The sequence below is a fragment of the Equus asinus genome, chromosome 3 (genome assembly GCF_041296235.1).
Source record: "Equus asinus isolate D_3611 breed Donkey chromosome 3, EquAss-T2T_v2, whole genome shotgun sequence".
NCBI classification, from domain to species: Eukaryota; Metazoa; Chordata; class Mammalia; order Perissodactyla; family Equidae; genus Equus; species Equus asinus.
Genome location: NC_091792.1, coordinates 62,549,389 through 63,638,464, shown reverse-complemented (window position 1 = coordinate 63,638,464; position 1,089,076 = coordinate 62,549,389). Strand labels below are relative to the sequence as shown.

General features: G+C 39.7%; 6 protein-coding genes, 2 long non-coding RNA genes and 2 pseudogenes across 53 annotated transcripts; 5 read left to right on the top strand and 5 right to left on the bottom strand.

The window, feature by feature from the left end:
- Positions 1-26,806: 26,806 nt before the first annotated feature.
- On the top strand, positions 26,807-26,905 carry LOC123284854 (U2 spliceosomal RNA; annotated as a pseudogene).
- An 8,404-nt stretch (positions 26,906-35,309) lies between these two features.
- On the bottom strand, positions 35,310-92,003 carry FBXO16 (F-box protein 16). 7 transcript variants are annotated; one of them, XR_011502040.1, is made up of 10 exons: positions 91,641-91,778; positions 86,646-86,781; positions 80,028-80,063; positions 64,247-64,453; positions 60,381-60,545; positions 55,662-55,894; positions 48,823-48,925; positions 43,287-43,330; positions 37,418-37,443; positions 35,310-36,914 (listed from the first exon to the last, which is right to left on the bottom strand). XR_011502040.1 is itself a non-coding variant. In XM_070505138.1 (9 exons), the coding sequence occupies exons 2-8, from the start codon at positions 86,742-86,744 to the stop codon at positions 43,319-43,321; spliced, it is 855 nt and encodes a 284-aa protein (XP_070361239.1). In that variant the 5' UTR covers positions 86,745-86,781; positions 91,641-91,778; the 3' UTR covers positions 35,310-36,914; positions 43,287-43,318. The 7 variants fall into 7 exon arrangements, 6 of the variants coding, with proteins under 6 accessions (XP_070361239.1, XP_070361236.1, XP_070361240.1 ...); XM_070505138.1 differs by lacking the exon at positions 37,418-37,443; XM_070505137.1 differs by lacking the exon at positions 43,287-43,330 and having other exon boundaries at positions 35,369-36,914.
- A 3,065-nt stretch (positions 92,004-95,068) lies between these two features.
- FZD3 (frizzled class receptor 3) lies at positions 95,069-181,410 on the top strand. Of its 2 annotated transcripts, none has more exons than XM_044766885.2 (7): positions 95,069-95,208; positions 103,074-103,604; positions 126,854-127,050; positions 132,544-133,561; positions 168,073-168,221; positions 171,952-172,185; positions 177,478-181,410. In XM_044766885.2, the coding sequence occupies exons 2-7, from the start codon at positions 103,416-103,418 to the stop codon at positions 177,689-177,691; spliced, it is 2,001 nt and encodes a 666-aa protein (XP_044622820.1). In that variant the 5' UTR covers positions 95,069-95,208; positions 103,074-103,415; the 3' UTR covers positions 177,692-181,410. The 2 variants fall into 2 exon arrangements, with proteins under 2 accessions (XP_044622820.1, XP_044622819.1); XM_044766884.2 differs by having other exon boundaries at positions 95,069-95,213.
- A 156,555-nt stretch (positions 181,411-337,965) lies between these two features.
- On the top strand, positions 337,966-376,189 carry EXTL3 (exostosin like glycosyltransferase 3). 2 transcript variants are annotated; one of them, XM_014843329.3, is made up of 5 exons: positions 337,966-340,256; positions 352,969-353,096; positions 360,354-360,498; positions 365,171-365,299; positions 375,603-376,189. In XM_014843329.3, exons 1-5 carry the CDS (start codon positions 338,109-338,111, stop codon positions 375,810-375,812), a joined length of 2,760 nt encoding a protein of 919 aa, XP_014698815.1. In that variant the 5' UTR covers positions 337,966-338,108; the 3' UTR covers positions 375,813-376,189. The 2 variants fall into 2 exon arrangements, with proteins under 2 accessions (XP_014698815.1, XP_070361232.1); XM_070505131.1 differs by lacking the exons at positions 360,354-360,498; positions 365,171-365,299; positions 375,603-376,189 and adding an exon at positions 353,748-353,909 and having other exon boundaries at positions 338,109-340,256.
- Positions 376,190-393,270: 17,081 nt separating this feature from the next.
- Positions 393,271-498,268, bottom strand: INTS9 (integrator complex subunit 9). Of its 4 annotated transcripts, none has more exons than XM_014843334.3 (17): positions 497,880-498,268; positions 467,453-467,580; positions 458,809-458,869; positions 454,631-454,693; positions 450,964-451,103; positions 448,639-448,725; positions 432,105-432,225; positions 431,175-431,309; positions 417,440-417,551; positions 414,117-414,297; positions 410,313-410,373; positions 406,617-406,788; positions 403,330-403,454; positions 401,096-401,263; positions 397,400-397,498; positions 396,041-396,178; positions 393,271-394,011 (listed from the first exon to the last, which is right to left on the bottom strand). In XM_014843334.3, the coding sequence occupies exons 1-17, from the start codon at positions 497,886-497,888 to the stop codon at positions 393,835-393,837; spliced, it is 1,977 nt and encodes a 658-aa protein (XP_014698820.1). In that variant the 5' UTR covers positions 497,889-498,268; the 3' UTR covers positions 393,271-393,834. The 4 variants fall into 4 exon arrangements, with proteins under 4 accessions (XP_014698820.1, XP_014698819.1, XP_070361234.1 ...); XM_014843333.3 differs by having other exon boundaries at positions 396,032-396,178; positions 497,880-498,161; XM_070505133.1 differs by lacking the exon at positions 467,453-467,580 and having other exon boundaries at positions 497,880-498,161.
- Positions 498,269-498,367: 99 nt separating this feature from the next.
- HMBOX1 (homeobox containing 1) lies at positions 498,368-690,479 on the top strand. 29 transcript variants are annotated; one of them, XM_044766894.2, is made up of 12 exons: positions 498,368-498,686; positions 565,873-566,025; positions 572,799-572,878; positions 580,468-580,944; positions 588,920-589,005; positions 616,582-616,692; positions 628,364-628,517; positions 671,780-671,862; positions 673,474-673,569; positions 674,401-674,489; positions 674,726-674,797; positions 676,190-677,127. In XM_044766894.2, exons 3-12 carry the CDS (start codon positions 572,856-572,858, stop codon positions 676,325-676,327), a joined length of 1,329 nt encoding a protein of 442 aa, XP_044622829.1. In that variant the 5' UTR covers positions 498,368-498,686; positions 565,873-566,025; positions 572,799-572,855; the 3' UTR covers positions 676,328-677,127. The 29 variants fall into 29 exon arrangements, with proteins under 29 accessions (XP_044622829.1, XP_044622836.1, XP_044622828.1 ...); XM_044766901.2 differs by having other exon boundaries at positions 674,726-674,830; XM_044766893.2 differs by having other exon boundaries at positions 674,398-674,489.
- A 7,220-nt stretch (positions 690,480-697,699) lies between these two features.
- KIF13B (kinesin family member 13B) lies at positions 697,700-880,856 on the bottom strand. Of its 2 annotated transcripts, XM_044766906.2 has the most exons (40): positions 880,714-880,856; positions 864,459-864,552; positions 821,621-821,633; positions 817,536-817,596; positions 814,869-814,961; positions 813,567-813,747; positions 810,164-810,251; positions 806,846-806,980; positions 804,759-804,871; positions 803,525-803,636; positions 794,846-795,058; positions 792,823-792,933; positions 787,742-787,876; positions 779,642-779,772; positions 776,295-776,381; positions 774,323-774,513; positions 773,582-773,792; positions 772,542-772,704; positions 769,409-769,555; positions 768,057-768,206; positions 767,636-767,764; positions 762,031-762,201; positions 759,980-760,137; positions 758,909-759,041; positions 754,575-754,721; positions 753,935-753,964; positions 752,388-752,487; positions 751,705-751,831; positions 750,883-750,938; positions 748,854-748,978; positions 747,126-747,302; positions 744,074-744,166; positions 740,467-740,619; positions 739,340-739,417; positions 737,707-737,760; positions 728,234-728,345; positions 722,491-722,624; positions 706,077-706,139; positions 701,389-702,397; positions 697,700-698,126 (listed from the first exon to the last, which is right to left on the bottom strand). In XM_044766906.2, the coding sequence occupies exons 1-40, from the start codon at positions 880,766-880,768 to the stop codon at positions 697,837-697,839; spliced, it is 5,823 nt and encodes a 1,940-aa protein (XP_044622841.2). In that variant the 5' UTR covers positions 880,769-880,856; the 3' UTR covers positions 697,700-697,836. The 2 variants fall into 2 exon arrangements, with proteins under 2 accessions (XP_044622841.2, XP_070361213.1); XM_070505112.1 differs by lacking the exon at positions 706,077-706,139.
- Positions 880,857-907,172: 26,316 nt separating this feature from the next.
- On the top strand, positions 907,173-922,741 carry LOC139044807 (uncharacterized). 2 transcript variants are annotated; one of them, XR_011502039.1, is made up of 3 exons: positions 907,173-907,339; positions 907,549-907,632; positions 920,547-922,741. It is a non-coding gene; the product is annotated as an uncharacterized lncRNA (long non-coding RNA). The 2 variants fall into 2 exon arrangements; XR_011502038.1 differs by lacking the exon at positions 920,547-922,741 and adding an exon at positions 912,077-912,215.
- Positions 922,742-975,966: 53,225 nt separating this feature from the next.
- Positions 975,967-982,540, bottom strand: LOC106838163 (uncharacterized). Of its 5 annotated transcripts, none has more exons than XR_011502035.1 (8): positions 982,102-982,239; positions 981,760-981,859; positions 980,748-981,214; positions 980,386-980,442; positions 979,911-980,027; positions 979,502-979,593; positions 976,518-976,580; positions 975,967-976,207 (listed from the first exon to the last, which is right to left on the bottom strand). It is a non-coding gene; the product is annotated as an uncharacterized lncRNA (long non-coding RNA). The 5 variants fall into 5 exon arrangements; XR_011502036.1 differs by having other exon boundaries at positions 975,970-976,207; positions 980,980-981,214; positions 982,102-982,540; XR_011502034.1 differs by having other exon boundaries at positions 975,970-976,207; positions 980,980-981,217; positions 982,102-982,355.
- A 58,088-nt stretch (positions 982,541-1,040,628) lies between these two features.
- On the bottom strand, positions 1,040,629-1,041,410 carry LOC106838189 (ferritin heavy chain pseudogene; annotated as a pseudogene).
- Positions 1,041,411-1,089,076: the final 47,666 nt, after the last annotated feature.

Below are 1,089,076 nucleotides of genomic sequence, written 5' to 3'. Positions count from 1 at the left end.
GGGGGCGGTAGAGACCCGGGCTGCGCAGTCCGGAGCTCCCGGAGCGCGAGCGAAAGTGCGAGAGAGGGAGGGCGCCTGGGAAGCAGCCTTTCCATTTTCCTCTTGATTTAATGTTTTCTTCTCCATTTTATGACATTTTACTCGTTTGTAGTTGCAAAGTGAGGCGTTATTTACTGTTTCTGGAATGGGAGAAAGTTAACTATTAGCTTTCAGCCCTTATGTAAACAATACCAGTTGCTTTTGGCACCGTTAAGCTCTGACTTTTGTATAATTTGTAACAAGAAGCTGTTCCATTGTGTTGCTCTGTTTTTCAGAGATAAGAGCAGAGCCACACGGTAGTGAAGGGCCCCAGTGTCTCTCTGTATGGTCATATATATTCATATTCAAAGAAATGTCAGGATGAGAAGAGTGATAATTCCCCTACTCCGAAAAGTTTTTAAATATCTTTAGCATACTTGTTGAATCTGCAGTTCACCTTCAGTTTGAGGTATGCTGTTTTTCTTGCCGAGAGGCAGTGGGGAGTGTGCTGGAAACGACTAAAAGCTTTGCAGTCAAACCAGCCTGGCTTGCAATCCTGATTTAACTGCTGAACAAGCTTTATGATCTTCAGCAAGTTCTTTTATGTGTCTGAACCTCAGCTTTTTTATCTGTAAGGTGAAATTAAAAAACATAGGTATAGTGCCTAGCTCATACCAAGTAAGCAATAAATATTTCCCTTCCCATATCTCCCACTATTTGTTAAATATGAAAAATATGTAAAGAGAACCAAAATGCTTATAGGTCATTGGCTCTCAGTTGGGAGTAATTTTGCCCGCAGGAGACATTTGGCAATATCTGGAGACATTTTTGATTGTCACAACTGGAGAGGTGGGGGGAGATGGCTACTAGCATCTAGAAAGTGTAGGCCAAGGATGCTGCTAAACATCCTGCAAAGCACAGGACAGCCCCCACAACAGAGAATTATCTGGTCTAAAATGTCAATAGTGTCATTGTTGAGAAAGCCTATGCTATATCCTATGCTATAGGATAATTCTGCTATGGAATAATTTGCCAAAGACTGGCTCTGCCTTTTAACTCTCATCCTCAAGGCAACATTCTTGTTTTGCATCAACACACAATGCCCTCCCTTAACGTGAAAATGCAGATTCAAATTTTACATTTTTTTATTAAAGGAAGGATTTTAGTTAATTAACAGTAACGTATGCTCCTGCATTATTAAGATATCTTATTCTATATTACGTATTGCTACAGTTCACAAATAGCTTTCTGTTCTTGCTTTATGTTCTTGTTTCCCTTTGTCCTCCAGCAATGGCTGTTGACTCACTTCTGTATATTCAACTCTCTGCTAAGTTCCTCATCTATCCTGAAGTTGATGATATGGTCTCTGCCCCCAAGGAACATACAACCTAGTTGGAAGTGGATTAATGCACATGCCACAATTAAGGACCAATACAAGTTAGCATATAATTAGGTTTTAATTGCAGCACCCAGTCTAAGGTGGCTCAGAGGAGAGAGAAATGAGTTCCGGTAACAGCCCAGTGCTGCTGTGTGGCTGAGGTGTACGGTAAATGTTTGTTGGAAAAAATGAAATAGTGAAAGTTTTTTACATGAGGTAGGACTTGAACTAGTATATAAACTCTATTACAGTTTTAAATTGCTGGATTTCGTAAATGGATGTTGGTGCCTGACTGTGAGTTTATTTTTCTTAAAATATCTAGTTCAAACTTGTTACCAAACCTATGTATTTCCTAAAATGACTGATTTAATAAAACTGAAACAACCATTCCTTTGACAAATATTTGAGGGCCTGCTGTGTGCAGAGTGAACCAAAAGAGTCTACGTTTGAACAGACTCTGTAGCTTGTTCTGTCTGAGACTGTGTCTTGAGAACACAGACCGTCAAAAGGCATGTGCTCTCGCACAGCATGTAGTGCACTCATATTCCTTTTTCCTGCAGGTATGTACTTGCACAGAATGCATTCCAGAGTTTTGCACATTAACACAGACTCAGAGAGAACTTCCCATCACAAACATCCATTCCCAAACACACACCCAGCCCTCAGCACTTTCACACCGGACCCAGGCCCTGTCCGAAACACACACTGAACAGCACACCCGTTATGCAAGGCAAGATGTACTTAGAAATCCTATAACTTGTTGGTTTCCAATCTTGGCTCCCCCAACCCCTGATGACTAGAGCTTGCCCTTCTGGAGGCTGTCCCATCCTAGAACTGCATTTCACCTTGCTTCCTCCCACACCCTGGCCCCCTATTAAAATGTAAGGGTCTTGTACCTCTTTGCCATCAAAGTAATGAACTTCTTGGAGAGCATGTCCCATTAGCTGAGGTTAAGCAAAGCAGACCCAGCCCCTGCCTCGTATTATGAACACGTTTATAGGTGACGTTTTAGGGCCGTGTGAGTCTGAGATTGCCACTATCCCCAATCCCCGATGTAACTCGTTTCAGGCTTGCCTCCCTCCAGTCCCCTCTTTACACTAGTCACTTTCCTCTGCTTAAAACTCCTCAAAGGCTTCCTGTAGCTTTTATAATAAAGTCCCAGCATTGCTCATTAAGATCCTTCATGGTGTGGCTCCTAATTACTTCTCCAGCCGCCACTTGCCTCTCACTGCCTCTACCCCCACTCTGCACTCTAGACATGCTAAACTGAACTTTTGTCCTTTTGCCTGAGCAGACTTTTTCTTTGCTTGATACATGCTCTTTCTCTGCCTAGAACACTCTCCACCCTTCTCTCTCACCTCTTTCCCTGGCTAACCCTACCCATCCTTCAGGAGTCGGATGGCACTTTCTCTACCCTTCAAGACTGGATTAGGTGCCTCTGCTTTATGTCCAGTAGCAGCCTATGCTTACTCCACTGCACTGTACTGAAATCTCCATTCTCTCGTGCTAATCCCCTACAACACTAGACATTCTATGAGGACAAGGAGCAAGTCTTGTTTTCCACTGAATACCCAACATTTGGCACAGTGCCTGGAATGTATCAGGCACCTGATAAACTTTGGTTAATAATTAATTGCTAGTTGTACCTGGGGGACTGAGTAGAGCTATTTCATCCATGGTCCAGGCAACCTCTGGCTCAAAGGATGCCTCTGATGCTCAGTATTTCCAGTGCTGGCGAAGACGTTCTAACCATGTATTTAGAACAAGATGAGGCTTATGGAAGGAAGTGAGTCCTCAGGTTCCACCAGAGTCTCATTTTATACCTAACCTGGCTTCCTAAACTCCAGATTCTTGTCACCAATAACCTTGACATCTTTACTTGGACGTCCAATCAGATCTTGAATGTACCATGTCCAAAACCAGACTTCTGTTTTCTCTCCAAAATCTGCTTCTCCCCATCTCAGTAAATGGCAATTCCATTCTTCTAGTTGCTCAAGAACAAACAAACAAAACTTGAAGTCATCCTTAACTCCTTTTTCTCATACTCTGCATCCAATCCATCAGAAAATTCTGTTGGTTATATCTATGAAACATATCCAGAATCCGGTTATGTCCCTCCATCTCCAGCACAGCTTCTCTAGCTGGACCACCATCTCTCAGACCTGGACTTGACAAGAGGCTCCTAACTGGTCTCCCTGCTTTTTCTGTTGCCTCCCTACGCTCTGTTCAACACCATGGCAGCCAGAGTGATCCAAAGTCAGATCATATCATCATTCTGCTCAAAACCTTCCATCGCTTCCCACCTCCCTCACTCCAAGGCCCTACTAAGTCTTGCCCCTAGTCAACTCTTTAGCTGCATCGCCCACCACTCTTCCTGGCTCACCCAGCACCAGCCACACTGGCCCCCTTGCTGTTCCTTAGACCCACTTCCAACTCAGCCATTCCGAGGCAGTTCCTGGGGGCTGGCATGATCTTCCTCCAGATATCCCCATGACTAGCTCCATCACTTTATTCAGGTCCCTACTCAAATTCACCCGTATGAGAAAGACATTCCCTCACTAGCCTATCTAAATTAGCCCCACCCAACCATCCCTTGGCCTTGCTTTATTTTTCTTCTTAGCACTTATCACCATCTGACAGCCCGTTTCCATCTGCTTGACTATAAGTTCAAGGATAGTAGACACTATATTTTTGTTTACTGCTGTATCCCCAGCTTCTGGAACAGTGTCTAGCATGTAGTAGGCATCCAAGAAATAATCATGAATCAAGGGTCTGGTTAGACTACCAAAAAGGTACCCCTGGACCAGGTCCCTATCCACTGCTTTACTCTCAACTAGTCCCTCTGGAATTTAGCTATCTTACAGTAGGGCATCAAGATACCAGCTGCCCAACTGTTCGCCACGCTGCTTCTCATCCACTTAGGCTAGGGACTTCTATTACCTCTATGATACACAATTCTAAACACAGCTTCCATATCACAACCTCAAACCAGGCTATGAATTTCAAATGAAAAGGAAAGTATTGCTAATTTTGCATTTGTAGTATACTTTATGCTTTTCTTTTGATTGAGAAAATCACAGTGTATCCTAGTGGACAAAAACAGGCCCAGCATCTATTTTCAGCATTTTCACTCTAAAAGGCACAAGACTCAGGAACTCTAAAGAGAAAGTAGTTTGCAGGAATGCCTGGGGCAAATGACATCTTCTCTCTGATCTACTCAATCTGTAAGGCTTTCTGGAGAAGGTGAGCTTTGTGTTACATTGAAGAAAAAGGATTGATAGGTTGCAAGTAGGTTGTTCAAAGCTTAAGGGTGTCCCTGGAGTGGCTTACTTAGATCTGCACAGCCACACTTTCAAGCAAACAAGCCCTCTCATATGTGAAGATACCCACAGATACACCCCAGTGCATAAATACCCAGATCTGTGCCTACTTCCTCCTAGCTCTGAAACTCTGTGAATATGAGCAAGAGTACATATTCAAAAGGGGAAAAAATGAGCTAGCTTTGGGAACATGGACCATAAAGCCCTATGACTCTGGGTATGAAAGAATGAGTAAGCCCAGGCAGGCTTTCTGTGCACATCTGGTTTTTCCTTTTATGCTTCTGTGATTTCTATGACACAGGAAATCCATTCTGGAACAACCCTGTCTGCTTTCTAGTGAGTGCATAAAAAATGGGGATTAAAAGTATGTTTATCTCACTGTTCAGGACAGGAAGATAAAATCCAGAACAGCACCATTTTGAGAGTGGACCCACTCCAGCTGTACCCTACATTGTGCCCCAGGGGAGGTGCTAGTAACCGAGACCAGAGGAGTGGAAGGCCAAGGAAAAAATTTCTGCACAGCCTTAAGACTATCTAGACATGCCTTCACTCTGAGGCATACCAGGTACAGGAAAATACCACGTGGTGAAAATACTAAGTCAGCCCAACTCAACAAATATTATTGGAGCAGCCCCAATCTCGCTGAGAGCCCTTCTCCATGAAGCTCCCACATTATAACCTCTGTCAAAATAGTGTTCTTATAGAAAGGCATTAAAACGGGCTGAAGCAGCCAGCTTTTCCCACTCATAAGGGAGATAGCACAGAGCTGTTCAAGAGATAAGGAACATCAAATAAGGTGGAACAGGACAGGAAACCTTAGACTGTGAAAGTGAAAAGAGGATTGGGTTATACTCCGGGGTAGTAGGGGGTAAGCCTGAAGTCCTCTCACTCCCCAGATAACAAATGTCACTAGAAAAACAGATTGGGGGCTATCAAAAGAGAGAGGAGAGGTCAAGCAAAGATAAAACAACCAGTTAGAAGCAAAGACTTGCCAGAAAAGTGTACATTCAAATGCCCACTCATGCCACCCCCTATTCTAGTTTCTTGGGTTTTAATCAACAATAATAATTACTTTTCTTGGCCGTGGTTTTTCTCATGTGACTTTGCTCTTAAGGCTTCTAGTCTTATTTTCCTTCCCACGGCAGTAGTATCCCTTATCCCCCAGAAAAGGGGTTGGTGATCTTCTCTCTAGTGAACTTACCAGAGTTTCATTTTTGCCAAGCTCTTCAACGTCATCCCCTCAAACACATTCCATTTTGTTCAGTAGCCCCACATAAGCATCCTGCCATTCTTCCTTATTCTCCTGTAGCACCAAACTCCTGCCCAAGGAGGTGTGCGTGACACAATCCAGACCACCCAGATCATCAAGAATGGCCCAGACCTGTTTAACTCCTATATGGGGGTACGATCATGTAGGGGGACCAGAGTTCTTGAGAAGTGAAATGCAAAGGGCTCAGGATGATCCATACCTACTATATATACTGTGGAATGGCAGCACCATAAAGCACTGGGAAATACTAACAATTTCCACAGGGCCACACCAGTGATGTACTAACCGTTGCCCAGGCTCAGGGGTTGATCAACTGAACGACTTCTTGACAAATGAAATGAAAAGATTTTTTTAAAGTCCATAAACCCAGAAGCCCATCAGACAAAACTTCAAATATAAAAACCTGTTTCTAAAGGCATTTTAAATGCTGCCAATCATTTTATGACAATTTCTGGCTCTTCTGAATTGAATAGCAGGCACTGTTCCCTATTTGTACTAACAATGACAATAAGATGTTGTACAGACATCTTATTGTATTTGCAGTCAACACAGTTTCTTACATACATCATAGGTTGGGCTCCATCACTACCCAGTGGGATATTCAGCTTCACAAGACCAGTTTGTAACAAAGGGGGATTGATACAAATTGAATTCTTGGATTCTTGAATTCCTTCTTGCATTTCAGCATAGACAGCAAGGTCTGAAATTTATATTCTCCTTCAAATTTAATTTCTCCAAGTTTAAATCCTTTAGTGACAAAAATTTCTCCTCTTTTCATAGACCTGCCTAAATTAATTTAAGTGAGAAGAATGGGCCCTCCTGATCTTTGGTTTTCTGGAGAAAGTCAATCAAATACTTGCCCATTAAACCCATAATCTTACCTTTATAATATATCCAGTCACCACACTGATTCTCTTAACCTACAATTCATCCAGCTTTAGGCCACATCTTGCCTTACTAATCCTTATAATACATTAGAGTAGAAATCACGTGAATTAATAAAATCCTGTTCAGTTACCCTTTTGCATCATCCACCTGGGAGCACTCTGACTTTCCAATACTTGTTTTAGACATGGCCAGTCTCACAATCTTCTCACTTATAAACTGTTGAATCACCAAATCCCAACCTTCTCCATCTGACAGTGTAATCCACTGCCTCTCAGATCACCCCTGACAAGCTTGAAATGATTTCCGAGGGCAAGAGAAAAGGCTAGCAACTGGGTTTTCAGTCATCTGGCACCCAAATGTGGGAGTGAAGATCTGCCATATATAGTAACTAGATTTCTCTTCACTCTCAGACCATTTTAGGTTGTTATTCCTCTGATATTTCTCTTCTTCCCTCATGGTCCACCCCCCCCCCCCACCCCCCGCATCCAAACTAATGACTTGAAAGAGAATCTTTGAAATTCATTAGCCAACAACCTGCCAGGCTTCTTTAACATGAATACTAAGAGCCAAAATGGCTGGGAAATCATTACTATCATGGACTTAGCATCCACTGGCTCCACTGCCAACATGCTAATCCGCCACTTGATAAACGGAAGTCACTGCCACTCTGATATCCTCTATGTATTGGGAAAAGGTGCAGAGGGTGAGATGCTATAGCACCTTCAGTCGGCTGGAGGGGTTGCGAAATGCTGATGGCAGACCTGTGAAATCTGGGTGACACAGCCAGAAGAAAAACAAATTCAATTCAAAAATGCCTTCAAATAATGTAAGTCTTTGTTGACATTCTCCTTAGAAGGAAGCCAAGGAGAAATTTCATCTCACCATATACAACAAAATTTCCAAAATCCTCTTTTCAAATTTCTGTCCCCAAAATCTCACCTCCCACCAACAGCTGTTTCTTTCTCTTTCTCCTCCTTCTCTCTTCCACTGTCCTCCACGTTGTTCTCCTTGCTTCCTCACTACCCCTTCCTCTCTCTCCTCCTTCCTCACACAGAGAAATAAGCCTGCTCCCAACTTCTGTCTCTTAACTTCGTCAAAGGCCTAGCAGCTGACTGAGCCAGGCAGGACTCCTCCCGTGGAAGTCAGGGAGTGGGAAGGGATTACTATTGCATACATTTAAAATTTAATTTTTTCTTTTTTTCTTCTCATGACAACAGTATCAGACCAGTTCCAGTCTCTCTGGTAAGTTCCCAGAGAATACACACAGGGCCTCTACAGTTTTATCCCCAGACTCTCAAAACAGCTGCTGAAGGATGTAAAGGACCATCCCTCCCTGCTCTCCTTGGACCACCTTTTGCTTAGTGACCTATGCATCACCAGTGCTGTTCAGGCCGAAGAAGAATGATCTGTCAGGACTCCATCTGTCTCTAAGATTCTGTGATTTCAAGCGCCCCTCCTCCTTGAAGTTCAAAGTCCTATTCTTCCAATTGCTTCTTTAAAACTAACTGCTCACCTTCCCATCCGTCAGCTCTAACCAACCGATAGAGTTCTTATTGGTCCATCTTTCTTTATCATTTCACTAAAAACCTCCTAATAATCTTATCTCAAAAATGTCAATCTTATCCTCTTCATGATTCCCAAGGTTAAATGCTATCTATCCAACATCTAATTTGCATTTGTTGAATTGTGTCCTGTTTATCATACAATTACATTGAGGAAGAATTATATTTTCTTCTGTCTACCCATACCCATGAGACTCACACTTGGTATGACTCATAGGAACTAGAGTACTTAAGAAGTGATAGTTGTGGCCAGCACCCAACTTCCATTATTTTCTGAAGGATAAATAAATAATACAGTGCCAAACTTATTAGTCAGGCCTCTCTTTGGAGACAAGTGACAGGAACTCAATTCATGCTAGCTTAAGCAAAAAAATGAATTTGTTGGCTCACTTAACTGAGAAATCCAGGAGTTTGTGCTGGTCACAGACACAGCAGCACCCCCACGTTTAAACTAAGTTGTCAGGGTTTGTACTCTAAATCTGTTTGCCCCTTCTTATGAGTCCCATTCTTTCCTGCTTCAAAAGAGCTTCTCCCTCTCAAAGGAAAAAAAGAGCTTCCTTCATACACTTGGGAAGACTGTTGCTGGCAGCTACCAACTATGACATCTCAATTTAGCAACAACAGCAGAAAACAAAATTTTCTCTTTTGGTTTTCATATATTAGTTCCAAGGAAAGACTAATTGATTCTGCCTGGGTAAAATGCCCACCCTTTGCACCACTGTTGCCAGAGGGATGGGATACTATGGTTTTGATCCTAAATAAAACCACAGAGAATGGAAGACTGATGTCCCAAAGGACTAAATGCTGGACAGAGAAAATTACAGTCCACTACACAAAGGGGCGGGAAGGACACTGTGCAGGAGTCAAAGGACTTGGGTTCCTGTTCTCTTTTACCACCTGGGTGATTTCTGACAATCCACTTTGTCTTTTTGAGCCTCAAGTCCGTGTATAAAATGCTTACATGGTAGTTACTAGTACCATATTAAATTATGTGTTACAGTATCTCTGTAGGGTACTAGGAGATTTTCCAGATAATGAAAACCTGATTTAGTGAGGAAGGTATTGCAACAGTGCCCGGTGTCCTGTTTTCATGCGAATACATTTATGGAGCACTTTACATTTTACGAAAAGCTCTTTCATCTACCATACAAACTGGAAAATGAAGTTCAAGAGACTGAAGTACCTAGAATATAAACTAAAATTAACTTATTTGTGTAACTGTCGCCACACGCAGGCATGCAAAATATATGACGATATTGCAGTTGAATCATTTCCTGGATTAAGAAAAGTGGCAGAGACCCACTCAGGGACAACACGTACACAGACATCCACCTCACAAGGCAGGGATCCCCATGAGCACGTAGGCACAGCCCTATCCTCTGAGGAGCCTATTCTAGGATTAAGGCATTTCAGGGCCGGAAGGATTGCGGCCGAGAACCCTCCACCAGTGTGAGCGTGTATGCCCGCGCGCGTGGGCTGTGTGTGTGTGTGTGTGTGTGTGTGTGTGTGTCTCAGCAGGGTGGAGGCGGGAGGAGGAGGGAGCAACGACCAGGCTAGGAAATTTAAAAACACGCACGCCAAAAGAACAAAACAGAAACTGTCCAGGCCATCTCTAGCCGGACCTTCCAGGAACGCAGCGGCCCGGGCCCCTCCGCCGCCCACTCCTGCTCCAGCGGCCCGGCGCTGCAGCTCCGCGTTTTCCCTCTCTCCCTCCCGCCCCTCGGGTTAAAGCTCCCCCGCCGGGAGTAAACAAGCAGCCCAAACAGGCAGCCAGTAGGACCGGCCCCTGCGCCCCGTTTCCTGCGCCGGCCCCAGCAACAGGCCCCGCCCCCGCGCAGGCCCCGCCCCGCGCCCTCCCCCGGCGTCCGCCCGCCTGGCCGCGTTCCGGCCCCGACCCCGGGCCCCCGCCCGCCCCCGCGCCTCTCGCCGCGGCCCCGCTCCCGCCCGCCGCGCCCCCGCTCTGCGCCGGGGGAGGGTGCGTGGCGCACACGTGACTCGTGTTGTGGGCGGGGCCTGCGCGGGCAGAGCTGCCGGCGGCCTCCGCGGGGCGGGCGGGCCCGGCCTCGCCTTCCTCTCTCCCGCCCGCGCTGCCGCCGCCGCCTTCTCCGGCCGACTGGGGCCCCGCGCTGGCCCTTCGCCCGCGAGCGCCGCGCTGGGCCTCCGCACGACTCTGCCGGTGTTGCTGCTCCTCTCCGCCCAGTCCCCGGTCGGCAGAGCCTCCTTCCTTAAGTTTCCTGCCCGGGTCCACTCTACATATTCCCCAGTCCCCTGCTGCATAAACACGCCGCCTTCTGGCCTCCACCCCCAGAGACGTCCCCTTGCTGGCACACAGCGATATTGTACGGTCTTCCCACAACTCTCCATTGCCTCTCCGAAACCTAAGTGTTTAGGGACGCGGCGAGCTCCCCTAGTCCAACTCCTTTCCCTTTCTGTTGGTTTTAAGGTGGGGAAACTTGGGGTTCAGAAGGGTGGAAAGACTTCCTAGATCAGAACCAAGACCAGAATTCAGACTTCCTCTTCCCAGGGCCTTCCCTCTACCCGGATCCCTTCCTGCAGTTCAGGATCAGACTGACTACCCTGAAACCGGTAGCTCCAGTCTTGGTTATCTAGGTACACCTCCCAGATCTTCCCCCCCAGGGAAAGTGTATCTGCTCATTAACCTTCTGTCTGTCTCAAGGTAGCTCCAGGAAACAGATTATAGCTGGCAGCAAAGAAAACCTTACTGCAACAGGTGGGCTCATCTAGAGATTGGGAGGGTGGACATGGAGCCAACTGCCTGAATTCCAGTTCTGGCTCCTCTGCTTAGTAGGTATCTTGGGCAAGTCATTTGACTTCTCTCTGCCTTGGGTTCCTCATTTGTAAATCGAGGATAATGATAGTAACTACTTCTAGATGTCGTGAGAATTAATTGACAATATAAGTAAGTGTTCAGGACAGCACTGCCATATAATAAAGCCATCAAAGAAGTCACTCTGCGCTAGCCACTGCGCTGGGTTTCTTAATGTTCTGTCCCTCTTCCCTGATGCCGCCCACTATATATTGCAGCCAGATTAATCTATCAGGCCAGGCTCAGCTCTGCAGGACTGACTGCAGGTTCCCGCAGATAGTGAATGGAAAGGCAGAGGGCAGAGTCGCCAGGCTGACTGAGGCATCCCGGGTTGAGAGCAGCACAGCTGACTTCTAAGCCCAGGGGAACAGGATGTGAGGCAGAGTTAGGACAGAGGCAGGGAACTTCTGAGCTCTGCCCTTGTGAGGTGTGCATGATGGGGTGCTGGAATAGGGGGAAAGGGGATTCAGAGAATGGAGTCACCCCAGGGGCCAAACAGTGAAGTAGGGAGACAAAGGCAACTACTAGACAGACCAGCAGACAGATACTGCACCAGTTCCTGACCTTTTAGCTCCTGATGGGTCATTCAGTAAATTCCACAGGGACTGCACACATCTAGCCCCCGTTGTCAGTTCCTTGACAGCAAGCCCTGTGTTTTGTTTGCCTTGGTTCATCCTTGAGCACCTAGCTCAGTGCTGTGGAATAAGTGATCAACACATGTGTTTTAAATGAAATTATATGTGCATATCCCTGAGTTGGGCCTTGTGGAGAGGGTCTTAATTTTAAGAAAAGCAATCTTAGAGTTTCCCTATCCAACCCCCTCACTTCCGAGTTAAAGGAAGATATTTGCCCAGGTTAAACAGCTAGTTAGAAACAGAAGCCAAGTCGCTGCTTTCAGTCTGATGTTATTTCCATGACACTGCGGTGAACTTACAATGCGAATGGAAGGAAAAATAAACTCCCTGAAAGCTGTAAAACAAAATAAGGCCTGACCGCATGATACATATGGGAGGAGTGGGAGGGGTCTGGAGGACCTGAATCCCCAGGGGCTGGGATGGGTCAGAAAATGCTCCCTGCAAGAGGGCACTTGAACTGGTCCAGAAGGGTGGGTAGGCATCAGAACTGTGGAAAGGAGAGAGAATTCCTGGCAGGGAAAGTGGCTTTCCGCTGAGGCCGTGGTGGATATTTAAGGGTCAATGAGGAAACCAGTCAGGTTAGAAGAGAGGTTTGGGTTGGATCATAGTGGCAGAAAGTATTAGAAGATTAAGTTGAGGCCAGATTTGGGGTATTTGAAGTTTCAAATACCAGGATAAGGAGTTTCAGCCTTGGTCTGCGGATAATGGAGAACCCCTGAAAATAGACTGAGCTAGGCGCTGAACCAAGACAAGACACCAGGCAAATATCTGCCGACTTGGTCTGATTTGCATCTTTTGTAGACAGTTGCTTGCCATATAAGTGCGTTTACTTAATTTACCCACACATGAAGGAAACTCTACCAATCAGCTGGCCTATATTTATTTTGTCTCCAAATACACTTGCTCTCTGTGTGGGAGCAGAGGAAGTAGAGGGAGATTAGCAGAGTGTGTGTGCTTGCTGTAGACCAGGCACTTTCATCTGTGATAGCTCATTTAATCCCCACAGGCTGGGGAAGTGTGGGTATTAGTGCTCCGGTAACACCCAGAGATGGTAAGTACCTTTCCCAGATCACAGAGCTGGGAAGTGGTGGAGCCAGAATTCAAAATCAGCTTTGACACCAAGGCCCTCTCCAGTCCCCTGTCACAACTGTCCAATGAGAAGATCCAGGAATTGTGTTCCCGCGGTCAGTTTCCTTCTTACGGAGGGTCAGGTGTGGAGGTGACCCAGCGAGGCTCACACTTCTAGGAATGCTTTCACATTCCTGGTTTATATGCTTATCTTGAAGAAAAGGAAATTTCCATTTTGTGTCTTTAGAAGCAGACAAAGTTGAGTTTGAATTCCATTTCCAACACTTCCTCACTGGTTAGCTTCAGGACCCCTCATTTTCGTAGGCCCTGGCAAGCAGTCTACCCATTTTGAATCCCCAATTGTGCATTATTGTCCTTAAAGAGGGCTTCAATAATTGTATGATTCAGGCCCCATAAAACCTGGATGTGTCCCCACTGGATGACCTCCCTCTGGTTCCTTTCTGAGACTTAGTTTCCTGTTCTGAATAAAATCATCCTAGACTCTGGTCTACCCACTGAACATCCGGTCGACACATAGTATTAGAGACGTTAAAGCAACTTGAAGAACCTGATCTCACTGTGCCTTACGCCTAAGGCACAGGTTCACAGAGACCCTAGGCCGAAAGAAATACTGAATGGGTCCATTTATCAAGTAGTTAGTTCCAAACAATTTAATAAATATGTATGTCCTAACAATTTAGTGGTTGTTTGCAAAAATAATACACAAAACTGAAAGAAACTATTTTTATTTTATTCTTAAATAACTACAATTACTCTCTAATGGAAGTTGTGCACCTGTGGAACAATGTACAACTTCTCAGGCCTTGGAATCAGATTGCACACAACCATCTTCATTTTCTTTTCCCCATCAATTTTCTTTTTACCACAGCATCCACCAAAAAATCAATTCCATAAAGACAGGATGTCATCAAAAGGAATGTAATGCAATCTAATGTGGAAACTGTGGATTTCCTTTAACTAATAGTTCATGCAGCTTGTGGCAGATGTCAGGTAATGCTGTGTTTCCTTCAGAAATTTGACATATCCCAAGGTGGCCCTGTGAATTTTCTGCAGTATCCTGGGGTGCCTCAGCATACGGTTTGGGAAGCATGGGGTTAGGGACTGTTAGAGACTGTTTCAGGAAGCAAACAGAGGGCAGCAGAGTTCTCTCCAGTAGGATGGAAGAAGGGAACCACCTGTACCCTCATTCACAGTCTGCCCCAGTGTTATTACTCAGGTGTCCACAGGAAATCTTCCTGAAGTCTCTCTTCCTGGTACCTCTCCACTCTCGGCGTGACTATTTACATAATATTAACAAAGCGAGGAATAATGGTGGTTGGGAGGCCTGGGCTCCAGTTCCAGATCAGCCAATTGAGAGACACAATCCCTTGACCATAAGCTCCTCTTTCCAAAGTCTCTTCCAGCTCTAAATGTGTATGAATCTGTGCATCTGTCCTCAAGCTTTCTCCTAAGAAGCCAAAGTTTTTAATGCACTTGATTTTAAGTTGGTCTCGTAAGAGTGGGAAGGAAAGAAATGTTTCCTCTATTGTACACATTCTGCCTGCTAGGAAGCTGGGGAATGTGCCATCTTTAAATCAAATAAAAATTCATTTTCACATCAGGCAAATTTCTGGAAAGAGGGAAGAAAGAACAACAGAAAGCTCTATACAGGGGGGCTTTTGGCGTGATGGAAATGTTCTTTCTTCATTGGAATACAGGTAACTGGGTGTTTTCAGTTTGGGAAAATTCATCAAACTGCACACTTTTGATATTTGCCTCTCTCTGTATATGTGTTATACTTTACAAAAAGTGAGGAGAGCAAACTGCAGAGTTAAAACAATATGTACATTGCATAAAAATACAATGCAAACAATACTACTAAAAGAAAACAAACCCTGACAATGAATTGTAAAGATTGTCTGTCTGTGGTAATGTTTTAACATAAATTTTAAATCATTTGAAAAACTAAATAAAACAAAGCCCTTGCCAGTGCTAAGGAAGCTTTAGCCTCGGGCCGGGATGAGGGAGCCTCCTTCCTTTTGCCGATATAGTCGGATTTTTTAAAGGTCCTCCTTTGTACCTGCTCTTCTCCCTGTCACACTACCAAGGGTCAGATGCTTAGCCAATGCAGACCCATAAAAAAGACAGTCTATCAGGACATACTGCAGAATTAACATAGGCAAAATCCACATTGTTCAAGAATTCAGAATTGGCTGAGCAACCACCCCCAGCAGCCGAAGGACAGAGGCCTCTGCTCCATCAGGGGGAGTGGGGGTTACCTGCTCTCACTGGCCATGCTAGCTCAGGAGAACCTAGAGCCAAGGAAACAGCCAGTGACCAGAGGCTGCAGGAAAGGGCGCTGGACACCTGTATCCCGGCTTGGTGACTCAACCAGCGGAGTGACCAGAGCACATCCTCTGTGAAATGATGACTAGACAATGGATAAGGTCCCTTCTAGCTTGAAAATTCAATCATGTCGTGTTTAATGACACTAAGAGAATGGCTAATAGTCTTCAGGAAACCTGAAAGAAGACGTGAACAAGCCCACTCTGGAGAGAACGGTTAAAGCGGTCTTCAAAAACAACACAAAGCCAGTGGCCCACATGGGAGACACAAGGCAAACACGTGATTGTAACTGACTTCAAAGATCAGGGCAAACAGGAGGCCGTAGGTGCAGCAGCAGGAGTGAGCTGAGTTTACAGGGCTGGGGAAGCCCACGGCTTAATGGATAGAATATGGTAAACCCACGTGATGACACATCTGCAGCCAAACGGAAGGAACCATGAAACGTGGTTGCTGCTGCTATTAGTTGTGATCCCATCAGTGCTGTGCTATGATTGGGTCGATACAATACACAAGGGTTTAAAATATAAGGAAAAGTCCAGCTCTTATTCAGATTCACTCTCTCCACAGGTACACACGGGGAAAAGAGAAAGCAAGCCACACATGCTATTAGTCACAGAGTGTCAAGGAATCAGACAAACCACTCTGAGCTTCAGTTTCCTCATCTATAAAATGAGGGCCATAATAGTGCCTTCTTCACAGAGTGCTTATGACCTAACACTCAGAGTGCAAGCTGGTGCTCAACAGGCTATTACCAACATACCTCGTTTTATTGTGCTTCACCTTACTGTGCTTCACAGATACTGTGGTTTTTGCAAATTGAAGGCAAGACCCTGCACCCGCAAAAAGATTATGACTCACTGAAGGTTCAGATGATGGTTAGCATTTTTTTGAAATAAAGTTTTGTGGGTTTTTTTTGTTGTTGTTGTTGAGGAAGATTGGCCCTGAGCTAACATCTGTGCCGATCTTCCTCTATTTTGTATGTGGGATGTTGCCACAGCGTGGTTGATGAGCTGGGTATAGGTCCACACCCAGCACCTGAACCCATGAATCTGGGGCTGCCAAAGAGGAGTGTGCAAACTTAACTGCTCAGTCACTGGGCTGGCCCCCCTGCAATAAAGTTATTTTATTTTATTTTATTTTATTTTGAGGAAGATCAGCCCTGAGCTAACATCTGCCGCCAATCTTCTTTTTGCTGAGGAAGATTGGCCCTGAGCTAACATCCACGCCCATCTTCCTCTATTTTATATGTGGGACACCTGCCACAGCATGGCTTGATAAGTGGTGGGTAGGTCCACATCCCGGATCGGCACCCACCAACCACGGACCGCCAAAGCAGAGCACGCAAACTTAACCGTTGCATCATGGAGCCGGCCCCTGCAATAAAGTATTTTTTAATTAAGGTATGTGCATTGGTTTTTTAGACAATGCTATTGCACACTTAATGGACTACTTATAGTGTAAACATAACTTTTATATGCATGGGGAAACAAAAAGTTCATGAGACTCGCTTTATTGTGATATTTGCTTTGTTGTGGTGGTCTGGAACTGAATCCACAATATCTCTGAGGTATGCCTGTATTATTTATTCTTATAATGCAATGCTGAAACTCCAGAAAGGCACTCAGAGTCCCTTCAGTCACTCAGACTTGGGGAATAAATCTTCCAGGACCATGACTTGCCAACGAGTTCTGCGTGGAGAGGCACTCGGTTTTCCAGGGAATTCTTTTTTCCTCTCTTGCCATCTCTCTCTCAGCATTTTGCATTTACCCTTATCATAGTACTTGTCCATTTAAATTTTAGTTTTTTGTGGGATGAGGCTGAGAGTGAGGTCATTTGTATGCAGAATGTTGCTTCTTTTCTTTCTAATTTATTTATTCTCTAAGGTCCCAGCTATATTGGACCTTTGTTTAAAAATTGAAATGTATTTGACACACAAGATTGTGTGAAAGTGTACATCATGTAGATTTGATACATTTATATATTGCAATATGATTGCCACTGTAGCGTTAGCTAGCACCTCTATCATGTCACAAAATTATCATGTCTTTTTTGTGGTGGGAATAATTAAGATCTAGTGTCTCGGCAAGTTTGCTGTCTATAATACTGTGTTGTTGTCTGTAAGCACTACACTGTGCCTTAGATCGCCAGGACTTAGTTATCCACTAGCTGCAAGTTTGTCCCCTCAAACGACATCTCTCCCATTCCCTCACCCCCTGGGAACCACCATTCTACTCTCTGTTTTCATCAGTTCAGCTTTTTTGGGGGTCCACATGATGTACATGATATATGTATATATGATACCTGATATATGATAATATATACCTGACCTGATATATATGACTGATATCATATGATATATATACCACACAGTATTTCTCTTTCTCTGACTTAGCTTATTTAGCATAATGTCCTCAAGGTCCATCCATATTGTTGCAAATGGCAGGATTTCCCTCTTTGTCATGGCTGAATAATACTCCATTATGCCACATCCTCTTTATCCATTCATCCACTGATGGGCACTTACGCTGTTTCTCTAGGGGACTCTTAATGAGAATAATTGCTTAACACCCAAGCTTGGACTTCTTACCAGCCTGATCCCAGGGGAGCCACTTCCTCTATTAGCAGGCTGAGGCTCCTGAGGAAACGGTGAAGGAGCCTCACCTGGAGGCAGGGGAGGGCAGGGTTCTAGAAGAGAGGCAAGTTTTAGGGAAATAGAAAATGACAGGAAAACTGAAAAACAAGAAGTGACCAAAGTCTCCAATAGTCTGAAAGTCTGAGTCAAAAAGGTCTGAATTTTTCTTTACATTTTTTTTTAAAGATTTTATTTTTTTCCTTTTTCTCCCTAAAGCCCCCTGGTACATAGTTGTATATTCTTCGTTGTAGGTCCTTCTAGTTGTGACATGTGGGACACTGCCTCAGCGTGGTTCGATGAGCAGTGCCACGTCCACACCCAGGATTCGATCCAATGAAACACTGGGCGACCTGCAGCAGAGCTCGAGAACTTAACCACTCCGCCACGGGGCCAGCCCCTTTCTTTACATTTTCAATGAAAGGAGGAAGTTAGAACAGAGGTTTGGTGCCTAGAAGGAGAGAGAGACTTACCTATTCAAGGTCCAGTGTCTTTCTTTGATCAATATTCATAGGTGTAGTAAGACTGGCCATTCTTTCAGTGCAAATGGAAATATAAATTAGTACAGTCTTAGGGTCAGACTCTGGCTTAGTGGTTAAGTCTGGGGCACTCTGCTCCAACAGCTGGGGTTCAGCTCCCACACGCTGACCTACACCACTCCTCTGTCAAAATGCATGCTGTGACAGCAACCCACACATCAAACAGAGGCAGACTGGCACAGATGTTAGCTCAGGGACGATCTTCCTCAGGAAAAAAAAGTATTAATCTAGTCTTTACAGAGAATAATTTAATATTAATCAAAACTTTAAAAATATTTGTATGGAGCCAGCCCAGTGGCACAGCGGTTAAATGTGCACAGTCCATTTCGGCGGCCCAGGGTTCACCAGTTTGGATCCTGGGTGTGGACATGGCATGTTTGGCAAGCCATGCTGTGGTAGGCGTCCCACATATAAAGTAGAGGAAGATGGGAACGGATGTTAGCTCAGGGCTGGTCTTCCTCAGCAAAAAAGAGGAGGATTGGCGGTAGATGTTAGCTCAGGGCTAATCTTCCTCAAAAAAAAAAATTGTATCCTTTAAAAAAGCTAAAATGGTTACATTTGGTACAGCTATACAAAAGTTATGTTACTATAGAATGATTTAAAATATGTGTTCCGGAAAACGGGAAACGTTTATAAAATGTTAAGCACAAAAAGATACTAAATAATTTGCACGGAATTACCCATTACGTAAAGAAAAAAATATATAGCAAAATGTAAAGAAATAACCCCATCCGTAAAGTGTTTGCTTGTGGGCAGCGGAATTAATGGGTGCTTTTTGTGTTGTTCTTGTCTGATTATTTACACTTTTATGCATTAGCCAGTTTCTTCAGTAAGCACATATTACTTCGATTACATGGTAGCAGGCGGAGGTTGAAACCGACCTCAAATCTGCCGTTTCCTTCCCAATTCTTTGAATCAGGTTAATTTCCTCCAGGCCCCCTCTGAAAGTTCTGCAGGCCAGCAGGGCCCTAGGGGCACGGAGAGGAGCGCGGGGCTGCTGGAAGGAAGACTCGACAGGCCGAGGGGACGGGGGAGGGCGGTGTCTCGCGTCCTCTCCCCACCGCAAGCGCGAAGCCCGTTCGGCTGGGCTGTCCGCCGAGGGGCGATCACCGGACAGGCGGCCTGTGCGCCCACCCCGCCCCGGAGCGGGAGACCACGCGCGGCCGCGGCCCGGGCTCCATCCCCTCCCGGGGCCCAGCGCCGAGCCTGACCGCGGCCGGCGGAAGCGCCTGGGCCGGGGAGGCGGCGCGAGGCCCCTCCCCGCCAGCTCAGCCCGCGGGCGCGGGCCGGGCGGGCGGCGGCGCGGACGTGCCCGGGCCCACGGCAGCCTCCCCGCGCCAGCGCTGGGCGCCCGGCCTGCGGCGGAGGGCGGAGGGCCCGCTCTCTCGGGCGCCAGCCCTGCGGGGGCGCCGAGGGGGCTGGAGGCGGCCGCGGTCTGGGCCCGCAGCCCGACGCAGGGCCCGCTCCGCTGCTCGCGCGGCCGGCAGGTGGGAATCGCACCCTGGCGTCGGCGCGGACGCCCAGAGGCCCGTGCCACCTCCCCCCGCGCCTCGGCGGCGGCCCCCGCACCCTCCACGCGCCCGAGCGTCCGCGCACGCGCAGTGCTAGGCGCCCGGCGAGGGCTCTGTGGGCGACCGGCCTGGCCGCAGCCTGGCCCCGCCCCTGTGCCTTGGCTGTTTTTCTCCCTCTGCTTTCCTTCTGTCCCGCTGCCTTTCCACGGCTGAGGCGGACGCGCCAAAGGCCTTGAACCCCGCTTTCCTCCCTCGGTAAATTCACCCTCCCTCGCCAGCTTGGGTAGTCTCCTCCCACCATCCACTACCCTCTGCCAACACACACGCCCAAGGCTAAATTAAATTTCACCTCCGGTTTGCCACTGGGACAAGATACTGCCCTCTCAGTGTCACCAACAAATATTCCCAAAGGAAGGAATAGTTTACGCTTGCTTCGTCACCCAGGACCAACTTCATAATTGGCAGGATCCAGTGCAAAATGAGAATGCAGGACATCTTGCTGAAAAATTAAGAATTTCAGGAGCATTAAACCAAGCCTGGGATTCTTCCAAGCGCAGGACCCCATGTGCCTACATAGGAGCTACACCCAGGAAGCTGGCCTTGTCCGCACCCTTTCTATCCTCAAGTGTGTGTCTTAACCCCCATCCACCAATGTTTGTTGAATGCATAAAAGAACAAAAGAATAATCTCTTCATTGTGGCTGGTTATTAGAACCAGGGATCTTTTCTTGGTCAGCCATCTCCTTTAACTTCTTTGGAGCACTGACATGGCCGACTACTCTTTTCCTTATAAAACCCCCTTTTCCTTTGGTTTCTGTAACGCTGCACTGTTGGATTTCCCTCACTCTCTGGTGCATTCCTTTCAGTCCTTGGCTGGCTTTCCTTTCTCCTTCTATATTGCTTCTACGTGTGTTCCAGAAGGTTAGGTCCTCAGTTTAGGTCCTGTATTTCTCATTCCCTTGGAGAGATTGTCCTCAGTCACCACCTCTGTGCATGTAACACCTCAGCCTTTATCTCCAGCCCAAATTTCCCTCCCAAACCCTAGTCTTGCATCTCTAACTCTTAGGTGTCCTGGCAACTCAAATATAACAAGTCAAAAGTTGACTGTATGCCTGTTTGTCTGTCCCTGCCTCCCTTCTTTCCTTCCTTCTTTGTGGGAACTGAACAAAAAGTAAACCAAACCTGGGACACTTCTAAGCACAGGTCCCAGTACAACTCCAGGGACAATTCTGCCATGAAGCCACTTGCCAGCACCCTTTCAAAGTACATGCTTACAAAATAGTTGAGTAATTATATACGGAGCAGGGAGTAACTTTACCATGGAGAAAACTGGCAGATACCATCTTAGTCAAATTATGAATGGTAATGGCACAGTAATGAGATGAATCGACACTGTGTGCCATCTGAAGACACAGTGAGAACACAGTCACTTCTATGATCTTCCAGTCAAAGCTGCATAACCTGGGTCTAATCAGGAGGAAACAGTGCACAAACCCAAACTGAGGGACAACCTACAAAATGTCCTGTAATATTCAAAAAGGTCAAGGCCATGAAATAAAGGAAAGTTGAGGAACTTCTCTAGATTGAGGGAGATTTGAAAGACATGACATTTGGGTGCGATGTGTGATCCCGTGTTGGATCCTTTTGCTATAAAGGATGCTATTGAGACAACAGGCGAAACCCAAATGAATCTCTGGACTTAAGAGAATGTGGTAGTAGTTTTGTACTATTCTTTTAGTATACCTTTTCTCTAAGTTTGAAATTATTTCAAAATAAAAGAAAATTTACCGTTACAAACCCCCATCCAAATGAGCTTTTGCTTAGGCTTCTGTCAGTAGCAGCAAAGTTCTACCAGTGGCCCAAGTTCCAACACTCTGACATCGTCTTTGATTCCTCTCTCTTGCCTCTCACCCCTGTCCCCGCCACCCCACCACTCACTAAGTCCTGTCCATTATTTTTTTTAAATGTCTCTCACATAGCCTCCTTCTAAACTTCCACCTCGGTTTTTTTTTTTTTTTTTTGATGACACTTCCTGCACCACATAATCATTTTAAGGAATGTCTGTGAAAAGAATTTGCACAACATAAAGTACTATATAAACACGAGGTCCTGTTACTCCCTCTCGAGTCTGGATTACTGCTGGTTAGCTGCAGTCTCCTGACTGGTCTTCCTGTCTTTGGCTGCTGCCTGCAGCCACCCACCCTGTAGACGGTTACCAGAGTAATCTGCCTGAAAGCACACATTTATCCTTTCGGGGCCTTGCTTCCCACGGTCCCCAGAGGGGCTTAATCCATATCCCCTGGGAAGTCGGATGTCCTATGAGCTGCACCAAGGTGGTCTGCCCTCACATCAAATAACCATGACCTTTTCCCCAACTCATAGAGAAAAGAAAATTTAATGGATAGAATTTCCTCAACTTTTAAGGGTTTCCCCCTATGCTTGTTTTTCCACGGTGGTAAGGGTCCAAAGTTTTATCTGCTAGATTAGCAGATGACAAACTGTACAAGCAGCCAATAAATAGTAAAGATCTGGCAGCAGCAGATCATAGTTACTTCAACAGCTTGGTTTTCTCAAGGGCACATGTGCTGGTAGTTGCGATTTTTATAATGCATGTCAATTGTATAGTCATTGTCTTTCTTAAAAATTGTTTCTCTTTTGCATGATGGAATGAAATATATAAAAATTTTATCATGAGCAAGTTGGAGAAAACACTGCACTCCCCAAGAAATACTTTGGCCTCTTATTCAGGGTTTTTCCACCCTTATCAGTACTACTCCCCTTCATGAATCCTTGACTTCAGACAAAGTTGTCTAATCTCTGTTCACTTTTTTCTTGCTTTGCGTAAACCATTCCATGTCCCTGGAACTCTGTCCTGGCTCTCGTCTGTCCATACAAACCCCATTCAGCCTTAAAGGACCAGGTCAACTCTCTTCTTGGGGAAAACTTCTAAAATCATAATGATCATTCTTTCTAACTCACTAGATTACTGTGGAAAGTGCACGGGAAAGAACAGATTGTTCTTCAAACATCAAAGGGCAAACACCTGGGAATCTTTTTAAAATGCAGAGATTTGTTTGTTTGTTTGTTTTGGTGAGAATATTTAAGTTCTGCTCTCTTAGCAGGTTTCAATCATCCAGCACACTGTTATCAACTAGAGTCACCACGTCTTACATTAGATCCTAGGACCTTCTTCACCCTATAACTGAGAGTTTGTGCTCTTTGACCAGCCTCTCCCTATTTCCTCCACTCCCAAGTCCCTGGCAACCACTTTTCTACTCTCTGTTTCTGAGTTTGACAGTCTTTTTTTAGATTCCACAAGTAAGTGATACTATCAGTATTTGTCTTTCTTTCTTGCCTTGTTTCACTTAGCACTGTGCCCCCAAGGTCCATCCATGTGGTCGCAAATGTCAGGATTTCCTTCCTTCTCATGGCTGAATAATATTCCATGTACGTATACACCATATCTTCTTATCCACTCATCTGTTGATGCGCACTTTGTGTCCATGTCTTGGCTATTGTGAATGATGCTGCAATGAATGTGGGAGTGCAGATATCACTGTTTCATTTCCTTTGGATATATACCCAGATTGTTGGATCATATGGTAGTTCTAGTTTTAGTTTTTTGAGGAGCCGCCATACCGTTTTCCTTAGTGTCTGCACCAATTTACATTCCTGCCAACCGTATATAAGGGTGCCCTTTTCTCCAGATTCTCAACAACACTTTTCATCACTTGTCTTTTGATGATAGTTATCCTGACAGATATGAGGTGATATCTCATCGCGGTTTTGATCTGCATTTCCCTAATGGTTAGAGATGTTGTGCTCCTTTTCATGTACCTGTTGGCCATTTGTATGTCTTCTTTGGAAAAAATGTCTCTTCAGTTCTTCTGCCCAATTAAAATTCAGGGTTATTTTTGCTCTTGAGTTGTATGAGTTCCTTACATACTTTGGATATTAAGCCCTTATCAGATATATGATTTGCAAATATTTTGTCCATTCTGTAGGTTACTTTTTCTTTTTTTTTTTTAAAGATTGGCACCTGAGCTAACAACTGTTGCCAATCTTCTTTTTTTTTTCTTCTGCATTTTCTCCCCAAATCCCTCCAGTACATAGTTGTATATTGTCGTTGTGGGTCCTTCTAGTTGTGGCATGTGAGACACCGCCTCAGCGTGGCCTGATGAGCGGTGCCATGTCCTCGCCCAGGATCTGAACCAGCGAAACCCTGGGCCACTGAAGTGGAGCGCATGAACTTAACCACTGGGCCACGGGGCCAAACCCTACTTTTTCATTTTGTTGATGGTTTCCTTTGTTGTGCAGAAACTTTGTAGTTTGATGCAGTCCCTCTTATTTATTTTTGCTTTTGTTGCCTTTGCTTTTGGTGCCAAGTCCAAAATATGATTCCCAAGACCAGTGTCAAGGAGCTTACTCCCTATCTTTTCTTCTAGGTGTTTTATGGTTTCAGGTCTTACATTCAAGTCTTTAATCCATTTTGAGTTGATTTTTGTGTATGGTGTAAGATAAGGGTCCAGTTTCCTTCTTTTTCATGTAGCTGTCCAGTTTCCCCAGCACCATTTTTTGAAGAGACTATCCTTTCCCCATTGTATATTCTTGGCCCTTCTGTCTTAAATTAATTGACCATATATGCATGGGTTTATTTCTGGGCTCTCTATTCTGTTCCATTGGTCTATGCCAATACCATACAGTTTTGATTACTATAGCTTTGTAAAATAGTTTGAAATCAGGAAGCATGACCTTCCTGCTTTGTTTTTTCTCAGGACTGCTTTGGTTATTTGGGGTCTTTTGTGGTTCTATATATACTTTAGTGTTGTTAGTTCTATTTCTGTGAAAAATGCCATTAGAATTTTGATAGAGATTGCATTGAATCTGTAGATTGTTTTGGGTAATATGGACATTTTAACAATTCTTCCAATCCATAAGCACAGAGTATCTTTCCATTTATTTGTGTCTTCAATTTCTTTTATCAATGCTCTATAGTTTTCAGTGTACAAATCTGTTACCTTCTGTTAAATTATTCCTAGGTATTTTATTCTTTAGGATGCAATTGTAAATGGGGTTGTTTTCTTAATTTCCCTTTCTGATAGTTCATCGTTAGTGTATAGAAACACAACTGATTTTTATGTATTGATTTTACATCCTACAACTTTACTGAATTCATTGATTAGTTCTAACAGTTTTTTGATGGAATCTTTAGGGTTTTCTCTATATAATGTCATATCATCTGCAAATAGAGACAGTTTTACTTCTTGCTTTGTGACTTAGATGCTTTTATTTCTTTTTCTTGCCTTTGGCTCTGGCTAGGACTTCCAGTAGTATGCTAGATAAATTGGCAGGAGTAGGCATACTTGTCTTCTTTCTGATCTTAGAGGAAAAGCTTTTAGCTTTTCGTTGTGGGGTATGATGTTAACTGTGGGCTTGTCATATGTAGCCCTTATTATGTTGAAGTGCAGCCCCTCCATATTCAGTTTGTTGAGAGTTTTTATCATAAATGGATGTTGAATTTTGTTAAATGCTTTTTCTGCATCTATTGAGATGATCATATGATTTTTATCCTTCATTTTGTTAATGTGGTGTATCACATTGATTAACTTGTGGGTGTTGAAAAAGGCCTATCATTTTAATCCATCCATTTCTTTTAATTATTAGGGCCACTGTCCCTAATCCAGTCCTTCATCATTTTATCCCTGAATGATTGCTGCAGTAGTCAATTTACCTATTTATAGTTTTTTACCACGCAGATCCAGCCTGTACTCACTAATCTTCTGGAAATGCTTCTTTGTCATATCATTTCTCTACGCAAGAGCCCTCAAAGGCTCCTTACTGCATCTAGTTTAGGTGTTGCCTGCCCTCAGCCCTCCCTTTCCATCTGCCCTTCCTGCTCGCCCTCACAGGGTGCAGGTCAAGCCTATACTCCGCTCCTGATAGCAAACTCTTTCCTACCTCTGCCCTCTGGCTCCTCTCTGTCTATCCAAGCCTTGCCCTCCCCTAGGGACTTGGGTCAAGTTCACCTTCACAGTGGCTCTTTAATCACCCCAGCCCATACTGACTTTGTTCTTTGAACTACAACTATGCTTGACATCTTTAAATTGCAGACTAGAGCTTAAAGGTTCTCCAATAGTTTCTTGTCTGTAAGACCTCCTTTCCTGCTGGACTGTAGTTTCCTTGCTTGCAGGGATCCTGTCTTGTCTTTAGAACCCTGTACAGGGTCTGGAAAAGAAACAGTTTTTTTATTGAGTACAAAAGGATGGTATCCTTGTTAAATACACTGATTACCAAATGGATAGGTGCTCATGAAAAGTCAGTAATTCGGTATTTCAATGATATCAACAGGAGAGTATTTATTTATTTGGGCTTTTCCATAAAACTGCCTTGCAATAGAGCTGTGATTCTCAACTCAGGGGGCATGCTCTTCTGAGTTCGGTATCATAGCACCCACCCCGATTTTTATGCACTCCCCAGAATTATCCCCACAGAGAGTCACTGATACTAACGTGAGAGTCATTGCCCTCAGGTGTACTGGGGTTGAGAACCACCATGAGAGAAAATTGAAAGTATTGATAGTATTTATTAAAATAAGATTATATCTATCCACCTGTGTTATAATTGCACCTTTCCCAGAGTATATCTGAGTTCCTAGTTCTTTGAGCACCAATGAGGAAGGGAGTCTACTCTACAAAGAGGGGTAGAATACCCAGGTCTCGGAATTCCATGGGCTTCCCCTCCGGCAGGCGGGAGCAGACACCCTGACAGCTCACTGCTCTTGTAGAACATCTGTTACCGCCTTAGATTCCACTTCTGATCGCTTCTCGGCCTTTTGGCTGAGATCAAGTGTAGTATCTGAACGTCGGCGCCCTCGTGAGGAGGCACGGCCTCTCGTCCCCTGCTCCTACACTCCTTGGTGCCTGTGCATTTTTTCCTTACGGTATACACACACACACACACACTCAGATATTTCTTCTTGTTCCTCATGGATAAGGTTTTTGTGATGTAAATGTCTTCACAAATTAGGAAACTGAGACTCACAGAAGTTAAAGGGCCCACCCACAACCATGAAGCAGAGTGGGGCAGCTCTGCCAGAAGTGCCTAAGATTTTTCTTCCCCCATTCTATGTTTGAGAAATAAAGTAAACATCCTTGGCTGCTGAGTTTGAGGTAATGGCAGAATAAAGTGCAAATGCCCTGGAAGGAGGGCAGAAGAGTGGCACTGAATGAGGGAGGATGGTCAGCACTGGGGTGGAGATTTGGGAGTCATCCTTGGAATCTGGTAAAGCAGACAGGGCTGACGACCCCTCAGGCGAGGACGCAAGAGCATCAGGAGAGTAAGCAGAGAGTTGCTACACATTCTGGGAAAAGACGACAGGTAAGAGACAGGGAGAAGAATCCGAGTTGGAGAGTCAGTAGTATGTAGGAGTAAAATAAGATAGTAGCTGGAGGAGAGGGCGGGCATCAGCAGCAGTCGCCAAGATGGGGACAGACTTCTGAAAAGAAAAGAATACTCATCTATATCAAATACCACAGAGAGGTCAAGTAGGATAAAGATGGAGAAAAGCTTATTTGATTTGGCAATTAGGAGGGTCCTGGTAACCCAGGTGCTATGTCTGAATGTTTGTGTCCCCCCAAAATTCATATGTTGAAATCCTAACCCCCATGGTGATGGTATTATTAGGTGGGGTCTTTGGGAGGTGATTAAGTTATGAGAGTGGAGCCCCCATTAAGGGGATTAGTGCCCTTATAAAAGAGACCCCGGAGGGCTCCCTCACTCCTTCTACTACACGAGGACACAGGGAGCACACTGCCGTCTGTGAACCAGGCAAAGGGTCCTCACAGACGTCAGATCTGCCAGCAACTTGATCTTGGACTTCCCTGTCTCCAGAACTGTGAGAAATAAATTTCTGTTGTTTATAAGCCACCCAGTCTATGATAATTTGTTTTAACAGCCCGAAGGGACTAAGATACCATGAGAACGCAATTGCTACGAGGTTAAGGCTGAGATCAGGTTTCCTGACCTAAGGAAAGTAGATACTGAAGAACAGAAGAAAGACACGCGTGTCACTCACGGGAAAGTGCTTAGTGAAATGAAGGAAGGAACAAAGCTGGGTCAAATGATGACATTTTTGAGACGAGTTGTAAAGTGTGGGTGGAGAATGTATGGCACCTGCAAGAGGTTTAATTGAGAAAGCTCAGTCCTAGGATGAAAAGCGATGGAACCAGGAGCCCAGGTGGATGGGGACAATAGCTTTAGCAGGGGCCATTTTGTTGGAAACCTCAGCCTTCTCTCTCCCTTACAGCCGGGGCGATGCACAGCCATGAGGGCTTCACTACTCTAAGGCACCTTGGTAAGAGATGAGGCTGTATCTGAAACGAGGCTTACAGATACATCACTCCCCCTCTTCTTTTTATTCTTCCATCTTTCAGTGTATGATTTGGTAGAATTAAGTAGATTCGCATTGTTGTGCAACAATTAACACCATTAATCTCTGGAACTTTTTCATCTTCCCAAACTGAAATTCTGTACCTATTAAATAATGGGTGCCCCTGGCAACCGCCATTCTATTTTCTGTCTCCATGAATTTGACTATTGTACTTACCTTATACAAGTGGAATCATACGGTATTTGTCCTTTTGTGTCTGGCATATTTCACTTAGCATGGTGTCCTCAAGGTTCATCCACATTCTACTTTGTGTCAGAATTTCCTTTGTTTTTAAGGCTGAGTAATATTCCAATATGTATATACCATATTTATTTACCCATTCATCCACCAATAGACCCTTGGGTTGCTTCCACCTTTTGACTATTGTGAATAATGCTGCTATGAATGTGGGTAAAAAAGATACATCTCCTAAATACTTTATTTGTGCAAACATTTTTTTTCCTTCCTGAAGCCCCAGTGCATGGTTGTATATCCTAGATGTGAGTCCTAGTTCTTCTATGTGAGCCACCACCACAGCATGGCTACTGACAGACAGGTGGTGTGGTTCCCTGACCGGGAAGTGAACCCAGGCTGTGGAAGCAGTGAGAGTGCCAAACTTCAACCAATAGACCATCAGGGTTAGCTCTCAAACATTTTTTTTTTGATGCTGCCAAAATTAGGGCTTAACAAGGTGATTAATTTCTACTTTAGAAATATGAGCATAACCAGGAAGAATTTGGAATATTTCTTAGCTGGGATCTTAAGAGTAGTTATGGGTGTGAGATGCATAGGATGAAGGGCAGAAATGCAAAGTGAGAGGAGAGGGTGAAGCTTCTGATTTAAAAGCCATAGGAGGAAAGCCCATAGTCAAAGTGAGGCTTCTGACAATAGTTAACCCCAGGGTAGATGCAGAGAGGATGGGAGGAGGCCATGTGGTATTTAGAATCAACACTGCGGAAAGGACATACAGATCTAATTCCTGCCCTGGGTCTATAATAACTGGATCACCTTGGCCAGGTCCCTTAACATCTCTGAATCTTGGAATCTTCATCTGTAATTGCTGATAGTAGTATCTCTCATGTTTGTTTCATGAGATTGTTTAAAAGTTCAAATGTGTTAATAGTGCAGGAGAAAGGGCGCTGTAATCTGTCAAGTACTATTAAAAAATCTTGGGGGCTGGCCCCGTGGCTGAGTGGTTAGGTTCGCCTGCTCCACTTCGGGGGCCCAGTGTTTTGCCGGTTCGAATCCTGGGTGCGGACATGGCACTACTCATCAGGCCATGCTGAGGTGGCGTCCCACATAGCACAACAGAGGACCTACAACTAGCATATACAGCTAGGTACCTGGGGGCTTTGGGGAGAAGAAGAAGAAAAAAAAAGGTTGGCAACAGATGTTAGCTCAGGTGCCAATCTTAAAAAAAAAAAAAAATCTGCATTCTGATAAAAAATAGAGAACCTAAAATATGGGAAATAGACAAAATATAGAAAAAAAAGAATATCCCAGAATTCCAGAATAAGCTTGGGGAGAGAATAGGATGTCCAAGAGACTACTCAGCATAAGGACTATAATTTATGGCATCAAGAAGAACCCAAGAGCGTAGCCCGCTTTATTCACTACACATCTTTCAGGACCCACAACACTGTTATCCCTGATTCTAATTTTTCCTAACCTCTTCCCCCAGGTAGAAAAAACTGCTCCATCCTCACTGCTTGCCTCTATTTTAGTACTGATAACTACACACTTTGGTTGCTTTTTTCTCTCTTTATTCTCTTCTTTATTGTGGTAAAAAACACATAACAAAATTCATTATCTTAACCATTTTTAAGTGTGCAGTTCAGTGGCATTAAGTACATTCACACTGTTGTGCAACCATCACCACCATCCATTTTCCCAAACTGAAGCTCCGTACCCACTAAACACTAACTCCCAATGTTCCCCTCTCCACAGCCTCTGGCAATCTCTGTTCTACTTTCCCTCTCTTTGAATTTGACTGCTCCAGGTAGGGAAATCACACTGTATTTGTCCTTTTGTGTCTGGCTTATTTTACTTAGCCTAATATCCTCAAGCTTCACCCATGTTGTAGCATGTGTCAGAAGTTCCCTCCTTTTTAAGGCTGAATATTAGTCTATTGTATGTACTTGTGTTACATACATACACATTGTATGTACATACATTCCACCATGTACGTTGTATGAACACGTATATACATGTTCCAATGTATATACTACATTTAGTTATCCATTCGTCTGTCAGTGGACACTCGGGTTGTTCCCACCTTTTGGCTATCGTAAATAATAATGCTAGGAACATGGGTGTACAAACATCTCTTTGAATCCCTGCTTTCAACTCTTTTGGGTCTATACCCAGAAGTGGAATTGCCGGATCATGTAATAATTTAGTTTTTTAAGGAATCTCCATACTGTTTTCCATAACAGCTGCCAATTTACATTCCCACCAGCAATTTACAAAGTTTCCAATTTCTCTGCATCCTTCCCAACATTTGCTATTTTGTGTTTTCTATAACAGCCATGCTAATGGGTGTAAACTGGTTGGTTACTTTTTAAAATACATGTTTCTTCTTTAGACTGTAAGTTCTTCAAAAACTGACTACGATTATTTGTTTGATTGATTTGATTGGAGTCAAAGACCTGAGCTGCATAAATATTTCCCTAAGGGTGCTAGTATAAATATTCAAAATTGCCCAATAGTAGTAAAAAATATGTTTCACCGATGTCAGTCAGGTCTGAATTTTTAAGAGACCCCTAAACGGGCAGAAAAGGTGCAGCTCCCTGGACTCACATAGGAGGGGAAGGAGCGCCCTCTTGTGTCCTTTCTCTGCCAGTGTCAGCGAATAAAGAAGCCAGCAGAGAAATGAACATTTCAGATCTCTGACAGCAGTCCAATGAATGACAAGTCCTAAACTCCACTCGTGTGCCTACTGCATAAAAGAAAATGGAGAAAATATAGATCGAGTGAAACTAGGATCCTTCAAGAATTTCCAATCTAGAAGGGGGGTGGGATAAAATACATGCAGAAATAACAACAGTAGAAGATTATAAAGCAAAATGGATAGATTACTACGTGACTCAGAAGGATTAGGCCTTTGCAGAAGATAAGTCAAGATTCACATCAAAATGTAAACCTTGCTCTTGAAGAAAGAGCTCGAGTTGGCACTGGGGTTTCTCTTAAGACTCCAGCTCCAGTGTGTCTCTGACCCGAGGGTTGGGGGGCAGCCTCCATGGAGGGGCCACACAGGTCCAGCCCTTCTAAGGTTTAGACAAGCTCACTGTGCACTCCCTCTCTTTTGGAGGGAGGCCCTGGGAACTCATCCTGTGTTCCTTTCTTCCCTGTAGTGTCCTTCCCATAGCTGCCTTTCTCTTGAGTTTCATCTCCCAACACTCTTTCTTTCCCTAAACCGGCTGTTGATTGGGACCCTGTCTCTGTGGCTTCCCCTGGCCTTGATGCTCACAAAGATAATTACATAGGTCCTCTGGCTTTAGAGTTTTTGCAAGTATAATCAGTTTGGGGACCAGTTACAAAGGATTAAGCAGGTCTCTTGCAGTCTTCGCTCCTGGAAGCAGCCTTCAGGGGCCCCTTTGAGTCCTGAGTGGGTACAGCCCTTCCCTCGGTCTGCCTCCTTCTCCAGTGCTGAGTGAAGACGGAATCCAGGTGTGGCGGTAGATGTGACGAAATATCCAATCAGGAGGAAACCAGTGTTCATTAGGGAAGCAGTCTGATGGGAAGAGCCGTCCTTTAGAGTCAAACACGTCTGGGTTTAAAGCCTGGCTCTGCTGCTTTGCGGCCGTGGCCACCTGTGGCTCATTACGTTATCCCCAATTTTGCAGTTAGGAAATGGGCATGATACCCACCTCCCTCCCTCATGATTCTTGTGAGATTAAATAAGAGAGAGTACATCACCGCTTAGGAAGTATCTAGTGTAAAAAATGCCTGTCTTCTTCTTGCCCCAAACCTCCTTCTTATCCTGAATTTCCTGTGAGTCGCAGGGCTGTGTGTGAGACTTCTGGGTCAGTTGCACAATAACTGAGATTTTAGGTCAACAAGAGCTGTATGGGACGCAGAAGAATAGCTGCTTTGTCTCTATCCTCGAGTAGGATGGTGTGGGGAAGGTATTTCCAAACCATCCTAATTGCTTCCCAAGACTTTTTCCAGTTGTCCAAGCCAGGAATCTGGGAGTCATCCTCGATGTCTCCTTGTCTCTCACCGCCCACATCTCTAAGTTCTGTTACTTTTCCTTAAGATATTCTAAATCTTCTGGTTCTCTCCGCCCCCTCCATTATTTCACCTTAAATCACCATTGTCTCTTCCATGGAAAACCACAATGGCTTCCTAATTGGTTTCAGTATTGTCCCTCTTCTTAATTATCCAGCAGCTAGAGCTCTTTCTAAATGCAGGTCTCAGCAAGTCACTCCCCTATTGAAGATCACTTATGAATCGCTCAACTACCTTCGAGATACATTCTTAACTCCTTAGCGCGGTTTAGTTCCTGTTTGTCTCCTGCCTACTTTTCCAGCTTACTCTCTTATCAACCCTGCTGCAACCCCCACTCCAAGGCACAGGGACTGAGTGTTTCTCAGACCTGGGACTTTTAGTGCTAAAACCAGGACAGCCCTGGGCAAACCAGGATGCTGGTGACCCTAGTTTTGCCCTGGGTTTCTGCACATCTTATTCCTTTCTCTCAAATGCTCCCCCTTGGCTGTCCCACCTCCTATCTACTACTCAATACTACTCATCCTCAGTTTCTGCTTGGACACCACTCCCACAGCTCCCCGTGGAGTAGTTTATTTGTCCCTTCCAGGAGCTGTCAAGGCATGCTCTCCTTGCAGCTATCACTGTATTGTAATGGCTGCTTTGTCTCCCTCGCGGTTATAACTCATTAAAGACAGGAACTGTTCTTTTCTCCTACCTATATTCCAAGAGCCTAGTAAAGAGTCTGGCACATAGTAGGTGTTCAATAAAGTTTTCTTTCTTTCTTTCTTTTTTCTTTTGAGGAAGATTGGCCCTGAGCTAACATGTTGCCAATTTCCCTTTCTTTTTTGCTTGAGGAAGATTGTCACTGAGCTAACATCTGTGCCAATCTTCCTCTATTTTGTATGTGGGATGCTGCCACAGCATGGCTTGATGAGCAGTGTGTAGGTCCACGCCTGGGGTTTGAACCTGCAAACCCCAGGCTGCTGAAGTGGAGCGTGTGAACTTAACCACTACGCCACCAGGCTGTCCCCACAATAAAGTTTTCTTGAATTAATGAATATTAATATAAATTTATCTTATTAATGTTGTCTGATTCACGTCACTATGGGGGATGTTATGGACTGAATGTTTATGTCCCCCAAAATTCATACGGTGAAGTCTTAACCTCCAGAGTGGCTGTATTTGGAGAGAGGGTCTCTAAAGAAGTAATTAAGGTTAAATAACTTCGTAAGGGTAAGGTCCTGATCTGAAAGGAATAGTGTCCTTATAGGAAGGAGCACCAGAGAGAGCTCTCAACGTCTCTCTCTCTCAACCTCTCTTTCTCTCTGCACAGGCAACAAGGAAAGGCCATGTGAGCACACAGTGAAAAGGCAACCCAAGGAGAGAGCTCTCAGCAGACACCAACCCCGCCAACATGAGACATTGATGTTGGACTTCCAGCCTCCAGAACTGTGAGAAAATTAATTTCCGTCATTTAAGCCACTCAGTCTGCGGTGTTTTGCTGTGGCAGCCTGAGCAGACTAATGCAGAGGAGGTACCTTGTTCACATAACCATGCTGTCACCAATGATGGGTAAGGGTCGCACGAGGAACCATCCTGAGGCAGAGAGTCTTTCCCAAAACAGTTGCAATATTTCCAATCCAAAAGCTTCTTCCAGAACTTTACAACTCTCCCGAGTCTATGTCCCATCTGCTTGAAATTGGACAAGTCTCTGTGGTCACCAGGGGAAGATGGAGTGACAGTATGAGGCTTCCAAGACTAGCATGAAAAAGATGATTCAGATTTCACCTGGCTCGCTCTTGGGACACTCGGCCTTAGAACCCAGCCCCCATGCTATGAGAATCCTGGCCCACGTGGAGAGGAACAAGGCCTTTGGCCCTCAGCCCTGGCTGAGCGCCCAGTGGATGGCTGGCACCAACTTTCCAGGTATGTCCCTAAACCATCTTGGAAGTGGATCTTCCAGCCCTCTGTGAAGACCCAGAGGATGCCGTGTGGATCGGAGACAAGCGCTCTCCCAGAGACCGCCCAAACTGCAGGTTCACGAGCAAAGTAACAGACTGCTGTTGCAAGCACCGAAGTCTGGGGTTGGTTAGTTTCACAGGGGTAACCCAAATACGGCTTAAGACAAGATGTAGCCACTCATACTGGACAAGCCCTTCTGCCCCTTGATGTGTCCTTGCCCCAGAAGATCCTAGTTTATTCCAGAAGGGGCTGGGGACATATTCCAGACTGGCCTATTCAAACATATGTCCACAATATGACAGGTTCCTGATACAATCACACGGGTTCACTGGGACAAAGCAGGGTAGAATCCTGGACCTGCGGACCCCCCCCCCCCCCCCGCCCCCAGCTTATACAGTGGCCCCTGGCTCCTAGGCGCCAACTGTGAGGACTCAGGCTCCAGGCAGAGGAAACCCTAACACACAGTTGCCTGCTTTGCCCATGGCAAGAACACAAGGTCTCATCCGGGTGTGTTTTCTTTCTTCTCTGCCTCAGAGCCACGTGTTAGCTTTACCCTGCGTGGTGCAAACTAATCAATTGTAAGTCGGTCATGTTTTGTCCTCCACCAACCATATGGGCATCCAAACCACCGTATCCTGGGCCGTCCTGCCAGGCCACCATTTTAAACCATTCGAAAAAAAAAAAAAAACCACATATATATATATATATATTTTTTTTTTTCAGTGTGTAGCATAGGAACATACATGTTCAACATTACATGAACAAACATATTTGTTTTTCTATCATTCTGCTTTACTGAGGTAAATAAGTTCCTAGAATGGTAACTTCTGGGACTTTGAAATGGTTACATGAATAGGTGGTTTAGTTACAGCCCATTCGCATTGCTTGAACATCAATCATAATTCCTCCTTTGGAAATATACACACTCCCCCCATGTGCTGGTTATTCTTCATTGTTCGCTCACATCCTACCTCTCCCCAGCCACCCTGGCCACACTTCTCAGCTCCACTAACTGCCTTGGAGGCTGACATCTAAGAGCCACATCCCCCTGGCGTCTTTGTTCTCTGACTCCCAGATGGGTCTGACCAAAGGGAAGCACGGTTGGAGTGTCAAAGGTGGGGGGAGAGAGGGCTTGGGTCTTCTTCCTCTTCCCTCCCTGCTAGGCTTTGCTTTCCATGGTGGCTGTGTTCCTCCACCATATGGCACGCATACCTCCTGTTAGGCTGCCCCTCTCCCACGGCTACAGCTCTTACTAGGTTCTAGGAACAACATGCCCTTTCCCTTTGTCCTCTTCAGGCCAAAGGATGACAAAGGCTTCTGCCCTTGCTAGTTCCCAGGTGCTTTACCATCTCATCCTCATTCTCTTCACTCTGCCCACAGTGTGCGTTATGGGCTGAGCTGTGCCCCCACCAAATTCCTATGTTCAAGTCCTAACCCCCAGGACCTCAGAATGTGACTGTCTTTGGAAATAGGGTCTTCAAAGAGGTAATTAAGGTTAAATGAGGTCATATGGGTGGGCCCTAATCCAATCTTATTTCTGTCTTTATAATAAGAGGAGATTAAGACACAGACACGCACACGAGGAAGGCTATGTGAAGACACGGGGAGAAGGTGGGCCTCCACAAGCCCAGCAGAGAGGCCTCAGGAGAAGTCAACCTGCCAACACTTTGATCTTGGACTTCCAGCACCCAGAACTGTGAGAAAATAAATGTCTGTTGTTTTTAAGCTCCCCTTTATGGTATTTTTGTTATAGCAGCCCAAACGGACTAAGATGGTGGTACTTTGTTATGGCAGCCCTAGCAAAGGAGATGCTCTGGTAAATAGCTCCATCATTAAAGTGCCAAAGTGGCCTGGGGAGTGTGCTCTCTGTATCCTTCTGGGACTCCGTCTCATACACCCAATATTACTAATGATGCTATCATATGTCCCTCTATCAAGCCCATGATATCTATCGGGACATGCCTATCTAAGTTTGTAAATATGTCAACATTTATGGCATGAATACCTTTTACTGAAATACTGCAGAGCTCATTTTCACAATAAGGTACCTAAACTGAAAGTTTCTAACAGAGGAGCCAAGTAACACTCAGCTCTCCAACATGTAGAGCATCTTGCCATTTCTATAAAAATCCTTTCACGTTTTTAAACCAGCTTTGGCTCCGGAGCCTGGAGGGGTAACGATTGGAGCCCAGAGTGTCTCTGAAGATGCTGCGTGAGAGTTTTTGTTGCTGCTTTGGTGGCGGGGAGCCCCAATACCTGACGAGGAGGCCAAGCGAAATGAGCTGGAACCGGTGGAGGGGAGCTGGGTTCCGTACTTAGGGATATCTAGGGAGGAAAAAGATATCATTAGAGTGAGAGTCATTAAAACATCCGAGGAAGCTATATAATTAAGCTTACTGTATTGTAATGACATAAAACAATTTTATAAAATCACAGGGCTGGCTGGGATTTACTGAGATGTTCCAATTTCACCACCCTTTACCCCCATGCAATCTTCACCTTGAGCTCCTAATAATAAGTTCTTTAGTCTCCAAAGTGCTTTCACAACCATAATTTCATTTGAACCTCAAGAAAATTCTGCAAGGGAGGGCGGGAATTATTAACATCTCCATTGTACACATAAACGAAACCAAAGAACAGGCAGTTTAAGTGCCAGCCCAAGTCTGCAGAGCGGAGAGCTGTGGGAGCTGGGTCTGGGGGCTTGTGACTCTTAGACCAGGTGAGTATTGGTAGAGTTTCCATATTTTATACTCCCTTTCTTTCTGTGCATGCACACATTCTCTCTAAAGGGGCAAATGTCACAGGTTGACATTCCAATCACAACTCACAGTGAGAAAGGATTTCTCCTCGACATCTGGCCGTGAGCAGGAAAGGGAAGAGGAAGGAATGGAGGGAGCGAGAGAAAGAAAGAAAGAATACAAGCTGAGCTTGTGGGGAGCGGGAGTGACACACACTTGTAAGTTCACCCTTACCTCAGCCCCTGGTGTGCAGAGAGACATACGGGGACTCGGCACATACACGGACGGACGCGTAGCCTTCCCTGAACACAGTCCTCCTCCTGCGACTCCATAGTTAGCTGGCAAGTCCCAGCCGTCAGCTCATTTGTTACCTCCCTCTTGCTCTGATGGGTATGTCTGTGACACACAGGGTTTCTAGCAATCTGGGGGGAAATCCTACTTTAGACTTTCACTGAATCAGAAATTGCTTCAGCCAATGACTGCTATCTCCTGTCCTCTCCTCCAGCCAACCGGGTCCCTCATTATTTATCCCACAGAGATGCTCCACACCGACTGGTCTTGCCTCACATGCTCTCTCTACTTCTCTAAATCTAACCTGTTCTTCAAGGCCCACCTTCTCCAAGAAGCTTGAGTGTCTTGGCCCTCAGGGATTTCTGCCTCAGCTGGGCTCCTGAAGCCACTATTGTCGAGACCTCTGACTTAGCATTGAACATATGCTCTTGGGCATCAGTATTCGTTTCTGAATGTAATTATTTGTCTCCCAGTGAGACTGCAAGCTCCCTGAGAGCAAAGCTGGAATCTTCCACCTCATCGATTTACCGGTCCCTGTTTATAGTAGATCCACACGTTTGTTGATGATTTTTCCGGGAAAGAGTAGGCAAAGCTGAGGTTAAACGTAGCAAGTTGTTAAAATCGAAGAGGAAAGAGGGCAGAAATGGGAGTAAATAATCTTCCTTCATTTAAAGTTTCCAGTGGTGTTTTAAGAGCAGCAAAGAGTGAGCATTTTCAGTGTTGTTCTAAGATCAGCATAAGGGAAGAGAACAAATAGAAGTGTTCTTTTGTGCTATTTTAGTAACAATGAAAATAAACTAATACCTGTTGAGTGAAAAAAAAAAGCCTAGCTCTCTGTGATACAAGAATGGGCTAGTCACATCTTACCTGTAACAGTTTCAAATTTAATCCCATTTCTGTGCGAAGCTTATCACTGCATTGAGGAACCCCTTCCCCTAAGTCCCGGGGGGAAGTTCACAGGCCCAGGCAGGCTCCTCTCAAACTCTTTTTCACTAGTGGCAGGTCCCAGGGCCTCTCCCCCGCCCCCACCCTGCTCCCACTCTCCACCCCTCCCCCACTCTCCTCCCACTCTCCTCTCCTCTTGGTAATTGTCACCGCCTATCTAGACTGTTAGGTTTCTCTTCCCTCCAAGAAGGGCCCTGAAAGATGGTCTCCTTACATCCACCCTTCCTTGCTGTCCCTGAAAACAAGCTCGCAGACCCTCTTCATTTTAAGGCTTTAATGGCCATCATTACGAGAGAAAAGACAAGGTTTAAGGGGCAAACATGAGGAAGTTATATAAAAGGGTACAAGTCTGACAGTCCTGGATCTTGGTCAAGAGCATCTGATGATCTCGTTGAAATAACTGGAAGTTTTTTTACATCAATATTAGGTATAAGATAATAGAAAAATATGTATTGGTCTCTGCTCCCCCAGTTCCTGGCACAGAGCTCCTAAAACCCTTGTAACTTCTTAAGTGATAAGAGCACTAGGAGCATCTCTTGTTCTACTGCGGTGACTCTGGATGGCTCCTGGATGCAGGCTGGTCACCAGAAAGATCAAGCATGATTAGCAGCTTAGAATTTTCAGCCCCACCCCTCATTGTCCAGAGAAGGGAGAGGGGCTGGAAATGGAGTAATTGATCATGCCCACATGGGGAAGCCCCCATGAAATAAGAGGAAGGGGCTCGGAGAGCTTCCAGGTGAGTGAACACATCCGCATCGGGAATATATCGGCACCAGGAGGGTGACGCACCCCAACTCCACAAGGAGAGAAGCTCCTGCACTTGGGACCCTCCCAGACCTCGCCCTATGGCTGTTCCTCTGTGTCTTTATCATATCCTTTAGTAAACTGGTAAACGTAAGTGTTTCCCTGAGTTCTATGAGCTGCTCTAGCAAATTAATCAAACCCAAGGAGGGGGTCATGGGAACCTCTGATCTACAGCTGCTTGGTCAGAAGTGAGGTGACAGCCTGGGTTTGTGGCTGGTATGTGAAGTGTGTGTGTGTGTGTGTTGGGGGCTGCAGCCTTGTGGGACTGAGCCCTTAACCTGTGGTATCTGATGGTATCTCCGGGTAGATGGTGCCAGAACTGAATTAAATTGTAGGACACCGAGCTGGTACCACAGAGAATTGCTTCATGTGGGGAAAACCTCCACACATTGGTGACCAGAAGTGTCAGAAGTGTGGGTGTTTTGTGTGAGCACTAAAAGAAACACACAGGAGATAGACTGACTGAGGCTTTTTCCTACAACAGGAGGGAAAGACTAGGTTTTTCCTTTACAGTGGGGCTCACCAAACCTTTTCCTTCCTCGGCATCTTTGGCTGCCGCCATGCTGTGGAAACCCCCTCTCCCTTTCCTTCAACCAGAAAGGTCCTTCTCAGCACAGAGACCTCCAACCAGGACCATCTTAGCAGGATGGTTGAACCCTTATCTCAAGTGGTTTATTTCAACTTCTGAGCACCTCGAGACTGGGCAAGGCATATTTTCCTAAACTATCCTACATGGGATTCTTCCCTTAAGAGCATTTTCCTACAGCTTCTCAGTGATTTTTTTCCCCTTTTCTCTTTTAAAATAATGTTTATTTTCGAATAGGTTACTTTTCCACATAGTCCAATATTGGAAAGGTCCAAAAGGAGACAGTGAAAACTCTCTCCCCACTTCATCTCTCAGCCCCGCAGTTCCCTTCCTCCAGGACAGCCAAGGTTATCCTTTTGTATGTGTGTGTATCCTTCCAGAGACATTTTATACATATGCAAGCAAATATACACATAAAATGAAAACATATTCATTCTCCCTCTCTCCTTTTTTGTACAATTGGTAGCATACTATAAACACCATCACTTCTTGTTCACTATCTATATGTGAGTATATGCATGGGTGTATGTGTGTGTCTGTGTGTGTGATGGTTACAAATCAGTACTGAAAGAACTTCCTCAGTCTTTCAATGGTTGTGCTATAGTTTCTTTATAGATGAACCACACTGGTAAATATCTGAACTATTCTCAATCTTTTGTTCTCACCAACAATGCCAATATGAACGATCTTTACAGATCTTTGTGCAGGTCTATCTGTTTTCTGATGGGCTGATGGTGCCGACAGCCACGCAATCTACCAGTAATCCCAGTACTGGAGCGTTTTCACAAAGTGTATTCCTCTCCCCAACCTGTTCCTATGAAGAGGGATAGAATCAGGCAATTTAAATATATTTTTCTCATCAGTTGAACTCACTGTTTTTTTTCTAGAGATATTTACCAATAATATCTCTGCATGTTGTTATCACGTCTTTAAGTGAAAGGACACAGGAGGAGAGCAATGATAAGGCCATGCTTTCTTCACGAGAATTCTCCTGGGTTCTGTTCTTGGCCCACTTCTTGGGCAGCCAGTGCCTACATCTTCAACTGCTGGATTTATATCTCCCGCTCCGCTCTCCCTTCTGAGCTCTTGGCTCATATATTCAGCTCTCTTCTGAATATGTATTTGTAGGCCCACAGGTACCTCACATCTCCAGTCTCAGTAGCGGGTGGCACAAACATTAATACAGTCACCCAATCCAGATATCTAGGAGTTACCCCTGACTTGACTGGAAGATTCCCCCTCCAGCCTGGAAGCGCCTCGAGGGCAGGGGCTATACCTTGTTACGGTGCAGCCCTGGTGCCTACTCTAGTGCCTGTGAAATACTTGCTGGATAAATGAATAAGTACAAATGATTCCTCCTTCTCCTTCATATCAGGGCAATGGCTGAAACCACCATGCAGGTGGACTTTGAAACGGGGATAGACAATTCCAGTCTTCAGGCTGGATGTCATCTTATTGGGCACTGAGAAGTGAGTAAGAATGGTGAGAGGCTACTGAGGCTGAGTGATCCAAGAAAGAGTAGGGCCCAGAGGAGGCTGAGGCCTGGGAAGGGCCATCAACAGGGAACAGCTTGCACATACCAGCTTGTACATGTACCTGAGAATAGACTAGGTAAAGGAGTATGTGGATACGGAAAATAGATAAATACAATAACAACCATGATAGCCCTGCAGTGTGCCAATCACTCTTCTAGAAACACCACCACCACCACCAATAGTAAAAATCGCAAATATCTGACTGCTGGGCATTGTGCTAAGAGTCATACATTTAACATTTCATTTAATCTCCCCAGGCCTGCAATGTGGTAAAGAAGGTGACAACCTTCCCTTTGTAGGAGACCCCACCCACCTCCCCCATCTTTTTCAAATCTACCCTCAACACTTTATTATGACTCCCAGTTCAGGAGTGATGTGGTAATACGATATATAAATATGAATTATTATGTTTGAAAATCATAAAATCAGAAGTTTTTTTTTTAGCCATATGAACACAGCTTCAACTCACCCCTGTAAATTGCCAAAGCAGAGGCTGGGGGCTGAGCAACAAGCAAGGGCCACTGGTGGGGACGTTGGCTCAGAGTATAGAGAAGATGGCTGGGGAGGGCCCCCCCCCCCCCAGAGGGTTTCCATCCTGGCTTCAGTTGAGTGGATGCTTAATTCCCGGGCTGGAGATGCTTCATGGCCTTTTCCATCTGGGAATTCCGTCAGGAGGACCCCTGCTGTCCTGTTTGCCTAGGAGCCCAGAAGGCTGCTCAGCCCTGTCTGGTCACCCATCCAGGGGTCCCTTGCTTGGGTCAGGGAGAACGTGCTCCCTTCCCTCCTGGCTCACTCTGTTTCAGTGAGCAACAGAGGTAAGGTGTTAGGGAGAAATAAGCAACACAGTTTTAAAGAAGCCACAGGCCCGCCTTTGCTCTTGGTTTATCTTTTAAGTAACCACGGGGTGAAACTGTCGGCTGCAGAGGAAGGCTGAGCAACTTTAGCCAGAGTTGTGAAACTTAAATCTGAGACTATGCGACTGCACCATCCAGCCTCCAAAGGACGGGAAATAAGGCAGGGATATGTTGCAAAATGTGCATAGGCCATAAAGTTTGAATGGTTGTTTGTTAATAATGATTGTGATCTCCTATTTCAAAACATTCATGTCTTAAAAAATTGGCTTCTAGTGTAGTTTTCAGTGAAATACTGCATCACTAAATGCTATACACACATGCATATATGCTACATACACACACACATATGTATTTTAAACCCCAGTAGTAAGAGTGATTAAAATATTTGTCATAACTAATATGTATACAACTCATAATATTAGATAACTCACAAACACCGTTCTTCTCTTCTGGTTGATCCTGAAGAGAAGCCAATCTCTGTCAAATATTTTGTGCTTAACTCTTAAATACAAACAAGTACCCACGTGGCCCCCGTCTAAATATTCAATGAAAGAGAAGCAGGTAGAGTCGGTCCTGTTGGAAATGCCAGGGTAATTGGTCATGCACAGCGTGATAAAACAAGAGGCAACGAGACAGAACAAGCCAACGACGCTCCTACAGAGAGAGGCAGACCTGAGAGTTAATTTTGCCCCAGGATTCTTAGCAGTTAGATCTTCTCTTCTCTCAGGTATCAAAAATGAGCAAAAACCAACATTGCGGTTAGTAAGCAGTAGGGTGCACACAGCACAGATTTCGTAGCACTGAGTTCAACACACGCGCACGGTTCGGTCTAAGAGCGTGGAATAAAAAACCCAGCCGTGATTGAGGACTTAGTGCATGAATGCTTGTGCAGGCACAAGACCATCCGGAGGCCAGGCAGGAACAGTAAACGGTATATGGCTTACATTTCACACAGCTATGGATGCAACCATTTTTTTCATAGTGGAAACTGTGAAAGGAAGAAGACAAACGGGAAAGATAAAGGTAAAAGCGAGAAAAAGAAGCTTACCCCACAGGTTGGAGCCTCCTCCTGGCTGCCTGGCTGACCCCTCTCAGCCCCTCAGCAGCTGCTCACCATCAACACTGACATCTTTCCCTGTGGTCTCAGACGGTGACATAGTATGACTTGACTGCTGCTACTGCTACTGTTGCTACGACCAGCCACTATTTATTAAACACTTACTTTGAGCTAGGCGCTGTGAGGTTAGCATAGTTATTAACTCCATTTTCAGAGGAGGAAACAAGGCTTCCAGGAGATTAATAACTTGGCCCAAATCAGCTACTAAAATTATGGTATTGGGCATTGAATCTAGTTGTTTGAGTCCCAAACCTGTGCTCTCGGTCAGCGAAGTGAAAAATAAGATTATATTTAATGGGAGAGAACACAAACACGTATTGAGTACTTAATATGCACCTGACATTTAGTCCTGACAACAATCCTGCAAGGGAGGTATCATTATTCCCATTTTACAGATGAAGAAACTGAGGCTCAGAGAGGTTAGGTAACTAATCCGAAGTCTCACTGTTGAGTAAAAGAACCCAGGTCTGTCTGACTGCAAAGTCCATATTCTTATTCTTCCTTCCAGATGGAATTCTGGGGAATTTCATTGATTGAACTAAGTAATTAAAAATCTCTCCTATAGCTGTTTTTAGTTCTGCACCTCCAAACCAAAGAGACATTATAAAACAAACAGCTGGGGAGTTTGTCGGAATCTGAAAGAAGTCTATCAAAGATTGCCTGCAGGGAAACTGCTGCAGAAACTTTGTTTTGTAAATACTTTCTTTTAATTCATTACATTTTCTAAAGTTCAAAGAAAAAGATGGGAGACAGAAACCAGCTTTTATTCGTTTATAATTAGGATTTATGAATATAATGTGGTATCTTTGGGGTATTCTACTTAAAGGCCCTTTAGACACAGCTGTGTCCCTCAGGTATCAGCAGAGAGAGGGGAGGGAACGGGGTTGGAAACTTTGGGGGTCCACAGATCCAGACTTAGGCCTGGAATGGACTTTAAAGATGGTGGAATCCAAACTCTCATCTTATAAAGGGGAAAGTGAAAACTCAAAGAGGTGGAGGACTGCTAGGTAATGGTAGAGCTGAGGCTAGAAACCTGGGTCTCCTGATTCCTACACCATTGTTCCGTCCATGACATGAACCAGGACTCATTTTAGAGTATGTTCCTATTTCCTCCTCTCTTGACGCAGAGGGGAAAAAAACGTGAGAAAGCTTGAAGAAGTGTTTCAAACACCAGCACGCTAAGAATCCAGTTAACCTGGAAAGAAGTGCAGAAGGTAGCAGCAGAGGCTGTTAGCCGCGGAGCACAGGAAGCGATAAGGTCTTATTAAGCAATTAGAGTTAGCGGGCAATTAAAGGCTTTGGTTACTTGTACTTAGGTGAATGCTCTGAACAGCAAGCTGTTTGAAATCCGTGGCCAGCTCAGAACCTAGAAAGCGAGGACTTCTAAGCTCCAAATAAAAGCTCAGGGTGAGACAAGAGGTATTTGTTTTATACCTGACTTGGTAGGGAACAAACATGACATGAAACAAGATGTCAGGTGAGATCCTCAGTGCGCTTCCAGGACGGGGGATGTCCAAAGCCACCCCCTTGGTTTTTGAGAACTGTCCTGAGGGGCTTTCATTTTCTTAGCCTTCTAGACTTCTGAGATCTTGCTCCCTCCTGTAAACTGAGTAGACTCTGCTATAGAGATGGAAGGCGGGCTTTAGATCCCAGGAATAGCAAATACATTTGATCGGAATGGGGGCCATCACTGTGGAACCGGGTCCTGGCCCCTCTGCCCTACCTCATCTCAGCTTCTCTCCATCTGGCGGGCTTCTCTCTCCTCTGATCTCTTTCCTCGCCCCTCTCTCTGCTCCTCCACCCCTTCCCTTGCGGGAACAGAAACAACAAACTCCCTCTAATCTCCAGCAGAGCAGGTTTTACCCTCCTCTGAAGTAGAGATGCCTGTAGCATTGGAGCCCTCGAGGTGTCCTCCCTCCCTCCAAGCTCCTCAGTGGCTTTCCCCCAAGGAGACAGCTCCCCCCTGCCCATGCCCCAGGAGGAACTGTGGGGCCGGCTGTTAAGATTGAAAAAATATTTTTTTTTTCAGGTCTTTACATAAGATGGGGAAATCTCTGAAGTTTAATTAAGATGGTACCTGGCTGTACGGTGGTGTCCATATTTTTTAATTGCTTTGTTTTGTATGGAATTTTCTTATAATAACTAACAGTAATGGGCATTTCTTGATATTTATATACTTTTAATAAATAGTCTTTAAAATTGTAAAGCATTAGTGATGAAATCTTTATTCCCATCTTCTATCAATGATTCACACCAAAAGGTGTTTAAATGAAGCAGCTGTAATGAGGCGGCATTAGAATTGAAAGCATGAGAAATCAGGTACCCTTTTAAGCGGCGGGGGTGGGGGGTGGGGGGGGGCTTCGAAAACTCAAACCTAATGATAATAGAGAACATCACAAGCTCACAGCAATGCATGTAGATTTGAAACCGTTTCCCTGAGAATGCTTCTCTTTTTAGAGAGAACTCTCCTATTTGAAGGCTCTAAGTCATGATAGTGTCAAAACTGACTATAGTGGAGCCATTTTAAAATGGAGTCAGAGCTGTCTTTCCAGAGAAACTGCCTTGCTGTCTTGAGCCATGAACTGGGCCAAAACGACAATTATTTTACAAGCAATTGTTTGAGAAATCAGCAGGAAAACGGACATCCTGATCACAAAGACTGAGGATTGTGGACTTGCTGAAGACAGATTCAGTGGTCAATCCATGTGTAGCCAAGACTAGCGTCTGCCTCCAACTCCAATTAAAATACTTTGTAATACAACCTCCCTTCTTTGTCTTTAAAAGTCCCTGGTTTTTATTCCCTAGCAGGACAATATTTGGGTTTCTACCTGAACTTGTGCTCCCTAATTGCAATTCTTTGATCCCAAATAAACATTTTGCCTCTTAAACTGGTTTCTGTTATTGTAGGTTGACATAGGCAAAAAGTGAAGCTGGTCTCAGTGGCCTGACAGCCATGGCCCTGGAGAGATGGCCGAAGGAATGTTCTTTGCACTCTTTTACACTCCCATGCTGTCTCCTCTTCTAAGCCTTCCATTTCACAAAGCTTTCACTTCTCCAAGCACCACATGCCCCCTTTTCCGCTTACAGGGGCAAGGAATACGCAGGTGTTCAGGTCTCAGGTACCTCCTGGCGGGAGTGGGAAGTGGGGGGAGTTGCTGGTCTGTCCCTGTCCCTCACCTTTATAATGTGTTCCCCTAAGTTTCGCGGGCTCACCTGTTTCTCTAGTTCCTCTGGAAATCTTCCTACATGTGCCTGTCTAAATGATTGGGGACTTCCTTTTTTTCTTCTTCTTCTCCCCAGAGCCCCCCCAGTACATAGTTGTATATTGTAGTTGTAGGTCCTTCTGGCTGTGCTGCGTGGGATGCCTCCTCACTGTGGCCTTGTGAGCAGTGCCATGTCTATGCCCAGGATCCAAACGAGTGAAACCCTGGGCCACCAAAGCGGAGCACTCGAACTTAACCACTCGGCCACAGAGCTGGCCTCCGCTAGGGACTTTCTACCAAATGAATACACGATTTTCTCCATCGCAACTGCACCTGGGCTCTCTCCCACACTCTCTCTACAGCTGCAGTTGTCAGTTTTACTCCTGACTCTCCTTACACCCCTTAACTAAATTTCCTCAATACCCACTTCCTCTTCTCTCAGCCCCCATCCAGCATTTCTTCATTTCACAATCATCTTGCCTCACCTAAGAGGTTGCTTTCTTCCCCTGAGGGACGTGGCCGACAGTGAGCACAAACTGCCATCGTGCGGAGAGGGGGCCTCGGCCACACGCAGCCCTGGGGCCCAAACAGCCAGGCTCATCACAGGCATCGCTCTGGAGTCAAGGGTCACAGCTTACTTGTGGAGGGTTTAATTATGCCTTATGTTCCTTATCAAAACTACCAAGCATAAATAGTGATTATAATTGGTATGTTTACATAAACAACACAAGTAGATCGATACAATCACTTACATCATTTATTAATAGCTTAATTGTTCTCTCTGACTGTTTACTTTGCCCTGGTTTCCCTTTCAGCTTTAATTAGCACGACTTTTTAAGATTTAATTTATAACGAATACATTAACTTAAGCAAACCCTGCCAGTGTGTAGCAGATGGTAAATGTCAAAAGCCCATGGGGAAGGTTTCTGTTTAGCTTTTGATTTTTTTGTTTTGTTTTGTTTTGTTTTTTAAGCCGGAGAAATGTTTAACTGTGCTGATAACTTGTAAGCAGATATCACCATCAATGTTTATCGTCCTTCAAATTCCCTGTTCTCCCCCGGATTTCTCTTCTACTTCTGGCCTAGGAGGGGCCAGGAAACCAGGCAGAAGCTTGCCTGAATGGCCTGTGTGATAAGCCTCATAAAGTTATATTTCTCAATTAATAGTTTCCACTGACAATTTTACTGCTCTGCTTTAAGCTTCCCCATTCCCTTGGGCATCTGTACATATGTCTGTGATCAGCCTCATCCAGTCCGTCCAACAAAATTGGCCCTCAGAATACAGACTGCCCTATTTTAAAAAGCTCATCTCTCTCTCTCTTTTTTTTGGGAACATAACACTTGAAAATACATTTAAACAGAAAGTAATAGGGCCTTAAAGCAGAGCTATGAAAGTGATTTATTCATGAATACATACTTATTCCTCTCCCAATTGACATCCATTTTATATTAATTTTCCTTGAGTGTTATCCTCAGCTTTTTTCTAAATCTTTACTCCTAATATAAACTTTTTATTTCACCTTTATTCCCTTCTGCTTGGCACCAAACACTCTCATATGTGCTGAAAGGGATCTACTGGGGTTACAGAACCACAATTTGGGAAACTCTGCTATGAAATGATAATGCTCCCTAGTCACAATTACTGACTTTATTAGGTAGTCAATTAGCTATTTTTTAATTAGGGAAAGAAAAGTTCTTAATTCTTTTTTCTTAAGTTACTTAAAATGTACTTTTACAATCATGCTTCACTGGTAGCAGGAAAGCATACCTTTTTCTTAGGTCTAAAGAACCTTCATTCTTTAGACAAGTGATTCTGTAGAGAAACTTGTATAGCCCCTCTCCCCCGACCCAGCACACTCACAGCGGAAGAAGGAAACAAAGATAATAATGTTCCCTTCATATTGCACAGTTTTCAAAGCAGGTTCATATACATCAGTTCATCCAGTCTTTTTGTTTTTAAACAGATGAGAAAACAGAGGATCAGAGAGATTAAATAAAGGTCACGTTCAAGGTCACACAGCTTATCAGTCAGTGTCAGAGACCAGGATTTCAACCAACACTTGATGATTTTCATTTAAAAAAATCAATTTCACAAATAGGATTAAGATCCAGCAATTTTCATGAACGTTATGGTGGGGAATCTTTTGTAAGCAATACTTACCAGGGACTGTGCTTTTCTGAGCTTAGATCTGTCCTGCAATTTATTTTTCTTATCATGTGACTGTTGGCTGAAATCTGGGGTCATTTCATGTTTTTTCCTTCTTCTGTAAATTGGAAAGCAATGGAAAAATTACAAACGATCAGTTTAAAACTTTGGCAGTTTGCATAGCTATTTGTCTGTTTGATTTTGTTGTTCCTGTGATTTAAAAAATTGTCTTAATTCAACTGGAAATGAGCCAAATGTCTATCAATAGTGAACTGGTTGAGTAAATTCTGGCACATCCACACAATGGAGCACTATGAGCTGTAAAAAGGAAGGCAGAGTATTTCTGTACCCAGCTATGGCGTGACCTCCAGGATATACTGTAAGTGAAAAAAGAAAGGTGGATAAAGCAGTAAGTATTGGGCGCTACCATTTATTTCAGAAAGGGGTGTGTGTGTATATTTGCTTATATTTTTTCAATGGAAGGATTTTACCTATAACATTTTGAAAAATGGTTATCTGTAAGTAGGATTCCCATGTGATCCAATTAGGAAGAAGGAACAGTATGGAGGGATAGGAACACAAGCTAGACTTCTCCAAATATACCTTGTTTTGTATGTTTGACTTTGCAACCATCTCAATTTTTCTCAAAATTATAAAATAAAATGAAGGAAGAAAATCCCTAAAATCTAAAAACAAAATGAAACAAATTATCTTGTCTATTGAGTTGGTGGCATTACCATACACAGGGGAATTACTGCAGGAGATTTTAACAGTAATTCGTCTGAATATTCTTAGTAGAATATATCCTAAGGACAAAAACACAGGCAAAGAAATCTTAAACTGTTTTCAGTAACCCTATTGTTTGTATTAATATTTGTTTTCTAAAACTATCATATACGTTAGGATAAAGTAGGGATCAGCAAACTACAGCCCAGAGGCCAGCTCTGGCCCCTGCCTGTTCTTTCTTGGTTTTTTTTTGAGGAAGATTAGCCCTGAGCTAACTTCTGTCACCAATCCTCCTCTTTTTGCTGAGGAAGACTGGCCCTGAGCTAACATCCGTGCATATCTTCCTCTACTTTATATGTAGGATGCCTACCACAGCATGGCTTGCCAAGCGGTGCCATGTCTGCACCCAGGATCTGAGCCAGCGAACCCCAGGTGACTGAAGTGGAACGTGCGAACTTAACTGCTGTGCCACCAGGCTGGCCCCCCTGCCTGTTCTTCTAAATAAAAATTTTATTTGAACACGGTCATGTGTATTTTTTGCATATTGTCCATGGCTATTTTCAGGCTTCAATGGCAGAGCTGACAGTTGTGACAGAGATACGTCCTGCACAGCCTAATGTATTTTCTGTCTGGCCCTTTCCAGAAAAAGTTTGCCTAAAATAATAGATCCAGACAATGATCATCAGTGGCCACTAATATCACAAAAAGAGAGACAACCAGAAATTAGGTGCCTCGTGAAAGAAGGACATGATCATGACATCTCTAGATCGACCACCAGGAGGGCCGAGTGCAGGAGACAGAGGAACACGGTGAGCTGTATGTTGGAAGTATAATCACCAAAACCCAGAATGTGAGAAGCTCTACAGGATAAACGAGCTGATTTCTATAACAACCAAATTGCAAGGCGGAAAAAAAGGCCAGAGGGGAAACCTATGGATCAAAACAAAGACTTAAGTGACACATGGACCAAATACAATATGTAGACCTTATTTGGTACCTGATTAAACAAAACAACTGTTTAAAAATATCGAACACTTAGGAGATAGTCAAGGAAACCTGAAAACTGACTTGCTATTTGATTGATTGTATTAAGGTATCATTCATTGATTTAGATGTGATATGGTATCGTGTCATAATTTTCACAAAGAGTTTATCTTTTAAGGATAGGCATTGAAATATGTATGAATCAGATAATATGACATTTGGATTTGGATTTGTCTCCAACATAGCCGGGGGAAAGGGCAGAATGGGTGAAGAATAAATTAAACCGGACTGGTCACGAGCACTGTTAATGCTAGATGATGGCTACGAGGAGTTCTATTCTTTCTGCTTTTATATATATTTGGATTCCCATTATAAAAAGTTTTATTTAAAAAAAATTAACTTGCCCAAATATTTTTTGCTGTTTAATTTTCAAAATTTCTCCAACTTTTAGTTAAGAAATTTCAAACATACGGAATAGTTGAAATAGTACGGTGATTACCCATATACTCTCCAACTACATTCAATTAATAACATTTTGCTATTTTTGCTTTATCTCTCTATATGCACAGATACATATACATACATACACACACCATATATGTATGTGCATATATGTATGTATTTTTGCTATGCTGTAAGAAAGTAAATTGCAGACACTTCACCCCTAAATACTTCAACACTCATCTCCTAAAATATAGTTACCTACCTAACCACATCAGTATCATCATACCCTAGAAAATGAACAGTAATTCTTTAATATCACTTAATATCCAGTCCATATTCAAATTTCTACAATTGTCCAAAGAATGCTTTTTATCGTCTTTCTTTTTTGAACCAAAATCACATCTAGATTCAAATTGTATTTGATTGTTATGTCTCTTATGTCTAGAACATTTTCCCCACCTTTTTTTCCCCTCACGACACTAACTCTTTGAGGATTCCAGGCATCTGGTCTACTTTGGTGGAGGTAGCACATGCACTTGAAAAAAATGTAGTTGTGGAATCATCTCTCTCTTTAAAACTGTCAACTTTTGCTTTACATACTTTGAGGCTTTGTAATAATGTACATACGCATGGGTAACAGTTATGTCTTTCTCTTTAGTTGATCCCTGCATGATTATGAAATGCCCCTCTTTATCTTTGGTAACATTCTTTGTCTTGATGTCTATTTTATTTCATATTAATGGTCATTTTTGCCTTCTTATGCTTACTCTTTGCATGGTACATCTTTTTCCATCACTTTATTTTTAAACCTATCTGTGTCTTTATATTTAAAAGATGTGTCTCCTGTAAAAAGCATAGAGTTGGTTCTCATCTTTTCATCCATTCTGATAATCTCTGCCTTTTAATTGGGGTGTTCAGTACATTAATGTTTAATGTAATTATTGTCTTTCACAAATAGTATTTGAGTCTCACAGAAACCTCAGGAGGCTATCAGTTTATCTCATGTTCATGTACCATTCATATGCCTGGGTATCTACGTTTGCCTCTCATTTACCACCGTGGTCCAGGCTAAGAGCCACAGACAAACTCTTAAATACTATCTCTAGGGGTACAGTGATCAACACATAGTCAAAACATTCGCAATGGTTCAAAATTCAAGGGTTCAAAAGGATATACAGTGAAAACTTTCCTATCCATCCTTATCTCCAACTTACAATTCTCTTTCTTGAAGACAAATGATAGTATCAGTTTCTTGGGTATAGTCCAGAGAGATATATTATATATATACAAATATGTATGTTTCTTTCTCCTCCACCTATCTTAATATAAATGGTAGTATTTCTTGTAAACTCTGTTTTGTACCTTGTTTTTTTCCCTCAGTACTTTCTAAATTATCAGTGGAACTAATTGGACTTTTTCTGACACAACTAGAGGAATTTAAAGTTCACGAATCAAAAAGCTACATTTCTTTCAAAATCAAACATGTAACAAGTATTGTAATGCTAGTCAGTGGTGATATAAGGATGAGTAATGCATGGTCTGTGCCCTCAAACAGCTCAATTCTTGCTTAATTAGGGATACCACTCTCATCTCATCTCACCTCCAAAGGGACCCCAATAGTCCTGAAAATACACAGGTGATCTGAATGGCCCAGTCATCAAGCCTTACGGGATTACCTTTTTCTTTATTAGCCAAATAATATAATTTTAGAAACTATCCTACAAAGGAAGTGCTTACTTACTATGTGTCAGGTGCTATTGTAAGCCTGTCACATATATTAATCCTCCCAGTGACCTTATGACTTAAGTATTACTATTATTGCCATTTTACAGACGTGGAACGTGAGGCACAGAGAGGGTAAGGGACTCCCCAGGGTCACAGAGCCAGAAGCGCCTGGACTTGAACCCAGGCAGATTGGCCCCAGAGCCTGCACACTGTCACTACCCTATGCTGCCTTGATATTAATCTGTTGAAATATATTCTAAAAACATGGCAGAGGTATTAAAACATTCTTAAATATTTAAAAATTTGTTTCCTTAATTTCTTTTTTGTCTTGTGTGTGTGCTAACAAGTAAACAGTTACATATGTATATACAGATACAGATGTATATTTTCTTGCTCTCTCTTCTTTCTATACTATGGTGGCATACTATAGATACTCTTTTGCAATTTGCTTTTCTCACTTAACAATGTACCCTGGAAATCACTCCTTATCAGTTCATAGAGATCTTCCTCATTCATTTTTACAGTTGCCTAGTACTCCATTGTGTGAATGGACCATACCTAGTTCATTCAACAGACATTCTCCTATGTACGAGAATTTATTTCCAATATTTTAAAATCATAAACAATGCTGCAATAAATATCCCTGTGCAGATGTAATTGTGATATTTTCAAGGTTGATTCCTAGAAGTGGAATTGCTGGGTCAAAATATAAATACATGACAAAGGAGCTGAGGGCCTACAATGGAGAAAAGAAAGTCTCTTTAACAAATGGTGCTGGGAAAACTGAACAGCCACATGTAAAAGAATGAAAATTGACCATTCTTTTTCACCATTCACAAAAATAAACTCAAAATGGATCAAAGACCTAAAGATTAGGCCTGAAACAATAAGTCTTCTAGAAGAGAATATGGGCAGTACACTCTTTGACATCAGTTTCAAAAGAATCTTTTCGGACACCATAACTTCTCAGATGAGGGAAACAATAGAAAGAATAAACAAATGGGACTTCATCAGACTAAAGAGCTTCTTCAAGGCAAGGGAAAACAGGATTGAAACAAAAAAACAGCCCACTAATTGGGAAAAAATATTTGCAAGTTACTTATCCGACAAAGGGTTAACCTCCATAATATATAAAGAACTCACACAGCTCAACAACAAAAAATCAAACAACCCGATCAAAAAATGGGCAGGGGACATGAACAGACATTTCTCCAAAGAAGATATAAGGATGGCCAATAGACACATGAAAAGATGCTCATCATCACTAATCATCAGGGAAATGCAAATCAAAACTACACTAAGATATCACCTTACACCCGTTAGATTGGCAAAAATATCCAAAACCAAGAGTGACAAATGTTGGAGAGGTTGTGGAGAAAAAGGAACCCTCATACACTGTTGGTGGGAATGCAAACTGGTACAGCCACTATGGAAAACAGTATGGAGATTTCTCAAAAAGTTAAAAATAGAAATACCTTATGACCCAGCCATCCCACTACTGGGCATCTATCCTAAGAACCTGAAATCAGCAATTCCAAGAGTCCCATGCACCCCTATGTTCATCGCAGCATTATTTACAATAGCCAAGACGTGGAACCAACCTAAGTGCCTAGCAACTGATGATTGGATAAAGAAGATATGGTATATATACACAATGGAATACTACTCAGCCATAAAAAAGGACAAAATTGTCCCATTCACAACAACATGGGTGGACCTTGAGGGTATTATGTTAAGAGAAATAAGCCAGACAGAGAAAGACGAACTCTGTATGACTCCACTCGTAAGTGGAAGTTAACATATAGACAAGGAGAACTGATCGGTAGTTACCAGGGGAAAGGGGGGCGTGGGGGGAGGGCACTAAGGGTGAAGTGGTGTACCCACAACATGACTAACAATAATGAACAACTGAAATTTCACAAGGTTGTAAACTACCATAATCTTAATAAAAAAATAGAATTATGAGAAGAAAAATATAAATTCATATATATTTTTGCTAGGCATCATCAAATGTCCCTCCATAAGGTTTGTGCCAATTTATACGCCCACCAGCAATGTATGAGGATGCCTGTTTGCCCACAGCCTCACCAACAGAATATGTTATCAAACTTTAAAGTTTTTGCCAATCATATAGTTGAAAAAATGGTATCTCTTGTAACTCTGTGCAAAAAGCAACCCTGGAAGGATAAACCAGAAACTAATTAGATTTGTTATGGGGAATGGGGTAGAAAAGATGACAGAATCTTTCAGAATCTGTAAGTACGTACGTACTCTGTGTGTGTGTGTATACACATACCATATATAATATATATACATATATAATATATAATATAACTTTTTTCCCCTCAGGAAGATTTGCCCTGAGGTAACATTTGTTGTCAATCTTCCTCTTTTTGTACGTGCACCTCTGCCACAGCATGGCCATTGACAGACAAGTGGTGTTGATTTGGGCTGGGGAACTGAACCCAAGTCACTGAAGCAGAGCACGCTGAACTTAATCACTAGGCCACTGGGGCTGGCCCTATAATACAATTTTTGTACAAAACATTACATGCACATATAGTATATAATCAAAATACGCATATATATGTATATATCATATATATGATATATACTCTACATACGTTATACAGTAAATAAATATGAGAGTCAGGTTTCTCTCTGTCAGAGAATGGAGGTGCAAATATGGAAAAGGAAAAGACTAGAATGAACCCTATGGTGCTCGACTGGAATTTGAGGTACTAAAATACTAAAAGAAGCTGTAATGTTAAATCATTACAGCTACAAAATGCAAACAAACCCTAACGAACATTTCCCAATAACGGTTCTTGTAATTTCTCAATTACTTTTTGCTTCTATGTATGGAAGAACATTTGTATTTCACAGTAAGTTCTATTTTCATCTTTTCATATATTGAAGCGCCAGTAAGTTGTTTCTAAAAGCAAAGAAATGGAGAAGGGCAGAGAGCCTCTCACCCCTGCCAGAGCTGCTCCATGGGACCACAGTTGTCCAGGTAATTGAAGCGAATGATGTCAGTCGGATGCTTGTCGGAGGATCGCCAGGGTGGGAGTTCTTTCTCCCCCAGGTGATGCTTTTTTCTTAAAGAGGAAGACGACCGGAAAGCTGATGAAGGAGACGGCTTTTCCTCTGGAGAGCTGCTTGTAATTGGTTGAACATCAGCAATCACAAATCCGTCTTTTGGAGGTGTCTAGGAGAAGAAAATTAATTATTTCTGTTCTTAAAACACTGTAACAATAATGACAATAAAATAAAGAATATCGTCATCATTACCATTATCATCATGATGGCAGTGATAATGGTGACAAGGATTACAGCAGCCACCAACCCAGGAGTACTTGCTATGTGCCAGGCACTGTCTCAGGAAGTTTTCGTGCATTATTTTATTCAACCTTCGCAATAACTCTAAAAGGTAATTGTTACTACTCCCATTTTACAGAAAGAGAAACTGAAGCTAGGATAAACCAATTAATTCGCATGCGTAGTTGAGACACAGAGTCGGAATTTGAATCCAGGACTGTTCTGCTTCCAGTCCACACACTGAACCTCTCTGTCCTGTTGGGCCACGCCTTCTACCTCATCATTGTGTAGTTTTCCCACAAGTGCAGTTAATTTGTTCATAAAAATGTACACATTCCTCCCCAAAACAGTACTCCAGCCCTCATTACCTATAACACAAAGAGACAATTTCCAGTTATGTAAGGGTAGACTATAGATTTCATCAATTATCTAAACCTCAGCCGTTTCCAAAGAATACTCTCGCTTTAATTTCCCAAACTGAAAGTCTATTTTTTGTGCGTGAAATTCATAAGGTTTTTATGCGGTTGTAGCCTCAGGGAAGTGGTATTGGTATGTTGAGAAGCCATTAAAGGCTTAATTTTTGTTCTTTAAGAGATTAGGGAAGCTTTGCTTGGTAAATGGGTTTGCTTGAATTGCTTGTGAAAATTAAGAAATTCCCCAGTCCCTCCAAGCAGAATCAGTTAGTTTCTTATCCTTGCTCCAACTGCTCGTTATATATATTTCCACTATAGGCTGGCACTCGGTACTCAGTGTTGTATTATTTACTTGTCTACGTCCTGGGCTGCTAGACCAGCCTCCTGGAGAGCAGGGATAGGATCATCGTACTCTTAGCATGTAGCAAACCACAGTATTTAATAAATATTTACTCATTTAATGAATGACTGTAGTCTAGTAGATTAAGAAGACATTTTATACTTATATAATCAATAGTGCATGATTGGTTTCGTGTTTAATACTTTGTGCAGGTCTCATTTAGAATGGACATTCACTTCATTTCTCTGAGCTTATATTGAATGAAATCTGTTTTTCTGGAACAGGTTTAGTTGAAAACTACTGGGAATAAATAATACATGATAGAAACAATTTCAGGGGGAAAAATTCAGGCATAAATGCTTGCAATTATATGTAAATAAACATCATTAATTCTGAAAAGTACAAAATGCTTGATACTTTAACAAAATAGATAATAACGAAAACTGTGATGACCTGTCTGTATTAAGAAAACAAAATTTTTCTTCATTTCACCTAAAGTCTTTTTAGAGAATTTTTAAAATCAGGAAGGGATGTTGAATTTTTTGTTAAATGCTTTTGTTTGCATATACCAAAATGACCACACATCTTCTCTTTTTTATTCTGTAAATTACATCAGTTGATTTTTGAATGTTATGTCAACCTTACTGTCCTTGGATACATCCTACGTGGTCATCAGGTAGTCTCCTTTTTTTACATATTACTAGATTTAATTTGCTAATATTTTTAAAGGATTTTTATGTCTGTGTTCATGAGAGATATTGGTCTGTGGTTTTGTTTTTTCTTATAAATTCTTTATCTGGTTTTGGTATAAAGGTAATGAGTTGGGAAGTGTTCCCTTTTCCTCTATTTTCTGAAAGAATTTATGTAGAATTGGTATTTCTTCCTTAAATGTGCAACAGAATTCACCAGTAAAGCTATCTGGGTCTGGAGTTTCGTGGAAAGTTTTAAAATTATAAATTCAATTTTTAAATTGATAAAGAATTATTCATATTTTCTATTCCTTATTGAGACTGTTTTGGTAACTTGTGTTTTTCAAGGATTGTGCATTTCATCTAGGCTGTCGAACTTAGCGACATGGGGTGTTCTCTAATTCCCTCATTATCCTAATATTCTCTCATTATCCTTCTAATGTCTACAGGATCTGTAGCGATGCCCCCTCCTTCATTCCTGTTACTAGCAATTTATGTTTTCTCTCTTTCATTTCCTTGATCAGTCTAGCTAGAAACTTATCAATTTTATTTATGTTTTCAAAGCAGCAGTTTTGGTTTTATGGGTTTTCTCTGTTTTCAATTTCATTGATTTCAGCTCTTCGTTATTTCTCCCTACTATCTATTTTGGGTTTAACTTACTCTTCTTTTACTAGATGAAGTCTTTTTGAAATTACGTTTTTTGGAGTAGATAATTTAGCCTTACAGACAGTTATAAAGCTCATTCTAGTCCAGTCCTCTCATTTTAAGGTTGAGGAAACTAGTATTAACCACTACCATCTGCTCATAAAATGATTTCTAAAGCTCTGCTGGAGCACATGCCACGTACAAGGTATTGAGGGGAAGGGAGATGGTGTGGTTGCTTGAGGAGAGCTAAATTATGCTCTACTCTAGTGGCTGTCTGTGTTCACCATCGTTGGAGCCACCACACAGGGAATTATACAAATTATTCTAGTATGTATAGTGCTGACAGTTGACTTTATTAACCTTAGTAGATGACTTTATTAACCTTAGTCAACAGGCTTTATTAACCTTAGTCTTTCTGACTTAGATCTGTTTCTTTAACCAATAAATTTATTAGTTGATTTTATTAACCTTTGTCTTTCTGATTTAGGTCTATTCGTTTAACAGAAAAACTAAAGTTTAATATAACAAAGTACTCCAGAAATTTAATGCTGAGCAAAGAGGTGGCAATTTTCTTGCATCAGAACTACTCATTATTTTTAAATATAGTTATGCATAAATACTGTGTGGAAAAGAGATATTGCTGAAGACACAGCATTAAAGTCAGGTTTTTTTTTTAAAGATTGACACCTGAGCTAACATCTGTTGCTAATCTCCTTCTTGTTCTTCTTTTTTTTCCTTCTTCTTCTTCTCCCCAAGGCCCCTCAAGTATGTAGTTGTATATTCTAGTTGTAGGTCCTTCTGGTTGTGCTAAAGTCAGTTTTCTATACAATACTCAAAACCTCTTTTCATTCTACAAGTTGGCTCATCACTTTTCTCTCCTCTGCCCCAGAAAGGCCCAAGCTTTAGTTATTAAATGCCATTCTATGCCCCCAACTGCCAATGAGAGAGACGAGAACCCTTGTGTGAAAAGGAGTCACAGCTATTGTAATTTTTAAAATAACTTTTTCCATCACTGCAGTTTAAATTTTTCTTTTTTAAAGAAATCCTTATGTAGCACACCAATTACTGAAATGAGGAAAACTAGTTTTATCACTGCAATTGTAACAATATTAATTATGCATAGTTTATTATTATATTAAATATAGATGGATTCTACTTTGAGAAAACACAATAAAACTAAACCTAAACGAGCAAGTTAGGAGTTGAGTATTCATATTTCAAAAGGGTTCTTCAATTTTAAAAGGATTCACTGCAGCTTTTTCATGGAATATGATACTCCCGTGGTTTTAAAAATCGTTAAAAAATTTAATTTACATGTAATTTTCAGGGACTCATCTATTGTATGAAATGATGTACAACTCTGCGTGTGTATAGATCACGCCATGAAGAAAAGGCTCATAAAAATCTCCCACAAGTTATCTAATTAACTGTGACTACAAGAATGAACATAAACATTGGTTATAATGCATAGAAAACCACCAGAAAAAAACTATTCTTGCATATTTATTTTTTATGATTATATGTAAATGCTTTACATTACTGGTTTCTAGCTTAAAAAGAACTTTAATATGCCCATTATGCCTCTGTCTAATTACTGATTTATTGGAAAACTTTCCTTAATTAATGAAACAAAAATAAACTTCAGCTCACCTGGTGGAATCGTAGCAAATTTGAATTAGTAAGCAAAATTTGATGAGCCGTAGATAACAAACGCTGTATGTTACCCACAGAGTCCCAGTGTCAGAACTGTCTGGGCTCTGAGTCAGAGATACAGAAATCCTGGCCCTGGACACAGTGAGGAGCTCCAGAGCCCCAACCTTCTGGGTGGAACTGTGGTTTGGGAGTGTCAGATGAGGGCTCTCAACTAACATGCACATCTCGAAAAGGACTGTCAAATTCTCCAAAAAGGAGAATTTTTTTTGAAGAAGAAGATTAGCTCTGAGCTAACATCTGCCTCCAATCCTCCTCTTTTTGCTGAGGAAGACTGGCCCTGAGCTAACATCCGTGCCCATCTTCCTCTACTTTATATGTGGGACGCCTACCACAGCATGGCTTGACAAGCGGTGCCATGTCTGCACCCGGGATCCAAACCAGCGAACCTGGGGCCACCGAAGCGAACGTGCGCACTTAATCGCTGAGCCACCAGGCAGCCCCAAAAAGGAGAATTTTGAAGTCATGGTATATTTCATTTGAATGACCTCCCTTCCCCAACTTTGATCATTCAGTCTTAGCTCTAGAATTCCTAAATAGCTGATGTTTGTAAGTTTGTTGTTTTTGCCCCCAATTTACCTTAGGCTTGGTAACATGAAGTTCTTTCACCATTTGAATATAGTGCTTCTTCCATACACCCTGCTCAAAGGGAGTTGGAGAGAAATTGATGTACCAGTTAAACCGCAAACATTTGAGCATCCAGAGCTGATCCAGCTCAGTTAAGTTCTTCCAATGCCAGCTCACCTGGGAAAACAAGGACAGCTGAAAAACACCTGCTCAGTTTACATGCCCACTTTCTCTAGGTTTTGAGCTGTCACCCTGCACCTGAGATAACTTTTTTGTCCTTTTCTTCCAAATCACAGCTTAAACAGTTACCTTTTACCTGAAGTGCTTCCTATCCAGGCAGAAGGATTTTCTCTAAGTGTTAATTCAAACTTAGAATCAGAGCCGACTAATATTTATTGAGCACCCACTAACCATCCTCATAGCAACCTAAGGAGGTAAGTATAATTATTAGTCTCATGTTGCAAATAAGGAAACTGAGGCTCAGATAGGTTTGGAACTTTCTAAAGGTTCCTGAAGGTCATATGAGAGTTATATGAAGATTATAGAAAATCAGGTCTGTATGTTGTTTATTCTTTTCATTAGTATGCTTCCATTTTCCCTGCATTCTTATGATTTAACTAAATATATTTTATAAAGGGAACACAATTACTGATACTATATGGTGTGTCCTATATATCCTTTAAGATTCCATAGAGCACAAAGTATTTTTTATATACATTCCATTTCCACAAAATTATGGTCGGTGCCACACATCTAGCAAACGGTGGAGGTTACCCTACTACGTGTAGCAGTATTTACAATAATTTACTCCAGGTTTTGAATAAGACTTGATGGAAACTAGGATCATGTTCATAAATAAAGTTGAGACTTGTCATTTTGTCTGTTATCCATAAGAGTTGCAAAGGTGACATGTAACTTTCAAACTCAAATTTCATCCTTGAAAAACTGGCATCTTTTTCAAGATTAATTAATAACTATAATTAATAAGTTACTAATAAGTAACTATAAGTAACTAATAACTTATAGTTATAAGTAATAACTAGTAACTAAGTTAAACTAACTATAACTAACAAGTTAAAAAAATAACTAGTAATTTTTTGAGTTCCAAAAAATAAGTACAATGCTCTATAATGGGCCTTGTTATTCACACATCCATTTTTCTATCCCTCTTTTCTCCCTCCTTCCACCACCATGTATTGAGTTCCTACTAGGTTTAGCAGGGTTTTATGTGCTGAGGAAGAGACATGCAGGAGAGAAGAGGAGACAATTAGAAGAAAAAGCAGGTTTGGGAGCTGCAAGGAGGAAAAAGATTAGAGGATCTGATAGAGCCCCGCAGGAACAGAAATTACATCTACTTTGCTCAACCCAGAAATGAAACAACACCCTTGATCCCCATATGGTTAATTAGCTCAGAATTCAATGGAAAGGTGAGGTTTCGGAGGGAGGGGATGGGAAGAAAAGTTACTCAATTCTCACTTCTTTCCCCCTTTTCCATAGATCTTGTTCAGACCTTGGGTTTTTTTCCCCCAGGGTAGATAAAGTTTTTGTTTGTTTTGCTTTTTGGTGTTTTTTGTTTGTTTTTTTAAGGTAGACAGGGATGAGGAGAATTGAGGGGCAGGTAGGAGCTTTCAAAACTATAAGATTCCCACCCCCCATCTTTCTAAACAGCTCAACGCTCACTTTAGTGTAATGACTTTATTGTTTACTTTAAATCTAGCTGAAGAACAACTGCCTGCATCCTACTCACAGTCAGTCCTGGGAATAAAATACAATGCTCAAATCTTGCGGGATTGACATATGGTGCACACAGATGACAGGATTAGCAATTTCAAATAACATTTCCCTTGAATGATAAATTCCCATTGTGGAAAACTTGGAAAATTCTGAGAAGTTTAAAGAAAAACAATGCCCATAATCTCATCAATCAGAGATGAGTGTTAACAACCTGATAGAGTTCTCTTCCTTTCCATCTTTTTTCTAGGCATGTACGAAACAAAATTGGAAACTCTATATATACAATTTAAAATCATTCTTTCTTCCTTTTACATATCATAAGCATCTCTGTTCTTCAAAAACATTTTGAAGAAAGTTTTAAAGTTTTCGAACGGCTGCATAATAATTCATGGTATGGCTGTATGATACTCTCCTGTTGTTGGACTTTTAGAATACTATGCTCTTTTAAAAAATTATTTCAATTTTGGAACAGGTAATATGTGGACATTAACACTAAATTCAAAGACACAAAGGGAGACAGTAAAAGGGAAGTCTCTCCCTGTCCTCTAGTCACTCATCTCCTACCCTGGACATAACCACCGTTCCCAGCTTCTGGGGTATATCCAGAAATATTCTAGGCCTGTTTTAACAAATACGTCCATATTCTTTTTTCTTTCCAAAATGGTAGGACAGTTCTGCACTTCTGCGTTTTTTTACTCATGATATATCTTGGGGATTGTTGCAGTTGATTTAAACAGTCTCCTAATGGCGGATGCTTCCATTGTTTCCAAATTTTTCTATTACAAATAATGCTGCAATATTCTTACCCAGACATAATTTTTGCACATGTTGAGTATACCCATCAGACAAATTCCAAGAAGTAGAACTGCTGGGTCAAAGGCAATCTTTATTTAAAAATTTAATATTACCAAACTGTTCTCCACGGCAGTGGCACCAATGTATCTACCATCAATATGTGCAAGTTCCTGTTTCTCCACATCCTTACCAGAATAGAATATTAGATTAAAAAAACACCTCTGTCATTCTGAGTCATGAAAGATGGTCAGCATAACGAGGCTAAGCATCTTATATATTTTAGAAACATCTGCATTTCTTTCTGTGAACAACTCGTTCATTTTCTTTGCTCATTTTTCTGCTGAGTTGTTGGTTGTTTTTTTTTAAAATATAAGTTTATGGATGTTCTTTGAAAAATAAGGAAATAAGCCCTTCATTGGCAATTTTTTTCCTTGTTTGCTGTTTGGATTTATTTATGGCATTCTTTTCCATGGAGAAAATTTTAATTTTTACAGTCACAACTTAAAATCTTGCTTTCTTCATTCTTGCTTATAAAATATATATGTCATAAATATAAAATATATATACAATGAATAAAGCAAAATTTTAAATTGTGTATTTTCTCTTAAGGCTTCTGGGTATTATAGAATACTCACAAAATCCTCCTTCCCTATGTTTTCTTTGAATATTTTCATGGTTTCCTTTGGTTTCATATCAATCTTTTATTTAACTAGAATTTTTTTCGGATAGCTGCCCAATTGTCCCAACATAATTACTGAATAATTCATCTTTCTTACTACTTACTGGACTCTATGAAAAAATTCAACAAAACGACTACCAGTTTTATACCTTAAATAAGTTAACTACACTTTAACATACAATGGAATTACTTCTTAAAAAATAATCATCAGCTCCTTTTCCAAGGCCTCTGTGAGCATACCTGCCCACTCAAAACTCTTTTAGACTCACACTCTTTTGCACATATCCCATTAGCACCTTACTCTGAGGTTTTCTATTTATGAATGGCCTGCACTATACAATTTAGCATTTTATTGTATTTGTATGCTATGCACTATAAGACTATCCTGCTGACGAACCATTTCTTCTATGAGTATTTGCCTCCCCAACAAGGTAACACTTTTTTGTGGACATTAATGGTGACTTATACTCCCCCCGCCCTTGTTAGCACTAAATACAGAGTTAGACACAAAGGAGATGGATGTTCATCGAAACTATAGAGATTAAACACACTGACCATCTCATCTATTTCTTGGTTTTGTGTATGTGCTCTTTCCCCCTTAAGTTATCCAAGTTCCAGAGTTTTCCAGGCCTTCCTTTCAAAATGCTGTACACCCCTTCTTTGGCTTTACCTGTGCACAACGACAAAGGCTTCGGGGGTCCAGGAAAGAAAAGATATATAAAGATAACACCCTTGGAAGCTTGGTAGTAAAATCCAGAGCTTCTGCTGGAATTTTTTCCTGAAGCTTTCGACAGCAGAACTTCTGCTGTGACAGAGAGCAGCGTTCTAATAGGCCTGTCAGGATTTTTCTCCTTTGAGAGTCTGTCCATTTGTCAAACTGGAAAAAAAAAGAAAAAGAAAAAAAAAAAAAACTCCAGGTTCAGTCTAATATTAGAGGTTTATTATAAGGAAGAGATAAGAATGGCATAGAAAGTGAGTTTAGTAATTTATTCCTAATGAATAGCATGTATTTCTTTCCCTAATTAGTAAATTCCATGTTTTGCCACCTATGTCCTTTCTGACATTTATGTGTGAGCATGCGCAAGGCCTGAATGTGTATACAGAAGTGCAATTGGCCTCAGAATTTGCAGTTATATAAGAATAATAAGTTGGGAGCTGACCATATTCATAAACTAAGAAAATATATACTTACAAAATACAATTTCAAGAGAAGGCATTTGGGGCCCCATCCTTCCAAAGAGTTTCTATATTAGCTTATCAGTGCTTAAAGCTTGAAGACCAGAAACAAACCCTTGCAGGAGATAAGGTATAACATCCAAATACCCCTGAGAAGGGGAATCTATGGGTTAAAGTCCCACTAATGTGTAAATGATTGATATGATTGGAGAGGAAATGTCAACAGGTGGACCTGGAAAAAAAGAGTGCCAGAGACAGGAAATAGATGCCAGAGTAATCTGAGGTGGGCCAAACAAAAGCTTTGGTTACTTCACAATTTTCCCAAGAGATAACCCCAAACCAGTCCCAATAACTGGTTGGAGACTGACCAAGTGACTGATCAAAGATAAGAATTTCAGGACTGGCCAAAACCAAAAGAAAGGCTCTTATGGGAACACCTACCAGCTGAATAAGCCACTCTTCCAGAAGCTAAATCTCTCTTTTCTTCCTTAGCCCATTAGAGAAGAGAAAATAGGGAAGTCTTGGGCTACTTGTATTTTGTATACTGTTGCATTTCACATATAGATATTTATTACAGTTATTATAAAGTAATCAGAATTTTATAATGAACTTTAGTTGTACTCATAAAACACACTGACTATCTAAAAAGGCATATAAAGCAAAAATGTATTTTTTACAAGCATTGTGACAAGTCAACTTTATTATAGTCATATGATGGATTTTTTTAATTAGTAGTGTTAAACAACAAAAAATTCAACTGAGTAAATTTAAAAGATAAAATTGGCTTTATTGAACCATTCATGAATTGGGCAGCATCCTATCTAGCAAATAGAAAGGAGCTCCATTGAGCTGCAGAAAGGAAAGGTTTTTGCATTGAGGTAATTAGGAAAGGTTTTTAAAGGTAGAGAGAGTGTGGAAGAAAGGAAATTATTTGCAAAGAATGCATTGTTCTAGGCAAGTTTGCCCTCCTAAGGGGAACAGAGGGGTCTATCAGTGGATCACCTCCTAGTGCTATCCAGGAAATTCTAGGTTGGCTTCTTAAAGATCACATTCCTGGGAAGGTTGAAACTGCAATGACTTTAGGTATTAAGTTTTGGTGGACCTCAGCAAACCGACTCCATTTTGGGGCTGTTGTCCCCTTTTTAACAGTAGGAATACTTCTTGATTAAAACTGTTCATTATTGGGAGGTGACGTCAGCATCATGGTGGAGTGAGTTATTCCCTTTGTCTCTCCCCTCTAAATTACAACTAAATGGACATTCATTAACCAGCAGAAGACTCCCTATACAATACAAGAGGACGCCTGAGAGCCCCATGCAGCTATACATCTGAAGGTGGGTGGACTGGATCGCCAGGAAGCGGTGGAACTAGGGAAGCAGTCCCCCTCCCCCTCCCTGGTGGCAGCCTGCCAACCAAGCGCAGAAGCCCACAGGACCCTCATAGTGAGCACATGACCCAGCCTGCAGTAAGACACCCTGCCTGCACAAGTGTGACCTGCTGAGTGGCAGTGGTTGAGCCCATGTGAAAGTGCCCTGCCTGCTAAGTGCAGTAGCCTACAGGACCAGTCTGTGGGTACAGCACCAGCCCCCATGAAAGCACCCCTCTTGCCAAGTGCAGCAGCTTAGCCTGACATGCATGCCAAGTGCAGTGGCTCCACCTGCACAAGCAAGACCTGCTGCATGGCTGTGACCAGGCCTCGGCAAACACAGAGCAGCTTGACAGGTACAACCACCAGCAGATGGGGCAGGTCAGAAAACACAGCTCCTGCTTGCCCCCAGTGGTGGCAGGTAGAATCTGAAACCTGATACTACCACAAGTCCACTGGCAGAGGATCAATTCATCAAACACCAGGAAGAACTACAGTAATACTGCAGAGCAGAATGAAAAATGATGAGTCTCCAGAAAACAAACTTGAAGTCACAGAAGATTACAATTTAAATGACAGAGAATTCAAAATAGCTGCCATAAAGAAACTCAACAAGTTGCAAGAAAACACAGAAAGACAGTTCAATGAGCTCAGGAATAAAATTAATGAACAGAAGGAATACTTCACCAAAGAGATGGAAGCCCTTAAAGAAAAACTGTAAAGGGGTCAGCTTCATGGCCTAGTGGTTAAGTTCAGCACATTCCATTCAGTGGCCTGGGTTCATGGATTCAGATCCCGGGTGTGGACGTACACCACTTGTCAGCCATGCTGTGCAGCATCCCACATATAAAGTAGAGTAGACTGGAACAGACGTTAGCTCAGGGCAAATCTTCCCCAAGCAAAAAAAGAGGAATATTGGCAACAGATGTTAGCTCAGGGCTAATCTTCCTAAAAAAAAAAAAACCTATACAGAAATTCTGGATATGAAGATAAAAAATAATGTATAAAGCATAAAAATAGAGCAGATCTCATGGAGGACAGAATTAGGGAATTAGAAGACAGAAATATGGAAATGCTTCAGGTGGAGGAAGAGAGAGAACTAAGACTTTTTAAAAATGAAGAAATTCTTTGAGAAATATCTGACTCAATTAGGAAAAGTAACATAAGGATTATTGGTATTCCAGAGGGTGAAGTTAGGGAGAAAAGAACACAGAGCTTGTCCAAAGAAATAATAGCTGAGAACTTCCCAAACTTGGGGAAAGAACTGGACTTATAAGCACAGGAAGCCAATAGAACTCCTAATTACATCAATGCAAAAAGACCTTCTACAAAGCAAATAATATTAAAACTGACAAAAGTCAATGACAAAGAAAAAATATTAAGGGCAGCAAGGCAGAAGAAAATAACCTACAAAGGAACCCCTATCAGGCTTTCAGCAGATCTCTCAGCAGAAACTTTACAGCCTAGGAGAGGGTGGAATGATATATTCAAAATACTGAAAGACAAAAACTTTCAGTCAAGAATATCCTATCCAGTGAAACTATCCTTCATATTTGACAGAGAAATAAAAGCTTTCCCAGATAAACAAAAACTGAGGGAGTTCATCACCACAAGACCTACCTTACAAGAAATGACGAAAGGAGCCCTCCTACCTGAAACAAAAAGGCAAAGGTCCACAAACCTTTGAGCAAGGTGATAAATAGACAGACAAAATGAGAAAACTGCAGCTCTCTATAAGAATAGGTTAACAAATACTTAATTATAACATAAAAGATAAAGGGCAGGAAAGCATCAAAAATAACTATAAACACTTCAATTTAGTCACATACTCACAACACACAAAAAAAATAATTTGTGACCAAAAAAACTCAGAATGGGAAAAAGAAAGGGATGGAACCTGCTTAGGCCCATGAATATAAGAGGCTACAGAAAATGGACTATCTCATCTACAAGATCTTTTTATACAAACCTCATGGTAACCACTAAACAAAAAATAAGAGCAGAGCCACGAATCATAAATAAAGAGAAAACCATCACAGAAAACCACCAAACTGAAATGGCAGCCAGAAAGACAAGGGAAACAAAACAATATAAATATAGATCAATTGGAAAAGAAGAGATAAAATGGTAATATTAGGCCCTCATGTATCAATAATCACTCTAAACATAAATGGACTGAATTCTACAATTAAAAGACAGAGAGTGACTGGATGGATTAAAAAACAAGACCCAACAATATGCTATCTCCAGGAAACACATCTCAGCTCTAAGGACAAATAGGCTCAGACTGAAGGGATGGAAGATGATACTCCAAGCAAATGGAAAGCAAAAGAAAGCAGGTGTTACCATACTTATATCAGACAAAGCAGGCTTCAAGATAAAAAAAGATAATGAAAGACAAAGAAGGGCAGTATATAATGATAAAAGGGACATTTTACAAAGAGCACATAACACTTATGAATATATATGCACCTAATACAGAAGCACCAAAGTATAGAAAGCAACTATTAACAGAACTAAAAGGAGAAATTGACAGCAACACAATAATAGCCGGGGACCTCAACACTCCGCTTACATCAATGGATAGATCATCCAGACACAAAGTCAACAAGGAAAGAGTGGCCTTAAATGAAACAATAGGCCAGATGGACTTAATAGATATATATATAGAACATTCTATCCCCAAATAGCAGAATTACACATCCTTTTCAAGTGCACATTAAACATTCTTAAAGATAGACCATATGTTGGCAAACAAGGCAAGCCTCAATACATTTAAGAAGACTGAAATCATATCAAGCATCTTTTCCAACCACAATGCTATGAAACTAGAAATCAACTACAAGAAAAAAGCTGGGAAAGTCACAAATACATGAAGACTGAGCAACATGCTACTGAACAAGCATTGGATCAATGAAGAAATCAAAGGAGAAATTAAAAAATACCTAGGGACAAATGAAAATGAACACACAACATACCAACTCTTCTGGGATGCAGCAAAAGCAGTTCTAAGAGGGAAATTTATAGCAATACAGGCCCACATCAACAAACAAGATAATCTCAAACAAGTAATCTTAAACTAGACCTATCAGAACTATAAAAAGAAGAACAAACTAAGCCCAAAGTCAGCAGGAGGGAAATAATAAAAATTAGATCAGAAATAAATGAAATAGAGAATAAAAAAACAACAGAAAGGATCAATGAAACTAAGAGCTGGTTCTTTGAGAAGATAAACAAAACTGACAAACACTTAGCTTGACTCACTAAGAATAAAAGAGAGACAGCTCAAATAAAATTAGAAATGAAAGAGGAGAAATTACAACAGATACTGCAGAAATATAAAGGATTATAAGAGAATACTATGAAAAACTATATGCTAACAAATTGGATAACCTAGAAGAAATGGATAAATTCTTAGACTCCTATAACCTCCCAAAACTGAATCAAGAAGAAATAGAGAATCTGAATAGACCAATCACAAGTAAAGAGATTGAAATAGTAATCAAAAACTTCCCCCCAAAACAAAAGTCCAGGACCAGATGGCTTCTCTGGAGAAGTCTATCAAAAATACCAAGAATATTTAATACTTACCCTTCTCAACCTATTCCAAAAAATTGAAGAAGTTGGGACACTTCCCAATTCATTCTATGAGGCCAACATCACCCTGATAACAAAACCAGACAAGGACAAGACAAACAAAGAAAATTACAGGCCAATATAGCTGATGAACATAGATGCAAAAATCCTCAACAAAATATTAGAAAATTGAATACAGTAATATATTAAAAAGATTATACACCATGATCAAGTAGGATTTATATCAGGGATGCAGGGATTTTTCAACATCTGCAAATCAATCAATGTGATACACCACATTAACAAAATGAGGAATAAAAATCACATGATTTGGGCTGGCCCAGTGGCATGGTCGTTAAGTTCGTGTACTCCACTTTGGCAGCCTGAGGTTTGCAGGTTCAGATCATGGGTATGGACCTACATACCACTCATCAAGCCATACTGTGGTGGCGTCCCACATACAAAACTGAGGAATACTGGCACAGATGTTAGCTCAGGGACAATCTTCCTCAAGCAAAAAGAGGAAAATTGGCAACAGATGCTATCTCAGAGTCAATTTTCCTAACAAAAAAAAAAAAGAAAGAATGAAAGAAAAAATCACGATTGTTTCAATAGATGCAGAGAAAGCATTTGACAAGTTCCAACATCCATTTACGATAAAAACTCTCAATAAAAGGGGTATATAAGGAAAGTACCTCAACATTGTAAAGGCCATATATAACATACCCACAGCTAACATCATACTTAATGGTGAAAATCTGAAAGTCATCTCTCTGAGAATAGGAATAATACAAGGGTGCCAACTCTCACCACTCTTATTTAATATAGTACTGAAGGTTTTGGCCAGAGCAATTAGGCAAAAAAAAGAAATAAAAGGGATCCAAATTGGAAAGGAAGAAGTAAACTTCTCCTTGTTTGCAGATGACATGATTCTATATATAGGAAACCCTAAATAATCCACCAGAAAACTATTAGAAATAAGCAACAACTACAGCAAAATTGCAGGGTACAAAATCAACTTACAAAAATAAGTTGCATTTCTGTACTCTAATAACAAACTAATGGAAAGATTACTCAAGAATAGAATCCCATTTACAATCACAAGGAAAAGAATAAAATGTCTAGGAATAAATTTAAGCAAGGAGGTAAAAGGCCTATATGCTGAAAACTAGAAGATATCATTGAAAGCAAATGAAGAAGACATAAAGAAACGGAAAGATATTCCATGCCCATGGATTGGAAGAATAAACATAGTTAAAATGGCCATACTACCTAAAGCAATCTACAGATTCAACGCAATCCCAATCAGAATTCCAATGACATTCTTCATGGAGATAGAACAAAGAATCCTAAAATGTATATGTAACAACAAAAGACCCTGAATAGCCAAAGCAATCCTGAGAAAAAAGGACAAAGCTAGAGGCACCAGAATCCCTGACTTCAAAATATGCTACAAAGCTACAGTAATCAAAACAACATGGTACTGGCAGAAAATCAGACCCACATATCAATGGAATAGAACTGAAAGCCCAGAAATAAAATCACACATCTATGGACAGCTAATCTTTGACAAAGGAGCCAAGAACATACAATGGAGAAAGGAAAGTCTCTTCAATAAATGGTGTTGTGAAAACTGGACAGCCACATGCAAAGGAATGAAAGTAGACCATTATCTTACACGATATACAAAAATTAACTCAAAATATATAAAAGACTTGAATAAGACCTGAAACCATAAAACTTCTAGAAGAAAATATAGGCAGTACACTCTACCACATCAGTCTTAATAGCATCTTTTCAAATACCATGTCTACTCAGGCAAGAGAAACAAAAGAAAAAACAAACAAATGGGACTACATCAGATGAAAAAGCTTCTGCAAGGCAAAGAAAACCATGGACAAAATGAAAAGACAGCCCACCAACTGGGAGAAAATATTTGCAAATCATATATCCAATAAGAGGTTAATTTCCAAAATATATAAAGAACTTACACAACTCAACAACAAAAAAGCAAACAACCTGATCAAAAAATGGGCAGAAGATATGACAGATATTTTTCCAAAGAAAATAGATAGATGGCCAACAGGCACATGAAAAAGATGTTCAATGTCACTAATTATTAGGGAAATACAAATCAAAACTACAAAGAGACATCACTTTACACTCATCAGAATGGCTATATGTAAGAAGACAAAAAATAACATGTTAGAGAGGATGCGGAGAAAAGGGAACCCTCATACACTGCTGATAGAAATGCAAACTGGGGCAGCAGCCACTATGGTAAACAGTATGGAGATTTCTCAAAAAAATTAAAAATAGAAATACCACATGATCCAGCTATCCCACTACTGGGTGTTTATCCAGAGAACATGAAATCAACAATACAAAGAGATTTATGCACCCCTGTGTTCACTGCAGCATTATTCACAAGAGCCAAGATGTGCAAGCAACCCAAGTGCCCATCAGTTAATGAATGGATAAAGAAGAAGTGGTATACATACACAGTGGAATACTACTCAGCCATACAAAAGACAAAATCGACCCATTTGTAACAATAGGGATGGACCTTGAGGGTATCGTGTTAATCAAAGAGAAAGATGAACACCGTGTGATCTCACTCATACGTGGAAGATAAACAGACACAGGGATATGGAGAACAGATCAGTGGGTACCAGAGGGGAAGATGGTGGGGGAGGGGAAATGGGTAAAGGGGCACATGTGTATGGTGATGGATAAACACCAGACTATTGGTGGTGAGCATGATGCAGTCTATACAGAAACTGATATATAACATGTACACCTGAAATTACACAATGTTATAAACCAACATGACCTCAATAAGATATTTTTTAAAAAGATAATGAGTATTCTGAACTCAAAAACAACAAAAAATTATTCACTATTATATATTATATTATATTATTCAATGACCCACGAATCTCACTTTGGAGACCATAATTCAAAGGCGGGAAAAAAACCCAAAATGAGAAAAAAAAAAACAAATCCTAAACCTTACCTTTCAAATAAATGACTAAAATTTATTCATGTGTAAGTGTTCTCTGATTTCTCCTTTTTCTCTATACAATCCACATCTCCAACTCCCACAAAAACAGACTTCTTTCCTTTGGGGATGGATTATGAGAATGAATAGAGAGAAGACAAACTGGAATGGCTGGGGCCACGGGAAGGACCAGGCCCAAGAAGCTGCATTGATCTGTAAAATAAGGAGCTAAGGAGGAGGTATGAGGTGACACAAGAGCTGTGGTGCTTTGACTTATTGGGAGCTTGTGGGTTCAGACTGTAATCGCCTCAACAGCAGTTACAGCATGTGAGAGAACTGAGGAGTGAAGGAAGGAGATCTGCGAAGTATTGTTAGGAGGTTTTTTGTTGTTTTTGGTGAGGAAGATTGGCCCTGAGCTAACATCTGTGCCCATCTTCCTCTATTTTGCATGTGGATGCTGCCACACCATGGCTTGATGCGGGGTGTGTAGGTCCGCGCCAGGGATCCAAACCTGCAAACCCCGGGCTGCAGAAGCAGAGTGCGCAAACTTAACCACTGCCTCTGAGCCTACCCCTGTTATGAGTTTTAAACTGAATCCCCTGTGATTTTTCTTTGAGAGACAAAATGAAAATGGGAATTAATTTTTTAAATTACTTTTAGGCAGTGCTACACAGTTCTGTAGAAACTGAGCTTTGAAGGGACCCAGGACAATTATGGTTACAAAAAAATTTTCATGAAATCTTATTATCACTGCAAGAAATCAGAGAAAATCCAAAATGCCTAACAATAGGGGATCAGCTAAGCAAACTGTAAAACATCAACATGATAAGAGGAAATATGGCATTACAGATTAATGGTGGGTTTGGGAATAAGGCCATCAGGAGTCTCACTTCCAATATTCTATTATTTCTAATACTCTTTAGAAATAAGTCACTAATTCCAGCTCCACCACTAGCAACCTCTCAATTTCCTCATTTATACACTAAGTATAATTATATCTAAATTGTAGGATTGTTGTGAGGATTAAATAAAATAATATACGTATGAAATTCCTACTAGAGTGCATGACTCATTGTAGATATGGCAGCTATTGTTATAAAATATCAAAGTTATGTTAAAAAAATAAATATGGAGGTTAAATCAATGTAAAAAGAATATATATGCAAATAACTAAATTAAAAAGCATAAAATTACCACGTTTGTACATTGGCAAAGATGGGAAGTACATTTAGAATGACTGAGGTTAGCTCATCTCACTTCACTGATGTTCACAAGAAGAGAATGGGCTCAGATTGAAGAATAGCGACTGAAGATGAATATAAAAAAAATTAGTATCATAAAATGCTGAAGAAATCGATAAAAGGAAATATTAAAACATTTTCCTCTAGAGATTAAAAAGATAATTACATTGGTTCCTCATTTATTTCCCTGATTACAGTGGTCAAAGGTAATTTAAATTTGGCTTTGATAGGTATTCTTTGCCTGTAGGGATTTTCCTTTCTAATTGTGCTTGTTTAGGTTAATAGAAAACGAATTTGCATTCCTTGAACTCCTAGCCATTGAAGGCAGCCAGGTTGACTCAGAAGAATGCTTAATGTTGGGGAAAATCCCTTTGGAATTTAAAAGGTGCTAGGAACAATTCAAAAAGTAAATAACCCCTGGAAGAGTTAACCCCACAGGAATTCGATAATCTTCCACATTTCTTGCATCACCTCGTAAGTAAAAATACCCAGAGCATAGTAGCCAGGGATCCAATGTGTGAGATTGGGGAGCAGCTAGGACCATTCTCCTATCCTGGTATCTTGTATGGTATCTCATGTCACAGTTAGTTCCTTTTCCACATTACATTACATTATATTACATTACATTACATTATAGTCATAATTAGACTATAATTATATTTTATAATTATTTTTAATGCCTTTTTATAGGGCTTTCCTAACTCAACAGAATTGTGAAAATCCTATGTTTGGAGTAGTTGTTGCAAGGATTCTTGCTGCAGTTTGAGGAAGTGAGGACAGTTGCTAGAGCCACGGGGTTCCACTCATCTCATACTGGACGGCAAGGAAAAGTTCTCAGGGTGTGGTGGATAAGATGAAGGGGGAGGCTTGTTCTTTTTGCTTAGTGGTTACATTAATCTGATTGAGTTTCTGAGTCCTATTATCAAGAAGTTAACTTCACAATTAAAGTATGAATACATTGTTGTTTTAAAAGTTTCAAATAGGTACATACAGAATTAACCATGAAAATCCTCTCTAACCACTCCTCCCCATCAATCTTACTGAAGTCCCCGGAAATGACGACTGCTCGTATGCAGTTTGATGTTTGTGATTTGTGTAAGTATGCATTTACTTACACATATATCCATCAATAGAGAAGCAGTTAAGCAAATTAGAGTTTACCCATCCTGTGGAATACTACACATCAGTTTAAAAAACAAACAAAATATAGCCATAAATGTCCTGATATGTAGTGAACTCCAGAGCATATTGTTTTCACATTCATTCACGGTAGGATGGATATGCCATGATTTATCTACTCAATTTACTATTGATACCATTTAGGTTGTTTCCAATACATACCCCCAAAACCCTGCAATATCCTGGTATCTGCCTTTTCATGTCCCAAGTGAATATTTCTCTAGTACAGATAAATAGAAGTGGAATTACAAGCATAAAGGATATTGCATTTAAAAATTTAATAGATACTGTCAAATCATCTTTTAAAAGTCTGTACCATTTTACATTCCCTCCAATTGTGTTTTATGATATTCTCCTACTCCCCAGTGAATCCTTACTTACATTAGATATTATCTATCATTTCAGTTTTTGCCACAGAGACAAGGGGGGGTCGTGCAGGAATCTCATCTTTTTTTTTTTTTTTTAAGATTGGCACCTGAGCTAACAACTGTGGCCAATCTTTTTTTTTTTTCCTTAAAGATTGGCACCTGAGCTAACAACTGTGGCCAATCTTTTTTTTTTTTTTTTTCTGCTTTGTCTCCCCCAATCCCCCCGGTATATAGTTGTATATCTTAGTTGCAGGTCCTTCTGGTTGTGGCATAGGGGACGCTGCCTCAATGTGGCCTGATGAGCGGTGCCATGTCCCTGCCCAGGATCCGAACCCTGGGCCGCCGCGGTAGAGCGCGCAAACTTAACCACTCAGCCACGGGGCTGGCCCCGGAATCTCATTGTTTTAATTTGCATTTCTCTAATTTTAGTAAAAATAAGCATATTTTACATGTTTATTGGCCATTTATATATTTTTGTATATTTCACATTCTTCTATTAGCCCATTATTCTATAGAGGTATTTGTATTTATCTTGTTGATTAGTAGGAACTCTTTCTATATCCCAGATATTAATCTTTATCTATCATGCAATTTACAAAATATTTTCCCCCGTTTCTCTTTTGAATTTTTACTCTGAGTATGGTTGTTTCCAGCAGGTTAAAAGTACTGCCATCTAGTCTTTTTCAAATTCTTTATAACATTACTATTGTTTCTGTTCACAACAAAGATGCTGAGAAAAGTTTGAGATGCTTTATTTTCAACTAAAATACTTCTGCTGTTGTTTTCTGTCTAATGGGAGGCAGTTGCCTTTTCTAACAGGAACTGAAGGGCAGAGAAGATTTGAGAGACAAAGGCTTAAGTGGTATGCAACAGCAAAGTAGAAGAGCTTTTCAGTTTCTCAATTATTTTGTTGTTACTGTACAGAACATCAGACAGGAACATGTGCAAATGTATGAAGAAAAGTGACATTCTATGGCCAAATATAAAATACTTTCAGATTGTTTATCATAGAATAGGTTTCATATTACATCTTACCTTACAATGTCCAGATTGTTTTAAACAATGACGTTACTTCTAATACTGGATTGAGCTTTAAAACTAATACTTGATCCCTACAATGAAACTCCCAAGTAATGCTAAGTAAAGAATTGGTATCCTTATTTCTCTTTTCTTTTTATGAAAATGCATTTCTTATGTTATCAATCTCTTATGGTGCTCATGAAACACAAAACATGAAAAAATCTAAAAACCAAAAAGGAGAGAGAAAATTAAATAAGGGTGAATTGGAAATATCCTCCTCAAACTTAATTCATGGAGCTTTCATGGAGGTATATAGACTACTACATGGTCTAGTGAATTTAACGAATACGTTTTTTGTTGGGCAAAAGAGAAAAACCAGTGAGTATCATTTATTCATTTAGAAAATATTTATTACATGCCTGGTAGTATCAAGGAAGGTACACCAAAGAGCACAATAGAACCATATCTGCCCCCATAAATTAGTCTCTCGGAGAAGATAATCAGCCATCTTTGCAAATACATGGTTCTATTAGTTATGGTAAAAGAAAAGAATAAACAAGATCTTTAAAAAAGTTTGAAGACCTTGAATTTTATCCAGGGTCATATTAAAAATATTTAATAATTAGCAATGCCACCAAGCAATCAAAATAGACAGAAGCTGGTCAGACACTCCAAACAGTGGGTGAACATTAGCCGTGGTTACATTAACTCAGGGATTTCCACTAATAGTAAGTGAAGTGATGGTGGAAAAATAGTCATTCTAAATAAGTCTCTTTTTAAGTTATTCGTAACAGATGCAAAGTCAGTTTAAAAGCATAAATAGAATACGAGAAAAACTCAGCTAGATTTAAAATTTTTGGTATTTTTCACTTCTTAATTTTTAGTAAACTTATTTTGTAAAATTTTGTTATTATTTTGAATAGGTAATACATTCACATGATTAAAAAAAACAAAAGATACGAAAGTCTATTCAGCTGAAAGACTCTTTTGCACCGTCTCAGAATCACGGTTCTCCTCCCCAGAGGAAACCATGTTGCCCCCTTTCTTGTGAATCCTTCCAGAGATACCATATATACGATTTTTCAAAAATTTAGGTTAATAAATAGCCTCAGACTGGAGCTTGTAGACCACACAGAAAAGAACTGGTGACCAACTGAGACCAACAAGAGCAGTAAGAAATAGTACTTTGTGTTAGTCTCAGTGCATGGACTGAATGTTTGCGTCCCCCCAAATTCATATGTTGAAACCTAATCCCCAAGGTGATGGTATAGCGTCTATATAAAAGAGACCCCAGAGAGATCCCTCACCCTCCTGCCATATGTGGTTATAGCGAACAGACAGCAGTCTATGAACCAGAAGGCGAGATCTCACCAGACACTGAGTCTGCCAGCACCCTGATCTTGGACTTCTAGAATTATAAGAAATAAATTCCTGTTGTTTATAAGCCACCTAGTCTTTTTAGGTTGTTCGTTATAGCAGCCTGATGGACTAAGACATTTAGGAAAATGAGTTTCAGTAACTCACAGGAAAGGGCATTCTGCCTACTGTTATATTCCAGGTCAAAGATGCTCCCTTAAGAAAGAAGCCTTTGACTGTAAGCTTTAAAGATGGAATATTTCAAGTTTGTTACATATATCAAGAGTTAAAGAAATCCAAGTATAGTTTTTAAAAAGGATTCCCGATTTATTTTTTAAATTGAGATATAACTCACAGGCCATAAAATTAATCATTTTAAGTGTACAAGTCAGTGGTTTTTAGCATATTCACAAGGTTCTATAATCATCACTACTAATTCCAGAACATTTTCATTACTCCAGAAACAAATTTTGTACCCATTGCAGTCAATTCCTCTTCCTCCTGTCCCCTAGGCCGTGGAAACCACTAATTTATTTTCTGTCTCTATGGATTTGCCTATTCTGGACATTTCATACAAATGGAATCATATAACATGTGGACTCTATGTCTGGTTTCTTTCACTTAGGACACTATTTTCAAGGTTCATTCATGCTGTAGCATGTATCAGTATTTTATTCCTTTTTCTTACCCCTGCTTTTTAAAAGTTTTGGTAAAATATACATAACAGAAAACTTACTATGTTAACCATTTTTAAGTGTCCAGTTCAGTGGCATTAAGTACATTCACATTGTAGTGCCACCATCACCAGAACTTTCTCATCATCCCCAATTGAAACTCTGCACCCCTTAAACAATAACTCCCCATTCCTTGGTAACCTCTATTCTACTTTCTACCTCTATGAATCTGACTACTCTAGGTACCTCATATAAGTGGAAACATATAATATTTGTCCTGTTTTGTCTGGCTTATTTCACTTAGCGTAATGTCTTCAAAGTTCATCCATGTTGTAAAACATATCAGAATTTCCTTCCTTTTTAAAGTTGAATAATATCCCCATTCTCATAGATAAATCACATTTTGTTTATCCTTTCATGAGTTGCTGGATATTTGGGTCTCTACACTTTTCGACTATTATGAATAATGCTGCTATGAAAATTCATGCACAAGTTTTTGCATAACCATATGTTTTAAATTCTCTCGGGCGGTAGAGAGAGAGAGTAGAGGGTAAAGCAATTTAATGAACACTGCCCAGAGATGGACACTTTGATCATGACCCAGGGATGGACAATGACCACTGGGACTCCGTGTCTCCTTTGAGGAAAAGGTGAGAAAGTCTTCATTTGCATAAAGGATAGTTGTATCTTGTTAGGTAAAAGCATAAAGTTGTTAATTTTCCTTTGGAAGTTTAAGTATATGTACAACGGTGTATATGGATGCTAAGTAGCCAAATGGATGAACTGTGCTGGTTACCAAGCTCCTTTCTCTCAGCTCCCAACTCACCTACACACTACTTTGTGAGTAAAGAAGGCTAAGGCTCCATAAACCATATTTCTCCTTTGACAGTGGGCTCCCTGTTAAGTGCTGCCAATGGGGAGGGCAGCACTAGAGGGAAACTGAGGGAGAAGAGCCCTACTCCTTTCCGTTTCCTTGCTTTTCCTGGCAGTATCACCCTAACTCTTTGCCCTGGTGGTAGCTGTTGATTCCAGTGTCCAATCTTTCCCATACTCCCAGAACCATCACGCTTCCTCAGTTATACCAGAATCAGCTGGCTGTGGTGTCATCTACTTTATTCCCTAGAAGTCCGGGTCCCCTAGAGGGGTGGGTCCCAGCTCCACAGGGTCCTTTCTCTGAGCTCCTGAGGCATCAGTAAAGCTGGTAAAGCTTCTTCCTGCAGTTCTGTCTCCACGGCACCTTAGTGTTCCCTTTTTGTTGTTTCCATTTTCCAATATTTGTTTAACTAGCTCTACTTATTCAATTTAATTATGTCTGAAAAAATAACTGGTATGGTTTCTGTTTTCCTGACTGAACCCTAACTGATGTATACAGAAAGTACCAGTCAAATTCCTCAGGCAATGACCAATCACTCATTACCTTATGTCCAAACTGAACTCTTTGGGCTGTATAATAACATAACATAATATAGAAGTAAGTATATTTTAAATGGTTACCCATTTTCCAAGCAGAGCTCTTCTTTCTTCAAATACCTACAATAAATTAAAAAAGAATAGAATGATTTCATATTTCATGGTACAAAATACCCATTACAAGAAAGACATAAAGTATCAATAAATAAATATTGACAGTCTTTTCATTGTGTCCAGTGAGTATAAAAAGAGAGATTTCATTCCTGAGAAGGCACTCTACTTATTTTTAACTTGGGCAAGGTATCTTTTTTCTCAGCTTCTCCAAGAGTTCATCTTAAAGAAGCAAATTTTTTTAAGGCAATAAAATAAGAAAAGAATGGAACTGAAAAGTGAAATCAATTTTAGTATTTGAAAGGAGATTAAAAAAATGACAAAGTAAAACCAGGAAAATGGAGATCTTCTCCCCACATATTTCAATATCAATAGTATGAGAACTTGTGAAATTTATGAAGGAGAAGCTCTGTTTTTATATTTCAGTGTGTACACACATAAGTGGGTAAGCATGTGCTTATACGTTTGTAGAATTAGAAATTTGTATATGTCCACCTCTGGGCTTACAACTCAGTGTTGTCTGTATAGGTTTATTGTTATATACTATTTAGGACAGAAACCATGTCTTATTCATCTCAGCTCCAGTGTGGAGTGCTGTACATAGCATATTACAGGTACTCACGTTTGCTGGATTAAATGGATGTGGTTGTGACAATGAACCTCCTTATGGAGGTATCGGCACAATGTGAGTGTATTTATATATTGGCGTGGAAGTGTTTTTCCGAGCATCAGTCACGTGTGTATTTGAATAATTGAGGCAGGGAAGACTAATTTGGGAATATTGGCAGAGGAGGGAGTTATGGAGAGAGGAAGCAAGAGAGAGGAATGAACAGATGTGAACGTCTCTCTCTCTCCCACACACACACACCCTCTGTCGGTTTTCAAAATTGGGATCATGTTTTTCCCTTCCTCTAAATTCTCTAACACTGTAAGAACCTTCCTATTTGGAAAGCAGCTCAGGCCTATTTCTTCCCTTTTTGTGGAGGAGGATGAGAAGCTGGTTTTACGCTTCTAACAGATAATGCCTTCCTTCCTTTTTTAGACGCTCAAACACTAGTTTCAAGGGGCACACAAAATGGGCATTGAAATAACTGCTTTGACAACAATCTCAAGGCCAGTGAAATGTCAGTTTTGCTCCCGGCCGGAGAATCTCATACATCACCGAGAATCTTTTTACACATTAGGGAAGAAGAAAAACAATGCCCTTCTCCTCCTCCCCCTAATCAACTGCCACCTGAGCTACTACGACCCTGAACAGATAAACTCAGAATTTCGAGATGAAAATAGAAGAGAACCTATAGAATATAGAAGATTCAAAAATCTTGATTCAAATATTTCCTGACGTCTTCTCCTCTGTCTAACCAAATCCTATCAATCATCTATCACCCAACCCAAGTCACCAGCACCAGCACTTCTGATGCCCAGGGATCTAGCTCCCAACTTGTATTCCACTTACAGCCCACACTCCCCTTGGACTAGACAGTGTGTGCTATGGCTCTCTGGTTGTGTCTGTTCATTTTATCTTCTCATGTGGATTACAACCACCTTCCCTAGATGCTCCACAGGTTCCATGGCAGGCCCTCAAGAAACACTTGCCAATTGAACAACAAGAACAAAAAAGCTTCGAAAGTCAAAGAATTTTAGAGCTAAAAGAAATCCTAAAGACCTTTTTGTTCAATTTCCTTATTTCAGAGAGGACAAACAAACAGAGGGCCAAAGGGATCACATTTATACATTTTTAAAAAATCACTGGTTCCAGGCTGTCTATTCAGCTCAACCCCAAGCTTGCTTCCTCACTAGAACCTTGGTCTTCCCTATCCTGACTTCCAGCCCTACATTCTCAACGAATTGCTGCCCATACTTTGGCCTTACAGTGGGAAGAAGTAAAGGGTAGGCCCCAAAACCACAACCTCCTTTGAAAAGGAGGTTGGGATGACCACCATGGTGTCCAATGACAATACGGGGCATTGGAAACAAAGGGGCACTGAATTGAAGGAGAGAGGAGAGTCAGAAAAAGAATAGGAAAGCAGAAAAGGAATAGGGTGGGATGTTATTCAGGCTAAAACAACAGTCTTCACAGGGCCAATGACCAAGTCTAAGCAGAGACCAGGCAAATTCAGTTCTTTACCAAAAGGCATCTAGACCCAAGTAGAAACTGCTGGGAGTGAAGAGGGAGACGAGAAACACTAGACAAACTCAGATCTAGTTCCAACTCTACCCTTGATAAGAAAGATAATTTGAGACAAATTATTTAATTGTCAGGTCCCCAGTCAGACTTAGCATTTTATATTCTCTGGTTTGGAGCAAGTCTTCATTCCAAAGATTTGCAATCAAGTTCTTCATCTTAAAGAGCTGGAAAACAAAGTATTGATTCAAAATGGAAATATTAAAATGAATCCTCTTTCTTTGTAGAATGCTGCAGTCTGTTTATATCACAGTTTACTCAGAGCCTGCTGTTAAGTCAAAATCCTATGTTTGTTATTTTAGTCTGTTGACACCGCAGTTACATATTTCAACGTGTGACATCATTACAGTGTAGAAGTAAGACATTTAGGGGCTCCTAAATTATGATTGATGGATAGGTGCTTTTTCTCAGAACACCTTTTTAACATGTACTTTTCTACATCTGTGAACATACTCGAAAAAGAAATGTTGGTTACTTTCAATTAAAACACTAGATGGCAAAGAAATACATACTCTTAAAACATTCTTCCTCTCAAGATTCACAATGCCTGAATTATTTTGAAATCTGTTAAATTTGCTTATGCTGATGATGCTATTTTTTAGGCATCTGAATTTGAATTCAATCTCTCTGCTTAAAGCCTGCTGTGAAGTTAAAATCCTGTGACTTTTATTTTAGTCTGAAGTATTTACATATTTCACATTTTACTACAGAATAGAAGAAAAACAAAATTAAGACAAAAAAACTCATAGGACCTCAAAATTATGCTGATCATTGGTGACAAATGCCCTGTTTCAGAAGTGTAGAAAACCCCTTGAAATTATTGTATGGACACCTTCTGGCCAGCTGTATCCTTGGCATCTGTTTTTAATCCCTTTCACACAGTCAGAATGGTATCTGGAAGGAAGCTTCAAGGTCATCTGACCCAACCCACTCATTTTATAAAGGAGGACAGTAAAGCCCAGAGAAGGTAAGTGACTTATTCAAGTCATGCAGGAAATTATTGGAACAGCTGATCTGGAACCAGAATTATTTTCAATTTCTAGAGTTATTGTTCTTTGTTTACTTTTATTTATATTTGTTTTAAAAATTGTTTTAAAATTTGAAATTTTATTGCACTATGTATAGCAAAAAATGAAAGCTCTTTTCTAACAGGATCACCTCCCCCAAATCCATCTAACTCTTTAGGGGAAGCCACTATTAATAGTTTGGTATATGCATATACAAATTCTATGTGTGTATCTATGTACATTTATACATATACATATGTGTATGTACACATGCAAAGATTTTAAAAAATAATTTTACTCCAAACGAGAACCTAACTAAACCAAAAAACAATTTTTTGGAATAAAATGAGAGGTCTGAACAACAAAATAAATGTTATCTCTAGCAATTATGATTCAATTTGATAAAAGCTATTCAAGAACCAAGATAAGACAATGCAATGCTTGCTGTGATACACTGCCCAGCTCCCTCCAGGACTGAAGGATTTATTCGCCCCCCTGTTGGGAGTGCTGCTGGCTGACATCCACAAGCTTGAGAGATCCGCCTTGTCCAAGGTCCTATCCGGTGAGTGGTCAGTGTGCCAGTAAAAAGGCCGGGCCCCCTTGATGCATTGTAAGACTCTGAAGGATCTTCAGGATGTGCCATGGGGTCTGAGGAGGCCTTGTTGAGACTGCACCAGAACACAGCTTCATCCTCTGCCCCAAACCTACGTCCCATCCTTCCCTTCCTTTCCCTCTCCTTCCCAGGTGCTGATCCCGAGAGCCCTCCCGGTCAATGCCCTACACGCCAATCTGAGTCTGCTCCTCTAGTAACCCAACCTGCAGCAGGCATTCAGGCAATTCTGATACTTTTTCTCCTTAGATGCTAAGTCAATCAAGACTCCTAATTTTTCAAAGAAAATTTCTGAAAATCAAAGCATCCAACGAATATGTATTTCAATTCAAGTCACTTTTTCACACGTGCATAAAACCTTCACAATTCTATGGGAAAACAGATTTCAAAAATAAACACTGAAGTTTTTTGGGGGGAAAGTAGGGAAGCTGTTACATAAACTGTTGGAGAGCTAAGAGCATTGCAAACAGGTGCTCAATAAATAATTGTTGAGCTGAATAAGAAAGATTTTCAATAGACTGTTGCTCACAGATAGATGAAGGTTGGATTTCTCTCTTTCTCTGCCTTTCCTTTTTTATCTCCTGGTCCCTCCTTTCTTTTCTATTTCTCACTCTTCTTTTCTCACTTCCTTTACTTTTTTCCTTTTCAGTCTCTCTCCCTCTTATTTCTCACTATTCTGATCGCTATGCTGGCTCCTCTGTCTCTCCCAGAATTGCTCATGTTTCACAACAGAAGAGTAGAAATAGGAACGTACAGAGAAGGAGGGGTCAGGATTGATACTCCAGCTTTGCCAGAGTGATTAGCATATCTGTTAGGTTCAGAGAGGAAAAGGTCAAATCCAAGCTAAGAGAGGAGAGACGTAGGGACAAGAAGGTGAGAGTCAACGAAGGGGGGCCAGAGAGTACAGCTGAACTCTGACTCCATTCCTTGTTCTTTGGAAATCATATCAGGCACTGGAGATGCAGAGAGAAGACAGAATCTCAACTCTTAGCAGATCACAGTCTAGTGGGAAAGTTGGTAAACAGTGATGAGAGCAAAGAAAAGCAAGCAGGAGGAGGCTTCCCAGAGAAAATGACATTGGAGTTGACTCTTATAGGAGGCAATGAGGAGAGCACGTGCAAAGGCGTGGAGATGGGAGAGAAGACAGCTTATATGGGGGCCACTGAGCTTGGCCCAGTTAGGAGAGGAAGCAGTAGCAGGGGTTGGAACTGGGAGGTTGGCTGAGGTCAACTCACGAAGGGTCTTCAATTCCACAGGTGGGAGTTTGGAATTTACCCTTTGGAGTGGGGCCTATGTTATGTAACAGGACTAGACTGGTATTTTAGAAAGATCATTCTGGGACCTGAATAGAGGATGGACTGGTAGGGATAGAAGCAGTGAAACCAGTCAGGGGGTGACTGCAATGTACCAGGCAAAGGATGATGAGTGTATAACTGAGAATGTGGAGCTATGTAGGTGAATGGAGAAAAGGGGCCCAGATGAAGAGATCTAGGAAGAAGAATCCTAGACCCTGAAAATGAAATGGATGTGGAGGTGAAGGGCTGCTGGTAGACACTCCTCCTTGGGCCTCTCATACTCCTAAATGTCTTGGAATAATAAGAATGCAAGGCCCTGACTATTTTCTTGGGCTGTCTCTCCAAGTTGTGTTTACAGCAAAGCAACCTTGAGCAATGAGGTACGGCCTCATTAGGGACTGAGTGTAGGCTTGCTTACTGCTTACAGTAAAAGCAGTGGATTCCTTGGGCTCATTGTTCATCAGCTGTGATGCAAACCCATGATGTGTATAATATTTATCTGGGCCCTCTGCATCACTCCTGTGGGACAAGGTGGGCAAGGAGAACCAATGCAAACATGAAGCTCATGCTGCTTGCTGCACTGTGAGTCATAAAGTTCTTTGTCTCTGACCCAAGAACCTTGTGTCTTTTACTGTGAAACAGTAGTGTCTTCGGCCATAAGTAACAGGCTAAGTTATTAGCTTGTAAATTGGGGAAAACCAAATCCCAGACCTGACAAGGAGAAGGAAGATTTCTCGCTTGAGTGACTTGAATGTAAAGTGGTGCCTTTCACCAGGGAGAGGAACTAGTGTGTAGAAGCAAGATAATGAGGTCAGTTTTATTGATTTTGATTGTACTTTACTGCCAACTATTTGTGGTCCTTGTAATAGATGCTCACAGATCTGTTGGTAAATTCTGCCCCTAACTGAAGCAGGGATAGAAATCCCCAGAGGTTGGCCAATCTCATACCCCAGTACGATAGTAAGCTTCCCACTCCTGCAAGCCTTTGTTTACCGTATTCTAATAATGCCTCCCCAGAATGCAAGCAGGAAATAAACTTCTTAGGAGAACCTGAGTAATGTGAGTGCTTGGTTGCGATTTATTCATTTTATTTATTTGGTTAAATATGCAGCATTATCCAGTAAGCATAGCTCTAGCAAGAAAATCTGTTGTTTGGGAACTCCTCATGGACTATCCTCTCCTTTATCAATCCTGGTGGTTCCAGCAGAGCACCAGTGTTGGAAGAAAAAAGGCATTTGGAGTGAGAGAGAGGAGGAGTGACAGTGGTAGAAAGAACAAATCTAAGACATTTTCATCACAGTCAGGGAGTCCGTCTATCGCCAGCCTTGCCCATATAGCAAGAGCTCAATATAAGTTTTTGGGAAAAATCCTTCTTTTTTTTCATCCATTACACAATCCTAAATAATTCCTGTTCATATTTTGATAACCCAAAATTTTAACACATTTTTTCTTTAAGGCACGGATACAACTGATAAAATAGCTCTAATCACTTACCCGGTCATTCAAATGCTGATGGTTTAGAGGTGTCCAGGTACTCATCTTTGTCTGCATTTTGGAACCATCTATGCTTTTTGGAGGTGCAAATGCCATCATGAAATAACTGGATATTCTTCCACAAGAAAAACTTCACCTATCAGAAGAAAAGAAGCATATAATCTTCAGAATACTAAAAGTACTAATACTATAATCTTTTAGTATGTTGAGAGAGGGAATTGGGAGAAAGAACATTTACTGAGAGTATTTTATATGTCAGGCTCTTCATACATATGCTCAATTAAAGCTTGTAACAATCTGGTGAGGCGGTGGGTTTAAGCTCATTATACATGAAGAAAATGAGTCTCATTGAAGTTACACGACTTGCCCAAGATCACACAGACAGTAAGTGGTGGAACTCAGAATCAGATCCAGGTCTGTTTAACTCTATTTTATTTTCTATTTTATTTTCATTGGCCCACAGAGGAAAATCCAGAATCACTCCTAGCAAAGAATATACCATATTGACCAGAAAGAAATATTTTAATTTATAAAATCATGGTGCAATATAAAACACCCCATCCTTGTCCCTTGTGACTTTCTTCCTCCCCTCTTAACTTTCTGACATCTAAATGACAAGGGTTCTGACATGATACCGTATTTAAGAAGTAGAATGGTGTAATGGACAAAGCCAAGTCTTTGGAGATGGATAGATTGGGTTTATTGAAGAAAATGGGCTGTTTTTAGATGCCCAGTATATGTCTGCCTTCCTTTGATTAAAGCACTTAATTTCCATGAGGAATTACTTTTTCCTCATTGTTTGGAGTCTGCTGGGTTGGCTTATCAAGGTGGCCTTCCCTTTCCTGGCCAAGAGGTGGTTGTAAGGCCAAGCTAGGCCAGTTGGACTGATGTTGGCTCATCCTTACTTTACAGCTGAGGTGGTCACTCACAGTAGCACTGGTGCTCTGTCAAGTTGCTCCTGCTGCCTCATCCCTCAAATGCCCCTTGTCCTTTCTTGTCCATTTTGTGAGCCACCTGATATCCTTGCAATAAATTTCCTCTTTTGCTTACATTAGCCAGAATCTATTTCTGTTGTTTACAACCAAAATTTTTTTATCTTATACAGCTTTGATCCTGGCTCTAAAACTTACTAGCTGCATAACTTTTCACAAGTTATTTAATCTATCTGAGCTTCAGTTGCCTCATTTGTAAAATAAGGATGCATAGATCTACCCTCAACTACTGTTGTGAAGATTAGAGGAAAAGGGTCCCAAATGCCCGAGAGATAGGTGCCCTCAATAAAAAATAATTTTCCTGCAGCTTTTCTTGGAACTTCCTATCATTTACAGAGTGCCTCAAAACTTGTCCTGGGGGCCAGCCACATGGCCAAGTGGTTAAGTTCGCCTGCTCCGCTTCAGCAGCCCAGGGTTTTGCCAGTTCAGATCCTGGGCACGGACGTGGCACCACTCATCAAGCCATGCTGAGGCAGTGTCCCACATGCCACAACTAGAGGCACTCACAACTGAAATATACAACTATGTTCTGGGGGGCTTTGGGGAGAAGAAAAAAAAAAGGAGGAAGATTGGCAACAGTTGTTAGCTCAGGTGCCAATCTTTAAAAAAAAACACAAAAAAACTTGTCCTTTATTGGGACCACCCCCTGGCCAAGTGCTTAAAGTTCTGCACGCTCCGCTTTGGCTGGCCAGGTTCATGGGTTCAGATCCCAGGCACGGACCAACTCCACTTGTCAGCCATGCTGTGGAGGCATCCCACATACGAAATAGAGGAAGATTGGCACAGATGTTAGCTCAGGGCTAATCTTCCTCACAAAAAAAAGCAAAACAAAACAACAACAAAAACTTGTCCTTTAGAGGGCCACAGCAAAACACTTTAAGGTGGAAAACATTTAAAGCTCCAAAAAGTATTCTGCAGCAGCAAAGATTGGACCATTTTTTTAAAAAAATCATTAGTTTTTGGCTGATAGGGGATTCGCTCACATGCTAGCTCTCAAATATTTGGGGTCTCACTTGACATGTAATATTCTCTTTCAGGTTTAAGTTATAGCTGAAGATAAAGCCAATGTTTTAAAAGCTCAGGGGCATCATCAGACAATACCTTCTTGCAGTTGCCTGCTGCCACCTTACCACTAGAATAAAGAGAGCTTAGATTGGCCCTCACATTCTTCTCAGCCCCTAACAGCTAATTATCTAAGTCACACGTTTAGCTAAGCTGAAAAAGGTATAATAAATGATTTCATTACAGTACAATTATTAATATTTTTGTGTGTGAGGAAGATTGGCCCTGAGCTAACATCTGTTGTCAATCTTCCTCTTTTTGCTTGAGAAAGATTGTTGCTGAGCTAACATCTGTGCCAATCTTCCTCTATTTTATGTGGAATGCCTCCACAGCGTGGCTTGACAAGCAGTGCTTGGTCTGCACCCAGGATCTGGGCTGGTGAACCCTGGGCCGCCAAAGCTGAGCACATGGACTTAACCACTAAGCTAGCAGGCTGGTCCCTCATTACAGTATTATTAATTGGCAGTTATGAAAGTACCTGTGAACAGGCAAATTACAGATACAAAGCATGGTCACTGAGTCTAGATCTGCCAAGCTAAACATTACATATTTCTTTTTTTTTTTGCTATTTATTTACATTTGACGTTTCTTCTCTTTAAACTAGTTGTTTTTAATCTTTTTTTTGAGGGCCATAAAACTCTGAGAATATGATGAAAGTTATGAATCTTCTCCCTAGAAAAATGCACATGAACATAAAATTTTGCTCACCCTGGGTAAAAACTCCTGCTGTAAGTTGAGAAACTCTGTCTTTCTCTCTGCTCAGTTTGTATAAGAAACAAGGTAGGCACTTTTTTTTTTTTTGAGGAAGATTAGCTCTGAGCTAACATCTGTGCCAATCTTCCTCTATTTTGTATGTGGCACGCCACCACAGTATGGCTTGATGAGTGGTGCATAGGTCCCTGTCCAGGATCCAAACCAGTGTACCCTGGGCCACCCAAGCAGAGTGCGTGAACTTAACCGCTAGGCCACCGGGACAGCCCTTACAGTTTTTAAATTGGGTGAAGTAGCTTTTCTAGGGTCTCCCCAAGGCCCTGCACTAGTTGTTTTTCCTGGTTCCTTAGAGGTAGAAATTATTTGAATTAGGCTTTCTTCAAAATTACTTGAGGAAAGTTTGGTTTTCTAGGGGATGGCTCTGGCCAGGAGAAACAGCTGTCCTGGTAATACAGTCCTGCTGAAACATGCAAATGGAGATGTCCTGCCCTGTTTTTCGTCATTACCTTTTTTCAACTTTTTCCTCCTCCCTCCATTCCGGAAGATGGGAAGTGTGCACATCTGCATGCACACACATGTTCATGGTATAGACCACTCGGGACTATTCCAAAGACAGACACTTCTATACAACACACACAAAAAATAATGGTCCCCACTCCATCAATAAGACAAAGCTTCTGTCTTCCCCTCCTTTCACATAAAGCTTGCTGTTGCTTTTTGTGACTTCTTTCCCCCTTAACGGCTGTCCTTGAATGTTCATCTTTAATTTTTCTTTGGATAAAAAGGAAGAAAGAGGGCCTACAGTCCTAGCCCCCAATGTATGGCTCTAGTTCCATGTTCAACAGCAAGCATGGGTCCTCTGCTAAAATTCCACCTCCTAGTAGAAGGCCACTACCTCCAATCCTATCTTCCAAGCCATTCTTTACACTGTCACCATTATTCAATTTTACTAAGGACCTACCAGGCCTGCATTAGGGTACAAAGACAAGAGTCTGCTTTAATGGAGTTTACAGTCTACTGTTAGGGAGTTGGTTTTTTTCTTTCTTTTTTTTTTTTTTTTTTTACAAATAAAGTGTATATTTTTAAGGTGTACAACGTGTTTTGATATATGTATACATTGTGAAATGATTACCATAAACTATTTAACATACTCATCTCCTCCCATGGGTACCACTTTTGTGTGTGTGGTGAGAACACTTGAGATCTACTCTCTTAGCAAATTTCAAGTGTACAATATATTACTATTAACTATAGTTACCATGCTGTACATCAGGTCTCCAGAACTTATTTATCTTATGACTGAAAGTTTGTACCCTTTGATTAATACCTCTCCTTTCCCCCCACTGCCCAGCCTCTGGTAACCACCATTCTACTTAGGGAGGTGCTTTTTAAAAGACCATTTGATCGTGTTACTTTTAAGCTCACAAAACTTCAGAGGCTCAGTAATGGCCACAAAATATCTAGATTCCTTATCCTGCAAGCCTAGATCCACTATGAAATTACCTCAATCTACCTTTTAAGCCTCATCCATCTGTCCCTTCATGCACTATCTGCCCAGACACACTGAACTTCCGATCACTCAACAGAAAATGGTACAAAACTCTGATGTTTCTTTGCTTATGTGCTTTTGTGATGCTGCTCATCTGAATCTTAATCTCATAGCACATAACAAATGCTCAATAAATATTTGTTAAATCAACTGAATGAATGAATGTAACAGTGGAGGGGCGCAGTTTAAGGATCAAAACTAGTGGAAATGTAGAGTGAAACTCAGATCATTATGAATTGAGTACTAGGATTATACTCAGGATTATCAGATTTTTATTTGGAGTTTACAGAGCAGAATAGGATTGAGTTTCTCTCCTAACACACAACTTACCAATTGCACACTGCAGTATCATCAGAGAAGGAAATCTTAGAGATTATCAGGAAATTATCAGGAAATAGGGTATGCTTAGATTTAAATATGAATTAATCTTATAGTCAACTAGTTAGAAACAAAGCAAAAACTATAATACAATACACAGAGCTAGTGCTTAACAGGCATAGAAATAATTATTTGTTGGTTGTTAATTTCATAAGTATGAAGCATCTGGCACTCTGCAGCTGAAATGGAGCAAAACGTAATCCCCAGGAGCACTGACAAGGCTTGTGAGGCTCAGGAGGATCTGACAGTGGAGCTCTCAAAACACAGTCTCCACCTTTTTCATGCACTACCCACTGTCCTCACCTTTTTTAGCTCGTCTTCCTCTTCAAGCCTCAAGCGCCGGTGTTGTCATAGTTGCTTTTTCTTTGACTCTGTCCAGCCCCCACCTCTCCTAGCTTCCAGTAGGCCAATCACCATCCATAAATCCTTTCGCTGGCATCCGGGGTCTCTTAGGCAACAATGTGTGGTCTCTTGATTGGCCAGGAGATCCAGGAGGGCTGGCTCCAAAATTGGGCACACGGATAAAAGGAAAAAAGATGTGCGCGCCAAGAGGGTGGGAGGGGCTGCAAACTACCAATATAATGCTAGGACGAAGACGCATCCAATCTCGAAACAAGCAGCATTGAAATCCCTGTTTCAAGCCATCTTTATGTTCCAAACCAGGCCAACCCACTGAGCATGCCCAATTATATTGGTCTGGTCACTCCGGGGCTCCGAAATGCAAACTCCACTTTTCCAGGTTTTAAGAGTGGCCAACAGGTAAAACAGGGTTGGAGGAAAAAGAATTCGCGACTGGTTCAATGAAAGAAGAGGACCTGCAACAGGAAGTAGAAAGACCTGGGAAAATTGCCCAACACACAAACTCACAAGTGCTTCAACACGAGTTTTGATTTACTGGATTAAGGAATTCAGGCTGACTGACGGATACACTATGGAACCAGCAGATGGCATGCCTTAATAAGAATAACTCCAAATTTGGGAAATTTTACAATGCAGTCTAATCTATTAATTAAATTTATTGAGCACCCACCACGCAATAAGGGGTGGAGTGAGAATACAAGGATAAAAGAGAAATCTGATGAGGAAGACTGGAAAATGCAATGCGTAAATAACTAATGTAAGGCCCACAATGATAATTGCTGTGATAGAACTATAAACAAGTGCTGGAGAATAACCAAAAATTCAAAATTCCATACGGAGCTTCCTGGTAAATATAAGGCAGTTCTTATGGCAACAGCGACAACGACAACAAAGAAGACTTTCCTCACTATCTTATGTTTCTTAAAATAGATAAGACTATACACTGCTCCAGCTTAAACAAATGTAAACCCTATGTTAGTATTGTGTTTCAGGTTTAAAGTAGGCAGCATTTGTATATCCCCAACTTAAAAAGAAGAAAAGTGAAGCTCACTGAGATAGCTGCTTTCTTTGAGTTAACAAAGGATCTGTAAGTGGCCAAACTGAAATTAGAACCTAGGTTGTCTGAATTTCAGCCTGGTGGTTTTCCACATGACCAGGTTGTGTGTAAATGAATAAACAAAGCCTTTGGTGTGGGCACGGGGGTGGGGAGGGTGGCCTGGGGGAGGTATGTAGATGCAATACTAAATTACCATGTATTACCAGCTAACATTTATGTTTCAAAACGGGTTCATCCAGAAGGAAACCAGGTTTAACACCGTGCTGTGTCTCTCTGTGAAGTTCCCGCTCATTAAAGACTTTCTATATTGGTGGTTACAGCACCGAATAAAAGAGATGGGATAAAAGAAAGCTTCGTATTTTATCTCTGTTGGATTTGAAAATTTTATGCATGAAAATAAGGTTCCTTTCGTCCAGCCTCTCAACCAGCACATTCTGGGCCTCCTCTTGTGGGGCACCTCATCAGTCTGACTACTGATCCCCACCCCCACCCCAAGACTGAATGACACCATTCACAATGTCTTCACGGTGAGCACGCCCGCTCAGTGTCTGAGATACTTAAACATTACTTTTAAATGAAACATTTCAAACATAAAGAAAAGTTTACAGATTTACATTAGAAACATTCTGTACCCGCACTGAAATTTTTAAAAATATTAACATTTTGGCCTCCTGTGTGTAATTACCAGCCGAAGCCCCTTTTGTACACTTCCCAGACCTCATTACCCTCTCTGCCTGCCTAGAGGCAACCACTGTCATGAAACTGTTGTGTAGCCTATGTGTCCATTTTTTGTTTTTGAGATATATATATGTTTGGCCTCATAAACAATATGGGTAGGAGTTTTTAAAGAGGTATAATTTACGTATCTTGTAGTTTGCTTTTTTCATTCAAAGTTATATTTCTGAGATTTAACCATGTTGATACATTCGGTGATAATTCCTACACCATTCCCACCTCCCCATGTGAGCTATGATACGTCCTACACCTGACAGTTTTCACAGGACAGTGTGTAAATTGCGTAAAAATGTGTCTAGTAGGTACAAGAGATCTGGAAATACATAACGCAGGCAAACACGGATTTTCGCATATGCTACGTGCCTCCTCATTCACCCTCTGTAGTGGCTGTGTTGGCTCCACAGGACACACTGCCTTGCTTAGAATCAGGCCTAAGGATCAACATTATGTTTTTTTAAAAAAAATGTTACTACACAAGTATTTATTCATTAAGAACACTGAAAATTGTCACTTCAGATATCATTAACTATGCTTTTCCCCGTAGATAACCTTCTGATGTTAAACTATATTTATGGCTGTCCAAGCTCAATACTCAATATTTATTTACATATTTAACATTTATTTAATGTTACATATTAACACTATATTTTTTAAAATCTTGGTAAAATACACATAACATAAAATTCACCATCTTAACCATTTTTTAATTGTACAGTTGAGTAGTATTAAGTACATTCACATTGTTGTGCAGTAGGACCAATATTACTTTAAGTCCTGTGTGCTAACAGAACAAAATGATGCCCGTGAAGTCTAGGTTGAAGAGGGACAAAAAGGAAGAGAAAGAAAGGGAGGCAAAACAATGCACTGAAAAAGAATAGCTTTGGCTTTGAATGAATCTGTCATTAAAACGCTGAGTGGCTTTGCTAAGTCATTTAATCTTTCTGGGCGTTCTTATCCTCGTCTGAAAAATGAGAGGTTGAGTTTAGATGATCTCGAACTCTTTCAGCCTTAAAACAGTTTATGTAGAGAAAGAGAGGGGAAACATTTCCTAAGGAGCAAAAGATGGGGAATGCCACGATAACCACAAGCTCCACCTGTTCACTAAGGTCTTGGCAAAGAGGATATACACTGTCCCCGGGCCGGTAGCCTGTCTGCTCTGTTGTTTCAGCGTGGAGCTCTGCAACAGGCCAGTTGCCTACTCTACCTACACCCAGTGTCACCCTCAGCACTCTGTAACCCGCTCTTGACCACTTCCAATCCCCAGGTCCCGAGGCAGGCATACTAGCTCTCAGAACAGGTTTTAGCGGTCTTGCACTAATAGCAACACAGGCTCGGGTGGTGAGAGTCGCTGCGCTGTCTCAGCTGGGGAGGGAGGGAGAGGTTTGCAAAGAGGGCTGAATGCATTAAGAAAAACGCTTCCAGACTCCGCCGGATAGGAGGGCGCAAGGCGTCACCCACAGCGCGAGGCAGAGAACAACCAAGCAAGCCCAGCTAGCACCCCGCAGCCCGGCTCAAAATGGGAGCGCGCGCGCAGTGCGCCTGCGCGATGCGTGCGCGCGCGCGCGCGCTCTCGCTCCCCGGGCCGCGCGCCCCGGCGCTCGCGAAAGCTCGCGGTCGCTGCGAGGCGCGCGCCGGCGGTTCTCGCCTGCTCGGCTCACCTGAGGGACCAGCGGCCGTCCCCGGCTGGCGCGGCAGCCCCCTGGAGCCGGGCCGCGAGGGGTGAGGTGAGCGCCGCGGCGCGCGGCTTCCCGGCTGGGAGCGGGAGAGGGGCGCGGGGAGCGGGGGGAGTGAGGAGGTGCCGCCGCGGCTGCCCGCTCCTCCGCCTGCCCCTGTGCTGGGGAGCCGCCAGCAGCCCCGGCGCCGCCTCCTCAGGGATCGTGATTCGCGTCGCGGCCAAAACAAAGCTTTGGGCGCCGGGCTGGGGCGGGCGTCGGAGGGGCTCCTCGGACTAGACGGTCGGCCGCGGGGGCGGAGGAGGCGAGTTGGGGCTGGGGGCCGAGGGGCGCAGATGCCCGCGAGAATTATGAACCTCTCGGTCCGGACCCCGCGCTGGGCAACCTGTGCGAGTGTGGACGGCGGCTCGCTCTCCGCCATCCCCGGCCCAGCCCTCCTCCGGGCTCGGGGCCCGGGCGGGAGCCCGCTCCCCCGGTGGGCGCCCGGGGCGGGTGGCGCTGCCCGCGGGCCGGCCGCGCGGGCGGAGGACGCGGCGGCCGGCGGGGAGGACAATGCACCCGGGGCTCCGGCGCGCGGGCCGTCGAGACCCGCGGAGCGTGTCCCCGAGCCCTGGACGTCGCTGTAGCCTCTGGCCCACCTCTTCTCTCCAGCGCCCAAAAGTTGTCCCCTCCGTGCCGGCAGTTCGCGAAGTCCGCCGCGCCCTCCCGCGGGCCCCCGCCGCCCCCTCCGAGGCCGCGCGCCCGCCGTGGGTACCGCCGCGCGATTGGGAGATGGCCTCAGGCGCTGATGAGGCCGCTCGAGACCTTTCAGCATCTTCCTGGGGGCTTTTTCAATCGCAGGGGGCTTGGAGTTAGGCGCCTCCTCTGTCAGAGAACGAAAGGGTTTTTTCTAAGAACAAAAGCACATGCCATTAATTTAGGCATAGGAGTGGACTTGAAGTTGAAAAATGCCCTACAGAAGAGCTGTTTTTCCCCCAGTCTTAAAATGAAATGTATTTTGGTTCCCTTCTGATTTAGGCAGATGCAGTCGCAGAGCAGAGCCGCAGCTGCGTAAATGACTGCTGTATAAAAGTATCCAAACAGAAATCTTCTTTTACAAAAGGAGTTTTGATAGACCTGTGATGTTGTTTATGGGAATTGATCGGGTCACTTTGCAAAGCCAGTACCCCAAGAGCAAGGAGACAAAGGCCTGATGACGTTGGGAACGTACCCTCCCTCGGTCTTCCTGAGCCTCGGCGGTGGCTGACAGTCGCCGCGATGGATAAAGCCCCAGCTCTGCTGTTACGGAGCAGCTACTCCTCAAGATAATGCTTTCCATCTGTACTGTTAAGCAAATCAATACTATCCTTTGCCTCCGGCAAAGAAAACGCATTTATCTGAACTACCAAACGACAACATAAAGCATAAGGGAAAAATGATTAAGAGTTAGGGGGAGTCGGACAGAGGTGTAAAAGCGTAACTGGGTGGGCTTGGATGGAGCTGAAGATAAAATATACAGCCCTTCTGTCACCTCGTTGCCTTTTATTTAGTGAACTAACATATTCCTTGTCTTCGCCAAATGCTTTGAAACTATCGGAAAATAAATGAGTAATTAATAAAGCCTGCCATCCTAACTTCTCTTTCCTCCCACGTCTTTTTTTAATCCCCCAATCTGGTAGTATTCTCTACCTTCACATCTCTCCAAATCTATAACAGTTTCCTGTGATAATAGAAGAAAGGACTGTAGGCTCTTTCATTCCTTTCCTCCTCTCAGCTACTCCATTCCTTTGAGTTTTATTTTGTGCTTTGAACATTGAGGTGGATTTTTCTTGGGAGTTCCATGATTGAGATACTCGAAGTGGGGGGGTTGAGGGGAACTTCATAATAAGGCACGCTTTCTTTGTAGAGTACAGTGAGAAAGCTTTATCATTGGGAAGGAGAGAGGAGTTTTTAACTCACAGTAAGTCCTCTGTTTCCCACTTGACCGGAAAAAATACCTCTACGCAACTTAAATTTCATGTTAGTTTGTTAGTAAAACTGTAAGATTTTATACTCAAAACTTATTCTGAGCATATTGGTTTGTTGATGTTAGGCTGCTGCTGACTGTATTTTCTTTAGGAGAAGGGTGGTAGGAAACAGGTCTTCTACATCTTTACTTTCTTTCGGGTGGGGGGGAACGGGGAGGGGGCAGGGGTGGTGTTGGTCTCAAGGTTTTTTTTTTACCCCTAAGACTCTAGAATTATGGCTGCTTAAAGTTGCACCTGCCTACAAAAAGAGCATAATGCAAATAAAAAGAATGGTTTGGAAAATATGTACTGAAGAAATTATTCAGTATAGATTTGGGAAAAGATGTGGCAGGGTCTTGAGGGAAAAAAAAATGAAGATTTTCAATAGTGTCCTTTCTACAAGCCTAGGAATAAATGTTTGAAGAGTCACAACTCTTCACTGGTTAGGAAGGAGTTTGTCAAAAATGGCTTCTGTCTCTTTGCTTTCCAATTCATTATGCTGAGAACTATTGACAGTTTTGGTAGATCCAAGGAATGCATTGCAGGTGAAGTTTAAGATGAATATAACTAGGCTTGTAGGCTTAAAAAAAAAAAAAAAAAAACCAAATCTTGGTCCATAAGTTTTATCTCACAGAAATAATTTTCTGGTCAAAGCATACAAACCATACAGCCTTGCTAAGGGCAAAATCAGGGCCTTGATATTAGACAATTTTCTGATGAACAGATGTTAATTGGAAAGGGAAGCTGGGCTGGAATTTCAACCTGGTTTTTTTTCAGTCCAGAATCTGGCCATCTTTTAACTTTCCAATTTTGTTTTCAGGTCAGTTTTAAAATATCTGCTTTCTTTAGTCTTAAAAGTAATTTCTAATTTTTAAAATGGATTCAATTTTGATGTCTACCATTTATTTTAATTTTGAACCCAGATGTGTTTGTTTTTCCTGTTTGCTTTTTTTTAAAGCACTATCCCTCAGTATATTAGAAGATTAGGCTATTTGTTGTAATCAGTAGATGACAAGATAGATTTTAAAAATTAAAGAGATGAAGTAGGAAGGATCAGAAAAGGGATACCCACTCTGAGATTAATAGAAATCTAGGCCCTATGAATTAAATATGAAGCTATATAAACTTTCTTTTAGCAACTAGGAGACAATAGTTTGACAGTGATTTTTTTTTTTTTAAATAATATGTGGAAAACAAAAGGCCAAAGACCTGACAGGTTTTAGGAAAAGGAATGTAACACTTAGAGCAGTGAGTATGCTCTGAGTGTATATTTTGTCTCTCTAACAAGACAGTAATTTCCTTGAGAGAAGAAACTGTTATTTAGAGGTAGTCATTGCTAATCCTTGCAATTCATTCTTAGAAGACTACTCTGAAAGAAAACAAAGAATATCTCTCTTGTTCTCACTGTAGCTACTGTGTGTGAGGCAACCGTTAGATGGTATTTCTGAATTGGAAATGCAGAATGTTGTCTACATTATAGGGTGTCAAGAAAATTAAATCTAATTTGAGAATGATGAAACAGATCACTTTCTGTACAGAGGGTGTGAATTCGAATAGAATTGCTGAACATAATCTTTTGTTGCAGGACCCTCTTGACAAGCCCTCCAAGCCCACTTTTGTCGTTGTTTCTTCTGGAATTCAGCCTGCTTTCTTCTTCACACTTGCCACTTCCTGCTTTTTCCGCCTGAGTTCTTTGGGTCTGGCTTTACAGCCAGCCTGGAAAGACAGTCTTCTAAGATTGCATCCCTTCCCGTTTATTGCTGTCCTTCAGGACAAATACTCAGCTTGTTTTATTTTAAGGGCTTTTACTTTTTACCGTCAAAAGAAAACTGGTAATTGGGGAACATCAGATTCTTGATGTTACACATTCATAAAAATTAAAATGGAGGTTTAAATTATCTAGTTCTTTTTGTTTTCTGATGGAATAATAATAAAGTAACTTAATCTGAAATCAGTTTTCCAAATATCTTATATTGCTCTATGGAGAAATGAATGTGCCTCTTTTCCCACAGGTGGGGCATGAGTAACTATTGCCATATCACTCACTTTTTGCTGGGCCCTGGACCATGAAGCTGTTCACTCTAGTTGTGTTAACCCTTTATTTAGTTGAGATTCTGAAGATTCCTATAGTAAAAAACATAATATCAGTCAGCATGCCAAAAGGACTGTTAACCTTTATTTAATGAATTGGTATTATTTTGGCAGGATCTCTTTGGATCTAGAATCTTCTCTGCGTCTTACATGTCTGGAACTTCAACTTACAGCTTTTCCATGAATGGTGCTACCTTAGGAAAAATGACTTTGCTGTGTACACTCACATGATCCTAATTAGAAGAAGAAATTGCATTATGTTACTGAAAAATGATTTGGAATATATATCAAAAATTTTTTTTAAATGTGCATACCATTCGAGTTAGGTGATAGGTGATCTGATATTTTTCAATATTGTAAATCAGTTTTTGACTCGTACTAAATTGGTCATCACTTTTTTTCTCTTCTTGCTACCTACAATAAGGCAGTAGTGTGTCCCTTAGCTTGTTGCTTAATTAGCAGCCAATAAATCAGTGATTCAGCTAGTATTTATTCTTGTCAGCTAGTCAGCACACATTCATAGATTTAGCAGAGTTAATTATTCCACACATAAAATAAAGTACCATAGGTTCTTTTGTAAAATCTCAGAGCAATTATATTTTTGACAAAAATGAGACACATATGCTGTTTTGTAAACTTTTATTTTTTATTTACTGTTTCTCCCTTACCATGTCAATAAATACAGACTTGTTATTTTTAGTGACTATACAATATGACTATATAATATCCTGTGGTTGTACCATAGTTTAACGAATCCCTTGTTGATAGACTTTTAGGTTGTTTCAAGTTTTTTATTTTATAAACAGTGTTATACTAACATTTTGATTATGCGTCATTTGTACTTGTGTGTTTACTTAGAATAAATTATAGATTTGCTGAATCACATTGTGCGCATTTTAAGGGCTTTTGATGTAAGTAGCCATTTTTAAAATACCAACTAGGATACATTCCTACCAATAGTATTTGAAAATGTTGGAATGTTGAAAATGTTCTTTTTCCTGCACCCTCTCCTGTGCTATTCTCTCATTATTTTGCCCATCTGATTGGCCAATATGATGTTCTCTTATTGCATTTTTTATTATCTGTAAAGTTGAATATCTTTTCATGTGTTGGCTATTTGTATTTCTTTTGTAAATTTATGTCCTTTTCCCATTTTTCTGTTAAAGTGTTATTCTTTATCTGCTTTTATTTCTAAAATTCATTTTATAGATTACTTTTGCTAAGCATATAATTATATACAAATATGCCTGTACTCTTTTAAATTATTCTGTTTTAGGATAGCATTTCTCAAAACATGACTTATGAACTGCTTGTAACCGTACCTGAGATAATCATTAGAATGCATATCATTCTCCAGAGATTCAGATTTCTTAGACCTGTGGGGGGATCCATGAATCTGCTGTGTATTAAAATTAGAGAACTTCTGATTTTGGGGAAATATAAATTCTTTAAGATTTTTACTGTTCATGTTTTCTTTTTGTCTCACTGCATTCCACTGTTTTTTTTTCTTATTTATTTTAATAATCATAAACTACAACCTTGGTATATTAAGATTATTGTCCTACCCCAGCCTAACATACAGATTTTACAAAAGTGTTTTGATATATGGTAATGTGGATGTTGTAGCACATAAAGGAAGCATTTTTATAAGATGGTGGGATGCTTCACTTGAAATGAGGCAAAAGGAATAATTGAGAGGAAATCAGGTAAAATAGATGGAGTAGGCAGAAGTATAAGGGGGGTGTCTCATTAAGTTTTAAAAACCAAGTGAGGTATTGCTCAGTTTCTTCCAGAAGTTTTCTGTGGTAGTCTTCTTTGAACCATAAATTTGAAACCCATAACTGCTTGGAAAGTACATTAGTCTAAATGAAATTTTTGAACTTCTTCTTATTATATACATAGTCAATAGAGAGCAATATTCCCTTTAATTTTTTTTAGTTGCAAGCAAATGAACATGCTGTATAAGCAACAAACTACAAAGGCTAAACTTATATGGGTATTTTACTACTGTAACCAAATAAAGCTTTCAAGAGCAGTTGACACATTTAATGATATGCGTAATTGTTACTTTGCTGCATGGTAATTAAGCTTAAATATCAACGACTGTGTTTAATATCAGTTTTCTATAGCCAGACATCACATTTCTGGGGCCAGCTTGAAGGAGGAGAAAAATACGGCAGGCCAAGGAGCTTTTGCAGAGATTTCTGATTTAGATATTTCTGTATAGGGGGATTAAGCATTTGGGCTAGGGATTGCTCATAACTTCAGTGTTCCTAATTCTAGAGGCCACAGACTTTCCTATTCCTTTCCTCTACTCAAGACTGTCTACTAGGAGGAGAAATTGGGAAGATTCAGCCATTGCTTTACTTTCTCCAAATAGTTTTTTTTCTGCCTGGTAACTAAAGCTTGGGATGCAGAGATTCCCAATCATTGATAATCAGTGCACAAAGGACAGTTTCTTTTCCTGCTTAAGCTAAACCAGTTCCAGGTCTCAAGGTCTAAGCTGTCATGGGCCATAGTATTTAAGTTGTCTTATTAACCTGGGTCTCTGAGAATTTCTGAACCTGAATTTCCCATGTTTTTCCATTCTCTGCTGTCTACAACAAACACACAAACATTCAGTACATATGAAACAAAATGAAATAAAAGCAAATTTAACATCATTACTAAACCAAATAAAAGTATGATAGCTTAGAATATGCTCTTTTCCTGCCAGGCCTACCATTCCACTCTACCCACACCCTCTCTGCTCCATATGAGGTACATATTTTTGCCCCCAGAAAGTAGGAGCAAGTCAAAGATTCTGTAGCTTAGTGGAAACTGTAGCAGAATCATTCCTATTCCTGCTGTTACTTTCTAGGGATGATTTCTGTTCTCTGCAGCCTGGCTGTGTATAATGAAATATTTGTTGGTTAAATGTTTCTTCATCAATGGCACTAAATTTTTGTGCTATCTAAAAAGACGATGTAATGTTGGGGAAATTTCCTGATATTACTTTTACAGACTTCTGTTTGCCAGTTTAATATTGGTTGATAGAGGTTGCCTTTCTATCATCTGTAATTCAATAATAAAGCTACCAAATGTTTGATGCCGCTTTACCATTTATAGAGTACTTATACATACATTTTCTCATAATTCACTCATATGTCATCCTTGTTAGAGAAGTAGTATTTTCAGGAAGAAAAATTCTGAGTTCAGAGAAGTTAAGTGATATGTTTCCATTCACCCAGCTAGTAAGAGGCTGAATCCATATCTTTAGATTTATTTGTATTTCACCTCCTTCACAGAAACCTTCTGCCAAATCAGTTAATGTAAAAATGTGCTATTAGTGTTTAAAACACATTTAGTAAATTTTAAATTCAGTAGCTTAGATTATAAATATGGCAGATATTTAAATAAAATTTAGGACAACAGGATAAGAATTTTTCAAAATGGATGAATTATATCATGACAAATGAAAAATTGCCATCATAGACAAGAAATTAAACCATATGTTATATAAACAACTGAGGGAATAAAATTTGCCTTTAAATGCTGTTCAAAAATTGTTTTAGTATATCTATCGCATAAATGATAAAATAGAAAAGCTATACTATATCTTTGTGGAACACCCTTGTATTTTATCTGTTAGGTCTTTATGATATCTCTTATCAAAGATTGTTTTCTTTTCTTTTTCTGATAGTTTGTTGTTAGTGTATAGAAGCACAACAGATTTTTGTATACTGATTTCGTATCCTGCAACGTTACTGAGTTTATCAAAGATTTTAATATCAACTCCACAATAGTTTGAGAGGAAATGACTAATTTCTCCCATTTTTTAAAAAATCCTTTTCAGATATTTCAGTCAAAGGAAGAAATAGCTCTCCTCCAAAGATGGAATCTGTTGTTTGGGAATGTGGTTGATCAACTTGATATGTTGGCCAAACGTGCCCTATGTAATAAAATGAAAAGAAGAGACAAGATGATGTCATTTTCCCATATTGTGAAACCCAAAACAAATGCCTTTTGTGGGACCAAGCTAACAAACCTCTGACGGCAAAGAATATTTAACTGTTTGAAGAACTTAACAGTAAGATATAGAAGAAGTACTTTCAAGCTGAGACCTGCAGGTGTCTAAAGATCTAAAGTACGTATTGAGTAGGCCTGATCATCCAAATCTCATTCAGATCCAGAAAGGATGGCTATGAGTTGGATTGTCTTCTGTCTTTGGCCCTTGACTATGTTTGTGGAGCATATAGGTGGACACAGTTTGTTTTCTTGTGAACCTATTACCTTGAGGATGTGCCAAGATTTGCCTTATAATACTACCTTCATGCCTAATCTTCTGAATCATTATGACCAACAGACAGCAGCTTTAGCGATGGAGGTAAGACTTGATCTATTCTTTGATATATTTTAGAAAATGATTCTTAATGTTGCCCTGTTAACTAATCCAAGGAATGTGTCTGATAAACAACAGGGAAAGAATATGTTATTTTTAATTTCATCTTGTACATTAAAAAGTTACATATTTAGGTTCAAACTGTAATAGATTGAAGAATTCATGTTTGGGGAATGTTACTCGACTTATTTTTTAGACATTATACTTTTATAAAGAAATTTGAAACACTGGAACATGGGAGATAATAGCCATTTAGAAATTTAAAGTTGTCGAAGTTATGATCTGATTACATCTTTTCTGTTATTTGACTGTTAGTAAAACTTTAGATAAAGAGCAGAATATAATGATCATAATCATAATTGTCATTAGGTATTGAAGGTAACATGGTTTTGAAAAATGAATTCTTTTGTTTAGCCTTATGCTGTTACAGTATTTGAATTTTAGTTTACTTTATTTTATTTTTGGTGAGGAAGATTGGCCCTGAGCTACATCTGTTGCCAATCTTCTTCTTGTTGCTTGAGGAAGATTGTTGCTAAGCTGACGTCAGTGCTGGTCTTCCTCTATTTTGTATGTGGGATGTGGCATTTGTTTTGGGTTTCACAGCATGGCTTGAAGAGTGGTGTGTAGGTCCGCACTTGGGATATGAATCCTTGAACCCTGAGCTGCTGAAATGGAGCATGTGAACTTAACCACTACGTTGCTGGGCTGGCCCAGTATTTGAATTTTCTTAAATACTTAAAATGATTTCCTGGTCTTACCATGTTCATATAAATTTAAGAAAAATAACTCCCAAGCAATGAAAAAGTTTTTGTTGTGTGAATTATCTGTTCTTGACCTCTCAAGTAGGAAGTAGGAATACTTTTGTTTCTAGTATCATTATAAGTCAGTACAACTCCTTTGGAAAGAAAATAGGGTCATAAGAAGCAAGTCATAAAGATATTTGTACTGATTTGGGTTCAGCTTTTGGCTCTGTCGTGTAGTAGCTTTAAGACTTTGGACTTAAGTCACTTAACACATCTGGGCCTTGGTTTCTTCATTTGTGAAAAGGCAGTAATAATAAAAATACCCTCAAAGGGCTCTTAGGATTAAATGAGAGATTTATAAAGTAGCTAGCACAATGCATGACACACAGTAGGTGATCTCCAAATGTTAGTTCTATTCCAAATTCCATTTCTAAATGATCCTAGAGAGAAAGTACTAGAAAGGTGAAGTATTTGTTCCAAATGAACTTGCACCTCTAGTTGTAGGCCTTTAGGCCATTGCTAAAGATGTCATGGTTAAGCTGTCTCTACCCTCTTCTCAAACATGCCCGTGTAGTCTAGATATTTTATTGGCAATGAGGTTGCCTTTGTTTAAACTTCACACATTCTAGGAAGAGCACCTAACTGGGTAATACTTTCTAAGAGAAGGCTCTAGTGATTTGAAGTAATTAATGTTGGGGATAGTTGTTGCATGGTTGCATGGTTGTCATATCAGGACAGTGATGCCACTGACAGAATCATCTGACGGTTTGAGAGTATAAAGTTTCTGTAGTACTAAAGGACATGGAAACTCAGCAGTCAGCAAAACATACTTTCAGATGGAACTAAGGATTCTTGGGTCCTTACAAGGACTCATATCTGTTGATGACACCCTCCACCTCTGATCCAGAAACTTTGGATACTTGTCTGCCAGTTTTTACCAGGAGCAAGTAATCCCAGCACATTCTTGAGTGTTCACTGTGGGACTGAATTGAAAGACATTTTCCTAGGTGTAGCATCTTTCAGCAGGCCCAAGCTTCAGGGTTGCCTGGGGTTCATTCCTGTACTGATGTTTGGTGAGTCAAAATAAGTCCTTGGAACTCTGTATATGGCAGTGAGCTCAGGCTGCACAGATGAGAAAAATTACAGAATTTGGGTTATTTCAAATTTGATTATTCACAATCAACAAGTTGTATGTTCTTTTATTGTTTATAGAGGATTCCTAATCTTATACTTTTAATGAAATTGGGATATGTTTAAATAAATGAGATGTGTCAGTTTATTAAATTGGAAAAGATGATCTTTGCTAGTATATTTATTTCTCTACTCTACCTTCCAAGACATGCACATCTATATACAAACACACACACTAAATTTTTTAAGTTCTTAATTTGATATTTCTCTTTTTCCCCTGAGTATGAGTGGCTTTTGATAGATCAAAAAATTTTCTCATTCCTGTTTCTCAAACCATTTTGAGCTGTCCAAATTGCTAAGTAAATTTTTGGGAGCTGTCCAGCTTGGACAACAAATTGTCAGTAACTGTCTTTACAAGCCCACACGTTATTGGGTATTTGTGATTCTATTGGTAATAAAAGAGATCTGAGGAGCCTTTTCTCCTATGCTGAATAATTAAACCCAGTTGAATAGGAAGGGAACAGTTTAATGGAAAAAGCTCTAAAATAGGGATAGAAGACTTGCATTCTGCCACTAACTAGTTTTGTAACTTCTTTGTGTTGGTTTCCTCCAGGAAGTGAATTTTTTCCCGGTTCATTTTACAGTGTTATTGTTAGGATCAAATGATGTAAGTGATGTATACATATAAGTATATTACAGAACCTTGAAAAGTTAAAATACTGTCTGAATACAGAGCATTATTCTTTGTTGCTGGTCACACTGTTTAATTTCAGTCAGTTTGCAGAACAAGCAATCTTTAATCTCTTTGGAAAGTTGATTGTCTATTTTTTTTTTTTTAAGAAACTAAACCCTATGGGATAATCAGAGGAGAAACTCCTGGGATGGTTTGTGTTTGCCTCCATTTCGTGTTTTCTTTTGTCGTTCTCATTAAAGATTTTCTATAGTGTAGGAAGCTGGCCCTGAGATAGATCCTAGTGGGAACTCAGAACCTGAAAGCTTGCCTATCCTTGGTATCCTTTATGGGTTGTTAAAAACAAAGCATGTTTGAACCGGTCTCTCAATTACCCAGACTAAAATTTTAGCTTTTTTTTCCCCTAACTTTTTATTATGGAAAATTTCAGTTATATAGAAATTTATAGTATCTATATATTTACCTATATAGAAATATAGAATAGTGTAATGAATGCCACATACCCATCACTCAGCTTCAAGAATTATCAACTCATAGCTAGTCTTATTTTATTTATGACTGCACACCCAGCTGGGTTACCTTGAAGCAAATCCCAGACTGCATGGTTTCATTTATAAATATTTCCATATATATCTCTATGAAGTAAAGACTCTTTCAAAATATGGAAACACCATACCTTTATCACTTCCTCAATATCATCAAATATCCAAATAATGTTCAAATTACTCTGAGCGTTTCATGATTTTTTTGTACTTGGTTTAGATCAAGATTCATGAATTGCATTCAATTGATATGTCTCTTGTTTCTTTTAATTTATAGTTTCTCCTTTCTTTCCCCTCTCCCTTTTTTCTTGTAATGTATTTGCCCTGTAGAGTTTCCCATAGTCTTTATTTTGCTGATTAGATCTCTGTGGAGTTATTTACTATCTTCCTGTCTTCTTTTTTGATTTTTTTGAAAGAATACAGTCATGCTTTGCATAATGACAAGGATACATTCTGAGAAAGGCATTGTTAGGCAATTGCATTGTCCTGTGAATATCATGGAGTGTACTTACACAAACCTAGATGGTATAGCCTACTGCACACCTAGGCCATATGGTACAAATCTTATGGGACCACCATCATATATGCAGTCTGTCGCTGACCAAAACGTTATGTGGCACATGACTGCATAGGCATATGATATCTAATTGTCACTCTTTATAGTTTTAGCAGCCATTGATGATCATTTCCGAGATCTATAATTCTATTAGTGGTTTGCAAAATAGTGATATTCTGATTCTGTTATTCTTCATTTCTCAGCTGGGATACTTTATAAACAGAAACTTCCTCTTTGGCTTTTGGACTACTTGAGTTACTTTCGTATACAGTGTATGTGAGAAAGACGGGATAAATACTTGGTTGTTCTCCTTTCTTGATTGCTTTTTAGGATAATGAGTTGATTCCCAAGCATCCTCCAAAGATGACCAATGAGGTTTTTTGTGTTTTTTTTAAGTATCATTATGAACTCATGGATTTTTAACATGTTTCATGTGTTTCAATCCATTGCAGTTGTTATTCTTGTTGGGGCTCAAACTGTTCTGTCTTTGATAGTGGGAGCCTCTCCAAGGTCATTCCTGAGTGTGTTTGACATTCTCTAGTGGTCTCTGATGGCTTCCTTGCTTTCTAGTATAATCTAAGCTCATTTCATAAAATTCTGCTTCAAACCTTGAATCATCAATTTTTCTAGGGAACACTGGTTCCTTTTGGTTGGAAATGATGTTTAGAAATCCACTATCTGAATACTAAGCCTACTGATATGAGGTTAGTCATTTTTAGGCCTGAATTTCATGGACAGAGTGAGAAAGTACTTTTTTTTAACAGAAAGTACATGATAAATTTATACTGATACTTTCAAATAATACTGTAGAGTTTTTATTTAACATTTTAAAATTGTATTTGTGTCTCTTTTCTCTTATACTTAAGCTTTATTATACCCCATACATTATATAATTTCAGAATAATAGCATTACTAACAATATGATTATTGAAAGCAATCATATTGAAAGCAAAGTTTAAGATTTCTTTGTACTTCTTTTTGTCCTTAGGATGTATTTCACCAAGGATGTACAGTCTAATTACTGTGTTTTAAAGTTACTTAAATACTTCTCTGTGTGGTTAAACTCAATACACACGTTATTGTGTTTCATTTTGATTTTGATTTTGAGGAATAACTTTTAAAAAGTTTTTTGGTTTAAATTTATTTTATGTTTTAAAACTTTATGTGTAGAACAAGGTACATTCAGAGAAGTCTAGTTTCTGGCCCTCTTACCTCTACCTTGTTCTTTCCTTCCCCCTAAATGTAGTCATTTAGTTTTTTGTTTGTCCTTCCATTAAAAAATTGTAAATATAGTATAACATTTATATAAAATGTTTATATACTATTTGCCTGTATCTCTATATTCTTTCACTTTTCTTTGATATAGTGTCATATTATTCGTTTTTTCTGTCTTACTTTTTTCACTTAACCAAATATCCTGGCTATTCCATAGTAGTATTTGTAGATATTCCTCAAAAAAATTTTTTTTAATGTATACAGTTCAATGGCATTAAGTACGTTCACCTTGTTATACAATCATCACTATTGTCCTTTAGCACTTTTTCGTATTCTGAAGTTGAAACTCAGTACCCATTAAACAATAACTCCCCGTTCTCCCCTCCCCCCGGTCTCTGCCAACCACCATTCTACTTTCATTTTTTTTCTCTCTGAATTTGACTACGTACCTCATGTAAGTGGAATCATACAATATTTGTCCTTTTGTGACTGGCTTATTTCACTTAGCCTAATGTTGTCAAGGTTCATCCATGTAACATGTGTCAGAATTTCCTTCCTTTTTAAGGCTGAACAATATTCCATTTTATATATATACCACACATTTAGTTTATCCATTCATCCATCAGACACTTGAGTTGCTTTCATCTTTTGGCTACTATAAATAATGCTGCTGAGAACATGTATGTATAGGTATCTGTTCCAGTCTCTGCTTTCAATTTCTTGGGCTATATGCCCAGAAGTGGAATTGCTGGATCATACAATAATTCTGTTTAATTTTTTGAGGAGCCACCTTACTGTTTTCCACAACAGTTGCTCCATTTTACATTCCCACCAGCAGTGTACAAGGGTTCCAGTTTCTCCATCTCCACATCCTCACCAACACTTATTTTCTCTCTTTTTTTTGATAATAGCCATCCTGGTGGGTGCAAGGTGGTTCTCATTTTTTTCGTTCATTTCCTATTGAGGGACATTTGGGTTGTTTGCTGTCTTTTGCTGTTGAAAGTAGAGCTTGTCCTGTTCATCTTTGTATGCCCTACACCTAACAGAGTGCATCACACATAGTAACTGCTAAATAAATTTTGAATGAATTAATGAACCTTATAAAATGTAAATTCCATAAGAGGTGGTAGGTTATGGTTATGGTGCTGTAACTAAGCACTTAATCTTCTGGAGCTGTAAATAGTAGTGTGCTTGGTGGAGGTGGTAATTCCAGTACCAAAGATACCGCTTACCTATGAACACTAGTGTTTTACATTGCCCTTTATTTTTGGTGAAGGTGACTTGAAGCTTTCAACATGTTGTGTTTGCACCGATAAGTGATGTAATTAAGCAAAAGAATAAAGCAAACAATTTTGCCATCTCTAGACCTTTCATGTTCCTTCTGCCTCAATATTCTCTTCTCCATTTTTTTTTTTTTTTGAGAAAGATTAGCCCTGAACTAACTACTGCCAATCCTCCTCCTTTTGCTGGGGAAGACTGGTTCTGAGCTAACATTTATGCCCAACTTCCTCTACTTTATACTTGGGACGCCTACCACAACGTGGCTTTTGCCAAGCAGTGCCATGTCTGCACCGGGGATCCGAACCGGTGAACCCTGGGCTGCCAAGAAGCAGAACGTGCGAACTTAACTGCTGCGCCACCAGGCCAGCCCCACTCTCTTCTCCATTTTTGCCTGTCAAAATTCTAACAGTGGGGCTGGCCCGGTGGTGTAATGGTTAAGTTTGCGTGCTTCACTTCGATGGCCCAGGGTTTGCAGGATTGGAACCCTGGCATGGACCTACACACCATTCATCAAGCCATGCTGTGGTAGCATGCCATATAAAAAAATAGAGGAGATTGGCACAGATGTTTGCTCAGGGTAAATCTTCCTCACACACACAAAATTCTAATACTTGATACATTAATAACTAGGGGAAAAATAATGGTAGATGACAAAACATTATGTATGATTTCCTGTTTTTGTTGGAGAAAAAAATATATGCATTTCATGTCAAGTAAGTGATCTGGAAAGGTTTTTGTTAAGGCCAATAGTGGTTATTCCTGAATTAGCTCAATTTATTAGTGTTTTCTCTGTTCTTTTTTTTATTATTAAAGATGGGCACCTGAGCTAACATCTGTTGCCAATCCTCTTTTCTTTTTCTTCTCCCCCAAGCCGCCCATTATGTAGTTGTATATTCTAGTTGTGAGTACCTCTGCTTGTGCTGTGTGGGACACTGCCTCATCGTGGCCTGATGAGCGGTGCCATGTCTGTGCCCGGTATACAAACCAGAGAAACGCTGGGCCACTGAAGCAGAGTGTGCAAACTTAACCATGCGGCCATGGGGCTGGCCCCTCTTTTCTTCATTTAATGTTTGTATTTTCTGATTTTTCTGTAAGAAACATATTGTGCTTTTAAAATAGTAGAATTACAGGGCCAGCCCTGGGGTCAGGTAATTAAGTTTGCGTGCCCTGCTTCGGTGGGCCAGAGTTTCACCAGTTTAGACCCTGGGCGTGGACATGGCACTGCTCATCAAGCCATGCTGAGGCAGTGTCCTACATAGCACAACTAGAAGGACCTACACCTAGAATATATGGCTATGTACTGGCAGCCTTTGGGGAGAAGAAGAAGAAAGAAAAAAAAGGAAGATTGGCAACAGATGTTAGCTCAGGTGCCAATCTTTGAAAAAATAAAAAATAGTAAAATTAGTACAGAAATTTTATTTTAAAAAATCTCAACTGTCCTTATTTGTCTAGCTCCCAGTTGCAGTACCTAAGACTTAGTATTTATTAAATATATTTTGATTGAATGAATGAAACTATTCAAGAGAGAAGGATCATATGTGGAAGGGATCAGGTGCAGGTGATATTTGAATGGGCCTCTTTTGAAATACAAATAGGTTTTTTTTTTAATAGTTTTTTTAAGATTTTTTTTATTTTTCCCTTTTCTCCCCAAAGCCCCTCGGTACATAGTTGTATATTCTTAGTTGTGGGTCCTTCTAGTTGTGGCACGTGGGATGCCGCCCCAGCATGGCCCGATGAGTGGTGCCATGTTCGCGCCCAGGATTTGAACCAACGAAACACTGGGCCGCTACAGTGGAGTGCACGAACTTAGCCACTCAGCCATGGGGCCGGCCCCCCTTTTTTTTTTTAAAGATTTTATTTTTTTTCGTTTTTCTCCCCAAAGCCCTCCGGTACATAGTTGTATATTCTTAGTTGTGGGTCCTTCGAGTTGTGGCGTGTGGGATGCTGCCTCAGCGTGGCTCCATGAGTGGTGCCATGTCCCGCGCCCAGGATTCGAACTGACGAAACACTGGGCCGCCTGCAGTGGAGCACGTGAGCTTAGCCACGGGGCTGGCCCCAAGACAAACAGGTTTTTTGTTGTGTGTGGTTCTTTTTTTTTTTTTAAGAGAATAGTATAATATACCGCTATACTAATAGTTACTAATGGTTTGTGGATAAGCATTTTAGGAAATGAAATTTCTTTGATTATATTTATTCTTGGCATTCAGGGTTTGTGTCTTTAGAAAACAGACGTTATCCAGTAGATTTACTTCTCTTATTATCTTTTGATTAGGTTAATATTAATAAGGTGGTTTTCTCTAAGCAAACAACAATCTAGTGAAGTGGCTTGAGAAGCTTATTTCTGTGACAGGAATACCAGCCAGGAATTAAGAAGCTTCTAAATTGAAGAATCTACACACAAGTATTGGAGAATTAATTTCATTTAGTTATTTCTGACTTTAGAAAAAAACAATAGCAGCTTTTAAAATTTTTAATTGATTTTCTTGTGTGACAAATCACTTTAAAGGAATACCGTAAAAATACTTGTTTTAAATTAAATAATTAAGTATCATGGAATTTGGTTTGTAAAGTTTTGTCTTTTGAGACAGACCATAATTCATAACTGTTCATGATCTTTGAAATATTAAAAGTTTACTTCCTAAAGAAAAGTCAGATTTTATGGGCTGCTCTGGGGACTCTCCTTTGACTTAAGAAGATAAATATACTCCTGTGATAATGGCATATTTCTGCAAACCAACTCACTGACAGACTATTGGAAAGTATTTAATATGCTATCACAAGACATTTTTAAAAATTAAGATTTGTAAAAGAAAAGCATATCAATGGGATTAAAGGTATTTTACAAACCTAGAATTTTTTTTTTATATACAGAGTACTTAAAGTTTTGGACCTTTTCTCATTAGGAATTTTGTGACAGAAAAGGAGTTTGAAAAAGCTGTTATTTTTAATCACTTAAAATTATTCTAAAAAGTTATTTTTGAATTTTTTATTCTAATTTGGATCTGAAATAGAATGAATGCCATTTTTGAATTTTCAAAGCCATCCCACATTTGGTTTCACATTTAGTGAATAATCATAGTATTCCCAACCCAGTGTGATACAGTTTCTATGGTTACCAGACCCTTTGTAGAGTGACAAAGATTGGAATTCTGATTCTCATGAGTCAAATTTTGGCCTTTGACTCTGTCCCCTTTTCACACCCTTTGCGAAGCTTGGGCTGTTGCTCTGCTTGAAGGTTGTCAGCTAGCAGGTTCCTATGGTAACAGGAATGGAAATTTGAAAGAAGAAAGAGAATGGGAGCACAAAGGCTTGGTTGATTTGAATTTGAACAAAGAATGGAAGGTTCCATGTTGTGTACCTTTGTTGTAGAAACCAGAAATTTAATTTTAGAAAGTTACTTTTCAGTTTGTAAACTTCCTATACCCTAGGCTTAATTTAATGAACAAAAGTGTTACTGTTTAAGGAAGTACTCAGTAAGAATCTTTTAAAATTTAATCAGATAAACTTTCTTTTTTCTACTTCATGGAGCTTTAATAATATTCCTTATATATTTGTTCTCAACTTTACAATATTCAGGCTACCTCATTCAATTTTGATTTTGCTGAGGTTAAAAATTGTTAGGGTTAAAATCAAGGCAATTTGCATGTTTGAAAAATATTAATATTTTTATTTGTTTTTATGTAACAGCTTTGTTGAGGTATAATTTGTGTACAATAAACTGCACCCATTTAAAGTGTTGAATTTGATAAGTTTTGACAGTTGTATATACCCATGAAACCGTCACCACAATCGAGATACGGAACATTTCCATCACCTTAAAAGCTTCCCTGTGTCCTTTGTAGTCCAGTCCCCTGTTGACTCCCTGCTCCAAGCAACCACTTATCTGCTTTCTGTCACTATGGATTAGTTTCATTTTCTAGCGTTTTATATAAGTGTAATCACACAGTACCTACTTTTTTGTGTCTGGTTTCTTTCACCTAGCATAAGGATTTTGAGATTCATCCTTGTTTTGTTTTGCTTTTTAAAAACATCATTCACGTTGACTTTCTCACTTGGCAGTTGTGAACAGAGAATTCGGCAGTGTTCCCATCAAATGGGGCTCATCAAACAGGCCTTCTACAGCTCTGTTAATCTGCAACTCGTCCCTAACCTTCTTTTAAGCTTTCATTTACTGAGTGTTCTGTATGCTGACTATTTTATATGTTCTTATCTATGTGTTATTAAGACCATTTTACAGAGGAGAAAACTGAAGTTTAGAGAGGTTAAGTAGAACCAATTTGTTAAGTTCAAGGGCTCTGGATAAGAATGCCAAGATTTGACTCTTAGGTCTGTCTTTGTAGCTCTGTGATCTTGGGCAAGTTACTTAACTTTCTGTGTGTCATTTTCTTCACATGTATTATAAAATAAGATTAATAATAATGGGACCTCCCATGGGATTGTTGAAAGCATTAAGTGAGATAATGTTTGCAATGCACTTAGAACACCACCTGGCCTATAGTGTCAGTAAATGCTAGCCGAGATATTACACTAGGTACTTATAGCTAATAAGTAGCAGAAGCATAAACTTGTAACTTTAGGCTCAGTGCACGCTGTGCAAAATAGGCATTCAAATCAATTTATAATTCATGATGGGGCTCACTTTTACTAACATAGTAACATAACAATTTGGATTAGTTGGCATTTTTTGTATTTCTAAGTACCAAGTAAGTTGGACACTTGGTTATGAGATATATATATATATATATATATATATATATATATATATATAGTGTTTGTACAGACATCAGCATGTGAATATAATGCATTTTTTTAATTTTTAATTTTAAAATAATTATAGACTCACAGGAATTTGCAAAAAGAGTACAGAGATTCTGTGTACTCTCCCTAGTTTCACCCAATCTTACTACTTTATGTAACTATTTTACAGTATCAAACCATGGAAATTAATAGTAGTACAATCTACAGACCTTATCATATTTCACCAGTTTTTACAGGTACAGTCACGTGCTGCATAATGATGTTTCAGTCAACAATGGACTGCAAATACTATGGTGGTCCCCTAACATTGGTTCCATATAGCCTAATGATGCATTTCTCAGAACGTATCCCCATTGTTAAGTGACTCATGACTGTTTCATTTGTGTGTGTGTGTGTATATGCACGTATGTGTATTTGTAGTCTTTGCAATTTTATCACGTGTATAAATTCACATACCCACTGCTATAGTGAAAGATACAGAACTGTTTAACACCACCAAGGAGCTCCCTTGTGCTTCCTTTCTCCCTTTGCTCCTTTGCTAATCCCAAGCAACCACTAATTTGTTCTTTATCTCTAATTTTGTCATTTCAAGAATGTTATATAAGTAGAATCATACAGTATGTAATGTTTTGAGATTGACTTTTTAAATTTAGCATAATACCCTTAAGATTCATACAAGTTGTTAGAAGTATCAGTAGTCATTGTTTTTAATTACTGAGTAGTATTCCATTGTAGAGATGTACCACAATTTGTTTAACCAATTACTCATTGAAGGACAGTGAGTTAGTTCCAACTCTTTGCCACAGCAAATAAAGCTGCTATGAACATTCGTGTACAGGTTTTTGTGCAGACGTAAGTTTTCATTTTTTGAGGGAATAAATGTCCAGGAATGTGGTTGCTGGATCGTATGATGAGCTTATGTTTGGATTTTTAAGAAACTGATGAACTGTATTGTATAGTGGTTGTACTATTTTACGTTCCTACCAGCAATGTATGAGAGATTATTTCCTCTGAATTCTTACCACCACTTCGTATTTTCACTATTTTGTATTTCAGCTTTTCTAATATGATGTAGTGATACCTCATGCAGTTTTAATTTGCATTTCCCTTGTGACTAATGATATTGAACATCCTTTCATATGTTATTTACCATTCATATATCCTCTTTGGTGAAATATCTGTTCATGTCTTTTGTTCATTTTCCAATTGAATTATTTGTTTTTTATTTTTGAGTTTTGAGAGTTCTTTATATATGCTAGATACAAATCCTTTGTTGGGTATGTGGTTTGCAAATAGTTTATCCTAGTCTGTAGCTTATCGTTTCATCCTCTTAACAAGGTCTTTAGGAGAACAGAAGTTTTAAGTTTTAATGAAGTCCAGTTTACCAGTCTTTTCTTTTATGGATCATGCTTTTGGTATCATTTCTAAGAACTCTTCAGCCTAGGTCTGAAAGGTTTTCTCTCTATTTTTTTTTTAATTTTACAGTTTTATGTCTTATATTTAAATCTATGATCAGTTCTGAGTTAATTTGTGTAAGGTCTGGTTCATTTTTTTTTAGGTATAAATATCCACTAGCTTCAGCACCATTTTTTGAAAAGACTGTCTATCCTTCCAATTTCTTTTGCTCCTTCATCAAAATCCAGGTGGCCGTCCTTGTGTGGATTTATATCTAGGTTCTCTATTCTGTTCTATTGATCTTTGTGTCTCTCTCTCCACCGATACCACAGTGTCTTGATTACTGTTAGCTATATAGTAAGTCTTAAAATTGGATAGTATGATCCTTTCCACTTTCTTTTTCAAAATTGTTTCAGCTATTCTACTTCCCTTGTTTTTTCATATAAATTTTAGAATAAGCTTATCTTTATCTGCTAAAAGTCATGCTGGGTTTTGATAGAAATTTCATTAAATCGGAGATCATTTAGGGGACAACTAACATCGCTACTTGGTGAATCTCAGATCCATAAACAGCGTTGTTTTGGGTTAAATTGAGTCTCTCTAAAATTTATATGCTGAAGTCCTAACCCGCAGAACCTCAATATGTGACCTTTCTGGAAATAGGGTCATTCCAAATGTAATCAGTTAAAATGAGGTCATACTGGAGTAGGGAGGGGCGCCTAATGCAATATGACTAGTGTCCTTATAAAAGGGAAATTTGGACACAGACACCACAGAGGGACAATGATGTGAAGAGGCACAGGGATAATGCTGTGTAAAGACTGGATTTATGCTGCTGCAAGCCAAGGAACTACCAGAAGCTAGGAGAGAGGCCAGGAACAGCTTCTTCCCCAACACCCTCAGAGGAAGCATGGCTCTGCTGACACCTTGATCTTGGACCGCTAACTTCCAGAAATGTGATACAATGAATTTCTGTTGTTTAAGCCACTCAGTTGGTGGTACTTCGTTACAGCAGCCCTAGCAAACTAATGCTAGTGTATATCTGTCCATTTATTTGTATCTTCCTATATCTTCCTTGATTTCTTTCATCAGCATTTTATAGTTTCCAGCATACAAGTCCTATATATGTTTTGTTGGATTTATACCCAAGTATTTCTTTCTTTTCTTTATTTTTTTTAGTGATTATAAATGTATTGTTTTAATTTAGTTTCTGCATGCTCATTATTTTTAGAAATACAATTTTTTTGTATGTTTCTCTTGTATCCTACAACCTTGCTGAACTCACTCACTAGTTCTAGGAGGAGTTTTTTGTAGATTCCTTGAGATTCAGTGTAGGCAGTAATGTCATCTGCAAATGAGGACAGTTTTCTTTTTCTAATCTCTACATTTTTTATTTCCTTTTGCTTTATTGTGCTGTCCAGTACTAGGTTGAATAAGAGTCGTCAGAGCAGGCATCCTTCCTTTGTTTCCAGTCTTAGAAGTAAAAATGCAGTGTTTCACCATTAAGTATGATGTTAATTGTAGGGTTTTTGTAGATGTACTTTATCAAGTTGAGGAAGTTACCCTCTATTTCTAGTTTGTGAAAAACTTTTAGAATCATAAAGGCTTTTTCTATATCATTTGGAATGATCATGTGATTTTTCTTTGTTAGCCTATTAGTTTGGTGGATTACATTGATTGGTTTTTGAGTATTAAGCCAACCTTGAATTTCTGGAACAAACCCTACTACGTTGTGGGGTATATAATGCTTTTAATATATTTTTGAATTTGATTTGCTACTATTAAGGATTTTTGCATTTATGTTTATGAGGGATATTGGTCTATAGTTTACTTCTTTTGTGCTATCTTTGTTTCGCTTTAATGTTAATTAATCTTTGCTTCATAGAATTAGTTGGGATTAGTTCTTTGCTATTTTCTGGAAGAGATTGTGTAGAATTGGTATTAGTTCTTCTTTAAATGTTGATTAGATTTTACCAATGAAACTATCTGGCCTGAACATTACTTTTTCAGGAGGTTTTAAACTACAAATTCAATTTCTTTAATAGTTATAGGACTATTCAGATTATCAGTTTCATCTTAGGGTGAGTTTTGGTAGTCTGTGGCTTTTGAGGAATTGGTCCACTTCATCTAAATTGTCTAGTTTATGGGTGTATAGGGTTGTCTGTAATATTCCCTTATTATCTTTTTAATGTCTGCATAGCCTCTAGTGACATCGTCTCTTTCATTCTTGATGTTGGTAATTTATGTTTCTCCCTTTTTTATCAGTATTGCTAGAAGCTTATCAATTTTATTGTTATTTTCAAAGAACCAGATCTTGATTTGAGTGATTTATTTCCCCTGTTACTTTTCTGTTTTCAGTTTCATTGATTTCTCCTCTTTTTTGTGAGGAAGATTAGCCCTGAGCTAACATCTGCTGCCAATTCTCCTCTTTTTGCTGAGGAGGACTGGCCCTGAGCTAACATCCGTGTGCATCTTCCTCTACTTTATATCTGGGATGCCTACCACAGCATGGCTTGCCAAGTGGTGCCATGTCTGCACCTGGGATCCAAACCGACGAACCCCAGGGCACCAAAGCGGAACGTGCGCTCTTAACCGCTGTGCCACCAGGCCGGCCTCTGATTTCTCCTCTTTATTGTTTTCTTCTGTTTGCTTGCTTTCCATTTATTTTGTTCTTTTTGGCTTTTATGAATAATGCTTCTCTGCTGTGAGCATTCATATACAAATTTTTGCTTTAACACCATTTTTAATTGTTTTGAGTGTATACCTGGGAGTGGAATTGCTGGGTCATATGGTAATTCTGTGTTTAACTTCTTGAGGAATTGCCAAACTGTTTTCTAGAGTGGTTGCCTTATTTTACATTCCCATCAGCAGTGTATGAAGGTTCTGATTTCTCCACATCTTTGTCAACACTTGTTATTTTCTGTTTTTTAGATTATAGCTATCCTGGCAGGTGTGACGTGGTATCTCATTGTGGTTTTGATTTGCATTTCCCTAATGATTAATGACATTGAACATCTCTTCAGGTGCTTATTGAACATTGCATAACTTCTTTGGAGAAATGTCTGTTCAAATTTTTTGCCCATTTTAATAATTGGGGTGGGGCAGGCCCAGTGGCATAGTGGTTAAGTTCACACACTTTGGTGGCCCAGCGTTTGTGGGTTCAGATCCTAGGCACCGACCTACACACCGCTTATCAAACCATGCTGTGGTAGCATCCCATATACAAAACAGAGGAAGATTGGCACAGATGTTAGCTTCAGGGACAATCTTAATCTTCCTCCCATATACAAAATAGAGGAAGATTGACAACAGATATTAGCTCAGGGCCAGTCTTCCTCACCAAGAAAAAAAAATAATTGGAGTGTTTGTCTTTTTTGTTGAGTTGTAAGAGCTCTTTGTTTATTCTGGATACTAGACCCTTATCAGATATATTATTTACAAATATTTTCTTCCATTCTGTGGGTTGTCTGTTCACTCTCATAATAGTATTCTGTAATGCACAAAAGCTTTTAATTTTGGTGAAGTCCAATTTATCTTTTTTTTCTTTTGTGCTTGTGCTTTTGGTGTCACGCTGTGAAACCATAGCCAAATCCAAGGTCATGGGAAATTACCCCTATGCTTTCTTCTACCTGTTTCATGGGTTTTGCTCTTATATTTAGGCCTTTGATCCATTTTGAGTTAATTTTTATATATGGTGTAAGGCAAGGGTCTAGTGTTATTCTTTTGCATGTGCATATCCAGTTGTCCCAGCACCATTTGTTGAAGAGGCTATTTTTCTCCCGTTGAATGGTCTTGGTTACTTTGTGAAAATCAGTTTACATATATGTGAGGGTTTATTCCTGCACTCCCAGTTCTATTCTAGTGGTCTACAGTCATATGCTGCATAACAGTGTTTTGGTCAATGAAAGATGGTGTATATGATGGCGGTCCCATAAGATTTAGGACCATATAGCCTAGATGGGTAGTAGGCTATACCATCCAGGTCTGTGTAAGTACACTCTGTGATGTTCACACAATGAGAAAATTGCCTAATGATGCGTGTCTCAAAATGTATCCCTGTCATTAAGCAACACATGTCTATGTCTAGCCTTCTGCCAGTACCAAACTGTTTTGATTACTATAGTTTTGTAATAAGTTTTGAAATTACAATATGTGAATACTCCAACCTTGTTCCTCTTTTTCAGGGTTGTTTTGGCTGTTCAGAGTCTCTTACAATTCTATATGAAGTTTAGGATCAGCTTTCCATTTTTGCAAAAAAAGACCACTGGGATTTTTGAAGGGATTACATTGAATCTATAGGTCACTTTAGGGAGTATTGCCATTTTAACATTGTCTTCCAATCTATGAATATTGGGTGTCTTTGCATTCATCAGGTTTTCTTCAATTTCTTTCAAAGCTATTTTGTAGTTTTCTCTCTTGCATCGTATTGGTTAAATTTATTCCAAAGTATTTATTCTTTTTGATGCTCTTGTAAATGAAATTGTTTTTTGCTTTCCTTCTGTTGGTCGTTTTTAAAAAGTTCATTTTTAATATCTTTATTCCTGGAATGTAGAAATGCAGTTGCTTTTTTTTTTTTGACCCCCATATTGAGTTTGTATTCAGTGACCCTAGTGAATTCATTTATTCTAACGGTTTATAGATTTTCTTTGTAACAATTATGTTTCGTCAGTCTGATTCACTTAGGAGACAGAACCATCAGTGATTTAAATAAGGGAAGTATAATATAAAGAATTAATAACTATTAAAGGAGAATAACTGTAAGATATAGAGAGAGCTCTGTAGGGTTCTCTAGGGCTGAGGGTCAGTCTTTGAAGGGGCCCCCAAACCCCAAAGTTCAGACCTTAATTATAGAAGATGTAGTTGCAGCTCCCTGGATAGCAGACAAGATCACTAGGTTGCCTGGGCCAGAGCTGGTCCACAGTTGTCAGGCAAGCAGGAAGCAGTCTTTCAAGGCGTAGGCAAGTGTTAGCCAATAGTTGGGTAAATAGGGGGAGTCAGGGCACTGTCACAGGAGGCCTTGAGCATGCAGTGTCTGTACTGGAAAGCTGCAAGAAGGTGGTCACCAGGGTGGGCTGGGGCTGGAAGTTGCTGAGGGACCATCCTGGGCATGTGGCTGGGACAGAGCACCATAGATTTCCTCACATTTACACTGCTGACTGACTGTGCAGAAGCTCCAGGCAACAAGAGAAGCCTACTTCATCCTGCGGTATTCCTCCAACACTCTCTATTAAGAAAGTTTAAAATCATGCTCACTGTAAAGGAGAAATGGTGAAAGGGATCCCATCCTTTATCACAGAGCATGTATTAAAGGGTGAATTTGGAACTGAGAGATAAAAATTTGGTAACCAGAACACGTGTCTTCTGTAAATAATGATAGTTTATTTCTTTCTTTCCAATCTGTATGCCTTTTCTTTCTCTTTTTTTTTTTTTGAGGAAGATTAGCCATGAGCCAATATCTGCCACCAATTCTCCTCTTTTTGCTGAGGAAGATTGGCCCTGAGCTAACATCTATGCCCATCTTCCTCTATTTTTTATATGTAGGATGCCTGCCACAGCATGGCTTGATAAGTGATGTGTAGGTCTGTGCCCAGTATCCAAACTGGCAAACCCCGGGCCACCTAAGCGGAGTGTGCGAACTTACACTATGCCAGCAGGCTGGCCCCACACATTTTATTTCTTATATTTCTTTCTTTCTAATCCTTTTACATTTTATTCCTTCTTCTTATTGCCCTGGTGAGGACTTTCAATATGGTCTTTAATAGGGTGGTGATAACAGGTATTTTTGCCTCACTTTTGATCTCGGGGGAAGCTTCCAATAGTTTACTACCAAGTATGAGGTTTCTGTGGTTTGATGTATATACTTTCTGTAAGATTGAGGACATTTCCTTCTTAGTCTGCTACAAGTTTTTGTAATAAATGGGTGTTGCATTTCATCAAATGGTTTAATGCATTTATTGAATGGATTGTGTGATTTTTCCCCGTTTTCTGTTAATGCCACTAATTACATTAACTGATTTTTCAAATGTTAATCACCATTGTATCCCTGGGAAAAAACTTCCTTTGGTGTGGTATATTCTTTTTATGTATTTCTGGATTAATTCACTAATACTGAGATATGATTTTTACATCTATGATCATGAGGTACAATTTCCCTTTCTTATATAGTCCTTGTTAGGTTTTGTTATAAAAATTATGCTACTTTTATAAGATGAGTAGGAAAAGTTTCCTTTTTTCCCTCTTTTAGGAAGAGTTTGTTTATGATTGCTAGAGCTTCTTCCTTAAATGTTTGATAAAGTTTTTCTAGTGAAACCATCTTAGCTTGGAGTTTTCTTTTTGGGACAGTTTCTAATAATGAATTAAATTTCTTTATAGATAGAAGACTAGGTTTTCTATTTCTTCTGTTATAACTTTTGGTAAATTGTGATTTTTTTCCCCCAAGGTATTTGTTCGTTTCATCCTAACATGTCAAATTTGTTATTTATGGTATTCCTCATTATTTTTCTAGTTCTCTCTTCATTCCTGATATTGGTAATTTATAGGGATTTTTCTCTTTTATTTTACTTATTATTTCCTTTTTTCTACTTTTTCCAAGTTTGATTGGCCACTCTTTTCCTAGCTTCTTGAGATGGGGTGTAGAACACTGATTTTTTTTTTTCAAGTTTTCTCATTTTCTGATACAGGCATATCAGGTGAGAAATTTCCTCTGAGTACAGTTTTTGCTGACATTTTATTGTCTTTACTAAATTTCTATATATATACATTATATTTATATTATAAATATATATAATTATATGTACAATTTAAATTTCAGTTATGATTTCCTTTGTTGACTGTGGGTTATTTTAGAAATTTGTTGTCTAATTTCTAAATTTCCAAACAGTTGGGTATTTTCTGGAATTCTTTTTGTAATTCATATTTACCTTAATTCCGTTTTAGTTATAGAACATTCTCTGAATGATATTAGTACTTTGAAGTTTGTTGTAGATTGCTTTAGGACCCAGAACATGGCCAGTTTTGGTAAAGATTCCATGTGTCTATTAAATAGGTTCCAGTCATTTTTGGGTGCCATGATTATAAATAGGTCATTTAGGTCAAATTTGTAATTGTCTTTAGATTTTCTATATTTTTATAGAATTTTTGTCTCTCTCTCATATATTGAGAGAAGTGTATCAATCTCTCTCTCTGATTGTGTATTTCTCCTTCTCTTTCTATTTTTGATTACAATAATTTGAAGCTATGTTAACTAGTGCATATATGTTTAGATTTGCTTTTTAGTCTTAATGAATTGATTCTTTTATTTTGTCTGGATGAATTAGATTTGCTTTTTAGTCTTAATGAATTGATTCTTTTATTTTGTCTGGATGAAATGACCTTCTTTATCTCTGGGAACACTGCTTGTCATAAAGTCTACTCTTTCTTTTGGTTAGTTCTTCCATTGTTTATTGTTTGCCTTTTTATTTTTCACCTATCTGTGTCATTATATTGAAAATGTGTCTTTGTGAACAGCATAGCGTTTTTTTCTGTTTTTGTTTTTACCTAGTTCAACAATCTTAGTCTTTTACTTAAAGTTTTTAGTCCATTTATATATAATGCACTTAGTGATGTGCTTGGGTTAATATCTACTATCTTATTATTTGATTTCAATTTGTCCAAACTGTTTTGCATTCTTTTGTCTCTCTTATCTTGCCGTCTTTTGTATTTTATTTCTCTTTATTACCTTGTTAGTTGTGATTCTTTTATTGTTTACCCTAGAAGTTATGATATATACCTTTGACTTATAATTTCTAATAAAAATAATTACTTTAGCCACTCTGCCATTAGTAGTCCTCTGACCCCCCATCTTTTCCATTTTATTATTACACCTGTTAATTTCTGTGTATTTTGTATGTATTTTAAGACATTAGTTTTTGTTGGTACAGAGAGTATTCATATATATTTTCTCACATATTCATTCACCCCTTTTGTTGCTCTAAATTCCTTTTGAATTCTCATCTTCAGTCATTTGTCCAAAGAACTCTTGAGCTTTCCTTTTAGTGCAGGTTTGTGGTGACTAATGTTCTCAGTATTTGTTTGTCTGAAAATATCTTTACTTTGCCTTCATTTATAAAAAATATTTTTATAGGCTACAGAATTATCGGTGGGCAGTTATTTTCTTGCAGCTCTTTAAATAAGTCATTCCATTGTTTTCTGGTATTCCAAAGTCAGCTCTGAGTGGTGGTGTTGCTCCATTGAAGGGTAAGGTATCCTTTTTCCCACTGGCTGCCTTTTGATATTTTTCTTTGGCTTTCAACAAAAAGTAAATAAGATGTGTCTAAGTGTGGTTTTCTTGTATTTATCTTTTTTGGGATTTGCAGGACTTTTTGAATCCGTGAATTGTTGTCTTCTATCTATTTTGGAAAATCCTCAGCCATCAACTTTTTATATAATCCCTCTGCCCATTCTCTGTCTCCTCTCCTTTTGAGATTTCAATTATGTATATCATAGACTTTTTCATGTGTTTACATGTCTCTCATACTCTTTTCTGTATTTTTCAGTATCTTTGGTCTATGTGCTTCTGTTCGGATATTTACTATTGCCTTGTTTTCCGCTTTGCCAGTTCTGTCTTCTGATATATCTAATGAGTTCTTAATTTCAATGATTATATATTTCAATTATAGAATTTCCATTTGATTCCTTTCATAATAGATTCCAGTTTTCTGTTGAAATTCTTATCTTTTATTTTCTTGAACATATTCATCATAGTTATATACTGTCTTGTCTGTTAAGTCCAATAACTGGATTACCAAAACATGGTAATTTTTTTCTTGGTTTTTCAGTCATATGGTCCTGTCTCTTAAAATGCCCAGTAATTTTTTAATGTGTACTTAGACATTAGAGAATATTGGTGAGATTCCAGATGATGTTATATTATTCCAGAGTAGATTCACCCTTTCTTCTGCTTAGCAGATAAATGGGGACAGGTCACCTTAACTCAGCCAGAGATTAAGCTGAGTTGAGGCTGGGTTGCAGTTTTGGTGGGTCTCTGCCTCCCTCTGATTTGCCCCTGCTAATGTCTACACTAGAGTGTAGACATTCAGGGGCTTCCACTTGAGAGTCTGGTATGTTCAATTCCCCAGGCAGGACTTGGACTCTAATTTGTGTTTCCTCAGCCTGATAAAATTCCCAGAATCTACACTCTGCTTTTCAGAGGCTGTCTGCTTAGCTTCATAGCCTCCTTCTCTGTGCAGCTTCGGAGTGTTCAAATATCTCGAAGGGAAAACTAGCTCTGTGTCAGGCTCAATTGTTGGCACTTCCCCTTCTCACCTAGATCTTCGAATTTTGTCTGTAGCATCACAAGCCCACTAAAGCTCTGATGATTTCTCAGTTCTCTAGCACCAGCCTAGGCAAAGCTTGATTCTCAGCCTCTTGCTTTATGCCCAGATTCAGCAAATGCCTCCTTGGAAAAGTGGTTGTGCTTATCAGTCCACCTCTCCGTGCTTCCCTGTTTCTGGATTCTTAGCCCCTCTAGTTCTTTTCCTTTTATAGTTCTCTAGTAGCTTTAAATAGATATGTTTAAACTTTTTTGCTTTATTTTCAAGTTCTTGACAGAAACATTGGTTTAACACAAACTACTCTTCCGTATTTGGAAGTGATAGTTACATATAGTTTATCATCACATATAGTTTATTGTTTTATATATTTGTCGTATATCGATAATGACATCCGTTATACCGTTAACTTCTTTGACATCAGTTTCTTTAAGTGACTCTTCATTTTCTAACTGCCTTGTGTATAGGAGGCCTCTGGAAAATATTATATATCAATGTTGAAATAAATTGATTCTTCCTCAATAGAAAGGCCTGGTGGTGAGAATATCTGTTATCAGTTCAAAATCAGCAGTGACTCTGAAACTATTATATAAACAAGTAGAAAAAGTATTTGGTAGTCAAAAGCCCAGATGCACAGTTCTTGGGATATTTGATGTATTCCTGTGGTTATAATGATGATTTTAGTATGGTTTTATGTTTGAAGCCACTATTTTTTCTTTTTGTTTCCTTAATATCATCTTACAGTGATAGCTCTGTTTACATCATGTGATTTTAAAGTTGAAAGAGCTCTGTTTTATAGTTTATTTTTAATGTAAAAAGAACAAGAAAATATGAGACAAAGACAGATCTCTTCTCTACCTCCCACCTTCAAAATAACTATTTCTATGTATAACTACTTCTCTTCTCCCTACCCTTTTCATTTCACTTGTCCTCTCTCTCCTATTGGCACATTAATTGAAGAAAATGTAGAAACTGAAATAGATAAAAAGAAGACTGTGAAACTCTCTTGTAATCCTATCACCAAGCAGTAATCACTCCTTTGAGCATTTGGCATATATCGTTTTATGTTTTTTCCTATGTACAATGGATCATATTGTTATTAGTTGTTCTCAGCCCTGCCTCTTCATTAATATCACTTGTAACAATTAAAATATACATATATCGGGGCCGGCCCTGTGGCCGACTGGTTAAGTTCACGTGCTCCACTGCGGCAGCCCAGGGTTTCGCTGGTTTGGATCCCAAGCGCAGACATGGCACCGCTCATCAGGCCATGCTGACGCAGCGTCCCACATGCCACAACTGGAGGCATTCACAACTAGAATATACAACTGTATATTGGGGGGATTGGGGGAGATAAAGCAGAAAAACAGTAAATAAATAAAATAAAATATACATATAGATTCTGGGATATGCCTCAGAGTTAACCAAATCAGAATCTCCAGAGATAAGAGTTTTGTTAAAAAATAAAACACAAAAACTTCCCTTCAGAAATTTTCAATAACCGTCAGGAATTTCTTTTAAGTGGAAAAAAAAGAGTATTGCAATGTTAGATATAAAAAGCTTTAATTTGTATACAACTCTTTCTCTAATGATTCAATTTTAACTTTTTCCTAGCCATTCCACCCTATGGTGAATCTGGATTGTTCTCGGGATTTCCGGCCATTTCTTTGTGCACTCTATGCTCCTATTTGTATGGAATATGGACGTGTCACACTTCCTTGTCGTAGGCTGTGTCAGCGGGCTTACAGCGAGTGTTCGAAGCTCATGGAGATGTTTGGTGTTCCTTGGCCTGAAGATATGGAATGCAGTAGGTGCGAAAATCATAGATTTTCATGGATCATTACTTATGTTGCAGTATATTTAAAATTACTTGTCTTCTAGTTCATTCATTTTTTAAAACTTTTTTGAAGTATATATATATTAGTCTTAATTTTGAACAGTAGTTTCAAGGCCTCAGAATTATTCATTTCTTTAGGAATTTGGAGGCCCTAAATGGAAAAGGTAGAAAAAAAACCCCATTTCTAAAAAGAATTAAGTTAAGAAAAACATAATCAAGACATTCACTTGATTTTTCTCTCTTAAAATTTTTTTTGTGGTTATAAAAGTAATGCCATTTATGGAAAATTAGAAAATACAGTGAAGAAAATAATCGTTCATTGCTTTATCATTATACATTTTTAAATGATTTTTAATGGGAATTAAATATCTTTATGATTTAAATGTGTTAATGACTAAAGTAGTTGTGTCAGTTCTGTTTTCCTGTCGTGTGTTAACATACCAGACCCCACAAAATGTCAGATGCTTTTCAAATAGATAGGTTGTAAGCATTTCCTCAAAGTTTAAGGGTTTTTACTAGACAGTCTTAGAAATTTGTATGGGAGAATGTTATTATTACTAAAAATGTTTGCAGTATTAATACTGTATTTCTTATATACAAATGTACCTTTTTTGTATTAAGGATAAAGAATAATTATATGACTACATATGTACCTATTATTATCTAGCTCTGTCCAATCTTAATATTTTGTAATATTTGCCTCAGTTTTTTTTTAGGAGGTAAAACAATACAGATAGAGTTCAAGGTTCTTTCCATGGTACCCATCTTGATTTCATTCCCTTCTTTCCTCCCCAGAGATGAGGTAATCATTATGTTGAATTTGTTGTTAATCATTCCTATGTTTGTTTTTATACTCTTACTACATATATACATATCCCATAGACAACATTAAATTTTTTTTACAAATATCTATGTTTGTATATGTAGGTCTGGTTCATTCCTTTTAATTGCTGTATAATAGCCAGTTTATTAATATTGTATAGTTATTTAGCCATCCCCTACTGATGGTCATTACGTTATTTCCATGTTTTTGCTATTATAAGCAGTGCTGCACTGAACATTGTTTTCTCCTTCATGTTTAAAATTAATTTTGTTTATAATCTGACAATAGCCCTTGGAGGGAAGTAAAAAGAAGGTGTTACTCTCATCTGATGGATGGAAAAACTTAAGAAATAAAACATACATTAGTTTCTTGTGGTCAGTTCACTGACATTTTACTTTCTAATATTTGTCTACTCTATTTCCCACCTATTTAACCTATTCTGTTATCTAGCCCCATGTAATCATTCATCCACTCTCTCCCCAAACACCTGATAGTGTTTATAGTCTCTCTTTTAGAAATCTGTAAATTTCTTGGTGTTTATAATAACATTTATGAATTGCCTAGGTAGGAACCTTATTTTTTGTTTCTTGTATCTAACTCCCATTGTTTAGTGGTGTTTTTATTTTAATAGTTTATATACAAGTATAGAAGTATCATTATGATCTTTATTTCTTTATTTCTTTTGATAGGATTAAATCTGTTTTGTGTCCTCATTCTTGCCTGTGATTGCCTAACTCTGAAATCTTAAATTCTGGCAAACTGATCTTTCATAACAAACTGTTATTCTTCAGCATCTCTCATATCTTTGTTCCTACTGTACCTGTTCTTCAATTTCATGGATACCCCAAACTTTGGGGTTTTTTTCCCCCCTCCTAATATCCACCTTCCTGATCTCTTTTATTTCCTTGCTTAGCTTAAGCTCTGAAGTCTCTCACTGAAATAACACTTTTGCTAGCAATCTCAACTCGTTCCTTTTACTGTACTTGTTCAGATCTCCAACTGGATTGATTTAGCCAATTTCTTACAAATTAATTATTTGTCTATTTAATGATTCAAACCATAGCAATTCTATTTACTGTTTGTCTTTGGTCAGTTTCCAATATGGTCAACAGGAAAATTCCCCTCAGCACCTATGCCAGATCTCTATCGCTCACTTCAAACCCATATTTCACCTTTATACTATATTTGGTCCTTATTCTCCTCACCTTAGCCCGTCCTCCTTTACTGAAAATCAGTTAGGCCATATTGTGGTCTGCTACATCTCAGACTAATCCTTCTCAGTTTCTTGTCTTGAATCTTCTTCCTTTTTCTCCCCCTTGAATACTGGTGATTCCCAGAGTTCTATTCCTGTTCTCTTTGATTCTACATGCTTTCCCTGGATAATCTCATCTTACTGATTTTAACTCTTATTCGTATACTTATGACTCCTAAATCTAATGCTGTAGCCTTGACATCTTCCTGCTAAGTTCCAGATCTGCATAGGCAGCAGCCATTGGAAACCCTAGCCTGAGTTTGTCTTGGATACCTCAGTTTCAGCATGTCTAAAGTTGGTTTTATTCCTTGCTCATTTCTTTATTGCCTGAAAGTTATCTTCTTCCTTCATTGACCTTAGCTCCCACATCCAGTCAGTTATAAATCCTTTTGCTTCATCTAACTAATTTCATCTCTGTCTCATTCTCACTGCCTTATCTGGTTTTACTTCTGACTGAAGTGGCGTCTCTGCCCCTATTTTCGTCCAGCTCAAGTCTGTCTTGCACACTGCTCCTAGTCATCTTTCTAATTACTTGGGTTAGGGCTATATGAATATATATATCCAACAATTATTAATTCAACAAATATTAATTGGATGTGTTCTATATGCTAGGCACTCTTCTATGTGCTGAAGATGAGCAATGAACAAAACATAGTCTCTGTTTTTATGGAGCTAAAATTCTAGTGGTAGTGGTAGTGGTGAGAGATAAATAGATAATGTCAGATAGTAATGAATGCTAATAAGAAAGAGTAGGGTTAGGTGATGGTAATACAGTATGGAGAAGCAGAAGGACTCTTTCTTATGGAGACATCAGGGAAGGATGTCTTTGATAAGGAGGCATTGGAACAGGGACCTGAGTGAAATGAGAGAACAAATAATACAGATAGCTAGGGAATAAAAATCCAGGCAGAGGAAGCAGAGCAGCAAGTACAAAGGCTGTGAAATGGAAGCATGCTTGGTATATTCAAAGAACAGCAAGGAGACCAAAGAGGCCGGAGCAGGTGAGGGAGGGAGAACAGAAGGAAATAAAGTCAGAAAAGTACTGGGAATAGGGTCTTTGTAGCTCTGGAATGGGGTTTGGATTTGACTCCGAGTGAGAAGGGAAGGCATTAAAGAATTTTGAGCAGAAGAGACATGATCATGAGCACAGGAGTAGCGTGTCTTTAAAGGACCACCCTGGCTGCTGTGTGAAAATGGAGATCACTTGGCAGTCTCTCCAAAAGTCCAGGCAAGAGGTATTGATGGCTCAAACTGGGCAGCAGCAGTGGAGGAAATGAGAAGCAGTCAGATTCTGGATATATCACAAAGTAGAATGACAGGATTTGCTGGTGGATTGTGAGGTGTATATTAGAGAGAAAGGGCGTCAAGGACGACTCCAAGGGTTTTGGCCCGAACAACTAGAAAAATGGAATTATCACTTGTGGAGATGGAGAAACCTGAGGAGTGGAAATCAAAAGTTTGGTTTTTGGAAGGGTTAAAGAGTGAGGGATGTGTGTATTTTGAAGTGGCAGTTGGAAGTAAAAATGTATGTTACTTTGCATGGTTTTAAATTTTATATCAATGGTTATATATACATGCATGCATGCACACACAGACATACATACACATATTTCTGCAGTGTGCTTACCTCTCCAACCTCATCTCCTGTCACAAGTGATGTGAACTTCATGCCCCAACAATACTAAACTCATCCTGTTCAAACCTCTATGCCTTTGCTTGCATTTCCTGCTAGAATACTGATCGACCTACTGCCATTACTGGCAAATGCTGATTCAAAATCTTGTGCCTGTGAAGTCTTTCATAACCTCTTCCTCTAAAATAATTAATCCTTCTCTATATCATTTTTATACTATATATAGATTTTGATTGCTTCATGTATCACACTGCTTTATTTTGTATTGTGTTTACAAGTTTGTAACTCCTTTTAGACTCAAGGATAGAGATCCTGATTTGTCTTTTTATTTTAAACCCCTGACATACTGCAGGATTCCAATAAATGCCTGAATACAATAAGTTTCTGTCATTTGGCTTTATAATTCTAAGCCCTGTGAAGAAAATGGTTTGTATTAGAAAATAAAAGATTAATCAGCTACAGCATAAAGTTATGCATGTATTTGGCAAACTTGATATGAATGACAGTTTCTTGGAGACTATGTGGTACGTATACACTAGTAAACATCTAGTTAGTGGGAGTCTGAAGGCTTAGAAACTGATACTGGCAAGAAAATTAAAGACGCAGGAAATTCACGAGAATGGTATCCTTAGTTGTGTAAGAATGTCTGCAACACAACCCTGTTTTCTTTGTCCTGAGGCTGTGTATGACACTTTCTCGAGTCTGTGGATCCTGTCCTTTTGGAAAATTGTGAAAATGCGGCTTTCTTGTGCCTTAACACAGGCTTACTGAAATGTGATTGGTCGTGGTGGGACCCAAGAATTTGCATTTTAAAACAACCTTAACTTTTTCTCATGCATAGCAAAGTTTGAGAAAAACTGAATTTAGAGAACTCAGTGGACTGGAGAGAAATTAAGGATGGTAGGAAAGAACCAGTCGACATTAGGGACCTTAGAATGCCCTTAATCAATATGAGAAGCAGAGAGTGAATGTAAAATGGGAAGAAAAGATCTAAAAACTAAGCCACTTGTAAGGATTTCTAGTGCTAATCTAACTCAAAACACCTTGGGCCATGCCATTAAGGAAGACTTTTAACTGTTATGTTTAAGTAAGTTCTATTTGAATCTAGGGTAAATTGAGGACTACTGTAGTTAAAGCTTAGAAAAAAAGTAACTTTTAGCTACTATTCTGTTGGAGTATATTAATTTATTATATAGAATATATATTTGCATTTTGAAATCTTACTCTAAACTGTGTCCTGAATGGTTTATTTGTACACTATTTATTGAAGGTTATGCTTAACTATTTTAATAAAGGTACTGTTTTTGAAGCCAAAACAAAATTAAGTATAAAACCATATCAGGGGGCCGGCCCCATGGCCGAGGGGTTGGGTTTGCGTGCTCTGCTTCGGTGGCCCAGAGTTTCACCGGTTCTGATCCTGGGCACGGATGTGGCACTGCTCATCAGGCTATGCTGAGGCAGCATCCCACGTGCCACAACTAGAAGGACCTACAACTAGAATATACAACTGTGTACTGGGGGCTTTGGGGAGAAGAAGGAAAAGTAAAAAAAATAAAACGTCAATTTTTTTGTCAATTATGGAAAATGTAGTAGTATGGCCCACACAGAAGATATTACCATTTACTTTATTCCTGTTTATTGTAATGTGCCCCAAGGACAAAAGAATAAATAAAGTCACAGGTGCTAAATTTGGAAATCCAAATTGTTAGGTGGCAGATTTCCCAATAAGTAAAAATGGTTCTCATCTTGTATTTTATAGGTTCCCAGATTGTGATGAGCCGTATCCTCGACTTGTGGATCTGAATTTAGCTGGAGAGCCTACTGAAGGAGCCCCAGTGGCAGTGCAGAGGGACTATGGTTTTTGGTGTCCCCGAGAGTTGAAAATTGATCCTGATCTTGGTTATTCTTTTTTGCACGTGCGTGATTGTTCACCTCCTTGTCCAAATATGTACTTTAGGAGAGAAGAACTTTCATTTGCTCGATATTTCATAGGATTGATTTCAATCATTTGCCTCTCTGCCACGTTGTTTACTTTTTTAACTTTTTTGATTGATGTCACAAGATTCCGTTATCCTGAAAGACCTATTATATTTTATGCAGTCTGCTACATGATGGTATCACTAATTTTCTTTATTGGGTTTTTGCTTGAGGACCGAGTAGCCTGCAATGCATCTAGCCCTGCACAGTATAAGGCTTCCACAGTGACACAAGGATCTCATAATAAAGCCTGTACCATGCTTTTTATGGTACTCTATTTTTTTACTATGGCTGGCAGTGTTTGGTGGGTAATTCTTACCATTACATGGTTTTTGGCAGCTGTGCCAAAGTGGGGTAGTGAAGCTATTGAGAAGAAAGCTTTGCTGTTTCACGCCAGTGCATGGGGCATCCCCGGAACTCTAACTATCATCCTTTTAGCGATGAATAAAATTGAAGGTGACAATATCAGTGGCGTGTGTTTTGTTGGCCTCTACGATGTTGATGCATTGAGATACTTTGTTCTTGCACCCCTCTGCCTGTATGTGGTAGTTGGGATTTCACTTCTCTTAGCCGGCATTATATCCCTAAACAGAGTTCGAATTGAGATTCCATTAGAAAAGGAGAATCAAGATAAATTGGTGAAGTTTATGATCCGGATTGGTGTTTTCAGCATTCTTTATCTCGTACCACTCTTGGTTGTAATTGGATGCTACTTTTATGAGCAAGCTTACCGTGGCATCTGGGAAACAACGTGGATACAAGAACGCTGCAGAGAATATCACATTCCATGTCCATATCAGGTAAGGGAACCCTTGTTCTAAATTTCAGAACGTGTAATACTGAAAAGAAGGCATATTATTGTAAAGAGCTAATCTTAGCTGGGGGTTTTTTAAAACTCTTTGTGAACCTTCAACTTGTACATTAAAATTTTAAAGTGAAGATAATGAACAAATATATTGTAATAAGAATGTTGTACACATGTTTCTATAAACGTCTTCCTTTTAAAAGATGACTTTTACAAGTATAGGCTATGGGCTTTTAAGCAATTTACTTCTGTTATCACAAAACAGTTGCTTATTGATTCTTTAGAAGTCTGCCCGTTTCAGGGGAAGAAGTAGTTGACCAACTCTGATAAAAAGGCACTGTCTTTCTGTGGAAATGTTACTGTTGTTCAGAATAGGTATTAATTGTTTTAACAGTTTTATAAAGAGAATAGAAAGCAGTTGTACAAACTAGTACATCTCTTAATTGGTCTTGGTTTTCTTTTTTGCATACTGAATGTTTTGTGATTTATCTTTGTGTTTAAAGAGATCAGATAATCGTAATCATAGTCGTAGAATCATAGAATTTTAGGTCTAGAAAGAACTTTAGAGATTCTTTATTCAGGTTCCCTCTGTAATTTAGACTTCTTAAATATCCATCTCGAATGTTAAGTGGCTTGGTCACACTCAGCTGGGATATCGTCCTAGGAGAGGAGTGGAACAAGGAAAGTATTTCAGAAGAGCTAATGCGAAGTATCTCATCTTAAAACCTTCCCTAGAACCTATGCCCCTAGCTGTTACCCTCTCTTCTTCCTTTTTTTTTTTTTTTTTTTAAGATTTTATTTTTCCTTTTTCTCCCCAAAGCCCCCGGTACATAGTTATGTATTTTTAGTTGTGGGTCCCTCCAGTTGTGGCATGTGGGACACTGCCTCAGCATGGCCTGATGAGCGGTGCCATGTCCACGCCCAGGATTCGAACTGGTGAAAGCCTGGGCCGCTGAAGTGGAGCACACGAACTTAACCACTCGGCCATGGGTCTGGCCCCTCTTCTTCCTTTTAAGACAAGTTTTCATGAAGGAGTTGTCTCCACTTGGTGTCTCCTGTTCATCATGTTCTTGAAGTGCACCAGCCGCCCTTTCATCTCCCCCAACCCTTATGTTTTGCTACTATCTTTTAAATGCCTTTATTAAAGTAGTTATGTGTTATAACTTGTTTACTTAGTCTCTTTCCCCTATTAGACAATGAACTCTTTGAAAGCAAGAACTTTTTTTCATATTTTTTGAGTGCATATTCTGTAGGTTAGTAGATAATAACATTGAGAATGTGGGTGTATGGATTGAGAAGAAGAAACACTGAGAAAAGGTAACAGTGGTGCTAGGGACAAGGAGTGTATGATTAGCACATAGTCAGTGCTCATAAATATTTGATGACTGAGAATACCAATTCTCCTACTTTTATTTTGTGTAAATAGTCCTATACAAAGTTACATTTTTATTATTGTATAAATATTAGCTACTGGCTTTTAGAAAATAAATCAACTCATAGTAAAAATACCAGAAAAATGAATAATTGAAATTCTATTAAATTTCTTGACAGAATTACTTATTAAAAAGTTATAATATGAGTTTTCAGACTTGAAGCTAAGTGCTAATCAAATTGTGCCTCTAATGAGAGATAGAATGAATTATATGCTCCCCCATATAAGTTATCTAAGATTCCAAATATATATTATCTTAGGGCTGTTGAAGAAATAGTGTTTGACTATGAAATAATGACCTAAATAATATGAAACCCCAAACATATAAGTTACTAAATTAAAGTAGTTGGGATGCTGCTATTTTCACAACATTCCTAGAATTCCTTTAGCATCTTTAGAGCCAGTTAGAGCTATACAGAAATATATATGTGTGTGTGTGTGCATTTCTTTATAGTCATAGATTAAAAGTGTTTTTTATTTCCAACGTACAGAAATAATGTTGGGTTTCCAACATACCAAAAAGAATAGAGAATGATATAATAACAATAACACAGCTACAAAACTCTAGACTCTGGAGCAGGAATCCTGGCTTCGTATCTTACGTCATTATTTACTAGCTTTATAACCTTAAACCAACTTCACCTCTCTCTACTTCAGTTCTTCATCTGTAAAATGAGTAGTAGAATCCAATAGTACTAAAATAGTAGTAGTATTAGATATAAATAGCAATAGAATCTACCTCCTAGGCTTGCTTTTAGGAGTACACATGCAAAACACTTAGAACAGTGCCTACTGTGTAATAAGTGCTCAAATATTAGCTCTGTTATTCATCTTCTTCTTTATTGTTGCTGCTGCTGTTACTGTTATTTACACACACACATACACACACACACACACAAATACATATATGCATATAAATATATGTCTGTTTTTTAAACCATCCAACACCTAACTTTAGCAAATGCCATATTTGCTTCAGACTTTTAAAAGAAATCATATTACAGATTTGGCTGAAGCTCCCTGCATGTCCTTCCCCAGTCCTGTTCCTCTTAATCCCTACCCAGGAGGTAACCATCATCCTGAATTTGGAGTGTATCATTCCCATTAAATTCTATACAATTACCAATATGTATGTAGCTATGAAAAAATTTCATTTTACATAGTATGTAAATGATACACTATATGTCTGTTCTGTACCTTGATTTTTTAACAACTTTTAGTTTTTGAGATATATTTATGTTAATACTGTAGCTCTAGTTCATTTTTTAAAATCTTTCCTTTAAAGGAAGTTTACATTATAAAATATTTTAAATATGTGAAGTATAGAAAATAGTGTAACAGACATCCATGTACTCACAACCCAACTATCTTGAAATCTTAATATTATGTCATGACTGGCCAGCTGGCTGGCTGGCTCTCTGTCATTAAGGACGCAGTTGATAACCCCACTCAGTTCTCTCTATATTCCTGTTCCCTTTCCTTCTCCTTCCCCAGAGGTAACCCTTCTCATAAATATGATAATGTTGTATTTATCATTCTTCCAAATATTTTTATACTGTGGCTGAATATTTATGTATCTATGAAACTTGCTGTTTTGCAAGTTTTAAAAATCTATATATGACATCATTTTGTAGCTTGCTTTTTCACTCAATTTTATGTTTTTGACAATATGCATGTTGATATGTGTACCACTAATTTGTTAATTTTAACTGCTGTAGTCTCATGTATAAATATACTGTAATTTATTCACTCATTATCCTGTTGATGGACATATAGTTGTTTCCAATTTTTTTGCTACTGTAAACCATTTTGTAGTGAACATTCTTGTAATACCTGTCTTCCTTGAATGTGACCAGGAATTACCATAGGTATATATTAAAAAGTGAAATTGTTGTATTATAAGATATAGACATCCTCAACTCAAGTTGTTATTTTAATTTATACTCACAGTAGAGTATGAGTTTCCCATCTGTTCCCATCTTGGGGTTCTCAGGCTTTTAGATTTTTTTTTAACTTTTTATTGAGATTATGATAGTTTACAACATTGTGAAATTTCAGTTGTACATTATTGTTTGTCAGTCGTGTTGTAGGTGTACCACTTCACCCTTCATGCCCATCCCCCACCCCTTCTTTCCCCTGGTAACCATTAATCTGTTCTCTTTGTGTACATGTTTAATTTCCACCTATGAGTGGAGTCACACAGAGTTTGTCTTTCCCTATCTGGCTTATTTCACTTAACATAGTACCTTCAGGGTCCATCCATGTTGTTGTGAATGGGACGATTTTATCCTTTTAATGGCTGAGTAGTATTCCATGGTGTATGTATATGTATATATATACCTTCTTTATCCAATCCATATCTTCTTTATCCAGTCATCAGTTGGTGGGCACTTAGGTTGCTTCCACGTCTTGGCTATTGTGAATAATGCTGCAGTGAACATAGGGGTGCATGGGACTTTTTGAATTTCTGATTTCAAGTTCTTTGGATAGATACCCAGTAGTGGGATGGCTGGGTCATATGGTATTTCTATTTTTAATTTTTTGAGAAATCTCCATACTGTTTTCCATAGTGACTGCACCAGTTTGCATTCCCACCAGCAGTGTATGAGGGTTCCTTTTTCTCCACAACCTCTCCAACATTTGTTTTGGTTATTTTTGCCATTCTAATAGGTGTAAGGTGATATCTTAGTGTAGTTTTGATTTGCGTTTCCCTGATGATCAGTGATGATGAGCATCTTTTCATGTGCCTATTGGCCATCCATATGTCTTCTTTGGAGAAATGTCTGTTCATGTCCCCTGCCCATTTTTTGATCGGGTTGTTTGATTTTTTGTTGTTGAGTTGTGTGAGTTCTTTTTATAGTATGGAGATTAACTCTTTGTTAGATATATGATTTACAAATATTTTTTCCCAATTGGTGGGTTGTTTTTTTGTTTCAATCCTGTTTTCCCTTGTCAGGCTTTTAGATTTTTGCCAACCTTTGCAACAATATCTCTATAATTACTATAGTAATAGAATAATAAAATTACTTTTATTTCCCTTAGTATTCATAAGGTTGAACATGTTTTCATATGTTTCTTGGCCATTTGGGGTTTCTGTTTCTGTGATTTGACTATTTGTTACCTTCGTCTCTTGCTCTCTTAGGTTATTTGCCTGTTGTTATTGTTATTATTGTTGTTGAAGTATTCTTGGTATCAATTCTTTGGCAGTTGTTTGCATTGCAGGTATCTTATTCTGTTCTGTCACTTGTCTTCTCACTTTGTCTTTTCTTTGCCTTTTGTTTTATGTTTTAAAAGCTCCTTCCCCTCCTCTAAAGTCAGAAAAATGGTCTGCCATATTTTTTCTAGCGGTTTTTAAATTTTGTTGTTTTGTTTTTTTGCTGAGGAAGATTAGCCCTGAGCTAACATCTGTGCCAGTCTTCCTCTTTTTTTGCTTGAGGAAGATTAGCCCTGAGGTAACATCTGTGCCAGTCTTCCTCCACTTTATATGTGGGTCGCCACCACAGCATGGCTGACAAATGATGTAGGTCTGCACTTGGGATCTGAACCCATGAACCCAAGCTGCCAAAGCAAAACTCACCAAATTTAACTATTATGCTGTGGGGCCAGCCCCTAAATTTTGATTTTTTGATTCATATCTCTAATCCCTTGAAATTTATTTCTGTCTACGTTATGAGTAACATAATTTTATTTTTCGATATGAATAAGCAGTATGTTTTCTGCACCATTTATCAGATAGCCTATCTGCATTGTAATGCAGCCTCTATCATGTAAGTTCCCTTTTTAGCCTCTCTCTTTTGTTCCATTGGTCTGTTTCTATCACCTTGTGTCCACTGCACATTTTCCCTAGGTTGTTCTTCTTCAAAATTATTTTAACCATTCTTAGCACTTTTCTATATGAATTTTAGAATCAATTTCTCCGTGAATAACACTTTTGAGATTTTGATTGAATTTGTTTTTGATTTTAAAGGAATCTGGGGAAAATTGCCGTCTTTGTAATACTGAGTTTTAGTACTTTTTGTTTCTTTGTTTATGTATTTATTCATTCATTTGTTCCTTGGCACCTTATAGTTTTTGTTGCAATTGTAAATGGTATCTTTTCTCTATTAGATTTTTACATTGGTTATTGCTGGTGTACAAGAATGCTGTTGATTGGTTTTTGTATATTGATCTTATATTGAGCATCCCAGCTGAACTTTTATCAGTTCTAATTGTGTATAGATTCTCTTAGATATTCTTTGTAGAACTCCTATTGTCTGCAAATAAGGACAAGTGTTTCCCTTGGTTGCTTTCCAATTCTTATGTTTTATTTAAGATTTTTGCATCTATACTCATGAGTGAGATAGATAGTGATAAATTTTTTTTCTTCTACTGTCTTTGTCCAGTTTGGGTGTCAAGGTTATAATAGCTTCATAAACTGAGGAGTTTTTTTTTTCCGTTCTCTGAAGTCATTTTTACAATAAATAGGAACTGTCTGCTGTTTGAAAAGGTTAGTGTATCTTCGTGTAAAAACTCTGTTACAGTATCTTTGAATAAGGAGAGAGAAGTTGTGGAAGACACTAGATTTTTAAAACTACCATTTCAGTTTCTTTAGTAGTAGTTGTTTTAGTCAGGTCTTTTATTTCTTCTTGAGGCACATTTGGTAATTTATATTTTTCTAGAAAATTATTGCATCTAACTTTTCAAATATTGGCATGAAGTTATTCTTTTTTTTTTTTTAATTGTTACCATTTCCTTTTTTGGTTCCTAGTATATGTTCTCTTTTTTCCCCCTTGATCAAGCTTACTAGAGGATTATCTTTTTAATTCCGTTGTTTCTGTTCTTATTTTCTTCCTACTGTTTTTCTTTAGAATTACTTTGTTTTTTTTAGATTCTTGAAAGTTTGACTCATACATGGTCAGTATTTCCTGATTTTTAAAGTGAATTTAAGAGTCGTTGCAAATTTAACCCAAAAACCATTATTAACCAGGTTGGTCACTCATTCAGTTTCCCATACTTGGCTCCAAGCAACTTTATGATTTTTTTTTTTGAGAACCTTTTATTAATTCAAGTCGGGGAATCTCTGGCATTTTTTTCTTCATAGAAAAGTTTTCCCAAATCTGCTGGAAAGAGACGTTTTTCACACTAACGCCTCATGGATTAATAGCACTCAGATCCATGCGCTGTTTTTTAATTCCCTGCAGTATGGTAGGGTTTTTTCCCCCAGAATTAGTATTGACCTTTTCCTTCAGCATTATAGTTCAGAGGCTGTTCCGGAAGATAGTCCAGATGTGATTAAAGGTTAATTATCTGTATGAGTTCTGTGAATTCTCTTGTGACTGTTTGGCCTTTCAATCTGATCAAGTAATAGAAGTTGTGTTAAATCTGGCTTATTCAAAAAAGGTAAAGGGCTATAAATATGAACTCTGACTATCTGTATAGATTTTATTGTGGGTAAAATCTGTGATCTTATTTGATATCCACAACAACCTTATGAAATAGATAGTATGACTTCATTCCTGCCACTCTAAAGGGAGGAAGTTGAAACAGAAAGAAATAATATGGCTTACACAGTCACATTAACTCAGGGGTCAGCAAACTATAGCCCATTGACAGACAATAGGGCCTCTACCTGGATGTTTTTTGAATTGTGATAAAATATTCACTATAAAATTTACCATTTTAGCTATTTTTAAATGTACAGTTTTTTGGCATTAAGTACATTCACAGTATTGTGCAGTCATCACTGCCATCCATCTCCAGAAGCTTTTAGCTTCCCAAACTGAACCTCTGTGCCCGTTAACCATTAACTCCCCATGCCTCCCTGCTTCCCAGCCCCTGGTGACCATCCTTCCACTGTATGTCTGCATTTGAGTGCTCTGGGTGCCTCATCTAAGTGGGGTCATACAGGGTTTGTCCTACTTTGTGATTTTTTAATATTCAGATATTAGAATTTTAATATTAGTTTTCATTCAAAATAATACTGCAGAGGAATCTTATACAGACTTGTCAGTTGAGCACCAGAGATATTAAATTCCTATTTGAAGTAATATCCACACATAATTGAACAAGATTTTCTATCACTGAGCATGCCTAAGAGAAGACTTAGCAGGCTCTGGTGATAATTCCTAATAAGTTTTAAAATGTAATAAGCAATGATGTTATCCTTAGAGTAGCCTCCTCCAGTGATTTAGAGAACATAATATTTGAATATGTTTGCTTAAAAATCAGTGAGGTTGCTTTACAGTCATTTCTCAGATTACGGAAGCTTTCAAGTATTTGAAAAATCAGTTTGTGAAGTAGTTGATCACTTTTTTTCCCCAAATATCAGTTGGATTTAATGCAAATTGCACGTATGTAAGTCTACGATTTGAAGAAAAATGGGCTTGTATAAAATTTTTAAGAATATTTCAAATGGGTGTCCTTGCTGAAAAAAGAAATTAACTGCTTAGATTTTAAAATATTTTATACCAAAACTGTTTTTAGCAAGAACGCTTTTTTAAAGTGTATATTAAATAATACTTGAGAAAGTAATATTTAATTCCTGAATTTAGAATTACTTATGAAATATAGCCTGAGTTCTCAGAATAATGTATATTTTACAGTTTAAAATCAGTAAAGTTTATTCCTAGAATACATTTACATCTGATGTATTATTTAAATAACATATTAGTAATTTTCCAGGTACTTGGGTTTTTTTTTAAAGTAATTCCCTCTGTTTAGTGCCTTCTAAGAGGCTGAAAGTGTTTTATGAAAGAGTTCTAAGTCTCAGAGGTTGTTGGTATTTCTAGAAAACCATTTGAATGTAACGTATGGGTTGAAAACATGGGCTTTAAAGTCAGACTGGGTTTATATCCTACCATTCTGAGCCTCAGTTTCCTCATGTAAAATGCAGAAAATAATATGTTAAATACAGTAATACCTCATGGGTGGCTATGAAGATTAAACGATAATAAATTTAAACCTCTTACTAGAGCACCTTGCACAAAGGAAAATTGCAATATTAAATTCTGTTGTTACAAGTACAGAATTCTTGAGGTTTGCAAAAGGATTATCCTTATATTCTGTACTAGAGTTGTAATTTTTTTCCTTTAAATTGATTTTCAAGAGACTACATTTCCTTTCGTAAAGTTCCCCTTCATTTTTTCTCATTTCTTTGATCCATCTAATCCAATGCTACATGTCCCAAGGAGTTTTGATACTAGAACCAGTGTTTCAATAATAGAAATGTGTTACCATAATACAAGCAGCTTGCCTAAGACTATCAAATTCACAGTAGAGCCATTTGTGGAATTCTAAAAAAAAATTATTTTTTTAGAAAACAAATAAAAAAACATTATTTGTATTCTTTCAGCCACACAAGGCAACCCATCTGTTGTTTATGTAGTCTTGATTCAGTAAAATACAAAAATAGGCAGAATAATGTCAAATCTAACTTACAATTTTAGCTTCATTTTCTAATAAGAGTGCATCCCTTTACCAGACTATTGCAAAACGAATCATCCTTGTTTATGAAAGGACCATGAGGGAAATGGGTATGTTTTACACTTCCAACATTAGCGACAGTGATAATTCTGTATAAATATATAGTGCTACTAATCTTTTTTTCCTGCAGTCTTTAAAGTGTTAAATATCGTACCTGTGACTTCTTAGCACCAAATTAATTTTTCCTCAAAATTGTTTAGTGTCTATAATATAGGAAAAGACTAAGAATTCCCTGAAAAATATTTAAGTGTCTTGTTTTGTAGGAAAATATTATATTATAGAAATATAGAATATTAAAGAAATTTATAGACCTTTATTAATACTGTTGTATACGGGTTTTAGAATGTTGTCAAATGGCCCTTTTGGATAAATATATTAAAACATACAAGTTACTATTATTCTGGCCTCTGTTAAACAGAGTAGCCTAAGCCATGAGTTCAATTTAAGTCTTAACTGCAGATATATCTGGTGTACAAATAGTTTACACATTTTGAGGAAAAAAATTCAGTGTACTTGTTATAATCTCCAGCAGAGCACAGCAAACTTTCTGTTAAAGGTCAGATAGTAAATATTTTAGGCTTTCCCGGCCATATAGTTTTTGTTGCAGCTACTCAGCTCTGCTGATATAATACAAAAGCAGCCAGAGATAATATGTAAACAAATGGAAGTGTTCTAATGAAGTTTTATTTACAAAAACAGAATTGTGGCATATTTGGTCTGCACTCTGTAGTGTGCCAAGCCCTGATCTATAACACCTTCGAAAATTCTTTCATAACAATGATTGGTGACTTAACGGCATTTTTCTGTCCCATGTAAATTGTTGCTGTGTCACTCTCATTACTACTTTTGAGGATCATCATTTTACTCTAGTGCCTAATGGTATTAATGTATCAATATAATATTAATGGTATTATGTATCACTATAATAAGTAAATAAAAATAAATTCTATTACATGGCTATAATAAAGATATGCCAATAAATCTTATTTCTGGTAGTCTTTGAAGTCATCACCATGCCAATTTAAGGAAATAATTTCATTAGTTTACAAGGATAGTGAAAGAGAAGCAACATAGTGTTATAATCAAAGAAGCTTCTACTTACTAAGTATTTAGTATGCACCAGGCCCTGTACTCAGCTGATTTATACACATTATCTCATTTAATTCTCACAATAACTCAATAAGTTAGTGTGACACAGTTTTACAAATGAGAAAACTAAGTCTCATATAATTATACAACTTATCCAAATTCATACAGTAAGTGATAGAACTGAGATGTGAATTGTCTTTCTGATTCCAAAGCCTACAGTCTTAGCATTACTTTACACCTCTTCTTTTGCACAAAACACTATTGGAGTATTTGGGAGACACATTCTAGTCCTAGCTGTATCTATGAATAGTTTTGTATCTTTAGACTAGTCACTCAATAGATGAGATAATTTCTTCATCTCTAAAATTAGAGGGTTGTATTGAGTAATCTCTAAGGTTCCTCTCAGGTCTAATATCAAATGGATCTAGAAACTTTCTTTTATAAATCATAGTTTATTTTTTTCCCTTCCTTTATAAAACTCATTCACTAATGCAACAACCATTTATTACATATCTACCATTCTGGCATATTGATAGTTGCTGAGGAAGCAACAGTGAATAAGACACAGCTTCTACCCTGAAGGAGTTCATAGCCTAGTAGGAGAAAATAATATGTAAATCAGATAATTCTGTGACTGAAGTACAATTATTGTATGAGTACTGTCTTTTGTTCCTTTAAAAAATATGGAGAAGCCTAGTGAAAATACCTTAAAGATTATGATATTGATTATACTATGGCTAAAAATACAGAATTGTTTAGTAAGTATACAAAGGTTAATTTAGAAGAATACATTTATTTTTCTAGCACTTCCAATGAAAATTCTTCATAGCCAAGTTAAAATATGTCTCTTTATAAGTTGAATAGGAAAAACTTCCCTGAGGTCCTAAGGTTTAAAAGTGACCAGATAATCACTTTTACAGTTTCTTAGATAAATTTTTTGTCATTTTTACCCTCAAATGAAATACAGCACTTTAATCCCAAAAGGTAACTATGAAAAAAATAAAAGATATCTTAAAATTACCACCAAATACAGCACTCTGCATGCAAATACATGTTCCTATGTGAACCTTATGGTATATTTTGTATATATGATGGAAAGTGAATGGTGGCTACAATTCTGAAGCCTCAATACTTGACTAGCTGCTTACAGTGCTGTTGATTTCAAAGGGATGTGTGTGTGTGTGTGTTTGTGTATATACCCATCTATCTGTCTAGAGGAGTTCTTCCTTTTATGCTTTTTAACAAGAGAAAGGACAAATGGCCTGCTTTATAAATTTTTGACCTGAGTCTACTTCTGTTCTTAGCCCTATCTGAGGCTTGCTGTTTGCACCATAATTGGAGAAAGCAAGTGAAGATCTGAAAATTACTCTTTTCCTTAAGGCCTAAAGCTGAGCCTTCATGAGCCACCCTTTTCCATGCCTCCTTTGTCCCAGGCCCCTGCCTAATTCTAGTAGCCCCTCCAATGGAAGGGACATCAGCAAGGGAAAAAATAGAAAGAAGATTGTTAGAGTATTCACCCAGTCCTTTATAGTCCTTTTCCTCCTCCTACAAAATGTCCATCTGTTGCTACAGAGGCGTGTTTGTCCTCTCTGAGGACTCCGTTTTTCTTCTTGGCCCATATCTGAACACTTTTCTGTCAGAGGTAGAACCAGGAGGTGAGACTTAGGCTCCTTCAGAGATTAGAGAGTGCCATGAACAGATACCAGTTATGCTCAAAATAACTGACTTTTCAGATTAGCTGGCTCACTAGATTAGAGGATACTTCCCAGGACCTCTATAAAATAAACTGATGACCAATACATGTTGGATACTTGGGCCATAAGGCTAGTTTTTGGAATACCTGCATACTTCTCTTCCTTGCTAGTAGAGTTATGTGTTAATGGTGTTTATTCTGTCTATTCCAAATTTATTATGTTTATTCTAAAACCTGTTTATGAAGCTAGTATGTGTTACTTTAATATAGAATTGAATTACATATTAGGTAAACCAATCAAGTATGGTTTGGAAAAGAAAGCATTGGTTTTATGAAAACTAAGTTGGTTGCTTTTCAAAGACTCAGGTTGTTTTTTAAAAAAAAAAGGTTATTGAAGTTAGTATGGGCAAGATGAACTGTCAAAGATTGAGTTGAGGAGATTGTGAAAATCATGTAAGTCTTTGAGTTCTCTATTCACTTTAAAGAATAGAAACTGGAAATCATGGATGATGAATAAACTTGTAGCATATAAGAAAAACTGGAATACTAATTAGCAGACTTGCAATCAAAGAAAAAGCCTTGGCTTTCTATTAGATGATTAACTGTTTTAAGTTAAAATAAATGTATTTTTTTGTGTGTGATTTTTCTGCTTTACCTGACTTTTTTTTTTTTTTAAATACTGTCCACCTGCCTGATCATGTCAAACATGAAATCTTCCATTTTATTTCTTTTGGTGAACACAGATATTCTTTCAGTGACTTTATAAACTGTGTTAAGGTCATTAAGTTCATTAATATTTTGTAAGTTTGCAAAAGAAAGAGCTAAGAAGATTGTCTCAAAGTAGAACATTAGGAAAGTGATAAAATATACTCAAGTTCCTTCTGACAATATGACTTCTGACAATATGTCTAAATAGGAGCAATCAACAAAGCCTGAACCTATAAAATCTGGAATGATCACAGATCTTACATGATTTAGGGGAGATCTCCAAAGAGTTCCCCACTTCAAAAATAATTATGAATTGGAGCCAGCACAATAAGTATCTAGGGCTGGTCAAGCAGGAGCTGTCAGGCAGATGGGAGGGCAAGGGTCGCCTAAGTGTGGTAGCTGTTGGCGGAAATTGAGACTTGGGCCAGGTGAGAAGTTGAGAAAGGAAGCCAAGAACTCCCTTGCAAGCCTAGATTACCAGGGAGGTTAGTTGTAACTCTGGGCAATCAGCAGAAGCAAACTCTTTCTGCAGGATTCCCACTGATTGATTAACCAAATAGCTCACAATATAATGCCACGTGAGAAAACAAGCCACTGTGACTGAGAGTCACTGGATGTAACAACATCAAACTTAGATCAGAACTGCGCATATTGACATTGTCAGATGCTGAACAACAGGATAGATAAGTAAATAATATTTGTGGAAATAACAGATACAGTCACAAAGATAATCTACAAGAAATTACTTGGAATAAGTAACAGTAATTTAAAAAAATTAGACGTCTAGAAACAATTTTTGAAATAGAAACTTGATGAATTGTTGAAATGTAAAACAGCAGTGTAGACTGCTGTTTGAAGAGAAATTTAATAAACTAGTATATGTAAATGTAAATAGAGTTATCCAGAATGCAGCAAGAGAGACAAGGAAAATATGGAAGTGATGTTAAGAGAAATTGACGACAGAATGAGAAGGCCTAATAGGAGTCTAATTAGAGTTCCAGGAGGAGGGAATTGAGAGAATGTAGGAGAAACGATATTTAAAGAAATAATGGCTGTAAATTTTCCAAAACTGCTAAACACATGAATCCACAGATGAAGGAGGTACTATATACCCCTAGCAGGATAAATAAAAAGAAATCCACACTTTGGTGAAACTGCAGAACACCAAAGACAAAAATCTTGAAAGCAGTCTCAGAGAAAGGACAGATCATCTAAAAAAAGACCAACAGTTAAAATGACAGCAGAGTTCTCAACAACAACAATGAAAGCCAGAAGACAGTATAATATTGTCTTTAAAATACAGAGAGAAAAAAACTTTTCAACCAAAATTTTGTTCCTTATGAAACTGTTGTGGTAGACATGGAGATGCCCTGCCAAGTCCCCTTCAAAGAAAGACTTGCTGCTCAGCTGCAGGGAGTGTGGTCAGCAGATATGTTTAGCTGCAGAGAGCTGCCTTATCTGAGGTCATGCCCTTCCTGGGGCAGCCTGCAACCAGGATTGTTAGACGGGCTAAGAAGGCCTGGCCATTGGCCCAACGTGAAGGTCATTATTTTCTCCAGAGCCCCCTACCTGTTTGGTGGAGGCTTTTCTGAAAATGCATGGCAGTTCAACTTCTTCCTCTGCCCAATACCTGCTTCCACTCTCATTCCTTCACAGATACTGTTCCCTAAAAATCATCTTGCACCCCAAACTTCATCTCTGCATCTTCTGGAGAACTCAGCCTGTTCTCAAGAACAAGGATGAAATAAAGCCATTTCCATATATACAAAAACTGAGATTTTACCACCAAAAGACTCATTCTAAAGGAATTTCTAAAGATTATATTTCAAGAAGGAAAATGATCTCAGAAGGATAGTAGGAGATACAAGGAATGATGAGGAAATAAAGTTGTAAGCATGTATATAAAGCTAAAGAAATATTATTTCTGTAAAATACTTACAACAATGTGTAATTTGAGGGTTTAAAAAAATACAGGTGAAATCCAGTAGAAAAAAAAATAGGGCAAAATGTATATATAGACCAGAATTGGGTTAATGCTGGAATCATTGAGTTGCATCAGTAAGTCTAGTTAACATCCGTCACCATACATAGTTACAAAATTTTTTTCTTGTGATCACACTTTTAAGATTTACTGTATTAGCAACTGTAAAATATGCAGTATAGTGTTATTAACTGTAGTCGTCATGCTGTACGTTACATCCCCATGACTTATTTAGTAACTAAAAATTTGTACTTTTTGACCTACTTCACCCATTTTGCCCACCCCCCGACTCCTGCCTCTGGCAACCACCTGTCTGTTCTCTGTGTCTATGAGCTTGGTTTATTTTTTTAGGTTCCACATATAAGTGAGATCATATGGTACTTGTCTTTCTCTGACTTATTTCACTTAGCCTAATGCCCTCAACGTCTGTCTATGTTGTTACAATTGGAAGGTTTCTTTCTTTTTTATGGCTGAATAATATTTCAGTGTGTGTGTTTCCACTACATTTTCTTTATCCATTCATTCATCAATGGACATTTAGGTCCGTTCATCAATGGACATTCCATGTCTTGGCTATTGTAAATAATGCTGCAGTGAACATGGGAGTGCAGATATCTTTTTGAATTAGTGTTTTTGTTTTCTTTGGATAAATACCCAGAAATGGAATTGCTAGATCATACAGTAGTTTTATTTTTAATGTTCTGAGGAACCTCCATACTGTTTACCATAGTGACTGCATGCATTTATATTCCCACAAGGGTTCCTTTTTCTCTACATCCTCGCCAACACTTGTTATTTCTTGTCTTTTTGATAATAGCCATTCTTATAACAGGTATGAGGTGATATCTGGTGGTTTTGATCTGCATTTCCAGTATGATTGGTGATGTTGAGCATCTTTTCATGTACCTGTTGGCCATCTTCTTTGGAAAACTGTTAAATCTTCTGCCCATTTTTAAATCAGGTTGTTTGTTTTTGCTACTGACTTGTGTGACTTCTTTATATATTTTGGATATTACCCCTAATGACATACATGATTTGGAAATATTTTCTCCTGTGCAGTAGCTTGCCTTTTTCATTTTGTTGATGGCTTCCTTTTCTGTGCAGAGTCTGTTCAGTTTGATGTAGTCTCACCTGTTTATTTTTGCTTTTGTTACCTTTGATTTTGGTGTCAGATCCAAAAAATCAGCCCCAAGACTGACAGCAAGGAGCTTACTGCCTGTTTTCTTCTAGGAGTTTTATGGTTTCAGGTCTTATGTTCAAGTCTTTAATCCATTTTGAGTTAATTTTTGTGTATGATTTAAGTTAATGGTCCAGTTTTCCCTTGCACCATTTATTGAGGAGACTATCCTTTCCCCATTGGATATTCTTGGCTCGTTTGTCATAAATTAATTGACTATATATGTGTGGGTTTATTTCCTGGGTCTCTAATCTGTTCCATTGATCTATCTATGTGTCTGTTTTTATGCCAATACCATACTGTTTTGATTACTATAGCTTTGTAGAATAGTTTGAAATCAGACAGTGTGATGTCTCCAGCTTTGTTCTTTTTCAAGATTGTTTTAGCTATTCAGGGTCTTTTGTGGTTCCATACAAATTTTAGGAGTGTTTATTCTATTTCTGTGAAAAATGCCATTGAAATTTTGATAGGGATTGCATTGAATCTGCAGATTGCTTTGGGTAGTATGAACATTTTAACACTATGTTTAAGTATGTTTAACATACTTCTTTCAATCCGTGAGCATAGAATATCTTTCTATTTTTTGTATGTTTTAAGATTTAATAAAATTTCTTTTATTAGTGTCTTATTTTCTTGTTTTAAATGAGATTGCAGAAAAATTTTGAGGAGTTTCAAATAACTCATTTCTGAGCATGGTCTGTCATCTAAATAGTTTTTACAGGTCTGAGGAAATTGTTCTGTTAGAGTAGTGCTTGGCATTTTCTGTTTCATTGTTCTATACTTAGTAACAAACATTTATTTTTTTTTTTTCTGATCATTCTTCAGTTCATATTTGGAAGAGAGACTGGAACTTTTCAAAATGAATTACCTTTGATTTGTTTTGGGGGAAAAAAACCAGTTTATTTTTTTAATCCAAAAAAAGAAAGATTGTGTTTTTTACAAGATGAATGAGCATCATTATACTGTAAATGAAGATCAGAGTTCTTTATGGGCATCAAGATTAAGCATAAATTCTACAGAATTTTTAATTATATGTTTCCCAATTATTATTGCATCCATTACTGTAAAGTATGTGTTTGCTGTATGCTGTTCCATTTTCTAGTTATTTCTAATTCATAAGACTAAAGTGACATCAGAGTGATAATCAGTTTTTCCCTCAGGTATAATTTGGATGAAAGTTCGAGTTGTTATCCTTTGCTTAATCAAATGTAACTTCTGAAGAAGTGAAATTTTCTATTTCATAATACCATCAAAGCAAAGGAATTATAGAATTGAGATAACTGTATTATTTCTGTTTTCGTTTTAAGTTCTTGAGTGAGTTCTGGCTTTAAGCCTTTTCTTACCTCATTTGTGAGTTTTCTATGTGGTTAATTAAATAATAGGCAAAGTATATCCAGATGTCATGATAAATCTTTGAGATAAGACTATTCTGTGGTTACTTCTCTGAGCACTTATGCTCTGTACCAATCCATTTCTTCCTAATCAGGCAAGCTCTGCTTTATTTCCTGTCAGTTTACTCATCAAACCATTTTCTCATCTCTTTGCCTGTCTAGTCTCTCACTTGGGAAGTTGTATATCCCTTAGATGGATAAAAATTTGTTCTTTGATCTTTAAATTTTATTTTTTATTTTCCTAAAAGTTGACGTCACCCAGAGTTGTACAGCAGTCATTGGTAAAGTTAATCAGGATCCAAATTAACTTTCCTCATTGCCATTAGCCATTCTTGAATTTAGAAGAAAGAATTCTTTTAAGAAGGTAGTGACTGCTTTTGGAAAAGAAAATGAGATAATTTGCAATATATTTGAAATGTGGAGTTTGTATTTTATGATTTCCTTTAATGATTGAAGGAAAGCCTGGGAATTGAAATCCCAGCTTACTATACTTATTTTTCACAGAGTTGCAAATAAATTAGTGGGCCAAGGATGGGAGAAGATAAACTTAGAGTAAAAGGAAGATACATAGATACAGATCTAGTTAAAGGCATGAATTACTAATTAGCTCTCTACTGTATTTACCTTACCTAGTGCGCTTTAATTTCAAAACTATTGCCTCCTTGAGAGGAACAAAGTATATTTTAATTATAGGAGCCTTGACTTTCTTTTTGTCCTTTCTTTTTAAAAGGTATAAATGTTTGTGACATATAGATATGTATAAAGAGTAAAACATTGAACACCAATAGATCTAACATCCATTTAATAAATAAAACACTAACAAAACACCAGGCCCCCTCCCTGATCAAATCTCTCTTCTAAACTATCATTATCCAGAATTTTTGGTGTTTTTATGATTTACTTATACTTTTACTAATATATGTTTTTTCCTAAACAATATATAGTATTAGTTTAAATATTTTAAAACTTTATAATATCAAAACTGTATGTATTCTTTGCAGCTTGGTTTTGTCATCCATTATGTTTATGAGATTTGTCTATGGTAATATGTTTGTGTTTATTTGCTTTCTCTGCTGTTCAACATTCTATTGTATGAATACATCACATTTGTTTATCTGTTTTACTGTTAATGGATATTTAGGTTGTACTTTGTTTTTCCTCTATTATAAATAATGCTGCTATGAATATTCTTGTGCATCCATGTGATTTTCTCTAGAATATATACCTAAAAGTGGAATTGTTGGGTCATAAGATATGTGAATCTTCATCTTTACTAGATGTTGCCAGATTGCTTTCCAAAGTGGTTATACCAATTTAGAACCCCATGTGAACATACGGAGTTCTCATTGTTCTACATACTCACTATCACTTGGTATTATCAGACTTTTTTTTAAAGTAATTTTATTGGGATTATAATGCTTTATAACATTGTGTAATTTCAGGTGTACATTATTGTTTATCAATTCCTGATTACACATTGTGCTCACTCCCAGTAGTATAATTTTTACCCATCACCATACATATGTGCCCCTTTCTCCCTTTCACCCACCCCCTACCCCCTTCTCCTCTGGTAACCACTAATCTGTTGTCTTTATCCATGTATTTGTTACCTTCCACATGTGAGTGAAATCACGCAGTATTTGTCTTTCTGTCTGGCTTATTTCACTTAACGTCACACCCTGCAGGTCCATCCATGTTGTTCCGAATGGGACAATTTGGTCATTTTTTTATGGCTGAGTAGTATTCCACTGTATATATATACCATACCTTCTTTATCCATTCATCTGTGGAAGGGCACTTGGATAGTTTCCACATCCTGGCTATTGTGAATTCTGCTGCAATGAACATAGGGGTGCAGACATTTTCATTTTTGGCAATCCTCATTGCCATTTTAATTTGTATTTCCCTGACTACTAGTAAGATTGAATTTCTTTTCTTATGTTTATTACTATTTAGATTTCCTCTTCTGTGAATTTCTTGTTTATACACGCATACAAATATACACATATGTTCTGGATTATAATCCTTTGTCAGATTTATGCATACAGATATCATGTAGTTTGGCTTTTCACTTTTTTAGTGGTGTCCTTTGATGAGCAGAAGTTTAAAAATTTATGTATTATTTATCCTTTTTTTTTTAAAGATTTTATTTTTTTCCTTTTTTCTTTCTCCCCAAAGCCCCCTGGTACATAGTTGTATATTCTTCGTTGTGGGTCCTTCTAGTTGTGGCATGCGGGTTGCTGCCTCAGCGTGATTTGATGAGCAGTGCCATGTCCGCGCCCAGGATTTGAACCAACGAAACACTGGGTTGCCTGCAGCAGAGCACGCGAACTTTAACCACTCGGCCACGGGGCCAGCCCCTTATTTATCCTTTTTTTTAAAATTATATCTTAAGAAATCTTTACCCCAAGGTTGTAGAAAATATACTCCTGTGTTTTCTTCTAGCAGTTTTGAGGTTTTCTTTTCAGATTTGGATTTTTAATTTATAAAATTTATTTTCATATCTGGTGTGAGGTGGAGATACCATTTTTTAAATATGTAGATCCAGTTAACATCATTTATTGACTAGTCCATCCCTTCTCCACTGATCCGTAACGCTGCATGTACATTGAGTGCCTTACGTGAAACTGATTTCACTATTCTATCCCATGGCCTGTTTTCTATCCTTGTCTTAATATTCTGTTACGAAGTATTATGATAGGGGTCTTTATATCTGATAGGGCAAGTAGCTGACTTTTCAAAGCAGGATAAAAGTAAAGGCATATAAAGCAATGTAGTGTAATAAGTGCGCAGCATTTGGAAGCAGGGGACCTCTGTTCTGGAAGTGGTGTCACTTATCAGCCTGACAGACTCTGCGTGAACCTGATCAATAGTTTATTTTTATGTGGGCTTTAGATGACCACAGGCTCAATATAAGCCAACATTTTGTAATGAATCTAGCTTTTAAAATGAAAGCAAACCTAATGCAATATGTGTCTCCATTAGTGAAGTATAGATTCCACTTGATAGGGAAAAAAGCTGAACACTATGCCAACCTGATTCAAAGCCAAAGTCTCAGAAATATGAATTGAATTTAGGTCACCATAATAACCATAAATATGCCCTGGGTGGTTTTCTTTTTTGCAAGGCTTTTTTTCCCCTTTAGCTTGAATAATTTTTTCTATTTAATTAAGAAAAATTTAAGCCCTAGAGTCTTTGGTGGATTATGGATTTAAACTGGAAGAACAAAATGCGGGAAAATATTTTCCATATTATGGTTGAATAATGTCATATTGCAAAATTCTGCTGATTAAAATTAGAGCATTGTTAGTGGAGATCAGCTGTTCAGAAGATGGTGAATGTAGGCTGTTCACAGTTAGCCAGGCTGTTGTGGAAAAAGAGCAGTGATCAAGATAGAGGTCTTACAGTGAATGCTGATAGTCTCCCTTCTCTGCCTGCAATTCTCCTTCAGCTTCCAATAAATAGACTAGAGAAATATATCAGGTGAGTTTTTTCAGTTGTTAAGGTGCTATATTTTAACATCAGTAGGGATATAGTGTTTTCAAAGGACAATTATAAAAGAATATTTTAAAGTTGCTCATTTGTCTATTTTACTTCTATGAGGAACCAAGATACTTAGTGGGTTTTTTCCTCACAAACAGCTATAGGCATTCAGTTCATGATAGGGCTATTTTAAAATAAAAACAACCTTGTATTCTTTTTCCATTATTTAAATATTTTTCTTTAGTGAGCTATGCCTTTCTAACTAGGGCGTATCCTGTTTTACATAATAACTGCCTGAATTTTTTGTGTTCCTTTTGTGATTTATAACCAGATAATAATGCATACTTTCCTTCCTCTTTCTTTTTCATGATTTATAAGGGAAAACTTTCCTTATAGCAATAACTTGGCCATTCTTCCCCAGTGTCTTGGCCCTCCTGCTTCAACACTCTTTGCCTGTGGCACATTCACAAAGCAGGTGTTGCCGGAGTTGCTTTCTCACTGTTTCCTTACCAGGGGCAGGTGCTAACTTGTCTTCCCTGGATTTCTGGCTTTAACCAGAACCTTATGATGCAAAATGTTCCATGTTACATTCCCGTGTCCTCCAATTCTCCTCTGTACTGTCTTGCCTAATTGAAGGTTTTGGTTGTTGCTGTTATTACTGATTTTGTTTTTAGCACTCCTTCCCTTTAATTTAAGCATTTCTGTTATGTGGACTGTATTTCTAATTATGAAAGACAGTAAATGCAGTTTAAAACACTATAGAAGTACAAGATATGGTTTCTCACCTAGATTCTCTCTTTTTTTCCTCCTCCCCCTTTTCTGGGTAATCTTCTCCAGACCCATGTTTTAGACTATATAGCTCAACTTTGTTTCTGAGCTCCAGACATATATCTATTTACATGACATTTCCATTTGGAAGCCTACAAGGCATTTCCAGCTTACCATGTCTAAAATAGAACTCTTAATTTTTCTTCTTAAACCTGCTTCCTACATCCCATCCCCAGTTCTTCCCTGTTCAGTAAATGGTATTGTCACTAACAAGTTGCTCTGACCCAAATTAGGAGCCGACTTTGAGCTCTCTCTTTCTCACATACCTCATCACACAGAATCCATCAACTTCTCACCACCTCCACTTCTACCTTAGTCCAGGCTATTTGACACTTCCACAATGGCCTTCCAATTCATCTTACATCTGTTCTTGTTCCTTTACGGTTTGTTTCCAACGCAGTAGCCAGGGTGATCTTTTTAAAACATAAATGAGATCATGTTGCACCTTCAAACAAAGCCCTCCAGTGGCTTCCTATACTCTCAAGATAAAATCCATAATTCTTACCATTGCCTGCAGGGCCATATATAATTTGGTCCCTGCCTACTTTGGTTTATTTCCTACCGTTCTCCTCTTTGCATGCTCAGCTCTATCCCACTTGTCTCCTTGTTATTGTTCTTCACAGACAACAAATTTGTTCTCTCACAATGATTATAATTGCTGTTCCTTCTGCTTAAAATACTCTTAGTGCAGAATATACTCCAAATCCCTGCTTAAATGTCGTGTCCTTGGAAAGGCTTTTTCTGACCACTTTGATCTAAAATACATGCCCCTTCGACCACACTGCGTCCTAAACACTGTTCCCTACGCTGTTTTAGTTCTGAGTTTATTACTACCTGAAATTATAAGATTTCTTTATTTCTTTGTTTATTGACAGTACTCCACCCTCACCCTGCTCCTACCTAGAAGGTAAGCTCGAAAGGTCAGGGGATTTTCTGACTCATTTACTGGTATATCTCTTGTACCAGGACACAGTAGGCTCTAATTGTTTAAGTGACTGAATTAATTAGCTACATGACCTTGAGCAAAGTAATTCATCTCCCCAGACTTTCATTCCATTTATAAGCAAAGGGATTAGACCGTATCATAAGATCTCTGAAGAAGAGTATTTTAGACTGCAGATGATCAGTCATCTAGAATTCAAGGAAACCCCAAACTGGTTAAGTTCAAGCCCTATTTTTTATAAATGATTTGACTGAGGTCACATTGCTCAGGCCAGTGATTTTTCGCATCACACAATACCTCTCATTCTGTGCTCAACTCTGGTAAATCTCGCTCTATACTTCTTTGATTACAGTTTTACTAGTTCTAATTTTTAGGTTCTTGGCCTTTCTCTTCAGTAAGCCGTGTTACATTAGTTTATGTAAGCCATGTGTTTACACTTACAAATCATTGTTTTTCTTCAATCAGACTATTTGTAAGCAGATGTGATTTGAAGCATGCTTCTCAGTGGTCACATTCTTCCCCTCACCTCCCTCCACTTTCATAGAAACTTTCTCTTTTTTGTGAGCCAAAAAAATGTATACAATCATGGCTAACATGTGTGTGTTAACTAGTATGATAGATTTTTAAATCCCAGAAAAGGAAAAATTACTTTTGGAGCAAAATTTGACATAATAAGAACTTGTCTCCAATTCCCCTAGAAAGTTTTTCAAGATTAATAGTGTCAGAGGCTATTAGGGTAAACCTTAGAATTTACCTATCTCAAACGCTTAATTTTCAGATGGGGAAATTTAAATGTATAGCAGCATAGGAAACACTGGGATAAACAAAGGTAAAACAGTTCTTTACTTCAGGACTTCTCAGGGTCTTTAATATACAAATGTGCATGTGAATCTCCAAGGAGGGATTATAATATCCAAACTTTATTTTACCACCTATTTTACCTTTACCTTTATTTTATAGAGATATCCATCTTATCATGGATTGCCTTTTATCTTTGGGACAGTAGTGCTCCACGTACCACATGTTTGAGCATTTATTAAGTGTCAAACACAGTTCTAAGTACATGTTTCAACCCATTTTTTATGCTACATATATTTATTCTTTCTTAATATTATGTGAAAATCTGTCTTTAAGAAGTAATATGCCGTAGCAGAGAATGCAAGAAAGTCACAAGAACGTGTGTGTGTGTGTAAATGTAGACTATAAGTCCTAGGCATTGATTCATTTGTAATTAATCGTCATGTTTTCTATCTAGGTGATCGTTGATCTATTTATATAGCTTACTTTAGATATTTATGGCATTCACTGTATGCTATATGTTAAATATCAATATAATTTTTGATAATTTCTTAGAGAAATTCATTTGTAGAACATTTATTGATGTCTACCATAATCCAGATTTACATTTTATCTCATGAGCCTTTGGCATTCCATTGATATGATAAAAGTTTTCGCAGTTAAATATGTTTTGTAAATCTTGATTATTTACAAATAGTTTTCTCCACCTTAAAAAATTCTAAAATATCAGGAAAAGTTATTGTAAAACATGCTCACAGGAAAAACACACCTCCCCATCAGTGTCACCACTATTTACCTTTTTTTCTGTATATTTTTCTAAGATGTTGGTAGCTGCTCTTTAGAGATATGCACCCTGCTGCCTCCAGCCAATGAACCACACTTCTTGCTCTTGTATAGTCCATTTCCTTGAATTGGGCTGGCTCTGTGACTTCTTTTGATTAGTAAAATGCAGCAGAAGTGATTCTGCATGACCCCGAGGCTAAGTCATAAGAAGGTTTGCAACTTTTGCCAAGTCCTCTTAGCATGCTTGCTCTGGGAGAAGCCAGCCTCTAGTGAGAAGTCAGTGGAATCCCAAGCTAGTAATAAGCTATATGGAAAGGCTGCCTGAAGGGAAGGAGGGAAGGAGAGAGGGAGAGAGATCACCAGCTAGCTCCCATCTTTTCCAGGAATCCTAGCTAAGATGCCAGATATTTGAGTGAAGAAGCTGTCTTATATGTATGTCCAGCTCAGGCTCACTTTCAGATGATTCCACCCCAGCTGTCATGTGACTGCAACTACATGTGAGTAACCCAAGTGAGAGTCACCCAGCTGAAGCCGGTCAACTCACAGAACTTTCAGAGATAATAATAAATTCTTGTTTTAAGCCATTAAGTTTTGGTGTTGTTTCTTACACAGCAGTATATAACCAGAATAATGCATAGTGGTATGTAACAAAACACATCAAAGTCATATTTGATATATGTATAAATAATGTTATGTTATAGATATTTTATATAATTTTTAAATATAAATGTGATCACATTTGACACATTAGTCTACACCTAGTGTACTAGAGCTGGCTCACACTGGCTGAGAAGAGACAGTTGTGTACATCTCTTCGTGACTCTACATTTCGTGATATTGCATTGGTAGCTTAAAAATAGCCATGGTTGGTGTATTTACACAATAGAAATTGGCAGATGCTACAAACCAGGGCTTCCCTCCATCCAAAAAGCCAGTCGTTAAACATTTACCAGCACACAACTGTGTGTATCTTCCTTTTTTCACTTCACATTATCATTTTTGAATGGCTGCTTATTTAGTTATTTGGATGTACTGTAATTAATCTAAACAATCCTCTATTATTGACCTATTATTTCTTTAGCATGTATTTCTTGAAATAGAATTCCTGGATCAAATGGTGTACACTTTTAAATTTTTAGTAAGTATTACAAATTGTATACCAGAAAGATTATACCAATTTATATTCCCCAGCAACAGTGAAGGTGTTTCCTCATACCCTGCCCAGCTTCTTATTTTTATATTTGGAATGTTCGTACTTTAAAAAAAAAATTAACTTCTCTATTTTTTTATTTTTAAATTTTTTAAATAGATAATATATTCACATGGTTCAAAACCGAAAGCTATAAGAGTATATGGGACAGCATCTCCCCTCTATTCATACCTATGTTTCCCAGCTTCTTAGTACCCTTCCCAAGGATAACTTGAGTGTTACAAGGAATTTGTGTATCCTTTCAGAGATGTTTATGCGTGTACAAGCCAGTATATTCCTTTTTTCCCTCTCTTTTACTCAAATGGTAGTTACTGTATACACTTCTCTACATTGCTTTTGTCATTTAACAGTATATCTTGGAGATCGATATCTAAAGAGAATAGTCTTCCTCAGTATTTTTTGTGACGTCGTAATATGTCAGTGACTGGCTAAACCACATTGTTTATAATATTTTACTATTGCAAACAATCCTTGTACATACATCATTTCACATATATGTGAAAATATTTGTAGCATAAATTTTTAAAAGAATTGCTTGATCAAAGGGTATGATTTTTATATTGGGTTTTAATTGACATGAAGCATTTTATTAGTTTCAGAAAGAGTATAATTTTGATAAATATTGCCAAATTGTCTTTTATAGAGGTTACATGAATTTATATTCCCATCTCCGAAATATGAGAGTAGTGTATTTCTCTACACATTTGCTAATACATTGTACTATCAGACTTTGGATCTTACCAATCTGATAGATTAAAAAAATAGAACCATCATGTAATTTTAATTTTTTTAACTATGAGTGAGGCTGAGGTCTTGTATTTGTATTTCATTTTCTATAAACTATCCGTATCTTTTGCCTGTTTTTCTTTTAGGTGGTGGACTTTTATTTATTTGTAGGAGTTATTTATGAACAAAATTAGCCCCTTTATCTACCATAACGTTTGCAACAATTTTATGCCACTTTTTTACTGTCTTTTGGCTGTTGATATGGAAGTGATGGCCGTGCAGAATGTTGGGGTTTTATGTAGTTAGGTTTACTTACCTTTACTTTTATCTCTTCTAGATTTTGTGTCATATATAGAAGGTCATTCTCAACTCCAAGAGTAGAAAAGCTTTCATCTTGAATTTTATAGTTTCTCTTTTTTTGTTTAAATTTTCTCTACATTTGAATTTTTTATATACTAGGAATTCTTGTTATGAGATGTAGTATGCAACCACTTGGTTTATATTTTTTCCTGGTTTTTACTATTTTGGTAATAAAAATTGAAAGAAGAAATATTAATGCCACGTGAGGAAAACCCCAACCAAAGAAATCTGAAATATACAATAAATACTTTTTTCCCCCTTTTTTGTTCATTTTGGGTGCTGGTGCTAAACTTCCAAGTGTCATCATTTAAAAGGAAATTTTATGCCCTTCTTATTTATTTCTAGGGTGAGGGGAGGATAATATTTTTGCTTTCTTATGTAACTCTCTTTGAAAATGTGCAGTATGAAGTTCCTCAGAAATAAATATTTTACCCATGAAAGGGAAAAAATTTTTTTTCTAGATGGCTGTCCAGAATCCATTTATTGAATAATTCGTCTTTTTCTGAATGGTTTGAAATATCACATACATTAAATACTAAAACTGTTTATCTATGCCCACTATTACACAGCTTTATTATAGCTTAATGATAATATTTCTCTTTCAACATTTTCCTCTTTTAGGTCTTGCTTGTTTGTTTTCTATATGAACTTTAGAATCATCTTGTTTAATTCCCAGATAACTCTGTTGGTATTTTTATTGGAACTGTGTTAAATTTAATGACTAAATCAAGGATAATTTGCATTTTTATGACAGTGATTCTTTCTAGCCAAGAACATGTTTTAAGATGAGTGCATTTTAAAGCTTCTTCAAATATATCATTAATTTTTCTTATTAAATTTATTTCTAAGTGTTTTATCTCTTTTGTGACTATGATTGTATTAGTCTGCTAGGGTTGCTATATAACAGGATACCATAGACTGTGTGGCTTAAACAACAGAAATTTAGTTTCTCATAGTTATGGAGGCTGAAAGTTCAAGATCCAGGTGCCAGCAGGATTGGTTTCCTCTGCGGCCTCTCTCCTTGGCTTGTAGATGGCTGCTCTCTTACTGTTTCCTCACTTAGTCTTTTCTCTGTATGTGTATCCCTGCTGTCTATGTGTCCAAATTTCCTCCTCTTGTAAGGATACTGATCAGATTGGTTTAGGGCCCACCCATATGACCTCATTTAACCTTAGTTACCTCTTTAAAAAGGCTATACCTCCTTTCACATGGAGATAATTCACGTGGAGTTAGGGCTTCAGCATATAGAGCCGTAACAATGGCAAATGAAGACTTCTCTTTCTTTCACCTACTAATCAATTGTTATTTATACATAGGAAAATGATTTTTGTATTTTATTTTGTACCTAGCCACCTTGCTTATGATTTATAGTAGTTTTTACTATATTGTCTTAGTTTTTCCAGGTATTAAATTGTATTATTTATAAGTAATAATCATTTTATCTCCTTCTTTATAGTTTGTATACCCATAATTTGTTTCTTTTGTCTATAGTAGTCCCCCTTATCCATGGGGGATACCTTCCAAGACCCCCAGTGGATGTCTGAAACTGCTGAGAGTAATGAATCCTGTATATACTGTTTTTTCCTGTACCTACAGACCTATGATAAAGTCTAATTTATAAATGAGGCACAGTAAGAGATTAACGACAATAACAAATGATAAAATAGAACAATTATAACAATATACTGTAGTAAAGGTTACCCTAGATCTTAGCAACCTCAGCATGTGATTTTTTTTCTTTCCTTATTAAGTTGAGAACTTTCACCTTTTCATTTAAAGGAAGCACTTTACAGCTTCTCTTTGGCATATCTGAATTGCCAGCATCACAACTCTTACGCTTTGGGGCCATTATTAGGTAATGATGGCCCTAAACTTGAACACAAGCACCACAATACTGCGACAGTCGATCTGATAACCAAGACAGCTACTAAATGACTAACGGTTGGGTAGTATATACAGCGTGGATACACTGGACGAAGGGATGATTCACATCCAAGGCAGGATGGAGCAGGAGGGTGCGAGATTCCATCGTGCTACTCAGAATGGTGTGCAATTTAAAACTTATGAGTAGTTTATTTTGGGGAATTTTCCATTTAGTATTTTCAGACTATGGTTAACCATGGGTAACTGAAACTGCAGGGAGCAAAATCCCAGATAAGGGGGACTACTGTAATTGCAGTCTGTTAGAACTGTTGAAACAAGGTTAATTAAGAGTGGTGGTAGTAGATGCTCTTCTTGTATTCCTGAACTTACTGAGAATATTTGGTGGCTTCTGATGTTCCAATTAAGCATGAATACTGGGTTTTGGATTGAGATAAATTTAGTCACGTTAAGGGCTTATTCATCATCTATTTGTATTTTATTATAACTTTTTTTTGTTTTTGAGGAAGATTGGCCCTGAGCTAACATCTCTACCCATCTTCCTCTATTTTATATGTGGGACGTCTGCCACAGCATGGCTTGATAAGCAATGTGTGAATCCATGGCCAGGATCCGAACCAGGAAACCCCGGGCCGCTGAAGCAGAGCACATGAACTTAACTGCTATACCACTGGACTGGCCCCCTATTACAATTTTTAAAGACCAGGAATGAATATTTAATGTTATCAGATGCCTTTTTTGGTGTACATGAAAATTATTATATATATTTTCCCTTTGATCCAATAATATGTTGAATTTGTAAATCGGTTTCCTAATATTTAATTATCCTTGCATTTCTGTATTTGGTCATGGCATAGTCTTTGAATTTGCTATTAGATTCTGTTTACATAAAAATTCATAAATGAGACATCTATAGTTTTGTTTTTTGGAGTCTTTTGAGTTAGGTGCAATTTTATGCTTGCTTCTGGGGTCAGTTTTGTTTATATTTTCCTTTTATTTGTTTCCATTAATTTTCAAGTTTATTTGCATGGAATTGAGTAAAGTGATCTCTTAAGGTTATTTTAGTTTTGTTCTTTTGGTAGCTATTTCTTATTCTCGTTTTTCTCTGTGTATGTATGTGTCTGTGTGCATATATGTGCATATGTGTGCATCCGAGCTGTTTTCTTTGTTGTTTTGATCAGGCTAGAGGCAGTTCTTTATTTATTTTTTCAAATAACCAACTTTTGAGTTTATTAGTTCTTTTTTTGTCTTATAATTACCTAATTTGTTCCTCTTTATTAATTTCTTCCATTTCTTTTCCTTATGTTTGCTTTATTGACAGATAATGCAGTTAATATTCCTATTAGTCTTTAGTCTATTAATTTGATTTATGGTTTCGTTCTATGAGAGTTTTAAGTTTTTAGTAATCAAAACTATCAGTCTTTTCCTTTTATGGCTTTTTTATTTTATATTATTCTTTAAAAAAGGCCTTCTAGACCCCCCCCTTATAAAAATGTACTTCATTCTTTTCATACTTTTATGATTTATTTTTATCTGTCTAGAATTTATTTTTCTTTATTGTATGAGGTTGTATCTAAATTATTTTGTTTCCAGGTGTGTTGCCAACCATCTCAGCATCATTTATTAAACAATCTATCTTTTCCTCATTTATTTGAAATACTTTTATCATATATTTAACTTTTCATGTTCTGTGAAAAATCCTATTGTCTTTTTCAGGTTGTATCTAGTTTATAGGATTAATTTGGGGGGATAATTGAAGTGACTTCTTTAAAACATTGAGTCTTTGCATGTGGAAAAATAAAATATTTCTCCATTCACTTCAGTTTTTCTCTGTGTCCTTCAATAGAGTTTTATCATTTTCTTTTTACTTCTTGTTAGGTTTGTTCCTGGGTGTCTTACAGTTTTTGTTGATATTATAAATTATTTTCATTATATTTCTTATCTGGTTATTAATGGTATGTAAGAAAACATTCCATTTTTGTATATTAATCCTCTCCAACTTAGTTACTGAACCCTTTGATTGTTTCTATATTTATTTTTCAGTTGATTCTCTTGGATTTTCTGAATAGTCTTATTGTCTCTTTGTTCCCAGTACTTGCAGTGTTTTTTTAGGTTTTGCTTCTGGCAGGGTGTCTTATTGAATTGACTAGGACTTCTGGAATAGTAGCCTTATTCCTTATAGCTACAGAGGACTGATGGGCAGAACAGCTAGAGCTATTTGAACATGGAAGAGGCAACCTTTTATTTTGTCAGTGCATTGTACTAATTATATTCATAGAACAATTAAATTGAAAGCAAATTCATTTGTTAGTTATAGAGTAAGACTAAATGACTTCTAAGTCTAAGTAAGAGTTGAGAGAATAAAGAGAGAATAGAGAAGTGACTTTAAAAACTCCTGTGTAGAGAGTAGTGGGAGAGAAAAGGGTAGAAAGCAGAAGTAGGAAGTCAAGAAGAAATAGTGTGACATCTGATTAGGAGAATAATCATGACTATGCAGTATTATAGAAGCCAGGGGAGATGAAAGTTTTGTAAAGTATAAGATGGTCATCACTAACTGATTCTACCTAGAAGTGCATAAAAACAAAGTGAGCCAACAAGAAGACATTTATTTGTTAATGAGGAGGTTATTTGTGATCTGCTTTAGTGTCTCTTCATCTGCTTCTTCTAAATTGTAGTTCTTAACTTTGTTCTTTAATTTGTATTTTCATCTAGATTATCAGTTTGGTGGGCCACTAATCAAGCCTTATTTCTGTTGTGTAAATCTCATGAGGCTTTGAACAGTTTTATTCTTAGAGGAATAGATGATCCATAAATATTTGTTGGTTGATTTTTATGTAAATCCTAGAGGAATTAGACCTTAATTTCAGGTTATGAATGTAATTTAAGTTCTATGTTTTGAGCTTACCAGGTGAGCTATAATCATGTGCCAGTTATAGATAAAATGTAGTAAGAAGAAATTTTAAACATGATCATCCAAAAGGACAAGATAAACTAATTTGTAGACTAGAAATGCAAAATGATGACTAGAGATAAAAACATGGGCCTACTGGCCTCCAGGTCTGAAGTGGCTAGAGGTGACTGGGTGTTCAGTTTCTATGGGGTATTGGGAGGTAAATCTGTCACGTGGGAGTCAGAGGACCAGAACTAGGCTCACTGGTTAAAAGCAGCAATTGGAAATGGGGCTCCCTGCTCCTGAAAAGAAATTTGTATAAATGGTGCTACCAACTGTACCCTGAAGCTATAGTTAATATAAAAATATTTATCTAGAGAAGTGGGAGGGCACCAACACAGCCTTCAGACCAATACTTAAGCCAAACTTTGGTGACTTATTACCTGAATCTACAGTAGCCAATAATGTCTGGAGCTACCAGTCACCAATACGAGACCTGGTTTTTGACTAAGGCCCCATGGGCACTGGTGAGACAGGGTGAGGTAAATGGAGGGAAGGAAGAAGAGACAGCAAGGGAGAGCAAGAGAGAGAGAGAACTCCCTCACTCAAGATCTGCAAACTAAAGTTCCATAGCACAATTTTATAAAGAAAAAAGCTAAACCTAGAAAGCCATCTAACAAAATCAACAATCAGAAGTGAATTCACTCCCAGATGAAATAAAAGTAGTAAACTAATTTTTTTAAAGACTTATTTAAGAATAAGTATATTTAGGATTCTCCAAAAGATAATAAACTCCTTTTAAAAGAATGAGAAATTGGGATAAGTTAGCAGAAGTGAAATAAGAATAGACAAGTATAAGAACCAAGTAGGTATCTTGAAATGAAGTTATGGAAATTGAATAGTAGATAGAGTGAACTCTAAGATAGATACGGTTGAAGAGGGAATTAGTGAAATGGAAAACTATTCTGAAGAGTTCATCCACAATGCAGAATATAGAGACAAAATACTCAAAATTATATAATTATGCAGCTAAGAAACATAAGAAATAGGTTGAGGCACTTCAGTATACATCTAACAGGAGTTTTAGAACAAGAGGCCGTAAAAATGACTAAGAAGCAATAACTAAAGAACTGATGTCTGAGAATTTTCCAGAAATGAAAAATTTGAGGCCTCAGATTAAAAGTACACTCTCCATACTAAGCAGATAAATAAAAACCAGTCACAATAAGAAACATTTAGTGCAATTATAAAACAAAAGGATAAAGAGAAACTTAAAAGCAACCAGAGAGAAAAATCTCCAAAAGAATATCAACTAGACAGACTTCTTGACAGTAATGATAGAAGCTAGAAGACTGTGAACTAATGTCTTTAAAATGCTGAGAAATGATTAAATACCCGTCTCAAACACCATTCAAGATTGAGGGCAGAATGAGGGCCGGCCCTGTGACCAAGTGGTAAGTTCGCATGCTCGCCTTTGGTGGCCCAGGGTTTCGCTGGTTCAAATCCTAGGTGCAGACATGGCACCGGTCATCAGGCCATGCTGAGGTGACGTCCCACATAGCACAACCAGAGGTATTCACAACTAGAATATACAGCTGTATACTGGGGGGCTTTGGGGACAAGAAGAAGAAGAAAAAAAGAAGATTGGCAACAGATGTTAGCTCAGGCACCACTCTAAAAAAAGATTGAGGGCAAAATGAAGACATTTTCAGGCAAAATCTAAAATAATTTGTCTCTGAAATACCTCTGTAGGAATTTGTAAAAGGCATCCTTTAGCAAGAAGTAAAGGGGCAGCCAGCCCAGTGGCACAGCAGACAAGTTCACCCGTTCCACATCAGCAGCCTGGGGTTCGCCAGTTCAGATCCCAAGTGTGGACCTACCCACTGCTTGCAAAGCCATGCTGTGGAAGCCTTCCCACATATAAAGTGGAGGCAGATGGGCACAGATGTTAGCTCAGGGCCAGTCTCTTCCTCAGCAAAAAGAGGAGGATTGGCGGCAGATGTTAGCTCAGGGCTAGTTTTCCTCAAAAAAAAAAAAAAGAAGAAAAGGGAACCCAAAGGTAGGAGTAGGGTGTACTTTTTGGCAAAGTTAATTAACAATGATACTAACAAAGATAATTATTTTTATTAAGGTTGTTCTGAATCTCTGGAAAATAATAATAAGGAATATAGGTAGCTAAAGTGTGCTAGGAACGTTGTCTTGTTCAAACGCTGAATAATTTTAACTGTCATTTTTTTGGTAATAAAACCAAGTATGAGTATATCTTTTAAATGTTTATATGTATTTATTGAACACCTGCTATGTGCCAGGGACTGATCTAGGCTCTGGGGATAAAATAGTGGCAGAAAAAAACTCTTCATGGAGTTTACATTTTCATGAGCGTAAACTGCCTAAAAGAAGTAGTATAACCCAGACACACAGACTTGAAAGAAATACATTGGTAAATAGGAAAGGATGTACCTGGAAAATATGCTGGTGTGATGAGGTGAAAAACTGATGTGACAATATTAACGTCAGATAAAATACAGTTTAAGGTGAAGAGCATTACAGTCATATGCTGCATAATGACATTTCAGTCAACGACGGACAGCATATAATACAGTGTGGTCCCAGAAGATTAGTACCATAGAGCCTAGGTGTGTAGTGGGCTATACCATCTAGGTTTGTGAAAGTACACTCTATGATGTTCGCACAACAACGAAATCACCTAACGACAGCATTTCTCATAATATATCCCCGTCATTAAACATATGACTGTAATAAAGTAAAATGAGCAGCTAGAGCATTATTGAATTTACGTAACAGCTTTCATCGGCTTGAAAGTGAAAACTGACAGGATTAGAAGGAAAACTGATGAGTCCACAGTTATGTAAGAGATTTTAGCATACCTCTATTAAAATGGATAAGTAAACAGAAAATTAGTCAAGAATATAGATTTGAACAACTAATAAAGTTGATCTAATACATACAGAAAATTTTGTACCCAACAAATAGAGAAAATGCATTATTTTTGAGCATGCAAGGAATGCTTCCAAAAATTGACTTTGTCCTAAATCACAAAAGAAGTTTGTAAAATTTAAGAATCATATAGACCATATTCTCTGACTGCAATAATTAAACTTGAAACCAGCAATAAAAAGAAATTTTTAAAAAACTCATCTGACTAAAAACTAGAAAATACACTTATAAATAACTCACAGGTTAAAGAGAAAGCTTGAAAAAAGTCAGCAGAGTAAACATGAGGTAGAAGAAAGGACATATTACAGATAAGAACAGAAATTAATAAAATGAGAAGAAAAGATTAATACTTCCCTAATTTTATATTGTCAATGTCAGTGATAGAACTAGCAAAATTGGCCAAGAATATAGGTATTATTTGAGCCTCTATTCCTATTCGTGCTTTATTTTCTACGTTAATAATCTTTTTCTTTAGAAGTGTGTGAGCTAATAAGAAAAATATAGGACTCAAAATATAGAATATAAATTTATTGTAAAATTTTCAGGAGTGTCTCTCTCCGTATAACAAGAAAATTAACTATAGAAGTGTATAAGTGAAAACATGAAATTTGTAGCATTATTTTACTGTTGTTTATTTTTTGAAAAGAGTTTATAATGGGCTTTAATAGAAAGTTCTCTTTATATATTTAAGATATTTTTCTTTCCTTCTTGTAGGTTACTCAAATGAGTCGTCCAGACCTGATTCTTTTTCTGATGAAATACCTGATGGCTCTCATAGTTGGTATTCCCTCCATTTTTTGGGTTGGAAGTAAAAAGACATGCTTTGAATGGGCCAGTTTTTTTCATGGTCGTAGGAAAAAAGAGTAAGTTGAATTAAATTATCACTATGTTCACAAACCTCACATTCACATAAATTTTTTGTGTGGCTTATGTTAAGACAATTTGGAGGAAGTATTCCAACAAGATTGTAACCTCAGCTGCTATCAGTTATGATTGGCACAGTATAAAAGCTAAAAACTTATTTGAGAAGATAGCCAAGTAGAACCAGGCTTAAGGTCTATTCCTTACTAATTCAGGATATTTGAGGGAAGGCCAGTCTGTGTTTTAAATCATCCAAATTATGATTTTCTTAAAATTAAAAACAAATTAATGCTTTTATATATATTCTTATTTGAACCTCTTGATACTCCTTTGAGGGTTGGTATGTGTTATCATCTCTGTGTTACAGGTGAGAAACTCAGACACAGAGAGATTAACTGCCTTGGCCAAAGTCACACAGGTATTAGATTAGACTTCCATTTCCAATTATCCATTGTTCTTCCAAGTATACCATAAATGATTCAAAAAGATGGCATGTTATTCCATTCTGATGTAGTGCACGTTAAAGCCAAAATAGAAAAATGATATTAGTAGGTAAAATTAAATATGTTAAAGAAATTATTTTATTTCATAGTTGGCTACATGGCATATTAGAGTATCATGGTAAAGTATAAGATGTGACAAAGCAAACTTGTGAGGGCATATTTAAGGAATCTTTAATTTTTTGAACCCTTATTTAGTAAAACAAAACAAGACCCTGCAATATTCGCAAAGGAACAAATGATTTCAAACTTTTTACTTAGTATAAGTCTTATGTATACTATGTCTGAATTATCACAAATTCTAACTTAGTCAAGTCTATATTCTTATGATTTTGCTTAACCTAGGGTCCATGGAAAATGGGCTTTGGGGGATGGTCTGTAAAACTCAAGATTATATTTAAGATTTTGTGCCTTATATGGGTTAGTGTACTTTTCTTATACAACTTAAATTGCCTCATTAACAAAATCTGTATTTTCTAAAATACCAATAGTTAGCAGTTTCTGTCACACAGATTAGATTGAGATAAAATAATCTCAATTTTAAAATATACATTTCTTGTTACCATATCTGAGACTGCTACTACCGATATCAGATAATGCATTTCTCCTTTAAATACAGTTTCATACGGCAGAGAAGGAAAGACTCATTCAAGAACAACAGCAAAAATGTGTTTCCTAGGCATTTATTCCTCCTTCAAGAAAGTCTTTACTGAATGCTTGCTGTGTGCTGTGAACTATTTTGGGATGCCAGGGATTCAGTAGCAGACAAGACAGGCCAAGTCCCTGCTTTTGTGGAGTATCCTTCCTTGTGGGATTTACTGTGATTTATCTGTGTGTTCTTTGAAATCTTTTAATATGTTTTAATCACAGTAAAACATAATGCTGAGGAAAGGGCTTGAATTAGACATTCCTGCTCACCTCTGGACCATACACAAACAATGCCGTGATAGGGTGGTATTAGAAATTCCAGATAGAGCTTAACCAAACCACCCTTTTGGGGTATCTTCCTAGTTATTTTGGGGATCCCGGTTGGGCCGGAATCCTTTTGAAACTGGTTAGAATTCCCAAGGAATCTTCTATTTGATTTTCTGCAGCCATGGATCCCCACCCAACAGAGTCGCTGTGATCCTCCAAGCCAGGACTGTCCTCTGGGCTAGAGTAGCAGCTCCTTATTCTGGAGCTCAAGAGTGTGAGCATACTATAGCTATTTCTAGCATTTGTCTGATTTAGCCTTTGAGAAGTGTCTACAAAGTAATGTTAATGATGGTTACCAATTAATTGAGCACATTTAATACTCCAAGCACTGTTCTAAGCATCTTACATATTATTAAATCATTTAATCTCTAGACAACCTTGTACAGGAGATCATCATTTTACACATAAGGAAACAGGCATGGAACCAAGGTTTCATAGCTAGTGAATGCTACAATTGAGATTCAAACCCAAGCAATCTGACTCTAGACTCTAGTCTTTGCTCTTAACCCCTCTGTTACACTGTGCTATAAAGAGACTGGTTTCTAAAATTGTGCTAGTCAAATTAGTGTTCTCCCACTAAGTGAAACCACATCTAAGACTGCTTATGCTAATAATTCTGACACATTGAAATATTTTTAGAAATCTTCTTTTGGAATTATCTGGGTCACATCACTTAATTTCTCTGGACCTCTGTTTTTTATCTATAAAACGAGGGGACAAACCTTCACAATTTGAAGGTGGATTAAATTTTTGGAATGACCAGAAGTCAGTTTGAACCCAGTTTTAAAAATAAGTTTAGAAAATAAAGTTAATGATCAAGATTGATTTGGGATGTACATATATATGAATAGGGCCATTGATGACAGAGGAACAAACATTGTTTTTTTAAAACTATTTTTGACTTGTTCTTCTGTGTAGTTTTTGACACTTTGTTTTCAGGATATCCATAAACATTATGTTTTATTATTACTTTATGATTGGCTTCTAAGCCATTTAAACTTAAGTTTGATCCCCAACTGTTGGTTTTGTTGTGTGACTTTTGGCAAGTTCTTTAATCCCTCAGAACCTCAGTTTCTTCATCTATAAAATGGGGATGACAGTATTTGTTCTTAAAAATGGATATCTAATCTCCTCTTAGAAAAATCCTCTCAGGACAGTAATCTTCATAATAAAAACATTATTAAGAAGGATCAAAGGAGAAAGTATGTAAAATACCTGACACAAGGCAAATACTCAACAAATATTAGTCTTCCTTCAACGCTTCTACCCCAGCACTAAAAACAAGAGCAATAACAACAATCCTTTTGTAATTTGAAAACTTAGAATATATGCACTTTCTCACTGTATAATCCAGCCTTTACATGTTGGAGTTTTATTTTTTTAATGAAATTGTTTATCTAATTTTAACTTTAACTCAGATTCTCATAGTCAGTCACTTATTTACATAAACTGAGACACTGATCTTTGCAACTAATTTAAGTGGCTCTTTTGTTAATTTAATTACTGCTTTATTCATCATCATAAATATCTGCTTTTAACCCTTTTGTAGCAGTTAAAAACTTTTGCTTTTGACAATAATTTATCCCCTTAAGTTTTTTCCCTTATGTCTGAGACTTTAATATGTCTGAGACTTAATTGTATTTTGCTTAAATTAATTTTTCATATATTTTGTTCTAACTATGACCACTCATGTTTATTCCAGCACTAGACAACTGCTTCTGCCATAAAATCAACTTGTAGCCCTACAACAACTGCTCTAACAAGTTAAAAAATGTGCTATCTGTCCTATGACGAGGCCTCTGCTACTTCTATAAACCATGCAAGAAAACAACCTCTCTACTTTGTAGTAATATCTTTGTAATATTTCAAAGTCCTTGAGAATCATACATTTCTTTAGCTGAAAGAGACTTTTTAGAAATGATGAAATTGTATACTTTCATTTTATAGATGAGGAAAATAAAGGAAAGGGGATAGTGACTTGCCTCAGATCACATATTTATTGATAGAGTTGGAACTAAAATCCTGATTTCCTAGTCTAACGTAGTCCTCTTTCCCTCATTTCACTTTAGGTTGACAGATTGATGTGCATTTTTGTTATATTCTTTCCTTTGTCAGCAATGTTACCTTATATCTGTCCTAAAGACATTACTTAGAGAGCAGTTAATTTCAAGAATAACATCAGTGTGTCACAAAAGTATTGTTTATTGGTCTATAAGGATGTTAGTCTGTATCTTAAATTTAGTATTTTGTTGTCTAGGATAGTGAATGAGAGCCGACAGGTGCTCCAGGAACCTGATTTTGCTCAGTCCCTCCTGAGGGATCCAAATACTCCTATTATAAGAAAATCGAGAGGAACTTCCACTCAAGGAACATCCACACATGCTTCTTCAACTCAGCTGGCTATGGTGGATGACCAGAGAAGCAAAGCGGGGAGTGTCCACAGCAAAGTGAGCAGCTACCACGGCAGCCTCCACAGATCCCGGGATGGCAGGTGAGTTTTATTGATAGCGTAGTTTATTTTATATGCTGAATTAGAGACACACAGCTTAAGAAGGAAGAGTAGCCAATTCTGAAATAGAAGTTGAATATATTAAGCTTTTAGAACTTTTCTAGGTACAGTTGTCCCAAATTATGGTGAGACTTAAAGCCAGTCAGAGCAGTTTAGAGTTCAGACTTGATACAGTAAGCAATATGGAGTCATTGAAGGGTATTGAGCTGGGAGAAGGCAGGGTGAAAGTGGTTATTCTAGTGAGATTAATTTAGCAAACAATTGTGGAATACCTACTGTGTCTAGACTCTGGGAATACAAAGATAATTTAGGCATGACCTTTGTTCTTAATAAACTCGCAGTCTGTTGAGAAAGATAGTGTAGTCAATATTAGTACTGTGGTTAAAAACATGGGGTCTGGAATGATAAGCCTCTATTTCCTCTTCTGTAAAATGGAAATAGTAATAATATCGGCCCCCTTAGGAATGTTGTAAAAAATAAATGAGATAATGTAATTGCTTGGAACAGTGTCCATCTCAGTAAGTACCTGATAGCAACTTCTATTAATATTATAAGTGGGGGGCCGCCTCCGTGGCTGAGTGGTTAAGTTTGTGCACTCCACTGCGGCAGCCCAGGGTTCGGATCCTGGGCGAGGACATGGCACCACTCGTCAGGCCACGTTGAGGCGGCGTCCCACATCCCACAACTAGAAGGACGTGCAACCAAGATATACAACTGTGTACGGGGGGCGGGGGGTGGCGGTTGGGAAAATAAAGCAGAAAAAAAAAATTGGCAACAGTTGTTAGCCCAGGTGCCAATCTTTAAAAAAAAAAAATATTGTAAGTGAACAATTAAAGTAAAATGTAAGTGTGATGGTATAGTCAAGAGGTTGACAAACTTTCTCTATAAAGAGCCACATAGTAAATATTTTAGGCTTTGTAGGTCATATGGTCTCTGTTGCAACTATTCACTTCTGCCCTTATAGCATGAAAGCAGTAATAGACAATATGTAGTCAAAATGAGAACGGCTATGTTCCAGGAAAACTTTATTTACAAAGATAGGAAGGAGCCAGATTTGGCCAGCAGCCGTCATTTGCCAACCCCTGTTCAGCAGGTGCAGTAGTAGCCTGTAGGAGGGAGTGATTAATCCTGGGGCGGGGGCCGGGGGAGGTCATAGAAAGCTTCACAGAGAGAATGTTTGAGAGGCCAAATGGGTTTTCTTGTTAAATTTCATGATGGAGACCCTAGAATTAGAAGCTTCTTAGGCGCTTTGCAATAATTCAGTTGAGAGATGAAGGCTTATTGGAGAGTAGTGGCAATAGGAAGAGAGGAAGAGCTGATCTGAAAGAAATGATAGGAGTTGGTGATGGATTCATAGCTGGAGAGAAGGAATATGTCAAAAAAAAAATTTTTTTTAAGATTTCTACTTTGGGAAACCAAAAGAATGAAAATTCTTATGCTTAAAATGGAAAGCTTTGATGTTCATTTAAAAATATCTCTGTTTCTACAACTGTCTTGTATTCTTCCAGTCTCATTCCAGCCTTTCTCCCAGTTTTCTCTGTCCTAGTGTTACATGATTTCTATACTTACTCTCTTTTTAGACCTTCTAGTTTTTCCTCTCAGCTTGCTTTCTTTTGCCTTCTAACTTGATTAACTACTGTGTGTTTTAAAAAGCAGCAGTCTTTCTTTGACTATGATATATTTTCTTTATCCATTTCTTTTTCTTTACCTTGCTAGATTTTTTTTGTTTTTTTAGGGAGATTAGCCCTGAGCTAACGTCTGCCACCAATCCTCTTTTTTACTGAGGAAGGTTGGCCCTGAGATAACACCTGTGCCCATTTTCTTCTACTTTATATGTGGGATGCCTGCCACAGCATAGCTTGACAAGCGGTGCATAAGTCCATGCCTGAGATCTGAACTGGTGAACCCTGGGTTGCCGAAGCAGAGTGTGCGAACTTAACCACTACACCACAGGCCGGCCCCTCCTTGCCAGATTTTTGAAATGAATATTTTATATATTTCCTTTCTACCTATTCTGTCTTTAATTTCTTGTATATCTAGGGTTTTTTCCTTCTTACCCACCTAAACTATACTTTCTAACATAACCAATAACCTGTTTTTAACCACATTTAAAGATCCTTTCTCTTTCCTACTTTTTTCCTTCCATTGAGTACTCTTATATAGGAAGCATTTTTCTAAGTGCTAGGGATGCAGAGAGGGAAGACAGAAGAGTAAACAATCAGTTATAATACACTTTAATGGATATAATAAAATCATAGGTACTTTGGGATCCAGAGAAGAAAACCATCTAACTCATCATGGAAAGTCAGACAGGATAGCACTTCTTCTTTGAATAGAATTCAGAGCAGGCAGTTGGAAATTAAAGACAAGGAAACAGTACGTATATGCAAAGGCAAAGAAGACAAGCAGGCAGTTAGGTACTGGAGTATGGCCAGAGCATAGTATGTAATGTTTGGGCAGTTATAGGAGATGAAACATGCTGAGAAGTTTGGACTTTTTCCCTGACAGTGGTGAAAAACTTTAAAGGACTTTGAACATGGGGTGATAAAATCATATTTGTATTTCAGAAAGATCACTTTAGCAACAGCAGGGGAGAGGAGGAGTTGTAAATAGCCCAGTTTGGGAGTTTCTACAGTAATTTAGGGGTCCTAATTTAAGACATTGATAAGGGGTGGAGATCAGTCTTTTAGAATGCATTTTGTCAACACCGTCCTCCATGAACTAACTGTCAGCATTATTTGACATTTGACATTTTTAGCTTCATCTTTTTCAATAAGGAATGAGGAAGGAATTTATAGTACAACTCCTATGCATGTGGCAATCTCTGTATAAAGAGATATAAAGAAAGGTCAAGTATAATTTCTGCATTCTAGGAGCATATAACCTTATAAGGAAGATAGGACATATACATAAGAACCAATAAATAGTAGTGCAAACCAGCATATTATTAAAACAGTGGGTGTTAGAGATGATCGATGCTATAGAACTTCAGACAAGGGAAAGATGGGCCTGTGAAAATATCTTAGAGGAGATAAATAGGATGAATGAATGGTAATAAAAAGATAAATTCATACTGAGTAGAGAATTTCTGAAGGCCATTAAATATAGGGAATTTCAGCCTCTGTACTCTGAATAGAACTGGAGCTTGGAAAGTTTATAATCATTAGTATAGGGTAGTTGGTAATTAAAATTGTGAAATAGAAACCCTTGAATTATAATAAAAAAGAACAGACCAAGAACAAAACCTTGGTCCATACTTACAGTAATAATAATACAGGAAGAATAGCCAGCATGCAGTTCAGAGAAGGTACTTCTAGACATATGAGGGAATCAATTAGAGTAGAGTATCGTGGAAACCAGAAGTTAGATTATGACTTCCTGTAATGCCTTTCCTACCTCTCTGCTTAGTCAAAATCATACGCATCCTCTAAGGCCTGCTTAATTCCCATATCCAAGGTGGTTAATTAATTGCTTTTTAATGATTCTTTTGGTATGACCTATTTTCCGTACAGTTGCCTTGCCTCAGCTTAAGTTTGCAGCTTTTGGAGAATGAGAACTAGGTGCAGACACCTCTTTATTCCCCCACAGTGTCTAGCACAATGCTAGGCGTATGTATATATTAGGAGGCAAATAAATCTATCAAATAACTAATGATTCTAGAAATAAGGTGGGCATTTTCCAGAAATTCAGAGTTCAGAACTATAATGGCAGGCTACTAAGAGTGTTCTATAATGTGCTGCATGAATACTCATACTGTAAAACTCTCTGCCATGCCCAGAACTTCAGAGCAGATTTGAAAGATTCCAAAACCACTCTGAACCTAAAAGTCTAAATAAGGATTTTCATATTCCAAAAGCCATCTCATAGGAATTTCTTTTCGCATTAGTCAGTTTTTAATTCTTTACATATTAACACTGTCTTTTGGCCATCATTTTCTCATTATCTTGTGGTATCTTGGCTATGAGATCACGCACACATGCACACACACACACACTTGTTCTCAATACTCACTCTAGTCCAGACTCCTTGATGGATAATTATTGATCTCAGTGCTATGTAAAATAAAATAGACTTAGGTAAATACCCCTACACCTGGACGTCAACTTCAAAGAGTAAGTAATTGGTAGTTAGATGAGAGGATGGGTGGAAAAGGAAGTGGATAGGTGGTAGGTAGAGGTTTGAGAATGAGTGATTAGGATGGTAAGTAGGTGACACAACAAGGGAAAGCTAGGGAATGAATAATGAGATACTAGTGAAACTTCAATAAATTCGATTATTTACATTAATGGTAGCAAATAGTAAAGAGAATCAAGAAGAGTAAACCATCTTTAAGTTTCCTTCATTTTAACTTTGGAATGCACCATATTATCTTTTCTGCAAATTAACCATCCTAATTATTTTGCCTAAGCTTATGTAAAAATCAATGTACATTTTCATATCCTGTATTAGAGTAGATGGTCACAGTGGTTTAAATGACTCCAAGAAGATAAATAAACTTGGTAATTCCCATATATACAATTGAGATTAAACACTAAAATTAAATTTATTTTTCTATGTAGTTGATTCCTAATTATCCATGGGTGTGTTGCTCATATTCTAGAACTTTGTGGATAGCCATATATTTCACTTAAATAATTATACATAAGAACTTAATATGGTAATTTTTTTATGAAAAATATATTCTTTGAGTCTTATTTGTAACTCAAAGATTTGTTTCATTTTAGAAAATATCCAATTCATAATTTTAAATAATGATTTGTTCTTATTTTTTATTTACTGTGATATCATTTCTAGAACACTGCATCATATTTTGCTGTTTTTCACTTGTCATATTTATTTGAAATAGATGCTTATGAAGTCATTGAGAGGTGAAAGATCTCAAAATTAGCTGTCAAATCATATTTGGAAAAATCTTTCACTCAGTTTAGGGCAATAATCATTATGCCAAATAATAATTATTAACTAGAATAACAAGCTCATTCTGAAATAATTTATTTGCAAACATAATTATTTTACCAAAACATGAGAATCAAATTTAAAACTGTTTATATCCTGAATGTGAAATGTCTTTTAGTAAATAAGAATTAACTGCTCTTTTACTCAGATGAGAAATTTTTTAAATATTTAAAATGTAAATCATCAAAAGTTGGTTGTTACTTTTTCACTTGTTGGTTTCCTAATCATTTAATTTAATGCAGCATTTTCATGAAAATTTTTAGTGTTATTTTCTAGTATGTTCTGTTACCTGCTTCAAAATAAATTCTCCTGTGTTAGGTATACTCCCTGCAGTTACAGAGGAATGGAAGAGAGACTACCTCATGGCAGCATGTCACGACTAACGGATCACTCCAGGCACAGTAGTTCTCATCGGCTCAATGAACAGTCACGACATAGCAGCATCAGAGATCTCAGTAATAATCCTATGACTCACATCACACATGGCACCAGCATGAATCGGGTTATTGAAGAAGATGGAACCAGTGCTTAAATTGTCCTGTTGAAAGTGGAGAACTTGTACTGTTTAAAAAGCAGATTTTATTCTTTGCCTTTGCATGACTGATTGCTGTAACTCACTGTTAGCTTTCAGTCAGTGCAGATTGTGTCCATTGGAAAAGTAAATGTTTGCTTTTTATATTGCATCAAATTTGGAACATCAAGGCATCCAAAATGCTAAGAATTATATTACCACATAAATAATTCTTATTTCTAGGCTATGAGGAGATAGTTATTTGGTAAGCATTTTTATAAACCCACATATTTTATACTTAGAAAAATCCTAAAAGTGTGGTGACTGCTTTGTAGTGAACTTTCGTATAATATCACCTAGTTGTGAGGCAACATTCTGATAGTTCTGTTAATAAGCCAAAATTTCAGAATTAAAGAAATTTTCTATGCAAGGTTTATTTCTCAGATGAATAGTAGGACTTTGTAGTTTTCTTTCCACTAAGTGAAAATAAAACTGTTTTTAAACTGTAGGAGAATTTGATAAATCAGCAAGGGTATTTTAGCTAATAGAATATAAGATCAACAAAGGAATCTGATTAGTCTGTTGAAGGCTCTTCCAAAATTCTATCAAAATAATCTTCATCCAGAGAGATACAGGATTAGGATTAGCAATGGGCATTTTTCCCCTATAATTTGTGCTGTTTTTATTACTTTTGTAAATATTACTTTTAATGGCTGTATTTTTATAACTTATCCATTTGCATGGTGGAAAATTTTTAATTTGTAGCCATTTTTTCCCACGTAGTAGTAGTGATTCATAGAGAACTTTATGTTCAGAGCTGTTCTGTGGAAGCATGTAATAAGCTAAGCATCACACATTATAAGGTTTTTTGTGGTAACACAGGTACAAAATGGCAAAGTGTTTTCTCTGTATTAATTGTTGTATTTTTCTACAGTGAGATGTGATCTTGCCAAAGCCATCAGATCTTGGTATCCAGGCCCCTCCGATCAGTGAGTTGATTGTCTGCACTTGCACTGCCCAGTAGCTAACAGGCTACAGCTTTTGCCCCATACCCTTATTTTCAGATTCTGGATTATTCTTGTTTACAGCTGAAATATATATAACCTAGTCCAAAGTGGTGACTAATTTGGGGTATTTGAAAATCACTGTAGCTAAATGAAGCATGATTAGTCTTGCTGTGAAGTATCTTTTGATCTTGAAAATATCAACTCAAAAATGTTTGACGTTTTGTCTTGTGATGTTTAAATAGTTTACAATAAAAACTGTGAACTTTATTAGGCATGAAATTGATCAGAAGGGAAAGAAAAATTCTTGAAAATGCTGGATGTGTTCTATAGAAAAGCATATTTAAACAAGCGGTCCTCAACCATGACTACAGATAAGAATCACTTGGGGAACCTCTGATACCCGACATCTTCCTCTCTTTCAGATGAGAATTGGTAGTTTTTTTAAAAAGTTTTCCAGGTGACCTAAGCTGCAGCCAGACTGCAGGCTGGTTTCAACTGACTTGCCCCTGATGATGATCTGTTGGCGTAACATTATATCATGTGAAAATCTAGCTGGACTCAGTGACATGCTTTTATATCATTACCTGATACACAATTGTTCTCCACTTTATTGACCATTATAAGATGTGGAATTCTGGGCCCTGCTCCTAAAGATTCTTATTCAGTAAGTCAAAGGTCGTAGGACTTTAAAATCTGTAGTTATAAAAATATAGCAGGTGATTCTTATGCAGGTAATCAAAGAATCACACTTTGAAAAATATTCTAGACTCTAGAGAGGCCTGATTTTGTCATATGCTAGTTTTTGACCTTTAACAAGTCAACTTCTCTGAGCCTCAGTTCCCTTGTTTGTAAATGAAGATAGAAGATAAATACCTACCTCACAAAGTTGTCAAATAGGGATCAAATGAAAAATCATATGAAAGCTCTTTGAAAACTATAAAGCATTGTGAAATATAAGGGTTTAAGATTATTGAGGATTTAAGAGATTTGTTTGAGGGCTACTAGAGTACATTCCTTGGCATGTGTTTAATTCATGTGTACTTTTCTCTCTTTCTTTAAAACAGAAAGTCAAAGAAATTGTGTTGAAAAAGAAGCTTTTATCAGGCACAAAAGTCAGTTTTCTGATAATAATTTGTTTGTAATCATGTTGCTCCTTTCAAAGTACATATATCTTAATATTTGTTGTTATTAATTTTTCATGAGATATATTTGAACATTTGGCCCAAAATGTTTTTCTTTTTTCTCTGTCTTCATTGTCTTTCTCCTTGGAACTGGAGCTGGTGCTCAAGACAGGCAGAGTCTGAATTCCCTCCTAACTGACAATTAGTAAACTTTTCTCTGAAGGCCAAACTTATAACAACTCATTTATAAATAAATCAGTAATTCATGAGGCTTTTGTCTGAGAATCTCTCCTGAGAGGACCCAAACAAACATTCAGAAACAAAAATAAGAAGTTAAGACAGAAGGTACCAGTTTGAGCTCAAAGATGTTGTCATCTATCTCCATCTGCATTATATTATCAATTGCCAAAATGTTAATTGGTTTTCTTGTACAAGTGCGCCAAGTATAGATAGTTAAGTGAACATCGCTATGAAAATCTTTGTGCTTCCTGATTTTTATATATTCATTTGCATCTTCTCTATTAAAGTAACTGCTGGTATATGTGTAAATGCTTTCAGTACCTTAATTTTGCTCCACAAAATTTACTTAATATTGTTAATTCATTGTTTTGAATAACAGTACTTAGTTTGAGCTGTGTTATTTATCAAACTAGTACTCCAGATTAAGAATTTTTTTTAAGAGACAGTTGAAAAACCTATAGCAAAACAGCAGTTTCAAGACTCAGCTAACTTACACCAACTTGAGCAAGTCTGGACAGCTTTCTTACCATCTGCTTAACTTTAATTTGTGTTGTGATTAGCATATGATAATGTTTAGTGTTTAATTTGTTCAGTTGACAGGTGAGAAAGTAATAGTTCTAAAATTTTGACATATAATCAAAAGGTTTTTGAAAAGTACTTTGATTTCAGCAATATTGTATTTAATTTATTCAGTAATTAAAGGAAAAGCTCCAAGACAATATTAAGCTCAAAACACTAATGAGTTTCAGAGAACAGTTGATTAATAACTCACTCAACATCTAGCACAGGGCTTAGTACATAGTAAATTTTTCAACAAATATTTAAATGAATGAACAACCCATGTCATGCAACTCACTTTTCTCCTAGCAGTCTCACTTCAAAGAAATTTGAAGGATCTAAATTTAAATGAAGTGAAATGAAGTCTTTGCTTTACCAAAATAACGTGGCAAGTATAAGAAATACGTAAATTGTACCAAATGAAATTTATTTCTCTTAGAGTAACAGTCCATATTACTATTTTAATTAAAGAAATATATATTTACAAACTCGTACCAACACTTTATATTAATTTTGAAAGGTGAAAGTGATACTTAGAAGTAAGTATTTAGGCTTTTGGTTTTATGTGAAGTTAGATCTTTGTGTACTGGTTGGATGAATGAATAGTCAAGCAAACCTTTGTTAGTAATGATTTTCTGCTTCTTAGAATAGATTTATAAAATTCTAAGAATCTCTTCAAATTAGAAAAATTTACTACATTCTAACCTACCTCATTAGTTTCTTTGTGATAATAGCTGGAAATAACTGAAATTGTAACTATTATGGTTTAGGCGATATCCCTGTGAAATAAAAGGAATTACTTAAATTTTTTTTGATAAAATAGTGGATTATTGGCTGGAGCTCAGAAAACATTAATATACCAAAATTTCACTATGGTGATATTTATACTGCTTTTGACATGCCAAAGGTACATTTACATATTATCATACTTGGATGACTTACATAGTTTAGTGTAATGAAAATTCCACGGGGCTTGGAATTCAAAGGCCCAAATTATGATGTGAACTGGACAGGTCATTTAACTTCTCTTAATCTTAACTTTGGTATAAAATGAGGATAAGGCAATTTTTGGTCCCAATCTACCTCACTGGATGTTGTGAGGATCAAATTAGATAAAGTATTATAGTGCTCTATAACCTATAAATTGCTCTACTGATAATCTTTGTTTCTGTTAGAATTTGAGGCTATGGCTTTCAGTGGTATTTAGGAATAACAACACAATAGGCAATTGGACCAGTATTCATTTGGTACATGCTTTACGTCAGTAATCTAATTAACCTTTTAAAAATGTGGTTCTTTTTCAAGAGTAGCTATGCCCTTAAATTGTGTTGGCTCTTTAATGTATGTTATAACAGAGTGTGCTCTCAAATTTTACAGTTGAATTTATAGGTCACTTTCAGCAGAAGTTTGGGGATCTCCATTATATTTTTCTTTTGGTATGGAATTACGTAATACATTAGCTTGGCTTCACTGAAATTCCTAAGAAAAATATAAAGAGGAGTGTAAGCCCTATTACTTTTTTTCTTTGAGGACTTCCATGTGCCTAATTCTTTCTGACTAAGAACAAGTTTTTTTAAAAGCTGATTACTGTAACTTGTTGGTTTTCATCATGGCCAATCTTTAAATTTTAGGTTGTAACATTATCTTAATTATTTGTATATTTGTTTATACAATTGTTTAATCTGTGTAAAGTAAGGATTTTTCCCTTTTTTGCACACATAAACACATAAAAGATAGCATTTTTATAGAATTAGGATTTGCAAAGGAACTCATGATTCTTTTAAACTTTTATGCCTTTTTACAACTGATTAAAGTAAGAAAAAGTGTTTATGTTTAACTCAGCTATGTTTCCTAGTAGCTATATAATTTTATACATTATTCTTACGTCATTTCTATCTATTTTATATGAAAAAATTATGTTACATTTCTTCATAATTTCTCTCCCCTTCTTTATTGTCTAGTTATATGAGTTTTGGGAAAGAAATAGGAAGACTAAGAATCCTTTACCTTCCATCTGACTAATCAGTCTCCTGGGGTTTTTTTCTAATTTAATTTTAATCCTGTACTTCTTTAATAGTCAAATTGACAGAGGATTATAATTTTCTCTCAGGATCCGAAATCTCCTAGGAAAGAAAACATTAAGGTCTACCCAGAACTAGCCATCTTTGTAGACATTCCTATTTGGTTGATTTATAAAGAGTTAATATAAGTTAATAAGCCTATTTCTTATTCTATGATCTCTAATTAGAAAGTAAAATATTGTTACCCTAAAGATAAAAGAAGGTAAAGTTTCACATATATGTCAGTCAAATACCATGCCTATCAACATTACTTCCTATACGAGAGAGTAGTTCAATCTATTTAAATGCATTCAAGGATAGTTTCCTTCAGACTATTTTTTTAAATAATCACCTATCTCAGGAAATCTGTTGTGTTCTTTCTTGGACGTTTCATTGGTATTATAACATTGCTCATAATTTATTCTCATTTTATTGGCCACTGTGACCAGTCTTCCCTGATAGAGAAACAAGTTTTTTACCTTGTAGTAATTCAGATTTTGAAGATTCAGTGTTCCATTATTTTGGTAATTACCATTCACTAGTAACATTAGTATTTATAAGACATCGATATTTTCCAAGCTTGTTACTTTATCATATTTCCTGAAGTAGGGTAAACTATATTATTATTTTTATTATTGCCCTGAGGTTTTTGTTAAGTAAGTCAGCTTGTTTGTATTGCTAACTTGCAAATATTTCTGTAATTGTATTTTGCTTATTGACTTAAAAGAAGAAACTTTAGAGCTTAATCATTTCTGTTTTCTAAATTGACAGATTTTTTTTAATGCTTAGTAAAAATGCATTATGTTATTTTTAAAATACCACAAAATTTTGAATCAGGAGACCTGATTTCTAGTCTTGCCTCTGTTTTCAATGAGCTATGTAACTGGAATTTTACCTCTTATGGCCTTGGTTTTCTCATCTGTAAATGAAAGGAACAAGGGGATTAGCCTGGGCAGTGTCTCAAAGTCAGCCTGTCTCTAATTTGGTTGTCCCTTGAGCGTTTTATAATCATTGTTCTGGGCTTACTTTTATTCTTGTTGTTCTTCCATGAAGCGTATTTACTAATCAGCCTACACTGTTAATGCAATTTATACTTAAATTGATAGGAGTTAGATATGTTATTAACTTTGTTCTCCATTCATGATTTTAAGTAATTTTAAAGGAGGAGAATTAGATTACAGATAATAAAAGTGAAAGAAAGGTTACAAATAATTGACATGACCTTTTTTTCCCGTGGGAGAAGACTCCTAAAGCACCAACAATAAGCACCTTAAATTGATATACAGAAAAAAATGACATGAAATTTTTGTTTTTTTTAAAGATTGGCACCTGAGTTAACATCTGTTGCCAGTCTTCTTTCTTCTTCTCCCCAAAGCCCCCCACTACATAGTTGTATATTCTAATTGTAGGTCCTCCTGGTTGTGCTGTGTGGGACGCCACCTGAGCGTGGCCTGATGAGCGGTGCCATGTCCATGGCTGGGATCTGAACCCGTGAGACCCTGGGCCGCCGAAGTGCAGCATGCAAACTTACCCTCTCCTCCAGGGGGCTGGCCCCTGGCATAAAATATTGTGATCTCTGTTCTCTTAAATATAAATATCGTTAGCCTAAACTTGAATCTGATGTTCAAACATTTCATTGAATATTTTCTGGGTTTTGATAGTGGGATATTCTACAAGATAAAACAGATAATCCTAGAGTGATCTAATTTATATTTCTCCATCTGCCATTTTTCTGCTTCTCTTCTTCTTCCCTCCCCAGTTTTGAAAAGGAAATTTACAAATGTCTTCCGTCCCTTAGACCTGCCTCAGATAATTCTTCCCTGAACTACTCTTGTCATTAGAAACCAATATGAAATAATTCTATATTTCTGAGACAACATCAACATAGTGCTTCTCTACGTTGAGCCGAGGTGAATATATACTTGAAAGTAATGTATCTTCTTTATATGTGAACCTAAAATTAGTTTTAAAAATCATAAATTCTCTGATGTGAAAATATTTGTCTGTAAGTTCTCTTGTTATCAGGTGATATTTCTACCTTAGTTGTGAGTCAGTCTGAATTCTTTATCATTCATCTTTTTTAAAAATTTAACTTTTCTAGAATTACCCCATTTCACATCTTTTTTTTTTGTTTTTAAATATTGGCATCTAAGCTAACAACTGTTGCCAGTCTTCTTTTTTTTTTCCTTCTTCTCCCCAAAGCCCCCCAGTACATAGTTGTATATTTTAGTTGTGGGTTCTTCTAGTTGTGGCATGTGGGACACCACCTCAGCATGGCCTGATGAGTGGTGTTAGGTCTGCGCCCAGGATCCGAACTGGCAAAACCCTGGGCCGCTGAAGTGGAGCACTCGAACTTAACCACTCAGCCATGGGGCCGGCCCCCGGCCCCCCATTTCACATATCTTTAACACCAACTTCAAACAACTTTTCTGCTTTTATTTTCAAATGCCAAATTTTATTTTTGAAAGTTTTAATTTTTTCATTGAAGTTTCGAAGTATTGCATATGTGAGGGAGTGGCTGCAGTTTAAACATTTACTTTGGCATGATAAAGATAGCAAACCACCATCCCTCTCTCCCAGCCCCAAAAAAAAGGTTTATTTGACACTCAAAGGCTATGAAATTGTCTTATTTTCATTATTTGAAAGAGCTATGTAAGCTATTTCTTCTAACTTAAAATTTTGTAATTAAGAAAAATACTGACTTTTCTGTATTTTAATCTGATACTGAATTAGGGGCACTTTATATAAAGATATGTCTACAATTAATAATAGTTATTGGCTATTTTCACTTTAAAATGTGACCCCCCCCAGACTCACATGTATTTAATGTGGACTTTTTTGGGGGGGCATTTTTTTGTTTTGCCTTGTTTTCTTAACGTTGTCGTCTCAGCAGAAAACTCTCCGGTAAATGAACTATTGTTTCTGAGAATCAGCCAAGGAGATTTGTTACTACGTGGTCATAATTGGATAATATTATTCTGAACTATGTAAAATTGCTGGTTTTGTTGGTCAAAAGTGATCAAATGTTAGCAATTTCATAATATTCAAGAAACAACCCAACAAAGGAAATTTTAGAACAAATTATTAACTTCCCAACTTATCAACCTATCAGAAAATTTATGAAGGAGACTCAAACTACAGATAAGCACAGGTTTATCAAGAAAATTCTGCTTTGTTTTGTCATTAAATTTCCCAGTTTTAAAAGATATTTTATCAAAATGACTTCAGTGATTGAAGCAAGTACCTTTTGGAAATACATAAGTTACATAAGGCTTTCATTAAGTCTGTGTAGTTTTTAAGCTTTCATAACCTGAGATATTGTCATATATCAAAGGATTAGTCTGGAAGTATCATTTAAAAGCAAAATAGCTCCCCCCCATCTAATGAGGACCCAAATTTTGCAAGCTATAGAATTTCATCTTCTTGGTAGGTATTCGAAAATAATGAATATTGCTATGATATATAGTCAACAAATTTGCCTTAAAATACCATTTAATGATTTTCTTTATACCTATATTCAGGTTATAAGAATAGAAGTATATGAGTATAAAAGTACATACGAAAATATGAAGTTTCTACATAGGAAACCCCAATTTTAGATAGAGCTATGATCTAAAAGGTTCTAAATTGGGTAGTTCCAAACTCAAATTACATCTCCTCATATAAATAATATTATTATGAATAATAAGGGTAACAGGTTAGCCATCAAGAGCTGATCTCATGCACTCCAGTGTTAATCTAGGTGTCTTGGCTTTGGATAAACTTTTAACTTTTGTAGTGAGAAAGCTTACTTTGATCTCTCAATAACTGCTGGTACACTTCTTCTTAGGTGGTACCCTGAGCCCTGCCCAGGTACATCCTCTCTCCATCTGGCCTCTTCCTCAAATGCTGCATTCCCCAAGACTTTCTGCCTGCCTTCTATCCCAGTCTTCCTTAGAATACTTCCAAAGTGTAACCTAGCTCAAGTGTTAGGAAGAAGGAAATTTGCTTTAACTAATTCATATTAAAGTGTTAGTGACTATAGGCCTTTTATCTCTCTTAAAGAGAAACCTGCACTGCTGTTGGCACAAATTGCTATCAATTGGTAGAATGTTAAGCTTTAAAACAAAAGTGGAAATAATTTAATTAGTGGGGGTGGGATTATTTTGAGGCAAGAGATATCATTAAGTAACCTAACTTGGGAATCTGCCTCTCTTTCCTGAACCCACATGATGGCTGACGGTGCTGCATATTTTCAGTGACCTTGAGGAAGGGAGCTAGTCATTTATATTTATGGGTCATATGAAGTCAGGGCATTGCTAATCCTGTGTTTTCCAGTTCCAAGGATGTGTCTGGAGCATCTTAGATCTCTATCACCCACACTATTCTTCTAAGACTGTCTCAGTCTACCCTACCTTCCAGCTAGGCCTGTCTTTCAGCTCTGCTTGTTGATATCAAATTTCCAGATGAGCACTGAGTCTGTTCTTGTAAAAATGTCTTTCCTCATTTTACTGTTCACAACAATGGCACCACCTTCTACGTTTTTCAAGAGATAGAAAAAGGTAGAAAAGATACTCCTTTTCCAACATTTTAAAAAACTTATTTTTAAACGGCTGGCACTTAGCAATTTAGTTTTCAAACCTTATACTGAATTGAATTGATTCTAAAATTTTAATCTTGCTTTATCATATAAACATCTAGTTAGAAAGTATTTATGCTAAAGACTTGTATTTTGTGGCATTAGTTCTTCATGTTTCTTTTTCATGTGTTTATAATTGTTCATTCATTTCCAAATGGTGGAAAAGTTACTGCTGTTGAGATGTGTAGAGGGCAAGTGCACTTGATTAGAGCATGAACTGTACTTTCACATTAGCTGGATGTGCTTTGCACTCTGCTCTTGTAGATTTATTTTGTTTACAGTAGACTGATGTCAGTTTTTGTAAATGTTTTTACTTAGCACTTTAACTGTGAGTGTACAAACTGCTTTTAAATGTAGTGGTTGTATATTTTGGTTATAAATTGGAAATTTTTAATAAAATTAAATGTTCTCTATTTTGTTATTAGTAGCTGATTGAATATAATTTTCAACATTATCTTGAAGACTCCTTATTTAACATATTATACTGCTATTTTAAAATTAGGTTTCGTATTTTATGTTCTAATATTAATTTTTTCATTCATAATAACAGAGATTCACATTAATCTGGAACATAGAAATATATAAACATACACCATCCTGTATCATATCCCTTTCTCTCTCACTTATTTTGTCAATATAGATAAGATCCATCTGTTCATTGTTATATCCTCAGTATATAACACTACGGGGCACATAGTACGGGCTCTATGAATGTCTTCTAAAAAATGAATACATTAGAGTATCTGTATCATTTTCCCAGTAGGAAATCCTACCCACATAAGCAAATCAGTTGATTTTTTCATGCACAGGAAGGCAGATTTGGACTACTATTAGAGTTTCTTGCCTCGCTCATACAGTCTTCAGTTGGAAGGGACCTTAGAAGTCATAAGGTCCAACTTCCAACTCAGTGCGGAAGATCCCTCAAAACCATCTCTTGTAAGCCTCCGCATGAGTGATTCCAGTAACAGGAAGCTCACTGCTCTGTAAGGGCTTCCATTCTATTTTGAGGCAGCTGTAATTGTTGAAAAGTCTCTCTGTATATTGCATGGACAATGTGTCTTTGTTATCTTCACACGTTGGTACTGCTCTACAGATATACAGTAATTCTTTTGCAGGGCTATTTTCTAGACATTTGAAAAAAGGTATGCTGTTTCCTCCAAATCTCTTCTACAAGGAAAACGTGTCCTGCTCTACAATTCTCTTAGGGCTTCCTATCAGACCCTGGTTGTTCCCCTCCAGAAGACTTCAGTTGTGAATATTCCTCTTCAAACTTTCCACAGAACTGAACGTGTATCTCTAGATTCTGTGAAATCAGTGAAGAATGCAGTGTACACATGTTCTGTACACTATACTTCTGTTGAGTTTATCACCGAAGAATAGGGCACTTTTCTACAACCATCTCCTTCCAATCGTGGAAAGGAGGCGAAGATAGTATTATACATGTTCATCAAAACTCTAATGTTTGCCAATTAAGGTCAGACATTTCCCTGAGGCACTGATTGATTACTGTGTTCCGGGCAATGAACCAAATAAGGTCCTTAATCTCCTGACAGTTTATTTCTAAGGTGAACCAAATATTTAATTAAGATGGGAAAATATCCTAAATTACTGTTTCATGGCTGCTAAATGGAAAGTGTTCACGTTTGAAGGAAAGGGAGGAATTTTTGTGAATGTTCCATATTGATCATTAGCTAACTTTGCAGATGAACGTTGATCGTTAGGGTTGAGTGCTAATCGTGGTGTATGTGCTGGAGCACATGTATATATAAAAGCACATGCAGTTTCTTCACCTGTAAAATGAAAGTGTTGGACTGAGCTGATGGTTTTTAGCTACAGGATCCTTTCATCAAACAAAATTGTATATGTAGTCTCAGTACCTGAAACAGATAAAAGCAGACCGTTTTGTTTAAAGAGAAAGTGCCTGAAATCCCACTTAACTTGGCCCAGCACTTCTCTCTCTCTCTCTGCTACAGCATCCCTTGAACCACCTCGATGGAACTCTTAGAATTCAAAGAGCCTGCTTTAAAAATTACCAAATCATTCCTTATCTTAACTGTGGTGATGGTCACACAAATCCACACGTGAGAAAATTGCATAGAACTACACACACGTACGCATGAGTGCATGTAAAACTGGTGAAATCTGAATAAAATGGATTGTATCTATGCCAATTTCTTGGTTTTGATATTGTACTATAGTTACAAAAAAATGTTACCATTGGGGGAAACTGGGTATCGGTATAATTTCTTAAGACTGCATGTAAATCTATAATTTTCTCAAAAAGTTTAACTTGGGGTTTTTTTTTTGGTTTTTGATTTTTTTTGGCTGAGGAAGATTTGCCCAGAGCTAACATATGCTGCCGTTCTTCCTCTTTTTGTATGTGGGCTACCACCACAGCATGGCCACTGACAAGTGGTGTAGGTCCATGCCTGGGACCCAAAGCAGAGGGATCTGAACCTAACCACAAGGCCACTGGGGCTTGCCCAAGAAATTTTGTTTTGTTTTGGTTTGGTTTTTTTGCTGAGGAAGATTAACCCTGAGCTAACGTCTATTGCCAATCTTCCTCTTTTTTTGCTTGAGGAAGATTAGCCCTGAGCTAACATCTGTGCCAGTCTTCCCCCCCTTTATATGTGGGTCACCACAACCGCATGGCTGATGAGTGGTGTAGGTCCATGCCCAGGATCCAAACCTGTGAACCTGGGCCACCAAAGCAGAGCACGCCGAACTTAACCACTACGCCATGGGGCCGGCCTCCAAGAAATTTTTTAAATTAGTAAATTAATATGATCTGTAGGTCCCTTCTAAAATTCTATGATTAATGCCCCATTCGTTTTCTTTTTCCTTCTGTTAAAGAACCTATTAGCATTCATTTTGAAGGGAGTCCTGGTAAGTTCCGCTTACCCAGGAACCCTTCGATTCTTGTTTGGCTCTGCTAATTTAATGTTCTCACATGAAAACAAGACCCTGCGAATATGCTTCATTCGTTTTGCATGTTCCAACTCCTCTCCTTCCTCTAAGCTTCCTAGGTGTAGCCATCAAAAGTCACGTTGTTCAGCACCCCATACTCTGAGTGTGGTGAGCAGAATAACGGCCCCCAAAGATGTCCGCTCCCTCATCCCCAGAGCCTGTGAATGTGTTACCTTACCTGGCAAAAGGGACTGTGCAGACGTAGTTGAGGTTACAGACCTTGAGATGGGGAGATTATCCTGCATTATTCGTGTGGGCCCAATCTAATCACATGAGTCCTTACAGGCGGAGAACTCTTCTCAGCCGTGGTCGGAGGGAGACAGATGTGACAGTGGATGAAGCGTAGGAGACGGGCAATGAGAAGGACGTAACCTGCTGCTACTGCCTTTAAAGATGGAGGAAGGAGGCCGTGAGCTAAGGAAGGCAGGTGGCCTCCCAAAGCTGGGAGTGGCTTTCAGCTGACAGCCAACAAGAAAACATGGCTCTCGGTTTTACAACTGCAGGAGACTAAATTCTGCCAACAACCAGAATGAGCAAGGACATTAATACTCCCCTAAAGTGTCCAGAAAGGAACCACTGACAACTGCATTTTAGTCTGATGAGACCCATGTAAGACTTCTGATCTACAGAAGAGAATAAATTTGTGCTTAAGCAGCTTCCAAATTTAGAGTAATTTGTTACAGCAGCAATAGAAAACGAATATACTCAGCCTCATACCTCCACATCTGCAAAGTGTAGGCAATGAACAAGTGAGTAATGGAAAATGGCCCAAGGGGTCCAGTAAGGATCAGAAACATTTTTAGAGAGCTGGCCAGTTGCCATGCAACGCCTTTGCAGGGGGTGGAGACAGGTTGGAGGTACTGAGATTAGTAACAGCAATCAGTCCTTGGTAACTTCTTCCTATTCTCTCTCATTGTTTTTTTCACCGTTATTTTTCAGTTTTCTTTTCACTTATTCTCATTTCTCCTTTTATCGTCTCTTCCATTGTACATTCCTCCTCTTTAAAATTCTGCTCTTCATTTTCCCCTGTTAATCAAGTATATATTATTATTAATCCCACACTCCCACCAACATACCCACCCATTTGTCAGATTGAAATGTGCCCAAAACATAAGCACGATAGCCGCGAGTTAGAAGGTGGAAAGAAACCGAGTTTCTGCTGCCTTTTGAATCACACGTTGCCAGTACGCTGTAAGAGCACTGTGGAAAGGGAGTTCTTTCTCAGCTTCCTAAAGACCTGGAAGAAGGAGATAAGGAGCAGAATATGCCTTGGGAAAATGTCAAGATTTTTCAAGGGTGTGAAGTTATATAAGAAGTTAAGGAACAAAGCTTTATCATCTGGTCTCTGGGTACCCCAGAGTAACACATGCATACACAAAAGAGGGTTATATTCAAATCCATTTATGAAATATATCATTCCATTCTCTCCTAGCTTGTAAGGTTTCTGCTGAGAAATCTGCTGAAAGCCTGGTGGGGGTTCTCTTGTAGATTATTTTCTTCTTTCTTGCTGCCCTTAATATTTTTTCTTTGTCATTGACTTTTGCCAGTTTTAATATTATACACCCTGGAGACGATCTTTTTGCATTGATGTAATTAAGAGTTCTGTCAGCTTCATTCACTTGTATATCCAGTTCTTTCCCCAAGTTTTGGAAATTCAAGTCCATTTACCAAAAAAGCAGAACTAAACTAAGCAGGCACTCAAAAATATTTTGAAAACAACAAATGCTTTTTGCTGAGGTGCTTATTAGTCACTATCTTCTATTCTGCAGCTGAAGAGTTATGTCGAGCCCTTTTCACTCTCTCTGCAGACAGGTCAAAACTAAAGGCCCTAAGGGGCTAACAGAAAGTCTTCATCAACTTCAAATTATATTAGATGAGCTACTCTATAATAATAAATACAGTAGAAGCATTTGAACTCTTCACATGAAGTGGATCAGCAAAGCATGTATATTTTTATTTTAGGAATTTTTTGGCACCAGATTTGTTAGAAAAGTGTTTGCCAAATAAGGAGAATAAATTCATGCACTAATAACTATAGGCATGCTTCTGGGTTCCCACATGTCCTGATGGCCAGAAGGGCAGAAGGAGGGACATTGTTCTCTGTCAACAGATTGGGCATGGTTGAGCCAGTTTAAAAGAACTGTCGTTAATAGTTCTGAGAGCAGAGGTAATACATGTGCCCTTGGCCATCAATTTAGTAGATTCCAAATGAACCCTTGCCATAATGACAAGGAAAGAAGTCCATTGCATTCCCAGTGTGATGATAAACATTTCTGAAAATTCCAAAGATTGTGTGGGCCATATGGCTGCCAGAAATTGGTTTATTTCTGGAGCCATTGTTATAGCACTAAAGTTGGTTAGCAAATCCGGAGGCAAGCTAACTAAATCCTTTAACCTAAAAATCCTTCCTTTCCTGTGTTTTTGTCCTATTCGTTGTTAGGAGTTCTTTTGCAGAAACATGGCATATTTAACTGTTTTAGTTGTTTTTCCAGAGCCAGGGATAATATTTATTTTGTTTTTCTCCTCTGCTGATGAAAGTCATTTTAGGAAATAATGTTTCAAATCTCTGACCATTCAATAGCATGCATTCATTTATTCATTCAGTAAATACTCATTTGTCTGTATACTCCTTACCAGGTAGTGAGTAAGACCCTAGGAATTCAAAGAAGAAAATGGCATGGTTTATACTCACAAAGTTCACGCTCTATGAGGACATAAGCTTTTAAACACCTAAGTACTATAATACTGATTTGTTCAAAGTGTCATGCAAGCATAAATGTGGAAGAAGTCACTTCTGCCATGAAGATTGGGCATTCAGAGAGCTTTATAGTATACAAAAGATTCAGTCAATAGGTATTTATTGATCACCTATTAATTGCTGAGGTTATGGTAGGGAAAAAAACAGGTAATTGTTCTGTTGCAATTCTGTAATCAGAATTTTGAGTCTAAAGGGAGGAGACAGACAATAAATAAGTAAAGAAATTAACAGATTAATTTCAGATAGTAATAAGCGTTATGAGATAACACTGTCCTATAGGGAGGGGCTTAAAGGTCTTGGTAAAGAATATGGATTTTGGTCAAAGTCCAAAAGGGTGCTACTAAAGTATTTTAATTAAGGGATTAACATTAAATTAGACATAATTGTAAATTATTCTGATAGCTCTATGAAAATGGATTATGAGGATCAAGAATGTACAAAGGGAAACCAATAAAAAGAGCAATTGCGTTAGTACAAGTTAGAGGTAATAGTGATTTGCACTCAGATGATAGTTTTAGAAACGGACAAAGAAGGGAAGATTCAGGATGTCTTGAAGGTAGAGTCAGTAAGACCGATACACTAGATATGATAGATAAGTGAAAGGGGATAAATAAAAAATGACTCAGTTTTTGGCTAGAGCAGGTAAGTGGATTACGGGCCCCCTACCAAGTGGAGAAGACTGGAGGAAGAATAAATGTGGGAGGAAAATCAATTGTTCTGTTTTGGACAGGTTAGGTTGAAGGTGCCTATTAGTTATCCAAGTGAAGATGCCAAGTAAGCAGTTGCATATGAGTCTGGAGCTCCAGTTGAGATTTTGGCCTGAGATAGAAACTTGAAAGTCATCAAAATGTAGATGGAATTTAAAACCATCAGGCTATATGAGTTCACCTTAAGAAGACTGGATAGAAAAGAGAAGTTGTATAGAGGACAAAAGGTCGGGAAAAGAGACCGAGAAGGAGATGCCAGTGAGATAAGAAAATCAAGGCCATATGTTAGGGACACTGGAGAGAAAAGTGTTTTATAAGGGAGGGATTAGTTCAACTGGCCAAGTGATCTTAAAGATCAAATAAGAGGATGACTGAGGAAGGCCATTTGATTTGACAACGTGGAGGTTATGGAAAAGAACATCTTCGATGGAGCGGGAGGGAAGCCAATCTGGAGTGGATTGGAGAGTAAATAGGGAACTTGCATTTCCAGCACTTGTAAGATTAGGTACTTTCAATGACTCTCCCAATGAAAGCAGTCAAAATGCTGGATTATTTAAAATTGTCTTTGTAGTTGCTTGCTGAGCTGGCATAATCTTACCAACAAAGATCAAAAACAAAGTGAAAGCAAGAAACACTGGTAATAAAGAAGCACCAACAGCAGCTTCTGCTCTGAGAGTTCTTGCTGAATGCTGGAGACAGCACAGCATACAGGGAGCAAGAGATTAAGCCTCAAGTGAACACCAGCTGGAGAATCTAATAGGAATTTCTGCATTAAGCTGGAGCTACAAACGGTTATACCTCAATGCAAAGGAGAGAGAGGGAAAAAAGTCACACAGAACAGGACATCAAAGAAATTTGAGTCCTTCAAATTTAGCATTGGTTGACAGGAATATGGTGGAATCTCCCTTGAGAATTTATAATGCTCCTCATGCACATCTTTGGTCGAAATGTACACTATCTGTATGTGATCTGAACCTGAAGCCAAGAGTATAACTCAGAGGATCCCGGACTGCTTGTTACTTCAGGCAATTGTCAGAAGCAAATGTACATTTTCTTTGGAGGAATGCAGTTTCAATTCAGATGTCAAGGAATGCCCACAGAGAAATTTCCAAGGGAGAGGAGCAGTTCACGGTCAAAACTAGCAAAACACACAAAAGAGAACAAGACATTCTCCAAAGACTTCAGATTTTAGAGTCAACAAACAACACAAAATAACAATTTAATATGTTTAAAGAAATTAAAGAAGATAGATGTGTAACTGAGGAACACACTATACTGTAAAAGAGTGACTAGGCAGATTTGAAAAAAGACACAGTTGAATTTCTAGGTATGAACGATTTAATAACTGAAATTAGAAACAACAGATTAAACACAATTGATGAGAGATTACTGAACTAAAACATGTGGTGATTTTTAAATGTCCAGAGTTCTTTGATATTCTTCCCTTCAAGAGGTGGAGCTTAATTCTCCTCTTCTTAAGTATAGATCGGACTTAGTGACTGGCTTCTAACAAATAGAAGTGAAACGGAAGCGACGGTGTGCAGTTTTGGAGATTGGGTCATAAAAGATACTGTGGCTTCCTGATGCTTCTTTCTCTCTCTCTCTTGGATCACTCAGTTGAGGAAGCCAGCTGCCATGTCATGAGCACACTCGGGCAGCCCTGTGGCAAGTGAACCATTTTGGAAGCAGATCTGCAGCCCTGGTAATGCCTTAATATGACTACAGCCCCAGCTGACAGCTTGCCTGCCACCTTGTGAGATACACTGAGCCAAAACCACCCAACTAAGTCACTCCTGGATTCCTGACCCTCAGAAACTCTGTGAAGCAATAAATGTTTGTTGCTTTAAGCTGCTAAGTTTTGGGGTAATTTGTTATGCAGCAATAAATAATACAAGATTAATTTGAAGAAATTACCCTAACTGCAGCACAGAAAGACAAAGAGATAGAAAACATGAAATGAAATTAAATCAGCATTCCAGAAAGAATAATGGGAACAAAAAAAATTGGAAGTGTTAATTACCGAGAATTTTCTAGAATTGTTGAAAGACAATAATCATCAGGTCCACAGAGGCCAGTGAATCCTAAAATGAATGTTTGTTTGTTTGTTTTTACACTTATAGGGAAACTGATGAACAACAGGGGGAAAATCTTAAAGCAGACAGAGAGCAGACAGATCAATCACAAAGGAATGGCAATTACATCGAAGCTGATTTCTCTACAGCAATAGTGGAAGTCAGAAGACAGGAATATATCTTAATTTATTGAGAGAAAAATAACTATAAGTCAAGAATTATGCCACAACTGGAAGGACCTGCAGCTAAGATATGCAACTATGTACGGAGGGGTTTGGGGAGATAAAGCAGAAAAAAAAAGACAGAAAGAAAGAAAAGATTGGCAACAGTTGTTAGCTCAGGTGCCAATCTTTAAAAAAAAAGAATTATAAACCAGCAAAACTCTCTCAAGAATGAGGTTAAAATAAACGTCTGGGTAACCAAGGTAACTGTGACCACAAACACCAAACCTCTCCATGTAGGTCTCTTCTCACTATTCAAGAGAAGGAAGGAAACTACAAATCACACCTTCAGCATGACAAGAAGACAGAAATACGACAAACTGCCAATTACCTGAAGTAGAAAAATGCATGCTATTTTACAGCAGAGATTTCTCTTGTGCTCTCACTGTAGAATTTTGCAGAGAGCCACAGGGTCCAAAAAAACTATATAGAAGAGAGAAAAGGGGATTGAGCTAAAATGAAAGGGGGAAATACTGGAAAAGAATCCTGTCAAATTAGAAGTTAAAGGCACTTAAAATGCATGCAGGATCTGAGGAGGCAATCTTCTTCTGGGAGTGAAGAGAATAAAAATGTGAGGAAGGAGGGAGCTGGCCCAGTGGTGTAGTGGTTAAGTTTGCCTGCCCGGCTTCCATGGCCTGGGGTTCATGGGTTCAGATCCTAGGAGTGGACCTACACACTACTCATCAAGCCATGCTGTGGCCGCATCCCACATATAAATAGAGGAAGATTGGCACAGATGTTAGCTCAGAGCCAATCTTCCTCACAAAAAAAAAAAAAGAGGGAAGGACAAGTTCCCTTTGGAAAGTGGGTAGTAAAAGGGGAAAAGACTCAAGGTGGGGGGAATCTTAGCATCTTGGATGATGAAAGAAAATCACAAAGTCAAAGGACACACAACACCTCCCTTTACTACTTCCCAAAAGCCACCCATTAAAATGACTTTACTGTGCAATCAGAAGAGAGTGCTCCTGAATTAACCATCAGCTCTGTCCGTGAAAAGCACAGATGCAAGCAATCTCATTTATATAAACTCACTGCAAGAAGAAAACAGGAAATGAGAATCAAAACACTTCAGCTGGTAAAATTCCCACCCTCGCACCCCCAAAATAACAACCACAAAGCTGAGAAAAGCTGTAATAGAACACTATCCAGAAATAAAAGAAGACTTGAGCCTATATATTGAAAGGTACTGAGAAAACTGACTGGGAACGATCAGCTCTGAGACATAGCCTGGTATGGTAAACTGACAGTGGCTGCAACCCCAATGAAGCACATCTCCTGGTGTTCACATCCTTGTGTAATCCCCTCTCACATTGACTCTGGGTTGGCCATGTGAGTTGCTTTGGCCAACAGGACATTAGTAAGCATGATACAAGCAGATGCTTAGTGTTTGTACATTAGGGGTTGTCCTCTTGGAATGCTCCTACTTGGAGCCCTGAGCTCCCAGGTAAAGAGGTTCAGCTATGCTGTGGAAAGAAAGGATTCCCAGCCAGCCCTCAGTTGTTTTAGCCACCATAGCTAAGGCAATAAACATGAGAGCATCCTGTAGCTAAGGCAATAGACATGTGAGCATCCCAGCAGAGACCAGGTGTAGCTGAACTGCCCTCGTATGCCCAGCTCAAATTGCAGATGTCGTGAGAAAAAATAAATTATTGTTGTTAAGCCACTAAGTTTTGGAGTGGTTGGTTAAATGAAGTACCTGGTAAAACTATTAGACTTTTTTTCATCTCTATTGAAGTATAATCGACAAATAAAATAGTAAGATATTTAGTATACAACATGATGACTTGATATACATATGCATTGTGAAAGGATTCCCCCATCAAGTTAATTAATGCATTATCACCTCTTTTTTTTTTGGTGAGAACATTTAAGTTCTACTCTCTCTGCAAATTTCAATTATCCAATACAGTTTTATCAACTATTGTCACCATGTTTTACATTAGATCCTCAGACCTGATTCATCTTATAACTGAAAGTTTGTATCCTTTTACCAACCTCTCTGTATTTCAGTCTTTGAAGATATAGAAAAAATCATCAGAGACTAGAGAAGAAAAGAAGGTCAAATAACTTAAAATGGCAAGAGAATCAGCCTGACATTAAACTTCTCAAAAGCAACATACAAAGCAAGACAAACATAGAGCATCATTTTTAAGAAAAGAAAATTTTATGTCCAGCCAAGCTGTTTTTCAAGTATCAAGGCTGTAGAAAAAAGCTTTAAACCTGTAAGAACTGAGGGAATATTGTCCACAAGAGACCTTATTGACAAGTCTAATAGAAGTTAAGCTTCATTCAACCAAAAAAGACTGGGGAAGCTTTGGCCAAAAGGCTGATGTTGAGCATCTAGTATATTTAATTTAGATCTAAGATTAAAACTACAGTGGGTATGAAGAAGAATCTATAAATGTTATATGTACTCATGAATTAGAAGTAATGCAATTTTAAAATGGGAAGGGATTACTAGTCATTAGGGAAATGCAATTCAAAACCACATTGAGATACCACATCACATCCATTAGGATGGCTACTATTAAACACATAGAAAATAGCAAGTGTTTGTGAAGATGTGGAGAAATTGGAATCCTTGTACACTGTTGGTGGGAATGTAAAATTGTGTACCTGCTATGGAAAACAATTAAAAATTAAAAATAGAATTACCACATGACCTAGCAATCCCACTTCTGGGCATATACTCAAGAGAATTGAAAGCAAGGTCTTTAAGAGATATTTGTATACCCATGTTCACAACAGCATTATTCACAACAACAAAAAGATGAAAGCAACCCACTGTCCATGATAAAATAATGGATAAACAAAATGTGGTACATACATACAATGGAATATTATACAGCCTTTAAAAAAGCAAGAAAATCCTGACACATGCTATGTGAGTGAACCTTGAAGACTTCATGCTAAGTGAAATAAGCCAGTCACAAAAAGACAAACACTGTATGATTTCACTTATATGAGGTACCTAGAGTAGTCAAATTTATAGTAATAGAATGTGGAACGGTGATTGCCAGGGGCTGTGAAGAAGGAGGAATGGAGAATTGTTGTTAAAGGATACAGAGTTTCAGTTTTGTAAGATGAAAAGAGTTGTGGAGATTGGTTGCACAACAATGTGAATACACTTAACACTACTGAACGCTAGACTTCAAAATGGTTAAGATGGTAAATTTTATGTTATGTGTACTTTATTATAATTAAAAAATTTTTTAAAAAGAGAGGGGAAGGAAGAGTGAAAGAGGATGTAAAATACATCCACTGATTGTTGTACAGGCAATTGGTGGGAATCAAAAGATATCATTAAAATCTGACATACCAGATGGTAAAAAGTTAAACAAGAAGACAAGAGACAAGAAGATTTTAAAAGGTATTTTTAAACAGTGACTGCTTGAATAAACCTTCTTAAATACCAAAAGAAATTTAACAAAAGAGCACAGAAAACACAGCAAATATAACATAATGCATGTAATAACTATAACAGAACAGTATGACAGAGTTGAAACTAGACATATGAGTCATATCAATGTGTATGGGCTTAGCTCACCTATTACAAAAAAAGTTTTCAATTGGGTTCACAAAGCAAGGCCCAACTATATGCTGTATATAAGAGACATCTAAAAAAAAAATTAAGAAAGGCTAAAAATAAAGGATAGACAAAGTTATTCTAGGCAAAGAGAAATAATAAGAAAGCAAGAGTTGCAATCCTGGTATCAGAAAAAGTAGAATTCAAGCCAAAAAGCATTAAATGTGACAAAAGACATGTTTTAATGCTAAGAGCCACAATTTATAATAGAGATATAACAGTTGCGAATTCTGTGCACCAAATAACATAGCAACCATCTGTATAAAATAGACGCTACAGAAGATGCAAGGAGAAATAGACAGAAACACACTAAGATATTGGAATACGCAATTCTGAAACTAATGTCTGTATATTCTAGAATTGAGCAAGTAAGTAAATATATTGAGACTAGTGAGAGCCATGTTTCTCATTATTGGAGAAGGAAGTTAAAAATGTGAGAAGGGAGAATAATAAAGCCTGTATATTGTATAAACTCATGGTCTTAGTGATGAGCACACCTAGTAACCAGATCTTGGTTTCTAAGTACCATTCACTACTAAAAGGAGACGAGGTGAGTTAGAGAAATTGATGATCTCAAGGCTGAAACAGAAAAAGTATAAGATGAGTCTGGAAATATTGTGCCAGAATATAAGTAAGTGTTCAAAATGATGAGGACAATGTCAAAAGGATACTGGCCATTTTGGCTAAATCTGAGCATCAACTAACTAACGATAGTAACGAATTATAAACCACTGAATAAAATAAGAATATATAAGTCAAAGCAGATATAAATATAATGCATGTGTATGTGCACACATACATAAAGACAATAGAATGCAATTAACAGATATAGAAGGAATTATGGAGTTAGAAAAATCACCATTTGACACCGTCATGGGTACTAATTAATTCAAGTAAGATTTATCAATGGATGCTAAAAATAGTGAGCAAAAGTTTGATCATAAATAGGGTACATATGTAGTCTCAAAGTATCATCCCCACAAATTACTTCTTAATTACAGCAGAAGAAGAATTATAGGAGAAAAACCTGGAGGACACCACCTTAACCAAGTGATCAAAGTTAACATGCCTAGTCGTGGAATAACTTAACATTATGTGTTTCTTGATATGATACATTGAGGACACAATATCACTTCTGTGGTATTCCTGCCAAAATGCATAATCTGAATTTAATCATGAGGAAATACCATACACACCCAAGATAAGGGACATTCGACAAAATAACCAGCCTGTATTCCTTAAAGATGTCAAGTCATGAATAAAAGACAATTCTAAGAAACAGTTCCAGGATAAAGGAGATTAAAGAGACATGACAGTCCACGCTGGTGACTAGAAGGGGTCATAGAGGCCCAGAGGGGGATGTTAGAACTTGAGTGGGTGGGTGGGGGGTGTCCCTATGAGGTTGAATAGCATCCTGGTGTGGAATGTCAGAGCTCTGCCAGGGTGATGAGGGAGCAGCCCAGCGTGGTGTGTCAGGCCCTAAGAATGGCATCCACACTGGGCAAGAGGGAGGCATACAGACAAACCCAAATTGAGGGACATGCTACAAAATATCCAGTCTGTAATCTTCCAAAGGGTCAAGGTCATGATAATCAAAAACAACTAAGGAACTACTCCAGACTGAAGGCAACTAAAGACATGTGACAACTAAATGCAACACATAATTCTGAATTAAAGGGTATTGTTCTTCTTCATAGACATAATTCGACATAGACATAATTCTGAAGGGTATTGTTGCAATAACTGATTAAACAGGAATGAGGTCTGAAGATTAGAGGATAGTGATGAATCAATGCTAATTTCCTGATTTGGGTGATTGTACTGTGGTTGTGTAGGAGAATGTAGGAAATTGTGTAGGAGAATGGAGGAAATACACACTAAAGTATTCGGGGGGAATGAGGCATAAGGTTTGCAACTTAATCTCAAATTATTCCAAATTGAAAGAGAAAAGAAAAATGAAGTATTTTTGGTAAAGTGTTAACAATTGGGGAACCTGAGTAAAAGGTATATAGGAGTTCTTTTTTGCAATTCTTGCAAATTTTCCGTAAGTTTGAAATTATTTCAAAACAAAAGGATACGAAAATGAAGAATGAATGTAAAACGAAGACATTCTCAAGCAAAGAAAATCTGATAGAGCTTACCAACCAGGAAACCCCTATTAAAGGCAATTCTGAGGGATATTTCTAAAGCAAAAAGAACATACGCATGTACAGAAGATCTAAGATGCAAGGAAGATTGATAAACAAGGGTATTGGGAAACATATCAGTAAATCTACAGAAATATTAACAATACTAAATAATTATTTGTGAGATTATTGAAAACAAATGATAGAGCTAAAGTACTTGATAGCAATAACGTATGAGTTAGGAGAGGACTCCAGTTAACTCATTCAAAGCTCTGGTAGTATTCAAACTAGTAGTGGAGGTGGGGATGGGAGAACATGAGATGAGAAACATGGAGCAGAGGTGGGGGAAGTCTCAGTCAATCCAAAAGACAGCAAGAAATTGGCAGTGGGGAGGGGGGACAGTAAAAGTAGGACACTAAGAAATGTTAATGTACTAAATTCGTTAAAGTACAAAGTTGTTAAAACATATCAAAAACAGAATTCAGTTATAAAAGACGTAAAAATCAAAGGATGGAAAAGTACATTAGCAAATACAGTTGATCATTATTCATGATTCCATGTTTACTAATTTTCCTACTCACTAAAATTTGTTTGTAACCCCAAAATCAATACTTGCAGCACTTTCACAGCAATTTGTGGGCATGCACAAAGCAGCAAAAATTTGTTACCCAATGAGCACAGTCCCAGCTGAAGTCAAACAAGGTGCATTCTGCCTTACTGTTTCAGCTCTCATACTGTAAAAAGTGTCCTTTTTGTGGTCTATTTACTGCCACATTTTTCACATTTTTGTGGGTTTTGTTGGTGAATTCCCATTTCAAATGGTCCCCAAGAGTAGTTCTGAAGTGCTGTCTCATGTTTCTAAGTACAAGAAGGCTGTGATGTGCCTTATACAGAAAATACATATGTCAGGGAAGCTTCTTTCAGGTGTGAATGACAGTGCTGTCAGCCCTGAGTTCACTGTTAATGAATCAACAACATACATTAAATAAGGTGTCTTCAAACAGAAACACAAACAAAACAAGATTATATATTGATCAGTTGATGAAAATGTGTGTTCATAGGAACCTAAATCTTTATTTCCTCTGGGAGCAATGTTTCAGTATTTGGTAACTCAGTGTTAGTGGCAACTACATAGAATGTAACTACTACAAATAATGAGAATCAACTATAGTAACCAAAATAAAATGAGCTATAATAATATCAAAGTCTTTAATGCAGATACAAATTTTAGAGATAAAATGTTACTTCACAATAATAAAATGATTCATTCCACTAGGAAGATAAAACTGTTTAAAATGGGTAGGTACCTACTAATATGATCCCAAAATATGTAAAGCAAAAATTGACAAACGGCAAGAAAAAAACTAACAAATCTAACATCTTAGTAGGTCATTTTAACACAACACTTCCAGCAACTGATAGTTAAACCAAATAAAAAATGAATACTGGTACAAAATATTTAAACAGTACAATTAACAGACTTGATCAATGGACACATATATAACATGGCATCCAGCACCTGGAGAATATACACTCTTTTCAAGGACTCATAGGTATATATATATATATATATATATATATATATATATATATATATACCATGTGTCAACCTCCAAGTTTCAAAGAACTGGTATAATATAGACCACATTCTCTGTGATTAACAAAAACATAAAAAAAAACCTTGTCCATAAATTTGAAAATTTTAAAACACCCATTTAAACAACTTTTAATTCAAAGGAAACATTATAATGGACATTGGAAAATTAGAACTGAATGAAAATGCAGACACTAACATTGAAACTTGTAGAATGTAGTCAAAGTAGTTCTTGGAGGTAAATTTACATTCTGAAAAGTTTATAATCACCAATACATTGTAGCTATTATTGCCTCCCACAGTTTTAGAAGAATTAAGAATAAGAAAAATAAAATATTTCATTTTACTTTCATTTTTTCCTTCTCCAATGGTCTTCTTTTCTTTATATCAATCCAAGTTTCTGACCTATATCATTTCCTTCTAATAACTTCTTTTAACATTTATTGCAAGGCAGATCTTCAGGTGATAAATTTTCCCAGATTTCGTTCTCCTGAAAAAGTCTTTATTTCTCCTTCATTTTTGAAAGACAGTTTCACTGGGTGTAAAATTCTAGGTTGAGGCTTCTTCTCTTTCAACACGTTAAGTATTTCACTCTGCACTCATCTTGCTTGCATGATTTCTAATGAGAAGTCCGCTGTAAGTTCTTATTCTTGTTACTTTATACTTAAGAGGTTTTTATTTTTTGCCCCTCTGGCTTCTTTCACAGTTTTCTCTTTGCTTTGCTTTTCTGCAGTTTGAATATGCTATGGCTATGTGTGAGTTTTGGGGGTATTTAGCCTGTTTGGCATTCTCTGAGCTTTCTGGATTTGTAGTTTGAAGTCTGTCATTAATTTTGGAAAGTCCTTGGTTGTTTTTACTTCAAATATTCCTTCTTCTCTGTTCTCTCTTCTCCTTCTGATATTCCAATTCACATATGTTACACCTTTTGATATTGTACCACAGTTCTTGAATTTTCTGTTCTTCCTTTTTTTTTTTTTTCCAGTTTGGGAAGTTTCTCTTAACCTGTCTTCAAACTCACTGTGTCTTTCCTTGCCCGTGTTGAATCTACTGATGAGCCCATCGAAGGCGTTTGTCACTTCTTTTACAGTGTTCTTTATTTATTTGCAATTCTTTCTTAGAGTTTCTCTCTCTCTGCTTACATTACTCATCTGTTTTTTCATGAAGTCTAATTTTCCAGTGGAGCTCTTAACATTTAAATTTCCTGCCTGACAATCTAACGTCTGTATCATTCTGAATCTGGTTCTAATGATTTCTTTGTACATTCAGACTGTGTTTTCACTTGCCTTTTAGTATGCCTTGTAATTTTATGTTGAATGCCCAACATGTTGTAGCAGGTAATAGGAATTGAGGTAAATCGGTCTTCAGTGTGAGGATTTTGTTTGTCTGCCTAGGAGTCAGCAGTGCGTTTAAGGTTTAATCTGCCTATGTTTAGTGTTTGCTGTAGATACGAGCACCAAAGTTTTCAAATTCTAGTGTCTTTGTTTTTGTCTCCACCTTGATCTTGACTTTAGGCTTTCCTAAGTACTCCTCCTCAAAGAGAGTCTGTCTTTTGCTGCTCTTTCAGTTATAATCTTTTGTTATAATACTGGATTCCTGCTGGTGTGGTGGTAAAGTGTGAGGAGAGGGAGCATCCCATAATCCTCTGGTTACGTCTCAGTCCTTGGTGGGCCTCTGTCTCAGGGCTGTGGCTTTCACAATGTTTATCCAGTGATAGAACTTCCGCCCCCCGCCCCCCCCACCAACGCCTTACTCTCTTTCCTGGCTGCAGTGTTCTCAGTCTATTTTCTTCAAGACCTGATCCGTGTTGAGAATGTTTTATTTGCCCTCAAATGAGACAGGAAGGCTGGGGGAGCACGGAATAGGAGGCATTACCCTTCCCCAGCTGGGATAAACCACTGGCTTTTCTCCTGGAGAGTAAGGCTTTGTTACAGAGAAAGCTTGGGCGTAATTCACAATGATTACTCTTCCCCATCCTTTGCCAGAGCCATGAGATTGTCTTCCTCAACTATTCACTGTGAGAACCTGGTGGGGTTTCTGGAGGTAACGCTTATAAAGCTGTGGGATTCCCCCTAACATTGCAGCTCCCAGGAGTTTCTCACCCTCACACTAGCATACTCAGCCTCCAGCGATTTTTCAAAATTACCATTTAAGTGTTCCTTCCAGTGCACAGCTCCACATCTTCTGCTCCAGGGAAACAGAACTGACCTGAGTGTCTCTGGATGCACTTGTGTCTCCAGATTTGGGGGTGACTATTTGCCCTGTGATCTCAGTTTTCTCATGAGACCCAGAAAAGTTGCTGATTTTCAGTTTGTCCAGCTTCTTCTTGTTGTAAGAATGAGAACTTCTAAGCCCTTCTAAGCCCTTTATAAGTTGGAGCTGAAACTGTAACTCAGAAATGTTTATGTTAGAAGAGAAAAAAAGACTCCAGATTAATGCTGTATGAAGCAAGAAAAAATAGCAGAATATAAACAAAGAAAGGAAAGGAAAGAATTTTTTTTTTAAATATGAGAATAGAAGTTAATGATCTAGAAAACAAATATACAGTAGAAAAGATCCACAAGGACTGCTGGCTATAACTGAGTGAGGAGGTTAGGAAATCCTCTGCCCAAAGAGAAACTATAAAGCTTGACGAAAACAACCATTTCAGCACTCTGGAAATTGAGCAAAGACAAACAGTGATCTGAGAAGCATTTTTGCTTGAAAACCACCACTGGATTTTGGGTAAGAGCAGTGAGAGTCTGTGACAGTCTCGCCTAGGGCTACTCCCATTTCTACCCCCAGCCCAGTCAGCATGGAGGTTCTGAAAGGGTACGGCAGGCCTGTGACATAGAAGGTGGCTCACTCATAAGGAATGGTGAGCAACATCTGCTCCCTGTGATGTTGTCTGTGGAAGTGACTACCTCAGTGACAAGGGAGCAGGAGGGGCCAAAACTTCTAGCTTCAGACGTAGTCGTGGTTGGGTTAGTCATATTCCTGGCTAAGGTTATGCACATTGCACCAGGGATCAGAGAGAGTACACACTAGCTTCACTCTCCCAGCTGACTTTGAGGCTGTGTGCATATGGAGGCCATGCAAAAGGGCTCAGGGGAAAGTAAAAGCCAAGGCTGACTTGTAAAGATCCTGAACTTTGCATATAGCCTCCTATTCACACGCAGATCTATAGACGTAGATTAGAAGCCTTACTTGCTCAAAGTGTTTGAGCACAACTTCTACCAACCACTGGCTGACTAAGCTACACAGACACAAGGGTAACTCCTAAGAAGCCAGACTTTAAAATAAAAACAAGGAGGAAAATGAACACGGACATCAGTGGCCACACACTGCAGGCTACACAGCCCAGGCAAGTTATTAAACAAAGAAAGGAAGAAACAAACAAAAACCAGTTTGACAACAACATTAGATTAGAATTCAGAGTTGCTATAGTATACTACCTAAAATGTCCATTTTTCAACAAAAAATTCTGCAAAGATACAGGAAAGTGGGGTGCATATTCAGAAAGAAAATCAATCAATAAAAACAGTCTAAAGAGTCCCTAAATGTTTAACTTGGCAGGCAAAAGTTCAACGCATCAATTATAGACATGCTCAAAGAACTAAAACTACTTTTTAAAATTAAAGGAAAGTATGACAACAATGCATCAACAAATAGAGATTCTCATTAAGGAAGGAGATAGAAACCATAAAAAGAACCAAATGGAAATTCAGGAGTTAAAAGGTAAAATAACTAAAATGAAAAATTCACTACAGAGGTTCAACAAAAGTTTCAAGGTGATAGGAGAAAGAATTAGTGAACTCAAAAATAGATCAATAGAAATTAAACAATTTAAAGAACAGAGAGACGAAAGTTGGAGAATAATGAAGAGAACCTCATAAATCTGTGGGACAGCATCAAGCATGTGTGAGCACCTCTGAGACACCAGAATATGTATAATGGGAGTCGCAGAAGAAGCAGAGAGAAAAGGGCAGAAAAAATAATTGAAGAAATTATGGCCAAAACTTCTCCAATTTGATGACAAACATTACTCTACACATCCAAGAAACTCAATGAACCCCAGTAGGACACTTTCAACGAGATCCATGCCTAGATACATCACAGTTAAATTGTGAAATGTAAAGATGAAGAAAAAATTTTTTAAGCAACAAGATGGATGCATACAAGGGGAGCAACATGATTAACAGCTGAGTTCTTGTCTGAAAAAATGTAGGTCAAAGGACAGAAAACCAAGAATTTTAAAGCAAGAAAAATCATCCTTCAATACTGAAGGTGAAGTGGGAATGACAAATAGTGAAGCCACATTGGAAAACAGTTTGGCAGTTTCTTAAAAAGTTAAACATAAGTTTATCATACAACTCAGTAATTCTACTCATAGATGTTTGTACACGAAAAATGAAAACATATTTCCACATAAATGCTTGTAACTGAACGTTCATAGCAGCATTATTCATAATAACCAAAAAATGAAACCAATCCAATTGTCCATCAACTGGTGAATAGATAAACGTGTGGTATATCCTTACAATGGGATACTATTCAGCCACACAGAAGAATAAACTACTACTAAATGCTACAATATAGATGAACCTCGTAAGCATCATGCTAAGTGAAATAAACAACAAAAGGCAAATTTATAAAGACAGAAAGTGGATTAGTGGTTGTCCACTGCTGGCAGAGGGAATGAAGATTGACTCCAAATTGGGGCTGGCCCCGTGGCCAAGTGATTAAGTTCGCGCGCTCCGCTGCAGGCGGCCAAGTGTTTCGTTGGTTCGAATCCTGGGCGCGGACATGACACTGCTCATCAAACCACGCTGAGGCAGCGTCCCACATGCCACAACTAGAAGGACCCACAACGAAGAATATACAACTATGTACCGGGGGGCTTTGGGGAGAAAAAGGAAAAAATTAAAAATAAATAAATAAAAAAAAAAAAAAAAAAAAAGATTGACTCCAAATGGGCACACGTTATCCCTTTAGGGTGATTAAAATGTTCTAAAACTGGATTGTGTGATGATTGCACAATTCTGTACATTTACTAAAAGTCATTTAATTGCCCATTTAAAACAGGTGAATTTTATGGTATGTAAACTATACCTCAATAAAGCTAATTTTTAAAAAGGAACAAACTCCTGATACATGCTAAATCATGGCTGAGCTTCAAAAAACATTTTGCTAAGCGGAAGAAACCGTACGCCAAAGACTACATATTGTATTTTTCTGTTCATATGAGGTCCAGAAAAGGTAAATATATAGACAGGACATAGCATGAAGGTAGACTGAGAGTGAGAACAGAGATGGCAAATGCACATGAGGGATTGTTTTGGAGTGATGGACGTATTCTAAAATTGAGTTGTGATATCATTCTACAACTCTGTAAATTTACTAAAAAGCATTAAAGTGTACCCATAAAATTGGTGAATTTTATAGTATGTAAATCATTTTTCAATAAACCTGTTTTAAAAAATGAAAGTGAGGGTCTGGCCCTGTGGCCGAGTGGTTAAGTTCACATGCTCTGCTTCAGTGGCCCAGGGTTTTGCCGGTTCAGATCCTGGGTGCGGACCTAGCACCACTCATCAAGCCATGCTGAGGCAGCGTCCCACAGAGCAGAACTAGAAGGACCTACAACTAGAATATGCAACTACTTACTTGGGGGCTTTGGGGAAAAGAAGAAAAAAAAAGATTGGCAACAGATGTTAGCTCAGGGCCAATCTTTAAAAAAAAGAATGAAAATGAAATACAGTCATTATGAAACGAAAACAAAAACAGAGAATTTGTTGCTTACATACCTGCCTTCTAAAGCATACTATGGGAAGTCTTTTAGGCCAAAAGGAAATAATGTCAGGTAGCAACTCAAGTACACAGGAAGAAGTAGATAAATGGTAAATAAGTCAGTTAATATAAAGGATTCTATAAATGTTTTTTCTCTTATTTAAAAGACATATATAAAGTAATGATTATAAGGCTCATTGTTGGGTTTATAACATGTATATATTATATATTATGCATATATGACAATATGACAACATATATATGGCGATAATGACACGGAGGAGGGGGAAGGGAATGGAGCTGTATTGGAACAAACGTTCTATACTTTATTAGTATTGTTAGTGCTAATTTGAAGTAGTTCTTTTTTCCTGAGGGAGAGTCACCCTGAGCTAACATCTGTTGCCAGTCTTATTCTTTTTCCTGGGGAAGATTCCCCCTGAGCTAACAGGGCGTTGACAGTCTTCCTCTGTTTTGCATGTGAACTGCCGCCACAGCATGGCCATTGACAGACGAGCAGTGTATGTCTGCGCCAGGGAATTGAACCCAGGCTGCCAAAGTGGAGCATGCCAAACTTAACCACTAGGTCACTGGGGCTGGCCCTAGTTTGAAGTAGTTTTTTTTTTTCAAAGATTTTATTTTTCATTTTTCTCCCCAAAGCCCCCCGGTACGTAGTTGTATATTCTTCTAGTTGTGGCATGTGGGACGCTGCCTCAGCGTGGTTTGATGAGCAGTGCCATGGCCGCGCCCAGGATTCGAACCAACGAAACACTGGGCCGCCTGCAGCGGAGCGCGCGAACTTAACCACTCGGCCACGGGGCCAGCCCCTAGTTTGAAGTAGTTTTGATAATGCATATTATAATCCCTCGAGTAAGAATATCTGTAAAGAAAATAGCTTTTAAAATATATAGCAAAAAGTCAGGAGAAGAATTAGCATGTTATACTAGAAGTTTTTTTATTTAACACAATAGAAGGAAGTAAAGCAGGAATAGTGGAACAAGAACAGGAGGCATAAGCAAGTAGCAAAGTAGCAAATGCAAATCCAACCACAGCAATAACTACGTTTAGCACGAATGTGATAAACACCCCCTTGAAAGCTAGCAATTGACAGCATGACTAAAGAAGCAATATTATACTACATGCTGTCTCCAAGAGGTGCAACTTAGATTCAAAGACTCAAATAGGTTGAAAGTAAAAAGATGGAAAAAGATACGCCATGCAAACAATAACCATAAAAGAGCAATAGTGGCTATCCTAATATCAGACGTGTTCATCAAAGAGGGACATTTTATAATAATAAAAGTGTCCATACATTAGGAAAATGTAACAATTATAAATGCATACACACTGAATAACAGAGCCTCAAAGTACATGAAACTGAAAGAACTGAAAGGGGAAGTAGATAATTCAACAGTAATAGTTTGAGTTTTTTCTCAGTAATTGGTAGAACAACTAGGCATGAAATCGGTAAGTATAGAAGACTATCAACCACTTCAGCCTAACTGACACGTATAGAATATGTGTCCTACATATTGCAGAACACACATTCTTTCCAAGGGCACATGGGACATTCTATTAGATGAACGATATGTTATGGGCAAGGATAGGCAGAGACTTTCTATAAATGACCAGATAATAACTATTTTTTTGCTTTGTGGTCCGTGCAGTCTCTGCTGCAACTGGGCAGCTTTATCCTTGTAGCACAAAAGTAGTCAGAGATAATACATAGATAAGTGGTCATGGCTGTGTTCCAATAAAAGTTTATTTACCAAACCAGATTTGACTCATGGGCCGTAGTTTGCCAACTCCAGTGCTACACCATAAAACAAGTCTCAATTAACGTAAAAGGACTGAAATAATACAAAGTATTTTCTCACAACACAGCAGAATTACATAAGAAATCAACAACAGAAAGAAATCTTGAATAACTCAAAATATTTTTATATTAAATAATGCACTTCTACAAAACTCATGAGTCAAAAAGAAATCACAAGGGAATCAGAAATATTTTGTAATGAATGAAAATGAAAACAAATCAATTTGGAGAGATCAATTCCAAACTCATTCTATTACCCTGATATCAAAACCATACAAAGACATCAAGAAAATGAAAGTATATACCAATATACCTCATGAACATAGATGCAAAAATCTTTAATAGAATATTAGCAAACTGAATCCAGCAACATATAAAAGAATTATACACCATTGCTGAGTGGTATTTATCCCAAGAATGCAAAGTTGGTTTAACATCTGAAATGTCAATGAATGTAACATTATAGAATGAAGGACAAAAACCACATGAGCATCTCAATATGGAAAAAGCACTTGACAAAGTCCAACACCCATTCATGATAGAAACTCTTATTAAACTAAGAATAGAAGAGAACTTCCTCAATTTGATAAGGAACATTTATGAAAAGCTCACAGCTAACATCATACTTAATCATAAAAGACTGAATGGTTTTCCCTTAAGATTGGAAGTAAGGCAAAGATGTCCATTATTGCCTCTTCTATTCAATACTGTACAGGGTTGTAGCCAATGCAAAAGGCGAAAAAATGGCTGAATGGATTCAGATTGGAAAGAAAGAAATAAAACTGTCTTTATCTGCATATGACAATACTGTACATAGAAAATCCCAAAGAATTCATACTCAAAAAACCTACTAGAATTAATAAATGAATTTAACAATGTCGCAGAATACAAGAACAATATAAAAATCATTGATGTCCTTAATATACTTGCAATGAACAATTTGCAAATAAAAATTTTAAAAGTCCATTCACAATAGCATCAAAAAGAATGAAATACAGGGCTGGCTCACTGGCATAGTGGTAAGGTTTACCTGCTCTGCTTTGGCAGCCCAAGGTTCTGTGGTTCAAATCCCAGGCATGGACCTATGCATCACTTATCAAGTCATGCTGTGGCAGGCGTACCACACATAAGACCATCTTTTTATGAAGAAGATGGACACAGATGTTAGCTCATGGCTAATCTCCCTCAAAAAAAAAAAAAAGAATGACTATAAATAAATTTAACAAAAGAAATGTGAAACTTGTACACTGAAAACTACAAAACATTGCTGAAAGAAATTGAAGATCTAAATAGACCTTCCATCTTCATGGTTTGGAAGACTCAGTGTTATCAAGATAAAAATTTTTCCAAATTGATCTATAAATTTAATGTAATCCCTGTCAAAACTTCAGCAGGTATTTTTGTAAAACTTGACAAGTAGATCCTAAAATTGATATGGAAATCTAATGGATTAAGAATAACCAAAACAATTTTGAAAAGAAGAATAAAGTTGAAGGACCTACACTGCTGAATCTCAAAACTTATAAAGCCACAATAAACAAGACCATATGGTATTATTTATTTTTATTTTGTTTATTTATATGCCACAGAGATAGGCAGATAGCAATGGAACAGAATTGAGAGTCCAGAAAAAAATCCTTAATTTATGGTTGATCAATTTTCAACAGTGGTTCCAAGTCAATTCAAGAGGGGAAAGAAGAGTTTTTTCAAAAACCATGTTGGGACAAGGAGATATCCACATGTGAAAAAGTAAAGTTAAACCCTAACCTCATAATATAGGCAAACAATTCTGCTAAAATACAGTGTCTATCAATATGTAAGAGCAAAAACTTAAAAGCTTCTAGTAGAAAACATAGGAGTAACTCTTCATGACCTTAGATAGGGCAAAGTGTTCTTAGATATGACACCAAAAGCCCAAGCCATAAAGGAAAAATTGATAAATTGGCCTTGCCACAACTAAAAACTTCAGTTGCTAAGAAAATAAAAAGACAAGCCACAGACAGGGAGAGAGTATTCGAAAATCATATAAAGGGCTTGTATAGAGAACATATAAAGAGTTCTCACAAGTCAGTAACAAGAAAACAAACAACTCCATTTTTGAAAAAGCAAAAGATTTGAATAGATATTTCCCCAAAGAAAATATACACTTGGCTAATAAACACATAAAAAGAAGCTCAACGTCATTATTTGTTAGGGAAATTCAAATTAAACTACAAAGTAAACCACACCCCAGCAAAATGGTCTTACTCAAAAGGACAGATAATACCAAATGTTGGTGTAGCTGTGGAGAAACTGGAAACATCACACACTGCTGGTAGGAATATGAAATGGTACATACACTTTGGAGAACAGTTTGGCAGTTTCTTAAAAAGATAAACATAAATTTATCATACAGCCCAGCAATTTCACCCCTGGGTGTTTGCACAGGAGAAATGAAGCCATAAGTCCACACAAAGACTTGCACGTGAATGTTTATAGGAACATTATTCACAATAGCCAAAAAATGGAAACAATCCAAATGCCCATCAACTGGTGAATGGGTAAACAAAATGTGGCATATCTGTACAATGAGATTCTATTGAGTAATAAAAAAGAAGGAACTACTCATATATATTATAACATAATATAGATATTATGTTAAGTGAAAGAAGCCAGACGCAAAAGACTACATTTTGTATGATTCCATTTATATGAAATGTCCATAAATGACAAATCTATAGAGATGGAAAGTAGATTAGCAGTTGCCCAGTATTGAGGATGAAAATGGGGAGTTACTACAAATGGGCATGAGAAATTTTTTGGCCATAATAGAAATGCTCTAAAACTATATTGTGGTGATGGTTGCACAACTCTATGACTTAACTATAAATCATTGAATTACACACTAAGCAGGTGATTTCTTGAGAGAAAATTATACTTTGATAAAGCTAAGAAAAAAACAGATGGACTTTGTGGAGTCAATGCTTACAAAGTCATCACTGAAAACTTGAGTCACTATTCATTAAATATAAATAAATGGAAATTCTGGGGGTGGAATGTACAGCGTTGTGACTATAGTTAACAATACTATATTGCATATTTCAAAGTTTCTAAGACAATAAATCTCAAAAGTTCTCATTACAAGAAAAAAAATTGTAACTATGTGAGGTGACGGATGTTGACTAAACTTATTGGGAGGATCCTTTCTCAATATGTATACTTTTGTTCCTGATGATCAATTCCTGTGCATGTTGGGGTGTGGAGCTTCCATGCCCTCTCTGGGCATGCCACTCCACCAGCACCTCCATCTGTTCACCAACCCAGAAGTTCTCCAAACCCTCTCCTTTTTTTTTTTAATGGAGGCTTCATTACATAGGTATGATTAATTAAACAACTGACCATTGGCAATTGCTCTCAACCTCCAGCCTCTCTCCCCTCCCAGGAAGTTGGGGAATGGGACTGAAAGTTCCAACTCTCCAATCACATGGTTGGTTCTCCCAAAAGTTACCTCATTCGCATAAAAAAAGACCCCTTTATTGCTCCCAACACATAAGAAATTCCAAGGGTTTGGGAACTCTGTGTCAGAAAGAGGGACAAAGAACAAATATACATTTCTTATTATAAATCACAATATCACACACATATATCAAATCACTATGTTGTACATCTAAAACTAACAAAAAGTTATATGTCAATTGTATCTCAGTAAAACTGAGAGGGAAAGAAAAATAAACAAATGGAAGAGAAGAGAAAACTTTTCCCTATAATAGAAGTCAACCAATGAAAGTAGAAGAAATCATGGAATTCACATAATCACCATTTGAAACTCATCATAGTAATACTCTACTCCCACTTATTCAGGCAAAAATCATCAAAGGATAGGAAAGATGGTTGTAAAATCTAGTGATTCCCTCATTAATTAATGAGTTGAATAAAATCTTAGGTATTTGCTCACCTTATATCTGTTTGAGAGTCACTGTTATATTCTCCTTTATAATTTATTCTTTAAAAACATATACATGGGAGTGACGTCAGGAACATGGCGGAGTGAACTTGCCTGGGACTCTCTCCCCTCCAACACACAATGAAAAGGGGCATCCATACTCCAACAGAGGATATCCTAACACAACGCAAAAACCTCGGAGAGACACGCAGCCATACCACGGAGGATGGAGAGGCTGGAGCCCCCCCTCAGAGGAGCAGGAATGGGGTAAGAGAGAACTTTGCTCCCTCCCCTAAAGACTGTGATCAGCAACTGTGGGAGGCTCCGTGAGGGAAAGAACGAGGGAGGGGACATTCATAAGCGGGAACATCAAGGATTCCGACGGCCCTTGCAGCCTAGAAGGCAGCCTTCTACTTGGGCAAAAGCTTTCATGGAGGGGGGTTGACCTCATCAAGTCAACACCCCAAGAGACCAGATAGTGGGAGCAGAGAGAAAGCCCAGAGAGCACACAGGAGAAAGTACCCCTCACCCCACCAACGCCATGCCTGCTCCACTGCCTGGGATATTGGCTGAAGGCAGAGGGCTCAGATTATGCAGCTCTTGACCACCACCCAGTGGTGATAGGCAGTAACTGCAACCAAACGATATGTAAGATCAGACCTACCTCTAGCAACATCAAACACTATATCAAATTTCCAGACTAGAGAGAAAATGACAAGTACCCAGAATTCAGTCCTGAGGACACAGAAATATGTAATGTAAATGACAATGAATTGAAAACAGCTATCATAAAAAACTCAACGAGGTAAAAGAGAATATAGAGAAACAATTCAACAAATTCACAAAAGAGACTGAAACTATAAAGAAGGATCAATCAGAAACATTAGACATGAAAGACACAATGGAAGAGATAAAACAAAATATGGATTCCTTGAACACTCAAGTGGACAACATAGAGGAGTGTATCAGCATAACTGAAGCTATCTTCATACATGTTGAAATGCTCCAGACAGAGGAGGAGAGAGAACTGAGACTAAAAAGAAATGAAGAAAGTCTCCAAGAAACATCCAACTCAATTACAAAATGTGACATAAGAATTATGGATATTCACGAAGGAGAAGAGGAGAATGGAACAGAAAGCATGTTCAAAGAAATAATGGCAGAGAACTTCCTGAACCTAGGGAAAGAGAAAGAAATCTGTGTGGAAGAGGCTTCCAGATCTTCTAGATTTATCAATGTAAAACAACCCACTGCAGGGCATATAGTAGTAAAACTGGCAAAAATGAATGACAAAGAAAGAATACTAAGGGCAGCAAAGCAGAAGAAAATAACATGCAAGGGAACCACTACCAGATTTCTCTGCAGAAACCTTACAAGGTAGGAGAGAATGAAATGACATATTCAGATCTTCAAAAGACAAAAATTTTCAGCCAAGAATACTCTACCCAGCAAAAATATCCTTCAGATATGATGGAGAAATAAAAACTTTCCCAGACAAACAAAAACTAAGAGACTTCATAGCCATGAGACAACCCCCCTCAACAGGAAATCCTCAAGAAGGCCCTCATACCTGAAAAAAAAGTTGGGGGGGGGAGGAGAAAGGGGTCACAAAACACAGAGTAAGGTGATAAATAGGTAGATAGAACCAGAATAGGATAGCAAATACTCAAGTATAGCATTAAGCTAAAGGGAAGGAAAACATCAAAAACAAAGATAATCCTGTCATTTTAACCACAAACTCACAACACAAGATAGAATAAGATGTGAGAAAAACAACTTAGGAGGGGAGGAGGAAAGGGACTGAATCGGTTTAGACTAAGGAAATAAGAGGCCATCAGAAAATGGACCATCTTATACACGAGATTCTGAATACAAACCTCAGGGTAACCAATAAACAAAAAAGCAGAGGAGAGACACAAGTAATAAATAAGGAAAAAACAAAGAAACACATCATAAAAAACTACATAATTCAATGGGTACACCAAAACATACAGGACGAGAAACAAAGGAAATGCAGGAAAACTGGAAAATGAGTGATAAAATGACAGCATTAAGCCCTCATACATCAATAATCACCCTAAACATAAGTGGATTGAATTCTCCAATAAAAAGACACAGAGTGGCGAGACGGATTAAAGAACAAGACCCAACAATTTGCTGCCACCAGGAAACACAGCTCCAATGACAAACACAGGCTCAGAGTGAAGAGATGGAAGACGATACTCCAAGCTAATAGCAAACAAAAGAAAGAAGGGGTCACAATACTTACATCAGACAAAGCAGACTTCAAGATAAGACAGGTAGAGAGAGACAAAGAGGGGAAGTATGTAATGATCAAAGGGACACTCCATCAAGAAGAAATAACGCTTATAAAAATCTATGCACCCAACATAGGAGCAGCAAAGTTCATAAAGAAACTATCACAAACCTAAAAGAAGATATTAATAATAACATAATAATAGTAGGGGACCTCAACACTCCACTCACGTCAATGCTTAGATCATCCAGACAGAAAATCAACAAGGAAACAGTGGAATTAAATGAAAAGTTAAACCAGTTGGATTTAATAGACATATATAGAACACTCCATCCAAAAAAAAGCAGAATACACATTCTTCTCAAGTGCACACAGAGCATTCTCAAGGATAGAACATATGTTGGGAAAGAAGGCAAGCCTCAATAAATTTAAGAAAATTAAAATAATAACAAGCATCTTTTCTGATCCCAATGCTATAAAGCTAGAAATTAATTAAAAGAAAAAAGCTGATAAAGAGACAAAGATGTGGAGACTAAACAACATGCTATTGAGCAAGAAATGGATCATTGAAGAAATTAAAGGAGAAATGAAAAAATATCTGGAGACAAATGAAAATGATAACATATCATACCAACTCATACGGGATGCAGCAAAAGCTGTATTAAGAGAGAAATTCATCGCAACACAGGCACTCCTTAACAAACAAGAAAAATCCCAAATAAGCAATCTCAAATTATGCCTAACTGAATTAGAAAAAGAAGAACAAACAAAGTCCAAAGTCAGCAGAAGGAGAGAAATAATAAAAATCAGAGCAGACATAAATGCTATTGAAACAAAAAAGGCAGTAGAAAAGATCAATGAAACAAAGAGCTAGTTCTTTGAGAAGATAAATAAAATTGACAAACCTCTAGCCAGACTTACAAAGAAAAAGAGAGAGAAAGCTCAGATAAACAAAATTAGGAATGAAAGAGGAGAAATAACAACAGACACCACAGAAATACAACAGATTATAAGAGAATACTACAAAAAACTATATGCCAACAAAATGGATAATCTAGAGGAAATGCATAAATTCTTAGACTCTTACAACCTCCCATGGCTGAATCAAGAAGAAACAGACAATCTGAATAGACCAATCACAAGGAAAGAAATTGAAACAGTAATCAAAAGCATCTCAAAGAATAAAATCCCAGGACCAGATGGCTTTCCTGGGGAATTCTACTAAACTTTCAGAGAGAATTTAATACCTATCCTTCTCAAGCTATTCCAAAAAATTAAGGAGGATGGAACACTTCCTAACACACTCTACGAGGCCAACATCACTCTGATTCCAAAGCCTGACAAGGACAACACAAAAAAGGAAAACTACAGCCCAATATCGCTGATGAACATAGATGCAAAAATTCTCAACAAAATTTTGGCAACCCGAATTCAGCAATACATCAAAAGGATCATACATCATGATCAAGTCAGATTTATGCCTGGGACACAGGGATGGTTCAACGTCTGCAAATCAGTCAACGTGATACACCACACCAACATATTGAGGGAAAAAACCCACACGATCATCTCAATAGTTGCAGAGAAAGCATCTGACAAGATCCAACAGCCATTTATGATAAAAACTCTTAACAAAATGGAGATAGAAGGAAATTACCTCAACATAATGAAGGCCATGACAAACCCACAGCCAATATCATACTCAATGGGCAAAAACTGAATGCCATCCCCCTGAGAACAGCAACAAGACAAGGATGCCCACTATCACCACTCTTACTCAACATAGTACTGGAGGGTTTGGCCAGAGTAATTAGCAAGAGAAAGGAATAAAAGGAATTCAAATAGGGAGTGAAGAAGTGAAACTCTCGCTGTTTGCAGACGACATGATCCTACATATAGAAAACCCCAAAGAATCCATCGGAAAACTAATAGAAATAATGAACAACTAAAGTTGCAGGGTACAAAATCAACTTACAAAAATCAGTTACTTTTCTATACTCTGATAACGAACTTACAGAAAGAGAACTCAAGAATACAATTCCATTTACAATGGCAACTAAAACAGTAAAGTACCTAGGAATAAATTTAACCAAGGAGCTGAAGGACTTACACAATGTAAACTATAAGACATTACTGAAAGAAATAGATAATGACATAAAGAGATGGAAAGAGATTCCATGCACGTGGATTGGATGAATAAACTTAGTTAAAATGTCCATACAACCCAAAGCAATCTACAGATTCAATGCAATGCCAATCAGAATCCCAATGACATTCTACATGGAAATAGAACAAAGAATCCTAAAATTCATATGGGGCAACCGAAGACCCTGGATTGCTAAGGCAATCCTGTGAAAAAAGAACAAAGCTGGAGGTATCACAATCCCTGACTTCAAAATGTACTACAATGCCATAGTGATCAAAATGGCATGGTACTGGTACAAAAACAGGCACACAGATCAATGGAACAGAACTGAAAGCCCAGAAATAAAACTGCACATCTATGGATAGCTAATCTTTGACAAAGGTGCCAAGAACACACAATGGGGAAAAGATAGTCTCTTCAATAAACGGTGTTGGGAAAACTTGACGGCCCCATGCAAAAGAATGAAGGTAGACCGTTATCTCATGCCCCACACAAAAATAAACTCAAAGTGGATCAAAGACTTCAAGATAAATCCTGAAACCATAAAACTCCGGGAAGATAATATCTCTTTGACATTGAACTTAAAAGATGTCCCTTCTCAGACAAGGGAAACAAAAGAAAAAATAAACAATTGGGACTTCATCAGACTAAAGAGCTTCTGCAAGGCAAAAGAAACTAGAATCAAAACAAAGAGACAACTCATCAATTGAGAGAAAATATTTGCAAATCATGTATCTGACAAGGGGTTAATCTCCATGATATATGAGGAACTCACACAACTGAACAACAAAAAAAACAAACAGCCCAATCAAAAGATGGGCAGAGGATATGAACAGATATTTTTCCAAAGAAGATATAAAGATAGCCAATAAACACATGAAAAGATATTCAGCATCACTAATCATCAGGGAAATGCTGATCAAAACTATACTATGATACCACCTTATGCTTGTTAAAATGGCTATAATCACTAAGACTAAAAATAGCAAATGTTAGAGAGGGTGTGGAGAAAAGGGAACCCTCATAAATTGCTGGTGGGAATGCAAACTGGTGCAGCCACTATAGAAAACAGTATGGAGATTCCTCAAAAAATGAAAAATAGAACTACCATATGACCCAGCTATCCCACTACTGGGTATCTACCCAAACAACTTGAAATCAACAATCCAGGGTAACATATGCACCCCTATGTTCATTGCAGCACTATTCACAATAGCCAAGACATGGAAACAATCCAAGTGCCCATCTACTGATGATTGGATAAAGAAGATGTGCGGCCAGCCCTGTGGCTGAATGGTTAAGTTCACACGCTCTGCTTCAGCGGCCCAGGGTTTCACCAATTTGGATCTGGGGCACGGACATGGCACCGCTCATCAGGCCATGGTGAGGCAGCATCCCACATGCCACAACTAGAAGGCCCTGCAACTAAAAATACACAACTATGTACTGGGGGGATTTGGGGATAAAAAGAAAAAAAATTGGCATGTAAACTATCATAATCTTAATAAAAAGTAAAAAAAAAGTTTGGCAACAGTTGTTAGCTCAGGTGTCAATCTTAAAAAAAAGATGTGGTATATATAGTGAATGGAATATTACACAGTCATAAAAAAGACAAATTCATGCCATTTGCAACAACATGGAAGGACCCAGATGGAATTATGCTAAGCAAAATAAGCCAGACTGAGAAAGACAAACACCAGATGATTTCACTCATATGTGGAATATGAACAAACACATGGACAAAGAAAACAGTTCAGTGGTTACCTGGGGAAGAGAGGTGAAGGGTGGGCACAGGTGGTGAAAGGGAGAACCTATGTGGTGACAGTCAAGAAATAATGTACAACTGAAATCTCACATTGATGTAAGCTATTATAAACTCAATAAAAAAAATACATGTACATACATATATACATATATATACATAAACATATATATGCATATATAGTTATTTTTATTTGCAAATATTTCAAACTTACAGAAAAGTCACAATTCCCATATATCCTTCACCTATTTTTGCCCAATTAACATTTTACATTTGCTTTATTATTCTTTCTGGATAGATAATAATTATTATTATTTTCTAAACTTGTTGAAAGTGCAGACAAGATGACCATCACTTCCACACACCTCAGAGTGTATATCCTAAAAGATAAGCACATTCTCCTATACACATTACAGTACAGCAATCACTACCGGGAAATTGACATTGATACAGTACTACCGTCTAATCCATAAAACCCATTCAAATTGTAAGCAAATACTTTGAGTCCACATATATATTCTGTTCCTCAACAAATTTTTACCCACTTGCTTTTTTACCCACATCCTTTGATGAGTTTTGCCTGAATAAATGGGAGTAAAGTATTACTATGATGATTACCAAACCATGATTTTACTAATTACATCATTCCTGTACTTTCATTAGTTGGCTTTTACTGTAAGAAGAGCTTTTTCTTCTTACCAATTTATTTGTTTATACCAATAGAGACTCAAAAATTCTTATTTTAGTCAATGGACTATAATCCATTACTATCATTTCCATATTGATGCTCAAATTATCCCAGATTTGGCCAGTTCCGGATAGTTCCTGTTTCCTTTTGCCATATTCCCATCATTTTTGAGCCCTTCCTTACTCTCTGGCACAACATTTCCCAAGCCCATCTTGAACTTTCATTGCACCAGCCCTGGAGTCAGTCTTTTCTCCAGAGAGCCCTCCTTTCTTTTCATGGGGAATGGCTTAGAAACCAAGTTATAGGCACTTGGTTTATTCATTGCTAATGGGGTATCGTTGCTTATATGCTCTCTCAGTGGACAGGGCTAGGAAATGTATGATACATAAACACACAAACACGTATCAATATCTATTTTATATTAACCAGTTTTCTATTCTATCTATCTATCTATCTATCTATCTATCTATCTATCTATCTGTCTGTCTGTCTACCTATCTAAAACATGGCCTCCAACACCACACAGTTCATTCTAGCCTTCACTTCTCGTAGTTGTCATTCCTTTTTCTCGCAGTGAGAAACATGGCTCTGATTATCCTCAATCATTTACTCATTCCTTTGTATATAATCAGTCTCTCAAATTGCCAGTCATCTCCTTGCTCCTGACAATACCCTTGGCCACAGCACTGGAGGGCTTGCCAGCTTCAGCTGCTTCCTTGGCTCCAGTTGACTTCTATTTTAACTGGACCACTCTGGATGCTATCAGGAAAATAGACTACGAGGAACACAGGGCAAAAGCAAGGAAACCAGTTAGAACTGCCTTGCAATAATCCAAGAAAGAGGTGATGGTGTCAGCGGAGATGCTGAGAAGCTGCCTGATTCCGGGTACCTTTTGATGGTAGAAACTGACAGAATTTGCTGGAAAACTGGATGTGGAGTATGAAGAAAAAGGAGTCAGGGATGATCAAAATTTTTGGCCTGTAAAACTGGAAGAATGGAACTGCCCTTAAGTGAAATGGAGACTTCAGGAAAAGCTGGTTTTAGAAGAATATCAGGAGGTCAGTTTTTGGATGTGCTGAGTGTGAGATGCCTACCAGGTATCTAAGTGGAGATCTTAAGTAAGCAGTTGGATACCAGTCTGAAGTTCAGGGGAGAGGTCTGAGCTAGGGACATAAATTTGGGACACATCAGCATGCAGATGATATTTAAAGCCATGAGACCGGCTGAGACCACATAAAGAGTGAGTATAGATAAAGAAGAGGTCCAAGGACCTGGGAAGCTCTGACATTTAACAGTTGGGAAGACGAGAGGAAACTAGCAAGAGGGATCAAGGAGTGGCCATAAAGGTAGGCAGTGTGTTGTCCTGGAAGGCAAGCGAAGAAAGTTCTTCAAGGGAGATTGCATGATCAATTCTCCCTATTGTCAACTGCTGCTAAGTCAAATCAGATGAGGACTGAGAAATGGCTATTGATTTAGCAACTGGAAGTTGGTTTCAAAGAAATGCTTTTGGTCAAGTGGTGAGGGAGAAAAGCTGTTTAGGGTGGGACTGAGACATAATGGACAAGAACTCCAGGTTATGTCTGTGGGAGTAGGTTACTAAGGTGGAGCTCTAGGAGACGGTCCCTGGAGACAAGGTAACCTAGAGTTATTAATAGTTTGGAGTCTAACCATTAGATAACGAAGAGATGCAGCTAAAATATCCTTTGCTTTTTTTTCTCTCATTCATTAGCTTATCAGCATGGATTCGTTTATAGACTAGCATCTTTATTTCTGAATGCCTGAGACAAACTTAGGAAATTTTGTAAAGTAGAAAGAAATGTAATGGTTTAACCTGGGGGTGTAAACTCCAAGGAAAATGCTTTGAATGAGGGTGCACCAAAGGTTGTTGTCATCAAAACCAATTTCATCTACTTCACAGCTTTAGACCAGGCTACCCTTGACCAGCTTTAAAAAACAGTCAAACTCTGAGCAAGGAGCTCTGCCTTCTCTGGAATCCCCCTTTTGTTCGTCTTTTCAGTGATACTAATCAGCTAGCTCTCGGTCTCCAAGGGTTGTCTTCCTCCTCTTCCATCTCTGGCTTCCCTCACCTTCCCTAGCCTTTTCTAAGATAAAAGAAGTTATTGATACAGAAACAATATGTTTATGGAGGGGGGCAATTCACTTTCTTTTAAAGAATCCCTGGGCCAGAAAAGTCTTTAGAAATCATCTAACCCGGGGACAGGCAAATTTTTCCTGTAAAGGGCCAGACAGTAAGTATTTTAGTCTGTCTAATTGCAAAAGTCTCTGTCACAACCACTCAGCTATGCCGTCGTAGCACAAAAGCAGCCAGAGACTACACAGAAATAAGTGGGTGGAGCTGTTTTCCAATAAAACTTAATTTATAAAAACAGGCAGTGGGCCAGATTTGGTTCAAGGGCCGTAGTTTGCTGACCCCTGATCCAACCCAAGAGATGATAAAACTGAGGCCCGGTCCGCTTGGAGGAAAGCCAGGACTAGGAACCGCCTTCCCCTGAGTCTCAGAGAACAGCTCGTCCTAGTAGAACAGAGATTCTCAAATTCTGCTTTGCATAAAAACCATCTAGGGGAAGGAAGGGAGAAAATTATGAAACAACAACTTCTCAGGCCCACTCCTCAGAGATTTAGATTCAATAGATCTGGCATAGGACCCAGGAATCTGAATTTAAGAGCACACATGATTCTGATGCCTGTGGCCCAAGGACCACGCTTTGAAAAACATTTCTCCACATCATGGATGCTTGAATCCCCTAGGTAACAAGCAAATCCTTTGCATCACAGATGGGCAGATAATCAGGGGATGATGAGTGGTGTTCAATACTTCTCTAGATTTCTTTCCCTTCCCCTTTGCCCCAGAATCCCTTCCTCTGCAGCAGCTTGCCTGTGCCACGGGGTAGGCAAGTGGGAAGTATGCAGACACCTGCCAGCCAGCCTAGTGGGCGAACTACAACTCTAGGGGAGTGGCAGGCCGTTTTGAATCAGCTTTCCTAATGAGCATCACTGTTGACTGACTGGAGAGGAGCAGCTCATTATTCCCTTTTGGCCCAGAGCCTTCTCTTGTAGGATTGCAAATGAATGAACGCCATATGGCTTCCATGTTCACCTCAGTGGAAAAAAGTGGAAAGATCATCAAAGCAACAATTTAGTTCACACTTCTCATTGAAAAGGGTCAGATTAGCTTGAAGGAAGCTTGCGGAAGCTGTTTGGCACAGAATGTTCACACGTGATCTATTCCTTTCTTCCTCAATCCATTACCCCTTCCCGGCCCACCTTGATCCCTTGAATGGGGCTATTGTGTGCTCCAAGTCATCCAAAACAAAACCTTTGTTCTTTTGAGCAATTCCTGCCCCCCAACCCGCAGATGCTTAGCAAATATAACCCCTAAGAAAACAACATGAGGCTAAGAATATGATGTCACGAGTCCCTATTCCTGTAAAGAGGCTGACCTAATCCAGAAACTTCATTTCTCATATTACCCCTGCTTCAAACCCCCTACAGTACCTTTTTCTCATAGCTCTTCATCTCTTGGTAAGAACTCTAGAATGAAAACCCTAGGGCCAAGCGTATACATTTGGAGTTAGATGTTAAGTTGGAAGACAAGTTGGAATTTATGGAGCTCAACTCCAAAATGCTTTCCTGGGCCATCCCCAGCTGCCACACCAAGGAAAGGGCAAAGGTCGGATGTAGACACTTGAGGTTGAGGATTTCAATATATCAGCGACCTTCTTCAATCATGAGACCAAGCTATACACAGGTGCAAAAAGGGACATTCCTTCCTCCCTTCCTTCTTGCTCCTGTTTGTGTAGCCCACAGGTACAGGAGGGGAGAGAACTCTTAACTTGTCTTTCTGGCAGCTTTTTCTCCTGCTGTCTACCCATGTCACCTAGGACTCCTACTGACCCCTGGACCACTTCCGAGCTAACACTGTGTGGATTTAAACATGTCCGATTTCATCTATGTGAATCCCTTCATTGTATGAATGAGAAACAGGGGCCTTGAGAGGTGAACGACTTGCTAAGATAACCTTGCTCAGGTGTGTGGGCTTCCTTCTGATGTCCCTCTAGGATGGCTCATGTCAATAAGTCTTAAGGCCATAGTGCTCCCCTTTAACAAGGGGAGTAGATCTGAAGGAGAGAGAAGATGAGATGAGGAGATTAAACAGCACTGAGGAGTGCCCGCTCTCAAAATTAAGCATGGGGTCAGGCTCAGTGTGCCAGAGGAGGCGGAAATCTCTCTACTGCCTGCTCTCTTTCCTTGAGGCTCTTTCTATCCATCTCTCCGTCTTTCTGCCTCTGTCTTTTTGCTTTCGCTTCTCTGGAGCCCTGTTTAGATCAGGAATCCTTAACCTGTGGTTCATGGACCCCCTTGAATATATACACATATGTCTATTGTGGGAAAAGGCTCACAGTTGCTCATATTCTCAAAGTGGACTGTGATGAGAAAAAAGTTAACAACCATTATTCTAGACCTTGTCCCCTTTTTCTCCTTTCTGACCCTCCCTCTCCCCACTTAGGACTTTGACTATTGCGCTGTTATTGCCATTCTTCCCCTGCCAATGTCTTTTCCACCTCTCCTCTCATTCCTTCTCTCTTTATCCTTCTGTTTTTGGTTTCTTGCCTAGTGCTATCTTTCTTTCTTTTTTTTTTTTTTTCTGAAAACTGGTCACAATACAAAACTGAATACTAACAATTGTCATGTGTTCAGTAAATAAAGGTTTAGGTTCCCTAATTATGTTCCTAATTTTAAGAACCACAGACTTGGATATTTTATATTTTTCTCTAAAAAAATCTTCATGACGGGTAATTGTTGGCTACTTTTTAACTTATCTGTGACAACTGATTTTTCCTCCCACCTTGGTCTAGTTAGACGTCTGGAGCATAATTGCTTCCTCTAGTGTCATAGTTTTAGATTGCATGCTGCGTGGAGGAGGAAGGTAAGCCAAAAGGCAGGAAACCTAGTGGAATTTGAGTCCATGAACGGGATTCATTTTCAGCAGCTTGCTGGGCTGTCAGACAGGTGGCTGAAGAAAGGCAGAGGAAACAAGGAAGGTCTGACACTATGTCATCTGAGCAATATGAGACTCCCCTTGATTTCCTAAACAATGAGAGCAGATCTTTGATGTTCAAGAGTAAGGATTGCAGGTTGTTCCTCTCTCTTTGTTTCCTGTTAGGTGATATGTTTACATAAAGTTGATGAAAGTAATGTTGAATGTGGCAAAGCCTTTGATAAACAAGGATTTGACCAGGCCAGGCACATACCTAAAAACTGGAGGAAAAAAATCAACAAAGATGATGCCAAGCATCACATTGGAGTGAGTTGTTCTCTTAGTCTCTCCCCTGCAAGTTACAACTAAATGGACATTCATTAACCGTAGGATCCCCTGCACAGCACAACAGGATTCCTGAGAGATCCACACAGCTATACATCTGAAGGTGGGTAGACTGGATCCCCAGGAAGCAGTGGAACCAGGTGAGCAGACCCTTCCCCCTCCCTGGTGACAAGCAAGCCAGGTCGCAGATCCTCACACAGCAGTCAGTGTGACTATAAGAGGAGGCGGGGAGAGCCCAGCCTGCATGAATGCTTCCAGAGTTGCAGCCCAGCCTGTGGGAGAGCCCACCATGCTGCAGCAGCCCTGCCAGTGGGAATACTCCACACTGAGTGGTGGTGGCTCAGTTCCCACGAAGGCAACCACCAACAGCACAGGCAGGAAGGCACCCCACCCACTCAGAAGGTGCCCCTGCCCATGGAGCACAGCACCACACGGGACCCACTGAGTCATGGCTCAGATTTCATGTAGGTGTCCTCTTGCCTAGTGTGCAGCAGCTCTGCCAATCCCCTGCTGAGCACAGAGACCCAGCCTGTGGTGCCCAGCACAGTGGCCCTGCCTATGTGAGTGCAACCTGCAGAGTAGCTGCAGCCAGCCTGTGCACAGAGTAGCCCTACCCACACAACTTCCAGCAGATGGGGCTGGATCTGAAAACACAGCTCGTGCTCTCCCTAGTGGTATCTGGTGGAATTGGCAACCTGATACTACCACAAATTCACTGGCAAAGGATCAATTCATCAATCACCATGAAGAACTACAGTAACACTTCAGGGCAGAAGGAAAACGACAAGTCTCCAGAAACCAATCCTGAAACCACAGAAATTTACAATCTAAATGACAGAGAATTCAAAGTAGTTGCCATAAACTCAATGAGTTAGAAGAAAATTCAGAAACACAGTTCAATGAGCTCTGGAATAAAATTAACGAGCAGAAAGAATACTTCACCAAAGAGATTGAAACTCTAAAATAAAAAGACCAAAAGGAAGTTCTGGATATAAAGAACACAATTAGTGAGATAAAAAATAAACTAGAAACCATAAAAAATGGAGTTGATGTTATGGAGGACAGAATTAGTGAATTAGAGGACAGAAATATAGAAATGCTACAAATAGAGGAGGAGACAGAACTAAGATTTTTTTAATGAAAAAATTCTCTGAGAAATATCCTACTGAATTAAGAAAAGCAATATAAATATTATAGGTATTCCAGAGGGAGAAGAAAGGGAGAAAGGACCAGAGAGCTTGTTCAAAGAAATAATAGCTGAGAGGTTCCCAAACCTGGGAAGGAACTGGATTTATAAGTACATTAAGACAATAGAACTCCTAATTACATCAAGGCAAAAAGCCCTTCTCCAAGGCATATAATATTAAAACTGGCAAAAATCAATGACAAAGAAAAAATACTAAGGGCATCAAGGCAGAAGAAAATAACCTACAGAGGAATGCCCATCAGGCTTTCAGCAGAACCCTTACAGGCTAGGAGAGAATGGAATGATATATTCAAAATACTGAAAAACAAAAATTTTCAGCCAAGAATACTCTATGCAGTGAAGCTATCCTTCAGATACAGTGGAGAAAGAAAAACTTTCCCAGATAAACAAAAGCTGAGGGAGTTCATCACCACTAGACTTTCCTTACAAAAACTGATGAAAGCAGCACTCCTACTTGAAACAAAAAGGCAAAGGCTCACAAAGCTTTGCGCAAGGAGATAATTAGACAGACAAAATCAGAAAATTGTAGCTCTCTATCAGAACAGGTTAGCAAATACTTAATTACAACATAAAAAATAAAGAGAAGGAAAGCATCAAAAGTAACTATAAACATTTCATTAGTCACAAACTAACAACACAAAAAAGAATAATTTGTGACAATAGTAACTCAGAAGGGGAAGAAGAGAGGGATGGAACCTGTTTAGGCTAATGGAGATAAGAGGCTATCAGAAAATGGACCATCTCATCTATGAGATCTTTTATACAAAACTCATGGTAACCACTAAACAAAGAATCAGAATAGAGCTACAAATCATAAATAAAGAGAAACTGAGAAAACCACCAAACTGAAATGGCAGTTAGAAATACAAGAGAAGAGTTGAAAGAAATTGAAGAAGCCACAAAGAAATGAAAAGATATTTCATGTTCTTGGACTGGAAGAATTAACATAGATAAAATGTCCATACTTCCTAAAGCAATCTACTGATTCAATGCAATCCCTATCAAAGTTCCAACAACATTTTTCACAGAAATAGAACAAGGAATCCTAAAATTTATATGAAACAACAAAAGACCCTAAGGAGCCAAAGGAATCCTGAGAAGAAAGAACAAAGCTGGAGGTATCACGCTCTCTGATTTCAAAGTGTGCTGCAAAGCTATAGTAACCAAAACAGCATGGTACTGGCACAAAAGCAGACACACAGATCAATGGAACAGAACTGAGAACACAGAAATAAAACCACACATCTATGGACAGCTAATTTTCAACAAGGGAGCCCAGAACATGCAATGAAGAAAGGAAAGTCTCTTCAATAAATGATGCTGGGAAAACTGGACAGCCACACCAAAAAGAATGAAGGTAGACCATTATCTTACACCATACACGAAAATCAACTCAAAATGGATTATAGACATGAATGTAAGACCTGAAACTATGAAACTTCTAGAAGAAAACATAGGCAGTATGCTCTTTGACATTGGTCTTAGCAGCATGTTTTCAAGTACCATGTCTGACTGGGCAAGGGAAACAACAGAAAAAATAAACAGATGACAGTTCATCAAACTAAAAACCTTCTACACAGCAAAGGAAACCATCAACAAAATGAAAAGACAACCTAACAACTGGGAGAAGATATTTGCAAAGCATATACCTGACAATGAGTTAATATCCAAAATATACAAGGAACTCATACATCTCAACAACAAAAAAACTAAAAACCCAACTAAAAATGGGCAAAAGATCTGAATGGACATTTCTGCAAAGAAGACATACAGATGGCCAACAGGCCCATGAAAAGAAGTTCAATGTCACTAACTATCAGGGAAATGCAAATCAAAACTACAATGGGATATCACCTCACTCCCTTCAGAATGGCTATAATTAACAAGATAGGAAACAACAAGTGTTGGAGAGGATGTGGAGAGAAAGGAACACTCATATACTACTGGTGGAAGTGCAAACTTGTGCAGCCACTATGGAAAACAGTATGGAGATTCCTCAAAAAATTGGGAATAGAACTACCATATGATCCAGTTATTCCACTGCTGGGTATGTGTCCAGAGAACATGAAAACATGAATGCATAAAGATACATACACCCCTATGTTCATTGCAGCATTATTCACAATAGCCAAGACTTGGACGCAACCTAGGTGCCCATCGAGCAACGAATGGATAAAGAAGATGTGGTATCTATGCACAATTGACTACTACTCAGCCATAAGAAATGATGAAATCAGGCCATTTGTGACAACATGGATGGACCTTGAGGGTATTACGCTAAGTGAAATAAGTCAGAGGGAGAGAGTCAAATACCATATGATCTCACTCATAAGTAGAAGATAAAAACAACAACAAACAAACACATAGCAACAGAGAATGGATTGATGGTTACCAGAGAGGAAGGGGGGAGGTGGGTGGGTAAAAGGAGTCTGTAAGCATGCGTGTGTGGTGACGGATTGTAATTAGTCTTTGGGTGGTGAACATGATGTAATCTACAAAGAAATAAAAATATAATGACATATGCCTGAAATTTACATAATGTTATAAACCAATGTTACCACAATAATAAATAAATAAATTAATTAATTAATTAAGCAAAAAAAATCACTTGAACATATTTGAATGAGCCTATTTCTGGGTTCTCTATTCTCTTCCATTGGTCTATGTATCTATCCTTCCACAAATACCACAATGTATGGGTTATTGTAGCTATACTCTAGGAGTTACTATCAAGTAAAGTAATTTCTCCCACTTTATTTTCCTTGTCAAGATAGTTTTAGCTATTCTAGGGACTGTTCCTTTCCATATAAATTTTAGAATAAGCTTGTCTACATTTATTAAAAACTTTGCTGGGATTTTTACAGGAATTGCATTAAACTTATAGACACCTTTACTGTGTTGAGTCTTTTAATCCATGAACATGAGAAGTCTCTCCATTTATTTAGGTCATCTTTGATTTCTGTCATCAGTATTTTGTAATATTCAGCATGCAGATTTCCCAAGATGTGAACTTTTCAGAAAAAACAAACAAATCAGCTTTTGTTTTTGTGGATCAACTATACTACTTTTTTTTTGTTTAGTTCCTTAATTTTTGATTTTTATTTTTATCAATTTTTTTCTTTCTACTTTCTTTGGGTTTTTTTTTTAATTTATTTTTTCTAGCTCCTTGAGTTGAGAGCTTAATTTTTTTAACCTTCTTTTCTTTTGAGTAAATTCATTGAGGGTTATAGATCCTCTGCATATTGTTTTAGATAAATCCCACAAGTTTTACTATGTAAGCTTTTTGTTCTTTTAAAAAGTTTGTGTTTTATTATAGGACAACGAAAAACTTCTGGAGATGGATAGTGGTGATCGCTGCACAACACTATGAATGAACTTAATGCCACCGAACTGTACGTTTACAAATGGTTAAAATCTTATGTCATGTATATTTTACCACAATAAAAAAGTTTATAATTAAAAAAAAAGAAGTACATGGGAAGAGAAACAATGGCTATATAGAACAACCAGAAATGAAGAGATAAAATAGCAGTATTAAGCCCTCATATGTCAATAATCACTCTAAATGTAAATAGATTGAATTCTCCAATCAAAAGACACAGAGTGGAGGGATGGATTAAAAAACAAGGGCCAACAATAGACTCTCTCCGGGGAACACATCTTGGCTCTAAAGACAAACAGGCTCCGAGTAAAGGGATGGAAGATAATACTCCAGGAAAATGGCAAAAGAAAGCAGGTGTTGCCATACTTATATCAGACAAAGCAGACTTCAAGATAAAAAAGACAATGAGAGACAAAGAGGGGCAGTATATACTGATAAAAGGCACATTTCACCAAGAGGACATAACATTTATGAATATATATGCATCTAACACAGAAACACCAAAGTATATAAAGCAACTACTAACAGATCTAAAGGGAGAAATTGACAGCAACACAAATAATAGTAGGGGGTCTTGACACCCCATTTACCTCAATGGACAGATCATCCAGACAGAAAGTCAACAAGGAAAGAGTGGCCTTAAATGAAGCTCTAGATCACATGGACTTAATAGGTAGGTATAGAACATTCCATCCAAAAACTGCAGAATACACATTCTTCTCAAGTGCACATGGAATATTCTCAAAGATAGACTAGCAGTTTGAAAACAAGGCAAGCTTCAATACATTTAAGAAGATTTAAGTCATATCAAGAATCTTTTCTGACCACAGTGCTATGAAACTAGAAATCAACTACAAGAAAAAAGCTGGGAAACCGCAAATATGTGGAAACTAAGCAACATGCTACTGAACAACCATTGGATCAATGAATAAATCAAAGGAGAAATCAAAAAATACCTGGAGACAAATGATAATACAACAAACCAACTCTTATGGGATGTAGTGAAAGCTGTTCTAAGAGGGCAATTTATAGCAATACAGGCTGAGCTCAACAAACAAGCAAACTCTCAAATACATAATCTTAAACTACACCTAACAGAATTAGAAAAAGAAGAACAAACAAAGCCCAAACTCAGAAGGAGGGAAATACTAACAATTAGAACAGAAATAAATGAAATAGACTAAAAAAACAGTAGAAAGGATCCATGAAACTAAGAGCTGGTTCTTTGAGAAGATAAACAAAATTGACACACCCTTAGCCAGCGCTCACTAAGAAAAAGAGAGAGAAGGCTCAAATAAGTAAAATTAGAAATGAAAGAGGAGAAATTACAACAGATATCACAGAACTACAAAGGATTATAAGAGAATACTATGAAAAACTATATGCTAACAAATTGGATAACCTAGAAGAAATGGATAAATTCTTAGAATCATACAACGTCCCCAAACTGAATCAATAAGAAATAGAGAATCTGAATACACCAATTACAAGTAAAGAGATTGAAACAGTAATCAAAACAGTACCAAAAAATAAAAGTCCAGGACCAGATGGCTTCTCTGGAGAATTCTACCAAACATTCAAAGAAGATTTAATACCTATCCTTCTCAAACTGTTCCAAAAAATTGAAGAAGACAGAACATTTCCGAACTCATTCTATGAGGCCAACATTACCCTGATACCAAAACCAGACAAAGACAACACAAAGAAGGAAAATTACATGCCAATATTGCCAATGTGCATAGATGTAAAAATTCTCAACAAAACATTGGCAAACTGAATACAGCAATACATTAAGAGGTTCATACACCATGATCAAGTGGGATTTATCCCAGGGATGGTTAAACACCTGTAAATCAATCAACATGATATACCACATTAACAAAATGAGAAATAAAAACCACATGATCATCTCAGTAGATGCAGAGAAAGCATTTCGCAAGACCCAACATCCATTTATGATAAAAACTCTCAACAAAATGGATATAGAACAAAAGTACCTCAATACAGTAAAGGCCATATATAACAAACCCACAGCTAACATCATTCTCAACAGTGAAAAACCGAAAGTCATCCCTCTGAAAACAGGAACAAGACAAGGGTGCCCACTCTCACCTCTCCTATTCAACCTAGTACTGGAGGTTTTGGCCACAGCAATTAGGCAAGAAAAAGAAATAGAAGGTATCTAAATTGGAAAGGAAGAAGTGAAACTCTCACTGTTTGTGGATGACAAGATTCTGCATATAGAAAACCCTAAAGAATCTACCAGAAAACTATTAGAAATAATCAACAATTATAGCAAAGTTGCAGGGTACAAAATCAACTTACAAAAATCAGTTGCATTTCTATACCCTAATAATGAACTAGAAGAAAGAGAAGTGAAGAATACAATCCCATTTATAATCGCAACAAAAAGAATAAAATATCTAGGAATAAATTTAAACAATGAGTTGAAAGACCTATACATTGAAAACCATAAGACATTATTGAAAGAAATCAAAGATGACAAAGAAATGGAAAGATATTCCCTGTTCATGGATTGAAAGAATAAACATAGTTAAAATGTCCATATTACCTAAAGCAATCTACAGATTCGATGCAATCTCTATCAGAAGCCCAATGACATTCTTCATGGAAAGAGAAAGAATCCTTTATATGGAACAACAAGAGATCCTCTAATAGCCAAAGCAATCCTGAGAAAAGAGAACAAAACTGGAGGCATCACAATCCCTGACTTCAAATATACTACAAAGCTATAGAAATCAAAACAGCATGGTACTGGCACAAAAGCAGACACACAAATCAATGGAACAGAACTGAGAGCCCAGAAATAAAACCACACATCTATAGACAGCTAATCTTTGACAAAGAAGCCAAGAACATACAATGGAGAAAGGAAAGTCTCTTCAATAATGGTGTTGGGAAAACTGGACAGCCACGTGCAAAAGAATGAAAGTAGACCATTGTCTTACACCATGCACAAAAATCAACTCAAAATGGATTTTAAAGACTTGAATGTAAGATCTAAAACCATAAAACCCCTAGAAGAAAATACAGACAGTATGCTCTTTGACATCAGTCTTAGCATCATCTTCTTGAATACCATGTCTACTCAGGCACAGGAAGCAGAAGAAAAAATAAACAATTGGGACTACGTCAGACTAAAAACTTCTGCAAGGCAAAGGAAACCATGAACAAAATGAAAAGACAACCCACGAACTGTGAGAAAATATTTGCAAATCATATACCTGACAAGGGATTAATTTCCAAAATATATAAAGGACTCATACAACTCAACAACAAAAAACAAACAACCTAGTCAAAAAATGGGCAGAGGAGGGGCCAGCCCAGTGGCATAGTGGTTAAGTTCACCTGCTCCCCCTTGGTGGCCCAGGGTTCACTGGTTTGGATCCCAGGCATGGACCTATACACCGTTCATCAAGCCATGCTGTGGTGGTGTCCCATATACAAAACAGAGGGAGATTGGCACAGATGTTAGCTCAGTGATAATCTTCCTCAAGCAAAAGGAGGAAGATTTGCAAAAGATGTTATCTCAAGAGCAATCTTCATCACCAAAAAAAAAAAAAGGCACAGAGGATATGAATAGACATTTTCCAAAGAAGATATACAGATGGCCAACAGGCACATGAAAAGATGTTCAACATCACTAATCATTATGGAAATGCAAATCAATACTACAATGAGATAGCACCTTACATCTGTCAGAATGGCTATAATTACCAACACAAAAAACAACAAATGTTGGAGATGATGTGGAGAAAAGGGAACCCTCATACACTGCTGGTGGGAATGCAAACTGGTGCAGCCACTATGGAAAACAGTACGGAAATTTCTCAGAAAGTTAAAAAGAGAACTACCACACAGTCCAGCTACTCCACTGCCAGGAATTTATCCAAAGAACATGAAATCAACAATTGAAAGAGATTTATGCACCTTTATGTTCATTGCAGCCTTATTCACAATAGCCAAGACATGGAGGCAACCCAAGTGCCCTTCTATGGGTAAATGGATAAAGAAGATGTGGTATATATACACAATGGAATACTACTCAGCCATAAAGAATGACAAAATCATCCCATTTGCAACAACATGGATGGACCCTGAGGGTATTATATTAAACGAAATAAGCCAGACAGAGAAAGACAAATACTGCATGATTTCATTCATAAGTGGAAGATAAATAAACACATGGACAAAGAGAACAGATCAGTGGTTACCAGAAGGGAAGGGGGTGGGAGAGTCAGTGAAAGGGGTAAATGTGCACATATGCATAGTGACAGATGAAATTAAACTATTGGTGGTGAGCACGATGCAGTCTATACAGAAACTGATATGTAATAATGTACATCTGAAATTACACAATGTTATAAACCAATATGACCTCAACAAAATAATTGAAAAAAAAGAGTATGGATTGCAATCCCACATTTTGGTGTTTTGATGTTTGCTATATTAATATTCCAGGTTTTTTTTTTTTTTGGCATAACGCTGTCATCACGGTATTTTTTAAATCTGAAACATTTACATCTTGAAATGTATTTAGAAAGTTAAACACTACATTAATTTTCAAATGGAGTAAATGTGTACTCATCTGGGAAGTGTTCTTTTATGCCTCTATAATGTTCAAGAAGAGAAATAAAAATTATTGATGAAGAATCTCTTGCAAGAATAAAGCCTTAGTTTTCAAAGACTTTTGAACAAGCAGAATATGAACATGACAGTAGTGAAACTGACATAGATAACTTTGTGTCAAAATCTCCAACTATACATGACAAAAGTGAAGAAGATAAAAACAATCCAGACAAACTCTATAACACACTCAACAAAATGATTGCAGTCCCTGAAAAAAGAGCACAAAGAAGTTGTCCTACATCAGTATTAAAAGGATCTTTTCGGACACCATGCCTTCTTAGAGAAGGGAAACAATAGAAAGAATAAACAAATGGGACTTCATCAGACTAAAGAGCTTCTTCAAGGCAAATAAAAACAGGATTGAAACAAAAAAACAACCCACTAACTGGGAAAAAATATTTGCAAGTCATATATCTGACAAAGGCTTAATATCCGTAATATATAAAGAACTCTCACAACTCAACAACAAAAAATCAAACAACCCAATCAAAAAATGGGCTGGAGACATGAACAGACATTTCTCCAAAGAAGATATATGGATAGCCAATAGGCACATGAAAAGATGCTCATCATCGCTGATCATCAGGGAAATGCAAATCAAAACTACACTAAGATATCACCTTACACCCATTAGAATGACAAAAATATCTAAAACTAATAGTAACAAATGTTGGAGAGGTTGTGGGGAAAAAGGAACCCTCATACACTGCTGGTAGGAATGCAAACTGGTGCAGCCACTATGGAAAACAGTATGGAGAGTCCTCAAAAAATTAAAAATAGAACTACCATACTATCCAGCCATTCCACTACTGGGTAATTATCCAAAGAGCTTGAAGTCAGCAATCCCAAAAGCCCTATGTACCCCAATGTTCATTGCAGCATTATTTACAATAGCCAAGACATGGAAGCAACCTTAGTGCCCATCTACAGATGAATGGATAAAGAAGATGTGGTACATATATACAATGGAATACTACTCAGCTGCAAAACAGAACAAAATCATTCCATTTGCAATAACATGGATGGACCTTGAGGGAATTATGTTAAGTGAAATAAGCCAGCTATAGAAGGATAATCTGCGTATGACTCCACTCATATGAGGAATTTAAAAATGTGGACTAAGAACAGTTTAGTGGATACCAGGGGAAAGGTGGGGTGGGGGGTGCACACAAAGGGTGAAGCAGTGCACCTACAACAAGAATGACAAACGTTGATGTACAACTGAAATTTCACAAGATTGTAACCTATCATTAACTCAATAAAAAATATATTTTAAAAAAAGTTGTCCTAAAAGATTTTTTTGAAGTTATAAAACCTAACAAAATATTGTGTAACTGAAGATGGATTCAGAGGGAAATATTTGGAAATAGCTTATAACTGTTGTTTTCTTCCTCTTCTCTCAAGTAATGTAGAGTTATAAAATGCTTTTTTAGCAACTGGGAAAATTTGCACAAAATATACTCATAAGTGACCAATAATACTATTGGAGTATCTTGTTTTTTAATGTTTCACTTTTTTTAAACCTGAAATTATGTTATTTCATGTTCAATTTTTCATGATTATTTTCATTATTTTAAAATAAAATACCACTTATAAATATACATATTCTACTTTATGGTCTTGTGGGTTTATAATTTTTTAACTTGAAATGTATTAAAGTTTTGTTCCACCAATATTTAATTGTATAAATTCTGAAATTTTAAAAAACAATATATGGAATATGTGCTAAGCACTGTTCTAAATACTCGGCACATATTAACTCACTTAATCCTCACAATTCTACTATCTCCATATTACAGATGAGGCAAGTAGAGGAAGATTTAGCCAATTTCCCAAGGTTACACAGCTAGGATTGGTAGAGCTAGCATTTGATGTATGCAATCTGGCTCCAAAATCTATGATCTTAAACACTACATCACACAGCCTCTCCCAACACTGAAACATTAGTATTTCAGTATTAAATGTCCGTATTTTGCTTTGCACTAGGATTGTAATTCGCAATTCAAGAGAAATGTATTCCAAAAGCTTCACAAATTCCCAATTCACAAATTCATTTGAGACGTACTTTATGGAGCATCAGCTCAATGCTCCAGAGCTTCGCTTCCAAATTTTATAGTCAAGGAAATAAGGGCACACAGAGCAACAGAAATGTTACTTACTCCCCACAACCACCTCCTGATGAAGGGATTATCATCCCCGGCAGAAATTATCCCCAGGGGCAGCTCACAGAGGCAAAGACGTCCAGTCGGAGGATGGCACTTGGGTGATGTGCATCTGTACCCAACCATCTTCCTTCTGCACGGGCAGGCGTATAGCGTTTTCTCCTTCAAGTCTCTGACCCCAAACACTCTCCCCCTTCTTCTCCCCTAGTCACATCCACCTCTCCTTAGATTTCTCTTAACCTTCACGTCTTCCCTACCCCTCTCCTACCCTCTCCATCCCACATTCACTCTTCCTCCCATGACACTCTCACCCAGTCTCGATTTCAACCCTTCACTCCTTTTCCCAGATAAGGGCTCCTGAGTCTACTGACCACTAGTCCTTCCTTCTCTTTTCCTGGGCCTCTCCAGCCTCACATACTTTCCTCTGCCTTTCTAATCCATCTCTCCTTCTTTGACAGAGATTCTATTTGAGGTATGAAACTGCTCCTGACAACTTGGGATGTGGGATCTTTGGCCCCAAAATCCTGGCATGACCCTGCCCTTAAGATCCAAGTGAGATTGGTTTGAATTCGTAGAGAGCCCCAGGGGGAAGTCCAGAAATGCCCTCATTTCTGTGATTTCCTGACTCTGAGCCCTGCCTCCACCATTAGGTTAGCTTTTGGGCCTCATCCTCACCCTGTCAATGCTGTCTGTGTTCTGCACTATATCACTCAAAAATGAGATTCAGCCTTTCTCTCCGTTTCCACCTAAAACCTACTTACAGAAGTCATTTGTGTGAGGAACAGACTTAACGGAATGTTCTGAAGCAGGGCATGGTCACAGTGCTTAAAGTCAAACAGCTTCAAAACAGATGTCAGAAGTTTCTGTTTTTGAGAGCGGACTGGTGGTTGCCAGGGGCAGGGGAGGGAGGAAGATGGGTGAAAGTGATCAAAGGGTACAAACTTCCAATTTTAAGATGAGTAATGTACAGCATGGTGACTAGTTAACAATAGGGTATTGTTTATTTGAAAGTTGCTACGAGAGTAAATCTTAAAAGTTCTCACCACAAAAAAAAAAGGTAACCACATGAGATGAAGGATGTGTTGATCATTTCAGAATACATACATGTATCAAATCATCCTGTTGTGCACGTTAAACTTACACAACATTATATGTCACTTATATCTGAAGAAAGCTGGAGAGAAGAAAAAGAAATGTCTGTTTTTTAAAAGTCCCTCAGCCAGGCTGCTGGCTCCTGGTCATTTTACCCCCTTAGTGCTCTGTCTTGACATCGTCCTCACAGTTCTGTCTCTTCCATTTCCTCTCTCTCTTCTTCACATGCTTTTCCTCCCACATTAATTTTTTTCTATTTTACAGGGTAATTCAGCGTCCTAGCCCGCTGTTTTTCAGTCTATGTTGTAACCCACTAGTGGGTGGTAGAACCAACTTAGAGGGTCACAAGCAGATTTTCTTTTAAATGAAATAGAATAGAAAATATGAATGCGTGCATGGTAAAAATAACTATTGTTTTGTGAAATGTGTTATGATTGTACTGTATAAATAATAAGGGTTGGGGTAAAAAAAAAAAATCTGTAAAATGCTTTCTGGCCATAGTGGGTGAGCTTAGCTCCACGCCCAACTTTGCTCAGCCAGAACCATCAAAAGCTCAGCAGAATAAAAGGACCTGTCTTGGAACATGACCGCTCTTCTTGAAGAGCAGGTAAGATAATTTTAAAATACACCCTACGCAGGATTCTCATTTTCTGAAGTAGCGACCACTCTGTCGTGTTCTGAATATGATTGTAATAAAGCAGAACACTTCGGTGGCTACCCATTTTTGCAACTGATTTGATGTTGCTGTTTGACTTAGGGGCTTTGTGACACAATTCAGCAGTGTCCAAATGTAAAACTGCTGTTGTTTGCTTGTCTGTCTGTTTTGTTACAATGTGCAGAACTGACATCCATCTGGGGATGGCAGATGGAAGTCATCAATGGGAGTTTCAGGGAAGGAGGGAGGATGTCCGTTTCTCACATTATTTGCTAATGTTTCTTAAGGTAAAAAACAACGATGGTGTTTTAGGCCATATCTTAATTCTCCTACATCAAAGCAGCTGCACCAAAATGTCACAAACCTGATAGGATATGTCATTACTCCATCAGGCCAGAACCAAGATGGCCCTGCCTGGTGGAGGCAGTCCATCTTGATCGCACGCCAAGCAGCCCGGAGGAAATAAACTTACCAACTCATCTTTTTTAAGGGATATGGGATGTGATGGAGTGGGATGGGAGTGGGAAGGAACCAACATTTACTGAGCACCTACTCTATGCCTGGCACTGTGTCTCATTTATCCCTCAAAACAGCCCTGAGTGGTAGGTATTGTCATCCCTAATTTGGAAGATTTGGGAACTGAGAATCAGGTTAAACGACATGATTTTTCCGTATTCGTACTGTGGATTTTCTAACCGGTCCCACGATAACTCAGTCGAGGGCGGGCCCAGTTGTAGTTGCCCAGACATGAGTCTCTACAGAGTGCTCCCTTCCCTTACTGGAAACGTAATGAGCTAGAGAACGTGTTATCTTCAGCGCTTGTCTTGGGGAAGGTGGAGGAAATAGCTGTAAGAAACAGTCGATGGGCTGCTGGGGGTCGGGTAGAGTCATAACCCCTGCCTACTAGGCGGCCTTCGGGAGTGCGGGGCAGGGGCAGGGGCACTCAGGGGTTTGGTTTGCTGAGGTGGCGGGCGAGGGTGGAGCTGGTGCCTTCAGGACGGCAGAGGGGACGCTGAGCAGCTGCCACCAGAGGGCGCCCTCCCTCCCTCCCTGCAGCCCGAACGCCCAAACGCCTGGGGCGCTTCCGTCCCTTCCCGAGGTTGACCCGGCGAAGACTGCGGGGCTGAAGGCCGGGAGAGCCGCAGCCTCCGCAAGTAACCCAGTCCAGCCCTGGCTCCACCTGCGTCCCACACCCGCCTCGTCTCCAGCATCGCCCTCCCCCCGGGAGGCCTCCCTCCTCCCTCCACCCCCCGCCCCCGCCCCCGCCCACTCCTCTCTCTGCGGGTCGTACGGTATGAATGAAACAAATCGCCCATAACTGCTTATGCAAATCGCCATAACTACCAGGAGGCGTTTTGTAAGTTGCTGTGTCTACAAACTGAGGTCATTTAGAAATTTTATGTGACTTTTACTTTGAGTAAATCTTTTCAGTACTTAATAACAGTGTTGCTGGAAATTGTTTTCCTGAGAAAACAGCAAGCCCACCACGCTACGCTTGCAACAGGCTTTGTTTTTTTAACTTTTAGAGCGACAGCTAGGTAGTTTAAAAATCAAATTTCCATGTAATAATGTACACATGAGTCTAAATTAACGGGAAGGGTGTTCTGTAAAACAAAATGTAGCTTTTCCCAAATTCCTTATTAAAAAACAAATAATTCAGAATGCTGTAGAAAATTGTAAGATCTTTCTTCCACATTCTAGAGGAGAGAAATGAGTGGGAGGATTGGGAAGAGATAGGGAGAACGGTGGGGAAAGAAAAAGAAGGAAGATAAGAAAGGATATAGGGAAAGGAGGCATGGGGAATGGTGTGAGGAAAAGAGGATAAAATAGGTGAGGAAGAGGAAGAGGGAGAGAAGAGAGGCGTGAAGGGTACTCTACCACCTACCCAAAGCGCATTAAATGCGTAGAAATTAGAGCATGGGTGTTGTTGGTGCTTTGAGAGAGTTTTTCCTGACTGTGACGTGGAGCGTGAGGGTGAAATCAGAACAATCAGAGAGAAACTGCTCATTCCACCATCTTTTCGAAGCATATGCTCATCTCTGTATCCACAGCTGAGGCAACTGCAGAGGGAAAGTCCAGGTCGATTCCTCTCACAAGGTGAGCGTGCTTCCGTCTGCCGTGCCGTCTGCTTGCTCCGCGCATTCCCCCACGTCATATGCTGACGGCACCCGTCAGATGCCGTCCTGGCGCAAATGCAAAAGCAGGCAGCTAAATTCGAACATAGGGAAGAAAGATAGAGCACAGCTTGTTTTCTGTTTTGGAATTTGTGATCATACATAGGTTACTTTATTTTTTTTAATTGTAATATATTTTCTTTTAATTGAGGTATAACTTACATAAAGTGCACTAACCATGAGAATTTTTTCTTTTTTTCACAAATTTTTTATTCAGGTCCTCTTGGCTTACAGCATTGTGTAAATTTCAGGTGGACATCACTATATTTCAGTTTCTGTATAGATTGCATCATGTTCGCCACCAACGGTCCAGTTTTTATCCGTCACCATACATATGTGCCCCTTTACCCCTTTTGCCCTTCCCCCACCCCCTTCTCCTCTGGTAACCACCAATCTGTTCACCTTATCTATGTGTTTGTTTTTTTACCTTCCACATATGAGTGAACTCATACGGTGTTTGTCTTTCTCTGTCTGACTTATTTTGCTCAATATAATACCCTCAAGGTCCATGCATGTTGTCGCAAATGGCACAATTTTGTCTTTTTTTATGGCTGAGTAGTATTCTCTTATATATACCACATCTTCTTTATCCATTCTTCCCTTGATGGGCACTTCGGTTGATCCCACATGATGACAGTTTTTTACAAATATGTTAGGGCCATGTAACCACAAACCAGATTAAGATACAGGATGTTTCTGGATTCCCGTAGGCTCCCTTTGCCCCCTCCCCATCAGTAACCCCCAAAGGTAACCACTTTTCCAGTCTCTATCAGTATAAATTAGCTTTGCCTGCTTGAGTTATATGCATGGAGAGATAGATAGATAAGTAAATGGATATTTGTGTTTGGCTTCTTTTTCTCATCGTTGTCTGAGGTTCATCCACACACAGTGTGTATATAGCAATAAGTCATTCGTTTTCTCTGCTGTATTTCATTGCAGCATATTTTTGGATATTGTGAATATATCCGTTTTGTTGTTGATGGGCATTTGGTTGTTTTGAGCTTTTGGTTATTATGAAAAAAGCTGCTGTGGACATTCTTGTACCTGTCTTGGTGGACACAGACACTCATTTCTCTACTGTCTACACCCAGGAGTGGGATTACTGAGTCAGAGGGTAGGTTTAGCTTTAGTAGGTACCAAACCCCTGGTTACTTTAATGCAAAGTGTCTTGGACAGAGAAGAATCCTCCAGAGAGATTCTTATCTGTGGTTTTTAGAGGACCCAGTAAGCTGCCAGAGGGTGGGAAGAGGGACAGAAGGAATAAACTGATAGAAGATTGTAAAATTGAAAAAACAGAGGGAAGAAAAAAGAGGGTGCAGACAGGGCTCCCGCACACGGGGTGAAGAAGACTTGGCTATGGGATGTTGAGGTCAAGGCACATGAAGGTGGCAGAGAGGACACTGAGACTCTTTTTAGCTGGTTCTTCTGTATTGAATATTCTCTTGCTAATCACCAAAGAGGAAAAAAATGGAAAAGATAAAGCTTTTACAAGAGGTTCAAGTCATTCAGAACTATGCCATTTGCCTTTAAAAATGAGTAAAGTCATTTTCCTGAAGACAGAACCAAAAATAAACACCCCCTGAAATCCCGTTATGTGACCATCCTGTGGTGACATGAGGCTGAGTTCTGAAGGAGCCCACCACGCAGAGATAGGAAGGAAGTGCATTCCAGGCAGAAGCACGGCTGGTGCAAAGGCCCTATGGCAGGGCCAAGTTTGGCCTATCTGAGGAACACAAACAAGGCCCGATTGTCCAGAGCACAGGGAGTGAACAGAGAGAGTGGGTCTGAGACGAGTTCTGAACGGTAGCCTGGGGCCAGGTCATAGAGGCCTTTGTGACTCAGAGGAAGGACTTTGGAATTTATTCTAAGTGCAGTGGGAAATCGTTAGAAAGCTTTAAGCAGAAGGATAATTTTATCTGGCATATATCTTTTAAAGGTCGCCCAGGTGGTTTTGTGAAGAGGGGCAAGCTTGGAATCAGGGAGGCCAGGCAGGTTGATACAGCACTGATAGCACAAAAACTGATGGTGGCTTGGATCTGATGGTGGGTGGAGTCGTAGCGGTTAGAGATGGAGAGAAGAGAGTGGATGTGGGTGCGTGGTGGACGCAGATTCCAGAAGCTGGATGTTTGCCTTAAGCAGCTGAGCCATCATGTTGCCGTTTTCTGAGATGGGGCTGCCTGAAAGAGGAGCAGATTTGCATGGGGGGAGGGTAGAATCAAGAGTTCTTTTTTTGAGCAAGTTCATTTGAGATGCCTGTGAAACCAATCAAGTGTTAGTCTCGATTTCCGCGCAGAGGTCAGGGCTGGAAACGTAGATGTGAGGAGCCAAGGGGCAGCAGGACGAATTCCCTAATGCTCTTCGTTAAATTGCTACTGCCTCTGGCTTCCTCTGCCAACTTTTTTTCTCGTTCCAAATCCCTGCAACCTCCACCCTCCCGAGATCATGCAGCCACCTTTCCTAGGCCTGTTGGCTCCTTCTCTCTGCAAATGTGAGGACCTGAGCTGACCGAAGTCCTTACTGACCCTGCTCACTTTTACATTTAGAACAGCACCACCTTCCCATGCATTATCATTGCCCTCCCCCACCCCCACCTGCACATATACCTACATACATATATATATATATTCTTCTGGTTCTTGCAGCAAATATAGACATAAACACATTTTAAGAAAAGTTCACTGAATTTAACATTTAGGTAGACTTCCAAAATACCAGATAATATCCATTTTTAATGATCTTTGCACTATTTCTCAGATGGAGAAATTGAACTACCGGTGGACTAGGTTTCCATGCATAGCTTATCAGTGGTGGAGGCAGAAATTAAGTCCAGTTCAGCGTCTCCCGTACTGGGGAGCAGAACCACAGAGCCACTACAGCACAGCCAGTGATTTCTTCCATCTCCAGCTCGGCCTGCTGCCTGCAAGCTCACGACCTTTGGTGTCATTCAGACCAGAGGAAAGAGGAATGAACTGTGATTCCAGAGCCCAGCATTGAGTATTGGCTCTGAAACTGGAAACCAAAAGGAAGGAAAATAATTACTGAGCACTTTTATGTGGCAAGAACTATGCCGGGTACGTTGCTGGTTATCTATCTGAATTTCCACACCAATCCTGTGAAATGATTCTTATTAGCCCTATTTTACAGATGAAGAAACAAGCTGAGGCTGGAGAAATGACTTCTTCGAGTTTGGGAATCAATCTCCCTGATTCTGTTATCCTCGATTGCCTATCCTTATTGTGTGTCCTTGTGCCAGTCTTTTAACCTCTCTGGGCTGGGGTTTTTTCATTTATTAAATGGGACATGAAAAAGCTGATTTCTGTAGTCTCACCTAGCTCTAATATTCTAGATTCTAAATGCATTTAAATGTGTTTAATTTTTGTTTCCTAAGCTAGAGTTTTGAATCATACAGTAACTGAAATGCTTTAGCCAGAGTACGATTTCCACCCTTTCCTGGCAAGAGAGGATAATGACCCTGCATTTGGAGGCTCTGGCACAAAGGGATTTGTCACCCTGACACCCAGAAGTGAAAGGCCACTTAGAAATATAAAGGATACTGTCATAGCTTCTTTGTTCCCCTTGTTTACAGCTCTTGATTTCTTCTTTTCTTTCTGTATCTCTGGAAAATACTTGTCATTTTCTAAATCCTCGTGCTTTGAAGACCAAGTTTACCAGGAGAATGTCAAAGAGACGCAGGATTAAATACAGAAGTGATTCTGTTCACTTCCAGCTGCAGAAGCCTGCCACTGTCACCCCAGACCCCGTCATCTTGCCTCCCTTGTGAGAGCAGAGGCCTGGCATTCCAGGATCATCATTTCCTTTAGACTTTGCCAACAGCAAAGGTCAAAGGGCTGTTTCTTAATTGCCTTTCTTTCTGCCTGGGTCCTGAATAGCGTTCTGATGGCAGAAAGGAAAAGCAGCGCCGGTCAAAACCTATCTTCAGTGAGAGTTACCTTGGGGTTTTAATCTCATGTTAAACCCTTTTGATAGTTGTCCATTTATAACGTGTTTTAAAACTCTAGCAAGGCGAGTCTTCTCTCTCTTAGTGTTCTTGACCAATTATTTACCCAGGAAATTTTATTATTTTATTAATTTTTTTATAAAAGATCCAACATGAATTTTTTTTTAATCATGAATGGGTGCTGCATTTTGTCAAGTACTTTTTCTGCATCTATTTGTATGATCATATGATTTTTCTTCTTTAGCCTGTTGATATGCTGGATTACATTAATTGATTTTTTAATGTTAAACTAGCCTCGCAACTCAGGATAAATCCCACTTGGTCATGGTGTATAATTCTTTTTCTACATTGTTGGATTCAATTTGCTAGTAAATTTAAGAATTTTTGCATCTATGTTCATGAGAGATATTGGTTTGTAGTTTTCTTTTCTTGAAATGTCTTTGTCTGGTTTTGATATTAGGATAATGCTGTCTTCATAGAACGAATTAGGAAGTATTCCCTTTGCCTCTATTTTCTGGAAGAAATGGTAGGGAATCGATATCATTTCTTCCTTAAATGTTTGTTGAATTATTGATTTATTTTCTTTAATAGATAAAGGCCTATTCAGATTGTAAATTTCTCCTTGTGTGAGTTTTGGAAGAAAAGAGTTTGGTAGAAAGATTTGTGTCTTTCAAAGAATTGATCCATTTCATCTAAGTTATCAAACTTGTGGGCATAGAATTATTATTATCCTTTTAATGTCCAGGGGATCAGTATTTATGTCTTTAATGTATTTATATACTATGTTATGTATTTTTAATGTATATGGATCTTTCATTTCTGATATTAGTAATTTGTATCTTCTGTCTTTTGTCCTTGGTTAGCCTGGCCAGAGGTTTATCCATTTTACTGATCTTTTCAAAGAATCAGCTTTTGGTTTTGTTGGTTTTCTTTGTTGATTCCCTGTTTTCAATTGTATTGATTTATACCCTAATTTTTGTTATTTCTTTTCTTCTGCTTACTTTGGATTTAGTTTGCTCTTCTTTTTGAGTTTCCTAAGGTGGAAGCTTAGATTACTGGTTTTAGATCTTTCTTCTTTTCTAATATATGTATTCAATGCTATAAATTTCCCGTGATGCACTGCTTTCACTGCATCCTACAGATTTTGGTAAGTTGCATTTTCATTTTTCACTTAGTTGACAATATTTTTAAATTTCTCTTGAGACTTCTTTGACCTGTGTGTTATTTCGAAGTGTGTTGTTTAATCTCCAAATATTTTAGAATTTCCTCTTTGTTATTGATTTCTACTTTAATTCCATTGTGTTTTGAGAGCACACTTTGTATAGTTTCTATCTTTTAAAATTTGTTGAAGTGTGTTTTGGTTAAGAATGTGGTCCCTCTTGGTGCATGTTCCATGTGAGCTTGAGAAGTATTCTGTTGTTGTTGAATGAAGTAGTCGATAGATGTCAGTTGTATCCAGTCAACTGGTGGTGGTTTTGAGTTCGGCTATAGCCTTACTGACTTTCCGCCTGACGGATCTGTCCATTTCTGACAGAGGGCTGTTGAAGTGTCCAACTATAATATAATTCATAATAAATAGTATATATTATTTATTATATTATATATTATATTTATTATATATAATAAAATTATAAATAATAAATTATAGATATATAAATGATAAAATTATTTATAATATATAATAAATATAATATAATTCATCTATTTCTCCTTGCAGTTCTATCCATTTTTGCCTCAGGTACTTTGACATTCTGTTGCTGGGTGCATATACATTAAGGATTACTATGTCTTCTTGAAGAATTGACCCCTTTATCATAATGCAATGCCCCTCTTTATCCCTGATAATTTTTTTGCTCTGAAGTCCATTTCGCCTGAAAGTAACAATAGCTACTCTGATTAGTGTCAACATGGTATATCTTTCTCCATCTCTGGAATTTTTTTAAGTACTACATCAAATTTATCACTGATGAAATTATTACTGTGGAAAATGTAACTAATCTCACAAAAGGCAGTATAGTAAGTTATTTTCAGTCATTCATACCTTAGTAAGAATTAGTATGCAAGATCCTTTCAATAAACAGGTAAAGATAATTTTATGTGGAAGGAAATGAGGAAGTTGTAAGAGATTAAGAGTCAGTAGCTGAGAGGGGAGGATGGAAGCCCCACAGAAAGAAAGGAGAGGTAGTCAGATGTAAAAGGCAAATCTTGCGCTCTTCGAGATTTTTGCACAAGGCTGAAATTGCCTGAATGCTTTATTCTTTCCTCTTTTTTGTGTGAGGAAGATTGGCCCTGAGCTAACATCTGTTGCCAATATTCTTTTTTTGGCTTGAGGAAGATTGTCGTTGAGCTAACATCCGTGCCCATCTTCCTCTATTTTATGTGGGATGCCACCACAGTGTGGCTTGACAAGTGGTGCTAGGTCCACGCTTGGGATCCAAACCTGTGAACCCTGGGCTGCCGAAGCAGAGGCTGGGATGCCCGAGGGCTCCCAGAACAACCTAGTGCCCACAATACCTAGCGGCTCTTCACAGTCTATCACAGAACTTGCCATGGCTTCTCTTATTAGGCTGAGGAAATTGAGGGGAAGACAAAACTGATTTCCAGATTACTCCTCAAGGTTTCTTTTTGCCACATCCTCTTTTCTTATCTCAAACTCTTCTTACTCAGACAGCATCAAGGTAGCACATTATGTCCAGTTCTGCTCAACGCCAGGAAGCAGGACATTCTCTCAACGCGCACTTCCTGTCAGTGTCAGTCCTGAGCGGATCTGTCCTGGCAGGCCAGGCCTTTCAGCCAAGCTGCGTGTGTGGAGTGTCTTGATGGCATGATTTGAAGAGTGCCAGCCAGGCTGCCACATCCAAAAAGTTTCTTTCCTGCCCATGCCTAAAATTCCGCCCTTAATGATTCATACCTGCTAACACCTGGTGCTAGGAAGGAAAAGACAAAGAAGGAAAATGCTACCTGTTTACTGCCTAATTTTGCTTGGGGATGGCCCATGACTGGGGTCATAAAGGGACTTCTGAGTGTATGAATTGGAATGTCTTATAACTTTCCAGTAAATGCTGACAAAATTCAGTATGAGGCCTCAAGGCTTTGGGGCAGGGGAGAGAAAAGTCAAAAAGGGTTTCTGTGACTATTTCTTAGGGGGCAGATTAACAGCAATGAGCTGGGTTTGATCAAATTCAGGCTAGATCATGGCATTTAATAAATGCTCAATTGAATATCCTTGTTTGTATTCATTATGCTATATTACTTATGTTCATGTAACAGCATATGAATAAAGTTGCATGCTAGCATGCCACTGTTCCACTTTGTCTTTATTGGACCAAATTTATTATTATTGTAGTGATTTGGTAGCTTGACTAAAATTCTGCTGGGTATTCAAATGATCACATACTCTAATCTCTCTTCTACCTATTTACCTCTCGTTCTTTTCCACTCTTCTCCCATCAACCAATTCATATACACACACCCCACAGCAATCTACACACATTATTACTTTCTGAGACTGGCTACATGTGGACATTTTTGAGTATCAAATGAGGACCCATTTTTACCACCCTTGGGCCAGGCCCTATCTCCAACTCCAGGATTGCTGGGGCCTCCAGACTAAACTCTTCAGGCTCTGCTGCCTTCAGTCGTCTCACTTTCATTATGACAGCCCATCCGGGAAAGCCTGTAATTCAGTGGGGCAAAGTGGAAACGTCCCTGGACACAGTCAGGAGGTCTGGGTTTGGGCACCTATTCCACCATTTTCCATTTATAAAGGGTTCTGTAAGATATGTAGAAGTTAGCCGTGTCTATAATAGAAATAAGATCTTACCATGTGGAGGGGAAAACACGTGAAGTATATGCCAGCGTGTAGAACAGAATTATTCACAATAGCCCAAAGGTGGAAACAACCCAAGTGTCTATCAACAGATGAATGGATAAACAAATGTGGTATATCCATACAACGGACTATTATTCGGCCATGAAAAGGAATGGTATTCTGACACCTGCTACAACATGGATGAACCTTGAAAATATTACGCCAAGTGGGAGAAGCCAGACACAAAAGGATAAATGTTGTATGATTTCATTTATGTAAAATATCTAGAATAGGCAAATTCACAGAGACAGAAAGTAGATTAGATATTAGTAGGGGTTGGGTGAAGGGGGAGTGGGGACTTATTGCTTAATAGGTACAGTTTCTGTTGAGGGTGATGAAAAATTACGGAAATAGTGGTGATGGTTGCACAACATTATGAATGTAATTAATGCCACTAAATTCTACACTTAAAAATGGTTAAAATCGGGGCCGGCCCGGTGGCACAGCAGTTAAGTGTGCATGCTCTGCTTCAGGGTCCCGGGGTTCAATGGTTAGGATCCAGGGTGTGGACATGGCACCACTCATCAAGCCATGCTGTAGCAGGCATCCCACATATAAAGTAGAGGAACATGGGCATGGATGTGAGCTCAGGGCTAGTCTTCCTCAACAAAAAGAGGAGGATTGGCAGATGTTAGCTCAGGGCTGATCTTCCTCAAAAAAAAAAAAAATTTCAAATGGCAAGTTTTATTTTATATATATTTTGCCACAATAAAAAGTAAAAAGAAAAAAAACCTCGTGGGTTTCATAATAAAACTACAGACGTGCTTCAAGATGCCTGGCATGGAAATAGACCCATGGAACTAGGCACAGAGTGAAAACTAAGAGGAAAAACACGTATGAAGGCCTAGAATCAGGCCAACCCAGCTTGTTTGGGAATGGCAACCTAGCCAAAGAGAAGTCACCAGGAGCGGGGCAGCAGATAAGGCTGGAGAGATGAGCAGACGTCTGATCAGGAAAAGCCTCATGTCCTGTGCAAAAGAGAGGGAACTCGACTCAACCCAGGGAAGAATTTTCAAGCAGGAAGGAACCTATGTATGATCTGGTTTGCCCATGAGGAAACTCACTCCAGCAAGTGTGGGGATGTATCACACAAGAACAATATTGCAAGCAGAGGGACGAGTTAGAACACTGCTGGGTTAGGCTAGGCAAGAAATAATAAGCCGTAGCCCAGGGACACCACCAACCAGCAGCATATACAGGGCCCCTAAGATCCAGTTTAAGTGACAGGAGACCCACCCGGTTCTCTTGGTTTTGTTTCCTGCCTTCACACAAGCTTTACCTGCTCTAACAGGTGTGTCCTCCAGGGGGCTGATACCAAGTCCTGAAACTGGGAGAAAGCCCAGGTGGCATTTAGCTCAGTGATGAGAATCACCTGAGTGAGCCCTGGACGCTCTAACCTAATGTCTCTCTTCCTGAAAAGGTCCTCTCAGGGAGAATGCCCTAATAAGGGAAACAAAAGATGGGTGTTTCCCTTCAGTCTGAGAAAATTCCTTTTTTTTTTTATTTGCTGAGGAAGATTTGCCCTAAGCTAATGTCCACTGCCAATCTTCCTCTTTTTGTATGTGAGCCGCTGCCACAACACGACCACTGACAGACAAGTGGTATAGGTCTGCACCCAGGAAACAAACCTGGACCACCGAAGCAGAGCATGCCAACTTAACCACTAAGCCCTTGGTCTGAGAAGATTCTGATTGCTCACTTGTACTCTGAAGCTGCCTGTCCTACTTCTCTTACCCAGACGGGGTGAGCCTCTCTCAGCTCTGAAATAATGCACTTCCTCCTGCTGTCTTTGGTCTCCCTGTCCATTCCCCAGCCCCACTGCTCTGGAGGCTGTGTGTAGACCCTGCTTCTTACTGGGCCACCCCACTGCCCATGGCTCCCCACCAGCACTGTGGCCCAGTTGGAGACTGTGCTCCTAACCCAAAAGGGATGCCCCTCCGTCGGCTGCTCACTAGGATGCTCTCGGATCCGGCTCCCCACTGGCAGCCTCCTGACTCTGAGACTCTGTTAAGCCGATTACAGGGTGTGCTGGGGCCCCACCTCTGTGTTCACGGACCTCATGTTGGTAGCTTGAAATCAGCCGTGGTGGGAGTATTTACAGCACAGAAATCTGCAAACATCACAAATCAGAGCTTTTCTTTCTGGAGAGCCAGTTGTCCTTTTCGTCAGTACACCACTGACTGGGCTTCTGGTTCTTTCCGAAGAAAAAGAAAAAAACTGATGAAGTGTTAGGCAGGGCTTCATTTCTTTCAGGGATCTGGGTCCCATCACCTCAGAAGGCAGGAGGCAGGGCTCCTGAAAATCTAAAGCTTCGCATCCCACCCATGTGGTAGGGCTAATTGGGAGAGGCTGGCTCAGTTCAGGAAGACTGGGTTCCACCTTGTAGGGTACCCTCCCCAGGCTGAGATGGCTCTATTGGCCTCTTGAACTAAATCAGAGCTCTTCAGCAGGAGGGAGCGTGTGTGCCCTTCCACGATGGGGATCCAGCTTCCTGTAATTCTCAACCCACGTCCTCTGCCCATGGTCCTGAGGTTCGAATGCAAGCGATGCCGCCCCCCTCCCAGGCATTTGGACAGTCTTCTCCAAGCACCTCCTGTGGGAGCCGGACACATCAGTCACACTCTCTACGATTCTCAATGAATGGTGTCTCACTGACACTCCTAGTTTCAACTGGAAGGGCTGAAAGGTGTTGAAGGGCAGAAAGGAGAAAGATGTAACCAACTTGGTTTTACTGTGTTATGGTGTTAGGGCTTTGGTACATTTGAGATTGCATACATGGTTGCTTTTGTTTTTGTCATTAGGTGGATGTAATTTTCCTAAGATTACACTCTGAACCTCAAGCTCCTGCTCCCTGTCGTGGGTTGAATTGCGTCTCCCCACAAAATTCATAGTTGAAGTCCTAACCCCCAGTACCTCAGAATGTGACCTCATTTGGAAATAGGGCCATTGCAGATGTAGAAGTTAAGATGGGGTCATACTGGAGTAGGTGGCCCCTAATCCAATATGACTGGCGTCCTTATAAAAGCAGGAAATGTGGACACAGGCAGCATTGCAGGGAGAACGCCACGAGAACGTGAAGATGGCCATCTACAAACCCAGAGACCCACTGGAGCAGGTCCTTCCCTCAGTTCTGGGATGGCACCAACCCTGCCTGCACCTCCGTCTCAGACTGCCAGCCTCCAGAACTGTGAGACAATGCATTTCTGTTGTTTACGGCCCCAGTCTGTAGTACTTTGTTACAGGTTTTAGCAGACAGTACACTCGACCATGAATTTACTTTTCTTGTAAATTCACCAGGATTTGCAGACAAGCAAAACTGTCATGGTTCACTAAAGCCTCAGAATTTTTCGTTTTAGGTAACTTTTTTTATTACTTAGAGGGGGGGAGGGGAAATGAAATACTGCAGTGCTATCTAAATTTAGAACTACTATAGTCCCAATAACTTAGAAATATTTAAAAGTTACTTAAGACAAATAAAAAACCGTAAGACACATTAAACTCTATTTTCATGGCTCCGAAGTTTCTTTTTGCATTTGTCAACACACGTATGTTCACATAGTTGGGATGACTGGCCGTGTGCTTTCTTGTGTTCTACGTTTTTCATTTAACATTATCTGATAAAAATATTTCTACTCAGTGATAATGTTCCTATGCTTATTTAAATAGCTACATATTATTTTGTGCCTCTCACGTATTATTCACCATTTGTTATTTTCTAATTTTTCACTATGAATATTTTTGTATAATTTACTTTTTTTTACTACATTTGAATACTTCCTTGAGGTATATACCCAGAACAGAAACTCCTGGGTGACACAGTTTCCTGGTTCCTGTGACATATTACTCCATTCCAGTATTCTCCAGACAGATTGAGCCCATCTGTGGTTTCACCAGAAATAAAAACTGAGTGTGCAGGCTTCTCCATCATCTTGACGTCATTTAGTTTTATAATTTTAAAATTATTTCCCCTAGTTTGAAAAGCTTTCCCTAGTCTTAACGTTGCTTTAGTTTTTCACTTATGTCACGGCTAGGCAGGTAGCCCCAGGCACTTTGAAGGCATCTGCTTATTTTTATATTTTCCTGAGATGTGAGCGATATGCAGCGCACGCTAGCTCGCGGGGCTGGCCCCAAGCGGCGGGCCGGGCCGGGCTGCCCCTCGGGCGGGTCCCGCCGCGCCCCCACCGCGGGGCTCAGGGCTCGCTCTGGATCCGCGCCCACCAGGGGTCAGCCTCGGCTCGGCTTCGGGCTGACTTCCCACAATGCAGCGGGTCTGAGTCCGCACGCCGGGAGGTGACCGAGCTGCGGCTGCTGCGCCGAGCCCCGGGGTTTGCGGGGAGGCTGGGGGCGGGGCTGCAGCCGCCGCCGCTGTCCCCGCCCGGTGCCTCCTGCGGGCCGCCGCCCCGGCTCGCGGCGCGCCCTCCCGAGCCTCGGAGTCCTCTCTACCTGGCGCTGTGCGAGGTAAGGGGGCTCTTCCGGACATCCCTTTGTGGGGAGTGAAGTCTTTTCTTAGTTGTGCAAACAGAAGTCTTAAGCTGCCAAAATTTAGAGATGGAGCAACCAGCTGTGCTCGGAGGCATCTATTTCAAAACACTTTTGTCTGCGTCCCTTTCTCCCTGTCCCTCCAGACTGCTGGGTTTTGGAAGCCTGACTGGGGGAGTTTGTGGGGGGTAATTTCAAGCCCTTGGTTCATCCCTGTGTCTTGTGTATGGACGCAAACTCTGGGGTGGGGTTAGAATGTGTGAGAACTTGGATGGGTGTGGGCTGGGTTTCTTGCGATGTGTGCATGTGTGGGAACTCAGGAAAAATTAGATGACCGTAGGGGTCTCTTTCATAGTGGGGGGGGGGGGAGGGTCTCGCGCCCCCGCTGTTTCGGGTACTTAGTGAGCGGCGTCTGTCACGTGCCGCGCCTCCGCCACCCTATCAGGAGGTGAGTATCCTGTGATCTAAGCCAATGGGTGCCCTCAAGTTCTAATAGACCCCAAAACACAGCATACCAGCACTACTCTCGAGGACCCTGCTTCCCAACAGTCGCTGCTGCCACAGCCCGGAGCGCCTTACAGTACAGCTGACTCTAGTTTGGGGATCCCACAAAGCTTTTCAAAAAGTAAAGTTGGGCAGATATAAAGCACTGGAATATAGGGCGCCTGGGATAGCTTAAGACTGTCGGTGTCTGTGCTCCCCAGCCTGTTTCTGGGTCACACTGCATGGCTCCAGCCATTCGGGCTCACTTTCTCTTACCCTATTTCTCCCCTTGGTAATAATGCCAACCTCCAATAATGCCGACCTGAAAGCCCCAGCTACAATTCTAGGGTGACTCCACCTTTGCCCACTTCTAAAGACTCAGAGAAGCACTTGAATCCTCTGGTCCCTATCCCCAGTGTAAAATCAATGATATTTTGAAAGGTATGTTTTCCTTTAAACTTTCACCCAATATTATGTCTATTCCAATAAATATCAATTCATTGATTTTACTTGTGAAATCCAAGCAGTTTAGTTTACTGCTTAGTAATAGAAATTAAAACTGGCAAAACTAGCTAAAAGATATATTCTTCAGCAACATGATCCTACTTAATAAATTAGCTGATAGTAAAAGGCAGATGATGGGAAATCACGCAAGCTTGCTTCTAGAACATTTCTGCCTCTAAGAAGAGAAGGTTGGACAATTAAATTGTCTCTGTTGTTCCTTTCAAATGGAAAATGCTATCAATGAACGCGGATTCTTTTTTTGCTAGACACACCTCTTGATTTGAGATAACAATCAAAAATAAGAAATTTTTTTCAAACTGTTGTCACCTGCCCTATGCCCAAGGAAAGAAGTCAGTCTAAGAATTGTTAGGATTCTAAATCTTTGTTAAGCAGAAATTCTTTTTTTTTTTTAAGATTTTATTTTTTCCTTTTTCTCCCCAAAGCCCCCCGGTACATAGTTGTGTATTTTTAGTTGTGGGTCCTTCTAGTTGTGGCATGTGGTATGCTGCCTCAGCATGGCTTGAAGAGCAGTGCCATGTCTGCAGCCAGGATCCCAACCGGTGAAACCTCGGGCCTCCCAAGCGGAGCGTGAGAACTTAAGCACTCAGACACGGGGCCGGCCCCTAAGCAGAAATTCTTAATGGTCCTTAACCCTGTCTCTGGGTACTTTCCTCCAGAAGTGTCAGTTCTCTATCAAAATATGAAATTATGAATTACTCCTTATGTATAATATGTTCTATTCAGAAACTAATCGTATGTTCCATCTAATATTAATATTCATTTAAAAGCTTTGTGTATTTGTGAGTAAAAGGATACAAATCTTTAGAAGATTCAAAGGAAGAACAGAAAATTGTCTTAGCTAGTATACATCAGTGATTCCCATCGTGAGGTCCTTGGTGAGTGGTGATAAACCCAAAAGATAAAACCAAAATCTAGTAAGTCATTAATAGTCACCAACATCCACAAGAACTAGAAGGCACCATTTGAAGCTTAAAAGGAGCCATTTAAGGCTGTGTTAAAGATAACTTTGCACAGTAGACAGCAAGCACCAGTAAGCCCGTAGCCTCAAGAGATTCATGTGGAAAGACACTAACACCCACATAAAGAAACTGAAATACCAATTCATGGGCTCACTAAAAATAAGCTGATTGAGTGTTTCCCACATCAACTGTAAATATATGCACTTTAGGTTAATCTAAACAGTTGGCGCATTACTTTTACAACCTTCCGATGGCCTTATTACTTCAAAAAACGGCACAGCTGGCTCAGTTCTTGCTTCTGAAGGAGGTAGACTAACAAATTGACTTCTAGCCACAGACTGGAGTTTACAAGAGCTAGTGCAAACAAGCAGCTCGTAATTTACTCATTTCTTGGGCAGATATTTATCAAGCACCTACTAAGTGCAAGACTGGACTCCTTGCTTTCCCCCACTCCTAGTGAAAAATAGCTGCAGGGATGATCTCGTGCTGGGAGCTGCGTCAGCAGGACCATATGAATAGGGACCAGGATATTTCTCAGACAATGAGGAAGCGAGAGCATCTCTCGCAAGAACCATGAAGACCCCAGGAGCTCAATTTAAACACACACCACTTATTTTGGAGGGAGAAAGGGATAGAGAAAGTACGTCAAAATATTTCCCCTTTACCTTCCATCTTTGTGGTGCCAATTTTTTAAAAAATTCTTCATTATATAATGATACTAATTATTCTAATATAGTCATGTAATATGAGACTATGGAAGCTGTTGTTCTGATTAACTCGAGAGAGCTAATCATATGTGAACTATCCTAACTTTCCAATAATAAAAAACCCACCCTATTTATATCAGATATTTGTTCAATAAACATCCTAGCATGGTGCTAAGATTGGAAATACAAAGGAGAATAATTGAATCCCTGACTTTACGAAGCTGATCTAGTTGGGGAAATCAATGCACAGATAATCATAATACAACGTTTGTTTGTTATGGTGATAGATTTCTGCTCCTGATGCTGTGGGTTCCTATTCCATTTTGGTGGAGTTGGTTGGGTAAGGCCTTCTGGAAAAGTTAGTGCCTGAAATTAGCAATAAAGGATGACTGACTTTTAGCCAGGAGTAGGGAAAGATTGCTGGAGGAAGAGGGACAAGCGTTAGCAAAACCATAGAGGTAAGTGTCAAGATATGAGGGCCCGAAAGATAAGAGGTGAGACTGAAGAGAGAGGCAGGGGTCAGATCATAAGAAGACCTTGTAAGGGGAGGGGAGCCACTGAAAACTTTAGCGGGAGATTGACAGGATCGTATCTGCTTTAGGCAGCTCACTCTGAAGCCTGAGTGAAGGACGGACTTAAGAGGCCAAGAGGCAGGAAGAACTGGTAGAAGGCTGGATCAGTGATTAGGAAAGAAATGATGAGGGCTTAGCATTTGTGGAAGGCCTCACCAACTTCCGCTTTCTCATACATTGTTTTCTGTGATTGTCATAACCAGCCTTTGCCGTTAGTAGGGTAAGAGTCCCATCTTCGTTTTGTAAGTGCTTGCCTGTGCTTTGTGTACATTACCTCTAACCCTATAAAAATCCTTCAGATTAGGTATTATGAGCCCACTTTACAGAAGCTGATACTGAGGCAGGGTCAGGGTCAGCCCCAGGTCCAGTGTCTAGTGCAGAACTCGTTGTGAACGGTAGGTGGGTCCTGCTCTTCTAGAGAATGAAGCAAGACAACCCTTCTAGGCAAATCTACGCCCTGGAAACACTTCTCAGGAGTCAGCATGGCAATAAGACCACAATGCCCCACTTCTTAAGCAGTTCTGTCTCTGCATTTAAGAGTCCTATTGAACAAATCAGTGTGATGATTCCTTTAAATATTAAACATGAATTATCATGTGATCCAGCAATTCCATTTCTGGGTGTATACCCAAAAGAAGTGAAAGGAAGGTCTCAAACAGGTATCTGTACACCCAGGTTCATCACAGCCTTATTCACGATAGCCAAAAGGTGGAAACAACCCAAGTGTCCATTGATGGATGGATGGACGGATAAACAAAATGTGGTGTATACATTCAATAGAATATTGCTCAGCCTTAAAAAGGAAGGAAATTCAGACATATGCTACAGCATGGATGAACCTTGAGGACGTTGTGCTAAGTGAAATAAGCCAGTCACAAAAGGACAAATACTGTTAGATTTCACTTACGGTAGTCAAATTCATAGAGACAGAAAGTAGGATGGGGGTTGCCAGGGCCTGGGGGAAGGAGGGGTGGGGAGTTGTTGTTTAACAGGTACAGAGTTTCAGTTTGGGAAGATGAAAAGTATTCTGGAGATGGATGGTGGTGATGGTTGTGTAACAATGTAAATGTGCTTAATGCCTCTGAACTGTACATTTAAAAATGGCTAAAATGGTAAATTTTTATGTTGTGTGTATTTTACCGTCAAAAAAAGTCCCATTGAGCATCACATTGTGATCAGCTAACCAAAGTCTGGGACCCTGTGATAAATTAATGATAAGGAAGACTAGGAAATGCAAATCAAAAATTAAAACGGATATCTCATAAAACTCAGCCCAAGAAAAGAATGCTGGCTGGATTCCTAGAGGACACATCACAGAAGTATAAAGCTGGAAGGTACCACAGAAACTGTTTAGTTCAGCCTCCACCTGCAGATGAGAACAGTGAGGCCCAGAGTTATCAAGTGACTTGCCCAGGGTCACTGAGCAAGTTCAGGCAAAGGGAGAATTCGAAGCAAAAACTGGTCTCTGCCAACCAGTGGTGCCTGGCACTGACACGGAACCTCTTTGAGCTGACAGACAGAGGTGTGCTCTGGCCTTTTCTTTTTAAGCAGAAAGAGAAACCAAGTTTCCATGTTTATTAGCCTTGCAGCAGCAAATTTGTAGGATTACAATTACTGAAGAGATTCACGTGCTTAGAATTTGGTGTTCGATTGCTGGCTTTGTCTAGGTAACAAGATGAGAAAGTGGTGAGAAGTTGGAATTTGTTCAATCATTCATTATCAAATATGTGAGGGCCTATGTTGTGCCAGATATCCTCTCCACTTTACACTTTTTCTGTCTAGTAACAGCTAGCTGTCTGCCAGCTTTATTCTAGATGCTCTGCCAGTCACCCTTGGACATAAACTCCTGAGTTACATATGCCTCCGTTGGCTCCTGGAGAGGTCGGTAGGGGAACAGGTAGAGCTGGAGGGGAAGTGATACGGGGTGCAGTGGGAGGGTGCCAGATACCAAAGAGAGTTGCAGTTCCAATGAGGAAGCCACCCAGAGCTAACGGATTCTCATTAGGACACATGTCTAGGGGCTGCAGCTGCAGAAGGATTGGAGTCATGCTCATGTAACTTGCCCCTGGCACAGAGCGAGTGTGGGGACCGCCTGCAGTTCTTAATGCCTGCAATGGAGGATCAGAGTGATATCTGCAGCAGAAACCCTGAAAGACAGACAAAAAGAGTGACACACGGAGACAAGCAGACGTACAAAGCGAGAGAGAGATGTGGAAAACAGTGCAATCTGAAAACCCCCAGTTTTCATGGAATGATGTCCCCATCCCGTGGCCTGTAAAGATAGAGCCAGGTTGGCTCTTGACAAATATGTGCATAAATGTAAATAGAGCCCTTTTTTTTAAATCCAATATTTGGACCTGCCCCCTTCCAGGAGACCTGAGGTGTAGGATTCAAGGTAAAACATAATTTAAAAAATACGGTACTAGGGTGGTTTAGTAAAACAAGCACCAGATTTGCAACCACTTAAGAAGGAGGGGCCTGTGAGGAAAGGCATGGTGCCTGGCATATAGGAGACACACAGGGCATCCTAGCTATTTTTAAAATTGTAAAACATAAAAGTGGTCATAGCCGTGAAGCAGAAATAGATCCACTAGGCATCCTGAGATGAGACGTTTTGGCATGGAATTTGGCTTTATGTTTCTTGGAAGCCACGATAGAAGAGGAAGCAAGTTGGGTTATATCATTTTCTTATTCTGGCAAGATAACATGTACAGATTCAACTATAGAGAAGACTTTGTTTTTCTGGAACTAAATTCAAGGAAGGACTTAGCACGTGGGCTATCTTGAGTGCAATTTTGAAGCAGTGGACAACATCTTCAGTAACATTTTAAGGACAACTCTGAGAACGTCATGCAGATGAATGGTTTTCATGCAATGACACTATTCTTACCTTTGGTGGAAACTATCTGGAGTTATTACTGAACGTGTGAAGTATTTTTCTGTTAGAATGCTGTGTTGTTAAGATTCTGGGAGAGCCATTTTCGGAAGTTACCTAAGGATGAGTCATCAGAAGAAGCTGGAGAAGTGGGCAGAATTGGACAGCTGAGCCGGAAAAGGCCTAATTGTCCATTGAGCTTGGTCATCCTTACTGTTCTCATGGGGTAGAGGATCTCTTGGCAAGAAATAAGAGCTAAGTGGTCCAACAGACATTTAAGCTTTGAAGCAAGACTAGAATAAGTCCTGTGCTACTCTTGACACAAGATGGCAGACTCTGGGGACGATAATGCCCGTTGCTGGTGGGGAGACCAGCAGTTAACAAGCAGCTGGAGGATATGCTTCCGATAAACCAAACAGGAGGTTGTGATGTAGTGGAAAGGCCACGGACTTTGAAATCAGATAAATTGGATTCAAATCCTAGCTCTGCTACTTACTAGCTATGTGATTTCACAAATTACTTAATTTTTCTGATCCTCAGTGGGATATTAATATCTACCTTGTATGAGTCCTTTTACCGATCAGAGATAAGATGTGTAAACAAAAATAAATACTAATAGTAGCTAACAATTATTGATGCTTAGCTCAGATGAAGCATTATATTAAGGGTTTTACATGCATTGTTTTGTTTATTCTTTAAAACAACTGTCTGTGGTACCTACTACCTGGCACCTAGTAGGTACTCTACATGTGATATCTGTAAGTATTATTAGTATCAGTCATAATAATAAACTGACTAGGTAAAAGTGAAAGAGGCCATCTTTGCCCTGGGAATTAGTGCCTAGAATGGTGGTTAGAAGAGTCCACTGGCCAGATGTGGCCCACTGTCTGTTTTTGTACAGTCGGTGAGCTAAGAATGGTTTTTACCTATTTTAAATGGTTGCAAAAATCAAAAGAATAATAATATTTCATGACATGTGAAAATGATTCAAATTTTAGTGTCCATAAATAAAGTTTTATTGGAAGGCACCTATGTCCTTTTGTTCGCGTGTTGTCTATAGCTGCTTTCATGACACAACAGCAGAGTTGAGTGGTTGTGGTAGAAATACCTATGGCCCGCAAAGCCTCAAAAATATTTCCTACATGGCCCTTTACAGAGTGTTTGCTGACCCCTGATCTAGAATAAAACCTCCAGGGGCCAGGACAGCTACAGAATAGAAACTCAGCCTACCTCTCTATAGGCAAGACTGCCCAGGGGTGAATATTAAGAAATGGGATTTAGAAGGATCAAAAATCCCACTGGCCTCGTGTTTGGGTCAGTGGATCGAGGGTGTGGTAGGCTCTTCCAGGGCCAACTTGGACGGGTTGAAGAGAGAAAGAGAGCTTGGGCTGGACCATCTGTCTACAAGCTAAGCCAGTCTGGGGCTAAGATGTAATGAAGCAGGCTAAGAAATCTGGCATCTGTGCACTGTTCATTTTTATACTTTAGTATGTTTGCTTTTCGTTTTGTATTTGTTTGCTTTTCCCTTTGTGTTTTAGCAAAAATTCTCTTTCAAAAATTCTAATCTTATCTAAGCTAAGCCAAGGGAAAAAATGATTGATTTACACCTGGGCCAAGATGAAGTTCAAACTTCTTAACTGCTCTTAAGCTATACAATGTCTGGTCTGGTCCCTTCTGACTTGTCTGGGTTCATCTTCCAACCTCTGCCTACACCCTGTGCTCCACTCAGGAAAGCAACTTACCGCCCCCAGAGGTAAGCCTGTTCCACCTCTCATGCTTTTTTATACTCTACTGTTCCCTCTGCTTCCCACCCTTGCGCACCTTCACTGCCTGGAGAAATCCTCATCCTTCAAGACTCTATTCAAATGCCACCTCCGTGGTGAGGCTTCCTGACAGAGTCTGGAAGAGATGATCACGTCCGCCTTTTTGCCCCTTCTAACTCCTGTCACAGCACCTGTCGCTCTGTTTTGGCATTGTTCACTAAGTCTATGAATCCTTAAGGTTAGGGGTAATTTTGTAATCTTAGCATGTCACCTTGCTTCTGGGACACGATCACCTAAATGTGTGAAGGCTGAGATGGAGAATCAGAATGCTCGGAAGGGCCAGGAGTAATGAACTTTCCAGCTCAAGAACCTGGAAGTGACAGGTAAGAAATGACCCAGGCAACGAAGACCTTGGGTGGCAAAATTCCTGCCTTTTTGTTTTCGTTTGTTTTTCCTTTATAAAGAATATTGAATAAGTCAGGAGGAAAGACCCCTGACTCTAAAAGACAAAAAGCACTACTGAAACAGAGTATTTGTATCATACCTCTCTGAAGATAGATGTCACAAGACTACGTTGTAATTCAAAGAAGATGATTCAGGAAGGGCTGAGACAAGATGGTCCAAAACTTTGTTGATGATGAAACTAAATATAAGGCTAGAACTTGAAAATATAGATGTCTCCTGTAGCCCATAGATGAGGTCCTTCAAATACAGATGTCTCACAAACTCTTATCACACTCAACTGAAACTTAAGAGTCTTGACACTGGGAGGGACCTCATCTGATAGCCTTGTGGTGTTTGGTATTTGCTCATACCGAGGGTTCTATGTGCTTTTAAGAGAATTGTTGCCGGTGACTTTGATCACTTATTTGGGCGGTCACTGAGATCTCAAAATCTTTATTTTACAAGCACAGTTTGAGGTTGTTTTTTAAACCCAGATTCATTATCATATTCTAGCCTGCTGAATCTTATTGGCCACTTTGGGCTCCGTCACACCATTTCGTGAGATCTTCCCATGGTTTATCTCCATCAGATAAACAGTTTATCGCAGTTTACTATGCAGGAAAGCCAGTGTCATCTCAGCAAACTTAAAACTTCCTCTTTTAGATCAGTAATGAAAAATATCCCAGTACTAACATCTTTTTATTTATAAAAGAGACCTTTCAAATCTGTTGTCTCACTATAATCAAACATTTACTTTCAGATTCCATCCTTTCTTCGATTTACCAGATTTTGGTAAAACTGTGGAATGACGTCTGTCTGATGATGGTGGGCCTTCATAGCTTCCAGTCAATTCTTCTGTGTTTTCCTAGTCTCTGTCTCCTATTCTGCACAGCAAGTTTTCAAATGGCCTCCATTCTCCTTAAATCTCCACCCCCCCACCCCCACCCCCGCCCCGGGTTCTCGTCACCCTCAGCAAAGGACCCTGCCTGCTACTTTATGGAGAGACAGAGGTTGTCAGACTGTAATGCCATCGAGTTCCTGCTGCCACGCTAACACGTCTAGTTAATTCTGCGTGTGTCCTCTCTCTCTCTGTCCAGTTCCAGCTGAAGAGGTATCCTTCCCTTGAATTAGGGCCAACCTTTAAATCTGTGTCTTGGCCTGTGCTCTGGACCTTCCCCTCCCCCCCCCTCAGGGACCTCTCTCAATTGACTATTCCCTCTCCCTGCATCCTTCTGATCAGCCTTTTCACAGTCTGTCTCTCTCTCCTCCGTCTGAAAACATCTCCCTCTGGTAACCCTCCCCTTCATAACTCAGCTTCTTGATTTAGAATTTTTTTCTCTTCTCACCTCAACTCCTTGGCTCCCTTCAGTCTGGCTTGTACTTCCATCACTCCACTGAAACTGTGCTCACAAAGGCTACCAGCTACTGCCTTTTTGCTAAACCCAATGTGTGTGTCTTAGTCCTTGTCTTACTTATCTCTCAATAGCATTTGACTTTACTGACCGCGTGCTTCTCCTTGAAAACGTCTCTTCTGTTGGCCCTGTTCTTGCCCGGGTTCCTCTTTTTCCTCTTACTTTCTTCTTGGGCTTGTCTTCCTGTGTCACTTCTTCGATGGTACTTCTACCTTGGTCTGTCTACCCCCGTTGTCCCTGTTCTTCCCAGGATTCTTTGGTTCCAAGTGACAAAACCCCAACTCAGATTGAACTAAACAACCAACCAACCAAACCGCCAACAAAAACGCAATGAAGGCGTGCATTGATTCCTGTGCCTGAAAAGTCCAGTGGTAGATCTGGGATAGCTGGTCCAGAGACATAAAAGAAGGACGTCACAGACAGCCTCGCTCTCTCTATCTCTTAGCTTTGTTTTCCTCTGTGTTGGCTCCATTCTCAGGCAGCCTGTTTCCAAATGATGGCAAAATGCCTGCCAGCAACTCCAGGCTTATATCCAATCCTCTTAGCAAACACAATGGAAAAATTTCTATCCAATTTGTTAAGCTGGAAGTGTAAGAATCATTTTTGACTCCTCTTTCCCCACATCTGCTTAATCACCACATCCTGTCCCCACTTCTAACTATCTCCGCATCCCTGCTGCCAGGTCAGCATCTTTGGTCTAGATGCCTGCAACAGCCCCCCCAGTGATTTTCGGCCTCGGGTCTTGCTGCCCTCCAGTCTGTTCTTCACGTCACAGCCAGGGTGATCTTTGGAAAATGTTAATCTGATCCTATCACTTGCCTACACAAGTCTTTGATGACCCCCATTGGCAGGAAGCTATAGGCAAAGCTTGTTATGTTCTGTAAGGCCTTGCGTGATGCAGCTCCTGCTTCTCTTTTCGCTTCATCTCTTCTCCTAGGCAGTTCAGCCACAGATGCCAGATTATCCAACTCTCTCCCAGCTCTGCACCTTTTCCTATAGTGCTGCCTCCACTGGGACCAGGTCCCCCTGAGCTCTCTTCTAATGAACCTCTACTTATCCTTTCAGGTCTCCCATTAGATATAACTGTATTGAAAAAAGCCTGCCATACTGCGTTACGTACGTACTCTTTCTATTAGAACATTCTACTTTTTTTATCTTTGCAATTATCACACTTTATTGTAATTGCTTGTTAAATTGTCCCTATCCCTTAGCAGACTATAAGGTCCATGAAAGCAGGTATTTCCCTTGTTTCGTGAAATATCCCCAGCATCACAGAGTGGACACTCAATAAATATTTGTTGAATTCTAAAATAAAATGAGATCTGATTGTATTAGGAGATTTTTCACTTCTCTTCTAGATTAATTCAATAAGCTACTGGAACATCTAAAATACGATGTCTCCTGCTTTTCTTTCTTATATGCTATTGGTCCTCCTTAAAGAGTAGTTTAGAGTTTTAGAATTGAAGAGGATCTTAGTAATCACCTGGTGCTACTTCACTTCATTTGACAGCTTAGGAAGAGGGAGCTCAGAGGGACTCTGTGACTTGCACAAACCATAGAGCTATTTGTGGTTGCATAATTGGGCTAGAACTCAGAGCTCATGACTTTCAGTCCAGAGCGGCGTCCTCCTCACCGTGATAGCAGCATTTTAACAGACTAGTGTAGTATGATTTTTATATTAATTCAAAGGAATCTTACGGCCTATAGCCTCCCATGTTTTACTTTTTAAAATGTACTTACTGATCCTGTACATCTCAATAGATTCTAAGAGTTTTTCAGGATGAAAATCACTCCCTGGTCCATAGATGCCTCAGTGTCCTCTGGAGCTCTCTCCTCCCATGTAGGGTTGATGTTGCCTGCCCTTGGCTCTCCAACACACTGCCCACAGAGAACCGGAAGTTACACATTTGATTCAGTTGTTCCACCGTTGCTCCTCAGAAGGGTCATTATTAAGTCGATGCCATCTGGATTGGATCTGAGGAGCACTCATGTTGTGTAAAGGAAGTACCGACTTCTGTTTTGCTCTTTGTATGAGCGCCTCTTCTCCATTCCCTCTGTGGGCCTGACTGATGTCCATATGAAATAGGAACTTGAAAAGAGAATTGCTTCTATAAAAACCAAGCTGAGGTTTGGAAAAGACTGGGTAAGAGTAACTGTCTAAAAATAATTATAATAGAATTGGGTATGGATGACAAATCAAATACTGGGGAAAATTTTTAGTTAAATTTTATTTCAATTTTAATTTTTAAATTAAAACATTTAATTTATAAACAATTTAGAGAAATTTTAAGGAAACCAAAAGTGGAACCAGTTGACTAAAGCATTATGAAACTCCAATTAATGGACATATTCTGAAAGAAAATTCCTTGAGTGTTCATTCAGAAATTGTGCATAAATGTTCTTCAAGTGTTTAATTTAAAATAAACTGTTCAGTGTATCCTTTCATTATGATTCCTTGCTTTGACTAATTACTTCAGTTCCCTGAATTACCTATCCTTCTGCCTTTTGTGTGTGGACTTGTTCTATGCTTTGGATCTTTTCATGTAGTTAGAATTTTGCTTTTGAATTGAATTTTAAGCTCCTCAAGGTCTGGGACCGGACGCACGTATTTCATTTTTTCTAAATCTTACCATTGTGCCTAATGCAATGTTCCGCCTGTGCCTCTGATGACAGAATTTTATTTCCTTAGCTATTAGTGGGGCCAACTCGTCTTTCTCACTTTGGGTCAATATTTTTGTTTTGTTGTCATCTTTACTCCTTCCTAATTCTTCACTCATGGAGATTGTTTCTCCTGAAAAGTAGAAAGAGAAAGGGAACATATGAGATGCTCAATCAACCGTTCTCTATCGGGGGCTTGCCATGTATTTGTCGTAGTTTTGGATACTAAAAAGGAAACTAAACATGAAGTGAAAGACAAGTTAAAAATATATTTAAAACAGATGTTTGTGCTCAAATTAAAAAATTCCAAGTGCAGCCCTTTGTCCCAGCAAATCTACTTCTGGAAGTCTGTCCTATGGAAATAATTAAACACGTGCAAAAAGATTTAGCTCTAACGTGTTCCTCTCAGCCTTGTTTATAGTGGGGAAGAAATAGAAACAACTTGACTTTTCAACCACGGGGACTAAATATATAAATACAATGGAATTCCTCAGTTAAAAATAATGTATTTACTGACATATAAGGATAGCTACAGTTTATTAATTGGAAAACATAAGCTCAAAATTGTGTACAGTTTCATCTCATTTTTCTAAAATAAAAGTATGCAAAAGTGACTAGGAGGATATACACAAAGATTATATGGTGGTAATGAACTTTTTTTCTCATCTGTGTTTTAAACTTTTCTACAATAAGCTTCTATGAAGTTATTTTTAAATTAAAAACTACTCCAAACAAAATAGTTTCTATTAATGTCATTATTTTATGTTTTTTCTTTCAGAAGTAATTGATTATAAATAGATGACTATGTTAGTAGTTGAGGTCTTATGAAAAGGAAAACATTTCTTTTACTTTCTTGCTTTGATATCACTTTTTTCCTAGATACAGTGGATTCCAAATCCATAGCTGTGTAAAGTTGGAGTCTCGTGAGACGAGAACAGGTGACTTGGGTTTTATTTCCAGTTTATTTACAAATTCTCTCTATAACCTGGGGACATTTTAGCTTTTTGTCCACTCCTCTGTAAAATGTGGAGAACTCCCTCCTCATTGTACCCCAGCAGAGGTATTAAAGGTATCCGTGGGCTCCACTCCTGGACTGGAACACGGCTGATCTCTGCCACAGAACCATGGGTACACTTAATAAGTACTAAATAAACAGCAATTCCTTTGTTGTATAATTAGTAATAGTTCACTCAGACCCCCAGGGTAACTCATCACTCTCACCCTAACTACTGTGAATATTCACTAAATTGTCAATTAATTCTGAGTCATTACTTACCAGCTAATTCAACAAATAGTTGAAAACTGACAACCTGGATTCAGATCCTGGCCCTCTCATTTAATTCCGTGAGCTTAGGGAAGTAAGTTAATTTTTCTGGGCCTCAGTTTCCTCATTTATAAAATGAATAGTATAATACATTTTTGTTGTAAGGGTTAAGTGAGACACAAAATGTGTAACACCCAGCACATAGTAAACTGTCGATAAATAGTAACTAAGTACCTGGCATGCCAAATACTGAGATTCACCTTCATTCAATCAGCAAACATTTACTGAGTGCTTACTATGGGCCAGATGGTGTTCTCGGTGCCTGGGTTACAGACTCCCCTGTTCTTGTGGAGCTTACATTCTCTCAGATGCAAAAATTAAATACAGTGTAGTCCAATTGGTGATTATTGATAATAAGGATTACTGTTATCATTATTACTATTAACGCATTATGTGCCAGCCATTGTGTGAGTGATTTTCATATACAATATTTTCTCATAAATGCTGTGAGGGATTATTGTTGTTCCTTGATGTTATGGAAACCGAACCCTGGAGAGGTTATATAAATTAAGTCGGCAAATAAGTGGAAAAACTGGTATTCAAACCCAGGTTGTCTGACACTAAAGCTCACGGTTAAGCACCACACCTGCCTACCTTCCCTTGGTGAGCTGTCAGTTTTGCTTATGGTTCTTTCTTGACATTCTTGCCAACACTTTTTGCTCTGCAGTAGAAACTCTGAGGGAAAGAAATTTGAGTTTTCCTCATTTTGTATTAAAATACTTAATTATCTCTGCAGGAAATGATCAGAGAAGGAATAAATGACAGCTCTGCTTAGAGTGTTTCTGTGATTCAACTTGGAATTGCAGCTGAGTCTCCTCAGTGTGTAGAAGAGGTCACAATAAGAGGGAGAAGTCAGGGGCAACCTTGAGATAGCCCGCAGAGATGGGGAGCAGGGAGATTCCCAGTGGGATTCCCTTGATGCTGGTCATCCTACCAGGCTAAGGGGAAGGAAACAAAGAGTTGATGCCTCCTGTATACATCTCACGGTGTTGCATCGTCTTCATTGCCTGGAATGGACTCTTTAGGAAAGATGCGACTTCTCCAGCTCTAAATATCCTTCCTCCACTGCTGTTGTGCAATTGCCCAACTGTCTGGAATGTTCATGTCCTCCAAAGTCATGCTGAATAAATATTGGTAGAATTTTTAAATTATTATGAAATATTTCGAGTATTCAGAACAGTATAAAGAACATCATGTACCTACTACTTAGCTTTGTCAAATCTTACCGTTTTGCCTTTTGCTCTAGATTCTTTCTTTTTAAATAAAAAAGTAATAGATGTAGCTGAAACCCCCTGTGTACCTCTCCCCGGTTTCACTCTCTTCCTTCCCTCCCTTCCAGAGGCACCGTTGTCCTGAATTCTCACTACAGTACATGCTTTCATCCTGTTACTTGTACATATACATGCATAGATAAACACCCTCACACGTGATGTCTGAGGCACCTTCTTGTTCCTGTGTCCTTCTACCCGCGTGCAGGAGTTTCTCTAGGATGTTTATCCAGAGCTGCAATTGCTGGGTCATTGAAATTTCTCTCCACAATGGTTGTGCCAATTGATGGTGTGTGTGACAGCTTCCGCTTCTCCACTGCCTTGATCATGCTTACTGTTGTCTGACTTTTAAAATTTGTTGCCAGTCTGATGCATGAGAAATGGTGTTTCATAACTGTATTTTCCTGATCAATAATAAGGTTGAGCATCTTTTCATATGTTTATTGGCCATTTGGGTCTCCTCTTTGTTGAATTATCTGTTCATAGTCTTTGCATTTTTGTCTGTTGTGGTGTTTGTCATTTTTCTTATTAGTTGAAATAATTCATTGTGTATTCTGGTTACTAATCCTTATTTTTTAATATTTTCTTTCTAAAATTGTTTAAAGTTTTGATTTTCACATTAAGCATGTAATCTATCTAGAATTTATTCTGTGATGGGTATAAGGTAAGGATCTATTTTTTTTCTTCCACATAGGTAATCAATTTGGCCAGTGCCTTTATCATATATTCTATTTTTTCTCCACTGATTTGTTGTTTGTCTGACACTAAGTTTCCATACAGTCAGGGCTTTGTCTTGGGGCTTCTTTGGTTGATTGATTTAGCTATCTATTCCCAGGCTCATATCACACTGTCTAAATACTATAATTTATTCTGTGTCTTGATATCTCATAGGGAGAGTTGGCCTCCCTTGTCTGTCTTTTTTCAAAATTCTTTTTTGTTATTCTTAGTTTTTTGTTCTTCCATATGGATTTTAGAATCAGCTTATCTAGTATCTTAAAAAAATGCTAATAGATACTTGATCTTGAGTACTTTCCTATGCCTTGTCTAGACCCCCCTGCCTCGGTTTGCGCTAGACGGTATAGCCTTATCCTTCCTAATAAACTTTCACAACAGTTTCTAATCTCTATGTTTACAAGTCAATTTGCACAGATCACTTTTTTTTGCTTTTAAAAATTATTGTGATAAAATATATATAACATAAAAGTTGCCATTTAACCATTTTTAAGTGTACAGCTCAGTGGTATTAATTACATTCATAATGCTGTGCAGGCATCACTACTATCATAAAACTCAGTAACCATTATGCAGGAATTCCCCTCCCACCCTCCCTCCATTCCCTGGCAACTACCATTCTACTTTCTGTCTCTATGAATTTGCCCCTTTTAGATATTTTATATCAGTGGAATCATACAATATTATCCTTTGGTGTCTGGCTTCTTTCTCTTAGCATCATGTCTTCAAGGTTCATTCATGTTGTCACGTGTATCAGAACTTTATTCCTTTTTATGGCTGAATAATATTCCATTCCATTGTATGTATATACATTTTGTTTATCCATTCATCCCATGTAGGACATTTGGGCTGTTTCCCCCTTTTGGCTATTGTGGATAATGGTGCAATGAACATTGTGTACAGATATCTTTTTGAGTCCCTGTTTTCAGTTCTTTAGGGTATTTACCTAGAAGTGGAATTATTGGGTCATATGGTAATTCTGTGTTTAACTTCTTGAGGAATTGCCAGACTATTTTCCTCAGCAGCTGCACCACCTTACATTCCCACCACCTATGAGGGTTCCAATTTCTCTACATCCTCTTCAACACATATTGTTTTCCATTGTTTAATTGGAGCCATCCTAGTGGGTTTGAAGTAGTATCTCATTGTGGTTTTGGTTGGCATTTCTCTAATGACTAAAGATGTTGAGCATCTTTTCATGTGCTTTTTGGCCTTTTGTATATCTTCTTTGGAGAAGTGTCATTTCAAGTCCTTTGTTCTCCCCCCGTCCCCTTTATTATTTTTTAGAGAAGTTTTAAGTTCATAGCAAAATTGAGTGGAAAAAACAGAGAGTTTCCATATACCCCTTGCCCCCTCCATGCATATCCTCCCCTACTATCAGCATCCCCCACCAAAGTGGTACTTGTGTTACAATTGATGAACCTGTATTAACACATCATCATCACCCAAAGTCCGTAGTTTTCATTAGAGTTCATTCTTGGTGTACATTCTGTGGGTTTTGACAAATGTACAATGCCATGCATCCACCTTTATAGTAGCATATGGAATAGTTTCACTGCCCTAAAAATCCTCTGTGCCCTGCTTCTTTATCCTTCCTTCCCCTTAATCTCTCCCTCTGCCCATTTTTAAATTGGGTTTTTGTGTTTAAATTTATTTTTGTGTTGTTGAGTTTTAGCTTTATGTATTCTGGATAGTAAACCCTTATTGAATATATGATTTGCAAATATTTTCTCCCATTCTGTAGGTTGTCTTTTCCTTCTCTTGATAGTGTGCTTTGATGCACAGAAGTCTATAATTTTCATGAAGTCCAGTTTACCTCTTTTTTCTTGTAAAAATTGCGTGAGCCTTGTGGTGTCATGTTTAAGAAATCATTGCCGGGGCTGGCACCGTGGCCAAGTGGTTAAGTTCGCGCACTCCGCTGCAGGCGGCCCAGGGTTTTGGTGGTTCGAATCCTGGGCGCGGACATGGCACTGCTCATCAAACCACGCTGAGGCAGCGTCCCACATGCCACAACTAGAAGGACCCACAACGAAGAATATACAACTATGTACCTGGGGGGGCTTTGGGGAGAAAAAGGAAAAAATAAAAAATCTTTAAAAAAAAAGAAAAAGAAATCATTGCCAAATCCAAAGTCATACAGATTTGCCCCTATGTTTTCTTCTAAGAGTTTTATAATTTTAGCTCTTAAATTTAGGTCTTTGATTCATTTTTGAGTTAATTTTTATATGAAGTAAAGGTAAAACTTCACTCTTTTGCATGTGGATATTCAGTTTTCCCAGCACTGTGTGTTGAAGAGACTGTTCTTTCCCTATTGAGTGGTCTTGACGCCTTATTGAAATCGATTGACCACAGATGTGGGGGTTTATTTCTGGGCTCTAAATTTCTTCCATTAATCTGTATGTCTATTCTTATGCCAGTACCACAGTGTTGATTACAGTAACCTTGTAATAAGTTTTGAAATCAGGCAATATGAGTCCTCCAACTTTGTTCTTCTTTTTCAAGATTATTTTGACTATTCTGGGTCCCTTGAAATTCCATATAAATTTTAGGATAGGTTTTTCCATTTCTGCAAAAAACACCCTTGGGATTTTGATAGAGATTGCCTTGAATCTGCATATCGCTTTGGGTAGTGTTGTCATCTTCACAATATTAAATCTTCCCACCCATGAACACAGGATGTCTTTCCATTTATTTAGATCTTCTTCAATTTCTTTCAGCAGTGGTTTATATTTTTTTCGCTGATTGCATTTGAAATTGGATGTTTGCTGATACTCCCTAGGAAGATAGTAGCATGTCTCTAGAATACAGTTTAAGAGGTTTTTTCTGAGTCATATAAATTTTACTTGTAAAGGGAGAAAGCAACATAGTATTTACTTTTAGTATCAGAATTGGTTTCCCTAGCCATGATCTTTTAGGATCCTTGAATAACGAAAAAAAGAAACTGTCTAGCTTACAGATTCTCAGGAGATTTTGTTGACCTCATCATGCTCAGTAAGTGACAATGAGATTAGTTTACCCTATACTGAATTTGACTTAAAAAAAAATTCAAGAAGATTTTATTGCTGAATCCATGTTCAATATTGCAGAATCTTCTCTAATTCCGTCTTGTCATCATATTCATATTATAATCTATACATGATAATATGGGACAAAATACTTCAGGTGTTTGACTTTCTGAAGCCCTGTCTTCTTTCTCATACCCGAATTTAGTCATAATCCTTCATACAATCAAATTTGCCGGCACATACAACACACTCCTACCCCCCATCATTTAAGTTCAACGATATGTGAAGATTACTTAAGTTACTCAAATTTTACTAAAACATTTGGGGAATTAGCATTCTCAAACTTTTCTGTCTTCTTGAACACAGAGTCTGGCTACACCCAGTCCCAAGAAAGAAAGACCTCAAACCTTTTCCTTCAGGTAATGGTTCCGTATCAAAACAGTGCTTAACAAGGAAAACAGAGGACTGTTATTTAGTCAAACCTTTCAGGCTCAGAGGGCAAAATGGCAGATCTCTCTTTGGAAGCCAAAGCAAGATGGAAAGAGGGGACACATTTAGTCTTCTGGCCCTCTGCACCCCATTTATGTTTGGTTTTGGCCTTTGTGGCGTTACCACAGGCCTCTCATGTTAGCAGTATGTGTTGACTATTCCCTCAGAGTTCTGGGCACTTTAAAATCTGTTGCCTGATTTAGTCTTCACAATAAGTCTTCATGAAAAAATATTATTATGCCTATTTTATAGGAAAATCAGCCTCAGAGGGGTTGAGTAACTTGCCACGTCATGCAGAGAGTAAGAGACGGGGCTGGATTCAAACCAGAGCTATTGGTTCCCAAACCCAAGCTCTTGTCTTTGTTAATCTTATACTTGGGGACTGAAGATCATTCATTCTCAATAGGGATTTGGCAAACCAGGGCCTAGGCATCATATTTCTCTCTCTACTATTTACCAAATGATCCAATCTGGTCATAATGGGGACTTGAAGCAGGACAGTGGTAGTTGGAGGGGAAGGGACTAATTGGAGAGTTGCCACTGATGTAGAAACAACAGGAGTTCGTTGGTCATTGAGTAGGTGGGGAGGAGCAGGTGGTGTCAAGATGAGTCAGGATGCAGGCTCATTGAGAACCATTCTGCCTTTTTATATAATGAATCTATTCATTTCAGAGAAGCACCTGCCATTAGAAATGCTTTTCTCTGAGGCATTCTAGACCCTTGTCATTTATAATTTACCATCTGTGAGCAATCAGAAGGCCATGACACATGACAGTTTGAATTTTGCTAAGGTAGAATGATCTTGAATTGTGTGTGCTGTGAGGCTGCTGTATAGGACAGAAGCTCTTGGCTTCCGAGAGCTCCCAGGCAGAGGCCCAGCCTCTTCATCTCACTGCAGCTTTGTGCATAAATAATGACTCCCATAAGGGTCTGAAATATCATTTACATTTTTCAGTTTTACATTATTCCTTTTTACTGGAGTATAGGAGACCTCTGTCTGTCTGTTTGTTTATTTTGGGCTGTCCAGCACCCGCTGTGTTCTGAGAACTGCTTCTTCTTCACTTCAGCCATGTAGTTCTAGAAGGAACTGCCATGCTGACAGCTGATTGGTCCAGGGTAGACACCTGACCTTCCCTGGCCAATCAAGGACTTCTCAGGATTTTTGAATTTACAACCAGAAAGAGCTTGAGGAACTCCTTGCCAGTGGTAATTTTTGACCTCTCAGTGGCCGTATTTCCTGTCATTGGAGAAGGCAATGAGAATGGCTTGCAGCGAGAAGCATAAATGAGAGATGCACAGGGTCCTGGTGGTGTTTGTGTCCCTGGGTCCTGTTTTTTGGAAGCCTACTGCACGCCTGTGTTTTCCTAGATTTGGTGGTTCAGTCATTCCTTGAATTCTGCCTTCCAATACACTCCACTTTCTGTCGTGTGAGTTTCTATCATTTACCATCAAAAGAGCCCTCACCGATAAAGGGGGAAATTTTGTGTGGTGGTTCTGTTCCCAAGTCCGGGATTCGGGAAGATTTTAGGATAAATCCGTTGCAAATATCAAGGTCCACTATATTCTTTTCGAGCATTGAGGGGCTCAGTTTTGCATCTGGCTTTACTGCCTTTCCATTAAATAAAACTGTTAAACGGTGAGAAACTTTGCTGGCCTCAACTACGCCCCAACCTACTCAGGTAATTTGAGTATTAGTTTACTTTTCCTAAGATTACTAAGGAGCTGAGACAAAAATTGGCCACATTTCAAAATATATTTTTTAAGTTTCTGAGAAGATGAATAGAACCATCATCATCATTTGGGTTTAGAGAGTAGAGGGAGGAAAGAAGTTTGAGTGCTAAATATCAAGTTTCAAACCCAGTGAGAGGAAGAGAGTGGGGATGCGCCAGCTAGAGAGCATACAATAATGCAGGCATCTCTGTAATGACTGTCCTTTCCTGCCCTGGACCCGTGGGCAGTTCCACTCTGCCCAGCCTGACTAGGAACGTAGCTCAGACCAGGTGACATCCTCAGCATTATAGGAAATTTTTAAAAATTATATTATTCTTATTTTTATTGTTTATAGCTGTAAAGTTCTTATGCTGCCCATCTGAGCTTCCTTTCTTTATCTTTCAGAGTTTCTGGACTACATAAGAAGAGTAGTTTGGTTTGGTTTTTAATATATATATATTTCACATTGTATGCAAATTTTTTTTGATTTTTAAGAATAATCTATACTCATTAAAAAAAAAATTGGAAAGCACATCGTAGCATAAAGACCAGAAAAAAATCACCCATGATTACACAACTTCAAGCCAGCAGTGTTCACATTTGGGCAGATGTCACAGTGGTATTTTGGGGGAGTATTTTCCAAGCTTGACTTGGCAGCGGGCCAGGCATCTGTCCCCGACTCTTTGACCTCCTGGACTTCACTCCTCCCTGAATAGAAGTTTCCTTAATCAACCCTGCCCTCCCTCTTTTGCCCTCCCGTCATAAACATGAAAGCCAGCTGCTTAAGGATTCTGGCAACTGGTGAGGATGGTTGGTCATGAGCATCCTGGCACCAGGGGAGGCGGGGAGGAATGGGCTCCGGGCTCTGGTGAAGGACAGGCACCTGCAGGGGGTGGCTCAGAAGCCCTCGGACATGAGGGCACCGGCAGAAACAGCCCAGTGCTGCCAGTGCAGAAACTCTGCTCTCCACTCTCGTTCATTGTCCCTACTGTTCCCAGGGCTGGGCAAACCTTGCGTCCATGCCTGAGACAGGACGAGGAGGAGCCAGTCCCGCAGAAACCAGCTTCTCATTGTGCTAGGCCTCCGTGGGGGATGTTTTTCATTATTCTTTTCTTAATTGTTTTGAATAGGAAGACATTCCCATAGTGGAAAATATATTTATGTGTTTTATACAGCAAAAGTCTCCCTCCTGCCCCGGCTGCTTCCATCCTGTTTTCACCCTCCCACAACTCACCGCAGCTCATCCACTTTTAGTTTTTGTGTGTATGCTTCTAGAGTTTACTTATGAATATTAAAGCAATACAAATATATTCTGTGTTCTTGTTTTTCCCTCTTTGTAAATAAAAGGATGCATCATAAACACATTTTCTACACCTTGCTGGTTTTTTTCCCCTCCAATTAATATATCTTGGGGACTTAAAAAAATATCTGTGCATTGAAAACTTTCTCATGCATTTTTATACCTTCAAAACATTCCATTGTATATATGCAGCATAATTTATTTCGTCAGTCCTCTATGGAATGGTATTTGAGTTCTTTGTAATCTTTTGTTGTTTTGAATAATACTGCAATGAGTAACTTTGTAAATGTGTTATATCTTAAGTATGGCTGAAGGGTGAATTCCCAGAAGTAGTTGTGATTTTGATCTCTGTCCCCGAATTCCTTCCACAGAAGTTTGTACCAATGCGTACGTCCACCGGGACAGTGTGAGGGTACTTGTTCCTCTTGTGAGGTTGTTATGAATTTCTTACATGTTGCTTTGAATTAGTCTTCAGTTATTTTAATTGGGATGCTGTCCTCCCAATTAGAGAGCAAGTTTATTGAGAGCCAGGGCCAAGCATTTTACTGCTTTCGAATTGTCTGCATTTATAAATAATATAGCACGGCACCCTAGGAGCACAATAAATTTGTTGCCAGTGGAATTTGGGAGAATAAACCAATTAAACCTTGATGATAAAAAGATTCCTATGCTTTGTTAGAGTTTCCCTGAACTGATTTCTCCCCACAAAGTGAGGTTATCATGAGGCCTTGTTACAGGTATTAAAGGCGCGGATCCTCCGCTGAGGCCTTGTGACCTGGGCCTCCAGCAGATTCACTTGCTTGCGTGTGGGTGGGCTTCTATCCCGATCCGAGTGTCATTTGACCAGATTCAATCCGGGGACACCTCAGCAAGTCTATTTACATGCCAGTCCTGTCACTTCTTTTCCTCAACGTGTGCCAGTGCCTGCCCCCAAGAAGCAGGAGAACAAAGAGCTGCTTTTAAACTACTTATAGCTACCACATATGTAAACATTACGTCATGTGATATAGTTTGCCCATATCGTAGTAGCAAACATGTACTAGTGGTTCCTTTGTTCTTTCAGTTTCTACTATATTGGATTCACCCATCTGTGTTATCCTGTAATGGTGTCCAGTGGGCTTCAAATTTTTTGGCTTGCATATCCTCCAGGGGAATTTTGTAAAATTACATGCCCCCTCACACATTTACAGTCTATATCTAAATTTTCATTTTAATTTTAAATAGTTATAAAGGATATTTTTTACAATATATTGTCAACATTGACATTAAAAAAAATAATTGTTGGGGCTGGCTCAGTGGCATAGTGGTTAAGTTCGCCCGCTCCATTTTGGCGGCCTGGGGTTTGCCGTTTTGGATCCTGGGTGCGGACCTACGCACCGCTCATCAAGCCATGCTGAGATGGCATCCCATAGAAGAACTAGAAGAACCTACAACTAGGATATACAACTGTATACTGAGGCTTTGGGGAGGAAAGAAAAAAGAGGAAGATTGGCAACAGATGTTGGCTCAGGGCCAGTCTTCCTCACCAAAAAAGAAAAGAAAAGTTCATGTGCCTTTTTTTTTTTTTTTAAAGATTTTATTTTTTCCTTTTTCTTCCCAAAGCCCCCAGGTACATAGTTGTATATTCTCCGCTGTGGGTCCTGCCAGTTGCGGCATGTGGGACGCCGCCTCAGCGTGGCTTGATGAGCAGTGTCATGTCCGCGCCCAGGATTCGAACCAACGAAACACTGGGCCGCCTGCAGCGGAGCGCGCGAACTTAACCGCTCGGCCACGGGGCCAGCCCCAAGTTCATGTGCCTTTTGAAGGCAGATTTAAAAAAAATAATTGTTGAACCTATCTGTACACATAGGTATGTGTATATATGTGTGTGTGTGTGAAGCCCTTATACACACACATAAGATATTTATTTATCAGTCATACTAAGGAAATATCCCTCTATTCCTATTTGTTTTCCTCTTTCTATTTTAATGAGGAGGGTTTTCTTCTCTTTATTGGTTTGATTTGTTTATATACAATAAAATCTGTCAATTTAAAGTGTGCAATTTGATGAATTTTGGTAATTGTATATAATTGTGTAGTCTCACCACAAAGTATATTCATTTTGAGGCTTTATTATATATGTATAAGCTATATATTTATATGCATAATATGTGTGTGTATTTCTATATGGTATAAAGTCTTAGCATAAATATAGACATGCATATCTGTATGTATGCATGTATATGTATTGTGTATTTATATTAAAATATACACATCTAAATATAAAGCCTTGGGGCTGGCCCAGTGGCGCAGCGGTTAAGTTCACACGTTCCTCCTCTCTGTGGCCCAGGGTTTGCCGGTTTGGATTCCGGGTGCAGACATGACACCACTTGGCAAATGCCATGCTGTGGTAGGTGACCCACATATAAAGTAGAGGAAGATGGGCATGGATGTTAGCTCAGGGCCAGTCTTCCTCAGCAAAAAGAGGAGGCTTGGCAGTAGTTAGCTCAGGGCTAATCTTCCTCAAAAAAAGAATTAAATAAATAAATAAATAAAATATAAAGCCTTAAAATGAATATATATGCATATTGAGGTGTGTGTAAATACACATATACGTATAGTACATATGTGTATAGAACATGTATAGGAATATATGTATATGTAAATTTATATTTAACGATTTATAGTATATCAATTATATATGTATATTTTGTGTGCATATATTATGTAAATAATACATTTATAGTATATGATATAAAATATCAATATATAAATAATATATATATAAATAATAGATACTAAACTATAGAGCCTTAACATGAACATACATATAGATTCAGATATATGCATATATATGTATGTGTGTGACATACGCGCTCAAAAGTGTTACATTCTTCTTTTAAATGTATACAGAGGAATCTAATAGTGTTTGATACCCACCATCATCCATTAAAACAATCCAGGAACAAGCTCTCCTTTAAACATCAGGAATTTTATTTCATTCCTTCTTTTGCCTGAATTTGAATTTCCATTCCACTTCCCACATGGACTTTTTTTCAAGTATATTTTTATGCTTAAAAATCTTTTACTAGTCATCCTGTTATACTGCAACAAAAAATATATATAAATTGATATTAATATTTTAATTTCCTGTGACCTTAAGTCCTATGACCATTGAATAATTTCTTCTGATGAGTTATTATAATTATTAGTAATACACTTGGTCAAAACAACAATATATATTTCAAACTAATAAATAATTACTAAATACGAAGTTACATTTTAGTGGACATATACCCCTTACTGAGAGAGCTGGGCTTTTTACCACAATTAGTTTGTGTATCTGGGTTTGGTTATCACTCCCTGCGAGAACGAGTCACGGTTCAGCATCACTTCTCTGTCTCAATGAAAGTGCACAGGACTCTTGTTATATATAAAGATAGGAATGGAAAGACTTCTGTGACACACTCCCAGTTAGTTCTTTGAACTCATTCCGAGCCAACAATCCTCTCCTGAGTTAGCCTCAAAAATTGTTTTTAACGCTCTGTCAGTTTGCTCCTCTACTAGGTCCGCTGCAGTTTTGTTGAAGACAAAGAGTCGGAAACCCCCTGACTTGAAAGAGCACATGTTACTGAGTCCTCACAGTCGTTTGTCGCCTCAGCACCGACACCGGTATTTCCAGTCCTCTCTCTGTCTGGCGCCCAGGGAAACGTGCCGTAGTCAGACTAGGAGGGCGCAGAGGTGGGCTCTTCTGTAAGGTGGAAGAAGTTCTGCTGGGGAAAGGAAGAATTTGCCCCTGTATCACAGGCAAGGTCTCAGGCAGATACACTGTTGAGTTTATGTTCCGTTGTTGAGTACCTGGAGATGGATTCCCTCACACTGCTGGTGCCTCGTACCACGTAGACAGTGTTTCTATACCTCCATCTGAAGACCACTGTTCGTTGAAACCCCTAATCTCTTCCGCTTTACAGGGTTGCCTTCTCAATCCTCCCGGTGGACCACATTTCAGACAGAGGCTGTGGTTCTCTCTTTTTCCTCTCTGTAGCAGGCCGAGGAGACTGCTGTTACAAGCTGCTCACTTGAGCTCTAGATTCTCCCCAAACTTAACAGAGCAGACACAGGAATTTGCTGCTCCATGGATAGGAGTTTTGAAGAGAATAGACTGCTGGGAAAAGAGGAAGAAAATAAATGAGAACAAACTACTGTCTCCTTATCCTTTTAAAATAGAAGTTGGGGAGGGGGAGGGTGGGAGGTGCGGGCTGGCCCTGGGGCGCAGTGGTTAAGTGTGCACATTCCACTTCGGCGGCCCGAGTGCAGACATGGCACCTTGGCAAGACATTCTGTGCTGGGTATCCCACATATAAAGTAGAGGAAGATGGGCATGAATGTTAGCTCAGGGCCAGTCTTCCTCAGCAAAAAGAGGAGGATTGGCAGATGTTAGCTCAGGGCTAACCTTGCTCAAAATAAATAATAAATAAATAAAATACAAGTGGGTCCTGAGCTGGTGTTAGCTTGGTCTTCTATCTTAGCACTGCCAGCAAAGTGTGGTTCCTTGTCCACTTAAACAGATTCTCAAAGCTGATACTCAGTAAAAAGTAAAATTACCCTTAATAGCATATATATATATACACTTGTTTAAGCCAGGGATATTTTCAGAAGGATAAGTTTGACATTTAAAATTAGGATAGATACACACCTAAAATGAATACAATGTCATATGTCAGTTATATCTCAATAAAAAATAAAATAAAATTGTAGCAGATGTTCTGTTGAGTGATGGAAAAACAGGCACCTCACCATGAAGCTAGAGAACAGTTTAGTAAAATTTGGTGGGAATATAGTTGCTTGAAAAAAGAAGAAGAAAAAGAGTCAATTCCATAACTCTGTTCTAAATCTATGAATATGGCCTCTTTTAGGGATGCTTGCAAAAGAGGGAGAAGCCAAATAAGTAAGCTGATGGGGCTTTCATACTGAAATATGAATTTTTATTTTGTAGAAGGAGCTATACAGACTGAGTTCTGATATTCAACACCTTCTTCATCTGTGACAATATTGATAAAGATGAGCTTGGTAAACAATCAATTAGAGAATGAGCGACGAGATGTGAAACAGGATTTGGCTGAGTGTCTCAGTCTGTTCAGGCTGCTGTGACGGATACCATAGACGAGGTAGCTTCTAAACAGCAGACATTTAGTCCTTACAGTTCTGGAGGCTGGGAAGTCCAAGATCAAGGCAATGGCAGATTCAGTGTCTGGTGAGAGCCTGCTTCCTCACTGATGCTGTAACCTCACAGAAGAAGAGGGTGAGAGATCTTTCTGGGGTCTTTTTCATAAGAGTGCTAATCTCATTCATGAGGGCTTCACTCTCACAACTAATCGCCTCCCAAAGGCGCCACCTCCTAATGCTGTCACATTAGGGATTAGGTTGCAACATGTGAATTTTTGGGGGACACAAACATTCAGTCTACAGCAGTCTGCTGAGGTGGTTTAAACAACAGAAATTTATTCTCACAGTTCTTGAGGCTGGAAGTTCAAGGTCAGGAGCTAGCGTGGTTAGGTTCTGGTAAGAGCTCTCCTCCTGGCTTGTAGGCAGCCGACTTCTCATTGCATGCTCCCTTGGCCCTTCCTGGGTGTGTATGTGAAGACAGATCTCTTTTGCTCTCTTTCTCTTCTTATAAGGCCACCAGTCCTATCAGATTAGGACCCCACTTTTATGACCTCATTTAACGTTATTTACCTCCTAAAAGCCCTGTCTCCAAATACGGTCACATTGGGGGTTAGAGCTTCAACATATCAATGGGGGGGGTGGGGACACACAATTTCATCAATAGCACTGGGAGTCACAGTATGAGAGTTCTAACCCACACTGTGCCATTAAGTGGCTGTGATCCTGATAAACATGTCTCTTGATTGTTTTTCTGGGTTTCAGGGCAAACATTTGTGATTATGGGGAATGGCGACTGCTTCCACGGTAATACAAGATCCCAAGTTGAGGAACAACTGGAATTTTGTTCACTGTATCATTTACTCTGGCAAAAGAGAAGACTAATGTATTCAAAACTATTTTTAACATAATAAACACTGAAAGACTGTCAGAGATTTTAAGGCATTAGCAAGAAAAGTTCAATCTTCCAGAAAGCCTCTGTCTAACTAGGATTTTATAGTACAGCAGCACCAAAAGTATGACAAAAAGAGCAAAGGTCTGAGTAGGGTTGGAGTGAGAAAGAAAGGAATAAGCCCAGAGTCTGAGTTGGGGTTTGGTGACTGGTGGCTCAGCCAGCAGCAGGGTGGAAAGAAAGGGCAAATGATCAGCAGAACAACGCGGAGCATCTCACTCACAAAGCGCCTGCCATGGTTTCGTGTAACCCACACAGATTTCTCTCGGATTTTTTTCGTTTGTGTAAGCAAACACCTGAAGTAATTTTTTTCCGATAGGATGAGTGTTGTGAACTGTTTCAGTTTCTATAGGTCTGAATATTGTATGTGGAATGATTCTTTAACTGTAGAATTCAGAGTTCAAATATTCTTTCTCTCAGGAGCTTGAAAATACTGCTTCCTCCTTTTCTAGTGACCAGTATTGTTGGTGAAGTTTGATGTCAGTTTAATTCTATGCCTCTTAATATACATTTTTGCCCCTCACTGGAAACTTTCAAAATTTCTTGAAGTCTGAAATTTCACAAGGATATAACATAGTTGGGTCTTTGTTAGTTGCCTGCACAGCAGTCATTGGGCCCTTTGAGTCCAAAGACGTGGGTCTCTTCAGCTCAGGGACATGTTCTCTAATATTTTCAGTGATTTCCTTGCCTTCCTTATTCTTCTATCTCCTTTTGGAATTCCTGTTAAAGGAATATTGGACTACCTGAGTCTCTCATCCGTCAGACTTATCTTTTCTGTTATATTTCTATATTTTAATCTATTTGCTCTTTATTCTGAAAGTTCTCCTTTACTCCAGGTCACAAATTTAGTCTTTGCCTGTGTACATTCTGATAGATCCTTCTATTGGATTCCCGCCCCCAACTCCCGGTAATCATACATAAATTGCCAAGCACTCTTTTTATTTCTTTTCTAGATGGGTGTTCCATGTTTTAGCTGGAGGGCAAAAGCTGAATTTGTTTAGGTGGAGAACACTGGAGGGCCCAACTTTCCGGGCTGCTCAGAGTGCTGTTCGTTGAGGAATTACCCTAATGATCGTGGTGCACTTCTGCCCTTTCTACCTGTCACCGCCCCGTTTGAAGCTTCCATGGAACTTCTTTTCAAATCCATGTTTCCCTGAAGTGTATGAGCTATAGTTTCCTTAGTTTGCTCTTTGTCAATCCCATTCTAATGCCTTCTGCCCTCTAGGACTTCTCAAGATTTCTGGTCTGCTGATGGCCGCCCTTCTTATTTTTGTACTGCTGTTATTATTTCATTTTCTCAAAATATCTTTTTCAGCATTTCACTGGGGCCTTGGATGGGAGAGAAGAGGGATCTTGTACTCAGTTCACCAGTTTAAACTGGAAGGCTCTTTTCTTTCTTAAAATTGTAGCCTGGTCCTCCCCTTCCCCTGTCCCACTCTCTGGCGTATCTCCTTAGTTTGCAGAAAGGTTCTGTCACTCAAGCTTTCTGGACAATTCTCCTGACAAGCTGGACTTGGGAGCGCCCTGTAATGGTAGGTTTGTTGACTCATTACCAGGTCGTCTGGGGCTACAAGGATGAGAGAATTTGGTTGTACTGACAGAGTTCTTCCAGTGTTTACCCATGCCCTGTCAAAGCCAAATTGCACCGGACAAGTTAAATGGGCAAGGAAGACTTTATTCAAGGCTAATGCAATAGGGGTCAAGACTGTTGCAATAGGGGTGAGAGACTGAACTCAATTTTTAATATGACAGAGGTACCTGGGGGTTTGTAGCCCATGCACAGGATGAGGGGCATCAATGGATGGAAAATTACTAAGAGGAACTTGGTTAGATACCAAGGGTTGTGGGATCCTTGCTAAACTGGCTTGACAGGATTCTTGCTGAACTGGGCTTAAGTAGGCCAAGGATGGTAGGCCCAGGACATGGCCTAGTTGAGAAGAGAGCTCAGAGGAGCCAGACCAAAGTTTGGTCAAAGAAGGGATTCTTGTCAGCCCCTCATTCTATATACAAGGTACTGAGAATATTTCTGTTTGATACTGGGATTCTTGGCATCCTGGCCAAGTGGCTACCATCCTAATTGGACTGATAGTCCAGGCCTAATGTGATATCTCTTTTTGTCTGTTTATTTTTATTTGTTGATTTTCCTTAAAGATTAGTCATTTCTAACACTTTGGAAGGCAGAAGTGAATTGTGGTTAAGAGCATGTACTTTGGAATCAGAAGCACTTGGGGTGAGATCCCAGCTCTGCTACTTATTAGCTGTATGACTTTGGTCACTTAAAAATATCTTCTTCCTAGAGTTGTTAACTGTTAATGTAATTATCATTGCTCACTGAATGGAAGATACTGTTAATATTAGTATTATTTTGAACCAGGCTCACATCATCTGGATCTCCTCAAGCTTTCCGCCACAGTATTCCCTATATCATGACTAATGTACGAATTTACCTGGGCCTGGCAGATTGTCAGATATCTACTAGGTACCGGTAATCTGCAGAGTAGCTCTCCTTCTCTGGTAGAAGCAGAACCCCTGAGGCCCTCTGTGGCAGCTCTCTTACTCTGGATGGTGTACTGGGGTTCCTTCAACTTGCACTGCACTAACTGTAAGAAAAGCATCCTAACTTTATTCGAATAGCATTGCGCATCAAGGCCATTGGAACATTCTTTTTTTTATGGCATAATTATTACAGTAGTTACCTATATCAGTACTTTAAGTGAAGTGGACTGTTAATGTTATACAGATTGTCTGCTCGTTCGTGCCTATCAAATGCTTCTCTTCAAGTCACCATGTCCTGCAAAATGCTATTTCTCTTATTAGATTAATTGATATGTCCTCCATAGCCTCTTTACTTTCAAAAGTAGCTCTAAAAGCTTCCAGAATTTTGAGAAGAGGTGTGTATTGTACAAAATTAGGGGGAAATGGATTGGAGAATACCCTGTCATTTTTGTACTAGAACACATAGAAGATTCAAGACAAAGGGCAGAAATGGGACAGGATCCTTGCAAATTATGGAAACTGCAAGTGTTGTTTCTGCTTTCCATATCATCTCTAACCTCAGATAATAACAGAGGAAAGTCAACATTACCTAGGGTATTACAATGGGTGTCTAAATGAGCGTGTGTTCCCTTTCCAGTAAATCTCAACCTTGGCTTCACTTCCAGGGCGGACAGCACAACAGGGCTGAAATCATCAGTGAGTCACTGAATCTGAATCACCTCGACTGAAATGTCAGGTTGCAGACTTCCTTCAAAGGTGCTTTGGTAGAAGTTGCTAGGAATAATGCTGATTTTTAATGAAGTAGAAATAAAAGCAAAGGCCGGCCCCATAGCCGAGTGGTTAAGGTCATATGCTCTGCTTCAGCGGCCCAGGGTTTCACCGGTTTGGATCCTGGGCACGGACGGGGCACTACTCCTCAGGCTATGCTATGGCTGCATCCCACATAGCACAGCCAGAGGCACTCTCAACTACGGTATACAACTATGTACTGTGGGGCTTTGGGAAGAAGAAGAAAAAAAAGAGAGAAGATTAGCACACATTAGCTCAAGTGCCAATCTTTAAAAAAAAAGAAATAAAAGCAGAAAACAGGTGATTTAGAAAGACATTTTTGTTCATTACTGTATTAGGATGCTCCAGAGAAACAGGAACAATAGGAGATAACTAAATAAATGAAAACATATACATACATACATACACACAAAGAGATTTATCATAGGGAATTAGCTCACGTAATCCTGGAGGCTGAGAAGTCCCACCATATGCAGTCAGCAAGTCAGGGACCCAGAAGAGTTGATGGTGTGGTTCTAGTCCAAAAGCCGGCAGGGCTGAGATCCAAAAAGAGCCAATGTTTCAGTTCGAGTGCAAAGGCAGGAAAAAGACCCATGTCCCAGCTCAAGGCAGTCAGGCAGAAAGAATTCCCTCTTCCCCAGCCTTTTTGACCTATTCAGGCCTTCAACTGAGGCCCATCCACAGTAGGGAGGTCCATCTGTTTTACTCAGTCTCCTGATTCAAATATTAATCTCATCCTGCAAGACCCTCAAGGACACATCCAGAATCACGTTTGACCAGATGCCTGGGCCCTGTGGCATCAAGTTGACACATAAAATTAACCATCACAAGTGCCTCCTCAGGACTCTATATGATTTTGGTATTGTTACTGGACAAAATTGGGGTTCTCTGCCCAATGCACATAAACCAGGTAACTACGGCATCAGCCTTTGGGAGAGAGATCAGCTTTATTCTCTGAGATGGATCTGCAGGGAGACGGGGGCGTGTGCCGTCGGATCCATCTCCTTGATTCAGGATTTGGGACAAAATTTAAGAGGGAGAACAGGCTGGCACGTGGGAACACTGGTGGGACAGGTTTTGCTTAGTGGGCCTCAAGCATTTATGGTAAGATTTTGAACATTTATGACAGGGTTCTAAACATTTATGATGGGGTTCTAAACATACATGGTGAGTGGGGAAGGAATTTTAACACGGGATCTTCCTGAACGAGGGACCCCTTGCTTCTGGTAAGAGTCTGACTTTCAAGTTCCAGTTGTGTCTTGGTCTTTGGGTTCTGTGGGAAGAAGAATCTTTGGTTCTGCTGTCATTTAAGTCAAAGTTTCTTCTCTTGTGCATGCTCTAGCTATGTGACTTTGCAGGTTTTCTGAAAGGCAATTCTTAATCACTCTGTTGGTAAAAGATGGGGTCAGTTGAACTGGTCCTGGAGGGCCTGCGGTTACAGTATTCGGCTAGTCCTTTCAACTTTCGGAAATGTGAAGGAGAAGAGAATAGCATGAGAGCAAATCCTTAATACTTTTCCTCACAGTACAACTGCTTTAATGTTGGTTAGACTCTACTCAAACTCACTGGATGTTAACACATCAGTCACTGAACTAGGATAAAAGTCATACTTACTAAAATTCTTCTTTCCACTGGCACTTCTGTGAGGAGAAGGGAACCCCAGGAGAATGGGGGTTACGGAAATGATTTCCTTATTGTCTGTGACGTGTATCCTCCTTTGCTGCAGTTATGTTTCAGAGGAGAACGGAATTAGAGGGCTAGAGCCTGTGCTCCCCCTGCTTTTCCAACACTTGCTTTTATATGCCCTGCCGATATTTTCCTCCATTAAGTAGCATGGAGGAGGTGGAGAGTGTTGAAAAGTGTAACTGTAATGATTATTTGCTTTCCTTACAATATGGTTTTCTTAGGACAGATCAGATTAGTCTCTCTTGGTGGTAAAGATTGCCAGGCATAGCAGTTATACTCTTGATTTTGCTGGTTCTCAAAGTGTAGTGCCTGGATGAGCAGCATCAGCATCAGCATCATCTGGGAATTTGTTAGAACTAGAAAAGCTCCTGTCCCACCCCAAACCTACTGAATCAGAAACTCTAGGGGTGGAACCCAGAAATGCATTAGAACAAGCCTTCCGGGTGATTCTGAGGCATACTCAAATTTGAGATCCGCTGGTCCAGTATATTTGCAGTTAAGTTGCTTGTTGGTGATGTCTAGATCTTGAAATTGAACAAAAAGCTAGAAAGGCAACAAATCATAATCCCAGAGAGCTTGAGAACTGTACAGATAGCACCTTTCCTCTCGGCAGATGTTTCCATCACTGGATGCTCAATACAAGCCTCGCTCCATTTAGTCATAAGTCCTTTTATGTATTTTTATTGGTCATCAGTTTGAAGAAGGCAGGATCAACCACAAACGGAATTTGTCATACCTCGATGTCCTTTAGTAGGGTATTAAAGAAGATCAGAGCTAATGTTCTTCTTTGAAAAGTGGAGGACAGGCAAACGTAGGTTGCTGAAGGGTTGAAACACAAGTTATACTTCCTGTGGTCCAAATGGTGCGCCGTGGAGGAGGGAGAAGAGACTTATGCAGGTAAATTTGCTATTGTGGTTGTGCCTGTTAGCATTGTCTCACCTCTCTGTCTGCTGACAAAGCTTCTGAAGATTAGGTTAAAGAAGCTCCTGAAATGCGAACTGTGGTTGAGCTCAATTATTGTGACTGTCAGCAACCAAAAGACTTACTGCCTCCTCAGCTCCGTTCAAAAGGAAAGCCTGCAGAGGGGCCCCTGCTGACCTGCATGTGGCTGCCATGAAGAAAATCACGCGGAGAGAATTCTTTTCACATTTTCCCTTCTCAGAGTTAAGTAGAGGAAGGGAGACTTACCCAAGGACACACATACTTGTTACTGGCAATAGTATCAACAATTTGATATTGTGATACTCTTTAAAAATATATGTGATAATTTTTCCTTGCAGATCCAAAGACTCTGCATACACTACCTAAGACACGATAAGATTACCCTGAAACTGAATTAGATGTTCCCTACGTAACTCCCTAAGCTTCTCCCTGTCATAGAGTTGAGTACACTGTTAAAATTATCTGCCTGCTTGTTAGTTTCCTTACTAGACGATAAATTCTTGGAGGACAGTGGAAGACTTTATAGAGGAATTGACGTCTGAGTGAGGTTTTGGAGGATGAACAGAAGTTTGCCAGGAAGACAAGCTGGTATGGGTAGGTATGTAGAAGGAAGGGCATAGCAGAATGAGGCGCTAGTATGTGGCAAGATACAAAATTGAGAAGCAGCACGGGCCGTTCCAAGGACTGGAGGTAATTCGACCTTACTGAAATATCAGTTGTGTGTTTATGGGGAGGACAGTGGATGGAGTATTCATTTGGAGGTGAGGCCAGGTTAAAGGGCTTTAACTAAAGAGATTTAACTAAGGAGGTGATGAGGTGGCAGCATGAAGGATGAACTGATTAGGAAAGATGAGAGCTGACAGGCCCCACACCAGGACAGTGGTGGACACAGACCTGTCCATCCTTGAAGACTGACCAAGAGTGGGTGGAAGGAAGAAAGACACTGAGTTGAAAGTGACTAGGTGGGTGGCAGTGCTACCCTACAACCCAGATTGTTAAAATAGCTGTAAAGAAGGAGTCGGAGGAGATATTGGGTTCATTTTAAACATATGAGTTTAGAAAACCGTGCAACTTTTTGGCAGAAAGGTCCAGAAAGCAAGTAGACATTCAGAGCTCAGAGTAGCCAGGGATGGAATGATTCTCAAATTTGTGCATACCTATGTTTAAACAAACAGATAACCAACTGACCTTTGGGTGGCTGAGATTACTTAGAGAAGGGATACAGTGTGAATAAAGAAGAGGCTCAGGACACAGCCTCAGGGAATCAAAATGAGGAACACAGGAAGACAACCCAAAGTGGTGAGGAAGCAGAGCATGACTATGGGCAGTGCTTCTCAAACTCAAGTGTGCCTCAGAATCACCTGGAGGGTGTTAAAGCACAGATTCTTGGACTCCCACCCACAGAGATTCTGATTCAGTAGGTCTGGGGTGGGCCTGAGAATTGCATTTCAAATGCGCTCACATGCGGTGCTGATGCTGCCTTCCACAGGCCACACTTTGAGAGGCACTGGAATAGGCTGGGAGGAGAGGCAAGAGAGAGGTCATTGGAGGGCAGTTTGAAGTTTCTGGGGATGTAAGAACCTTGGGCATCTCTAAAGGTCAAGGTGAAGGAGGTAGCTGAGACAGGGAGAAGCTGGACATCCCAGAGAGAAGGGGATGATTAATGAAGGAAATTCATGGACAAGATGAGGAATGGTACAAAAAGAAGATGGAGGCACCGGAGATAGTAACAGTAAAAATGTTAAAGGGCTGTGGTGTCCACTTGAAAAACCAAAGCCCCTTTGAGTAAGATGATTTTCTTGTAGCTTCCCTTTTTTCTCTTTTATTTTTTTATCTTCTGCCTCCTTCCAAATGCTGTTTACCTTTACCGTTTTGACTCTCCCACTGTGCCTAGGAGCCTTTGTCTCTCTGCCAAAACCCTCCCAGTGCTGTCACTTCCGTGTTCCGATGCATAAAGAGATGACTTGCTACAGATGAATGATCAGTAATGAATAGACTTTCAGCAACACAAGGCATTTCAAGATAAAGGAAAATTTCAAACCATGTTTGATCGTTATTGCTAAAATTGTGTTTCTACCACCTTCTTGCTAGAATTGCTGTCAAGCTGTTTGACAGCTCCCCTGGGACATCACTCCCGGGTATTGCAGTCACCTCGAAGCATAAAGACGCAGCTTTCTCTCCTCTGCTAACTAAAGCCTGCCTGCTTCCTTGCAGCCTCAGAGGCCTCAGCCAAACTAGAAAAGCTTCAAAAATCGCTTTGTATGATTAAAAAAACAACCGTCACCCCAGTGATAGCTGTGAGCAGCTCTGTGCCTGTGTGTGTGTCACACTATTTGAATTTAAACCAACAAAAATGTATTGAGGGTTTGTCATAGAAAAGCACTGTGAGAGGCACTGAGATCCAAAGATTAGTGAAATACTGTTGGGGTTCTCAGGGGGCCCTTCATGTACCTTTCTTTTCTGAGTCCTGAACTAGATGATACAGTTAGAGGACACAGACTGGGATTAAAATATCTTTCTTGTGGCTAAAGCTGGTCCGGAGAATGTAGCTTGGACCTGAGGCTGAGACAGCTTCTCATTTCTTCCTCCATGAACTGACGTTTCCCTTTTGACATAGCAAAGTCGCTGGAAACTGCATGAAGGAGAGAAGAATGTGTATGGTCTGGGGAAGACTTCGCTGAGAGAAAAATGCAAAAGGAGCCTGGGCAGTGGGTGTGTAATGACCCTGTACCTAGTCTCATCAAACATACGTAATTTTTCTCTTCCTTGAGGAGGAGTAAGTAAGGGAAGAGGCCAGAGAGAAGGATGGAAACTATCTCCTCAGTGCTGTGGAGAGGGAAGGTTTCCTATGTTCATGACCAAAGCAAGCATGAGGAGATGGGAAGAGCGTGATTTCTCCCACATCCTCCAACTGTTTGATTTCTTAGCCCTTGGGTTTTATAATCAGACCTCTGGCCAACCAAGGATGGGGCTGTCCTCCTGAGATAACGTGTTGGAAGTGATAAGATAGAAATATAGGGGGTTGTATTCCAGCCATCAAGGGCAGTTTGGCTCCACCTTTCATGCAACTTCTCCCTCATACATACAGCACCTTTGTGTATCTGCTGGGGACTAGTGGTGGGCTTTCCAGCTTTGCCTGCAGGAAGTTCCATAAAGGGACAGAATGGTACATTGATTACATTAACTCCAGCACTATACTATGCACCAAACCAAAGGTTCATTTTCTATTCTAGTTCTCATCTCGAGAACATCCAGCCATGTTTTGCCGTGAGCCTAAACTGTAGCATCAAAGCACTCCAATAATACCATGCTAGCAACATAAAATTGCCCTGAATTAGAATATTCCCATTATTCAATCCCAAAAGGCAATTTAAGTCCCTGCCTCAAGAAGCTCTCAATCTAATAGAATAAGACAAATTCTTAAATAAAAATTACAACCAACTCTGAGCCTTTTAGGGTAAAAATAAAAATATTTACAGCAGCTTAGAAGAGGCAGCACTAATTCTATCTGAGAGAGTGGGAAAAATGTTTCAAGAATGGTAAACATTAACTCAGATTCACCAGTTGTTAACATTTTGCTATATTTGTTCTCTCTCTGTCCCTGTCTCTCTCTGTCTCTGTCTCTCTGTGTGTGTCTCTCTCTCTTTCTGTCTCTCTCTCTCTCTGTGCACACAAACACACACACACAATTATTGTTATTATTTTGCTGAAACATTTTAAAGTTGCAGACATCATCGTCCTTTGCCCTTAAATACCTCAGGAGGTATCTCTTAAGAACAAAGATATTCTCTTACATAACCACAGTGCAATTTTTAAATTCAGGAAATTTAATAGTGTTATAATGCTATTATACAATGAAGAGTCCATTTTCAAATTTCACCACTTGTTCCAATAGTGTATTTTATAGCAATTTTTTTCCAAACCCAGGGTTACACATTACATTTAGTTGTCATGTTTCTTTAGTCTCCTTTAATGTTGATCATTTCCTCAGCCTGCCCCTCCCTCCCTCCCTCCCTCCCACCCTCCTTCTTACCCCTTCCTTCCCTCCCTTGTACCCTCTCCCTTCTTCCCTCTGCCTCTTTCTCTCCCTCCTAACTTCGTTTCTTTTTTTTATGACATTGACATTTTTAGAATATAGACCAGGGGCTGGCCCCATGGCTGAATGGTTGAGTTTGCGTGCTCCGCTGCAGCGGCCCAGGGTTTTGCTGGTTCGGATCCTGGGCGCGGACGTGGCACCGCTCATCGGGCCACGCTGAGGCGGCACCCCACGTGCCACAACTAGACAGACCCACATCTAAAAAATGTACAACTACGTACTGGAGGGCTGTGGGGAGAAAAAGGAAAAATAAAATCTTTTTTTTTTAAAAAAAGAGAATGATTTCCATTAAAAAAAAGAATATAGGCCAGTTGTTTGGTAAAATATTCCTCAACTTGGGTTTGTTTGGTTGTTACCTCATGATTAGATTGCCTCACGGTTTCTTTTTCTTTTGAAATGATTTCAAACTTACAGAAAGCCAGAATTAAATAGTTTTGTAACTTTTTTGTAAGTTCAAAATGATTCTTACCCAGATGCGCCAATTTTTAACATTTTGCCACATCCACATTTGTTTTATCATTCTCTTTTCCTCTTTCTCTTCCTTTATGTGTGTTTATGTGTGTAGAATAGTTTTTTAAAAGTCTGAACCAGTTAAGAATATGTGTTACCCTTTAAGTGACAGCTTTTAAAAAAGGTTTTAATTTTTTTAAATAAAAATGGTATATATTTAAGGTGTACAACATGATGATTTGATATATATAGTGAAATGATACTACAGTCAAGCTAATTAACATATCCATTTTCTCACCCAAAAATAGTTGCTATTTTTTTCTTTTTTTATGGTGAGAGTACTTCAAATCTAACCTCTTGGTGAGTTTCCAGTGTTCAATGCAGTACTATTAACTACGGTCATCATGCTGTGCATTAAATCTCTAGACTTACAGATCCTACATAACTGCAGCTGTGTACCTTTGATCAACGTGTCCCCATTTCCCTCACCTCGTGGCCCCTGGTTATGGGGTTCTGAGGTTTAAGCTCATAGCCCCTGGTAACCTCCATTCAACTCTCTGCTTCTATGTATTCAACTTTTTTAGCTTCCCCATATATAAGTGAGATCATACAGTTTTCTTTTTCTTTTTGCATCTGGCTTATTTCACATAATAATGTCCTCCGAGTTCATCCATTTTGTCACAAATGGCAGCATCTCCTTTATTAAGGCTGAATAATATTCAGATTTCTTTGAATTTCTTTTTCCATTCACCTGTCAGTGGACAATTAGATTGTTTCCATGTCTTAGCTGTTGTGAATACTGCTGCCATGAACATGCGAGTACAGATCTCTCTTTGAGGTACTGATTTCATTTCCTTTGGGTGGATATCCAGAATAGGGGGTGCTGGATCATATAGTAGCTCTATTTTTAATTTTTTGAGGAATGTTCATACTGTTTTCCATAAGGGCTGAACCGATTTACATTCCCACCAACATTGCATAAGGGTTCCCTTTTCTCCACATCCTTGGCAACACTTATCTCGTCTTTTTGTCTTTTTTTTTCTTTTAAAGATTAGCACCTGAGCTAACAACTGTTGCCAATCTTTTTTTTTCTTCTGTTTTTTCTCCCCAAATCCCCCCAGTACTTAGTTGTATATTTTTAGTTGTGGGTCATTCTAGTTGTAGTGTGTGGGATGCTGCCTCAACATGGCCTGATGAGCAGTGCCATGTCCACACCCAGGATCCAAACCGGGGAAACCCTAGGCTGCCAAAGTGGAGTGCGCAAACTTAACCACTTGGCCACAGGCCAGCCCCTCTTGTCTTTTTGACAATAGCCATCCTAACAGGTGTGAGGTGACATTTCTTCGTGGTTTTGATTTGTATTTCCTGGTGATTCATGATGGTGAGTATCTTTTCATGTACATGTTGACAATTTGTATGTCAACTTTGGAAAAATGTCTATTCAAGTCTTTTCTCTCTCGCTCTCTCTTTTTTTTTTTTTTTGCTGAGGAAGATTCACCCTGAGCTAACATCTGTGGCTAATCTTCCTCTATTTTGAATATGAGCTGCTGCCACAGCATGGCCACTGACGAGTGGTTTAGGTCTGCACCTGGGAACTGAACCTGGGCTGCTGAAGTGGAGCATTAACCACTCCACTTAACCACTAGGCCACTGGGGCTGGCCTTTCCCATTTTTTAATTGGGCTATTCTTTTTGTTTGTTTTGCTACTGAGTTGCAGGAGTTTTTTAAATATATTTTGGATATCAACCCCTTATCAGATAGATGATTTGCAAATATTTTCTTTTAATCCTTAGGTTGCCTTTTCATTTTATTGTTTCCTTTGCTATGCAGAACCTTTTGATCTTATTTGTGCTTTCGTTGCCTGAGCTTCTGTTGTTCTATAAGTGACAGCTTTTAAAGAAGGTCTTGAGAGGGATGAAGAAGCTTGGACAAAAGAACTTGGGCATGAGAAGGGAATTACAAACAGAGGGATCAGTAGGTACAGAGATGTCAGCCAGTATGCACATGACGTAGCTGCTGAATGGCCAGTTTTTTAGATTAACTGAGCTGAGGGAGAAGGGACCAGAAAGGCAGTTGGAACTTATCATGTTAAAGAATTTGGACTTTGTTCCATAGGAAAAAAGAAAATATTGAAGTTTTTTTTTTTTTTTTAAAGATTTTATTTTTCCTTTTTCTCCCAAAGCCTCCTGGTACATAGTTGTGTATTTTTAGTTGTGGGTCCTTCTAGTTGTGGCATGTGGGACGCTGCCTCAGTGTGGCCCGATGAGTGGTGCCATGTCCGTGCCCAGGATCCAAACTGGCAAAACCCTGGGCCACCGAAGTGGAGCTCACGAACTTAACCACTTGTCCATGGGGCCGGCCCCGAAAATATTGAAGATTTTTAAGTAAGAAGATGATAACATCAGATTTATTTTCTAGAAAAATTAAGTCTGAGAAAGGGCAAGAGAGACCAACTGTAGGTGGCTTTCGCGGCATACCAGGTGACGATGAAGACCTGAAGGAAGGAGATGAAGGAGAATGTTTGCTGAGTTCCTACTACCAGCTGGCCAGTTTGCATATAGTATCTCATTTAATTATCACAAAAGCCTGAGGTCAGAGAGGTTAAGTAACTTGGCCAAGAACAGACATAGTGAGTTTGTGACATAGTTAATATTTGAACTCAGGCCTATGTGACTTGAAAGCCCCCTCTCAACTACAGTGGGGTCAGGAGGGATGTAGCAGGACTGAGAGGAGCCATAGGATTCTGGGGGAAGGAAGCATTGTCAAGCCTTGGTAGCCAGTTGAACACTGTGGGCGAGGGAGACATGGAAGGATAATAGCTGGTGTTAATGATGAAAATGATCACTAGGAAAGGGAAAGAACTGGGAAAGTAGTGAAAATAATGATTTTGTTAACAGTCTCCATAAATGTGGTTTGGATGGCTGGGTTTGTAAAAAACCTAGAGTAAGAGACCCAGCAGGCAGTTTTGGCTCAAGAGCTCAGAAGAAAGGTCTAGGTTAGAGACGGAGATTTGGCTGCCGAAGTCATGAATGCATTCTCTGGTGAGTGCTGAATGAGAACAGAAGATGGCTCAGGGTGGAATCCTGGGCACTCTACCACCTAAAGGGTGGTGGAGAAAAAAGAAAGTGTGGTGAGAGAGCAATGTCAGGAGAAGCCAAGATTGGACCATTTCAAGAAGGTGAGCAACCAGGACTACCAAGTACGGAGAAGAATTTCAAAAGGAGGCCTGAGAAGATTCACTGGGATTCATGAATGAGGAAGTCACTGGGTACCTTAATGAAAGCAATGTCAGGAGGTTGGCAGGGGCCAGCCTTCTTGGGATTAAACAGTACATGGTTGTAGAGGAGTTGTACACAGAGTAGAGATTACTTTTTTAGGAATTTTAATGAATGATAATGATGATAGCAGTGAACGTTATGAGGGCTTACTGTTTACCAGGCACTGGGCTAACAATTTACACTCATTATCCAGGATAATCCTTACAGTACTCCTATGAGGTGAGTGCTAATATTATCCCCATTTTCTGATGAGGAAATTGTAGCTGAGAGAGTGTAGAGAGGTTAAGTAATATGCCCAAAGTTAGAACACTAATAAATGGTAGAAGAAGGATTCAAAATCAAAACCTCTCTGAGTTCACCATCAAAGCTGATGTTGTAAGATGGTGGTAGTTTGGGGCCTGAGCCTGTAAAAGCAGAGGGGGGGAACTCCCTGTAGCGGGGAGGGTATTGACTATATGTAGCAAAGAGGATGATTGATGGAGCAAGGTGTAAAGGAAGGGTACATTAGGTTACTTTAAAAAATAGAGTGTTGAGTTTTGGACATCTCTTTGTCAAAGGCCCGAAGAGATGAGAAAAGAATCTGTGAATACGTACTCAGATATCAGCTAAGGTAGCATTCCTTTTTGAGATTTAAGTACAATTGGCTTTAGTTTCCATTCTACATCCATTAGGAAGTTCAATGCCTACTCCAAGATTTCTGTTAATCCTGGGAGCTCATTTTATGGTTTCTTTGGCTTTTGAGTTTCTGCTTCCACTAAATTCTTCATCTCACCTGTAACTCAGTTCCCATGTTCTTATTCCTTAGTTCCAGGCTGACCCAGTTGTAGAACTCAGACCTGTCCCCTCCTCCCATCTTGTTTCCTTCATTTTTCCCCAAATCACTCACAGAAGGCATTTGTGCATGTGTCAGATATTACTGAAGGCTTAGGAGGTTTTATATTCTTAGCAACACAAACTATGTAACGTCCAATAGTAGATATTTCTATTTTAAACATGCTTTCAGCTCCTGAATCACTGGAACTCTCTCCCCGAGCTTTAACCTCCCACGCTGTTATTTGAGCCCCATCTCTCCTCACTCCCCTCCCATTTCCTCTGTTCTCTTTCTTGGTCTTTTATTTTTTATTTATTTATTTTTTTAGTGTAGATTTGTTTAGCTCCCTCTTTGTTTCACAGTTTTATTGTAAGTCAAGCTTTCTTCTTCCATACTTTAAGTGTCATATCAAGGTAGTTTCCTCAAGGAGGCATTTTCTGTCCCTAAGAGGAACTCTGGCATCAGCTGCTAAAATAATAATTTTTCACCCCAGTACTTACAGATAGGTTTAAAGGTAGGAAGAGGGAACTTAGACAAGCTCATGTCTGTTGCTTCTGTTTTCTCAGTGAACATGAGATACGTTCCTTTGTTGAGGTAGGGGTGGGTCTAGTAAAGATTTGGACAGCTGAGGTGAGGCATTCTGTCAATACAAATTTACCAGATTTCTAAAATATCATAAAATACCATGTTTACATAAAATGATTCATTTAACTCAGCCTACAAACTTGTAGAATTGGTCCTTGCTAGAGATGGATTATTCAGTTTACTGAGTATTCTGGTCAGTATGAGAAAAGTAGAAAAAGCAACAGAGAAGGAAAAAGTCAGAGTAAGTAAACTAACGCCAGAGTAATGGAGATCACAGTCCTTGCTGATCCTTTCTCTCTCCCAATATGTGCACAAATACATGTTGAGCAGTTTCTGCATTGCACTATTGTGCTAGAGAGTTGTTCACCTTGCTGCTGAAAAAGGATACAGGAGTTGCATTAGTTATCTCTTGCTCCCTAACAAATTACCTCAAAGGCAGTCATTTAAAACACTGTTTATTATCTCCCAGGTTCTGTGGCTCAGGAATTCAGGGTGGCTTAGCTGGGTGGTTCTGGCTCAGGGTCTACAGGAGGCTGCAGTCGTCTGATGTCAGGACTGGGGCTGGAGGATCTGCTCCCAGTCTCATTCATGTGGCTGTTGGCAGGAAGCCTCAGTTCCTCACCTCTCTGCAGTGGGCCTCTCTATAGTGTTGTTGCTCATGACGGCCGCTAGCTTCTTCCAGAGTGATTGAAGAAAGAGAGAGCAGCCAAGTTGAAAGCAAATGCCTTGTCTAACTTAATCTCAAGATTGACATACCATCACTTTGCTGGGTTCTGTTGGTCACACAGACCAACCCTGGTACAGTGTGGGAGGGGGAGCGCACAAGAGTGTGGATACCTGGCAGCAGGGATCACTGGGGACATTTTGGAGGCTCACTACCATAGGAGTCTTTCCAAAAACATTTTTTGAGTGTGTGTGTGTCTGTCTGGGCTTGTACTTTAAAATGCCATGAAGGGGTGTAGTTAGACAGACTGGTAGTTAGCTGAATTTTGGATTTAATAGACCAGTAAAGTAAAAAATAACTGGTGTGTGTGGTGGGGGCAAAATAGGGATGTTTCGGTATTTTGTCAACTACGGAAAATAAAGAAAAAGCCATTTATCATCATCATCATTTCACAAAAACATATTTTAACACAAGAAAGGGGGAAGGAGATAGTCTTAAAAGACAGTCATTTCAATTGAATAAATTTGCCTTTATAAAAAACTCACTAGCCTGTCTTTGCTTTTCTCATTTAACTGTGGACTGATGAAAACTTCGTCCTATCTTGGTCCACAAAGAGTTGTTCAGGAACCACTGAGACAGACATGGAATGACCTAGTACCTTTAGAGATGACTATGAGAATCATGTGGAAAACAAAATAGTCCAGTCAAAGTAAGTGAAAAAAGAAGAAATTTAAATGATTGATACATAAAGATAGCAATTTTATAAAATTATGGTCATGAGCTAGAAGGAAGCCACAGGGTTGGCAAATAATTGATCAGTTTTTGTGGATTTTTTTTTTGTTATTTGTGTTCCTACTAATATTTAGATGTTTATTATTTAAGTGAAATAAATATGAAATAAAATATAAATATTAAGCATCATTATTTTGCATATTTGCATTATTGAGCAGACTTAAATGTACATAAAAGTAATACAAATGCATAGCGGTATTTGAACTTTTAAAGAACTTTCATATTTAGTTAATATATTCCACATATAGTTAACATATTTTTGGATTATTTGCATCATTTATGTCAACTATCTTTTTTCTAAATAATCATCATTTCACTTTATTATTTTTTTTGAGGAAGATTAGCCCTGAGCTAACTAACATCTGCCGCCAATCCTCCTCTTTTTGCTGAGGAAGACTGGCCCTGAGCTAACATCCGTGCCCATCTTCCTCTACTTTATATGTGGGATGCCTACCACAGCATGGCTTGCCAAGCAGTGCCATGTCTGCACCCAGGATCTGAACTGGCAAACCCCGGGCCGCCGAAGTGGAATGTGTGCACTTAACCGCTGCACCACCGGGCCGGCCCCCATCATTTCACTTTTGAGATATGCTTTTCTTCATAACCTACATGATATAATAATGCATGTCCCTTTCTACATGACAATAAAATATCCAACACTATCTGTTAGACATAAGCTTTGGATTCTTAGTTTTGGCCCCTAGAATTGATGGATTTGTAGAAATGTCCCATTTTCATTTGATCCCATTTTTGACCTTGGCATAGTCTTTGTGAGGCTGAAAGCTTGGGTTGGAGAAGGGATCAATGATTATTTTGTTCTGGGATTGACTGGGTCCCACTAGAATTATGCTCTCACAATTTCGGTTGAGAATTATTCTTGAGCAATATTTAGGAATACAGAGAAAAACTTTCTCGTCAATAAAATCTTGTTGCAAACCTTCATGAATTGACTTAAAACCTACACATTTTCCTTTTGAAAATCTAATTGGTAGACACTAGTGGTTCTTTTTTTTAATACATAAACTCTATATGTTATTAACAAGTTATATATATTTTTAAAGTTTTTAGTGCAATTACTTTTGGAAACTGCTCTTTCAGTTTTGATTTTACAGCCAAATTGGTTAACTAAGAAGTTAATTGGTGTTCTTTAAGTACTTCTATGACATTTCCCTGAAATGCCTTGTTTACATGAGGCATTTTTAAGTGACAGTAGTGAGCAGTTGATTTTTTGAATCTATGGATAACTTTTTTGCTATAAGGACAATTCTGGAGTCATAGAGCTACATATAAATGTGACATTGGAACTCAGCCATCAACGTTCCACCTAATTTTTCTTCTTTTCTCTGGCTATAGCTCTCATTATGCCAAGTTCTTCAAACCGTCAGACATGCCATGTTGTGGCATGTTGTGTCTAACTGAGCACATTTTTGCTGTGCGCTGGAAGAATTGAGGGTAAATGTCATTAGGTGCCTCTGTGTTTGCCTTCGGGAACATTTGTATCATTATTTGGAACGTCCAGGAACAAGCTTAGGAAATTTTGACGGTATTTTGATATCTAAGATCATCAAACATGACTGCCTCTGCAAAGCTGTGCTGACATGGGTGGTGGGCAGAGAATAAAAACTTACAGGAGAGAGGGCCCTCCAAGGAAGAAGGGACCTTAGAGACAGAGACAGATAGATTATATTGTAGGGACAATAGCTAATTTTTGGAATCTTAGTTGGTCAAAGTAGATTAGGTGTCTTATGTAGAAACAGGTTTGAATCAGGCTAAGCTTCCTGATGTGAAACTAGTACAAAATTTATTTTTCACAGCCACACGGCAAGGTAGGGAGTACTATGACATGAGATAATGAGTTAACAAATCCTGTTTTTTTGCTGAGGAAGATTTGCCCTGAGCTAACATCTGTGCCAGTCTTCCCCGATTTTGTATATGGGTTACCACCATAGCAGGGCTGCTGACGAGTGGTGTAGGTCTGTGCCCAGGAACCACACCTCTTCCACTGAAGTGGAGGGTGCCAAACTTAACCACCAGGCCACTGGGTTGGCCCCAATAAATCCCTTTTTGACAAAAGTCTGTGCTTTGTTTTGGAGCTGATGTTAACTCAGCGTTCTTACTACAAATTATCTGCAGACCACCCAAACTGTCCCACCTTTTGCTAGATTAAAAACAGCCTCTTTTAAAAGGTAACACCAAAGTCAGGACTTTCTGAGTGAGCCATTTATCAAGCTAATGAGTGCTATTCGTGGAGCCTTAGAAGATGACCTTTTGTCTTTTTGGCATTGATGGACCAAAGAGAAGAGTAACCTTGGGACTACAATCTAGAAATCGTCATGCATTGTTCTAATTATAAGCCACAAAATTGCTCAATCATTTATATATAGAAAAGATCTTGAATAGTGGCTGTCAGCACTTTCTTTTAAAATCAAAGCATTACAGATACAACAAGTTCTCATGTGACTTAACTTACTGATAATTCCTGAGTCATACCTTTTGAAGGTTGCTGGGGGACACCAATGGCTTGGTTGTGACTGATCTAGACGTCTTGCTGAGTGGATTGTGGGTCTGGCAGCTGTCATCATGGAATATGACCACTGGCACCTCCCTCCCCAAGACTTGAAGTAACTTTTATCATTAGTTTCTCCTTCCATGGGACTAAAACGCTCTTCTCCCAGATAGTAACATTTTGGGAAAAGTAGGTAATCAGTGGGGACCCCCAAGAGAGTATCTTGCTGAAATCTGTAATGTAAGCAATTTCCTGGTATAAGAGCACAATCTTGCTTAGTGTAATTTGTCACATTATATGCATTTTATATTTTTCTAACATCTACAACTCAAATTGTAGTTCCCTTTTGAAAGAAAGAAGTGGTTATCAACTTTTTTAGACAGCCAATCTTTTAATCTTTTGTATCATTCTACATTTGAACTCATTTGGCAGAATCAGACGTCTTTGTTAAATCCATTAATGCAACACACAATGCACATTGCCATTTTCAGCATTTCTCTTGCACTACAGTGTAGTATAGTTGTTAAGATTTCAGGCTTTGCAGCCAGTCTGCTTCAGTCCAAAGCCTAGCACCACCACTTACCAGGCGTGTGATTCGGGCAAGTTACTTAACCTCTCTGGGATTCACTTTTCTCCTCTGTGAAATGAGAGTCATAACGGTACTTACTGGGTAGGGCTATTATAAGAATGAAATGAGATAATACATGCCACAAACAGAAACCTATTCACCCCAGCTTAAGTAAGTAAGCTTTTCTTTTTTTATTAATAAGGCTACATGAGCAATCTCATGGATACCTAGTGACAGCTGGGACACATGCGTTCCAGAGCTGGAAAGTGTGCAGCCTCTGAGGCGTCTTCTCCTTCCATCTCCAGCAGGTTTGTTTGCTTCCTTCTGTGGGTTGGCTCTGTTTTCTACGGACCAGCTTTCTCAGCTTATCACTATGCACATGTCCAGAAATTCTTTCCCCCAGATCCATACAACTTATTAGATGAAGCACTCTCCATCACCTGACTCAGCTTCACAGTGTCCTGCTCCCAAGGTTCCAGGTGAGAGGAAGTCCACTCAGCTTGGGCTGGAGGCCATGTGGTAAGAATGGCGGCTCTTTCCAAAAGCTGATGATGGCTTATGGTCTCTAAGAAGGTGGTGTAGTGGTGGAGGTGGGAGTGGCAATAATTGGCAACTCTAGGATAATCATAGTGACAATGTTCAAGGGTGATTAAAGGCTCCTAGCTTTGACCATTAATTACTTATTTTAAAAACCTTTTTATGGAAGCATAATATACATATAGAAAAGGACATACACGGTAAGTGTACAGGTTGATGAATTTTGACAAACTGAGCGTACCTGTGTGACCAGTACTCAGCTCAGGAGACAGCATTACCAGCACCCACGTAGCCCCTTTTGCTCCCCTCTAGTCACCATTCTTTAAGGGCAGATTTATTTTGCCTGTTTGTATACTGTATGTAAATGGAATCATACCTTATATACTTTTTCATGTCTGGTTTCTTTTACTTAACATTGTTTGTGAGAGTCATCAATATTGTGCATATTTGTACAGCATTCATTCTCATTGCTGTAAAGGATTCCATTGGGTGAATACATATACTTTGTGTATCTAGTCTACTGCTGATAGACATTTGGGTAGTTTTCTGTTTTTGTCTCTTCCTAATGGTGCTGCTGTGCACTTGTTGAACATGTACGCATTGCTACTGATTACTTTTACCATGAGAGGCTTATACATGGTGTGGTGAATTATCTTCTATTCCATTTAATTGAATTGATGGTCTCTAATGAGTGAATATTGTTATGCTTTTTATCTGGTAATTTATCTTTTTTTTTTTTTGTCTTTTTTGAGGAAGATTAGCTCTGAGCTAACATCTGCTGCCAATCCTCTATTTTTTTTTGGTGCTGAGCATGATTGGCCCTGAGCTAATATCTGTGCCCATCTTTGTCTATTTTATATGTGTGACACCTGCCACAGCTTGGCTTGATAAGCCGTATGTAGGTCTGTGCCCAGGATCCGAACTGGCGAACCCCAGGCCACTGAAGTGGAGCATGCAAACTTAACCGCTGTGTCACTGGGCTGGCCCTGATTTCTTATCTTTTTATGTTGTGACTTTCATGGTATGTGGGCAGGGTCATGTTTTAAACATTTTGCATATATTTTGATAGGTGCTCAACTATCCGTTGATGGAATGAATGAACAAACGAATGAATAGCGTATGCCTCCTTCTTTTCTGGGAACAAGCCCTATTTACAGGAGAGGCTCCAAGGCTGACCTGCTGCTTGGCCAAAGCTGATTGATCGAGGGGTGGACACGGAACCCAATCCAGGCCAATCATGTCTTTTTTCTGGGAATTTAAAATTTGGAACCAGGAAAAAAGAGACTGGGCACTGCTGAGTCCCTCTGTGCTCTAGAGAGCAGCCCGCTGCTCCTGCTGTTTGGTACCAAAGGCATTGGTTTCTGCTCTTCTCTGCTTTCTTGAATCGGATAAAGATCTACATATATAACTATTAAATAACAACGCGAAAGTATTTCGATTAAGTGCCAAAATGCGAAGTAGAGACAATAAGTGCTGTAAAAGGTCACAATCTGGAGAGATCAGTGAAGGCTAGCTTCACTGTATCTTGTTGCCCTGGCTTGCTTTCTTGAGGAGAGCTACTGTGAATGTCATTGTATTTTCCAAGCCACAAGTTGCAGTATAGCAGTCCCCCCTTATCTGTGGTTTCACTTTTCACAGTTTCAGTTACCTGTGGTCAACCACGGTCTGAAAATATTTAATGGAAAATTCCAGAAATAAACAATTCATAAGTTTTAAATTGTGTGCTGTTCTGAGTAGCATGATGAAATCTCGCACCATCCTGCTCCATCCTGCCAGGATTGTGAATCATCCCTTTGTCCAGCGTATCCACGCTGTATATGCTACTCACCTGTTAGTCACTCAGTAGCCATCCAGTTATCAGATGGACTGTTGCAGTATTGCAGTGCTTGTGTTCAAGTAACCTTTATTTTACTAATGTCCCCAAAGCGTAAGAGTAGTGACGCTGGCAGTTCGGATATGCCAAAGAGAAGCTGTAAAGTGCTTCCCTTAAGTGAAAAAGTGAAAGTTCTTGACTTAATAAGGAAAGAAAAAAAATCGTTTGCTGAAGTTGCTAAGATCTATGGTAGCTTTTATTACAGTATAGTGTTATACTATTTTATTATTTGTTATTGTTGCTAATCTCTTACTGTGCCTCATTTATAAATTAGATTTTTTCATAAGTATGCGTGTATAGGAAAAACCATAGTGTATGTAGGGTTCGGTACTATCTGCAGTTTCAGGCATCCACTGGGGATCTTGGAACGAATCCCCACTGGTAAGGGGGGACTCCTGTATTAAGGTGATAGTCCAGGAGAGGAGTAATGAGGCCCCGAACCCAGGAAGTAGGTGTGGGACTGCAGAGGAGGGATGGTGGAGATCCTACAGGTAAAGGCTTTAAGTCTTGGAAAGGATTTAATGTGGGCTAAAGAGAGAAGTCAAGGAGGGTGCTACGTTTTGAGTTTCTGTGTTAGGAAAGATAAAGGTAACACTATTCTAAATAAGGACATTTGAGGAGAGCAAAGGAGGAAGGGATAAAGATGAGTTCAGTGTGGGATATATTAAGTTTAAGGTCCTGGTGAGACAACCAGATTGGCTTTGAAGTTTGAAGACTTGGAGTTCCCTCTGTACTTGCACCTCACTCTGTGATCTTGGGCACTCTCTTTATTTATCCTCTTCGTGTCTTACTTCTCTTTCTATAAGCTGATACCTCCCTGTAAGAAGTAAAATGAGACAATGCCTATAAAGGGTTTAGCTTATTGCCTGGCAATTAAGTATTCATAAAGTATGTATTAATAGGATGATGACGATGTGATAATGTCTGGAGTGCAGTTGGAAAACAGGGACTGGAGTGCCGCAGTGAGGGATCTGCTTAGAGGTGGAGAGGATGCAAACAAGCTGATTGAAATGGCAAGGAAGAGAGTCTGGAGAGGAAAAAGAAAGTAGCCCAAGTCATATCTTTGCAGTGAAGACTTCTTAGGAGTGAAGAGAAGGAACAGGAGCCAGAAGAGGAGACTGAGCTAGACCAGTTGACAGGAAGACAGAGAAGCAGACAGGCTTACAAGATTCAAAGGAGGAGGGTGGTGAGCAGTGAAGTCAGGGGTATGCCAAATTTTGGTTGGCAATCCTTTTTCTTCCTAAAGCTTGACTATCGTTACAATCAAATAAATCGACGTTAGGGGCAGCAATGTGTTAAGTCGCTCAGATGCATAAGAAGGCACTTAAGCTGAGTCCTCCAGGTAGCAGGTCCTCTCTTGTCAGTGTGGAGGTGAACCAACACCTGGTAATTCTTACTGCTGCTTCTGGGCGTCTGTTGTCTCCTCCCACACTGCCAGATTTCTGCCTGCTGCCACAGACCTCTGGAGGAGAGCCAAGAAGATGAACTTAAAAAAAAAAAGAGGATAACTGTAGGCTATTCATGATATTTGGGCAACAGTTTCCCCCATTTTCATTTCTTGGAATGTTTTTGATTGTTAAAAATTTGCTTCCCTCTCTCTTACTTTGCTCAACGAAATTGGTAAAAGTTAGAAAGCGGTTGTTTTTGCACATATATGATGGTGATAAGATTTTGAACGTTTAGGTCTGTTCATAGTAATAAAGGGAAAGGAGAGCTAAGAGTGAGGTGTGAGGGGAAAGTAGGAGAGAGGAGAGTGGGGAGATGTCAGGAAAGAGAAAAGAAAAAGCAAGTTCACAAAGAGGAGGGGCTGATGGGTTTGGAGTGATGAAGAGTGTGCTCTGAAAAACCAGGTTGCTAGGTTTTTTAAAGTTTTGTTTTGCAAACGGAATCCTTAGCCCAAACTGTCCCCTGAGGGAAACTAATCGATCTTCAGTGCTGTGGCGGCCTCCTAGCCAGAGCGTGGGCCTGGGTCCACCAGGAAGGGCGTGTGGATGCGGGAGGGCAGCCGTGGAGCCGGCTCGGGGGTGCAGTTCGTCTGAAGGATGAGACCACCCAAGCGCAGGGATAGGAGCCAGCCCCCGGCCCTCCCCCGCTGCTCCAGGTCCTGTTGTGTTTTCGGTTCCCTGATTAGGACCCCTGCCCTTTGGGGATTAAAAACGTGTAAAAAAAATACGCTGAAGCAAACTTCATCTTAAATTACACTTCTAGATTTTAAATAATGTGTTTAACTCATTCCTAACAATAATGATCAGCTGTGCCTTTTAGGATGAAGAGTTCCTTCGCCCACCCCCATGGTTTCAGTTATCCAAAAAGTCTGGCCTGACTGTTAAGTGTGGAAGTAGTCACGTCTCTTGGGACTGTAGAATAAGTGCACTTTTAGGTTCCCAGGGGTTGGCTCTTAAGTATTTCCAACGGTTTTCCTTGTTCCTCCTAGTTTTGGTTGATCGTGCCACACCACTGGATTAAGCCTTTGTTTTTACAAAGCCCCGGGATGTCTCCCGTAAGCATTCCTGCCGCCGGCCTCTGCCTCCTCGTTGTCACAGGGTTTCGGAAGGCCAGAGCCCGGCTGCAGCCTGGTGGGCGCGTCTAGGGAGGCCTTCCCTTCGCGGACGGGCTTCTGTTCAGCCTTGGATTTCGCGGCGGAGGCGCAGACCCGCGGGGAGCGTCCTCGACGTCCCCTCAAGAGGTCCCGCTGAGGGGGAGCGGCCCCGGAGGAGGCGGGCGGAGGGAGCAGGCGGCCGCCGCGGCCGCTCCTCCCGCCGCCCCGCTCGCCGTCGCCCCCGCCCGCCGTTCCCACAATCCCCGGCGGCGCCGCCGCTCCCGGAGCCTGGCGAGCCCGGCGGCGGAGCCCGCGGTCGGCGGCCCCTCGGGAGCCGTCCGGAAAGCCTCGGACGCCTGGCGTCCCGCCAGCCCCCGCCCCCCGCTCCCGAGCGCCGTGGTTCGGCCATTTCCGGCCCGGCGCCCTTCGGCAAGTTCCGCAGTCGCTTGTCGGAAATGGCTGCCCGCCGGCAGGGGGAGCGGAGGATCCGGCGCGGCCTGGAAGGCGGGCGGCAGGCGGCGAGAGCGGCGCTCGGGGAGCCGGGGTTCGCGCAGGCGGCGGCGGCTCGTCCCTGAGCTGGAAGCTGGTAGGACTGCTGGCGGCGGCGGGAGCCCCGAGCAGCCGGCGCGGCGGCCCGGAAGGCGCTCGCGGTAGGGATCCCGGGCTCGCCCCACGCGCCGGCAACGGGCGGGCGGGACGGGTCCGGCCGTGCCGGGGCCGCGGGAGCTCGCGGGGAGCTGCTGCCCAGCGGGCGCGGGCGTGCAGCCGCGGAGCAGGCCTCCCGGACGTCTCGGGGGCTTGGGGAGAGATTTCCAGGGCCTTAGCCTCCAGCGAGGAGGGTTAACGGGTCTCCGTGGGGCTCTAAACACGGCCTCTCCACCCTCACACGCCCCCGTGGCCCCAGTTTGGGGTGCCTCGCACCCACCTTCACTCCTTTTTCTGGGAGCTCGGCTTCAGCTGTGCAGCCTGGTCTGCGCCCTAAAACCCTCCACTCTTCCCTTGCCCCTTGAGTTGGTCCGGCTGCGTGTGTCGAGCATCTTCTCTGGACGCAGGGGCAGCCCCGGACTGCCCCCTCCCGTTTTCCCCGACACGCACTCCACATCTGCTCGGCGCTGCCTTCAGACAGGCTCTTGCAGCTGCTCTTCCTCGGCTCTCTCCCCAGGCTCCCCTCCTTTCATGATGAGCCCACAGCCGGAGCGGCCACTTCCTGTCCGAGGGTCCAGGTGCCGCTGCTCGCTGCATGTGCGGCTCTGGCGCCCAGGCTCTGTAGCGATGGGCCTAGCGCTGCTAGGGCAGGAGACGGGCTGCCAAGGGCATGTCTGCCCCGCTGAAACCTTAGCCTAGTGACCCGACCGGAACCAATCTGGAGCCCTTTGGAAATCAGGCAGGGCTGACTGGCTGCGGAGAGTATTTCTCTCTTCTCCACACTGAGCCCGTGGTTTAGTTCCTTTTTAGGTATCTGTGGCTCTCAGAAGACTTGAATTTGGTGGATTCCGCCCCCCAACCTGGACTTTTTTTGGTTCTTTTGCCTTTTCAAAATTTCTAAGTTCTTTTGGTTCAGCACCTTTGGAGGAGGAGGAGGAGGAAACGCAGGACAACACATGTCCATTTTTTTCCCCCATATGTGATTTACTTGAGGCATTTTTAGCATTTCTTCTCCTGACTTTGTCCTGTTCTTCCTCCAGTTTACGTAGCTTCACTTTTGAAGGCTGGGCTCCTCATCTTTTCTCCGCTTTTAAAAATCTGTGTGTGTTACAGTCACTAGGCTGTCCGCATTTCCCCCTGCTTTACTCAATTACTCTTGCACTCTGGATACAGTAATTTTATTTTATTTTCTTAAAGATTGGCACCTGAGCTAACGTCTGTTGCCAATCTTTTTTTTTCCCCTTCTTCTTCTTCTCCCCAAAGTCCCCCCAGTACATAGTTGTATATTCTAGTTGTAGGTCCTTCTGGTTGTGCTGTGTGGGATGCTGTCTCAGCATGGCCTGATGAGCCTGCTAGGTCCACGCCCAGGATCCGAACCAGCAAAACCTGGGGCCACCAGAAGGGAGCTTGGGAACTTAACCACCAGCCACGGGCTGGCCCCTGGATACAGGTATTATAACTGTTTCGGGAGTGACTGGGGTAGTAACCTGTGGGGCCTCGATAGTCTTGAGTGAAGCTAGGCTTCTTAACTTCTTTAGCAGGGAGACTTTTAAATATTTTGCAATGAAAGGAAAACCATCTTCTTCAACTCTAATGGTGTGTTAAAAATAGCCTATTCTGTGGGAATTTCCTGATCTTCTGCCTGTGGGGAGCCTGAGGAGTCAAAAGTACTCATAAATGTAAGAGAAACCAGCTAAAATGCTTTCTGAAAGAAAATCAGAGTTGTGGATCTTCAGAAGGCTTGAAACATTATTTATTTAATACCTGAAGATATGGTCAGTGCCCTCAAGGGGCACACATACTAAGCATGTGTCTTCATTCCCCCACCCCTTGCTTTTCTAAGAGGAAAAAACTGGCATTAACTTTTTGCTCTGTAGTTGGAATCTCTTAATGATTAGGCCGCAGAGTTTTAACCTATGAGTAAGATGACTTTAAATGAACAGGTTAGAGAGAAATGAGTCAGGAGCAAGGTTAAGCCTGAGAAGTGGACTTCTAGGAGAGAGGGGAAGGTTCAAAGGATGGTTTGAAGTCATCAGAAGAATGTCTGGGGACTAGATAAGGACATGCCCTTTTCCTCCGGCCTTAGGCCAGCTGTTGTGTGAAAAGTCACTGGAGGGTGGTGCAGGAATGACGTCGGTGGCAGTGGTGTGTGTTGGAGGAGGGTTGGAAGTATTGCTGGAAGTAGAAGTAGAGTCAGATATTAGGAGAAAAATGAAGATTCCTCCAGATCGACTTTGGTAGAGGTTTGAATGTCTTTGCGTATAGTTCCTTCAGAGAGAGGTGAGGAGTGTGAACCTTTCATCAAGTCCTAAAACTGCACTAATTTCTGCTGGATATTAAGTTTAGCTCAGAAAACTGTTAACGTATTTATTTCCATTTTATTTTTGTTTCCTCTTAATTTTCACTAATTGTTTCTTTTGAAAACCTGTAATGATAAGGTAACTAAGTAAGAGGAAAGAAAGGATTTTTCAGATATTGGTAGGTTCCATGAACATAGTGGAGCTCAGGCAGACTGAGTTTGAGAACTCAGGACGGTCAGAGGTAAGCTCACTATAAGCGTTAGCTTTTCCTGCCTGAACCAGTCCCACACACTTTGTATACTTGGAATTCTTCAGATCTCTTTGGTGAAGTTACTAGGTAGAAAGAAGCAGGATTAAAAATTTTGTGATCTTGAGTAGATAAGAGGAATATGGAGACTCCATTTAGTGACATATTTACCTCCCATACACTTAGGCTATAATGTTCAATGTATGATTTTAATCACATGCACCAAAATGACCCATTAGAATCCCAGGGATAGAGCCGTAGGTAGATGAACTAGGTCTCAGCATTCAGCCAGCTCTGTGGTTTGTGACGTGAGAGCACTTTTATAGAAAAGTAGGCAAGGGGCCGGCCTGGTGGCACAGCGGTTAAGTTCACACGTTCTACTTAGGTGGGGCGGGGTTCACCAGTTTGAATCCTGGGTGTGGATCTATGCACTGCTTGGCAAGCCATGCTATGGCAGGTGTCTCACATATAAAGTCGAGAAAGATGGGCACAGATGTTAGCTCAGGGCCAATCTTCCTCAGCAAAAAGAGGACGATTAGCAGCAGTTAGCTCAGGGCTAATTTTCCTCAAAAAATAAAATAAAATTAAATAAAATAAAAAAGCTATGCCAACTACATTCTTAAAAAAAAAAAGTAGGCACAGTTTTTTGTAAAGGGCAAAACGGTAACGATTTTAAGCTTTGCAACTATTTAGCTCTGCTATTGCAGGTTGAAAGCAGCATGTACATAATATATATACAATATGTACATACATTAAGACATACATACAGTCCATAACTGAATGAGCAGGGCTGTGTTCCAATGTGACTTTATTTAGAAAATACGAAGCTGGCTGTAGTTTGCCAGGGCCTGCTCTAAGGCTCACCCCCTTGCACACGTCAGTACTTTTGTATATTCCTCCATTTCACTGTGCCAATACCTTTTAGACTGGTCAGTGATAGTAATGATTAACATCCTGGATGTTTACTTTGTTGACTGTTTTCTCTGTTATCCTATCCTCTTATATTGTCATTATTTTAACCCTCTTCTCCAACTTCCTTTTAAGCATTTTTTCAACAAATATTTGATTCACTGAGAGAGGAATAAAAAATGAATTAGATTGGGATTATGCCCTTAGCCTGTAAAATAAGAGAGATAAGACATACATAAATGCATTATGATGGTAGATTACAGTAATGTCTTAAGTTACTATAGTTCTTTGCTATCATATAGTACTTTCATATATTTTTTTCTCACATAGATTTTGATCTTTACAGTAACTCTGGGAGATAGGAGGCTAAATGTTACAATATTCCTTTATTTGTTTTTTTTGAGGAAAATTTGCCGTGAGCTAAGATCTGTACCAGTCTTCCTCTATTTTGTACATGCGTCACCGCCACAGCATGGCTTGATGAGCGGTGTGTAGGTCCACACCCAGGATACCAACCTGAGCCACCGAAGCAGAGCGCACTGAACTTAACTGCTGTGCCATGAGGCCGGCCTCAGTATTCCTTTTTTGGGTTTTTTGGTGAGGAAGATTTGCCCTGAGCTAACATCCATTGCCAATCTTCCTCTTTTATTTTTTTGCTTGAGGAAGGTTAGCCCTGAGTTAACATCTGTGCCAGTCTTCCTCTATTTTTGTATGTGGGATGCTGCCACAGCATGGCTTGATGAGTGGGACAGGTCCACACCTGGGATCTGAATTGGTTAACGCCGGCGCTGAAGCAGACCATGCCAAACTTTAACTACTTGGCCATGGGGCTGGGCCCTCAATATTCCTTTTTTTGAGGGTGAAGGAAGGTAGGAAAGAAAACTGAGTTGGGGAGGCTTGGTTTTTTGACCAAGGCTAGATATAGTAAGAGGCGGAATTCTTGAACTGGCCAATGATATTTACTGACCCGTGCCCATTTGGATACTTGCAGTGACCCTCCCTGGGCAGCCCATTCTAATTTGTAGAGTAGTTTTTAGGAGGCTTTTCCTTTTTGAGCTGCAGTTTGCCTCTCTGTGATTTTCACCCTTTAGGGCCGTATAGAACAAGTATATTCCTAGTCCCTATGACAGTTCTTCAGATGCTGGAAGCTAGCCGTCATGTTTCCCCAAGACATGAGTTGCAGACTGGTGCGCATGGATCAGCTAAGGCCCGTGTACACATCGTTTGGCTGCCCAACTTACACAAAAACTTAAATTAGGAGCCAACTTTTAGAAAAGGGAAGATTTCACATAAAAATCTGTATTTCTGGCTTTTCTTGAGAAAAAATTAGAGGATTCAGTGATAGATACAGAGCTCACGTTTCTGATGGCAGCGATCTCCCTTAGATGGTAAATGCACTCTCTGTCTTGCGAAAGTCTCTACCTGCCCGCTTCACTGATTTGCTTCATTCTGCAAGGCCTCTGTAGTCATCGAGATTGCCGTACTTTTCCTAGGTCTTCCCTTCCACAGGCTCAGTATTCTCGTTTCCTACAGATGTTTATTTGGCAGTTTCAAATCTCCTCACCAACTTCTTAGTCCTCTGCCTTCCCTTTACTTTGTTAACGTCCCTCTTAAAGTGTGGCACTGAGCACAGCATTCAGTACTCAGTATACGGTGTTGTCTGAGAGAGTACAGAGAGCAACTTTTACTCCTTCGTGTTTGACACTATACTTTGTTAAAAAAACAACAGGAAAGGGGCTGGCCCCGTGGCTGAGTGGTTAAGTTCGCGCGCTCCGCTGCAGGTGGCCCAGTGTTTCGTTGGTTCGAATCCTGGGCGCGGACATGGCACTGCTCATCAAACCACGCTGAGGCAGCGTCCCACATGCCACAACTAGAAGGACCCACAACGAAGAATATACAACTATGTACTGGGGAGCTTTGGGGAGAAAAAGGAAAAATAAAATCTTTAAAAAAAAAAAAAACAACAGGAAAACAAGGTGGTAGTTTTCTTTTCTAAACAGTCGTATATTCCTGACTCAGTGAAATTATAATCAGCTGAAATCACAACTGTGTGTGTGTGTGTGTGTGCATGCTATCACTAAACTAAATCATTTCCATGTAGTTTTGGGATCTAAGTGCTGAACTTTGCCTTTGTCTCTCTTAAATTTCATCTGCTTAGATATTCCAGATTAATAAAATCTTTTTGTATCCTGGGTTTTTTCCCAACCTTGCCTTACTCTTCTCAGCGTGACTTCTTTTCTTTATTTCTGAAGTAGAGCTGTAAACTATAAAAGCACTGTGGCTTAGAATGGAGAAAATAATTGATGAGGACCCTAACTATTACTAATGGATTCAATGGAAAATTAAGGAGGGGCCTTAAAAGAGAGCATTATGCTTGAATCTTGAAAGTGAAACATCAGGTCTTGGGGATAGCCTTTCTGCCTTGAATTGATATGTTGGTAATATTTTCTCTCCCAATAAAATGAGTATGTATGTGCTTTCTGTGTGCAGGGCAGTTGTAAGTCATTGGGGTCCTAGAATCTAAAAGGATCTTTGAGGTCATCTACTTCAACCCTTTAATTTATGAGTTAAAAAAGGATAAGGAGCACATGAGTCAAGAAGGACAGGAATTGTGAAGTTAGGAGACCTGATGGATCAGAAAGCTGGTGATGACAAAGGGACCGCAAAACTGAAGTCTCAAGTTGAATTCACTCATGAAGGGTGAAGTAGGATGCCCGGGTCATAAAGCTGATTATTATGTATGGCTTAGAGACTTTTACTTCAGTTTTCCTAGGGAGCCCTAGGGCACAAATGAGAGCACTTCTGTGCCTCTGTACCTTAAAATAAACGTATTTTCTTGAGAAATCAAAACCGTAGAGAAATTAGTTTCCATTCTAGGCACCATCAAGTTGACTTTTCCAGGAAGATACTTTAGCAAAATCCGTCTGAAGACCTTATTCCCCCTCGCCCCCATACAGTGGAATCTGTATTTTGCAACTTAACATTATACTGTGATCATTTTCCCTTTTTATTTAAAATGATTGAAAAGCTTATTGACAGCATGATAGTCATATTAATGACATGGATTTATCATACTATTTCACCTTGCTCCTAATCTTAGACATTTTTTTTTTTTTTTTTTATGTTATGATGGATTACAAGCTTGTGAAATTTCAGTTGTACATTTTTGTTAGTCATGTTGTGGGTACACCACTTCCCCCTCCGTGCCCTCCCCCCACCCCCCCTTTTCCCTGGTAACCACCGATCAGATCTCCTTCTCAATATACTAATTTCCACCTATGAGTGGAGTCATATAGAGTTCGTCTTTGTCTGACTGACTTATTTCGCTTAACATAATGCCCTCGAGGTCCATCCACATTGTTGTGAATGGGCCAATTTCGTCTTTTTTTATGGCTGAGTAGTATTCCATTGTGTATATATACCACATCTTCTTTATCCAATCATCAGTTTCTGGGCATGTAGGCTGGTTCCACGTCTTGGCTATTGTAAATAATGCTGCGATGAACATAGGGGTGCAACGGACTCTTGAGATATCTGATATCAGGTTCTTAGGATAGATACCCAGTAATGGGATGGCTGGGTCATAGGGTATTTCTATTTTTAACTTTTTGAGAAATCTCCATACTGTTTTCCATAGTGGCTGTACCAGTTTGCATTCCCACCAACAGTGTATGAGGGTTCCTCTTTCTCCACAACCTCTCCAACATTTGTCGTTCTTGGTTTTGGATGTTTTTGCCAATCTAACGGGGGTAAGGTGATATCTTAGTGTAGTTTTGATTTGCATTTCCCTGATGATTAGCGATGATGAACATCTTTTCATGTGTCTATTGGCCATATTCATATCTTCTTTTGAGAAATGTCTGTTCATGTCCTCTGCCCATTTTTTGATCGGGTTGTTTGTTTTTTTGTTGTTAAGCAGTGTGAGTTCTTTGTATATTATGGAGATTAACCCTTTGTCGGATAAGTGGCTTGTAAATATTTTTTCCCAATTAGTGAGCTGTTTTTTTGTTTCAATTCTGTTTTCCCTTGCCTTGAAGAAGCTCTTTAGTCTGATGAAGTCCCATTTGTTTATTCTTTCTATTGTTTCCCTCAACTGAGGAGTTACAGTGTCCGAAAAGATTCTTTTGAAACTGATGTCAAAGAGTGTACTGCCTATATTCTCTTCCAAAAGACTTATTGTCTCAGGCCTAATCTTTAGGTCTTTGATCCATTTTGAGTTTATTTTGGTGTGTGGTGAAAAAGAATGGTCGATTTTCAATCTTTTGCATGTGGCTGTCCAGTTTTCCCAGCACCATTTGTTGAAGAGACTTTCTTTTCTCCATTGTAGGCCCTCTGCTCCTTTGTCGAAGATTAGCTGTCCATAGATGTGTGGTTTTATCTCTGGGCTTTCAATTCTGTTCCATTGATCTGTGCACCTGTTTTTGTACCAGTACCATGCTGTTTTGATCACTGTAGCTTTGTAGTATGTTTTGAAATCAGGGATTGTGATTCCGCCGGCTTTGTTTTTCTTGCTCAAGATTGCTTTAGCAATTCGTGGTCTTTTGTTCCCCCATATGAATTTTAGGATTGTTTGTTCAATTTCTGTGAAGAATGTTCTTGGGATTCTGATTGGGATAGCATTGAATCTGTATATTGCTTTGGGTAGTATGGACATTTTAACTATGTTTATTCTTCCAATCCATGTGCAAGGAATGTCTTTCCATCTCTTTATGTCATCGTCAATTTCTTTCAAGAAAGTCTTGTAGTTTTCATTGTATAGATCCTTCACTTCCTTGGTTAAGTTTATCCCAAGGTATTTTATTCTTTTCGTTGCGATTGTGAATGGGATAGAGTTCTTGAGTTCTTTTTCTGTTAGTTTATTGTTAGTGTATAGAAATGCTACTGATTTATGCACGTTAATTTTATACCCTGCTACTTTGCTGTAGTTGTTGATTATTTCTAATAGTTTTTCTGTGGATTCTTTGGGGTTTTCTATGTATAAGATCATGTCGTCTGCAAACAACGCGAGTTTTACTTCTTTGTTACCTATTTGGATTCCTTTTATTTTTTTTTCCTGCCGAATTGCTCTGGCCAGCACCTCCAGTACTATGTTGAATAGGAGTGGTGAAAGTGGGCACCCTTGTCTTGTTCCTGTCCTCAGAGGGATGGCTTTCAGCTTTTGTCCATTGAGTATGATGTTGGCTGTGGGTCTATCATATATGGCCTTTATTATGTTGAGGTACTTTCCTTCTATACCCATTTTACTGAGGGTTTTTATCATAAATGGGTGTTGGATCTTGTCGAATGCTTTCTCTGCGTCTATTGAGATGATCATGTGGTTTTTGTTTTTGTTTTTCATTAATTTATAATTTATAATTTATAATTTTTTTTTTGCTATTATAAAGAACGCTGTGGCGATTATATCTTTGTAATACAAATCTTTGTTTACATAGAATACATTCCTAGAAAGTGAAATTGCTGAGTCAAGGATGTGAACATTTTAAAGTCTTTTGTTAAAATGGGAAATTACTTTTCAGTTTACCTTCCTACTAATACAATATAAGAGTACCTGTCACACTGTAGCTGCCAGCATAGTACAGAGATGTAATGTATTAAGTGGTATACTTTGTAATGTTTTAGTGTGAACATTCTTGAAGTTAAATCTTTTTTTCTCATTCATGGTTCTTTCTTAAGAGTAATTTCTGAAATTGGAATTGTAGGGTCAAAGGGTAGGCACAATTTTAGGACTTTTATTACTTACTGCCAAGTTGTGCTCCAGAAAGGTGTGCCAATTTTCACTGCCAGCAGCAGACTCTGGGGATGTCACCCTTGATGCTGGTTAGCACCAGTTCTTATAATTTTATAATCCTTTGCTGATTTATTGGTGGAAAGCGTCACTGTATCCTGTTTTAAATGTACATTATTTTGATTGCTAGGATGATTAAACATTTAAAAATGTTTATCATTTGGGCCTTGTTTTTGTGTAACTTTCTGTGTGTGTAACTTCCTTTTTGTGTAACTGTCTGTTGACCGCTGTTATATTGCCTTTACTTTTGTTAAAGTAATGTCATGTTGTAGATGCTTCCCCCCAGTCTTTTCATTGAATCTAAACTTTTTTTTCTTGTAAATATGTAGAAGCCTTTGATTCTTCTGTAGTTGAACTTTTATGGATTCTGCTTTTTCTTGGATTCCTATAAAAATGGCTGTACTTATCTCAAGATGAAATTATATGTATGTTTTCCTTTTGTTCTTTTTGTGGTTTCATTTATTACAATTATCTCTTGAATCCATCTGGGACGTATTTCTGGATTTGGTTTGTCATACAGGAATCTGACTTTATTTTTTCCAAAGCTAATTGTCGTGTTATTTATTGAAAAATCTAGTGTGGTGTACTTTAAAGTGAGTGCAGCAAGATAATATTTTTTTAATTACAAAAGTAATACGTGCTTATTGTAAATTGAAGGAAGACAAAAATGAGTCTTTTAGGTAAACAAATAGTAAATATGAGAGTAACAGAGTACATGTCAGACAAAGCTGGATTTGTATCTGGGCTCCTCAACTTGCTTGCTATATGGCCTTGAACAAGTTACCTAACCTCAGTAATTCACACTTGTTTCTCTGTAAAGAGGAAATAACAATACCCACTCCCAGATGGTTGATGGAGGATGAAGTGAGATAATATGTGTAACGTTCTTTATCTAGACTCCATTGCAAATGTAACTAAGTGTAGTTAAAACAAGTGAAAATCTCCCCTACTCCCCATGTCTTCGAAACGTGTAAGATGTAGTCTGTAGATTTCCTACGTGAATAAGCTGTATTGCTGTTTGTCCTAGTTGTCTGTAATTATGTTGATTCAGATGTCATCAGTCTGAATGGGGATTGTCATCAGTTCTTTGTTAGACCAAAGGTTTTGAGTTAGAGTTATATATTCTGTGTTAAAATCACCTAGGAGCCGTGTCAAACTGCAGGAGCCTGGGCCCCATACTTGGGAATTCTTACTCAGTTAATGTTGGGTGGGCCTGGGTTTATAATTTGACAAAATTCTCGGTAGGGTTGTGAATCGGATTTGTAACCCTACTTAAAAACTGGTAAGACAACATGGTTTTGATTTGTAGGATGTTATCAAACTGGTGGGAAGGGAAGCAGGTATTGGAAATGGCATAATTTTCAAGTCGAGGACTTATCCTAGGAGTTGAGACTTCTAGATTCAGGTTTATTGCTGACTGTACAGGTGACCTGGGTTAGTCAAGAATCTTAGTGTACTTATTAATACCTATATGCAGTTGAGCAGTGGAGGGAATGCTTATTACTTATTGATGAGTTCCTTTTGTGTATCTTGCAATTTGTCTACTAGTGGCGTTTGTGGAATACCTTTGGACTTAGAAATCTGCTCTTGAGCCCAAAGAATACTTGTTTTTCACTTTTTAAAAGCCCTCTGATAAGGGTGGCTCAACTCTGTGGTTCTCTGCGATTGTATCATAATCTTGACTCAACTCAGTATGTCAGCTTGCAACCAGTTTTTCTCATCTGATTTTGGTTTTTAATTGTTCACAACTTTCTATTTCCCTTACTTTACACCCAGGTTAAGGTTATGTAGTAAATGCGCTACTGTGATGGTTGTAATGTGGAAGACACAGGGCCTTGATCTACTCTAACTCATGATTTGTCCACATTCAGTTCTTACAAGTCATTCTTTATCTAGTGACCTTCCCTGGAAAGTGCCTTTAGTTATTTTGAACAATTGAAGAGAGAAGTCAGAATCTTTTTTTTCTTTTTTTTTTTTGGTGAGGAAGATTGGCCCTGAGCTAACATCTGTTGCCAGTCTTCCTCTATTTTGTATGTGGGATGCCGCCACAGCATAGCTTGACGAGTGGTGTGTAGGTCCGTGCCTGGGATCCAAACTCATGAACCCCAGGCCACCCAAGTGGAGCACGCGAACTTAAGCACTATGTCACCAGGCAAGCCCCCATTTTTTTTTTCGAAGTTAGATTTTATTGGAGATATATATATTTTTTTTTTAAATAAGGCAGTGGCCAACTATTACTCATTAGTAGCTTTTTTTTGGATAAGCTACCAAGTCTGCCCTTTCTGGCTCCTTCTTTTTCTTCCTCCCTCCCTCCCCAAAGCCCCCCATTACATAGTTGTATATTTTAGTTGTGGGTCCTTTTAGTTGTGGCGTGTGGGATGCTGTCTCAGCATAGCCTGATGAGCGGTGCTGGGTCTGCGCCCAAGATCTGAACCAGAGAAACCATGGGCCGCCAAAGCAGAGCACACAAACTTAACCATTTGGCCACAGAGCTGGCCTCAGAAGTTAGAATCTTAACAGTGGAGCAATGCCTTCAAAATCCTAAGGGAAAATTATTATTATTATTTGTTTGTTTGTTTGTTTGAGGAAGATCAGCCCTGAGCTAACATCTGCTGCCAATCCTCCTCTTTTTGCTGAGGAAGACTGGCCCTGAGCTAACATCCATGCCCATCTTCCTCTACTTTATATATTGGATGTCTGCCACAGCATGGCTTGATGAGTGGTTCCATGTCCGCACCCGGGATCTGAACCGGTGAACCCTGGGCCGCCGAAGCAGAACGTGTGACCTTAACCACTGCGCTGCTGGGCTGGCCCCGGGAAAATTATTTTTAACTTAGATTTTTATATCTAATTAAATGATTAATCATGTATGAAGTAAAATAAAGATATTTTAAAGACAAAAAATCTTAACAATGGTGATAGTATTGGGAAACTTGTTTTAGTGCTTATTAATATACTTCCTGAGTTTTGAACTTGGTACTACCTTGCCATAACGGGCTGTTTGTCATCGTAGGAAATCAGGAAATTATGTTCTTTTGGGTTGTTAGTATTTAAAAGTAAAACAGAACCTCTGAATATTGCTTTCAACAACCTTACTGAAATGATTTCCTGTACCGAACTATCTTTACCTGATTTGAAGGGCCTGTGGTGATGGCAATAACAGCAATAATGTCCAGACAGTTCTGTTGAACTTGCATCTGGGTTGTAATGGAATCTGCCTTCTTGATGGGCACTCCCCCCCCCCCCCGCCTTTTTGTTTTGCTGAGGAAGATTAGTCTTGAGCTAACATCTGTGCCAGTCTTCCTCCACTTTATATGTGGGTCACTGCCACTGCATGGCTGACAAGTGGTGTGGGTCTGCACCTGGGATCTGAACCTGCAAACTCGGGCTGCTAAAGTGGAGTGTGCTGAACTTAACAACTATGCCACAGGACCGTTATTTCACTAGCCAGTTATTTCACCATCAAAATGAGTTTATTTAGGAATATCAGAGGAATTGCAATTCAGTAAATGCAAACTGTGGTGAACCATAGGCAACTCCAGAGGACAAAGGAGAGAGGGTTGCTTTTATAGAGGAAAGGAGGAAGTCGGGAGAGGCTCTTTTAAATAGGAGTGCATTGGAGGAGAGCTAGAGTTCAAACTTCTCAGTGGTTGAATGTGGTGGTTTCTCATTGGCTGGGCTGTTGCTGGGTGAGGAGAAAATCTTCCTTCTTTCTGCTGGGGTAGTAAAGCAGGCTTCTTTCTCTTGGGGATGAAAGGTAGGTCTCTTCCTCTTTAGGGTCTGCAGATGGCAATGAGTGGTAGTGCGTGAGAGCTGCCCTCTCAGGGCTTCTTGACTCCAATTTAAATGAAGTTTCCTTTAATTATTTTCACAGTAGTGTTACCGTGTATTTTAATTATAATAAATCATTATCCATAGTTATGGTAAGCAATAGTAATATGGATAATTTAAAAATAATTTATGCATGATATGTGTGTGCACTGTGTTCCTTGAGTTAATATTGCAGGCAGTTTACCATAATGGTTAAGACATTGAGAGTGTGGGCCTTCGAGTTAGAGTTGCTTTGATTTCAATCCAAGATTTAGTCAGTATGGATGACAGTTGGGCAAATTACTTAACCTCCCTACTTTGGTTTCCTCATGAACAAATGGGAATAATAGTCGTACCTATTTCATAGGATTGTTGTGAAGGTAAGTATTTAAGCAACATGATAGGTTTAACCCGGCACACAGTAAACATTCAATAAATGTTAGCTATTTTTTAATTTAAATAATTAAAAATTATTAAATTATTTATTAAAATAATAAAATAATTAAAATTAAACATAATTTAAATAATTATAGTTATTTAAAATATTAAAGTCAGTTGAAGGTTTCATTTGGGAATGTCTGGAACATGTCTGGCTTCTCTGTCACTTGCCCCATTCTCCTTTCATACCTTTCAAATGTAATGCACAATAGCAGCCCAAAGGGAACCGGCTATTCCCTTCTGCTTGCTTTCTCCCTTTAGTTCAGTTTTTGTGGGGGTTTTTTTGGTATGAAGAAAATTATACAACTTTATTGACAGGCATTAAAGAAGACCAAAATAAACAGAGAGATATCCCAAATCCATAATAAGAAGTTTCAATATCAGAGTGTTTTAGTTTTAAAAGAAGAAAAGTTGAGTCAGTAGGATGGTGGTTATATCAACAAACTCTTGAAAGCAAGGTCCTGATCACAGGTAAGGTGCCTGCTGATAATTAAAGAGTTTGCCATTGTGAGAAGGAATGTTAGAAGATAAGACACTGCAAAGAAGAGGAGATAGTAGAGGGCGTTGCTATGTTGAGGTACAGGAATGAGAAGATGGATGGGGCCTATAAGGACATGCAGAATTCTGAATCGGAACTCTGTGCCCCAGCTAACTTCTCAGCTACCTCTTAGACTTTTGGATTGAGTTTTTTTACCATTTCAGCTTTCCAGGAACACAGCTTGTTTCAAGCCCTCCAGTGAGTGCCTAGCAGATCAGGAATTCTACTTATCAGCATTTTCTACCTATCAGATACTTCTATTTATCAGCAAAATTTTTGATTAGGGAAAGAGTAAAAATAAAAAGTAAGGCATTGGCCATGATCTGAATGATAAATCTCTAGCTGTATACAAGTATTTTGAAATTTTTTTCCTTCTTTGCTGGTGTAAGACACTTACTACTGTAACCTCCTTCTCCTCATGGGAGATGTACCCTTGCTGCCATTAGAACATTAAGGTGTGGATGTCTATGTTGCTGACCATTAGAAAAGAGATATCAGGAGAGGAGTCAAGGTTAGAGAAGTAAATTTGAGAGTCATCCAGTTGAGGGGCTAATTGAAGCTAATTGGCAAGCTCTAGTAAGTAAAGACAGAAAGAGAGAAGATAAATGACAAATCCATGAGGAGCAACTGTATGTAAGGAGTAGTGAAAGGAACCAGAGAAAGAGCTGTTGGGATGGAGAACCAGGAGAATGGACAAGTAAAAAATATAAAATACAAATTAACTTAATATGGGATATGGGGGGAGGTGAGAATGAGAAGACACTTTGATAGGAGACATAAAGGAAGGTGTAAACAAATGGAGAGAATTTCATGCTTCTGGATAAGGTTAACTATATTAAAATAACACTTCCGTACTTAAATCAATACTTCTCTTCTTAAATGCAACGTAATTTAATATTTTTTATATGTTACGGAATTCTGTTCCCTAATATCTTTTTAAGCATTTTTGTGCCTATTTTCATAAGAGATATTTGTAGTTTTCTTTTGGGGGCTATCTTTGTCTGGTTTTGGTATCAGGCTAATGCTAGGTTTATAAAATGAACTGGGAAGTGTTCCCTTCTCTGAAAGAGATTTTGTAGAATAAGTGTTTATTCTTTAAACATTTAGTAGAATTCTCCAGTGAAAGCATCCGGGGCTGGAGATTTCTTTTTTGGGAGTTCTAAAATTATGAAGTTGATTTATTTAATTGTTGCATGACTGTCTATTTCATATTGAGTGAGTTGTGTTTTTTAAGGAATTGGTCCATTTCATCTAAATCGTCAAATTTATGTGTGCAGAGTTGTTCATAGTCTTACCTTATTATCTTTTTGATGCCTGCAGGGACTGTAGTGAGATCCCCTGTTTTATTCCTGATCTTGGTAATTTATATCTTTTCTCTTTTTTCTTTGTCAGTCTTGCCAAAATTCTTGACAAACCTCTGTGTTATTGCCTTTTCTATTCTGTTGTTCTGTTTTAGGTTTCATTTATTCCTACTCTTTAGGTTTTTTTTTTTTTTTCCTCTGCTTACTTTGGGTTTATTTTGTTATTTTTCTAGGTTCTTGAAGTAGGAGCTTAGGTTATTGGTTTGGAGACTTTCCTTCTTTTCTAATGTAAGCATTTCATGCATAAATTTTCCTCTCAGCACTGCTTTAGCTGTGTCCCACAAATTTTTTAATCTATAATGTCTCATTTAATCCCCACAATAGCCTGGGAGATAGGTAGGGATTTTCAGCATCACTTTATGGAGGAAATTATGTAACATTCCTAAATTCTCAAAGCTGCGCTGAGTTTTGAGCCAGATAGTCTGGCGGCAAGTCCAGATGGCCTTCAAGCCTCCTCCCAGCTGTGAAGTTCTCTCCTTTTATTTTACAGTGTTTTATTTTCCTTAAACCAAGACTATATAGGCTCTAAATCTCAAACTTGATTGAGAATGAAAATGTAAACAAAGACTTTCACTAGTGTCATTATCTATTGAGCACTGACTTGGTACCCAGAATAATGTAGTGTTCTGTAGAGGGATTTCAAATGTCAACCTACAAAAACAGAAACCAGTTTAAGAGGCAAGTGTTTATGTGGGATCAAAGAATTGCAATTCGGGAGCACAGATTCAGGTAGAAACCCAAATAGTGTCCTGGTTGGGAGTAAAAATCAGGGGCTTTTAAAGGCAAAGAAGGGAGGTTCTATTACTAAGAGTTTTAATTGGACTTGGAGGCAGAGAGCTAGTCTTGGCTAAACATTGACTGTTGATTCTATCGTCAGAAAGTGTACAGTACTCAGCCTTTGTCATCAGGATATCTATTCTCCTGTCAATTTCTCAAACAATTGCTTGTAAGACCATTGCTGTTTTGGCCCAGTCCAAAGGTTTGACTCAGTCCAAGGTTCAAGACAGCAAGGTTGTTATTCTGGAAGGTCATTTCCGACTCCATTTTTTTTGAGGATGATTAGCCCTCAGCTAACGTCTGCTGCCAATCCTCCTCTTTTTTGATGAGGAAGATTGGCCCTGGGCTAACATCCATGCCCATCTTCCTCTGCTTTATATGTAAGATGCCTGCCACAGCATGGCTTGATAAGCGGTGTGTAGGTCTGTACCTGGGATCTGAACTGGTGAACCCTGGGGCTAGCGAAGCGGAATGTGTGAACCTAACTGCTGCGCCACTGGGCTGGCCCCCTCTGATTCCATTTTAAAATGACTCCACTGAAGTCGATTTTGACATTTTCCCCTTTTGTTTGAGACCTTTCTTTGAAAGCATCGCTGATCAACCATTTGAAAGCATTGCTAATTGACTGTTGGAAAGCATTGCTGGTTAGGCATCCAAGTATCATTGGTCCCACGTCACCAGGAAGGCTCACTCCCAGTATATCATGTCCCGTGCAGGAGGGAAAGTGTTTTCCTTAGGAGCCTTAGGCCACATTTGAGCAAGAAGACTGCCAGAGCAGAGAAAAGCCTTACCATCAAGTTCCTTTAAGGACAAACATTGTAGTTCCTCCAAGTTTCTCAGATGAAGTCTCATAAGCCTTAGCAATAATTTTAAAGCACTGAGTGATGTTTTTATAACATTCAGCCATGCAGAGGAGACAAAGTTGTACAACAGTGAGAATTCCTATAAAATAAACAAAATGCCAAGTTCAAATTTGAGAATAGATCTGAACCAGGAAGCAATTCTTGGGGGTAGCCAGCTAAAGAGATCAAAGAACTATGGGGTGTCCATGGCACTGCAGTTAACCATTCAGCTAGTGCTCAAGGTCGGTCTAGTTCTGCTGTTACCTTACCAGAGGTGTTTACCCAAGTACAACAAGAGGTATTTACAACAGCTACAAGTGTTACCTCTGGAGGTTTGATTGGTTAGATAAGAAGTTCTAGACGCTTAACACAAGGAATTAGGGGAGAAGTGGTGGAGAGATTGGTAATTGAATGTACGAAAGAGTTCTCTAAATTCGTACAGAATGAGGCTTCTGATGAGAAACCCAACAGAAAGATTTCCCCTTTTTGTAATAGATTAAGAGATGCAGACAAGAGTATTACTTTTCCAAGAAAGAGGGAAAAAGTGAGGTGAGAAGCAACAGTAAAAGTTGTACAGGCCGGGTCCAGCCATCTTGGGAAAGCTGTCTGCCTCGACGTTGACTGCTTCTCTTTGTAGTCGGTTTGGAGGCCTCCAGCATTTGTGCAGGACCTGATGTCAGGTGGAGCCTTATTTAGCTGTGAGGGGTTAAATGCCCTGTAGTTTTGCAGCAGTGTCAATGGTTTGGAACACTTGGTAAGGTCTTTTCCATTGGAGCTCAAGAGCTGTCTTCCTCCGATGATGCTTCCAGAATACCCAGTCACCAGACTCTGGACTGTGACCAACAGAATCCTTTAAATTGGAATCCAAGAAATCTTCTTTAGCCTGTTGATGATAGGCTTGAATATAAGACATTCGAGACTTAGAGTAGCTGGTCATACTAGCATGAGACAACAAGGGGATCAGCAGAAGATTGTGTACAAATAGACATTGATCTGCTAGTGACTGTCTCATGTGGAGTGAGTTTATGTTTTCCAACGAGGATGCTGGGAACAGTTGGTGAGACCAAAGGCAGTCCCTTAGGCCAGGGGAGTCCAGTCTACAGGTTATAACAAAAGCTCAAAGACAATTGACAGTACTAGAATCTCTATCTGTGAAGGTGCCAGCATATTTTTTCTCTCTACAATTACCCTCAACTTTTTTTTTTTTTTAGCTTAGATAATCACAATAAAGCTTATTTGTTTATATTGAAAACTTGGCCCAATTATTTATACAAGTGAAAATAAGAATACTTGCTGAATTTCTGAATTCTGGAGGGATCAGGTAGGGAGAAAAAGTAAATGTTTCCTCTTTGTTTACAAAGCTATATCTTACCAAATTGCTGATATCTTAAGAGAAAAGATGTCTTTAAATCTGGAAAAACAAAACATTAGAGCATCTGCCTCAGTTCATGTAGTCCCACATAACTAATAGTTGTTCTTGATCTTTTGTTAGCAGCTTTATGAAGCCATCAGTCTCTCCGTTAGAGTTCTATAATTTCTCACCCGGTTCAGTTTTATGATCTGAAAGTTTATCAGAAACTGCATTCTAGAGTAAGTTCAGAGTCCTTTCCGTGAATCTTTTTGATATTAAAAAATTCATTTACTTAATTAAATTCATGCCAATCTTAGCCAGCTTGATGATACACAAAACTCTTTTTCTCAGGGTTCCTCCTCCACAAATCTTCTGTAGCTTTCTTACATTCAGAATTTGTCCTTTCTGCTTTTCCATGACAAATTTTACGACAAATTTACTTTCTTAACAAAAATATCTCCATTTTTTATACCTTCTTTTACTGAAAACATACATTTTTTTGGTAGCATAAATTTTTTAGTGTGACAAAAGACATGTTTACTAATAGACCTAAGCATCTTTTGTTTTTCTGTAATAAGAAGCTAAAAGTAGATAAACCTATTTAGTAATTAATGTCTATTATTTTACCTTATTTGGAAATTAGATACTCAATAAATTTCTGTCATTTAATTTAAGTTAGCAGAACTCTAAGGTTTCAAGTTACCAAAAGATTTGAAGTTATTTTTAAGTTAACACAGAATTATTGTTAGAAAGTTCACCTAAAACCCTTTTATTTTACTTACATCTATTGAGTTTATTTGTTCCCAATAATTATGTTTAGATTACCTACAAAAACTTCGTGAGATGTTAGACAAAATCAGTCATCAATTTTTTTGCTGCCAACTTTTGTAACAGAGATAACATGAATTTGTTTGACTTTTGGTAAACCTAGGTAGAACAAAAGTTTTATTTTTAATAATAACTCTAAAGATATGCCTATTTTAATTAAACCAGCAAACTTAAGTTAGCTTTAATACTGAACATTTTCCTAGATCATGTGATTCTGAAATTCATTTGGCTAGTTATATTTTTGAGAGTATACTCCATTTATATAGGGCTTGTTTGTTTTTAAGCCAATTAAATAGACCTCTCTTATAAACTACTCTTGATAATAGCATCTGGAGGTAGAAAAATATCACATATTTATAACATACATATATAGACACACGTATAAACGTACAGACGGATGCAAACAGAGATTACAGTCTCGTTTTAAAATTTTCCTTAGAGTTTTGGGCAGGAGTGCTTCCATAGCAGTCTGCATCTCCAAAAGCTGCCCCCTCCCCGCTTTTTCCCTTCAGTCTTAGGAATCAAGGGTGGTCTACATAACAGTTCCTGGAGAGGCTACAAGCTTTTTGAGATAAACAGGAGGTTACTTGCTTATCAAGGACCGACATACCCTTTTAATTACATTATCCTTCATTTGTTTCTTTCTCTCTGGGTACATAACTTTATTTTAGCTTGAGGAAGCCTAAAAAAAATTTCTACCAGGCTCTGACTATTCGCTTCCAATTTGGCCAAGTTTCTAAATCCTTTCAGATATCTTGTCAGGTTTCATTCCAGGCAAACAGTAAATATTTCTGGCAATATTAAACAACTCCATTAATTTTAATTTTAGTTTCCCCTTGACTGCTTAATGGAATAATGTAGCCGTTTACCAGAAAATCTCTCAGAGTCTATTTAACACATGGAGGGGCCCATATGGGGCCCTCCTTCAAAGGTAGTAGATCTGGGGGTGTCTGTAAAGCCATTCACTTAATGGACATTTGTATAGTCTTTTCTTTCAGGTACCTCTTACATCTTAATTTTTCATTAGCCTTTTGTAACAAAACTTTCAATAGGCTATTTTGGAATTTTGAAGCTTTTGCTTTTAAGTGTATTTCTTAAATGACCTTATCTAATTGGAGTGTTCCTTCTATAGTCAGTGTAATTTCTCCTGAGGGCTGGCAGTTTGGTAAGACCCTAGTTGCAAATGGAGTTTAACTCCCATTTCTGTGCGAATGGGGTGTAACTGACATTTCTATCTGACCGTATTTTAGAGCCCTCAGCCTGACGGTTAGGAAGCCAAGCTCTCAGGACACAAAACAAGCTTAGCAAGATTTTGCTGTTTGTAAATATTTGCAGCTTTCTGGACCATGGTTTTTAAGCAGGTGTGCTGGAAGGTGGCATGCTTGGTTCTTTAGTAATTAAAGATACATTCAATTTGTCAGGTCTGTGGTTCTCAAGTCTAGTGCACGAAAAGACAAGTTTTGGAAGTTCAAAGGAGCCCCAAAGTGGCCACTGTAGTTTTCCTTTTTTTTTAATTGAGGAAGATTGGCCTTGAGCCAACATCTGCTGCCAATCTTTCTCTCTTTTTTTTCCTCCCCAAAGTCTCAGTATGTAGTTGTGTATCCTAGTTGTAAGTCATTCTAGTTCTTCTACATGGGATGCTGCCACAGCATGGCTTGATGAGCTGTGTGTAGGTCCATGCCCAGGATCTGGCTGGCAAACTCTGTGCTGCTGAAGTGGACCATGCAAACTTAACTGCTTGGCCATGGGGCCGGCCCCAGCCACTGTAATTTTAAATCATCTTTTGTATTATCAGTCCACCGGGACAAAAATTTACAAGAGGAAGGACTATAGTTCTTAAATATAAACCCAGCTGAATTCCCGAGAGAGGAACTTCTCAATTTCCATGCTTAAGCATGGCTGGACAAAGAGACACCATTTGCAAGCCCCAGGTTGTTAGCTATGCTTCTGACCCACTGGCTACAGCTATTTGGACAAGTGACAGAAAAGACAGAATTTGAGTACTCACCAGATAGGGAATAAACCCTTCTAGACGGCAACAGCCATGAGCTGCTGTGACCCAGCTCAAACAGAGAAACCCTTCCAGACGGCAATAGCTGTGAGCTGGCTTGGAGACACTTGTCTCCTGGTCAGTCCATCCCAGATGGGGCTATTGCCCCAGAATCCCAAAGAAAGGCAATGACCTCAACCGAAAGGGAAGGAGGTCAGAACCAGAGAGTATTCACAATTGGAGGAGTCAGTGCAGCCATCCGTGGAAGTGGTGAGCACACAAGGGGACTCGTGTTGGTACCAAACCCATTTCCAGGGGACACTAGTCCACGAAGATAAAGAGCGCCTCAAGTCCCGCTTTCTGATGTCATATGTCAACTTGCAAAAACAGAAACCAGTTTAAGAGGCAGGCGTTTATTTGGGATCAAAGAATTGCAATTTGGGAGCACAGATTCAGGTAGAAACCCAAATAGTGTCCCACTAGGGAGTATAAAAGTCAGGAACTTTTAAAGCCAAAGAAGGGACATTGTATTATAAAGAATTTTAATTGGAGATAGAGGCAGAGAGCTAGTCTTGGCTAAAAATTGGTTGACTATTGATTCTGTTCTCAGAAAGTCCATAATCATCAGTCTTTGTAATCAGGATGTCAGTCAATAATGACATAAAAGTCAGAGATAGGTAATCAGAGGTAAAGATCTTTTATTAATTGAGAATAGGGAAGAAATACTAGAGGTAATGTTAAACTTTTGACTTAAGTCAAAGATGCACGTTACATTTTACGGATAACTACTGAAGAAGATAAATTGAATATATAACTTCCAGACTGGTAGAGGGTTAAAAAAAAAAGGAATAAAAAACTTGATCAGCTAAACAGAAGTCAGGAAAGGGGTGAGGAGCATAGGAAAAAAATGATAAAAAGTACTAAAGATTGTTAGAAATAAATTTTATTGTATCACAGTAAGTGTAAGTGGATCAAACACTGTAGTTTAGAGGCAAAGATTGTTATATTGGATTTTTATTAAAAAAACAAAATCTTGTTCTTACACGTTTATGAGAGGTATGTAAAACAACAAAGACATGGAAACTTTGCTAGAAAGAGAATGGAAAAAGTTAAAGTAAGCAAATATTAACTAAGAGCTGAGTGGCTGAAAAGGTGGAAACAACCAAGTGTCCATCAACAGATGAATGGATAAACAAAATGGTGGTATATACCTACAATGGAGTATTATTCAACCGTAAAAACGAATGAAGTTCTGGTACATGCTACAACATAGGTGGACCTTGAAACGTTAAAAATAAGCCAGTCACGTAAGGAAAAATGTTATGTGATTCTACTTATATGAAGATTAGAATAGGCAAATTCAGAGAGACAGAAAGTAAATTAGAGGTTTCCAGGGACTGGGTGGGGAGGGAAACGGAGAGTTACTGTATGATGGTTACAGAGTTTCTTCTTGGGATGATGAAAAAGTTTTGGAAGTAGATAGTGATGATGGTTGTACAACATAGTGAGTGTAATTAATGTTATTGAGTTGTACTCCTGAAAATGGTTAAGATGGCAAATTTTGTATATATTTTACCATGATAAAACTTTTTTAAAAAGCTGAATGACTGATATTAATATCAACCAGAGTAAACTTTAAGGCAATAAGTATTTATAGAGATAGTGAAGGTCTCTACATAATTATATTCACTCTGCCTGACAGAAAAAATATACTATCTCTTGGGAAGACTATGTTTACTCCAGTGTCTGTGGTTCTTTTCAACACAATGTCCAGCACACAATAAAAAGTTATAAGATTGCAAAGAAGCAAATAAATATGACCCATGATCAAGAGAAAAAAATAGAGTCAAATTCACACGTGGCCCCAGATGTTGGAATTAGCAAATAAGGAATTTAATTCATATAAATATGCTGAAGAAAATAGAGGAAAAGATAGAAAAAGTGAATAGGTGAGAAATTTCAATAGAGAAATGGAATCTCTTAAAAAGGCCTAATAGACAGACATTCTAGAACTGAAAAATATAGCGCCTGAAACTAAGAATTTATTGGATGGAATTAACAGTAGACTAGATACAGCAAAAGAATGGTTTGGCGAACTCAACGACAGATCAATTGAAATTATTCAAACTGAAGCACTATTAGATGAAATGAAAGATATTAATTTAAAGTAATACACAGGATAAATTGATGGGGAATTTGAGATTAGGCATTTTGGTTTGTTATGGTCCAGTACTGGGGTGAAGGCAGTGGAATAAAAGGAAGGGATACATACAAACATTATTGTAAATTATTATTATTATAAATGTATTATTACCATAATTACTATTATTGTTGAAAAGAATGGATACAGTTTGGCAGGACATCAGATGTGGATGTAAGCAGTTAGAGGAATTAAAAATAACTCTAAGACTTGTAGCTAATAGCCTGCTATATGCCAGATACTGTGCAGGGTATTTTTTATTCACTATCTCTAATTTTTGTAACAATCCTGAACATGAGTGCTGTTACCTTTATACTGATGAAAAAACTGTGGCTCAGAATGGTTAGGTGACAATCTAATAGCTTATAAAGCTGGTTTGATCCAGGTCTAGCTGGCGCTGAGGTCTGTACTCTTTCCTGTATATCACACTGTTTCTAGTTTGTAAGATTGGGTGAATGTAGTATTATGGGCAGAACTGACAGTTATTGGAAAGATATTTGGAATCATGAAGTCACCATGATATACCCTAGGAGAGGTAATCCTCTAGGGAGTTGGCAATACTGATCTACTAGTGCAAAGCGGAAAGGCTAGAGTTGGACAAGTAGCTTTGGGGGTTGAAGCCATTTAAGTGGATGGATCCGTTACTAGATTATGTTGAAAGCCTTAGGGAGCATTTTCTATATGAGGGATGGGGAAGACTGGGCGCCAACAAAGTAGAATGGGAGAATAAGTCAGGGAAATAGATGGAATACCAGAAAGCATGATTTCATTGGAAATCAAGGGAAAAGCTGAGAATTTGTACAATGAGGAAGTGATCAGTGATATAATAACACTTATTTAACAGATATTTATAGAGCACTTACAGTGTGCCAGACGCTATGCCGAGTACTGGTGAAGTAGCAGTGATCCAACCAGACAAGGTTCCTATCCTCAAAGATTAGGTTTTGGTGGGGAAGGTAAGTAAGAAATAAATAAATGAAAAGATATTATGAAGGAAATCAATAGGTCAGTGCCAGGGAGTGTCAGGGGGTAAGAAAGGCTACTTTAAATGGGAATGTCGTGAAAGTTAATATCTGAAGCTTGAGAAAGAGTCGCTCAGAGAAAAGCCTGAGGATCAGCATTTGAGACTCAACAGCAAATATAAAGGTTCTGAGCCAGTAAAGAGCCTGGCATAGTTGAGGAGTTGAGAGGAGGCTAGTGTAGCTAAAGTTGAGTGAACAAGTGGAATAGTGATGGCAAATGAAATTAGGAAAGGTGATCAGGAGCTAGTTCTGAAGGGCCTGGCAGTACAATGGGAAGCCATTGAACATTTTTAAGGAGGGGAGAGACGTGGTCTAATTCATGTTTTAAGAAGATGAGTCTGGTTTCTGTGCGTAGAATGCATTGTAGGGGCAGGCTGACAAGTTAGGCATTCAGTGCTGTGGCAGATGACTGAGAATAAGGCATGTGTATTGTATTGGGAGTAAAAATTTCGGGAGATTGCTCCTTATTGATGTTTGAGAGGCATTTATTTCTAGATCCTAGTGCCTTTGTTATCATTTTACAGAGAATGACAGAAGAGATTCTGAGGGTTTTCTTTTCTTTCTTTTGTTTTTGTGCTTGAAGTAATTTAATTAACTGTTGAGGAAAGAAAGTTCTTGCTGGTGGACATGGATGATAATTTTGCCTTATTCCAGTAAAAGAGATGGAATTGATGGGGACAAATTTTTCTGACTCATTGTTGAATTATTGGTTTCCATAAGAACATTTGTTTCTATTCCCAGCTCTGCTCATATATAAGTTGGTAGCACTAGCAATATTAGATTAAGTATAGTCAGTCTCCAGATGACTTTTTTTTTTTAAAGATTTTATTTTTTCCTTTTTCTCCCCAAAGCCCCCCAGTGCACAGTTGTATATTCTTCGTTGTGGGTCCTTCTACTTGTGGCATGTGGGACACTGCCTCAGTGTGGTTTGATGAGCAGTGCCATGTCCGCGCCCAGGATTCAAACTAACAAAACACTGGGCCGCCTGCAGTGGAGTGCGCGAACTTCACCACTCGGCCACGGGGCCAGCCCCTCCAGATGACTTTTTAAAAGCATTTTGTTTAGACTCTGTGTAATATATATATATATATATTTTTATTGAGTTAATGATAGGTTACAATCTTGTGTGATTTCAGTTGTACATTAATGTTTGTCATTCGTGTTGTAGGTGCATGGCTATTGTAAATAATGCTGCAGTGAACATTGGGGTGCATAGGACTTTTGGAATTGCTGACTTCAAGCTCTTTGGATAGATACCCAGTAGTGGAATGGCTGGATAGTATGGTAGTTCTATTGTTAATTTTTTGAGGAATCTCCATACTGTTTTCCATAGTGGCTGCACCAGTTGCATTCCCACCAGCAGTGGTTGAGGGTTCCATTCTCTCTACAACCTCTCCAACATTTGTTACTATTAGATTTAGATATTTTTGTCATTCTAATGGGTGTAAGGTGATATCTTAGTGTAGTTTTGATTTGCATTTCCCTGATGATCAGCGATGATGAGCATCTTTTCATGTGCCTATTGGCCATCTGTATATCTTCTTTGGAGAAATGTCTGTTCATGTCTCCAGCCCATTTTTTGATCGGGTTGTTTGATTTTTTTGTTGTTGAGTTCTGAGAGTTCTTTATATATTATGGATATTAAGCCTTTGCCAGATATATGACTTGCAAATATTTTTTCCCAGTTAGTGGGTTGTTTTTTTGTTTCAATCCTGTTTTCATTTGCCTTGAAGAAGCTCTTTAGTCTGATGAAGTCCCATTTGTTTATTCTTTCTGTTGTTTCCCTTCTCTGAGAAGACATGGTGTCCGAAAAGGTCCTTTTAATACTGATGTCAAAGAGTGTACTGCCTACGTTTTCTTCTAGAAGCCTTATGGTTTCAGGTCTCATCTTTAGGTCTTTGATCCATTTTGAGTTTATGTTGATGAATGGTGAAAAAGAATGGTCAATTTTCATTCTTTTACATATGGCTTTCCAGTTTTCCCAGCACCATTTGTTGAAAAGACTTTCTTTTCTCCATTGTATGCTCTCAGCTCCTTTGTCAAAGATAAGCTGTCCATAGATGTGTGGTTTTATTTCTGAGCTTTCAATTCTGTTCCATTGATCTGTGCACCTGTTTTTGTACCAGTACCATGCTGTTTTGATTACTGTAGCTTTGTAGTAAGTTTTGAAGTCAGGGATTGTGATGCCTCCCGTTTTGTTCTTTTTTTTTTTTTTCAGGATTGCTTTAGCAGTTCGGGGTCTTTTGTTGCCCCTTTTTAGGATTCTTTGTTCTAATTCTGTAAAGAATGTTCTTGGGATTCTGATTGGGATAGTGTTGAATCTGTAGATTGCTTTAGGTAGAACGAACATTTTAACTATGTTTATTCTTCCAATCCATGTACATGGAATGTCTTTCCATCTCCTTATGTCGTCATCCAATTCTCTCAGAAAGGCCTTGTAATTTTCATTATATAGGTCCTTCACTTCCTTAGTTAAATTTACCCCGAGGTATTTTATTCTTTTTGTTGTGATTGTGAATGGTATTGTGTTCTTGAGTTCTTTTTCTGTTAGTTTGTTATTAGAATATAGAAATGCTACTGATTTATGCAAATTGATTTTATACCTTGCAACTTTGCTGTAGTTGTTGATTACTTCTAAGAGTTTTCCAATGGATTCTTTGGGGTTTTCTATATATAAGATCATATCGTCTGCAAACAGCGAGAGTTTCACTTCTTTCCTCCCTATTTGGATTCCTTTTATTCCTTTTTCTTGCCTGATTGCTCTGGCCAGGACCTCCAGTACTATGTTAAATAAGAGTGGTGATAGAGGGCTAGACTCTGTAATATATTTTTGAGTTTTTAATAAGAAAAGTTTCAAACATACATAAAAGCAGAGAACATAGTATAATAAACCCTCATGTATCCCCATGATTCAGTGTCAGCAGCAGTTAGCTTGTGGCTAATCTTTCATCTATACCTCCAGACACTGCTCACCACCCTCATCGTGTTTATTTTTAAGCAAATTCCAAATAAATCATTTCCTCTCTAAATATCTCAGAATATACTTCTGAAAGGTAAGGACTTTCCTAAGTTTTCGTGTTTTGGTTTATTGCCTCTTAGAGCATATAAATAGGTAGCCATATATCTGGATGGTTTGCCTTCAAGGGTGCCTTTGAGTGTATGCCTATTGTCCCAGTGTATTTATTAATACTACCCCTTTTCACTTAAAAGAGTGTCTGTGTTTGGACATTAAATTCTATCATCACCTTATGTGCATAAGAGGAGCTTTTTCCTAGTGAACAATAAATAAATTCTTTAATAGCACCTTTAAAGGGTTTCGAGTATTTTTCTAATAGCGTGCCTCTTTTCTGTTTTCTATCAGGAGAGCAAGCCCCGAAGTTCACTGTTTCAAGAAATCGTGTAATGCTACATTAATCAGAGAAAGGAAGGATCCTGAAACTTACGGTAAGGAGGGAATGAGTCAGCTGAATTGCCTTGATTATGCCTTCTTTTTTTCCCTCCACTCCATTCTTTCTTTCTTAACGATTTGATCAAAAGTACAGAGAATATTCTTTTGAAAACAAAAAGATTTTAACGCTTGAGTTAAAAGGATAATGTTTTAGAAATATTGACCTACATTCTTTGGGATGTTTGGTTAGGTTAATTATCAAAGTTTAGCTCGTCTAAATTTAGGTTTTTGCATGATCAATATTTTTTGGTTTTTGTTGTCCTTATCTCTTGCTCTAATTGCTCAAGCCTTTTTGTAACACTATCAACTTTTTATTTTTATTTTTATTTAAAGGGAGAGCAGACTCTATCAAACCTTTAACAATTATACATCTTTAACAAAGGTTCCACTAGGGAGGGAGCATCTGTGAAGCACTACTCGTTTTATACTGCCTGGTAGTAGTACCCTTGCTGTGTGTTTCTGTCTTATCTCTTAGGCTAAAGGAAATTCCATGAGGTCAAGGATTATTTTACGTTACAGATTCTCTCACTAAGCATGTCTTAGACATGTTAAGAGTATGGTAAATACCTTCTGGAAGAAATTACTGAAAGAAATTGAGAGTACTCTTTGGCACAGAATATTATGAATTCAGTTCTGGGTATGCTGAGTTTTAGGTGAAAGCAAGTGAAAAGCTTTTGTAGCCTGTGATAGTAAAGTTTCCTAAGAACAGGACTGGGAATGTCGTCTCAAGATTTATTAGCCTAAAATACCCTCACATCCTCTACCCTTTATTTTCATAGCAACAAAATTTATTATCATCTCCATACACTTATCTTTGTTTTGGAAGATTAGGACGCTGAGGCATAGCGTCTAATAGCAAATCTGTCTCCAAAGGATAGGAAATAATGCCCCTCATTTCTAAGTATAGTGTTCTCTCTAAAAGAACAAGTTACTATTTATATTTTAAGAAGGAGTGCATGATGTCTGCTAACAGAAGATAAATGAGAAGCAAACTGGAAAATACGTTTTGTCTCTGGATTACTGCATCTACTACTGGGTAAAAATCAAAAGAGTTCTCTTCAGCTCTTTTCAACACTGAATATAACAAATTGAGCTGCTCACAGAGTCTTTTTCGTTTTTTTTTTAAGTGCTTCAAAAGGAGACTTTCATGTCAGGAATGAACATAGCTACCAAGACTGGATAGGAAGGTGTTTCTTTTCATGTAAAGATGATGCCTAAGTCTGGAATACAGATTGTTGCAAACATCTTTGCCCTCTGTTGAATGTAGTTGATCATCATTTTGTAGGGCTCTAATGCTGCTCTGTATCCACTTAAATAGGAAGAAGGTGTGTGTGTGTAAAAACTGAAGCTGTTTTTGGACACTTATCCTCATCCATTTCTTATTAACCACAAGTAAAATATCCATACCAAACAAAACCTACATTGAACTTAAAATATTCTGTGAGACACACATCAATGTTCCAACCATTGTTCCATCTTATAAGATTTAAGTTTTTTCTAGAAATGTACTGGGGGAGGGCAAAGTTGTGAAACATAATCTCTTCAAGACTGACATGGTTCTCTTTCTCTTGCAGGCCTGATTGTTGGCAATGACATCGTTAAGAGGCTGGCACTCATTTGTGTTCTAAATAGCTACTTTAGAACTGTGAATAGTAACTATGCATATTTGTTGGTCAGCAAAACCAAGGAACAAGAGCTATGGCAGTTGAAAAAGTCTGTCTAATTCCAGGGTATTTTTCCTGGGTGTCATCATCAGGGACCTCTTCCCTTTCATCTCATCAACAGTGTGGTACCTTTTATCGTTTAATAAAGATTAAGGATGTGTTCTTTGGTCAACAACCAGAACTCAAAATCTGCTGGAATAGAGTCAGAGACCATTTCAATTACAGCTGAGGAAAATGAAATTTCCATTCTATTTGGTGCCTTGTGCAGGGAGCACACTGACTCTTACGGAAACTTCTGAGTGAAAAGAGATTGAGTTTTGTCTAATTGAAACTCATGGTTATGGCGAGTGACCCAACGTGATCAGAGGGGGCAAGAGCCACAAAGGAACTCATGACGGGCTATACCATGTTGCGGAATGGGGGAGTGGGGAATGGAGGTCAAACCTGTATGTTACGGTGGTCCAACCGTATCCGACTCACGTGGCTCAGTTTTACACTCTTCATCATTCTGGTTTTCTTCCCCCTCATTGCTCACTATTATCTCACCACTCTGGATGAGGCTGATGAGGCAGGCAAGCGGATTTTTGGCCCACGGGCTGGTAATGAGCTATGCGAAGTAAAGCACGTGCTGGATCTTTGCCGAATCCGTGAGTCTGTAAGTGAAGAGCTCTTGCAGCTGGAAGCCAAGCGGCAAGAGCTCAACAGTGAAATTGCCAAGCTGAATCTGAAGATCGAAGCCTGTAAGAAGAGTATTGAGAATGCCAAGCAGGACCTGCTTCAGCTTAAGAATGTCATTAGCCAGACTGAGCATTCTTACAAAGAGCTGATGGCCCAAAATCAGCCCAAACTTTCTCTGCCCATCCGATTGCTCCCAGAGAAGGATGATGCTGGCCTTCCTCCCCCAAAGGTCCTGCGGGGTTGCCGGCTGCACAATTGTTTTGATTATTCTCGTTGCCCTCTCACCTCTGGTTTTCCAGTCTATGTTTATGACAGTGACCAGTTTGCCTTTGGCAGCTACCTGGATCCCTTGGTCAAGCAAGCTTTTCAGGCTACAGCACGAGCCAACGTTTATGTTACAGAAAATGCAGACATTGCCTGCCTTTATGTGATATTAGTGGGAGAAATGCAGGAGCCAGTAGTGCTGCGGCCTGCTGAACTTGAGAAGCAGTTGTATTCTCTACCATATTGGCGGACAGATGGACACAACCATGTTATCATCAATCTGTCACGGAAGTCAGATACACAGAATTTACTATATAATGTCAGCACAGGCCGTGCCATGGTGGCCCAGTCCACTTTCTATGCTGCCCAGTACAGACCTGGCTTTGACTTGGTAGTATCGCCACTAGTCCATGCCATGTCCGAGCCCAACTTCATGGAAATCCCACCACAGGTGCCAGTTAAGCGGAAATATCTCTTCACCTTTCAGGGTGAGAAGATTGAATCACTGAGATCCAGCCTTCAGGAGGCCCGCTCCTTTGAAGAAGAAATGGAGGGTGACCCTCCAGCTGACTATGACGATCGTATCATTGCTACCCTAAAGGCTGTACAAGATAGCAAGCTAGATCAGGTCCTGGTAGAATTTACCTGCAAAAACCAGCCAAAACCCAGTCTGCCTACTGAGTGGGCACTGTGTGGGGAGCGGGAGGACCGCTTAGAATTACTGAAGCTTTCTACCTTTGCCCTCATTATCACTCCTGGGGACCCTCACTTGGTTATTTCATCTGGGTGTGCAACACGGCTCTTTGAAGCCTTGGAAGTTGGTGCTGTCCCAGTTGTGCTGGGGGAGCAAGTACAGCTTCCTTACCAGGACATGCTGCAGTGGAATGAGGCAGCCTTGGTGGTGCCCAAGCCACGTGTTACAGAGGTTCACTTCCTGTTACGAAGTCTCTCAGATAGTGACCTACTGGCTATGAGGCGGCAAGGCCGATTTCTCTGGGAGACTTACTTCTCGACTGCTGACAGTATTTTTAATACCGTGCTGGCTATGATTAGGACTCGCATACAGATCCCAGCCGCTCCCATCCGGGAAGAGGCAGCAGCTGAGATCCCCCATCGTTCAGGCAAGGCGGCTGGAACTGATCCCAACATGGCTGACAATGGGGACCTGGACCTGGGGCCAGTAGAAACGGAGCCACCTTATGCCTCACCAAAATACCTCCGCAACTTTACTTTGACTGTCACTGACTTTTACCGCAGCTGGAACTCTGCTCCAGGGCCTTTCCATCTTTTCCCCCACACACCCTTTGACCCTGTGTTGCCCTCAGAGGCCAAATTCTTGGGTTCAGGGACTGGATTTCGGCCTATTGGTGGTGGAGCTGGGGGTTCTGGCAAGGAGTTTCAGGCAGCACTTGGAGGCAATGTTCCACGAGAACAGTTCACAGTAGTGATGTTGACTTATGAGCGGGAGGAAGTGCTTATGAACTCTTTAGAGAGATTGAATGGCCTCCCTTACCTGAATAAGGTGGTGGTGGTGTGGAATTCTCCCAAGCTACCATCAGAGGACCTTCTGTGGCCTGACATTGGCGTCCCCATCATGGTAATAGAAAAATGAGTTTTGTTGCATGAGATACTGTTTCACTCTGAATCCCTTTTCCATATATATATGTGTATGTGTATATATACGCACATAGTTTTTTTTTAACCTATACAGATTCTTTCCCTATGAAGTTTCTGCTTGTTTCTTTTTCAGTTCTTTCAGGCTTTGCCACTTCCATCTCTGCTGCTTACTTCCTAAATCTTCTGAGACTCTCCAAAACTGAAAGTGATGCTGGCCCCAGAAAGTTTATAAAACCCCTTCAGTTACCCTATAGACTTCTTCTGTGTCATAATAAAGATGTTGATGGTGATAATGATGATGAAAAGCTAACATTTAAGAAGCACTTACAATCTAGACACTGTAATTTAGCATTTATAGAACTTATATCATTATTATGATTTTTTTTCTTTTTATATCTATGGAACCAGGCTTAAAGAGGTTACTTATTTTTTGTTTGCTTGTTTGTTTTGTTTTGAGGAAGATTGGCCCTGACCTAACATCTGTGTCTATCGTCCTCTATTTTATATGTGGGACACCTGCCACAGCATGGCTTGATAAGTGGTACATAGGTCCACACCCGGGATCTGAACTGGTGAACCCTGGGCCGCCAAAGAGGAGCACACAAACCTAACTGCTACGCCACTGGGCTGGCCCCAGAGAGGTTAATTATTTTGCCCAAGGTCATGATTAGTAATGGAGGAGCTGAGCTATACTATACCTGATTCTAGAGGCTGCAGTTTTAATCACCTCCCAAAGATTGTCATTCCTTTACCGGGATATCATAGAAGTCTTTTGGAACACTGAAGTCAGGGTTTGATATTTGGGAGTTGGAGATCCTGAACCTCTTTTTATAGTCTCTTGCAGGTTCTTTCTTGTTCTTTACTCCATCTGTCATGGTTAGGATGCTATATTTTCCAGGAAAAATAATAGCCAAATATGCAAGATAGGGCTTTAGTTCTGAATACTTTGTTTATCCACTTTCTGATCTAAATTTGGCAATCTATGAGATTACCCATTTCTCTTAAATATGAGGCCTTAGAGCAAGTCTTAAGCAAACTGCCAACCACTTACCCTGCAGCACAGGTACTTTACAGAAAAAGGTAGCAAAAAAGGGCAAGATCTGATGGGCCATGCGTTGCTTAAGAAAATTAGCATAGTTTTAAGGAAGAATTTTTCTGGAAGGGGAATACTTGGGCTAGACCAGTTTTAAACAAAATTATTTCATTGAGGAACTAATTCATGAGAAATATTTTCTGAGCAGCAGCATGGTATGATAGAAAAGTATGTGTTTGGGAGTGACGCAGACCTGTGAATAAATAGTCATTTTGTGATCTTTGATAAATTACTTAACTTCTTCGACTTCGGGATTAAAGAGAAGTCTAAGATAATACAAGTAAGGAATCTAGAAAGGTGCCCAATAGTTGATTCTTTCTTATCCCTTCATGTCAAAGGAGATGGAAGGCAGTATAGATATTCTGCCTGTTACGGACAGCTTTCACACACTTCTCTGATAAAGGCTCTTGTATCTGCTACATAATTTCCCTTTGTGTCACAGCTCTTACTACTTACCTTCTCCTGTAAAAATCTTTGTTTTAAATTTTCGTTCTTATTACTGTTGCTAGTTGCTTATTACTGCTCTAATCTTTTCTTATATTTTATTTAGTTGAATTTGTAATCTGAAGCTATTCAAAGACTGTGTAGGGTTGCAAAAAATTTGATCTTAGAATTTATCTTGTATATTAAGAAAAGTGGGGAGATTTGTTTATAGACCTTCCCAATTTAAATTTCACTTTTTTTCTTTCTCAATTACAACTTTTTGAATGTCATTGAAATTTTTTTAAAAAGCATTTATTCTGTGAAAGGTAGATGCTGCTCAAATAGAATCATAAAGCAGCCTTTGTTTTCTGTTTTTCCTGAGTTTTCTTTGAATTTGGTAGGGATGTAGAGAAGCTGATGCCACCTTTATTAACAATAACTGAAATTCATCAGAGAACTTACCAGAACTAATCCTTTCTTTTAACTCTGGTGGGAAATAAGTAGTCCTCTTTGATTACTGGGTAGCTCGTTGCAATAATACAATGCCTTGTTGGAAAATGCCAGAAACTTTCCAAATGGGAGGCCATTCTGAATAGCTTGCTCATATTAGTGATACAGGTTTTTTCTAGTTCTTCTGAAAAAGAGGAAACAGTTTCAAGCTGGAGAATTTCACTCCATTCTCTAAATATTTTGACTATGCTTTCTATTTATGCAGGTTTTTTGGGCAGCAGTTGAATTACGGACCTATTAGGCATAGAGCCAACATGCCCAGGTATCAGGCTTGAGAGAGACTGGCAGCTGTCTCCCCTGTGGAAAAATGGCAGCATTATGAGACATCTCAGAGTGGTTTTTCCACCTAGGATGCAGACTTACCCTATCCATTACATTATAGTTAACAGGTCTTTATAAAATTAGCAGGGGGAGGGTGGTTCCCAGGCAGTCTCTCAGATTCCAGTCCTTCAGGGAAAATGAAATCAGCATATTGGCTAAATGAATCAACCCAGGAACCTGCACGCCATTTCAGAAAATGCTGTGCGCTTTGTGCTTCTCTTATGCTCAGGTTCCCATCTAACCATAGGCATATATGCCACATATTTGTAAGCTGTGAAATCTGTTGAACCCTAAGTGTTTAAGTAGAGAGAGATTGTATTAGGAGTACCTACTGGGATATATGTATTAAAATTTCTCATTCTTTTCTACTATTTACATAACAAAGGGGAACTACGTCAGATCTGGCTTAGAGTAAATGTGATCTTCACTACCACCATTCTTGGACATTCCTTCCTCAAATGCTTTATGTAAAGAGAATTTCAGTTTAAATTGAATAGGGCCTGGGCAAGGTGACAGGACTCTGCCCAGAGATGGAACAAATGCCACCAGTTGAAGTGGATCTCTCATCTGAATGGTGTGGGACTGCTGAACAGAGGTGGTGATAGTGGGCAACTGCTGTCTGTCTGTTGCCTTTGTTTTTTTTTTACTTTTTATTAAGATTATGATAGTTTACAACCTTGTAAAATTTCAGTTGTATATTACTGTTTGTCAGTCATGTTGTACGTGCATCCCTTCAGCCTTTGTGCCCACCCCCCACTCCCCCTTTCCCCTGGTAACCACTAATCTGTTCTCTTTGTCTACATGTTTAACTTACACGTATGAGTGGAGTCATACAGAGATTGTCTTTCTGTTGCCTGTTTTGTAAACAGTTGAGTCAGATTCCTTAGCTCCTGAAGGGTAACAACAAAGAATATCTAATGGAAGTCAAATGTACAGTAGTATTGTGCCAAGGGATTTGAAGGCTGGTCTTTTGAAAAACTCCATTATACCTTGGGGACCCCCACTTTCATGCACTTTCAAGATGTTCCACTGCTTCCAGGCCTCCGTTGTTTCTGACGATATGTCAGTAGTTTTTCAAATTTTTGTTTCCGTGTATGTAAAGTGTTGTTTTTCTCTGGCTGCTTTCAAGAATTTTTCTTTATATTTGGTTTTCAGAAGTTTGGCTATGATATGTCTTGCGTTGGTTTTCTTTTGATTTATATTCTGATTATGGTTCACTAAGCTTTTTGAATCTATCAGTTTATGTTTTTCATCATATTTTTGGAAATTTTCATTGATTATTCAGATATTTTTTATGCCCCATTCTTTCCCTCCTCTACTTTGGGGACTCCAATATATGTGTCATAGACTTTTTCATATTGTCCCACAGTTCTCAGTAGCTCTGTTCATTTTTTTAAGTATTTTTTTATCTTCCTCAGTTTTGGTAATTTTTTTTGATCTGTCATCCAGTTCACTGACTTTTGTGTCTACTCTTAAGCTTATCCAGTCAATTTTAAATTTCAGATATTGTATTTTCCAGTTCCTCAATTTCCATGTTTTTTAAAATAATAGTTTCTGTTTCTCTGCTATTGCTGTCTTTATTTTTCCGTTCTGAGGATACTTTACTTCATTTAGCATATGAAGTATGCTGGCTACTTTAGCATGGCCGCTTTGTGCTGCTTTATGGTAGCTACTTTAACATCTTTGCTAATTCTAACATGTGGGTCATTTTGGGATTTGTTTTCATTGATTTTCCTTTTTCTTGAGGACTGGGTCATGTTTTTCTGGTTCTTTGTACATTAAACAATTTTGTATTAAACCCTACACATTGTGTTATGTTGTGAAGACTGGATTTTGTTTCATTTCTCTGAAAAGTGTTGATATTTTAGTTTGAGCAGACAATTAATTTGGTTAGACTCAAACTGTAAGGTCTGTCTCTTGAATGGCAACTCAAATGGGAGTTCAGTCCTTTAATTTTCAGCTGGTCTGCTTAGAAACAGCACCAAGCATGCATGGCTTAGGGGTTGGTCAGAGACTGGGCAGTTTGTACACAGAACTTAGAGCTCCCTCTATCTGGCTGTCTCCTTTCTGGAATCTTCTTTCTTTCCTTGGGCTGTGGTTGCCCCATACTCTTTCCTCTTATGCTTCAGGCCAGAAAGACTTGGATGTTGCGTGCAAGTTTAAGCTCTCCTGCATGATACTGACTCTGGCCTACTCCCAGAATAAAAGCAACAGTGATTCTCCCCGTGTTGGTATTTCATTCCTAAATTTCAGCTCTGCTCCATAGTTTGTTGTGCCTTCAGGCAATTGCTTTTTTGGTATTTTTGTCTGGAGTTTATAGTTATCATCTACAGGAGTACTGGGTCTGGTAGGAGCTTATTCAGCCATCCTGGAGGCAGAAACCTCCAAGTGATCTCTTTTTGATACATAGTCCCACTTAAAATATTGGTTTGAGTTATTTACTTTACTCTGGCCAGTTAACACATCAAATAGAGTGTCCTTCTTGGAGCATTCTGTGGAAATGAGAACGTCAAAATCTGTTCTTTTGGAATTTTAGAACTTGGGCTGGTTATGAAAGGGATATCTTTCAGTTAACAGTGTAGTCTTGCTCACTCAACACATTGTGCATCTTCGCACTATAGACTCACTCATTTCTCAGATAGTCTTGTGACAGCTAGTCCCTCAATTCTTGACTTTTCTCTTCTCTATAAAGGGTATAGCTAATTTACACAGACTGCCTGAGAAGGCTTCTTTGAAGAGGTAACATTTGAGCAGAAGCTTGAATGAAGTGAGAGAATGGGCCATGTAAATTCTGGAGGACTGTACAGAGAACGGCAAGTGCAAGAAGCTTGTCCTGTTTAAGATCTGGCAAGAATACTCAGTGTATCTAGCATGGAGTAATTGAGGGGAGAGTTTGAAAGGAGGTTGGAGAAGGCAGAAGCTAGCACTTTAGGCCATGGTAAGGATTCTAGATTTTATTTTAAGTGTGTTAGGTTGCCATTGGAGAGTTTTCAGCAGGGAGTAATATGATACGTGTGTGACTCTGGGGAAAAGAGCAGAAACAGTTAAAAAGCTATTATAGTAGCCTATGTGAGGAGTGTTCGTAGCTTGGACCAGGGCAGTAGTGGTGGAGATGCTGAATTCAGAGATAAGCATACCACACTCCCTAGAAGACTCCAGGTTCTCTGTGGAAGTGGCAAGGCCAGAATGCACCATTTTTTCCAAATGAAAACTAGAGAGATACAAGATTATTTTTCACTGCCCTTTTCCCTCCCTCCCAGCCCTTGATGTTAGAATTGAACAAGGAGAGTTCTGTTTTTGGAACTTAATGTCATGCCAGGGTAGTTATTTGAATACTGTTTCCCCAGCAGTCTAGTAAGGGAAAAAAGAAAGAAGACTGGAAGAGAAACTGGCTGTGTAGTAAACTCAGCGTCATTAATATTCGGGCTTGGGCCTCTGCCTATCAGGCTGTTAAAGGCTTTACTTGTGGCTGGACCTCAAGCAGGAGTAGAGATAATTCTAAAGCCTTATTCCTTAGAAAGTTGATACTCTTTATTTTTTATCTATGTTCACTCTACTTTTAAAAATATTACTTGAATTATCAGATGATAATTTCCTAAAATTGTGATTTCTGAGAGAAGCTAACAGGAAAAAACTTGTCCAGTTTCTCTAGGTCCAAGATTGTACAAAGTTTGGTAGACTTCACAGGGTATTAGTGTATCTGGGTGGGTTTTTTTTTAATTTGACATTATTTTACCTAATAACTTTGTGGCTATAACTATAGTTATCTTTTTCTCTGAGAATGGGCTGCATGGCAGTGAAGGAGAATTATGTGAAACAAAGCTATCAGAAATCAGAAATTAATAGCAAAAATTATAGATGTACAAAGGAATTGCTGAAAAGTGACATTGCATAAATGACTTACTAATTGCAGCAAATCAGTTCTTTAGGTAATGTCTCCCCCTCTTAGTTTATATGTACTCTTTTTACTAATTCAAAGTAAGGAATCTGAAACTGAGAGAATTTTATTTCTTTAGGTCACTTGACTAATTAATACCTAAATTAGAACATAAGTGTTAGGACTTTTGACCATAGTTGATTGTATATTTTTCTGTTTTATCAAATCAAAATCTAAATTTCTTGGAAAGGCACAGGTTATATATATATTTATATATAAATATTTACAAATTAAAATAGGACGAAGTTGTACTAATCTCATGTTATAATAATTGCTAACCATTTTGAGCGTTTTCTATGGGCTAGGTAGGCACTGTGTCATGCTCTTTACATGCATTCTCTCATTTGATGGTGAACCTCTAACCTATGCTATTTTGCCTTCAGTTTCACAAGGATCATTGGTAACTTTTTTTCTTATAAGTTAGAACAGACTTATCTTATAACCTAAAACATATTACTATTTTTTATACTGCATTAGACCCAAATTTAAAGTTATAAACAGAAAATCAATTCACTGTGTTACCTTCTTGTTCTATTCCCTTCATTCTTTGCATTTCCTGACTTTTTTGCCCCTACCACTTAGTGTTTATTGAATGAGTCTCTTGAAAAATCAAGAAGTTTAAATGTTCCTTCTGTGTCAGTTGTCCTCTCTTCTCTTGATCACCTCTCCACCCAATCACCTCAAGCTTTATTTCACGTGGTCCTCACAAGTATGTACACATGACTGTGTGCTTCCTTTTCGGCCTCATTTTCTTGATTCCCAAGCTCTATGATGGGTTACCTTTTTAAGTTAGAGGAAAGGGCAGGGTGGAGGATAAAAGGTCGTTGCTGTTTACCTTTATTGCCTGTATGAGGCTTGACATCTCAGAAGTGGATTTGTTACAGAAGTGCCTTGTGCATGTGTGTATTGTTGGAGACTGCAGACTGTTGGGGATGGCTGGGCAAACGTTGATCTTAAAGAGAAAAAGGACAACATTATAAGTGTATTTAAATTGCTGAATTTAGTAAGTGGCATTGTGTAGTTGTATGGCGCTTTATATTTTCCACATACATTTTCTAATTTTATACTTCTCAGGGATGTTCTACCTTTTTGTGTTCTCTATTCTTAGTCTACTTTGTGACTTGGTTTAATTCACTTAATCTCTTCATATCCTATTTTTCTTGCCTACCAACTTCAAAGACCTGCCTATGGCTAGTCATGAGCTGCTGAAAGATTCCATATTTAGGTAGTTCTTCCATTTGAATCCACATTCATTATTCTGCTTCACTTGAGCAACTATCTCTTACTAAATTGTTTCATTGTTTCTTGTTAATGGCAATAACTACTTACATTTCGATCCCTTAGATATTAAGAGATATTTGCGAACTATCAATTGGGAATCAAACTTATCATGATGGCTAGTTAAATATTTATGTTGTGAATTGATACTTTGCTGATTCATGTGGATTTGCTAGTTCTGCCTGGATTTAGAAGACAAATGCCTTGTTAACATACTAGAAGAAGTAGTAGTTCTTTTATCATTCATAAACTCCAGAATTCCTCTGGAACCAAGTTGAATGTTAACTGAAGTTGCTAATTAGTTTTTGATCATGCATACACTTGCATATATTTGCATATGGTAGCGTTTTAGGCCATGCCTGCTGTACTGGTCCACTGTGATGAGAAACCAGGTGCAATGAGAGAAAGTCAAGGCTTTTATGAATGATAAACAGATGAACTGAATGATGAACAGAAGAGTGAGTGAAGCATCATCAAGGAGCATTGTACGTGAAACAAGAAAAAGGAATGTTTAGTGAGCTTTGCTCCTGACTTGATTGTTGTAGGTTGATGAATTTTTTCTATGGAAAATTAAATTAAATACTAAGAGGTTTCAGTGTATCAAATGTTTCTAATTTTAATATATGAACTTCTTGTCTTTTATTCCATATTCTGAAAATAGAATGGACAGGGCTAAATTAGATCCTGTTTCCTACTCATTGGTTTGTTCATTTATGAAACATTTGTTGAACATCTACTGTATGCCAGGCACTGTGCTCTACATTCTGGTCAGTGTCATATCAGTAATTAAAATCATTAACTTGAAAGTCAGTCCTCATGTTCACAAGTTATTAAGGTGTAATCATAAGGCATGAAAAAATGGCCAATGTTAAGGAAGGAGGGAGCCTGGTTTTAAACAAAACATAACAAAAATGAGAATATTTCCTAAAGATGACATACTACTTCTGGTTGACTCATTTCTTTCATGGTTGATCTCCTATTCTTCAGACTCTTAGAGGCCAGTGATGATCTGCATGTCTGCATTACAAATATTTGAGTCCTTTGGTCCTTCTGATTTTGGTGCCAGAATGGATCAACATTGGTTTGCTCAGCTTTTGTCTAGCCATTAAGCGCTATAGCTTTGAAGCAAACCAGTTAGAAGAAAGCTCCCTTCCCCCCCCCCCGTTTAATTTTATTTTTTATTTTAAAAATTTTAATTTTTTTTTTGAGGAAGGTTAGCCCTGAGCTAACATCTACTGCCAATCCTCCTCTTTTTGCTGAGGAAGACTGGCGCTGAGCTAACATCTGTGCCCATCTTCCTCCACTTTATATGTGGGATGCCTACCACAGCATGGCGTGCCAAGCAATGCCATGTCTGCACCTGGGATCCGAATCAGCGAACCCCAGGCTGCCAAAGCGGAACATGCACGCTTAACCGCTGTGCCACCAGGCCAACCCCCCCCCCCACCCCACTTAATTTTAGTTTGTATTTGCAAAATTTATAAGGACAGAAATCTCTTTTTGGTTATGAGGAAAAAGTCCTTGAATAACGAACTACATTTATTCTAAAGTTTGCTTTACTCTCTCCTGTGGTTGACTCTAAATCAGGTGTCTCAACAGTGGCACCAGTGACATTTTGGACTGGACACTTCTTTGTTGTAGGGGCTGTCCTGTGCATTGTTAGGATTGAGCAGCATCCCTGGACTCTGTCCACTGGATGCAAGTAGCTCACCCACCCCCCTAATTGTGACAACTGAAAATGTCCACAGACATTGTCAAATGTCCCTTGGGGGGCAAGATCACTCCTAATTGAGAGCTGCTGCTCTAAATTCTTCAGGCAGACTTACTGGCTACGGTTGTTTGTGAGCCAGCCACAGATAAGCTGTTGCAGTACTTGATGTTGTGTTTCTGTGAATCCTGCAAAACTTTTCTTTTATTCGGACGGCTGTTGCTTCAGTTCCCTAATCCTGAAAATCTTGCTGTCATCCTGAGAGGAGTTGTGCCAGGATGAGGAGAGGTAGTACGCACACTGTATTTCTGGAATCTCTAATAATTGTTCTTAATGGACTTGCCTCTTAATGGGCTTTTTAAACTTGCTCAAAAAACTGGATGTGAAATCTAGGCCAAAACACAGCTGATGTTCGGCCTTCAGCTCTGAGTCTTCCAAAGGACAAGTAGGTCCTTTTGATTTGATTTACTTTGTAAATTGTATCAAAAATTTCGGATAAGCTTTAGGTATCAAATCATGATCATTTTAGTTTTCCTCGTTTGTTATTTTTAGATTAAGCATTCAGTTGTTTATAGGATTAAGTTTGGCTAATAAACAACTTCAGTTTTTCCACACAACTTGGTGCTGTGTTGATTTAGCAGAGAGGTTGCCTACTTACGTTCACACCTCTTGTACGTGGTGGAATTGGAATTTGAACTCAGGCTTGTCTGGTTGACTACAAATCCATGCTTCTTCCTCTGTTCTAGTGCTTCTCGAAATTCAGTGTCCATAGGAATCACCTGGGGATCTTGTGAGCGCGCAGGTTCTGACTTGGTAGGTTTGGGGTAGGCTTGCAGTTCTGCATTTGTAAGAGTCCCAGGTGAGGCCCTGGCTGCTGGTCTTGGGATCACACTTTGAGTACTAAAGCTCTGTGCTGTGATCCTGGATTACTAATTTTGCTGTAGATAATCCTGGTGATGAACCCACAAAATTGTTAATCTACAATAGAATATTCAAGACTTGGATTTTTCTATTATTTTTTTATTCATTGTAAGCTATGTGGATTTGCTACTAGATTGTAAGATGTGTGGATTCACTGCCAGAGTTGAAGGGCAGCTTTGTTCATCTGAACTGGCAGAGTTGCAGTTCTGTTTTAAGTGAATGCGAAGTGTGTTCAGAAAGTCAAATGAATGATCTGAGAGTAGTTTGTTGGGGGCATTTGACTGAACAGCTACTATCCCGTTGATTCTAAGGTGGACATTATTTTACATTTTAATATATTTGAAATTGGGTATGTCTTAAGATAGATGGCTTTTTGCCACTGCTGAGGTTGGCATTTGGCTTCTTCTGCTTCTGGCCACTCTCCTACTCCCTGGGGATGGAGTCCGCAGCTAGTATGGTGAGTACTTGGCTGTCTCCCCCTCCTTCCTTCTCTGTTTTCCCTGACCCAGGCCTGAGTGCCTTTGCTCTGTCACTGCTCAATCTGACGTTGGGAGACCTAGGCTACAAGCTCAGGGATTTTTGTACTGGTCAAACATGCTGCAGGGCAAGATGGATTTCTATGTCTGTTGCTTGACTCTGACATCTCTTCTCTGTAGTAGCAAATCTGTTCCAGATCCTTCCTTGTCTTGACTTGGGAGGAACTCCTCTGGGGCTGAGGTGAAGTCTTTAAAAGCTCTTTAAGTAAACGTTCTAAGTGATAAACTATTTCTTGTGCTCTTATTTGGCAGCATTTTTCTCTCTTGATGGTGTACACCATTTAATAATGCATTTTCTGTGGGGCTTTGGTTTGATTAGATTTATAAGTTTAATGTAAGTTTAGCAGAAAAAGACTGATTTGGAATTAGAAGGTACGAGTTAGAGTCTAGCTCTGCTGTTGCCAGTTGTCCGTGTATAAAGTGAGAGTTGGACCATATGATCTCCAAGGCTCTTCTAACTCTGAACTAATTGGATTCTTAGTGTGCTGGAATGAATTAATTGAGGTATGAGGATTCTGTTTCAGAACATAGAAGAAGTGATTAATTTTGACAAGGAGGGTAGTGAAAGGAGGCATCTGACCTGGGTCTCCAGGGGGAGAATAATTTTGGTAGAAGATTAGGAGAAAGACTTTTTTAAGAGGAAGAGGCAGTACTCATGAGTCATGGGAGTGAAACCATTCATAAACTTAGGCCCCGCATATAATTGCATTCATCATGCTAGGTAGAGGTCGTCCTCAGTACAACTAAAACGTTCTGTTGAAAGTGAGATGACCCTTCCTGGCTTTCTAAAAAGATGATTCCTCTAGAAGTTCTCTCTGTTTCTGGTTTTTGAGAATAAAATGATGGCTCCTTGTTAGTTGGATTAATTAGATATAGATACTATACAAATCAAATGAGCTATCAAAGTACCAAGTATGGTCACCCTGTTTATCTGAGCATTAGGGGGCAAGGTGAGTAACAAAGCTACTACCTACATTGTAGTAAACTATTCTTATCTGAGACATGGTTTAAATAAATATTTTTATTGTAATGTAGTTCTTTTTGGGCACTAATCTTTTTTTTTTTTTTTTTTTTAAAGATTTTATTTTTTCCTTTTTCTCCCCAAAGCCCCCCGGTACATAGTTGTGTATTCTTCGTTGTGGGTTCTTCTAGTTGTGGCATGTGGGACGCTGCCTCAGCGTGGTCTGATGAGCAGTGCCATGTCCGCGCCCAGGATTCGAACTAATGAAACACTGGGCCGCCTGCAGCGGAGCGCGCGAACTTAACCACTCGGCCACGGGGCCAGCCCCTTTGGGCACTAATCTTTGTTTTATGAAGAAACTATTGCTTTGTGTATATGGGTCACTTTGGATAGAGATTCTTTGTCTTGGGATTTGTTGTGGACACAGAAGCTGTTGGTACTAAATTGGGTATACTTTGAAAGAAAAAGCTTTTATATGTGTAGTCAGTGCTGCAGGTAGGAATTGCAAAAGTGAAATAATTAACCTCAACTGGATGGACTACTTTTTTTTTAATACCAAAAAAGGGCGTTAAAATTGGGAGTCAGAAGTGACCTAGACTCAAGGGATTTGACAGTTTGGTTTTAACGTTTACCAGCTGACTGGGGATCCCAGAGCTGGGACTCTCAGTTCTACTCTGCCACCTTGTGTTCTCCTGGGAAAGTTACTTTTAATTTCCCTAGACTGTGTTTATCACATATGTAAAATAATCCTCAGCGTTAGCTTCTTTCACAAGAAAATTAGTTAGCAAATGAATAAAGTTTAAAATGTGAAATCCTTATATATTTGCTGAATTATAAGGCAGTTTTTATTCCTGAAAGGCATGTGCTGGATTTTACAAGTGATATGTAACCAGGCAGAATTATTCAGTAAATTTAACTACAGTCTCCTTTGACCTAAAGGCAGTTTTGGTTTCGCGTTCTATAATGCAGCACTGATCGTTAGTGTTTCTCCTTCCTCCTTACAGGTGGTCCGTACTGAAAAGAACAGTTTGAACAATCGATTCTTACCCTGGAATGAAATTGAGACAGAGGCCATCCTGTCTATTGATGATGATGCTCACCTCCGCCATGATGAAATCATGTTTGGGTTTCGGTGAGGAGCTGATTTTCAATCAAGAAACAATTTAGTTTGCAAACGACAGAAAACCAACTGAAACCTGGATTAGGCAGCAAAATTAAATTACTATTCTTGGCTGATAGTAACCGAGAAATCCTGAGAGGTAGTAAGGGCTAACTTTTAAGATATAGCTGGATCCAGGGTCTTAGTTGATGTTGGAGAGCTCCGTTTCTCTTCATCTCTAGATTCTGCTTTCCTCTGTGTTGCCTTTGTGCTCATACAGGCTCTCCTCTGTGCCCGAGGAGATGGCATTCTGTGATTGGCTAGACTGGGGTTACCTGCCCCTGGAGCTGCGAGTAGATCACCCTCCAACCGCAGACCACTTGGACTGAGAGTGAAGGCAAGGGGTAGTTTCCTAAAGGAAACTTGAGGTTTTTGTGTTTAGAGGAATGGAGAATAACTCCCAGGCAATCAGAAGCAAAATGTTGCGGTGTGTTGGGGCAGTGGAACAGTACCAGAACCTTAGGGCCTGAAAGATTTGGAGAAAGATGGGGTTGGAAGCAAAGATCCAAGAGGAGAAGGAGTGGGAGGAGGAAGAGGTGGTTATGATGATGCTAATGCAGGACATTTGTTGAACCCATACTGTGTGCCTGACACTTGCTGAGCACTTTGGTTTGTCTCATTCAGCCTCGTAAAATGTGATGATGTAAATTGTATATAGGAGTAAATTGAGATCCAAGAGAACAAAACCATGAAGCTGGAAAGTAGCTGGCAGAGCTGGAATTCAAATGCAGGTTTGCATGATCTAAAACTTCCACTCAACCTCTAAACTATACTCTTTTCCTGAATCTTAGTATTTCTTAGTTGGAGCTTAAATATCTCAGTCGAGAGAACATTATAGATAAGAGAATCGAGAACATCAGGGCTGCTCAAAGTGTGTGATGGGCTGGTATGCTAGCCCATGGACAGTTTGTTATCTGTCCACAGTGAGGTAATTACAAAAATTGAAAGTAAGCATTTAGCAGCTTTTAAAGCAATTTGACATTTACTGTGACATCCAAGTGTGTGATCATTTTTCTTGCAGTTCATTTTTTGATGCAATTCTTGCAATTCATTCATTCATACATCTTGCACTTCACTCGTTTAAGTGGTATACTTCAACCATATTCAACGGTTTTTAGTATATTTACAGTTGTACAGCTATCACCACAATCTATTTTAGAAATTTTCATTACCACCAAAGGAAACCCTGTCCCCATTAGCAGTCACTCCCCATTTCCCTACAACCCCTCCAAGCTCTAGGCAATCATTAATCTACTTTGTGTCTCTATAAATTTGCCTATTGTGGACATTTCATATAAAATTTGTATCATATGTGCCCTTTTGTAACTGATTTCTTTTGCTTAACATAGTGTTTTTAAGGTTCATTCATCTTGTAGCAAGTGTCAGTACTTGATCCATTTCGTATGGATATACACATTTTGTTTATCCATTTATCCATTGATGGACATTTGGGTCATTTCTACTTCTTGGCTATTGTGAATAATGATGCTATGAGCATTCATGTACAAGTTTTTGTATGAACATTTTCTTTCTCTTGGATATATACCTTGGAGTGGAATTGTTGGATCATATGGTAACTCTTTGTTTAACATTTTGAGGAGTGGCTAGACTGTTTTCCAAGGTGGCTGCACCATTTTATAGTGTCACCAGCAGTGTCTAAGGGTTCCAGTTTCTCCACATCCTGTCAATACTTATTTTCTGTTTTTTTTAATAGCCATCCTACTCTATGTGAAGTGTTATTTCAATATAGTTTTGATTTGCATTTCCCTAATGACTAATGATGTTGAGCATCTTTTCATGTACTTAGTGATCATTTGTATGTCTTCTTTGGAGAAATGTTTATTTAAGTCCTTTGACCATTGTTATTTGGGTTATTTGTCTTTTTATTATTGAGTTCTAGGAGTTCTTTATATATTCCAGATAGAAGTCCCTTATCAGAGATTTGATTTGCAAGTATTTTCTCCCATTCTGTGGGTTGTCTTTTAACTTTGTTGATGATATCCTTTGAAACACAAAAGTTTTTCATTTTGATGAAGTCCAATTTATATATATTTTCTTTGCTTACTTGTGCTTTTGGTATCATATTCAAGAAACCATGCAATTCATTTTTATTGTATTTTACAAAAAGATTAATCCACAATAAATTGGGGGAAAATTAGTTCTTTACCACAGATAGTTTGAGAAGCACTAGATTTCCTTGGAGATCTTGTTCGAATTAAGTATGGATCCAGGATGGAGAACTCTTTTTCTCTGTGCTTTTGTTCCATTCACTGAAAGCCTGACGTGTCCTGCCTAGCTTTCAAGCTTACTTTGGTTTATGTTGATAAGTGGAGAGGCTCAGATGAAAGGAGCAGCAATTTTATTGCTGCATTTGTCTTAAATCCATCTATAAAGAAATGATTTGATCTATTCCTGACAAATTAGAACATCTGTTTTTCCTCTCTCCCACCCAACCTCTCACATTTTCTTTGACGTCCTCCTACTATATTATTGAGGCAACAGTCTGTTGTTAGCTGTGATAAAAATCTTGCTGAACTGGAATATCTTCCTTTTTTTACATGATAATAAATAGCCAGCTCCCTCTACTTATTTTTATGAAAGGAAGAAAGCCATGTGATGATTCCAGAAATGATCTTTTGCCATTACAGTTGTCATTGTTTATAGTTATGGGGGACCCTGGGCAGGAGGCGGTGTATTTCTGATACAGCATGATGCAGTCTAGAGCATGCTAAAGGCCTGGAAGCTGTGCCCAGAGTCATGGGATGATAACGGGAGAATTGCCGATCACCTCTAGATCCCAAGAATGATTTAGATGAGGGGTCTTGCTTTAATGAGTTTGAAGCTTATTAAGATACTTGGCATTTGCTGTCTTTTATGGCTCTTGATTTAGGAAGACTTGACCTTTCCATTTGTCAACAGATTTCCAAGTGGTGAAGGAATAATGGGAAGGCTTTTAAAATCTCTCTTAACAGTCATTGGAAATTTGAGGTTTAGCTTCTGGTTATGGAACTGGCGCATTATCTCTGGCTGCACATCCTAACCTTTTATGGCCCTCATTTCTCATTTGTTTGGGCATCCTTTGCTCTAAAAGCCTTCTCTGATTAATCTCCTCAATTTGTTTATTTCACCTGAGTGGGAATGAAACAGACTTAGTTTCAAAAGGAAAGGGCAGATATAACAAGATTCCTCCCTGTGGCAAAGGATAACATGGATCTTGGCTAACTTCAGCTGATGCAGCAAAGAAAGAGGCAGATATATTCTTAAGGGACTGATAAAGAGGACCTAAGAGAATTGAAAACATATGTGCATACGGAAAGCAGTGCATGAATGTTTATAGCAGCATTATTTATAATAGTCAACAAGTATAAACAACTGAAAACAATAAATATATAATTCTACTTAATGAGCTATCAAGAGTGTCAAATTCATAGAGATGGAAGGTAGAGTGGTGGTTACCAGGGGCTGGAGGAAGGCAGGAATGGGGAGTTAGTGGTTAATGGGTACAGATTTTCAGTTTGGGAAGATGAAACAGTTCTGGAGATGAATGGTGGTAATGGTTGCACAACAATGTAAATGTACTTGTTGCCACTGAACTGTACACTTAAAAATGGTTAAAATTGTAATTTTTTTTTTTGAGGACGATCAGCCCTGAGCTAACTTCTGCCACCAATTTTCCTCTTTTTGCTGAGGAAGAGTGGCCCTGAGCTAACATCTGTGCCCGTCTTCCTCTACTTTGTATGTGGGACGCCTGCTACAGCATGGCTTGACAAGCAGTGCATAGGCTGCACCCTGGATCCAAACTGGTGAACCCTGGGCCGCCAAAGCAGAACGTGCGAACTTAACCTCTAGTGCCACCCGGCTGGCCCCTAAAATTGTAAATTTTGTTACATATATTTTGCCACACACACACAAATCAGTTATCAAAGAAATAAAAAGTGTGAACAACCCAAATGTCCATCAACTGATGAATGGATAGACAAAATGTGATCTATCTATACAATGGAATATTATTTGGCAATAAAAGGAATGTAGTAGTGATACATGCTACAACATGGATGAACCTTGAAAATGGGCTAAGTGAAAGAATCCAGTCACAAAATCCACATATCGTATGAATTTCTTTATGTGAAATGTCCACAATAGGCAAATCCATGCAGACAGAAAGTAGATTAGTGGTTGTCATGGGCTGGGGAGAGAGGGGAATGGGGAACGACTATTAACGGCTATGGGGTTTCCTTTGAGGTGATGAAAATGTTCTGAAATTAGGTAGTGGTAATGGTTGCACAGCTCTATGAATACACTAAAATTCAATGAATAGTACATTTTTAAATGAGTGAATTTTATGGTATGTGACTTATATCCCAAACTTTATTTTGAAAAAAGAAAAGGAGATAGTGTAAGTTTAAGAGGAGGTGTGGGATTGTGGACTGGAAGGTGGGTTTCTTGTCCTGTATCCTTTTTTTGGTCTGTTGTTATGTCTGTTATCTTAGACCAGAACTTTTGAATGCCACCACTGGATCTGATGTTGATCTGTTTTTCTACACTTCATGGCTCTGCTTTATGAGTTTTCCTTTTCAAAGGGAGCTAAGAAATACCTTTTTCCTTTACCATGGTTTGGTATAGGTTCCTTAATATTTTATTTTGGAGAGGAGGAAAATGCTTACATATTGTTGTAATTTAAGAAACATGGGATTTGGAAAAGAAACTTGTTTTAGATAGGGAGCAAATTCTCACTTTATATTTTTTATACATTCTTTGATTATTAGTTGATTTTACACTTTGTTTTCCTATTGTGTTTCAAATCCTCTGCTTCTTAACAAACCAGAGGAAAAAACATGGAAGTATAATCAACAAGGATAGGAATGTCTCTTTGTATGATAAAGTCCATATTACTTTAATGTACTGTAATATTTTCAATATTTACTGATCTTTATTCAAAACCATTCTGCCTAAGTTTTGCAGATCAGAAAATCAGTTTAAAATTAAACATGAATAGTAACATGACCTTTTGCTTCATTCAGGTAACTCATTAAAAAATTGTTTTGAGTTGCACAGACTTGCACAAAAATATGTCATCTTTATTTAAAATACATAGTATTTGGGCTGTCAATAGTTTTTTTATTTTTATTTTTTTATTTAACTGACTCTGCTAATGTGGAAATGATGTGGTAAATGATGTGCCAAAGTTCATACCGTGAGAAGGTTGAACTGATGCACTTATTTCAAAGGTAATAGTATTTAAATTTGAAATGTTAACAGAAGACTATTACTCATGATTCAAATTCTTCAGTGGAATAGTGTCTTGATTTCGTTAGTTTTAAATTTGTCTTTAGTTGTTTGCGAAGTTGAAATTATCCAGTGAATTTTCTTTGTTTTTAAGTTTGAGCTATAAAATTACCTTTGGAACTTTTTTCCTAACATAATGTGTAGGTAATTAGAACATTAACACGTTTAAAGAATAATTCATTAAAGTTAAGGTATGCCAAAGCATGATCTATGATACGGCACATAGGTTAAAAATATTTATTGCAGCGTAAGTTGGAATATAATGTTAAGGAACTGATTATGTGCCACACTTTTATATGTAAATTGGTAGCATTGTTTATAATTGATATTTTTAAATGCCTAACTTTCAAATATCCATTGAAACCCTACTATCTAAAACTCTTGATGCATCGTCCCAAGAATTTATTTAAGCCTTTCTGTAAGTTGAGTTTATCTTGTATCTGTGCTTCCACATTGATTTTCTTCCTTATTATTTAGTAGATAATTAACACCCATCAACCAGTCGACCATCTCTTAGTTGACAACCTTTAACAAATTAGATATGTTACCTTTTGATATCATGTAGCAAATGAGACTCTGCCTTATATTGACTTAATCAGGCAGATCAGATAACTGCAATACTCAGTTTCTCATTCTTTCTTCTGCTATTTCAGGGCTAGTAGGAGCAATAGGCATTTGAAGAGAGAGTATTTTCAGGAGTAGTGATATAAAAATTGGATAGGCCAGTGGTATTTATTATCAATTCTTAACATCTTGTAAGTGTCAGATATATTATGGAAACATCTTAGACCTTTTTAGTTTAGTAATTTGGAGTCAATTTTAGGAGATCAATTAGGATAGAAGTAGGGATTTGGGTGGGAAGTATCAGAAAACCCATCTAGAAGACTTATGTTGTGATAGAAGTTGTGGTTTCTCATCTATTGGACTAGAGTTGTTGCTTTCAAACTTAATAGGAGAGGAACTCTTTTGAAGTGAAATCTTATGTGTTTTACAAATTAAAGTTCCATGTAAGTGATGAGAGAGTTTCTCAGGCAGTTTGAATCTCCATTTGGGGGTGAGGTGGGGTGGGGAAGTGATGGTTCATTGTTTACGGACCTCCTGAAGTACTTCTTCAGGGCTGTAGGGTTCGTGGAGCGTAAGTGCTGTCAGCTCTGTGACTTTAGCCTGTGAAGCTGGGTAACTGATTTTATTTGTTCTACCTTACTTATAAATTTGGGGATGATATGAAAGTTTACTCTGGTGACACATTAAATTCTCAGTTTGTTTTTTGAATTTATGAAATCTTCAATTTGTATGTGGTCCTGCAGACCCATTCTTTTCATGGTGCAGGTTTATCCCTCAGCTCTGTGCAGATCAGGAGTTAAGTCTGCTGTACTCCAGGTGACAGTCTTCTGTGTTTAGACCAGTGGTCTCTAAGCTTTTTTTGATGGTGTACCTCTCAGTAAAAGAAAAGTATGCAACATACATAAATTATATCCAAGTCCCACTGTACTAATATATCACGCTTACTAAAAACAAAACTTTTTAAAAGAAATTAAGATTAAAAGTAAATAGAAATAGAAATTGATATCTTCCTCCTGCTTCTTAGCAGATTGCTGTGCATACCCCACTTTGGAGACCCCTGACTTAGCTCCTTCCCATGTTACTCCAGGTTGTTCTTTCTGTAAGGGCTGGAGAGATGCAGCTGCCAGAAATTAGAGGAGCAATAAGCAGGGGCTTATTGAGGAACCTATATGTGACACTGTTTATTTGTTTTTATCCTGTGTGCGTTGTAATGGATTTTGTATTTAAAATTAAAAAAAGGAAAATGAAGTAACAGCCCAAGGGCCAGAGCCTGCAAGCTAGAGGCAATAATTAATTTAAACATTTAAATAATAAATTTAAACATTTCTGCTAATCTTTGAGCTTTGTACTCAAATGTGTGCATATACATGTGTTTTTGAGGGTGTGGAGAGAAGCACGGGACCGCATTGTGGGTTTCCCTGGCCGTTACCATGCATGGGACATCCCTCATCAGTCCTGGCTCTACAACTCCAACTACTCCTGTGAGCTGTCCATGGTGCTGACAGGTGCTGCCTTCTTTCACAAGGTAAGAAAAAGCTTGCTAAGAATGGCACGAACTTGGTAAGAGTTAAGCTTTGTGTGGTAGTGAAATGCTGTCCTAAAGTTAGCTCTGCTAATGCTTTTTATATGTTCCTGCTATGCCAGAAGTAAGTTATTTCTGTTTTTAAAGATAGTAATCATGATGCTTAGAGCAACTCTAGAATAAAAAATCAGGATGAGGAGGCTGCCTGTACAATTGCACCTAGGCCATTAGAAAAATCAGTTCATCTTTCTGGACATTGGCTTTCCCTCTGTAAAACTGAGAGCACTGGGCTAAAATACCATCTGGTTTCAACATTCTCATCCCATATGTAGCCTGGCCAACAGAAGGCTGAACCTGGCATTCTTCTGACTGAGGCTAACCACCACTATCCCAAGCCCCACCATATCTATTGTAGTTCTTCAAGTTCTGTTTGATTCCTTAGAGCTTGTAACTTTCACCATGCCTGACATCTCAGTTGTCATTGAATATCCAAAATGCAAACCCCTCCCGTTGTTACTCCTTTCATGTTATTGCTAAGCTCTTCTGTTTTTTTGCTTCTGACTCATCTTCCCTTTATAGCTCGTCTGTTCTATAAAGTAGCAACTGGCCACATGTAGCTGTTGAGTACTTGAAAGATGACTGGTCAGTATTGAGATGTGCTGTAAGTGTGAAGTACACACCAGGTTTTGAAAGCATAGCACGAAAGAAAGAATGTAAACTATCTCAACTTTTTTTAGTGATTGTATGCTATAATGCAATTATTTTGGATACACTGGGTTAAATAAAATATATTACTAATTAACTTTACTGTTTCTTTTTACTTTTTAAAAATGTGGCTACTAGAAAACTTAAAATGACGTGTGTGACTCACATTATATTTTCATTGGGTAGTGCCTTCCCTCCCAAGTCCTTCCTCTGGGCTCTGAAGAACCCCTAATCCCTATTCTGAGATGGCCAAATTGCCTACACCCCCTGCTTCACAAAAGACCTCCTCTATCTCCTTGACATGATTGAAACCTGACTTTCTCTGAGCACCATGCTTCCCTTTAGCTTGTTTCTGTATTTCTTCCAGGGACAATGATTGAGGCTACTAATTTTCCCAGATTTATACTTTGGATCAGGGAAGATGTAGAGAACCATTTTCATTGCTTACCAATGACATGTCTAGACATTTACTTCTCAACTTCTCAATTACTTCTCGACTGTCAGATAAAATCTCATTTGAGGCTCCTGCCATCTGTCTTGTTGCTGCCATCTGTCACCTTCTAATCATTCCCTCATGGTAATCAAAGACCTTGGCACCTGGCCCCTCTTCCTGATCTCCACTGTAGGCCTTTTGTCTTTCCAGGCGACTTCATTACCCTCGTGGAAGACCCCTTCACCACACTGTCTTTCCCCTTAATGTTGAAACACCCAGGCTTCCAGCTTCCATCTAGTGCTCTTCTTTGTGTTTTCCCTAGACGTTCTCTCACACTCTCAAGATCTTGTGGCTTTTCTTTGCACCTACAAGCTGGTGATTTCTGTATCTCTATTCCAGCGTAGGTGTTTCCCTGAAATCTGTACTCGATGTGTATTTAATTGTTTTCAGGACATCCTCTGTATGTCCCTCAGATACTTCAAACTGAACTTTTCCCCTAAAAGCCCATCATCTCTCCCCCAACTCCCTCAAATCTTTTGTCCCTCATATATTCCATATCTTAGACGGTGGCGTTTGTAAGTGACCTCAAATAGAACCTTGAAAGTCATCTTACTAGGGACATTTTGAACCAGCCTAAGAAGTCATTAAACCGTCAGCATTTTTTTTGCCTTTTTGAAACTTAATGTGTGAGACTGGTATACTCATCCCATTCTTGACCCTTGCCCTTGTGCTTATTTTCCAAACTTGAGTGGGTGTTGGCTGGGGTAGGGATTGCAAGTAGAATTAGAGAGCATCTGGCTAAGCAACATACCTAACTAGGAGCCATTTATTTTCACACTGCTTCTCTGAGAAAGAGCCACTGATTTTAGCAGTGTCTCTTCACACCTTGAGACTTTACTTGTCTTCTGAAAAGTCTGCCTTCTCAAATTCTCTGATTGTTTTTTAAAAGTTACAATAGTCAGATCTCTTTCCTTTCAAGTAGTGAATAATTTACTTAATAAAACTTAGATTTTTTCTGTTTGAAAATCTAGAGCAAAGGTTACAAACTAGCAGCTCTCAAGCCCTCTGTGGCTTACAGAAATGTGTGTTTAGCCTCCCAGTGCTATCTAGTACACTGCCAGGTTTTAAAAATCAGAGGATTTTACAAAAAGATCTGGACCTCAATGAAAACAAAGATCAGGTTGTCCTGGGGCAGCATTCCTGCCTAGTACCAACTGGCTGGAGCTGCACAACCACTGCTCCCTGTAGATGGGCATGTGTGCGCTTATTGGTCCGACGACTATTTTTTATGCTCATTCCTTTAAAATGTCACTTTTTTATTTACCTACTTGTTTGGTCCTTGAAAACAATTAAGTTGGTCATCCCTAATCTAGAGCAGTCAAGGTTTTTGATTATAACTGCCTATAAATAAAAATTTTTGAACCTATATCTCACAAATATTTATATTTACTTATAGATCATATATATGTGTGTACTAATGTATGTATAGGAATTTTTATAAGGTTGAGATAAAAATGAAATAAAGTTTGAAAATAATATTCTCATTAAACTTACATTTTAGTGAAAGCAATATGATTGAATATACTTTACTGTTTTTAAAATCTTGATTTGACACTGAGTTATGGCAAGTCAGGTCAATTTCTAAATTAAGCATATTTATAATACTTGGTTCTAATCACTGTCCTTGGAAGAAATGCCTTATTGCTGTGCTTACTGTGCCGTGTTACTCATCCACCAGTTTGGTAACATTTTGTTGCAGTTGGATTAGAATTTTCATCTTCTATGATGCCATTCAATTTTTTTAGCAAACTAATGAGAAGGTGTTACATTTTCATGTTTTAGAGTAGGTTCTAAATTCATTGAAACTTTTCATTTAGAAGAATTTTAAACAGATTTTTCTGTTTTTAAAAATGTATAGATATGAAAGTTTTTATGGATTTTCATAAATGATTTTGGCATCAAAATCACAAAGTGGTGGAAATACTTCTGAAAATTTGTTTTCATAATGCTTTCTCTATATTTTTTAAAGGCTGTTCTTCCTTCTTGTTATGGTATTTTTCCCTTGATGAAGATATGGATTATGTTTAATTAATAAATATATTCTCATTAGCATACTGATGATAGCCACTGACCATTTAAAGAGTCAACAAACTTTAATCACCTTTTTGTAAAAGAAAAAACATATAATTCATCTTTTAAGTTCACTATCTCTTAAGTACTTTGCCACAAGATAACCAGCGAACCACTGTGTGCTATAAAAATTTTATGATTATTATTTTACTACATAGATTCTACTATTTAAGGTAATAAAATATATAAGTCATTTTTATTGGGCACCTCACCTCTTCATTCATCAGCTGCATATTGCAACACATCCCAGTTAACGTGTGTCCTGTTTTATAGCATTTGCCTATTTCTGCAGTATAAATATTCTTACTGTGACTGATTTCAAGTTATTGACATGAGTCACTGTACATGTAGTTGGGAAGAGATGGGTAATTGCACACTATTATATGTAGTATTTTCACTATACACATATGACAGACATGAATAATCTGAAGTTAACAGTAAAATGCCATAAACAATGATAATCTGTAACAAACTAATTAAGAAGTCATGAGCTTGAGATATTTATTGGTTTTTAATATAACTCATTAAAGTTTATGTAATTCTATTTTTAATAATGACTGTTTTTCATAACAAGCTCACAAAATTCCTACATAGTCTCAGAAAATTACTGAAAATTTAGTAGTTGACATTCATAGCAGGTGTGAGCCAGCTTCAGCACACCACTTTGTGGCCCTGGCAGGACACCGTAAGAACTTAGGCTTTTTTCCCCTCTGAGTGAAGTAGGGAGCCATTGAGTGGTTTGGAGTAAAGGAGTGACATGCTCAGTTGGACTTGTGTTTTAACATGATCACTCTGCTGTGCTGAAAATGGACTGTAGGGAAGAAAATATGGCAGCAGAGAGACTATCTTAAGAGACTATACAAATAATCCAGGCAAGAGATGATGGTGGCTTAGAGCAAGGGGTAGCTAGTGGTGATGGTAAGAAGTGCTCAGATTCTAGAATCCTTAAGTGAGGCACTGAAGAACTGGATGTTTCATGGCTCAGTGACTTACTGAGGTCTTAGAAGATCACCAAGCTTTCCCCTCAGTTGTCCCTTATTGCCATTGTCAGAGATAGAATGTTGTTCAGATGAACCAGTGTCTGAACTAATTTGGCAAATCTTTATATTGTTGCAAAATCACTGAGGTACCAAGGAGATGAAATGAAATTCTGATTCTCAAAGGGGCGATAATGGCAATTTGGATGGGATAATTCTTCATTGCAGAAGATCTGCCATGCAGGATGTTTAACATCCCTGGCCCCAACTCCCTAAATGCCAGTAGTGCTTCCCAGTGATTGCCACACCCAACCTCCGCCCCCTCCCCCCAATTTCCTAACAACCCCTAGATCCATGCATATTTTTGCTAAAAGCCAGAAGGAACTGTGGCCTCTAACAGAATATGTGATTGTTTTTCTACCCCTGACAGTATTATGCCTACCTGTATTCTTACGTGATGCCCCAGGCCATCCGGGATATGGTGGATGAATACATCAACTGTGAGGACATTGCCATGAACTTCCTTGTCTCCCACATCACTCGGAAACCCCCCATCAAGGTGAGGGTCCCACTACTTATAGGACTGGGGGTGCATGCATATTTGATTCACTTATTTTTCAGTGGTGCAGTATGTAACTCACCATACCTCAGAGTCCTCATCTCTAAAATGCGGATAATGATACCACGAACCAAATAGGATGGGCTTAGGGTTAAGTGAGTTGTTAATACAGGGCCTCTTCACTCCTAATAGAATAGATAGAATTCAGAGGGTTTGGAACTTGGATGGGAAAAAGGTTGCATCTTTAATTTTTACTAGTATCTTAATGGAATTTAGCATTGCCATTAGTTATGAAACAGGCTACAGTTCATAAGAGTATTGCAGTAACTGTGATTTGTCACCAATAGAAGTCACAGATATTTTCCTATCACATTACATTTGTTGCCACATCTCAAAGTATTATTTATGTTTATCACTGCTTTGAAATTATAGTAGTTAGTAACTTTCCCCTAAATCTTGTTACTTAATCGATTAATAAAAGAGCACATACATTACTCTACTTCAGTGTAATTTGTTTCCTTTGTAATCTCATGTATTTTGTTTTATGCATTTAAAAACAGCCTGAGGAGGAGTCCACAGATTTCACCAGACTGCCAATCCAGAGCAGGGGGTGTCCATGGCACAAAAAATTCAAGAATTTTTTAGTTAATGCATATAAAGCTCTAAGAATAGTGCCTGGCACATAAGTAAGTACTATGTAAGGTATTTACTCAAAAACAAAAACAAAAGTACTCTCAGAATTCTAGAAATCTGTTTTTGTCTTTGAGTTGCTGAATAGATTTGACCAATTTCATACTAAGCACACAAAAAGACCAGTTCTATCACCCTTTACAGCATCATTGCAGGTTCATACAAGTGAAAGCTCTCGGGGCCAGCCTCGGGGCACAGCGGTTAAGTTCGCACATTCCGCTTCTTGGCAGCCTGGGGTTTGCTGGCTCGGATCCTGGCTGCGGACATGGCACCGCATATGACAAGCCATGCTGTGGTAGGCATCCCACATAGAAAGTAGAGGAAGATGGGCACGGATGTTAGCTCAGGGCCAGTCTTCCTCAGCAAAAAGAGGAGGATTGGCAGCAGATGTTAGCTCAGGGCTGATCTTCCTCAAAAAGAAAAAAAAAAATTGGGAATCACTGCTTCAGTGAAAACATCAGTATAAAATAACTTTTAGTACCAAATGGAGTCATTTGCAGGTTAAGGAGCTTTCCCCTGAGGTTGGATGCTGGCATCTAGGATGAGGAGGAAGATTTTTAGGCACGGGGGGACAAAGGAGAATACTGGACATAGATGCTTCTTGATAATATCCTTCTCTGAATTCTTGACAACCATCTCCTGTTTCAGTGAGAGCTGGTGGGGCAAGTAGTAATTCATTGTTAAGTGTGAGCCAGAAGAGTTCTAGGAGAACTGCCAGTGAGTGAGAGGAAGCGAGGAGACCAGTGGTGTCCTTCGAAGGGGACTGTGGAAATCCTGACTCCCTCAGGGTTTGGCTCTGAGGTGAGCTGTTCCTTTGAGCACTGGCCTGTACTCCTGCCTCAGTTTCAGTTGTGGAGACCTGGGCAGAACCCATCGGAATGGCTATATTGGCTATATGTGATGCTTACTCTTTAGCTATAAATTATAGGTTGGGCCATTCAATTTAAATTTTTTACCTCAATTTATAATAGTAATAATAATTTAAAAATTATTTGGGAAAAGATAGACATATTGAAAAATAAATAAAAATTATTCAAGCCTTTTGGCATATTTCTTTTGGTTCTCTGGTTCCCTACCTGTGGTCATGGCTTTTTTATTTTTATTTTTTTTAAATATATATATTTTTGGTAGTTTGCTTTTCAAACACCTGACAGTAAATTTTCTGGTTCTGGCAATATTGTGGCCTGGATAACCTAAAAACCCCTTCACTGCATGTAACAAACATTTTTGTTCATTGTGTAGTTGGGCTTATAAAGAAGTAAAAGAATTGCTGGAAAGGAAGGAGTAACTAAAAGAGTGGCAAGCATGTGAGAGGTGTCACTGTGGCTACCCTGGGTAGGGTGCTGTTAACTTAGTCTTCCAGAGGCTTGGGTGTTATCACTCATACTGAAAAAAAGTGAAGAACCTTTGGGCCTTTTAAAGTGGCAGAGAATTAGAGCTGAGATCTCCTACCATTATTGCCCCAGGCAACTTGTTTATTTTAACCTGGATTCTGGAGGGTAGGGGGGAAAAGCATAGATTGAGAATTTTAAAATAGTCTGAACCTCCATGGGCTTGGGGACTCATGCTATATGAAAATTGGCCCTAGCAATTGATATCCTTTGACTATTTGACAGAATAAGACCAAAAACTGCTATAAAGAGACATTCCTTCACCTCCAGCCACATAGGATGCCCACAGATAAAGCTTTATTGAAGATGAGCTTGAAATCCAAAATTACCAGTCACATGAGGAAACAAAATGAGGAAAAATTAAAAGACATGACAAATAGTAAGGTTGGTTCTCTAAGAATTCCAGATAATAAAACAACTGGATAGACTGTAAAATAAGTAGGTTTAAAATGACCAAATATAAAAACTAAAGAATTGAAAACAAAAAAGCCCCAACAAATTACTAAGAAAAAAGAACAAGCAGATTTGAAAGACGCAAATAGAACTACTGGAAATGAAAATTATAGTTATTAAAATGAAAATGTCCATGAATGGGATGAAAAGATTAAACATAGCTGAAGAGAAAATTAATAACCTAGAAGATAAATCTGAAGAAATTTCTGAGGAAGTATTACAAAGATAGGAAGAGATGGAAAATAAGAAAGAGAGATTAAGAGACATGGAAGATATAAAAAGGTCCAACACAAAACCAAGAAGGGAAGAATAAAGAGAATGAGGGAGAGGCAATTTTGAAAAAAATGTGAGTTTTCCAGAATTTATTGAGACATGAATACTACAGCAAACATTAAGCTTAATGATGAAACTTTAGAAATTCCCACTCAAGTTAGTAATAAGACAAGGTTACCCACTAAGTAAATGGAGATAGAGATCATATCTGTATTCATGGAAGAGGAGACTGTATCAGCAGGATGCTAGTTCTCCCCAAATCTAGAATTTCAATGTAACTCTAATCAAAATCCTTTTAGGATGCTTAATTTGGTTTGGTGTGGAGCTTGATAAACAGATCCTCAAATTTTTATCGAAAGGCAAAGGACCAGAATAGCCAAGACACTAGTGAAGAAGATGTGGACTTGCCTTGTCAGAAATCATGATATGGTGATAAAATACATAATTAAGACAATGTGATATTGGCACAGGGCTTGGCAAACCAATGATACAAAGTCAAGTCCAGACACAGCCCTGTGCACATATGGAAACTTGATATATGATAAAGGCGGTGTTTACGAGTGAGCGCTGGGATAATTGGTTATCTCTGTGAGAAAGAAATGCATCTCGCACTACACACAAAGTCAATTCCAGATGGATTAATGAGCCAAATGTGAATAGCAAGCTTTAAATCTTCTAATAAAAACAAAATTACAGAAGTATTTTTGTGATTATAGCCAAAGAGAAATATATTAAGAAACAAAAAGTGCAAAATATAGAGGGAAAGATTGGTTTGAATACACTAAAATTAAAAAATTTTTCAAGAAAACTCTGTATATGGAAAAACAAGCCACAGACTGGGATATTTACATTGCCTATAAATAACAAAGACTTAATACCCAGAATAAAGAATTTCCAGGTGAGAAAAAAAGACAACTCAGCAGATTAGTAAAGTATATAAAAAAGCAGTGTAATAAAGTGGAAACCCGAATGACTGATAAACGGGTAGAAAGTTGCTGAACTTCTGTAATAATCAGGAAAATGTAAATTAAAGCAATTGGGTACAGTTTATACCCATCAAATGAGCAGAAATGAAAGGGTGATAGTACTAAGTGTTAGGATGTGTAGAAATTGCAGCTATAATGCAGTGCGGGTGGGTGTACACTATGGTACATGGGTTTTGAAGAAAGTTTGGTATTAGTGGTATAATTGCAGGTGCATGTACCCCGTGACCTAGCAGGGGAGGAATGGAAGGACGGAGGGTGACACAAGGCATCAACTCTATTTGTAACGTTTTTTTTCTTTAAAAAAAAAAGAAGAAAAATATGTAGTCTGAAACAAATAGGGCAAAATGTTAATATTTGACAAAACTGATAGGTATGCATGTTATATTTTTACCTTTTTAAAAAACATAATATTTCATTCACATATTTTAAACCACTAGTAGCAAGTGTTTCATATATGTATCTATAAGTACTTTCTTTATATATGTGTAGCCATATATAGTTCTTTAATGTATACCGTCCTTAATCAAACACCCTGCAATAAAAATGATACTCAGAATAATGAAGTTTAACATTTTCGATATCCACCCATTGTATGTGCACCTCCATAATCCCATCTTGCATCTTCCCTTTATTGCTAATTGCGATCCTGGATTTTGTTTTAAAAATTCCCTTCCGTTCCCCCCTTTAAAAGAATGGTTTTAACATATATGTATTTAATCCCTAAATGATTGCTTTTTTAAACTTTATATAAGTGAAATCAAACTTACAGCATTCCTCTGCATTTAGCTTTTTGAAAACTCAATAATCTGTTTGTGAGCCTAGTCAGTGTTGATGCTTGTAGTTGTTCGTTAATATTCACTGCCCCAGGTCTTAAAGATGCTCTCCTCCATACTCTTCTAAAAGTTCTAGGTTTTGCTCTTTTGTATTTAAATCATTAACCCTTCTGGAAGTGATTTTTGTGTTTGGTGTGAGATAGGGTCCTGATTTCATTTTTCTCTCATACCCAGTTTTCATTGCACATCAGTTCCATCCGTGCCCCAGTGATGTGCAGTGCTGTATCCGTGCCCCAGTGATGTGCAGTGCTGTATCCGTGCCCCAGTGATGTGCAGTGCTGTATCCGTGCCCCAGTGATGTGCAGTGCTGTATCCGTGCCCCAGTGATCTGTGGTGCTGGCATCCGTGCCCCAGTGATCTGTGGTGCTGGCGTCCGTGCCCCAGTGATCTGCGGTGCTGGCGTCCGTGCCCCAGTGATCTGCGGTGCTGGCGTCCGTGTCCCAGTGATCTGCGGTGCTGGCATCCGTGCCCCAGTGATCTGTGGTACTGGTGTCCGTGCCCCAGTGATCTCTGGTGCTTCAGAGAGAGCAGTGCCCTGCCAGCACCTTGATTTCTGACTTCTAGCCTCCTGAACTCAGAAACATGGCGAGCTTGAACTGAAGAGGACAGACAGGATGAAATGAAGGGAGACTGTCAAACTTCTGGGATTCTACAGGCAGGATGTGGGCCAATAGAGCTACTTGGCTGTAATATGTTGGCTGGGATAAGTGAAAGGAGAGGCTTTGAGAGTGGCTCGGAGGCCAGTGGGACTTCTGTCATCAATGGTCCAAAGGGTTTGGTCCCAGGAGCAGAACCACTCTTTCGTTCCAGAGGGTGATGCCATCTCCTCAGGGCTGCTTCCCCCACCTCTGCAGTCTAGGATGACAGATCATCAGTCACAGAGGATTTCGCTCAGGCCTTGAAATCTAATGGGATTTCCCCTGTTGGGTCTCTGACTCGTTTGGGACGCATGACGCCTTTTTACTTTCCTATTTCTCCTTTTTAAAATGGGAATGTCTGTCATATGCCTGTCCCACCATTGTATTTTTGAAGTAGCTAATCTTGTTCTTTAGGTTTCACGTGTCCACAGATGAAGAGGAATTTTATCCCAGGATGGACCATATCCAGTCTTACCCATATCTAGTTTAGATGATTTAGAAGAGATTTGGGACTTTCTGAGTTAATTATATTTAGATGAGATTTTGGACTTAGCTGTTGATCCTGGAATGGGTTAAGACTTTTGGAGATGTTGATATGAATGTATTTTGCATGGAGGAAGGAGATAAAATTTTGGAGGCGAGAGAGCAGACTGTCATGGGTTGAATTTTGTCCCCTAAAAAGATATGTTCAATTCCTAAAACCTGGTACTTGTGAATGTGACCTTATTTGGAAATAGGGTCTTTGCAGATAGAATCAAGTTAAGATGAAGTCATACCGGAGTAGGATGGGCTCTCAGTCCAGTATGACTAATGTCCTTATGATAGGAGAAGCGAGACAGATGCAGAAACACTAGGGGAGAACACTACCACGTGATGACAGAGGCGGAGACTGGAGTGACGTGTCTGCAAGCCAAGGGACGCCAAGGGTTGCTGGCAACACCAGAGGCTAAGAGGAAGGCTTGGGACAGATTGTTCCGTAGAGTCTTCAGAGGGAGGACGGACCTGCTGACACCTTGATTTCAGACTTCTAGCCTCCACAACTATGAGAGAATAAATTCGTTTTTTTAAGTCACTGAGTTGGGGTACTTTGTTACAGCAGCTTTAGGGAACTCATCCAGTCCCTTCATCCCTCTAATGGTCTTTCACCTCTTGAAATGGGATTTCAACTAAGGGTTCTTCATACTTTTTTCACCTAAGTACGCATCCCTAAACACTATGACTTACTTTTAAAATAAATTTTTCATACTAAAATAGATGTAGATTTACAGAAAAATTGTGAAGATAGTACAAGATTCCCGTATACCCCTCTACTGTTTCCCCTGGTTTTTTTTTTTTTTTTTTAAGATTCTGTTTTTTCCTTTTTCTCCCCAAAGCCCCCTGGTACATAGTTGTATATTTTAGTTGTGGGTCCTTCTAGTTGTGGCATGTGGGACACCGCCTCAGCATGGCCTGATGAGTGGTGCCATGTCCGCACCCAGGATCCGAACTGGCGAAACCCTGGGTGGCCAAAGAGGAACGCACGAACTTAACCACTCGGCCATGGGCCCGGCCTCTCCCCTGTTGTTGATGAACCAGTATTGATAGTTTATCTTATCGAAGTCCATTGTTTATTCAGATTTCCTTATTTTGCTCAGTGCTTTTTTTTTTTTTTTAACTAGAATGATTGTGTAGCAGAATAATACAAGATATGACATGGGGCCGGCCCCGTGGCCAAGTGGTTAAGTTTGCATGCTCCACTGTGGCGGCCCAGGGTTTCCACAGTTTGGATCCTGGGCATGGACATGGCACCACTCATCAGGCCACCTTGAGGCGGCGTCCCACATGCCACAACTAGAAGGACTCACAACTAAGATATATAACTATGCACTGGGGGGATTAGGGGAGAAAAAGCAGAAGAAAAAAAGGAAGATTGGCAACAGTTGTTAACTCAGGTGCCAATCTTTAAAAAAAAAAAAGATATGACAAAGAGCCATATGTGAGAAAACTGTGTGCCCTCAAGCCTGGGGGTGGTCACTCCTAGTTCCCATATTCTTGGGATACCTTCCATGACTCTAGGGCAGATAGGCTGGCTAGAGCAGGAGTCGTCCATGCCTAAGACACAGGCCAAACCCCTGGAATGAGGCCAGACACAGCAGGTGTTCTGCTTCCCTGATGGGCCTGTAAGAGGGAAGTGCTCTCTACAAAGCCTCAAGACCTGGCAGCGACCACTGGACCCTGGAGAGCTTAGAGATGGTTCCTCTGTGGCAAGAACCTAAAAACCTTAGACTACTACTATGTCCTGCAATTCCCGTATCCCAATTCCTACTAACTGGAGAGGTAGAGGAACAAGACGTGCGAGCTCCCTCCAAGCCGGTGTTTGGTCTTCAGTGAACAGGGGTAGATACAAAACATCTTCCACAAGTGAGCTTGAACAGCACTGGGCACAGCAGGTGACAGACTCCCAGCTGCAGTTAGTACCCAGCGCGGGAGGAGACAGGGCAGGGTATGGGAGGGGGAGGTGTGTCTGTTCTGCCGTGGTCACTGCTGCGACGGTCCTGTTCTGCTGTCCTGGCCCAGTTTGTACAGTTCCTCCCAGCTTTCTGGATCTGCTCTCTCCTGGCCCAGAGCTCTAACTTCCCTGAGCCTAAACCTCCCAGCCTGCAGCATACACACAGCAGAAATGCCAGAGGCAGAGGGCGCTGATGAGAGTGAGCAGGCAGTGTTCTCAGGAGGGCGCTGATGAGAGTGAGCAGGCAGTGTTCTCAGGAGGGCGCTGATGAGAGTGAGCAGGCAAGTGTTCTCAGAACACGAGGTTCTTCCACACCACCTCCACCGTGGCAGGGCAGGGCGAAGAGGACCTGGGTTCCAGGAGGCAGAAGCTGCAGGTCTGAGAGCAGGAAGGAGAGTTCCGCTGGGAGAATGACAGGAACTCAATATCTTTTTTCTGTTCCAGGATCAATTTTGTCTGTTTTGAACTTTATATAAACGGAATCATACAGTATCTCTTCTCCATGTCTCTTAATCTTGCTTTCATATATTTTTAAAGCTTTTTGTCACTGTTTTCCATTCTGGGTACTAATTTTAGTATATTTTTCATCACTCATTTTCTCTTCACACTCATCTATTGTGTGTCTGATTTAATTAATTCATGTATTTTTCATTTCTTTGTTCTATTTGGTTCTTTTTCATATCTGCTAGGACTTTTTTGATAGTCCCTTCTTCCTTCCATCAAACTCTAATCTTTCTGAATTTCACTGTACGTATTACACACATTGACTTACAGTCATTATCTGATAGTCCTACTATTTTGCCATGTTTTGGGGTCTGATTCTGTGGTTTCTGCGGGTTCTCCCTCACGTGGCTCCTTCCCTTTCTGGTGACTTTTGATTGTGAGATCATATTCTGTGGGGTTTTCCTTATGGCACTTCTTTGAGGCCTGAATCTACACACGAGGGGATTTGCATTTGCTTCTTCTGTTTGCCTGGGTCAGGACCTACCTGAGACCTGTTTAAGCTAAGTTAGCACCTGGGGGCTTCTCAGGACACATGAGTAACATAAATTCTAGCCTCACACGTGTGAGGGCCAGCTTGTGGTTATAGATTCTCAGAGGTGATGTTTCCTCCTTCCCTTAGAACCAAGACCGAGAAGAAAACATTTCTTTACCATCTCTCTTGGTGCGGCTGCCTCCAGCCCATGCAGCCTTCCGTTTGCTCCCAGCCTTTCACAAAGTCTCCGATCTGGTTTCGCGGCTCTTCCCTCCCCAGCCCGATGAAAACCAAAGCTCCTGGCTCTCTCCCTGGATTCTGGCTTTTTCATTATTTTGGCCTCTGAGGATTTCATTTCTTTCATTACATCTCATTTCATTTCTTTCATTACAAGCTCAGCCATATATTTAAAGAGATGGTTTATATATTTTACCCTGCATTTTCAGGTATTCTGTGCTAAGGAAGTTTTTAATGTTATTTGGTCTGCCACATTGTTGATGGTGAAGCTATTATTCTTCATACTTTTCTAATTGCTTGACATTTCACAATAATAATAACTACTAAACTATAATATGACCACTTTCCCATGTCTTTAAATATAATTTTCTTAAACACCATTTTTTTTTTTTAAGATTTTATTTTTCCTTTTTCTCCCCAAAGCCCCCTGGTACATAGTTGTGTATTTTTAGTTGTGGGTCCTTCTAGTTAGGGTATGTGGGATGCCACCTCAGCATGGCTTGAGGAGCAGTGCCATATCCGTGCCCCGGATCCGAACTGGTTAAACCCTGGGTTGCCGAAGCACAGAGTGTGAACTTAACCACTCAACCATGGGGCTGGCCCCTTAAACACCATTTTTAATGGATGTGTAGTATTTTATAATTGTTTAACTAGTGCCTCCCACCTTTTTTTTTTGTTGCTGAGGAAGATTAGCTCTGAGTGAAAATCTGTTGCCAGTCTTCCTCTTTGCTTGAGGAAGAGTCAGCCTGAGCTAACATCTGTTGCCAATCTTCTTCTTTTTGCTTGAGGAATATTGTCCCCGAGCTAACATCTGTGCCAGTCTTCCTCTATTTTATATGTGGGTCACTGCCATAGCACGGCTGCCAACGAGTGGTGTAGGTCCATGTCTGGGAACCAAACCTGGGCTGCTGAACCAGAGCATGCCAAACTTAACCACTCGGCCACGGGCCGGCCCCTAACTAGTCCCCTTTAGATGGGTCATTTTCTAGTTTTTTGCTCTTAAAAACTGATGAAATGAACAACTTTATACCTATATCTTGCTGTGCAACCAAAATAAATAGTAGATTTAAAGTTCCTGAGACAGGGAACACTAAGCATTTTAAGGTTTTGGATAGCTGTTAAGTACAAGCCATTTGGAAAGAGCCCCCTTATTAATGATGTAGATCCGTGCATGGCTGGGAGAGAGTGCTGGGCTCTGGCTCCTGAGTCACTCTTTGAGCGAAGGTGGTATCAGCGTCTTCACCGGGGCAACGGAGGTGTCGGCTTAGTTAAGCTGCAGAGTTTCTGTCAGTATTAGCATCTGTGATTCTCACTCTGTGCTTTCTTCCCTCTTCCCAGGTGACCTCACGGTGGACTTTCCGATGCCCAGGATGCCCTCAGGCCCTGTCACATGATGATTCCCACTTTCACGAGCGGCACAAATGTATCAACTTTTTTGTCAAGGTGTATGGCTATATGCCCCTACTGTACACCCAATTCAGGGTGGACTCTGTGCTCTTCAAGACCCGCCTGCCCCACGACAAGACCAAGTGCTTCAAGTTCATCTAGGGGCATTCCAGTTTGTGGGGAGAGGATGAGCAGAATGAGGGAGATGGATCCTAAGGTTCCTAGACATTGAAGGACCTCAGGGACATTTGCTGGGTGGGCAGCCCAGACCCTCTGCTGGGAGAAGTGGCAGGAAGAGTGAAAAGGAAATAGCTGCCTCTCTCTTGAAGTCAGCCACACTGGGCCTGGAACCCTGGTTGGAGGACACCAGGGTTCCCTACACAGGGCACTGACTGATAGCTTACACTGAGGACCATGGGGACTCTGGAGAGTCACTCACACAGTTCATAAGCCCAGGACAGCTGGTTTGTGGTTTTTAAATTCAGTAAGAACTATTGTTATTTAAAAAGATAAAGTTTCAGATTTGCCATGCAAGGCTTATTTATATATATGTGTATATATATATGTGTATATATATATATATATATATATGCACACACACACTCACATACGTATACATATATATATATATATATATATTTCGGGAGGGAGTTTGAAATTTCTGTCTGTCTCACAAAGTGAGGGACGCGCCAAGGCTCCTGGTGTTCTGTATTTTGGTAGAGATGGATCCTGGCCTTAGGGTATCTGGCTCATCCTTGAAGATCATCTCCGTTCTCCCCAGGGGCATCTGTGTGCAGAAACAAAAAGGGCCCGGCTTGGCTCTCTTGTGGGGCCTTCGACGAGATAAGACCTGTTGGTTTGTTCCTTCCCACTTCCTGTTGCCAACCAGCCATCTGTAACTCATGTTCCCCTCTCACTTGAGTCCCGGGGGAGGACTGCACCTTTGGGAACAGCCAAGCTTGCCTGTGCTGGATGTGGTGGTTTGTGAGCCCTCCTCATCAGATCATGCTGTCCCAGTACTTGACCCTGCTCTTCTGTTCTCTCCCGTTTGAAAGAGGAATGAGGAAGGAACGAGACCTGAGGACGGCACTCCCTTACGGCTTTTTGTCCAGCCCTCCTTTTGAAAAACATGTGCTTTGGCTTCAGGTTTTCCTGAAGCTTCTTTGTTGTATAAGAGAACAGAAAACTGTCAGGCTCCACTTCCAGGTGTGGTCTGCAGTGGTTTGCAGGTTGGCCTGCTCTCTGGCCTAGAACGAGCAAGCATCCTGTGTGGATCCCCACCCGGCTGGCCGGGAAGTCTTACCGCAAGGCACCTGCCTTGGGATAAATACTTTGGTGAAATTCACCTTCCCCTCCACCTTAGTCTGAACCTGCATCCTGTGTTACCTATAGTTTTTGGATCCCTAATGCCAGGTTGGTTCCAGGACGCCCTGAGGCTTGGTATGTGCCAGAACAATGGGAGGATATGATTTGTTAAGTTCACATCTAGCCTGAAATTTAACAGGCATTCACACTCTACGTTACCACTTTCCTCTTCTGGTTTAAATTTCTATTGCCTGGGCTAAAAAGGAAATAGGCTCATTTTTCTTGGTGGAGGTGGCAGTAGGGGAGCTGAAGAGGGTGTTAGTGGCGTTTGGCAGGGATTTAGCCCATGACTTCTACCATTTTTCTGGACCCCACTTTCTTCCAGTGAGGTTGGCTATAGGTGGTTTCCCACATCTGAACAAATGCTCAGGTCTGTGCTGGTCATGCACACGCCTTAAGCGAGTTCTGTCCTCCCCAGACCTTGACATCCTGTGCTTCTATTTCTTGGGGGCACGTTCTTCTCTGACCTGCCTGTACCAACTGGGTTCTCAGCAAGTATCATTTTGAAGCCAGGCTCTGTCCTGGAGATACCACCCGACTGTGGGGCTGGCTTGACCTGCGGGACTGCTCTGCATCAGCAGGCAGGAGCAGCGCTGCTCCTACGACTCGTGTCGTGCAGAGGGTCCCACTGGCATCTTCTTGTAGCCCTCCTGCTGAGGCAGCTACCTAGGAAATTGAGTTATACGTTTCAGTAACCCAGCAAAGGGGTGCAGACTCCCTGCATCCTAACTTTCTTACCCCCTTTTCTTGTCTCCTGACCTTATTCTTTTTAGCAGTAGCCTTCTTCCCTCTGGGGAGCCAAAGAGTGTGGTGTTTTGAGCTATATATGTGGCTGCTATTTTTATCTTGTTTATTTTAATGTGAGGAACTCGTAAGCTGACTTTCAGTGGGACCTGGTGAGAAAGGAGCAGTCTGTTAGGACCCCCTTTAGTGGAGCCAGGTGGTTGGGTCCCTGAGTGCTGTGCTAGATCCAGGAGTGCTGAACGGTCTGAGGTGATGGGTACCATCCAAGTGTACGGCAGGGAGGGTTATGACCTCAGAGCTTTAAACAAGGAGAGCGCTGTGTGGACCGGAACCAGACACGAACTCAAAGGACCCCACGCAGCAGGCTGGGGGGCAGGCACACTGGCCACCAGTGGCTTAAAGGATGGTCTTCTTGCCTGTTGCTTGGTTAGGCGCTCCTGGAGATGGCTGCTGCTTTCTGCAAGGTGGCGTAGGGAGAGGCCCAGCTCTGTGCTTAACGTGTCTCTGTGTTGATCAGTCGCCTTGGGAATCCCAGATGTCCTCTCTCCCACCTACCTGTGACTCACCTGGAACGGGAGGACAGCTCTGCAGCCCCCCGTGGGTTTCCTTGGCTGTCCACAGTAACGCCTTGTTGCCTGGTCTTGCTCCCAGGGCCCAGGACTTCCTTGTTCTCCTCTAGCCAGTTTGCTCTTCACCGTGAGGGGCATCCGCCTCGTGAGAGCCTCCCCAAGGTGCTCGGCAGGCCGTCTGGGCGTCTGCGCCCCGGCAGTGCTCTCCGTCTGCTGTGGACTGTGCCTCACGTCGGGGCGCAGGCCGCGGGCCCTGTCTGCGTGGAGCCGGGGAGTCTACAAGGGCTGCCTGCGGTGTGTTCAGGGGGCTCCTGGTTTGAAGTGAGATTCTGAAGGGGGGCGCTCTTTGATATCCATGCCATATCCATCCGCCCCACCCCTTTACCAGTCATGAGCACAATGGTCTTACGTTGGATTTTTGTAAAAAAAAATAAATGGAGACTTTAACTCAAGCAGCTTGGGGTCTTTCATGATTTTCCTCTGCAGGGACAGAAGAGTGACCTGAGAGAAGATGCCTGCCTGAGTCCAGGGCAGGGAGCCACCACTGCACGGCCATTTGGGACTCTCCCAGCATAAGACTGGGCTATGTGGCTTGGTCCTGGAGCAGCCTGCGTGCCTCAGCCTAAGTCATGCTGGTGGCGTGCACAGGCACGGGCAGCCTTGCCTGCACCCATTTCTGGGATTAGTCATTTGGTTACATAGAAGAACTCTGGTGTCATTTAACTGATTTGAGTGAGATGTGGCACGTGGCACATTTATGCCACCTTTATTTTTTCGTGGTATTTTTGAAAAGTATGTGTGGTATGGTGCTGGGGAGCTTGTGTGCTGTGTCCCCAGCCCAGAGGAGAGGGCTTGTTGAGAACGAGCTGGGCTAGAGCTTATTCTGCTGCTCCACAAGGAGGCACTAAAAGCACTTGTGTGCAGTTGATGCTGCTTTTAGTTTTGTTGTTTTTTTGTTTATTAATACCATTTTTCCTTTGTTTTTTTAAATTTTTCGTTTTTTTTATTGTGGTAACATTGGTTTATAACATTATATAAGTTTCAGGTGTACGTCGTCATATTTCAATTTCTGTGTAGATTACATCATGTTCACCACCCTAAGTCTAATTACAGTCACCACACACATGTGCCCTGTCACCCCTTTTGCACTCCCCACCTCCCTTCCCCTCTGGTAACCACTAATCCAATCTCTGTCTCTGCGATTGTTGTTTTTATCTTCTACTTAGGAGTGAGATCAGATGGTATTTGACTTTCTCTGGCTTATTTCGTTTAGCATAATACCCTGAAGGTCCATCCATGTTGTCACAAATGGCAAGCTTTCATCTTTTTTATAGCTGAGTTGTGTTCCATTGTGTATAAATACCACATCTTTATCCATTCATCCCTTGAATGGGCACCTAGGTTGCTTCCAAGTCTTGGCTATTGTGAATAATGCTGCAGTGAACATAGGGGTGCACGTATCTTTACGTATTTGTGTTTTCATGTTCTTTGGATAAATACCCAGCAGTGGAATAGCTGGATCATATGGTAGTTCTATTCTTAATTTTTTGAGAAATCTCCATAGTATTTTCCATAGTGTCTACACCAGTTTACATTCCCACCAGCAGTGTATGAGGGTTCTGTTTTCTCCCCATCCTCTCCAACACTTATTTCCTGTCTCGTTAATTATAGCCATTCTGATGTGCGTGAGGTGGTATCTCATTGTAGTTTTGATTTGCATTTCCCTAATAATTAACGATGTTGAACATCTTTTCATGTGCCTGTTGGCCATATGTGTGTCTTCTTTGGAAAAATGTCTGTTCAGATCTTTTGCCCATTTTCAAATTGGTTGTTTCTTTGATGTTGAGATGTATGAGTTCCTTATATATTTTGGATATTAACCCCTTATCAGATATATGATTTGCAAAATATCTTCTCCCAGTTTTTAGGTTGTCTTTTCATTTTGTTGATGATTTCGTTTGCTGTGCAGAAGTTTTTTGGTCCCATCTGTAGTCCCATTTGTAAACGCACACATCTGTGGACAGCTAATCTTTGACAAGGGAGCCAAGAACATACAATGAAGAAAGGAAAGTCTCTTCAATAAATAGTGTTGGGAAAACTGGACAGCCACGTGCAAAAGAATGAAAGTAGACTATTATCTTACACCATGCACAAAAATTAACTCAAAGTGGACTAAAGAATGTAAGACGTGAAACCGTAAAACTTCTAGAAGAAAACATAGGCAGTATGTGCTCTTCGACATCAGTTTTAGCAGCATCTTTTCGAATAGCATGTCTTGCCAGACAAAGGAAACAAAAGAAAAAATAGTTGATGCTTCTTAGCTGTCGCAGCCCAATCCTTTTGGTGTCTGTGGTCCTAGACTTCTGCTTGGCAACAGGATCAGAGCCATCCGCGGGGAGACAGCACCGAGTCACAGGCATTGGAGATGGATGGAGAGAGGAAAGAGGCTGCGAAGCCAGAGAAAAGCTGAGTTGGGAGTGCTCCTCTCCTGGGCTCTGCAGTTGGGGGTCTAGTTCACACTGACAGTCTTTAGGATGCATGGGACCTAAAAGTCAGTGTTAATCCTAAAGTAGTGTGACAATTGATCAGGTAGGTTTTTGGCAGGTGAGGGGGCGAGAAGACCGTCATACAGGGGGGAATGCCCACGTGGGTCTGGAGCTTTGGCTGCCAAGCCCCTATTCTTGCAAGCATCCATCTCCTTGTTACAGTTTGTCCTGGGACTGCAGAGACTTGAGGACGTTGCAGGAGGCTGTAGAAATGGGTGTCTTACTATACACAGGGATAACACGTCTACTTAGGTTCCATTCCTGTTCGTTCGGGCTTGGACGTAACAAGGTAGGCCAAAATGGTCAGTGTTAGTAGTTAATACTGCCACTGAAATTGAAGGTTCCACAATATTTACAACAATGTGGTTAAGAAGGATAATGTTGCAGTTAAGGGTATGGGCGCTGGAATAAACTACATGGTTCAAATCCTGGGTTGCCCATTAAACTGGTGGGGAGCAAGTTATCTAAACTTTAATCTCATCTATAAAATGGCAAAACTGTGGGGCTGACCCCGTGGCCGAGTGGTTAAGTTCTCGCGCTCCGCTGCAGGCGGCCCAGGGTTTTGGTGGTTCGAATCCTGGGCGCGGACATGGCACTGCTCATCAAACCACGCTGAGGCAGCATCCCACATGCCACAACTAGAAGGACCCACAATGAAGAATATACAACTATGTACTGGGGGGCTTTGGGGAGAAAAAGGAAAAAAATAAAATCTTTAAAAAAAAAAAAGGCAAAATTGTGCCCACATCTTAAAGTTATGTTGGAAATTAACATATAAATGTGAAGAGTCTGCTGTTTTGCACACAATAGATAGCAACTATTATTGGGGTAACATACTGTAAACTTCTTGGTGGCTCCGTCTGCATTCTGTTTGTTTTAATGCCAACTCATTGTTCAAGACTCAGTGGAGGCACAGCTTTCAGGAAACCGTCCCTTCTCAGAAGTCGCTGCTTAGCGCCCCCGACCCCCATCTCCTGGTGTAGCAGCCTGACCTGTTTTTGACCTGACCTTGCGCTCTAATGGTTTATAACTGCTTCCCACACCAGATTCTATGCCTCTTGAGAACAGAGCACATAGTAAGTGCTGAATAGTTTTTTGATGAATGAATGATTTGACAGAAGAACTAAAGAAGGTCACATAGAAACCACAGTTGGCAACAAGCCAACTTGATCAGTACCATAGTGCTTTTGAAATACGTTTAAGGTGGTATTACTGGATAGTTTAAGGAAGCCTAGCACACAATGGTTGAGAAGTCTTAGATTCACTGCTTTTATTATTTAAATCTTCATTGACAAAGGGAATAAGAGAGCATGCCAAGAATTAAAGACACAGAATAGATTCTAGAAGAGATCTTCACCTTGCCAAAGGGCCAGGTTTGGTTTGCTGTTTAGTTTCACCTGTTTCTGGACGTGTTTTAATTAGGCAAACTGTTTGACCTTTCTCCGTTTGTCTTCATATTTGTGAAAGAGTACAAATCCTGGTCATATTGTAGAGTTGTCATGTTAGAATTTAAAGTGTTTTCATTCTATTTATTTAAACTATCGGTCCCAATATTTCATTATCAAAAATTTCAAATTATAGGAAAATTTAAATAATTTTTATAGTATAAACATGTACACCTAGCAACCATTTCACTATACTTGCTTTATAGTTATCTATATATGCATCCTTCTATCCATTTTTCATCCCTTTATCCATCTCATTATTCATCCTATTTTTGGTGCATTATCTAAGTAAATTACTGACATCAATACACTTCCTTCTAAATACATAAACATACACATCATTAACTGGAGGTCAATATTAGTTTCTACGTGTTTAATGTAAAATCTACATACTAAATTTACATGCTGAAATGCACAAATCTGAAATGTACATTCTAGAGTTTTGACAAATGCATACACCTGTGTAACCCACCCACCTCTCAAGATACAGAACATTACTATCAAACTCAGAGAGTTCCTTCATGTTCCTTCCTAGTCCATCTCCACCACCACCCCACAGATAGAACCAATATTCTGATTTTTTTCCCACCTTGGATTAGTTTTCCCTATTCTAGAATTTCATTTACATGGTGTCACATCATTTTTACTCTTTTGTGCAAGTCTTCTAGAAACTCAGCATAGCGTTTTTGAGATTCATCCAGTGTTGCATGTATTAGTCATTTCTTTGATTGCTGAGTAGCGTCCCCTTGAGTAACAACATCTGTCCGTTCTATGGATAGGCACTTGGGCTGCTTCCAGTTTTTGGCTATTATTTATTACTCAAAACTGCTATGAACATTCCTGTGCAAGTCTTTTTGTGGCTTTGTTTCCCTCTTGAGTAAATACCTAGGAGTGGGATTGTTGTGTGATAAGGTAGGTATATACATGTTTAGTTTTATAAGAAACTGCCAGACTTTTTCCAAAGTGATTGTACCCATTTTGTACTCCCACCAATAACTTGGAGATTTCCAGTTGGTCCATATCCTCACCAATATATGGTGTAGTCAGTCTTTTTAATTTTAGCCATTCTGGTGAGTGAGTAATGATATCTTGTGGTTTCAGTTTGCATTTCCCTGATGACTAATGACGTTAAGCACTTTTCATGTACTTACACCATTTATATATATTTCCTTCGTGAAATATCTGGACAAATCTTTGCCCACTTAAAAAAATTTGGTTTGTCTTTTTTTTTTAAAAAACACATTTTTAATAGACTTTATTTTTTTGAGTAGTTTTATGTTGACAGAAAAATAGAACAGAAAGCACAGACTTCCTTCTCCCCCATTTTCCCTATTAACATCTTGCATTAGTGGGGTACGTTTGTTACAACCGATAAGCCAGTACTGACATAGTAACTAAAGTCATAGCTTGTTTTAGAGTTCATTCTTTGTGCAGTATACTCTGTGGGTTTTGACAAAAGTATGATGACATGTATCCACTATTAATAGTATTCTACAGAACAGTTTCACTTTCCTAAAAATCCTCTGCGCTCCATCTATTCATCCCTCCCTCCCGATCTCCCGACAACCCCTGACCTCTTTACTGTCTCCGTAGTTCTGCCTTTCCTAGAATGTTGTAGAGTTGGAATCATACAGTATGGAGCCTTTACAGAGTGGCTTCTTTCACTTAGCAATGTGCATTTAAGGTTCCTCCATCTTTTCGTGGTTTGATAGCTCATTTCTTTTTATTGCTGAATAAGATTCCATTGTCTGGATGTACTATCTGTCTTTGTATTGTTGAGTTACAGGAATTCTTTACCCCGGATACTAGTCCATTGTTAAATCTATGTTTTGCAAATATTCTTCCCAACTTGTGGCTTGCCTTTCCATTTTCTTTATGGTATCTTTTGATGAGCAGAAACTTTTAATTTCGATGAGGTCTAATTTATAACCTTTTCTTTTTTTGTTACTGCTTTTTGTGGCTCAAGAAACCTGTGCATACCCCAAATCATGAAGACATTCTCTTATGTTTTCCACTGGAAGTTTTATGGCGTTAGCTTTTACACTTGGGTCTAGGCTCCATCTCACATTGCTATTTGTGTGTGGTAGCGGTCAAGTTTCTAATTCTTTTTTTACATATGAATATCTAGTCATTCCAGCACCATTTGTTAAAAAGACTTTCCTTTCTCCATTGAACTGCTTTGGGGTCTTCGTTGAAAATGTAACGACTGTGTAAGCGTGGGTATTTCTGAGCTCTCTTTTCTGTTATGCTGATTTGTCAATCCTTGTTGCTAGTACCATACTGTCTGGACTGATGTAGCTTTCTAGTTAATCTTCAAATGAAGTACTATAAGTCCTCCAACTTGTTTTTCTCAAGATTACTTTGGGTGTTACAGGTACTTTGTATTTCTCCATATAACTTTTAGAATTAGTTTGTCAATTTCTTTTAGAAAACTTGTTGGAATTTAAAAATTCTGGTAAAATATACATAACTTAAAAATGACCATTTTAGCCATTTTAAGTGTACAATTCAGTGGCATTAAGTACAATCACAATGTGTAACCATCACCACTAGCTATTTCCAGAACTTTTTCATCTTCCCAAACAGAAAGTCTGTACCCATTAAACAATAACTCCCCATTACCGACTCCCTTCAGCCCCTGAGAACCTGTATTTTCTCTCTATAGGTTTGTCTATCCTGGACATTCATATAAATGCAATCATACAGTATTGAGTCTTTCATATCTGGCTTATTTTGCTTAGCATGTTTTCAAGGTTCACCCATGTTGTAGCATATATCAGAATTTCCTTTTTATGGCTGGATAATATTTGTGTGTATGTATATTATATCATATTTTATTTATCTACTCACCTGTCGAATACTTGGGTTACTTCCACCTTTTGGCCGCTGTGAATAATGCTGCTCCGAACATGGGTGTACAGATATCAGTTTGAGTCCCTGCTTTCAGTTCTTTTGGGTAAATACCTACGAGGAGAATTGCTGGATCATATGGTAACTCATTGTTTAACTTTTTGGGGAACTGCCAAAGTGTCTTCCACAGCAGCACCACCATTTTATATTCCCACCAGCAATGCACGAGGGTTCCAGTTTCTCTGCATTCTTGTTAACGCTTGTTATTTTGTTTTGCTTTTTAACTAAATTTTTTTTTATTAAAGCCATCCTAGGAGGTGTGAAGGGGTACCTCATGTGGGTTTGATTTGCATTTTCCTAATGACTAATGATGTTCAGTATCTTTTCATGTGCTTATTGACCATTTGTATATATTCTTACAGAATACAGAAATAGAGAATATTGAATAGAGAAATGTCTACTCAAATCCTTTGCCCATTTTTAAAATTGGGTTTGTTTTTGTTGTTATCCACTGACATTCTGATGGGATTGTACTGAATCTGTAGATCAATGGGTAGAATTAAAATATTAATAATATTGAGTCTCTAATCCATGAACATGTTGTATCTTTCCATGTATTCAGATCTTTAATTTCTATCAGGAAGGTTTTGAGACTTTTTGTGTAGAGATCTTACACATCTTTTCACAAATTTATTCCTAAGTATGCTTTTTCACACTATTACGAGTGGATTGCTATTTTTAAAGTTCATTTTCTAAATTATTTATTACTAGTATATAAAATAGTTGATTTTCGTATATTAATCTTGTATTCTGCAATCTCGCTGATTTCACTTATTAATTTTAATAGTTGTTTTGTAGATTTCTTAGGATTTTCTATATAAATAATCTTTTGCTCATGGTCCTGGAAATTTGCTCCTCCGTACTTGTGAGAAGTTCAGGAGAAACTTGTATTTTGTCTGTTTTTCTAGTGAGCTAAAGTCATCAGAGACAGCACAATGCATAGAATGTAACAGATAATAAATGCTCACAGGGGGCCGGCCCCGTGGCCGAGCGGTTAAGTTCGTGTGCTCCGCTTTTGCGGCCTGGGGTTTCGTCGGTTCGGATCCTGACGGACATAGCACCACTCATCAAGCCACGCTGAGGCGGCATCCCACATGTCACAACTAGAAAGACCCACAACTAAAAATACAGAACTATGTACCGGGGAGCTTTGGTGAGAAAAAAGGAAAAATAAAATCTTTAAAAAAGTAAAATAAGGGCTGGCCCCATGGCCGAGTGGTTAAGTTCACACGCTCCGCTGCAGGTGGCCCAGTGTTTCGTTGGTTCAAATCCTGGGTGTGGACATGATACTGCTCATCAAACCACGTTGAGGCAGCGTCCCACATGCCACAACTAGAAGGACCCACAACGAAGAATATACAACTATGTACCGGGGGGCTTTGGGAAGGAGAAAAAATAAATAAAATCTTTAAAAAAAAAAAAGTAAAATAGATGCTCATTGATGATTGGAAGGGCCTATTGATGATTGGAAAAGACTTGGTAAAATCAAAGTTCCTTATTTTCAAAGTATTGTGAACACTATAATTAGTTATTAGATTAAAAATTTATATTACATAATCTAAAAAAAATCTTAGCAAACTTTTAGTTGATAATGTGTTTAGTAACCCTAAATTTATTGTATATTATGCAAATTAAAATCACCTTTTGTTTGTAATCGATTTCATGCTTGTATGTCAGGAAGACTTATAAATGGGTTAGGAATTATTAGTATGGTTTATTGTAGAGGAGGGGAAAGGATAAATGCTGCCAACACAAGCATTATTATGCAGAGGCTACATCTCTGTTTTTTTCAGTGGCCTCAGATAACAACATAAGAGAAACAAGAAATATTCTACATGCCTAATAACAAGATGTGGGCGAAACACCTTTCAAAGACCTGTGGTCCTATGACTCAAAAAGTGCTTAAGTTTAATATACATATACATATATATTGAGAAATGATTACTACAATAAGGTTAGTTAACAACTCCATCCCCTCACATAATTACCATTTTTCTGGTGCTAACTTTTAAGATCTACTCTCTTAACTTTCAAGTATATAATACAGTATTGTTAATTATAGTCACCATACTATACATTAGATCCCCAGAACATATTAGTCTTAAAGGTGGAAGTTTATACACTTTGACCAACATCTCCTCATTTCCCCCACCTCCCAGCCCATGGCAACCACCATTTCTACTCTATTTCTTTGAGTTTGGCTATTGTAGATTCTACATATAAGTGAGATCATACAGTATTTGTCTTTCTCTGGCTGACTTATTTCACTTAGCATAATGCCCTCAGAGGTCCATCCATTTTGTTGGAAAAGGCAGGATTTCCTTCTTTTTCATGGCTGAATAATATTCCATTGTGTGCATGCATATCCCACATTTTCTTCATCCACTCATCCATCGATGGACACTTAGGTTGTTTCCATGTCTTGGCTATTGTGAATAATGCTGCAATGAACACAGCGGATGCAGATATCTCTTCCAGATAATGATTTCATTTCCCTGGGATATATACTCAGAAGTAGGAGAGCTGGATCATATGGTAGTTCTATTTTTAATTTTTTGAGGAACCTCCATACTGTTTCCATAGTGGCTGCACCAATTTACATTCCTATCAGCAGTGCACAGGGCTTCCCTTTTCTCCACATCCTTGATCTTTTTGATAAAGCCATTCTAACAGGTATTAGGTGATATCTCACTGTGGTTTTGCTTTGCCTTTCCTTGATGATTAGTGATGCTGAGCACCTTTTCATGTACTTGTTGGCCATTTGTATGTCTTCTTTGGAAAAATGTCTATTCAAGTCCTTTGCCCAGTTAAAAAAATTATTATTTTATTTTATTGAGGTCATAATAGTTTATAATTGTGAAATTTCAGTTGTACATTATTATTTGTCAGTAACCATATATATATGTGCCCCTTTACTGTTATGCCCACCCCCCAACCCCTTTCCTCTCTGGTAACCACTAATCTGTTCTCTTAGTCCACGTGTTTATCCTCCACATATGAGTGAAATCATATGTTGTTTGTCTCTCTCTGGCTTATTTTGCTTAACGTAATACCCTCAAGTTCCATCCATGTTGTTACAAATGGGATGATTTTGTCTTTTTTTATGACTGAGCCATATTCCATTGTACACACACACACATATACACACACACACACACACACATATATATACACACCACATCATCTTTATCCTTTCATCAGTTGATGGGCGCTTAGGTTGCTTTCACATCTTGGCTATTGTGAATACTGCTGCAGTGAACATAAGGGTGCATAAGTCTCTTTGAATCATTAATTTCAAATTCTTTGGATAAATATCCAGTAGTGGAATAGTTGAGTTGTATGGTATTTCTATTTTTAATTTTGTGGGAAATCTCCATACTGTTTTCCATAGTGGCTGCACCAGTTCGTATTCCCACTAGCAGTGTATGAGGGTTCCCTTTTCTACACGATCTCTCCAAAATTTGTTTTTTTTTGTCCTGGTAATTATAGCCATTCTAACAGGTATAAGGTGATAACTCACTGTGGTTCTGGTTTGCATTGTCCTAAGTTAGTGATGTTGAATATCTTTTCATCTGCCTGTTGGCCATCTGTATATCTTCTTGGGAAAAATTTCTGTTCATATCCTCTGCCCATTTTTTGATTGGTTTGTTTGATTTTTTGTTGTTGAGTTGTATGAGTTCTTTATACATTTTGGAGATTAACCCCTTGTCGGATATATGATTTGCAAATATTTTCTCCCAATTGGTGGGTTGTCTTTCATTTTCTTCCTGGTTTCCTTAGCCTTGCAGAAGTTCTTTAGTCTGATGTAGTCCCATGTGTTTTTTTTCTGTTTCCCTTGCCTGAGTAGACATGGTATTTGAAAAGATCCTTCTAAGACCGATGTCAAACAGTGCACTGCCTATATTTTCTTCTAGGGGTTTTATGGCTTCACGTCTTACATTCAAGTCTTTGATCCATTTTGAGTTAATTTTTGTGTATGGTGAAAGATAATGGTCTACTTTCATTCTTTTACATGTGGCTGTCCAGTTTTCCCAACACCATTTATTGAAGGGACTTTCCTTTTTCCATTGTAGGTTCTTAGCTCTTTTGTTGAAGATTAGCTGTCCATAAAACTTGTGGTTTTATTTCTGTTTCGCTCATTTTTTAATTAGACATTTTTTGCTATTGAGTTGTATGAGTTCTTTATCTATTTTGGATATTAAGCCCTTCTCAGATAGATGGTTTGCAAATATTTTCTCCCATTTGGTAAACTTTTTCATTTTGTTGATGGTTTCCTTTGCTGTGCTGAAACTTTTTAGTTTGATATAGTCCCACATACTCAGTTTTGCTTTTTTCTTGCTTGTGCTTTTGGTGTCATATCCAAAAAATTGTTGCCAAACAACATGGATGGACCTTGAGGGTATGATGTTAAGCGAAATAAGCCAGACAAAGAAAGACAAATACTGCATGATTTCACTCACATGTCCAACATAACAAATACATGGATAAAGAGAACAGATTAGTGGTTACTGGAGGGGAAGGGGGTTGGGGGTTGGGCAAAAGGGACAAAGGGGCACATGTGTATGGCGATGGATAAAAATTAGACTACTGGAAGTGAGCATGATGAAGTGTATTCAGGAATTGATAAACAATAATGTACACCCAAAACTATACAATGTTATAAACCATTATAATCCCAATAAAATTACTTGGAAAAAAAAATTGTTGCAAAGGCCAATGTGAAAGAGGTTTTTTCCCTATGTTTTCTTCTGGTAGTTTTATAGTTTTGGGTCTTACATTAAAGTCTTTAAACCTTTTTAATTTTTATGAGTGGTATAAGATAGGGTCCAATTTCATTCTTCTGCATGTGGTTATGCAGTTTCCCAACATCATTTATTGAAAAGACTATCCTTTGCCCAGTGAGTATTCTTGGCTCCCTTGTCAAATATTGATTGATCGTATACGTGTGGGTTTATTTCTGGGCTTGAGTCTGCTCCATTGGTCCGTGTGCCTGTTTTATGACAGTGCCATACTGTTTTGATTACTATTGTTTTAGTGATGCCTCAAGCTTTGTTCTTTCTCAGGATTGCTTTTGCTATTCAGGGTTTTTGTGGTTCTACATGAATTTTAGGGTTGTTTTTCTATTTCTGTGAAAAATGCCATTGGAATTTTGATAAGGATTGCATTGAATCTATAGATGGTAAAATAATGTTTTTATGATGTGATTAAAACCTATTACAGGCTACTAAGAAGCAGTGGAAACTGTGGTACTTAATCTTCAGAGAATAAGCTTATGATCAATGTTGGCCCTAGCCTCCTGCAAGATTAGACATTTTTGGCTCAGTTCTACACTGCCTACGATTCCTCCAGAATTGCAGTTGGTTATTTCCACCTCATTCTAGGTTCAAAGAAGAGTAATATTATTTACCCATAGTTCCACTGCAGTGAATTTGAGAACATCAGATGTTTTCCACCTTCCCACAGTGTGGTATGAAACAATGAGATAGCATTCAACTCTCCTCACGGCTGTAGGGGAAAAACTGGACTCAGAGCCAGAGAAAAGAAGTGCTCCTTTTCCTGCTCACCCATTTGCTTGGCTCATATGAATATATTATCATATAGCTTTGGAGGTTTCTTCACTCTTCTTTCTGGTGATACTTCATTGTAGTTTGGAAAAGTCGACTCCTGCCTTCATAGAACAACTGTGAGGGCCAAAAGCTTAAGCTCTTCAGGGATCATGGAGAGGTGTGGCTGTTACCTTTACTTGAACAGAAATGGACTAACAAGCATGTCTGCCCTTCCTGGCCAGCTCCTGATCCCTGATACTCGCATAGGACATGATGGTAAGGCAGAAGCCACTTACTGGCTCTGCGTTTCTGTGAAAATTACTTAACCTCTGTATCTCAGTTTCCTCATCCAACACCTTGATTGTAGCCTTGTGGAGAGATGATGACCTTGAGCCAGGAGCACCCAGCTAAGCCACACCAGATTTCTGACCCATAGAAATGGTGAGATAAATGTTTGTTGTTTTTTTTTTTTTTTTGCTTTTCCTCCCCAAACCCCCCCAGTACATAGTTGTATATTATAGTTGTGGGTCCTTCTAGTTGTGGCATGTGGGAAGCCGTCTCAACATGGCCTGATGAGCGTTGTCGTGTCTGCGCCCAGCATTCGAACTGGTGAAACCCTGGGCCACCGAAGCGGAGCACGTGAACTTAACCACTCGGCTACGGGGCCGGCCCCCCCTTTTTCTTCTTTTTGCTTTTTGTTGTTTTAAGCCACTAAGTTTTGAGGTAATTTGTCACACAATAACAGACATACCGCTTCTTAGAAAGATTAAAATAAATAATACAATCAGGTTCCTCCTCACTATTTTTAATGGTTTTTCAATTACTATTTAATCATTAGGGTTTTGTTGGGCTTGAGTAGAAATTTTCCTAGATGGCGGTCTCTTTACCAGGTTGGCATTGACAGTTACTGGGCCACATGTCCAACAGCGCCACCCTCAGATATAATCGCAGCACTCAAAGGCAGGTTCTGCCATTTCTTCTGGGTCTTCTACACACCAACCTGGTTTGCTACCCAAATAGCCGAACTCTAGCTAGAGTGATTCGCCACTGCTCTCTCCTCAGACTCAAAGGGCCAGCTCTAGATTTTCTTTTTGCTCTAACAAATGATTCTTTGCCTCTTCCTGCCTCTGGCTTCTGCCACTAAGTAGGTGGCGATGACTTGATTAAAACCTTCATAATTTCTACATTATTCTCTGCCCGTCAGTTTATTGGCTCATTTGCATTTACACAGTTTGTCTCTTTAGTAACCACCTCTGAAGGGATCACTGCCTTGGGCTCTCTGATCAAGCCCTTTAACAGAAATCAGACTTGGTCCAATCCAAGTCATTTCTGGACCTGTCACTGTTAGGACATATAAGTAAAATAACCACTTTGATTTCTTTTGAGCTCTATTTTATAGAGCTTCAGTTCTCGCCAGAGTTTTATTAGGAAGTATGCCTACATATGATGCATATTTATAATTCTCTTCCTCCTAAAAATAAACTTTCCTCCTAAAAAATAAAAATTTTCATAGCCATGGCACGTCAGTCTCCTGCAGTGTTAACCCTCTCTCATGGTTGTAGGCGCCTACAGTTTACTCTGTAGACACATCCTAGGCCCCTTGATTGGAATGACCTGTACCTTGGAAAACAGAGACGTGTTTAAGCATTCTTGTGCCCTAGTTTGGCAAAGTTGGAGATAGCAAAAATGAAGTTGCTTTTTCTTCCTCTAAAGAACTCTTTCTCGTTGATATATCCCTTCCAGAGAGAGAAGAGACAATCACCTCTCCAGAAAATCTGAGCCAGTAGTTCTACAGTATTTTATGTATAGCTATGTATAGACCTGGGTCACTAAATGCCTTTGTGATACTTAGCTGCTAGCCGAGTTGGAGGACTGACTCCTGACTGAATTTCAACCAGTCTAAACAGACTGTAAGAACAGCAGCTGAGCTGGGCCTACTTCCAAAGCTGAGCAGTTCTGAGATTCATAGCCCCACCCTCTATTTTAATACTTGCAAAACTAGCATGTGTGTTACAACCGATGCTATTTTAGATTAGATGTAATCTGGTAAATATCTGTTTTAAACAATTCAGAAACAGCATTATTTCAAATGTAGTAGCGTGCTATTACTAGTGGGTCTGTGGGCATCTGAGATTAATGCTCAGCTTAATGCAAAGAATCCTGAGAATCTGTGGGAAAGGCAGCGACAGGCAAAGATCAACTAGTGGATCCTGAGCTCCTTGCCAGGGCCCTTCCCCAGGTTAAGGGCTGGTGTTGTCAATCTGTGTTGGTGTTTTCCATTTAGACACAGCTCCGATAAAATTAAGCACCTTTTCATACAATTTAAGAAAAATATTCCTGAGTTTTGTAAACAATGCTGGATTAAATGATTTAATGCATACACCAAACTAAAATTTGCCATGGTGTTTTCTAAGTTTATCCTGTTCTACATATTTTCATATTTTTTCACATATTAAATCAACTTATAAATTGTACGTTCAACAGAGCACAGATACTTCTATAAAAAATAAGTTTTATTAACAAAACGGGCTCACAATATAAAATACAGATAGATGAGTTCACTTCAGTAATTTTTGGGACCATTTTTCTTATCAGGTGTAGCACGGTAGACAAGTAAATAAAATCAAAGACTAGTTCCCTCGCCCGAGCCCTGTGAAATCACGAAAATCAAACACAGGCCACATAAGACAAGTCAGTCATCTTTCTACTTCCCCTTCCACCATGAACCTCCTGGAAAGCCGCTTCTGTCACCCATATGCCACTCCTCAGCTCATTGCGTTACCGTCCTGCTTACCCAAGAGAGCCAGGATTGGGAAGAAAATGAGTCTAAAGTTTAAAAGGAAAGTTCTTGCCTAAAACAGTTCTAGGAATCCATATCAGGAGATTCTGGCTGTAACTTCTGATAATGTCCTTCAAGAGCCACTTCTTTATTCCTTAAGTCAGGGAACACCACAAAGACATGGCCAAACTTTTATGGCCTCGTCACTTGGCTCCTGCTGGGCGGCCGTGGTGAGGGACTGTAGGATTTCAGGGAAGTGGAAATGGCTTGGATGTTCCCTTTAGAACTTCTGTAGAAATTTGAGGACAAGGTCCCGAAGCCGCACCCTGAGCATCTCGTCATTATCACAAATGATGTGGGTTGAATCTTCCTCAATCTGGATGAGGGTCTCAGCCTCCTGTAGCAGGACGATATGGCCCTTGGCTGTGTCTTCCACCTTAACATCACTGAAGCCATGCTGCTCCAAAAGACAAGAGAAAGGAGGATGACGGGCAGTCTGAAAAGCAAGGGGCTGACTGAAAGGCAGGAGGATACTTCAGCAACTGAGTTCTAAAAATGACACTTCCTAGACTTGGCTAAACTGAACATTCTAGAAACTGGCATTTTTTACACTCCTCAATACAATCCTTCAGACTAATCACAGGACCTACTATAACAATAGAATCCATAGTTTCATAGACTTTAAAAGAAGCCCCCAAACATGCAAAATCTTATGCAAAACACGACAGAATTTCTACAACCTGCTTAAGCTTTCGTGAGTTGAGGAGCACATCCAAGCACCTGGGTTCAGGAGTCTGGGATGCTGGTCTGTTCTATCACCAGCCTCCTTACCATGCCCGTGATCCCTGGCGAAAAAGCTCCATCCTGTCCCAGAAAAATGCCATTCCTCATAGCAAGATACCACTGACCCTGGATTTGGCAAATCCCTCTGAAGGGAGAAGGAGATAAGGCAGCATGGCAAATACTTCTCCAGCTATCTCTAAGGCAAATTATGGAATTTTCTTACACATCAGACATAAAGTTGAGAAAGAAGAAAAGAAATGGAAAGAAGACTGCTTTGCCTGAAAGGGACACAAGATAGGTAAAGAACATGACCTAAGGAGATGCGCCACACTTAGTTCTAGAAAGCTCATGTGTAGTTTGGGGAAGGTACTGACATTCCTCCTGGAGAAGGCAATGAGGCAGAAATGGCAGAGGGGAATAGTCAGGGTCAAGTCCTAGGGGTCAATTCCGGATGAGCCAGGCACAACTAAGTAAAGGTCTTTCTGGGAAAGCAAGTTGTTTCAAGTTTTAAAACTTGCGTCCTGTCAACAGGGGCCAGGGGCACTGCAAGCTCACGAGGAGGCAGTTACTGACATGCTTACATCACGTGGGGTACCCCACGTTAATTCCCACGGAGCATTCCACGGTACCAGGGGCTAGGAGAGCCGCGCAACTTGGCTGAAGCCCTTCCTTCAGGGAAAATTAAACGACTAATGGAGAAAACAAATCCTAATAAAGGGACAGCCTTTAAGATTTGAAAGAACTCAGCAACTGAATTATTTAGCTTGGACAAAAGGCAGTAACTAATAGTTTAGCAGAAGAAAATCTCTCTTTCTGGAATTATCTGAGTTAGCTGCAGTTCTTCTTGCAAGAAGCAGCGTGACTATTATTACCCTTAGCCAATTTCTTCTTCTTTCTATCAAGGATTCTATAATTCTAATGCTGAAACAGTGATCTATGAAGTCATGTGCACTGAAGCCAAAATCACAAAAACCTGCAAGGTTAAATTTTTTTCCTTTTAATTGTAGTCAAGAAATCTATTTCTTGGGAGGAGCAGTCCTCAGGGACACGGGTGTGGGACAGGTGTTGAGACGGGGAAGGACCAGTGTCCTCCAAGATCCCTGCCCACTTCCTCTCTCTCCTCCCACCCCATCTGGGAATTGTTGGTTGTGCTTCTCGGATTCCCAGGGATCTGGCGACACTGATGCCCTCTGCCCACACTGCCCCCAGTCTTGACACTCAGCCCTGAGACTCTCCTCTTCTGAGACATGGCCATGCTGGCTCTCTGACAGCAAGGGGTCTTCTTGCAGAAAGGTGAGGCGCTCTCTAGAGAGGGCAGACCCTTCTCCATCCTGGCCTTTCCCACCCTGCCCAATCTGTCACAGCTACGTTTCTGAAGAAAGGCCTTTCCCAGCTCTAGTTCTCACAAGAATTGGGGTTCAGTGAGGTGGTCATCTAGCTTCTGGGCCTTGATGGGAAGGCAGGGGCTGCCAGAGAAGTACCTGGGAGATGCATGAGGAGGAGGGCATGTCTTTCTCGACTCTGACTCTCCCCTGGTTCTGTCCCTGCGTGACCCTGGACCAAGCAGATGCTTCAGGGACAGTGGCTGAGACAGTGGAGACTAAGCAGAAAGCAGCAACGTACATCCCTTGAAGCAGGGGCCACAGTGGGCAGCAGAAAGGATGGCTCCCACGCAGCTGAGACTGCAAACTTACTGCGCTCACCTTCTCCAGGGTCTGCACAAACTGCTCCACCGGGATGGAGCCGCTCAGCAAAGGCTTCAAAACTTTGCAGTCTGGAATGTCCTCGCTCGCCCGCTTTCTCTTCTTACCACTTGTGGGTGGGGCCGGCCTGGGCGGGGGCTAGAGCAGGAGGAGAACATGGATGTCATCCAGAACCTGGAGAGCAGAGGTCAGTGCAGGCCACACGAGAGCCTGAAGGAATCTATCCTCCCTGACGGAGGCCCCAGGGCCTGGCCTGTGTCATCTGTGGTGTAAAAGTCAGCAGGCATTTGCCTTCAGGGTCTCTATCAGTGGGGGGGGGGGGGGGGGGGGGGGCATCGGGAGTTCACAGCACAAACAAGCTGATGCTAAACGATCCACACGGCAGCAACATCTTATTTGGCAAAGGTATCTTCCCTTTCTCAAGATCCATTTTAATTTTTAATCGATTCAATTCAATATTTTCTAAGTAAATTCTTATAATAATAAACTTCTGGCACTTGCAGGGCTAGCATTAGCAGAGTGGTGAAGGACACTCCTTCTGGCTCTGGAACCTTCAAGAAAATGAAGGTCAGAGAAACTGCCTATAAAATGGTGATAAGAAGAGAATTTTGTGAGGATTAAACAAGACAACGCCTGTGAAGGACCCAGCCCGGCGTCCAGCCCCCTTTAAGCAGCAGCTCTCAGCAGATGATGCAGGGTACAAAGGCAGCCAAGTCCGAATCTGAAAGGAGTCTTTCTAAGGGGGACTGAGCCGAGTGCCCAGACAGCTACAGCACGGGCAGCAAGCTCACCACGACTGGGAGGCACGAAGCGCTGGGCAAAGGTGCCATCTGCCCAGCACGGAGTCGGTTTCCAGGTGCCCAGGCCCTCGGGCCCTGACCGCTTCATGCAGCTGCGATTTGTATTTCCAGGCCTTGTTATATTTCCATATTTCCAGGCCTCGTTCGGGAAGGGGCTGCCCCTGCTCTTTTGAAGTCTCCCCCAGCACCTACCGAGCGCACTGCAGGGTGCTCGGTAAGTGTTAACGATGTGCTCACAGGAGCCCCGAAGTGATGCCGACACAGAGCTGTGAACAGCACTCAGGATGATGTGTGGCCTCATCTCTACGACTAATAGTTTCTCTTCCTTTTTATCCCTCCGAGGCCTGTGGCCAGCGGAGGAAGTAGTGAAGAATTATACGCAGTGCCCTCTTTGTTTCAAGTCTAATCCCTGAAGTAGTCTGGTCTCTAATTTTTGCTGGTTTGGGAAGCAGCGTCCTGGGGGCTGGTTGGAATGCTGGGACTGGGGCGGGGTTGCCCGTCTGCACAGGCCCCAGAGGCTCCTCCCGGCTTCAGCCCAGCCCTTCCTCCCCTGCGATACCTGAAGAACGTGCTTGTTATCTTTGGTGTGCAGCACAGCCGAGACGGTTGCCAAGGAAATGCCAGGCTTAATCTCCATGGGCACCAGCGAGTCTGCGAGCTGCAGGCAGAGAGGGGGGTTTCAGCCAGACACACTCCAAATCTGGGGGAGGGAGTGCTGCAGCCGTGCTATCCAAAGTTAGGGTTCGGAGGCCACACCGGGCGCAGCTCCACCCTCCATGTGGAGCGCAGGGATGGACGGTGATGCCCAGGGCTCAGCTGACGCCCGAGGCACCGCACAGCGCCGCCAGCCAGGTGAGAAGGCACATCGTCAAGTGTCATGAAGCTGAGCCTTTAGTGATGACCCTTGTTCATTTTATTTTCTTTTGAATTTTTATTTACATCATTACAGTTTACAATGACCAAATCACTTTAAGGAAAAAAGAACTTTTACCGTCTTTTTAAAATAAATTAAAATAAATTTAAAATTAAAAAAAATTGAATTTAAATAATTTTTAATCAAAAATGTATCACATACATAAATATATATATCTGTCTATCTCAATCTCAATAAAGAAAGGAGGTAAGAGAAGACAGAGAGGAAAAGGGGGTGGTGGCGGGTGAACTGGGCTGAGGAGAGGAAGAGAGCTAATCTGATCCCGAGTTCTGAGATACAGTGTCTCCTGGGGGCTTTTCCTGGAGCGTCCCCAGACTCTCTGGCAGAGGCATCCAGCACAGGCACGTGTCAGCGCATGCTGGGACCCCAGGGTGCTGACCCCTCTGCTGACCCCTTTTGCAAGTCAATCCCCAAATGATGAAATGCCAACACCCTGCCACGGCTCGTCATCGGAACCAACACAACCTCATCCCCATCTCTCAGATGGCTTCCAGACGACTCGAACACTCTTTTATAGTAGCTCTCAGAAACCTCTTAGGGCTTCTCCTTACTCAGAATACATACCAAGTGCTGACTTTTCGTGCAGCCTCTGCCTTCATCCTCATCGCCTCTCCAGGTGATAGTGTCAGGAAGGACGGACAAGAAAGGCAGCATTTGGATTGAATGAGCTCTCTAATTCCTGGGAGCCTGGCTTCTCCCAACAAGGGGATACAGAGCTTTTCCCTGGGGGCCATCCTTCTCCTTAACACCCGAGCTGAAGCGCACCCTCTCTCCTGTGCAACTTCAGAGCCCCCCCCCCACCCCCAGCTACTGGCAGTGACGCGTGATCTCAAGAGGAGCCTAACACTCGGGTTTAGTTGACTCTTGTTCTTACACACATGTAGACCTCGACCTACCCAAGCCTCCTTTACATAAAAACAAAAGTAAATAAACATGTAAGAAACCATTTACGAAACATGAAGATCAATAACAAATGGGTGGAGGAAGCAGCTCAGGATATTTAAAAGGACTGGTAAATGGAATGTGAAGACTGATTCACGAATAAGAAAACACATGGAATAAGCATGGAATGTTCCCACTGAGGAGATGTCAGTATGCTCCAGTCTCCTGGCAATGCCCATCCATAAATATTCTTTTCCTTCCTTCACTGCAATTATTCCCACCACAGGTCAGGTTCCTGGCAGAACTTTAAAGTCAAAGAATTGGCTTGGGAGGTCTGGGGACGGCATTACGGGAGGCAAGCAGGTGAGCGTCTCTCCCTGGGCGGTCCTGTGAATGAATTCAGTTTCTAAGGAGACCCTCTGAAGCGGCAGCCCTGCTACAGGGAAGTCTACCCAGAGCCTACAACAACCACAACTCAGCCCAGACAGCCCTGGGAGGAGGCAGCCACTTGCCACCGCGGAAACAGCATTTTCCTATTAGAACAGGCCCACGGAGACCGACATATCAGATCTCCCTCTTTGCACTTATGAGGACAAAGGAGGAGGATGTATAAGGAAGCTGCAGGGGACATACTTTCATCCGGGGGAGAAGTAAGCATCCTTTAGAGCAGCAGAATCTAAAGGACAGCAACAGATTTTAACCCTTTCATCTGCCACGTGCATTTCCTAGGAAAACCAGATGGCACTTTAATTCCGTCTCTACATTCATTTACGTAAAAGAATGTTTCTGAAAGTGTCGTTTATAATATAGAAAAGCAGAAATAATGTCCACCAATAAAGGGACAGTTAAATTATGATACATTTATGACAGAGCATTATACAGCCATTAAGATGCTTTTAAAATATCTTTAATCATGTAATTATTTACTGTTACAAGACTAAGACAGTAGATGAGGTATGACCAACTTCAGACACCGTGCAGACCAGGCAAACACACAAAAATCTGAACAGCAGTTATCTCTGATATTAGGAATAGGACTGATTTTGTTGTCTTTATCCCTTTTTTTCTATTTTCCCAATTTTCTACAATGAATAAATATACTTTCATTGAAAAGTGAATCTTACGGTAGAGCCATAAAAATAGAAGCAGAGAAGTCAGGGGCCTTAAGCACACAAGAGGCTGTCGGGAGCGCTGGCTCTCAGTGCAGGGCAGGGACATCGAGGTCACCACGATTGTCCTAATAATCTGCCTTTTCCCTTTTCACTTTCATCCTCTCACGAATGTTCACTGGAATTTTCTAGAGGCTACATGACATGTATTATCACAACAGACTGAAAGCAAAAGGAGACAGGAGAGTCTAGCTGTCTTCCACAGGCAGATATTAAAGAGATTTGCAAATATAAAACAGGGCCCCTCTTCTCATTATCTTCTTTATTTTAGAAACATTTTTCATAAAAGATATTTTAGTTATGTTAACATCTAACAAGTTTATATTGTTATTTAAAAATGAATTAATATATCTTTTTTTCTTTTGCTGAGGAAGATTCACCCTGAGCTAACATCTGTGCCAGTCTTCCTCTATTTTGTGTGTAGGATGCCACCACAGCATGGCCGCTGATGAGTGGTGTAGGTCTGCACCTGGGAAGTGAACCTGGGCCGCAGAATCAGACATGCCAAACTTAACTACTAGTCCGTGGGGCCAGCCCCAATAAATATTTTTAAAATGTCTTAGTTTTACTTTCTAATATAGCAAATATCAAAAGATATAACCCACATAAACAAAAGTTCTTTGGAATTCTAATTTTCAAGAAGTCTTGAGACCAAAAAGTTTGAGGACATGTTCAAGCTGTATTAAGAGGCAAAAGGAAGCCAGAAGTAGCTTCCTGCAGAGTTTTCTATGCTGTCACTGTGGGAGCTGGGCCATCTGACTCTTGCTGCCTTACCCGCTGACCAGTCACTCATGCACAATATGCCCCAACTGTCCACACGTACAATACGCATACTAATAGTAATCCAGTTTAACATTCCTTAGTTTTGGTTACTCTTATCTCTTCCATCTATCTCTGAATTTGGTGAAACTTGACCCTTGCTCATAAATGAGGTCCAGGAAGGATGAGAAAATCCACAACCCTAAAGTGGTTACGGACAGAGCATCAGCATTTCTGTTCTCCAAGGCCGTGGCCTCCTGTACCACACACTACGTGTTAACATAGGCAGCAGTCCAGCAGTCCTGATGTTAACAGCTATTACTTCGTTACTTGAAAAATGAGAAGGCTCTGAAAACCCCACCTGTCTTCCCAGTTACTTGCTTAAGGGTCTGTGTTCTTTGGTTCATCCATATTTGACACAAACCCAAAAGAAAGCCACCTCTGAGACGGTCTTCTTCCAGAGACTCAAGTGGAAAACCCAAGTTTACCCATGAGAAAGAGAATGGCTCACCTCGGGCATGATTTCAATCTTTTCAAACAGACGCTTGAAGGGCAAGGCGAGGACCTCGGCCCGCCGATAGGACATGGCAGGCGGCTGGCAGTCAATCATCAGGTCCATCCTGTGGGACTGCGCTGGAGGTGGCTGGGTGTACTGCTCAGGACAGACCACGTGGAGGGGCTGAGGAGCCAAGAGGACAGGGACAGGGTGAAGGGAGAAGGAAGACACGAGAGGAGCCTCTTCCAAAGGCAGCCCATTCCTTATCTAACTTTATCTTCATGGACGCTCAGGCTCACCACGTTCAGGCCATTTTGAACTCTCATCCTTTCAAATCCAAGTAACCAGTGGGAGCAGAGATGAGTGCAGTGGGAGAAAGAAGAATAAAAATTTCAGGACAAACCCCTGAACTGCCAGCCATGTTGACGAGCAAGGGATTTACTGCCTCAGTTTGCATTTGTTTTTATTTTTTCAGTATATTTAAGTTGCTTTGATGGTGACTTCTGGGGGTCTACTCCCCACTGGTCTCTAAGCCCCCTGAGGGCACAGTCGTCTTGCCACACCATCATCGACTGCTACAGCTACTGGCTGATTAGCAGGAACTGACTTTTTGTGCTAGTTTGGTGTTCTGGGGTTGGGTTTTTTCTGGTATCTATCTCTCTGCAGGTCCACTGGTGTTACAGTGGGTGGTGGTTAGGTCACATACTCAAGTGTGTATGACAGACTGAATCAGACAGAATTGTTTTTGCAAAAAGTCGCTTTTTGTTGTCTTCAGAGAAAAAAATTAGTAAACCAATGTCTACTTTCGACAAACACCATCCAATTGCACACTGCTCCTGGCAGCCCACAGGGTCATTGTATTGTCACTGCTCTTGAGTTTGGAGCAAGCCTCGAGTCCCTGGAAGCAATTCCAACAGCACTTGTTCTTTAGGGCTAATTCCTCTCTTCTGCAAACTGCCTTTGTTCTTCTTCCTGGCCCGGCTAGTATCTTATAACTGTCTCAAAGCCATCCCATGCTGCAGTCACAGCCTGAAGACGTCCCCCAGGTTTTCCTCTCCTATAGTGGGGACCAGGTGGCCTCCAGTTTCCAATATTAGCACACAAGCCAGGGGCCTGAGGAGTATACTGCGGGTGTAGGGACTGAGGTGTGAAGTTATTAGTAATGAAAACAAGAAGCTCTTAATGGTCTCTTTCAGCATGTTGATGTGTACACAGTGGGGTATCAGATCACCCCACTAGGCCGACAGTTGGTTAACTGCTCTAATCGTGTCTAGAAAAAACCCACATTCTTTCTTCGCAGGGCCAGCAAGCACGTGAGCCCCACAATCCACTATCGCTGCAGTCCTGAGGTTCTCCAGCTTTCTCTGTTTCTAGTGACCCTTCCTTAGAGTTCTGTGTCAGCACCTCTCATCCTGAGGTCAAAGGTTGTGTGAAGAGGAAGCGAACTTCTGATCCAGGCCAAGAAATGAAGGGAGCTAATCACCCCACGCTAAACGGCTAGGTGAAGAGACAAGAAGCGTAGGGCACCTCGGCACTCACGTAAGGTCCTGCAAACACTGAGGGGATGGGAAATCAAACTCTTCCTCGGGCCTGTGCTCAGCTTCTTCCTTGCCAATTCCCATCAGCCTCCCCCACCCCTGAGTGCCACAACACACGCCACCCGAGTGGTAATGCGCCCAGGGCAGTGGTTTTTATTGCCTGCGTTCCCTCCACATTCTCCTTCTGTGCAGACATGCTTCCTTTTCCTACCACTTTACCCCAAGTGCATCTTCCCGTTATCTATGGCAGAAAATGCAAAATGAAAAATAAACTAACAAACAAAAGCAAACCCAAACAAATCTCTAACAAAAGGCAAAACGACAGTTTGTGGGACTAACCCACACGTGCAACAAGGGCCCAATACATGTGTCAGCTAAGTTCAACTGTCTTTCAGCTTGATGAATATATTTCTAGAATGACTTTTTTTGGGGATGGTGGTGGGGCAATTTGCTTTTAATTGGACACAGATGGTCCTCATCAAAAATAATAGACTGTTTATGCTTTCTTTTCCTTCCACTTTTGATTTCTTTAGAATGGAAACTTCTTTCACTACTTTGAAGACTAAAGGGTAACCAGCACACGTCCCAGTACTCTGCAGATGCTTGAGAAGTAAGGACAAGAAATGAAGCTAGATACCCCCCTCGCACCACAGACACACAAACACGCAGAGGGGACAGGACCATGGAAGACACGAGCGTTTCCCTTCTTACCTGTACTTCTTTAAGCAGCTTTGACACCTGGATGAAATTCAGTCGTGTATCAATGGGGCAGTATATGCATTTCATGGCCAAGGGCTGGTAGGGAGCCAGAGCTTCCAGGTATGAGAAGTCAGGTTCTAAGGAGAGCACAAAAAAGAAAATTTAAAATGTCGGCAACAGAGAGCTGCCAAGCGAGGTGGTGGCTGGTGTGGTCAAGGCCAAGCAGATGGCTGGCAGGGCTGGGAGGGTGAGCCAGTGAGTGAGTGCACTGAGGGTGACAGGAGCCAGGTTCCCTATCGTTGGAGAGATGAGTTAGTTACAGTAAGGACAGGGAGAGGCTGGAATGAATGCTAAGGATGGATGTGGAGTTGGAGGTCTGGGTGTGAGCTCGAGGTTTAACATAGAGAGAAGGATGAGATTGGATATGTAAATAAATGAGGGAGAAGGGGAAGCTCTTCTTTGCAACAAAATGCTAACCAATAAGAAATGTAAAAGAAATGATGAAATTAAGAAAATGTATCGCCATTTGGCAACTGTCAGAGTAATACTTTATTTAGACCAGAATTATCAATAGATGCTAAAAACATTAGATAAAAATTTGGGGAAGATTGGATATGTACATAGTCTCAAAGTGTCCCCCCCACAAGATACTGATTCAATACAAAGACAGTGGCTTCTGTCAGTGTGGAGAAAGCTGGGGGAGACACTCGAATCAAGCGCTCAACGTTAACACCCGGTATGAGGCAAATCACGTGTCACCTGTGTGACAGCATGCACCGAGAAGAAAGAAAAGGACCTTGAGCCCATGTCAACAAAATGCTTCTGCTGAGACTGTTATACTCCTCTCAGCAAAGCCGAGCGCATCACGATCGGGAACCATCCTCGCCGTGACGGCCGGTCTGTTCTCTCAAGAGCCCTCACTGGGGCCTACTTGGCTGGGATTGTTTTCTCCACTGGAGGATGCTGCCCACCTTGAGCCAAAAGAGCTGGCTCACTGCTGGTGTAGAAAACAATACTTAGACTCCCAGCACGGTCTGTGCCCTCACGTGGTCACCAGCTTCTCACAGCCCTCAGGCTGACACTCACCTGTCACACTAACTTATCCGGTGTCTTCAGGATCACTGAGAGAACTTCCAGATTTTTAAATTACCACCCCTCCAGTGGATCCTGTTTCCCTAAGAAGAACACCCAGAAGCCCCCAAGTGAGGCCAGCCCGAGCCGCCTGGGAGGGCTAACTGACTCCTTTTGTACGTGTCCTGTGAGAGCCATAGTTCTCACAGCTGTTGTAATACAATTGGAAAAAGTGGTCCCAAACGTACCTCTGACACTAGCAGACATCATAAATGACACGACTTGTGCTCTGGAAGCCCAATAAACCAGTTTAAATTTAAATTCATTACCCAGATCTGTCCATGGACAATTACACAGCCCCCAATTTCTTCTTAGCTGGCTAAAGGAAAATTTATGTCATAGCGAACACTTGTTACTGTACCTATGTAAATACTGGGCCCACTGTCACATCAGAGTCAACATCTCCTCAGAAAGAACAGGAGAGATCACCCTTAGTCCTACTACAGGCAATGTTCTCTGGACGATCTCCTGCTTAGCAAAACTTGGCAATGGTGAGGTTCTGGGTATCATGCATTGTCTTGTGGCCGAATTTCCTCTGCTTTTGCCCAAAAGGGGGCCTGGGAAAGAGAAGAGCAGCCCCTGACAGATGCTTTTCTGAGCTCTCCTGGCACTTTGTTCTAGGCCTTGGTGTTAGTAAGAGCTGGCCTGGTGCTCATGGCTAGGCCATGGTGTTCTTCTGTTGGATATAAACAATTTCCCAGAACACCAACATCAGATAAGGCCACTCACTGACCATGATGGATCAAGACTAAAACAAGCCCCTCTGTAATCATGCCTGAACACCAAACCACAACACTGTCCAAACCACAAAACAAGCAAACATTACCCTATCCTGGCTCTGTTCTTCCTGCCTTCTAGATAAGAATGATAAAGATACCCAAAGGCCCAGTGGCCTAGTGGTTTAATTTGGTGTACTCCACTTCGGCAGCCTGGGTTCAGTTCTCAGGCTACCTACACCACTTGTCTGTCAGTGGCCATGCTGTGGTGGTGGCTGACAAAAAAAAAGAGGAAGATGGCAGTGGATGTTAGCTTAGGGTGAATATTGCTTAGCAAAAAAAAAAGAAAAAGAAAAAAAAGCTACCCACTCATAGACCTATTCTTGCTCCCTGCCCGTTCTCGATCCAGAGAAACGTCCCATATCTGTGGACCCACCTCAAAATCACCAAGCAGGAGCCCAAATCCACAAGAATTTCTTTCTAACCTGCTCTGAGGTGCCTCACGCTTCCCCATGGTGTGCGTTCTCCCTCACTGCACTGAGTCAATAAACCCAACTTTGTTCCACCGCTGGTTGTTCCTGGTGGCCTCTGGCTGGAGGGCGCCGGTACTCCTCACAAGCAGGCTGAGCAGAGGGAAAGGCCCCAGTGTTCCTGACCCTGAACTTTGGGCATAACTAGGCTCTACTCCTTTCCTTGAGTCTTAAAAGTAATTAGACAACTCTAAGAAGTTAACTGATACTTTCTCAATAGCCTTTATGTGCCAGGCACTGTACGAAGTGCTTTCTTATGTCGCTAAATGCACAGAGCTGTCCAAGGAGGAGCCGTTAATTATCCCACTTTCCCATGAGGAAAGTGAGGCTCAGAGAGGTGAGTAACTTCACTTAGGTTACAGGAAATTGGACCAGATTTTAGATCAAGGTTTTCCACTTCATTGCCCATAAGGTTGCCAAACCCCAAGGCTGAATGAAGACCTTAAATTGATAAAATAATACAGTGATTCAGTAAAACCCCTCCTTAACCTCCTTAAAGGATCTGTTTTACTCTGAGGGGTTCATGTCCAGAAGAAAAGCTGCAAGCCAGAGTAAACTACAACCGAAGGAGAAAGATCCATCTCAGTAAATAATTCCTGAAGGGGGTGAACAAGACCGGTACTAGCATCACCGCGGTTCTTGCAAGAGCTCGCAAACCCTATCCAAAGCAGCTCGGCAGAGACCCGCCTCAGGGAAAGCTACAGGATCAGCTGTAAAAGCTTTCTCCAGTACTCAGTTGTCTCACGGCACATTTTGCTTTCCTCTCTTAACCTTGTGGTTTCTTTATCCTTTGGTATTTACGATAGAAGAGGGTTCACATTCATGCCTTCCTGTCAGATTCTTCCCTGGGTCTCCACCTGGTCAGTGCATTCGGGGAAGGTCCCGGTGGAAGGGGCAGGGTTCTGTTTGTGTGTTTACATACCTGTGAATATGACAGTGTTGAGACTAGATTTTCCCCAGAGCTCCATGAAATGAACCACGTCCCCAAACCGGAGGGAAGGGTGCCCGGTGAACACCACACACGGCTGCCTGAAGTCGTTGCTGAAGTCTCCATGGATGCTGGGGTAGTGCCTCAGCTTGTTGGTCTGAATGAGCTAGAACACATGTGAAAAGCACACAAAGAGATGTGAGCCCGCCTAGGCGGAAGGAGGATCACAGCACGGGAGGGGGAGCAGAACGAAATTAAAAATACAGACAAATCTTACTAAAATTAGACAAAGATCCCGATTTTTTACCTACAATGTGACTTACTCAACAGATGGGCCCTTTGGTGACATGTTAACACACTTAATGGAAACTTTTCTTCAGGTTGTCAGGGCCTGATTTCGTTTAACTCTTTCTTTATAGCTTCCTGACACTCTGAGCCCGGGCCCCAGAAATCTCTAGTATCGGTCCTTGTTTGAGGTATAAGTAACTTTGCCAAAATGTGTGAATCACCAAGTTCTGTCAACAATAAACACCTCACACAAGAAAAATTGTTTACTAGCACAAGACCTCCTCTTAAGAAGGTGTAGCTGTGTTCAGTTACTGTGGCAACTTAGTAAAGACAGAGAACAAACTGGCTTTCAGAAATTTGGGAACTGTGATGCCCTCATGACAGAGAGCTGTAGTAAGAAGCAGGCCATGCACAGCTTCATGCCTCTCAAAAGTGTTTGTTTTGAACCAAAAAGGTCTCCTTCCAGCAGAACACTTGATAATACTCTCTCAGCCTCAGGCCCGACCCAAGGCAACATCACATACAGTCACAACCACTGAGGGCATTTCCTGACACTGCTCACAAGTTCTGCCTGCTGCCTTGGCCCCGCCCTCACCTTCCCACTCTAGCACCAAAAGGTCAGGCGACAAACATCCAGACTTCAGAGACCCCAAATACAACTAGGCCAAAGGGAGTATTGCCCTGAGATGCTGTTTGATGGATAAAGAAACAGTGTGTGATATGGCTCAATCCTGAAGTAACTCATAATACGAGGGAGCCCAGTCAACAACTCCAAGTCCAACTCAAGTCACCCAAATAGTGAGAATGGAGCCAGAATAGGGCAGTCCCCAAATGCAAGCCAAACTCTTCACTTTGAACATTTAATCTTTAATTCAGGAAGACTGTTTTTATTAGCAACATTGCAAATACTACTCTGGAGATCTTAATCAGGTGTCACATGCTTAGATGGGATATGAATAGTAAAGATGGAACAAACATTGACTTCCCACTTTCCTTCCAAGTTATATACAAATAAACTGACCTTCTTTTATAATCTATCTGGCCCAAATCACCACTTGCCCCAGTTAAACGGGTGAGCAGCTGTCTCAAAGGCTAAGGCTACTGTATGCACAGATGTCAGGGAGATGAATGGGGTTCTAAGAAGAGCAGCAGGTCTCTGCACACAACTGAAGTCACTTTTTAGGCATTACCTACAGTTCCTGCAGTTCTCCTGATCAATGCATAGAAACTAAGATAAGGTCCTCTCTCTTTCTGCCAATTGGACCTACCTCTCCACCTGACTTATGACACTTGACCATCCAGAATTACCTCTGCACTGATGTAAGGTTCAAACTGTATAGGCAATGAAGCTGTAGGAGAGGAATTCCCTAAAGTAATTTTTCATCAGTTCTAAGGGCAGAACCGTATTTTCTCATGGGAACTGGTCACAATACCAAGCGTCAACTCCATAATGCCCTAATCTTGACAAGTGCAGTTCAGGAACCCTGATTATACAACTGCGGTCTTTTCACATTCCTAACTGCAAATGGGACAAAGGTCATCCCTGGCATATGTGTGTTACCGTAAGAATGCGGTACGGCTCTTAGAAAAGAAGTTCTAAAGAAAGCCTAATTCTTACTAGGGGAGAGGAAAAGAGACTTTCAGTGGCAAAGTCCACCACAAAATATGTTTTGCTGCACTTACTTCTGTGACATTATTACATTTCTAGTCTGAATTTCACTGTGGCAATGACAGAGCTTGCAAAAACCTTGGCTGCTGTAACAGAGCGTGAGGACTGAAAAAACAACTTTCTCAAAGCATTCCACTTGACATTGTGGTTCATAAAAGACCTGTCCTTTGGATTAAGAAAACAGCAGTCAAATTTAAAATAATTAGCAGTACATTTGTTGCAATTTACTCTATGAGTCAAATAGTTAACTGTAAAACAAATAAATCAACCAAATCCTAGACATATGTATCAGCACAGAAATCCCTAGCTTGGTGACATTTTAATAAACACTTCCATATTCCTATATACACATCAAGTAACAGCACTGCCAGCTCCTCAGAAATCCCCCTTTGTCCCCTTCCAATTACTACTGCCCCCACCCCTACCTCCAGGATAATCACTATCCTGGCTTCCAATACCACAGACTAGTTTTGTGTGTTTTTGAACTTTTATATAAATAAAATCACACCATATCTACTCTCTTATCTGGCTTCTTTCACTCACGTTATATTTGTGAAATTTATCTACACTGTTGCATGCAATCAGAGTTCCTGTTCTCATTGATGTATGGTATTCCATGGTGCGAATATACCACGATATCCATTAAACTGTCATGGGCATTTGGGCACACTTCAGCACCATTACCAAGAATGCTCTGAAGATTTTTGTGTGAGTCTTTTGGTGACATACCTACACATTTCTGTTTGGTGCAGACTTCAGGAACAATACTGCTGAGGCAGAGAGTATGTTATATGTTCAGCTTTAGCAGCTACTGCCAGTTTCCTCAAGTGGTTACGCCAATTTAAACATCCTTTTTTTGGTTTTAATATAACAAAAAATTCAGACTAATGCAATTGTCTGATAGTAAGAGAATGGTCAAAAATACCATAATACGTTCATATGATAGCTATGGAATATTAGGCAGCAATATAATGATATGAGGCACACAGAAAAATGTCCATGATACACTGTTTGGTGCAAAAAACAATGCAAACAAAACTGGGTATGTGGCTATATAAAAACACTCATCAGTTCTGTGAGGGAAGGGGGATTTTTCTCTTGTTTTAAATTGAAGCATAATTGACATATAACATTATATTAGTTTCAGGTGTATTGCATGATTCGATATTTGTATATACTGCAAAATGATCACCACAATAAGTCTAGTTAACGTCTCTCACTACACAGTTACAAAATTTATTTTTCTTGTGATAAGAACTTTTAAGATCTAGTCTCTTAGCAACTTTCAAATAGGCAATACATTATATCTCTATGATTTATTTATTTTATAACTAGAAGTTTGTACCTTTGACTCTATTTTCTAAACTGAAATGTTATTATTTTCATCATTAAAATTGACCTCTATGATCAACACAACTAACTGGAAAGAAGACCTTGGCAATGAATAAATCTGTTATGCAGAAGAGTTAGTAGTAGATAGTAGATAAAACCGCTCAGCAGTCAATGGAACAGCGGTAGGTCACGAACTGTACAAACGCACTGGTAATATAATGTGTTAATAAGAGAAAGTAACAAATGTTGAGTTAGAGTACTTCACTGTCATCTCACATGGGAAACAAAGGGCTATGCGAATTTACGTAAGGAATTTTTTTATCTGATGACCTGCTATCTCCAACCACATCCATTTATCAACATTTCTTTCTTGCTCTGACCCAATAATTCCATTTTCTTACCTCTGCATGGGGAAAAGGTGGTTCTGGGAGATACACCTTAGTCTGTTTGTTGTGACAAAGCCTTTTAAAGAGGAAGAACAACCAGCATGTTAGGCAGGGCACACGTGGTCACTTGCTGCCACCTAGTGGTAGCAGTACAAATACTAAATCCTAAAGTTTATTAAGATTTTCCTGCCAGAGAATCTCACTGTGAATAAAAACCAGCATCTACAGAGTATTCAGGATTTAAGTCTCTTGTGAGCATTTTTTTTAACCTTTAAAACTCCTCAATTCCTTTTTTTCTTAAAAAATAATCTTGTTATTTTGGAGTAATTTTAGGTTTACAGAAAAGTTGCAAAGACAGTACAGAGTTCCTGTGTACCCTTCAGCCAGTGTCCCCTAATGTTAACATCTTATATAGCCGTGATACTAAGAAACTAACATAAGTACATTACAACTGATTAAATTTCAGACTTTAGTTGGATTTCACCAGTTTTTCCACTAAGGTCCTTTTTCTGTTCCAGGATCCAATCCAGGCTACCATATTGCATTAGCTGCGATCAATTTTGAGGAGAAAGTGATAGCCCTTCCTCAGAGACATAACTTTCTGTTTTGCACGCCCACTAAGCAGCACTGGTAACTCAACTGGAGAGCAACTACCTGTCTCAATCTAGACTCTGTGGATGTCTTAGGTAGTCTATGTTTTTTCCTAGCTAGATATGACATTTAAAATATGGAGATGTCTGGATAAAGCAAATGTGGCAAAAAGTTAACAACTGACAAATCAAGGTACATGCGGGTTCTGTAGGTTTGACATTTTTAAAAGTTGGAAAAATAGGTGCTGGGCCGGTGGCATAGTTAAGTGCACACGCTCTATTTCGGTGGCCCACAGATTCGAGGTTCACAGGTTCAGATCCCGGGTGCAGACCTACATGCTGCTCATCAAGCCATGCTATGGAGGCATACCACATGCAAAATAGAGGAAGACTGGCACAGATGTTAGCTCAGAGCCAGTCTTCCTCACCCCGCCGAAAAAAGTCGGAAAAAAATACATAGTGATGCATGATTATTAGAGCTTACTTCTAAGAATTCTACTAAAATAGCATTAAACCATTTCGACAATTCTAACAGATACTACTTTTGGGGGAGTAGTTCAGGATTTTATATTTACTTCATTAATACAATGTATTATCTAATATTTCCTGCTCTTAGTTTTCTCTAACCTTGATTTAAAACACATCACTTTATATCCATTTTGGAGGAAGATGTAAATATGGAAGATATTTATGGAGGGTTACTTTACAGTATCTAAACAGACACTAGTACTGTCTTTATTTCAAACTCAGGTGGAGAGACAAATATAATTTAAAAGTTATAATATAATTTAAAAGTTATTTAGATTGTTGCAAAGTATATTATGCTACATTAATTAGCATCAATATATAAAACTAAAATACTTGTCAAAAAAATCAAAAACCTAACTGCAATGTAGTATCCTGGACTGGATCCTGGAATAGGAAACACATTAGTAGAAGAGCTAGCGCAGTCTGAATGAGACTAGAGCTCAGCTAACAACGTGCTGACGTTCATTTCTTAGTTTTGACATTCACATATGGCCACGTAAGATGTTAACACTGGGGAAACTAAGTGGAAGTATATGGGAGCTCTCTGTGGCATCTCTGTAACTTTTCTGTAAACCTAAAATTATTCCAATGCAACAATTTTTTAAAAAACAAAATCAAAGACAAAATTCAAAAGTACCAAAATGGGAAAAAATGTCTGCAGAAATACAACAGAGCTGGGTTCAAATAGACAAGAAAAGTATAACACTTCTAATAAGTAAATGGGCAAAAAGGGAACAATTTACAGAAGACATAAAGATCTTTCTGGAAAGCAATCTAGATTTGTATAATGAACATTAAAACATATTTATACCCTTTGTTCCAGTAATTCCACTTTCAGTAATTACCTAAAGCAAAAGCTGTAGTCATATATACAAAGAATGATATTAATCGAAGATTGCTAAAAGGAGAAAAATTGGGAAAAGCCTGTCCGTCCAATAATAAGATAACAGTTAAATAAATTACACCATATACAAATAATGTACAAATGATGTAATAATGCAGTCATGCAAAAGTTATATTCTCAAAGATTTCATAATGCTCTAATCTCACATTAACATTTTTAAAAGCAGGATCCAAAATTAAATATTCAGTATGATCCCTACATGGAAAGAAGAAATCATTAGAATGCTGACAGTGACATCATTTCTGGATAGTGGGCTTATGGGTGCAGTTTTCTTACTGTTTTCTGTAAGTTTTATTTTTTTTACAGTAAACATGTATTATACATATATTAGAAACTAACAGATATCAAATAATGGAAACACCAAAACAACCCACTCTCATTTTAGCAGTCCTGAATTCTATCCGATCAGATATTCTGACGATAAGAATAGTGTGTAATGGGTGAAGAGTGGACTTGAAGAGCACACACAAGCTAGGACACCATCCACAGGGGCCCACAGGGCCGGCCCTGGGAATTTGCTTTCTCAATATTCTTACTGAGGATCTGGATGAAGAAACTCAGAACATGCTGATTAAATGTGCACATTATACTTAAGGTGGACTACTAATTATTCAAGATTACTTTCCTATGTTGGGGGGGAAAAGACCCAATGCAAAGGATAAAATTCAGTGGGTACCAATAAAAGTGACAGTCCTACAGACAAACATAAATAATATGCACATGGGATGGACAAGCCTGTCTGAGTCTAAATACAGTTATGTGCATAACGATGTTTTGGTCAACGACGGACCACATACACGATGGTGGTCCCATAAGATTAGTACCATACGGCTTAGGTGTGTGGCAGGCTATATCATCTGGGCTTGTGTAAATACACTCTATGATGTTCACACAATGACGAAATTGCCTAATCATGCATTTGTCCGAATGTGTCCCCATTGTTAAGCGACTCATGATTGTACAGAAAAAAAAAATCTTGACCACAATTCAAAGGGGAGGAAAAAATGTCCTTAAAAAAGTGTGCGGGGGGGGGCAACATATGGGATATGTTATGACAGAATGATGTACAAATTCCCTTTACATCCTAATTGGAAACTTAGTAGAATGTTGTGTCCATTAGGCTCCCACACCACGGAAAGGGATTAAACACACCCTATACGGGTGTGCGCCGGCCCCATTCTAAGGCTTGATTAGGTCTACTGTAAAAGTTAGTCTCTTTCCCCCGTCCCTCCCTTTCTTTGGCCAGGTGAGTTAGAGTCAAACATGCACCTAAATAATCCTTAAAAGGTTCACGGACTTCATATTGTGCAATAATTTACCCGCCCTAGGATTTGATCAAACAATTTCCTGCTATGATAAAACAATTTCGTCAAATATCATGCCATTGAAACGAGAAAAATAATATAGTTTTTCCTATCAGATTTGGTATTATAAACGTTAGACAATGTGAGCTTGTGCTTTAAAATTTGTTTAGCTTTTAGAATACAACTTCGCTTTGTAACAGGCAGAGAGGGCAGCATGTGAGAAGATAAATGTAAACATTTTTGTTACTGGTTTTGAAAGTGCTAGCTAAGTTAAGTCTTTATCTTTCCTCCTTTCCTCCTTCATAACTATTCTTCTCAACTCTAGCAATATAACTGATTTGGCTTTCATTAATACAATCTTCATCTCACAGACACAGAAAAACAACAAAATGAAAGTTTCATAGTAATGTCAGAAAAAAACAGGATCATTTCTATTCTAACTGCTTGAATGTGCTGAATCAGACAGAAGTTGTAGAGAAAAACACAGACATACCACTCAGCAAAAATCTGAGAAAACTCAAGTGAACTGTTAGCCACCGGGGAGATGAAGTAGAAAGGGATGTTGGAGAGGCCGGCCGAGTCGATGTATTGATACAGGCATTCCAAGAGGTCGTAGATCACTCCAGAAGGGTAGCAGGGGACCAACACGTTCCCTCCATTCCGGACTGTCAGCGCTAGAAAAGTTGAAGCCAGAAGGAAAACAAGAGTATCAAAAGAACAGTTTTATAAAGGTAGAGTGGAACTTTTAAAATAATATTTGGATTTCTTTCATTTCCCTACTTCTGTTTGTACTGTTCACTTCACCTGCTTCTTTTGAACAACAGCATCAGAGTGGGAGAATCCAGAGGCTGACAATCGGCTGAGTTTTTAATTGATGTCTCAGTTCCTGGGAATAGGGTGTGCCATTAAGGGTGTGGGTTTCAAAGGTTACCAATGGCAGCCAGGGTCAGGACAGACCCTCTAAGCTCCTTCTCCTTTTAGTTCCTGCTCAAAACTTTGCTGGATCTGTCTCTGTGAAGTCTCTGACCATTGCTGAATGACCTATAAGGAAACAGGCCAAGTTTTTTTAAGATCGGCATCTGAGCTAACATTTGTTGCCAATCTTTCTTTTTATTTTCTCTTCTTCTTCTCTCCAAAGCCCTGCAGTAGATAGTTGTATATTCTAGTTGTAGGTCCTTCTGGTTGTGCTATGTGGGACGCCACCTCAGCATGGCTTGATGAGTGGTGCCATGTCTGTGCCCAGGATCCAAACCAGTGAAACCCTGGGCCACCTAAGTGGAACACTAGAACTTAACCACTCAGCCACGGGGCCAGGCCTGGCCAAGTTTTTCCATTTGACTCAGTTTAGTGGCATTTTCTTTCGTTAAAGTTTTGTCTGTAAGAAAATCCTCCATATTTTAAATACTCAAAATAAATTATCAAACGAATTACAAATATAAGTTTAGTCATATTAGAAGTTATAACTGGCTTATAAAAAAAAATCTAAGTGCCCCCTCAAGTTTATTTTTTGTATGGTTTTTGAAACAAACTGAAACAAGCAGCTTTTGGGTACACAACTTGAAATCTCTAATGCCTTTTATCCTCCTCTGTTCCAAACTCTGACATCCAGGTTCACCTAGATGCTGTACTGTAAGTGAGCATAAGTGAGGCCATCTTGTTATGCTTCAGCCCCTCCTCTGTGTGACTACTGACTGCTCTGCACATACTCTGAAAAATTCAGATGCTCTCCTAATTTAAGGTTTCATACTTACGTATGTACTCCCCGATAGCTTGATAATTTAAAACTTTGTTCTATGAGTTTCTCTCCAGAACAGACTGACCATAGGCAGGAAACACACCTACAAGGTATCCATCACAGCGGATAGAAGAATGGAACAATAAAAGACCCTGGAGTCTGTCACGCTGAAGAAAACCCCCTCCTTACTGCCCGTTTTCCCCATACAACTGCCCCAAGATTCTGCAATCCTTGAAGATGGGTTTTTGAGACATTAGTCACCCGTCTTCCACTTTGCTGGCTAATCTAATTAAACTTCCTTTCTTGACCTCTAACTTGTGATTAACTGGCTCAGATCTCGGCAGGCAGAGGGAGCCCACTGCTTGGTATCATACTTCGAGTACCGGCTGACTCACTATCACCAGAGCGCAGTACTGTGGAAAAAGACAAAACCAGTGGTGAGGGCTCACGAGGTCTGGTGCTAGTCCTGCCTTCGCCACAAGCTACCGGACCTCAGGTAAGCCTCTGCAACCTGGCTGGCCTCAGCTGCTTTACTGGTTATATGAGAGGAATGAACTACATGAGTGGGTTTCAAGCTTTAGTTTGAGTGAAAATTGCCAGGGAGCGTGCTGAAAACACAGCTTTGCTTCTGGGCCTCTCCCCTCTCCAGAGTCTGACTTACTAGGTCTGTGGTAAGGCCCTCAAATTTCCACTTTTAATAAGTGGCCTCGCTGATCTTGAGGCAAGTAGTTAGTGGACCTCAGTTTGAGAAACAGTGGCTTAGATGTGAGGTCCCTTTCAGACCTAAAGTCCTTTGAGTCTAAGATTCTAGATTATAAACAAACATACAAACAAAAGATTCTATTTGAGACTAGTCCAATAATTTTTCCAGGGTAAGAATAAATTACCTTGGGCTTAATAACAGCAAAGAACAAAAAAAGCTGATGACTATTGGCATGGCCAAGTGAAATTTCAAAGGAGAGTGCTTTCTGTGTAAACGTAAGACGGCGACTGTTTCTCTTCCCCAGAGCAGAGGTAATGTCACTTACGCTTGCCAGGGGTGCAGGGTCTGAGCTCACTAACTCCTGTTTGGTAACCGTTCTCAACTGAATGTTTGCGTTCCCCCCCAAATTTACATGTTGAAGCCCTAACTCCCTATGTGATGGTATCAGGAGATGGGGCCTTTGGGAGGTAGTTAGGTTTAGATGAAGGTGGAGCCCCCATGACGGGATTAGCGCCCTCAGAAGAAGGGGAAGAGACAGCAGAGCTGCTTCTCTCCGCTGTGTGAGGATACAACAAGAAGGCGGCCATTTCTAAGCCAGGAAGAGGGTCCTCACCTGGACAAGCTCATCTCAGACTTGTCAGCCTCCTGAACTGTGAGAATAAATGTCTGTCGTTTAAGCCACCCAGTTTATGGTATTTTGTTATAGCGGCCCAAACTAAGACAGTAACCAACCTACACGATTCTAAAAGAAAGGCAGGATTTTTAGATTTTTATTGACAATTACATCCAAAGAAAAATAAATTTCTTCCAGGTAGGAAACACCCCACAAGTCTCTGAATTTAGTCTTCCCTCAAAAGAAGAAAAAAATAACATCAACCAATTATTACTGGGGGAAAAATACAGCTCTTCAGGGTATCACTGTTGTGAATTCAAAGTATACAGTCTTTTCTGTGCTATTATTTGCAAAGCAAAGATGTGATTCTAACCTTCTTTGACAACTGCCACCCTCTAAGTACCCTTGCTCGGCCACCAAATCTCACCTAAAGGCAAGGAGATTAAACAAGAATTTTCTGTATAAATCAAGTGAGAGAATATTGAGTATTTGTTGTATAAAGTGGTAAAAATTCAAATTTACTGTCATAACAACAATTCTTACTGCACCTTCAGATTTAAGTTGCTTAAGAATTGCTTTTGTTGACCAGAGTAGGTTTTGAAGGATGAACAGAAAGTGTAGGAGTAAATGGGGGAAAAGGCCTTAAAAAGGAGGCATCAGAGGCTCTGAATGTGAAGGGAAGGGGGAAAAATACCACAGACGCAAGGTATCAAAAAATAAATTTAAAACATATCATCCAAGTTAAGATGTGAGCTGCATACATACCCAGGTTGCTGCAGAACTCTCCCACCATGCCATCTGGGTTTGCAGTGGGAATCTGGGTAAGGCCTGTCAGAACGAGAACATCGCTGTTTTTGAGAGAAGCTTGGTCCATGGGCTAAAAAAGCATAGAGAGTTATGCTTAGTAATTTAAAAAGGAATGTCACCTATAAGTAGTAAAGGAGAAAGAGAATAGAGACATCACTCTTTCTATCTCCTACTCATCATCAAGTCCTCTTACCTCCTCTAATGAAAAGTCTGTCAGTGAACAGTGTTGCCCAAGAGGAATGGGGAGTGACGGGCAGAGGCACGAGGGTACTTTATGCAGTGATGAAAAAGTTCTGTCTTGAATGGGGTGGTGAGCACATGATCTCAAAATTCATAGAATTATGCATTTAAGATTTTTGAGTTTCACTATATATAAATTTTACTTCAATGAAAAAAAGCATATTTCTATAATGCTTTGCTCCTTTCAAAATGCTACCTCACATCATTGGTAGTTCTCGGTCTTCAGGGTGCATCAGAATCACCTGGAAGGTTTGCTAAAACATGGATTGCTGGGCCCACCCCCAGAGTTTCTGATTCAAGTCTAAGGTAGGCCTGAGAGTGTGCATTTCTAACAAGCTCCCAGGAGATGCTCTTCATGTTGGCGTGGGGATGACGACTTGAGAACCACTGCACAGCAAAATTTGATTCTCAAAACAACTCTGCAAAGTCTATGAAATAAATGTGAAAATACAGAAGTTGGGACTCGCAGAGTCAAGGTGATTTCCCCTAAGGCTCAGTGGCAGAGGAGCCAGGCAGAACACTGGCTTAGGCAACAGAGACACAAAGCCTCCTCCAATTCCAGGACTAGCCATGTGACCCCAGCCAAGGCTCCAAGTTAGGTTTCTTGTAAATGGGCATATTTCTTTGAGGATTTCTATGAGTCTCATGAGCAAACACACACGATCTTCTTGTGAACTATGAAGTCCTATGGTGCACTATTACATGATCCTTAGCATGTTGTGTTTTTATTTTTACCCAGAAAAATTTGAATTTAATTTTGATTGTTGTCAGAGCATTTCAAAAAAATGCTACCATTTCTAAATAAATTGAGATTCAAACTGGAAACAAAAATGAAGGGCCATGGATTGAGATGCTGGAGAACTCACAAATGTTTTCATTTTGTAACACACCTTTTCCTCCGTTTCATTTGATATACTTACTGGGACATTAGAAGAAAAAAGCAAAAAACATGATTTACAGAGAAGCCTTATCCCTCCTTTCTCTGTTCCACCCAGATTTCCCAATAAAGAAATAAAATTCCAAATAGGAGCACAGTAAAGACCCATTGTCTGTATTGTTATCTCTGAGAATATGTGCTTTTTGATGTATTTTCCTTTAGCATTTTATACAAGCATGGATATATGGGATTTGTTACTTTTTACACAACATGATTGTGGTTATATAAGCTGCTTTATAACCTGAAAAACATGCCTTTACTGTGGATACAGAAAAAGTACAGTTGTGAAAATTACATTGAATAGCTTCTAATTCCTATTTGCAGACACACACCAATGCATATAAGAGCTTTCCCTCTGCTTGGGCAGAACCCATCTATCTATTTGCACTTCTCCATCAAATATATACATATTTTTTGTTTCCACAAGAGGAAGGAAGGGGCAGTGAAGTGTAGTGGTTTACGGTGGCAGATGTGTAATGAGCCTGGGAATGTTCACTGTGTGTATGCACGAAACAGAACGAAACCGGAACAGTGACAAAAGGGATGAAGCTTTGTTGGGTAGCATATTTAGCTTAAAATGACAACAATGTTATTAGGATATTATTATAACAAGCCACTAATGATTCACAGGGTTGATGGGAAATGGGAGAATTCAGAGGGCCTAGGAACCCCCTGAAATGGTATATACAATTCTGTGTGCCTATGCACATTGTTCATAGATTTAATCGGGTTGTTCTATGGGGCCATGACCCCCAAAAGGTTAAGAACTACTGAGCTAAATGATAATATATAATAGGGAACAAACACTGGCCCTGAAAACAATATTATCTCTGAACCTCAGCAATTACCATTGCCTTCTCTTGAAAATTAAATGCCCTTAATAAATAACAAAGGCAGCACTACAATATGATACCACCGAGTTGGAAGTTACGAGATACTTCATGATCAGGTCAGACTAGATGTTTGTAATTTTAGCCCTATAACTCGGAGACATTTCTTGTTCATTCCCAGGGTTACTGTAAAGAAGCAGGCTTAAAAGGCTTTTAGTGACACTCTCCAAACCAAGCTGACACCACCAACATCTCCATTTCACCACCAAAGGGCAAATGTATATATTACTGGCGTCAATGGCCACTCACTGAGTGCTTCAAGTGGGAACATTTTGCTTGAACACACAAAAACAGAAAATTCCATTGTGTCCAAGAATCAAATAAAAATACCTTACAAAACTGACAGTCACAATCAAGCTTGTGGAATAGAATTTGGAAAAACCTTAAGCCCAAGGATGCTGTGGCCATTTTGTTGGTCACATTGCTGGTTGATTTTCATTGGACATTTTGCACACAGCATGAGAAAAAGGAGAGCCAGTCTCTAGGCCCCAGAAGCTTACAATCTAATTGAAAACAAGTATGTATAATCAAAAAAGGGGATTATTGAAGAAGCCATAGAGAACAACACAAATTTCAAGAGTTTGCGCTGAGTTTATGTATATGCCCAGTGGAACGCAGACTTCAGAGCTGCACCAGGCCAGGTGAGGTTACTTGCGCATGGTTTTTTGGCAGATTAAGTTTTGGTTCTAGTTTTCTTTCTTTCACTAAGAAACTTAAGACTCAATTTAAGACAAACCCAGGTCACCACCTTTGGAATGCCTCTGTGACACTGCTTCCCTCCCCCACACCAAGATGTCCCTCGTACATGTGCCCCCATGGCCTCCCATACTTTCCATCCCAGCATTAATCCCATGGAATCCTAATCGTCCCTTTACTCATCTGTGTTTCCCACAGACTAGGAAGCTCCCTGAGGGCAGGATTTTGTATCCTAATTCCTAGTAGAATGCTTGGCACACAGCAAGTACTAAATAAACATTTGCTGAATAAATGAAAACATGACAAGAACATGTTCTGGTAGGAAATGTGAGAGCATTCCATGATGGAAAATAACGCCCTAGAAGTCAGGAAGGTGAGAATAAGATGTCAACTGTGGGAGGAAGGCTGGGGAGGGCAGAGGGCAGGAGAAGGTGACCTGTAGACGCCAAATGAATTTACTCGCTAGGAAGCAAAGTCTACTTCGGAGCTGACAACAGAGATTAGTAAAAAGAGAGAAAGTATCACTGGTAAAGGGGCAAAAAACCAGAATCATGAAGACTGAGAGGGTGAGCAATGAAGAGCCAAGACCCTGAAGCAGGAAAATGACATTTGGGAACAATGATTACAGATGACAGCTGAAGGAGGGGGTGAGGCCAAACACAGAAGGAACACTTTGAAGGCCTCTGTAACAGCCCAGACATAAGGAGAAAAAAAATTTCATGGCAGTTGAGGAGACGGAAGAAGCAGATCTACGCAACTTCATAGAAAACAATTAATAGAGATTTGGGAATGGAGTGGATACACAGGATAATGAAGAAAGCAAGACTTTAAATGGCTCCCAAATCTGAATCTGCAATGATTTAAAAGAATAAAGGCGCAGTAATAAGTTCAGTGTTGGCAAGCTGCAAGCATTTTGGGAGTAGCAAGACAGATTTATTCTGAGAGTAAAAGATAAACAGTGGACTATGAAGTATATGGAGATTTTCTAGGTGTCTTCATCTAAGGAGTTAATAGGAATGTCAGCTTATTTAGAGTGAGGAACGAGGAGTGGGCCTAGGACTGAGGCTGGAGAAACACCATAAATTCAACGGGGAGAGGAGCAAACAAAAGAGCAGGACATAATGCAGTGAAGAGCTTCCCTACCTGTGAGAACGAGGAGCTCGGGAGAGACAACTGACAGCACTCCCGCCCTATAATACGGCAAAAGATCAAGTAGAACAAGAAGAGGAAAACAACAACAATAACAACAACAAGCTTGCTCCAGAAGCCGAGACTAAAAGGAATTTCAACAAGAGACTGATGAACAGTGTCAACTGCAGCTGTGAGATGCTGTGGAGAATAGAAAAAGTAAAAGTTTGGCCAGAAACTGATCACTGTTGAACTAGAGATGTGAAACCAGATCCGTGAGGTGAAAGAGGCAAAAAGCCAGCTGTACAATTGAGTTGAACAAGGTGAATAGGAGAAATCTCATCACTGCTAAGAGAAAGAGAACACAGTAGTCAGGCGATGAGACAGTCAGAGCCCACTCTTCCATGAGCTCCCCTAAGCCCCAGTGGGAAGTCTGTGATCCTTGTTCTGAGTCCCACAGCACTTCACAGTGGATTTCTGATCTGACAGAATTGATCACTTGCAGGAACAAAGTCCTGTATGTACCCATCTTCCTCCATCACTATAACTTCTGTAAATGTAGTACCTACTCATCCATGTTCCCCTTACAGCCTAGGACATTCCACTGTCGAAAGTAGGGATTTAGGAAATACCACTGACTCAGTGAGGGAAGGAATGAATAAACAAATACATGAATGCATGTAAGTAGTGTATGTTATTTTTGGGAGAAGGAAATACTCTGCAGAGAGAAGCTGTGCTGCCAGATAAGAAGCAAAACAGCAAGTGTGGAGAGAAACAGACAGGAGTCCAGCCAGTTGTCCAGTCTCTTCCCTCCTTGCTTCATGGGATCTGCTTACTGAGCCCAATTCTACAAACCGATCACGAACCACTCGCAGCTCAGCTTCCCTGCTGTCCCCACCCCCAAATATGTTAGGTTTAACCTCAACTGGTTGGCACCACGTCCAAAATGAGGGCAAGAGCTTCATTTCCTCAGGACCAAGCTGAGGAGGTGCTGCTGTGGCTTTGGGATACCTTGGGGCTGCATCCATGGGGAGGAAAAGGTTTCCTGTCTGTGGCCCTGAGGAGGGAGCCGTGTGCTATGGCTTGTCCTGGACATTTCTCTTAAGTAACGTTTTGGGGACGTGTCTGTGTCCTTTACCCAGGAAGAGTGGGCCCTCCTGGACATATCCCAGGGAAAGCTGTACAGAGATATGATGCTGGGGAACATCAGTCACCTGGTCTCCACAGATGAACTGAGGCCCAGAGAAGTGAAGTGATAATTTTCATGCTGCCCCTTCTTGAGTGAAAGGGTCAGCACTCGGCCCAGGCCTGGTTGTGACGTACTGGGCTCTGATGCCTCACAGAAGAAGAGAGGGGAGCACTGAAACGCAGGTGTTCCATAGGAGCTAGGTGACCAGGGGAGCAAAGGAATCCTCAACCTGATGTATCGAAGCCTGAGTTTTGTGGATGCAAGAAAATGTCTTTCTGTTGACTCCACATATCCAGCTCTGCCTTGTGTATGAAGGTGAGCAGGTGGCTTTAATCCCCCAGTTCTTCAGGAGAGAAAGACAGACACTCCCAGAAAATTCCCAAAGACTGACCCGACTGTAAGATCCCACGAGGCCAGGCCTGGAGGGAGAAGCAGCGGCCTATAGCCATTTCCCAGGGATTTCTGAAGGAAACTAATTTTACATCAGAAGACTAAAGAGTGGCTGAAAAATGATGACATGCACATCTACATGCAGATTTGAGCAAGTCACAGATTTATTACAATAACATAAAATACATTAAAAAAACCTTTTACCGTAGAGCATTCAGATCAAAGCACTGCATAAACAACAAAACATCTGGGGAATTTAGAGGGAAGAGAAAAATGTTGAAAACAAAACAGAGCAAAACAAACCTGCCTAAGAAATGCCTTAGCTCTAAAAATCTGATTCAAGGAATCCAAATTTGAGATGTTTTCTTTAGATTTAAGAGAGGACTCTACACTTATTACTGCCAAAGTCTTTAAGACCTCCAGAAAAGAAACCAATAGGAGGCCCCCCGAACTCGAAAGGGAGAAGGATCAGTATGGGGAAGCAGAGAAAACACTGGAAGTGTGTGCCAAAAGGAGACCTTCTCTCAGGCCAGCTACCAATCTCTTTGGCAAGAAAGAATTCCCATTGTGAACATCATAAGTTTCAGGGAATTGACTGGATAGAAATTTTCAATTAATTTTAAAAAATTAATTTTATTTCTTAAAAAAAAATTCTTCCCAAAGTTCTAAGTGAGAGATTCTTAACCTGATAATTAACAGTGGGCTTCTGAGGACTCTTTAAACTCAGTCTCCAGAGCATCAGTGCAAAATCCTGTGTAGCTGTGCAGACATTTTTTAACAGTTCTCATTAGATTCTCGCCATCAGGCTTTTGGGTCCATGACCCACAAAATGTTAAGAAGCACTGCTCTAAGGCAGACGCTCCCATATGGAGCCCTTGCTTTCAAAACCTCTCTCCTCTCATTCTCCCTCATAACCACCACCAGCCTTGCAAACCAGAAGACCACTTATCTTACCCTCAAGGCCAAAGGTTAAAGGGGAAGGAAATAGCTTGTTTACTGGCTGAGCTTGGTCTTCCAAATTTGCTCCAGGCCAGAGACCAAGGGTGTAGGAGAATCTTCAAGGCCATGAGGGCTGATGTGGGGGACAGACCCCTTTCTAGGTCCTTTTTGTGGTCAGGAGAAGGATGGGAAAAAATCAAAACAATAAGCAAACCAAACCCAAACCCACTACTAAGAGTAACAACAATAAAAAATATCTACCACACACTACAATTTTCCATACTTCAAATCTTAGCCTTGCATGAGTATCAGTGTCCTGTACTAGATCAGTTTTGAAAACTAACCAAAAATTCCGTAGCTCCCCATGTCCAGGTACACATAGCTTTTGCTCTATTGTGCTGGTGATTTTCACGTCTAAAACTCAAGTCCCACTTCTGAAGTCAGGTAGAACTGCCAGGAAGTTATTGAAATAATGAGTATTAAGTTGCCTTTTCAAACTACCATCAGAGAAAAATTGGTGTTTAAATATAGGTTCACAACCCACAAGCAAATGCATTAATTTGATTTCAAAGGCCAGAAAGCCTTTGGCCCCAATAACCAAAAGTGCTCACTAGTTGCTGCTAATGCACTTCGGGGATCTATCCAATGGTCATTGCTCGTTTTGCTCATTAGTGTTATTGTTTTTAAACTGGGTCTTATGCTCTCTTTTTGGGAAGACTGCACATCTGTTTGGAGTAGACATTTTTTTCGAAAAAAAGTTTTTTTAACTTAAAATAGTTTAAATGTCTAACAGTGAGAAATAGCTAAATAGTTCATTGTACATCCATAGGATCGAATGCTAAGCAGATATCAAACATCATGTGGTGGAATACTAATAACCCAAGGCAAGTTCATTAAATAGTTAATCAGAAAGAGCAGTAAAGCAGGCTGAAAATAGTTCTCTCTTAATATTAGGATTATTACAAATTTTTATTTTTTTCTCTGAGATTTTAGTATTTTCCAAAATCACTACAATAAGTACAAATTAATGTTTTAATCAGAAATATAGAGAACTAATATTTTAAAACAAAACAAAACCTTCACTATGTTTCTTGATAAGATAGAGAGTGAACACAGCTGCTGGCTCTCATCTAGAATCTAAACTGAGGGACAGCCTAGAAATAAGGGCAACTGAAAAACTACAATAAATTCCCAGGGAAACTATGAGTCCCGGAACGGGGACAAAATGGCAAGCAAGAACCATAGAGGCCTGGGCACTGCAGGATGAGTAGAGGTTAGGAAAAGGACTCTGTCCTTTTTTCTCTCCTCTAGGCTGTCGTTGGCAGATTGTGGCCTTCTCCAACATACTGTGAGGAAGAAAATACCAGAACAGTGGACTGATCACTCACAGAAGTTGCAGGCTGACCTAACAGCCCTTGCTTGTTCCCTCATGCTACAAGGCTAAGTGGTAACAAATTAGGGAGACAAATTCTGGGGGAAAAAAAACAGTGTTTAGAGCACAGGTACAAGAGGATTTCCCTGAGGGTCAAGTAGTAAGAGCTGACAGGGAAATAAACCAAGACCACTGAGGTATGCAACATCGATTAAACATAGTTAAGTAAAATCCTGTCCCACATGGAGAATTAATAAACCAGATCGAGTAGTAGAATATGCATTTTTAAAAGTCCACATACAAATAAAATAAAAATAAGTAAGTAAAACAAAAGTGATTATGCAGAGAAATATTTGGAAATACTGTGTCCGAAAATATAGTCATTGAAATAAAGAATTCAATACATAGGTTGAAGAGCAGTACGGATATAGCCAAACAATGAATTCATGAGCTGGAAGATCAAGCTGAGGAATTTTTTCAGGAGGCTTCAAGAAGGAGATCGGAAATATAAAAGAAAACAGATATAGAAAACATAGAAGTGTCAACATCTATATACTAAAAGTTCCATAAGGAGAAAAAAAAATCAATCAGAAGGAATAAATAATTTAAAAAATGATTAAGAATTTTTCTGTGTTAAAGGAAATTGAAAGATCTTACAGAGTATTATGAAAAACTACACATTTAAGACACATCACAGTAAAATTTAAGAACACTGAAGATAAAGTTAAAATTCTAAAAGCAGATTCCATAAAGGAACACAAATCTGACGGGGCTTCGCAGTTCTTAACTGCAACAAGGGTAGAAGTGGAAAACAAAGTAACATTTTCAAAGCTTTATGGTTCAGAGCTCTTTTCCTTTAATTTTATATCTATCCAAACTATCATTTAAATGTGAGGAGAAATTAAAGATATTCTTAGTAATTCAAGGCCTCATAAGGTTTACCATTTGAAGACCCTCTTGGTGAAAATTTCTCAAGTACTCCTGGAAGAACAGTAAATCTAGGAGGATTATGAGATATATAGGATGGGGGGGGGGGAACTCAATAAAGCTCACTGTTATCTAAATAAGCAATATATTCACTACCCTACGTATATTCTAAATAACCCAGAACAAATTCTAGACAGTATCAACAAGGTGAGCAGGGAGGAAAGTGGGAGGAAGGAAGAGGAAAAAGATGGGAGAGACAAGAGGAAGGTGTGGCTCTGGAGGGAAAGATATAGATATTAATAAGGTTAAGATACTCACAGGAAAAATAAACAAAGGGACAAACCAGAGGAATAAAAATACAATATATATGTTCAAACTTGCAGAAAGAAATTTAGCTTTCTAAAAGAAGGCAAGAAAGGATGGGGAAAAGAATGAAGTAAACTAAAAAACATGAAATAAGATGGCAAAATAAGCCCCAAATACAACAGTAATTGCAAGAAAACATAAATAGGCTCACCAATCAAAACAGACTCTTTAGATTAAAAAAGAAACAGTCCTTTACTATGTTGTCTACAGGGATTCACCAGAAAAGGACACAGAGAGAGTGAAAAGAAACAGATGGAAGAGAACAGCAGGCAAATATGGAGGGGGAAAAGTCTGGCTTCTAATGCAGTTTTGACAGGGGAAAAAAGCAAACAACATCCTAATAAAAGGAATAACTGATCAACAAAACACAATGATCATGAACACATTTACCAGTGAGCATACAGCTTAAAAATATAAAAAGCAATAACTGGTGAAACTATAGGCAGAAATAGATAAAACAACAAATAACATACCCTTTTCAGAAACTGGCAACTAAGCAAAGATATGAAAACTTGAATAACACAATAAACTCAAATGAATAATAAAAAATAGAAAAATTTTCATTCAAAAGTGAATACAGTCTTTTCCAGCACACATAGAACATTTACAAAAAGAGACTTGTGTCTCAAAGTAAGCCTAAACAAATTTCAATGAATCAGTCTTCTCTTATCAAAATGCAAAAAAAATTAGAATCCTGAAACATAAGTAGGATGTGACCAAAGTCTTATCTAACCCTAAATCTAACCATACTGGATGTACTAGAAACAAACAAAAGTACTAGAAAATAACCTTTGGTTAGATAAATCAGGAATATTACGAAGGCAATTATGATATACTTCAAGATAAATGAAAAAGCACTTCCTATCAAAAATTTAACAGTTAAATAACATAAGAGAGAAACAAATAGCTTTAAATATACCTATTGAAATGCAAAGAAAGACTAAAATAAATGAGGTAAGCATTAAAACAAACACAAAAGAGTAAACCCAAGGAAGGAAATAATAAAGGGCAGAACAGAGAATGGAAATACAACAAAAACCACTGAAAGGAAAATCTTTTTCTCTGAAGAAAATCAGCAACGTAGACAAACCTCTGGTGAGTCGGATCAAGAAAAAAAGAGAGGTGATAAAAAGGAATAAAATTTAGAATTAAAAATACAATTAAGCAAAAAAGTTTAAACAAATGAAAGGGTAATATAAATAATTCCATGTGTATGACTTTGAAAAACTAGGCAAAATGGACAAATTTCTGCCAAAATTGGCACAATTTCGACCCAGAAAATATAGTTCAACAACCATGAAAAAAAATTAAAATGGTAATCCCAGGCCAAGACAGTTTTATGGGGAATTTAACTTTAAAAAAAAACCAATCCCTATCTTGTATATTTCTGGCATTAGGGAAATAGGCATAAGATGCCCAAATCATCTTATGAGACTAATGTACCTGGATTCCAAACAAATGAAGACAGTACAAGAAAATAAGGTATAACTCTATTTTTCACTTATGAATACAGATTATAAAATTCAATAAAATACTGACCAACTGATTCCAGGAGGGTATTTTAAAAAGAATAAATTGTGATCAAATAAGATCTATCCCAGGAATGCAAGGATGGTTAAATGTGAGAAAAGCTAACATTACAATTCACTACATTAATGGTATAAAGAAAGCAATCACACGATTATCTCACAGACTCATAAAAAGAATTTGATAAGGTACAACATCTATATCTAATCTTTAAAAATCAGAAAATTAGAAATAGAGGAGAAACTCCTTAACTTGATAAATAAAAACAAATTGTAAGCATGATATTTAACGAAGAAACTACAAAAGCATTCCCTTTAAAATCTGGTACAAGACAAGGATATCACTTCTGTTTAACATGGGGCTACAGAGCTTAGTTATAAGGTGGGAAAAAGAAATAAAGGATATAAGGATTGGAAGAGAAATGACAAAATTGTTACTTCTTTGCAGATAATATTATTATCAATAAATATTGGAATTAATATGAGAATTCAGCATGCTTGCTAAATATCAGATCAATTAAAAAAAATTAATACAGAGATCTTGTGCTCAGTAAAGGCTAGTTCTCTTCCTCTTCCACGGGATGCTGTACTTTTTTTTGGCTCAATTCTCCTGTAACTCTCCAAATATTCTTATTCAAGACCATTTTTCTTTCTTCTACTGTTTATTGGTAAATGTTTCCCAGAGCTTAGTCTCTCACCTTCAGCCCTTTATTTATATACTTTAAAAAGTCTGATGACTCTCCAATTTGTCTCCAGGCTTGCCTTCACACCCAAGTACCAGCTCTGTATTTCCATCATCCAATGTTCTCTCAAATTCCTATTCATCACACTCTCTACCTCCTTCTGAAAACCATGACCGCCCTGTCAACTCCTCCTCGTCAACTGACTAATGTCATTATCACCATTCTCAATGTCATCCAGGCATGAAATCTCTAACTTTTATTTTTCCTTCCCTGAGACAGTGGGCATTCAAATGTTTGTTGAATTAAAGATGTGCCAATGTTTTCTTTAACTTACCTTTCCATTCTTACTGCCTCAGATTTAATCCAAAGCCTCATGCCCCTATGATTCTCTGATCACTACAGCAGCCTGCTATATTCTTCCTCGCTAGTGAGGGTTCCACTCAAGTAGACTAGTGGTTGCCATTTTCTGTAGAATTTAACTTTAAATTATCACTGCCGTAATCACGTGTAAGCACGTGTAAATAATCCATAAACAAATGGGTGTGGCTGTATTCCAACAAAACATAATTTACAAAAAGAGGTGAGGGGCCAGATTTGGTCCATGTGCCATAGTTGGCTGACCTCTGAAGTAGACTATCAAGTCTTTTCAAACCACTTTTCTTATCGCTGCTAATTCAATACAGAATCCAATTATCTGGGTAACAGAAAATCTAATTTATTTTCTTCTTTACATACAATACTGGTTGCCAGCTAGAAATTAAAATTAATTACTTAGGTATGTTGCTCATTACTTTCAAGACCTTATTTTCCCTTTAAATTTATGGACCTTGTAAGAATAATTTACTGGAAATTATATCAATAGTACTGTAAAGGCTTTGATCTAAGCAGGACAAATCGGAAGAGCTGGCAGCCAAGCAATCTTTCTCTCTTTTATGGAAGAATATATCAGGAATGATAGAAGCTGCCAATAAAAAATTTTGATTCAATGAAGCAGATCAAGATGACACTGATAGGCTTCTGATTTTAGTAAGCGGGAAAGGCCCAGAATTCTGCTAGCTATAGGAAAAAATAGCAACTTGTCCCCTCCAGACCTTGAAATGAAACTTGATTATAAAAGAAGGCATGAAAAAAACAATGCAGAGTGGCAGCTCGGAAGCATCTATTGTTCTAGATTTACAGCAGTCATTCTTTTCCCACACTAAAATGGGATACGGGCTGCCCCAAGTTATCTATCTATCTGTACATCTATCTATCAGCTAACTATCTAATCTCTCCTGCTCTCCTGTACAAACATGGAAAGAACCAGGATTTATGAAATGAACAACAAATTCTTTACAAATACCTAAACTAGAATAAATAATATATTTATAACAATGTTTATGTGCTTAGCTTCTTGCCAATAAGACTGTTAAGGAATGACTAACTTGAAACTTTCCAGTAGCTTCCCTCTACACATTAAAATAAAATCCAAATTCCTCATCATGGTCTACAAAGTCCTACATGACCTGGCCTCTGCTAATCTCTTGGACATCTCTGCTAACTACGCTGCGTATGCGGCAATCACAATGGTCTTCTCTGCTCTGCAGACATGCCCAGCTTGTTCTCGCTTCAGGTGGCCTTCATCTGCCATGTCCCTGTAGTGCTTTGCCCTCACAGCTTTACAAGGCTCATTTCTTCAGGTCTCAGTTCCAATGAGATCTCCCCCCGAAGCTTTCTCTGACCATCCAATTTGAACTAGTCTCCACACTCTATACATAATCCTGCTTTGTTGTTTTCAGTACTTGTATCACAATCTGAAATTACTTTGCTCACTTATTTTCTGCACACCATCCTCTCTCCATATATCAACTGAACATAGATCCATGAGCAGGGACTTTGCGTGTGGGTCACCAGTGAATCTCTTACACCTAGAAGAGTGCTTGACACATAGTAAGCTGTTAGTAAATATTAAGTAATTAGTATCTGCTGAGTAAATGCGTGACCATCTCTGTTCCACATCAGGCTACGGTTACTGGAAGTATTGGGAAATCTCAGAATCCTGGAGGTGACCCTAAAGGCAGCAGGATCTTACAGAGGAACTTGCAATCCTAAATCTTGGGATACAAATAATCTAACTTTGATAGAGTGTCTGTAAAACATAAAGTTTCAGTTAAACAATATGAATAAACTCTAGAGATCTGCTGTACAATGTTGTACTTATAGTTAAGAATAATGTACAGTTAAAAATTTATTAAGAGGGTAGATCTCATTTTAAAGTTTACTTACCACAATAAAATAAAATTTAAAAAAAGAATATATGTAGAAACCAAAATGAGGAAGATTTAAAAACAGCTGATGGTACTCTGGATCCATTTTGAATTTATGTTAAATAATTAAAAAGCTGAGTTGTTAAAAGAGAATTTAGAATTACCTGGGGGTGTGTGGTAAGCAAGGAGGATCCAGAGACATAAGATACTTTCTCGTAATGGGACTGGATAATCCAGTTGGAACTTCCAAGGGCATAGCCAGAGCTGAGAGGAGTCACCTGGACTGCACCAAAGAGCTCCTGGAAGAGAACCACAGCAAGAACGTGTGCTGAGCTGTCAGTGATGCAGTCATACCAAACAAGTTTGGAGGAGAAACAACAGAAATATTCTTCTCCACTTAGAAACAGAGACTGTTTTAAACTAAATCAGAAAGTTTAAAGTAAAACAGAAAGACAATAGAGACCACAAGGTACACACAAAACTAATCCTTACAGTCTTTACTTGTCACCTTTGTGAAAGTTTCAGCCCATCCACATGTCACCAGACACCCAGGCCTCCCTCATTAAAAGGCAGAGATGATATATTACCAAATAGACCAAAGAGACAAATACTTGGGTTTTCTGTTTTTCTTTTCAGGTTAGGTGTTAATCTCTTGGTCATTCTGTACTGAGTGGCTCTGGGCACAAGTTAACAAAAATGGGCACCCTTACCATTATCAGGTAAGAGCTCAAAAGTTATACTTGCTAAATTGCTTCTTAATCTCTTTTACGCTCTCTGTTTCCTAGTTCACTTGTCCAAAATCTGTAAATTAGTGTCCACTGTTCTAATGTGAATAGGATGAGATGCCTTTTTCCTCACTCGTTACATGCTGGCCAATCTAATGCTAGCGAGTGACAGGAACATGAGGGTTAGGAAAGAGCACTAACAGCAACCTGGGAGGAATGGGGAGAATGGCAGATGCTCTGTCTTTTCACCTTGTTCAAAATTCTTAGTGACTGAATGGCTTAAAAAAGGGAACTAAAAGGTCTTTCCAATGAATAACGATATGAATCAAAAGCATTCAGGAAATTATTTAAAACCATATTAATACTCACAATTTTCTGAGAATATCCCACCAGCTGGATTTTGCTAAGGGCAGAGTTCACCTCTTGCATTGTATAGCATCTTCTCCAGGTTGATACTTCCACTGCATCCTTGAGAGGAGAAGGCAGCAGCCTGTAAATGCATCACAATGCCAATTCTTTACGTTACAGAGGATTCCTTTCAAGCAATTTGTCCATTTTATCTAAGTTGTCCAATTTATTGGCATGTAATTTTTCACAGAATTCCTTTATAATCATTTTTATTCTGTAAGGTTGGTAGTACTGGCCCCTTTTGTATTTCTGACTCTAGTAATTTGAGTATGCTCTCTTTCTTTCTTGGTCACTCCAGTTAAAGGTTTGTCAGTTTTGTTGATCTTTTCAAAGAACCAACTTTTGGTTTCATTGATTTTCTTTTTTTTTTACTCTCTATTCTGTTTATCCAGCAGATAGCTGGATATGTATATATTTTTAAAATCAAGTCTGATAATCTCTGCCATTTGATTGAGTTGGCTAATCCATTAACATTTAATATTATTACTGATATAGTTGGATTACAATTACCAATTTAATTTTTGTTTTCTGTATGTCATGTCTTTTTTTCCCTCTGTTCCTCCTTTACTACCTTCTTTTGGGCACTAAGTGAATATTTTCTGATGAAGCCTTTTAATTTTCTTTCATGATTTTTCACTATTTTTTTTTAAAGTTCTTTCCTTAGTGGCTGTTCTAGGGCTTACCATATACATCTTAATACAGAGCATTTCCATATGACATTTCAAATTCTCTTCCCTGTTTACCAAATGATAAATGAAATAAACTTTACTCATGGCCCTTTTCAGCTACAGAAAAGGATTGGGTTAAACACGGATGAGGCATGGATTAAAGGGGAAAATAAAACATCATCTGTGACATTTCAGACCAGCATCAGTAGTATCCCTTAAAACAAACAAACAAAAATTTGTCAATAGAAAAACATTTTATCATTTGCTCTAACAGAATCAAGAAAAGACCCGAAGAGTGACTTCCCTGAGACTCTGTACAATAGAGGTCAAGGAACTTTTGGTGAATTAAAAGTGTGCATGAGCTCTACTCTCTCTCCTGAAATACCAGTGAACTATCGTAAAGGGCTTCACACACACACACCCTCAGGACAAAGAGAATGAGAGAAGAGATAATAGCAACAGTATTTTAGTAAGTGGAAAGTAGAAAGACAAATGATAAACGACTTAGCAGACCCAAGAAAGTTGAGGTAACTTAATTATACTGCAGAATCCACAAAATGCTTAGCAATTATAAACAACAGGTATGTCTGGAAGTTAGGTTGAAGGTGGACCTAAAAACAAGAGGATCTGTTGAAAAAACTGATTAAGAAGCAGAACCTTCCAGTTCTCCTCACCTAGTCCCTATAGCTCAGCGCTTACCCCTTCCCCTCCCAGGCATGGCACCAGAAGTTATTCTCTGGAGAGAGGAAAAATGAGTTTGGACTAGACCATCCACAACTAGAGGCAGCTTTCTTAAGCAAAAGTTTATACACTGACAGTAACAATTTTCTTCTCCTCATATGTCTTCCAGGATACTATCAGTCAGGCTTATATCCTCCAGGACAGGAGAGTGAAAGAACCTTCTCTGAACAGTTTGGTCAGCACTAAAGAAAAAAATCAACTAAAAGATACCAAACACGGGGTCTCATGATGAAACAGCCCAATCAGATTAGGTTATAGTAAAGTCTACACTTCAACAAGAACTACTCATGGCTCAAGGACTTTGTAATCAGTTTTTTAACGTCCAACTCTTTTTTTTTTTTTTTTTTAAAGATTTTATTTTTTCCTTTTTCTCCCCAAAGCCCCCCGGTACATAGTTGTGTATTCTTCGTTGTGGGTTCCTCTAGTTGTGGCATGTGGGACGCTGCCTCAGCGTGGTCTGACGAGCAGTGCCATGTCCGCGCCCAGGATTCGAACCGACGAAACACTGGGCCGCCTGCAGCGGAGCGCGCGAACTTAACCACTCGGCCACGGGGCCAGCCCCTTTAACGTCCAACTCTTAAACATGAGCCAATAACCAAGGATTGACATACATTTGAGAAAAGTCTCTAAAATGAAATCAAAACAAATGGAAGGAGGAGGAGGAGAAAAAATAAATTAGGGTGGCAGAATAAAACTGTAAAAAATACTGTCATTACTATCCTTAGAGAGATAAATATATCTAAGAAATGAGAAGCAGCTTATACTAAAAAAGAGGAGCATTAAATGAGTATAAAACAGCTCTTGGAAACAAAAATATGACAGCACATAGACAATGAAAGCATGTCAAGAACATACTGAAGATTCAAAATAAGCTACAAACATTTAAAAATTATACAAGACATGAATAACTACCTAAAAGAAAAATTAGAAAAGCTTAAAAATGAGGTGAAAACTCAGTAAAGAATTAGAAATTTAGGGGCCGGCCCTGTGGCCGAGTGTTTAAGTTCGTGCACTCTGCTTCGGCGGCCCAGGGTTTTGCTGGTTCAGATCCTGGGTGCGGACATGGCACCCCTCATCAAGCCATGCTGAGGCGGCATCCCACATGCCACGACTAGAAGGACCCACAACTAAAAATATACAACTATGTACCAGGGGGGCTTTAGGGAGAAAAAGAAAAATAAAATCTTTAAAAAAAAAAGAATTAGAAATTTAAAAAAAATTTTCAGAAATGAAGAATAAACTAATACAAGAGTGGATAAACACAATAGGTAATGCTGCAAGAAAACTATAGGAAGAAAAAACTAAACACTAAAAGAAAAATGAAGAAATGAAAAGAACATTCTGCACACCTGGGAATACTGACCCAGAAGAACTAACACCAGATATATTCTGGGAAAGTATAAAGAAAACAGAAAAATAAACTTTTGGGCATCTAGGAAAAAAGAGCAAGTGACTTACAAGGGAAAAATATTATATCAGAATTTTTAACAGTAATGCTGTTTTACTAGGAGAAAATAGAGTAACATATTTAAGACATCCAAAGAAAGAAAATCCAAGTCAAGGATTATACATCTAGCAAAACTGACTTTGAAGGTCAGAGTACAGATAAACAATTATTAACCTGCAAGAACTCAGGGAAAATTGTTCTCGTGACCCCATCTTGAGATATCTCCTGAAGAATGAGTTTTAGAAAACCAAAATGACTCTAGAAATATCAATAGATTGGCTGGTAGTGAACATTAAATATATAAGTTACTTGCAGAAGTAAGGCCAAGTGAACATTAAAATGGAGAGAGGGTAGGATGTAATGGCCATGTTCCGATTATATAGATATAGTAAAAGTATAAAAAAAATAGAAGGAATATATATGCTCTGTCCTCCAAAAAGGTCTAGAAACAATGACCAATAAGTAGTAATGAGCATTGCTAACAAGCAGAATGGGAACTTAAAATTCCATTTCCCACTAAAAGAATCCAGAGTTTCTTGGAGGAATGGGTGATTCCAGATTTGCAGGGAATGTAGAAAGAGTCTTAAACATCCTGCTACACTAGATAGCAAGGAAACAATCAAAGACTACAAATGTCATAATAAAGGACACAGCGGACAACAGGAAGAGACTTTCACTGTCCAAAGATGAGACAATCTGAGTTGGAAAAAAGACAGTATTGCATGGCTTGAAATCCATGATGCATATGTTTCAGAGTGGGTTGTGATTAGATTGGGGCACAGAGAGGGCCTTTTGATTTACTGGAAATTTTCTGTTTTTTCACCTGGGTGGTGGTTATAAGGTTGGTTGCTTTATAATAATTTACTAACTATGTATTAGTCTTCTGTGTTTTTGGTATTTGTGTTTCATATTACAATAAAAAAGGTTAATTTAATAGAAATATTTATGCCAAAATAAGAAATATGATACCAGAAATGAAAAACTCATAGATAGGCTGGGAGATAAAGTTAAGAGAATTTTCCAGACAAAAGAACAAAAAAACCCCAAAGAGGAGAGAAAAAATTTGAGTGCCAGTCCAGGAGGTTTAACATCTAAATAACAAGAGTTCTATAAAAGGAGAACACCAAAAAGGAAGAGGAAATTAAAAAGTGAAGGAGTTTCCTTTTTTTTTTCTTGATTTTTCTATATTGGGCAGGGGGGGTGAGGGGTCAGCAAACATTTTCTATAAAAGGACACAGACTTTTTTGTTGTTATTGCAGGAAAAGTGTTTAATAAATTCACAGGCATTCAGCCACCAAATTATGAAATATTTGGAAATTCTATAATCATATATAGAGTGGCTACAATAAAAAAACTGCTGGAAACAATCTTTTCTTTTTAATTAAAAAAAATCAGACATATAACATCGTGTAAATTTAAAGCATACAATATGTTAACTTGATACATTATATATTGTGGTATGATTGCCATTGTAGCAATAATTAACACCTCTATCACATTGCATGATTGTCCTTTCTTTTGAGTAACTGTAAGAATTAAGTCTAGTCTCTTATCAAATTTGATGATTATAATACAACATTTGGAAACATTCTTGAATGATAAAGTGGAAAGCATATCCTCTTGGAACTGGGGAGAACACACGATTACTGCTTTTACTACGTCTAGGCAGTATTATATTGCAGGTCTCATTCAGACTCACAAAGCTAGAAAACATATATATGTATATATACAGATGACCCAAGGATTAAAGTGGAAAAATAAAACTGTTATTACTTACAGACATGATTTCCTGTGGTGACAAAACTAAATATATTGTTATTAGAATTGATAAAGATATTTAGGAAGACTGCTAATTACAAATTCAACTGCATTTGATACATAAACAACAATCAGAAAAATTCTAATATTAAAAATGGTTACAATAGCAAGATAATTATAAAATGGTGAAGAATAAATCCAACAAAAATACACAATATTTTTTGAAGAAGATTAGAAAAGGGAGAGATATTTTCAGTTTTGCAGACCATATACAGTCTGTCACATTATTCAACTTAGCCGTGTAACATCACAGACGACATGTAAATGAATGAGTGTGGCTGCATGTCAGTAAAACTTTATTTATAAAAAACAGCAGCAGGCCAGATGTGGCCCATAAAACAGGGCCTTGGCCCTAGTTGCCACCTCTGTTCCAGATTGAAAGGGTCCACTAAGTACTTAGCACATGAATGAAAACGGTCCTTTGGAAGGCACATCACGACCTAAGGAACAAAGAGAAGATTCTAAAGGTTTCCAGAGAGGAATAAACAGGATACATATCAAAGATCTAGACTCAGAATAGCACTGGACTATCAACAGCATTCTGAAAGCTAGAGGAAAACACAGCAATGCTTTCAAACTTCTAAGAGAAAATTACACCTTAGCTGGATTTCTATCAATTAGAGTGTGAGGTTAGAACAAAAGTGTTTTACACATGCAAGGTCTCAGAAAATTTACCCCCCATGCATGCTTTCTCAGGATGTTGTTCAAGGATGTGCCCTGCAAAACAAAGGCGTAACAAGAAAAAGGGAGACCCAGAAAACAGAGCTTCTAACAGAAATAAGATGTGAAGAAATCTTCAGGATAACGGCGGTGAAAATCCTAAACTGACAGCTGTGCAGCAGGCCCGAGAGCAGCTGAAGTCAGACCAGGGGAAGAGAGAGGGCTCTGGGAGAGGAGTGTTCAAGAAGATAAAATTGTTGGAATACCTACCGAGTTTGAACATACTGAGGAGAGACTTATACAAATGGGGGAGAGCTTAGAGATAAATTATGAATAGGTACATAGAAAACTAAACAAATAAGCAAACAGGATACTAATTCAAGGGAAAACAAAAAGTTGTGCATGAAAGAAAAAATAGTCCTAACAACATTATATGGCCAGTGAATTGCATTTATACAGTCATGATAATGTAAACACTGAATAGAGATTTAGACAAAACAGTACATAGACCACGTTGTCCCAATTCTCTTTACTTTTGTTTCTCCAGCAACAAAATTTCAATAATGCTTCTGCATAAACAGACACACGAAGATTTTCTTATTTTACTCATCCGTCCTAAGTATATTGGATTGCTTTAGGTTTTACAATATCTAGTCAATATTTACTTAACCCTGGCCATAGCATTTAAGTCCTGCAAGGGATTAACAGGCACAACATAAAGGCCTCTGCTCACAAGGAGCTTAAGTCTAAGAAAATTTTACAACAGCACAAGGTAATAAGAGATGTCAAAAGCCATGAGTCATCCTTGCCTGCAGACTTGCCTTCCCTCACAGAAGGGCCTAAATGATATATTAAAAATGCAAATCTACACACACACACACACACCCTCTCTCCTCCCCAACTTCAATGGCTCACAGTACATTCAGGATAAAATCTAACGCTCTCAGCATGACTTCATAAGGCCCTTCTCTACCTGGGTCCTTCCTCAGCCTATAATCTGTATGCTGAGCCATAAATGGCTACTCAGTGCCAGGCTCCCTCAAGACTGTAACCTCCTCCATTGTCTTTTTCATATTTTGTACGGACAATACCTACTTACTCCTGTTGTGAAACCTGGACCATTTGTCACTTTTTCCCAAGTCTAGGCCAGATGCATACTCTTCGTGCTCCAGTCTAGGCCAGGTGTGTACTCTGTGTGCTTGAGGCTAGGCCAGGTGTGTACTCTTATGTGCTCCTTGGGAAGAGGCCTGACCCCGAGCATCAGAGACAAGGAAGTGGTACAGTGGTACAGAAGCTACCTTTGGATGAAGCTACTGGCAGGGGCCCAAGCCACTGCTTCTCTTCTCCTTTCACATCCTTGTAACTGTCTGCCAACCACTTTGAGGAAGGAGAGGTTTCTCTCAGAGGCACTGTGACAAAATGGAAAAAACAGACCTCTTCACCTGTTACCTACTGGCCTCTGGGCCCTAGTTTCCTCATTTGTAAGACAGGGAGAATATCACCCTCACGAGGGGTAAATGATACAATGCATGTGTCTGGCACAGAACAGATGCTGAGTAAAGACTGTCTCCAACCCTCCCCAACACACACAGCCATCACAGCCCCAGGAGCACATGCATTTTTCAACATTGCAGTGGACTTCAACCCAGGGTGATTTACTTCAATGAGGAGCAATGACTCCGCACTTGAGTGGTCAAGGCACTGCTCTAGAGGGTCCCAAGGAAGAATCCGAGCTACTCCTCTGCTTTAGCGCCTTCTTTAAATTCTTCCTGATCAGAGAGGACACGGCTCCTAGGGCTGCCCTTCATAAAAAGTAAAGACTTCTCGCTTTGGGCTGAGTAGGAACAGAAGAGTTGCTTAACTTTACGCCAGAGCTGGAAGGCTATCACAGGAGTGGCTAGAGAGTGGGGAGGATGATAAATAACACTTGCAGCCCAACCATATCTCTCAGCCCAGCTGAATTTATTTTACAGTATCCTCAGCTTTGCCAAGGCCCTGCACTGAGTCACCTCTCTTAGAGGCTGAGCTAAAAACTCATACACAAGACCAGATTAGAACACCTTTCGTTACTGCATGCTTCCTTCCCCATCCTTTGGTAATGGCCAGTATTGCCATTACCCAAACAACACTGGGCTTTACTTTATTCCCTCGATGGCCCTTCCCAGCACACTCTCCCCTTCCCATCTAGGACAATGTCTTGCAAAAATTAAGCAGATTAAAATCTGGAATAGTCTTTTTCAAAACAAGGCATCTGGTTACTTTAACGTTTCCATTCTCTGCTGGTGATTAAACAATCATACATCTAGCCTCCAGAGTAAGCTAGCAAATGCTCTGAGCCCTTGGTAAGGGAAAGACAGAAGACTGAAGATGTGAAATATTTACTACTTTTGTCCTTAACAATTCAGAACCTATTTCTAGAGAAGCTGCTGGAGTGTTTCAGGCGGGGAACAAATTACCTTAAGCAAAACAAAAGACTTGTGAAAAATTCAGGTATATCTCAGCTTGGATCTTTTCCTGTCCTCCTTTTCAGAGTAAAAAGCATACTAATCATAAACTTGTGTTCCAGAGAAACTTAAGAAAGCATTTGTTTATACAGAAACATTCATGATGATTTTTGATAACCAGTTCAGTAGAGTACTGTTGGAAGGTGGATATGAGTCTTGTTAAACAATCACAATAACAAAAACAATAATGTCTTTTTATGTCATTACATATTATTCACACAGTAGTATCTTTTTCATTTTTGTATCCTCAGCACTGAGCACAGTGCCCAACATAAAAGACCCTCAAAAGGGAAAATGTCTGTTCACTTTTTACCCCAGGAAAGGTAAGAACCAGCAGGTCAATGGCTAATGAGGCCTATCTCAAGCGCACCAGTAAACTTGGGTAGACACGGCTTCTACGACAGCGGGCCAGGTGGTGAAAGTGTCAGGAAGGAACCAAAGAGCAAAACAGAAGAGTAAGGCTACGCAGGTCCCAGCGACTCTGGGCTCGAGTGTGGCCTGCTCAGTTCAGGGTTTTGTGGCAGGCAGCTTCTGACATGGCTCCCAAGGACCCCTGCTGCCCGTCTTCACCCCTTTGTGTGATCCCCTCCCCCTGAGTGTGTGCTGGACCTAATGGCTTGCTTCTAGTGAAGAGAACACGACAAAAGTGACAGGATGTCACTTCCAAGATTCGGTTACAAAAGACTGTGACTTCCATCTTGCCCACACTTTCTCTCTTGCCCGCCTGCTTGTTCGCTCTGATGAAACCAGCTGCCATGTTGTGAGATGCTCTGTGGAGAGGCCCATGGGGCAGGGGGCCCTAAGAGAGCTTCAGTCCAATGCCCCTGAGGAACTGAATCCTGCCAATAACCACGTGAGTAAGCCAAGAAGGGGATCCTTCTCAGTGGAGCTTCAGATAACTGGAGACTGTGGTATTAATAACCCATGGTTATTAATAAACTACGAAGTTTTCTGGGCCATGTTCTAGTATAGTGGGAGTGTTTTAATACCTTACCTAAGTTTGGGCTTTTCTCAGGTCTCCTCAATGATATTTTTACAAACTCTAATTTTCAGAACTTTCATAGAAGGCTGCTCTTCATGTCACATTTAACTTGATTTTTACTTCTTTTAGCTGCAATATGGAGCAATTTACTTAACCTTTTTTCCTCCATGTTTCTAAACTAAGGATAAAAATACTTCCCTCACAAACTGTTGTGAGGATTATAGCAAATGAGTAATAAAATATATAAGTATCAGTTTTTTAAAAAAAATACACATACGAGGCCGGCCCCCTGGTGTAATGGTTAAGTTTGGCCTACTATGCTTTGGCAACCCAGGTTTGCTGGTTCAGATCCCAGGCACAGACCTACACCATTCATCAGCCATGCTGTGGCAGCATCCCACATATAAAACAGAGGAAGATCGTCACAGATGTTAGCTCAGGGCTAATCTTCCTCAAGCAAAAAAAGAGGAAGACTGGCAACAGATGTTAGCTCAGGGTTAGCCTTCCTCAGCAAAAAAAAAAAAAAGTTAAAAATATATATATACATATGATATTCAGTGCACATTAATTCCCTTCTCACCCTTATGCTTAAATTCTTTGGGTATCTTATTCTGGCACCTTATGTACTAGCTACATCTTTCAGATCTAAAACTATTTAATAATTTCTCATTTCTCTATCTGGACATGTCTAGCGGTTCCCTTTTTCATATAGGTTTGGTGACTATATTTTCACAAATAAGCAATTTCGATAAATTTTCTATTAGTTAGACAAAAGATTTAGACTAGGAATTAGTCAAATGTATTGTTGGCTTTTTCAAAGAACCAAGTTTCACTATTCTTTTGTACAATGTTAACTGTCAATTCTTCTCTCTCCTTCCTGCTGTGCCTTGGCTGATTTTAACCAAGTTGGTCACCTCTCAAACAATCCATGTTGCCATGTTTTTGCCCATAGTGTTCCTTTATATAGGAATAATCTCTTCCCTCATTCAAACTCTACTTAACCTGCCAAGCCCAGCCTAAGATTTGCCACTTAGTACATAATCTTTGCTTGACAAGCTCCTTGAGTACACGCAGTATGTCTTAAACTTTTGGGGACACTTTTCTACAAAGTTATCATAATGCCAGGCACTTGGTAGTTAATCAACAAATAAATCTGAAGTCCTCTGAACTCCAAATTTATACCCATAAATTCCTTTTGCTAACTCTGTTTCTGACTCTTTCCAGATACGTAGTTACTTTGTCATTATTTCCTTCTATCTCCTAACATCTTGTGTAACTTAGCTTTCCCTAAAACTCTCCTTATGTTTACTTGAGGCCATAATTATAGAAAGGCATTTATAGAGCCACTCAAAGCCATTAGGATTATTGGCTGATTTAGGATAAGTCGGATAAGATAGCCCACTGGGAACTAGTTCTGTTTTTCTGGCTTTCTAATTTATCAAAGTCAAGTGGTCACAGTCTAAATGTTTCATAAGTCCTTTCTAAAAGATTTAATTGTTTTGTTTTGTTCTTATCACACTTGAATGCTTAATAAACTTTTTTCCCAATGCTTTGACATCATGCCAGAGCTTTGCTATCTCTTCTTGCATCCTCCCAGCATAACAAGTAGCACAAGATCATGTGTTTTTCTTAAAGAGTAAGACTTTAAGTCTATAGGGACCACTTAAAAGCTTATAAATAAAACATTGGTTAGGCTTTTTCTAAGTGTTTGATGAATGAATGGATGAAATAAGACAAATATAAGAAGAGAATATAGACTATAAGAAGCAGAAAAGTTTTGTTTTGTTTTTTGGTGAGGAAGATTGGCCTTGAGCTAATATCAATTGCCAACGTTCCTCTTTTTGCTTGGGGAAGATTGTTGCTGAGCCAACATCTATGCCAATCTTCCTCTATTTTGTATGTTGGATGCCACCACAGCATGGCTTAACAAGCAATATGCAGGTCCATGCCTGGGATCTGAAGCTGTGAACCCTAGGCCGTTGAAGTGGAAAGCATGAACTCAACCACTACACCACCAGGCTGACCCTCAGAAAACTTCTTTTCCTCTCATTATAGCAAACTGTGCTCACCGTACACGTGGGTAGGGTGGAGGTGAGATGTGTTAGCAGAGTGCTGATCTATTTAGACTTTACCAACAGTGGAGCCTGAAAACCAAGCATTTCTCAATATTAACCAGAAACTAGATTATAATTCTTGATTTATGTATTAGATCAATTTATCTCTAAAAAGTACAAAGGCAATAGCTTAGGATACCAAAGCACGTTAGAACAATTCTCGAGAGTACCTAAACTATCTTTGCTTTAATTCTATCCTCATGAAAAAAACTCTTATCTATAATTTGATTTCTTAAGTGGGCTTGCCAAGCAGAACAGAGTGTCCTAGATAGATGAACCATTCTAGTTCTGGAGCTGGGCAGATGTCTCAATATAAAGTAATTAAATGGAATTTTTGTTTGTCAGTCAGTATCCTAGGAGTCTGGTTAGCCGGAATCAGTCCCTGAGATGCAAATCTACACTGAGTGAAATGAAATGATTCAGTTTCTGGAATTGCAAAGCTGAAGCACAAGCTGTGATGACTCCATCAAAGTACTGCCACTCTGCAGGATATGTTTAAGGAGCCTCTCCCTTGGACATCTTTAAAAACTATAACATAAGTAAACTTACAGATAATTTAATTCAATTCTCTTATTTTACAGAAAAGGAGATTGATTCCCAGAACCTGAATGACAGTGCTAACCAACTAGAAGCAACAGTGGGACGAGACAACAGTTTTCCTTCTACTATACAACCTTGCTTTCATCAGCAAGGGCAGCGTCTGAGGAGAATTCGGCTGGGGAAGGCAGATGGGTCCTGGTTACTGAAAGGGGGTTACGTGAGCCTAGCATATCATTAAAGGGGAAAAGGACGCCAGTGTTCACTGAGCACTTACTGTGTGCCTGGCGCCGTTTTAAGGACTTCACTCCCATTACTCATTTAGTCCTCACAGCAATCCTGTGAAGTTGCTAATAATATTACTGTTTTATAAATGAGGAAACAGAGCCTAGAAGAAACAAATTTCTGCAGCTACTAAGAAGCAGATCTGAAATTCAAACACCAGTTTATTTATCCAAACCTATAACTTTAATTTTCCTCCTATTTTACATAGTTAGACCTGATAAATTCCTCTATAAATACCCAAGGAGTGTCAGAGTAGAAGAACTTCAACCACAGTACGACTTTTTTTAAAAAAAACGTCTTCTATAAGGTATGAACCCACCTTTTAAGCTCTGAGTACCAAAAATTGCCATAACATTTCAGTGAGGAATATATCAATGCAATAATTCCTTAATGCTTGTGAGAGGATTATGACAATATCTTGTAATGATTTATCCTTAATTATAATTGTAGATTTCTAGTCTTATTAAAAAAATGCTGCCTTCCTACAAAAAATACTGGAGGCTGAGTTAGTTTCTTTTTTTTTTTTTTTTTTTAAAGATTTTATTTTTTTCCCCCAAAGCCCCCCAGTACATAGTTGTATATTCTTCGTTGTGGATCCTTCTAGTTGTGGCATGTGGGATGCTGCCTCAGCGTGGCCTGATGAGCAGTGCCATGTCCGCACCCAGGATTCGAACCAACGAAACACTGGGCCGCCTGCAGCGGAGCTCGCGAACTTAACCACTCGGCCACGGGGCCAGCCCCTGAGTTAGTTTCTTAAGTGGAATATTCTGCTTTAAATTTTCCCGTTAAGAAACTAAACTTTGAAGTGAGTGTGGGAAAGTCAGAGACGCAAAAATTATATTGCAAGAGATTCTCCTTTTCCTATCCTTCAAAATCTCTTTTTCAAGAAGAGCAAACTGCAGCGTCAAAATGAGGAAGAAGGATAGCTAACTTCTATATAAATCTCAAGGAGCAGTGTCAACTGAGGCGGGGAGTCAGACAGCTGCCAACAAGCAAGAATAATCATTATTTTGCTATATATTCTAATTCTAAATCAAATGCCGATTCAAACTAACTTCAAATGATTTAAGGGAATTTGTCAGAGTCCTTTGACCAATGAGTTGGAAAGATTTTCATTTACTGTTTTCTTTAGTTGATGGGCTTATTAGTAACTTAAGCTACTAAGATGCATTAATTCCAAGCACTTAAGGAAGAGACTGACTGTGTAAAGTTTAAATATAAGTGAAAAATTGGGGGCCTGAGGCTCAAATCCAACTCACTGAGGTGTTTTGCTTGGATCCTACAGGATTTTATTTTAATGTGTGAGCCAACATTTTAAAAAGATTTAAAAAAAAATCACATTTAGAACATCCAGATTTTTGAGCCTCTTAAGAAAAGGAAGATTTGGCAGCGACAGGCTCACATTCCCATATGGCCACAATCTGCTGAAGCTGAGTGTCAGCTGCCCCTTTAGAGTGGTGTGGTCACAGATCCACTGTTCCTGGCAGTCCACCTCACTCCTTATCTTTTCCATCCCTGGAGGCATCTGAGTTTGTGACCCCTACTTTAAAGGAAATGAAGAAGGAGAATGCAGGAATTAAAGGCAAAAAAGGAAAAGAACGAAAAAATAAAGAGAAGACACAGTCCATATCACTTGGGGAAAATGTCAGTGTAGCAGACAGCAAAAAAGTGTTTCTCAACACAGTAAGTCACAGTACTTTGGGACACTAGATAAGAACTGGCTTGTGAGAAGGAGAAATTAAAATGTGACGTTAATCCTTCAGCATAAATGTTGCCCTAATGAAGCACTTTCAGTATTCCGGCCCAAGCTGAGATTCTAGGGGACTATTTCAGAAGAACTCTTCAAATCCTTCTACTGCTTCTAATATTTATGATGAGTTTATCCAGGAGAAAAAGAGGACACAGCTTTCTTGGTTTGTCTAACACCTCAGCATATTCTTTCCAATAATTAGATCCTTGTCTTTATCAGTAACTATGGCTCAGCTCACACTCAAAAGGCAAAACAAAATACTTGACCAGGATCAGAAATATGGTCACAATGCAGGAAATAATGAAATACTGTCTTTCCAAATTATTCTCCTTGCTCCTCTACCAAGTGCTTTCAATGGTTTCTGATTTTTGCCCACCAGGGTGAGATAGCAAATTCGAGGTTTTATTTCAACTAGCACTTTTTTTTTAAAAAAAGGGAGATTTCCTAAGTATCTTACGAAATAACTTTTTCAGCCCCTCCCTAGCCCTCTGTTCCTTCAAGTTCCTCATCTTTCTCCCTAGTGTACAATGGCATTTCTTTTGTGAGCTAGTTATCTTGTTGTGTTTTACACAGAATGGGAGGCTAAAGGAAAACTGCCAAGAACTCTACCCAAGGTCACGAAGAAAAGGCAAAATACGGACGTGGAATTTCCTAAGACTTGGCCCAGGGTTTGAGAGTCAGGAAGCAGTGACCTTTGAACATCATTTCTGGTGTGCCAAAATTATTTGTGGCAGAATATTATAAAGGGTGTAAACTTAAAAGGAGGAAGTAAAGGAACCCAGGGCATACGTGTTCCACAGGCAAAGAAAACAAAGTCCTGAGGTTTCTAAGGAGGGAGATACTCTCAGAGAACTGGATCCATGTGGTCCAGTGGGCACATGGGAGACAGAAAGAAAAGGGGAAGGAGGTACAGCAATGGGCAGGAGGAAAGGGAGCTGAGAACAAGAATGCAAGTGAGGAGGGGAGGGGACCCTGTACTAAGTGGTAGGGCAGTGAGATCAAGGAAGCCATTCATGTACACACAGAACACTCAGACGAGTGTGTATCCAGAAAATGTTTCCTAACGTGAAGCCACACAGACACCACATCCCCAGTGAAGGAAACAGAGACATAAAGAAGATCCATAAAACACAGGAGAAAACGTGCAGTTAAACATACTTCCTCCTCCCCTCACATGAGAGGGGCTCACACGCACACAACAAGAGGCGGCCCAGTACAGTGGTTAAGAGCACGGACTCTGGACTAGACCAGCCCAACTGCCTAAGTTTGAATCCAGATCCTGCCGCTCACTAGTTGGCTGACCTTGAGCAAGTTACTTAACCTATTTGTGCCTGTTTTCTCTTCTGTAAAATGATAACGTTAAAGAAGTAAATGAATTAAAACATTGAGAATAGTGTCTGGCACACACAAAGCGCTACATAAATTAAACAAATAACATGTATACAAAGGAAGGCATAGAGGAGACCCACATGCTCAAACTCTGAAACAGTTACAGTATAAAAGCATATTCTCTTTGCTATATGTACATATTCTTGTAGAAACAATAGCCACAAAAAAATAAGACAGTCTAAAGTTTAGATAACCAGATGGCTAACAAATCACTGACCTAAAGGGAAAGAGAACTCAGTGGCAAGGTAGCTGGCAAAGAGTGGATTGGGTAGGAGTGTGTGGAAGATGCGCCACTTAAGAAGGCACAAGACGAGTTTTGACTCTGGACTCTGGATGCCAGGCCTGGAAGGCTGGGACGACTGTGGTGCCTGGAGGGGATGGCAGCAGCTGGGTTAGAGAAACTGCGGTATCAGACTGACTGGTGTCCTCTGCTGCCAATTAAATACGAGAGCATGGAAGGAGAATCAAGCCGTCTCCTTGCCTCCTCTGTTATATTTCTACCCACTTCACCTCTTATAATCTGGTTTCTGATCCCAGCGCTCTACTGAAACTAACCTCTGGGATTTCCATAGCCGGAGGCCTCATCTCCATGATGATATTTATGCAGCATCGGACACCACTGACAAGCCTGGGGGTTGGGAAACTTCCTTTTTCCCTTGGCTTCCTCTCAGCTCTTCTTCTACCTTCTTAACTACAACTTCACAGCCTCTTTCACAATTCTTACCAATTCTTTTCAATTCTATCTCAGAAATTTCTTTTACATTAGACTCTTCATGCTCATTGCTACTGCCTTACTTCAGGCCTTTGTTCTCTCCCCGAGGTTTCTGAAAGTCTTACCTGGTCTTCCTGCCCCCATCTCTGCACTCCCATCCATCTTCCACGCTGCACCCCAGAGTTACTTTTCCAAAACAAATATGTGATCACATTATTTTCCTCCTTATAAACCTCCACTGATGGACGTCCCACTCAGAATAATATAAAATTCAAACTTTACATGTTAGATTCTTCACTATCTTGTTCCACCTTACCTCTCTAGTTTTCTTTTTCACCTCTTAACTCTACCCATTCTAATTCACCCTGAATTTCTCACTGTTCCCTGCATATACTATATGCTACGATGCTGTGCCTGGACCCCACTTCCCGACCTTTTCTATCTGGAAAGTCCTTTTCTTCCTCCAAGACCCACCTGAATTGTCATCTGCTAAGGAATGTCCTCCTCAGCTTCCCTAAGCAGAAAGAGTTCTTCATTTTCTGAGTGCCTATGGCACTGTGATCAAGCACTCTTATAATACATGCCATCCAAGATTGTAATTTACCTGTTTGTCTGATTTCTCATTTATTCATGAGCACCTCAAAGACAGAGCCAATTGTTTTACTAATTAGTAAAAACCCCTGGGCCCAGCACAGTACCTTGCACATGGCATGGCTTTCTCTCAAAATATGTTGGTTGAATCAAACATAGCCCTTTCATAAAATAGGGAAAAGAGAATCTTTAGTTCTAACAGTGTAAATGTTTAAGCATAAAATAAGAAAACAAATGAGACTGTTTTGCAAAACCTCAGGCTCTACTGTGAAGAGAACAGAAGGGCCTATCGCTCACCGCTGAATATCCTTGTTCTTCCACAAGGAGGCAGACTGAGCCTTGGGCACTCTCTCAATGAAATTCACCAGCTCTTCCATGAGAAGCCTGGATTTAAACAAAAAAAGTGAAGAACGCTCATGAGAGGAACAGAAAAATACCACACACTGTAGCCAAGAGAAATAGGCTTGCCCACCTTCCGCTGCCCAATCACCTTTCTCTCCGTTGCACATAAACTTGGGCACCATTTCACATAAGGCAGAACAAAGGCCTAGCCTTCTCATTGAATTTCCATGCTCAAAATTCTGAATGTAAATGATTTAATTCACCTTTAAAACAAGTCCGGCACATTTCTTGTCTCTAAACACTGAAATATATAAGCCTATGGTTTAACTCTCTCTTTTAAGATCTCTGCCTTTATGTAACTAAAAATACAAAAAGAGAAAAAGTTAAATGACTGTGAAGTACCTGATTTTGGTGGCAGCTGGGATGGGGGTAGGATTGTTTTTTTTTAATGACGATATTAAATGTACGTTTCAAACTGGTAAAATAAGTTTTTGTGACACTGTTTTAGGAATTGACAAAATTCCATGTGGAAGAATACTCTAAGAACTAATCCTAAAAACCTATCAAGGACCTGTAAAAGGACAGACTCTGCAGATCACCAGATGGATTACCACCGAGTCACAAGCGAGGGGATCTAAGAAATGCCTCACTCAAGTAGATCAATGATCCACAAGCTCTGAGGAAGACATGGTACAGAGAACTGTTAGAATCCTGAACAGCTAGAGGATGACCAAAAAGCTAGAAACAGATTTTCAACATTTTTGAATCCCCCTTTATAACCCAGTATAGATGATCCATATTGACCTAAATCCTCTCCCAATCAAAATATAGATATGGCAAGCAATAAATTTATTAGCATTTTAATGCTGAACAAAACTTCATTTCATTTCCATTTATTTATTTATTCCTAATACCATCTCCTCCTTTCATGTTGAAGGAGCAGTACTAGTTCCAGCATTCGAAGATCTGGGATCCAGGCTCATTATCGTTCTGGCTGTCGCTTTCAGGAGACCAGTCTGGCGTGCCCATCTTTACACTTTAACTTTTTCAGACTAGAGTCTAATGTTTTCAGCTTATTCTCCCATTGAAACTGATCCATCATCCTTTTTTTCTTTGCTGAGGAAGATTTGCCCTGAGCTAACATCTGTTGCTAATCTTCCTCTTTTTGCTTGAGGAAGATTTGTCCTGAGCTAACATCTATGCCAATCTTCCTCTATTTTGTATGTGGGTCACTGCCACAGCATGGCCACCAACAAGTGGTGAAGCTCCACGCCTGGGAACCAAACATGGGCCACAAAAGTGAAGCACATTGAACTTAACCCCTAGGACACAGGGCTGGTCCCTGATCCATCATCTTGAGTGTTTTACTTTTCTATAATGTCTCTTCCTCAGATCCCTTATGTTTTTCTGGATACACTGCAGGTAATGTGATTTGACACAAAAACAAAGACCAATTTTGTTTCACTTCTAGTAATTCTATCTTGTTGGACTTCTGCAAGACACTAGAACCCAAAGCTCAGAGTCTATATTCGACATCTAGATCTCATATTTTGGGTCTAGACAGTTTCACCTTATACCATACTTGTTAATTTGCTTCAACACAATTCTGTTTTCTGGAGTAATTTTCTTCACATAATTTTTTTCTAACTATGCTTCAGTTACTTGCAGTAACCAACTGGATCACGACAGCTTGGAAGGCGCAGAGGAAGAGACAGCGGGACATTCCAAGTCAAAGGAAGGCTCTGAGAATTTTACTCCTTGGAGTCCTGAGTTGTACTCTGTCAACAGTACAGACAACTTAAACATCTAATTACTTATTCTGTTTTCTACAAGCTGTGTCCATTTACAGTCTGCACTAAACCACAAAAGGGGGGGAAATTTTGAAAGCAAAGTAATAAAATTTCTACTTTTTTTCTTAAATATGCTGTTCTTTTCTCCTGAAGCTCTTTGCATTGCATCTTTGTGGTATCTTACTAAATGTTACCTCCCCTAATTAGTATCATCTACATAGAGGAGTTGTCTCTATGAACTCCTTCTTCTAGTTTTTGTAAAAAAAAAAAAAAGGCAAAAGAAAAGACTAATGAGGAATTCTCACAGCATCAATCTGTAGGCAATTCCAGTGAATATTTGTTTTATCTAGAGTTGTCTATTCATGCCTATTCTTTGGGTCAGCTGCTCAGAAAGAAATAGCAATCAGTCTTGGCACAACTCTATTATATAGGTACCACTGAACGTAGTTCTTCAGCCACATCCTAATGGGATGAGAATAAATGTGCTCACCTGCCGATCTGAACGGTGGGCTCTGTGGCATACACCGTGCCTGTGAATCCGGTGTGCTCAGTGATGTAGGGCAGTGCCATCATGCAGTGATAGTTAGAGATGAGGATCACATCTACCGTAGAAAGATCTATTAGCTCGGTCTGCAAAGAAGAGGGAGGGAATGATACATATCTGTTTAGGGCACATAGATCAACATGATGTGACTGAAAAATGATGTTGTCAGGATGCAGAGAAATAGTCTTTGTACCAGAGAATAATGATGCCTTTCCTGCAACACTTCTATTTTCTCATTTTGGGATATTTCCTCATATTGACATTAAATAGCAGGACAGGATGGCAAACACCAAGAATGTAGCCAGTCCACCAGCAGTGCTCTGATTTTACCAAAACAGAGTTCTGAGTCAGACATGAGGACAAATGACAACAGGACACTTCAGCAGCTGTTGCCTTGCAAGTCAACCAGGTAACACGAAGCAGAGAGACCACAATACAAGCTGCAAGTGGAACCAGAAGGCAATGCGTCGCTGCTATGGGTTACTGGGAAAGGAGAGTGCAGCAAACAGAAACCAGCTCTTCAAAAGCCAAATGTGGGAGGCAACTTTTTTTTGGAGGTAACTTTTGAAGACTTGTGCTGGATACGGAGCCCCAAAAAATGTAGTGGCAGAGTCATAAAAGGAAATTATACTCTCATATTCTACCCTAATCTAAACCCTAAATCTACCCTTTATTCCATTATAAAGGTCATGTGAAAAGGGAAAAGATAGGCTGGCACATGAGGGAAAATGCTACCCATGTTTAGTAAATTTTATGAAAACTCTTTTAGTAGAAGGGAAAGTTTTCCCCATAAATTTAAGTCCTACCTTTCTTTTAAGGCTAAAGTCTCTTCTTCTACTAAGCTTTCCTGATTTGCCCAGATGAAAGAAACCACTTCTTCCTCAGGATTCCCAAGGTACTTTGTGTATATGTCTCTTACGGCAGTTATCATTCTGTACAGTGGCACCTCAAAGTATCACCTTGTCCCTCAAAGGTTACATGTCTCTGAGGTTAAGAATCCTGTGTGACTCATCTCTGTCCCCTCCTAGCTGTGGCAGCCAGTACGTGACAGGCCTTGGTGCACTGTTGTTGGAGGAATGCATCATTATAAGCAGCACCCTCTGTGGGGAAAAGTGAGACACCATGGTTCAGAGACATCATTCAGTCAGTGAGTTCTCCCTCATGGAAGTTACCCCTGGGAAACTGCATGGTGCACTAACGACAGCATGGAGTAAGTCACGGAAGCGTTTCAGGAGAATGAGTCGTTGAGCTAATATGTCCCCCACAGAGAAGTAACAAAGATGTCTATGTCCTCTTTGCAAATGATAGGGACAGTGTGCCATTCTGGCTGTGGTATTTTCTGGCTGAAGAACTTTACATACAAAATAAGTTAATTTACTAACGCTGCCAAGGCATAATCAGCTTCTGAGAAGAGCGTGCCGATTAGAGGTCAGAAGCCACTCACTGCCATGGCAATGGCAATCTGTGTGAATAAAATGCCTAACGACAATAATATCCAATTTACACCACCTTTAACTCCATGTTGTGCACTGTAGCTCCAATACATGGTTCTCATAATGAGGGGTCATGTAACATTCTGCTGGTCCTATACCCCACTACCTCTCTAGAACCATTTTTAAACAAATAAGGAATTAGAGTGACAGATCCAGAAGAAAACAAGGGAATGACAGCTGAAGCATCAATAAAGCTCAAAAGCATCCCTCCACCTTCCCTCTCACATACAGAAACTAGGTGAGGCTATTTGAAATTTCTCTTCAACATATAAGAATAAGCGCACAGAGTCTACAATGATGAGAAATTTCGTAAGAACAGCTAGAAGAAAAAAATATATATATCTGTTTATATATATATCAAGAGTGTTTACATAAACATTTTTCCTCTGAGAAATAAAGTTACCATCCAAACCACATATATATACTCATATTTATATATTTATTCACATACTTTCACTCAATGAAATCCAATACAGATTATTTTAATTTTAAACTTGTTGTATTCAGACACTTGGGTTCTGCACACCATGAATTGAGTCAAAACAACCATAATTTATTGGTTATACTGTCCTACACCTCACACAAAGATATTTAAGGTAGTTGCACTAGATTATAAATTCTACGAGGACTGGGATTAGGTCTGTCTGGCTCACCCACAAGTCAGCCAAGACTGGACTGCAGAAAGTACCTCTCTACTAATTTTCCGATTCTCCTATTTTCTCCCCATCATACGATGCCCTCACTCTATTACTTAGAATAGCGACTACTACTAACTTGACATAAACTACAAATTATGACACAAGTTGAAAAACCTTACATGGTTCTAGAATCCAATAATCCTTTAGCTTGGCAAAAGGTGAACTGTGAAATAGAAACTGTCTAATTTCAAAGTTTAGTACTCTATGGAGCGAGTCAGAAAGTCACCAGAACACCAAATCATAAATTCTACATCACTGTCCATAAACTGAAGGTTGCTGCAGTCAGTGCCATATGTAGTAACTGAAAATAAATGCAGCATCTGGGATTAAGAATCTTTGAACAGATGGGGAACTGCCCCACCAATTCCTAAATGACACATGAAGATGACAAAAAGATTTTAGTAGCAGTTAGGCAGAGCTCCGGAATCTTGGTAACTCTCTACCTTCACCCTTGTTCTGAGTACTTTATCTCAACTTTCTCCCTTATCTGCCACCTTCGATTACCAAGTCCTTCTTTCTCTTCCTTCCTCTCTTTTGCTCCGGTACCCTAAAAGGGCACATATACATACAAAGAGAGAAAAAAGGGTATCAAAGAAAGTGTTGAAATGGAAAGAGAAGACAAAAATAAGGGAAACAGCAATCTAAATTTCCTTTTCTCTTCGGCACTTAAATGTGAAAGTATTTTCTGTAGGCACCGTAATCTACTGGGCACATGGAGAGAACAGGAGGGTAGCTGCGCACCGATTTCCTCAGGAACCCTGACTAACTACTAGCTTCCTACACTTTATCTTCTGCTGAGATCTCCATGTAGGCCACTGTGAGTATTAGGCCTGCCAGCTGAGATTAGGTTCCCTTAAAACTAAGGGAAACTGAGCTTCATTTCCTTTAAAACGATGAAACTGGCCCCAAATTCTTACAAGTCTCACTGTGATAATAACATGTAAGCAAAAGACATTCATGACTGGGTTCAGAATCCATAAATTTCAAGCAATATTCAATATGGCATTTCAAGTCAACAAGAATTTTTACAGTTGACTGCACTGGTTGAATAACAGCAATTCCCAGTTACCTACTGTAAGCAAGACTAGGAAAAGTATGGCTAATCTAACACAGGCATTATATGACAAAACTGAAAGGCGTGAGTTATTTCTTTACCTTGCTCAAAACTACACCCTAGTACAAGTGTCAGTAGAGATTACAGAAAGAGCTAGGAACAGGAAGAAGAGAGTGACTTAAATGATTTACAGACAATATAAAGAGCTCCTAAATGATCATATTTTAGGTGCATAACAATGTACCTGAAACAACAGATTCATTTCCATTTGAAAACAGAAAAGCTAAGCCCCTTAAAATTATTTCTTGACTTCACTTTGAGAGATGACGACATATGCTTTGTTTCTATAAGATTCATTTTAATCTTACCTCTGGCAAGCAGAATTCAGGCACAGAATCTACAAATACATGACCCGAGCACTCCTTTAGCTCCTAAAAGAGACGAAATGAAAAAACTCTTGGAAGAGATATCCAACAGACACAGCACCAAAGAAATTTCAGTCCCAGACCAAACTTTCCATGAAGAATCACACACCACTAGAGCTGGAGGGAAGCTGGGTTATTTAGGCCAACTCTTCCCTGTTTAGGCTCAGGGAGGCTAAGTGTCTTTCCAGGATAAAAAACACTGGTTTGTGGCTGACTCAGGACTTGAATGCACATTTCTTGATGACTCTTCATGGACGCCATGCGTAGACACATGCTGCTTCCGTAACTCACGATCCAATGCTTTCCAGATAATGGTTACGTAGTCCATACCAGCAACACCAGAATGATTTGCGAATACTGATGGAAGTGAAAATTCCTAGGCCCTACCAAAGCCCTAAAGGGTGAGAAACTCTAGGGATGAGGCTGTAGAACCTGGATTTATAACAAGCACCTCCAGTGACTTTGCTATGCAATCAGGTTAGGAGTCTTGGCCCTAGACTGGGACTCAGAACCTCTTTCTCCTCCTACCAAGAGTCAAGGGGCAAGGGACAAATGAGGAGGGAGATGAAGAGCAGAGGCTAGAGCTTAAAGAACCACCACCACCTCCGCGAATACATCTTTGTTCTTGAAGAGCACACAATTTATTTGGGATTATAAACCAAATGCATTCATTCAAAAGAAAAAGTATACTAATAAAGAAAGAATATAGTACAACTCCTCACTCCACCCATGACCTACCATATTTAATATGCCTGTCTTAGTTCGGATTCCCTCACAAACAGACCCTGAGAAAAGGTGGGTGCAAGCTTTTATGGGAGGTGCTGAAAAAAACAGCAGGAGGATGGGAAAGTGATAAAGGGAAAGGAAGGTGGCTGATAATGGCCATGTTATTGAGTTACATACCACTGTGGGCAACTGGGACTTACTCCCATGGGAAAGCTCTGAGAAATGGTATAAAACATACACCTTGGAGTTATTCTACCCAGGGCCAAGGGACCTGGGATATTAATATAGTAACTCCTGCATTCTGTGCAGCTTCAGGAAGAAGCTCTCAGGCCAAGCCATACAGGTATTGGCAGCTGCAGTTATGACAGGGCACACTGAAGAGATATGAGCGGGCCACCAATAGGGTTTGCTACAATGCCTCTAGAGGCCACTAGAGTTGTTGTCTTCCCTCAATGACACTTTAATTTATTTTTTTAAATTTTATTTACTTATTCTTTTGAGGAAGATTAGCCTTGAGCTAACATCTGCCACCAGTCCTCCTCTTTTTGCTGAGGAAGACAGGCCCTGAGCTAACATCCGTGCCCATCTTCCTCTACTTTATATGTGGGATGCCTGCCACAGCACGGCTTGACAAGCAATGCATACGTCTGCACACAGGATCCGAACCGGTGAACCCCGGGCTGCAGAAGTGGAACGTGTGAACTTAACTGCTGCACCACCAGGCCGGCCCCCGTCACTGACACTTTAAACTGAAATCTCTGGAGGATTTTTTGCTCTAACAAAGTTAAAGCTATGACTTTATAACAAAATCAGTAAAACACAGAACTTGGTTCATAGTTTGCTCTTTCCAGAAAGAGAAAAATACTGTTAGAGTTTTGTTCCATCATGTTTTCATTAGTCATTGAATATCTATGTCTGTGGATTCATATCTATGTATATTTAGATATCAGAGCCTGAATGGTTTTACTCTCAATCTTATCTGAAAATACAGTAGTTACTATATATTATTTTCCTTTTGAATTTGTACAAGTCTCATAAAACCCTGACAGAATACTCCCCCCTCTTGCCTCCCACTGTAAATTTTGGTTCTTCTTCTTACGTCAGTACAGTTAACCAGCGAAAGGCTGAGCCAAGAAGAGACTGAAAACAGTTCTTAATTACAATCTACCTGCCAGCTCAAAGCAAATGAGCAATTATGTTTAATGGGAGAAGACTCCCAACTTCCTTAGGATGAGGTTAAAAATGATTAAAGACAAATCACGGGAAATTTCAAAGCTCTGCCTGGTCCTAAACTGGCTATATAGCCTTAGTTCCCAAATGCTACCTATCAGGGCATGTCTACCTCACAGGACAAAGCCTCCTCTGAGGCTTTCCCTCTTCCTCGCCTGGAGAAGCATATTTGCCATTCCGCGCACTTACAATGTCGCTATTTTATTCACCACTCCCTTATAATGAAATGCTCCCACATACACACGCAAGTCATTTTGCTCACAATGCACCGGTAATGGGATGCTTCTGAGCCCTTCTCAGGGAACAATGATTTACAGCCAGAAGGAAAGTCAGGCTGAAATCAGGTGCACAGGTTCCCGAACGTCACATAATTTTACAGTTAGCTATGTGGGAAATCTGGTTTCAAATTATGCATTTGGCTTGCACTTGAGGTTGGGGTGCAGTTACAGGAATTAATTCCGTAAAAGAGCACCTCTTTATTTAACTGTATCTATTACAAGAAGGAAATGCCTTATTCAGATGAATCATTTTAAGGATCTTTAAACTTACTCAGTCTTTTAACTGTGAAACTTGGGAGAGGAAAAATGATTTATCGGACTAAGAAAGACATGGGTGAGCTTTACAGTTTTTAACCTTCCTTTACCTACTATTTTTTTTAGTATAAAATTTGACTAGATTATAGTTTTAACATTTTTTGTACCTTTGGTCTCTCATTTATAAGTTAACTGTCTAAATACTGATGTGAGGAACGAATTACCGTGAAGATAATCTAAGGTCAAAAATTTAATAGCTTTGAAAAAAAAATAATTGAAGCCACTTATTTTAGGTCTAGTTAGTCAGTGATTAAAGTCACAGTAACACCTTAAATACTAGATTCCTAGAACTGTGTTCTTTTTTCACAACCTATAAGATTGTCCATTCTAGACTACCAGAAAAGGCTGGAATCACAGATGAGTCTGGAAGGTCCTCTACTCAAATTTACCTGAGAACACGCTTCCCTCCCACTCCCCCAAGAACACACTGCCCAGGAAGTTAAACATCCAGCTCCTCAGTCCATTCTCCACACTGCGGCCAAAATGACCTGATCAGAGGGCAAGATGACATTGCCCTCCTGCAACCTTCTGTGGCCTCTCATCATCCAAAGAATAAGACCCAAACTTTCCACAAAGCCCTTCCTGATCTGACCCCTGACAGAAGCACTTTAACACTCACATATGTGATGATTTTAAAGTTAGTAAAAAAAAAAAGTTTACTCCTTCCATCATAGAGTCAGTGCAGCCTCAAAATGAAAAGAGCTGGATGGAATTCACTAATAAGCATCACCGTCGAAACTCCCATTGCAATTTCTAAAAACAACAGGTTTTTTTTTGCGATCATAAAATGTATTTGCAGCAGAAGTTCTTAGATTTTTTACACATGCGAAAACTGGACCAGTGTCTGATCACTGAGATTCCCTAAAAGGCTCTAAAAACAATCATCACCAAGTACTGAAGATCCTACATTGATCTTGGGATTTTTCAGGGAGAATACATGGGGAAAAAAACGAATCCATCAGTCACATTACTATAGGCTGTGTAGGAGAGGAAGACATGTCCTCTACCCATTCTGGGTTCTTCTGGCCGGAGAACAAATTAAATTCACGAGACAGAATAACAGGAGAAAATTAAACAAAGCTTTATAACATGTATACATGGGAGATGCTCAGGCAACCTGAGCAACTCGCCAAAATGGCTGAAGCCACCACCTTAAATCCCACACTCAGGTAAAGACAAAGGAGGATGTTGGGGGTGGGGGAGTTGATTATGGGAGATTACCACACAAGTACAGTAAACAAGACTCAGGTTATTATGGAGACTTGAGTCCTTGCCTTCCACATTGATGAGAGTTTCCAGAGATAAGCTCATCCCCCCTTCTTCCTGTTACAGAGAGGGAGACACCTTTACAGACGATTTCCTTTACAATGTAAATGTCTCTTAACAAAGGGTAAGTAAATTCTACTTTTCAGAGTTTCTTTTCTGTCTGCAGTTTTTAAAAGTAACCAGCCCAAAATAATCCTCATGCCAAAGAGACATATCTTGGGGTGGCCAATTCCAGTCCCCCACAGGTGTCTCCGGTATGACAAGAAGGCTTTCCACTGGTGTAGATACACTTCAGTTAATCATTACCTTGTCCAAGAAAGCATTTCCATCCTTTAGGGACCAGCCAGGAAGATTAGACAGCCTGGGACTGCAAAACAAAAGATTAAATTACCCTAAATAGATTATAATCCTCAGTTATTTCATGATGACTGTACTGTCTGCATAAGTTTAAAAACAGTTGGAAATTACTGGCAGCAATGCTCATCCAAAACACCAATCAAAAAGATGAAAAATAACCATGTTGTATCAAGCTTAAGAACTATGTGGCAATGGAACATTAAAAAGCCAAATAATTTAGCACTAAATTGGGAAAATTTTAAAAATGCTATGCAGAATAATAAAGGGAAAAAAGAAAGATGAGACACTATGGCATTTTGCAGTTTTCCAATTACTGCCCTCAACTTCACCTTGCTTGTTTGACAACAAGCCCGAGGGAGGGTGACTGCGAGCACTATATTATGAATGAGAAAACAGACTCAGAGGGGTCAGGTGCTCTGACAAGAACACTGAGCTGTCTATCAGCCAGAATTCCGCAAATAAAAATACCTGAACTCTAGGCAAGTCTGTATTCCAGATTCACTGCTTATAAATGGATTAGTCACTTGTCACCCATGGCTTGAGGTTCCAATTCTGGAAAATGAAGCTAGTTTTCCTGAGTGTTACAAAATGACACCATATCTAAGTGAATAATTTCTAGAAGGTGAGGTTAATTTCACATATATGTGACAATATAAAAGTCTAGATTCAGAAATCATTCACTTCTGGTAATCCTAGGATTTAACTGTGTGCTATTAGTTGACCAGAAGAATTATACTGGAGGCTGAAAATGCAAATAACTCAGGAGAAAAAAAATACTGGTAAAAAGAAAAACTTAATGACCAAGGTGATGTGTGAAAAAAAGCACATGAGGAGAACAAGTTGGAGAGCAAAAGGATTTTAGCACTTCACCACAAAATTAGTCTGTGAAGTAAAAATTAAGGGCAAAGTATGGGGGTGCGATTAAAAGACTCCAATCGGAAAGCAAATTAATGTATAGTCCCTTATCCTCTTCCCAAAATAATTTTATCAAATTCTGACTTTGTAATTAGGTGACAGGTACAAAAGTGAAACAGAAACACAAATTTATTTTGTGAATATTTGTCAATCTTCTAGGAAAGGTTAAAAACCTTAATAAATATACATGCATCTAATTTTAGAAAAAAAGTGAGAATTTTTGAAGTAATTTTAATTTTGACATAATTCCAAACTTACAGAAAAGCTGTAAGAATATAGGTACAACAGAGTCCCACATACCGTATCTTTGCCTAGATTCTCCTGTTTACATTCTGCCTTTACTAATAAAAAAGTGAGAATTTTGGATTTCATACTTGAGAATGAAATTTACTTTACAAGGAGAATCAAATTTGCTTGGTATAAGTAATACCAAATAAACTTTTTTTTTTAACTCTGGGATTTTTCTGTTCTAAACTCTCAGAAAAATATGCTATTAATAGTTAGCTGTTTAATTCCTATCTCATTTCATAGTCACGTATATGTCTTCACTTATAGACTTCTTACTTCCTGAAAAATAAATTTACTATCAGATCAGATTAAAAAACCAAGCATTCTGAGGGCTGGCCCCGCGGCATAGTGGTTAAGTTTGGCACAGTCCACTTTGGTGGCCCAGGTTCGCAGGTTTGGATCCCAGGTACAGACCTACACCACTTATCAGCCATGCTCTGGTGGGGACCCATGTACAAAATAGAGAAAGAGTGGCATTAGATGTTAGCTCAGGGTTAATCTTCCTCACACAAAAAAAGAGGAAACTTGGCAACAGATGTTAGCTCAGGGTGAAATCTTCCTCAGCAAAAAAAAAAATAAATAAATAAATAAAATCAAAAATTCTAAAAAAAAGTGTAATGACAAGACAATGTGAATTCTGTTCTCATTTCATGCACGCTAACTCTCTAACTGAGGGTGTAAATATCCGCTTCCCTTTACAAAGAGAACTGATCAAAGGACATGCATCTGTGTGTTCCCCTTCAGACACACACAAATCAGCCTTCAAATTACAGATGACTGATGCAGTTAGTTGTCCTCAACAAATGATTAGAAATGGTGTACTGCTTTATCAGAGAATAATTGTTTTTTTAAAAAGTAAAAATTTCAGGTATTGTGGTTTTAACTTCTGCTAAACATTTTTTTTATAACATCAAAGCCTTCTATGAAATACCCATAGTTATTTTGGATATGAGAAATTGCTAAGTAGATGGGACTGAAGGCTCAAAGCACAGCATGACCATGCTATAACAACAGTGCCAAAGATGAAGGGCGACGGAAATGTGTAACCAAATGGCAAAGGAATGCTGACTATAGAGATGAAAATAATTGGTTACCGACTTCCAATGAGTTAATGACTAAGCAACAAAGAGTTAGTAAACTTTAAACTACCAAAGGGGAAGGGACTTACTACTTTGCTATTAACGATTATGAAATTTGTGTAAGTTTTTTAAACAAGGAAACATAAGTCTCTCCACAGACACCTACTTTAATAAAATATGGGAGGTGATGATATTAGAAGAATTATGATTATAGATGAACATATCTTTACATCCACTATTTAACAATAATTTCTTAGAAAAAAAAGGATGCCATTAAAAATGTTATAGTCAAGAAAAAACGTATGTATACAAGATCTGTTTTTTTAGTATTTATTTTCTTTAAAAAATAGGTAAAATATTCCCATATATAAATAACTAAATAACCTAAGGCATTTAAAAGTAATCTACCACCTAGAAAAAACTGTGAAAGGTAGAATGAACAGGATATTCATTTTCTCTTTATACTTTTAATTTTTCCAGTTTCCTAGTTTGAAATGTATTACTTTTATAATCAGAAAATAATAATGAGGGGCTGGCCTGCTGTTATAGTGGTCAAGTTTGCGCACTCTGCTTCAGTGGCCTGGGGTTTCCCGGTTCAGATCCCGGGTGTGGACCCATGCCCTGTTTATCAAGCCATGCTGTGGCAGGCATTCCACATATAAAGTAGAGGAAGATGGGCACAGATGTTAGCTCAGGGCTGATCTTCCTCAGCAAAAGGAGGAGGATTTGTGGCAGGCGTTACCTCAGGGCTAATCTTCCACAAAAAATATTAATAACAACAATAATAATGAAAGAGACATAACCACATTCATTCATGCAAAAAATATTTATAGAAGCTGGCCTGGTGGTGTAGCAGTTAAATTTGTGCACTCCACTTCAGTGGCCCAGGGTTTGCAGGTTCACATCTTGGGCATGGACCTATGCACCACTCATCAATCCATGCCGTGGTGGCATCCCACATACAAGGTAGAAGAAGATGGGCATAGATGTTAGCACAGGGACAATCTTCCTCAAGCAAAAAGAGGAAGACTGGCAATGGATGCTACCTCCTCACAGAATAATAATAATAATAATAATAATAATATTAATATTAATATTTGTAAAAGCTTACTTTGAGCAAAGTATGCAAAGAATAGGATATGACAGTAAATAAAATAATCCTTGCATTTTAGTTTGCATTCTAGTATAAGGAGATAATGAACATCAATTAAAACAGAATAGAATAAAACCTATGACAGAGGTAAGCAGAAGGTGTTATGGGTTTACACACAGAAAGGACACTTTTGACACTACACACTGTGCGGTGGTGTGGAAAGCAGGCAAGAGGATTTATGAGTAAAGATGGAGGAGGTCTTTCCAGAAAGAGGGAACAGGGAACAGACTCATCATTTGGTGTAGTATTGTAGGAGAACGAGGAACTCATCCTTACTCATTCATTAATGAATTTTATTTACGTGTCAAGTACTCAGGTGCTGATGATATGACTGTGAGCAAAACACATCTCTCCTCCTAAGGAGGTAGGGAAGACAGACACATCAAGCAGGCACACAAACAGAGAACAAGATGTTAAAAATGATGAAGCAGTATAGTACAAAGTACCAAGGGGGTGGGCGCCGTGGCCTAAGTTCGGTGTGCTCTGCTTCGGTGGCCTGGGTTTGGTTCCCAGGTGTGGACCTACACCACTTGTCAGCGGCTATGCTGTGGCGGCGACCCACATACAAAATAGAGGAAGATTGGCACAGATGTTAGCTCAGGGTGAATCTTCCTCAGTGAAAAAAAAAAAAAGACTTCTCCGGTCTATGATGATTGAGTGGAGACCTGGACAGCAGTAGAGTCAAGGGAAAGCTCAAGGGGCAGGGTTTAGAGGGAATAAAGAAAGAAGACAGTGACAAGGCCCAGTACTTTCTTCCAGTCCTTCTCACTAGTCTCTGGCTTAGACATCTTACATAAAAGTTTATTCAAACGAAATTTCAGTAAGAGTTCCATATACTCTCTCCCCCTCATCCAACTAGAATGTCATCTCTATTTGCTTCCTATATAGAAACTGGAGTGATACATGATCTGAGAGAGAAGCTCCTGCAAAGCAGGCTAAGGAAAGTAGGATGTGGGAGGGGGAGAAGAGCCTTCGTGGCTGAAGAAATAATTCGTGTGACTGCTCCCAAGCAGGAGATAAGATTTCTTCGAAATTGAAAGGAAACAAAGAGCAAGATACTAGAAGGGTAGGCATAATGTCTAATACACCAAGATGAACTTGGTATTTATCCTAAGAGCAATGAAAAACCACTGAAAGGTTTTAAACAGATAAGAGACAAGATAAGACTTGTACTTCTAAAAGATGATTTTGGAGAAAATTGACATCCTGTGGCTTCTGATAATACATACAATCATTTGTGCGGTATTCCTACCAAAAAAACCCCAACCTAATCATGAGGAAACATCCAACAAACCCAAATTGAAAGATGTTATATAAAATAATCAGCCTGTACTCCAAAAATGACAAGGTCACAAAAGACAGACAGACTAAGAAACTCTTCCAGATTAAAGGAGACTAAAGACATGACAACTAAATGCAACGTGTGATCTGGAATGGATCCTGGACCAGTATCGTTATTTTTCTTTTTTGCTTTAAAAGGCATTATAGTGAAATATGAATTGGTGTAACTTTGGCAATATGAATAAAGCATGCACCTTAGATACAAGTATAGTATTAATGTAAGCTTCCTGATTTTGATTATTGTACTGTGGTTATGTAAGACAATGTCCTTATTGTTAGAAAGTAAACACTCAAGTATTTTGATGGTACAGGAGTATGATGTCTGTATCTTTCAAACGGGTCAGAAAAAAATTATATGCATACATGTAAAGAGAAAATAATAAAGCAAATGTGATAAAATGTTAACTACTGGTAAGGGTAACTGGAAGTTGTTTGTACTATTCTTGCAATTTTTCTATAAATCTGAAGTGACTTTTTCTTTTTTAAGGAAGATTAGCCCTAGCTAACACCTGCTGCCAATCCTCCTCTTTTTGCTGAGGAAGATTGGCCCTGAGCTAACATCTGTGCCCATCTTCCTCTACTTTATATGTGGGACGCCTGCCACAGCATGGCTTGATAAGTCGTGCTAGGTCCGCGCCCGGGATCCAAACCAGTGGACGCTGGGCCACTGAAGCAGAGCATGCAAACTTAACCACTACATCACTGGGACAGCCCCTGAAGTGATTTTAAAATAAAAAGTTATACAAAAAATGACCCTGGATTCAGACAGGGGCAAGATCAGAATTGAAGAAACTGGTTAGGAGGCTTTAGCAGTAATACCTGTAAAAGATGATGATGAATACAGCACTGAAGTGACAGGATTCTAGAGGCATTGAGAAGGTAAAAACGACAGGGCTTAATAAAAGACTGAATGTGGGAAGCAGGGAAGAGGGGCATGACGAAGTTAACTCCCAATTTTATGGCTTTTATAACAGGATGCCATTCACTAAGATAGGGTACTTGGGGGAAAACCAGTTCTGGGAGGGTCTGCGCTCCTCTTCTGCACCAAGTCTACTCATGAATTCAGCTTGAGGCACGATGAGTTCTGAAGTGCCTTCAAAGGCACATCCAAAGAGAGAAACTCAGTAGGCATTTTGGATATGTGAATCCAGAACTCAGAAGAAAATTAACTGAAGATACACATTAGTAAGTTATTGTTTGGATGGTTATTGAAGCCCTGAGCATTTATTAAATTTCCTTGGTGGAGACTCTGAAGGCCAAGCACTGGATACTGAAGAATTCTGATATGTGAAGGCCATTAGAGGAAGATGAATCTCCAAAGTAAACAGAAGACGAAGAGTCAGAGAAGTAAGAGGAAAACCAGGAAAGCATGATCATGGTGGCAAGTGCTGCTGAAGGATGCATGATGATCGAAGTAGGGTTGGGACTGACAAATATGCATCACAGCTAATGAGATGGAAGTCATTTGTGACTTTGGTGAGAGGTGTTCTGGTGGGTGGTGTGGGCAAGCACAGATTGGAGGGAATTAGGAATGCTGAAGGGGAAAGCGGAGTTCAGAGAAGGTAAAAAAAAATTTTTTTAAGTTAGAAGCGACTGAGTATAATTTGGGAAGCAGTGAGTCAAGATGGAAAGGTTTGAGATAGAGGAAAGATTACAACTAATAATGCAATGACTCTGAGAAGGTAAGAAAGGTTAGAGTCCAGAGAAGATAAAGGGATTCATTCACATGACAATTATTTACTACACGCCAAGCTACATGCAGCTACTACATGCCAAGAACTATCTTAGGCACTGGGGATACAATGGAGAACAAAAAAATCCCTGCCCTTATAAAACATCCCTTAGTGGCGAAGACAGACAATATATAAAGAAATATTATATATAATGTAACGATAAGTGCTATGAAGAAAAATAAAGCAGGTTTAGGGGACAGGAGGCACTGGGGATACTATTTCAACAGAGTCTATCTTCAAGGTTTCTGGCCTGAGCAAAAGACGACACTTTGTAACGAACTATATGGGCCCACTAGTATATATCATCCCACTACTATAACCTCCCTCTGAGAGAAAAACAATGACAAAGGCAAGAGAGAGTGGAAGTGGATTCCAAGGCTGAGCCAGGGCTGTGAGAACAGAGAATCAGGTAAAGACAAGAATGAGCAGGAAAGGGAAAACACGTAGCTAGGACTGTCTGCCCAAGTCAGGTTCGAACACCTAGATAATTCATGACCTCGCAGAGCCAAGTAGGCCATCTTTTAGGAACCCTCATAGTACCTTGTATTTTATTTTTTTTAGCAATTACCACAAGTATACAGCTGTTTTCTCAACACAAGTATAACGAAATCTTCAACTGTGTAATTCTCTCTCCCCTAACAGACTGTAAGCTCCACGAGGAAGGGGAAGCTTTCTTGTTCATGTCTGTATCCCTGGATCCAGTGCAGTGCAGATTCTTAATAAACACCAAAGAATGAACGTTTTAATCTTTGGGGGGAAACAGACAATAATATCAGGCTATTCTAATAAGAAACACCCTGTCAGTCATTTTTGTAGAGAAACACATACAATGCCTACAGTTACTTGTAAATATATATATATGGATGGTAAATCTATTTCTAGGTGCTGGGTATGAGTACAACTGAATTTTATTAGCTTTGCATAAAATATAAGCTGCAATTATCTCTGACTTTATCCCCATCACCTTATTGTATCCTTTATCTCAGAAAAAAATCAATGGTTGATTTTTTTTTTAAAGATTGGCACCTGAGCTAACATCCGTTACCAATCTTTTTTTTTTCTTTTTTCTTCTACTTCTCCCCAAAGTCCCCCAGTACATAGTTCTATATTCTAGTTGTAGGTCCTTCTGGTTGTGCTATGTGGGACGCTGCCTCAGCATGGCTTGATGAGTGGTGCTAGGTCCATGTCCAGGATCTGAACTGGCAAATCCCGGGCCGCTGAAGTGGAGCACACGAACTTAACCACTTGGCCGTGGGGCCGGCTCCTCAATGGTTGATTTTTAATTATACTTTTTCTAGATGGTTCACAGGGTTATCATTATGAAAAACCATCACACACAGTGATGTTTTCAGCAGTGAAAGAAATACATTAGTTGGTTTACCTAGCTTGCTACACTTTCAAGCTCTTAAATCTACTTTAAATAGCTTTTCTGTCTCCCCTCTTGCACGTGGTTATCACTTTTTGCTGTTGGGAGTATATTTGCTTCTAAAATTCACCCACTCTCTTATAAATTGCTGCTTCTAAATAACAGCAAGCTGGGAAAACCAATTTCCTAGACGAGGTCTTAATGACAGTAAACAGTCTGATTGTAGGCCTGGGGTGATCTAACTGCTTTAAGACACGGACTTTGGCTTCATATATGAGTCTATAATATCTACAGCTGACTAGTATGAAAATAATGCATAGATACCTATCAAAGAGAAATGGTGGGCTCTATGATGTCAAGTCCCTGCAAAGGCAGTTAAATGATTCTAAAATTGAATTCTTGGGCTCATCAGTTGACCATTTATCAGCTCTCATATGAATTAGCAAGAAAGATGAAATATATATGACCTCACTTGCACTGAGCAGTTGCAGGAACATTTTACAGAAGCTCACAAGAAGTTATAATAAAGAAGTCAATCAATAAATCAATACAACACTTTCCATCAACCTAGCCAAAGGAAATTATTTTGATGAAGAACATTTTTAAGGGAATAAAGTAAACTTAGGACAACACACAAGGTACCAGTAATCTTTATGCTAATGAATACCGTTTTTCAGCAAACAAAAGCTCATTTTGTCACAGATGCATCAGCACGTACCTTTGAACAAGTGGCAAAGGAAGGAAATTGAGGGTGGAAGTCATGTCCAGTCCACAGTCCAACATAATGGTGGTTGATTTGAATTTGAGCACATTGCATGGTAAGGTTGGGTGCCCCGACAGGCAATACTAAAAAAAATTAAATCATTTTTATCAATAATCAATTACAGAAAAAGCCTAAAAAGCACAGTGAATTAAGTAAAACTGATTGTCTTCTCTGATAAGAGCAGCATATAAATTGAGCTAACATTCTACGTGACTTCCTCCCTTTTATAGCTCTGGATACCACTTAACCCAGCAGTTAAAATACTCCAAATTTCATGTCATACCCAATTTTTTGTAGGGTACCAAGTTATTTATTAGGTGAGCACAGTTTTGGAGAGGCCAAAGTTATTCTAAATAGAAGTGTTCCGGGCTATAGTTGTCTGCTCCACTCTCACATGACACTTGCAAATTTCCACTATCCCATCATACCCAAGTACTGCCCAAAGCTGTGGAAGTCAATTAAATTCTAAGCTGGATCCTCAAACTGTGCTATAGGTTAGGTTTTCTCTTCCTATAAACGAGTCAAGTGACTTTCCTCAAAGATGAAATGGTTGGGAAGGGTTAACAACAAACATTGGAAGGGGTTATGGCTCAGCCTTGTCAGAAGAAATGACTCAAAAGGACAAGTGGCTTCCCTGATGTGCAATACAAAGCAGGAGTGAGGGACACGTACTCCCCACCAATCAAGAATCTCTTGCCTGCAGCAGCGGGCCTCAGAAGTCAAAGGGGCACAAGCCACAATGGCGCATTAAAAGGAGAGTGATGAGGCAAGACAATACACTGACCTCGAACATTGCTCATGTCGTCCTCAGTATTGTGGGGATGACAGATATGTTACACTGAAAATTATTTATATGGGATGTATCCTGTCACCTTTCATAATTCTATTGCTGTTTTGAAGAAAAGAAATGAAAGAAGAGGGAAAAGAGCTTTTCTCCCACTTAAAGTCATTTTGTAGAAGCTTCCTGTGAACAGCAAAGCCCAGAAAATAGAGGGATCAATGTTCTGAATCCCTCAGCAAGTACATTGTTTCTTTCTGATTTAAGGACAGGTCCAGTACAACTCAGGGTAATGCGACATCAATGCCTGGCTCCACACGGCCATGGTAGCTCGGGCTGTCTTTTCAGGTATTTGTTGCACTGTAGGTTCTGTCACTGAATAAATTTCCTACTTTCTTCCAGAGGACATTACAGGGACTGATGATTTTTTAAAACAGCATGTTCTAAAAATGATAAGGCCAAGAGCCAAGAAACTGGGTATTTTGCAAGCTGCTTCTTTATTCCAAATTTATGTATGAGGATTCTATTTTCCTAACCAAAATTCAAGACTCATGGTCTGGGCCAGCCTCGGTGGCCTAGTTGTTTGGCGCACTCCACTTTGGCAGACTGGGGTGGACTACCAGGTGCAGACCTACACCACTCATCAGCGGTCATGCTGTGGCAGCAGCTGAATACAAAAAACAGAGGAAGATTGGCAACAGATATTAGCTCAGGGCAAATCTTCATCAGCAAACAAACAAACAAAATAACTCACGGTCTGAATGGGTACAAGGTTACTTATGATGAAAACAGTACAAATTATTAAAATTGTAATTGTCCTACAAAAGTCCAGGAAGCATGATTTGGGTAATTATACTTTACATAAGTTCATTCTTTGATAGGTATCAGAAATACCGAAGAAATCTTCCTACCAATTAAGGCAGAGATATCCCTACCCCGTCCTCCATCCGGCTCCCTATTGCTAGCTTGGTCCCCATCTAAGAATTATTTGTTAAAGATAAACTATCTCAAACGAACAGAAAGCATCATGTTAAACTTACCCCAAACAAATGTTCTAATAAGAGATTTCCTATATTTCTCCTTTAAAACAAATCAGATATTCAGAAGAAAAACTTAAAAAAAGAGAAATGTACATAATGGCTATTTCTGGGTGGAAAGATTATGATGTAATTTACTTCTTTCAGCTTTCTATATTTTTCAAATGTATGACAATGAGCATTTACTACATTTTTATAGTTAGAAAAAACATATGATTAAAACAAAACCGAAAATCTAGCCAGCCACACTGAATGACAAAATCTTTACCTTTGTCTTTAACTCTAAACTATGGATAACAAGTTACACCAGAAGACAGAAGATGGACGTGTAAAAGCTGCTACTCAAAAGATTTCAGGCCAAAGAAGTTAGCTGAAAGAATTTACATTTGCTCCTGTCATCCAAGGATAAAGGTGAGGGACGCTTTATAAGGGCCATAACTGAATGGAAGAAATGGTTTCAGAGCATCATGTAAGAGTGGCAGACCTTGATCTCACTAGCTCCATGTTCATGGATGAGGAAATTGAGCTTCATACAGTTTGAGAGGCTTGTCTGAGAAAAGCCAGACACATAGCAAGGTCCCCTGTCTCCAAAGATCCCGCTCAGGCTTCCCAAATTGCACCACTCACTTTGTGAGTTAATTGTCTGTTGAGGCACGGAGTGACCGGTTGAGGTTCACACAACTAGCAAATGAGGCACCTGCAAGGTTCCTGAAGTTTGCCTGTCCCCAGGGTCGCTCTTTGGATGTTTCTAACATGCTGCCTGCAATCGGCAAGCAGATTATAATCTAGTGAGGGGTATGAAAACACTAAATAATAACGTGATTTTAATTTTAAAATTAGAAATAAATCTATATTACAAAACATTCAAAAAATAGCAGAAAGAAAATATGACCCACAATCATTTTTCTATTCTTTTTGCATAATTTGTAAAAGCTGTAATTTTAGCGCACATACCACTCTGTATGCTGCTTTTAAAACACATGACTATGTTTTCTTTGTCTATGTTGCATTATACTTCATTTTATTGGCTGCCTAAGTAAACGCACCATCGCTCGTTTAATCATTCCCTTACTGGTGAAGGGTTGCTTCCAGGGGCTCTATTACAAACATGGCTATGTTGATCACTTTAGTGCTTAAGGCTTTTTCCACATTGGACTATTTCTTTAGAGGATTCCCAGAAGTGGCATTAAATAGGTCAAAAAATATGAGCATTTTATAGCTCTTGAAATATGCTGCCAAAACGCTTTCCAAAAAAGGTTGTACCTATTTACAGTGTCGTCAGTAATGTATCAGATCTGTTTCACCGCTTATTCCCATCAGCATTATGATCAAAACAATCTAGAATCTATACCAAAATGCAGCAGTAATATTAGTAGTAGCTATCTGGCATCAACCAAATGGTCCTAAACAGGAAAGTCAACTACTTGATAAATAGCTTTAATTTTGAAACTCAGTTTGGAGAAATGATTTAAAGCAAGGGGTTTGAAGTAAGACTGCCTGGCCTCAAATTCTGGTTATGCTCATTATTAATGTGTGATTTGGGAAAAGTTACTTAACTTCACAAAAACTCAGTTTCCTTATCTGTAAGATGTGGTAATAGAAGCTAGCCTCCAAAGTTGTGAGGACTAAATGAATGGATACAGCCCCTGACACATGGCATGCGCTCACTGTTAATTTGCTATAGTTATAAAATCATTGAGGGGCTGAAGAGGCCACCTAAATTTGGGGGCAATCGTTTACAGCATTTTAGGGAAGAAATTCTATTCTACAGTAGCATTCACTAACGTCTTAGACATTTGTGTCTCACAAGACTAGGTAAAGCGAATGAACAATTTTACAAATATTGTCTATTGCTATAGCGTTTGCCTTCCAGGAAGTTAGACTCACTAGCAAGTACAGAAGTGAATGTTCTAGCCAACAGGTTTAAAAATTTTTTTCCTAGCTTAACAAGCACATAGTAATGCTTTCATGTTAATCTTATTTCTACTTAAAGCTGCAGGCTTTTTCTGTGTGATGATTTACCATCTATATTTTCTCGTGTGCCTGCTGATCTCTTTTTTCCACTGAATGAATGGAATCTGGTTTCAGAAGTTACATGTTTAACATATATAAGCATTCTTTATATTTTTTGGATAAAAATTTTATCAGTTATAATTAGTACATATCTTTCCCATTCTGCTACTTTCATTAAAAAAATTTTATTATGGAAAATTTCAAACATAAAAGCAAAATTACCATAATAAACTCCCATTACTTAGGTTTAACAACTACCCATATTTTACTTTTCTTTGCTGCTTTCCTTTTGATACTGACACACTTCTGCAGTATAGCTATTATGGTGACAAACATATCTGATCTCTGAAAATACCGTTTGCGCAAATAGTCCTACATTGATCTCTTATCCACAGTGGATTTTGTCCACTGGTCTTTTTTGGTTATGTTTTTTATTTTCACCCCCAATGGTGTAAAGTTTATACTTTGTAATGCTTTCAAATAATTTAGAGTGACTAGACTTCAATTCTTAAAAAAAATTTTTCCAAGGATGTAAATGGAGACTACATTTAATATATATATTTATTTAGGGAATGTGCCATTTTTACTATACAATAACATTTCTCTGAGAAGCAATGCACTGCTTTCTTTTCTATTAATTTAATTTTTTTCCCTTTACAGTTTAAAATATTTTATTCCTTTAGTTCATAACCAACTATTCAATTATTATTAACATAAATATATCTTTGCTTTCCAATTTCTGTTTAATTTCTGTTCTCAGTTTTATTGTTCTATTTTAAGCTTTATCTGTTATGATTTTTAAAATTTCTGCAGTTGGATGTGTAGCTGATTAAAAGAGGCATTCAGGCTACAAAGAGTCCTCTAAATGATGCTCTCAATGCATTTTACAAGTTTATATTGTGTTTTCAACTTATCCATTTCTAAATACTACGTAATTTTCACTGTGATTTCTTCTTTGCGACACAAACTACTCAGAAGTATGAGTGTGTTGTGTGGTGTGTGTGCGTGTGTTTGGTTCAACTGCCAAATATACAGGTGGCAATGATCACCTCTTGGTTATTGATTTCTTAATTTTATTGTGGTCAGAGAATAGAATTTTGACATTAATTTTTGGATATTTACTGAAACTTGCTTTGTGACCACGTACACTGTAAACAGTTGATTTTTAAAAAATGATCTAGTGTCCACGAAAATTGAAAATATATCACCTAATTGTTGCATACAGAGTATGTTGAGTTATTTAAATCTCCTATACCCTTACCTACTTAAGACTTAGGAGAGAAGAAGTTGCCAATTTCTCTTGTAATTCTGTCAAATTTTGCTTCATACATTTTGAGGCTACATGGCTAGGGACACGAGGGTCAGGATCTTTACTAATGAACAGTTTTTCTAATCATTATGTAATGTTCTCTGTCTCAAAATCTATTTCTAGATTTATTTGAAAATAATATAGCTACACCACTTTTTCCTTTGGTGAATCATTGTCTCATGTGTTTATGTTTTGTAATCAAGTTATGTACAATAGGATTCCATATCACATTCAAAGCAATGCACACAAACGCAATTGCCACATTCCTCGGACTAGATGAAAGAAATTTCAAAGGAAAGAGAAGTTAGTGGGACAGATTAGTGTACTGATCAGTTCCATCACTAAAGTACTGTACCATAGTTTAACGCTCAATGTTTTTTTCTCAGTGCTATGCAAATAAAAGAAAGATGTGTCTTAACAATAGTAATGCAGAGTCAATGAACTATTTTACACTATTTTCACAGTTAATAATGATTTACCAACATTTTAACCAATTTCTTTGCTCATCAATCCTTGTAGTCCATTTCTTCCTTTTGGGTTCAATTCCTTTCTTCCTGAAACACATTCTTTAGTACACCACCTTCAGAGACGGTGTTCAAAAGGTAAACTCTTAGTCACGATTGGTTTGTAAGTTTCTTAATTTTGACTTTACTCCTCAACAGTGATGGTGGTGGAATTATATGGCAGCAAACTGCCTCAGAACACTAAAGATATTAATCCAAGTGTCTTCTGGCATCTATTATTGCTGATGAGAAATCTGCTGCCAGTCTAACTGGTGTTCCATTATAGGTTGTTATTAAAAGCTTCTCTTTGCCATTGGGTTCTGATCTTTCATTGAGATGTACATAGATACGACTTTTCGGTTTTTTTGGTTTATGCTTCTAACATATAAGGACTCATCTTTCACAACTGTTCAAAAAACTGTCAGCCATTATCATTTTGAATATTCTCTCTCTCCCTCCTTCTAGTTTCTCCTAGTGGAATGTCTATTAAATGTATTTGTCATGTTTCATTTTACTCTCCATCTCCCTGACTATGTTATCCTTTCATATTTTAATTTTTTGCTCTATATACTGCATTCTAGATACTTTCCTCAGCTCTTAGTTTGCTAATTCTTTCTTTAGATAGCATATTTAGATAGCATATTTCAAGTACTGAAATTTTCTTTTCAATGGCTGTTTTTTATTTCTAGAAAAATATCATCTCGTTTTTTTCATAGGTTTGATATCTTCATATATGTCTTTAGTCACTTTAACATATTAATTTTAGAATCTCCATCAGATTGTACAACTGTCTGAAGTGCCTGAGAGTCTTGCTATGCCTGCCGATTCTAACTCATGGTCAATTTCATTACTGTTGTTTTAAAATTCTGGATGGTAAGTCCATCTTTGGTGGGGCTCCATCTGTGGGAATTCTATGCAGAACAGGTTGGGGCAGGTTGTCAAGAAATATCACCACCTTAAGATCAAGTTTTATGTTGATGTCTCAGCTTGAATATCTATCCTATATAGGGGAGCATACAAATCCGACTTTCAACACTCTCAAAGTACTGGCCCAAGCTCCTTTCAGAGACACTCTTCCTTACCGACCTCATGAGCAAGTGAATAATATTCTTCTAGCACTCCTTTCAGCATGGTACACAGCTCTTGGGAATTTCTGGTAACTGATTTTGAAATATGTGTTTCTGAATATTACGTCTATTACTAAGAAGACTCACATTATAACCTCAGGTTTCAGCAAATCCAATATTTTAAAAAGTTGCTATGAAGACAAAATGACAACCAGCCAACTTAACCTCTCAGAAATCTTCAAAACCAACATGAATTACTGTAAACTTCATAAAGAAAAAATACCACAAGAATTAGGCAAATTAGTACATTTGGTAAACTCGGTAATTTGGTCACTAGGCAGATTGAATTTTAGTGAATTGGCTTTGGGGAATAAGTCTATCTTTTCCAGAAAGAACCATGGACTACAACATCATATATGGTCTCCTTTCACCTAGTCTTGTTTAAAATAATTATAATATACATAGCTATTATGATACGGTGTTTATTAGGCATCAGGCACATTACAAGAATTTTACATTTAACTCCTTTAATTTTCCCAAGAACACCATCAGGTAGGAATTATATTCCCATCTTACAAATGAAGAAAATGAGGCACAGAGATTACGAAGCTTGCACATAGTTCAAAGCTGTAAGGGCTGTGGCAGAACTTGAACCCAGGACATTGAGATCCAGAGAGAGTACACTTAACCACCGTTGCATGCCATGCTACAGAAAGGAATTGTCAGAGACCAAAAAAAAAAAAAATTGCAGAGATGATGTGCTCTAAAAGGCCACACTTTGAGTTGATAATAATGTAGACTGAATAGGTCCCTAGCAGATTAAATTATGAAACTGGCCTGTAATCCATCATAAATAGCAATTTTCTTTTGTTGGGTTTTCCATTCCATTCAAAAAAAAGGTGATAGGATTCTCTCACAATAAAGTAGTTTTACAGCTGAAACTGCCTTTAAATATCTGTAATGTAACCTATAACCTTTAGTTTGATGTCTAGAAGTTCTTTAATCTTGTTTGGGAGAGTTGCATACCACTGTGAAGGAGTTGTTTTTTATAGGCAACAGTGTTAATGAAATAAGATGTAAATGACATCACCAGGCTTTTCCTCTTTTTCTCCCTTCTCTATTTAACCAACTCATATATCCTCTGTGGAGATCTATGAACAAAAAGAAAAAAGATTCAGTTTGCTTTTCTCCCTGGCAGAGGAATAAAGAAGTGACTTTTGCTGTTTCTGATTCAAATACAACATTAAAAAAAACGCTTTAAGCAAATTGATTTTTTTTTAATTTAAATTTTATTTTTTTTCCTTTTTCTCCCCAAAGCCCCCTGGTACATAGTTGTATACTCTTCATTGTGGGTCCTTCTAGTTGTGGCATGTGGGACGCTGCCTCAGCGTGGTTTGATGAGCAGTGCCATGTCCGCGCCCAGGATTCGAACCAACGAAACACTGGGCCGCCTGCAGTGGAGTTCGTGAACTTAACCACTCGGCCACGGGGCCAGCCCCTAAGCAAATTGATTTTTGTGTAATGGTTTTGCTTGCTGGTACAACATTAGAAAACATATTAGTATAATTCACACATAAATTAATATAGGGGAAAACAAATCTCAACAGATTCAGAAAATGTATTTGAAAACAATGAACAACGATTCAAGGCAAACACTCTTAGCAAACTATAAATGGAAGGGTATTTCTTTAATCTTTAATCTGATAAAGAGTTCCTAACCAGATCCGACATCACAGTTAATGATGAAGCATGAAAAACACTTACCTTAAAGTCAAGAACAAAACAAGGATACCCACTATGACTGCTTAAATTCAACACTACACTGGAAATGCTATATAATGCAATAAGACAAGAAAAATAAGATAAAATGATTAGAAATGGAGAAATAAAACTGTCATTGTTCATAGAGATATGATTAGAAAGCATTCTGAAGACAAACTATTACAACTAATAAGAGTTGTATGCATCAAGGTTGCTGGATACAAAAATCAATGTACAAAAATTAACTGAGTTCTTAAATGTCAGCAAGGAACAACTAGCAAAAATAATAAGAACTAAAAATTAGAATATCATTTATACAGCAAAAAATTAAAAGTATCATAGAATAAAAATAAAAAAAGAGGGGCCAGCCCGGTGGCGCAGCAGTTAAGTGCACACATTCTGCTTCGGCAGCCCAGGGTTTGCTGGTTTGGATCCTGGGTGCGGACATGGCACCGCATGACAAGCCATGCTCCATTAGGCATCCCATAATATTAAGTAGAGGAAGATGGGCATGGATGTTAGCTCAGGGCCAGTTTTCCTCAGCAAAAAGAGGAGGATTGGCAGCAGTTAGCTCAGGGCTGATCTTCCTCAAAAAAAAAAAATAAATAAAAAATAAAAAATAAATAAAAAAGAAGTGTAAAGTCTATACCAAAAAAATCATAAAACTCTACTTAAAGATAATGTTAACTGGAAAGGAAAATAAACTGTTACAAAAAATAGCAATTCTCACTAATCGTTTTTTTTTAATAGAAGTTAATCCTTTGGAAGAGTCAAGGGCTAAGACTAGCTAAGAAAATATTAAAGAATGATAGTTAGAGAGGATTTAAACTTTCCAATATTATAACTTACTATAATGTAAGTAACAACTGGATGTCGCACTGGGATGGTGAATGAACCAAAGGAATAAGAATAAACAGTCCAGAAAGAAGGCACACACATATCTAGGATCTTGACATACAATAAAAGTAGCATTACCATACATAGTGCTGGGAGAGTTTGCAACCTATTTGGAAAAAATTACTTTGCACTACACACAAAAATTAATTCCAGATGACTTAAATGCTTAAGATATGAAGATAAAAACTTTAAAACTTTTAGTGAAAAGTAAAACAAAAAAAGGATAACATCTTATCACCCTGGGGCAGTGGAGAATTTAAGAGACAAAAAGAACAAATTATAAGAGAAAAGCATTCATAACCTATTCAGGATAAAAAACTCATACAAATCGATAACAACAAAAAGATTAAAAAAAAAGAAGAATGGTCAATAAATGAAGATACAAAAAGAAGCTCACTATCACTAGAATCAGGGAAATGCAAAATAAGACAATAATGAGCAAACCTTAGATTGACTAAAATTAAACAAGACTGATGATATTAAGTATTGGAGAGAATGCAGTAAAAATGGAGTATACATATATTTTTTTTTCCGAGGAAGATTAGCCCTGAGCTAACTACCGCCAGTCCTCCTCTTTTTGCTGAGGAAGACTGGCCCTGAGCTCACATCCATGCCCATCTTCCTCTACTTTATATGTGGGACGCCTACCACAGCACACTGTGCCAAGCGGTGCCATGTCCGCACCTGGGATCCAAACCAGAGAACCCTGGGCCGCCGAGAAGTGGAACGTGTGCACTTAACTGCTGCGCCACTGGGCCAGGCCAATAAATGGAGTATAAATTGGTACAACTACTCTGCAGAAAAATTTGGCAATACCTAATAATGCTGAATATATATATACCTTAACATATATACTAAACTAATAAAAGCATACACGGGTATGATACGCATCAACTTGAGGAAAACAGTAACTTCTGAAGAGGGAGGAAAAGTGAATGCTGGTGAACTTAGCTTTAGACATAACTTACGTCTTTAAAAAGTAGGGGAGAGGGGCCAGCCCAGTGGCCTAGTGGTTTAGTTTGGTGCGCTTTGCTTCAGTGGCCCAAGTTTGGGGGGTTTGGATCCTGGGCGCAGACCTACGCCACTCATCAGCCATGCTGTGGTGACGACCCACATATAAAACAGAGGAAGACTGGCACAGATGTTAGCTCAGGGCTAATCTTCCTCAAGCAAAAAAGATTGGTAACAGATGTTAGCTAAAGGCTAATATTCCTCAGCTAAAAAAAAAAAAAAGCAGGGGAGGGGAAGAGGATTTGATCCAAAAAAAAGAGGGAAACTAACATCTATTTAATGTTAGTAATGAGGGCAAGAGTGTCTTTTCTGTATTGTTATCAGACACTTCCGCTGACATCAGAATTATGTAACTATACTTTTCCTACTATTGTCAAAATTTGTAGTGCTATTTTCCTTATGACGAAAGTCTTAAGGTATAAAAATAAAACTAAGAGAAGATCATAATGGATAACTATTTTAGTATTAATATAGCATTTGCTGGTATACTTGTTAATTTTCAAGGAAATGTGTTCAGTAGTGATAATAGTTCATAATTTTCATTTTAATATCATACTTGTCCCAATGTAAAGTGAACATGACTTAAAACTACTGACATGGCAATGGCAATGTGTTCTCAGGCGCGGACCCACACTGCTCTGTTAGTGGCCATGCTGTGCTGGCAGCCCACATACTAAAAAACAGAGGAAGAATAGCATGGATATTAGCTCAGGGCAAATCTTCTTCAGCAAAAAAAAAGAGAGAGAGAGAGAAAATGGGAAAAAATATTTGCAAAATATACATCTGATAAAGAACTTGAATACAGAAAATAAAAAAGAATTCTTACAACTTAATAAGAGCACAAACAACACAATAAAAATGGGTTAAATATTTGAAGAGGCACTCCTTGAAGAAGGCATTTGGATGGCAAATGAAAAGGTGCTAAACATTAGTCTTAGAGAAATACAAATTAAAACCACAACAAGATACCACCACACTCTTACCAAAAGGGTCAAAATTAAAGACTGCCAGTGCTGGCAAGGATGTAGAGCAATTGGAAATCTCTTACACTACTAGCATAATGCTTTTGAGATTAATCTGTGCTGCTGAATGTATTCAATCCTTTTTATTGCTAAGAGGTATCTCATTGTATGGCTGTACCATAATTTGCTTATCCATTCACAAGCTGATGGACATTTGGGTTGTTTGCAGTTTTTGATGACTATGAATATAGCTGCTAGAAACTTTCACATACAGGTTTTTGTAGGGGCATATAATTTCATTTCCCTTGGGTAAATATTTAAGAATGGGACTGCTGGGGCGGGCCGCTTGGCTGAGTGGTTAAGTTCGCAAGATCTGCTTCTGCGGCCCAGAGTTTTGACAGTTCAGATCCTGGGCATGGATCTAGTGTCTCTCATCAAGCCATGCTGAGGTGGTGTCCCACATAGCAAAACTAGAAGGACCTACAACTAAAACATACAACTACGTACTGGGGGTGTTTAGGGAGAAGAAGAAGAAGAAGAAGAAGAAAAAAAAACTTGGCACAATGGATGTTAGCTCAGGTGCCAATCTTTTTTTAAAGAAAAAAGAATGGGACTGCTGGGTTATATATGTTTAACTTTATCAGAACCTACCAAAGTGTTTTCCAAAGTGGAAATTTATTTTCAGCTTAAATAAACCAGAGTTAGATTTTATTGCAAGGCAGTACACCACAGCCTCCAACATCTCCTTTAACGTAGGCATAAAGTATTAGTTCTAACTTTGCCTCTATGTTAGTATTAGTCCAAAGGAATCTCTAAATCCTTTGGGTCTCAAATTTCTTCATCTGACAAACGAGACTTAAGTAGGTTATTTCTAAGTTCTCTTTTAACACAAAAACATTGTTTCTCATTATTCCAACATTTCACTGCATCAACCAAAAGTCCTTTGTCTTTTATATATCCTGTCATCAAGACATATCCGTGCCACTGTATTCTTTAACAATTGACTTTCTGAAAATGCAAGAAACTATACAATTCATAAGCTGGAAGGAATTCTAAGATCATCTAGTCCAAATACCTCTGTTAAAAATGAGGAACCTAGCTCTTCCAGGCTTGTGAACATTCCTCTGCACAGACACCCCTGAGTATTCACATTCACTGCCATCCATACTGTAGCTCCCGAGGAAACACTCGACGTCCACCAGGGCGTGTAAGATTCTCAGTGTGGCAGTGAAAGGGGAGAGCATGCACTGTTGGGAACCCTGTCTTATACCACACCATCCTGAGTTAAACTGGCTCCCCTTAAACCCAATTCACCTCATTTGGAACCATTACTCCTGCTAAGAATTTTGGGCCAGGCCTTCCAACACACCGAGACTTCTACAAATACATTTCAATTTTATTTGGTCATCTTTTACTTTCTTCAACTTTGTATCTTGATTCTATCTTGCAGGAGAGCTGTTAAATATGCCAATCATACTCACTGTCAAAGTGACTACACAGCTGGATAAAATAGAGGGATAATTTTCCACTTGAGCAGAAAATTTGTAGCATGCACGGTGAACACAGAGAAGCCACTTTCTGGATGAAGTGCAGCTAGATATCACACACAGCTGGGTAACTGACACTTATGGCTGCTCCCTCGTGCTTATCCTGTCTTCTGACTTGGCTTTCCGAGCAAATGAGTAAATGAGTAGAGTGTGGTCATAAAAAGCACTGCCCTGCCCCCACCCCATCCCCCCTACACACAACAGCAGCTCAGGAAGGGTGGGAATGTTGACAGTAAACACTAAGGGTAAGCGAGGGAAAATAGGTAGGGGTTGGCTTGGGAACAAACATTGTTCACTGTCTGGCACTAGAACTTTAAAAATGTTAAAAAGTAATTATAGTTGATGAGAAAAAAAGCTCACAGAGGCATGTATATGACCTCATTTATGTCAATATACACATTGACATAAATATATTTTTTTAATTAAAAAAACAAAAAGACTGGAAACACATACTAAAATGACAAAAGTGGTTACTGTAGGGAGAGGTAGTTGACCATATTGGAACTTTCACCTTCTACTTTAGATACTTCTGTACTCTTGACTTCCTCTTTCTTAAAACATTAACCAGATTTTTTTTTTTTATCAGAAAAACTTTTTTTCATTTCTGGAATAAAGAGTAATTACCACAGAGGTTTCTATTGGCAATAAAGTTTTAAAAGAGGTTGAGAGGAAAGAGGTAACGGTATTTGGTGGAAAGGAAAGAAGGAATATGGGAGATAGAGATGAGAGTAGAAATAGTTAATGATAACGATAAATTAAAATCATAAGTACTACTCTAAACTAACCTTTCACAGAAACTATGAATACATCCACGCTCCAGAGCAAAAGCTGTGCCCCACCACCACCAAAAAGAAACTGCACTACAGGTGATGTACCATTGACCTACGCACTGTTTTTCACTTTTGTTCTACAGCGCTTGGTTTTTTTGGGGATTGGTTTTCAGGTGTTTAATGAACATTATTAACCTGATATGTCCTACAAGAACAAAAGCAGTAAGGGTGATAAAAGTGCTGGTAAAAAGCAATACACGATTATGATGGATAAAGATAAAGATGACTTTAAAAGGAGAAAGAGGTGTGGAAATGATAAGTATCATTTATGGGATGAATTATTTAACAGTAGAGGCAGTTTAAGGACAACGGAATTTATACAAATTACCAAAAGTTTGCAGCAATGACAGTGAGCAAGAAAGAAGAAAAAAGGTTGAGAAAATGGTAAAAGTGGCTAAGAGGATCACACCAACAAGGAGAACTATTCAAGAGGAAGTGAGTTTATTCTAGGCAGGTTAAAAACATTGTGTGCCTTTTTTTTCAAGCCACATACATATACACTGGTTCAATGTTTATGGTACAGACAAATCTGGACATCAGAGTTAACCCTCAAGAAGAGAGCAGATACCATGTTACCAGGGAGTTTCCTGGGGCACTTGGGGAGATAATCAGGAAGGGGTGTTACCCAACTGAACAGACTTTCAATGTTGCTAAGACTGTTCTATTTAGGGGGGAGATGCCCAAAATAATGCATATCAGCGTGGAGACTATCCTAAATCAACCTTTGAATGAATATGCTTCTGGGTGGATCAGGCGAAAACCTTACACCCCTTTTAGTCACTTCAGATTTTCAAAGAAATGGATTTACAAACAGCTATCGATTAAGTGAAGAAGTTTCTAAAAACAGTAACTATTTATGGAGGCCTTCACGCTGGGTTTTTCACATGCATTCAACTCAGGACAAAAACCAGGCTATCAGCAATGTTTTGGGATCTAGAAAAGGCTTTTCAACAGAAAAACTTCTTACTAGACACACCGGTAACAAGTCAGGGGTCAGTAGAGGAGAGAGCTTTCATTTGTCTCCAAGGTCTAGGTCCTTTGGGGAGAAGGAAGAGGCAATTTTTTACTAGTTAATACTGGTCCTATAGAAATGGCAGCAGGGAGACGCACACTTCCGGGAGGAAATAGTTTGATTTTGATTTTCAGTTTGCTGTGGTCCATGATAAAATACTTCTTTGAAAATCTTCGTATGGAATGTGAGAAGAGAAATTCTAAAACTTTAGGGAAATATTTGATACAATCTTGGAGTAAGACAGGACTTTTAAAGCACCATCCTAAAGCCATGATCCTAGAAGAAAATAATAATAGATTTAACTATTTATACTAAAAACTTTGGTATGGCAGAAATTACTGTGAACAAGGCAAAAGATACACTGGAAAAAACCATTTATAAAATCAAGATAAAGAACTGATATCCTTTATATATAAAGAACTCTAATAAATGAGTAAGAAAAAGACAAAGATTCCAACAGAAAAATGAGCAAAAAACACAAACAGGCAATTCTCAAAACATCACAAAGGGCCCAAAAAACCCCACAAACAAACAAATGCAGAGATGTTCAACCATCCACAAGTAATACAAGTGCAAATTAAAACCACCCTGAGAGAAAAGGCTCTGTCCACACACTGGCACAGAATAAAGATGCTAATCATGAGGATATGGGGAAATGGAAACTTTCATTTATTCTCAGTGGGCGAAAATGAAAGAGATTCTGAAGAGCAATATTGAATCAAAATTTAAAATGTGTATATATCAACTAGTCCCCCTTTATTAGCAGTTTAGCTTTCTGAGGCGTCAGTTATCCTTGTACAACCGAAGTCCAAAAATATTAAATGGAAAATTCCAGATATAAACAATTCTTAAGTTTTAAAGTGTGTGCCGTTCTGAGTAGCATGATGAAATCTCTTGCCCTCCTGCTCCATCCCGCCAAGGACATGAATCATCCCTTTGTCCAGCGTAACCACACTGTATAAGCTACCCACCCCTTAGCCACTTAGTAGCTGCCTTGCTTATCAGATCAACTGTCCTGGTATCAGTGTCGCAGTGCTTGTGTTTAAGTAACCCTTATTTTACTTAACGATGACCCCAAAGTGAAAGAGTAGTGATGCTGGCAGTTCGGATATGCCAAAAAGAAGCTATAAAGTGCTTCCTTTAAGTGAAAAGGTGGAAGTTCTCAATTTAAGGAAAAAAAAAATTGTATGCTGAGGTTGCTAAAATCTATGGTAACTTGTATTACAGTATATTGTTATAATTGTTCTATTTTATTATTAGTTATTGTTGTTAATCTCTTACTGTGCCTAATTTATAAATTAAACTTTACCATGGGCATGTATATATAGGAAAAAACATAGTATGTATAGGGTTCGGTACTATCCGAGGTTTCAGGCGTCCACTGGGGGTCTTGGAAAATATTCCCCCGAGAATATGGGAGGACTACTGTTGTCTGTGACCTCTCAATTCTACTTAAGGAATTTACACTATGCAAATAACCAGATGGGTGGAACAATTATAAATAAAAGTGTTCTCATCAGCATCGTGTTGGATGGCAGGGAATGGAAACCGAAATGTTCGACAGTAGAATACATCCACACAATGTAATACTATAAAAATAACCAAAATAAGCCATACAGATACTCAAAACGGAAAGGCTTGTGCAGAGACAGTTGTCTCATCATCTGTATTCCCCTTTGTCCTTTTATAGGAGAACTCTAAATTTCAGGTAGAATTATGGCCACCTGGAATAAAGACCATTTCCTAGTCTCTCTTGCAACTAGATGTAGCCATACAACTAAATTCTGCCTAAGAAGACATAAACCAAAGGATGTGTGCAACTTTGAGAAACTATCAAAGGGAGGAGGCATGTCTTTCTTGGCCCCTTCCTCCTTCCTGCTGGCTAGAAAAAGGCTATGATGGCCTGAGCTGGTAAAGTCATACCAGATCACAAAGAGTAAGCCGCGTATTGAAGATGGTGGGGCAGCAAGCTAGCAAGAGAGCCTGGGTCTCTAACGACATGGACCTGTCATTATCAGCCCTGGACTAATTATCCCTGGACCTCATTTATATAAGAGAGAAACAAACATCTATCTTATTTAAGCCACGGTTACTTCAGGCTTCCCATCACTCAGAGCTGAATCTAATCCTAACAGATTTACAGTTTAAGAGTGACTGACACAAAAGGCTATCAGTGCACGCATCCACCATAGCAGATTACACACCAAAATGTTAACAGTGATCATTCCAGGTGGTGAGACTACAGGGGATTTTTGTTTTCTTCTTTATATCTTTCAATTATGTTCTGAAAAAAAATCTTTTACACATTTATTTTGAGAAAAGCATTTTAAAAATTCAAGCAAAGAAACAAGTTTTCTTTTATTTAGTCCCTCTGAAGAACTCTAACAGTTTAGTGAGACTGATTTCTTTTTAAAAGAAACCATGTTGCCTTTGCCCAGCAGCCTCCCACTGAATCGCAGCAGCTCCTGCAGCCCAGAAATAGGTTTTCCCAGGCTGAATTTCTAAGGTCCTCTCAAGAACCTTACACAGAGATGGTAATCCCACAGGCAGTTGGCCAGTCCTCTGCTGAGTTGCTATTTATAGATGGGTGACATAGTTAAGTCAACAATTTCATCCCTGGAAACTTTCAGGCCAACAATATGTTGAGTTAAAGAAACCCGACACAAATGAGAACATACATGGATGCATAACTTGATAAGAACTCATCAAACTGTATGCACATTTGAAATTTATGCTAGTTTTCTTGAATGAAAATTATATCTCCCCTGTCTCCCCGAAAAATACCCGGAGAATGGTATTACACTTTCTACTGAATTATCTATATTCAACCTGTTGATGTGACTGAGAATATTCTATGCATTTCTGGGTTCTGCAGGAATGAGACTCCCCCAACTCTTTCTTAATAAAGATAAAAGTCAAGGAATTCACTGTCTCTCTCTCGCCTTTTCCCATCTGGGCATTCTTTTCACATGGCGCCCATCAACAGGTTCCACTGATTCTACAAACCCTTTCACCTTCTGATGTATTTATGAGTTCTGTTACAGCTTATGAAGTCCTCGTACAGTGCTTAGAAAAATCTTGTCCTAAGTAGGTAATTCTGACTTTGCATTTGCTTTGATGCATTTGCTAAGCTCCCTAATGCTTCTTGTTTTGATTATATTTCACTTTTCAAAAATATTTTCTGTAACTGCAATAAATCATACTTGATTTCGCATTCCAAAGTTTTTCTTAAGTGTGTAAAAGACAGTTCTTATAACTCCTCTGTCCTAGATTTCCAAAAGGATGAATTTAAAGGCTCCAGGTGTTTAAAAATTCTTCCTTTAAATCGCTAAACTTTGGGGCCGGCCCGGTGGCACAGCAGTTAAGTTCGCATGTTCTGCTTTGGTGGCCCGGGGTGTGCCAGTTCGGATCCTGGGTGCGGACATGACACCGCTTGGCACGCCACGGTGTGGTAGGTGTCCCACATATAAAGTAGAGGAAGATGGGCACGGATGTTAGCTCAGGGCCAGTCTTCCTCAGCAAAAAGAGGAGGGTTGGCAGCAGATGTTAGCCCAGGGCTAATCTTCCTCAAAAAAAAAAAAAAAAGAATTGCTAAATTTCCTTGAAACTTTTTCTTAAAAACATATCCTTATTCTGTTACTGTCCAAACCACTAAGTCTTGTATTCAAAGTCCACCTCTGTGGCTTCAGTCTACCTTTTTAACTTTCACTCCTAATACACTCAACAAGGCCACCCCTGGCCCCAACTGCAGTGATCTAGTGCTCCAGTGACACGCACAAATCTTTCAGATGTTAATAACATACATAATGAAAATGTTGATATTCTGAAGTAACGAATTAGGAAGATGTGAGAGGACAGAAATGTGTCCATTTTTGCACACACTACTAGAGAGCACTATAAAACGAAAAATACATAATGTGTACATGCACATTTTTGGGGAAAGTGAACATCTCCCTTCCAAATCTTTTTTTAAACCACTTTATTGAGGTATGATTGACACGTAAAAAGCTGTTTCTATTTAATGTATATAACTTGATGAGTTTGGGGATAAGTACACACCCATGAAACCATCACCACCATCAAGGCCACAAACACATCCACTACAACTCAAAACTTTCTTCTCACTCCCTTTACTGTTATTATTATTTTGTAAGTGTGTGTGTGCGCGCGATGTAAGAACACTCAACATAATACAAATCCTTTTTAATTTAACTGTTCCTTCTTCCTGGAATGAGACACAATGCTCCTCCACTGACATATTTGTCAGCCAAGGCACTTTTCAAAGCCAGCTTGGATTTTATTTCTCTAGGAAACTTTGATTCTCTGGTTGGAATTTATCTTTCATAATCCTAATCTTACATACTTCACTATTGCCTTTATCATGGTTTATCACTAAAACTACACAAACTCAGTCACATACATAAATAGTGTACACAGCATACTGTACCTACGGTGTGTTAAACAGTGAGTTACTGATAAGTAGGATCTATGTCTTATTCATCTTTAGTATGTCCCACAAGACTGAGGAGGTTTTGTACAGGATAGGTATTTAGTAACACTTTTGGATTGTATAGCCAAACAATGGATGTGTGCTATTCCTTCTCCTATCTGTTAGTTTTAACTATGATATAGTCGTTCATCAACAGTTTCTTCCTATTGGATGTACATAGCTTGAATCGAATACAGCTTAAAATAAATAAGCCACCTCCTAGGGCTCTCAACCCCTTTTTGTTTCTACGGAGATTTTTTTGGTGTGGTAATTATGTTTATTTTAACAGACTGATTTGTTTACATCTCTTGCCTTTATCAGGCCTGTCTTCTAAGTACAGAGAGAGAAACTATTTCTGGCTGTTCTGTTTTCCACAGAAACCCTGCAATTTTCTTTTAAGGTCATAGAAGTCTTTTACTTCTATAAACCTGCTATGCACCATCTAAGACTTTAAGTTATAAAAACCATTGTTTTCTTGAAAGTCTGGAAATGGCTTGCAAGGTATAATTAACTGCCTAGAACAAACAACACAACACAAATAGACCTTCCCCTTTGAAAAAAACTTAGTGTTGGGCTATGTGAAAGAATCTCACTTTATTAGTGACTAAAAAATTTTAGAGCAAGAAAGCGGGTAGCTATAGCATGTAAATTAAAATATACAAAAATTTCAAGCCCAAAGTCAATATAACAGTAACATGTTGAGTTCCAGCAGCATGTCCACTCAAGTCAGAAACAGAACAGAGATGCCGACCACCACCACTCTTATTCCAAACTATTCTGGAAGTATAAGCCAACATAAGTACACCACAGAAAAAAACTCAGGTTTAGAAAAATAATCTGCAGGGCCGGTGCAGTGGCGCAGCGGCTAAGTGTGCACATTCTGCTTCTCAGCGGCCCAGGGTTTGCCGGTTCGGATCCTGGGTGCCGACATGGCACCTCTTGGCAAAAGCCATGGTGTGGTAGGCGTCCCACATACAAAGTAGAGGAAGATGGGCACGAATGTTAGCTCAGGGCAGTCTTCCTCAGCAAAAAGAGGAGGATTGGCAGTAGTTAGCTCAGGGTTAATCTTCCTCAAAAAAAAAAAAAAAAAACAAAAATAAAAAAATAATCTGCAAAGCTATACACCTGGAAAGCCCAAGAGAATCAAGTAGAAAAACTACTAAAAATTAAAATAAGAAAATCTGACAGTGGTCTTTATAGAGAATACAAAAAAAATACCCTCCTTATAAGTAAACTATATAGGAAAAGATTCCAATTACAGTAACAGTCAAAAAGATAAAGATATGTTTAAAAAAAGGAAATAAAGGAAAAGACAATTCTTATTCTGAGATAGACTCAATGATATGTTGAAAGAAATGTCAACTCTCTCCTTAAATTTTGTAAATTTAATCTGATTCCAATAAAAATATAAAAAGCATTTTACTGGGAACTAATAATTCTAAATTTTATATGAAAAAATAAATGTTTGAGAACAGTCTGGAAAATTCTGAAGTGAAGAGCAGCGACCGGGAATGAGTACTACAAGATATTAAATACACTCTACAGCTGCATAAGGTAAAATCGTTTAGTACCATAATATTAATAGATCAAGTGGGATAGAAGAGAGTTGAGGAGGAAATGGAAATACAGATGATTTTTTTCTTTTGCCAAGTGGTGCCATGTCCGCACCTGGGATCCAAACTGGTGAACCCCGGGCCGCTGAGAAGCAGAACGTGTGCACTTAACCGCTGTGCCACTGGGCCGGCCCCAAAATACAGATGATTTTATAAACAAAGGAAAAGAAGTTCCACAGTTTACACATAATGAAAAAAGTATAACGACACATGGCACCGCTCATCAGGCCACACTGAGGTGGCATCCCAAATAGCACAACCACACCCACAACTCGAATCTACAACTATGTACTGGGGCACTTTGAGGAGAAGAGGAAGAAAAAAATGATTTTCAAAACAGTTGGGAGGGATGTAGGTGGGGGTGACGGAACTATACCTTCCAGCCTAACAGCCATATTTCTAAACTTATCCTTTAGATAATGAAAATACAAAGTGTCTGTTAGAAAAAAATATTTTTTAAAATATTTGAAAGGAGCACTGAAAAAAGATCAGCAACAGATGTCAGCTCAGGTGCCAATCTTTTAAAAAAAAGGATGGAGGGTCCCGCCCCATGGCCGAGTGGTTAAGTTCACGCGCTCCACTTCAGCGGCCCAGGGTTTTGCCACTTCGGATCCTGGGTACAGACGTGGCACCGCTCAACAAGCCATGCTGAGGCGGCATCCCATATGCCACAACTAGAAGGACCCACAACTAAAAATACAGAACTATGTACCGGGGAGCTTTGAGGAGAAAAAGGAAAAATAAAATCTTAAAAAAAAAAAAAGGATGGAAATTCTGACATGCTACAACATGGATGAACCCTGAAGATACTATGCTAAGTGACTTCTGGAGATGGATGTGGCGATGGTTACACAACAATGTGAATGAACTTAATGCCACTGAACTGTACACTTAAAAATGGTTAAAATAGTAAATTTTTTTTTTTTTTGAGGAGGATTAGCCCTGAGCTAACATCTGCCAATCCTCCTCTTTTTGCTGAGGAAGACTGGCCCTGAGCTAACATCCGTGCTCATCTTCCTCTACTTTATATGTGGGACGCCTACCACAGCATGGTGTGCCAAGCGGTGCCATGTCCGCCCCAGGGATCTGAACCGGCGAACCCGAAGCGGAACGTGTACACTTAACCGCTGTGCCACTGGGCCGGCCCAAAATAGCAAATTTTACGTTGTGTGTATTTTACTGCAATTTAAAAAAAAATGTAATGCACAAATAGAAAATCTGAAGCGACCTACAGCAAGTAAAGAAATTCAATTAGTCAATTAAAAATCTTTCCACAAAGAAAAGCTCAGGCTCAGATGACTTCATTTATGAATTCTATCAAACATTTACAGAAGAAACAATACCAATTTTTCACACACTCTTCCAGAAGATAGAGGAGGGGATATTTCCCAGCTCATTCCATGAGAACGATATTACTCTGATACCAAAGCCAGACAAAGATATCACAAGAAAACTACAGACCAATATCTCCTGTGAATATACATGCAAAAATCCTCAACAAAATATTAGCAAGCCAAATTGAGCAACATATATAAAGGATTATATATCATGACTAAGTGAGAATTATCCCTGGAATGCAAGATTGATTTAACATTCAAAATTCAATTAAGGTAATACGCCATATTAATATAATAAAGGTCAAAAACCATATTATCACCTTGATACCCAAAGGAAAAGCATTTGATAAACTCCAAGATCCATTCATGATAAAAAAGCTCAACAGACTAGGGATAGAAGGGAACATCCTCAACTTGATAAAGGGCATCTACGAAAAACCTATAGCTCACATCATATTCAGTAATGAAAGACTGAATGCTTTCCCCTTAAGATCAGAAGGGGGAAAAGACGGGCAAGGATGTCTGTTCACACTTCTATTCAATACTGTACTGAAGGTTCTAGCCAGTGCAATCATGCAAGAGAAAGAAATGAAAACATGGAGATATTAGAAATAAAAACTTATGTTCACACAATAGTAACAGCTCCAAAGTAGAAACTATCCAAATGTCTATCAACTGGTACATGGATAAACAAAATGTGGTATATTCATGGAGTGGAATATTATTGACAACTACATGCTACAACATGGATGAACCTCAAAAGCATTATGCTAAGTGAAAGAACTCAGATACAAAAGATCACATACTGCATAAATCAACGTACATGAAATGACCAGAAAGGGCAAATCTACAAGACACAGAAAGTAGATTAGTGTTGCCTGAGCCTGGAGGTAGTAATAGGGATTGACTGCTAATGGGCACAAGGGATCTTTTCTGGAGTGACAGAAATATTCTAAAACTAAATTCTGGTGATTGTTGTACAACTCTGTAAATTCACTAAAAGTCATTGCATTGCACCCCTTAAATGTGTGAATTTTGTGGTATGTAAATTAGACCTCAATAAAGCTGTTTAAAAAGCATTAAAGATAACCATTATAATAATAATATCCTTTACATCATTAATACTACTGCTTGTTTACCTATATTTCCACATGTGGAAAAAATATGGGAAGGAAGACATTAAATTAGAACATCTAATTATGCCTTCCTCTATTTTACTGGAATAGAAAAATGGAGAAATACTGTATTTAGGAAAAGAGAATCTCTGCTGAGGTCATAAATCTGAGGAATGGATTATGCAAGACCTTTTATTATTCAGCTCCCTCCACCCCTCCATAAACATGAGTGATGAAAAATAAACTGTACCTTAAGGGCAAAAAGGGTGTTAGTTTTGCAATTCCTGTTAAAGAATTGCTTTCTTGAACATCATCTATCTGATTATCTATCCTTGGGAGAGCTAAAGTTCATTTAGTTGTGCTTACAATAAATTTAAATGTTTCAGACCTTTAAGGCATTTCCTTCAGATATATGGTCAATCGGGGACAATTTAAACTTGCTGTTTTTCTCACAGTAAAGTTCCCACCACACAGTTCTCAGTCTTGATCACTGAGCGCCTTGGGGCTTTCAAGCTGACGCCTTTCTCCTACAGTCTTTCCTATTCCCCTTCATCCTTTCTGTTCACATTCTTGCCTTTTCTCAAGATCTCTGCAAATTCTGGCACCTGCCTCTTCCTTAGCCCTTCCTGGCACATCAGCTCTTAGCTTCATCTCACTGGTCATCCCTTTTCTGGGGGACATGAGGGATCTCCTCTGCCATTTATGCACAGTTGGCCCAGTGGCCTCTCTAATCTGCTTGATCCCATAATACTGTCATCTTAATTACTATACCCGTGCATCAGCATTTTCAAAGCTTTAAATTCTTTAACAAAGCTTTAAATTCTTTAAAAAATTCCTTTGAAAGATTCTTATGACACCACTTTTTATTCTGAAATTTGTTTTTTCTGGTACATCTTCCCACATCCATATATCACTACCGTAAGGATGTTTTACGAAATATGGCTGAAGTCTAAGAGTTAAGAGGGTGTGAGGATTGATGACAGAAGAAAGTTACATTAGTAAGACACATAGTAAGAGTAAAGAAACAGATGGTATTGTTGGCAAGGGTGGGGAAGTGAATTCTCACACACTACTGGTAGAAGGGTAAACTAGTGGGCAAGTTGGCCATACCTGTTAAAATTTTAAGAAGGCATATTCTTGGACACAACTAGTCATGTGCTGTGTAACGATGTTTTTTGGTCAACAACAGACCGCATAAACAATGGTGGTCCCATAAGATTAGTACCATATAGCCTATGTTTGTAGTAGGCTATACCACCTAGGTTTGTGTAAGTACACTCCATGATGTTTGCACAATGATGAAATTATCTAACAATGCATCTCTCAGAACATATCCCTGTTGTTAAGTGATGTATGACTGTACATTTTTTGACCATGACATTAAAAAAATACTTGAGTCAGTGCCCAAGAACATCTCCACATCAGGAAGTTCACTGTAATATTGTTTAAACTGCACAGTAAGCCTGCTAGACTTCATGTTCCATAAAGGCAGGGAGTAAATCTATTTTGTTCACTGCAATTTACAAGTACTGTGAGCAATGCCTAGCACAGACGAGGTAGGTGTTCAGGAAGATTTGTTGAATGAATAAATGAATGCTGATGAAGATCTGAGGGGCAGTTTATGCCTGGATCTCTCCTGGCATTTTGCAAGCCAGGAGCAAATTTTCCATTTGGAATGCTAGGTTTTACTGAGTTCCACAGCCATGCTGCACTCTTGGCCCTTGCTTGTCAAGTATACTTTGCTGATTATCAGAGTAAATGGCAGAGGGATTTGAGTCCTCAGAACAAACCCGTCACAAAAGAAGTGTGCTACTGCAGTTATAAGCAACAGCAACGTGCTGTCATGCTTGTATTGTGTGAGATAAATATATATATGTATATGTATTCTTTTTTCCCAATTCAAAGACTATTACCAAAAAAAAATCTAACATTGATATACTTTTTTTGCCTTGGTAAGTATAAAAGATTTAATCTTCAGGGTAACAATTAGGACTTTGAAATGCTCAAAAGTACAATATCCATTTTTACCTTGGAACGCTACAGAACAAGATATGTGACCTAGCCTTACGTCACACATCTCTTTTCAGAGCATGAGGAAACTGTTCAAAAGGGAAAAAAAGCCTATCACACTGAGGTGGTGATAAAACATGACCTTTACAAAGCTTTAACTGGTATTACATCATAAAGACACACGAGGGCACTCTAATCAACCAGCAAAGAGAAACAGAAAAAAGTGAAATCAGGCTGACATTTTAACAATCGCACTGCAATAGGTGAATTAAGCACTGGAAAAATTGTGAATGTTTGTAATTTATAGCAAGAGATTTTCTGTTCTTGATCCAAATTCTAAGAAGCCAAAAGGATCCTACAATTCTGTAGATTGAAAAAATCCATCACTCTCAGATCCAAGGTGAGGATTAACCACACCCCTTTGGAATGATTTATTAAATTGACCTTGGGGCAGGATTTGTCCCTTTCAAGCAAAGATCTTCTACATCATCTACAATTCCACTTTGTGTTTTACTTGTCCTTCACAAGAAGTCCATGAATCCCTTTCTTTGCTCCATCTGTTTTCCTAGGAGAAGTGGTGAGTTAAAAGTTTGAGCCTTCTCCCAAAAGCCATAGTAATGAAACAGCATTTTGTACAAAGAAGCATAGACTACTGAAGAATAGCCTCATGGCCTTCTTGAGTTCTTAAATTTGTAAATACAACTACAGCACATAATTTCCTCTATCAAATTCAAAAAGTATAGCATAACAAGCATTTTACGACCTTTCTTTCAGACTTTTAACAAGAGAGCAACAATAACTGCAGAGAGCCACAGACTGTGAGGCAATCAGGTTCATTCACTAAAGATTAGCATTAATCTTAAAGTCACATTCAAATTGGAGCCTCAGTAAAATCACAAATAATTCCTTGTCATCGATCTCAGGGGTCAAACCTAATAGTTAAAATGGAAAGTATTAAAACTTTGAATGCCAAGGGTACACTGCGATTGCATAATAAATCTTTGTTGACTGAATAAACTAGGGATTCTCTCTATCTCTGGAACTATCTATAGGAAGTATGATACACGCTGCACTCTTGAACTGCTTCTTACTATTTTATTCACTTTAATCTTCATCTATTTGAGAGATAACCTGGCATACCCCAGGCCCTGTGCGAGGTGCTGGAGTCCCTGCAGACTCTTAAGGAAGGAATCTTGGGTTCAGGCCTTGGCTCTACCACTTTTTTTCATCTGTGTAACTTTGAGCCACTTCACCTCCCTGAGGTTCAAATTTTCTATCTGTAGTGGGAATACCATCACCTAGATCAAAGGATTAAGTGAGACACTAAATAGCAAGTACCTAGCATAGTGCCTGGCACACAGAAATTGCTCCCTAAAAGATAGCAATCATTCCTTTTTATTCCAATGGTTATGGCTTATTGTAATTTTTTTTTTTGAGGAAGATTAGCTCTGAGCTAACATCTGCTGCTAATCCTCTTTTTTTTTTTTTCTTGCTGAGGAAGACTGGCCCTGAGCTAACATCCATACCCATCTTCCTCTATTTTATATGCGGGACGCCTGTCACAGCATGGCTTGATAAGCAGTACGTAGGGCTGCGCTTGGGATCTGAACTGGCGAACCCCAGGCTCCTAAAGCAGAACATGCGAACTTAACCACTGCAGCACCGGGCAGGCCCCTAGTGTAATGTTTTAATTCACCCCTTAATCGATTCTCAATGATATTCACAGATTTTGATAATCCTTCAGCAATTATTTATTTGACTACTCTTTAGTGGCATCACACTATATGTCAGGCCCTAGGAATAGAGAGTCTACAGGAGGGACAACAGACATGAAACCATTAATTACAAGGGCTACAAAAAGGAAGTATGCCATGGAAGCATATAACAGGGTCACCTAATTCAAGGAGACTTTGAAGAAGTGCTATTTGAAGAGAGAAATCTGAAATATATGAAGAAATAGGCAGGCAAAAAAATGTTGCAGGCAATGGAACATATTTTTAAAAAGTCCTAAAAGCAAAAGAGAGCAGGGTGAGTTCAAGGTAGTGGAAGATGTGCAATATAACTGGAACAAAGAGAGCAAGGGAGATGAAGGCTAGACATGAGCCTGCAGAGGGGGGCAGGGCCACATTCTGCAGGACCAAGTAAGCCAAGTTAAGAATTGTAAGACTTTATCCTAAGGGCAAAAGAAGCTACTGAGGATTTTATGAAACTCTGCAGTTTTAAACAACTTCTGGGATGCACAGTAGAGAATGCATTGGAGAGGGTCTCTGAATGCAGGGAGACCAGTCAGAAGGTCTTGTTGACTTCCAAGCGTCACATGAAAAGAGCCCCTACAAAGGCAGTATTAGTGGGACTGGAGAGAAACAGATCTGTTCAAGAACAGAAGTAGAATCAATAAGATATGGTCACAGATTGTACATGGGAAGGGTATTTTAGGAAGTTACAATCTCAAAAACAAGAATGTGCAGGGGCCAGCCCTGTGGCAGAGTGGTTAAGTTCCTGCGCTCTGCTTCGGCAGCCCAGGGTTTCACTGGTTCAGATCCTGGGCACGGACATGGCAGCGCTCATCAGGCCATACTGAGGAGGCGTCCCACATGCCACAACTAGAAGGACCCACAACTAGAAATACACAACTATGTACCAGGGGGCTTTGGGGAGAAAAAGGAAAAATAAAATCTTCAAAAAAAAAGTGCTAAAAACCAATTTATTTCTGCGTTTCATGACTATAAACGTAAAACATGGCTTACTACATATTCCTGAAACAGTACACAAAGTTAAAAATTTTAGGCCATGGGAGGATTTATTCCAACTCTATGGGAGGCATGAGACACAAAAGAAGTCTGACTTATTGAGTGTCAGTGTTTTTGAAACCACTTTGCTATGATGATAGAAATTCTGCATTATATATCATCTATCACCTACTAAATGAGTTTTAGCATGTAATACATAGATTGAAAGTAAGGAGGGAGGGAGTATAGATAGAACACTTCCTCTTCCTCTGAGGCATCTTTTGCTTCTTAAAGGAAAAAATAAGTTTCTACTTTTTTCCCTTCTATGTTTTCACATCTCTAAATAAATTACACAGGAGGATTTTATGAGCAAACCAAAGTATATGTAAAGTAAGCCCTGGCTCTCTGATACCCTCAGCAAATGAGCTGTTATGAAAAACACTGTCACTCACTTGCCTACCTTCTCACGTAGCACACCAAATATAACATCTTTTTTTTTTTTTGAGGAAAATTAGCCCTGAGCTAACATCTGCTGCCACTCCTCCTCTTTTTGCTGAGGAAGACTGGCCCTGAGCTAACATCTGTGCCTGTCTTCCTCTACTTTACATGTGGGACGCCTACCACAGCATGGCTTTTGCCAAGCGGTGCCATGTCCACACCCGGGATTCCAACCGGGAACCCTTGGCCTCCGAAGCAGAACATGGGAAATTAACCGCTATGCCACCGGGTGGGTCCCTAACTTATCCTTTATTGAGGACCTATGGTCTGTGTTCCAAGCCAAGCTCTTCTGCTTCTCTAAGCTGAACCCTCTTCATGAATGGCCCTAGTCTACTCCTCCGTCTTAACAGTTCAACAGTCCCTTTCCAGGAAGCTGTCTCCGACTCCTCCCACCCCCCAGTCATCATCCTCAATCCCCTAAACCCTGAACATGCCTTTCTTTTACCATGAAAACAGCAAATTATAATTTTGGCTTACTTTTCTATCTTCTGCATTAGATTGCATGCTTCTTTAGGGCAAGGGCAGTGATTTTCAACTCTGCATTCTTAAATGTTTTGCATTCTGACCTAGAATCAAACTGACATTCTCAAGGTTTACTGATCTGTACCCTATCCCTTACATAAACTGCTTTAAATGGGGACAGTTTTGGAGTTGAATTTACTTTTAATACTTTCTCTGACTTTGCAGAAAACAGCTGACACTTTGCAGAGTATATGCTTGTAGCATGTATGTGTGCTCTGGAAAAGCATATTCAAATAACTAAGAAAACAAACCTTTTGTTTTTGTATAAAAATTACAGGAACTATGGGGCCAACCAGGTGGCTAGTGCTTAAGTTTGTGCACTCTGCTTCAGCAGCCTGGGGTTCCCATGTTGGATCCCGGGTGTGGAGCTACACACCACTCCTCAGCCATGCTGTGGCAGTGTCCCACATACAATACAGAGGAAGACTGGCACAGATACTAGTTCAGAGCCAATCTTCCTCAGCACGCGCGCACACACACACAGACACATTACAGGAAGTAAAGCTTGACAATATGTGGCTACAGGAACACAGATTTTAAAAGGTTGAGAAATAGCATCTCACACCTGCTTTTCTACTCTCTGAATTATACTATTACTAATCCCACACAGTTGGAATAAACTAGTTATATCTGTGTGCACGAGAGTAAAATGACTCAAAATAAAGGTTGGAGAAGCTTTTCTATAAGCGAAGTCTTTGAATTTTGTGATGCAAAGACCTCTGCACGCATATAGTATGCTCCATCTATCCTTGGCTCATGCACTCCCTACAGCCCTAGACTTCCTCTCCCCCAATCTTACACAGGGTTTAAGGCTCAAATCCTCCAAGATCACACCCTGAGCTCCTTCTCTGAATTCCAAGGGCGTTTAGGAGTCTACAGAAGAAAATTTAATAAGTGATAAGTCTCTGCTAAATTATTTTCTAGTCTCTGCTCATATTTAACGTAAGCCTTCTCAACAACGGTAGAGAGAAACGCTAATCAAGTGCCAATCGCGCGGAAAGAACTTATTCTAACACTCACGTGGCAGCTGAGAAACACACAAGTCAAACATAGTTCAAGTCCAACCTTAGTTCGTAGGTGAAGAAATTGACAGTCAGCCTCTTAGCTAACCAAACGATGCGCCAAAGGATGAATCAGATCTCCTGGCAATTGTGTGTAGGGTGCAGTGGGAGGTGGGATTCAAACCTCAACAACAAATAGCAGCTTTCCTCAGTCCACCCCACTTTATAGTTTCCTAACTGCCACCTCTCCTCCACGACGGTTCCCTTCTCAAAGTGAAAACGACGAAGTCCAAAAGGATATGGCAATACCTTTGCCCTCTAACCTAGGAGCAGAGACTTACCAGTTTCATATTGGACTTTTGGTTGTTCAACACCAGTCACTCGACTCCCTCATACCCAGAAAGCGTCTTCCGGTTCAATCTCTGCCACCGGCCCGCCGAGAGCATCGTGGGACATGCAGTCTTTCCTCCCTACGCCCCCTTCCCGGGGCATCATGGGAAGTGTAGTCATGTCTGCAAGCATCATGGGACCTGTGGTCATCGTTCCTTTTCCTCTCTTTCCTCTCTAAAGGCCGCCTCCGTCAGCTCAAATTCTTCCCCGCCGCAAATTCATCCTCCCTCTCCACCCCAGCATGATATCATGTCCCCCTTCTGAGCCTGGGACCCATGGTATTCTGGGATGTGTAGTTCCCACAGCTCTGGCGCCCCTTTCTCCTCCTCCCTGTGGGAAGGCGGATGGGCGCGGGACTTATCGGGAGCTGTAGTTCCCTGGGGTCTCTGGACGCCGACTCTCGCGCTTTTACTCAAGGGAGGCAGGAACTACAACTCCCAGGGCTGCCCGGCTGCAGCAGGTGGGAACGGGGCTGTTGATATCAATATGGCGGTTGTCAGCCAGACAAAGACAGTCAGTCTGATGTGATTGAGACAAGGGAGGTTTTCAGGGGGAGACTGGGAGATAGGGGCCTCCCCTCCCCCTTCTCCTCTTCCTGCGCCGGCCTCAACCCCTCCCCAGGCCCCTCCCGACGGGCGCCCCACGCGGAAGACACCCCTCCCCCTCCCGTTTTCCCCTCCTCCCTACCTCAGCCCTTCGTACTGGGACGTTGGGGAGGGGGCTGTGCCGGGCGGAGAGAACTCAGCAAGGATTCTGAGGTGAGTCGAGCGGTTTTGAAGCCGGACTACCTCAAATCTCTTTCCTCGCTTCTTTCTCTTCACTTTTTTTTTTTGGAGGGGTTTTTGGAAGAAAGTGAGTGGGCTGGGGATGGGTCTCTTAAGCGGCCCGATTGAGAGGAGGGAGGAAGCGGGGGTCGTCCTAGTGAGTAACACGGACGGAGGGTCTGGGGTGGGGCAGTTTGTGGGGGGCGGTAATTGAAAGGCGTCGGCTGCTCCCCAACTCTTTTCTCCTGGTTTCCTCCACTATGGGCGAAAGGTTTGACTCCTGGAGGTGGGGTCTCCTGTTTGGAGTTTGGGAAACTGTGAGGTGAATTTGAGGTGTGTGGGTTTGTTTGGGGTGTATAACTGTGTGCTAAACTGTGTGACGTGTACTTGTGTGATGTGTTAGTTTTGAATAAATGTCTGTAGATAGGAAGTTAGATAGCTGGAGTCACAGCTTTTAACTGGGCCTGGGCAGAGAAGTGTGCTTGAGGTCCGGGTGCCGGACCTTTGGGCTGGCGACGGTGGTGCGGGGTAGCCGGGGTGAGCAACTCGTCTGTGTCCCACTGCCCGCTCACACTCCTCTGCCCCGCCCCCGCCCCGGACAGATCTCCACCCCAAACTCCGGGCAGGAGAATGGTAGGGATGAGGTGGTGTGGAGATGGATTTTTGCATCCTTAAGTCGGTAGATAGGGGGGAAAGGAAAAGTGTTCTTAATATTTTATTCCGGAACCGTGTGTTGGTTACACTATTGGGGCTACTTTGAAAGACGTCCTCCACCCACCCTCACCCCGAAACAGTAGGTAGAGGTATCTCGATGTCTCGTGTTAAATAGATTAAACATTACTTAAGATTCGGGGGCGTACGGCAGGGGTCTGGAGTGCTGACATGTGTATGTGTCTCAGTGTGTCTACTAAAGACAGAATGACTGTTGTGTATGTTGAGATAGGGCGACTTATTTTCGTAGTAGGAAAAACTGTGGGAAAATATTGGGGCGGGGGAGTAGCTGAAAGGCGCATCTTGTATTTTTCTTCTACCCCACCCTGTTCTGTCTCGTCTGAAAGCTGGAATGGAAGAGTGAGGGAGCATTGGGTGAGTGTAGAGGAGAATGCCGTTGGCGGTAAAGATACTATACTATGTAAAGTTGAATAGTATAAAGTGATTGCTGTTTTTATTTGCCCTAAAGCTTTAAAAAGCCTTATGTATCATATTGGGTAGATTGATGTCACTAGTTTATTTCTCCGTGATCCTGCAGGTATAGAAACCTCTGCCTTCCCTCCCTACCTTCCTTCCTTTCTTCCCTTCTCCCTTCCTTCAGTTCTTCCTTTCTTTCTTGGCGTGGTAGATTTCTCTTCCTGGATGGACATATGCCTCCTGTGCCTGTTTATTTAGTTTGTGCTAATATGGTTGCATTTTTTGTGGTTTTACTATAAAATCCATCGCTGGATGAAAAGGATTTGCATTTATTTTTATTTTGCATGTATGTCTCAGGTAATTATCACGAATCAGGATTGCAGTGCTTTGCATTAAACTTATTTTGAAATTGCATAACTAAGTTATTAGATCTAGTTGAATTATGTTTATAAGGTCAAGTTTGGGAAATCTGAATTCTGTTTTTTTTCTCAAGTTTCAGTTAAAGTTATAAGGGGAACAGGATTGCAACATCTCTTGTTTCTCACAGTCTTTAATATTTAATAATATTACACCAGGAGAATTTAAGATCATGTATTTTGTACTTTCTTCATTCTGAAATATGTTTTTCAATAACCCTTTTTCTGTGACAGTTTTGTAGCGTAATGGACTTTAAATAACTGAAGAAAGTGGCATAATATCTCTTTCAACTATTGAGAATTTAATGTATTTACATATTTGGCTCCAAACTTATCAATTCTTGAACCTATCAGTAAAGGACCTTGGATTCCATGAAAATTGAAAGTCATGTAGATACCGTGTGTAATTTTATGATATGTTTTATAACCTTTGATTTGAAATTTCTGTAGTTGGTCAATCACTCAGACAAGCTGACTATAAGCATGAGGTAGCATATATATTTAGATTGACCTGATTAAAAAAAAATTGTTGTCTTCTAAATCTCAAATTTAGAATATAGAATATGTTGGTACAAAGCTGAGCCTTTAGTTTGTTGTAGACTAGGATTTCCACAATTATTTGTTTTAACCTTCTATGTTGACTTGAAACATTACTTTGCAAAAACTAGAGAAGAATCCTATGTAACTATGGAATAGAGTGGGGGTTTTTTTTGCTGAAAGATATTCTGTTAGACCTAGAGAGTTTTAAAGTGTTCAATACTTATTTGAGAAATAAAAAACTAAAATTCTGTTACAAGTTGGAAACCCACCAACCCTTCCCTCACCCACCCTTAACTCAGATTTTTTTGTTTGTTTCTTCTGTGGAAATGCAAAGTTACTTACTGAAAAAAGCTTCCATTAAACTTTTTCTGACTAGTAGTCTGGTTGAAATCATTAAAAGTAAACGAAATGTATTCCTTGCATTCTTTGAGGGTGATTCTGTTGCATTTTAAGCACTGAGCATTAAAATGATGTAAAGCCTTCACTGCAGGTTAAAGCATAAAACATTCACAGCATGTGGACGTCATATGGTTTACAAAAAAAGTAGAAAATCAGGGCACTGGTGCCTGTCCAGCTTAAAATTTCATCCTGTAACTGTGAAAGACATTTATTTTAATATGATTGCTTCTAAAAATGATTCCTGTATTATGAGAAGTTGAAAATCCAAGCAGTTTTTAACCAATCTGTTGTTAGTTTAGTGTACTGCGTATAGTGAGTACCGTGGTTGCAAAGTGTGCATCAAGGAGCCTTTAGGGGTCAGCTTTATGTTGAATGTCTTTGGTGAGGCTTCACTTACACTGCTGTACAAACAGATTTAGTCGTCTTAGCGCAAATCCTTAGTTGAAGCATCACTAATAGAAACTTAATAGCTCAGTATTGGTAAGTTATAAAATATATTGGAACAAATCTCTCATTGTTTCATCATTTAAAAAAATAGAAGTAACCAGGGCTGGCCCCGTGGCCGAGTGGTTAAGTTTGCTCGCTCCGCTGCAGGCGGCCCAGTGTTTCGTTGGTTCGAATCCTGGGCGCGGACATGGCACTGCTCATCAAACCACGCTGAGGCAGCATCCCACATACCACAACTAGAAGAACCCACAACGAAGAATATACAACTATGTACCGGGGGCTTTGGGGAGAAAAAGGAAAAAAATAAAATCTTTAAAAAAAAAAATAGAAGTAACCAATTGATGGCAATTTTTGTGTCAAGTATTGAGTGGAATGGAATTGCTTGTTTCAGTAGATGTTGAACACATTGGGAATATTTATGTTTCATTTGTTCATTTTGGGTCTTTTGTGTATTATATTCAGTCCATTCCACTTTTAATGTTTCAGACAGCTTCCCTGTTTCCTGTAAAACCATGTTTACTTTTTCTGTTCATTTCTTTGCAGCTCTTCCTTCTATTATGTTTATATTCAGATTTTTAATCTTGAATTATTTCTCCCGGGAATTAGAAATTTATCATAGGATGTCATTTTTCATAAATTAAAGTTGGCGTACCACTCAACTTTTTAAAAACTTGAACATTGTAGATAAACTTATAAGTGCTGAATGAAAATGTGTTGGGTTTGTTTGTTTTATGAACCTGCTTATTTAGGTTTTTTGGCTTCCAGAATTAATTTTATAGCTCTCTTTGCTATTTTGCTAGGTTTTTCTGTTAACTGTTGGCTTTTACTTCTCAATTTACTAGAACTTTAACTTATGAAAAAGTTGTTATAAGTAGAAATCACAGATTGTCTAGAGTGTCATATATGTACATTTACATGTGCACTCACATAGAAAGTGCCTTTATGTTTGTTTATATCTGAAATTGGTAAGTATCTGTGAAACATACAACCTGTAAAAAAGAAATCTGAACCACAAATAGGAGGAAACTCTCAACAGTGGCTCAAACTAGAAACCAGAGAACCACCATCACATTTTACACTGTTATTTTAACAGATTGTGCCAAAATCTGTTTCTCTCAAAATGGAAGCTATTGGTATTGAAATTTTTCTCAAAATAATATTGAGTAATAGGAGACTGAGATTCCTAGGTGCAGCTGTCCACCCAGATGACCCTTACTGGTCTTAGAGCCCATCATAAGTACAGAGTAAAGATTTTTCCAAGTGATTATTTGATGTAAAACTTTCAGTTAGAGTCTACTTAACCATAATCTGGTGCCTCAGATAACTTGTTTTTCTTGATCTTAGATGAAACAAGTTGGATATTTACTATAACATTGTCTTGGACATTTTCCAAGAGCATTTAGTTACTGGAAGGCTCTGGCTTTAGCATAGTTTTACCCCTACAGTGGTACTAGGGTTGATGTTACAGTAAGTTTTTCCAGTGGTTATTGTAATTCTAATGCAGCATTTTACAAATCCTTGACTTGGGCTGTAAGGATAGTGTTTTTGTGTTTTTTACTGTTACAAACAAAAGGAGAAAAAAGAACAATGGTTGATTTAGCTTTGAAGTTATGAGTTATTTTACCTTTTTTGAATTTAAAAACAGGTGTCCACAGATCCCTCCTTTTCAGTGATAAAGTGATTGTAGTCTATTGGAGCGACGATTATGACAAGAATGTTTACTAAATTACGCATATTCTCTGTAGCTTCTCTGTCCATCTTACATTCTTTGAGGGTCTGCATGTGGTTTATCAAAAAACATTTTAATAGCTCTCTTTACTCTATGCATATTAAACAATTAGTGTGGAGTTGCCAAGCGACAGTAGTTTTAATGTATGTAGTCACGTTTTTCAAAGAGGGGAAAGTCAAATGCTGAGGCTGTTGCTGAAATGAGGATAACAACACTTAACCTATCTGCTTTCAGATTTTGTTTAAGTAGTAGTATGATTAAAATGTGAAGCTGTCGGGTTGGGCCTATTCAGTCAAGACTTGGAATCATCCACACTCTCCCATCCAGTCATGAAGTTAGGTTGATTTTACGTACTTTGTGTCTATCTATTCACTTCTTTTCATTCTGTTCCTATTCCCTTTATTCAGGCCTTCATCATTTTTCTCTTGCCAAATCTTAACAAATCTTCCTGCTTTCAGTTTTTTCCTTAGTCATTACTCACTCTTACCCTAGAGATCTTGCTAAAATAAAATGAGAATTTCATTGTCAGCCATACTTTGTCAGTAATCTTCAGTGGTCCCTAGCCTTTCAGATAAATCGAAACTGTCATTCTACCTGTGTCCAAATCCTGACTCTGCCACTTACTAGGTAAGCGCCTTGGGCAAGTCATTTAATCTGTCTGCGTCTCAATTTCCCCATCTATAGAATGGGAATAAATAATCCTTCATAGGATTTTTTTTGTTTTTTTTTGAGGAAGATTAGCTCTGAGCTAACTACTGCCAGTCCTCCTCTTTTTACTGAGGAAGCCTGGCCCTGAGCTCACATCCGTGCCCATCTTCCTCTACTTTATATGTGGGATGCCTGCCACAGCATGGCATGCCAAGCGGTGCCCTGGCCGCACCTGGGATCCGAACCGGACGAACCCCGGGCCGCCAAGAAGCGGAATGTGCGAACTTAACTGCTGCGCCACCAGGCCAGCTCCAATCCTTCATAGGATTATTGTGAGCCCTTAGGATGCTGTTAAGTCCTTAGAATGCTTCTAACATATAATAAACATGAACTATTATAATTATATTATGTCAGATATTTTATGTTCTGGTTCTTGCCTTATATTTTATTATTACCAATCCCAGACCCTATACCTTAGGCATGCCAAACTACTAGTAGGCCAAACAAGCACTCTTTAGCATAGATGGGGGGGCTGGGTATTACTGTATGAGGGTTATAGTTGGTAGTAGTGTCTTCAAAAGTAAAGAATTGGGGCCAGCCCCGTGGCTAGTGGTTAAGTTCGTACACTCCACTTCGGTGGCCCAGGGTTTGACCCGTTCAGATCCTGGGCATGGACATGGCACCACTCATCAGATCATGCGGAGGCAGCGGCCCACGTAGCACAGCCAGAGGCGCTCGCAACTAGAATATACAACTATGTACTGGGGGGCTTTGGGGAGAAGAAGAAGAAGAAGAAGAAGAAGATTGGCACCTGATGTTAGCTCAGGTGCCAGTCTTAAAAAAAAAAAAGTAAAGAATTAATTGTGAACTTCAAAGAGTATTGCTGTATAGAGAATGATAGTATATTCTGTTGTTCTGGCTTCTATTTTTTTCTCCCAAAATAAAAAGTAATAATAGATTATTGCCTAATTCAGTATGTAATTTAAAATTTCACTTTCCTAGCCCTGTTAATACATTTTTAGGTTTCTAACCTAGATTTCACTTGCTAATATGACTTTTCTTATCTTCTCACCTAACTTCGTTAAAGACTTAGTAACTTTGCGTAGTTTCTTTCACTTTTTTTCCTCAAGTCAGAATTCTTGCTCCATTTCAGGTAATGTGGTTTTTTTACATTACTATTGGGACAATTGAATAGTTGTATTATATGATCTGAAAGCCACTTTAGACAAATGTCTATTTTGTTTACATACTGATGTTTATACTTGAGATTGGGTGGCTAGTTTATTTCTACTGCTTTAGTTGGTTTTCCATATGGTGATTTATATCTGTGTCTCGTTTCTCCCTAGGAAGAAAAAGAGTTCCTTGTTTTTACCAAACTGAGCCTCACCAGGATAAATCTTACCTAAAACTATTGTATAGAGGTAGCAGAGTGATAGCTAAGGTATCAGTCCACACTTAAGAATGTAATTTTTGTAGGAGGCTATATTATGACTATAGTTTGCAACCACTGGTTTAGCCAGTCTTCTCCATCGTGGAACATAGTTGTTCATTTTGGAGAACTTGAAAGTAGCTATTCTGAATATTATCTTTATTTGGTTGAAATTCCATTTTGTGGACTCAAAGATAACCTATGTTTAGTTTTACATAGCAGCAGTTTAGAACCACTCAGGACAAGAGTAGTTGTACACTCTATTGTCTGAGGAAGACCTCTCTGGAAAAATGGCATGATCTTATTAATTTGGAATACTGTATCATGCTTTTCAATAAATTGTCATTTTCCTCTGAAGGTGGTAGATCTAAGGTTAACTATAAATTTCTTTGAGATTTTTTTTTCCCTCAAAAAAAATTCCTTCCTTTAGATAAAGTATAATAATTTTTAAAAAATATATTGCTTATATTTCAGTGCAACACAGGCATCAACCGACCTGGTCTTCTTCCCTAAAATAAGCGTTATTTAATGAGCACAAGTTATTAGTTACTTCAATTTTAAGTTCCTTTTTTTTTCTTTTTTTCTTTTATTCTCTTCCCCAAAGCCACCTGGTACGTAGTTGTGGATTCTAGTTGTGAGTGCCTCTGGTTGTGCTATGTGGGATGCTGCCTCAATGTGGCCTGATGAGCGGTGCCATGTGCGCCCCAGGATCTGGACTGGTGAAACCCTGGGCCGCTGAAGCGGAGCGCGTAAACTTAACCAGTGGGCCACGGGGCGGGCCCCTTAAGTTCCATTTTCTGGAATAGAATGTCTTAGTTAACAGTATGTCAACTAAGTGCCTTCACCCTGTTATTGACTGTGTAAGTTTGTGTGTATTACCTGGGTAGGTCTCAGTTTTCTAGTCTGCTAAACAAGGTATTTAGGTTAATTTTTTTATATATGGTAGTTTCGTTATCATTAATTAAACTATTAAGTTGTTTGCTTATTTATTTACTTTTAATTTTGAAATAATTATAGATTCACAGGAAGTTGCAAAAATAGTAGAGAGGGCCCTGTCCCTTTCACCCAGTTTCCCCAATGGTTGCATCTTTCATAACTTTAGTACAATATTAAAAACCAGGAAATTAACAGTGGTACAGTGTGTATGTATAGTTCTATACCATTTTATCACATGTGTGGATTCTGTAACCACCACTGTAGTCACGATATAGAACTATTCTGTTACCATAGAGATTGAATAATTCCCTCCTTATTCATAAATTCTATTATCAATATAACTAAGGAGAAAGATATCAATATTGGATCAGTAATTTCACTTTTTTGCCTTTTTTAGAGTTCAGAAATTCTTTTGGCACATCTTGAAAGTTTTTATGGAAAAGTCCAATTAAACTTTCTTGTTAGGAGAATTTAAAAATTGGCAAGCTGTACTTAATTGAAGGTTTATAGTGTTAGTAGCTATTAAACTTTTTTAGTAAAAGTTAACAATAACATTGGAAATTTCTGTAAGTGAAATGTCTAAGATTTAAATGAATTCAAGGCTTAAGTGATATATTTCTTGCCAGAGAGGAAGTATGCTAGAATCTGTATTAGATAACCAAAATTAGTATTATTCTGACAGTTTGGTCTCTGACAATGTTGAAGCAAACTTGTCAGATTGATTGTGAGCTCATGTCATAATTTTATTTTGGATTTGTTGTAAGGTAACTCTCTTCAGAAACTGTTTTCAGAGAGGAAAAAGGGGTTCTAGATATAATTGTTAGACTAGATACAAGAAAGGACCATTAGGTTAAAGGCTAGTTACAGGGCTGGCCTTTGCCTCCCCTTTATCAGCTGTATGAGTTATAAAGCCTGTCTTCAAAGATAAGGCTATTAATCCAACATACTCCTGATTATTACAGACATCAAACAACAAAGGTCTGCTTTAAACAGGCTAACAAAATATTTTCAAATATGTTAACAGAAAATATATATCATGTAGTTTTTGTCTCCTCTGGGTTTGAGACTTTTTTTAATCAACACTGACAATTTGCTTTGAAAACATCAATTCAATTTTAATTTGTTGCATTGACAAGAATATGATAAATATTGGTGGTATTTCCTGATAAGTCAGATTCGTGTTTAGAGAACTTTTTGGCTACCTGAGATTTTACTTTCTTCCTGGTACAGTTTTTTTTTTTCTCTTTGGACTTATCTGTTGACAGCTTTTTATTTATCTTGGTGTACCTTCTTAAAAAAAAATAGTGCTTTAATTAGGCATTATTTGGCTTCAGAGAGAGGTTGTTGTAGGGATCCAGCTATTGTGGGTTGATAAAGAACAACTAGACCTTGTGCAAATGGGAGAACTGTCAAGAATCTGAGAAGCTAGTCTCTCTGCCTTTCGTTCTGGGGATGTATGGTTTCTTGTCTTGCCTTCTTTCTGTATCTGCTTCATCGACCTTTCTCTCTTCTCTCTTCTACTTCTATTTGCTTTGCTATAGTTTTTCCTAGTTTCTGCTTCTCCATAACTTTGACTTGCCAGTGGATCTGGTTTGCCATGGTGCTCACTTGAACTGCTCTTTCTTTTCTCTTAAAGCGTCACTCTTAGTTGTGGCAGTGTGTTTCTTTTCGTTCAGTTGGCAAGAGAGAAATCTGAATGTATTGCAAGACCATAACTTATATGACTTTCCCTATTCCATGACCCTGTAGGGGGTAGGACACAGGGAGAAGTCACCTTTTGTATAAGGTTATGCTTTTGGGTGCTCTGCATGAAGAGGATTCTCTTGTAGGAGTTGAAGAGGACACTCAGTTAAGCATGTCAAGTCTATCAGTGCATGTTTAGGTACTCTGTGGGATACAAAGATGAATTGGATTTAATCCTTTTCTTCAAGGATCAAGTAATTTGCAGGAAATGGCAAAAGTCTCCTACTGTTAGCTTTTTATCTTAGTCACCTCAGGCAAACCAGAAAGATGACAAAGTAGGACTATAGCATTAGCCAGGATTAAGGAAAGAGAACATAGGTAACACTAGAGATGTGGATGTTCTGTCTCTACAATTTGAGTTATAGATCTCCTAAAGCGTAAAAGTACCCAGAAGCCATTCTTTCAGGATCCTAGTTGCTGCTATCAAGGAGCATCCCAGGCCGAATAGAGAGGCTCTTTTTTCATTTCTGCCTCATATCAAGTAGACAACCTTTTGGCCACCATTTCTCCTATTGTTGGTGTCAAGAGACATCTTAGAAGAACTCACTCCTTTGCTATTCTGGAAACTGGAACATTCTCACAGACACTGTCTATATAGTGACAACTATTCTCTTAGAAAATATCTTTCATCCTTGATAGATGTTTGTGGCAAATCAGGACAAAGACAGGACATTTGTGCCTTCTTATTTTAGAGACAATAAACAGAAATTCAGAGGGTGAGTCTGTGGTAGTGAACATCTCTTTCAATACAGATTTGGCAACATAAGAATTGACGTATTGGGTCAGTCCAGTGTCCAGTCAACACTATGTGTTATATTCAGTAGAAGCTCCGTGATGTCAGGGAAAGGAACCAGAATGTTTTTTTTCTCTTGGTATTGGAGTTGATATGGATTTCAGGGCTAAAGATGCCAAAGCCAAGTCTTGATTATGTTACCAAACCAAGACTGAGATTTTAGAAATGAGCACAAGTGAAGCATAGGCAACAAAAGAACCTAGAAGATCTGAGTCGAGATTACAAAGCCACAGGAGAGATACACGGTTGGGCAGTCATAGAGTTCTAACACTCAGCTCCAGCAGAGGAAGGCAGTGCATCTCAACTATTGTGCAAAAGAATTGCCTGGAAAAAGTATTACATTTTTAGTTTCCTGAACTCCACCCCCCAAAATCCTAGAATCTTAGATGGGCCCAGAAATATGTGTCCTTCAGAAGCATACCAGGTAATTCTAATAATGTAGTCCTCAGAACATTTGGAAAATGCATAGGCATAGGATTATACCTATTGAGAACCTACTATGTGCTTGGTTCTATGATAGTGTGCTTGGTAATCTTAACTACCTGTTTGTAACTTGGAATGTTTCCTCCCTAACATGTGCCTGCCTTATGTTAAACCTGACTGTCCATCCTCTATAATTGCTAGTGCCACTAAATTGTGCCATGGGATATGTTTTCATTAAGCATGGCTGTTTTTCTAGATGTTATATTTAATGATTAGTATTGTGCACCGAACACCTAGTCTTTTATGGTTATATCATCAGTTCGTTTTCTTAAACTTTTCTATGTTTACGTACCAACTCTTAAGGCAGTCCTCCCTGCCCCTTTTGTCAGTAAGTTCTCCTTTATTCTAGTTTTCTGGATCTATTAAGCAAGTTTTGTTTTTTTTTTTCACCATATGAGCTTCGGTATATCAACCATCTTTTGAAATTTTGCCCTCACAAATTAATTCTTCACCTTTTCTTTCGGTCTGTCATAATTCTTCTCAGAGTCTTAGTTAATCCTAAAATATTGAGCTGATTGACAGCACGGACTTTGAAGCCAGACTGTCTAGCTACGTGCAAATCTGACCTCGACAATTTACTCTGTACCTTTGTGTAAACCTTGCTGTGTCTCAGTTTCTCTGTCTATAAATTTGAGATAAATAATAGTACCCATATCATAGGATTGTTGTGAGCGTATTAGGCAATATTTCTAAAGTGCTTTGCACAGATTAAGGCACACCTTATTATCTTATTATTAGTTGGCCTCTGCTTGTGTTTCTAAGGTATTTACTCTCCTCCTAAATCATTAGAATTCTCATATCTTGCAAGTAAAAAAAGCTAACTTTTTTTTGAGGAAGTTTAGCCCTGAGCTAACATCTGCTGCCAGTTCTCCTCTTTTTGCTGAGGAAGACTGGCCCTGAACTAACATCTGTGCCCATCTTCCTCTACTTTTTTTTTTTATTAAGATTATGATAGTTTACGACCTTGTGAAATTTCAGTTGTACATTATTGTTAGTCATGTTGTAGGTACACCACTTCACCCTTTGTGCCCTTCTCCCACCCCCACCTTTCCTCTGGTAACCACCGATCAGTTCTCCTTGTCTATATGTTAACTTCCACCTGTGAGTGGAGTCATACAGAGTTCGTCTTTCTCTGTCTGGCTTATTTTACTTAACATAATACCCTCAAAGTCCATCCATGTTGTTGTGAATGGGACGGTTTTGTCCTTTTTTATGGCTGAGTAGTATTCCATTGTATATATATTACCATATCTTCTTTATCCAATCATCAGTTGCTGGGCACTTAGGTTGGTTCCACGTCTTGGCTATTGTAAATAACGCTGCGATGAACATAGGGGTGCACGGGACTCTCGGAATTGCTGATTTCAGGTTCTTAGGATAGATACCCAGTAGTGGGATGGCTGGGTCATAAGTTATTTCTATTTTTAACTTTTTGAGAAATCTCCGTACTGTTTTCCATAGTGGCTGCACCAGTTTGCATTCCCACCAACAGTGTATGAGGGTTCCTTTTTCTCCACAACCTCTCCAACATTTGTCACTCTTGGTTTTGGATATTTTTGCCATTCTAACAGGTGTAAGGTGATATCTTAGTGTAGTTTTGATTTGCATTTCCCTGATGATTAGTGATGATGAGCACCTTTTCATGTGTCTATTGGCCATCCTTATTTCTTCTTTGGAGAAATGTCTGTTCATGTCCCCTGCCCATTTTTTGATCAGGTTGTTTGATTTTTTGTTGTTGAGCTGTGTGAGTTCTTTATATATTATGGAGATTAACCCTTTGTCGGAGAAGTAACTTGTAAATATTTTTTCCCAATTAGTGGGCTGTTTTTTTGTTTCAATCCTGTTTTCCCTTGCCTTGAAGAAGCTCTTTAATCTGATGAAGTCCCATTTGTTTATTCTTTCATTGTTTCCCTCGTCTGAGGAGTTATGGTGTCCGAAAAGATTCTTTTGAAACTGATGTCAAAGAGTGTACTGCCTATATTCTCTTCTAGAAGGCTTATTGTTTCAGGCCTAATCTTTAGGTCTTTGATCCATTTTGAGTTTATGTTTGTGAATGGTGAAAAAGAATGGTCAATTTTCATTCTTTTACATGTGGGTGTCCAGTTATCCCAGCACCATTTGTTGAAGAGACTTTCTTTTCTCCATTGTAGTCCCTCAGCTCCTTTGTCGAAGATTAGCTGTCCATAGATGTGTGGTTTTATTTCTGGGCTTTCAATTCTGTTCCATTGATCTGTGCACCTGTTTTTGTACCAGTACCATGCTGTTTTTATTGTGATAGCTTTGTAGTATGTTTTGAAGTCAGGGATTGTGATGCCTCCTGCTTTGTTCTTTTTTCTCAGGATTGCTTTAGCAATTCGGGGTCTTTTCTTGCCCCATATGAATTTTAGGATTCTTTGTTCAATTTCTGTGAAGAATGACATTGGGATTCTGACTGGGATAGCGTTGAATCTGTAGATTGCTTTAGGTAGTATGGACATTTTAACTATGTTTATTCTTCCAATCCATGTACATGGAATGTCTTTCCATCTCTTTATGTCGTCATCAATTTCTTTCAAAAAAGTCTTGTAGTTTTCGTTGTATAGATCTTTCACTTCCTTGGTTAAATTTATCCCAAGGTATTTTATTCTTTTTGTTGCGATTGTGAATGGGATTGAGTTCTTGAGTTCTTTTTCTGTTAGTTCATTGTTAGTGTATAGAAATGCTACTGATTTACGTATGTTGATTTTATACCCTGCAACTTTGCTGTAGCTGTTGATTGTTTCTAATAGTTTTTCTATGGATTCTTTGGGGTTTTCTATATATAAGATCATGTCGTCTGCAAACAGCAAGAGTTTTACTTCTTCATTGCCTATTTGGATTCCTTTTATTTCTTTTTCCTGCCGAATTGCTCTGGCCAACACCTCCAGTACTATGTTGAATAGGAGTGGTGAAAGTGAGCACCCTTGTCTTGTTCCTGTTCTCAGAGGGATGGCTTTCAGTTTTTGTCCGTTGAGTATGATGTTGGCTGTGGGTTTGTCATATATGGCCTTTATTATGTTGAGATACTTTCCTTCCATACCCATTTTGGGTTTTTATCATAAATGGATGTTGGATCTTGTCGAATGCTTTCTCTGCATCTATTGAGAAGATCATGTGGTTTTTGTTTCTCATTTTGTTAACATAGTGTACCACGTTGATTGACTTGCGGATGTTGAACCATCCCTGTGTCCCTGGTATAAATCCCTCTTGATCGTAGTGTATAATCTTTTTGATGTATTGCTGTATTTGGTTTTCCAGAATTTTGTTGAGGATTTTTGCATCTATGTTCATCAGTGATATTGGCCTGTAGTTTTCCTTCTTTGTGTTGTCCTTCTCAGGTTTGGGGATCAGAGTGATGTTGGCTTCATAGAATGTGTTAGGGAGTGCTCCATCTTCCTCAATTTTCTGGAATAGTTTGAGAAGGATAGGTATTAAATCTTTGAATGTTTGGTAGAATTCTCCAGAGAAGCCGCGTGGTCCTGGACTCTTATTTTTGGGGAGGTTTTTGATTACTGTTTCTATTTCTTTACTTGTGATTGGTCTATTCAGATTCTCTATTTCTTCCTGATTCAGTTTGGGGAGGTTGTAAGAGTCTAGGAATTTATCCATTTCTTCTAAGTTGTTCAATTTGTTGCCATATAGTTTTTCATAGTATTCTCTTATGATCCCTTGTAGTTCTTTGGTATCCATTGTGATTTCTTCTCTCTCATTCCTAATTTTATTTATGTGAGACTTCTCTCTTTTTTTCTTAGTGAGTCTGGCTAAGGGTTTGTCGATTTTAATTTTTTCGAAGAACCAACTCTTTGTTTCATTGATCCTTTCTACTGTCTTTTTTATTTCAATATCGTTTATTTCTGCTCTAATTTTTATTATTTCCCTCCTTCTACTGACTTTGGGCTTTGTTCTTCTTTTTCTAAGTCTGTTAGGTGTTGTTTGAGGTTGCATATGTGAGATTTTTCTTGTTTATTAAGGTGAGCCTGTATTGCAATGAATTTCCCTCTTAAGACTGCTTTTGCTGCATCCCAAATGAGTTGGTATGGCATGTTTTCATTTTCATTTGTCTCCAGGTAATATTTGATTTCTTCTTTAATTTCTTCAATAATCCATTGTTTCTTCAGTAGCATATTGTTTAGTCTCCACATTTTTGCCCCTTTCCCAGCTTTATTCTTATAGTTGATTTCTAGTTTCATAGCATTGTGATCAGAAGAGATGCTTTATATTATTTCAACCCTCTTGAGTTTATTGATACTTGCTTTGTTTGGTCTATTCTTGAGAATGTTCCATGTGCACTTGAGAAGAATGTGTAACCTGCTGTTTTTAGATGAAGTGTTCTATATATATGTATTAAGTCCATCTGGTCTAATTTTTCATTTAATTCTATAATTTCCTTGTTGGTTTTCTGTCTGGATGATCTATCCACTGGTGTTAATGGGGTGTTGAGGTCCCCTACTATTATTGTATTGTTGTTGATGTCTCCTTTTAGTTCTGTTAAGAGTTGCTTTACAAATTTTGGTGCTCCTGTCTTGGGTGCGTATATATTTATAAGTGTTATGTCTTCTTGGTGGAGTGTCCCTTTTATCATTATATGCTGCCCCTCTTTGTTTTTCGTTATCTGTTTTGCTTTAATGTCTCCTTTGTCTGATATTAGTATAGCGACACCTGCTTTCCTTTGTTCATTATTAGCTTGGAGTATTGTCTTCCATCCCTTCACTCTGAGTCTGTGTTTGTCTTTGGGGCTGAGGTGTGTTTCCTGGAGGCAGCATATTGTTGGGTCTTGTTCTTTGATCCATCCTGCCACTCTGTGTCTTTTGATTGGAGAGTTCAATCCATTTACATTTAGAGTGATTACTGAAATGTGTGGGCCTCCCACTGCCATTTTATCTCTTGTTTTCCAGTTCTCTTGCATTTCCTCTGTTTCTCGTCCCATGATTTTTGGATTACTAATTCAGGTATGTAAATTTCTGTATTGGGTTTCTTCTGTGTAATTTGTGTCTTTATTCTTGTTATTTGTTTAGTGGTTACCAGGTGGTTTCTATAAAACATCTCATAGATGAGATAGTCCATTTTCTGGTAGCCTCTTATTTCCTTGAATTAAAATGTTCCATTCCTTTTCTCTTCCCCTTTTAGGTTGTTGTTGTCAGATTTTTTTTTTCCCTCTTCTTTCTTGTGTTGTGAGTTTGTGGTTAAAATGACAGGGTTATATTTATTCTTGGTGTTTCCCTTCCTTTTATCTTTAATGTTTTATTTAACTTTTGCTAACCTGTTCTGATGGAGAGCTGCTACTTTCTGTTATTGTCCTTCTACTTATCTCCTTTGCCCTTGGTTTTGTAACTCCTTTCCTTTTTTTGATTTTTCAGGTATGAGGGTTTTCCTGAGCATTTCTTGAAGAGGAGGTGTTGTGGCAATGAACTCCCTTAACTTTTGTTTATCTGGGAAAGTTTTTATTTCTCCATCGTATTTGAAGGATATTTTCGCTGGGTAGAGTATTCTTGGCTGCAGGTTTTTGTCCTTCAGAGTTTTGAATATATCATTCCACTCTCTTCTAGCTGGTAAAGTTTCTGCTGAGAAATCTGCTGATAGCCTTATAGGGGTTCCTTTGTAGGTTATTTTCTTCTGCCTGGCTGCCCTTAGTATTTTCTCTTTGTCGTTTACTTTTGCTAGCTTCACTACTATATGCCTTGGGGTTGGTCTTCTTACACTGATAAAGTTTGGAGATCTATTGGCTTCTGTCCGATGAAGTTCCATCTCTCTCCCCACGTTTGGGAAGTTCTCGGCCATTATTTCTTTGAACAGGCTTTCTGCCCCCTTCTCCTTCTCTTCTCCCTCTGGTATACCTATAATCCTCATGTTGCATCCCCTAATTGAGTCGGATAATTCTCGGAGAGTTTCTGCATTTCTTTTTAGTCTTAGTTCTCTCTCCTCCTCTGCCTGCAGCATTTCTATATTCCTATCCTCCAAATTGCTAATTCCGTCCTCCATATTATCGGCCCTACTGTTCAGAGAGTCCAGATTTTTCTTAATCTCCTCCATTGTGTTCTTCATTTCCAGTATTTCTGTTTGGTTCTTCTTTATAGTATCAAGCTCTTTTGTGACATAGCTCCTGAATTCGTTGAGTTGTCTATCTGTATTCTCTTTTAACTCATTGAGTTTTTTAATAATGGCTGTTTTGAAGTCATCGTCATTTAGGTCATAGATTTCATTGTCTTTGCGATTGTTTTCTGGGTATTTGTCGTTTTCCTTCTGTTCTGGAGATTTAATATATTTTTTCATACTGCTTGATGGCGTAGATTTGTGCCTCCGCATAGAAATAGAGTTTAGTTACTGCTTCCACTGGTTTCTACTGGTGTTGGGGGGGAGCAGCTATTTAGACTGCAACAACCAGGAACCCTGTCAGCTGTTGCTAACTGGACCTGGGCCCCTCCTCGTAGTCACAGTGGTCCTGTGGGGTCCCTCTTCAGCTGTGGGGGCAGTCGCAAGGGGGCTTCAGGCTGCTGGTGCCTACTGTTGCAGACCACCTAGACGTGCTCCCTCCTTAGGGTCTGCAGCGGTGTTATGGGCTTTCCCAGCCGCCGGGAGCAGGATCACCCATATTTGCAGCTCTGTCACTGTTGGAGCCTACAAAATCTCACTTGTCCACTATAGGTCACAGCAGAGCTATGGGTATCTTTTGCAGTCTGTGGTTAGCTCACCTAGCTATGCTACTTGTGCCCCAGGGCCTTCCAGCCTTGTGATTGCTGAGTGGGGCCTCTCTACTAGTGCTTTGCAGAGGCTTTCGCTGAGGCTGCTGTGAGACTGTAGAGTTTCCCCCTGGGCCATGGACCCGGGCCGCTGGAACTCCACCCAGCCCCAGACCACTCCCACGGGATCTCTGAGAGCCGCTTGCCCTGTCTAGGGGATAGCTGGAGTCTGTGAGTCCGGCAGCAGCTGGTGGGCTGCTGCTATGCCCGGGGTCCTCCTCTTAGGGACCCTCCCAGCGTTCTGAATGCTGGGTGGGGCCTCTCCGCTAATGGCGAGTAGAAGCTTTCCCTGCCGCTGGTGTGGGACCCTGGAGTTTCCCCCTGGGCTTAGGTGTAATCGCGGGGGGCTTAGGTAGGGCTGTAGTCACCTGTTTCCACCGTTGCTCCTCCAGTGTGTGCACACTCCTGCCCTTGGTGTGTGGCGATGCTATGGGGGAGTCCACTGGAAGAAAGCCGCTTGCAGGTACTAGGCTGTTCGGGGGTTGGAGAGTTTTCACCTATCTCCACCTCCTCCCAGGGGGAGGTCCGTCCGCCTTCCGATGTATCGTAGCATGGGTCTCGCAGGCATCCTGAGACGCTGTATGGATATCCTTTGTTAAGCGATGAATGTCCAATTAGTTGTAGATTCGAAGGGAGAGAGACAAAGAAGACTACTCACTCCACCATCTTGGTGATGTCCTCCTTCCTCTACTTTTATATGTGGGATGCCTGCCACAGCATGGCTTGCCAAGCAGTGCGTAGGTCCACACCTGGGATCTGAACCGGTGAACCCCGGGCTGCCGAAGCGGAATGTGTAAACTTAACCACTGTGTCACCGGGCTGGCCCCTAGCTAAGTAATTTTTTATTGGTTGATTTGTTTTTTTCTCAGTTATTCTTTTGTAGGCCTTAGTTCCATTTCATGCAAATGCCTGTTTCCTCTTAGTTAAAATTTTTTCTATCCCAGTCTTCTTTCTTCCATCATCCTTTTCCTTTCTTGTTAAAATTTATCTCTGTCCTTGGAGTTCCTAGATTTAAAACCTTTAAATCACCCTTTTAGTACTTTACTGTTCCTACTTCTCTCCCTTCTCCCCTACTTAATTCACCAGCAGTGTTCTGCTGATTCTTTCACCATCACATCTCTTGGATCATTCTCTTCCTTTTTACATTTATAGTTGCCATCCTTATCACTTCTTGCTGAGATGATTGCAGCAGTAAAACTGGCCTTCCTGCCTCTTCCCTACTCAATTCCATTGTGCACAGTGCTGTTAGGATAATTTTCATCAAACGCTTTTCATCAAGTCATTCAAGAAGTTACTGTACCTCAGTTCAAATTGTGTTATATTTCAGTTTTTAATCACTGTGCTTTTTACAGGTTCTCTAACATTTTCTTTCCTCCCTTACTAGCATCCTATTTTCTTATTCCTAAAGATGTTTTCTCTGTTCCATTCAAGTAAATTACCTTTCTTCTTGCTGTATGTTTTCAGCCTTTATTTCTTGGTATTTGCTGCTTTCCCTACTTAATGTGTTTGTACATCCTTATCTTGCCACTTAAAACCTTAATCAAACCCATTTAAAGCCTTCTCTGAGGAGACATTTTTCAGTGAATTGTGTTTCACTTGGACCAGTCATTTACTTCATATATAAGCTGCACTTATGCATTCAGTTACTAGTATATATAATTTTTTTGTATTTACTTTGTAAGGTACATCATATTTTAAGTATTTCAGTTTTTATTTCATGTGTCTGAATTGGACTCCTGGTTGAAGTATAAGGTCCTTGAGTGTCCTATTGGCTTAGCCTTCTCTGCATTCCCCCCCCCCTTTAATTTTCATAGTTTATTTATTACTTCTTGTTTGTCAACCAATATTGATTACATATTATGTGAGTAAGATGTAGGCCTAGAGATTAGGAAGCTCACAGTTTGGTTTTGATAGGATCACAAAGAGAACTTGACTCTGAGTTATTTTTGTTTCAGTAATTTTTCTCATCCACCCTCAAAATAGTAATTAACACCAGATAGATTGCTGTGTCTAAGTTTCTCTGTCAAATACTTTTGCCTATAGAATGCTAGTACCAATGACAGTGGTTAAGAAAAGTCAGAGTAGATGACAGGTAGGAATTTTAGATTCACTGTCTTCTCTGGATAAACTCAGTTTTTCCCTCTTTTTACCAGGACAGCAGGAGATCTAGGGACTTAAAAATTGCGATTATAAAGTCATTATGTAGGAAAGAATCCAAGCAATAAAGAAGTATATATAAACTAACAAGTGTAGCTGCCCCCTCCTCTTCCCAATACATTCTACCTCAGTGTTCTGTCTATTGCTTGTAACAAACTACCCCAAAACTTAGTAGCTTAAAACAACATAATCATTTTATTATTCTCTCTGGGAGTTCTGGGGGTTGGCTCAGTTAAGTGATTCTCACTTGGGATCTCTCATCTGGAGTTTTCTAAAGGCTAGTTCACTCATATCTGATGCCCATGTTGGGAGAACTCAAACAGCTGAAGGCTGGGATGATTGTGGCTTCTTAGGCACCTCTCTCTGTCTCTGTGTGGACTCTCCAGTATGGTGGCTTCAGGATAGCTAGACTTCTTAGATGGTACCTCAGGGCTCCAAAGACGGTGTCCCAAAAGAGAAAGAAAGCCAGACATATCACTGTTTATCATCTTGCCTTGGATCCACACAGTGTTACTTCTTCTGCATTCTCTTTATTGAGGCAGTTGTGCTGGCCTTCCCAGGTTCAAGAGCAGGGAACACAGATTCTGACTCTACCTGTTGATAGAAGGAGTGACAAGGTTCTAGAAGAGCATGTATGAAGGTAATATTGTTGTGGCAGTTATGGAAAATACAACCCACAAAGGATAAATGCTCTTAATAATTTGGTTTACTGTCAGATCTTTTTCTTTGCATGTAGAAATCATATTCCCAAATGGCTACTTATATAATTGTATCATACTCCAACTTATATTTTTATTTAACAATATATAATGGTGTGAGTACATAAACGCTCACCTTATTTTTTTTTCATCAAGCCACTTTTTATTTTTAAAGTTTGGCACCTGAGCTAACATCTTTTGCCAATCTTCCTTTTTTTCCTTCTCCCCAAAGCCCCCCAGTACATAGTTGTATATTCTAATTGTGAGTGCCTCTGGTTGTGCTACGTGGGATGCCACCTCAGCATGGCCTGATGACTGGTGCCATGTCCATGTCCAGGATCCAAACCAGTGAAACCCCGGGCCGCTGAAGCAGAGCATGGGAACTTAACCACTTGGCTACAGGATTGGCCTCCATGCCATGTTTTTAATTTAATTTTTGCTGTGAAAGATTAACCCTGAGCTAACATCTGTTGCCAATCTTTCTCTTTTTTTTTTTCCCCTCCCAAAAGCCCCAGTACATAGTTGTATATTCTAGTTGTAAGTCCTTCTAGTTCTTCTATGTGAGTCGCCACCACAGCATGGCTACTGACAGATGAGTGGTGTGGTTCCACACCCGGGAACCAAACCCAGGCTGCTGAAAAAACAGAGCACGCTGAACTTTAACCATTAGGCCATCATGGCTGGCTCTCACCTTTTCTTTTGAACATCATAAATGAGTGAATCATAATTTGCTATAGCCATTCACCCAACAGTCGACATTTAAGCTTTCTGGAGTTTACACATAGGAACCTCTCTTGACTGGTGTTGGATGGACCTTCAGTAAATGTTGCAGTAAATAGGACTATGTAGTCATGCGATAATAAGCTTTCTCCTTATGCTGCTCTTCCAACCATCTGGAAATTGTTTCTTAAATTTCTTTTTTTCCCTTTGCTGCTTTTTTGTTCTCCTCCCCTTGCTCTGACCTATTCAGTAATTCTGTGCTTCAGTCTTGATCACAGAAAAGATTGGAAGAAATGGAAATATCGTCACTTATAAAGTAAAGCTATCTTATTTGGCACTTTACCAGTTCAAGGATTGTTTTTTTCTTTCTTCCTGTTAAGTATAGAAAAGCCATCATAAATGACTTAATGTGAGCTAATAGTTGATCAATTAATCACAAAAATTGGTTATAGTAAAAATCATTAAAAACTGATTAGTTAAACATTTTACTTTAATGAAAATATATAAAGATACATGTATTCATCAACTGTTTGATACAGGACAGTGGTTTTCACTTGGGATGATTTTACCCCGTGGGTAAATTTGGCAATGTTTGGAGACATTTTTGATTGTGACAACTGGATGGGGTGCTGCTGTTACCATCTAGTGAATATTAGAGAAGCCAGGGATGTTGCTAAACATATTTCAATTTACAGGACAGTATTGCTGGCCCCCAAAAACAGAATTCTCCAGTCCAAAATGTCTGTTGTGCTGGGGGTCAGCAAACCCTGATCTAGGGCCAAGACCTTTTCTTGGTGTGTGAATCTACAGATTGGCACTCTGCATCATATTTCTAGGCATACACCATATCTATAATCTATTATTTGTGATTTAAAGTTTTGATTTCTTTAAATTGAAGAGAGACCTTGAAGATAATTATTAATCTGTTGTCTTAATATTTTATTATTTTCCCCAAGTCTTTTACAGTAGTCTCATTCATACCCAAGTCAATAGCATTTTCTTTTTTAAAGTAAATCATCTATTATATCAAAATATTCCATCTATTTTTCAGCATAATTTTATTTTTTTTGATGAGGAGATTGGCCCTGAGCTAACATCTATTGCCAGTCTTCTTTTTTTTCCCTCTCCAAAGCCCCAGTACATAGTTGTACATCCTAGTTTTAGGTCATTCTGTTCCTCTCTGTGGGATGCCACCACACCATGGCTTGATGAGCAGTGCATAGGTCCCTACCCAGGATCCAAACCAGTGAACCCCAGGCTGCCGATGTGGAGCGCACAAACTTAACCACTTGGCCATGAGGCTGGCCCTCAACTTGATTTTCATAGAAACAATTCATCATACTAATATTTTGTTGGTTTAGATAATATATAACTAAATTCCACAATTGCAAGAACAACTGATACACCAGTGAGGGAACAAACCAACCTACTCTTGGTTGGCACACAGTATCAGATAGTAGCCTATAGCATCTCATGTCAGTTTTAGGAGAAGAAACTAGAAGGCATCAGTTGATTGTGATGATTGGTTGAGTGGGGTTGGCTAAGAACTTCTATATGAGCAATAAGGAACTGAAGAATTTTTTTGTTATTTAAAAGTATTATCCTCAAAATAAGTTCATTGAAAATTATTTCTTAAATAAGTGAACAAGCCAAACATACACACACACAGCAAAAACAGATTAAAAAAACTCTATAAACATAAGATAGTTATATTACAATTGAATTTTGTCTTGCTCCAAATTGGTAGAATTTGTGAGGATATCATGGAGGAGAAAGGACAGGGGGGATGCCAGTGGTGGCCTTTGAAAGAGAATAATGGTCTTTACTCTTGATTTACATGCTTTGGTGATAGGATTTTAGCAATCTTTGGGTGTTTGGGATAATCAGGAAGCCCTTTCTATCTGTTACTAAAGTTATTAAATTATTTTGCTAGGTTCCAGTCTCTCTAATGCAATATATTTAATCATATTTTTTTGTGCTTCAAAGACTACTACCAGCTGGCCCTATCCTATTTAACAACTCTCTTTTCTCTTTAAGCCATTTTGTGCTCTTCATTTTTTTTTTTAAAGATTGGCACCTGAGCTAACAACTGTTGCCAGTCTTTTTTTTTTTTTCTGCTTTATCTCCCCAAATTCTCCCAGTACATAGTTGTATATCTTAGTTGCAGGTCCTTCTAATTGTGGCCTGTGGGATGCTGCCTCAACGTGGCCTGATGAGCAGTGCCATGTCCGTACCCAGGATTCGAAACGGTGAAACCCTGGGCCGCTGCAGCGGAGCACGCGAACTTAACAACTCGGCCATGGGGCCGGCCCCACAACTCTCTGTTTTAAGCAGGCTAACTTCCATGATTGGCCTCTGTGTTTCTGGATTACTTTCATCTGGACCTTTGCATATTAAAACTCAGCAGCCAGTCTCGTGCCTTTTACCAAAACATTTCTTATACTTCTTTAAAATACTGAAACTCAGCATCTCAGTTTTCACTAGTTAATTAAAAACTTGATTCTAACACATTTCTGTTAATGCCCATGGGGGGTTGTCTGCCCACAGCAAGACGTTCCAGTAGTCAAGAGGCAAGGTGATAGCAGAGGAAGGACTTTATTACAGCTTGCTAGCAAGGGGGAGGATGGCAGACTAACATCTGAAAGAACCATCTTACAGAACAAGGACTACAGGCCAGGTATACAGGGGGCTGGTCTCCAGATTGGGGAGGCATCTGGTCTCCAGATGGGGGCATCCATCTGATCTCTGGGTGGGGGCAGACATCTGGTCTTAGTTCCTGATAGTCTTTTGTTTTACCGGATATGTATCAGAGATGGAGGGGGAGGTGTCATCACCTTTTACCCTGATCTTTCAGTTGTCCTTGTTGATGGCTGTCAGCATAGACTCTCTGCCTAGGGGTCATCGCATTCCTAAGGAACTCAGAAGAACAAAGTTATCAATTTATAGCAGCTGGGAGGAGCCATAAAATCTACAGAGCATGTCTGGCTTAGTTAATCAGAGGTCATTCAAGGTTACAGTATGGTTTCTTTTCTACATTATGACTTCCCTTATGTCAACTTTGTGTTGAGCTGGTATCATTTCCAGTCTTTGTATCACTAGCATACTTTTTCAGCTTTGATTATGTGAATTTTCAGAATATCTGCATAATTTTGGCTACGTGAACTTGCACAAGCTAGTTGCCTAATAAAAATGGTGTTATTTAGAATTTAATCAGAGATTAATCAGAGAAATCCAGAAACTGGCATTTTAGGTATCCAGATGAATTATATAGTAACCAACACCCACTGGGAAATACGACCTGAAAGATGGTTAATCTTCTTAGAGCTAGATGATGAAGCTGAATTAGCATAGATTGTTAAAGTTGTTATTTACTATTTTTATAGTTGTTGTGGGAAAATGTTAGCTCTTTTTCCCTCTACTTTCTGCTAATGATCGTGATCTTTATCTAGAGAAACTGTAGGAGGATGAGATTACTTAAACCAGCATGACTTGGGTTAACTCTTAGTTAATGAGAGTTTTAAAAATAATCGTTCCTTCCCTTCAAGCTTACATAAAAACAAAATTCACTGTATAAAAGTTATCTGTATATTTATGTAGTTTTCTTACATGACATTTATAAAATGTATTACATTTATAAAATACCCAGTATCTTAACTTCTTGAACGTTGCATATCCATTTCTTTTCCTTTTTCAAGCATAGTGGCATAAGTAGAGATTTTTAGGAAAAACTTTTTGAAAATGATAGTTTTGAATGGATTATCAAACTAATAATTCCAAACTGATCAAGATAGTAAATTTTAAGTCAAATCTATTTTAAATGTTATCAGAATTATTTGAAAAATAATTAAGTGGGATTTTTGGGGGGAAAATGAATTTCTTTTAAAGAAAGATTATTTTCTAAATGAACCATATATGTAGGGTTCAAGTTAGAAGAGGCACAGTAAACATTTTAAAGTAGTTTATTGCATGTGTGTGGTGATGACATTTTGTTACTGAACCAAAAGTGGGTTTCCCTCCTGGCAGAGTTCCTCCTGACGAGTTAAATTAGACTCTCCACGAGAAGTAGTTGTCACACAAAGTAGGTATATTTGCAGCAAATAGGAGGCACGTGGAATCGTTTCCAAAGTTGTGATGTCCCTGAACAAAGGGAAGCAGGGGCCTTTTATTTCGGGTGGGAAATGAGTATTCGAAAGTGAGAAGTGGGTAAAACATGCTTCCACATACACTGCAGCTTTTGGTAATAATAAGGCCTAAGCTCCTTCCAGAAAGAGATCTTAGCATTAAAAATGAAGCAGAGGTCATAGGCCTGCTCTTGCGGTAAGGCTTGGTCTGGTTCAGGGTGGTTGGTGATCGCATCTCTTAAATAGTTAAATGCTTCCGAACCCACCCTTGAGTTTCTTGGGGCAATTAGTCCCTGGCAGTTTTGCATTAAGCTGTAGAATACTTGAAAGGAAGGGACCAGAAATAATCTGGTTTATCCCTTTTGTTCAATAAGGAAATAAGGGGAGAAAGCTGTTCTTGTCTGAAGTTTTATTGCCAGGGTAGAACCTCAGGTCACTTACCTCCTTGTTTCACACTTTCTCCACTGCCCTATTTGTTACCAAGGGCAACTGAAACTTTCCAAGTCCTTGTGCTCAAATTCTGTGAATTTGTGTTGGACACTTAGGAGATTTGAATAACTTTCTTTTTATAGACAGATCTAGGTTCAGTTTCTCTCTCTTCTGTGTTCATTATTACTTTATTGTATAGTACACATATCTAAACAGTCTCATCTAGGTAGTGTAAAAATGATTTGTGCAGTCATTGATTTGTTATATGCCTCTGCACCTGACTGTGTGTTTTAGGAGGCCTAAAGGCTGCCCACATCTCTCTGGGATCTTAGGCAGCTTCTCTTCTACCTTTATCCTGAGTCTTCAGGCATTTGCTGACTCTTACATTATGAAGCTCCTCTTCTAGAGATCTATTGAGTAATATATGTTTGCTTGGTCATTGTATTGCCTGATTTAATTCATTGACACACATTTGGGACATCATGTTGTATAATGGGTAGATATTGTTTTATACTGATTTAAATATCATTTTTCCAGATGAACATAGGAACATGCTGTTTGGTTTGGTTTGTGCTTTTATTTTAAAATGAGAATAGAATTTGCTTGCCTTGTTTTGATTTACAGGACCTTTCCTTGGACCATAGTTTATCTGAGTTCAAAGACTAGCTTTATTTTTCTTCAAATTTAAACCTGTTTTTTTAGTTGACAGGGAAGAAGAATGACATTAAGTAAGTATATATCGTTAGAATTGTTGTCTTTTAATTATAAACTTGAAAATATATTTATAAAAACAGAAAACTAGATGAACATCTATTAAAATCTGGGTTATGCAGAAGACCTTAAAATTTGGCATTGATAAATACACTACCACAGTAGTGGGAGCATTGGAAACATGTTTTTAAAAAATTAGTTTGACCTACACTTCTGGGTATCATGGTCAATTGTAGAATAGTGGAAGAGCCCTGTGAATAGCTTCCTCAAGCTATCAGTGGCAACACATTGTTTTTTAAGTTTCTAATCATTGGCTGACTGATTCTTCTGTAAAATGCGGTAAAAATGAATGACTAGAAAAATTAAATTAAAAAAATGTAACCAAAGAAATATAGGATAAAAGTGCAAATATTTTATTATCAGATTCAGTAGATACAGTATTACTTTGTCAAATTACTATTGACCTTTCTAAACACATACAGTCATCCCTTAGTATCCACGGGGGATTGGTGTCAGGACGACTTCCCCCCTGCCATGGATATCAAAATTCATGAATGCTCAAGTCTCTTATATGACATGGTATAGTATTTGTATATAACCTACACACATCCTCCTGTATTCTTTAAATCATCTCTAGATTGCTTATAATACCTCATAGAATGTAAATGCTATGTAAATAGTTGTTATACTGTATTGTTTAGAGAATAATGACAAGAGAAGAAAGTTTATGCATGTTTAGCACAGACTCAACCATGGTAGGCCTTTCATCCACAGATGCGGAACCCACAGGCGGATACAAAGGGCTGACTGTATTCTCAACTTCTGTAATTACCTAGTCATGGTAATGACTGGTCATACAGTGACAGTGCAGATAGATAGGTGTTAGTCTGCAGACCACAGTTTGAGAACTACTGTTCTGGAATATATAAATGTCCCAAAGCTGTGTATTAGGAATCATTCCTGGCTAGGAAGCTCTTTTTTACAGCAAGTACTGCTCCTGAAACAATATACAGGTAACTGACCTACTAGAATGCTGAGTAGCCTCCTATGAAAACCAAAAAATAAGACATAGGAACTTAAAACCACAGTTTTATTGAGGTGTGATTTTTTTTTAAAGATTTTATTTTTCCTTGTTCTCCCCAAAGCTCCCCAGTACATAGTTGTGTATATTTTTAGTTGTGGGTCTGTCTGGTTGTGGCATGTGGGATGCCACCCCAGCATGGCCTGATGAGTGGTGCCACGTCTGTGCCCAGGATCCGAACTGGAGAAACCCTGGGCTGCCAAGGCAGAGCGGGTGAACTTAACCACTTGGTCACGGGGCCAGCCCCCAGTCATTTCAAACTTCTTAATGAGAGAACTCCTACTTCAAGACACTCAAGTGTTTCCCATCTTAAAAAGAAAAAGAAAACAAAAGCTCCCTCAATCTCACTTTCCCGTCCCAGTTCAGCCATATATAGCTCTTCTCTTCAGACAATATTGACTGCTCTCACCTCTGTTTCCTGACCTTTCATGGACTCCTCAATTCAGTAGAATCTGGTGTATACTCTCACTAATCTCCAAAACTGTTTTCCACAGTGTAACTAAAATCCATGGATAAATTTCAGTCTTCCAGTTGATATCTCAACAGTTTTTATCAATGATCATGCCTCTTTTTTTGAAACACTTTATGCCTTGACATCTTTGATAACTCTGTCTTTTGGCTTTTCTTCTTAATCCCTTGGAGGCTTTCTCTTGCTCTGTAAATTCTTCAAGTTCCTCAAAGGTCTGCTACAGGCCCTATTTTCTATCAGTACACACTTCCTAGGCAAGCTCATATATTCCCATAGCCTCGGTTACCACTTGATAGATTAGCCCAGACCTCTCATTTGAGCTCCAGAGAGCACTTTATATCCAACTAGCCATTTGTTCTTGGATGTCTCAAAGGGATCTCAAAATCAACATTTCTAAAAGTTTTTTCTTTTAGAAACACATTCAAGTTTTCTCTTCTTCTAGTATTGCTTATTGCTTGAAATGACACCACCAAATCAAATATCTCTTCAAGCCAGAACCCCGGAGATTATCCCTGACTCTTCTATTTCCTTCCTGCCACATTTTCTAGAATTCTGTTTACTAGAAATATCTCCCCAAATTCACCAGTTCTCTCACTTCATCCTGTAGTCACCCTGATCCAAGCCATGGTCAATGATAGCCTAGAACGATTGCTGTAAAACCTTCTAATAACACTCCCTGGTGCTGGTCTTGCCCTCTTTCCCACAGGATAGTCAGATGGATAGTGTTACTCCCTAAATCTTTCAATGATAAACCCTTGCCCTTAGGATCAAGTCTAAGCTATTTGGTATGCATTATAAGGCTCTGCAACATATTTGCACCCACTTATCTCTAGAATTTTTTATTTTTACTTTTCTTCTTGCATTTGATATTCCAGCTATACTGAACTTCTTTCAGTTTCTCAGTTGGGCAAACTTCTTGCCTCAGTTATCCCACATGCCATTTAAGTAGGACACTTTTCCCTCCCACTTTTATTTTACTGTCCCATTTTCCCACTCTTCAACCTGGCAATACCAACTAATTCTTCTTGTTTCAATTTTAATATAATTCCCTAGATTATGTTAGGTCGTTCTCTTACTTGCATCTGGAATACTCTGTACTTTCCCTATAACAATAGTCATTACAATTTATTGTACTCATTTGTCTTTCTTGGACTACAAACTGTATAGGGGCAAGAACCATGCTTAGAGATACACATGCACACCCACCCCGCATTCCTTCATAGGTCCCAGCATAGTGCTTGACCCATAGTAAATGTTCAATAACTATATGTTAAATGAATAAGAGACTCTTTATTTAAAGAGAGAAAGCCTTCTTGTAAATCAGTAGAACCACTTGAGATAGGTGAGTTTAAAGTCCTACACATAGATTAATCTGTTTAAAAATACCTAGAATTTTATAAACCTATATTGTTGAAGTGGATATTAGAAAAATATTGGAACTTATTTGGTAAAATCTATGTTTAGGAACTTAAGATGAAATTGTAATTGTGGGATCAAATATGTAACCTACCTACTAAAGAATGATCAATGGGAAATTTAACATTAATTAAAAGTTTAAAAAATTAATTCTGATGAAAATCATCTTTTCCCACTTGGTGGAAAGACACTGTTTTGCAGGGAAGGCAAATATCTGAGCACATGCCTTCACTCCTCTCCTTTATCATGCCAAACATCTGTATCAAGTTCAGCCTAGCATCCTTTGAACCACAGCACTAGAGACAGCCATGACAGGTGGTGTAGTAGTGAAACCTGTTCGATATCCCTAGAAAGTGATCAGTAGTGTTTGAATTAATAAATGAATATGGGGTTTTCATTTCAGTAAGAATTTCTTTTTTGTCTATTCTTATTTCAGTAAGAACCTAATTATTTGCTTAGAATTTATTCTACTTTATTTGAAAACAATGTTATACTTCAAATAGCTATAATGGAAATGAAGTGCTTTATAAAAGCCAGTGAGTGCATTATAAACATACAAATAGACTGAAAGAACTACAAAGAAAATTTCTACGGAACATATTTTTACTTAAAAGTGGCAATAGAAGAAATACTGCTGGATTAGCGTATGAGTTAGGATACTTTAAGTTGCAAAATTACAAGATCTACAGAAGCTAACTTAAATTATAGAAGGAGTTTATTCATTTATGTGTCTGAAAAATCCAGTCAGGGCAGACTTTGGGCAAGAGTTGATCCAGAGACTCCAGGTTGTCATCAAGAATCTTTTTTGGTGTTGTGGTGTTTGTCTTTGCATTCTCAATTTCCTAGAGCAGCTCTGTCCGAAAGAAATAGAATACGAGTCACATTTTTAAATTTAAACATTCTAGTAACTATGTTTAAAGAAGTAAGAAAAAACAGACGACAATTTTAATAATATCTTTCATTTAACTCTGTATGTCCAAAATACTGCCATTTCAACATGTAATCAGTACAAAAATTATTAATGAGATATTTTACATTCTTTTTCATGCTAAGTCTTTAAAATCATTATATATTCTACACTTAGAACACCTCTCACTTGGGATTAACCACCACTTCAAGGACTCAGTAACAACACATGACTGGTGTCTCCTGTAGTAGACAACATGTTTTTTTTTTTTTGAGGAAGATTAGCCCTGAGCTAACTACTGCCAATCCTCCTCTTTTTGCTGAGGAAGACTGGCCCTGAGCTAACATCCATGACCATCTTCCTCTACGTTGTATGTGGGACGCCTACCACAGCATGGCTTGCCAGTGGTGCCATGTCCGCATCCGGGATCTGAACCGGCGAACCCCGGGCCACTGAGAAGCGGAACGTGGGAACTTAACCACTGTGCCACTGGGCTGGCCCCAACAACACGGTTTTAAAGTTTCTGCCTTATCTTAACGTTGCCTCTCTCCATTTCCTCAAGTTGGTCACCTGCAGTCAGTGAAACCAGCCAGGCCTGGAGTTTTCTCTGTCGGGGTATTGTTAAACTCTGAGCTCAATTTCTTTAATAGCTGTTGGACTATTCAGGTTATTTCTTTTAGTAGTGTATATATTCAAGGAGTTGGTCTATCTTATCTAAGTTGCTGAATTTCTGGACATAGAGTTGTTTTTACTTTATTCTTTTAATCTCTCTAGGGTTTCTAGTGATGTCCTCTCTATCATTATGAAAAAACCATAACTGTTGAAGTGTTTGTGCTTCATTTGAGTGTATAAACATCCTTTTACCACCAGCAGACCAAGCTTAAATGCTTCCAATCTTTAACTTAGTATTAAGTGTCTAAAAGTAGTAGAATCAAGGTGGTTCAGAAACAGTCATTTTCTGGGACGTGAGTTCCCAGATACATAACAAATAACTAAAAAAAGATCTGCTGATGCTGTTTATGATATGTTACAAAGTCATTTTAAGTGCCTGAATTCAGTGAAGACTCCTGAAGTCATAATCCAGTTTTAAACAGCAGGAGCTTCTTTTGAAGACATTATCCAAACATTGTAGCAACTTTTAAAGCATTTCTTTATATTGTCAATTCTAAATTGAAAAATTAAGTAAATTGAAATATAAGAAAGTTATTTTTCTTAGCCAGTGTACCAACAAAGAAGTGACAGACACAATGTTGTCAATGTTCAATGTTCAATGTTCCTGTCATAGCCAAGTTTCTTTTTATGGTGGAGGACTAATCCTGGTAGTGGATAGATGCAAAAGAATGATGTAGGATATCCACAGTGTGAATGACCTGTTTATAATTCTGGGTGTCAAAGTAATACACACACCTGTTTAATTTTATTTCAACCAAAATCATGTCCTTGAAAGGTAGTAAATAATTTGAATTTTTATATTCCAAATTTTGTTGCAGGTGCCCTAAAGGAGAACAGGTAAAGCTAAAAAAAACTCATTTTAAATTCTTTTGTAAAATGAATACTCAAAGATCACTGTTAGAAAAATTGTCTTTGGTTATCTTTTTTAAAGTTCAAAGGTAACTGTAAATATGAATTTTATTTAGGTGAAAGGTAACATTACCTTAATATAAAAATGAAAACCCTAGTCAAAAAGGTCTTTCAAATGTTAAATATTGTAAAGAACAAGCAAAGTGTTTTTTCAATAGCTAGGCTTAGAGATGTATTGCATACAAAATTGGCTTATGAATAAACAGTTATGTTTAGTTGAACAAATATAGCATTTTAAAAATATTTCTTTCAGGATTTAACATTAGCCAGGAAAACTTGACAATAGCTCTAGTTTCAAATCTGTATGTTACCCTTTTATTTATATTGTTTATTCAGTAATTCATCAAATCTCTATTAAGTTCCTACTATGAACAAAGCACTGTGGTGGTGCTTGGAATACAGTTGTGACAAAGACAGATTTGGTCATACCTAACTAATAAGCCTTTCATATTTACTGATAAATTAAAACCCTATGCAATATCTGCTTAAAATTTGAATATATTATCAATTTCATTATTATGAGAATTTTTTGTGTTCAAATTCAACATTAGCTGATGTGATATACACACATTTAGTTATACATATTTATTCACACCCATACATATATACATACATGTATTGTCATGTTTGGAACATAAGTAGCAGAGCACAGTGGTTAACAGGATAGACTCTGGAATTAAGTTATCTGAGTTTAAATTCTGGAACTGCTACTTAACAGGCTGTGTGATCTTTAACAAGTTAATAGTGTCACCTGCCTCTTAGTGTTGGATTAAATGAGTTACTCGGTGGGGCCAGCCCCGTGGCCGAGTGGTTAAGTTAGCGTGCTCCGCTGCGGCGGCCCAGGATTTCCCTGGTTCGGATCCTGGGCGCGAACATGGCACTGCTCATCAGGCCATGGTGAGGTGGCGTCCCACATGCCACACCTAGAAGGACCCACAACTAAAATATACAACTGTATACTGGAGGGATTTGGGGAGAAAGATAAAAAGTAGGGGAAAAAAAAAAGATTGGCAATGGTTGTTAGCTTAGGTGCCAATCTTTAAAAAATAAATAAATAAATAAAAATAAATGAGTTACTTAGTGTAAAAGCACATGGATTTAGTATCTGTTAAATACTTAGGGCTCTGTTAGTGTTATCAATTACTGTGTTGACTAATACCTGCATTTTGTCAGAAAATAAGTGATTTTGTTTATTAATTTAAAAAAATTAGAACAAAGCCTGTGAAATCTCTACTAGCTGTAAACGGCCTATTTCCTATGTTAACTGTCGTAGTTACGTTTGTTTGGACTTTTTTCTCCTATTTTGACTTGACAAGCTCTTTCTACATCCATCTCATAGTCCAGAACTACATTATATGGCCACTTCTACTATCAAGGGTGTCTCGTGACTCCCATTGCCACCACGAACAACATCAGAGTTTTGTTAGTAAGGAATAAAGGAAAAAAGATTTTGAACAAGCAATTAGCAATGTCCTCTATAGTCGCTTTTTGAAGAATCATTTTTCTCTTGTTTTTATAGCTCATGACAGGAATTTCCTTTCTAAGCAAAACAGTAAAGGATTGATACAAAATAAGAGTGTTGGAAATAATTTAATATTTTTATAATTATATTGTGTACCATATACCATTTTTATGTACCCTTTAAATGACATAGTGATGTTATAATCAAAGGTTGGTAGTTACTTTTTTATAGATAGTAGATGACCTTGACTCCAATGAAATTTTAATTTAGGCTCTCTTTTCTAGAGAGAGAGGATGGTCTAAGTACATCCTTCCTTTGTACTTGAAATATGTGTAAGGGACTAAGTTATTTTGGCACTTCTTGAAATTTATCTCATCACTGTTTTGTGCTGACGTAATGGAAAAGATGTAACTGTGAAGATATTGTATGGTTAGATTATCTTTAGTGATTCTACATAAGCATGTATTCACTTATCAATACTGCCCTCACACTCAAATATTTCTTCAAAGAAATCAATGAACAAACATTTAGTGAGCACTTAGAATGCTAGAGACTGTGCTTAGGTTTTAGAAAAAAATAATATGAATGAAACACAGTCCCAACCTTTTAAGGTTTACTGTCAGATGAAGGAGAGAGGAATGTAAATGAAGTAAGCAGTGTGATTATTGCCATAATGGAAATATGCCCAAGGTGGGATAAGAAAAGAGAAGGAAAGCTTAACTCTGCTTTGATTTTTGAGAAGAGAGTCTCAGAAAAGGCTTCATCTATCTTTTGAGAAACTGGAAGTTCTATAAAATAATGAGTGGATGAAATAATGGTGGAGAACCTAAGGTAGATGAAATCGTTAACTTAAGTGGAGATTTATTTTATTTCACTTCCTATCCTGAGTTAAAGAATAACTTAGTCTTAGATAAACTAAACATAGAAGAAAACTGTGGATTCTAATTTAATTTATAACAAGTGGTTCTGAATGCCTATAACATTGTGATGACAAAAAAACCCTTTACAATGAACATTTTGTAAACATTTAGATCATATTTAAACCAAATATATTTCCATAGTTCCTTTGTCATCATTTGATGTTGCAATGGTGGATTATGACCTTTCATTCTTAGTTTGTCACACGGTGAATACTGCTGTATAAAGGAAACCTGTAAAGGTTCTGGAAAGATTTTATTATATTTCTCTACCTGTGGGTAAAATAGGCATTCACAGATAATACTAATAATGCAGTGAAGCATTAGTAAATCTGGTTGACCAAATGAAGCAACATGGTTAGGAGTTACTTTAATGATGACTTTGATAACTGGATATGTTTCATTCATTATTCAGTGTTATAACTGCACAATTACTCAAAGATATATACCTCATTTGATATAGAGAGCATGTACCATAATAAATAAAACATGCTTATAGTTAATTTTAAAAGACATATATGGAGCTTATAAAAATAAAATAATGTATTATTTTTTGTATTCTAGGACTACTAAATAAGTAAAAAGCAAACCTCTATCTTTAGGTAGCTTACCATTTGTGGAGGTAGAGAAGACCTCCACAAAACTGCTAGTGATCTAGGCAATATATACCAAAGTGTTGAATTGCAACTAAATCAACAAATGAGAGGTACATAAGAAGCTAAGCATAAAGGGAATACTTAGAAGAGGAGTAAAAGAGAAGAGAAATAATTATGAACTAAAGTCTTCAAAAAAAGCTTCAGGGAAGAGGCTGGAACTAATCTTAGCCTTGAAATAATAGAGCATTACTTTGGTGGGCTTTATGTCTGAGTTCTGCTTTTTTCAAGCACTTTATCTATGCAAAGGCAAATCTATGCTTTGGGAAATCAGACAAATCATTCTTTTGTTTAAAGGAATCTTTGTGGCTTATCAGTAGTTGTTAACCTGGGTACCATTGAAATCTACAAATTATGAATTCTATACGTAGACACAGACACACACACAATTTTCATGTAATTTCAAGCAGTTCTCAGACCTCTGGTTAAGAACTCATCAGGCATTAGTCCTTCAGTTTTTTTCTTAAATTGTTCTTAATCTATGATGGAGACTTTGAACCCATAAAGTTGTGTTTGAAGAGGAGTGACAATATATTACTGCTAATAGATTCTATCACCTACCACTATGAAATCTCATTTATGCAGAGTGTGTTTCAGTAGCAACTGCACTTTTCTGGAATAATAATAATTTATAGTCTATAAAGTGATGCTGTGCACCCAATCTCGTTTTACATATGGAGTAATCGTGTATAAAGGCTTGTAGGTAGGCAAGCATTATCCCTTTCTTGTTCTTATTGTTTTTTTTTTAATTCTGGTAAATACACATAACATAAAATTGACCATTTTCACCATTTTAATGCATATAATTCAGTCACATGAAGTACATTCACAATGTTGTGCAACCATCACCACTGTCTCATTCCAGAACTTTTTCATCACTTCAGAAGGAAACCCTGTACCTGTTAAGTAGTCACTCTCAATTCTCCGTTCCCCTTAGCCCCTGGCGAGGACTGATCTACTTTCAGTCTCCATGGATTTGCCTGTTCTGGACATTTCATATAGATGGAATCGTACACTATATGGCCTTTTTTGTCTGGCGTATTTCACTTAGCATGTTTTCAAGGTTCATCCATGTTGTAGCATGAATCAATATTTCATTCCTTTTCATAGCTGAATGATATTTCATTATATGGGTATGCCACATTTTGTTTATCCATTCATCAGTTGATAAACATTTGGGTTGTTTTTCCTTTTGTCTGTTATGAATAATGCTAGTATGAACATTTATTTACGAATTTTTGTTTGAACACCCGTTTTCAGTTCTTTTGAGTTTGAACCTAGCAGTCAAATTTCTGGGTTGTGTGGTAATTCTATGTTTAACTTCTTGAGGAACCACCAAACTGATTACACAGTGACTGTGCCATTTTACGTTCCCACTAACAATGTAGAAGGGTTCCAATTTCTCCACATCTTCATTAACACTTATTTTTCATTTTTAAAAAATTCTAGACATGGTAGTGGGTAGAAAGTGGTATCTTGTGGTTTTGATTTGTATTTCCCTAATGACTAATATTATTGAGCATCTTTTCATGCGCTTGTTGGTCGTTTATATATCTTCTTGGGAGAAATATCTGTGCGAGTCCTTTGCCCATTTTTATATTTGGTTGTTTGTTTTTTTGTCATTGAGTTTTAGGAGTTCTTTATATATGTTCTGCATATTAATCCCTTATCAGATATTTGATTTGCAAGTATATTTTCCCATTTCATTCTTGTGATAGTATCCTACACAGAAGTTTTTAATTTTGTTGAAGTTCAGTTTACCTATTGTTTTCTTTTGTTGCCTGTGCTTTTGGTGTCATACCCAAGAAATCCTTGCCAAATCCAATGTCATAAAGATTTTCCCGTATGTTTTCCTCTAAGAGTTTTGTAGTTTTAGCACTTGTACATTTAGATATTTGATCCGTTTTAAGATAATTTTTGTTTATGATGTTCCTTTTTTTGATAGTTGAAGAAAGTGAAGTTCAGTGAAGTCATGGATCACATGTAAATAAGACAACAGATCATCTGCCCTATTAGTGATTTTTCTTCTAGAACATGAGTTGATAGACTACAGCCCACAGGCCAAATCTGATTTACCAACTGTTTTTGTGTAGCCCACAAGCTAATAATGATTTTAAATTTTGAAATTTAAAAGTTTTAATAGTTGAGAAAAGTCAACAGAAGATAATATTTTGTAACATGTGAAAATGTCGTTGTCCACAAATAAAGTTTTGATGGAACACAGCCATGCTCATTTGTTTATGTGTTCTTAATAGCCGCAGAGTGTGTCAGGTGTTTGGTATCAGTAACTAAGAACTGAGCCCTTGAGTAATACCTAGAAGACAGAATAAGCCAGAATTTATATTTGTTTGAACTGGTTTGCAGAGAAGACTTTTTCCCTCCAGGTTGTTCTTAATCCTAGTTTTGTTCTTTTTTAAACTAGAGCTGTGTACTGTTTAATCCTTTCATTTGCTTCTTTATTGGCAAACAGTATATTTATTGCCTGCTTTCATCTATGTGGTGGTGATGGGAAAAATACTTTGAAAGCATGTGGAATTCTATAGGTGAAAATTTCATGTGTTTCTTAGTAAAGTACTTTAGGTAAAGCACCTTGACCTGGTCAGAAATATTGACTCAGCCTTGAAGGTTTGACTAAAAGCACCTATAATCCTAACAATCCTTTGTGAAAATTTCTCTCATTGTTTTACAGAAGTCATCTATACTATTTCTTCCTCGTTATGTTGCCTCTTTTTTTGTCTTTTTAATGAGAGGCATCTTTTATTTCAAAGAAATCTTTGCCTTTGATCCTTATAAAGTCAATTTTTCCATATTTTTAACATAAATATAATTTTAAAAGTAAGCTACATGTAGCTAAAGGCTTTTCTCTCAACTGTTATTTTTGGTGGCCTTGAATCTACTACTTTCATCTTATGTATGATAAATGAAAGCTTGGAAGCAGTTAAATGCTAGCTTGCAGATAGTAAAAATGGTTATTTGCTCAAATAAAGTATAAACATTTCATCACCTTTAGTTTTTTGATATTGATTTATTTGGTTGTAATAAAATGAATCTGAATTTGTTACTTGCCTCCTAAAAAATTTGGTGAAACCCTTAAAGAATTTGTATTTTTTTTTTTTTTTATTGAGGAAGATTAGCCCTGAGTTAACATCCATGCCAATCTTCCTCTACTTTATATGTGGGATGCCTACCAGAGCATGGCTTGCCAAGCAGTACCATGTCCACACTCGGGATCTGAACCGGCGAACCCTGGGCAGCCAAAACAGAATGTGCATCACAAGGCTGGCCTAAGAATTTATATTTAAATATGAAAGAATTTTGTGATTTTATTGGTGATTTTACACATCTACCTACCCCATCCCCACAGATACATACACATTCATTTAAAAAGTTGATGGATTGAATATATTAAATTTCTGATGTTTGAATTTTACCTTTGAGTTTGAGAGAATACCTCTGTCATAAAATTATAATGCTTCTAGCATGACTTATTTCACATCTAGTTTAAGAGGCATTCAGTTTAATTCTTCATCTACTGGAGTAGACATTGTAAATATGAATTCACTCCATTTTAATTTTTTAATAGCAATTTTTACGAGGCAGAGACAGTCTTTAATCAGATAACCCATACGAGAAATATGAAATTGCTACTGAAACAACTACTGTAAAGAACTACTACTATCATAAACAACTATAAAGAAGAGTTGCATAGTACTATGCGTAACAGTTTGATATAGTCTGGGAAGTCACTGAAGACTTCCCTTGAGCTGAGATCTGAAGGATGAGTAGAAGTTAACCATTCTATAGGAGGAGAGAAAATCATTTGAAGCAGAAACCTTGTAGCTTGGAGTTTGATGAGAATAAGGATCAGCCAGTATGATTAGAGGCAAAAAGAAAATCTGATGGCTGTATTACAAAGTGAGGCTAGAAGGGTAGGATGGGGTCAGATGACCCATGGTCTTTTGTAACATGTCTTAAGGAAATTGGTCTTTATCCTAAGAGCAAGTGTTTTAAGCAAGCTGAAGGGTATGTTTTGAAAAATCTTACTCTGGTTGCTCTGTAAAGAATGATTGTGGGAAAGGAAATGAGGCAGGATGAATATGGACTGATCAAATAAAGGTACTGGAAGCCTTCACTTGGATGATAGTGGTGGTTATTAGGATGGCAGTTGGTGGAGATAAGTGACAAATTCCAGAAATATTTAGGCGATTAAATTGACAAGACTTTGAATAGGGGAGTGAGAGAGTGTAGAGTGTCAATGATAACTTCAGGTTCTGACTTTTACAGCCATCATGGAGGGTATTACCATTTACAGTAGTCTCCCCTTATCTGTGATGGATACTTTCCAAGCTCCCTAGGGGATGCCTGAAACCGTGGATAGTAACCGAACCCTATATATACTATGTTTTTTTCCTCTACATACGTATTTGAGGTGCAACAGCAAAACTGGCACACATTTCTTTTTTCTTCTTCACAAGTTCACAGGTTACTGTAGATCTTAGAAACCTCAGCATACAGTTTTTTTTCTTCCCTTGTTAAATGAAGAACTTTCACCTTTTTGCTTAAAGCAAGCAGTTTACAGCTTTTCTTTGGCATATCCAAATTGCCAGCATCACTACTCTTGCGCTTTGGGGTCATTATTAAGTAAAATAAGGGTTCCTTGAACACAAGCATTGCAATACCACGACAGTTGATCTGATAACTGAGATGGCTACTAAGTGACTAATGGGTGGGTAGCATATACTGAGTGGATTCACTGGACAAAGGGTTGAGTCATGTCCCCGGCAGGATGGAGCAGGATAACTCGAGATTTCATAACCCTACTCAGAATGGCAAGCAATTTAAAACTTACTAATTGTTTATTTCTGTAATTTTCCATTTAGTAACTGAAACCATGGAAAGCGAAACTGTGGCTAAGGTGGGGACTGCTATACTGAAATAGGACAGTTGTTTTTATTTGGCTTATTTGTTTAGGATGGGAAGATTGGGGAGTGGGGAACATGCATGCATTCCCTTTGGACCTGTTTGAGTTTCCGTGTGCTGTTGGACATTTATGTCTGGAACTCGGAGGAGCGATCTGAGATAGGGTGAGGTGCACCTGACTACCCATTTTACAGTGAAATACTGCTGTCCCCTGCCTCACACACTCTTGATTCTTCCTACTGTGCTTTTTTTCCTCTCACAGCATTTATTTTCTAACATTCTATGTTGTCGTATGTCATGTGATACATACATATGTCATGTATTGTCTATGTTTATTGTATAATGTTTCTATCCTCCCCCAAGTCCTAACAGGTAAGCTCTGGGAGGGCAAGAATTTTTGTCTGTTCACTGTGTCTCCCATGTGGAGAACAGTGCCTGGCACTTAGTAGGCCTTCCATAAGTATTTGTTGAATGTTAAATGAATGAATGAAGGAAGTGAGATAGGGAGTGTAGGGTTAGCTTGAGATAGGAAGAAGGATATTCCACTGTTTTTAAGAGATAGGAAGAAATAACAGGATGGATGCAGTTTTGTGGGTATGTTTTTGCATTTCATATTGGAAAGATGTTGAAGTTCTTGCCTGGTAGTTATTTTCTCTAAAGTTGGAGAAAAGGTCATCATCTCACAGCAAGAGAGAAGAGTGTTGGTCAGAGAATCAAGGAAACTGGAGAAGATTTGCAATAGCGTGGTGGAGTGTGGAAGAATGCGTTAACTAGAGAAATGTAGGCTTGTTCGATTACGTGGAGGGCTCCTTTGTGATCAGTAATGATGAGTTAGTAATGAAACCAACTTGCCCTTTGGAGGACTTACTCTAGTTGTTACTTAACTGCTCAGATGCAGTCATACATGGAGAAAGTGGATAATAATAGGATATCTGAGTTAATAATTTTGGTGGAAGAGCAGTTTGAATGATGATTAGGGTCCAAGGTTTTACCTTGGCAATGGATGGCTCAGGTAGTGTGGAGAGTATCACTGGAGGTGAGCTGAGGGCACACTGTTAGGAAAGTAGTTAAGTTGGATCTGAGAGTTATCTAGGATGATGACAAGGCTTAGGGACAAAACACCCACCGAAAAACAAAACAAAAAAAACAACAAAACAGAAAAAGGATTAGGGGTAGGAGGCTGTAAGCTGGGTGCCAAAGACTTAGGTAGATGAGGAGAGAATGACTGAGAGGTTAAGAAATGACAGCAGTAAGGAGGGGAGAGATGGTAATATAGCTGAGGGGGCCTGAGCATCAAAGAAATGGGTTGTTTTGTTTATTTGTTTTTTAATATGATGGTAGAAGAGTAATTTCTGGAGGTTACATTGGGACGGGGGAACCCATTTTCCTCCCCTGGCCCTAAGGTAACTGCCATGTGAGGAAAAAAACAACAAAAAGAAAATACACACACAAAAGTAGCCTCCAGGTGAATGGGCTATAAGGATTGTATTCAGGGGAGAGCCAGCTTTGTTTTAAAGTAAGGAGATGCAATCAGACAAAAGTGGAAAGATAAAATTTACTGGTTATTGCTGAAGACGACGTCAGAGGCACGTTGGAATGGGTTGGAAGGTGGAGAGGCATAGATAGAGTGAATTGGTGGGAAAGTACAGAGTATTCTGGGGATAGACTTTTAACAACATAGATGAAAGGCATTGTGGTCTTAGTTTCAGCTGTCTTTTTTTTTAATTGAAGTGAAATTTACATGACAAATTAATCATTTTAAAGTGTACAATTCAGTGGCATTGAGTGTGTTTACAATGTTGTACAGCTATCACCCCTATGTAGTTCCAAAACATTTCCATCATTCCCAAAGGAGACCCCATACCCATGAGGCAGTCACTCTCTATTCATCCCTCCCACATCAGCAATCTTTTTGAGGATCGCAGGCTCTGGGCCTAATGGCAGAGAAACATGTCTCACTTGGCTAGGTGGTGGTGGAATTAGAACACTCTCATCGGAATGTGTGTTAGAGACTCTAGAAACTGGATGTGCTGCTGTTGCTTCAAGCTCACATATTTCTGAAACCAGACTCTTTATTACTAAAAACAGTTCCTCGCCCATCATTCTCCTGATAATTTAGGTCTAATCCCTAGTAGCCTTTTTACCTTCTTCCATGGTTATCACCATCGTCTTGTAAATTTCTTCCTTTCTGTTCCCACTGCTATCACTTTAACCTGGATCCTTATTAACTTATGTCTTAACTTTCATAACAAGTCTCCCTGTCTCCAGTTTCTTTCTTCTCTGATGAATGGAGTAGACCATCTTAGATACTGCTGCTATCTATTTATAACCTGATACTCAGGTGCCCTCTACAATCCACCCTTTCTCATATGGTTGTTTTGGTGATCAGATGGGATAATAAAGTGAAATATTGTACAAATATCAAGTATTAGTATATTTATTAGACTTCCTCCTTTTCTCTCACTGTTACCTTCACCCAGCCTCGTGTTTCAGTCAAACTGGTCTAGTCGGTATCCTTGAGCGTACTTTTTGTTTTTTTCTCTGTTGGCATTTTTGTTATAGCAATTCCACTCGCCTGTAATGCTCTTCTCCCTTTCTTTCCATTTATCTAATTCCTGAGTTCTTTATGAAGTCTTCATTTATTTGAGTCTCAGTGATCATTCACTTATTTGAATCATTTGGAACATGTATTGTTTGTGCCACTCATTTGGCATTAGGATAGTCTCCCTTAAATTATTGTTTGTTTGTTTTTAACTGTATCTTAATTATCTTGACAATTATGTTGTAAAAGTTTTGAAGGTAGGGAACATGTCATCCAGCACCTAGCTGGGAAGTTTGAATATAAATTATTGGCAAATGATTTATGATTATGATAAAATATGGTATTGAGAGAGTCACCAGAAATCCATTTAGGAAATATTTGGTTACCCTTTCTCCCGAACCCCCTTTTTTGTTTGTTTTTTGTTAGTACATTGATTTTCAGCATGATATTTTAACTAAGAGTGATTCTTTCCGTTGAACTTGATATTAATTTGTAATTTCATTTCAGGTGAGGAGATTTAAGGCTAGTTAGATTATTTTTCAATACCTAATATATTCTATATAGTTCAAAGTTAACAAATGTAAGAAGTTATATAGTGACAGTTGGAAGGTCTCTATTTGTCCCTCACTCACCAAGTTTCCTCCTACACCACTTCTTATGTTAACACTGTTTTTATTTCATTTTATTTTATTTTATTTTTTTAAAGATTTTATTTTTTTTCCTTTTTCTCCTCAAAGCCCCCCGGTACATAGTTGTATATTCTTAGTTGTGAGTCCTTCTAGTTGTGGCATGTGGGACGCCATCTCAGCGTGGCTTGATGAGTGGTGCCATGTCCCACGCCCAGGATTTGAACCGATGAAACACTGGGACACCTGCAGCGAAGCGTGCGAACTTAAACCGCTCGGCCACGGGGACGGCCCCTACACTGTTTTTAGATTGTTGTATATCCTTCTGGAATTTCTCTATGTAAATATATATGCTTATTTTTACTTCCTTTTTCAGTGAGGGTCGCACATTGATGTATGTATGCTTTTCATCATCTAATTTGACAATTATATAATGGAAATTTTTTCATATCAGTATGTAGAGAACTTCCTCATTCTTACTTACATTTGCAACGTATTGCATTGTGTGGATGTATTACACTTTAAGTGGTCCCATATTGCTCATTACATTAAGATTTGGCCAGGATGAAGATAGCACCACATTCTTTTATAATCGTGCTTTTAATTACTTGAAAGAGCCATAACCAAGGTGACACTAATAGAAGAAATAACAGTGACCATCAAATTTGTGTTTTCATGGCATTGCAGATTTAAATGAAAGTCAAGAAAAATCATGTGTGTTGAATGCTTGCCAGATACTGGAGAACTGTTTATTCTCAGAAGTTAACAACTTTTTAGAAATGAAAATCTTTGAATCTGACATATGTGTCTAAAATACGAATTTCTCTTTTTGCTAGTGAAAAATAATAACATACAAGTTTTGTCGATCATATTAACTGGTTTCATGAATTGCTTCAGGAAATTGGTTTGAGTTGAGTCATGAGAAACTCTGATAGAAAAAGTGGAGTGAATCCCCAGCTGGGTCCCAAGTAATTAAAAGCTCCAAATAAGCAGTATTATTTTAAATGGCAGGGCCATAGTGGGCAAGATGTGGAGACCAGAAGTTTTTAATTGTGTGTTAGGTGATCCCTTGAGAGGATCTAGCTAGTTCTCTGTGATTGATGTGCAAACTAAGTTTCTGAAAATGGCAAAAAAGAGGGAAACCAGAGGCAGGAAAGGAAGGAAGGATGCAACAGAGAGAAAGAACTAAGATGGTAAGCACTGAGGTGACAAAAAGAAATTTAGTAGGTGAGCATAAAGCAGAAAACAGAAGAAAAATCAGATAAACTAGGAATTGTGGGGAAAGTAGAAGGAAACTGAGACGAAGAACTTTCAAGGAGTATACAGGAATTGATACAGATTTTACTTTTTTCTGAAGATATGCACAATACCAAGTACCTAAATATTCCAAAGATCTAGATTACAATATTCTATTTTTTTTAATTTTTTTTTCCCTCCCCAAAGCCCTGGTACATAGTTGTATATTCTAGTTGTAAGTTCTTCTATGTGGGATGCCACCACAGCATGGCTTGATGAGCATTATCTACGTTCCTGCCCAGGATCCCCGGTGAACCCCACGCCACCAAAACTGAGTACACAAACTTAACTGCTATGCCATTGGGCTGGCCCCTAGATTACAATATCCTTATTGAATGAAAGTATATTGACATACTTCAGAAAGATTGTCAGTGATACAGTATTGCTACCATGCAATATTGTTGCTTTAAAGTTAATTCTCAAGCAACCAGAATATTTAGCAAGGACCCATCCCTGATTATTTCAGTTAAATACAATTTACTGTAAATAATTGTTGATGAGATCACAGGAAAGACTTGAAATGATAAGTTCAGTATTGAATTTTCTTACTGAGAGTTGAATCCTGGGTAATGATATTTGGCTTAGCTACTCATACTATCCTTTTTTTCCTTTTTTCACTTAAGTAATTTCATATATTTGCATATAAGTGATTGTCACATTTTTGTGTCCAAAGTAGTAAGTTTCATTTACTGAATTCCTGTGCACCTGGATGCCATTCTGCATCCAACTGCTAACCTGTGTACCAAAAATTATATAATTATGTGAAATTTTATACATACACTTATTTGGTCATTAAATAATATTTAATTACGCTTTATGATTAGTACTGTCTTAAGATATAGGAAAGAAATACAGCTGCTTTGCTGTCCTATGAGCTTACGTAGAGCTCATAAGTCCAGGATGTCACATTCCAGACATCTAGATATTCTCAAAAATCATTTCAGGTTGCAGCATGAAATTTCCCCATACCTAGAAATGTTATCATATTCGGTACATAGTGTTATAAAACTTACACAGTGGGGCCGGCCTGGTGGCACAGTGGTTAAGTTCGCACGTTCCGCTTCTTGGTGGCCCGGGGGTCGCTGGTTCAGATCCTGGGTGCGGACATGGCACCGCTTGGCATGCCATGCTGTGGTAGGCGTCCCACATATAAAGTAGAGGAAGGTGGGCACGGATGTTAGCTCAGGGCCAGTCTTCCTCAGCAAAAAGAGGAGGATTGACAGTAGTTAGCTCAGGGATAATCTTCCTCAAAAAACAAAATAAAAGTTACACAGTAAAACTTTTCAAATGTGTCATCTTTATAGCAGAGTTTTTCAGTGATTTTTTACCTGTATATTGTTGTCACATTCAGTATGTCCCCATGAGGATGGAACACCTCTCGTTACAGAGTCCGTCTGTCTCTCTCTCCGTAATACAGTAGAGATGTTCCTAGTGTTCCCTGTGGGCACAGGTGGAAATCCTTCCTGAGGGGCCAAAATCACTTAGGCTTCTTGACCCAGGAAATAGAATGGCTCCTCTTCTTTCCCAGTAGTATTGGAGAGCTCCCCCAGAATTAATGCTAATTCCTGCTGCTGTCTTTCTTTGAAGAAAGTGCCCTTTGAATATATCACTCACCTCTTATCTTAATAAATAAACAACAATAACAAAAAATAAATCTACCTGTTTTTTAATCAGGTGGATTTCCTGGAGACCCTTTGATTTGATGTATTCTTAGGAGCTTTCTTCTAAGACAACCTAAAAGTGTTGAAACGGTTGCTTTGCTTTTGAGACCCAATGACTAGTAATTTAGACTCTGGTTTTTAAATAAGAAATGTACCAGGAAGTTTTTTGTTTTTTAAAAAAATAGCTAAGCTAGTTGACATTATCTAATGAAGGTACATCTTCTTATCTAAAAAACATGGTGTATAATTGTGATCTCTCTGATTATTGTGATCTGTCTCTCTTCACTATTTTTGATTGAAAGATTGGATATTATTGAAGGAAATTCAGAATTTAGTGATTTTTAAATGAGCTTATTATCAGCAATGTCATTTTCATGTGAAATGAGTTTATACATGATTGGAAAGACCATTCAAAATTACAGAATATATGTCCATGCACAGATCAGTTTAAGAGTAATGTGTAGATGAGTTTCCTAACATTCATATATCTAACATTATAGCAATGGTCTGTAAATGTAACAAAGTTAACTCTTTCACTCTGACTGAAAATTTAGCACTTTGACCTATAGCTAATCTGTTTTTTTTTCTTTCGTTTATTACTCATTTGGTCTTGTTCAATAATCCCAAAGCACTTGGGATTCATATTGCCAATCAGAGTTGAAAGAGAGCCCTGAAATGTAGCAGTTGACAGTCAAGAACCAAACCAGAAAGCCACAATAGCCCTCTGACCCCTCCTCATCCTGATAGTGATTCATCAACTAACAGTAACAGTGCGCCCACCTTTATCTGACCTTGATTTGCAGATGCCTCCTCTATATCAAGACAAGGTAGTATTTTAAAATACCAAAATGCTTGAGTGACTATTTTGCCTAATGTGGCATAATTATTCTGTTGCTTTTCAAAAATTGCAGTATAGGCTGTAGAGAAGGGCTCTCACTCACATACAATGAAAGCACGCTCTTGCTGAACCCGGCTTGCAAGTAGCTATTTAGGAATATCTTCGTATGTCTTTTCATAAGTTTCACTACAGCCATGACAGAATATCTATAACATTCATTCAGTGAAAGAACACAGTGGTGAAACTCTCTTGCTTGTAGTTCTTTAGGAACATCTTCATTAAGACTTTTCAAACATTGCAACATAGGCTGTAGAGAAGGGCTCTCACTTGCATAAAATGAAAGCACGCTGTCCCTGAACCCAGCTTGCAAGTAGCTGTTAGTTCATATGGTCTAGGAAGAAAGCCACTACATAGAGTTTTGTAGTCTCCTTTTCAAGTATCAAAAAGAAGGCAGGTGTGTCCTAGGATGTGGGGAGTGAAAGGCAGAGGCCAAATCTTATACAGCAGTGTAGATCATCATTCAGAATTTAGATTTTATTCTGTGTACACTGGGAAGCCACTGCAGGGTTTTGTTTTTGTTTTTTTTGAGGAAGATTAGCCCTGAGCTAACTACTGCCAATCCTCCTCTTTTTGCTGAGGAAGACTGGCCCTGAGCTAACATCCGTGCCCATCTTCTTCCACTTTATATGTGGGACGCCTACCACAGCATGGCGTGCCAAGCAGTGCCATGTCTGTACCGGGACCTGAACCAGCAAACCCCGGGCCACCAAGAAGCAGAATGTGCGAACTTAACCACTGCGCCACTGGGCCAGCCCCTCTCCTAAACTTTTAAGGAAGAAATAATGCCAGTTCCACATAAGCTCTTTCAGAAAATAGAAAAGAAGAGGAACACTTCTCAACTCATTTTATGAAGCCAGTATTACTCTGATACCGATACAAAGACATGACAGGAAAAGAAATCTGTAAACCAGTATCCCTCAGGAGCATATGCAGAAATTCTTATTAAAATATTAGGAAATCATAAAATAACAAATTGAATCCAACAATATAATGAAAAGTTAATATATCATGACTAGTGTAATATCAAAAAATGTAAGGTTGGTTGAACATTCTAAAATCAATCAATGTGATTCATCACATTAACAGATTAAAATAGAAAAACTATGATCATTTCAGTAGATGCAGAAGAACACCATTCATGATTGAAAAACAAAAAACCAAAACTCAGCAAACTAAGAATAAAAAAGGACTTCCTTGAACTGATAAAGGGTATCTATCAAAAACCTAAAACTAACACCATACTCAATGGTGAGAGACTGAATACTTTCCTCCTATGACTGGGAGCAAAGCGAGAACTTTTGTCCTTACCACTTCTATTCATCAGTGTACTGGAGCTCCTAGCTAGTGCAGTAGGGTAGGAAAATAAACAAAAGGCATATAGACTGGAAAAGAAATAAACAAAACTGTCTTTATTCATAGACAACCTGGTTGTGTTTATAGAAAATCCTAAAGAATCTATTTTTTTTTTAAAGCCCTTAGAACTATTAAGTCAGTTTAGCAAAATCACAGGGTATATGGTCAATATACAGAAATCATTATTCTGTATACCCTTATCTGGTACTAGTAATGAACAAGTGAAAAGTGGAAGTTGAATAACAGTGCCATTTACAGTAACTTCAAAAATTGAAATACTTAAGAATAAATAAATCTGAACAAGACCTGATACTGAGAACCACAAAACACTGCTGAGGGGGCTGGCCCTGTGTCTGAGTGGTTAAGTTCATGGGCTCTGCTTTGGTGGCCCAGGGCTTCGCCGGTTTGGATCCTGGGCATGAACCTAGCAGCGCTCATCAAGCCATGCTAAGACAGTGTCCCATGTGCCACAACTAGAAGGACCCACAACTAAAAATATACAACTATGTACCAGGGGGCTTTGGGGAGAAGAAGGAAAAATAAAATCTTGTAAAAAAAAAAACCCCGAAAACACTGCTGGTATAAATTAAAGAAGGCCTAAATAGACGGAGGTGTATACTATGTTTATGGATCAGAAGACTCAGTAATTTCAAAGTTTCACTTCTCCCCAAATTGATCTATAGCTTCAACACAATCTCAATCAAAACCTTAGGAAGATTTTTTATAGACCTTAATAAACTGTCTGTAATTTCCATGGAAATTCAGAAGACCTACAATAACATTAAAAAAAAATGAAAATGGAAGAATTAACACTATTTGATTTTAAAACTTAAAATAAAGATATAGTAATCAGGACAGTGTGGTATTAGCTTAAGGATAGATCAGTTGAACAGAACAGAGTCTTTGTACACCCACACAATAATGGTCAATTGATTTTTGACAAAGATGCCAAGGCAATTCATTGAGCAAATGGTGCTAGAGGAATTGTGTATCCATATGGGGTGGGATGGAGGGGGTTGGGGAAGCTTGATCCTTATCTCATACCATATTCAGACATTAATTTGAATGGATTAGAGTCCTAAGCCCAAGAGCTGAAACTCATTATAAAATTTCTAGAAGAAACATAGAAGAAAATGTGACTTTGCTAAGGCCGTGTTTCTTAGAGAAGACCCAAAAAGCATGAGTGAAAAGAGAGTGAATATTGATAAATTTTACTTCATCAAAATTTAAAACTTTCTTTCTTTGAAAGACATGATTAAAGAACAATAAGGTCACCTTACAAACAGCCATGCATCCTGAGAAGGGTATAATTTGTGCTAATTTTGCAATCCCTCACTCCAATGTAGTGTGGAAGAAAGAGTGCTAAGTATACAGTTGGGAGTTTCTTTTCTTTTTTGCTGAGGAAGATTGGTCCTAAGCTAACATCTGTTGCCATTCTTCCTCTTCTTGCTTGAGGAAGATTGTCCCAGAGCTAACATCTGTGCCAGTCTTCCTCTATTTTTTTGTATGTAGGATGCTGCCACAGCATGGCTTGATGTTGTGCCATGGGTCCATGCTCAGTATCTGAATTTGCGAACCCTGAGCTGCCTGGGCTGCTATAGCAGAGTGCATGAACTTAACCACTACACCACCAGGCTGGCCCAAATCAGGAACTTCTTTTGTGTAATCCTAACTCTGGCATTTGTCAAAGATACAGTTTACTAAATAACTTAGTGTTTTGTTATGTTCTCTGATCCTTGGTTTTTGTGTGTGTGTGTGTGTGAAATGGTAATATTATGTCTATTATGTAGGATTACCATGGTTGTCAAATAAAAAAACAGATATGAAAAAAATGCATAGAGTGTTATTGCTATTCTTATTTAATGTATGATCATCATTATTACTGTTACTATATATAGTTGATATTTAATTCCTCCCCTTGAAAAATGGTAAGTAAGAAAGGACCTCTCTTTTTCACATAATCAACTATCATTCTCTCTTAAGGGGAGTCTAAAATTTTTAAATGTTTCAATAGCTGTATAAACAGATCTATAAACTTCACTTTATCCTTCTGATCCTTGTTGACCATGGAAATCCAAAGTGGGTGAAGTCACATTTATTTTTTCATTTTCTTTTGAGAGGAGAAGTGCTCACACTGCTGTTGCCTGTGTCCTATAGCTTTATGCCAAGCCAATCCTTTTTACCAGCATTACTTTCATGAACAATTGAAAAAAATTCTCTAGAGATGTAGGGATAAGTAACAATCATATTGTTTATTGTTATATGACTAGATATAACATTATAAATGTATACTATGTGTTATATATTTAGACTGTAATAATAATATAACTAATTGGTCATTAATGTACTTTTTGCCTGAATACTTCCTCCGTATACTTTTTTAGTGTAGTGAGATCCAGCTGTACTTTAAAACAGGTAATTATCCACTGTGAGAAATGAAAGATAGTTAAGTGGTTCCTAAGAACGTATTAGGCACTTTGAGCTAAAAAGAGAATGATTTCATGTCAAATGAGACAAACTCTATTGCTTCACAAATCCACTTGTCTGTGGCACAAAGAAAATGAGTTTTTTAATATCTGAAAGTTAGATTGTAGGGACTGATCTATGACTCATCCATTATAAATTTAAACTTTCTATGTTACAGAGGTTAAGAACCTTTTTTCTATCAAGGACCACTGAACCAGAGGGTTAAAAAGTAACAGCAACTAAGGCCACTTTCCAAAAAAGCCAAATTAAGGGATTTAGGGGCAAGAAAAATAGAAAACATTACCGTCATTCTACTTTTAAGGTACAATATTGTTCTTAGTTTTATATTAAGGTAGATGAGACAGTAGTATTGAAGAGATCAAAAGAAGAGAAAACACTGTTTTCTTCCTTCTGGATTCCTTTTTTCAGTTGTTAGCCCACCGTCTTTTCAGTCACCCAGACTATCTCACTGGGACAGAGTGAGAGAGATGAAGAAGAGGAAGTGTATAAGATTGTCAGTGAGAATGGTATAGCTGAGGTGGAAAGAGATTTATAAACTGGTTCTGGAGATTTTGAAGTGGATGTCAGAATTTTTATACAGATAGCCTAAGTTCTTTGCATTGTGGTTTTGAGTTATCACTGTTTATGGGGCTGGCCGGTGGCGTAGCGGTTAAGTTCACGCACTCCACTTGGGCAGCCTGGGGTTTGCCAGTTTGGATCCCCAGTGCGAACCTGTGCACTGCTCATCAAACCATGCAGTGGCAGGTGTTCCACGTATAAAATAGCAGAAGATGGGCATGGATATTAGCTCAGGGCCAATCTTCCTCAGCAAAAAGAGGATTGGCGGCAGATGTTACTTCAGGGCTGAATTATCCCTGTTATGCATGCTTGTCAAAATTTTCTTCTCATTAGCAGTTAACAATTATTCCTAACCTCTGTTCTTGCCAACTTTATGCCAACTTTAAGGAAAATTATTCTTATATGTATGTTAGGACTTTTATAGAGTACTTGCTATAGGCCAGATAGATTCATAAGCCAAAGGCACCCAGTTCCTTGGATTGGTCTCAGTGTGACATGGAATCTTCTTATTCATGCCTTCCACCCAGTTCTTTGAAGGATCAGTTTCAATGTGGCATGGAATCTTCTTATTCATGGCTTTGAAATTTTCTGTTCTGTAGAAAAAGAAAATCCTATCTGTTTATGAAAATAGAGTAAAGCCCAACACATTTTCTTGAATATCATCTAGTGATTGTATCTTCTGGTGTTGCCAAAATATACACCTTTGAGACTAGAGACCTTACCTTTGTATCTTCCATAATATTTTGGACAAAGTAGAGACTTAATATTTATTAATAGAAGTAAGACTATTATTTGCATCGTTTACACCTCCATGTGTTGCAAAAGGAAAAGATGAATAAATGTGTTTATTTTATAAAGATAAAGAACAGCATAGATTTTCAAAGTATGATCATTAGGAGTTTTCTTTTTTTTTTTTTTGAGGAAGATCAGCCCTGAGCTAACATTAGCTGCCAGTCTTCCTCTTTCTGCTGAGGAAGACTGGCCCTGAGCTCACATCCCTGCCCATCTTCCTCTACTTTATATGTGGGACGCCTGCCACAGCATGGCTTGACGAGTGGTGCCATGTTCGCACCCGGGATCCGAATTGGCGAACCCCGGGCCGCTAAAGCGGAACGTGCGCACTTAACCGCTGCGCCACAGGGCAGGCCCCTCATTAGGAGTTTTCTTGAAGGCAACTCCTGGGAAAAGTTGAAAAATCACTGTAAAAGATTAGAAAGTTCTGTTTGAAGATGAAGCATGTCTCCCCTTACATGTTCGTTTTTGTCCCTTAGAATATTGCACTACTTTGTTTTGTTTGGTCCTCCCTCTCTGCCTGCCCCTTATCCACAGTTGAGCTTTTTATTCCTCAGATAATTAGGTCTCATCGAGGGTGCCTCATTTGAGTTTCTATCTCTCTGTCATTTCCTCTCCCTCTCTCACTGTCTGAGAAGGCCACCTGCCTATTAATATTACCTTCATTTAATTAAAGGTAGGATAACTGGCTATTGCCTCAAATTAGGATAGAATTCTTATGTGTCTAGTATCCCAGGCCTAGTCCCCATATTTCAGGTAAGAAACTTTGATAGCTCGTCCACATCCTGGTGATCAGGAATCTATAATATTAAAAGGAAAGAGCAGTACTGAAATGTGACCTTGCACACAAGTCAACCTCATTCAGCTGGCTTTCTTTATCTGCAAAATTGAAAGAATTAATGTGTGCCCTTGAACCTAATAGATTTGTTGTGAGTATAAAATTAAAGCTTTGTAAGCTACAAGACTTCTGCAACTTTACGATATTATGGGCATGATATTTCTGAAGTACCACTTAGGAAAGGCTACATTAAAATAAAATAGTCACACTCCTATGAAGCAGCAAGAGTTATCTTTTCAGTCTCTTCATTTCTTTATCTATAGTAGCCTCTTTATCCTCTATGTATGGAAATTTAATACACCTCTAAAAGCCTAGGGCAAATGTTATCACCTTTATAAATTCTCTCTTTAATGCCCTAAATTAAGAGTGATATCACCCCCTGGAATTCAGATAATTTGGCAACTTTTTAGTGGACATAGTTCCCTTATTTTTGCTTTCTTTTCAGTCCACCCTCTATTCCCGAGTGAAACATCAAGATATCATAAAACAATAATAAGATTAGAGCAGTAGTCACTCAAACCTTGATATGTCTAAGATCACATGGGGAATCCTGATCTCACCTTTCCAAGTTGGGGGTCAGGCCTTCTGCTTCAAATGCACTGCTCTTCCTTCAATCTCTTGCATTTTACACAGCCGCTTGTACTTTCGGCCTTTTGCACGTGATGTTGCCTTTGCTTAGAATTAGTGTTTTCTTTCTTTGTATGATGCCTATCCTTCAGATCTGAGCTTTATCATTAATTCCTGAGAGAATCCTTTGCTAGCCTATCATTAATTCCTAGTGAGTCCTTTCCTGGGTCAACTCTCCCATATTATATATTCTCACAGCACTGAGTACCCCATCATAGCGCTCACCACAAGTGAAGCTTTGCCATGTATTTGTATAATTATTTAAATGATGACTCACTAAACTGTAAGCTCCATGAGGGTGGAAACTATGTGTGTTCTCTATATGTTCCTGTTGCCTGTATATGCTTATTGCCTATGGTTCCTGGAACAGAGTTGTCACTTAATAAGTATTGAGTGGATAGATGAGTAATAGCCCACAAACGTTACTTTGACAAACATTGGACCAGATGGTCTGGACCCTTACATTCTATCCCTGGTTTACAACTGATTTGTAAGTTTTCTCAGCCTTTCTGTGTCTGCTTTGGTATCTGAAACTGAATGAAAATCTGCCATACATACCTCACAGGGTATTGTGAACATCACATGAGAAATGTAAGTATACTTTGAAAAAGTATAAAGTGCTATTTAAATATAAAGTTACGTTAAATAGCTAGTGATGTAAGTGGAAGGCATTGTCATGGATACAAAGTATAATACATGGACTGTGTTTTGTTATTTATCCTATAAACCAGAGGAGTTGCATTTCGAGATGGAGTTTAATCTCTAGTTCTTGTACATTTGACTTCTTGCTTATTTTAGGAATTCTGTCCCGTACTATCCATTGTTTAGGGTAGTGAATATCATTTATTTCCACTTTGAAAACATATGGACCAAAATTGTCTAAGACTAGCCTCCAGATTCCTTTTTGTGGTCCAGCAAGCTCTGTGGTATTAGTACAAACCCCATCTTTCACAAATGGCTTATTTATGTGTTTATAATTACTTAATACTAGTGCTGTGAGTCATAAAGGGATTATGTATGTTACTTTAACTCTGGAAAAACAGAATAGGAAAACACGAGTTAAATAAATTGAATTGATATTGGTTGTATTTTTGGAATAGGGCAAGATATGCTTAACTTTTAAAACAAACTGTGTATTTGGTTATTCCATAATTTTCTACCACTAGCCTGATAAAATATATTTATGTTCACCACCTCCCTGTTTTCTGTTCCCAATTCTTCCTACCGTCACCCTTTTTCATTCCTCTAATTTTTCTTCTTTTTAACTTCAACATTCTGGGTTGCAGGGGAAAAAAACCTGGCACTTAATCAAGAACATGATCTCATTGCTTTCAATGCCTTAGAAAAGAAACATTTTAAAGCAGTTGAAAGATTCCACTTTGGAAAGTAGGTACTGCATAACTAAGTGTGTTGGTTCCCAGCAGAGCCTTGAGTAACCTCTTTCCAGCCATTCTCATGTTTTTTCTCTTCTACTTCCTGTTCAGTGAGCAATAGCCTGTTTAAAAAAAAAAAAAAATCCGGTAAGACTTTCCTCTTGACTCTCTTGCCAGAGTATTGTTTTCTGTTCTTTCACTCTTCTACATAATACTTTTATATTTTTGTAGCATGATTGTTTCTAGGCTTCATCACCTATCTAGAGATGGAGTATAGCCTTTAGTTCCCTCCTGCTCACACAAGCCCCCAGCCCTCCTCAGAGTTCCTTAAGTATTTCTGGGAGTCATTGAGTGGAATGTAACATGTATTCAGAAACAAGTGAATATTCTTTTCTTACAGTCTCCTTGGGAAGTCCATCCCCCAAGCCACCCCAGTGTCAGGCCTTATCATTGCCGCTGCTACTAGGCCTTCTCTGAGGGTTATTAGCAGTGCCAGGACTGCTGTCTTTAGAGCTTTCAGAACTGCCAGTCTTCCAGGTACCCAGGAGGTGCAGGGCTGAATTAGAGAGCTGCCTCCACCCCCACACCCTCCCCCGCCCCCCAATTCCAAAGCAGCAGTTTGCGCTCACAGTTTCACAGTGTCTCTTGAAAAGGTTTCTTATCTTTTCGATTTACTCTTTTACTCCTTCTGGGCTCAAAACCAGTTCAGAGAGCCAGATGGAAAAAGATACCATGCCATTTCATCCATTGTCCTTATTTCATGTCACTTTCCTTGTGCTCACCCTCTTAACCTCCTCTAGGTTGTCAGACTTCCATGGCTCCCTCCCCAATCCATCAAAGGTGATGACACAGCTTTTGGGAGATAAAAAGTACTTCCTTTAAGATGATTAGAAACTACTGCCTTTGATGCTTCTTCTCAAATAGTTGAAGTCATTTATTTATAATTAGAGTAATTAAAAGGTTAGTTGGAGGCACTATAAAAATCTGAATTTTGGTAAAAAACTTGAGATAATGAGTCCTTGCAGTTACTAGGGAAAGCAAGCCTTGTCCAAGCAGTTCTTGGCTAAGAGCTTTCTGCCTACCTTTGGATTTCTGCATACTCACAAAACTACTTTCTCATCGTAGTTTAGTTATCCAAATAAACTGTCTACGAGAAAGCAGTTATTCTCAATATCAGCCATTACATTGTTTTTCTGATATTCTCCTTAAATCAGTTTTCCTCTAGGATGTGATAACCTTCTGCAAAGATTGGTAGTTCAAGCTTACAAGAGGGCTAGGGAGCTAACATTTCTGAGTGCCTACTTAGGAACATTATTATTCTATCTTATTTAGTCCTCATAGTGACCCCTTTAGGTAGATGTCATTGTCCACAATTCACAGAGGAGGAAACCCGGGCTTAGCAAGATTAAGACATTTGTACAAGATCAAAAGGCTAACAAACTACTAACAAGTAGTAGAACCTGAGATTTTGAACACAAAACAGTCTTGCTTTAAGTCTCTTATTCTTTGTATTATTCTGTCCTACTCCCAGTTTTACATTTTAGAAAGATTACTTTTTAAACTATGTGTGACAAGAATAAGAATGGAGAGCAATTGGAGACTGTGGCTTTAACACAGCAGAAAGAGGTCTCACGTGAGATAGAGAAGGTCTCAGATAAAAGAACCTGCTAAGAAGGGTAATTGACACCACTTGGTTTAGCATATACTTGGTTTTGTTTTAGTTCACCATAAGCAGAGTGGATTTTAACAGCTATAAATTTCAGTTTAAAACGACAACCTATCAATTTTATGTTGACATTATCTAATACTTAGTATTTGGGGATATGGCTTAAAGTATAAGCTCAGAATTTTAAGACTGCATTATTTTCTGCCTTTCATAGGGATTATCTGTAATATGAATGTGCTTGATAGGTATTTTTAAGTCTTTATTTTTCTTGTATATTAACTCATATGAAATAAGTAATAAAGAGCATGGCATACAGACTTAGCACATTTTTAGTGCTGGTTAGACGTAATATAAATGAATTTAAAGCTGATTTGAATCTGGAAATTCTTCCAAAAATTGAAAAAGTCTTACCACCTATAATTAGGTATAAAACTATAGTACAGAGGCTGCTTTTTTTTTTTTTTTTGAGGAAGATTAGCCCTGAGCTAACATCTGCTGCCAATCCTCCTCTTTTGCTGAGGAAGACTGGCCCTGAGCTGACATCCATGCACATCTTCCTCTACTTTATATGTGGGACGCCTGCCACAGCACAGCCTGACAAGCAATGTGCAGGTTTGCGCCTGGGATCTTAACCAGTGAACCCCGGCACACCAAAGGGGAATGTGCAAACTTAACCACTGCACCACCGGACTGGCCCCCAGAGGGTGCTTTTTGAGGGCCAGTTGTATATGGTAGCATATAATAAATAATTTAAAGAATTAATAGTGTATATTTGTGTGGTGCATTATACTTTTATAATTATCATTGTAGTTTCAGAACTCATGAGCTTGTCAGTAGATATCTGAGGAAAATAATTCAGAATAAGGGATCTGAAGTATATGGAGACTAGCAGATAAAGTTATGATTCTGGAGTAGAATATGTGATCTTACTGGGAATGGCCAGGTCATGGGAAACAGAGAGAAACAAAAGAAATGGAGAAAATGAGATGGTTAGTTGCAGCCCCAGATTTTTAAAGACAGGAGTGTGAGAAAGCTGTGTGCTCCCCAACTCAGGAGGAAAGCCTTTTCTCATGACTTGAGATGCTTTTTATGTCTGTTCAGTCAGGCAATACAAAATGTGATGCCCTAAAATAACTATTGTAGACTGTGGGGAAGGTGGAAAATAAAAGAAACTGTTGTCCTGGGGTTGGTTACAGTATTATCGGTATTGGAGTACAATGTGAGTTGGCTTCCTGGAATTTGTTTGACTTCAACTTTTAGTTGTAAAACATTATCTGATTGGTTATCTGCTTATTTTGAATTATATATTAGCATATCCTCCTGAGATATGGGAGGTAAAACATTTCTCCACTTCTCTTGGAATGGAGAGTGTATGAATTCCCTCATCCTCTGCCTTCTTATCTTCTTTATAGCACTCACCTCCTAGTAAATTGACAAGAGGATGCTTCAAAGCTAGTCCTAAGAGTAGTTGATGATGCTTTCTGAGGTACAATTTAATGGATGCTGGGAATGTCCAAAAATAATATCTCTACTAACCTATTGATATTATTAGAAATTCTACCATTAGCAACTCATTCTAAGTTTCCTGTAAAGTTAGGTCATCCCTAGTGAAGCTGTTGATTTAATCCCTATCTAGCTAAGATAATATTTAGCATTTTTTAATAGAAATTTTCAGCTGTGGGTTCCTTTTTGATCTGGCCCTTCCAGTAGCCCCTGCTTCTCTGATTTCGTATTTTAAAATGTTACCCTTTGCTCTTGTAACTCTAGCCACATTATCCTCAGTGCTATTCTTTGAACGTGATAGACAGTTTCTGCCTCAAGGTCTTGATATTGAATGTTCTCTCCTCTATATCTACATGGCTTGCTTCCTAACTTCATTCAAGTCTTTTTGTTTTTTTTTTTTTAAAGATTGGCACTTGAGCTAACATCTGTTGCCAATCTTCTTTTTTTAAATTTTTTGTCTTCTCCTCCCCAAAGCCCCCTGGTACATAGTTGTATATACTAGTTGTAGGTCCTTCTGGTTGTGCTCAAATCTCTACTCTGATTTAACTTTCTCACTGAGGCTTTCCGTGAGCACCCTATTTAAAATTGTAACCCTACCACCCACAATCCCTAAATTATTTCCCAGCTATGTTTTTCTCTGCTGTACTTATCATGATCTAAATATTGTATGTTTGACTTTTTTTTTTAATTTGCTTATCTTCACCACAAGAATGTAAGCTTTATGTGAACAGGGATTTTGCTCTATTTCCTGGTGCCTAATAATATGTGCTCAGTAAATATTTGTGGAAAGCATAAATGAATGAATGCAAGGTCCTGCAGGACTGAAGCATAAAAAGAAGTGCCTATAGGGAAAGTGGATACCAAACAATTATCTCATTGTGTGGTTTTTCTTAAGATGACATTTCCTGAAATATGTTAAATTTTATTTCTCTGCAGCAGGAAATACTTGCCTAGGGCCAATTATGGACAGTGTCTGTTTGCACATTTATAACAACTCTGAACTCTTAACAAAACCTTCAAATGACATGCATTTAAATAGACCCCAAGTTTCTGAATGACTGACTGGAATTTTTGCTTTTATTTATTGGTAAATTAGTATAAGCACTAACCTGGGAGTCATGGTTTCTTGTTTGTATTACCAGATTTTTTTTTCATCTGTAAACTGAGATGATTGGAATACATTGTTAATTTCAATTCTAATTTAATGTAAGATTTTATGACTCACCTTAGTCTAACTTAAAGAAATCGTACTCCAATTCTATAATTATTTCATTTATTAAACGTTGGGAAACTGCTGGGATAGAGGAAATGCAAAATGAGGAAGAAAATATTGGATCTTCCAGACATGCAGAACCACAAGTTTTTGCTCTGATAATTGTTTATCAGTGTATTATATACTCTGCATGGAAAAGAGTAGAGAGGCTTCGAAGCCATATGTATGTTTGAGCAATAGATCAGGGCATGTAGATTGGTTCTCTGAGTAAACTGTTATATTTTAACATCAAAATATTCTGGATGTATGCCAATAGGAATTTTTTTTGTGTTTGTTTTAGTCTGGGATAGTTCCTTTTTTGAATGCTAGTCACACAGACTTTTAAAATCTTTATAATGATGATAGGAGACTCTGCCATTCAAATTGTAAGTTTTCCTGTTGTAGTGAACTCTGGAGAACTGTCATGGGTTAAGCAACATGGAGTTGTTGAACTCCTGAATTCTCAGTCTAGTATTTTTAGCTACCTGAAGGGTGTCATCAGTCCTTACAGAGATTGGCTCCAAGGGCACTGTGGATGTAGATCATAAACCAATGACAAGGATATCTTTTTGGTCCTGGAAACACTCGTATTACCTGACTATCAAGAGCCAAGCCCATTTTTTTCTGTCCTTAGCACTTGCACAGCATTTGTCTTATAGTACGTACTTAATACATGCTGATCAGTTGTCTTAGAAAATGTTCCAATTACATTACTTTTAAATTTAGTAACAGAATCTTTTGGTGTTAATTTTTAGAATTGGAACCCTTAAAATTATCTTATTTGAATGAGGCTTGAAAATAGGCATTTTCTTTCATTTCTTCACTAAACAAGGATTTATTTACTGCTTACAACGTTGCTACCACATTGATAGGAGCTAGAACTACAACAGTTGATCAGAAACAATGCTTTCTCCTAAGAAACTCACATTCTAGGAGAGAGAGAAAGATTTGTTGTACACATTATAATATAGTATAACAGAAATATATTGATGGTACTTTTCTAGCAGAGAGTTTCTAAAAGGATGTTTGCTGTTAATAAGAGTCACTGGGCCAGCCCAGTGACATAGTGGTTAAGTTCGGCAGCCCTGGAGTTCATGGGTTTGGATCCCAGGCAGTGACCTACACCACTCATCAAAGGCATGCTGTGGCTGCGAGCCACATACAAAATAGAGGAAGATCGGCCCAGATGTTAGTTCAGGGCCAATCTTCCTCACCAAAAAAAACTAATAGAGTCACTGAGGCTGGTAGAAAGGAAAGGGAGAGGAAAGCATTCCATTTCAGAAGGGCTAAGAGAATTGCTTGGCTGGGGCAAGTACTTACTATGTAAGATGAATAGAGGTTAGAGAGGCTAGTTTCGGAATATTTATGAGTTGCTTTGATCAATGTCTATTATATGAATTCCCTTGAAGTACGTATATCTTAAGTGCTGTCAAATTTACCTTAATTATAAATAACTAATTAAATTTGTTTTGTTTAAGTAGTCAGCTTGGACTGTTGGTATGGGAAATAATAGAAGATGCTTTGAGTGACATTATGCTCAAATTGTCTTTATGCCTAGACATTGTATTTGACACGAGATATGGCATTGCATTATGAGAGTTCTTTCTTGTCTTCTAAACCAGTAGTTTCCAAGTAGAATTACCTCAGGAGCTGTTTAAAAATATTCTTGGACCCCTTCTCTATGCTTCTAAAAGACATCCAGGTGATTCTGATACATAACAGTTTGAGAACAACTGTCCTAAACTGACATAGAAAGTGTTGCCTGCTACATTTTTGTACTGTAATTCAATCAGAATGGAGTTGGGTCACATGTAACTTAATAGTGACAACCTCGTGGGAGTAGAGCACCCTGAGACTTCCATAGTAGGGAATGCTATAATATAGTATAAACAATAGCTGCTTCATAGATGTTTTGAATTAAAATGAATCAAAAAATGTGAAAACCACAGAGTATGTACAACTACAACTCTTTCAGAAATAATGAAGCCACAGGGAAGTGGCATCTAAAGTGACTATGATAAAAGGTGCCCGTGGTTGTAGTCAAGTACATTTGAGTCGAGTACACATATATAGGCAGAGATGGTAGCTCAGTCTCTGACCTAAGGATAAGTATTCCCTAACATTTCATAGCATAGTTCAATAGAGTTTACCAGTGACCTGCTGTTATTAATAGGGGCATGTGTATTTTTATTTTCAGGTTATATAATTATTTTAGAATGAAAGAAAAGTAGGGAACATTTTGAGAGTAACATCAAAAACCACCACATATCTTATAGTGATCAAAACCTATAATTACCATTATTAGACTACCATAGTAAATTCTAGAGGGTATGTGGCAGTCATGTGGTTCTTCTGATTAATTGTATTTACTGGTAAAGCATCAAGATCATCTAGCAGTGAAATATAGTAGCTTAGAGACTCCTTTACAGAAGCCATAAAGAATATGAATGTTCCACCCTCTTGTATCTATTCATGAGTTAGTTCAACAAATACTATAGTGCCTGTTATGTTGCAGATACTACTTTAGGAGGGGATACAGATATAGACAATAGTGACACAGATAATAGACAAATAAAATAAATATATGTTAAATAGTAATATTTGCTTAGAAGAAAAAAGAAAGCAAAAAACGAAACTTTTGCATTTAAAACAATTGCTGAGTTTAGAGAAGGGAAGCCTGGGGAAAAGGGAAGCCTGGTTTAGTTACATCATAGATGTTTAATCACTGCTTCTTGAATGAGCGTGCAAAAGGCTTTTTTCTGCAAATTTAATACACAGAAAAAAGAACTTTGGAGTAGTGGGAGAAAATAATATAATTTTACGTCCAGGACAGGAGAACTCATAGTTTCCTGTATCCTGCTCTGGTAGACTCTCTACAGAAGTATCCTGTTGAGTTTGGGAACTGCTTTTTGAGAAAAGACAGTCAGGATAATGACAGAGGAGGAAACCATGTCAAACTGGAGTCAAGGCTGGGAATATTTAGCATGGAGACTCTTTGCATAGATCTTGCAGATATTTAAAAGGCTGTCTTGTGGAAGAGAAAAGAGGAAATTTAGTCTTTATTGATTCAGCCATACTAGTAGGTTGAAGTTACAAGAAACAGTTTGAGAATCTATAAAAGGAAGATCTTTCTCAGGAAAACTCCATTAAACTTCCCTGTCACTGGAAATGTAGGAAAAGCTACATGAATATCTATAGGTCTTTAAAGATTTGATAAGTCATATATGTAATAATTGTTTTGGAGTAAAATCTCCATGGTATATGATGTACTTACCTTTAATCATGAATCATAATGGGTAAAACAATATAAACATCATAAATATTTTAGTGGTATATCTGTTGCTCAACTTGCTGCATGATACCTATCATAGTTAAACATTTGCTCCAGAGAAATGATAGAAAATGATATCCCTAATCTTATGTATAGGAGAAAGGTGAGGCCTAAGTAAGTACTTCAACTACAGTTCTAATAAGAAAAGGGAAGTCCATTAGCTGATTGACCTAGGGCAAGTAGTGTCTTGTCTTAATTACCTACCTCAGGGGATTGTGAGATTAAATGACTTTGTATGTGTAAAGCATTTAACCCAGAGAGTATCTGGCCCAGGGAAGTATTCATTAAATAGTGGTAGTAGTTTTATTTACAGTTTTAAGATAATGAAAGATGTTATTTGAGAGATTAGTATTCTAATCTAGATGAGTTTTTAATTCCTAATATCTGTGGTTCTGTTTTTCCCACATGTCATCAACCATTCTTCACAGCAAAGCTCTCCATGTGCCTCTCAAATCACAACTAAATGTGGTAAGGCCTGATTTATCAGGCGTTGTTGAAGAAATGTTTGACATAAGTGAGACACCTTCTGATTAACTTCCTAAAATGTAAACTTTTCTTTTAACCTTTTAAAAACAAATGTATCACATACTTTCCTGCCTTTTTAAAACAAAGATCCTAAACATGACTTTAACTTTTAATGAGTCGGTGTTGTTAATGTGTATATATCTATAATTAAATAGTTGTTTTAATTTATTTTATTTCATTCTTTTCAGACAGCTATCATTTTTTGGTGGTAAAGCCTTTTTATATCTTCCCAACCACTTTCTAAGTTTCTATATCTAATCTACTCTGGATTTGGAAACCAGATATTGAAGCTTACTAAGAATTGTATGTTAAAATGATAAAATGTCTGGAATTTGCTTGAAAATATCCATTGGAACCAGGAAGCAGAGTGGGCGGTTGTTAATTATTCAAGCTGGGTAATGGGTATTTAAGCATCTATTACTCTGCCTTTATATGTTTGCAAATTTTCATAGTAAAAAGTTTTTAAAATCCAACGTTATAAAAAAAGAATTGTATGTTAGATATATGCAGGTCTATGTATATTTATTTCTTAACTTTTATCTTCATAAGGATTCACAGGAAACTTAGTATTTATCTTTGGACAGAAGGACTGAGAGCTAATAAGAGGCACAAACTTCTGGTTATAAAATAAATAAGTCATAGGAATGTGATGTACAGTATAGGGAATATAGTCATTAATATCATAGTAACTTTGTATGGTGACAGATGGTTACTAGACTTGCCGTGTTGATCATTTTGTAGTGTATATAAATGTTGAATCACCTTGTTGTGCACCTGAAACTAGTATAATATTGTATATCAACTATACTTTAAAAAAAAAAGACTGAGAGCTAAAAGGAAGGGATGTTCACTTTTTATTTGTTCTGGTGGAGTTTTAAGACCTTTTTTACCTTCATGTATTATGTTTGTTTATGTATTTATGTGTGTGTGTGTTTTAGATGTTTATCTACTCAGGAAGAAGGTGCATTTCCTCCTCCGTAAATTGAAAGCATCTAATTTAAGGGATTGTGAGGCTTCTGTACCTCTGTACTTTAACACGTTTTTTGTTTTGTTTTAAATAGGTATTTTAGGTGGATAACACTGGGTTCTGTGTGAAGTGCTAAAAGAGCAGTAAAAGGGGCTGTGTAATGGCTGTTTCAGACTTCTGAGAAGTCTCTTTTGGTATCCAAATCTGGGCCTAAGGGTCTCACTAACTGGTGTTTGCAGTGTCCCCTGTCACCTCTCCCTTTGATGACTTGCTTGCCGCCTGTGCTGTAACTAAGCTCTTTACTCTCTCTTATGCTTTGTTTTCTTCCTAAGCCTTAAACTCTTTGTTTCTTATTTCCTTCTTCCTTGATTTAAATATTCTGCCATTTTTGTGTTTACTGTTACTGAGTAAAACAGATACATGCCGAACTGCATAATGTAAATTCAATTGTAAATCACCACTGATGTACTGGATTCACAATTAAGTATTCTCTGAAGGTGGGAGGGTCAATTGGTGTCTCTATGAGAGGCAATTTGACAAAATCTATCTATCATAATTTAAGATGTATATGCTCTGTCATAGCAATTCCACTACTGGGAATTTATCCCAAAGTTATACTCACGTGTGCAAAGATATATGAAGAAACTGTGAATTGTGTTTGGATGGAAGACAAAAAGAGTTTGGGATGGGAGGCAGACTTACCTTTTGTTGTGTCTTTTGAAATTCACCTTTTCCTTTACCTTACGTAGTTACTACTTTTTATATTAAAGGGAGAAACTAGGGTAACAAAAAGCCTTCTTCCCACCTGTGGGTAACACAGCATCTACGGGTTCTTATTCCTAATGAATTTTCTGGGTTATCTTTTTCTTCAAGGGTCAACAATGCTAACAGTAGACTTCTTTATTGCTTAACCTGACTTTGTGTAGAATTTTAACAACCCTAATCCTTTGATAATTGAGTCCATTTCTGATAGTAGAAATTTTTACAATTTTATTGCATAAATGTGTATGCGTATATCTATTGCATCTATGCATTTATCCTTCCTGACCCATGTTCTATACACACACACACATTCTTTACCCCAATTCCATTACCTGTTGACTACCTTTTTTTTCTCCATGGTCATGTTCTTAGATATCTGTATGTACGTATGTATATATGTAGATATACACACTGACATGAGACGCACATTTTAATAAAGGGATTGTTTTTAATTGTAGTTTTTCTTTTTAAACCTGATCGTGTTATACTCATTTGATTGCATTTTGCTTTTTCTACTCAGCACTGCAATGTGCAAATTTCACCAAGTTACCTGATAAAACTTTAATTTATTCTTTTAATGATTGCATTGTGTTAATTGGTCAAAGTATATTGTAATTTATTCAGCCATTCCTGTGTTGATTGAAACGACTCTGTTTATAGAGACAAGAAGTTGGAAAATTAGTGACAATGAACATCCTTGTACATATTATGTATGATTACTTTTATTTCTCTATGATAGATTCCCAGTAGTAGGACTGCCAGTAAAGGTGTAAGTACTTTAAATTTTAATATATGTTGCTAGATTTTTTTCCAGAAGGATGTCATAATTCACATTTAGACCAGTGAAATATGACAGTACCCTTTTGAGGAGAAAGTATCAATCTTTTAAATTTTTCCTAAAGTGATAGCTCATTGTTAAACTAATTGTTATTTCTCTGACTTCTAGTAAGTTTGACTATTTTTTGTAAACTTGGCAAATTAGATCTGCTCTTTCTCTACATGTCAGATATTTTTTTCTGATTTAATTGCTTAGTTTATGGTTTTTTCATCATACGAAATTTTAAACTGACATCTTTTCTTTTAAAATTTCTGCTGTTAAGGATGTTTAGAAGACCTATCATGTCTTCTAAATTTTGTTGTAGAATGTATTGCTGTGATTAATTTTTTACATTTGCCTGTATTTCACCTGGAGTTTATTTTTTATATATAATGTAAGATAAAGATCTAGTTTTTGTTTTTGCTAGATGATAACCCCCAGTATTGTGATAATTGTTTAAAAAATACCCTTTCCTGCTGAAATAAAGTTCAACCTTTGACTTGTACATTTTCTCATATGTGTTGGTATCTATATTTAAGTTCTTTATTCTGTTCCACCTGTATGTGTTTATTCCTATGCCAGTGCCATATTGGTTTGATTACAGTAGTCCCTCTTTATCTGCAGGATATGTTCCAAGACCCCCAACAGATATGCATGAAACCTTGGGTAGTACCGAAATCAAATATGCTATGTTTTTTCTATACATACATACCTATGATAAAGTTTAATTTATAACTTAGGCACAGTAAGACATTAACAACAATATCTAATAATAAAATAGAACAGTGATAATGTACTGTAATAAAAGTTATCATAGATCTTAGCAACTTCAAATAGGATTTTTTTCTTTCCTCATTCAGTCGAGAACTATCACCTCTTCACTTAAGAGGAGGATTTTACAGCTTCTCTTTGACGTATCCAAATTGCCAGCATCGCTACTCCTGTGCTTTGGGGCCATTATTAAGTAAAATAAGGGTTACTTGGACAAAAGCACTGCGATTCCCTTACAGTCAATCTGATATGGAGACAGCTACTAAGTGACTCACAGATAGCACATACAGTATGGCTACTGGACAAAGGGATGATTATGGAACAGGCCAGGGCTGGACGGATCTAGCCGGCACCAGCTTTCATCATGCTGCTCAGAATGGAGGGCAATTTAAAACTTATGAATTTTTTATTTCTGGAATTTTCCATTTAATATTCTGGAACTTTGGTTGACCAAGGGTAACTGAAACCACTGAAAGTGAAACTGTGGATAAGGGGGGACTTCTGAAGTGTCTTTTGAATATATTCTGATATGTGGTTAGTGAAGTTCACTTATGGTTTTCTCCTTTTGTTCAATTTTCTTGGTGGCTCTTAGATTTTCTCCTTTATAACTTAAGATCTTATTTTTAAATAAAAAAATATTTTGGGCTTATTTCTCAATACAGTTATTTATAAATATTGAGGACAAGTTATTACTGTGAATGAAATATTTTTCCTGTTGCTTTTCTAGGTGTTTCTTGCTAAACTAGTGAAAATTTTTAACTTTAAGTGTATTTATCATAGCTCTCCTTTATAATTTATTTTATTAATTTCAGGGTTATTTTTTACTAGAATTGCTTGTGTTTTCTAGGTACAGGCATACCTCGTTTTATTGCACTTCGCTTTATTGCGCTTCGCAGATATTACGTTTTTACAAGACCCTCCACCAGCAAAAAGATTACAACTCGCTGAAGGCTCAGATGATGGTTAGCATTTTTTAGCAATAAAGTATTTTTAAATTAAGGTACGTACGTTGTTTTTTTAGACATAATGCTATTGCACACTTAATAGACTTCAGTATAGTGTAAACATAACTTTTATATGCACTAGGAAACAAAAAAACTCATGTGACTTGCTTTATTGCAATATTTGCTTTATTGTGGTGGTCTGGAACTGAACCTATAGTATGTCCGAGGTATGCCTGTATTCTATCAGACCGTTAGCAAAAATGCATTTTTCTTTTCCATCCTAATATTTATGCCCTAATTTATTTTCCTGTCATATTAGTTTGCTGTCATCTTCAAGTCAGTGTTAAATTATAAAAGGTTTAGAGGACTTCCTGCTCTAATTCCTAATTTTATTCATTTGATTTATTGAATGAGTAATAACATTCATATGGTTAAAATAATAAAAATTTTCTGTGAACCATCTCCTTTCCACCCTTTCCCTAATCTGTCCATTTCCCACCCTATGCTCAAAGTAACCAGTCTTCCACAGATCTTCAAATTTCCATATAGAAACAAGTTCTTTTTTTTTTTTTTAAAGATTTTATTTTTCCTTTTTTCCCCCCAAACCCCCCTGGTCCGTAGTTGTATAGTTTTAGTTGTGGATCCTTCCACTTGTGGCATTTGAGATGCTGCCTCAGCATGGCCTGATGAGTGGTGCCATGTCTGTGCCCAGGATTCAAAGTGGTGAAACCCTGGGCCGCCAAAGCAGAGCACGCAGACTTAACCACTCGGCCACAGGGCCGGCCCTGAAACAAGTTCTTGATATAGATATATACGTATAGACACATACATATGTACTATATATATATATATTGTGTGTGGATACCATCTTAATTTTATTTGAAATGGTTTTAGTATTTTGCTATTTAGGAAACTTGCTGTTGTTCTTTTTCCCCAAAAATGTTTAATTTTTTCCTATTCTTTTCCATAGAGCTTTTATTATAAATGGCTGCTGAATTTTACCAAATTCTTTTTCAACATCTGTTGATATAATCATATGATTTTTTTCTCCTTAATTTGTTGATATATTGAATTAGGTTGATTTCTAAAAAAGAACCACTCGCATTTCTGCAATGAATTATGTATATAGTTTTTGATACGTGGCTAGACTCTATTGTCTAATTTGATTGTTTTTATTTAGAATTTTTACATTTAACTTTTAAATGAAATTGGTTTATGATATGTTTCGTGTACTACCATTATTAGATTTAACATTGAGTTATTCTGACTTCATAAAATGAATTGGAACACTTTCTGTATTTGTCTATGGTCTAATGTTATTAAAATTATATTTTTTTAAAGATTAAGAATCTGCTGAGAACCCAGCTGGTCTTGATGCCTTTTTCTATAGTAGATTTTTAATTACCTTTAATTTATGGTATTTGGTTTTACTCAAGGATTCATTTCTCTTGGGTCAATTTTGGATATTTGTTATTTTAATGGGAAATCATTCTTGTCTTTTTAGGTTTTCAAATGAATTGCCATGAAATTACATCTGTGTTGTCTTAGTTTTGTTTTCTTAGTTCTCTCCTATACTTATGGTTGTATTTCTCTTTTCATTCTGAATCTTGTGAGTTTTCACTCTCAGTCTTTTTTTTTTCACTCCCTTATTAAAAACTCTTGAGTGATTGTCTTTCAAAGAGCTAGCTTTTAGACTTATTTATCCTTTCTCTAACATCTTTACTTTATATTAATACCAAACACTATCTCTTAGTTCCTCTTCTTAGTTTATTTTGACATATTTTGTTATTTTTCTATTTTCTTATCTATTGAGTTCCCCCCCCCCCTTGCCTTTTAAAAATATTGAAAGACTTTAAGGCCATGAGCTTAGTCCCGAATACAAATTTTGCTGGGTCAATTGGGTTTTAATTATCATTCTGTTTTTTTCTTATAGCTTACTATGTAGATCATAATTTCCCTTTTGATTTCCTCTTTGATCCAAAGATTATCTAAAATCACCTTGTAGTTTAAAAGTATGTTTGTACATTTTTCTTAATTTTTTAGATTATATATCTCTGAAATTAGTTAAAACTTTCATTATGACCATGTTTATGATGGATCATGGTACTGGACATAGGAAAAAACATCTGGTCTTTGTTAGAGGGTTACAAGGTATCTTTTGTATCTTTAAAAAATTATGTTTACTGGGGCAGCCCCGTGTTGTAGTGGTTAAGTTTGACCTGCTCCACTTTGGTGGCCTGGGTTTGCAGGTTCTGATCCCAGGCGTGGACCTACACCACTCATCAAGCCATGCTGTGGCAGTGACCCCTATACAAAATAGAGGAAGACTGGCACAAATGTTAGCTCAGGGATAATCTTCCTCAAGAAAAAAAAAGAGGAACATTGGCACCAGATGTTAGCTCAGGGTGAATCTTCCTCAGGAAAAAAAATCATAATTATTGATAATGTAGTTAAATTTCTGATTTTTTCTTCTTTCCAACTGTAGTTATCCATTGTAAAAGATATACTGAAATAACTCAGTATATTTGTTTTTGTTTTTGTTTTTGCTGAGGAAGATTCGCCCTGAGCTAACATCCATCACCAATCTTCCTCTTTTTGCTTGAAGATTTGCCCTGAGCTGACGTCTGTGCTAATCTTCCCATTTTGTATGTGGATCTCTGCCACAGCATGGCCACCGGAAAGTGATGTAGGTCCACACCTGAGAACCAACCCAAGGCCACTGAAGTGGAGCATGCCAAACTTAGCCACTAGGACATGGGGCTGGCCCCAGTATATTTGTATTTTTTATTTTTATTTTTTTTGTGTGAGGAAGACTGGCCCTGAGCTAACATTTGTTGCTAATCTTCCTCTTTCTTTTGCTTGAGGAGGGTTCTTCCTGAGCTAACATTTGTGGCAGTCTTCCTCTATTTTCTTTTTGTACGTGGGACACCACCACAACATGGCTAGAGGAGCTGTGGGTAGGTCCACGCCCAGGATCCGAACCCACGAACCCTGGGCCACTGAAGCAGAGTGCATGAACTTAACCAATATGTCACCAAGCCAACCCCATTTGTATTTTTAAAAATAAAATTATTAAAATTCTAAAAAGCATTGCTTTATTACTTGCTATGTTATTTGGTATATACAGCATATCTTGGTCATAAACTATGTATATTTTCTAATTGTATAATCTTTCTCTTTATCTAAGTACTTTTGACCTTAAAATTATACCTTGGCTGATACATATTTCCCTGCAGTTACCTGAAAACAAAATACTGTTTTCTCCAGAAAGATGCTCATTTTTTCCCCTGATGTCTCCTTGACCTTGAAAAGATGAGACCTTTAGAGTACTTTTATTTTATGCCTCTCTTTCTTTTTCCACTTATCCTCTCCTTCCCGGTCAGATCTCGAGAGTACTTTTACGTCTCCTTACTTCCATCTAACCTGCCTACAACTCTTTTACTTTGAATAAATAACTTAGCACATCTTCTGTAGAAATCCATTAAAATTCTTTTGTGATCTAGTCCTTTTGTTTAAAGAGTCCTTATTTATCATATAAGTTGTACATTCCTAGGCATTCGGTTATTACCTGTGTATTATGTAATATAAACTGAAAGTTTCATTGCTTATAATATTACTCTTTTCATCTTCCCTGTTACCACATCTCTAGTCTGGTTTATTTTTTCTTAGTTAGAACTCTTTCTCAATTATTTTACTCATTTTGGGGACCTGAGAAAATACACTCTCTAAATTCTTGCATATTTGCAATTTTTTTAATATACCAAAATATAAGCTTTGTTAATACAAAATTCTTTTCTCACTGTCATTTATGAATGTTATTCAACTTTCTCTTTTGTTTTTTTAAAGTATAACAGATGAGGAGTCCAGTGAGGAGCTGATCCCATATCTTTTATAGGTTACTTGCTTTTATAGCCGGGAGCTTGAATGTGATCCAGCATCTGTGGCGTTTTATCCCTAATACCATTTAATATGCATTTTCTATTGTTATAATGCTCTCCTTTTTTTATTGTGGTAAAACATACATAATATAAAATTTACCATTTTAACCATTTTTAAGCATACAGTTCAATGGCATTAAGTACATATACATTGTACAACTTCACTGCCATCCATCTCCAGAACTTTTTCATTTTCCCAAACTGAAACTCCATACCGTTAAACAGTAACTCCCCGTTCCCCCTCCTCCAGCCCCTTTCAAGCACCATTTGATTTTCTGTCTCTGAATTTGACAACTCTAAGTACCTCATATAAGTGGAATTATACAATATTTGACCTTTTGTGACTGACTTATTTCGCTTAGTGTAATGTCTTCAAGGTTCATCCATGTTATTATGTCAGAATTTTTTCTTCCTTTTAAAGGCTGAATAATATTTCATTATATGTATATACTACATCTTTTTAATCTATTCATCTATTGATAGTTTGTTTCCACCTTTTGAAAATTGTGACTAATGCTCCTATGAACATGGGTTTACAAATATCTTTTCGAGTCCTTGCTTTCACTTCTTTTGAGTATATACTCAGAAGTGGAATTGTTGGATCTCATAGTAATTCTATGTTTCATTTTTTTGAGGAACCACCATACTGTTTTCCATAACACCTCTACTATTTTACATTTACCAGCAATACACAAAGATTTCATTTTCTCCACATCCTTGCCAATACTTGCTATTTTCTGGTTTTTTGATGATAGCTTCTCTAATGAATGTGATTTTAATACACATTTTTATTTAGTCCTTAAACTTTTTTAAAACATTAAAAAAGAAATGTCAATTAAAAAGAAGAATCTGTCTTCTATGCCAGGAGGGCTCTGTGCCATTGAACCTGAGAGGAGAGAATTTCTATAGCACCTTGTTTGTTTGGTCTTCTGCCCTTAGAATAGTTTGTTTTTATCGACTATTTTAAGCCCATTTATATCTGAAATATAAATAACATAAATTCAGTGATTTGCAGTTACATATGTCTGTGTCAGTGATTTAATCTCAGTTTTCTCATCTGTGAAATGAGGGTCTTTGGTGATTTACTTCCTAGATTGTCTGATTCAGTTGTAGCATGGTCCTCATACTTACAGAATGTGGGTCAGGATTGCTCCAAGGCGTTTACCAGCCCTCCGTAGATTGTGGAAGTCCTCCCTTTCTAGTTTATCTGCTTCTCATACATACATGTTAAAGGCCAGCAGCACAGGTCTACTTATTCCCTAAACATACCTCATAATCTTCTTTAACTGTTCCTTTCCTGGACTCTTTCCTCTGCCGATTCTCACCTCCCTTCACACCTTGGTTTGGTGAAAATCTTACTCTAATCTTCAGATAACAGCTGAGATCTCACTCAAAGTCTTCCCAGTTCTCTGTAACCTAGGTTAATTTCTAAATTGTTACTCTCAAAACTTTGTATTTTTAGTCTTTTCACATTATGCCTTTTATTAGAGAGGTGTTTGTGTGTGTGAGATTTTTATTTCACTCTCCCCCACAGTTTAATAAGCTCCTACACTATTAGGACTGTATCTTACTCATATTATGACCTTATGCCTATGCCAGGGCAAGTAGATAGTTAGTATATTTTAACTAAATTTGAGCAAGAGTGAAAAATGTGTATTGACCAATAGTTTTGTGGCTTGGTATTGCTATTTTGCCTAGGAAATGGAATCAACAAGGTTTTCAGTAGATTTTCTTTGTACTTTATATCTACTTTTTTGGGACAGGTATTTCTTAAGTCAGCAAGAAAATTAACGACAACAGGAGCTTCATTAAAACTACAATTTAGGGTATGCAAATATGAATGATTTCTGACTTTACCCTGTACATTTCACATATATCATTAGTCACTGTTAGACATTTTGGTTTTGCTTAATATAATTCATTGCTGAATGGGTATTTTAATGTGAGAGTTTTTGACATCAACATTTTTAACTTTTGTCTAATTTGTAATCTTAACTTTGAGTTAATGGAAATATTGCTTCTATAGATTGTGGTTTGAAACTGCTAATAAGTTCATTCAGTTATGTGATCTTTAGCTCCTAAACCATGAAAAGTAGATTGCATTTTTTGTTAAGATCTATGTCTGAATTGAAAGTGGTCAAAGTGTCTGAGTGGTGAATAAAGCAGTAGAATGCTAATCAGAAGATAGAAATACTGGACTGACTGACTCCATTAACTTACACTGTGTTCAGTAATCTAAATGCACCGTGGATGGTCATCTCTCTTTTAAATTGGTAGTAATAGCCCCTGCTGCTTGACAGTTTGTGAAGTCCTTCACCACTTAAAAAATGTTTTAACTTCTTGTAGCCCTTTGAAGTAGTTATCTATTAACCTTGTTTGATAACGGCGATTGAGGCTTGGAGAAATTAAGTCACTCAAGATTGGCTGGCAGTAAAATAAGTAACATACTTGGAACTGCACCTGAGAATTTACCCTACAGTTAAGACCTTTAGCTGCAATCATGCTGAGGTGTGTTTTTTATCCATAGGTTTCTATGTAAATGCACTGATATTATCATAAAGCTATCTTGAATATCACTATACTATATGTCTACCATTACATTTTTTAATGTTTCCCTGGGTGGTGTCTATTGACAGATTGAACATCAGGGTATGATTTTCATTACTTTTTCCAAGAGAATAATTTTGAAAGCTCTCAATATAGTATTTTTCTATTTTTAAAATTTTGCTTCAAAACGATGTTTCATTTCAAAATTGCAAAATAATTTTTTAAAACATGATCAGCTGATGTTAATTATTAATATCCTTAAGTTATTTAATTAAAATTTCTATTCAACACTATTCAACACTTGATTAATAAATATTTCTAAATTTTCCTTCTTTATTCTACAGAATGGTAAATAACGCTGATCATCTCTAGAAAGGATATTGCTTAACCTCATGTAAAGTATGCTCAGTTCCTTTCCAGTGGTGTAAGTATCTAGTCCTTTGCTTAATTTTTATCTTCTGAATTGTTTTAATAAAGTTAAGAAATCATTATGATTATGATCTCAAAATGACAGCAGACATTTGTAGAGTTGAAAGAGTTTTTTCATAATCATGTGATAAGGAATGAACTTTCAAATCTATCACCTTTCTCTTTGACCATTTCTCTTTTCAACTTTAAAGTCTGACACTGATTTTCGGTTGAACGTAAAATTACTCTACTTATTTTAAACTGCTTAATAGCCTAGAAACTTGTGAAATACATGGCTAACCATTCAGGAGAGCTCGTGTTAGATTCCTTGTGACAGGCAAAATACTGAAAGCATTTTACCTTAATAATGCTTTTTGTGTGCAAACTTCTAAGCACCTTAGCCATTTTACTTTACCTACTGGGCATAATAATGTAGTCAAGGCTGTTAACTAATGTGGTTGGTAGCCTTTCTTTGGAGTTGGGCAAAACATACAAATTGAGATGGTGTTATTATGTTGAGAGTTTTTTCGTGCTAGGATATGAACTAACCACTAGTTCATATTAAATAGACCTTTGAAAAAAAGTATTGTCGGAATTTCAGATATTAGAGAATCTATTAGCTTATTAAGTGCATCTTTAGAGTCTAATGCAGAGTTCCTTTAGCATAAGTATGTTCTAAAATTTGGTACAGTCTGTGTTTCGATTAAATTCCTTCCATTTGGGGCCGGTCTGGTGGCATGGTGATGAAGTTCATATGCTCCGCTTTGGTGGCCCAGGGTTCACAGGTTTGGATCCCAGCCATGGACCTAGACACTACTCATCAAGCCATGCTGTGGTAGTGTCCCAAATACAAAGTAGAGGAAGATTGGCACAGATTAGCTCAGGAACCATCTTCCTCAAGTGAAAAGAGGAAGATTGGCAACAGATGTTAGCTCAGGGCCAATCTTCCTCACAAATAAATAAACAAATTCCTTCCATTTTAGTTGACAGTTCTATAATGCAGTAAGTAGACATTAAGATAGATTTTCCTTATTATTTAGGTTTTCGTTCAGTTTTTTCCTCCTTATTGACTCTGTCATATATCAAAAAGGCTCTGGAATAGTCTCAAGTGATGTGAACTCAAAGTCATGGCACTTCATCACTTTCAGCCTTAATTTCCCTTTTTTTTCTTTTTATGATTTATTTGCTAATGGCTGTTCTCAATAGTCAGTAGAGTGTAAGCATCATGAGGCCAGGAATTTTTGCTGATTTGTTGCTTGTTGTGTCTTCTCTGCCTTGTACATGGTCTGACAACAGGGGGCACTCAATAAATGTCAGTTGAAAGAATGATTTTTATCTAAGTGGTCTCCAATTCTCTGATTCCACACCTAATTTATATCTCCCTCTATAGATTTACATATTTTTACTTGGATTTTTTCTCTAAACATGTATAAGGTGGCTGCAATTAAATCTCAGTCTTAATCAGTCATAATTTAAAGATAACCATTAAAATGTGATTGGCACATTGGAATATAAATCTTATTTTTCTAGAAGTATTTTTATTATGAGAAGAACATTTTTATATTGTTATCTATTGTCATAGCCTCTATTCTTTTGCTTTAGTCTGTTCTCCTATTGGTTTGAATTATAGAATCATTTTATTATACTGTCAAGCTCAGTTCCCAGTAAATCTTCATTTCTTTACTTATTCTCACTTCTTGTCATTTTCTTACTTTAAGACCGCCACTTCTATGATGATAATAATAATTGTGAAAGAGGGTAATGTGCCATAAATAGTAAGAAGGGCCTGAGTACATCTTTAGTTGATGAATATTATGATTGACTATAGAATGTGTTAAATCATCTTGCAGTAAATATCATGTATGCAAAACAAAACTAACTTATGACTAGGCCATACTTTGCTTAGTCATTCTAGACAAAAAGATAAAGACAGCAGAATCAAGCTGAAGAAAATGCTGTGTTATCCAATAAAATCTTTTTAACTGTTCACGCTTTGCAAGTAAGATAGTAATGTCATTTTTGTGCATGTGATTTCAAGAGTAATCGTTTATACATTCTTTAACCTTCTTTGCTCTATGTGTTTGTAGAATTTAGTTTAAGAAAGAATGTTCTGGACCTCATGCCTTATCCAAGATGGGTTTAGTACATATGCAAGTAGGGATACAATTTATTGTAAAATAGGCTTACTATTATGGTCCAATAGCATGGTCTTTTAAAACATCAGTTTATGAACTGAGTCATAATTCCTGAATTTAATTGTTCTTTTATGCTTTAAACATTGTCTGTGTTATTGCTGTGTCAAGATTCTTCTCACATCACTTTCAATTGTTGGCCTGAGTCTGCATTCAGATTAGTAATTTAAAGTGAAAGATGTTCCTTATCCTGTGAACAGTCCTTTGCTACATGAGAAAATTAATTCAGTTCTTACATGTTATCTCTTTCTGTTATAAAAGAATTGCTGGTATCATGGACTTAGATGACCTTTGTAGGTCACATACTGCCATAATTTCATGATTATGTGCTTAAACTAGGTAAATTATGAGAAATAAAATTTGGAAATGACAGAATGTATGCCTTTGTTTATGTTAATGCACATTGGAATATTATTCTCAATATCCAAGAAAGCTTCTAATCTTGGCGTTTTCTCAGTAAAATATTGTACCTTCAGTGTCATATGCATGATTTGATCCTGCTCCTTATGCCATTATCAATCTACTCTATAATGATTATACATTTCATTCTAGCAATTGTAGATGTTTTTACTTTAGGTATATCTTTTATTAGGGACCTCTTGGTGCAAGGCACAGACATCTAATTTAAACAAAGTGAAGCATAAAGGAAAATTTATGCTGTTAAATAACAATACAACAAGAAAAGCAAGGTTGTAGCAGGAGCTTAGGAATTGCTAGAACGAGGGATATGAACACTGCAGAGCTTTCTCCTTTGCTCTGCAGTACTTGATACATCTGCTGTTTTCTCCTACAAACTAGCTTCTTCAACATGGTGAGGAGTGTACCCAGATTAACATCTTCCCACAACTCAGCGCAGTTACAGTGACCTCCATCTTCCCATTAGTCTAACTTGAATATTTTGAGGAGGGCAAGGCTTAGATTCCTTTTGTGCCCACCCCGTTGGCCAGGAGGTAGAGTATTATTAGTGGCAGCCCCAAGGACGAGTGGTGGGAAACAATGAGACTTTCTAGGCAGACAAAATAATAGGTGCCTTCTATTATCTCCTTTTATGACTTTTGGAATAAAAGTGGTTCCCATCATCAGTGAATCTGAAACGACATGAAATATTACATTGTTTTAGGTACTGTGGACTCTTTAGTTGTGAGAGTTCTACTACAAGCTTTAGGATAGATATGTTTCTTCATCTATTTATATTCTTATATTCATATAATTTATTTTAGTTTTATGCCAATGTACAGAGTGCTACCCCCTACAGAGAGAGTTTTGAAGAGTTATATACAAATTACTATCTGCTCTGATATAAATAGGATAGGAAAATATCATGATTGTTGTTTTTTTGTGTCCATATAATAAAACAGTTCTTGGAGTCTCATATCTAAAGTAAAGTCAGTTTATGAAGTATTTTGAAAGCATAAAGAAGGAAGTGAGCAGTGGACAGGTCTACTTCATTTTCAAGGGGAAAGAATATGCGTGCTCTGCTTTAGTGGCCCAGGGTTTATGGGTTCAGATCCCGGGCGTGGACCTACACACTACTTATCAAGCCATACTGTGGCCACATCCCACATACAAAGTAGAGGAAGATTGGCACAGATGTTAACTCAGTGACAATCTTCCTCAAGCAAAAGGAGGCAGATTGGCAACAGATGTTAGCTCAGGGCCAATCGTCCTCACCAAAAAAAAAAAAAAAAAAAAAAGTAAGGTGGAGGAGTGGCCTGGTGGCGTAGTGGTTAAGTTGGTGCGCTCCGCTTTGGTGGCCCGGGGTTCACCAGTTTGGATCCTGGGAGTGAACCTACATACTGCTTATCAAGCAATGCTCTGGCAGGCATCCCACATATAAAACAGAGGAAGATGGGCACAGATGTTAGCTCAGGGCCAATCTTCCTCAGCAAAAAGAGGAGGAGTGGCAGCAGATGTTAGCTCAGGGCTAATCTTCCTCAGGAAAAAAAAAATATTATATTTATATATATATATAAATAAAATGGGGGTATATTAAGCTAACAAGAAAATTAGTGTAGTACAATTTTAGTAGCCAAATAATTTGGAATAGCTAATAATTGGAAACAGTCCAAGTGTCTAAAATATTCCTACAGTGAAGTACTGCTCTGCAGTAAAAAGGAACAAACTGCTGATACAACATCATAGATGAATCTCAAAAACTTTCTGCTGAGTGAAAGAAGCCTTACACAAAAGAGTACATAGAAATTCCATTTCTATGAAATTCTAGAACAGGCAAAACTAACCTGTGGTGGGAAAAACATCTGAGCAGTGGTTGCCTCTGAGGGAAGGGACAGGATTGACCAGGAAGGGGCATGAGGGAACTTCCTGGAGTGACGGTAATATTCTGTATCTTCATAGGGCTTTGCGTTTCACCGTGCATGCACTTCAAAACTCATGGAATGGTAAACACAAGATTTGGGTATTTTCTTTTATGTAAATTTTACCTCAAAAGAAAAAACCTGAACAAATACTGAACTCTAGTTAATGACATGCACGTGGAAGTATTAAGGAGGAAGTATACAGATGTCTGTAACTGATTTTGAAATGCATCAAAAAATAAGATGAATAGGGGCCAGCCTGGTGGTGCAGCGGTTAAGTTCACACATTTTACTTCAGCGGCCGAGGGTTTGCCAGTTCGGATCCTGGGTGTGGACCTATGCACTGCTTGTCAAGTCGTACTGTGGCAGGCATCTCACATATAAAGTAGAGGAAGATGGGCACAGATGTTAGCTCTTCCTCAGCAAAAACAGGATGATTGGCAGCAGATATTAGTGCAGGGCTATCTTCCTCAAAAAAAAAAAAAAAAGATGAATAGCGAGATGGATGGATAGATATGTTGTAAAGCAAGTAAAATGTTAATGGTAAAATCTAGGTGGTTAGGATATGGGTATTCACACTGTAAATTTCTTTCAACTTTTATGTATGGTTAAAAGTTTTCATTATAAAATTTAGGAATTAAAAAACTTGGCAATCAAGACAATGTAATAATCCTGAAAATACGACTTGTATGATGGATAGCTTACACAAATGAATATTCTAAACAAGCAGAAGATAATATGTATATGTATAAAGCAGATACTGTGGCCCATGGGCTCAAATGGACTGCAGCATGTTATTTTGTCCAAAAAATGTGTTTGTTTTTATTTTTATTGAGCCTGTCTGTAAAACTAGAGCAATTTCACATAAAAATTCTAGATGTCTGCCGGCTTATTTTTTAAAGTATTTGAAAGACAAAACAATCAGTGGTAGAATAGAGAGTCCAAAGGTGGTACAAGTTTATGTGGAAATTTTGTACATATATGATAAATGTGGCATTTCAGATCAGAGAAGAGACATATTACTCAGTATAGTATATTGGACAACCAGCTATCCATTTGGGAAAAAATAAAGCTCAAATCCTTTCACACTCATTAAGTAACTATAAATTCTAGATAGAGCAAACATTTTACATATAAAATAGTATTACTAGAGTACCCAGTCCATCAATAGAGTGGTTTTTAAGTGATTTTTTTTTTTTTTTTGAGGAAGATTAGCACTGAGGTAACATGTGCTGCAACCTTCCTCTTTTTGCTGAGGAAGACTGGCCCGAGCTAACATCCGTGCCCATCTTCCTCTACTTTATACGTGGGATGCCTACCACAGCATGGCTTGCCGAGCATGTGCCATGTCCGCACCCGGAATCCCAACCGGCGAACCCCAGGCCACCGAAGTGGAATGGGTGCACTTAACTGCTGTGCCACCAAGCTGGCTTTTTAAGTGGTTTTAACTGGAGACCTAAAAGAGTAAAAAATGCCTATGTCCCAAATCATATCATTCCAGTAAGCCTTGCCATGTATTGGAAAGCAAAATGATGTATGCTTTTGGAGTCAGTAAGATCTTTGAATCTTTTTTTCTGTTTCTTTTTTTTTTTTCTTTGCTGAGGAAGAGTCACCCTGAGCTAACACCTGTTGCCAATCTTCCTCTTTTTTTGCTTGAGAAAGATTTGCCCTGAGCTAACATCTGTGCCTGTCTTCCTCCATTTTCTATGTGGATCGCTGCTGCAAAATGGCTGCTGACGAGTGGTGCAGGTCCATGCCTGGAGACCGAACCTGGGCCGCCAAAGCGGAGTGCCCAAATTTAACCACTAGACCACCGGGTCGGTCCCTCTTTTTCTACTTCTTAATCAGACTCTTTGCAAGGTATAAAACCACTCTGAGCCTTAGTTTCCTCAACAAATCAATCAATATAAAATTGTTAAAAACTTACCACAGAGAGTTGTGAGGATTAGATGAGATTACATTATATGAAACTCTTCCCCAATACCTGCCTAGAAGTAAATATTCAATACATTTTTAGTATAGAGGGATGAAGAAACCAGTCTCCAACAGCTTAGGGGAACTAGCCCAGAGCAGATGTTTACCTGTAAAGGATGAGAAAATTCCTTTATTTCCATCAGCAAATAATTATTGAGAGCCTACTGCATGCCATGCATCCCATTTGGCACTAAAGCTATAAAAATAAAAATAGGAAAATTACCACTTTAAAAAATCTTAAATAGGAAAATCAGATTTTATAAAAAAGGAATTTTAGTGAGAATTTTTATGATATTTGACAACTCTTTTAAACTTAATATTATTGACTCTGGACATTTTCTGGTGTGCTACAGTATCTTGTGTTAAAGGAAACATAATGTAGAAGGAATTTCCTAAGAAAAATGAATAGTTCAGTTTGGCTGCAAACGCAAAAGATCCATTTCTCAGGATAAGTATTTGACAATGCATTATAGAGATGAAATACAAAATTCCTAAGTGGTGGGTAAAATGGTACTTACTCAGGTTTTTTATGTACCTCTCTTACTTTTCTATTAAATATTTTTGCTGATTATTAGTATTTGCTTGAGCTTAGCTTACCAAATCGTTTGTTTACACTAAATGAAGTTATAGAGCTCCTAGGTCAATTTTGCTGATATTTAGTAAAACAAGATAATACAAACTATTTTTTCAGCAACTTTCCATTAATACTCTAATGTAGAATAATAAATGTGAGGTGGAAAAAATACCTGTGAGCCTAGGCTTAAGACTGTATGCAATCTAATCTGTCATTTTGGTATTATTGCTCTAACTGAAATTTTGGTTCAGATATTTACCAGAATGAGGAAAATGTAAATTGTCTGCCATATGAAATTAGATTTTATGTTGTATCAAATGTCAGTCTGCTAATAAAGTCAATATCTGTACCAGCCCATTGCCATGACAAAAACATTCGAGCATGGAGTAATAATTATTATTGTTATTATAATATAATAATAATGTCTTAATCATTTTTAGTAAAGAAGTTGATGTACAAGTGTTACATCGTCTTCTGAGCATTGTCTGTAGTGATATGTTGTTTGGTAGATGTGGTAAATAAAGGAAATTTTTTTAATCTTTCTTTTTAGTTTGCTGGAAACCATGTCTCACTATACAGATGAACCCAGATTTACCATAGAGCAGATAGATCTGCTTCAGCGCCTTCGACGTACTGGAATGACTAAACATGAAATTCTTCATGCCTTGGAAACTTTGGACCGTCTTGATCAAGAGCATAGTGACAAGTTTGGAAGAAGGTCCAGCTATGGAGGAAGTTCATATGGGAATAGTACCAACAATGTTCCAGCATCTTCCTCTACAGCTACAGCTTCCACACAGACACAGCATTCCGGAATGTCCCCATCACCTAGCAACAGTTATGATACCTCCCCACAGCCTTGCACTACCAATCAAAATGGGAGGGAGAATAATGAGCGATTATCTACATCCAATGGAAAGATGTCACCAACTCGCTACCATGCAAACAGCATGGGTCAGAGGTCATACAGTTTTGAAGCCTCAGAAGAGGACCTAGATGTAGATGATAAAGTAGAGGAATTAATGAGGTTAGTTGCTTTGCTTATTCAGAGTCCCCAAAATGTCTATATTCTTAGATTGGTTTTGAGTAATAAGCTATATTTCAGCTACTTATCTATAAGAACTGTGATTTCTCCCTCACCTCTTTGGAGATGAAAGAAAAAAATTTCTAATTTTATGTTTTTAATTCAAATTTTCTCTTCTTTACTTCAGCCCTTTCTCTTTGCTGCTTGATAAGCCTTTTCCATTTTCTCTGTCAAAGCAAAGGTTTGCCTTCTCTTTATGGGTCTAATTGCTAACGTCTGAATTTTCTGAGTTGTTAACAGATATGTTCTAATCTTTAAATCTATTGTAAGTATCTTTCTTAGGGATAAGATGATTTCATCATGATACAGATTGTGTACACTGTTAATTTTTCCCTCCATCATACCAATCAACAAAATAATTTTGAGCAACTATTATATAAAAAGTAGTGTTCTTAGGAAGGAAAATAGACATGGTTTCTACCCCTAAGAAGCTAAAGCTCTAATTTTAGCAATAGATGCCATATATATATATATATATTATTTTTTAAATGTTATCTATTACAAGATAAGTGTAAGCACTTACAGTTTAAAACACAGAGAAAAGAAGAAGTCCACTTTCAACAGAGGTCCTTAGGAAAGGCTTGACACTGGACCTGGGACACTCTGAGGGCAGCAACCATGTGTTTTGATTGCTGTGTCTCCAGGATCTACAACTGTCCTTGGCACATGGTAGGGGCTTAGTATGTTAAGTGACTGGATAAATTTGAGCTAAACCTTAAAGGATAGGCTCTGTTTTGGAATATAGGAACTCTACTTAAAGTTAAGGGAATATTAAAAGGTGGAAAAGGCAAGGCATGTTTAGTCTTATAAAGATTGCAGATGGGCTAGACTCTCGTAGTAAGAATAGTGTATTATTAGACAGTATAGGTCTTGAAAGATCTGAGTTCCATACAAATAATTTATGTTTAATTTGGTTGGAATTAAGGAGTTTTTACGGTCTGTAGGAAATAGAGATGATAAAAGCATTGTTTTCAGTAATTATCACTACTGTAGTAGGAGGAGAGACTACAGATAGATTAGTTACAGTAGATAATGAAAGAAACTGTAGCAGGAATTTGTCAGAAATAGAATTAAAACCTATAATTATGAGTTATATTTCTTCTTAAAGATTTTAAAACTTGAAGATAATATAATGGTAACTTAATATCGTCATAAGGTCTATCCTATAGTACGCAATGGTGAAAAATCTTTTAAACAAACTGTCCTGCAACTATTTTTAGGGTAGAACTGCCTTATATAGAACTGTAGGCTAAATGGGCTATTGTATCTAGATTCCAATGTAATTCCTGTGATGAATAGTTTCATAGAGCAGCCACAAGACCCTATTATTTAACCTTTTAAAACTTAAAAATAAAGAGATCAATTTGGCTTTGAATTCATTTTCACTTGTTAAAGCAGCTGGCCAAAGTTCAGATGTTCCTTTCGAATTTAACATGTTTAAGAGCGAGAACCATTTGGGCAAATAGAAGTTACTTCAGTCATAGAATTCAGTCATTAAAATATAATAAGATTAGCTTTTAATTATCTTGAGTAGAGAGGATATAAACAAAAATTTATTTCTGAGGATGCTTGCCTGTCTTTTTGTTGTTGCTGCCATTAATCAGTTTCGATATGACTTTTAATATAACAGTTAATTCCCAAACATGTGTTAGACTAACAGGAAGTCTGGGAAAACTTTCTTTTTAACAAAGGCCTGGAAGATTGGCCAGGGTCTGAAAACTTGACTATTAACTCTTAGGTTGTCATAATGATATACTTCAACTGTGTTCTTAAAGAGAAAACCTATTTAGCAATGATTAGGATTTGTAGTTAAATCCCACAGTTAGACACATTCAAGTTTCTTGCACACATTCAAGTTTCTCTGTTAAATAGATACATGTTTGTACATTGTTATCAGTGATTTACATATTGCCACCTGTTATATAGTTAGGACATTTTATCTTCTTCCTTTTCTTTGCTTCTTTCTTAGAACTGCTATCTTGGTGTCCTCTAATCATCTTGGGGTCTCATTGAATCTTCTGGCTGTGCCCTCAGCCACACCTGCACTACTCCTCTATGCACACCTCTCGTTTTTCTCAAGTTGCAGATAGCAACAATCCTTGGGTCGGAGGGAGAAGTTTATTGCATGACTGTTCTCACTTTTAATCATTACAGCCATGCTGTATGTGAGGTGGAGCAGAGAAATTGAGATTCACAAAAATTAAATAATTGGCCCAAGAAAACTTAAATATTAAGTCACAGAGCTTGAATTCTAACCCGTGTCTTTTTTACCAATGTGTTGCTGCTATCTGTTGCCTCTGTAAATAAATTTTTCATGTCTGTAAATTTCAATAAGATTTTAGGAATGGTGGTTAATGTAACTCAACACAAAGTGTGAATGCCTTAATGGGCTTATCCTTTCCCCCCAACATGATGTTTGCCACTTCAAATCAATCACTTACTAACCAAATGAATTTTTATTTGGTAGATTGTCAGAGAAATTCTTGAGCAGTGGATCTTTCTGAGTATCCTATGTTCACACAGGGCTATCCTGCCCTTGCTGATCACTGAACACTATGATGATATTATAGTGGGTTGGATTTGGTGATCTCTAGTTGGGGAAAATGGTACCTGAATGCCTTCTTGCTTCCTTTTCTATGTATATCATATGTAATTCACCTCTTGCATGGTCACATTCCCTAACCACTCAACCATAAGATATATTTTTCAAATCTTATAACCCACTGAGTCCACAATCTTAACTCCTAACAATTTCAAGGTACACAAAGGAGAGTTTTGGTGCTGTTTTATTGTTTCGTTTTGTTTGTTTGTTTGTTTTGGTTGAACTTGATTAGGTTATAACTATACACCTGATCAACTTAAGAAAGAATCAGAAAGAAACTGCTACTTTTTCCATTTTTTAATTGATCAGGGTAAAAAAGAGAAAGGGAAACTAGAATGTGAATTCTCAACAAATTATTGAATATAATATTTTAGGAAGGACTTTAAAGCCAAGAGCTGGAATGAAGACTCATTTTACATGTTAATATTTTTTAAATACATCTATTAATATATATATTTATATATAGGTATATATGTACATCTGCTAATAGCATACATCTATTAAAGTACCTCTTCTATTGTGTATATATTGTAAAATAACAGTTGAAATTAGGCTTATCAGAATTAGTAAACAATGCTGTATATTAAAGATGTTATTCTTAACTACCCATGTACTAAATTTTATGAGTATGTTACTTAGTATTTTATACAAGATTCTGAGACTTTCTTCTGAGTTGGTTATGTATATGCCTAACAATGGGTTATTTACTTGTATAGGAAGGTATTTATGTTCTATAGGTCAAAATATTGTTATGTTGTTTATACATATAGAGTAGCTTTTCTTTTAAAGTTATCCTTTAAATTTTTAAATTATGCTTTATCTTCATGGGTAGATATTGAAGGGAGAAAGTTTTTATTCAAACGTGAAAGAATTTGTATATAATTATATTTTTCCACCTGTGAAATAGTCTTAGTAGGCATTACTCTATCACTGGAAGTCTTTGAGATGGCTACCTTTAAGAGGTCCTAAAGAATGTGGAGTGTATATCAACCAAGAGAATACAGAAGATCTTAAAAACATACCACTTTTAAACATGTAGTCTTTAATATCCTGTGTTCCAGAAAAGGAAGCATTGCTATTTCAAGCTGGCATAAATAACTGTTTTCCATTCTGATTTGGGAAGCTTAAACATATTTGAGATTAAGAATTTAGAGCTGTTTTATAAATTATCTAGATCAGGTTTTCCATTTTACAACCTTTTATCTTTCAACTACAGATTTGTTCATTCATTGAACAAATTAAGCTCTATTATACGCAATCCCCATGATGAATAAGACACAATCTTTGTGCTAAAGGACTTCACAGGCTAGTAGGAGAGACAAGACCAGATCAGGAACAACTGTAATACAGAATAACATGTAATGTATTAGCATGTGAGTAGTATAATTGAAATGGTAAAGTTAGCTATTGGAAGAAAAGATCTTTTTTAACTCTGTGAGCTAAAAAGAAGCTAAAGAAGGGAGAGCTTCTCTGAATAGATAACAATTAAATTGTGTCTTGAAAAAGACTGATTCCACAAAGAGGCATTACTGATTAATTCATCCAGATATTAAGAAAGGTCTGTAGATAAAAATGGAAAGTTTAGTAAGTTATAAAAATAAGGGCAGTGGAGGGTGGAAAGGAAGAATTTTATCCTCATGTGGAAGTCACCCAGATAGATGGATGAATCCAGCATGGCTGTGATTTGGAAAAGGCAGTAGGAGGAGATCACATGGACTTTAAGTGGTTAGATGCAAATAGAGTGGTAGCTTATCTTGGAAGTCAGCTATGGAGTCAAAGAAAGTCAGCCTATGCTTCACTTTAACTCCATAAGACTTGAGGAGTAGAAATTATGGATGTGAGATTTTATAAAAGAAGGCAGGAAAAAGGAATTCATTCTCTTTAAAGAGGATGTCAGATTTCAGATGAAGAGAGAAAGTAAGAAGATGAGAGAATTAGATTTGGTGTAAAATGAAGGAGTTTTCACACCAAGAAACAGGTGATTTCACAGGCTACAAGGCTGGGACAGTAGCAGAGGCCGGTCACTGAAGAGGTCAATAAGGGGGAACATGTGAAAGTTTAAAGAACAAAGTTAACTCAGTAGAATGGAAGTCTTTGAAATACGTAAGAGAATTGGACACAGCGAAAGTTGAATGCTGTTGCTATTTTGAAAATACCTAGAGAAACCAACTAAATGACATATCACTGCTTGTGTCTAAATTCACTATAGAAATCTTTTATGTTGCCTGGAAGTACCTGATACAGATGTTAATTTCAATCTTGTATAGTTATAGCAGATCATTCTTTTCTTCTTTTCCTGAGATTCTTTCTGGGGTTTTATAAAATAATAGTCATTTATGTAATGCTTTTACAGGTTAAGAAATTTTTACATTGAAGAATTTTTTGTTTTATATGTTATACACACACATTTAATATTAAATTTATTTAAATTTAATTTCACTGCTTGGAGAGAAATTTTAAAAGCCTTATTACGGAGGTGTTAATGTTCTCATTTTACCAGATGATGAAACTAAGGTCCAGCTTTATTAAGTGACTTTCCCAAGCACACCCTTATCTTTTAAGTCTTAGGCTTTTATTCAATTTGGAAAAGCTTCTCTCTGGTAAAGTGTTGAGTAAAGAGGTATGTGTTTTTTTTTCTTTTTAAAGATTGGCACCTGGGCTAACAACTGTTGCCAATCTTCCTTTTTTTTTTTAAGCACCGGCACCTGGGCTAACAACTGTTGCCAGTCTTTTTTTTTTTTTTTTTCTGCGTTATCTGCCCCAACCCCCCCTGTACGCAGTTGTATATCTTAGTTGCATGTCCTTCTAGTTGTGGGTTGTGGGACGCCACCTCAACGTGGCCTGACGAGCGGTGCCATGTCCGCGCCCAGGATCCGAACCCTGGGCCGCCGCAGCGGAGCGCGCAAACTTAACCACTCGGCCATGGAGCCGGCCCCTATTTTTCTTTTAATTCATGGTGGGTACTAAAAATACAGGCTATGAGAGGGTCACTGAATTGCTGCTATTTTGCAGACTTTTGGGGGTTCTTTTTGTCTTGCTGCAGTCCTTGATAATGTTATACTGCAAGACTGTGAATAATTCACAAACTGGATATTTCCTATTGGGATAATTGACTGTTATCTCCTCTTTATGATTTGGCGTCTACTCCAGGTGAATTTGATTTAAAGTAAGTTAATTTAAATTCCAATTTAAATCAGTAGTCAAGAAAATACCATTTAATCATTTTCTTGACGAAAGCACATCATTTTTTATTTAGCCTTAAAAAAATTCTCTTCAAGTCAGTTTTCAGTTTCCTAGAAGGACATTCTATAAATTGAAATGCAATGCTTTATTTAAATTTTTTCAGATTAATTTTGCAGCTGTATCAGAAACTAAATGACTTTGTTGTTTTATTTACATAAGCCAATTGAAGTAGATACTGCTGAAGTTCTCTCTTGTTCAACTAAGTATTGATGAATATTTGCGAGCTGTTTGGTCTGCATTACCTGTATTTTACTCAGCAGTTTATTATTTTGTTTGACTTTAAAATGTGTTTGTGCCTTTTCTTTCAGATACACAATTTTAAAAATAAAATGAGAATGCATATTTTTCAAAGAAATATTTCAAATGTAAACAAGCATTTTGGAAGGAATTTAGTCAGTATCTAGATCAGAATCTAGATCAATATGAGAAATTTTAAGTTTTGGATTAGGCAGCTGACTATTTTCTTCCTTTAGGAATCTTTTTGAGTAGGATTTCCAAGCAGTAGATTAAGAAGATACTGTAGAGCTCCAGATTGGAAGCTGTCTCTTCTTTCACTTCTCATCTCTTTTCTATTCCTAAAAGGGAGCATGAAATCTACCAATAGCATGTATGGCCCCTCCTCATCAAGGGGTAAAATATCTGCTCTAAGTTAAATCACAGCTGGTTCTTTTTGGATAGGAAACTTTTCTTTCTTTGATCGAAATAATCTATAGAGAGAATTGAGCTCCTGTAAGGAGTTTGTAGTTCATTCACAAAACGATTTGTAAAGATTTCGCGATCCCTTTCTCTCAGATCAGGGGCCAGTAAACTTTTTCTGTAAAGGGCTGGGTGGTAAACGTTTTAGACTTTGTTGACAAAATTCAATACAGAATAATAAAATTATATATAATTTTTAAAATAGAGGCCTACTAATGAGAAGAATAGAATTTTCAGGGCGGGGAAGATAATATTTTGTTTACTTCATGTTAAGTTAGTGTTCCCTGTTATCAAATTAACTGTAAATGTTCATCTGTGAAAACCATTCTTAGTTCATAGGTTGTATAAAAACAGGTTGGAAGCCAGATTTAGCCTGTGGGCCAAGGGTTGCTGACCCCTGTGTTACATTATAAATTACCACTATTCTGCGTTACTTTTGAGCTTGAACAAAAAATCAGTGCTCTATTTATGTAATCCTTTTGGACGTAAACCATTCAAAGAGAAATTGGTCAGTTTTAAGGGCTTGAGTATAATTTTTACTTAAGTTTTCTGTTTATTCTGGTGGAATCTTGCCATTCATTGTCATTCTAGTGAATGTCAAGTCTTGAGAATCTGTTGAGTTTTTAAATAAGTGAAAATTTATGAAGCATCATAGTGGAGGAAAAATTAGGTCTATAATGTATAATCCCAAGGACACAGAATATAGTTTAAAGTATTTTGTGTTACATGTAATAGGAAATTAATAAGTACCTTTTTATGTTAAATTTTATATTCAACCCATCTCACTTAAAATTGTTTTGATTTATACAGGAAGAAGAAGACAAATTAAAAGGCAGAACCTTTCTTAAAATGGCTAATATTTTAGCAGTTGTGAGAATGTTGATGATTTCTATTCCTTTAACAAAGGTTTTAAAATGAACTGAACATTGCTTATGCAGTTGCATAGTTAACATGCAAACCAAAATCTGCTCACAACTTATTTTTGTCGCTGTTGTTGCTTTTTATTTTTCTAGGATTTCTGTCTGTGTAAGATATATTCATTCCCAGTAATGAAACTTTGTATATACCATATGGCAGCCTTGTTCCTAATGTGAATTATACACAGCATGCGATTAACCATCCTCTGGTATGAGACTTATATCTACTGTGGCATTCACTAAAGTGTCTGTCTGGTGGTGTGATGTTTTAGGACTTGAATATTTGGTGTTTCTTGCTTTGTTTTAATTTCATGTTTTCACACAAGCTTGGTCTGTTTACCTTTATTTTTGTGTCCTTTCTTTCTATGTTCTCCCCACCTCTTTGCTTCACCTTTCTTAGCAAAGATGAGGATTTCTACCTTCAACATACATTGTTGGTCTTGTCTTCTGTTTTTGTTAGGAGGGACAGCAGTGTGATAAAAGAGGAAATCAAAGCCTTTCTTGCCAATCGGAGGATTTCCCAAGCAGTTGTTGCACAGGTAACAGGTAAGAGCTGAAGAGCCCTTTATTCTAGAATCATGTCTAGTCTCTGCCTTCTGGTGCAGATGTTGGAATATTGCTTGCATTTCTGCATTGCAGTGCAGATCTGTCAACTTAGGCATAATAATGTATGCCTGTGATTTAAAACCCATTGTCTCTGATATCATGGAACTTCTCCAGTGATTTTTCTTTTACTTGTGCTAATAAATTTTATAGCATTTGTAATAAGCACAAAATTCATTATTTTATGGCTAAAAAAGGGTTCTCTGGTTTTCTTTTAATTGTGACAGAGCTTATGACACATGCACATCCAACTGCTATCTATAGTTCGTATTTTTAAAAGCTTTGCAGTCCTCCAAATCTAATTCCAGATTTTACCAATTAAAAAGTGATTCATAAGAGTAAAAGAAGATGTTTTTTTTTAACCTGGTTTTCTATATGTGAAAGCTTTCCTCAAACCGTTACTGAGAAGATAAGAGTTACCAGTCTTATCTTTGTTCTTTATACCCCATCCCATTACCCACCCCACCACAGCCCTATCCCCAGTGCGTGGTGTATATGTGTCATTCTCTATTCAGATTGCATTTTTTATGAAGTTCTTAAATTGTGGGGAAACATGTCTTTTCTTTGTTAGTATGTAGTCTTCCTTTCTTGGATATCAATGATTTATAAGACCTTAATAAAATCAACAATGCATTAGTCATTAGAGGAACCAGAAACTCTTTCAACATGTTTCAGTTTATACGTCATTGTACGTTGTACAGTCATAGATATGAAAATTAATTTGTTCCTCCCCCTTCTTTTTTTAACATGCACTAGCATCTATGTGACTCTGGGCTTTTTAGCCTCTGTGCCTCAGTTGCTTACCTCTGCAATGAAATTGTTGGATCTGGTCTTCGACAGTATCTTCCAATTTTACAATATTACTTCTGTTCTCTAGACATTGGTACACATGGAAGCTAATTTACCTAAAAGGTTGTTATTGACCTTTAATTTGGTTAAAAATGAAACTTGAGATTTCAGAAGTCTTAAATTTCATCCCAAGAATCTAAGGTCAGCCAATCTTAATACGTGTGTGTGTAATATATAACACTAGTAATGTATTTTTATAAATGACACCCCTGTTCATGGTAAAAGACTATAATTAAAGGCATGTCCTATAGAAATCTTGAACACAAGGATGGTGTTTGAATTTAATTTTTGTAATCCTCAGGTGTTTTTCAATAAGATATTTAAAATAAATTGTTACCTTTATCTTCAAGGATTAAGGTATGGTGATAAGGGCACTTAAGGGCAGATTAATTGGATTTTACCAAAACTTCTGATGTACTCTTTGAAAGATGGAGTCTTGTCTTTCAGGGCTTTTACTTCAGCCCCCAAGATTTGAAGCAGTAGTATCTTCTAGTTCACCAGCCTGAAAAAAATGACAAAATTGTAGTGTTATAGAGCAGCATTATAAAGTTGATTTTGTCCAGGTGAAAATATTTCTGAGTATCTTGAATACCATGAATCTTGAATCATCGTGGACTTTTAAAACCGTAGCTTTTGAAACCCATCTGACATTGATGCAAATTATAATAAATTACCTTTAAAAGGAATTTCTTAGGCATATTTAGGTATACTATGATAGGTTAAATATAGTATATCAAATATTGCCCATTTGGAAAGGGAAACTGAAAGATGTTTTAGAATCTTGCTACTCAAAATGTAGTCCATCAAACAGCAGTATTGGGAAATGTTAGAAATGTAAAGATAGAGAGTACTACCCTAAACCTACTGAATCAGAATTTACATTTTAGCCAGATCCCCAAGTGATCTGAGTTTGAGAAGTACTATTCTAGGAGACTGGTAAGCTTTCCTGACACTAACTTCAATGGATTGGCGTTGTTTAACATTGTCCCACTCAGTCATAGTTATCATGATGCCATCTCCTGTCTGTGGAAACAAGAGTTAAAAATATTTTCCACGTTTATTTTCTGTTATGTCACATGGACCTTTCTTTTGCTACTGTAATCATAGGATTGGGACTGTTAAAAACTTCTTTCCCCATTTCAGTCTCACCCCAATGTGTTCTTCCTCCTCTTCATTCTTAGTCCAAAAGCTTGGGTTCATTTTCCCATGTTCGTATATCTTTGATAATTCTCCATTGTCTGAAAAATGAAACTTCTTATAATCTGACTCCAACCTTCTTTTTATTGCCATAGTCTGTTTAGTATACTCACTAGCTGAATTCAACTACTCGCTGTTTCCAGAATTCTGCTCACTTGGATCCTCGCAAATCGTTGGTTGTACCTAGGATGCCTTTTACCTCCTCACCTCAGCCTTTTGTAAATTCCTTTTTATCAAGATTACCTCAGTTATTGTCCTCATTCTGACTTCTTTGATCACTTTAGCCCATATAGACCTCTCTTTCTTCTGAAATTAATTAACTTCACTACCCTAAGGTAATAAAACTCATTTCAGTTATACATTTTAGAGTAATGTTCTTTAAAAGCAGCAGTCTTTCTTACACATCCTCAAAGAGTCTACCATTATGCGTGCTCTCTGAGGATTTCGTGTTTACCTAGCCGCTTTGTAGTGCTGTCCTGTAGGGTAAAGGGAGTATTGGTGAAGCTAACACAAGCTATGCATGTGAACATTTATCCTGTATGACTTTGTCTAGTGATGTTCCCTCTCCAGAAATAATTATTTATTTGCTCAACAAATGCTGCCTGAATTTCTACCCTTAAGGAACTTGCATTTTTCTTTCATTTGCTTTAATTCAGTTACTTACATAAAGCAGGGAAATGAGGATGATTTATAACCAGATTAGTTCATTGTCGCATTGGCTAACTTACTGAATTCATGTATTTGTCATGTATTATCATGTTACATTTTCACCCAGACCATCTAGCCATCAAGCTAAACTCAGGCGCAGGGCTTTTCATTTTAGAAAAGAGATCCAGCTAGAGAATAGTGAGTTAGAACCAATATAAAGCTTGGCCATCATAATTAGCCCACCTGGGATAGAGTAGCCTGAGTAGGAAGCCTTCTAGGCATCCAGGGCTCACTCACTAGGGTGCCTGATCAGTATATAGGCACATTTTTCTGTCTTTAAACAAATTAGTGAAGTGTATCTTAAAGGCTATCTACCTGATGAAATCTACCCCAAAGTAAAGTTTAGGATGTGGTGCTCCGGAATCTCTGTCCCATAAAGGAGTCACTTAAAGTCAGTTAAGTTCAACTCCAATATGTGAAATAATGAAATAAATCAGCCTTGAGATAAAAATGAGAATGAATGGTGTATAACAAAAGAGAATGCTGAATAAAAAAGTGTAGTGAGGTACAAAATTATAACACATATGCTTGTTCCAGAAACAAATACGGGTTTCTTTTTATAGATTCGGAGGATTTCTATAATAAGATAAACAAGAAGTTCATGGGTGGGGTCTGTATAAATGATGTCCTAATGATAGGAAAAATGACAGTATAAACAGGATATAATAACAGTGCCTGCTGAATTTCCCAGCATGTTATTTGTAGCTTCTTTCACAGAGTCACAGCTGCTCCTACCAAGGGTGAATTTTTACCTCTGTAAGAGGTCGAGCAAGATTCTAAATTCTCCCTAACAATGGTGGGGTGGGGAGCATAGCCTTTGATTTCGTAGTAAACATATGTATTTTATATTCACTTTCAGGGTAAAACATTTTTTTTTTGGCTGTTAGAGTTCTTAAGATATGATTTTCTTTATAAATGATCTCTGGGAAAAATTAGGAGGGCAGAATAAATGAGTAAATGGGCAAGAGCTTGAGTGAGTGCTTTTCAGGAGAAGAAATATACTAATTGGATTTATGTCCACTTAAAAATAAATAAATAAAAGAAGGAAAAAATTAGCATTTCTGAATTTTAAGAAATTTGTCAAAATTTTGTTTTCTTGAATAATAGTAGTATAATAGAAAAGCAACCATGAAGCTTTAGAATACCAAAGTTCTTTTCTTTCTGTCATTACATAGCCTTGTGACCCAGGACAAATCATGGAGCTTCTCTGAGCCTCAGTTTCCTTATTTATAAGATGATGGGCTTTGGTCAATATTTTCTTAGTATTTTTTCTACTTGTCAAATTCTGTTCTGTTTTTAAACTAAGTACATTTAACAAGTGTGTATCTTACCTGTATCTAGTGACTATCATTCCCAAAATGTAAGAATTCCTGTAAAAAGGAAAGCTCTGAACCAGTTTTAGGAATGTTTCAACTATACTCAAATCACTTCCCTTGTTTTATTTATCTTTAAAATGAAGGATAGAAATAACTACATATTCAATTTAATTGTAGTAATTTCTTTACAAAAGTAGGTGTATATTGATCCTCTCCCTAAACAGAGAACTTCAGACCAGATATTAGAAATCAACTAAAGTGTCAATATACCTGTTTTAAAAATAGCTTTCTTTGTTTTTTTTTTTTAAAGATTTTATTTTTTTCCTCTTTCTCCCCAAAGCCCCCTGGTACATAGTTGTATATTCTTCGTTGTGGGTCCTTCTAGTTGTGGCATGTGGGACGCTGCCTCAGCGTGGTTTGATGAGCAGTGCCATGTCCGCGCCCAGGATTCGAACCAACGAAACACTGGGCCGCCTGCAGCGGAGCGCGCGAACTTAACCACTCGGCCACGGGGCCAGCCCCGAAAAATAGCTTTCATTTTTTAGAGAAGTTTTAGGTTCACAGCAAAAGTGAGCAGAAAGTACAGAGATTTCCCATATACTTCCTGCTCTCCCCTCCCCCCACCACACGCACAGCCTCCCCTGCTATCAGCATCTAGCACCAGAGTGGTACATTTGTTATAAACCTATGTTGACACATCATTATCACTCAGAGTCCATAGTTTACATTAGGTATAAATGGCTTTGTACATTCCATGGGGTTTTGAAAAATGTATAATGGCAAGTATCCATTGTTTCAGTATCATAAGATGATATTATAGTTTTCACTGCCTAAAAGTCCTCTGTACCCCACCTGTACATCTACCCCCTCGCCCCAAGCCTTGGCTACCACTGATCTTCTTACGGTCTCCATAGTTTTGCCTCTTCTAGAATGTCATCATACAGTATTATAGCCTTTTCAGGTTGGCTTCTTTCATTTAATAATATGCATTTAGTGTTTCTTAATGTCTTTTCATGGCTTGATAGCTCATTTGTTTTTTGGTGAGGAAAATTGTCCCTGAGCTAACATCTCTTCCCAATCTTCCTCTTTTTGCTTGAATAAGATTGTCCCTGAGCTAACATCCATGCCAATCTTCCTCTGTTTTGTATGTGGGAAGCCACCACAGCATGGCTTGATGAGCAGTGTATAGGTCTGTGCCCGAGATCCAAGCCCATGAACCCCAGGCTGCCAAAGCAGAGCATGCGAACTTAACTACTACACCACCGAGTTAGCCCCCCGCTCATTTGTTTTTAGTGCTAAATAATATACCATTGTCTGGATATCCCAGTTTATTTTTCCATTCAGCTACTGAAGAACATCTTGGTTTCTAAGTTTTGGCAATTATGAATAAAGTTACTATAAACAAGTACAGTTTATATCTACGTTAGAAAAGCAATGTTGGTAGGGTGTAAATCACAGACTATGGAATCGTTGTATTATAATACAACCAAATATAATTATCATGCTCATTTAACAAGATTTTATTAATTTCTACCTAATGAATTTTACTAGTTTTATGTAGATCTCCAGTTTGAAGGCTATTATGTGTCTACAGAATGGGTAGATTTCTACATGTGAGATTTAATTTCTGTCTCCAAATTGAAAAGGTTTAGAGTTTTTGTTTCTGTTAGGAGAAAACTTCTTTTCAAATCTTTGAATGGACTTTAGTTACCAACAATATAAGTGGTTTTGCAGAGTATATTTTAGGATTTTTTTCTTGTCCTGCAGCCTCTGGAGAATAAGAACAAATGTTGTCCTGTGGGTCAAAAAATTCTTACTTTTTATCTCATTTTCTTCCATCTTCTGCAATTTGTTGGCAAACTATTTTCTTGTAAACACAACATATAGGATTACTTTTTTTTCCATAGGAAAAAGTCCAGCCTCTATCTGAATACTCACATTTTCTCACTTTGGTGATAGCTAAGTGAAAACTTGGAGTGAAAATAATTTCAGAGGATACTTTTTGTTGTTAAAAAGTCAGTTTTCTACAATTCTTGAAATTCGTTGTCCTACCAGAGATTTCATCATCTGAAATGAACTGTATAGGGCTGTACATTTTTAGTGTTAAAGTTATGAAGGTTGGTTTTAAAGTATAAAGTAAGTTACCTCTTCCACCCATATTTAAAGTAGAAACTATGTTTAAAAAATCTTTTTTCACCATAAGCTTTGACAAAAGTGACCTTAAAAGGTTAGGCACAGTAGTGGTTTTCTCCCCCCTTGGTAATTTTCATTTGTGTTTCTCCCTAATTCTTGTTTCCTAAGATTGTGGAGAAAAGTCTTTACTTAAGGTGTAACATTCCTTTAACAGTTTTATGAAACATTTCTTACCTAACATAAGTTAACTTTTCTTACATTAAAGAAAAATCAGCAGAGATAAATGACAGAAAGAAGTAATACCCTAGTAAGAAAGTCAGAAGGTGTCTGATAAAATAGCAAAACCTAAGGTTTAGCTATAGTCTCTGTGAGTCATTAGGCAATATTATAAATAACTTCCTGCAGAAGGTAGCTCTGAAGGGAGTAAATACCATTTTTTGTAAACTGTAGATATGCTCTTTTATGCATTAAGGAATGAGCCAGTTAACTCCTGAAGTTTACTCAGGGATAAATCTTAAATCAAAGAATTTGGCATCAGTTGCTGAAAATAATTTGTTCTGTCAGGAAGATGTATTAGATTTAGTATTGTGTGGTTATTAACTTAGTTAGGTAAGAAACTGAAGCTTGAACTGACTAAACTAACTAAGCTTGAGGACCTTAATATCTGAGAGGCCTATAAAATTTTGAAACCATTATTGAATTTCTTATGACCTTAAAGAAAGCTTTTAATATCAGCATATGTTGACTTCAGCTAAATTTGACTATATCATTTGATCCTCACAAAATAAACTTCAGGTATGCGGAGGAGATGTATTTTTTTATTTGTTTTTAATCACCTTTATTGAGATAAAATTTGCTTAAGAGTAGAGTTCTCTGAGTTGCACCAAATTTATAGTCATTACCAAAATCAAGATATGGAACATTTTCAGTACTTCAGTGAGTTCTCTCATGCCTCTTTGCAGTCAAATGCCTCTCCCCACTGCAGGTCCCTGGCAACCACTGATCTGCATTCTATCAGTATAGTTTTGTGTTTTCTAGAATGTCATGTGACCAGAATCATACAATACCACCCTTTTTGTGTCTGACTTCTTTCACTTAACAGGATACTTTTGAGATTCATTAATGTTGTTACATGTAATTAGTAGTTTGTAACTTTTAAATGCTGAATACTGGTCCATTGAATGGATATAACAAAATTCCTTTATCCGTTCATCAGTTGATGGACAACTTGAGTTGTTTCCAGGTTTTGGCTATTATGAATTAAGCTGCTATGAATATTTGTCTGTAAGTTTTTGTGTGGATATGTATTTACATTTCTCATACATAGTAATGGAATTGTGGGGTAATTGTTTAGTGTATGTTTAACTTCTTAAGAAACTGCCTGTTTTCCAAAGTGGCTATACCATTTTGCATTCCCACCAGCAATATATGAGATTTCCAGCTGCTTTGCATTCTCTTCAATGCTTAGTATTTGTGCTTCTCTTTAAGTTTAGCCGTTCTACTGTGTATGTAATGGAATCACACTCTAGCTTTATTTTGCATTTTTCTAGTGACTAATTATGTTGAGCATCACCTATCTTCTTAGGTGAAATGTCTATCAGATCTTTTGCCCATTGTTTTTTAATCAGGTAGTTTGCCTTGTTATTGATTACAAGAGTTCTATGTATATTCTGGGTATAAGTCATTAAATATGTGAATATACAGATAGCCTAGTGTGAGGCTTACATTTTCTTTTTCTTGATATTGTCTTTCAAAGAGCAAATGTTTCCAATGTTGATGAAGTTAGATTTATCAGTTTTTTCCTTTATGATTCATGCTCTTTGTTTCATAAGAAAATGTACCTAAATGAAGTCTCAAGGATATTCTTATGTTTTCTCCTAAAAGTTTTATAATTTCAGCTCATACATTTCAGTCTCTGACCAATTCAAGTTAGTTTTTGTATATGTGTGAAGTAAGGGTCAAGACATATTCTTTTTCCATACGGATGTCCAATTGTTGGAGCATCATTCGTTGAAATGGTCAGCTGTAGTCAAGAGACTAGTCTTTTCCCATTCAATTATATTGGCAGCTTTGTCAAAAATCAATTGAATGTGTTCATGTGGGACTATTTCTGGGTTCTCTGTTGTGTTCCAGTTATTTTTATGTCTATCCTTATACCAATTCAAGACTGTAAGTTATTGTAGACTTATAATAAGTCTCCACATCAGAAAGTGTAATTCCTCCTAATTGTTTTTCTTTTTAAAGATCACTGTCAATATTCTAGGTCTTTTGCATTTCCGTACATGTTTTAAAATTAGCTTGTCAAGTTTTACAAAACATATTTTTAGTGAGATTGTGATTGAGATTGTGTTGAATATATAGGTCAATCTAACATTAGGAATTGACATCTTAATCATATTGAATATTCCCATCCATGAACATGGTATATCTCTTCATTGGTTTAAGTCTTCTTTATTTTCTCTCAAAGCTATTAGTAGTTTTCAGTGTACAAGTCTTACACACATTTTCTTAAATTCATCTCTAAATATTATTTTTTGGTACTATTGATACTGTCTTTAATTTCAATTTTCAGTTGTTTGTTTCTTGTGTCATAGAATAATTGATTTTGGTATATTGACCTTCTATTCTGTAACCTTGCTAAATTCATTTATTTGTTCTAGTAGCTTTTTTTGGTAAATTCTTAGGATTTTCTACATGGACAATCATGTGATCTGTGAATAGAGAGAATTCTACTTCTTCCTTTTCAATAGGTATGTCTTTTATTTCTTTTTCTTGCTGTATTGCACTGACTAGAACCACTAGTTAATTGTTGAATATAGTGATGAGAGCAGACATCCTTGCCTTTTCCCAATCCTGAGGAGCAAGCCTTCAGTCTTTCACCATTAAGGATGATCTTAGCTGTAGATTTTTCATAGATGCCCTTTATCAAGATGCCCTTCAAGGGAAGTTTTCTTCTGTTTCTAGTTTCTGAGAATTTTTATCATGAATGGATGTTATACTTTGTCAAATGCTTTTTCTGTATCTATTGAGATGGACCACCTGGTTTTCCTTTTTTAGTCTTGTTAATATGATGAATTACATTGATTGATTTTCAAATGTTTAACCAACCTTGCATTCTGGGAAAACTCCACTGATTTGTTTGATTCAATTTGCTGATATTTTGTTAAGAATTGTTACATCTCTGTTCATGAGGGGTATTGTTCTAGGTTTGTTTTGTTTTTTCTGTTCTTGTAATATCCTGTCTAGTTTTGTTATTGTGATAATGTGGCCTCATAAGACAAGTTGGGAAGTGTTCCCTTCTCTTCTATTTCTAGAAGAATTGTTGTAAAATTGGTATTATTTCTTCCTTCAATATCTTTATTTTGAGACTGTGCTTTTTTTTTTATTATAGTGAATATCTTACACCTAGTCATGACTGACTTACCTAGATCTAAACCTATAGGGTTTGTATCCTATACTGAAGTCAGCAGAATAGAATATAGAATTGCAGAGATTATTGGGCCCTTAATACCTCAAAGGTTGCCAATATTTTTCTACCTGATTTTACCCTTGGCAGAAATACTTTTCTCTTGCAATTTGCCTGAAATAGTAGGATTATAAACTACAAACCAAATTGAGTTTGCTTTAGATACAGCAATAGCCCTTCCTTGTGCCCTAGAGTGCCTGAGTAAAGAACATTGTTTTCACTCACTTAAGCAATGAGATTTTGCTTCCTGTAGTAGTTTTAAAAATATTGAATGACTCCTCTCTAAACCCATTTCCAAGCAGATCTGTGGACACTATCTTGGTTTTGAACACATTGATTTCTAATGTACATGTCCAATATAACATTGCCCCAGGCTTGTTATTGTTCTCGATGAGAAACATAGGAAAGGATTTTTAGAAACATTGTTAATGTGTCTTTGTTTAATGTTTTGAGACTTTAAAGAACTAGAATATGCTATTTTCATAAACGTGGGGTTTTTTTCTCCTTTGACTATTTTACACATAAAGATTGTCTGCTGTGCCTAAGCCTTTCCATTGCTAAATATTTTTTGAAGGACATTTCTTACCAGTTTGCCTTAATTTTTCTAGGACATAAAGAGTGTCTTCTAAATGTTTGAGTGCTTTGTGTTAAAATAATCATCACACATAATAATATTTAGTGAGAACAATATCTCATAAACCATTGTTGCCCATGCCTTTTTCACTTTAACTCAGCTTTATCATTGTGCTAAATACCTACCAGGAAAGCATATAGCCCTTTCAGTGAGTTGTAGATAACTAGGGGCTCTGTTTTTTACTACTGTGCACATGTTAGCTAAACCCTCTTTTTGGAGGATTGTTATGTTTAGCTATAATTTATTTCAACACTTAACAAGTGCTAGATGCTGTGCTAACTGTTTTATATATTTGAGAGGCAGGTGTTAACTTCTTCAGTTACAGATGAGAAAACTGAGGCTAAAGGAGATTCAATCATTTGCCCACAGTCACACGGCTAATTATGTTTGTCTTGTTGCAATGCTAGTGTTCTTGACATAGCATTTCAGTCTATAGAGGCAGTATAGTGGAGTGGTCAAGAGCATGACTTTGAGGCTTCAAAATACAATTTCTTTTTTTTGTTGTTTTTGTTTTTTTGAGGAAGATTAGCCCTGAGCTAACTGCTGCCAATCCTCCTCTTTTTGCTGAGAAAGACTGGCCCTGAGGTATCATCGTGCCTATCCTCCTCTACTTTATATGTGGGACGCCGACCACAGCATGGTGTGCCCAGCAGTGCCATGTCCGCACCCAGGATCCGAACTGGCAAACCCCAGGCCGCTGAAGCGGAATGTGTGCACTTCACCACTGCGCCACCAGCTGGCCCCATCAAAATACAATTTCTGTCACTTATTAGTTATGTAACTTTGGGCAAGTTACTGGATGTTTTAAGCCTCATTTTCCTCTTTTGGAAAGTGAGAATAATAATAATACATACCTAACAGGGTTCTTGAGTAGATTAAATGAGTTAGTTTATGTCAAGTTTCTGGTACATAGTAATTGCCGTAGAAGTTTTTTATTATTATCATTATTAACTATTATACTGCTTAATGTTCAGCCAGCAATTATTTCCCCTTCATCCCTTTCCAGATTGACTTTTATGAAGCTGAGCTTCCTGACACTAAATATGTTAACCATAATGCTTCTAGCCTTTGACCACTTCTAAAAATATATGGCACCCCCATGTTCATTTCAGCATATTTACCATAGCCAAGACTTGAAAATAGCTTAAGTGTCTATTGATGTATGAGTGGATAAAGAAAATGTGCTATATATATATATAGCCATTAAAAAAAAAGGAAATTCTACCATTTGTGACAACATGGATGGACCTTGAGGGCATTATGCTAGGTGAAATAAGTCAGACAGAGAAAAGCAAATACTGTATGATATCATTTATATGTGGAATCTAAAAAAAACCCAAACTCATAGATACAGAGAACAGATTAATGGTTGCCAGAGGTGGGGGGTGGGCAAAATGGGTGAAGAGGGTCAAAAGGTTCAAACTTGCACTTATGAGATAAATAAGTTCTGGGACTGTAATGTACAGCATGGTGACTATAGTTAACAATACTGTGTGACCTATTTGAAAGATGCTAAGAGTAAATCTTAAAAGTACTCATCACCCAAAAAAAGGAGCTATGTATGATGATGGACGTTAACCAAACTTATTGTGGTATCATTTTACAATATATATGTATATCAAATCATTATGTTGTGGTCCTAAAACTAACACAATAAAAAAATAGTTCAAGATAGATCAGTGGATTTTAACGTAACAGAGTCTGAAAAAGTTTAGTGAGTTGATTTCAGATTCAACATCGCAGCTAACCTTTAAAGAATATATCACTTGTCAAGTTTTAGTGTAGTATCCAGAACATCCACAATTATAGGAAAAGCTATTAAAATACTCCTTCCTTTTCCATCTAAAAAAAAAAAAGCTATCTAAATTTCATTTTGACGTTAGCATAGTAAACTTCCTTCACCATGACTAGCCTTCCAAAGTTTGACATGCACAAAATTGCCTAAAAAAATGTTTTTTATATTATTATAGCTAACATCCTGAGCAGAGTTAGGAAGTGAGAAGGAGAAAGTCCAGCTCCCTTTGTGGCAAGATCTTTCTTCTCTGCCCTATAGCTCTCTACCTACCGACCTTGCCAGGATTCTGTCTAGTATCCTCATTTTATTATTCAAAATGAAGGGAAATCAATTGTGATGATGGGTGCACAACTCTTTGAATATACTAAAAACCATCGAATTGTTCTTAAATGGGTGAATTGTGTGGTATGTGAATTATATCTCAAAGCAGTTTTAAAAAGAAGGGAGGGAATAAATGTAAAAATTATTCTAAAATATCTTCTGAATAGAATTAGTTTCCTACAGTAGAATTTAAAGTTTTTCTGTGTATTCTTATTGTTGAAGTAAAAGCCTAATAATTAAACTAAAAATAAAAAAATAAAAATATTTAGATTTACTTTTTATATTAAAAAATATATTCATGTGTTTCAAACTTTAGAAGTATGTAAGGGTAAACAGTGCTAAATTTCTCTCCTGTCTCCGTCTCTCGGCCATAGTCCCCTTCCCAGAAGAGACTAATGTTATCAGTTTCTGCACAGATATTTTATGCATTTATAAGCAAATAAGTATATCTATAGTCTTTTTCTCCTCTTTTGCCAAACAGGTGGTATACTATATACACTATTCTGCACTAAGTTTTTCTAACTTGGATGTTATCCCATATCAGTATATCAGTAAATAGTATTATCACTGGGTTTGTTTTATTTTTGGCAGTTTTATTCTTTTATTGGTACATAACATAATGATGTATCTTGTAGTCAGTCATAGATTTGGTGAAATGGGGTATAAACATTTATGGACATCCTGCTTGGATTGATGGGCACTAACACATACCTTCTCCATCCTGGAGAAGGAAAGAAGTGTCCCTGATAGTGTCTTAGTTATGAATGATTGATCGTGATCTTTGGTTTAAGGGTAACAGTTCTGGAGGAATGAGGCAACAAGAATAGTGGGAATATTCCTGTATAGATGCAATTTACCATAGAAACCTCATACTAATAAACAGTCATTTCCCAGCTCCTCATTCCCCCAGCTCCTGGCAGGTACTCACTTACTTTCTGTCTCTGTAGATTTACGTATAAACATATTTCTGGACATTTCATAAAACTCATACACTATTTGAACTGTTGCGTCTGCCTGCTTTTAGCATAATGTTTTCAAGGTTCGTCCACATTGTAGCATGTATGAGCACTTCATTCCTTTTAATAGCTGAACGATATTCCCTTGTATGGATAAAACCACATTTATGTGTTCATCAGTTGACGGACATTTGGATTATTTCCACTTTTTGGCTATTGTGTGTAATGCTGCTATGAACATTCATATACAAGTGTTTGTGTAGACAAATATTCTTCGATTATACCTAGGAATGGAATTGTGGGTTATATGATAATTCTAGTTTAAGATTTGAGGACTTGTCAAACTTTTTTTACAAACCCACCACAAATGTATGAGGGATCCAGTTGCTTCATATCTTCATGGACACTTGTTATTATTAATTTTTTTTAATTATAGCCATCCTAGTGGTTGTAAAGTGGTATCTTGTGGTTTTGATTTGTATTTCCTTAATGACTAGTGATGTTCAAGCCTCTTTTCATGTGCTTTTTTGCTATTTGCATATCTTCTTGGAGAAATGTCTAGTCAAACCTTTTGCCCATTTTTTTAAATTAAGTTTTTGTCTTTTTACATTGAATTGTAAGAGTTCTTTATATATTCTAGATACCAGTCCCTTGTCATATATAGGGTTTACAAATAGTTTAACGTTCTTGTTAGTTACATTTCAAGCACAGAAGATTTTAATTTTGATGAAGTCTATTTCGTTGTTGTTGTTGCTTTTGGTGTCATAGTTAGGAAACTATTGCCTAATTCAAGGTCACGCAGATTTACATCTATGTTTTCTTCTAAGAGTTTTATAATGCTACCTCTTACATTTAGGTCTCTGATTCATTTTTTAGATAATTTTTGTATGTAGTGTGGGGTAGGAATCCAACATCTTTTTTCTTTTTGTATGTGGATATCTGCTTGTTCCAGCACCGTTTGTTGAAAAGACTATACCTTCCCTATTGAATTTTCTTGTCATTCTTGTAAAAAAATCCATTGCATAAATGTATGGGTTTATTTCTTGATTCTTAATTTTATTCCATTGGTCTATATGTCTATTCTTATGCCAGTACCACACAGTCTTGATTACCATAGTCTGACAGTAAGTTTTGAAATTTGGAAGTGTGAATCCTCCAACTTTATTCTTCTCTTTAAAGATTGTTTTGGGGGGCTGGCCCGGTGGCGCAGTGGTTAAGTTCACACATTCCACTTCTTGGCGGCCCAGGGTTTGCCGGTTCCGATCCCGGGTGCAGACATGGCACTGCTTGGCACACCATGCTGTGGTAGGTGTCCCACATATAGAGTAGAGGAAGGTGAGCATGGATGTTAGCTCAAGGCCAGGCTTCGTCAGCAAAAAGAGGAGGACTGGCAGTAGTTAGCTCAGGGCTAATCTTCCTCAAAAAAAAAAAAAAAGATTGTTTTGGCTATTCTGGGTTCCTTACATTTCCGTAGGAATTTTAGGATCACTTTGTCAATTTATGCAAAAAAGCCAGCCGGAATTTTAATAGGGATTACATTGAATCTGTAGATCAGTTTGGAGAGTATTGTCATTTTAAAAAGATTGTCTTCCAGTCCATAAATACGAGATATCTTTCATTTATTTAACTATTCTTCAATTTCTTTAAACAATGTTTTGTATTTTTTGTTGTACAAGTCTTGCACTACTTTTGTTAGATTTATTCCTAAATATTTTATACTTTTTGACACTATTGTAAGTGTAATTGCTTTCTAAATTTCATTTGTGGATTGTTCATTGCTAGTGGGTAAAAATAAAATTTAATTTTGTATGTTGATCTTGTATCCTGCGACATTGGTGGACACATTTATTCTAATAGTTGTGTGTGTATGTGTGTGTGCATGCGTGCTCATTTGGATTCCTTCAGATTTTCTATATAGAAGATCATGTCAGCTGCAAACAGAAGTAGTTTGACTTCTTCCTTTCCAATCTGGATGCCTTTTCTTTCTTTATTTTGCATTATTGTCCTGGCTAGAACCTCCAGTACTATGTTGAATAGAAGTTGTAAGAGCAAACATCATTGTGTTGTTCCCGATCTCACTGGCAAAGCTCTCAGTCTTTAACTGCTAAGGGTGCTATCAGCTATGGGTGTTTCATAGTTGGTCCTCTATCAAGGTGAGGAAGTTTGCTTCTATTCCTAGTTTGTTGAGTGTTCCATTTCATGAAAGGATGTTGGATTTTGTCAAATTACTTTTTCTGTATCTATTCAAATAGTTCCAGGAGCTTTGTCATTTTTCAATATGGTGTATTACATTGATTGATTTTTCACGCGTTGAATGAACCTTGCTTTCCTGAGATAAATCCCACTTGGTCATGGTGTATAAATTTTTTTATATGTTTTTGGATTCAGTTTGCTAGTATTTTGTTGAGATTTTTACATCTATATTCATAAAGGATATTGATCTCTAGTTTTCTTTTTCTGCAATGTCTTTGTCTGGTTTTGATATCAAGGTAATACTGGCCTCATAAGATGAGTTGGGAAGTGTTTTCTCCTTGTCTGTTTTTTTGGAAGAGTTTGTGAGGAATTGGTGTTAAATATTTTTGAAACACTTGGTAGAAGCTACCAGTGAAGCCATCTGACTTTACTTTGTGGGGAGTTTTTTTTTTTTTTTAGATTTTATTTTTTCCTTTTTTTCCCCAAAGCCCCCAGGTGCATAGTTGTATATCCTTCGTTGTGGGTCCTTCTAGTTGTGGCACGTGGGACGCTGCCTCAGCGTGGCTTGATGAGCAGTGCCATGTCCACGCCCAGGATTCGAACCAACGAAACACTGGGCTGCCTGCAGCGGAGCGCATGAACTTACCACTTGGCCACAGGGCCAGCCTCTGTGGGGAGATTTTTGACTACTAATTCAGTATCTTTACCTGATACAGATCTATTCCAATTTCCTGTTTCTTCTTGAATCACATTCAATAGGTTGTTCTAGGAATTTGTCCATTTCATCTAGGTTATATAATTTGTTGGCATACAGTTCATAGAATTCCCTTAGAATCTTTTTTATTTCTGTAAAGTCAGTAGTAATGTTCTCTCTCTCATTCCTGATTTCAGTAATTGAGTCTTCTCTCAGTTTGCTCTGTCAATCTACCTAAAAGTTTCTCAATTGTGTTGACCTATTCAAAGAACCAATTTATTATTTTGTTGATTTTCTCTATTAACTTTCTATTTTCTATTTCATTTATTTCTCCATTCATATATTATTTCTTTACTTCTGCTTGTCTTGGATTTAGTTTGCTCTTTTTTTTCTAATTTTTAAGGTGGAAGGCTAGATTATTGATTTGAGATCTTTTTTAATAGGCATTTGTAACAATAAATTTTCCTCTAAGCACTTCCTTTGCTTTATCTCAGATGTTTTCGTATATGTATGTGTTTTTTTTTATCATCTCAAAGTATTTTTTAATTTCCCTTGTGATTTCTCCTTTAACTCATTGGTTAGGACTGTGTAGTTTAGTTTTCACGTATTTGTGAATTTCCCAATTTTGATTTTCTGTTACTGATTTCTAATTTAATTCCATTGTGTTTGAAGAACATACTTTGTATGATTTAAAAATTATTGAGACTTGTTTTATGGCCTAACATATGGTATATCCTGGAGAATGTTCCACGTACTCTTGAGAAGAATGTATATTCTGCTGTTGTTGCATAGAATGTTCTATAGATGTTTGTTAGGTTTAGTTGGTTTATAATGTTGTTCAAGTCTTCTGTTTCCTTGTTGATCTTCTGTCTAGTTGTTCTCTTATTGAAGTCTCTAATTATTGTTGTTGAATTGTCTATTTCTCCCTTCAGGTCTATCAATTTTTGTCTTACGTATTTTGGGGCTCTGTTGTTTGACGCATATATATATGTTTTTTATTATGTCTTCCTCATGAATTATCATTATATCAAATATCATTGTATTTATCATTATAAAGTGGCCTTCTTTTATCTTGCATAACAAATTTTGTCTTTAAGTCTATTTTGTCTAACATTAGTATAGCCACTCCTTTTCATTTGGTTACTGTTAACATGGTATATCTTTTTCCATTCTTTTACTTTCAACATATTTGTATCTTTGAATCTAAAATGTATCTCTCATAGATAGGTTAGACAGCATAGAGTTGAATTGTGTTTTTTCTAATCCATTCTGCCAATCTCTGTCTTCTTATTGGAATGTTTAATCCACTTAAATATAATTATGATGAAGCAGAATTTACATCTGCCATTTTGTCATTTGTTTTCTGTCTCGTGTCTGTTTTGTTCCCCTATTGCTCAATTACTTCCTTCCTTTATGTTAAATAGATATTTTCTAGTGTACCAGTTTAAATTCCTTGTCATTCCTTTTATTATATTTTTTTGAGTTATTGCTTTAGTGGTTGCCCTGGGGATTACCATTAACATCTTCATTTATAACAGTCTAGTTCAGATTAATACCAACTTAATTCCAATTGTATAGAAAAACTTTACTCCTTTATAGCTTTATTTCTGACCCCCTCCTTTGTGTCATTATTGTCATACAAATTACATGCTTATACATTATGTGCCCAATCAACTTAGATTTATAATTATTCCCTTATTCAGTTTTCTTTTAAATCAAATAGAGATAAAAGGAGTCACAGCAAAAAATACATTTATACTGTCTTTTATATTTGCTTATGTAGTTACTTTTACTGGTGCTCTTTATTTCTTCATGTGTATTTAAATTACTATTTAGTGTCCTTTCATTCAACCAAAGAAACTCTCTTTAGTATTTCTTGTAGAGCAGGTCTGCTGGCATCAGATTCTCTCTGGTTTTGTTCATGTGGTAGTGTCTTAATATCTTCTTGATTTTGGAAGGATAGCTCTGCTGGATATAGAGTTCTTGTCTGATGCTCTCCCCCCGCCCCAGCACTTTGAATATATCATCTTACTGCCTCCTAACTTCATGGTTTCTGATGAGAAATCAGCTGTTAGTCTTACTGAGCATCCCTTATACATAATGAGTCACTTCTCTCTTGCAGCTTTCAAATGTTCTCTTTGTCTTTGGTTTTCCACAGTTTATGGTGTTTCTAGGTGTGACTTTCTCAGCATTTACCCTGCTTGAAGAAAATTGAGCTTCTTGAATGGGTAGATTAATATTTTCATCAAATTTGGGTATTGTTTTGCCATTATTTTTTTGAGTATTCTTTCTTCACTTTTCTTTCTGTTCCTTCTGGGACTCTCTTTCTGTTTCTCCTAATAGATTATTTCAATTGACATGTCTTCAAGTTAACTGATTATTTCTTCTGCCAGTTCACATTTGATGTTGAGCTCCTTTAGTGAAGTTTTTTGTTTTTGTTTTTTTTAAAGATTTTATTTTTCCTTTTTCTTCCCATAGCTCCCCGGTACATAGTTGCGTATTTTTAGTTGTGGGTCCTTCTAGTTGTGGCATGTGGGATGCTGCCTCAGCATGGCTTGATGAGCGGTGCCATGTCTGTGCCCACGATTTGAACCGGTGAAACCCTGGGCTGCTGAAGAGGAGCACGCAAACTTAACCACTCGGCCACGGGGCCGGGCCTCTGGTGAAGTTTTCATTTTGCTTATTGTACAATTCAACTCCGTAATTTTTATTTAATTCTTTCTTATAATTCCTGTCTCTTTATTGATATTCTGTTTGGAGAGGCATTTTTCTCATACTTTCTTTTAGTTCTTTAGATGTGTTTTCTTTAATTCTTTGGTTATCTTTAAAACAGCTGCTTTAAGTTTTTGTCTAGAAGTCCAGCATCTGGGTTTCTTCAAAGACTTTTCTTATTGACTGCTTCTTTTACTATGTATGTGTCATACTTTCTTGTTTCTTTGCATGGTTCACAAGTTTCATTTTTTAAACTGGATAGTTTAAATGATATAATGTGGAAACTCTGGAAATTAGATTCTTCCCCACTCCTAGATTTCTTGCTATTGCTTTTTGTTGTTGTTGCTCTTGGTTTGTTTAGTGACTTTCCTGAACTAATCCTGTTGAGTCAGTATTCTTTGTGGTGTGTGGCTACTGAAGTCTCTTTTTAGCTTAGTGGTCAGTTAATTATTGGACAGAGATTTCCTTAAAAGCCTGGAACCAATAAGTTTCCCAGCTTTCTTGAGGGGCTCTGTATGTGTTTTGGGGCATGCCTTTAATGCTCAAGCGGGCAATTTATACTTCTTCTTTAGCCTTCACTTTCTCTTTGTGCCATGTCTCAAAGCCACCCAGAGGTGAGAGCTTAGGGCTTTCACTGGTCTTTCCTGTACATGCACATTGTCTTGGTCATGCACATAGACCTAGGCACGTGCACAGACCTGCGCATGCACCTGGCCTTCTGGATTCCTAGAAATATGTCAAAACTTTTCAGAAATCCTCATTGGTATCTCATTCCTCAGCTTTTTGAATATTTTGGTCAGTTCTTTGTTTGTCCCTACTGTTATCACCTCAGGCACCTGCAATGTTAAATGATTGCCATTGATTATTGTCAACAAACTACCTCCCTTCCTTCTCCTCATCCTGGGAAGAGGCTTTTCACACTGAATGAGGACAAGCCTTGCAAATGAGAGTGTCCAGGGAATTGCCAGACAGGTTAAATAGGAATAGTTCTCTTAGAATGGTGTTTAGGGAACTCCAGACCTGTTCTACCCTCTCCAGTGGCTAGTAGGCCACTCCTGGTTTTCACTGTGATTGCAGGAATATTAGTTTTCAAGTCTGTTATAATGCTGGGATGATGAGAATGAGTATGGGTCAAGTTAAAGTGTCATATAGCTGTTCTTACTAAAATGCAGCATATTTTCTTGAATAAGCACTCCGTGGATTATTGCAAGCCTTTGGTTAATTTCCAGAGCTCTGAAAATGTTGATTCTGACCATTTTTGCCAGTGCTTTTATGGTAAAGCAACTTTTGCTCTCATTGCTTTTATGGAGGACTGGCTTTTCAGAGGTTGTTACTCTGTCATTCCCACTGACACCACTCTAATTTAAGAGATTTTGAAGGAATGTGTAAGCCCAAAAATTACCCTTGTAGAGTTCTTCTCAAAGTGTAAACATGGAAGACAAACATATAGGCATACAAGGACTAAGGAATATGGCACCAATAAACCTGTAATGATGAAAACTGCTTGATGGAAAAAATCTTACCAACCCAAAATTAAATTGAACATACAGAATTTAGGCATTAACTGGAAAGGGGACAAGAGGAACCTTTTAGGGAGCATGAAAATAATCTATATCTTGATTTGAGTGATGGTCACATGTGTATACATATGTCAAAACTTATTGAACTACACATTTAAGAGCAGTGCACTTCACTGATGTAAAATATGCCTCAGTTAAAAACAAAGACAAAACTATAGAACTTAGGAATCAAAAAATGTGGAAACTGAATGGTAAATCTTTAATCCTGTTAAATCTAGAACTATGAGTAAACAACTATGGGAATTACGAATCCAGAACGGACGGTAAATGTTGACTATGCAAAAATATCTTACAAATATCAGGAATTAGATAGAAAGGCTGGGAAGGAAGATGGGGAAAGTATAGTATATGTATGTATATTAGTTATTTATTGCTGCATAAAATATACGTCAGACTTTAGCTACTTGAAACCTAAATCTCTTTATTATCTCACTTAAGTTTCTATGGTCGGGAGTCCAGGAACAGCTTAGACAGGTCACTTTGGTTCAGGGTGTCTAGGAGGTTTCAGTCATCAGGAGGCTTAACTAAGGCTAGAGGACTCACTTCCAAGATAGTTCACTTGCATAGCTGTTAGTAGAATGTCTCAGTTCTTTGCCACATGGATTTCTCCATAGATCTGGTTGAGTGGTCTCACAACTTGGCAGCTAGTTCTCCTCAGAACCAACTCTCTCAGAGAGAGAGCAAGGCAGAAGCTGTAATGTCTTTCATGACCTAGCATCAGAAGTCATAGACTATCATTTGTGCCGTATTCCGTTGGTTGCACAGACCAACCCTGAAGCAATGTTGGGGGAATTACACAAATGTAGGAAGACCAAGAGGATCCCACAGTTAGCTCCCACAGCCTGCTAATTTCCTCAGCTTTTTAAGCCAGGAGCCATTACAGCCCACAAGTTAGAAAATAATGCTTCCAACCTCCTAATGTATTTGTATAATCCTTTTTCCTTGCATTAGTGCACTCTTTTAGGAACCTCATTTTCCCTGTAGATTCATTTACTAAACTTGAGTAGATCTTTATTTTCATTCTAGTTTATTATATTTTTCTTGTGTTAAAATCAAATAAAACTAAATTTTATATTTTTAATTTAAAAATTTTGTCTATAGTATGATGTCAGTTTAGTAATTATTTCTGCCTATTCTATGTAGATTCATATGTAGATATGCTTGGAGAGATCTTGTAAAGAGTAGTTATTTCTGAGTGGTAAGAATTTGGATTTTTTTTTTATTAGCTTTCCTCTTTCTTTTTCTACTTTCCTCTGAATTGCTTAGAATTCTTTCTTATAATAAGCATGTACTATGTTTACAAAAAGAAAACCAGACTTTCAAAATAACTTTTATAATAAGAAACATTCTCATCACTATTGATTATGTATAAAATTGGGTGCAACCTTCTTTGGGGGACAATCTGATAGTCTATTACAAACTTAAATGCTGCTCATAGCCTACAAATCAAAAATTCCATTCCTGTGAATTGGCCCCAAAATACTTATTCATATGCACAAAAATATGCTTAGAATATTTATTCTATCATTATTTATAATAGTAAAACATTAGCAACAACTGAAATGTCCAATAATAGGTAAGTGTTTAAGAGGATTAGGGTATATTTATAGTGTAGAATACCATGTGACCATTAGAATGATAAAGATTCATAATGTAACATATGAGAAAATTTCAAGATGGCATGTGAGAAACATGTTACTTGTTATGTATAGAATAACTCCAAATGTGTGTTTTTTTAAAAAAAACAAATTATGTGTATGTATACATATGCACATGTTTATGTATTAAATGCATAGGAAAGAGTCTGGAAGGATTCACACCAAATAAACAAGGATACCTCTAGGATAGGGAATAGAGGGGTTGAGGAGGAAGGACTGTTTTTCCTCTGAATTCTTTGTTAATTATTTTTATGGAGAATGCATGCATGTGTTTTAACTTAAAAATTTTGAGACCTAACTCTGGTTGCACTGTGGAAGGTGAATAGTAGAGATGACTGCAGTTCTCAAGTAGAAAATTGCTTTGAAGAAGCATGTTTCACTTTTTCAACTATGACATGATCTTCTAATTAGAAAGGATCTGATCATGAGGATTTTGTACTTTGTGGATCTTAGGTGGCTTGTTCTTTTCATCAAAGTTATTTCAGTTGTCCAGGTAAAAGAGGCTGAGATTCCAAACTGCAGGAATGAGGATTGGAGAGAACATGAAGAGAATTTTAGAAGACAGAAAGTGATTGGATTTTGTAAGCATGTGAGAGTTGGAGAAAAGAGTAGAGTGAAAGATAAAGTTGAGATGGGGGCACAGAAAGAAGAGCAGATTTAAAGGAAGCAGATAGCGAATTAAATTTTCTATGTTGAAGACCTGTGGGAAATTCTCATGAAGCTATCTAGCAGATAGTTTGTAAGAACAGTCTGATGCTGTGGAAGTCATTGGCATTTAGGTATTTTAAATCATGGTTGTTGATAGTTGAGATGACTAAAGGAAGAGTGTATAGAGTGAGAGAAATGCTTAAAGATGGAACCCTGGAGACACTTAGATGTAAGCAGCTAGCAAAGCAATCCCTGAAGCGGACTGAAAAGTTGTGTTGGAGAGTTGTATCCAACATTCCGAGGACGAAGATGCTATGAGTAGTCAGTAGTGTCACACTCTACAGGAATTGGAAGGAAGAGGAAACATTTAAATTTGTAGTAGTGTTAGGGACTTCCACAAGAATGGGTTGTGGTGGAGAGCCCTCTAGTGGAAGGGAGCATGGCGTTCGAGGAAGTGGAAGGAGCCTAATAGAAGTGAAGCCCAGAAAAGAATGTGAAAGGGGCTTGCAAAAAGGTTTTTTTATCCTTTCAGTGCAATGTGATCACTTTCTTAATGGAAAGAAATTAATTAGGGTTTGTTTTAGTCCCTTAATGTATGAAGGTTATATGTAAATTTTTCTTCTCTTCTGCCTTGTGAAAGGTAGAAAAGAGGTTTTGAGGAGCTAAAACTTGTGGAGAATGACATTTTTTTCAGCTTTGGGAAGTAAGAGGGGAGTAAGGGAAATTTTCTCTCAAGAAGCACCAAAGCCAACAGTAAAGAGAAGCTGCAGGGCCGTTTGACACCTAGCTCAACTGAAGTTCCAAAGGCATGGACCAGCCCCAGAAGAATGAGTTAAGGGAACCTTACCTGTCAGTAAGCTGCTAACTAAGAAAAACCATTGTAAAATGTGTTATTGTACATATTTAATTTTTATACTGCCTCTTCTAGAAAAACTACCTGCTTTATTACTTTGTTTTCTATATTTATTGTATAAAAACTGAGATTAAATTTACAGGGAAGAAGTTCTTCATTTATTTCCTCCTCACACAAAAGACTAGATAGGAGGATATTCTTTATAACTTCTCTTCCTTTGTTTTGTTAAATTGGTAATTATGCATAGAGAAAATTGTGAAAGAACATATTTCAACAATTAACATTGCTTACCTCAGAGTGGAATTGGTGAAAGAAGGCTGAAATTAACTTCTTTTTGCATTTCTTTGTTGTTTAACTTAATTACTGTGTTTATGAAACAACCAATAAAGTATGTAGTGTTTATAGGGAAAGACTAAAAATAAAATAAATTAATACAATTTGTAGGAAGATTAAACAGTCTAGAGATATACAGTGTAGGAAGCATCTGCCACTAAATTCATATTGTGTGTCTTTATATATAAGCTTTTATTACTATACAAATTGGAACGTGGATTATGTAAAGATGTATATATTCTTAAAACTGTATGCTTTTTAATTTGTATCCTGGGCATCATTCCATATTGATATATATCCATTTATTCTTTTAAACACGACATAGAATTTTGAAAACTTTTTGGGGGAAACTTTTTTTTAATTGAAATATAACATATACAAAGAAAAGTATCCAGGTTAATGACTTTTACAAAGTGAAGATGAACATATAACCACCATCCAGATTAAGATGAAGAACAGTGCTGGTCACTATATAAGCCTCCCTCACACTGCCTCCCATTAATTAACCTCCTGTCTCCTAACTGTAGCTAACCACTCTTCTGATGGCCATCTGTGTAGATAAGTTGTGTCTGTTTGTTAACTTTATGTAAATTGAGTCATACAGTTGTGTGTGGCTTTTTTTTTTTTCTTTTTTGGGGGGAAGATTAGCCCTGAGCGAACAGCTGCCAATCCTCCTCTTTTTGCTGAGGAAGACGGGCCCTGAGCTAACATCCGTGCCCATCTTCCTCTACTTTATATGTGGGACACCTACCAGAGCATGGCATTTGCCAAGTGGTGCCATGTCCACACCTGGGATCCAAACCGGCGAACCCTGGGCCGCCCAGAAGTGGAATGTGCGAACTTAACCGCTGTGCCACTGGGCCGGCCCCAATGTGTGGCTTTTTTCTCTGTGTGTCTGACTTTTTTTTGGCCAACATTATTTTGGGGAGATTTATCCATGTGGTTACATATAGCAGTGGTTTATCCTTTTTTCTGTTTGATCTAGTAGTCTATAATAGAATGCATAAATGTCAGAACTTATGCATTCTCCTCTTGATGGATATCTGAGTTGTTTCAAATTGAGGATTCTCATGGATAATGCTCGTGTAAGCCTTCTTGCACATGTCTTTTTAACATGTTTCTATTGAGAATGTACGCATTTCTGTGAGCTACATACCAAGGAAAGAAATTGCTAGGTCATATGGTATGAGTATATTCAGCTTTAGTAAATACTGCCCTGTTGTTTCCCAGTGTGGCCCTGACATTTTACGCTTCCATCAGCAGTAGGAGATTTCCAAATACTCTGTGTCCTTGCCAACACTTGGTATTGATGGCTTTTCGTTTGCTTGGTTTGGGTTTTTTGTTGTTGTTTGCTTTTGATGGCTGTTTTAGAACATTAATTTTAAAAGTCTGCCCAGTATTTTATTATGTGAATAAACTATAATTTAACTAATCTCCTTTTGTTGGGCTTTTGCCCTCTTCCCCCACTGGAGCACAGTCAGAACCTAGATAGCTCTGTTACCTCGTGGGCTCTGTGGTTTGTTTTCTGTGTGATCTGACTGTGTGAGGAAGACTTACTATTCAGAATAACAGAACTGATACATTCTTTTTTTTTCTTAACAGATTTTCCTCAAATTCCTTCTGTGTTTGAGCAGTATAGTACCAAGATATAGATATGAAGAATCTATAAAAAATAGTTTCATTTTGTTCACATGAAAATCAGTTTTGATTTCATCGTGGTAAATGGTTATTTTCTTCAGCCTTGTTTAAAAGTAGTGTGTAAAATGGTATAGTGTCTGAAACTGGACTTCTCGTGACAGCATTGCCAAACACAGGCAGTTTAATTATCCAGAATAATTTGTGTTCTCTTAGTACAAACCTAAAGTGCTAGCTGCTGTCACCTGTATCAAATACACATTTAATCCATTGTAAAACTGTTGTTTTACTTGAGAATTACTTGAGAATGTAATCATTTAGGTTTTGGAAAACTGTTTGAATTTCACGCTTTGAAAGTGAAAGGTGTTTCCAATCAGAGAACCTTGCTTCACAGCCCAACCTTTCTTTTAACAAAACTCCCCTCCCCTATTTCCTCAAATTTTCTTATAACATAGGTTTGGTTTTGTTTTGAGGAAGATTAGCCCTGAGCTAACATCTGCCACCAGTCCTCCTCTTTTTGCTGAGGAAGACTGACCCTGAGCTAACATCCATGCCCATCTTCCTCTACTTTATGTGTGGGACGCCTGCCACAGCATGGCTTGCCAAGCAGTGCCATGTCTGCACCCAGGATCTGAACCGGCGAACCCCAGGCTGCCGAAGCAGAACATGTGAACTTAACTGCTGCGCCACCAGGCCAGCCCCTAACATAGGTTTTTAAAAGGGGCTTGCTCTTAACGAGTTAAATGTGAGCATCAGACCTCCTGGTTCTTCTCATGTTACAGTTGTGATCACTTTATGATAACCACTCTTAATTGTGCATTATAGCTTTAAATAGGTGTTGGCACAGGGGTATCAGTACTACCCAGTTACTGTAAGTAATTCCTTGGAAGAGTTTAGATACTGTTAACCCTCTATGATAGTGGAATGGTCTTTTGCGAAGTACCTTATGGGCAGGTAAAACAGTTTTATCTTTCCTGTTATTCTTTGCTTTTGCCAGTTGTATGTTCAATTATTTATTTTTAGAATAACTATAATGACCTGAAGGAGCATGTGATTCTCAGACTAGTATGTATTAGACATGCTTTTTTACTTTCACGTGTGGAGGTTTTTCACATTTCTAATTCATTGCTGTCAAGAACTACTTAGTAATAGCTGAAGTGTACTGCTTTATAATCTGTTCAAGTTTTTGATAAGTCTATGTGTTATAAGAACATCTTTACCTCTTGAGATTTCTAAGAGGTCATATTGCAGCGTTATTTTAAAAGTCTTCAAGTTCTTAGTTATCTGTACTAATGGTGACAAGTGTGAAAATGCCTAAATGAATTAACAAATAAGGCTTATTGAGAGAGTATTTTCAATGACCTTAGTCTTTTTATCAGTTTCAGTAATGAATAGCAAAACTTGCTGGCTTGAATTTTTTTTTTTTCGTCTTCTTCTCAATATCTGATAAGGTTCTAATATTCTAAACCAGGATTGAGGTGGACATGGTGGTGGTTGAAGGAGCACAAATCTAATCAACTTCTGAAAAATAACTATTACTTAGGAATCTCTTCGTTTATCTCATATTCGTGGACCTGATTTAGAGATTAATGTTAGAGACCACTTTCAAGTCTTGGTTAATAAAATATTTTGACCTTCAATGGATCGTTTCTGAATATATCCTAGCCAGTGTAGTCAGCCTATACAAAGAAGCCCAGTATTAAACAGTTTGCTCAAGTTGCAGCTTCCTTATAGAGCAACACCGAGAATAAAGCACCCAGTAACCTAGAACCAACAGAGCCCTCATTAACTTCCCTGTAGTTTCAATACCCACAACAGCTATTTCTCTTTCTGCGTAGGTATCAGTCAGAGCCGGATCTCTCACTGGCTGTTGCAGCAGGGATCAGACCTGAGTGAACAGAAGAAAAGAGCATTTTATCGATGGTATCAACTGGAGAAGACAAACCCTGGTAAATATCCTTTTTTTTTTTTTTTGCATCTGAAACAAGACAAATGTAATTAATTACTTTATTGAATCCATGTGCTGACTTGTCTTCACTAAGGTAATTTCATACTTTTATTGTTGTTCCTTTAGGCCAAAGAACACTCTTAATTGTAAAACCTAAAAGCTGATTGTACCAATTTTTAGTTTAGTGTCTGAAATTATCTAGTCATTTTCATTCCTTCCCTCAAGGTGCCTCTTTGTTTCTGGGTTATATGTGATTTCAAACCATGGTTTGAAAGAAAGATCACGATTGTCAGTGGCTGACTTTCTTTTCATCAACTATAGGTATACACATAAGATTCCATATCTAGTATTTTTAGTTTTGTTTTTGTTGAAATCTTGGGGCCAGCCTGGTGGCTCGTTGGTTAGGTTCGCAATGTAGGCTTTGCTGGTTCAGATCCTGGGTGTGGACCTACGCACTGCTCGTCTAGCCATGCTGTGGCAGGCGTCCCACATATAAAATAGAGGAAGATGGGACGGATATTAGCTCAGGGTCAGTCTTCCTCAGCAAAAGAGGAGGATTGGCGGCAGATGTTAGCTCAGGGCTGATTTTCCTAAAAAAAAATAATTAATTTAATAAAATCTTGTTTTAGTAATATAAATTTAATGCTTTTATTTAGTTCTTGCTATACCATATCCAATGATCTCTGCTAATGATTTTCTGGTTTTAATTCTAATTACCTGGGTGATGAATGTGTCTTTGGACTTTAGGGTAGAGTTGCTCTGATGACTTCAGGAGCAACAATAGCTTGGAAAGTAGAATGAAATCTTAAGGAAAAAGATCACAAAAAACCTTTGTGTCTGAAGTTGCCAGGCGTAGACAAGATCTATTGCAAACAAGTGGTATATAAAGTAGAATCTGAAGTTGTGTGACAGACTGTCTCAATCTACACGGTACACAGACTGGTGACAGTGAGCCTGATCCCAAGTTTAACCTTGTGATTGAGCTGTCTTCTGTAATACTACAGTATTAAAGTCTTTGCTTACAGACTAAATAACCAATTGGAATATTGCATATTGACTCTTAATAATAGTATCATTGGCTCTTAGATGGAAATAAAGAATGTAAATAAAGACATATTTGTGTGTGTGTGTGTCTGTGGTGAGATTTTTTTTTCAGAGATTGTATTCTCAATCTGAAAGGCACAAAACAGAGCAGACCTCTCTGCAATGAATTTTTTTTTATCTACCCTGCCCCCTAATTTCTATTTTGAAATATTTAAGATGTACAGAAAACTTGAACGACCAGCACAGTGAACACCTGTTTACCCTATTCTTAGATACAATAATTGTTAACATTTTACTGTATTTTCTTTAATCCCTATATAAATAAATGAATAAATTTTAAAATATATATATACGTATATGTATACACACACACACATATTCACTCTCTCTTCAGCATTCATCTCCTGGAAAAAAATGGTAATTGCCTACATAACCACAGTCCCTATTAACATATTTAAGAAAATTAACAGTGATTCCATATCATCTAATATCCAGTCCATATTTGCATTTCTCTAGTTGTTGCGAGAATGTCTTTTGTAGCTTTTTTTTTATTAAGTAGTATCTGGTTTGGGTTGACAAATTGGAATTTGTTGTTATGTCTCTTTAGACTCTTAAATCTAGTCACTCAAACATGAAAATGACAAACTTTTTTTAACCATCTGATCTTACAGAATGTTCCACATTCTGGATTTTTCTGTCTCCTCTTAGTGTCAGTTCACTTATTCCTCTCTAGCCCCTGTATCTCCTGTAAACTGGAAGCTAGGATTAGAAGCTTGATTAGATTGAGGTTAAACATTTTTGGCAAGAATACTTCATTGATTATTTAGGGAGGGCATATACTAATGGCTGCAATTTACTTTGAAATGCATCAAAATAAAATGAATAGGGAGATCGGTAGATATGTGATAAAGTACATAAAATATTAGATGGTATGAGTACATATTTTCACTATAAAATTCTTTTATTGTTGCTGTTATGTTTGAAACTTTTCTCAAAGCATTGGGCTTATGCTTTGTAGGTAAGCTTCAGCTCATATTACCACATATCAAGAGGCATGAAATGTCAGGTTGTAGTGCTATTCATATGCTAAGTTTTGTCATTTGTTAGGGTAGTGACCACCAGATCTTATCTTTGCAGTTTCTAAATAATCTGTAGGACATCATTTTGCCACTGGATGAATATCCTCTTCTACAATAACCTTTGCCAGTGGTCTTAGCATCCATTGATGACTACCTAAATCAGTTATTCCAATGAAGATTGCAAAATGGTGATAATCTAATCAAGCATTCCTTCAACATTTATCAGCTGGCATTTTTTCTGCCAGGAAGAACTTTCATTTTTAGATATTTTTCTAATGATATCTCCATATATAAGCAAAATTCTCAAAATAAGACTCTGTTGCTGCCATTAGTTAAATGTTCTGAAGCAACACAGTTCAGTAGAAATATAATATGAATGATATATGTAATTTTACATTATCTAGTAGCCGCATTTAAAATGTAAGAAGAAATAGTTAAAATTAATTTTAATAATATATTTTATTTAACAAATACATATTAACAGTTCAACATTTAATCAATGCTTTTAATAATTATTGAGGTTTCTTCCTTCCTTCCCTCCTTGCTCCCTCCCTCCCTTTTTGAAATCCAATGTGTATTTTACACTTAAAGCACATATAATTTCCAATCAGCCACGTTTCAAGTACTCAATAGCCACATGTGGCTAGTGGTTACCATATCAGATGACACAGCCTTAGAATATATCATGGTTGAAGCAACACTTCAAACTCAGCTCTAAGCAATCTTTCCAAAGACATCATTTCTCCCATGATTCATAGCAGAGCAAATCAGATGGAGAGGGACAAAAATTTGGCACTTGGTCTGCTTAATAGAGCAGCTTCGGTTGATAGCAAGGGTTTGGCTAGGTAAATAAGCAACTGTGCCCAGGGGTTTCATAAGCCTGTTTACATCCAGCAATTGGCTACCGAGGGGAGCATCAGGGGGATTATCAAGATGTTCCAAAATGTATAGGGCAGAACAGTGAAAAATTTGGAGGACAAACACTAGTCAACTTGTGTCAGGCAATCAGCCTTCCTAAGAGAAGGGATTTTTGTCGCTTGGATTTGACAATTAGCACGATGCCTTGACATATAATCTGATTACAGTTGGTGAGGCTGAATTCCCACCCTGGAATTTCAGGGCTGGGCTCCAGTCCCAGGCAGGGACTAGGATACCAGGAAAATGAATTCACTAGAAACAGGAAGGAGAACTAAGGTCCATCTCTCAGGCTGCAGAAACATTCTTGTAACTGACCTGATAGCACTGCCGACTATGGAATACTACTACTATTGGAATCCTGTTTTAGTACTGGGGTGATATAGTGTTCTTCTGAAGCTGTTTTTTAAAAAATTATTTCTGTTTTTAATGTTATTTTTTAAATATTAAAGATTGTTTAAATATTAAACATTTCTTAAATATTAAATTAATATTTGTTAATTTCTCTTAGAACCAGGGCTAGGTTGACTCATCATCAGGAAGCTGGAGGAAGGTGGAACTAGGGCAGTGAAACAGAAAAATGGGAAAGGACTAACAGCATTCATTCAGCTATTGATTAGGAACTGTTTTCTTTAAGGAGGTAGTACCTCCTTTTAAGAATAAGTTCTCCTAATTATATGTTTGCTTTTCAATGAAGTTACATATCAAGTGTCCTGCTTGTAAGGATTTTCTAATTTTTTAATGTTTATTTTTATTTTGTTTAATTAATTAATTAAATTTTTTGGTGAGGAAGATTTGCTCTGAGCTAACATCTGTTGCCAATCTTCCTCTGTTTTTTTTTTCCTTGAGGAAGATTAGCCCTGAGCTAACATCTGTGCAACTCTCCCTCTGTTTTGTATGTGGGTCGCCGCCACAGCATGGCTTGACAAGTGGTGTAGGTCTGCGCCCAGGATCCGAACCCAAGAACCTGGGCTGCCAAAGTGGAGCATTCCAGACTTAACCACTATGCCATAGGGCCAGCCCAGGACTTTCTATTTTTTTATTTGAAAACCAAATCTATACTGATTCCTGGTTTGTTCTAGTTAAGTTTTCTGTAAGACATAATTTAGTTAGCTGAAGAGAAGAGGATAGGTTCATAATTGTCAATTGGTAGTTTTTGTTGCATCAATAGTAATTGGATGATAGCAATTGAAATTTAATTTTTTAAAGTTTTTCTTTGCATTTTCACCTTTATTAATACAGCTAATATTGTACAGATTTCTTTCTAGATATGTGCAGTTTTTATTTTGCTGACTTTTATCCTTTGATTTTAGCTAAAGAATTATATTGTTTTTTCTTATTCCATGGACACTTTGGAACTACTAATAGGTATGGATAAGATAAACTAAAATTACATTAGCATCTAAGAACAGCTTATCCACTGTTTCTTATAGTACATTAGAATCTTCTTTGCAAGTCATTGCAGAGATGGCTGGAATCCACTTAAATGTCCCTCAGTAGAGAGCTGGTTAAATAAATTGTAGTATAGCTGTACAGTGGAATTCTATGGAGGTTATATAGCTTTTTTTTAAGCTGTTTATATGAATTGAATTTATATGTGGTAGTATCAAATTCATAAGTGAATAAAGTAAGGTACAAAACAGTGGATATAGTATATTGCCATTTATATAGGGGGAATACATACACACACCCACACACACGTATATGCTTATATAAACAGAACATCTTTGGAAGGCTATATTAGGAGCTGACCCAAATGACTGTGGTGTGGGACTAAGAGACTGGGAGTACAGGGGTGGCAGGGAGACTGTTAACTATATGACCTTTCGTGTCTTTGTAAATTTTGTACCATGTACTTATAGTATACCTTTGAAAAATACATATAAAGTGTAATGTAAAGGAGGGAGAGAACGAGGAAGAAAGTAGAGAAGGGAGGGAAGGAGGGAGGCAAAAAAGAAATTAACCTGCCTTGTTAACAGCTTTCACGATACTAAAAACTGAAGAGCCTAGGTTCACACAGTCTACACCTGCTTTTGCGAACGTAAACTCTTTTTTTTTTTTAACGATTGGCGCCTGAGCTAACAACCTTTGCTAATCTTCTTCCTTTTTAATTCTTCTCCCCAAAGCCCCCCAGTACATAGTTGCGTATTCTAGTTGTGAGTGTCTCTGGTTGTGCTGTGTAGGACAACGCCTCAGCGTGGCTTGATGAGCGGTGCCATGTCCACGCCCAGGATCTGAACCTGTGAAATCCTAGGCTCCTGAAGTGGAGTGCAAGAACTTAACCACTTAACCGTGGGGTTGGCCCCATCAGTTCTTTTATTTTATAAATTTTTCTCTGTCCAGGACAAACAGCTTATCAGAAGAAATGTAAATCGTACCATCGTTTTGCATATATTCTGAGCAAAAATGAAAAATTAAGGAAAATTGCGAAGTGAAAAAATGCCTTTTCTCTAAATTTAAGCATTTAGAAAACAATCAAAATGTTTGTACATCCTGTGCCTCTATTCCTGGACTCAGATCACTTCTCTCCATATACTTTGATTGAAATTCTCTTTTTCAACCTCTTCACTCTGGATCCATTTGGATATGGGTTTTCTTTTCCGTCTCTCTTTAAGTGGACTCAGCAAGAAAAATAATAGAGTGGATGTTTAGGTTATTTTTACTGGTAATCTAATAGATATAGATATAGTGTAGTTCTCTGATAAACAGAGCCATCATCAGAATTTCCCAGCATAACCCAAAACCTGCCAAGGTATATGAATAAAATAGGCTGATGGAAACTGATCAAATACCTTTTATCTTGTTTCTTATGAAAAGATTTACAAGAAAATGCCTATTTTTTTTTAAAGAAGTGAATACTAAATTCAGCGTGGTTGACATCAAAAGCCCCTTTATTTAATCAAATTAAGCTCAACAATCTTTTCCCTTGTCTAATTTAAACATTGCTATAGCAGACAGGGTTTGCTGAGTTCCTTTTGGCTCATGGCACTGATTCTGCGTATTTCTAAATTAAACAATTAAATAAAGTTTGCCAAGAGGCTTATGCAGCAAGCCCATGAAGTAAATTTGGAGATGAGAAATAATGCCTTCTTCATTCACTGTTGCAGAGTGTCAGAGCCTCAGGGAAATCATGTGTGACATGAGGGAAGATGAGAAATTACTTTTGGAGAAGCTAGTTTCTGTGAATGAAGTAGTAATGACTGGCTTGTAGTCATTCTTTTATTAGCTGATTGGCAAAGGCTCACCTGGAAGACGTAACCCTGATAAGCAAAAAAATTATCATATGTACAAAGTGAACCTTTACCAAAGTTTTAAAATCTATCAGTAAATTAGGACGAGGTTTTTTTTTTTCCCTTAGGTTTAGACTTGCTAGATAAGTGTGCAAAATTTTGTCTTTTTGTTGTTGTTCGCTAACGTTTATTGTATACTTGCCATGCATCTGGCACTGGGCAAAGCACTTTATATGTATTTCACCTTTACAACATTTAATCCCCAAAATTTTGTCTTAATGGGAGCCCAGATATAATGGGAAAAACCTTCCTGTAAAGAAAATAGGCAACACATTTCCTGTAAGGAAAAAAAAAAACTGAGTTCTTTAGCCAACCCAGAACTACTATTTTTTACTTCACTGGGGTTTCAAGTCTTGTATACGTTGTTCCTACATTCTAGTATCTTTGTATTTTTCTGTTGAAGGCAGTAATTTTGAACCCATTCTTGGGTTATTCATTGCTCTCCATCTGTTTCAACCAAAGCAAGATGAACTAAGGTTTCTAGAACAAATCTGTGTTTATTGGAGTGTTTCCAGAGTGTTTCTTGTGCTATTTTTAAATACTGCTACTTTGAAAAAGGAGCAAGAAAAAAAACCCTCAAAAGTAATGTGATATTATGTTTCAAATTAAATGTTTACAAGTTTGAAATTATTCAGGGTTTTCACCTTCTGTGCATATATTGCTTCGATTTCTTTTAAAGTAACCAGACCAATACTTACTTCTCTCTTTTCTTTTTTTCCCTCCTTCTCTCCCCCCTTTCTTTTCCTTCCTAACCAATTTTATTTCATCTTAATATCTTTTTTATCGAAAATCTGGAGAAAACAAAATATTATAAAGAAGCGTGATTACATTACCAATAAACCCCAATACCAAGAAAGAACCCCTGTTATCAGTTGGTTTATTTCCTTCAACCTCATGATTGAGTTAGGATTCTTTATATTCTTCGTTTTATTTCTTCCCATTTATCATTCGGCTTAACTAAGAAAGCATGCTATGGTTATAGATACGGCCTACTAGTTGGAATTCACTGACCTGTTCCCCATCCTCTACCCAATGAAACCCTGAAACTCTCTATCCTTTTGCCAAAGGAGAGGAGGACCTAGAGCTTTACCCAGTCTGCTTCTACCTCTCTTTTGATCAGCCATGATAGCAGTTAGGCTCTGTTTTGGACCTTTTATCATGGCTGAAGAACAAAATTTGTATAGTCTAACTTAGGCAGATTCCAGAGCCCTTGTTATGCTGTAATTCTTGCTTGCATTCAGAAAAGTACCAAAACAAAGACTTTGAAACCCTCCAACCCAATAGTTCCTTCTTTAGCCTAAACTTTAGCTTTGAATTAGGCCCAGGCCTAATTCCCAAGTTATTTTGACAGAGTGGAATCTTCTTTCTTAAACTGTCTAAAGAAGGGTTTCAGTTTAGAGTTTCACAGTGTGTAGGCCAGGAATTTTTTAAACCAGGGGTCAGCAAACTTCCTGTAAAGGGTTTGATAGTAAATATTTAAAGCTTTGCAGGCCCTGTGGTCTCTGTCACACTACTCAACGCTGCCATTGTAGAGCAAAAAAGAGGCAATGTGTAAATGAATGAGTGTGGCTGTGTTCCAATAAAACATTATTTAAACTATGGCTGCAGGCCATAGTTTGCCACACTTCTTTTTTTTTGTTTTCCTGGCTTGAGGAAGATTAGCCCTGAGCTAACATCTGTGCCAGTCTTCCTCTATTTTGTATGTGTGATGCCTTCACAGTATGGCTGGTGAGTGGAGTAGTTCCGTGCCTGGGATCCTAACCCACAAACCAGGGCCACTGAAGCGGTGCATGTGAAATTTTAACCACTCAGCCATGGGGCCAGCCCCATGCCACACATTTTAAGCCATGAATCTCTAAAGTATTGTATGATGGCACACTCGTCCGTTTGAGGAAGACGTTAAATATTTACTTTAGATCACACACAACAGGAAATCATATATCTATTAAGTGTTTAAACAAAAATGGAAGCTATGAAAATATTCTGAATGATACAAAACACATCGACTGTGAAAGAACAGATTGACAGATTTGACTGCATAAAGATTAAGATCACAAAGCACACCATAAATAAAGATGAATGACAAACTGGAAAAAAAATAGTTGCGATCTATATAACTAGCAATTACTGTGGTTTCTACACACCAATAAAATTAATAACTCAAAAGAAAAGAGGACAAAATATATAAATTCACAAGAAAAGATATATATAATGGTCAGTAAACAGGAAAAGATGCTCATTCTTACTAATAATGAAATCTCTGTATTAAAGGGAATGTTTTTGCCTGCCAAATTTATAAATGTGAATAATTAGTAATACTTAAAATACTCAGTGCATTGGGGAACATGAGGAAATAAACAACTGGAGATGGTTGTGATATCTTACATTAGTTCTATATTATTATGCAACGAATTACCCACAACTTAGCTGCTGAAAACAACAAACACTTATTATCTCACAATTTCTGTGGGTCAGGAATCAGGATGGTTTTGGCTCAGAGTTTCACGAGGTTGTAGTCGAGCTGTCAGCCAGTGCTGCAGTCACTGTGGCTTGACAGTCTACTTCCAGGAAAGCTTCCTTTCAACATTGTGGTTTCAGGTTAGTCATACTTCTTACATGGCAGCTGGCTTCCCCCAGAGTGAGCATCTTAGGAGATGTAGGCAGAAGTTGCAAAGCTTCTTATTACCTAGCCTAGAATTATTTCCATTTTCTGTTGTCAAAATATGTCACAGGACCGGCCCAGATTCAAGGACATGATTACCAGGAGGTGTGACTTACTGTGAAGGTCTGTCTTTGGAACCTGTCCCAGAAAGTTATGCTTAGGAGAGATGAGACTGGCTTGTTCTAAAGTGGTAGCAGTGAAGGTAATACAAATTGGTCTGATTCTAGATATATTTTGAAGATAAAATTGACGGGATTTGCCTATGAATTGGTTATATGGTATGTGGGAGAAACAGAAGTTAAGGATGAATCTGAAGTTTTTGAGCTGAAAAATTTGAAAAATAGAGATGGCATTTACTCAGATAGGAAACACTGAAAGGCAACAGGTTTGGAGACGAAAATCAGGATTGGTTAAAATATTGGGCAACTGTATAAGAGAATGCATATAAAGATACAGCCATTAAAGGGAGATCTACAAATTGATCTGTATGTGCAGAAGTAGAAACACTACCTATGGTATTAATTGCAAGGTACAGTAAATAAAATATGATTCCTTTTATGAAGAAAAAATATATATATTTTTAAAATTTATTTATTTTATTTTTGAGGAAGATTAGCCCTGAGCTAACATCTGCTGCCAATCCTCCTCTTTTTGCTGAGGAAGAGTGGCCCTGAGCTCACATCCGTGCCCATTTTCCTCTACTTTATATGTGGGACGCCTGCCACAGCATGGCTGGACAAGCGGTACATATGTCTGAAGCCAGGATCAGAACCAGCGAACCCCAGGCTGCTGAAGCAGAACATGTGAACTTAACTGCTGCACCACCGGGCTGGCCCCAAGAAACAATATAATTTTTTAATGTGTGCATTATTATACATAATTCAGAGAAGTTCTAAGCTGTCTTTCTAGGGCTATATTGAATTCGGATTTTATTCCATAGGCAAAGGGAACTCTTTGAAGGTTTTTGTCAGCAGAGTGATATATATGATCATAATTATGCTTTGGGAAGACACATTTAACACTGTAAAAAATGGAAGAACAATGGGGAGCCAGGAACTGAACTCTATGAAAGCATACCAAGCTATATTTAAATTCTCTGAAATAAGTCTGTGGAGGTCCGAGACAATGTTACTTTCCTGGTTTTATTCATAGCTTCTAGCCTAGAGCAAGCCATGTGAAAAGGGTTTGATAAATGGTGAATGGATGAATACAGCATCATCACCAGTTTAGGTTATATGAGAAAAGGCTAGTGTGAATTTGTAAAATATCTCAATTATACATTTTTTTCATTGATTTTATTATGTTCAAAGGTTACAGAAAATAGTTTGGCATTAACAGGTAGTAGACCTATGGAGATCTGATTTAGTTAGCAGACTAAAAGCATATCAGATATCGTGTTATTTTCTTTGATGCTCTATTTGACTTTTTTTTAAGCATTTACAATTAGGGTTATTTTAATTCATCTACCTATATACATTCTTTTAAGGCTCCATTTTCTCAACAACAAAAAGTCCTTAGAATGGTAATGAAAGGTTCTAATCATATAAGGTGTATTGTTCAAGATGATTAAAACACTCAAATAAGAATTTCAAGAAGAACTTTTTTAGAGGAAGATACTGTTAAGTTGTCACTGGGCCAAAGACCATACTTCCCTACTCCCCTAAAGAGAGAGGTTTTGGGCTTTGTTTCAAAAACATGACATAAACAAAGATAAAAGACAAATGACACTAAAAGAAAAATGACATTCTAAAATAATGATGGACTTTTTTTTTTAAGATTTTTTAATTTTTTTTCCTTTTTCTCCCCAAAGCCCCCCAGTACATAGTTATATATTCTTCGTTGTGGGTCCTTCTAGTTGTGGCATGTGGGACGCTGCCTCAGCGTGCCCTGATGAGCAGTGCCATGTCCGCGCCCAGGATTCGAACCAACGAAACACTGGGCCACCTGCAGCGGACCGCGGGAACTTAACCACTCAGCCACGGGGCCAGCCCCCCTCTTTTTTTTGTTTTTTTGAGGAAGATTAGCCTTGAGCTAACATCTGCTGCCAATCCTCCTCATTTTGCTGGGGAAGACTGGCTGTGAGCTAACATCCATGCCCATCTTCCTCTACTTTATATGTGGGATGCCTACCACAGCATGGCTTGCCAAGCAGTGCGTAGGACCGAACCCAGGATCCAAACCGGTGAGCCCCGGGCCACCAAAGCAGTACGTGTTAACTTAACTGGTGTGCCACCAGCCCAGCCCCAATGATGAACTTTTTTTTTAAAGATTTTATTTTTCCTTTTTCTCCCCAAAGCACCCCCAGTACATAGTTGTATATGTTTAGTTGTGAGTCCTTGTTGTGGCATGTGGGATGCTGCCTCAGCATGGCTTGATGAGCGGTGCCATGTCCACGCCCAGGACCTGAACCAGTGAAACCCTGGGCTTCCGAAGCAGAGCGCACGAACTTAACCACTCAGCCACTGGCTGGCCCCCCCAGGGATAGACTTTTTAAGGAAGAGCTTTTGTCTCTTTGGATTTTTATTTTGGTCAAACAATTTTTTAAAAATACAGATATCAAATGTATTTGGCTTACAAATTTCAATGGGGGGCAAAAGTTTATTGTTGATTTCATAATTTATTTGTCATCCTGGTTTTAATAAATTGAGAGATATTTGCTAAAATGTCTTGCTTTTTTTCCAGGGGCTACACTAAGTATGAGACCAGCCCCCATTCCAATAGAGGACCCGGAATGGAGACAAACACCTCCCCCAGTCTCAGCCACATCTGGCACCTTCCGATTACGACGAGGGAGTCGATTTACCTGGAGAAAGGAGTGCCTAGCTGTCATGGAAAGGTACATGTCTCCTTTTCCTGTGGGCAATCTCCCAAATTTAGGAAAGAGAGAATCTTTGGATAGATTTGGAAAGTTTTCATTTCAAACAAGTAATTTGGGATCCGAGTTCTATCTCTAAAAGTATTTTGGAGTATTATAAATGGTGTATTGTTGAAATAAGATGATCTTACCATTGAGAATTCATGAAACTGGAGTTAGCATCTATCAATATAATTTAATGATGTCCTCAGTAATTTAAGAAACTTGAGAATTTTGAGTTTAGATCTTTGTATTATATTTTGGAAAATCTCTTTGAAGTCTTATTTTCATCAAAAATATTGAATAATTGTATAGGAGGCCACTGAGATTTAACTTTCTTCAATAAGAAGTATGGCCTAAATGAGCTTAGTCCCAAAGGTTAGAAACACTTGTTTTTGACTTTGATTTTGGTAATTTATTCTCTGACTCTAGCACCTTTACCTGATCCATCGTAGGTACTCAGTACTTTTTAAACTTGAATTCTTGCTTAGCTTCAGTTTTCCCATCTGAAATGGCATAAATTAATTAAAATGATTATGGAATGTTGAGTGTATTTAAGGTGGGTCCTGTAATAGAATTATCATTTTAGTCTCCTACCTATGAGTAATGTTTATAGAATTTTATTTTGATGGAGTTTTATATGCAATAAGATAATAATTTTCCATTAGAAAAGTACTTGTTTCCTCAGATTAAATATAGAGAAAAAGAATATATTAGGCAGAGGTAAAAACAATTGAAGTTTCATATTGAGTGTTCTCAGTAATTTAAATAATAGAAAAGAATGGAATTGAATGTTTAAAACTAGGTTTAACTTCTAAGCTGATCTAGAATACATATTTACATTGAGCCAGCTTCACATTCTTTTTTCTTCAGTTATCTAATCTGACCAGACAATTGGCATACTGAAAAGAACATTTGACTCAGAGTCAGAAGACCTGAAACCTGGTTTTGGCTTTTCCATCAACCAGCCGGGTAACTTTGTTCAGGTCACAAACTCTCAGCTGTAACTTCCTTATCTATAAAATGAAATTCTTCAATAGCCAATGTGAATTAAATGTCATCTAGGACTTTTCCGTCTCTCTTTCTGCCTATTTCCTGATTATTTCTCAACTCGTTAACATCACTACCTGAAGGATGATTTAAAATGTTGAAGTTAAAGCCATGTTTTTGTTCTTGTGATCAAGTTGAAATGAAAAGATTTGCTTAAGGGGAGGGTGTGATCCTGTAGCCAAAATGAGACTATAGCTTGTCTATTGATGTTATCGTCTGTTTCTTTCCTCACTCTCGTTAATATAGATAAGAGTAGAGGCCATTTATTGAATAACAATTCCTTATATGCTTGAGTGGTTAAAGTGAAAGAGATTTGGGCTGGCCCGGTGGCGCAGTGGTTAAGTTTGCAAGTTCCGCTTTGGCGGCCCGGGGTTCACCAATTTGGATCCTGGGTGAGGACATAGCACTGTTTGTCAAGGCATACTGTGGCAGGCGTCCCACATACAAAATAGAGGAAGATGGGCACAGATGTTGGCTCAGGGCCAGTCTTCCTCAGCAAAAAGAGGAGGATTGGCAGCAGTTAGCTCAGGGCTGATCTTCCTCAAAAAAAAAAAAGTGAAAGAGACTTTATTATCCTAAAGATCTGACATTTACAGTCTGCTCTGTTTTTCTCATTTAGAAATTTTGATTATTTAAAGAAATTTCTTCAGAACTTACCATGTAACAGATGTGAATTAAATAATATCTAACTTAAATTATTTGTACTATCGTACATTTTCCTCTGGGTTACAAAATAAGCTTTGGTATTGGTTTCTTGTTGGTGTAAGTTCTAATTGTGCTACTGACTCAGCCATTTAATTTTTTTCGTGAAAATACCAGTATACATGTATCACATAGTGTCAGTGTGGAGAAGGATTAATTTAAAATTGATAACATTAATAATGATAGGTGATAATCCTAACGCATTTTCAAAACTTAACCTGGAAGGGTTTGCAATTCTTTCTCTTTTTCTCCAGGGTATTAAGAACTAGCCACAGAATCACACTGATTAAATTTCAGTTAAAAAGATATTGATCACTTACCTTGTGTAAGGCTCTCATTTAATCTTAATTTTTACTTTTTAACCTTAATATTAATTGTCTTTAGGGGCCGGCCCGGTGGCGCAGCGGTTAAGTGCGCACGTTCCGCTTCTCGGCGGCCCGGGGTTCGCTGGTTCGGATCCCGGGTGCAGACATGGCACTGCTTGGCAGCCATGCTGTGGTAGGCGTCCCACGTATAAACTAGAGGAAGATGGGCACGGATGTTAGCTCAGAGCCAGGCTTCCTCAGCAAAAAGAGGAGGACTGGCAGTAGTTAGCTCAGGGCTAATCTTCCTCAAAAAAAAAAAAATTAATTGTCTTTAATCCAGAAATTGGTTATCTTTGGTTTAATTTTATCTTACCTGTCACAACGAGTAAGAAAGTATATGATTTATTCCAATAGTTGCAAAAATGCAAAAAGCCTTTCAAAGTATTTAATAGCAATAGTACAGAAGGTCACGGTATAATTTCATTCTCTGAAAATGGAACTTTTTATTTTGTAACATAGAATATAAAATTCCCTAGCCTCAGAGCAATGCATGATGTTTTTTCCTAGACTGATGGTGTGAATAAATATATATGCACAGACTATAAAGCCAGCAAACTACTAGCCTTACTCAAATATATTAGTATAAATCAAAAATTATTCCTTTCTTCACACCATACACCAAGATAAATTTCAAGTGAATCAAAAAAGTGAATCCATATGAATAATAGAAGAAAACATGGGTGATTCCTCCATTTCCTGGAAATGGTGAAATTTTCCCCAACTATGACTAAAATCCAAAAGCAATAAGGGAAAGGATTGACAAATATGATTACATAAATTAAAAAAAAGCCTTGATGAGAAAAAATTGTGAGCAAAGTAAAAAACAGAAGAAAAATGGGGAAAAGTATTTGCCACTTATTATCCCTGATATAAAAAGAACTTTTAAAAGAGAAGACCAACAACTCTATCGAGAAATGGACTAAAGAGATCAACAGAAAAACAATGCAAATGGCCATTAAGCATATGAAACAATGTTCAATTTAACTCATAGTAAGAGAAATTAAAATTAAAATTACAGTTACCATTCTTCTCCTATTACATTGGCAAAAATCCAAAAGTTCCACAACATTTTCTTTTGATTCAGCTGTAGAGAAATGAGCAGTCTCATATGTTGCTTGTGAGAATGCAACATAGAATAATTTCCATGGGGAGGAATTTGACAACATCAGGGAAAACTACCTATGAGTTTGCCCTTTGACTCAACATTCCCACTTCTAGAAAATTATCCCAAAGGTACACTGGCAAAAATATGAAAAGATAACAGCCCTGTTTGTGATAATATCAAAATACGAATATAACTGATGTATCTATTGGTAGTGAACTGGGTCAATAAATTATAGTACATCCATATGTTGAATGTTCAGGCTCACACAATGGAGTGCTATGCAGCTGAAAAAAGGAATAAATCTTCATTTTCACAGAATGAAAATCATATTGTGACCTTCTGGACTATTACTATTAAATATTTTGGAAGACTTATTTGCATGTTTGTAACTTTTGGAATGAATACTTCACTTCTGTATACAGTGATCTCCAGGATATAATGTTAAAAAAAAAAGGCAGAGTCAATTATATATAGTAGCTGTAATTTATGTCTTTGCTTGTAACTTGTTTTAAAATGAAAGAGTAAACCATAAAATAAATAAATGGTTACCAATAGGAGAACAGAATAAAACAGATTGGAGGGGCCGAGGATAGAAGCAGACTTCTCAATATCCGTACCTTGTTTTGACATTGTATCCATGTAAATATTTTATGCACTTATAAAACAAAATTAAATTGAAATGGGGGGAGAGGTGATCCTTAAAAAATAACTAAAATGAAACAAACCTATTGTGTATAAGTTGTGACTTAAATTCTTGGGAGCTATATCAAATAGCTTTATAACACAATATTTTCACTATGCTTCCCTGGTGGGATCCTGCTTAGGAATAAAAAGAACTACAAAAGAAATCTTACACTATTTTTACTAAATTTGGTGAAATTAATATTGTTTTCAGGTACTATTTTTATTTGTATAGATACAGATATAGATATAGATAAAACAAGTAATCATATTAATGTTATTAGGAACCAAGGTTTTCAGTGTAAAAGAGATATAAACATAAAATGAAAAGAAATTAAGTAAAACACTATAATCTTGTTTATGTGTGTACATAAAGATAGAAATTTATCTTGAATTTGTTCTTTTAATAACAACCTTACTGAGATACAATTTACCTATTTAAAGTGTACAATTCAGTGCTTTTTAGTGTATTTACAGTTATGCAACCATCACCACAATCAATTTTACCATTTTACCAATTTTGGAACATTGTCTTTTCCTCCAAAACCCTTGCACCATGTAGCAGTTACCCCTTTTTTGCCCTCATCTCCCTCCAACCCTAGATAACCATTAATCTACTTTTATATACAGATTTGCCTGTTCTGGACATTTCATATGAATGGATTCATACAACATCTGACCTTTTGTGACTCACGTCTTTCTCTTAGCATAATGTTTTCAACGTCTATCCATATTGTAGCATATACCAGTATTTCATTCCTTTTTATTGCTAAATAATATTCCTTTGTATGGATATGCCATATTATATTTGTTCGTTCATCAGCTGATGGACATTTGAGGTTGTTTCCAGTTTTTAGCTATTATGAATAATGCTGCCATGAACAAAATTTGTGTACTAGTGGAATTACTGGGTCATATGGTAACTGTGTTCAACCTTTTGAGGAACTGCCAGACTGTTTTCCAAAGCTGATGCAACATTTTACATCCACCCAGCACTGTATGATGGTTCCAGTAACTAACCAACACTTGTTATCTGTCTCCTAGTGTGAAGTAGAATCTCATTGTGGTCTTGGTTTGCATTTCCCTGACCAATGATGTTGAGTATCTTTTCATATACTTATTCGCTATTTGTATATCTTCTTTGCAGAAATGTCTGTCCAGATCCTTTGCCCATTTTTTAAATTGGATTGTCTTTTTATATTGAATTGTAAGATTTCTTTATGTGTTTTAGGTATAAGTCTCTTATCACGTGTATGGTTTGCAAATACTTTCTCCCATGTTATGGGTGGTCTTTTCACATCTTGATGATGACCTTTGTAGCACACAAGTTTAATTTTGATGAAGTTCGTTTTAGTTTTTCATCTGTTTGTGCTTTTATTGTCTTATCTAAGAAGGCTTTGCCTAAATCAAAGTCACCAAGATTTATTCCTGTGTTTTGTCTAAGAGTTTTATACTTTTAACTCTTACATGTAGATCTTTGATCCATTTTGAGCCAATTTTTGTATATGATTTGAAGTAGGGACCCAACAACATTCTTTTGCATGTGGATATCTAGTTGTCCTAGTGCTGTTGAAAAAAACCCTTCTTATCCCATTGATTAGTCTTGGCACCCTCATCAAAAATCAATTTACTATAAATGTGAGGGTGCATTTCTGGACTCTCAGTTCTGTTCTATTGATCTATATGTCTATCCTTATGACATACCACACTGTCATGATTACTGTCGCATTGTAGTAAATTTTGAGATCTGGAGGCATGAATTCTCCACTTTCTTCTTTTTCAAGATTGTTTTAGCTATTCTGAGTCCCTTACATTTCCATATGAATTTTAGGATCAGCTTGTGAATTTCTGCTAAGAAGCCAGCTATAATTTTGATGGGAAAATCCTGTAATCTTGAATTTGAATTATAAATAATAATATGAATTTGTTATATTTTCTCTTGAAAAAAGGGGGGGGTGGTTGGTCTTCCCACCTCTACCTACTCAAAAGGCCTATAGATAATGATCAACCTAGTAGAAATTAGCATGCCTGGGGCCCTGGTTGTGGTCATAAATACCATTAACACCCCTTTGAGAAATGTCTGATTCTAGGTGTAGGACAGGAAATATACATGATGAGACTGGGCATCTTGTAAAAGCATTATAGGTATGTGAGTGATATCAAAAGGACTCAGAAGCTCACTTGAAGAGGCTCCCACTGTCCAAAGAAGGGGACAGTTTGAACATCAGTAATAATACCAATTGTGATAGATTGAAGCACCTCAAACTTATTAAAAATCCATGTGTAATAATGATACTCAAGAAAATTATTGGTCACACCTGGAGAATGTTAGAGAACCAACTAAATATTTGAAAGTAGTAAAAGGAAGAACTGAGCATTTAACCTGCCTTTCACATATGAACATTATCTCTGATTAACCAAAAAGTTTTTCTCTGGTGGAGGATTGCAGCTAATAAATGAAAAAAGAATAATACAAATAGAATATCATCATTTTGCAAACTCCTAATGAAACACTGGATCTGACAATGGTCATTAATAGCTACCAACATCCCCAAAAGACAGACATCAGGCATTATGTACCTTTTGGAGGATGTACACACCACCACCTGTAGCATACGCTTTTCCAACAAAATTGAAGCTGAATCAAATCAAGCCTCTAGATCCAGCTCCAAGTTTATAGGAAATGCAGAACAAAAGTTCTGTTAAACAATACCATGGGGATTCAAATCAACAAAATCCATGATTTGAGAGAGTAATAATTCAGTTTCTTTAAGTGTTGCAAAAAAATCTATTAGCAAGTTAAGGAAATGTGAACACTGGATAAATGATGATTCTTGTTTCAGTTATGATAATGGTTGCTTATATGTAAATGGTGTTACATTTATAAAAATTAGAGTTCTTGGGGCTGGCCCCATGGCCTAGTGGTTAAGTTTGCATGTTCTGCTTTGGCAGCCCAGGTTTTGCCTGTTCGGATTCTGGGTGCGGACGTGGCACCGCTCATCAGGCCGTGCTGAAGCGGCATCCCACATAGCACAACCAGAAGGACCTACAGCTAGAATATATAACTATGTCCTGGGGAGTTTTGGCGGAAGAAGGGAAAAAAAAGAAGATTGACAACAGATGTTAGCTCAGGTGCCAATCTTTAAGAAAAAAAAATTAGAGTTCTTGTCTTTTATAAATATTTACTGAATGCATAATAATGTGATGAAGTGATGTGATGTCTGGGATTTACTTCAAAATAACAGATGACAGAAAGGCAGGGGCAAGGATGTGGATAAAACAAGGGTGGTATCAGTAAGTTGATGATTTCTGTAGCTTGGTGATGTTTATCTGGGGGTTCATGGTACAGTTCTGTGTATTTTTGTATATATATATTATATGTGTGTTAAAAGAGGATCTAAATTTTGGATCAAATCATGTGGAACCATGAGAAATGAAAAATCGTCATATATCACAAAAACTCAACTACACAGTGTTATCTAATAATAACATTTACTTAACAAGTATTTGAGTGTCACTGTAGTAGGCCCCAACAATACAATGGTGGACATAAATAGTTCCTGCCCTCTTGGAGTTTATAATCAGGTTGGAGAGACAGACATTAATCAAATAATCACACAAATCAAGGCTAAATTGCAACTGTAATACGTGTATGAAAGGTACATGGTGCTGTGAGATCTTATAATAGGGGATGTGGTGAGAGTTAATTAGGTCGAAAGGAGAGGAGGAAATGTAGAGGTAGAGGTAGGGAGGAGGTAGAGAGGAGAGGTGTAGTCATCTAGAACTGCACTGTCTGATATGGTGGCCACATGTGGCTGTTTGAATTTAAATTATTTAAAATTAAGTAAAATTTAAAATTCAGTTCCTCAGTCCCGCTAGCCACTTTTCAACTGCCCAGTAGTCATGTATAGCTACCGACTATGGTTTTAGACATCACGGATATGGAACATTTCTGTCATCACAGAAAATTTTACCGGACAGCTCTGATATAGAACAACTATATCTCATTCCCAATAGAAAAAATAATGGTTATATTAGCCTCATAGTGACTTGTTTTTGCTTTTCTCTTTACTCAAAATCTTAAGGCAAACGCAAATAGAAATTTAAAACCAAACCTAAATCCACTGAAATATTTTAGAAGATTTCCTATCCGACTATGACAGAGACATAAATATTTTACTAATTCACATATCAAAATTATTATGCTTCTGCAGCGTTTTCCACACCTAGCCCTGCTTTTCAAAGTACAAGTTTTAATAATTCAGCATTTAAAATGATTGGTCTTTTTTCTCTAATTAACATTCATTTATTGATGCATTCACCTGTTCATCAAACATGTATTTTTACACACTGCATTTGATGGATATGTCTCTTGAGTCTCTTAATTTGTAACAGTTCTTTACACACACACACACACACACACACTTTTTCATACTGTTTGTTGATGAGACCAAGGTATGTGTCCTATTGAATTTCATACATTGTAGATTTGGCCAGTTACATCTTCATAGTATGTGACATGACCACCCCATATTTTCTGTAGACTGGAGTTAGATCTAGAGTGCTGATTAGATTCTGGTTCACTTCTTTTGGCACATAACTGGTGCTTTGTTCTTCCTGTTACATCATATATAGAGGCATATAATGTGTGATTGTCCCATTTTTAGTAACTGTAAGATTAATCAATGAGTCTAGTGTTAGCATCCTGATCCACTTCTTAGAAAGTTCCCCATCTACCAAATAATTTTAGGGCAGTGATTCTTAACCTTGGCTGCATGTTAGGATCACATAGGAGCTTTTAAAAATATCAATGAGACTTTACCAATGACCAGCTGAATCATAATCTCTGGGTGTGGGACCTAGGCAGAGGGATATTTGAAGAGTTCCCAAGTCATTCTGAAGTACAGCCAGAATTGAATACCAGTGTTTTGGCATCCATTGATGATTTTTTTCTAGTCACTTTTTTCATAAGGGGCTGCAAAATGGTTGTATTCCAGTTTTTTCCGCTACTTTTGTATTAATCAGCTAGAATTCTTTTATAAAGAACTATTCTTTCATCAATTCCTTAGTTACCAGGAAATATATTCCCTCATAAACTTTAGGGGGGGCACTAGCATATAAGCAATTATAGAACTGAGGAATAAATGCTCTTATGGAGAGGGATGTGGCAGACCATAGGGTTTTTCATCAGGGGCATGTCTATTTTGAATATGCAGGACCTAGTCATACTATGCATGCTTTAATTAAGTATATGTTGTTCTTAGGGCCCTCAAATCAATTCCAACTCCTAGCTCCCCTGTGTACAGCAGAGCTGAACCCTGCCTGGTCTTTTTGCGCCGTCCTCTCATCTTCTGGCACTGTATCAGACAATGCTTCACTGCTGTTCATAGAGTTTTCATGGTCATTTTTTTCAGAAGTGGTGTCCAGGTCCTTCTTTCTAGTCTTTCTTAGTCTGGAAGCTCTGCTGAAACCTGTCCACCATGGGTGACCCAGTTGGTATTTGAATACTGGTGGAATAGCTTTCAGCATCACAGCAGCATGCAGAATGGGCATGTGGTTCCTTGACCAGGAAATGAACCATGGGCTGCAGCAGTGAAAGTGCTAAATCTTATCCACTAGACCACCAGCACTGACTAATTAAATAAGTACCGTGCTTAATTATACTATAGCTTTGGCATTCAAGCTTTATCATAAAGGAAATTAAACCTGATCAGATTGGTCTATTAGATAATATTAGTGGGAGTATGGAAGATGGGCAAGAAATTAGCCAATCAAATATGAATCTAAACACATACCAGATGCCTAGGGCTAAGGGGAAATAAATGTAAGTTGTAGTATCTGCCCTCATAAATCTTGGGTTTTTTAAAATTTTTATTAAGATTATGATAGTTTACAACCTTGTGAAATTTCAGTTGTACTTTATTGTCAGTCATGTTGTAGGTGCACCACTTCACACTTTGTGCCCACCCCCCATGCCCCTTTTCCCCTGGTAACCACTAATCTGTTCTCTTTGTCTACATGTTTAACTTCCACATATGAGTGGAGTCATACAGAGATTGTCTTTCTCTATCTGGCTTATTTCACTTAACATAATACCCTCAAGGTCCCTCCATGTTGTTGTGAATGGGACAATTTTATCCTTTTTTATGGCTGAGTAGTATTCCATTGTATATATATACCATTTCTTCTTTATCCAATCCTCAGTCGATGGGCACTTAGGTTGCTTCCATGTCTTGGCTATTGTAAATAATGCTGCAGTGAACATAGGGGTGCATGGGACTTGTTGAATTGCTGACTTCAAGTTCTTTGGATAGATACCCAGTAGTGGGATGGCTGGGTCATATGGTATTTCTGTTTTTAATTTTTTGAGAAATCGCCATACTGTTTTCCATAGTGGCTGCACCAGTTTGCATTCCCACCAGCAGTGTGTGAGGGTTCCCTTTTCTCCACAACCTCTCCAACATTTGTTACTTTTTGTTTTGGATATTTTTGCCATTCTAACGGTGTAAGATGATATCTTAGTGTAGTTTTGACTTGCATTTCCCTGATGATCAGTGATGATGAGCATCTTTTCATGTGCCTATTGGCCATCCATCTTCTGGAGAAATGTCTGTTCGTGTCCCCTGCCCATTTTTTGATTAGGTTGTTTGATTTTTTGTTGTTGAGTTGTGTGAGTTCTTTATATATTATGGAGATTAACCCTATGTCAGATATATGACTTGCAAATATTTTTTCCCAGTTGGTTGGTTGTTTTTTTGTTTCAATCCTGTTTTCCCTTATTTTGAAGAAGCTCTTTAGTCTGATGAAGTCCCATTTGTTTATTCTTTCTCTTGTTTCCCTTTTCTGAGAAGACATGGTGTCCGAAAAGATCCTTTTGATACTGATGTCAAAGAGTGTACTGCCTATATTTTCTTCTAGAAGCCTTATGGTTTCAGGTCTGACCTTTAGGTCTTTGATCCATTTTGAATTTATTTTTGTGAATGGTGAAAAAGAATGGTCAATTTTCATTCTTTTACATGTGGGTGTCCAGTTATCCCAGCACCATTTGTTGAAGAGACCTTCTTTCCTCCATTGTATGCCCTCAACTCCTTTGTCGAAGATTAGCTGTCCATAGATGTGTGGTTTTATTTCTGGGCTTTCAATTCTGTTCCATTGATCTGTGCACCTGTTTTTGTACCAGTACCATGCTGTTTTTATTGTGATAGCTTTGTAGTATGTTTTGAAGTCAGGGATTGTGAGGCCTCCTGCTTTGTTCTTTTTTCTCAGGATTGCTTTAGCAATTTGGGCTCTAATGTTGCCCCATATGAATTTTAGGATTCTTTGTTCTATTTCTGTAAAGAATGTCATTAGGATTCTGATTGGGATGGTGTTGAATCTGTAGATTGCTTTAGGTGGTATGGACACTTTAACTATGTTTATTCTTAGAATCCACGGGCATGGAATGTCTTTCCATCTCTTTATGTCGTCATCAGTTTCCTTCAGGAAAGTCTTGTAGTTTTCATTGTATAGGTCTTTCACTTCCCTGGTTAAATTGCCCTCATACATCTTAAGGCAGTAACAGCTTGCATTTGAGTAGGATTTTACAGTTTGTGTATAATTATTGATCTTATTGATAAGTATTTCATATGATTGATCTTATTTGATCTTCACAATTCTGTACTGTAGTTACTTTATTATTTACAGCTTATAAAGAAGAGCCTCAGAGAAAGGAAATGACTGACCCATATGTAACTGGATTGGAGGAGGGACGGATGGAGGCTAGCTAGGAGGCTGTTAGAGTAATCTATGCATGAGAGGATGGGGGTCCAAACTATAATGTCAGAGCAAAGGGACAGAAGATGGATAGAAAGTAATAGATATGAGAGAAAATTTGAGGAAAAAACAACCTAACCTAGTTGTAGATTCAACATAGAGATGACAGAGCATGAAGTGTAAAAGAGAGCTTGGTGATGGTGACAGTACCTGTACCATTAGAAAATAGTTTGACTTGGGGCAAATCATTTACCATCTCTTAACCCCATTTGCCATATTTATAAAAAGAAGAGTTAAGTATTATGATAGAGTAAAAAGTGGATGAGCTTCAGAGTCATACAGACTCAACAGTTTAGTCCTAGTTTCACCTTATGTTAATCTTGGGGAATTTTGGCTTTCTGTAAAATGGAGATGGTCAGTATGAGAAGGGTTGTGAGACAATATATGTAAAGCACATAGTAGAATGTCTTCCTCATAACCAGTGTTGAACAGTGTTCTTTTTCCATCTAAGTTCCTTCCACTTATAGCTTCACTGTGAATTCATTTTGAGATTTCTGTGTTAGGAGATTTTAGTGGCACTAGGAATGGAGATTTAGGAGTCATCAATATATTAGGTACAGTTAAAGCCACGGGTATGAATGAATCCTTGTTCAAGCTATCTCTTCTGTTTCTGCATTTTTGCTTATACTGTATCTGGGTTTTTGCAGCTAAATATGGCTGGAGAAAAACTTAAAACTCTGCTGACTGATCTTATTTTAAATTCATGACCATAAACCTCAAGTGAGTCTTTAATTCTGCCAGACAATCATACTGTACCTTCCTGGTTCATTCTTTCCCACCCTTCTAAACAATTATTTCACACTTTGTTCTCTCTGCAAACTCCCCATCCTCATGTTCATGATGACCTTACTTCCTGTTTTAATGAGGAAAGTGAAGCCCTAGAGGAGAATTCCACAAACTACCCACTTGGTAGCACGTAACAAACACATACTCTGTTTTCCTAGCTCTTACCACCTTCAAAGCACTTCAGTAATATTCCCTAGCATGTATCTTAGTTTCTGGCTTACAGTGGATACTCATTTTATATATATATATATATATATATATATATATATTTTTTTTTTTTTACCTTATTTGCCCTTTTCCACTTCTCTGACCTCAGTACATTGTATATACCACGTATTTGACTTTTTAAATATCCAGTTCCAGAAACATTTGTTGTCACAAAGGACAATATTATATGATTGCATGTATATGAAATATCCGGAATAGGCAAATCTATGGAAACAGAAAGTAGATATGTAGTTGCCTAGAGCTGGGGAGGATAGAGGTATTGGGCGGGGGGTGGGAGGGGGGCCGTGGGGGAGAAGGCTGAGGAGTGTTGGGTTTCTTTCGGGGTGATGAAAATTTCTAAAATTGATTGTGATGGTGCTCACACAACTCTATGAATACACTAAAAACTATTGAATTGTAGACTTTAAATGAGTGAATTTTTTGGTATGTGAATTATATCTCAATAAAGCTGTTTTAAAAAAGAAATATTTATTCATTGTGCTATTAGGAGCTTCACATATATTTATCCTCCACATTTAATCTTTATTGCAGTCCTGGTTTCTCCTTTTTCTAGTGAAGCAATTAAGGCTCTAAGAAGTTGAATAACTTCCCAGGGCCACAAACCTAATAAGTAGCCCAGCCACATATAGACCCTTAGACAATGCTAACCATAGGTTTGAGTTCTCCTTATTAACGAAGAGGAATGTTATTTTTATTTGGATGTACACTGATTGTTTTTAACATACGGGCTTGGCCTTTGTTAACTCTGAAGTCTGAGGCCACTAGATTAATGTGCGTTGCAACCTTTCATTTGCTTAAGAGCATATGGAGATTGTATTGGGGGAAAGATGAAATAAGAATGACAAAATGATTGGTAATTGTTGAAGCTAGATAACAGGTACATGGGGATTCATAGGTTTATTATACTTGTGTAGGTGTGAAATTTTCCATAATTAAAAAAAATTTTGTTACTGTTTAAAGAGAACCTGACTAGTTTTTAATGGATAAAATAGAATTAGATAATTGACTAGTATTTATTTATTCAGTCATTTATTTATAGAGTATCTGCTGTGTGCTAGCACTGAGCTAGGCTTACCTCAAGTAGTTTACATATTCTCAAGGGGAAAAAACATCTGTATCGTATGTCTGAAATATCCGCATGTGCAAATAATGTAAGACTCAAATGTGACTTTATTCAGCAAACCGAACTGTCCCTTTGTTCATTCATTCAGCAAGGTACTTCACTAGGAATGAGGCAAAGTGCTAGGGATGGAGAGAATGGATACATTTTAAGGTGAAAGGAGTAAAAAGGGATGATGAACCTAGTAGACCTGCAAAGTCTTTAGAGTTTATGATCCAAAGTTTTGGAGGCCTTATGGCCCAGAAACAAGGCTTCTAATATACTCTTTCCTTTTTAACCTTTCAGGGATTTGGGCTGGGTATTCTTTTAGCTTTAGACACATATGTGTCTCTGGAGTGTTAGATAGATGAGCAGGACACAAAGGAGAGTGACCTGGCTGTTGCACCTATTTTGGTCTCAGGGGAGAAAGATAGAAGAAACCTTCAAATCTTCTCATATAGGTTTTTCAGCCCAACCGAGCAAGACAGAAAGAGAAGCAACAACTTGGAAAAGGCTTTGACTAGATACGGGAGTAAATTTAAGAGTACATAGCTGTGACAGGTAGAAGTAATAGAATATAATGGTTAAGAAGAGTACCAGCTCTGGAGCCAGATTTATGTCTATAGATTACTTATTACTGTTATTTATCATCAAAGTAGCTGAATGATGAGTCTGTATCTGGATGTGTCAAAGAAAATGAAGACAAAATGAGTACCTCTGTGTGTGTTTATAATTAAAATTATTATGTTTTATTTTTTTATGGAAACAATATGCCTGTAATATGCTTTTTGTTCCTCTTAGATTCTTTTTATGTTCATCTGCACTGAACAATAGAAAACAAAATTATTACTAAAGCCCACAACCCTTGAAATTATAAGGAAAACATTTTTTGTTATTTTTTTAACCTTTGTCTCTAAAACAGCTTTAAAAATTTAACCCAAAGTATTCTCCCCAACAGGCAAAGAATTAGTATTAAAAATTTCAGCTTGAGAATGTCTCCTCCCCCCAAATTTAAGCATCTAAAAATAGTTTTTTAGGATAAAAGTGCCTCTTCATGAACAAAAATAGCATCACGACCACAATACTATAACAAACCAAAATTAAATCATAGCTCTAAATTTGGTGCCACTCCTGTTAACTTGATGTGTCTGAATATATAATCTGAATTAGAGCCATGGGTCTAGTACACAATGCATTTTATAGAAATGTATTCTACGTCCTGGGAGAATCAGCAGAGAAGAGACAAATTGGTTTGTAAAGTGTATTTCTAGAATGTTGCTTGAGGTTTCTGTAATTTAATTCTCTTGGTATTTACTGCATTTTGGAATTCTTCCCAGGACAGTTTATTAGTATTTGGATTTGGGTTTCAGTCTCTTTCCTTTCTCCTTTATACTTTTAATTTTTTTGGTGAATACTTGAACTGTGAAGGTTAAGAAGACCAATAGTTCCAGAAACTAAATTCTATATTTAACTGCAGACTGGGTGTGGTTCAGACAACTGCAATGGAAGCTTGCTAGTGTTTTGCTAGTCATCAAAACCCTGATCTGCAGGGAACATTTCTTTCCTAATCTTCTGACTCTGAAATATGCTAAATTACGATGATATTATGATTTATGGTATACACTTTTGTTTGTGTAAATAAAATAAAGACAAAAGAATCACATAGATTCAAACTTGAAGTGTTCTGGAAGATCTTCTGTGTTCTTCTACAGTAACCTCCAAATGATATTAACCTGCCCTATTTTCATGGCACCACTTCCCATTATTCTTGTATTACCTTTAATTACCACAGTGTGTTTTAAAAAATTTTTACACAGGAAGTCTTCTCCACTTCAGCTCCCATTTCATAAAACCACATTTTAATTCTTTTTCTCATTTTGCTTTATATAGTTTGACTTTCTTAATTAATTACCATAAAAATGGATAAATAAGTTTGCCTACTAAGATTTTTCCCTTTTTTTAAAAAAAAATCCCTCTATCTCTTGAAGAGAATCCTGTTACTTTGTAAAGTGGAAAAAAAATCACCTATTCCTTCCTTAGTGGTATCCTTCTGTATTATTTTGTGTAGTATCTCAATATTATTTGGTATCATTCAAACTATGCAGAAATTCATGGAGTAAGGGACCCTGCTCATTTCAGTAAGATTACGCCTCGCCGGAAAAACACTGGAGCAGAAATGCTTATAAATGCTTTCATAGAGGCTAGCCCCTGGCGCAGCGGTTAACTTCGCACGTTCCGCTTCTTGGCGGCCTGGAGTTCGCCGGTCCGGATCCCGGGTGCAGACGTGGCACCGCTTGGCACGCCATGCTGTGGTAGGCGTCCCACGTATAAAGTAGAGGAAGATGGGCACAGATGTTAGCTCAGGGGCAGTCTTCCTCAGCAAAAAGAGAAGGATTGACAGCAGTTAGCTCAGGGCTAATATACCTCAAAAGGAAAAAAAAAGATTCTAAATAATTTCTTGATTTGTGTGGAGCTTTTGTTTCCTCTTAGACTTTTGTTTCCTCTGACTTTTGATAGGAAAATACTTCCCACTATAGAATTAAATCTTTGGAAAATAATTGCTGCTTAGGATAACAAAATGAATAGACTGACTTCAAAAACAAAATCACTTCCATGATAAGTAAGTTCTATCAGAAGACCAGTTATCTAGGACTATATTTATGTATATTCACATAATCGATCTCAGTACCTTATTTGGCAATCAACTTGTGTTCTGGTCCCTCAATTTCTATGTTTAAATATTATAGTAATGAAATACCTTAAGAGTATACAACTTGAAAACGCAAAGAAATCATCGTTCACCTACCTTTTCTCAGTCTAGTGAGAACTGCTTCCTTATAAAATAAGAAAACTAAAAATGTTCTCTTTGCTTAAATTTGCTTCTCCTGTGTTTCTATTTTATCTCTAAGAGTAAAACTTTAGTACTTAGCAATTGCAAAGAAACTTACATCTCATTTTCTTCTTTGTTATGTTGCTGCTGAATTAAATGGATTAGCTGAAGAAAATATGTTCTTCACATCTAAGACCAAAGAGGCTATGTGTCTGACCAAGATAGTAATTTTGTTTCAATAGGATATTCAGTGAATTTTTTTTTCAACGTTTTTACATTTAACTATGACAGCTTGTTAGCAAACAGCTAAATCAATAATGATGAATCTATTAAGTGGAATGTCAGGATGTGGCCTCTGTAAATTTGAAGAAAAATATGAGTGAAATAATGTTAAGCAATAGAAGAAAAATTGCATTATTACAATAATGTAAAAAGTCATAAACGTATGAAGGTAAAGATTGGGAGAGGTAATAAAACTTCTAAATAAATGATTTGCCCTACATTTTTGTCCATTTCTATGTTACTTTTTGTCTTTTTGTTTGTTTCTGAGAATATAGTAGTTAAGAACACAGATTTTTGGCTTAGAAAGACTGGGGTTCCAGTTCCAACTGTCTTAACTCACCAACTATATATATCCTTGCTATAAAATGACTATGATCATACCTATGTTGTAGGAGTGCTGTGATTTAATACTGCATGACAATGCATGTAAAGTACTAAGCGTGGTATATGTCACACAAAGTAGGTGTTTAATAAATATATCTTTCCTCCTACTAGTCAGTACAAAAATATTAAACAAATAAGAACTTTTAAAAAGGATTCTGGATTTCTTCAAATGTGAATTTTCTGAAAAGAAGGTTTTACTCCAATAGGTCTCAGTCTAGTGGAGGAGTCAGGTTAAAAAAACTTGCAAAAGAGATAGCTACCGATAACTGTAGGACATAGTGTGGTGTGAGGTGACATTTGAGGATCCTATAGAGCAGTATGGTTTTGATGGGTTGGAAAGAGGAAGAAAGGCATTCTTGGCAATGGAAGCAGTATATGCAAAGACACAGAGGCATGAAAAATTAAGTACCTGGAGTGTATCGTCAAGCAGGCAGAAAATGAGGCTGGGGAAGTAGGTGCATCCAGATTATGCAAAAACCCTTGTATTGCCACAGTTGCAACATTTGTCTTTCTGAAAGCAATTGTATTTGCATTCATGCCCAAGGATGGTTGTTCTAATAATTGAAAAAAAATCTCTTAATACATTTTCTAGGTTGTTTGTGCTGCTTTCTTCCTACATATAAAGCATCAATAATAGCTCTTTTATGACAGGGACTCAAATTATTTTGAGGGTGGGGTGGATTTTGTGCCTAATATTTGTGAAACATTCTGGGAATTAAAAAAATTGAAAGTATTTTGGAAAATCTTCTCAGCCTTCCTTTTTAAAGACAAAAGCCTAAATAATATTTCCTTTTCTATGTGTTCAAGGAAATATGTTGAAATTGTAGTCATTTTCAATATTTAAAAAAATCTTTTGATCCATTTTTTCCCTGCTGACTTGTATTAAAGGTAGATTACTATAAAATTATAAAATTCAGTTTTCCTACTGACATCTGTTATAGCAGTGCGTTGTCAGGAAGAAATTTGAGCCATATCTTTAGTGGAATGAATTATTTCACCATCTGTTGAGTAGATTTTACCTGGTACTTCCGTGGTGTAGTTTATGTGCTCCTACAGGCTAGGGTTTGATTATACTCAGCTGGCCTGTAGGCTAACACAGTGCTATGCGTAAACTCTGACATCGGTATGTGTTGCTTGAACTTGATTAAACTGACTATTTAAGAAGACCCTACAACTTTAGCAAAATCAGAAAATGCTATCCCCCTACCTACCCTGCCAGACATATTAGACTCACAGTGTGGGGTAGAGTAATACAGATTTTCTAATTTTGTTAAAGTTGTAAGACCGTCAATTCTATTCAATGATAAATGATAATTTGATGATTTAACGTGATCCAATCAAAATGACTCAAAAACAGCATAAAAATGACTTTCAAATGCTTCAGTGTCATTTTTCCTTAGTCTGATCATTGTACCATTTTTCTTCCCACAAAAATCACTTTGTGGGGGTAGAATGTGTCCTGTAAAATCTAATGTTTGTCCTGGTCTATAATGAATGAGGAGTTAAAATTGACGCACTCTGCCCTCCCTTAGGTTGTCTTGCCATCATTGCAACCCCTGGCAAGCTGGTCTTCCTTTCTCTGTCTTCTGATGTCACTGCTGTTCTAGGATAGAAAATGTTGAAGGAATACACTATAAATTTTGGACTTAATAGATGCTAGAAGTTGAGTTTTAAAGAGTTCATCCACTTTCATACTCCGATGGAATGACTCTGGTAGAACATAATGAACTACACCTCCTGTATCTCTGCAAATAGAAGGAAGTTCTTAACATTTGTCTATAAAGACAGCAGGAGCCTGAACATGACCTCATTTCAATCCATTAGACTATTTGAGGAAAAAAACAACAAAACTTTCCCACTTATTGACAGGTAAAGTTATCCCAATCCATTTCTCATAGCCAGTAAGATGAACTATCCTTAAATGTATTTTAAAGTTGGCAAATTATACTTCCTGGTTCCTTTTTGGTCAAATAGAAATAGCCAAAAGAGAATTTATCACACTGTTTATGAAGCAGATTAAAAATTCTCTCCATTCTTGTATAGAAGATTTGTCAGCAGTTTCATTTTATACAAACAAACTAAAGACCCCTCATTTCTCTAGTTCCTGAGCCAATTAAGCAGGGCAAAAGACCCCATGTTTCTCATACTGTTCTGTGGCCACAGTTTACAAAGAAGTGAAGTATAGTTTCGTAAATATTGGTGTTGTACATAATGAGTCACCAGTAAAGATATGATTCATCTCAGAAGCAGAATTATAAACATCATATAAACATTAATACTGATGCAGACCAACTTATGGACTTACTGAAAAATCTTCACAGAAAACTAGTGAGCTGTTTCTTTTTTAAACTCAATGAATATTTATTGAGCTTTTACTTTGTACCAATCATTGTGATAGATACAGGGGGATACAGTAATTAACAAGACAAATGTGACCCTGGCCCTTATACTAGTGCATTAGGAAATCATTATTGATAGACTAAACATTCACAGCATGTGCCAAGGTTTGCATATGTGTTTGACATTTGAAGATCTCGAATTAGTAGAATATGAACTTGTGGGTAAATACTTTACTTCTGTTTTAGCTGCCTTTTGGTTGAGGAAGCCTGAATGGACTGTGTAATTTCAGTGATAGAAAACATCTAAAAATGGTCTTTATACTTTGAAAACTTGTGTACCATAGAAATACCAATCATAATAGTGCCTCATCCAAATATTCTATTTTATTGGTCCCTACTTTGACATGTCATCCACTAAAAGCCCAGACCAACTTATAGTTCTAACCATTTTGAAACTATCCTATAAGTTCATCTTTCTGGGAATAGAAACCTTAGTTTGTCATCAAAATACCTTCCTCACAACATAACTATACCCCAAATTTCCTCTTTAGAGTCACTGTGAATAATTTATTTAACTTGTATACAATTGGTAAGATAACCTTTCAGCTCTGACAATATTAATGTAAGTAGCATGTTTTTTGTCAAATGTTATCAGAATTAATTTGGCTTTTCTTAAGGCAATTACAGAGTCATTTATCTATATCCTGGGTAGTTTGATTGACTGCCACTAAAAAATATCAACAAACCCAAGAAGCAGAAAGCAAAAAGCTAGGTTTAAGAAAAAGTAGTAAGTACCCCTTAGCACAAGGTATCGTGTTTCTCTCTCTTCAAGGAGATATCAGGATAATCCCCAACCAAATGCACCTCTGATTCTCTGAAGAAGCTATACTCTTGTCTCTAGTTGACTTGCTATTTGTTGAGACCTCCCCCTGGGAGGAAAGTTCTCATTTTAGATACAGACTATATCCTTTTAGCAAGAGCTAGTCTTTTTTCAGAACCATAGTATTGATCATAAGAAAAACCATGCAGGAGACACTGGATTTGTTTTACCAATCCTGTTCTGTTGATCTTCACATTATAGTAAATTGTTGTTCAGTAGTGTCAGACTGGTAAGTGGCCAGTTTATAATTCAGTTTATAATTCAGTGGTTATATTTAAAGATAGGCTCCCTGCCTCAGGACAACTTGTATACCAACTGTTAGAAAACTTAACAATTCCTGATCACCTTACAAATCTGTTTTGTAAACCTACATCCTACCAGGAAAGGCTGACAGCATAGAAAGAGGAAGATACAGCTGCTACCCAGCCAGAGGTGAAGTAAATGCAGCAAGGGGCACACCAGCTTCCATGCCTTGACAGTGTGCTATCTGGTAGACGTGGTTCACTCTCCAGGTACCACAGTTTCCACTGTATGAACTTCACATTATTATCACTCACAGTTAAAGTTTCATTAGGAAACTAGTAAATCCATGGACCAGTAAAACCAAACACTGCCCTCTTGTGCATGTTCTTTTTCTTCCTTATTAAAATAAAATGGAGGGTTGAACAAACATTTAGTGAATTCAGTGGTATTCAGTCAAGAGACATGTTGAAGAGAAATGCCATTCTCAGTTGTTTTTCATTGAGGTTGTTAGTCTCACTGTTTTTGCCCGACAGCTCCAGAAAATTGTTTCCATTCTTCTTTTCATGGCCTTCATAAAAAGACTTGTGACTAAAAGATGTTACATATCTTTGTTCTACAATTGTCACGTAGTAATAGAAGTCACACCAAATCTCTACTATAGTAGGACTTCATTTAGGGCTGCATGCTACTGGACAAGTGATAATCCTGTGTTGTTTTTAAGGCTTAGTGATAGGATAAAGTGTGCTAGAAACTCAGCTCCTAAATTCATTGTTACCTTGGAAACTTGTTTATTAAATAATAAGTAGAGTCTAGTGGCAATTAGTGTGCAGCAAGTAAGTTAAATATTTAAGCATAGAATCTTTGCAATAAAGGACCTTGGGAGATGAAAATTTTATGTTAAGGCACATTTCATACGTGGTATCCATAATTCTGTCAGGTATGGATTTTCCTTTTTTAAAGTGGTAAAGACAGGCATCTCACTATCCCAGTAAGGACTTGGGAGCTTTTTGTGTGTGCGCTAGTGATGCAGGCTCGGTGAACCGAGGAGTCGAAAGAAAGATTTCTTGGACTCTCAAGGTCTGGCAGTAGTGCTCCTTTATTCAGAGAATAGCATGGAGTAGCATGGGGACAGGACCCATGGGCAGTGAAGAGCTGCAGGCATGGGTTGAGGGTAGGGCTAAATTTAAGGCATAGGTGTGTGAGTTATCACTTTACAAGACAAAGGAAAGATTATGTAAAAAAGTCATTAAAATGGTATCAGTGAGGGTGAGGTCTGGTTACTGAGTGGTCCTATAACTTTAGACAAGAATCAGATCGGATCAGGACAGGACTTCCTGATATAGATTGGTATGTAGGGCAGGAGCCTTGGGCTTTTCTCCCTGGGGCAGCCTTGATCCTCATCACTAGTGTCTGAGGAGGTACTACTAATTCTTCCACAATAGATTGACTCCACTCTATACATAGAGTTTAAATGTGTATTATGTTGTTCTCCCAAGGGAAAAAAGGTAGGTCAGTGTTATGGTCGTCTCTGGAGCAATTAGATTTCCTTTCCCCAGAGGAAAAAGCCCCTAGGTGAGATGTAGTTGTGGTCCTGGGGCTGTTATAGGTTTCTTAATGATGCTGTCACATCTTTGCTTCTGAGAACTCTTGTGAAATTTACCAAAGAAGTTTAGTTTAGATGATTCTTTGCATCTTAAAGGATGTCTGAAACAATGCCATTTCGTAGCTGCATAATGACCATTCCTGTGGCCTTTGAGCCAATGAACTGAGTCAGGAAACCTGAGTTCTAGGTTGTGTGACCTTGAGCAGATCAGGTCTCCTCTCTGGCTCCTGATATGCAAAATAATGAGGGTGACTTTTGTAATATTTCCTTCCATCTTAAAGTTCTTTGATTCTTTGTCAGGATCTACTCTGTAGTATATCTAAATCCATGTGCAATGAGTTATGTTAGGGGATTCTATTGCATTTATGAATTAAGATTCCAAAATTCAACTTCTCATATTTGAATCCTTAAATCTGTTCATAAGCCAATACTAATTTTTCCACTTAAAAGTCTTCTCTTTTCCCAGGCTTTTCTATTCTAAAACTTTAAGAAGCTGCAAAGCCATGAAAACAAACGTACATCTTCTTCTATAAAAGGATTCATTTATATTTTAGCTTTCTCTTATAGTCACATGAAGCTTCCAAAAGCCTGATTTGAAGAGAACCTTTATTAAATCTGTAGAATTAAAAATGAACTCTTATTTATAAAAAATACATTAGTGTAGAACATATTTTGTTTGTTGTACTATAGTGTCTTTGCAAAACAAACTTGCTGTGTGTGTGTGTGAGGAAGATCAGCCCTGAGCTAACATCTGTGCCAATCCTCCTCTACTTTGCATGTGGGACGCTGCCACAGCATGGCCTGATGAGCAGTGCACAGGCCTGGGATCTGAACCTGTGAACTCTAGGCGTCTGAAGTGGAGTGCGCAAACCTAACCACTATGCAACCAGGCCAGCCCCCAAAACAAACTTTTAAAGTATAAATTTGTTGCCAAAAGACGTTAAGATAACTAAGGAAAATATATTATTTAAAAACAATCTTATGCAATTTTATCTTGCTCATGCTTTGAGATAGCAAACTTTATTTTCAAATAATGCTATTTTAATTACAAAATTAGTGCATACTTATTATAGAAAATATGGGGAAATGCAAGAAAATATAAAGAAGAATATTAAAGTACCCCTTACCACCACCATCCAGAGCATTTTGGTGTGTTTCTTTTCAGTCATTTTTGTGTGTTATATATATATCTATATATCTTTTTAAACAAAAGAAGGTTATACCATATATATAGTTTTATATGTAATATCATTTATATGCTCTTTAGCCAGCCCTAGTGATCTAATGGCTAAGATTCGGCACTCACACTGCTACAGTTTGGATTTGTTTTCCTGTCAGGGAACCACACCACCTGTCTGTTGGTTGTCATACTGTGGCGACTGTGTTGCTCTGATGCTAAAAGCTATGCCACTGATATTTCAAACCAGCAGGGTCACCCATAGTGGACAGGTTTCAGCAGAGCTTCCAGACTAAGACAGACTAGGAAGAAGGACTTGGCCGCCCACTTCCAAAAAAATTGGCCATGAAAACTCTATGAATATGTGGGGGACTGGAATTGGCCACCCCAAGATATGTCTCTTTGGCATGAGGATTATTTGGGGCTGGTTACTTTTAATAAACTGTAAACAGGAAAGCAACTCTGAAAAGTAGAATTTACTTACCCTTTGTTAAGAGACATTTACATTGTAAAGGAAATCTCCATCTGTAAAGGTGTCTCCCTCTCTGTACCAGGAAGAAGGGTGGATGACCTTATCTCTAGAAACACTTGATAAATCAATGTCTAAGGCAAGGACTTAAATCTGCATGATCTGGTAACCTCCTGTAACTGCCTCCCCTCACCCCCAACATCCTCCTTTGTCTTTAGCTGAGGATGATATTTAATGTGGTGGCTTCAGCCATTTTGGTGAGTTTCTCAGTTTGCCTGAGCCTCTCCCATGTCTACATGTTATAAAGCTTTCTTTAATTTTCTCCTGTTATTCTGTCTCATGTGAATTTAATTCCTTCTCTGGCCAGAAGAACCCACAGTGGGTAGAGGAAATGTCTTCCTCTCCTACAAATAGCAATGGAGCATTGTCTGATATCGCACTGAAAGGTGAGAGGATGGTGCCAAAAGACTGGGCAGGATTGTGTTCTGATGTACACTGAGTTGCTTGGAGTGAAAATTGACTGGACAGCTCTAACAATAGCAAATGCGCTCTTTGAAAACATGATTTTTAATGACTAAATCCGTTTTAAGAATATACTATAATTTATTACGCAGTCCTCTACAGTTAGACAGTTAGGTTGACAACTGTATCTAGTTCAGGTCCTAACTTCATAATTGATTATGTTGCCTGTTTGTAGATAGATACAGGGATGTTGAAAGAGAGAAAAGTATTTTGAAAAGCAGTTATAAAATTAGTCAGAGGTAGATTTTTGTAATATTATGTAACCCAATTTATTTTTATTTGGGGCAGCATTTTTTTATGAGAAAATCTTAATGGTAAACATAAACTATTTAGAAAATGTGATGTATAAAGAAGAAATTAACATTTCCATTCATACATAACTACTGGAAATACTTTGGTACATTTACATTTAGTGTTTCCATCTATCTATCTATTTTAAACATAATTAGAATAACTCACAAATGATTTTGTAACCTGCTTTTTTTCACTGACATTTTCCCATGTCATTAAATACTCTTTGAAAGCATGATTTTTTTTAATGGCTCCTTCTTCTTCAAATGGCTATACCATAATTTATATAACCAGTGTTAATTTATTAGACATTTAAATTCTTCCCAATTTTGCCCTGTTAAATAGTACTGACGTGAACACACTTGTACTTACCTTTTGTCATAAGAATAATGATAGGTTTGGCCAGATTCCCACTACCTTCCTCCAAAAAGCTGAATTTATCCACATCCACATCATAGTGGCCTTGAGTGTACACTGCTCCTGGCACCACAGCCTGCCTTCCATGTGTACTGTCATCGTCTTTTTGATGAGTGAAAATCTGCTTTGTTTTGCCTCTTTGGTAGGTGAAAAGCAGTGTTTTATTTTTGTGTACATTTAAACTTCTCTGATTACTACTGAGGCTGAACATTTTTATAAGTTTATTAATCATTCATATTTCATCTTCTGGTGTTTGTTCTTTTCATTTACCCATTTTTCTATTGTATATTCATGTTTTCTTATTAACTCGTATATTAACTTTTTAGAGAATGAAATCATTAACGCTTTCTGCATTTATTTGAAATTTATTTTACTTTTCATTTGAATGTACATAAACCCAGTGCTTTATTCTTGTGTGACTGCCTTGATTAGTTATGCTTCCTCATTCAGATGTTTTCTTCTAGTGTTTTTTTTTATGGTTATCGTTTTTATATTTAACCTTAATATATTGGGTTCATAAGGTGAGGATCTAATTTGGTCTTATTTCCCAGCTAGCCAATTTTCCCTTCCTCCTTAGATTTAAGATACTTTCTTTCTTGCACTTAAAGTTATTGTATTTGTTTGTTCTATTAATCTCATCATCAGTTCTTGAACCACAGTTTTGATTAATTAATTTATAATTTCATAATATTTGACAAGATGAGGCCCATTCATTACTACTTATTTTCAAAATGATCTTAACCATTTTAATCTCTTTTTCTAAATGACCATTAAAATCATATTGTTCACTCATACCACTCCCACTGAGAGAAAAAGAGAGAAGAAAAAAATGGGTTTTTTTGTTTGTTTTTGTGAGGAAGATTGGCCCTGTGCTAACATCTGTTGCCAGTCTTCCTCTTTTTGCTTGAGGAGGGTTGTCACTGAGCTAACATCTGTGCCAATCTTCCTCTATTTTATGTGGGATGCCGCCACAGCATGGTCTGCATCCCAGGATCTGAACCTGTAAACTCCAGGCCGCCAAAGCAGAGCACATGAACCTAACTACTACACCACTAGGCTGGCCCCAAAATGTGTGTGTTTTTATTTGATTGAAGTGCATTAAACCTAAAAATTCATTTGGGGAGAAATGACACTGTCATATTCTTCATTCTTATCTAGGAATGTGTTATATGCCTCTCCATTTCTTATATCTTTTTTATACCCATCTGCAAATTGAGTAAAATTTTTTGATATATGGTTTCTATATTTTTCTTTAGGTGCTTTTATTTTTAATCCTCATTTTTTTTTTTTTTAAAGATTTTATTTTTTTCCTTTTTCTCCCCAAAGTCCCCCGGTACATAGTTGTACATTCTTCGTTGTGGGTCCTTCTAGTCGTGGCATGTGGGACGCTGCCTCAGCGTGGCCCGATGAGCAGTGCCATGTCCACACCCAGGATTCGAACCGACGAAACACTGGGCCGCCTGCAGCGGAGCGTGCGAACTTAACCACTTGGCCACAGGGCCAGCCCCTTAATCCTCATTTTTCTTGCTCTCATGAATAGGTGACGTTTTTCTCTTACAATTTATTTAATTTCTATTAAGTTGTTAAACTGGTTATTACCGATACTTGAAAGTTTTGATATTTTTGATTGTCTATTTAGTACCCAAACCATCTGATTGATTATTTCTGAAACATTTTCAATTTATCCCTTGGTTTTCTTGGTATAGTATAATATGCAAATGATAATTATTTTTTTCCTCACAGCAACCCTAGGAGGTAGAATTTGTTGATTTCACCATTATGCAAGTGATAATTTTATGGCTCTCCTTCCCAATTTATTCTTTAATTCTGTTTCATGTCTTATTGTACTGACTAAGACTTTCAGAAAAATGTTAAATTGTAGCAAGGGAAGAAATTGTATTGGGGGCCAGCCGGGTGGTGCAGTGGTGAAGTGCACGCGTTCTGCTTCAGCGACCTAGGGTTCACCGGTTTGGATCCTGGGTGTGGACATGGCACCGCTTGGCATGCCATGTTGTGGCAGGCATCCCACATATAAAGCAGAGGAGGATGGGCACAGATGTTAGCTCAAGACTAATCTTCCTCAAAAAAAAAAAGAAATTGTATTGTGGATAGTGGGCTCTATTGCCTTGTTTCTGATTTAATGGGGATGCTGCTAGCATTTTATCATTTTATTATTAATGTACCAGTTATCATTTTCACAATATTTTATTGTGAAAATTTTCAAGCATACGGTAAAGTTGAATTTTACAATTACCACCTAGATTCTACCGTTAACATTTTACTGTACTTTCTTATTATTCATCTCTTACCAGATTTTTTTTCCAAAGATTTTTTTATCCTTTTTCTCCCCAAAGCCTCTGGTACATAGTTGTATAGTTTTAGTTGTGGGTCCCTCTAGTTGTGGCATGTGGGATGCTGCTTCAGCATGGCTTGATGAGCGGTACCATGTCCACGCCCAGGATTCGAACCGGCAAAACCCTGGGCCGCTGTGAACTTAACCACTTGGCCACGGGGCTGGTCCCAGATTTTTTAATATCAATACTTTCTGTTGTATTACAGAAATGTTTATCTTGACTTGGTGTTCCAAGATTTAAAAAGATAACAGTGCACTAATTGCTGAAGTTACAAATGAAGATATGGCAATCTCTTAGTCCCATTTGTTATCAAGTATTAACCAACCTAAAAAATTTCAATACAGATTTGAAATGGGGCTTATTATGAAAACTGTTCAAATGAAGGACAATGTTAAGCATCACAAGAAGGGTAGTAGTCTATGGGGCCAGCCCTGTGTTCAAGTGGTTAAGTTCGTACACTCTGCTTCCATGGCCTGAGGTTTGCGGGTTTGGATCCTGGGTGTGAACCTACACACTGCTCATCAGGCCATGCTGTGGCAGCATCTCACATAGAAGAACTAGAAAGACTTACGACTAGGATATACAGCTATACTGGAGCTTTGGGGAGAAGAGGATAAAAAAGAGGAAGATTGCAGCAGATGTTAGCTCAGGGTCAATCTTCCTCACCAAAAAACAAAAAACCTCCCAAAATCCTTACAGGAGGTAGTTTAAAAAAAAAAAAGAAGAAGAAGGGTAGCAGTCCAACTTAGATTACAAAAGGAAAAATAATGAAAGTTAGAATTTTTTAGTATTTGACTAGACTTTCTAGAGAAGAGAATGCCTCATTCAGCTGACAGACTACTTACTTACAGAAATAGCTGCTTATTCCAATCTACTTTCTAGATGTATTTCTATACTGAAATAAAGTATAACAAGATATGATAGTTGAATCACCTTATCTCTTAAGACCATCCCATTCTTTTTGTACTGACTTGATTTACCCAGCGTATTCGTATCCTAGGGCTGACATAAATTTCCACAAACTGGGTGACTTAAAACAACAGTGTATTCTCTCACAGTTCTAGAGCCAGAATCTGAAATCAGGGTGTCAGCAGAGTCGATTCCCTCGGGAGGCCCTAAGGGAGAAACCCTCCCACACCTCTCTTCTGGCTTCTGGCAGTTGCCAGCAATCCTTGGCATTCCTTGACTTGCAGATATATCACACCAATGTGTGCTTCCATTTCCACGTTGTCTTCTCTGTGTTTCTGTTCTTTTCTGTTTCTTATAAGGGCACTCTCACTGAATTTAGGGCCAGTGTGACCTCATCTCGATCCTTACCATGTTTACATCTGCAAAGATGTAAATTTCCAAATAAGATCCCTTTCTGAGGTTCCTGGTGGACGTGAATTTTCAACCCACTACACTCAGCAACTTCCTTAACAAGTAGTAGTGGAAAGAGCATGGGCCTGGAAGTCAAGAGGCTTGGCTCTGATCCTAAATCTGGGGAAGTTTCTCATCTGTGACTTTGTCATTGTCCCCATTTCTCAAGTGAGGAGGTTGATCAGTGAATAATCTTTCAAGGTCCATAATTGTCTGAAAGTCCACATTAAATGAAGAGTCATAGGCATAGCTGATTTCTAGCTCTGTTCCTTTTGTTTCTCTCTGGCCCCTGATTGCTTCTCAGGGGTATTTTAAGGTATGATTAGTATCAGAGGGCTTTGGCATCTTTGGATAAAATATAGAATATCACTATCCTTGTCTGTAAGTGATCTGAGGGTAGTATTCCTCAGGCCTTTATGGATTAACAAAAGATAGTTGTGGTACTTAGAGGAGGTTTCCCCATTTCTTTCTTCTGTGCCTTCACTCTCTTATTTAAAAACAAACCAAAAAAAAAGTAGAACAAAATTTTTTAATTATTTTGTTTGTTGCTGATGATCATTTAACACATAGATGGTCTCAAATAGGAAATGGGACAATCAGATTCCAAAGTGTTTTAGTTTAATGTTATTCTCTTTCCTGCCCACTGCCCAGTAATTTTACTTAGTGATGAAGAAATGCACACTCGATTGTAGACAGTGGGCAGTGTCTGACAATCCTGAAACCTTATTTTGAATTACTAAAATGGTGAGATTTAAACATCTCTTCAGGAGAGAGAATTACATAAGGGCACAGGACAAAAACAACAACTGTTCATTTACATAGCATTATCCCTTGCTTAGAGAGTCGGTCTCCATCTTCTCTATACGCTCACCCAGACACAAAAGGAGGAATTTTCTGGCTGCAATTTTTATAGACTTCGGTGTTATTGAAATGAAAGTGCTTCAAGGACATTTCCATTTGTTACTAGCTTATGGTTTCTCATCTCATGTAAATTATTTTGCCACTTTTCAGTTTAATTTTTTGCTGTCGTTATCTGGCAAAATGATTGTTGATTTCTCTCAGTGAAGACATTTACTGATAACTCAACTGACAATGTCCTTTGTCTATAAAAGTGGAGTGCCCTTAGGATTTATTTTATCACTTTTTTATTGCTGTCTGTAGATTTCTGTTTACATTGCTTTCCCTTTTTTGTCTTAGAAAATGTCTAGAGCTATAAAGATTCTTATATGGGATAGAAGTATATTTCGAACTCCACAATTCCAGTTCAGAAACAGGTCCCTTTTACAGTCTTAGAGCCAAGTTCTCCTACAACTTATCCACCTGATAACTGTAGAAATATCTATTCTTTCTAAATAATCTAAAGGTTAAAATGCTTGAAGGTGAATAACAATTAGTGTATACTAGTCCTAAGGCTATCTTTTTTAGTGGGGTCGGGAGTGCCTAAACCTGAGAAGTTAGGCTGTGTTGAATTTTTATTAGCATTCTGAAATGTCTCTTGAATCTCACATTTCCTTTCTATTTCCATGCCTGAACCTACTTCAGACCCTTTCCTCAGCTATTGCCACAGCTGCCTAACTGGCTTCTGCCTCTAGTATCACCAGGGATATTGCCCTACAAAAGTAATTTTGATCATATAATACTCCTGTTTAAAAACCTTCACTCCCAGTTGCCTAAGAAGTTAACTGCAATCTCTGTCATATCCTTTAAAATCTGAACCCAATGTTTTTCTTCACTTTGATCCCCAACTACACCATCTCATGTACAGCATATTCCAGCCACACTGAACTCCTTCCCATTCTCAGAACATTTTAAGCTCTTGCATGAGTCCCTTTCTTTGTACGTGTTGCTTCCTCTGCCTCATATTATTTCACTTTACCCGCTCTCTGCTCTTTCTTAAAGACCCTGCATAAATGTTGATTTCTCTCTGCTCCTGTATATTATTTTCATATCACTAATATAGTCCATTTTACAATATTTTATAATGTGTTTTGTTATATAAATACATCTCCCAGTGAACTGGGAATGCACTGGGAAGCTTTGTCTGGTTCATCTTTGCCACTATTTAGCCAATTGCCTGGTATAAGCTAGGACTCAATCAATACTTTTGGGTGATTAAATGAATGCTTAATTAATTATGTCCAAAATCAAAGTCATTAGACCTATTTCCCAACTTCTTTAATAGTCGTTGGTTATATATAGTTCAAAAATAAACACTATACTAATGTAACTGTATTTAGCTATGTCTTAGTCTAAAACCCCTGAATGTACCTAGACAAGGTAGTGTACAATATGGTGAGATCCCAACTGGTTTTCTCCTGAAAGAGATATTCTTGGTTTCACTAAAAGCCTTAACTGAAACCACTATTTTCTATGTTTTCACCTTTATTTCCTTCTTTCATTCATTTATTTCTTCATGTATTCATTTATTCAACCATCTATTAATCAAGCAGTTACTTATTGAGTGTCTTTTACTTGCCAAGCAAACTCCTTGGGCTTAGATAGCTCCTCTTGTGAGTAACTAGATAGAAACTGTAGTTATTGTCTTCTTTTATGCTTCCTTTTTTGCTGAGCAATTGCCATGTCCTCTTTCACAGAGCACATGTGAAAACGACTTAGAGGATTTTAGTTGACATTAAATTCAGATAGGTCAACACAGTCATGTGCCACATAACTACATTTTGGTCAATAATGGACCACATATGTGACGGTAGTCCCGTAAGATTAATACCATATAGCCTAGATGTGTAGTAGGCTATACCACCTAAGTTTATGTAAGTACACTCTACAATTTGCACAACAACGAAATCAAAACAACGCATTTCTCAGAACACATTTCTGTCATTAAGCAACACTTGACTATAACGTGATGTGGTCCTAAGGTGACTATATAATTTTCTGTCCAAAGTAGGATACTTTGGGGGGGAGGTGGTGAAATCTGTTAATAATCCCAGATAACAGCAGCAAACCAAAATATATGATCACCCTATACATAACCCCTATAGTCTAATCAGATTCCATTACTCATTCATTGTCTTCTGTTTTCCAAGCACATCTTAGGTTATTATGCCTTTGTATCTTTGTCTTTACTGTTAACTTTGCCCTTTCTTCTCCAATGCTTGAAATTTGTGTGTTTTTCAGAAGCCCGCCCAATTCACTGAGCTTTCCCAGATCAACCTAGTCCATAGAGATATCTCTCTAACCTGAATTTATTTAGCACATCCTTTATCTACTTAATTAGCAGCTAGATATATTCTGCTCTGTTGCAGTTATGTTACTGTTTTAACTGTTGTTTTGACTCCTTCTATTGTTTTGACTTATTCATATCTTCTTCAACTGAACCACATGTTCTATCGAGGCCTATATTTTGAACTTACATCTCCTCTTTAAGTATACTGCCTTATTCATACTCATGTAATACATATTTTTTGAATATTTTATTTCCATGCCTGCCTTTGTCTTTCCTAAAAAGTCTTCCACTTTACATCAATATTATTGGTCTGTTCCCCTCCACAAAAAAAGCTTTAAGACCATTGAAATTAAAATTTTTAATTATTACATTTTAAACTTAAATATTTACTATGAGGTACCTTAAAATATATCATTTTGTCAGTTTAGGTATACTATTTATCTTGAATTAATTAGTTTTTTGTTTTTGGGGGTTTTTTTGAGGAAAATTAGCCCTGAGCTAACATGTGCTGCCAATGCTCCTCTTTTTGCTGAGAAAGATTGGCCCTCAGCTAACATTCATGCCCGTCTTCCTCTATTTTATATGTGAGATGCCCGCCACAGCATGGCTTGATAAGCAGTTTGTAAGTCTGCATCCGGGATCTGAACCAGTGAACCCCAGGCCACCAAAGCAGAGTGCGCAGAACTTTAACCACTCTGTCATGGGACTAAGCCCTAGACCTGCATTTTTTAATTATGAAAATAATGTCTTCGGGGTCAGTCCTGTGGCTGAGTGGTTAAGTTCGTACATTCTGCTTTGGCGGCCTGGGTTTTCATAGGTTTGGATCCCTGGCGGGGACATGGCACCACTCATCAGGCCATGCTGAGGCTGTGTCCCACATGACACAACCAGAGCACTCACAACTAGAATATACAACTATGTTCTGGGAGGCTTTGGGAAGAAGAAAAAAAAAAAAGCTTGGCAATGGTCGCTAGCTCAGGTGCCAATCTTTAAAAAGAAAAAAATAGATCTTTAACAGAAAAGAAAGAATTGCCAGGCTTAAAGATTTAAAACTATAGTGGATGAATTTTTATGTTCTTGAGCCTTTGATTTAGAAGAAGTTACTGATTTATTTTTACTCTTATCTTCTTTACTTTACAGAGTTAGATCCTAAAAATACAGATTACAAATGAGTTTTAAAACTTTTTAACTCGTCATATATGCTATGAATAACCAAAAATTCTAATTTAGCTTCCCCAAATACTATAGCTTTATTCAGTTAGTCACTAGAATAGCAATCACAATCCTGATATTTTCTAGGTGATCCAAGTACACTTTCCAACCATAAATTTTGTAGAGTTGTATTAATCATTAAACTTGTTTTTAATTGTTTCAATGTTTTCACAAAGTTCTTTTATTAAAAAAGAAATTTATAAAAATAGCGTATGTTTGTTTCAGAAATTCAACACAGAAGTATATAAAGCAGAATGTGAAAACCAATCTTTTCTTTCCAGTTTTATTGAGAAATAATTGACATACATCACTGTATAAGTTTAAGGCATACAGCATGATAGTTTGATTTACATATATTGTGAAATGATTATTGCACTAGGTGCACCTAACATCCATCATCTCATATAGATACCATAAAAAAAAAGAAAAGAAAAAAATTTTCTCCTTCTGATGAGAACTCTTAGGATTTACTCTCTTAACAACCTTCCTGTATATCGTACAGCAGTGTTAACTATAGTCATCATGTTGTACATTATATCCTAGTACTTATTTATCTTTTAACTAGAAATTTGTACCTTTTGGCTACCTTCCCCCAGTTTCCCCTCCCTGCACCTTCTGTCTCTGGTAACCACATGTCTGATCGCTTTTTCTTTGACTTTGGGGGCGTTTGTTTGTTTGTTTTTGAGGAAGATTAGCCCTGAGCTAACATCTACTGCCAATTCTCCTCTTTTTGCTGAGGAAGAGTGGCCCTGAGCTAACATCCCTGCCCATCTTCCTCTACTTTATATGTGGGACACCTGCCACAGGATGGCTTGACAAGCAGTGTGTAGGTCTGCACCTGGGATCTGAATCAGCGAACCCTGGGCCACTGAAGCAGAACGTACAACCTTAACCACTGCGCTACTGGGCTGGCTCTGTTTGTTTTTTTTTTTTAGATTCCACATATAAGTGAGATCATACAGTATTTGCCTTTCTCTGTCTGACATATTTCACTTAGCATAATGCCTTCAAGGTCCACCTATGTTGTTGCAAGTGGTAGAATTTCCTCGTTTTTTATGGCTGAAGAGTATTCCATTGTATATATATACCACAGCTTCTTTATCCATTCACCCATCAGTGGACACACGGGTTGTTTCCATGTCTTGGCTATTATAAATAATGCTGCTGTGAACAAGGGGGTGCAGATATCTTTTTGAGCTAGTATTTTTACTTCCTCTGGATATGTTACCAGAAGTAGAATTGCTGGATCATATGGTAGTTCTATTTTTAATTTTTTGAGGATTCTCCATACTATTTTCCATAGTGGCAGTACTGATTTACAGTCCCACAAATAGTGCACAAGAGTTCTTCTTTTCCATATCCACACGAGCATTTGTTATCTCTTTGTCTTTTTGATGATGGCTGTTTTAACAAGCATGAAGTGATATCTCATTGTGGTTTTGACTTGCATTTCCCTAATGACTAGTGATGTTGAACATCTTTTCCTGTACCTGTTGGCCCTGAGCTAACATCTGTTACCAATCTTCCTCTTTTTCCTTGAGGAAGATTGGCCCTGAGCTAACATCTGTGCCATCTCCCTCTATTTTATGTGGGATGCTGCCACAGCATGGCCTGATAAGTGGTGCTAGGTCCATGCCCAGGATCTGAACCTGAGAACTCTGGACCACCAAAGCAGAACACACGGACCTAACCACTGTGCAACCGGGCCGGCCCCATTGTTTTGATTACTATAGCTTTATAGTATAGCTTGAAATCAGGGACTGTGATGCTTCCTGCCATGTTCTTCTTTTTCACTATTTCTTCAGCTGTTCAGGGTATTTTGTGGTTCCATGTAAATTTTAGGAGTGTTTTTTCTACTTCTGTAAAAGAAAAATGCCATTGGAATCTTGATAGAGATTGCATTGGATCTATAGATGGCTTTTGGTAGGATTGACATTTTAACAATATAAATTCTCCCAATCCATGAATATGGAATACCTTTCCATTTATTTGTGTCTTCTTCAATTTCTTTCATCAATGTCTTACAGTTTTCAGTGTAGAGATCTTTCACCTCCTTGGTTAAATTTATTCCTAAATATTGTATTGTTTTTGATATTATTGTACATGAGATTGATTTCTTTTGCAGAAAATTCATTGTTGGTATATAGAAACACTAGTGATTTTTGTATGTTGATTTTGTGTCCTGCAAATTTATTGAATTCATTGATTAGATCTAATAGTTTTTTTGTCTGAATCTTTAGGATTTTCTATATATAAAATCATGTCATCTGCAAATAGAGACAATTTTACTTCTTCCTTTCCAGTTCAGATACCTTTCATTTCTTTTTCTTGCCTGATTGCTCTAGCGAGGACTTCCAGTACTATGTTGAATAAGAGTGGTGAGAGTGTGTGTGCTTGTCTTGCTCCTGATCTTAGAGGAAAAGCTTTCAACCTTTCACCATTGAGTATGATGTTAGCTGTGGGCCTGTCACATATGGCCTTTATTATGTTGATATATGTTCCTTCTGTGCCTAATTCATTAAACAGTTTTTATCATGAATTGATGTTGGATTTTGTCAAATGTTTTTTCTCCATCTATTGAGAAGATCATATAATTCTGTTCTTTCGGGGCCGGCTTGGTGGTGCAGTGGTTAATTGCGCACGTTCTGCTTCAGTGGCCCAGGGTTTGCCAGTTCAGATCCTGGGTGCAGACATGGCACTGCTTGGAAAGCCATGGTGTGGTAAGTGTCCCACATATAAAGTAAAGGAAGATGGGCATGGATGTTAGCTCAGGGCCAGTCTTCCTCAGCAAAAAAAAAAAAAAAAAAAAAAGAGGAAGATTGGCAGCAGTTGTTAGCTCAGGGCTAATCTTCCTCAAACATAAAAATTAAAATTGAAATTTGAGGGGTAATCTTCCTCAAAAAAAAATCTGTTCTTTCATTCTATTAATGTGATGCATCACATTGATTGATTTGCATATGTTGAACCATCCTTGCATCCGAGGGATAAATTCCACTTGATCATGGTTAATAATTCTTTTAATGTACTGCCGAATTTGGTTTACTAGTATTTTCTTGAGAATTTTTGCATCTGTATTCGTCAGGGATATTGGCCTGTAGTTTTCTTTTCTAGTAGTATCCTTTTTTGGTTTTGGCATCAGGATAATGCTGGCCTCATAAGATGAGTTTGGGAGTGTCCCCTCCTCTTGAATTTTTTGGAAGAAATTCTTCTTAAAATATTTGGTAAAATTCACCAGTGAAGCCATCTGGTCCTGGTCTTTTCTTTGATGGGAGATATTTGATTAGTGATTCAATCTCCTTACTAGTATTTGGTGTATTCAGATTTTCTATTTCTTTTTGATTCAGTCTCGGTAAGTTGTATGTTTCTAAGAATTTTTTCATGTCTTCTAGGTTGCCTAGTTTGTTGGTGTATAGTTATTCGTAGTATCCTCTTATGATCCTTTGTATTTCTGTGGTATCCATTGTAATGTTTCTTTTTTCCATTCATAATTTTGTTGGTTTGGGTCCTCTCTCTTTTTTCCTTGGTTAGTCTAGCTAAGAGTTTGTCAATTTAGTTTATCTTTTCAAAGAATCAAGTCTTAGTTTGGTTAATCTTTTCTTTCTCTTTTTCTTTTCTTTTCTTTTTTTTTTTTTTTTTTTTTTTGGTTCTCTATTTCTGCTCTAATCTTTTTATTTCCTTTCATATGCCAACTTTGGGCTTGGTTTGTTCATCTTTTTCTAGTTCCTTAAGGTGGAGAGTTAGGTGGTTTATTTGGGATCATTCTTGCTTCTTAATGTAGGTGTTTATTGCTATGAACTTCCCTCTTAGACTGTTTTTGCTGCATCCCATAAATTTTGGTGTGTTGCAGTTCCATTTTCATTTGTCTTAAGAAACCTTTTTATTTCCCCTTTAATTGTTTCATTGATGCATTGGTTGTTGAAGAGAGTGTTGTTTAATTTCCATGTGTTCATGAATTTTCCTCTTGTTATTGATTTCTAGTTTCATGCTGTTGTGGTCAGAGAAGATACTTGGTATCTTTTCAGTCTTCTTGAATTTACTACGACTTGTTTTGCGGCCTAACATATGGTCTATCCTAGAAAATGTTTCATGAGCACTTGAGAAGAATATGTGTTCTGCTATTGTTGGATAGAATGTTCTATATATGTCTGTTAGGTCCATTTGGTCTATAGTGTTGTTCAAATCTGCTGTTTCCTTATTGAGTCACTGTGTGGATGAACTATCCGTTGTTGAATATGGGATATTAAAGTCCCTAACTTTTACTGCATTACTGTTTATTTCTTTTAGCTCTGTTAGTTTTTGCTTTATATATTTAGTGCTTTAGGTACCCAGATGTTGGCAGTATAAACATTTGCAGTTGTTATATCTTTTTGATGAACTGACTCCTTTATCATTATGTAATGACATTCTTTATCTCTTTTTACCATTTTTAGTTTAAAATGTCTGTTTGTCTGATATAAGTACAGCTACTCCTGCTTTTTTTTTTTTTTGGTTACCATTTGCTTGAAATGACTTTTTCCATCCCTGCCTGTGCATAGCAATGGAAGCTTCTGTATCTGATACTGGCTTTGCTCTGGGGGTGATCAACTCTGCCCACCCACCTCTTGGCTCAAGTACCACTGGGCCACACAGCTTCCAGGAGTTACCAGCCCTTCTAGTCAGACAGGTCTTTGCAAGGTACACCCCACAGCTGGTAGGGCTGTGACTCGGCTTCTTGCCTGGGTGTGGCAAACCAGGTAAGGCTGGGAAAACGCCTCATTTCAGGATCCAAATCAGGCAGATCTGCACCCCGCCGAGTTCCCTGGTCAGAATGCGCCCCCAAATTGGTTCTTCAGATGAACAAAGCTGCTGGTTGAGACTACTACTTGAGCACTACAGGTATGAACTCAGTCTGCTGAGATCCCTGTGCTGCTTGTTGCAAGCCCCACCACCCTTCTCCATCGATCATAGTCAGATTCTCAGTGACTGAGCCCTGCAGATACACCTGCAGTCCCCGTGGTGCAAGATCAGAGGAGGGGCTCCCACAAAGTGACCCACAGTGCTGGGAGGGTGGGTTAGTTGTCCCCATTGGGTTCTCTTTTCCTACTGGAGGCTCAGGGGAGATCTCTTTGTGTTTTGCTGTGCTGGCCTGGGGGAGGGGCAAGGTGGTCAACATGTAGCCTCTTCTCTTCCCCTCTAATGCAGTCTGTCTTGATCTCTGACGTGCAGGCGGGTGGTTCAGTCTCTCATGTTCTAGGGTTGTATCAGTGGTGTCGTCTCGTTGGTTATTCTTCTTGTGAGGGAGAGTGAAGTCAGGAACACCCTATATCACCATCTTGGTGATGTCACCTGTAAAAATTGATCTTAATTACCACCAATATTTCCCTGTCTTTTGCCCACTCCAGCATTCTTGCTTCCAAGAGATAATCATCATTTGTAACAGTTTAGTATGTATCCTTCGAGACCCTGTTGCAATAACTCTATATCCCTGATTACTAACCGTATATTTACAGTGATAACTCATTTCTTTTGGAAGTCCCTATACTGGGTTGGTGGTGACTTTGTTCATCGTTATTTTCTTGTCAACACTATCATCAATGAGGAGTGCAAATAGGATGAATCAGATTTGCACTTTAACCTCAGTTTGCTTTCATTGTAGTAGGAGAGCTGTATGCAGTGATAACTATAATACAAGATGAAAAAGGTGTAAGAGAGGAACAGATGAAGTGATGTAGGATTTTGGGAGGGAGGAAAATATTTACCTTTGGCCAGGAGGTAACATTTGAACTATATCCTAAAAGACAGACAAGGTTTGGGTTGGGGGAAAGGCAAAAAGCAGATATACTGGCAGGAGAAAGGCACAGAGATGTGGTGAGTTTACAGAGTTATTCCATTTTCCTAGACTGTAGCATGCATATATGGGAGTAGCAGCAGATAAAGATGCAAAGGTAGTTTTGGGGAGAACTCTGAACACCTCTGTAATATCTTTACAAATCTTTGAACAGAATAGTGGCATGACTAGAAATATGCATTAGGAATATTAATCAGACATTAGAGAGGATAGAGTATCAGTCACAAGCGTTGCAATAATTTGGAAGAAGAATTAATGCAATGAGGTGTAGTGACCATAGAGCTGTTGCTGAAACAGGACCTGTAGGTCTTAGCAACTACTGTATTCCATAAGATCTAAGAAGGCTTTGATTGTAAGACACAGTTTTATTTTATGTACCAGTGAGGGGGGAAAAACATTGCCAGTTGATTTTCAGACCACCAATTATAAGATGTATCCTGATTTTAGAGATTATAATAATGGAGAAATGTGCATTATAAAAATCAGTGAAATAGAGTATTTGCGTGGGTACAGTGAAAAGATGGGGTATGCAAAAAAGAAAGGAAACAGTTTAGAAAATGAAAGAAGGCAGGTGAGATCAAAGATACAAATGGAGAAGTGGATCTTGAAGAGGAAGAAATGAATGAGCAATGACTCAGAGAAGTTTAAAAGTTGAGAAGCTAAAAACATTAAGCAAACTCATTAAATAATCTCCATCTTGGTAAAAGAGGAGGCAAGGTCATCTGCAAAAAGAATGACAGTGGTGGGTTTGAGGGCTTGGGACTTAAGAGAGAAAAGGTTTCAGGTGAGTGGAGCATGAAAGATGGAATATTAAAGACGGTTGGTTAGAAAGGACTAAAAGAATTCCCGTCAGAAATGAAGGGCCCAGGGGCCGGCCCCATGGCCAAGTGGTTAAGTTCGTGCACTTTGCTTTGGCGGCCCAGGGTTTTGCCAGTTTGGATCCTGGGTGTGGACATGGCATCGCTTACCAAGCCATGCTGAGGCAGCATCCCACATACCACAACTAGAAGGACCCACAACTAAAAATATACAACTATGTACTGGGACGCTTTGGGGAGAAAAAGGAAAAATAAAATCTTTGAAAAAGAAATGAGGGGCTCAGCTAAGGCTGAAAAGCACAGACTTATAAAGAAACCAATTGGCCCTATCTTATGACTTTGTCCAGGAACAGTTGGTACCCTGAGAAAAAGATGGAAGAAAACACATGGAAGGTACTTTCTCTGCAGGGTAGGAGATTGGCTGGACAGGTATGGTGGAAGGACAGAAAAGCTAAATAATCCCAGTTTCTCCTAAGGGATGGTGTTTATTTGGCTCGCCATGGAGTTCAGGCTAAGAAATGAGAGTTGAGGCCAGAAGAAGAGTAATAGATAAACAGATTTTTTTTTTTTTTAAGTTAGGGAGGTGGTTTTAAAAAGATTCAAGATTAAAATATAAAGAAAGTAAAGAATAAATTAATTTGAAGAGAAGGAGTAGGTCAGTAGAAAGTTGATTGGGGAATTTCAGACTTTAAGATTATGGAATTCTGGGGATTGCGTCTTAAAGAAGTATTATCTTTCTAAAACACAGATCAGAGTCTCTCTGTGTGGCTTGAAAACCTCTATTTCAGGATGAAGTCTTTACTACTTAACAGAACAGACAAGGCTCATCACAAGCTGACCCCATCCTACTTTTCCAGGCTAATATCTTATTTCTTCTTGTGAGGCCCATATTCTTACCACACTGAACTCTTCTCTGTGCCCAGAATCCTCAAGGCTTTTATCTACCTTTTGCCTTTGCACATGCTGCTCCCTTTGCATGAAATGCTCTTCCGCCTTTCTTCTGCCTTGCAAACTCCTGCCCATCTTTAAGACCTAATTAGATGCCACTTGCTCTGCTAAGTCTTTCCAGGCTCCTGCAAACAGTACTGAGCACACCTTCATCTGTTCTCCCACACTACTCTGCCCAGACAGCCTATGGAATTTTACCACAAGTATATTGATTTATATGTCTCTCTCTCCAGTAGATTATAAACTCCTTGAAGTCAGAAACTATCTAATTCTCTTCTTTACCCATAGTGCAAGCACATAATCTTGCTTTTGTTGTCTTTGTTGCTGAATTTTAAATGAATGAATGAACTAATCCAGTGCTTCTCAAACGTTAATGTGCATTTGGATCACCGGGAGATCTTGTAAAATTCAGATTCTGATTTAGTCTGAGGTGGGGTCTGGGATTCTGCCATTCTGACAAACTCCCAGGTGATGCTGGTGCTGCTGGTACATGGAACTAATCCAGAGTGTCTTTGCTCAAGTAAATAACAGAAGATAAATGTCACTAGGAATGTGGAAGTGGAGCAGTTATGGGGACAGTGATTTGGAAAAATCCTCAATATGAACACTGGAGCCCTAAAAATGATAGCAGAAACTCATGTGGGAAGAGATGCTTAAATCATGGAATAAAACAGGAGACCATTGTGGGGGATAGTAGTTGATAAGACTGGGATGACATAGTTCTGTTACTTTTGTTTTAGAAAAGGAAAGACTATTTGGTGATGGCAGCTGCTATGAGTTGTGACTGCAGTGAAGGATGTTCTCCATGGAATGGGCTGAGGGGAAGAGGAGTGGTGATGTCAGAAGTTGGGTTTGAAGGCTTACAAGAAGGGATAGGGGCCTCCAGTGTTTATTCCCAGTAGGATGGCATTTCCACCAATGCAGACAGGTGGGTGAGGGAATAGGAAAGCTGCATTCTAGGGGAAGGGAACCCTCTGAAGAAAGGGGAGGTACTAGAATTTGACAAGGGGTATTTCCTGATCTTAAGTTTCCAGGCTCAAAGCACAAAAATTTTCTTTTTCTTTTTTTAAACTCATAGATGACAGAAAAAGTAGCACTAGTAAGCATTCTGTTTCCACATGCAGTCTTCCGGATCTGATAATGCTAGAGATGGGTTCAGTAAACCTAATTTATTTAAGTATTATTTTACAGAAGTAATATATGCTTTGGAAAAAGGCAAAAATATTTAAGAAATATTTAAATCTCCTCCCACTAACCCTCTTCCCCAACAATCAAGTAATCAATATTTACAGCCTGATGTGTTCTCGTCCAGCTTTTATCCATGAAAATTTATGTACACATAGAAAGGAATTTTTCAAATTGCATAATGGTATTTTCACATGCACATTATTCTGCAGATTGTTTTTCCCACTTAGGAGTATGTCATAAACATCTCTCCAGATCAATGGACGTAGCTCTAACTTATTTTTTTCTTAGTCATTTTTAAATAGCTGTGTATAAATACACATGTACCATAATTTGTTCTGCCATTCTCCTGTTGTTGTACAATTGGGTAATTTCCAGTTTTTGCTACTACAAACAGTATGACACACAAAAAAAGTCCTGTTGTTATCAGTGCCTCAGTAACAGAACCCTGTGATTTCAACCAGCCATACATATCACAAGTAACTTAGATCAAGGACATCTTTTAATGACGCATAGCAGTGGCTAGGCCTGTGTTATCCAATATAGTAGCCACTAGATGCATGTAACTATTTAAAGTTAAATGTGCTAAAATTAGGGGCTGGCCCCATGGCCAAGTGGTTAAGTTCGCATGCTCTGCTTCAGCGGCCCAGGGTTTCGCTGGTTCGGATCCTGGGCGCGGACATGGCACCACTCGTCAGGCCACACTGAGGTGGCGTCCCACATGCCACAACTAGAAGGACCCGCAATTAAAATATACAACTATGTAGTGGGGGGACTTGGGGAGAAAAAGGCAGAAAAAAAATAAAATAAAAATAAATGTGCTAAAATTAAAGCAAATTAAAAATTCACTTTCTCAGTCACATCAGCCTCATTTCAAAGTGCTCAGCAGCCACACGTGAGTAGTGGCTACCCTATTGGACAGTACAGACAGACCGTTTCCATCCTCACAGAAAATTCCATTGGACAGTCTGGACTAGACACTCAAATGTTACATCCTAAATAAGAACATATTTTTCAGTGTGCTAGTGTTTTGATGAGAGCACGTTTTAAAATGTACAAACTTTGTGTCTTCATCGGTTGCCTCTGCAGTTACTTCAATGAGAACCAATACCCAGATGAAGCAAAGAGAGAAGAAATTGCAAATGCTTGCAATGCAGTTATACAGAAGCCAGGTAAGGCAGCAAGCACCGCTTTGCTCTGTGGTGGAGCTCTTGGCTTCACATCATCATTTAGGACTTTAAATCTCTTCCGACTCATCCCTATAGGATGCTCTCAGCTCCATCTGCACCATCCTCCTGTGGACAGTCACTGCCCTGACCTGTTCAAACACTACTTCTTAGGGATGTGATTATGGTACTCCAAATCAAATCTTCACATGGGAAAGTTTCCAAGGAGTGTTCCTGCTTGGGATAGGAGACCTTGAAATTGTTCTTTTAAATATTATAGAGATTTCTTTTTCCAAAAATATAGCATAAATATATCAATTCCAAAATAATTTTAAAGTTTGGAATATTTAAGCAAGGCTTGTTAATGAAAATATTGTTAGGTTTTTTATATGTATATATAATTGTTGTAAATTGTGTAATTCTGTATTCCTATTTGAAGAAAGAATTCTTTTTGGAGTTGGCTTCTATCTCCTTCCCACATTGGGATGACTTCTGTTTAGCTAGGAAAATTTTAGGGTAATCTCTTTCTGAAGTCTTGTTGTTCCTATGCATGTCAACAGAGCCACTTAAACACTTTAAACATGTGTCTTTTCTTCTATGTGCTAAAATATTATTCCACGTTTTATAGTTTTTGTTACCAAAAACCATTCTCAGTTAAGATGATGCTGTTGATCTTCATTTGGCTAGTTAATTTGAATGCCTTAAAGGCTATACACAAATCTATCAATGTTTTGAAATAGTTAAACTGTATTTATTCTCCCTTAGCCAGGGATTCTTAGAAGCCAGACTTCTAGCATTCTAGACTCTACCAACTCGGCTCCAATAATATCTATACCCTTATTTCACACAAGCCAAAGTCCCAGCTCTAAAGCTGTGCAGGAGCTCAAACTCGCCCCGGAAAACACTTTACCCCTCTATCATCAAGGCCTTAACCCGTTTTCTGGTTTCTCCATCCACTGTGGATTAAAAGCGAAACAGAAAAGAACCGGGGAGGAGGGAAAGGTACGGGTGGGTCCTTGTTGGTAAGCATAGTACTATTCATGAGAAGTCATATTTGACAGCAAAGAAGATAATAAATCTAAAATGCAACCTGAATTGTGCTGTGTGTTCCAGCATAGTTACAATAATGGCTGGTCAGAGTGACCTTCAGTCTTCAAGAAAACATGGACAATATCCTCTGTCTTAAGACAGCAGGAATCTAGTTAATGTAAGACGTTAAAGATGTAAGTAAACTTCAGCTGTTTGGAAACGTGATGAAGAATAACATATTCATCTAGAATGAAGCTAATTAAATGAAGCCTTCATGTACTGTCATGTGAACTTTGAACCCTAGCAGACTGACTTTGTGGAATTCTTTAATAATGTATTTAATATTATGTGGCATTCTGAATTGAAGCCTTTTATGTAAATAGTTGCTATTTGTGTATTTATTTATGTGTTTGTTCAATATTAATTTGCGTACATAGTACTAGGTAATGATAAAAAACAAAACAAAACAATTCTCCCTGTATCTGCTATTCTGACAGTAAATGCAATCAAAAGAACTTTTAAAAAACAAAAGTATTTCCCTTTTGGTCTCAGATATAGATCTCTAAATTTTATCGCATGCTTTCACAGGCAAAAAACTGTCAGATCTGGAACGTGTTACGTCTCTGAAAGTATATAATTGGTTTGCTAACAGACGGAAGGAGATCAAGCGGAGAGCCAATATCGGTAATGTATCAGAGAGGCTGCTTTCTTTTTTGAAGTAGTTACGGATATTATGTTTATTTTAGGAGTGACTTCAGTTTAGAACTGCGGGTCTAAATGATCCTAACTTTTAAGCCTAACAAGAATTGCCCTTATGTTTTTCTTCATTGTATTTTTAATAACTCATAGTTAGTGTTATCTACACTAATTGTATTATAATAATAATAGTATTGTTATTTCTGAAACTCAGTGTTCTTAACGCTGTAGAATCTAGAACTCGACCTGGCCCCCGAGCAATGGCTCCTGTGGTGCACATTAAAGATACTTGTAGGGTCTTGGAAAAGGGAGTGTGATACCCCAAGCTTATGGTATCACTGGGCTATGACTTAGATATTAAGAAACATCTGACTAATGGAATGGGATTGAAAGAGTCTTAATAGACAGAAAACAGAGCAAAAAGAGACTTAAAAAAAAGCATTTAAGAAATGTGAACTGAGGTGGGTTTTGAGCTTCTAAAATTGTATTTCATGTATAAACTTACTCCCTCTTCATCAGTACAATTCTCAAATGCTTTATAGAACCCCAAGACAGGAGGGCTGTTTAACTAGTTGGTAAGTATTTATGAAGCACCTAGCAGTCGACTTCTCAAACATAGCTTGCCTACAGCAGGGGCTTCAGAATGGTGCAGCTGAATTCCATCCATCTGCAATTTAAAAGAAACAAAACGTAAAGCCATCTAGGTTCTTATTTAATTACATTTGAATTTCCTCAACACAAAAATTAATTCAGTATTTAGGCCATTATGATAATGTAACAGATAATTTAGGGATCTATTTGCTTTTTTCGAAGAAGCAGCAATCCTGGAGAGTCATGGGATAGATGTACAGAGTCCAGGAGGCCATTCCAACAGTGATGACGTCGACGGAAATGACTACTCAGAGCAGGTGAGCAGCTGAGCAGAGGTTCTTGGTTACAGAGCAGGTGGGATAGTATGACAACTCACTTCTGTGGTGTGTTTTGTCTGGGTGGGGGAGGGGAGGCGATCTAATGTCCCTCCGCTCTGCTCGTGTGTTTAGTTAGATTTTCCTGTAATTTGAAAGGAATGTGGTAAGATTCAGTTGTCCTGCTGAATTTGTGAGAAATCGTTATTCACCCACATGGATTTATTGTCATACAACAGGATACTTGGCAAGTACGCAATGGGGAGGAGGAGGAGGGAAGAAGTTCAGAGGGAGGCAGAGAAGCAGAGAAGGTAGAAGAAGAGAGGAGGATCTGATCCAAACAAGCAAGTTACACCATTCACCACACACACACTCAATGTTTGAGAAATACTAGGGGCTACTGGGTAGCTGTGATCCATGCCTAAACATGTACCGATGCAGCAAACAGTGGAAGGTCCCACCCACTATGGCCCCATTGCAGTGGGAACCCTTGTGCCAAGATGGTTCTTCCAGAGTCTCTGGCACATTGACACACACATCCTCTCATAAATGCATGCCTTCTCACCTCACCCTGACTTACTCTTCATTGCTTGGGGGAAAAAATATATTTAATTGTAGCCACTGGATGGAATAATTCAGTAACTAAGAATGTGGGAACTTTCCCCCCCACCTATCCGTTGACAGATTTCATTAAAATTTTTAAGGGGTTTAAAATTCATTTCCATTTGGAATATGAAGAGAATATATGGTCTCTTCTCCTAGACCCCAGCAGGAAACCTTTGCTCGACAGAATGTTCTGTAAGTCTTTCTAATTGGAAACATTCCTGTTATTTTTCAATCCAGCAATGTAGATGGATCATTTCCATCTTTTTTTCCAGATGCCCTAAGGGCAGCACGTCCCATCCTTTTTTTTCCGAAGGGACTTACCCTTTCCAAAGCTTTTTGATGCAGAGTTCCCTTGAAGATGTGACAGGTGAGAAACTTACCCCTTATTTGTAACACCATCTTCACTGCCTGAGGAACATCCGGCAATGCCAGTTTCCTTCACAGCTTTATTGTTTTAACACTTCGAGCTGTGTGTGGAAGGAGAGCTTCACACTCCCTCTAAATAAGACACCTGCCCCTTCCTCGCCCAGCTGACTTACAGCAGGAGAGGGCCACACGTGTTCTCCCATAGCCATTTCCGGCAGTTACACTTATGTCCTGTTGAATTGAGAGTTTGGGGTTTTTTTTTTTTAGAAAAATGCATTTTTATCTGTAAGATGTTGGTATCTGTAGTTTTGTCTAGTTTTCTCTGTTCAGAAGAGAGATACCATGAATTCTGAAAATCCCTTTGTAAGAGTATCAATCCAGAATTTATGTCCTTCAATGACTAGTGCTATATTTGTTGTAAACCTGGAATGATCCAGGTTTGATTATCATCACCAGCATTCTTTCTGATAGAAGGAATAAAATTCTCAGCAAGAAAACATTTTTAGTGCTTTTTGTTTGTTGAATCATAAAAATGTCAACTGGAAGTCTCTGGACCTATATCCATTCAGTGTCTACTTAAATACATTTCACCTCTACTCTGTCATACGCCCCTCCCCCACTCTTTCCTCCCATGGATGTTCTGCCTTCCCTTGCCCCAGCATGCCTTTCTGTGAGCACGAGAATTTTACCAATCCACTAATAACATTTGTTTCTTATTTCTGCACATCTAGGATGACAGCACTAGCCATAGTGACCACCAAGACCCCATCTCATTAGCTGTGGAAATGGCAGCAGTCAACCACACTATCTTGGCATTGGCCCGACAAGGAGCCAACGAAATCAAGACAGAGGCCCTGGATGACGACTGATCAGGGAGGGTTGAACACAAGAAGTTAACTTAGTTTAGACGTAGCACCTTAGCAGACTTTCCTCGGTCCTTAACATGTGTTCTTACAGTATAACTTGCAGTTTCTTGTATGTCAGTTAGCCGTTAGGGTCTTGTTCTGTGAAGATGGCATGGTGCCCTCAGCCTTTGCATATACTCTCTCAGTATTAATTCCCAGTAAATAATAACCAACCAACCAACCAAACTTCCCTCTCCCAGCCCCTGAGGCTAGAAAATCTTGCTGCTCTGTCTTAGCATTCCAAGAAAGTGCTTCCAGGTATTTAGATAGCCCTTGGTTCTCAAATACTAGGCTACGTGTAAAACCTTGGGTACCTTTAGATTCCTGTAACACTAGTCTGTACTCCTTTTCCTTCCCCAAGACTGACAGGATGCAAGCTGAGGTAGTGTGGTCCAGGATTGACAGACACCATGTGGGGAGTATCCGCAGAGTAAAAGGAACACTAGAATCCCCACCTCAGAGTGGGAATAATTGATTTCCAGCTGCAATAAGCCGTGCCTCACAATAGTCACACTGTGGCTAGATTATACTTCTTTGGGTGCTGTGCTAAGAATGTCAGTGGGTAAACTCGATCTCAGATTTTGGTTGATGTTAACATGCCTGACACAGGCATCCTTTCCTCTCACAAGCTGTGTGTCTTCGTAGATAAAATACTGCCTTCTGCCTTTGGGACCATGAGTAAAACAGACAAAAAAAAAGACAAAAACGAAAGTCATTAAAGAAAAAAAACAACCCAGCTTGAGAGCATTGGAAAAAAACATGAGCTGAATGTCTAATGGATGTTAAGTCCAGTTCTCAGAACCACTATATGTTACGTGGCACAGTACGTGCCTGCCTGGAAAAGTGCTGGAGGTCATCACGGAAGCTGCTTTGCCTCCTGTCTGTGTCCCCTTTCCCTGCTACCAAAAAAGTCTTTCAAGGATGGAGCTAAGGTCAAAAATGAGTGACTGAACTTCCAATCTTTCTATCCATTAACTGAAGCCCCCTCAATATGAGAGGTTGATAGAGGATGTTACAGTGGGATTATGCTGACTGACTATCACAAATGCAAATACTTTCCTAAACAGGAGCAGAAATAAGCAGGGGACATCTGCCATTTATGTGGTGGGTCCGCGAGATACAACGGGATGTGACTGCTTTGGTGTTCTCTTTACTCTGTCCTTGTAGAGGTGTGAAAAGCTGTATTGCTACAGGCAATTTATTTAATAATTGGAAGCCATATTGATAATGGATGTGGTAATATTTGTAAAGTTTAATCTACTTTAAGCAGCAGTAACTAATGGAATTTTTTTCCTTGATCACATATGTAGCACTTTTGTTACTTTTTAAAGATATTTATATTTGATAAATCTTTTTTTCATTTTGAGAATTCAAAATACCAAACAGTGAACTTGCGTTATAAAGTCACCCTGTGATCACCTTGTCATCTAGTAGCAAAATGATGAACTATTCATGCATCAAAGGAAATTGCATCTGCTGGCCTTGTATGAAAATGATCTCTTGGCATCCCGATTAAATGACACACTGTCACTGTGGGTAAGAAGAAACAGCCTTCAATGTAGCAGCATAGGGTGCGTCTGAGAGAGGCACAACTGCTGTATATTTTCTGCCTCATTCCGTCTCTTCTTTCTACGTACAATGAAGCCTTGTTTAAAGGGGAATATGGGGCTGGCTGTTAAGCAGGGCTTCGGTCTTTTTGTCCATTACCTGAAAATGATTTCTAAGATAGAAGGAAGGTGCCATTTCCTTTTCGCCCTACCCCTCCTCCCCCAGCAAATGTATTCAACTTAAAACCACTGAGAGAGAGTGAGACTTACTGACCTTCTTTGTTTTTCCCTTTCTCATTAGCGAGATATTGAATATCCTCCAGTTTTTAGCTGGTCTAACTCCACTTAAGGCGCATGCTGACGAGATCATCTCGTTATCTGTTAATCCTGCTTACATCAGTGTGAGGAAGCCTTTGAGAAGGCATGACAATGCTACCTTATATGGGTCTGTGACTTTAAAGAGCGATAGGCAGGACCTGGGCCTGCTCTTGTCCATGGATTGCAGGGGGAAAATGTATATACTTTTTCCAGCTTCCAAGAGTTGAAGTAAAATGGAGTAGTCTTTTCTGTTTTACTCTATTACTTGAACCAACAAATTCAAGAGTAGCATTTGTTATTCTCAGGAATGATCCCCCCGGTCATTTTCTTCCTTGGTGTGTTTGACTTTTTATTTCAATTAGGAAGATTGTGTTATTTTTCTTTCCTTTTATATTACTTAGGAGAAATATAACATATTGTATCTTTCCATTTTGATGGAATTTTTTCTGCTTATTCTCGGTTGAATCAGAAAGAAAAGGAGAGAGAAAAATACACTGTCTGACAAGCTGCATCCATGATTTATTGTAAGAAGATTATTATAATTGATAGCTTCTTTATGATGCTATCATTACTAGTATCATTTGTTCTTGCTGGTCTTTTATTTTAAAGAAACAGACTCAAACTGTTAAGACAGCTGCAGTTTCTAAAGAAATACAGTAATTGCTAGAGAAGAGCTAAAAGGTTTCATTGTTTTAAGACCTTTAAGGAAGGAAAAAAGCTTCAGAAAATAAAGGAGAGTGAGTGTCCATGAAGGCAGTACCAGGCCCTATCTGGCAATCTGGAAAAAGTGAAAGAACGTATCTACCAATGTATGAGAACATTGTATTGAGTTCAGCAGGAACAGGAGGCAGGGATCTTTCACCCAGAATTCTTCCTGTAATTAAAGAAGACTGCTGGCCTACTCTTAAGACCCACTGCCTTACATAGAACTTTGCTTTTTCACCAAGAGTAAAATTTTAGTTCTTTGGAGCCTACATTTAAATTTACCATTGGTGTTTTGTTTGTCACCAGGTTCTATTTCGCTATCTTGCCCGGGCTACCTTAGTTCTTATAATGGCATATGGAGTTGCCACTGTCTAATTTGTAATATCTTCGCATATTAAATTTTTTTCTTAAACTTTTTCATGTTTGAAAGATGGTGTTAAAATAGAAATCCTAAACTGCTCTCTTCCTGAAGGGAAAATAGCCAGGCTCATTTAAAAAATCCCATTTTGTGCTTTTTTGCTGTTCCGTCCCTCTTCTCTCACTTCATGCTGTACTTTGTTCAGGCCCCAGAGGACTATTTCAGGGGCTGCTCCTTCCTGGGTGAGGAAGACTAAAAGTGTGGGGTGGGGGAATCTTGCCAGCAGTTCATGTAACTTGTCTGTTATTTTTTTAAGACATTTTTGTTGAACTGCTATGGTCGCATGGGTAAACTTCCTACCCTCCTTGAAATAGCCTTACAAAGGGACCTTTGAAAGATGGACCATCCTAATGAGATTTCCGTCAGTCTGTTGATAACCCTGATATCAGATGAAGGCCAGGCAGGGCAATACAGTACACTCTTTTCTGAGACCTTCCAGTGCCAGTCAGTACCAAATAGACATCTTGGTTTATTTCAGTAAAGCTTGTAATGTTGAAGTACCCCTTATGACAGTGTGCTTCACAGTCTTGATCCTTTAAGTAGTTGGTAAGTGTGGTTACCTTCCACCTACCTATGGAGTCTGTACAGTTCCCACACCTTTGTCATTTGGTGGGACAGCCTCTCCCCAGACAGTGCCATGTTCCTTCACAGGAAGAAGATGCTGGAACAGGAAGACCCCTTTAAAGTACCTTTTACTCTAGCTCAGTAGAGGTGACCAGCTACAAAGACATGTGTGCGGAAGCAGCAGCTCATCAGTATTGAAGTGTGCCAGTTCAGTCCTCCAGCTCCTGGTAGATTGATGGTGGCAGGCAGTCCAGTGATCAGCAGTATCTCTCTTGGGGCCAGATATCCAGATATATTTTTACCTCAAAGGGGACAACTCATGAAGAGCTCACTAATACAGTTGTTTCAGTTCTCCCTGTTTGGCCTCTGGCTTTACAAACTTCCCTCTTGGATTCCAGCCATCAGGCACCAAGTGTAAATAACTCATTTGATCAGGAATCTCCAGTCACACCCTCTCGTCTGTGAACAACTCCTCTTCCATTTTCCCCTGGGCTCCAACACCAAGGCCTCATCTTGAGCTGACTTCTTTGCTGGAATGTTTTTATCTTTGACAGCAGGCACAGTAGGTAGGTGTGGTCCACCTCTTCACACAAACACTCCTTCCTGTCTTGCAGCCCATCTTTTTGGACCAGCTACATATTCCACTGACCAGCTACACATCTCTGCCCACAACAGTGGAAATAATCCCTGTTTCATAAATGATCCCTCATCCCTGTCCTAAAAATGTGAATTTTAAGTCCTTACTCTCTCTTTGGTCTTCAGAAGGGTTTGGTTAGAAGCAGTCTTCCCATGTAACTCATGGCTCTGCCTTTTAAAAATTGCTTTTGTCTTTTTTTCAGATAACAACCAGAGTATTTTTTCCTCAATGAGTCTCAAGAGATTCTTAGGCAATAATTTTTCTTGTTATTGATGACTTTGTGCTTGGTAGCACTCCACATTGAACAGTCCTGACCCTTGACATTGTGCGTTGATTTTGTGTGTTAATCTCTGTCTGTGATTTAAATCTTATGTCAGAGAGATGATAGATTTTGTCATTTTGTTGTTATGATTATTAGTAATGTTTTACTACTGTATTCATTGGGGCTGCATTTAGACCAGCCAAATCCATTTATAGCTTTACTGAGCCGGATTTGTTTTTCAAGATTTCCCAAGTGAAAGTTGGGCATGTTGACCAGCTCCTGCTGGTGGTATCTTTGGGGCATAGGTGTGGGGTGGGGGGATCAGTGGGGCAGGGGTAGGAATGACATAAAACATTCCTTTTTGTGCGCTCTCTAAATAGCAAGGATGTTTACTCAGGATTTGGGGATCAATTGTCAGCCATATTGAATTTGGCAAACTGAGCTGCATGCCCTGAAAACCCTCTTACTGTTTCTTAATTTCCATATTATCTAATTTATATTACCTAGTAATACCTAAATTATCCAGTTTAAAGGTATTGCACCATAATGAGAATGGAAGGTTTTCCCCGGGAGGCAACTATGAATGGCCAGGTTATCCAGTAGGAATTTCCCTAATGGTAGTGTGATACAAAGCAGAGGCCCTTTCTTTTTCTGTACTGCAGTCTCCTCCTTATGCTCTTCCTTTTAAAACATGACTGTCACTTAAGAGGAAAGATTTCCTTACCACTCTCAAGAGAACTACCATACTAAGGTGGTGGGAGAGGCTTTTTAAATACATCAAGCCTACAAGTCCATTTTCCGATTACAGAAACTTCTCTCACAAACAGGTTATGTTCAGAAAGGCTGTTCTTAATTCTCTTTATTTATAAGCTAAAAGTGATAAGCTACTGCTCTTGCCATCTTAGAGGGCTGATGCTTGACTCACTGATTTCTGAAGTGCAATTTTGTTCATATCTGTGTACATTCAAAAGCTGGAAGTTTATAAATTGAGAAGTTTCCATATCAGCTTCATTATTCTTTCCTGGTGGTGATGAGAAACAGCAGCAAAAAGAAAGCTAACAATGTGAGAAATCCAGTTTCCTATAACACTGGTTTGCTTTTGTAATCAAGAGAGGAAGAAATACAGGAGAGAAGAGAGGGAAAATTTGGCTGCACCCAAGGACCTCGAGCATGTCCTTGGGACATCCTCGCCTTGAGATTACAAATGTGTGTATCCCTCATCTTCATTTTTAGCATTCATCATATGACACTTGGGCCAAGCAATGAGCAGAACTAAATCTAGCTGATTCCATTCAAGTGAAATGTAACTAGCTTTTTTACACTACTGACAGTTTACCACACACGTTTCACACCCCTTATCTCATTAGCTACCTCCCTAACAACAAACAGAAGGATACATCTGCAGGGGGCTGTGCCTTTCTCTCCTGACGTCCCTTTTATTTGTCAAGTTTTGGGGTTGATTTGCCCCAGTCTGGACAGCAGTATCTTGTCCTCTGGCAGGTGTCTGAGCTCCACAGTGCAGCCCATGTGGGGGCAGCAGTCAGGTATGTGCTGGCACTGTGGCTGCCACATGCTACTCTGAGGAGGGGTGTGTGCACACAGCTTGGCTGGCACTTCAGACATCTTGTGATGCTGGCTCCCTTAACTCCATTTTCATTTTCTCTCTCTTTTAAATAAAAGTGGCTCTATACAGCCATAATTAACTCTCAGATTCACATTGGTGTGCTGTGATCAAATGAAGGTTTGCCTGAATCCTTTCAAACTGTAACCATGGTAATTGAGGGGGGTGGCATAGAATGAATATATAAAAATATAACGACAATTGTTCTGAATGACTGAATGTCCTCCTGACATGTAATTAACTGTTTTAGCAAGATGTAGATTGGCATGGTCATAATTAAAAGGATTTCTGTCCTTTATGTGATTGAAAATGGCAGATCTCCCATTCCCTGTTCCCTTTTAGCACTAATGCTCCCAAGAACATTTGGAACAGCAACTCAGTAAACTGAAATAATGACATGGTGTTCATGTCCCCTCCTAAGTGAAAGGGAAGGATTTGGAGTTATTTCAGCTTCAAAATGGAAGCCTTTGATTATTGCTCCCCATTTGACTTCTAAATTAGTTGAAACCTCTCTCATATCCAATTTCAACCTGCTCCAGCTTTGGCAGAAACTACAGTGAGAATCCCAAACTGAGTCAGCCACTGACAAGGCCTCCACATTCCCCTGTCCCACTTGCTAGCCAGCTGGAGTATTGTGTTGGCCTGACTTGAGGACGTTTACTGCTTAATGAGCTCCCTAGAATTTTATGTTTTTCCTTGGTTACTTGATATTTTTATTACCATCACCATCAGAAAGTATTTATCAAACAGGAACTTACACATTAGTTAAGTAGAGTTTTCCTTATTGAAGCATATGATCTAGAACAGACAACATGACACTAACCCATAAATAAACATACATTTGGGCTTTAAACAGCCATGGGCATAATTGAAATACTGATATTTGCAATGTCCTAAAGTTACTGGAGCAAAAGGACACATGTGAGTTTCTCCCTGGTTTTCTCACATCACTTACATGGCATTTACCGACTTCCCCATGTCAGCAGCCTTTTGTTATCCTGAGTTCTCCCCATCGTTCTGCTGTGTCAGTGGGATTGCCTCCCTAGCCCTTCCAAATCCATGTTCTCTCCTTCTCATTTCTCTTCCTTTGTTTTCCATCCACTATGTCCCATTGAGCATCATATGGTCTTGACACCTCACGTGGTCCCCTGACGGTGCAGTCCACTGTTCTCCCCCAAAGGCCTTAAACTGGATGGGAGCTGCTGTGTCACTATCTAGTCTTTCTCTAGAATATGCTTCATTTTGTTTTTCTGATCACTTACATAAGTCTTTCTTCAGTTATGTGATCAGGAATGAGTCTGCATGAATACCAGCACCCAGCATAGTGCCGAGGGCCCTTCACAAGCTGCTTCATTCATGTAAGGCTCCTAGCTGTGCTGGTGAGCCTTGCCTGGGAGCCCTTTCTTTCTTCAGGCCTGGACACTCAGGATTGGTTAGTAGCCACTAAAGAAAACACAGCTCTTGCTTATGCTCCTGTTTTGCTGCTTACCCTCATACAAATCTTTTTCCCTCTTCACATATCAGAAGGAATCCTAACCCAAATGCTAGTTAAACTTCAGTTCCATGAAAATGCTGCAGTAGCCTGCTGCTTTGTAACTGTTCTCTCTACCCCAAAACATACACATAGAGAATTTGGGGAAAGGTTCTACCTTAGGGTTCTTTTATTTTTGTTCCTTTCAAAATACCTACAATCAAATGTACAGTAGTTGGGCTAGATCAGGGAAAATAATGCCATAAAAGGTTTTTACTCAGTGGTTCTCTTCTTGTAAGATCTGAAGGTAACTTTCAGCCCCCCATCCCTGCACTCCTGCTTGCAGGATACATGTGCAGTCATTGCGACTTTCCTGTGGAATCCTATCCATGTTCTGACAGTTGGAATGATTGTGGATTTTTATGCCCCCCCAAAGGAGAGTATCCTGTCCCTTTTCTTCCCAGCTGCTGAAAGATAACTATCTCCATGAGAATTGAGAAGTTGTCTTAAGATTAGTGATTCTGAGAACTTGACTGGATGAGAATAATTCTCTGATTTGTGAGATATACATTAAAACAGCCAGCAGAACATTCTGATTATCTCCTTACATTCAGAGAAAATAGAATTATCATTGCAGTTAAAACCCTCTAACACAGTCTTCTATTTTAGGGATCAAAGTATTAGATGTGCTGCTTAAGGGATGGTGCTACTTAAAAAGAACTGGAGTTAGCAAGACTTTTCCCTTCCCAGATGTTTCCAGAGGCCAGTTTGGTGATTTAAAAAGCCCTATGTCATATATTCCTTTATCACCAGCATCCCCTGCTAAAAAGAAACAGAAAAGAAAGCTCACCAAAATCGGTGAAAATATAGGCAGTGCTTACCCATGAAATATGTGTTTTTTGGAAGAAAACACCAGAAATAAGTTATTCTTACAAGAAACTAGAGTAAAGATTTCATTCTAAATAATCATACTACTACAAGAGATCGACATTCAGACCTCCGGAGCATTTGAACTTCATGATAATAGCAGCTGACATTTATTGAGTGTGTACTGTGTGCCAGGCACTGTGCTGAGTATTTTTACTGTCTCGTTTATTCTTGAAGATTCACAGGCCCTACTCTGAGCAGAACTACCTTAATGGAGTCAAGTAAAATCTCCAGTCACTTCTTTCATCTTAGTCGGATGTTAATTGGAGAATGGGCCACAGAGTCTGCCCGGCACTGCTGTGAGGGAAATCACTGCATTTAACCTGTTCTGTTTTTTCATGGGATAGTGCTGGGTAATCCCCACTGGCACACTTGCATTGCCCTTATCTTTCTCTGCACTTAATTCCCTCTGACACTGGGCCAGTGTTACCATGATGAGCTAGACACCGCAACATCCCTTCCCCTTGGCTTTCCTCCTTGGTTAGTGATGGTGAGAGAAATGCTCTGAGGCTCAGCAGCCGTGATGCTTGTTTCAAGCCCCCCATCTCTGGGAGGCAAATGTGAAGGTCTTGCCTTTCACTGGGAAGAATGTTATGGCTGTCTTGCCATCTGAGTTCTGAAAGGAACTAGAATTTACTAGCACTCCTTGGGTTTAGTTCCAGTTAGTTGAAGTGGAGCATATTAAAATCTCTCATGCTTCCTGTTTTCTCTCTGTCCAGCTCTTCTATTATATTCTTAGTGCCTGTTACTTGTATGCATCCAGCTTGTGTTTAGAAGTGTTTTGCTAAGCCATTCCACCTCATTCTGCAGTTCCTTCCACCACGGTCATGAGAGGCAGTGGTGTCAGGCCAGAACTTGTGGAGAGTGGAGGCTCTGGAATTCTGCTACTGTGTGAGTGTCTGCCCTGGGCTCTCTGTGGCTCCTCATGAGCCTTAAGTGGCCAGCAAGCAGCAGTGGCATGGAGACAGATCCAGATTTTGGCTCAGCATAAGAGCTTTCTAATACCCACAATCCAGCAAAGGGGCCAGCTGCCTCAGAGTTCAAGTGGCAGCTCAGTGACTGTTGTCAGGGAAATGCGCTCCAAGATGACCTGAGGACTCAACTAACTAAAATTCTGTTCCTCCCTCCCTCCCTCCCTCTCTAGCTCTTTTCTTCTCAAAAGTAAGTGGTTCTCCAAGGGCCAGCTCTGTCACTGTCTCTTCTGATCTGCTCTGTCATGTTCTAGGCGTCCCTGAGGCCGAGAGTGGAAGCCACCCCAGGAGCAAGGCTCCAGGTGGCATGGCCCCGTGAGAAGGTCCACCAGGTTGACTACTTAGGATTGAGAGCCCCTGAAATAGGCACCTTGTTTCATTAGTTGGGTAATGGGGTTTTTGATTATCCATTCCCCACCCGAAACCCCACCCTTATTGTGAAGGGAAGAAGGTATGTGTGCCTTCATTTGGGTATTGACCCAGATTTCACATCTCTAGTGTCGATTGAGTGCCATTGAAATTTCAGAATGGAGACATTAACTCCTCCCTAGGAAGGAGCACGTGACCATCTCTCCTTACCAGTACGCATGGCCAAGATGAGTCACAGAACTTGTGTTGCCTCTATAACTTTTTCACCTGCCCATCACTTTCAATCAAATCTTAATCTCAGTGTTGTTTTCTGGCTTTCTTTGAGCACAGAAACCTCTCCCTTTTTCTGTTTTACTGGAACGAAGAGCCCAGCATAAACTTGTGAGGGTCATTTTTCCACTTCATCATTCATTGAAGGTATTAAATGGGAAACAGGACGACATTAGTGCTGTATTAATGTAAACAGCAGCCACTGTAGCGATATTACGTTGAACTCTTAATTCTATGCCAGATTCATGGTGGGGGGGGGCGGTACATAATTAGTAGGGTGGGTTGAATGAAGGTGAGAGAGCTCAGCTGTGGGCTCCTTTCAAGAGCATTATTGTTAGTTATTATTTGCCTTGAAAACCACATTTCAATATGTTAGAAGCAGTGAACCCCTTAATCATGCATCTCTGAAAATGGGCACCATGAAACCTAAACCAAAGTTACTGGGGGCAGGGCACAGGGAGAGCTGCTCTTTTCAAGCATTGGCAGCTCTGGCGAGGCTTCTCTTTATTGCTCACTGCTTCTACCACAACACTCCTCTCAGAAGGGCCTCTTCTTTTCCTAGTAGCTTTTCCTCACACTGATAGTAGAAAGCAAGTCCGCACAGCCTGCCCCTCCCCCTAGTCCTGTCGCTGTGAGTCTAGAGCAGGCCATCCCGACTTTCCCCACACCTGCTCTCGGCCCCATCCATTCCTGGTCTGCAGAACCCGGAAAGAGAAAGGCCTCTGCTGGGCCCAGCCCGTTTCTTGAGATTCACCCAGGCTGCAAGGTGGGACGCTGTCCCTGCCAGAAGATGCCAAGAACATCATAGTTGCCTCCCCTGGAAGAGCCCACAGCCTTCTCTCATTCCCCATGGGCTCCCCCCTTCCATGGCCATGGTCACGTTGGGTATGCAGTACCTTCCAAGCATAAATTTCCATTTATGTTTTTTAAGTGCCTAAGCAAGTTACAGACCTCTGGAACCTGCCAGGGAGTCAGCCTGTGCCCCGCCCCCTTCCTCTCCCCACTCTGCACTTAGCCCTCAGGGGCAGGCCTGGTTGGCTGCCCCTCTCCAGGGTCCCCGAGTTCTGCAGGCAGAACAGCTGCAAGGACAAGCACATGGGGCAAGATGGTCATTGCCCTGGCAGGCTGGCTTGGTCACTCCCCTGTGCTGCTTTTCTTGGGGTCTTTCTGGTGATGGGGTTATGGTCTTGGTTCACAGAGAATGTTATGGAGCCTGCTTAGCGAAGTCTAGCTACTGAGTGAAGAAGACAGGAGAGCAAGACAGCCTCAGAGCAGAATTCCATCTGTCTTTGTCAGCAGCTGGAAAGTACATGCAGGTCCAAGAGGGCCGAGTCGGATAATCATAGTTAAGAACTGACCATCCATTTGCCGTCATTAGTCACTGGAACCCCGGCTGCCTCCTCTTCCTCTCTTCCTAGAGTTGTGGGATCAGGGTGTCTGCTCACAAGGACTCAGAAAGGCCATCATCCATAGGGAGTGAAGCAAGATCGAACGTGCGTCTTTGAAAATGAGTGTGAGATTATTTGTTTGCTTCTTTTTTAAAGTAATTTAAGTCTGACCTGAATTTGGGGCCTTCCTTACGTGGTGGGTGTACAGTGGATTATTCTGTGACCGCACTCTGTTTGTGTCACAGCACTAAGCAGTGCTCAGATGATTTGCTGGTGCATTAGAAGGTTTTGCAAAATGGAACAATCCATACCCAGGCACTTTATTTTCATTAATAATCCAGCATTTTTGTTCAGACAATGTAATAACCCAAGCTGGGCATTCACATTTAACACGTATGGGCAAATTTGCCAGAAGAAGTCTTCTGACTTGGATAGAGAAGGGAGGCGGGTTGATGAAAGTGATGAGGGGAGAACACTGCCATGGTGATGATCAAAGTCAGGCTTTTCTGGAGCGTGTTACGCCAGCCTGGACTCGGGCAGCGCACTGTCACTCCAATCTCCAGATGCTCTTTCCTACAGGTTCTACCAAGAGCTTGTCAGTTACCCCGGGTGTAACTGAAGAGATGAATGTAAGCGAGAGTGCAGCGGACTAGGGAGCAGCCGTGCAGTACAGTTAGAGACAGGAAGAGGCCCAGCTTTTCTCTTCACTGGACTTGAACCTCCAGCAGGCGCAGCGTGCTGGGCAATAATCCCACCACGGAACCATGTGCAGCTTCGTCTCACTGTTCACCATAGGGGTGGGAACTCGCTGGCACAGCAAGTTATAAATTGGAAAGCGAGTTCAACAGTCGTAATCTGATAGATACCAGGGACCAGATGCCTTGGGACTGCCTAAAAGTCTTTAGCATCCACCAAATACTCAAGTATCTGCGACAGGCTGTGTGGGATCCCTCCCACGTGGGTTTGGGGCAGAGCGCCCTCCCTGCCTTGGCCGTCGTGTGTCTTAGTCTTTGTGTTTCCCTTTGGCGTCTCCTGGCCCCTGTCCCCCATCTTGTGCACCATGTGTCCCTGAGGGGAGTCGCACCTGTGTCTGAGTCTGCTGTAAGGTGTTCAGTCTACCTCAAGGGGTCATCATGGTCACCTCCGTCCCATAGCAGTCCTTCTGACATCGCCACACACACTGGAATGTATATCTGCCCTGGCCCTGCCTTTCCCGTCAGTAAACTCCTGACCCCCTTTCCTGTGATCACCACAAACTCCTAGTGCAAATTGGATGCTGCTTTAAATGTGAAAACAATTGTTCAAAAGCTATAAAACCTGAATGAAAGCTAAAGCTGAATTTATAAGCCTTGTTGCATATGAGCCAAAAGTGCAAAAAGCTCTATATAATGAACTAACCTGCCACTCGTATAAATATAAATATATATAAATATATTAAAATCAGACTGTTCTACAAAATTGTGTATTTGTATTTTTGTGTACGTACAATTTTCTGCTAAGCAGAAGGAGGATGTAGTATAGGATGCTGTGAGAAGAGATTTGGTTTAATCCTATTTCTTTGTTACTTATTTTTGTTAACATCAGATGCCTGTCTTCGTCTTATATGTGTATGACACTGTTTGGAAAGCTGCAGTATCTCTCTTCCTTAGGTCCAGAGTCCATTAGAGAACGAAATCTGGGGTTTAGAGAGTTGTCTGGGCCGCCAAACACGGACACGCGGACAAAGCTCCGCCCTGTACTGCCCAGGAGCCACTCATGGTCCTGAGGCGGGACTGAGGGAGGACATGGCCTCTGGGAAGTAAAATCCCACTTCTAGAAATCAGCTTCCAAAACAAAAGATTGTCAGATCTCTCTAACACAGACTCTCCACCGGGAGAGGACGCAGCACCTCTCTGAAGTGAGGAACAGGACCTCTCATCTCTGGGCCAGCAGTTTGCCCAGAAAGCAGCAGGGGGCCCTGCCTGGCTGTATGGAGCGCCCCCCCGCTCGCTCCTTGGCTGTCCCTGGGCTCCATGTCCCTCTTCCGAGTAGTTGCTGCCTTTGTCAGATCAGGTTACCAAAATGCCTCCCCTCTGCTGAGCTGCTGGTGTCGGATCACCCAGGCCTCCAGCCCGAGGTCCCTGAAGCATCTCAGAACCCACTTTCCCGGTGCTAACACACAAGAGGGGGGTAAAGTGGCTGCCAGTAATGGCCAGAAACCAACCATCTGAGAGGCCAGGCTGGAAGACTGCTCCACGTGCCCATGGCAGGGCCCTTCCACCGGCAGCCCGGCCTCGCCCCGAAGCCCACCCACCTCTCAGCCCCAAGGCAGCCCCTCTTGACGTGAACCTTCTCTAGGGAGAGCGATACTGCACCTTCACCTGTGGGACTCATCTTTATAACAATGTGTAATGACTGTAGCAAAAAGCCCTTGTTTCTAGATGTAAATGGTCAAAGAAACAAGTGCTCTATCGTATTGATTAAAATAGTTCAAATGGGTCCTGTATCATTGTATCTCCTATTCTGGATTAGTGCCTTTTGGACAGTAGACTGTTCTGTAATTAAAATGTAGTATACTGCTTTTTTGTACAGTTTTGTTTTAATAAAACTTTTTTTTAATTTGTGTTTATTTTAGTATTGTACCTATTAGAGAATAAAATGTATAACTGAACAAAGACTGGCCGGATTTCTTTGGGTAAGGACAATCGTTTGGGAAGTGCCCTGACACTCACAAAGAGGGGGTGTGTTCTGTTTTGAACATCAGTCCCTTTGTCCTTTAAAAAGGACTAGTGTGCCCAGAGACTGAGGACCCTTGAACAGGGTCAATGTGACAGTGAACCAGTGCATGGCGGAGAGGGGTGCCAGGCTCAGGAGAGCCCCAGAATGCATCCACTCTGATTCCCACCTGCGCTCTGTCTCGGGGCTGCCCCCGATTCTCTTAGACCCCAGAGAGCTTGCCCACCCAGTGGTCCCCTTAACTGCGGGCACCAGCTTTCCTTCTCACCTCCCACCATCTTGCCACATCCTGGCAGCTTCTCTACCACTAGGACCACTGTGGAAACTCCACGCACCTTCACTCTCCCACTCCAGGCCACATCTACCTCATTTTCTTAAAAAAGCCATGTTTCTTGGGGCTTCACCTTTAGCAGTGAAAAACAAAATGAAAGAACACCGAAGCTTCATTATTTGTGTTTCTCTAAGTCATCTAATCCTTGGGATCAAATTCTTAAGCAGGACTCTAGGACAAGGTGCCTAACTCCCTTCTGAGAAGATTCAGGTCGATTGACTTTCCCGTTCTCAGAGAAAACCTGAGAAGTAAATGGTCTGTTTTCCCCTCCTCATTGTACATAATTAGGGAAGACTATGCAAAATTTGAAGCTGCCCCTAAACCCTGTCTAAGTCGCCGAGTGGAGATGGGCAGGAGATGGGGGGTGGGATACCGAGGACCGTGCCCATGCTCCTCTATTTGGGCCAAAATTGCTCTTTCTGGTTCCATCCTTCACGCCCCGCCTAGAAGTCTTCCCGGCCTGCCCAGCAACACTGCCCCCTCCGCCTTCATCTCCTCTGAGGCTCCCAAACACACTTGCCTGAAGCTCCTCAACCCCTAAAGCCTCCGGGGCCCCTCCTGCGGGCACCCCGCGCTCCAGATCCGCCTGATTGTGTGGCTCATCAGGACTGCTAGTCTGCAGTGTACGCCACACCAGGCCCAGCCAGGACAGGTACACAAATGTGCACTGACTCAATGAGTGAGCGAACTAAATGTGATGGAGCCACTAGAGCCCATTTTGGGATCTGAGCAACCGTAAAAACCCCACAGCTTCACGCAAAGATCTCATTGAGTTGCAAGAGAGTAAGCAGCAGCTCGAGAAATGAGACGTGTCCTAGAGGCTGCTAGATCGATTCTACATTCAGACTCCCGCCTCAGAGCAGGGCAGCTCCTGGCTGCCAAATTTCTGTCATGATTTGGCAGTGCTTATCTCTGAGAACAACTCTTTGGCACTTATGAATATAAACAAGTCCTGCTAAGATGTGCTCTGACTGATGGCCACCTCCAATCAGCCCTCTGAGTGGCTGCGGCCCTGCATTGGTAAGTGCACCTTCTATCAGACGAAGGCTGAGTGATTCACTGACACAGGGAAGAAAACAGCTTTACGCAGGGCCATCAGCGAGTCAGTGCCCTTGTGGACACAGCGCACTCGGCTGCCTGCCTCCCTCACTGGAGCTGGGCTGTCTGCTGTGACCATGAGGAGGCCTGCTTATCTTCCCAGGTCAGGGGGCCTGGGCCCCCCAACCCCAGTGCTGTTGCGAACCTGTGCTGGACCACAGCTGGGCACCACATCTTGAGGATGTTGGCCTCATGGGCAAGCAGGGCCCAACAAATAACATCGAGCCCCACAGTCTGCAGGGATGTGACGGGCCCTGTCAGCATCCACAGCTATAGTCCTCCTCCTGTAAACACCTTGTTGCAGAACCTTCGAGGGTCAACCTATCTGTGCAGAAGTCCTCCACTCCCCAGTCGGGGGTTCTGGCGTGGGGCCAGTCATGCAGGTCAAGATCGACAGTGGAGCCATGGCCTTAAGAGCTGGGACAGCCTTGCTCCAGAGAAGTCATCCACCCTTTCACCCCAGGCCAACTGTCTCCCTGTTAGCCTGGAAGCTCCAATGATCTTGGGTCTAGGGCGATCAGAAAATTTCTATTGGTTTTTGGCTCATGTAAGAAGTCTCAACTAAGGAGTATAAAACTGGCCATGGGACTAACAGGGCCTCCCCAGTTCTCTAGTACAAGTCACAAAGAGCGCAGGGCTGGGCAGGTATGCTCGGGGGACCTGCTGCTCCCCTGAACCTCCCTCTTAGTCTAGAAGCCTCTATCTTGAAAAGCCCACCTCACTCACTCAGAACCAGGCCACCCCTTGCCCTGTGGGACAATCTAGACTGAGGCCAAACACTTCTGCAGCAGAGTGGGGAGGGGAAAGCAACAAGACTGACTTCAGACGTAGGCAAGAAATCATCTGGTTTTATTTAGAAGCTGCTGGTCATATGACGGAAAGGCATATATGGTACAAAATTACAGAGATTTAGTTCATTATACAATACAAATCATTAAGTCTTTACAATTCATTACAGAGTCTTTGGATTTTTTTAACTCCCATTTCATGTGTAGCAAATCAATATACTCCCCCGATCAAAGTCTCTTCTTCATATGTGAACCCATCATATTCACAGAACTCCGCACAGAAGGAAGACGTTCCAAGACTCCCCCAACACGATTAGTGTCAGCAGCCGGGCAGAAGGCACAACGGACTTCTCTGAAAGAAAGACGCATGTGGGGAGAATCGAGGCAGCGTCTTCGGCGTAAAACACAGGCTGCAGTCCTGGTCCCCAGAGGTAAGGCACGACAGACAGGTGGCCGCCCTGGGAGCTGACGGCCCTGAGAGACGTGGGCCCACAGGCGGCCAAGCGGGGCTAATCTTAGCCAGGAAAATAAATACCCATGAACTTCTAGTCATTTCACATACAGGGAACTTCAAGCCAAGAGGAGAAAATGAAAGGAAGTAACGGGACCTAAACGCCTGCGACGCCTTTCAAACTCCTCAACAGCCCTTTCACAGCTCAAGTCTCTCACTAAACACACAAGGCCCTTCACGCTGGCCACGTTTTCTTGCCGGCCAGAGAGGTCCTGCTCCCTCTGGCCGGGCTGGGCATCTGGGACAGCCAGACCCCACTGCCCGTGAAGCCCCCTGGGGTTTGGGGCCAGCAGTGACTGTGCTTGGGCAGAGTGGGAGGCAGAGGCGCAGGAGGGTCCCTGCCTGGTCTCTGCCATAGGCCTGGGGGTGCTCATGTGGTGCCCAGAGCCAGACTGTACTGCGGAGGCACACTCCCCTGGCCCCAGCGTCCACGTGGCCCATCCCCTCCTGCTGCCAGACCAAATCCCAGAGCTGGGAACCTACTACAAGTCCCAGCTTGATTCCTAATGCTGACACTTCATCTAAAATTAGGCCTGTTTATTAGTAGGGTGAGACGAGAAGACAGATGAAATGGAGCCCCTCCCTCGACCTCCTACCCTCACAGGATTCTCGAGCCCGCATCTTAGGCCCAACACATACCAGGTTGTGGGGAGTGCCTGGGCTCATGGCTTTAGTGACCTCGTCTACTACATGTCACTGCTTTTCCAGTCACAGGTTAACATTAGTCTGCGCGGAGAAGCCAGGGTAAAAACAGTGACACTGGGGGCCGGCCCGGTGGCACAGCGGTTAAGTGCGCACGTTCCGCTACTCGGCGGCCTGGGGTTCACCGGTTTGGATCCTGGGTGTGGACATGGCACCGCTTGGCAAACGCCATGCTGTGGTAGGTGTCCCACATATAAAGTAGAGGAAGATGGGCACGGATGTTAGCTCAGGGCCAGTCTTCCTCAGCAAAAAGAGGAGGGTTGGCAGCAGTTAGCTCAGTGCTAATCTTCCTCAAAAAAAAAAAAAAAAAACAGTGACACTGGAGCAGGGCAGGCTTCCTTCAAAGACACTAGAAAAAGCAGAGGTGGAGAGCAGTCAAGCGACACCATGAGCCTCCTGCGGCACCCTACTTGACCGTCATGACCCGTCACACGCTGGCCCTGAAGTGATGTGCAGGGTGTGGAGGAAGAAGACAGGAAGGTCAAGACTGCAACCCCTGTGCCCTTGCAAGGATCCAGCACGGCTCCCACCCCCTACTGTCCTTCCAGAACTGCCGTTCCTGCCCTCCTGGGTCCCAGGATGTCCATGGGGCCAGAGCTGGGTCAGGAGGGCAGGGTCAAGTGCGCCGTGTTCTGATAGCGATGCTGAAGGACGAGGATGCCCAGGTGGCCAGGCGAGCCTCCCCTAGCCCAGGACAGGCCCACGTGTTGACCTCCCAGGCACAGCTCACCAAGAACACCAATGGGACAAACATATCTCGCACCACCAGGATGGCCCCAAATGCGGGCCCCAAACACACTTCACTGTAAGAAAACCCGGGCAAGCCGAGAGCTCCCGTTATGAAGGGCAGCGACAGCACTCTCCTCCCAGGAGACCCGGCTCCCTCCCCACACACCAAGCCGCCTGCCAAAGCTCAAAGCTCTGAGCGCACCCTGAGGACACAGGACATGCTGCTTCTGGGGGGAGCTGCTGGGACCCAGGGGTGGCAGGGCTGCGGGGAATCTCAGGCAGAAACGAGGAAGATTTGAACAGCAGGCCCAGGGGAGACAGTGAAGCCGTGCTGGGCCGCCTGAGGGGGAGGATGAGAGAGAGGGGAAGAGAGGAAGGGGGTCCCGCCAGACCTCCTGGGGCAATGACCTCCTGGGACAACAGCTGAAGGATCACTCCCAGCTCATCAGGAGTTCCACTGCAGTCTATTCTATTCTAATTGAGCCAAACGACAGAAAGAGAGCAGGACACCCCTGTCCTGGTTGCTGACACCACCTTACAGGGCACATGGGCCCCAACAAGTGCTTCGGGACGTAAATGAAGATCAGGAACACCCACACCACCTTTCTCCAAAGAGCCCCTGGCCAGGTCACCTGAGCTGCTCCCCTCGAAGAAGGGGTGGTGCTGGTACCTGAGGAGGGGACCAAACTGACGATGGGGGAGGAGAGAAAACCTTCTAAGGGAAAGCAGCCTTTCAGGAGAACGTCTGTGCTGGGGAGGAGGGTGAGAGTAGAAGCAGAGCAGACTGACAGCACTTAATTCAGGGACGCACGCCCGGCAGGTGCTCCCCAAAACGCCAGCCCAAGACAGGAAGGAACACAAAGCAGCGCCCGCCTGAGGGGGGCCCGCGCCCACGCCGCCCTGCGGGAAGGAGTTGGGCCTCCTGGCCGGCCCTCTCAGGGCCACCCACCAACAAGGCACCTCCCTCCTGGGCCAGGGCTGCCCGTGGGCAGGGACAGACACGAGGGCAGCGCCGTCTGCTCCCCTGCGGGGCCCTGTGCCGGTGGGCACTGCAGAGGCGGCCTCGGGGCTGCTGTAAACGGGAGATGATCACGGAGCTTCCCTACGTTTCAGCTGTTCTCTGTGAGAAGACCCTTCCAGCTCCCAAACTGGGCCTCTCCGCTGAACTAAAGCCACATGTAAGAGGCTGTGCTCCGCATCTCGCAGCCTGTCCCCTCGCCCGCGGACACGGCAGACTCGCAGCTCCAGGGTGAGAGGGTGGCCAGGCCAGCCCGAGCTAAGTGGCAGCGACCCATTCCAGCCGCAGTCTGTTGGCCCAGGCGGGGCAGCCCGTGGGAGGCGATGAACAGAAGCTAGGGTGGCACCGGCCCCCCAGCCCCCGGGTGGGAGCGAGCGCAGGCCGTGTGGCCCCGGGGACTCTGCCTCCCCGGCCGGCCGCAGGCCCCACGCAGCCCATGGGGGCAGGGAACCTGGCATCACCCCTCCTGAGGGGCTGCAAATCCCTAGAGAACCAGAGATTTCTCAAAATAACTGCTTTCTGGATGTCGTTTTTGAGTCTAAACATGAGGAGTAAAAAGAGGCAGCGAGAGTGCTGTGTGCAAATCCTAGCGCAGGGCTGGGGGGTCCTCCCGGCTCCGGGCTCTTGAGGTGACAGGCAGCAGGGGCGGCGCACTTGCAGCAGGAGGTCACCAGGCTGCTTACCGCCTGCGGAAAGACCACAGCCCTGGCCCCGGACTGAGTCCCACCCGCAGCCCTGTCTCTGCCCCCCAGCACCGCCCACAGCACCCGGCTGCCACCAGGCCCCAAATCCCCCGACGGAGCCCGGCAGGAGGGGCTCCGGGACCAGCCAGGCCCTGGCAGGAGGTGGCGATGCTCTGGGGTGTCTCAGGCTGGCCAGCCTGTGCTCTCTAGGCCGGCCTGGTCTGTGGCTCTCCAAGGGTCCAAGAGACAAACAGGGGGGCGGCCACAGGGCCGGCAAGGGGCTCTTGCTCCAGGGCCCACCTGGCAAGCCGCAGGCCCCTGGGCATAGAACTACCAATAAGTTACACTGGTCTAAGGACCCCCAGAAACCAAAACTGCACCAGATAAGGTCGTGATGCTCTGACTTTGCCATCAAGGCCAGAAGCACAAGGCAATTCTCCAAATTTTCACTGTCACCTTAGAATAAGGCCACTTGTGTATCTGCACCAAAGAAACCTAAAGGGGTGTCATCCTCTGGCCCCTCTAGGAAGCTCCGCCCGAGGCGGGAGGTGGGCAGCTCCCAAGTGGCTGCAGAGGTGCAACGTGCAAGGCAGGCCATGGGCACTCACACCCGGGCACACGATTGTGGCTCGCAAACAATTCCGAATTTTGAAAAAATAAATATAAATAAATATATTCCAAGCATTCTGGTAAGGGAATAAGTGGCAAAGAGGAAGAATTTTCCAGGTATAAAGATGCTGAAACACCCAGGGAGAAATGTCTGAGACACCCTGTGGAAAGGAAGAGGGAAAGGTGGGGAGTCAGGCCCAGGGCCCCTCGGGCACACAGGCCATCGTGCCAGAAGCCTCAGGAGGCTGGCCAGGCACGGACGGCCGCAGGACTGTGGGGACTTGGGGCGAGGGGGGGGAGGGCCGAGAGGGGTGGTGGGAGGCTGAGGAGCAGCCAGGACTTGGGGCGGGAGCAGGGTCTAGGCACCAGCCGGGGCGGAGAGAGGACAGCCTGCCCCTGAGGGAAGGGAAGGCACGGGTTAGGATTATGTTTTAAATTAAGAGGTTAATGGGGTCACCAGAGCAGAAGACAGAGCAACACCGCCAGGTGGGAACAGCCCAGGCCGCAGGGCACCCCGCTCCCCATGCCCAGGGCCACTCTGGGTTCCTGGAGCTCCACAGCCGCCACCTGCCGTGAAGCCGCCTGGTTGTCCGGGCAGAGGAAGAAACAGAGCTTCCAGAGGCCTCGGAGAAGCAGCGAGGCCCTCAGCCCTGCAGCGTCTAAGCATTGTGGGCCCTGCTCCCCGGGGGAGGGGGTCTGAGGCGACAAGGCCCACTTTGCTCCGACCCAGGGCTGTGGGCAGCAAGGCTCGGCAGCACCGCCACCGCGTCAGTGTTGCCGGCCCGGGAGGACGCCACCAGGGAGGGTGCGGTGGGCGCGGCTTAGCTGGCCCAGGACTTGCGGTTCTCGGGGTTCCTGTGGCTCCGGTCGGCCCGGAGTGTCGCGGGGCCCTCGGCCTTGGCCAAGGCTGCCGTCAGGGAGGCCAGGTTGCTGGCGGAGCCGGAGAGGGTGCTGCTCCTGCGGGGCTCGGGGGCGCCCTGCAGCCTGAGGCCTGCGCTGCGCCGGCGGCCCGCGCCCCCCGCCCTGCGCACGCGGCCCGGCCTCACCAGCAGCCCGTAGCCGGGGTTGCACCTGAAGTACTGCTTCCCTCCGATGGAGCCGTCGTTCTTACCTGGGGGAAAGGAAAAGCTGACGTAGAGGCGGCTCCCAGGCTGCTCCCGCCCCCACGGGCCCTCCCACAGGAGCCCCGTGTGCCACACGGCCCCGAACCGGGCTCACCACGGAACGCCGAGGCCAGCCCGGGCAACCGTCCCCTGGGCAGCACGCAGTGGTCACCGGGGACAGACCCCCCACCCCGCCACCCCCGACTCCCCAGCGGCCTCAGGCGTGAGGTCGAAGACATGCTGGCCCTGCCATTTCTGACACCCAGGTGCAGAAAGCCACCAAAGCAGAGCTGGCACTGCCCCCACCCACCCTGGGGCACAGATCATTTTCAGTCTGGATGGTCGAAATGTAAATCTAGGATGGATGGCATTGGTAGAGTGATTATTTTTCCTAAATCTATTAGATGAAAACTGGCAAATTACCAAATTGTAGCTAGTCAGAGGTCATACAATGTGTCAAGATGGAGTGAAGAAGTTTCCTTTGTAAAAGTGAATAGAAAATGCTTTAAGGTGAAGGATGAGGACACAATGCTCACGTTGGGGGGAGACTGAACAAAGGGACCGCCCTGACCCCTAAATGTCACCATCCAGTGGTGATGGGCTGGTGGGGAACACGATCTTTGTTGCAAAAAGCATCATGAATTTTCTACACTCCCTGTCCGCACGTTCGCCTGCCCCTCTCTTCACCCCCTCCAAACACGCCCCGCCTCCACCAGCTCCTCTCGGGGTCAACCAGGGTTACCCGGGGCCACCTCTCAAAGCATTTAACAGCTGATCTCTCCCGCTCTCCAGCCACCGCTGTCCCTCGGCTCCTGGGACACCCACCTCCTTCCCAGTCTCACCCTCAGCCCTGCTCTCCCCTTGGGGGCTCACCCGCCCCAGCCTACACTCCGTGAGCCCTGACGCCTCTTCGCCATGAGCCTGGCCCTCTCCGCCATCTCACCTCCACCAGAGCGTCCAGCCCACACCCCCACCCCACCTGTCCCACACCCAGCTCTGTGGTCTCCTGCCCGCCTGCCCGCGCCCTCACCTGCTCTCGAGGCTTGTCCACAGCACCGTCGTGACCCTGTCCTCAGGCCCCTTTCAGGTATCTGCCTGACTCCTTTCCTCCCTCAATCTGGGGGCCTCACTGTCATATCTTTCCTGACGCTGGCCACCTCTTACCACCTCCACTGCCACCACTCACCCCCCTCCTGGGCATCCTCAGCAGCCTTCTAAGTGGCCTCCTGTCCCCACACTTCATCCCAAGTCTACTCTCCTAAAACAAAGTCATCTTTTTAAGCCCTCCAGTGGTTTCCTATCATCTTTACCCTTCGTGACCGGCCACCACGCCTCTCCAGCCTCCTCGGCCAGCCTTCCTGCTCCCCCTGCATGTGGCACATGTGTCCCTGTGCAGGCGGGACCTTTGGGGGCTTGGCCGGTGATGCTGCCCCCAGCCCAGCTTCTTCCTTCCGTCACTCGTGCCTTTGCTTCCCTCAATATTATCTAAAACGTTGCCCACATCCACCATCTTTTCCCCACTAATCCAATTTTCTTCATAGTGCTTATTACTATCAGATTTTATTTGTTTGTTGACTTGGTACCTGTCTCCCCTCTGAAATGAAAGTCCAGGGAACCCAGGGGCTGTTTTGCTCACCAAGTGTCCTCAGGACCCCAGATGCAGGGGGAACGCAGCAGGTCCTTGATAGCTATCTGCCGAGGAATTCATCTATTTGCTAATCCCCTTTAATTCTTGAGTTCAACTGCAAATATAAACTTCTTTCCCAATTCTCCTTCGCATCCAGCAGAAATGGAATTTAAAAAATATTCCAGCCTGTGCTACATTAATCTTCTAGAAGCACTTCCAATTTATGACATTCTTTGCCAAAATTATTTTTAAAGATAGCGAGTGACTTCACAGCTGAGCTGAGGGGCCCAGAGACAGTCACTGCGGGGAAGGCTCCGCGGTTCACAGAGCCCCCGCCGCCCCCCGACTTCACTCTGTCTCGACCAAGGAGAGCTCCCATGCCTCCACCCCTCCACCCCCAGCTAACCCAGCAGGCCACACACAAGCCCCCCACGATCCCGTCTCCATGGCTCCCACCCCGACCCTCACACACCGCTGGTGGGAAGGGAGGATGGAACCCAGTCTGGCCGTCCTCAGAATCTTAACACACAGTTCCCTCCTGGGTCTCCGCTCAAGGGGAGTGAAAACACGTGTCTACACAAAATCTTATACACGAACATCCCCAGCAGCATTATTCACAACAGACAAAAAGTGGAAACAACCCATGCGTTCGTCAGCTGAGAAACAGACGGACACTACGCAGGGCAGCCATACAGAGGGGCCTTCTTCGGCTGCAAAAAGGAATGCAGGCTCGCAAAGGCTACGACTGGAGAAACCTAGGAAACGTCACACCAGGAGAACGAAGCCAGGCACAGGGGCCACGCACTGTGTGACGCCATTTATATGAGAGTCCAGATTAGGACATTTCCTAGAAACTGAGAGGGACGGAGCAGACTGACGGTTCCCAGGGCCTGGGGAGGGGCTGTGCCCCTGCTGGGGGACTTGGAGCTTCTCTTCTGCTCTGAAGCTACCTCTGGTGATGGCTGCACAGCTCTGTAAATACACTAAGAACCACTGCACTGTGCACTTCACACAGGCGGACTTTATGGCATGTAAATTGCATCACAATAAAGCTGTTTAAAAAAAAACATCTGAAGGACACAGTATTTCCTTAAGACATGCCCTCAGTTCTTCTGAAAAGGATGATCTATTGCTTTTAAGACGCGCCATTCTAAGCGAGGCTTTACGGGCTGGCGAGCCTGCCACCACGATCCCACCTAGATCGCCCGTCTCCTGTTCTCGACCCGCGGGCCAAGGAGCCTCGGGATGTCTTGGGAACAAGTGAGCCACCCGAGCAGGTGCACGGGCACCAGCGCTTGTAACCTGAGCAAGCTCGGCAGATACGGCTGCTGTCCTTGTTCAAATGCACAGGCTCCTGTGACTAAAAACCTGGCATTTAAAGTCATTACCAAATTTAGAGTAGCTTTCAATTAATGTCTTAGGTTTCTGAAAAATTTCTGGAGGTTAAAAAAAAGAGAACCTGACTCTTAAAATGCTTAGGAAACTCTTATCTAGTGAAAATTCCTGATATTGAAGAGCGGCGACCCAGAGACTCAGAGGTCACACGGTGTGCCCCAGAGCACACCTCTGAGCAGTGCGGGGCCAGCTGCAGCTCCAGCAGACCTCAGAGGCCACGGCAAGTCGCCTCCAGAGCCCGCACTCACCTGAAGGTAAGTCCAGCTCCACGCCGACCCACGTGCCCTCCTGAAAGTCCGTCGGCCCGATGTACCTCACGATGCCCGTTTTGTTGGTGCCCACGGTAACGTATTCTCCCTCCTTGAGCCACTCGGGGACTTCGCTGGCTTCTTCAGAATCTGAGGAGACTTCTGGCTTTCCCAGGGCCTGTCCCCCAGAGCTGCCGCTGCCCGGCCCCCCAGGGACCAGGGGGTCCTCCTCAGCACCAGAGGGGCAGCCAGGCTCTCCGCCGAGCATGCGCGTGAACGACTTCAGCTCCGAGGTCCTCACCTTCCGGATTCTGAACGGAGATGCTGGGGCAGGCGCCTGAGGCAGGAGATCAGAAGGCAGCTGTGGTTTGCAGACATCCAGCTCCAAGCCAGTGGCCGGCTTCGCCTGGTCCTGGGGTCTTTCTGGCTGCTGGGTGGCAGAGGAAACTTCTCCACTCTGCTGGCTGGGTGATTCGTTCTGGGGGGCAGAGGTGGGAAGACAAGTTGGAGAAGCGCTGGCTTCCTTGTTTGGCTTCTCCCAGGAACCTGCTTCCTTAGCCTCGGATGCACCACTGCTGCCGCCCCGAGCATTCTGCTTCGCCGGGCTGGGCAGTGACGGAAGGCTGATCTGAGCCTCCACCTGGGCAGAAAGACTGTCTGTGCTGGCTGTTGCAGGTGGAAGCGGGAGCTCGGCCTCCGGGCTGTCCTGGCAGAGGGCAGGAGGGGGCGAGCCGGGCGTCTGCCCGCCAGCCTGGGCAGCGGCATCCAGGCCAGGGATGAGTGCATCAGACAGCGTGGCGGTGGAAACACTGTGGGAAAAGTACCCGCTGGAGGCCTCGCTCAGGGGGCTGGGCGGCCCCTCCTGAGTGTCCGGGGCCTGGGTGTTGGCAGGGATGGCCTGCTGGGGAGGTGCTTTGGTTGGTCTGTCGCAGATCTTCGCCACAGGGGCCGTCTGCACAGCCCCGTCAGGAGCCGCGCTAATCTGCACGCCCTCTTGGTGAGCCTGTAGCTGGAAAGGGGGAAGCGTAACTGGTTAGGATGCAAAAGTGAGATAGACTTTGTTGTTGGCTGAAACATCACAGCTTCGATGGTAACAGAGTGTTGCCGGGCAGTAGGGCAGACCTGGTTCCAGCATCAGTTCCACCACCTGCGTCCACGGGACCTGGCATCTCACACAGCAAATGCTGAGGGGCCGACTCCGCCCCAGCAGGTTCCACACTGTGCACCCCGCTGAGAGCTGAGCCAGCCCTTCCATCTCCCCACCTTACATACAAATCAGATTCTAACAGCTGCCTGCGATGCTGTGATTTATAAAGAGAAAGAGACTTTTGGCCTTCATCCTGTTTCTGGTACGGACCTCCTAAAACCCTTGAAATTTTCCACGTGTTAAAAGCAATAAAGGTGTCTTGATATTCCTAAGGAGCCCCTTCCAACAATACCTGAGTTTATGCTGATGAGGTGACTATTGGACTGCACCTAAGGATGGGGGGCTGGCTGCCAGGGGAATGAACCTTGTGACTAGAGGGCTGGAACTTTCCATCCCAATCCCAACCTCCGGGGAGGAGAAAGGGGCTGGAGGTTGAACCAATCACCAATGGCCAATGATTTAATCAATCACACCTACGTAATGAACCCAAAAGAACGGGCTTCTGGGAGCCTGTGGGTTGGAGAACACGTGGGGATTCAGGGAGGGTGGCACAGGTGGAGGACAGGGAAGCTTCGTGCCCCTTCCTGCATACCTTTCCTGTGCGCTTCTTCCATCTGCTGTTCCTGAGCCATATCCTTTTCTACTAACTGGTAATCTAGTAAGTAAACGGTTTCTCTGAGTTCTGTGAGCCACTCTAGCAAATGAGTCAAACCCAAGGAGGGGATCATGGGAACCTCCAACCTAGAGCCGGCTGGTCAGAAGCACAGGTGACAGCCCAGACTTGAGATTAGTGGGTAAGGTGGGGGCAGTCTTGTGAGACTAAGCACTTAACCTGTGGGGTCTGCCGCTATCCCCGGGTAGACAGTGTTAGAACCGAGTTGAACTGTATGACACCCAGCTGCTGTCGGACAATCGCCTGGTGGTGTGGAAACAATGCATAAGCAACTGCCACACAGGGTTGCTGTGGGACGACAGGCAGGCGAAGGCCCTCACCACAGAGCGCAGCACCCAGCAGGCGCACACTAAAATCGCGATTCCCTCATTCCCCCTAGAATGCCCCACCTCCCTGCACTCAGGCTTAGAGCTCCGCTCCTGTGGAAACAGACCCCTCCCCACCCCGACTTCACAGAGACCAAGAATCTCTAGAGGCCAGAAGAGCACTGTTCTCCCACAAAATTGAAATGATGATCTCACTGGAGGATCGGACAGGGCTAGAGCACAGCTTCACAGGCTCAGGCAGAAGTGACCCTCGGGCCTGCGGGCTGACTGGCCATTCCTGGCTGGGGCTCAGAGGAAGGAAGAGGGGACAGTGGCTGCCTGCAGGCCATGCCCTTTCTCTGAGAGGCTATCTTTCCGGCTGCTGCTGAAGGCTGGTCCCATGTCACGGGTCAGGGGCCCTCTGATCCTGGCAGACACAGGCCAAGCAGCAGCCAGCCCCGCAGTGAGGAGCAGCTGAGCAAGGATGGAGCCCAGCGGCTGGCCTCTCCCTCTCACGTCACTGTCTGAGTCACGCTGGCAGACACACACAGAGCCCCATCTCATGGGGGATGACGACAGCCACTGTCCATCCAAAGTCTGCTGTTTCTGAGGGGCCTGTAAGGTGCTCTTTCGCTGACAACTTAAGCCATCTTAAGCTTATCTTTCTATTCCGATTCACAATGACAGGGGAAAAGAGGCGGCAGGAATGGGGAGTGGGGCAGATGTGGTGAAGAGGGGTGTTCAGAAAAAGAAATATGTTCTCCAATATTTACGGAAAGATTATTTATATTACAGGAATGGCCATTTTCCATTTGAAATGCAGGATTTATTTGAACTGGGAAACAGCTGAGATCTATAAGTCTCTTACAGTTACTTGGCTGAACTCAGCAGTTTGATAAATCATGCATTTTCACGTGAATTGTCATTTACATTCCTGTCTCTGGGGGCCTTCCTTTCCCCCCTAGGCACACTTTCAGGGTACGAAATTAACGGCGCCTCTTGAGATTAACAGCCCATTTTTGTGATGGATCTCTAGGCTGCAAAATTTACTAAATCCAATAGATCAATAACTGTCACCAGCATAAATACTCTAAAAGATTAGGCAATCCTTCAATCATTTTTTTTGCAAGTTGTACATGTATTATTTATTCTTTTCTATTTTATTTTTAATATCACTGACCAGGAAGGGAAGAAAACACAAACAAAACTACAAGAGACTAGAATCTGAATGATAATTAAGGTCCCAAAAGAGTATGTGTTCCCTATTCCCCCGCGGGATGAGACCCCATCATGCCAGATCGACAGCAGCCTGCTAAGGGCCAGCTAGGTCCTGTCCAGAGCAGGGAACGGTCCAGTGACAGTGCCTTAGGTTTCCCTGGTATTAGGCCATTTGCTTCCATATGAATCCTTTGATGTAGGCCAGGAAGTATGATCACGTTCATTTTACAACATGGCCCAGAGAGGTTACAGGCTTCAGCCAGAGCCTCCAGTAAGTGACAAACCAGGGATCAGAGATCAGATCCACAGTGACGACAAAGAAGAGAACAAAGGTGGCAGAAGGCAACCCCTGATCGCAGTGTTCCTTCCTGCTGAGCCCGAGCGCAGCCTCCGATTCCTTCCATTAGCGCCTGGCAGGCAGCTGCTCCCACTTGACTGGAGTAGACATGTGAGTAGAAACCTATTTGCCGTCCTCGGGGTAGACCCTTACCATTAACATTTCCAGAGTCTGCTGGGAGAGCCTAGACTTGAGGAAACCACCACAATGAGCAGCACAGCTGCCCTGAGCTGCGGACACAGTGGCAGGTCGAGGGTCCTCACCAGTTAGGGACTTGGTCCCATCCTGTCCCATTGGCCGTGGGGCCCCAGTCCTGCCTCAGCAAAATCATCAACACTACTCGGAGGCGACAGCAGGGGCCCACAGATCTATCTTCAGTTACATTTGTGAACACCAAGGATGTCCTGGAAAAGGGCCTTTTAGACAGGAGTGAATTCATGGAGGTCTGAATTTCCTTTCCAATTATGTGGCCTTTTTGTTATTGTTTTAATAAATAAAATTTTCCTGTGAAGATAGAGCATTTCCTAAGAGAATGAATGCACAGTGGGAGAAAACAGCTTTGCTATTCATAAGATGAGAAGTGCTGTTCATCTGCGGGAGATCATAAGAGACTATTTTCTCCCCAGCTTAGCATTAGTCTTTTCACGCTGATATCATGAATCAGAATAAAATGTAAAACCGAGAATTAAGCAAACACTTAGAATAAGGAGATTGTTCTGTTTATAGAAATCGCCTTTGCCTAGCAGTGGGCTATTAACGCAGCAGACTACATTAGCAGTCAAGCACCTAAAAGTTTAGCAATCATATGATTAACACGCTGAAAATAGAAAAGTGTAACAAGGAAAATAGAGAGGGAGAAGACAGTGACCTACATGGTAGTTAATTATCAAAACGGGAACGCTAAAATAAAAAAGCCACGGGTGCAGACCCAACAATTATAGCATTGGGGCCACCCCCACATGTGGGGCAGCCACCTGCCAAGGCGCCACCCCAGCCCGACTAACTCACCTCCGCCATCCTGATCGGCCCGACATCTGGGAGGGCAGACTGCACCAGGATTCGGGGCACCGGCTGAGAAAACAAGGCGGGGTGGGGTTGGGGGGAGGTGCGGCGTAAGGAATCAAGAGAAGCAAAAGAGACAAAACCAGAGGAGGTTTTAATTGAACAGGCTGGAGAGTCCATCAGGAGGACCTACCTGAAGCGAACTTTTACAACTTCCAAGAATTCTAACAAGTCGCTACCCATTAAGCATGCCAAGGGCTGGGTCATCACACATATAAGGAAATGTGAGAAATAAGGACCACAGCAAGCGGCTCAGCCCCAACTGGCAACGCAAGACACACGCCGAACCCAGTAACGGATATGTGGCTGCTGACGCTCTCAGGCGCTCTCTCCACTCATGCAGGGCACACGTCACTCAAGGGCTGTGTTTCTACCTACAAGCATTACGGGACTTTACAGAGAGAAGTGGTCAGGACAGGAAAGATGGGGAAAGGCTTCAGACGGGAGGCAGAATACAAACCAAGCCTTGATGCCAGGGAACACTCGTGGTGCAGCAGGAGGACTGTGAGTGTAGTCCCAGGAAGCGAGGAGGGAGAAAGCCGGTCTGGCTCAGGTACAAGACAGAGCAGGAGGGATCTACGGACAGAGGCTCTAGCATCTGAAGCTAACTGACTCAGAAAATGACAAGGACCACCAGAGATGCCTGAGCAAACAAAGCAGGAGACTGATCTAGTGGGGAAGGAAAAGACGGAGAAATATCTCAGGACTAAGGTGGGCAAATCACTAATGAGACTCTAGGCACAGAGCAGGTTTGAATTAATGGGTGCTAAAACATCACAAGAAAGGACATCGTTACTTATGGATGCATGGTTCAAGGAGCAATAAAGAAGAGTAAAAACATGATTGGCACCAGGATAAGGAGAAGGGATGTCAGGAGAAGGAGCTGGTAACTGTGAAGGAGAGGAAATCAGAAATTCATTCAGTAGTTGCTGAGTTTACGATGGCAGCGGGACATGGAAGCAGAGGTGATTATCTTGAAGAAATCAGGAATCCACTTCTGCCTTTGTTCCCTCAACCAACCTCTGGCCCCTTCCCAGCTCTCCTGCTCCAGTGCAGGAGTCTGGACCTCGCCTCAGAATGCTCAGCTCTAAGAGGGCTCCCTCCTGGCAGAACAAACACCCCTCGTCCTGTCTCACAGGAGTCAACATTGGGTGTCAGAGCTGGTTTCTGCACAGTACGAGTGTCTTTTCTCTTTTTGGGTCCACAAGGAAAAGCAGCTGGTCACTGATCTATTGTCTAATCTAAATTGCCTAGAGAAGTAAATCCCGCATCTTTCCATTTCCCTTCTTCTGGTCCTAAGCACTCCAGGTCCTCCCACTTCCCACAGCATATCTGGGTGCCAAAGGCTTCCATGCCATCAAGGCCCTCTGCACAGCCTGCAGGCACTAAGGCTGGACAGCCAAAGTCTTGCTTCCTACTGGGCAGCCCACACTCTTAACTGAAGAGACAAGAGCCCACCTGGAACAAGATGGCACACTTAAGGGCATGTGAACCTGAGTTCACAGCACCAAATCACTGCGTTTTGGCAAAGGGGACTACTATAACCAATTATGACTTGGGACGGCCCTTGGGAGAAAAGTGCTAAAACGGATTAATTCTGCTGAAGGTGAGGGAACAGCAAAAGGATTTGAGGAAAGGCACAGAGGAGAGGAGATTAAGTAGAAGGTGGAGCTAAATAGAACAAGGACCTAGGGATGAACTAAAGGAATATACACTTCACTCTGCAAACACTGGGGGCTTACCAGGGCTTTGAGGCCAGGGAGAGCTGGCATCGCAAGTGTGTTTAAGAAAGACAATGTGAGTGGCCAACGGAACAGAGTGAGGGAGGACACCCTGGTGGCAGCAAGGCCATTGCACACCATGAGGGCCTGAATGACAAGACCCTCCAGCCTCTCCCTCAATTCTTTGACCAGGAAAGAGTCTCTCGCCTCCACTCCCACGACACAGTCCTCCTTCCCTCTCTTACAGCACCTCCCCAGTTCCTCTCACAGGAGCTCTCTCCTTCCCTTCTCTGCGTCAACCCCATGAGAGTGCAGTTATTTTCAAGCAAGTACCCTCCACTCTGCCTTAGAGTCTTTGAAGGCAGGGGCTGCTTATCTTTATTTCCATTTTTCCCATTGAATCTGAAGTGCCCCCCAAATGCAAAGAGGTTCACAGCATATTTCTTAGTAAAGACAGAAAATAGTTTCTTAAGCTCAAACTCCAAAATACTTACATTCTTTAGATTTTACTTAAAACAGACAAGATTGGGGTGAAATTTCCCCTTAAAGCATAAAAATGTAAAAATCCCACCAAGGATGGAACCATAACCACGCAGGATGAAACCTCTTCTAAGATGACGTGACTCCTGCCTTCCTAAACAGAGCGTGGAAACGTAATTCACACTTTCTCTATGACTCAGAGTAATTAGAAAAATCCAGTAAATGCTTAAAACAATGTTTGCTAAAATGAATTAAAGGCCCAGCTTGACTCTGACACCATGCTGGAATCCAGTAGACCCACAGGCTTCCTGGTGCCACAGCCCCTGGGCCCTGACATCATGGCTCCAGGCTACTAAGCTGAAGACCTCATGTCTACTGCTCACAGGTTTCCTGTCACTGTCACTGACTCTCAATGACCACGTCCTGATGATCAGGCAACATTCTGCTTCATAAAGATGTCCACCATGACTCCCACCATTCAGATAAAGTGCAAACCAGTGATAATTAAACACATCTGAAATGGCTAAAAATGGTGTCAAAACAAGGTTAGATCAGGTGTGAGTGGGTCCTGAGTGTAATGTCAAGTACTTTGACCACACCTACTTCTCCAGTTCACACAGCAGTAGCTTCGTGGCGCCTCCCTCCATGGGGTGCTAGCTAGTGGTGGCTGCCAGATATCAACTCCGTACAAGTGAGGACCACAGGTAGATACTTCTCCGACAGAGGATGTTTCAAAGGTACACACTAAGGAGTGTGGGGGTATACAAGACTGGCCATGTGTTAATTTTTATTGAAGCTAGTGATGAGCTATAGTATTCTCTCTACTCCTGTATATTTCAAATTTTTCCATAATCCTGCCCTCCATGAAGATAACTGGAGCTCTGATCCAATGTCTCAGTTCAGTTCAACAAAGACTTAGATCTCACAGTGCACAAAGCATTGCAAAAAGCGCTCCAGAGAACTCAAAAGTCAGAAAGACGCGGGCTTTGCTCTCAAAAGATTGGCAATCTAGTTGGGGGAAGGACATGTATGCAAACAATTAAAACATCAAGGAAAATGATAGATATTAGAATGGAAGTATCCAAAGCAGAGAAGATTCAGAGGAGGAGGGATCACAAACGGAACAGGCCTAGAATGCCTTCACAAGGGCTGCTCTTTGAGACAGGTCTTGATTGAGCGGCCTCTCCCAGGGCAGAGGGACCCCTCACACATGAAGAGAGGCATGAGAAAGGCAGCAGCCCTTGGTGTCTGATGTGTCCCCTCTACTCACATCTCTACCCCAGGAAAAGCCTCTCAATCTTCCAGAAGGTCTTGGGGAAGAGAGAATGAGCTAGACTGACCAGCACTGGGCAGAGGGAAGGAAGGTTAGGGCCGAGTGGAGGAGGTCTTGGGAGCTTATGGTTGATTTTCACAGGCATTAAGGAGCTATCAAAGGTTACTGAATGAAGCAGTGATAAGAACTATGCTGACAGAAGATTAATCCTTAAATAGGGGAGATACTAAACTTGGAGAGACCAATTAAGAAGTTGTTTCAATGGTTCAGTGGAGAGCTAATAAGAGCCTTAACTTGGATGGTAAGAGGAAAAGGAAATAGAAACGAAAATCTAGAGATATCAAGGAGACTACCAAACACTTGGAAACAACTGGCTGTGGAAGCTGAGGAAAGAGTCAAAGGCGATGCTCAGGGAGTACGGATGATAGGGAGAAAAGTAATGGTGGTATTAGCGAAACAGCATGAGCGTGTGTGTGTGTGTGCGCGCACCTGTGCCTGTGCATACCTGCAGGCGGAAGGGGGGATACCTAGCTTTCTATATTTGGCAATGGCTTGTGATGAATTCAGCAACCTTAGTCAGGGTATCAGAAATACCTGCAAAGTGCAGTGAAATCTTAAGTGTGCCATTTGTCCTTTACACATAACAGCTCAAATTTCCAAATATGCATTGTTTGCATTTTAATGCTCTTTCACATATCCCCTGTGCAGACAGTTGCTTCCTATTTCAGGAGCTCAAAACATTTCAGATCATAAGTTCATTAATCCTTACGACACATCTGGTAACTATTAATAAAAATGACTGCAAAGTATTTCACAGCTATAAATATTAAGCAGAAGTCCCATGCGGCAAACGAATATAAGCATAATTATCTGCGTTTCACACTGCAGAAACCAAGGCTCAGAGGCTTTACCTAATGGTTAAACACGCATAGAGACAGAAGTGGAAAAGGAGTGAGTTCTCAAGCGCCAGCTGAACCTGCAGTCCCGCTGTCCACTAAGCACTGCTGAAGCTGAAGAGATGAGTCGGTCACGGGCAAGGGAACTGCTTAGACGTGTTTGAGGGAAAAGATGACGGTCACTTCTCATAGCCTATCTTGTCGTTATTTAACTCTGGCTTTCACAGGCCACATGAATGAAAACAGGGCAGAATAGCTCAGAAGTTCATCACGAGGCATAAAAGCTATGGTTGGAGACCCCGCTGCCTAGAAGAATAAAGTTTAATTCGTTGGCATGACGTAAAGACGACCCCCCACATGAGGGTGCACCCTCTCCCTGCTTCTTAGATGAACCCACTCTCAACTCCTTGAATGCGCTGCTTTGCCAGGGCCTGCCTCACGCTGTTCCTTCCCCCTAGGGAATCACGTTCCACCTGGTGAATACTTGTGCATTTTTGAGTCTCAGCTCAAGCATGATCTACTCTTCCTGAAACTGCAGGCAGAAACACTCACTGCGCTCGCTGCACACCCCCAGACACACACACAACTCCAGCACCTACATCATCATCCTACTGATCCAGGGACACGTCTCTAAGGGAGCTCCTCTAAACCAAGCTCTGACAGCGAGGGATTATGTCTCATTCATCTCTGTGTTCCCAAACATAAAACGGTAACTTAATGCTTGTTGAGTGAATAAACAAATAAAATAAGTGAATGAATGAATTACTTAAGTGACGTGACAAAAGCTAAATTGTACAGTTATATAGAATTTGGGAAAAAATAGACATTCTGAAATTTGGGCCTAGGGATAGGTAGAGGGGAGAAGAGATATCAGTTGAAGCAAAAAATAATCACTGTGTTCAGAAACAATGAATTTTCTGATGCATTTTTTCTTGTTTGAAAATGAACCTTTCCTAATAATCACCCCTTACTTTGAATTTGATAAATTCTTAAATGTCATTTCCTAATGGTTCCTAAGTTAATATGATCTTCTAAGTCTTTTTTTTTTAACTCTAATCAATCATTTAAGTCCAAGCATAAGAATATGCAACAAGATGTGTAAGATTTACTGTTGCTATAAATAACCAGTAGCCAACCTTTGATTTTCATGTTGCTGAAGTGAGAAGAATATAAGAAACAAAACCAATCGGGACAGTGCACATAAACAAAATATTTCCCAGTCTTCGGATATGTTCTCATAAAAGTAATCAACAATGGATAAAATCAGACACATCCCCATTACCTGAAGATCAAGACTCAGCAATAACCTAATCAACATAAACATATTTTTTGAAGGTTACGCTAATCAGAGGCAGTGTGGTTAGACTGGAAGAATGGGGAGTGGAAAGTCCAGCAGGGCTGGCAGTAAGCACCCAGCACTGGTCCAAAGGCAGGTGCTTGAGCATCCCTCATCTGACACCTTCAGGAACTGGTCCAGACAGCCAGCTCCCGATGCTCATGGAGCAGCCTTATGATTTATCCGCCGGCTTTCCAGGGTGATCTGGACAAGAGTGCGCTAGCTGTGATGACACCAGCACTTCTATTCCTCTGGCAGTCGTATTTCTTATTTTAAATGAGTAACTCAGCATGCTAATTGACCCATTAGTCCCTTGTGTAAACCTCATCACCTCTGGGGTTGCACATTTGGAAGGTGGTGATCAGTCCACATGAATTCTCTAAAAAATGCCACCCAGAGAGGCTGATGGGTGGCCACAAGTTAGCGCCAGGAGAGACATTGTTACCCTACCTCCCACATGTTCCTTTCAATCAGTGACATTAAAGTATTGATGTGTCAAGCACGGGAAGGTGACTTCACTTTTCCGACCAATATTACCATCCCTCATGAAGTTTTTATATTCACGTGAATAAATTTCTCCAGTTTTATCCTCTTCAAACCCACCCTCTAAACTGCAGTCAGAGGAGCATCCTGAAGTACAAATTTGCCCAGGTCACTCTCCTGCTTTAAAGCAGTCAATGATTCCTCATTGCCCATAGACATTCTTTTTAGAAAGGAATGGGCAAGAAAAGGAAATATGGATAGGTCCTACTCAGTGCATTTCCACAGCTTCCAGTCCCTCCTTTGAATGCTTTACAGATTCTTTTATTGTACAAATACAATCACTTGCTGTTTGTATTCAAATCCAGTGAAATCTCCTCAGATCACAATTGTGCACTAAATTTTGCCTCCTGAATATAAATCTCAGTTCTGCCACTTACCAGGCTCTGTAACCCTGGACCAGGTGCTTAACCATCCAGAGTACCATTCTCCCCAACGTCTAATCAGGATCTAACATCTCTAACTCTGCACCGTTCACCAGGGCAGCCGCCAGCCACAGGCACTGCTGAGCATTTGAAATGCAGCCAGTGTAACTGAGGAAGTCAGTTTTTTTATTTTACTTAATTTTAATTAATAATATGTAAATTTAGAAATTAAAGTGGCTTTAAGTATGTCTGGAATAGGTTGGGCATGTGGATCTATTTTTTCAACTTCATGAACTCTAAATGCAGATCAAGTATTTCCGATGAAAATTTAGTACCCAAATTGAGATGTGCTAGAAATGTAAAATACACACCTGATTTCAAGGACTGTAGAGAGAAAAAGATGGAAATACCTAAGTTTTTTACATTGATTACATATTGACATGATAATATTATGAATATACTAAGTAAATTATACTATTAAAATTAATTTGACCTGACTCTTTTTGCTTTTTTAAATGTGGCTACTAGAAAATTGAAAATGACACACATGGCTCACGGACAGCACTGATCTGACTCAGCACTGTGGCTGAGCCGACATGTACAAAACTCCTGCACACAGGAAGGACATTCCTAAGTATCACAGTTATCCTGATCACTGGGCTTTCTTGAGTTGTCTTGCAAGATGTTTCTAGGTTGGCTTACTATAAGCACATTTTTAAACAATCAACTATTATATCTCATCTAAAACTCGAAAGTTTATACTCGTGTTTATCAGTTCCAAAGCCATTCAGGATACAACATTAATTCTATTTTCTTTAGAGCAAAGAACCTTAGAGTTTATTAATTTACTTATTCACAAACATGTAGCAGGTGCCTCCTATATTTAAAGATCATCCCAGGAGCTGGGAATACAGTGTGAGCAACACCAGACACAGCCCCTATGCTCCTCAGAAACACGCACTCAGGGTCTAACACCCGAGATTTCTATTTAATTTTAATTACACAAAACAATTAAAAGGACCATTTTTTCTCTCAATAAGTAAACTATTTTATCAGCAGATAAAAGTGAATGAAGACCATCCAAGTAGACTTTTTATTTCACTCTAAGTGTTAGTTCAACTTATTCGAGGCACTACATATAGAAAATTTTAAATACTAATATTTCTGTAATTGTCAGAAAAGACAGTTTCTTATTTTCAGGATTTAGCTAGTTTACTTTTTAAACTTCTACATGATAGTTGCTAAAACTTATTTAAATATTTATGTGAAAAAAATGATTTAATTTTTTTTAAAAAGGATGTAATATTCACTTCATCCAAAATAACGTTTATTAGTTTTTCAAGTGTAAAGAATGAAGGATATTTACTTAAAACATAGAATATCTGTTCATCTAAAAACTTAAAAATAGGGTCTATATCTAGACTGTTACCAACTTGGTATGCCCTGAAAGCTAAGAACGGTTTTTACACTTTTAAATTGTTGAGACAAGAGAATACTTTGTGACATGTAAAAATTAAATGAAATTCAAATTTCAGGGTTATGAATAAAGTTTTACTGGAACACAACTAGACTCATTTCTTTGTATTGTCTGTGGCTCGTTTTGACAGGACAGTAGAGCCTGCAAAGCCTAAAACAACACCATCTGGCCCTTTAGAAAGAGAGCCTGCCACGCCCTGGTGTGGAGAATCAGACAACAGCACACAAGGCCGATTTCTGAAGAATGGCCGGCAGCCTGAGGTCTTGTCCATCGACCTCTATGCCATCTCGGAAACTATCTTATCTTCATTATTTTTCAGATTAGCTACAAACCTGATTCTGAAGACAACTTTGTCAACTTAGGATCTCTGTCAAGACAGTATCCATACATTTCTGGGGCAAAGAGAGACAGCAGAAAGTCATGATTCTGTAAAACTAAAAGAGAGAGAAGAGTCTCCTATCAGGGGGCCAGCCCAGTAGCGTAGTGGTTAAGTTTGTGTGCTCTGCTTTGGCGGCCTGGGGTTTGCAGGTTCAGATCCTGGGCATGGACCTACACACCACCGATGGCGACCATGCTGTGGCGGCATCCCACACACAAAAATAGAGGAAGACTGGCACAGATGTTGGCTCAGCAACAATCTTCCTCAAGCAAAAGGAGGAAGATAGGCAACAGATGTTAGCTCAGGGCCAAGCTTCCTCACCAAAAAAAACCCCTGTCTCCTAACAGTAGTAAGGATGCCCAAGAATTTATCCTTAAAGCAACTGAACAGAAATCACCTGCCTTGAAATTTTTTTAAAAAGTCTGTACTCCAGAAGGCCTGTGCAAACTTCCCTTCATTAACTCAAGAACAAGTGAACGTAGCCTACTGTATCCAAATATATTTATTATGTATGGTACTAAATGACAGGAAAACATGCTCATATACATTATTATTATTTTTCTTTTGGTGAAGAAGAATGGCCCTCAGCTAACATCTGTGCCAATCTTCCTCTCTTTTATATATGGGACACCACCACAGCATCACTTGATGAGTGGTGTGGCTCCAGGCCAGGGATCTGAACCCACAAGCCCAGGCTGCTGAAGTGGTGCACACCAAACTTAACCACTATGCCACCGGGCTGGCCCTACATTATTTTTTAAAGAACTCGAACAATTAAGCAAAACTGAAGGCTAGCAAACAAAATATAGGTCCTTTTTCTTATTTTAGTTAGTTAGAATGATGAACCCTTAATCAAGACACAAGGACAAGCATTTATATGGTTCCTCCCATCAAGAGATCCCAAGTATGAGTACCCTAAAACAGCATCTTTGTGGCAAGGGAAGAACTAGTTGCTGGTTTGTTTGTTCTCATTTTATATGTGGAAGGATCGCTGACAGGAAAGATGGCGTAACTACACAAGCATCTTTTCAATTAGCACCAGAGATCAGCAGGGTGCTGCTCTCTCCTCAAGGCTTTGTCCATCTACCACCCTGGAAGCTGTGTTGAAATTGGAGAAAACACCCCTGTGGTTGACAAGACAGTCCTAAGCAATGTGCAGGACACTGAGAAGGGGCAGACAGTAAAACAAGGATGGGCGGGAAATGTGACTGTGCTTTTGATGGTGGAAATTAAATCTAAGCGTTAACTCTTTAACTCCCTAGATGAACCAAAGAGGCCATTTGGAATCCCCAAGTTTGAAGTACATAAATAGCTTCATCTGAACACAAATTTCTTGATACATGAAAAAAGCTATTATGCCAAATTAATTCAATCTAACTAATTAGAGAGCAGGAAGTTCTTTCAATTATTTTATGTGCTGTCTGAGAAACACACTTGAATATGAGTACAGATTTCATTAATTGCAGTTCATTATTTTCCAGATTAGTTACTAAACTTGCATCAGAAGGTCAAAGATAGCAATTTTGTCAGCTGCCACCTCTGTCAGTTCAGTATCTCTGCACTTCTGGAACTCAGTCAGAAACTGATTTCAAACAAAAACAAATCTCCATAAAAATGAGAAATATAAGTCTTTATGAATATGTTCAAACGAAAGGACTTTGTAAAATATTAAGAATCATTGTTTTTAAATCTTCAGAATAAACTGCTAACTTCTACCTTACAAGAAAAGATCCACGAATCTTTTCAAATATTGAAATATAATGCAAAAAAAAAAGCATCTTGATCTGAGAACATGCTGATTCCAAAGAATAAGTTAATAAACATTAATCTTTTCACTAGAGTCTCACACCATGGTTATTTGTGTCTCTGCATGAGGGAGGGAACTGAACATTCTTGTTTGAAAATGTCAAGGACACTCTGATTAAAAGTACCTTTTTGATAATAATCATTCCTTCATTACGCAACTTCTGCCTCTCTTCCACTTAATCTAACAATGAAAATATGAGGAATGACTGGTAGAAACAGGACCTATTCCATTCCTTGGTTCTTACTTGGACTATTTTTATATTCTCAAAATCTTCTTATTTTTTAAAAATAGAAGTGACAGAAATCCCAGGGTTTCCTTCCCAAGTACCCTGCTATCGATAAATCACTCTACTCATTCACAGCGGCTACCATTCTCTGCGTTAATTTCATTCTGCCGTCCTGTGCCCTTCATCCACGCGTTAGTGGAGCCACCCTCACACAATGCTTCTGTGCCTCTGGTGTTGGTATCCCTGAATGCTCATACAGTCAGCTCTCTCAGTCATTGTTTGGCCAAGCTATAAATAGCTCCTTTAATCCCTCCTCATAAATCATTCCTGATGTTCTTCTCTGAAATAATTCCAATTGGTCAATGGCTTTCTGGTAGTGACACAACCAGAACCAAGTGCAATAATCTGAGTGTAGGCTAATAAAGCCCTGGAGAGCCCAGGGGCGGTGTCTAGGTAGGTTAGCGTGAGCTCCCTCATTACTGTGACTATTTCAGAAGAGGAGTTTAAGTCTTCAAACAAATCTGGGACAGAAACATAAAAAGAAGGAAGTTTTAACGTCCTTCACTATAGTTATGTGGGAAATGGAGAGAGAAATGGCTTTAAAAATGACGGAAAGAGAAGGCTGGGAGTGAGGCAGAAATAAGAGTGTGCCATCATAGATGGTATGTTTGGTTACCATGCACTGTCTCTGTTGAGCCCCAAACCATTCTGCGATTTTTGTTTTGGTTTTTGTGGTATTTCACATCAAATCTTAGGCAAAGTTACTATCTATTTATTGTCTCTACATCTCACGCAATATTAACATCAATATTTGTCCCTCCCTATAGTGTAGAAATGATCCAGATTCCTTTAGGCATATGCAGTGATTTCTATTTTTGTGGGTTCTATCTTTGATGTTATTCTAAAATCTATAAGTTTTTTAGTCTGATATTGATTAACAACTATTTATAAAGGCCATTGAAATCAGTGTACTAACAAGGCACCAGCAGCAAATAAAAAACAATCAAAATAGGAACCAGTTTCAGGTATTCATGTATTACTTTAGGCTACTGGTAAGTCGTACGATTAGCTTCCTCACACAGAGCTATGGCGGAGCCAGGCCGCCGCAAACAGGGTGGTTTGGGAATACTCATCAGCATGAATTTTGTTTTAAGCTTACTAAACTGGTGATACTGAGGAAAGCCATGGACGTGGTGTCCCTTTATTTCCCTAATGTATCTAACAAAGTCTCCCATGGTCTCTCTCACAGAGAGGGGGAGAAAAGTGGATTGGAGATGGTAGTTACTGAATACGGAGAGCTGAGTGTGTTGATCTGTCACTCTGTGACTTCAGGAATGATCTCTAGTTGCATATGACAGGATCTCTCTTAGGCTCTATAACGTTCAATATTTTGCTTGTGACTCAAATGCAGCCAGACTATGCCCTTAAAAATTCTACAGGTGATAGCTAGAATGAATATATATATTTTTTTCTTTTTTTTTTTTTAAGGAAGATTAGCACTGAGCTAACATCTGCTGCCAATCCTCCTCTTTTTGCTGAGGAAGACTGGCCCTGAGCTAACACCTGTGCCCATCATCCTCTACTTTATACGTAGGATGCCTGCCACAGAATGGCATGACAAGCGGTGCATTAGGTCTGCACCGAGGATTCGAACCAGCAAACTCTGGGCTGCTGAAGTAGAACATGAACTTAACCTCTTTGCCACTCGGGATAATTACTCAAAAAATATCTCGATAACAGTAGCACTATTTTCAAGCACAGGGATTACTGTATCCCTTCTGGGCTCCCCACTTTGAGCAAGATCCTGGTAAGACAACTGAGGGACGACGGAGCATCTACTCTCTGAGATGCAGCTGACTAATCTCTGGCTGCTCCGTCTGGAGAAGGCCTAGGAGGAGACAGAGCCTCCTCCCTCCCTTTAACTCCTGGGTAACAGCAGAGAAAACTCTGAGGCAAAGACTGACCTTTTTCCTGGAGGACACAGAGGTTCCACAAGGAGGGGTAGGATAGATTATCAAAAAAAGAAAGAACCTCAACTTTCAAGCATCAAATCTGATTTCCAAGTGAATGGAATGCCATTATAGTGAAGATTACTATTTAAAAAATTGAGGAACACTAAAGGAGTCTAATCGATACAGCATTGCTCTTGTAGCTGTTATTCTGAAATTCTGTTGGCACTAAAATGCTCTATTTCCAAGGATGAAACACCACTCAGGTGGCAACAATTTAAAGCACATTTAAAGTGGCCCTAGTAAAGGAGACCTCTATATTGATATTGTCATTTAAAATTATAATTTACTTCTCTTCGAGCTTTAGGAAAGATAGTCAGTAAAAATGAGATAGACACAAGCATCTTTGATCAACTAAATCCAAAATGATAAGCTCAAGTTTTTCCTCCCTTTAGGAATAGTTCTTTAGTGGACCTTGCATCAATCTAGGAAAGAAAGTTCATAAATACGTCTCGGTATTTCACATTCCCACTCAGATGTGATTTTCTCTCCTCTAAACTGTAAACATAGTCCTTTATACCACTATATGACACTTGGTACATACAAATTATCTAATACTACAATCTGTATCTAATACTATGATACTATACACATATACACATATGTCAACAGTCAACCAATATACATTTTGTATCAACTATGCCCGTGCCCTCAGGGATTACATTCCAGAGGGGAGAAAATCCATAAACATTAACTTTAACAATGTCTCCCACTGAAAAGATCAAACATGGTAATATAGTGTATTGTATGGTAGAGGCTGTTGTTTTGGTTTGGCTGGTCAAGGCCACTCTAAACTCATTTTCCCGTACAGTGGCCTTTCTTGACCATGGTAGTTGGAGGTCACTCTACTAGAGACCTATTAGCTATGCAAAGACTTTGGGAAAGAGCATTCCAGTAGAAGGAGAGGCAAGTGCAAAAACTCTTGAGATCAAAATGAGCTTCATGTGTCCATGAGATTAAAAAAAAAAGGCGAAGGGGCTGGCCCAGTGGCATAGTGGTTAAGTTTGCACACTCCGCTTGTCAGCCCGGGGTTCATGGGTTCGGATCCTGAGCGTGGACATACACACCACTCATCAAGCCATGTTGTGGTGGCATCCCACATACAAAATAGAGGAAGACTGTTAAGTGATGTTAGCTCAGGGCTGATCTTCCTCACCACTCCCCTCTCTCCCCTCAAAAAAAAAGGCCAAGATGGCTTAGTATGGTGAAGAGAGGAAAACAAAGGGAAATAAAGATTAAAGGGAACCAGATCATACAGCGCACTATAAGCCACAGTAAGGAATTTAATTTTATTCAGTTTCAGTGAGAAGCAGCAACAGGTTACAAGCCATGAACTAATGTAAGGCTTGGGAAGATCACTGGCTACTTTGTAAATGACAGACTTTGTGAGGCAAAAGTGCCTGACACACCCATTGGTAGGCTGCTGCAACAGCCAGGGCGAGACGATGGTGGCATGGATAAGTGATCAGTCATGGAGACGCTAGAAGTCACTGCGTTGGAAGTAGTATCTACAAAATTTTACTGATGGACTATTTGAGAGGTATAAGCAGCCAGGCGGACATTTGTGCTATACACTGAGGTGGGCACGTATTTACGTAAGTATTTTGTGTGTTGGGAGTAAACACACAGGCTTGCAAGCTGGAAACTAACAGTAATGTTCTGGACTTGTAAAATGTGAATGCCTAATTGATATACAAGTGGAAAAGCAGAATGGGTAATTCACTCCACAAGGCCAGAGCTCAGGGGCCAAGTCTGTGCTGTAGAAGGAAATGTGAGCCCTGTCAATGCACAAATAAAGCTACAGATTTACCACGAAGTTACCATGAGATTACCAAGAAAACAGGGCCCAGGATGGAGTTCCGGGGCACCTGAATATTAGCAACCTGATGGAATAAACAGTCCCAGAAAAGGCGCTGGAGAAAGCCTGAGCAGTCAGCAGGAGGAGAGCCAGCACACGCCGCAGCGCTGAAGCCAGAGACAGCGTGTTCAAGCACGACGTCAAGTCATCCGAGGACTGAGATGGTGCCGGCAAGACGCAGCTCCCTGCTGACCTTCGGAGAAGGCCCTTCAGTAGGGTGGGGGTTTTGCGAACCACTCAGAACCTTTCAGTTCCACTACTGGGCATCTCCATTCAGGCCAGTTTTGTGTTTATGAAATATGAAACATTTGGGACCACTTTCTACAATACTTTTGTTCATATATACTCAAAAAAGGTAAACGATGAACAAATATTGCTTAAGATATCTTCAAAATATTTCAAGATTACCTCTCTTAAACTGGACATTATAAATTGCAGTTAACTGCCAATCACTAGATTTCTTTCTAACACATTATTGTTCCTCTCATAGCCACAAGAACCAATCATTTACTGGGAAAACAGTGAACACAATTTCTTATTGTAGTAGGTGATTTGACTTGCTACGTCAAAAACTCAAAGCAGCTTTAAAAGAACAACTATAATTATAGCAGTCTGATTCAGTAACTCCTAATGCCATTCCAATTTCCTTTAACTTATGTAACTCTGTCTTCACCAAATAGTAATTAAAAACTGTGGTTATCAAACTATAATGTGAATAAGAATCACCCTGATACTTAGAAATGTAGATTATAAGGTGTCCCCAGGTGGGGTATGGGTTATGAGGTCACGCTGGTTTTTTTTCAAGTTACCTTTTTTAAAAGCTATCTTGGAATTCTGATAGACAGTGCATGAATCATACTTTGCGAAACAATATAGAAATTTAGAACAGAATAACGTATACAACAACAAACCCTTGGAAAAATCATTTTTACCTACCCCAACCCCTGGCAAGTATTAGACTTACTATTTCTCTCATGGTCACAGAGTTATTTTGATAACTGTCAAGCACCTGTTACGTGCGTAGTTAAATTAAGTTTAAACATTTCTAAAATTTTGATGTTTAATTTTTTCACCCAATATGTGTACATGTATGCTTATGGATATGCTTATATAATTCTGGATTGAAAAAATTATATAATTTTGTAAGGCAGAGCAGGCTCACAAAACTAATATCACCCCTGAATATGCATTCATAAACCTAGAAAATTATTTGAAATAGTTAAGGTCTCAGATAAGGACTCACTTGCGTTTCCGCAACTTGAATGTTTAAGCAAATGTAGAGAAGCTGATGTCAAAAGATCTATTTCAACAACTGAACTTGCACTATATGTGTTTTGAATGAGTATAAATAAACACTCATTTATCATTTCCTGCTGAATTCACACCTACATAAGGCTAGAAGTTGCATTTCTGACAGGCATCCCATTCACCATCACATAAAGCAGTTTCCTGATTTTTTGGAAAACCCTTTAATATTTTCTGTAAAACTTATTCTAAGGCTGGGTAGAGGGTTTTAAGAAAAAGGGGAAATAAGTGATCACTTTTAATATTTTAAGTGAAAGAACAGGTAAACCACAGTAGAGGAAAAAGGATGGGAGGGAAGGACACTAATGATATAAAATTGTTTGAAGTAAGAAATGAAATCAAGAATTAAAAATAGAATTACATTTTCTGTTTGGCAAGACACAAACAACACTAAGTGCACTTCATAAATTTTACCATTGTTGCTCTAAGTGTTATTACCATAAATCACATTAGTAGCGTACTTGGCATTTTTAAAAGCAAAAAGGATTGAGAGTGTCAATAAGTTTAAACAGCTCTGTTATCTGCGAAGAGAGTGGAAGAGAAATTATCACAAGCTTTTACTAGGCCTAAAAGCCCAGTTCTAGCCCCCATCACTGCTATCCCTCTGCCTCCCACTGCACGACACAGAGCATCACTTTGCCACAATCTATGAGAAAAATGCTCATTGCTGCTCTCCCAACGCTTGTACCTGATGTGCGAGGGGAGACAGCTGTTTGCCCCTTTTCTCGTCACGCACAGGGAAGAGAGACTTCAGCAGCTTCGGCATCTGTGGCACAAAGGATTTTACCGGATTCAAGTAGGAGGCCGCCAGGCTACCAAGTCCTGTCAACAATATTGAAAGGAAAAAAGAGAAGACAAAAACAATTACATAGACATTTTCTTTACTGTAAATTTTCCAAACGTCATTTGTAAGCAAATCTAACAATATAAACCAAAAAAGTACCCGTAAAAAAAGTAATATTAGAAAAACATAGTATTATTACAGTTACCCTCACACACAATGGTGTTTCCTTTTCCAATTAAATAGTGACAATTGGGGTACCTCCAGAATGTTCTAATATCCCTTGTTCCTATTAGTATCTGAAGGGTAATCCAACCCCAGTGCCTGTCACTACCTGGTTCAAATACTAACTGCTGTCCTAGAATAAAATGGGGTTTTTCATTTTTAAATCACATAGCCGATGACAAAAGTATAGCTCCCCATCTAGACTTTAAACTCTTCGAAGTCAGAGACTATGTCTTATTTAATTTTAATTTTTCATGCTATTTCCTGAATGAAGATGATGAAACTGAACTTTGAGGAAAAAAATGGTGTTTGAGTTGTTTTTACAAGAAAGAATAAATGCTCTGAACCAACCATGTTCTTACCTGCTCTTAATTACCAAAGGCTGGGAGCAGACATGCAAACAATGCCTATGATATAAGGAGAGTTCTTTACCCTTAGTGAATAAAACTAAATTTTGTTTTTTGAGGAAGATTGGCTCTGAGCTAACATCCATGCCCCTCTTCCCCTATTTTACATGTGGAACTCCTGCCACAGCATGGCTGGATAAGCAGTGCATAAATCCGTGCCTGGGATCCGAACTGGTCAGCCCCTGGCCACTAAAGCTGAGCGCATGAACTTAACTGCTTATGCCACTGGGCCGGCCCCTAAAACTAAATTTTTAGGAAAATCTAATCCAAGTTATAAATGGTAAAACACTGTATCCTCATAACATTTTTAAAAGAACAAGCAAGTCAACTTGAGGACTTTGTATGAGACTGCCTGAAGAGAAGCTCACAACCACCCGCATACCTCTGCTCTACTCCTGAAATGGCTCCAAGTTCCCTGGTAATACAGTTGGTACATGGACCTATACAGGCGTAAGGTTTCTATATTTTACATAAAGTAGTACAATACTAACCTTAAGTAAATTATGAAAAGGTAAGAATATTTTATAATCATAAGAGTAATCACTAAAAAGTAAAGCAAAGAGAAAGCTATAATGCTAAGAGATAAATTAAAACTAAGTTCAAAAAAGCCAAATAATTTACAAGGCAAAAATAGGGAACAGAGAAACAAAAAAAGAGGAGACAAACAGAAAACAAAGTAAGTTTAAGATGAACAGAGAGCCAGAAGATAGAATCATCTAAATGCTGACAAAAAAAATGAGGATCAATCTAGAGTTCTACATGCAGTTAAACTAACATTCCAGAGTGAGGGTGACCCCTCATTAAATAAAGATCTAGCCAATAATCATCCAAAGGCTGCACATATCACAAAAGGAGAAACAAGCAGACACGATGCATCTCCGAGGGAGGTACACAGAACTACCCATTCCTTTATCCCACCCCTACCGCTCCCTGGAATTAGCCTGAACCTCATCAAGGCTACAGCGCTAACTACCAATTTACAGGAAATACAGGGACAGAGAATCACGTTAAACAACCTCATGGGGACATAACCAGCAAAAATAAGAACATACAGAGTCTACTGTACAAACACCTGGTCGCTTCAACAAATACAAGGCAATGGAGAAAAGACATAAAGAGGAGCACAGAGATTAAACAGACTTAAGACACAATCAACTAAGCACAATGTATGAACCTTACTTGGATTTCCACTCAACTAAAATACGTTTTTGATCTAATTGGGAAAATCTAAACACTGACTAGATGTTTGATGATATTTAGGAATTATTTTAATTTTTCTTAGGAGTGAAATGTTATTGTGGGTATTGCTTTACAGATACCTGTACAAATATTTACAGATGAAGTAATATCTGAGATTTGCTTCAAAATAATCATCAAAGGGTGTGGAGAAGTAATAGGAGTATAGACAAATAAGACTGGTGCAGAACTGATCATCTTGAAATCAGGAGGGGGTACGTGAGGGCACCTCATGTTATTCTTTCTACTTTTGTACACTTGATATTTTCCATAGCAAAAAGATTCTTCAAAATGAGAGCAAAGTAAAAACTTCAGCATATAAAAGAAATAAAGAGTTTGTCACTAAAAAACAACTGTTAAAAGCATTAATGATGGATATAATTCAGTAAAAAAGAAACTCAAGTCAGTAGAATGGAGCAGGGTGCAAGGAGCAATGATGAGGAAAGCAAAGTGGTAAATATATAAATCAAGTAAGCACTGATTATAACTCAAAAAAAAAGAAATTTACAGAATTTTAAAACAAGGTGGTACTGTATGACCCAGTAATTTCACTCCTAGGTACTTACTCAAGAGAAACGTTCACAAAAGGCCTTATACAAAAACAAGTTTTATTCATAGTGGCCAAAAACTGGAAACAAACCAAATGTCCATAAACAGGAGAACTAATTAAAAATTGGGACAAATTCAACTGTGAAATATTTCTCAGCAATAAAAAAGAATAAACTTCTGATGCATGCCACAGCATGGATAACTTGAACAGACACGCTAAGCAAAAGAGGCCAAACACAAACGGTACACATTGTATGATTCCACCTATATGAAACTGAACAGACAGAACAGGCAAAACTAATCTGAAATCAGAATACTGGCTGACTGTGGGGAGGAACTGGAGCCATATAAATTTTCTATTTCTTGACTGGGGGGTAAGTTATATGGGTAAATATGGTTGTCAAAACTTATTAAATATGACGCATAGTCAAGAAAAAAGCAGCCAATAGAAACAGACCCAAGTACAATGGTGAAACCCAAGCAAGATAAACACTAAGAAAACTATACCTAAGTACATCATCATTCAACTATAAAAAATTTTAAAAAAGGAAAAATTTTGAAAGCAAATCAAGTCAACAAAGACAGATTCCATGTGGGGAAGTGACACGAATGAAGGCTACATCCTCCTCAGAAAAGAGTGAGTCTGAAAGACAGTGTACCATCTTTGAAGTGCTGAAAGAAACTATCAATCAAAACTCTCCATCTAGTGAAAACACCCTTTAAAAAAAAGGGAGAAATAAAGAGGGCAACTCTCAAAAGGGGAGAGCATTCTTCTCGAGGAGAAAAGCACAATAAGAAATAATATAGGATATTCTTTGGGCTAAAGAAAAACAATATTGGATGAATATCAGATCTTCTGGAAGGGTTGAAGAGTGCCATAAATAATAAATATGAAGAAAAATATAAAAGATTATCTATAGTCTCTTAATTTCCTTGAAAGACAAATGGCTGTTTTAAACAAAAAGAATAACATTGTAAAATGGGGTCATAACATCTGTAAAAGTAAAAGATATACGGGCCAGCCTGGTGGCACAACGGCTAAGTGCGCACATTCCACTTGGGTGGCCTGGGGTTCACCGGTTCAGATCCCAGGTGCGGACATGGCGCTGCTTGGCAAGCCACGCTGTGGCAGGCGTCCCACATATAAAGTAGAGGAAAATGGGCACAGATGTTAGCTCAGGGCCAGTCTTCCTCAGCAAAAAGAGGATTGGCAGCAGATATTAGCTCAGGGCTAATCTTCCTCAAAAACAAAAAAAGTAAAAAGTAAAAAAAAAAGATACAATGACAATACAAAATAAGGGCGAGGGTGGGGGAGACAGGTAAATGGAATTACACTGTTGCTAGGTTCTTATAACGTATGCATGGAAAGTGATATATTAATTCTAAGTAGACTATGATAAGTTAAGGATACATACTAGAATCCTTAAGCAAAGACTTTAATAAACAAATAAATACAGGTATACCGAAAAGCCAAAAGAGAAAATAAAACCAAATGCTAAAAAATATTTTTCAATTAACCCAAAAGAAGGTAAAAAAGAAGTTACAGTGAAAAAAAATAAGAAAGCCAAACAGAAACCAATAGCAACAGAGCAGACATCACAACATTAGATGTAAAAGAACTAAACATGCCAATTAAAAGGCAGAAACTGTCAGACTAGAGTGAAAAAAAAAAGCTAGACCTAACCATATGCTGTCTACCTACAAGACAATCACTTTTAATTTAAAGACAAATATAGGCTAAAATTTAAAAGACTGAGAAAAAGATACCCCAAGCAAACAATAAGCAAAAGAAAGTTGATGCAGCTATATTAATATCAAGCAAGACAGATTTGAAACTAAGAGCATTACCAAAGTCATAAAGGGACATTTCTTACGGAGAAATATCACTTCATCAGGAAAACAGGACAATCCTAAATGTGTATATACCTAGTAACAGTCTTAAATGAACGACATAAAAACTGATATAACTAAAGAGAAAATAGGCGATTTTCACAATCATATTTGGAGATCCAATGCCCTCTCTCAGTGATTGATAGAACAAACGGAAAAAACACAAACAGCAAGGATACAGAAGATTTGAACAAGGGTATCAACCACCTGACTTAACTGATACATACAGAACTGTATGCCCCAAACAGAAGAGACCTTCTTTTCAAGTGCGCATAGAATGTTCACCAAGATAGAATATAGTCTCAAAAAGTTTCAAAAGATTGAAATGTTAAGGTCTGTTCTCTGATCATAATGAAATTAACAAATCAGTAAGAAGAAGATTCCCCCAAATATATGAAAATGAATTAACATGCTACCCAATAACCCATGAGTCAAAGAAGAAATCAGAGAGAAATCAGAAAATATTGTGAATAGAATGATAATGAAAGCACAACAGGTCAAAATTTGTGAAATGCAGAAAGAAATAACAGAAATCAATGAAACAGAAAAAAAACCAAATGTTGGTTCTGTGGGAAGACTAAGAAAACTGATAAAGCTGTCTCAAAAGTACTCAAGAAAAACAGAAAGAAAACAAAAATTAGCTATATCAGAATAGAAAGAAGGAATATCACAACAGATCCTATAAACATTAAAAGGGCAATAAGGAAACATTGTAACATGATGAAAATTAACAATTTAGATGAAATAGAACATTTTCTGAAAAACATAACCTATGAAAACTGACTCATAAGGAAATACAAAAAAGTTAAATAATCCTATATTAAAGAAATTGAAGTCACAATTCAAAATCTTCCCATAGAGACAATTCCAGGCCCAGACAGTGTCACTGGTGAATCCTGTAAAATATTTATGGAAGAAGTAATACCATGCTTACATAAACTGTTTCAGAAAAAAAAACGATGAGGAAATACGTCCCAAGTCATTTTATGAGGCCAACAAAATCATGATACCAAAACCCAACAAAGACATCATGATGAGAAAAGTACAGATTATTCATCGCAAGAACACCGACACAAAAATCCTTACCAAAATAACAGCAAATGCAAACAAGCAAAGATAAAGGATAACACACCATGAGCAAGTGGTATTTACCACAGGAATGTAAGATAAATTTAACATTCAAACACCAGTGTTACTCAACGTGTTAAGACAAGAAAGAGAAAGACTCAGGTGGGCATTAACTAGTAGGATAGTGATTACCTGGTAGGAAATTCTGATTTCAACTATTTCTGGAAGATGCTGAAATTTCATGACAGTGATTGACGAATGAAGATATAACTTACCTGGGTCAGGAGAATGGTTATTTTGGGGAGAAACAGGGAGGGATGGGGCAACTGGAGCTACTCCTCTGGAAACTGAAGCTTGTGATACATCCTGTTGACTTTCCCACCGGCCCTATTACAGACAAAATCAGTAACTTCGATTCACATCAATCAACAAAAAAATCTAAACATACTTAAGAAAAAACTGTTAATACATTCCTAAAGCTTTATTACCTTTATAGGACATGGTAAATTTGATTACTTAAGGAATTTTCCTCTTGTACTTTCCATCTTCTTTATAGTATTAATTTCCCTAATAATACCTCACATTTGCCTATCCCCTCCAGTTTAGAAGTTACAGTCACCTCACTTCCATCCTAACATTCTTTTTACTATACATCATGTTGCTTCCCACAAAATTTGGATATATTAAGACATTTCTTTTGAAATCCTCCCCTACACTCTGCTTCTCGGGCTGTTTCTGCTTTTCTGCCGCAAGATGTACTTTTTGACTTCATATTCTCAACTGAAACCCAGGAACAACTCTAACATCATCGAGCATCTCTTCTCTCCTCTCCAGGAGTGCATCTTTCCATCCATTCACACATTCTCATGAAAGTAAAAATTCTAGAACGGTAAATTACCAAGCCTCTCATTTTTAATAGAGGCTAAAGATAAGTTCCAGTTAAGCCCAAATCATCAAGTAATTACAAGTTCCCAATAATGGAAGTCTCTAAATGAACAAGTCTTACTGTACTCTCAACTTATTTTGTAAATTCCCATTAAAAAGATTTCATTGGATAATACAAGAACAATTCCAGTCAGCTGATAGATTGAATTGCCATTCTAAAGCTTGTGGTGAGGCATAAATATGGTGACAACATCAAGGCACTTTCAACATCAGTCCCATCTAAGAAAGAAATAAACCCCACAAAATGTTACAAGTACAAAAACCGATAATGGAGATGAGATGCAAATTTTTTAAATGCTTTTAGCTCCCTTTTGATCCTCTGATAATCACTCTGACTTCTTTTTCACTAGAGTTAAATAATGGTATTTTATACTAGTTTAAGCCAGTGTTCCACGGACGAGCAACCCGAACAATTAACTCGAGTTTTCATTAAGCGCCTGCAAAGCGAGTCCTTCACTTCTCCTGCGGATGGACTGAGGAGGGAAGGCCTCTTAGGTTTCAGATACGTATTGGAAACATATCTGCTTTTAGCAGCAACCTAAGTACTGATCATAAAATCAATAAGCCCTAAGTGATCTGGATCCTGTTCACCTTAGAGAACACTGCTTTTCCCTAGGAACTCTCCCAGCACTTGACGTTTAAAACAATGCTATGATGTTTAGCATTAGGAAGCGAGGAAACAAAACAGACATGAAGAGATGATGAGGGAAACCATGCACTCTGAAATACTTCACCGTAGGAAGATTTGTGTTACTATGAATCACACGCTGATTGACATACTTTAATGTTTCGTTAATGTTTTTTGCATTACATGTAATTGCCTGTCTGGGAAGCTGCAGCATTGTGTACTCTGAGACATCACAATCAGGTGGCCGAACACAAAGGTCAACATTCTTCGGAGCCTCTCAGAGGAAGAAAAGCCTCGTGCTTGGTTCACCAAGTTAAGCTCATGCAAGCTTGTTTTGAAGACAACTCCCCTAACTTGAGGTAAATCTATTTTCACGTTTTAGATTTTTCTTCATTGTTTGGCAGCTGACACAGTGGCACTATGTCCCTTAGGAAAACTAAGTAGCCAATTTGGAGTCAGCACCTTGGCTGTTTGGTGTATAATGGTCCAATGACAAATAATCTAGATGTCACATCTTCCCCAAGGCACAGTCGGGGCTCCGCTAGCTTCCCAGAGAATTTTTCCCAGCTGGCTATCACACACACCATGTTACTACCAAAACAGAATGGAAGCAATAACTGTTACTCTCTCATATATTCAAATATCTCACGTGGGAACATTTGAAAGGACGAAAGTTCTCACATACCACCTTAGCCATACTGCTAGCCCTATCAGATAATAAAAAATGGAGACACATTGACTTCATCCATCTACCTCGAGCACCATCTTAACCTTGAGGAATCTCATACGCGAACTGTTCCCAGGTCTCACCAACCAGAGACAGGAACACAGAGTATCTCAAATCGCTCTGGGATAGAATGGGCTCTGCTTCAGAGGGAACAACAAATTTGGATGTTAAACCGGGTGCAACACTCCTCCTCCTCTTTCTGACACCCACAGATCTCTGGGAAACACTCCACTGAAATCACTCACTACATTCTTTTCTCCTGCAATACATGTCCATTCTCTCTTGCCAGAAACAAAACCTGTGGTTCAGGGTCTAGCTACACACTGCCCCGCAGGGACAAGGTAATTAGTGTCTTTCTAATAAATTTTATATGCTTGACTCAGCTGTTCCAGAGTTATTCTCCCTTTACTGAAATTTTGGGGAAGAAACACAGAATGCATCCCAGGTAAAAGTACCTCAGAGGGAGATGAATTCAGGACAATGAAGAAAAACGACTTGGCCAGACTCTGCATCTTTCTGGTCTCTTAGGAGCTCAGCTCTCAAAGTGAAAGAACGTGCTTTTTTTTAAAAACTTTTACCACAGTAATCCCCACCACCTGGAATCTAAAAAGATCAATGTGTAATCTGTTTCTAACACTCTGCATTGTCTATCAAACTTCAGCATCAGCCAAGAGGAGGAGATACAAGAGGGAAAGCTCCAGCTTCATTTTGGATCCCTAAACTAGCTTCATACTTATTAGGGGCTATTTGTGCTAAGAGACTGAATTCAAAGAAATAAAATCCTATCTGAGATACCAATTATTCTTAGTGAGCACCAGGCTTCAAGGCAAACGGAACAGAGAAAAACACAGGAAGCTCTGGGTTGCCCTGAGAACGTGGTTTGGTTCCTCTCGTGCACCTTCAGTATTCCTGTTACAGCTCTTCTGCCAGACACAAATTCTTTGGGTTTTCCAAAAAGAGGTCTGTTTTTGATCAGGAAAGTGACAAAGAGGTAAACAAAGAGAAGTGCCAGTGACATTCCAGGTCCAAAGGTGGCTCCTAATGCAACTAAAGAAGAAGTGACTCATATCTGGCACCAGCCTGCACCAGTGCCACACTCAACAACTGCAGTGTTCAGGAAAGTGATGTAGTCAAAACACACAATTCAGTTTTGTTAAGTGAATATTCATTTAGGCTTTCTGTTACTTTTAATTACATCAAAAACTCCTATCAGAAGATGACAAACATACTATCTTACCAACTTATTAAAAAATATAATTCTATATAAAAGGCTTTAGAAATACCCAATATTTTTATGTTGACAGTGTTCCTTGCATTGCAAAAGATCTCAATGCACAGCCAATTTTCAGATGGAAAAACACAATCTACTGAAATTAATTCTGCACCTAAATATGAATCCATCTTCATAAACTGGTCATAAAAAGTTTGCTACATTTTCATTGTGTCTATAAAAAAATTTCCTTACAATAATGATAAAATATCCAGTAACAGTAAATAGCAACATCACTGCGATTAGGGATATTTTATATTTTTAATTGAAAAGCTTATCAAGAGTGACTTCTTTTAGGCCCTAAGGTGAATTTAAAAGTTGGGAGTAATTAATCAAATTCAATTTATCTTTTTAAGATTAATTAATTCATCAATTCAATCTTGGTGGAGCTCAGCAAAACGATTCCAACTTTAATATGTAGCGAGCATCAATAAATAAGAGCATGCAAAATATGGCTGGCCGAATTCCAGGTGTTACAGGCCAAACTGTGAGACTGTTTCAGGGCCTTACCACTTCCCCTCCCCTCCCCGAGAGCCCTAACCCTATCAAACTCTCTGGTCCTGCCTCCCTGCCACACCTTTTAGTGTCACTTTGCTCCCAACTGACTAATCTTTGCCATGATATTAACTAAAAATTAGGAGGGAAAGGGAGACTCGAATCTACTCTGTGGCCTCTCACTGCTTCTAAACATTGTTTCAACTAAGCGGATTGCTCCACTATTACACAGGGGAGGCACAGCACGTCACATGCTGATTGTGCAATCCAGCTCAGAGGGGCAGACGCACAGATTAACGGAACAGAGAACCCAGAAATAGGCCCACACAAGTGTGCAAGGTAGATGGAACTAATGTAACTGTAATTTTCAATTATTTTAAAACACATTTTATAGCATTTTAAGCATCATCAAATCCAGGTTAAAATTATATTTCTGACTTGACTTTCTTGTATATTAAATACTTTCATGTAAAAAACTAAGATGGTCCTGCTGAGTTCTGTGGTGTCAAGGGAGTGCCAAAGCACTTCTGCTGTTTTCTTTGCTCCTCTCCTTTCCCAGGCTTGAGAAAAGAACCTTACAGGTTCTCAAACACTTATCTGTATTATTCGCTTAATACGAATTAATTCCTTGCATTCCAGAGCCTTCTAAATTCACTAAGATGCGTTAATTCCCGGTCTCTTTTGACAGATACTTTTACAGTCTTCCCAGGTACATTTGAAAGGAATGATATACTGACTACCGGTGTTATTTTTACAAAAGGGTAAGAGCCAAAAAATTAGTACAGTGTCAAATTTAGTCATCTTATAAAAACTACATTTAAAAAGGCATCTTATCTCAAGGTAAAAGCAAGCATGATAAGTTTTAGATAGTAGGATAGTACTTGTATCCCACTCATTAGGAAAACCTAATGGATTAATTACCTCTCCCTGGGTCTCTGAAAACTGAAGAATGCAGGAAGTCTCCAAAAGAAAAGAAAAAAATAACATGAGTCTTTCTGATTTCCAAAACAATTTCTTCAGTAATTTCTCCTTAAGGACTTTGTGTGCAAACTGTTACAGATAAAGCAACTGGAGACCTTCTCAAACTGCTACATACAAGAGAACAAGAACTTCTAGCTACTTAGAAAAACAAAGAACAAAATTTTTAAATTTTAATTTAATTTTTTAAATAGGTAATTTATTCACAGGATCCAAAACCCAAATAGTATAAAAAGGCACACAACACAGTGAGACGTTTCCTACCACTACCTCTCCCTGCTCAGCTCCCCACACACTCCCACCATCTCACCAGGCAGATAAGTAATGGCATCAGCTTCTCATATATCCTTACAGGGTTTCTTATGCATGTGTAAGCAAACCTATAAAGAGCCACACCCGCTTCTCTCTTCTCCCCTCCTTTTATAGTACAAAAGGTAGCACACAGTTCTGCATTTCCTTTTTTTTTTTTTTTTTTGCACTGAGGAAGATTAGCCCTGAGCTAACATCTGTTGCCAATCTTCCTCTTTTTTAATAACTTGAAGAAGATTAGTCCTGAGCTAACAACATCTGTGCCAATCTTCCTCCACTTTATATTTGGGTTGCTGGCACAGCATGGCTGACAAATGGTGTAGGTCCATGCCTGGGATCTGAACCCATGAACCCAGGCCACCAAGTGGAGTGCATCAAATTTAACCAATACACCATGGGGCCAGGCCCTGCACTTCATTTTTAATCACTAAGTATATCCTGGTGATCTTTCCACATTAGTACCAGGAAGGGTTCCCATTACTTTTAAAGCTGCACAGTATCCCATTTATTTGGTATGTGTGCACACACGTGTGTGGTAAATGTTCTTAACCAGACCAAACCAACAGACATTTAGTTTGTTTCCAATCTCCTGCCATTATAAACAGTGTCCCAGTGGGCATCCTTGTACACATGTCAGTTCACACGTACATAAGCAGTGCCACTGTGTAAAGGGGGTTAATAGGATTTGGATAATTAGTATGTTAATTAGTTTAAACACTACCCAATCCTGAGGAATTCTATTACAGGGGGCGCTAATAACACATTTTAAATTCAAGACAATGCCATATTTGAATGTTTTTCACTGTTTCATTTAAAAGGTCACAGGGAGAACCTCTGTTCCTTGCTGCTATTGGTGGTGGTGGGGGGGGGGGGTTCTTCCATTACTAAGAAAATATAATTTTAAGAATGTTTATTTTCCCTAAAAATCTTTTAGGATGCTCTGCTTTGGATGATACAACTACTGAGGGGACCCTTTTCTGAAAACAGAGGAGCCGCTCTGTACTCCCTACTAATGTGAGCCTGGACTCAAATCCTCTTTGCACAGTATTCTTTTTGCTTTGTTTTTTAGCATCACAGTTATAATCTTCCATTACCTGAATTTCCTTACTCATTAAACAGGTCCATCCATAAAAATCTGTCTTAGAACAGTTTTCCTCTACCTTTCTTCTAAAGAAAAGCAAAAGGTCTCTAATATTGATATGTGGACATTCATTTAACATGCTGATCGGGACACAAGCAAGAAGTCAAGTGACGCCCACGGTGATGGTGACGAGACGCTGACTAAAGCCCAGCTATACCTGGTGACCTTTCAGGGCCCACGGGTGTCAAGAGTTCATAAGAAGATAAAATGACAGGTCCATGGCTGAATGGGGAGCAAAGTTAGTAATGGCAGGCTGGCACCTTCTGTTTTCCCCTACAAAACTTCCACTGTTTGTTGGGGGGTGGGGACTGCTGTGGTTGGGGAGGGGCGTGGGAAGACAAATTTTGAGGAAGATTGCAAACTGCTGCAATGGGAGAAAAGGGTATTTAACTTTTCTGAGGTATATGACAGCAACTCAAAATACACACAGAAACAAAGTGGAGAGACCCACATCCTTCTTGCTGTGATGGCCCCATGACATCAGTAAAATCTGAGAGGGTGGAAATCAGACTTTCCTCATCTTTGCTAAGATACCCAGGGACCCCAAGAAATCAAGATGACTAAAAAAGGGGAGGTTCTGGCAGAGTAGCAAAAATGCATAATGTTTTATTTATTTATTTAATATGACATATCCTGCTAACTTCTCCCCAAGCCTCCAGTGAAATTGCCCTGGGAAAGGTCTTCAATAAGCTCTTTACTGTCACATCCAAAATAGCCCTCATCTTTCAGTCTCTGAAGCATCTGGAAGGAGTCCTTCTTCAAACACCTTTCTCTCCCAGTTTCCAAGCTACTCTCCCTCCCAGGTCTTCTCTCCTTTCTGAGGACGCCTTCTCAGTCACTTTGGCCAGCTTCTCCTTCCGCACTTGCCCCAAAGTATTATCATCATGCCCTCACAGCTTTGCCTTCATGATCCAGTCCCTCACACTGTTTGAACTATGCTCTGAGCTCCGAAATCTGTCTTCAGCCCAGGCTTCCAGATTCTTGAACTGGCACAGATATCTTATGTCAAAAACCAAACCAAGTCATTTTCTTGCAGAGACCTGCCCTCCTACAGTTCACCTCTCTATAAAGTCATCCAGAAACCCTAATGTCACCCTAGTCTCCTCCGGCTCAACCTCATTCTTCACGTCCACAGAGTTCTAGAGATTCTATGTCCTTAATATATCTTCAATCTCTTCCTCCCCCTCCCCACTGCTGAATCTTCTTACCTACCTGATCTCTCTATCCTCTGATTAAAAGTTTTTTCACACTTTTATAATGATAACTGTATACATTTGTACTGTATACATTGATCTAATGTAATTTTACAGACCACAGCCAGGAACACACGCGGGGTTTAGATGGACTGTAAAGAAACTTTCTAACTTGAATTTAACCGTCTTACTGCCCTGTTACTCCTTCGGTGATACCCAACTCCCCCATTACTCTTTGGGTCATAACAACAGAACTTCTAAAATAAGGCCCCATTTTCTGGGTCCTATCCCACAATACGCCCTCCACCTTACTCATGCTGCATGTACTGTCATGAACACAGCAAGTTTTTTCATCCCTCCAGCTTTTGCTCATGCTGTGGCTTCACCTCCTTCCCTGCCTTGAGTGGACATATCGTCTTTCAGCATGAAGCGTATGGTAGGTTATCGCCTCTCTGCAGCCTCTCTTGATCCCTGGACAATGCCTCTGAAAGTGCCCAGTCCCTCCTTAGGGCTCCTGCTCTACCAGTCACACTTCTATTAGAGCACCCATGTTCCTTGATTCTACTTATTTTCTGTAGGTGAAGCACAATCATTTTCTTTCACGTAGAAACTATTATTTTCTATGTTTTCTCCATTTAAACATAAGGAAACAGGAGGGAGATAGAAAAGCTGAAGAAATTTTGGCCACTTCCTTCAAGGAACTTACAATCTAATTGAGAATTTGGGTTAGACGTATTTCCAAAAAAACACAGAAAGTCATGATTTTTTAAATTAATATATTCTCCTTAAAATATTTCATTTATTTACATTTAAAAATAATGACACAATCAATTTTCAAAAAATTCTGCTTCGTTCAGGTAATCGCAACCTATGCTATGCTTATCAAGAGCTACTCAAACCTATCACGGGGCCAGTGCAAAGCCTTAGCCCACTTGCAGAGACATGGTAGGCGATCAGTAAATCGATGCGCTGGAAAGCAATTTACAAGTCTATAGACATTGATCGGCAGGTAGATAGACATATACAGATAAATAGCTACATCTCTCATCTTTAAGATCTAGGTTACTAATAGTTTGCCTGAAATAATACAGATATTTATACATACATGTATACACACACACACATATATATATATATATATATATATCTGTATTATTTCAGGCAAACTACTAATAACCTGATCTTAAAAGTGAGTCTAATTATTCATCAACTTCACTGTTCTTTTTCTTAAATATTTATAAGGAAAATTTCAAACATATGCAAAAATAGAGTATAGAATACTTAACAATAAAGAGTAGTATAATGAATCCCACTCAGCTTTAATAATTATCATTAAGTAGCCAATCTTCTTTTATCTGTACCCCTAACTCCTCCCCCTGGATTATTTTGAAACAACTCCCCGATAGCAGACCATTTTACACGACACCATTCACTTTTAACCTCCTTAAGGGTTAGGATAGCAAGATACACACCATGTTGCCCACAGCTGACAGGACCAACCTCTGACCAGGTTCCTCAAAAAACATCAGGCACAAAACTTTGATACATGACATCTAGTTACAACAGTTTTGAGCACGATCCCTTTAAGTAAATAATAATGAATTATCTATGCTTAAAACATTGTTACATTGGCGAAATCAATATTAACAAGTAAATAAATTCCAGCTAACAAAACTTCTGTTCCCTTATTTTTCTTTCTTTTAACAAATGATATTAACTTCTTATTCCTCATACATTTCAATCATTATGTCAATATTTTACCACTAAAAATCTGATTCAAAGTTCCTTTTCTGACACAAACAGGAAGAATGTTTTAAACAGAAAAATGAACTTTAGCAACAAAATTGGTTTTTAATCCCTACAAAGTAGAGTAATAAGCAGTTCTAGTAAATCTTCTTCTAACTGGAAAGAAACAAACTCCAAACACTTTCCAATAAATTTCCCATGGCACAGCAGAGGAGGAGAAATTCTGGCATGCCAAACCAGCATGCGATATCTGAGCGGAGGAAAGCTGAACGGGAAATGGGTCTGAGACTGACAGAAGATAGTTACGAACACTTACCTTGTTGCTGCCTAGACTGTAGGATGGAATAAGATCTTGTCGGCTACTGGACAACTGAAGAAGAAATAAAGAGGGGGATTAGTCCTTTGTGCGTGAAAGGACATAAATCTATGGTCCTGAAAACACAGGACTTTGGAAACCAAATCAACAGAATGTTTAAGGTGAATGGTAGCAGAGAGGTTGTCAAGATCAAAGTTGCAAACTAGACTTAGTGGCCTTTGGGACACTGCTAGGCACTTTTTTTTTTTTTTTTTTTTTTTGAGGAAGATTAGCCCTCAGCTAACATCTGCTGCCAATCCTCCTCTTTTGGCTGAGGAAGACTGGCCCTGAGCTAACATCCGTGCCCATCTTCCTCTACTTTATATGTGGGATGCCTGCCACAGATGGCTTGATAAGCGGTGCGTACGTCTGCGCCTGGGATCAAACTGGCGAACCCCTGGTCCCCGAAGTGGAGTGTGCAAACTTAACCACTGCACCACTGGGCCAGCCCCGGCACAATTATTTTTTTAAAAAATCTAATTGGTTATCCACAATTTTAAGATAGGAGGTCTATAAAGATCAGATCCAGTTTACACTGAGGCAACCGGCAGGGCCTGAGACAGAGCTGTTTCATTTGTTTCTCTCTTCTATTTACAGGACACCAGCTCACTGCTATTTTACGGAGTCCGGATCTTAGGACTCCTTTCTCTGGGTATTCATAGCAAATGTATACACACAACCTATTTTTAACCATAGGATTCCAAATACCAAATCTCTGCATAAATCAGTACATTTTAATACATCATCTTCTAAAGGAATGAGAAGATATTTACCTTGAATTACAGTGATATTTCTTAATGTCTGAGAATGTTCCCAGTCTTTCAGTCTCAGATCAACTGTGATGTCATCCAGTCTCTCAGGGGCCACGTGTCCCCTCCAGTTTATGTCCTTCCTACCTCTCACTGCCGTCTCTCACACACTAAGGCTAAGGGCCAGCTGCTCTTTATTACAATGCTTGTACCATGGTTTTTCTTGGTGTAAAATTCAGACAAAGGTGTAATATTTCTCATATCCACATCTCTAACAAAGTAAGTAAGGAGAGAGAAATCGCAGGGCAAATAGCATATTTCTTTTTGAAGAATTACCTGTATGCTTAATACGCACATAAATTATATCTATGTTTTAAAAAATAACAACAATAAACTTAAGACACTGTTAGGAAACAAACCTATTCTACTCATTTATACGACCCTGGATGGCCTGTAAGCAACTGAGTTTGTAAACATAATCCAGACTTCTCAACTTAAAAGTAATTCAGTTAAGCCCAGAAAATTCAAATGGCCTGCTCTAGGCCCTTGGCTAGTTTTGCTTTAGTTCAACACTCACTCACTGAGCCCCTGCAGTCTCTGTGCTGGACACTGCTGATAGAAAGACAAATGAGAACACGAGAGAGGTATCTGAGTGGACACTTCCCCTGTAACATTAGTAAGGACAGCGACAGAGGTACTGGGTGGAGAACGGGGGCACTTAAATCAGTTCAGAGAGGGAAATGATACCCGAGATGAGATTTAAAGGGTGCAAAAGGATTATCCAAGGAGAGAGGAGGAGGAGAGAGATGCCCGGCAGAGCACAGCAGGGGGCTCCATGGACTCACTCTGTTCACGTTAGGAGAGCTAATGCTCCTCCTATTCAGCTTCCCTTTTCCCGTCAGCTGTTCCTTCACTGCAACTTCCTGCAGTCAGAAGATACGCACAGGAAAAATACACATTAGAGACACCCCCCCAAAGCATACTGTCTGAAGCAGGCTTTGAGAGCTACCGTCCACACACAGACATTCGTAGTTCTTTAAATAATAGCTGCTACTTCATAGGACAGAATGACCCAGTTGCAGTCACTGTGGAATACTCGAAGTTGATTACACAGCTGACAGGTCACCTGCAGCATTCTTTCCTTTATCTACTGATGGCCCCCCTGGCTGGCTGGAAGGTAGTCCCCGGAGAAAGACACTGAAGATTAGACCTTTCACTTTTATTTTTTATTAGTGTCTTTGGTTAAAAAAAAAGTCTCAATATTGCTAAGTAAAGTGAGGTTTAGGTTTCTCTGAGGACTAGGTTTACTGCTGGCATTTTCATTATCCCTTCTAGAGATCCACTCTAAGCGCTAGCAGGCATGTCCAGCAAAGTAAAGAAGGGCCCATTCTGCCTCATGACCATCTATTTCTTCAGCGAGAGTATTACCCAGTTTCAAGAAATTTTTTTTCACTTTTTTTTTTTTTTTTTTTAAGATTTTATTTTTTTTCCTTTTTCTCCCCAAAGCCCCCCGGTACATAGTTGTGTATTCTTCGTTGTGGGTCCTTCTAGTTGTGGCATGTGGGACGCTGCCTCAGCGTGGTCTGATGAGCAGTGCCATGTCCGCGCCCAGGATTCGAACTAACGAAACACTGGGCCGCCTGCAGCGGAGCGCACGAACTTAACCACTCGGCCACGGGGCCAGCCCCCAGTTTCAAGAAATTTTTAAATAATTCTTTAACCAGCAAGAGTTAAATATTTTCTTCCACTACCTCAAGGCAACCAGACACCACTTAAGTGTCTTGGAAAAAGTAACCTTCCCAACGTAGCTTCCGCATCTTCCAAGACTTAAGCGGCAAGACTAATCTAAGCTAACACGCTCCAGTTAAACAGATGGTTCAAAAGTTCAGACGGAACAACACTGTGAATTGCAGACAGTCACACCCAGAAGCAGTCTGGGTGAGCACCGCTGTGTCCAGCTCTGAGGGCTGACCTGGCGAAGACGATCCAGAGTGAGGAGATTCTCCACAGCCAGCACGCTTCGGAGGTATTTTTCAATATAAGCCTCTGAGTCAGCAGAAGCCGTGTTTTCAACATTAGCTGCCATTCTTGCTAATGTTTCTCGCTCCTCTACTCCCTGGGCATCCTGGAGAATGAAAAGTTGTACATTAAAATTAAGTACATTGCAGAGGAAAACATTATAAAAGCTTCTTGATCTATACAAAGACACACCCACAGCGTACTGAACTAACAAACGGGATGTATTACAAAATCCCATTTTAAAATCAGCATTTGGAACTCAAATGCATTTTTCCACAGAAATCATGGTATAAATGGTGGTTAGGTTAACTTGAAAGGCTAGTTAAACACAGCATAGCTGAAACACAGCACATTCTCAACAAAACTGTCTCTACTCTATTTCCATTGCAAACAAAAACATTACCTGTTAGAAAAGATTTGGTGGGGTACCTGAACCCATAACAGTTCTTCAGGAACCTATCTTGAAGGCCAGAGAGAGGAATGAGCGGCCTGAGCGACAGCCAGATAAGGGGATACGGGTGGAATTATAACAACCCCAGTAGGAGGCAGACGCAGGTACAGAGAGTAAGAGGGGAAAGAAGTGCTCGCTCGCTTTCAACCTTTTTGCTGAGAAGCCTAGCACAGGCTACATATTCAAACTGTGGCAGCTTCTAAACTGGTCTCAATCCTCAACTCTGGAGCGGCAGAAGCCAAAGGCTCGGAGCCACCCAAGAAGAGAAGTAGCTAGGCAAGGCCGCACTCACAGTGCTGTCCCTTGGAGCCCACGACTGCTCCCCTGCCATGGGCTGGCCATGCACATAAATGGGAGAGTCACAAGTCAGGGAGGAACTCTGTGAATGTATTTTAATTATTTCAAGCAAACTTGGTTCATAACAAATTACTCTTCTCAGGGAAAACCAGATACTTTAGTTACTTGTGCATTTATCATAATAATGTCAAAAACTACAAAACATATATCCATATGCCACTGAACCTTAAAAGGCCATCAATTTCAAGAAGAAACATTATTTTACATACCACTAAGGAGAAAAAAAACTCTGCCAATTAATTTTAAGATATCGTCAATTATAAGACACATTCTCACTTCAAAAGTATTTTTAAAAATTTAAATTTAATTTTAAATTAAATTTAAATTTAAAGGGAAAACTTGCATTTTAAAGAAATGTATATACCCATGTTACCCACATCCCTATCAAGATATAAAACTTAGACAGTTCACTTATGGCCTTCACAGTAACCCTACTCCTCCCCCAGGGCAAGATAACTTCCTTCGCCATAGATTAGTTTCACCTGTTTCAGAATTGTGCACAAACAGAATCATACTCTTTTGTGTCCAGCTTTGCTCACCATAACAATTTTGAGATTCAGTCAGAGAGTTCACTTCATTGTACAGCTGAGGGATACTCCACAGTATGGATATACTACAATCTGTTTATCCATTCACCCACTGATGGATGTTTGGGATGTTTCCAGTTTGGGGTTATTTTAAATTAAACTGCTACGAATATTCTTATGCAAGTTTTTAAGGACATACACTTTTATTTCTCTTGGGTAAGCACCAGAAAGTGGAATTACTGGGCCATGGGGTAGGTGTATTTTTAACTTTATAATCAACTGCCAAATAGTTTTCTAAAGTGACTGTATCATTCTATACTCCCACTAGCAATGAAAGCGTTCTAGTTGTTAAAAAAAGAAAGAAAAGGAAAGAAAGGCCAAAACTGTCTCTTGTTGCTCTCTGGCCCACGACCGCTGACTTCTTTTGCCACCAAGCCCTCATAGCTTCTGTAGTCTGGAACACAAAGAACTTTTGGGGGCTTTTCATGATGAAACCTAGCTCCTTAAGGGATCTTTTAATTTTGTTTTTAAATAAAAAATAAAGTGTACTCCTTACACTATAAACTTTAAGCCTCACTTTTCCTTTTTCTTCATCATCAGGATTTGATAATGTGAAACTAACACTTGCTAACTTAGACGTTTAGCTAATTATTAACAGGTCGCTCAGTCACATGAGGCTACACGTTTATCTTTCAGCTGATTCCCCCACATTTCTTCCCTTTGAAAACCATATGACCTGAAGAATAAAAGCACTTTTAAAGAGGATAAGAAAACTCTAAATGGGAGGGGAGGAGAGGAGGGAAGATGAAAAGACAAAAGGAAAAACTGGATAGTTCACAATAGCTGTCATTGTGTCTCAACTGCATTCAAACCATTTATAGAGTTAAGATCTGAAACAACTAGAAAAACACATAAAACATTCAGATACAGAGAATAAACTAAGTCTCTAGCTAAACATGCAAGTACATATACGAAGAGTAATTTATTACAGACCCTAGATTTTACAGCTAGTCTAACTCTGAAAACAGGCATAATTTTTCAATGTTCAGCAGGTTCCAAATTAAATAAACAGTTAATATTTACTATGTAAGTCTAACACTTTGAAGATCCAGGAAAGAACAAATTATTTGACATTATTTGAGAGGAAAAAGTGTTTTACAATACAAGACATCTAAAACAAGGCCTAAGTACTGTGTAGTCTTTTTACTCTTCTAAAACCTCGTCTCCACATTAAAATATATATCGTCCACCCATTGTTCAAATACTCAACAGAATCACTCAATAAATACTGAGCCCGCAAACAAAGAGAATAATGCTGACGCTGACGGTGTGGTTAGGAGGGAGCAGCCACTCCCAAGGCCCACATTCCCATTCTCCACCCCAGGAAAGCGGTCTGTGCCTCCTCATTCACTCCCCGACTTTGGATGGTGAGTGTGGCAGAAGGAACTGCTCTTCTTTCTTTTTTTCATAGAGTTCTTTTCTTAGAACCCTCACTTCTCCTACCCATGTAAGGAAGGCCTCGCTTACCAGCTGTGCCAATGACCAGGTGACTAAATCTGTCTAAACCGGGGATTAAGTATGAGGAAGCAAACATAAGCTACGTCCTCCAGCAGGCTTCTGTCAGAGGGATTTTAAACTCCATTTATTTAATTCCTGTGAATATCTCAATTAGTTCAGAAAGAGAAATAATAACTATAACAATAATAGTAATTAAAATTTATTTTTAGCATGGACACAACAATTTGTATATGCTGTCTCATTTAATCCTTAAAAACAACCCTGTACAGGAGGTATCGCTAACCCATTTGACAAATGAAAAATTTAAGCTCAAATAACTTACCCAAGTTCACGTCACTAAGAGGTGACAGAAACAAGATTTCTGTTGATTCCAAAATGAAACCCTGAATCTCTATGTTACGCTATGTTGCCTCCCTTCAAGGATTACAACATTGTTATCTTGTGTCTTCTTCTATGAGTAAAAAGGTGTTGATTTGCTTTTCAAAAGTTCATCTTTAACAAAATACTAAAAGCAGAACCTTTAAAAGCACAAGTGCATTTTACTATGAATCAAGTTAAAATTAGGAACGACGTCTACAAACCTATGGCATTTCCCTAAATACACATTTTTATTTAATACGTATTTCTTTGGTAGGGACTTTTCAGGGAGTTGGCTCTATTTATATGTTTCTTTTTAGTAAATTCAAATTTCATATGATCCTTCTTACCTCTGGAATATTGGAGACAATTTCAAAAGTCACTCCACAGCCAGGAATAGAACTTCGATGTGACATCTTTTTTATGAGACTCTGAGCAAAACCCTAGAGAAAAACAAAATAGAAGATATGGTTTCCCACCTCAAAAACTGACAGGTTTTTTGATTGTTTGTCTTTTTTGGTGAGAAAGATTTGCCCTGAGATAACATCTATTGCCAATCTTCCTCTTTTTTTGGCTTGAGGAAGATTAGCCCTGAGCTAACAACACCTGTGCCAATCTTCCTCTACTTTGTATGCAGGACGCCTCTACAGCATAGCTGATGAGTGGAGTAGGTCCATGCCCGGGATCCGAACTCATGAACCCAGGCCACTGAAGCGGAGCACAAGGAACTTGAACCACTTGGCCACGGGACTGGCCCCAAAAACTGAGTTTTCTTTAACAAAGAGACAGCATAAAGCTTGCTGCATTCACTCCAACCAAAAAGAAACAGAGCATATTTCCAATAGAAGCAAGATGAAATCAAAATCACTAAATACAGGTTCCTCAACTTCCTCTTAGTGCACAAAACCAATTAGATACCTGCCATGGGACAGGTCCTATATGCAATATATGAAAAGTACAGACCCTAAACTCTGGAAAGCAATGCTAGATATCTGGTTCAACTCTGCTTAAAGGCCACAGAAATAAGCCTGTTGACTTCTACACAATAAAATGACCTTCCAATGAAGATGTAAGCAAGGACTGTTGACTCTTACACTTTTTTTTTTTTTTCAGCACGATGGACATCTTGCACCATGAATATTGACAAGTTCAGGCATTAAATTCTTGACCAAAGCAGGATCGTTATGAAGAATGATTTAAGAGTGCATGGTCATTGTTTATGCTGACTGCGCTCTTTGCACAGTTAAGAATTGAACTGTTGAATTAATGCATAGATGACTCATTTGAAGATGCTGCTAAGACTGAACATCCTGTAGAGGTTGAAGAGAGCAGGGATGAGGGCAGAATGCAATTGGTGAATAAAGATAAGAAGAAGAGAGAACATTAAACTGATGCTGAACCTTTTCCCCCGTGCAAAAGGGAAGTAGGAAATATGTGAAAACTCCCAAAGAAAATAGAAAACTCAAGGTGTTTGGTCTTAGAAGTACATATTCTCACATTCTTACGTACTAATTTCTTTCCTATTCAGTGACCTTTAGTTAATTTTTTAAAAGATTTTACCCTCTTAGAATGCAAAGAAACACATTTCATCCCTTTGCTCTCTCACTGTTAGCCTGGCAAGGTGAGCCACTGCAGTTCTGTCAAAGCACAGCTGCAGGTGGCGGGGGCAGGTCTGGGCGCTGTTCTTATCTTACTTTTTTGTTTTCTTTTTGTATGGAATTATAAAGCTGACATGCATGTATTAGGGTCAGAAGGAAGTCCCTGTTCTTGCTATAAATAAGCAATTTTTAGGAATAAAATATCTGAAAATGGGAGGGAAACTGGCATACCCTACAATACTATCATTTCATTCAGTATCAGTCAGATATTATCAAATCATTTCAACCCGGGGAAAAATGCAGCAACTCCTTGTCCCTACAATAAAAAATAAATTTAACTGCTGCGCCACTGTGCCAGCCCCAAAAAATAAATTTAAAACAAAACCAAAAAAAAGACAAAAAACAGAAGAAACCTGGTGACCCCACAGTGCACCCCTTCTGTTAAGGACTCTGTGGGGCTGGCAGCTGCACCAGGTCAGTCTCAGCGCCCGGCAGCCACAATCTCTAGTTCTAAAACGGCAGGTAACTCTTCAAAATGCTCCCCAAGAGCAACGTGGCTTTTTCAGTCTCTTAAAGACTTCCGAGAAAAAAGTGAATAGGAGACACACCATCCACATCTATAGCTAACCCGATGACCTGGATTTTATTGATGTTGGATTGCCAAGTTAAAGAGCTGCAATTTTAACAGCATTACCGCCAGTCTTCATTTCAAAGATTGATATCAGTGTGACATTTAGAACTAAAGATTAATTTTTAAGGGTGGAGATTACATCTAGGACTCTGTCAACCATGACTCTGCTCTTTTAAATGAAAAGATTTATTTTCATCTGTCCTGGTTTTAGTCTGCGTATTGAGAAGACCTCACAAAAGTGAGCATGGATTGTTAAAAAGAACCCCTAGAATCAACCTCCTAAATCCTCTGTCCGCAAAGCCTTTAAGAGAAACAGTTCATATTCTTACCCAGAAGTTTTCTACCAAACTCATCCATATGTCACAAGGTCCTTCAGAATCTAGCTGCAACTATGCTGACAGCGCCGCCTGGGCGTCTGTAGCACACCCTCCACACCATGTTGCTCACGCCCCAAGCCCGCCACGCCCTTTCCTTCCTCACCACCTCTGCACGTGGATTTCCTCCTCCCCACCGAGCAGCCAACTCCTCCTTCTCTGTCAGCCAAACTCCCCATCTACAAAGGAGCTGCTCACATGCCACCCTGCTCTCTGCAGCCTCCCCGGACTTCCTTGGTCTGAATTCTACACTCTCCCGCCTGCAACCTTCCAGCACTTGGTGGACACCTGCATCACAGCACTATCACAATAAGAAGAGATGCCTGTTTAGACATCTACACATGCCAGTGGACACTGGCCCTTCAAGGATGCAGACTATTTCTTATTTTTACCCCAAAGCTTGACAGAGTATACTGTCCAAATATATAAATCAATGAATTAGCAGAGATGACTGAAAGGAAAGAAAGGCATGGAAAGCGAAGGGTAAGCAGCACAAACAACAGCTACGCCGCAGGAAATCTTCTCATCTTGTAGGACCCAGACAAAAAAGCAAAAACAGTGAACTTCACCTTGACAGGGCTCTGTGGCACCCAAAAGAATGGCTGTAATTTGTGAATGTGTAATAAAAAAGATTCAGTGTAAGAATTTAATACTGTCTAGGAGGAAGTCAGGATGACACGTTCTGGGATGAAAGCAGCCAGTCTGGATAGGAGGGCAGAGCAACCATTCCACGGCCCTGCCCTCGTGCTGGACCTCAAGTTGGTTAAAGTCATTTCTTCAACTAGGATTAATGACTCACCTGCCGGCCGTGAACATTGACACAGATTCGTTTGCGTAAGACCAGCTGCATGTCAGCCGGATGGCTGAGCTGGACCGTCACCCGCACAATGAGAAACACTCGCTCTTCCGCAGGTGTGCCCTTACTGAGCTGAGGACAACTGTGCACTGCAGAGTCCCAAGAGGCTTCTGCTTTCACCTGCAGAGAAGACAGAAAGAACATGCTTCCATCACCCCTAAAAGCCAAATCGCTCACAAGGAAACATCCTGCCTTAGGCTGGGAGCCGGACATCCAGTCACGAGTGCTGTTCTACTGGGAGAAGTGCCCTGAAGGACTGTGGAATATGAAGATGTGGCCTCACCCGCCTAGCCCGGGAGTACAGTGCATAATGTTCCTGGCTGGCTGGCTTTAAAATTTTTTTATTTTGAAAAATGCACAAACATAAAGAAAACTTGCAAATTCAGTACAATGAACTCCTGTACATCTTTCATCTAGATTCATCAACTGTTAACATTTTGCCACTTTTCCTTTCTCTTTCTCTTACTCACAACACATACACAGATTTCTTTTTTTTTCTTGCAGAACCGCTTCAGAGTAAGTTACAGACATATAACTCTACATTCCTAAATACTTCAGCAAGTATCTTCTAAGAGCAAGGACATCCTCTGACCTAACCAAAGGACCATTATAATGTTTAGGAAATTTAACATCATCGTAAGACTATTATATAATATAGAGTCCATATTCACATTTTCAATTGTTCCAATCCAGGATCACAATTCACATTTAGTTGTCATGTCCTTTTAGTCTGCTTTAATCTGGAATGGTGCCCCTGCGTTTCTTCATCACTCATGACACCAACTTATTAAAGAAAGTGCAGGCCTGCTGTTTTACAGAATAGACCACAATTGGGTATGTCTGATTGTTTCCCCACTATGAGATTCAAGTTTTACATCCATTTTTTTTTGCCAAGGAAGATTTGCCCTAAGCTAACATCTGTTGTCAATCTTCCTCTTTTTGCTTGAAGAAGATTTGCCTTCAGCTAACATCTGTGCCAATCTTCCTCTATCTTGCATGTATGTTGCTGCCACAGCAAGACCACCAACGAGTGGTGTAGGTCCATGCCTGAGAAGCGAACCCAGGCTGCCCAAGTGGAGCATGCCAAAGTCAACCACTAGGCCATGGGGCCAGCTCCCAAGTTTTGCATTTTAGGAATACCATTAAGTGACGATGTGTCCTTCAAAGTACCACATCAGTTTTCCTTCTTTAAAATATTTTACAATTTTTCCAATATTCTCAAAATTAGAAAATAAGCTCCTATTTTATACCCATTTGCTCAGAATCAAACGTTATCAAGTTTGCCACACTGGCTTCATCTATTCTTTTTTTCCCTTTTTAAAAGGTTTTACTAAAGAACTTCAAAGCAAATCCCAAACACTGTATCATTTTACCTCTGTGTACTTCAGTGGCATTTCCCTAGAGAGTGGACCCCGCTGACCTGAACTATGAGTCCCAACAGAGGTCCTTTACCTGGAAAGGAAGTAAAACTGCGAATGGACATAATCTGATGGTCCACTTCTTCTGGAAGTGGTTCCATTCTTTCTGGAAGTCCTAATGAAAGGTTTTCATTTATATGTCTTGAGAAATGTAAGCACTGAAATGATTACCTTGCTGATTGTTTCAAAAGGCTTATGGAAAGGTTACCGAAACTACTTTCCATCCAATCTTCCCCCGTTATGCTTTGTTTACCTCTCCATCATGATGTTTTACAATCTGCAGTTCAAAGAACTCGTCCTCTTCTTCCCCAGTAAGGGTAGCGTCCCATCCACCAGCTTCGGGGTCATCAAGATTATCCTGAGAGCTGAAATCATCAGCTAAAAGCAAAGAAGTTCCAATAAATAGGAAGGTCACTTTAAAGTACAACCTCTACCAGCTAAATTTCAATGTACTTAGTATTAAATTCTTCTGCCTCAAATTTCACTTGCTTTTGGCTCTAAAATCTTGCATGACACAGACGATGGCCATTAAACAGTTCACAGACCTTAGAGAAGGAAAGTGCCTCAAGAAATCATCTTATCCAATCTCCTACCTTTATGCCCTTATTTTACACGGAAGGCAACTGAAGCCTAGATACCCAAAAGGTTACTCAAGATCAGTCCACACATGTTAATGATAAGATTACAATCCAAATTCCCTATCTTTTAGTCCACTAAAGAAACAAGAAGTGAGAGAGATTCCAATTTTCTGACAATTAAGTTCAACAAAAGAACCAACTGGCTGCATGTGCTAGAGTTGCCCCATGGCCCTTTGGTTGTTCAGTTGCAAGCCTGGCCCTCCCAACTCCCTATCCATCTAAAGCTAGTAAATAGGAATCAAAAGTATCTCTTCCAGGGGCTGGCCTGGTGGCGCAGTGGTTAAGTGTGCACGTTCTGTTTCAGCGGCCTGGGGTTCACCGGTTCGGATCCCAGGTGTGGACATAGCACCGCGTGGCAAGCCATGCTGTGGTAGGCGTCCCACATATAAAGTAGTGGAAGATGGGCACGGATGTTAGCCCAGAGCCAGTCTTCCTCAGTACAAAAAAAAAAAGAGGAGGATTGGCAGCAGATGTTAGCTCAGGGCTAATCTTCCTCAAAAAAAAAAAAAAAGTTTCTCTTCTAGTATGTCGGCTAGGGTGGACTAATAATAGGCTTAAGGCTAAAGAAGGCTCTGATCATGTCTTGGAACATCCATACTAACAGGTCTTCTTTCAGCTCACTCTCTTCCACTTTCTTACCCTCCTAGACACACACACACACACACACACACAAACACACAAGCACTGCACCTACCTAGCAACCTAACATAAGAATAGAGCAGAGTCACCTTCAGTCTCCAAAGCTCAAGAGAACAACAAGGTAGGACAGAGTACTGTGGCAATGCATTAAAACCCGATCAGGTGGACAGACAGCGGGAGTGGCTAAGAATTCTTCTCTAACTCTGTGTGCATACAAAAATCTTCCAGATGTCTAACTAAGCCAAGTGGCACAAGAAGCTAAATACCTCAGATGTTATAGCTCACTTTTAGCCAGGTGGAAGAAAATCATTGAGGACACGCAAACTTGTCATTTAGGAGAGTTAATTTTAATACAGAGTTCTTCTACAGATGTTTTAGGAATTTAACTGCTGACTTTTAACTTATTTTTAGCTCTTTAATCTACCTTTTCATTTTTATTTTCCCTCCTTAGACAGAGTATATGTAAAACGTAGCCACATCCAAAATATTTTACAGGAGGGGAAAAAAGTCAGGAAAAAGTGACAGTTATTAAAAAAATAGGCAATGCAGGGATAAATGGCACAAGAACTCACAGAAAAAGTGAGAAATTCATTCAGTAATGCTAAGAAAACACCAGATAAAAGAAAACCTGCTACATAAGCATCACTAGTTATCAGTCGTTTCCAGAGAGAAGTCTTTCCCTAACAAAGAAGGAAATATTTTACCTGCAGGAAAACATTACTACCATCCTAAACTGATGGGAGAACAAAGTATCCACACAGCACCATGAGTCAAAGAATGAAATGTGAGCACATATCATGATGAAACATAACTTTACTCTTATAAACATATTATTCTTAACAGAAAACTCATTCTTTGCAAGGATCAGAGTCCTTTGGCACACATAAAATGGATCCTAACCTAAGGCTTACAGAATTGCTTGACTGCATACTTTGCTAGAATCTAAGTGTTACTTGGACACTAATTTGTCAGAGGTAAGCCTCCAGAAGGCGCCTCCTAACTTACCATTTAAGTCAAGGAATATAACAGGAATGTGTGTTTCCATCCCAGGAATGGGGGTCCTAAAACATAAAGAACAAATGGCATCTCAAATAAAGCAGACTTTCTCCGCACATGTACTGTGAGACACAGCCTTAATAAACATTCGGATCTATGACAGGTCAAGCCCGCAACAACTGTGGGCATCGGGTTTGCTACAGTTTCACATTAGAGAGGCCACAAAGACTTAACTGTAACGACTGCCTCTCTTCACCACTGCCCTCGTGCATAATTATCACACACTCTGACGCTGGAATTCAGTCTGCTAAGACCCATATACCTGTTCATAATTGAAGCTCCCTTGTTTAGACTTACTTTCTTATAAAATTACATACCTAAGAGCCCCATATGGCATAATGTACTATTTGTACTTTCTCTAAAGTGGCACAGAACATTTGCTGACAGCACAGTTTAAGTCAGCACCAAAACCAAAAATTCCTGGACACGCAATTTTATTATGACCAAGTGGTCTTTTAAGGGAACGACCCAAGAAATTAACATATTAACCATTTTTTTTAAATGCTAAGTACAGTGGTACTAAATATTGATTTAGATTCTCAGAAATCTTAATCACTTGGGCCAATAACAATATTATTGCCTAAAACAGAATTTTAGGCCATAGTTATTCTAACTCATGAAAATAATTTAACGCTTCCTCTAATTCAAACAACACTTTCCCATATGCTATGAGAAGTGTGCCATGAAGTGAAGCCTAGGCAAGATTAACAGAGAAAGCAGGCGGCTTAGGGAGCATTTAGAACTTCAGAAGACACAGGGCAGCACTCATACCATTCTGCTGGAGCCCCTGGGATCCCGCTGCCAGCAGAGGGCACCATCACCGCGTTCCTCTCCTCAGTCAGAGTCAATCTCATCTCTAGAAGCTGAGCTTCACGGTCAGCATCATCCTCTGTTTTATCTAGAACATCAGAAATGAGGATCAAATACAGATCCTTCACTTGCTATTTACACTTTGTCCTGCATGCTGACAGGACAATTTCAGTTACTGAGGGTTCACTAGGAACTTATTACTTCCCTAATTAATGAGAAAAAATTCATGATAAAAAACTAACTATAAGCTAGAGAGGTTGGTGTACGTTTCAGAGAGGCCATCTTCAGTTCACAGAAGGCCTACAGTGGAACAGCACTTGAATCATTTCTTCCAGAGTCAGAGGATTCAAGTGCTTTTGGACAAGAAATCAAAAATGTTAGTACCCTTCCTTGAGTTATTTTTGAGACACAACTATGTTAACAACTTTACGTTCTATGTTTTCTCTTTATTGGGGAGGGGACCTAGGCAAAGACATTATTACAACTGTTCTTTTGAAAGGATATGATACAAATAAGTAACATTCCTTTGCTCCTATCATCCCCATTATTGATGTGTTCATATACTTTTAATTTATGTGGCTGCAAATAGGGATTAATTACGCACTGATTTGGGAGTAGCGAAACATTCAACCTGCTTTTCCTACCATGTTTACTGACAAGCTTTTGCAATTGTTGATCTAAGTACTCTTGACGTTTGGTTAACGCATTTAGCCATTTTCTACGTAGTCTCTCTAAATCCCGATCCTGGAAGAAAACAAGGGAAATTCTAGTGAATATAAGGTCAAGACAACATATCTGAAACCAATGCTCTATCTTACCTTACCCTAATATGCTTTGAAAATGTAAAGTATTATACACTAACATCTTTATTACTACCACTAGTTGACTCCAACCATTATTCAGAACAGGAACTTTCAGAAATGAAAGCATAACTGTTCCAGAGTAAGACAGTTTCTGAAAGGGCATTCTCTGATACCCAGGATAAGTTTCATTTCTATTGGCTCAAGGGGCAGAACTCCAAGCACTCGCAACTAAGATCTTTCACAGGGTCTCTTTGATGGATAAAAATCACAAACAATCATCTTCAAATTTACATCCCTTAGAACCATCATAAGATTCTTCAGATTTCTTAACTATAGCCTTCAACACGTTTCACTAGTCTCTGCAACAACACGACATGCTTCTCTACCTTGTATCTGAAGGTTCTTTTTGAGGCGGGTGGGATGCGAGAGGGAGCAGGGGGTATTATCAACAGACTAACAGTTCTACCAGTCAACACCTGACTGTACACCAATCTGACCTCATTTCCTTCTGTAATAAAGTTACAAGACTGGGTAGATCAGTGGAATGCTGCAGATAGAGTGTGTGTCTGGATTTCACTAAAGCACTTAACCAAATAGCTCGTGACATTCTTGCGGACAAGATGGAGAAATGTGCAATGGATCTGCTTGAATATAATCATAAACAACTGAAACATCACGTCTAAAGAACAGTGATTAATGGACTAATGTCAGCTTAAAAGAAGTCTCTATTGTTGTGCCATAGGACTCTGTATTTAACCCTATCTGATACATTTTTATCAGTGACTTATAGGAAGGCAGACATTTTTATCAAATTAGAATGATGCAAAACCAGGAGAGTGACTACAGTGGATGACATAATCAGGATCCACAGAGCTGAGACAGTTCTAAAACAATGACTAACACAATAAAACTTAAGAGACATAAGCAAAATCTTGCAGGAGATTAGGAAAGGGGGGGAAACCAAAAGCAAACCTAGATGACTCCAGGAAGTGAGGAAGGGAGACCTGGCTTAAAAATATGGAAAACACCTAGGGGGCTCGGCTTGACTGAAGCTCAGTGTGAGACGGCTCTTACACGGGAGAGGGCGGGCGAGACCCTTCAAGGAGAGAAAAAGTGCCAGGAAGAAGATCTGGAGAAATGGATCGGTAGGGAACCTGGAAGGGGTGCTCCAGGTTTGGGAAAGGACAACAGTCACAAATGATTTCCTACACTAAACAGAGTTTACTTTATAGTCTACGAAACACTCATTGTTAATTTGAGAGAAAGCAATATTTGAACCCAAATTAATTGTGTAATTATTAAGCAACAGTATAGCAAGACTCAGGAATGAGTAGTTAAGTCATACTTTAATCAAGCTTATTTGATGAGGCTAACACGTGTCTAATTACCTGGTAGCTGTCCATGTCCTCCTCTTCCTCCTAAAATAAAATATATATTATGCAGAACCAAAATAATTATCCAAGAATCAAGCCACACTAAATATCTGAATCTTTTCCCACACTTTATATTTCCTACTTTAATGAATATACTATTTCATCTCCCACCTACCCTCAGCCTCACTCTTGGTCTTACAGTTTTCAGGAAGTTGGAGTAAAACCTTGAGCTTCTTCTCATAGTATAGTGAAGAACATTCATTTGACCTTTTCGAGAACCAGTACAATACTTTGCCTGCTGGGTTTATAGTCCCACTCCCCAGGGGAAATCAAACACCTGCTGGCAAAGAGTCTTTACAAGCCAGCAGGGGGTTTCTGCAGAGAGGGTGGGTGATGGGGGAGGTAATCACTAGTTGGCACTGAGGAGCTTCTGAAGACTGAGAGGTTTAACCCTCAGTTTGCCAGGTACCAGGGCAAAACCAACAGTTGGTGCAGTGATTCCATAAAAATGCAATACACTAAGAAAGACACCAAAGGAAAACAAAAAGAAATACTGAAAGAATTGTTTGTGGAAGGCAGTTTTCTGACGGGTTCCACAAGACTCTCTTGTCTGCTTCGGTCTTTCAACAAGAACACAATAGGCAGAGGAACTTACATGGAAGAGCTCATGCATCTTGGGGGATCTGAGCGGTCTAACTTTGATACATCCAATGCCAACAGACAATATACATTCTTCCATCAATGGTAACGTCCCAGATTCCTGCACAGACTTCACTTCCACTTGGACTCGCCGGGACTGCCCCTGTATCACAGACAATTTTAAGAGTTTCTTTAAATCAGTTTGAATTCCAAAAATTTGGTTTAGAGAGACCCCTACAGGCTGATGTTGAGAAAAACGTTTAACTTTGGACACATCTCACTGTATCTTAAATGTTAAGTAGTAAAATACAAATTGAAAAACTAATCAGGAAAAATTACTTATTTACTTTTTAAGTAAATATAAAGACATAGAACAAATATATGGCTTACATATTTTTCCAAGAAAAAGAAAACATTCTAACAAAGGTAACACAAAAAGCTGGATAATAAAAAATGCTCAACTTACTAATAACCAAATAAATACAAATTAAAATAAGCATGATACACCTGTTTTCACTTACTAAACTAGGAATTATCTTCTAAAAAGGCAATTCCCAATATTGCCCAAAGTTTATGAAACAGCCAATTACATACACTGTTGGTGGGAATATAAATTGGTACGACCTCTCTGCAGGGCAATTTGCCTTAAAGATGTAAGTATCCTTTGACCCAGCAATCCAACTTTCTAGGAATCTTTCTAGACAAATAATAATACATACACACAAAATGTCTTAAAGCAATGTTAAGAACACAAAAAATTACATGCAAATTAAATGTATAATATTGATAACTGCTTACACTGCAATATTAGTCATTAAAATATTACTGTAGAACAACACACATGATATATTCTGAACCCAGAATATATAGTATGATCTACTTTTAAAAACAAGCAATTAGAGTTAGAAATAAAAATAATTACTACTATGCTGAATTCACTGCTCCAGTTCCAAAATAAAATAATTTTAAACCAAACTGTAAAATGAATTGATCAGAGAGAAGCTGTTCCCTCTTAAGCAGATTCTCAGAATAAATACTATGTGACTTTGAATATTTACAATGAAATAACATTTTCAAAGAAAATTCACAGTATTTCCAACTTACTGACTTCAAAGTTGGTTTATTAATTTTAGGAATGTAAAATAGAATTTGAAAAGTAAAATTTGAATATACAATTTCAAGTCAGTTACACTTCCTCTCTTCCATCAGATTTTAACTCCCAAGAGCCCTATATTACCAGGAAAATCAACTTAGGCAATGATTGATCCTATCAAGCTGGATTTGAAGAGATGGGTTACAGATGTCTTTTGATTTAATATTTTCCAAGGACTATCTATCATTTATTTCATAGAACGAGTACCTCAGAAAACATTTTAATTGTCTAAAATAGTTTAGTCATTCCAGTTAGCTACATTTTGTTTGTTTACTTTGCCTAAGACGGAAAATGACCTATTCTGAATGCATGCCCAAATGTGAAGGGTTACGTACATATGCTCTGGGGGAGGATTCCAGAGAAGGAAAGGGAAGAAAAGGAGGGAAAAGACCCAGCAACGGCTTAATGTTTCATAGAAAAGCTTTGAACAAGGATACTTTAACTGTAAGATTCAACTTCTTGTAACTGCTGATACTTGACTATTGTTTAACTACAAAGCCAGCAGTTTCATATGGTTAACCTAATCGGCCTTCCTCTGCCACTCTCCTGTTCAAGAACAACAGGTCCCAATTTTGGAATCTATTAAATTCAAATGAGCCTAGCATCGGAGGCCCTCTAGGAACCAGCTGCCACATGCTTCTATAATCTCCTCTATAACTGTTTTCCAGCTCTTCCTACATTTTACTTTCTACCCAAAGTTACCTAATCCCAATCTCTGTATCTTTATTCTTGCCATTCATATATGAAAAAACCTTTCCAGCCTTTACATGATTCTTTCAGCATCCAGGTCAAGAGTATTGTCAAAAGTATGACAAATATTTAAATATTCAATTTACACTAAAGCACAGAAAATTATCTGGCTTTGCCTTTCAAGAGATGAATTACTAAGGCAACCAAAGAAGATATAAATAGTTTTAACAGATGTTCAGAAAAAGATGTTCTTCACACCCTTAAGAGTCCTATCTTATGTATATATCTCATACTATAATTTAAACTAATTTCCTTTTGCTTTCAGATCTTTGTCCATACAAGAATGAATTTGCTAAAATTCATTTGCGGGGGTCAGAGAACAAGGGCTTATCACCTTCCTCTTCCTAAAACATTCAGAAACTTAAATACTTAAGCAAAATTTTTTTAAAACTGTTTTCAATATTTTGCTTTGAATGATTTCAACATTCATCTTCTAGAGCTAGTCTAATATTTTATTACTGTTCTAAAGTATGGAAACTACTATAGTATATAATAGTCTACCAAACGTTGAATTAATGTAAGGTATTACAAAAAAGAGTATTTCCAAATCTTATATGTAAATTCTATTAAGATATTCTCTCTCATCTTTAGTTGGCAGTGCAGCCACTTTACAGATCACAATCAGCCTAGGGTTGAGTGACAATTCCCACATAGTTGCTGTATTGATTTCTGGGAGGTATTCACACCTACCTACCTACATTTACTAAACACCTCCTGTGGTATCGTAGAAAGATACTTGGTCTTTGTCCTCAGTTCCTGGCACAGAGCTCCTGAAACTCTTGAAACAATGAGGTAAGTGAGTGATTAACAGTGACAGGCGCATCTTTTAATGACACGACTTTTAATCTGTTGACTCTCGGCAGGCCCTTAGATAGCTTCAGGTTGGGGGCTGATCATCAGAAAAGACCCAGGCTTGATTAGAAGTTTGGAACTTTCAGCCCCACCCCAAAACCTTAGGGAGAGAGGAGAGAGGAGCTGGAGATTAAGTGAATCACCCATGGCCAATGTTTTCATCAATCATGACCACATAAGGGAACATCCATAAAAACCTACAAATGATGGGGTTTGGGGAGGTTCCTGGTTGGTGAACAAATCGAGGTGCTGGGAGGGTGACACACCCCGCCCGAGAGGACACGGAAGCTCCTCACCCCTTGTCCCATACCTTGCCCTACGCATGTCTTCCATTTGGCTATTCCTGAGTTGTATTCTTTATAATAAACTGGTAACAGTAAATGAAGGGCCTTCCTGAGTTTTGAGAGTCATTCTAGCAAATTATCAAACCTGAGGAGGAGAATTGCGGGAACCCCTAACTTTGGAGCCAAGTCGGACAGAAGTATGGGTAACCTGGGGACTCGATACTTGCAACTGGCGTCTGAAGCAAGGGGAGTCTTGTGCCTAAGTCTGAGCCTGTAAACCTGTGGAGTCTGGAGCTCACTCTGGGTGGTTAGGGTCCAAACTGAATTGAATTGTAGGACACCTAGCTGGTGTGTCTGCAGAGAATTAAAGAATTAGTTGGTGTCAGCAGGAAAAAACACATCTCACCTCCCAGCACCAAGCACTGTGCTTCACATACTTATAATCTCTCTAACACTCACGCTAATCCTGCGAAGCTGTGTTATCATCACCTCCACTTCACACCTGAGAAAAGGCTCTGAGACGCTATTGAGCTTGTTCACGGATGGATGGGTAGGCCGTGGGAGAGCCAGAAATGAACCCCTAGCATGTTAGACTCTGAAGTGTTTGTTCTGTCTGCCGTGTGACATAGCTTCTGCTTGTTTTTATAAATATTCTGGTTTTTTGGTTTTTTTTTTTTTAAAGATTGGCACCTGAGCTAACAACTGTTGTCAATCTTCTTTTTCTTCCCCTCCTTTTTCTCCCCAAATGCCCCCAGCAGAGAGTTGTATATTTTAGTTGTGGGTCCTGCTAGTTGTGGCATGTGGGACGCCGCCTCAACGTGGCCTCATGAGCAGTGCCAGGTCTGCGCTGAGGATCTGAACCAGTGAAACCCTGGGCCGCTGAAGCAAAGCACGAGAACTTAACCACCCAGCCACGGGGCCTGCCCCTATAAATATTCTTTAAAAAAAATTTTTTTATTGAGGTGACATTGGTTTATAACATTACATAAATTTCAGGTGTATATAAATATTCTAATGCTGCTTGATATGTTTGTTTTATTTCCTACAGTTCAATTCTGAATTCTTTAAAACTTACCTTTTTCTTACTTAAACCTAACAGAAGCTCGTTTTAAAATATTATAAATAGCAATACTTTGAAAATGAAGGAAAATACACGTGAAGTAAGGACAATTTTAATACAAGAAATGGACTTGACCAGTCTAGATTTCATTATCATTGACATTTCTGCTAAAAGGAATCCAACATTAAGCTTTACAGTGCCAAAGAATTAAATGTTAACATTAAGAACGATAACATTCACAATTTTGTTACCTGCCGGAGTTGGAAGATTCCTCCTGTTGGCACATCCTTAGCAGAAATTACTTCAACAGGGCAGTATTCACCATTCTCGTTCTGCTCCAAGATTTGAACCCAGAATTCCACTTTCCTGGTGACTTCACTCCATCTAGGAAATAGTTGAAATTCTTGGAAAATCACACATTTCTATTTCAATACAGGGGGTGTAGGATACTGCACATGAGAATTAACAATGATAATGACCTCCAAACACAGTAACTCGGTAGAATGATTTGTAGTTCAATGAGTAATATATAAGCACATACTAGCAAATATAGTTAAAAGCAAAATTAAACTTAATACCAGAACTAGAAATAGCTCCTTTATTTAGTTCAAAAAGGTATGATAATTAAAAATCTATTTCAAAGTGGTTATTCAAAACTTTAAACATTATAATCAAACATACAGAAGCAAGTACAGTGATTCTCTTTTTCATAGATAAAGGGAGTGCTGAATGCTTTAGTGGCTTGACAAGTATCTTTGCTCAGGTCAGTAAGAAAACCAAGAAAAATATCTCAACGCCTAATTTAGTATTTGCTAAAACGTTCTAAATGCAAAAAAGGAAAATCTGGTTCTCATCTATAACTAGATGAAAGATAAAAATATATGCTCTCTCAGTCATTTCCTTTTCTCTCTTCTTTTTAAAATCCTGGTCAACAAATAAGCCTGCCTCCTTCATCACTGAGGCCACTTGACAAGCTCTCTGAGCTAAAGACAAAATCAGTAAACCCGAATTCTAGAGTGTATCTTGATCCATTCTCTCTCCATCTGATTAATTAGAAGTAATTCATAATGATAGGCAATTTATTCTCCAAAAACTCATGTTATTCTTTACACTTAACTTCCTATATATTTGCCTTTCTTCCTTCACTCTTCAAGGTTCGCTCCCCTAAGGAGCTTCAGCTGTGCTATTAACATCCTGGCAACACCACCATGTACCCCTGGAACAGGAAGGCTCAGGAAGGGGTCACCTCTACAAACAGCAGGATCAATTTCTCGCAATTTTTAAAAATTATAAATGGTATCAAATGAATATCTAAGATTCACCTGTCCCGAAGACTACGTGTTTTTGCTTGGATAATCCCCAGATCCCACAGGGCTGGGTTTTTCCGAGGATCATTCATCTTGTGTCCATATACTTCAATTGCCAATGCCCCTTCTGAAAGATGCTCGATAAAGTCTTCAGTGATATTAACAGAAAACTCCTGAAAGAAAATAATTACAGAAGAGGAAAAATTTTCTAGCAACTTTAGGATTATTTATAGCTGACATCACATATTTACCTCATCATGGGGAGGAAAAATTGAAAAGAATGTTTTAGTTATAGAACAAGCCTGTCATCTAACACCCACAATGAATGCTCAGATGGTCTAAGGTTCTCGATTTTAAAAATAACTATAACTCTGATTTTTAAAAAACTTTTCACCTTGAAAACGTATTGTGAAAGACCAACATGGTATTCTATTGTGTTAGCTATTTTTAAAAGTATGAATAGTGGGACCAGCCCGGTGGCACAGCGGTTAAGTTTGCACATTCCGGTTCGGTGACCCAGGGTTCGCTGGTTTGGATCCCGGGTACGGACATGGTGCCACTTGGCAAGCCATGCTGTGGTAGGCGTCCCACGTATAAAGTAGAGGAAGATGGACATGGATGTTAGCTCAGGGCCAGTCTCCCTCAGCAAAAAGAGCAGGATTGGCAGATGTTAGCTCAGGGCTAATCGTCCTCAAAAAAAAAAGTATAAATAGTTACATTAAGAATTACAACAATGGATCAAGCCCTGATGGCCTAGTGGTTAAAGTTCAGCACTCTCAGTGCTTCAGTGGCCTGGGTTCAGTTCCCGGTCGTGGAACCATGCCACTTGTCTGTCAGTAGCCACACTGTGGTGGCAACTCACAGAGAAGAGCAGAAGGACTTACAACGAGAATATACAACCATGTACTGGGGCTTTGGGGAGGACAAAAAAAAGAGGAAGACTGACAACAGATGTTAGCCAAGGGCGAATCTTTTCCAGCAAAAAAGAAAAAAAACACACCACATGCTTCCTTGCTTGCTGAAAGAAGGAAGGGACAAAAGTTAAAAAAAAAAAAAAAGAAAGAAAGAAAGAAAAGAATTACAACAATGTTCTACGATGCCCTGACATAAAAGTTATTATATGCAATAAGGTAGCAGTGTGTTGGGAAAACAATTTTTCCCAGTTTTTAGGAAGCTATCTATCTCCACTAATAGAAGAAAACAGAAATGAGTAATGATCATCAGTGCAAAAAAATCACCTAATTTTAAAAAATTCTCCCAACCTGTCCATCAATACAAGATAGAGCTAAAACAGCATTTTGCAATAATTTGGATTAAGCTCTAAAACAGTTTCTTTTAACAAATCATAGAATCTCTGCTCTCTTTCTCTCCCTCTCTCTCAATATTTTAACACACTAAAGATATTTGTTTTAAACAGATTAGAAAGAGACCTCTCTCTTGAAAAAAATGAGACGAATCAAGCGTGGTATAGTAGAAAAAAAGAATCCAGAATCTGACATTCTTGGTCTTGCTAGTTACTAGCCATAGGCGAACTGACCTCTTTGAACTGTTTTTTTTCAGCTGCAAAAAAGCACTATCATCAAATCCAATTGTGGTAAAGAGCAAATGGAAGAACAACAGAAAGGTTTAGCAGAGCACTAGGCGCTCAACAAAGTCAGTTCTTGTCTCTTTTCTGTCTTCACTTTCTCTAAAACACTATTTTCTTAACCTTTTCAGATGACAATTTCTCCAGTAATCTAACCCAAAACATAGAGTCCTTATGGAGTACACATATATCCATACACACTGTCATACAAAAGTCAACTTTTGATTGTAGAGGAGTTAAAGGCATTGACACTAGTTTTTCTTTTTTTCCTCAGCTATACTGGGATATAATTGACATACTGTGTAAGTTTAAGGTGTATAAAGTGTTGACAACACTACTTTTGACTCCAACCCCACTGTAAGAAACTCTGATCCAAGACATATATATGGATATCAACTTATTCAACAAAATAATGTTCATTTTTTTGTTTTGTTTTTACCTGAGTAATTAAAAACTGACCAGGTCTGGAAGACAAACTTACATTGCAATGATCAAAGACCACCATGCAATGAGGTTCCTTGCTGACAGCAGAGGATGAGGTATCCACTTCGGGTGCAACAATGACTGGCTCCTGCTGATCCCAGAAGTTGTATTTGCAGAATACAAAGTGGGACAGATGCTGTGGCAACCCAGTGGCTTGGAGTATTTTAACCTGAAGGAAAAGAAGGCTCTGTCTGATTTTAACTCAGAAAGTTCCAAGAAGTACTCTGAGTCAGACATATGGGCTCCAGTCCTGACTCTGTCACTTACTGTTGGTTTATGTTGACCAAATCCTATTCATTCTGGGCTGTATTTCTGAATGTGTAAGACACTGACAACAACTGTTATATTTAGCGAGAGGTTCATTCAGGGTAGCACAACCTTGACTGTAAAGGTGAATATTTTAAAGCATTTACAAGCTGATGAAGAACATTAGCTTCTTATGATATCATCATCATTACCATCATACTATAATAATAATAATAAACTCAGAAGAAAAAAGTTCTCAAACATCAACACCACTCAATGATACGAACTTGGCTAACTACGGACATGCTATAAGAACACAAGATTGTTAGGAATGATGAACGAAGAACAAAATCAGTGTATGTGCCAATAAGCAATAAATATGCAGGGAAGAACAAAAACATTGATATTTTAAAGTATAAAAAGGAACAAAGCTCTCAAGTAGAATGTTACATGCTACTAGAGCATTTTTTCCAGAAAACTTTAAAATCATCAGGAATGTATATACTTTGAAGATCTGGACGGATGAATGGAGGAGATTAAAGATGGTGAATATTGCCCATTCTCTGCCCCAACATTTACTGAATGCCTTCTCCATGCAGATTTAGGGAAGAGAGGCGAAGCAGAGGAAATGTACCCTGGATTGTAGGAGTATAGGGTTTTGTGATAACAACGCGTGATTAGAAATATGTGTCTAATCAGACCAAATGCCCCAGAAGAAATGTCTATACTAGATATCAAAGCAGCCAAACATTCTAAATATTTCTTTTGGCAGGGAGCGTCAGGTTGATTTTTAAGCTGGCGTTTTTGTGATAAGTTATAATATTCTAAAACTCCTCCAGCTATGAAGGAAATTTAATCCTAAAATTAATTAAGCTAAACTAAATTCTGATTTTATAATTGACGAGGCTGAATTTCACATGACCAAGCGCTGATCATTTATTATATTCTTCACCTGGTCACTTCCTGCATATTGTATGATGTACTCTACTTCCAGTAAATAAATTTAACGAAAGTAGATCTGAAGATGCAGCAGGAGTTGATGTAGCTCAGCAACCACAAATACAATAGCCTCAATGTTTCAGGAAGCATTAATAAGGACACAGAAAATCACGCAGATGACTTTACTTTCTTCTATACCATGCACAGATGGGAACTCATTATTATTATTATTATTCTTTTTGCTGAGGAAGATTCACCCTGAGCTAACATCCGCTGGCAATCTTCTCTTTTCGTATGTGAACCACTGCCACAGCACGGCCACTGACAGGCAAGTGGTGTAGGTTCGTGCCCAGGAACGGAACCTGGGCTGCCACAGTGGAGCACGCCAAACTTAACCACTAGGCCACTGGGGCTGGCCCTATTATTCATTTTCTCTTATGATCCAACAAAAGTTTGAAACATCTAGATAGGAATTCCCTGAGAGGCTATGAAAGACAGATTGACTTACATTTTATTTGCCCAAGCCAAATAGAGCGATCAATATTCAGCAATTAATTTTTCATTATGTTTTAGAAACCATCACTTTTTCATTAAGTGTTTAACAATGCTTATCATAATCTCTGAGGTGAGGCAATATCGTATTTGGGAAGATTACAAGATTGTGGAGTACACAGATCTAAATAAAAATCTCTGCCACTTATTAGCTTCTGTTTTTGAATGAATTACTTTAATTCTTAGTTTTCTCCTGTGTAAAACAGGACAGCTACCTAACGATACTGGTGTGAAGACCAACCACACCAGTGAAATGAATGAAAACACTACCAGGCACTGAGTGGACAGATGTTCAATACATACTTCTTTGTAACTGAATTCCATCTGAAAGCCAATTTTTTCCTTAGAAATTAATCTCAGTTTTAAGGTTAAAATCAACAAGGAAGCAAGATTTCATAAGCTGGACTCTTCCCTACAGGCAGCGTCTCAGGAATGAGACTGCCAGGAATGAAGAACATCAGGAACGAGGAATATCTTGCTATCTAGAACAAAGGGGGTTTTTTGTTTTTGTTTTTTTTTTGAGCTTTTACATACAGAAACCAAAATCACCACAAGGTGTCAGAATATCACAGACTTCAACTTGCCACTACTCAATATACTAGAGCCCAGGAATATCAGAAGACATTAATGTTGTTTGGGGTTTTAAAATACACTAACTTTATTTAAAGTAATTGAAAATACTAATATGTTAATATGCATGTAATTATTTTATCACAGAAAAATAAATCCAGACTTTAATGGGCCAGCAACACCCATCATCCACAATATCTTAAGTGTTCCCAGGCTGGTTTCATTTGTTTTTTCCACCAATGTTTTGTTTATCATCATATAGTTTGTCTCCCTCCTTTTACACAAAGGGCTATTGCACACTCAGAATACGGTATGTAAAAACCACTTTCCACTGAAAGGAATCGGTTCCTTGGAGACATGACTGATCCCAGGTCTGGGACAGGAAATGTAGAGGACGAGACCAGGATGTTCATCACACCAGAAAGCAAGAAAGCCACCACAATCTAGGAGCGCTAGGGCTGTGTCAGAACGACTCAAGAGCCAGCTGAAGATGGGAGCATTTGAACTTCAACATAAGTAACAAATACAATGGATCGAAACATATCAAACATTTAAATCCAAGAGATCACAATGATATCAAGACTAAACAAAATCTCACTGGTCACTTTTGGATATTAGTAGGAAAATCAATTCATTATTTTGAAAATTAGAAATAAAGGGAGAGAATGGAGCATTTACCTTGCCTTTCCTATACAAACTTTATCTCTGAATAACAAAACGTTGATAATGGAAGATTCTCTGTATAGAAGAATTCTAGCTAACAAATGAAGGGAAGACAGAATTATAGTATCACTCTTTTCTAACTCCTAAATGAAATATCTAGGTAATAATCAATGATTGCTAACATCCCCAAAAGAGAAGCAGACACAGTGCGCCTTCTGATGGAAGAACACATCACCAGCTATAAAGCATCCCTGCTACTCCTCCTCCCCCATGTACCATCTTTATATCTAACCACCAGTTTAGAGCAAATATATCTTAACATGTTAAATAACACCAATCAGAAAAATCCAGACTGAGAAAATACAACAACCCAGATTCTACAATCAACAAATTGTATGGTAAGAGAGAATGAAAACCAGAGTGTGTGCATGCAAGAGAGCATGCATGCATGAGGGAGAGTGAGAGAGTGAGTGTGCGCGCACGTGAGCACAAGCACAAGTGTCAGAACCCAAGACAATCAAGGAAATTGACTGGATATTTCATGACATTAAGAAGGTATTACAGGCCAGCCCTGGTGGCCTAGTAGTTAAGTGCAGCATGCTCCACTTTGGTGGCCTAGGTTCGGTTCCCAGGAGCAGACCTACACCTCTCTGTTAGCAGCTATGCTGTTCTGGTGGCCCACATACTAAAAAACAGAGGAAGACTGGCATGGATGTTAGCTTAGGGTGAATCTTCCCCAGCAAAAAAAAAAAAAGTATTGCTTTTTGATTATGATATTATAGTTATGTTCGGGTTTTTTTGGTACTCTTCTTTTGGAGATACATACTAACCTATTTATAGATGAAATATGATGTCCAAGGGGAGGGGAGAGCATAGAAACGGCTTGAGTGTATGAATGAAACAAGATGAATTGATGATTGTCAAAGGAGGGTGAATGGGGATCAAGAACACTTTTCGCACTACATTTATATATGTTTGATACATTCATTTAAAAAATCTTAAGACATTTTAGACAAATTTTTTTTTAAAAAAAGCTCACATTACCCAGGATATACTACTTTTTTCAGTAATAAAGATAAATTTCCCACTTGAGACGGTATCTTTGTACCTTACTTTACTAAATGGTGAACTTTCACACAGTTGATCTTTCACGCAGTTGCATTTACTAGTCTATAAGCTTTAACATGGGCCATTATGGAGTCATCAAGCTTATGTCTCCATCTTTGAAAATCACATAACCTCAAAAAGGAAATGTTCCGAAATCAAGTAAGATACAATAAATATTAATCTTTCAGTAAATTGAGAATTTGCCCCCCCACATACTGAAGTAACTGACTTAAACAACCAAGGCCTTCTTAATATGTGCAAAGACCTACAGAGAGTGGCCCAACTCTACCAGCTTTAGCTTCCCCATATCTTGCAGCTAATGCCTAACTTACTCCTTTCAACATCAACTTCAACTCTAGAAATCCTTACTGAGACACAGGACTGGACCTAGAATGGATTATGAAAGGAGAGTTAAGTTTAGGCTTCCTTCACTTCACCTTTTGATGGCCTCCTTCTCCTTCATACACTGTTCCTATGCCCCTTTCTGACTTCTCTTCCTCAAAAACCTTTTAATTGATTCCTACAGTGATTCTCAAGCAATGGCACACTGGCCCACTACAGTATGTCTGGAAACGTATGAGAGGATTTTTTCACTATCATAATAAGTGACAGAGGTGGAACCACCAACACTGATGGGGTAGGAATCCAAGAATGTAATGACCTACCTAACCTCGACCTAGCAATTACCTGTGAAAATACCACAGCACCCACGGATAAAGAGTTTTACATAACACACTCTCCTTCAAATAAACTCTGAGTCTCATTTTTCCAGACATTTTCCTCAGACCTTACTATCCGAATTCATTAATTACCTCTCCTCTGTGTTCCAGAACATCTCTTGTCTACCTCTCTCAGATCATTTGGGTCACACAATATTGGAGTCTTCTGTTCACTTGTGTGTCCCCTATACAGACACACTCTACATAGGAGAGAGGAATCCTGTCTTATTCATCTTTATATTCCCAGCACCCGGCACAATGTCTGACAGATAACACTCAACACAGTTCATGAATGGCATGCGGGTGAAGAGCAGAAAGAAAAGCGTTTGGGATTAGGGCATGAAGGAATAGCATAAGCAAAGGCACATGGGTGAAGAGGAACAAAGAATGTGTGGAAAAACAGTGTGAAGAGTAACCCATGGCAGGAGCTTAGGAATAGGACCATGCTGGAATAAATGTCCAGCAGCAGCAGGAATCAAGAGGCCCAATAGAAGGAGGAAATTTGTGTTAAAAAAATGGGCTTCTCTGTAGAGAAGTTGAGATAAAATTAATTCATACAGTTTTGGAGCTGAACAGACCAGAGAAAAAGGCAACTTATCCAAGACTTCACAGAGGAAGGCACTGGAAGTACCTGCCTACGTCAGGATATATGATGAAATATGCTCTCTAGAATATCAAATAATGAAAACTTATTTAGAGACAGATATTTTCAAAATTTGAAAAAGAACACAACATTTATCATCTAAATACTCACAGTCCTCAAAATCAGCCACACTTCTACTAATTCTAAATGAAACTGGGACTTACCATGCATACCAGCTTGTTCTCCTGGGTTTCCTTATCACAGGAGATCTCTGTGGCATCGTCACCTCCGGCAATTCTTTCCCCAACATCACCACTGATTCGCATCACCTCTACATGCAGCCGACCTGCCACCTAGAATGTTGCGGGGAAAACCAGATACTTTTTCCAGATTTTGCTCTTTCTCTCTTTCAGAGTCAAGTGGTTAGGTTAATGGTATACGAGAATTTAGAAGCTTAGGCGCTAATGTTACTTTCCCTCAAAGTACTTGGAATAATTACCGTAAAGCAGTATGGAAACACAGGTATTAAAAATACACACAAATATCACTTGTCATTATTGATGAAAAATAGTAACAACAACATCACCATTCTACTATTTCTTAAACCGTTCTCTGCAGGATACAAGATATGAAGAGAAAACTAACCTCTCCTTTCTGGTTCACAATGGGAACCGCATATTGTAACTTCACATCATAGAAGAGGGACTCAAGGAAGACATTAGCCACGCCAATGAGACTATGATTCTCCTGTTCATCATAGAATGGATCAGCTCGCTTGAAGTAAGACCGTATTACCTTTAAAGCGATTCAGAACATAAAACTTCAGAAAATCACTTAAACAAATTCAATCTACCATTTTTTGACACACTCTAATAAAGTCATTAACCTTAGCTGAAGTATAGCACTGTATTATATACACACACACACAGACATACACACTCACTCTTCCTCATTCCCATTTAGAGTGATGGTCAGCATCCTACACCCATGAGAGAGCAATTCCAATACCACGTCATTACTTTTATCATTTCTTCTCCTTTACATGGAAATCTTGCCACAGAAATAGAACAACAACATACATTGACTAGAAAAGGGGAAGAAGAGTATATGAAAGTACTCTTCATTTTTCATTCCTATCTATTCCACTTGTTCCTACCAAATCATTAGACATACTGCTGCCAACAAGAGCGATCTCCTTACAGGACAGTGGTTTGCTTTTTTGTATTTGCTTTTTATGTTGTTTTATTTCTAAGTTGAAAGAGGTGAGGACTATAGAAGAAAATGAAAAAAAAAAAACTTAAAAAAAAAATGTCATCTAACTATAAGAAGTCATTTTTACTGATGACAATGAGAAAAAATAAACATTTCTACAAAACAAGAGACTAAGGAAGTAAACAACTGTAAGTAGAAACAGGACCAGCAGTGTTGAAAATATGTAAAATTATACATAATACTTATATCTATTTTACATATGTACAAGTACACAGCTGACTTCAATGAGAAAACCTGCAATCTGAGGAGAGAGTATCAGAGTATAGATCTATGGCATCCACTTTAGGATCAAAACACCTTTAAAAGTGTTCCTTATAGTATAAATATTAAGGTACCGCTGATGTTCAATTCAAAAAACAGGTATTGTAGGTTTATTATTTCCAAGGTTAAATGTGCTGAGAAATGGGGAGAGAGACAATAAGGCATGGTGTCGGTCCTAAATAAATTCACAGTCCTGTACAGGAGACAGAAGCCAGAATGGAATGTAGAAGATTCTACTAGAAATGCAGAGAACACAAAAAGAGAGGAAAAAAGAAGATGCCAGAAAAATAGGTTATTAAAATTATTGATTAGCAGAACAATTTAGAGGATTAAAATAAATATTATTCTAGAAACAGGATTACTATTTTGGAAAAATGAACAATTCTTCCCTGAAATGGGTAGGTTCATTCCTGCTTGATTCCTTCTGTAAGTACAAAGTGAGTAATTTTTTTCAAATAACTTACTGGGGTATCCTCGTCACACTCCTTCCACTCCTGATAAAGGTCTCTCATATCCAACAACCTGTTGTCCAGTTTTTCCAAAGACCAAATCTGCTTTCCTTTTCCTTTTCTTCTCACCTGGATGGCGGGCTCACTAAGAAGAGAGCCTCGCTGTAAAGACAGTCAGAGTGACCACGTGAAACACAAAGACAGCCACCACAGAGGCCACCCCTGAACACGCTATACCCAGCAGGCAAATGTCATCAACCGAAAGTAAAACTGCCATCATTTTTTATTCTGTTAACCAGAAAGCCTCCCAGAAATCTTACAAGCTTAATTATAATGCCTTTATATCCAACTGCAATCAAAATTTAAATTTATACTTAAATTTAACAATTATACTTAAAATTTAAATTTTGATTGCAGTTGAATGTAAATTTAAATTTAGAATCCAAAAGACTAGACCATGTTTAATGGGAAGTCAAAAATACTTTACTCAGGCCATCATATGACCAGAGAACGTCAGTGGGCAGAAAGAGTCATAAGCACTGAATGGTAAGGGAAACTTTGCTGGGATAGACGGTTAAGAAACCATCTTTTACCTTTCATAAGTTTCAACTTTTAGTCATACTTTTCATGGTTTAATCTCAACAGTTTTGCCTTAAAAAGAAAATTCTATACAATATGAAATAAAATCCAGTTCAAAGAGAAAAAAAACGCTTCAATTTTTAAAATTTTTTGACTAAGTAGTATCTTAATGTGGTACAAAACACAAAGTGTTTAAAAGAGTAAACTGGGAAAAGTATCACACTTATTGGGAGGCAACAAATGATATCAATTTCCAAATATACATAGTTTGAATTTAAAATCAAAACAATATAGAACTAGACAGAAAAGCTGGTTGTACAACATTGTGACTGTACTAAATGTCACTGAATTGTTCACCTTACAACTGTTAATTTTGCTATGTGAATTTCACCTCAAGAAAAAATCGTATTCACTGAAGTTTTTCCAGTTTATAAAAGCAATGTGTTATGTTAATGTAGAAAAAAATTTAAACTTCCTAAAACCATAAAGTAGAAAATAAAATGCCCCTGTACACCTCCTCCAGAGAGATGCATCCATCAGTTAGCTGATCAATTTAGATTTACTGGATAAATTTCTCAACTGTTCTGACAGGCCCACTAAGAACTTGAGAGAATCGTGAAATACACCAATGTTGTTTTAATATCTTGCCTATAATCATTTCCAAATAAAAAGAATTTACATAATGAAACAAAGATTTTATAATTCTGAAGGTCAAAAATTACCCTTCTCTCACATACTGTAAAGACTCTTCTACCTTATACTCAGCCAGCTAGGGAATAAACACAAAGATTTCGTTAGCGATCTGCAGGAAGTGGCTGTTCAGGGAGAGAAGGTTAGAACTGGGGTTAACAGCAACGAGCAACACGCTGCAGCATCATGACTTGGCTGTCCTGCAAACAACTACAACAGGGGTTGGAAAAACAGGAAAAAAAGCAATTTCTGCCCTTAAAAAAAAATCAGCAGAGAGAGGTGAGTACAAGACCAGGAGTAAGGACCAGAATAAACAACAACGTTCACAGCATGGACAGGACATTAAGCGAAATAAGAGTTTCAAGTACAAAAAAAAAAAGGTATGTTGGAAAAAAGAGTGCAAAATCCAGCTGGAGTCAGGAAACTATCTCCTTAGGAAATATTTCCTTGTCCAGCTCCTCTGGCTGAAATCTGAAAATACTAATCTATTAAATCAATAATAGAGTAGATTAGTAGCTGTCTGTTAACAACGGCTGCTTCAACTCCAAGACTCACTCATCTGTGCGTCATCTCTACCAGCAATACAAACAGCCCCATGAACACAATGTCAGGTGTCTGGGGCAGACAGATGCGCAAAGTGACGTGAGTCCCTTCTAGGTGTTGGCCTGGCTGCCCTGAGGCAGCACTGCTCCTTCCAACAAAGCACAAGCCAGGATACACAGAAAAGGGCTACGGTCATGCTTAATGAGGAAAATATGTTCACATTTCTGTTTTTTCAATTCAAACACTACAGAATGGTCTTCTCAGTCTTCCAGAAGAAGCTGAGCCCTGAACCCTGTGCCTAAGATTGGCTTTCCTCTACTGTTATGTGTCTGTGCGTCCCATTGCAACCATGGTTTGCCCTACAAAATACCTTTGTTAGTTGGTAAAAATACCAAAGAGCAAAATAAAGTTCTAAGTGGGTAAAATCTTTCAAACAACACACAGAATATACATCGAAAGACAATTCTCCATAAAGTAAACACTGCATCATGTTCACAACACTTTTATTACTAAAAACACTACGCATGATATTTGCCAAGTATCTATTCTGTGCAAAACACTGACCTTGATACTATGATGCCATAGAAGAAGGAAAGATGTGGTCTTTGCTATCAAATCAGAACACCTAAGAAGGATACATTAAAACTGCTGTGTCCACTGCCACAGAAGAAACACAGCACAAGCACCCTCAAAATATTTATCTGAATACAAAATTCTACCTAATCCATCAAAAATTAAGTATGAATATGATCAAGAGCTAGAAAAGAACCTAAGTAAGAAAATAAAGCAACTGAATGGCAAGGAGAGAAGATACTGATGGGACTTTCCCCCTACATTTTATTAAGCTTATTACATTATATCAAAAAGAGACTTGTGATCTTAAATATACACATGAAACAACTAATGAACAGTTATGCAGAGCAACCTATTAGCAAACAGAAAATAACATGTATAAGTAGAATAAACATCTGACTTGGGGGAAGGGGACTGTAGAGTGGTACAGAATGAAGGGAAAACCACTTTGGGAAGATTCATCAGGAAAGACTTCTCAGAAACAATTTAAACAGATTTGAAGAAAGGGAGTTGAGCGAAATCCATTGGTAGGGCTGAGGGGCATGGAGAGGATATTTCTAGTGGATAAAGGACACATATGCAACAAAGGCAGAGGATTAAAAGTCAATTCTACTCGAGAGAGGAGGACAAGTATGGAAGGATCTAGACTGCAGAGGGTGTAGATAGGGATGAGGGCAGACCCACTGGTGTTTAACTGACACTGGTGACAGAGAAAGCAGTTTATCCAATGATAACTTTGGTTTTCCCTTAACGGCAATCTCACCTTCCTGTTGGCATCAAGGCTGGAGGCTGGAATCTGCAGAGTTACTTTATACTCTGTTCTTTTATCCAGTTCTTCTGCAATGTAACTAGCTTCTCTCACCAGCAGGTTGGCTTTAACAATTTGCTCCCTCAGCCTCATTAGGCTGTTATTCAGTGTTGCTTCTCTTTAAAAAAAAAAAAAAGAGAGAGGGGATAATCATCAAGCAGCACATCAGAATATTATATAGTACATAACACGTTAATGCCAAACTGCAAACCAAGCTTTACAACCATCTTTGGCACACAGGGAATACATTACCGACACTGACCCATGCACGCGCTTGTATCTGGGCTACATTATCAGCACTAGCACACGCTTGTGTGACAAGCTGGCCGTCCATTAGGGCAGTGCTTGGCAAACTTGGCTGTGTACACAATCACCTGGGGATCTTGATAAACTGAAGATTTTGACTCAGTAGGTCTGGAGTGGGGCCTGAAATGCTACATTTCTATCAATTTCCAGGTGACAGAGACGCTGTCTATCTGTAGACCAAACTCTGCATAGCAAGAGGTTAGTTAAGTACCCATGGATAAGGCATTTTAGTGCAACGCTAATTAGCCCGGATGGAGATCAAACTTGCAATCTGAATCTTATTAGCACCATGCTTTACCTACCTGAGCTAATCAGTCCAGATAACCACCTTTTTTTCCTTTTTTAAAAAGCATCTACCCAAGCTTCAGAACCTAAAGTATAATATAATGATAAAGTATGACTTCTAAGTATAAATACTTGTTTATTCAAATCCAAAAGCCATACAAACAAAAAATGGGGCAGCACCTAACATGGGCAGCTTTAAATAAAGCAATATAAATGAACAATTCTCATTTTTTCAAAAGTGAAAAAAAAGACAATGCCAAGTGGTTCCTGGCTATGATGCTCTTCTTTTCCTACAATTCTTTTTAAAGTAATGTCTAGATTTTTCCTTTCTGTATCTTACCAAGGAGGGCTCGAGGCGCTGAGCACATGCTCCGCTTGTGACAGAGGCCCTGTGCACCACCTACCTCTCTTCGGCCCACTGTCTCAATCGCTGCTGGGCGCTGGGTGAGTGGAAAGAAAATCTGTCCATGGAGCGAGAGTTTTGCTTCTCAGGAGACAGCCTTCTTCGAAGCTGCTCCAATTCGTGTTCGTACATAAGCCTCTGGCGCTCCAAGGCAGAGCGCTTCTCCTCTTCATGCTGCTGTTCCAGGCTGTTCAGTATTGACTGCATTGGATCTAAACAAGTTTTATTTTAAAAATTAAATAATGAACAACGGTAACTGTACAACATGATATACATCAAATTCTACGTTATGCTGTTTGTCATCGTAATTAATAAAATAAGATTCTTAAACAGAGTTTGGAATAACTTAGCTTTCTTTGCTTCCAATTGTTTAACATATTATCTATTCTATTAAATGCTAAGCTGTCTTCAACAGAGAAAGAGCAGGTCTATTATACGTTCTACGCATAATGGTTAATGCTCCAGAAATCCACTACAATAATGAGCCAGTGGCAATCAAGTTTCAAACCTGAGAAATTCTACCAATGAGTACAAAGTTTACAGTGATTTCTCTATCAAGGTAGAAAGAATGAAAGTTTTTATAAATACAATAAATTAAAGTCAAAGACACAAAAGAATATAATAGAGAGAACAAAACCATAACGATTTCCTTTTTCACTAACATCTAGAAAGTCTTAGTTGTAAATATTTTTAACACTCCACCATCTTTAAAAGATTTAAAATGCACAACAGATCTGCCCACCGTTATTGCCCAGAGCCTTCATGGTAACCTCCATCTGTGCATATTCATAATTGAAGTTGATTTCACTGGACACCTCACTGGAGGAGTCTCCGTCTACATCCAGCTGCTCAGAACTGGTATCATTCTTCATGGAGGTGTCCTGTTCCTCATCTTCTCGATCTGCTTTCTTTTTCTTCTTAGGCAAATTCAGTCTTGGGGGAAAGAAAGAACCTTATTTTTCAAATAAAGATATGCACATATTCATTCCATTCATTGAATACGGACATTTGCTGGATGCCAAGAGTTTATATCCTAGTGGTAGAAATAAAACACACATGTGTGTGCAAACAATTACAACACAGAGAGTGACACAAGGCCCTGAGACTGTTACAAGCTAGGTATGAAAGAAAAGCTGAGGACCACTTCAGACTGGAATAATAATGGAATGGATGACAGAGAGAAGTCATCTGAGCCAAGCCTTAAAGGATAAGGAGAAAGCAGGGCATTAGGGCAGAGGGAAGAGCATGAGAAAAGACGTGGAGATGGAAACTCCCCTAGTCTCTGGAGAAATTGAGTACAACAACATGGGGACAAACAACATTTGTATAGCAGAAGTTCTAAGAAATATTGGTGGAAAGATCAACTTAAAAAACTATGAAGGCTCTGAATACTAAGCCAAGCAATTTACACTCAATTTAGTTTGGGAAGGAAAAACATGAAAAATATTTCCCATACACTTTGGTACCCCTCTACCCTTTCTTCAATAATCAAAATATCAACTGGCCTACAAGCAAAAGATCTCCATTAAATATAAGAAAACTCAGTTTGATATGAGAAGCACAGTGACCAGCGACAGGAAGAAGAATAGACCAGGATTTTAATTTTATACTATATCCAGCCCACCTTTCCTTGCCAACACAACATCAACTGTGTATGGCAAATAATGTATGCAGTCCAGGTCAGAGATTTTCTCAGCCTCCTTGAAGCTAAGAGGCAAATTCTAGAGGCCGGTCCCGTGGCCAAATGGTTAAGTTTGCATGCTCGACTTTGGCAGCCCAGGGTTTTGCCAGTTCAGATCCTGGACAGGGACCCAGCACGGCTCATCAGGCCATGCTGAGGCGGTGTCCCACATAGCAGGACCAGAAGGACCTACAACTGGAATACAGAACCATGTACTTGGGGGCTTTGGGGAGAAGAAGAACAAGAAAAAGAAAGATTGGCAACAGATGTTACCTCAGGGCCAATCTTTAAAAAAAATAAGAGGCAAATTCTAGCAAATGAGACATAAGTGGAATGTTGCTGGGGACTCTGGGAAGACTTCTGCTTTTTCAGTCAAGAGAATAGTCAGGGCTAGTACCACCACACTTCAACCTTTTCTTCACGTGTGCCTTAATGCTGCTTTGATGCCTTGAGTGGCATGGCCACCTTTAGACCATAAGCAAATGCCAAGACAATGACAAGACTTCTGCCACGACATTTTTGAGAGGCTTAGCCAATGCCAACAACCATCTTCTTTCGAATTTCCTATTTTGTCAGAGAAATAAACCATCTGTTTAAGCCACTACAGTCAAGTTTACCACTACCTGCAACTGAAAGCATTCCTAAATGAAATATGAACCTTATTTTATGGATAAAGAAACTAAAATCACTGCTGTTTCCCGTGAAAATAAACAAATATACAGATAAGCATGTCAGAAAAAAATTAATGAATTCTTATATCAGATGACAAAATAATCATCTTTCATTGAAAAAGTAAAACATATCTAAGTGAACTCAGCATTTTTCCTGAGTGTATTCTTCATATGTCCCTCTGTCTCATACCATATAGTGAACAAACATATACATAATAAATAAATACACATATAGTAAATGAACATACATACACAAAACAATGTATAATTTTTATGGAGTTTTTACCTTCTACTTTTTAATATTACTTTCTAATATATGTTCTTCTATTTCAGAGAATAATTTTCAGCAATCTCTCTCTTACCTGAAGAAGTGGTTGTTTCCCCACAATATCCTGTCCCCATGGTGTAGCTGTACGGGACTGCACACAGAAGAGCCGTTTACAAACGTTCTGTGGCGACAAGAGGTCACACATGTAAATAATGATCACCATATCTTCTCCTTTAACCTTTAATTTTCCAATACATAGAGATCTAATTACTAGGAAAAACAAAATAATCAATTCCCCAAAATAAAACCTGCCCTTGGAGAATTTTACTTGTATTTACTTCTTTGCTGATTTATCTAAAATGCTTATGGTACTAAATATAATAGATTATTATCCTCTATTTTTCAAAGTTCTAAATTTGTTATATAGCATATTAAGCAATAAATATGGAACCACTACAGCCAGTAATAAAAAGATAGTAGTAGTATACATTGCAACTAAAACAAGCATGTCCCACCTGTATGGATAAAAAGAGCCAATCGACCAACTAGACTCTAGAAATATCTACAGATATCAGTACATGAGACCTATGTTAAATACTTCTGTAACTCCTTATAACACAGAAAAATGTCTATATCCTACCAATATGTAGAAGATTTATCAAGTCCACCTGACTGCATATCTTGACAATGGAGTTCAAGAGAAGACAGGATGGGTAGAAGGATATTAAGGAAGAATCCAGAGGGTCAGGAAAGAAATAGAAAATTATGCATACCACTATAAGACAGATTCCTAGGCTACCACTATCATCACGCCTCTCCGCTGCTGAATGAGTCATTTGTTAAGATGTAAAGTTTAAGTTTTTTAACTTGACACTAAAGGTCCTACAAAAGGAAGCCCTCTTTATCTCCTCCTTCTCCCCTTCTAGTGAAACTCTCAACTTCTGCAAAAAAACTGGCTTCTGTTCTGTCCATTAAACAGGACTGACTTCCTCCAAAGCCAAGCTCACACCAGCCCTCCAACCTGGAATAAGGTTCCCATTCTTCTCCACCCCCGAGTCTCATTCAGCTCTCCAAGTCCAGTTTGGTTTCTACTCCCTCTGTAAACACTGCTCATCACTCCAGCCTATAGTAACTTTGTTTCTTTAAATTCCTGAAGCACTCACCCGGCTTTATAACACAGGTTATTTTTTATCTATGTGCATACACTCAAAATCTTACTCCCTATCTAGAATTCACTCATCATATGGGTTTTTAAACACTAAAAGTAATTGGTTTTTATACTCCTATGCTCTGATTATTCTAAACACAAGCTCAAAAAATACAGTTTTGACAAGACAGAACCTACTAAAATTAGCATATTTTAGCCTTTATGACACAAATTCCTTAAATACAATGAGAAGTTTAATTAAAAGCAAACATATAGGCTTACGTTTGAAAGGTGCAGCAATTAAACCATAATTAGTAAATAAAAGCATGAATATAATAATTGCCCCCAAAGTGTGGTCTGCGTGGGGTCCCCAAAATCAAAGTTATTTTCAGAATAACATTAACAGGTTCCCTGCCCTTTTCCACTGTGTTGACAGTTGTGTTGGTGGTGAGTGAAACTGCTGGGGCTCTAACACAAATCAGGGCAGTGGCATCAAACATTACCAGCAGTCACCAGATTATTCACTGCCATGCACTCATAATTAAAAAAGAAAAAAAACATATTCCATTTGAGAACACCCTTGACAAAGCAGTAAAAATTATTACTTTCATTAAATCTTAAGCCTTAAGTACACAATTTTTTAAATATTTCAGGTGACAGGATAAGTAAACGAAAAGCACTGTGTTAGTGCGTACCAAAGTATGATGAGTGTCTTGAGCAAAAGATATATACAAAGTGGTTTTTCAGACTTGTGTAGTTGGCAGACACTCTCGAAAATGAACAAAACCAGCCTATTACTTCAAGGAAAAGAAATGAGAGTATTTATTGCCAATTGTAAATTTCAAGCTTTACAAGTGAAAATTAGAGTTTTGGAAAACTCGCGTCAATGTCCTCCAACCAAAGACCACCAGAAACATTTCTGAAGCTGAACAAGCTGGGTTTATTACTGGTGCAGAGGGAGAAGACACACCACGGAAAGCACGGGGTGTTTCAGTAAGGGGCTGCTGGAAGGATTTGCTGCAGGATTTGGGCTTTAACTGGACAACCTAGGAGAGGGGCTAAGGAAGAGAGGGTTCTGGATATACAGGATGGTGTCAGAAAGCAGGAGTGATTCTACAATTGGGTATTTCAAAACTCTTATCTATAGAAGGGAGACTAGAACAAGGATAAAGTTGTAATCAGTGAAGTAGCTGTCAACCACATTGGCCAAGAGAGGGTGTTTGGTATATCGTGTATGGCACAGTAACCTGTTTTTGCCTGCTTTGCCTTATTTTATCACAGCCTCAGAGTAGCCTTGTCTGAGGCTGGTATTCTGCGATATTATTTATGCCTAAAGGAGAACAGCATGGCCTGGCTGGGAGTGCCAGGCCAGCTTCTGCTCTCTTTTCCTTTCTCACTTGTATCCTTACCATGAGTTTGACAGCTTCCTAATACTTAAAGACTTTATGAATGAAACCAGTGATGCTACTAGTGATTTTTTGATATCATATAGTCAACATTTGGAAGATCAGTATAAATCAGTTAACGATCATCTATAATAGGTATTAACAGTTATATAACAGCTTTACAGCGTAAGGAAACAAACTGACAAACATTTAATTTATATAATATTATGACCATTCATTCATTACTTTTTGAGCACTTACATACTATTCTTATATTACATGCTAGGGATAGAGAACAAAAAAAAAAAGGTCCTGTCCTCAAGGAATTCAAAGTCCAATGGGATGATAAAGGTTAACAGCCCACAAGAATACAACTTAAAGTATTAACATAACGGGAAGCATAACGCTCACTGGAATATATACCAGGGGCCCTTAATTTAGACCCAGCAGGGAACTCTCCAAAGTAGATAATAACAGAGCTTAACCTTGACGGTCAAACAGAACTCCTTGCTGGTCAAAGGACTGGCAGATGCAAAGTAACAGGAGACAAACAGGAAAGATATAAGTGATTCTTTACCAAAAACAGTGAAAGCCATCTGGCTGTATGGTGAGTGAACCAGGAAAAAAATTAAGGTGCCAGCAGGGGTTCCAATCAAGATTTCATGAGGGCCTTATTTAAATATGGCCACAGCAGTGGGTATAGAGAGGAAGGGATAGTTTAAGAGATAATAAAAAGTTAAATATAAAGGTCTTAGTAACTAACTGGATATCTTCATTAAGTGAACTTAAAAGCATTTAAGCAAACTTAAAAGCAAATAAAGGCTAAACGTCCTATATACCATCCTCAACTAGTGTACTTTCTTCCTCTGAAGAATTATGGTGACATTAACACTAATTAAAGTCCATTACCTGGTATTCTTTTGAGGAGTCAGCATAACCTGGCCTTCTGATGTGATGTCTATAATACAATGTTCAGGGAGAATTCCCATTCCACATAGTTGGATATCCTGGGAATTTGCTGAACCTATCAATGTATGTTCCTACAAAAGAAGAAAACTTACTGATTAATATTGTATTCTTACATGTACACAAACTGAAACCATCTACTCTGAGCCCTCATATGTTAATCCATTACTGTAGCTAAAAGATTTTTAAAGCAAATGGAATAGTAAAGGAAATTTCTACAGAATAAAATTCATTCTACAAGTTACATTTCCTTATAAGGAACAAGCACTGAATTGTTATATCTTTTAAACCTAAAACTATAGCTTTATATTAATTTCTATACTATATTCATCATTTTTCATTGCAATCTTGATTCCAAATATTTCATACAACTCTCAGAGCACAAGCCATGTGCCAATAATGTACCAAAAGTATTAGTCTGAAAACTATAGTTACTTAATTTGTACATCACTTACCTGCTCTCAGTCAAGATGAGCCAACTACAAAGACAAAAAGCTATTTAAATATAAGGAGTTTGAAAAGACTAAAACTAATTTTATGAGTCACATGGTCTCCCTAAACCTCAGAAAAGACAGGATAGATGTGTTCTTCCTTACCATAGACCCCCAATTGCTCAATTCTCTAAACCCCAGTCACCAGCCTCACTTTTTGGCAGGTAACTGAGAAAACTGACATAAAAATCAAGCTCCCTCTTATGCGCTTCAACATTTGACTGCCCACACATAACTAAATGCTGAAATGACCTTGATGTGTCCCTTGACCACCTTCTCCTTTCATATGCCATGGTCAAGGGTCAGATATGAAATATTTTAGGCTTTACAAGTTATATGCAACTACTCAACTCTGCCCTTGTGGTGTGAAAGCAGCCAGACTATATACAAATGAACAAGTGTAGCTACTTTCCAAATAACTTTATTTATGAACACTGTAATTTGAACTTCATGTAATTTTCATATGTCTAAAATATTACAATTCCTTTTGATTTTTTTTCAACCATTTAAAAAAATGGAAAACCCAGTCTTAGCTCCTGGGCCATATAAAAACAGGCAGGGAGCTAGATTTGGCCTGTGGAAGTAGGTTGCTGACCCCTGACCACGATGACCTCATCCAGCCCCATGGGCTTTAAATACTGTCTACACATAAATTAAACCACAGACCAGGAACTACAGACTTTACTTCCATTATTCTCCCACCTCCACTACCACAGTCACCATTATTTCTTGCCTATGTGGCACAACTTAGATGTCTAATGACATTTCAAAGTGAAAGGGACAAAGCAGAACCTTTGTTTCCCCTGCACCCAATGACTCTATGCCCTTCTCCAATAACAATGGCACTACCACCACCCAGTTAGTCAACGAAAAAGCTTAGATCCTATCCTAGAGTCCTCTCTTTCCCTCACCAGCTACTCCTAGCCCCGTGTCAATCAGGATGTCCTTACAGATTCTGCCTCCAAAACATACAAAGAATCAGCTCACTTTCCCCGCCTCTACTATCACATCTTAGTCTCTTGCTGGGGTGAAAACAAGAGCCTCCTACTATGTCTCCACTTCTACCCCCTTCATCCCCATCCACTCCTACCACAACAGCTGATCATGTGATCTCCCTATTTAAAACCCTCTAGCAGTTTCCCTTTGAACATCTAACGAAGTTCAAATTCTTACCTGGGCTTATAAAACCCTCTGCAATCTGGCCCCTGCCTACCTCTGTTATCCAGGCTCCTACCACTCTCCCTCTCCCGGAACATGATCCAGCCACATTGGCTTTTTATCTTTTCTTTGAGCACACTAGCTGTTCCCTCTGTCAGAAACGTTCTTCCTTTGATCTTGAAATTGGTAGCTTCTTAACATTTCTATCTCAGCTTTTAAGGGCACATCCTCAGAGAGGTGTATCCTGAATCGATAACAAGAAATAGCCACCCATCACTCTCATTTTTAAATTCCTTACATATCACTGACTGTTCGTGGGTTTACTGTCCATCTCTACAGCTAGCATGGAAACTTCAGGAAAGCAAACAGCCTGACCTGCTCACCACGGTAATCCACGCACTTAACAAAGGCCTGGCACGTTTAGGCCTTAAATAAAAATAAAAGAATAATAAATAAACAATAATTTCCCTTAGCATTCCCTTCAGCTCAATGGAAGATGACTCTCTCCTCTTCTTTGCAGGAAACTCGTCTAATTATATTCTGAGTCCCAATTCTTCCCATCTTTTCTGGGATCTCAGTCTCGTAAAAGGCCTCTTCCCTCTAGTATTTTCATTTCCACTTTTCTGGGGGTTTCTTCTCTCAAATACATTGCAGAGGTGTTTCCAAGGAAACAAAGCTCTGGGATCCAGAACTGTCCCATGGAATCCTGTTCAATCCTCAAGTAGTGTATAAAATAGAGAGGACATTCCAGGCAAATGATAGTCCTCACTATAAGCTGAGGCTTCCTGGCCAAACCCACACCTCCATAACCTGGAGCACAGGGCTCGACTAGGTCTAAACTACAAGTAAGGCTTTTCTGACGGTCAGTAGTAGGTCAAAGAATCTATTCCATGCCTATCTCCATTCCTCTCTTTGGTTCTTCCCTCTCTGTCTTACAACACCAACTGCAAGGTGAAGAGAAGTTTAAAAAGGAAAAAAACGTCCGTAGAGAAAAAGGGCCCAAGATCACCTGAAAAAGAAGAAAAAAATCCCCCAAAATTTGCCCTAGGCCACTTCTATGTAGAATCTCTTTCCTCCTCCAGAGAGAAATTCTAGCAGGAGTCTTAATTGTGCCTTTGGAATCCCTTCTATCCTCTGGAGTAGAGGTGGAGAAAGCCTAGAGCCATACCCTAGGTTGGAGTTTGAGTGCAGGACCAGCTCCCACTACCACACTCCAAGATGGCACACAGGTTCACTCCCACATCTTTGCCTTTACTTTTGTTCTCATTGCCTGAAATGTTCTTCTCTTCCCTTCCTCTAAATACAAAGTATCTTTCAACACTTAACTTCTAACTTCATCTTCTACTTGAAGGTTTCACATTAGCCAGCACTGACTTCTCCCTTCTCTGAACTCTGACTACACTGAGAGTCAATACCACAACTTACTATCACACAACTTCTCCCTTACTTAGCTAGCAACCTCTACAGGACTCTTGCATCTTCTCCAACAACAAGCATAGTAAAAATACACGGTGGGTGCTAAACGTCTGTTGATAGACTGAAGTAAAAATTATCAGAGACAAGATATTAACTCAAATATGCAAAGGTTTAATCCAAGTTCTAGAAGGAAAATTTCACTTTTTCGAGAAATACTACACTGATCACCTATTTTGAGCTGGGAACTGAGCCACTAGAGACAAGAGACAGACACGATCCCAATTATAGAGCTTACGTTATAAATGACAACTTAAACCTCTCATTGGAGGTTATAAGGATTCTATTCTGATTTGGATGAGGATTCGCTACAATCTCAAACACTGAGTTCTAAAAGCCTTACTGTTCAATGTTTAAACAAGTCAGACAATAAGCTTTTTGAGAAGGTCTTCCCATTGTGCTCTAAACACGGCAAGAAGAAATTGAGTCTGAGGAAAAAAATAAACATCATAGGTTGATATAGAAGTTTATCTAATGAGTAAATGCTGCGACAGTAAAAAGTAATCAAAATAAGATAATCAGGGATACTTTTTCAGTCTCTGTGATCCATGGGTATAATGACTCTAAAGTATACTACTTTTAGGGAAAACTTTAGCAAATATAAAATACTATATTTAAAAATCTCAGAAGTAATCAAAGGATAGGAATTGCTTTTTATCCTTTCTTCATCCATTTAAATTTAATCTCACTGAAGATGACTAGTTAACTATCCTATGAATTTACTGTACCTGCTTCCTTTATAAGTCAACTCTTTATGTATCTGTTTTGAGAATCTTGCTTTGATCAACTAAGTCCTGAAAGAGAGAGAAAGAGAGACAGAGAAACAGAAGGAGGGAGTGGGGGAGGAAGATGGAGAGAGAGGACGTGTTCATTAGTGCCATATTTCACAGGGCGGCTTTTCCTATCCTACAAGCAGGAAAAGGAGCATATTGGTACAGTCTGTGCAGTCCCTTAACCCTGTCAGACAACTTCTCAAGGAAAAGGTAAGTACGTACCAGGCGCAATAAGCAGAAAAGTATTCGTTACTCTTTACATATTTAAGTAATCAAAATTCTTTAATCGAGAAGTCTCCCTAGCTTAACAGAACCAAGACCCTGAAGACAGCTTTTCTGGAATGGAGGTGAAGAAAGAAAGAAACGTATCTTTCTGTCTTTTACAAATTCCATTACTACACTAGATGAGCCGAACTGCTGCCAACCAAGAACTCCTAACGTGCCACGACTGCGTCTTACTCATCTTGGGTTTCCTGAAGCCCAAGCCACAGCTCCACAAACACTGAGTGGCTGCTGCCCCTGCCATTCTGGCCACCCCAACTGGCGACTACGAACACTGGCAGAGACGACAGGCAGTTTACTCTCCACGGGAGCCATGCTAGAGGACCAACATGTACTTTGAAGCTGCTGCTGAATCCATGGTACAAAGTCTTACCCAGTGCATACATGTATAATTTGTCCCAAATCCTTCAGAATCACCCACTTCCCCAGCCATTGATAGCTGACTTGTGAAAACAGTAAATCCAGAACCACATAAGCAGAGCAGCTCTCCTTAAAGATTTGGTGGATAATTCAAAGGTGTGATTAGAATCATACTATGAGCCCATTTCTGTAATTAAAAAAATGTGTATCAGAATAAATCCATACACATACATATAGGAACAGATCCAGAGGACAGAGATAAAATATTAACTATGAAGTACGGTCATCTCTGGGTGTTAGAATTTGGGTGCTAATCCACCCCTTTTTTTTCTAATAAGTTTTTATAAAACTTTTTAGGAAAAAAAAAGTATATTACTAGCATAAGGTTTTTAAGGTGAGGGGAACAGCTCTTCCCTCTAGAAGCTTGGCTCATCCTGGATGGTGTAAACCTCCAAGTCCACCTCAGAACTCACTTGGCACGAGGGTGCAGGACTGTAAAAATAACTTTGCAAAGAGATCTGAATAATCAATGAGAAAAACTGCAGTTATTCTGTGACCTTTAAAATAGCCTGTAAAAACATTAAGAATTCTCTTACTGTTATAACGTATAGGGAAACGAAAAAATAGAAAAACTGATATTCATTTAGTACACTGTAATTTAGAACATTAGAAACACTGAAATTTAAAGCATTTTATTTCTTTGTTAAAAGCTCATCCAGAGTAATTTGAATAGTGCTTGCCTTCTTCTCAACATGTAACTCAATATGAATACGGAATGTGCTTATTTTCCCTGCCGTGGCAAATTGTCATTCTTCTTCCTAAGATTCCACCATTTTATATCCTTTGTGCTTTCAATGCTGCAAAATATCTCCCAACAGTTCCTTTACCGTGAAGTGTTTTCTGGGATCACTCCCTTTGAGAAACCTTCATTCTTATCATCACAACCACTTTCATTATTTATATTGATAAATTCACCTTCACTGAGCTCCTCTGGCTGTGTATCTAGAAACTCACAAACAGCAGCAGTGTCATCACTTACTAAATCGGGGTAACTGGAATTTGTGTATTTTGGAACCATGCAAAGCAAAGACTGCTTGTATACGAAAATTGAATACCAAATTCTCTTGTGAGTTATGTCCTATCTATGGTTGGGCCACCATACCTTGCCTATGCCAGTTCTAGACAGAACAAATAAATGGAGGACTCTGTTCTTGCAGAAAACTATACAATTTGGAACTAGAAAGAACGTTAGAAATCATTTAATCCAGTGCCCTTATTTTACAGACGGGGTGATGAAAGTCACCCTGAGATGTGAAATCATCTGCCCAGCATCTAGACTGACTTGAGAATTTGAAAGCAAAGAAATAAAAAACGCTCAGCCTCCAAATTCCTCCATCCCACATCATGGTATCACTTTACTGAAGCAAAAACTGTTCTTGGACCGAGACCATCCCTTGAATGTGCTTTGTCATGAATATACTTTTGTAGTGGGGTTAGCTTGGGCACTGAAGAAATCAACACGGCCTCAAACCCTGCCGAAACGGGGCTGACCACACAGTCTGCAACAGAATCCCAACACCTCCACACGAGACAACCAGAAATATTTGGAGTACTCTCCAAAAGTCTTTAAATAGCTTCTTTGTTTAATTTTTCAGTTAAGAAACAGATATGAATCAGGTTTTTTTTCTTCTTGGGTGTATGTGTTTGTGTGTCCCAATTTGAACTTTATCACATCAAAAAGAAAATGAATTCATAGTTCTGAGAAATAAAAAGTGTAGACTATTTAAATCCTATTCTAATATCGCATCTCTCCGAAAGCATATGAATACCTACAGCTGAAATTCTAACACAAAATGCTGCAAACATTTTTGGAAGTACAGTAAGTGACGTGACAACACATCATGGTTTTCAATAGACAAGGATAAAATATATATAAGGTACCACACAGAGTACCGAATGAGAAAATGAAATGTGGAATACTTAAAAAAAAAATTTTTTTTTAATTTTTCCTTCTTCTCCCCAAAGCCCCCCAGTATATGACTGCATATTTTAGTTGTGGGTCCTTCCTGTTGAGGCATGTGGGATGCCACCTCAGCAGGACTTGAGCAGAGAGCCATGTCCGAGCTCAGGATCCGAACCTGTGAAAACCTGGGCCACCAAAGTGGAGCACGTGAACTTAACCACTCGACTACAAGGCCGGCCCCAGGAATATTTTATATTTATATAGTGCTTCTGTTTATAAAGTCCTTCTATATATCAAGTATCATTTAATCTTCATAAGAACCTTGTGGAGGTTGCCAGACAAAGACGACTTCCATTTATAGAGGAAGAACTGTAGACTGGAGGGGGCTCAGGACTTGAGACCAAACGTCTGTTAAGTTGTGGGACTGGACTAGAACACAAGCCACTCTCTCCCACTCTGGTGTTGCTCCCACTGCACCACAATACCTAGAGTGCACACATGACTGTATGGACCAGACACAATTTAACTCACAGCGTCACAAAACATGGTGTAAGACACTTATTAATAAAGAGCTTTATCAAACAACAAAAACATTTATCCCAAGATATCTTTGACAAAAACTGAGAATTAGCCAACGTGTCATGAATTCTTCAGTCTCTCTAGAAATGAAATGACACATCTCTCTAATTTTAAAGCTACTTCCAGATTTACTAGCTCATTATCTTTACTATCCTAGTCACTTCAGTAAAACTCACATGGATAGTTCCTGTACTATGAGGGGGCAAAAACTTTCCTCCCAACATTTATTAACCGCATATTAAGAGTCCATCATATAATTCATTTATGCTCTGGGCTTGACAAAGGCAATTTTGGCAAGCTCCTCATAATCTATGTAGTGTCTCAGGATTCATGCTCATTCTAAAGTTGTCTTTTGTCTTCCTGATATGTCCCACAACTTAGAGGTTTCATGGTATATCACTATTTGGTTTTTTTCTATTCCATACTCTGACCTTCTCAGTCTCTAAGTGACTTAACTCTTTTTTTATAAGTTGATAATCCAAATTTTTAAGTTTTCCTAAGAGTTACTGGAAACACAAATTTCACATCAAGTGGTCCTAAGAACATAACTTTCTTTAAACATTTCCTCTTGCAAGCTAACAAACCACTCAGAAAAAGGTGTGCTTCATATCAATCACAAAAGCTTTAGGCTCCTAACGAATCATTTACTTTTAAAAGTCATTCTTTAAGCTTTAAAGTTATCTACTTAACTCTCTGGTATAAATCATATTAAATAATAGTAGCTAAGCTACCTAATTTCCTGGAAACAATATCGGAATATGATTTTTTAATTTACTAGGTTGAATGACATCAAAGACTGAAAAGAGAAACTGATCCCATAAACCCAAGATTTTTCTACACTTGAGTTTGCACAAATAAAAACCAATTTGCTCATTAGTTTTGAGCATGGTTCTCCAAGTTTAAAAAACCACTAGGAAATATTGTTCTCCTCGGCAGAAAATAGTAGCAAAGCCTATTACTTCACCTTTAAATAGTAAACCAGAAGTTCATTCAGAGCAGGATCAGCATTCAGATTAACAAGGAAACATTTATCATCCCCGACTTTAATTCCAGAAGACTGAAGAGATATTCCAAGGCTCTCAAGCTGTTTCTGTCGCTCCTGTAAATGTATCAGAGAAGTATTAGTTCCACGGCTATTGAGACAGCAAGATATAAAAGATCTTACATTAGAATAATTACTAAATAAGTGTATAATTCAAATATGTTATTTTAGGACAAGGTATTATAGATTACTGCATTTTTTCTCTTTCCAAACTATACAATGTTGTTTTATTTTGTTAATTAAAATATTTTTTATTTTGAAATAAAGCCATCACAGATAGCAACCAACTATACTATTGACTTCTCAATTTTCATTCTTGAAAATATCTAACATCTTGAATTCACCTTTCTCATTTAATTCTGCGTATATGAAACAAATGTAAGTGTGTTTTACTCAACTGTGATCTGTCTAAAAAGCCAAGTTTTTAACATACTCTCTTACATGATATCCTCAGTGACCCCCTCCTCTCCCCTCCAGCAAGCATAAAGGCCAAACTCCCTCAACAGGCCCTTCAATCTGGCCCATTTACTCTCCATCTTCACTTCATGTCACTCCTCCTCTCAAAGCCTGGACCACAGTTACATGGAACATCTTCCAGGTGCCTGAAAGTATCAAGAACGCTCTCTTTAGCTTGAGGGATTTTACAGTGCTCCTTCTGTCTGGTGCATACTTGGACCCACACTTGGTAACTGTTTACTTGACCATTTCTCTGTGAGGGCACGGATCCCACCTATCCACTGTGTGTCCTAGCACCTAGCACCCTGCACACGAGCAATGAGCATCAAAACATCAGTGTTGCGAATTTATCAAAATAAAACTTGCATATGCATTCAAGCACTATTTTCATAAGAATATGAACCTTTCTTTTTTGTGCCTACCTGTCTCTGAATCCCCACAATATATGAATGCATGCACACAGGGAGATACATATGAATCCTGCAACCGACGCTCCCTGATTAAGGTGTATATGAATTGGGGCAGAGTAGGGTGTCTTTGACTACGTATAAATATCTAGTAGTAATGAGTCACAGCCACCAAGGACCTTTGACTGTAAGGAAAGACAAGACAAGCTAAGTCTTTTAACTAAGGCCACACAGTAAGTCTGCAGTGTAACTAAATTATAGCCTCAGAACTTTGTTGCTTCTAGGCATACCATCCTACTTTATATGGCCACCGCAACCCGGTCAATACATCTCACTTAGAAGTATACTATTACAAAAGTAGGGAAGGAGACATTCTGGTTCTGGGCCTTTGAATTAAGTCTGTCTTCTAACAAAAAACACTTTGGGGTTCTTTCAGGAAGTTTTGAGTAGTTTAGCACTAGACATTATGGTTCTCAGCACTCAATTCTAAGAAATTATTATTTTTGATAAAGAACCATGTTCCTAAAATGAAGACAGCAGTTCCAATATATTTTGTGTAGCCCCTTCTGAGGGAAGGCTCTTTTATGTAGGAATCTTGGTGGGTAATTAAAGAATTATTCCAATAATGAGAAGAAACATTCCTCTATAAAAATGTCTTTTTTTTTTTTTGACATTCTACAAATGACATGGGTAGATGCTCATGAACTAACATTAAATGAAAAATGCAGGGTATAAATTAGTATGTCAATTTGTGCACCAAAAAAACTGAAAGAAAGTGCAAAGATATGAACAGTTTTCTCTGGATGACTGCATCACAGTTAAATTTTCTTCATAATAACCTTTCTATATTTTCTATAAATAAATACTACTTTTGTAAAACAACAGTTTCTTCTACTTTACTCTTATGACTCTATTAATTCTCACTACAGAAATAATTCAAAGATCTAGAAGAAATCTGATTATTGTCATCTAGAGGCAAAATTTTAATTGTACAGAAACAAAGGTAAGCCTAAAAAAGAATATATGAATTAACAAAGGTAAAGCCACTCAGAGTAAGGGAAAAGACAGGACTAAAATGAGATAATGTATATAAAACAGCCAGGATATACCTAAATAGCATATGACACATAGTAAACACTCAATAAATGTTTTAAAAGATAAATTAATAAACTAAAATCTTTCTAGCTCCTACTGGTGAAATCTAAAAATCTGAGTCTGACATTCAAAGCCCTCTAGAGGATGGCCAAGCTTACTAATGTTATTTCCAACTACTCCCATACTCCCCAATAATGACTTTCTGACTTTTGCTCAATATTGATTACTGAATATGGAATGTTGCTGAATATAGGTTTGTCCAAGGTCATTGACCAAATCTATACTAGAGGCAGGAATATTAATGAATAATTCTCTAAATTATCAGTGATAGTAAACTATTGTTTTACACTACTTCTTATGTATTTTTCCTGTCACTTGAGATTTTATAATGGTAAAAATACCACAAAATTTTTATCTAAATCAAAAAAATACAATGGTGGAAACTGTCAATTCACCATTATATCTGCCACCAAAAACTATGAAGTTCTTAGTCATCAAAAAAAACGAAAGTTCGCAACATCTAAGAATCAGTTTGTAAAATAAAAAAGTATTGTAGGATAAAACATAGTTATGTTTACTGATACCACTAAATATTACTTCTGATACCAGAGGCTGGTGAACTTTTTCTGTAAGAGGTCAGGTAGTAAATATTTCAGTCGTTCTGGGCCCTGTGGTCTCTGTCACAGCTATTCAACTCTGCTGATGAAGCCATAAATAATACCCAAACAAAGAAGCGTGGCTGTGTTCCCACAAAACTTTATTCATGAAAAGAAGTGGGAGACCAGGTTTTGCCCAAGGGCATAGTTGCCGACCCCTGATCTATCTCAAGGTTTTCATTTCACTTAAGTGTGCATTTCTTAGTGAGAGTATAAAAGATGAAAATAGGAGACAATTTGGTATCAGAGATATGGCCCTGGGCTTAGAAATTAGTCAACCTGAGTTCTGTACATTTACTCAAAAGTATTATTGAGCAAACACTTTTAAAACTAAAAGATGTGGCCTTTTTTCTTGAGAACCTTCCAAATTCATTAGGTAATAAAAGTATAAATGAAAAATTGAATAGTAAAGTACTGCATGATTTAAGGGTCAAATGGCTCCAGATAGCTTCCACTGGAATTAATGGCAGGGACTGGCATACTAGAGCAAGATGTCACAGAGCACACAGGACTTACGAAGAGCCTGGCTGACTTGAAACAGACTCCCAAAAATGATGTAAAAAGTCCTTCAAAAAACAAATCCATTTAACTTAGTTCACCCAGATTTTCCCAGTTATCTGACCATGGACCATTTTTTCCTCAGAAGACTTATTAACAATTTGTGGCTATACTGCCAGAAATACATTTTGGGAAATACTAGTCTGTATCGCAAAGAGGTCAACAGACTAGGTCTTTTCCAGTGAGAGAGGAGAAAGCTCAGCAGCACTACAGCCTAGGGGCTGAGAAAGATAAGATGTTGAATGAGGTGTTGGATAAAATCAGGCATAGTCCTGAAAAGGGACATCTGAGAGAGGGAGAGGATGGCTAGGTAAGGACAGATGCTAAAGATAAGCTCCCACACGCTGCAATCTCATTTAGATCTGCCCTGCTTTGTACCAGCAAAGCAGCCCAAGGACAGCAGCGCTTCAAAGTCAATGTTTTAGTTTTGGAATAGCTCAAAATACTCACACAAATTAGTTCCAAATTGAACAATTACTAGAACGACTTAAAATATATGAAAAGCAAAAGTGAAATATGTAATGAGAAATCAAGTTTATATTCTGGTGTATCCTCTTCTCTGTAATTTGAGGGATATGCTTTAAAATAACCCAGTGCAGGGATATAGATAAAACAAGATCAGTCATATGTTGATCTTTAACGAAACTGGGTGATGGGGACATGTGGGTTTATTATACTCTTCTCTTATTTTTATCTCTTTTGAAAATCACTATAATAAGAAATATTTTAAGAATCTACTTAAATCCTAGTCAGCACTAATATAAATATAACATCCGCTTTATACTACATAATAGTAGTCCTGTCCTACAACATCTGATATATGGATTGATTCTGGACAGCACATTTAAAGATGGAATTTACTGAATAAGTAGCAAGTTTATATATTCCCTAAAACAAAGAATCCTTGAGAATACTAGAGACTTTTAACTTTAGAAAAGGAGGGGAAGAGGCAGAGGCGACTTTAAATGTCTGGCTAGCCACAGGCCCTGTCTGCGCGGCTGTTGAGAAGATTAAATAAAATACCATATTGAGTAGTGCTTAGCATAGGGCCCAACACACAAGGACACCCAATAAATGTTGGCTATTACTGTTTTTATTAGTTTCTGCAGACACACGGGACACTTATTCTCTTAGCTTTGGAAGGCCAATGAGCAGAAATGAAAGAATAAAAGATTTTGATTAAATAGCGACTATTAGAGTTGTCCAATCATGAAAAGACTGCTCGATAGGGCACTAGGCTCCACATTATCATATGCATTTCTAAAACAGAGGCTGAATGACCAACTGACAGGAAAGCCAGAGAGTCTTTTACTACGTAGACACTTGCAAATTTTAGGATTTTCTCCAAATGCTAATGTTCTCACCCTAAAATTTCTCAACTCTATATTAAGTATTCTAAAACTGAGAGGCAGTCACCTCAGATTTAGGTATTTCATATTACTTTTACTGTGTTGTCATATGGAAGCAAGAAGCTCATAGCCTACCATCCATCACTAATAATTTTGTAGCTAGGGCACATTCTTTAGGTCTGCAAAGCACTTAACAGAATTGAGTTTTCAGAGCCAGAGGCGACAAAGTAGTTGTATTTCATTAAAAAAAATTTTATGACCCTAAAAAAGTATTTCCTACATAATAAACAATCGATTGTAATTACATCTTTTTTATCCTTCAAATTAACTTCATAAAGTATAGACTCTTGGATCTAGATTCTTATTAATGGTGCCAGATTTGCCATCTTCAAAGCTAAAAATAAAAAGGAACCAGAAAGGCCATCTTAGTCACACTGCGCAAACTGCCATGAGGTTTCTCTCTCTAATCAGGAAGCACGAACCTGTGCAATCTCCTCAGTTTTCCTTAATTTCTCCTCCCAGGTCACAGTCATTTCCTGGATTAGCTTCTCTGATTCTTCCAGCCGGTCTTTTAGCTCTGGAGATTTCATTGCCTACAAGCAAAATGTTTATTTCATGAAATGTCTGCATGATGCCCTGAAAAAAGCATTAGCTAAATCCAGGACAAAAGTAACAATCTGCCTCGCCTCAGCTCTACAGCTCACTGAGGTCTCTGATCTACCCAAGACCTAACAGTGACTCACTGACGCACAGCCTCCCAACAGCATGGATCCCACAAACTCACTCAGTTATCCAAGGCGGGCCTGAAAGGAAGACAACTACTTCCGCTTCCTTCAACCCATTGTTATTGTGCAGATCTAATTACATTTAAGGAGACGGAGAGTTCAAGCTATCAAGGCTTTTCTTAAATCCCAATAGGTCTTACATCTAGACTCATACACATGACTCATCTAGTCTTTATTGATGACTTCAGGTATTTATGCAAATACACACAGACTAAATTCGTACATGTTACAAACTGGATGGTGTCATTAATACCATGAATACAGAAAGAAAATTTCAAAACATCTTGATGAACTGTAAAATTATTCCTATAAAAACAGGATAAAATTCAACAGGCAAAAATAAGATAACTGGGGTTTTTTCTTTTTTGCAGGGAAAGATTGGCCCTGAGCTAACATCTGTTGCCATCTTCCTCTTTTTTTTGCCCCTCCCCAAAGCCCCAGCGCACAGTTGCATATCCTAGTGGTAAGTCCTTGAGTTCTTCTAAGAGAGCTGCTGCCACAGCATGGCAACTGACAGACAAGCAGTGTGGTTCTGCAACCCGGAAACGGACCCAGGCTGCCAAAGCGGTGTGCCAAACTTCCACTACTAGGCCCTCAGGGCAGGCTCAAGATAATTGTTTTGATCATATATTTTACCAATTTCATACTAGAAAATGAGTTATGAGTAAGAAGAGCAAGATGGTCCCAGCCCCAGGAAAGAGTCTCACAGTGCTGGGAAATTGTGGGAAGAGAAATGCTAAATAAAGCAGAGATCCTGAATCTGATATTTTATTCCACTTTTGACAAGATGATGAGCATTTGGTTGTAGGTTAGAATTGTGTAGGTTTCAAATTCAGTAATGGAACACAAAAACCATACATTATAGAATGTACAAAGGACAGTGGAAATAGAGTACCGTTAAATAGATGGGTACTTCTGCTATAAAATTATTTTTTCCTACAAATATAATTAACCCACAACACAGAAAAACTAGATTATTAAGGTGTGTAAGACCTGCTTAAGATTTCCGTTCTGACTTCAACCTGTGAACAAATGATACAACAAAAATCTGATTCTTCTTCCAATTAGTCTATGCCCACTCTCCACCATTTTCTGCACTAAAATTAAACTATACGGATTTGTTGCAAGTGTCTCTCTCTCTCCCTTATTCTATTATACCTCTTCTCAGATGCCTATACTGTGGCAAGCGACATTTTCTCAATTCCCTTTATTCTCTCTTCCTTTTCAATCCTTTAACATCTGAAAAAACTCCCTAAATTTCAACTATGACAATCTATCTGTCTTCCTTTATTTATTACTCATCTTAAATTTCTCTTCCTAGGGGACTGGCCCCGTTGCCGAGTGGTTAAGTTCATGTGCTCCCCTTCAGCAGCCCAGGGTTTTGCCAGTTTGGATCCGGGGCACGGACATGGCACCGCTTGTCAGGCCGTGCTGAGGCGGCGTCCCACGTAGCACAACCAGAGACATTCACAACTAGAATATACAACTGTGCACTGGGGGGCTTTGGGGAAAAGAAGAAGGAAAATAAAAAAAGAACATAGGCAACAGTTGCTAGCTCAGGTGCCAATCTTTAAAAAAAAAAAAAATTTCTCTTCCTATAGGAAAATCAAAAATTCTAAGTGGGGTACTCATCACTTATGGCGAAGGGGAGGAAAATTAAAGTTCTAGCATTAGTAGATTTTCTCAGACCCCTAAAGCGCCACTTGGCTGTGCCTTATACCTCTGCTTTGGTTAGCTGCTCTCGGAGTTTCTCTACTTCTTCCCGGAGATCTCGGATAATTCGTGCATTAGGATCCTCATTCACCACAGCATGGTTCACGATGTTCTTGGCACGATCTGCATACCGCAGAGTTGAAAGGGTTTCGTCATAGTTATCAGCTGCCGGACTCACAGTTGCTACCATGGCTGTCTTGCTGTTACCCCCAAGACTGTCCTAGAGGAGAAAATTAATTTGGCAGCATTTTAAAGTTGGACAAAAACACCATGAGAAATTTGAAGTCAGAAATGGTGAAACAACATCTCACGGTCAAACACAAATTTAAGGACAAAGCTAGGACTAAAATATAGGTATACTGACTCCCAGGCCCATGTTCTTTCTTCTCTGCCAAGCAGCTTTTCGGCAAAAGAGAGCTTTGGTTTTTGAGAAAAGACAGGGAAATACAATGAAGCCTATATTTATTTCAGTTTAATAAAAATTAATTCTATGTCAATTTATCCACTTTTAACAGAGAACATGATACTGTAAGTCAGCAGACTACTCAGAAGAAAAAAGGATGATTTCTTAAATGCCTACAAAATCTTCCTTAGAGGAACCGAGCACTGGTGATATTACCTGTTATCTGGTCAAAGGTTGATTACCCACAATCTACTCCATAACCACCGCGTACTTGGAGTCTCTGTGAAGCCTGAATAAGGGCTCAGAAAGTATTGCTGTTACAAGCTATCAAGCACCTTGTCAATTTTTAAAACATAAGGTACAACTACAGTCTTAGAAAACAAAAGATATGTTGAACATACTTCATTCTATTCCCTCTGATAGCCCTTCAAAAACCACTAACATCGGTTTCATGTTCTACACAACCACTTCTACAGTTCAGACAAGGGTGCTGAAAAAAAGATACTCATCTTCACTATACTAAAACTGGTAAGATATTGAAACAGGCTCCAACAAATTCAAAAAACTGCTTTCACTTGAGAACATTAAAAATAACTAGATATAATTCAGAATGACAAAACTAGGCTTGGGAAGTCAGGTCTACCCCAACTCCACTTCACCACACCAAGGCTGTGTGTCATCCGCCCGTGGCAGGCAGCCTCTAAGACAGTGCCAGTGTATCATCCCCAGCCCTTGGTGGACAGGACTTGCTGATTTGCCTCTAACAAACAGAACACAGAGGAAGTGATGGCCTGTCACTTCTAAAGTTAGATTATAAAAGGACCGTGGCTTCTGTCGTGGCTGTTTTCTCTTGTTCTGGAAGAAACCACTGCCCTGAGTGAGGTGGCCTCACCCACAGGAGTGAGTTTGGAAGGAGATTTTCTGAAGCCTGCTGACAATCACTTAGGTGAGCAGTTCCAACTCCAGACAAGCCCTGCGATGATGGCAGCCCCAGACGACACTTGACTGCAGCCACAGGAGAGAGCCCAGCTAGAACCACTCAGTTAAGCCGCACCCAGAATCCTGACCCATAGAAACTGTGAGATGATGAATGTCTGTTGTTTCCAGCTGTTACTTTCTGGGGGTCATCTGTTACATTGCAATAGATAACTACTAATACAGTAACATACCATCCCAGGATGAGGAGAATTACCCAAAAGACCAGATTCAATACCCTCTTTCAGTAATAGAATATCACTGAACTATAGATTCTCAAGATTGGAGAGAATATTTAAACAGGCCAGTAATGGGGAATTCATTAGATCACAAGAAAGCCAATTCTACCTCTAGGCAGTATGAACCGCCATAAAATTCTTACTTTTGAAGACACAAAGTTTTCCCACTATCAACATATCTAAACTTTGTTTAAGCAATCTGTGACTTACAGAGTCTTTGTACATAAACTTTACTTTAGTCTTCAGCCTTTTGTGAATTACATTATTACTATCCCTATTTGACAGATGAAAAAACAGAGGTTTGTTCTGACAAAGGAGGTTGAATACCCTGTCTAAAGATCCAGAAGTAGTAAACTAAACATATTCTAGTCCAGTTGTCTTCTGCCTTCCAGTCCAATATCATTTCCACTCCCCTACAACTACCCATAGTCGCACAGTAACAAAATAACACTTGGCAGCACAGAGAGAGCTCAGACCAGAGGAATGAGTAAAGTGAACCTGACACCTTTCCAAATTATTTTGTCCTAGTGCCAAAAACAAAACAATTGCCTAGCTATCGCTAACAGTTCAATATAATCTCAGACAATATGTCTGCTTATTCATCCATTACTGAAAATTTGGTTTTCCACAGAAAACATAGCACAGATAATTACATCTGAAGAAAATACACTTTAACAGATGAAAGGAAGGAAATATAAGTGATTCGGGCTTTCGGAAGCAGAAGCAGTTTCTGTGAGGCCTGTGTGATTGCTTGCTTTACTCTTCACTTCTAGACCCTGCTCTCACATTGTTGGTGCCCAGCTTTGGCAACTTCCAGAAAAACGTCAAGAAGAATCCTATGCACATTAATGAAATTCCAATGATATATACCAAGACCACAGGAATTACATCTCAGATTACAATTCAGTTCACTAGCTGCACCGTGGTGGCGGCTGCCCTTCAAGAACCACTGCACTCTGCAAGCCCACATGAACAGAAAATGCTATTGGGTAAAACGGGATTTGTACCAATGACTATCAAAGGAAAAAAGCATGCACACTGTGCTTCAATATGTGCTGAGAAAAGGAAACCTGGCAAACAACAAATACTTGATATTTGAAAAGCTCTTGCGCATAAGCAACAATACGCTTATATCCAAAAGTGGCCCCATGCCATCAGCAAGAAGGAAACAGCAACAAAAGAACCAGCACTCATTCAGAGACAAAGTATAAAGCTTCTAGTTTACTCTTTAATTGTTTAATTAGGCAAATCAGACGAGCTTTGTTTCAAATGCAGCAACTGCAAAATTAAATGGATGTAGGAAAGAAATTTAATTTTCTAAGTAAGAATTTTTTTAAGCTGAAAGAACTCTTTGAAGTCATCTAACCAAATTATTTCATTTTGCAGATGAGAAAGTGAGACCCAGGAAGACTGACAGACTCGCCAAAGGTCATAATGCTAGTTTAAAGCAGGGCTGAAATTATTCATGCATTCAACTTTACCATCTAGAGGGCAATGCTGGTGAGCAAATACTATACAATAAGAACTCAAGTAGGGCTAAATACAACATGGTCTGGGAAAACAGAGAAAGGGCAGAAAGCCAAGTCTTGAAAGGTTGGGGAAGACTCCCAGGGAAAGTAACATTTGAGACTTAAAGATAAATAAGCATCACCCAGGTAAAGAGGAGGAGGAAGGGAAGGAGGAGGAGAGAGAGAAGAGAGGAAGAAGAATGTTCCAAACAGAGTAAGAGTAAAGTCCTAGCAGTAAGAGTACTCATCACTTTGCTAGACCTGATAAGAACAGGAGCAAGAGATGAACAATGAGAAGGAGAGAGGGGTCAGATTACGAAGGGCCTAGTAAGTCACAAGTCATCAAAGAATCTGGACTTTATTGTAAGGGCCTCTGAAGAGTTACTAAAGAAATTTAAGTTTAAGAAGAGTATTAATTTAGAAAGATATTGCAACCTAACTGTAAAGAATGGAATGGACTGGGGCCAGCCCAGTGGTGTAATGGCTAAGTTCGCACACTTCACTTCGGCAGCCCAGGGTTTGCAGGCTTGGATCCCAGGTGAGGACCTAGCACCACTTATTAAGCCACTGTGGTGGTGTCCCATATAAAATATAGGAAGATTGGCACAGATGTTAGCTCAGTGACAATCTTCCTCAAGCAAAAAGAGGAAGATTGGCAACAGATGTTAGCTCAGGGCCAATCTTCCTCATCAAACAAGAATGGAATGAACTAAGAAAGCTCGAGGGAGATGTTTCAATCATCCAGGTGAGAGATGAAAGTCACTTTCATTAGGTAAGCAGCAGTAAGAACAGAAAAAAGTGGATCAATTCAAAAGATACTCATTGTCAGAGGATTCATTACCAGAAGTTACTCGACATTAAGATACTCAAATTTAGAAGGTTGCATGGTGAAGCAAAAATCGTCTTAATATGAAATGGTTCTCCACTGACTACTTACCAAATGAGTAACCACTCAACCCTCCGTGACAGAAGAACACTCACATCTATCCTCCACCAAATCGCCAAGTGTACTTAGTTTCTCTGACTCTCAGATGTTGTAAACATCAAGAACACAACATAATTACAATGCAAAAAAACTTTGAAAAGAAATACAATACGTAGGAATAAATTTAACCAAGGAGGTGAAAGACCTATACACTAAAAACTATAAGACACTATTGAAAGAAATCAAAGAAAACACAAAGAAATGGAAAGATATTCCGTGCTCATGGATTGGAAGAATTAACATAGTCAAAACGTCCATATTACCTAAAGCAATCTACAGATTCAGTGCAATCCCTATCAAAGTCCCAAGAATATTTTTCACAGAAATAGAATAAAGAATCCTAAAATTTATATGGAACAACAAAAGACCCCAAATAGCCAAGGCAATCCTGAGGAAAAAGAACAAAGCTGGAGGTATCATACTCTCCAAATTCAAAATATACTACAAAGCTGTAGTAATCAAAATAGCATGATACTGGCAGAAAAACAGACACATAGATCAAGTGAACAGAACTGAGAGCCCAGAAATAAACCCACACGTCTACGAACAGCTAATTTTCAACAAATGGTGTTGGGAAAACTGGACGGCCATATGCAAAAGAATAAAAGTAGACTATTATCTTACACCATACACAAAAATTAACTCAAAATGGATTAAAGACTTAAAAGTAAGACCTGAAACTATAAAACTCCTAGAAGAAAATATAGGCAGTAGATTCTTTGACATCAGTCTCAGCAGCATCTTTTCAAATGCCATGTCTCATCAGGCAAGGGAAATAATAGAAAAAATAAACAAATGGGGCTACATCAGACTAAAGAGCTTCTGCAAAACAAAGGAAACCACCAACAAAACAAAAAGGCAACTTACCAATGGGGAGAAAATATTTGCAAATCACGTATCTGATGAGGAGTTAACATCCAAAATATATAAAGAACTTGCAAATCACGTATCTGATGAGGAGTTAACATCCAAAATACATAAAGAACTCACACATACAACAACCACCAAAAAACCCAATTAAAAAATGGGCAGAGGATCTGAACAGATATTTTTCTGAAGAAGATATACAGATGGCCAAAAGGCACATGAAAAGATGTTCAATATCACTAATTACTAGGGAAATGCAAATCAAAACCACAATGAGATATCACCTCAAGCCCGTCAAAATGGCTATGATTAAAAAGACAAGCAATAACAAGTGTTGGAGAGGATGTGGAGAAAATGCAACCCTCAAACACTGCTGGTAGGAATGTAAACTGGTGCAGCCACTATGGAAAACAGGATGGAGATTCCTCAAAATATTAAAAACAGAAACACCATATGATCCAGCTATTCCACTTCTGGGTATTTATCCAAAAAACACAAAAACTCTAATTCAAAAAGACATATGGGGGCCGGTCCCAGGGTTCACTGGTTCAGATCGTGGGCATAGACATGGCAGCACTCATTACGCCATGTTGAGGTAGCGTCCCGCATGCCACAACTAGAAGGACCCACAACTAAGATATACAACTACATCCTGAGGGGATTTGGGGAGGGGAAAAAGAAAAAGAAGAAGATTGGCAACAGTTGTTAGCTCAGGTGCCAATCTTTAAAAAAAAAAAAAAGACATATGTCCCCTACGTTCACTACAGCATTACCCACAGTAGCCAAGGCTTGGAAACAACCTTAGTGCCCATCAGTGGATGAATGGATAAAGAAGATGTGGTGTATATACACAAAGGAATACTACTCAGCCATAAAAAGAGATGGAATCTTGCTATTTGCGACAACATGGATAGACCTTGAGGGTATTACGCTAAGCGGAATAAGTTAGACACAGAAAGCGAAATACCATATGATTTCACTCATGTGTGGAAAATAAAAACAACAAAAAACAAACACATAGACAAGAAAATAGACTGGTGGTTACCAGAGGGGAACAGTGGATCCCAAAGGGGTAAAAGGGCTCATGTACGGTGACAGATGGCAACTAGACTTTTCGTTGTGAACACAATTGTAGTGTTTTAACAGAAGTCAAAATATAATGATGCACACCTGAAATCTATATAAAACAATTTTACCTCAATAAAAAACTATGGTAGTGTCCCACACACAAAATGGAGGAAGACTGACACAGATGTTAGCTCAGCAACAATCTTCCTCAAGCAAAAAGAGGAAAACTGGCAACAGATGTTAGCTCAGGGCAAATCTTCCCCAGGGGGAAAAAAATTAATTAAAAAAAAATTGCAAATCTTATAAAGGATGAGCAATTTCATGAATTTGATGAAAGTTATGTTGGAGAATACTAGAATCATACCAAGTCGAACAAGGATCAGGGAGAGTTAGACTAATTAAGAATTAAAGAAGGAAAAAACAACAGGGACATAAAAGCCACTTCAAAAGAGATGCTTTGTGTATCAATGGATTCCGAGAGGCCTTCAGGAAAACTGTTCAAATCCCAAAATATGCTTTGCTACAACACCCCTACTTATGATCTTGCTGCAAAGTCAAACATGATAAAGAAGGTTATATAGTATTTAAGGAAAAAATACGGCAAAAATCAAAGAAACTATTCATTTCTCTTGCCTAAGAATTAACACAGAGAAGTTACAATTATAACCCAATTTTACTAAACAGAAGATAAAGTGAGCTTTTTAAAAAAGTGTTTGGTTTTGTTCTTCAAGTATTTTCAACAGCTTCTATCAATGTCCGGTATAAGTCAGGTGCTTGCCCTTCTAATGAAAAATAACCTCGATAAGAGCACAGCCTGGCAAAAGACGAGCGCAGCAAAGCCACCCAGGACTCCCATCTTCTTTCTTCACCTACTAGTTCTGCGTCTGCCACCTCATCTGTCAAATGGGAACACCACAGTCTACCTTCCAAGGAATAAATGAGATAATGTATGGGAAGCACTCAGCACAGTACCTGATTCTCCTCAAACAAGTTCTCCTGGCCTCCAGCCTTTGAAATGGCCACTCAATAATGACCTAGGCCATTTTAGCCACATCAATTTATTTAACAAAAGATATTTCCTACTGTTGGTTTAAATGGAGTGAAGTAGCAACACTGAAACAACAGAACAATGAACATTCCGTCTTTTAAACCAGGCATATCCAGGGAATAATCATTAATGATCAGGAAATGTTTCTGTGGCAAGTTTGAGGAAGAAATAAATATCTTATTGAGATTTCTTCTGTAAATTAAGCAAACGAGATTTCAAGGTCAATTACTGACACATGAAGACGAGTACAATTATTTCCCTGGTAGTGAAATGTTTTGTAATATCCCTTTAACTCAAGAGTTATTTAGAATGGTTTTTAATTATCAAATTGTGTTTGTTTATCCTTTTGTTTTAAATTTCTAATTTTATTGCATTTTGACCAAAGGAAGTAATCTACCTGATTTTCTATTGTGGCAAATTTCACTTAATAAAGCATGTCCAAATGGCGTGCAGAGTTTTAGAAAGTAAAGTTGAATACTGGAGACCCTTTATGAGAAAACCCCGTTCCCTTCACAAAAGCAGTTCTCTAAACATGTCGTGGCCTAAGTCAAACGTCGTGTCCTCTAGCGAGCTACGCAGGGGCCTGTCTTTAACTCTCCTTGTATTCTCAATCCCTAGCACAGTGAGGAACAATGTTCAATAGCTTCTTGATCAATGGGAAAATAAGCCATCACAAGACTAAACAGGACTCATAAAATTATTTCTCCATTTAAAAAAAAATAGAAAAGAAGAATGTTATACAGGAAAACTACTTTGTTCCAGGCTGGCCGCTCTATAAGGAGTTAAACTGTCACTAGATTTTATATCCTCTAATTCCCAGCCCAATATCCAATTCACCAAGACTAAAGGGAACCTCGAAGATGAGAGGAAACTTGGAAACAGTCTCTCTTTTCACCAAACTCCTGTTACATGTCATTAATATCTCCCTCATGGAAGCACTAACTCATGTTATAACATTTTGTGTACGAACATTATCTCCCTTACTAGACTCTGAGCAATTAGAGGACAAGGAGTGTCCTACATTTCTTTACATTTTCCTCCTAGCACTTCATACAGTTTTTTTTCTTTCTAATTTCTATTTCTCATTCACATGGTATCAATTAACCAATGAATGACTGTGTGCTCTACTCTGTATCCTCACATAACACCTTTAAGAAGCTGAAAGCAAACTAAAATGATCGTGAGTAACCTTAAAGTCAAACAGAAAAACAAGGTCCAAAATGTCAGTCAAACAAAAGGAGTCTGTGAGAAAGATGGAGCACTCCAGCTGAGTCTGTAAGACAGTGCAAACTCCTTTTCTATGACTCACTCAGCTATCAGATTAGCACTAGGTCGTTTTTCTATTTCCCAAAATCTCAGAGGCAATTATGCGATTCAGTGTGCCCAAAACTCCCACTGCTTCCAGGTTCTGGTGAATCAGGAAGAAATCTATGCTTAATCCATTAAAATTATGATTATCCTATAACAGCCTAATGATTATAATTCTGAACACTGATGGAGGAAATGATAATTGTGAGGGATTAATATTCTACTCTCTAGTCTTACTTTCACCAACCACCAAGAGTATGCCAGGAAAGAAAAAAAAAAACTTACTTTCAGCAGCCAAGTGAGAACTGAATCACGATACGGAACAAATTTATTCTTGTTTTTGCCAGCACTCTGATCTGCTAGTGCTGAGATAACCAGACCGAGGGTTGTGAGGGACCTGCATGGTGCAACAAACAACCATAATAACCATAAAAAACTGAGTATATCAAATGTCACATTTTTGCACAAAGATAGAACATTAAGATGCCTTTGTACCTAGCATGAGAACAGCACTGTTGTCAGCATTTTGCTGCTCAGTTTAAAAATGCGTACACTCTAAAAGCTGATATCTCTCTAATACTACTGCAAGCAAAAACTGCTTAGCTCAATTATTATTTTTCATTTTTGTAAATAAAAATGTGAGCTGTAAATCTTTACATCAAGATAACGACACAAACACCACATATCTTTAAGAAAGGAAGCCACAAACACAATACGATTAATTAAAACATAGTACAAAGCAAAAACATTTTATTTATGTATATATCAACCACTATTCAATAATTGCATAGCATCTGGATGATGGTGTTCTGTGATCTCCAGTAGGTTACTGATGACTTGTACCTCGCCATGTGTCCTTTTGGGAGTGAGAGCCAAAAGGAAAGAAAAGATTCCTGCCCATAGGAGCTAACAATTTAGCTTGAGGTAGAAAATGTAAGCATATGAAGTCATAAAAGGGAGAGCTGTATGCAGCTAGCACCTTGTTGTTTGTTGGGACAGTGACACCCAGGTCAAGATCAACAGGTGGGCTCTGACAGACCTCTTATCTTTATTCTTTTCTTTAGAGTAAACTAGTGGTTCTCAACTGGAGGGTGACTATGCCCCCACAAGGAGCACTGGCCATGTATGGAGATAATGTAGGTTGTCACAATTTGGGGTGGGGGGGAGAGGTGGCAAACACTACTGCCATCTAGTGGGCAGAGGCCAGAGATGCCACTAAACATCCTACACTACACAGGCACCACCTCCTGGGACAAAGAATGATTAGAACCCAAATCTCAACAGAAGTGCTCTTGAGAAACCTCTGACTTGGCTGAGGCTGTGCTCCTCAGCCCCATCAGATATCACAGCAAAACATAAAACAGATGCGGGCCCAGAAAAAAATACATATCGGGAAAAGATTCTAAACTATTTATTCATTATAGCCTTAATCGGTCCAGAATCTTATTCTTTTAATAACCACAGAAGTCCCCTTATTTGGCTGTTAAATCAATAAGGCAATAAAAGCAGGCAACCTTACTTGTTGATGTTGCTGCCCTCCTTCAGCCTGTCACCTGCAGCTCCAGTTTTGGTGGCTCGCTCGCTGCCAGCTAAGTCTATCAAGCTCAGCTTGCCCACTTTCTCTCCGGACGTCTGGAAAGTAAATTGACAAGTACTAATAAACAGTTAAAGAATACAGAAAGCGGTGCTGTCTCTACTGAATGAGTTAATTTTGAAATCCTTTATTAAAGAGTTATTTACTGTTACTTCAAAATTAGTTTGCGCTGCTATAAAACAGGATAAGAAAACTGTACAATCTAGCAGTAGATACACACAAGATTATACACAACTCTACTCATCCAGATAGAGGGAAATTTATCTCAGAAAAAGAGTGCCTCCAAAAATGGGGCATTTTGAAGAGAACTCAATAAAATTTTCAGAGAGAAGTACACAAAAGCACTTATGAAATACAAATTTTAATATAACTTGGAAATATGCTTAAAATTTCGTGAATATTTACCAATCATTCTAAGGGAAAATATTTTCAATTCCTACTGATATAAAAAAAATTAATCTGACTTTTATGTAATAGAAAGATGCCTCAAAAAGTCCACACTTGCTAAAAATTTTTCATATTATTCATATATGATAATTTTACTTTATCAAAAATATTCTATTATGCATTCACACATATAACATATTTTATACTTCAGCAGCAATAGAAGAAATGTGGGAAGCCAATGCCAAAATCTATAGACTGGATCACTTTTAAAACTTTCCTTTAAAATATATATTTCTATTTATTTCCATAAATAAATATGTTGCTAACAAAAGAATATTCAGCTTCCCAAATCAAAAGTACTTTTGGTTAAAAAAAAAAAGTCTTCAGTATGCTTTTGTTTTATGCTGAAAAGGAAATAGGAAACAAAGAACTTTTTGTTGTTACACTAATCTTGCTGTGATGGTAAAAGAAGAAAAATACGATAAAATCCTGCCAAAATACAGCATTTTGCCAGGGTGATTATTTTAGCTTCTGGTATTTGAAATTGACTCACTGATTGGGTGGGCATCATAATAAAACATGCAAAAATTCACACTAAAAGTAAGAGGGAAACACAAATGTGAGTCAACAGAGTTTTCAGTGCATAGAAGCATGTATTTCTCTGGCTCTGTTTACTCTTCACAGATTCAAAACCAAATACTCAAAAAGCTACTCTACAAATCTAGCAATCTTATAGTACAACCCCCCAGTGCAATTTATTCCTTCCAGGACTTAGCTGTTTGGCAGAAGGTAATATTTCAAAAGTTATCTCCACTGCATCAGGTGGAGTATTAACACTGGCTTATACCATTAGCTACCATCGTTTAAAGCTCAAAAAGTCCTTTGGCAGAGACTCTGGACCATCAGCTCGCATAACTTCTGTTCTACCTTCCTTTAGTTGGAGAGGGTGGAGAGCCAAAACCTACATTCCTCAGACTCCTTGCAGCCAGGGTTCAGGATGTGACTTAGGTTCCATCAGTCAGACACACTTGCTCAAGATTTGGAAAGCAAAAGTAAAGCAGAGGCCATTCCCCTGCCCCCTTTTTTGTTTTTCTCTGCTGGGAAGCAGGATGGTAGAAATATGAGGTTTTCTAAGAGCGTCCCAGCATACACTCTCCAGCTTCCAGGGTGCTAACAAGAAAGATGATACGTGTGAAAGGGTCTACTAGCTGCCTTCTTTTGCCCAGTTTGTTCCTTCCAGCAGCTTGGGCTGACTGCTGTGTCCTGGCTACACTTATGCTGTGGGGCGTGCCTGGAACTCACAGCTCACAGCACAGTGGCAGCCTCACAGGCAGCAGTGGCCCTGGTGGATCAGATCTGTGCTGTTCTGGGACTTATTCCTAGAGATTCAGTCTAGAACCCACTCCTCCTTGGCTGTTCCAACAACTCTGTAATCAGCCAAGCCTCTCCATGAAATCTCTTTTCTGTTTACCCAGAGTGGCTTCTGTTTCTTGTCATGAGTCCTAATTGATAAATATGTCTAGCTAGGACTTTCAGTCATCTTATACCTGAAGGGAATAAGATAAACCATGATCCACTTTAGAAATTCAAAAAAGAAAAAAAAAGTCATGCAACTGAACACCTACCCCAGACTTCATGTCGTACAAAGTATGTGTGAGGGTGATTTTGAAGACTGCATGGGATCGGCTGCTCTCTTCGTTCATGTTGGTGGCAGCAACTGTACGAGATTTGTTACCCTCAGACATCAAAGACTCAATATCCTAAGTTGAAACAAGTCATAGACACACATGTCATTATCTGTCTAATAAAATAATAAAACTCTACAAGATTATGAAATGCATTGTAAGTTTCACTACTTAGTCAACCACATTTGGAGTTTACATGTTTTTCAATGAACATTAACTGCCACAGAGTACACCAGCCAATACTGTCTATGAAAACTCAAATAAATCACATTATTTTCTGTACATGCAGAATAAAGTGGCAACATTCAGAATTACAAAAGTTTAGAAGCTATGTGTTAAGTCCCACAAGGTGGACAAGTATGCCATGCCAATCCTCATCTAATCTAGAAATTTTTAAAAATTTAGTTTATTTAATTACAGAAGCAATAGAAGTTAACTGTCAAATCAAATTAGATTACAGTCATGTGCCGCACAATGACGTTTGGGTCAACAACTAATCGTATATATGATGGAGGCCCCATAAGATTAGTATCATATGGGCTGGGTGTGTGGTAGACTATACCATCTAGGTTTGTGTAAGTGCACTCTATGATGTTTGTACAGCGACAAAGTTGCCTAACGACACATTTCTCAGAACGTATCCCCATCATTAAGCAGCGCATGACTGTATACGAATAATCCACAAACAAAAATAATTTGTCTCCCCTTCAAGCTGGCATAGCACTGTATCATCACCTTGGTGTATCTTACCACACCTGTTTTTAAAAATGAGAACATCAAGAGACTAATTTCCTGCACAGATTTACTACTTTGTTGCCATTACTGCTAAAACAGGGACAGCATGAGGCAATAGAAAGATCATGGGATCTTCATTTTTAAAAATGTTATAAGCTCTAAAACACTTACTCAACCAATCTGAATTTTAGTTTCATAAATAAAAATACAGAGCTATAACATCATCTACCTTACAAGGATTTTAATGAGGAACAAGATAGATGACATGTGTGAAACAGCCTACTGGGCAGCTCCTTTTATCCAGCCTCGTCTTTCCACTAGAGGAACCCAACCTTCAGCTAAGCACATTGCAGCACAGCTGAGAGACTACATTTCCCAGACGTCCTTGTGGTTCAGTGCGGCCACACGACTAAGTTTTAGCGAACTGAGAGGTTAAGTATAATACAGGTCACTGGGAATTTTCCATAAAGGGAGTAGGCATGCTCTTACATTTTGGTTCTAAGAGCCTCCTTGAACTATGAGAGTAAGGGCATTACCAGAGAGCTGGCAAGACTCTAGGTCCCTAACAGCATCTTTGGAACCACCATACTAGCCCTCTCACCATTCATTCATTCTTTTATTCATTCAACTGTTCACTCAAATATACACTGAAAGCACCTACTATGTGCCAGGTACAGTTTAAGGTACTGAGGATATGTAATGACCAAAACAGGTAACAATTCATTTTCCAAAGAACTTAAATCCTGTTATATTTTTTCTGTTATACGCAACCAAACCCAATGCTGACACACATAAATAAAAACTTTGAAAATCATAAGATTCTATTTTGCTGTATAAATGAAAAAGAATAATGGTTAAGGAAAAATTCAACATGACAAATAAAAAGACTCAAAGTAAAAATATTAACTGCCAAAAGAGGTATAAGTAGGCACCAGATGAAAATCAACAACAAAAATCACAATTTTCTAGATCCATTCTAAATCCATTTTAGATCCATGAAATCTGATAATCCTGAGGCTTAATGTAAAAGCTTTATCCTATTAGCCTACATTTATTCACTGGTCTCCAGTCTGTTGTCTCATACATAAACTCTGTATTGAGCCTTTTAATTTTTTAAACAAGCAAAATTTTTTTTATACTTTCTAATCTCCTCTGAAATACCAAAAAGAATCCTGATCTCTCTCCAATGTTGCATAAATAAGTTCTCAAATGATCATTATTAAAACAGAGTTACGCATCGCTAAACAACAGGAATAAGTTTTGAGAAATATGTTGCTAGGTCATTTCATCGTCATGCGACTATCATAGAGAGTACTTACACAAACCTAGATAGTATAGCCTACTACACGCTTAGGCTATTTGGTACTAATCTTGTGGGACCACTGTTGTATATGTGGTCCATCACGGACCAAAATGTCGTTAAGCAGTGCATGACTGTAACAACAATATCTAACATTTATATAAGTACTCTAAAGTTTTCAAAGACTTTTCACATGCATTATCCCATTGGATCTCCTCCAGGAAGCCTTCTGGACACCACCTTCCCCAGACACCTACGTATCCATTTAAGAACCCCTTCTCCAAACTATGATGAATCTTGAATATGCATCAGTCACTGAATTTAAAACCATGTTGTTTTACAATATCTTTATAACAACTGTAAGCATCTCGAAAGAACGGACCATCTCATTCATTTTTTACATTCTCAGTACCTAGCACAATGCCTGGCATATGATAGCTGTTCAATAGATGTTTACCAAGTTTACTAATGTTTACTAAATGAAGTATCATTGACCAAATGGCAGAATTGATTAATGAACAAAGGAACAAATGATCCTACCTCATAAGATGGTCAAGACAATAAAACTAATTTCCATTTTAAACATTAGGACAAAGAGACTTGGTGAGGTAGAGTAAATGATCCAGAGTCATATGAGAGTCATACAAAAGGATTAAGTGTCACTAAATCAACACTCTCTGACTTCAGTGTATGTTACATCATAGCGTCTCACTCCACCCCCATTTCCCAACACGCAAAGCCTCACGGACTCACACAAAGCAGAACTGCGAAGTGTGAAAGTAAAAAGAACTATGTGAGTGATTCTCTCATACTAGAAACAGGATTTGAATTCCAACTATTCAACTCATATATTTTATTTCATCAAATCAACTAAATCATGAGCAACTCCATTACTTTATGAACTACTAGGGAAGAAAAAAAGCTGCCATTTATCATTTTAAGATGCAATTGCGAGGCACAGCACAATTTTGGAGCTCATAAAATATGAAAAAATGTGTCTCACAACAGATGAAAAGGAATGCCTTGGAAATATATATACCTTCTCGCAAAATTAAACTATCCTAATAGTCATATACAGTTTTTTAAGTAAAAAATTTTTGTAAAAAGTGATTTATTAAGCGATAATACTATAAGTTTTTCTAATTTCAAAAAAATAATCACCACAAATTAAACCAAAAAAAACCTGCTCCACTGAATTTAGTTTATATAAAGTAAGTTGTTACCTTATAGCTTGTGACAGCCAGTTTAGAAAGTCCATCAACATAGGGTCCCAATACATTGTGCTCTCTGACTTTTAACGTTTGACGGCTTCTGTTCATTAAAAACATAGAAATGATTTTTAAACAATAAGCTGTTTTTTAAAGGACGCAACTGTGCTCCATAAAGTATATGCTGAATTCAACAAAGATCTCAAATAAATAAAACCAACCGACTTGATCTCAGAAGAATTTAAACTAAAATTTAAAATCTTGACTGGCAAGAAAAACTTCATAATGTGATAAAATATCACATTACTCAAAAGGGTACACTGTGGGATGTCTATTTACCACCACAAAGAATGCAGAGTCAAATAAATACAAATAGTCTATTTGTCATATCACAGAATGTGGTACAAAGAGCAGAAATTCAACAAATGTTAACTGTGCAAGAAAGGAAAATTACAGACCAACCTCAATCATGAATAAAGACAGACAGACAAAAGACAACAAACTGTGTCTAATAATGATTTTAAAACTTAAAATTGGGCTTAGCCCAGGACTGCCAGGTTATTTTAACACTAGAAAAAGATTCACAACCTTTACGACGCTGATAGACTAAAGGGGAAAAGAACATACATGATCATGTCAATAAATGCAGAAAAAAGTATTCAATAAAATTAAATACTCATTCATGAATAAAAAATAAACAAACCTCTTAGCACACAACAAATTGATAAACCAAGTAAAGGGCATCCACCAAAAAACTAGAGCATTTAGCACGGTTAATGATATCAACCAAAAAATATTAAAAATATTTGTTGATGATTGTATGACATGTGAATTATATCTCAAAAAAGCTCTTTAAAAATAAAAACACAGGGCTGGCCCCATGGTGTACTGGTTAAGTTTGCCATGCTCCACTTTGGCGGTCTGGGTTCATGGGTTTGGATCCCAAGATCTACACCACTCATCATGCACATACACCACTCGTCAGCCATGCTGTGGCAGTGACCCACATACAAAATAGAGGAAGACTGGCACAGATGTTAGCTCAAAGCTAATCTTCCTCAAACAAAAAAAGAGAAGACTGGTAACAGATGTTAGCTCAGGGCAAATCTTCCTCAGCAAAAAAATTAACAAATAAAAACACTACAATAAAAAGAGGAATATTTGTTGATGGTGAGATTACAAGTGATTCTTATTTTACATAACTTAATATTTTCTAGTGATTTGGAATCTTTTAGTACCCTAGGATGAACCACTAAAAACTTTACTTACTATCATAAAATTGTACATAAAGTAGATATAGAACAAATATTTGACTCAGTTCTGACCTCAGGATACATGCTATTATAACTGAGTTAACTACTGCCAATCCTCCTCTTTTTGCTGAGGAAGACTGGCCCTGAGCTAACATCCATACCCACCTTCTTCTACTTTATACGTGGGACGCCTACGACAGCATGCTTGCCAGGCGGTGCCATGTCCGCACCCGGGATCTGAACTGGCAAACCCCGGGCCACCAAGAAGCAGAACATGCGAACTTAACTGCTGCGCCACTGGGCCGGCCCCTTCCCTTTTTCTTAAAGATAATATATACCATATTACCTCCTGAGTAAGCAACATAATTACATTACTACACATAATATATGCTGAATTAATAAAATTAGTACTTGAATAACAAAACTAAGTTGTCTCAAATAGTCTTTCACTGAAAAAGGACCACTTTCAGGGTTTTTAATCTATTTACTTCAACTCTTCAGAAACACTACAAAAATCCTCAAGTAAATCTTCATGGGAGGACAAGAATAAAAACAGCTAACACTTATTACGCACTTACTCTGTACCAGTCAATGTTCTAGGACCTCAGGTGTGTCATCCCAGTCTATCTTCACAACAGCCCTCTGAGATATTACGTAATCTTATCACTCCCCCTTCTGTACAAATGAGGCCTCGAAAGCATAAGGAACTTGCTCAATAGGTAACAATTAAAGGACCTGGATCCAGAGCTAGGTGATCCAAAGGCCATGCTGTTGATTACTAAACTACACAAAAGACAAACATATAAGAAATTACTGAAGACTATAAACAAATTGAAGATACAGTTCAAGCTATTTCACATACGCACTGTGGAATGCAAACACAAGAATGAAGTCAGCCAAGAATTTCTGGAAAGACTAGGTCTGGGCTGGACCTCTAACAAAGTGCTGGTCTTCACAGAGGGGAAGATGCAAGAACAAGTACTCAAGGCACAGAAAGAGGACAAGGGCACGAGATTCAGCAAGATGTGGGTACCTGAGCCGTAACTTTCCTACCTCTGGCCTCCTTTTGTTCTCTGTTTTGATTGCCTGCATATTGCCCTCCACTCACGCTGGACGGCTGGGTCACTCTCTAAACAAGTGATTTCTTCACACTTCCACACTTTGGCACAGGCTGTCCCCTAAGCCTGAACCGTTCTCACCTAACTTCTCAGCGGACAGACTCCTACTCAACACGAAATTTATCAAGCACCCTCCGAGGAATCTTCCCTTCTCCTCTGGGCAAAGACTCATTCTGATTGAGCATCACTATGAGTCACTGCCTCTAAGACCATCTTTCCTTGATCATCTTCATCCAAACACAACATAATGTCCCTTCATTGTCCTCCACGCTTTCTGTAAACCTCAGCTCATTTGGCTCTTCGAGCTTCTGAATGCTGTTTTTACTCAATAAGCCACAGGCTATGGTTATCATCTGTTCTTTCTCTCCAGTGTTGCACTTCCTTAAAATCCAGACTCGGAGAACTCTGTGTGCAACGAACAGATTTCCTCAGATACCTTATCTTCCTCATTAGGTTCAGCTACAACTGCAGAGTGATAATAGCATTTTTTAGGGCTTTCTAATACTTCTGAGCCACTTTTTCAAAGACTACACTATAAAATGGGACTTTTTTTCTCTAGGAATCCTTAAAATTAACTATTCTAAAGTCCAGGTTTCACAACTCTGATTATGTCTCTCCCTCACTTCACAGACTGCAAACAAACAGCTAAATTCCACCTGAAATTTCTGGATTTTAAATAAATAAATAACCTACTTGATTAAGGATACCAGTTATCCTGATACTAAGTAACTTAATTTTCACTATGTATTTTTTGTTTGTGGCTCTGGATGTATCTGAGAAAGGCAGTATGACCCACACACATGCTGTTCCACTACACTTCCCTGCCCCATCGCAGCCCTGAGTTCAAAAGCCCAGAACTGGCTGCAGGAAGCCACTCAATGTAACTAAGAACAAATCACAATGACGATAACGAGATAAAATCACAGGGACAGCAACTAGATAAATAACTCTCTCCGAGAGTTCAAGATAAAAAATGTCACCTCAGCCAATTTATTAAGTCTGTTTCAGTCCATAATACTAAAACATTCAAGTCTCAAAGTCTTTTACCCTTTTGGATCAAGAAGGTCTCTAACTTTCTCATTATAAATTTCCATATAGGACACTTCTACTTTAAAACTCTGCTCTTCATTTTCCTCTCTCTGAGTCCGTTCAAAGAGTCCACTGCAAAGTCTCGGGATTAATCCAGGTTGGTCAGCTGTGCCCATCATGGTATAAGATTTTCCAGACCCTAAAAAAGGAAATCATAGTGCTGTCTCTTTGAGAAGTTTAAATACATAACCCTCTTTCCATTGCTCAAAATAAATTACTAGCACTTAGCAAAATGCCCAAAATAAAATAAGAAATATACCCAAATATAACAATGAAACTAATAAATACAGAAGCTTTCCCAATGCATATGTAGACGTCAAAAGTAAACCTCCTTTAGAAAGAAAACAAAAATCTTCTTTAACCATCTTCATCCTTAAAAAAAATTACCTAAAACAACTAAAAAATAGTGAGGGCTGAAGAGCTTTCTAAAATTAACTGGGAATATCCATATGATGAATACTATTGTACCTGCTCCCAACCACTAATCATAGCACAAAATATACGTTATCCCTCTGGGCCCCAGAGAAAATTAACTTACTACCCTTTGGCAATAGTGTGGAAACCAAAGAGTAATTTTCTTTTTCTACTATAAAATTATTTTCTCCACTGTACCAAGAATACATATTCATTAAAGAAAATTGAGAAAATGCAGGAAAATAGAAAGGAAAAGTTAAATCACTCACAGTCCTAACTTAAGTAAAATTCTTTTTCCTTTTCAGTAGCAGTGATTTTGTAAACACTCTTTTAATCATACAAGTTGCTGCTTTTGTCAACTGACACTTTAATATTATCATAATATCTAAAACTAATACACCACTTCCTATGTTCCAGGTCGTTTCTAAAAGTTTTCACGTTATCTCACTGTGACAACCCTATAAGGAAAGTCTATAACTATCAACATTTTACAGATAAGGAAACTGAGGTGTAAGTTTCCCGGCTGGTCAGTGGCAGGAGCAGGGTTGGAGCTGGGATAACCCAGCTCAGAGTTCGTGCTCTCATAACCACTACACGTACCGCCTCTTGAAAATATCAGAAGCACTCTTCTATGAAGAATAGTTTTCAACTGGACAAGCTATACAGTATACCCTTAAAAAAGTGACTCTTTCACTTTAAATAGATTTTCTTTCCTGTTGACCACAGAAGAAGTCAGAACACTCCTTATCAATCATAACTGATAAGATGCTAACAATATGTATTCTTTTTAGTATTTTCTCTGTTATGATCCTTAAAGCAAAAAATATATATATTATTTAACATTACCAGTCTGTCCATAGGCAAAGATACATGCATTGTAGCCATCAAAAGCATTCTGAAGAATATTCTCCCCAAGGCATTTGAAAACATCATCTTGACCTAAAAGAGAGAGAGAAGGAGAAAAAGAAAGGATGAAGCCAAAACTACATGTGAACAATCAAAACAAAAATGTACTTTTCTTTTCAGCTTATCTCCAAACAAGATTTTTAAACTTGATGATGCTTCCAAAGCCTTGACTATATACCACTCAGCTAATGCTTTATTCAGTGAGTTTTGGAGTTCAAAACAATCATATATATCAATCCCTCTCCTTTTCCTCAACGATAATTTTTTTTTCATTTGGAAAGATTTGTTTTTTATTTTTTAAACAAACTCGTAAGGCAGAAAATACTGCTCTAGAACAAAATTCCAAGTCTCTTCATAAAAAACACAGTTGTGGTTAAATTCATGGGTGGCTTGTTTTGTTTCTGTCGCCAACTGTTTGGAAGCAGTGGTCTATGGTGACTAGCAGCAGCTCTCCAGGGATTCTCTCTTTCTCAGTGATAACTTTTAATTACAGGGTCTACAATACATACCAGCTGCTTCAGGGAGGAAGATCTTGGAAATCATTCTTCTAGTTTTCGATCATGGACATAAATAATAGGATCAAATGCTCCTCCACAGGCTAAATTAAATATGCCAATAGTCAAACATAACCTTTACAAATCATTCAACCTCTCTGAGGTCTTCAATATTGTGATATTGTTGAGCTATAAGAAATATATTTCGGTTATCTGAATGACTCTCATATACATTTGGTCTTCATCCACAGTTCTTGGCTCAAGTCTCCAGAAACTCCTGGAATTTCCTAAGTGTTGAGAGTGATCAAGGTGTCTTTGGTTATGTTAATGAGGTGACTTTTAGAAAGCAACTAAGGACGGGGGCTGGTTGTCAGGAGAACCAACAGTGATCATAGGGTTGGAACTTTCAGTCCCATCCTCCAACCTCCTAGGAGGGGAGAGGGCCTGGAGGTTGACTCATTCTCCAATGGCCAATGATTAATCAATCAAGCCTATGTAATGAAGCCTCCATAAAAACCCAGAAGGACAGAGTCCAGAGAGCTTCCCAGTCAGTGAAGACGTGGAGGTGCTGGGAGAGTGGCGTGCCTGGAGAGGGCATGGAAGCTCTGCACCCTTTTCCCCACACCTTGCCCTATGTAGCTCTTCCATCTGGCTGTTCCTGAGTTAAAGTCTTTTATAATAAACCGGCAATCTAGTAAGTAAAATGTTTCTCTGAGTTCTGTGAGCCAATCTAGCAAATTAATCAAGCCCAAGAAGGAGGTCGTGGAAACCTCTGATACACAGCCAGTTGGTCAGAAGCACAGGAAACAACCTGGGCTTGGGAATGGTATCTAAAGTGGCAGGGGGAGGGGGCAATTTTGTAGGCCTGAACACTTAACCTATCAAATCTGATGCTATCTCCGGGTAGTTAGTGTCAGAATTGAACTGAAGTGCAGGATACCCAGCTGATGTCCACGGCATTGCTTGGTGCGGGGAGAGAGGAATCCCTCCCTCTCAACAAATTGGATTTGTGATCTGGACACACTTTAAGTATAACATGAAAGAACTGGGCGCTGTTATGTTTGTTATGTTCTGAATGCTATAAATAGTATTCCATTATGCCTCACTTCCTAATTAATTTGCCAGATTAGTACATCATCATGAAATTTCCGATATGGAAGCAATCCTTAAAGTCATCATTGGGCCAGCTAAACCACATTAACCTTAACTTTTTGAAACAGCTGTAGTACAACTGTTTCTCATGACAAAAGCCGATACAATATGACACTCAATATTTAAAAAAAGATTGTTTAGAAATAGGTGTTGTAAGCAGTCAGGAATAAAGGAAATAAAGGGCTGTCACTGTAGTCCTAAACTTGTGAAAAGGGGCTTCAGACAGTCATCATTGAGGACAGTAAGAGAATAACAGAATACCAGAGCACATTAAGAAAGAACATAGTATATTGTTCTCCATTAAAGAGAGAAAACAGAACACTGAAAGCTTAAGTGATTTACTCAAAGTCACAGAGGCAATCAGGAGTAGAGCCTGGACTAAACTCCAGGTTTCCTTTTCTCCTGGCTCTTCTTTTCTTACACAAAGGTGCCTCTCCAGACCACAGCACAGACATCTAAGCAAATCTAAGAGGCTACTGTGTGCTACTGGTCCTATGCAAGGCCTGGGGATGCGTGTGAGTAAGATAACCTCAACCGTGTACCCTATTAACCTAACTTTATCATATTATACCAAGAACAACACACTGTGACTCTCTCATTTCCCAATCAACATAAAAAACTCTAATAGTGGGGCTGGCCCCGGGGACCAGTGGTTAAGTTCACGCACTCTGCTTTGGTGGCCCGGTGTACACCAGTTCGGATCCTGGGTGCTGACCTAGCACCACTTGTCAAGCCATGCTGAGGCGGTGTCCCACATAGAAGAACTAGAAGGACATATAACGAGGATATACAACTATGTATTGGGGCTTTGGGGAGAAAAAAAAACCTCATAGCAAAGACTGGAGGAAGTTCTCTACATAGTTTTTAAAATTACAGAAAATAATACTCTGATACTTTATGGAAAAAATATTAAAACACCTTTTCTGTATTATCAGTAGTTAACAGGATGTTATACTCTTACCTGCATACTTTTCTCTGACAGATTCATCCATAGACCAAAAACAATGATCATATGCAAACACCTGTTGAAAAATAAAAATAATATAGTATGTATTAAGAACAAAACCTTAACGTACCTATAATGTTATAACGATGTCATAACATTGAAAACATTATTTATAATAGTGAAGTAAAGACAAATTACTCTCTTACAATGGAAATGAAATTATTTATGTTCCAGTCTTATTGTACAGTTTGATCTTTTATGTTTACTACTTTCTAAAATATGCACTCTTTTTTTGTGCTCTTCTGACAGTTTTTTTTTTTCATTTTTTGGATTTCATGTTTTATAATTTAGTCTCTTTAAGAATTTTATTTATTTATTAAAGATTGGCCCTGAGTTATCATCTGTTGCCAATTTTTTTTTTTTCCTCTTCTTGTCTCCAAAGGCCCCCAGTACATAGTTGTATATTCTAGTTGTAGGTCCTTCTAGCTCTGCTCTCTGGGACACCGCCTCAGCGTGGCTCAATAGGCGGTGCTAGGTCCGCACCCAGGATCCAAACCAGTGAAACCCGGGGCCTAAATGAAACTGTGTCTTAATTCATTTCAGCTTGCATTTCAAACTCTCCCACTTTTAGAGTTTGTTGCCTTGCTTCCTGATGACAGTTTTCCTCTTGTGCCTTTATACAGTTGTCCCTTGGTATCCGTGGGAGATTGGTTCCAGGGCAGATACCAAAATCCATGCATGCTCAAGTCCCTACAGTCGGCCCTGCCTCTCTGAGAATGCAAAACCCATGGATACAGAGGGCCGACTGTATGTTAGCTTGCCAAGTGCATCCGAATTGAAAGTTTGTATTTTATGGTTTACGTAATTGCTTGTTTTTTTCCTCTCCCTTTGGCCACCTTTACACGACTAGTTACACTGCCACTCACAGGTACTGAAGTCCAGATTTTCATCTCCCCAAAGCCCAATGTCTCTACTCCCTCCTCTTTACAAAGATACGAACTCAATGTTGGTGGCCAAAAACCTTTTTTTAAGCCTTCATTCATGTTAGAGCCTCATCCAAATCAGTTTTCACATGGGAGCTTCTCCAGTCCTCAACTATACATCAAGGTCCCCTTTAATCCGCAAGAGTTGAACTTCCAGTCACCTCTGAGAACCTGTGTCTGATCCCAAAGCCCAGTAAATACGCTGCTTCAGCCCCAGCTTGCTGCTAGCCCCTGAAGTAACCTATGTTGTTTTTTAATATGATGACATGATTTTAATATTTTAACATATTTTACCTCTCCCTGCTATGAGTGTGGAGGTGGCAGGAGAATGTTTCTCTGTGAATTCACAAGACTACGTGGACCAGAGGTCTAAAAGTTAATGTTTTCTTGTTTGAGGAAGATTAGCCCTGAGCTAACTGCTGCCAATCCTCCTCTTTTTGCTGAGGAAGACTGGCCCTGAGCTAACACCCGTGCCCATCTCCCTCTACTTTATATATGGGACGCCTGCCACAGCATGGCTTTGCAAGCGGTACCATGTCCGAACCCGGGATCCAAACTGGCGAACCCCAGGCTGCTGAAGCAGAATGTGCAAACTTAACTGCTGTACCACCGGGCCAGCCCCTAGAAGTTAATTTTTTTAAGAAAGGAAATTAGATTAGGATGGTGAATTAAGTATGCATGCCTATATTCCCCTCCTACCTGAAATTAATTCAAAATGATAGAGGGAGGGAGGGAAAGGACAAAAAGAGGAAAGAAGAGTGGAAAGGAAAGTTTTTGAAAGCAAGATTGCTTGCTTGTACCTGGATCAGAAATTGAGAATCCCTGAAAAACAGCTGCAAAGAGACTAATGGGGAGTATTTTGGGGTAGGAGCCACAGGGAGAACACAGGCCAAAACACTGCAAAAGGAGATGGCTATAAAGCTACGAGCAGTTCTCGGAGTGCACCAGGAGAACTGCTCAACCAGCACGAGAGGACCCTGGGGGCACCCAACAGGAAGACTGGCTAAAAACGCCTTTAAAGCTGGGAAGGATCAGAACACCCATATCTCTGTGCAAAACAGCAGGCAGGGGAGGCACCTGTTCCGTGGGATGGGGCAGTGATGGGGAAGCTGGCCCAGAAAGGCAAGCAGAAGCCCCCTTTCGCAGGAAGAGGGGGAGCCCTGAGCCCAGAAGCCACGCGCCAGCTGCAGTTCTACATTGTACATTACTAACCCTCAACATTTGTCCAAAGCTGAACATGTATTATCAGTAGTGGTGGCTCACTAGGTTAGCAATTCTCCAGCAGCGAAAGGAGGAAAAGAAGAAGGAAGATGCAGGTAGTTCTCAAAGGACTGTGTATCAGAATTTCGGGCAGGGCTGCTGCTTTTCAAACTACATTTGTCAGCCATGGTGAGAATCATTTCAGCAGGGTGAGAATAAAGAAAATGTGAGGCTCAAACTAGGTTTCCTCTGTTCTCGCTTTCAACTCTCCTCTCTTATAATTTTATTTAATTCTATTCTTAACAAGATTAAAGAGAAACCATCCTGATTCTTTTCTTGTAAGCTTAGCTCTCACTTCAACAGTCCCATCACCACATGTGTGGACTTAACAGAGATCAGGCTCTAAATAGCACTCTGCTCTATTATTTTGATTTCTTTCTTTGTTTTAATTTAGGGGTTTCTTGAACGACTCCATTTCTTATTCTCAATTCTAGTAGAGCAGAGCTGACACTAGGTGCTTGGCCCTGATCACAAGACACTGAGCGAGAAGAAGGGAAGAGCCTGGCGGCTGGCAGGTGGGGGCTGGGACTGGAACCCAGCCTCTGGGCCAGCAGTCCGCTCACCGCTAGGCTCTCCACCACCAGGCTAGATGAGCTCTATTCCCCAATTATACGAAAGCATCACAGCCGGGTACAAGGTTGGGAACTAATGAACACTTAGTTCTTATGTATTAACGACAGTAAATGGTCCTCTTAAGTTTTAGCAATTTTGTAAATTATAGGAATCTTCCAGTCAGGGATTTCCTAAAGCAAACAAGCCCTTTTCTTTCCAAATAAACATTTTTCCTTTAAAACTTTGTTTAAAACCACCTTTTTTCAAGTAACAGAGAAAAAACACACATTTTCTGTAACAAAGTCAAATAATATAGAAGCATAGAGTTAAAAATAAAGGTCTCCCATTCACCAAGCGGACCTCTCCCTAGAGGTAACCACTATGTTAACAGTGTGGTGTTGGTCCTTCCATATTTTTTTATGTCAACACATTTTCTCTAAACATTAAGATACAGTTGAATTAAAACATGAATAGTTTTTAAATAGTCATGTAATGTTTCCTCACATCTTTACTGCAATCTCCAGCCTCTATTCTATCAAAAAGAAAAAAAAATGCAGCATATTTTCATAGAAAAGATAAAATAAAATTAGTTTTACATATATAAAGAAATCAGTGCCATATTAAACTATTTTAAAAAGTCATTCAGAGTCCCAAACAACCACATCTATACATATTTTAGCAACAATAGAGAATGGAATTACTATTCAACCACAGACTCTAAAACAAAAGCAAAACTCCAAGAATGCAGATAAAAATCTGAATTTCCTGGAAATGGTCAATTGAAAAATATAGTCCTTGTGCCCACTTTGGCACACCTATAAATTCCTTCAAAGACATAGGAACTGATGGGCCCACTGAAGTTTCTTTAGAATCTAGGCTTCAAGGTAAGATGAAGACACATTTCCTTGAGGAAGCCGTGGGCCGGGACAGGTTTCTGTTGGCGTGGAATGCGTCCCCAGCTGTCTCGGGAGCCACATGGATGAGTCTGCATAGCATGGTGCTAACCACAGTTTGGAACGACCAGTTTCAAGCCAATCCATGGTGAACGCAGAGCACAAAAGGAATCTGTGTTGCAGTTGCCAGGAGACTGGCCAGAATTGGTCAAAATACAAATACAGCTTTTCCATAACCCTCCAGTCCCTCCTGTGCCAATAAACGGCTTCAGATTTATGAATAGGCTGGCAGATGGCATTACTTTTACAAAAGTGACAGACACAAAATATTTTTGAGAAGAAAATTACCAGTACTTCAAAAATACCCACATAAGATCTTCACAAGCATCACATAATAAACCAAATTTCTTACCTTTGGCTGGCTTCTGAGTTCCCAAAAGAGATGTCATCGTTGACATGGAAAAAAAGGGAGAAAGTTTAAAAAGATTTTTTTCAGTTTAGAAGACTCTTTTTGAAAGGTCAAATGATTATAATAAACATCATGTAAACGTTTATTAAGAACACAAAATGGGGCCAACCCTGTGGCCAAGTGGTTAAATTCGCGCACTCCGCTTCAGAGGCCCAGGGTTTCGCTGGTTTGGATCCTGGGCGCAGACATGGCACCGCTCATCAGGCCGTGCTGAGGCAGCATCCCATGTGCCACAACTAGAAGGACCCACAACCAAAATATATACAACTATGTATTGGGGGTATTTAGGGAGAAAAAGCAGAAGAAAAAAAGGAAGATTGGCAACAGATGTTAGCTCAGGTGCCAATCTTTAGGAAAAAAAAAGAACACAAAATATTAACTTTGAAAGCAAATAGCAATTTAAAATAAAGAATAAATTAATATCTATTTACTAGTATGGTAAAGTGCTAATTATAGAAACTAACTTGTATCTCTCAAGTAGAACAAAGATTATCTGAGCACTGGATAATTTTTAAATTTAATATTTCTGCTTCATGCACTTTGCTTATTCTTGTATATGCCTTATACTTAAAAAATTCTTTACTTTTTGTCATCTGATTTCATTTCCAAGTAGTTTCCTCTGCTTTAATACATCAGCAGCTTACTCTCTATCTCTTTAGGTTCTGGCTACGAAAAAAAAAGTTAAAAGAGCAACTAACTTTTTTCCAGTGAATTACTACTTACTGAATTACTCACCTATTACTTACTCTTCTAAGCTTACCCAGGTGCTTCTCACCTCCCTGCCTCCAAAACTGCCGCTCCCTTACATCTCCTTGGGGTACAGGAATATAACCCAATCCAATATAACCTTGACATAGTTTTAAACTTAGAGAAAAGCTGTAAGAACAGCATAAAGAACTCCCTTCACCCAAAGTCACCAAGTGTTAACATTGCCACAGTTGCTATATCATTCTCCCCGTCTCCTCTAGATATATATATATATATACATACACACACATATATATTATCTTTTTAACCATCTGAGAGTAAGTTGCAGACATGCTTCTTCAGTCCTAAATACTTCAGTGTGTAATTGCTAAAACCAATAATGTTCACTTACATAACCACAATACAATATCAAAATCAGAAAATTTAATAATAAAAGAAAGTACTTTTGAAACTGGAGTGAAATAGAACAATAACTAGAGCTTTAGGAATAATTGGTCTCTCTCAGAAAATCAAAGCACCAACTCAAACCTAAAACTTGAAAGGAAACTGTACATGGAAATGCTTCCTTCCAATTGTCGACACATCTTCTTGTCTCTTTGTCTCATAAAAGATTTTCTTCTAAAATAAATTTAATATTTATTCGTATCAAATGATTTCAGGTAAGAATACTAAAACACCAAGGCAGGTCTAGCAAATGAGTGACACTTGTCTAATAGATTTTGGAGTAACAGCCAATGTGCTAACATATAAATGAAAATAATTTCTCTGGAATAAGACAGACAGAAAAATTTCCCGACAAAAAGACGTGTAGAATACTGATAGAGGTTACTGACATATGCTATCATCTTTTTATAGGTCTTTATGAGCAAAGCAGATTCTCATCAATTACAGGCAGCTTACCTATAAACCCAGCTGGAGGTAAGAACAGAACCAGCATGTATGAAATGCCTATGTTAGGCCAGGTACACTGCATGCTACTTCATTTAACTCTCCCAATAACTTTGCAAGATACTATTATTATTCTAGTTTCACAGATGAGAAACTTAAGGCTCAGAACAGTTAAATGACCTGTCCAAGACACAATAACAAGCAGTGATGGATCTGGGATGTAAAACTAGGTCTTCTGACTCCAAGTCCATGTTCTTTCCCTCTCCCACACTGGTCAAAACAGCCTCGTCAAGTTTCTTCTGAAGAATCTATGAGTCATGCATTAACAACTGCTCCTGCTAACTGAAATATTTCCCAATGTATTAATTTCCTCCATTCTAATTATTACCCAATAAAAGGTCACCACTTGGTGCTTGTGCCAGTGTAAGTTTACTTATTCATTATATTTATAAAAACTCCAGACTGTCTTTTCTGAGAGAAAAATAAGGTATTTAGCATGATACTACAAGTTTAAATAAAATATTTTTACATAAATTTCAACTCTTTCTCAGACAACCAACAAATAGGAAATTCAGTAATATTCGGTAATAGCAGAAGAAGAATCCATGGGACTAATCTGAATCCAGAACATAAAAATAAAACCAGAAACAAACCAGTAAATTAATTACAGAGCTAAGTTTCCAGGTAGGGATTCTGGTGCTGCGACAGTAAAGCTCAAATAACCTACAGAGCCATTGGAAACCCAAGGATGTAATTACAGCTCTGTACAAAAATAAATACAGTTAATTAATTAATTAAACAAAATGTTTCAGAGTATAGCTGCAATCCAATGTGGCAATGGCTCTCTTCTCCCAAAATCCCTTATTTAGAAACCTCAGCTATCCAGACCACAGGAGAAATTTAGAAAGCAAAGCAAACCAGCCCCTGACCAATCAAGAGAGACGTCAGAAAGAAAAAGCACGAAAGTCGTAGTTTCTCAGCTGAGTTGAATTACTTTTTGTTGCTGTTGTTTAACTTCATTTTCAAATACTTTCAGACCTACAAAAAGTTCCAAAAGTAGTACAAAGAATTCCTGTGTACCCTTCACCCAGCTTCCCCAAATGTTAATGTCTTATATAACCACAGTTACAATGATCAAAACCAGGAAATTAACCATCAACACAAGATTTATTAAATAATCTAGAGCCAACCTTATAAAAATTTTTTACCAACTGCCCCACTGATGTTCTTTTTCTGGTCCAAGGTCACACACTGCATGCAGCTGCATGTCTCCTCCAATCTGGGACAGTTTGTCTCTTATGACCTTGACACTTGGCCAATTATTTTGAAGAATGTCCCTCAACCTAGGTTTGTCTAATGCTTCCTCATGGCTAAATTCAGGTTATGCATTTTGGCAAGTACGACACAGAAGTGACATGCCCTTCTCACTGCATCACACCAGAAGGTACATGATGATGTCCATGTCCCATCACTGACGATGGTAACTCTGATCACTTGGTTACAGTTGTATCTACTAGGTTTCTCGAGTGTAATATTACTAATTTTTCCTTTGTGCATTTTTCTCCTGGGAGGAGACTTTGAGACTATGTAAATACTGCTTCTCATCACACTTTCACCCACGAATTTTAGCATCCATTGATAAGTCTAGCCTGCAACAATTACTGTTTCTCAAAAGGTGATTGTCTAGTTACTGGAGACATTAACAACCCAGATGAATCAACCTGGACAAATGTGCTTTTTAGGAAGAGGACGACCTGGGAAACAACAAATGATTTGGTTGCATTATTTTGGATAGAACTGTTATCTACGAATAAGCTACTTCCTTCCTTCTTTTTACTGATCTGGTTTAGGGGCCTGAGCTCACTTCTCTTTTAAATAATAAATTACACCATAAAATTAAGTCAAATTATATTCCTAATCTTTAGAATGCCACAATATCAAGAAGAAATTTAGTGATTGATGATTCTATAAGTTAGTGATCTTTGTAAATTTATGATCATGACAAAAAATAAAATCGATATTGGATCCAAAAATAAACCACACAGTATCCTGTAGCGGAAAACACAAAGCAATGTCAATAGAATAACGAGTTACAAATCGATTACTGCTGTCAACTACCAAAATCAAATATTGTATCCAAATATCATCACCACTTTCAATTTTAAAGATTTAAGTTTCTAAAATCTTCACAATTAGAAATATTTAGAATCTGTATTTTAATAAGATCCCACTCCAACCCACTCTATAACAGATGTATACATCACAAAGAGCTTATTGTAATACAACCATACTACGTAATGATATTGTTGCTTTTTCAGACTTAGCTGGCAGTACCAGCAACCAAACAACAATTTGTGTGATGATCGTTATTTTTTCCTTGCCACCCCACCCCCGATGTGCTTTCCATATAAGGAATAAAGCTGACCTGACTAAAAATTTAGACACTATCAGACTCACAAAGGAACCTTGTCAATCTTTGCTTATCTAGCCAATTTTAAAAAGTACAAATATCACTAAAAGCCCTGTTCATTGTTTCCTCGACATTTGGAATACTCCGTTCAATTCTGAAGAATAAATTTTAAAAGCATCATTGATAAGGTGGAGTATTTTAGAGAATAGCATTCAGGACGTAAAGGGTTTGAAAACACTACCACTGAAAGAATAAATCAAAGAACTGGAAATCTGTAGCCTGGAACAGGGAAGACTAAAGACGACATGACGCCATCCTCAGAGTTGAGGGGATTTACACGCTTCGGGGCTGGGGGGTGGGGGAGCAGACTTGCTCTAGATCAGGTCAGAAGCTGAATCCGGTAGGATCTACTGGAGAAAGCTAGAAGAACAGGGATGCCTCTTTAATAAAGAATAATTAGCACTGTTTTAAGAAACAGCCAGCTCCCCATCAGTGGAATTATCTGAAGAGAGAATAGAGAAGCATCTGATGAGGATGCTGTAGAAGGAATGAGAGTTACACTGAATTACTTGTATAATTTTTATTTACAAAAAGAAAATGAACATAAAGCATTCAACAAGTTCTATTTCTTGTCATTTCTGTCAGTGACACTTGCAGACCACCAGTACCTCAGAGGTAACTCAAGTGACAGTTTGAGCGTCATCTCCCATGTCACACTCTTAGAAGATTCCTTCTCTTCAGCAAGCTAGTGTACTTCCTATATTCCACATACCTGCACTCAGATAATGCCACTCCATCTAACAACTCTTGTTTATTCAAGCCCTACCCATGTCAGAAAAGCTCAGATCAAATTCTAGCTCCCTCAGGAATCCTTCCATAAGAACCCTAACCAAAAGTCTTCCTTCCCCAATTCCTATAAGCCAAAACTATCTCTACTGCTCATGTATTATGCATCATTTTGTCATGACAGAAACTTTTTAATATATGGGTCATCTCCCCAGCTAGACTATAAGCTTCTGAAGGACAGGGTGCATCTTTCTGCATTGATCAGTGTCCAACACAAGGCTTTTTGCTTATTCAGGAAATATTTTTTAAGCTCTCTGGGTGAACTGGCCCCTGCCTCTATCTCAACCACATCTTGCACCATCTTCATTTCACCACATGGCCTTTTTCTAATTGGCCCAGTATACCCAGTATTCTGGTCCCAGGGCTTTCATATATGATTTTCTTTCTGCCTTGAAATTTTGAGGCTAACTTCTATTCGTTTGTCATTTCTCAACTTAATTATTATTTCCATACATGTCTCTTTCTTAAATATCCAACCTAATATAGATCCCTTACATTACTCTCAATCACAGTATCTCTGATAGAATAAAAACATTTCCACCACCATCTCTGCTCTCTAAACTCACCCCTCAAAACAATGAAGCAAACAAAAAACAAATCCCACCTTCAATGAAACCAGGAATTAATTATAAATGAAACACATTACATGAAGACAGAAAGTGCACCCACAGAATGTAAGAAGAGGTCAGAAATGGCTGGTGCTGAGTATCGCAGAAGGTGAGGGGAGAGGGAACCTAAAAAAACGAAACAACAGGGGCTGGCCCAGTGGCACAGCAGGTACGTTCGCATGTTCTGCTTTGGCAGCCCAGGGTTCGCCAGTTTGGATCCTGGGTGCGGACATGGCACCACTTGGCAAAAAGCCTTGCTGTGGTAGGCATCCCGCACAAAGTAGAGGAAGATGGGCATGGATGTTAGTTCAGGGCCAGTCTTCCTCAGCAAAAAGAGAAGGATTGACAGTAGTTAGCTCAGGGCTAATCTTCCTCAAAAAAAAAAAAGGAAGAAAGAAAGAACATTCAGGTCACTACCTCTGATATATATTTCTTAGAGAAACTTCTTTAAATCCACAGAAAAGACGGTTTGACAATTCCCTTCTGTTAGAATCTCCCACCTACACAAACTACAACTGGTTGAGAATAGAGGGACGTCCAAAGAATATGGCCACTGAAACACAACTGGCATATTCTACAACCACAAAACTTTAGAAATATGAAAACCCTGGTTTACAAATTCCATAATTTCAAATTACCATATATTGTGATAGCATAATTCAAAGAATACACTATTAACTCAATAATTTGCAAATCACCTGCCTCTTCTTATCAAACACACACGTTTTAATTCATTGTGCATTTTCACTATAAGAAAGTTTAAATCTGGCCAAAGAAAGCCAATATTGATGCACTTGTGGGGTTTTTCTATAAAATACATTTCACATCATATGTTAACAGAGTAATAATATTCATTTTAATAATTACATGTTAACTTCAAGGTATACACAGAGATTAGGATAGATTATTGAAATACTCTTAGACTCCAAGCAAAAAGAAAGCTCTGATAATTTTTACTTCTCTCAGTATTTGTGGTAATCTGTGGTTTCTAATTTTTGAATCTATGTTTCTGTAGTTTTCTTGATTAAATTAATGTGATTGGATTTCTCCTTGATTAGATTGGATTTATTTCGAAAAAGTTTTCACTGAGTATGAAATTAACTAACTCTCCCGTCCCCTTACCCTTTCTAGATGCAGATCTATACTTCAGCATCCATACACTCATACACTCAAGGTCCACAGGCCCAGTATAGCCCACAGCTGTATTTAGTTTAGTCCTCATAGTAGTTACCAAAACTAGAAAATCAGATTTCACGTTAGAATTCTCTTGAAAATTCAGAATATCTGGAAATGCTAGACCTAAATTTCCACACGTGACACTGGCTAGATCTGAACTACTGCTGTCTTCCCCATGGACCTGCCTGACAGGTGGCTGAGTTTTAAATTCACACTATTAAGAAAAAAAGTAGAACAGGGTTTCTTCATACTCAAAGAAAATACAGACTCACAAATTCACACCAAAAAAAGAGGATGTTTCCATATCCAATCCCAAGAACCTAAACCAGAGTGCCATCACAGTCACATCAGGACTACACTACGGATTCTGCCCACCCAATTAAACAATACAATCCCCTTTAATATCCCAACATTTAATCCTGGCTATGAAACCCTAAACAAGGAATCCCAAACTCAAATGTCACTTGCAGCGGTAATATTAGAATTAGCAGCTATGAGACAGAATTAAAGCTAAAGCCCTTGTCTTCACTGCAAGTAGTGGTGGGTCTAGAATTCAGACTTCAGTTGGAAAGCCTGGGGGCCTCAAGGAGAAAAAAAAAAACATAAAAAGCCTGGTGCGTGCATGCTCAAAAATGTTAGATGTCATCATTACTGTGATTTTGACTCATGATTGCAATGTTAACTTGAGGTTTAAGTCAGTAGGTTGAGAAAAACTGAAAATTTCTAGCTCATTATTCTAATTACTCCCAAATCCATTGCTTACCAAAGATCTCCTTAGCGTCCTTCAGTGGAAACCCAGTTTCCAGGCATTCCCCAACTAAATACTTCACTACTTATAAGGGTATCATCTGCTTAGTTAACTGAAGATTGCTGTGTTTATCCTTATCCTGAGATATGGTTTTCGTCTTTGAAATGTCTCCCAAATCCATCCCCGATTTCCCTCTCACATTCACTCTTCCATTCAGTAATATTTACTGATTATCTACTATAAACCAGATGCTAATCTCAGTACTGGAGAAACTACACTGAACAAACAGACAAAAATCCTAGCCCTCTAAGAGCTTAAATTCTATTACAATAGAATGAATGAATGAATGAATATATAATATAGTAAGAGCCATAGGGAAGGAGGATACAGAGTGGAGCTGGGGCTGATAAAACCAGTGTGGTCAGGAGAAGCTTCACAGAATCGTGTTTGCAGAGACCAATGGGCGGCAAGGGAGTTGAGCCATTTGGATAGGGCAGCAGACACAGTGATGCCTGACTTCTTCATCCCCCTCTAGACCTATCTACCACACAGCTTCCCACCTGCACACTCTCTGCCTCCAGGCTCTTCTCTACAATTCTTCACACATCCAGTGTGTATCTAAACCGCACATGTGATCAGGTCATAGTTCTGCCTAAAACCTTTCCCTGGCTCCCTATTCCCTACAAGATAACAATTCAAACTCCACAAGCAAGAAAGGCTCTTCACAATATCACCTCTTCCCACCTGTCCGGCCTCCATCTCCTACCACCCCTCCCCCAATGCCTCGTGCTTTACTCATATTTGGACTTGTTGTGTCCTTTAGGCTTGGTTACGTCTGTACTTCCGGTTACCTGTGTACTTCTGCATCTTGGCCTGGTGATAGCTTCTTGTCCTTCAAAAAACAAAAAGTTACCTTCCCTGTCCCCTTTTAGGAACTTTTAAGTCCCTTAGGTCTCCTTTGCTAAGAAAGTATTGTGGCTGTATCGCCTCCTCTTTGATGGTGAGCTCCCTCAGAGCACAGAGCATGTCCCATTCTTCTTGTTTTCCTAATGCCTGACATACGTAGGCACTCAATAATGTTTGCTGGAATTTACCAAGAGATGACGAACTTGCCTAAATTGTTCAGTTGTTAAGTATCCCCAGGGTCTCTATAATTCTTCTGTTGTTCTGACACTCATCCAAAAAATATTTACTATTAGATATACACAATAATTTGCCTTTTTAACCAGAGATTGGAATTCCATTTATCAACTATTCAGAATACATTTGAATCAAAAGCAAAAAATGCTTCCAGAAATAGAGAAAAACAGAAGCCATGTTTTCCTCCACAGGCAGAGACGAGGGCCTACAGACTTGATATTGTAACTGCAACATAAGCTTATAGACCAGATGAGTTTGGCTCATCTGTCTCCCTCTCACAACCTTACAATTCCGGGAAAGTCTGAAGTGATGGCTTACCAGAACCATCAGTGTTTGCTCGGAGGGACGAAAAGAAGAGAAATGTTAACTAGAAAAGCACAAGTGATTGCAGAATGAGGACAATAAGGCACAAGTCCTTGCCCTGGAGGAGCTTACAATCTAGCAAAATCAGATGTTTGAACCATTAGAAAATCATGTGTTTGCAGTTCATCATGAAAAAGAATCTAAGCCATATCTTCCATCGACATTTTGGGGGGGGGGGGGTCAGGGAAATAAGATATATTTTAGAAAGTTTTTTATAAAAATCAGTTAAAACAATAAAAAGTTCAAACTTTTTGGTGTTCAATCAGCTTATTCCTCAGTATCATAGAATGTTGACTTATCTAGCATATCACCTCCCCAGATTACTGTGTAAAATGGTGCTGTTTAAACACATTTGCATATATACTTATTAACAATGACTCCTGAGGTATAGAGAAGAAGGTAATACTCAAAAATTCACGTGAACAAAATATTGTATTACAGCAACAAAATGATGAAGTTGTTAAATATGCGTGAAAATAATGAGATCTTTGGTTCATGGATGCGCCTCAGTGGGCCTGTGAATTCCTGAATCTTTGGGAGGGAGGCAGGGGCAGAGGAGCCACCTTTAGCAGATTCTCAAAAGAGGCTATAACTCAAAAAAAGGTTAAGAAACAGTGCTGTAGAGATGTTTCCCTCAGAGCTATGGAACTTCACGTCCTAACCCAGTGTTTGGCTTGAGAGACTGAATATACAAACGGACAATGACCAGACCATACACAACACTAGAACCCGCAATCTCTGCCAGCAATTGACCCAGAACAGTCAGGACTTGGTCAATGACGGCCAGCTTCCCAATTTTTGCCCCTGCTTACAATTCAGTACCAACTAGAAAAAGCCAAATATGCTCTCCAAACCAATCCCATATGACACCTGCTTCTACTTACCCAGCCTCCAGCTCCCCATGCCAACAACCTCCACCAGAGCACACCTGAAGTCTTCCTTTTTTGTTTTTTTGTTTTTTTACTATAATGCTTTTGCACTCCCCTGCCTGCCTTTGAGTCTCTGCCAAACACAACTCACAACGGCTGACTCCCTTGCTATAGCAAACTCTGAATAAACAGCCTCTGTTTATTCTCATTTGCGTGGTCTTGGTTTAATTTCCACAGGCTGATTAACTAACATTTTAGATAAGAAATAAGGTAGGCACTGAGGACTGAATTAAATTAAACCCAACAGCAAAATAAGAAAATAACACTACCTTGTGAATTTGTATTTCTATAATAAAGTATCTTCAGAAGAAACTGAAGAGGAATAGCCAAAGAAGGAGAAAAACCAGGTGAGAGTGGCCTCATCAACGACAGAAGGAAGGGGCACAGCAGGATCAAACACTCTTGAGAGAGCAAGCAAACTGAGCGGGCAGAGGCTCCTTGTGATGTGTGTCTCCCAGTGTTGACGGGGACTCAGCCACAACTCATTTACTCTCTGCAGCTCACAGCTGTACAACCTGCTGAAGCCTCGGAAATCCAAGAAATGAGCTCCTTCTACCTTGTGGTGCATCCCATGCAGGCATTAGTCAAATGTCACAAAGGCCAATGAGACAGGAGGTTAACACAGCGGGACCTAGACTGTAGCTCTCAAAGACCAATTCAAAGAGCTGCTTTAATTACACTCCTTGAGCTCATTTCCCCTGTGATTCTGTGAGATGCGTCCTCACTAGAACTCTCCTCTCCAAGCAGAATATAACTCACAAGATACCTTATGTTGCTTCCGTTCCCTTGTACTAATCAACAGGACATGGCACAAGCTTTGGGCAAGTAGCTAGATGATGAGCCTCATGTCCACTCTTGAACTAGCTCCTAGGGCTGAAAAGGATCCAAGGTCAGCACCTAAAGGATCATTATCTACTCTGAGCACCAGGAAGCAGTGGGATCAGTCAGACTACAGCGGATCAAAGAATGAATGAGAAGTGTAATTAAGACAGAGAGCACTGTGTATTTGAAAGTTGCTAAAAGAGTAGATTCTTAAAAGTTCTCATCACAAGACAAAAAAAATTCCTAACTATAGATAGTGATGGATGTTAACCAGACATTGTGGTGAATCAGTTCGCAATATATACAAATATCAAATCATTATGTTGTATACCTGAAACTAATATAATGTGTCAATTATATCTCAATAAAAAGAAAAGAGGGTAATAGACACGAGGGGGATGGAATCTAAAAATAAAAGTTCACAGAAGTGTCATTCTTTCTACTTTTTTTTAATTGCCAAAACCCCCCTGAATTCCAGATACCCTTCCAGAGGACAGTCAGTCCTATAGAGCAACCCCCGACACGGAGGCTATGTGCTTAAATGTTTCTCGTACGGGGACAGCGGCACAGAACTTTGTTCTGATCCTTTTCAGGTGAGGTCACACCCACACACACCCAACACCACTTCCTTCTAGCCTCATTGTCCAAAATAACGACTCCCAGAAAATACCATATTCCCCCCAAATTTATAGGGCTCCACTTTGTTTAGTTTGACAGAAACAAAATGTGTGGCAGATAACATTTGCTTCAGACAAACTAATGAGAACTGAAAAGGAAATATTTGGTCTTAAAATATTTATTAAAAAGAGTTCCTGAGACTTTTTCTTACCATGGTGATTCAAAATAAAATAACATGAATGACCTTTTTCCTTGTCTTTTTCCTTTAATTTCTTGCCAAACTTATTTAACCCCTCTTTTGAATGAGAAATACAGAAAAAAAGTCTTCAGAGAGTTTTCATCAACATATGAGGTACAGGGGCCGGCCCAGAGGCATAGAGGTTAAGTTCGCACATTCTGCTTTGGTGGCCCAAGGTTTGCCGGTTCAGACCCCGGGTGTGGACCTACTCACCACTTGTTAAGCCATGCTGTGGCAGGCTTATAAAATATGAGGAAGATGAGCATAGATGTTAGCTCAGGGCCAGTCTTCCTCAGCAAAAAGAGGAGGATTGGCGGCAGATGTTAGTTCAGGGCTAATCTTTCCTCAAAAAAAAAAAAAAAGAAACTGTAGTGTTTAATAAAAATATTTTAAAAAAAAAATATGAGGTACAAGTAGAGTACAAACAGGTAGGAGTACAAGTGTTCCAGAAAAACAGTATTAATTTTCATTTGCCCTCCAGCAGTTTCCAAACTAAATGCTGCGGGAGGAAGAGTTGTACCAGGTAAAGCTAGACTGCTGGCCGAAGCATGCGCATGTATGTCTGTGTACTTCACAAACGCACCTGGCCCAGAGGAGCAGTGGAGGCCGACGCACAGCCCCTGCTACAATGGCCAAGCGCTAAAGGGGTCACAGTAAAAGAAGGGGCTCAAAGACAAGGCACCGTTTGGTTCTCCCGAAGCTGCGACAGCTCAGAAGGGATGCCCTCTTCTAATCGGCCTGGCCAGAGGGGCCATCTTCTCCTAATTTGCACAAAAGCACCATTTGCTAAAAGAGCCCGGTAGAGCACACGACTTCCAATTACTGTCTGCCATAAGATCAGGAGAAAATGTTTCTCCTCAACATTCAGCAAGCTGGTTAATATAAGTCCAAAATTCTAGCCTTGACTGAGTAACTGGTTCTAACTCTCCTGCCATAAACAAGAAAACTGGACAAAAGATATGAAGCAAATGTTTTCAGACAATGGCTAACAGGCAGTGTAGGATTATGATCTTAGAGATAAGGAAAGCAAGTGAGGCGGGCCCTTTAATTGCCCAGGCTTTCTTCCTAGAGACACTTGGTACATGAACAGGGAATCCAAGCCGGAACACGGTGGCCTACCAAGAGATGACAGCAACTGGAGATCTGTGAAGCTGAGGCAGCTGGAATTTGCTGGCCGGAGAGAAGAAAGCAATCCACAGGAAGAACTCCAGGAATCTGCATGGGGTCCCCTTCTGTCTTTGACTGAATACTAAACTGCAGGTGCAGAAGGAGACTCCAAGAGTCCATAAAAGCTATCCAGGAAAGAAGTACTACTGGAGAAGTAGGTATACACTGAACCATTTCCAGAACTCACACGGGGCTTAGAGATGTGAGTTATAACCAGCCACAGAGGAAAGAACTCTTTTAACACTAGGGTGGCACTTGGTATAGAGCCCAGAGTGGCCAAAATTTATTAAACTCGACCGACAATAAAGGCTACCATGGCCCCAATAACAAAGCTTAAAAACAAGCCAAGATCTAGTTGATCCATAAGTAAAGGACTCACGAGGAGTTTCCAATGTCTCACTCACACCAAGGTGAGGCAACAGCTCATTCAACTTGGACTAGTCTAACCTGGAATCATGTAGATACAAGCTTAGCACAGAACTGCTTTTACGGAATAATAACTGAGCACCAAGCACTATATCAAGTACTTTACATTCACCATCTCTAACATAGTAACCCTCTGAGATAGCATCCTCATTTTACACCTGAGTTAATTAGCACTCAGAAATTAACACAGCTATAGTGGAGGTGGAATTAAGATTCAACCTAGTGTCTGCCTGATCCAAAGTCCACATTCAAACTGCCGGGTGCTATAAAAATGGAGTAAACAGAAGGCACTCAGACAGCAACGTCCCCGTTTCAAGCTCGTGGTGAACAGCACTGATGAATCACAACACTCTTGTTTTCATTAAAAGAAATCTCATCATCTGAGGTACCACTGGAGGGAAACGTGTGGAGAAAAATCATAAGACACTAAAATAATGCTAAGTGTGTCACAGAACAAAGAATTAGAAATAAGATATTTGGAAATTACTTAGAAAGCTCTACAAAGATAAATGTGACAAGATGAACAGACTATTTTCACTGTACACCTCTAAATCAAACTTGAATTTGTATCTTTTAAATCAATGTTAATTACACTATTAACACTAATCTCTTCTCTCAGAAACTAACTTGGATTTATCTACTACATGTCACAGACCCAAATATTCTACCATTGTTCTACTAAAAGCCTGAAATTTGAAGGAAAAGATACCTATTGCTCATTGTACAGCTATGACAGCCTTTCTCTTCTTTTTTTTTGTAAGCAGGAATTGTGTTTGTTCACCATATGCTAACATTTCCCATTAGAAATAAGTTTTACATCACCAAAAATACACCATGCTTCCACCATTTCCATGTTTATAAATAACAGGCAAAGACATAACATGGAAGGCAAAACAAATTATTAAAAGCCTTAGCCATTTTGGAATAAAGAAAAGAGTCAAGATACAGAAAGAGGAAAAATTGAGGCCACCAGCAGGAAGTGGCAACATTTTCCAGCCTAAGAACAAAGCTATAGAGATAGACGTTTTGAGGAACCAAAAATGCCTGGACCAGCAAGAGCCAGAGAGAACCCCAAACAAACCAATGAAATTCCTGTATTAGACGAAAAGGATTCTTTAAATTATACTGCACAGCCACCATTTACAAAGTGTAAAGGTTTCTTTAAGTACTAAATCACAGAAGAGAGAGAGTTCAGTTAAAACCTTGGCTGTTTCTTTTTTTTTTTTTAAGATTTTATTTTTTCCTTTTTCTCCCCAAAGCCCCCGGTACATAGTTGTATATTCTTCGTTGTGGGTCCTTCTAGTTGTGGCATGTGGGACGCTGCCTCAGCGTGGTTTGATGAGCAGTGTCATGTCCGCGCCCAGGATTCGAACCAACGAAACACTGGGCCGCCTGCAGCGGAGCGCGTGGACTTAACCACTCGGCCACGGGGCCAGCCCCAAAACCTTGGCTGTTTCTTAAGAGCTACCAATTCTGATGTCTTTAGAAGATCCAATAGTTTTAAAGATATAAACAACCTAACAATCTTAAACATATGTTTATGTAGTTTTTAAAGTTTTATTGATATAATTTATATACCATAAAATTATCCATTCTAAGTGAATAGTTGAATGACTTTTAGTAATGTATAGAGTTGTGCAGCCCTCACCACAATCTACTTTGAGAACATTTCCATCCCTCCAAAAAGTTCCCTCACGCCTGTCTGCAGCCACTGCCAGGGCCTACCCCCAACCCCAGGCAACCAATGGTCTACTTTCTGGCCCTCATCTTTTCTGGACATTTCATATAAATAGAATTATACAATATGTGGTCTTCCACATCTGGTCTCTTTCACTTCACATGTTTTTGAAGTTCATCCACGTTGTAGCATGTTCTCAGTTCTCTGCTCCTTTTTATTATAGCTGAATTGCAGTTTGGTTATCCATTCACCAGGTGATAGGCATTTGGATTGTTTCCAGCGTGGGGCTATTATGAATAATGCTGCTTGAACATTCAAGAACAAGTCTTTGTGTAGACATTTATTTTTATTTCTCTGTTAGATACCTAACAGAAGAACTGTAAGATCATAGGGTATGTGTATATCTATCTTTTTAGGAATGTTTTCCGAAGTATATGCACCGTTGTGCATTCCCACCAGCGATACGAGAGAGTTCCGGTTGCTCCACATCTTCACCGTCACTGAGCGCTGTCTGTCCTACACAGCTGTGCAAGCAGGCATGAAGCGGCATCTCACTGAGATTTTAATTTGCATTTCCATAATGACCAATGAGGTCGAGAGTCTTTTAAGACATGTTTATATTTCGCTTTATAGAACAGAAACATTCTCACAATCTAGTTTCCATCCATATTTTCAGACTATTAAAAGGATTGACAAACTCATGGTCAAATTTACATTTTTTTTACTCTCATTCATACTTATTTCTCAGTACCATTTCTAACTATTATTTCATTCATTCCTTCTACCTCTTTAAACCACTTCTGAGCTCCTTCACTTTCTTCGTGTAGACAATCATTTTTATTTCCCTTGGACACCTAAGAGTAAAACTGCTGGGTTATATGGTCAGCATATATTTAATTTCACATTTAATACCTGTTTTATGATCCATATGTCCAAAACTGCCCATCTGAAATTCAGGCCAATCTTTTTTGGACCGAACTCAATATGCATAAATTTATTTTAGTAAATTATATTTAATTACTCACGTCCACACTAGGTGACTCAACACACACACCTGAATCATTATGCTAAAGTAATCTTTATTGTATTAAGTCTCAAGTTTCTAACTATTTAAGCATCTATAATCAGATAGTACCTGGACTTAACAGCTAACATCCTCAAGAAGCTTGCAACGCAGTTGATAACAAATCATTAGATATTGTAGATAGTGTCTTCACAGCACGATGCTATGGGGAAAAGTACTCTATACTAGCAGGTAGAAACCCTTCGTTCAGGATGGTTCTGCCTTGCATCAGCTTTGTGAGCCTAGTAGTTACTTAACCTCATCAAACTTCTCTGCTACTTTATAGGTTAGGTGGGGCTACTACCTACATAATCTACTCACACTGCTATGCAATGCCATGTACGTGGGGGGAAGAACATGGCTTGGGAGCTAGGCAGACTAGGGTTCAAATCCAGATTCAATAAATGTACTCTTGCCAGGTCCAAGCACTATTACTGTACGTGCATTCCATGCGTTGTTTTCCTGAATCCTCACAACTCTAAAGGATAGATCCTATAAGTGAGGAAACTGAGGCTCAGGAAGATTAAGTAACTTGCTCAAGGTCAACAATTAAATACTAGATTGGGGTTTCAAACCAAGGCAGAAGCAATACTCTGCTGAAGGGACAAAATCAAAACCAGGGAGGTCTTGTGAGATCATCAATATTGCATTTTCTTTCCAGGCCCAAGTTGCTCAAGTAAATGTTGGATAGTGGCTCTTCCTTCCCTGCATTAGTTTTTCGTGTTTTTTCTTTGGTCCTACTTCCCTCCCCCATGAAGTCTGGTTTCCTGAATAGGCAAACAAACCTGGAGGAAATGTGTTCCAGCCTACCTAAAGCAAAATACATTAATTTTGGTGCAACATGGAGTGGGGTGGGGGCGAAGCGGGGGAGGAGGTATCCTAGAGAAGGAAAAAAACACCTGCATTCTTTGATTATTTCATGTCCCAAGAAATAACCAACTAACTCTTAAAGAAACAGTGCGCCTTCAGAATTTAAGGTGTTCTTCAACTAAGCTAGAAATGTTTTGAAGAAAGCCACAGCAATCTTTGAATGCATTCACTTGACGGACAAAGAAAAAAGCATTGGAAACTTTTGAATGCAAGTTTAGACTTTTGGAAATAAAAAGGTAAACGAGGATATGAATTTATAAATTTAAAACTCAATTTGCACACAACATATCGGTAACCAGTACTGCATATAGGAGGTACACTTGCAAATTAGTTTTGTGCACTCACCTTCACATGTGATCGTGTCTGCAGATAACCAGATGAAATACCCAAATATTAATCAGGATTTCCGTTTCCCAGAAGTGTTAAAACAAGACTTGCCTAAGAAACTTCCTTGTGTAAAACTGGTGGAATTATTTTTTAAACATTAAACAAGTTTAAGTCTGTATTTTTCATATCTTTATTAACAAGAGAAGCTACCTTTCATTACTGTGGGTCAAATACATGGTATACTTTAGCTCTAATCCTGAAACCAACCCTACAATGTAGGTCTTACACTCTCTATTTTATACAGTACTAAGGAAAGAATAGCACAGAGAGATTAAACAATGTGTTCAGGGCAAGGTTTCTGACTCGAACACTATGCTGTTTCTGCTGTAACACTCTGCCTCTCTCTCTCTGGCAAATGACGTGGGAGAACAAGTTAAAGACAACTCTGCCTGTTTCAGGAAGGACTGCTGTTTAAAATGACCTGATTTTGGGTTTTCGTTTGTTGTTTGCTTTTTCCCTTGCCTTCAAACACAGCAGGCAGCATAAGAAAGTGGGATGCAAACTAGGGGAACTTATGTGATGAGTATGTACAGTGGCACAGAGCGAAGCTGTGTGAGCTCCAGAAGCTTGGTTTAAATCTTGTCTGGGAAGGCTACCCTCTCTCCAGCTCCAGCCCAACCTATGCTAACTCCCCAAAAAAAGATGTGGTCTTAAATGAATGGAGAGTGCTGGGGAGAGGATATTTTATTCCTCATTGCTCATGTTTCCACGGGGAACAACTCCAAGTAACACTCCTGATGTCTCTAAGCCCCCCCACTGTGTCCTCCTGAGGAAAGGAAGGGTGAACTATCAAATTGGTGGTGTTCAAGGGAAGGAACTGGGGCCACGGGCTCTGCTCCCCCATTCTACAAGGGAGGCCTGCAATTGTCCAGCTTGCCTATGCCTGGGGAAGTCCGTAATTCAGGGGTGAGAGATCAGGAAACCTACCTGGCCATTTTCTCCAACAGCTCCATCAGTGACCAAGGTGAAATGAGATGAAGACACAGTGGTAGCAAAGAGACTGGGCTCTGGAATCAAATTGCCTGATTCTGAATCCAGGCTCCACTACTTACAATGTGACCTTGGGTAACTAACCTAAGCTCTCCATGCTCCAGTTTTCCTTATCTGTAAAATTTAGATAAGAGAATCTATTTCATAGGACTGCTATGAAGAGCAGAACAGTGCCCGGCACAAGATAAGCACCAGGTGTTAGCGTTTTTATTTTTGATTTGTATCTCTCTAGCTTACTGACCCACGTGACTACCCCAGCTCAGAACTGGGATGGGGAAAAAAGATACTGGGTATGAGCTTCCTAAAATCCCAAAAGAAAGAAAGAACCTCTTTCAAAAGAAAGGAGATGAATGCTTTTTGGCTACGGTGATAATATGGTGCAAATGTCTTATTTTACTTTTCAGTGAACTAGCTTGAAGGACACTCCAGAATAAGAGCTGGTCCAGGGGAGACAAGGCACTAAGGTGCCTAGTTTAAAATCTCCCCAGTCATATTCTACCAACTGGAAATTCATTTGCGATAGCATGGTTTTTCCAGGGCAAGGGCTGTTGGGACACACCCCTCAAGACGGTTCATTATACTTTGCTGTATTAATCAGATCCATCACTCACTAAGAATAAATGTTAAAGTTCGGTGGCTTTTCCTAATACCACCTCTCTCCTCCCCCTCTTTTACAGGTCTCAACTGAACTTGAACTTCTTAAACCTGCTTCCTATCTGAAAGACCCACTGCATCTTGGGACATTATGAGCACAGTTATGTCTTGCTTATTACTGGATGAGACAAGAGAATTACAGCAATTAAGGATGACATATAAGGTTCCCAGAATTCCTTGAATATGTTTCCTTATAAGACACATTATGAACTGCCTACAGGTGCTTCTCAAGCCTGCTGCCTCAACACTAGCTCCTTCATCTGGATGTCTCAGCACCTAAATTTAGACCAGTGCCTGCCAAATTGCAGGCATTCAATGAATGTTTACTGAAATGAGAGACTAGGAGTTAGGTTAACCATGACTACATCCTGTCTAAAATAAAATCTTTCCTTATAAGCCTCTCCTCAAATCTTCAGATACCACTTTTCCTATGTATATTCTTTGTCAACATCTTGTCCTTCGAGTATTGTTACACATTAGACTCTAAACTACCAGTTACATTAAGAAACTATGATCTAAAAATTAAAGAGCCAGAAAATATTAATTATTCTTCACTGAATTCCAAATAACAGTTATATAGGAGCAGGTCTGAAGAGCATCCACCAGACAGGAGGCTCTGAGACAGAGATCTTTGGAGGAAATTAACAGAACGGTATAGCTAAGAATTTGAGAGGAAAAATTTAAGAATATGCTAAAGACAGAATAAAAAAGCAAACAGAACTGCAGGAAACATAAAAAGATATTCAAGTGAGTCATGGCCCAAATAAATATAAAGCAAACAAAAATGTGGTACAATCTGAGGCAACTGATGGAATTTAAGAAAAGAGAATTTATTTAAACTTTATGCTAGAACATACTCCATCAAATAGCCAATGGGTTGTGATAATGAAGCCAGAGAAGGACAAGCAACCCTAACACACTATGTGGTCTGGTGCTGAGTTGGAGACATAGATAAATGGACGGCTGGATGGCTTCAGGCAAGCGGGCAGATGGGTGGGGGATAGATGGATACATACACATATACATATGAAATAATGTCAACCGATGCATAAAGCAAGTGGGTTGTGAAATGGGACAGAAAAAGGAAAGGGCAAGGTCCTCATCTTGGTAAAGAAGGAATGAAGAGATAATATTTAAAGCTGATTTAATAAGAAATACAGGTTTCAATATGTTATGTAAAAACATCATAGAAAAGACTAATGGAAGAAATAAAAATAATATAAAATTCAAACAGTAGCAAAAGAGGTAAAAAGTTTGTACATATAAGCTAAACCTTCTTCAGGGAGTCAGTGAATATATGTCTAAAATTAATAAATCAAGGTATGTGTACACTGCCTAGAGTACTCTTCAAGCTTTTTTGCTCATGTACCCCCCCCAAAAAACCTTGTAACTCCTCATGGATTTTTTTTTTAAGATTTTTTTATTTTTCCTTTTTCTCCCCAAAGCCCCCCAGTACATAGCTGTATATTTTTTTTAGTTGTGAGTCCTTCCAGTTGTGGCATGTGGGATGCCGCCTCAGCGTGGCCTGACGAGTGGTGCTATGGCCACGCCCAGGATTCAAACTGACAAAACCCTGGGCCACCTAGGCAGAACGTGCGAACTTAACCACTCGGCCACAGGGCCAGCCCCTCCTCATAGGTTTTTAAGCTGACATATAAAATTTTCCAAAAATGCGTTTAAATAGCTGCAAAAAAATATAATTTCTGAAATATTGTATTTTAAAATAAAATTCCTTTAAATATATCCATCAGTGTCCAACACAAATTTTTGTAAATTTGGGTAATGACATTTTAGTATTGATACTATCAGTAATTTTTTTAATGGAAAAATTCTTCTTTAATAGTCCGAAATTTTACACTTTACTTTTTTCCCATGAACTATTCCCATTCCATTTTCTGCAAAGTATTTTATCCTAATGTAAAGTCATTTTTTAACCATGCTATCATTTTTGTGGAAAAATGACTATATAAATTAAAATTTTAAATTTCTCTGGTTACTTCAGCATTGAGCTATCAGCACAATTATTAGTAGCACATGACTGATCAGAACAAAACATATTGCAAATTTTGATAAACATAAAAAGTAAAAACTGTATTGGAAAAGCATCTTTTAATGAAATGAATCCACGGAATGAGTATGACTTACTACAGGAATGAGACAGCACAGAGCATTCACTCCATTCCTATTTTATTTTGTACAGAAGTAAAGCTCTGAAAACCTTGGTCAAATATAACGGGGTGGAACTGGAAAGAGGTTGTTTATAGCAACATCACTCAAATCTTTACACTCCTGCCATGATACGTGGCCAAAATGAATCATATAATCATCTAACATCAAATATTATTTTTAATTATCTATAAGCTAATAAACCAATTAGGTCCTCTGAAAGCAAAGCTTTGGAAACTATCTGACATGCAAAAGGAGTTGTAACCCAGATGACAGAGTACTCATTTTCTTGGATGGATGCCAAAGACTTTATCATAACTTATCAAGTTAATTACACCTGCTATTGTTTCACTTAGCGGAACTGTACCTAACCTCTGAAACTCAGGGTTGAGAAAATCAAATTGTGTTAACTTCGCTACACCTTTGACAAAAGAATACTATTTAACAAAATGATTTCATCTTATGATGTGTTTTAAATATTATTTTCCTCAAAACACTGAAGCTGTATATTTAGCGGATTCAATTTACAGAAGTTTGCCTTATAATCTAACTAGAATGTGGCTTTATTATCAAATCTTTGTCTTACATATCTTATCAAATCTTGATTATTTTATCAAAATAATTAGGTAAATCAAACATCTTTTGTACAAAATAACCTGACCTTATTTTTAAATTCAAATAAAAGTTTTAACAGTTATTTCAAGGAGATCTTTATCATGGAATACATTTTGTAAGATAGATGATTAAAAATAATCAAGTAAGGATTTAAATTATACACATCTAGTAATTTAAAATGGATAAAAGACAAAATAGATCAATATGCTGTTTCTCATTAACTGATCTGCAATAATAAACTTTAATGTATAACTAAAACTAGAAGCTATTTACAAAACAAGGAGTCTGATAAAGAGGTGGTATTCCTTGGGTAAATGTGTGTATCAAACTCTGGCATTTGGGTTTTTGAAAATAATTAAATAAGAATGAGAAAGAAGACCATTAACCTTTTTAAACATCAAGATTAGACTTTTCTTATGTATTTAATAACAGAGAAGAGTATACAGCACTGTAAACCACTCTAGCAGTTGGCATAAAATGTTTTTTGTTAACAGGCAGCAAAAAATATTTTACAGCTTGAAACAAGATGAGGACTGATTGTAACTGAAATAAATACTTCATGATATGATTTAATAAAATAAGTTTTATCTACCTTATTGAATTCTTACTGAAAAAGGTACATCAAAAACCTGAAAGAAATGGCATAAAAATTTTATCTGTGCATTTACTCGATGCGTGCTCAAAGAATAATTCCACTTCTCCTGCTCTGGCTGTTTGAAAGTGCACTGCCTTCCAATTAATAGCTTTTCCTGGGGATGAGTATTTAGAATAGAAAAGAATTGCTTCTTTATTTTCCAGCCTGGAAATCTAAAGTTTGATAACTGCAATTAACAACTAAACTTAAACAGATGCTATTTATTAAGAAACAATAGTTTAAATCAGACCATTAGTCTGTCAACATGAAAGTGAAAACTAAAAATATGGAAGTGAAAAATGGGAATGCAGAGAAGAACATATATGAGTGACTATGGGGGTGAAAATTTGAACATTTAGTCTTGACTGACCTGAAAATCCTCACTGCTTTATCGTAGATTAAAAACAAAAGAACAATACTTCTGACCAGAAATATCAGGGAGTTTGAGATAAAGAGGCCTCTCTCCAGAGCCTGTGAAAGTGATGAAAGAACTAGAAGCGTTATGTGGATGAGGAAAACCTGCCCACAGGCTCCTAAGAAATGTCTGTCAAATCAAGGAGGCCACAAACTGAATCTGGACCCAGCCAATTGAGAGCTTTATGACCAGGAACCAATTGACTTGGCCTCTCTGTAAATGGGGAATGTGGATTAGGTATGTTTTATAAACTGCTACTTAGCTCCAATCGTCTCCGATGTGGAGAATTACAAACCCTGGTTATTTATCTACCAGGCAGTCATGTAAGTTCACATTTTTGAATCTGTTTATTAGAGAACTCACAATACTGCCCAGAACCTCTTTTCCGGGCCTATGAAGTCAAGACTTACCAGGGGGTTTGCTGTATTTTACATCAAAGATGAATCAATCCTGCTCCAGATCCTGAAGGTATTGTTAGTCTGCCCTTGACCTAAAACTTTCCCTCCCACTTCTCTCAGTTTTCTCAAACTAGCAAATAGCCAGAAACAATAGTTTAAATCAGACCATTAGTTTGATGCTAGCAAATGAGCCAGATTTTGAATGTTTCCTTTGGTTTTGACTCTGGGCAAGATACTTAATCTCTCCATGCCTGTTTCTCCATTGGTAAAATGCAAATTATAATAGGACTGCTGTGAGGTTAAATAACTTAACGTGTAAAGCGCTTATAACCGTGGCTGGATAATTATGTCACTCACGTGCGGAAGAACCTTCTCTGCGTTCCCCTCCTTCATGTGTGGCTCCATTCTGCCTTTCCGCCTTCCCCCCCACGGTCATGCTATCCTCTGTATCTAAAATATCTTAATTTATGAACCAAACAGAACAAAGCCCTAATCGTATATTCTTCTGTGATGTCTTTTTGACTTAAAGAATTATAGTAATTACAACTTTCATTCTTTCTTCCCACTTTTTTCCAACACCCAGAGCATACATCACTGCATTCACGTTTGTCCAGATCCTCTTATCATATTGTCTTTGTTTTAGACAAGATCCTCTTGTCTTTATTTTAAAATACTTAAGCATAATCCCATAGCTCTTCATAGCTCTCTCCTACAGAACTCTTCACACACTTTTTGTATTCCTTATTTGTACAGTCTCATCATCTCTACTAAATTATGCAAAAAAAGAAAAGGTAATAAATCCAAGTATTAGTTCTAATCCACATGTAGGGAAAATTAGTTAATATCTGATATCCTAATCACGAACATACACTCCAGGGTTGATTAGGTAGCACATGAAAGATTCTAATCAAGAATGTACACTCTAGGGGCCAGCCCCGCCCTAGCTGAGTGGTTAAGTTCGAGTACTTTGCTTCGACAGCCCTGTGTTTCGCCGGTTCGAATCCTTCGCGAAGACATGGCACCACTCATCAAGCCATGCTGAGGCGGCATCCCACATGCCACAACTAGAAGGACCCACAACTGAAAATACACAACTATGTACCAGGGGACTTTGGGTGAAAAAGGAAAAATAAAATCTTTTTTAAAAAATAAATAAATAAAAGAATGCACATTCTAGTGTAGGATTGTTAAACTGGACAGAAAGAATGGGCATCTATAAAGATGAATGGGAAAAAAAGTTACACTTTTATTTTTCACTAATATCTAACTGATCACCCTCAATTATTAAGATAGGTAATAAATTACAGTATTAGTAGTGACTTTGTCACCAATAGAAATCAGATATTTTCATAACACATTATAATTATTGCAAATATTTTGTATTTACATTCATCACAACTTTCAAATCAAAGCAATTATTCCCAACACTACATCGTGTCAGTGATAAAGAAGCACATACTACCGTATCATGTCTTTAAAAATATTTCTGATAACTCTTTCATTATATTTGGTTTCCTTTCTAATCCTTGGCACTTTACATTCTGAAAGATTATTCTGAGAAGGGTCCACAGACTATTATACTGCCAAACAAGTTCATGGCAAAAACAGGTTAAGAATTTCTGCTCTAGAAGCAGGTTTTACATGCCTCCACCTATCTTTCTTCTGATCAACACTACAGGGTTTGTTAATCAGCACAAGGAAGATCAGAAATAATTTTTCGTTGGTAAAATGCATATGTAGGCTGATTAGAAACATTATACAGGTTCCTCCATTCTTGGGAGAACCAAGTGTAAATCTCTCACCAACCTAGCATCCTGCGCCACTGGAGTAGGCAGTCTCGGCCGAGGGCTCTACCCAAACCTGAATCCAGATGCTGTAACAGAAGTCTAACCAGAGAGTAGCGAACCCTGCTACATTTGTCTCAAGGTGCTTGTCTGAGAGCTCTGACTTCATTGAGCTTACAGGAACAGATTGCATGACTTGCGTTGTACCTACCTGCTAATAAATATGTGGCAAATTCCGTCAGAATTTTATGGTAACACAGAATAGTGTGTTATTATGGTAAAGTGTTTATGGAGGAGAAGGGCTGTAAGCTGTCACCCAGCTCTAATCATAGGGGGTTACTAATATCTCATTATAAATGACCAAAATGGCTTAGATCAGTTCATAATACCCCTGCTAGACTCGTAAGCTCCATGAAGCCTGGGACCAAACTTCCTTTTGTTCATCATTGTTTTCTTAGGGTCAACACCATTCTGGCACACATAGAGGACACTCAATGAACAGTTGTTGAATGAATTAATGAATGTAACACAATTGGCTGTGTATGAGTTTCCCTAACTCCAGAATTCAAGTTCCTTAAAAAAAAGAACATGTCGGGGCCGGCCCAGTGGCATTAAATTTGCCAGCTCCGCTTCAGGGGCTAGGGTTCCTGGGTTTGGATCATCAAGCCATGCTATAGCAGCATTCCACATATAAAAAATAGAGGAAGACTGGAACAGATGTTAGCTCAGGGCCAATCTTCTTCACACACACAAAAAAAGCAAAGCATGTCATTTCTATCTTTCCCTTATCAGGCACTTACCAGGGTTGCATATATTAGATAGCAATCAATAATTGTTGAATGCCTATAGTTTTGCTCTAATCTGAATTAATCAATTATATTTTTTCAAGTGTTTAAAGATCAAGAAGAAACTCTTCTGTACAATCTTAGAAGGCAATGAGAAGCAGTCAGCTCATTTGGCTTTGGAGCAATGAGCTCAGGCAGACCTGAGTTCCAATCCCAGCTCTGCCACTTAGTAATCTCTTAGTGATCTCAGGAAGTCATCCAACACCTTCCTGCCTTGCTCCCCTTCTGAAAATTTTCAGATAATCATGGTGCCTATATCTTTTCTTGTAAGCACTTTTATTGTACTTATAAGCAAAACCCTTGCAAAGGATCCAACAGACTATAAGCAATAATAATGCCTATAATAAATGCTATTTATCAATGAGAAGATCCCAAAACTAAATTCCCTATTCACTTCTTGTATTTCCAAGAACTCTGTATTAGCTGTCTCTGCATAACTTACACCTTCCAAGGGTTCGAAGACCTTGACCACTAAGTTCCTTTTACTATGGTAATAACAGCTCTTTGCTCAGAACAAGGAAACCAACTCTGGGCAATATTATGCAAATTGATGCTCTTCAGAGGAAACCCACAACTCCTGAAATAAACATCTCGTAGTTGCTATCTGGAGGGTTAAGAAACTACACTTAGAACTACAGCTTAAGTCACCTAAGACTACTGTCAATTAAAAGCAAAAGGGCATTATTTGTTATTAGTAACATGACATGATAGTTTACTACATGTCTAACCCAGCTAATAAACATTTACTATCTATGTGCCTATGTTGTTTGAAAAAAATATTACTTAAAATACAACATATTTTAATGAATAAAATTTTTATAAAACAAGTTATCAGAATAAATAAATCAAGGAATAACGGCAGCTGCCATTTACTAAGTACAAATGCCAGGCATTTTATATAAATAACTCACCTATGCCCATAGCAATCTTAAAAGATCCATATTATCGTGTTAGCATCTGGATTTTACAGAAAAGGAAACTGAAGCTCAGAGAGGTGATATAAACTTCCAAAGCCACACAGCTGGTAACTAGTACAGCCAGAACTCAAACCCCAGTCTGAATCCTACTTCTCTGATGCCCTCCAACCACCTCTTGCCTTTTCCTACCCTTACAAGCAATGATGATGGTGAAGCAATACTGGCAGCATCTCAATCCTAGCTCCTTTCTAATGCTTATGAGGTTGATAAATTTAAAAATTAATCCACTCTAAGAAGAACAGACCTATCCTCTTCCTAATTTTCAGTTCAGGTCTTCATTATTAGTAGTACTGGGTCAGGCCAAAATAGGTCACATCAACTGACAGTTAGTTTGATACACAAACTAGAGAACCCATTAGTATACAGACCAAAGGCATGCAAAAAGGATGTTCTTAGCATGGATTCCACAGAAACAAAGCCTAAGGCTTATCATGGAGTACAGTTCCAGGGAGGAGGGAGAAGGGGAGCGAGGCATAAGGTGTCAGATTATGTCCACGTGAAGTTGGTCAGGGTCCAGAGTGAGCTGGCAACAGCCAGGGTTGAAAAGTGATCAAAGGCTCTGGGGAGAGTGAGGCCAAGAGTATCTGAAGCGGCACATAAAAGGTGTGTGATACGGTCGATAGACATGAAATCAGAGCCAGAAAACTTAAGTGAAGGTAATGGAAATGCAAGACACAAAGTCCTACCCGGGTCAGTGCCAAGGGCTGACTTAATCTTGAACTGGTCTCTGTCCCAGTATCCTACTTTAAGCATCCTTCCTGACGTCAGTGGATAAAGGCTCGTGTATGGGTTCAGACCTAATAAATCTAACTTTCAGAGAAAGGACTTTCACACAATAGAGTTTTCCTGTGCTATTTATATAACTTAATTAGAATGACTAATATGAAACAGTACCAAATGTGTACACAATGTCTGGTTCCTCCCATTATATTGCAGTTTCCATTCCCCAAAGAACACAGCAGATTGCAAGACTGGACTAGTGACTAAGTGGGAATAATAACTGAACATGCAAAGATTCTGCTTACATATGGGGCTTCTGTTGTGGTAACACTTGATGAGAACAAAGTTGAGCAAGGAAGTTTACTTATTACACATGACCAAAACATCAAGTCACCCAATTTTCTATGCAGAAGTCAAACAAAATAATAAAATGCAATTATAACAACAGTAGCTACTATGCACAGATTCTTATGATGGTTTCCATTACACAGGGTAAAAGTTATTTTTTAAAACACTTGATAATTTTTTAAATGTTTATACCATCTAAAAAATAAAAAGGAAAAGCTTTGCCTTAATGGAGATTTAGATCTATATGTATTATTGCATAAAAGTACTATTAAAAACCCAGTTTGCCAAACAAAGAACTCCAATCAAAACTGCTCATGCATTACAAATTCAACTTCCAAAGAATCTGTAAGTTCCAGCTACATAAAAACAGATATCCTGGGGCTAGCTCCACGGCCCAGTGGTTAAAGTTCCGCACACTCGGCTTGGGTGGCCAGGGTTTGCAGATTCAGATCCCAGGCATGAAACCTGCTCCACTCACCGGCCATGCTGTGGAGCATCCCGCATACAAAGCAGAGGAAGATTGGCATGGATGTTAGCTCAGGCCTAGTCTTCCTCAAGGAAAAACAAGGAAGACTGGGGTCTGGCCCCATGGCCAAGTGGTTAAATTCGCACACTCCAGCTTCGGTAGCCCAGGGTTTCACCAGTTCGGATCCTGGGCGTGGACCTAGCACCGCTCATCAGGCCATGCTGAGGCAGCATCCCATAAAGCACAACAAGAAGGACCTATGACTAGAATATAAAACTATGTGCTGGGGGGCTTTGGGGAGAAGGAAAAAAAGAAGATTGGCAACAGATGTTAGCTCAGGTGCCAATCTATGGGGGGAAAAAAGGAAGACTGCCAGCAGATATTAGCTCAGGGCAATAGCTCAGGACAAATCTTCACACACACACACACAAAAAAAACAGATACCCTGAAATTTGGATTACTATACTTTTGAATAAAAATAAACATAAAATCAGTCTTGCCATCCTTTTCTCCCTCACAGTGGCTACATTTTGCTGACATGTGAAATCTTTACAGTTATATTTTTTAACCTAGGAATATTTTTAAATTTTTTGTTAAGTTACTGCAAACTTTTTGACATACAAATTTACAGCCAAATAATTCCATCCTGTTGACAGCATATTTTTTATTTGTCAAAGGTTTCTTACTTTTTTTCAGGTCAATTTTAATATATACTCCTTTCCTGCCTCTTCTGTCCTTTTCAACATCCTGGTAGACAAAGGAACTTCACATAAGCCACTCAGTGAAGAACAGACCTTTCCCGGAACCCCAGGCCCAGAGGAGCTCCTTCTTGAAAGGCACAGCAGAGACCAAGAGAACCCTCAGAGCTGGCCGTCCTTAGGCACCGAAAACTGCAGCTAAGGTCCAGTGCTCAGAACAGTTAAAATAAGGTCTAGCCTTCTCTTCTCCACATACACTCTTGCAGCACTTTTAGAGCCTGTCCCAGTTCTACACCAGGAAGGAAATCTCACGGGACGTATGCTGAGGACTTTCCACTCTCCTCTTAGGTAACAGAACAATATACCTGACGTTTTTCTATCTAAAAAGTATTGCTTGGGCACCTAACCCTATGCTAGATACTAACACATATAGATACTCTATACCTATAAATCCTTTGAACTATAAGGATAATTAGATAAGATTCAATTCCTAACCCAAAGGGATCTAAAAAATAGATGGAGAAACAAGACAGGTATTTGCAACTGGAGGATAAAAAGATGCGTGTGTCCTGACTATACGTACTGTCCTACTTGGACAGCCGCCCAACTGAACTGGCTCGGGGATTCCCCTGCCCTTGTTACAGCTGTTGGGAATTTCTCTCCATTCTGTCTACCACCCTCTCTATCCCACTACAGCCAAAAGCAAAAGAAATCCTCTTCTCTAGCCATCTCTTGCTTTAACTGTTCTATTAACTCCAATGACATAAAGTGAGGATTCTATAACGATGGGACAGAGTAAGTCAAAGTGGAGAGAGGAAGGAAAAAAGAGTCCCTCCTCGCTCCTCTACTGGGGGCAAGCAATGGGTGACTGATAGATGGAAAGAAGAGGGAGAAAGAGAGACTTCAGGAAGCTGGGGCATAGCACCTTCTTTTCCAGGTTATCCACCCTTCAAAGGGAAGAAGGTAGGATTATTCCATCCCCCTCTGGTCTCCAAGAAACCCAAGTTTTCTTCTCAACAACTGCCCATTCCCTCATCATTCTAGCATCTGAATCTCATTCGAAAGCCCCTCCAAAAATCAAATCACACTGAAATTCCATCTCAGTCTTTCAAATCCTCTTTCCCCTGTTTACGTAAGAAACTCTCCTACCAAGAGCAAGAGAACAATCAGAAGGGCTTAGAACCAACCCTACCCTAAACGGTAGAAGGTTAAATTTCTTGGCATTCTAAGTTGGAACTTTGAATTCATAGAATTATTTGCTTAAAATGTCTGAAATAGTGCTACACACTTCAGAAATACCACGGGTTAAATAAGCTTTTACAGGGGCCTACAGATGGTTTACCTATTATATGATTTTGCTTATAAGTGGAAAACTGATTACATTCTAAAATTTTGGTGAGTATGTCAGACAATTTTAATTAACCTGGGCTAACATATTATCCTTTAGGGTCAGAGGACTTGAAATCAACAACACAAAGAGACTTATGCACCCCTATCTTCACTGTAGCATTGTTCACAATAGCCAAGATGTGGAAGCAACCCAAGTGCCCAGCAACTGACGACTGGATAAAGAAGATGTGGTATATATATACAATGGAATACTACTCAGCCATTAAAAAGAACATAATCACCCCATTTGCAGCCACATGGATGGACCTCGAGGGCATCATGTAAAGCAAAACAAGCCAGACAGAAAAAGACAAACACCGTATGATTTCACTCACGCGGATTATAAGCAAACTTACAGACAAAGAACAATTTAGTGGTTAACAGGAGGAAGCGAGGGAAGGGTGGACACATGGGGGGCAGGGGCACATTTATATGGTGTTTGACAAATATTAACGTGCAACTGAAATTCCACAATGTTATAAACTATTTAGACCACAATAAAAAATTTGTTAAAAAGTTAAAGTTGAGAAACTTATATATTTTATTAATTCATTTAAAAACAGCAACATTTATCATGTTAACATAAATAACATTTTAAGAAAAATAACAGTATTCTCCAAAACAAAAATATATAAATATAAATATATATTTAGTGGAAAGAGTAGCATTGTTTTACATTTTTGCAAATTAATATAATTCATTAAGTTGAACACTTGGTTATTTATAAATAAAGTCATGTCAACAATTATGGAATTCACATGGCTAAACTAAATAAACTAAGAAAAATTGAGCATATAACATCTGCAGAGTGCAGAGGTTGATGGTCTCCAAAGGTAATGTGAACCCCAAACCCAGGTCCGAGGTCAGGAAGGGACATGTTTTGTGACTGAAGTCAACAAGGTCTACACCAAGGGTTGTAAACAGAAAGGTCCAGAGGGGCCAGGCAAATAACATAAATGAGGAAGTCAACCAGCTGGGGACCTGAAGAGCTCATGACCTTGTCCAAGGAGGCAACAAGCCCAGTGTTGCCAGATTTTCAGGTTAAGAAAAGCTGCAAATCTGAATTTTTCTACGAAACCTCCTGATTTTTAAATATTGGAACTGCAAGCCAAACAAAACACATCTTTGGGTAAATGTAGCCTACGGTACGCCAGTTTGCAACATCTATTCTATACATTACAAACAGAATTATTTAATCTTCGGGCAATTCTTTCCAAAAGAAATTTATCCTACAGTATGATCTTAATATTAGATCACTAGGAAACAGCAAACTTAAAATATAATCAATGTGGGGCCAGCCCCGTGGCCAAGTGGTTAAGTTCGCATGCTCTGCTTTGGCAGCCCTGGGTTTCACCAGTTTGGATCCTGGGTGTGGACATGGCACCACTCATCAGGCCATGCTGTGGCAGCATCCCATATAGGACAACTAGAAGGACCTGCAACTAGAATATACAACTGTGTAGTGGGGTGGTCTTTAGGGAGGAGGAGGAGAAGAAGAAAGAGACTGCCAATAGATGTTAGCTCAGGTGCCAATCTTTAAAAAAAAAAAGGTATATATATATGCAAAATCAATGAAACAGCATTGAAACAAATGCTTGTTGTCAAAACGACAAAAGCTGTGGTGCCATGGGAGTAAACAAGAGACTGGACGAGCATATCTATCACTAGAAAACCGCACTCTACATGGTGGAGTGGACGGAGATAGCTCATCAGGCCCTACCACTGTCTTGAGAAATACTCTTCATAAAATCAAACGCCCAGACTCACAAATCACCCTTCCAACTACTAATTGGGGGAACTATCAGAACAGGGCGCTTTTGAGAACAAGCACTAATAAAACAGCTGTAATCAACCTAGAGACAGTTACTGAGCACCTTCTACTTGCAAAGCACTGTAAGAAACAAAGAATAACTGGTCCTGGCTTCAAATAGGCACGGTCTAAAGGAGAGGGGGACTCAAAACACACAGGAAAAAGCTTAACAGTACAAGCACCAGAAAACAGGGCGGGACAAACATGTAAAGGTGTCACCCAGGCAGTGACACTTCTTAATTAGCAGAAATAATAGATGCTCTAAATTCAAAAGACAGACTACAGAGGGGCTGACACAGTGGCCTAGTGGTCAAGTTTGTGCACTCTGCTTCAGCAGCCTGAGGTTTGTGGGTTCAGATCCTAGGCAAGGACCTACACACCACTCATCAAGCCATGCTGTGGTGTCATCCCACGTACAAAATAGAGGAAGACTGGCACAGATATTAGCTCAGGGACAATCTTCCTCATAAAAACAAAAAAAGATTACAGGAAGTAGGAGGAGGCGTGAAGGAAGATTGGTCTGGTATTAGTGGGCTCCAGAAACCAGTTAGAAGGCTACTGCACTCTAAACACAGGGGAATTATGGTCCTTCACTAGGGTAACATCAGAGGGAATGGAAAGGAATGTCGGGATCAAAATATTCATAAGAAAAATCAGCAAGATTTGGCATCTCACTAAATAAGGATAACATATCCTCTATAATAAATTCACTTATAAATCTATCTACATAACATATGACCCACTTTCTTCAACAAAGAACCAATAAATTAAAAGACATATAATCTAATCCCAATATGTAGATCATATCTGGGTGCTATTCAAAGCAAACTTTGGGGAAAAAACTTTAAGAGACAATTGGACATGTGAACACTGAAAAATCTGATGCTATTTACATAACCATTGTTAATTTTTTACATGTACTAATGGTATTGTGATCCTGTTCAAAGTTATAAAAGATGTATTAAAAATATTTGTGGGTAAAATGGGATTTACTTCAAAATAACATGGCAAAGAGGAAAGAGTTGAAGATGTGGCTAGGTAGTATTAGCCATGGGTTCATGGTTTGGGGGGCTGAGTGACAAACACATGTGGTTCCTCATACTATTCTATATACTTAGGCATATCTTTTAAATTCTCCATAACAAAAAGCTTTCTTAAATTGAATGGCAAATACAACTTTTACCTACTCTTTATGTAAATTCTATTTCAGTTTTCCTAAAAGTAGGAAAAAAGGATTATTGACTTGTTTCATACATGGCTCAAAACATGAAGATAAATATTTATTATTAGTAATTATTTCCCATTGTATAGAATTTTTATTTAATTATAAGTATACATACACAGGTTTGATAAAAGTGAAGCACAAGTGAAATTCACCATCATACAAGATACTTCTTTAACAAACTCAAAAGAAGAAGTGTGAAGGGCTCCAGAACCTTAAACTACTAATTTGCAAAAGAAATAGTTTTAATTTAGCTAAATATCACTCATAAGAAAACGCACACTGCTCAAAGTTAAACAATAGAATTATTTCAAATCCGAGTCTGCAAAAATCTAACTTCACAAAGCCCACAAGAGAATAATTCAACTTCACTTTCTACTTTTCACTTTTCTCTTTTGCTTTGTTTTTTGTTTTACTAGTATGTTTATAGACACTGTGTGCTAAAAATAATTCGACGACAATTTAATGGAACTAAGGATTAATAAAAACTATCCTGGCTCTTAGCCTGACACTTGGCAACTGTTGAACGGATCATAAAGATTCCTAAGGTATTGTGATCCAGCAACTTCTTGGATTGGATTGGTTCCTGATGTCACACTTCCTCATGGAGTACTGCTCCTTCCATCTCTGAAACAGAGGTCTAGATTCTCATACAATATCTCGTTTATATTAGCAACAACTCCTACACTCGAGATTGAGACAAAGAGCCTTAAGAAAAAAAGTATTGCCAAAGGAACAAAGAACAAATTTTAAAAACCTCAATAGTGACACTTGGTAGCTTTACGTAAACTTTATTTGTAGTTAGATATCTAGATATCTTATCTAGTATATCACATACTATCTGATAATTTTATGCTGAATCCAGAATTCTGGGGAAATTCAAAACATTTAATTCCTATTAGCTATTCCTTACTTAATCTAGTAACTAACCAGACACACATAATCCTGAGTCCTCATTAAATCAAGTGTGAGTATCCGAGTAGTAGCTCAAGCATAGTGATAAAGAGAGATCCCTTTTTCTTGTATTAAAAAAAAGTTTATTCTTTCTTATTCTGTACCAATAAAAGCACGACATATTTATATATCCAATGATAATGCTAAAATATCATAAATTCTACTATAAGTCTAATTTTTTTCAGACAGGTTTACCAAGCAGGTATCAAACAGTCCATTTTAGCAACCTCTGAGCCTTTGCTGATGAAATTTCAGAAAATCTGTATTTATTGTTATATGATTACCTGCTATTAACTATGTAATGATGAATTCAACCATACATATTTTATTATCTTTTTAGCTCTTGTCTCCTTGATTCATTTTCACAACCGTATTCAAAGGTAGTAAATGATTTGTACACTCAATGATCAGAGTATTTTTTTAAAAGAAAGGGGAGGAATCATCTAAAACTTCTGAGTACACAGAACACTGCTCTCCCCACTTTACTCTGACATAATCAGGGTGGACAGGCTCCCCTAGGACAAGCCTCTTTATGAAATTAAAACATACCACATACTATTCTCCAGAGGAGTAAATTCTATTTGGGCAGAATTATTAGCCTCACTCAAGTCATTCACAGCACAGAGAACAAACAGGTCTATTGTACATACCATAATTACATTTTGCATGACTTCCTTCAATTAAAATCTTTACTTAAATTAGCATCCATATAGCAGTGGAGAAATTTAAAAAGTCATTATCTAATATGACCTAATGATGCCTTCCACTAACAAGGAATCAGTCTGAAAATGACTATATGTTTCAAAGCTGTTACTGGCATAAGGCCCTCCCCTCAGTAGCATTACTCAGTACATCTGCAAGAGAGCTGTATATGCGTGGATCAACTTCGCGTAATTCTGCATATATTTGACTATATATATATTCTTCATATATTCATTCATCTACCAGGATCAGAGTACTTTGAACCCCCAAAGAAGGACTGGGTATGCTTTGCTCATATTAGATACTCATTAATTACCTAATGATCTTGAGTAAACTGATGTCTAGTAAACAACCAGAAGGAATAAAAAGATTTTTAATGATCTTACTGACTACTGCTGGTTGAGATCAACATCTCAAGACGTTGTTCTCACTAGACTGACAGTTATAACCTTCACACTATTAATTAATCACTAAGTTAAATATGACTAAATGGGAAGGAGAAGGTAGCAACATAATTTTACTATAAAACAAGAAAAATCTCTGCCTATCTGTGTCATCTATGGCTAACTCCGGCCGTGTTGGAGAGTCTCTCCCACATGGACTAACGAACCAGCCATTTCACAAAATACCACAGAAATCAGTGTTCAGGTTCTTTAAGGTGTTGAAGTCTAAATCCACTAATGTTTTCTACTTTAGAAGATTCTGGTCTTGAAATCTTACACTTGGTGGGGCAGGGTAATAAAGAAAATCGTAAGAGAAACTCCAAGTTAATATATTAACACTTGCAGTGCTAATACACACACACACACACACAAGAAAACAGAGAGGGCTAAAGAAGAAAATGGATTAAGTGACCAAGGGACAGAAAAGTGAAATTTATACCGAGGATTTCCTTTTTTTTAAAAAGTTCGGCACCTGAGCTAGTATCTGTTGCCAATCTTCTTTTTTTCTTCTTCTTCTTCTTCCCAAAGTCCCCCAATGCATAGTTGTAGTTGCATATCCTTCTGGTTGTGCTATGTGGGACGCCACCTCAGCATGGCCTGATGAGTGGTGCCATGTCCACGCCCAGGATCCAAACCAGTGAAACTCTGGGCCGCCCAAATGGAGCACGTGAATTTACCCACTCACCCACGGGGCCGGTCCCGTACTGAGGATTTCTTTCCCTTTCCAGTTTCAGTTCTGGTGTTTAAAGCAGCACCTCTGAGCAGGCGTAGCTCAGCTGACCCCACAGTCCCTTCAAAGAGTTGGAGGTACACTGCAACAATTTTCACTGCCACCCTTGCTTGGAATTCACCGCAAACAATAGACGAAGGGGAGAAAAAAGCTTCCATTTTGTTTTGTTTTTTTAAGAGGAAAAAAGGAGGAACAGAGTATTTGATAAAATGTCAACTTTCAGCTTTCCTCCCCAAGATAAACTTGTGATATTATTTTTAGCTACTTTTTTTTTTGAGGAAGATCATCCCTGAACTAACATCTGCTGCCAATCCTCCTCTTTTTGCTGAGGAAGACTGGCCCTGAGCTAACATCTGTGCCCATCTTCCTCTACCTCATACGTGGGATGCCTGCCACAGAGTGGTTGGACAAGCAGTGTGTAGGTCCGCACCCAGGATCTGAACCAGCAAACCCCAGGCCGTTGAAGCGGAATGTTCGAACTTAACTGCTGCACTACCAGGCCGGCCCCTTTAGCTCTTTTTAATACAATGTTTTTTGCCTTTAAAAATCAGGCATTATACTTTATACCTTTTTGTATATACTATATTTTAAAAATTCTGCTCAGTTTTTTAAAACCTTACTAAAAGTACTGCTCAATAGAAAAAAGTATACTAGAACCTGAGGTTCCAAATCAGGAGCCAAGGGCTGAATCTGGCCAAGACCTGTTTTGTTTGGACAGCACAATGTTTTGTTTTGCTTTTAAACTGTAATCTGAATGCCTTCAGGCAGGATACGCACTCTCCAATTAGCCAGAGTCACCACTATTTTCCTTACAGTAAATGAGCGTTCTTTAAAACCAAAGAAATTGGAATCCTCATACACTGCTGGTGGGAAAGTTAAATGGTGCAGCTGCTCTGGAAAACAGTCTGGCAGTTCCTCACAATGTTAAGCACGGAGTTACCCCATGACCCAGCAATTCCACTCCTAGATATCTACCTAACAGAAACGAAAACATATGCCCCCACAAAGACTTGCACACAACCATTCACAGCGGCATTATTCATAACAGCCAAAAAGTGGAAACAACCCAAATACCCATCAACTGATGAATGGATAAACAAAACAATACAATGAAATACTACTCCATCATAAAAAGGAATGAAGTACAGATAAATCCTACAACATGGATAAACCTCAAAAACATTACGCCAAGTAAAAGAGGCCAACCACAGAAGAGCACGTATTGTATGATTTCACTTATACGAAATGTCCAGAATACACAAATCTCAAATCTACAGAGACAGAAAGTAGATTAAGAGGATAAAACAAATATCATAAAATTAGATAATGGTGCTGGCTACACCACGGTAAATAAAAACCTGGAATTGTTCACTTTAAAGGGGTGAATTACATGGTATGTATATCTCAGTAAAGTAGTTAAAAATAAACACACCAAAGACATCCATTCAGTTCTTAGATCTTGTGAATTACATTAATCCCTAAATTTGGTTCTGAAATTGTGGTCTGAGGATTCCGGGGGATCCCCTAGAGCTTTTCAGGGGGTTTTGAGGTCAGAACTATTTTCATAATACTGAGACATTTTTGCCTTTTTCACTGTGTCGATATTTGCACTGATGGTGCAAAAGCAAAGATGGGTGAAACTGCTGGCACCTTTGGCACAGTGACACGAAAGTATACTGATTACTGGTAGTCACTGCACTCTTCATCGCCACATACCTGCAGCAAAAAAAATCTTTTCACTTCAGAAGGTCCTCAATAAGGAATAAAAATTATTAATTTTCTTCAATCTTGACTCTTGAGCACACATCTTTTTAATACTATTCATGACAAAATGGGAAGCAGCTATGAAGTGCTTCAGCTGCATACCAAAATATAAAAAGTGTGACTGAATGAGCCGTGGGCCAAACTAGTCACTTATGTACTAGAACAGCACTTTCACTGGAAACAACTGTCAGTTCCTATGGGAAAATGCATTCTCATTTCCAAACTCACCTATACATAACTTTTCAAACACAACTCTTTCACAAAGTGGAGGCTGCCACTCTCCATGGAAAATCACACCTTACTTCCTTTTAAAACACATTTTAAGTATCTCAATTAAGTTTTTAGCCAGTTAGCAGGGAAGGACTGTTGGTGGGTAGAGGAGAGAATGAGGCAAAAGGCAGAAGATAAAACAGGCTAAGAAACTATTTTGCCCTATCATTGGTGACAGGCTAACTAGCATTAACATTTGATTATAGGATAAAATGTTAATAAGTTTTAAGATATAATTCAAACAAAAAAGGCTGCAAGATTTATTTAGTTCTTTAAAAGGGGACTGTTGTACATCACGGTACTATTGTAATAGTTACAAAAGGGACTTAAAGTGCTCCTAAATGCTAAGATCAAACTTTGAGAATTACTCCTGTAAAAATTTACTAAGAATAGATAACGAATCAGTCATTTATTAGCCCTAAAAGATGATTTGTAAATATGTTGCTGATGAAGATTTGGAAAACCCCAAGGACCAATCTAGAAAATTAAAGTGATTGAGAGCAAAAACATAATTCCAAAAATACATTTAATTGTACTAGTAGTATAAGCAGTGTGGCTCTGCATGAGAAAAGAAATAGACCAACCCTCTCAGTGTGTATCCAGTACTACACATATAAGAAAAAGACTGCTCTAGTCACTAGAGTGTTCGCGTAGTGTTGAGGAATACAAAGAGTTCGTCCTTAGTCTTTCCCATCTTTGCTAAAACCCCTTTGTTCTTACCCTGTGTTCACAACTAATGTTTTGACCTGGCTTCCCAAGTTGGTTGATACTAAGAAGTAGAAGCCTGGATGGCAAGGATTAATATTTTATTCACTGTAAACATAAAATTAGAGTTATAGCTCTCTAACGGATGTCATGTTAGTCCCTAAGAGCCCCATCAACTTTGGGCAAACTAGAGAAAATAAAGTTTCTGACTTTGCAAAGCTGAAATTTTTATAGAACTAGGTAATTTCGTGATAGGCACATAATAGTCAAGGATTGAACTAAATATATTTTGGTTTTAAAAAATTTTACTTTATGAAATTACAGCTCACTAAATATACCATGGACTACAACTTAAATACAGGCCGTAATAACAATAACAGTAATACTCAGAGTAACAGCTAACATTTATATAAGGTTCACTATACACCAGGCACTGCCATTTTACATATTTTAACTCATTTAATCCTCCTAACAACCTACAGGCAGGTACTATTATAATCTCCACTTCAGAGATCAATAAACTGAGGCAGAGGAAATCTAAGTAACTTGCTCCATATCACACATGTTATGTGGTAGAGCTGAGATTCAACCCAGGATGTCTGGCTCCAAAGGAAAGGTTCTTAATCTCTTCTTAGCCTTGTGTTATCAATTTTCTGAATTTTAAGTATCTTATTTTTCAAAACAGTTTTGAAATTCCATATATAGCACAGCAAAAATGTCTCTTGAATCCCCATGATTAAGCTGTTAAACTGGGAATGGTTTACCCACTCATTTAACCATGGCTTCTGTCAGTTTTAATAAGCACAAATATCAAATCACGAAATTTTCAGACATTAACGCAAAATTAATCAGAAAAACACATAAATCATTGTTTTAAAATTTACATATGTTCACTTTCAAAGTATAATAACTTGAATTAAGTACACACACAAAATTAGTCAGTTTTAGATTAATAGAATTGGATACTATTTTAAAAGCAAGGATATTGTAGCTTTTAAAGGAAAAATATTAATTTGAGCCTTTCTGACTATAATTTAAACTGACTCAAATCACTTATGTGTTAGTTTCAAATCCCTGGCTCTCTGGTTACACAGAGAGCTCCTATCAAACCATCACTCGCCCTATGGATTAGTCATTACACAAGGCGGACTGTGATTAACCTCATGTCATATAAGACAGCTTTTAATTTGTGCTTTCCTCCCTATTTTTCCGCAAATTTAATCAAATCAACATGTACCGCTGGACTGCTACATTCCAAAATTTCTATTTTGTCTTTTCACCCTGATATTATATTAAAAGAAAAAGCACTTCTCATGAGGTGGTCTTTTGTGATACTAGTAATGTTTTTGTTTTTTATCTGGGTGCCAGTTATAGGAGTGTGATCAACTTATGAAAATTCATCAAGCTGTATACACTTTTGTATATTTTACATGTCTATATTATATTATTGTATATTACAAGCTTCAACAAAAGCTATATGTCTTAACTTCACCAAAAACCATTACATACCAACCTTATTGGCAGCTGTCACTTTTAAAAGTTTTTTAAAAGTACTCTATAGCACTGAGTAATACTCAATTTATATTTTCAGCATATGGGAAAAAAAGAGCCAATCCAAGATATTCTACAGAACCAAAAAGTGCTATTTAATTCTTTCACAAATCCCTGAGATTCAAAGATCTCAAAAGGAAAGAAAACATATTTTTTAGCTTCTATGTGCTCATTTTATTCTCACAACAACCCTATCATGTAGATACTATTACACATTTGTGGTGGACTGTTCTCCAACGACAGCCACAATACATATCCCACCCCAAAAGCTTTTCTTTACGTGACACTGACGTTCCTCCACTGAGAGATAAGCCTATGTTTCCACTTCTTGATACTGTGTAGAACTTGCCACCAGCCTTGAGCAAGAAGATGTGACAGAAGTGATGCTGCATGACTCCCAAGGTTAGGACACCAAAGGTAATACTGCTTCCGCCCGGCTTTCTCACTCTCTCAAAACACTTGCCCTTGGAACCTGCCACCAGATTATGAGTAGGTATTCTGCCCACAGCCCCAGCTGCATCTCCAGCCAACAGGCAGCATCAACTACCAGACGTGGGTGACCAAGCCTTCTCCAGATGATCCCAGCCCCCAGCCTTCAAGTCTTCCAGCTAGACCCCAGGCAGTCAGAGCAGAGACAGGCCATTCCTGCCGTGCCCTGTCTGAAGTGACCCACAGAAACCATGAGATAATAAATGACTGTTGTTGTTTTAAGCCACTAAGACTTTGAGGAAATTGGTTATGCCGCAATAGTAAACTAAAACACTTCATAAATAAGGAACACAGGTAGGCAACCATGCTGGCAAGTGGCAAAGCCAGAAGCGGAATCCAAGTCAGTCTACATATGAAGCCCACACTCTTTCTACCATAGGATACTGCCTCCAACTCTCTTCTGAGGTGCCCACATTTCCAAATAAAGCAATAGTCCCCAGACTGAACATTCTAAAAGCAATAAACAGCTGCCAAAATTAACTATTTCAATTAATACTCAGAACAATAAGTCATTCAATTAACAGGCTCAAAATCCTAGCAAGATTTTTGACACAGCTATACCCTTCACACCCTAATAACATCATATCTCATAATACCCATATCCTAGAGATGCTTAAGAAATATCTCTACATCGATAACAATAAACCTGATAATTTACAGAACACTTTACAAAGCACTTTAACAATCACTAATTCGATCTGCAGAAAACACCTCTGTGAGACCGGTAAGACAGGCATCATACAGATGAGGCTCAAAAAAGTTAAAAATAACTAGCTACAATAACATAGTTAAATAGGGATTCAATTTCAGATTTGCTGACTCCAAGTCCAGTGGTCTTTTCAACTCAATCCAACTCAACTTGAAAGAACATTTATGGAGTGCCTTCTGTATGTATTTCCATATACAGCACTGTTTCTACAAGTATTTGTGAAGTATCTACTTTGTGCAAAACATCATGGCAGGCACTTTCTAGTTTGTGCTCTCCACTTCCAGGGTCAGTACAAAAACATCTCTGATATGGCTGATCTCTCCAAAAAGCCAGTCTTTCCCCATTTTGACCCATTTTTTCCCCACTTTGACCCATTCTGTCTACACTGCCAACTAACAACTTTTCCTATGCTATCTCTTAATCACAATATTCAAAGATTGTCAAAGATGACATCCTACCCATAAAAATACAGGCCAAATTTCCTTGTCTGTCTTCAAGGTCTTCTGTAATCTGATCCCAGCTTATTTAATTAAATAAACTTCCCTGCACTTACCAAGAAAAATCAAGTTAATCTCTTCCTTCTTCCTCAAATTCACTTTCTCCACACCTTCTTGCCCTCCCTTTTAATGTTCATACTATCATCCAAATCCAGAAGTGATGCTCAAGGATTCACCCTCAACCCCTGACAGATAGTCCTTCCAAGATCTTAAAATCTACTGTGGAGCTACAATTAACAACCCAAAGCAATATATAATAATTCAATTCGGTAGTACAGATTATAGCTTACATGGATTTAAAGAAAAGGAATCACTGAGGGCTGCAGGAATGCCTTCAGGAAGAGAGCAGCACTTGAAGTGTGCCCTGCCTGACAGACAGGATTCAAATTAGCAGAAGTAAAAGCAACTCAAGCTGAAGAACAACCTAAAGGTCTTTCCTTCTACCTCACTTCTTCCCCTTTACCTCTCAGCTAACTCTCCAGCTGGGACCATCTCCTTCAAGAAGCCTTCCTCAGTTATTTCACAACCTAACCTAAGCTCTCTTCTCTGAGCTTCTAATACAGTTACTGGCTATGACACTCATTCTGGCACTTAGTTATTCCACATTATAGACCTCATCTCTTCAACTTGACAGCAATATGTCTCTACATGGTAAGCATTCAGGATTTGCTGCGCTGAACTCAATTCAGCAGTCATTGTTGCTTTCAGTCATTTAAAACTCCATTGATCATAACACTGTTTCTTAACTTACCGGGCATCTCCTTTGGCAAGATTAGTATTTACAGGATTAAGAATAACCTTGTTTGCATCCACATCCACCACACATTTGGTATGCAAGTCAATTTCTGCAGGGAAAAAAAAAGAAAAAAAGACAGGAAAAAGACATTTTTTAAAGTAACGTTTCAGAAAAAGCATTTGACAAAAATTCAACACTCTTTCATGATAAAAATACTCAGCAAACTAGGAATAGAAGAGAACTTCCTCAATCTAATAAGGTGCATCTACAAAAACCTGCAGCTAACATCATGCTTAATGGTGAAAGACTGAACACTTGGCCTCTAACATCAGGAACAAGACCGGGATGTCTACTGCCACACTTCTGTTCAACAGTGTACTAGGAGTTCTGCTCAGGGCAGCCCGGCAAGAGAAACAAATAAAAGGTATCCAGATCGGAAAGAAAGAAGTAAAACTCTACTTGTAGATGATATGATCTGTATATAGAAAATCCTAAGAAATCTGCTAAAAAACTATTAGAATAAACAAGTCATGCAAAGCTGTAGGATACAAGATCAACATATAAAAATCAGTTGTGTTTCTACACACCAGCAATCAAATACCCAGAAGTTGAGAAAATAATTTCATTTATAACATGAAAAAGATTTAAATACTTAGGAATAAATTTAAAGATTTTTTTTTCCTTTTTCTCCCCAAAGCCCCCCGGTACACAGTTGTATATTTTTAGTTGTGGGTCCTTCTAGCTGTGGCATGTGGGACACCGCCTCAGTGTGACCTGATGAGTGGTGCCATGTCCACGCCCAGGATCCGAACCGGCGAAACCCTGGGCCACCGAAGCAGAGCATGTGAACTTAACCACTCAGCCATGGGGTTGGCCCCCAGGAATAAATTTAAAAGAAGTACAAGACTTGTATGTTGAAAATTCTAAAACACTTTTGAAAGAAATTAAAAACTTAAACAAATGGAAAGACATCTTATGTTCATAAATTGAAAGACTTAATATTGTTAAGATGGGGGCCGGCCCAGTGGTGCGGTGGGTAAGTGCGCACGTTCCACTTCGGTGGCCTGGGATTCCCCAGCTTGGATCCCAGGTGCAAACATGACACCACTTGGCAAGCCATGCTGTGGTAGGCGTCCCACATATAAAGTAGAGAAGGATGGGCATGGATATTAGCTCAGGGCCAGCCTTCCTCAGCAAAAAGAGGAGGATTGGCCGCAGATGTTAGCTCAGGGCTAATCTTCCTCAAAAAAAAAAAAAAATACTGCTAAGATGGAAATACTCCCCAAATTGGTCTACAAGATTCAGGGCAATCCCTATCAAAATCCCAGCTGGCTTTTTTTTTCCAAAAATTAACAAGACAAGCTGATCCTAAAATCTATATGGAAATGCACAAGACCGAGAATAACCAAAACAATCTTGAAAAAGACAAACAAAATAAAAGACTATACTCACCAATTTCAAACTTACTACAAAGATCAAGTAATTAAGATAGTGTAGTACCACTAGAAGGATGGAAGGACAGACATAAAGAGCAACAGAACAGAGTCCAGAAATATACCGTCACATTTGTGGCCAACTGACTTTGACAATGGTGTCAAGACAATCCAATGGGGAAAGTACAGTCTTTTCAACAAATGGTGGTGGGACAACTGGATATCCACATGCAAAAGAATAAACACCATACACAAAAATTAAGTCCAATCGATCACAGACATACATATGTAAGAGCTAAAACTATAAAACTCTTAGAAGAAAACATAAGGATAAATCCACATAACCTTGGGTTAGGTAATGGTTTCTTAGACACCAAAAGCACAAGCAACAAAAGAAAAAAATAAATTGAAAGTCATCAAAAGGAAAATCTTTTGTGCTTCAAAGGACACCATCAAGAGAGTAAAAGACAAGCCACAAAATCAAACAAATATTTGTAAGTCATATATCTATAATAAGGGACTTGCATCAGAAAATATAAAGAACTCTCACAACCCAATAATTTTATTATAGACAGGGGCCGGCCCTGTGGCATAGTGGTTAAGTCTGGTGCATTCTACTTCAGCAGCCCCGGTTCATGAGTTTGGATCCAGGGCATGTACCCACACCACTCTTCAGTCATGCTGTGGTGGCAACCAACATATAAAGTAGAGGAAGACTGGTAAAGGTGTTAGCTCAGGGAAAATCTTACTCAAGCAAAAAAAAGGGGAAGATTGGCAACAGATGTTAGCTCAGGGCTAATCTTCCTCAGCAAAAAAAAATAAAATAAAAATGATTGTGCTGATAGTTGCACAGCTGTGTGAGTATAATAAAAACCAGTGAATTGGCTTAACTGTATGGTACGTGAATTATCTCTCAAAGCTATTTACAAAAAACGTATAGGCCACATAATGTTTATGTTCTCATATTTTTATATTCTTGTATTTTTCTGACCCAAAGTATGAAACTGTTTCTGTTTGCCTTATCTCCACTACCAAAAGATAAGCTCTAAGGAAAGGAGCTGCACTACATTGGAGTTATTTTCTATTTCCCAAAGAACCTTGGCCAAAGATCAATGTCATACTTATTATAATTTAAGAGTATTTCCACTGCCAGGAAAAGTCATTTCTTTTTTCATTTTACTTTATATAACTGAAACAAATGCAAAAACAACAACAAAGACAAAAATTTTCCTCCATGTACCTGCCACAACTTAACTTTTCTCATATAAGTTATTCTACATTTGTTCTCAAAGATACATTCTAGAAATATAAAAAAACTGAGTGGTCTTTTAGCCAATACATTTTTCAGACAAAGAGAACTGAAAGAAAACTGTAGAGCAATGTTTTACTCAGGTCTGGAAGACCAACCCCGAAAAGGCCACAGTTCCACTGTGGTCGACCAGCACTAGAGTCTATCTGTAAGGCTTTGTGTCTAAACCCACCCTAGACCGTCACAGAAACGCTGCAAGAAACTCTCAGCCTCACTGCAAAAACTTTTCAAACACCCAATTTTACTTCTTCCTTTCCTTAGGTCCAGAGCTAAGCAAGTTTGCAATCATCAGACTCTGTTACTCTTACTCCTTAATGGCTTCTGACCACATTGTATTGGCTGGCCCCTTACAGTCAAATCTGTATCATACACAAATGCATTATCAACTCTCCGGAAACTGTACTGTGACTCAGAATCCACTATGCCACCACCCACCACAAAGTTAGTTATTAGTTTCTTGCAGGAACATTTGGTCTGAGCAGAGGAGCTGCATGCATAGCTCTTTATGCAGAAGTATACATCTAGAATGCAAACCTGAAAAGCTGCAAATCAAATATTTTCCCCAGTAAGTGCTCTGCCTTCATTTCAAATGATCTTTAATTGAGAAAGGATCCAAACATTTTCCTTCATTTGTGTGCTTTCTCCCTATCCTCTTCACAGCTCCTCCCTCCTCCGTCTCACGTCTTCATTAGATACAACTAATAATTTGGAAGCATTAAGTGGCATGATTAAGGAACCAATCCCTGGAAAATCCTATATGATACAAAGAATCACCTAATATCTAATCTACCCAACCTAAACTCATTTTGTCCTAAAGACTGCAACTTACAAATGTTCCTGCATCTAACATTCGCCAAAAGCAGCATTTAAAATAGAAACAACTATCTTCACTTCTTTATTAGCTTCTTTATTAGCTCAGTTTTTGTAATCAAAATTCCTACCCCAACTCTGCTGACTGATGGATACATATTAATAGAAGACTTTTCACAAGACTGTTTAGAATATGGGTGGAACATCTAGGACACACACCCAAGCAAATAAATGCAATGAGATTTGATGAGTTTAAGGGTCAGATGTCTGAAAAGCATTTTAATATAAAATGCTATAGCTAGTATACCATCAAATGTTACTAACTGGTTGAATTAAATTATACTGCTACAAGATTCTAAACGTGACACTTTCTCCATAGAAAACTTCTTGTGCCATACTGCTTAGAAAGCAAAGCAGTGATTAAATAGCAGTAACAAACTTAGGCTTTAAAGTTAACCCAAATTTTAAAAATTTTAAAAAAAATTTTTTTTAAACACCTAACAAAAATCCGAAAGATAAACAGCTTCCTCTTAGTTTGGAACAATACTTAGATTAAAAAGATAAGGACCTAGCTGCTATGCATTGCCTTTGCAAAAATAGCATTCAAATACACCCATATTCACAGCAGCATTACTCACAACAGACAAAAGGGGGAAGCAACCCAAGTGTCCATCAATGACTGAATAAACAAAATGTGGTGTGTGTGTGTATATATATATATATATATATATATACACACACACATACACATTCAGTGGAATATTATTCAGCCTTAAAAAGGAACGAAATTCTGCTAAAACATGGATGAACCTTGAAGATATTCTTTTAAGTTAAATAAGCCAGTTACAAAAGGACAAATACTGTATGATTCCACTTACATGAGGTACCTAGAGTAGTCAAATTCATAGAGAAAGAAAGTAGGATGGTGGTTGCCAGGGGCTGGGCTGAAGAGGCAACAGGGGAGGTAGTTTCATGGGTAAGGAGTTTCAGTTTTGCAAGATAAAAAAAGTTCTAGAGATGAATGGTGGTGATGCTTGTACGACAATGTGAATGTACTTAACGCCACTGAACTGGACACTTAAAAGTGGTTTAAGAGGGTAAATTTTATGTTATGTAAACTTTACCACAATAAAAAAATAGTACTAAATACTCATCATTATTATAACAAGTAACACATGGACAAGAGTTTATTCCTAGTAAAGTCTAAAACAATGAGATTGGGATTTAATTAGAACTATGTCTAAAAACCAATAAAAAACCAGAGTGATCTTAGTGTTCAGTAATACTGTAAGCTTATGTCATGACTAACCAAGCTTTATAGTCCTCAGAACCATGAATGCTTTGATGTGTCCATGAGTCCTTAGAAAAAAGAAATTTACTCCACTAACAATAAAGACCCCGTATTATTTCCCAAACAGGATGCTTTTCTAGGTGAAGTTCCTCAAGATGAGTACCGAAACATCTACAGCTGACAATTCAGCTTATTCAGCCAGCAAATTAGTCACCTGTAGAAGTGAACAATAATTTGAAACAAGTCTTTCTTCAGTGCATAAATCAGCTATGACTCACTCCTCAGTGACATCACAGCAAGAGACGGGCAGGGCCTGAGAGACTCCCCTTACATAACTCCTGTTCCGTGTGGGGAAACGCATCACTCTCAGTGTGGACAAAACCATTCTGAGCTGCCCATTTAGTAATCTGCTTTTCTAATTCTCCAGAAAATTAATAACAATTTTCACACAAACCCTACTACTCAGAAATATAATTGTACCTCCCTTTACCTACCAGTCATGTTTCTAAAAAGCTAACTATGACTTACTCTTAAATTCACAAGGGTCCATTTTTAAAAGGAAGATAGTAAATTACCTGTAAGATTCACACTGTGATTAAATTGCAAACTCTGCATGCTATATAAGGTTCTATCGTCAACTAATTTGTGTCACATGCCTAATACTTCTACGTGTCTATGCATGCTCATATGAATAAAATATTCATCACTAATATTTGACGTATGAAGGACTTGTTTTCCCAACTACAGTACAATACTCTTATTGGCAGAATACAGAATATGACTTACACTTCTTTACTAATAAGTTGCTTGGGACTTCCTTGAGGCCACTGACCCAGGGAGGAAATAAATTATGTGATGCCACACAGGGAAACAAGCAAACTGGTAGTATGCTTTCCAGTAAGAGATATATAAGATATCCTAATCACCTATTTTTATGTTTTACCAGTGAACACAAAAATCTATTCAGTAAATAAAAATATAATAACTGAAGGGAAGCAGGCAGGAGGAGAGCAAAAAGGGTAAAGGGACACATATGTATGGTGACAAACAGAAACTAGATATAATAATGTACATCTGAAATTTACACATTATAAACCAATGTGACCTCAATAAAATAATTTTAAAAATATATATAAGTAACTGAGCTCATGGGACCGGCCCCGTGGCCGAGTGGTTAAGTTCACGTGCTCCGCTTTGGCGGTCCAGGGTTTCACTGGTTTGGATCCTGGGCGCAGACATGGCACCGCTCCTCAGGCCATCCCACATGCCACAACCAGAAGGACCTACAACTAAAATATACAACTAGGTACTGGGGGAACTTGGGGAGAAAAAGCAAGAAAAAAGAAGATTGGCAACAGTTGCTAGCTCAGGTGCCAATCATTAAGGAAAAAAAAGTAACTGAGCTCTAATATGGCTAAAGAAAAGATTGAGGAACGAAGGAAGATTCAAAACAGTATGCCTGATAAGGAGAAAAGAGGTCATAGGATAAAAATAATTAAAATAATCTATGTGGCCCAAAACATAAACGTGTATATTCAAGAAACTAATCAACCTCAGAAGGCTAGGAAATAAGTATTTAAAAACTTAGAAGGCAAAACCAGAATAGCCAAAACAATCTTGAAAGAGAAGAACAAAGTAGAAAGACTACACTCAAACTTACTAAAAAGCTACAGTAATCAAGACAGTGTGGTACTAACATAAGGATAGACACATAAATCAATAGAACAGGACTGAGAGTCCGGAAATATACCATCTGGTTTATAGTCAAATGATTTCAACAAGGGTGCCAAGACAATCCAATGGGGGACGTACAGTCTTTTCAACAAATGGTGCTGGGACAATTGGATATCCACATGCAAAAGACTGAAATTGGACCTCTACCTCACATCACATTCAAAAATTAACTCCAAATGGATCAAAGATCTAAATGTAAGAGCTAAAACTATAAAACTCTTAGAAGAAAACATAGGCATAAATCCACATGATGTTGGGTTAGGTGATTGCTTCTTAGCTATAGCATCAAAAGCACAAGCAACAAAAGAAAAAAATAGATAAATGGGACCACATCAAAATGAAAAATTTTTGTGCTTCAAAGAACACTGTTGAGAATGAAAAGGCAACCCACAAAACCAAGAAAATATCTGCAAATCATATATCTGACAAGGGACTGGTATCCAGAATATATTAAGAACTCTTACAACCCAATAATAAAAGACAACTCAATTTTTAAAATAAGTATAGGGTTTGAATAAAGATCTTTCCAAAGATATGCAAATGGCCAATAAGCACATGAAAAGATGCTCAAATCATTAGACATTGGGGAAATGCAAATCAAAATTACAATGAGATACCACTTCTCAGCCCCTAGGATGGCAATAATCAAAAAGACAGACAACAAACGTGTTGGTGTGGACATGGAGAAATTGGAAGCTTCATACACTGTTGGTGGGAATGTAAAACAGTGCAGTTACTTTGGAAAACTATTTAGCAGTTTCTCAAAAGTTAGAGTTACTATATAACCCAGCAATTCCACTTATACGGATATACATATCCAAGAGAATGAAAATATACATCCACACAAAAATTTACATATAAATGTTCACAGCAGTATTATTTATAATAATCAAAAAGTGGAAACAAGCCAAATGCCCATCAACTGATGAACGGGTAAACAAAAGATGGCATCTCCATATCACGAAATATTATTCAGCTTTAAACAAAATGAAGTATTGATGCACACTACAACATGGATAAATCCTGACTACATTATGCCAAGTGAAAGACGTCAGATGCAAAAGTCCACATATTGTATAATTCCATTTATATGAAATGTCCAGAATAGGCAAATCCATAGAGACAAGAAGTAGATTAGTGGTTGCCAGGGGCTGAGGGGAGGGTGGAGCGTGTAGGAGTAGGGGTGGCTGGAGAGTAATACTAATGGGAGAGTCTTTCTTTGGGATGATGAAAATGTTCTGGAATTGGATAGTGGTGATAGTTGTACAGTTCTGCAAATACACTAAAAGCCATTGAATTGTACACTTTTCATATGTGAAAAATATCTTTAAAAAAAACTTGGGAGGAATGACCTCACTGCTCTCAAGAGATATAAAATACAGTTAGAGTCCTTCAACCACATTTCTAAATACTCACTACTCTGAAGATCCCAGCCAACCCACTTCTTCTTGTTCTCAATTAATAACCTCATACTTGGGCCAGCCCCATGGCCGAGTGATTAAGTTCACGTGCTCTGTTTCTGCGGCTCAGGGTTTCGCCAGGTTCAGATCCTGGGCACAGACACGGCACCGCCCACTGGGCCACGCTGAGGCAGCGTCCCACATGCCACAACTAGAAGGACCCACAACTAAAAAAATATACAACTATGTACTGGGGGTATTTGGGGAGAAAAAGGAAAAATAAAATCTTTCAAAAAAAAACCTCATACTCTATCTCATCAAGAAAATTAAGCACTCCAGGGTCTTCCCATTATATAATTATCCTCTTCTCATATTTCAAAATTTTCCCTCTCCTACTGGCTCTTTCTCTCTTTCTATAACAATACTCAGACTCAAAAAAAGAAAAAAAAGGCCTCTTCCTAACTACACTTTTAGATTCCACTCCTTACCCTTCCCTTCTACACGGAGTGTTTTGAAAGAATATTCATGTATACTCACTGTCTCCATATTGGCATGCCCACTTATTTCTCAGCCCACTACCAACACACCAACACTAATTCATTCAGTCAAAAGTATGCTCCTGAAAATTACCATTGACTGCCAAGATGCCAAATCCACTGACTGCAACTCAGCGTTATCACAGTTATCCTACACGCCACTCCTGGGAGATCTGACTACTGACCATTCCTTCCTTGACACCTTTTCCTCCCTGGGCTTCCACAATACTTTCACCTGCTTCTCCTTCTGTCTCTCTTCTTGGCCTCTGTGACCTCCTCCTTCACACACGGCTTAATTTGGTGTTCTGTCTTTTAAATATAGTAATAACTCCCAAATGAAAATGTATCTCCAGTCCCTTAGTTTCAGACTCACATATATAACAGCCTTCTGGATCCATCCACTTGGCTGCACTTCAGACACCTAAAACTCAACAAGTCTGCTGAATTTCTTACATGAATGCACTATATCTTATTCATAGTAGTAGGTGCAGGGTATGGCACATGATAAGCACTGACTAAATATTGTTGAATGTGCAAGAATAGAACTCATCATTTCCCACACCTGCACCCTTAAACTTGCTTCTCCTATCCTTCTGATCTCAGTTAATGACACCAGCATTCACTCACTTAGCTATCTAAATCATCGGCTTTGCAGTCTTCCTACATTTCCTAAATTTCAGTTGCTTTCATACCACCTTGACACATTCTTGCTGGATATATCTAGAACGCAAGATGCTCTTTACCCAGCCCATCTCTCAGGAATGTGTTTGCAGCCAGCAACCTTGAGATAAAAAGTCTTCCTTGAGGACAAAGAGCAGGCTTACTTACTACTTAAAAGCAATGGATTCCCCAAGCTCAGTGTTCCTCAGATGCAACACAAACCCCAGTGTTTGCACAGCATCCATCTGGACCCCTCCACGGCACTCCCGTGGGATTTGCAGGCAAGGGGAAGTGCTCACACAGATGCTGTGCCATGAGTAAGTCCTCTGACCCAGAAGTCCTATGTCTTCTACCAGCATGCATGAAACAAATAACAACCTAACTTATTAGCTTGTAAGCAGGGTAAAGACACATAGATTACCTTCCTAAATCATCACTTTAACAGTGTCACTACTCTATTCAAAAACCTAGAGTCACTGTACTCCTCAAACCACGTTCAAGACTCTTCTGAATCTGCCTGTACCTCACCTAAATAACTTCACATGCCTCCATCCCCCACATACCTCTCCACTTCAGTAAGGCCAACTTCCATCACTCTTCTCATCCCTCACTCCCTGTACTCTTCCAGCTTTTCCATGAAAGCACAGAATTTAAGGGCTGGGGCTCTCAAGTTGAACAGCCTAGGTTTCAATCCTGTGTCTCCACTTGACAGTTATGTGATTTGGGGCAGGTTGCTAAGCTTTAAGTTCCCCTTTTCTCATCTGTAAAATGGAGTTACAGTGTAAATGCTTCCTAGCATTGTTGTGCGGATTAAATGAAATAATCTAGTTCAGTGTTTGGGACCATGTCAGCGCACAGTAACCTCTCAATACCTGTTACTTATACAGATACCGTCTCCTTCCTGCTGTCTGAATTTTTACAGCTAACTTCCTCACTGTTCTTGCAAATGTCTTGCTAATTCCTACATCAACGTTTTGCTAATTCCAACAACTCATGTTATGCACCCCACCTGCCATACCTTCCTCCCTGCCCACTGTCTTCAACTCATTCCTCATCATTCTCAAGTCCCACCCCCATTTCTTTAATTCATAATGCACCATCATCATTACACTGTGTACACGTATTCTTATAATTGACTCGCCTGTGCATCTCTTATTACCAATAAGACAGTGAGCTCCTTTGGTCAAAGATCACGACTTATGCTTCTCGTGTATCTTGCACATCTTTGAAAATTATGTAAACTCAGGAACACAAGATTCCTTTAAAGATCATCATGTCCAATACAGTAGTAAAAGCACAGGCTTTAATGGCAAAGTAGGTGAATTCAGGGTCCAAAATACTGGTTTTGTAATTCTGGGAGTTACTTAACCCCTCTGAGATTCTGTTAAATAATAATTCTATAACTACCTTTCAAAGTTTTGTTTGAAGAATGAAATAAGGTATAAAAAGTACCAAACTGGGGCCGGCCCAGTGGCATAGTGGTTAAATGCGCCTGCTCCACTTCGGTGGCCCAGGGTTTGCTGGTTCAGATCCCAGGTGCAGACCTACACACCACTCACCAAGCCATGCTGTGGAGGCATCCCACATACAAAACAGAGCAAGATTGGCACAGATGTTAGCTCAGCAACAATCTTCCTCAAGCAAAAAGAGGAGGATTGGCAACAGATGTTAGCTCAAGGCCAATTTTCCTCACCAAAAAAAAAAAAAAAAAGTGTACCAAATTCTGTAGCTCACAAATAGAAAGCTCCCAAAAAGTAGCTATTATTTTTCCTTCAATCAACACGTGATGAATTGCATGGGTTAATTAATACAATCTTTTAAAGATATCTACAGCTTCTGAGAATTAAAGTCCAATACCAATTAAATCATGGATTGTGTCCCATAGACCAGTTAGTTTCACACACTTCCCCACAGACTACACTGCTCATCTTTGCCAAGTGTTTTTAAGAACATGCTTTGTGGAACACAAGGGAATCTGATCAGCAAGCACAGAGGTCAATAATAAATCCATTTCCACTCAATACAATCTCACATCTCAATCCATCTGCTTAACAAATAGTTTCATCAGTGGTTTCTTTCATCTTCAGAATTTAAGAAGTGGAAAAGTTAGACATTTGTCATTGTTTTATGGAGGTGAGGGGGTAAAAGTAAATGCCGATTCAAACAAATTTTATTTTATTTTATAAACTTGTACTTTCTTCTCCAAAAGCCTCTGGCCCTATGCATATAAATCCCAATTTCAGTCAGAGTTGACAGCAGAAACAAAACAATGTTGTAAGAGATGTGTCTCATTCTCCATCAGATGGTAGTAAAACAAGTACCTTCTGTTTTAGAAAATATGTTAGAAATTTCCATCCACAGTCATCCTTAACTCCAACATCAGCGATCTCTCTGAGGAGGCTTAACCACCACCAATGGTCTCAGGTCAAAAACTCCTTCCTGTTCCAAACAGATTCTCCCACCCTCCCCCACCTTTCATTTCCTACAGATTAGCTGTTTCTTCGCTGACTGCCGAGGTCCTCTAAGCTTCCTCCTACTTCAGCTTCACCTGGTCTCTTGATTCACATGTACTTGGTTTTGTGCAGCCTCCTCCCTCTTCCTATTCGCAGGGCCTCAGCTTTACCACGCGCTCCTAAATGTTGCTCAGCTGTGCCCTCAATCAGCCCTCTGCCCAGGCTTTTCCATCTTGCCCTGAGATCTGGCAATCTTCTCCTTCATGCTAAGACCCACACGAAGTTCTAAAACACTAAACAGAACCCCTGGACCAGCCACCCTGAACCCAGACTTCTGGGCCTAGCGTTCAGGGCTCCCGGTAGTTTCACCTCGGCTTTGTAATATCATCCTTTCCTAGGCAACCTCACAGAAGCCTCCCTTCTGGGAGGCTCATCTTGTCTCTGCTGTCTCAACTTGCCCGGCTCATTGGAGTCTCTCTGTGCCTTTGCTCTCAGGCCATCCTTCCTCCTCAAAGAACCATGCTCTCCCTGCCCTCCCACCCTGCATCCGTTCCAGCTGGAAGCTTCCTTCCTCCAAGTCTAACCAAAGTTCTCCCGCTCCAGAGAAGCCTTCCCTAATCACCAGGTTGAAGGGATTTTTCACACCTCTAAACTCCTGTACCTCCCTGGCACTTCGTAACCAGCAATCTGCTATAGGTGTTGACCTTTTAATCTTATCTTTCACATGACAGTCATTTCCTCATGAGCATGAACCATAAAGCGCACTTTAAAAACCTGAATACTAGACAACACTAAGAAGGTTTTAGGAAATAAAATTCCCCCAAGAAGAACAATCAATCTCATTTTTTCACATTTTTTTCTAGCCCTTGCCCATTCCTGTTTACATTCTTACACAGCAATAATCATACTAGTAGATTCAATCACACAGTTACATATACCATTTTACACTCTGCTTTTTCTGCTAACACAGGAAACAGTCTTCCTTAGCAAACGATTTTGACTTCCATCATTTTTAATGGCTATATAATAGTGTTTCCACTGAGATACTAGATTGTGATTTATTTAAGCACTGACTTCCATTAGACATCACGTTCTTCTTGCGTCTTTCACTGCATCAAGTGTCGTAAAATGCAAAGTAAACCCTCGAGAAATACCTGTTGAAATAAATTTATTGTCTATGCTTCCTAACACCTGAAATAGCCCGTTTCACAGTTTTCCTCTCGGCTAAATTTCTATTATAATTTCTGGTTTCATCACCTGAAGCTAGGTAGATATAGCAAAGGAATTTGCCAAACAGCTTTTATGTAGATTTCTTTATTTTAGTAGTTGATCTTATACATATTTAAACATGGGAAGCCCCTTGAGCAAAAGGCAATAAAATCCCATACTAATATAAGCTAGACACCTGGCAGGCACCCAATAAATAGTAAACATTTTTTAAACCATCTAAAGTTATAAAACATCAAACTCCTGAACAGGAGAATGTCACCGATCTAGCTAGTACCATCAATTATGCTTGTAAAACTTTCGGCTCATTTAATAATTAGACTGGTTAATAATGTATGAAGGGGTGTTCTTTACAGTATAGAGAACAGAGGCAGAGTTGCCTGGTAAGTGGTACAAGCCTGAAAGACAACATGAGAAGACAGACAATATCCACAAACAGAACTTCCAGGCCTCATGACAATACAGATTTCCCCCTTTTCTTTAGCTTGTTTAAGTTCATATTTCACATGAAGAGAAGCAAAAATAAAAGTTGTAATATTAAAACTATGTAAAATTATATATGCATGTGAACCCAAAGTGGAATGGAAATAAGAAAATGAGAGTGTGAGATGTTAAGATGGAAGGATATTGGAGACTTTTCCCTTTTTATAGTCTGTTAGTATAATGCTAAAATGTATAACAAGAAAAATACTCCTGACAAAAGCATATTAGCCATCACAACTCTTGCTATTATTGATTTAGGGCCTAATGCTTAGTGTTCGGTTGACTAAGCTTCCCAAACCCACCTATAATTTAGCAAAAAAGACTGAAAAGCTCTTACTTTCATGACAAATGTTAAATAATAAACCAAGTAACTAACTTAACACCTAAGCACAGCCACATACTGAATAACATGAAGAACTAATGGGACACTAGGAGCTTCTTGCAAATTTCAGATTTTCTTCAAAAAGTAGCTAATGTGATTCCAAATATCAGAGTCTATACAGTAAAACTACACCATCCCAGTAACCCATTCTCATCTCAGTCTTACTTGTGAAGAGTGATTTCTGAGGTTGCTTCCTGCACTAATATGCTAAAAGAAAAACAATTATAACCAAAAGTTTACCATTTGTCATAATTATATATCTTTACTTAATATATTAATTTTCCCAGAAGTAATAATTGATCAAAGTAATATGATTCTTTTCAAAATTACTGGAAAGGAATATGGTCTTGTTTCAGCCTTTTTAAACAACTCTAGTTTAAAAATCACCAGCTTATAACTCCACTACACTGTATTCCATAGTAACTTCTACATTTATGTAAATGACTATTTCATGACAAAATAGAAATAGAATCAATTTTAATTATCTGTGGTAATCACTGAAAAAAGAAGTCCATGTGCGTTCAGGAAATATAAGGTTAGGTAAGAGACGGCACTAAATGAATGAGGAGGCAGTTTACCACAAATAATGTACTTCTATTTATAGGGTAATGGATCTATGTGTAAACCCTAATTTTAAAATGAGTTCAGCGAAAGAAACAGCTAACATCCATACCGTAGCTAAAATTATTATTCTATGCACCCCTCGAAACTGATACTGACAATTATTACAACCTAATTAATGACAATATTCAAGTAAAAAGCATAGTATTTCCCCTCAAAAACTGGAACCCATGGTGGGAGGGGAAGAGGGAAAGATTTTAATGATCTGAGATAGGTGTTTTGCGGTGGTTAGTTAGCTGCCTCTTTTTAGCACTGACATTTCCAAGGTTTTTGTGAAAAGGAAGTTTTAAGAATGTGCTGAAATCATGCTTTCAGAATCAAACCCCAGATAAGTAGTGTTTTATGCGTCTTGTTTTTTAGATTTTTGTTAATCATTGTCATGGTAATAAACTTGAGAAGAATGGAAATAAAGATGCCTGAACACTTAAGAACAGAAGCTTCTGAAAACTTTCAGAGGTCACCTACGTTTTTTCATTTTGTCAGAGCATGACACTAGCGAGGCAAGACTGAGGACCCAAAACGCGCACTAGTTTAAGTTCTTAGCAAAAAACTCTTCTATGTCACCCGGCAGCCTTAAGCAGACCTAGCAGGTACAGGAGGAATCGCCAACTCCTATATAAGACGTAACTCCAAGAGAAGAGATAAACCAACTTCCAAGAGAAAACACCAACTAACAAAGCACATGTCAACTGGTTGATCTGCATGTCTCAATATATATAAAAGACAGAAAAGAAAAACTGGAAAAACAACTCATAATTTCTACGTACACTTAAACAACACTTGATTACAAAAAGAGAAGTCGCAAAAACGACTCAGAAAATTATTCCGGTACTTAAACATGATTCTGGTCAGTTAACAGCCTTATATCAACCAAAAAGTCATCTCCTGGGACTATAATAGCGACCCAAATAATACAATAAGATAACCTTGTATAGAAAGTGTTTTCAAATATATTGTCTTGTTTAAAGCAACTTGCCCAGTCACGCTGCTAGTTAAGTATGGAAGTGAAGGCGCAGCCCACCTTCTCCTCGGACTTCAAGTTAGGGCTCTCTCCATTCCATTTGACTGTCTAAAGAGGATTTAAAATGTACTCCGTTTATCTGCTTTCTCTACCCTCCCTGCAGAAGGGAGAGAATGTCTGAAAGATACAATTTCACAAGAATCTTGGCACTTAAAGTATTTATTGTTGAGAGATGACGAATATGACTTCAAGCAAAACTTTCTCAACAGTCAAAAAAAGTGGGTGGGGGGGTGTATCTCTTCTGCCCAACTTCAATCAAAGTATTTATAACTCTTTATGACCGTCCAGGTTAAAGGAACATAAAGTGAAAGACCAAGATGAGGGATTTTTGCACTTCAGTGCTTTCTCAGGAGGAGTAAACCAAAATCCCTGCCATTTTTCCTGCTGCGGGCCACAAAAGTGCACGGTTGGGGCGACCGGGCCAGAGACGTGGGGCCTCGGGGACCCTGGCTGTCCCGGCCGGGCCGGAGGGGTGAGGACCCAAGGGGCGGGGGCTGGTCTGACAGCTGGATAGGCGGGAGCTGGGGGCGCGCAGGCACGGGACGCGGGGCAGGGGTGGGAGCAGGAGGAGGAAGCGAGCCGCGGCGGGGGACGAGGGCGCCCTCCTGGAAGGGCAGGGGAGGCGAGAGGGCGAAAGGGCGTGGGGCGGGGCGGGTGAGCCGGCGGAAGGGCAGCGGGCCGGGACCTGGGGCCCGCGACGCCCCGGGACGCGGTGCGGGCGAGGGGAGGGGCGTCCCGCACAGGCGGGCGTGGGGGACAACGTTTCGGGGCGCGCGGGCCGCCCTCTCTCCCGGACGCGGACTCCAGGGGCGGGGCCGGCCGGACCCCACACGCCGGGCGCGGGGAAGGGAAGGGCGCGCCAGGCACCTGCCGCCTCCGCCGCGGCGGCCCCGGGGGGGTCGGCTCTCACCTCTTCGGTTCATGGGCCGGATCCGGACGGCCACTTTCACTTTGGAGTCCCCCATCCTGTCGCTGCCGAGACTCTCGCTCGGCTTCCGTCTGCCGCGGCCACCGGGCAACTCTTCGGGACTGACCGGGAGGGAGGGGGCTACGGGCGGGAGGGGCGGGACCAGGGGCGGGGCCTGTGGGGGGGGCGGGGCCGGCCGCGGGTCTCCCGGCGCTCCCCGCTGCATGACGGGACTTGTAGTCCCTGAAGGTGGTCGTGGGGAGGGCGGCGGTAAAGGGGTTGGGTCGGGAGACCTCAAGACACGCTTCGCTCTCTGGGACTTGTAAATGCCCCTCTGCCTCTACACCATTCTTAGTCTCGCATTTGGTACTGAGATGTAAGCTGTGGATGAGCTGATAGCTCACCTGAAAACAAACAATTAAGTAGATGGTATTGGACACCTTGCGACCTATTCGTTCTCATTTCCTGCCAGTCTGGCTCAAGTTGTTTCCTCCGCCTGGATTGCCCTCCGGCCTTGTTTGCTGAAATCGTCTTTCAAGACAAGTCAAAAGTTACCCTTCTGGAAGTCTTTATACATCCACAGGTTTTATAGATCCACCCTGTGCCCAGCTTCCAGGCAAGACCTTGGTCTCTGGAACCAATCTGTGTTCAAATCCCGCCTCAGCACTTTCCAGCTATGTGACACCTGGCAAGTGATTTGACTGTTCTGTGCTTGTCTTTTCCATATGTAAGATGGAGACAATGATAGTGCCTACTTCGTAGGATACTGTGAGGCTTAAATGAGTGAATTCATGTAAAGTTCTTAAAAACTTCCGGGCACATAGGAAGTGCCCAATCAATGTTAGTCATTGTTTTTACTCTCTTGTAGCATTTATGCTGCAACTATTTCTGTCTCTCTGATCACGTATTTTTTTAAGCCATATCTTACTTGTGTGTGTAGCCTAGCCTGTAGTAGAAACCCAGTAACATTTATTGCATGAATGAATAAATGAATGAATGAAACCACACTAAAACTAGCTCTTTATTTTATTTTTAATTTTTTTTTTTTGAGGATGATCAGCCCTGAGCTAACATCTGCTGCCAATCCTCCTCTTTTTGCTGAGGAAGTCTGGCCCTGAGCTAACATCCATGCCCATCTTCCTCTACTTTATATGTGGGATGCCTGCCACAGCATGGCTTGATGAGCGGTGCCATGTCCGAACCCGGGATCAGAACTGGCCAAACCCGGGCCTCCGAAGGGGAATGTGTGAACTTAACCGCTGCACCACCGGGCCGGCCCCAAAACTAGGTCTTTATTAAGCGCAAGCAGAGACTGCTAACTGGTGTCCTGTGGGCAAGATGTGGCCTGAAAATATGTTCTGTTTGACCCAACAGTATTGACTAATGCATGAAAATCAGGAGATTTTCACATGCAAGACTGGGCCTACATTACGTATTGGAAATATGGATTGGAACTGAATAGCAGCGGCCACTTTTATAAGACAGCAGGTCTCTGGGGTTCACCATAGCCCTTCTCCAGTTTGCTTTACCACACCACCTGCTTAGATCCCATGGGTTTGTGACACTCGCTTGGATATGTTTAAGTGATAGCACAGAACTCAGAACCATTTACAGATGAGTAAATACAGAAAGCTGGCAAGACTTGCCCTTTTACCAACCACCCTATTGTTGAAAGAGCTTCAATACAGAGTTGTAAAAAGGTTAAAAACACCTTTAAGAGGATATAATCCTGACACCACAACATGGATGAACTTTGAAGACGTTATACAGAGTGAAAGAAACCAGACACAAAAAAACCCTGTATGGTTCCACTTATATGAGGTTCCTAGAGTAGTGAAATTCATAAAGACAGAAAGTAGAATGGTGATTGCCGGGGGCTGGGAGGAGGGGGAATAGGGAGTAAGTGTTTAATAAATACAGAGTTTGAGTTTGGGAAGGTAAAGTTCTGGAGATGGATGATGGTGATGGTTGCACAGCATTGTGAATGTCCTTAATGCCATTGAACTGTATACTTAAAAATGGTTAAAATAGTAAATTGATATTATGTATATTTTACCACAATAATTTTAAAAAACGTTAAAAATAGAAAATGCTACTCCAGAAGGCAGTCTTTAAAATAAGGGAATTTCTTTCTTAGGGGCACTTCCTCTGAGGTTTCAGGAGGGCCTTCTCAGCTGGAGAAGCAGTAAATTTTAGTACAGTGTGGGGGACTGGAATTGGCCACCCCAAGATATGTCTCTTTGGCATGAGGATTATTTTGGCTGGAGACTTTTAAAAACTGCAGACATGAGAGAAACTCTGAAAAGTAGAATTTACTTACCCTTTGTTAAGAGATAGTTACATTTGTAAAGGAAATCTCCATCTGTAAAGGTGTCTCCCTCTCTGTACCAGGAAGAAGGGGGATAACCTTATCTCTAGAAACTCTTATCAATACAGAAGGCAAGGACTTAAATCTGCATAATAACCTTACTCTTGTTTACTGTATTTTTATGGTAATCTCCCATAACTGACTCTCCCTACCCCCAACATCCTCCTTTGTCTTTAGCTGAGGGTGGTATTTAAGGGGAGAGCTTCTGAAATTTTGGCGAGTTTCTCAGTTTGCCTGAGCCTCTCCCTTGTATACATGTTATAAAGCTTTGTTTAATTTTCTCCTGTTATTCTGTCTCATGTCAATTTAATTTGTTGTTCTGCCAGAAGGACCCAGAGTGGGTAGAGGAAATGTCCTCCTCCCCTACAACAGTAAGTCTTGTAATTTTCACAGCCCAATAAAGTAAACAAAAAAAACAAGGAGAAGCAATTTAGGATTGCCAGCTTTTTAATTTTACCAAGTAAGTTCTTTAAAAACTATTGCACACAACATTTGCTATCTGTTATCACTATCATTCTTTAAAAAAAATAATAAAGTCATAGAGGATATATTTTTATATTGAAATCATGTGCTTGACAGAAAACCTTACTACTGTCCTTTTGCTCTTATTTAGTGTAAAAAAACTTTCGTCATGGCCCCTGGACTGATTACTAGAGGTGGGTGCTCTGGTCTTAATATTTCCTAGTAACCATCTCAGCACGTTCAGGTTATAACAAATAAGCGTTTGCAGTATACCCAGGTTCCTGGGCATCCATTCTTCCCTTTTTTCTCTTTTATAACCTGGCAAATTTTGTTTCTAAAAGGCATGCTCTGAGGATAGCTTGAATCTAGCTTTCTAAACAGAGGTGAGGCAGGCAGGAAAAGCGATGGCTCAGTTTCTATGGAAACGTTGTATATTTAAATTTAAGCTCAAATTTCAGAGAGGAGAAAGCCCCTAAGGAGTTGAAGGAGGGGGTATTATTAATAGGGAAGAGGCGAGGACTTTCTCTAAAGTTCTAAAACCATTTAAATTGCCCTGGAAACATCTGATTGGGAGAAAATGGTGGTAGCTTTCCCAAGGACCATGGGGAAAAACCCCTGTGGGCTCTTCTCCCTTTTGACTTCTGCTCACACGAACCTCTCTCTTTTGACTTCTGCAATAAAGCAGCTCCTGGCCCCTGGGCTTCTTAGAAAAGAGAGCCTGAGACTAGAAATGCCTTCTCTTCCCGTGGGGACCCTTCCTGAGAGGAGAGAGAGACAGCTGAGATGGAGTTACCACCTGCAGCCCAGGAGCCTGGGGGCTTTCACACCAGGTAAGAAGAGAGCCACCTAGTCACCACGCTGGGGGCTGGCTCAGGCTTCCAAGGGAGTGAGGGAAAGTCAGGGTTTCTCCCTTTTTAACTAATAGAGGAAAAATAAAACTAGTAAATAAGGCACTCCCTTGGACCTTTGTTTTGTAAAGCAAGTACTTAAGAAATCAAGCAATATTTATGGTGTAGATACTACTTTCAAGACATTGTGGTAAGTCTGTTTAACCTAGAATTTTAGCTGTGTTGATAAGAAGTTTCTCATCTTTTGCCCTGACAGTTTGCAAATCTACTCATTACTATTATTTTTTTAAAGATTTTATTTTTCCTTTTTCTCCCCAAAGCCCCCCAGTACATAGTTGTGTGTTTTTAGTTGTGGATCCTTCTGGTTATGGCATGTGGGACACGGCCTCAGCATGGCCTGATGAGCGGTGCCATGTCCACGCCCACGATTTGAACCCATGAAACTCCGGGCCCCAGAAGTGGAACACGCAAACTTAACCTCTCGGCCACGGGGCTGGCTAAAACTCAATTCTAGTTTACTTTTTGTTGCTTTGACCCACCCATTCACCAATTTCTTTCTTTCTTTCTTTTGCTGAGGAAGATTCGTCCTGAGCTAACATCTGTTGCCAGTCTTTCTCTTTTTGTATGCAAGTTGCTGCCACAGCATGGCCACTGTCAGATGAGTGCTGTAGGTCTGTTACCAAACCAGGTTTGTTTTTGCCTGCCGCCCAGAAAGCCAGACTCTGAGACGACAAGATTTGCAGCAGAGAGAGAGTTTAATCACAAGGCAGCCATGTGAGGAAGCATAGGGCATGAGTCTCAAATCTGCTTCCTCTGAAAATGGAGACTCAGGGATATTTATGGGTTAAGGGGACAAGGTGGTCTGAAATGTGGAAATAGCTGATTGGAGGTGAGGAGAGGTGAGGTAATTGATGATCTGCACAAGTGTAGTCAGACTTCATGCCTCTTCATAGGAGCCATGTTCACAAAATGGTGGCGTTAGCATGATCTGAGGGGGGAGTTTTTAGCCTCTTGACGTCAAAAGGTCGCCTATTGGACATCTGCATGGGCCCACTTGATGAGTTGGTGGTCTCAACCGGCTTGAAGTGGACAAGGAGTTCTAATTCCTGAAAAACAGCTCACACCCCCATTACCATGGTGACCCAAGCTCCAGGGAGATCTTATCTATGGGAGCCTAGTGGGAGTCAAATAGCATGTTGCCTAAGCAGCCAGTTAACAATGGGCGGGGAAACAACTAAAAGCTATAATCAGTAATTGCAAAAAGGAAAAAAACCTTTACTTCCTAGCTACTTAATCATCAATGGCTAACTCTTTGCTGGTTTCAGGTCCACACCCTGGAACCGAACCCAGGCCACTGAAGCCAAGCATGCCGAACTTAACCACTAGGCCACTGGGGCTGGCCCTCACCAATTTCTGACGGTCCCTGCACAGGCAGAGGAAGACATTGTGCCCTATCTTTTTAAGATCATAATTTACAGAACAGTGATAGCTAACATATACTGACTGCTTACCATGTGCCAGATACTGTCCTCAGCATTTTGCACAAATTAGCTCACTTAATCCTCACACTAACTCTATCAAGTAGTTACCATTAGAATCCCTATATTACAGGAGGGGAAACTGAGGACCTGAGCAACTTACCAAAGGTGCCACTGTGCTGCTACTGTGTTCTGACCTCCCAGTCTACGATCTTTCACAGTGGAAAGCATCTACCTGCAGATCGCTCAGCCCGCAGGAATTCCAAAAGATCTAACTTTCACCATTCTGCCTTCCAAAATAGTTTCTAAAACCCCATTATTGTAAAGAAGTGAGAACTATGACTAAATTTTTTTTTTTTTTTTTGCCTTAAAAAGGAGGGAATGAGCTCATGGCTTCATCAAGGCCAGACTTGCCTCCAGCCTAAATCAGGATTTACCTGCTTGCCTCACATTTTGCTTTGCAAGAGCGCTTAGTTTTCTCAATTATAATTGTATCTTCCTGTCTCCCCAGCTGTACTGTGACCGCAAGGAGAGAGTCTTTTTCAAATCTCTTTATCTCTAACACCTAGGACAATGCCTGGTACTTAGCAGGTAGGTCCTTAATACGTTTTGGGGAATGATGATATTAACAACACAGCATCAGGGACCTGCTCCGTGGCCGAGTGGTTAAGTTCGCACGCTCCGCTGCGGTGGCCCAGGGTTCGGATCCTGGGTGCGGACATGGCACTGCTCGTAAGGCCACATTGAGGCGGCGTCTGAGGCGGCGTCCCACATCCCACAACTAGAAGGACCTGCAACTAAGATATACAACTGTGTACAGGGGGAGTTTGGGGAGATAAAGCAGGAAAAAAAAAAAAAATTGGCAACAGTTGTTAGCCCAGGTGCCAATCCTTAAAAAAAAACAAAAGGAAGATTGGCAACAGTTGTTAGCCCAGGTGCCAATCTTTAAAAAAAAAACAAAAGACAGCATCATGGTTAACTTCAGACAGATTGAATGACTTGCCTCAAGTCACAGAGATGGTTAGCAGCGGGGTTGGAATGCAAACACAAATTTGTTTGATTCCAAAAATCTGCTGTTTCCACAAAGAAGGCCATCCATATATGTCCTCTTACTTATTTTTCATGTTAGCGTTATCTTTCCTCTGTTGTGAATTCCTAGTGAAAGCCTAGGCCTCAATCATAGCAGTTATCATTTTATAGCTGTTATTTTTCAGGTGTGTAGTATGTGCCAGGCATTGTGCTCAGCACCCCGCATATATGATCGCATTTAATGTTCACAACAATCCCATGAGGCTGGCGCTATTACTATAGCCTGTGGCAGGTGGGCAACTGAGACTTAACAAGGCAAGTTAACTTGCATGCTGGCCTGAGTAAGAGTTTTCTGAATGCAAATCCTGGGTCCCCCTGTGTGTCCCCCTTTGCCCCGGCTGTCAGACCATTACCACTGCACCACCCTCCCTCTTTATGTAGTATCTGCTGCTCTGCTGGGTCCCTCAGCCTTTACCGACACTCCCTCAGCCACCTACTGGCTGGGCCACACCTGGATCGTGCCATGATCTAAGACTACCCCACCTACGAAACTCAATAACTCTCGTCCATAACCTCAGCCTCATCCAACCTGACTCACTCAACTACTCCCAAGAACCAACACACTGTTCTTAAGCCTCCGGTTCCTCAACTTACCCCTTTGCTCACACTCAAGCTCCCTCAGGGGCTCATTTTCTTACATCTCTAATCTAAACCTCATTCTTGAGCATGCTGGCAACACCACTCATGCCCCGTGAATCCCTAAACTTAGGTAATACCCCTTCCCTCCTGTTCCCAAACTTGGCCAGGAACCCGGCTGGAGGAAGTTACACATTGGTGCCCTCACAGATCTGTAGTCTTTGATCCCAGTGTGGCCCTCAGTAGCACTCAAAACCCCTTTTCCTGCTCAGCTCCCTCTCCCATTCCTCCAGGGGCCTTTACCATCTTTACCACTTTCTTCAAGCCACCCAACCCAACACTCACTCCCAATCACACCACTTCCTACATCACTGCAAAAATCAAGGCTCTCAGGTGAAAATTTCCTAATGCTCCTGTGCCCATAATTTTATCTATGACCGTGTTCAGCACCAACTTCTCTCCTCCAGTTGCAGAGGTAGGTCTGCTTCTTTAGCTCAAGGCAAAGTCCTCTCTTCCATGCTCTTTCATCCCCATCTCTGTGACAATGTTGTTCTGTTAGTCATTCCCTATCTAACTGATTGCACCTTTCCTTCTCCATTAACTCTTTCCCATCAGCTGAAAATCTCCCATGGAAAAGCAAGAACAGAAGTAAAAATTAAAGAAAAAAACAAGGACAATTTTCCATTGACCTTTAGTCAACTTCTGGTCCCAGGTCTCTGCCTCCTCCATAGTCTGGCTCCCCAAATAATAATCTGCACTCACTCTCTTCCCTTCCTCTCTATCATTAGTCAACCGACTATTAATTCAATCACACTTTCACCCACCCTTGCCCCTCCAATAAAATTATCACAGCAAAGTGTACCATTGCCCTTCTACTTGCAAATCTGGTAGGCTGCCTTTTGGTCCTCATTTCACTTCATTTCTCTGTGATATTTGGTGTTATTGACCATTCTCTTCCTGAAGCTTTTGATTCCCTTGCTTTCTAATGACATCACTCTGTTCTCCTTGTTTTAATTAATTTATTATCTTAGTCAGCAAACCTCCCTACCATGTGCTTGGCACTACAGTGGTAGGTGCTTGGGATACAAAGATAAAGAAGACATGGTGACTGTCCTTAAAGACTAAGAAATTTGGTTAGATTTCTGGAAATTTTGTAGCTTCTTCAAGTTGTTTTGCTGCCTCTTTGTTTCTCAGTACTGTGTGGGAATCCCCTTTAAAGACAATGCCCTCGAAAAGGAGGAGGTTCATACGCCTGGCCTGGGAGATCACACGGATGCTCCACCCAATTCCAGAGTGTGTGGGGAAAGAAGAGCCAATAATGGAGTGGGCAGCTCAGGGCTAGAGAAAGTAGGCACGAAAGAAAAGACAAAAGAAAGAAACCCTAGTCTGCATCAAAGAGTAACTGCAGGAGCGTAAATTGCAGAAAGCTCATGTTGGGTCCTTGACGTCAAAAGCCGTGTGTCTCTTGTACCTGTTTGTTCTATCCCCATTGCCACCATCCTGTTCTAAGCCTTCAACACTTGCTTTCAAAGTCTCTCTGGGACCTCTCCCCAAAAGATACCTCTGGACAGAAAGTAGTCCTCTATCCTGTGTATGGGATTCCCTTTGGGGTCACAGAATTGGATTTCTCATGAAAGAGTAATGCCACAACCCTGGGGGCTTTGGAGGCTGAATGGAATTGGCTTGGATTTTAAGAGATTTAGATGTTTACCATGGGTGTTAGAGGTAAAAGATGTCTCCTGAAGTGTGCTGGGAGGGGGGAGCCAAGCAAGGCCCTGTTTCCCTGGGATGTCATTTGGAATGAGGTAGGATTTATAAGCCCCAGAGAGCAAGGTGTACCTTGTTAACTCGATTATTTATGCATTGGCTTCCTTTTTGTCCTCTCTTTATGTTTAGTAAACTTTTCTTAACTTTATGTTTATTTGACCTATGCTAAGGGGAAGCAAAGAAAGGGACTTTTTGACAGAGCCTTAAAAGGGAAGAAGTCTACCTCTGAGGCCAATGTGGTAAAGGCAGTGGGCATTGGGGAAAGACCACAACAAGAGTCAAATCAGAAGTACAGCGTTGAGATCTCTGGGTTCTGCTCCAGGAGAGCGCTCTCTTCATACAAGCTCACAGCGCTGGGTTTTCCTTTATCCTGGCAGGTGGCATCCTCTTACATCCCCAGGACCACTGTACTGCGCTCTCCCCACTGCCTGCATCTCTCTTATCCCACACTTTTGCTTTGGTCACTGTCACTCACAGTGCTTCCTTCCTTAGGAAGCCCTCCCTCTGCCAATTGAAATCTAACTGTTCAAGCCCCATTTTCTTCAGAAAGTCATCCTTCACTGATCCTACACATGTTCATGTTTCCCTTCTGGAAACTTTTCTAGCACTGTACGATATTAGCATTGGGTTACAAGCCTACTTACATAATGCATGTAGGTCTTGTCTTCTCCGATTAGGCTGAGAACCTGTCAAGAGGAGGGATGGATGGCCTCTCGTCTTTGGTATTGCTCAAAGTGAAGGGCACACAGCCAACCCCATCTCTACCAGGTGACTGAATTGTTCCAATTTAAAAGGCACAGAGGTGGGAGAGCCAGGAGACTGGAGGGGCTTTCAGTTAATTATTTCAACTGATATTCTAGAGTGACCAGAAATTCCAGAAATAAAATAAGCCTTGGGTAGTGGGGTAGAAGATCTTTAGAACATCACATTACCCTCTTTATTGAGGAAATTTGAATCCTTTCTCATCTCTGAAGATCCAGAACTAAAAGCCCTCCCCAAACACACAGATTTCACACTAAACTCCCCAAAGTGTTCACTATCTGTACGAACATAAACATACTTCCCCCTTGTGGAAAAGTGTCTCTAAAGAACATCAGTAATGAATCTCTGATAGCCCTCTCTCATCTCCATAAATCCTTTAGGGTCAGAGGTCGGGAGAGGGTACTCCTTTGGTATCATTCAAGGCAGATTGTACAGTGCATTAGTGAGCACAAAGGGACAGCCATAAAATATTCATAGGCTGTGGTATGGACGCACTGACTGCTTGAGGGACCCGCGCCTGAGGGATTAGATCAGTCAGATCCGCTAGCGGCGCTTTATTTCCTTAAACTCGGAGGTTTCCACAGCTCACCAACACATCTGATTTAGAATTTAAAGGGATTTTTTGAAACCACAGGAGAAAGGGTGGGGTAGGCTGGAGGTAAACTATTTGCCCAGGGCTCCTGGCCTGAGGAGAAGCAACGGACTTTTTTCACAAGGAGGACTATCTGGGGCAGAAGCAAAAACTTCCTCTGAGAATTACTGGACAAAGTTAGAGTTGGAGGAAAAGTATCTCCCAGGAATACACCTAGGGAGGAATCCCTGCCAGGAAGGACACTCACCTCCCTTTATTCATTTTTGATCAAATTTAATTCAATCTAACCAATATTGGATTGTATATATAATCAAGGTACTTGCCTGATAAGGAATCAGAAAGTGAGTACGACGTACTCTACATTCCAGAGGATTAGAATTTATTTGAAGATAATTATGCTGTCACACGGGAAGAAAATAAAATGTCTATAGAATCCTCCTTTGTTTTTGTTTTTTTTTTAAGATTGGCACCTGGGCTAACAACTGTTGCCAATCTTCCTTTTGTTTTTTTTTTTTCTGCTTTATCTCCCCAAACCCCCCCATACAGAGTTGTATATCTTAGTTGCAGGTCCTTCTAGTTGTGGGATGTGGGACGCCGCCTCAACGTGGCCTTATGAGCAGTGCCATGTCCGCGCCCAGGATCCGAACCCTGGCTGCTGCAGCAGAACGCACGAACTTAACCTAACCACTCGGCCACGGAGCCGGGCCCAGAATCCTCCTTTGGGTACTGGGCAGGTAATTAAGATCTTGTTTTTCCAGGGAAGTTTCACATATTGCAGCTGCAGGTCGGGGGGTGGGGGGTTGGGTGGAGGCCTGACCCTAGCTGGGGAAAGAGTAAGACCATTCTGAGTCACCCCAGATTCAGGACTAGCAGGTGTCACCTAGGCAGGAAGCGTGAGGGTGGGGTGCCAAAAGCCTGATACTGGCGGGAAGAGAAGGGCAGGGAAAACAGCCAGGCTAGGATGCATTCCACGTGTGGTTTCAATCTTCTAGACGCTGGGCGTGAAGTAGTTAAAGAGAAACCCAAGACAGCTGCAGCCCGGGGGGCTCTGTAATGGGAAGTCTCCTAGAGTTCATTTTTCTGTGCCACCAAGGGAGACTTTTTCAGCTGGGACCCAATCTGGAAGCTATTCTACCCAGTGGAAAGCCAGGAGCTATAAAACCCTCCTCAGCATGACTCAGAGGCAGCTGAACAAGACCCTGAAGAGAGTGGGGACTGCTGTGGAGCCTCACACTTTGGCATATCTCGGGGTGGAAAGCAAAACCTCCTTAGAAATATAAAATGATGTTGCCGTCATTCACCAGTACAAATTCCAGGCAAGTGAAAGACTTGTGTGTAAGAACGTGGAAACCTAGAATAAAGTAAAAGTGAATATAAAATACTTTACTAGAGTAAAGTAAAAGTGAATAGCTGATCTCAAGCAAAGAAAGAAGTCATTAGTAATAGAGAAAGTGCTGAGAAACTTCAAGGTCTACACAGGTGGACGGAGCTAGGACTCAAACCCAGGGCTGTGCAACACCAGAGCCTTCCTCTTAACCCTGCCCCAAACTGCTTCCTTAGAGAAAAAGTAAAAATAGGCAGTTCAGAAAACAAAGATTTCTGGGGCCAGCCCTGGAGCTGAGTGGTTAAGTTCACACGCTCCACTTCAGCAGCCCAGGGTTTCACTGGTTTGGATCCTGGGCGTGGACATGGCACCTCTCGTCAACCCGTGCTGAGGTGGTGTCCCACATAGCATGACCAGAGGCACTCACAACTAGAATATACAACTATGTACTGCGGGGCTTTGGGGAGAAGAAGAGGAAGAAAAAAAAGAAGATTAGCAACAGATGTTAGCTCAGGTGCCAATCTTTAAAAACAAAAAGCAAAGATTTCTAAAGTATGCCCTCCAAACTCACCAGAAATGGAAAGAGCAGGCAACAAATTGGGAAGTTTGGGTAATAAATGATAGACATAGAGTGATAGACCTAAAACAGATGTAAATCCAAAAGAAAAAGACAGAAAGAAGCTAATGGAAATTTTGACAGAGGTGACAAACAGGCTGTTTCCAAAGGAAGAAATGTTGACAATGAACGTGTGAAAAATGCTGAGTCTCCTTAGTATCAAAGAAATGCATATTAACTAAGACACAGCATTTTTTCATCTAACAAATTGGCCAACTTTTAACAAAAAGTTAATGCCTAGTTTTTGGTGAGGTAAGATTGGTAGGGAGACCAACTTTTTAGAGAGCCAACCCAGGACACAATTGTACCAGACAAAAAATTAATGGTAATATAATGTATAATAAATAATTACACATGTATATATCAGTTTAATATGAAAATAGATGTTAATTTTAAATTATATATCATTCTGTATTGTTTAGTTTTCTGTTGCATAAGTGCTATTTAAACTAAACCACAATGAAACTAGTTAAGAACAACTCATCATAATTAATAATAGGACAAATTACAAAATAATGAGCAAGAAAAATATAACAATATTTTTATAGTGTTTCTTTTGATTTTCTGATACAGTAATTTACTTTAACTCTTTTTAACTCTATTGGATATTTACATTTTGTAGGCTTTATTGTACATGCTGAAGATGCACAAATGTAATACCTTTTTAAAGGACGGTATAAATGCATTGGACTAATAAATGAATATTAACCGGTGTTTAATAAAAAATGATGTGTTTCTTTCTCTCCCACAGTACCATATGATATTTTTACTCTTCCTGTTTCTTTTTGCAACAACTTAGAGAAGGCTCCTTTTCTTTTCTGTAGTGATAGACTGAACATAACGCAAATGTAAAATCCAGTTTGACTTGCAGATCTTCTTTTATCAACCCCACATCATGCTAATTCCTGGTGTCAGTCCAATGTGATGACATCCAGCTAAATATCCTCCCAATAAAAGCATTTTAGCATAAAATACTTAGAATTTTACTTACTAGTAACAGCAGGTCTTTAGACTGGTGCGCCTTTGTTTCCAGCTCTCCAAAAATGTCCATCCACTTTATATTGACAGGCTTGTAATTGTAGATCAGCTGTTCGTCAATAATGTCCTTTGCATCTATAAATTCATCTTCTAGACGCTCCATGTCTAAAATGTCCATCATTTGTCCAAAGCACATTGGATATCATCACAAGTTAAGCCTCTCTCAGGGAAGCAGTTTTTTTTTTTTTTTTTTTTTTTTTTTTTTAAAGATTTTATTATTTCCTTTTTCTCCCCAAAGCCCCCTGGTACATAGTTGTATATTCTTCGTTGTGGGTTCTTCTAGTTGTGGTATGTGGGACGCTGCCTCAGCGTGGTCTGATGAGCAGTGCCATGTCCGCACCCAGGATTCGAACCAACGAAACACTGGGCCGCTTGCAGCGGAGCGCGCGAACTTAACCACTCGGCCACGGGGCCAGCCCCTCAGGGAAGCAGTTTTAAAGTGTAGATGTAATCTGAACTTGTGAAATCGCAGTTGGATTCCAAATAAGTTACAGTTTTAGTAAAGAGATGAGAAAGTCCTGTTTAACTTGGTTGACCTTTTTTAGTTCTAGTAACTTTTTTTTTTGAGTTCAGAAACAGTCTTATTTCAAAAAAAAGGCTATATGACTTTCTGTCACAACTACACATAACATGAAACAATTCAAGTGGATTCAGTTCATCCTTTCCTGGGCTCCTTATGGCCTCTTCAAAGATCATCAAACAATTTTGGAGAAACAGCATATAAACTTCCGTTTTACTGTAATGCTTTTTTCCATTTCCATCCTCAATGTATTTTCAAATTAGAGAAGGACATTCTTCTTGTCCTACATTTTAAAAATATGATTTTACAGACAATATTTAACATCTTTCTATGGCCAGCAGCAGTGATAGCCATCCTATAGGCACATGTCTAAGAAAGCTCTTCTCGTTTTTATAAAGTCAAATATCTCATTAAGTAACTGTAGTTTTCAGGAAACTGAAAAGTGACAAAGACTTTCATAATGAAAACCTCGAGTTCATAAGTGAGCAAATCACATTCCCTTTTAGCAATATCATGTACTAGGTATGCAAAACATTTAGCAGGAAAGCGCTTTTTCTATTGTCTTTGGTAAGAAGTGTACAGAGTGAATGGAATTGGCCAAAATTTACATTTGGTCTGCCTGCCACATATGCAGATAGATAAGCAAGGTCAAATTTGTAGTTGGATATTGTATCAACAATCTTTTATGTTTTCTGTAGTTTCATTAAAATCTTCGTAGAAATCAAGAAGATGATTTGAAATTCCATTTTTCATATAAGAGTATCTTTTTTTCTCGTTGGGGAGGAAAGTCTTTTCCTCTATTCTCTTAGGTTCAGTAGCCGGGGCCTATGAATTAAATTGACAAAAGGCCAATTAACAAAAGAAAAGGTACAATTTTTATTTAATATTTACATGCACAGAAGTTCACAGAAAAGAAGTGAAAGTCAAAGAAATGGTTAAACACGGGGGCTTATATACCATTTTAACAAAGGAAGTTTGGGCTTCAAGGGCCAATAAATCATAGAGAAGTGACTAGGAAAAAGATGGGGGAACAGATGGAAGGTAACGGTTATGTTAGTAAGATCTGTTTATGCAAACTCATCTCAGGGTGGACTCCCTGTCTCTGGTGATATGAGTGTTCTTCTTCTCCTGGAACAAGGGCAAGGGATTGGGTGTGTGTGGGGGGGGGGTGCCCATTTCTCAAGGGGAAACTTATGCCCTGCTTTTTAGGCAGATTACAGCTCTTCCTGCGTCTCCTGTTGGTCAAGAGGCTTCAGCTCAAAATAATATGCCAAAATGGCATATTTTATTTTCTTTATTTTTTTATCCGAGAAAGATTAGCCCTGAGCTAACATCTGCTGCCAATGCTCCTCTTTTTGCTAAGGAAGACTGGTCCTGAGCTAACATCCATGCCCATCTTCCTCTATTTTATACGTGGGACGCCAGCCTCAGCATGGCTTGCCACCCAGTGCCATGTCCGCACCCGGGATCCGAACCAGCGAACCCTGGGCTGCTGAAGGGAAACGTGCGCACTTACCTGCTGCACCACCGGGCCGGCCCCTAAAAATGGCACATTTTAGGGGGACATATCTTGTTCCCCTTCATTATTACCATGGCTGCTGTGATTTAGCCCATCGCTTGATGTACTGTAGAAAGCATAATGGTTGGTAAGTTCTGACAAAGTCGGTTCTACATTGTAAGAGGCCAATACATTTGTTATCAAAATTTTCTCTTTTGTTCTCCCACAAGACGGTTTAGTTTTAACCTCTGAACCAGGAAATGTAATTTGACTCAGTTTCATAGGGCAATCCAGGCAGCGATACGAGAATGTTTGTTCCTTAGTGTAGTATGCTCACACTAATTCAGTGGCCACTCCTTTCCCCTGAGCGTTGGTGTCTTTTGGAAAAACAGAAACGTTTTCAATTGATTTGGAGGGACTCGCTCATCTCATCTCGGACTTTAGCGATTTGTTCTCCGTATGTGCTTTCCCATCCTCTCCTCCACCAGGCCCGACCCCAGATTATTCTCTGCACCTGTGTAGTCGGCTGTGTTGTGGTTACTTGCCTCCTCCATCATGTACCTGTGTCCTTCCGTCTGTCATGAAAATGTCACAGTCGTTTAGCTTTCTTTTTCAGTGATGTTTGGGTCATGCTGGTGTTGGTATTGTAACCTGAACTCTTAGGAAACATGATCACAATATTCATGATGTTAAAAATTAAACTAGCACTCAGAACAAATTCTCAATACAGGCAAAGCACAACAGTTAATCCACAGGCGAAGTCAAAGACAGACTTAAAAAAAACAGAGATGGTTAAAGCTCATGATTACAAGGCATTTGTGTTGCACACTTAAGTCACGTCACTCCTCGTGATCTAGCAGTGGATGATTTGTTACAGGGAACTGAAAATCACTGTAGCTGACATTAGCAGTCAGTGGCCACAGAAGGTGGATAATCTCTGCTGTATCCATTTGAAACTAAAAGCAGTGTTGCTCTTTGCCCCTATGTTGTGGCTGCCAAATACGTTTTGTCCTTTTCCCTCAGTCTTCCGCACTCATGCTGAAAACCAGGACTTCTCACGTCTCTTAGAGGGGTTTCCTGGAATGGGGAACTTTCAATGCTAAGACCCACGGGGAAAGTCCCTGTGAAAACAGCCCTGTCAGATGTTTCTGGTAGCAAGTATACATTGATGCAACCTTTCTAGAGAGCAGTTTAGACGAGAATTTCAAGAGTCTTAAACATGTTTTTACCTTTGAACCAGTCGTTCCACTTCTAGGAAATTTATCTTAAGGAAATAATTCGAGGAGGTCATAAACATTTATGATTATGGATAGTCAACTGGGTTTTATTTATAATATCCAAAGATTGAAAATAGTTTAAACTTTCAACAATAAGGAAATAGTTAAATAAACTATTTCCTGGTTTTTTTTTACAACGGTTTTTTTTTTTACAATGGGATACAGTCATTAAACACAATCATTAAAATTCATGTTTTCGGGGAATATTAAATGGCATGGAAAAATACATTCTAACAAAAACTTTAAAAAGTAGTTTACAGTATGATCCCATTTTTACCTAGAATATGCATTTATACTCACATACATAAATACACAGTAAAAGAAAAAGAAAAACTAGAAATACCCGAGTGTTACATTTAAGTGGGAAGATTATGGCTAATCTTAATTATTTATTATAGTTTTTGTATTTCACCAATTTCCTGTAATCAAATTTTTTTCCTGATGATTTTTTTGCTTTTGTAACATTAAATTTATTTATTTATTTATATATTTTTAAAAGATTTTATATTTTTCCTTTTCCTCCCCAAAGCCTCCTGGTGCATTGTTGTATATTCTTCATTGTGGGTCCTTCTAGTTGTGGCATGCGGGACGCTGCCTCAGCGTGGTTTGATGAGCAGTGCCATGTCCACGCCTAGGATTCGAACCAACGAAACACTGGGCCGCCTGCAGCAGAGCGCGGGAACTTAACCACTCGGCCACGGGGCCAGCCCCTGATTTATTTTTTGAATTACATATTTTAATGACCAAAAATAGCCTTATAAAAATAAGAAAGCAAACTTCTCTGTACTATAACAAAATAGGAGCAGTTTTAAAGTGTAACCAGATTTCTTGGTTAGCCACTGTCAAGATGAAAAGGTGAAAACAGAATTTGATAGACTTCATCCAATGTGCAAGTGAATGATCCCAAGGGACCCTACCCTACAAGTCACTTCATTCAGCTACTTGGGATACATTTTGCAGAAAATTCAAGCTGGTCTTCATTCCGATGCTCTTCTCCTCGCACTCGGAGCCACTGTTTCTTTCATGGATGAGGCAGACAATTGCTGCAATTATCCTTCAGACTCTCTCTTGTGGACTTCCCTGATGATTTTTTAAAATAATCAGACAAAATATTTTAATACTGTCTGAAAGTTGAGCAATTGCCAACCATTAATGTGAGTTTTCTGGAATTAGTAATAAAAGTCGTAATGTAAGGAAATGACTTTTTCATTGCAGACTAGTATGGAATGCTGATGATGAAGTAAAGCATGAAAAAACAGGAGACTCCTCAAAGAAATTTTTCTAAGCTTTCACCAAGATGTAGAGAAGAAATTAAAATCAAAACATACTACTTCATACTATTTATAGTTGTGACGTATATAATCATGTTTAGATTAACTGTAGAGTAAATGGTACACAGTTCTCATTCCATAGTGTAGATTTGCTCATTCTTGATGAATCTTGTAGTTGCCTTTAAAGTCTTGAGTTAAAGAATCTCTTGAGGTATATACTAGACAGACTTGTGAGCTAGGTTACCTTCAGCTCACAGCTGCAGAGGGGATGTGGGCGCCTGAAGTGAGCTGACGTGAAAAGCAGCAACCCCTTCTCCTTAAAATGGCTTAGTCCTGCATGACCCAAGGCAAGGAGGGAGAAGATGACAAATCTTAAGTCTATTGCAGGGACTTTAATTAAAGAGCAAGGTCCTTCCAGATTAGTGATATAAACGTTGTGTGAAGGACCTACATAAGTGCTGAATCCCTGTCACCTGTAACTTTCTTTCCCACTCCATAGTCCAACATGGGTTGATTTGATTCTGAAGTCTCATTTTTGCTCTTCCTGTAAAAGTAAGTCTAGGGGCCGGCCCAGTGGCTCAGCGGTTAAGTTCACACGTTCCGCTTCAATGGCCTGGGGTTCGCCGATTCAGATCCCGGGTGCAGACACGGCACCGCTTGGCATGCCATGCTGTGGTAGGCGTCCCACATATAAAGTAGAGGAAGATGGGCAGAGTTGTTAGCTCAGGACCAGTCTTCCTCAGCAAAAAGAGGAGGATTAGCAGCAGATGTTAGCTCAGGGCTAATCTTCCTCAAAAAAAAAAAAAAGTAATTCTGATTTCCTGTCTGGGCCCCATGTGCCATGTGTGATAAAAGGGACAACGGTAAAACTGGAGGAGGGAATGAAAAAGGAGCAGAAACCATGATTTTAAGATGGGAAGGATTGTGGGTTTTGCACAGTCTGCTGAAACACCCTATGCATTACCTTCAGATTCCTAAAATACACGAAAAATGTGAATGATGTTGGACCACCCCAAAACTGCCCCTCCCCCTTTCTCTGGATTAATTTGTTCCAGACTTTTCTCTTCCTTGTTGTTCAATGTTCAGTTTATCTCCTGGTTCTCTATCAGAAAAGTAAGTGGAAATTGGCTAACTGAAAGTCACCAGTGGCTGGGATGGGGTAGAACTGCGAGATGGAAGCTAAAGCTTGTAAAAGCTCAGAAGACTAGTACCTATCAAGTGAAAATCAGGGGGCAAAGTACCAAGAGCCAAAGAAGTAATGAATTCCTAGGAATCTGGGTCCAGGGAGGAGCCCAGAGAACGTGAGCCTCCAGCCCCAGCCAAGGGGTGAGTAGGTCACTGCAAGCCAGAAACTGGTTCTCCGTCCAGGATGTTATCAGTAAACCATAAACCGGATCAAGAATCCGGGAAGTTATGAGGGTGAGTCAAGGTATGTTTACGGCCTGATTTGAAGACAATGCTTGTTTGCAACAGAAGGTACTTCTTTATAAATGCTTCAGGCCAGGAACTGGTGTGACCTGGGCCTATACCAGGCAAATTGGGAACAGGAACAGCCAGCCAGGAGCAAGCACCTGAGACCTGTGTGGTTGCAGCTGAGTCGGTGTGAATGTTCTACCAGGTGTGACAAAGCAGAGGTGACAAGGGTGCCACTCAACACTGGCTGCACAGTAGACTCACGTGGGGAGCTTTTAAAAAAAAAATCCCAGTGTCCAGCCACACCCGAGACCAATTAGGTTGGAATTCCTGGGGGTTGGGCCCTGGCGTTGGTGAGCTTTGAAAAGCTCCCCAAGCGATTTTAATAGGCAGCCGGGACTGGGAGCCACTGAGTTACAGGTAGGTTCTCAGAACTGCTGCGCTAAAGGTTAATTCTGATAGATTCATTTTCTTGTGACCACCGGTAATTACAAAACAACCCTTACGAAAATGGTAGTTAAAGAAATGTTTAAACAATAGTAAGTGTGTTTTTAAAGTAGAGATAAGTCAATACCTACTGAAGCTAAGGAGGTGCGACTTCATCCAAACTGAGCAAGACCCTGGAGGATTTTGATCAGGGGAGTGATATGACAAAAGTGACAATTTAGGACACTGATGTATAGAGTCAGTTTTGTTCAGTAAACATTTATTAATAATGATGGCTAGCATGTATTGAGGCAAACACTGTGACAGTCTTACTCAATCCTGCCACCAGTCCTGTAAGGTGGGTTCTTTGGTTACCTTGTTTCATAGATGGAGAATCTAGCAGTGAGAAATGTTAAGCGACTTGCCCAAAGTCATGGGTGAGAAAAGAGCAGTGTCAGAATTTGAATCCAGCCAGTCAGACTCCAGAACGCCCTTCATAACCACCTTGCTGCACTGCCTCTCACTTCATAAATGACTGTGCCAGTATTCTTTGCAGACACAAAGATGGATGTCACAGTTCTTGCCTTCAAGAGAAGGGCAGGGGCCCTCCCCATGGCTGAGCGGTTAAGTTTGTGGGCTCCGCTTGGGTGGCCTGGGGTTTCACCGGTTCGGATCCTGGGCACAGACATGGCACCGCTCATCAGGCCACGCTGAGGCGGCATCCCACATGCCACAACTAGATGGACCCACAACTAAAAAAAATACGTAACTATGTACCGGGGGGTTTTGGGGAGAAAAAGGAAAACTAAAATCTTTGGAAAAAAAAAAAGAGAAGGGCAGATATGTCAAGAAGTAACCACAATGCTGGGTCATAAGTGCCTTAATGGTGTTCTGAAAACACAAATGAGGCACAGCTGACTCTGCCTAGGGAAATGATGCTGAAAGAAAGCAACAGTAGACTTGTCTTTGGTCGTAAGGGAGAGAAAGTGAGCAGAAATGGGGAGCTCAGTTAGAAAGTCATTGCAATAATCAGGTCGGAGTAGGGTCAACAGGGCAGGCCTAAGGTGAATGTCTTAGTCCATTCAGGCTTCTGTAACAAAACTACCACACAGTGGGTGGCTTATAAACTTCAGAAATCTACTTCTCACAGCTCTGGAGGCTGAGAAGTGCAAGATCAAGGCGCTGGCAGATTCAGTGTCTGGTGAGGGCCTCTTCCTGGTCCACCGAGGGCTGTCTTCTCCCTGTGTCCTCACATGGTAGGAGAGGTGAAGGAGCTCTCTGGGGTCTCTTTTTTAAGGGCACTAATGCCATTCGTGAGGGGTCCACCCACATGACCTTATCACCTCCCAAAGGCCCCACCTCCAGATACCATCACATTGAGGTTTAGGTTTCAACATATAATACTGGGGGAACACAAACATTCAGTCTACCCTAGTGAGGCAAGAGAGGTCCTTAGGATGCAAAATTTAAGGAGGCACCTATTCTCAGGGCTGTCCTCATGCTTGTTCTACCCTGAGAGTGAGTGCTACCTTAAAGTTTCTGTGGTAAGATCCCAGTTTGCCTCACCCTAGGTGCCTTGCTACCTCACCTAATCCTGTCCCAAGGTCTACCTAGACAGAGCAGTGCTAGAGAAAGACTCACAAGGATTCAGCCACCTAGAAACGCAGCGATCGAAGGTACTTTGAGACTTCAAGCTTAGGTTATCAGGAGAATAACATAGCGTAAGAACATCACAGGAGATAACGGCAGGATATCAAAGTGAAAACATGCAACTAACACTTAGAATACAAGTGGACCTCATGACTCCGATCAAGACTGGGGATGTCGACTGGGGAGTCATGAGAATGGATGCTTTGCAAGCACCAGAATAATCAGAGGTAAGAGCAGAAGGCTGAGGGTCTCCCACAGGTAGGCTAAGGCTTGTCCAAAGAAAAACAGCTCTGCATGTGGATCTCTGAAAAGACCAGCAATAGTGCTCACCAATGAAGTTACTCCATACAGCTTGCCAGTGAGTGCCAAAACAGGGCACGCAAATTGCTTACCACCTTTTATACTGTTATGGAGTGTTTCCTATAATCAATAAGCAATTCCTATATGAGCAATTTCCTATAATTGCTACTGAACGGTTTACAATTATAAACAATCTTTTTAGTTCCCCTAATTGAACCAAACCCAGTATATAGACTAGCTTAAAGGCTTTGCAAGTTGTCTGATTTTTCTCAGCTACATACGGAGTAAATGGATGATGGAAAGCAAGTATTTACTGAACACCAACTTGGAGCCAGGCACTATTCTGGGCACTTACACATGCACGATCTCATTTAGTTTAATGACAACTATTAGTATTGTTTTACATCTTTGGGTCATTTATAAGTTAAATTTACTGCGGAGGAACAAATCCCTGGGAAGGCTAGGGTTAATTTCAAGCCACCTGGACCCTGAAAGAGGAACTGAGGTTTCAACGACTCAGCTTGGCCTTTCAGGAAATGAAGGTCTCCTCTGCGTTTGGGAGGACTCATCATACAGTACTGAGGGATTGAATGGAGCAGTCTAGCACTTAGTGTGTGTTTGGGGAGAAGCAGACTCTTGGAGCCACGATTATGTCGTTATCAACACGAAGAGCATGGAAATCCCGCAGCCCCTTTGAGCTCAGCTGGACGATGGCTGAGGTGGTAGAATCTTGGACAGACTCCAATAGGAGACTGAGATCATCCAGAACTCCTGCATTCCCACTGTCTCCCTGAATTGTGGGCAGGTGGATGATCTTGCAGGTCAGCTAACTGGTGACGGCTGGCCTAGGAGAAGTCAGAAATCTGAGGCCAGGAAGGCAGCCCCTCCAAATGACACTCCACCTTTCTGCTAGTAAAGGGGTCTGTGTCTGAACCAAAGCCACACAATATATTACTTTTCCAAAAGCTAACGTTGCTGTTTGGCTCTGAAGTGCAACTTGCTCACAAGCAATTCAGGGTATTCATCCTGCTTATTCCAGGATGAATATTTCATGGCGTCTGCCTTGGAAATTGGCTTCCCACCCAACTGATTGGGTTACATCTTTTGTGGCTGAACTCTCTTGGGTGACTTTTATTTACAAATATTTTTTATTGTGGCAAAATATGTATAATATTAATTGACCATTTTAACCATTTTTAAGAATACAGTTCCATGGCATTAAGTACAAAAAAAATCTTAAAGGGGTTATATATCCTGGGCTGTAAGAAGACTTGACCTCCTTTTTTCTGCCTAGATTCAAAAAATGTTGCTCCTGAGAGTTCAAAGTCATTCTAGAACTGAAGAGTCCTGCCATCAGAAGGGACTTTTTTTAGTTTTTTGGTGTCTATGCTGTCCTGAGAGGGAAATTCCACTTTTTTGGGGAATTATATGCAGTACTTACATAGGATCCATTGACATGCTACATCTATTAATAATGTCATCTATGAAAACAGACTTATTTTTAGATTTAAACATTCATAAATCAAAACACAAAGAATGAACCATCATGTAAACTATGTATTCTAGTTAATAATCATGTATTAATATTGTTTCATCGATTGTAACAAATGTGCCACACCAATGCAAGATGTTAATAATAGGGGAAACTATGTGTGTGTGTGTGTCTGTCTGTCTGTCTGTCTGGGGTAATATGAGTACTCTCTGCTCAATTTTTCTGTAAACCTAAAATTGCTCTAAAAAAAGTAGCTTATTAATTTAAGGAAGAGACATAACAGAATGAATTCCTGGAAGAAATCTCTCCCAGTCTTCTTTGACACAACCCGCCATCCTTAATAGTTTCCAGCCGAGCCCCACCTAAACCAGTCCACCTGCAGCTTTCCTATCTTACCTGAGGGAGAAAAGAAAATGTTCATAAATACCACATTCCTTAGTAAAAACCTACTTCCAGCATTAAACTTTCTCTTTCCAATCTGACATTCTTTCTCCCTCCTGTTCACTTCTTCCTTAACCCGATATACATATCTCAGCCTCCTATCTGACATCTCATTGAATCATGCAGCAGTATCTGTCCCATGCTCTCTACGCCATAGGCGTTTCTGGAGTGGCATTATTATCCCTCCCTCTTTGAAGGGAGGAGGAGTATTTCCTGTTTATGTAAATCCCTAACTCCTCCCTCTCTATCTCTTCACTTTGTGATTCCCCAAATTTTTACAGTTGGCTTTAGGAGACTCCCATATTGATTTCTCACTTTTTCCTTTCTTTTGAAAGCAAGCTATTTCTAGCGATCTTCCAAACTAGATAGAGCGCCTGCATTCAAAATGAAGCACACCTGTTCAGGGCTGGTGTCGTTGAGGGCTGGGGACAGTGGACACAGGCAGCTCAGCCTGCAGAGGACTCAGGGAGTCCAGGGCCAGCAGGTGGATGTCATCGTGCCTGCAGGCAGTGAGATCAGCTTGGGCCATCACAGTGAAGAAGTGCAGGTGAGATCCAGTGCCAGGTAACCAGGGTTCCACAGGTTTCAGATGGGCGGGGCTGATCACAAGACCAAGGAGAACGTCAAGGGAGATGTTTACAAACCCTCCATCCACCCCGCCACATCTGAAAGGTACAGCTTGGTTCCACTAGAAAGGGAAGAGATTTTACTATTGTCAGGTCCCAGACAAGCAGAACTAGAGAATAGTCAAAACAGTTCTGTGTTTTTCCCATAACATCACCTTTCCGCCCATAGAGGCAGTCATGGGTTGGTTAGTGTAAGAAGCTTTTCCTTGTTCTGATTTTCCCCTCTTCAGTCTCTGCCCTGCTCCCTTCTCCTCCCCTCCTAACCTACTCCTGTACTCCCCTGTTGGGTCCCAGCTCCCTCCTGGCACCGAGTGGAGCTCCTGAGCTCTGGGATCAAAGCAGAACGCCTACAAGAAAAATAAACCATTTCCTTGCTAATATTAACCACCTTTCATGGAATAATTTGAGTTATGTCTTTTATGATAAAAGACCACATTTCCACCAGGAAGGGAAGAAATAGAATGTGTGAAGAGGAGAGAAAACTTTATCTTTGCTTTTGTGCACTTCAACTCTAACTGAGATCTTTTATCCTGGGTACATGTATGGAAGGCTTGTTGGCCACACCCCAAAGAGCAGGACCCTCTCGGTCCTAAGAACCAGGATTAGTCAGAGGAAGTCTAGCTTTTCCAGGGTGGACCTGATCTTCATTCTCTCAATCTTTTCTGTATTTGGCTGAGGGGAGAGCCACCACTCTCCAGGTATATTTGGGCTAAACTGGGGATGGGGGAGAAAGTCAGTCCATGACACTGATTGACTGTGGGGGGTGGTGGACAGACCCCAACTAATCATCGCAGCTTTTGTGTCTGTGAATCAGTCACCCTCTGGGCAAACACAGAGGAGAGCCCCACCCATGACCTAGACCAATAACTAGGTCTGCATCACGCCCATGTATGTGTACTACTCAGTTTGGGCTTTGCCTCCATTCTCACATCTCATACAACCATTTAAACTGTGTGGTTCTCATCTGGGCCTTAATTACTAGTCAATGATTCTATTTCTTGTGATTTTTTTTTTCTATAACATACCTGCCGTTTATTTTCCATCTTCTAATGAAATTAGCCATTCTGATGTTTTCCAATGATTCTTCAAGATACTCTTTTCAAGTTGCCTCCTCCTGACTTCCAAAAATTTTATTTCCAGCTAGGCAGAAATTTTAACAGAATGCCCTAGCCGTGTGTTCTTTTTTTCAAAATTGAGACGGAAATAAAATGCTTAGTTATAAAATAGTTCCTCTTTTATCATTTCTAGCCACTCTACCCTAAGGGTAGCTGTTCTAGGATATGTCAGCCCAGAGGCTATTCTTTTTTTTTTTTCTTTAAGATTTTACTTTTTTCCTTTTTCTCCCCAAAGTCCCCCAGTATATAGCTGTATATTCTTTGTTGTGGATCCTTCTAGTTGTGGCATGTGGGACACTGCCTCAGCGTGGTTTGATGAGCAGTGCCATGTCTGCGCCCAGGATTCGAACTAACGAAACACTGGGCAGCCTGCAGCGGAGCATGCGAACTTAACCACTCGGCCACGGGGCCAGCCCCTCAGAGGCTATTCTTAAAATCAAATGGGATAATAAATATGAAAGCACTTTGAAAAGCATGAAGACCCTACTCAAAAAGACTCTTGTTGGTGTTGTTATTCCAAAGGACCTTTAAAAAGTTGTGGGCTTTTTTGCAGCACCATATACATTATTGCTTGAAAGTATACGTAACCGAATGAAAAACAGCTCCTAGAAACAACCATGTGTCTTATTGTTTTTCTAGTGATGATTCCTATGCTTTTCATAGAATAATTTTTCTACTTTATTTTTCAGTTATTGTTATTACTTTTTGCTTCCTAAAGACTTCATTTCTTTAGAGCAATTTTAGGTTTACAACAAAATTGAGAGGGAGGCCCAGAGTTTCCCTGTATACCCTCTGCCCCTTCACGGGCACAGTCTCTCCATTACCAACATCACTTACCAGATGGTACATTTGTTACCAAGGATGAGCCTACATTGACACATCATAATCACCCAAAGTCCATAGTTTACCTTAGGGTTCACTTTATGTTTTTAAAGATTGGCACCTGAACTAACATCTGTTGCCAATCTTCTTCTTTTCTTTTCCCTTTCTTCTTCTCCCCAAAGCCCCCCAGTACATAGTTGTATATTCTAGTTGTGAGTGTCTCCAGTTGTGCTATGTGGGACGCTGCCTCAGCATGGCCTGATGAGCAGTGTCGTGTCCGCGCCCAGGATCTGAACTGGCAGAACCCGGGGCCCCCGAAGCGTAGGGCGGGAACTTAATTACTTGGCCACGGGGCTGGCTCCAGGATTCACTTTTGCTGTTGTACGTTCTGTGGATTTGAACAAACGTATACTGACATGTATCTTTCATCACAATATCATACAGAGTATCTTTACTGCCCTAAAACCTCTGTGATCCAGAGATTCACTCCTTCCTCTCCCTAATCCCTGACAACTACTGATCTCTTTACCATGTCCACAGTTTTGCCTTTTCTAGAATGTCATGTGGTCAGAATCATACAGTATGTAGCCATTCATATTGGCTTCTTTCACTCAGTAATATGCATTGAAGATTCCTCCACGTCTTTTCATGGCTTGATGGTACATTTCTTCTTGTCCATCGTCTGCAGGTACCACGGTTTATTTTTCCATTCACCTGCTGAAGGACATCTTGGTAGCTTTCGAGTGTCGGCAATTATGAATAAAGCTGCTATAAACATCTGCGTACAGGTTTTTGTGTGGACATAAGTTTTCAACTCCTTTGGGTAAATACCAAGGAGCATGATTGCTGGAGCGTATGGTAAGACCATGTTTAGTTTTGTAAGAAACTGCCAACTGTTTTCCAAAATGGCTGTGCCATTTTGCATTCCCACCAGCAAATTCCTGTCATTCCACATCCTTGTCAGTTTTGGGTGCTGCTGTATTTGGATTTTGGCCATTCTGATAGGTGTGTAGAGGTATCACATTGTGGTTTAATTAATTAATTAATTAATTTATTTATTTACCAAGGAAGATTTGCTCTGAGCTAACATCTGTTGCCGGTTTTCCTCTTCTTTTGTGTGTGAGCCACCGCCACAGCATGGCCACTGACAGGTGAGTGGTATGGTTCCGCTCCCAGGAACTGAGTGTAGGCCTCCAAACTGGAGTATGCTGAACTTTAACCTCTAGGCCACCAGGGCTGGCCCTACATTGTGTTTTAATTAGCATTTCCCTGATGACATCTGATGCAGAGCATTCTACTTTTAAAATATCCTGTTCCCTTCAAAACATTAATTAATCCTAATTGCTGGACTGGTCTCTACTTTTCCTTTTTTCTTTCTGTTTGGTAACATTACAATCGACTTCATTTGCTCCTTCATTGGTCCCTTTAAAATATACAGCTAGTGTGAGCTTGTGAGCAATGAGCAGGCACAGATGGCATTTCTTTCTTCTCGACACCGTGATTTTCTAAAGTAAGACTCCATCCACGTGAGTGGGTGCCGAGTTGTTCACATGTGTAAGCCCGTGCCTCACACTCCTTGTAATTTTAATTTCTTCCTCACACTCTAAAAATGTGAGTGTGTCATTTAGGGGTCTTAATTACAAGCAAAAATGACGAGCTGATTAGGCATAAAGGGAGTTTATTACAAGGATATTGAGTAGCTTTATTGGGAGAGCTGGAGGACCCAGCCGGGGCTCAGCTTCCAGAAAGAATGTCCAAACTGCACTGCAACACTGGCCTGATGAAGACACCCCTGCTGGGGCTGCTTCACGCTAGACTCTGCAGTTGGCCCCACTGCCATGTCTGGGCCCCAAACACTACATTGTAGCCACTGCCTTCTCAACATCCTTGCTGCCCCCTGCCCTCCAGACAAAGCAAGTCCCCTGCCTTCCCTTGTTGGAGCAGTACTGAGCCCTAGTCTGGTAGAGGGGTCTCTGATTAGCAGAGCTGTGTCACATGTCTGTGACCTAGAAGCAAGGGATACTGGGAAAGAGAGGTGGACTCCCAACACGAGAAACTCTCAGGATACAGGAAGGGTGTTCAAAAGATACTGGGTGACATAAATCTGACAAACATCCAATACAGTGGGGACGCTGATCCCATTTAGATATGTGATGTCCTTGCAGACCTTATCAGTTTATCTGGCACCTATTTCTTTTTTTTCCTTAAAGATTGGCACCTGAGCTAACATCTGTTGCCAATTTTATTTTTCTTCTTCTCCCCAAAGTCCCCCAGTTCATAGTTGTATATTCTAGTTGTGAGTGTCTCTGGTTGTGCTATGTGGGACGCTGCCTCAGAGTGGCGTGATGAGTGATGCCATGTGTGCACCCAGGATCCAAACCAGAGAAACCCTGGGCTGCCAAAGTAGAGCGTGCAAACTTAACCATTCAGCCAGGGGGCTGGGCCCAGGCACATATTTCTCATTTGTCATTTGCATAGTTTAAACCTTTTTCTTGAGAAAAGAGTTTTTGTCTCCCTCCTCCCCCTGCTGTTACAAAGGTTCATGGACCCCCAGAACAATGGTTAAAATCTTTTGAGGGGGCGGAGACCTTAGATGACTGAATAAAAGCTATGGATCCTCTCTTTAGAAAAATACACCTGCAAAGCAGATTTTGCAGGTTTTTGGAGGTTTATGTGACCCCAGAAGCCTGTCCGTGGGCTTCTAGGTTAGAAATGCCCTCCCTCAAAGAGGTCTCTGGCTCAAAATGAGGCTAAAGACCATAACTGCAAGGCGTTCCACAATTTCTTTTCCATTTGTCAAAGTTGGACGGTTCCTCAGGAATCAGACAGTCCTGGGTTTGAGTCGTGTGATGTCGGGCAAGTTACGTAAGGTGAACGTTAGTTTCTTCATTTGCCAAATGGAAATAATAGGACCAACCTAGTAAGTTGATATGAGGATTTGATAAGATACACATGCAAAACACCTTGCATGGTTTCTGGCCCATAGGAAAGCTTCAAAAACTAACACTTCTTCTCTCTTCCCTTCTTATCACTTATCTGTACTTCTTTTTTTTCTTTTTAAAGATTTTATTTTTCCTTTTTCTCCCCAAAGCCCCCTGGTACATAGTTGTGTATTTTTAGTTGTGGGTCCTTGTAGCTGTGGCATGTGGGACGCCGCCTCAGCGTGGCCTGATGAGCGGTGCCATGTCCCCGCCCAGGATATGAACTGGAGAAACCCTGGACCACCGAAGCGGAGCACAGGAACTTAACCACTTGGCTGTGGGGCCGGCCCCTTATCTGTGCTTCTTATCCCATCTCTGTCCTCAAATCCTTAGTTGGAAAGGCCCTCAAGGTCATCTACTGAGATTATCCACCCTCCTTCAGTCTCTCTCTTTCCTTCTTTTTGAATGTGTAAGTAATGCCCCTCCTGTCCTCGCTCTCTCCTTGCTGTGAGCAAAGAGGCCTCAAGCAGTTCTCAGAGCCTTTGTACGGCTCAGGGACGTGAATCCAGGTCTGGCCTCTCTTGGGTGTTGTTTGCATGCTCTTCCTCACTTCCTCAGCTCTGACGTTGCCCTCCCATGCACCCTTCATTCCCTCTGATTGAAAGCTTAGTGCTACCCTCTTCCTTGACCTTCAGTCTACGCCCCTTCACTCCCCGCTCCAAGGACAGTTCCCTGTGAGCCCCTCTGTTAGCAGCCACTTGGCTGCCAGTTGTAGATGAGTCGGCTCATCTTTACCCTTCAGAACTCCCTTTCTATTCTTGAAATGCTTGTTGGAAGTGTCTTCCACACTCCTCAAAGGAAGCAAGCTATTTTCTCTCCGGAACCTCTTACCTCTCACGGGTTTTTAAAGCTCGAAGGCAATCCCCATTCTCCTTTCATCTACGAATCTGACAACTCTAGGAGCCTCACGTAAGTGGAATTACACAGTATTTGTCCTGTGACTGGCTTATTTCACCTGGCACGATGTGTGTGGTTCCTCCACGTTGTAGCTCTCCTGCATGTTTGGCTTGGCAACTTGCAGGTAGCATTTGCTGAGATGGGGATTAGGAGAGGAAGAGGCTTTCCACTCAGCTGGCAGTGAGTGCCTCCTGGAGGGCAGAGACTGACATCTCATGCCTCTGTTTTCAAGGGCCAGGTACATAGTAGGTGCTCCATAAAATGACTGTTGAATGAAATGTACTTGTTTAATATATTTCAGCTTTTAAGATCACATAGACAAAGATTATCCTGAATGTGCGGATCTAACAAGTAGGGAGAAAACCAGCTGGAATTATGAACTTTTGACAAGGATTGAGAATTTCTTCTTCTGAAATTCAAGGTTGTGAAAAATCATGAAAAACAAGTACAGTACATTTAATACACTCACCTGCACTGGCCAACCCAAATACAAACTTGGAGAGGCACTTCAAGCAAATGCCTGGCAACTTTCTTTTTTTTTTTGAGGAAGATTAGCCCTGAGCTAACTACTGCCAATCCTCCTTGATGAGGATTTTAGGCTGGTTACTTTTAAACCTGCAGATGAGAAGCAGGCTCCGAGGACTGGAATTTGCTTGCTCTTTGAGAGATATTTGCATTTGTGAAGGAAGGGGCGATGACCTTGTAGGGACCTGAAATTGGCCACCCCAGGATATGTCTCTTTGGCGTCAGGATTGTTTTGGGCTGATTGCTTTTGATGGGCTGGGACAGGGAAGGAGGCTCTGGGGAATGGAACTTGCCCTTGTTGGGACACATTTACATTTGTAAGGTAAATCTCTATCTGTAAAAGGTGCCTCCCTCTCTGTACCAGGAAGAAGAAGAGAGATGACCTTGTCCCTAGAAACTCTTCATGGGGAAGGCAAGAACTTAAGTTGGTTGCTGTCTGGCAATCTCATGTAACTGATTTAGGGTGGTGGCTTCTGACCTTTACTTAATCCGATTTGATTCTTGTCTAAAAGTCATGGGATCACCCAATGACCAGACCCCACCTGCACTGACACCATTTTAACTTTTTTCATGTTCTTTCCTTTGTCTTGTAAAGAGATGACTCACATACCCATTTCTTATAAAATTAGCCCTAACCCTCAACTTGGGGCAGCAGCAGCAGCAGCTCTGCCTGCCCATGGGTCCTGTCCCCATGCTGGCAGCAGCAGCTCTGACTGCCCAAGGGCCCTGTCCCCATGCTATTCCACACTATTCTCTAAATAAAAGAGCACTACTGCCAGATCTTGAGAGTCCAAGAAATCTTTCTTTCGACTCCTCAGCTCTCCGACCCCACATCACTCCTCTTTTTTTGCTGAGGAAGATTGGCCCTGAGCTAACATCCGTGCCCATCTTCCTCTACTTTATATGTGGGACGCCTACCACAGCATAATTTGCCAAGCGGTGCCGTGTCCGCACCCGGGATCCAAACCAGTGACCCCTGGGCTGCAGAAACAGAACGTGCGAATTTAGCTGCTGCACCACCAGGCAGGCCCCTGGCAACTTTAACTGTAAATATTCCACAGGATTGTCTTCTAGAAGCAATTCTGTTCCATTGCAAGAAGACTTTTATATCAGCAAAATTACTTTGTGAAAACATAGCATGCTACAAAGAGTATGACAAAGCCCTCAATGAAATATTTGCTACTTCTTGCAGAAAGTTCAAAGGATGAAACAGTCGAAGCGCGCTTGATGATTTTCTTCTGAAAACATTGGCCATCCAAATAGGATTAAAATGGCCCAAAACACTTCCTTGTCTCATTTACAGTCATGAGAAGAAGGGGAACCACGGCAAGCGGCCCATTTAAGCTCATTAAATGAATAGTTTTCTTTTCTCATCCTGTGTGACTGATGAGAGACTTGTTATTTCTGATATTGCTGTATGTCGAATGTGTTAACGGGGAATTTGAAGTTACTGAAGATCATAATCTTTGCATCTTCAGCTCCGATTCCAGGTGCTGACACTTTTAATTGCTCAAGGGATGTTCTGAGAAAAATTGAGTCAAAAAAAAGTTTCGTGGAATTGTATGAACAGCATTTGTCTTAATGGATCTCGCTGCCCTTTCCCGCCTTTAATTTTTTAAATTAAATTGGTCCCCAGCTTTATCGAGATATAATTGACACACAACATTGCATACGTTTAAGGTGTGTAACATGTTGCTTGATACATTTATATATTACAAAATGATGACCAACATAGCATTAGCTCACACCTCCATCATGTCACATGATTACCATTTCTTTTTTTGTGGTGAGAACATTCCAGATCTACTCTCTTGGCAACATTCAAGAATGTAATATAGTACTATTAGCTATAATCACCATGCTGTATGTTAGGTCCCTAGAACTTATTAATCTAATAACTGGAAATTTATACCCTTTGGCCAACATCGCTCCATTTCCCCTGACCCTCCTAGCCCCCGGTGACTACCACTCTGCTTTCCCTGAGTTCAACACTTTTTGATTCCACATCGAAGTGAGATCATACAGTATTTGTCTTTCTCTGTCTGATTTACTTCACTTAGCATAATGCCCTCAAGCTCTATCCAGTTTGTCACAAACCTGCCATTAATTTTTTATGCTCTTTTCTGGCTATTTCCTTTCCTCTACTGGATCAAAAAAAAATCTCTTTCTAAGGTGGCACAGAACAGTGTGTATAATATTTTTTGTGGAAATACAAAAAGTAATAACATGTAAATAAACTGGCATGCATAAATGCTGTTTTTTAGAAAGATATAGCAGAAGGAGCTTGGCAGAGAAAAAACTCTTGCTTTTTATTTTATACTTTTTTGTAGTTTTTTTTTTTTTTTACTGTATACAGATATTTTATTGTATTTTTTGGTCAATATTTTTGGGTGATAGGATTCTGAGCCTTTTAAAATGCTTTTGTGTATTCAAATTTTATTTAAACTGTGTCCCTCCCCACGTTGCTTGGGGTAGGCTCTCCCTGCTTCCTGTGTTGCCTCTCCCTCCTTGCTGTTACCGTTTTTTGTCCCTCCTCTTGCTGGAAGGCATCACAATAGCCTTTGAGTCCACAGGCACCCAGCACACACACTCTGGAACTATCTTTCACTCCAATAGCCATTCAAAACAAGTGTTTCATTTGTCACCCTTTGTTTTTCACTACAAAGTCTACTTATTGCCCTGTAGCCACTGGATTGCATCCATGGATGGAAAGAGCAGCCCTCATCCTACTTTAACTTTTCCCTTTATTTTAGAGCTCAGAAACTGGCTCCATAGAATACTCTTCTTCTTTTTTAAGGAAGGTCTGTTAATGGGCCGGTGAGATGTATACGTATAGTCTTGTGTCGCTCAACGACGGGGACACCTTCTGAGAAGTGTGTTGTTAGGCAATTTCACAGTCTTGCGAACATCACAGAGTGTACTTACACAGATCTACATGGTATAGCCTGCTACACACCTGGGCCATATGGTACTAATCTTACGGGGCCACCATCGTAGGTGCGGTCCGTCGTTGACTGAACCAGTGTTTTATAGCCGGTGACTGCATGCCCAACTCTCCTTCTCACATAGGTCACACTGGTGTCTTTCTGACACAACTTGCAAGTTGTACTTCTGCCAGTGGTCTCTACACCTGAGAGGTATTTCCTTGTTAACCCGTCACCTCCACCCACCAACCCCTTTTGCTGTATTGACCACAATTTTTTTTTTATTCTTGTCCATACCAGCTGTAGTTTCTAGGTGAAAATGTGCTAGAAATGACTCAAGAATTTGTCCACTTGCTGTCCAATTGACCACAATTTTTTTTTATTCTTGTCCATACCAGCTGTAGTTTCTAGGTGAAAATGTGCTAGAAATGACTCAGGAATTTGTCCACTGCTGCCATTTTGTAGATATTTCACCAAACCACATCCCAAACAAGCCAGAAAGAGTCATGATAATGGCCAGCTGTAGAGGGATTCTCAGATGAAGCCACCAGCCCCTGCCTTGCAGGCTCTCCCGGTCCTGCAAGACAGACAGGCAAGGTCCCTCAAGAAAGGAAACATAGAGTTACCAGCAATTCCATATCTGGGTATACACAAAAAGAGCTGAAAGCAGGAACTCAAACAGATACTTGTACACCCATGTTCATCACGCCATTATGCACAATAGCCAAAAGGTGGAAACAAACCAACTGTCTGATAGATGAATGGAGAAACAAAATGTGGCCTATCCATACAACAGAATATTATTCAGCCTTAGAAAGGAAGGAAATTCTGACGCATGCTGCAACATGGGTGAATCTTGAGGGACATTATGCTGAATGAAATAAGCCAGTCACAAAAGGACAAATACTGCACAATTCCACTTATAGGAGGTACGTAGAGTCGTCAAATTCATAGAGACAGAAAGCAGAACGGTGGTTGCCAGTGGAATTATTGTTTAATGGGGACAGGGTTTCAGTTTGGGAAGATGAAAAGTTCTGGAGAGGGATGGTAGTGATGGCTACAGAACGACGTGAATGTACTCGGTGCTGCTGAACTGCACACTTCAAAGTGGTGGAAACGGTAAACCATTGCTGGGAAAGCCTGCGAGGCGGCAGCCAGCGGCTGAGTCTGCGAATCCCTCCATGGCCAGCCAGGGCCCAGCACGCGGCAGGCGCAGGCAGTGTGCACTGTCTCACCGGTGGAACTGAACCATCTTCATCAAAGCCGCATCTGAGCCGAGGCCATTGGGGTCATAGGATAGAGCAGTCTCAATTTGTTCAGGGAAAACTAGAGAAAAAACTGTTTTAAAGCTTTGGCTTATTTAAAGCTTTCTTTGACTTCATTTTTACTTAGGAATTTGACTACTGCGACCCATCTAATTACAATAATAATTAAACAATACAGGCTTTTCTTTTTTTGCAAACAATAGCAAAAATATAGTTCCACAATGTGCCAAGGTGCTTTACCTGTATCTCATTCACTTAATTCTCACAACCCTATAATGGGCACTATAATTATCCCTAACGTACAGATGAGGAAACTGAGGCACAGAGAGGTGAAGTGACGGCTAGTAAGTGACAGAGCTGAGTCTCAAACCAGGCAGAGCGGTGCAGTCAGTGTTTCTTTAGCCTCTGTGTGTGCTGCCTTAAGAGTCACAATCACTCAGAGTGAGAATTCCAACCGTGAGCGCGTGACTGTGGAGGCCGCTCCCTGATCCTCACAAGGAGCCCTCTTCCAGCGAAGGGTCCATCCACCCACCCCTGTCCCTGAAGTGTGTGGGAGAGGCTGCCCAGGCAAGGCAGGAGGAACATTCTCTGAGGGGAAGATGTGTTCACATCCCGGGGCCACCACTAGCTGTGTGCCCTCAGCCAAGACAGACCACCTCAGTTTTCCTCATCCCTCCAGCAAAATGGGGCTAATCACAACTTCTTCGTGGGGCTGTTGTGAGGCTTAAATACAGCACGGCCCAGAGCAAGGACAAACGGATGCAGTGTGTTCAGAGGACGGTGGGTGGGGTGTTCAGTTGAGTTGAGGCCTTTCATTTATTTGGGTCCAGGTTTGATACTTTACATTTGTTGCAGATTCTGATGCGGGGTCGGTGAGCCGCGGGGCCGGTGAGCCGAGGAGTCGAAAGAAAGATTTCTTGGACTCTCAAGATCTGGCAGTAGTGCTCTTTTATTTAGAGAATAGTGTAGCATGGGGACAGGGCCTGTGGGCAGGCAGGGCCACTGCTGCTGCCCCGAGTTGAGGGTTAGGGCTAAATTTATAAGGCATGGGTATGTGAGTCATCTCTTTACAAGACAAAGGAAAGAACATGAAAAAAAGTTAAAATGGTATCAGTGCAGGTGGGGTCTGGTCATTGGGTGATCCCATGACTTTTAGACAAGAATCAAATCGGATTAAGTAAAGGTCAGAAGCCACCACCCTAAATCAGTTACATGAGATTGCCAGACAGCAACCAACTTAAGTTCTTGCCTTCCCCATGAAGAGTTTCTAGGGACAAGGTCATCTCTCTTCTTCTTCCTGGTACAGAGAGGGAGGCACCTTTTACAGATAGAGATTTACCTTACAAATGTAAATGTGTCCCAACAAGGGCAAGTTCCATTCCCCAGAGCCTCCTTCCCTGTCCCAGCCCATCAAAAGCAATCAGCCCAAAACAATCCTGATGCCAAAGAGACATATCCTGGGGTGGCCAATTTCAGGTCCCTACAAGGTCATCGCCCCTTCCTTCACAAACACAAATGTCTCAAAAGGGCAAGCAAAATTCCAGTCCTTGGAGCCTGCTTCTCATCTGCAGTTTTAAAATTAAGCAGCCTAAAAATCCTCATCAATTCGACTTCATCTGATTCGATCTAGCCCATCGTTACTGCCTATTTTGGTCATTCTGAATTGCAATCTGAAGTATTTGACAACTTCCCCCGCTTTGTGGAAAAAAATGGCCAGGGCCGGTAGAAGAGAGACTTTTTAACTCTCCTCTGGAAACCTCCCTCCATTCCCCCTATATTCAACCCTCATTTCTCTCTCTTCTTCAGGGAGTAAAACCGCGGCCAGGTCTTACTGGTGATCCCATAGAACAGAGACAGACAGAGAGAACCCAGCCCAGGCAGAATATGCTTAACCTTCCAGCTGAGTAATTCTGTCAAAGACAGGAAAAGAGCCCCTGGGAAATTTGTTTCCCTCTTCCTCTGATAAAATCAAATTGAGTCTCAGATGCACCCAAAGGTGAAGAGTCTGGCTGTGATTTTATCATTCTGCCCATCACTTTTTAACTTTTCAGATTTAGTAATTAAAAATAATTTGGGCGCCATTCAGCGTCGTCAGTTAAGACAACCTCTCAAGCACCCAACTTAAAGCCAGTGCTGAGGAAAGGTCGAGGCCAAGGCAACAGCGCCACCTTGTGACCAATATTTTTACTGCAGTCAACCTGTCCCAGCAGCGGACCTTTCTATCCATTCGTCTGTTGTTGGGCACTTAGGTTGCTTCCACGTCTTGGCTATTGTAAACAGTGCTGCAATAAACATTGGGGTGCACAGGACTTTTGGGATTGCTGACTTCAGGCTCTTTGGATAAATACCCAGTAGTGCAGCGGACCTTTCTAATATGACACTTGAAGAATAGACACAATATTCCTTTTCAATTCCTGTGAGTTTTGTCGACTGTTAAAGTCTTAACTTGAGCATTAAGCATGGGTCACGTACCTAAACCATGGATGTTTAGAACACTGCCCATTTCCACATGTACCTTGAGAGTCCTAGACTCTGGACAATTGATGCTCTTTACTCATTAGCTGGCTTATTAGCACTTCCTGGTTTTTAATACATTATCATCAACCCGTTTATACTGTGTGCCAAGCTCTGTAGTGAAACTGAAGGAAAAGTAGGTATATAGTACAGAGTCCCTCACTTCGAGCCGATTTACAACCTGGGCGAGGTGATTAAGTTCATTTTGCCTCCGCCTGATGTCTCCTCCCTGTAAGCTTGAGGCACTAACATATGGGTAGACGCTGAAATTCAGCTGATGCCGAATATCATCACTGCAAGTCCAAAACGTTCCTCAAGGGCCAGGAACGTGTGATTAGGAGCCTGCCTGAGCTGGAAGATTCCTTCTATACTATTTAGTCCTTCCTCAACCCCAGGGTAGGTTAGAAAGCTCTGTCCAAGGACGCCCGCCTGCCCTGCTTCAAAAAGGAAATAGAACTGTTCGGCCCTGAGATGGTTGTGTTACCGGCGCACTGAGTTCTTGTTCCCCAGGACGGAAATCAAGACAGACAAGGAGCGTGGAAAATAAAAGTTTATTAGCTTGTGCACAGGGGAGGCAAAAGGGAGCTGGTGCAGAAAGGAAGCCGGCAGGTGACCAGCTCCTTAGGGAGCGGGACTGTGGGGCTCTTATTAGGCAAAGGCTGGGGAGGAGGGCCTTGTCAGGGCATGTGGAAGTGGGGCTGTGCTTGCGCCTGCATTGTGGTAGCATGCTACTACAAGCGACGCATGTGTCATTGGCATGCTAGCTCTCCACCCCTGGGTGTGGTTTTTACTATGCTAATGGGGCTAGAGTCACCTTCAGTCAACGCCTGGGTGGTGGGGCACATGTGCAAAAGCCAAGGACTGTCTTGAGCTTGCTGAATGTGGATCTTGGGGGTCTCTATCTGATTCTCCTAGCTTGCGGATTGGTTAGGGGCCTTATCTCCTTAGGCCAGGGGCCTTGCAGATGGCCTTGTCTCGGTTAGGCTGGCTCCTGTCTCAGCTGGACGCCTCTGGCTACAATTGGTGTTTCTCAAAACCAGGGCCTCTGGATCCCGAGGGAACTGAGAGAGAGGCCATAACAGGTCTCAGATTTCTTCTGTCTCTCTCTCCTTCCCTTAGTTTTTTCCTTTCCTCCCTCCCTTTTTCCCTTCTTTTTGAATTTCATTTTACTTTTCAAGAATCCAATGGATATTTTATATTTGCCTGTGAGAAAGCTGACTAACAACGTTTTTTGGGGTGCTGGAATTTTTTAACGCTGGTTATCCAGAGTGATCTGAAATGTAGGATAGCTGTTATTTGTTCCTTTTGTAAACAAAAATTGGAAACTCAAGTTGATTATTTCTTAGTAAGTTTGGTTTGTTTGGCAAACAAAATATATCAAGAGGATTAGTCTTTAGATGAAAAAGGTAGAAACTCATTTAAAAAAATTTTGATGGGGTAAGTGCTGACCTCTAGTGGGCCTGTGTAACATCACAGCTTATGGATGAGGCTCAAGGAGAAAAGTTGTTTGGTAAGTTGTTTTTGAATGCATTCTGCAAAGAGTGCTCTGTTTTCTTCTTTTGAGGATTCCTTGGGACCCTGAAAAATTCTTCTTTATTTTCTGAATCACCTTCCACATCCCAGGAGCCACAAAATATCTGCAATTCTCTGGCTGATAAGCTATCTAATCCAGCTCTTATAACTAACTCCTTCCTCTTGTCTGTGAGTGAGCTGCTTACGATTTCCTATGTATAAGGCATCCAGGTAACCCATTGTCCAGGGCTCTTACTAATTCCACTTCTTGGAAATTCCATTAGCCATTTCTTGCTGCTGAGGCGGAAGGTGGAGAACAAAGGGAATACGGGGACATTGAGCAATTTCTCTTCAATGCGATCTTCATGGGCCAATGGCTGTTGGCTTCTGTTTGTGCAGCAGGTAGTCAGCACTTCAGAACATGGTCAGGCTATTTATACAACACACAGTAGTGAGAAAAACCCAAGAAGGCATTTTTCCTACCTTAAATAGCAAAAGAAGTGAGGGTGAAGCAATGTAAAGAATTTTGGATGGGAAAGAAAACTAGATTCTAGTGCTGGCCTGACCCAAACGGCCAAGGGGCACTGGGGAAGTCTCAATTCCTCGGTTTCCTCCACTGAAAAGTGAAAGAGTTGGATTAAGTGAGCTTTAAGGACAAGTTTAGTTGTATGATTTATACAGTCCGAACTCTTCTTGAAATTTCTACTCAAAGGCACCTCCTCTGAGGATTTAGCTATTTGTTAGCATATAACCAAGCCTAGGAAGACAGTGCGTCAAATATCAGATTGCCTCAGGTGAGTGGTGTGTATTAGTTCTTTATCATGTAACACATTACCCCAAAGCTTAGTGGCTCAAAACAACGACATTTAGTATCTCACAGTTTCCAGGCATCAGGAATCTGGCCATGACTTAGCTGGGTCTTCTAGCTCAGGGTCTCTCATGAGGCTGCAATCAGGGTGTCAGCTGGGGCTGCAGTCTCATCTGATGGCTCAGCAGCGGGGAGGGTCTGCTCTCAAGTCCACCTGTGTGGTTGTTGGCAGGCTTCAGTTCCTCATGGTCTGTTGGACAGAGGCCTCAGTTTCTTCACAGAGGCCTCTCCACAGGGCAGCTCCTGACCTGGTAGCTTGTGTCATCAGAGGGAAAAAGTGAGGAGAGTCAGAGGGAAAGAGAGCGAGAAAAAAGTGAGGCTTTTATAGTCTAATCTCAGGAGTGACATCCCATCCCTTGTGCTGTATTCTGTTGATGAAAGTGAGTCACTGGTTTTAGCCCGCTCTCTAGGGGAGTGGATAGTACCATGGTGTGGTGGGGATACCAGGAGGCAGGATCTTTGAGAACCATTTTAGAAGCTGCCTGTCATACTGTGTGACTTCAGGAAAGTGAATTCTTTTTTTTTTCTGCTTTTTCTCCCCAAATTCCCCTAGTACATAATTGTGTATTTTAATTGTAGGTCCTTCTAGTTGTGGCATGTGGGATGCCTCCTCAGCATGGCCTGACGAGCGGTGCCATGTCTGTGCCTGGGATCTGAACCAGCAAAACCCTGGGCTGCTGAAGTGGAGCATGCAAACTTAACCACTCGGCCACGGAGCTGGCCCCACGAAAGTGAGTTCTTTTTTTTTTTTTTTTTTTTTTTTTTGACAAAGATTAGCCCTGAGCTAACTGCTGCCAATCCTCCTCTTTTTGCTGAGGAAGACTGGCCCTGAGCTAACATCCACACCCATCTTCCTCTGCTTTATATGTGGGACACCTACCACGGCATGGCTTTTGCCAAGCGGTGCCATGTCCACACCTGGGATCTGAACCGGCAAACCCTGGGCTGCCGAAGCAGAACATGTACACCTAACTTCCCCGCCACTGGGCTGGCCCCGAAAGTGAATTCTTTATACCTCAGTTTCTTCAGTTGTAATAATGCCTATCTCATAGGGTTCAGGTAATGTAAGTATAGAGTGATGAAGAACTCGATGACCATGAGTTCCCATGTATCTGTATAGAAGTCCTTCCATATAAGTAACTGTGGAATTGAACTACCCAGGCTAGTTCATGTTCTGTCCCCAAATAGGCTTTAAGATCTCTGAGGAATAGTAGTGAACGGAAAATAATGGAAACATGATGATTTATTTTACCTTAAAGTTATACGTCAAAATAATAAAATAATTTTTAAGCCACCCATTATACCCAGGAAGAAATTAAGTAGTCATTGGAGAGCTGGTTTCTGTATTTCTCACTCTTATATTCCTAGCCCCACAGCATCTGGTTCAGGGCAGACACTTAATAAATATTTCTTGAATTTGTACACTGTTTCATTTTATAATCTGTCTCCCAAGGAAACTGATGTAATATGCTGCTTTGACTTAAAGGGACAACAAGCTTCTTGCTATCATAGGGAATATTATTAGAAAGAAAGAACCGAGACATCACTGTCATCCTGGTGTAAAGTTGAGTATTCTCCACATGGGACAGTGTGAGATTTCTGGTACTTGGAGAAGAAAAGCTCCTAGGGAAGGACAATTTGAATGATGACCATAATCTGAAACTCAAAGGGCTGTATCTTTAGGGTAAGAGTGAACTGGCCCTCAAAGGGATTTGTCCTCTAGGTTTATACCATCTGGGTATTTTAGGAAACTTCAGGCAGTTCCTGGACTGGTAGTGCCTTTACACCAGGCAGGAGCAAATGCAAATCCTTTCTGGGGGAAAAAGCTTCATCTGAGGCCTCAAATACGTCCTAGAAAAAATTTTTTCTAGTATAGTAGCAGCACACAAAGACAATGAATGCAAAAGGAGAACAGAACCATAACTGAGAACCAGGAGGAGCAACAGGACAAGGCCCGCCAAGACGCAAGATGGTGGCATTGTCAGGCACGATCAAATGATTGTGCTTACTATGTTTAAATAAATAAATGATAAACTTGAATATATCTATAGGCAAATGGAAAGAAACAACAAGCACAGAATTAATTAGTAGAAAAGAACAAAGGAGAGCATCTAGAAGTGAAACATACAATAACTAAAATTAAAAGCTTGGTGGATGGCTTCACCACCAGATTAGACATGGCTGAAGAAAGAATCAATCATTGAACAGAAGGCTGAAAAATGTTCCAGAAGGTAGCACAGAGAAGCAAACAGACAAAAAATGCAGAAAAAAAGGTTAAGAGATTTAGTTAAAAGGTTTAACGTATATTGATCAAAGTTCCATAAGGAGAGGAGAGATAATATAATACGGCAGCAGCAATATTTGAAGAGAGAAAGGCTAAGAATTTTCTAGAAATGATTGGAGACACCAACCTAGAGATGCAAAAACCCAAGAATTATAAATTGGTTCAATTAAAAAACTCCACATTGAGATTACAGTAAAACTTAAGAGACCAAAAACAAAGGAAAGTCTTGACAGGAACCAGAAAAAAAGATCTTCAAAAGAGTGGCAGCAAGACTAACAGCTGACTTCTCAATCGCAACAATGGAAGGCAGAGACTATGGAGTGGTATTGTCTATGCATTAAAAGAAAATGACTGTCGGGGCTGGCCCCGTGGCCGAGTGGTTAAGTTCGCGCGCTCCGCTGCAGGCGGCCCAGTGTTTCGACGGTTCGAATCCTGGGCGCGGACATGGCACTGCTCGTCAGACCACGCTGAGGCAGCGTCCCACATGCCACAACTAGAGGAACCCACAACGAAGAATACACAACTATGTACTGGGGGGCTTTGGGGAGAAAAAGGAAAAAATAAAATCTAGCAAAAAAAAAAAAAATTCCATTAAAAAAAAAAAAAAAAAGAAAATGACTGCCACCTTATACACAGTAAAGACGTGCTTCAAGAATGAGGGTGACATAGAGGTTTTTCATACAAACAAAAAGAGTGAGTTTGCTGTTATCAGAAGCTCAATAAATCAAATTCTAAAAGATACATTTCAAACAGAAATAATGTGATACCAAACTAAGAAATAAATAAAGAAAAACAGGGAAATATCTAGATAAAATTCAAATTAACATTTATTAGATAATACAATATTAATGTCTCATGAGGTTTAAAATAAAATTAAAATACATGACAATAATATGTTGAAGAAGGATAAATGGAGTTAAAAGTATTCTAAAGATTCTTAATTGTCCACGGAAACGATGAATATAAGTAATTTTAGAATTTGGCAAGTTAATTATGCATGTTTTAATTTCTGGGTAGCCATTAAAATAATAGAATCAGAATATGTAACATAAATCAGCAGAGGGAAAATCAGAATAATAAAATACAATCAAGCGAAAGAGGCAAGGAACGGGGAAAAAAGAAACAGAGGATAGATGGGAGAATTAGAAAGCATAAAATCATATATTAGATTTAAACTCAAATATATGGGCAATTGCATTAAATATAAGTAGACTATATGCTCCAGTTAAAAAACAAATACTGTCAGACTCTAAGAAAAACGAAAGCAAAATTTCATACAAATGCGGTCTCACTGACCTAAAATCCAGGTGTTGTTGGAGCTGCGTTCCTTCTGGAGGCTCCAGCTGAGCATCTGTTTCCTTGCCTTTTCCAGCTTCTAGAAGTGGCCTGCATTCCTTGGCTCACGGCTCCCTTTCTCCATCTTCAAAGGCAGCAACATTGGGCTAAATCCTTCTCACTTTGCATCAGTCTGACCTACTCTCCTCTTCCTCTCTCTGCTGCTTTTAACAAGCCTCTGATTACACTGGGCTCATCTGGGTAATCCAAGATAATTTCTCTATTTTAAGGTCAGCTGGTTAGCAGCCTTAATTCCATCTGCAACCTTAATTCCCCTTTGCCATGTAACCTATCATATTCACAGGTCCTTGGGATTAGGATGCAGATATTATGAGGGGCCGCAGGTAGGAAAGATATACTATGTAAATATTAACCAGAAAGGAAGCTGATGCAGCTATATTTCTATCAGACAAAATAAACTTTAAGAAAGAACTAAAAAGAAACCTAAATAAATGGAGATCTAGACTCTGTTCAGCAATTGGAGGACTTAATTTTATTAAGATGTCAATTTCCCCTAGTTTGATCTGTAGATTCAATGCAATCCCAGTCAAAATCCTAGCTGGAGATTTTGTAGATAGACAAGTTGAATCTAAAATGAATATAGAAAAGCTCAGGAAATAGAATAGTCCAAACGATTTTGAAAAAGAAGAACAAAGTTGGAGGATTCACATTACCTGACTTCAAAATTACTAAAAAGCTATGATGATTAAGACAGTGTGGTACTAGGGGGCCGGCCCGGTGGCACAGTGGTTAAGTGCGCATATTCTGCTTCGGAGGCCCAGGGTGCGCCAGTTTGGATCCTGGATGCGGACATGGCACCACTTGGCAAGCCATGCTGTGGTAGGCGTCCCACATATAAAGTAGAGGAAGATGGGCATGGATCTGAGCTCAGGGCCCGTCTTCCTCAGCAAAAAGAGGAGGATTGGCAGCAGATGTTAGCTCAGGGCTAATCTTCCACACACACACACTCAAATTAAAAAAAAAAGTATGATATTGGTGAAAGAATGGACTGTTTGTCTATATATATGTGTAATAGACTAACAGCAAATATGGTCAATTGATGAACAAAAGTACCAAGGCACTTCAAGGGAGAAGGGATAATCTTTTCAACAAATGACGCTGGAACAATTGGACAGTCAAATGCAACCCTCCCAAACAAACAAACAAATCCCTCAAAACCTTTGATTTGTACTTCAGATATTATATAAAAATTGACTCAAAATAGGCCATAGACTTAAATGCAAAACCTAAAACTATAAAACTTCTCTAAGAAAACATAGGAGAAAATTTTGTGACCCTGAGTTGGAGAAAGTTTTTAGATATTGCATAAGAAGCATAATCCACAAAAGAAAAAAATTATAAATAGGACCTCAATAGAACTGAAAACTATTGCTCTGTGAAAGACACTGTTAAGAGAATGAAAAGGCAAGCCACAAACTGGGAGAAAATATTTGCGAGTCACATTGTATTCCAAGGGCTTGTATACAGAACTCTGAAAACTCAACAAAAACAAAAAATAACCAAACTTTTTAAATGAGTGCAAGGTTTGAACAGACACTTTCACCAAAGATATATGGATACAAATAAGCATATACAAAGTTGTTCAAAATCATTAATCATTAGGGAAATGCAAATTAAAAGCCCAACGTGATACTACTACATAGTAGATACTATACCTCACAGAACGGCTAAAACAAAACAAACAAAACCCCAACAATACCAAGAACTGGCAACAATTCAGAGCAATCAGAGTTCATCCATTGCTGGTGGGAATGCAAAATGGGGCAGCCACTTTGGAAGATAGTTTGGCAGTTTCTTACAAAGTTAAATGTACATTTACCATATCACCCAGCCACTCCACTCCCGAGAGAAATAAAAACGTTTGTTCCCATGAACTGTGAATTTTTAGCGGGTTTATTCCTAACCACCAAAAAACCGGAAGGGACCTAGATGTTCTTCAACTGGTGAAGGGATAAGCAAATTTTGCTACAATCATACAGTGGAAGACCACTTTGCAACAAAGAGAACAAAATTATTGATACATGCAACAACACCGGTTAATCTTGACTGCATTATGCTATATGAAGAAGCCAGACTCAAAAGGCTTTAAAGTTTCATGTTTCTTTTAAATGATATTCTGGAAAAGGCAAAACTATCAGGATAGAAAACAAATCAGTGGTTGCCGGAGATCAACGCTGGAGGTGTCTACAAAGGAGTAGCACAAAAAAATTTTAGGTGGTGATGGAATTGTTCTGTGTTTTGACTGTAGTGGTGGTTACGCAACTCCAGGTGTAGAACTGTACCAAAAAGAATGAATTTCACTATTTGTAAAATAAAAAAGGACATTAAGGCAAAAAGCAATACTGGACGTAGAAGGGGTCACATCAAAATGATAAAAGGTCAATTCATCAGAAAGATTTATTGATTTCTAAACTTTTATTTACCCAATAAACATTTGCAAAATATAATAAAAGATAGTTTCACAGAATCATGGGAGAAATAACCAATCTACAATGATCCCGGAAGAGTAAAAAAAATGCTTATCTTTCAATAATTGATGGGAGAAGCAGCAGAAGAGTCACCAATGATGGAAAGATTTGAGCATCATGCTTAACAAAATAGAACTGATGTAAATATTTAGGACACTGCTTCCAACAACTTCAGAATAAAACTTTTTTGAGTGCACATATTATATTTTTAAAAACTGACTATGTTCTGCGCTGCAAGTAAAAAACCTTTGAAGGATTGAAATGACACAATGTTTATTTTTTTGAATAAAATAGGATTAGGCTAGAAGTCAATAATAAAAATAGAACAAAATAATCTCCATAAATTTTCAAATTAAGAAATGTAACTCTAAATAACCATGAATCCAAAAAAGAAATGGTAATGGAAATTTAAAAATATTTTGAATTGAACAAAAAATAAAATATTACACTTCAAAACTCATTGTTGCAGCTAAAATGGTACTTAGTGGGAAATTTATAACTCTTAATAGATATATTACTAAAGAAAAAAGGCTGAAAATAAATGAGCTAAGTATCCATCTCAACTAATTAAAAAAGAATAATAAAATAATCTATAGAAAGTAAAAAGAAGGAATAATTGTAAGGACAGAATTTAGTGGAATAGAAAACAAATCCACAGCAGAAAGGTTTGATACAATCAGAAATTGTTCCTCAAAAAAGATTAATAAATTTGACAATCCTTTGGTGATACTAATCAAGGAATAAAGAAAAATGGTACAAAAAATTCAGGAGTGGAGGGCCAGCCCCGTGGCACAGCGGTTAAGTGCACATGTTCTGCTTCGGTGGCCCGGGGTTCGCCGGTTCGGATCCCGGCTGTGGACATGGCACCACTTGTTAAGCCATGCTGTGGTAGGTGTCCCGTGTATAAAGCAGAGGAAGATGGGCATGGATGTTAGTTCAGGGCCAGTCTTCCTCAGCAAAAAGAGGAGGATTGGCTGCAGATGTTAGCTCAGGGCTAATCTTCCTCAAAAAAAAAAAAAATTCAGGAATGGAAAGAGGACATAACTCAAATGCTATAAAAATTAACGATATAATAATAAGGTGTTATGAATAACTTTATGCCAAAAAACAGATGAAATGGACAAATTCCTGGAAAAAATTATCAAAACTGAACCTGGGTTCTAAAACAAGATTGTGGTTACAGTTGCACAATTCAGTAAATGTACTAAAAATTATTGAATTGCACTCTTAAAGTGTTTGCATTTAATGATATATAAATTATTCCTCCATAAAATTGTTTAAAATGAACACTGACTCTGGAAAAGAAAGCAAACCCCAAAATCTTTATAAGTCGTTGGAAAAATTGACTTAGTAATTAAAAATCTTCGCACAAACAAAATTCCAGGCCCAGATGGCTTCACTGGAAAGTTCAACCCAATATTTAAGGAACAAACTATTCCAGTCTTACACAAACTTTTTAGAAAGTAGAAAATAGAATAATTCATTTCTGAAACTGTCATAGCTTTGATAACAAAATCTGCAAGGATAGTACGCAAAAGGAAAGTTACAGGGCCATCTCACATAGATACGAAAATTCTAAACAAAATATTAGCAAATAGAATCCAGCAGTATATAAAAAGGATAATATGTTATCATCGTTTCTTTATTCTGGGAAACTACAGTTGGTTTAATATTAGAAAAACAATTAATGTAAATTAATGTAAATCACCACAGTAACAGACCAAAGGAAAAAAGCTTGTGATCATCATTTCAAAAGCTGGAGAAAAAGCATTTGATTAAATTCAATGTCTATTCACAATACCAACCCTGGTGGTCTAGTGGTTAAGATTCTATTGCCGCTGTGGCCCAGGGTTCATTTCCAGTCAGGGAACCACTTCACTCGTCTGACGGTTGTCCTACTGTGATGGCTGCATGTTGCTGTGATGCTAAAAGCTATGCCACCGGTACTTCAAATACCAGCAGGGTCACCCACGGTGGACAGGTTTCACTGGAGCTTCCAGACTAAGACAGATGAGGGAGAAGGACCTGGCCACCCACTTCTGAAAAAAGTGTCCATGAAAACCCTATGAATAGCAGAGGAGCACTGTCTGGTATAGAGCTGGAAGGGGAGAGGACGGCACAGAAAGATGGGGCAGGGTTCTGCTCTGCTGCACACAGCGTCGCTAGGAGTTGGAATCCACTCCATGGCAGTAACAACAATGACCATTCATGATAAAAATTCATAGTCAAATAGGAATAGAAGGAGACTTTTTATTTAACCTTGCTAAAGTTATCTACAAAACACCCATGATAGAACAAGATAAACAGACAAAACCCAAAGCATCAATAAGAAACACACTTAATAACGAAATGTCACTTTCTCTTTGAGATGGGGAGCAAGATAAGGATCCACTATCACCACTCTATTCAAAATTGTACGAGAAGTCCTAATCAGCACAGGAAGGCAAGGAAAACAAAATTAAAAAGGAAAAACAAAATTTCTATCATTTGTAGATGATCTGGTTTTGTACATAGAAATTCCACAAGAATCTGCAGTTCAAAGATTAGTGTTAAAAGCATGTTTAGCCAATTGATTGGATACAAAAATCAGTGTACAGAAATCAGTTATATTTCTATAATACTAGATATGAACAGAAAATGGAAAATATTTAAATATAATTTATAATAACATCAAAAATATGAAGTACAAACAAAAATCTGTGCAATGCCTTTACCAAGATAAATAAAAAACTTTATCATGAGATATTAAAGCATACCTAAATAAATGGAGAAATATACCATGCTTATAGTTTGGAAGACTCAATATTATAAAATGTCATTTCTATACTACTCAGCCACAGAAAAGACAAAATCATCCCATTCACAACAAAATACATGGACCTTGTGGGTATTATGTTCAGTGAAATAAACCAGACACAGAAAGACAAACATCATACGATTTCACTCAAATGTGGAAGATAAGCTAACAAACGGACAAAGAGAACAGTTTAGTGGTTACCAGAGGGAAGGGGGCTAGAGGGTAGGCACAAGGGATGAAGGGGCACATTTATATGGTGACTGACAAATAACTATGTACAAAGGAAATTTCACAGTGTTATAAACTATTATGACCTCAATAAAAACAAAATCATTTCTATTTATCGGTAGATTCAATACAATCTCTGTCAAAATCCAAAACAAGGTTTTTTGGGGGGGGGAAGATTAGCCCTGAGCTAACATCCGCTGCCAATCCTCCTCTTTTTGCTGAGGAAGACTGGCCCTGAGCTAACATCCGTGATCATCTTCCTCTGCTTTATATGTGGGATGCCTACCACAGCATGGCTTGACAAGCGGTGCCATGTCCCGGGATCCGAACTGGTGAACCCTGGGCAGCCGAAGTGGAACGTGCAAACTTAACCGCTGTGCCACTAGGCCGGCCCCTCCTAAACAAGTTTTTGGTGGAACTTGATAAGCTGATTCCAAAATGTGTATGGAAATACAAAAGGCCAAAAAGAGTCAAGACAAATGTAGAGGAACATGGTCGAAGCATTTATTTTACTAGTTATCAAGAGTTATTGTAAAGCTATAAGAATTAAAACAGTGTGTTACTGGAGTACAAATAAACAGATAGATCATTGGAACTAAATAGATACCCAGAAACATTTATATTATACTTGATGTGTGCTAGAGTTGGCACTGCAGAGTAATGGAGAAAGAATGGTCTTCCCAGGAAGTAGTGACAGGATGAGTAGGTGTCCATTTGGGGAGAAAAATGAAGCTAGATTCCTACCTAACATCATTTATAATGAAACATTTCCAGGTGGATAAAGTCCTAATAATGAAGGGAAAAAAAAGTTAGGAGATACTAGAAGAGAATATTTTAATGATCTTGAAGTCGGGAAGGATTTTTTACATGTGACACACAAAGTTCCTGACCTTATATTTGACTTTATAAACATTAAGAATGTCTATTTATCAAGACTTGATAAAGAGTCTTTAAAAAGCCACAAAAAAGAACATACTTGTTGTAGCACATATAATTTATGAAGGATAGGTACCTAGAACATAAAAAGAACCTCTGTAAGGGCTGTTGTACTGGTTAAGGTTGGTGCACTCTGCTTCAGTGGCCCAGGTTCGTGGGTTTGGATCCCAGGCATGGACCTACGCCACTTGTCAGCCATGCTGTGACAGTGTCCCACATATAAAGTCGAGGAAGATTGGCACAATGTCAGCTCAGGGCTAATCTTCCTCAAGTAAAAAAAGAGGAAGATTGGCAATAGATGTTAGCTCAGGGCTAAACTTCCTCAGCAAAAAAAGAAAAAACCCTCTGTAAATCAATAAGGAAAAGACAAACAGCCGTCCCCAAATGGTCAAAATGCTTGAATAAAAGGAAATCCAAAACTCCAATGAACATATGAAAAATTGTTCAACCTTCTTAGTAATCAGAGAAATGCCAATAGCAAAGCTAGACAAGGATATCATAAGAAAACAAAACTATAGAGCAATATCTCCTATAACTATAAACACAAAACTCCTCAACAAAATACTGGGAAATCGAATCCAGCAATATATGAAAGGATTATACACTGTGACCAAATTGGATTTATCCCAGGAATGCAAGGTTGGTTTAACATTAAAAAGTCAATTAATGTAGGGGCCGGCCCCATGGCTGAGTGGTTAAATTCGCACACTACGCTTTGGTGGCTCAGGATTTCACTGGTTCGGATCCTGGGCGTGGACATGGTACCACTCATCAGGCCATTCTGAGGTGGCGTCCCACATAGCACAACCAGAAGGACCTACAACTAGAATATACAACTATGTACTTGGGAGGGGTGGCTTTGGGGAGATGAAAAAAAAGAAGATTGGCAACAGACGTTAGCTCAGGTTCCAATCTTTAAAAAAAATCAATTAATGTAATACACTGCATCAATAGAATAAAGGACAATAACCACACGATCATCTGAATACATGCAGAAAAAGCACTGACAAAATCTAGTACCCCATTATGATAAAAGCACTCAACAAATCAGGAACAGAAGTGAACTTCCTCAATCTGATAAAGGGCATCCATGGAAAACATAGAGCAAACATCATACTTAATGTGAAAGCTTTCCTTCTAAGAAGAGGAGCAAGACAAGATTGTCTGCTTTCACTAGTTCTTTTTTTTTTTTTTAAAGAGAAATTGTTTTAAAGGTTTTATTTTTCCTTTTTCTCCCCAAAGCCCCCTGATGCAAAGTTGTGTATTTTTAGTTGTGGGTCCTTCTAGTTGAGGCATGTGGGACGCCGCCTCAATGAGGGTTGATGAGTGGTGCCATGTCCACGCCCAGGATCCAAACCAGTGAAACCCTGGGCCACTGCAGCGGAGCATGTGAACTTAACCACTTGGCCACGGGGCTGGCCCCTGCTTTCACTACTTCTATCCAACATTGTACTGGAGGTTCAAGTCAAGGCAATTAGACAAGAAAATGAAATAAGAAGTATGCAGATTGGAAAGGAAGATGTAAAATTGTCTATATTTTCAGATGACACAATCTTGTATATAGAAACTCCTAGGGAATCCACTAAAAATTCTTTAGAACTAATAAATGAGTTCTACACAGTTGGAGGATACAATCAGTATACAATGATCATTTGTATTTCTGTACAGTAGCAATAAGCAAACAAGATGATATTAAGAAAATAATTCCATTTGCAATAGTATCAAAAAGAATACTTAAGGTTAAATTTCACAAAAGCAGTGCAAGATGTATAAACTGAAAATTATAAAACATTGTTAAAGAAGACCTAAATAAATGAAAAGACCTTCTATATTCATGAATGGAAAGACTTAACATTGTTAAAATGGCAATACTCCCCAAATTGATATACATGTTCAACACAATCACTATCAAAGTCCCCGTTGACCTTGTAGAAATTGGTAAGCTGATCCTAAAATTCATTTAGAATCTTAAGGGACCCTTGGTAGCCAAAACAATCTTGAAAAGGCAAAGTTGGAAGACTCACACTTTACTATTCAGAATTTATTGCAAAGCTACAGTACTGAAGCTAGTGTGATACTGCTATAAAGATAGACATATAGATCAATGGAATAGAACTGAATATCTGGAAATAAATCTTCACATTTATAGTAATTGATTTTTGACAAGAGCACCAAGACCACTCAATGGGGAAAGAATTGTCATTTCGATCAGTGGTATTGGGACAACTGGATGTCTCATGCAAATGGACATCCACATGGAATGAAACTGAACTCCTCTCTCACACTATATACAAAAAATAACTTAAAATAGATAAAAAAACCTAAATGTAAGAGCTGAAACTATAAAACTCTTAGAAGAAAACATAGGTGTAAATCTTCATGGCCCTGGATTAGGCAATGGTTTCTTTTTTTAAAGATTGGCACCTGAGCTAACAACTGTTGCCAATCTTTTTATCCCCCTGCTTTTCCCCCCCAAATTCCCCCAGTACATAGTTGTATATTTTAGTTGTAGGTCCTTCTGGTTGTGCTGTGTGGGACGGCACCTCAGCATGGCCTAGTGAATGGTGCCATGTCCGTGCCCAGGATGGGAACTGCGAAACCCTGGGCCTCCGAAGCGGAGCCCCCAAACTTAACCCCTCAACCACAGGTCTGGCCCCTAGGCAATGGTTTCTTAAATACGACACCCAAAACATAAACAATAAAAGAAAATATATGTAAACTAGACATCAAAAATTATGACCTTTGTGCTTCAAAGGACACTATCAAGAAACTGAAAAGACAATCCACAGCATTGCAAAAACTTTTGCAAATTATATATTTGGTAAAGGATATATATATAAAAATAATCTCTTAACTCAGTAGTAAAAAGATAAATAACCCAATTAAAAATATGGACAATGGATCTGAATAGACATTTCTCCAAAGAAGATATACAAACAACTAATGAGCACATGAAAAAATGCTCAATATCACCGGCCTTCAGGGAAATGCAAATGAAAACTATAAGGAGACACCAATTCACATTCACTGGAATGGTTATTATAAAAAAGACAGATAATAGCAAATGTTGGAGAGGATGTGGAAAAATCAGAGCCACCATACACGGCTGATGAGAATGTAAAATGGTGCAGCTGCTTTGAAAAACAGTCTGACAATTCCTCAAATGGTTAAACATAGAGTTACCTTGTGATCAGGACTTTCACTTCTAGGTATATACACAAGGGAAAGAAAAACCTATGTCCACACAAAAACTTGTACATGAATGTTCATATGAGCATGTTCATAGTAGCCAAAAAGGGGAAGAACCCTAATGTTCATCAAATGACCGAGGGATAAATTACATGTGGTATATTCACACAATAGGATATTATTTGGAATGAAAATGAAATACTAATATATGCTATAACATGGATGAACCTTGAAAAATTATGCTAAGTGAAAGACGCCAGTCACAAAGATCCACATATTGTACGATTCCACTTACATGAAATGTCCAGAACAGGCAAATCTATAGAGACAGAAAGTAGATTAATGATTGTCTAGGGCTGGGGTTGGGGGGATGAGCAGTGATGTCTAAGCAGTGTGGGGTGTTATTGTGGTAATTAAAAGGTCCTTAAATTGTTAAAATATTAATTTTTTTCAACTTTATTGAGGGACAATTAAATAAAACTATAAGATATTTAAAGGGTGCGTTGTGATGACCTGATATATGTATACAAAAATGATCTAAAATTGTGATGGCGGAAGCACAGCTCTGTGAATATACTAAAACCATAAACTGTACACTTTGACAGGGTGAGTTGTGGGATGTAAATAACAAAGCTGTTACAAAAAGGACACCTCTGACAATACCAAATGTTAAGGAGTGAATAGAGCAGTGGGAACGCTCAGGCTCTGTTGGTGGGAATGCAAATTAGTGTAACCACTTTGGAAAGATGTTTGGAAATATCTAGTAGTTGAAGATACACATCCTTATGACTCAGAAATTCCACTTCTGAGTATACCCCTAGGGAAACATGTACACATGTGCTAGTATACATTTACAAGAATAACAGCAGTACTTGTAATAATTCCAAACTGGGAACAATCCAAATGTCCATCATCAGTAGAATGTATAATGAAATTGTGGTATAGTCATTTAATAGAAGACTATCAGAAAGAAAATGAATGAATGTTGAGGGAAAGAAACCAGACACAGAAAACACAGACAGTCCCTTTAAATGAAGTCCATTTATAAAAAGTTCAAAACCAGTCTAAACTGAAGTTTAGCAATTAAGGGTATATCTATAGATGATAGAACATAAAGAAAGTGATTATCTCAAAAGTCAAGATAGTGTTTACCCTCCTTGTGTGGGGAAGAGACCCATAGGGTGTTTTGAGACCCAGGCCATGTTCTTCCTTGACCTGGTGTGATTACATAGCTGTCCCCTTTAACGTTATTCAGTAAACTGTTTATTTATGTATTTTTGTCTTTTTCTGTTTGTAATAATATACAATAAAAGAAGATCAAAGAAAAGTTTGAAGAAAGTTTTGGAACTAATAAAGGGAACATTGTGTTACTATTTTAAAGCTATTTTTTAATTTATTATTTATGGGTATTTGAAGCGAAGTGGGGAGGATTATATGTGCTTACATATAATACTGCCCTCCTGACCCAGAAGTAGATAAATTGCATTATAAACAGAAGAACTCATTATCTGTGGTGCCTGGAGTGGGACTATATGCTGAGGTTCAGGAAGGGTTTAGATGAATTGATGGAAGGGAGATCTCAAAAGGTGATACATAGGATAAATTCCTAACCTTTTGAAGCAGATGTCAAAGAGGGTAATTGGATTCTCTTCAACATGTTTCTTGTTGCTGCTGTCAGATAGAAAGCTAGACTGGATCGATGGAGGGGCTGACCCAGGAAGGCAAATCTCATCTTCTTCTGTAACTACAGAAGACACAATTCTTCCCCGGAGGGTCTCGGTCCATGTCAGTTGCCCAGAATGAAGGTTGCAGCTGATCAACCAGAGTTTGCCGTGCAATCTAGGAGTAGAGCAGATTCTTGGTCACTGTTTTCAAAGAATTTGCAATCTGATTGAGGAGACAGGAGTGACACTACTTGAATAGAAACTTTAAATTTTGAATTATGTGGTTTTAATTATAGATGTATTAGGAGGAAAAATATTTGCAAACGCTATGCCAGAAAAATTTACAAATCAATAAGCAAAATATAACAACCCAATAGAAAAATGGCAAAGGATCTGAAAAGGCAGTTCACAGAAAAAGAAATTGAAACAACAATAAGAATATGAAAAGCTGCTCACCTTCACTCATAATTAAAGAACAGTAGATCAAAGCGACTTGTCACCTATCACATTGGCAAAGGTTTACAGGTTTGAAAATAGCCAGTGTTGGTGAGGATGTAGGGAAATAAAAATTGTTTGCTGCTGGTAAGAATGCAAACTAGTATTTACTAAGTCCTAATTAATATTACTAATGACTGAATTTCTATTAACTAATTACATCAGTACAATCTTTTTGAAGAACAAGTTGGCAACATCAACCAAAACACCCCCAAACCACATACCCATTGACCCATCAGTCTGAGTACTTGGAATTTGGCTCTTGGATATTTTCTCAAAAGTGTGGCAATGCAGACATAGGCAAGAAAGCAGAGACATTAATTGCCTCCACAGAGGGGAACGGGATGGCAGGGGGCTGTGCAGGAAAGGTGGATTTAGGATTATGGGAAAGAAGGGGAGACTTTTTACTTTATACACTCTTGTGGATTTGGATTTTGAATCATGTAACTGTATTACTCATTTGAAAAAAACTAAGACTTAAAAGGGGGCTTCAAGATAAGTTCATTGAAACATTATTATAGCAAAGAACTGAAAAGTACCCAATGTCCACCAATAGGGAGTTGGTTAAGTTAATATACATATGGTGGAGTACTATGAAGCTGTTGAAAAGAGTAAGACAAACTCCATGGAGAATATCTCCCAGAGGCATACAATAAAAGCAAGCTACAGGTATGTGTACACAGTAATTCCAGCTTCTGTAAATTAAAAAATATACGTGCTGACAATCTTTGGGGAGAACGAGGTTGGGGAGGAAGATTTATCTTTATTTTGTAATTTCTATATTGTTTAAATATTTTACATTTTGGTTTTTTTACATATGATTTTTATTTTAAGACATTCTAGTGAAGATCTTCAGGAGACCATTAATTCAGCAAACACTTACTGACGTTTTTGTGCTCCAGATTCTGTGCTAGGCAGAAGGGATGAAGATGTGGAAAGACATAGCACCTTTGCTGGGAGAACTCAGTCTAAATGGAGACCACAAATTATTTATAGAGAATTATAATACAGTGGAATAGGCCCTACTGAGAGAGTGGCGAACGCAGTCTGTAGAGTCAAGGAAGACTTGGATTTCGGAGAATGTGTAAGGGTTTCCTAGGCAGAGTATGGAATGTTGTCTTAAGCCAGGCAAGTGATGATCAGGACCCAGCCTGGGGCAGTGGCAATGGGAATGGAGAAGAGGTGATGAGCTGGAAAACTGCTTCAGTAGTAGAATTGACTCAAGTTAGGGGAGTCATGGAGATGTGGGTGGGTGGGGTTAGGGGTGAGGGAGAGAGTTATTTCCACTTGACTGGGTTAGGGACATCAACTGCCTTTGCTGTATTTTCACAGCAGCAGAAACTGTTATGCATACGGACTATGCTCTGTGTTAGGATGCACGCAATGTATGACAGGGTCCTTACTTCCAGAGAGGGTTACAATCTCGTTGATAAGAAAAGTGATATTGGCTTCCACTGGCTGTTGGTCTAAGCTGACACTTCAATTCCACTAAAACATACCCTTTTACTGACAACCACTCAACCACTCTCACGCCACATATATTACAGAAGACCGTCAAATGCCTTCACCAGGCAGCACTGCTACTCTGGAGTCATACTGTCCAACTTTGCCATTAGGCTGTATGACCTTGAGCAGATGATCTTAACTGCTCTATGCCTCACTTTCCTTCTCTGTAAAATGGGTATGATAATAACACCTGTGTTATCAGGCTTTTAGGACAATCAAATGACATAAAATGTGCAGAGAGCTTAGCATAGTGCTTGGCACATATTAACGCTCAATAAGTGTTATCTATTAATGTCATCATTACTATTTTATAAAAATTGCAGGGGCAGGAATTCAGATCCTCATCAGCAAAGTTCCTCCTAGCTATTTGAAGTTGTGAGTAGGCAACAAGTCTCCTTGAGCTATAAAGACTAAATATGTACATGCAGGGTTTGGTAATAAAATCCACAATAAAGGTGGCTCGACCCTCTTAGGGAAGTGTGTGTTTGTTATTGTGCCAAATGGCAATTAGACATAAACAGCAAGCCATTCGTATAAATAAAAATAATAAGCATTATTTTCACATAGCTAAACTGAGCACTTCTAGGGTCAACTGTGGGAGGGAGGAGCTTAGACTGACGGAGAGAGAGAAAGAAGAAAAGTTTGTGGTGCCAGCATCCCATGTAATGGGAAAATATTGCTCATGTCTTTGCTTCTGCCTCTGCCAGATCTTAAGTAACTTAAGGGTAGCCTTAAGCTGATCAGTATAAGGGCACTGTTCCATGAGGTAGGGCAAGCCTGCCAGTTAGGGTCCCACTGGGTGCCTGAGCCCCAGACCCCAATTCCGGAGGCAACCACCATTAAACCGTTCCTGAGGAGCCTTCCAGAAATTGTCTATGCACATGCAAGTATGCATAGTCACTGAGCCTCGGTTTCTCAGTTTCTGAAACATAAGAATAATATGCTTATGTAATAGGGTTATCACGAGGCATAAACTTGGTATTGTAGCCAAAAAGCAAGGAAGTGCTTAAAAACTAATAGGATCACGTCAGAAGACGAGGAACTGACTTGAAGGGCCCCAGTGGTCAAATCTGGGATAATTTGAGCATCAAAAGTAATAATGACAGTAATTCATTATAACACATTGATTTTTTTATTGTAGTTGAAAACCATGTTAAACATTTTTGTGTACAATTCAGTAGTAAGTATATTCACATTGTTGTGTAACAGATTTCCAGAACTTATTTATCTTGAAAAACTGAAAGTCTACACCCATTAAACAACAACTTCCCTTCCTCCCTCCCCTTGGCCCCTGGTACCCACCGTTCTGCTTTCTAGTTCTATGAATTTGACTGCTTTAGAGTCCTCATATACATGGAATCATAGTGTTTGTCTTTTTGTAACTGGCTTATGTCACCTAGCATTATGTCCTCAGGATTCATCCATGTTGTAGCATGTGACAAAATTTCCTTCCTTTTATAGGCTGAGACGTTGCTCTCAGTTCTTTTGGCTATATACCAAGAAGTGAAATTGCTAGACCTTGTGGTAATTCTATTTTAAATATTTTGAGAAATCGCCATACTATTTTCCATGTGGTTGCATCGTTTATAGTTCCTTCTACAGTGTAGAAGAGTTCCAATTTATCCAAATCCTCACCAACACTTTTTATTTTTTTAGAAATACAGTCACGTGCTGCACAACGAAGTTTTGGTTGGTGACAGACTGCATATATGACAGTGGTCCCATAAGATTAGTACCATCTAGCTTAAGAGAGGAGGTTTGTATAAGTGTGTTCTGTGATGCTCACATAGTGTCAAAATCGCTCAACGATTCATTTCTCAAAACGTGTCCCTGTTGTTGAGCAACACATGACTGTAGTAGTCACACTAATGGACGTAAGTGGTATCGCATTGTGCTTTTCATTTGCTTTCCTCTGATCATTAGGACGTTGAGCATCTTTTCATATGCTTGTTGGCCATTTGTATAGTATCTTTGGAGAAATGTCTATTTAAGTGTTTTGCTTTATTTTTAATTGGATACTTTGAATTTTTTGTTGTTGAGTTGTAGGAATTTTTTTGTATATTCTGGATATTAATTTCTCATCAGATGTATGATTTGCAAATATTTTCTCCTGTTTCATAGGTTGCCTTTTCACTCTGTTGATTTCTTCCCTTGACACAAAAATGTTGTGAAGATTGATGTAATTCTATTTGTCTACTTTCGCTTTTGTTGCTTGTTCTTTTGATGGCATATCCGAGAAATCATTGCCAAATCCAACATCATAAAGCTTTTGTCCTATGTTTCTTCTAGGAGTTTTCTGGTTTTGGGTTTTATGTTTAGGTAACACATTGATTTTTAAAATTTTCATCAGTCTCTGCTAATAACTAGAATAAAGACAAAAATAAAATTAATGGTAGAAGGAAGGATGGAAAGCCATTATTTCTAACCTCTAATGTAATAGTTGGTTCAGGTAAGAATCATTGATGGATGAATAAGTTTGTTGAAGAATAAGATATATTCATGGTCTCAAAGTACGACCCCTCAGAATCTTACCAATTACCAAGGGCAGCAATGTACGTTTAAAGTGGAGAGAACTGGGGGTCATCATCTGACCTCAAGGATTAAGTTTAGCATTACTAATAATGGGACACTTTGACATTCTGTGCCTTCTGAAGTGATGCAATAAGAGATACACAAGATCACCTAGGATGTGTTCTTGCCAAAAATGTCTAACTTGAAACTAAGCATGAGGAAGCGATCAGACAAATCCAAAATATGAGACATTCTATAAGACAACTGGGCAACTGGACTGGACTGGTCAAAAAATATATAAAATAATATAACGTAATATACTATACTATAATATAATATATTAAAAAGGCAAGGATACTATTCTAACTTAAATGAGAGTAGAAAGATATCATAACAAATGCAATGCATGAACTTGATTGGGTCTTGGATCAAAATCAAAACAACAAAGCAACAACTGTAAGAAACATTCTTGGGGAAATTTGAATATGGAATGCATATTGGATATTGTGAAATCATTGTTAATTTTCTTAAATGTGATAATGCTATTGGCTATTTAAGAGATGTTTCTATTCTTAAGTAGTGCATGTTGAAATATTTAGGGATGAAATATCACAATATGGAAAGAGAGAGTGAGCAAAGTGACAACATCAACTGGCTAAGGCTTTATGAAGTTTCTTGTATTAGTCTTTCACTTTCTAAATGTTTGAAAATTTCAAAATAAAATGTTGAGAGAAAAACAAAATGCTATGTGTCTGACATACAGCAGGTGATCAATAAAAAGTTGCTATTATGACAAAGCTTTAGCTAGGCTCACTAAGAAAAAAAGAGACAAGTTGAAAATAAATAAAATCAGAAAGGAAAGAGGAGAAATTACAACAAATACCACAGAAATACAAAGGATTATAAGAGAATACTATGAAAAGCCATACACTGGGGCTGGTCTGGTTGTGCAGTGGTTAAGTACACATGTTCCGCTTTGGCGGCCCGGGGTTTGCGGGTTCAGATCCTGGGTGCGGACATGGCACCGCTTGGCACGCCATGCTGTGGTAGGCGTCCCACATATAAAGTAGAGGAAGATGGGCATGTATGTTAGCTCAGGGCCAGTCTTCCTCAGCAAAAAGAGGAGGATTGGCAGCAGTTAGCTCAGGGCTATCTTCCTTAAAAAAAAAAAAAGAAAAGAAAAGCCATACACCAACAAGCTGGATAACCTTGAAGAAATGGATAAATTCCTGGAATCATAAAACCTTCCAAAACTGAATCAAGAAGAAATAAAGAATCTGAATAGATCAATCACTAGTAAGAAGATTGAAACAGTAATCAAAAACCTCCTGAAAAATAAAAGTTCGGGAAGAGATAGTTTCTCTGGTGAATTCTACCAAACACTCAGAGAAGATTTAATACCTATTTTTCTCAAACTATTCCAAAAAATTGAAGAGCAGAGGATGCTTCCTATCTCATTTTATGAGGCCAGCTTTACCCTGATACCAAAACTAGACAAGGACAACACAAAAAAAGAAAACTACAGGCCAATATTGCTGATAAATATAGATGCAAAAATCCTCAACAAAATATTAGCAAATTAAATACAACCATACATTAAAAGGATTGGGGGCTGGCACCGTGGCCAAGTGATTAAGTTCCTGTGCTCTGCTTCAGCAGCCCAGGATTTTGCTGATTTGGATCCTGGATGCAGACATGGCCCCATTCATCAGGCCACATTGAGGTGGTGTCCCACATGCCACAACTAGAAGGACTTACAACCTAAAATATACAGCTATATACTGGAGGGACTTTTGGAGAAAAATCAGAAAAAAAAGAAGATTGGCAATAGTTGTTAGCTCAGGTGCCAATCTTTAAAAAAAAAAAAGGATCATCCACCATGATCAAGTGGGATTTTTTCCAGGGATGCAAGGATGGTTCAACATTCACAAACCAATCAACATGCTACACCACATTAACAAAATGAGGAGTAAAAATCACATGATCATCTCAACAGATGCTGAAAAAGCATTTGACAAGATTCAGCATCCATTTATGAAAAAACTGAATAAAATGGGTATAGAGGGAAAATACCTCAACATAATAAAGGCCATAAATGACAAACCCACAGCTAACATCATACTTTATGGCGAAAAACTGAAAGCTATTCCTCTAAAAACAGGAATAAAACAAGGATATCCACTCTCATCACTTTCATTAGACATAGTATTGGAATTCTTAGCCACAGCAATGAAACAAGAAAAAAAATAAAAGTTATCCAAATTGGAAAGGAAGAAGTAAAACTGCCACTATTTATGGACGACATGAGTTTATTTATATAAAACCCTAAAGAACCCACCAAAAAACTATTAGAAATAATAAATGAATACAGTAAAGTTGTAGGCTACTAAATCGATGTTCAAAAATCACTTGCAGTGCTGGCCCTGTGGCCTAGTGGTTAAGTTCGTGCAGTCCGCTTTGGCGGCCCAGGGTTTCACTGGTTCATGTCCTGGACGTGGACATGGCACCACTCGTCAGGCCACACTGAGGCAGCATCCCACATGCCACAACTAGAAGGACCCACAAATAAAAAAATATACCCCACTCGTCAGGCCACACTGAGGCAGCATCCCACATGCCACAACTAGAAGGACCCACAAATAAAAAAATATACCACTATGTACTGGGGGGATTTGGGGAGAAAAAGCAGAAAAAGAATCACTTGCACTTCTATACACTAACAACAAACTAGCAGAAAGAAAAATCAAGAATAAAACCCCATTTACAGTTGCAACAAAAAGAATAAAATACCTAGAAATAAATTTAACCAAGGAGGTGGAAGACCTGTACACTGAAAACTGTAAGACATTGTTGAAAGAAATCAAAGATACAAAGAAATGAAAAGATGGATTGGAAGAAATAACATAGCTAAAATGTCCATATTACCTACAGCAATCTACAGAGGCAATGCAATTCCTATCAAAATCACAACCATATTTTTCACAGAAATAGAGCAAGGAATCCTCAAATTTATATGGAACAACAGAAGACCCTGAGTAGACAAAGCAATCCTGAGAAAAAAGAACAAAGTCAGAGATATGACGCTTTCTGATTTCAAAATACACTACAAAGCTATAGCAATCACAACAGCGTGATACTGGCAGAAAAACAGACACACAGAACAATGGAACAGAATTAAGAGCCCGGCAATAAATCCACACATGTATGGACAGCTAATTTTCAACAAAGGAGCCAAGACCATGCCATGGAGAAAAGAAAATCTCTTCAATAAATGGTGTTGGGAAAACTGGACAGCCACATGAAAAAGAATGAAAGTAGACCACTATCTTACTTCATATACAAAAATTAACTCAAAATGGATTAAAGACTTGAATGTAATACCTGAAATCATAAAACCCCTAGAAGAAAACATAGGCAGTATGCTCTCTGATAATAGTCTTAGCAGTATCTTTTTGAATATGTCTCCTCAGGCAAGGAAAAGAAAGGAAAAATAAACAAATGGGATTATATCAAACTAAAAAGCTTCTTCATGGCAAAAGAAAACATCAACAAAGTGAAAAGACAAACTACCAATTGGGAGAAGATATTTGCAAACCATATATTCAATGAGGGGTTAACATCCAAAATATATAAACAACTCATACAACTCAACAACAAAAAAACAAACAATCCAATTAAAAAATGGGCAGAGTATCTGAATAGACATTTTTCCAAAGAAGATATACAGATGGCCAATAGGTACATGAAAAGATCTTCAACATCACTAACTATTAAGGAAATGCAAATGGAAACTACAATGAGATATCACCCTGCACCCGTCAGAATGGCTACTATTAAAAAGACAAGAAATAACAAGTGTTGGAGAGGATGTAGAGAAAAGGGAACCCTCATACACTGCTAGTGGGAATGTGAATTGGTGCATCCGCTATGGAAAACGGTATGGAGATTCCTCAAAAAGTTAAAAGCAGAACTACCATATGATCCAGCTATTCTGCTTCTGAGTATTTATCCAAAGAACACAAAAACACTAATTAGAAAAGATATATGAACCCCTTTATTGCAGTATTATTCACAATAGCCAAGACTGGGAAACCACCTAAGTGCTCATCAACAGATAAACGGATAAAGAAGATGTGGTGTATATACACAAAGGAATACTACTCAGCCATTAAAAAAGATGAAATCTTGCCATTTGCGACCACATGGATGGATCTTGAGGGTAATATGCTAAGTGAAATAGGTCAGATGGAGAAAGACAAATACTGTACGATTTCACTCATATGTGGAAGATAAATAAACATATAGCTGCGGAGGACAGATTGGTGGTTATCAGATGGGAAGGGGTAAAGGGAGGGTGAAAGGGGTAAAGGGGCACATGTGTACAGTGACGAATGGCAGCTAGACTTTAGGTGGGGAACATGATGTAATCTATACAGAAGTTGAAATATAATGATGTACACCTGAAATTTATACAATGTTACCTTAATAAAAAAAAGGTACTATTATGATGGTCACATTTTCACCAGGCTATACCAGTGTTCTTGCTTGGGTAGTTCTTAAACATTTTTTAAAAACTATGTGCTCTCTGGCATATTTTTAGGTTGACATTAAAAACATTTTGTTATAAGTTTAGTTACCTGCAAGCGCTATGAAATCCAACATATTGTAAATATTGACATTTTAAATTAAACTGTTATATAACATCTTAATGTATCTTTTGGAATATAAATGTTATGGTGATTCAACACCCATCACTATGCATTTAAAAACTAAATTAACAAACATCTCTTTGATAGTGAGAAGGTTACATAATTCTGTTTCTCTTTGGAACTCATAATTTCATTATACTTCCTGCACGGAATTTTATCCTAATGTGACAGATTTTTTTTATGTTTGCAGATTCTTCATCGATCATCTTAACATAGTTCACTACTACAAAAATGGATATATAATGTGAAATGTTAAATTTAAAATCATAAAGCTCTAATAGTTCAACAAATCTTCTTCAGTGTTGAATTGATTATAATTAATACACAACAGCATAAGTATTTTACAAATAATCATTCTCACTATATTCCTGTTCCAGGCTAGTAACCAGGGAGATGGTCAGGGTTTTGCTGGGCTTTTCCTGCTCCACAACCAGTCTGGTTCTTTCGTGGAGAAATGTGGGGTTGTGGAAAAGTGTGCTTGGGACTGAGGGATGTCCCAGGATGCAGGACTTTCAGGGACAACACCGGGACAGTCCCAGGAAGACCGGGACTCTTCGTCACCCTCTGTCTGTGGTTACACGGTCTTGATTTGAACTCTGGCTTGGCTACTGTATCGATCAGGTATCCACATAAAGAAATGACACCACTCAAGATAACTCAGAAAAATGGAAGAATAGTTCAAGAAATACCTATAACCCCCTCACCTGCTAACATTTGCCACATTTGCATACTCTTCCATTGTCTCTCAAATTAAGACAATTTGAGAAGGCTTTATTTATAAAGGAACTCGTTTAAAAAGTGTGGACAGGGGTAGGAAAACTACAAAGAATATTGCAGGAACATGGGTGAGCAACAGGGGAACTCTTACCACTTCTAAGCTTGAGGGGAAGAAGTTACCAGAACTGGGAAGGAGAGTTATGCAGAACAGGCTATCTTGAAAAGAGCAATGATCTTTGGTCCAGATTCATAGCCACCTGAGGTGACTTTTTTTTTTTTTTTTTTTTACTGAGTTCATAATAGTTTATACCAATGTGAGATTTCAGTGGTACATTATTTCTTGACTGTTACCACATAAGTGCTCCCCTTCATTCCCTGTGCCCAGCTCCCACCCCTCTTTCCCTGGTAACCACTGCATGTTTTCTTTGTCTGTGTATTTGTTTATACTCCACATATGAGTGAAATCATCTAGTGTTTGTCTTTCTCAGTCTGGCTTATTTTGCTTAGCTTAATTCCCTCTAGGTCCTTCCATGTAACTGTAAATGGAATGAACTTGTCTTTTTTTCTGGCTGAGTAGTATTCCATTGTGTATATATATATATATATATATATATATATATATATATATATATACATCTTCTTTATCCAATCATCAGTCGATGGGGATGTGGGTTGCTTTCATGTCTTGGCTGTTGTGAATAGTGCTGCGATGAACATAGAGATGCATATGTTACCTTGGATTGTTGATTTCAAATTATCTGGGTAGATAGCCAGTAGTGAGAGAGCTGGGTCACATGGTAGTACTACTTTTAGTTTTTTGAGGCATCTCCATACTGTTTTCCACAGTGGCTGCACCAGTTTGCATTCCCACCAGCAGTGCATGAGGGTTCCCTTCTCTCCACATGAGGTGACTTCTTAAGGAGGGAACATGGGGAATAAATATCCTGACCTCAATCTCTTTCCTCCTTCCGATCCCTTACCAAGCTCCCTACTGGCCAAAATCAACCAAAGTCAGAGGTCACAGGACGCCGTTGGTCACATGAAGATCAGCTTTCTGTGACATCGATGGGTGGGAAGAGTGGAGAGTGGATGTGGAGGTGCAGTCCTGGGTAGATCGCTGAGCATCAGCTCAAATGTGGATAATGCCTGTGGCCACTTTACATGGTTGTCATAAGAAGTACACTGCATGAAGCCTGTGAAAGCATTGGGTAAACCCTAAGTTGTGATTACATCTATTCTATTTAACAAAAATACCATCTATTTCAATTTAAACCTATTCCTTCTTATTTATTTATTTTTTTATTTATTGAGGTAACATTGGTTTATAGCATTGTATAGATTTCAGGTATACAACATTATAATTCAATGTATATACTACAGTGTGCTTACCATCTAAAGTCTAGTTTCCATCTGTCACCATGTAATTGATCTCTTTTACCCATTTTACTCTCCTGCCACCTCCCTTCCCCTCTGGTAACCACCAATATATTGTCTGCTTCTATGAGTTTGTTTTTGTTTTGTTTTTAAACCCATTCTTTCTTATCTTATGCAATTCCTGGCATGGTTCCTAAGATATAGTGGGGATCTGGTAAATACTGTTGAATGAATGATTGATGGTGGTAGTTAGTGGTGGTGGATTGGGTGGATGGGAGATTTGGTTCATAGCTAAATACCAAGATATGCTGGGTTCATGTTATTACTCTTATAATAGTAAAACAAAATAAAATGCCGTAAGAAGAACATGCATCGTTAATAAACTCACAGAATAACAAGAGAAATTTTTGGTAGAGAAAACGTACCTGGGGTGAAGACCTAAGGAAGAGGCCCTGGAGATTCCATGCCAGTGATGGCCAGGCTAAAGCCGAGGGAACATTAAGTGTGAAATAAAAGGACAGGCATTTCCGGAAGAGGAAGGAATTTTGAGGCTTAAAAATAATATCCAAAAGAAGAAGTGGAGGGGATCGAAAACAAAAAGTGAATGAGTCTCTGATGGAGGATGTTGATAATGGGTGGCTATGTGTGTGTGGGGCAGGCAGTCAATGGGAAATCTCTGTACCTTCTGCTTAATTTTGCTGTGAACCTAAAACTGCTCTAAAAAATAAAGTTTATCCAAAAAAATGAGTGAGAAGGGAAGGATAGGGGTAGGCAGTGACCTTTTCCTCTTCCTCAAATGTCTCTTCAAAGAGAAAAGCATCTATTGATGAGCTGTAAATCATTTCTCCACTTGACATTTGGAGACAGTTTGAGAAATCCTGCTGCAACATATCTGGGGGCCGTGCTGAAGCCTGCCTCAACCCAGATGGCTGGAACGGGATGGATTTCTTTCCTCTCATCTTTCGTGCCGAAGACGCCTTTAGAATGAAGATTCCTTGGCCTCACAAGAACATGAGAGGAAATGTGAGCTTCCCTGAATGGACAAGGGCAACACTGGGTGGAGCTGAGGACACGGGGCCCGGACACAGGGCTTTTCCGGTGACCTGTGCCTCCACCACTATGTCACATCTTCAGAGCCCTGTTGACATGTGTCCCTGCTATTTGCATTAGCATTTTCATCTCAGCAGATGTCCATTCAGCAAGAGCAAGTCCATGTGCCAATGCTTGGGCTGACCCATGTGACCTTTCCACCAAAAAATAGAAAGCAGGCCATTGTTTGAAACCAACTCCTGAGAAGCAATATGCGCTTCTTTCTCTTGTTTCTCCTGGGGACATCCATTGACCTGCAGGTAGTCAACGTTATACTCACATGCAGAGAGGGGCAGCCGAGCAGAGGAGGGGTGGAAAAGTCAGTTTACAATTTATCAAGAGGGTTAGTGGCCAAGCTTTATTTAAGAATCTTTCTATATTATTGGCCCCATTTAGCAAAATCTGCAATGTCACTTTATCTATTAGGATCTACAGTCACACTGCCTGAGGCCTATGAGCTTTTAAGAAGCCTCCCCAAAATGTTTGAGACCTAGGAAAAAACGTAATTAACAGATATTGAATGAAATAGTCACAAAATATAATTTTTATCAATTTAATGAATTATTAAATTTATTGTTCATAAAATTTCATTTTATTCAAAAATTATCTGTAAGTTCGATTTTCTCACTTCACAAGAATTCTGGTATGTGCTAAATGATTGCTGAGAAGTCATAGCCAAATTTAACGTGTTGCTTAGAGTTAAATAATTTCAAATGCAACTTATAAAAATCGTTTAAATTTTTTATGACAAAACAATGATATTTAATGTCAGCTGGAGGTACATTTTATGACGTTTGGTGTGATGTAGGGTGGGGTTTTAAGAATAGATAGGGTCTATGAAATCTTAAATAGGCAATACATGCAAGTGTTTACGTGTAAGGATGTTTATCACAGTGGCATTTACCTACAAGGTTGTTCGTCGCAATGTGGTTTATATTAGCAAATAATTTAAAACAACCTAAATTGCCTCCAACTAGGGACTAGTTTAACAAACGATAGTACCGCACAATGAATACTAGATGCCCATTGAAAAAGAGGTCATAGGAGAATATTTAGTGATCTAGAAAGATGTCCATGATATGTTAAAGTATAAAACAGTTTGGACAATATGATTGCTTCTGTTTGTAAAAGAAAAAAAATACTCTTAGAAGAAAGACTGGCAGGATATACATCAGCATGGTAATGATTAGTGGCTATCTCTGGATGGTAGAATTAAAAGTCTGTTTTCTTTCTTTTTAAAAATTCTCTATATTTCTACTATGAACATTTATTGTTTCTGGAAAGCGAACAGATAAATTTATAAAGTTGGGAAATCCATTATATTTGATGGCTCTTTCTCTGATAATTAATAAATTTTAACCAAAGAAGCCTACGTATAGACATGGATTGAGTAGAAACTGCTGACATTCGCCTCCCTCAAATCTGAGGTTGAACACCATGGAAACATCATCTACATGTAGATTTTTGACTGAATAACGACAACAAATGCTCATCTCACAATCAACAGTCAGAATAAGCCATTTAAAAAACAAATTGAATTTTGCACTCCTTCAGTGTCTTCTCCTTATTCTTAACATAGGACCTTAAACCTTTATCACAGCCATGCCCTTCCCCCCAACTCTGTCCATATATCTCCAGGGTTGTCTTCAACTACTCACATGCTCCAGTGTGAAAATCGGTAGTCATGGAAAGATGCCCCTATCACACTGGTGAGGGAAAAAGCAGATTACAGAACAGCATGTATGACTTACTCCCATGTATGTAAAATTGAATACATATATTTCAGTCTGTGTACAGGCACAGGACTTTCTGGAGGGATATACTCAAAATGTTAACAGTGGTTACCCCTGGATGTCATTTTGAGTAATTTAAAAAATATATGGTTTGAAATTCCTGTAGAGATAAGGTGTCACTTTTACAAAATTGATCTGTGACTTTTACATTATTTGACTCACTCTTGTTTATTCCAACAACTCTGATGGGAAAGAGCAAATTAAATAAGATCTCAAAAGTTAATTTTAAAAGAAGGAAATGGATGAAAATTGTTCCAGGGTAGTAGGATGACGTTAGGCTGCTGAAATATTTGGTTTCACTCTGTGGGCAGATGTGTTTGGTCTCGAGGCTGAAGTGACCACTGAGCATGTTATAAAGGGGACAGAGGTATTTGCTGATGTTTCTCCAGGCTAAGGGCTCAGGATGTCAACACTGCTGAGGCCACTGTTCGTCCATGGAAGGGCACAGGGTCATCCTCCCTTGGGCAAGAATCATAAATGTACCCAAGCGGCCCACCATCTTGGAGGAGGATACCAATTTTCAGGCAAAGCACATTACACAAGAAAACCAACTTTTGAGAGCTGAACATTCAACATTCAGTTTAAAGGGTTGTGGGAGGTGCTGTTGAAAGGTGGTTAACTGGAAGGATCTAGGCTCAGAGAGGCTTCTGTTCCAAGGTTGCCCCTCCCACTCACTAGTTGTGGGACCTTCTTAACATTCTGGATATGGTGATATGCCACTCATTTCCTGTGTTAGTGAAAGACTTGTTGCCTCAGCTGCTGAAAGTGTGGTCAGCAAACTGTCACCAGCTGTCAGCCCCTTTGGGGTCTGCCTCAGCTGTAGAGCCACCTTGCCCAAAGTCCACCATTCTGAGGGATCCCACATCCAATGACTGACTGAGAGGGAGGATAAAGATCTGGCCATCCTGGCCCAATTTGAGACAATTCTGAAGGGCCATTCTAGCTCCAGAACTTTCCATAAGTTGGCTGAGGCCTTTGGTGGATTGCATCACAGCTGAACTTCTCTTTCTGCCCACTCCTGTGCCCGTCCCCTCCATTCTACGGGTGTTGATCTCAAGGGCACTCCCTAATAAACAGACTGCACAATAATTCCGGGGTCTGCTTCCTGAGGAGCCCAACCTGGGACAATTAAGTTACTTAATTACTCTGAGCTTCCATTTCTTCATCTATAAAAATCAAGATGATAATAATAATAATGTCCATTGCATAGGGTTGAGAATTATATTAGATCATGTACGTAAAACGCTTACCAAAATGCCTGGCACATAATAATTACTCAATAAATGCTAACTATTATTATTGTATTTAGAAAAGACATCACCTACTCTTGACCACCCACCATCATCATTAACAGTTTATCAGATAGTTTAGCCTCAAAGAGAAGGGTTTTGAAGATGTGGACATAGAGTGAAGCTACGTTGGTGGACTACAAGGAGGTTTGGAGTAAGAGGTGTTACCAAAAGAGGGCAGCCTAAAGGAAGTGCATCCTCCTAATAAAAGAGTCAGTCAATAACCACCTGCATACCAACAAGTCTCTTAAAAGTTTGTCAGAACAAGGCAGTCTCTTGGGGCCTGGCCACTTTTGAGCAAACTGACTAAGTTGGGGTCCTGGCGTGCAATGCTGAAAGGAGGAGCTGGAGCTGCAGTGTCTTCTGGAAGATCAAATATCCTAGACAGTTCATCTCCTTGTCATGTCGTATCTGACACAGGGAATGGTGGCCCTCACTACCGGCCATGCACATAGTAGGGCCGTGGATGTATGTGAGGCCGGGCCCTCCCACTTTAACAAGGAAGGGAGATAAAGTGGACTGTGTTGTTAGGGGAGCATATGCCCTCCCCACTGTCGCCGCTGTCTTCTGCTGACCTCCACTCACCCTGCACATTTCCTGGGCTTTGGCGTCTGCCTCGTGGCCCTCCCCCACCCCAATGCCTGCAGTCACAGCGCGCATGTGGTGTTCAATTCTGAGCAGCAGAATGATCGATGACTTTATAGTGACTGGGACTTTTTGTTCCCTGGGTTGTTTTTGTGTCTGCCTTGGCTGCATTTTCCTCTAGAAATCTGTGTCCTGGGTATAGATTTGGCTTTGGGAGAGCTGTCCATCTGGATTTGTTTGATTGTAAAGTGCTGTCTTGTATTTAAAGCTGTGATTGTCCATGATGAAGAGCAGACCTGTGGATGTGGTTTTCTAGTCCAGAGATTGCACAAAGCCTCTGGGACTTAGAGGAATACAGGAGGCGTGCGGTCTGTAAAGTCATCTGGTGTTTCGAGACACCCGATTTGTCCCCAGGCTCTGGCAAGTGAAGCTGGGAGCAGCCCTGGGCTGCCAATCTCTTTACACAGTGCCTGCAAATTTTAGAAATCTTACTTTGAAGGTATCATTTAGCTAGCATATAATTTTTCTGATGGCTTATTGACGCTCAAAAATAATGTTTGCAATACTCCAAGTCCGGAGCAGTGTGCATTGGTGGTCTACCATCTGGCATTGTTAGGAAATAAGGTAATTCTCTGTCTCTCAAAAAAAGAGAGAATCTCGTTAATAGAGAAATCACTTTCAAGGTAAATCTTTCTACTATATAACACTTACTCCTCCACCTTTTTCCAAAAAATTCCTATCATTATTCAATACTAATTATCTGCCAGCTCTTTACATGCATTGTTGCATTCAGCCCTTAACATCCCTGCAAATAGGTATTATCACCATTTAGTCAGTAAGAAAAACATAAGCTCAGAGAACTTATGTAACTTGGCTAAAATCACACGTTGGGTGAGTGCCAGAATGGGGATTTGAATCCAATTTTGTCCCACTCCTAAGCCCATGTTATTGCTACCACACTGTGATAACTCTCCTACTTGTTACAAATTAGAGATTATCAAGCATATTTTTAACCTTTTCTTGATGAGTTAGTGACAAAATTATAAAGATTAGTGATAATACAGACCTGAAGTACTGATTTAGGAGAGAACTTTGGTTGAAGCTACAGAAATCCACTGGTGCTTGCTCAAGCAAAGAGAGAAGGATTTACTAGAAGACGCCATGTGCATTGCGAGATGTGAGGGCAGGATGCTGCCAGGTCTCAGGAATGAACTGGGACTTGAGACTCAAACTTAGACTCAAAATTAGATCTTCTTCATCCCTCATGTCTGCTCTACTCTCTGCAGCTATGTCTATTTCTTTCTCTTTCTGCAGACCAGTCTGAAGGTAGGCAATCCAAGATTAACTCCATGGTTCTACAATATTATCAAAGATCTAGATACCTCATAGCTGCCTGCCCTGCCTTTCTTTTGCTTTTGTTCTCATTATCAGAAGATGGCTGCCATATCTCCAGACATCAGGTTCTTTTTTTCTTTCTTTTGCTGAGGAAGATTTTCCCTGAGCTAACATCTGTTTTTCCCTGAGCTAACATCTCTTTTTTCCCTTTTTATATGAGCTGCCACCACAGCATGGCCACTAACAGATGAGTGGTGTAGGTCCGTGCCTGGGAACCAAACCCAGGCCACTGAAGTGGTGTGTGCCGAATTTAACCACTAGGCCACTGGGGCAGGCCCCAGATGCTAGGTTCTTATTCCAGGCTAGAATACAGCAAGGGTGAAAGGCAATAGGGAATTTGCCTTTTTAGCCAGGGGATGTCCCAGTGAACAGTCAAAGATCTTGCACAACCTTCATAGAACTTATAGTCCTTCAGAGAAAATAAACATTGAACAATTAATCACACAATTGAAGACTGCTGTTAAGAAGATGCAAGAGTACCCAAGAGAAATGAGTGCCTATGTCTGAGACAGCTGAAAAAATATCCATATACCTTTATTATAACAGCCCAAACTGCAAATAACCAAAATTTCTGTCAACAGAAGAATGGATAAGTAAATTGTGGTATATTCATACAATGTGAGACTACTTAGCACCCTCCCCTCCCTCCAACAAACAAGACAATAAAAAGCCCCCAAACCACTGCCATATGTGACAACATGGATTAATCTCATAGGCATAAGGTTGAATAAAAGAAGCCAGATACAAAAGAACACATACTGCATTCTGTTTGTATGATGTTCAAGAAGGAGCAATAGGAGTCAGAATAGTGGTTACCTGCGGAGGGCGGTTACTGATTGAGAGGAGCCAGGCAGAGCCTTCCGGAGCACTAGAAATGGTCTGCACTTGGATCCAGACGCAGGCGTACGCATATGTAAATTCACTAAGATGTATACTTACTGTGCACTTTTCTCTATTTATATTATACCTCAATTTTTAAAAAGGTAAGTGTATGTGGCGCCCAAAAGGGAATTTCAACCTTTTCCAAAGTAAACAAATAAATAAATAAATAGTCCAGGAAACTTGTCATTGGACGTGTGGTTTTCACCATCAGCTCACGACCATGTTTCACAGTGGTTCTCAATCCTGGCTGTGCAACGGCATCACTTCCCTTTTATTTTAATTTTGTTAATTTTAATTTGATTTTTGACATAGGCAATCTATTTATCTGTTTAATATTCAACAGATTTTAAAAGGTACACAGTGAAAAGTTGCCCTCTCCTCTCTGGAGGATCCCAATCCTCCAGCCACCCAGAACTCCCTCAGAGGCAACCACTGACCCTCGAGTCTTATCCATCCTTCCAGAGATATTTTATGCATGCATGAGATAAGACACATACATATTATCATCCCCTACACAAATGGTCGCATGCTGATTTATACCAGTTTCATTCATACAACACTCTGTCTTGGAGATTTTTCCTTATTGGTCCGTAAACAACTTCCTCAGTCTTTTTTAATGGTTGTATAGTATTCCAATGTGTGGGTTTACTATAAACTTTTAGAAAACGCTCATGCTCTGGGTTTTCCTTGGATTTAATGCACTGCAGGTGAGATCTGGGTAAGATGTGCAGACAGATGTGGGAACCACTGGTGTAGCTTATTGGTCTCTTTCTTCTTCAGGCTGTGACAGGAATGGTGCTGGTTTCCTAGAGCTCAGAAAGCTGGTTCAGGGTCTTGGAAAGTCAAATGAATCCCTTCCTTCTGATGAACAGAAAGCAGAGATAAGATTCTCATTAGCAAGAGACACAGTGACAAGAAATCGAGAAAAGCTGGCCTGCAGCCCTGGACCTATATACAAGAGTAGGGAGAGGGCTCGCATGGCGCAGTCTCCATATTGTCAGACCGCAGAGGACTTATCAGGCAGTGAGAACACAAACTTAGTTATAAGACGGAAGAAGCTCTTTCCAGACTCTGAGCTTTAGAAAAGTAGCAGATGAGTTTTAGCACGGGTAAGTGAAAGATGGAATGTTGAGAAAAAATAATAATCCAAACTATACTTATAGCTTCTTGGGCTAAACACATGTCTACACATAATACTAGACTGCTCTCCAAGCCCATCAGCTTCAAGTAGCCAAAAGAGTTCACTGTGTTGGGCCCAATAAAGAAACGTATTAAAAACATAAGGGAAAACACCGCCGTACTATCATATGAAAGTATCGTGTTTTTGTGTCTGACTTCTATGTGGAATTTTGTTGATAAACCTCAGGAAAATATGCTAGGACTCAAGAAAGTCACTTTAAATGGTTAAAAGGGGGCTGGCCCCGTGGCTGAGTGTTTAAGTTTGTGCACTCTGCTTCCGCAGCCCAGGGCCTTGCTGGTTTGGATCCTGGATGTGGACGTGGCACCGCTCGACAAGCCATGCTGAGGCCATGTCCCACACAGCACAACCAGAAGGACCACAACTAGAATATATAACTATGTACTGAGGGGCTTTGGGGAGAAGAAGCAGAAAAAAAAAAAAGATTGGCAACAGTTGTTAGCTCAGGTGCCAATCTAAACAAAATAAGAAAGCTAGTGCCTCCTCTCACAGGCATTTAAAAAAAAAAAAAAAGAGAACAGGCCAGGATGGGGATGAGAAAGGAAACAAAGTATTTGGGCTTTTGAATATGGTAAAACTGATGGATTATATGCCTAATTTTTTACTTTTATAAAGTCAAATAGATTTCCAAATTGGAAACTGCCTAAATGTCCTTCAGCAGGTGAATGGTTAAAGTATGCCACATCCATACTACAGCATTCTATTCAGCAATAAAAGGAAGCAGACTATTGATACGTGCAGCTACTTGGGTGGATCTCACGTTTCAACAGTTTACATACTGTTTGGCTTGATTTATATAACATTCTATAAACAAAATTGTAGAGATGGAGAACAGATGAGTGGTTGCCAGGGGGTCGGGGTGGGGAAGGGAGGGAACTGTGGCTATAGAAGAGTAGCATGAGGGGTCTTTGTGGCAATGGAACTGTTCTGAAGCTTGACTGTGGTAGTGAGTACATGAATCGATACACGTGATGAAACTGCATAGAACTAAACACACACACGCACTGGAGTGTATGTAAAACTGTTGTAATAAGGTCAATGGATTGTATCAATGCCAGTTTCCCAGTTGTAATATTGTACTGTAGTTACGGAAAATGCTACCAGTGGCAGAAGACAAGGTGAAGGGTACATGGGATCTCTCTGTACTATTTCTTACCACTGCATGTGAACCCATAATTACCTCAAAGTCTAATTAAAAAAAATTAAATAAGCCTAGAAAGTTAGTGCTAGAGAGAAGTAGAAATGGACAAAGCAACATTGACATTGATTTTTATCCAATTCAAAAGGGGCCAGCTCTTGACCTTTAATAGAAGTAGATTTAAAACCAATGGAACTATGTACCTTTCACACTTTGAGTAATGAACGTATGAAATGCATTCATCTAAGAGATGTAAGAGGATAAAGACATAAATATACTTTTAGAAAGCAATGATGGGTCTCTAAGACACATTAAGACTTTTTGGAAGCTTTTCTAATCTTGGCGCTTGACATCACAAAGGAGCACCACATAATTTCACAACAGGGTCACATTGCAAGATGTAGGAATTTTAAAATTAATTCAACAGTTGTTTGCTGAGCTCCTATTGCTTGTCAGGCACTGTCCCAGGTGTTCTGTGTTAGAAAAGCAAAAGACACGCCCTGTCCTCCTGAAGCTCATTACCTAGAGTTCTTCTGTAACTTTGTAAATGTCCCGCTGTTCAGGAATTCAAAGCTGGTGACATTATTTATGGAATAGAAATGAATGTCATCCTGACAGATATTATTTTTAATGGTATCTTGATTAATAGTCACACTTGAGGCTATTTTAAAAATGGAAGCAGTCACCATGAAGTGTGATAGGAATTACCCCAAAATAGACCATTTTATCCTCTGTGAATAATTTAGACCCTGGCACTCCAAATGCAGTCAAGAGTGTGAGGAGCGTGAAAGAGCTGATCGGGAACTTTCAGAAAGTAGGACCCGTCTCTTATTGTCTCTGATTCCCAGGACTTAACAGTATGCTTGGTATGCACCAGGAGCTCAATAAATGCTGAATTGACAATCTAGAGGTTTTGCTACTCTTATTTTATATGAGTTTAGGCCAGAAGAAGCTTCTAAGGCTCTGCCTTTGATGACTGGAAATTGAATTTGACTAGTGTCAGGAGGATCTGGGATGGGATATAAAACAAAAGAAACAAACCTGAATGCAGATGAAAGAAGCCATTGGCACAAGACTGACTTGTAACTGGACCTGTGGCACGCCTTTGGCAGTTGGAGGCACCAAGACCTGCAATAGCTCATCCCAGCACAGTGGCTGCTCTGACACCATGGACTTGAGTTTCTCCCTTCTGTGTAAAGGAACAGAATCCCATCTGCTCGCTCCCTTCCATCCAGAGGTGGCGTGGGCATGCACCTTCATTGACCATTAACTTTCAGGCATAGAGATTAGCCCAGCATCATGAACCTTATAAAAATGATACCACAGCAATGGCAAATCATTATGAATACTTCTTGGCGGTGAGCTTCCCAGAAGACAATTATCGAAGAGATGTGGAACAAAATGTAAAGATGGCCTTCAGCATCCTTAGCCTCATTGACTGCCATCAAAGGCAGTATTATATTTGACCTGTAGGAGAAAATAATGAATACCCGCCAATATGGCAGAGACAACGCAGTGATAAGGAAGTTTATTTCCATGATCTTTTGGCAAAGGTGGATATTTATATCAATACTCAAGGATTAAAAAACATTCTGTGCTTATTTTTTTGTTGAATGTAACATTTTTTTCCTTCTGCCCAGCTAGAGACAGAGAAGGCCTGGAGCACTGTAGAGTGGTGACTGCACCTTGTAGACCTCTAACTACATGGATTGTAATCGACCAAGGGCCCCCACTGCTTCGTTCTGAAATCCATAGCAGGATTTGTATTGAGTCCATGCTCCCCACTGGGAGCTACTGGCCAATAACTGTGTGTGCAAGGATACTAGGGCTTCTCTGACAGTTGACTTTGGCTCTAGCACTCCATGAGGGCCTTGCCAAACTTTGTTAGACTTCATGACAGTCTAGGATGCTTCCATCCAACCTCCCTGCCTCCCTCCCTCTCACTTTCACTTCGGGGGTCAGACTTGGCTCATGGTCTTAAATGGCTCTCCAGTCTTTTGGACTGCCTCTCCATTTGCTCTCCCATAGGCATTTCTCCTAATAAAATCCTTGCACGCTTAATCTCTTCTTGGTGTTTGCTTCTCAAGGGACCTGTACTAACACAAGTGGTATTGAGAGTGGTCTGAGAAAACAGGAGGCAAGATGGGGATGTGCGAGTGGATCACCCACCACTCAGCATATGAAAGAGGAAACCATCTTGGTTTGGAGGTGGGGCATGGATAGTCTCTGGCACAATGTGGTGCTCAATTGCTAATGATTTCACTGGCAGTGACCTGGGAAATGTCATGGTGGAAGGGAATGCTGTGGCAGGTGTGATGATGGAGGAATTTGAAAAATATAGGGGGAACAATGCTTACCAAAGCAATGGAGTTGACTGGTTACTGCAAAGTTGCACTCATGCCCTGCAAAAGGATAATGAGACACTGAGGGCTATTAACAAGTAGATAATGGCTAAGTGCAAGAGCCAGAATGCCTTGGTAGTAATTCACAAAGAAGCCCTTACCACTCACAGTGGAAAGGCAGAGACACTTGAGTAGCAGGCTGATGACCTCATTGTGAGTCACAGAACTCCAGAGATGTTTGAATGTTCAGCTAAGACAAGTCTATTATGCAAAGGATAGAGCCATGGGAAAAGCTGTGCTATGGACTGTATTGTGTTCCCCCCAAATTCGTATGTTGAAGCCTCAATCCCCACTGTGACCGTGTTTGGAGATAAGCTTTAGGAGGCGATTAAAGGTTAAATGAGATCGTAAGGGTGGGACCCTAATCTGATAGGACTGTGAACTTATAAGAAGAGGAAGAGATCACCCTCTCCCTCGCTCTGCCATGTGAGAACATAGCAAGAAGGCAGCCATCTGCAAGCCAGGAAGAGAGCTCTTACCAGAAACCAAATTGGCTGGCACTTTGATCTTGGACTTCGCAGCCTCTAGAGCTGTGAGAAAATAAATTTCTGTTGTTTGAGCCATGCAGTCTGGTATTTTTTTATGGCAGTCCAAGTAGACTAAGACAATCTGGGACCCTGTAACATGGGACAGGGACATCTGGATAAATATTGAGGATGTTAACGCTATAACTCCCCTGGATCACCTGGGCTTGCAGAGTTAGCCCATCCTCCCCTAGCATGATCCAGCACTTTCATTGTGCTAGAATATGCTGCAGAAACCTCTCCCCTACAAGGCACCAGGTGCTCCCCTAAGGAGCTGCTCTCACCTCCTCTCCTGGCTGCCAGACTGCTACTAGTTAAATCTCAGCATAGATTTAAATCTTGCTGGAGATGTGCTTGACCAGATGAGGGAGAAAAGAGACTACACCTAAGGAATTGTAAAAAATAGACAGCAGGTACTGGCAGGAGCCAGGGGGGCATGTCTGGGATTGTAATTTAGGGGTTTTTGATCAAAGGGGCTGGAATGTGAGGCTGGAGAAGCAAGAATGTATTGATTTGGGGGCACTTTCACAGAACACGAGATTTAATATCCTATTGAGAACCCCAGGGGATGGAAAAAACTGAGCTGCTTGCTGGGGTGGCTCTTAGAAGCCTGGAAAAAATAACGGCCAACACCAAGCAAAGTGGAAAATGCCTAAGTTACTCAGGAAAATGGTAGCAGAAGTCACAAAGAGGAAATGGGCAACCTAGAATGGATATATAAGGCCAGAAGACAATCCACTAGAGGATTACGTTCCCTGAGAGGGCCCAGAGGACAACATCACTTGCCAAGGGCATCGCGAGTGAATGAAAAAGTTCAGTGGTTGCTCTCCTCTGCAGGTCAGGACGGGTAGGAGAGACGGTCACAGAGCTGAGCTCATTAACCTCCATGGAGATGAAGGGCCCTGAGTAATAGAGGCCAGGTGGCAGCAGGTAACCCCCAGAAGCCAGGAGGCCACAATTACTGTAAAAACCAGCAAAATTGGACAGACAGCCAAATGAGCTTGACCCTCAGGAAAACAGTTAGTAGAGCATGGCGTCTCTAGAGGAAAAATAGACATGGATCCAAAAGGGTGCTGCTTAACAGCTATAATTAAAAATAAGGCAGAATCAAGGTATGATAGATGGAGGACAGCCACCCATGTAAAAATTCAAGGTCCTTTTTTCAGTTTCAGACCTGGGCCAATTTTAAAATCAGAAACCCATTGACTGAAGAGGTGGTCCCTAGAAGGAGGGAACCTACAATATTACGACCATTGTGATGATTCCCCAAGTCCTTCTCTAAGAGACCTGATTTATTTGGGTGATTGTACACTGGGGAAAGAGGAATAACCAGACATTCTGAGAACCATTAGAGCAAGATTGACATGACATTGATACCTAGAGATTCAAGTTTTCCTTACATACCCTGTTAAGAGTGAAGGCCTATGAGGGCCAGGCAATAAACAGAGTCCTGGCTAATGTTCAGCTCATGGTGGGTTCACTGGATCTTCAGATTCACTCAGTGGTCATTTCCCCAGGCCCAAAACACACAATTGGAATTGATATACTTGGCAGTTGGAATAACCTCCACCTCAGGTCCTGGTGTGTGTTGTACAAAACTACCATAGAGGGGAAGGCCAAATGCAACCTCTGAAATGCTCGAGTTACTCTGGACCCCTCACCTCCAACCCCCGACACACACACCCAATCAAAGAGCGTGAAAAAACCCAATACCCTATTCTGGTGGGAGGAGGAGATGGTTAGTGTCACCATTAAAAACCTTAAGGATTTAGCATTTAATTTGTCAGTCTCAGCCCTACAAAAGCTGGTTGGATCCTGGAGAACGACCGTAGACTATCACAGGCTTATACCAACTAGCAACCTTGATCGCAGCTACTGTAGTGAATATGGTATCATTGTTAGAGCAGGCTAACCAAGCTGCAGGTACATGGCATGTAGACAGTGATTTGGTGAATGCAGTCTTTTTCATTCCAGTTAGAAAGGAGGATCAGAAACAGTTGCATTCCTGTGGGGTAGACAACAAAATTCATTTACAGTTTTGCCTCAGACCTATATTAACTCTTCTGCTCTCTGTCATAATATAGTCCAAGGAGAATATACCATCTGGATTACACCATTACATTAATGACATCCTGTTGTTTGGTCGGGACGAGCAAGAGGTGACTAGCACGCTGGAGGCCCGGGTAAGGCACACGCACTACAGTGGGTGGTAAGAAGCCCTGTGAAGAGTCAAGGATTGGCCATTTCAGAGAATTTTTTAGGAGTCCAGTGGTCAGGGACCTCCAAAATAAAAAAACAAATTGCATATCTTGTATCCCTTACAACAAAGAAGAAAATCCAGCACCAGTTGGCCTCTTTGAGTTCCGCAAGCAACACATTCCACATCTAAGAATATTGCTCTGACTCATATCCTGGGGGACACTGAAGACAGTTGGCTTTGTGTGGGACCAAGAGAAGGAAACGGTGATTCAGCAAGTCCAGGCGGTGGTGTAATTGCTATGCCACTTGGGCCATACAATGTGGCAGATCCATCCTGTGGGGCTGGAGGTGTCAAGTAGTGGGAAAAGACACACCATAGAGCTTATGGCAAACACCAGTGGGAGAATCACAATGCAGGTCCTGGGATTTTAGAGCAGGGCCATGCCTCATACTCAGAGATTGATATGCCCTTTGAGAATCAGCTTTTGGCATATTACTGGGGTCTGGTGGAGATGGGAAATTTGACCATGGGGGACCCAGTTGGGGAACATGGGGGACTACATTTGGAACTATCTATTATGAGCTGAGTCCTGTCAAGCCTGAGAGCCACAAAGAGAATAGCTGCAGTCCATCATAAAATAGAAATAGTACATCCTAGATTGAGTCTGAGCTGGACTAGAGGGTATGAGTAAGCTGCATGAGCAGGTAGCCCAAACCCTCATGTCACCACCTGTCACAGTTGAATCAGTGCCCCTCCTCCATGGCTGCACCTACAGCTGTAGACAGGATCCTGTATGCAGCTGAAAGAAGGGGAAAATCCCAAACTTGGTTTACATATGGGTTGGCTTGATGTGTGGGAGCAACCTAAAAATAGATAACAGTCACATTCCGGGTTGGCCTAGAAACTCAGTGGAGAGAAAATCTTCACAGTGGACAGGGCTGTCTAGCTGGCCATTCACTTGGCGTAGAAGGAAAAGTGGCTGCGGGGGAGAATATACGCAGGGCCTGGGCAGTGGCTGAGGAGGTCAGAGGTAGAGGAATGTTGATGTACAAATGAAAGTGGGCAAAAAACATGAAGAATTTTGTAGTACATTTTAATGTCCACCCAGAAGCATCTACCCATAGAAGAGGCCCTGAACAATCAATTAGACAAAATGACTTGGCCAGTGATTTCAGCTATCATTATTCACTGCAGAACTGGCACAACAGACACGCAGACAGAATGGCTGAGATAGTGGAGATGGAGGCTATGTATGGGTCCATCAGCTTGGACTCTCACTTACCAAGGCCAATCTACTACTGCTGCCTCTGAATGTCAGCAAAAGAGCCGCCCTTGATATAGCACTGTTCCTAAAGGATATCGGCCTGAAAGGGCCTGTGGTTCATCCTCATGTGGGTAGATACTTATTCTGGTCTTGGATTTGCCTTTCCTGCCCACTGTGTCCCAGCCAGAACCACTATCCGGGGGTTTATGGAATGCCTGATCCATAGGCATGGATTGCCATACAACATAACATCCGACTAAGGGACATACCTTACAGCTAAGGAAGTTCAGAAGTGGGCCCATGACCATGGGATTCACTGATTGTCTCACATATCACCCCATCCTGAGACAGCTGGCCTTACAGAATCCTGGAGTGGCCTTCTAAAGGAGCAAATGAAATACCCCGAAAGGATGAGGTGCCATCATTCAGTGCCCAAAGACCTATATATGCAAGGTGTCCCTAAAAGGAAGGATACATGAGTCTGGAAACCAAGAGGTAGAAGCAAAAGTGACTCCACTCAGTGAACCACTGGGTGGATTATGTGTCTCCTGTTCCTACAACTCTGTGCTGGTTGGAGGTCCTGGTCCCACAAGAGGGCATACTCTTACCAGGAGACACAGCAAGGGTCCCATTGAACTATAAGGCTGCCGTCAAGACACTCTGGAGTCCTTGTGCACAGGGACCAGCAGATGAAAACTGGAGTCACCATATGGACAGGAGTCATTGACCTTCATCAGCAAGAGGAGACAGGCGTGCTTTTACACAATGGGGGCAGGGAGGAACATAGGTGGAACCCAGGCAACACACTGGGGTGCCTTCTGGCACTCTGTTGGCCCATTGTAACTGTGAATAGACATGTGCAGCCACCTCAGACTGAGGAGGGTATGGTGACCAAGGATTTAGACCCTTCAGGACTGAAGATCATACCATCAGGTAAGCCACCAACACCTGCTGAATTGAGAGCTAAGGGGGAGGGGGAGTTAGAATGAAGAGTGGAGGAGGGATGAGGATGCTCAGTTGCAGTCCCAAGATCAACTGCAGTGCTGGGGCTGTGGCTTATCCCTCAGGAAGAAAGGCCCACGGAAACCTTGGAGGAGCTGCTTCCTGAACCTTCCTGGGTGGTGCAGGGGGCAGACTGTGGTGGTAATGATAATGTGCCACATGGGTCGCCAAGAACAGGGAGGAAAAATGAGCTCCAGCTGTTGGGCTCAGAGATCCATTGCTGCATTTGTCCTGAGGCCATACTTCAATTCCTGCTATGAGTCCGTACTTTGCAGGGCTGCAAATGACCAAGGTCTGCAGGGATACTAAGACAGGTCAGTTCCCAGGAGACGTCCACAATGGCCAACTTTGGCTCAAGCGCTCCCCAGCTGCCTTGCAGAACCTTCCTTCAAATGCATATACAGTTTAGGATGCTCTATCAACCCCCCTTTGAGTCAGACTTGCTTTGCTGTCTGACACGGCTCTCTCAGCCTTTCTCGTCTCCCCTCCCATTTTTTTTCCCACACAGGTGCTTTCTCTAATAGAATCCTTACATGTTTAATCCCATCTTGGCATCTGCTCAGTGGTGTGCTGGTAAACTGAATGTCCAAAAACAAAGCCTTCATTTGTAGCATTGGCTGACTTCCACAGTTTAAATACTCCCACCATGGCAGACTTCTAACCAATGGTTCTTGCAAAATTTCTAAAAAGCTCTCATTAGTTGGTGTAAGCCACTCCAACACACCACTCATTCTGGCTCTGGGGTCTGAGAGGATCTGGAGCACTGGTGGGACAGAGCAGGGGGAATTGTGTTGTGCTTTCAGGGTAGAAGGACTCAAAATTTGGGGTGGGGGAACCTGCTGATTGTTAGCATTTGACTTCAGTAAGGAGGCATCGTCCCTGTGCTTGAAAACTCTCTGGTGTTTCTCACACTTTTTCAAACTGGAATCACTTATGAACTTATAGAAATCTGACATGTGCCCCATCCTTAACGACATGTCATCCACAATTCTAGTCATTTATCTTTACTCCCTTCCATTCATTCATCCACCTGCTGTCTGATGAGTCTTCTGAAAGCAAAACTATGACCGTGTAAATATCTCTGCTCAAAAATCTCTAATAGTCCCTTGTCCTGGAGAGCTGTTTCTCAATGTATGGAACACCCTTTTGGTGTTAGGATGTTAATAGGTGTTGTGAGAATCCAAGGGTGACATGAGCAAGTGAGTTTGGGCAAAACTAAGTTAAACAAAATGAGTCAGGTTTCTTTACGTCAAAACTTAGAACTGATAAGCCAATGCACATTGGAAATTGCCCATATGGCTATGCAGCATCTCCCAAACTTATTTAACTATGGCTCCCTCCTCCCCCTTTTTCATAGCATCTCACGGAACTAGCGTTCTATGGAACACACTGTGAAAATGCTGGATATGCCAGCTTAGAGGATAAAATCCAAACTCCTTGGTCAAACCTTTGAGGCCTTGTTTTCTGGGCTTCAACAGTTGTTTAACTTTATTTTCCTTCCTGAACCCTTTGCTTCAAGAAACTTAAACCACTCACGGTACCTACCTATGGGTACTTCACTGCCTGTGGACATTTCATGTTCTTCCCTCTGTCTTTAATGTCCTTCTTCCTCTTCTTTACATGTTGAAATTCATCTGCCCTTTCAGGCCCAGCTCAATGCCACCTCTTCTGGGAAGTCTCATCTAAAGTAACATATTTTTTAAAAATTGTGGCAAAATACACATTATGTAAAATTTACCATCTTAGCCATTTTTAAGTGCACAGTGCAGTGGTATTAAGAACATTCATATTATTGGGCAACCATCCCCACTATCTATCCACAGAACTCTTTATCTTGCAAAACTAATACTCCATCCCCATTAAACAATCCCCATTCATCCCTCCTCCCAGCCCCTGGCAACCACCACTCTCTTTTCTGTTTCTATGATTTTGACTACTCTAAGTACCTCATATAAGTGGAATCATCCAGGATTTGTCCATCTGTGACTGCCTTACTTCACTTGGCATAACGTCCTCAGGTTTCATCCATGGTGTTGCATGTGCTGGAATTTTGTTCCTTTTTAAGGCTGAGTAATTTTCCACTGTAGGTATATACTATATCTTGTTTATCCATTCATCTGTTGATGGACACTTGGGTTTCTTCCACGTTTTGGCTATTGCAAATAATGCTGCTATGAACTTGGGCGTACAAATATCTGTTTGAGTCCTTGCTTTCAATTCTTTTGGATTTATACCCAGAAGTGGAATTGCTGGAGCATATGGTAATTCTATTTTTAATTTTTTTGAGGAACTGCCATACCGTTTTCCACAGTGGCTGCACCATTTTATATTCTTGAAACTACGTGACCTTTTAACAGCACTCTATGTTAGTTATCACTTTCCGTTATGTTTTTAGCCATTTATACAAGTTGTCTCTTTCCTGTATTATAAGTTCCTAAAAGGTGAGGTCCATGTGCAATTTGTCTGTTTCCTCCCAGACGTCTAGATTAGTGCCTTAATGTTGTTCCCACTGATGTTCTGCTCCTTAATGTTGTGCCTCACTGGTTGTTGAAGGACTGAATTTCTGTCTCCATTGACATCCTACTAATGGTATTCTCAAATAGTCACACACACACACTCATATAATCTTTCTACTCTTCATCGCGGTAAATAAAGTCTCTATAAAAGGATATCCAGGAAAATCAAGATGTCTACTTGCGCCAAGAATATTGTCCTGACGCACCAAAGTGCCCCAAAATGCTAATTGGAGATGGTGCTTCTATACAGTGTTAGCTACTTGTTGCATCAGAACAGACCCACCCTGCAGACAGAGTCACAAGGACATGCTATGGACCGAATGTTTGTGTCCCCTCAAAATCCATATGTTGAAACTCTATGATGATATTGGAGGTGGGGTCTTTGGGAGGTAATTGAGTTTGGATGAGGTTGTGTGGGTGGAACCCCCTTGATGAGATTGGTGCTCTTATAAGGGGATGAAGAGACCAGAGCTTTCTCTCTGCCATGTGAGGACACAGTGAACAGGAAGAGGGCTCTCACCAAGAACTGAGTCTGCTGGCACCTTGATCTTGGACTTCCCAGCCTCCAGAACTATGAGAAATAAACAACTGTTGTTCAAGCCACGCAATCTATGGTGTTTGTCATAGCAGCCCGAACTAAGGTAGGATGCAAAACTGGAGAACACCGGGTAGCTCCTGACCTGGCCCTCCAAAGTCAGTTTGGTAGCTGCCTACCCTCTTCCGTTCTTATCTGGAACACAGCTTCTCTGTTGAATGAAGATGTGGAAAATCTCCATCCTTCCTACCTGAGAAGGAATTAGGGTGAATGGGGAATTGTCCTTTAGCATTCTCAACCCTGACTACTTTGGAAAGAAGACATCCACCAAGCAGCCCTGTCTTTCTGTTTTCTTCTTCACTTTCCTCTCCCGTTGCTAATGTCCCTCTTTCCTCAGGTTAACATTTAACTTGGAAAAAAAAATCAGCTACTTAGAATTTTGAGCAAATGTTAACCACCAACAGCAGTCTTAGTAATCTGCTTTTAACACGTCTCCTGAGGTGGGCAAGGCTAATTTAGCTTGTCAGTGGAGGTTTGTCTGCTATTAACCTCTTCACCTCTTTGTCTTTACTGAGCCTAGTTGCTTTCACAAGGTTTAATTGGATTAGGGTTAGGGTCTCAGAGACTTTCAGATCTGGAAACTTTATTAGATGAGACAATGGAAAACAAGAGGTATTGTGGGGGGGAGCAGTAATTCAATGCTTGGCTCACAGGAGAGAATTAAATCCAGAATTAGTGAGACTCTGGAGCAGGGCCTCTCCATAGAGATTTCCCTTAGGTCCCAAATTGCTCTATATCTAGGAACCCCTGGGAAAGGAGAGCATAGGCATTTCTGGTGATTCCCCCCACCCCTTTGTCTTTTTTAGAGAGCAGATAAGAAATATTAGTGGCTTGCTAGGGAGAGAGACAGCACAGTAAGACGGCAGCAGTGTGGTGTTGTGAAAGGCACCAAATGTTACACAGTTGGTGAAAAAATGTAATACTTTGTGGTCTCCACAACGAGCATCTGTCATAAACTAAACTTCAGTGCCGAAACATGCTGGGACCTTGGCACCAGGGTTAGGAGAAATGGTCAGCATTTCAAACCACAAGATTATAGAAGACGTGATGGATTCCAGTATCAAGGTCTTCTGAGGAGGAAGGATGTGGGAGGAAGGTGCCAATCTGGTGAACTTGAGTCCAGAAATAAGATATTCTACCAGGACCTCCATCACACAGTGTGTGCACTGCACAACTCTAGGAGCGTCATTCACAGGGCATTGGTAGTTGTAGCAGATACCTGTGGTATTACTTGACTGGTACCTTTTTCTAGGCAGCTGCCTCTCCCTTCCAATCCACAGTTACCATGAGAGCTCCATGCATGCACCTAACTTACACTTGACTAATGGGGGTTTTCCATCCCTCTGGTCAAGTTGATTGGCCCGGTGGGCGGGATGCACCCAACCTAAGCTGGGCTATAAAACGTAAAGCCTGGGAAACCCCAATAGCTACATTTCTTCTCTGTGGACCTGGGAAGCTGAGGACAGTTTGCAGAAACAGAGAAGAATTGAATATATGCAGAGAGAAGGAGACTCAGAGAAAGATGTTTGAGTCCATGTTTCCAGCTGTCCTTGAGTCATAACTAAATTCTTGTACAGGGTTCCATGAGACAATAAATTCCCCTTCATGTTTAAGCTGGTTCAATTGGGTTTTTGTCACTTGAAATCATCCGGGTTCTGCATACTATGCTGGAGTTCAGGGTCAGGGATGTGAACGTACTGCTGTTTCAAGTCCTTCATCAGATTTGGAATAGGAGCCTTCCAGAGGTCAAGCCTAGCTCTCAGGAATTGGAGGCAGGCAAGATGTAAGAAGAGCTTCAGAGACCCAACCAAGGAGGAAGGTTTGAGGATTTAATCACAAACAGCCAGGAGACACATGATGGTTTGTGGGGATGCAGGGGCCCAGGGCTACTACCTGAGACTGGACTTGAGACGATCAGGCTTTATTCAATGGGTAAGGGACTGCTGACTCCACTTCATTTGTCAGACCTGCCTCAGATTTGCCAAAGCAACAATTGTTACAACATCAACAACAACAAAAACCAAACAACCTGAGCAAAAAATGGGCAAAGGACTTGAATAGACATTTCTCCAAAGAAGATATACAAATAGCCAATAAGCACAAGAAAAGATGCTCAATATCACTAATCTTCAGGGAAACGCAAATCAATACCGCAATGAGATACCATCTTGCATCCATTAGGATGGCTACTATTAAAAAGAAAACAAGGCAGACAATAACAAGCGTTGGCGAGGATGTGGAGAAATTGAAACCCTTGTGCAGGGTTGGAGAGACTGTAAAATGGCGCAGCCACTATGGAAAACAGTATGGTGGTTCCTCAACAAATTAAAAATAGAATTACTATGTGCTATGGACTGAATTCTGTCTCCTTCTCCCCTTAACTTTATATGTTGAAGCCCTAACCCCGAAAGTGATGATATTTGGAGATGGCAAACGGTATTTGGCAAATAGTATTTGGGAGGTGATTATGTCTAAATGAGGGTGGGGTCACCATGGTTGCCTTTATAAGAAAGGGCCAGAGACCTGTCTCTCTCTGCCATGTGAGGACCCAGCAAGGAGGCAGCCATCTGCAAGTCAGGAAGAGGGCTCTCACCAGATCCCAACCATGCTGGCAACCTGATTTTGGACTTCCAGCCTCCAGAACTGTGAGAAAATAAATTTCTGTTGTTTAAGCCAGCCAGTCTGTGGTATTTTGTTATGGCAGCCTGAGCTGACTAAGACACTATATGATCCAGCAATGCCCACATGCAATCTGGCCCCAAACTTTCTTCCTGACATATTGTCATTATACCTATGCTTAGTCCTGCAAAGTTTCCTCGCCCCTGGGATGGTGCTCATGCTAATCTTACTGTTTCAGATGCTCCCTAAACCCCCAAATTGCACCTGGCTCTTGAAATTCTCCTAACCCTCCCTCATGGGAAAAGTCATTTCTTTGATTGGAACTCTCCTAGCATTCTGACCATCTCCCTTGTATGACATCAATCATATTTGGCTTTGTCACGGTTATTTATGTGTTGTCTCATTTTTTCTACTGGACTGCAAGATTATCGAAGGCAGGGAGGGAGTGAGTCACAGATTCCTCCTAGCTGACATCAGTGTTTGACACACAACAAGATTTCAATGAAAACTGCTTGAAAATGAATATGGGAGAGCTGAGAATATTTGTAATTAGTAGTATGAGAAATTAGCACAGAATTAAATTTAGGAGAATGTCCCACACTCATGTCTATTTTCTCCCACCTACAATTTTGTCTGTGATTAGGAACAAATGTTGGTCACTAGTGTGACCATGTTAGTCCTGTCATTTCTGCTGGACAGATGGACCAAGCTATTGTTTCCAAGAATAACCCTCCACAAAACCTTGCTATCTCCACTCCTTACACACATGCACATAGCAAAATAACCCTGGAGATTCCAGAAGCCTTCCTAGAATCACAGCAGGGAAAGTCAGGAAGATGTTCCCGGCAAGTTGTCCCATCGGTGACTGTGAAATGGTACCCTAAAGAGGCCCTGAGGATGCTGAGCCTGGGTCCGTCTCACACAGGCTGTGCAGGAGGGATGACCCGCCTGGCCTCTGATTTGGAGCCTGAGGGAAGAGAAAGAGCTTTTCCCTCTGTCTGGGGTGCAATGAAGTCCTGAGAGTAATGGTGAGTGAGCATTTATTGAGCACTTACTATATGCCAGGTATTATAAGATCTGCACTGCCTAATTCAGTAGCCACTAGCCATACATGGCTACTGAGCACTTGAAATGTGGCTACTGAAACTGAAGAACGGAATCTTCACTTTAATTTGGTTTAAGCTTGAGAACAGATACTCTATTCGGTTATTAGAAAATATTTAAGAACAGTTGGAACTAACCTGGGTATATGAATTTACTTCTTCAACTATACATTTTATGAAATCTAAACATGATGCAACTGTTTTTGATGAAAATTTAGCATCTGAATTGAGATGCATGGTAAGTGTAAGATAGACATCGGATTTTGAAGATTTAGTATGAATAAAGAATGTTAAGCATCTCAATAATTTTTACACTGATTGCATGTTGAAATTATAGTATTTTGGGTTATATGTATTAGATTAAATAAAACATATGATTAAACTTGATGTTACATGTTTCTTTTTACTTTTTAAAATGTAACTCCTAGAGAATTTAAAATTCCATCTATGCTTACATTATATTTCTGGTGAATAGTGCTTTGTGGCATGCTAAACATCTTAATATGCATTATCTAATTTAATCCAGACAATAGCTCTATGAAGTAGATACCATTATTATCATCACCTTTTTACAGAGGATGCTCAGAGAGGTTTAGTAACTTATTCAAGTTCACATAGCCTAGTGATAGAGCCAAGAATCAATGCCAGAGTTTGTACTCATACACACTATGCTATGCTCTCTCTGGGGGCTGGGAGCTAGGCCTGAGCATACAGAGTCTTCTGGCTGGGTACCAGAGTCACAAAGGGCCTTATATGTAGACTTTTTGGTAATATTTTTGGAAGATACTATACACACAGCTTAGGTATAGTAACAGAATTAAAAGCAGGTATTAATCATGTAATTTAAAATTCCAATCTATAAGCATCTAACATAAACCACAATTTGGGTAACCCTGCTTTGGCATTTCTTAGTTTTGTAATATCCTGGAAGCCTCAAAAAATGGAAGAAATGAAATCCCTCTAGACTTCTGAGATGCCATGGTATCACATTAAATAATTTTCCTAGCTGCCCCAAATGCTGCTGGATAGGTTTTAGTCAACAGTGTGATGAGTGATTCAGGAATCGGATAAGACAGGTTTAACACGATGGGGGTACAGTGTGGGCTGGCAGCAGGATCGCACTCGTAACCTCTCATGCTATGCTGTTGCTATTGATTAATGGTCCACATGAAGGCGGCAAGATGCTGAGGTAGAAGGGGAACAGTGGAAAGAGGGCAGAGACATTAGACAAGTTCTCCAAGAGGCTGGCAGCAAGCTGGGAAGGCAGTTCCTATAGACGCTGGCCTCCCTCACTAGAAAAGGCACCGCCCGCGCTGCTCCTTGCTCTGCAAGGACCTGGTCTGGGCCCTGGCTCTGCCATTGTTCACAACATAGATGCACGGTGGGAGCAGGGCACAGTCAGAGTGTCAAGGAGAGGAGGGAGCTCCGGTCAGAAAAGGGAAGGGCTAACTGGGGAGAGGAGAGAGAACAGAGCCGATGCTGGAACACGCCCAAGTCAAGCTCTGTCCAATTCCTGGTTTTGCCTAGGATTTCCTTGAGTCGACTCTGGGTTACTGGAGTGAAGCGGGCTCACCATGTCCAGTATTTAATCAAATAATTAATGTGATTCATGGAACAGTAAAATCAGAATTCACAGTTATGCAAAATGACATGAAAGGGCTGGTTTTAAACGTGGTGGCCTTAACCCAGACCGATATTCATTTATCATGCAAAATTCACAGGTGTCTATGTTAAAGGACACTCCTACCTGCCTTCAGTTGGGACTAGTAGAATGTCAGTGCTTGAGGGGGGAACCAACAATGATTCATTTGGAGTTCTTGAAAGGTGTTTTCTTATTAACTCTGTCATATCCATGTGTTCGGAGCGCTGGTGTGTCTGGAATGAAGGGGTGATGAGGCTATTCTCCCACAAAAAGTGGGGAAGTTGATGCTGTCCTGCCTCCCCACTTTTGGATGCCTTTACAAGAAACTCCTACAATGAGATCCCACTTGCTACGTGAGTGCCTCTTCTAAAACGTAGATATCCTTGGGAAAGTTAAGACACTAAGCAATTCACGTATTAGTGTGAAATAGTTTAACTTCACTGCTTTTCTCCTAACAGCTCATGACTAGTGAGACTATGGATGTCTTCCAGGGGCTGGAGGGAGGAGAGTAGAAGGAAATAGAAATTGGCATTTCTTTATTTATTTAGGGCACACCCCAGTGGAGAAGACCTTGGTGAGATGTGAACGGGGGGCAGTGAAGGAAGAGATGTGAGTATAAGGGTAATTAGAGAGTAGAAGAAGTGCTCTGTAAAGAAGACAGAAAGGCTCTAAAGAGAGTGTTTCCCTCTTTGAATTGTGTCTGGGACTGGCTATGGATGGAGTCTCTCTACCACGCATGAACTGATTGAAAATCGGGCTCCACGCATCGGGGTGAGGGAAGGAGGGCTGAGGCTCGGGGATGAACCAGAAATATTTTTAAGCTCTTTCCTTCCCTGTGAGGCCACCCTATCTATCCTCTGCTCAAGAGGTCTTAATGCGTAATTGTAGCTTTTCTGCAGGAAAAGCAGAAGGACAGCTGCCGCTAATTTAGTTACATCCAGTTTGGGTGGTATTTATTGAGCCTTATGTGTAAGGCACCTTCTTAACAATGTCCCAGCCCTACACAACGCTCGCCTCCACTTCCCCCCACGAAAAATCTGACCACAGGATTTCCAGGCTGGGATGAAAGCCCCTGGCCTCCTTCTCCTCCTCCTCCTCCTTCCTCAGAAGGGGCTGGGCCTCCAGGTGGCCATGGGAGGCCTCAGCCAAAGCCAGCTGCTCTGACATTTTGTTTTCTCTCCATTCGATTCTGATGCTGACACTGTGCAGGTTGCTATAGAACTGCTCGAGATAAATGTGAGAGCACGTTAGAGGATTTAAAGCATTATTTCAAAATGGAGGAAGAAGGGAAAATAGACAAAGAAGGATCTTCCTGCTGTCATTATGATTTTTACTTTTATTTTTCTGTTTCCAGAGCACCAGTGACGGGAAGTGCTTGCTTCCGTGTATTAATGAACTCAGGGGACACAAATAAAATGTGGCAAAAGAACACGTTTTTTTAAAGGCCATTGCCCCCAAATGCGTCAGCTCCACACGGTAAGGAAGTAAAGCAGGAGCGTTTCCAGGGCGTCTGTGGAGAGGAGACAAAAGCTTCCTCCTCATCTCAGAAGACGGCGCCTTTCCCAAACTGCTTTTTCAAGTTTCCCTCTTGGAAATGTGAAATGACGTCGCCCAAGCACTCTCTTTGAGTGATGGTGTTAGATCTCTGTGGTACTTGCAGGCGGGCCCTGGTCCGATCCGGGGAGGTGAACAGGAGAGTGGGGAGGGAGGGAAAGCTCAGAGGCTGAGGCACGGTGCTTTCTTCTGATTGAAAAACGCTACTCCAAAAATGGCTCCAGAGAAAGAAAGCCCAGAGGTGGTGAAGAGAGAGTGGAAAAACTTAAATTTTCTTTTTCTTAAAAAAAAGTGGGAATTATTTGCTTCAACTGCAAAGAAGAAATGTCCCTCAAAAGGGAAAAATAGCCTGAAAGTAACCACCCCCCCCCCCCAAAATTGGGCTAAGTGCTGGGACAAACAGACAAAATAACTGATGTGCCCAGTAAATCATCTTGGGGTGGGGGAAGGGTGGGAGAAGTGCAGAAGCCAGGCATAGTGTTAACTGATTCCAGCAGAGGCAGTGAGCAGCAAGGGGCCTGGGCTATGGGATACATAATTGGCTAACGAATAATAAAGCCAAAATTGGATATTAACAGCAATTAGTTTCTGTAGAGGCACTGGGGAAAAGAGCTGCAGAAAACCCCATTGGGCCTTAAGCCGAAGCAATCTGAAATTAAACCAGTGCCTCAATTAAATGGGAATAAATATTGCCACATCAATCTAAGTGTGGGAGGGGGCTGCAGGGAAGCCCCCTGTGAAGTCCAGGTGCACCCTTCTGTGTGTCAGAAGCTGTAGGTGGCATGACCTTTGTCAGGCACGTTCTGGTCCTGACCTGTGGCCTCTAGAGGTTAACTGGCTCCCTTTCCTTGGGCATGTGACCTTGAGATCAGGGCTCTGAAGCTCATTTCAGGGCACTGGCCTACTAATCCAAAAGAGCTTCACATTACTAACTCTGCACTCTGGCGGGCCCAGCAGATGCGGAAAAGGAAAGACCTTAGTTTTTAAAAACAGAGACCATGTCAGCCTCCGAAAACGGTCGTCCCTCTTTCTGCCTGGGACCGGGCCTGGGGTTTGGAGGGCCAGGAAGAGGGAACATCTCTGCTCCTCTCTTTCAAACCCGCTTCTATGCGGCTCCATCCCCTCTGGCGTAGGCTCTGGGATTAGCGCTGAGGTTGAAGAAGAAATGTGTCATTTTCCTTCTGGGTTGAGGTATTGCTGTTTTGGGGTCTTGAGAGAGTGTTGTAGGGGTGGGGAAGGAGGTGTTTGGGGACGGCGAGGACCCGTCGCCGGAGGTGGTCGATTGCTGGATCTTGAGGGAAGATGCCCGCGCCCTGGCCGGTAGCGGTGGGTGTGGAGGACAGACCGCCAGGCGGGCGTAAAGGGGAGTGCGGGAGGATGCACCGAGGCGAAAATTGCTCGCCACACCGCCCCCCCCCCCGCCCCCCCCGCCCAGCCAAAACCCACCCTTATGGTGCTTTCACCCAAGCGCTTTGATGGTGGGAAGCCAAAGGAGTGGCTAAGAAGTGACTTTTGGGTCAAGGTCCTTTCCCAACCTCTCCCTCGCCCTACCGGCTCCCGGGCCGCGCCCGCCCGCTCCACCTTCTCGCACCTTCTGAGGCTTTCCCGGGGGCGGGATTAGGTCATGGAGGCCGCAGGTCCTGGAGTGGATGGCAGGGAGGCCCGGGGGAGGACGAACGGCGAGGGACGGATGACCGGTCGCCTGGTCCTCCCTGCGCAAAGGCGGCCGGCGAGCGCAGCGGGGAGGGCGCGGCGTCCGGGCGAGGCCTGCGGCTCGGGACGCTCCGGGGAGATGGCAGGGGAGGACTCTTCGTCCTGCCAGGGCCTTTGCTTTGGCCAGGTCCCGTTCTTCGACTGAGGATGTACCCGCTTCCGAAGGGAAGATGTCCTTCCCCTGACCGCCCCGCATTCCTGCCCCCGACTAGGCAGTCATCTCTAATGTTGACCGTCGTGTGTCCCTCTGGCGCTAGAGTCAAACTGGGGGAAGGGAGGAGCGCGGACAAGGGAAAAAGGTGACTTTCTGGGTACAGTCCCTGCTGTTGGTGACCCCAGGCGAGCGGGCCCTGCCCTCTCCGCGTCTGCCCGCGACTCCGCCCACACTTCGGGGCAGCCTGAAGCTTTGGGAAATGCAGGATGACCAGGCTTTTGGGAGCCCAACTTTCTTGATTCGGGTAAGAAAAAAAATCAAAGCCGGGAAAACGGGAGCGAAAAAGCAAAGAAAAAGGAAACCAGCACTTGTTCACTTTCATGTAGCTCAATTTAGATGTCTCAGGGGCATACGGAGAAAAAAGAGAAAAGAGCCCCGTGCGTGTGCGAAAGCTGGTCACGGGGAGGGCCCGGTGGGTGGCGAGGCCGAGCTGGGCACCCCGTCTCCGGCAGGACCCGCACACTCTTGGCTCTCCGCGAAGAACCGCCTTAAAAACGTTACCGCAAGTAGCAAATTGAACTTCAGCGAAAATATTGCCTCCTAGGTCCTGGGTTTCAGTATACGTATATGTTTAGGAAATAAGTAGATTGGATTTTAATTTAAAATGATCCTCCCCTCACTTTAATTTTGAGAGGGAGAGCCCCTAGCGATCCTGGAGATTCACTTTTGGGGCGTATGCAGCCATGACTCAGGTCCTCATTTTTTGGGTAACATTTCCATTTTAAGACAAAAGGGAGAAGACAAGAAAACGAAAAGGTGAACCTATTGAGAGTTGCTACCCTTCATTTCTGACCTGGAACATTCTTTGCTCTCAGTAAGGCCTGCTTTTTTTCCAGGCCATCTAAATTTGGTGCCGATCTCTCCAGGCCACCACAGACCCGCAGAGGGTGGCACAGAGCAGAGTACATTGACTGCAATGAATCCCATTTGAAGTCCTTTCTCTTGTCCTGTGTCTCTGCTGGAGATTCACTTAAGTATTAAATATGTTTTTTTAAAAACTGAAGTCCAATTGAGTAAGACTTGGCAAAAACACCCAAATGAAAGAATTGTAGGTGGGACTTGGAAGAAAAAAAAATCTTTATTAGGTATCATAATTCTCATAATTGTTATTATTGACATACGCATCACCGTGAATCAGCCAGGCAAGCCTCAAACACACACAGCACCAGCACAAACCTCAGCCCGTGTTGACTCATGGGGCTTTAAAACCACCCACAGAGTAGATGTGGAGGGGAGGCTCCATCTGTCCTAGGGAGAATGCTGTGCAGCTGCCCCCAGAGGACTCCATTCTAAGGTTGGAACAAGGGGTGGGGGTATTATGTAAGTTCAGTAGAGGGAAAGGGAAAATTATTTCCCTGTGCAGACAGTATAGATGGATGGATTTTTGTGTGTATGTGGTTAAATGCTTTCCTATAAATATTAGCAATGGATGTGGTTATGCGAGCAAATGTCTGTATATCTGTGTGTATATGGGCATATGCCCGCTGAGAAACTACCCTCCCCCCAAATATTTATTTCTCTGGCTAAGGCTCCTCCTGTGTCCACAAAAACTGTCTCTCCTCCCCACCCCTTTGGTGATAGAAGTGATAGAGAATTTACCTTTGTCTTTGTTAAAGGATCAATTTCTTTCCGCTTAAACAGAGATCTGGGCCTGGGCCGTCTCTGGCAGGGGAAAAAAGAATATTACTAGTCTTTCTTTAGATACATTTCTAAATCCATCTTAAAGTTTCTGGTAGAGTAACCTTTTGAAAACATATGAGCTCCCATCAGCATGAGGACCATAATGATGGTGGCCTGTGTGAACCGAAGGGGGGCCTGAGCATAGTCAGTCAGCAAACTGCCTCAAACGTGTCCTGCACTTTTAAAATCACATATTTTCCCCTTCGTTTAAGCCACAGGATGTAATTAGAGGGGCTCAAATAGACAGGGGAGAAGATGATGTTGAGAGTTAAAGAAATGCCTTGAAAGAGCAGAAATCTTCAGGTTTCTTACATAAATATTGCTGGACATAAACAGGCCCGAATATAGGGGAAGCGAAGAAGCTAGGACTGACCTTCACTCTGATACCTCTATTTGGTGAACACAAAAGGGGCCTTGAAATTACACAGGGGGCAGAGTGGTGCATTCTTCTCTGCCATTTTTGGCCATTAATACCCCACATAAAAACACATTTCATAATGAGACCTGGTGAACACAGAAAAATCCCCACCCCGATACACACAGACCCAGCAAACCCAGGGCACTCCCCCACACAGTAAAGCTTTCTGGAACAAGTGTTTGCATGAGTAATAAAATAAAAATACGCCCCTCCCAGCATAGATTCTCGGCAGCAGGAACCTGGCAGGCCTTGTCCATGGTGCCTGCGGTTTAAGCTCCCAGGGAGACGCGTGTTAGCTTTCTACCTAAAAGGGGCATTCCTTGGAGATTGTATTGGTGGGCAGGCACATCAGCAAAAGGTACAGCCATGTCTGATGAAATTACAGGGAAGCAATTACGGAGATGAGGCTCACTGATGTGGACAACTGTGGGGCAAAGGGTTGGTCCTCAGAGGCTGAAACCAGGCCCTAAAGAACTGTCAGAGCAGCCTTCCCAGCGAGGAGGGAGGGGGAAAGGCAAGTAAGCATCCTTGGGAGAGAGGTCTATTTTGAAGGCAGTGGCTGCAGGTGCCTCTTAGGATGACCCCGGCTGAGGTACAGGGGCCAGTGAAGCTGCTGTCTCTTCTGGCCTATAGCAGGGCTTGCCTTCTGGGAGCACACCACACCTGCAGTTTGCAGGATGTGAACTGCAGCCTTTCTCTCTGCAGGGGTGAGCAGGTTGTGGCACATTTCTGCAGACCCAGAGAAGGTTCTGGGAGTGTCTAGATGGGGTATGGCACACTTAACCTGGCTTGACTCCAGACACTCCTGTAGGAGGGCTAAGGAAGAACCCAAGAGACAATAATTATAGAATGATTGGTACACAGTAGGTACTCAATAAATATCTGGGAGGCATAAAGGCTAGGATCCATGTATCCTTGCATACTAATTTATTTAGTGGGCCAGACTGAGGCTTTGGAGAGGAAAGAGCTCCTCAGTCAGCCTCAACTGAGACTCTCTTAGGCCTTGGTTAGTGTGTCAGGAATCAAACTCAAATCCTGAGCATCCCTTATGGCCTTGGCCTTGCAAAGATAAGCCTCTGCCAAGGGTGGGAAAAGGGATGCTGCAGGCTTTCTGGGTAGGAAGCTCCAGCTCTTGGCCTCCTTTCTCTGCAAAGACCTGCCCCTCCTCCATTTCCTCCACCTGTAAATTAATGAATTTAAGTCTTGCCACCGCCCACTGCAGCTTGGGGGTTAATACAGAGCTGGAGATGGGATGGGGCTGTCACTGTGCAGAGCGAGGGGGCTCTCTAGGACCAGCAGCTGCTCTAGGTCTAGGGCTGCGGAGGAAGGCCCAATTTGGGAAGCAGATCCTTCAGGATGAGAGAGTTAACTCTTTCCATTCCCTGACATTCTCTTTCAAAACAGTCTCTTCTCAGACCCCCACTTGTACACGGTCTATTTTTCCTTCTGTTCAGATTTTAAAGGAATGCATACCCCACCCCCCCTCGGGTACATGTAGGTTATTGCGCCTCTCCTTTCCCCTATATGTCCTGGATCTCTGCCTGAAACTGCAGTTATAGCGCAAGAGGAAGCCAGAGGCTCCTGAGGGCCCTGGCCAGGCTTTCAGCCCTGATGGAGCTGGTGGACCATTCTGAGTTTGTTTCTTCTTCCCTAGATATCCCAGTGACTTCCTTAAGCTTGTCAGGTGCCCAAAGCTCTATAGCAAAGCGTGGCAAACACCTCCCTCCTCCCTTTCCACTGGCTATACCCCTCCCCCCAAACCTCAAGCAAACACAATATATCCGCAGTTCAACTCTGGCACAGTCTGCCAGTCTTCTGGATGCCAGATTATTTTTTTAAAGGGCAAACCAAAAGCTAAGCCCGGAACAAAAACACAGCCACGGAGGAAGGTGTCGACCCGCACACAATGCACCCAGAGCCCAGAGAAAACTCGGCACACAAGCCTTCCGCAATGCGCTCACAGGCAAGCCCCCTCCCACCGCATCTGTGCTCGCACAGATCTGCGTTTCTGTCGTAGAATCAGCCTCTGTTTCTCTCTCAGAGTCTGTTTGCATCTCTAAGCCCCTGTCTGGCACAAGCCACACACCTTCCCACCCCAAGGGCTCCGGTTCGGGGCAGCCCAGCCGGAGGGAGCCGGTGACCCCTCCCGCCCGAAGCCGCAGAGCTGAGCTCTGCGGAGGGCGCCTCGGCTCTGTGGCTCGTTCCTTGGCGGGCCCTCGCGGACCGACGGTGCTCAGCCAGCCCCATTCTTGGCATTCACCGCGTGCCTTAATTGTATGGACATTTAAATCAAGGTCCGCTGTGAACACGGAGAGAGAGGCCTTTCTCCTGAGGAAGGAAAGGAGGAAGGAAGGAAAGGTAGAAGATGGAATGAGAAAACAAGGAAAAATAAGTAAAAAGCGGCGCGTGTGCGTGCGTCCTGACAGCGGGGAGAGGGATGGGGGAGGGGAGTGCAGGGAGAAAAGGACCACAGCATCCTCCCTACCGCAGCTCCCCAATCACACAGACAATGAGATAACAGCGACGTCTTCCAAAGGCTCTTTGTTCTCCCCCATCCTTTCGGATCCAGGCTTTTTCCTGCAAAGCGGAGGGGGTGGAGGGTTGGAGGGTGTGGGTGGAAGAGGGAGATGGAGAGATGCCTCCCCCGTGTTAATTACCCCGACTCCCCTCGCCCCTTCCCCATGCCTCGCCTCCCCTGCAGCTCCAGACAATGAAGAAAACAACACCAACCCCACCTCGCCCCGACGCAGCAAACCCTACCCACCCATTTCGCCCTCCGCTTTGCCCAGGAAACTGAGGGGGGCCAGGAGGAGGAAGACGAGGGCAAGCAACGAGGAGGGCAGCAGGGGCTCGGCAGCGGCTGCCAGGGCAGGGCGAGCCGCCGCCGCCTTTACCTTGCTCACGGAGTCCAGGCGCAGCCCGGCCGGGCGTGCCGCGGGGGCCGCTGCCGCGGGCCGGGGCCGGGATCTGGGCAGTCAGCCTTCCGGAACTCGCCTGCTGCAGTCCTCTCGCTCAGGTCCCAAGTGGTGGAGGGGAAAAAGGAAAAGGAAAAAAAAAAAAAAAAAAAGAAAAAAAACTCATAAGAGCGAGGCCCATCTGGCCCCTCATCAGCTTTGTCAAGTCTTGCATACGCTAAAATGCTAATGACCTAGATAGCTCATGCAAAATGCAGCAGGGAGGGAGGGAGCGAGGGAGGTGGGAGGGAGGAAGAGAAAGAGTGAAGGGGGGAGAGCGAGGGAGGAGGAGACAGAGGGGAGGGGAGGGGGGTGAAGGGGAGAGAGGGAGAGAGAGAGAATATATGTCTTCGAAACACCCCTACCACTCTCCCCACCCCACCCTACCCCACCCCAAACTGTCAACGGGCTTTACCAGGTAAAGAGTGGGCGTAGATTTAAAAGGTCACTCGTGTCTAATGCGGCTGGATCCCTGGGTCAAAAAAAGGGAGAGAGCGAGAGGATGAGAGTCCCCAAAGCCAAAGGGATAACAAGACATTATTTAAGCCCCCTCCCGCCATGCCCTCCTCCACCTCTCCACTCTGTTTACACACAAATCCAGACGCCTCCTTATGTGTGTACACGGACATATCAATTTTTATCAGTTTCTCAGAGCTCCTATCGATAGACACCCGCATTTCCATCCCCAGCAAAACTCATCCTGTGAACCAGAAGGGAGGATTTAAAAAAAACTCCTTCTTTTCGCAGTCTTCCTCCAGCTGGTGCGTCCCCACTCACCTCTCCCTCGCCCCACTATTCCCTGAGCCCTCCTGGCAACGTCTCCGGCTTCTACTCTTTTCTAAGCCTTCTGCTGCCCCGTCTCCGCTCCAACACCCGGATCTCCAGAAGGTGAGTCGGGGAGCAGGAAAGCCAAGTTAAGTCTACCCGATCTCCCACAGTTCAGCTCCCTTTCCCAAAAAACCTCCAACAAACCCAGGCCCTCCCCAACAATGACACTGTTCAAGCACACCAAAAGGATAAATCAAATTCAGCCCGAATGCCCTCAGAGGTCCGTGCGCCGGGCGGGCGCCCTTGGGCACCGGAGATCACTGTTTCCGAGCCAGCGCTCCCGCGCGTCCCTTCTCGCCGAGCCCAAAGTGCTTTGTCCGGGGGTCCACTCAAGGTCTTCCTCTTTATGTTCTTCCTTTTGAAGAGACTGGTCTCAGTCCGCAGCGTTTCAGCCAGCCCAACGAAAGGCAGTAGATCTACTGGAATAAAAGGGATCAAGATAATATACACGCGGATGAATGAGGGAGGGCTGCGGAGAGGCAAAGGAAGTCCGCATCCAGGGAGCGGCCGCCTGGGCCCGAATTGCTTCCTTCGCTGAGGAAGGGGCGGGCGGCGAGAAGGCGCTGGTGGTCGCTCCACCTGGCAGGAGGAAATGGTAACCATGATAAGGAGCATCATGATGATGATTATGAGCGTGATAAAAAATTCAGAATCTCCCTTTGGTGAACCAGAGCATGCGTGCAGGAGGGACTGCACTGCTGGCGGCGGCGGCCGGGGGGAAGGAGAGGAGCGCAGGAGGCAAAGGTTGTGGCGGCAGCACCCTCAGATGAATAATAATAACGCGCAGCGCAAGTTGCGGTTCAGCCTGGAAATCCAGCCCTCCGCGTGAACTCGCGTCGAGTGCGGATTGCAGGGGATGGGGAAGAAGTGGGGGAGGGGAGGGAGGAGAAGGGAGGGGGGAGGGTAGAGAGGAAGGCAGAGAGGGACAGAGAGAATTTGGAGCCTTTTAATTTATCCTTACCAAGCCCTAATCCTGTTCGCCGTCCTCTTTGGGTGAGGTCGATCTCCTTTTTAAAAATTATTATTCTTTTAACGGATTATTCAGCTAAAAGAAGCCACATCTGCTGACAGTACCGAAAACAAGAGGATTAGGAGCCGGTCCACAGCGCCTGGCCCGCAGCCCCCCACGCCCTCTCTGCACCAGCACACGTCATTCTCACTGCCCCCGGGTACCTCCCTCTCCTTCTAGCTCGGGGAGAGCTGTGCCAAGGAAAATGCGGATTTGGGGAAAGTGAGAAGTGGGAGCGCTCGGAAGAGCGGGAAAGCCAAGGCTGGAGGTGGCGATTCGCACCCCCACACTCACACGCGCTTCCGTTGATCCGTTTCTATCCTGGGAGAAGGGGCCGCTTTTGCCGTGCCCACACGCGCGGCATCTGCAGTGGGCCGTGCCCTCAGCTCCCTTAACGTGACCTCGGCTGTACAGTCCAGGGCAGACTCCCCTCAGCGACCCGAGGCATGGAACCTACACCTGAGTCCACCGCCCCCTTCGCCTTCCTCGGCCCCAGCGGCCGCGGCACCGCGCTTCGTCCACTCCCTCTCTCTGCCGCTTCTGCAGATGGAGCGGGGGGCTCGGCGCATCGGCACGCCCTCATCTTCTCGTCCCCAGGCCCGAGGCGCCGGACTAGGGTTTCTGCGGGCCGCGGCGCGGACAAGGCCCGGGGTGGGGGTGGTTGAGGGGCTGCGGAGGATGCGGTTGACATCACTGCGGAGAGCGTGCGGCTGTCCGGTCGCTGCGGCGACCCGGGCGCCTTTGCACCTCCCCCTCTCCCCCACAGCCCCAAGCTGGCGTCTGGGCAGGACAGCGGCGGGGGGTGGGGAGAAGGGTTGGTGGCGGGGGTGATGGTAGTCCCATCCCCCGCCCCCCTGCAGTCAAGGTGAACGTGAAGGAGAGCGGGCGCGCGTGCCCGGGCCTCTGGATACGTGCGCGCTCCCCTCCCGGCTCCCCCCTCCCAGCCCCCGGCGCCCTCCCGCCGCCCGCGCCCGCCGGGGCCAGATGGACACCCGAGATTAGAGAGGCACGAAAGTGCGCCTCCACGTCCGGCCGCCACCCGTCCCGCGTACGTTTAGACTCACTTCGGGGAGGCGCCTTTTGTTGTGGTGGTTGTGGCGGTGATGTGTGTTTTTCCGGGAGCATGGGGTTAGCTTGGCCTTAAGGAAGGACTCAGAATGAATCTGCCCATAAGAACAAAACCCAAAGACGCCCTCCCTCCCCGACCCCCAACAAACCCCACTAGCAATGAGAAATCTTCGGTCTTTCCGAAGAGTCGGTTCAGCAGCCGCGAGAGTCAACCCAACCCCGCACACGCAGGGCCCATCTGCTTCCCCTACTCAGGCTTGTCTTCTTTGATGACTTAAGAAAAAACCTAAGTGTTTCTTGGGCAGCGCTGGATTCAGAACAACGAGAGATGGATAGGAATAACAAGTCCCTGACAGCTAAAAGCAGCTCCTCAAATCAGATGGCCCGCGCGCGGCGGCCGAGAGTGGTCCTGCGGGGGTCGCGGCAGATGCGCGCCCACCGAGCGGGAATGGGCCCAGCGAATGGTGACCTGGCGCTACCCTGTTCGCTTCAAGGCCATTTAGGTTCTTGTCAATTATTGCGTGTTTGCCCCCAAAAGAGAAGAATAGCAATCTCAAAACCTCATAGCACTGGCTTTTTGCCTCCAACAATGTACCACGAGAAGCTTAAAAATAAGCAGTTTTTGTAAATTCTAAGAAGCGATTTAAATTGAGAGGCAGGGAGAGAGAGAGCGACAGAGGAGAAGAAAAGAATATAAACCATCCTGCAGTAGATTTTTAATGTCTGAAGACCGTAGTTAGTTGAAAAAAGCCATCATCTGGGATATCTTTCAGGAGGAAACTTACCATCCTGATAATGTTCCCTTCAAACTAAAATACTTTTCTGGTGGAAAAAACTATATTGGCGATAGCTAGGCTCAAGGCTTCCACCATTTTGATGAGGGTTTTAGATTCAGGACTATTTATTTTCCGTTCACTAAGAATTCCTTGAGCAGACGGTTTCTGAACGCCTTTACGTGGAGGGTTGGGGCTGCGACTTGAGTTCCAGGTTGTCTTGACTGAAGGGCAGCAAGACATACCGCTGCTGTCCTTTCCGTGCTTTTCCTTAAAGGCCTGGTTTTGTTTAGCTTGAGGACGGTTTCAATGCGGGCCTCCTGCGCTGTTGCTGCATTGCAGGATATTTGCTCTCTCATCTTGCGGCATGGGGGGAGGGGAGCAGAGAGATGGTTTTGTAACAGGCTCTGCAGGCCTGAGTGGGAACGCCTCAAATGATGAGCCCCGGGTTAAAAAAGAAAAGGGGGGAAAACCAGCTGATGCTGAATTAATAGTTAGAGCTTACCCTTGGGGCTTTCTCCAACGAGGGGTTCAGGAGTCCTTTCCCCTCCCCCAGTCACAGATTTCATATCTGTTTTTAACCAGTCTGATCAGATGCTGGGGCATTTGTGATGGCTTCTTAAAACCTAAACCCTTGGGCTTAAGAGCTGTCTATACTCCTGATCAAACTTGCCCCATATACTAACACGTTAAGAAATTACATTGTAAAACCTCCCCAAATCCGATTGACTGGGCTGTTTGGGGCCCATATGGCTGGACAGCTGTGCTGCTCCACGTGAAAAGACACCATTGCCCCTCGGATGGTATAAAGCGGGGGTTCCCCAGAGAGCTCAGACATGACCTAAGTATTAGCTTAGCCTGGGGTGAAGACTGAGTTAAATCTCTCTCTTCTTGGAGGTTAAAATAAAGACAGCAACAAAAATCAAAAGAGGTGCACTTTTGAATTCATTGTAAATTGCATGCCTCCCGCTGGTCCCACCAAAGGAAGGAGAGAAGACCCGAGAAATAAACTCTCCTCAGCTTACCACAAGCATGATGTTAGGCAAACTGAAGACAGAGGAGATTGGAAAGAAATATATTATTTGCCAAGCGTACCATGTGTCGGTGACATTTGTGGTTCCCTGTTCAGAGAAGCAGGGTTCTGACCTCAGCCGATGCCTCAGTGTTAACCATAAAGAACAGCCATCAGAGCGAAATTTCCATGGTGAGAAGATGAAACCGTGCTTTAAAAAGGAAAGCCCATTATGAAATGCAGCCGGATTTAATTTTTAATATGATGGCGGATCCTCTAACGCATTCTTTGCTGGTGTTTGCATTCAGGAGTGATTCATTCTGTGGCAGAAATCAAAATAACACTCTGCAGTACTTTTACCCTGGCTCCTCGTTTTTAAAGGTGTCCTGAAATAGAATATTCTATAACCTTCAAGTTTTGGTGGCTGGAGAAGCTGAATACAAAACTTTGCTCCTCCTGAAGTGTTCAGGCTAGATAAGAATGAGGCTTGTTCTCACGAATCTACGTGTGCCTGTGAATACTGCCTACTGTCTACTCCTAGTTCTCTTCGGCCCTTAACAAATATTTTAAAATAAGGAGGAGGCAAAAAAACCCCTTAAATCAATCTGGAAAGTTAAATGGGGGAAAAATACTGGTTAAAAGGTTAGATTCATAAGCTTAGTCCAAAGTCAGTCGACATTGTCTTGGAGAATTATCTCAATAGTGAAACGACCTGATTTGAAAGCTTTACATAGATTGAGCAGACACGGAAGTGTTCCTTTAGTGTCAGTTCACATCCTTGGAAATAGCTACAAATAATTCTGCAGTTACTGTGGCTTTCAAAAAAATAAACAAAACAATTGTGTAGATATTATTTGAATGGCATAACTAATGATGGAATCCCAGGATCCTTTCGTTTCCTTCCTGTTTGCGTAGAAGAGGAAAGCAAGGCCCAGAGAGAAGGGAAACTTGCTTCTGGATGCCATGTGGCTGGTTTGTAGCAAATGTAGTGCTAAAGTTAAGAACAAAACCAGCTCTCTTCACCTCTTGCCTGTGTATTTTTCTGGTACATTTAAACTTCGAGTTTTTTTTAGGATTTTGGTAAGTAAAAGAAATAGCCAACTAAACCCTAGCCAGTACATTTAATGTGTAGCTTGGATTTGATTTTGTGAAATTCAAGTTTTTCTATTTAAATTTCTCTAGTTTTAGCGGTATTTCAGAACATATTTAGGAAAACACGCCTCCTGTGCCAGCCCCTTGTGGCCCCGGAGGGGTAGGGCAAGAGCCACACAGAAGTTTCAGAGCCTTTGGCCACGTGAATTAAGTGCCTCAACAGGCCTGGAAAATAATCACATTAAAGCTACAGCCAGGGGTTTTGAGGAAGGACCCTCAAGACAGAGGGCTAGCACACAGCATCCTTTCATAACTGTTCTGGAGAAGGAGGCACATGGCAAGAGTCTCCGACACATATCTAGTATATCAGGTGGCAGTTACCAAGTCAATTTGTTTTGTTTCTCCATTAGTTAATAAATTATTCATATTGTACAAAAAAAGAATCTTTGGGAAAAAAAAGAAAATTAAACTGTGGCATGATGCAGGTGACTTGTATGACCTTAGGCAAGTAAGTCACTCTCCTTGTTTTGCATCCTCTTCTTCAACATGAGGTGCTTGGAGTAGATGATTTGTAAACTTCCTTTCAACGCAAATAGTGTATGATTCTATTGTTCAGAAAAAAATCTACACGTTCCTGAGTCGGGAAGACATTGTCTCTCTTTTAAAATCTACCTGGCAGATGCTGTGCAGGACCTGAAAAGTTGAGCACAGAGAGCTTAGGGAAAAGTAGTGTGTGTGTGTTTAAATGGCTTTCATCTGAAGGTATAACTCTCTTAATTCTTGATTACTCTCTGGGTCAGGAAAAGGTCTCTATATGAGGTGAAAGCATTTTTCCATCCCCCTGAGAATGCCTCACCACAATGTAGCAGTCTGCCTCTGGTGCCTCCACATAAGCAGATCCAACCTGAGCCTTGTAGCAGATTTAAAAGCCCTCCCCTTTAGCTCCATCATGACCTAGATTGCAGGATGAAGACTAATGATTTGTTTGCAATGCTTATGATGGGCATCTACTGCAGGGTTCTCCCCCCCCCCCCACCTTGTTGAGAAAGAAACCCTGTTACCCTTATCATCTGATATTACCACAAGTAAATATTTTTGTTCTATTGCTACATAGGGCATGAGGCTATTTCCTAATGAATTATCTGCCCCAGGGAGAAGATCTATAACTCGCCAGTGCTTCAGGCAATTTTTAGCATGTGTCAAATTGTGTTTGCATTGGAGAACTTGTACTGTTTTTTGGTGCAGGCAAGCTATCCGTTTTTCCTTTCATCTTTATGCGGAGATATGCAATTCAACATACCTTTATAAAGGGAAAAGCCTTATTTATGTTTAAGAGTCTGTTGGGAGCATGTGAACGAAGTGTTCATATACATAAAGGAAGAGACCACAGAGAGGATATGATGCTCGTGTTCATATGCCAGACACTGTTTTAATGCAAACTGGACAAGGTTTTCTTTGAGTTTCATTTAGAGGCAGCTAACATGTACTAAAAATTATGAAATCAGTGCATTACACCATAAAAAAATGGTCCTGACTAATAATGAGGTGCCGATTGGTGTGTTCATTAACTTACGGATTTGAAGCAGAATTAGTAGAAATTACTAAAATGGAAATCTTGTCAATCTTAAACGAGACAGCTGACAAGTCAGAGGGAAAAAAAAGCCCAAATGTGATTCATATCTTGTAGGATTGTGTCTGAGGATGATTTAAATAAATTTGGACATTAGGTGGTGACAAGATGAAAATGAAAAATAGCATCCAATTGGGCGAAAGACTGTAGCAGGCCTGAGGGAGTGTAAAAAAAAAAAAAGGAAAAGGAAAAAGGAAGAGCGAGGGGGTCGTTTGGAGGATAGTTTGTTTGTAATGAATGAATGAATAGATGAAATCTAGAATATTTATTTCCCAGTAGCCGACACTCAGGAGACATTCAACTATTGTTCATACAATAATATCAGTGTCCCTTCTGTGTTGAGCAGCATCAAACAGATTATCTGCATATATAACTCTACTGGGAGGCCAAAGAATCATCAGCGAGAACTACGGTGCGGGGAATGTCAGCTTACTTTTAATCTTTAATTTCAAAATGCTGTAAACAGCATTTAAGAACACTGTATGCAAAACAAAGGGGCCCCTGCATGCCAGCCAGCTACGTGCCAGGCACAGTGCAGTTTAGATGTTTTTCCTATATTATTTACAATCTCACAGCCTCGCTAACTCCATTTTACAGAAGAGGTGACGGCTTCCCCAAGCAGTTAAATGACTTTCTCAAGTGCATAAGCTGGAATTGGAATCCAGTTATGACTGGCCCCAAAGACTCTGCTTTTTCCGTTACAACTCCATGCTGCAGGCTTACCAGAAGGAACAAGAATAACATTATATAACGTAAAGCTGATATAAAAAAAATTGTAAGCATTTGTCCTGCGTCATGTATCAAGTTGAAGCAAGCCGTGTGAGACTGACAGAGCAGATGAGAAACACCACTTAAGATAATTTTTCCTGCTAAACTCTGTTGTACGCTATGCAAATATGATTGCAAAAGTGGAACATTATCAACACTTTAATGCTAGTTATCTTTCAAAGATGATACTTAGAGTAATCAACATAAACTTAGTATACTGTATCCTAAATAATAAAAATGTTCGCTTGCATCATTCTGACATCTTAGTACAACCTAGAAAGCCGATCTGGATGATATATAGTGATAATAACATTCCGCATTTAAACAGCGTCTTAACAGTCACAGCGTTTTGTCACCTGGGGTGGGGTGGTGGAGGGAGCTGGAAAATAGAGAAGGACTCAGGGGCTCCTTTGGGGGCAGAGTGCCCGGGGAAATTCTGCTGATGGAGGACTGTAAATCAAGGTGAACATACTTCCATTTGGTTCTGGACGAGCTCCTGCTTGAAGGAGGACCCCTGCGTGGCTGAGGTGTTCCCTGTTTTTGGTGCATGATCAGATACCATGAGCAGCTATCAAAACAACATGAAAGGAAACAGTGGACTGAAGCAAGTGATAGAAAAGGCAGGAGGGAGTAAAAGAGAAATGAGGGGAATTTCGTTCTTATGGGATTTATTTCTCAGTTTAATTTATATTTTTAAATTATTGAGCTGCCCTAAGACAGGAAAAGATGGCATTTCATTCTAAATTTCTTACTAGTCTTATGTAACAACTACAATATTACCAAGAGTTACCATATAATAAAGGAGCCAGCATGCTGGCAAAATGCCGTGTGGTGTGGGCTGCTGGTCTGGGAGTAGCCTGGGTTCTAGTTCCTGGTTTGCCACAAACAATGACCTGGCCGCCTCACTTCTCCCTCTGAGCCTCCCTCTCTCTTTCTGGTAAGTGGAGGGTGTAGGGATTCTTTCCATTTACCCAGAGCTCCAGCCTTTCTTTGTTCTGTTCCCTGTTCCCCACTCACGAGGCTCCTTCCTGATGTTTGCAGGACAAGATCTCACCTCAGTAACCAGCACCTCATTATGTTTATTCTCAACGGAAGTTTTGAAAGGCTGCAACATCAATTAATAGCATTTTGGGAACCCCTAGGGTGGTGAGGGATGGCTGTTTGGGGGAGACAGAAAATGGTCTCCTGGCACTTCTGAAATTGTGCTGGTTTTGCATGGGTCTTTGTCCTCTTCTACCGTAGAGGGTGGACTCTGTAGGAGAATAAGCATGGGTCTTGGAGCTGAGACAGACGTGAGATCACATACTAGGTCCATCACCCACCTACTTGGTGACTTTGAGGACTCAATATGGGGATGATGATAATGCTGACATCACAGGGCTATTGTTTACTGAGAGAAAACCCTGAGAGAAGTTTTGTACTTCTCTGTCTTTCTGCCTTCTCTCTAAAGGGTTGGGCCAGGGATGACCCCTGCTCCTGTCATCTCCTTCCTGCCCCAGAAGAAGAGGGGGCAAGGGGGGTGGGAAGGTGAAATGCAATGCCACACGCTGCGTGTCCATGGTTAGCCCCAGTCTGAGCAGAAGCGGAGGCTGGGGAAGGACTATTTCATGAGCTATCCCATAGTTGACCCACAATCTGACTGAATGAGCATCGTAAAAACAGCACATTGTGAAACAGGGAGAAATGCAGCTACGAACTCTTCCTGAATTCTGGGGGAAAGTTTTTGAATCCTGAGGGTTCTAGAAGCTTCCACAGAAACAGAGGTCCAGCAGGTGGGGAACATTGCCTCCCCCAGCTGACAGGCAGTCTTGACTCCATTGTGAGAAGCGTATTCAGAGATGGGAGAGAATCTTAGAGCTGGAGGATGAGGAAATTGAGGCCCAGAGGCCGGAAGCACCTTGCCCAAGGCCACGTAGTTATTCAATGGCTAGAAATCAAAGATGAAAGGGCTGCACAATAGTGCAGGAAACCAAGGCGGGTCCTGATGAGAAGAGGAGAATTCTCTGTTTGGGGATCTTATAGAGTCCATTGACTCGCTTTCTCACTGGGCCTGATCACTGCTCTGACAGAACCCCAAGATTTTGGGGTTCTCTTTTAGAAGGAGAATAGTTATACCTACTTCAGAGAGTTGTCGTCAGGATAAAGTGACACAGTGCATAAAAAACACAACACAGGGGCCAGCCGGTGGCGCAGTGGTTAAGTTCACACGTTCCGCCTCTCGGCGGCTGGGGTTTGCCGGTTCAGATCCCGGGTGCGGACATGGCACTGCTTGGCACACCGTGCTGTGGTAGGCTTCCCACATATAAAGCAGAGGAGGATGGGCATGGATGTTAGCTCAGGGCCCGTCTTCCTCAGCAAAAAAGAGGAGGATTGGCAGCAGTTAGCTCAGGGCTAATCTTCCTCAAAACAAACAAACAAAACACAACACAGCGCCTTGTCATAGTAAGTGCTGAACAAATATTAGCTAAAGACATTTTTTTTTACCTCAAAAAAAAAGGAGAAAGACTCTTAATGTAATTGGCTTTGTTCTTGACAACAGTTAGAGAAGTTCTCCAATGCCTCGTGGCAATGGTTTCACAGAGGAGGCCGATGGCAACTATGTTTTCCAAGGGTCTAAGCAATTCCCTTTCTTTTGGAGACCTTAGCCTTACAATTGAGGTCTGTTTTCAAGGAAGTGACAACCTACAGTATCTACTTTATCACTATTTCCCTTCTTGTACAATCTACTAGCAGAAACAAGAGGACATACTGAAGACTTTAGCTGTGGATGTGAAGTTCTTTGGGGATGTCTGGGAGAGACAAGATGAGATTTAGGATTTGTTTGATGGGATGGAACAGCACAGACTGAGTAAGAGAGAGGGCCAATTTTTAACACCCTAAGGGAGACGTTGCAAAAAAGCATCCTTAGACATCTTCTTAAATAGTAGGGTCCTAGACCCTTCATTTCTGGCAATAAGAAACCTGAAAATCTCCTGGAAATTAATACCTAAAATTTTTAGGTAAGATATAAATTTTCCTTTAATTGCATAATAGAGCTTGAAGGAAATAAACATAGCTGGACCAGAAATAAAATCTAGGTATATGCTGTTTACAAGAGATGCATCAAAAACACAGAACAAAAAGGTGAAAGGAAAAGGATGGAAAAAGGAATAACAGGTAAATACTAACCAAAAGGAAAACTGGTGTAGTTTATTAAAGTCAGATAAAATAGTCTTGAAGACAAAAGACATTATCGATAATAAAGATGGTCTCCACATAATGAACAATGTAAAAAGAACAATTAAGTAGAAAAACAATTCTAAACTTGTATGCTCCTAGAAACTTAGCTTCAAAATGTGAAAGCAAATAATGAAGCAATTGTAGTGAGAAAATGACAAATTGGAAGTGATAGAGATTTTAAGGTACCTCTCTTGGTAATTGATAAAAACAATTGAAACGGATATAGAAGAATTAAACAGCACACTGTCAAGATTACTACAATGGAGAAGCTTGGAAACTTCTTGTCAATAATTAGAAAAATTACATTCTTTTTGAGTATATGTGAGACATTTATAAAACTTGATCATGGACTAGCCCACAAATGAAGTCTCAGCAAATACTATGATATGATGTCATACAGATTGTTATTTGACTACAATATAATTCGGTGAGAAATTATTAGCAAAGAAAAAAAATCCCTCTGCTTTTCCCCATACATTTGGGGGTAAAAAGGCATTCCTAAACAACTCACTGACCCAAGAAGAAATCATGTTGTAAATTACTAATTAATTAATTAAAATACTACATATAAAAGACTTTGTGTCTTGCAGTCACAGAAATACTTGAAGGAGAACTTATAGCTTTAAAATGTTTATAATAGTAAAGAAGAAAGATCAAAGACTAATGATCTAAGTATCCAACGGAAGAAGTTAAAAAAAGAAAAACAGAGTAAGCCTAAAGAAAAGAGAAGAAAAAAACAATGATAAGAGAAAACGAGGGGGGTCAGGTGGCGAGATTTAGACTCCAATGCCGTCTGGAATAGGTCTGTGGCTATTCTAGGATGAAGACAAATCTCTCTCCACTGCAAACACCTTTCCCTCTCAGCAGAATCTGGTCTCTCTCCTCAGAGGGCCCTTCTCGTGGCATCTGTGTCATCTTTGCAGCAGACTAAAACAGCGCTTCGTTCATCTCTGTAGCCTTCATGTCTAGCAGAGGCGCTCAGCGCTTCTATTGAGTGACTTTTCTTCTGTAGTTATTTGTGTATTTACTCCTTTTGCTAGATTGTAAACTCTTTGAGGCAGGAACTCTATCTTTCTCATCTCTACTCCTCTACAACGTGTAAGCTGGGAACTTGTGCAAAGGAGCTACCTGATATTTAAATGTGTTTGAAGTTGAATCGAGTTTGTAGACAGAGCTTTAGCCCATGGGCTGGGAGAGAAATGGGGGAGGGAAGGTGGAAGTGATTTCTGCCTCTTCTAGACTTGGGAATGTGATCATAATTCAGAATAGGCTACTGCTGACCTTCAACACAGAGGAACTTTCCTGATGTGTGGGCATAATTTTGTGGCTTCTTAAGAAACTAAAAAATGAAAAAATTTCCTAAGCCCTCCGTTGGAGAGAAGTTCCTTTCCGGGTCCTGTCTGCGGTGGGGATGGATGAGAAGTGGTTGGTGGGGGGAAGGCTTTGGAGCTGGATGCTGCCTAGGGTTAAGTTCCCCACTACTTTTCAATGTCATCATGGTAAAATATACATGACACAAAACGTACCATTTTAATCATTTTAAATTGTACAATTCAGTGTACCTTAAGTACATTTATAATGTGCAACCATCACCACTATCCATTTCCAGAACTTTCTCATCCTCCCAAACAGAAACTCTGCCCCCACTACTATTTAACTGTACAATTTTGGTCAAGTTGTCAGTTTCTCCATCCATAAATCGAGGCTAATCATATTATCTACTGAACAGGATTATTGTCTGGATTAAATGATGTAACACACGAAAACTGCTTAGCACGGTGCCTGGCACTGTGTTTCAACACAGTGTTTTTAACACTCAATAAGTGTTATAATAGAAGAGAACAAGGAGAAAGAAAATTCAAATCATTTGGAGCCAGGAGGGGCACTGGAGATAAGGTGTGCATAGTTCATGGAAAGCATGCTGGACAGCATCTTGTGGGTTTGACTGGAACTCTAACGTTGGCAAATAACCTTGCAAGGCTTGAAAGGTATGGGGCTGGAGGGGGTTATCCCTAAAATTCCTTCCACCACCAGCACTACATCTGGCACATCCTGGGAACTCAAGAAACGCTTGAATACGTGAATGAATGAACACATACAGAAACATTTCAGTGCTCAAAGAGAGGATAGTCTTGGCTGTCAGTTTATCAATGAGAAGGCTGAGACTTGGAGAAGTAAAGTGACTTATTCCAGACCACACCATCAGGGTTAGAGCTATCCTAAAAAACCTAGGTTCCTAAGATTGTTGTGCAATCTTAACTTGAACCAGAATCTCCCCAAATAGGAGAGAAACCTGAGAAAACCCGAAAGGCCCGTGCAATGTCTAGTTTAAAGTCAAAGTTTGCAAATGTTCAATGTCATTTTCTCTGCTCTGACTACACACTTGATCCAGAATTTTGCAGATAATTGCTTTTTGTTAGAGAGAAAACGTTTCCTTCCACTTCAGGGGCAATGGTCATTCTGGTAAGGAGGATCATAGAAAATAGCTTTTTTAAAACCATGATTCTTGGAACAACTAGAAATTTTTAAAAGACTCAAAATAGCCTGCACATTTTAACCTCACTCAGCCTCAGTTTTACCTGTGGGGTATGGATAACAATACCTCATGAAGCTGTGGTGAGAATTTAAGTGTAGTAAAAAATGTGATGGAGTCTTGCACAGTGCCTGGCAGATGGATGGCATTCAGCAAATATTTGTTCCAAGCAAAGGGGGATATTATTGATGAAGCATCCTCTGCAGTCCTATCAACAACCCACTTGACCCTGATGGGAAAATTTGCTGATGCTGTATAACTCCAGGGTGATCCGAAGGATAACCTCGGGGGAGGAGGTAGCCGTTAGGACTTGGGCAATTTATAGCAAACATGTGCTGCTGTTTTTCTGCTGCACCCTAGGTTGCAGTTAGTCAGAAATGGCTTCCTATGTTTACTGGAAACATCGAGAAGTGCCTCAGCGACACTAATGCTGTGACTGCAGTCTATTCCCAGGGATTAGGTCACTTGGCATAGAGGCAGGCATCTTGTACCCACATAGAGCAATGGGAAGAATTCTGCACTGGGTTCTAGACCTGACCACTTATTAGCTCTGTAATCACTTCTCTGAACCTCAGATCCTCTTCTTTGAAACAAGGGGCTTGGAATGCATGATTTCTCTGAACCCCTCCAGCTCGACAATACTACATTCTATTTCTTCCACTCACAGTTTTCCAAGTATTGCTGCTCAGTGAAAATGAGTGCCCATCCGTGTGTACAATCACATACACTGACACACACACACACACACACACACACACACACACACCATTTTACACCCAGAATCTTCACTTAGCACAAAAACCTAATGCCCCATTGAATAGCCATTTTACTCACCACCTTTAGAGTGACATAGCCCAGCTGCCTCTGGACTTGAACCTCATCTTCCTTGTGTCTCGGTGCTTCTGCTGCCAAATGAGGTAGAAATGGTGCAATCTGATTTCCACCCCCTAGAGCCACTGCTGCTGCGGCTGCTGCAGCGCCCGCCTTTTTGACCATGGATGCTGCATCAGCACAGAAATGCTGAGCACAGCACATTTCTGAGCTTTGGGAGGCAGACTGGATTGCTGCAGAGGGAAATGGGTTTCCACTCTTCCAAGGGCTATTTCCACTTGCGAGTTTCAGTGGTAGGAGGAAATTTACTTTTAAACATTGCAATCTCCAAAAGGAAGGATTTGCGAAAACTTGGCTTTTGCTAAGATCAGGCCCCCCTTGTGAAGTCAGATCTAATCATTCGGGTTTGTGATCTCGCTTCCTGATTCAGACATATACACTAAGGCGATATTTGTGTTTGTTGATGTGACACGGTCTTTAGGGCATCCTAGTGCAAATGGCTGGCTTTTTTCTTCAAGAGTGGTGTTTCTACAGGCTCCCACAGTTTAGGGCGACATCATTCAGCCTGATAGAATGAGATTATCTTTGTGGTGCTGGCTTTCCTGCCATAATCTGCTGGGAAGGGAACAGGGGAGAGCCCAAGACTGATTAGCTATAGGGGTAGTTCACTTTTAAATTTTCACAAATGTCTCCCTGAATTGCTCACTCAGCTTTTGGGGTGCCAGTTTCTTTGGTGGCCAGTCTTCCACTCCACATAAATCCTATAGCTGATGGTCTCTGGGCATTTTTACCACTCTGAGTTTCAGTTTTCTCATCTGTAAAATAACATCACTCACAGAGTGATCATCAAGAATTGTTTACATGACTTATGACAATGGTCTCCAAATCTTTTTGAGTATGTTCTCCATCAGTAAAAGTTTATTTGCATGTGCATCCCAGAAGTACATATATTTATGTATTTGCAAATTACATAACACACTTACATCAATAGTTAATATCTCAAATCATGATATACACTTAGGATAAAGTTCACTACTAATGGTAATGGATGTTAAATGATATTTCGAACAACTATGATAATTCCAAAAATTTTGGCCAACTTCTTAGATCTGAATAAGTCATCATTGTTTTGTTCTTGTATTATGGTTGTGAATATGGTTGTAATATAGTTGAGCTCTTATTAGGAATGGAAACATCAGCTCTGCCTTTTCTTGGTGCTTGTGCTGTTAGTATTCACTTCCACTTGTGATTTCTTTGTAGGAATCTTTCTAAGCCCAGCATCCACTTTGTGCATGTGTGAGGTAGTTTAATTAAAATTAGATCATATAATCTGCAACTCCACTTAACTCTTCTATATGTGGAACTCTCACTCTTCCCTCAGGATAACATGTTCCCTATAAGTGACACCTGGGCTTCTGACACAGAGGAAAAAGTCATCTATGTCGATTGATATATTGGATATTAATAAGGATTAATTTCTTTCTGATATTTAAGGTAAAATAAAGGCTCTGATATTTTCTTTCTTGCACTTCAATGGATGGTTCTGCATATCTTCTGGGGTACGTGCTTGTGATCTTTTTTGAAAACCCCTGAGTTAATGCATGTAATTGGGCTTTGTAAGCCGCAAAGAACTGACTACTTGAAAGCAATGGTGAGCCTGCGTATTCAGAGTAGAATGTCTTCAGGGGCAGAGCTACAATCATCTAAAAGTCTAAGAGCCTCTGAATACTCAAGCCCATTGGTACTCACAGTAACAGGCCTGGTCATTCCTCCTTTGTGGTTGGAGTCCCAGGCATGCTGAGCTGGTCACACCTAGACTTTTTGACTCCAGCTATGCTTCCTGCATGACTATGGAGCACAGATCCCAAATCCTCATTCTCTGGATTGGAGGCCTAAGAGAATGCTCCTAAGAAGGAAGACTTCTGCTGGTTTAGTGTGGCTGTAGGATTATAAATGGGAAGAATTAAAAATGCTTTTGCATTCTACAGTGCAACCTTAGAAGGCTTTGTTGGGCTTCAGAGAACCAGAACTATCAGTACACTTCTAGGATTTTGGACAGAATCCTCAGAAATCCTTCCCCGGATCCTGAAAAATTCAGTTGTTTCTTCAAAAGCAGTTAGGTTACAGGGTTCTGATATGAAATAAGCGAGGTCAGGTCATATTAGTCACTGAACCAGAAGACGTGCTGCTTATGACCAGCCAGACTTTGGAATATTCACAAATTGTAACTTAAGCAAAACTTTCACTGGGAAGTTTCTGTAGCTCATGCTGTGATTACATACATAGGGAGGGGAAAGACTCTCAGTCGTTGGACCCTCCAGATTTTACTGGGCATGGAGAAACTCTAGAACCTAGGCTTTCTCTAGAACAGAGTGATAGTCCCTGAAAGCCTCTTTGATAGTTTTCTGGTCACTTCAAGGGCAAGTGAGGAAGAGCCCCTAACCAGAGAGCAGTCTGACTTGACCACTGTCTTGGAGAGAGGGATTCTCTCTGGGATAAATTTGGCTTCAGGAAGAACAATATGGTAGAAGGGGCTCAAGGAACATGTGCTAGCCAGCTCCAAAGGGAGGGGTATAACACAAGAGATAATTCAAACATATGTTCAATGAAAAATAAATGGAAGTTTAGGGCTTTCTTTCTTAATATGTTTCCTCATAGTAGCAGAATTGTAGCTGGGCATGTGCTTCATGGCAAGACTACCATTCCCAGCTTCCCTTGCTATTAGGTATGGCCATGTGATGGAGTTTTTGTCAATGGAATCTGAGCTGCTTCCAGTTCTGTTACTTAAAATGGTTAAAAAGCCATGCACTCTTTCTCCTTCCAATGACATGAACCCAGACGTTATGGTGACCCAACTTTGGACATGTGGATGATGACAATTCTCTAAGGGATGGCCGAGCAGTGATTGGATCCGTAAGTGACTATGTGTAGTAAGGCTGCTGCCCCTGTCCCAAAACCTGGGCTAGTGCAGTAGATGCTGTGTTGGGCTACCTAGATCTCCCCCTTCAAGCCTGAAGGACTCATTCTCCCAGATTCTGGGAACATCGGCTGCTGATGGTTCACATGTGAATTCTTCTTTAGGAATTGCTCTTGGCCAAAGAGAGCTGTCCCACCTGAAGTCCCACTCCCTTCCCTGAGTGCAGCCCACATGCAACAGTTGGTCAATGCTGGATCGAAAGGCCTGGCCTCCATGCCTCAATTATAGACAACTCTAAAGGGCGTCACAGCTACAAAGTTCCCTGTGGTATTGACCGAAACTTCTGTTGCAATTGCAAAAACCCCTCTGCTCAGCTGCTGTTCCAGAAAGCACTCCCCAGTAAATCTCTGGCACACAAGTCTCATCACTCTATTTCCTGGGGAATCCAATCCAATATACTACTCACATTGTGGCTATTATATGGGTGGGGGGAAAAAAACCCCTTATTTATTCTTTAAGTCTCTGTAGCATTAGGTTTATTTGCTATAGCACCTCAAACTTTACCTTAATTCAATTATTGAGTGGCGAGAAACAAACTGACCTGCAGATTAGAAGATGTGAGTCCTAGTTCTATTTTTTCAAGAACTCATTGTTTGACTTTGAACTTTACCTTTCTTGGCCCTCACCTTATCTGTAAAATGAAGGTGTTGGATTAGATCATTTTAAAGGTCTCTTCCAACTTTAATAATCTGTGGTTATCTTTTCTCTAAAAAGTATCTCTTCATGAAGCTATAGCGATATCCAGTGGCAGTTGTATTAGTTGAAAATTTCCACTCAAGCAAAAGATTTGGAATGTGACCCTACATCATGACCTCTCTTTTGCTTCTCCTCATCCCGTCTCCTTTCCCTTCTGCCTGCACCACCTGTCCTCTATTCCTTTCTGATTCATCTCATCCACCAGCCAGAGAGTAGGTCCAGAAAACCTCAGTCATTTCTTTGAGCTCAGCTGCTGCTGTATGCTTCCAGCTGAAATTCCATCTGGAGCTAATGTTTGAGGCCAACTCCTCCTGTGAGAGCCGTCTTTTTCCATTGCACCTCTCTGCCCTGCACCCCAGGGGTGGCTTGGACAGAACTGGCCACTGAGGACAAACATTGTACTTTTTCTTCCCCAAGTCAGAGTTCTTTCGGGATCAGAATGCTCTTGATAACTCTCTCTGGAAAGATGATACTGTGCTAAGCACTGTAACCAGTTAGAAGGATCCAGCCCTGCCTTCATGGCACTTAGATATGAGCTTAGGCATTTTCACGCAAACAGTCAGAAAATGGTTAGCTTTTTATGTAATAATGTTTTGCAGTTTAGGAAGTATGTTTCCATATTAATTATCTCAATTTATCTCTAAAATAACTCAGTAAGTCTGGAATTATTATTATTCTTGTTTTACAGGTGGAGAAAGAGAAGCTAAATGACTTTCCTAGATCACACCACAATTGGCAGAATTAGGACTGGAACCCACACATTCTAACCACAAAACCTGCACTTTTTTTCTTTCCCCTTTTATTAACCTAATAAACTCCTTTTCTAGATCCATGCCTAGATCCTCCAGGCAGGCCTCTGGGCTCCCATGAAGCTTGGCTCTTGTGTTGGCGTACAAATGGTTAGTTTGCACTATGCCACTCATCCCCCCAACTAGATTGGGAATGCTTGAGAATAGAGCCTGTGTCCTGGTCATCTTCATGTTTCAGTTGACGATTAAATATTTTTGGCTTATAATAAGTTAATATGTTTTTTCTATAATAGCAAAACCTTTCTCCTTGTGCAATGATGATAATAATGAGGACTGGTTATAAGTAGAGACAATAGGAAGCTGCCTGTGGGTGTAAAACTATAAGCCTGGAGAAATCGCCTCCTTCCTTATTGCCTCCCAAATGCCTTCTTAGATGGTGGTATAACTTTTCATTTCATGGCATGTAAAATTTCAAATGAAGTCCCACACTGACTTAAATTCACTGTGGTTTATAAACAACTTCTCCCAGACTCTCTTCCAAGAGTGGGTTTGGGAAGCAGGTTGTGGAGAAGCTGCATTTGAGACAGGGGAAAGAAAAACCACAGAAAGAGGAAAAGTGGATTCTTGGGATATTAGTAGCAAATGATCTAATCTGGCAGTTTGGCTGGTACGGGTCTTGAAGCTTCAAAAATCCCTTTCCTGTGCCTTCAAGAAGCTGACAAGAGTGGTGGGAGTAGAGTAAGGGTGCGGACTGAAGCACTTTGTCCTACTTCTGAAACAAGCAATTCCAGGATCAGGGGCCACGTGACACCAAAGCTAAATCAGAAGTGGAGCATGGCGCAGCCTGGAATCGCCCTTGCTGCCTCTGTGTGTTCCGGGCACCAGGCTGTGATACTTCAGCACCAAAGACAGCGCCCCGAGGGCCTCCTCGGAAACTGAGCTGGGACTCTGTGGCTGTTTACATTGGGGAGTTCTGCATGGTTGATTCAGTGTCCTTGGCAAACTGTGTTGAAGATTGGAACCTAGGATCTTAAGGAAGGCTCAGCATCCTGGGGTCTAACTCTGATTCCTTTGGGTTTTACTGCAGGCTAGTAATCATTTCCCTTTTAAATCTATTCTTCAGGCTTTGAGGCTCCCTTTTCTTTTCCCAGCTGCTTGAGGCATTTATCTAATCCTTTCTGCCCCATTCTATCAGAAATAAGATGAAATCCTGTGGCATCCCTTCTCCCCTCCCCATAACTAATCTCATTCCTTTTGATCTAAGTATGCTCTTTCTTTCCTTGGACCTCTGGCTCTCTGTTTTCCATGCAAGAGTTGGCTAAACTGCCCTGGATTTTAGGGAAAGCATGGATGGACACTAAAGTATACTTGACAGAGAATTAGATCCCCATTTTTTTCCACTTTCCCAGGCAGTACTTGGATATTTTGGCTGGGATCTTTTGCAGGCATGGTTCCTTAGCTCAATGGACATGTTCCCAGTAGTAGTAATTTCAGCCTCAATTTCAGGCCAAGGTGGAAGGTAGTCTCTAAGAATCTACAGGGCCTCAGAGATGCCACAAATTATGCAATAAAAGACACAATTAAATTTTACCTCTATGAAAGGCCACTCTGAGTATACTTCTATTTCTTCACCAACCGTGAAGATTAGAACAGGTCACTTAACTCCTTTGAGCCTCAATTTCCTCAACCCTAAAGGGAGATAACAACAAATACCTATCTTATGTAAAAATTAATGGGATAATTTATGGGAAACTTTTGTTAATTGCAGAGTGCTATCTAATAATTAACAATGAGTCCCTACACAACCTTAGATGGGAAGCTATTGGCATTTCTGGTTTCGCAATTACTGTGCGCTATGAAAGTGTCAAACCATACCCATCAGAGAGGTGCAGATAGTGATGCCAGGACAATTCAAAGGGAAACTTGTCATCCTGATTTTAGTTGACCATTGCCTGTGAACTTGGCTTTGGTCCCTTCTGTATCTGAAAAAAATTTTTTTTCCATTAACTTAATAAGACAGGGACACTCACACTGACATCCTTGATTTATCAGACAGTCACAGTGCTGCTGGAAACAGCTAGTGACACAACCCCTCCTCCACTCTCATTTCCCACTGGCAGTTAGACATCTCAGAACCTTGCAGAAGCCTGTGGTTTTTGTTAGTCATTGCCCACATGTTCCCATCCATCCCCCAGCTACCTTCATGTCACTTCCACTCATTGCTACCATGTGTTTTGGATGATTTGAACTTTTTTTTAGAGTTCCTAAGGTACACTACTCTGTATCGTCTCTAAGGGTGGTTAAGCCCTATCATTGCTATGTTTGTGGACAATGCAATTCTTGTCTGTATGCTCATATAGGCGTTTAGCCCTTGACAGCCATCCCATTATGTCCTAGGATAGTTTGTGTAATGATCATGCTTGGCTGTCTACACAGCTTCAATTTCCCCTTCTTTCCTAACAAAACTCCAATTGTGTTCATGTATCCTCTGTTCTCCTATGTAGCAATGTGCCTGTGGAAAGCTGATCTCACCCCCAGCTCCAGAGTAGACTTGACTGGAGAAAGGGTATCCCTCTCTCTTGTGCTAGGGGTTAGTGCTGTAAGGTCTCCGGAAAATACTTCCTTACCCCTAAGAGATGGTGAAGTGTGTGGATGAGATGCTGAGAATTGTTGCTGCCAAGTTGCTAGTAGCCTAGTATTAAAGCTACCACCACAGATAACAGGGCAGAGAGAAGAAAAGAACCTGGGTCCTTGGCGACATTGCCAAGCCACTGAATCAATCAATTCTGAAAACTACATTCCTTCTGGCCTTCCTGTTATGTGAGATAATCAAGTTCTTTATTGATTGAGCAGGGGTTTCTGTTACTTGCAGCTAAAAGCATTCTAATACACTGAGTTGCTGGTCAAGAGATGAGTCTAGGTCATTTGTCAAAGATACAGTGCACATTTGACCTGCCATTGAGTCCCACAAACAGTACCCCAAATTAATCTACTGAGCTTCTTAAACCAACAGCATTTTCTCTCACTCCTGCCATTCTTAGCTATGTATGTCAGATGAAGTAAGGTGGCTGGTTCTATTTCCTCTAGGTGCCAAGCTTCATTTGCTAACTTAATTGCTTGATTTGTGTAGTTTTCTTTGTTTTGGTAGGAAAGATGTCTTTTAGTTACACAGAAAAAAGAGCCTACCAGGGAAAGAAATATTTGTCAAGTAGGAAGACCCTTTTGCTGCTTGGAAGCCAGTTTTGGGACCTAAGATTCTGTATATATGGGTTTCTGGGGGCCACATTTATTAAGCTTCCTCAAAGGAACATATTGAGAGGGTATCATGTCCACCCTTTTGGGCAAGACTCTTTAACTGATGATCTGTCAGCTGGAACAATAATTTCTTCCTCTCAGCTCTGGTGTATTGTCTGACTCACAAGGGCAGTAGAAAGTGGAGGAAGCTTTTTTTTTTTTTTGATGAGGAAGATTAGCCCTGAGCTAACATCTGTGCCAATCCTCCCCTACCCTGTACACGGGATGTCTCCACAGCATGGCTGATGAGTGGAGTAGGTCCGTGCCCGGGATCCAGGCAGGCAAACTCTGGGCCACTGAAGCAGAGTGCAGGGAACTTTAACCACTCGGCCATGGGCCCGGCCCCTAGGAAGCCATTTTTAAAGACTGATTCTTCACACTCTTAGATAGATGATTCATAGGTTACTAGATGGAAATTAAAAAAGAAAGGACAGATGGGGGAACTGAGGAACAGAAGAAGCTGTAAGGAGGTTAATTTCATACTCTCAACAGATTCAACAATAAAATCCAGTCAAGAAATCAATCATATTGAGCACCTCCCAAGTGCAAAGTTTGTTGGAAGGGGCACTGAGGTGCTTTCTCTGTCCTTGGGGTTTCATAGCCTAGTTGAAAGATGTTATGAATAAGCAAAAAGTTCCGTTTAACTGTAAAACTAGCTGAATAGAAGATGTGAACAGTTGTTATGACAACAATAGAAAAGTTCTCACAAAAATATGTCATTAATTTTTCAAATTTTCAGATGAACTGTATAGATATTAATCTGGAGAAGAAAGGAGATTTGGGACTACATTGGACTAAGAAACTATGGAGGATATGGGCAGGATTTCACTACCGTTGCTCTCATCACGACTATTGCCGCTGCTACTCTGACAATGACAGGTTCTACTAATTGAGCATCTATTGAAAACCAGTGCTACATACCTTACTACAGTCACTCAGTCTTCACAACAGCATTTTAAGGTAATATCCTCATTTTGTAATAATGAAGCTGAGAATTAGATGCCTAGGAATTTTTTTAACAGCTGTATGGAGATATGGTTCACATACCACACAATTCAGCCATCTAAAGTGCACAACTCAATTGTTTTTGGTATAGTCACAATTATGCAACCATCGTCACAATCAATTTTCAAACATTTTCATCACCCTGAAAAGAACCTCCGGATCCATTAGCCCCATTTCTCCCCAAATCTCCAAGACCTTTGCTTAAGGATTTTAACTCAGGCCTGTTGGACACTGAAGGATTTGTGAAAGCGTCCAACTCCTGAATTATTAGAACATTACTTGTCTTCCCAACCCTACTAAATTTGAGATGGATTCTGACAAGGTAAGTAAGTAGATGGTTTAGTTTAAATACGAGGATGAGTTCCTAGATGAACTCTTACTAAACAGCGTCTATCGTGCTCAATTTTCAAATGTAATGATTGGAGTAGGAAGTTATAGAAAGGCACTTTTCAGCCATTCCTCTCTTCTACATTTTTGTGCTGCCCAGGGCTGGGATTGTGGAAATTTCACATAAAATCTCCTTTGCAGTTTGGGCTGAGAGCTGAGAGCGCTGATTCACAGATGACTAAACAAACAATGCTTTACATCCTTGGACTCACCTTCAAATTGGGAAATGCTTTACAAAAGCCAGGGCTCTGTCTCTTCTCCTTTCATCATCGAGTGGTTTAGCCAAGTCGGAAATTGGTATGCGCTCCTGTTACAGAACTCCCAACAGATCCCTGTGTATTGAGAACCGGTCAGCAAGACTTAAAGACAAAAACTTGGTGAATTTGAGATGTGGAATCCAAAACTGAATGTTAAAAAACATTTGAAATGCAAGCAGTATGATATCAAAGCATAAGGAAGGACCTGGAATCTTCTGATACCTTATTTTAAGTGAACCAGGATAGGGAATCGGAGAATGTTGGACTTTGAATGGGCCTGTCCAAACTGTTCTCAGACCTGAAATTGAGAGAATATTAAGTAACTTGTCCAAAATCACACAGCTATTCAGTGGAGGAAGAACTCAGCTTTAAACCCAAGTGTGCCTGATTCCAAAGGGCATTTTCTTCCCACTATACCAGCACATTAAGAGCAAGTGGAGTCATGGAGAAAAACCAAAGACCCAAGAGACTGAGTGACACATAGAACATACACTGAGTGTCTTAGATGGGAAATGGGAATTGTTGCTCCCTGGCAGCAGTGAAGGTGGTCCCAATACTTAGAGGCTATTTTGAACGGGGTGGCTGGAACTCCTTCCCTTCAGTTTTTAATCTCTCTGGGCTTCTGTTTGCTCCTCTGGAAGATGCCAGGTGGGTGCTGGTTGGGGGCAACAGGGCTGGGAACAGTAATGTCTCTCTCATCTCTAATAGTCTACAAACGTTGCAGCTTATTTAATTTCATATCTGTTAAACTTGATGGGGCAAATGATGGCCCTCAAATAAATTCCCACTTGCATGTAACAGGGCCAGGAGTGTGACATCTTTATCTGTCATGCCGGGCAGGAGAGGAATGAAGAGGAACAAGTGCAGACATCTAGGTGGGGGCCATGAGCCTCCCTCCAGTCTCACCCGACAGAGAATTGCTCTGGTCTCTTCTCCGGTCTCCCACTAAGATCCTGTGGAGAAGAATGAGATCATGTCTGAAAAGTGAACTGAACTTCTTGGAGCAAGAGGCTGAATAACTCCAAGGCCTACAAGTGTCATTATCTGTCTTTCATTTCTAACCCTGATTCAAGGACCAGATTGAGCTTATCATTTAAAAGAACTGGTCAGCTCTTGAATCAAAGAGCTGAGTCCTCTCATTTTCCTCTTCTGGATTTTCAAATGGTGTTGAGAGCCCCTAATGTCCTGGCAACAGGAGCTATAGAAAATCCAACCTGGAAAAGTGGATGGAAAGAACCCTGTGGAGATGGCAGCCTCTGAGGGACAAGACAGTCATCTTTCTGAAGGCAGATGCAAAGCTGGTCCTTCGTTCCATCTTGTTGCCCACTGCAGCTAGGATTTTAGGGAGGTGGCATGACAGGGAGCAAAAACATTGGCTCTGGTGTCATGCTGTGCCAGTCTGAATGCCAGCTCTGATACTTACCAGCTGTGTGACACTTGGCAGGCTGATTAACCTCTCTGAGCCTATGTCACAGGATTGTTGTGTGAATTATACCAGAGGATGAATAATTGGAAGTGCTTGGTGCATATTAGATGCTCAACAAATATAAGTCATTGTGGCTTATTTTAGGCATTGGGTTTCTTATCTCTTGATCCAAGTTCTGCACTGGTAGCCTTATCCATCTGGAACAGTATGGGTGAGAACAAGCTCCTATATGTCAGGCTTACTCAGATCTGGGAGGACCCAGGGAAAACCTGCCTGAAACTTTCCTTCTATATGCAACTCTTGCCTGCTCAAGATGTAATGATAATGGAGGAAAGATAAAATTTGCAGGCAGAGAGCCAGGAATGGGAAAACCTGGTTTCCTACAGCCAGACCCTGGGCCAGGCATTTCCTCTCACTAGCTTTGGACTTCTGCTCTGTCATCTGGGTTTCAAGAGGTTGCAAGCTCTTTTGAAAAAGCACGTATTAGAGTTTGGACAAGGATACCCTCCTCTGCAGAATATCTTTCTATTCAGCTCCCTGAGGATTGAAACCTTACTGCCAGAGCCACCCCCCACCTCACTCCGAGTAATCCAAACAGGGGTTTTGTCTGCTGGGCCAAATGCAATCAGTGATGAATCACTGAGTATATCCTGGCTCCAGGAAGGTTGGGAAAGGACAGACCTGTGCAGGGGTGTGGAGGGACAAGAACATAGAAAGCCAAAGTTTCAAGGCACCAGTGCATCCTCTACCTTCGACATTTTGCCAAGAGCCAGGCCATTGGCCACCTACCAAGAAAGTCCCCATATATCAATAGAGGGAATAGAGGGACTCAGGAGCTCACTGTGAACCCTTGGGAAAGACGCTTCCCCTCTTTGGATCCCAAAGTCCTTATCTGTAAAATGAAAAGGTTGGATCCTTTCAACTCTGAAAAGATGACCTGGGTTCAGAGCGCCGGGAGGCAGCAGCCAGGAGCTCTGTGGTGGGCTCTCAGTTCCAGCCTCTCTGCTGCTAGAAGGCTGCTCAGAGGAAAGGCATAGCTCATGGCTGAACTGAGGTTCTTTTTGCCTCTCCTGCAAGCCCTGGGTAAGACAGATGGCTGCTCGAAGAAAGGAATTCTACAGGAAGCGGGTGGTGACACGCTGAAGAAACCCCATCTCCCCTTCTTGTTTAGAATTATTTTATTTTTTCGATAAATATTTATTGAGCATCTATGGTGTATTTGGTACTTGTTCACATGAGTATACAAAAACACACAAAGATCCATGTCTTTGTAAAGCGTATGCTCTAGTGCAGGAAGACAGTAAAAACAAATGCAGAAAGTCGTATCTTAACAGTGTCTCATTGGTGATAATCATGGTTGTGACTGTGAGGTTTTGATCCTGGTGGTCTTAATGAAAATAGGTGACTTTTGAACGAAGATTGGAAGGACACTGGCTGGCCAAGGGGAGAATATTAATGTTCACAAAATGCCCTTTAATGATGCTATTCATTAGCGCTACTTGTTTGTTAATAATTAATAAATGAGCCATCATCTGTTTCTTCTTCTTTTTTTTTCTTTCATAAAGGCTTCTGCACTCTTTGCGTCTCCTCAGTCGTCCAACTATTCTCTTTCTCTCCCTCTTCTTACGGGTGTTCCAGTTCCTTATTTCTTCCACGGTCACCTGGGATTTTTCCCTCCCAGTTCTTCCTCCTGCCTCGGCCCCTGCCCCCCTCCCCCCTCCCCTTCCCCTCTCCACCCCCCACGGGCTCCGGACCAGCTCTGCTCCAGCTCCCTCGCCAGCCTGTCAGTTTCAGTCCGCTGCGGGCAAGCCGAGTGGAACAGCCAGGCCGAGGGAGAGCAAGCAGAGGGCCTGGAGCAGTCAGAGCGCGAGGCGCTGCTCCCCGCCCTGGGCCTCGGCGGAAGTTCCGTTAGGCTCTCATCTCCAAAGTGGTTGGGGCGCTGGGAGCAAGGCTGGGCGCTGAGGCAGGGGGCGGGAGGCTCGCGTCCCCTTTCTGATGAAGAGGGTCACCTCGAGGAAAGGCACCCAACTGCAAGCCTCCGCTTCCTCAACTTGTGAATGAGGCTATAAGGCTGATGATAATATTAATCCTCATACTAGCTCAGGGCTTTTGTGAAAGTTCAATAAAACAAGTATGTGACAGTGCTTTGGTGAAGTGCCACACTAAAACTCAAGATAGGATCCTGGGTGCAGGGCAGGAGGCCCTGTGCCGGGTTCTGAAGGGGCCGGCAACGAAGAGACCTGCCCACGGCCTGCAGGAGTGTGTCTCCCTAGGGGGGAGAGAGAACTGTGGGGCTCATCCTAACAAAGTGCAGACTGTGATAGCGCCCAACCCCCCAACCCGGAGCTCTGTCCTGGCCTGAGGATTAGTAACCCCCCTTCGTTGTATCAGGCTGGGGGACTCTCAGTGTAGCTGTGATTGGGGTATGCTAACGTTCCAATTACCACTGGACCGAAAAGGTGCAATGCAAGGACACGTGCACTTGTGGGATGGGGCTTTGGCTTCGCATGAGGAATTTGGTGACCTGACATGGCAGGTAGCATTGAGGATGCTGAGCAGGGTGGGGTGAAGGTGAAAGGGCTGAGGGTGTGGTTAAGATGCTGCGGGAGAAACACTCTCTCTGCTGAGGGACCACTCCTCGTTGATGATCATCACAGACATTGCTAGTTCTCAGAGCCCTTGGTGAATTGGGTGTGTTTTTACATTCTTTTGAGGCAGAACAATTTTATGCAAGCATGTCTGTCATTTATATTTGTTTCTGAATTACCTACTTGTGCTCTGTACCCATTTTCCATTGCTTTCTTTGTGTATTATTTATCAATTTGTTGGGGCACTTAATGTATTACGAATAATGCTCCTTTATTGGCTTGCTGCCAGTAATTTTTCCAGTTTGTATTTTGTTTGTTTATACTATTTTTTTTACACCTTTTTGGAGGATAGTTGGTGTACATATTTAAAGTGTTCAATTTTATGAGTTTTGAAATATGTATACGTTAGTGAAACCATCATTACAATCAGAATAACATGCATTTTTATCACCCAACAAAGAGTCCTTGAAGCCCTTGGTTATCCCTCCTTTCTCTGCCCTCCTCCCTAGTCAACCATTTAACCTCCTTTCTGCCACTATAAATTAGTTTACATTTTCTGGAATTTTATATAAACAGAATTACATAGTATGTACTCTTTTTTGATCTGGTTTCTTTTACTCAGCATAATGATTTTAAGATTCATCCATGTTGTTACATGTATCAATAGTGTGTCCTTTGTCGCTGACTAGAAGTCCATAGTGTGGATATACCACAATTTGTGTGTCCATTCACTTGTTGATGGACATTTGGATTGTTTCCTGTTTGTGGCTATTAAAAATCGAGCTGCTGGGAAGATTTCTGTACAAGTCTTTGCACGTGAAGTAGGATTTTGAGAGCTAGAGATGAAAGAGTATTTCAGACAGAGGGAGTACATGGCCACAGAGAGGTAAAGACAGAACATGGACAAGGGATGGTGTTGTAGCTTTGGGCTTTATTCTATGCACAATGGAGAGCCATGGCAATTTTTTTTAAGGCAGGAAAGGCACAATTAGAATTCTGACCCTGTTCAAATTAACATCCTCTCCATCCATATTTTGCCGAATGATAGGCTAAATGGTCAGTTTGCTTTTAACGTTAGCATTGAGAAACATTTACTTAAGCCGAAGCCGGGAGCTAGCCAGTGACAGAGTCCCGAGGTCTTGTGGGAAAGGCACGTCCTCTATCTCATATTTTGCCCACTTGTCTAATAAAATAATTGAAGTGAACTGTCACTTGTCCAGGTATTCCTTTGTAGTGGAAGGTACTTATTTCAAAAGGGTTTGTAAAATGTAAAAATGGGTTTCTGGTAAATAAATTCTAATGTCTCATTAACTACCATTAAAAAATTGGAGATGTGTTACTGTAGAAAAACATCACCTTACAAAAATCATTCTTATACAATGAATTAATCAGGGTCTCAACAGGAAAAAAGGCAGCACATTCAAAATGGGATAAGTTGAAGGGATCTTTTAAAAAAAGAACTCTTGGGGCCGGCCCTGTGGCTGAGTGGTTAAGTTCTCGCGCTCTGCTTTGGTGGCCCAGGGTTTTGCCGGTTCGAATCCTTGACACGGACATGGCACCACTCATCAGGCCTTGCTGAGGCAGCATCCCACATGCCACAACTAGAAGGACCCACAACTAAAAATCCACAACTATATACCAGGGGGTTTGGGGAGAAAAAGGAAAAATAAAAAAAATCTTAAAAAAGAACTCTTTACAAAAGTGTGAGTTCGTAAGGCGGCCACAAGAGATAGTGTGATAATCAGAAGGGACGTGTGGAGAGAGGGTTACTAGAACCTGGATGGAGAGTTGAGTAGAGTCAGCCTCCCTTTTTGAGGGACACATTCAGCTAGAGACAACCAGAAAAATAAACACCTTGGTCACATTCCCATTTTTGCCAATGGCTAACCCAAACAGAAGCCAGAGATCACGGGAGCCCCTGGACATGGTCCACACAAGTAGAAAGTAGGATGGAGGAGAGTAAGAATACATTTGGGAGGTGTGTGAAGTCAACTTCTGTCACTTTGGCCTTGCCCCGCCCCCGTTCTTATCCATCCTTCGCTCTGCTTTGTGCCTCAGGGTCGCCCTTGCTCTCCGGCTTCTGGTTAGATTTGGCCAATGGGAGGCACCACCAGGAAGAGTGGCAGGGTATTTATTCCCCCGGCTGCCTCCTGGCTGCATTGCTGCAGGCTGGCTGTGTCTCTGTACCAAAGGCCACAGCTCCGGTTAGGGAGCACCTCCGTGTACAGCTACCTTCCCCCAGGGTCTGGGAACCAATGCTTCCCCTTGTCCCTTTGGGTCCAGGAATGGTAGTGGGTCCCTGATGTTGCTAGTCCTAGGGTACTGCACTATCCCTGGTTATTTTATTCTAATCCTGCCAACTCCTTGTAAATAATCTCTTATTATCGCTCTTCTTTTACCTGACTTGAGTTGCCATCCATTTCCTGCCAGGGTTCTGACTGATGAAAAGTCAAATACAAGTAAAATTTCCCGTAGCTCTCCTGATACGCTAAGTGATTCACTGCGCTTGAGGGAACTCACTTGGTGCTTGGAATGGTTGGCCATTCCATGACCTGTGCTGGCTGCTGGAGGCCTCAAGTCTCCCTGCAGATTGTACTCTCACGTCAGGGACTCTCTCCACTTCTGCCTTCTGCACCTGACGCTCCGTCTTACCTGACTGCTGATGGGAGCCCTTCACTCCAGGCCTGCATCTCCCACGCCCACCCCTGCACTGCCCTGCATCCGAATGGAGAGCCTCAGTTCCCCTTTGCTTCATTCTTGTACCTCCTCCAGCCCATTACAGCTTGTGTTGTGCACAGCCAAGAGCTCTCCTCGCAAGAGAGGGGAAGTCAGGCCATATTTTAGAATAAGACTTGTTATGCAGTTTTTCCTGTCAGTGTACCAGTTTACAGGAACATAAACTGCATTATGGCTACATTGACTAAAGAGCATAGAGCAGGAATACTGGGTCAGTGGTTTCGTACCCAGCCTAATTTATTATTTGACAGGTAGCTCCATCTCTAATTCCCAGTCCACTTTTCTCAACTGGGCTGCTGAAAGATCCCTTGCTGTAGAATTTTTGTTCTCTTCAGAGTCCAACAGCTTGCTCCCTGCCCCACCCCGCCCTGTCCAGGTCTCCCTGTTATTCCTTGTCTGGGCTGGGTGTTTTTTCAGGCTTCTGGTAGAGTTGCATAGCACAGAAGTTTCTCTTGTGATCCCGGGTTTTCTTCAATTGATGGCAGGGTCAGGAAAGGCAGATGCCACTTTTTGCCCCATTTTATTAAGGTCATGATGGTTTATAACATTGTGTGATTTCAGGTGTATATTATGATTTATCAGTTTCTATATAGACTGCATTGTGTTCACCAATAGTCTAATTTTTATCTGTCACCATATATATGTGCCCCTTTACCCATCGTGCCCACCCCACAATCCCCTTCCCCCCTGGTAACCACTAATCTGTTCTCTTTATCCATGTGTTTGTTTTTCTTCCACATATGAGTAAAATCATGTGGTGTTTGTCTTTCTCTATCTGGCTTATTTCACTTAACATAATACCCTCAAGGTCCATCCATGTTGTTGCAAATGGGATGATTTTGTCTTTTTTTCTGGCTGAGTAGTATTCCATTGTATATATATATATACCACATCTTCTTTATCCATTCATCAATGTCACTTTAATATTAGTGAGCTCATAGTCCTTATGAGGCCAGGTACCTGGTTACACGCAAAATACAAACAATAGTAATAAAAATGTTAATGATATTTGAACGTGAAAATGAGTGTAAACCAGGAGTATGTTTACTTATTCAAGAAATATTTATTGAATACATACCATGTGCCAGATATTGTTCTAGGTACCAGGGAATGGATTGTGCCTGTGGACTATTTCCAGCCTAATGGTATTAGTACTAAGCTGGTATGGATAGGTATAATTAGATATTAATGACTTATTAATGCATTAGTAAATCCACTAGCCAATTAAATAATTAATTAAATTAGAGCCTGTTTAGCACACACAGTGGGGTTTTATTTTGTTTCGTAAGGATAACTCTGAGGAATGTTGGTCTATTGATGCAGTTTATTGAGAACCCTGTGATGTCCCGCCTGCAATGGAGCATGTTATCAGACAATGTGTAGCGTGCACTGGGGCTAAGAAGACAGGCTTTGCAGGAAGAGAAGCCGATCTTCAAAGCCTGACTCTGCTACTCACTATCTGTGTGGTTATGGGCACGTGAAGTAACCACTCTCTGCCTTAGTTCTGGTACCTGTCGAGTGGGAATGATGGGGGTATCCACCACCCAGGTGGAGTTTTCCTAAATGGTAACTGTTCATGTGCGTAACTCTTATGGCCCATAGGCTCACTCCTTGAATTATAGTTATTTTTGTGTAGTTTTCCTCTCCTCTATCAGATTGCACATACCTTGTCTTAATCTGTTCAGGCTGCTATAACAGAATACCATCGGCTGGGTGTCTTTTAAAGAAGAGACATTTATTTCCGACAGTTCTGGAAGCTGGGAAGTCCAAGGTCAAGGTACCAGCAGATTTGGTGTCTGGTGAGAGCCTGCTTCCTGGTTCACAGATGGCCATCTTCTCACTGTGCCCTCATGGAGTGGAAGGGGAGAGGGAGCTCTCGGGGATCTCTTTTATACGGGCACTAATCCCATTCATGAGGCTCCACCTTCATGACCTAACTGCATCTCAAAGGCCTCACCCCCCAATACCATCGCTTTTGGGGGTAGGGTTTCAACGTATGAATTTTGGGGGGACACAAACATTCAGTCCGTGACATACCTCTAGGGCATCTCTGTATTTCTCATGGTGCCTAGCAGAGGTGCTTAATTGGTGATTACTGAAAAATGGAAAATAGTCACTAACACTTGCCTAATGCTTACTGCACGATAGGCGGCACTGTCCTGACCCTTGACATAGGAACAGCCCTGTGAAGTAGGAACTACTATTACTCCAGTTTTACAGTTGAGAGAATGGGGGTACAGAGGATGTGAAGTAAATTGTCTAAGGTCATAGAGATAGTAAGAAGCAGAGTCAGAATTTGAACCCAGACATCTGGCTCTGAAGCCCACAGGCTAATTTCTGCACTAAACTATCTGCCAGGGATGTGTTTAATGGGGTCCTGCCTTGGGCAGCAACAGTGGGGACATAGGGATAGATAAAGATAGCTACACAGGACTCACACTCTCAGAGTACAACTTTCTTGTGTCACTAAGGCATTTCATTCAGTTGGTTCCAGGGATGTTCAGTGCCCAGTGTCTGCATTTGAAGAAGTTGCTGCTGACTCCTTGGAGCAGATTTTCTTGTTCTTTTTCCTCCAGTCATGCCGATTTACCCAGGCTCTCTTAGTCTTCCTCATGCTTTTGCAAAATTCAGGGCTTAAATTATGCTGTGGAGCAGAGTGAAACAAACTGACTGAACACGTGCCCATGATCTTTTAAATTCTTATCAACTCTTGCTCCAATCCCAGGAGGCCCACCAACTCACGAGGTAGTAGTCTAGGCCTCTGAGAAAGAACGCTGACCCAGAGCCCAGATATTTGGCCTTCATTGTGGCTCTGCTTTTCACCAGCCAAGGGCCGTACCTGAGAAGTTCAGCCTCTCTGAGCTTCACTGTCTGTTTGTATAATGGAAAGGCCTTTCCCAGCTTGACATTTCTGATTCCATGCAATTTCTGCCATACCTGCCTGACTGTATTCCCCACTCATTTGAGGGCTGACTACGTGCTAAGCACAGGTAAGTATGAATGAGATATGGTTTGGGTCCTTAAGGAACTCCTGGTCTGGTGCACCTGGAGAATGGATATGCTGGGAAGGGATAATCAGGCATCAGAATAAGCTGAGGTGCCAGCTAAGAATGCAGACTCCTGGGCTCCACCTCCAACATATGGGACTAGAATCTCTAGTTCTTATGCACAATAAGGTGGAGAACTCTTGCTGTGCTGTGTTTGGATGACGGTGGTGACGGACCACAGATGGAATGCCCAGCAAGAGGTAACTGCCCCACAGAGGATGGCATTCATCCCTGCACCACCTTCGTGTTCTTTGCCCTAACTGTGTGAGTCTGCTCTGTGAGAGCCTGCTCTGTGATTTACTTTATAGTTTTCTTTAAATTCATTCATCTGAAGATCTGAAATATATTTACTTAAAATGAAAACTTTATGTAATAAATGCAGATGGTAAGCAAATACTGCTTGCTGTAATAGAAGGCATCTGTAGAGGGAACACAATGGAAGAAAAAAAAGGTTATGCAATGCCAGCTAGATGCTGCTACAGGCTGTAGCCCACATTTCCAGTTAAAGTGGGAAATCAGCAAGTGTTAGAGAGATGGGAGCCTGTGCTCAGAGAGAGGAAGCCTAGTTACCAAAACAGAGGTCATTTTGATGTTGTTGATGCTTAACACTCGAATGTTGAACGAGAAGAGAGATTTTCAAATTTACTGTCTTGACCTTTTTTCAGAAAACATCTTACATAAAGACCAGTGTGTAAAACAGATTAAAATCTACAACAACCACCAAGCAAAAAACCCCCAAACAGCTGCTCTCCAAAAGGCCAGGATAGGGGGCCTGTTCCCTTCTGTGTCAAACGCCAAAGCGTGCAGAGTGCACACTGAGAAGCGCTGGCTTTGAGGATCCGGGAAGCCTGGGGACCTGGTAAGCAAGCAGAGCTTGAGGACTTGGGCCGGGTGACGGGATCCTGCAGACTTTGTGCCGCAGAGACTGCAGGAAAAGCATTAGGGGTACGTGAGGGCGAGAGATCACAAGAGGTTGCCACATTTCGGGGGGAGGGAGTGTTATGAGATTTCTAACCTAGGAGTGAAGCTATTTTATTTTATTTTACTGGTTCCTTTAGATATAGGGAGGCAACAGTTCTCTGAGTCTAGAGCAAATAGCTGCGTTTGCCCTTTGGTTCAGGAGGGACATGGAAATCCAGGCACAGTGGTTGAGAGAATGGAATCTGAGGTTTGGAATATTTGTCAAGGAAAAGGTTCCTGGAATGTGGCCTCTCTCCTGTCCCTGTCACTCTGGTGAATCAGGGAATCCTCTGAGCCTAGAAAGAAACATCATGTGATCATTCTAAACAGTTGCTGGGAATCTTTTATGACATCTAATTGGAAGCCTTTTTGACTCTGGGAAAAAGTCTAGGGTGAATCACTGTGCTCAATTTTGAAGAAAAACCAGAGTTGAATTAAGTTGTAATTCTGAACATGAGAAGTTTATTCAAGATGGTAGCCAGCTGTAGGGGATCCCCTGGCATTCCACCTAGATCCCCTTTTCGGGCCGATGCTCCCATCCCTGGCCAAGGGGAATGCTGACTATGAAGGGCTGAGGGTGATGGCCCTTGCTGAGATTTGCTCTTGGCATTGGGGAACTGCCTCATCCACCGTCACGTCCTCCTCTAGAGGTGGCCTCCCCACCGACTGGCTGATACAGGAATACAAAGGCTTCACTTTGGGAAGACCCGGAAGGGTCATCCCAGCTCCTGAGCCCTCTGTGGGATTGATTCAGGTCTGAGTTGCGGTCTCATCTGGGTCAGCTCCCATCTTCCTGTATTCTTGGTGACATCTGGATATAAAAGCAGGCAATGGAATGAAATAATATTAAGTTTCCAGAAAAGTGGAATTCTCTTGAAGAATAAGGGTGTCTCCCTGAAACAAAACTGCTCAGAGCTGCAGAACCTCTCTTCTAAGCCTTCTGTATAGGGTGGCTCATCTCTGTATTCAGGGGACAAATAATGAAGTTTGAGTCAATACAGGTAACACCTGAATGTGTGTGTGTGTATATATATATACACAAGTCAAATATCAAAGTAGCATCCTGACGAGTAGGAGTTCATCTGTGTGTACATCTGTTCCGGACCCAGTTTATACTCTTCCCGATTTGCTCAGCCTCACCTACCTTCCAGTTCTTAGCTGTCTGATCAATGAAGAACCCCAGCTGCTTCCTCTGTCACCTCATCTCCTAACACTGCCATCTGTCTCAGCCTCCCCTGAGTAAGGAGGGCTTTGGCAAGGCCTCCATAACGTCTGCTGTGGTGGTAGCCACAACAGCTCTGGTGCCCAGGGGTGACCTGACACACCTACAGAGGCTTTGGCTCCCTCATGTCTCGTTTCAGGGGAAGCACCAGGCCATGGGCATAGGACTAAGTTTCCCCAGTGGCTGCTGGAGGAGCTGGATAACACAACCTGGAAGTGTAGGGGGGTTTTAACGTCTTGTTGGATGAAGTTTGACCAAGGAGAGACAGGAGGCAGGAAGGAACCAACAAATAAATGACTCCCCTTTTCTCCCTCTCATGGACTGTTCCAGGTGCTTGTTCCATATGATCTTTGCAGAGACTTCTGGTGTGACTAAGCAACTGGCTGTGTTATCTTGTGAAGCTGTTGCCAGCTCAGTAACATATCACCTTGTATTTGTCTCCCTCCTTCGCTGCCTCACTTCCCTTTTCCCCCTCACCGTGGTAGTCCTGGGGTTGTATCACTGGTAATGTGTAGGCACATAAGATTTGCTTCAGACTGCTTTCTCGGGAACCTGGGATAAGGAGCATCTGAGAGCTTTGTGTACATTTAAATGAATATTTTATATTTAAGTACTGTGTTTAGCATCCAAATGTGAATGAAATACCAACATGTGCATAACCACTGAACTGAATGTGTGTGTAACAATTGAACGTGCGTGTTAACATCTGAACAAATGTGGGAAACAGCTAAATAGGTATTGAGAGCTTGTGGGGTCCATCTGTGTTAAAATTGGTGTAGTGGTTATTTGTTGCTGCATTACAAGTCACCCCAAAATATAACAGCTGAAGACAGCAAACATTTATTATCTGACAGTTTCTAAGTGGGTCAGGAATCTGGGAGCAGCTGAGTCAGCTGTTCTGGCTCAAGGTCCCTCATGAGGCCGCAGTCAAGGTGTCATCTGGGGCTTAAAGTTCGACTGAGGGAGAAGCTCCTTTCACGCTCACTCTCGTGGCTGCTGGCAGGCCTCAGGTCTTCACCACGTGCGCCTCTCCAAAGAGCTGCCTCTGGACGTGGCAGCCGGCGACTTCTAGAGAAAGCAAGAGGGAGCCCCAAAGGGAAGCCATAGTCTTTTTATAAGTGAATCTTGGATGTGACATACCATCACTTCTGCCATAATCTATTTATTAGAAATGAGTCAATAAATCCAGCCCACACTCAAAGGGAGAGGATTACACAAAAGTGTGAATACTAGAGGGTGGGGATGATTGGGTGTTAGTTTAGAGGCTACCCATCACACTGAGTACACTATTCCAGTTGTAACTTACACCAGCTGTCTCTGCTTAGTCTGGGAGAAATTTCATCATGTCTTATCCCAGAATCCCCTTGGATTTATTTCAGAAATTATTCTTTTTTTTTTTTTTTTTGAGGAAGATTAGCCCTGAGCTAACTGCTGCCAATCCTCCTCTTTTTGCTGAGGAAGACTGGCCCTGAGCTAACATCTGTGCCCATAATCCTCTACTTTATATGTGGGATGCCTGCCACAGCATGGCCTGTCAAGCGGTGCCATGTCCACCCCTGGGATCTGAACCGGTGAACTCCAGGCCGCTGAAGCGGAACATGCGCACTTAACCGCTGTGCCACTGGGCCAGCCCCTCAGAAATTATTCTGATTGACCTGAATAATTTGTGCTGTTTTTGTTTCCAGTTGTGTGGGATCTGAAAGTACCAATTCTCCTAACTGTGTTGGTGATGGTATTTTGCTCAAGACTGGGAGAAAGGTGGACAGACTCTCTTGGAATACCATGAAGACAAGTCACCCTTAAGCATCCTGAGAATGAAACTATGGGCCTCAGAAATGAATACTGAACTTTCCAGGTTGCACAACAACCAATCTCGCCTTTGTGTTTAGGAGGCAGGAAATTTAATGCAGTACCTCTCAGTGAGACCTGCCCTAGGTACCATGAGGGATGCACAGATGAGTTAAGGCAGAGTCTCTGTCTTCAAGGAATTTATTTATATGAGCCTAAATCTCAGATGGAGAGGTGAAGCTACAAGCATAAATTTGGGAAACATCAAGCTATAGGAATATTATAGAGGAGTGAGTGTAGATAGAGCCCAAAGGGGCTGAAGACAGAGCCCTGGGTGCTCCAATATTTAGTGACTGGGGAGAGGGGTGGGCAGCAAAGAAGACAAGAGAGTCTCATCTTATTTGTCTCCAAGCAGCATTTGATCCAGCTGGATCAGTGGTTGGCTTGGTTAATTCCTGGATATGCGCCTACCTCTGGGTCCTCCTGCAGCCAACTCCAGGTCCCTAGACCCCCAGTTTGGAATAAGCACAACCCCAGTGAGCCCTAAGGAGCAGTTAAAAAAAAAGAAAACTTTATTTTTTAGAGTAATTTAGAGTAATTTTAATTTCACAGCAAAATTGAGTGCAAGATACAGAGATTTCCCATACACTCCCTGCCACCGACACATTCATAGCCTCTCCGACTATCAACATCCCCCACCAGGGTGGTACATCGTTACAATGGATGAATCCACATTGACGCGTAATTATCCCTCAAAGTCCAGTTGCATTAGAGTTTACTCTTGATGTTGTACATTCTATAGATTGGGAAAAGTGTATAATGCCATGTATCCACCATTACAGTGTCATACAGAGTAGTCTCACTGCCCTAAAAATCGTCTGTTTAGCAGCAGTTTTAAAAGCCTCTTTTTAAAAGCAAAGTGGAGGGGTTTGGGGAAGTAGAGGGCACCACCCTGCTTGTGGCTTCAAGGACAAACCCAGATGTGGTCCTCAGTCTCACAAAGAACACTTTGAGCTCCCACTGTCTACAAGAGTGGAGTTCCCAGCTGCCACCTTCTGCCCCTGGACGCTGGGCCCAGCAGCTGTAGCTTCCATCCTGTTCACTCTCCTCCTTTGTTTTCCTCTTCCATTTGTAGCACAGGAGAATGTTTATCTGGTTTTTGAGTCAAGCTATCCGTGTTTACATGTTTTCTAAAACACATGTTATCTATTAGTGTTATGTGTTGGAGCAGAGAGGTCCACCAAAATTTGAACTTACTGCATCATCTTGACTGCGAGTTTCTGTAAGGTCTTTTTTTGGAGGTAGATCTCCTTTTGGGATACGAATGAGCCTCAAATCTCAGATCCCGAGAGTTGAGCCTGATGACGTGCACAAGAAGGCTGAATTTTATTTGGGTTATATCAGAGGGAGGTGATCCTTCTGAGTGAAAGAATGTTGATTCTTGGTTGTGAAATTAGAAAAATACTATCTTATTTTGCATTGAGTTTCAATGAAATAATATATGTGGAAGTGCCTTAAAACTGTAAAGCACCGTGAAATATAGTTGTTATTAAAGAAGGGTCATCAACAGGGAGGAGGCTCTTTCTATAGATTTGGTTCACAGAAACCTAGTGCACTCACTCTAATTTATTCAAGCAAAGTGCAGTAAGCAGAACCTTGGGTTTAAAAAATGCACATTTGCTCCCCGTTCAATCCTCCCCTCAGACCCTAGTGCTGTAACCAGATACGGACCTGAGGCCATGCCAAAATGAAGGGAAAACATCTGGCCAATTTAATCAATCCAATAAAAGTATCCTTTCAAACCGATCCAAAGATTTGGAGCCCAGACTTTAGGTAAATGACTGGCTGAATTTTCTGATTCAATTGATAAGATGTTTTGAGGTTGTGTAGACACTACTTAAGAGGACAAGGGTCAAGCAACAAATGGAGAGTCTAATTGGGCTTGAGACTTGGAGTCCTTGTGCTGAGCAATACTGAGCTCACCACCCGGTTCCTGGGAGGGGCCTCTGAGTCTGTAGGGTGGAAGCTGGGGAGTCAGAGAGAAGGGCACTGGAAGGAGCTCATCCAGTTTCATTTTTCTGGGCATTAGTCAGGGAGCTCCTTTCTGTCAGTCTCCGTCCTCTGACTTTTCCCAGCTCCATTTTAAATGTCGTAAGTGACAGATCCCTTCCTAAGGGATTCCCCTTCCATAATGTACCCATTCTCTGGGGGAACTGTTCTTTCCTTCTCTTCTCCCTAGACGCCTCCATTTGGGTCAAGGCCACCCGGGGGGCTCTCAGCTTATAGAAACCAACCTCTTCTCTTTTCCAGAATCACTTTATGGACTGAGACCGAAGACAGGCTCAGAGGCCCCACACAGCAGGAAGGACACTCAGGAAATAGAAGCTAGGATCATTAGGAGAAAATTAAGGCTGGGAGGGGCAAAATTAAGAGACTTCCTCATGGCACATTATCTCAATGAGGTAATACATGCAAAATACTTAGAACAGTACCTGGCACACAGTACACCCAAGATATGTTAGATGTTATGAATATTATTATCATCATTCTTATCTGAATTTCTCATGGCAGTTTATTCCTTTTCACTTTGTGACAGTTACCTCCAAAATCTAATGAGATACTGGGTGCAAAGCTCCTAGCATTGGGCTTGACACAAAGTTGGAGCTCAGCAAAAGTTTACTTCTATGTACATCTCTTCTAGGCTTCTCTGTAGCTTCCTCAGTGCCTAGCATAAAGTTGATGCTGCATTCAATTTCTTGACTGAATAAAGAAGCTTTATTCTATTTGACATACCAGCAAACAGGCTGTTCAGAAACGGTTCTCAGTTAAGAACTCTTTTTATCTAGGAAAGGGAACCATGGCCACTTATATCACTGCATGGAAGGGCAGCAAGGGGCTGGAAGTCTGCAAAGACAGGGACAGTCATTTCCCCCTCACTGGGAACTCCGGGGTGGATGTAGTTTTCCTGGATTTCTTTGTAAGTGTTGATAGCTGCTCCCTGCCTTACATCTCCACCCACCTACCTCTACCCTTAATTGGCTGCCCCCAAAATATTGGCCCTAAGTTTCACTCCAGGATCTTATAATACCTAGTGGCTAAGCAAGATCCAGATGCCTCTTTCACAAAGCTGCCTTTTCAGACCTGCCTCCTGCCTCTCTGAGGCTTGAGTTGTAAGACACCCTTAAGCTCACGCAGGTGAAAACTTACCCAGTCAACCAATCAATGGAGAAGCTCAGCTGCAATCAGAACCCAGGGCTCCAGACTCTCTGTCCAGTGGTTGTTCCATTTTACCTGATTTAGCTTCCCACTTCCCTACAAAATACGTAACCCATGTGAGGTTCCATTTCCTTTTGTTCTTACTTGACTGTTTATTAAAAAGGGAGTGAGTTAAATTCATTTCTAGTAAATGATGAGCATAAATAACATCTCCCAGAGATAAGACCACTTTTCAAGACCACTCAAATGTGGTATCAGGTGCTACAACAGATTGGCTACGTGAGTGTCTTTTGAGAAGAAAGATTCTTCCTGAAGGGGTGAGAAGAAACCATAGGACATCTGGGCAGTTGGCCAGGAATTGGTGGTGGGTGGATGGGCTCCAGCATCGAGAGCCCAGCTTGTTTGTCTGCAGGTTGTGGGGCAAGGGTATGTCAAAGTTTTTGCCTCTTGATAGTTTATGCTAGTTAATGCTGAATAACCTTCTCCCCTCAGCTGATCTGAAGTAGTTTGATTGATTTATTTAAAGTATAGGTCCCAGAACTGGTCTGCTTAAAGGTTCTTTTTGATCAGTCCTTGGGTCCCATCTGTGGATGGTAGTACATACCACACTAGGAGGGAAAAAGAAGAGGTTTGGAATCAGATAAGCCTGGGTTCCCATACGGGCTCTCCAGACCTACCAGTAGGATTAGCTTAGTAGGGATAATAATACCTATCTTGCAGGGTTGTTGTGAGGTTAAATGTAGTGTATGTACATACTAGGTTTTCTGTATATGGTAGTTGTTATTGTCATGAATATTGCTAACTGTGTAATCTTGGGCAAGTTACTTAACCTCTCTGAGCTCCAGTTTTTCTGTAAATTAGGGATAATTTTAATTTTAATGTAGTCAAATTTATCAGCCTTTTAAAAAAGAAATTGTTTTGTACTCCGAGGTCATGAAGATTCAAGCTTTCTCTTACTTTTATATTGATGTGTACCTTTATTGCCTGAAAAATTCTTTATAGACTTTAGCATCACATTGTAACCCAGAGTTTTGCTTGTGTACCCTCTGTAATGACTACAGAATATCCAGTGCTTGTCCTGGGACCTCATGTACCTATGTATCTTGTGTCCTATGGGAACCATGCCATGTAGTTTCATATCATCTCTGTGAAATAGGTCTAGAATTATTCAATTTTATAGATGAAGTAGCCTCGCAGTGACTATGTTTTTGCTTATGACAGACATGTTAGCTGATTATGCTAATTCCCTTCTGCCTTGTCCCCTTTAACTACAAAGGGTGGGAAAACTAAATGCTCAGTCTCTTAGCATCTTTTGCAGCTAGAAGTGGTCATCTGACAGTACTGGCAAATGAGATCTAAAAGGGTATCACTGAATGCTTTAGGGAAAGCCCTTGTTTTCCTAATAAAATGGACAGCTGTTGTTGGAGTAACTTCCCATCTCCTTTCTGTCTTTCTTGAATGCAGATGTGATACCTGGAGCAAGGGCACCCATTCTGAGACTGTTAGATGACAAAAAACCAATGAGCTAAGGATGACAGAATGTGAAGAGAGAAAGACCGGGAATTCCTGGTGGCATCACTGAGCTCCAAACCAGTACAAATAACAGCTTACTTCCAAGTGCCCAACTCTCTGAAATGAAAAGCTATATGGACCTCCTGGGGGGAGATGTGAGAGCCCTTCTTGAGCCAAAAGAAGTTCACAGAACTTCTTGGCTGTGTCTCAGGGCTGAGTGAAAGGGGCAGCTAAGCGTGCAACTAGGAAGTTTGCTTTCCTTACATTACTGAGAGTTTTGAACACATTTCAGACAAGTTCCACACAAGTCCCTGCTATGAGCTGTCCGCCACTGTGGTGCTGATATGCGCATTACACTGCCTAGCTATTGAGGAACCTGGGAGCTGTCCCTGCAATTGCCACAGCATGGCAGCAGCAAGAAGACAGGCAGGGTGTGTGTGGACAACTGGGAGAGCGCACTGGCCATGGAATTTTCAAGTATTCTTCACCAGGAAGAGAGAACCAGAATCTGGTGGGAATGGAGGGCTAGGGTTCTTGTGCGGGTCCCCGAGTCAACTGTAAGAGAGCCTGAATTATTTTTCAGCCTGTTTGGTTCAACATGGGATACGACAATGTGGTCTATGAAGACTAATCACCTGTCTTGGTTCTGATTTTCAGATAGATAAGGAATAAAATCCTGAAAGATCTCAAGGTAATGTCCCACCACGGGTCTTCTTCTGGGCCACACTCTCCTGAGAGCAAGTCTGGATTCCAGGGACAGCCTTCAGGCTTTGATTTTTCTGAGGACCCCAAGGATTGGACCTTTTGCTCATCTTTTTTGTTGTCCCGTCTTGTCACAACCTTGCCAAACAGGGCATAGCACAAACTTTTTATTGCTTGCCTCCCATCCCTCAGTAAACACACAGTCCTAAGCATTTTTTACTGATAGTAACTACAGAGAAACTGATGTGGATAAAAACAAAACAAAAAACAAACATAGGTCAGTTGCTAAGTTACATGAAGTCTTAAAAGCTTTTGAGAAATAGCTGGTACTGATCTTGGTTGAAATCTAAATGGAGCTTCTTTTGACTCTACTTACCCCCTTTCTGACCTTTTCACTGGCTCATCTCTTGGATTTTTTTTCATCCATTGCATTCTCTTTTGATTCACTGGACTGGTGTTTCTGTATCTTCCAACCTACTTCTCATTCAGCACGGTGCTGTAGGAAGGGAGCAGTCTACCTGATGCAAAGTATGAGATGCTAAGGAGGATGTGACGATCCTATATGGCTATTGGGAAGTGGAAGGTGCTTGGTCCTTATCGCTCTTTCTTGGAGTCCCATATGGTGCTTATATCTGGGTATATCTTTTTATTTGAGAGCCCATGACTTGTGCTTGAAAATTGAAAGAGAGAATCTTAAATAGCTGTATGTCTAGATTTAACTCTGGTTGCCTTTTCTTACCTCTCTTTTCAAATTACCAAATTTTTCCCATCTTTCTATTTCTCACTCAAGCTCCATCTTTTCTGTGAAAGCATTCCAAGAAGTCCAGCATAGAAGGATGTCTTCTTTTGGAATTTAGAGTCAAGATATGCAAGATTACTCGATTAACAGTAAATTACTTGTATATTACATTGCTCCCAACCAGAATGTCTCTCTAGCTGGTTAAAAACTTACAGATGCCTCTCAGGTAATTGAATTAACAATATTTCAAAACATTCTGGATAGTAGCACTAGACATCCTGAGATGAGTAAAGAAGGATTTAATCATGATTTAAGTACAATCTCCAGATTTTTGTGGTCACTCCCCTTTCTTCTGTCTAAGTCTGATGTGCTGTCTACTAATCCATCTGATCACTTCTTACCAGTCCTCTACCTGCTTTGCTTGACCCCTGGGTCTTAGATTCTCTTCTCGTAACCAAGTTCTGTGTTCCTTTGTCTATTTACATACTCACTTTCCTGAAAGACAGCACTCTATTTTCTTTTGAGGGTGGGTTACCTAACCACTGGTCTCTCTTTACAGAGCTTGGTTCTCTGGAACCCAGACAAATTGTACTCTGTAAATATCTGTGGGGTGATCTTCTAATCACGGTCTGTTTGGGAACTTCAGCTTTGTAGAACTCCAGATTTAACAAAAGCTTCATTAGTGGGTGATTATCCACTTTACAAAGGATTCCTTTAAATAGCAAATTCCAAGAATGGGCTTAAAATAGGTTTAATTTAACTCTGGTCCAATTTGTACACCCTTTTCAATAACATGCTGATTGTTAAAGATGAGGTACACTTGTGTTTATTTATAGACTAATTGTTTGTTTGTCTTTTTAAACCCCCTACTTCTTACCTAGTAGATCACACTCCTTCTTCCAAATTCTTCAAGATTCACTTCTGTAGGAAGGCTTTTTTTTTTTTTTTTTTTTAAAGATTGGCACCTGAGCTAGCAACTGTTGCCAATCTTCTTTTTTCTTCCTGGTTTTTCTCCCCAAATCTCCCCAGTACATAGTTGTATATTTCAGTTGTGAGTCCTTCTAGTTGTGGCATGTAGGAAGGCTATTTTCTGATGAAAAGGAGTGCCTCAGGGTAGCCCCATCTTGGTCCCATCATCACTATTGCCCATGATCAAAGAGAGGAAATTATCTCCACCAAAAACCACCCCAAGACACATGGCCTCTTCCATCTTTCTTTTTCTATCTCTCTATCTTCTATGACTCTATCTCTCTCTATGTGTCTCTCAGCACACCCAATTAACGATTGTAAAGCTCACAATTGATGTTAGTCTGGGTCCCCACTACCAAGGTAGTGTTAACCCCATATGTGGTCTTTGAGATAACAGAGAGAGAAAGACTAGGATCTTATGGCCTGTATCCATCATCAGAACTAGACAAGGGGACCTCTCCTCCCCTCTGCTGAAACTGTATCTGAAATTCCACAACAGATACCATTGCATATTCCAGTGCAAATGTCCTGTGGTTTTCATGTAGTAGTTGTGTCTATAGAATTCTCGCTAATCTGGTGGAGAATAAAGGTCACTTGAGGAGAAAATTCATCTTGTCTATAGAAGTGTTGTTTGGGTGTTTTACTTATCAATTGGATGTTTTTGAGGACAGCTATGCAGGGGTATGTCTATATGTGGTTGTTAAAGAGCTGTTTAAAGGAATAGTTTAACAAATTAGGAACAAATAGCTTCCTAACCGGTCTTCCTAAAATCTTGCTTCTTTTTCTCATGAAAATTTCTTCTCTTTAACTGTGCATCTCAAGCTTTGATGTGCATGTGAATCATCTGGGGAGCTTGTTAAAATGCAGATTCTAATTTAGTATGTTTGGGATGGGGCCTGGGATTTTTTTCTATTTCTAACAAGCTCCCGTGTGATGCTGATGACGCTGGTCTGTGGACAGCGCTTTGAGTAGCAAGGCTCTATAAGTGATAAGGTGATCGCTTATGAGTGCTAGAGTGATCATGTTAAATGTGAATCTGATCATGTCACTTTCCTACTCAAGATCCATCAATAATCCTCATCACTCTCAACGTAAAATCCAAAATCCTTAGATGGCATACAAGGGTCTTTATAATCAGCTCCCTGACTACATTTTCGGCTTAATCTGTCTCTTGTGTTGTTCCCAGAACTGCTCATGCTCTCCTCACCTTGGCACAGGTTATAGACTCCGTTGACCCAGCAGACTTCCTCCAGCCCTTCTAGATTCAGCTCATAGTTACCTTCTCCAGGAATCCTTGCCTGTCATCTTGAGGCCTCTGGGCTTCCTCCTTGGGTTCCCCAAGTACCTGCTGTGTACTTGAATTACATATTGCGTGGCTGGAAAGTTTTGTGTACATTTCTTTCTCCCCATTAGACTGTCAGTTCCTGTGGAGATATTGGTCATATTCTCTCAATTTCAGACTCTCTAGCCCCTAGCACAGTGCCTGGTGAACTTAATAAATACTTGAGTGCACACAGAAATGAGCTCATAGTTCTGTCTTTTTACTCCCTACATGGTACTTGCTCAGCCGAGGTCAACTCACCTCTGGTTGTTGTCTGCTAAGCGCTTGTTCTCGGAAACCATGTTCAACCTTCTGTCTGGGGAGATGAGTCTGATGCCTGGGAGTCATGTCTAATTCCATGGCCTGAACATTAGCAACAGTTAATTCATTGCTGTTGTTTGGAAAATGTTAATTAATCAACATGATTTGTCTGGTGCTCAAGGGAAAAAGTCAAACTGTTTCAAAAAAAAAGCACTTACCTCTTCAGGTAATTGAGCTCTGTTAACGAAGACAGTAGGTCTTAATCCAAGCTGCCCATTAGAACCATTTGGGAATCTTTTAAAAAATACTCATGCCTGGCCCAACCCCCAGGAATTCTGATTTAATTGGTTTGGGGGTAGGTTCTGGTGTCAACATTTTAAAGAACTACTACTGAAAATCACTGTATCAAGTTAAGCATCATAACAAGCAATTGCAGCTCTTTCTTAATAAAGACTTGCTACTTATCTGATGATAGATTATCCAGCCATTGTTCCTCCTTGGAAACTCTTGGTTTAAATTTCTTCTTGACATAATTAGCAAACGTGATAAAGTTCTGATTTCAACTTATTCACTAGCTTTCATTTATAGTTATGCTTCTACGCAGTCTATAACTTCACTAAGAGGTTTTTTGAATTAAAACCCTTGCTTATCAACTCCAATCGAGTTTGAATCAGAGAGAGGGAAAATGAGCTTCGAGTTGCTTTACACCAACCCCAGAGGTGTTCACTGCTTATTTCTAGAATAGACACAGGTATGAGGAAGAGTTCAGGTGAGGGCAGAGGCACAACTTTTTAGCTTTCCCTGGGTCAGTTTGGATGGAGTAATTTCTTTGAAGCATTGTGCAGTCTTAGAGCCACAAGATGTGACTTATGAATTAGCTACAGTTTTGAAATAAAGCTGCTAATGATAGTCCTCCCTTGGCACAGAGAATTGACAATAGTACTTATAAAACGTTCCCACAGAACCTTGCAGAATCAGAGGTGCTTTCATCAGGGGCCCATTTTCCCTTCAGAGGGGATGGGTTTTGTAGGGGCCTGGTCTGGGAAGGTCTCCCTTCCCCCTGTTCTCTCCTCACTTGGCAGATACAGATCAGCAGGGTCCTGGGAGCCACTATCTCATAAAGGGGGATTTGAAGGAGACCCCTAAGCAGTGACCAAGAGCACCGTTATATGTTTCCCAAGGCTGTGATGCTTCCCAGCATGAAACCCACTGGTTCAAGGGCTCAGTGTGAAGGACAGGGCAGAGGCTGGCAAATTTTTATCAACAATTGGAAATTTAAAGTCACTCACAATGCCTAGCCTGGTTCAGAGGAAGGTCATACATGTTCCTAGCAGATTTCCCACCTCCAACGTATGAAGGTGTCTCCTGAATAAGATCAAGAGTTTTAAAGCAGTTTTGACTCAGGCTGGTAATACCTTGATAATCTTAGAAAAAAAGCTGAGAATTTTTTTTCCTGGTAAGTTTATAGGAAAGCTTTAAATGCAACCCCAATGGATAGAATTTCCTTGAAGGTAGGGGGCTATTTTGTTCATTTTTGTATTCTTCCCTCTACCTCCTTCCCACATAGTTTTGTGTATTATGGATACTTACAAGTGATAGTAAATAAATCCAGCTAAAATTTTTGAGTGCTTCTTATATGCCAGGAACTTTATATACAATCTCTAAGTAAATCTTCCCTGTAACTCTGAGAGGTAAGTAACATTCACATCCAGTTTTACAGATGGGACTATTGAGGCTCAGTGAAGTTAAATAAATTCCTCAAGGCCATACAACTAGGAAATGGCAGAAATGAGATATAGCCTAGGTTGTGTGATTCTAAAACAGTTGATCTTAATTCACCTGGTGTATCTTTAATGGTCCCAGGAGTATCCTGAGTTAGAACCATGGGGTGGAAGAAGTGGTTTGTAAAAATGCAGCTTTCTGGGCTCTACTCTCATGAGGTTCCTATTCAGTTGGTTTGCTGTGGGACCCAGGAGTCTGCAGCCACTCAGTCACATGCTTGTTGAATTGCCTGGCACAGCAACCCAGCTTTCTTGGCAAGTAGGCATCTCTGTCTTCATCTTGTGTGGCTATTGTCGGGACACCTAAAAATGGTTTGAATCTTCCAAATCCAGACTTTCCTTAGCAACATCAGCCTTCTACACATCAAGAAGAGTTCTTGTGTAGCAAACACACATTTCACCTCAGTCTCTTGTGAGGCAAGTAGCTTCACCTGTTTACTGAAGTGGGCCCCCTTTATCCACATCAGTATTAATGTATGAAACACGTACAGTGAAAGCTCTTGGAGTATATCAAGAAGTTCCTCAATACTCTATCACTGTAAATTGTGCTCTTGTATGTTTTCTCAAGTGTGACATTTCCATCAGACTTAAATGTTAATTCTGCATCAGTTTATAAATGTGTTGGTTAAAATTCTCAGGTAATATGGTCTCATTCTTTCCTGTGAGTTCTAGAATGCGACTTAAAGAACAATCTTCGACTGAGTAATGGAAGGAAACTTTGAGGTCCTTCTCTGACCTCCCACCTGCCATGTCCCTGACTGAGGAGAACGGCTGTACTTGTCTGCTCCATTGGGGGGCGCTCACCCTCTCCAGAGACTCTGGGCGCCAGTGGTGGATAGCTCCAGTTACTCCTTAAAAATTTTTTCAAAAAAACTGTGAAATGTATCATGCGCATAAAAGAGTGTGTAAAATGTGTGAAGTTGAAGAAGAATAGTAGAATGAACACTCATGCATATCCCTCACCAGGTTAAGGCATAAAACATGATCAGACCCTTAAAGCTTGGCCTGTGTCCTCTTTGGTTACATTCCCAGCATTCCTTCCTCCCAGAGGCGCTTTCTTTCTGGAGTTGTGGTGTTAATCATTCCTTGATTTTCTTTATATGTTACCACTCACATATGAATCAAGATATTTCATATTTTATTGTACAGTCTCATGATAGAGGTTATTAGCATGCACTCAAGAGCCAAACTTCCTGGATTCTCATCTCACTTGTCTCATAGCAATTGTGCAACACTGGGAAAGTAATTTATCTTCTCTCTGCCTCGGTTTCTTCATCTGTGAAATTGGAGGAGTAATGTTTCCTTCCTTACAGGGTTGTTGTGAGAACCTGAGAAATGAGTTTTTGTTGCAAACCTTTATAATAGGACCCCATACATAATAAATATTATGACAATATTGTTATTTACATAAAGCTGATGTCTACCTTCCTGTAGATCAGTGCTTCTCAGATATCTGTGGCGAAGGATTTTTTTAAGGAATTTCCAATCCATTGTGGGCTGATAATTTTGTAAAAGATAACATTGAATAACTAGAAAAATGAAACAACAAAACAAACAAAATTCAAACTCCAATTTTTTATTGTTAGAGTCAACAGAAATAAAATTACTATGTCAAATTGCTATAAGCGTTTTTAAATGATCACTTTCAATTTCTGTACCTACTTTTCATGAAAGGGTAGCAAACAGCTTGCGGATGGCCACCAGCTCCCAGACACTCCGTGTTGCCTGACTCTAGATTTCTACTCACTGGTTTTTGCCTCGTCCTGCAGGAGGTCAAGTTTGGCAGTTCTTTGTTGAGTGGCCCTCAGGAAATTGTTTTTCTTATAGCTGTTTTTCACCTGTGAGAAATAGAAATGATTTTAAAATAAACAAGCATACTTATAAGTGCTGATTATCACCAGAGACCACAGTTCCCTATGTTTTTTTAAATCAAGAAATAATTTCTGGTGTTAAGGAATCCTCCCCGTAAAGACAGGCAGCTGTAGGAGAAATGCAGATCTGCATTATGATTTTTCTGACTCAGGAATAAGTCAAGACTCTAATTTTCTGAGTCTTGAATTTGGTTGTGAGCTCTTTGAAGCCTTCTATCTCTTCTCCCTCACCTCTGCCCGGTAGCGTCTAGAGTCCTATGGATGTAGTAGATATTCACAAGACAGGGATGGAGAGATCCATGAATATATGGGGTTGACCCATGTGAGCTTGCCAACATTTTACCATTTTTGACTATAAAAAGGCAGTTTCATATGGTCCAATCCTATATTTAGGTTCCCAGGTTTGACTCATTTCATCTCAGGCTTCTCCCCACAGATCTGGTGAGTAACCATTTCCTGGGAATGGAATCTTCCCATTTTTAGGAGCTGAGAGAAATCTCAAGTCCTGGGTGGGGAAGGATGGCCTGATGCGCTCATCTTGCCTCTGCAGCCTAGCTTTTCACAGCTGCCACCAGAACCCAAGTCCAAGGAGTGGTCTTCCCCCCACCCCTCACGGTCTGTCATGGAAGAGTCTGTTTTACCATTCCAAGTGGATAAATCTTGGCTGACGTGTGAACTGCTAAAGAAAAAAGTATTCATGACACTTGTTAGAAGTAGTAAGGAAGTCTTTATTCAAAGGGGTGACTATAATGGGGTTTTGCAGTAGGAGAGCGAGATTGGGCTCAACTCTGAACGCTACAAGGGAGAGTGGGGTTTTATAACCAAAGAGCAAGTGGGGGTTAGTGGATGGAAAATAACCAAGAGGAAACATCAGGAATTGCTGGATTCTTGATATACCAACTCTACAGGATTCTTACTGAAGGCAGGCCAGGGTGATCTGACATCACCTGGGGGATGGTGGCAGACGAGGAGATTTGACCAGATACTGAGGGTAGAGTGTTGCTCTAAACCGATTTAGTAGGATTCTTGCTAAAACTGGACTCTTCAAGGACAGAAATGGAAGCCCAAGATCAGGCCTAGTCAAGAAGAGGGTTCAGAGGAGCCCAACTAAAGTTTGGCCAAGGGGAGAATCCTTGTCAGAATATAACTGTGTTGATCAAAGTCGGGGCTCCTGGGTTCTTGCCCAAACTCCACTGTGAATTTGCAGCCTGGATCTTTCTGTCTCCTAAATATCGCATTTCTACAGCAACCCCAATACGTCTACACTTGACTAAAATCAGGATTTAAATCAGACAGTTGTTCGTAGCTTTTTCTGAGCTAGCAAATCTGCTGTTTATTTATTTATTTTTAAAGATTGGCACCTGAGCTAACATCTGTTGCCAATCTTCTTTTTTCTTCTTCTTCTTCTCCCCAAAGCCCCCCAGTACATAGTTGTATGTTCTAGTTATGAGTGCCTCTGGTTGTGCTATATGGGATGCCGCCTCAGCATGGCCTGACGAGCAGTGCCATGTCCGCCCCCGTGATCTGAACCAACAAAACCCTGGGCTGCCCAAGCCCAGCACGTGAATTTAACCACTTGGCCATGGGGTCAGTCCCTGCTATTTGTTTTTAAACTATTAAAGTTCACACAAGACTAGGGGTTAGAGGCTTTGTCCTTCCGGTGTGAAAATAACTGTATTCTAACAATTGATCAGTTCTATGGGGAAAAAAAAATCACAAAGGCTGTTTACATTTTAGTCAAAAATAGTCTGTTGACCCTGGATTAACACGTGTGTTTTCTGGAAAGCCCCAAGAGATGAATTTTCATCATCATCCTCTCTGAAAGAAGGAACATGTCAGTTTCTGCCTGCCAAAATCTGCCTTATAAAATTCACGCCTGCCACTGGCCCTCAAACTGAGGGACACGCTGCCAGAGGCTGTCACAGGTTACTGATCCTGCATTCAGAGATGTGGGCTGGAGAGAGCAGGAGCACGGCTCCTCTCTGACAACCTCAGCCTCTCTCCTCTTGTGCCTGCCACACGCACACACATGCTTAGGCTGGAACACAGCCATGTTCATAGAGATGCACACAGGTAGACACAAATACAGAGATCACCCAGAAACCTACACAGACCCACACTCACACCATACGCACTGCCACACACCCCACTGCTAGCAGGAAGGGAGTACAAACAGAAAGATGGTTAAACTCAATCTCAGCTTAATTAGTAAACAGTATTCAAATAAGGTAAAGGATCAGGAACACAAGCACAAAGAATAGCGCAATTCAGAGAAGTGGTAAGAGGGATCCATTAGGAGGTGGAGCAAGCAGCAGGCTGAAGACTGAGATGGGGAAATGACCCAGGCGGGTGTAAGCGAGAGTAATTCAGCGGCAAGTGCTCTGGTCTGGGCAGTAGAAGATCTGGGTCTAAAGTCACTGTGTGGCATTGGGGAAGTCACTTTGCCTCTCTGGTTCTTGGTTTTTCTATCTGTAGAAGAAGGTGATATAGGAATAGCGGGGTAGTTCTCAAACTTTAGCTTTGGTCAGAATCACCTAGGAGATGTATTAAAACAGATTGCAGGGCCCCATCCCCAGAGTTCCTGACCAGTCTGTGTGGGATGGGCTCCATAAATTGCATTTCTAACAAGTTTCTAGGTGATGCTGCTGCTGCTAGTCTGGGGACCACACTTTGAGAAGCAGGGGAGTAGATGAACTCTCTGGTTGTTATGAGGTCTGAAAGTCTGTAACTATAGGCAGACATTGGGACCAAACACAACTTTAAGTTATTGAGGTTCTCAATCCAGGGCGATTTAGCCCTGCAGGGACCATTGGGCAATGTCTGGAGACGTTTTTGACGGTCTCGAGTCAGGGCGTATTGCTACCGGCATCTAATAAGTAGAGGCCGGAGGTGCTGTTAAACATCCTACAACGCACAGGAGAGCCCCCACAGCAAAAAATTATTGGCTTAAAATATCACTCTTGCTGAGGTTGAGGAACTGCTCTCAGTGACCTGATTCAGCTGGGTTTGAATTTGTATAAGAATGGTAGATGTTGGAATACACAGCGTAGGGAGACTGATATGAGTTTTCATTTCCTGGAAGGAAAAGGTCCATAAAAACTAACCAACGTTCTGTGAGCTAGATTCTGCTTCTTGCTCCAGGACCTCACTCAAGGCTGAGCAGGACGATTGTGACTTGAGAAGCTTGCAGATCTCAGATCGCAGGGGAGCTGCCCCACAAAGCACAAGGGCTGGCTCCCAGCAGGGCCCATTCCCAAAGCAACATCCATCCAGGGCCCGGCAGGCCCCGCGCTGGATTAGGACAGCACTAGGTGTTGATTGCATTGTTTCCTTTCTCTGCATCCAACCCGTGGGCTAACAAATGAGGGCAGCCCTTGTGGGTTCTGATTAGCAGCTTCACATATCAAGTCCCTAAATTTGCAGAATATCGTCAGCCAGGAAGACTGTGTGTTTGTGTGTGTGTCTGTGTGGTGAGAACCACGTATTCAAACCATTCCCTATTTCTGCACCTCACCCTGCCAATTACAATCTGGTCGGTGGTGTGAAACTGACAGCCGGCAGCAGTGATGGAGACAGGAGAACGATGAACAAGGGCTTTGTGCATTCTCCGTTTTAGAGGGAATGTTCAGTGGGGCGGACAAGCGTGTAACTGGCAGGTTTAGGAATCAGTAAAAACCAAGAACTGGAAGTCCTAATTTATCGTCTGTTTCAATACAAGGCTAGACACAGGCTATTTAATATAATGCATTGTTTACAAGTAGAGGAGAGTGGAAGTTATTGATGCATTACAAATGCAGGCAAATGCATCTCATAAGCCAAGGGGTAGGTAATCACAATCGCAGAAGTCTAAATTTGACTTTAATCCCCTGAAGAATGGCATGCATAGAGCTTAAAATGATAAAAGCTGGAGGGGCTCGAGGGAGAGGGACAGGAGGGAGGGAGGGAAGGAGACCAAGGGAGACAGAGGGGAGAAAGAGAGAGGCAGAAAGAGATAGAGAGAGAAAGGAGAGTTGATTTCCTCCCGGGATTATGTATTTCTTGATTAGGAAATAGAGTGGAAATTGAAAGAAAAGATTTTTTTAAACCTTGTTTTGATAAACAGCATCACGCTTGGCAGGGTGTTTTCAGTAGCAGGTCTGGCGTTGTGGTCAAGCAGCTTGGAGCGATTTAAAGACCTGCCAATCCCTTAGATAATCCTGAAGGCAGAAATAGAAAACAAGTCCTCGTTTGATTAGTGCATGTAGCCTGTTGTGTGACCCCTCCCGGGGTCGTTAGAACCACGGCCACAGTGGCTGTGTGTAAGGAAGCCTACCCTGTCTTTGCAGTTAAAAGTCCCCCCTGTTGACACTTAGTCCCCATTGCTTTGGACACAGTAGGTGTCCCATGAACGTTTGCTGAGTGATCACGGGGTGATGCAGACGTCCATGAAGAAACAATGTAGCTAGAGTCCATATTTCAGAGTCTCAGCAGCAAAAGTGGCTTTTGAGTAAGCAAATAGAGTCCATGCCCCATCCAGGCTGAAATCTCCTCTGCAACGTTATTGACAAAGGTGTCCAAATTCTGAGTGAAAATTCATGATTGGGCACCTCTTACCCCTGGAGCAGCCAACTCCTTCATAGAAAGTCAACATTTATTGGGTGCTTACTATGTGGCAGTCACTATGCTAAAATCTCTATGTGGCGTATCTCTTTTTACGCTTATATCCAACTTAGGAGGTATTAAAGCATCGTTTTCTTTTAAAGATGTGGAAACTGAGGCACAGAGAGTTTTCATCGCTTGTAACTAGTGGAGGAGGCTGACTCTGCAGGACACACGGATAAGGACGCTCTTCCTGTGTTGAGCTGAAGTTTGCCTTTCATTCCCACCCAGTGGTCCCTCTGCAGTCATCAGTCCCATGGGCTAGTGTGCCCAGTGTTGCATTTCCATTATCAACATGGTTCACATTTGCCTGGTTTATGGATGTGTTTGCAGTGCACCATCTGCCTTCGCTGGTGATCCAGTGGCAAATAGAGGGAGAAAGAAGATTGGCACTGGAAGATCTTTCCATGACAGCTTTCTAACTGTGACAGCCAAGTGCATCCAGCCTGGGTCATGGAGCACAAAGTCCCTGGTCATAATGGCAGGAAGCTACTCGGATCACTCTGAGATAAACAAATGAACTTTGGAGAACAAACAGTGGGCTCAGTGACCCCATCTGTGTGCTTAAGCTGGTTGAATCCTAAGGGGAGCCAGTCATTTCACCTCTCTAGGCTAACCCCAATATGGTAGGCCCTCAGTAAACATTTGTTGACTATCTGATCTGACAGCATTCCGACTGATAGCAGTGCTGCCAGCCCATGTCCTCAGAAGGGCTGAGCCTGGAAAGAGAAAACAAATTTTTTTTTGGAAGGATGATCTTGACCATTTGTCTATGACTTTGGGGTAAGTAGACCTCACAGACTGGGGTCCTATTCCCTTGCAACTGGCTCATATTTTTGCGCTTTATGTCTTACGGGTGTTTGCCCTTGATGCACAATAGGGTCTGTGCTTACTCCTCATTTTCTGTGGGAACCTACGGACAAGTCACTTCCTCTCTCTGGGATAGGTAAGTCCTCCCTAGAAGCTTCAAAGAGAGAAGCTAAACTATTCCAAACAAAGTATATGGCATGCCCCAAACCATTTTGATTATTTTCTTCTTTTTCTGAGAGCCGTTTCTTCTAATGGCACCCTAATTTTCACAAATAAGGTTGAAAAATCAGAGATATCTTTGTCCTTTCTCCTGACTTTCACATCCAATCAATTGCCCATCCTAGTAACTTTATGTTGGAAGTGTCTCCTAGGCCAATTCAGGTCTTCATAGCTCTCATTTGAGCAATCGCAGGAACCTCCTAACTGATTTTCTTGCCCCCAGCTCTCAAGCCACTTTGCTCCTGCACACAGGCAGAGAGATCTTCCTAATGCAATGGCTTTCAAACTATGCCCCGAGGAACCCTAGGGTTTCCCAGAGATGTTGTAAGGCCTTCTCAACAAGTGAGATGCCAGGGCTCAAGACTGGAGGGGTCTCTGGGGACCCTCATTGCAATTCAACCAGTTCCAATTTAAAATTTTCTTGAGATCTGTAAAATAAAGACTGGAAAAGCCGTAGATGATCAGTTATGCTTTTAATCTGTTGTAGGACTTTTGTGCGAGATTTCACTTAGAAATATCTGTTACTAAGATCTTTGAAAAGCCTCATCCGAAACACAGACCTTGCTAAAGAAACTCTAGGATGGAGTCTTACTCTAGATTTGAAGGCTCTCTAGGTAGGGTTTGAGGAACCATTTACTCAAGTCACCTCCTTGGTTCTCCTCTCAAAGGCTAGTGGGACTTGGGGACCTTTGGGTTTCTTACAAACCAGGGTGGGGGACAGTGGGAGTGAGGGGAGTCCAAGGAAAGGTTGACTGAGTTGATTCAGTTTCTCTGAGGCTTGTTATCAAATCACTGGAAAGGCAAAACTGGAAATGGTTTGAGCTGAAGTGGAAATCTAACAGGGGAACCACGTAGATACCCCTACTACAAACCAGCGAGAGGCATCTCTTTCTCCCGCTGTCTGGAGGGTGATGTACTTTGGAAGTCTAGTGAGCGAAATGGTGTCTAGTGAGTTCTTCTCTCATTTGTGTTTTACAAGCAAAACCAAAGATGACAATAGCTCATTTCAAAGTTGAACACAAGGAACAAGGCATTTTTTTCTCCAACTTTCTTTCTGATCTCTGGTACGGAACACTCGACCTTTCCCAAAGCTGGAGTAAGGTTTGCACTGCCCTGGAAAATTGCGACTTTTGTTCAGGAGTCTTCACTCATTTTGGTTGTCATGTACATGACAAACTCTTGGCGAGGAGGGATGGTTGGAATAAATGAGTGAGTGAATGTGAAAGGAAATCTAACATTTACCAAATGCATCTTTTACGCAGAAACTCAAAGCGGTCAGTCTATGGCAATGCCCATGTTCTTGCTGCCATTGCATGCCGTTGAGGTAACTTAGAAACTGTAGTTGCTATACGAGTGTGCGGTATTATTATTGTTATTCTCTTAGTGTTTGAGACAGCATGAAACTACAGGTCTCAGAGAGGCTGTATTTTTAAAACGATTTTACTATGCCCTCTCCAAAAGAGGTTTAAATTGGTTCAGAATAAGAGACACAGAGCTAATAAAACTTAAACCATTAAAACAAGAGTAAGATAACAAGAATCAAGTAATAAAAGGCAGTCAGGAAGTACTTATAAATCAGAAAACGTAGGCTAGATAACTGTTTGTTCTGACTTTTAAAAGCCTATTGTGAATATCTCTTTCAAACTTCACATTCAGTAATCTCATGTTGGAAATGGCAATGGTGGGAGTATTTACACTACAGAAATTGGCAAATGCTTCAGACTAGGGATTTTTTTTTCCCCCAGGAGAGCTGGTTCTTAAGTATTTACCAGCACATCACGGGCTAAGGATACTACTACAAGCTAGCATGATGTGCTTCTGGCATTTGGATCTGTTCTCCATGGACAGCTGGTTATTAACTCTCTACATTCAGGGGGAGTGGTTTCTATTGTGACTGCTAGTGGCAATGGTGATGGCATCACCCAGTTGGGTGACTGGCTAAGGTGAGAAATACTGTCTCAGAGACCTTTTGTTTTCAGGAAACAAAACCCTCTCATGCTGACTTAAGCATAAAGAGAAAGTCATCAGAAGGATATCAGCTGTCTCTCGAAGAACCCTAGGACAGAGTATACACCTGGGTCTCACAAACAGCTGGAACCAGCAAGTGGAAAGACCTCAGGAGGGAATGCTTGCTCTCTCTCTCTCTTTCTTCCTCTCTCCTTTGTATATTTTCCTTCTGCTTCTCTCTGGACATCTGCTTCATTTTTTCTCTCTGCAGACCATATTTTTTAAGTCTACTTCCATATGGACCCAATATAGTCTACCTAGTCTTGACCATGTTCCAATTTAAGTACTCAAAGGAGGCTAGCTAGAATTTCTGAAACAATGATTGCTTCTTGGAAGGGAGAATCTAATTGGCACAGTTTAGATCAGGTGGTCATGTTTGGTCCAGCTGGCTGTGGTTGAGAGAATGAAGTCACTTGCCATTGCTTACTCAGCAGGAACATTGGGAGAAGATTCTCTGACAAGGGGCAAGGCAGGGAGACAAGCTGACTAAGACGTCTGTTATAAGCATGCTTTAGTGTCCCTTGGTGTTTGTCCCAACACTGAAGGATGGGGATGCCAAATCTGGACAACAAGACACACCATATTTGTTAGATTCCCTTTGAATGTGCGTAGTCATCCCCTCTGACAAAGAATGGATTGTATTAAAGAAAAACTTAACTCTGTTCTTAATCTTTAACGTTCATATTTAAGATAACTCATCCTACATAAAAGGAAAGTGAAGATTAGTGGGGAAGGGGTAGGACAAAAGGAATCACAGCAGTGACGAACCACGGCAGTGAGGAAAAATAGCAATCAGTCCTTGGGCCTGGGCCCTGTCTCTTGATAGTGAGCATGTAATTTTCCTAAGACAGATAACTCTATGTTGTATTTAAATCTTGAGTGTTCAAGCCAGATGCGGCATTTATTGATGAAGAAATTCCTACTGTATTTGTGTTATTTCCACACTTTTCTGCACTGATCAAATGCGAAATAGTGTATGGAGAAAGGATCCAGGTAAACTTCTGTGTGCTGTTCACCTGTGACTATGAGCAGAGCACGTTTTACTGAGGAATGGGGAGGGAAGTGCAGTGGAGCCGTGTAACGGTATGGCTGTGTGATAATGCTACTGTGTTTGGGATGCAGACATCAGGATCATTGCTATAATTTATTGAGTACCTACTATGTGCCAGACACTGCTTCAAATGCTATTCATACATAATTTCTAATCCTTGCTATCGCCTTGCAGTATGGATGTCTGTATTCTCATCTCTATTTTGCAGATAGACAGCTGCGGTTCTGGAGACAGCCAGAGAAACTTAGTTGATACATGGCAGGGCCAGGAATTAGATCCAGCTCTCTGGCTTTAGAGCTCTCTGCACCTTCCCTGCCCCTTTGCCACATCACCCTCCTTCCAGAAGCAATCAGAGGTGGAAAAAGGAATCGAAGACAGAGTCATCCGCAAACTTATGGGAAAAAAGGGTGAGGACTTATTTTCATTTTGAGGACTTATTTTCCTTTTAAGGACTTCTTTTAATTAGGATTTATTTTCATTTCAGCTTCCATGTGGTGATGAATATATACCTTATTTGATGTTGATATCATTGACGGCTGTCATAAAACAGGTAATGCAGGGTCTTTAGAGATCTCTCTTTAAAAATAAAAAAATATAGACGCATATATTTTATTTCTTTGGGTAATTGCTCCCGGAAGTAAAACATTTCCTCACTCCTACTCAGTTCAGTGAGCAGAACATACCCAGACTGGAGAGCAGCGGGCAGGGTGAGGGGTCCCCGGGAGGACCGAAGTCTGCAAGGTGCAGCGGTAAATAACACTGCTTCCAGGGGTGTTGGCTTCAGCCCGAAGAATAGTCTTCCTGTGTGATTTGTCATGGAGAACTATTTGCCATACATGTGTCTTCCTAGCCATGTATACTCCCCTTGAGAGTAAAACAACAAGATGTAACTTTTTAAATTTTGAAGAAATTTGGAGAATTTAGGAGGGTTGTCCAGAAAGCTAAGAAAAGGCACAGTTAATTTATTGCTGTGAACCGTGAAATCTCTGTAGTTGGATATCACTATTTTTCTACAGTCCCCAGGCCTGGATGTTCTGTCTATATTGTTAAGATCAAATGGCAACTAACACAGGTCATTTGGAAATCATTTCAACCTCAGAGCCAGGTATTTGGGGGAATATTAAAAATTCTCACTTGGAAATAACTTTTTTTATGTTGTATTTTAAAAAATTATGGTAAACCGTACATAACACAAACCCTACCATTTTAACCATTTTTAAGCGTGCAGTTCAGTGGCATTAAGTACATTCACAATGTTGTGCAACCATCACCACCATCTGTCTCCAAAATGTTTTCATGTTCCCAAACTGAAACTCTGTCCCCCATTAGATGGCTCCCTCTTCCCCCTGCCCCCAGCCCCTGGCAACCATCATTCTATTTTCTGTCTCCATGAACTTGGCGACTTAGCCACCTCATATAATGGGAATCATACAGCACTTGTCCTTTTGTGACTGGCTTATTTCACTTAGTACAATGTCTTCAAGGTTCATCAGTGTTGTAAGATGTGTCAGAACTTCATTCCTTTTTTTTTTTTTTTTTGGGTACCAAATTACTTTATTTGAAGGAATGGTACAAATCCAAGAACTTAAGTAGATGTTTTGGTACAACTTATAGAAAAGGTAAAGGTAACCCCAACATGCATGCACTGCCTCGGTGGCTCAGGGAAGTCACCCGGTGGCTGAGGGAAGCTGGCCCAAGACTTAGCTCTCGTCACACTCTCCCAGGGTGTGCTTGTCAAAGAGATACTCTGCCATGCCAGATTCGGGGGCCCCCATCCTGCGCAGGTTGGTTACGTGGTCACCCAATTCTTTGATGGCTTTCACCTGCTCATTCAGGTAATGAGTCTCGAGGAAGTCACACAAGTGGGGGTCATTTTTGTCAGTGGCCAGTTTGTGCAGTTCCAATAGTGACTCATTCACATTTTTTTCCAAGTGTAATGCACACTCCATTGCCTTCAGCCCATTCTCCCAGTCATCCTGGTCTGGTTTCTTGATGTCCTGAAGGAAGATCCGGCCGCCTCGTTGGTTCTGCAGCTTCATCAGTTTCTCAGCATGTTCCCTCTCCTCATGAGATTGGTGAAGAAAATATTTGGCAAAGTTCTTCAAAGCCACATCATCGCGATAAAAATAGAAAGACATGGACAGGTACACATAGGAGGCGTGGAGCTCCAGGTTGATCTGACGGTTGATGGCGGCCTCCGAGTCCTGGTGGTAGTTCTGGCGCACCTGCGAGGGGAACGCGGTCGTCATGGCGGACGGCTGAGGAGAGGAGAGGGCGGCGGCGGCGGGGCGGCGCTGGAGCGGCGGCGGGAGCCTTGCGGCGGGCCGAGGGCGCTGTGAGGAGATGAAGGAGGGCTGACTCTGGGTGGCCGGCCGGGGCGGGGAGCGAGCGCCGGGTTCCGTTCAAGCACTGTTGAAGCAGGAAACCTCGGCAACTCCGACGAAGACTGTCAGAACTTCATTCCTTTTTAAGGCCAAATAATATTCCAGTTTGTGGATATACCACATTTTGTTTATCCATTTATCTGTTGTTGGGCACTGGATTGCTTCTGACTGGAAACGGCTTTTAAAACAATGTTTTAGCTGAGAACAAATATTGATTGTTGACTCATAGAGACAAACTGTTTTAAGCTTGCTCTATGGGATCATCAGGTATTTTTGGATAAAGATGTTATTTTATAGATTCAGGGTCCAAACGTTTCATATAGGATTGTAGTCAAGTTGCTCAGATATAGATCTAAACCAAGTCAGTGGCAAAATATTCTGGAGGCGTAAATTCTATCCTTTAAATACATTTGATTGCCAAGTATATATTCTGCCTGTGGGAACCTACCACCAATAATCCTGAGAAAGTGAAAGGTGTATAAAGGCAAAAAACATAGTTTGTTTTTCTAGGATCATGTATCTTGAAACTTTTCTGGTCTTAATTTAGTCTTTGATACAACCGGTGTTTTACCAGAGTCAGAATCCAAGGAGAACCCACCTTGGTAGTGGCCAAGTTTGCAAAGTTGTTCTAACACCACAGAGGATGCACAACGGTTAAATAGTCAAATCCAGGGCTGCTGCCGGCAGACAGGGTGTGCCAGAGGAGCAAGCCAGCCATGTTTCCGCAGAAGTGGGGAAGGGAAACAACTTCTATTTGCATTCACAAATTATTATTCCTGTCAAAGGGAGCAAGCTTTTAAGTTTCCTATCTTCCACTAGGATCTTTGGGGAACACAGAGGTTTCAGGCAGAGGTATTCGGGGAGAGACAGAAAGCCACAGTCATGTAGGAGAAAAAGCCGGTCCTGAGGTGATAAATGACGGGCTAATAGGCATTCAACAGAGAGCCTGAGAGAAAAGCAAGCCCTCTCCTGTGACGACAATAGATGGAGATGCGTTTTAAAATCCGAGGCCAAAAGACAGAGATTTTCTGAAATTAGTAATAATGACACTGATATCAGGAAGGAACCATTCCAGCACAGAATGGCATGGAACAAGAACAGCCGGGGACGCAGAGGATCAGCAGAACCTGGATCATGTGAGAGGAAAAATAAATCCCCACAGGACCAGACAAAGGCGGTTCCCCGTCACATCTGACTAAGGCTCTTCACCTGTTCCCCAAGGAGGAGATCGGAGGTCAACATCCGAACCGCGCTGTAAATTTCTTACTGCTGCTGCTTATATAATTAAGTTTATAGAACTGTATGTTAAACTGTATGTAGTTCTCCTTCCACAATGCAGATTCATTGATTTCCAGCCCATCTTTTTCTTGTCTTCATGATGCCCTGAGTTAGAGAGCCTCTTCAGGTGTTCTTCTAGACTGATTTGTGAGCCAGCTGGAGCCTTCTGACTTGTGCAGGTGAAATTCTTGTCCTGAGCATCGTCCTTATGGAGGACAGACTTTGCCTGGAGTGCTTCTGTCTGTGTGTGCTGTGCATTACCCCACCATTGTTTATGGAAATGCTAATTTAGCTTCAGTTTACTGCCTCAACAGATTTCTGTGTTCTACCATTGTTTTAGTTTTTCCAGTTCTTTCTTGATGCTCCTAAAGATCCCAGGTAATGCAATGCAGGAGTTGGGAGACATACACTGTACCAAGAACACTCTTGAATAGCAAACGAGAAGAGAAAAGGCTAGCTAGGCTAGTAATCACCAGACTGACGTTGAGAACTGGGTAGAGGCTATTTACAATGATAATACAGCAGCCTGAACACAGGGCACATAACGTCTTCAGCTGGCTGCAGGTCAGCAGCTGCTTTTTGACGTACAACCCTTAAAGCTTATTAAAGCAATTAGTCTTTTGAGTTGTCTAACTCTTTCCTCCCAAAGCCTGCTAACACACCGTTGTGCAGAGCAGTTGCTCAGCTAAGGTAACGTGTCTCTTTGACAGAGCTGCTCTGCCAGTGTGTGTTTCCCTGTGCTCACTGCCCTCAGAAGCCGGCATGCCTTCTGGCTTCCATGTGTGGAGACGCTGGAAGTTATTTTTCTCCTCAAATTCTTTCTTTCGGGGGGGGGGGGGAAGGGACGGGAAAAGGAAAAATGGATAAGGGTAGCCTCATTTTCCGTGGAGTTAGAACTAACTGCCTTTTGTTTTTAGTTGATTGCTCAGAGGCCTGGTTTCTGGGATGCAGTATGGTTTTTTCGTTCATCAAGTTCTGACTCACGATTGGTTTTCTGGATCACCTCGGGTGGGACCTTTCCCTTAGCTTCTGTTTTGACATCTGTGAATTGGAAAATTCCAGGTCATTTCTCTGTGTACTTCACAGGCATATAGAGCAACCAATACTGCTGGATTTTATACGATAGAATAAGTATTTGGGGGAAGAGTCTAGACTCAGTTTCCTGTGATGTTTTCATAGATATGAAAGGCAACCTGAGAACATTTACATTTCCGTGCCTTCTTACCTGTGACAGAACTATAGTCCAGAGAAGGTATATGACTTGACAAAGGCCGTAGAATGGCTTCATGGCTGAGCTGGGTGTAGGACTCAAAGACTCTGACTCTCAAACCACGTCTCCGCCACCCCTCATTATACTTTCCTCTTTCCCTGTTGCCTTTGTTTAATGAATCTTGTCAATTCTGAAATCCTAGACCTTTAGGCTCCTGTGCAAACCACTCAAAAATGATTCTATGTAGATTTGAATATAATTAAACCTGCTTTTCCTTAACAATGTGGTAAGATTGACATTTTAGCAGCTTAAGTCCTTTTTTTTTTTTCCCTGACAGATTATTTTCTTTATTCAGATAAAGCCTGTGTTCTATTTTGAATGCTGGGAGAATTTAGATTTTTTTTTTTCATTTAGAGTTTGAGGCAATTAGAGCCACAAATTAATTTCCTACATTAAGAGGAATGTTTTGTCTTCTGTTCTGCACCTGCTCAACCCCATTTCCAGGGATTTGAGGATTGTAGTACTAAAGAGGAAGAAGACATTTTTAGGCAAGTTCAGAGGGAATAACTAATGGCTAATCAATAACTATGGAGTATTTCAAAACTCTAAAGAGACATGATATAGTGTTGTGGAAAAGAGTGGGACCACTTAGTTGTGGTTTCACTTGTGTAGGGTTACTGGAAAGATCCAGAATTGACTATCAAGCATCAAACATCTCCACCTATATGTCTTTTAGTCAAACTCAACAACAAATTCATGTGTCCGCCTTACCTCTCTGCCCTACTCCCAAACTTGCTTCTTCTCTCGTATATCCAGTCTTTCTTAAGGATGTCAATGTCCAGAGTCATCAGATCCGGAGATCTTGGTGCTGTCCTTGGTCCTCCTTCTTCCTCACTCTCCATAGGGGATGAGGGTTGGCTTCTTACCCAGCATCCCTTTCTTCCCTCTCCCATTGCTCACAGCACCCAGATTTCCTTTGGGGAATCACTCCCCTCACCCTGTATTTGCTGTGTGCTTTGGGTAGAATTTACTGTGCCCCTGGCCCAGGCAGTGGGCTCTGATTTGTTAGCATCAATCAACATAATTCCATCTCTCTTGCCTCAGAGACTGGCTCAGAAGTCCAAGCCATTCAATGTATGGCCCTGCCCTGGACCAGAGCTTAGCTCAGTTCAGTCCAAATGGAGTAAATGCAGGAATTTTGTATGAGGGTTAGAGGAAAGAAAACCTCTTTTTTTTTTTTTGAATGGGGTGGTATGCAAATATGAGGTCTGGAGAAGCTGAGCCCACTTTGCTACCATGAAGCAAGCCAGTGTGAGGATACAGCCCATTCACCCAGGAGAGCAGAGCCAAGAGAATCATGGCGAAGAAGAGTCAGAGCCCATGGTCTTTCTCACCGAAGCATGTCTGAAGCCCACTCTACTCCTGGATTCTTTCAATTATGTAAGAGAACCAGTTTTCTTTATTGTTTATGTCAGTTTGTGTTGAATATTCTGGCAATCAAAAGTATCCTTAGCTAATACACTCTCCTCCAATCATTCTTTACATCCTGTTGATTTTGCTTCTTTAACATATCTCAACTTCAACCTCCCTCTGCTCTCCGTAGTGTCACTACATCATTCACTAGACAGTCACTATCTTAGCTATTGGGACTCAATTTAATTTTTGAGATGACAGTTTTACTATTGAGAAACATTCTAATGATGCAGAAGTCCAATAAGTCAGAGATTAGAAAGCTGACTGATGATCCCCGAAGCTATCAGATATGTGGGATGTTTTATATTCCACAGAAAGGTCTTGTATAAATGTAAATAAAATTAAAGCCCTTCATGAGTTTGTTCTAGATTCCCAGCTCACTGTCCATACCGCTTGTCCACATGGCTCATGCTGCAGCTGCACCATATGTCTTGAAGTTTCATGAGTTCCACACTCTTTATGACTGTATTTTCTACTTCTCTTTTTATATTTATTTTCTAATTGCAGTAAAAACACACATACCGTAAAATTTAGTATCCTAACCATTTTAGAGTGTCCAGTTCAGTAGTGTTAAATATATTCACATTGTTGTAAAGTAGATCTCCAGAACATTTTTATCCCCCAAATCCTGAACTTTATACACATTACACAACAACATCCTTTACCCTCCTCCCTCGTTGTCTCCTGGCAGCCGTCGTTCTACTTTTTGTTTCTATTAGTTTGATTACTCCAGGTGCCTTATATGAGTGAGTTGTACAGTCTTTCTCCTCTTGTGATTGGCTTATTTCACTTAGCATAATATCTTCAAGATTCATCCACATTGTAGCGTGTGATAGAATTTCCTTCCTTTTTAAGGCTGAATAACGTACCATTGTATGTATATATCCCATGTTGTTATTCATTTACCTGTTGATGGACATTAGTGTTGCTTCCACCTCTTGGCTATTAGGAATAATGCTGCTATGAATGTGAGTGTGCAGATATCTCTTCAAGACTGTGTTTTCAATATTTTGGATATATACTCAGAAGTCGAATGGCTGGATCATAAGGTAGTTCTATTTTTAATTTTTTGAGAACCACTATACTGTTTTCCATAGTGGGTACATCATTTTATAGTCCCACTAACAGTGCACAAAAGTTTCATTTTCTCTATATCCTTGCCAACACTTATTTATTTATTTATTGAGGAAGATTAGCCGTGAGCTAACATCTGCCAATCTTCCTCTTTTTGCTGAGGAAGACTGGCTAACATCCGTGCCCATCTTCCTCTACCTTATACGTGGGATGCCTACCACAGCATGGCTTGCCAAGCAGTGCCATGTCCGCACCCGGGATCCAAACCAGTGAACCCCAGGCCATCAAGAAGCAGAACGTGCGCACTTAACCACTGTGCCATCGGGCTGGCCCCTATTTTTTTTTTTTTTTGATAGTAGCCATTGTAATGGATGTGAGGTGATATTTCACTGTGGTTTTGATTTGCATTTCTCCAATAATTAGTGATGTTGAGCATCTTTTCATATGCTTTTTGGCCATTTTTAAGTATATTGTATTTCTCATGTTTGGAAAGATTTCTACCTCTTTTCTACCTGGAAGACTGCCACTCATCCTGCAGTCCCTGTGGAACCTGGGGATGTATTGGTCTGCCATATTGGGACAGATGTGGCAGCACAGAGGCTTGACCAAGACCAGGGATGAGAATAAGTTGATTCTAGCCTCCTGAGTCAGGTAGTATAGTGACTGATGATGGAAGCATAAACGGGGCTCAGGTGGATAGGACAGATCCAGACAGGCCAGGGGTCAGGGCCAGAGGCTCCAGCAGAGTTAGAATGGGGTCACACAACAGAGGCCCAGTTAATGATGCTGCTGAACAGATGTGAAGGAAAGGGTGGATGCCAAAGCTTCAGGCTTTGTTTGGGTAGCCCTGGGCTCAGGATGGTCAATCCTAGCCAGAAGGAAGCCAGAAGATAGAAAAAGAATCCTACTCTGATTTACATAGTCATAGAGAGATCCTGAAATTAATTTCAACAGTCATCTTAACCTAGAGGAAGGATGCTAGGAAAAAGAGTGTGGCTAAGAAATCAGAATTTCATGGGAGAAGAGTAGCCAAATTTCTTGCTTATTTTCAAAAGGATATGTGAGACCACTGAGAAGCAGGTTTCCTCCCCCTCAGGAATAGTAGGCTCTGGGGATCTCTGGGAGATGGCGATGTGCATATTTTGAAGAAATTCTTCAAGTAATTCTGATGTCCCCGCCGCCTGACCTTCTTACCCAAGGATTGCCCTGAGGATGATCCCTCATCTGCTTGTATCTTTTGTTCTTCTGCCCCACTTCCTCCTTATATTCTATCTGGCGACACTAGTCTCTGCCTTTGCTTGTGTAGTTCTGGAATGCTCTTTTCCCATATCACCTTCTGTCACACCCCAGCTCATCCTATTCATATCAAGCATCCTCAAGCATTCTACTCTTAATTCTGTCCCCAAACTTTCTCTCCCCCTTCCACCCTCCGCACTCTCTTTTGCCACCACATTAACTTGATGTTCCACTTTAGGACTCACGCTTTGTCTTGGCTATTATTTGTTTACCTGCCTTTCTGTCCCACTAGAGGTGAACTCTTTGAGGGCCACGACTATGTTTTTTGTTTCTTTAGAGCCATAGCTTTGCCTGGCACATCGTAGGCCCAATCACTGTCTAAGTGCATGAGGATACACATGAACACATTGAACAGAATAAAGGCTTGAGGGCACCTTGTAAACCATAAAGTGCAGCAAAGATGGAAAGCATTATTGCTACTATTTAATAAAACTGAAAAATTTAAAATGTCTTCAAATTTTACTTCCCCTTGAATGTCTATCTTGATTCTCCCCAAGACAGAATCAATGACTACTTTCTTGCATCTCTCTCAGTAGGCTGCATTTGGTATTTTTTCTAGGATGCTTTATGCAAATTATCAGCTCATGCACCTGTCTCTCTCACTAACTAGAGTCCTTTAGGAGAGAGATGTGATGCCTTCAACCCAGGAGTCCTTCCTGGGATCCACCTCAGTGCTTTGAACATTAATATTAGTGGACTTCCTGCCCTCCTCCCTCCCCAGGCAAATATCCTCATCTGTACCCATTTCCTCTCCTTCCCTGGGCTCAGAGGAAGCAGCCAACTTCTATTCTATTCTCCTATGCCCTTGGGAGTTGAAGATGTGCGTGGATCTAGAGCCTTCTTAATCACTGACAGTTGATGTGTCCATGTGCGGCATAAATACAAGAAACCTCTTTGCTACCCTGAAGAGAGGTTTTGATGCCCATGGCTCTGTTAGTGAAAAGAATGAAGAGAAACTAGGGGGAGAGGCAGGACAGAGAAGAGAAACTGGGCTGTGCTGAAGAAAGGACTTTGGACTTGGGACTTCCTGAGCAGCTGAGGAGCAGGGTGACAACCTGCTGGTGTCTGTGCAGAGCCGGGCATCCTTGACGGAGAAGGGCTTGGGCCTGGATTGTCTGCATTTAATCAGATTGTGCAAAGCCTGTTGGGAGTAGCCTCAGAGCTGACCTCTGCATCTAGCCTGAGATTCCGTGCTCGCCTGAGCTTAAAATAAATAGTGTTCCCCTGTTTATTGATCCTATCTGCCCGTGGTGAGGTAGCTGCTGTTCTCCTCAAGGTGGAGACCTGTGTGAGTGCTGTGAGCTGATGACCAAGCCGGGGAGGAGGCTGCAGGAAGGGGAAGGGCTGCAGTCACAAATAAAGCCCAGGGCATCGGGGACGGCAGATGGATGCAGCTGGCATGGCACGGAATCTCAGGATTCTGGGCAGGATGGAATCTCAGAGATCACAGTGTTTCATTTAACGGATAAGGACACTTACAGATGAGGCCCAGAGAGGTTAAGCGGCTTGCCCAAAGTCATTCAGATAAGCAGAGCCTCAATGAGAATGCAGTTTTCACAGCTGACAGGCTAGTGCTCTGTTCATGGTCCACAGATTGGGCATCTGTGTAGATGAAAGGGCTTCACGGAGGTCAAACCAAGGACAGCCTACCATCCGCAAGGGCTGAGAGTCCGTGGAGGGTTCAGGAGAGAAGCTGGCTTGGACCAAGAAGATATTGAGATGGGGCAGAGAGTGCAGCACGACATCTCTCGGTGGCCCTTTGCTCCAGTGATGGATCTTATCTATATTATGCAGTGGCTTATTAGCTCAGTTTATTACTATGTGCTAATTGTCTACTCATGATGAATAAGGCTGATATCCTCCTTTCCTTTGCCCTTCCCTTCTCCTTTTTTCCCTCCCTCTTTTCTCTCTCCCTCCTTTCTTCTCTCCTTCTTTCTTTCCTGAGCACCACCTTTGTGTCTGACATTGCATACTGTCGATCCAGAGATGAAAAAGACGAGTTCTGTCCTCCAGTATAGATGGGAAGAGATGGGAGGGGGTTGGGCCTTATTGGGGGATTAATTTTTGAGTTAATAAAAAAGAACTTCTAAGGTAGGTCTGGAAGTCAAACAAGATGCTCTTAAAGACACCCTCACAATTTGGTGTGAGACTCAATCACATGTGAGTCCCACACATAGATATTTCCCCGTCTTCCCTGATACCTCCTTGAATTTAGTTATTCGTATTTGTACCTTCACTGAATTTTCATCTATATTCGTGCATTTTTACAAACAACAAGCAAGCTGAAGGACCATGCGCAGATACACATTTATGGAGTGATGGCCCTACACAACTACACATTCCTCCATGAACACTCATGGGTACAAATGTCTACAAATGTCAGTTTATGTAGGGACACATATAGACAGATAGAAGCAGAACTACATGAGGATACATGTAAATACATACATGAGAAAAGCTGTCTTAACATTTGCTTAACAGTGTTTTAGTTGAGAAAAGACAGTTCAGTGCTTCATTAAAACAACAACAATGACAATGAGAAAAACAATACAACGTACCTGAAGAAACATGGCCAGGTTTCAGGTGATTCACATCTTCAATTGCCTTGACTTTCGCAGCAGAGCTCATTCAGAGAAAATACTTTGACAAAAACTGGGTTTCCATCAAAAGAAGCAGTAGAAATCCGGTTTATTCTCTCAGAGGAGAGGAACCCAGAGTGTGCACAGCTTCATCTGGGCTCCCTCAGCACTTTGTGCAAGTCTCTACTAGGAGCCTCTTCTCTCTTATCACTACTGGCTTATCCATTTGTTTCTTCCACTAGACTGTGGGTTTCTTAAGGCACCCAGGGTCATACTCATCTTGGTGTTCCCAGCCCCTAGCATGGTGTTTGATTCATAGTAGAGGTTCAATAAATATTTGTTGACTAATTAAGATGAATAATTTTTTGAGTAATCAAAAGAAAATATGGTGTATATATATATACACAATGGAATACTATCCAGCCATAGAGAAGAAGGAAATCCTCCCATTTATAACAACACAGATGGAACTTGAGGGCATTATGCTAAGTGAGATTTCACACAGAGAAAGACAAATCCTGTATGATCTCACTTATATGTGGAATCTAAAAAAAGCAAACTCCTGGAAGCAAAGTTCAGATTTGTGTTAGCCAGCGGTGGGGGGTGGGGCAATTTAGTGAAGGTAGTCAAAAGGTACGAACTTCCAGTCATAAGATAAATAAGTTCTGTGGATATAATGTAGAACATGATGACTATAGTTAATAATACAGTATTGCATATTTGAAAGTTGCTAAGAAAGTAAATCTTAAAAGTTCTCATCACAAGGAAAAAAATTTGTAACTATGTGAGGTGATGGGTGTTAACTAGACATTGTGGTGATCATTTCACAATATATACACATATAAAATTACTATGTTGTATACTTTAAACTTATGCAACATCAATTTTATCTCAATAAAATCTGGAAAAATATTTGTTGGCTAAGAAATTAATTGCTCTAACTAAAAGGAGTAGAAAGAGGGAGCACACAAAGGTCACCCTCTTAATTTTTGTGCATTCCCCTCCCTCTGTGTGGAAGAGCCAGCCCTGGTGGTCTAGTGGTTAAGATTCGGCACTCTCATTGTCACATCTGGGTTCATTTCCCTATTGGGGAACCACACCATCTGTCTTTCGGTTGTGATACTATGGTGGTGGCTGTGTGTTGCTGTGATGCTGAAAGCTATGCCACTGGTATTTCAAATACCAGCAGGGTCACCCACGGTGGACAGGTTTCAGTGGAACTTCTAGACTAAGATAGATGAGGAAGAAGGACCTGGCCACCCACTTCCAAAACACTGGCTATGAAAACCCTATGAAGAGCAGGAGAGCACTGTCTCATATACTGCCAGAAGGTGAGAGGATGGAGCAGAAAGACCAGGCAGGGTTCCTCTCTGCTGTACACAGGGTCACTAGGAGTCAGAATCGACTCGAAGGCACTAACAATAACAACTGTGTGGAAGATAGTGTGGCTGTGATCCCTCAGTCTCTATTTCAACCTCCTTCTGTCTAGAGTGCCTATTATCACAGATCTTCAGAAGCCAAGGACACTCCCCAGACTCCCTTGCAGTTACATTTCTGCATGTGATTTAGATCAGCTCGTAGTGGGAGACTGCATTGTAGTAGAGGGGGTGTGGTTTTGGATTCATGAGTGTAGTGGTAACGTTCTGATTTAACAAGGAATTTCCTGATTGTGGCAGGAAACTTGGTGGTCCAGTTCTGCGGTGTGCTTTTGGAAGTTGTTTCCGGAAGCTCAGTGTAGAGTCTCTCTCCGAAGCCCTCTGTCTCTGATATTGTGAGCCACGCATGTACTTCCTTATTGTAAATCCCTTTCTGTTCAAATCAGTGAGAGTGGATTGTGTTCTTTGTGACTTATCCTGATCAATACACTGTTGTAGGTACAGGTGCCATCCATGATTAAATTTTAGAGAAGCCAGAACGAGCGTTCACATGAATCGATTAGCCTCTTCATTACTGTATCCAGCTGGAATACTTATAAGAGATACAAAGACTGCCCATCTTCTCACGTAATAAAACCTGACATGTTATTTGAGATAGAGATGAAAAAGACCAGTTAGCTTGTGGGCTAGAACTGGAGAGAAAACAGGAAAGCTGCTAGGAGGCTGTTGGGCTGAAAATCTAGTACAAATGCAACAGAAAGTGGGAGTCAGCTGACACATCGGGAGCCACAGTGGTCAGGCCCGGTAGGAGGGTGTATGGACTGAAGGTTTGTGTCTCCTCCAAATTCATATGTTGAGGCCCTAACTCCCAATATGGTGGTGTTTGGAGATAGGGCCTTTGGCAGGTAAGTGGGTTTCAATGAAGTCATGAGTAGAGCCCCGATAACGGTATTGTGCCCTTATAAGTGCTGAAGAGACCAGAGCTCTCTTTCTGTCGTGTGAGGACACAGTGAGAAGGTGGCTGTCTCCACGCCAGGAAGAAGGTTCTCACCAGACACCAGATCTGCCAGCACCTTGATCTTGGACTTCCCAGCCTCTAGAGCTGTGAGAAATAAATGTTTGTTGTTTAAGCCACCCAATCTATGGTACTTTTGTTACAGCAGTCCAAGGCGACTAAGACAGAGAGGTAGCTGATGCAGCAGTGAGCAAGACAGACAGAGTTCTTGCCCTCATGAAGCTTACCTTCTAACAGGGGAATACAGACAGAAAACAAAATGACAATGAAATATATAATATGTCAGGTCAATTCACTGACAGTTCAATGGATATTTGCCTCAATTTTTCAAGGAGTTTGTTAGAACCTTGTGGACAAAGAGTCTGCCATTTTGTGACACCTAACACCAGTCAGCGCTAGAATCACGGTAAGTGATCGAAAAATGCTTGGTGATTTATTACTGGAAGTCAGCTGGATTTGCATGGAGAGACAGAGGGATACAAACACTGGGCCTTGTTACATAATCCCAAATACTATGGACAATTTGCCTCTCACTGGGTTGAAAGTAGTATCTCTAAGGTCCCTTCTGGTGCTAAGATCTGTGATTTTTTTTTTTTCTCCATAACCACCATGATTGTTTTAGCAATCAAATGGTGCAAATATAGGCTGAACATATATTACATTTATTTCCTCATGACTTGGTTAAGAAACAATATAAAAAGGAAAGAATAGGAATTTTATTAACATCTTTATAAGCACTATCCCAAATGTACTGCTCTAATATGGGCTATTATCCTATACTCCCCCCCTTAAAATGGATTTTCCCCTACAAACCTGCATAAATTTTGCTTTATAGCCATTTGCCTTCTATATCTATATATCATTAAAACTTTATTGCTTTAATACAAAATTGTATGCTCCTTCTGATTACAACCAAGCAAAACTAAGTGTGCACATGGACAGATGCCAGAAGAGAAAATGCAAAAAGGAAGCCAGTTATTGGGTGAAGATAGTGAGACTAAGGGTAGGTCTTTTTTCTCCTTTAGAGGTTCCTTTAATGCTATTCTCTAACATTTATACAAGACTATAGTTTACTATTGATTAAGTTTGAAAAAAAAGTTTCTCTGACAGAGTTTAAAACCTAGCAGAATGACTCAGAGAGCACTGTCCCACGCCAGGAGGCTGGTGGCCTCAATGCAGAAGCCTGAGGGGTGTCTTTGCATGTGCTCTACACACCTGGAGGAAGCAGAAAGGATTTGTCTGCCTCAGATGCTGGCCTCCCAGGTCCAGGGTCTTAGCTTAAGAAGGGCCTTAGGACTCCCCGGCACTGGCCTCAGTCAGGGAAAGCACTGGGCAGGGAGATGTCTGGGGAGGGCAACCCAAGGCCCCACTGTATCCCTGTTTATGTCCCTTATTTGACTCTGCAGCCTTGATGTTATCATTTTGCCATTATCTGTTTTCTTGCACTCCCGCAGCCTCCAAAGATTTAACACAGAGCAAGGGACTACGAGTTCCAGTCCTGGTACTCCCATTAAGTCTTAGCATGTCCTCTGAGCAAAGTACTTAACCTCTCAGGGTCCCAGTTTCTCACGTGTAAAAATGGGGATGTTAGACCAGGGGATCTCTAAGACCCTTTTGTGTCTGATATTCTATGACTCCATGATTCTAAGAATGAAAAAAAGACAGTAATACATGTTTTTCATCAGGCAGAGCTTTGGGGCTCAGTTCAAGAATATCCTTGTTGTAGCTGCCAGAAAGGCCTCAAACTCAGAAACTCAATTTAGGTGCCCAATCCGGTCTCTTCAAATCAATAGTACCTCTTTATTTTTAAAGACAGCATTGCTAGATAAACTTGGACTTAGCAATTAAAAAATAATTCTATTATTAATTCACATAACTAGGAACTTCCAACTTGTTATGCAAATACACAACACAAGGCATCCAACAGTGCAGGTTTGTAAAGACAGGAAGGCAAAGACTTCAACCAGAGGTAGGGAAGGGCAGTGGGTGCATACTGGGCATTTTTTTTTATTGAGTTATTGATAGGTTACAATCTTGTGAAATTTCAGTTGTACATTAATGTTTGTCAGTCATGTTGTAGGTGCACCACTTCACCCTTTGTGCCCACCCCCGACCCCACCTTTCCCCTGGTATCCTCTAAACTGTTCTTAGTCCGTAATTTTAAATTCCTCATATGAGTGGAGTCGTACACAGATTATCCTTCTCTCGCTGGCTTATTTCACTTAACATAATTCTCTCAAGGTCCATCCATGTTATTGCAAATGGAATGATTTTGTTCTGTTTTGCAGCTGAGTAGTATTCCATTGTATATATGTACCACATCTTTATCCATTCGTCTGTTGCTGGACACTTAGGTTGCTTCCATGTCTTGGCTATTGTAAACAGTGCTGCAATAAACATTGGGGTGCACAGGACTTTTGGGATTGCTGACTTCAAGCTCTTTGGATAAATACCCAGCAGTGGGATGGCTGAATCGTATGGTCATTCTATTTTTAATTTTTTGAGGAATCTCCATACTGTTTTCCATAGTGGCTGCACCACTTTGCATTCCCACCAGCAGTGTATGAGGGTTCCTTTTTCTCCGCAACCTCTCCAAAATTTGTCGCTATTAGTTTTAGATATTTTTGTCATTCTAATGGGTGTAAGGTGATATCTTAGTGTAGTTTTGATTTGCATTTCCCTGATGATCAGCGATGATGAGCATCTTTTCATATGCCTATTGGCCATCAGTATATCTTCTTTGGAGAAATGTCTGTTCATGTCTCCAGCCCATTTTTTGATTGGGTTGTTTGATGTTTTGTTGTTGAGTTGCGAGAGTTCTTTATATATTATGGATATTAAGCCTTTGTCAGATATATAACTTGCAAATATTTTTTCCATACTGGGCATTTTTAAGGGCAATTTCCAGAAACCAACTCAAGAGCTATGGTCTGAATGTATCCCCCCAAGTTCATATGTAGAAATTCTAATCCCCACGGTGATGGTATTAGGAGGTGGGGCCTTTGGGAGGTGATTAGGTCATGAGGATGGAGCCCCTGTGAATGGGATTAATGCTCTTTATGTAAGAGGCCCCAGGGAGCTCCCTCATTCCTTCTGCCATGTGAGGACACGGTGAGAAGACTGTGTGAGGAAGCTGGCTCTCACCACACATGAAATCTGCCAGCACCTTCATCTTGGAATTCCCAGGCTCCAGAGCTGTGAGAAATAAATTTCTGCTCTTTATAAGCCACCTAGTTTACAGCATTTTGTTATAGCAGCCCCAACAAACTAAGACAGCTTACATAATTAAAAATCCGGTTCTGCACTCAGCTTGACGGAGGGACTCTAAGGATATCATTGGATGCAGATTGTTCCTTTCCTCTCTGTCTCCCGATCCTGGTTCCTCTCTGCAGGGAGGCCCTCCTCTTAAGGTGGCCTCAGCTCCAAGCATGTATCATCCTCAGTCCCAATATCATTCCCCAAGGCAACCACTTTTTGCAACCATTCCTGTTTTGGGTTCTTTTTGTTAGTCACTTTCATAGTCTCTAAAACAAATAATAATATAATAATAGAAACAAGCTTATATCACTGCTTCTTTATTTATCATTATCAGTTTCCTTTCATGATAGAGGAAGATCAGATCATTCCTACCCTGTCTGGCCCAGCAGAGCTACATCACTATGCTTGATTTCTTCTTCCCTGGGTGACTTCCGCAGCTATAAACACCAGACTTACTCTTCATTTCTTATTCCAGCTCCTGTATCTTGACTTTTCATTTTATAAGACAAGGAAACCTCTGCTCTTATCCTTCTTTCCACCTCTCCCCACTTCCTTCCACTTCAAAGTTGGTAACAGATACATCGTATTCTGGAACCATTGTGGATTTTCCTGAGATTTCTCTATAGGTTGATTCTATAAGTTTACAATCAGGAAGCATTATTTACGTTGTTATGATCATGTAAATATAGTTCACTGGCGTACAAAGTACCATACTTGGGTTTATTCTCTGTGGATGAAATGTCATCGCCACTTTGCTACTCAATGGGGATGGTACCTAACATTTAGTTGGAATAGGTACTTAAGTTTTTACACTCCACAGATGGATTGACTCCATAAAGGAAGCCACTGGCATGAGTCTACAGAAGCTGAGTAGGGCTGTTGAGCACAGGACATGTGGACATCTCTCATTCATAGGAGTGCAGAGCTAACGATGGCATGTAACAGCAAACTTGCCTTTGTCATAACCTCAGCTTTTTCAAACTTTAAATCATATTTCTATTATTTTATTATATTTTATATTATTATATGTTTTTTCTTTCTGTTTTTCCACATACTTTAACAATCTCTTTATCCTTGGTATTCTGGAACTTCATAATGCCATATGTAAGTGGGAGTCTTTCATCCTTTGAGCCTTCACTCAGGGGTTCTCTCTTTAATCTAAAGACTGTGTCCTTCTTCAACTCTAGTCTGTTCTCTTATATTATTTCCTTGATAGTTTCTTCCCTCCTGCTCTCTGTTATGTCTTTCCAGAATATTTGTTAATCCAATGTTGAACTTCCTGGAATAATCTCTTGCTCGTAAAATTTCTCTCGTATTTTCAAAGCTTCTTTTTCTTCTTTCTGTATTCTGGAAGACACTCTCAAATTTATCTTTCAATCCCTCTATTGCACTTTTAAAATTTCAGTAATCATATAGCCAGATTTTTTAATTCTAAGAGTTCTTTCTTATTCCCTCTTGGCTCGTTTATTGATAGAATATAGTTCTTGGTTTTACAGACTTTGTTTTGCATGTGGTTTAGTTGTCTTCTATGCCCTGAATTATCTTTGTTTTTTTTTTTTTGGTGGGGAGAGGTAATTTTTTCTGCTTGATTTTTTCATTTACATTTGAAAATATTTGATTACATTTAATAACAAAGCAATGGAGACTGAACTGGGAGTCTTTGTATAGAAATGGGGTTGTTGACTGTCAGGCTTTTGAACGAGATGGAGGGGAGCAAGCTGGGGACTTCCACATGGAATCAAACGGAGGACTCTGCTCTGTGGTGATACTGCTTAGTAGGTGCTTAATTTCTCCCAGATAGTATTTAAAGTTGAGAAAAACTTTCTTTTTTAGATTAATAACAGCTCAATTTTTGGCCATGCAGAAGTGCCTGATTATGGCAGTTCTGCTCACTGGGGTAGGGAAGAGTTGGGGGTTGAAGGGTAACATGTCTCATCGGCTGGCCTTCAATTGCTCCTGGAGTTCTCAGCACTGCTTCTCATCCCTGTGCCATGTCACCTGTTCTCTCAGATCTAGAGTTCCTTAGGTACTGCAGACCCCTTCCTTTATGCTCTCGGTGGATGCTTTGTTTCCCTTCATTAGTCACCATTTGTCCATCTATTTTGTGTCTTCCAGCAATTAAAGCTCTTCACCTACTGTTGGCTCTTATCCCATTCTCTTGGTTCTTTTTGTGGGCTAATAGTTTTTAAACTATTTTGCTGTCTTTTTCTTGAGATCTTGGGAGGAAAGAAGATGCCTGTGTGTGCTTGGCACCTCATCCTGAACTGTCCAACTTTATGCTGATGTTAATTTTGTGTAGAAAAGATGACTCTCTGGATTTTCTTTCTTTTTTTTTTTTTTAAAGATTGGCACCTGAGCTAACATCTGTTGCCAATCTTCTTCTTTTTTTCTCTTCTTCTTCTCCCCAAAGCCCCCAGAGCATAGTTGTATATTCTAGTTGTAGGTCCTTCTGGTTGTGCTCTGTGGGACGCCGTCTCAGCATGGCTTGATGAGCGGTGCCATGTCCGCGCCCAGGATCCAAACTGGCAAAACCCTGGTCTGCCATAGTGGAGCGTGTGAACTTAACCACTTGGCCATAGGGCTAGCCCTTGGATTTTCAACTGATTATCAATGTGAAGAGACTTTGAGCTTACTTTAGAATCCTCTAGTTTAGGGCTGGAAGGAAGCTTAGACTGTAATAAATAAATCCCACCCACCTCTTACTTTCTATATCAATCATGGTTCAATCAGAGAAGCATGACCACTAAGTATTCATTTATTTATTACAGGAATTCGACCTTACACAACTGTGGGCAGTGATTAAAAAGTCTCTCTCTGGCTGTTGTCTTTGTGTTTGATCCTTGGATTTGAGTTTTGCAGGGTGGGCAGGAAAGATAAATGTAAAGCAGGGGAGAATCTGGACAAGATGGAACCCAGACGAAAAAGCTGGTACCCACAAGGATGGACAAAAGCCTCTGTCTGTTCTTGTGGCCTTGGACCTTGATGATGTGGATGTCCTGCTGAAGAAGCTGGTGCCCTTCATTACAGAAGTAAACACACGTCTAGCCCAGGAGGTGGAGAAGCCAAAGGATGATCTGAGGGAAGACAGAGAAGCTTCCGGACTGACTGCTGCCCCACGTGCACAAGCTGAGCCAGCAGATAAGAGACAATGTCCATGAGCTGCCTGGTCACTTGCATGGACCTGCTGAGCCTGAGAACATTAGGGCTGCTGCTTTACCTCTACCTCCCAATCTCAGGGACCTGCCCTAGCCGAGAACTTACCGACAAAGGAATTTTAGGAACAAGTTCAGTCTCCCCAAGCTCACACATTGCAAAGCCACCACACTTTCAGATTTGAAAAATTAGGCTCAGAGAGATGATGTGAATTATCCAAAGCTCAATAATTTATTTAGTGGCAGAACTTGGACTAGAAACCAGCTTGATTCTCAATTCAAACATCTTTTAAAAAATTTCCCCCCTTACTATAGATATAACACAATCTTATTAAAAAATTTGAACATAGGAAAGCTTGGGTAAGATAAAAGATAATCCATAGTTCCATCATTTAAGCTCATTGTTAATATTTTAGTGTATTTCCTTTTATTCTTTTTTCTATGCATATCTACCTATATTTCCTTAATCATGTTACACATACATACTTATGTAAATATTTTCTTATGCATTAAAATCTTTATCAGCGTCATAATTATTTAACTATTTGCCTAAAAATAGACATTAAGGATATTTCTAATTTTTCCTCTACTGCAAATAATGCTGAGTAATACAAATAATGATGAGAATCCTCATGTGTACATTTTTATTTCCATTTCATCCTTCTGTTAGAGTCTTAAAATTGGAAGCAAATACTCTGAAATTGCTTTCATCAAAGATTATACCAATTTACCATAAGTGTCTGAGAATATCTGTCTTCCTAAACCTTTGACAGCATTGGATGTCATCTTTTAAATACCTTTGTTATCAAATTTTATCTTATCATTCTTTCAATTTGTATTGCTTTGATTACTTGAGAGGGTGAAAATGTCACTTGAGTTTGTTAACCATTTGTATTTAATTTGGGTGAAGTGTTTGTTTATCCACTTTCAGTTGAAGGTTTCAATTTTTTTTGTATTGTCTTTTACTATATTAAATATATTAACTCCTTGTCATTTTTTTACATATATATATTTTTTTCCTGAGTAATTCGGTGCTCTGAGTCATAACCATGCCAGAACAGTGGGCCCTTGGGAACAGAAGCACAGCCATGTAGAGGGTGGGGACGAGCTGACATTTAGAAACATTCTGGTCAAGAGTTCTGATCGGTGTTTATTTGTTGAGGATGCCGGTGCGAAGCCCAGCCAAGTCATTAGGATTAACAGATAACCCCTGAGCAGATCAGCAAGGCCAGGTGGGGACAGAGGCTCATGAAAGACACATGCCCTGCGGCATCCTTAGAATGGGGAGAAGTGTCTATTGAAGGGGATGTGATGGAAACAGTTGGCAAAAGTGACTTTGATATCGTAGAGTTGATAGGCAAAGACTGTCCTCAGACTTTGGGGAAAGCTTGTTTGAAAAAGTTCAGATGACAGATGGACGCAAATCCATTCCCTAGGGTGAGGGAGGCTGCTCCAAAAAAAAATTACAACAAAGACACGAAAGAGGATCCTAAAAACTTAAACTTGGAGGAAGTAGCTGAAACGTTTTGCTTTTCAATGTCTGGAGAGCAATGGGAAATACGTTTGGATGTGGGTTTTATTCTTGAATGACCAATACATTTTCAACATATTGAACGGCAATTTATATTCTCATCTATATAGCTTGTATAGATCACATATCTTATATATATTGCAAATATACATGTTAGGACATAAATGATTAAGTTGGAGGTGTTCCCTTCCCCTACCTGAAGAAGGCTTTCTTTATTTTGGAGGAGGCTGTTGAGGAGAGAGGGTCTGATCAGATTTGGAGTATGAGAGAAGTAGATAGAATAAGAAAGGAGATTTTACTAAATGTTGCTGAAGACTATGCAAATTCCCTTTAATGTTCCAAAAGACATGAGTAAATAATAATATCTCCTCTTGTTTTCTATTGTCTGTTGATCTGTACCTTTTGGTAAGGAATTCCACTGAACCACATGTGTCTTGGTTCGTAAAGGTTGTGTCTTCTTCAAACTAGTTTTTAGACTCACTTTTAAAAAAAGAAACAAAAGCAAATTCCAAAAGTTTTCATTATATATGTGAAATAGGATTAGAAAGGAAAAGCATACTGTTTAATCTTGAGACAAAAAGCATGGACATTAGTCTAAATTCTGCCTTCAACCTTGGTGTACAGAAAAGTAAGGTATATAGCTTTGTACTCTCATACGCCTTTGTGTGTTCATTTATTTGTGCCTCATTTCATTCCATAAAGAGTTTGAGCTTTCCTGTCTACCCTGCTGCTTCCTTCGCTGGGAATAATTCCCTTTCTTCTCCATCTGGTGAACTCCTACACATACTCCAAGAGCCAACTTGATTATCACCTGCTCTGTGAAACCTTCCCCAGCGCACCCAGACAGAATGAACCCACATTGGATTGTTCGTAGTTTCTACTAGATTATAAACTCTCCGAGGTCTCATTGATCTCTGTGTCCCTAGCATCTAGCTCAGAGCCTGCAAAGTATACAGGAGTAACTGAAGCGTGAAGCACAGAAAGTCCTTTCTGGTGAATGGATTTTCTGTTTCTCTCTGTTTTTCTATGTGGAGGGACTTACAGTAACACTTCTGGCCTCCCTTCACTCATGCCTCCCCAGGGGAGGAGGAATTGCTCCTCTCATTGTCTTGGGCTTCTTGGTTAGCCTGTCTCCAGCATGCATGCAATCGGCCCTGACTGGGTGGATAAGTTTAATTCTGGGGCAAAGTAGGAGGAAGTTCACTGCGGTCCTGCATCTGAACCAGCTGTTATCGGTACTAAATCTGACAAGCCGATCTCCGTCTGGCTGACTCCCTATGTCTCTCTCTCAATTGGTTGCCAGCTCAGGAATGGAAGAGATGCATTATCTATTGCTCCCCTGCCAAACCCCCAACACCTGACATTTGTACAGTGCTTTTCGGTTTACAAAGCATTTGCACATCCATTATTTCAGGGGCTGTAAATAAGGTAGCAAATGCTGTGGGAGTTTTGGGAGCAAGTGATTAATTTTAGTTGAGAAAACCACGGAACACCTCACACGGGGCTGCATGTTTCTGGGCCTTGTTCAGCACAGAAGTAGGGCTGGAAGGTCTCTGAATTATGACCCTTTCAAGCCCTTATAAAAAGAAGGGGACAGCAGAGGACATTAGCCCATTTCCAGAATCTGCCTCATCTACCATGTAGCTTGCTTTTCTGATCCACTGCACATCTAGTGTGTCTTTCTCTGATTTCTGACTTCCGTTGGTTACCTATTCGTATTTCCAATTTTTACCTCAGGAGGACCCGGCTTTGTCAAGCTCTTTGGATGGGCTACTGTGACATGACCTGGGGTCTTCTCTGGGTCAGGACCTGATAATCACTCTTTGGGATCACGCTCTATGACTACGCTCCTTTCCGCAATCTCACTGCCATAGAATCAGCGGGCACAGACAGCTTTGAGCTCTAATAGTCTATCATCATTGGACTTAATATCTTTAGAAGCAACTGGGTCTCTTTGCTCAGTCACAGGAAAGGCCCCATGACATCAGAAATGTTGTCACACCTGAGGCACACACCATTAATTTTCCTAGGATGTGGGTCCACCAATAGACACTGCATTGATATGGATGTGCTAAAAGGCATTTTGGAACAAATAGCTTCCACAAAAGTGCCAAATTCTAATTGACATTGTTTTTCAAAGTGTTAGAATATAAATTGAATTTCAAAGCAAAGGAAAAAAATTAGAATTGGAAGTAAAGAAAGTGAATTTACAAGCAGAAATGAAACGAGTCAATCTAATTTCAAAGCCTGTCCTGAACCAAGGGTAAAATAACAAACAGGGTTTGTGAGAAAAGAGAATCTAATATTTATAAGAGGTTCAACATCTAAGGGATGATAAATTGCACTTGAGAGGAAACGCTGCATTAGATAAATTTTATCTTGACACTGAACCCTTTAACATGCCTGTAGAGCTTGTCTGGTACATCTGTTGTAGCCCACATACCAGCCTGTCCCTGGTAGTAACTGAAGGGTTATTTTGCTGAGAAAAATCTGTTTGACTTAGAAGCTGGAAGAAAGGAGAGGGAAACTTAGAGATTGGAATCTAAATAAGTAATAGAAAAATTTCAAATGCCACCATGGCAGGGAAAAGATGAACAAGTCTATGATAATCGACACCTCTTCCTGCATTCAATTCCATTCTACGTGATCTCCAAATGCATTCTTAGCCTGGTTTAGCATCATTTAGGTCTGTGTGGAATCACAAGAGAGAATGTGACAAAGGAAATTGAATCAGTGAAGTTCATTGTTAGGTGAAATTACCTGTGGAGATACGAACCTGTGGAGAGGGGACATTCCATTGGGTGGTCATGTTTTGCTGTGGGCCCTGAGCATCTGTAGTCCTTTAATAACGGTGCTGATGGGGGCAGGAAGGACAAGGAGGGAAGAAAAGAGTCACCAGTTGGGGGTGTACATATAGGTTTGGGTGGGTAGGCAGTAAGGGACTAGCTGCTATCGTATGTGTGTGTGTGTGGGGGGGGTGTGCACGTGTGCACGTGTGCATGCTTGTGAGCTTACGTAGACCGAAGATCAGAATGTAACGTGGGGTGAGCAGCTGCGGTCAGGTGAGGTTCTGGCCAGGAGTTTCTGCTCCAGCGTCTCCTTTTTCTGCTTCAGGATTCAGCCTCTTTAGTCGGTGATTCACCTCATTCATCAAAGCTGCAGAAGGGACGTGTAAGACAATGCATTTAATGACAAGTAACTCGAACTATGCTTTTAGAATGATCCAGGAAAAGGGTGGACTTAACCAGCATTTGTTTAATATCAAACATGAGTGCATTTTTATCATATATATTAATAAGATGATTGTGATATTTTCTTACTTTCTAAATATTTACTGATGAACATTTAGTTTGACACAATAGATATTAAATACACCTGGATTCAAACCTAGTTTCCACCACTTACCCTAGGAACTTTGAGTTCTTTGAGCCCAGTTTCATCGTTTGGAAAATGGGGATAAAATCCACCTTGAAGGCTTGTTTTGAGGATTAAATGAAAAAATTTGCAAATGGCCTAGAACACATTAGGTGCTCATTAAATTTCCTTCTTTCTTCCTACATTCTGGATAAATTAAATTTGATTTTTTTTTTACAGAGAATAGTGTCATGCTCGATTTTGTTTCAAACAGTGATTTTTCGGGGCCAGCCCTGTGGCCGAGTAGTCAAGTTCACACGCTCGGCTTCGGCGGCCTCATGTTTCTCTGGTTCTGATCCTGGGTGCGGACATGGCACGGCTCTTCAAGCCATGCCGAGGTGGCATCCTACATGCCACACCTAGAAGGACCCACAACTAAAAATATACAATTATGTACTGGAGGGCTTTGGGGAGAAAAAGGAAAAATAAAATCTTTAAAAAACCAGTAATTTTTCTTTAGACCTTAAATATTTGATGAAGGCACTAATTCCCAAATCTTAAAAATAACAGTAAACAAAAATACTATATAATTCTTTTGGAAATAACTGAAAATTTGAAGAAAAGTAGAAAACCTGATTATATATTATGTGGATTTACCTATAGTTAACATTGGCTTTATCATTCTCTCTCTCTGTCTCTCTCTCAATATATATATATTTATTTCTATATATATTATAAATATATATGTTACATATATTTCTAATAATAACAATAATAATATATATATATTTCTAAATTTTTTTCTCAATCATTTGAGAGTGAGTGGCATACATCCTAGATCTCACTTTTAATATTTCAACGTGTATTTTCTAAGAATAAGAATATTCTCTTCTCTTAGCATAGTACAATTATCAAGTTCAGAAAATTTAACATTGATAGAATACTTTTTATCTAATCTACCATCGTAATTCCAATTTTGTCAGTCAACCCAATAATGTTCTTTATAATGCATTTCTTTTTCTTCTTTTTCTGCCAGTATGGAATCCAGCGTGGGACTGGTGATTGCATTCAGTTGTCAAATCTCCTTTCATCTAGACTAACAAAAACTATGTCTTACCATTTATTTAATTATTGATACATGATATACCCATACATGGCTGCCTAATCTATTTATAATTCATTTAACAAGGCAATAGAATAATCAACCACTATTTATCTGGACATTTCAAGGGTTTCTAACTGCCCATAGCAACAATTCTAAACTCATCTACCTGGATTTCTAGTCCTCTATATTACACCCTCACTCTAATTGTCTATATACTGCTCCCCTTTGGAGGGAGCCACTTGTAGCTGGAAACACATAAGCTCTGGGCACACAGCTCTGGATGTGAATTCTAGCTCTGCTGCTTGTTAACTGCATGGTCTGTAGCAAGTTTCTTAACTTTTCATAACTCCTTCCCCCCAAAATTGTAGCCGCTCAAATAACTGAGGAATCAATTTTTAAAAATCTACTTAATAGGCTTGTTAGGAGGAGCCAATGCAATGATTTCCCTAAATAAGCCCACAAAGGTTCTTGGCACAGAGCATGCTCTCTAAAAATGTTCATTCCTTTGCCTCCCTTCTTGCTAGAGTCAGGTTATTGTCACATTCATTTCTGCCTCCTCAACTTCACTCACAAAGGCCCCACCTCTGTCTTGTCTTTCCCTCTCTTCGCAGCCTACCCAAAGCCTGCTTATTTGCTAAGATTCAGCTCCAGTTTTTTATTATCCTTCATGAATCTCATTACTCTCTCTACCTTCTAAACTGCTACTCTATCTTGGATTCATCAAAGATTTAGTAAACATCAAATGAATGAAATCTTAGAACACTAAAATTTGGGGGCCCCAATAAGGCCATAAATGTAGAGAAGTTCTCAGATAAAGAAGAGGAGAGCACTAACAGTTACTGGGCAGTGCTATGTGCTTGGTGCTTTCCCTGAACGATTACGTTAATCCTCACAACAACCTCCACAGGTAGGTCTTCCTAGGCCCATTTTGCAGATGAAAAACCTTTGGTGCAAGGTCACAGAGCTAGAAAATGGCAGAGCTGGATTCTGAACCCAGGGTTGGTTCCACATTTCCATTCATTCATTTATTTTGATTGAGATAACATTGGTACGTTGTATAGGTTTCAGGTATACAACAGTATAATTTGACATCTGTATATACTACAGCCTGCTCACCATCAAAAGTCTAGTTTCCATCCGTCACTGTACAATTGAGCCCCTTTACCCATTTCACCCTTCCCCTTTGGTAACCACTGATCTTTTGTCTGCCTCTGAGTTTGTTTTGTTTTGTTTTTTATATTCCGCATATGAGTGAAATCATATGACTTATTCCACATAGCATAATACACTCAAGTTCCACCCATATTGTTGAAAATGGCAAAGTTTCATCTTTTTTATGACTGAATAGTATTCCATTGTATGTATATACCACATCTTCTTTATTCATTCTTCCATCGATGATCGCTCAGGTTGTTTCCATATCTTGTCTATTGTAAGTAATGCTGCAATAAACATAGGGATGCATATATCTTTTTGAATTAGTGTTTTTGTATTCTTTGAATAAATACTCAGAAGTGGAATAGCTGGATCATATAGTAGTTCTATTCTTAATTTTTCAGGGAATCTCCATACTGTTTTCCACAGTGGCTGCACCAATTTACATTCTCACCAACAGTGTTTGAGGGTTCCCTTTTCTCCACATCCTTTCCAACACTTGTTATTTCTTATCTTTTTGATAATAGCCATTCTAATAGGTGTGAGGTGATATCTCACTGTGGTTTTTATTTGCATTTCCCTGATGATTAGTGATGTTGAGCATTTTTCATGTGCCTGTTGATCATCTGTATGTCTTCTTTGGTAAAATGTCTATTCACATCCTCTGAAAATTTTTAATTGGGTTAAATCAATTTATTTGCTTTTTTGTTGTTGAGTTGTATGAGTTCTTTATATATTTTGGATATTAATCCCTTATTGGATATATGATTTACAAATATCTTCTCCCATTTGGTAGGTTCCATACTTCCTTTTATATTAGCTTGCCACCTAAGCTGAAATTTATGTTAAAAAATCTCGATTTTGACTCATGGGTGACAAGTATGCATTAAGTTTTAGAGAAACTAAAATGATAGTGGAGATGGGTGTATCTTACTTCTTACTCAACATAAACTAATTTTTGTCCCCCTGCATCAAAGTGCCATTGATGAGCCTGTGATTGACTCAATGTGACTCAAAATGACAGTTTTATATGCTTCTCAGGGAGAACTGGTTGACTAATAGGTAGTTCAAAAACCTTTTACACACAAAGAGCTCAATAATTTCCCATTTTTAAAAGTGTCACTTTCACTTATCAGTTAACCACTGGCAATGGCTGCTCAACAAATAGGCATTTATAATGAGTGCTTCAGTGGAAGAAGTCAGACAAAACGACCACTTGGGGCCTTTCCCATGGATTTAATCAATTTAATCAAACCTTTAGACTGAGTCAGAGCCCAGAGTGGAGCACTTATCTCTGGTTTTGAACTATTATACCACTGTTTGGAGGAACACATCTCCCCAACTGGTAAGTTCTGTGAGGGCAGAGACCGTTCACTTTTCATTAGTCTCCCATAGAACTGGGTGCAGAGTTGAGGTACAGCAGGGACTCAGTAAACACTAATTGATTGATTAACTTAAGATCTTGTAGCTCCAGATGCTTATAAGACAGGGACACTTAAAGTGGGTCAGATCAACAGAGGACTCTAAATAACCATCCTTAAGAACTGTTATAAAGTGGATTGGGTGGCTCCTCAGAGAAGCTTCACAGAAAACATTTACTATAGAGATGTAAAAGCCACTTCATGGTTGTTGTTAAGGATGGGCTTAAGTAAATTAAGAGGTCTCTTTTTCTCAACGCTGATTCTATTTTGGTCTCAACCCTGACAATGTATGATATAGAAATGTGAGTGTCTTTGTTCCTAATAAAGGGAGTTTCTTAAGTCACAAACACTAATCAGTTTTAGCGGGTTTTAGAGACATGTCACCCAGAATCAGAAATTTTAATATTTGAGACAATAGGAGACATCTTTTTTCATCAAGAAGGCAGAGTGAAACTGGATCACAGAATCTTCCTCCTGTGATACCTAATGGAATGAACAACAACATTTAAAAGTAAAAACAAAATAAAACACATGAAAAAAGTCTTAAGTCTTAAAAAATTACTGGGAGCCTTTAAACAAGAAAAAGTATACCACCCAATGCCACAAACATCAAAACATTACAGCTAAGGAAGAGGATTCTGGCACGTACCTGACTTTAATTCTACATACATCCTCCAAAAGGCGGTGCTATAAATTTAAATAGGCCCAAATCTGGAGACAATCTCATGGAGGGGGTGTCTTTATAATTCCTATTACTGGGATCGAGGAAATGGGGAGAGAGAGAGGAAGTGAGCATGTAAGGCTAATCCAATTGCAAGTGAAGCCTCCATAGCTCTTTAATGCTGGAGCTGGGGCCAGAGTCAGGAGGAATCACCCCTAATTTAGGCAGAAGAGGAATACTTTCAAAGTTTCCTAGAAAAGGCTGTACTCAGACAAGTTGAGTCCTGCCTATCCACTATACCTCTCACCCTCAGGTTAGAGCAATGTACGAAGATCACAAAATATGTAATCCTCAGACCGTGGCTGATATGGGGAAAAGAGAAATACAAGAGGTTGAGATACTTGGAGAGGGAGTCAAGAAAAATGCAATCTGGAGAAAATAGAAGGTTTGGAGAAGTCCATGTTAAGCATGAGAAAGATAAACAGAAAGGGCATGGACACTAAGCAAACCTACTAAAAAGAAGAAGAATATAGCATAAAAAATACAGTTGAAGAAAATATAACTCCCCAAACCCAAGGAACAGCACTGAATTTGTCAAGAATGCTTCACGTTATAGAATAATTTAAGAATAAGACTTCAATAAAAGAAGAGCTCAAAGGAAGATAAAAAACAACCAAAAGAGACATTAAGAGAGATTACGGGGACTGAGAAAACAAATTGATGAGTAAGACAGAATCATGACAAAACAAACAAACAAACAAAATCAATTGATAGACTAGAATTACTGAAAATTGATATAACTGACATGGAGAAAAGGGCTGAGGTAATCACAGTGCATGCAGAAGAAAGTCAGAAGTTGAGGTAATAGAGAGAAGATAATAGCTAAGAGGACAAAGACCCACCCAGTAAGCATAATCAATGACTTCAACAAATCCAACAAAAGGAACAGGAAAAATATTTAAAAATATAATTAATTAATACAAGAAAAGTTTTAATATATTGGTTAGTTTTGACTGTTTTTGAACATTATGTTTAGAAAAGAATAATGTTCCATTGTATCATTACACCATAATTTATTTACCTATTCTTTGTTGATGGGCAATTTGAACTGTTTCTAATTTTTGCTGTTGTAAACAGTGCTGGGCACAACCACGTGGGAAAAGTTTCTTTAGGCTAAATGCCCAGGAGTGAAGTTGTAGGGTTATAGGATATGAACGCATTCAAATTTATAAGATAATGCCAATTTTTTCCAAAATGACTGTACCAATTTACGTCTCCCATTGATAAAATGTATATGAGTTCCCTCTGCTGCGCATCCTTATCAACACCAGGTGTTACTGGTTTTCTTAATTTTTGCCATTTTAATAGCCGAGAATGGTATCTTGTGGTCTTAAAATGCATTTCTTTGATTAATGAAGTTGGGTATCTTTTCACGTTTATTGGTCTTCTGTTTCCTTTTTTGCCAAATTTCAGTTTTTGTATCTTCTCCTTTTTTCTACTGAACTGCTTATGTTTTCCTGGACTTGTAGGAATTCTTTATATATTCCAGATACTAATTCCTTCTCAATTATATATGTTGCAAATATTTCCTCCTAGTTTATAGTTTCTCTGTTCATTTACTTTATGGTCTCTTGTGATAACCAGAAGTTCTTAATTTTAATACAGTTAAATTAGTCAATCTTTTCTTTTGTGGTTGACACTGTATTTTCTTTAAGAAATCCTCCCCTTCCCCAAATTTATAAAAATAATCCCCTATATTTTATTCTATAGTGTTAATTTCCTTCCACATTTTGTCTTTACACCATCTGGACTTGAATGTTGTATGTAGTATGTGAGACAGAGATTCAATTAAATTTTTTCCCATATTCACAGCCAATTCTCCTATAAGCATTATTGAAGGGCCCATTATTTTCCTAGTTGATCTACAGTGCCATCTCTATTACATTTTAAACATTGATATTTGTAGAGCTTTGTTACCAGACTCTGTTTTTCTACTCTTTTTTAAAATTGTCTACACATGTGCCAATATCATACTGTTTTAATTACTATAGCTTTGTCATTGATGATAGTATTGTTAGGAGCAGCCCTGTACATTACTCTTCTTTAAGTGTCTTGGTTATTTTTGAGACTCTGTTCTTCCATATAAATTTTGGAATCAGGTTGACAAATATATCACAAAGTACTGTTGGGATTTTGATCGGAACTGCATTGAATCTATATGCCAGTTTGGGGGATGACTGACAGCCTTGCAATGTTGAGTCTTCCTAACCATAAATGTGATCTCTCTCTATATTTGGTTGATGTATTGTCATTAAATTTTTTTCTTCATAAGGCTTTTGCATATCTTTTGATATCTTCACAGATATATTTTTTGTTACTATTTTAAATGACATTTTCTCTTAAATCATCTTCTCAGTTGCTGATATATAAAAATACAATTGATTTTTACATTAATCTTATATTCTACTACTCTTATTAACTCTAATAATTTATTCCAATAATCTATACGTTTGAGGGATTTTGTATGTAGATAATGTATTTCTTTCTTTCTTTCTCTTTTTTTTTTTTTTTTAGCACATAGCCTGTCTTTATTGGGGGTTTTTTTTTGGTGAGGAAGATTGGCCCTGAGCTAAGATCTGTGCCAATCTTCCTCCAGTTTTTACATGGGATGCCACCACAGCTTGGCTTGATGAGTGGTGTGTAGGTCTATGCTCAGATTCTGAACCCGCAAACCCCGGGCCGCTGAAGCAGAGCACATGAACTTAACTGCTATGCCACTGGGCCTGCCCAATAATATATTTCTTTTCTTTTTTTTTCCTAAAGATTGGCAGGTGGGCTAACAACTGTTGCCAATCTTCCTTTTTTTTTTTTTTTCCCCAAAGATTGGCACCTGGGCTAACAACTGTTGCCAATCTTTTTTTTTTTTTTCCTACTTTATCTCCCCAAACGCCCCCTGTACACAGTTGTATATCTTAGTTGCAGGTCCTTCTAGTTGTGGGATGTGGGACGCTGCCTCAACGTGGCCTGACAAGTGGTGCCATGTCTGCGCCCAGGAGCTGAACCCTGGGCCACCGCAGCAGAGCGTGTGAACTTAACCACTCGGCCATGGAGCCAGCCCCATGCCCACTAATACATTTCTGAAAAAAGGGAAATTTGTTTCTTCTAATCCATTTTTTTTAGCCTATTGTTTCTCATTTTACTGTAGTGGCTAGAACTCCACAGTACAATATTTAGTAAAGCAAGGATATCAGGCATCTTTAACTTGTTCCTAATCAAATTGGGAAAAGGAACATGTTTAACATTTCACCATTAGGTGTGATGTTTGCTGAAGGATTTTGATATAGATACTTCTTATCTGGAAAAAGTAATTCTGTTTTATTCTTGTTTTTCTAAAAGAATTTATCTTTTATTCATAGTGGAGGAAAACAACAAATAAAACGAATAATTATTTTATTGTGTACTAGCAGGTGATAAATGCTATGTAGAAAAGGAAGGGAGGGGGATATGAGGGTTGGGGCTCGAGGATGCAGTTTTAAGTAGGGTGATGAGGGAATGCCTCATTGAGAAGGTGATGTTTGAGCAAATACTTGAAGGAGGTAAGGAAGTAAGCTATGCAAATATTTGTAGGGAGAGCACTTCAGGCAGAGGGCATAGCAGGTGCAAAGACTGGGGTGAGAGGTTGCATGGCTTGTTTAAGAAACAGCAAGGAGACCAGCATGGCTGAAAATGAATGAGCAAGGGGAAGCATAGCAGGAGATGTAGTTAGAGGCAATAAGCAGCTGGATGAATGAGGGTTAGATTTTATCCAATTCTTTTTCCACATCTATGAGATGGTTCTGTGATTTTTCTCCTCTGCTTTCTTAATGTAGAGGATTATGTTTTTATATTTGTCTATGTCAAATATCTTTATCTTCCTAAGATAAGCTAAATTTGGTTATGATATGTGAACTGTTTCATAAACTAAATGTGGTTTGGTAATATTTTCTTTGAGATGTTTGTATCTGTAATCACAAGTGAGTTTGGCCTGTAATTTTATTTTTAATACGGCCAAAGTCATACTAGCCCTCCTGAAATAACTTGGAAAGTGTTCCCTCCTTTTCAACAGAAATTATTAGTTTAGATTTACCCCTGCGTTTACCAGTTTCCTTATTTTCCTTTCTTTCTTGCATCTCAGATCTTCCTTCTAGGGTCATTTTCTTTCTCCCTAAAATAAGCACTTTAGGAGTCCTTTTAGCAAAGCTCTGCTGCTATGAAGTATCACACTCTTACTTATTTGAAAATGTCTTTGTTTCACTTTCATTGTTGAGAGATAGTTTTGCTGGAGATATAGTCCTCAGTTGACGATTATTTTTCTCTCAGCACTTTGAAGCTATCAACAGTAGCAAACTTTGAACGTGATACCATCTCCATTTTGTAACTGTATGTAAAAACAGACTGGGAGTAAACACTGAATAATAGTGAACATGCCACCCAACACGATTGAATTTATCTGTCTGTCCCTCCTTGATCCTATCACTCCCAGAAAGAAGGTAACTCTCCTGAATCAGTGTTTACCATTCCCTTGCTTTCTAAAAAGTTGTAAAACTAAGATCAAACAGCTGTGAGAATTATGGTGACAGAACAGAATGTTAGTATTATTGTCATACTTCCAATTGAAAGAAGAATAATACAGCTAACAGAAACAAGAAGATGAAAGGAAAAATGAGAATGCTATTTTCCTTATCTTTCATTAAAGACAGCCTTGCTATTGTCTAAAATTAAAACATGTACAGGGCCAGCCTGGTGGTGCAGCGGTTAAGTGTGCATGTTCTGCTTTGGTGGTCTGGGATTCACTGGTTTGGATCCCGGGTGTGGACGTGGTCATTATGTATATGTATTATTAAAAAGTCAATATATTTTTTGAATTCAGGATCAGCAGCTTCACAGGGCATTACAAACTGAGACAACTTGCTCCTTCTCCTCTACTCCTGCCCTCATGGCCTTCATCATTAGCTTCACCTCTTGTCTTACTCTGGAGAGTAGTCAATGTATGCACAGCTAACACCAACTGTAGAACTTTTTATTCTGAGAGTTCTGCCCTGTGCTGTTGCTATGGACAAGGTTTCTGTCCACTCCCAAATTCATATGTTGAAATTCTAACCCCCAACGTGATGGTATTTGGAGGAGGTGCCTTTGGGAGGTGATTAGGTCATGAGGATGGAGCCCTCATGAATAGAATTAGTGTCCTTATAAAAGAGACTCCAGAGAGCTCCCTTGCCCCTTCCACCATGTGAGGACACAGTGAGAAGACAGTTGTCTATGAGCCAGGAAGTGGGCCCTGACCAGACACTGAATCTGCCAGTGGCTTGCTCTTGGACTTGCAGCCTCCAGAACTGTGAGAAATAAGTTTCTGCTGTTTATAAGCTACCCAGTCTATGGTATTTTTGTTACAGCAGCCTGAATGGACCGAGATAGGTGTCCAGTCTGCCCTGAGGTGGCCTTCTGGCTGCCATTTTCTTAATGTTGGAGTTTTACATTGTTTCTGCTAAGGATGGTAATTTTAACCTGCCATCACTGTCCTTCTACATAAATCTTTCTTCACAACTTTTGCTACTTTTTAGGATAAAATCTTAGAAGTCAGGTCAAAGTGTGTGACTTTTTAAAAAAAATGCTCATAATTTTATATAGCCAAATTGGTTTTCAAAAAGGCTATACTAAAAGATGCTTTCACTAGAGGTATTTATAAAAGTGCCTCTTCCATAACTCTCTTGCCAACACTAATCATTTTTGTTTGACATTTGTGCCCATTTGATAAGCAAAAATGATATTTAATTGCTGTTTTAATTAGCATTTTTGTTATTAGTGAGGTTGAATGTTTTTCACATGAGGATTGAATTTTTTAAATTTCAGTGGAATGTTATAAGTGGGCAGACAACAGGATCATATTTATTTTTTAGAACTAATTCGAGTGAGAGTGTTGAAAGTGGGTGGCTGGAGGGCCCTGATATCCGGAATACCAGAGACCAGACCTCGGTGATGGTTCTGCCGATAGATGACAAGGGCCTGAACCCGGTGGGGGAAGCAGGAGATCCGACAGCTTTCCGTCTCCACCTCCGACTTCCTTTCAGACCTGCCGATTCCTCGTTATGTTTTTGACTTTAAAAAATTAGCATAGCAATAACACTTTGACCCAATTAATCTCATGATGTTCCTAATCTATTTAAATTTGGGGGAGATTTTATAATTTCCCTGAGAGATCCATTTCTATACTTCCCATCTGGAGAATCAATAATTCAGAACAGAATTTAGCTGCAAGACGATGGGTTTTGTTCCTCTCTGACTCTTATATGTGGAAAAGTGGAAATGGAATTTATGGATCCAAATATGCTGAAGAATTACACCGTTCTGATACCGGCTTCTGCTAGTATTGGTTAGTCTCTTGGCTTTTACGTTAAAGTCCTTATATGTTACATTTTTTAAATGAAACATGCATAGTCAGGTTTTAGCCAAAAGCAAACCCTGATGAAGAAAAGACCGGCACTCTGTAATTCTGAGTTGAATTGTAATTCTTTGCTCTCTGTGGACTTCAGATAAAAGGATTCATGTGGGATGGTAGATAGGGCAGTTTTAATTTGGATCAACTGGACTTACTGCTGGATTTTACACCAGCCATGCTGTGAGGCGGTTCTTTGTTTTCAGAAATTATCAAACTAAGCCTAATTAAACTTGCTTGCTTTGATGTATTATAATGTTTTCCATAATTTTATATTCTGCACCATTTTCCTAAGTCCTTGTTTGAAATCAAGGATAGACTATGGATTCATTTTATTTGTCATCCCATGATTTAGTGTGTATCTAATCAGCTTTTAAGATGCTTACTTTTGGTACGTTCTTCTTCTTGTGTTTTTGCAATTTGGACGCATGGGATTGTTTTTAAATATAATATGCTAATATAGTAAATACAGTAGATATACGTGGAAGGAAAGAGCAAAGACTTTCAATCCTACCAATTAAACATAGACCTTAAACTATAGAACACACTCTTCTATCTTGTAAAATTCAATTGATTTCTCTTTTTGTTGCATTGTTCTGTAAGGCAACTTTTTTTTTTAAAAGCTCATTTGGCCCAATTGACTCCATGTACATTTCTTTTCGTAGATGCATTAAACAAGGTACTTCACTGTCATTTTTGTATTCACAAGTTGTTCATTGCCCACTTAGTGGGGCATCCATTAGGTCTCTCTTGCTTTATGGGTGCTAGCATAGAAGATGTGAGTGTTTTTTAAAGACCATTTTTCTCCTCCATCAAATAGAAATAATTTAACACATTTACTTCATTCAGCTAGTACTGTACTTGGGGTTCTTGTTAGCCTCAATGCCCTTTGCTGCCTTTAAAAAGGGACTTAACAGTTTCTATTATTTTAGCCTAATTTCCCGTGGCTTTTAGCCTATCAGTTGGAATGGGCAAGGATATAAAACCCAATCAATTATGTTGCTCGTATTCCTCTTTCAGCCCACACGTGAAGGGGACTTTGCTATGAAGCCCCTTTAAGCATTTTTGAACAAAATAATGCCTCTTTTCAAGATCTGTCATGATGAAGTATTACTCTTATTGTTTCTAGAAAAATCAAGAAAACTTGGAGCTAAATTATTGTCAATAGTAGAAAAACTTTGTATTGATGGGCACACTTTGGTAATATTTTTAAAAATTTTATGTTCAAGTATGATAGGCATAGAGAAAAGTGCACAACTCAGTGAAATTTTACAAACTGAGCACACCTGTTTAACCAGTATCAGATGGAGAAAGAGGACTCCCCCAGCACCCAGAACACCCCCCCATGCTCCTAACCAGGCACTGCTCCCCCCAGCCTATGCCTAGAGTAACCACTTTCCTGACTTCCAACGACATAGTTTAGTCCTGCCTGCTTTTTCCCATAATATACGTGAGTTATACAGTATGCACCCTTCAACGTCTGCCTTCTTTTGTTCAACCTTATGTGTGTGAGATTTCATCTGTATTGTTGAGTGTGGTTGTAAATGTTCATTCTCATTGCTTTGTACTTTTCCATTGTATGACTATACCACTAATTTATTTATCCACTTTACTGTTGAAGGGCAGCTTTTCATGGTGGTGGGGGTGGTGAGAAGGTGCTGGAAGAGGTGATGACTTTACATTTAATATCCTGCACCAGTACTCTATTAGCAGGAATTGTAAGCAAGCTAAATAGATTTGGTTCTAACCTCTAAGTGCTTGTTCATTCTCGATAGTAAATACCTTGAGGACAGGGACTATCTTTGTTTATCTTCCTCCTCCTCACTAACTCAGTGCCTCCTGAGTGCCACAAAAGCACTCAAATGAATGTTGGTAGGATTCAAAATAGCTTGTCCAAATGGAGAAACAATAAAATGCAATTAGGAGGAAAAATATGAGACTTGAGAAAAATAGTGCAGGACCTTCCAAAAGATGAGACAGCTAAAGGATAGAGAAAAGAGAAGGAGATATAACCAAAAGCAGTATAAAACAATACTTGTTTATCTTGCTATCATGTAAAGGAGCCTAATTAAGTAGAGTTTGTAGGGCACTACTAAATCCTCTGATTAAATGTATAAATAAAACAGTGCTTTGGTTTGCTCTTTTCTTGTTTGCTGCACAGTAACCTCCCTTGGTCTCCCGTCTTTGACTATTTTAAATGTATTTTGTTCAATTCACATGATTTTTTTCAGTCCCTAAAGCAGCAACTGAATGGAATAAACCAATAATTGTATAAAGTTGACATTCATCACAGCCATGTAAATGTTTGGTATTTCAGCCAATTTTGGTTTTTCTAGATTGCTTCACTGTGTATTCTACAAATTCGGGTTTTTTTGTAGAACGAGTTATAACTTCCATTATTTTTCACTTTTTTTATTGACTGGATTGAAGTTACTCCACAATCCTGATACTCAGTATGCTAATATATGAATAATTGTAGCCCTGTCCCAGCAAGGGGTAGCAGGATAATTGCAGAGCCAATACCAGTGCAGCATATTAGTTATTCATTAAAACACATAGTGCCTATCTAAGTATATTGCTGCATTCTTCTGCAAAATCATCTAATGCTTCATCGGAGACTCTCGCTTTGATGAGAAAAATTAAGATGGCCCATTCATTCTGGTAGATTCGGAGAGTTAACAATTTGGCTGCTCCAGGAGTTGACCTCAAGGGAATGTGAACAAGTGACAGAGTTGAAAGGAAGTCAGGGTGGAATTTGGTTTGGTTGATTTCCGATCTATCCTTGTGTATTAGTTTGCTAGAGCTGCTGTAACAAAACACCACAGACTGGGTGGCTTAAACAACAGAAATTTATTTTCTCACAGTTCTGGAGGCTGGAAGTCCATGATAAAGGTGCCACCAGGGTTGGTTTCTTCTGAGGCTCCACTCCTTGACTTGAAGAAGTCCATCTTTTCCCTGTGTCTTCATATGGTCTTCCTCTGTGTCCTAATCTCCTCTTCTTATAAAGACATAAGTCATATATATATATAAAAAGACATATAAAGACATCCAGTCATATTGGATTGGAGCTCATCCTAATGACCTCATGTAACCTTAATTACTTCTTTAAAGACCCTATCTACAAAAACAGTCACATTATGAGGGGGTTAGGACTTCAATATATGAGTTTTTGGTGGGGAGACAATTGAGCCTGTAACACCCTGTCAAAGACAATATTTGAAACTCTGATATGAAATACTCACATCAGGCACTCCTTATGCTCCTTCTAAGATTCTCTTGATGCCGTCACCTCCTAGATGGTTAGCTGCTTGTTCTGTTTCAGCTGCTGCTCTGGCCTTCCTCCTCTGTTTGGGACTGCATGGCTTCACCACCTGGAGGTGACCAGTCATTGGGACCTGCTGCATAGCCAGACTGACCAGTCACTACCTTGAGTTTCTGGCGTCTCCTTCTCTTATAGGACTTAGATGAGATGATGTGGGGTGGGGCATGGGATCTACCTCTGGAGCAGCAGCCAAAAGAGCCAGATCATGCAACCCAGAAATGTAGAGGAGTTAAATCTCCACTGGGGCAAATTTTGACCAATAGAAATAAGACATGAGAAGGAGCCAGGTAGATGAATTCTCACTCCTTGGTTCTTCCCATGGCTGGTCCCAAGCCACAATTTCTCTGTAGAGCCTGTCTAGAGACTCTGGCCCAGTGGGTACATCTACTGTAGCTTCACAGCTTGTTGTAAAGTTATGGCCAGTGCTGTTAACACACAGGATCTTACAATGCTGCCCATCCCTCTCAGCCTCATGGGACTCTGCACTGGGACTACACCTGCCAAGTGAAGCATCAGGACACAATCCATGCCTCAGGCTCTACTTTCTAGGAGGTCTGAGCTAAGACAATATTTTCCTGTTACGGAAGTTTTGCCCTAATTAGAGAGGTGGGAAGAAATATGAATATGGAGAAGTATTATTCTTCAATAATTATTACAGAGCATTTAATCACGTTTCTTGAGTTCCTACCAGCAAGGTGGGGTACATAACAAAGTCATGACAAATTGCAGTAAACATTGACAAATATCGACTCAATAGCACCACTAGACAAATGTGGATTCATCACGTGGACTCATCCACACAGCTAAATAATTTTTTATCTTAGTTTTTACGAGCAAATGTGTTTAGAAGTTGAATGAGATCATTTCTTAAACTGCACTTTCATTTGCACAAAGAATGTGCCTCTCCTTCTAGCAGATTCCGTGTTGTTATCTATGAGACCATGTCATAACAGAGAAAGTCCATGAATAAAACTTTGAACTGTTAAAAAAACTCATCAGAAAGTTTTACCTTCTTTGAAATCTCAAATGTTGAAATATAATGTCTATTTTGTAAAATTACTAAGTAATGCTAATATTTGACCATTTGAAAGAATTTCCTGAAAATTCTAGTTTCCAGAAAGTATCTTCTCAATTCCAGTGAATTCCTCAGATACACACTATGTAGTAAGACCCACGTTTATCTGCTTATTTACCCATATGCAAATAAAGTTTACCTGAACTAATGAGTTAGACTTTTGTGCAAACTTTCTGATGTATTGAATAGCATTAATAAATGGGCAGGGAAAATCATATATCTGATAAGGGGTTAATATCTAAAATATATAAGGAACTTATACAACTCAATAGCAAAAAACCAACAACCCAATAAAAAAATGGGCAAAGGAACTGAATTTTTTCCAAAGAAGACATACAAATGGCCAACAGATATATGAAAATGTGCTCAACACCAGTAATCATCAGGGAAGTGCAAATGAAAACCACAATGAGATATTACCTTGTACCTGTTAGAGCGGCTATTATCAAAAAGACAACAAGCGTTGGCAAGGTTGTGGGGAAAAGGGAACACTCGTGCACTGTTGATGGGAATGCAAATTGGTACAGCCATTTTGAAAACAGTATGGAGGTTCCTCAAAAATTAAAAATAGAGCTACCATACAATCCAGCAATCTCTCTTCTGGGTATATACCCAAAGGAAATAAAATCAGTACCTCGAAGAGATATCTGTGCTCCCATGTTCATTGCAGCAGTATTCACAATTGTCAAGATATGGAAGCAACCTAAGTGTCTGTAGACAGATGAATGGATAAAGAAATTGTGGTGTATTTACATAATAGAATATTATTCAGCCTTAAAAAAGAAGGAGATCCTGCCACTTGCGACAACATGGATGAGAATAGAGGACATTATGCTAAGTGAAATAAGCCAGACACAGAAAGAAAAAAACTACGCGATTTCACTTATATGTGGAAGCTAAAAAAGGAGGTGGGGGAAAATGGGGAGATATTGGTCAAAGGGTACAAAGTTGCATTTGTGTAGGGTGAAAAAGTCTAGACATCTAAGGTACAGCATGGTGACTATAGTTAATAATACTGCATTCAATACTGGAAATTTGCAAAGAGAATAGATTTCAGGTACTCTCATCACACACACAAAAATGTCAACTATATGAAGTGGTCTGTTACTTAGCTTGACTGTACTAATCATTTCACTATTATATGTATATCAGATCATCACGTTGTACCCCTTAAACATACACAATTTTTATTTAAAAAATGGGCAGGAAATAGAATTGCTAAATTAATGATAGATGTTAATATTCAGAATATAACAATGAGAAATTGTAATCCTTGGGAATCCCCAGGAATTTCCAAAGTCTTAAGTTACATTGTAATTTTTATAATGTTTAATGAGTTTAAAAACAATGAGTGACCATAATGATAAACAGTGAATCATTTTTCTGTTATAGTATTACACAAATCTTTCTATACAGAAAAATCTACCCCATGTAATAAATGCCTGTTTTATATTAAAAGATATATTATAAAAACATTATACATTTCAATAACATGAAAAAATAGTACTTACTTGACATAAACATTGGTAGTAGAAAACACTAAAAGAAAAGGCCATTAGCACCAAATAAAGGCCAAACAAAAATCATTAAAAAAATTGAAATTTACCACCAATATTTAATATTTAAAAGCTGTCATTCTCAAATGAAAATTTTAATGCACACTAAACATTAATTGTCCTGTCCTACAGTTTTTATATCTGTCTAGTTACAAACATTTCAGTTGTAGAGAAATTTCTTTCATTTTGCACCGATATTGGTAGAATCATTAATGGTGCATCCAAAAGCATCTTCAGGTTGGATGTCAGGGTTCATGTTGCTCCATCCAAGCTGCTTTTATTCCTTTTTTAACCATAAAAAATATTTTATTTGCTTTTCTGTATTTTGGTTTTCCTGTTGAAATCAATATTGCTTTTGCTAATGCAGATTTGAGATCAATTTCTAATTTCATCTTGAAGCATTCTATGACAATTTTCACATCTCATTCTCTTTGCATTTTTTTCTGGTAAAATATTTCTAAGAAACTACAGTCTATACAGAATATTCAAAAACAAGTAAACATTATTGGGTAGTATTGGAATAACATTTGGACATCCTAGGAAATTTAACAGTACTACTTGGAGTCATGTGTTGGCATTGCCAATTTAAGGACATATTTTGCTTCCAAAACTTGTTATTTCTTACAACACCACTCACAGGAGTTGTATAATGATTCTATGTATTCAAACTTAGTAATATTCATTTTATTTGCAAGAATGATTTACCATTAGCAGCAGACTGGCAGCGTGAGCATGCAGTCATGACCACTTTCCTCCTGTGTGTTCCTGTCCCGGTTCCCAGAAATGTCAACCTTATCACGGACGCTACATGTCAGCATTTCTTGCTCTTGCTTTTAACTTGGTGTCAATGGATTCCTATGAACCAGTACTGTCTAATGATTGTTAAGCATTAATTCTCACAGGAGAATTCTCATTTTCTTGACTTTTGGACTGATTTTTCTTGGGATTTATAAAAATATAAAATTCCTAAGAACTTCCAGGACGGAATTCCTATATGGAAACACTAGTAAGAGGCAACAGGCTTTCAATAAAATAGTTTTTTATTCTGCAGTGGTGGCTGGTCCCACTGTACGTGTAGGAAGTACTCGACATCTAACTTGATCCACCCCTGGGAAGCAGACACATGGGGGCATATCCAGAGGCCTGGTGGGCTGGGCCTGCTAGAGGCCAATTTTATTTTTTTGTCTCATCTTCTTACACATATTTTATTTTTTATTGTGCTTAAAGATACAGTAACAGAAGATTTACCATTTAAGCCATTTTAAAGTATACATTCAGTGCCATTAAGTACACTCACAGCATTGTGTGGGCCATCGCCGCTATTCATCTCCAGAACATTTTCATCATCCCAAACTGGGACTCTGTCCCCATTAAACATTAACTCCCTATTCCCCTCTCGCTCCTGCTCCTGCCTACCACCATTCTACTTTCTGCTCTATGGACTGGACTATTCCAGGTACCCGATATAAGTGGAATCAAACAATATTTGCTCTTTTGTGTCTGGCTTATTTCACTTAGCAGAATATTTTCGAGGCTCATCCATGTTATAGCATGCATCAGCAGAGACCAATTTTTAAAGGGCCCTAATATACTCTTGGGGAGCGACTCTTCCTAAAGGAAGGCAGGCACACCGGCTGGGCCTTAGAAGAACACATTAGTATTCAGAGCGCTGGCATGTTTTTGAGTACAGTTAGAACCTGCTCTTGAGACAGAGATTGGCTTACCAGAGGGGAAGGGCGTAGGGAGAAGGACGAAAGGGGTGATTAACATACGTGTGTGGTGATGGATGTTAAGTAGTCTTTGGGTGGTGAACATGACGTAGTCTACAAAGAAATTGAAATATAATGATGTACACCTGAAATTTATATAACGTTATAAACAAAGGTTACCTCGATAAAACAAAACAAAAAAGAATCTGCTCTTGACAGTGGTCGTCTAGCCCCGCTCCTTTGGACTCTGAGTCCCGTGGAGAGAAGGGGCTGAAGTAAGAACACAGGGGAATGCCTTCATTGTAAGTTCTGTGACAAATTAAGTTCTATAACATTGTAGGACCAGTGGTGTCACCATAGCAATGTGTGACTCAAGAAACTGAAAAGAACAAGATCATGCATAATGAATTCTATGATCCTTGGTGTACAGGGTTCTCCTCTCCCTTTACTAACAAAGACTTTAATAGGCAAGGGGCTGACCATCTCTGTGCTATTACATGTGCTGGGTATAGAAATGCTGGAAAAGTCCATTCATACTTCTTTGCATGGCCAGAAAACGATCTAGTGCTTCCCTCAAAGGTTTGAGATGAGACTAGTAGCACTTTGAGTCATTACAAGAAGTCTATGATAATCTTGAAAGACTTCTAGGATGAGTTTGCAAAATACTTGGAGACACCTGACCAAGATTTTGGTGTAACTTCTCAAAAAGAGTTTATGTTCATCAAGGATTATGCTCAACAGTCTACCATGTTTTACCATTATGTATAGTCTTTTGGCTGTAAGAGTCTGTTTCAGAGCACATGGCATAGTCTCTATCCTCGGACTTCATTAGAACAATTACCAGATATGAAATACACAGTGTAAGCATGATAATGGGGAACTGTTTTCAGGAATGATAAGGTGATCACCCCATACAAAGCAGTATATGAGTAGTCAAGTTGAAATCTTGTGTATGGTTTAATTTCCTTAAGCAGTTTCTCATAACGCATTCATCAATATATTATTCCTCCCCATTAATCCTTCAGGCTTGACCAGCCTGAAAAAAAAACTGACCTATGGAGGTGATACATAGTAAGCCAGGGTATTCGATGGTAGAGGACTCCAGCCATTCATATTTATATTACTGTAGACAAGTGTATAGAGCTAAGAGCTAAGCAAATATTCCACCACTGCATATGTAACCCACACATGTAAGGAGGCATGAAAGAGTAATGTAGTTAAACCCCATGGGGCAGCAGGTGGCTGCTTTTCCTCCAGCTGCAGTGAGGGAAGGGGTGGGGTGGTGAGTGTAGGAAGTTCCATGGTGGGAGACAGCGCATCATCATAGGAGAAATGGCTGCTGCCTGATGGGGGAGTTTTTCAGGCTGCACTCAGAATTAAAGCCATTACACCATCTGAGGACATTCACAGGCTGTGCAGAGTGAGGGCCGGTAATAGAGTCCTTTGGCGTTGGAGGGGAATTACCTCCACAGCCTTTCCTACATTTCTCGGTTCTATGAAAGGCAAACAGGGACAGAAATCACTAGAGCAATAAAAATGCTCTTAATGTTTTTGAGGCACCAAGCAGGTGGAGTGAATTTTGAGCAGTTGCAGACAGCAACTGGGAGCACTTTGAAAGCAGAAGGCCAATGGGCTGTTGCAGAACCTGCAGGAAAGTAGGTAGGCCCAAGCCAGACCCGAAGAAGTCAGCCTCCACTCCTTCAATTTCCTCCTTGCACCCTCAAATAGATTGTTCCTAGACATTTTCTCTTAAGAACTTTGTTGTTATGGACATTTTATACATATTTCTTGGTGCGTTTGTGCAAGAATTTCTATAAGACAATGTTAATTGTTTTTTGAAAGTGATTGAGCCAACATAAAAGCCAGACACAATGCATGAATCATGAATTGCGGAAAAAATGCAGAAGACATATGTGAGACAATTGGGGAAATTTGAATGTGGAATGAATATTGGGTGATACTATGGAATTATTGATAATTTTAAAAAAGTGAATGATAGTGAAGTTATGTACAAAAACGTTCTTTCCTCATTCTTTCTTAAGAGTATTTAGAAGTGAAATGCCAAGATATTCGTGGTTCATTTTCAAATGACACAGCAGAACAGTGTATATGTGGAGAGAGAAAGAGAGAGAGAGGAAGCAAATGTGGCAAAATGATGGTGGAGCATTTATGCGTGTTTGAAATTTTTCAAAATGAAAAGTTGAGAGAAGAAAAGAAAAATGGTTGAACCAGTTTGGGTCTAGTTAAGAAAACAGAAACTACTCTAGGTATTTCAAACAGAGGGACTTTCATACAAAGAATTGATTTCAAAGGCATTGGGAGGGGTGCAAGAACACAAGGAAGAAGTGGGACTGGAGGACCAAAAAGAAGAACTGGTAATACCCAGAAATCGGAAGGTGCCGGAACCCTGGAGCTCAGCCCCCAAGCCTGTGCTGGCTTTGGTAAGATGCTATTGCAGTTGGTTCCGGATCCACTGAAGAGGCACTACCACAAACAGGGCTGAAATTGCTGAAAGAGGGGCTGCCTCTGCCCAGGCTGCGGCCGTCCAGACCACCTTCCCTCCATTGCCACTATAACTTCATTGGTAACTGTCACCAATGGTCAGAGCCAGAAGCAGAAAGCTTCCCTCTTCTTCCTGCCTTCTCATCTCCACCAGTGCCTCGAACTGGCAAAGCCTCATGGGAAGCCAGCAGGCCACGGATCCTGGGAAATACATTTTGCGGACTCCAAAGCCCAGCAGTGCAGAGCAGAGCAGAGCATGGAAAGAGGATGTGGCACTCAGAGGCATTAGATAGCAATGGACACACACACCCACCAGCAGTCAACAAGAGCTCCCTCTGCACTACATCTTTGTCAGCACTTGGTATTTTCCGACTTCTAATTTTTTTAATCTGGTGGGAGTTTTAATTTGCATTTCTAATTATCCTTCATGGCTAGCTTACCTGTTTCTTCCTTGGAGAAGCTATCTCTGACTTTGATCAGTTTCTCTTGCTATACTCTGTCACTGTACTTATCCTGCCCTGTACTCATCACAATTAATAAGAACATATTTGTTTGTGAGATTATTTGGTTAACATCAGTCTGCTCCACCACTGTGTAAATTCCACCAGGGTGGGGTGCGTCTCTTGTTTTCTGCTGTATTCTTAGTGCCCAGCACATTGCCAGGCTCGAAGTAGGCACTCAGTTTACATATTGAATGGATAGATGGAGAGGGATCAGATAGGACACCAACCCTGTGTGATAGGACAAGAGGACCTGGGTTGGACTGAGAAGGGGGACATTCCCCCAGTCACTCCTAGTTAAGGGCTACATCAATCACTGGGGGTGAGGGGGTGGTTAATGCCAGAACCCCAATGAGTTGTGCCAGTCTTTATAATTTGTTTCATGTATTTTTATAATTTGTAGTAAATATTACCTGTTAACAAATTGTATGTAATTCCTTCTGGGGGAGAGTGATTCACTCACAATCAATGAGTTATGAAATCCAGAATAAAAAGAAAGCCTCCAGACACGGTTTGGTAGACAGAGGTAGCTGAACTAATTGGAGCCACATGAATGGTGACCAACCGTTCTGGTTTGCCCAGCACTGCAGAGTTTCCCCAGACACAGGAATTTCAGTGCTAACACCATGAAACTCCTGGACAAACGCAGGGATGGATTGGTCACTCTAGCTAAATACCATTTGCAGCCACCACCCTGGGCCTCCAACTGGGAAGCCCAGAAAGCACCACCTTTTATAGAACGGGATCTAACCTCGTATGAATGTGTTAACTCACATCGAATTGATGACGGTGTTAAAGATGTAGGTTAATTTTAAGAGGCCTAAGTTCACAGTGGTATTATCAGGTCTATGTTTGTGCAGGTGTGCATTTTGGAGGGATTTTAATTTATTGTTTGTATTGTCTAATATTTATACATGATATGACCAAACCAATCAATAATTTTTCAATGGATAATATTAAATATGAAAAGGGAGACATAAAGACTCTCCTAAAGAAAGAAATGAGGCCAAGAGTAAAGCACAGGAGCAATGGTAAATATGCAGTGAGGTTTTGGTCAGTTTGTGCATGGGGACCTCGTAGTTGTATAATATGTTATGGGCACCTTATAGGTCTGTCATTCAGGGGCAACGCCCATCTCTAACACCAGAAAAGGGAGCTATTGCTTGTGAGACACTGCACTTGTGTTCATCAACATATGCTGACACGGACCAAGAGTTCAGTAACTGTTTGAGTTTCCAGAAAGGATCTTCAAGCTACAGAGTCAACCTCATGAACGCCAACTCCACTGCACAATGAAGTGAATAAATAATGGCTGCTTTTTGGGGGGGGGGTAAGTCCAAGGGCTTTGTGAGGCAATTTTGTGTACGTATTATGTATATGGATTTTGCAGAACATCCAATTGACTTCGTGGATGACCATTTATTAGTGTGGTGGCAAATGCTCCAGTATTAAGAAGTCTCTCCCTCTGCGAAATTCTCTCCTCCACTGACTTCTGTTAACATCCCTTCCTCCTGGTTTTAGTTCTGCTTTTCTGGTTGCTCTTTCTTGTCCTTTGGGCTCCATTTCATCCCAAGGGACCTATGCTTGTCATCAGGGCCACTGTGTCTCTCCTTGTCCTCTTCTCACCAAACACACTCTTCCTGAGGGGACCTCATCATAGTATCATCTCTAATAGCAAAAACATGATTTTGAAAATACTCAAGGGTTCAACAGTACAGGATTGGATAAATATGGTTATTTTTTAAGTGGAATACTATGTACCATTTGATGAAAACTGCAGTGTACATTTATTGACATAGAGAGATGTTCATGGTATTGCCTAGTTAATAAACCATGATATAATATTGCATGTTTAATGCAATCCCATTTGTGTAAAAAATAGATAAATATACAGTGACACTTGAATGAATGCTCACCAAAAATACTAACAGTATTTATCTCTGGGTGGCGGGATTATGTGTGATTTAAGTATTATTTTTGCTTGTCAGCAATTTCTAGGTTTTCTACAAGGAATATATATTTCTAGGGTAATGAAAAAGAAATATATGTTGTATGAAAAAAATTCTCTTAGGATATGAATCTCAGTCAGCCAGTTGACTGTGAAAAACTCTGCAATAAATATTTAACCAATCACTTCAGATGCAGACTCAGCTCTGCTCGGGGAAGGAAGCCATGCTCAGTTACTTACTAGTCCCTCTTAAAGAGAAATTTTTCTTATTTTAATAGAGGCCCATTTCTTTTTTCTGTTTGTTTTTTTTGAAACTTGTGCTATAGAGCAGTAATAAATAGATTTTATTGTTGAACTGTTGTAAAGGGCAACCTCACTGCAAAGTGTGGGAATGTATTCAACTCATGGGAATGCAGAAGACACCAAAGCACATAGCTTGAACGCTTGATCTGACCCCGGACATATGTAACAGGTACCAGAGCTTAAAAATCTACATGAGTGTTCTTGAAGCTATGCATTCAATGATGTTATTATTCAAAACCTTTTTTGGGAAGCATTTTTTGGTCAGTGATAGTGGTTATCATTTGCTAAGTACTGACTCTATGAGACTGCTGCGTATGCATCATCTCATTCTAACCACCCTATGACACATGTGATGATCTGATTTTACAGAGAGAAGACAGTCTCAGAGAGGTCAAGCCGCTTGTTCAAGGTCAGCTGGTCAATAGCAAAGCATGTTTCAGACTGTTTTTGCCAAGCTCCAGATCCAGTGCGAAAACTTGTCCATGCTGTCTCCAGATCCACACCAACATATATCCTGTATCTGTAGCCAACCACGTTTTTGACATAAAACCTCAGTGCTCAGTTTAATCATCTGCTTTATTCTCCATATTTTGCTCAGAAAGACTTCAGAGTTGAAGATTAGCCACCAGAGGTAACACTTACAAGAATGTTCCTCAGGTTCTGAAGATCTGAATCTTAAAGAGTTGTTCCAAAAATGAAACGAGCAGCAAATCATCAGAACAGCTGTTTACCATTCCGAGGATGGCTGTGAAGAACATGTATTTGAACAAGTAATTCCAAGTTCTTGTGAAAAACAATTAGCTGTTTTCTTTAAAATTGTATCACTTTGAGAGTCTGAATGGAGTTCTTTAAAAATCCACAGCTTTGGGCCAGCCCTGGTGACCTAGTGGTTAAATTCAGCATGCTCTGCTTCGGCTGCCCAGGTTTGGTTCACGCAGACATACACCATTTTCTGTCAGTGGCCATGTTGTGGTGGTGGCTCACATAAAAAAAAAAGGAAGATTGGCAATAGATGTTAGCTCAGGGTGAATCTTCCTCAGAAGAAAAAAAGCAGCAACAAAACAAACAAACCCATAGAGACACTGGGCTCTGTCCCTCAGCAGCTGTGTGATCTTGGGCTTGTCACTTAACCTTTTTGAATCTCAACTTCACCATCTTTGAAGTGGGTCTGATGCCAATTTCATCAAAGTGTTTTGAGGATTAATGATTGGGCATGCATTCCCTCTTACCTAGCCTATAAAGTCATTCTTCATAAAGAATGAACTCTGAGTTGCTCATAGTATAAAACAGTTTTGATCTTTATACAGCTGATTAACTCACAGAGGTAGTATCTTTGAATGTAAGTTTTATACATGAAATGAGGTGCCAGGTTAACAGCCCAGGAAATCAGAAGGCTTATGTTTTT

Bases quoted from the DNA above. Each gene is read 5' to 3' on its own strand.
- FBXO16 (XM_070505135.1), bottom strand. From the start codon at position 86,744: ATGATGGCATTTGCACCTCCAAAAAGCATAGATGGTTCCAAAATGCAG. The intron at 80,064-86,645 runs GTAAGTGATTAG...AATTTATTGTAG, and splicing joins ATCAGCATTTGAATGACCGG to GTATTTGAAGAAAGAAGAGC. The intron at 64,454-80,027 runs GTAACCATTTAA...TTTTTTTTCCAG, and splicing joins GAGCTCTGCTTGGAAAATGG to TTTGACAAATGGACAGACTC.
- FZD3 (XM_044766885.2), top strand. From the start codon at position 103,416: ATGGCTATGAGTTGGATTGTCTTCTGTCTTTGGCCCTTGACTATGTTT. The intron at 127,051-132,543 runs GTGCGAAAATCA...TGTATTTTATAG, and splicing joins GAAGATATGGAATGCAGTAG to GTTCCCAGATTGTGATGAGC. The intron at 168,222-171,951 runs GTAAGTTGAATT...TTTGTTGTCTAG, and splicing joins CATGGTCGTAGGAAAAAAGA to GATAGTGAATGAGAGCCGAC.
- EXTL3 (XM_014843329.3), top strand. From the start codon at position 338,109: ATGACGGGCTATACCATGTTGCGGAATGGGGGAGTGGGGAATGGAGGT. The intron at 340,257-352,968 runs GTAATAGAAAAA...TCCTCCTTACAG, and splicing joins ACATTGGCGTCCCCATCATG to GTGGTCCGTACTGAAAAGAA. The intron at 353,097-360,353 runs GTGAGGAGCTGA...TGTGTTTTTGAG, and splicing joins GAAATCATGTTTGGGTTTCG to GGTGTGGAGAGAAGCACGGG.
- INTS9 (XM_014843333.3), bottom strand. The intron at 451,104-454,630 runs GTAAGATTAAAA...TCTTCTTTGCAG, and splicing joins CTGAATTCTGCTTGCCAGAG to ACCGAGCTAATAGATCTTTC. The intron at 394,012-396,031 runs GTAAGTTTGCAG...CTTTTGGAGCAG, and splicing joins CCCTGGAGAAGGTGAGCGCA to CATGGCTTCAGTGATGTTAA.
- HMBOX1 (XM_044766892.2), top strand. From the start codon at position 572,856: ATGCTCAGTTCCTTTCCAGTGGT. The intron at 580,945-588,919 runs GTTAGTTGCTTT...TGTTTTTGTTAG, and splicing joins AAAGTAGAGGAATTAATGAG to GAGGGACAGCAGTGTGATAA. The intron at 616,693-628,363 runs GTAAATATCCTT...CTTTTTTTCCAG, and splicing joins ACTGGAGAAGACAAACCCTG to GGGCTACACTAAGTATGAGA.
- KIF13B (XM_044766906.2), bottom strand. From the start codon at position 880,768: ATGGGGGACTCCAAAGTGAAAGTGGCCGTCCGGATCCGGCCCATGAAC. The intron at 792,934-794,845 runs GTATAAGGCACA...TTTTGCTTGTAG, and splicing joins AGCAGCTAACCAAAGCAGAG to GCAATGAAATCTCCAGAGCT. The intron at 728,346-737,706 runs GTAAGTGTTCGT...TGTCTGTAATAG, and splicing joins ACAGTCTAGGCAGCAACAAG to GGCCGGTGGGAAAGTCAACA.